The sequence below is a fragment of the Eulemur rufifrons genome, chromosome 16, assembly GCF_041146395.1.
Source record: "Eulemur rufifrons isolate Redbay chromosome 16, OSU_ERuf_1, whole genome shotgun sequence".
Classification (NCBI taxonomy): Eukaryota; Metazoa; Chordata; class Mammalia; order Primates; family Lemuridae; genus Eulemur; species Eulemur rufifrons.
This window is the reverse complement of record NC_090998.1, coordinates 470,999-1,604,141: the sequence shown is the minus strand read 5'-3', so window position 1 is coordinate 1,604,141 and position 1,133,143 is coordinate 470,999. Positions and strand designations below refer to the sequence as shown.

General features: G+C 42.0%; 7 protein-coding genes and 1 pseudogene across 13 annotated transcripts; 4 read left to right on the top strand and 4 right to left on the bottom strand.

Moving 5' to 3' along the window:
- Positions 1-32,129: 32,129 nt before the first annotated feature.
- WNT5B (Wnt family member 5B) lies at positions 32,130-45,552 on the bottom strand. Its single transcript, XM_069490837.1, has 4 exons — positions 45,405-45,552; positions 43,969-44,216; positions 38,197-38,489; positions 32,130-32,588 (listed from the first exon to the last, which is right to left on the bottom strand). Exons 1-4 carry the CDS (start codon positions 45,482-45,484, stop codon positions 32,130-32,132), a joined length of 1,080 nt encoding a protein of 359 aa, XP_069346938.1. The 5' UTR covers positions 45,485-45,552.
- Positions 45,553-74,546: 28,994 nt separating this feature from the next.
- On the top strand, positions 74,547-81,814 carry FBXL14 (F-box and leucine rich repeat protein 14). Of its 2 annotated transcripts, none has more exons than XM_069490120.1 (2): positions 74,547-76,432; positions 81,652-81,814. In XM_069490120.1, the coding sequence occupies exons 1-2, from the start codon at positions 75,281-75,283 to the stop codon at positions 81,661-81,663; spliced, it is 1,164 nt and encodes a 387-aa protein (XP_069346221.1). In that variant the 5' UTR covers positions 74,547-75,280; the 3' UTR covers positions 81,664-81,814. The 2 variants fall into 2 exon arrangements, with proteins under 2 accessions (XP_069346221.1, XP_069346222.1); XM_069490121.1 differs by lacking the exon at positions 81,652-81,814 and having other exon boundaries at positions 75,318-75,370; positions 75,472-76,972.
- Positions 81,815-168,949: 87,135 nt separating this feature from the next.
- ERC1 (ELKS/RAB6-interacting/CAST family member 1) lies at positions 168,950-655,150 on the bottom strand. Of its 3 annotated transcripts, none has more exons than XM_069491669.1 (19): positions 654,978-655,150; positions 619,211-620,034; positions 562,844-563,260; positions 548,119-548,193; positions 542,930-543,085; positions 541,549-541,641; positions 538,103-538,270; positions 511,597-511,764; positions 484,991-485,128; positions 483,622-483,762; positions 482,636-482,776; positions 473,117-473,310; positions 421,634-421,769; positions 401,388-401,519; positions 371,392-371,552; positions 288,494-288,638; positions 261,650-261,748; positions 214,411-214,599; positions 168,950-170,779 (listed from the first exon to the last, which is right to left on the bottom strand). In XM_069491669.1, the coding sequence occupies exons 2-19, from the start codon at positions 619,877-619,879 to the stop codon at positions 170,642-170,644; spliced, it is 3,360 nt and encodes a 1,119-aa protein (XP_069347770.1). In that variant the 5' UTR covers positions 619,880-620,034; positions 654,978-655,150; the 3' UTR covers positions 168,950-170,641. The 3 variants fall into 3 exon arrangements, with proteins under 3 accessions (XP_069347770.1, XP_069347771.1, XP_069347772.1); XM_069491670.1 differs by having other exon boundaries at positions 541,558-541,641; XM_069491671.1 differs by lacking the exon at positions 541,549-541,641.
- On the top strand, positions 448,624-449,218 carry LOC138396888 (cytochrome b5 pseudogene; annotated as a pseudogene).
- A 45,119-nt stretch (positions 655,151-700,269) lies between the features above and the next one.
- On the top strand, positions 700,270-726,589 carry RAD52 (RAD52 homolog, DNA repair protein). 2 transcript variants are annotated; one of them, XM_069489609.1, is made up of 13 exons: positions 700,312-700,380; positions 713,154-713,242; positions 713,664-713,765; positions 715,616-715,717; positions 716,543-716,636; positions 716,813-716,880; positions 718,720-718,838; positions 719,680-719,755; positions 722,070-722,266; positions 722,429-722,574; positions 724,258-724,362; positions 725,033-725,260; positions 725,688-726,589. In XM_069489609.1, the coding sequence occupies exons 3-13, from the start codon at positions 713,682-713,684 to the stop codon at positions 725,747-725,749; spliced, it is 1,281 nt and encodes a 426-aa protein (XP_069345710.1). In that variant the 5' UTR covers positions 700,312-700,380; positions 713,154-713,242; positions 713,664-713,681; the 3' UTR covers positions 725,750-726,589. The 2 variants fall into 2 exon arrangements, with proteins under 2 accessions (XP_069345709.1, XP_069345710.1); XM_069489608.1 differs by lacking the exon at positions 713,154-713,242 and having other exon boundaries at positions 700,270-700,380; positions 724,258-724,341.
- A 758-nt stretch (positions 726,590-727,347) lies between these two features.
- Positions 727,348-886,128, bottom strand: WNK1 (WNK lysine deficient protein kinase 1). 3 transcript variants are annotated; one of them, XM_069491045.1, is made up of 28 exons: positions 885,297-886,128; positions 829,646-829,818; positions 812,220-812,440; positions 809,677-809,834; positions 781,431-781,519; positions 779,382-779,601; positions 777,907-778,240; positions 776,599-776,786; positions 770,587-771,825; positions 768,182-768,265; positions 759,478-759,624; positions 756,315-756,596; positions 755,529-755,626; positions 755,258-755,420; positions 754,563-754,679; positions 754,040-754,213; positions 753,800-753,857; positions 753,540-753,662; positions 751,636-753,044; positions 750,423-750,506; positions 746,808-746,891; positions 745,780-745,840; positions 742,858-742,931; positions 740,791-741,452; positions 739,591-739,793; positions 737,446-737,640; positions 730,776-730,963; positions 727,348-730,304 (listed from the first exon to the last, which is right to left on the bottom strand). In XM_069491045.1, the coding sequence occupies exons 1-28, from the start codon at positions 886,053-886,055 to the stop codon at positions 729,987-729,989; spliced, it is 7,905 nt and encodes a 2,634-aa protein (XP_069347146.1). In that variant the 5' UTR covers positions 886,056-886,128; the 3' UTR covers positions 727,348-729,986. The 3 variants fall into 3 exon arrangements, with proteins under 3 accessions (XP_069347146.1, XP_069347147.1, XP_069347148.1); XM_069491046.1 differs by lacking the exon at positions 770,587-771,825 and adding an exon at positions 757,721-758,179; XM_069491047.1 differs by lacking the exons at positions 756,315-756,596; positions 770,587-771,825.
- Positions 886,129-972,786: 86,658 nt separating this feature from the next.
- On the top strand, positions 972,787-1,041,928 carry NINJ2 (ninjurin 2). Its single transcript, XM_069490959.1, has 4 exons — positions 972,787-972,846; positions 1,040,258-1,040,489; positions 1,040,965-1,041,149; positions 1,041,590-1,041,928. Exons 1-3 carry the CDS (start codon positions 972,814-972,816, stop codon positions 1,041,129-1,041,131), a joined length of 432 nt encoding a protein of 143 aa, XP_069347060.1. The 5' UTR covers positions 972,787-972,813; the 3' UTR covers positions 1,041,132-1,041,149; positions 1,041,590-1,041,928.
- Positions 1,041,929-1,044,275: 2,347 nt separating this feature from the next.
- Positions 1,044,276-1,129,663, bottom strand: B4GALNT3 (beta-1,4-N-acetyl-galactosaminyltransferase 3). Its single transcript, XM_069490831.1, has 20 exons — positions 1,129,495-1,129,663; positions 1,068,734-1,068,837; positions 1,067,716-1,067,793; positions 1,061,847-1,061,942; positions 1,061,292-1,061,382; positions 1,059,144-1,059,244; positions 1,058,536-1,058,603; positions 1,056,562-1,056,640; positions 1,056,375-1,056,441; positions 1,054,490-1,054,633; positions 1,053,595-1,053,704; positions 1,052,617-1,052,717; positions 1,052,318-1,052,379; positions 1,050,870-1,051,665; positions 1,048,990-1,049,309; positions 1,047,614-1,047,767; positions 1,047,281-1,047,353; positions 1,046,758-1,046,911; positions 1,046,076-1,046,202; positions 1,044,276-1,044,384 (listed from the first exon to the last, which is right to left on the bottom strand). The coding sequence occupies exons 1-20, from the start codon at positions 1,129,661-1,129,663 to the stop codon at positions 1,044,276-1,044,278; spliced, it is 3,003 nt and encodes a 1,000-aa protein (XP_069346932.1).
- Positions 1,129,664-1,133,143: the final 3,480 nt, after the last annotated feature.

The window sequence follows — 1,133,143 nt, the reverse complement described above, 5'->3', positions numbered from 1 at the left end:
ATTAAAAAAAAAAAGATTTTTGTCAAAGATTTCAAATCTTTCCTGCATCCCTTTCCGTTAAAGATTCTGCTTTGATAAAACAAAGGGCTTTACTCTAAGAAGCTACCTCTGGAACAGTCCACCGTGTTCTGAAACAGGTGTCAGAGAACCTCATCATTTCCCCAAGGTTTTACACCTTGTTTTCTGTCACCTTGATCCCAATCACAGATCACTACTGCCAATTCCTGATGCTCATATAATGATGAAACAAACCACATCATATCCTCAAAATGCTCACACCTTCTCAGCTAATGAGGATGTTGCCACTGTCCCTGACCTGTGAGGGACACTCCCCTGAGCCCCATGTCCATAAGGCTGACTTCACACTTATCCCTTACCTAAATGTCACCATTAAATGTTCCAAAAGCAGCTTTTTCAGGCCGTCTCCCTGACCGTACTTCAGTTACTAATCTTTATATATTGTCTTCTTTTTAGCTGTCCAAAAACCAGAGGGAATTCTGTAAAATTCTGTATCCTCCAGTGTCAGCTGAAGATCTTAAGGATCACTGTTCTCTCCATTCTTATGGTGTCACATTTCTCCACCAGGACATGGAGTCCTTCATCTTCTGCAGAACCAAAAAAAGATTCCTTTCCACCCCTACTCCCCATGCTCGTCACCAGTGACCCAACAGTGCCCCTTGGCACAGCTAGTCTGATGTAGTCATCTCTGCAATTATCAGATATTGATGAGGAGGACGCATCACTAGGTGAGTAACATTCATCTCCCAGTTGTGGCTTCAGTGACACTACGGTATGTTGCTGACATAATGACACTGTACTTGCTCTCCATTGTGATATGCAAGGCAGTAGCCAATGAGAATTGAATATGTATCTAAAGCTGCAAGCAAATGAAGGTGCAGCTTTCAAATTCTACAGGAAAAAAAAAAACACTCCAGACCCTACTATAAATTTAAACTTGAGTTTGCAACTGGTTTTTGTTGCTTCTCCAATAAAGAAAAATTACCTCATTTATTATTTTTCTAATAAGAATCATGGCTATTTTTAAGAAGAAAAAAGACAAATTATCGTACTAGTGAAAACTAAAATTAGTAGTCTTCCTTCAGAGACCTGTGTCGGTGAGTTAAAAAAAAAATTACAAAGGGAATTTAACAGTCTCATTATTACAAAATACTTAAAACCAGCCTAAACTCTTCTTTTCTCCCTCATTTTCTCCTCTTTTAAAATAGAATCATTAGAACTGAGGGGGAAATCAGGACAATATAGAAGATGGACTATAAAAGAGATAAACCAAAGAAAGGACAAGGAATGTTACGTCAGCCTGTGGTTGTCTCATAAAGTACGTAAAAAAGCCAAATTCAGCCACCTAATTGGGATTTTATGGTGTTAGCTTCTTTGAAAATAGTCTAGTAATCTACATGGCAAAATTAGAGGGAAATACATAAATACCTGTATTCTGTTTTGATTGCAATTAAACAAATCACTGATACCAAATAGCTATATGATATAAAACCACATTAATGTTGGATTTGAAAGTTTACAAGCAGCACAATTTTAAAACTTAAAGAAACATCATGATACACTAATTTCCCATTTATGCCAAGTTGTAGTCATATATAAAACTGAGGATCAAGAGCAGTATAAACATTCTCATAATTACATAAATTACATTAGCAGCTCCTCAAGCACGGGTTAGGTAACATAGCCCCAGGAAATTAGCATAGGGCTGAAAACAACATCGTCACTGGCTGTGCTGCTGACTGACTCACTGTTTTACTATGCCCTATGCATTAGCTCTTGTTAAGCTTTGATACTCTCATCAATAAAATGAAGGCCGGGCGCGGTGGCTCACGCCTGTAATCCTAGCACTCTGGGAGGCCGAGGTGGGCGGATCGTTTGAGCTCAGGAGTTCGAGACCAGCCTGAGCAAGAGTGAGACCACATCTCTACTAAAAATAGAAAGAAATTATATGGACAGCTAAAAATATATATAGAAAAAATTAGCCGGGCATGGTGGTGCATGCCTGTAGTCCCAGCTACTCGGGAGGCTGAGACAGGAGGATCGCTTGAGCTCAGGAGTTTGAGGTTGCTGTGAGCTAGGCTAACGCCACGGCACTCACTCTAGCCTGGGCAACAGAGTGAGACTCTGTCTCAAAATAAAATAAAATAAAATAAAATGAAGATGTCTGTGGATACATGTTTGAAATGGACAGAAAGGTATACCCAACTTTGTGAACGTACTTGCCAGTGGGAAAAGGTAGAGAATAGGTCTGGGAACTAAGGAGATGTCACCTTTATCTGTAATATTTCATTTCTTCTATGTGAAAAAAGATAAAGCAAGTAACATAATGTTTAACATTTATTAATCCTGAGTTCTGTGTACATGAATACGTATTAGAGGCATCTCTGAACTTTTTTTGGTAGTTTATAAAAATCAGTTTTATTGAAGTATACTTTATATACAATAAAATGTGCCCATATTTCAAGTGTACAGTTCAAATGAGTTTTGACAAGTGTATACCCATGGAAGCATCACCTTGATCAAAATATAGAATGTTTCCAACACCTCCAAAAATTCTCCCAGGCCCATTTGGAGTCAGTAGCCCCCTCCCAAGCCTGTTCCAGGCAACCACTGATATTCTTCCTGTCACTATAGATTAGTTTTGCTGCTTCTAGATTTTCAGATCAATGGAATCATGCAGTATGTACTCTTTTGTCTCTGGCTTCTTTCACTCTGCGTAATGTTTTTGGGTTTCATTCATGTTATTGCATATATCAATAGTTTGTTATTTTCTATTGCTAAGTAGTATTCCACCATATGGGTGTTCCACAGTTTGTTTATCCATCCACCCACTGATGAAGTTTGAGTAATTTCTAGTTCTTTGAATAAAGCTTCTGTGACCATTCATGTACAAATCTTTAAGAGGACATGTTTTTATTTTAAGAGAACATGTTTTTATTTCTTTTGGGTAAATAGCTAGAGGTGAAATAGCTGGGTCACATGATAAGCTTATGTTTAACTTTATCAGAAACTGCTAAATTGGGCCAGGCACAGTGACTCGTGTCTGTAATCCCAGCACTTTGGGAGGCTGAGGCAGGAGGATCTCTTGAGGCCAGGAGTTCAAGACCAGCCTGAACAACATAGTGACACCTCCATCTCTACAAAAAAAAAAAAAAAAAAAAATGCAAAAATTAGCTAGGCATGGTGGTGCGTGCCTGTAGTCCCAACTACTCAGGAGGCTCAGGCAGGAGGATTACTGGAGGCCAGGAGTTTGAGGTTGTAGTGAGCTATGATGACAACACTGAACTCTAGCCCAGGCAACAGAATGAGACCCTGTCTCAAAAAAAAAAAAAACAACAAAAAAAAAACTGTTACATTATTTCTCCACTTGGTTGTACCATTTTACACTCTTATCAGCAGTGTACGAGATTTCCAATTGCTCCACATCCTCACCAACACTTGGTATTGTAAGATTTTGAAATTTTGAGATTTTGTATTTTGGCTATTCTAGTGGGTATGTTAGTGTTATTTCATTGTGGTTTTAATTTGCGTTTCCCTGATTACTAATGATGGTGAGACTTTTTCATGTGCTTATTGGCCATTCTTATATTTTCTTTTGTGATGTGTCTGTTGGGTTGTTTTGCTTCTTGTTATTGAATTGTAAGAGCTCTTTACATATCCTTAAATACAAATCTTTTGCCAAAATAAAAAACAAGCAAAAAAATTTTTAAAGAACTCTATGATTATGTAATATTTCAAAGTTATAAAGTGTTGTTTCCATGTAATCTCTCATTTGCTGGGAGAATGGAAATGGAAACACAAAGTTTTCATTATTTTAAAAATACAGAGTAATAAAGATGTGTATTAAAAAGCTACAGATACTGAAAAACAGAAAATAGAGGTGAAAATTAATAAAGAAAAAAGCCATTTCATGAGTAATGCTTAGAAGCACCTGTTAATTAAAAATCTGTCAACTTTTTATTAAGGAAAAACTCAAGACAGCATCTGTTCCACTTAGTGACTGCTTAAGCAATCACCCACACACAGAAAACTGTAACCCAAAAAAGAGCATTTTATTTGTTGTGCTAAAATTTAAAATCTGTAATATAAAGAGATGTATTAACCTTGCAATATCTTGATGATATGTGACTAAACTCAGAACTTAGGACCAGGTTCTTAGTCAGGGTAATTTGATAAGGGTTCTTTCATCAAGTTACATGGGATGAATTCCTGAGCCCTTGGGGTTGCAATTTGGTGAGGTGACAATTTACAGAAATAAGTTCCAAGAACTGGCAGGCGTTTACTGTGAAGGAAACAGAACTGATCTGGGATTGAATTCCAGTGACTGTGACTAAACAGTCACTGATGGTGGGGCTGTGGAATTGAGGCTATTCTCAATAACTTGTTTCTCTGATTTTTTTTTTTTCTTTTCTTGTGGTTTAGATTAGAAGCAAAAGCAAAACTGGATAGGAAAAGGGAGCTCTACCAAAAAGACATAATTCCTAGCAACAACCCCAGACTATCAAAAGTCTTACTCCTTTCTCTAGAACTCTCTGATAATTTCATATGCTTAGTGTGTTATCAGCCAAGTTCAGCCATGCCTAGGGTGTCACTGGGAGGCCAAGACAAGCATAGAATAGAAGAGGAAAAGAGAAGAGAGAGGAAAACAGAAAGAGTGTGAGTGCGAAAAGAAATGCAGATGGTGGTGTGATGTGGGTGCTGTCAGCTGCCACAGGTAGCTATCCAAAACTGACCCAACAAAGGTGATCAGGCAACCCTGAAACTCAATTATCTAGAGAAAACTTTGGTCGTTAAAGGCTAGAAAAAGCTAAAGACCTTTGGAATGACTTCTAATTTAGTCTATTTAACCTACCCCTTTCAGCAGCAGAGGTCAGTGGGTGGAGATGGAGAGAAAGGAAATGTCCCTCAGATGGTCCTGGTGTTTGCAGGACTGGGAGAGATGAGCTTAGGACGGCTAATGAAGGGTGCGCATTTCCCCACTCGTTTATCTCCGGAAGAGCATCAACAATACACGTTCCACGAGGTAAAGGTAAAAAAACAGAGCCATGGCAACGAGTCAGTTCCGTCCGAGGCTAAAAAATAGAATCAGTATATATTTTGGCTAAATCTGAAAAACAAATTGCTTTTGCCGCTGTGATTCAACTCGAATATACTCATCTCAGCAGTCAGACACCCCAGCCTTAGGAGCCTGGCTCCGCGTAAGACAGAACAAGAAGGGAAAGGCTGTGTCAGCTCCACTTGGAGTGATCAGCTGGGTATTCAGTGTTTCATTCACTCTCAAGTGGCTCCAGGAGGATATAAGTCATCATGATTTTCACCATCATTATCATCAATGCTATGCCTATGTAGTATTTATAATACAATGGCTGTTACACAGAGAACATTTACTATGTGCTGAGCATTTCCTGAGTTATTTATATATATTGACTCATGTGATCCTCACTACAACCCCATGACATAATATTACTGTTATCTCCATTTTACAGATGAGGAAACTGAGGCACAGAGGGGTGTTAAGTGACTTGTTTAAGGTTACACAGCTATTAAATAGCAGAGCCAGGCTTCAAACACAGGGAGCGGGACTCTAATGCCCAAGCACTTAATCACTAGTCTATGTAGCAAAAGGCACTATTCTTGGAGCTTAATGAAGCAAGGCAAAGAGTTGTTCCTGACCTTTTCTGGGGTTATAGACTCCTTGGAGCACCTATAACCCTCAGAAGAATGAATATATACACCAAGTATTTACAAATTCACAGAGGACTGTGCCTGCTTATCCAAGACCATATATTTACCATTATGATGTGATTCCTGGTTAAGAATGCCTACTCCAGGCATTAGTTGCTTGAAATTATAAAACAACTATCGCTACCAAAGACAAAAACATTTTAAAAAATTGAATGACCTTATGAAGTGTGGCATTAATGACACTGTAAGGCTTACATAGCACCATGTCATCAAAATCCAAGAACTGGCCTTTTTTTGGTCTGTTTTTTGGAAAAGGGGTCTTGCTCTGTCACCGAGGCTGGAGTGCAAGGCTTACTCACAGGTGCGATCATAGCTCACCACAGCCTCAAACTCTTCATAGGTTCAAGCGATCTTCCCACCTCAGCTCCCTAAGTAGCTGGAACTACAGGCGTGTGACACTGCACCTGGCTAATTTTTAAAATAGTTTCAGAGACAGGGTTTCACTATGTTTCCCATCTGGTCTCAAACTCCTGGCCTTAAGCGATCCTCCTGCCTCAGCCTCCCATATAGTATTTTTAAATAACAAACCTTAAAACTTTTCATCAATTGCCAAATTATTTCAAGATAAAAGAATAAACCATTGTTAACTTCCAGCATTAATGTGATGCCTGGCCCACAATGAGTGCTCAATAACTGTGGATAGAAGGAAGGAAAGGAAAAAAAGGAAGACAAGTGTATCGCAATGCCTGTTAGTGGTGGACTTAATGTGGTTTCAAAACATCATTTACTCCTTTGTATAAATATTAAATAACTCCATCTCTCCACACTCACATCTTGCTCACCCATTCTCAGAGTCAAGTAATTCGAGTTCTTCTTCAGTTAACTTCTTAGCTTCATACTCCTATTGCTTTTCATCCATTCAATCAGCAGTAAATACTAAACGTAGCATCTCTACACAGCTGGTGTTCATTTACATTGAGCTGATTAAGAAAAATGTTATAATACAATCCACAATAATTTGGTAAAGGAAGACTCACACACAGGATATGTATGAAAATACCCTTAGGGCATGCCAGAGTAATGTGAAAACAAATGCAAACCTAGACAGTTTGGGTTCCCACCATACCAATTAGATAGAGAATCCAGTCTGAACAGGTAATTAATTGTCTTGCTAAGAAATTTGGAGATTGAAAGTCCAGAGCAATTATTTTAGAAGATATTGTTAATAGTAGAAGCAAACAAGGAGACCACGTAAAACTCTTCTGGCTGATGCTGAGAACAGTTGTTTATACTCCGTAGAACTACAGACCTATCTGTTTTACTCCACTTTCCCTATTTTAATACTGTTTTTCAAACTGCACTGATGCATGCTTTTTCAACCTGGGTTCAGATGAAAGGAGGGCTCCAGCTGGCTCACCAGGCTAATTAGCAGACATTTTATAAATATCATGTGGCTTCATTAGACAACATCAACAAATCTCTAAGAGTTCGTAATGCTACTCCATTGGGAAGTAACTTAGCTCTAGAGAATGCTGTCATATATGTGTATTGACATCTTTTCTCAGTCCCAATTTGGTTAACAACTACAATTACGCTTTGGTCATTTCAACCAACAGCTCTGAGTGTTTGTCAGACCTTGCCCCTGTTATGTGCCTTTGTACCTTCTTGGACAACGGCAGTAAGTTCCTAATTGGTCTCTCTGCCATCAATCTCACCACCCTCCAGTCCATTCCATATACTGCTGCCAAGGCTTCCAAAATGAGTTAAATTCAAAAATCTTCAAAGGCTCTCAAAGTTCAAATTCCCTTATGCTGAAATCCAAGACCCTCCACAATCTGTCCCTAATTTACTATTCTAGAAATTTACTCACATTACTCCATGTACCGTGTACTATGATCCAATCAAACCAACTATTTACCATTCCCAAAATATGTCCTTCACTTTCTGCCTCTGTCTTTCATTCCTTGGAAATCCTTTGCTTCCCTTGAGCCTGTTAAGAAGTGCTTCCTGACACCACAATTAAAAATGGGCTCTCTTTTTGCAACTTTACCCATACCATTAAATGTTAATTAATAATTTTTATGGTATGTGTGTGTATATATATATTTTTTGAGACCGTTTCACTCTGTTGCCCAGGCTAGAGTGCTGTGGCATCAGCCTAGCTCACAGCAACCTCAAACTCCTGGGCTCAAGTGATCCTCCTGCCTCAGCCTCTTGAGTACCTAGGACTACAGGTGCACACTATCATGCCTGGCTAATTTTTTCTATTTTTAGTAGAGACAGAGTCTCAATTTTGCTCAGACTGGTCTTGAACTCCTGACTTCAAGTGACCTCCCAGAGTGCTAGGATTATAGGTGTGAGCCACTGCACCCAGCCGGTATATATATTTTACCACAATTAAAATTTCTTAATGAAAACACAAAGTTAATTAATAGATTTCAAGTTTGGCAGGTTGGCAGACCGAGTGACCTGAAAATTCTCCAGGTCATCCTGGAGAAAATCCTCTAGGCTATAAACACCTACAACTGCTGAATAATCTCAGTGAGCTTTCTTACAAAGTTGAACACTCAAGGCAGAAATTTAAACCCCATATGCCTAAAACACACACAAAAATATCTTCCAATTCAGGAATCACAAGTGCCAAGCACAATAGACAAAGAGAAATTCACACCTGGACACATCATGGTAAAATTACACAGACAAAAATCTTAAAACTCACCAGAGACAAAAGACAGAAGAACTACAATTAGATTTAATAATAAAGGCCCAAAGGCAATGGAACAATATTTCAACATGTTGAAAGAAAAACATGGTGAATCTAGAATTCTATATTCAGATAAGTTCTCATGCAATAGTACAGGCAAAATAAAGACATTTTTGAAAAACAAAGAACAAGATAGTTTAACATTCAGATCAACTCTGAAAAAATAGCTAAAGTACATACTGTGAAAGAAGGAAAATTAACCCATAAGGAAAGAATAAAATGGTAAGAATGACAATGGTTAAGAATTCTCACCTACTTAGAGTGGGAGTGCAATGTGTATAACCACTTTGTTTTTTTTTTTTTTTTTTTTGAGACAGAGTCTCACTCTGTTGCCCAGGCTAGAGTAAGTGCCGTGGCGTCAGCCTAGCTCACAGCAACCTCAAACTCCTGAGCTCAAGCGATCCTCCTGTCTCAGCCTCCCAAGTAGCTGGGACTACAGGCATGTGCCACTATGCCCGGCTAATTTTTTCTATATATATTTTTAGCTGTCCATATAATTTCTTTCTATTTTTAGTAGAGGTGGGGTCTCGCTCTTGCTCAGGCTGGTCTCGAACTCCTGAGCTCAAACGATCCGCCCACCTCGGCCTCCCAGAGTGCTAGGATTACAGGCGTGAGCCACTGCACCCAGTCTAGAAAATTTAAAAGTAGGTAAATCTAACCAATGTATTGTTTAGGGATATGTACACATTAGGTTATTTAAAAAAAAAACAACAAGGAAATGATGAAGGGTTGATCAGGACGTGGCACATAGGTGGCTTTTGAGGTATGGTAATGTTCCATTTCTTACCTTCAGTACTTTTTATTGCTATTCTCTAAATTGCACATTTTCCCCATTCATTCATTAAATATTAAGAGCCTACTCTAGGTCAGTCCTGTGCTGGTGTTGGAGATACGACGGTGACCAGGATAGACAGTGTGCCAGTCCTCATGGAAGACATTTTGGTGGGAAGTTTGGTGTGAATTAAAAATTCATAAATTCCAACTACATTTTTTGCAGAAATGGAAAAACTGATCCTAAAACTCACATGGAGAAGCAAGGGACCCAGAATAGCCAAAACAATCTTGAAAAAGAGCAAAATTAAGGGCTCACACTTCCCAATTTCAAAACTTACTTCAAAGCTACGGTAATCAAGACAGTGTGGTACTAACATAAAACCAGACATATTTTCAATGGAATAGATTGGAGATTCCAGAAAAAAGCCAATACATCTATGGGCAATTGATTTCTGATATGTGTGCCAAGACCATTCAATGGGGAAAGAATAATTTTTTCAAACAATGGTGCTGGGTCTGGGGGCAGTGGCTCATGCCTATAATCCTAGCCCTGGAAGGCCAAGGCTGGAGGATCACGTGAGGCTAGGAATTTGAGACTCACCTGAGCAAAAGTGAGACTCCATCTCTACAAAAAATATAAAAATTAGCCGGGCATGGTGGCATATGCCTGTAGTTCCAGCTACTCAGGAGGCTGAGGCAGGAGGATCACTTGAGCCCAGGAGTTTGATGTTGCAGTGAGCTATGCTCATGCCATTGCACTTTAGCCCAGGCAACAGAACGAGACCCTGTCTGAAAAAAAAAAAAAAAAGAAAAAAAAAATGGTGCTGGCACAGCAGATATCTGTATCCGTATGTAAATAATGAATTTGGACCCCTACCTCATACCTTATACAAAAGTGAACTCTAAATAGATCAAAGACTTAGATGTCAGAGCTAAAGCTATAAAAATTATTGAAGAAAACATAGATATAAATCCTCATGGTTTCAGAATAGGCAATAATTTCTTAGGTATGATACTAAAACACAAGCAATCAAAGAAAAATAGGTAAATTAGATTTCATCAAAATTAAAGATTTTTGTGTATCAAGAAAGTGAAAAAACAACTTATAAAATGGGAGAAAATATTTGCAAATCATATATTTGATAAAGGTCTTGTATCCAGAATATATAAAGAACTCTTAAAACTCAACAATGGTAAAGATAAATAAAAATTTTAAAGACACTTTAAAAATGAGCAACAGCTAGGCTCTGTGGCTCCCACCTGTAACCCCAGCACTTTGGGAGGCTGAGGTGGGAGGATTACACATGTGTTTTCACATATGATCTATTTTTCATACACATACAAAAGAAAAAAATGAATGACCTCTCCAAAAAAATAAAGAAAGGGGGAAAGAAATGGTGAGCAAAGAAACTGGTAACCCTTTAAATAAATCTAAGCACGCATGCATTGTATAACCACATGTTATGTTGATGATGAATATATAAAGTGGATCTAAAGTATCCCTCAAAATAGCATGTAAGATAGGATGGTGGTGTATAGAAAGGAAGGGCCCTAGGTTCTTGTATCGTTCAGGAGGAGGTGAGATACGCCTGGTAACATGATGGGCTTTTGCACAGTAAATCATAAAACACATACAACAATATTTACAGAACATTCTTTGTAATAGCAAGAGAAATGGAAATAACCTAAAATTGCATCAGTACAGGAATGGATATACAAAGGATGGTATATGTATACATCAGAAGTAGGGAACCTTGTCAGCTTGGAAAGTCTGCGTTAATTTAGCAGTAATCAAATAAGGCCTCATTCAAGAAACTTCAATTAGATATACTTAAAAATGTACATTATTTTGTAAAAATCTAACTACTGTGTACTTAATAATTTCAAACACTGTAAACTATTGTTAATTTTACAGTTAACTAATGGCCGGGCAAGGTGGCTCACTCCTGTAATCCCAGCACTCTGAGAGGCTGAGGCAAGAGGATCACTTGAGTTCAGGAGTTCGAGATCAGCCTGGCCAAGATGGAGACCCCATCTCTACTAAAAATAGAAAAAAATTAGCTGGGTGTGAAGGGGCATGCCTGTAGTCCCAGCTACTCAGGAGGAAATAAAAAAATTAAAAGTAAAGTTAACTAACCTTTTAATGACTTTGTTTTGTCTGCTTTTTGTTGGAAAGCATTTGAATATTTGGTTACAGCTTGGAGGTCAACAGTTTCAGTTGATCCTCTAGATGGGTGTCAGTCATCTGTGACCTTAAGGGCATCCGGATTTGGGTCAGGTAGGAGAATGTAGATTCTCAGCAGTAAGTGGTTGAAAAGCAAGAAAGCATATTTTGGGCATGTTGCCGAAGCCATGGGTGTTCTACTGCATTTTCCCATATTTCAATTGGATCTTTCTTAGCACCACACAGTGACTTTAAAATTTCATCTACTGAGAGCTCAGTCAATTCCATCTGTAATTCTTTAGGTGCCTTGGTGGTATCAACTAGGTGAGGCTGAAATACTAATTTGAGTGTGATGTCATGATTCTCAAAGTCAGTGAACCTTTCATTGTGTTCTCCAATTAATAGGTCTATAACAGCTGTGTATTCTTCGAATGATTCACATATATCATCCTGCTCATAAATGACCTTTGCTAACTGGGGAAATGTTCATCCAAAATTTCCTTTTGAAGAATAAGTGCTTTGAAAAAGGATAGCTTTTTTTTTTTTAAATGCTTGGATTTTTTTTGCCACATATCATATATAGACTTAGTTTTACCTTGCAAAGAAATATTCAAGTTGTTTCAAACTCCTGGGCTCAAACGATCCTCATGCCTCAGCCTCCTGAGTAGCTGGGCTACAGCTCGTGCCACTGTATCCAGCTAATTTTTTCTATTTTTAGTAGAGATGGGGTCTCGCTCTTGCTCAGGCTGGTCTTGAACCCCTGAGCTCCAGTGATCCTCCTGCTTTGGCCTCCCAGAGTGCTGGGATTACAGGCATGAGCCACCATGCCCATCCCAGAAAAGGTTTTTGAATTGGTCAGGACTTACTTGGTTCCTAATAACAGAAACTCAACCTCACGTAACTGGGTGACTTTGACTTCCAATGCATTGAGATCCAGGGATTTAAATGATGTAACCAGAACTCTTTTTCACTTGCCCTCTATGTTATTCAGGTATAATCATGCTGTGTAACAAGTAGCACCAATATCTCAATGCTATGTAACAGGTAACCTCTAAATCTCAATGGCCTCCCACAACAAACATTACCTCATGCTCTCAGGGCCACAAATTGGCTATAATGATGCTAATAAGCTATATCGGCTGGGCTTGGTTGGGCTCAACTGGACTTCAGATGTCAGGTTGGCTATAGATCTGCTCCATGTCTTTATCCTGGTACCAAAGCAGAAGGATGAATAGTTACTTGGGACATGCTCTTTTCATGGCAAGGAGCAGAAGGTCCAAAATGGTTTGTGGAAACTATTAAGGCCTCAGCTTAGAACTGGTACAGTGGTCATTTCCATCTACAGTCTATTAGTCAAAGTGAGTCACATGGCCAAGCCCAAAGTCAGTGAGCAGGGATGCGAATTCCATTTATACGTAAATGTCAGGGAAAGAGCAAAGAGCTGAGAGCCATGATCCAATCCATCACACAGTGTCTGGTCTGAACTTTGCGTGCCTGTGCCTGTTCGTGCTACATGCAGGCTCTTTTGCAAAGGCAGAGGCCTGTTAGTTGTCTCTGCCTTACTTTCTCCAAGCTTGGCAGCTCTAATGGACAGAGACCATCTTTCCAGGTAACTTTAGTTTAAGAAAGAAATAGTTTAAGAAGGACTCTGATGGAGCTGGTGTGGGTCTATCCATATCCCTGAACCAGTCCTCACACTAGGGAGGATAAAGGCCTCTGATCGTCCAGTCCAGGTCACATCTCCACACTTTATCATCTGAGGGCTGGGAAGGAGATGGGGTCAGCCCTGACAGCCTCACTAGGATCACATAAAATTGCCGAGGGGTGCCTGGAGGACGGTGCTGGGCAGACATAGGCACTGCGGGCTCTAATCTTCACAGGAAACCAGAGGCCTGGGCAGGGAAAACATGTCGAAACCCAGGCCATGGAGTCAACAAGGGCGAATGCCAGGCCCTGGGCACCTGAGTCACAGCAGTGGGGCTTAGGCTGACGTTTCTGACGTGTTCTCATGCCTGCTGTGGACCTGGGCAGGCTCGTGGAGTTGTGGAGGGCTGTAAACATCCAGCCTTAGGAGCTAGAAAAAGCCATGGGAGGAGGAATGACGTCTGTTAAGCTGTACTGATACAGGTAAAGTGTTGTTTTTTAAAAAGTGAAAAAGTAAGTATATCTGAATCTCCAATTTCAAGATTCAGTGATTACTGCTAGTTTAGGACCACAGGGGGAAATGAGCACCGCACTTTCCAAGCTCTAATCACACAGTGCGGGGAACGTGGCGACCTATCACCAGGCGTCAGGGTGCAGTGGCCTGTGTAGACTCAGGACTCAGAACACTGTCCCAGGTGTCATCTGGTGACACATCCATGACTTCACATTGAAAAAAATATATAACGTGCTGTAATTGAAGTGAGAAACTTAAACTTGATAGGTAAAGCCATTCCAAATGACATGTAAATACGTAAGGGAGAGAATGCCACCAAAGGGCAGTGTGAATTGTAAGCAATGAAAACCTTCAAACTCTTGGCCCTCAAAACGTGACATGGTATTAGCACTCACCTCTCCAAATTCTTCCAGAAAGAGTGTCAGATTAGAGTATGGAGGAAGCCAAGTGTCACTTCCGGTCTGAGGTTTTAGAGGTACGTACAACTCTAGAATGAGTCTAGAGTGGGTCCTTTTATACCAGAAAAAAACAAGACATGTGTTGAAGGATTCTTTGATCTGTGAAAGGACTATATCCCAGCAACAGTTTGTGATGTTTCTGACAACTTTTTAGTGTTCATTTGTGGGTGATAAAAAAAATATGTAAAAGATTCAAATTGTACCTAATAATTACAATAGTCTCCCCATTCCTTCTCCCTACCAGAGCTCCTGTTTGCCAAATAAGCTACAACTAAAATAAAAGGTCTTTTTAGACAAGGATCATGCCAGATTAGGAATATTCTAGCTAGGCTTCCCCATCATTATGAGGAGTTTCAATGTCCCCTCTGTCTGAGTCTGAAGCCAGTTACATTTCCAGGCCGCTGGGTCCCTGTGCTGATCTCATGGTGCCACACAGGAGGCTCTGGGTCCAGAGGACAATCCTCCGATGGCACAGACCGGAGGGATCCTCTCATTGCTGGAAGCGATACAGGGTGACTTGGCCATGTGACACTTTGGCTCTCATCCAGACCGCTACTTATTTCAAAAACAGCAATAGAATAAAGTGGATTGGTCAGGGCTGGGGCAAGATTGGGGCACTGATACAGAGAGTTACAAAACCAGTACTGAGCGCCAGTAAAGCAACAGTGGTATCTCTTCCAGATACCAGACGTCCTTTGCCCTAGTTCTGTTCAAAGTCCAAAGACCAGAGCTCAATATGTGCTCACTCTCACGTATTATGACCCTATCTTTGGAAAGAAATTCAGTAAGGACACCGGTCCAAAGGTCCAAATGCAGTAAACACCATCTGCCTGAACCCTAGAAAGGGGTAGCTCTGAGTGGAAGCAGTTGGGTGAAGGTTTCCTTTGTGGCTTTTAAGTTGTTGGGGAGTTTTTCATTTATTCTGTTTTGTTCAACATATATTACTTATAAAATGTCATGTCTGCTCAAAGGGGTCTACAGTTTCAGCGATTCTCCTCTCAGGCAGCACAGAAAGCAGAAGTGGATTTACTGGACTTTCCCACTTGGTGGGAAGGAAACGTGAGACTCATGGCCTTCATTGCTTAAGAGTTGTTTGTCATTTTTGGTTTAGTTCCACTGCTGTTATTAGGTTCTTTTGTAATACATATGAGTGTGTCGAGGTTGTCTTTCACATTCTTGGCAGGAAAAAATAAAGGAGAATTTGGTTAAAGATCACGAGGAGATAATATAATAAGATTGGTTCAGCATTGCACCTTTAAATGGCTAGTTAAAGGTTTTAGGCTTGTCACAATTGTCAGTCAACAGGGTGAGTAACTGTTTTTTAATTGTGGTAAAATATATATAACATTAACCATTTTTAAGTGAACAGTTCTGTGACATGACGTGCATTCCCACCATCACCACTATCTTATTTCCCAGCTGCAACTCTGCGCTGGTGGACACTCCCATCCCGCCCCAGCCTGGCCCCTGCGGCCACCAGTCTACTTTCTGTCTCCGAATGATCACCTGAAGTACCTCACAGAGTGGTTGTCCTTTGGGGACTAGCTCGTTTCACTTAGCATAACGCCTCAAAGTTCATCCATGTGGGTTGTTAGTTCTTTATACTTTGTTTTTCATTGTTTAGAATGTTGGGTTTTGTTTTCTTTTTGAGGACTGATGGTCTCAGACCTTGAAGACAGGCCAGCAAACTGAAAGTCCACCTGGCCCAGAGGCTTGCTTCTCCTTCTCATCGGCCTAAAACAGATTTATCTCGGCCATACTGGACACTTCTCAGTGCTTCCTCCTGCCTGTCCGCTGCAGAATTGGTGTGTTCACGGCTGCTCATGGCTGCCAGCCCCGCAGCACCGCTCCTCGGGCGGACCTTGGGGTCTCTCTCTCTCTTATCCCTGACATCCGTCAGGATTTATCCACTGGCCTCAGGCAAAGGCTGCAGCAAGGAAAAGAAGCCCTTTCTTCCCCCTGACCCTCCCCTGGAGGCACAGGAGGCTCTTCAGGAATGTTTTTTGTTTGCTCTTTAAAATTATTATTTTTAAGTAATACATTCGAATGGCTCTATATTAATACAGGTCAACAGAGGAATGAGCAATGAAAACTCCGCCTCCCTCCCCCCACCTCCCTGCTCCCCTTCCCAGCAGTCAACTACTGTCACCTTGACTATCTTTCTAGGGACAGTTTATGCAAAAACACGCACGCAGTGCCTTTTTTTTACACAAAAGATATCACCTTGTACTCATTTGTCTCTATCGTGCTTTTTGGAAAAATACAGAAAAGTAAGAGTGTAATAATAGATGAAGTTGCTACCATCCAGAGTTTATAAGGACATTTAGTCATAGCTTTCTTTCTTTTTTTTTCTTTTTTACATAAAAGCAGTAAAATGTTAGAGATGAAGTTGAAGTGTGGCCAGTCCTGTTTCCTTCCTCCCACCCCCAGAAGAGAGTACTATCATAAATGTGTCATATCCTTTCAGGAATTGTTTATGTTTCACATGCATACATATAGACATCTACAAGCAATGTATAATCTCATTTTGTGTGATTTTTCAATTTACGTAATAATCATGTTCACTATCCCTTTCCCCATTGACAAGCGTTTATTCACACTTTGCTCCCCAAATAATGCTGCAGGAAGTTTCTTGTGGACACATCCTTGTGGGCATGTGTGAGCATATCTGTAGGGTAACTTTGTAGAAGTGGGCTTACTAGATCACAGGATAAATGCATTTTTTATTTTGATAGATTGTTCCCAAGAAGTGGTACCAGTTGTCACTTCTGCTAACAGTGCATGCAGTATTTCTCCACATCTTCTCTCACACAGTAGTTTATGGAAATTTTTAATCTATACTCCTCTAATAGGTGAAAAGGGATACCTCTTATAGCTTGAATTTACATTTATTTTATCATAGATGAGGTCAAGCACCTTTTCATGTGTTTGAAAGTCATGCATATTTCTGACAATTTTTTAAAAGTCCTTTGCCATTTTTCTTTTGGGCTGATGATAGTGTTGACTTTTTTTTTTTTTTTTTTTAGACAGAGTCTCACTCTGTTGCCCAGGCTAGAGTGCCGTGGCGTCAGCCTAGCTCACAGCAACCTCACACTCCTGGGCTTAAGCGATCCTACTGCCTCAGCCTCCCGAGTAGCTGGGACTACAGGCATGCGCCACCATGCCCAGCTAATTTTTTTTCTATATATATTTTTAGTTGTCCAGATAGTTTCTTTCTATTGTTAGTAGAGACGGGGTCTCACTCTTGCTCAGGCTGGTCTCGAACTTTTGATCTTGAGCGATCCTCCCGCCTCGGCCTCCCAGAGTGCTAGGATTACAGGCGTGAGCCACCTCGCCCAGCCTATTATTGACTTTTAAGTGTACTTTGCATGTGAAGAAAATGAACTCTTTCTCATGATATGTGTCGCAAATATTTTCCCAGTTTTTTGCTTATATTTTGATTTGCCTTAGGTTTTTCTGTCACATGGAAATTTTTAATTTTTATGCAGTCAACTTTATCAATATTAATGTTTTTAAGTGGCGATACATTTACTGCTTTCTCTTCCATCATATCTCTCCTACCTTCCCATTTCCCCCAAATATCAAAATTAATCCTATACCATCCTAACTCAAATCATACCTCAGATTCCTGGGTCTCGGGTTAGATCGATAGCTGGAAGCCACTCCAGAGTCAATCCGGGTGAGCGGATGTTCCACGTAACTCCAGAAGCTCCGGGCACCCTTGACTTTGTCCTGCTGTGTATTTATAGGGTATCTTACATCTGCCCCAAGCATGGACACTTTGGGGATTTCTTTCACCCTGGGAAGCCTTCTGGTTCCAAGTGGGTCTCTTAGGCCACGTCTGTCCACTGGCCCTTTGCCCTGGGAGGCAACACAGTGGGGCTGGCGCAATAGAGCTGGGACTGTGGTAACCTACTGCTTCTTTTTCAGTCTCTTCACCTCCTTAAAAAACTCCCTATGAAGCCAGGTTCTCATTGTCAGAGAAGGGAAGGGAGGTACAAGGATGGACTCATGGTGTCAGATTGGACTTGGAGGCTATCAGTGTGAACTCATGGCTTCCAATACATAAAGACACAGAGATAAATACAGACGTAAGTGTGTGTAATATTTTGAATCTGCTTTTTCTGTGTTCTTTAAATGTTTTACATGCACATCCTGTTCATCCTTTTCATTTAGTCATTCTCCCCTAGCTTGTACGGGCAGGGACAGGGTCGGCCACTTCCAGTATTCTCTCCCCATCTCTGCTACCCAAACACAAAGGTCTACACAAAGTGACCAGGTGTGGTGGCTCTGATGCCTGTAATCCCAGCACTTTGGGAGGCAGAGGTGGGAGGATCATCACTTGAGGCCAGGAGTTGGAGACCTGCCTGGGCAACATAGTGAGACCCCATCTCTAAAATTAAAAAAAAAAATGGTCTGCACAAAATACCATGGTTTAGGCAATGTGAATTAAAAATTAAGACGGACAGAAAAAACAAAACGAGACCATTGTTTGTTGTTGAGGACTGTGGAGCACCATCCTTCATTCTGCTTGCCGTCCAGCATCCGCCTCGGCTGTTGGACAGGCTGCACCTTCTCCTGGACCTCAGCCTGGCTGCAGCCTCCCTAGACACAGGTTGGCCACAAGCAACTGATTCCCTTCTCTCCCTCCTTCCCTTTTTCCTTTTCTTCTTCCTCCCCCTTCCCTGCTTCTCTTTCCTTACCTTCTTCCTTCCTACCTTCCCCTTCCCTTTCTCCCTCCCTCCTTCCTTCCACAGATGTGAGCTGCTCTGCTGACACTGTGGGCGCTGCGCCTGGTGCTGGCCCTTCGGTAGTGAGCAGTGGGACCGACACCAGCGCGGCCTCCAGCAAGCACACAACCCAGCAGGCAGAGTACAGCCACTCAGTCACCAAAAAAAGGGATGACTAGCGCCCTCCTTCCGGTGGAGGCCCTCTTGCCAGTTAGCAGTCCCAACTGCCCCTCTTTCAAGCCTCCAGCATCAAGCTGTGCCCTCAAGGAAAACACTGTTCCCTCCACCGGAGGAGAGGCCTGCGCGGTGCTCTGAGTGCCTTGCTCCCGTGTCGCTGAGCGCAGCTGCGTGCTCCCGAGGCCCTCCCGGGCGAGCGCTCTGCAGGTGCGGGGAGCCGCCTGCCCTGGGGGCGCGCGGTTTAGCGCGGGTGTCGGAAGCAAACTGGGCGGAGACACGGAAGGCCGTCCCGTCCAGCCAGCCCCGTGCTCCCGCAGCTCTTCCCGGTCGGTCGCTCAACGACTACCGACTACCAGGCCGTTTTCCTGGACGGGGGTGGCCCTGCTCCGCCTCAGCTCCTGCGAGCACGTGCAGCCCTGTGTATTCAGCAGGCGGAGATGGACGCTCCGGGACCCGACTGCCGACGCCCCTTCCAGGCCGGGGAGGACAGGCACGGGGACGGTGGGCCCGGACGCGACACGGTACGGAAGTGACGGAATGGCGAGCTGCTATGGCGAGCTGCGGCCCGGCGGGGCCTGCTGTGCGCGGCTGGCCCCGGGAAGGCGGATCGCGGCCACCCCGGGCGGAGGACGGCCTTGCTGGACGGGCTGCGTGTGGAGACCCTCAAGGACACACGTGCACCCCAGAGGGTTTTGAACCAAATGACCACACGGTCAGGGAAAATCCAGAATTCCGTAAGGCAAGAAGTAGTGAGGGTATTTTAAGGAAGTAATTGAATGCTCTGTATGATTGTGTTTTCATAGAATCTTCTGGATTCTTTCCCCAGAGCCAGAGTTGGATTTTTCCATTAAGTGAATGAACCTTAAGCTTCAGGCCTCTCCCTTGCCTTTAAGGCCCGGTTCATAATTTTGTATTTGTAATTTTTAAAATTGTCCCCACCCTGATTATATAACCTTTAGGCCCCACAAAAGTTTAACTGGACCCTGCCTAAAACTCTACAAGTTTGAGGGACGAAAGGAGCTCCATGTTTTGATTTCCAAACAATTTCCCTACGCAGGGACAAAGATAAAGTGTTCTAGCTGGGAGCGAATTTCTTTCTTAACATTTTTTGTCCTGGACAATATCTGAGGGTGTGTTACTGTGACCTTAGTTGAGGACAGAGTTACCCAATATCCTTTAGCTCTGGCTAAAGGTTAGGGCCACGTTGGCAGTACGTGTGACAGTCACGTGCACAGGTGTGTTTCTTGGGGCAGGTTTGGACCAGGCAGCTCTGCCTGCTGAGTGTTTCTGGCAAACATTGGGACCCAAGTGTCTAGGCACAGGCCCACTTTGTAGGGGTGAAACCCCACCTTCCTCTCCCTCCTGAGAACTGTGACTGCCCAAACAGAAATCACAGAATGTCCCCAATTGATGAATGGGTATTGTTCTCAGAAAGAGAATTTGTAAGTCAATTGTTTAGAACTGGAAAGCATTTCCTCAGACAAACAGGGGCCTGTGTGATCTTGGTTGTTCAGGACAGCCCGAAAGAACTACTTGTGTCTCTGAAATCAAGAACTGGACAGTGATAACTGAACCCCCACCCTGTGGAGACATGCGGCCCTCGGAAAATGCCTCCCAAGTCCTAACCCGAGATCCTGGGAATCTGCTCGCCTGGACACAGACCCTCTGTGAGTGGGGGGAAGGGCTGTGGCCTGGGGGAGGCCAGTCAGGAGAAACAGCTTGGGGGTGGGGGAGGCCCCGTGGGGGCAGCGTCAATCCTCAGAACCCTCTCAGAATCTGGCCGGTCCACACCTCCAGAGGCGGGGCAGGCCTGCTCCCTCTCCTGCTTTGCCCTTTTGAGGTTTCCTAAGGTCTTTGTTCCAGTGAAACAATGGTAAACAGCCTGGGCGGGGGTGGAATGCTCATTTTCTTTTCTTTTTTTTTTTTTTTTGAGACAGAGTCTCACTCTGTTGCCGCGTGGCGTCAGCCTAGCTCACAGCAACCTCAAACTCCTGGGCTCAAGCGATCCTCCTACCTCAGCCTCCCGAGTAGCTGGGACTACAGGCATGTGCCACCATGCCCGGCTAATTTTTTCTATATAGATTTTTAGTTGTCCATATAATTTCTTTATATTTTTAGTAGAGACGGGGTCTCGCCCTTGCTCAGGCTGGTCTCGAACTCCTGAGCTCAAACGATCCACCCGCCTCAGCCTCCCAGAGTGCTAGGATTACAGGTGTGAGCCACCGCGCCCAACCAGAATGCTCATTTTCAGTTAAGGGCTGTCTCAGGAAAAACCAAGGTGAGCACAGGGAAGCATGCTGGATTTAGTGGGTACACAAAAGACCAGACAAACCCAGATCACCAAGGTGAGCCCCCTGACATTTGTGGGTGGCTTCAATCAACAGAAGACAAGCTCAATGCAGCCACACTGCTACTTCAATTTTTAAAAAGTTAGTATTTTACAAAAGGCCTTCATAGCCATTATTTTATTTGAAGTAAGATAGTATTATCCCTGTTTCACTGCTAAGGAAACTACTTGAGATCACTTACTAGTGGGTCGGGAGGCAGGCCTCTTTGGCCCCAGGTCCTGTGCCCTCGCTGCTGCTGTCCAGAGGCTGCGTCATTCGCTAAGGGAGGCCGGCGCAGAGCCCACAGCCGCAATGAACCTCCAGAGAATACTGTTTTTCCCCCTGGCTCTAGACTCTACAAAATTAGCCTAAAAACACCTAAATATTCTTATTTTCTTAAACTTCTCCAGGGAATGAAATCTGTACTCTCAGTTACCTGCCCTGGTAATACATGGCCACTCTCTCACGAGAAAGCCACACTTTATTTCCACTTTGGGTCTTTTTGTTACCCAAAAAAAGCTTGGCAGAGAAAGTGTTTTTCATTACTTTGTTGGAAAAAAGCAATTTGGGGCTTAGAAAACAAGGAACTAGACTGCGGTTACCCAGTCAGTTCATGACAGTCCATAGCATAATTGAAATAATAACGAATGCGAGAATGGGGTCATCTCCATGTGCCAAGGTGCCTTCTCCTCTCCTGTGGCAGCTGAGCCTCACAACACCCCTCGGGTGGGCAGAGCTCCTGGCCTCAGCACCAGGAGCTGGGGAGAAAACTAAAGCCTAGAAGCTTGGAAGCTTCCTCCAAGGCTCGTGAACAAATCAACAACAGAGCCAGGGCTAGAATTCTGGTCTCCTAACCCTGGGATTAAAAAGCTAAATCTCTGTGCCCATCAAAAAGTCATTTTACAGAAAAATAAAGTTTTTATTTGGGTGAGTTTTCAATTCAGTGCCCAAGCCCGAGTTCCCAAGTTTGGGGCTGCTGAAGGCAGCCCCAAGGGACTTGCGCAAGCAAGAACCTGAAGCCCCAGTTGGCTTCTGCCAGCCAGTCCTGGGGCAGAGCCAGTGGAGTGTGTGCAACTGTGCAGTGGCTGCCTTGTCCCTGCTCTGGCCTGCGTGGGAGCCAGCAACATCCAGAGGCTTCTCTTGAGATACTATCCTTCAGGTCTGTCCAGACCCGTGAGCTGTGTGATCTTGTACGATCTGGTTTATGCTGCTGCCTTTGGTGCATACTGTTTCTGTGCGCACCTCTCCAGAGCTGGAGAAGCCAGGTCAAAGACGCAGGCCAAGCTTAGGGTGTGGGTTTGCCTCACGAGAGATCCCCGCCTTCATCTGATCACATAATGCTGGTCCAGCTGACCACAGTGGAGACTGGAAACAGATCCAGGAAGTTAAGTCCACGTTTTTTATCATGTAGGAGGGTCTGGGGGCAGACTCTGTTGATGCTAGTCCAGGACAGTTTACCATTCCCTCTCCGAGGTCCAATCTTTTATGTTTTAAGAGACAGGGTCTCACTATGTTTGTTGCCCAGGCTGCAGCGCAGTGGCTATTCACAGGCACAGTAATAGCTCACTGCAGCCTCTAACTCCTGGGCTCAAGCGATCTTCCCGCCTCAGCCTCCTGAGTAGCTGGGACTACAGGTATCTGCCACACACCTGGCTCAAGGTCCAGTCTCCAGTGTGCAGACATTTACTCTGATTTCCTTGGAATCCCCGTCCTCAGCCCTCTAACAGCTCGAGGCCCTGGCTGCACTTCCCGGAAACCCAGCTGTCTCTGCAGGAGCCATCTCACTGCATGGAAGGCTTGGTGTAGGCGACTGTAATAACCTACAGCAATTCCCAAACTAGCTGCTGAGCAGAGTCACCCGAGGCATCTTTCTAAAGCACAGATTCCCAGACCCCGCCCCGGCTTCACTCAATCAGATTCTGATTCAAGAGTCTGAATTTTTAAGTCTCCCCAGGTGATTTTAATTCAGCCAGATGGTGGGCAAGCTGTTAGGAGCCAGTGCCTGGGATGCAGGACTGCCCGGCCCACCCGCACTGCCGCAAGGGGAAAGCCACCGCGCTCTCCGTTTGCACACATTAGGGCAGCACTGCAGACTGAGACCCAAAGCAGCCAGCTGTGACCCAAGCTCTGTTCCAAGTCCATTTCAACCTTCCTCTCTCAAAACATATGAACACCGTCCCCTTTTGACCTGGGCTCACTTCTCTCTGGGCGGCTGGGGGATGGGGAAGAAGAAGTCCCAAGAGCTGCTCATTCTACCTCTCTCATCTAAGACCTACACACACACACACACACACACCCCTTGCCCTGAACCCAGCAGCCCCAGGTGAGAGCTGAGTCGGGTGGACAGGAGCTGCTGTCCCCGCCCTCGCACCTGCAGTGGGTATATTGGTACTCAGAGCAAGACTGGGAATCCTGAGGCCTGCCTCCACTTCTTTCCTCTGTCCCAGCAGCGCCTCTCTCAGTGAGTGTCCCTCACTCCAGTGTGACATGCAAGTTCAGTGCTGTGACTGGTGTGACGCACCACCAGGGCATCAGAGTGCCAAGGCCACGCTGAGTTTAGGGATGGGACCTTTGAGAGGCTGAAAATATGGCACTTAATTCGAAAGTGTTTGAGGTTGTCCCTTTTTCTTGTGACAGAAATTTTGTATTTATTTCTGTATTTATTTGTATTTATTTTGTATTTGCAAGTGGAGTCCTGGCTTGGATACAGAGAGGCAGGAATGGTGGGTTGGAAAAGGGAGTTCAGACGCTCAGCTCACAGCCCCTGTTTGCTGATGAGCAAACATGTTCCGAGTTCTTCCGAGCTTTAAAGATCACTTTACTCATTTTCAAAACTTCTGACTCCTCATACCTGGGAAAGGCAGTAGGGACATAGTTGCCCTTTGTGTGGATTCAGAGCAGGTGCGCGACAGGGAATGCCGAGGCCCTCGTGTCAAATGAAGCCCCCACGAGGCGGCTCTGTATTTCCCACTGAATGTGGGTTCCTCTCTAGTTCCACTGTCCGAGGCAGAGAATGCCCGAGCTCAGCATTCCGCCGGTTTTCTCTTTGCTGTAGTATCTACGGCAACATACATGTTTCGCATAATTTTCCTCCATGCCTTGTCTGTTTGCTGTGGGTTTGGGATCCCCAAGTTCCCTCTGCCGTGGGCTCCTATCAAATGACATTGCCCTATGCATTCATCTCATTCAGAATTCCTGGTGGCAAGATGAGCAAGATTATTGTACATACCTTGAGACGTGGAAGGAAATGGGTACCTCTTATTTCAGGAGACTAGATTCTTCACTCAAAATCCACTGAGGACCCAGAAAGAGCTCTGGAGTCAGCATCAATTAATAGCTGTGTGAGGCAAAGGATGTTGCTTAACCTCTCTGAGTCTTAGTTTTCCCACGTGAAACAGCTGGACACTAATACCTACATTGCAGAGGTCCTCAGGGAATTACAGGTAGCATCTGTAAAGCAGCTGGTATACAGCAGGAACTCCATAAATGGTAGCCATGGTTATTACTCACTTCCCTCATGATAACCTTCAAGCATGCAAAGTATTTGGCTGCCCAGAAACGACTTAGGAGCAGGGAGCAACCCTACTCATGGCTAAGCACGTACCTCTTACACAGCCACTTCCCTGGCAGTGTGTCACTGACGTTGTCACTGTCTGGGGGCTCCAGCCAGCAGGACTAGGCATTCCCCTCACGGTCTCCTTCCTGTGTTACCCTCCTCATTCAATCTTATAAAAATAAGTAGAATAACACTGACCTAATTCTTCCCAAGTCTATCCAAATGAAAGATCTAGAACTTAGCTTTGCTGCTGTCCGGGTTCTGTTCTCTGCTATCAATTCACAAGGACCCCACTGCCCAACTTTTGAACCAAGGCTCGAACCGCAGAGCCGTTTGGCCAGAACTGCGAAGACAGTGACACCGTGTGGCCAGATGCAGAAGTGCAGACTGGTCCAGAGTGAGTATTAGGCGGGTGTCAGCTCTGACCTGGGGCCATGTTCTCTGTTAGGTCCATTTTAAAAACTTTTTTTTCCAAGTTAGAAAATAAAATGAGGAAGGAAGGCTGGGTGTGGTGGCTCACACCAGTAATGCTAGCACTCTGGGAGGCTGAGGCAGGAGGATCACTGGAGCCCAGGAGTTGGAGGTTGCTGTGAGCGAGGCTGAAGCCACGGCACTCTAGCCCGGGCAACAGAGCGAGACTCTGTCTCAAAAATAAATAAATAAAATGAGGAAGGAAACACAGCACCGCGCACCTGGGGGTGGTATCATTTCCTGCTTTACAAACGTGTCTTTCCTGTCCACAGCCTGAGGCTCGAGAGCTGTGTGGCTTGTGCCTCAAATCAAGGACAGAAGACTAGCCACGGGGCACAAGTCAGTTTCCAAATGCTTTCTGTGTTGCCTCCAGAACTGCGGAAGGCTTACAGACAAATCTTAGCAATCTTCATCCCTCTCAGGTGTCCCTTTTTGACACACTCAGACCTTGAAGAATAGGAAAAAGTATGAAGGACGCAGTGCACACTGCAGAGTTGTCCTGTCAAAGGGAAAATGGCTTTAAATCATGCACAGGAATGACTGGCCTTCAGATACAGCCCAGCATGAAAAAGTACTGTTTCGGTAGGCTGGAATGACAGCGGGGCACTGTCACTGAATCTAGTTCAGCCCTCTGCTTCTTAGCAACTTTGCTCTCTGAACCCCACCAGGTAGATGAATGGGTGTTTGTCCCACCCTTTAAGTTATAATATTTAGGGAGGAGGAGCCTCCCTCTTCACACTAGTGGGCTCAGGTTTTCACTTATTTCAGGAAAGCCTCAGGACTGGTCCCATAGGTATGCATTCTCACAGATAAAGGACTCCTCAGTAAAGACGTCATGCGAATTTCCAGAGTGAATACTTAGGGGTCTCCATTCACACCAATCAGATTACATGTTCTCCAGATCTAACCATCTGCAGAGAAATTAATGAGAACCTAAGTATCTCCTCCCACCCTCATGAATTCTTATCTCAAACCCCCCTGCTTCGCTGACTTGAACCACTACAAAGTCACGGGATGGTGGAGAGAGCCCTAACCTAGGAACCCTCCCTGGGACTTTGGAACGAGGACCGGGAGAGATTCAGAGTCACTTCCTGCGGCTGGAACTGTAACCTAACTCACTAGCTGTCGGCTGCTGCTTCCCACCATGAGGAGGAGAGGAAGCCGGAGTGGGGCGGAAAGAGGAGACCTCAGAGGAGAGAGGAGGAAGGAGGGAGATCCGGGAGTATCCAGGTCAGCTCCTAGAGACCCTGGAGCCTATGGGATTCCTATGAACCTTTATCATACCCTCTCCTTCAACCGGGCTCAAATTGATTTCTGTTACTTGCATTTTTGAGAGAACAGACTACATGGTGGACTGGGCAGTTAATTTCATTATGCCTCAGTTTCCTCATCTGTTCAACAAGAATTATCATTCATTCATTCACTCAGCAAATATTTACTGAGTGCTTTTTCCATGCTAGGCACTGTTTTAGGGCCTGCGGGACATAGCAGAGAACAAAAGAGATTTTAAAAATTCCTTTATGAAACTTAAGTTCTACTAAAAAGGTCTCTGGAAATTAAGTAAATATCTGAAAGTCATAACTTTCAAATCAAGTACCAACCAAGGAGCTGGCTGAACCAACAGGCAAAGCACAAATCCCGAGTCTTAGAAAATGTACTATAGGCCCAGGGTCACTTGAAACAGTGTATGTTCCTTTTGGCTTTAAAATAAGATTGGCTGAAAAGACTTTCCCCTTTCTTTTTCTTTTTGGAGACAGAGTCTCCCTCTGTCACCTTGGGTAGAGTGCAGTGGCATCAGCCTAGCTCATAGCAGCCTCAAAACTCCTGGGCTCAAGTGATCCTCCTGCCTCAGCCTCCTGAGTAGCTGGGACCACAGGCCTGTGTCACCACAGTCCAGCTAATTTTTTTCTATTTTTAGTAGAGATGAGTCTCCCTCTTGCTCACGCTGGTCTTGAACTCCTGACCTCAAGTGATCTTCCCGCCTCAGCCTCCCAGAGTGCTAGGATTACAGGCGTGAGCCACTGTGGCCAGCCTGCTTCCCCCTTTCTATAGTGTCTTTTCTTTTACATCTTTTCTTGGTGCTACTGCTGATACTTCTGGCGCGCGCGCGCGCGCTCTCTCTCGGTCTCTACTTCGATACTACAGTTTCCCCCTGGCTTGGCTGTGAGCAGCTTTCAGTCTGTTTTCACGTCTCATGGGAAGTGGCAGATAATACACATATGTGACAGATTAAATTTACAGATCATTTTTTAAAATCTCATTTTAACCGTACTCTCTCCCACCCAGTAATTTATCAAAACTACTTAGGAAGCCTAAAGTAAGTGATTCGTTTCTACCGTCTGCTGCTGCCGCCTCCGGTGGAGCTGCCGCTGAGCAGAGCGAGGACCAGGCTGGCCGTGGGAGGGAGGAGGGAGGGACTGGATGGATCTGCGCGGTGAACGCCTGAACTCTGCAACCACCCAGGAAATTAACTGTGCGTGGGGCTCAGCATTGCATGTGACTTCGCGTCCTGTCCTCGATGTTGGGCTGCATCTTCCTACTTTAGGGAAATACGGGCAAAGTACACACACTCCTTATGTAAAACCGGGAATTAAAGCATCCTTTACTTAACTGTTTGAGGATAAACACAATGTGGTATAAGTATAAACTCTTTAGTAATAAAGAACTAACAGCGGTAGAGCAGAGCAATCATGGCTCGTGGCCCTTCTCAGGACCCCAGCGTTCCTTCTAGAGATACGGAGCTTGTCATCACCAGCCAAGCAGAGGACAAGGATTTCCAACAGACAGACGATCCATGCTCTGCAACGTCTGAGCCAGAAGTGTCGCTTTTAATTGTTTACATATTCCACGCTTCCAGCGTCTCTCCACCTCCCCTCAAAATTAATGACAAACATCCAATCCTGTGTGCATGCGTGTGCTTAATTGCACGCACACGAGTACACACACACACACACACACACACACTCTGAGGTTCTCCCCGTGCCCGGTGTCAGTGGCATCTGGCCTCTATCAGAGCCTGTTTTAAGACAGAAGCGCAGTTTTCCCCACTCTCTCAGGGTGGCGTGTCTTTCGTGACGGCTGCTGCGCGGTAAGGCCTCTGTCTCGCAGAGGAAGCTCAGCCACGGGTGTCTTGCAAGCTCCTAAAACTCGGGGCATGACAGAGCTTAGATAGAACACTCAAGATTAAAGACAGGAAGCAGGGCAGAACCAATCTGGGGGTTTTAATAAAAGTAGCAAGTTTTGTTTCTCACCTCAAGAAACTAAATGAGCTCTCCAGGTTAGGACTTGAAGCCCAAGTTCTGGAGACACTTCGTCCAGGATGCCGTTGTGAGTGGGGCCTGCCCTGACCTTAACCTCGCCATGTCTGCCTTCCTACTCGTGTCCCTCCTGTCTTTCAATGGAAGCAGTCAGGCATACCTTTCTCCTAATTTTATCTTGAGGACAAAGTGACGACAGATAGCTAAGCAAATCCTGCCTTTTTTTTTTTTTTTTTTTTTTTTTGAGACAGAGTCTTGCTCTGTTGCCCGGGCTAGAGTGAGTGCCATGGCGTCAGCCTAGCTCACAGCAACCTCAAACTCCTGGGCTCAAGCAATCCTCCTGCCTCAGCCTCCCGAGTAGCTGGGACTACAGGCATGTGCCACCATGCCCGGCTCATTTTTTCTATATATATTTTTAGTTGTCCATATAATTTCTTTCTATTTTTAGTAGAGACGGGGTCTCGCTCTTGCTCAGGCTGGTCTCGAACTCCTGACCTCCAGCGATCCACCCGCCTCGGCCTCCCAGAGTGCTAGGATTACAGGCGTGAGCCACCACGCCCGGCCAAATCCTGCCTTATATTCATGCAGGAGTCGGCTCAGCAGCCCCTGCCAGTACTGGGCAGGGGGAGGTGGGACATCCAGTGCAAGCCAGTTCTGCTCTGTGCCAGAGCGCGCTGACCCTCTCCTCAGCAAGTCTCCCTGGCATGCGAGGACTGCTAGGTCCAGGCTGAGCCAGAGCACCCTTGCCCTCTCCTCAGCAAGTCTCCCTGGCATGCGAGGACTGCTAGGTCCAGGCTGAGCCAGAGCACCCTTGCCCTCTCCTCAGCAAGTCTCCCTGGCATGCGAGGACTGCTAGGTCCAGGCACCACACCCGATGCAATGATCTTTTGGTCAGAGCACAGGGCGATTGTGCTGTTTCAGGTATTAGGGAGCCCTGTCCCAGGCTGCCAAGAGAGAACACTGGGCTGGGAATTAGGACCTGGTTTCCTGTCTCCGTGCGGATCTCGGCTAGCTCTTGATGTCTGTAGTCCAGTGTCATCTTTGGACCACCAGCATAGGATCCCCTTGGGTCCCAGGCTCTGCCCCAGACCAGCTGAATGCAAGGTTCTGGTGTTGGAGACCTGGGACTCTGCATTTTGACAAGCCCACTAAGGTTTGAGATTCACTCAAGATTCACTCCCTTCCTGCTCCAGCATTCTGTGGTTCTGAGCTGAAGCTCATGTTTTCTTCAGGGTCCAGCCGTATTCCTGCAGCATCGATGGTCACTTCACAGACAGCAGCCAATGCGTCAGAGTCACCAAGCATGTGACAATACCTATAACTTCATCCCAACCCATTTTGAAAATCGGTCAGTGGACGCAGCACTCACGCTGGCAGTTGAGCACAGGACCTGCTCCCACGTCAGAGAGAAAACCCTGGTTACTGCGCGCTCGCGCGCGGCGGCAGGGAGGCCTCGCGGCCGCAGGTCACCCGTCCCCGTCCTGAACGTGGGAGTGGCTTTCAGGGATTGTGGACAAGTCACTCTCAACTAATTTCTGGAGGTTTCTAAGGATGGATTCGATATAGCTCTTAAATACTTTGAGCACCTGATACAAAGGAACTCTCCAGACTGCTAGAACAGCAACATCAGGAAGAACAACGTGTCAGCCGGTGTTTCAAATCTCCGCTATTGCGATTGATCTGTGTGACTGCTTCGTTAGGGTTAAATATGGTGCAGATGGTTAAATATGGTGCAGATGGTTAAATGGCAACTATTAATAATGAGCCAAGGACATGGTTTTCATCTTTTGTAGAACAATTAACTTCAATCAGTTTCTGTCATGAAAAGTTACCTTGAAAATGTCAACCAGCGGAGGCTGAGTAACAGTGTGGACTCGTCACTGGTGAAATGACCCTAAGTCTGAGGTTCCCCATTGTTAAGTCAAAAGGTTCTTCTCTAGGTACTGAAGACACAAGTGTAGTATATGTGGCCTTGGCACTTTCAGGCAGAAGCTCTTTTAAACAGTTTTGCAATGCTATTTGATCATTGCAACCCAAGCTAACTCATTAATTCCATTATTTCCACAGAAATAAAGTTTTCTAGAGTAAAACTGAGCCTTTATGTAGTTACCTGCCCCCTGCAGGCTGGTCACTGCGGCGCGGCCTGGCTCTGTGTCTGTGTCCATAACCCTTTCCCCACTTCCTAGGGCTCCTGGACCCCCAAGCTCTGCCTCACTCTCACTCCTGCCCCGGACACTGGAGTCCAAAACCGCAGACGGCAACACAGACGTCTGCAAAGAGCATCCCCATCAGCTGTGCTTCCCCAGGGACCCTGGGAACAAACCAGGGTGAACTTGGTTGGCTGTAAAGTGGGAGAAGGAAAGTGGGGCGGGTAAGTGTGAGGTTTCAACTAAAATCTCTGAATTCTTTTGTTCATTATTAATAGTAATATTAATTTACCATTTACTGTTTAGCTTTGCAGCAGCCCTTGGGGAGAGCACTTACATGCATTACCTTACTTAATTCCCGTAATATCCTCCTGTCCCTCCCTAATCACCACACCAGAGCCCTGAGGAGCCTCGGTTTCCTCACCCTCTTCCACATCGTGTGGCGGGCTTCTAAAGGTCAGGTCAAACATCAGAGGAGGCCCGTGAAAGACAATCGTGTGTCCAAATAACGAAAGGGAGAGAAAGCTCAGTGAAGGGTGTTTAATGTCAGAGAGAAACTAACATCTGGGGCCGAGATGAAGAGAGCGCGACAGGCCTGGCCTGCGACACGTCCTGTGGTCCCGGAAGCCCCCTTGGCGGGGCGGGGGGGGTGACAGCAGCAGCAGCACGAGCGTCCTCTCCCTGTGTGGGAGGGCGACATCCACGCAGCCCGGGCGCACGGGCTCAGTCCGTGTCTTTCCCGACACGGCTGCTCGGACGGCCCCTTGCTCCCCACGCAGGGACTTGCGGCAGGACCTAGTGAGCTGTGGCAGAGGAAGAATTCTTGCTGGAAAGGCAGGCCCAGGAGCCGGGGCTGCAGATCCCTGTGTGCCAGCGGGTCGAGACATGGACCGCTCCTCCCATGGGGGAAGACGCCATCCTCGTGACTGCATTCCGCACGTGAATGCAAGCGCAGGAAAGCACGGGGCTCCTACTGCACCAGTCTATGTTCTGGCCAAGACCCTGGAGACATCAAGGTTGACCCTGAGTTCCTGCCACCTTCCTTCCACAGGGCCTGCTGGCCTAGTGGCTGGGGCCACAGGCAGTCATCCAATCGACAGAGACTCCAGACAAAATCATTTCCTCCAGCCGACCACAGCCTCTCTCCCTGAGGCCACGGTGGACAGACAGTAAATATTTCCAAGTCCCTATGTCCTGAGAGTCCTCACCAGAGGGAGAGAAGCAGCCCTGTCGCCCACCCACTGGGAGTAGGGAAGCAGCAAAGTCCAATCCTCAAAGATCTCCAGCATTTCTTAAATAAGATTTTCCTTTCCATTTTCACCTTTTAATTATTTAGCATCCATCCACTCATTTATACAAATATATAATAGATTTATATAGATTTATATAATATAGACTCTCGTGAGGCAGAGTGCAGGAAGGGCCGGGGGAGCGGCCCCCCGGCTATTTACAGACATACTGGTCGACGACCTCAGTGCACTTTTTGCACTTGACAAAGCAGCACCAGTGGAACTTGCAGTGGCAGCGCTCTACCTGGACGCTCTTGAACTGGTCATAGCCACGGCCGCAGCACATGAGCTCGCAGCCGTCCATGCCCTCTGAAGTCTTGTTGCAGAGCCGGCCCTGGGTGCCCAGGGAGCCCGTGGTCTCGTTGCGCAGACAGTAGTCGGGGCTGGGGTCCACGTAGACCAGGTCCTCCGGCGTGGGCTGGTTGAAGCGGCTGTTGACCAGCTCCAGCTTGCCCCTGCGGGTGATGCGCATGGCGGCCGCGCTGTCGTACTTCTCCTTCAGCTGGTCCCCCACCTTGCGGAACTCGGCCAGCTGGAGCCAGCAGGTCTTGAGGCTGCAGGAGCCTGAGACACCGTGGCATTTGCAGGCTACGTCTGCCATCTTATACACAGCCTGTGGGGGGAGAAAGGAGGGGTAAGAAGGAGGGTCCCTGATGGGAGAGGTCCAGAGGGGGGCCACAGTGCAGAGGGGGCAGAGAGCTTGTCACATGTGTGCACAGATCTCTCCGGGACCCTCAGCTGCTCAGACTGAAAGCAAGTAAAAGGAGCAATGCAGAGAAGAAGGCTGGAGAGGCCAATGTGCACCTTGTTAATCCGCTGTGAAGATGGCATTTGAATCACTTTCGCTTTCTACTTTATTCATTTCATTCCTCAATCTCTGTTGCAATAAATGTGGCATTTTCACAGTTAGAAAAGAAAGATATTTCCATCTTGATCAAAGTTTCAAACAAATAAAAACTAACAAAATGTGTCCAGCTTTTGCATAATATGGAGCACAACTCGGAAAAAAGAATCCAGTTGTATCATAAAGCTATCACAGAAACTGCTGGCATGACCGTGCTTAGCTCACAGCTCTCCCTGGGCCTGTCAAACCCCCTGAGGCTTCGGTCCCTACTGTTCCCAGGCCACACAGTGAGAGGTGAGTGGCCGCATAACGAAGCTTCATCAGCATTTACAGCCCCTCCCCATCGCCCCATCACTGCCTGAGCTCCGCCTCCTGTCAGATCAGCAGAGGCATTAGATTCTCACAGGAGTGAAACCCTACTGTAAACTGCCCATGTGGGGGTCTAGGTTGCGGCTCCTTATGAGAATCCAATGCCTGATGGCCTGAGGTGGGATGCGAGCGCTGGAGAGCAGCTGCAAATGCGGATTATCATTGGCAGAGAAGTTTGACTGCACAATAAATGTAACGCACTTGAATCATCCCGAAACCACCACCCCCTCCCTACACCAGTCCATGGAAAAATTGTCTTCCATGAAATTGGTCCCTGGTGCCAAAAAGGTGGGGGATCTCTGCCCTAAAAATTAAATGGTCTCTTTTCCCATGTTACCATTCACTCACTAACTAGAGTCATCCAGAGCCTCACCATAGCCATCCCATTTGTAAGAAAGACCACTTTCTTTCACCCCAGCGACCCCCACACGCTGCCCTGGGAGAGGCTGGTGTGGAGGAAGAAGGGGAGGCAGGTGCAGTGGAGCAGCAAGGTGGCGGGCCTGCTGCAGGGCGAGTCACCTGGAAACAAGTCTGCCCCAGCAGTTGTAGAACCATGTAGGGTGGATTGGAACTTGAGCTATCCCCAAATCAAAATGGAAAAGCAAGAGTAGACCAGGAGGTGCTCACAGTGAGCCTTTCAGTGACAGTGTACTGCTGCACTGTGGCAAAGAACCCTGGCAGCAGGCCCAGAAGTGCAGATGGCGGGATAAAGATGCAAGCCTGCTGCACAGCATTTTCTTATGCCATGGCTATTGTCACCAACTGAGTCAGGACTCAGTTTTCAAGGGTTTCTCTTAGATTTCTTTTCAAGAGCCCCCAGATTGTGTTTTTATTCAGTCCTGGGCAGAGACCACTGCAGGTGCAAGAAACAGTGTAACCATCATCAGCTCCTATGACTACTGCCAAAATGCTTCCTGAGTTTTTTTTTTCCGGTGTAGAATTATTCCTACTATTTTATAATAGAGAAATTGAAGCTTTAGAGAGGCTCACTAATCTTCAAGGCCACCCATGAGGAAGTCAGAATGACTATCGCTTCTGCACATCTTGGGGCTTAAAAGTAGCTTAGGACAGAGAAGGAAGAAGGCTCCTCCCCAAGGTTAAGGCACCAGCACTTGGCCTGGTTGCTCCAGGCCTGAGGCAGAAAGGAATTGACACCCTATTCCAACGGGCACTTCAAAGACAGGACCTGCAATTACCCTTCGGGCCCAAATCCCCAGGTCTGAGCTGGCCCCACATTCCTCTGGAAATGGTCCTTAGTGTAGAGAGGGAAGCATTAGAACTGTGTACCTTGCTGCTTAGGGATAAGCATCTCCTGGGAGCAAACAGGGAGATTTGGGGAGGCGGAGTCAGAGCAAGACTCCACAGGGCAAAGACAAGAATTTTAGGAAAACAAACAAATCCAAGAGGAGTGTCACTGTGCTCACGGTTGAGACACCCACTCCATCCTTCCTCTACTTCAAAGACATTGTAGAAAGCGTAATATCTCTATTGTTTCATATATTACTACTGATTATATACATAAGCTCCTTTGGTAGGGGAGGGGGAAACCCCAATTTTTGGCCCATCCTGCTAACTCAAAAAGCAATAAAATGCTTTAAAAATTGTTTTAGCTCTACATCTCGCCCCCTGGCAAAGCCCTCTCTTAAGTTCCTCTTCCACTTCTGTCTAATGGTGTGTTGGGCTTGGTGACTGACAGGAATGTCACTGGGATTAGGCACCAGGCTTTTATCTGGAAAATGCTCAAAACTCTTGAGTGACAAAACAATATTAACCCACTGGTTTTGCCATCGGTGTCTAAAATGGAGCTACTAGAGGCTCTTAAAGGCCAAGAGAAACGTCAAGCAAAGTATGCCCAAGACTTACTCTGGGGCCAAGTTGTCAGATCCTGGATCATCTGTTTAAAAAAAAAAAAAAAAAAAATCTAGTGCTTTGAAACACTAGCCCAGGGCACCTTCCAGCCCCGCCGCCAGTCAGTGCTTCCTGAAGAGCTTTTGTGTAGGTGTGACCAGGCAGCGGCCCAGTACCTTTGGCCTCAGATGGTGATTGATGGCCCAGGCCTGTTCCTTGGAGAAGGGATGAAAAATAGAGGGACAGGAATTCCCAACCTGGAGCAGACAGAGGCAAAGGGAGAGAGATAAAGGGCTGCGGGGAAAGAAGAAGCATGGGGTCTGCAGGCGGCGAGGGAAGGTGTGCAGCAGGAACTGGGGGGAGGGGAAGAGGGACCTAGATAAGGCCCAGCACAAACAAACAAACCATCAGGGGCCATAAAGCCAGGAGCCAGCAGGCGGGGTCAAGACTGCCAGGGAAGAGGAAAAGCTAATGTGTCTGCTCCTCTCCCTCCAGGGCGCGAGGCCCCCTTGTCACAGGGAGAGCAGAGCCAGCAAGCACCTCCGTGCATTTGACCTCTGCTGGGAGCAACGTGGGCCTTCTCTCCAGGAAGCAGCAAGGGTTGGCACAAAGAGGTCGAGAGCGCCATCCCTGTCCTCAGGAGCCCACAGCCAACATGGTACAAGCAGGGTAAGAAAGAGCTTGAGAATAGCACCGAATGGTCTAATCAAGTACAGGTGCCAGGTGCGAGAGGCACTACTGGCCATAGGGAATGGGGAAGATTCTAAGGAGTAGGTTTTATTTGAACTAGGATCTTGAAAAATGAATAGAATGTGGGCATTCAAGACATAAAGTGAAGATTTTCACTGATCTCTCTCTGCTCCGCAGGGTTAGACACCCAAAGGTTCAGGCAAATGGACTGCCCAAAGACAGGAAAGCTTGCAAGCCTGGGGCAGCTCCACAGATGCCCCCGGAGACGTCCTCTGAGATGGCTCTGATCTCTCTGCCCTGGTTTATTCCACAGTAACCGCAGATTAGAGCCATGGCCAGAACTCCTAACATCACCCTCTACACACACCCATTTCTGACTGAACAGAACTCGCCCCTGGTGGAGGATGCGTAAGGAAGACACTGGGCAAAGAACCAATTCTAATGTCTCCTTGATGTTCCAGGACTGATGAGACTAAATGCACACGGGTGTGCCATGCTCTATCAGGCCACTATTCCAAGATCCCGATTCCTAAGAAAGACATTTCTTTGATATGTGCTCCTATAAAACATGAGTTCATATTAAAACATTTTGTTTTAAAAAATTTTGATATATAAAAACACCTTTTTAGAAATATGTCCATATCCTGTTACTGAATCACTAGTGAACCAACATTAAACTTTTGAGAAATCGCCATTCTCATTTTTTAATTAGTTCGTCTTTGGCCTCATGAAAGGCCTCACCCAGGGCCAGCTGGCCTGACACTGACCTGAGTGGGGACAACACTCCAAGAAGGAAGTCTGTGTTGTTTCCTGAGAGGTCCTTTGCCAGCAGAAAGTTCCTCCCGCCCCCAGACCTCAGAACTTTCTAAGGGGAAACCTGGGTGCACACCCACACTGCCCTTCCACCCCTGCCGCTGGCTATGCTGAACCGGCAATGGCAGAGCTCCCTGTGGGGCTGGCCCTCCAAGTTCCCTGTGGCCGAGGCAGACCGTAGGAAAGAGGAGGCCACACCTGTGCTCAGAGGGGAGGGGTCTTCACGGAGGAGGTGCAGGCAGAGAAGGCGCACATCCGCAGCATGCCTTCCAGGGAAACCTGACGCCGTTGCCCAGGTGAGCTCTGTGCACACAGTGAACCAGGCTCACCCCAACACCTATATTTTAGTTTCCACTGACATTAGGGCTTAGAAGATGGTCACATCTTACGTGAGATTGGTGAGACTGTTTGCTTGAGGCTTAAAACGATGGTTGTCTTTTCACATTTCCACTCATGTTTGAAAACTCCTAGCCTAGAAATGTGCTTGCCATTAATGCCTGAATGTGTTTTTGGCTGGGTTTCTGGATATGTACGATAGCAGCTCTTAAAAGTCAGTTCTGGTTTCACCTGAGTCTTTAACAAATCATAAACCCTAGGCTGAAACTTCCAATCGTCTTATCTGTTCCAGTTGCAAAGGAGGGGCAGTCATGACAAGAACTCTACTCCACATGTCTGGAATTCTGACCCGAACAATGCATCTAAATCCTATAGGGACAGATGTCCTGTGAAGTAATAAATAAGGTTTAAGAAGTGACAATCAGGCCGGGCGTGGTGGCTCACGCCTGTAATCCTAGCACTCTGGGAGGCCGAGGCGGGTGGATCACTCGAGGTCAGGAGTTCGAGACCAGCCTGGGCAAGAGTGAGACCCCCATCTCTACTAAAAATAGAAAGAAATCATCTGGCCAACTAAAAATATATATAGAAAAACTTAGCCGGGCATGGTGGCGCATGCCTGTAGTCCCAGCTACTCAGGAGGCTGAGGCAGGAGGATCGCTTAAGCCCAGGAGTTTGAGGTTGCTGTGAGCTAGGTTGATGCCACGGCACTCACTCTAGCCCAGGCAACAGAGCAAGATTCTGTCTCAAAAAAAAAAAAAAAAAAAAAGAAGTGACAATCAGTCCTGGCGAGGTAGTTTATGGCCATAATCCTAGCATTCTGGGAAGTTGAGGTGGGAGGATCGCTTGAACTCAGGAGTTCTAGACCAGCCTGAGCAAGAGCAAGACCATCTCTAAAACAGAAAAATTATCCAGGCATGGTGGTGCCCGCCTGTAGTCCCAGCCACTCGAGAGGCTGAGGTGGGAGGATCACTTGAGCCCAGGAGTCAGAGGTTGCTGTGAGCTATGGTGACACCACTGTGACAGAGTGAGATTCTGTCTCAAAAAAAAAAAAAAAAAAAAAAGACAATCACATGTGCCCATTGGGAAATGGGGCATTTTCAAAGGGATTTGTTCAATAACGTAAGCATCTAGGTCAGCAACCGTAGGTAAGAATCTTCAGGGTCCCATGAACTGGCTTTCTTGACCCATTGATCTACAATGTGCAGGGAGGGAGGAAGCAGGGGGAGGGGAGGGGAGGGGAGGGAGGGGGCGGGAGGGGGAGGGGAGGGGGCGGGAGGGGAGCGGAGGGGACGGGAGGGAGGGGGCGGGAGGTCCATCTTACCCTTCGACCGGCCTCGTTGTTCTGCAAGTTCATGAGCACTCTGCCCTGCTCCTCCGATCCCTTGGCAAAGTTCTTCTCCCGCTCCCGGGCATCCACAAACTCCTTAGCAAAGCGGTAGCCGTACTCCACATTGTCCCCACAGCCACCCCACAGCCAGTCCCGGGGCAGGTCCTTGGGCCGCGCGGCGCGGCTGCAGCCGCAGGTGGACAGCTCGCCCTCGCGGCAGGCGCGGCTGATGGCGTTGACCACGCCCGCGGCGCTCACGGCGTAGGTGAAGGCGGTCTCGCGGCTGCCTGCGGAGGACAGCGACAGGTAGCCGGCGACTCCCGCCCGGGCAGCCCCGGCCTCCTCCCCGCCTCCTCCTGGCTGTCCCTGCAGCGCTGCTGTGACACTGCGGGGCCACAGCTCAAGCCTCATTATCAAGGGCTGAAACTCGCCTGGTGCTTCTACCCCGTGGCCCAGCTCTACCCTATGAGACCACACAGAATAAAACGAATCGCTCAGCCGTGGCCTGCACTAATACCCCCTGCAGAGGTCTACACGGCCTGTGGATTCCCAGGAGGGAGACGCCTGGGGGCGGGGAAAGTGGGTATTTAGACACTTACACAACACGTGAGACTGACAGGAGACGCAGGGGACATCATGGGATCAATAGCAGGACTCTGTGTCCTGGCAAAAATTCCTTTTTCACCACCCTATGAGCTACACATTTGTCTTTTTTTGTTGCCGCCATTATCTAACTAGATAGAGCACAGACCAAGAGACGAAAGTCAACTAGGATGACAATGTCCAGAAGAATCCAAACTGTCTCCCTCTCTGTCCTGTAAGAGCCACTCAGTCCCCTAAAGCCAAGAGCACCAGGACCACATCTATGGTACCTGCAACTTCAAACACTCAGCACTGTTCTCCTAGATATCCAGAGCATTTTCCAGTAGAAAATCCCAACTGCGCTCCTCATTATTACTTTAGTGAACCACTTAAAAACCCATATGATGTATGTTCTACTTCAATAAAATGTCTATAAAAAATACACAGATACCAGAGAAATGCAAACCAAAATCACAAGAAAATACCACTTCGCATCTACTAAGATGACTATAATCAAAAAGATAGGTAATAGCCAGGGGCGGTGGCTCACACCTGTAATCCCAGCTACTCAGGAGTCTGAGGAGGGAGGATCGCTTGAGGCCAGGAGTTCAAGACCAGCCCGGCAACATAGTGAGACCCTGTCTCTAAAAAAAATTTTTTTAAATTAGCGAGGCATGGTGGCATGCACCTGAGGTGGGAGGATCTTTAGAGCCCAGGAGTTGGAGGCTGCAGTGAGCTATGATCACGCCACCATGCTCCAGCCTGAGCAACAGAGGGAAACCCTGTCTCAAACAAAACAAAACAAAACACAGTAATAATAAGTTGGTGAAGATATGGAAAAACTGGAACCTTCCTGTACTGTTGGCAGGAACGTTAAACGGTGTAGCTGCTTTGGAAAACAGTCTGGCAATTCTGCAAAAGGTTAAATATAGTTACCACATGACCCAGTAGTCCCACTCCTAAAAATATAGGCACATCTTCTTGTTTTAGTGCACTTCACTTTATTGTGCTTTGCAGATATTGCTTTTTTTTTTTTTTTTTTTTTTTACAAAATGAAGTTTGTGGCAATTCTGTGTGGAGCATGTCTACCGGTGCCATTTTTCCAACAGCATGTGCTCACTTTGTATCTGTGTCAGCATTTTTTAGCAATAAAGTATTTTTAATTAAGGTATGTACATTATTTTTTAGATATAATGCTATGGCACACTTTATGGTATAATGTAAACATAACTTTTCTATGCACTGGGAAGCCAAAAAAATCCACGTGACTAGCTTTGTTGTGAGAGTCACTTTGTTGCTGTGGTCTGGAACCGAACCCACAGTATCTCTGAGACATGCCTGTGTGCCGACAGGAATGAAAACACGTCCACACAAAAAACCCCTCATGAATGCTCACTGCAGCATTATTCGTGATAGCCAAAAAGTGGAAACAACACTACTGTCCATCAATGGATAAATGAGATGTGGTATTAGCCATGCAATGGAATATTATTCAGCCACAAAGGGAATAAAGTACTGACATATGCCACAGTATGGACGAGCCTTTAAATCACTATGCTAAGTAAAAGGAGCCAGTCACCAAGGCCACATATTGTATGATCTCATTTATATGAAATGTCAGTATAGGCAAATACTTAGAGACAGAAAGATTAGCGGTTGCCTAGGGTTGGAGGTTGGGGGATGGAGCGAGACAGCTAATGGGTGTGCCTTTCTCTATGGGGTAATGAGAATGTTCTGGAATTAAATAGTGGTGATGGTTGCACAACCCTGTGAGGATACTAAAAGCCACTGAATTGCACACTTTAAATTGGTGAATTGTATGGTACATGAATTATATATCTCAAAAAAGCTGTTATAAGAAATAATAAATAATATTCATAAGGACTCAGATATGGAGAGAAGAGAGTGGTTCTTGGCAGGAAACAGATTCAATCCTCATCTCAGAGATCAAACCAGGCAGAACCTTCTGCCCCCTCTTTCCTCCTCTCCCGAGTCTCCCCGGTCAGAGGTAGACACCCCACAGGCCTGTCCTGGCCGTGGAGGGGGGAGCAGTCTGCAGTCCACTGTGGGTCTAGAGTGACCTCCCACCTTGCCCCGCCTCTGGATTGTCTAGGCACAGCACAGCGTGATTTGCAACCAGAGCACCCTGGGTGAGTCAGTTTTTCTCAATTAACCAGTGGTCGGCTTCTGGGCAGTTGTGAAACAGGAACAGCCCAAGAAAAACCTGAAAGATGGCAGGAGGTTACACCGGTGATTCAGCCAACAGCACGTGCTTGACATTTGTGTCGGTGCTGAACCACACCAGAGCCAAGGGCAGTGAGGCTGTGACAGCGAGGCTGTGACAGGGCCTGCATGGTAAGATGGCCAAGCGGGCCCTCAGGAAGGAGTGCTGGGCCCCACTGGGAGGAACTCATCTTTCTAAAACGTAGCTTCCACCCTGACGCGGCACCCGGGAAGAAGACGGAGGCTGTGAGGTGGCAGCCCAGAGCCAGGCTGTGTCCCCTGGGAGTATTCCTTTCCCAGCACCCTAGAAAAGCGGCTAGGTTTTTAAGGCAACACATTCCGTCTTTTTCAAATGACTCTAATCACCGGAATGTTCTTTCTTAGACAAGCTGAAGTATGCCTCCCTGTGACTCCCTCCCGCTGCAGCTGCACAGTGATCCCTTTTCCATTCGACAGCTTTTCAGTGTTTGAAAACAACTAAGCAGCCTTTTACATTTTCTCCTTTCCAAGCTACATATGTCTGATTTCTTTCCACCATGCTTTAGCAAACATGCTTTTCAGAGTTGAACCAGCCCTCTCAGAATTGCCTTTTAAAATGATGTACCTGCAGCTAAACATGATACAGCAGATATTGTGTACTCCGGTTTGGGACCCAGATTTGTCCCCAGGTGGATTAGCTGTCTCTTGCAGTCACTCTGCCTGCCTCTTCTGGTCAGGGCTGCATTAGATGCCTAGTGTGGGTAGCTCTGGCTTCACGGGGCAGCGTTTGGACCCTCTAGTGAGCCTGCGAGTGCAGATTACTATTGCTAGAGGTGCCTCAGGCCCCACAATGGGTAAGCAATGCGGAGGCCTATCTGTGTGCGCAACAGTCCAGAGTTGAAACTTAAGCCATCTCAAGGATAAAAGGCTAAGAACAGCCACGGAGCTACTCGGGAGACTTGCATCTTCGCCCTACAAAGAGACAGCAGAATGACATCATGCCCTCTCTGTTCCATAGTAGCCCAACGACCAGGAAGGTGTCTCTCTGCTCCCTAGGTGGAGGCTGGGTGACACACCCTTAGTTCCTCTGAGCTGCTCTGCTGCCCTCTGGCGACAGACTTTGCAGTAGCTTCCAAGAAGAAAGGAAGCTTTGGAAGGCAGACATAAGAGTACCATGGCCGGCAGGGTGGCTCATGCCTGTAGCCCTAGCCCTCTGGGAGGCAGAGGCAGGAGGATCAGGAGTTCAAGATCAGCCTGAGCAAGAGCGAGCGAGCCCCATCTCTGCTAAAAATAGAAACAATTAGCCAGGCACAGTGCAAGCACCTGTAGTCCCAGCTACTAGGGAGGCTGCGGGAGGAGGATCCCTTGAGCCCAGGAACAGCACTCTAGCTGGGGAGACAGAGCAAGACCCTGTCTCAAAAAAAAAAAAAAAAAAAAAAGAAAAGAAAACAAAAGTAAGAGGATTTGCCAGGAGCTACTCAGGGCCCAGAGGGCCAAAGGGAGGACAGATGCCCAGGTAGCATAAGCCCCTCAGGGAAGCTACAAAAAGGACCAGGGAAAATTAGGCAAACAGAAGGGTTCCATTCTGGCCCAGAATGGGCTGCAGAGATATGTGCTCTCTTTGATGGGCCTGCTTTGCCGAGTCATTCCGCTATGCAACTCTGAACCCAGCAGAGTTTCTATTCCTGCCAACCCCTTTCTTTCCTAAAGCCTCATTCACACAAAATGACACATAAAAAGGATCTAGCCAATGTCCGGCATACACTGGGTCCCCCATAAACATTAGCTCCCTTGGAGTGAGGAGAGGGAGCCTCCCTCCACAGCTGGGTCATCCTGGTTTCCTCACCCAGAACACAGGCAGGAAGTGCTGCTGACTGAGACTTTTCTCCAGGAGGAAGGGACAAATACCAATGGATTCGTGAATCAATCCTAGTAAGCCCCCAAGTCCACTGTTTGGGGAAAGGTGCCCCCTAAGGCTGTCACAGGAACACATGAGCATTGCTTCTGTGTACCTTGTGCTGATCCCGAAGGAAGCCACGCACCGTGGTTCAGTGTGCTTCCCCCAGCTCTACCTCTCAATATGGGCAGAGCGTGTAGGGAAAGAGGTCTGGAGGAAGTGGGAGGGGGAGAAAGGCGGAGCCTCAAATCTCCAACTCCCCTACTCCCCTGCCAGGCTAAAGGAATTCTCTGGGAAAACCCCAGCCTCAGGTAACTCCAGAATGTGGCCTTTTCAGGGGAACTGTTCTGGGAGACAGGACCAATAGAGTGTTCTAACACCTTCCTTTTATGGCCCTGGGGATAAGACCCAGTAGAATAGGGCCGGATTTCTCAATTTCTTGCCAGGGAGGGGAGGATTGCATTTCAAAAGGCCCTACAACAATTAGACCTTAGATCACACCTCCATCTAAGCAATAGGGCAGCCAAAGAACCCTGGCCAGCTTGGGAGAGGGGAAGGGACAGGAATCCAGGGGGATGAGCCCTCTCCCTCTCATCTTTGTCTTTGGTCTGACCCCTTCCCCCCCTTCACACACATCCCCTTTCAAATGAAAAAGCCAGGGCTGGGTCTGGTCGGGTTATTGACAGCTATCACCAGTTTGGCCCCTCGTTTCCATCTCTCTTTCAAGGCTCCAAGTAGAAGAGGCAAAAATCCTATAGACATTCAGTACTGCAATTGTTGGTTCCCTACCCCAGGCTCTAAAACAAACAAACCAACCCCAACCAACCAAATGAAAAAACCCGAACAGGAGGTGCTAGTTGCACAGAGAGACACAGGCAGTGGTGGTGGGCTGGTTTCCTAATCCTCTCTAACTCAACTCAGATGTTCTGCCCCCGCCCAGAAAGAGTCACTAACAGCCTGCCCCGGGGTGATTCAAGGGTTCTCCCGGACCCTGCCTCCGAGTGCCTCTCCCCCGTCTTGCACACTGCTGCCAAGCAAGCTGAGCACAGCTCCTTTGCCCAGGCCCCACTGGCCTGGCCTCTTACCTATCTGCATGACTCTGCCAAAGACAGATGTGTTGTCCACCGTGCTGCAGTTCCACCGCCTCTGCCGGAACTGGTACTGGCACTCCTTGATGCCCGTCTTGGCTCCCTCCCCTATGTAGGCCATGTGCTCCTGGTACAGCTGGCACAGCTTTCTCTGGCCAGGGGAGAGCCCAGGAAGCTGACTGCACACAGGCTGGGCACCGATGATAAACATCTCGGGTCTCTGCACCGGGCTCATAGCTAATGACCTAGGACAGCAATGCAGAAAAGGGGAAAGCAGCCGGCGGGTGAGTGCAGGCCTGTGTGCAGCATTACAACATTCAATCGACACATTTACCGAGTGCTGGGCTGGGGACAAGGCCCTGGACTAAGGACTTGGAAAGGAATATTAGTAAAACAGAGTGCCTCCTTCAAAGGACAAACTGAGGGAAACTGAGGCACTACCACAAATGACATGTGAGATGCCAGATACCTAGGGGAGACTGGCGCTTCTGGATCCATGGAGATCCGACAGGGAGCTCTTACAGCTGAGGAGAAGCCTTTATAAGGGGACGGCCAGAATTTGACCCGGTCTTAAGGGTCTTAAGGATGGGCGCAGGCAGAGGAGACAGAGGCAGGGCAGGGGGCAAAGAGAGCCAATGCTCAGCAGGAGAGCACTGCCCTACTCAAGGAGTTGGAGGGATTAGTTTAGTTTAGCCTGAGTACAGGATATGTGCTGGGAAGCAATCAGCCCCTTTAAGTGGAACTTCCCTCAGGCCTTAAAACAGGACCCAGTTTACATACCTCACAATATAGTCTCATGTCTCCACTGCCACGCCTCCCCTCCCCCGCCCTGCATCAGTTTGGGGGTCTCCCTTTTGCTCATCATCTGCCAGTCATATACAGTGTCCAGTCCAATGAGAAGGCTGTGGATTTGCCATCTAAGTAGAAATGTGAGCAGGGCACAGACCATGCAAGATTGGTGGCAATCGCCTGCCATTGCCATTGACTTAACAGTGACAATAGCCTTAAAGACACAAGAAGAAAGCCAGACACGGTCCTGCAAATCCCTCATCCGGTCTTCAGACTTGTAATATAGGAACTCTACTCTCCCTGTGCCTGCCAGCAAAAAACCCCCCAAAATCCAACTACTGGGTATCAATATTCTTGTCGACCCAACAGCAAGAATTCATGGGGATGGAGGAAGGTCCAGGGAAAGGGAATATGGACAGGATCAGAGAAAAAAACAACTGAGCTGATCCTTTATCCTCAGGGAACCCTTACCTCTGGGGGCAGGGGAGGGCATGCTGTCCTAGTTTTAGTTTCCGTGGGATAAAAGAGGTCCTTAGCATTCCTATGGATGAGACATGGTCATGACACATGGTATCCTTTCTCCACAGCTCAACTACCGAAGGGGGCCTTAGGATGTGGAAGCAAGACTTGAGCCCCCCACTCACCACCAGGAGCTGGCGTCTGTCAGAAGCTGAGCCCAGCTGGAGAGCAGAGCGGCCGTGAACAGCAGCAGCAGGCTGGGCATGGTCGGCCTCAGCCCTCCCCAGTGCCCTGGTCCTGGCAGCTTCCAGAATGGGGCTCCCTGGAGAAGACAGAAGGGAAGGGAGGATCAGTGTGGAAATGCAACAGATAAGGGAACTAGGAGAGTGGGCGGGGAGCACAGGAGGGGCTCTGGGGTGGACCTAGAGTCAAGTTCTGCTCCCGGCAAAGAAATTCCGCCTCTTCCCAGCCTCCATCCCCTACTGCTTATCTTCTCACCCTAGGACTTTCATGTCCCCTACCCCAAACTGTGGGAACCCTATGCAGGGCCTAATTACCAGGGAAACAATGAGCTGAGAAACCAGAAAAGAGAAATGAAGGATCATTTCAAGAACAGAGCGTGCTCTGTCGCAGAACACCCAGGGGAATGGGGACCATCCCGTCCACGCCTTCCTTTTCCCTCTCACTCCAGCCCAGTGACTAATTTCGCTGACCATCAGGCTCTCCTTTGTGAAGGTTAAAATAAAATTCGTGATTTAGATTCACCTACACCCAAAGAGAAGGTTTCCCTCTCAACCTGTACCCTTCTCGCCCTAAACAAGTTTTCCAAATCCCAACCCTTTCTTACAGAGCAAGGACTTTTCACTTTCTCAAGGCACCTTCTCTGAGAAGTGTAAAAGCCACACGGCGAACCGCCCACCGCGAAAGCCTTGGTGGCTGAGGTGGTGCCTTCCTGGGTGGCCCTGGAGGCGTAGCGCTGGGGACCCAGCCAACCCCCGCCCTGGCGGCATCTCTTGCATCAAATGTCTGTGCCAGGACACATCTTTCAGAAGCCACCCCCTTCCCTGGTAGCTCCAGAGCCTCCCACACCTTGGCCTTTCTTCACCAACGCCGGTGCCTGTGTCCCCAAAGAACACCTTGCCCTGAGCCCTCCGACACCTACGACATCTACGGGAACTCCACGCTCTGGACCCCAGCGCGGGCCTGGCAAACACGCCCCCTCCGGCTCACCCCCACCTCGTTTCTCCCTTAGCCTCCCTCTGGGGCGCGCCCCACTCGTCCCGCGAGGCCTCCGCCGGGCCCCGCACCTGCAGCGTCGCGCGCCGCCCCGCGCGCCCGCCCCGTCTCACCGCGCCGCTCCCGCGCTTCAAGCTCTCCGGGCTCTCTGGGAGGGGGCGGCAGGGGCTTTGGGTCATCAGCCTAGGAAACGATTTTCCCCGGGGCCACCAAGAGAGGAAGGTGGCCTGAGCAGGATCCAGGAGAGCTGGGACACGGCCTTCCCCCACCCCCTTTTGGTTGTTTCCCTCGAGGTCTCGGCTGGGCTGGGGGCACCAACAGGCAGGTGTGCGGGGCGGCGGGGAGCAGATCAAAGGAGCAACTTGCCCCTTCCCCTTTGTCATGCAGAGCCAGCTCGGAAGCGATCGGCCTCCAGCCTGCCGGCTGACCGCTCCCCACGCGGCTCTCCCTGCGGACCCCTCCTCCGAAGGACGCCCCCGCCCCTCCCCCAGGGAGCCCTCCCCGGCCCTCGGGGCAGGAGGTCTGCGAATGCACCGGCTGGAACCGAGAGAGATGGAGCAGAGATAGGGCTGGCACCAGAAGCTAATGGCTTTATGGAGGGGAGGGGACCAGGTCCTGAGGAGCGAGGACGAGAGAAAAGCTTCAAAGAGTTTCCTTGTCCAAACATCCTCAGCTCCACCTACCAGTCCTTCCCGGCTGAGGACTCGGGGCTGCCCGCGCCCTCCTGCTTCCCCGCCGCCCGCCCTCCCTGCACCTGCCGCCCGCGGCGGGTCCCACCGCCCTGCGCCTGCTCCGCGGCCACAGCCATCCTCTCCCGTTCCCACCGCCAGGCAGCAGAGTTCTTCCTCCCAGCTGACGGCACTTCGTGTCCCCGTGGTCTTCCTCAAGCTGGTGTCGCTCACCTCTGTCCCGGCCTTCCATCAGGCTGCGATGACGTCTCTCTGGCCCTGCAGGGCCGAGGTTCAACCGAGGCCACATTGGGGGCCACTGTTTCTGAGCCAAGGACAAGGGTCAGTGCCTGCTAATGGTCACTGTGGCTTTGACTGCCCCGGTGACAGGCTGACAGGCCAGCGAGGTCCAGGCTTTCCAAGAGCTGCTAATCCCCCCTTCAGTGCCTCATGAACACACATGGCTGCTGTTCCCAGGGCCCTGTGCCTTCCCTCAAACTCTCAGCCCATTAAAAAAACGTATTTTAGAAATTATGAAAAAAAAAAAAAAGTCTCTAGCATGTGTAGTGGCTTCTTTCTCTGCCTTCCAGATGTGTGGTACCCGAAATTGAACCCCTTCCCCCAAATGCACACACCAACCCCCAGGCATGCTGTCTGCCCTGGCAGGCAGGTATGAGCCACCCCTCCAGTGGACCCAGAACTGAAGCCAGGCAGCTGTTTGCCCTCTTGTGTGGGTGTGGGAGGAGAGAGGACCCTTGGACAGGCAAGTGCTGGTGACTGGTTTCATTAGCGTCGGCAAAATGGAAACTTTTTGCCTCAACCTGACTGGGGAGGCAGGAAGCTGTGTGGGGACTGAGGGTTTGGTCTTAATGAGCGAGACACATAGAAAGCCCCGTCTGTGGGTCACTCGTGAGATTTACAGCAGGACTCAACCAGGGGAGGCTCTCTCTTGTGTAGGAAGATTTGGTAAATACCCAAAGGCAGGGAAAGTGAATTCCTTCTGCTGCCTTTGTAATAACTATAGATTTCTCCACAGATCTAAAAATTTTCCTTCCCTAAGAGCCAAGTATCATTTCAAACACACCAAACACTATAAAGTATGTGGGAATGGGGTCTCTGTTCTTTAGTAGTGAATGGGAAGCTGGGGGGAGGGGAAGTTGCAAAATTCTCAATCAGGACCCTTCCAGGCCAGAATGAGCTGGTCAGACATCTGCTCTACTCATTCATTCATTCATTCATTCAATGCATTCGTTAATCAAATATGCATCGGGTGCCTAATATGTGCCAGTTATTGCTCTAAGTGCCAGAGACACAACAGTGAACAAACAAATACATAATGTGTTAGGTCCAGTGAATACTATGAGGGAACATAAAGAGGGGGCAAGAACCCTTGGGGTGAGGGCTTATATGACTCAGGGTCCTTGGGAAGGCCACTCCCTGAACCACCTGCCCACCTTCTCCAAACCTCTGTGCAGAAGGGACGGTGGCAGGAGTGTAACTTTGCTACACATCCAACACCCCTCTGGGCACATCCAGGGTTCCTCACCAAGACTGCACCGCCCCACTTTGTCATGGCAGCCAAATGGGCACATATCTGAAATCAGGAACTCCAGGCTCTCTTCCTTTTTCCAATAGGACTCAGTCACCTATTTTCATTCCCTTCAGGGGCCGTGTCCATCCAGCCCAGAGTTACAAGACCAAGGAGAGCAGCCCAGGCAAGTAGAACTGAGACCTCAGCAACTCTCTCTTCAAAGGGGGCATCTCTGTGCTTTCCACACACACCTCAGAGCAGAAAACCCCACCCCAAGGGACAAGGGGTTGATTTCAAGTCATTAGCCCCTCACAAAACCATCACCGGATGTGTAGTACTGATTTCCCCCAGAGTCTGGGGACTCAAGTATCTCATGCGTTGCACAGGAAATGGTGTCACCTCCAGATAGGTATCCTCCCACCGAGAAACCTATCCAGAAACAACCGAGAGCGTAGATGGGAGCCTCTGCCAGGCTGCCACTGGCTAACCTTCACTTCCAGACTCAGTGAGGAACTAGTGAATGTGTAATTTAAAAATACATTTGCAATTCTGCTAACATTCCTGGCATAACAAGGTAGACAATCTTAGCATTCTTTGGGAAAGGACACTTCCCTTAGTGAACGCCTAGCTGCGTTGCTGCTAAGTGTCTGCCTGTTAGCCGATGGCTCCCATGGTGGAGCGGGAGGGGCAGGTGGGGGAGCAGAGCTTGCTAACTGGAGTCCTGTGCCTTTTCTCCCCTTGGCACCTTTCATTTCCCCCACAGTGGAGAAAGACTCTTTATGGATCTCAAAACACTTGACAAACACCTCCTAAACGTACATGAGGGTCCTTCATTTCCTTCCCTATTTCCACGTAAGTGCTCTCACTCTCTTACACCTGAACACCAGAGCAGTTCTTCCCGGTCTAACCCACAACTGCACATAGCTATGACACCAGTTTTCCTAAAATGCTTATTTTAAATCATAATATTCCCTGTTTGAAAACTTATAGTGGTTCCCAGTTCTAAACTTCCAATTTGGCCTCATTTTACCTCTCATTGTCTTCCTGAATTTCCCAGTATGAGATCTCTTTTTCCAATCTCCTCCTACTCCTTGAACAAATCCCACTTCCCCAACCCAAGATCTCATTCTGATCCTCTTCCCAAGGATGCATTCTCCTCTGCTTTCCAGCTATCCAAATCAGAAACTACTTTCAGGTCCATGCTCAAGATTCACTTCCTCCATAAAACTGTCCTTGATTAACCCAACCCCATGAAAATCCTTCCTTAACCAAAGTTAAGTAACTGGTTCATATAGCAACTGAATGGTTGACACTGGTTTGGAATCCAGATCTTTCCATACTTCCCCAAAACAGATCCCCCCTGTCACTGGACCATAATGTCTTCCCGGCTTTGCTTTTCTTCTTTTCACCATTGCCCTGTTACTAAGGCTGTGAATAGTATGACTGTCAGAGAATAACATCCCGATATACAGGAGGTAGCACAAAAAGCAAGATTTATTTTTTAAAAAAATGCACAGTTACTAGCATAAAACACACACACACACCCCCATACACCCTTGTGGGGGGAAAATAGCCACATTTTTCCCCCAACCAAAATGATACGTGGGTTGAAAATAGACCAGGCTGCTTGGAGCTGTAGGAATTAAAACATAATAGTTTTAAAGAGCTGGTGTTTATGTTTATTTGGGATTGGAAAAGACAAACCAGGTCAAGAACTAAGGGTCTGGGAGGGTGGGCCCTGGAGTAGGGTAGGGAGCCCAGGGGAGACACTGGCAGAGGAGAGGTACAGGGTGGTTATATGAGGAAGTGTAGGTTTGGAAAGTGGAAAGAAGCTTTAGATCAGTCTTAACAGTGAAACTGACCCCGGGGATTATGACCTCAGCAAGAGACGATGCTACTTTGGTAGCACAAAATTCTATTGTTAATACCTTTCCATGAAGACGGCTACCAAGGAGCTCTTTTGAACACTCAGATTTGACCATGTATGTGACTTCTCGGCTTCAAGCCCTTCCAAGGTTCCCTGTCTCCCAAAGGATGAAGTCATAACTCCTCGCCACATTACACGGGGCCTTCTAAAATCTGACCCTGCCAACATTTCCATCCTCTTCTGGTTTTCATGTTGTATCCTAGAACCCCAAACTGCTTATACCTCCTTACCCCAGCCATCCTTCCTGTTCCTCCCCTCGGTGGCTTGCTGACTTCTGGGAATGGTTTCCCTCTCTCTGCGCAGATCAGGCACCTTTATCCCTGAGGTCACACCTTCCAAAGAAGGCCCCCACTGCCGTCATTCTCATTCCTCGCTGCTTGCATGTATTTGTCACAGCATTTAATCTAACATGGGGTGGTCTGACGTGCTAATCTGTTTGTGTTCTCTTTCCTTTCCCTCCTAAACTCTGGCAACCGTTGTGGTCACCATGTCCTCCCCAGTGGTTAGGAAAGTGCACAGGGTAGCTAGTAGGTGTTAGATAAATATTTGTTGACTGAAAGAAAAGTAAAGCCCTCCTTTGGCCCTCAAGGAAACAGGAAGAAGGCCACCAAGGCCAGTCTCTTACAGAGACAAAGAGAGTCCCTTTGGACTCCCTGTGGACCCGGCCCATTCACCAGTGAGAAAGCCGCTCCTACCGGTGTATCCTCTATTCGAGAACCTACTGCTAATTGAGATTTAGGAGATTCCAGAACCCAGCCTTGTCTGTCTCTCTTTGCCTCAAAGGCATGAGTAACATTCAGCTTTTAGGAGTAAAATACCATACTGTTTAATAAAATAATGTGAGAATGTCTAAGATGTTGCTCCTCGAGGCGCTCTGGCCTGGCTCAGGAAAACATGAAACCACTCGCAAAGGCAGTGGTGAAAAGACGAGTCCAGGGGAGCAGTTGTAGTCGGGATGTGGGGTTTGAGGTAGGGCTGTGAAGAATGTGTGGATTTTAAACAGAGGGAAAAAAACAGGAGGAATTTGAAAATGTGGTTTGGTCAAAGACAAAAAATTTCAAGGTGCTTTTGTAAGAGGAGGAGAGAGATTGCAATAAGGGGGGATTTCAACAATTTCCAATATTTTCAGAATCACTCTCGTTCATGAAATTTATGTAATCCCTCCAAAATCTGACATTGAATTCCCATTCATCATGTAATATCAATTACCCAGGAAAACTCCCATGATGATATGCTTCTAGTTTCTGGGGGCAACACTACAGGAATGTGGCCACAGACTTGGGGCACCAGTCATCCTGGGTGCTGCCCTTTTGACCATAAAATGTGGGTGAGTGAATCTTCCTTGACAGCCAAGAAGTACAGAAGTTAAGAGGCTGATTGATTGTGCTCCTTCCTCCCAATCCTGCTAGTCCTCTGTCCTCCAGTTCCCTCCCTGCATCCAGGCCAGAAGTCTTGGTGTCCTTTTCGATCCCTCCCTCTGCTTTGCCCTCTATGTCCAATGAATCGCCAAGGCCTCTTGATTATATTTTTTCACCAAGAGGCCTTGGCAATGTATTATAATGAAATACATCTTTTCATGTATTTTCTCCATAGTTTTGAACTTATTCTCTACTTTCCATTCCTACTGCCCCACTCTCGGCTAGTACGAGAGCCTGCTACCTGACCCCTCTTCCTGCAACAAATTGCAAGTGTCTTACGTCCCGTTCCTGTCTATTGAATGGTTAAATGAATTCCCCCACATCCAGTTCTCTGATTTTCGAGGTAACAGCTAGCTACCAGATTTCTCAAAGTATGGTCCCCTAATAGTATCAGCATCACTTGGAAACTCGTTAGAAATACAAATTCTCAAGTCCCACTGAGACCTACTAAATCTGAGACTCTGTGGGTGGCGGCGAGCAACCTGCTGTAACACGCGCTCCACAGGACTGATGGCCATGAGGACTTGAGAACCCCTGTCATAAAGCTGTCAATGGTCAAACGCAATAAATTAATTCACCAAGTCCTTCAAGTAACACATATGTATTTTAACGGAAAATTTCTACATGCCAATGCCTTTCTTTAGTCACTGGTTCCCTAACTTGGGGGCTAAAGACCTCTGGAGGTCACAGAACTATGCAAATCATGCACTGTTTCTAGAATGAATAAATATGTCCACCCATTTCTACTCTGATGGTCACATGTATGTGGATCCTTGAAATTAATAAAATACCATTTCTTTTAAAGGTGTGACTGTTGATTGTGGTGATGGCTACACAACTCTGTGAATATGCTAAAAACTATTGAATTGTACACTTTCAATGGGTAAACTGTATGATATGTGAATTGTATCTCAAGAAACCTGCTACATCTGTAGAAAGTGTTCCTGATGATGAAGTTATTCCACCCTCCCTAGCGATATCTGTACATCAGGAAATATGTCAAGCACTGTCAACAGCCTCAAACCAGAAACAATGGCAACGTCCATCAACAATAGAATGGAGAGACCAATTAATTGTGATATATTACTACAATGAAAAATTAGGCAGGAAGGAAAATGAACTACAGTTACATGCATCATAAATCTTCCAAACATACTGGTTTTTTTTTGTTTGTTTGTTTGTTTTTTAAGAGACACATCTTGCTCCGTCACCTGGGCTACAGTGCAGTGGCACAATCACGCTGACTGCAACCTGGAACTCACGGGCTCAAGTGATCCTCCTACCTCAGCCACCCACGTAGCTGGGACTACAGGACCTTGACTGGCTAATTTTTTTTGTTTTTTGTAGAGACAGGTCTTCTATGTTGCCCAGGCTCTGAACATATTGCTGAGAAAAAGCAAGTCATAAAAGAGTATATTAACTATGATTCCATTTGTAGCAAAACTATCTTATTTAGGGATCCATACATAGATGGCTAAACCATAAAGAAAAGCAAGGAAATGATTACCACAAACTTCAGGAAGTGGTTTCCCTGAGGGTAAAGGGACGGAATTGTGATGAAGGGGTATAAGGGATTTTCTGGGGTGCCATGTTCCTTTTCTCAACCTGGGTAATGGATAAAGTGGCAGATCATTTTATAACAATTTATTAAGTTGTGCATATACTATGCTCAATGCAATTTTCTGCATTACGTTATATTATACAACATAAAAAGTTTAAAAATGGAAAAAAATCTTATTAATCCCTAATGCCTTGAAGGCCTTTATGTATATATTTTCTCAGTGGAAAGTGGAACTATAGTCTCATGATGGGGAACATGACCATTTTTCTTTTTGGCTTGAAAAAAGGATCCTCATACTCAAAAAGAAACTTCTGCCTTAAACAAGTGTTGGAAAATTTAGGTACAGAGACAGCCAGGTGAAACAACCGTTTGGGGGCAGGTGGGGCTGGTGGGGAGGGGCTTCAGTGCAAACCACGTGGGTATCTCACAGGTAGTGCGGCCTAGGGCTGACCGCAGTGGCAGCGTGCTGCTTTCTCTCTTGCTCACTCCAGGAAATGAGGAGCTGGCAAAAACACCTTCTGTCTCATGTTTTGTTTTTTTTTGGGGGGGGGGTGTCAATTATTACTATTTAGTCCTGTAGCTAGCTATTTCTCTTGCATGGATTTTTCTAGATACCTTTCTTCTTAAAACACATTTTTTTAAAAGTAATAACCAAAGATTAATGCAATAATATACCAAAGACTTTTATCAGAAAATTCCACAACCTCTTAAAAGAATCCCCAGATGCTCATCCTTCTTCTCAGCTCAATTAACGCCGCCTTTCCCTGCCAGCCTTGATTATTTCTCCCAAGGGTCTCTCTTTCTTCCTTCCAAGCTTTGTGCAATGAATGCTCTTAACCCCGAGGCATATTCTTCCTTTGTGTGATCTACTTTTGTGTGTGTGTAATCTACAGTTGGTAGAAATGAAAGTAAAAAATTTAGGGGAGTAGGTATACCAGCTCTGCCATATTACTTTGAAACAGCCCTTTGGGAAGCCACATCTCCCAAACACTCTGTGTCTTTTCTCACTGTTTCTCTAGCTTGCAGAAGAAATGTCTTTGGGGTGGGGAGGGATGGGAAGTGGATAGGAGTGATGAGATTTAAATTCTGGCCCTTAAGAAAAATACCAAATCACCCTTCCCCAGAAATATGTTTGTCATCCTCAATGTTGTACACAATTTGGGAAGCATAGAGCAAAACAGACCCGATCACAGTGCAGGAGGGCAGGGACACAGAAATAGATCCTAAGGCCTCCGCGCTGAAATCCAGGGCTTGATGTTTCAGAGAATAGAGATTCCCAGGTCTCCAGCCCCTGGTGGCTGCAGCGGTGGGAAAGTGGCCTGCGCATGTGCTGTGAGAATGAATTCCACAAAGCCGGCAAAGCAAACGCTGAAGACTCCAGATCCCAGCTGACTCCTCACCTTACGTGGAAAAGCACAAATTTCTCCCCAGGTACCAAGCAAAATCATTGGAAGTCTTATTCTGTGCAGAAGATAAGAAAGAGGAATTCTCCTTCTCCTGAATCCTGATAGGTTAAAATGTTTTTGGTTTTTTTTTTTATGGTACATTACCTGTTTATTAAAGATATTGGGAAAATATATTACAACATGATGAAATACATAAAAAAATTTGTATATATAAAGTATGAGAGTTTATATTTGCCAGTTGTAATTACCTATAGAGGAAAGTTTTGTAATATATAACGTTTTTGAATTACGCCAGCTAATGTTATTGAGAACTATGCCTCAGTTTTTAAACACTCAATTTATTATTTAGGGTGGCACTCTTCAGTAAGTGCACTTGAATTATTTTCATGTCAGTGATTTGTTAAAAAACCTCATTCCTATACATGTTTTTGCACCAAATTTCTACATCTATTAAATGAATGGTTTGAGTAAGATGATCTTTAATATGATCTATGATAATAAAATGTCCTTCAATCCAAGACAAATGTAATTCTTGATTGTGTCTTTTTACTAATTTTCTATTTTCTTTTTCTTTGCCCGAACGCGGAAGTGTATGGGCCACAGGTCAGAGTGGTTTAGGAAGTTGTTTCGAGGAACATGGCAGCCACAGCTGTGGGCTTTGTTTTCAAGGGAGTTGGGGATTGAGGGGAAAGGTGTTTGGAAGCCCTCACCTTGCAAGTAATCCATTTGCACCAGCTCTAGAGTTTGGGGTCTTGTGCTATTTATCTGAGCAATTGCCACCCTCCTCCGCAAATTCCCAAGGTTAGTTGGATAGAACAAATGAAGTAATTAAATGGAGTTCTGGAACCCTAACAGGGCAGGGTGATAACCTCTCCCTGTGCCACGGGCTAATTAGAATAAAAATGTGTCTTGCCCTAACAAGTAGATGTGTTCCTGTTTTTGCAAAATGGAGCATATTTTAAAAAGACCTGGGGGAATCATGCTATTTTTAAAAGCAGGGATCACCAACTAGCAGTCAGCCAAATCTCTGACTGTTTTAAAATTTTTGGAATATGAATGCCTTGGTAGGTGGGGGAAGGGCACACAGGCTCTCAAATTTTCCCAAATCCTCACTGCTCTCTGCGGTTTCTCCTGGCTGATTCACACATTCATTTTGCTCGCCAGTTTCCCAGACTTTCAAGTTTGCCACTCTGTTCCTTCAAGGAACCTCAATATATGTATTATATATTAATATTACTATATCATATGTATTACATACATGATAGTCATTGTACTATATGTATAATCACTTTTCTTTTTGGAGACAGGATCTCACTCTGTCGCCTGGGCTGGAGTGCAGTGGCATCATCATAGCTCACTGCAGCCTCCAACTCCTGTCTCAAAGGATCCTCCTGCCTCAGCCTCCTGAGTAGCAGGCACTACAGTAGCTGGGACTACAGGCATGCGCCACGACTCCCAGCTGATTTTTCTATTTTTTGTAGAGATGAGGGTCTCATCCTTGTTCAGGTTGGTCTCGAACTCCTGGCCTCAAGCGATCCTCCCACCTAGGCCTCCCAAAGTGCTAAAATTATAGACATGAGCCACCGCACCCAGCCTAATCACTCATAACTATTTATAAATCCAGATTTTCACATACGGGGTTTTCTGAAAGTAGTTGCACGGATTATTTTTCCTAAGCAATCCTGTAATTCCATCCCCAGAAACTAAGTTTGGATAAGAAGTTGCTTCTCCTTACTCCAGTCTTCTTGCGCTCTTGAAATTATACTGAAGCTGTCAAACTTCTGCTTCAAAAATTTGCAATTTCTGGCTGGTGGCTCACGCCTATAATCCTAGCACTCTAGGAGGCCGAGGCCGGAGGACTGCTTGAGCTCAGGAGATAGAGACCAGCCTGAGCAAGAAAGAGACCCCATCTCTACTAAAAATAGAGAAATTAGCCGGGCGTGGTGCACACCTGTAGTCCCAGGTATTCGGGAGGCTGAGGCAGGAGGATCAGTTGAGCCCAGGAGTTTGAGGTTGCTGTGAGCTAGGCTGACGCCACTGCACTCTAGCCCTGGGTGGCAGAGCAATAACCTGTCTCGACAAAAAACAAAAAACAAACAAAAATATTAGCAACTTCCATTTGGAAGAATAGGATAGTTATTTTTGTAAGCAAATGAGAGAGAAATATTGCAGAGGAAAGAACTGTGGAAGTAGAGCAGCCCTGGGTCCACAGAGCCGGCAGTAAGGAGCCCACGCCTGCCTTTGCCAGCCAGGCGCACGTGGGGAGCCACGCGGCCAGACGCACTCTGAGGGCACAGTGGGAAAGGGCAGTCTACAGGCTCCTGCTCCTGTCACTCACTGCTCATGCAGAAACCATGCCTGGTTTTTTATTTGGGGGGAAACCAGTGTCTCTAAGGCCCGTGAGTCCTTCTAATGCTGTCCCTAGCTATCGTCCCTGTGTCTCAGACTGATCCTTTGTGCTGTGGAAGGCCTCCTAAATCCCCAGAGGGGAGACGTGCCAAGCAGCTTTCTCAAGAAAACTACAGGCAAAAAGAGTTTAATCCTATTCAGATACAACACCAGTTCCTTCCGCAAGGAGAGGAGAACAGCCAAAGCCAGGCTGGTCACCTCTGCTGGCCTCCCGCTCCAGTGCTAAGCAGCTCGTATTTCCTTTGCCAGAACTAGAGTCACTGCCAGACTGCTCTTCAGACCAGCTCTGTGGGTCTCACAGGCCCTGGGTTTTGGAATCAGATAACTTCTGTGGCTGCACTGGGAAAAAGCACGATCACCAAATTCAGGCCTGGGCAGGTTACAGAGGCTTTTGGTTCACCACTGAGATTCTTTAGTTTCTTTTATGGCTCTGCCAGGCCTCTTTTCACCGGCTCCTAACCCGGTTGCTAAATTGCTCCCTTGGCTGCCTGTTTTCTTGGTAAAGGCTGCAGTGGGGGGGGGGGGGGGGGTCAAGCCTTGTGGTCTATGCTGCCCCAGCAAGAAAATGAAGTAACACAAGGAGAGCCTCTGGGAAGCACCTAGCATTCAGCAGGCCTCAAGAAATACTAACTGTTCATCATTTAACAAACGTTTCTTGCACCACATAGCACTGCATGGGAGATCGCAATAAACTAATGAGATGTGACTTTCCTAGGAACCCACTCTCACTCTGCTGTCCCATATGGTCCTGGTCACACGTGGCTATTGAAATTTCAGATGAATTATTAATAAAGTTAAGTGTCCAGTTCCTCAGTTGCAGAAGCTACATTTCAAGTGCTCGATGTGCACCTGTAGCTGTGACTATCGTTTTGGACAGCACAGATTATAGAACATTTCCATCATCACAGAGAGTTTATGGCCAGTGGTGGTCTAGAATAGAAACCAGGTAAGAAAACAAATCACCACTCATACAAAATTGAAAACTCAATTTGTTAGCTATTGTTTAAATTTGGTGCAGTGTGGGCTATAATAAAGGTACCTGAAAAGTGCCATGGGTCACCAACTCTGTCACTTATGGCTGAGGATCAATACCCTACCTACCAAAGGTGATCTCGACAGCATCTACTTCTCATCTTTCTAGACAAGCACTAGGAAAAGCAGATACTCTGTAACGACGTTGACAGCAATTTCCCATTATTAGAACTAAACAGTTAGTTATTTTATATTTGCTACTTAGAGTAAAGTAACTTTACTTAGAGTAACTTTACTTAGAGTAAAGTTCAGAACTAGTGAAAATGCCAGGAAGTAATTTAAATGGAATTCTTTTTGTGACTCTAATTCAAATCAACAAATATTACTGAGCATCTACTAGGTCTCATTTAAAGATGAGAAACAGGAATTTTTACAGTTGTGTAGTGGTGAGGCAGATGTACAAGATTATAGCATTTAGCAGAGCCATATGTTATAAGGGAGGTACTAACTGCTATCCAAACACCTTAGAAATACTAAGTAATTCTAAAGTGGGGGCTGCTTCATGGGGGTGACAATATCTGAGCTTGTCCCTAAGAGGACAGGTGGAGATGGGAGAATGAGACCCACCAATTGAGCAAAGGCACAGGGGCCTGAAAAATGCAGGACACATTTTGAGAATGACAAGAACACCATACACGTAAGTTTCATGTCCAAAATCCAACCACAGAAAACAGAGGTATTGGGTGGGACAGGGTAGAGAGGAGGGTGGAGGTGGGCAGAGGGGGAGAGGGAGCGGGGGAGAGAGGAGAGAGAGAGAGAGAGAACCAAAATCCAAATCCAAAGACAGACAAAAGTCATGAATGCTTGGTGAAGCGGAACCTTTATATTGGGGCCTCCACGTGGAGGACTCTGAGGCCACACCGCCAAGGAGTTTGGGCTTCGCTCTGGAATCTGCAGGAGCCATTCAAGGCATTAAAACAGGGGAGAGGCATCATCGAACCTGTATTTAGAAACACCGTGGTGGTAGTTTGCGGGCAACAATGACTGATGGAGCGCAGAGAGTGAGAGTCCGGAGGTCGGGGCCCAGCCGCGAGGTCAGGTTCAGCAGACACCCAGAGGGAGCAGCGGGGCCTGAGTGGAAAGGAGGGCAGGTCTCTGCCTTGTTGTCGCGGAGGGAACCAGCCACCAGCACAGGCCCTGAGGGCTCTCGCCTCCGGTCACTGCTGAAATAAAGAGCCCTGACTGTCGTCTCTACCTGCATGTGGCCTTGGGGAGAGCCCAGCGTTCCTGTGCTCATCTCCAAGGCCGCATGGGGTGGCTGGCGCAGGTTTCCTCTCCATGGGACCTGGCCGTCTCGCAAACCCGTGCCAGTGATCAGAGGGAGTCGTCATTCCTAAAGAAACAGACAGCCTGCAGTACATACACCACCTAAGACGAGTCAGCAGAAATGTCTTACTAAAATTAACAAAAAATTACAGTCAACAGTAGAAATTATTAATGCATTCTGTATTCCTAAATATGTACATGTTTTTCCAAGAAGTTACTTCACTCTCATATCATGCCCCCCCACTATGGGCCCTCAAAGCTGTTTGTAGCAGAGGTCACTTGATGGTCACTGAAACTGCACGGGCTTGACTGCAATTCCCAGCATGCACTGCGCCGGGTGTGGCCACTCCGGAGTTGTAGCTGGCCAAGCTGGAAGACGCGCAGCGGGCAGGCCTGGCCCATAAGCCCCCTGAGTGCTCCCCACACTGTGCTCTTTCCTTCTTTCAGCCCGGTGCAGACAGGCATGGGGGCCCTCAGAGCCAGGGCCGAAGAGAGAATCACAAGACACAAGCAGCCCAGGTCCCAAAATGACCACTTGGAGAGCTGTTTTTACTTGGGCTAGAAATAAACTTCTACAACTTTACGGCCAATTTACATTTGGGGTCGGTTTGTTTGTCACAGGAGCAGCATTCCCTTATCTGACACAAGCCCTTAGACACTTACTCCATTTTGTGTCAGGCTTACCTGTATACTTTCTACCCCCTTTTAGGCTGTAAACATTTGTGTTTATTTGTAATTGCTCAAGTGGTTTCTAATTAAGACTATCAAAGGGACTTCAATTGTGCATGGATCACTATCCCCATTGAAAAGATACAGAGGTGTCCAGTAGCGTGTTCCTCTACGGACAGAGAGTGAACGGGGGAACAATTCCTGAATTCCTGTGCTTTGAGGACTAGGACATCTTGTCTGTCCAGAAAGACAGGGAAGCACAATATCCTTGAGGTATTAAAAAAAAAGTTTAATCCTATATGAAGCTATTTACGGAGAGCAAGATCTAAATAAGAGCTCATCAAATTTTACTGATGTGATTCCAGCTCTGCGTAGCAGCTTCATGGCCCTAGACAAGGCGCACACTTCTCTAGGTCCCAGATTTCTCAGTTAGAAATATCGGGGCTGAACCACATAATCCCTGAAGTCTTTTCCAGTCCTAACATCTCTGGCATCTATTGACTGCTCACCCAATCTGCTTAAATTGGATCATTAAGTTTATTGGGCAATTCATTACTCTCTCAAAATAAATTATTTTTAGAATTTCTAACCTTTAATGAAAGTAAATGCTAATAAAACACTAAATTGAGTTTTAGTTTAAAATGACAAAAGCTAATTAAGATGTTTGGACGTTACCATTTTTTAAAAAATCCTTTCTCATGATATGTAAAAAAATGTTACAGAATTTTAAACTGCATTTCTTTGATTACTAGCGAGGGCGTACATTTTTAGATGTTTCTTAGCAATTTAGATTTTCTCTTTCATAAGTTGTTTAGTTTTAGAACCAGAACACCTGCAGTAGGGTAGCGGGAGAAGATCTTATTGCTGCATCTTTCAGCCAGCAGCCAAGTGAAGGGGCTGAAGTGTCTTGCCCGGAACTGTCACCAGCTCACCCTACTTGGAACTGCATGGAGCCTAGCATTGGTTCAGCTCTGCGCCTCCCAGAGTATGCCTGCCTTTCATTATGTGTTAAATTCAATGGAATAAAAGTGGCTGCAAGCATAGCATTGTGGGGTTCCATATTTATTCTCCTTCTGTGACAGCCGCATCCAATTTTCTCAGTTGAGAAGTCAAAGGGGTTACAAATTCCGCCCAGGACCTGGAAATCCAGCTGGGCTGTTTGAGTCTCCTTCTCCTCCTGCATGAATAAAGATTCTACAGAGGGGCCCTAAACAAACAATGCTGCCAGTGATGTGCCAGGCAGATGGGTCCTCAACCTCAACTGGCCAGGGAGACACTGGCTTTGCTTGGCTAACTCTGGTGCAAAAATTTGTTTTTGCTAAAGAAACGCTGTAATTCGATATGTGCTTAAATCACACAGAGAGCGGAAGTGTTGAATCAGAAGGCATTTTTTTGCCCTGCTACTTTTCCAAACCTAACCATGTTCTGTGGCCACAGCACTGTCCTGAAATCACCCTCTGCATTTAGGTGACACGGTGCTTGTGCTGTGACTCAAATGGTGGAAAAAAACCAACTCCCTTCTGCCATCTGGGTTCTATCAGCAAAATAAAACCACTGATGGTTTCAAAAGCATTTAGAAATTTAGTTCTTAAAAAATACATTTTTAAAACTGACAGAGAGAGAAACTCTAATGAGGATCTTCTGCAAAAAATGCCCAGTGGCCAGTGCCCCGGAGTTCAAATCTAGGAAACGTCATAAGGGTATTCCAGCAGATGTCAACTGCCGGATCAGGAATAAGGGAGGAGTGTTCTCCATCTTCTGCAAAAGGGCCTCGTCCTTGTGGATGCTGCTGCCAGGGATGGCTGAATCTGAAGCTCTGATATACCAAAACCTGCAGCACTCCCATGGCTGCTTTGTCTTCCGGCTGCGTAAGGGAAGCCTCATTTCTCCCACTCACATGTAGCACGTTCACTACACCACAGAAAGCCTGTGCAGTGGGCGGCACCCACAGATGAAAGCAAGGACAGGAATGTAAAAATGCGTCCTGATGACCATTTCTAGCTCAAAATGACTGGGCCCCTAGGAAAATTTCAGTGGTAAAATGTGTTCATGTTTGTGGCAAGAGAACCCACACACCCACCACTAAAAGCCAATATCAACAACCAAAAAGTCAATGGAAAACAGCTCGGCATAACATAGCAAGTATATGACCCGATTTGGTTCAGCAGGGACGCATGGGACGGTATGCAGAAAGTGATGCAATTATTGCTTTTCCCAGCATGAAGAAAACATTGTCAAAGATTGAGGCAAAACCAGACATGGCTGTGCGCTCTCCGTGCAGCTCCTACGCAAACCCCGCGTGCTCCCAGGACACAGATGCACCCATCTATACATTCAAAACAACCTCCTTTTCCCTTTTCTTTCCCACACTCACTTCCCATCCCCAAAACATCACCCAGAGAAAAATGATCAGAACTAGAGTCAATATTTACTGAGCGCTGACTGCACACAGGGTACCAGGGTTGAAGGAAGGGCGAGCAGAGGCCCAGGCAAGCGAGGAGTAACAAAGAAAAGAAAGACCAAATCCTGCCCCAGTCCAGCAGCCAGGCCAGAACCGTCCAGAGAAGGAGCTGTAACCACCGTAACCACCGCAAGAGAAGGTCATGGGGTTGAGGGTGGGGCCAAGTCCCCATTCCTGTTAAAGTCTAGGCAGCAGCTGCTGTAGAATCTGTACCTACCCTGTTTGAACAAACAGAATTGAGATAATTTGTATGCATAGAAGTAAACTTTCCTTGACCCATCAAACCCTCCTGACTTAAAAAAACAAAGAAACAAGTAACTTTTTTGTTGAAACAAAACATACATAGAATAAAATGCACAAATCTTCAGTGTGCAGCCTGGTGAGTTTTCACATATGCGGATACCCATAAAACCACCACCCAGACCAAGAACCGCCAACCATGGGGCAAACCACACTGACACGCCTCAGAAGTGCAAGAATAGAATCCAGCTGGATCTCTAATATACTTTTTAAAAGTTGTTTTGTTGTTGTTTTAAATTTTATTCTGATATTTAGAGATAGTTTACTCTTTCCGGCTTGGGGGTGGGAAATCAATTCAAAAAGAACCTAGGAAACATTCTCCTAGCAGGGGCACAGACGGGCATTCAGGATGGAATTTTCTGTGTTTAGGGATCTCTGAGGATCCCTAACATTTAAGAAATGTTTAAGACACCAGGCTTCAGCTTACTGCCGCCACATATTTGCATCCCTAATGTTTAGGAACAGGGTGTGAAGCAGTTTAACTTTTATATGTAATCTGGGTGCTTTCTCTTGCATAACACCACAGACTTCTAATTCCCTCCAACGTTTTTTTTTCTTTTGTGAGACATTTCTTTTCCATGGTAGAAGAGCAATGGTTGACAATGTTATTTTCAGATCTTCAATTCTCCCTTTTCTAGCTTTTTCTTAGAATTGAAATGAACAGGTTAAAAAAGAAAACTTGATTTATTTTAAAGAAAAAACCAGAACAGACAAACAAACAAAACCTTCAGTTTGGAACAGGACCCATGCATTGGAATTAAACAACCAGCTCTCTTCCAGAGCTATGGATAATTTAATGTTAACTGTGTGCTTATGTTGGTCGAGGATTTTTAAAACGCTAAATTTTAAGCTCTTACTATCTTATACTATATAACAATGAAAATATTTGTTAGCACATTAATTGATGTAGTAGTCACAAATTTCCATGAGTCTGTGACACCTTACAGGGTGTTTTTAATAAGTGATATGTTTATAATGAAAATTATGATGGTCAGGATATAAAATGTAGCATAATGAAGAAAATATGTATTAAACTTTATTAGCAGCTGCTGGGCATTTTCTACAGTGAAGCATTACAGACTAAAAATGCTGATGAAATCACAAAGCAAGCTAATTCAATTTTAGTTCTGCCAGCACTGACAATTTCTTAGTTAATACATTATTTTTAAAAGTATGCCACACTTTTAGAAGTTTATAGATATAAAATCAGGAAAATGGAGAACTAGGCTGGAAGAAGATCGCAAAGATTATGTTTGCCGTTTTCCCACAGCACTTTACCAGCCACTATCATGGCTGGGCGACAGGCACGATCACTCTGTTTGAAATGTGCGCCTTCCCTCCCGTATTGCAGTGATATCAGTGAACAACCCTGACCACACAGCTGTCTAAGGGATCACGCTTCTAAGTATTTCTGCTAATGTCTCATTATCATTCCAATTGTGTACGAGTTTACCGAAACATTGAGTCAAAAGGCAACAACAGCAGACGACCCAATCCCAAGTGTGCACCTGAGTGAGGAGATTCAAAGATGCGAGGCAGCTCAGACGAAAGATGCACTCAATCTGACTTGTTCCCATGACGCTGAGAAAGTGACTCCTTGTTCTATGCCTTATTTTCTTCATTTGCAAAACAACCACCACCACCACCACCAAACAGCCGACTTGGTGGCTCACACCAGTAATCCTAGCATTTTGGAGGCAGGAGATTGTTTGAGAACAGAAGTTCAAGACCACCCTGAGCAAAATTGAGATCCCATCTCTACCAAAAATAGAAAAAATTAGCCGGACATTGTGGCATGTGCCTGTAGTCCCAGCTATTTGGGAGGCTGAGGCAGGAGGATCGCTTGAGCCCAAGAGTTTGAGGTTGCTGTGAGCTATGATGACACCACTGCACTCCAGCCTGGGTGACAAATTGAGACTCTGTCTCAAAAACAAACAAACAAAACAAAACAAGGCAAAAAATCTACCCAGCAAAAAATAAGCATCGTCATTAAATGTCTACACAGTACTTTCAGAGCTTTCCAAGGAAGGTGTCATCTAATTATCAGGGGACAACTCCAATTTATGTTCCCTCAACCAGTTAAATTAAGGAATTCTTGATGTTTACAACAATAGCCACTAACTAGCTGAGTAAGTTATTAATACTTGAACTCTTTGGCCTTAAATGGTAAGTTTAAAAATAAAAAGTAAACAACAAACAAAGAATCTCACTGAATTCTAGGTCCGAGGACTGAGACAAGTTGTTTCAACTTTAGAAAAAATGCGGACAGTGTTTCCACGCCGTTTTAATTTCCTGTGCACAAGAGGGTAAGCCAACACTGTTGTCCCTGGTATCTCTGGGAATAACTGCGTTCAGGAAAGCAGCAGCATCACATGATACGAAGACATGATTTTTTATCTCTGAACTGTCTTTTCTGGGGCGCGAACGGTTAACACTGGCAAGGCTGAGGTTTTGTGCTTCTACCCCTTGAGGGTCTGGCTATTTTTTTAAACCTTTAACCCTGTCCTCTTGGCAGAAAAGAGGCCCTGGCTGTGAACTCTGCAACAGGGCCGATCCCCACTCTTCTCAGGGCCTGACGTTATGCAAGAAACGTAAATGCTCTGGGTCATCCAAGTAGAACTTCTAGCAAATCCTGGCATGGCACCAGCACCTTTCCAAAAAGGGAATAACCTTCAAATGCAGTCAGGCCTTAGAAAGCAGGGTCCCGGGCCTGATGTGCAGTTACACACCAGTTCTGAGCAAGATTAATCTTGATCCCCCACTGCCTTTTGAAATATTTATCAAGATATGACAAGCCTAGGAGGATCAGGATAAAAATGACCTTTACTGGCACAGAGAACATAGCCTCAGGCTGTGGAAAAGCAGCAACATCAGCTGTCCACTCCAGGGTGGCCACAGTCTGGAACTGAGTCGGCTCTGGGTATTCTCTCAGCCTGTGCCTACTTTCCTTGGAGAAGAGAATTGAAACTGGTTTAAAATACTGCTTTCCCACTCTCACTCCAGCCCTTAGTACTGACGTTCTACAGAGGGCTCTAGACACAGTAACTATCCCATCCCACAGATAAAAATGGCACTTGATAAAAATTGATATGCACGAGCCTCGCTTGAGACAGTCGTCCTTTCGCTCCCTTGCCCAGAGGTCCTGCCTTTCCTGCTTCCTCCTCCTGCTGCAGTGGACTAATAATTTTCCCTGGCCGTCCTTTTCGCTCTGCTCAGATCCTGCCACACCCGGTTCCTCAGGGCTCCATGCCCAAATCTCCCTCAAGTTCTCTTCACTGACTCATTTGGAGAGAGGTCACCGACACCGAGAGTGGGCTGTGTCACCGATAAAGGGCTAATAGGGAAGTAGCCACTAGAGGGTGACATGATCACACGCAAGCACGTTGCTTTCTGTGCAGGGCCAGAGCCAGCTGTGGGCCTGAAGTGTCAGAGCGGATACGGGCCTGTCTTCCCGCAGCGAGCACGGCACTGCGCACACACAGACCACTCCAGCGAACAAACCGGAGCTTTCCACTGTTTGCGTGAAAGCCACACCTCACCGTGGTCAGGCGCTGCTCACAGTACAGGAGACATCTCGTTCACTCTCAACCATTGCTTTCACGGATCTCTCTTTTCTGTTCCTTTTTTCTCTGAGCCAAAGGTACTTTATTTTTATGAAGGTTGTTCAAATAATATGACAGCGGTACTCATAATAATAATCAGCCATAAATACTATACATTTCCCTGGTGCTTTAAAGATCTCAAAACATATTTGCACATCTTTTTTCCTTTTTTTTTTTTTTTTTTTTTTGAGACAGAGTCTCACTCTGTTGCCCAGGCTAGAGTGAGTGCCGTGGCGTCAGCCTAGCTCACAGCAACCTCAAACTCCTGAGCTCAAGGGATCCTCCTGTCTCAGCCTCCCGAGTAGCTGGGACTACAGGCATGCACCGCCATGCCTGGCTAATTTTTTCTATATATATTTTTAGCTGTCCATATAATTTCTTTCTATTTTTAGTAGAGATGGGGTCTCGCTCTTGCTCAGGCTGGTCTCGAACTCCTGAGCTCAAACAATCCGCCCACCTCGGCCTCCCAGAGTGCTAGGATTACAGGCGTGAGCCACCCCGCCCGGCCTCCTTTTATTTTTAGTTGACACTTGTACATAGTTACAGAGTACAGAGTAATATTTTGATACATGTATACAATGTGCAATGATCAAATCAGGGTAATTAGCATATCCCTCATTTCCTCATTTCGAACATTTATCATTTCTTGGTGTTGGGAACATTCAAAGTCCTCTCTTCTGGCTTTGGAACATATACAATTATTGTTAACTACATTCACCCTACAGTGCTATAGAACCCTAGAAATTGTTCCTCTTATCTAGCAGTAATTTTACATCTGTTACCCAACCTCTTCCTATCCACTCCTCCCCCCTGCCCTTCCCAGCCTCTGATAACCACAATTCTACTCTTTACTCCCATAAGCTCATTCCTTTAGTTCCCACATATGAGTGAGAACATGCAGTATTTATCTTTCTGTGTTGTGAACCCTCTTTATTTGGCATCGTATAGTCACTGCAAGGTGGAATGCTAAACTTCTATTGTTAATGCAGCAAAGCATGGTGGTTTAGGATGTGGGTTCTAGATCCAGACCACAGAGTTCAAATTCCAGTTCTGCTAGTTGTTTGTTCTTGAGCAAGTTACTTCTCTGTTCTGTAGTTTCCTCGTCTGGAAAATGGAGATCATAATGAACCTTTTTCATAGGTTGTAAAGATTAGCTGTTGTGAGAATTAGGGAAGTTCATATATGTAAATACCTTAAAAGAGTGCCTAATACACAACCAACAGCATTGCACTGTACGAGGAGGTGACATGCATTATTTCATTCAACTCTCACAAAACTCCCAAGATATGAAAATCACTAGTCCCATTTTACAGATGAGAAAACTGAGGATCCTAGTGGTTAAATAACTTATCCAAAGTCATAGAGCTAATAAGTGACAGAGTCAAGATTTTAACCCAGAATTCATCTAACTACAAAACCTATGTTCTTTTCACTATACCACTGGGGAAAAATTCAGTCTTTATACTAGAGGAGCTTATGTTCTAAAAGACAAAAGATGAGGGGGGAACCATAGTTCTTTCTTATATTATTTTTATTTTACTAAAATGGGGGAGATCCTTTAAGAAATAGAATTTAACAAAAGTTTTAAAGCAGGAGGAAGAGAGCCGGGCACTAGGGCTGCTCTACCAGGGTCCTCCCCTCTTGTGGTGCCCAGAGCAGCAGCACCAGCCGCGCCTGGGAACCGCTGGGAAAGCAAACTCTTGGGCCTCACCCCAGACATCCTGAATTAAGAGGCCTTCAAGGTTATTCTGATGCCTAGTCAAGTTTGGGAACCACTGCTCTCAGCAAAAGGAAGTGTGAGAGTTGGTAGTGAAACGCAGGTCCAAGGCGACAGGACGGATGCGTGTCTGGACTGTTTCTTTGAGAGTGAACGGACCATGTACTCTCCCTGCCTTACAGAGAAGACGAGGTGCTTATTCTAACTGAAACATTATTCTATTATGCTCTTGCACTTTTGCTGTGTTTCCACTCCTTAAACCTATTTCTTAAAAACAGGAAATAAAGTTTTAAAAAAGTTTAACTGTCAGCAAATGTATATCTGTATAATTTTGAGGCCCATCTGTAAGGGTTTTTCTCCCCTCACATTGCATTTGTTTTTATAAAAAAGGCATTTATTAGGTCCCTACTATGTGCCAGGTTCCACACTAAGCCCTGCCTTTCTCACGGATTTTCTTTCTTAATGAATCTCATAACAGATCTGTGAACAGGACTTACTTTCGTTTTATAGATGAGGAAATTGAAGCTCAAAGAATTTAAGTGACTTTGCCTTAGGTCATGCAACGAACTACAACCAGAAAGCCAAGATTCAAATGCACAACTTCTGACTGCAAAGTGTGAATTTAGCCATGTTCTGCCTGGAGAACAGACGTGTGCTGAGGAGCCCTCCCTGTCCCAGGCACGTAAGGGATAATCACACAGGAAAGCCACAGGCAGAACACCCTGAACCTCTCTTTTTCCATCCTTGCCTGGCTGGAATCACCAAGCTCTACTGTCAGAGAGGGGAGAACTGGGCCAATGAGGACAAGGCTGATTAAAACAAAATTTTTTTTCAAGGTACTCTTGGTTGTATAAACAGTCACAAAGTCCAGACCATGAACTAAAATTTTCTTACTTCAGATACTGAATTCCAATTCCAGGTAAAGGAGTTAAAATCGAGATTTCTTATTCTTAAAAAAAAAAGCTAAGAATTCTTCAAGACAGTTATTCTCAAAAGTAACCTAACTGATGCCTTAATATGGAAGACCCATAGCAAAGCGTGACAGTATCTGGTTGCTATTATAATGTTCTTATCTTTTTCTAAACAAAGAAAAACTTCATCCAGTTCTCTAACAAAATTTCCACTATATGTAATGACCTTCCTCCCATCAACACTTATTCAAATTCTAGGCTTCACTGTGGATCCTCTGAACTAAAAATATTTCATTTCTATCACTTTGTTGGCATTAACAAATACTGTCATTGTCACAGGTATTTTCTAGCTCACCTACTGGATTCCAAGTACTTAAAGGTAAAAACATCATCTTCAACATCTTTGTTTACTACATAGCACAGAGCAATGCGTATAATTCATATTAATATCCCTTAGTGACTGAATAAGTTGAAAACCCTCCTTCCTAGGTGTTTGGTGCCCTGGACATAATTGCATTTACACACATTTTATTTTTCTACAGTTGTCATATCTACCTGCTTTGTAACAAGAACCTAAGGTGTTTGTCAACATTAACGAATAATAGCTGATATTTGAGATTATTTTATTACTGTATTTCTAATCCTTTGGGTGGGTACCTGAAAATGCAAAAACATATATTAGAGCTAACACTCAAAAGGTGCAAATTACAAATGACAACCCCATTTCAGGAGTAGAAAAAGAGAGTGACCATTCGTCTGGGGTGATTGGTAGCATTCCCCTTCACAGTCACAGGTTTTCCAGTTTGGACAATACAGTACGCAGTCACCCTAATGAGAGGGCTCTGGTACCCAGATCTCAAGCTCTTGTTTTTAGGGTGGTGGATAAAGATGACACTAAGGCTGTGTTTACAGGATACAGCAAATTAACAATTTCGGACAGAGTAAACAAATATTTCAGGGTGTTCTTGGCAATCTGTTGATGTGAGAACACTTTTCATCTATTTTTCCCTTTTATTTACACCTTTATTTCGCAATGTTTGTCCTCCTTAAATCTTTTCAAAGTTTTTAAAATTGTGGTAAAATATACAAAACATAAAATTTACCATCTTAATCATTTTAAGTGTACAGTTCAGTAGCGTTAGGTATATTCACATTATTGTGCAACCCATTTCAAGAACTTTTTTATCTTATAAAACTGAAACTCTGTATCCATGAGACAAGAACTCCCCATTCTGCATCATCTCCCCAGCCCCTGGCAATAATCATTTTACTTTCTGTTTCTATAATTTTAACTACACACATAAGTGGAATTTATCTGATATTTGTCCTTCCGTGACTGGCGTATTTCACTTAGCGCAATGTCCCAATGTTCATCCATGTTGTAGCATTATGTTAGAATTCTCTTCCCTTTTAAGACTGAATAATATTCCATTGTATGTCTAGACCACATTTTGTTATCCATTCATCTGTCAATGGACATTTGGGTGGCTTCTGCCTTCTGGCTATTGTGAATAATGCTGCTATCAACATGGATGTACCAATAGCTCCCCAAGACCCTGCCTTCAGTTCTTCTGGATACATACCAAGAAGTGGAATTGCTGACTCATGTGGTAATTCTATTTTTCATTTTTTGAGGAACAAGCCATACTGTTTTCCACAATTTTACATTCTTCCAACAGTGTGTTGGGGTTCTACTTTCTCCACATCCTCACCAATATTTGTTATTTTCTGTTTCATTAATATAACAGTAACGATCCTAAGGCATGTGAGGTGGTATCTTATTTTAGCTTTGATTTGCATTTCCCTAAGGATTAGTGACATTGAGCATCTTTTCATATGCTGCTGTTTGTATATCCTCTTTAGAGATGTCTATTCAAGTCCTTTGCCCATTTTTAAATAAGGTTATTTGGGTTGTTGTTCCTGCTTAAATCTTTTATTTTCAGTCAGTGAATCAAGTCCTCACCCTCTCTAATTTTCAACATTCTCTGGCCAAGCATGCCAACAAGACATTCTCCTGTTCAGAAATGCTTAGGAATAGAGAGAATGTTGCTCTCAAGAAGTCTTGAAGTTGGAAAGGCAGCATTTGATAAACAAACCTCTGATTGCTACTGGTTGCCCAGAACTCTTGGAAAAGTTTTGATATGTAAGAAGTCTTTCATAAAGATTATCGTTGTTGATATTATTAAGCCCATTCATTTCAGTTTAACGTTAATGAAGTGCCTACCACGTAGTGTTGTGCTATGGATATGTTACAGTAAATTTAAAGGAAAATAGACACAAAATATGTTAACTCCTTTGACCCAATTCATAAGCTTGACTCCGAGCCACTCATTTGGATACTTTTTTCTTCCTTTCTTTTTTTTGAATGAGGAGTTAAAAGCTACAGATCTATTCTGATCTTTGCTGCCACGTCTTCCCTCTCTGAATAAGGAAGTATGCAACTTTAAACAAGCCTGATCTTTGGGTTGGGCCTCTCAATTTTCCCGGGCCCTACCCAGGGTAAAAACACACTACATCTGAAAATCTACATTTCTTTAAAATTCTTGGTAAGGTTTTGGAGAGACTCCCTACACAAGGCTATCATTTCTGCATTTATTTTTATTTATTTATTTATTTATTTATTAAATTTCAGAATATTATGGGGGTACAAATGTTTTGGTTACATGGATTGCTTTTGTACTGCTTGAGACAAAGTGATAAGTGTGCCATCACGCAGATAGTGTACACTATACCCACCACAGTTCTTCTTTTAAACAGAAGCTTATAGTTCATTCAGAAAAAAACTACTGGTTGCAATTTGTTGAATCATATACAAAAATATCAACCTGACTGTAAAATATGAACAGCTATCCAAAGGATTTTCTACGTAGGTGTACATTCTTTTCCAGACAGAGTCTCTTGTCCAAATGTACCCTCCATATAGTTTTGTGTCCCACAACCCTTAAGAGGCCACTGCTTGTGAAAATATCTGGAGTCTGCTTTAAGAACAATGTATAATTCCATGGGTTAAGGAGACAGCAGAACTCATTCAAGGCTCATGGTCTCACAGAGTGTTACTACTGTAAAGGTCCCTGAAGATTATCTAGTCAAATCACCCTAGTGTTAGAGGAGGAACTGAGGCTCAGAAAGGAGAGTCATTTCCTCAATGCCATAAAAAGTCACTAGGTGTCCAGAATTCACATAGGGCTCATTAGATGCCGTAGTTCTTTTTCCTCATTAACGTTTATTTTCTGAGATGCTTCTTGATGTTATATTTTCCTAATTATTGAACATGAAAATAATCATATTGCTGAAAATACTTGTAATATATACTTGAATGCCTTAAATAAAAGTCTCTTATTAATACAATTCCAGATTTCAGGAAAAAGTTTTGTTGGAACTAGGACGAGGTGGCCAAGTTCTAGAGAAAGTGCTTCCAGGCACCTCTGAATAACTCTTCAGATTCGAGACCAGTGGGTTTTCTAGAGAAGGAAAACCACTGAGCTCCTTCTTCATCTGGAGTCTGGTCAGGTCTCCTGTCTAAAATTCCCCCCAAAAGTGTGGGGCACTTTGTTTTGTGTTAAGTAGGATTAAGGCACACTGAGGTGCTTTGGATTAAGATCTTGACATCAACACAAACACACCTACATCCATATAACAACAAAAAAGTGACTTTCATGTAAAGGTGAAGGTAAAAGTTTAGGTAGGAGTGTCTGAGAATAATAAAAGCCCAGATAACCCCAGGGGAAGGGTTAAGCCCAGGGACAGCTCAAAATCTTGACACTATTGCCACTGTACATCTGGAATCATCTGGATGACTAACAGTACAGTCTATCATTTCAGGAAGGTTACAAAAATCTGTGGGCCTCACACTATGTGTAATGCAGTGAGGTAACCAACAAGCTTGCAAAACTTTTTGCTTCTGCATTTCCTGATTTAGGAAAGAGAAGCAGTGGGGGTCTAAATGTATATTATGTCTGTTAGGGAATTTGTATGTACTTGGTCTAGGATTGGTTGCTTGCGCAAAAGAGAAGTGGCCAAAACTAACAATCTCATATACTGAATATGGAATCCATTCAAAATCTTGTTCAGGTCCTCAAAGAATCAATGAATCCATTTTCCCTTTCTGATAGATAAATCAGGCTGTCTGGTATCTAGTTGTGTGGACTCATAAATTATTTAAAAATATAGAAGGTCATTTTCTCTGATCCAAAAATTCCTGGTTTAGGGGTAGTTAAAATGAAACTCTGAAATCCTATCATCTTTATGGGCATTTAAGACCCAGGGGCCATATTCTAGAATGGAATATTGTCCTGGTTCCCTAAAACACAGTTTATAAACCAAAAGACATCGACGAGAGCATCTTAAACTAAGTCTAGTAGCCATTCTATTTTATCAAACAGTAAATCTGTATTGGCACAAAAAAATATTAACTATCAGTACAACTGGGCCATACCGTTTTATACGTCTAATAGGCCGGTGAAAAGGAAAAAGATCGTGAAACAAGGCTTAGGAAAGGCTGTTCCCTTCCCAGAGCAAAGCAGGCTGAGGGCACGGGTGGCGCAGCGGAGTGCGTAGTGGAGGAAGTTTTGATGTAGAAAGTACTGAGGGAAACACAGCGGTGTCTGGAAACAATCAGAAGATGCCAGAAGGAAGTAGTAATGGATAATTCTAGAAAATTCTAGAACAAGGACAAGAGCAGGTCAGCGTTAAACTAGAATGAGTACAATTGAGTTTCTCCCCAATCTAAGGCACAAGACTGGAGAGAAAGGAATCGTAGGAAACAGCCCCACTGGGGGGAATTGGGGATGTGGGAACAAGATACGTGTGAAGGGGCATTAGGGACAGTAGAAAAAGGAGAACCGGGTGGTGACTGTTCAGCAGTGCTATTAGGAGGAGGGTCCTGCAAGGATAATGAAGGGAGGAGGGGGTAAAGTACGGGTCGGGAACTGCAGGGGTAAACCGTGGGCAGGGGCTGCGCGGACGTCAGCAGCAGAGAGAAAGGGAAGGCGCAGGGTTGGGGCGTGGCCAGAGAGGGAATGGCTCAATAACGGGCTCCCGGTGAACAGAAGGGTGGGGAAGCGCCTTGCTGACAGCTGTTCTCAGATGGCGCCTACAGGGTTAAAAATCAGGGGCGACGAGACGAGGACGAACTCGGTTTCCAGGGTAACGGCTCCGACAGTTCCGGCAGCGCAGGCTCGTACCATTGCGCGGGCGCGCGCGGGGGAGCGGAGGGAGGAGGGGACGCGCGGAGGCGCAGTCGGGCGGAGGGCCGGCTCGGACGCTACCAACCGCGCGGCCGCCTGCTCGCCCGGGTCTGCGCCGAGCCGCGCTGGGGCCGCGGCGGCCTGGAGCTGGGCCGGCAGCGCCCAACCGCCCGCGCACGGCGGGGGGAAGAACGCGCGCCCGGTGGCCCGGCCTGGCCTCCTGGTCCCCCCGCCCGGGCGGCGGAGTGCGGGCGGCCCGGGGCTGGGAGGTTTGAAAAGCCGGCGAGAGACAAAGGCGGCAGGAAGCCTCCTCGGCGCCCGGAGCCCGTGCGCCCGGCCCCCGGGCCCCTCGCCGGCCCGCCGGCCCGCGGAGCAGCGCGGCAGCGGGAGGCGGCGGCGGCGGGAGGCGGAGGATGCGGCAGGGGGCGTGGGAGCGGCGGCGGCGGAACGGCGCGGCCCGAGCGCGGCGCGGCTAGACCGGGCGGCGGCGGCCGGGCTCGGGAGTGAGGCGGCGGGCGCCTTCCGCGCCCGGGATGTGAGGACCGAGCGGAGCCCGGGGCGGGGGCGGCAGGAAGGAAGGAGGGACGGACGCACCAGGAGGAGGAGCGGCGGCGGCGGCCGGAGCCGGAAGGCGGGGAGGGGCCGTCCGTTGGGCCCGAGGCGGCGGCGGCGGCCGGGGCGGCCCGCTCTCGTCACCTTCCCGGGCAGGAGCGGCCAGGCCCGCGCCTCCGCCCCCAGCGCCGCGGACGGGGAGGAGGAAGATGGAGACCCACATCTCGTGCTTGTTCCCCGAGCTGCTGGCCATGATCTTCGGCTACCTGGACGTGCGGGACAAGGGGCGCGCAGCGCAGGTGTGCACGGCCTGGCGGGATGCCGCCTACCACAAGTCGGTGTGGCGGGGGGTGGAGGCCAAGCTGCACCTGCGCCGGGCCAACCCGTCGCTGTTCCCCAGCCTGCAGGCCCGGGGCATCCGCCGCGTGCAGATCCTGAGCCTCCGCCGTAGCCTCAGCTACGTGATCCAGGGCATGGCCAACATCGAGAGCCTCAACCTGAGCGGCTGCTACAACCTCACCGACAACGGGCTGGGCCATGCGTTCGTGCAGGAGATCGGCTCCCTGCGCGCCCTCAACCTGAGCCTCTGCAAGCAGATCACCGACAGCAGCCTGGGCCGCATAGCCCAGTACCTCAAGGGCCTGGAGGTGCTGGAGCTGGGGGGTTGCAGCAACATCACCAACACTGGCCTCCTGCTCATCGCCTGGGGGCTGCAGCGCCTCAAGAGCCTTAACCTGCGCAGCTGCCGCCACCTCTCGGACGTAGGCATTGGGCACCTGGCGGGCATGACGCGCAGCGCGGCCGAGGGCTGCCTGGGCCTGGAGCAGCTCACGCTGCAGGACTGCCAGAAGCTCACGGATCTTTCTCTAAAGCACATCTCCCGAGGGCTGGCCGGCCTGAGGCTTCTCAACCTCAGCTTCTGCGGGGGCATCTCGGACGCCGGCCTCCTGCACCTGTCGCACATGGGCAGCCTGCGCAGCCTTAACCTGCGCTCCTGTGACAACATCAGTGACACGGGCATCATGCATCTGGCCATGGGCAGCCTGCGCCTCTCGGGGCTGGATGTGTCGTTCTGTGACAAGGTGGGGGACCAGAGTCTGGCTTACATAGCCCAGGGGCTGGACGGCCTCAAGTCCCTCTCCCTCTGTTCCTGCCACATCAGTGATGATGGCATCAACCGCATGGTGCGGCAGATGCACGGGCTGCGCACGCTCAACATTGGGCAGTGTGTGCGCATCACGGACAAGGGCCTGGAGCTGATTGCTGAGCACCTGAGCCAGCTCACAGGCATAGACCTGTACGGCTGCACCCGAATCACCAAGCGCGGCCTGGAGCGCATCACGCAGCTCCCCTGCCTCAAGGTACTCAACCTGGGACTCTGGCAGATGACGGACAGTGAGAAGGTCAGGTGAGGGCGGCAGCACCAGCTCCCCTTGTCCTGCCCTGCGCGCCCTCCTAGCACCACCACCGCCCCCTACACACGCACACTATGCACAGATCATCGCAGTGGATGAGACGGGGCAGTGACAGAAGCCTCAGGCTCATTTTCTCCTCCCCTCTCCGGCGCCCCCCCTGCTCCCAGCCCATTCTCAGTGCATCTGGGGTTCCTCCGCTGGCCCTCCCCTACTCCCCTCTCCTTTCCCTGCTGATGGAGAGCCGGGCTCAGCTCCTTACCCACCCACTCCTCTGCAGGGGATGGAGGGCTGATGCAGCTACTGTATCCCCGCTGCGTTGCTTTTGGAAATGGGGGTGGGGAGTCCTTCCAACCCCTGGGAGTTGAGGAAAATGTCTGCCTTCACTTAAGCTTTCATTTGAATACTGTGATCTGGTTTTTATTTTGAAACGTATAAAAAGCAAACCCAACTACAACGGCCTTTTCACCCTTCTTCCACTTTGTAACTAATCCCAGTCTCTTCTCATCACTTCTCTTTTTACAGTACTCGGCTACTCACGCTCATTTCATTTTTATCTTCTTTCCTTTTTAAAATTTTTTTGAAGAAATTTGAAATCATGGTCCTTTTTTTCTGCTGAATATATTCTATATATTATATATATATAAATTATATATATATATATATGTCTGGCTACCTCGTTTTAGTTTACTTTTTTCTCTGAAGCCCTGGAATTCTACAAGAGAGATATTTTGAGACAAACATTTTTGTGCCTAGACTGGAAAGATTCCCATTGGGTTTGTGTGTCTTTTTTGTTTTGGCTTCCCATCCCCCATGCATCCAGCGTGTCCCATTTCCACATTCTGGCTGTAATTTTCTTTTTCTCCTTGTCCATTGGGATTTGAGGACCCAACAGTGTTTCTAAATCTTGACTTAATTTATAGCACAAATATGTGGGAGAAATGAGAGTTGAACTGTTTTTTGTTTGAGATGCAGATTGTCTTGAAAATGATTATTATATATGCAAATTCTGCCCTACCCTCACCCTCTTACAAGTTTCCCCTCAAAAAGGTCACACGGCGGCTTCCTGTGGGAAGCAGAGGAGCAGAGTTGGCCTGAGAGGCCTGGGGGCTGTGATGTGAAGGGAAAGAGACTGAAACTCATGTCTTATCTGTGTTCTATTAATAAAATGGGAGTTTGTGGGTTTTAAAAAAATTCTGTTTCTAAATGGAGGAATAGATGACTTTCTTTATTTTGGTGGGGGTTGGGACTTGTGGCTTTAAAAAAAATCACTTTTGAGTAGGATGTATATTTTTGTTGGATTTTGTTTGTTTATTTTTTTAGAATCCTCCACAGCAACATGTGAGACCATGGAGTTAAAGAAACCCAGAGACCTTTATCAATTAATTGTACTGTTTGTGAATTTGTATAAATAATAACAAAGATCCTCTTAAAACATTTATATTCTTACAGTAAAAGGTTAAACTGATATTTATATAATAAAAGAGGAAATATGAAGTATGTTTTTGAAAAAAAAAAAAACAAACAAAAAACCTTGTATCTGTGAATTATTTTTAAGGCATTGTGTGCTTGGGTACAAGCCAAAGTAGGATAAAGTAAAAGGAAATAAGGTATACAGTTTGATGCATCCTATGCGGTGTGAGTTAATTAAGCTCATGGTTAAAATTTTACTCTGTATAAGGTTTACTACTGACATCCAAATGTTTTGTTTCTAGAAATATGATTAGACTGGAGATTTATACAATTTTTGGCTTTAAACTGTCAACAACATGGAAAATTTAAAGAAATTGAACAAAATGAAACTTTTTTAAAAACCAGATTTGTAAGTCACAATTTCCCCAGTGGCCAGTTTTTCTCTGGGTGGAAATGAGATCTAGGGGTGATGTTGACAAAGTGGGTCCTGAGATGTGGATGTGGGCAAGAAAGATGGATTTCTTTACCCTTAGAGTGGGTGTGGGGAGGCTGTGAAGGGTGGAGGGGCTAAAGCCATTGTTCAGGAAAGTTAAAAGAGCGCTGGCTGTCCCAGTGTGCCAGCTTGCTCAGTCATGCATACTGAATCTCTCTGTGTGAGCGGGGTCCCAGTGGAAAGGAGGAGGGCAGCTCAACCCCTCTTTTTAACATTCCCCTCCAGGCCTGCCTGTGTGTAAGCACTTTCCTGGGGGAGGAGAGCTTGGCCAGGATTCTTGCACATTTGCATTTTAGCACTCCCAAGGCAGAGGCTGGCCACTCATCCACTCTGTTGAGGGTTTTTAGACTGAATTTGGGGTAGATTAATGAATGCCAACAATTCCAGCAGAGTTCCCTTTAGTAGACAATAACTAAATAATCTGACACCCTGTGGTTGGGCTGTGGAAACCTATGAGTATAAATTATCAAACAGTGGAGTAATTCATATTCCTGGCTTCAGGTCTGTCTGAGTTGTTTCTGAGATTACTTTAAAAAAATTGATCCCAGCTGATAAGAGTAGTATAAAGCTTTCCTGGATCAACCCCTCTTTCCAGGAAGAGGGCTAGAACCCAGGTTTCTCTTGGGGTAAGATTATTTTGTAAAATTTCCAAGCTTTGTGCTTGAGTATATGACAAAAGCAGCATTGTTCCTTTCTGGAGAGCCGTCACAATCGGGTCTAATTGAGCCTGACACTAGATCCATCTTCCCGTTCCTTTCTTGGGGAAGGTGTGGATCTCTTTCTTCCTGCTTAGGTTACAGTGCTTATTGCCTGGAAAAAAAAAATGTGTGAACCCTAGTTAGAAGAAGGGACTTTGAATTAGGGTCAGCTGTCTAATTCAGCATTTGACACACTCATGAAGGTTACACAAGTTTTAGGTTCTTGGTCTGTTTTCTTCCTATAGACTACATGGCTGTTAAGCTTCAATTCATGAAAATTTGAGCACCTTCTAAGTCTTAGGCTCTGCGCTCACATTCTTCATTTTAATACACAAAATAGTCCTACCTCTTATAACCTGGGGCATTTTCTGCTTTCTGTTTTGTCTCATTTTTTACATTCAAGGTTAAATATCAGCTTCACTAAAGGTTGGTAAATTGCTGTTTGAAAGTTAAGATCATGGCCCTAATGTCCTTATCCTAAACAAGGCATGCTTAACATATCTGGAGCTTCTCTAGAAGAGGTGAATAAACCACTTACTATGGTCAGTGAAGGTCAATTGCTAATCCCTCAACCTATCAGGATGGAAAGAAACTATGTGTGCTTTGCATGGTACTTGTAAATTTTAATCCTCAAAGCAATCTGTGGAAATAGTTATCCCTGTTTTCCAGATAAGCCATAATTCCTGCCTTAAGTGACTCAACCAGTCATTGAGGGAGCCAGGGTTCAAACCAGGTCCATTTCTAAAGTCCAGCCTCCCTTCTGCTTGATGAGAAGGTTTGGTTACTGCTACACCTTGGTTTCCAGTAAGCTGCTCCTCAGTGAAGTGAGTGGTAGCTGTTGGATCGGAGTATGAACAGGCTCATGCCATAGGGCATAACTTCAAAGGGAACGAGGGTGGTTCTTGGTATGAAAGGTTGATCCCACTATACCTACAGGAATGGAAGAAATGCTTTTAAAGAATAGACATGGAAAAGAAAATGAGTTGATACACATTTTGTGGGTAGTAACAGAAGTTAAAAGGTATGCCAGGGCAATTTTTAGAATAATTAAAAAATACCTGGTTCAGGTGTTTGCTGAAACTTAACTAAAAAGCAAAATGTAAACTTAATATAAACCGTATCATGTAGAAGTAAAAAACCTCAGTAGAAATTCTTTGCATACTAGTCAAGAAACAGCTCCATATACCTTCTGTTTCTAAGTCTCGTCGGGCATAGCCCTTTAATGTCCGTACTGAAAAGATTACCTACGAATGCAGCTCCCTGAGCGCCACCAGAGGCCTCTAGCTTGCCTAACCTACTGAAGGTAAAAGCCAGCACCAGCACATCCTTAACACACGAACTGCCACGTGAGTTGTACTTAACGCACACTAGTTTTGAGCCCAGGGCCGCCTGAAGCATATGTAGCACGTGTCTCTTCACCTTGGGAACTGCATGAACTATTTTTCAAGTTACATAAAACTCACACACAGAAAACAATAAAAAATAACAGATTTTTCATTAAATTAGAAAGGATCATTTTGTTTTCTAAGTTTTTATTCTATTTTTGTAATAAAACACTGTGGCCCCAAGGAAAAAAATTTTTTTTCTAGTGTGGCAGTCAATGTGTTAAACAGTTAAGAAAACTCTAACTGATCATATTCTTTCATGACTCAAATTAACAACAAAGATCTAAAAAAAGCAAATGTTCCTTTTTCTTTTTAAAGGTAAGACCTTCCTCTTATATAAGGACATACACAAATTGAAGTATGGCCTATCCTCTAAATCCTGGTGCTTTCCCACAGTGGTTACTAGACAGATGCTGGTCTTGGAATAGAAGTGAAACCTTTCACTTTTGACTTAGAAAATTTGAACTCAGGTTTCCCAAGGGGAAAGGGTAGCAGCCCCCAGGGACCACTGTGTTTCCAAAGAATAAGAACCTCTTGATTAAAAGATCAGATTTGTAAAACAAAACCAAGACCTCATGCAGCTTCTGACAACTGTCTCTTCCCAGTCCTCTGAAAGGGAGAGCCTCTGGCCTCTGATCTCTGCTCTGTTCCGCTGTAGAAAGGGGGGGACCACAGTAAGTCATCTAGTGGTCCCTTCTCTCTGTTTTCTTTCTCTTCCCTGCATCAAACATCACCCCTTTTAAAAGTTAATTCTGTTCCTTTAGCAGAGGGCAAGACCTAAATTTTGTGCCATTATGAACCCCTGAGGAGTCAGAAGGGTGAAGCTTTTTGATGAAATAATGTGGATCATGAATAAAAGCACAGGATTAGAAATTAGAAAAACTGCATTCAAGCCTAAGCTTATATTGGGCCACATATTTACCACATTTATGTCAATCTACTTGTTCAAATATTAGGTAGGAAGTTAAACTTTTTAAAAAGTCAATGTTGTAAAACAGATGAGACATTCATATTTAGATCAGTGCCAACTATTAGTTATTTATAACTCATCAAAAGTTAAGCACACAGCTGGAATAAAAGCATAGATTCTTAGCTCTCGGATGGAAACAGGTATTTCTGGACCATTGGTAAATTTAAATATCCACAAATGGTCAGTTTCAGTCTTTTCCTCTTTTCCAGGGATCGCTCTGAGTTTGCCTGGTGGAGTTGCCGTTACCAACCCAGGACACTTGGTACTATGTAAAGCCAAGTCTTCCAGCTGGAGTGAAAGAGAAAGCAGGCTTGAGATCCTAACTGCACAGCAGTGGAGTGGGGTATGTTAACCCCTCGAATAAAAGAAGTGAACTCCTCTGCTTGTTATTTGTTAATCCAGAAAAGTGTACATATTATCTTTAAAAAGAAGACTTAATTTTTTATTATCTCATTACTCTTCTACTTTAATTGTTTAAGGGACAAATGCTACATATCCTTATAAAAAAAACTTACAAGGATACTTGTATTTGTGATAGTGGAAACTAGTGAGTGTCAATTTCAGGAAGACAAGGGGCCTGCAGCAGCAGCAGCAGCAGAGAAGCCCGGTGAGGTGGTGTGAGCAATGTAACTGTGATCTGCCAGGAGAATTCGGTCGTAACAGAGTGTTCAATTTCTCTGTCTCCAAATTTTTGTATTCCCAAACCTAGCATATATGGTGCATCTAATTTTACAAATGGGGAAAGAGGCTTAACAAGGTAAAAGATTTTGCCTGGGTAATATAAGGGGTCAGTCATATTCATTCATATGGCTGCCCCAGACTTTAAGAATTACATCAGAAGGTGATCAACATGCAGGTAGCCTACTGAGACCCTGCAAAGTACCATCCTACCTCTCTCTTTAGAAAGGTGCGACACCAGAGCCCGTTATTTTTGCTGGGAGTGAAAAAAAAGTTGAAAGTTATTACTATTTAATATGTATTACATTATACAAACTTAGATATGTTCTGCAAGCATTATGTATAGGGTTATTCAAGAAGCCAAGAAAACAGTGCAGGTTGGTAAATGGTCTATAAGTTCTTGAAGTGTCAAATCTGTTGCCCTCAGAGGACTTGAGCCAGTGTCCAAAATACTGCTTTATCACAAATAGTAATGTGGAGTACTAATGCTAGAAGTCTATGCTTGTGATAGCCTCAAAGCTAAGAACTTAACACTACAGATATCTGTCAGACAATCCTTTTATAAAGTAGAATAGAGTTGCAGGAACTCTAGCTATTTTCTCTTCATTCAAGGGTAAAAAGGCTTGACTCCACAGATGTTTTAGTTACAAATCCCACTTGTCAAGAAAGAGTAAGAAAGTCTAATTTGTTAATACTGGGCACCCTCTTATGCTCGACTCCTCCGATACGTAATCTACGCTCCAGAAGGGTCAGGCTGCAACACAGCTGCCTGTCAACAGCCACCACCCACATCATGGAGCCAAGATGCTGGAACTGGCTGTGGGAAAGCAGTTCTTTGAAACCAGATTAATTTTTCATAAATACTAATATGGAATTATTCAGTATAGCTTGGAAATCATTGTTTTCTCATCTAAAAAGTATATGAGAAAATATTTACTACAAACGTCCATATTTCTCCTTAGGAAATCTTCACCCCAAACTGGCATCATTTACGCACACATCTGCTTCCATTTTCCAGCCCAAGGCAGGGCTCTTTGAGAAGTGGTCCCTAAGTAGGGAGGAGCCAAAAAAAAATTAGTCCTGATGTTCCTCAGAATCTCTAGAAAAATCACTGAGGTTAAAATTAGCAGATGGTAGGGGAGAAACTTGCAACAGTTAAAGCTCTCAAATAAATGCTTAATGTTCGCAGATGGAAGACAGCCACTTCTACTTCCAATATTTTAAACCTTAACTTCACTGATTGAAAAACCCAGTGCTGTAAACTACCGAAAAAAGAGAGAGAGAGAGAGAGAGATGGCCAATAAGTGTGTCTTAAGCAAACAATTTGAAAATGACAAGGTGGAAGTGACAGTTTCTAGCATTCCTAGTTCATTTCAAATGTGCAAAATTAAGTCAGTCTTTCAGGAATCTGTAAAAACAAGACGGCTAAGTTCTGTGGCCCCCTGAACTTTATCAGGCTCACAGCTGACTGCTGGAGGAAGCAGAGAAGGTCTTCAGGTTTCAAGTATGTAGCAGGGTGGTGTTTCCAGCCCTAGCTGGCGTCTGTGCTCTTGAGACAGATGCCCTGCCATTGTGCTCCGAGTCGGACGGCGACAATCAGAACAGCATGACCCACAGGAAAGCAGCTGGCCTATCTTTTTCCCACAAAGAAGGGTCCGATTTTCAATAATCACAAGAGCAACTGCAGAAATTCACTACAGTAAGTACAACACAGGATTTGGCAGCAAACAGCTTCATCACTGCTTACTTTAGAAATGAAAATGTATGTGAGTGTGTGTGTGTGTGTGTGTGTGTGTGTTAGGAGGTAGAAGTCAAGCACTACACATTATTGAAAGGTAGTGGTGGAAGATTGTTCTTGCCTCCTTCTGGACTATTCCTTGACCTACCCCATTCCCTAAAAAAAAAAAAAAAAAAACAAAACCAAAACCAAAACCTATCCTACCCACTCACACACAATTTACCTTCCCCATTGTGAGCTATGAATCATGTCCAAACCTGTATTAGAAGTAGCTAGGAGTCCAGGCTTGTGTTTTTCTTTACTCTAAGTTTATGAAAATGACTTTAGGATCCAATATAAGGCAGTAAAATAAAGTGTGGTTAATGTAAAACTAAGTATTTGTTCTCTACTGTGGAAGATGGAGAAATTCATTTATCCCCAAAGTCTGCAAGCCCTGTGTTTTGTCAGCAGGTGGCAGCATTGCCCGTGAGTTGGAGGCTATTTCCACGGGGAGCCACAACCTCCTTGGATCTGACAAACCCCTTCCGGTCGCTCCCCCAGCACGGTCCCCCAAAAGGACTTCCTCAGGGTATAAGAGTTGACAAGCGAGGAGTCTCAATTCCCAGGAAGGAGTTAAAATATCGGTGAAGTGACTCCCAGGAGGCAGGCGCGGGGCGCTCTGGAACGAGGCAGCCTGGCAACCTTGAGTTATTCTTACTTTTTTAACAAAACTTCTAATTCTTAAATACGATTTCATACTCACAAATCCTTGTTAGATTGCCATATTTAGGACCGGGAGAACAAATGGGGAAAAATTCAGTCATCCATAGAAATGTCAATTTTAACAGCAAGAGAAAAAGAGCTAGCTTTTTTTTTAATTACAAAAGAAAAATAGAAAGCATATTGTGAGGAAGAATTCTAGAAGTCCTTTGAGGAAAAATAACGATATTTTTTAAATTTTAGGAGCATCTATTTTTATTTTTTTATTATTAAAAGGAGTATCTTTATTGCCCAGATAAAGACATCTTCAGAAAATCTAAAGGAGTCGATGAAACTGAAAACAGTAAGAGCCCTGATGAAAAGGTAGCAGAAATAATAATAATTATTATTTTTTTTTTTTTAAGAGACAGGGTCTCACTCTGTTGCCCAGGCTGCAGTGCAGCGGTGCAATCACAGCTCACCACAGTCTGGAAGTCCTGGGCTCGGGTGATCCTCCTGCCTTGGCCTCCCGAGTAGCTGGGACTGCAGGCTCATACCACCAGGCCTGGCTAGTTTTTTAAAAAATATTTTGTAGAGATGGGGGGCTGTGTTGCCAGGCTAGTCTCGAACTCCTGGCCTCAAGCGATCCTCCCACCTCAGCAGTAGCAGAAATTAAACAATACTGTTGAGCCAACTTGGCCAGTTTCCATTAAATGTCACAGGGATAGGCAGAGGGTAGGAGAGGGCTGGGGGAGGGAGTCTTGCCCTCTTGGCTCTCCATAGTCTGGCCTCAGGGACTCGAAGCGTGAACCCAAAGGGCAGTTGTGGAAACATGGAATAAAAAAGCGGAAGGTGGATATCTCCTGTGGATACTTCTACCAAGCTGTATTAGCCAGATGACCCACAGCTTATAAACTCAGTAATACATACGACATTTTTGGTTAGAGAATGAAAAAAAGGGAAAGTTTCTGAGACTTGGGGCCTAGGCATGAAGCAATTGATTATTCCTGGCACCATCCATGAAAATCTTATAACAGCAGAAACTCCCTGGCAACTTTATGGAAAACATAGCTGAAACATGCCATTGTTAGTGACCACACCAAATGAATGCGGATTCAGGGAAAACAACCCAAATGAAGAATGGAAGTTGTAGAGGAAAGAAAGAGAACATGCTCCACTCCACACAGAGCCGAGGAGCAGAAGACATAGGTCAGGCTGAGGAGCCAGAATGAGAAATGAGGGGAAAGTGCCAACTTCAGTGACCAGCCGTTCCTAAAGGTGGTCCTTGGGGGGATTGGGAGGGTCGCTCTCTGATTTGCAGCTTCCGAGAACAGCTTTCCTGGGCTAGCATGTGTTTTCAAGAAGATGGCCCTCCTTCTGCGGTAGTCTGAATTTGACTTGAGACAAAAAACTCCTGCCAACGTGGCCTCCAGGCTGGTGTGAGGATGGACCTGGGACTGCGGTCTCGGCGGCCACAGCACCACAAGCCTGAAAGTGTCCCACTCGGAGACGTGTTGCCATTACTCTAGTTATCCGCTCAGTCAGGACAAACACTGTTCTATCCATGATCCCATTTTTACCGGGGAAACGAGCTAGAACTTGTATATGGGGAGAAACAGAAAAAACTGTTTGCAGGGCAGGTGACTCTGACTCCTCACACGCAGTCGGCTCTGCTGGCCTCAACATCCCCCTGACACTACTCCGGCCTCCACGCTCTGTTCTGGCGAAGAAGATACAGCTCAGGGCTCCAGCAATCCCAAGAAGATGGAGGTTTCTATTTTAGGTAGCTTTCCCCAAACCCTCACCCTAGAGGGCTCCCACAGCTCAGTTTGCAAACCCACACAGCCTGGATACGTACTTGCAGATGACAGCCATTGCTGCTGCCTTCTTAACCTTCTGTACTCTTAGACGGTAACACCCCCCCCCCAATAAGGGTGTCCATCTGCTATTTAAAGAATCTAACACGGCCACTTCCTAGTTTCTTGAATCCCCATGATGTCTAGGGAAACTGTCAAGAGTTGGCACAGAGTGTTGGGGTGGGGGAATTCCAGGTGACATGGATGGACATAACCAGGATTGGAGCAAGTCCCACACCCACACACCGCCAAGCAGGTATCAAGCGATGCCTTGCAGTCCTCCCTGATTCGGGTTGCCTTCCACTTGGTGCCTCAGAGTGAAGGCCTCCATGTGCCATTTCCAAGCCCGTTAGTTCCCACTCCTATGTTCATTCCTCTTGCTGCATCTGCCAGGAATTGCAGAGAAACTAAGGAACTTGTGTGCAAGAGGCTGCAAACACCTTCCCACCCTTCCACAAGTGCCAAAAACAAGCCCGCTAATGCTAATCTGCCCCCTCACTTGCAGCTCAACAGCTTTTCTCCTTTAAGCCCCTGATAATGGTTTTACTAAAATCCTCTTTTGATGGGAAAAAATCCCAGCTGGACATTTCAGGCCCCGGCACAATATACAAGTCTGCAGGTCCCTTTCCCTACCTCACAAAGGCCTCTAATCAAGTGGAAAATGTGCTGGAGGCCAGAGGTTTGGGTCTGCAATTATTTTTTAAGGGATTACTAGAGAAGAATAGGGGGCAGCAAGGACCGCCCCCCTTTGTTTTCCATTTGGTCCTGCTTTTAGCCATACGTTGTCCAGTTCTCCAAGCACAAGAGCCTCATCTCTCCCTTCCCTGGTAGAAGGATGTCATCTTTGAACACCATTGCTTCAAACAGATTTAGAGAGTTTGGAAGCAATATGCAGGTCCCACTCTGACCTCATTTAAGCCCTTATTCATAAAACCACTATCGAACAGGATCCGGAGTGTGGGGAGAGCACTCATTCATTAACCTCTAACCCCTGGTCTGTATGCATAGGGGAGAGTTCGCACTGTGTCCATACACTGCTAAGATTGGGAGCATTCATTTGGGCTTCCCAGGCTTTGGAGGGCAAGAGGTCATGTTCCCAACCTTGCCAGATACCCTTCTTCTCCGTACATACAGTGACCCTTCTCTTCCAGGCTGCAAAGAGTGAGCAAATATCCCCAACACTCATAATGCTTAATCTCAGGGCAAAACACGGATAAAAATACAAAACATTAACTATTTTTATTAGTGTATTGGAATGTTCATTTAGAAAGGTTTACAGTGGAAGGAAGTTTGTCTTCTCTGTATATTGCAAAGGACCTTCTGTGATGTTGTTTCTGCATGAATGTTCATTAAAGATTAATTGATAGAGATGAACATTTCAGGTTGGCCCTGAGTTCTCATCATTCTGTTTCAGCACAGAGAGACTGCTCATCTTTCTAATCCCAGTTGGTTAGTGATGTATGCAAGTACCCAGTAAAAAGGAAATGATTACAAATTCCTAAACTCATTCTGGAATGATCAAGGATTAGACTGTTCAGCTCTGAAAGTTAAAAGTCAGCATATATTTCAAACTAAATACCAGGCTGAGTAATAATTCTCAAGTTCTTTCTTCAAAGTTCCTAAAATACTTTGGATCAAAAACAAAAAAATCAATAACTACAGATTTTTTTTAAAAAAAACCTCTGGTTTATTTTCATCAGTAAACATGCCTTATAGGTATATTTTGCCTTATTGATTTTTTGGTTCTTCCTCAGAAGAATCCTAAACAATTGAGAAATAGATGGATAAAAGCGCAAATATTATAGTTAATATATTACATTTAATACTTAATGCAAATATCATATTGGTATTTCTTGTTGGCTTTCATACTTCTTTTGGTGGGTGTTACATACAGGAGGAGAGGACCGCATAGTTTCCTAAAGAAAGCAAGTAAGAGTGTACTGTCTAGGGTCCCCTCCCCAGATAATGACAAAGCGCATCTGCTGGTCATCCCCAAAATGCTGGAACAGCTTTCTCCAGGAGTGAATAATTTTAACCCTACTTTAGGTGAAGATGAACTTCTTTAGCGAGGTGGAGTGATATGTTCCTGGGCATCAAGGGAGATAGTGGAATATCTCTGAAGTAAAGCCGAAGGCAGCTGGCTCCTTGAATAAGGAAGATAACCGCACTGCAGGAGGGCTCTGCCGAGCCGCCTCTCCTGGACCTGTTTCCTGAATCCCTGCGCAGAACGCCTGTTCACTTCTTTCCTTTGCATATTATTACCATTATTTTGGCATTCTTCATTATTCTTCAACTTCTCTCTGCGCTTTTAACATACCACGTTGAACAAAATATCAGTTGTTTTTAAAAGTTGCTCTTCCTACCAAAACCAGTTTGGGGAAGAGTAACACACAGTTTGGAAACAATAATTTGACAAAACAGTGGCAAGAATGTATCTTAGATTTTTCAGGGCAGTTGAAAATTGTAGTACTTTGGAACGTAAATATCTTTTAGACTCTCATTAGATCACAAGGGTATCTAAATAATTCAAAAAGCATGATGAACATAATTAGAATTAAGAAGTAAAGAGTATGGGCTTTCAAATTAAAGAAAATTTTGCTCAAGGTCTAAAGAGAGAAGGAAACTCTATCTTGATGTTGAAATGTTATCAGTCCCAAGTTCACTGTGTCAAACTGGCACACCTGAAATAGCCCATGAAGACAGGAAATGTTAGCTCTTCAGATCACACGCGCTGGGGCAAGCTCACGTCTCCACAGGGCTTTCCTGAGCTCCTCTTCTTAGGTCTTCATAGCCAGGGCTTACCTAACTCCTGCTCCAATAGCTTCGGTCTCTGTTGCATTGCCTAATATTTCTAAATGAGCCCTGTGCACTGTTTTTGCACCATTTTTGGACATACTTGTCCTCTGTTTCACCTAACTCTCCTGGCTACCTCTCCATGCCTAACGGCCTGAGGGCAGTGCCTGCAGACCCACTGGTATCTCTGCAGTCCTGACACTCAAGCTCACCCTGCTCTGCCCTCCACATCCATCTCAGGCACTTCCCAACAGCTATGGAACGCTCCAGAATCATCCAAACTCTGCGTTCTATTTCCTCCAGGGTGTGAAGGGCCAGATGAGTGCTAATAATACAGTAATAATAATTACTGTTTTGATTGGCAATGACCATACCACAGTTTTTAAGAATTATTTTTACTAAAATATGCCTGCCTATTTAAGACTGAGTCTTTAAAATACTACATAAATCCTTATTTTAAAAAAATTTTTATTAAAAAATCCTCCAGAATAGGCAAATTGGATGCCAAGGCAAAGATGAGCTCTCCAACCCTTGTCCGCTCCACTGCCCTCCTCTGTGGTAACCAGGTGAGGGCTGCGTCCTTCCCGACCAGCTCCAGCTGTCGGAGCCCCAGCAGCAGGGCAGTGACAGACGCCCAAGTTTGGCTCTAATAGGAGACTTACTCTTGATTCGTATAAGATCTTGAAATTAAGCATTTATCCAAATAGGTTAAGCCCCCGAAGGGTCTATGGTAACCAGGCAACATTAAGAATTTCCCTCCCTGGTCTCCTGCTTAAATTTTCTCTCTGGGAACTGTTAGGAGTTTATCCACACGGTGCTGACAGTCAGAGGCAGGGCCCACAAAGCTTGTGCGGCTCTATCAGTTACACAGCTCCCAATACTTTAAGAGCCCATAAAAATGCTAACAAATATTCCTTCTGACCAACCCATTACGACAGTCTTTCACAATCACAAAACCCTGCTATTTTATTGGGATTAATTACTAATAGTTAAAATGCCAAAGTTTATGAATGACTTTTTAAAAATACAAATTAGTGTGGATTCAAGACCGTCTTTCACTTAGTAAATATTTATTTGGCAGCTACTACAGGCCAAGCCCCACGCCAAGTGCTGGGGAGACAGCGGCGTCTCACGCTCACTGGGATCTGCTTTCCTGAGCGGGAGAGAAAGAAGTGGGGGCTTATACTGGGAACTGCTCCCAACACACAGCCTGACTTACCTGTGCCATAGCCTGCGATCTGGACATGCCCATGAGAGTGTGTCTCGTGTATTTTAAAGGGGAAAAAAAGTTGGGAATTGCTGCTTCACAGAGTTGGGCTTCAGGGTCTCAGGGCAGGAGAGGGCCAGCCAGTGGCAGACCCGAGGTAGATTTATGCACATACAACACTAAATTCCTCCCACCACCCCCAGCAGCAGCTCCAGGAGGGGACAGCCCTCCCCTCAGAATTGGTACCCTCCTGGTCTTTCCCTCACCTCCTTGGGGCTGCCCTTGATGTCAAGTTCAACCTGATTTCACTGGTACGAAAATATTGAGGAGTGAGGGGCTAAATGAGCACGCAGTGACCTACCTTGCCCCCCACCCCTTCACCTGGGTCAGTTTGGCCTGCCCGGGCTTCGCTGGCATAGCACAAGCGAAAAAGTCTCCCAGGGAGGCGAAGCCAAACCAGGTCCTGGATTTAAATGGCTATTTGAATCACTCCCTGCTTCACCTGCAGTAATTTTGTTTTATTAGATAAAGGGTTTGTGAGAAGAAAAGGAAATATTTAAGGTTTCCTCCTGCTGTTCAAGGCTAGTTAAGTGTAAACAGAAAAAACCTGTTGGGCTATGTTGTAGCATTGCGTCTAATTTGTCACGTGCATCTCAGTGTTGACACAAACACACATGCCAGCAGGCTTCACAAGCAAGAGAAGTTCCTCTGAGCTGTTTCCTTAGGACAGGACCTTTCTACTGAAGATCCTGCAAAGGGAGAAAGTTCAGAGTTTGTTCCAAACCTGCACACCACTTTGTAATAATTCCCCAGGATGCAAGCACAGGCCATTGCCTACAGACACTACCACAGAGACAGTAACCGCCCCTCGACTCTTCCTCTAACGTGACACGAGAACCATCACACACACTCCATACACTGTTTTCCTACCGGGAAGCCACCGGTGCCCTGCTACGCTCCCACGACTGTCAGCTACAGACACTGACACACAGCATGGACAGAGGCCAACAGCAACCACTAGCCGCAAGGATCACAGGGTGCCTGGGGCTAGGCAGGGTTGATCTGGATCCCAGAGAGTCCTACACAAGCTTGGACAAGAGCTGTGGAGAGGGAGGAGAGGCCGTGAGCACAGAATTGTCACTGACCAATAAGGAAGAGGATTTTTCCCCAGAGGATCCTGAGCCGCACCGTATTAGTGTTTGTTCGAAGACCAGTTAACCCCAGGGAAGCACGACGACCCATTACTTGTGGCTGTAACAGTCAGGACCAGATACAGACAGACAGACACACAGATGACAGACAGGCATTTTTTTTTGTTCCACTCTTAATCAGCATCTCCTGAGAAGCCGAACTACTTGCATCTCAAAGTGAAATAAAGAAACCCCAGTGAGCAAAGGAGGCTAAGCCTGTGGGGATCTTTATTTTTATTTTAATAGAGGTTTTTTTCTCCCTTGGGGTTTTGCTTATCTGTCCATATATGCCCACAGAAAAATATTATTCTTAGAGTCCAGGGTCTGTTCACATCTGTTTGTACAGACTTTAAAAGGCAAATAAGAGACAAGCAGAGGTACTTTAGAGACTTACTGTTGTACTGAGATGATGTGTTTAGATCTTTCCCATCTACTTCAGGAGCAATTTGTTTATTCATTACTGGCTAAAAAATACCTTTGAAATACACTATTAAGTTCATCAAAGATATAATAATTTTGGGGAAAAAAAAGCTCCTAACTTTTCCAATGAATTCGTACCAAAACCTTCCCAACAGCCACAATAACACATCCCACTGAAACGCTCGCCAGGACACAGGGCTGTGACCAGATTAGGTCTCCAGAGGAAGGCAGGATTCTGCTGACGGCACACTGGCAGGTCCTGTCCCCAAAGCTTTCTGCTCACGTCCCATTGTTCAGGCAGGCACGAGGCAGGGCTGCAAAGCTTCATATGGCTTTTGATCACTGATGCTCTGGGATCTCTGAGGCCTGAATCTCAGCTCCCTGCAAAGCAGGCTCTGCAAACCCCTCTGGCCACCTAGTAGGACATGCTCGGCAGCTCTCAGTTGCCCTCACTGTCCCTGCTTTCCCAGGCGCCTCTGCTGCCACCAGCCCCAGCTTCCCAGCCACGCCACTCTTCCGCCAGGTGTGGTCTTTGCACGACTCATGTGAGAACCCCCTGGGTGCTTGCCAAAAACGCATTTTTCAGGGAGCAGGGTTCACAATCCCTCTACCGCATCACCAGAGATTTCTTCCTAAAGACATAGGGGGATCATGTTGCCATCCTGCTCCAAAGCCTCCACCAGCTTCCTGTTTTATGAAGAACAAAGTCCCAACTCTGTTCTACAGGGGTCCCCAGTTCCCCCACAAGCTGCACCTCCTGCTGTGCTCACCCTCCTAAATCCCAGCCTCTTATTCTGGTCACACACAACCATTTCACTCTTTTGTGCCCTTACGTATGTTGTACGCTGGGGCCTAGAATGTTCTTCCCTCCCTGCTTGACTGGAGAACTCTTCCTCACCCTTTCATTACTCCTTCTTCTATCCTTCTACTCCTTCTTCCACTCCACACGCTAACTGAGGCTCCAGTGCCAGCACTTCTAGCACTGCACGATGACACCTTCTCTGCGTTACTCGCTCTCCCTGGAAGGGTCTACTGGTCATGGGTGGGTGTGGCGTTCAATTGAGAAGTATGAATGCTTCTCACAGGTGCCCAGCCCTGTGCTAGGAGCTGAGGATACAGCAACGAATGGACTTTAGTTCTAGCCTAACAAAGCTTACAGCCTTGTGGGGAAGAGAGGCAATTAGTAAGTAATTTCCATAATGTTTTGATAAGAAAAGTACCTAGTACTATTGGAACCCAAATCAGGAAGCCCTAACCTGGCCTAGAGGGTCAGAAAATGCCTCCCAGACAGTACCAGCGCTTACTTTTGCATGCCTAGCACTGTTGCTTGCACACTGGAAGATTCTGAATCAGTTTTCTAAGGTGAAGTGTCACCCAAATGCTGATGACGCCGACACGTTCAGCCCAGACCTCTGGACTCACAGACCCAACTGTTAGACATCTCTACTCATGCATCAGCATGAGTAGAGATGTCAGCCCAACACAGCCAGAACCAAACATCTTTCCTCCCAAACCTGCTCCACTTGCCCGAATTCACAGGCTCCCTAACGGGCACTGCCTGAGTGATCAAGCCTGGACGTTATGTGTAGCTCTCTCTCTCCCTCAGGAAACCCTGTGCCCACCTGAGCACCACACTGTGTCCATTCTGCTTTCTAGATTCCAAGGGCTTTGTCTCCTCTCCACACCTCCTCATTTCTAATTTTGGCCCAATTTCTAACAGTGATTTCCCTAATGCACAAATCTGATCCCATGACTTCCTCGTTCACAATTCTCCCATGGCTCCTTCTTGTCTATGGGTTCAAATCTAAACTCTGCTGCCTACCGGCCAAGGCCCTGACGGCCCAGCCCTGTCTTCCTCTCTTGGTGGGAGAATTTGCATAAGGAACTTAAGACTTTATAGAAATACTAAGCTTGGGGTGCTGAGGTCTCAGGTGGCTCAAGTATAGGAACTGTCTTATTTTGGTGCCCCTGCACCTAGGAAAGCGCTTGGCAGGTAGAAGATGCTCCATGAACGTCTGAGGAACAAGCAGATGGGAAGACCTGGGGTTGGAACATAGACCGAGGACTTTAGGCTCCACTGATTCTCACCTGAGGAAGACAGACTGAGCTACTAGCAAGGACTTCAGATGGGGCAGGGTCGATCTCACAGTAACGCTCCCGGTGAGAAATATATTAAAAACCCGGCATCTGTTAAAAAGTCACTCTTTGATAACTGCTGTGTCCCTGTCCCATGGTAACCATTTTAAAGTCAAAGAAACAACATATATGATTAGGATATTTCAAGTGCCCTTTTAAAAAGCACTATTTAGGTTTATGCAATTGAAGAGCGGTGTTGCTTATGCTCTGCTGACTAAAAAAGTGTTTCCCAGCTACTGCCATGCAAAAGCACGCTTTTGGAGACATACACAAATATGTCTAAAATCTCGGATATACGCAAGATTCTAAAATAGTGACTGAAGGACTGTCCGGTCGAAAGGTCACAGCGAGGAGTGATTACTAGTGAGGAACAAAGGCCACACGGTGATGGGACTCCTGGCAGCCACCCTGCAGCAGACAGGGGCGGCAGGAGCGGAGTCACGCAGCCACACAGGGCAGTCTGCACTCTGCCCAGCCACAGTCACTCCTCCCGTCACCACCCAAGGAGATGAAGATCAGGAAAGACCGAGGAGAATGACTACCACTTCGTCTCCATGGTCTCATCATCAAAGACTTGCTATTCACCGCATGCTCGGATCACAGCGGGCAAAAGCGACCTGGGCTCCGTTCTGCTTTGCCCACCCGTCCTTAACCTGACTGCCTTCCCTCGCCGCGCTTGTTCCACCTGGAAAACCAGGCAATCACGAGACAGAATATTGCCAGGAAAGACTGCAGGGAATCACGGAGGGTGAAATAAGCTCCTACCTTTCCTCAACTTAGAAAGAAAAATGAAAAAGAGAAGGCAAAACAACCTCTAGTATTTTCCTGGATAGAGCTGGAGCCCATTCTACTAAGTAAAGTATCCCAAGAATGGAAAAACAAGCACCACATGCACTCACCATCAAATTGGTTTCACTGATCATCATCTAAGAGCACATTTAGGAATAACGTTGATCAGGTGTCGGGCAGATGTGGGGGGAGGGGATGGGTGTATATATACAGAATGAGTACGATGTGCACTGTCTGGGGGATGGACACATTTGAAGCTCTAACTCGGGGGGTGGGGGGGTTGGGCAATATATGTAACCTAAACTTTTGTACCCCCACAATATGCTGAAATAATATAAAAAAAAAAAAGAGAAGACAAAACAAAGAGATAGGATGAATTCAGGCTATCTCATTTCTTTCTCTTTCTCAGTCTCCATATACACAAACACACGTGCACAGAAACATAAAAACAAAAACATATAAACATATTGATTATGCATATATTAGCAGGTATAAAGATATGCCATCTTTCCCTTTTTGTTCTGTAAAAACTTTAATGAAAATGTTTTTAATATTATTATGATTATATTATTAAAGATCACTACTCTGGGTTATTCTTGATGTCTCAGGACTATACCTCTCGCTGCCCAGCCAAAGTGACCTCAAAGAAACACAATGTGTATTTGAAGTGGGTTTCTTGTAGACAGTGTGTAGCTGGATCTTGCTTTTTTGATCCACACTGATGATCTCTCTTTCAATTGGTGCATTCAGACCACTGACATTCAAAGCGATTATTGACACAGTTCGATTAATACCCACCATACTTGTTAGCGTTTTCTATGTGCTGCCCTTGTTCTTTGTTCTAATTTTTTGTCTTCTACTCCTTTTCTGCCTTTTTTGTGGTTCTAACGAAGCATTTCATATGTTCCATTTTCTCTCCTTAGCATACGAGTTGTACTATTTTTTTTTTTTAACTCTTTTTAGGGGTTGCCCTAGAGTCTGCAATGTACATGTGCAACGAACCCACAGCTGCTGTCAGATAACACCATGCTGCTGCACAGGTAGTGTGAGTTCCTTGCAACAACAAAGTGACCCTAATCCCTCCCTCCTAGCTCTGTGTCGTTGCCGTTATTCGTTTCACTTTCACAGAAGCACATACACGTAAGCACACATAATTGAATACATCATTGCTATTATTTTGAACAAATTATTTTCTCTGTTAGATCAATTAAGAATAAAAAAAATAAAAGTTTTTATTTTACCTTCACTTATTCCTTCTGTGATGCTCTTTCTTTCTTTATATGTAGGTTGGAGTTTCTGACCTATATAATTTCCCTGCTCTCTGAAGAACTTCTTTTAACATTTCTTGCAAGGCAGGTCTACTGGCAACAAATTCCCTCAATTTTTGTTTGTCTAAAAAAGTCTTTATTTCTCCTTCACTTTTGCAGGATAATTTCACAGGGTACAGAATTCTAAGTTGGCGTTTTTTCTCTCAGTGCTTTAAATATTTCACTCTCTTCTTGCCTGCATGCTTTTTGAGAAGTCAGATATAATTTTTATCTTTGTTTCTCTATAGGTAAGCTGTTCTTTTTACTCTGGCTTCTTTCAGGATTTTTTCTTTATCTTTGATTTTCTGTAGTTTGAAAATGACATGCCTAGGTGTAGTTTTTCTGGCATTTGTCCTGTTCGGCATTCTCTAGGATTCCTGGTTCTGTGGTTTAGTGTCTGATATTAATTTGGAGAAATCTCAGTCATATTGTTTCAAATATTTCTTCTGTTCCTTCTTTTTCTTCTCTTACTGTATTCCCATTACACATATTTTACACCTTTCATAGTTGTCCTTTAGTTCTTGGATGTTCTGTTCTCCCTCCCCACACACACCCCTCCCCAGTTTTTTTTGCTCCTTGCTTTTCAGTTTGGAGGTTTCTATTGAGATGTCCTTAAGCTCAGAGATTCTCTCTTCAGTGTGTCCAGTTTACTAATCCATCAAAGTCCATCAAAGGCATTCTTCATTGCCGTTACAGTGTTTTTATCTCTAGCATTTCATTTTGGCGCTTTCCTAGGATTTCCATCTCTTGGCTTACACTGCCCATCTGTTCTTGCATGCCGTCCACTTTATCCATTAGAGCCCTTGGCGTATCACCGTAGCTGTTTTACATTCTCAGTCTGATAATTCCAACATCCCTGCTCTGTCTAGATCTGGTTCTGGTGCTTGGTCTGTCTCTTCCAACTGTATTATTTGCCTTTTAGTGTTTCTTGTAATTTTTTCTTGAGAGTCAGACATGACTGGGTGAAAGCAACGGCTGTACATAGACCTTTGTATGTGGTGGTGAGGCACTGGGGGACGGGAGGCCGTCTCCACCCCACGATTAGGTCTCGGTGTTTCAGCAGCTGTGAACCTCACAAGTGCTTCCCAGTCCCTGCTCCCATGCACCACTGTGGTGGGGCAGGGTGGCTGCAGTGGGCTAGCAACAGGCACGTCCCTTCCCCCAGGTCAGTGAGGCTCCAATAAAACCCACTGGGCTTCAGCTCTGATTAAATAGTTTCTCCTGAGGGCAGACTTTGCTCAGAACAGAGTGCTCTGACCTATTTCAAAATGGTCCCTTTCCCCTTCCCTTGCAGGAAGCATGAGGGGATTCTTCCCCTGTACCCACGGCGAGAGCTTGGGGCAGCTGCAAAAGGCCAAATGCACAAAAGCTGAGGAAGTGGGGGCACTGACTTGGCTCCCCTGAAGTTTTTAACTGTTGGATCTGTCTGCTGTGAGTCCCCAGCCATGTGTCAAGTACAGTTCAGGTGTCCCTGCCTCGCACTGGTGACAGCAGCAGCTGCTGCTCAGGGTTTCTGCTCCAGGAAGTTGTGATTCTCAGTGGTTTGCCCTGTGACCTCACTTCTCTTACAGATCTAAGAAGAATTGTTGCCTTTTCAGTTTGTTCAACTTTCTATTTGTTGTTAGGATGGGGTTGCAACTTCCAAGCTTCTTACCAGACAGGAAACTGGAAATTCCACACTTTACTTTCATACATACACACACACACACACACACACACACGTATATACATGTATATGGTATGTATATACATGCATACATAAAATGATGATATATATGATGATGGTGACTATTACTGAGAAGGTAAAATATGACCACACAATGATAGCTGGATGCACAAGGATTTCACAACTCCCCAAAGAAAATACATCTGGATGACCTTTCTAGCAATTTCCCCACAAGATACAGGAATGTCTCTATATTTCATTCCCTGTTCCTTCCCTGAAACAATTTCAATCACTTGACAAATCATTATCATTCATTGATAAAATTTACTGAGTGCGCATATGTGAAAGAAATCCACTGCATACTCCAGAGATGCAATTCCCTCCCCAACATGTGCCCACCGCAGTGGAAACGAGGTAGGGTATGGATGTCTTCCCTTTGCACATTCTGTGTGGCTTTGTTGTTGTTCTTGTTCTCTGTCTCTTCCCCCCGGTCCAGAAAAATACTTTCCTGGTTTTATAAACTAAGTTGAATCATTGCACTCCCATGAGTCAGGGAACGCTCCATGAAAGAGCGAAGACACACAGAGGACTGGGGACAGAGGCGGAAGGACGCTAAACAGAAGGAAACTAAGCTGGCTGAGCAGCGGTGGCTGCGCCTCTCTGGGGCGGGAGAAACTCCCAGGGGCGAGTCAGCGTGGACTGGGGGACGGGACGCCCCATGCAGGAGTCGAGGAAGAATCGCCAAGGACACAGAGAGCACACGTCAACAAGAGGTCAAATGGTAACAAGCAGACATTGCCCATCATTACCGTTCTTAGTGCCTCCTCTCTAAATCATCTTGTCAATCTGATGGGATAAAATTCTCTCAGACTCCATTTCATAACCACAGAGACTCACTTCCTTATTTCACAGCTCAGGAAGTCCAGAGAGGGAGATTCTAATTGTCTCTTCCAAAGCTCCCATCAGGTCTGTTTGACTCTAGCTATGACGGTCAAGGTATTGGAGAAGTTTGTCTCTTTAGATTGTTCAGGTAACTGCTGTATACATCCAGGCTAAGAACTCACTGATAAGAACCCTCTCTCTGCTGCCCAAAAGGACCTTGTAGGTTGCACTGTAGCATGGGCTTGCCCACATGCCAAACCTGGCTTACCTGGGCTTTTGGTATGGGAGTCTTCCAAAAGCATGAGGGGACAACCAGTGGTCTGGATGGTTTGATGGGCAGACCTTACATCGAATCACAAAGGTTTAGGGGTAATGATGATCTAGTCCAGTGGTTTTCAACTTTCGTTTTTTTTTTTTTTAAAGAAGTGGAACTCTGTTTTTGAACTAAAATAATATGTTGAAGCTAAAGAAAGAAAAGCATTTATGTAGTTGAAAATTGGAGAGGGATCTCCACTAGCCCCTAAGTAAGAAGTCTCAAAGTTCTGTCTCAAAAACCACTTATCTAGCCCAATCCCTCCGTTTTACAGGTAAACAAACGGGTACACACGGAAGTCAGGTAAATCGCCAGGGTTAGAGAGATACGGACAAACCCGGTTTCCTGATGGTCAATCCTTTGCTCTTTCCACTACAACACCATCTCTGAGACTCTATTCCAAACCCAGGGAACTGCATGTGGCGATATTAAGCCACAAAAGTTACTGACTCAATGCTTTCATTAAAGACTCCTCTATTTCCTGAGAATGAGAGGTTTTTCGTTCTTTGTACCACACTAATTCCAATTGGTAATTTTGAATTCCTCTTGGCAGAAATAATACAGATCAGATTCCATTAAACATATGGCTACAAGGAAAATACATTTTTAAAAAGTTCAAATCAAGCTTATGGTCTACAAACTCTAGTAAGATTTAATCAGCAAAAGTTTTAGTATTACAAAAGAATTTGGATAGTGTTTGGGATTTTACTGTAAACAGTTTTTGCCTATATTGTATATATTGGCCTCATGTTGGTACCTCCAACAATTCATAAAGCAGTTGGCTTCCAAGTCCCTCACCATAACAGTGGTTGCCTATTGTGAAATCCAACACTAGGATACCACTATTTCAGGACCCCTAAGGAGTATACCCCCACATTTCATTTAGTTATGGTCCAGGTGTCTGCTGTGATGTGCAATTTGCTACTCTGGCACAGAGAAGAGAAAAAGAACCTTCAGCACAGCCCAGGCCTGGAGTCCTGCAGCCCCTGAGGCTCCCCACGCTCACCCAGGCCCGGTGTGGCCCTCTGGGAGCCGCCGGCCGTGTCAGGCAGGAGTCGGGTTGTTGACAAGAGCAGAGTCTTTGTTAAAGTAGTTCTATACAAGACCATTTTTAGAAAGAGAAGATAAGTGAGAATTTGTACATATTCGAAAAATTCAGGAGCAGGGCGGATGCAGGATGAGGCCGGGCATCGACCGGGAGGCCGTGAGCACCTCCGCGAGCACCCAAGCAGGGCCCCTGTTACCTGTCCCCACCCAGTGAGACGGGGTTTCCGTCGGGCTGACTGAGGAAGCAACAGCAATGACAAGGAGGCCACAGGGAACAAGGAAACTGTCCACATGGAGCATAAATTCAAGGCCAAGAGCCAAGCAAAACATCAAATTGGAAAGAAAGAAAGAAAGAAACAGAAACATTTCAGATGACGACGCTGAAACTCAGTGTCTGGGATGTGGAGACTCAGGTCTCCCCATCCTGCCTGGCAGTGGAACAGAGCCCAGTCCTGTCTGGAGGCCGGTCCCTGGCATGCAATGCCTCTGGTACAGACGGACCCTCCTGCCACGCTAGTGATCTGGGCAGGGGACGAGGTGTGTGGGGCCAACTCACACCCCCTGCTCGGGCTTCCCAGACATCAGCTCGCATTGCAACCTGGTATTAGAACAGTTCATGCTGGGACACTCTCTGAACTCGGTTTGCCCTAGTCTTGGCGCTTCTGTCCTACAAAGGGAGGGGAATTTTAATAGCATTAAAAAAACAAGGGAAAGAGGATGAAGCACTTGTAAAGCTTTTGATAGAATTGAGTCGTGCACGTAGAAGCATTCGAGTGGTGAGAGTACTGAATGTTCTATAACATACACAATAAAGTTTCAGTACAACAACCTTTTATATTACCTCATGGAGCAGCAAGGCTAAGTTAAGAGTCAAGAACCAAACAGAGACTTCTAAACATCTGGGGCTTTTAAGTCCCTTTCACCATATATTGTTTTGGAGTGACCCGCGGCTTTCTGCGGAGCGCCGAGCCCTGCGCATGTACAGCCTGCAGTGCGGCAGAATCAGCCCTGGGGGTTAAAACTCAAGTTAAACCAATTATTTGCTGTGTGACATTGATCAAGTTGCCTAACCTCCCGTCCTCAGTTTCCTCATCTTTAAAACGGGAATATTAAAACCTACTTCACAGGATTATGGTTGGAATAAATGAAATGAGATGATGTATATAAAGCATCTACTATAGTGCCTGGTACACAGTAGATGCTTCATTCATTTAACCAATATTAACTAAGCACCTTACTATATGCCAGGCACCACGTGAGGTGCTGGGAATAAAAGTTAGCAAAGACAGTTTGGTTCTTGCGCTCTTGGAGCTTGGAGTACGACCACCAGAAGAGTCCCCAGACAGCAGCACTACTGTGAACTGCCTGTCCTGACTGCGGGGCACTGGTGCTACCACGGGGGTTACAAAATAGGCAAGGTACAGACTGTGCCTCAGTTGTTCCAGTCTGATTGAAAAGGTAAGAGGACCACACAATTGGCTGGCTCTGCCACTATGTGACCTGGGGAAAATCATTTAACAATTTAAGACCTCAGTTTCTCCACAAGTAAAATAAGGAGGCTGGACCAGACTAATGGTTCCCAAACTTGGCTGTGTATCAGAATTGCCCGGGGCAGCTCTTAAAAGTGCAGATTCCAGGGACCCACCCCAGAACCTGCTGATCAGAATTTCTGGGCTCAGGGATTTGTAATGATTTTTTAAATGTCCCCATGTGATCAAATGCACATATCTTGGTCTTGGTCCATCTGTAAGACCCCTTTTAACAAAAAAGTTCTGTGATAAATTACTGAACCACAAAGCTGAAGCTGAGAGTGCCACAGAAAAGGCACCAGGAAAGTGTTAGGAGAGTCAGGAAGAGGCGAACGTCGCTGGGGGAAGCGGCAGCACGGAAGGAGAAACTGAGCTGGGCCCTGGAAGAGGGCTGGAATCTGAACTTGGGGACACAGAGAGGAGAGAGCGTGGAGAACTGAAGCCAAACATCTGCCCGGAGGACAGACTGCTTGGACAGGAATGATGAGATACGAGGTTGGCAAGGTAGATGGGGCCACGTCCATTCATTATTTCATACATTCATTCAAACGTGGAATACCTGGAAGTGTCAAGAATGACTAGTCTAAACCCTGAGGATGGAAAGATAAAGGCACAGTCCTGGCTGAGTAGCATGACCTAGTGGGGCAGCAGACACCCCCGCAGCAGGAGGAGCTAACGGCGCTAAAAGAAGGCAGCCCGGATCACTGACTGCCTGGAGAAGACAGACGGCTGAAAGCAGAAAAGAGAATTGGGAGTGACGGGTTGAACTGTGTCTCCCAAAAATGATTTGTTGATGTTCTAACTTCTAATATCTCAGAATGTGACCTAACTTGGAAATACGGTCTTTCCAGAGGTAATCGAGTTAAAATGAGGTCATTGGGTGGGTCCTAATGCAATCTGACTGCTGTCCTTATAAAAAGGGGACATTTGAACACAGAGGACAGACATGCACATGGGGAGACGCCACACGAAGGAGAAGACTGAAGTGATGCATCTACGCCAAGGAACGCCCAGGATCGCCAGCCACAGCCAGGAGCCGCACGGAGCTGACCCCCACAGCCTCAGGAGGAACCAACACTGCCCACACCTTGATCTCAGACTTCCAGCCCCCAGAGCTGTGAGAAAATAAATTTCTGTAGTTTGAAGCCACCCAGTTTGTGGCACTTTGTTACTGCAGCCCTAGAAACCATACGCAAAGCAGATGCAACAGAGAACTGACAGGGACTTCGCACGAGAGGCTGGATGGCTGATTGTCTGAATTACGGGATTATCCAGCTAATTGCCCAGCACACAGGAAGCGTTCAGTGAATACTTGCTGAATAATTAATGGATGCTGGGAGAAGGAGGAGTAAGGATGGATTCTCGGGGAGAATGGTGGATGTGGGAGGAAACTCAGGTCCAGGGCCAGGCACTTCAGTTCTCCAGAAAGACACGCAGCGGCAGCCGGGACGCAGCAGGGAAACTGGGGGGTGACGTCTGGGCCAGAGAGGAAGCTTTGGGAATCGTCCACAGAAAGACAGCAGATTAGGTGCAGTCAAAAGGAAGAAAAATGTGTATGTATAGCAAAAGAAAAGAGAACTAAAGGCAGACTCACTGCAGTTTAGGGTCTCCGAGAAGGACAGAGAAAGAGGAGAGGAAGGAGGCAAGTCCCATGTCACAGAAGACAGGAGAGGAGATTTCAAAGACAGCAGCCAGCAACAAGAGAAATGGAAAAGAGAGACATGCTTACAGTTATTTGCTTTCCATGTAACAATTAGTCCTTTTTTAATTTAAAAAAACCACATAAATCCATGACAAGTCTTGAATGATTTCAAAGAGAACAGCTTTTGAATTTCTTAAAATCAAGAAAAGGTTCTGTGGGAAAAAGTCTTAGCGTCAACCCTGAGTGTTTCAACAGCAACCTTAGCCTGAAGATCTCAAAGACCCTCGGATCAGGCAAGTAATCAAGAATCGGAGATTATGCCCCTAATAACTTAGCTCAGAAAAGTAAAGATGACCGGCTTGGTTTTATCCAGAAAATCAGGGCCAGGTAAAGAGCTGGGCTCTGATTCTTGGACACATATTCACATCAGGACACCAACCATTTATTCATTCACCCAACACATCATTGACCACCTGGCACCAAGCTGGAAGCACAAAAATGAATAAACTCATCATGGAGCTGACAGTCTAATGGGGAAGATAGACACATTATCAAGTAGTTAAAAATATGTTAAAGACTAGAGAGACTTTAAAAAACAATAATATGGAGTTTCCTCAAAAACCAAAAAGTACCCTTCCTCATTTTGTCTGGAAAATAGAACATTGAATCAAGGAAGATTAAGCTCAATCTTCAAGATTTAATGTTGTTTGGCCTTGTTGGGTTTTGGAGCTCCTTGGGGCCCCTTTCCTCTTTCTTATTTCTCCCTATTTGGAATGGGAATAGCTGTCCTGGGCCTGTCCTGCAACTGTGTTCTGGAAGCACAAGACTTGTTTGACTTCACAGGTCACAGCTGGGATTTGCCTCAGGATGAAACACACCTTTGCGTCTCACCCTAATTTAGATGATATTTGGATGCCTTTAAACTTTTGAGTTGGTGCCGGAACGAGTTAAGACTTTTAGGGCTATTGGGCCAGAGTGAATGTATTTTGCATGTAAGAAGGACATGAATTTCAGGGGGCCGGTGGTGAAATGCTAGTCTGAATGTGTGCGTGTGCCCCACAAAATTCATATGTTGGAACTTAACCCCCAAGGTGATAGTATTAAGAGGTGGAGTCTTTGGGGAATTGATTAAGTCCCTCAATAGGATTAGTGTCCTTATAAAAGGAAGTGAGACTGGTGCCCTTATACAAGAGGTTGAAGGGGGTAGTGTACCCCTTTCCCCCCCATCCCTTCTGCTGAGTGAGGATGCAGCAAGAAGGCAGAGAGCAAGGCCTCACCAGATGCTAACCGGCCAGTGCTTAGATCTTGAACTTACCAGCCTCCAGAACTACAAGAAATAAATTTCTGCTGTTTATAAATTTTAAAAAATCCACCTAAAGATAGTATTACCATACAACCCAGCAATCCCACTTCTGGGCATATATCCAACAGAATTGAAATCAGTATGTCAAAGAGATACCTGTACTCCCATGTTCGTTGTAGCTTATTCACAATAACCAAGATATGGAAACAACCTAAGTGTCCATCAATGGATGAATGGGTAAAGAGGATGGAATACTAGTCAGCCTTTAAAAAGAAGGAAATTCTGTCATTTTTGACAACATGAATGAACCTGGAGTGTTCATTTCACTCAGTTATGCTGAGTGAAATATTCTAGGAACAGAGAGATAAGCACTGCATGATATCACTTATATGTGGAATCTAAAAAAGTCAAACTTATAGAAGTAGAGTAGAATGGGAGTTACCAGAGGCTGGGGAATGGAGAGATGCCAATGAAAGGGTACAAAGTTCCAGTTAGACTGGAGGAATAAGTTTCGAGATCTATTGTACAGCATGGTGACCACAGTTAATAATAAGGTATTGCTATGATTGTTAGTATTTGTCAACTACAAATAAAAATTTAAGTTAAAAAATACAAACAATAATGTTCTATCAAGGGATAAATAAAATGTGGTATACACATACAATGGGATATTATTTGGCCTTAAAAAGGAAGGAAATTCTGACACATGCCACAACATGGATGACCCTTAAGGACATCATGCTAAATGAATTAAGCCAGACACAAAAGGACAAATACTGTATGATTCCATTTCTTTTCTTTCGAGGCAGGGTCTCACTCTGTCCCCCAGGCTGTAGTGCAGTGGCGTGATCATAACTCATTGCAACCTCGAACTCCCAGGCTCACACAATCCTCTTGCCTCAGCCTCCCAAATAGCTGAGATTATAGGCATGCATCACCATGCCCAGTTAATTTTTAAAATTTTTTATAGAGAGGCTGGTCTTGAACTCGTGGCCTGGAGTGATCGTCCTGCCTCAGCCCCCCAAAGTGCTGGGATTATAGGCATGAGCCACCACACCTGGCCTATGATTCCATTTCTACGAGGTATTTAGAATAGTCAAATTCGCAGAGACAGAAAGTAAAAGTAGATATTAAGAAGTGGTTGCCAAGGGCTGAGGGTTGGGGTGGGGAAGGAATGGGGAGTTATTGTTTAATGTTAACTAAATAATAGTGTTAATCCTAAACAGAATTTCAGCTGAGGAAGATGGAAAAGTTCTGCAGATAGATGTGGTGATGACTGCACAAAAATGTGAATGTGTCTAATGGCACAGAACTGTACACTTTAAAATGGTTAAAATAGTAAATTTCGTGTTATGTACATTTTACCATAATAAGAAAACAATGTTTATGAACCTATTGGATAATTGAAGGAAGTCTTCTTCTGTGTCTGTATTAGAACATAAAGCTAAATTCTTATGTTACTAGATGCAAAGCAATGTTGAAAGGAATGAGTCCCACATTCTACTGCCCAGCTTGACAGCCAGCAGCACTCCACAGATCAAAAGATACATTGAGTCCTTTTTTGACTGTGACCTTATGTGTAACAGGTTTCTGCCCTGGAACAACAGGGATCCACGAAGCTGACACACTGTTTCAGGGGTGTAGGAATCCCATCATCAGGGAGAAACAGGGACCTTCTCAACTGGCTCCCCCCTCCCACTGCCATGGAAGTGGAACTTCTACCACAGCCCTTCCCAAAAGAGAACAAACTGAGGCTGCAACCAGGGGAACTGTAATCTAATTTAAGTGGCATGTTACCACCACTGGCATTTACTACTAAATATTTGTCTTAATAGCTGGCATTCTAAATTTCCTTTTCATACACAGAAAAGGTATGGAGAAGTGACTGATTGTCAACTAAAAAGTCAATGTCAAATTCAAGTAAAGAGACCAGGTCTAAGCTTGCTATTCCAATGCATACTGCATATTTTAAAGTTTTCGTCACAATTAATTAGTACTTGTATCTTTTAAGGTAACTTTTGGGTTTTACTTTATTACATGTTCATCTGCAGAGATTTTAGAAAATACAAATAAGCATTGAGAAGAAGTAGCACTTAAAACTCTATTACCTACAGAGAATCACTATTAACAGTTTGGCAGAGCATTTTTACCTGAAAAATGTCCTAATGCATTTTTCAAATTTCAATCACTTGCATGAGAATTGACCATTCTCCCTAGGTGACAGATGGCAAAGTGTGATCTAGAAGGGTGGGTGGCTTTCTTTGGCTTCTTGCAGTCAAGGCTACGCAGCCACCACAGCCTCCTTGCCACTCCAGTAACTAGGATGACTGGAGTCGTCGCCTACCACAGCCAGAGGCCCTGGCTAAAAATACAACCTCCTCTGAGATAGTTTCAGTTATTTAAACGTTTGAGAGCCAGCCAGCGCCGGGCCTGGGCACTGTGCAGACATCTGGGTGAGGGACTGGGCAGCTGGAGGCCACCTGGGCAGTCACCCTGCAGCCACGTGGCCCTGCCTCCACCTCCTCGCACGTCTCCCTTCAAAGCCTTCCTCCCACCCCTGCGCCAGATCACTGCTCCTTCGCTCCTCTGCCCTGCCACCCTCCCCTGCTCTGCCCAGGGTGGTGATTCCTCCTGCCGTCTTTGTTCCTGTGTTCCGGCCACCTCCCTATCGTCCGCTCTTCCCACTCCTCCCTGCACCTGGGAGAGTTTTCCCCCTCTTGCTCGTCAGTCTCACGGTTTCCTCTGAGTCCTTCGTCACGTGCCTTCTGTCTCGGACAGGCCTCCGCCTCCCACACCAGTGGCCTTCCCACAGCTTCCCCTGACAGGTCTGCCTCACCACGGAGAGGTCATCCACGTCCCCAGGTCACCCAGACCTGCTCACCGAGCAGTGCTGCAGGCACAGTGATAACTGGAAGGGGGGTCTGGTGAAGGGGACAAACTAAAACCAAATAGAGGAAATGTGTTCGGTTTCATATCAGGATTTTTGTGTGCAAGTGTCTCCAGGAGCTTTGAGACAAAAGTAGCCCTGCCAGGGAGGCATGCGCGGCGTGGAGAGGGGGTTATGGTCATCCAGAGGCGAACACGGTCATCCTCCGGCTCGCACTGCAGACAGCGGGAGGGTGTGTGCAGGGCCTCAAGCGTGGCACTTCGGGCTTCACGCTCGGGGAAGGGGCCGGTGGCTCTGCAAGGCTGTGATGCTAGGTCCATGTTGGAGAAACGTCAGAAATAGAATTGAATCAGGAAGGGCTTGGAACTCCACACTCAGGGGTGGAGAGCCCAGCTTCCTCTTGGGGCCACAGTGTGCTGCTCATTGTTCCCTAGTGAAAGGGGCCCGGGCCAGGTGCTATGGCTCACACCCATAGTCCCAGCTACTCGGGAGGCTGAGGCAGGAGGATCGCTTGAGCCCAGGAGTCTGAGGTTGCTGTGAGCTATGATGACACCATTATACTCTAGCCTGGGAGACAGAGCAAGACCCTGTCTCAAAAAAAAGCGGGGAGGCCTAACCTGGCTATGATGGCACCCAATTGTGTATCTAATTCTTATCTTTCAGTTGGGAAAGTTCAGAACAGTTTTCCCTAGACATCAGCTCCCAGCAGAGCTAAAACCACTGCTAAATGCATTGTCAAAGGTTCATAAACATCACACTGAGTGGCACTGTCACAACAGGTCCTGTTACAGACACAGTACGGTCCGTCTATTAACGATGAACCACCTCAGCGCTGTCAGATTCTCGTGCTTGTGTGGTTCTTCAGTCGTTCGCTCCTCTGCTAACCACGGCAGTGGGTCAGACCAGCGACTTGCTCTGATGAAAGAGGGCTCCACAGTCACACACGTGTAAGGAACACTCCCCTCCTGAGGGATTCACATTGCATATGGACATACTCAGATTCCGTGGCTAAAAGAAGTGTGTTTAATTTGGTTGAACCAGCATTTCTCAAACTTACTTGATCACACAACCCTTTTCTTTCAGCAAACACCTATTAACTTCTAGCGAGGATCACATGTTGGGAAGTGCTGAATTGTCTAGTGGCCTTCCAGCCACAGAAATCCATTGAGGATAAGCCACTAGGCTGGAACCAGAGTAATCACAACACAAGTAGGTTTCAGATGCAGGAACATTTATTCTGAGAAGATAATGGAACTGGAAACGGGGCCTGACTCTACGAAAGGGTTGTGATGATCGTGATGAAGGCTCACACAGAAGGCCCAGAGACCACAGGTGAGGAGACAAATAACAGAACGAGGGAAAAGGAAAAGTCCTGACAGGAAACTAGACTGGCTGAAAGATAGAGCCAGAAAAACTTTGATCAGAAGAAAAATCGGATCTGATAAGTTAGGGAAGTTTGGAAACTCAGACAGCTCCGCAGAGATCCTCGGACACCAGGAAAGGCTGAGAGGGACCGGGAGGCCGCAGGAGAACGGTCTCTGCCTCAAAGCAAAAGAGACGTGTTTTTGCGGGGACCCAGCAACCGCGAAGGAACCCAGGCAGTGTGCTGTGCGCAGGGAATGAGGGTGGCCAACAGGAAAGCCACAGCAACGTCAGGGCTGAGGGAGCGAGGGATCCGGTAGCCGTGGGTGACAGGAAGGAAACAGAAGGGCTCATGAATGCCTCAGACCCACAATCAGCTGGGGGCTGGCCGTCTGCACTCCAGCCCTTAGCGTGAACGGCTGCAGGCCGACCCTCCCCTCCTGCGCCTCTGGGAGCACAAGTCACTCTCCTCTCTCCAGGGTGCCGCCCCCTCCACCCACCTGCAGGTTTTCCTGTGACTCCGCTACCCCTCGAATTACTGCCCAATTTCCATCCTCTGCCAAACTCCTGGAAGAAAGTGCCTTATGTACAACTTCCTGGACAGACCAGCCACCTCCAATTTAACACATCCCAAAACGACTCCACCCACCCTCCTGTCCATCCGGCCCCTAACTCCGTTATTCACATGAGTGCTCCGACCACATCCCCGTCAGCCAGACTTACGGCGGCAGCCAGGCCCCATGCCTCCTTAGGTGACATGTCGGACACATCTCTTACATCTGTGCCACTCTGTCATCTCACCGCATGCCCCTGGCCCCAATTACAGTGGCCTTCTAAGTGCTCTCTAACCCTGGGAGGGCAAATCCTCACACACATCCCCCCTCACCCCCGTACCGTACCCAGAGACCAGTGGAAGATGCCAGCAGTGGCGTGAGAGAGCTCTTTCTCTTGGAACCTGACTCGGACCCAACAATCCTCCCTAACCAAGTATACAGCCCTAGGAAGACACCACCAGTCAACTAAAGTCGATACAATGACACTCACAATACATTTCATCAGTTAAACAACTCTAAAATCTGAATGCAAATTTCAATGCTGTCAGCCAAACAGCAGTTGTGACATAACTGTTATTGTCTCCAAATGGCAGAACTTGATCCTAGTTGCTCATGTTGTTGCCACTTCAGTTGAGTAACCTGCATCATTGTACTATATACGCTGACTTTCACTGCCATGTCTTTAAAAAGACGACACCAAGATCCAGCATTGAAACACAAAGTTTCAAAGGTACACAGAAAGTCATGAAACAGAACAACAGAATATAAATTTCATATTAATGAATCAAATGTTTGTCATCAGAGGAATGACCAAAATTCCATATTTTCTTGCAAAGTAACAATCAAAAGTTTCCCGGAACCTAAGAAAGGATGATAGCCACAGGCAGATGAGGCTGTGTCACCTCTACGAAGATGTGCTTATCACATGCCAAACAACGTACCTGGCGGCAAAAGAGATGGACAAATCCATCTGAACAGATGAAAGAAAATGCAAAGCAAGAGAGGCTGACATGGCTAATTCATATGTTTCAAAGGACTATATATAAATATTATATATATATATATATTTTTTTTTTTTGAGATAGAGTCTCACTCTGTCATCCAGGCTAGAGTGCCATGGTGTCAGCCTAGTTCACAGCAACCTCAAACTCCAGGGCTCAGGTGATCCTCCTGTCTCAGCCTCCCAAGTAGCTGGGACTATAGGTGTGTGCCACCACACCTGGCTAATTTTTCTATTTTTGTAGAGATGGGGTCTCACTCTTGCTCAGGCTGGTCTCGAATTCCTGATGTCAAGCGATCCTCTTGCCTCGGCCTCCCATAGTGCTAGGATTACAGGTGTGAGCCACTGCGCCCGGCCTCAAAGGACTATCTTAAAGGCATTGTTTTATAGGTCATTGGCACTACTTTTCTTTGTGATATAGAAATAAAAGTATAGCATAAAACCAAAGGCATCTTAGAGTCCATGAACTCTTGGTTTGTGTTGCCTTCAGGGTCTCAGTAATTTTCACATGGAGTCCCTGGGCCAAAAGAAATACCTAACAGTTCCATTTATTAAGTAGTTAAGTGCAAACAACCCAATAAGTATTTATGTCCCAGTTACTCAGTAGCCATTTGAAACGATGATACCTATAAATTGAAAGAAGCACAGTCTCATTCCATCCTTAAGTAAGCTCACAATAACCCTTCAAGGTGAATTCTCTTAACCCCCTTTAGAGATGAGGAAGTTGAAGCTCAGAGAATTTCAGCGACTTTCCCAAGGTCTCAGAGCTGATCAACGGTGCTGCCTTGTAATACAGTACTTTGTGTTATTTCTAAATTTCTCCTTAGAACATAAACTCCTTAAAGGCAAGGACTATGCTTATAACAAGTCATGTTATAGAATCTTGCCACAAAATAAAGAGGGAATAAATAGTTCTCGAATTAAATAATCTCTACCAACAGGATCTCTCTTGTTTCAGCATCTTTTGTATTTTTAGCAGCTAACTCTGTACTTGCCACATTGAAGAGGATGAGAAAAAGGTCCCAAAGGAAATGGAATGAAGGAAGAATGGTTGATAGAGGTGGCCAAGTGTCACCTGAGTGTTGACCCCTCCTTGCCAACAGCAAGCACACCCGGGGAAGTCTCAACTGTATAAGCCACTCCTGGGCTGTTCAGCCTCCCCAAACTCCGATCCACAATGCCCAGTGAGCTCTGCAGTGCCAACATGAGCTCCCCTGAAGGACACCAGTCTTCAGCCACCCACGTATGAACACGTCCATTGTCAAACTACACCCGTGTGGCTGCCCAGGGGCTAATCACGTGGATGCTGGAACCAACTGCATCAAAGGGCAAAGGGGGAAGGGCAACAGCGCAGGGCCAATGTCTGATACCGGACGCTCCACGGTGACAGTTCAGGGTCTCTGCGAAGGTGCCTGGTGAACTCACTTTGGTTGGTGGAAACAAAAGCTTCCACCACATAAGCTCGTAACAGCAGGAGCTGACAAGGCAGCGCGTGCCGAGTGGCACCAGCCACGTTTCAGGGAGCCCGATTTCACTTTTGCCGTAACAACCAAACTCGGTAAAAGCCCAGTCTTATATACTTAGCCACGGCCTGGGTGTGAGCCACGTGGCCCAGTTATCTGTCCTAAATAGGGCTTTTATTTCTCCACTGAAGAAAGTGCAGAGTGTGCTGGAGGGAGAGCTGCTCCCCACAGGAATTCGTTTGCTTCACCTCACCTCGGGTACCCTCCTAAATCCTGGACCTGAGGTCAGCGTGTGTGTTTAATATGGGGCGGCTGACAGAAAATGTGTCCCCAGGGAAACGGCCAGGGAGAATCTCCGTGAGGATTCAATGGATCTGTCGTGCTGAAATGCTGACAAGCCCTGCTGTTCTGAGATGACAGCAAGCTACGAACACAGGATTCATGGATCTCCGGAGACCACAGGAACCATCCAGTGGAAGTTGCATGTGAGACGAAAGCTCAGTTCACAGGACTGTAGACAACAATCTGGGGGCCACAGAGTCCACGGGTTTGGAGATCTTGCAAAAGCCCCAAAGCAAGAAGCCCCCTCATCCCTTTTCCCAGGCTCTTGCCGCCCATTCCGATGTTGGCAATCAGGGTGGCGACGTGGAAAAGTAACCCTAACAGCACTGCCGAGGATGCTTCGCACTTGTAGAAAGGAGTGCAGTTTGCAAGGCACCGTGGTATGCGCTGCTTCGTCTGCTCCCTCGGCACCGCCGCGAAACGGCAGGGCACACACGGGCCCCTGAAGACACTGTTGCTCACGAAAGGCAAGTATTAGCCCCAAGTCAGACGGCTCGTTCTCCAATCCAGATCTCCTCAAGTCAGGCCTTGTCTACTTCATCTTTAAGCCAAGCACGTGAAAGCATTCTTGCTATCATACAGACAGGCAAAGGGCGGCATGAAGCCATCGCCTGAGTCGCGCACACACGTGCAAAGCATTACCCTATTAATAATCACCTGCTCTCGGAAAATGATTCCCATAAACTACAGGCTGCCAGTCGGTAGAAAGAATGGCCTGGCAGGGGAGACCTGACTCACCACCAATGACAGACACACCATGGAAACGTGACTCCTAGAAATAGTTTCCACAGTGTGTAACAGGGTAGTAATATTCAAGTAGAAGTTTGCATTATTCCTGATTAGCTCTGATCACTTTAAGAGGTGTCACAAAATACAATTAATTTCAATTCATATTTATTGAAAAGACACACATCATGTAGTATTTTGGGGAAAGGGAGAGAAGAGTTGTCACAACACATAATGATAAATGTTTCCACTCCAAAAAGTTTACTTTTATTTTTGGAGGACTTTCATTATTGTGGAAAGACACCATGGGCTCAAGTGGCTGTGGAAATTGAACATCCCTGAGATCCCTGAGTTCTAACCAGTAGGTGTCAGTGCTCCCAATCAACGGGCCACCTGTCAGGTGGGGCTCTGATGCACAAGTCAGCTGTCCCAAAGGAAAGTCCTTAGGCTTCTGAGCTCCTGAAACCCCAATGATATCTGTTAGTAACGATTTATAGTATTTTTTACTTATTATACAAGAAAATATTAAATACTCCAAATATACGAAGATTTACATTTTCTCAATTTATCATGGCTTGACGAGATTTTCCAAAGACGTCCAGGTTACTTCCTCCATCAATAACAAACGCAGGATGCCTCAGAGATCTCTATTAGCTGCTTAACATCTTTCAAACTTTTATCTTGGAAGAAATAATGTACCCAAAAGTACGTAACCCATAAAACAGGGGAACATATTAAATATTTGCAAATTATACATCTGATAAGCTATAATATACTAAGAACTCTTACAACTCACAAATAAAAAGATAAATAACCTAGTATTTTAAATGGGCAAAGGATCTAAGTAGGCATTTCTCCAAAGAAGATATACAGTGGTCAATAAGTACATGGAAAACATTCAACAGTATTGGCCATTAGGGAAATGCAAATCAAACCATAATGAAATACCATCTCCTGTCTCCTTAGGCTGACATAACAAAATATTTTCTCACAGTACACTAGAGACGACAATCTGAGATTAGGGTGCCAGTATGGTCAGGCCCTGTCCTGGCTTCCAGACAGCCGCCTTCTCAGTGTCTGCTCACATGGCAGACACAGAGTCAGAGAGCAAGTTCTCTAGTTTCTGTTTTTATAAGGACACTAATCTCATCATGAGGACCCCACCCCCATGACTTCATTTTATCCTAATTACCTCTCAAGGGCTCCATCTCTGAATTTTATCACATGGGAGTTAGGGCTTCAACATATGAATTTGGGAGAACACAGTTTGGTCCATAGCAATACCCTTTAGGATGGTTATAATAAAAAAGACAGAGAATAGCAAGTGTTGACAAGGATGTGGAGAAACTGGAACCCTCATACGCTGTTGGTGGGATTGTAAAACAGTATAGCCACTTTGAAAACCAGTCTGCCATTTCCTCAAAAGATTAAATATATAGTTAACATATGACCCAATAATTACATTCCTAGATATCTGCCCACAGGAAATGTAAACATATTCCACATACAAGCTTATACACAAATGTTATAGCAACATTATTCATAATAGCCAAAAAGTGGAAACAGCCCTGATATACATCAACTGATGAAAAAGTAAATAAAGGTGAGATCTCTAGACAATGGATTATTATTCAGTCATAAAAAGAAATAAAGTACTGATACATGCTACAACACAAAGAACCTTGTCAATGTTATGCTAAGTGAAAGAAGCAAGTCATAAAGACCAAATATGAAATGTCCAGAACAGGGAAATCTATAGAGGTAGAAAGTAGATTGCTTATGCCTTGCAGGAGAGCTGAAGAGAAATGGGGTGTAACTGCTCATGGGGATGGAGTTTCTTTCTGAAATGTTGAGGGGATGAAAATATTCTAAAATTGATTATGTTGATGGTTGTACAACTCAGTGAATATACTAAGAAACATCAAATTATACATTTTAAATGGGTGAATTGTATGGTATGTGAATCATATCTCAATAAAACTGTAATACATTGAAAAAATATTTAGCCAATGGAATCCAGCCAAGATGTGCCTTAAGAGTAATGGGCATGCCCTAGAGTAAGACCTCTAGACCCAATCCAATAAAGTCTAAAACCAAGCCCTAGCAACAGCTACAGGAAAAACGGAGCTAGAAGTTGAGTACTGTCAAGTTAAAGTTTGTGCTTTCTGCAGATTCACACTGGCAACTGTCAAACCAAGCCTACGCTGGCATAAAGTGATCAGCCAATAGTTGAACTGTCTGCCAAATCAAGAATCAACACACTTCAGAAAATAATAGCAAAATCCAGAGTTTTTAAAACATATTATTATAATGCCTAATATTCAATCAAAAATCACTAGACCAATAAATAAATGAACAGGAAAATGTTGAGAAAAAGTCAAAAGATACTAAACTTGACATGGCTTAGATGTTGAACTTATCTAACAAAGACTTTAAGACAGCCATTATAACTATATTTAAATAACTAAAGGAAAATATGTTCAAAGAATTTTATAAAAATATAGTCTTTACTGTAGGAACAGATAGGGAATCTCAGCAGAGAAATGGACACTACAAAAAGAACAAAACGAAAATTCAAGAACTAAAAAGTGTAACAACTAAAATGAAAAATTCACTGATAATCTTAAGAGCAAATTGAAGATGGCAGAAGAAAGTGTTTGTGAACACTAAGACACGTCAATAAAAATTACCTAATTTGAAGGACAGAGGGAAAAATGAATTAAAGAAAATTGACCCAAATTTCAGGAACCTGAGTGATAGTATCAATCAGTCTAACATAAGTGTAATTAAAATATCAGAGTAAGAAAATGGGAATCAGGCAGAAAAAAAAATCTGAATAAATAATAGTAAAAAAATTACTAAATTTGATTAAAACCACTAACTTATAGATCACCAAACTTCAAGAAGTATAAACATAAAAAGAACCATGCCTAGGCACATAATAGTCAAACTGCTAAAAATTAAATATGAAATCTTCAAAGTAGCAGTGGGGAGGGAACAATGATTTAAAGGAAGACAGCAACTTCTCATCAAAAAGTACAGCATCCTAGCACTCTGGGAGGCCGAGGCGGGTGGATCGCTCGAGGTCAGGAGTTTGAGACCAGCCTGAGCAAGAGTGAGACCCCGTCTCTACTAAAAATAGAAAGAAATTATATGGACAACTGAAATATATATATATATAAAAAAAAAAAAAATTAGCCGGGCATGGTGGTGCATGCCTGTAGTCCCAGCTACTGGGGAGGCTGAGGCAGGAGGATCGCTTAAGTCCAGGAGTTTGAGGTTGCTGTGAGCTAGGCTGACGCCACGGCACTCACTCTAGCCCGGGCAACAAAGCAAGACTCTGTCTCAAAAAAAAAGAAAAAGAAAAAAAAAAAAAGTACAGCAGAATTCTGAAACAAAACCTTTAAAGTGCTGAAAGGGGCGGGGGGAACCTAATGTTTACATCCAGTAGAAATATCCTTCAAAAACAAGAATGACATAAAAATATTTTCAGATCAATCAAAGCTGAAAGAATTCATTATTAGCAGACCTGCACCACGAGCAACCCTAAAGGTTATCTGCAGGCTGGGAGCGTGGATCTGCAGAAGAGAATACAGAACACCTGAAATGGCAAGTAAGTATGAAAATATAAAAGACTTTTCTTTCTTTTCATAATTTACTTAAAAAACAACTGACTGAGGGAAAAGTAATAACTCTATAAAGTGAGGTTTATAACATAGGACAATATACTAAATGGGGGCAGGTAGATGGAGTGTCACTGCTGTAAGTTTACCATATCTGGGAAGTATGGCCTGTCAAGAGGTACAATGTTGATTCCAAATAAACCCTGGTATGTTAAGAATGCCCTAGAACAACTACCATAAAAAAGGTGGGGGTGGGAGGGTTGGAGGAATGAATGGAAATCAAATAGCAACATGGTAGACTTAAACCAAACCATATCAAAAATTACATTAAACGATCAAGAGTTAACATCACCAGGAATAAGACATATTGACATCATGCACCCCCTGACTGGATGCATTCAGAAGGAGACAACATCGCTTTTGTGTCAGAAATGTACAACCACATTTGATCATGAGAAAACATCAGACGAGCCCAAAGTGAGGGAGGAACATTCTCTTTTGTACTCTTCAAAAATGTCCAGGTAATAAAAGACAAAAGTGACACTAAGGAATTGTCCCACATTAGAGAAGATTAATAAGACATGATCACTAAATTTAATGTGCGATACTAGATTGAATTTGGGGCCAGAGAAAGACATTAAGGGAAAATTGGTGAAGTTGGAAGAAAGTCTGTAAATTAAGCAACAATACTATAACAATGTTAATTTCCTATTTTTGATAATTATACCACGGTTATGTAAAATGTTAACAAAAGAGAAAACTGGCCGGGCGCGGTGGCTCACGCCTGTAATCCTAGCACTCTGGGAGGCCGAGGTGGGCGGATCGTTTGAGCTCAGGAGTTCGAGACCAGCCTGAGCAAGAGCGAGACCCCACCTCTACCAAAAATAGAAAGAAATTATATGGACAGCTAAAAATATATATAGAAAAAAAAAAAATTAGCCGGGCATGGTGGCGCATGCCTGTAGTCCCAGCTACTCGGGAGGCTGAGACAGGAGGATCGCTTGAGCTCAGGAGTTTGAGGTTGCTGTGAGCTAGGCTGACGCCACGGCACTCACTCTAGCCTGGGCAACAGAGTGAGACTCTGTCTCAAAAAAAAAAAAAAAAAAGAGAAAACTAAGTGAAGAGCATACAAGAATTCTCTGCACAATTTTTGTGACATTTCGGCAAGTCTAAAATTATTTCAAAATAACAAGTTAGAAGATGGTATTAAATGTAAATAAACTAAACATCTCAATTTAAAGATGGAGATTATCATATTAACCAAAATCTTGAATAACCCAATGTCCATCAAAAGTAAACAAAGTCATGGCAACACAAAGGAAGGAACTTCTGACCCCTGCAACACCCTGTATAAGTCTCACAGATACTATGCTGAGCAAAAGAAGCCAACCACCAAAAAGCTGAAAGAAGAAAAATAATTCTGGTATAATTATATTTATGTGAAATTCTAGAACAGGCAAAACTAATCTAGAATGACATAAATCAGCTCAGTGGGTGCCTGAGTTAGCAGGGTGGTGGGGTGTGGCTACGGGGACAGGAGACAAGGAGACTTTCTGGGGAAGGGGAACATCTCAACTGGGGTGGTGGTTGCATGCGTGTATATACTTGTTCAGATTTATTGACCTGTATATTTACAATGTGTGAATTTGATTGTATATAAATTATACTTCCATAGAGTGGACAAAAAAGAAAAAGTCAGTAGTATCTCTACCATTCAGCTGTGGCAACGTAGGGTGGGGAGTGGAGAAAGAAATACGGACGGGACAGAGGGCACCAAGCTAAGAACTTCACCCTGTGAGACGTGCCCTAGTGCTCAGTCGTGGACGTAGGTTTACGTCGTCTTCTCAGAAGCCTGTGTTCCATACCAAGCCAGAGCCATCGGGAGGGCGCCAGCTCCCTGCAGCACATTCTTTGAGGGCAGGCTGCCCAGGCTTTCACGTATAAAAATGGGATGCCACTTCAGACTTTTCCTCAGCATGTGGGATGGGTAACAGTACACTTCAAGAATCTCACATGAAAGGAAATATTTTAAAGCTATTTGGTAAGATTTTGACCAGGGTTCTTGATCTGGTTACAGTATAACAAGATGTATGTACTGAAAATGCAGCATTATTGAGGTCAGATTACTGTCGAATTGACATGTTTGTGTAGTTTATTAATGCCATGTTTAAGTAAGAAAATAACATGAACTCGATCCCTTCTTCCCAGACATAACCAAGCTTTTGATTATGTCAGCAGAACGAGTCCCTGGCAGTTGCACAATAGCATTTTTTGTGGTTACTCAGAAGCATAATTAGAGCAAACATCTACTGGGTGCTTTCTATGTGCAAGACCCTGCATTCATTTATAATTTAAGTGCTTTCCATTCATTTCATTTAATCCTCACAACAGACCTTTAAGGATTTTAACAGATAAGGAAACTGAGGTCAAGGAAGTTTGGACAACTCACTCAAGGTCACCTCTGCACGGTAGTCATATTACCAGTGAGTTTTTGGAGCCAGGATTGAACCAGCACCTGTTGTGTTGCAGAGCTTGATTTCTTGTGCACTGTACATAAGATATTAGACTTCCTCTCTCATGATCAATATATCTGTGTTAATGTTAACAGTATTTTACCCGACATATTTTCCAATGGCAAGGCAGTGAAACAGGAAAGTATAAAATGAAAAAAGGAAAAGAAAAAAAAGCTTTCACTCTAGTTATAGGACATAAATTCTTTTTGATCTTTTGGGATATTTCATCTTACCAGACAAGCTTCTATAAAGTTTTCAAAGACTTTCTCCTAGAAATAGATAGATAGTAAGCCAAGTGCCAGGTATACATCACCACTGAGTCACCCAGGGCTGTGTTCTGTCAGTGAATTTAAAGAAATCTCTGGGTTATGTTTCCATTCCGCACATTCTGTAGGTAGGAACATCATCTTACATTGGTTATAACGCACTTGCCTACATAGCATCTCACTTGATCCCAACAATAACTCTGTGAGATAGGAAGGGTGTGGGGGGTTCCATTGTGAAGCCATTTACAAATGAGGAAAGGGAGACCTATAGCAGTTAATGCACTTGCCCAAAATCCCAGTTAACAGAGGGATGGAAATCTCAGACTTCTGACTCCCAGGTGGCCGCAAGGAGGCCAACATCCTCAAGCATCAGGGTCCAGGGTCCGTGGGACATCTGTAGTCTTTGCCTAGAATTTCCTATCTCAATTTTAACTTAGTCAATAGATGTTCAACACAAAGGTGACACTTCAAATATTCTGTTTGGCAAAAAACAGAAGCACATTTCCAAGGGAGCACCAAGGTGCTTGAAGGAACATCAAGGCAGGCACGAGGAAATGACAACAGGTCATCCTAGCAAACAGTGATCAATTACTTCATTTCACCAAATCTAAGATATTACGGATTTGAAAATGCACCATTATTTTGTATCAGTAAGGAAGAAAAGTACTCCCCATCAAACTATCATAGGATATTGATTCTAAGACACATCCAGATCACAGATATGTTTAAAATATGTCTTAGTATTGATGAAATATGGTAATTCAAGACCAGCTTTCTCAAATGGAGGATTATAATCTTTTTAGAAGTCCCTAGCTCATCAATTTTTCAATATGACTGAGTAGCAACAATGCTGAGTGCCGGGATCATCAGAGGGAAGAGAGAGGGACAGAGATGAGGAAGGCATCACTTCTGCCATCCAGTAAACCCGCATCTCAGACTGGGAGGTCCTTCCAGGAAAGTTCCAAGAGCCTGCAGCTTCTGAGCTCTCATCAGCACTTTGGTAAAAGTAGTTGTCATGTGAGTGAATTTTCAGGTCTCCTTTGTCTCCTTAATTATCAAAACAAACCAAATATAAAACATTCAATTCTTCTTGACCAAACTCCGATTAGGTATTTGAGCATCTAAGTGACAATTTCTTGACACTTTCAATTTTTTCCCATTAAGAGTTAAAGAAGGGAGCTAACATTGGTTGAGTACATACTATGTGTCACGCAGTAGTACCCTAATTCACAGAAATCATCACATTTAACTCTCAAAATAACCTTAGGAGTTGGGCATTATTATAATTCCCTGCTTAAAGGATGGGGAAACCAGAGCTCAGAAAACCTAAGTAGCCACAGTGAGGTCAATCAGGCTATGAACGGCCAGCTAGGACTCAGACCCAAGGCCACCTGGCCCTGAAGGCCCTGTGCTTTTCCCTGGAAAGAGGACAGAAAGCATGGACAGCAAAGACTTGCAAAGGCTTGGAAATCACTGCTAGGCTACACTAAAGTCTGGAAGGCTGATACTTTATTAAAATGACACAGTAAATAACAAAGCCCCTTCTGTACAGGATACCTCACTCACGCTGCGGGCTGTGCAGTGATCAGGATGGAAGCAGCACGACTCATCTGGGAGCAGGAGACACGTGCGCGCGTTTCCTCGCCTGCCTGTCTCCCTGCTGGCTGGATGCTAACACCTGGAGCACAAGCACTACGCCTGTGCTCCCTGTCTCCATCTTCAGCGCCCGTCACGGAGCCTGGTGTAGATCAGGTGCATACAGCGTGGGTTCCATCAGCGGCTGTTTCCTGGTGAGACGCCGTGGTCTCTGCAGAGCCAGTCCCCGTGGCTTCTTTGCCTTTCTGGTTCATCAGCTGCATGGTGAACATTACATCTTCACCACTTTTGTTTCCCTAAGGTTGCTTATACATACACGTGCAGAAAACACTGAAAAGGAATGTACCCAAATACTATCAATGAGAACTCAAAATTATCATTTTTCTTCATATTTTCAATGAAAATATGAATGAATCAAAAAAATTCAATGCTTTTCAGTGAACATGTCTTACTTTCATCAGTTGTGACAAACAGAGGTGTCCTCTGGTCACATATTCTCAGTGGCTGCCCCACCTCTGCTCTGGTGAGGGGGTCTGGAGGGGCAGGGAGCAACGGAGCAAAGGAAGGTCGCAGGTGAGACCCCTGCCCTCTATTCATTTAGTTCCTTCAGCAAATGTTTACTCAACACCCACTACGTGTCAAGCTTAGTTCTGTGTGCTCAAGACACGACCATGGGCCGGATGCGGTGGCTCACACCTGTAATTCTAGCACTCTGGGAGGCCGAGGCGGGTGGATTGCTCAAGGTCAGGAGTTCAAGACCAGCCGGAGCAAGAGTGAGACCCTGTCTCTACTAAAAATAGAAAGAAATTATCTGGACAACTAAAAATATATAGAAAAAAAATTAGCCAGGCATGGTGGCGCATGCCTGTAGTCCCAGCTGCTTGGGAGGCTGAGGCAGTAGGATCGCTTGAGCCCAGGAGTTGGAGGTTGCTGTGAGCTAGGCTGACGCCACGGCACTCTAGCCCAGGCAACAGAGTGAGACTCTGTCTCAAAAAAAAAAAAGACACGACATGAATCAAACAGACCGAAAGCCCTGCCCTCATGGTGTTTACATGCTAGCAAGGGGAAGCAGACAAGAGAACCAATATGTGAACTAGAAAGTGTCTCTATGTCCCTCGGTTATAGGTATGACGCAGAGAAACAGAGCAGAGGGGAGGGCTGGGAGGTGGGAAGGGTGCAATTTATACAGGAAAGCCCCGGAAGACCTTGCAGGGGTGACTTCTGAGGAAGATCTGAGGAAGGGGAGGGAGGGAGGCCCCCAGCCCTGGCAGAAGACACAGCAAGGGACAGAGCCTGGGGCAGAAGCATGGCTGGGTTGGGGCTGGGGGCATTCCAGGACAAGCAGGGAGGCCACCATGCTATAGTGACGTGGGTGACAGATGAGATCATAGAGGTAAGCAGGGGCTGGTCACCAGGGATGTGTAAGCCAGTGTAAGATTTTCACTTTTTCCTGCATAAGACACAAGGCCATTGGAGGGTTTGAGGGAAAAAAGTGACATGATCTGACAAGTTTCAACAGGATCGCTGCGCTGACGAAGGCAGAAGACCCGCCAGGAGGCTACGGCCATAGCTGGGGACTTGCTGGCAGACTGAGCTGGGATGAGGGTAGAGAAGGTGAGACGCGGTCAGGAGCTGGGCACATTCTGAAACTGGATTTGGCAACGGTCCCTGATGGCTGGGACGTGGGCAGCGAGAGAAGAGTCAGTAGTGACTCCAGGGTTTATGGCACGAGCAACGAGAAGGGGGAGATGGAGCAGGCTGTGTGCAGGTGGCTTTCAGGGAGAAGGCCAGAGGCTTGGTATCCCAGAGAAGATGCTGCCGAAGCGATTGCGTGTGCCAGTCTGGAACTCAAGGGAGGGGAGCAGACAAGAGATGAAAATGTGAGATGTGTAAGAAGAGTACAGGCGGTATTTACAGCCATCAAAGTGTGCAGTTACACATCACGTGACAACAGGGACGCATTCTGAGAGATGCATCGTTAGGTGATCCCGTCATCATGCAGACACCATCGAGTGCACTCACACACGCCCGGACGGCACAGCCTACCACACCGACGCTCTACGGTATGGCCTGTTGCTCCTGGGCTACACACCCGCACAGCATGCTGCCGCGCTGAATACTCCAGGCCGACGGAACATGGTGGTAAGTACTTGTGTATCCAAACATAGTGAAGGTACAGGAAAAATATGGCATTGTCGCTTAGGACCACTGACATACATGTGGTCTGTCATTGACCGAAACATCTTTATGTGGCACATGACTGTATGTAGAGAAGAGGTACCAGGAGATAAAGACAATAAGGGACCTGCAGCCAGTGAGGGAGGAGGGAAACTAGGAGAGTGAGGTGCCCTGGACGCCAAGTGAAGATCCTGCATCAAAGAGGAGGCAATAATGCAACTGCCCATGGCAACTGAGACCTTTTTCCTATTAGTTCTTTTCAAATTATGTTCAATCAGGCCTTACTGGATACCGGTGCTGGGCAACCTGGGACCAAAGAGACAGGTAGGAGATGGTGCCGACAGTCTGGAATGACTGTTTCATTCAACAACGAGTGCCCGCAATGGGAAGTGTTGTGGGTGGAGCACTCGTGGAACTCCTAATCCAGTGCCTGCACCATTTCTCAATCTGGTCACACACACGAGTAAAATACACTGGACCAGCAAGGGCAGCGGCTGAGGATCCAGCCTGAGCAAGAGGCCAGCTCAGCGCTGCTTCCGGCGGATCTGCGGCCGGGCCTGGCCAGCTTCCCCTGCATTTCTCCTCTGCACTGCATTCCACTCACCGCCTTCGACGTGCCGCATCGCAAGATGGCTCTTAGGCTCAGGGTCTGGGGGAATGAAAGACTGGGAGGTTCTGGAATACTGCACAGTTGCTATTTTTCTGTAGTAGAAATGACCAGAACAAAAGTTCCTGAAGTTCAGGAACCATATCTCATAACCACCTGGGATATGCCTGAATCAATATTTATTACACAAACAATTCAATCCTCAACAGAAATCATTAAGGACGGCACACTTCTTGGGCAAAATGGGCCTATTTCTAGCAAAGAACATGCGATACAATTACAAAGTTCATCGTTCTAAGGTCAGCAATGACAGATATTTCCTGAGCACCTTTTAGGCTCAGACACTGGTCAGACCCTGTCTTAGCTCTAGGGATATACTGGAGAACAAGACAAAGATGGTGTGGGGGGCAGACATTCAACAAGTGTGCTGATAAACAAGACAGCTGCAGATGGCAGTAAGGGCTCAGGGGGGATCAGACTGCCGTAGACAGTGCCTGGGGCCGGTGGCCGCTTGCAGGGCAGGGCCTCTTTGAGAAGCTGAGATCTGAAGGATGCGGAGGGGCCTCCCTAGCACAGAGCAGAGCAGGAGCCATCCAGGCCAAGGGAACGCAGCCTCAAAGGGCCACGCAGTGTTCTCACAACTGCAAGGAGGCCGTGCTTGAAAGAGCGCTGACACGAGATGAGGTTGGCGAGGGAGGCAGGAGGCAGGCTGTGCAGGGCTGGGTGGACCACGGAGTCAGGTCTGGGCTGTTTTAAGTTATTGTGAAAGTAAAGAGGGTATTCTTGGGAAAGTGTAAAAACTCTCTGTTAATATCAGGAATGAGACACAAAATGTGCAGGAAAGAGGACTCTCAGGGTGCAGCTAAATGTGTCATGGCTCAGACCTTGCCATCCCTTAGAGAAGCTGAGGTTAGGTTAGAGCAGGGATGGGGCTGGGTGTCCCTGGGCCCTGACAAGTTAAAGGACCTGACCCAACTCCCTAGATGTGGCGCCCACCTGCACACTGGAAAAGGGGAAGCAAGTGGGTCTGCTCAACAGCCGGAGGCCCCCTGCCTGTTAATGCAAGGGCACGAATGTAGGTCCCTGACGCACCCAGCCTGATGCCCAGGGCTTTGTTGGGCCGACTCAGTGAGTTTAACCAGATGAATTCAAATGCCTCTAAGTGGGAATGCACTTGCAAGGTTGCCACGTGGGGCTCCTCCACTCTCTCTTGTATTTTAAACCCTCTGTCCTCCCTCACTCACTTCCACTACCTGCTCAGCTCTTGGGCACCTGAGCAGGAGGCCCTCAGCCCTCTTCTCTTCATGGGCACACTGCTCTGCCTCCCAGTGCCAGACACACCTGCCCTGAAGCTGATTTTAGATATGACTTCACAGAGGTTACCTTTTTAAGAATAAGAAGATACAATAAGTTAAGATTTTGAGAGTGACACATCTAGGGAATGTGTCAGCATTTGCCTAGTAAAACAATAGCTGCATCTGAGATGGGGTCCGCAGGACACTTCCTTCTCAGCCAGGGACTTGCTCCGTCCTCAACCGTGTAGGACGACATCGGAATCGAACTCTCCTGTCGAGTGTCTCACTTTTCTTCCCTTCATGACAGCCAACACCGAACATCTGTCCTCTCCCCATCAGCCCACCAACCCCTATTCCCATCATGTAATGATCAAAATGACTTCTATGCCTGCCTGTACACGGCCATGTCTGTGAATGTCATTTCCTTTGAGAAGTGGGGACACAAGCCGACAGAAGCAGCAGGTCATGTCCCACACAGCACAGCCGCCAGCTTTCCATGCAGGGCAGGTCCCGGGCAGGGTGCCAAGGAGTTCTACCTGCCCTGCCAGGAGACCCTCACCAGTACTGCCACAACAGCCGACACTTAGAGCCCTGCAAAGTTCCACGCAGGTCTAAGTGCTTAGCATACGCTAATGGTCACCACGACATACCTCACAGCAACCACACGGGAAAGGCATAAAGCTACTGTTTCCAGTTTATAAGGAACGAAACCGAGGCACAGAGTAGTCAGGTGCCTGCCCTGCCTAAGGTTACGCAGCAGGTAAGTGTTGGGACTCATCCCCAGGAGGGCCTGGCCTCTCCTCTCTCGGCTTTCTACTGCCTCTCATCTCAGCGCATCCTCACAGGACAAGTTGGACACGCTTCCCGCACTCACCACCTCCTGCTCCGCAGGGCGATTTTCTAGTTCTAAACTTATATACATACAGCATCTCCTTAAAGGTTTAATTACCTTGATTGCAGGTCTCAAACCTAGACAAGATTTCTATGAAATATTTAGAAATTCGTTATTCAAATTTTCCCAAGAGAAACCTCTCAACAAGTGTGGGTGAAATCCATAATCTTAGAGATGAGTCTGTGACAGGGACTCAGCTGTGCTCCAAGCTCCCAGAGCAGTGAAAGCCTGCTCCTATCACCCGGGTGTATCTGCCAGTAAGAGAAACGGGGTGGAGGTGCCAGCCTCCTGCCCAGGTCCATCCATGGGCTAAGTCCAGGAAAAATTCGAATCCTGGTTCAGACCTGGGAAAGGCCACGAGTGCAGGCATGACACCAGTAACAGCCCCGAAGCTCAGGGCTGCTCTGCGGCTACTTGTCTTAAACCCTGGGCCTTAACTCCCTGGGAGGAGATGGGAGAGCGAGCTAGCAGTCAACAGCGTTAGAAAAGCTGTGTCACTTTACACTTTCCTGTTATCTTTTTCGCTCCCCCAACAGTACTCAGAGCAAATCTAACGACTGAACATTTGCAGATAACTCGAAAGTGACCTTTGGGGTCTAAAAGTTGTCAACCAAGAACTTTTTAATCCACCTCCTTTTCTAACCCCAAGCCCAGCTATCGTTTCACAGGCCTTGGTAAATCCACTTTGTATCCCTGATGAATGAGTCAGACAAGGGCACCCTTCTAGGAGTTAGCATTTCTGGGGCTCAAGGAAGCTGCAGAGGAGAGGGAACTATAAACCCACTTAAGAATGGACGTCAGTGCCTCCCCCCAGGCACTAGGGCACCAGCCCCCAAATCTCCCAAAGCTGGAGACAGAGCCTTGTCATAAGCCCTGGGATGCCAACTAACCGCAGCGGCCCCTGCCAGGCCCAAGCCCAAAGCCAGGAGCACAACCTGAGCCTCCTGCTTGACCACAGACCCTGCCTGCCCACCACGATTTGTGAAACAGCACCTCTGTGAAAGCAGCAGGCCCCAGCCCTCCACTGGGTTGGGGGGGAGGACACCCCCCCTTTGGCCTGCCTCCCCACCCCAGGCCTATCCACAGCAGAGGGATTCCCAGACCTGAAAGAGCTGGAACTGTTCAAAGTGGGACAGATTCTTAGAACTGGAAGGGGCCTCTCAGGCAATCTAAGCCAACTTTATAGAAAAGACAACTGAGACCAGAAAGGAGAAGCTACAACATGCACCCTCCCCAGCAAAACCTCAAGAAAAGACAGTGATGCAAAGAACAGGACACATGGGTGGGTTGGGTTCTTTGGAGGTTTGGGGTACAAAAGGGCTTCTGAGAAAACAGCCCTGTCCCTTTAAGGGCTGCACCTTGGCCAGCCTGGTACTCACAGGGAGGGCAGCCTGAGCCTGGCCGCTGGGCAACGACTGCAGTCAGCACAGCCCCTGAGCACCCTGGGCTTCCTGAAACCTCTGTGCAGGCATCTGGAAGGGTCAGGGGAGAGAGTCTGCCCCCAGTACTCAACCAGACTCCAAATCGCCCCGGAGGAAAGAGTTGAGAAAAAAGCCACATGGGTGGAGAAGCAGTGAGGAGAGACACCAACTTTAGAAAGTCTAGAAGAGGATTCATTCAGTACAAAAAAGACCAGACTGCAACCACAGGGGCGAAGAAGTCAGGAAATGCTGCCGCAGCAGCCAGCCCAGTGGTGAGACCGCGAGCCAGTGGGTCAAACTGGGATGGAGGGGGCGGAGGTTTAAATTTAGCCAGGTAAACAGAGCCGGCCAGGGCAGAGAGGGCTGGGAGGAGCAGCGCGATCACCTGCTCTGCAGAGTGGGGGGGAGGGGGGCATTTCTCCCAAAGAGAAAAGTCCAGCCAGAACTGCACCACACAGCCGGCCCATTTTCAGGGCTCCCCCGACATGCTGCTTGGGGGAGTGCACAGGCTGCACCTTGGAGATGGACAGATGGCCCAGATTAAAAACTAAACTATCAGGCCTTTTCATCTTTACCGCAGTATCTATGCCCAGCCTCTGCTGGATTTTTCTGGACTCCTGGATACGATTTGAAAATGCTCAACGGAAACCAGCCAAAGGTGCCCTAATGTGCTCCCCTACACTCTCAGCACTCGAGGGTTGACATCCATTGCTGTCCTGAGTCTCGAGAGACCCGGTGTAATTACAAACACAACACAACACTCTGAGATCGTGTTCAGGTGAGGGGCTGGAAGAACAGCGGACTCTGAAAACCTGTCTGGAAGGTTAAGGAGATAAATGGCAGGCAGTTTGGAAAGGAGCCAAGGTGAACAAAATCAGGATTGCGGACACAAAAGCTCTTGTGGGCTCACTGGTTTCTATTTCAGAGAAGACAAGGACTATCACTTCATGTAAAATTCTCCCCCCATGCCAGAAATGCCAGGCTGTGACAATCCAGAAACCAGCAGAACTATCCCAGAAGTGGAAATTAGAACGGACCAGCCTGGTCCTCTGCGAAGAAGAGCAAACAAAAAAATCTTTCAGCTGCTACTAGAGTAAGAGGAGAATGAAATATGCAGGTGGAGAACAAGCCCAGATTTTTTCTTTTCACAGCATATGGCTCCCAGCAATTCCGGCAATAACTTAAGCTTTTTGGACAGAAACATTTTTAGATAAGGCTTGTTTTGAGCCAGTAAGAAACCCTTGGAGATATTACAACCACCGAATGAACTAAAGAGGTGACTAGTTTCAGACACCCTGGGCAAAAACATAGACACACATGCTCACTCTTACTCATACTCAAACACGCATGACACCAGAGCCTGGGGAAGCAGGAACTCCACAGAGGGGAGAGGACCAGCAAGCTCCTCCTAGACAGAGCCACAGGGTGTCACAAGCCCTTGGGCTGACTGTCTTTGAGAAAGAAAATGAAGGGGAGCTCTCTCTCCTGGCTACCTTTGGGTATTTACCCACAATATTGCCACTTTAGGTTCCTTTACTTCCTTCACCTCCTGCCTGGTGTCAGCGCCACTTGCACCTGCTAGGAAGGAGCCCTGGCTTTAATTATGCCTCTTTCCTGGACCTGACAGCACCATGAAGACCCCAGCCTCATCACTCCTCTCACAATTGCACAAAAGTGACTTCTTTCAGAGTTGCCTTTCCTCCTGAGGAGACACACCTGTTCCTTCTTGCTATTTATAACCACAAATCTTGTGTGTCAACGAGAGAATAGACACTTTTGAAATGGAAGAAAACCACCACTCAGCCTTCCACCTTTAATAAGTCATTGTGTTTGCTGGGACTTTTGTGTGTGAGCCTAGGCAGGCGTGCAGGTGCAAGCTCTGGGCCTGGCATCCACTCGAGTTATGCCTGAGATGGGGAGTCTTGCCTTGGATAAGAACTGCACATGTGAGCAGACCACAGGAGCAGCTGGGTGCAGGAAACAGTCCTCAGGCCCTGTGAGGGTGAGGGTGTGCCTGCTGCTCCCTGGGCTCTCCGTTGCCTTAAGGGCCAGCCACAGAGGGGGTCACCCTGAGCTTCCACCCATGTGCCTGCATGAGTGCCGGAATTTGGCCAGGGGCATGATCCTGCCCTGCTGACCCAGAGTTTTCTGCTCCCACTCTGATGGCATGGGCACAGATGTCCCATCACAACTCTGGCAAGTAGGCACATTCCCTGGTGACTGGAGCAGTTCAGAGGACTGGTAACCTGATCCTGAGTCCTTAGCCTCCAGGTACCGGGCTGAAACTCTGCCCAGAGTGGTAGCAATTGAAACTGTTGCCAACGTGGCCAGGTGGCAAAAGCAGTGAAGAAGGACCCTGGTAAAGTGGAGAGCAAACTGTCCCCCTCCCCATTCAGCTGAGTGACCAACGCAGGGCTGGAGCCACCTTAATCTTCCTCCCTGTGAAACAGCCCCAATCCTGCCCCAAGCGCAATGAATTGTCTCTTACATCGATTTGCAGGATGCAAATATCCAGAAGTGGCTTGGTAGCCACTAAGCCTCCACGAGAAGATAGGGAAAGAGGTCACCTCCCACTTCTCCCACGGCAGGGACTGGTGAGGCCGAGGAGCAGAGGAACAAGAGAGGAAACACAGAGCTCGCCCACCACGCAGGGCTCTACCTGCCCCGGCGCGGGCAGGAATGCAGGCACCAAACACACACTGCCGGCGGGTTAAAGTAATCCAGATGTAGTCCTCGCCGAGTCTGCCTGCCGCGCGCGGACCTCAAGCCGAGGGTTCCAGCTGGGCCCGCGCAGGCCCGGGAAAGCGAGCGAGGAGCTCGGGGCTCACGCTGCTCGCACAGCCGCGGGCGGTGCCGCCGCCGGGTCCCGTGCCTCCGTCCGGGGAGCAGCGCGCCGGCGCCGCGGGGAGGGCGACCGGCCCGAGCCTACCTGCCCGGCCGGGAGCGCGCCCCCCGCGCCGGGGACCGCGCGCTCGCGGGAGGCGGCAGCGGCGCGGCCGAGCGCCCGGCGTCCCAGCTTTGTTCGCGGCCGGGCCGGGCAGGTCCCTTCTCCCCGGACCCGCCGCGGACCCGCTCCCGGCCGAGCACCGCCCGTCTCCTCGGGGAGACCAGGGCTCGCTCGGGACCCCGGGCGGCGCGGGGCGCTCCGGGCAGTCGGCGGCCGGCAGCGGCGGGGGCGCCTCGGGCGGCGGGGCCGGGGCCGGGGGCGGCGGCGGAGGCCCGCGCAGCCCCTTTCCCACAGCGGCAGCGGGCGCTTACCTGCATGGCCCGCCGCTTGTCAGGCCCGCGGGCTCCGGCGCGGCCCGGCTCTTCCAGCGCCCGGCTGCGCTGGGTCGACCCGGCGCCGCGGCGCGGAGGAGCGGCCCGGGAGGCCCGGGGGGCGGCCGGGGGCCCTGGCCCGCCCGTGGGGCCCGGGGCAGACCCTGCCCGCTCCTCTCAGCGCGCGGGCCGCTCGGGCCGCCGCACCAGACTCCTCATCCGCGGCTGGGGCGCGGGCTGGCGTGCTCCGCTCCGGGGGTCCCGCCGAGTCGTCTGCCGGCCCCCCAGATGCTGGGGCACCCCCGCGGGCCCGCGCAGTCCTGGCCCTCGGAGTCCGCGCTCCCTCCTGCCGCCCGGAGGGCTCTCTGCTCCGCCCGGGGACCCCCGAGCTCGGCCGGCGGGCGAAGTCAGGGTGCGGAGCCCCCGGCGCAACCGGAGGGAGGCCCTGGGGCCGGGCGCCTGGCTCCGGCCGCCGCCGTCGGTCGTCGTTGTGCTGAGCGCTCTTCTCCGGGGCACGAGACCGGAGGAAGTTTCGGCCCCAAGTTGGCTGCGGGCGGGCGGCGGCCGCGGCTCGGATTGAGGGGCCGGCGCTGGGCGAGTGGACCCGGGGGCTCCGCCGCCTCCGCCCCGCCCCCCGCGCCTCCTCCCCGCCCCCGGCAGCCGCTGCCCGGGCTCGCTCCTTCCCACCGGCGGAGCCCGCGGCTCCTCTCCCGAGGGCTCCTCCCAGGCGCTGGGACCGTGACCTCCGCACCTGCCTCCGGCTGCCCGGCCGCCCTCGGCCCCGGGTCTCCCGCGGGGGTGCGGATGGGGAGCCCCCGCCGCCCAGCCCGCTTCCCGGCCCACACGCCCGCGGCCCCCTCCTCCAGAACTCGCCTGGCCTCCGAAAAGACCGGTGAGACCCCAGGGCCGGCAGCCCCCGGGCACCCGGCGATCCGGGCGGGAGCCCACCCAGGGGGCTGCGGAGCTGGCGGCGCTGGGCCTGGGGCAGGGTTACATCGCCCTCTCTCATACCTATGTGGAACACTTCCATGCGTTTCTTCCTCCTTTGAATCCCCCCCCCCCACAAAAAAATGATCTGGGAGCTATTTTTCCACTTTACAAGCCCAGGTCATTCCCTGGTAGTCCTAGGACCTTTTCCTACAGCACCCAGCCCAGACAGATCTCTGGGACTGGGAAGGGTTCACGTGGGAGAGCATTCTCTGAACACTTCTGTCATGGCTTTAGGACTGAATTCTTCTCCTGACCTTTAATGAGGAAACTGAGGCACAGAAAAGCGCAACGACCAGCCAGCCCCTAGTCACTAAAGGAGTTAGTCACCTGAAAAGGTCAGACCGAAGTTTTAAACATTTTATTGAGGTCCCAAGTCCTGTTTCAGGTTACCTCGTATCACACCTGGGTGAGCTGTCCAAGAGGGTGCCCAAAAAGGTGAAGGGAGTTAGCCACGTCCCCCCGGCGGCAGGAGTCACGCTCGAGCTGCTGGACCCTCCTCCAGACCCTAGAAACGGCCAGACCCAGAGCACCGCACGGTCTGAGGCCTGCCTTCCAGCTGCCTTTTCTTTCACATTCTGAAAACCCCACTCTTGTCCCTGAAGGAGTAGGAGGTCACCCTGCTAAAGAAATTGCCTTTGAATGCAGTACAGGGAAGGGGCAAAAACAATAGTAATAATCAAAGGCTTTGCCTTTTCTTAATTAGTAACCAAACAAGGTGACAGCCTCCCCCTTTCAGTGGGGGCAGGGGCAGCAGGGAGGGTCAGGGAATAGGTGGGGCCAGGAACCCACCACATTGGTTAGGCAATAAGGAGCTATTGTCCTCTGGATTTTACAATAAGGAGAGCAAGAGCTGTTTTAGCAAATACCCCACTAATTAGAGGGAAAGGCTTCCTTGGAATTGTGCTGGCTTGGGCCGGAGGTGCACTGTGACTTTTCTCACCTCCGAGTGAATGGGGTTTATGAGACCAGGTCCAGCAACCATAAATGAATGGCCTATAATTGTTGTGGGAGGGGGGATCTGCCTCCAGCGAGGGGGCTAGTTCAAGGCTTTATCTTCGGGGGGCAAGGAGGAGAGCTGGCCTAAAGCAGGCATAAAAGCCTTGAATCCACTTTGTCAAATTACAAATAGGCTCAGTTCCTCTCTTCTGTAGAATAAAGCATCAGTTCTGGGGTCAGAGTCCCTCCATTGTGGGAGGTCAAGGGAAAGCCTTGTTCAGGAGACCCTGATCATTCAGAATGCAACCTGGGAGAATCTGGGGGTTCGCTCCTAAACACGTTTGTTGAGCTCTAAATGCTCAGAGATGACTGACCCCCAGGAAGTTGACAGTCTAAAGAATAGGGTGTGGGGAGGTCAACCTCTAATTTGAAGAGCAACAAGTGGTGACTTTGCTGGGCCTCAAGCTGACAAGCCAGGACAGCAGGTGGCAGATGACAGCAATCTCAGCTGAATGTCCTGCAAGTCCCCTCCTCCCACCATCCCTGTCCAAGATGAGTCAAAACGTGTGGTACAAGGAAGGAAGCTGCAGTGCCCCCAGGAAAGGAGCTTGTGGCTGAGTAGCTGGGAAAACATTTGAATGAGGAGACAGCAGAGACGTGGGCCAGATTCCCAAGGGAAGTGGTGAGCGTCCCGTTGCTTGAGTCACTGAACTGCCAGGGAGCCTACCTCGGGCGCTGGAGGCCAGCACTGATGGGAATGTGGACAGATCTCACCCATGTTTTGTCTGTGACTGCTGGGTGGGGCCTCTTGCCTTCTCTCCTAAGTAAAACATAACCCAGCTTGGCATTTGTGATTTAAAAGAAAAGCAAAGAAGGAAGGAAAGACAAGAAAAGAGAAAGGAAAGGAAGAACAGCTGGCTTTATGGAAATATTTAATGATTCCTTCTCTGTTTATTGGAGACACTGTTCCCCCCTACAGGTCATGCCCTTGAAGGCCACCAGCCACAGCAAGAGGTCCCTTACCAGCCAGAAAGTCTAACAAAAACCCTATTGGAACTAGTCAGAGAGGCGACTTGAGACTCCTCCATTTCCTTAGATGTCAGTGGCTTTCCTGCCAGTGTACATCTAGGGCTGCCCACCGGCCGGCAGGCAATGTCTTCTTAGGTCAGCTGCTCCCTCTCACCATCCCCAGTGCCAGGAGGAAGAGCCTCAGGCAGGGCTGTGGCCCGGCTGCTGCTGTGTGCCCGAGGAAAGCACGCCTGTTGCAGGGCAATCCTCTGCTCCATGCTAGACTGTTTCTCTGCCACCTTTCAAAGGTTTATTTGGGATGCACAGAAAATTCCTTGGAGCAACCAGCCCACTGAGCCTTCAAAGCCCAGAACAAGGCAGAGAGGCAAAGCTAATAAAAAGCTTTTCTCCCAACAGCCATTTGCAGACACTCCTGTTGCCCATGTTATTGTGTTACTCAATCTTCATTTTCTGCTAGTTCTCTGGATACGACATAGAAATCACGGTTTTTCTAAGAAAGAGGGCTTTAAAAAAACAGATAGAATATGACCCAAATATCCAGACACCATCCCTAGATTGCTGCCATGAACTCACAATCGCCAAGACGTCTGGATCAGGGGAACTCTAAAAGCTGAGGGCAGCAGGGCTGATAAGAACAAAACTGCTGTCGTGAGTTCCAATCTAGCTCTGCAGCCTACTTGTGGAGGAAAAGTTCCCACTAAGATGTCAATATCATAAAGGAATTTTTATAAAAGTGGAAGAGGGCTAACCTGTTGACAATTCTTAACACCTGGTATGTGCATAGACCTTACCAGCTTGTACACTGCTTTTCCATTCTTATCTTAGTCAAGGTCCATCACAATGATGACAGTCCTAGTCATCTTGCTTGGAGGGTTCTCTTCTAACCACCTCTCCCCCAAAGAGAGGCCAGTGCTCCCCAGGGAGAAGACCCAAAGTCATTGCTGAGCAGGTGGGCTCCGAGTCAGCCCTCCCAGGTGAAACCCAGACATCACCCGTGTGATCTTGGGCAAGGCACTGATCTCACTAAGCCTCAGTTTTCTCATCTGAAAGACAGTGGTGGTGAGGTCACCTACCTCATGGGAATGTGAGCACTCGATTAGGTAATACAGATAAGGAAACCAAGTGCCATGTCTTATGCACAGTATATACTCAATAAAGATTAATAATTGCATCATTACTATTAAATAGTATGACCTGGTTTTCTGTTAGTAGTGTTTTTTTTGTTTTGTTTTCTTTTTTTTTTTTTTTGAGGTGAAGTCCCACTCTGTCATCCTGGCTAGACACCCTAGCTCACAGCAACCTCAAACTCCTGGGCTCAAGCAATCCTTCTGCCTCAGCCTCCTGAGTAGCTGGGACTACAGGCATGCGCCACCATGCCTGGCTAATTTTTTCTATATATTTTTAGTTGTTCAGCTAATTTCTTTCTATTTTTCAGTAGAGACGGGTCTTGCTGTTGCTCAGGCTGGTCTCGAACTCCTGAGCTCAAACGATCCACCTGCCTCAGCCTCCCAGAGTGCTAAGATTACAGGCGTGAGCCACCATGCCCAGCCTGACCTGATTTTCTCTTTGCTTACTCTAATGTTGTTCTCTGTTCTTGAACTTCTGGATTTAATCCCCATTTTTTTCTCCTAAGAGAAGACAGAGTCTTCAGTTGCTCCGTTAATGAATTACAACTTTACAAATATCTAGAATGAAGCAGTTAAAGATGTCGCTAAAAACTGGCAAAATCCAGAGACCTCAGCTAACTGTGATGGGAAGAGTTTCGTCATCTCATCAGTATCACGTGTCAAGGTCCCATAAAGAGAAAATGGGAAGTACTAATGAACAAGGTCCTATAAATAAACTGCTCAAATGCTCGACCAAAAAATAAGGTGCTCTTTGGAACTGTGATTGACATGAAATATTATTTGCCCTTTTGAGATTCTAACATCCCATGTCCTTCCCTTTTCCCCCTTCTCAACTTTGGCTGAAGTCCTGTAAGGCATTCTGTACTGAGGGACACTGCGGAGGACAGGAGACAGGGTGCTGCCCTCGGGAGCTTTGCTCTCATGGTGGGGCCAGGATACAAACAAATGGAAGCAAGACAGACAAGACGCCCATGTCCCATAGCCCGGGGCCACCAGGTCTACCAGGCGGTGGTCTGGGCTCCCCTCCCCTCTCTTCTTACGGAGTTGGTTTTCCCTGGCAGGTCATTTCCCCTCTCTGGGCCTCAGTGTCCCCACCTGTAAGGGACATCGGTTTGGCTAAAATACCCTCAAGAGTAAACGAATTTATAGTTGAGTTAAGGGAGAAATCAGAAAGATGGAGGTTTGAGTGAGATACAATAAATTTGACTTCGTGCCTGCTTGGTTTTGAGTGCCCGTAGGGGCATTCAAGGGTTCACAGCAAAAGATAGGGAACTGGGAGGGTGAGAGGTCAGGGAGGCTGGAGACACAGTGTCAGGTGAACTGACAAGGGACAGCCAGACAGCTTTAAAGAGATGGCGAAGAAGTTGAAGGAGGGAAAGGAGAGGAGGGACTGGGGGCTGCAGGAAGGGCCCTGGGCTCATGTGATGTGTTTTCCACAACGAGGGTGCAGTGAACAAGCTCAAGGCAAAGAGAAGACAAGGGAAGAGGGGTAGCGGTTCCTGTTGCCAGAAAGGGCGAGGGAGCAAGACGTCCCACAACGCACAGGCAGGAGAGGGAGCATTCCGAGCGTTCCCCTTCTGCCTCGCTGGAGACTGTGAGGAGGACAGAAAAGGCGGATGCCAAGGCAGAGGCAGCGGGGAAGGCAGCGGGGGCTCCGGCAGGAGCACTGGAGTGTCCTCTCAGCTCTTGGTGTGGCCGGCTGCTCCAGGGCAGCTGCAGCGTGGGGGGCGCACCTAGGCCAGGTGACCGGAGGGTGTGTCCAGGTCATTCACTCACAGACAGCTCCCTGCAGGGCTTCCTAGGGCACTGAGGGGTTGAATGCTGGTTTATCAGACTCTCCTGGGAAAAAAATTTTAAAATACAGTTTCCCAGGCTGCACCTCTGGCCCTCCAAATATGTGTGGTTGGAGTCCATAACTATAAGGCCCAACCGGTCATTTCCCCTCGACCCAGTGTGAGACTCAGCTGTGGGATCCCAAAGGCCCAGCTCCAGTGAGCCTCTCGGGAGGGGAGAGAATTGCTGAAATGGGCACATGTAACCTGGGAGGAGCCGGAGCCCCTCCCTCCTCATCCTCGGGCTACACCGCGCTGGAGGAAGAAGGCAGGGCGTAGAGAGAGCCTGACTCCCCCTGGTTCCCAGCAGCCTTTGCCTGGCGGGGACCAGGTGCTGGCACGCTCAGCCTGAACGGACCCTGGGTTCTGGATTCCGCCGTCGTGTCTCACTGAGAGAGACTTTTGCTAAGCGGTACTAACAAGGATGAGAAAGGCAACCCACAGGTAACGCAAAGCTCTCAAGGTAGGTCATGGTTTGTCTCCTGGCCTGCAGTTATCATCAAAGCATTTACAAACTACTGAATTCTGCTCTTCGAGCTGTGATGCTTTGCTAGACAGTTTCCTATTTGAAGCACTTGTTTGGCTTGAGAAAAAATGGTTTTACCACACGAGACGAACAGTAATAAGTGAAAATGTATCATTGCAATGCACGATTGTTTAACCATCGGAGTAAACAGTCACATGTTAAGTTTAAAGCATTCAGCCCGACACCTTCCCTCCTTCTCTGTGATTCTCACCCTGTGCTGCCACACCGTCCGTCAGCCCTGCCTGTCTGCGGGTCTGGATCTTCAGATTCAACCAAGCTCAGGTTGAAAATATGCAAAAAATACATAACAACAACTACTTCTATAGCATTTACATTGTATTCGATATTATAAGTAACCTAGAGAGGATTTAAAGTACACAGGAGGATGTGTGTAGGTTATATGCAAACACTATGCCATTTTATATAAGGGACTTGAGCATCCGTGGATTTTGGTATCTGTGGGAGTCCTGGAACCAACCGCCCATGGATACTGAGGGACAACTACATAAGCATCTGGATCCTAATACGTAGCCAGCTTTAGCATCCTTCATTAATTCTTAAGGTTCTTTAAGTATGTTGATCAATAAAAATGACTCACAGAAAATAGCCATCAGCTACGGTGTTGATTAAACTCTTAACATTTCTCCCTTCCTAGAAGTTCATGAGACTTCATGCATTAGCCATAATAAAGAAGGTGAGATAAACAAAGGTGATTAGCAAAGAGATGAAAATTACAGCCAGCGATTTGCATTCCAGGTTTCAAATATGGGCCTTCAATATCTTTGATTCTTAATGAAGAATGAGCAGGTGAATGTCATCAGTTTTTATAGGCTTAGAAGTGTACTGGAGGTGCTGACTTCCGTGCCCTAAACTGAGTGGATAGGGGGACACAGGCAGAGAACAGGGCAGGAGGCAGCTAGCCTTGGTGGGGAAGCACCGTCTTGTCCCCTCACCGCCCTGCAAAATGCTGAGAGCTCTCTACACCATGCTCCTACTTTCCCTTTAATTTCCTTTTGCCTTTTCTGTAGCCTGGTAACAACACCTGTATTCCCACCTGCCTATTTTATTCTTGGGCTGCTCTTTGTGGTGCAGGAATTTCTGGAAACAGAAAACTACAAGACTGACAGCAAAAGCTACAAGGTGCAGTGGTGGCATTTCTGACACCACAACACCTGAGAGGAGGAGATATTCCAGGGCCCCAGGGCGGGTGGAGAAGCTTCTGGGGAGCCTTCTTGGTAGCTTCAGGTCTCACTGCCCAGCAGCAGCCTGCTTGGAGTCCACTCCCTCCGGTGGATCTGCCGGGGCCCCCCACCAACCCAGCTGTGGCCAGCTGCCAGGGGCTACTTGTCTGCCTTCTTTAGAGTAAATGTCCAGCTGGGTTTGCTCTAAGTTACAGGGACAAGGGTCTCCAGGAGCTGACAGGGAAGGCCCTGCCCCGGCAACCCACAGTCCTCAGGATGTTTCCTCCCTGGGTGGGGTTTAGATTGTGTGTTTTAAAGTTGCCTTCATTGTAATGATGAAAGGATCAGAATAAATCTGGCCACAGTCAGTACTTTAAAACCTTCCTGCTTTGTGCTTAGAGAACCCGCAGCGTGGCCCTGCTTGCTGTGAGGACTGACGACAGTGACCCAGACAGAGAGAGGATGCTCACTTGCTACAAATGCAGAACACATAAATATTTGCTTAGGTACAAGAAATGGCCTGAGTGCCTTTTATGTGGCAGGGAGAGAGGAATGAATCACGCAGGTTGGCAGCTGGAACAAGAAGGGGAGAGGAAGGGAAGTTTCTTCTCTGGGTAGCAGCTGTCTAAGAGCTGCCAGAAATAGGAGCGGGAGGTCCATCGCTGGAGGACTTGAGTCTGGAGTGTCCTGAAGCGGCCCAGGAGAGAGCAGCCGGTGGGCACCGCTGGGAGAACCTGACCCCTGACTGAGAAGAGCTTGGGCTGCTGTCTGCCAGCCAATGCCAAGGGCCACTGGGGCCCGGCTGAGTTTTCACCACTGTTTGAAACAAAGAGTAGAACCTCAGCTCTGCTCCCAGAGGGCCAAGGGTGGAGGGAAGAGAGAACCCTAGTGAGGGAGGGTGTTCCCCAACAGACCCCATCGAGCTGCCACTGGCCTGCAGTCCACCAGGCTCCAGAAGCCGTGCTGCCAAGAAGGTGGCCCAGGGATGGATTGTGCTGGAGAGGGTGTGTCTTCTCCCACACAGGTAACATCACCCCCACTTGCCCCAGCCCCAGCCTAGACTCAGTTTTTACCACAGACCCCATTGCGATTTAATCTTCTTTTTTTTATTTCAGCATATTATGGGGGTACAAATGCTGAGTTACATATATTCCCTTTGCCCTGCCTGAGTCAGAACTTCAAGCGTACCCATCCCCAGACAGTGGGCACCTCACACATAAGGTGTGAATATACCCTCCCCTCCAGCCCCCTCCCACGTGCCCAACACCTAATGAATGTTACTACTGTATGTGCACTTAAGTGTTGATCAGTTAAATACTGATTTGATGGTGAGTACATGTGGTGCTTGTTTTTCCATTCTTGGGATACTTCACTTAGTAGAATGGGCTCCAGCTCTATCCAGGATAATAGAAGAGATGCTAGAGCACCATTGTTTTTTGTGGTTGAGTAGAACTCCATGGTATACATATACCACATTTTATTAATCCACTCATGTATTGATGGGCACTTGGGTTGTTTCCACATCTTTGTGATGGTGAATTGTGCTGCTATAAACATTCTAGTGCAGATGTCTTTTTTATAGAATGTCTTTTTTTCCTTGGGGTAGATGCCCAGTAATGGGATTGCTGGATCAAATGGTAGTTCTACTTGTAGCTCTTTGAGGTATCTCTATATTACTTTCCACAGAGGTTGTACTAGTTTGCAGTCCCACCAGCAGTGTATGAGTGTTCCTATCTCTCCGCATCCATGCCAACATTTTGGGTTTTGGGACTTTTTGATAAAGGCCATTCTCCCTGGAGATAAGTGATATCTCATTGTGGTTTTGATTTGCATTTCCCTGAGGATTAGAGATGCTGAACATTTTTTCATGTTTGTTGGTCATTAGTCTATATTCTTTTGAAAAGTTTCTGTTCATGTCTTTTGCTAACATTTTGATGGGGTTGTTTGATTTTTTCTTGCTAATTGTCCTGAGTTCTATATAGATTCTAGTTATCAGCCCTTTATTGAATGTGTAGCATGCAAATATTTCCTCCCATTCTGTAGGTTGTCTGTTTGCTCTCATGATAGTTTCCATGGCTGTGCAGAAGCCTTTTCATTTGATAGGTCCGATTTATTTATCTTTGTTGTTGCTGTGATTGCCTTTGGAGTCTTCTTCATAAATTTTTTCCCTAGACAAATGTCTCTAAGAGTTTTTCCAACATTTTCTTCTAGAATTCTTAGTTTCATGCCTTAGGTTTAAGTCTGTTATCCACCGTGAGTTGATTTTTGTGAGAAGTGAGAGGTGCGATTCCTGTTTCAGTCTTCTACATGTGGCTATCCAGTTTTCCCAGCACCATTTATTCTTTTCCCCAGCATATGTTTTTCTCTGTTTTGGCAAAGATTGGATGGCTACATGAGGATGGTTTTATATCTGGGTTCTCAGTTCTGTTCCATTGGTCTATGTCTCTGTTCTTGTGCCGGTACCATGCTGTTTTAGTTACGATAGCCTTGTGGTGTAGCTTGAAGTCTGGTAAATTCATGCCTTCCAATTTGTTGTTTTTGCTTAAGATTGCTTTTGCTATATGGGGTCTTCTCTGATTCCATACGAAGCATAGAATTATTTTTTTCTAGATCTATAAAAAATGATGTTGGTATTTTCATAGGGAATGCATTCAATCTGTAGATCACTTTGGGTAGTATGGACATTTTAACAATGTTGATTCTGCTGACCCATGAGCATGGTATGGTTTTCCACCTGTTTACGTCCTCTGCTATTTCCTTCCTCACTGGTTCGTAGTTCTCCCTGTAGAGGTCTTTTACCTCCCTAGTTAAATGTATTCCTAGGTATTTTGTTTTCTTTGTTGCTATTGTTAAGGGTACTGAGTCTTTCATTTGGTTCTCAGTTTGACTGTTGTTGGCATACAGGAATGCTACTGATTTCTGTACATTGATTTTGTAATCTGAGACTTTGCTGAATTTGTTTATCAATTCCAGTAGTCTCATGGCAGAATCTTTGGGGTTTTCTAGATATAAGTTCATATCCTTAGCAAAGAGCAATAGTTTTACCTCTTCTGCCCCCATTTGGATGCCCTTGATTTCCTTCTCTTGTCTGATTCCTCGGGCTAGGACTTCCAGCACTATGTCGAATAGGAGCAGTGATAGAGAGCAAACTTGTCTGGTTCCAGTTCTAAGCGGGAATGCTTTCAGTTTTTACCCCATTAAGTATGATGTTGGCTATGGTTTGTCATATATGGCTTTTATCATTTTTAGGTAAGTCCTGTCCATGCCTATTTTGTTAAGCTTTCTTATGATAAAAGGGTGCTGAATTTTGTTGAATGCTTTTACTACGTCTATTGAGAGGATCATATGGTCTTTGTTTCTGCTTCTATTTATGTGGTAAATCACATTTATAGATTTGCATATGCTGAACATCCCTGCATCTCTGGGATAAAGCCCACTTGGTCATGATGGATTATTTTTTCAATGAGCAACTGAATTTGGTTTGCTAGGATTTTGTTGAGAATTTTTGCATCTATATTCATAAGGGATATTGGTCTGTAGTTTTCTTTTTTGGTGCGTCCTTTCCTGTTTTTGGTATCAGGGTGATGTTGGCGTCATAAAACGTGTTGGGGAGGATTCCTTCCTTCTCGATGTTGTGAAATAATTTCTGCAGGATGGGCACCAGATCTTCTTTGTAAGTCTGGTAAAATTGGGGTGTGAAACCATCTGGTTTGGAACTTTCTTTTTAGGAAGGTTTTTTTTTAATTGCTGCTTCAATTTCAGCACTTGATACCGGTCTGTTGAGAAATTCTATTTCTTCCTGATTGAGCCTAGGGAGGCTGTGTGTCTCTAAGAATTTGTCCTTTTCCTCCACATTTCAAAGTTTATGTGCACAGAGGTTTTTATAGTATTCATAGGTGATATTTTCTATTTCCTTGGTATCATTGGTAATTTCTTCTTTTTCATTCTTGATTGAGCATTTAGAGTCCTTTCTTTTCTGGCTCTCATTAATCTAGCAAGAGGTGTGTCAATTTTGTTTATTTTTTCAAAGAACCAATTTTTTGTTTTATTACTCTTCCATATAGTTTTTTTGTTATCAATTTCATTTAGTTCAGCTCTAATCTTTGTTATTTCCTTTCTTCTGCTGGGTTTGGGGTTGGTTTGCTCATCTCTTTCCAGTTCTTTGAGATGATTTATTAGATTGTTGATTTGTGACCTTTCTGTCTTTTGCCCGTAGGCATTTATGAATGTAAATTTTCCTCTCAGGACTGCTTTAGCTTTGTCCCACAGATTTGGATAACTTGTGTCTCCTTTATCATTTAGTTCAAAGAATCTTTTGATTTCCATCTTAATTTCCTCCTTAACACAATAATCGTTCAGCAGAAGGTTATTTAATTTCTGTGACTTCGTGTAGAAATGAAAGTTTCTGTTGGAATTGATTTCTAATTTTATTCCCCTGTGGTCTGAGAAGATGCATGGTATAATTTCTATTATTTTTTAAAATTTATTGAGACATGCTCTGTGGCCTAGGATATGGTCAATCTTAGAGAATGTCCCATCAGCTGATGAGAAGAACATATATTCAGTGGATTTGGGGTAGAATGTTCTGTAAATGTCAGTCAGGCCCATTTGTTCTAGAGTTCTGTTTAAATACATTGTTTCTTTGCTTATTTTCTGTTTGGAGGATCTGTCCTGGTCTGTCAGAGGGGTGTTGAAGTCCCTGGCTACTGTGGTGTTGCTGTTCATCATTTTGTTTAGATCAAGTAGGATTTGCTTTATGCATCTGGGTGCACCTGAGGAAGGTGCATAAATATTTAGAATTGTTATGTCTTCTTATTGAATTGTACCCTTCACTGTCATATAGTGACCATCTTTGTCTTTCATTACCTTTGTTGATTTGAAGACTAAGTTATTTGAAATCAGAACTGCTCTGCCACCTGTTTTTGGCTTCCGTTTGCATGGAATAGTGTTTTCTATCCCTTCACCTTGAGTCTGAATGCATCCTTGTAGGTTAGATGTGTTTCCTGAAAACAGAAGATGCTTGGATTTTGTATATTTATCCGTTTGGCCAGCCTGTCTCTCTTTAGTGGCCAATTCAAGCCATTCACATTTATTGAAAGAATTGATAAGTGGAGTAGCTTTCTGTTCATCCTGTTGAGTTGAACTTTGTTGCTTTGTTTTCTCTCTTGAGCCATTGTGGCATCTGGCCTTTGGCCTTTAGCTTTTGGGTGATTTTACCCTGGTGAGTGTTTATTCTGCTGATCCGTGTGTAACACTGTTTTAAGTACTTCCTGGAGGCCAAGTCTTGTCTTGGTGAATTCCCTCAGTCTTTGCTTGTCTGAGAAGGCCTTTATTTCTCCTTCATATAAGAAATTTAGTTTTGTAGGGTACAAGAGTCTAGGCTGGGCATTATTCTGTTTGAGAAGAGTGAGAATGGGGCCCCAGTCTCTTCTGGCCTGTAAGGTCTCAGTTGAGAAGTCTGCAGTTAGTCTGATGTGTTTTCCTTTGTACGTTACCTGCTTCTTTCACCTTACAGTGCACAGGAGGGCCTCTTTCATGTTTATTTTGGCCAGTCTGATGATTATGTGTTGCGGTGTCTTCCTGTTTGCAATGGATCTCCCAGGAATCGTTTGATCTTCTAGTACCTGGATATCTAGATTTTTATCAAGGCCACGGAAATTTTCCTCCATTATATCATCCAATAGTTTATCTAACCCTTATGTATTTTCTTCATCACCCTCAGGGATGCCTAAAATTGTCATGTTAGGCTTAGGCCTTTTCACCTAATCTCACATTTCTTGCAGGCTTTGCTCTTTTCTCTTATTTCTCTGCTCTATCTTTGCAAGTGACTTATTTAATTGAAAGGTGTTATCTTCAATCCCTGAGATTCTTTCTTCTGTTTGATCTGCCCTGTTCTTGAGGCTTTCCACTGTGTTTTGTAGTTCCTTGAATAAATTCTTCATTTCCAGAAGTTCTGTTTGATTTTTCTTTAATATTTCAATTTCTTTAGTGAATTTTTCTTCCATGTCCTGGAGTTTTCTTTCTTTCTTTCTTCTTTCTTTCTTTCTTTCTTTCTTTTCTTTTTTCTTTTCTTTTTTTCTTTCTTTCTTTCTTTTTTTTTTTTTTTGTGGTTTCTTTGTGGGTATCCATTTTCTCTTGCATAGCATTGAGTTTTCTTACAATCCATGTTCAAAATTCTTCTTCTGTCATTTTAGTGTTCTGAATTTCATTGATATCCATTGCTAGAGAGCTGGTGTTCCCCTTTGGGGGTGTGCTTTCAGTTTGATCCTGCATACTTTCCGAATTTCAGAGTTCTTTTGTGGATTCCTTCCTATCTGGATCAGCTGTTATTTCTTACCTGTAGATTTCCATTTGAATAATGACACACCCAGTTTAGTCCCTGAGCCAGTAGGTGGTGTTTGTGGGTGTGATTCAAACACACCCTGTATGATGAGTCAGTAAATGCAGTAAAAGGGTGTGCAAATTCACCTCCCTGTCAGTAGATGGTGCTTGCTGGGAGGTGCAAGCTGCAGTGTTGTTTTTGGGTCCTGTAACCAGCTCTCCTTCCTCTGGAGAGGCACTCTAATGCCCCAGGTGGTGGGTCCTGCCCTGGGACTTCAGGTGAGTCTTTATTCTCCTCATAGCACGGGCAGGTGGGGGAGTGGGGCTGGGTCAGGCGGCATTGGGTGAGCCTGCCCTGCTCCACAAATGCTGTTAGCAGGGGTCAAAGGTCTGTTCTTTGCTTCTGGGCAAAGCAGCCAGGGAGGGGCTGAAACGGCCCCACTCAGCCAGAAAGTCTGGGTGTGCGGTGGGGCTGTCTCAGACCTGCAGTCTGGAGCAGGCCTCGCCCCCTTCCACCCTCCCCTATTCCGCAGTTTCTCTCCAGCCTCTGCCTGCAGGTAGGACCTCAAGCCATTGGATCTCCCCGGACTGTGATGGGAGCTGGGAGGTTCCCTGCCCAGGATTGCAGCCTGAGCTGGGAACGTGGCTCTCCAGTGGGAGGAGGGTTGCCCCTCAAACACACTGATCTGCCCCTGAAGGCACACGCACCTCAGTAGACTAGTTCACAAATATCCCTTCTGTGCCCCTGGATAGTGTGATGGAGACCTGAGTGTGTGGGATCTGGCCTGCAGGCCTGTTTCCAGGACCCCGAGATCAATCCCTGACCCTGCCAGGGAGAAGAGTGCTGGTCTCAAATCACCCACAGGGTACCCAAGCTGGATCAATGTCTCTCTGCCTGGAGATTTGCCCCACTGTGCTGGAGTCACTGGGCAAGCAGCACCTGGGAGGGCTGGCAGGTGGAGGGCTCACAGTCCTAGTACCCCTCAATCTGCTGCAGGGCCCCAAAAGGGAAGGTCCCGTTCCCGGCGGATGCCTCTGGGTAGTGGCTAAATTGTCTCTCTTGGCAGCCTTGGGCAGGGGTGGGGGCGTAGGGGAGAGAATGAGGCAGTATGGCGCCTGCGAATGGCTCTGGTCTGCAGTCCGGGAGGTGCCCGAGGGCACTGGGAGCCTTCCTGTCCGCAAGAGGCTCACAGCTCGCTGGTGGCAGCCGTCTCTGGGCTGGTGTCAGCAGGTCTCTCCAGCAGCTCGGAAGCCCACCGGCAGTCTGAGATGCAAGGGCGGGGAAATTTAACAGGCCCTTGTCACTGGTCTCCAAACCTCTCAGAGTTTAGACCCTGCTGATGCCTTTCTCCTTCTGGTTCTGCTCCGCAACCTCTTCCCGTGGAGTCTCCTGTAGTTTCAGGCACCCTTCCTTCTGACCCTTACCCGATCTATGTTGGTCTGCCTGTTTGTTTTTTTCACTTTCATCTACAATCCATCTTTCTTCGTGACTTTTTTTTTTTTTTTTGAGACAGAGTCTTACTCTGTTGCTCTGGCTAGAGTGCCGTGGTGTCATCATAGCTCACAGCAACCTCAAACTCCTGGGCTAGAGCAATCCTCCTGCCTCAGCCTCCCAAGTAGCTGGGACTACAGGCATGTGCCACCATGCCCGGCTAATTTTTTCTCTATATATATTTTTTTAGCTGTCCATATAATTTCTATTTTTAGTAGAGACGGGGGTCTCGCTCTTGCTCAGGCTGGTCTCGAACTCCTGAGCTCAAACAATCCACCCGCCTCGGCTTCCCAGAGTGCTAGGATTACAGGCATGAGCCACCGCTCCCAGCCTTTCTTCGTGACTTTATCTTGGATCTCAGTGGGGTCAGGCTGGCTGGTAGCAGTAAAGGGTATATTCAGCGGCTAAGCCAGGTATAAGCATGGACTCCAGGGCTGCCAGCAGCAGCTCCAGGACAGGGTAAGGGGACAGCCCCAGGACAAGGTGGGGGATGGCCTCAGGAAAAGGTGGGGGATAGCTCCAGGACAGAGTAGGGGAATAGCCCTAGGACAGGGTACTGGGACAGTCCCAGGACAAGGTGGGAGATAGTCCCAGTGCGTCATCCCTTTCTATCAACCTACTCTTCGTCAGAGCTGCTCTATGGACAAGAAGATCCGCTTAAGTTGCTGATGGTTCTGCACCTCCACATTTGACCTCTTCTCTGCTCCAGAGGGCAGCTGAGAGAGACGGGAGAGAGGAAGTGGACTCTCTTTGGTCCTTGTTTCCTGACTTGGACAAGGGGGAGGGGATGTTGGTCTTCTCCAAGGCCAGGCCCTGTTGCCCCCTCTTCCTGGTCTCCACAGCCCAGAACTCCCCACTTTGTGGGTCCCACACGGTGGTTGGGGGAAGGGTCCTGGGGACATGCAGGTCATGGGGGGAACACCTTCTCCAGCGCAATCCAGCTCTAGAACCGCTGTCTTGGTAGTATGGATTCTGGAGTCCAGCTCTCCGGAAGAGCTTTTGGATTAGGATAGTTTCTATGGCTACTAAATGCAGGTATTTTGTCTGCTGCACCTCAATGTTCATTTTTATGCATACTGTGTTGGCAGGTGGTATGAGGAAGTGTGTGGAGGAATAACCACCTCCATCCAGACTGACTTCTGCAGGAGAACTACAACAGCATTGGAATAACAGCAGTAATAATCACCAATTCTAGCTGAGAGCTCACAGTGTACTAAGGAATTTAATCCTGACAACAACACTGCGAGGTTGGCTCTATTATCCCATTTTACACATAAAAAGACTGAGGCTTAGAGAGGCCAAGTTACTCCCACACTCATACAGCCAGCAGGGCCCCAGGGAGTGCTCTACACCCAGCTGGAGAAGAGCCTGTATGGAGAGGAAGTTAGGAGAATCCTTGCTGCTGTTGGGCTAAGTTCCCTGCCCCAAACCACCACGGACTGGGAAGTGGGTCTTCATTCTCACTTTGCAGACTCTACCTTCCTACAATTACTCAGGGATAGGAAACCTACCCTGGCCCTAATAAAATAACAGGAGAGAAAGAGTTGGCTGTAAAACTTGAGAGAAACATACAAGATGAAGTGCTTTTTTTATAATATAATCTGTTGAAATCCACACTGAGGCAGGAAACCAATTTTCCCCAAACTATGAATTGAGGAAAGGGCAGTCATTTGATTTTTACCTCCATTTCTTACCCCTGGGGCCAGAGAGGTGTTGCTTTTAATAAAGCAGTTTCCAGGTGGTGCTTGGAGCTCCAGGGAACAAAAACCCTGAGGCTATAAAGCTGCCAAAGCCACAAGAAATGGCCTCTGAAACTTGGGGTGGGGATAGGGGGGCCTCCTATTTCCTTAATTTTAGTCTTCCTGTTTCCTTTCTCACCTCCACCAAGCTAGAAATCTCAAAGCCAAAACCCCACCCAATCCCAGGGTGGGGAGCGCCCCCTAGTGGCCCTGCTGACCCACTTGTCGATGGTCCCTGGGGTCTTGCAAAAGGGAAAAGGGAGATGTTTGGACAAGTCCAGATGTCTGGCATAAGAGGGAGTGGTCCATTTCTAGGCATACACCCAAAAGAAAAAGGCAGGGACTCAAAGAGATATTTGTATGCCAATGTCCATAGCAGCATTATTCACAAAGGCCAAAAGTGGAAACAACCTAAGTGTCCATCGATGGATGAGTGGATAAACAAAAATGTGGTATAAACATACAATGGAATATTACTCAGTCTTAAAAAAGAATGGAATTCTGCCACAGGCTACAACATGGATGATCCTGAAAGACACTGTGCTAAGAGAAGTAAGTCAGATGCAAAAGGACAAAAACTGTATGATTCTACTTATGTGAGGTACTTAGAGCAGTCAAACTCATAGAGACTGGAAGTAGAATGGTGGTTGCCGGGGGTGGGGGAGATGGGGATGGGGAATTATTGTTTAATAGGTACAGAGTTTCAGTTGGGGATGATTCAGAAGTTCTGGAGGGCCGGGCGTGGTGGCTCATGCCTGTAATCCCAGCACTCTGGGAGGCTGAGGCAGGAGGATCCCTTGAGCTCAGGAGATTGAGACCAGCCTGAGCAAGAGTGAGACCCCCCCCATAAAAAATACAAAAAATTAGCCGGGCGTGGTGACGCATGCCTGTAGTACCAGCTACTCGGGAGGCTGAGGCAGGAGGATCACTTGAGCCTAGGAGTTGGAGGCTGCAGTGAGCTATGATGCCACCATGGCACTCTGGCCTGGGAAACAGAGTAAGACTCTGTCTCAAAAAAAAAAAAAAAAAAAAAGAAAAAGATATGAACCTAAACCTCATATTTAATATTTTTATACAATAATTTAAAAATGAATAAAAGATTTAAATGCAAAATATGAAACTATAAACTTTTAGAAAAAAAAAGAAAAAGTAAAGACAAAAAATCCTGTTAAGAGGATTTTATATCTGACAAAAGTTTATATCAAGAATATATGAAGAACTCTCAAAACTCAACAGTAAAAAAAAAAAATCCCGTTAGAAAATGGGGCAGAAGATATGAAAAGACATTTCGCTGAAAGGAAATGACGGGAAATAGGCCATGAAAACATCCTCATCATTAACCACGGGGAATGGGAATTTAAAACCACAATGAGACACAGCTATTAAAACAGCTAAAATAAAAGCAATGATACCACCAAACACTGGCAAGGATGTGGAGAAACTATATTTCTTGTACATTGCTAGTGGGAATGTAAAATGGTTAAGCCACTCTGGAAAATGGTTTGGCAGTTTCTTCAAAAACTAAACATATACTTACCATATGACCCAGTAATTGCACACCTGGGCATTTGTCCCCAGGAAATGAACACTTTTGCTCACGCAAAAATCTGTACACGGAAGTTTGTAGCAGCTCTGTGTGTAAAGGGCAAAAACCTGAAGGAGCCCAGGTGTCCTTCAGTGGGCGAAGGGTTACACAAACTGTGGCACCTCCATACCACGGAGTACTACTCTGCACAAATAAAGAAATAATTGACACCTGCAGTCTGGATGGGTCTCAAGGGCATCATGCTGAGAAATGCTAATGTCAAGGTCACTGGGTGAAGGGCATAGGAACTTCTCCGTACTATTTTTATAACTTCCTGTGACTCTATAATCATCTCAAACAACAACAAATACTGGGAACAACATCCACGGAAGCACTTCAAGACACAAGGAAGAAAAGGGAAGCAAGCGTTGTAGAGCATCTGCCCCGTGCTGGGACGTGAGCCAGGCACTCCACGTGGGTCGTCTGCCCGGCCGTCCTCGTGGCCCTGTGAGGTGTATGGCACCCACGGCACAGACGGGAGATCAAGGCCTGAAGTGGTAAAATTGTGTTTCGAACCAAGTCTGTCTGATTCTGAAGCCTCTTCTCTTTTGGGGAACTGAAGTGCCTGTGAGATTTTGAGGTTGAGTGCTGGAAGAGGAATAGTCACATCAAAGAAAAGCAAGTTTTGCTTTGTGTGCCATAGTTACCACCGTCTCTGAAGCAAGCCCTGTGTACTCTATTCCAGTCATCATTAACTGAAGGGCTCAGCTCCAGTTTATTCTTTCTGATGTCACCTGCAGAAGCTAATCAGAACAAATCCCTGCCTTCTGACAGCTTATGTCCTTCCTTAAACACCACTTTTGTTATGTCACTCTCTAGCCCATCAATCTAGGTAACCATTGAATGATGGCTAAACTCCTTGGCTTGCTGCGTGGGCACCTGAGGTCCTGAATTGCCTCCTCTAACTGGAACAGTTTATAGCCCCACCCTGGCTTACCCACAGTCTCTAGCTCCCCTGGGTCCCATCACTGTTCCTGGTCTATTTGGATTCTGTCTACCTTTCCAGCCCAGGACATGTTTACCATCTTCACTGTCCATGAAGGTCATGTGTGACAAGCCCACAGCTAGCATTATACTCAGCACTAAAAAGCTGAAGGCTCTTCCTCTAAAATAAAGAACAAGACAGGATGCCCACTCTGTCCACTTCTATTCACCATGGCACTGGAAGTCCTAGCCAGAGCAATTAGGCAAGAAAAAGAAATAAAAGGCCTCCAAGTAGGAAGGGAAGAAGTGAAATTGTCTCTGTTTGCTGATGACATGATATTATAGAAAATGCTAAAGAGTTCACTAAAAAACTGTTAGAAACTAGTAAATTCAGTAAAGTTGCAGGTTACAAAATCAACATACAAAAATCAGTAGCATTTCTATACCCTAAAAATGAACTCTTTGAAAAAGAAATTAAGAAAACAATCTCATTTATAATATATTAATAATAGCATAAAAATACCTAGGAACAAATTTAACTATGGAGGTAAAATATCAGTACACTAAAAACATAAAATATTGATAAAATAATTTGAGGAAGACAGAAAAAAATGAAAAGATATTCCTTGTTCATAGATTGGAAGAATTACTATTGCTAAAATAGTACCATACTCCATCCCACCCAAAGCAGTGTATAGATTCAGTGTAATTGCTATTAAAATTTCAATGTCATTTTTCACAGAAATAGCAAAAACAATCCTAAATTTTGTTTGGAATCATCAAAGATCCTGAAAAGTCAAAGAAACCTTGAGCAAAGAGAGCAAATACTCCCAGATTTCAAAATAAATTATAAAGCCATTATTAATATAATCCAAATAGCATTGTACTGGCACTAAAACAGATACATCAACCAATGCAACATGATAGAAAGGCCAGAAACAAACCCAAGTATTTATGGTCATTAATCTTCAACAAAGGTACCAAGAAGACACAGTAGAGAAAGAACAATTTCCTCAATAAATCATGTTGGGAAAACTGGATATCCACATACAGAAGAATGAAATTGGACTCTTATCTCACCCCCCACACAAAAATCAATGCAAAATGGATAAAAACATAAATGTAAGACCTGAAGCTGTAAAGCTACTAGAAGAAAACATAGGGAAAAAATCCACCACATTGGTCTGGGCAATGATTTCTTGGACAGGACTCCCAAAGCATAGGCAACACAAGGAAAAATAGACAAAAGGGATTACATCAAACTAAAAAGCTTCTGCACAGTGAAGGAAACAATCCACAGAATGAAGAGGCAACCCACAGATTAGGAGAAAGTATTTGCAAATGATACATCTGATGAAGGGCTAACATCCAAAATATATAAGGAACTCAATAGCAAGAAAACAAATAACTTGATTAATAAATAGGCAAATGATCTGAACAGAAATTCCTCAAAAGAAGAGATATGAATGGCCAACAGATATATTTAAAAAAGGCTCAACATCTCTAATCATCAGGGAAATGCAAATTAAAACCATAATGAGACATCACTTTACATCTGTTAGAATGGCTATGATCAAAAAGACAAATAACAAGTGTTGGAAAATGTGGAGAAAAAGGAACCCTTGTACACAGTGGTAATGTAAACTGGTGCAACCATTTTGGAAAATAGTATGGAGGTTCCTCAAAAAAATAAAAATAGAATTACCATATGATCCAGTAATCCCACTTCTGGATATATTTCCAAAGGAATTGAAATTGGTATATCAAAGAGATATCTGTACACTCACATTCATTTCAGTATTATTTACGATAGCCAAGATATGGAAGCAATATAAGTGCCCATCAATGGAGGACTAGATAAAGAAAATGTGGTATATACACAATGGAATACAACACAGCCATTAAAAAGAAGGAAATTCTGCCATTCTCCACAACATGGATGGAACTGGAGGACATTATGCTAAGTGAAATAAGCCAGGCACAGGAAGACAATACTGTGTGATCTCACTTATACGTGAAATCTAAAAAAAGTCTATCTCGTAGAGACAGAGAGTGGAAAGGCGGTTACCAGAGGCTGGCGGGGGAAGGGATGGCGAAAAGGAAGGTGTTGATCAAAGTTTCATTTAGCCTGGAGGAATAGGTTTTAGTGATGTATTGCACTGCATGGTGACCACAGTTAATAATAATGTATTGTATATTTCAAATTGCTAAAAGAATAGATTTTGAGTGTTCTCACCACAAAAGAATAAGTTAGTGAGGTGATGGATATGTTAATTAGACTGATTAAATCTTTCTATAACTTATACATAGATCAAAACATCACTTGGCACCCCATACATGTACACAATTATTATTTGTCAATCTAAAATAAATATTTTTTTTTTTTTTTTAAAAAGAACATAGGTCTCTAGCACACACGGTCGGCACTCAGTACAGGCTTGTTGACTAAGTTTATTGTAACCTTATTACATATGGCCTTTATTGACATTAAATGTATAGTTATAAATTAGTTTTACCTTTCTAACCAGATGGTGAGTTCCTTACCTTACACTGTTTTTTATGTTCTCAAAAGCCCTCGGCCCAGTTTGTTCGCTGAGTTTAAATCTGCCGCCGACGGTGAGGGCTCCTCCTCAGCCTGCAGCCGGCATCGCCCGCCTCGCCCTGGCGGCCGCCCGCGACACCGTCGCCCGCCCGCGCCTCAGACACCGTCACCGCGAGGCGGGGGTGCTGGGGGCTCAGGGTCTCCCGTGTCTTCCTCTTCTGTGGAGGAGAAGTTTGAGTCGCAGAGTCTCTTAGCAATGGCCCCTCCGCCACCTCCCCCCTCGCTATTATTTCCTTTAGCAATTACAGCCTTCCTTGAGGGCTGACTTGGCTCCTTGGGTTTCAAGCCCACATCTGGAGCGAACTCAGACACCGGCGCTCACCGCCCTGGCCGTCGTCTCTGGGGACGGGCAAATTAGGCAGGAGCTCTCGAAAGCGTAACTGGAGAAGAATTAGTCAGTGGCTGGGGCTGTCGCTGTGCGTGGGCCTGACCGCGTGGCCTTCCGTGAGTAACACACGCTGGGCTGAGGCCCGCGGAGACACGCCAGGGGGAGGAAGGCGACTGCTGGGAGAACGAGCCCGTGTCAGAGGCAGCGAGCAGGAGACGCTGCCCCTCCGGTCCGGCCCCACGTTCTCCCAACCAGCGTCCCGGCTCTGGTAACCCCCCAGACGGTCACGCGCTGGGGGATCCGCTCGAGGGGTGACTTTCAGAGGGAAGTCCTGGGTATTTCTGAGGCTTGGAGCTCAGCAGTCAGGCTGGAGTTCTAACATCCTGCCTCACGCCCCAGAAAACACGGTGGGGTCCATGCAAGAGGCTGTTGGGAAGGATTGAGCCAACATCTGTCCGATGCTGGGTTCCCTGTTGGCCCTGCTGTTCTCTGGTCTGGCAGAAGGAGACCCAGGACGGCAACTTTGGACACTGACGTAGCTTTGTAGAGTGAGGGAGGAAGAGAAAGGGAGTGGGCCTAACAAAATGGCCAGACCTCCATCTCTGCTCGCATGGTCTGGTCCGGTCCAGGGTAACCCAGGGGCCGGGTGGATTCCCGGGAATGGAGCTGCCGAGGGTGCAGCGCCCTCCTCTCCACAGCCGTGCAGACACTCTGCTCTCGGTCGCTGCAGCACCATGCCTGGACCCCACGCGGCAGCACGCTGGCGCCAACTGTGCGGAGCAGGCCCGCAAACTCCCGGGAGTCTGCCCGCCCGCAGCATTGCAACAAGAGGAAAATCGTGGCCTCCTCAGGCTTTTCTCTACGCCGGGGGTTGGCAAACCGAACCTCCCAAGCTGAATCCAGCTCAGTGCCTTTTTTTATGGCCTGTAAGCTAAAATGACTTACAGTTTGAAGTGGTTTGAAAAAATTTTTAAAGAATAATATTTCATGACAGGAGGAAGTGACATGCAATTCGAATTTCAGTGCCCAGTTAGTCCTACCGGGACGCACCACTCTTGCGTCCTGCCACGGCAGGGCCAGCGCTGCAGCAGCACGGCTGAGCAGCTGCACCAGACGCCACACGGATCGCAAAGCCTAGAATCAAGACCAGCCACATAATTTGATGTACAACATGAAAATGTGGGGCCCTTTGTTAAAAAAAAAAAGAAAAGTAGTAAGAATTACACGATGGCAGTGGTTGAGCATTAAACCAAGTGTGGGTCCCTAACAGGAGTCCTGTGTGAACACTTTTGAAGCCAGCCCTGACTAAGATATTTACTGCCCAGCTCTTTACACAGAAAGTTTGCCGACCTCTGCTGTGGGTGCTTAAACCCCAACAGACCTTTTCTTTTCTTTTTTACTATTAATGTTAATCTCCAGGAAAAGTTTGGGAGAAATTATTAAAGTGTTTCTGTTGGATACTTTGAAAAAATCTTATTAAATACTAGGACCCAATATGGGTTCACTAAAAATAAATCATTCCAAATTAGACTCATTTTTTTTTTTATGGCAGAATCATCTAGAGGGGCGGGAGGGTGTGCCAAGCTAAGCAGGTGGGTGCCGTGGGTACGTGCACCAGGCCTTTGATTCAGGCAGTCATCCCCACAGTTACACCAAAAATGTCGCGAAAAACGTGACATTTTCTTCATGCATGCAGTTCAGTCTAAAGCTGTAAATATTTTCGAGTTGCTTATTTTCAGTCACCATATAGCTCATTCAAAAGCACTTCATATGCCTTATAGTTGGGCTGAGAGGATATTTTTAAAAGTTATCTGGGCTTTTTCTCAAGCCATTTTCAGAGGCTGTGAACGGAACTGCGCACGCACCAGCATTTCTGTGAGATGCGTTCATTCAGTGGGGCACAGACCGGGGCGGCAGGTGCAGTTCACGGCTCTGAAATGGGGACTGAGCGACTCACCGTCTTTCCCTGAAGACTCGCGTCTGCACTTTGTAGTTGCTGCCATCTCAGAGTCTGGCTGACGTTACGGTTTGGAAGCTGCACACGGCCTTTTGCTGTCTCTCGCGAGATGCCGTCAGCTTATTAAACCAGGTGTGAGGTGCAGCTTCCTTGGGAGGTAGGGATCCATTTCTAGGTGGAGCAGACGGTGTGGACCTTTGCTCAGAGTTATGCTTATTAGGGCGGCAGCAGGATCCAGCCCTGCCTAGGCCTGATGTCCAGCTGACTAGCGCTGGGGTCAGTCCTGGGGAGACTGGTCCTCACTTCCCAGAGCAGGGAGTGCCTCGTCGGGCAAAGGCCAGAGGAGGAACCGGCTTGGGGAGACCGCACTCACGGTGTCGGGTGGCCCAGCTCAGAGGTCTCACGTGCTAACTGGGCCGGGGAGCAGGATCTGGGCTACCACACGTGGCCAGGGGACCTTGAACACGTTGCTTAGTACTTCAAGGCCTCCCTATGTTTCCAGTGAAGAGACCGGACAGGATTATTTCTAAGATCCCTGCCAGCTTTTCTTTTCTCCCCTAGGAATCTATAAGGAAGAATTTTCTAACATAAAAAATTATTCAAAATACATAGGACTGTCTGCCTGGGTGAGATAGAGCGACGTGCGTAGTTGAAGTGGGTTCTGCTGGTCAGAGGGGAGTTTGGATGAGCCCACTGCCCTCTTACGCAGAAAATAGCCTTCCCTTGTTTCTAAGGTAAAGGGAATTCCTCAGGAGGGCTCTGCTCTGAACCAAGCACATTCAATAAAGAGTCAGTTGCTCAAGCTCCTGTGCCCTCCTCCCCACTCAGCAAATGGGAGAAACATTCAGGTTCACTTTTAGAGTAAGGACGAGGGACCCCAAACAGTGGCCAGAAGGCCTGGGATGTGGAAGGAGGGCTGGCTCTGGGTGGCTGGGAAGTGGCCGGTGTGGGCAAGGTGCGGCCTGGGTCTCTTAGCAGACCCCAGCCAGCCAGTGGCTGGGTGCAGGCTGGGCCCAGGCACTAGGCAGGCCCGGGGATGCCGGGCCCGTGGCCAGTCCAGGGCCTTCGATGCCAGGCCAGCAAGTTGGTTTTTAAATTAATTTTATTGATTTTTTATTGTGGTAAAATATACATAACACAATATTTATCATTTTAACCACTCCTAAGTACACAATGCAGTGGCACTAAACACATCTGCAGTGTCGGGTGAGCATTGCCACACCCAGACTTCGTCACCATCCCCAACAGATCCTGCCCATTGAACAACTCACCCTGCCTCCTTCCCCTGCTTTCTGTCTCTAGCTACTTTTAGTATCTTTAATTAATTTTTTATTGTGATAAAATTTATATACCATAAAAGTTTTCACCATTTTTAAGTGTACAGTTTAGTGGCATTAAGTACATTCACATTGTTGTGAACCATCACACCCTCCACCTCCAGACTTTTCCATCTTTCCAAAGCTGAAACTCTGTCCCCATTAAACACCAACTCCCCATCCCTCTGCTCCCAGCCCCTGGCAGCGGGGGCTGTATGAGGTGCCCAGCGCAGGCAGGAAGACTGCTTTCTGCCTCTGCATTGCCTATTCCAGGCCCCCCCCACTAGTGGACTCATGCAATATTCGTCCTTTTGTCTCTGGCCTGTTTCACTCAACAGAGTGTCTTCAAGGCTCATTAATGCTGCAAGATGCGTCAAAATTTCAGTCCTTTTTCATGGACTGAATGATACTCCACCGCATGTATGCACCACACTCTGTTTACCCATTTATCTGCCAGCGCACATGGGGGTTTCTTCTGCCTCCTGGCTTTGTGAACAACGCTAGTATGAACACGGCTGTGCAAAGATCTCTTCTTTCAAGTCCTTTGGGTATGTGCCTAGCAGTGGGATTGCTGGCTCATGTGGTAATTCTATGCTTGATCTTTTTTTTGAGGAACCACCATACCATTTGGGGTGTCCTTTGAAAGAGCCCCACAAGCCAGGTAGAGAAGCCAAGGCAGACTCGGGCAGGCAGGAGAGGAAGAGCTGGGCTGAGGTGGGGTGGGGAGGCCTGCGTTGCAGGCTGCCTGGCCCTGCAGGCTATGCGGCTCCCCGTGAGCGGCACTGGGCTCTGAGTCTCCGTTTCCTTCACATTCATTCATAGACAGCATTTTTATTGAGCACCTAGAATGCTTCAGCCACTCTCCTAAGCACAGGATACACTGAGGATAAAACCATGTGGGCCGTGCTCCCATCCAATTTCTGCACGAAACGTGGTGATGTCCCAGAGCTCGCTCAGCATCTGGCTCGCTGCAAGCACTTAATAAACAGTTCTGTCCTTCCCCTCTAACGTGGTAGCTGGGAGGCATATTGGCTGACCAAGGATACTCTCCGTTCTCATGGAAATAACCTCCTGTAAATAACTCCCTAACTCTCATCTCTAAAACTCAAAGAGGCCACGGTGAAAAGCACAGACAGAAGCAAGGGGTGCTTGCCACGAACCCAAGAGTAGCCGGTGGAGGCAGGGGCGCAGCACGGAAGGGGCGCGACCTCCAGCAAAGCCCGGGTTCCGGGCTTCTCGCCGTCCACACCAGGTGGGGGAGGTGGCTACGTGACGGCTGGACAGCCCAGGTTTGCTTTGGTGACTAAGGTCACCAGGGTCAACAGGGACTGACGCAAACCTGGACACAAACACATATCAGCGGACCTCCAAGGGCCCCTCCACAAAGCTGGTGGGAGACGCAGGGCGCGTAAATAATGGGGTTCGGGTCAGGAAACAACTCCACCAGCCCGGCCCAGCTGCACACAGCTGGGATTTTGTGTCCTGGAGACTCAGGAAAAATTCCTTCTGACCTTGAAACTGGCCCTGGTCAGCACCCAAAGGGGGAGGGCTGTGGCCCGCAGGCCCGCGAGTTCCGCCCCTGCGGTTTCCGGAGCCTGGTCGCTACACATGGAGGAAGAGAAAAAGCATTTTTGTGGTGGGACCTTTTTAAGGAAAGGAAAAAATGGGAGAGAAAGAAAACGAGGGCAGCTGTGGGTAAGGGCCTGACAGGTTTGGGGTTGGGGACACGGCCCCCGGAGCCCGACTGTGACTAGCGGGCAGCGCCAGGCACAGGCGGGGCACAGGGCGTGGAGGAGGTGAGGGCCGCAGCTCGCCGGCAGCGAGGGAGGCAGGCCCAGGCTTTCTGGGTCAGGGACCATCTCTGTGCTTGCTGCTGCCTCAGAAAGGGGCTTATTCTTCTCCTGGCTGTCAAATGCAAGTGCCAGCAGTCACCACAGCCTGTGTGGCCACCTCTTCTCTTTCTTTCGCTTAGGAGGAATTTAAAGAACTCCAGGAGGAAGTACATACATTGAATAGCAGCCCTGGCTTGCAGACCCCGGTGTTCAGTCAGGAGTACGTACTGGCTGTCTCAGGGACACCCAGAAACACACGGATGTGGGAAATGACTCGAGAGGCAGCCGGTGGAGTCTCACAGTGCCCACCCCACGCTCCGTCTTCCACGGTCACAAAGATCCTGGGCAAAGGCACCCGCACTCCCAGGAGATTGTCCTGAGATGTAGGAGAATTTTGTGGCCAGTCCCAAGCTGAGCTGATGGTTTTAACACCTTGCACCAACACTGATACTTCTGTTAAGACAGGAGCGGCCCCAGCCAGCGGCCAGGAAAGGACGAGCGCGGAGCTGTGTCCTCCCTGTGGTCCCTTCTTCCTTGCCACCGTGTTGTCTTCAGGTCCTCATTGGCTCCGTCACTCAGAGGGAGCAGAGATGCCAGCTCTGTGGACAAGGCACTCATGCCAGGAAGCTCACGTCAGAGTGGGGGATGACACACTCACAAGTCCCGTGACACAAGTCGTAAGACCCTTGTGGGGCAGAAATGTCCTCATACATTCCGAGCATCCGGGCCGAGCCGGGAGTCAAGGGAAGTGCCTGAGCTGGGCTGGGCCACTGTGCAGAGATGCCTGGGTCCCGTCCTGCGTCACATACGCCGCTCATGTTGACTCCTGTCCTCATTCTGACCTGCCGGCTGGACTGGGTGCCCCACAGCAGGGATCTCACGTGAGTGATGTTGGGCACAGTCCCCTGCGCTCTGAAGTCTCTGGAGGGTACAGGGCACTGGCCTAGGTGGGGCGACGGGCCTCCCTCCCAGCTGGTCCCCAAAGGGCAGTCAGGGCCGGTCCCAGGTCCCGCTGGAGTCCACTCTCCCCTGCCTTGCTGCGAGTCCTTTAGGCACGAAAGACGCTCCATTTGGTCAGGAAATTGTATGAGGAAAAGCAGAAAACAGAACAGTCTAGAGGCCCTGCCTGGGCTCTGGCGCTGCCCGGCTGCTGGGTGGGTGGCTGCGTGGCCACTTGGCCTGTCCCCTTGGGACGCCTTGGTGTGCGCCCCCCTGCTGTCCTCCTCCTCTCGATTCCTGCTGGGTTAGCTCAGTGTAGCATTACCCCAAAGACTTGTCCAAGTTGGCAAGAGTCACACATTGGGCTGTTTGGCTTTTAATAAAGCTTATGATTTAAATCTTGTGCTTTTAACACCTTCTTTGCAAGCCTCGGAGGGAAACAAGAATGTTGCAGTTGTTTATTCATTTCCTTCATGACATGGAGACCCCACACTTGGCCAGAGCATGTGCGTGTGTGCGTGTGTGTGTGCGTGTGTGTGCTAACGCAGAGTCGGGCTGCATGGCTGCACACACACGTGCACACTCAGAGAGCGGGAATCCTTAGAAAGACTGGCTGCGTTTCAGTCCCTGGCAAGTTTCCAAAGCATCCGATGAGCCCTTCACGGTAAGGATTCTCCTCCAAACAGCGAGATTCTGCATCCGGTCCTGAGTCTGCTCCTCACCACGCTCTGTGCTGCGCTTCTAGAAGTTAGGCAGGAGGCTTACGGGAATTCCTGTGAGCCCCTGGGAGGAAATAAAAGTTCGAAGAGCACCAGAGGACCCACGTGGAGATTTCGGCGCAGGGAGAGCAGAGCAGGCTGTGGTCAGACCCTGCGCAGGGTCCTGGGGGCCAAACCCCAGCTGCAAACCACCCCCCCACTGCTCACTCAGGAGGCCCCGCCAGGCCCCGTCAGGCCCCGCCAGGCCTAATACGGCCGTCTGGAAACCAGGGCTCCGCAGGGGCAGACGGGCTTCCTCGTGACACCAGGTAGCCTTGGCACAGGTTGTTCTGACCTGTTGGGTCCCCGGGGAAGTTCTGGTCATAAAGGACATCCACGCTAATATTTCAGGGACAGACACATCTCTGGTGACAAGGGCCACAGCTGCGCCAGCTGTGGAAAAGAGGATCCTGGAGCATGAGGCCGGCGGGGAAGCCCGCGTGTGCACAAGCCAGTGCCGACCACGCGGGAGCTCCGGCTGTGCACAGTGCCTGGACTGGGCGGGCAGGGGCCACAAAGCACCAACAGACACAGTCCCTGCCCTCAGGGAGCTCATGGTCACAGGGGCCCAGGAGGAGGGAAGAGGTGTGTGTGCAGGGTGGGAGGAAGTGGAGACCAAGGTGCTGCCACACTCTGGAGGTTGAATGGGCACCCTCTGAGCACCTTTTGCAACTTTCAGTCCACGTAGGAGAGGTCAGAAATATTGGAACCAGGATTGTTTGCACGCTGCAGCCTGAACTCCATGATGTGACGTCCTGGCCAAAGAATCCAATGTTGGGCTCCAGTCTCCCTGGGTCTCTTTTGTCACAGTGACTAACAGGCCGGGCAGACAAAGCTCTCATTCAAGAGACCGTCCCTGCAGGAGGATGACGCGGCCCCAGAAGATGAGGCAGGCAGATTGGCATCTTGGCTTCTTTTCCTCCTAAAGCAGAAACAACATGATTGTTGGCACATGGCTCCCCTGGGGGAGGCCACGGCAGCCCACGCCCCGGAGCAGCCTCCCCGGAAGTCCCAGGGGCCTCTGCAGGTGCCCTCGGAGTTCTGTGAGGGCAGGGGGCAGCCTGGCGCAGGGGTAGCTGGAGTGGTCAGTGGCACCCTCACGTCCTGGGGACGCTGCTCATGCCAGACCTGGGTGTTCCCCGTCGTGGTAGTTTTGTATGTGCAGAGGACTTCGGACTGCAGACATGGGCCTTCTGGTCAGAGCAGCATGACCTTCTGTGCAGGGGACAGTCCCATTTTCAAGATTCCGGGCTGCAGGCAAAACAGGATGAGGGTTTCCTCGGGCTGTGGGGGGATTTCACTTTGCCTAGGGCGGATGCTGCCCCGCAGGTGTTTCCAAAGCAAGAGTTGGCTCACCCAAGCTGACTTAACGCACAGACGGCTGCTGGGCACCCACCATGCACTGTTGATGGGATGCTTTCCCGCGCCCCTTACCTGCATCTGTGAAGTGGGCATCAATCCTCCATTTTAAAATGAGAAAACTGGAGGTCCAAGAAGTTGAACAAATTCTCCAAGACCACACACCTAATGAACAGCAAAGTCCAGACAGGAACCCAGGAACCCAGGATTTCTCGCTCTCTTTTTTTTTTTTTTTGAGACAGAGTCTCACTCTGTTGCCCAGGCAAGAGTGCTGTGGCGTCAGCCTAGCTCACAGCAACCTCAAACTCCTGGGCTCCAGCGATCCTCCTGCCTCAGCCTCCCCTCGTTCCTCACCCCCACCCTCCTGTGTGAGGCCAAGGTTCCCACAGTACAGGCCCTGCCTTGCCCTGAAATCGTGAGTTAGTTCTTCGCCAGTTCAGCAGGACCAGCACCTGTTCCCTGCCACCCTCGCAGGCCCCAAGAGGCTGTGCCTGAGTGGGCAGGGAGCCCGTGGAGCTGGTGGCAGCCTCCCTGGGGGCCGCACAGGCCCTCCTGGGCCCAACCCCACAGGACCCAGGGATGACATTTGCCCAAGGAAGGCCGACTGGCTTCTTGTGCTTTCTTTTTCCCTAAAGGGCCAGATGATGGCTCCTAAAAGCCAGACCTCAATACTTAGGATAAAAATGAAAGAAAAACTTCAGGATGGAAAAATGTGGAGCACCTCCAGTTACCCGTTCACCCTGGAACCTGCCCTGCACGCCCAAGGCCACTGCCTCGAGGCCTGGCCCTGGCTGCTGCGGGGAGGGGCGGGAGCACCGGCTCAAGGGAGTCCTGTTTCTGGGCTGTGTTCCCACAGGCCTGCGCTGCGCCCACCACAGCGAGCAACCTGGGGACACGGAGCCGCTGCCTCTGCACACAGCTCCAAGTGCTGGTTAAGACTGCAGATTCCCCCCACAGCCTCACTTCCAGCAACCCCTTAAAGAATAAAATTATCATCATAAAAACTCAAGCCCACGATGAACCAAACAGGCGTGTGAATTCTATCAGACGCCAGAGGTGGTTTTTTGGTGTGGAAATTTTGCGGACATTTGATGGATGTTTTCTTTGCACACATCCAACTCTCCCTCTTCAAAGGAGCGTGGCTCGAGTTCTTCACCCTCACAACAGGGCCGAGGAGAGCAGGAGCTGGAGAGGCTGGGACGGGGGGTGGATAAGGAGCCAGGACAGGACTGAGCGCTAATTCAGGACGGAGGAGGAACGTGAGCATGCGGCAACAGTGGGGAAGGAGAGAGTTTCCCAGCTGGCGCCAGTACAAGGCTGTGGGTGTCCCCAGTCACCCTGCAGCCATCTCTTATTGCAGGGAACAGCTCTTGCCCAGATGCTACAGTAAGGGGATGGTCTCGGGACGGGAGGGCTGGCGTGGCATCACCAAGCCTGCACACTCATTCCTTTCCATCACGGGCCTGCAGGTGAGAACATCCACAGCACTTTATCAGTGGATTTCCGGAAATCAATGGTGCCCAGAGCCTAACAGAGCCCCAAGTCCTGGGGCAACTCATCCGCCCTGATGGTGATGGAGCCAGGCATCCTCTTTCCCTCTGTCCTCCGAACCCCCAGCCACCATGTGCCCTGACACCTGGAAGCCTCCAAAGCGGCAGGGAGTCTGGAGCCAGAGGCAGGTTTGGAGTTGAGGGACCCAGCTCTGAGCCCAGGTCCGTCACTTGCGGGCTGTGCAACTGGACAACTTAATCTCTGATTGGTACTAATAGTTTGTCCATCAGAAAAGCAGTGGTGAGTGACACCTATTGTGCAGAATAATTGAAGATTAAATGATAATCTCTGAAAAGGGTCGCCTGCCTGCCATGCGGGAATGGTCATGCTAACAAATGTCACCTCCTCCTTGCCTGACGGAGGCATCCACCGCACTATCCTCAGGCGCCTCTCTGCCTGCGGCCTGGGGAGCCGCCCTCCGGTGGGCGGTGCTGGTAACTTTCTAAAGTGGACGTGCCCAGCTGTGTGGTCTTTTCCCTTTTTTTTTTATCAGCCCCTGGGGAGGGTTTTCTTGGTCGGTAGCTGGGGAGGGGTTGGGACCACTGGGGCTGTGATGCTGTGTGTCCGGGGCTGGCCCCTTCCCAGGACACCGGGGACCTGTCACCACCTGGGTCCACGCAGCCTCCTCTCACATCCTCCGTCCGCGCTCCCCGCCGCACCGCCACGCGTATCCCACGCACCCCCGCACTTTCCCGCCTCCCTGGTTTTGCTCGTGTTGTCTTTTCTGCCTCCCTTCGCTTTGAACTCCTGTGCTGGCAAAATCCATCTTTCGAGGTCCAGGTTGGAGATCCGTGAGGAGGAGCTCCCCTGCTCCCGCCCCAGTTCACCAGGATCAGTTTCCCCCACCGGCCCGGACACTCCCGAGAAGCGGCGGCAGCAGCCGGTCAAGGAACAGCAGCCTTGGAGAGAGCTGCCTGTGAATTCCAGCCTCACCCCTTCCCCACGTCTGGCCTTGGGAAGGTCGTTTATCCACTCCGCCCTCATCTTTATAATGGGGAAGGCAGCACCTGCCTCCCAGGATGGCCACGAAGGTGGGCGGCAGGAGGCCGAGCCCGTGGCTGCCGTCTGGGCGGAGCCCTCGGTTAGCGCCAACCGCGACCCGGCTGAGCGCAGAGCCGCGCGGGGACTGGGCAGGCGCGGCTGACGGACGTGAATGTCTAACTTTTCCAGGAAAACGTCAAACACACACAAGGAGAACGGCCCCGCGCCCCGCGCCCCGCGCCGCGGCGACCGACTCCTGCCGGCCCGTCTCATTCCGCCCCTCGCCCCGCCACACACACTGGGGTATTTCCACCAAATTGCAGACGCGAAGAAAGCGATTTTACGCTTCTTAAAGGAGCTTTCAAAATGGAAAAATATAACGCTATATTATCTTCGTTATGACCTGTGGCTTGTGGCACGGGGGAAGGCGGCCTCCAGTCACAGAGGGGAAGGCGAGGCAGAGGCTCCGGGTGCGGCCCAGGTTCTCGCCAGGACGCCCAGGAAGCTCGTGGATCCCGAACCCGCCTCCTCTGAACCCCTCCCCACCCCAGGGCCTAACCGGTTCTCAGTCATTTTTGAAGCAGCTTGAGATATTACACCTCAAAAATCAAATAATCGTGGTCTCTTCCCAATTCTGAGAAAAAGCCACGTCAATGGATGGAATTCTCGGTCCAGAGTTCTCGCACATATTTCCTTGCACCCGCGGTCTCTGCGTCCACTTGTCTGCAACTGGGTGCTGCAGACCACGGAGTGAAGAAACAAATGGTAAAAAAAGATGAGTGCACCTCAGCCCTCCGGCCCCGCCCGGCGGAAGTGCCCGGCGGCTGCTCTGGCTGGCGACCCGCCGGGGCGGCACCCGGGCCCGGGCAGAGCCGGAAGAATCCGCGGACTCTCCTGCCCAGTGCCCGGCAGGCGACAGCATGGCCGTGGAGAGGCAGGGAACGCAGGAGGCACGCTTTCTGCTTCCTCCCTGGGATAGACACGGAAATGAAACCAAGCAGAAAAGTAATTCTCATAAAGGAATTCCCGCAAATACTTTCTTACTGCGCATAAGGCCCAAGACCAGCATCCAAGGGGAAATGACCACCATCTGGAAGCGCGGGGTCTCGCCTCCCTTCCCGCTTGGCGCTGCCCCGTCCCGCTGGCTGACACAGCCGCACACCCCGCGACTGCATCAGCACTCACCCCACTCGAGCCCGGTCCCGGTTCCGAACAGAACCCTCCCAGGGTGGGACGTCCTCGACGCCTTCCGCTAAGTTCTGAAGACGACGAGACCGGAAATGGAGAACCTGGCTCCGCCTCGGGGCGTGAAGGAACCGGAAGCTGGGATGGCCGTGAGGGGCAACTGAGGGAGCTGCACCCCAGAGATCCAGGGGGAGGGGAGGAGGCCACGCTCCCGAGACCACCCTCCGGCCCGGGGACCAGACACAGGCCTGGCCAGCTCTCCTTCCATCCCCTGGCCCGGGCGGCCCTGGCTCTCGGTCACCCGCCGCTGGGGTTGACCTCGTGGGGACCACTGGCTGCTCTTGCCTTTCTAGCATTTAAGGACACTCTCGCCTGGATGATCGAGGGTGAGACTCAAAGGACACAGCACATCATTTTTAAATAACTTTATAATTTCCTGATGGATTTAGTTTGTGAATAAAAAAGAAAAAAATGAACAAAGTGTTTACAATAATTATCAAGGCCAAGTTGAATGTAACACAATTGCTTGGTAACGGCATCCTGTCAGTGGCGCGGCTGCAGCAGGGACGCACGCACAGCTGACGGCAGCGGCGCATCCGCGTCAGGAACTCAAGCTACGTGGGGGCAGACCCAGCGCCCTCGCCCCCGCTGAGGCTGGCGCTTCTCTCCCGAAGCCCAGGGGCGAAGCCGCCCGTGCTGCACGTCCGGACGTGCCAGGCAGATCCAGGGCGGGGCCTGCAGTGGGGCGGGCAGACCAGACGGGTGGCGCCCTGGCCAGGCAGAGTTGCACCGCGGACGCGCAGTGCTGGTGTGGCGCAGAAAGGAGGTGGGACTCAGAGGGCTGGCTCTGGCCCAGGGGCAGATTCTCTGGCTTCAGCAGGGTTCGCATCCCTTCCTGACCATGGCATCTCTGGGGCCGAGAGAGCGAGCCCTGGCCTGGGAGATCTGAGGTGTAAAAAGCTCACCGGCAGAGAATCGAGGGCCTGAAGCCAGAAGGAACTAGATGGCAGGACGCGCCGTCCCACCTGGACTGCAGGCTCCAGGCTGGCCCGCGCGTGGCCCATCCTGGACGGGCCACGGGATGATATAGCACCAAGTGGGCAGGAGGGAGGCCCTGCGGCCTGCCAGGTGTGGGCTTTAGGTTCAAGCCCAGGTTACCACAGAGTATTAGGCACACTGAGCCGGGACCGATGTGGGTGAGGGTGGCTCTAGGTTCACAAACCGTGAAACCTCCACCGACAGGTCCTGAGGATGGATAGGAAAATCCTGGCACAGGTGAGAGTCTCTGACCCCCAGATTCGCGTTCCTTTTACTCAGAAGTCGTCTCTCTTCCCAGGCAGTCACCTTCCCAGGCAGTGTGGTCACTGTTTCCACCTCCGCCAGCTTGGGAGGAGGGGGAGGAGCGTGGCTGCCCCATAGCTTGAATTCCTTTGTTAACATGACACTGGTTTGCATTTTTAAAACACAGCTCTTTAACTTTTCAGTTCTACAACTACTTTTTAATATTTTAATAATCTCAATAATGGACACAACATAACTGCCCCAGTTCTCTGAATAACACAGACAATATCGACAAGCAGAGAGACAGAAGAGGAGGTGGGATGGGATGAAAACCCGCTCCCCCAAATCAATCCCTAAACCACTTCTCCCCCCGAGTCAGGAGGAGAAATAACTACGACAGGGTCACAGCACTCGCCAAACACAATGGGAAAAATCAGGAGACACTTGGTTACAGTTTTGACACTAAAAAGTTTGGAAACAGTTTTTGCTTAAAAAGAGCAGGTAAAGACAGCCATTTTGTTCAGAAGGATTTCCACGTCACGTGTTTCTTGCCTATGTATTCCCTTGGTTCACCTGGGGGGCTCCAGGTTCTCTTTGAAGCTTTGAACAGTTCAAGTCCCTTCCTGAGAAGCCCGGGGGTGGGCCCTGCAGGCTCCGCATTCTGTCTCTGCTTGTCCCTCTCCCACAGCTCTGGACTCCTGCAGGTGGACATGAGGTTGGGGGCAGACAGGACAGTCTCTGGTGCTGCTGAGGCTGGGTCCGCTGGCATGCAGGAAATGCCACCGGAGGGCTGACTCTCCGGGAGATGTGGTCCTTGCGTGGCTCTTCCTGCAAATACCCGAGGGTGGCCAGTGGGTGGCCTGTGCTTCAGTAAGGCGGCCCGGCGGGGAGGGAGGGCTCCCAGAGGAGTAGGACTCTAGCGGCAAAGCCAAATGCAGACAGATGGGGTGCTCAGAAAGTTGTATTTTGCGGTAACATATTCTGGTTTCCTTCACAACCCTGACCATTAACAGGGGAGGGACAACCTCAGCAGCTGACGAGGACTTTGTGATGACTTCCCCTTCCTCTTCTCTCACTCTGGGGAGAGGGTGAGCCATGGGCTCCTCATGGAAAGCCAAACAGACTTTAACTGACCAAAAGTGGCACATGGCACTGCCACCATCGACACTGACGGTGGTCTTGGGCCCAGTCTGCTTGACTTGTATTTCTAAAGCCCGAGTGTAAGGAAGAGAGGGAGACTTAGATCTTGATTGTAAGGTGAAAGGACAATGGTTAGAGCTGAGATGAATTTGGAGATTCCCATTCATATTTCTTAATATGTTAAAGCGCGTTTAAAATCTTTTGCACTTCAAAAGGTATCCAAGTCCTTGTAAATTTCAATTCAGATACTTCATCAGGAACTCAATGGGCACCTGGGATAGAGGTATATGAGAGATGAGAAACTTATACTGTACTTCCTCAGTCACGGGCCCCAGGCTGGGTCACACACACTCTTCTTGCCCTGTTTATGATGACCTTGATTTGGGGTGTTTCTTGAGGCGCTAAAGGGCAAGGAGACTTGCCAGTGGAACGGGGGAGTTTGGCGGGGGTTATAGGCACCCAGCAGTGAGTTTTCAAGGCTTCCTACTGTCAGTAGCAGCTAAGTGACCTTGTGAAACCGTGAATACCAGAAGAGGGTCATGGGATGACAAGCCCTAGTGTGATCAGAGTTGTGCTGTATGAATGGTCCAGATTAAATAAGATACTCTGAATGTGAGAAACTGTATTGACTTTGCTCCTGCAACACAAAGGCAGGACATGTTTACCATTAAACTGTAGCCGAATAGTCCCCGAATCATTTCAGATGCCAGATCAGAGCCCAAGAAGGATCAAGGAGCTTCCCTGCTGCTCACAGAGCCCAGAGACGTCTGTCCCAGGAATTTTCCTTCTCAGAAGAACTTGTCACAAAGGGCTTCCATAAGTTTTCTGGAGTGGAGGTAACGGGGAGGGTGAAACGAGAGAAGGAAGGAGGCGCAGTGATGGTCACACGCTGTGTGGGCGAGGGCGCAGGTGCTGTGCCTGAGAACCAGGGCCGGATGCGGGGTGGGGAGACCAGCCTGATGTCATCCCCGCCAGACCAGCAGCAGGACAGCCAGCCCGGGCCGGGCTACTCCTTCAGGCATGGCCCCCCTGCTCTCTGCTCTGCTGAGCCCTGGGAAGCTGTCGTCACACCTCAGTTCTTTATATTACGGTGGGCACAGTGAGATCCTAATACCCAGGCCCGCAGTATTTGGGACTTTCTATCCGATTTATGGGCAGTGCAATAAATACACAGCCTTGAGCTCATTAACCACAAGTGACCACTGCTTACCACTCACCCCTGCCCGCTCCGGCCAGCCTGGCTATGAGGAAGCATCTCAGTGGGAGGTTTATGAGCACAGGCCATCTGGACCTTTGGTAAGGAGCACCCACAGCCGCTCACGGGGGGAGGGGCTGCTTTACAGCAGGGGACAGGGGGCAGGAGAGCTGACCACACAGATTAACGGGACCATCCAGGCCTGGTGGCAGGAAGGCCCTGCACCGATGGCTGTGCTGGGCAGCCTGAAATTCTCTGAGTAACTGGGGAAGGAGAGAGGGGAGACTGCGAGACAGAACATAGAGTCCAGCAACTCCCCTCAGAAGATGTGAGTGTCTGGTGGGCTACTGCTGGCAGAGGTGGTCGAAGGGCTAGATGTGGGTTAGGTGGTCTAGTTCTTGGCACCTGATTATTTGCGATGGCCACTGTCTATGCTTGGGAAGAATGCCCTTCAAAGTGCCAACACCTTCCACTGGATTTGCAACTTTGGGGTCAACATTCTGATTTGAACCGGGCAGCTGCTGAGTCCCCGAGGCACGTGCAGATGGGCAGAGAGTGGCTACCCACAGCCCCTCAGGGTAACAACAGCAAAGAGCAAAAATCCTCAATTGCCAAATGGTACCCTGCAGGCGACGAGGCGACTGGGCCCCTCAACCCTATCAATTCCCTTATCATGAGCGATGAGAAATGCTGACTTATGAAAGACTTTTCTAGAAACGATACCTTCTTTTAAGATGAGGGAGGGGAGTGATGTGCTTTTCACTGCTCTGACTCAACCAGGCACACCTCGTGGAACCCACGGCACCGCTCCCTCACTGAAGAGAGACTTTCAAGAACGGATGCCTAACACGGTGGCTTGTGCACAGTAGGCATTTCACAAATATCCTCTGGATCAAAGAACGGAGAAACGAATGCGTGGGATAAGAAACCTTCACTTGCGCCAGAAGAAGGTTCCAGGCATGCACGAGGCTGGTTCTGAGAGGGCGAGTCAAGAGCAAAGCTGAAAGGGCGCGACATGGATCTTCAACCTCAGCCCCCGCTGGCTGCAGGAGCTCGGGCCTGGGTGCTGGCAGGGCAGGCGGCATCCCGGAGACATTTGGGGGAAACCAGCCTGAACCTGAGGAACCTTCTAGAGGGGCAAAGCTGCAGGCAGGGATGACAGGGCCTCGTGCGTCAAACCTCTCTTCTCTTTCCATTGACATTTTATTTAACAGCTAATTATGGTGAGGTCAAAGGTCTTACACAGAGACTGCGGTCACTGCTCCCACCGTCCTCCTGACAGCTGGCCGAGGGCAGAGTGGAGCCGGGCGGAGGCCCGGACTCGGGGGAGGGGACTGGGGAGGCCTCTGCCCGGCTCCATACAAACGTCACATGTGGGAAGGAAGCAGACAGACGGCGAGAGGAGTTGGTTTCTCTTTGTCCCTGTTCACTCTTTCCCCACTCTCCCTTTTTCTAATACTCTTTCTGAGATTTTTTTTTTTCCCTTTAGGAGAAAGCACCTATTGTGATATTGGAACACTCAGTTCTCCGTCCAGCGTGAGGCATTCTCTCAACCTGCTCAACTCCGAGGAGATTCCAGGCTTTGTTCTCACGACAAAGGACAGGAGGAGAGAGGGCTCTCTGCCCAAACCCCTGTAGGGCAGAGCCACCAGCTTCCGGTCCCCACTGTCAATGACTGGATGGCAGTTCTTCAGAGAGACTCGGCTGTTGACCCACCCTGGACATGTGGAAAATTAGCGTAGAGACCACATCCAAAGCAGAAAGGCGGAGGAAGATGACAGATTAGAAACGGTGCTGGAATCACACTTCCTCAAGTGAGCAATACGGGACGTGGTGCGTAGTGGTTGGTGCCAAGAAGGCTCTGGGTGCCTGTTCCTCGAAGTTCTCCCTTCCTGGCTCCTTGGCTGCCCACCTCGGGCTTCTCCGTGCAGCAGGGTCAGGAGGACTCTTCCAGCGCGTTGACCACCTGCTCCAGGATGTCGGGGCAGTGGTCTGCTATCTGCTGGAGAATGGCGTTGGCAAACTCCTGCAGTTCTGCATTGTCCCGCTCACCTTTTTCGAGCTCATTCTGAAGCTGAAAGGGAAAGGAGAGATGGATTTCAGGTAAAACAAAGCAATTCTATTTGTACTGAGTTAAGAATTATTGTTCATCCGTAAAGAAATGACACAGAGAAGTACTATGTGAAATCTCCTTGCATCAAAATTAACCACAAGAAAAATGTGCAAGTAAGTATCAAATGTTTCTTCATGAAAATGAGGCCCAAAGAAGTTAGTGACTAGTCCAAGGCCCAAAGCCAATCATTTGCAGAGTGGAGACCTCGGCCCCAGCCCCTCACTCTAGTGGAAAGTTCCGTCCGTCGGACGCCAGGCTCACAGGCACGCTGGGAGAGGGCGTGGTGATCTCAGGTAGACTCTGAACCTGCAGAGGGCGCTGGCGCTGGGAACCCACGGTTTAAAGGGCTTCTCCCACGCACCACTTTCATTCAGTACATTAGACTACCCTTATGTTAGGCCTGCTAAGTTAGCTAAAGAGATTACTTTGAGAAACATAAAACAGTCCCTTTTTTAGGAGTAAGTATATTTCTAATTTCACGTTGTTTCTAACACCCTCTTTAACATTCCTTCAGGCATTTTAACCAACATTTATTGAGAGCTACTATGTGTGAGGTGCTGAAAGATGAATGGGTTTGGTCCTTGTCCTGAAGGCGCATTTAGGTTACCTGAGGCAACATATGGAAACAGATTAAAGACACCCAGCATAGCTACGGGGGAGACATAAGAATGACTGTTTCATCCCGGAAGAGTCGGAGAAGTTACTGGAGGTGATCTGGGCCTTGAGAGCTGAACAGGAGTCTGTCTGAGACACACACACAGAACAGGTTTTGAGCAGAAGAGACCAGCGCAGGTGCATGGAGCCGGGACAGGCTTGGCACCGACCTCAGGAAGAGGGGAGTGCTCAGGACAGCTGTAGCAGGGAGGGGACTGGGTGGAGAATGACAAGAAACGGAGTTGAAAAGTCGCAATAGGACCAGACTGTGTATTTAAAGCCTGGGACCTCAGATTTAATCTGGTTCAAAAACCACAACCTAAAATGAAACAACAACAGAAAAGAAAGTCCAGGAGTTTTTAAACAGTACGGTGGCTCAATCACCTTCGCTTTCTTAGAAGATACGGAAAACAGGTTAGACTGTGTGGAACGAAGAACACCTCAAGGGCGGGTACTGTTCCCAGCCCAGGTGGGAGTCAGGGAGGGCTCAGACCAAGGAAGGGCCGAGGGAGGGTGGGGACGACACGTGTCTGAGACTTCTCAAAAGCAAGAGTGACAAGAGGTGGAGTTAAGTGAGGGATAATTTTTGACAATTCTAGCTGGAGAAATTGGACAAACAAGACTGAAAATACAGGAACCAGAGCAGGTTTTAAGGAATAAAGGAGGAAAATTAAAAATTGAGTGCAGTGTATATAGTTAAGAACATAGGCTGTGGAGTTAGGCAGCTTGGGTTTCAATGTCAGCTCTGCCAATTATTAGTTGATGTGACCTTGACCTCCTGGGCCTTGGTTTCCTCATCTGTAAAATGGGGCAATAACAACACTTATAGAGTTGTTTTAGGGATTTAAAGAGATAGTCATATAGAGTACGGTGCCATGCCTGACACATGGAAAAACCTTGATAAATGTTAGATGTTATAATTTTTGTTACTCATGTTACTAAATGGATAAGATCAGCCAGAAAGAGCATATAGATTGAAAAGCAAAGAGAATCAAGTTTTGATTCCACTGCTGTTAGCGTCTAGATGCTCTGAGCCAAGAATCGGCATGGTGTTTCTTCAAATACGTCAAAGAGTTAGAAATAGGCCTAGCAATCTCCCTTCTGCTAAATGTTGACTAAAAGATCAGGACAGTCAAGGGCTAGATTTAGGCCATGCTGAGTCCTGGTGCATCTCAAGGTCTGGCTGTCACGCGAATAAGAATGTCCTCAGTGGGGGAAGCCGGGAGGCCGGGTGCGTTGTAATCTGCTGCACAGAAAACCCCGGATGTTGCTAAGTCAAAAGGCTCCAAACCCTCAAGTCTCTGCAGTGGAACCGCAGTCAACCACGCAAAGACGGAAGGCTGTGGGCTGAGTTGCTTCAACGTCCCATCTCAGTCTTCCCCAGGAATATTCTAGATAACTGGGGTTATACTCTGAGCCAGGTCTCCGCACTTCACTCTCTACAAGTCACATATTATTTCCCACAAAATATTTTTTATTCTCATTTGTCTTCTGTTATATTAAGGAGATAATCATGAGGTTACTAATGGATACACATGTTAGTTTAATAACATTTTGTCAGGATTTGTCCCTGATTTAAAAAGTGCTATAAAAATAATGTAAAAAATTGGAAAAGAAAGAAAAGCACCAAGAAAAAAAAATCGCCTATAATATTGCCATCATCTAGAGTATAAGCACTGCTATATATTTTGTCACATATTCTTTGGGACTTTATTTTAATATATACACATACATTCTAGAAACAAAATGGCCATGATATTATATAGATTATTTGTAAACCGATTTTTTTTTCCACCTAAAAGTCTACTGTAAATACATTTCCAAATCAAATCCCAAAGACTGTTTTAGAATTTGATAATTGATTCCCAAATTTGTAGTGAAGTATAAATATATAAGGAGAGCCAGAAAAATACCTTAAAAGAAGAAGAATCATGTGAGACTTGCTCTACCAGATAGTAAAACATACCCTAAAAGTACACCAATTAGAAGAGGATTGTATTGATAACACTAATCAGTGGGATTTAGAATATCCTCAGGAAGCATTGAACTGTATTAGGTCAACTGGGCCCATCTATGGTTGGATTCCTGCTCATAACATAACATGAACATAATTTTTTTTTTTTTTTTTTGAGACAGAGTCTCACTTTGTTGCCCAGGCTAGAGTGAGTGCCGTGGCGTCAGCTTAGCTCACAGCAACCTCGCAACCTCAGACTCCTGGGCTTAAGCAATCCTACTGCCTCAGCCTCCCGAGTAGCTGGGACTACAGGCATGCGCCACTATGCCCGGCTAATTTTTTCTATATATGTTTTTAGTTGTCCATATAATTTCTTTCTATTTTTAGTAGAGACGGGGTCTCGCTCTTGCTCAGGCTGGTCTCGAACTCCTGACCTTGAGCGATCCACCCGCCTCGGCCTCCCAGAGTGCTAGGATTACAGGCGTGAGCCACCGTGCCCGGCCATGAACATAAATTTTAAACTGGTTAAAGATTTAAATTAAAAAACTATACTTTGAAAGTATTAGAAGTAAGTTTCAGAGCATAGTTTTATAATCTTGGGCTAGGGAACAGGTAAGTGCTTTTTATTTTTGGCAGAGGGAGAGGATAAATGCTTTTAAATTCAGAAGTCATTTAAAAAAAGGCAAATCTACACAGAAATTTAAAACATCTGTGTGGAGACAGTGAACTAGAAATTAAATTAAGGCTGGGCATGGTGGCTCACACTTGTAATCCTAGCACTCTGGGAGGCCAAGGGGGGAGGATCGCTTGAGGTCAGGAGTTTGAGGTTGCTGTGAGCTGTGATGAACACCACTGCACTCTAGTTGGGGCGACAGAGTGAGACAAGGAAGGAAGGAAAGAAAGGAAGAAAGAAAAATTAAATTAAAATACAAGTGATGGCTTGGAAAACAAGAGAAGAACAAAAAGACAAATGACAGACATCAGAATAGTACAAAGTGGTGCTCTGAGCCTAAATACCTAATAGAAAAACAGGCAGAAGACATGAACAAAAAACTCACAGAGGAAATACAAATGGCTAATAAGTACATAAAAGATACTCAACCTCATTAATAATTAAGGAAATACAAATTAAACAAGATAGGTTTATTTTTCCCCCATCGCATTGGCAAAACTTTCAAAGACTGTGGACAACCATTGTTGGTACAGGATTAAGGAAGTGGGTACTCTTCAACAGCACTGGTGGGAATATAGGTTGGTGAACAATTTGGTCTCATCAACCAAATTTAATTGTATATATCCTTTGACGATGTTTACTAAGGCAATTTGTAAGAGCAAAAATTTATTAACGACCTCAGTGTCCAACAAGAGGTCAAGAGAGAGCTATATATTCAGACCTAAAAAGATTTTAAAATACACACACACACACACACACACACATAAGTATGATGTATGGAGGGAGAAACAAAACTATTAAGAGTGGTTAATTTGAGTGGACAGAAGGGGTTTCACTTTTACTCCATATGCTTCCGTACTGTTTGATTTAACACCACAAGCAACATCGGTTTTGCAGTAAAAAATATAAATACAAATATGTAATGCAAATATCCTTCAAAGCTGCGTGCATTTTGAAAGGCATAATTCTGATATTCTAAAACCTTGAGAAGGGCCAAATAGAAGTATATAGAATATCCACTCAATCCTAGCACTCTGGGAGGCCGAGGTGGGTGGATTGCTCAAGGTCAGGAGTTCGAGACCAGCCTGAGCGAGACCCCGTCTCTACTAAAAAAATAGAAAGACATTATATGGACAACTAAAAATCTATATAGAAAAAATTAGCCGGGCATAGTGGCGCATGCCTGTAGTCCCAGCTACTCGGGAGGCTGAGGCAGTAGGATCGCTTAAGCCGAGGAGTCTGAGGTTGCTGTGAGCTAAGCTGACGCCACGGCACTCACTCTAGCCTTGGCAAAAAAGTGAGACGCTGTCTCAACAAAAAAAAAAAAAAAAAAAAAAAAAAAGAATATCCACTCAAAAAGTATTAACTGACTGGCCAGTAAGAAGGAATGCGGCTCCGGTGCATGTACCACACCTAACGTGAAACAAAGACGCCAGTCCCAGAAGACCACATGCCGTGTGGTTCTGTTCTTACGAAATCTCAGACTGGGCAAATGCAGAGTCGGAAAGTAGTTAGCAGCGGGCCGGGGCTGCGTGGGCTGGGGTGACTGGCAGTGACTGCTGATGGGCAGGAGTTTCTTTTGGGGCGATAAAAATGTTGGAAAATTGATCATGGTGATGGCTGCACAACTCTGAGAACACACTGAATCCACTGAATTGTACACGTTAGATGAGTAAATTCTATGGTATGAGAACCACGTCTCTGTACAACTGTAGAAAGATCTGCCGAGCACTCCGTGCGAAACAGCGCGTGAGACGCCCGCACAGAAGGGGACGCAGACGCCGACGCCGTCTGTCTGGGCAGAAAGGAGAGGGACGGGGATTTCTGGGAGAACGTGGCGGCTGACAGCAGAGGACAGGAAAAGGGTCATTTCACACGGAAAAGCAGTAAAAGCTGAGGAACGGGGCGGGAGTGCACTGGCCGTTCACCGCGGCTCAGGAACACGGGAGCCGCCGGATCGGGGCCAGACCGGGCCTGCGAGAGCGACAGGCGGCCGCGCCGGCTTGGGCGCGACCCTCAGGGGACCCCACTGCATTACACCGTCTCAGCCACACCGAGGGCACCGTGCTCCGTTTCAGACACCTCATTACCGGAAAAACGGAGACAAACTGGAGTAAGTTCAAAGGGCAACGGCAGGCATGACCGACGCTGGAAGGATGGTGTTCTGGGGCAGGACCAGGAGCACTGAGCACGTGGACCTGCGCTAAGTACGAGCCGAGGGCCCGGGACGAGGCTGTGCCTGGGAGCGTCAGGCGGCGTAGACCACAGGGGAGAGTGACTCAGCGCCGGCGGAGGACAGAGCGTAGCTGGAAGCCGTGAAGTAAGATTAGGGGGCAGAGGAGGACTAAAAGGCACGCTCTCCCTAGGTCCAGTGGCTGGTTTGTCGGGGAAAAGGTGTCTAAGAATAGAGGGGTCAGAAAATCAAAATGTTTAGAGATCAGCGGGAGCTGCTCTGCATCTGGTAGGTCTCCTGTCCTCCAGGCATGATGCACGCTCGCGTTGTATCTGAAAGCAGCATTAAATGTGGGCAGGGCTGAGCAGGGAGAGATTTCATTGGCACTTGATCCATTATATGCCAAAATTTCTTGAAAAAAAATCTCAAAGATCAACCTCTCGTGTGAAACTGCAATTACTTTTTTTTTTTTTTTTTTGAGACAGAGTCTCACTCTGTTGCCCAGGCTAGAGTGAGTGCCGTGGCGTCAGCCTAGCTCACAGCAACCTCAAACTCCTGAGCTCAAGCGATCCTCCTGTCTCAGCCTCCCGAGTAGCTGGGACTACAGGCATGCACCACCATGCCCGGCTAATTTTTTCTATATATATTTTTAACTGTCCATATAACTTCTTTCTATTTTTAGTAGAGATGGGGTCTCACTCTTGCTCAGGCTGGTCTCGAACTCCTGAGCTCAAATGATCCGCCCACCTCGGCCTCCCAGAGTGCTAGGATTACAAGCGTGAGCCACTGCGCCCGGCCTGCAATTACTTTTAAAACAAGGATTTCTATTTTGCTGACTTTGATTGCAAAGCTCTATTCATTCTGAAGTCAAAAGATTACAAGAATTTGTTGTTAAAACTTTTCGATCACTTAGGGGCAATGTGAAGTGACCAAACTAAACACTTAGACATACGTGTTATACAGCAAGGGTGTGAAAACAGATCTCGAAATGGATTAGTACCTCGTTGTTTTAAAATAAAGTAGTCCCCTCTTATCTGCAGTTTTGCTTTCCATGGTTTCAGTTACCCACAGTCAACCATAGTCCGAAAATGTTAAATAGAAAATTCCAGAAATAAACAATTCATAAATATTAAATTGCATGCCATTCTGAGTATTATTATAATTGTTCTATTTTATTCTTAGTTACTGTTAATTTCTTACCGTGCCCGATTTATAAATTAAACTTTACCATAGGTTATGTATGTATAGGGAAAAACTTAGTATATATGGAGTTCGGTACCAGCTGTGGTTCTGGGCATTCACCCCCACAATAAGGGGGGCTGCTGTGTGTCTTCAGCACATGCAGCACACGTAAGAAAGGAAGTTTTTGTGCAGCTCTGCAATGCTGTGGGTTCTGTGGGTAAGTTGGGAAAGGTGTATTCCAGCTTCTGAAACTCAGCAGATTTCGCTCCAGGTGTTCTTGCTCCCTCCTAGCCCTGCCCAACACCCGCCCCACCCCCCTCACCCCCTCCTTCCTCTCACCTTCTCTTCAGGAAAGGCCCCTTTAGGCTTAAAACCAGAAACGAATTTCCCAAAGAGTATAAACAGGTAATATTTGGGATTTAATGAAAATGCTTATCACATCCTAGTTACAATGAATTAATTCCTTCTCTCTCTCTCTCTTTCCTTTCCTTAAGGCTACAAATCCAAACTTAGTGGATGTAAGATGGAGTAATCCAAGAAGATTTTCCATTTCCTATTCTCCTTTCTAATATTAGCAGGCTAATTCCACCACTGCAAGTACAACAGTGAAAAATACTGTTGCCTTGTTTACTTTGTTAGAAACACCATAATTGTAGGCAGTGTAAAAGTTTACACGATCGCCTCTCTAGATATAAAGATGCAATTTTCTGTGTATGTATTGAAAGCTTTGCATCTAAAGACAAACAACCAAACACCTAAAACACTTCCACAGTAAAACAATTTTCACTAAACTGGGAAACAACTTTGTTCCCATAAATCCTGCCAGCCCTTTCTAGAGCTTAAGCGTGAATCGCACATCTCAGCTCCTAGTTTCCTCCATATAGAAAACATCTATCACAAAACGTTCCTCGAGCCTCTTGTGCACCTCAAGATTTTGTGAAAAGGTCCCTTTCCACCATAGCTTAATGTAACTGAGATACTCTGGAGGAAGGGACTGTTGGCAGGACAAACGTGCAGGCACGTACCCCCAGGAGAGGTAATGTATTACAGTCACATGCTCTGCTAAAGGAAGAGGCACTTGGACACGTGGATCCGGACGGCCACGAGTCTTGCTGCTTCAGACGCCCTGCACGTGGGGTCTGCTGCTCTCGCTGGCAAAGGGCACCGCGTCACAGCGGTTCAGCTCTGTTTAACGTGAGGGCAACCAGGGAGTCTGAGGAAACTCACTGAGGTGACGCCATCCGGGAAACATCCTGTCTCCAAAGGACCCCACGATGCTCCCAGCTCCTTTCTCTCCTCCAGGCTAGCACTGCCCCCTGCCCACACGCTGCAGCCACCTCTCCACGTCCCTGTCCCTTCAGCAAACTCGGTTTCCAACCACTCCGCTCCCCTGGCCTTTCACAAAGGCTTCTGAGGACACTCGAACACTGCCCCTCCTGAAAAGGCTTTTTGAATCTGCATCTCTCTCAAGCTAGTAGCAATTTTTCTCTTCCTTTCACCAAACTTCTCAAAAGAAATAGTCTACATTTGCTACCTATTTCTCGTTTTCCTCCTCAGTACCTAAGAACTTAGTTTTTGCTATCTTACTGAAATCGCTCTCTCAAAAGATCACTAAGGAAAGACCTCTACATTGAAAAGTATAAAATATTAGAGAAATTAATGATAACTTAAATGGCGGGATATAACATGAATCAAGGATCGGAAGACTCAATATTGTAAATGTGTTAATTCTGCCCACGCTAATCTACAGAGTCGATGCAATCCAAAGCCAAGACGTGGCAGCTGTACGTGGAAACTGACAAGCTGACCCCAAAGTGTAAATGGCAATGGAAAGAGCCAAGGGGAGCCAAACTGATCTTGAAGAACGAAGTTATAAGACTGTTGCTATCTGGAAGAAGACTATCACTGTAAAGCGATGGTCATTAACACACATGCTACTGGTATGAGAGCAGACATGCAGACCAATGAACCAGAAAAGGGAATCCAGAAAAAACTACACATGTGGCCGCTTGATTTATGACAAAGAGGGCACAACTGTGCAGCGCGGAAAGGATGGTCTCTCTGATAAATGGTGGGGCCATATGCAAAAAGCGTTGATCTCTACCTCACACCATACACAAAAATGAATTCCTAAGGAATAACAGACAGAAATGTGAATGGTAAAACAAAGTATTTAAAAGGAAACAGACAATCTTTAGGAAATGCAAAGATTTCTTAAACAGAACACAAAAAGTACTAACCACAAGGGGAAAAAATTGATAAATTGGACCTATATTAAAATTAAGGATGTCTTTCTCTTAAAAGATACCATGAAGAGAGTGAAAGGCAGCTCATGGCTGAGAGAAGATACTTGCAATGCATATATCTGATGAAGGACTCATATCCAGAATGTATGAAAAACTCCTATAAATCAGTAACAACCATAAAAATTAACAATAAAAATGGGCAAGAGACTTAAATAGATACTTAAGAAGAGTATGTTGAAATGGCTAACAAACACATAAAAAGGTATACAACCCCATTAGCCATACCCAGCAGAATGGCTAAAATTTAAAAAGACAGACAACACCAAGTGCTGGCAAGGAAGTGGAACCACTTGACCTCTCCTACATTCCTAGTGGGAATATAAATCGGCATAAGCACTTTGGAAAAATATTTAGCAGTATCTGCTGAACTGGAACATATGTATACCCTATGACCGAACTTTTAGGTGTCTGTAAATTCACCAGAAGACACAGACAAGAGTATCTACGGCAGCACTATTTGAACAACCCAAACGTCCATCAGTAACTGAATGATAAACCGTGGCATGTTCATGCAAGGGAATATCACGCAGCATGAAAATGATGAACTATACGCATAACGAAACAGATGCAGTTCATCAACATGATGTGGAGTGACAGGAGCCACACACCAAGGAGCCCATGTGGGATGACTCTGGGTACGTCAAGTCCACAATCAGGCAGAACTAATCAGAGGGGTTTGCAGTCAGGTGACCCTGGAGGATGGGGAGTGACTGGAAGGAGGATGGAAGGAGCTTCTAAGGTGCTGGCGGTGTCCTGCTTCCCCTTCCAGGTATTTGCTAAACGAGTGTGTAAAGATTCACTGAGCTGTAGTTATGATTTGTGTCCTTTTCTGTATGCAGGGTGAATTTTGAAACTTAAAAAAAAAACACCCCAAAACACCAATCCCCCCAATATTACATAACTGCATTATCTAAGGGTCCTTACTTGTGCCTGGCCCTGACAACACCTCCTTCTAAACTCCCTCCCCCTCCTGAGCTACACCACCCACATTCTGTGGGCTCTTCTCCGCCCGTCCCAACACTGCTTCCCTGTGCTGGGGCCACTCCTCCTCCCGCTCACTCCCACACACGCAGGTCTGCGGAGGCTGCCCACTCTTCCTCCTCTCAGATCCTCAGCCTGGGTAACCTTGTCTACCTTTAGCTATAAAGGGAGGTAACAATAATAGCAGCTAACTTATTGGTTAGTTTCTTTCCAATTTATTTCTTTTGAGGTAGATATTTGTTCTTTGAAAAAAAAACTTTATCACAGAAAATCTCAAACATACATCAAAGACAATAGTACAATAACCTTTCCATGCCCATCATCTAAATGGAACCCTTTTGAAGCCAGGTCACACAGTTATTAACTGTAGCTCCCTCTCTCTGCTGAGTTTCAGACTCGCATTTTTCAAGAGCCTGATAAAAATCTCTTTGTGAATGTCTGATTACACATCAAATCGTACTGTTCATACTATGCAATAAACTGTTCTTTCACCTAATAATTACTAGTTGCAATTTTTCATGTGATTAATTATTCTTCTAAAGCAATTTTAATGGGCTGCATTATAATCCATTTTATTTATATATCATTTATTTAATGAATTCCATTAGAAATTTAGTTTGTTTTCAAGTTTTCATTACTGTAAATATTAACATACTGAATATTCTTGTATATAAATTTTTGCATGTCTATGATTGTTTTCTTAAAATTACTAGGCCAAAGGGTATGACATGTGACCAAACCATTCTAGAACAGTTGTACTAATTTTCAGCCTGTAGGCAACACAGAAGGGTGCCTACTTCCCCATTCTCTCAATATACTGAAGACACAAACAAACCAACCTCAACCTTCCAAAAATGACAGCGCTGTTTTCATTTGCAGTTCTTTGTAGTTCTTTTCATTTGTAGTGAAGCCACAAATCAAAGCAAAACATTTAAAAACATATTGATTGGCCACGTCTTCTGTGAATTTCCTATTAATGCTCTTTTCAGATTACGTTTCTTCTGATTTACTTTCTCGTTTCTGATCTCCTGGTCACAACCCTAATACAAGCTATCACATCCTAGCATCTTTTGCTTATTGCAATAGTCTCACACCACTTCAACCTGGTCTGAGAGTGATCTTTCTAAAACATGCTAGGGTGGATTCCCACCTCCTTTTCCGATGTCTTCAGTGATTTCCTACCTACAGAATAGAGTCTGTACTTTTTGACAAGGCAGCCACTGTTCCAATTTCATCTCCTGGCATATACTTGTCATTCCCTGTCTTTGCTTTTCCTTTGATGTGGTTCCCTCAACCCAGAATGTGGGCATACTCACTTCCCACACCTTTCTTCTCCATCTTTCTCATCCTTCACAGCTGATTCAATCGCCCCTTTTTTCTGTGAAGCCACCCCTGGTCAGAGGTGCACATTGCTACAGTATTCATTTTGTCTCCTGTTTTAAGAGTTGGTCATATGTTTAATTCCCCAAATATCCTGCAAACTCGATGAATTCCTTTTTATATACCAATGCCACCTAATAAATGAAATGCACATAGCAGACTTTCTGAAAGTGACTGGTGAGTGAAATAAAGGAAAGATACTCATCTTGGGGGAAAGCCTTGATCACTTTCCAATGAGCTTGTTAAGATCAAATTTGAAGCATCTTTAAATCCAAACAGCCTGAAGATACAGGCCTTGGGTGGACAGCAGGCACGTAAACCACGCCGTGTAGCACCCACTCTGCTTACAGTTTTCAAAAGATGGAATATGGGGCAAGTATAAGATACAAAGGTGGCCTGTGGCAGAAATTTTCTGGCTTTTGTCAGCTGAATGTTACACTGTATGCTGTTCTTAGTAGCCGTTCCAGCCCTCCTTGAACTCAGAGTAGTACTACGATTTCTAGAGGGACTGCAGCCAAGAATCACAAACGCGACAGCAAGTCAACCAGAATGGAAGTGCGCGCAGCAGAGGGAAGGAGACAATGGCGCAGGCTCCGCCACTGCCCCGGGAGAAACAGACCGAGGAGGCGCACAGAGAAAACCGAGGTATTTCAGTGACGAGGCTCCACAACCTCACACCAAATGAAAGCACTGTTATGAAGGGCTGGCTGCAGGGGAAACCACCTGAGCCCGCTTCCTGCTTTGGGTGTTAGGATAACTGTCAGAAAACAGAGCTGATAGCATAAAGAATAAGGAGGCCAGATGTGGTGGCTCATGCCTGTAATCCTAGTACTTTGGGAGCCCAAGGTAGGAAGACTGCTTGAGGCCAGGAGTTTGAGACCACCCTGGGCAATATTGTGAGACCCCGTCTCTACAAAAAATAGAAAAATTAGCTGGGTGTGGTAGCATGTGCCTGTAGTCCCAGCTGCTAGGAGCCTTGAGGCGGAAGGATCACCTGAGAACAGGAGTTGGAGGCTTCAGTGACCTACAATCGTGCAAGTGCACTCCACCCTGGGCAGCAGAGTGAGACCCTGTCGTAACAACAAAAAAGTATAAGGAATTAACTGGGCTGAATGGAAGAATATTGGTACAGCTGAGTAATGGGCTGGCTGATGCAGGCAAATTGCCCCAGAAAATTGACTGCTCAGCACAAGTCATGATTTTAGAATAGGTACCGTATCTCCTTTCCACAGCCAAGTAAAGACAGTAGGGAGAGCGCCGAGAAATCCATGAAATAAGAAATTCTTAAAACAGAGAACCGCTTAGAGCTCTGTAGACTTGGCTAGACTTCAAGGTAAACAACTCTGTATTCACGTCACAAAGGATGGGGTGAAGGAGAAGATGTACTGGTGGGCACACGGGGGATGCTTTCAGCGGAGGTCACTGCACCAATCCCGTTGTGGCTGGCAGTGACTCAGATTAATTCCTCTCTGCACATGGTCTGGTAGTGGGCAGGGAATGATACAGAAATTCCTAGTTTGGTTTAAGCAGACAAGAATCTGGACTTGAGGTTTTAATGGCTAGGTCCCAGGCTACACAGGCCAGGAGGTCTGAGCAGTAAGCTGGCCTGACCATCGGAGCCTTCTGGAGGGGACGGACCAAGCGGAAACGGTGCCCCGTCCTGGCCAGGCCTGGCCTGCGGCCCCTGACCTGAATCAGCAGGCTGCTGGGGAGATATGGAGACATAAAATAACTTCCCAGTTAGGAGTTTCAAACAACTGGAAAAACCAGAAATATATTTTGCCATACTATCTGTTGAACTAAACATAAAGCTTTATCTGGTTAGAGGAATCTGAAAGCATGATGGATATTCTTTGCCCAGGTAGTTCTTTTTCTACAGGCATTTGGTCACTTTTTTACTTTGTGGAATCTCTCTAGGACTCAGCACCAGGACAAGCTAACGTTGCTCTCAAAGGATTTGTCCTATGACTATTTCCCACAGATTAAAACTAACTCCAAAGTCCTCCCTTCCTTGATATTTCAAGTCCGCGCTTGCAGCTTGAATCCTCCAGCCTTCCTTCTGGAGTCCCCGCTGCCCCCGCTGCCATGGGGCAGAGCCTGAAGCAAGCGCCCCCGAGGCCGTTCAGAAAGGCGGCTGCAGCGGCCACGAAGCTGTTGTGGGCCTTCCCCTTCTCCTCCCTCTGCTCTGTGATTAACTCTTTTGCCAGACAACGTCTGAATTTGTTTTTATAGGAAGGAAAGGCTGTTGCTTAGGCCAAAAGTAAGTAAGATGTTACTGCTCTCCCATGACTAACCTTGAACAAAATGGCATCATAAAAACAAGAGTTTAGCTCTGCTGGAGTCTGTACACCCAAAGTCAAAGTTCCGCTGCCAAATGGTATGATGTTCCGCAGGGATCTCCTCGAGACCCACGTGATACTAAGGAACTGCCTCCTTTCCTTCCCTTATGATAGAAGCATCAAAGTAGGAGGAAAGCCAAGCACTTTAAGCCTTGAAGCATGAAAATAATGTCATTACTTCAACATTATCAACAACACTTTATCTCTAACACATAGCAAGTACTCATTAAATATTTATTGAGTGAATATTAGCCACATACCTTAGGGAAGTTAGATTTTTCAATGTTAAATCATCATATATTTTTACCATTAGTTTTCAAAGGTTCAACACAAATCAAGAGCTTCTCTGCTCCCAGCTACGGCACTGAAAACGATGCAGCTGACACTGGTGGTCTCCAGCCCATAAAGAAACAAAACAGTTAAGATTCCTAGTGAATCTGTACAAATACAGAGCTCACCATTTGCTTTTCCACACTGGTTCCCCACCCGGCCCAGGCAACATCCGACAGTGGAATACTGGCCTGCAGGGGCGGGATCCAAAGCAGGCCAATTCCGAAATTCAGACGCACCAGCCTGGAAGGGAGCTACAACAACTACCAGTTCCATTCTCTAACCTTACGAGTAAGACGGCCGAGGCCTAAAGAGGTATGAGTCTGGGTACATCGGTTGGACTGGCAAGACACGTTTGCCTCAGGAAGACCTACTATGTAGCATTCATCAACCAATGGTGAGGACCAAACTCTACTGTCTGCAGATGCACAAACTCTCCACAGAGAAAAGAGGAAGTCTCCCCTTCCTAGAGGAACGTTTTACAAGGAATCTGGTCTTGTTAGCTATCAGACCTCGTAGAGTTGTCATATTACTCATTGTCACTTATCGTTCTTCGGTGGTTACAGTAAGTCGTTATTTCATGAAAGTCAACAACTGAGAGGCAAAGTGCCCAAAACACACGTTGCTGATACCTTACTTCCCAGTGTTCTCCTCACGTACGGCAGGAGCTGGGACCAAGCAGTACAACAGACGAAATGATTCTGTTTTAAACAGTTATCTGGAGATAAACCACCACAAACTTTTGCTTTCTGATGATTCTGTTTTGTATTTGCAGATGTCCCTAACAAACTGATATCTTAATTTCTAACCTGCTTATGTCTAGATGCTTCTAAGATGCTGGCTGTGGTTGGGCGTGGTGGGTCTGTCTGAAAGCATTCTTTCCTAGCTGAGATAACTTGGTTTTTTTCCTATGTGATATTCTGTGCCTGTAACAACTTCCCAGATTATTATCCTCTTTCCTGAAGGGTTATATCTTTTTTTAAAATAATTTTTTTTCTTTTTAATTTTTAGAGATGGGGTCTTGCTATGTTGCCCAGGCTGGCACTCTTGGGCTCAAGTGATCCTCTTGCCTCAGTCTCCCAAGTAGCTAGGACTACAGCCACATGCCACCATGCCCAGCAGGTTCTATTGTGATCTATGCGTCATGCCTTCTCTGGTGGAGTGAGGAAAGGGGGTGGATAGACGAGGAGTGTGACAAGAAAACAGAACACATAAAAATAAAAGTGGGAACAGGGAAGAAAGCCACAAAACTCAATAGGATGTTTATATGGGTTTCACTGGCCACTGTATGCTAAATTTCAAGAGCCAGGAGATGTCCCTGGAACATTACAGGAACTGAGAGTTGGTATCCTATTCCAGGAACAAGCCAGCCACCCCTCAGCTGGAATGCTTAGATAAGGCCAGTCCTGAGGCAAGAGGTCCGTGAGACGGTCTCTAGGAGGCTTCAGAGGTCCAAAGATTGCTGGTGCAGGCTGGAGAAACTGTGGAGTGTTCTAAACAAAGAACCAGATTTCCCTGCTAGACAGAATTTTAATACGGTTGTCTAAGCTGATTTGATAATATCTCACATTATCTTTTGCAAATCTGTTAACTGAAGTGAACAGAGACATTCAAATTAAGAGCTCGTCATCATCAAAAGGGAGAAAACCGTCCCTGCTTGCCAAGGAGACCCCTCGGAACAGCAGCGGGGTCTGGGAACTGCAGACACAGCCAGGTCAGCCGGCCAGCCCGTGTGTTTGGTTTGGCTCTCAGAAATGAAAAGTGTCAAAAGAGAGAGGATGAAAAAAACAAGAAAAAACCCCAAACCCAAACAACTAATAAGAAAGCTAATGCCGCAACTGTCGGGGCGGTAAGAACAAGGCTGTGTCACCGCTGAGGTTTAGGCGCTAAACCAGCGCAAAGCCCGATCCACGTCCAGCCGATGTCTCTGGCGAGGCAGGAAAAGAACAGGGAGTTTCCCAGCCACAGCGGCACGTGCTCAATGTCCCCATGTGCAGCACTGTGCTCTGCTGTGCCCCGCACGGCACCTGATGCTGGGACCGTGTGACGGGGAGGCTGGAGAGGCTCCCACAGAGACCTGTGGGTTTTGCCGGATTTCCTTTTCTAGCACAAACCTGAAACGTGCTCTGGGTGTGTCTCCTGACTCCCTGGTGAGTTGACAAAATGACCCTCTAATGTGATACAAACTTCTAGCCAGTAACTTGGAAGCGCCATGGAAGGGGTTCCACTGCCGCCCAGCGCTCTGGGGTCACGCGGGCCTGAGTGATCCCTGGGTACACGCGGCCAGCGCATGGCATCGGTCAACGACACAGCAAGCTGTGTCCGATTTGGCCGACGGGGAGGACGCGGTGGGATGGGGCGGGGAGTTGCACGTTACTGACTTTGGAATCCTGAAGGGAAGGAAAGTGGGTGATGCGATTTGAGAGCTCTCGGGGAAGAGTGGGGTTGAAAGAACAATGTTCCCGCAGCCTGCTAAAGCTCCGAGAATGCTGCAGCGAGCGTTCGCGTCGGCGAAGGGGGGCGAGATCGGAGACTCCGGGGCGGTTTCCGGCCCAGCCCGGCCCAGCGCGCGCCGCGGGCAGCCTGGCGCTCCTGCACGCGGGGACGCTCCTCCACGCGGGGACGCTCCTGCACGCGGGACGCTCCTCCACGCGGGACGCTCCTGCACGCGGGACGCTCCTCCACGCGGGGACGCTCCTGCACGCGGGATGCTCCTCCACGCGGGGACGCTCCTCCACGCGGGGACGCTCCTCCACGCGGGACGCTCCTCCACGCGGGGACGCTCCTCCACGCGGGGACGCTCCTCCACGCGGGGACGCTCCTGCACGCGGGATGCTCCTGCACGCGGGGACGCTCCTCCACGCGGGGACGCTCCTCCACGCGGGACGCTCCTGCACGCGGGGACGCTCCTCCACGCGGGACGCTCCTGCACGCGGGGACGCTCCTCCACGCGGGACGCCCGGCGCCAGACGGCCGAGCCCTTGGCGGAGAAGCGTCGCCAGGTCTTTCCCGTCTACTTGTCTTGGAAGCAGCCGAGAGGGAGGCGGGCCCGGCGAGAAGGTGACCCGCGCGGGAGAGACGGAGCAGCCACGGGCCGTCGCTGCCCGCGGGCTGGGAGGCCAGTCCCAGCATCAGCAGCCCCGGCTGCTCCTGCGCGTGGCTCTGTCCCCTTGTCCCAAGGCCCACAGGACCGCTGCCCGGGCTGCCCTCGTGTAAGACAGCGAATGCCGCAGCCGTCGGGGCGGCAAGAACAAGGCTGTGTCGCCGCTGAGGTGCAAGTGTGGAACCAGCGCAAAGCGGACGCTGGACACAGAGCCGGGAGCCGCGCGGGAGCTGCGGCCGCAGGAGGTTAAAGAAACTTTGTGACAGATATTCTTAATTAGCTATTATTCACTTTTCCCCCCAGAGGCACCCACCGAACTCGGTCAGCGTGCAATGCCCGGTACAGACGCACGTCTGTCTGCTGGTGTCCGTGATAGAAACGTTCTGCGGGAGAGGCAGGCGACACGGCCAGTGCCCTCGCGGCGCCTGCGGGACAGTCACCATCCGTGAAGGAGGACACGGCTGCTCGGACAGGCCGGCAGGATTCTCCTCCCAGGGTTGCACGTGAAGGAGTGGGCGGAGGTCTGAAATGGAAGGGAATGTCCAGTACTAATTCCACCACTTATAAATATCACCTTGGGTGAAGTCACTTCACCTCTCCGGCTGCAGCTTCCTTACATGTAAAATGAAAAGGGGAGATTAGACGATCTCTAAATTCTTTCCAGATTTAATAATCTAGGACTAAATACAGCTCATCCCCTGGTTTGCCTTGTAAAATAGCAATAGAGCAGCGATGCCCACTGGGAGCCCACGGCTGTTTGTAGTTGGAAGAGCTTTTTGCTGCGATGAAGGCTCCCCTACATGTTCTCCTGTCTCGTCACCTGGTGCCGGAGGAAACTCATTATTTTGTCTTTTCCACGAGTCCCTACCTGCCTGTTAGCTGTATTCTGACATTCATCTGTGGTACACAGACTTGTAGGAGTAAGTATCTACTGACTCAAATTAGGCTAATGCCTTGCAAAAGGTTGATGTGATTTCCCACATACTTTAGACGTGTCAAGTAGCCTGAAGTCAGAGAATCCTAAAAGTGATGATGCTTGGTCACCAGGCCTGAGCCACAGTGAAGAGGTTAATCAGGCTGTTGTGTCCTTTTCCGAACTCTTCTTTCCCAGTCATTGCTCGCGTCATGCCAGGCTCCCTGGGCATGTTAAGGTGACCCCAACAGCATGCTACCCTTCCTAGAAGACCTGCATTTCAAAGGCAGTGCCTTGGAGAGATGCTGAATTCGAAGGGATAAATTGAACCAGTGAAATTTCAGGCATGCAGAGAGGAAAGAAGTCAGGCACGAGTCTTATTGAATATCCCATCACCCTAGTTTTAAGCTATTTTCATATCATGCTTTTCTGTTAAATTGGCAATTAGATGTTAGGGTCTGAAGTTTGGCTTAGGGTTTACATTCAAAAAGAATAAGATTTATTACCACTTATTGCCATTTATTAAATACCACTATTACCTTTAACCAGAACTCCATGAAAATCCCATGAATCACAACCTGATCTTTAGGGCTATTAAGCATCACTGCAATTTACAGCAAGATCTGTTATCTTCAGTATTAAAATTAAAGGCTCCCTTTCATCAAGATAGCATATACTAGGTAGGGGCATTTTCTTTTGTGCCTAGGTGGTCTTTTGTATATATAGAGGCAAACAAAGCAGTAAGACAGCATTTATACAGTGCAGAAGAATACTCCAATCTTATCTCCAGAAAATTCCTGATTTCATTGATTCGCTAAACAAGCAAATGTGCTTCACATTTATGACTTTGTGTCTATTACACAGCTCTTTCAGAACGGTCCAGTTGCTAAGTATTTTCATACAGCATTCTGGAGTGAGTCACCTGCAGGCTCTGCGTCCCCGCAAGGGAGTATTCTGTCATCAGTGGAGGGGACATGGCAGATTCTGTAGGACCCCCACCTTTCTGACAGGCAGGGCCCCAAGGTTTATTTGGAAGGCAATTTCCAGAGTTTGTCTGGAAATCAGTTGTTTGAAATCCTTAACAATTACCTTAGTAGTTATACTGTGAAATAGTCCCCACGAGTCTATTTCACCCATAATGTTTGTTATGGACTGAGCTGTGCCCCCTAAAATTCATAGGTTGAAGCCTTAATCCCCAGAACCTTAGAATGTGACCATATTTGGAGACAAGGTCTTTAAAGAGGTGATTAGTTAAAATGAGGCCTTTAGGGTGGGCACTAAGCCAATACGGCTAGTGTCCTCACAAGAAGAGGAAATTCAGATGCACACAAAGACACCAAGGGCGCACAGGAATGGAGAACAGGCCACGTGAGGACACACAGGGAAGGCCGCGTCTGCAGGCCAGGCAGGGGCTCAGAAGCAGTCCATCCTGCCCACACCCTTCCTCTTGGACTGCTAGCCCCTAGCGCCACCCAGCCTGTGGTATTTTGTCACGGACTCTCTAGCAAACTAATACGATGTTGCTGGTGTACAGCGCCACAGGACCTGCCACCATTTCCTAACAGTTTACATACTGAAAGATGCCTTCTGAGTGTTAACGCCAGACATCTGAATGTGTTCTGGTCTCATCTTCCCTACTTAGCCCTGGTCGGGGGTCAGGGGCAAAAACGCCATTTCGACGGCAGTGGCCCCAGCAGCGGCGCGTTCTCCTAAGGGGCGCAGGAAGCAGCAACTGCTGGAATGTTCCCTACTCAGCTGGGTGGCCTCTTGGGACGACGGAATGCTGTGGGAAGGGAGCGTGCGGCAGTACTGCCCCCAAGCCTCTGGTGGCAGCAGGGCTGAGTTAGGGGCACAGAGGAGTCCCGTGGAGAACGGCAGCACTGTCTGTCTGCGTGTCGCTGGGAACTGTTATATTCCCGGGATTTTACACCTGGGAGTCACGCCCCACTGGGAAAGGGGTGTGGTCCTACACCTGTTTCTTTGTTTAAATTTACATCGGTTTTCTAGAGCATTACTGTGGCACACAGCCACTGTCACCACAGGAGCTTCACGTCCTTCGGGTGCGCTGGAGCAGAAACGGGGCGGAGTGTCCAGCACACACCTTCGTAGGTACCAACTATACAAAATTTATGTTATTTCTACTTGCAGACTGACCCATTAAGACTGGCACCACCAAACCTTTTTGTGAAGAATAATTAAAATGTGTGGAATAACACATTTATTTCAAATGCTGTGACTGGACTGAAAAACAGTCATTTCCGAAGTTTCCAAGTCCCACGGGCTTTCGGGCTGCGGTGCCTGCGCTGGGCACTCCCGCGTCTCTGGCACTCACAGGGTCCCCTTCCCCTCTGCCTGGCTGGGGGTGGGGGGCGTTACCTCTGGAGGATGACACTGGAGATGACAGACCCATGTTTAATGTCCTGGATGGTAGTAATTATCGAGACTCATTAAAATTCCAAGACGGTAAATAATTGCTCCTGTAGGAGCTCCACGGACTCAGGAGGGCTAACTGTCTTCTCCCACGGTAATACTTTAAACACAAAGGGAAAAAAGCAACTAGGGCAGCTAAAAAACATTAAGAGCTCTAAAAATGCAGAGCTTTGTAATGTTTAAAATATTCCATATTCATATTTTAGAACTCTTAAGAGTCCAGTGCAAGGCCAAGCTAATAAAAACTAGAATAAAAAAAGGCTCTTGCATTCTTTGCTGCAAAGCTGAACGCACGTGGGACCTGAATTCACAATAGGTGTTTTTATGTTCAGTTTAGTTTAGACCTGGTGAGTCTGGGGTGAGAACCAGTAATGAGGATCAGGAACTGCCCCAGTCAAGACATGGACGGAAAGGCCTGGTAGACACAGCGAGGAAAACAGGATCTTTTGTATCAGAAAAGTTTTCGTCTGTATAGGTCTCCTAAATATTTTCTCTCTCTCTCTGTCTCCACAAACAAGCACAAAGCTTGCAGTTTTGCTCCTAAGTATCTCCTTGCATGTATACACCAGAACACCAGGAGGCTGTTCTCCCACGGGAGTTGCAAATAATACTTCGTATCTGTGTAATTTCAACTATGTAAAAGAGTTCCTTATCTCCTCTACATGGAAATCTCATTTCATCTTCCTTTTCCGAATGTAGTTGGGGAGGGGGGGATATTTTATCAGAAGTAAGACAGCAGTTTTGGGTCCTAGGGTCCAACTTAGCACCCGGCCAGCCTGACCGTCTCTTGCTGTGGGTCTGCCCAGTGCTTCCCCACGTTCCCCTTCTCCTTTTTTCCCCCCCCTTTAAACAAGGTTTTCTTTGCCAGAGATTTCAACATCCAATTGGCAAGATGCCCTAGTCTTTGCATTAAAAGGTTAATGGCAGCTGTCAGAGGAAGAAGAAAGTGCCAGACTGTGTGAGAGCAGAGAGGAGAGAAAAAGTGAGTCTATTCCACAGCATTTCTTGTAAATTTGTCGACACACACACACACACACACACACACACACGCACCCACCCGTTCTCAAGCCCAGTCCTGATACGGACACACATTCATCTTCACGGCTCTGCAATTCTTTCTGCTGGTTTGCTGGTCTTGCCTCCCACAGCCTCCCACAGCCTCGCACACACTGCCGCTTTTAGTTTTTTGGACAAGAGCTCGGCATCTGAGCTGAGGAAACAAGTTCAAACATCACAAAAAGAAGAAAACCAGATCGGAAACATTCAGGCTGGGAACCAGAACGGTTTGTTGCCCTACAAAGAATCATTCTTTCTTCCTTTCTTCTTTTCTCCCCCTGCCTCCCCTCTGCGCTGCCCCCCAACAGCTCGGATGCCCAGTGCTTGCTGGTGCAGTACAGCAATCTGTGCAGTCGCATTCGAGAGAGAAGAATGAACTGTCACGTCTGTGACGGTGACTGATGCACTCCCTGAGTGAGGGAGGCGACTTCTAGGTTCTGCGCCCGCATGAACACCCCCTAGGCCACCACCTTGAAAAGAGAGGGTGCATGCCAAAGAGCAAGTGGTCAACACTGAGGAAACAAATGGAAAAAGGAATCCAAGGAGAAGACAGGTCTGAGCCAAGCTTTGGAACAATACTTCCTGAAAATTAAAAATGGGACTAAGTGCTGGGAAAGGGACGTGGAATCCAAAGCTCAACGACCCACAGAGTGGGCTGGCTGATACAAGTTCATACCAGTGCGGTCCAGCCCGATGGGAGGCTGGCATTTACGGTGGGAAAAAAAAAAATAATCAGTACTCCAGGGAAAAATTCCATTTTTAGCTTTTTAGCAGAATCTGCCTATTAGTTGAATTGCTCTAAACAGTTTAAAAGAAGATTGGAGGTGGGGTGTGATCTTTTGGATTGTTTTAAATTACACTAACACTGCCATGTAGCAAAATGCACAGATCCTTAAGTGTATAGTTTGATGAATCTTAATAAACATACCTACTTACATGACCATCTCCCCAGTTAAAATATAGACTATTTCCACCAACCCAGAAGGTTTCCTTGAACCCGCTTCCAGTCAGTTCCTATAGCTAATCACTGTTCTAATTTTTACCACCAGAGATTAATTTATCCTGTTCTTGAATGCCATATAAATGAAATCACACATTAATTATGTTTTTTTGTATCTGGCTTCTTTTGCTTAACACAGTGTTTGCTTGTATTAGTAGCTTATTTTTTTTATTCTTGAGTAGTATCCATTATATATTATGTTTTTTAAAAATCTATTCTCCTATTAGTGGACATTCAGGTTATTTCCAGCTTTGGGCTTATATAATACAAATAAAGCTGCTATGAACAATCTTGTACAAGTCTTTTTATACACATGTTTTCAATTCTTCTTGAGTAAATAACTAAGAATGGAATCCTTGGGTATAGGCTGGATATGTATCTAATTTAATAAGAAACTGCCTAGTACTAAATTTTCCAAAATATGATACCATTTTACACTATTGTCAGCAATGTATCAGACTTCCAGTTGCTCCATACCCTCACCAATGTTTGGCATTGTCAGTCTTGTTAATTTTAGCCATTTTAGTGAGATTGCAGCACTGCCTCTTTGTGGCTTGCATGTGCTCACTTTGCATATTTTCTTTTGTAAAGAGTCTATGCAAATCTTCTGTCCAGGCCTCTCCATACAACAAGGGGTCATCTGTGGTGAATGTATCTTGTTCTTGCTTTGTAAACCTATCTTGCCCTTACTCAATAAACCTTGATTTCATGCTTAAAAAAAATATCTTCTGCCCATTTAAAAAATTATGTTGTTTTGTCTTTTGTTATTGATTTTTAAAATATGTTCTTTTTTTTTTTTTTTTTTTTGAGACAGAGTCTCACTCTGTTGCCCGGGCTAGAGTGAGTGCCGTGGCATCTGCCTAGCTCACAGCAACCTCAAACTCCTGGGCTTAAGTGATCCTCCTGTCTCAGCCTCCCGAGTAGCTGGGACTACAGGCATGCGCCACTATGCCCGGCTAATTTTTTCTATATATATTTTTAGCTGTCCATATAATTTCTTTCTATTTTTAGTAGAGATGGGGTCTCGCTCTTGCTCAGGCTGGTCTCGAACTCCTGAGCTCAAACGATCCGCCCACCTCGGCCTCCCAGAGTGCTAGGATTACAGGCGTGAGCCACCGCGCCCGGCCTAAAATATGTTCTTGATACAAGTCCTTTGTTTAACATACATACACACACACACACACACACACACACATATATATATAGTGAATATTTTCTCACAGTGCTTTGATGAATAGAAATTTAAAGTTTGATGACATCTTTCTTTCTTTTTTTTTTTTTTGAGACAGAGGTTACCTGGGTTAGAGTGCAGTGGTGTCTTCATACTTCACAGCAACTTCAAACTCCTGGGCTCAAGTGATCCTCCTGCTTCAGCCTCCTGAGTAGCTGGGACTACAAGCACATGCTACCACACTTGACTAATTTTCCTACTTTTTATAGAGACTGGGTCTTGCTATGTTGCTCAGGCTGGTCTCAACCTCAAGGGATCCTCCCATCTCGGCCTCCCAGAATGTTCGGATTACAGGCATGAGCCACCATGCCCAGCCATTTTGTTCTCTTAAGTTTAGTGTTTTATGCCTACTGAATTGGGATAGTTTTAGCAATATGTGTGCCTATTGGCTAATATCTGGAATCAAAACACATTTCTTTATTAAGGCTTAAAACAAGATTACTCATTGTAATCTTCGGTTACAAAGGCTCAGTTTTAGAATCAAAAGCATTGGCTTTACCTAAAATTCCCGGGTTACTAAGGTTTTAAAAATGAAAGCTATAGAGGGGAGGGGTGGGGAAAAAAAAGAAAATAAAAATGAAAGCTGCACTTTCAAAAATATTCAATCATTCAAAATACAGACCACGTGTTCTGCATTCATATGTAGTCCACGGGACTGATGAGATGATCTATACCAAATGGGCACAATATTGACAAGTATGGTGGGGTCAGGGCACGAAGTGTTTCAGACACACCTCAGTTTTAAAAACCCTCCAGAAGGAAATTCTACAATATTTTTTTGAAATTTGCTCCATGTTTCGTAACTCTAAAGTCAGATAGTTCTTCCCTACATTTAACTGAAATATTTCTTTTTGTAATTTAACATACTCTCTCACCCTACCCTCAGTGGAAACAGAAAAATGGAGGAAAAAGGGTCTCCTCACCATTTAGGTAAAAGCCTTTATCCTATGTAAACTTCCCTTTCTAAATAATTGTTTATTTTTCATTACTCCTATCTCTCCCTTTTTAAGTCTTTTACCTAATTTTTTTTAATGGAGTTTGAGGTAGAATATCACATTCAAATACAGTCCTAAAAGGTTTTGGGGGGACTATTTTACATTTCCTTTACACTGTAATAACAGACAACCAGGGTTGGAAAAATCTGACTCCAATCATCTTGCAGGCGAGGTGTGGTGGCTCACGCTTGTAATCCTAGCACTGTGGCAGGCTGAGGCGGGATTGCTTGAGCTCAGGAGTTTTGAGAACAGCCTGAGCAAGAGTGAGACCCCCATCTCTACAAAAATAGAAAAATTAGCTGGGCATGGTGGTGGCGCCTATGGTCCCAGCTACTCGGGAGGCTGAGGCAGGAGGATCGCTTGAGTCTAGGAGTTTGAGGTTGCTGTGAACTATGATGACACCACTGTACTCTAGCCCTGGGTGACAGAGTGAGACCTTGTCTCAAAAAAAAAAAAAAAAAAAAAAAGGACCTTGTAATCCTGAATCCCCTCTATAACCCAACTGAGTAGCTTGTCCTCCAGTGAAAAAGAACATTTCATATATGGCTGCCCATTCTTTTTGTGGACAGTGCTAGGAAGTTTTTCTTTCTGTTAAACTAAAACTTGCCTTCTTACAACATCTATCCATTGGTCTTGGGGCAACACTGAAGCAGTCTATACACACAAAGGTCATTTCTTCACCTGTAACTGTCCTATTTTTCTGCTGCCTACAGAGACTAGCTTGGGGTCTTCTATTTAGGCTGATACAGTGTTAGTATTCTCCATACTCTTAGGCACCTAGATTTTCTAAAGAGGATGAAAATCTGAACCCCAGTTTACTGACTTAAATTTTTACAAACTTTTGATTTTGGAATAATTTCAAAGATAGAAAAGTTGCAAGAGTTTTACAAAGAACATCGTATACTGGAATGTAAGGAAGTTTTCCAAGAGGGCATGGGGAAAATGTATTGGAGAATTTGAGTATCAAATAATAAGAACAGATTACAACCCACTGAATAAAATAGATATCTATGAGTCTACACTGGCAAAGACTTCACTGGATTCCTTAAATTGCCAACATTTCACTCCATTTGCCTTATCATTCATTCATTTATTCTTTCTCTCTCTCTCTCTCTCTCTCTCTCTCTCGACAGATATACCTATGTGTACAATCTGCCCGTATCTGTATCCATATCTGTGTCTATATCACTCTATACATGTTTCCTAATCATTAAACTCAGGTTATATATTGTTTGGCAGGAACCACCACCTATGTTTTTCTCAGTGCATATTATCAGGAAGCACACAATGTTGGTTTGTCCCATTACTGGTGATGCTAACTTTAATCACTTGGTTTAGATGGTATCTCTCAGGTTTTTCCAATGTAAATTAATTAAAAGTATTTTGGGCTAAATAATTGAAATACATTTTTTTTGTGAGGAGATAGTTTCAGTATATGCAAATATCCTGTTCCTTAACAAACCTTTACCTAGTAGTTTTCATATTCTTTGATGTTACTGGCTCAAATAATTTATTAGTATGATGGGTGCCAAAATAGTGATTCCCTAATTCCACCATTCTATCTACATTTAGCTGGTATTCTACTAAAGGACAGAGTTATTCTTTCTCCCCCATTTATTTGTTTATGCATTCATTTATTTCTTTATACCAGTATAGAATCATAGATTTCTATTTTATTTAATGGGTTATAATCTGTTATCACATTTATTTTGATTCTCAAATTCTCCAAAGTTTTCCACATGACGTTCTGATATATCCCCAATTACTCTTGGGAAACTTCCTCACTTTCTGGTATAAGATGTCCTGGAATCAGCCATTTCTCCCAAAGAGCCCTGGTTCCTTTTGGTGGAAAGGGCACCTAGAAACCAACTTTTGTGGGCTAAGTGAGCTCCCTGTTACTGGGTGTCACTGCTTCTAGGCCTTCTCAGCAGACAAGGTCAGAAAGTGTGTGTGTGTGTGTGTGTGTGTACAGAGAAAGAGATAAACACACACAAAGAAATCTAAATCCATTTGTCTGTTAAAAACTATGAGTTCATATCATACCTCCAACAACAATTCAACACCACAGGGTTTATCTTTACTCTTTCTATATTTGTTACTCTCTTCTATAACGATGAACACATTATCCCTGATATATTATCTCTAATATATTTACTCATCTGCTCAATCTCCCAGTATGTAACCAATTTCCCAACCACGTGGGCCACCTTCCTGGCCCTGGCTTACTATTTCCTGGCTTAGCTGGATCCTCAGTCCTGGCCTGCCAAAAACACTGGTCACGTGGGTTGAATTCTTGGTCCCAGCCTGACAAACACACCAGCTGTGCTGGCAGAATCTCTGGTCCTGCCAGATGCAGAGGCCCCAGCCCTTAGATACCCCCAAGTCTGCAGTCATGCAGTTCCAATCCTTTGCCTCTGTCCTGCAGGTCATTTTGGCTGTATCAGCCGTGTCCTTTCCCCAGCCCCACTCACCATGCCAGCTGATTCCTCAGCCACGACAAAGGGCAAGGGGCAGATTGACTTTAAACTGTATGACTCTGCATTTAAAAGGAGCACTGAATATCTATGTTCTGGTATCTGTCAAAAACTAGATCCTTAAACTTATTGCTGCTTAATAGATTTAAAAAATTGGCTGAAACTACTAATATTTAGAGAGGCTTTCCAAAGATTTGAAAATTTATTTCTTACATTAAATAATATATTAGATATCTGAGTACATGGGCAGTAATATTTAGGGTCTCCTAGAGAATGGCTGTTACTGAAATGAACTCTGGTGTTACAACATTGCTGAGATGTTGCTTATATTTGGTTCTTTATGAGGACCCATGGGCGAGAAATTTCTTTCAGATCTCAGAACTTATGTTTTCGCTAAACTACTGGTTTTGTTTGGTATCTTTTGGGATACTACACCTGCATAACTATAGTCACGTGCCACTTAACAACAGTGATGCATTCTGAGAAATGTGTCGCCAGGCGATTTCATCCTTGTGCGAACATCACGGAGCGGACCTGGACGGTGTGGCCTCCCACGTCCCTAGGCTTAGCGGCGCAGCCTATGGCTCCCGGGCTGCGAACCTGCACAGTGTGCTACTGTGCTGAATACCGGCAACTGCAGCACAATGCTAAGTATTCGTGTATCCCAACATATCTAACCGTAGGAAAGGTACGGTAAACATATAGGATCATAATCTCAGGGGAGCGCCGCTGCACACGAGGTCCGTCCTTACGCGGTGTCATCAAAATTTTCTCTTGACAGTGCCTGAGAGCTCACTCCCGGCTTCACCTTATTTTTTCTGACCCTCATTTTCTCTTCACTTATTAGAGTCACGGGGATGGGAATGCATCAGAAGGCAAGAAATTTCTTCAGCGATTCTGACGGGCTGCCCTCCCCAAGAAGCACTACTCCAGGACTGCTGGCCCCGTCCAGACTTCTGGAAGGTGCAGAACCGGGTTACCTACCTCTCATTCTAACACATGCCCCCTTAACCTTAAAGCTGGACTAATATCATATTGTGAATATAACTTCTAATTTTATAGGGCTTGAAGCAATTTAAAAAATGTGAAGGAGACAAAAAAATTATCCCAAAGAGATAAAATAATGGCTGTTCTTTCATATATACAAGATATTTAGAAACAATATTTTCTTAGCCATAAAGTATCTAAAATTTGACCTGGTACAAGCATACTTAGCTGCTGGAACTTGACAAGATTGCAGCTTGAGGTAAAGTGGCCCTGAATTCATTATCTGAACAATATATATTTGGCAGAGTCTGGAGACAGAAAGCCAAAGACCTAGGAACCAAATGCTTAAGTCTTCAAAAAATACCTGCAGTGCAAAATACTTACAGTGCATACAACCAAGTACACACAGGTAGCCAAGATCACACCCACTGAGTCAGACTGTCTGACTCTGGCCAGCATGTGTAAAATCATAATACATAAAATTTCTTCAAACTAGGACACTTTTACCCAAGATCAATATTATGCCCTAAATTATCTGTTACCACATTCACTTTATAACCACATGAGCCACTGCACTGGTGACAAGCTGAAAAGTTGAAGTTTATTGTTGCAGGGAAATGGTGTTTCACAGCACAGTGGTGTACGAGTGCAACAGCCATAGGAGACTCATAAATGTTTCCTCACCTCGTTGCAAAGCTGAACACAATCCCTTGCGGCCATGAGAAAGATCACACACACGAGTGTGGTCTTTCCACTACCTGCACCTGTAGCTACCTGGCGTTGTCCACCCTGGTGCATCTTTCTGAAACTGAGGAATTGATGTGTAGCATATGTTCAGTACAACCTTTAAAAAATATACACAATGTTTATGTTAAATCTACCGTACCCCTTCCAAACACATCAGGACCCAAATCCTTGGGCTTTATGAAAAAGTCTGACATTTTAAAACTCAAAACTGTTTGCATTTATATTCAAGGGAAAAGCTATTTGTCAAAAAGGTTTTAGTTGAAAATTTTCCACAATGTTCATGGAGTGTCGTAATACTCAATCTAAGAACCACTAATTCCACTCCTTAAGTAGATGTTACTTTTTTGTCAGCTAGTGTCAATGCTGGATTCATGGATACACGAACAAAGTTTCCGACCTAACAGATCTCAGCAGGGCTTGGTGAAGAAATGAAGGCATCTTACATATGAGGAGCAGTTCTCAGTGCAGTGTGGAGAACCTGGCCCTGGAATTTCAATTATGGGCTGTAATTCTGAAAGCTGACAGTGGTCAAAGATGGGAGTGTCCTAAAATAAATGTAATCCACTCCATGAACCCTAATATATATAATCCTCCTTAACTACTTGACCCTCTGAGTTGTTTCCCAGAAATGATGGACTCGAACTCCTGGCCTCAGCCTCCCAAAGTGTCGGGATTACAGGTGTGAGACACCTGGTCTGAAATGATGGATTTTCTACAAGACAAAGGAGAGGCCCTTCCAGATGCCACGATTCACCACCCCCCACAAACTGTCCCCACAGCACACAGCCCCTGGGCGCTGCACCACAACCTGCCCCAAGGCACGTGGCCCCTCCTTTAAAAGCCCATGATCTCCCTTAGTTGAGAGACAGATTTGGGGCAGTTTCTCCTGTTCTCCTGGAAAGATGTCTGTCTGGCAATTCTTGTTGTCTTAATAATTGGATCTTTGTGCCATGAGCAATTGGACCTAGACTGAAACCCCCTTGTGGTTTCGACAACAGAATGATTACAGGGCCTATGTTTAGTAAGTAATAAAGAACAGAAAGACAGCCTAAGTATGATACCATATATTTTGAATTTATATCACACTAAACAATACCGCATATTGTTTATGGAAACATTATGTATGTATTAAAAAGGGAAAAATGTGGATTGCAAAAATGCACACCAATTTTGGACAGTGGTTGCCACTGCAGAGGAAAATAGAAAAATACAATTGAGAAGGGGCACAAAGAAGACTTTAGCTATGCTCAGGGAAAACCGAAGTGTTCTTCCTCCTCTCACAAGTTCAACACAGTACTTCTGACACCAGACCCTCCAGCAGACAACAAGTGGGTATCCTGTAATTTAATTCAATTCTGATACTATCTACTTGGAGACAATGTCAGATCCCATAGGCTAGGGGCTCGATCCACAAGATTTCCTGTCCGCCCCCCCTCAACTTCAGAGGCCAGTCACAAGCTCCAGACTGGACTGTGCTTCTGATGGACTGGCTATAAAGTAAGGTTCCCACACTCCCCTCACGTTAGGTTAGTTTGGTAGAATGGCTTACAGAACTCAGGGAAATACTTTACAGATGTTCACCCATTTATTACCAAGGATATTTTAAAGGATACCAATGAACAGCCAGAAGAGATACACAGGGCAAGGGATGTGGGAAGGGGTGCAGAGTTCCATGCCCTCTCCAAGCATGCCACCCTCCAGGTACTCCCGTGCGTTCAGATAGCTGGAACCCCATCTGGACACTGTCCTTTTGGGTTTTTATGGAGGCTTTGATAAGTGGGCATGCTTGATTGCATCACTGGCCAGGGGTGAGCAACTCAACCCTCAGCCCCCTTCCCCTCCCCAGAGGTTAGGATGTAAGACTGAAGCCTCAACCCTCTAATCACTAGGTTGGTTCCCCTGGCAACCAGCCTCCATCCTGAAGCTATCCAGGAGCCCCCAGCCCCCAGCCCCCAGCCACCTCATTAGCATACAAAAGACACTCTTATCACTCCAGAGATTCCAAGCATTTTAAGGCTCTGTGTAAGGAACCAGGGCTGGAGACCAAATAGATATTTTCAATCTATCACAATATCACACTATATTTAGCATTAAAAAAAAGACCTGAAGCAGATATGACAAAGTAATATTTGTTAATTCTGGGCACAAAGGTAATGTTATATTAATCTCTACATTTTTCTGAATGCTTAAAGTATTTCCTTAAAATTAATTTGATACAACCACACACAAAAGAGAAAAGAGCCTGGGGGCAAAAGTTGGAATTTTAAATATATGTGTGCGTGTGTATACAAAATGGAAAAAATGGCAAGCTTTTCACAGAGGAAACCTTATTCTAGAATCCTCTGCAAATAATTTTTGTGACTCCTAAAAAAAAAAATATATATATATATATATTTAAGACTGCTCTGTTGGATCACAAATGGACATACAAGGACAGCCAGCTTAAAGTTAAGAAAGCCCAGATATGGCTAGATGTAAGGTCAGAATTTTCTATGCTCAAGATTCTAGAACAGGGACAATTTCAACGTTAATGTGGGGCTCATCAGGCTGCTTTTTAGGAAAATATTTACTGAAAATAATGATGGGGATAACAGCAATAAGACCACCATCTATAAGCACTTATAATTCTCACAAGAACATCATTGTCCATTGCAAGGTGAAGGAACAGGTGTAGAGATGCTAAGAAAACTAAAACCAAATAGACAGGAAGGGAAGGGGAACCATGTGAATCCGAGTCTGCCTGACTCTAAAGACTGTGCCAGTAACTGCCGCAGTACCCTGAGACTGCCACCAGCAGCATGTGGCACTAATGTACGTGTATGTCTGCCTGTCCTCCATGTACCCATGTGCCCAACTGTCTAATTCAATTCAATCCAAACGAATACATCATACCCAAAGGAAACTCCAAAGAGTATAAAATTGGGGGGCAGATTTATAAAACTCAAAAATGAAAAGTCACTGCTATGAATAGATTCAAGGCAGAGCCCAGAAAGGAATTCATCACATTCTACCATCCAGCTATCCTATAATTATCATTAAATCACTACAGGAAGTCTGGTAGGTTGAAAAAAAATTAATAGTTCTATAGGTCTAAATAATCTTCTAATTTTTGAAAACGGAACGTTTTACTTGGAGTAAATCAATGCCAGCTCGATTTTATAGCGACAGGAAACAATGCCATCAATCATCATCATTCCTGAATAGCCCATGATGGAATCTGACACAATGGCAGGACTTCATTTCCCAATTGCTTCCCAGGCTCTGCCTTCCATCTATTCGTAGCCGTGATTTTTAATTTTTCAGTCTGTAACTCTGCCCCAAAATTTTATATTCTCATCTCTGGATTTTTTTTTTTTAAAGATAAGATTTATTCATCTTTGCAATTGTAGAGCAGGAAGGAAAACAGGAGTAACTCCATGACAGACTGGACCTCTTAGGAAAGGCCTAAGTTTTGGTTTCCCCAACGCAGGCCCTCCCCCTCCCCGGAATGCCGCTGGTAACAACTGAGGGCCCTGGCTTGGAAACTGGCCAATTAGGAGCCAAAGCCCCGGCTTGGAAACTGGCCAATCAGGAGCCAAAACTATCGGCCACTTTTGAGGGAACAAATGAACTAAAAGGGGGGTGGGGGGGTGTGCCCAATACATGTAACCTATCGATAAGTATAAAAGCTTTGTTTCCACCCCAGGGCAGGGTCCGGGCTCGTGGAGAGACCACTGCGCTGGTCCTCTGAGCCTTGGATCCTAGCCTAGGCTAGAAAATAAACTCCTTTGTCTGTTGCAGCCTTGGTGACTCTGCCTATCTGTTCCTGGGACTGAGGGTAACCGGTTCTTACACAATCTATTTGAAATTTTTATGATGTCATACTATGGGTTGTACAAGTACCAAATGTGCAACTTTCTTAAAAAGAAAAAAGAAAGCTTATGGAATTGCGAAAGCTTAGCTAGCCTGTCCAGAGGACCTGTGACAAAGCCACTCACGACTGCACGTAGGGCCTGGCATTTACCACCACAGAGCGTTTCTCGTGACTATGCAGGTAATGTTACCTCGTTAAGTCTACAGCAGTCCTGAGAGGCAAGTATTCCTGCCCCTATTTTAGTGGTGAAGAAACTGGGGCTCAGAAAGGTTAAGAGCTGCTTTATGTCCCAAGGCTGGAAAGTGACAGAGCCAGACTTGGGACCCAGATCTGACTCCAGTGTCATTATTTTTCCTACTCTGCCACTCTGTGTATATGAGTGTGTTTGTGTGTGTATGTGAGTATATGTGTGTGTGTTAAGATTTGGGGGCCATTCCCTTGAATATATTCCTTGGGTTTTATTTCTACTTGGTCAAAAGAGATTTTCCAAATTGGGTTAGCAGAAGGAACATCTTGTGTCCCTTCTGATTTTCAAGCTCTCATTCTTTAAGGATACAGAAGTTACCTTGTTCTTCCTCTGGCTCTTCAAATAGCCCATATCCCCAACCCAGGTAAGCACAAATTAAAGTTCCAGTTACTTATCAGCACTCAAAAAGCTTAAGAAGGCATATGCAATGAGCTGTTTTCATCATCTCTCATTATATGTATTCTGTACAGAAAGGTACAGTAAAAACATTGGTGCATAAGCTTAACAGACCACAGCTGCCCAAGTAAGCAGCTTGAGGGTCTTGGATAAAGAGCTTTGTGTAAACGTGTAAACTTTGTATAAGCACTGGGAGATACCAGAAGCCTTAAAGTAATACTCTTTGTGCATTTTCTTCTTTTATCTTGCAAACTGACAATGATGCAAGTTTGTAAGGAGTTCCACTTCTGCTTAGCATGCAGAAAACCCTAAGAAAATATTGCTCCCACGTAATAACAAGAAAAGGCTGGACAATCTATAAAATCATAATTTTTTTAAGGCCTATAAAAGTGGAGGTCCCAAGGGAAATAGGTGAACTGAATTCAAGGATGACAAGCCCATCTGAGGACAGACGGGACACATTTCTGGCAGAGCACAGGAGGAAGTGGCAGCCACCAAAATGGGTAGGGAGAAAGCAACTATTAAAACAATTTAAACAAATTCTCAAACTCAGATGCGGAGCCAAAGACACAAGGAGTCCACATCCACTCTCCACTCATCCACTGGCCTCCACTGAGTATTTTGTTGGAAAGATTGGGCCCAGAGCAGGAAATCCAAGAGGCGCTCACTGGCACAGGTGTGTGGGGCCTGCCAACAGGGAGGGTAGAGCAGGAGGACTCGAGAAATCTCCCCGTGCTCTAGGCCTGTGTGAGCACAGGTGGTGATGGCTGCCAGGATGGGACAGGCACACAGGCCCACCTGCACCCTGGACTGTTCTCTGATATGGAGCAAAAACCATGTGCCTCGGAAGGGCAAGAAACCCCTCAGTGCCTGGAGCCTGGCTCTGCTTTGACAGGAAAAGCCGAGTGCTGCTGGGGCGGCGCAGGCAGCCCTCATGGCCCCTGCTCCCAGGAAAAGATTGGCTGCCACCAGAGAAGGAGTAGAAAGTCTACTCTACGGGCTCTTGTACTGACTCTAGGCAAAAGCAAACTGTCACCAGGAAAGAGACAGAAAGTCCACTAGGCCCTGGGATTATGAACTCATTCAAGGTAGAAGCCTGCTGCTACAGGGGAAGGGGCAAGAAATCAGCCTACAGTCCAGACCCTGCCCTGAGGGGTAGGGAGACGCTGCCTGTCACTAGGGGTGGGGCAGGAACACTGAGACAGGGGCTGGCGCAGGAGAATGAAGAAACCACTGCTGTCCCCCCATGCATCTTGCACGAGTAACGAGAGAAGCCTACCGCTCGAAGACAAGCCCTCTGTGGTGCAGCACACAGGGCCTGCTGAAAGCGGAGAGCAAAGCAGGAAACTGAGAAACATCAGCGCTCCAGACCGCATATCCAGACTGCACACGGCAGTGGCAATCCACCACTGGGAAATTTAAAACCTCTGGTGCCCTGAAGGTAATTATAGCAAAAACAAACCCAAACCCAGCTCAATTAGTGACTTAGTCCCTAATGCTAATGGCTTGACATAAGAAGAGGAATGCCTATTTCCAGAAATAAATGCTATTTACTTCAGTTTCTACTATTCTTTTTACTTAGAATATTTGACATTTAATAAAAAATTATGAGACACACAAAAAAGAAAGTGGACTTGAAGATAGATCAATAGGAATTATCTAAAATAATAAAAGGAATCTCCAAACATAATGAGAAAAAAAATGGAAAGCAAAATAAAATAAAACAGAAGATATCTAAGGGATGTAGAATAATAACAAATGACCTAACAAATATTTAATTGTAGTTACAGAACAAGAAGAGATAAAGGGGCAGAAGACATATTTGAAGAGATAATGGCCAAGAATTTTCCAAAATTAATGAAAGACAACAAAACAGATCTATGGGGCTCAGAGAATCCCAAACAGGATAAATATAAAGAAAAACACAATTAGACACATTATCATCAAATGCTTGAAAACCAAAGATAAAGAGAATATCTTCATAGCAGCCAGAGAAAAAAAGAAACACAGCATACCAAAAAAACCCAAAAAATAAACAAAAACAAACAAACAAACAAAAACAAAAACCCCAAACCAAAACTGTATGAATACAGCAGACTTCAAAAGAAACTATGTAAACTAAAAGAAAATGGAACAGCATCCTTAAAGTAAAAAAAAAAATAAAATAAAAAAAATAAAAAAATAAAAAATAAAAATAATAAAAAATAAAAAAAAAAAAAAAGGGAAAAAACCCTTCCTGTCAACCAAGAAATCTATACCCAGAGAAGAACATTTTTCAAAACAAAGATATGTTAGTTTGCTAGGGCTGCCATAACAAAACACCACAGTCAGGCCAGGTGCCCACGCCTGTAATCCTAGCACTTTGGAAGGCAGAGGCAGGAGGATCGCTTGAGGCCAGGAGTTACAGCCTGGGTGATGAAGTAAGATCCTGTCTCTTTAAAAACAAAACAAAACAAAACAAAAAAATAAAAACAAGAACAAAAAAACAAAAAGAAAGCCCATAGTCTGGGTGGCTTAAACAACAGAAATTTATTTTCCCTCAGTTCTGGAAGCTAGAAGTCCAAGATCAAAGTATTACCTTTAACAGGTTTCACTTCTTCCGAGGCCTCTCTCCTTGGCGTACAGATGGCCGCCTTCTTGCTGCCCCTACATGGTATTTGCTCTTTGTGCACACCCTGGGGTATCTCTTACAAGACCACCAGTCACACTGGATTACAGCCCAGCCTAATGGCCTCATTTTAACTTAATTATCTCTTTAAAGGCCTTATCTCCAAATATGGTCACATTCTGAGGTACTGAAGTACACTTAAAAATGGTTAAGAGGCTAAATTTTATTTTATGTATTTTATTTTAACACAATAAAAAAATTGAAAAAAGAAGATAACTGTCTGAAGCAAAAACAGTAACAATATAGTATGGGCTTAATAACATGGAGGAGTAAAATGTATGACCACAATAGCATAAAGTTTGGGGGACAGGAAATAGAAGCACACTATCGAAAGATTCCCATGCTGTACTTGAAGTCGTACACTATTTCTTCTTTAACTATGGTGAGTTAAAGCTGTGCACCACTTATAAACAGGATAGGGGGTTTGAGCTTATAAGCCACTAGTGGAAATAAAATAATAAAAAATAATTAACTCAAAAGAAAGCAAGGAAAGAGGAAAAAAGGGAAAAATAAGAAATGAAACAGAGAATAGAAAGATGATAGATTAAACTCAACTATTAACATATCAATAATTACATCAAATGCAAATATTCTAAACACTTCAATTAGAAGACAATGACTGAATGTATGCTCTCTACAAGAAACCTACTTTAAACATAAAGAAAGATAGCTTACAAGCAAATATAAGGAAAAGGTTTGCCATGCACGTACACTAATCTAAAGATAGCTGGAACACTTACATTAATATCAGACAACGCAGACTTCAGAGCTTTGAATACGGACATTACATAATGATAAGAGTCAGTTCATGAAGAAGACGTAACAATCCTTAACGTGTAAGCACTGGGTAACAGCTTCAAGAGACACAGAGCAAAACTGAGAAAGTAAGGAAAATAAACAAATCCCCAGGTTTAGTTGGTATGGTAGCCAGCCTCTAAGAGGGCAAAGAAAACAAAACAATTCTGGGAAATCTTCAGATGTGAGGTTTTATTTTTAGGCTCCTCTAGGCCAGGCAGTTGCAGATTATGCAGTCAAGACTCAGGGTGAAGTCTGACTGGTTTCTCACATCAGCAGTCAGACTAGCCAAAGCTGTTAAGTGGCGCTGAGGAAACCGTTTTGGGTTGCCAAACAAATAATCAGCTAAGGATATACTAAGCATTTTTCACATGCATTGTACTGTGCTAGACGTTGCAGAAATATAAGACATGCATGGTCCTGGCGGTGAAGCTTACAATCTAGTTGCAGAAATAAGAATCACAAACAAACATGAAATACAAAATAATAAACTATGCAGAACTCATTAGAATTCACTCATTTAAGTTAATGAGCACATACTATGCACCCTGAGGTGGTGCTAATTTTAAGATGAAAATGATATAGTTCCTGCTTTCGACAGGCAGACAGGCCAGAATGGGAAGGCGGGTATGAAATAATTGTTAGAGGTACTACAGAGGCCCCGAGGAGAAAGGAACACAGTCTGCCTGGGGTTTCAGGAAATAATACACAGAAGAAACGATGTCTGCGCTGAGTTTGTAAACAGTCCTATTTTGGTATTCCCCAGGGAGACAAAGTAGGGAGGGCATACCTGGCAGAAGGATGAGAATGAGCAAAAGGACTCATGAAACAGTGCCGCTCTTTTAAAAAACTCTAAGAAGTTTGGTATGCTTCAAGGATAGGTAACAAGTATACATTTAGTAGTTAGGCCACAGGAAAGAAAGCCTTGTATGATATGAAAGGAGTGTAGACTTGACCTTGTCTGCTTGTCCCCCACCCCCACACTCATTCAACAACCACTTACTGAGCAGCTATGAAATCCTAGTCATTGTTCTTGGTACCGAGGATACAGCACTGGAAAAGACAGACAAAGCTCTTATCCTGTCCTCACCGGGGTGGTGCGGGGGGAGAACGGCAGCAGCAAAGCGCACTGCAGATACAGGGGTGATGGGCACAGAGTCAGGAGCACGGGCTCCCCATCACAGAAACAAAACTGTAATAATAAACAGCACACACAAAAGAAACCAATATGCATATTTGGCAGTGACTCCTATCTTTTGTTTCTTGGCCTTCAAAACTCTAGTGGAACCTTGATCACAATGCTTTCACAGGCAAATCAGTTTGTATTGTTAGACAGCCTGCATTATTTTCTTAAATTCTTACTCGGGGTAAGAAGGCAGAAAATTGGCTGGTTTCTCCACAAATCTTTGGTAGCTATGGAGAAGCTTATAGAAGGAGATGTTAGTTGTTGTATTCCTTTACAGATGACCTGAGTCTCCTGTTTCCCAGGGAATACTGCAGAAGATACAGTCTCACACGCCTCAAACAGTAACGTCAGTAACTGAAGCACATTCTCAGTCAAGGGCAAACACGGCAACATTAAGAGGATTCATGCGTGTGAGCAAAATTGTTTTGATGACTGCAGTAACGTGCAATGGTAAGTTTATTAATGAATCTGGTTTCATTCACTGGAAACTTTCTGATAAATTCTTAGTTTGAAATTTTCTATCTCGGTCTCACCCTGAAGATATCTTTTTCCCTTGGAAAGATTGAGTTAAGCCCATCCAGGCATATTTGAAGTACAGGACTGAGTGAAAACACTTTTTCCATTTCAAAGACAAGCCATTTTACAAAGCTATAATTTAACGCCAGTTAAAGTCTGATACATCACTATGTTAGCATTTTAAGCAGCATTGTTTTTCTACAAAATTTTAAACAAAAATCTTTAAAATAAAATAGCCATGTGCTCTGTTTCCAGTTGCATTTTTACTACATGGTTATTAATATCAAAAAGAGCTATGAAGAATTTAATACTGTCCTTTAAATTTTTTTTCTTCTTTCGAGAAAGAAAGTAATTAAAATTCCTATGGCAACCTGCTAAATTTGAGAAGCAGGCCTTACCCTTTTCGCATCAAACAAGAGAGGCATCCTGGATGACTAGTTAGGCTGTTAAACATGTCTATGCATTATCAGGCACCATCCACAATATGGGGAAGTAGGTGCAGCTGTAAGGCTCTCCAGTTTGCATTTCTTTCTCCCTTTTTTACGGAAAAAAATATTTATTTTTTTCTAATTACAAAAGTAATACATACATAATGCAGGAACCTCAGAAAATACAGAAAAGTACAAAGAGAAACTCACAGATAATCCCACCATCCACAGATGACCATTTTATCATTTCACCACTTTGGTATACATGGATCCAACTTCATTTACTGATATAATTTAATATATTTCATATATACACACACAATTTTTTTTTAACAAAAATGATGGTATTCTCTGAACACTGCTATGAAACCTGTTATTTTTCACTTAGCAATAGATCATAAACATTTTTCACTGTCAAGAAATGTGTTTCTACTGCAGCATTATTATTTTTTTTTTTGTGTCTCTGTCTCACTTTGTTGCCCAGGCTAGAGTGAGTGCCGTGGCATCAGCCTAGCTCACAGCAACCTCAAACTCCTGGGCTCAAGCAATCCTTCTGCCTCAGCCTCCCGAGTAGCTGGGACTACAGACATGAGCCACCATGCCTGGCTAATTTTTTCTATATATATTTTTAGTTGGCCAGATAATTTCTTTCTATTTTTTAGTAGAGACGGGGTCTCGCTCTTGCTCAGGCTGGTCTCGAACTCCTGACCTCGAGTGATCCACCCGCCTCGGCCTCCCAGAGTGTTAGGATTGCAGGCGTGAGCCACCGCGCCCGGCGTGCAGCATGATTTTTAATGGCCATGTAGTATTCCATCCACAGACCTGTTCTTTAGTATCTCTGTGAAAGGCTCTGCCTTGAGGAAGGAAGCTTGCTGCACAGAGACACATCCTCACTGGGCCTCCTGGCTGTGCCTAGCTCCAGTGAGCACCAAGTACAAGATACTCAACTCCATATCCTGCATTTTACTTCCTACTAAATCAGAGCATAAGACTCGGGCACTGTTTTTACTAGGATTTAGAATGGCTTTATTGACATAGCCACAAGCTCACTGATTAATTTTCAATTAATAATAAAAATGCCCAGTGGTATTAAAAAAGTTAACAATTACTGACAATCTTCCACTAATGATATGTAGCCAAAATAGCTTGTACTTATTTTCATACATATCTATTACCTAATGCTAGATTAACTGGCACACATCTTAATATCCTCATTATTGGAACTTCTAAGCATCCTCGACAGCACACAAGTGGTAGAAACACCAGCTAAGGAAGTATGAGACCTGGGTTTTAGTCACAGACTTGCTTCTCACTAGGAATGTGATCTCCGACATATTTCCAGGCCTCTATGAGCAACCATTCAAATGGGGGCTAGACTAGACAATTCATAAGGCCCCTTCTGGCTCTAACACACCTCAGTCTAATAAAAATACAACTAGTAGCAGCATCATGAGTGAGCATCACATATTTAACATACACCCCCAACTCAAGACTAAAAAGTGAACTTTAGAACATTCCAGAACACTGAAAGGGTAGCGTCAGTTCTCCTGATTTTCTGTGGGGCCTCAAGAATGTTGTAGAGCCTCACTGATCTTCCACTGTCATCTTCCACACTGTGAAATTTTACAACTTCAGGTTAACAGCCCGGTCTGTAGAAATCGCCCTGACTCCCACTTTCTGCACACACGTGCTCATCCCAAGTGCGTGATGCGTGCCAGAAACAGGGAGGTACAACCCTGGCGATTTCACACTTGTCATCGTCAGTCAGTACAAGAGCACTAAAGGAGGACTCACTTGCGATGAGCAGGCTATTTCATCTGCCTTCGCTTTCCCAGTGCTTCATTACCTGCGCAATGAGAGTACGGGCGGCTCACGCCCCCAGGTGCCCTGCCTGCGAGATGTAATATCCCAGGAATACAAATGCTCCCGGAGTACATGCTGTGCTGTCATATGGTCTTTTCATCATCTGCTGGTTTCATAACTGGAAAGTGAAAATGAAAAGCAATGCAGTTTATTTAAGAAGCTTTATTATAAACTTGCTAATACACGTGTTTCCTCCGAGACTGGATGTTGCAAATCCATTATTTCCACACAGTCGTTCCTCCCCATGACTGGCATCGATCACCCGATCATACGGGATGACATAAGCCTCTTTGCCTCTGGAAGGGCAGAATCGCAGCTGGTGGCCTTTTCTCCGTCTTTGTCCATTTCTTCAGGTTTCTTTAAAACTAACTGGGAGAGCCGATAAACACGCCGCCAATTCCCTTAACACACTAGGGGGCAGCTCACCGTGCCCTTCAGACCTGCTCCTGCTCTGTTTCGCCAGGTATTCCCTTACCTGCCTTGGTCAACTGGCCTTCGCGACACGTTCATCACAACTTCTCTAAGTGTCAATTTTTCCTCTTTTCATTGCCTTTAGCTTGCGGTTCTCCTTCCTCCACTCCACTTCGGAGAGAAATATCTGGGTCTGGAGATTGTAAAGTCACCTCTGCTGGTGCTGGAATGGCTCTTTCTGCACACCGGGGTGCACAGCGAGCTGTCACCAGCAGATTCCTGCTGCAGCGGGGTCTCCCTGGAGGGGCAGCCCAGTGGGCCCCTGCTGCCCTGCTGGCTGGCAGCAGGGTCGGGGACCGCCGGAGCTGACTCGTGTTTTTTTCCCAATGTAGAGATGGCTCGAGTTTCTTGACTTGTGGGTTGTCACTGCCATCACTGACCTCACACCACAGTGGGTTTTATATTCAACCCAATTTTCCTTCACATACTATGAGTAAACAAACAATGTTTAACACATAGGAAGTACTTAGCTGGAACAGTGCATACCTACCAAATCCTGATGCAGAGTTTTAGTAAATTTACAACATCTGTGCATTTCTTTAGTCTTTTGGTTGGTATGCCTATAACCTGTAACAGGGTAAGGGATATCACCCACTTCTATCTGTAAACTAGGAGCAAAAGGAGCTTTGAATTAATATTTTAAGCCCTGCTCTTTTTCTCTTTCTCTTTCTCAGAGTTCATCCAATTTTTCTTTCCTTCACTTTCCGTGTCTGCTTGCTATCCCTATCCTTATCCTGTTCGCTCTTTTTTATTCACAATTTTTGTCTCCAAGCTAGCCTTATCATGTCATTATTGAACTAAAAATCATAACATGTAAAAAAAAAAAAAAGAAATTACTGGATTTTTACAAGCGACAGTAAACAGAAAATGTAACACAGACCCCCTATGCTACATTTGTTTGTGCCCCACCCCAATTCCTAAATTGAAATCCTAACCCCTAACGTGATGGCATGAGGAGGCGGGGCCTCCGGGCGGTGATCAGGCCATGAGATGGGCAGTCTGCAACCTGGAAGGGAGCCCTCACCAGAAACCAACCATGCTGGCACCCTGATTTGGGACTTCCAGTCTCCAGAACTGTGAGAAATAGATGTCTATTTTTTGTAAGCCATGCACTCCATGGTATTTTGTTATAGCAGCCCGAATGGACTGAGACATTGGGTTAAACCTAAACTAATTCATCTAATGGTTTTTTTACTTAAAAACTCAAGGCTATATTGTAACCTACAGTTCCCTAGAAACAACTTAAGACACAACTGAAGACACATGCTATTGACTTGTCAAAAATCCCTATCCTGCCAAGTGCAATGGCTCATGCCTGTAATCCTTGCACTTTGGGAGGCTGAGGTGGGAGAATTGCTTGAGGCCAGGAGTTCAAGACTAGCCTGGGCAACATAGCAACACTTCATCTCTAAAAAAATGAAAAAAGAATTAGCTGGCAAGGTGGCTTGCTACTTGGGAGGCTGAGGAAGGAGGATCGCTTCAGTCTAGGAGTTTGAGGCTGCAGTGAGCTGTGATTGCATCACTGCACTCCAGCCTGGACGACAGAGTGAGACTGTCTCTTAAAAGAAAAATGTCTTATGCAAACCTCCTTAACTCAGACTTTCCTTCAGTGGTCACCACATCTATGTAATAACCTATGGCACGTGAACAGATTATCCTTAACACTCTTCCTTAAAAATCAGCCCTTTCTGATAACTGAGTAAGTCATACTGATGCAAGACTCAAGTGGCACTTTCTTCAAAAGGTAATCCCAAATATCTGCTGAAGACTCTTCATTACCAATAATCTTGAATCTAAGAAAAGAATGGTGGTTACCAATAGCGGGGGTGGGGAAGATGTTGGTCAAAGGGTACAAAGTTTCAGTAAGATCAGGGGAATAAGTTCAAGAAATCTATGTATTATACAAAATGCTGACTATAGATAGTCAATAACAATGTATTTTATTCTTGAAAATTGCAAAGAGAGTAGATTTTGCGTTCTCACCATAAAAAAAATTAGGTAATGCATATGTTAATTAGCTTGATTTTGTCATTCCACAATGTACACGTATTTCAAAACAGTATGTTGTACATGATAAACATATACGTTTTTAAATTTCTCAATTAAAAAAATAAAATAGAAATCAGTACAAAACTCTGGAACCCCCCCACCAGAAAATCTTGGATCCAAATACTGAATCCCCAAGGTAGTTCTCACTGCATTAACCTGAACAGCAGCTGGACTTGAACAGGCTCCTGTCGAAGCCCCAGCGGGAGGCTTACCTGCTCCTGGGTCATCTTCTGCAGCTCGTTCTCCCAAGCTGCCTGGTCATCGTCCAGGTTATAGGAAGCTGGTGGAGTGAGTCCACGAAGGATCAGGGGGTCTCGGTCATGGCAGAGGGCTGTCAGGTGTCCAATATACAACTTTAGTTTGCTTCTATTTTGGTCAAGTTCTAAGAGGGGCTGGATGATCTGAGGTGAAAAAAATAAGGGAAGTCAGGGTCAATCTGAAATGAGAAGTTCAAATATTCCTTATGCCTCCCAAATCAAAGAAAACTGACCAAAGACTAAAGCTCTTCTGATCGTTACTGAAATCTTCAGGATTATACAAAGAAGTGTCTCCACACGCAGGTGCACATTTACACTGTCACACCCAGCCACCATGCTGGCCTAGTGTGGCCACACCGGATGAGAGTTCTGTACGTAGGCAGGGGGTCAAGCACAGGACCACTTGTTTTTACAGAGATGATATTCCTGACGCAGAAAAACTCAAGTTACCTCACAATTTCTGTTTTCACTTATTTACGAATAGGTTAGGAAAAACAGCTAGTGAAAACTGCTCATCTGAAAGCCTGGACCATATATACTTCAAGTGTTCCTCCACCTCTTGGAATGGAAGAAAAATTCTGTCTCTGAAGAAGGTGCATGTTTTTCTTGGCCGAGAGATGCGATGAGAGAACTCATTGCTAAATCTGCCTCATCCTGGCTTAAGCTCCCACTTTCATTTTACAGAGGCCATCCAATATTCTTTTCAAACACTGACTGATAAGTCCTTACATAATACCAACACCGGACTCACAGCCAGGGACTCTCTAAAATTCTTACTTGTAACACTGGTTCTGTGTTTTTCTTAAATAACAGACCTGCTCTAACCTTTTCTTTTCTATTCCCTGTACCCTGGATGAACAACTATTCGTTTGACCGCCCCCCCCACCCCCCACCCCTGCCGCTGGAAGCTCATTAACTGACTGATGACTCCCGTGCCAGGACTTCGTTGGACAGCTCCTGCGACGATACTCTGGCCAGGTGTTTGGTAGTGGGAGCTCAGGAAGAGTCGGGCCAGATCTCCTGTCACAGACCACCGACCCTTAGCGCAGCACCTGCCTGACAGCCCGCAGCTGTGGGAGCCGCAAAGCACTGCCAAACGCTGGCAACTCTCAGCCTGTTCCCAGGGCCCACACAGCGGAGCTCTGTACCTGTCGCATGCCACCAGGCTGGCAATTTTCATCAGCAGAGCACCGCTGACCCAACTAAAGAATAAGGAGCTCAATAATCCTCGAGTCAACAGAAGCAGGGCCTGGTATTACTTGGACAGCAACACTGATTCCTCCTTGGCCCCCTCGGAGGGCTGCTCCAGCTACTTTCCTTTATTTCTCTTTAATAAACAGTTTTTAAAAATGAATAAAGTTTTATGTTTTTTTATTATGAAAACAATATACATTTTACTCTGAAAAATCTGGAAAAAAAAGAACTGTATAAAGAAAACAATAAAATTGCATACACTTGTATAGGTATTCCATCAAGAAGTAATCATTTGCAACATTTTGGTGATTTTCTGCCAAGTCTTTTTATAAACTTACATAAATCAATTTTAACAGTTTCATACCTCACATTTTGTTTCGTACGCTGTTTATCTATTTGACATTAGATTGTGCATACTGTTCAGGACATTATGTATTACTGGAAAATATTTTTTAATTGTTGCATAAAAATATAGCTCATTTCCTTTGTTTCTAATACTATTTCCAGGAAATAATTATAAGAAAGTGAAGAGCCAGGGCTTCGTGGCTAAAACAATCTTTAGCTTACTAAAAATACCAGAGTCCTAAGTTTAAACTACACAGTATACTATGCCACAGAAGCTGCAGCCTGGCTAGACAGACCAGAGAAAGTGAATCAATTTAGAATTATTTTTATTTTTTTAAACACCCAATTCTATAAGGACAAAGGTTAAACACTAAAGTGCTTCGTGGAAGGCTCCTGGGTTCTGCCAGCGATCCCTAATCAGCAGGCTCTGGTCCCAGCTCTGAGCTGGGATTTCCTGCCCCCGACTGGCACATCAACCCCGCCAGACACAGAAGGAAAAGAGTGTTTCAATCAAGCACTGGGGAAGAGTGGGGAAGTTGGATAGTTTTTACAATCAACACCAACCTCTCAAAAAGAATTGTATTTTATTTCTGACCACAAATGCATGCTCACTGTAGAAAGTTCAAAAAGAATTCCCAAGTGTAGTCTCTGAAGGTAATTAACAGGCAATATTACTTCAAATGCATGCACACTTTGAGTGACAATGACGAAACTCTTTAGTCATGGTTCTATCATCACATTCCCCTGACTCCAAGCAATGCATCCCTATTTCATTTCCCATTTTTTAAAGCTTAGGTTTCTCTCTCTTCTTTCACAGATACATTGGTAAAAAAAAAATCCCTTTTTGGATTTTCACTGGGTTTGTGAAATTTATTCCCACTCCGCGTGTGTGTGTGTGTGTGTGTAGCAGTGTCATCACAAAAAAAGCCACATCAGGGCTGCAAGGCTAACAGAGCTGATATCTGAAGTAAATGCCATTTTGCATTGCCAAGTTGGCATAAAAAAGTATGACCACTGAAAAATGGGACGATGAGATAAATGGTCATAATGGAACATTGTTTGGAAGACGCAAAGATGTTTATAGTAGAATGGGATTTAGAAGGATACTAGCTCACTACCATGGCTATGACTGGGGATGCTGACTTTTAAGGTTCTTGTTCTCCATCAAAAATGAATCTCAAACTCATTTAAGTGCATTTCAAACTTAAGTGCTAATTGATTAAATATACAACATGATAGTATTTTTGCACTCTGAAATTTTTCAAAGTCCAACTGAAATCTTATAAAATAATGGCATTTGAAATTTTTTCCAGGATAAAAACTCATTCTACAAAGAAAAGATAAATATTCGAAGTGATAGATATCTCAATTACTTAGATTTGATCATTACACATTGTATAAAGGTATCAAAATATCACAATGTACTCCCAAAATATGTAAACTATGGTATATCAATTAAAAAAACCAAAAACCACCCCTCCAAAAAAATTTTTAAAAACCCCACCTAATTCTATGCAATGACCAGAGTGTCTATCCTTTCTTCTGATCAAAGGAAATGCCTGTTTTTTTTTTTTTAACTATCGAGCTTACTATGTGAAAGTATACAAAATAGCCTAGCTAGCATAGTCCCCAAATCCATCCATTAAAAAATTTCTTTGGCCTCTCTGATCATATGAGCCATGTCAATCATGTGGGAAATGACTTTATCTCTTTCTTCTTCTCCTATCTAATTTGAGCAGGCCACTTAGAAAAGAAAATGGGTTTCCCAGAAGGTAGAAGAACTGCCACAGCCTGATCTCAAGAGGGGTGAGGGACATTTGCCAAGTAGAAAGAGAATGTCTTCTAGGATCTGTAAGTTGTGTCTCTTGTCCACATACGACCTCAGTCCATTGGCAAACAGTCCTACTAAAAATCACCAGAAATGTGGTCAGGCCAAATTGGTTGCATGCAGAGCTATAGTTATGTATCTTTTTTTGCAATGGGAAAAAATAAGTTGAAAAACGAACTTGTCAAGATAACCTTTGTGCATACCAAATCTACCACCCAAATATCAATATTCCCCCAATCCTACATTTAACAAATTGTTAAGGAAAATAATTTAAATTATAAAAAAGGATGAGGAATTTTTGGCTGAAGTACTGAGAGCTTTGTTTCTTCTAAGGATTTATTTATGTATCAGATTCTCCATTAGGGTTCTGAGGCCAGCATTTGACAGCACAGGGTGACAGGGGGCTGGTGGTCTTCTGGAGGTGTAGATTTCAACCTCATTTCCACTTAAGTGAGGTTAGATGACTAACAGCCACTTGGAAGACAGATGAGTTGTTCCTGTATAGTTCAATATAAATAGTAACTGAAGATTCTACAGTATTCCACTTCTGCAATTCATTTATCTATGAGATCTGAACACATTTTCCTAGACCATTTGGCTTCAATATCAGGATGGAATGTGCACAGTGAAGGCCCGCCCAACCAGTTAACAAGAGTGCCTGCTTTTCTCTTTCCACTGTAATGTTTCTGTGCCACATATTTACTCTAAGTATAGATTAGTTCTAGGAACTCAATTCAAGAGGTGTGGTATATTCTTTTCACAAAGACTGGATGATAGGTACTGAATATTATTTGGGACTTGAGGTGTTTGCCTTTAAGGTACTAACATTTTGTTGTTTGGAAGATGCAATTCTTTTTCTTCTTTTTTTTTGAGACAGGGTCTTACTCTGTTGCCCAGACTAGAGTGCAGTGGTGTGATCATATCTCATTGCAGCCTCTAACTCCTGGGCTTAAGTGATCCTCCTGCCTCAGCCTCCCAAGTAGCTGAGACTACAGACGCATGCCACTATTCCTGGTTGTTTTTTAAAAATTTTTGTAGAGATGGGGTCTCACTATGTTGCTTAGGCTGGTCTTGAACTCCTGGCCTCAAGTGATGCTCCCACCTTGGCCTCCCAATATGCTAGGATTACAGGCGTGAGCTACCGCGCCCAGCCAGATGCCATTCTTTAAGGCTAACATTATTCATCACTTACTGTCTTCCCGGCAAACGACTTTTATATTTAACATGATTATTATGTGGCTAACTCACAGCCCTGAAGTGGCTATAGAATATTTTTGTTCTTTTTACCTGCTGAAGTCGTCAGAAGCAGGTTCAACTGTCCATATGTTAACTGCATACATGTTAGTGGTAGTTTTGATCTCCTGTTGGACTACCATTACACTGCTGTCTCTCAATGTAGCGTACATTAAGAAAGCCCAGAATAACTAACTGATTAACTTTCCAGAAACAGGACTGTCTTTGAATGGCATTCCTGTCCAGAGGCCCCAGCAGAGGGCTACACTCTGCAAGTAAAATAAGGAGGCAAGGAAATAAAATCCATTAATATTCTTCAGAGTCTCTTCCCTCAATAACTAAGCTATCTTCTTGGCCAATGATGTACTTCAGGGTCAGGGAGAAGAAGGAGAGGGTGTCAAGCCTCTTCGCAAAGGTGTGGAGCTATGTGTTATGTTCTTACTTAAATGCAGTGAATTTGTGAACAAACAATTAAAAAAATCATAATTCAGTTAACAAGCATTTAGTGAATGTCTTTGTACCATGCCATATCTAGTTTTAGCTAATGGGAATATTAAGAATAAGGCAAAGTCCTACTGTACGTTTAAAAAAAAAATTCACAAAATAGTATAATTAATGCATTGGGTATGTATAAGAATTAAAATGTGTAAATTCATGATTTACCTTTGTTTTAACTTTAATTTTGACATTTACTACAGGGAAACCCTTAAATTGCTAAATAAATCCCTTTGCCTTGATTTGAGGCTTAGGTGACTTAGTCTTTAAATATATAGTTGTGAAATTCAACACTTTTTAAATTCTTTTTTTTAATTTTATTATTTATTTTATTTTTATTTAATTTTTTTATTTTTTTGTTTTTCAGCTCATTATGGGGGTACAAAAGTTCAGGCTATATATATTGCCCATGCCTCCCCATCCCCACGCACTGCCTGGGGAATGGACACACTTTTTAAATTCTTAATGGCCTCTGAGATCCTACCTCTTAAACAATTAGCCTTCCCAGCTGAAGCACAAACAGAAGAATAACGAATGGATTCCCTAAATGTTTTTGGTGTTACGGTCCTTACTCAGCTTCGATTCTAACAAACAAACAAAATATACATTCTAGAATGGCCCTCACTATCCTTTTCCTGCAGGAAATACACTGGACAAAAACATACCGAGCAGGTCTGTACCTAGGATAGCTTATAAGATACACCTATATAATCCCCATCAAAAAACAAACCTTATTGTTAGCACTGGAATCTGGAAAGTTTCAGCAGTTTTATACCAAGTTTGTGCTTACCTGGAGGGTACAGTCACTGAGAAAAAAGTAGTCTGTTATAACACAGCTGCCATTCTTTTAGTTGTTAGTTAAAAAAACTCTAAAATTTTAGGAAAAATTAAAAGACAGGCTTCTTAAAGTTAAAGGCAAGAAACTCCAGAGCTCCAAATCCTAATCTCCACCTCACAACCATTTTTCATGTATATCTATTTGACTCCCTCACACAGATTTTATAGACTGTGACTGTCTTACATTCATCTTCTAAAACAAAAATAAAAAATCATGACAAAACAAGCAAAAACTTCAGAATAATATTATTCACAATATAAATATTTTCTAAGTACTTAGAATATTAGCTGTACACTAAGCAGGTCCCTTTCCTCAGCATCCCTTATAAACGATTACTATTACTACTTGTTTAATTAATAAAGTATTTGGACCAGGGAATCACTTATGCTCAATAACTTTCTCACTCCCCCAATCTATGTAGTGGGTTCAGGAGAGGACTAGTAAATACTCACTTGCTACCAGCAGTTCAGGTCCAGGGACCACTAGGTCACTGAGATGAATAAATGTTTGCCAGGAATCTTACTGCTAACAGAAATCTAGTTCTAGAAGTAAAAACTCTCTCCAAAGACTTCAGATTTAAAAGGGCTTTATGGTTTGTTAAAGTGTAAGTACGCCTATGAAAACTGCAAAAGATGACAGGTTTTGAAATGTGAAGAGACATGAGAATAATTTTTGAAAATAACAAGTAATCATTTCCTCTTAGTTTTATGGCCCAGAAATCTGTTGCCAATTTTTCTTTAATGATGCATTACCCTACTCCAGTGAAGCAAAACAAAACATCTCCTATTTCTTGACTCAGATACAGAGGAAAAACATTCTGTCCTCAAAGCTGTAAGGAGAATCGGGCGCGGTGGCTCACGCCTGTAATCTTAGCACTCTGGGAGGCCGAGGCGGGAGGATCGCTTGAGCTCAGGAGTTCGAGACCAGGCTGAGCAAGAGCGAGACCCCGTCTCTATTAAAAATATAAAAATTAGCTGGGCATCATGGTGCATGCCTGTAGACCCAGCTACTCCGGAGGCTGAGGCAGGAGGATCCCTTGAGCCCAGGACTATGAGGTTGCAGTGAGCTATGATGATGCCACTGCACTCTAGCCCAGGTGACAGAGTGAGACTATGTCCAAAAAAAAAAAAAGCTGTAAAGAGATACAAAACAGGATTTATAATGCTACTCAAATGAAATCTAAGGGATGTGTATAGAGGGCAAAGGGTTAGCGGCTTGTCCCCAGTGAGGGAAGGGAATCTGCTGAGCACATAGATATCTATTTATGTGCTTACAAAGGATGTCAAAGCTGTAGGTATCTCAAGTGCTTGCTTTAATCCTCGGAAACTTGTAACATACATGAATCTAAGGCCATTCACCCACAGGTGGGCTAACATGTATATACAGATGAAAACAGTGCGTACAAATGGGGCATTAGATGAAGAGAATGCTCCTGTGAGGCACAGAAGTTATCACAAGTTACCCATCAAGGGTGCACACAGTCTGCACCCTGAAGGGGTGGTCTAATGAGAGAGAATAAGATAACTAGAAGCAAGAAATCAAGAAAGCCACCCACCCTGCTGTAGTCAGAAACACCAGGAATAGAGATGTGTTCCAAAATTCTTCTTTCTTACTGTTAAGAGCTAATAAAGATGAGAAAACATTTTCAATTTAGTTCTTGGCTTGCAGCTTGCTTCTCCACAATAAATCATTTATTGTGTTTTAGCAAAAAAAGGGAGGAATTAAATATTAGTGCAGATATATATCTATACATATGTATCTTTCTCTCTATACATTATCTGTATCTGAATGACTTCCCTACTGTAAAGTTCCAGAGCTACATATTTATCAATGAGAAATCAGGGGTAAACTCTAGGCATGGGGGAAAAATAAGGCAGAAAAGGGAGAAGAGAGGCCATACTTTTTAAGCAGGCCAAATGAGGACTGATGATGGATTTAAAAGGAAAAACTAGGCAGGCAGTTGGCCACAGGCAAAAAGGGTGACCTTCAACTCTCTGCACACCTGTACACACACGCTGGGACTGAAATCCGTAACTGCCAGTCCATTCTCGACCCTGGAGGCCTGGTGCCTAATGTACCCCTGCGATAACTGTTTGCTGCAGTCAAGCACAACAACACTTCTTGGCATCATAACATGTCTGCTAGACATATGGGTCTGAAAAACAGCAACACGCTTGTTGCCTGCTGGGTAAAACATAATCCTCTTGTCACCACACTCCATTTTCTTCTTTCTCTAACATATCAATTGCATTGGGAGTGGAGTTGCCCCGTGTAAACAAAAGGAACCCCCTGACCTTGACAGTATCTCAATAAACAAGGAATAACTTAACGAAGGAGGTAAATGTAGATTATAAAGAACACATCCACTGGCTCCTTCTCAGTCTATCCAGACTACAGTGCCACAAAGAAGAAAAGAGCCAAGTTCGACTACCCAGGAACTAAGAGATTTGATAGCGCATCTGTACGAGGGCTTCCCAGCAGAGGCTAGCCTCTGGAGGAGACTCTAGTGAGTGGCAGTTATTTCAAGGTCAGGTTAAGGGTGTGTGTGTGTGTGTGTGTGTGTTTGTGCTGGAGTTGGAGGAGCTGGAACAGTAGGCAGAGACAATTTGCCATTAGTCACGCTAGTATTTCAACTCCTGCGTCAAATCAAACACAACAGACTATCCAGGTATCTAGACATCTACTGCCGAATGCTAATGGACAGGCGGTGACACTGAGGGTCTCACTGCATTTGAAGCCTTTGGCAGACACAGCTCCTCATTAAACAGTGCTTAATAAGAACTTGGCCTAAGGGGGTGCAGGTGGGAGGGAAGAAGAGCTGAGCTATGACCTGGAATCCAAGGGAAAACACAGATGCATCCATAGCTGTGTGTAAGTATCAGAAACGGGTATCTTTCCATTTGGAGAAAGACAAGACACATACAGGAATTTGGTCTCTTAATGCTATAGTAAAAAAATAGCCAGGAAACAAACTGTGATTTGGTGTGTAAGGACGCATATGTATATGCTTGTGCTGACAAGAGTGCCCGAGGACGGACACAAGGACAAGATGGGAGGAAAAGAGCTAAGCAAAAGGCCCTCAGCCAATACCTTCAGCTTTAGTGTAGCTTAGTTGTCTCTGAAAATAGGCCACGAGAACTCTGTACAACCAAGGGGATAAGAGAATGTTTCTGAATATGATAAATGAGCACTTCAAGAACTGAAACCAGTACCAGGACAGGAGGCACAAAGGGTGTCTCCCAATTTCTTCCTCTCATATAAACGGAAATAAAGCTAGGTTCTCAGGGAGACAGCAGCTAATTCCCAGAAAGCCAAGCCTATGCCGCACCCCACCCTGGCAGCTTTGCTGTGTTGCCACGTACTGTTATTCTCTTCCTTTCCCTCGGCCTCCTCTCTCTCCTGCCCCACCCACGGGAACAATCTTTATTTCTACTCCACACCCCCCACCCCCAAATCCCATACGGCTGAGCCGCTAAGAGGGATCCTGGCTGCTCCAACAGAGTTGTCCTTCCTGGATTTATGTCTGCTATAGTCAATCAGGAAATCATATTTAAAAGGCAAATTCTTTCTGAAAATTTTATACACCATGAGCAAATCCCACGGATTAACGATTTCCAGACATCACCCCTTTCACCTTGGGAGTAATCCAGGCCTCGGATGGAAAAAAAGATTTGAGAAAAACAAACACGAGCAAGACTGTTTTCTCTACCAATTTCCTTTATCTGAGAATAAAATCTCCCATGTATTCATTGAATTGATAGCTCTCTCTCTTGCGCACGCATGCGCAAAGCATTGAAATTGCTTAGCATAACATAAACTCTGATGGACATCACTGCTTCAACATTACTAGTTACTGACACTTAAACAAAGCTTTATTATTTGAAGATATAAAACTGACTATGACAACAGAGGCTCAGCACAGTAAATACCAGAAATCCTACAAGTGGTGGCTGCTGTTACAGGTTATGCGTGAACAGCCAGGGGAACTGAAGATCGAGTCACCTGGGGCACGACCTGCCTTCCAACCTCCAGTCAGAGCAGACTTTGTGTGCGTACAGCCCCACCTTTGGGAGACAGACCCACGTACCCTGGTCCCCTCTGCTCCAAACACAGGACCGTCAAGTGACGAGTGAGGATTGATTCTGAAGTGCGGTGGCAGAGTGCAGCAGCTCCACTGGAACATGAGACAGACGGGCAGGAAGAGCAAACCCTAGCATTCGACAGAGCTAACAGATGCTCAGAGCAAAACAGCAGAGTGCCAGCAAGTGAAACAATGGGTGCAGGCAGGCCACAGCCTGAGGAATGGGGGTACATCTTGATGGAAGGACGCACACACACGTGCATGTGTGTTTGTGTGTGTGTGTCTGTTTTAGAGACAGGATCTTGCTCTGTTGCCCAGGCTGGAGTGCAGTGGCACGATCACAGCTCACGGCAGCCTTGAACTCCTGGGCTCAAGTGATCCTCCTGCCTCAGCCTCCCGAGTAGCTGGGACTACAGGTGTGTGCCACCATGCCTGGCTGAGATGTTTTTTTATATAATCAAGGTACCTAATATATGATGGGTATTTGGAAAATAGGAAACAGAATGAAATAGTGAAATAAACTTCAACTCCAGAGATCAAAGAAAGAAGAAAAGGGACAAGAGAATGCAGAATACACTTTTTCTTTACTATGTTAATCTGTTCTTGTTATTAGTTGCTTTTCCTTGGTTCTCTTACCAGGGAGTAGCATCTAACAGGAAGAATCACTCTCTCCATGCTTTAAGCAATCTTCCCAAATGTAAGAACCACATAATTTTGAGGGATTCTTCATCCACAGCTGCCTTGTGCACGTCAGCAGCTATGAGATCCTACTGCTAGCAGGAAATAGAAAGCCTTTCTTGGATCATCCACAGGGAGCAAAGCCTCTGCCACCTTGTTCATTCAAGCAATATGAACTCATGCCACTTGGTCTGATATACCTCTGTCATTCCTGGCTAATAAATCATCACACATAATTTCCCAGCTGTAGCATTTCAAAGACGACTGCAGAGCCATTCTAAGGCTGCCTCGTGTGCCTCCGACTACCTCGTGAGTTCGGGGCTGTGCATTCCACATACCTGAAGGTTTCAGCTTCCCCCGGTTTTGTCAACATGCTCTGTCTTAATGATCATATATTTCCGTGCAGGAGAATAAAGCATCAGGTTCATGTGTTACTTAAAACAAGGAAGGCACGGGCACAGGAAATGTGGAGAGGCTAGAGCCAGGCCTCTCTGAACTCGGACTCCTGCATGCGGGCATCTCCTGGAGCAAGTACAACTTGCACCTTCCAGGAAAGCACAGCTGCTTGCCTGGCTGCTTGCCCTTGTCTTCTCTCATGTCAGCTGCTCCCCTCATGAAATCTGCTTTATTAGTTAGCCTGGAATTAAATTAGCTTAGGTGGTCCTCTGTGTCTTATGATCTTAACTAAGAACTGCATCCATTTGAACATTTCCCTGGCAAAAGCTTCTGCGGCTTCTCTCACCGCACAGCACATCTGACGCAGACACAGCGGCCTCCACTCTCCAGTGCCAGTGAAGGCAATGCGGCTGCTGTGGCTGCAGCCAGAAATAGGACCTGTTCAAACACCGCAGCCAGAAGCATGCAGGCCCTTGGCTGGTGACATCATGTTAATCACCGGGTATCTAGTTTCAGAGACTGTGGTGAAAACAGTTGTTATTATTATTTTTTTTAACCCAGAGGCTGCCCTCACCAGAGACAGATTTGTATCACTTATGCTATGTGCTATGGCGTCTTGGCACTGTGTTGACCGCCCTGTGAAGCAGTACAGGACCAGGGCACGCTGGTGCAGGCCGAGAGCATGGGCTCCGGGGACAGACCGCCTGGCTTCACTCCAGGGTCTGCTACATTCCAGCTAGAACACGTTGCTCTGGCAACAGTGTATCTCACGGGGTTGTGATAATCCACGGGCCTGCCACATAGTAAGCTTCTTCAATAATTATTGACTAATAGTATTTCTAAGGATCTGTTTCATCATCTGTAAAATGGGGATGACAATGCCCAACCTTGTGAAGATTTTAGTACATGTAAAATACAAGCTATTATTGATGATTCTACCTGACATTCTGACCCTGATGGCATCTGAATGCCACTATTTGTGCTTGGCCTCACCAAGGACCCTAGACGGATAGGGAAGGTGCAGAAAGTGATGAGCAGCTCAGAGATGACTAGATACGCAACCCAAGACCAGGAGGTGGCCAATCACAATCCACTGACCAAATTCAGCACACCGCCTGCCTTTGTACAGCCCATCATCCAGCGAATGGTTTTTATATGAAAATCAAATTTCACTGCCCACAAATAAAGTTTTGTTAGTTAATAGCCACATTCATTTCTTTACATATTATCTATGGCTGCTTTCACATTATAACAGCAGAGTTGGATAGTTTTGACAGAAAGTGTACAGTTTGCAAAGCATAAAACATTTACTATCTGGACCTTTAAAAAGATTTTGCCAATCCCTGCAATAGCCCAATCCCAGATAATAGGGTAACATTAATATTAAAGAGGAAATTCTTATCAGTTTCTCACAGACTAGTTAAGAAATAAATAATAATTGCTGTTTCTAAAAAAAATCCATCAATAATGAATATTACTGGTATCAACAGTAATATCAACACAAAATAAAACACTGCCTAAATGGAAAATTGAATTTAGTAATAGGCATAAAAGGAAAACCAACAGTTGCAGAAAGTTATAATTAGTAAAATCTGATATGTACAAAAACTCTGACTGATAAATAAAATCACTGTACAATTTAAATATGGAAAAGAACAGATACTAATGAAAATGATTCCATAAAGTAAGAGAATTTAAAACACTGGACATTTTCAATTACACGTACAGAGAATTAATCAAGAAATTAAATTGGATTAACTTAGTTTTAGCATCAGAAAATGCTCAGTGAAAATTCCTTGATGTTGGTATAACCTGCATTAAATATTTGTGAACAGGTTAAACATTTCTATTGAGTCAAACATTCTCAAGGATAGACAAGCTTAAAACACTAACTGAATCAGAACAGCACCTGTACTCACTCGGAGTACGGAGCATAAAAGATGGAAGGAATTTTAGAGGTCACTGAGGTCACACAGGCCCCCTTGCCTAACTTTCTACATGGGAAGTTCAAGACGAAGGAGGCAGCTGCCCTGCAAGGACGGCCGGGGCCGAGGTGCCCAGGTGGCATCCGTGCATCGCCGCTGGAGGCCCTCCCCGCGCTGCCTACACCACGCGCAGGCTGTTATCTCCATAGTTCCTGTGGGCAAGTTCACTTTCTGAACTGTAACTGCGCTTTCAGGTTGTATTCTCTAGTTTCTAAGCCAAGAAAGACGGAAACAATCTGGGACATTTCTTGGAAGAACCAAAGCTTCTTGAGAATGAACGTACTCTCACTTCTCAAACTTCCATCACTGCCCAGGACGGAGCAGGGAGCTCCTCACTGGCCTTCCTGTTCCCGGTGTTTCCTGCCCTCTGTCCATCCTTGACAGGCTGCAATGGCATGCCAAGGTCTTCACGGTCCCCCTGCTGCTGACTGTGCCGCCTCATGGCCTGCCCCTCTTTGACGCCCCCTAGTGATTTAAAAATAAACCCACAAATTCTTTGGCATTTCTCCCTTCAAAAGTGGTGCCTAAACCCCTCTGCACCACTAACTGTGGGATGGTCTTAGTGACTTGCTTCTAAGGAATAGAAGGTGGTAGAAGTGATGGTGTGTAACTTCTGGTTCTAGGTTATAAAAGGCATGGTGGCTTCCTTCTTGCTCTCATCTCTGAGGTCATTCATTTTGGGGGAAGCCAGCCACCCTGTCATAGTGACACTCCCACAGCCCTGTGGAAAGTTCCATACAGCGAGGAACTGAAGGTTCTTGCCAGTAGCCAACAGGAACTGTGGGTGAGCCATCTTGTAACTGGATGCACTGTCTCCAGTCAAGGTTTTGGATAACTGCAGTCCCAAATGACATCTTAACTGCAATCTCATGAGAGACCCCAGGTAAGAACTACCCAGCTAAGCTGCTCCTAATTCTTGACCCATAGGAACAATTGAGATAACAAATATTTATGCTGCCAAGTTCTGGGGATAATTAATATACCCCAAGCACTATCTACAGTGAAGTACTAAGAGTACATTAAATTTGTCATGCTGTTTTTGCTTCTATACCTTTGCAAATGTTATGTCCTTGTCCAAAATTATATCTGCCTGGCAAATGCCTATTACTACCTTAAGAGTCTGCTCAAGTGTCACTGTCTCTGTGAATCCTTGAGTCTCTTGTGGATACCTGGGTTTTCCTATTGCATCTTGTACAATTTTTTTGTTAAAGAAAATCTGTTGTTTAGTATTTGTTTCAAGGTTGAAACATGCAATTTTTTCCCCCATGTACCTAGTGCAGTGTAGACACATGGTAGATGCCTAAAAAATATTTTTGAATTAATCTTATTTCTCATTTCTGTCAGTTTTAAATCAAAATAATAAAAGCTTCAAACCACACTTATGGAATTATCTATGTGAACTGGAGGACCCAGATGTAAATGATAAGGGAGTGTGGAGAATGTGCTTTTCAGTCTGTTAAAACAGGAAGTCAGGGGTAAACATCCTGGTTCAATCCTGGAAGATGGAACAACATGAATACTAATTTTTAAATAGTGACCCACCAACAAATGACTATGTGACCAAATTTTTCATTTGCTATCCAGAATGCCAAAAGCAAAATTTTAATTACTTATTTCATATTCACATGAAAAGGAACCCAGACAGTCTAAGACCTTTCTAGGCTTGCCAAATCTCTCCTCACGTAAAAAGTTGGTGATTCTAGTCCTGAAATTCAGGAAGAAACAGTGTCAGTGGTGACTATCTTTCAAAGAAGAGAAATGGAGTCTTGCTAACAAGTGTTTTGTCTTAAAACCTGAATTTTTACCAAAAAGAACAAGCCATCTGTTTTGAATATTTTGTAGACTAAGCCTCTATTTGTGCTCTGCTTTGATCTCCTAGCACAATAGGAAGCCAGAGACGCAGTCCAGCCACACCTCAATCAAGTGCGCTCACTTAATCTATCCCAGAAATGTCGACTGCCAGATCCAGCCGGAAACCTTAGCTTTGTCCTCCTAGGATCAGGAAGAAGGAAGACACATCAAGGGAGAACAGCTCTTTTGTTTTGGTTGATAATGCAGTTTTGTGTCCAAGAAAATATTCCTCTAACCCAAAACAAACAGTAATCCTAAGACAGAGAGAGTGTATAGAAAATAACAACTGAGTGGGGAGTGGAGGACATGGGCATGAGAGCAGGACTGCAGAACCCTATCCTAACAAGCCTGCTGCTCAGCATTTCAGATAAAAGGGGAGTCAAATCATATCCTCCACAGCATTACTCTGCAAAATAAAAATGTGACATAATAGGCAAGTGTTAGGCCTGTCTCCCAAAACTGGTATTAAAAAGAGGTCCCATCACAGGTTAACTGAGGCAGGTGGGTAATGAACTTAATGATATAATATTATAGAAGGTACGATAGGTATTAACTGGAGCTAAGCTCAGCCTGGGTCACTGATACACATAAATGGTGTCAGATTATAGGAAGACTTGTTAGAGTGAGGGAGAAACCAAGATTAAAAATAGCTTCTACTAATGCATAAAACTATAAATAAAATACATGCAACTTTTCTTTAGAGTAAAAACGCGTCAATTTTTTTTCATTCAATAAATACTGATTGAGCTCTGAGGGTCCCTGCATTTTCAGATGACTATGTGAAAAACAAGTAAGATAGGAAGAATTTTATTTTGCCAAAAGTGAAAGATATTTTGTTGTCCAGGAAGAATGTCTAAATCACAAATAATACCACAAACAGGAGGAAGATAGCTCTTTCTCATTTAGTCAAATGCTCATAATCATTAAAATATGAACCTCAGAGCACATGTTCCTCAAAACACTTTTGTAATTTTCAGTCTAAGAAATAAATCAAGTAAGTCACAGGACAATGTCACCTTAAATCACTCAGCAGAAAACCACAAAAATGCAGGATGTACCTGTGGAACACTATAAATGATGTCTTAAATATACACTGAAAGTTCTCTAACCCAAATTACTTACAATGCACTCATGTGGTCTAAAGAGGTCTCTGCCTCAGTGGCATTCTCACTGTCATCTACTGTGCACACCCTCTGTGCCAGGCAAAGGGCCACGTGCACACACTGAATGCATTCTTACACTGACTCCTCACAAGAACCTTTGGCATAGGGTTTATTATTGCCATTTAACAAATGAGGAACCCGCTGCTTAGAGAAGAGGTTAAGTGATTTGTGGGAAGTTATATAGCTACCACACTGGGTTCAAACTAGACCTAAAGGCAAAGCATAGTCTTTACCACTAAGCTAAAAGGCCATAAAAATAATATAACTGTCCTATAGGGAAAGCAAAAGAAAATACATTTTGTCAGTTTTATTGGTGGGATGTAATACTACATTAAAAAATAGAAACCTACAGGCAGGCGCACTATTGTGCATGTATTGCAATTCTGACACCACCATACGAGAAACACGGCGACACTGGACTGCGCTACGTCTAAGTATTAGCTGAGATTGCAGCGGGTGGTAGCAGCACGGGCGAGTCTTTTTCTAAACTTCTCTTTTCCAAGTTAAGTGGTCAGTGACTGTTAGTGTTGACTACACATCCTTCTCCTCTCCACCTGACTCCCCTATGTGCACGTTCTGATATGCACCTAGGCCTCACACAAGGAAGCCCCCATGCAGTCGTTTCCACAGTCTGTATGGTTTCTGCAGGCAGAGAGGAGACACGGCGAGGCCAACTCCATTGCTGTCTGCTACTGGAATGGAAAATGGGACTGGGTATGCTTCTGTCTTGATGGTCATCCAGTTCTGGAAGGGTGTCTCTGGGACTTAAGAAAAAAAAGAATAGGTGAAAGCAGGTTTGAGATACTTCTAGGTCGGTGGCCAGTTATCAGAGAAATCCTAATTGGGAACAGAATAGGTAAATTTTCCTGGAGTGCCCCTGTGTTGCAGCCTCTGGGGCCTATGTGACCAGTGGGCCACTAGAAGGAGGGAACAGGCACCCATTTTGAAGGAATTCCAAAACTTACAACACTTGTATAGCAGAAAAATGCTTTATAAGAAGAAAGTAGAAGACAGAATCTGGCCCAGTCACAAACCATTTTAAATCATGAAGAGAAAAAGAATGATAATTGAATTTTGAAGTACAAAGGTAGAGAGAACATAGTGAGAAAAATTGGGGCAAGATGTTTTAGACATGATTATAATTAGGAAATAAAAGTATTCCATGTCTATGATAATTGAGAGAGCTTTCAAATCTGAACTAGTATTCATTACTATATCTTATCATAAACTATTTATTGTAGTCTATGAAGTATATAATATAGTTGTAGTCTAAATTTGGCAAAAGCTGTAGCCTAAAGCCAAGATCCTAGAATTCTGCAGGTTATTCGAAAGCATCTGGGTTCTAGTGAACGTCGATGTTTAGGAAGAGCGACTAACCCTAAATACACAGAAATTTATATAAGACAATCCTAAATATGCAGACACCAATGCTGGTGTCTTCCACCAACGTTGGCAAATGACCACACTCTGCTCCCATCAACATTCCTCTGACTTACTTGTAAAGAATGTTCTAAAAACTAAGACTCTCAGTGTTAAACTTCAGATACCATGCAAAAACCATGTAGAAGTGAATGTTGGTTACATGTAGGTTAGCAAATAACATCTTTTATTTGTATAGCAAACTATGGATTTACAAACTATTTTCACATTTGGTGTATCAGTGCCTCAAGACAAGTAGGATAGTTATCATCACACCCATTTTAGAGATAGATTAGCTAAGGTTCCAAGAGGTTAATGAACTACTTAAAGTCTTTGACTTTTATGCAATGCTTTTTTACACTGTTACATTAAATAGGTGTCTACATTTTTCTTGGATAATTCATGTTAAACAGAAAAATAGACATATCTGAACGTTGAGGAATTTCATAGCTCAGTGCATCAGGGCCAGAAAAATGAGAGCTGATTCTAATATTAAGTCTATCAGAAGAAAACCAACTTTGGCAGTTGAAATGTTGTGCTAAAAGTTCTGTCGAAGTCATGTAAACTGATCAACGTGGTCCCACAGTCATTCTGTAAAGCCAAAAACACATGAAGGAGGAACGATATGCATGAGACCTGTGTTCACAGAAGAATGATTATTTCTGTAATCAATTCCTTTTCTGTTCCATCCCTCACTATGAGGTAAGGCAGGATAGGTAGATGACCGGCATGACTTCTTAGCAGAGTCAGAGACTCAGGAATTTGGGCTGGTGAGAACGCTGGTATAGAAAGTTTATTTCTCTGCTCTGTTTATCAAGAGCTTCTATAAGTTTGGGGGCAAAGAGAGGAAAGCAGAAAGTAGAAGAGGATGCCACTGCAGGAAAATATTACTGTCCCCACAGGAAAGGTGGCTACATCGTCATACTAAAAAGTGCTCCCACTCCCAACTATCACACACAATCCAGCACACGTGCCTTACTAAAATTATGCACGTAGTCTACATTCCATGGAGTAGATAATTTTCTTCACACAACAGAAACATACATTTAAAAGGAATTCTAGTCCTGTTCTGGTGTGAGCAGTAGCGTGCTATTGCAAAGCACCCCAGCCCACACCAAAGCCACAGCCCCAACTGAACAGTAAAAGAAAAAAAAAGTCTCAGGTTTTAAACATTTAAAGAACAACTTCTTGAGGTCCAAGTGACTCTGACATGTGCCTGGCTACGAGTTAGTGAGTTACTGTTGACCCGTGGAATATATATTTATTTCTAGCTCTGCTCAAGACACCGATTTCAACAGATGGCTGGGTAAGGAGAATCACAGGGGATTACCTCAGTGTTTACTTTATTTCTCTTTAAAATGCCAGTTTTAGTTTGTTTACTTCTAGAGATAAAGAAATAAGAGAGGAAAATGGGAAGATTATAGGGAGCTTCCTTTAGGCTGCGTGGGTCTCTCCAATTTTTCTGCCTAAGACACCCAGACAGATGGTCTCTGACTGCCGTGAGGGTCTTTATTTAGAATGAGGAGCAACGACTCTTTTGAAACACTGATAAGAATAAACCATTTTGTTTAAACAAATAAAGAAGAACATAACAGAATTATTGTACTTGATGCTCTAAAAGGGTATTGGTATATAGAGAATGAGCTTTGGTTTAAATAAATATCAGGAAAGTAGTAAAAATGTAGCTGAAAGTTGTTAAGGTCATATATTCATGAAGTTGTCCTTCATGATCTACTCCGATTCTTCTATTACCTCTCTAATGAAAACACCTTACCTGGTAGGTGCCATGATTATTTTTTTCTCTCAAGATTTAACCTAATTGCTTCTCAGCCTTTGGCTAAGATTGAGTGAAGATTTAACCTCCAGTGCCAATTCACTCACTCGTTATGTCATTGTAAGGTTCTTCTTCTTTCAATATTAAATATTAGAAGGCTAAGGCCAATCCTCAATTTGGGAGGTAACCAAATTCTTGAAGTAAATACTGTTTTGTTTTATCCATAGTAGCTCAGCCACTCTGAGATTTTGAAAATAAGATCATTAAAAAGGAACACACACACACACACACACACACACACAGGAAATCATATTATCTGGCAATTAATTTGCCACCCAGAAAACACTAAAAGTCAAATACTGAGTTGGGTTTTGGTTTTTTATATAGGAACTCAGAGAACTGGAGCCACCTCAGCCTAATGGCCTCTCAATTAATTTTTTTTTCCCCGAGAGACAGAGTCTCACTCTGTCATCTAGGCTGGAATGCAGTGGCATGATCACAGCTCACTGCAGTCTCCAATTCCTGAGCTGAAGCAATCCTCCTACCTCCGCCTCACGAGTAGTTAGGACTACAGGTATGCACCAACAGACCCAACTAATTTTTCTTATTTGTATAAAGATGGGGGTCTCACTATATTGCCCAGGCAGATCTCAAACTCCTAGCCTCCCAAAGTGCTGGGATTACAGGCATGAGGCACCACGCCAGGCCCTAATTTGTTTTTCTAACACTAGAAATCAATAACAGTAAGATATTTAGGAAAAAATTCAAATTTTGAAACTAAACTAGACATTTTTTGAGCAAACTTTGCCCATTAAGAGGAAAGAATTAATATTTGATGAATAAATGAATGTTCATAGCAGCTGAGCACTCTCATCCCACCATCAAAACATAGGGATTCCAAGAGGATATGAAAAAATGCTCAGTATCACTAATAATCAGGGAAATGCAAATCAAAACCACAATGAGGTATCATCTCATCCCAGTTAGAATGGCTGTTATCAAAAAGACAAAAAATAACAAATGCTGGTGAGGATGCGGAGAAAGGGGAAGTCTTACATACTACTGGGGCTCAGAAAACAATACCCCAAAAGGAAGCCCTCAGAAGCAACCTCAGAAGTAGAAGTTTTCCTCTGACCTTCCCGTCCTCCTGTCTCTCAGTCCCATTCTCTCCCAAAGCTAGGCATAGAAACAAAACCCCTCTTCCCCAAGGCAGGTCAGAGAAACCAGAACCCCTTTTCCCCAAAACCCCAGCCACAAAACCTAAAAATATCACTCTAACTTTCCCTCTGCCTTTCTGTGTAAAAACTGGCCATAAAGAAATTATCTGATCTACTTTGTTTGTAGGTCGTAAGACCCCCATCCCAGAGAGGGTCCTGCCCCACACCCAGAAGGAAGGACGCCTGCTCAGAGAGGGTAAGACGAATCTAGACAGACGGCCTTGCTGGGTTTCCCCATTTAGTCTATTACCATTAGATCATACCCTTTTTGTGCAATCCCATTTCTACATGGCTGTCCATACTCTGTTGACCCTAACTATGAAAATGGACAATTTCCCCTATATCATTGGGTCTTCATCTGAAGGCTCGTATGTACATATGTTAAATAAATTTGCATGTCTTTTCTCCAATTAATCTTCCTGTTGCAGACTGATTTTCCTGCAAACTTTCAGAGGGCAAAGAAGGAGAACTTTCCCCATGGTCCCTACAGTTTGGCATCACAAACAAGATAATTAAAGTCCCACTCTTCCAGAAGCTGCAGTGAAGAGAACCCAGGACTTAATGAACCGGCAGGAGGGTAAGAATTTCTTAGCAGCCAGGTTCCTGGCCTCTGTCTCTGTGCAATCCAGTCGAGCAGGTAGTAGAAACTGTGTTTCCTCTGCAAAATTTTGACTAACGGCAGAAGAGGTTTGTCTGTGACTAGTGTTGGTGTAGCCACTCTGGTGTACTTTCTGGTACTTTGTGGTGTGAATATTCATGTTGTTTATTCCCTTTCCTCCCAGAAATAGTCTTTTCCTTTATCTGTGATGTTCTGTCATAAAGAAGGATACTGGATAAAGTTCCTTCTTATCTTAAATGTTTTCTGTCCTTGGGAGCTTGACTTGTGCCCAAGTGGAAACACTCTCTTGGTCTCCACCATCTGGGGGTCATGATTTTTGTGTCACGTAGATGGCTGGGAACCTGAGACTTTCTGTTCCAAGTGTGTCGAGCTCTCAGGAGAGTTTGCCTGTCTTAGCCTATGTCTGGAGTGTGGAGTGATCTTTGGACTTGCTTCTTCTCTGAAGAGGCTATTATTGCTGAGTTGCTACTGGAATTAGTGCATCATTGGACATTCTAATTGTCAATGGCTAGAAGACGGATCCTTTAAACTCCTAAATATTAAAAAAAAGATTTTAGAGGTTATTCTAAACAATTGCCTTATTTGTATTTACGGGAAGATCAAATTAAGAAAAAGCTTAGTAGTTAGAACAAACCATAAGCTCAGTTTTTGAGTCCACCAGGAGAGAAGATTTTTAGGTGTTGTGCTCGAAGCATCTTCAAATGCACATAGTGGCAATCTGACAGAAAATCTGACCTAAAACAAAGTTAAAATCCTTTGTACAAACTGCTTGCTTTAGATCCCCTGTGAGAATAACAACAAAAGCTACTCCTCCACCTTGTGGTCTAATAGTTAAAATTCTGTGCTTTCATTGCCACAGCCTGGGTTTGATTCCTGGTCAAGGAACCAAACTCTCTTGGTGTGATATTTGTGTGACTTTTGACTTTTTGGGGTATCCATTTGTTATTGATCCTTTTCCCTTCTGTGGTCAGCTTTTCATTTCTTGTTTTCTTCTGTCTGCAGGGGGCACATGATGCTTTTGGGCCTTTGTGTGTAGACTGTTAGAGGAAAAGCTGAGATCTTAGAAAATATGGCCGGACAGAAACGGGGACTGTGCCCCATTTGTGGCTGGTGAAACTTTCCTTTCCTTGAGCTGTCTTTGGGGCGTTCCTGGATCTTGGGAGCACTGCTTTGCACCTCTTCGGAGATGCCTCGTGTGTCCTTGGGCATCCCTGACCATAACCTTGGTTAAGGCTTGACTTTAAAAGGTACCTTTGGTTTAGAACAAAAAAGTTCAAAAGCCAGAAATATCAGCTGTTTGTCCTGTCTAAAATCTGATAATAAGAGATTTAAAAGGATTTTTTTAAAGAGCTCTATGGTTAAAGTCAGCTTAATGAAAAGCTGATATTCAAGCTATATATTAATACCTATATATTGTTTTAAGGCCTTTGTTCTCTACAAGCACTTCTCAGTTGACTAAATTTTCTTAAGCCCCTGCTAACCATATGTGTTCCCTTTGTTTTTCCCTTGACTTCTGTCTGTCCCTCCTTCCTCTTCCCTCCCTCAATGTCACACGCGGGGACCTAAAGGATCCCTTAAGGAAAAGAGAAAGGGCAACACAGAGACTCCTATTTTTGGGAGAAACTTCTATTTTTCCTCATGGAACAAGAGCTGTAAGTGGACGGATTCCTCTCAAGTCTAAAGCTATACTACTCCCTTTTGCATTAAACTCCTCGATCTCTTTGGCTTCCAGATACACATACATGTACATTTGTATGTTATATGTTGTGTCTACATACACATATATGTCTAACATGTTTATATATTGTCTACACATGATAACAAATTAAAGATAAATGAGTATTCTAAATTAAATAACTAGTAAATACTTTTCAACTTGACAAGACTTTAGTAATCTTTGGTAAATAAAGATAGCTTTAAAATTGTTGTCTTCAAATGTCTTCCAATTTTAATTTAGACATTTTTGCCTGGGTCTATTAGACAAGTTTATACTGTCTCTGCTAAATGTTTTAAGGTCATAAAACTATCACTTCTGCGATATGTTTGGTACTTGCTTACTTGTCTGTGCGCTTATGTCTTGATTTGGGCCTTTAGGCCATGGTGAGGCATAGGGATGGCATTGCCCATCCTCCCTGGCCCAGCTGCACCTCATGACCATACTGGGAGAGATTAAGTCCTCCAGATATTGTCCTTTGTCCTGAGCTCTGCATAGACAGATAATTAAAACTGCTTACTTCCTACGTTTTTCACTAAAAATAAGGGTTACTAAGTGTTAACATTATTAATATATGTAATTAAAACTACTAGATAAAAGAGAAACAATTCTCTATACAAAGTGTATAAAAAAGTAGGATGTGTTTTGGTAAAAATGGTTATAAGAAGATATGAAAATGTGGTTTTAGTTAAAGGGAAAATTATTTTGTCTAATTAAAAAAATTTAAAAGCTGTTTAAAATTAAATAAAAATAAAAATAAATGAATATAAAAAGTTGAAAAGGAAAATAGAAGAAATTATAAGAGATTATAAAAATCTTACTTTGTGTGGTCAAAATGAATTGAAATTAAATAGATTTGTTTATAAGGTTTTATCAAAATTAGCTTTAGCATTAATAATACACTAATGCAAAGGTAAAATTTGGTTTTCTCCTTTGAACAAGATTTTCATGTAATATTAATAAGAGATAGTAAAGAAATTTTGTTTACCTTTTGAGTAAACTACAAAAAGAAAGAAAAGGGGGGAGAGAGGGAGGGACAGAGGCAGTTTGCCTCAATGGTGTCATTACTGGGTCTTATGACAGTTTGGGAAATTGAAAAAGAATAAAGGTTTTTGTTTCCTGAAATCTTTGAATTATTATTTTGGCTAAATGAATATTATTTTATAGTGACTTGTGATCCTATTTAATATTTTGCATGTTTTAAACCTTTGATAGCTGACAAACTTTTAAAAATCAAACTTTCAAACTCTAAATTTAGTTTTTTTTGAACTCAAAGTAACTTTCTGGAAATTACGACCCCAAGAAGTCCAAGAGACCTATTAGGTTTATTTGGTATGTTAAAATAATACAGGAACCATTGTCACATAAGAAATGGTATTTAACTTTCTTTGGTTTATATTTGTACAAATATGTTATTAATACGTGTTCCAAAATTGTATGAGATTCCTAAGATTCTGATATGTTACCAGTAATAATGATTATTATGTTAAATTGATATATGCCACAGAAATAACCAAATTTCCTTGTCAACTGTGTCATTAACCATGGCAATTCTAAGACTCACGTCATCCACGGATAATGATTGTTTTATTTTGATTCTTCTCAAGAAGCAGTTTATAGTAAGCCACAGTCCAAAATTTGCTTCTTTAAACAATTCATGAAAAAGACTCTGACGAGTACTCTTGAATACAGGTTTCTAATAATTCTGGAGATCATACCATTGGACTAGGAAAAAGCATTGCTAACGCAGTATCAAGCAGAATGAGAGTTAACTGCATGGGACTGAACTGATAGAGGACTAAAATAATTTTTTTATGACTTTTTGTTTGAAGCATTGCCGATTTGTTTTGTGTTTTATTTTCTAGAGTCAAGAAAAATTTTTTCTTTTGGGCTACTTATAACTTACAATAAGTTGAGTAAAGCATACTTTTGTGAGCAAAATTTGTAACTTTTATCTTTCTCTCTACTTGATTTCTCCAGAATTTGGAAACTATGCATATTCTTAATTTATGGCAATATAGTTATTTGCTTCAGTTTAATAACAATCTGTTTTCTTTTATAACAGGACACAACTGGAGACACTGGTTATTCTACAAAGAGTTTGACTGAAATGGCATATTTTTAGATACGACCAGACTGCTTTGAAGAACTGAGGTTGCCTTTACAGAGCTGATAAAAAGCTTCTTTGGAAAGACTGGCCTGGTACCTTGTCTAGGTAGTTCCTTTACAAGGTTCCCCACCTGTGGTGAGTGAGGAATGTCACTTTCTCACAGGCCCAGGAACCTCACGTTATTTGGGGCCTTGCGGAAAAGAGGAATTTGCTCAGTTCATACAGGCCCTGCAGAGGGTCTGACGACACATTCTTGGCTCGGCTTAGCCGGCTCTGAGAGGCCTTTAAAGTCTGATCTGAGATGGATATAAAAAAAATTTCAGCAAGACCAACTTAAAAAGAGCCCATATGACCAATCATTATTCTTGCTGCACTTCATGCAAATAATCAAGCAAAGTCTAAGACTAAAACATATTTTCCATATAAATTGGTCCTACTATCATTTGTCCTTGGTAAAAATGGGGGACTAAAGACAGAAAAATTATGTTTTAAAAAAACCCTATAGTATATCTGTGATTAGATTCTAGCCTTGCCCATTGTTTTTGAGTTTTTGTTATTTGACTACAACTTGGACTAAATCCTGAATTCTTCCCTGGCTACAAGTTTCCAAACTAATGTTTCCAATTTTTTTTCCACTTTTCTGACTTGAAATCACTCAAATTAAAACTGTTTTTTTCCTTAAGCACTGCAAGCTAAAGCTAGACAACTTAATATAAACTTTAAAAAGATTATTACAGCAACTTAATATATGAACAGCCTTCATGCTTCCTGGTGTGCAGACTACTCGAAACGTCCACTGGAACACCTGGCACAAAAACGTCAAGCCAGAAAGAAATCTGTCAGATTGCCACTATCTGCTCTCACTTCATTTGAAGATGCTTCAAGCACAACACCTAAAAATCTTCTCGCCTGGTGGTCCTCTGGACTCAAAAACCGAGCTTGCGGTTTCTTCTAACTACTAACCTTTGTTTTCCTACTATCTCCGTGGACATGCCTCTTACTAAATCCCCGATTGCTCAAATCATATGGAGGCCTGACTTTGGTGGAAGCCCATCTACAATGCCACTGCCTGAAATAAAACACAACTGTTAACTGTTTAACTAGACTGGCTTATTCTTAGGAAGCAGAGACTGGTTAAATGGCTTATAAGACAATCCACCAACTGAACTTCTGGACCGTAAAACTTCTTGGCAAAGTTTCAGATCAGGGAATGTTTGGGCTCAGAAAACAATACCCCAAAAGGAAGCCCTCAGAAGCAACCTCAGAAGTAGAAGTTTTCCTCTGACCTTCCCGTCCTCCTGTCTCTCAGTCCCATTCTCTCCCAAAGCTAGGCATAGAAACAAAACCCCTCTTCCCCAAGGCAGGTCAGAGAAACCAGAACCCCTTTTCCCCAAAACCCCAGCCACAAAACCTAAAAATATCACTCTAACTTTCCCTCTGCCTTTCTGTGTAAAAACTGGCCATAAAGAAATTATCTGATCTACTTTGTTTGTAGGTCGTAAGACCCCCATCCCAGAGAGGGTCCTGCCCCACACCCAGAAGGAAGGACGCCTGCTCAGAGAGGGTAAGACGAATCTAGACAGACGGCCTTGCTGGGTTTCCCCATTTAGTCTATTACCATTAGATCATACCCTTTTTGTGCAATCCCATTTCTACATGGCTGCCATACTCTGTTGACCCTAACTATGAAAATGGACAATTTCCCCTGTATCTTCATCCTCAAGGCTCCCATGTATGTATGTTGAATCCATTTGCATGCCTTTTCTCCAATTAATTAATCTGCCTTTTGTGAGGTGACTTTTCAGTGAAACTTCAGAAGGCAAAGGAGAACTTTCCCCTTGACCCCTACGGTGGGAATGTAAATTAGTACAGCCACTATGTAAAGCAGTGTGGAGATTTTTCAAAAAACTAAATATAGAACTGTCATGTGATCCAGCAATTCCTCCACAGGGCAGATGTCCAAAGGAAAGGAAATCAGCGTGTTGAAGAGCTGTCTGCGCTCCCATGTCATTGCAGCACTGTTCACAACAGCCGGGCTACGGAATCAGCCTAAGTGCTCCTTAGCAGACGAATGGATAAAGAGACTGTGGTACATATACACAATGCAATACCAGTTAGCAACAAAAATGAAATTCTGTCATTTGCAGCAACATGAATGAGCTTGGAGGACATTATGTTAAGTGACATAAGCCAGACACAGGAAGATAAATACTGCATGCTTCTCACTCATACATGGAAGCTAAAAAATTTGATCTCATAAAAGTAGAGAGTAGAACAGCGGTTACTAGAGGCTGGGAAGGGTAGGGGGAAGAGGAGAAAGTCAGAGGTTAGTTAACAAAAGTACGGCTAGATAGGAGAAATAAGTTCACTACAAGGTGACTATGGTTAACAACAATTTATCATATGTTTTCAAATAGCTAGAAGAGTGGATTTTAAATGTTCCCAACACAAAGAGATGATAAATGTTTGAGGTGATGGATATGTGATGAACATTACACAGTATATACATGTATCAAAATATCACAGTGCACACCATAAATATGTGAAATTATTAGGTGTCAATTAAAAATAATAAAAAGACAAAGATTTTATTTATTTTTATTTTTTTTTTTTTTTGACAGAGTCTCACTTTGTTGCCCAGGCTAGAGTGAGTGCCGTGGCGTCAGCCTAGCTCACAGCAACCTCAAACTCCTGGGCTCAAGTGATCCTCCTGTCTCAGCCTCCCGAGTAGCTGGGACTACAGGCATGCGCCACCATGCCCGGCTAATTTTTTCTCTATATATTTTTAGCTGTCCATATAATTTCTTTCTATTTTTAGTAGAGATGGGGTCTCGCTCTTGCTCAGGCTGGTCTCGAACTCCTGAGCTCAAACGATCCGCCCACTTCGGCCTCCCAGAGAGCTAGGATTACAGGCGTGAGCCACCGCGCCCGGCCAAAAGACAAAGATTTTAATCCAGCAACAAAAAAATGCTCTACAATTAAAAAGTCCCCTCTAAAAACCCCAAAATGCAAACAAACAAAAACACACTGGGCCTGAGGAAAATGAGCCAATAATGCACATCCTTGTACTCTAGGCACCGTCTTCCCACCAACAGGACTTACACCTGTTTTGTAAAGCAGTCCAGATGTGACAGAGAGAACAGCCTGAAAAAGGGTACAGGGTTGTCTCTTTGAACCCCACCACCCCACCCAACTCTTTCTGGGAATTAAGCCTGCATCCCTGCCTGAGGCCGGTAATCGCAGGGCAGGGGCTGTTCTTTGTGCCACGGGAGATGGCTCAGCAGAACTGTCCAGGCCTCCGGGCAGAGGTCACAAGATTGTGTTTCACCAGACGTGCTACGGTTAAACAGCAACAGCCTGAAGCTGAAAACTCCTTTTAAAAGCTCTGTATTTCTCCTTAAAGGGAGGAGAGTGGTACTTTAAGATGAGAGTCTCCTTGTTTGCTGGCAAATTAATAAATTTCTCTTTCCTTCTCCTCAAACCACTTGTCCTCATTCTTCGTTCAGTGGTGGGGACAAGTACTGAACTTTCGGGAACACAGATAACCCTTTCCCTGAGAGTTTTCCTTAAAACTAATCTCAAAAACAAAGCAGAAAAAAAATGTTAAAAGATCTACAGGGTGTGGTGGCACATGCCTGTAGTTCCAGCTACTTGGGAGGCTAAGGCAAAACGATCTCTTAAGCCCAGGAGTTTGAGTCCAGCCTTGGCAACATAGCAGGAACTTGTCTCAAATAAGTAAATAAATAAATAAAAGAGAAAAGATCGCATTGTACTGAAGCCAGAAAATTATTTAAAAGTTAGTCCCTTGTTCATAGTATTTGTCTGGATCCTATTTCTAAAAGGTGGTCCCCAAACTTATATTTCTATTGCAAAGTGTTTTGATTCATTTAGGTTGTGTAAATATATAAGCCTCTGCAACAAGTATAGGCATGTACCTTTTTTTAAAGGAAACCTTGAATGTGAACATATTTAAAAATAATAAATTATACAAATGCTTCTTTTAAAGACTCCTAAGCAGTTCAAATTAAGAAAGCCCAAAAGGCATAAATCCTCTAATATGCTAATAGAGTAACCAGTTAAATAAAGAAATAGCCCAGTTCCCAAGCAGAGAATAATAGGCTAAACAAAAGCCTCAATAGTAATTTTTTTCCATTTTAAAACCTTGGAATATTTACCTAGGATGGAGGAAGGTGCCTCTTTTTCTTCACTAAGAAAAATATTTCAGATAATATTCAGCGTATCTTTGAATACATTTTTTGGTCAGAAAACCTTTACTTTTTTAAATTAAAATAATTTCATATTGTAGTAAAATACACATGACAAAATTTACTGGTTTTTCTTTTTTTTTGAGACAGTCTCATTCTGTTGCCCGGGCTAGAGTGCCGTGGCGTCAGCCTCGCTCACAGCAACCTCAAACTCCTGGGCTCAAGTGATCCTCCTGCCTCAGCCTCCCGGGTAGCTGGGACTACAGGCATGCGCCACCATGTCCGGCTAATTTTTTCTATATATATATTTTTAGCTGTCCATATAAATTCTTTCTATTTTTAGTAGAGACGGGGTCTCGCTCTTGCTCAGGCTGGTCTGGAACTCCTGAGCTCAAACAACCTGCCCGCCTTGGCCTCCCAGAGTGCTAGGATTAAAGGTGTGAGCCACCGCGCCTGGCCCAAAATTTACTGTTTTAACCATTTCTAAGTATACGGTTCAGTAGTGCTAAGTACATTCACACTGTTGTGCAACCGCTCTCCAGAACTTTTTTTCCTCTTGCAAAACTAAAATTCTATATTCTTCAAACAGCAACTCCCCATTTCCTCTACTATTTCTGTTTTTTTTTTTTTTTTACAAGGTTGTATGCCTTTCATGAAATGACTAAAAACAAGGCTTCTATTTTGGTATAAAAAATTAAGGGGAAAAATGAATTTTAATGTAGAAATTTATCTTTTAGTCAACTTTTTTTTCCTTCTCAAGAACAGAATTTGAGACAAGACTTACTAAACAGAATAAAGGACTTCCAAAGACCATGGTATTGGACTCTTCTTATACTGCTTGTTATGGATATTTGAAGCAAGAAAAGTATGTCATATTGTAAACTAAAATAAAATCCCCCCCAACTGTCTAAAAAGACCCCCTCTTGCCAAGGGGATCCCAGAAAAACCTATAAATTGAGTTCCTGGCCTTGAAAGGAAGGGAGGTCAGACAGGCCTCCCTTTTGGAGTTTAGACACAACAATTAACAAGTCTTAATCTTAAAACAGAGATCACAAGACTGATGAAACACACTCTTAGTGACAATAAGATACTAAATTACTAACAAGACTTAAGGACATGTAGAGCAAAGGTTAAATCACCTGCAGGCCATCAATTTGCTTCAGAGATCACTTGAGTAGGTTATTGTAGCTTGTCTCTGATTAACAGGCCTCCTTATTTTAAAACATTCCAAGCCTCTAGACAAGGATTTATATCTTTAACCAGTTACAAATAAAAGAATCTTTGAACCCACCTATAACCTGAAAACCCCCTCCCGCCCTGCTTTGAGATATCCCACTTATCAGGCCAAATCAATGTACACCTTCCATGTATTGACTTACGATTTTACTGCAGTTCCTACCTTCCTAAAATGCTTAGAACCAAACTGTAACCCAACAGCCCCGGGACCACTTGCTCAAGACCTCTTAGGCGTGGTTTCTCAGGCATGGTCACACACACTGGCTCAGAATAAACCTCTTTAAATTATTTTATAGAGTTTGGTTTTTGTTTTTTTGTTTTTGTTTTTCCATTAGAAGTAGCCACATAAAGAAATGTACCCAGGACTTATGATCTTGGAGGAAAAGTGCATCTGTAGTTTACTAACCCTAAAATGCATTATCAGAAAGATTAAGTAAGGTAAACACTTAGGAGAATAGTTACAAATTAGTCCAACATACATACACTGCCACCATAGGGACCCTTTCTATTTAACTAGGTTTTAAGAAGAGTTTCTTACGGATATTCTTCACTATTTTTTAAATTGGATATTCTTACAGGAATATTCTTAGGGGAGAAAAGATTTCTTTTCTCATCAATTGGTAGGTTCATGGCTGAGACCCCTGTAACAAAAGAGATTAACAAGAGAAAAGCATACCAATTAATCTACTGTGTGTTTTATGTGACAAGTGAGCCTTCAGCAATGAAGATCCTCCCAAACAGGGAAATCGGTATATTTTTATGCTATGTTTGAGGAAGAGTGGAGGGTTGTGGAGAAATATGATTTGAGGACAAAAGGGTGTGATCTAATGGTAATAAACTGGGGGGAATTTAGCAAAACCTGTTTGTTTTTCTGTGTTCCTCTGTCTTCAGAGATAAGGACATTCTTTTCCTCCAGATATAAGGTGGCCACTTCTGGAATGATGGTTTTATGATCTATTTTAGAGGAAGGTCAGATAATTCTTTTATGGCCTGCTTCAGAGGAGAAGGGCAAAGGCAGGGTCAGAGAGACCTTCCTGCTCCTGCTGTTTTCTCAAATGCTGAAGTGCCATATTTTGGGGTAGCGTGTCCTGAACCTCATTACTTACTCTCCTCTCTCTTGTTATTAGAATGAGCCTAAGGGCATAATAATCTCTTTTAAAAAACGTTTCTAAAGGCTGGGTGCAGTTGTTCACATCTGTCTGTAATCCTAGCACTTTGGGAGGCTGAGACAGCAGGATTGCTTGAGGCCAGGAGTTCGAGACCAGCCTGGGCAACATAGTGAGACCTCATCTCTACAAAAAATAATAACAAAAAAAAAAATTAGTCAGGTATGGTGGCATGAGCCTATAGTCCCAGCTACTTGAGAGGCTGAGGCAGGAGGATCGCTTGAGCGGGAGTGTGAAGTTGCAGTGAGCTATGATGCTATGATGATGCCACTGCACTCTACCCTGGAGGACAAAGCGAGGCCCTGTCTCTTAAAAAAAATACTTCTAGCTATGTTTCCTTATTGGAGGTGAGTCAAGCTGTGGCTTACTTATACATATCTGGGTTCAAATCTAGCTTCTACTACTACCTACTGACTATATGAATAAGGATAAGTTAGCTAACTTCTCTGTGGTTCAGTTTCCTCCGATGTAAAATAATGAGAACAGTGTGTATCTCCTAGGAGTGTTGCATTGGCTTGAATGACAACATACTTACAGTGTGCATATAGACTTACAACTCAGCGTTTGGCACTTAGTAGGTATTCTTTAAATGGTAACTATTATTACCGATTATTTAGTCTCTATTCCCCAATGTCCTGTCAAAAATAACTCTCTTTCCCAAAATCATTTTTGATTTGACATAAATTCAAGCTGCTTGGGACTAGGGGAAAAAAATGAAGCTGCAACTAAACTACTTATGGGTTATAGTACATGATAATGATAAGAGATGATGGCTTGGAGAGGGGGGGCCCTACGGAGGGGCTTGAATATGGTATGCAGAGTGGGCTGGAGGAAAGCTGGGCCTGGGAACAGCAGAAGGCAGAGTTTTGAGACAGCTAGCAAGGATCTAGGACAAAAGGATTAGGAGTAAAGGGAGTAGAACACTCTAGAAAATCATGAAAAATAGGAATGAAGATTTTACACTTATTTTGGAGGGGGAGGGGGGAGGGAGAAGGAGAAACCTGAAAAGTAGAAAGTGGGTTGTGTGCCTAGGACAAAGAAGAAACTAGTTAAAGACATTTCTGAGCGTAGACAGGAAATGCTATTTAACTGGAGTTCAGGTGGTACAAGGATAGTTTGAATGGAGAGCTGAAGATTAAGGAACTCTTACCTAATCCTCCTGCTGTTTAAAGAGAGCCAAGAGGAAGACAAAGAGAAAGTAAGGGAGGGAGGGAGGGAGAGAGAAAAGGGGGACGGGTACCTGTCAGTATTATAAATGTCGGTCTGTGTCTTCGGGTTAAAGGCATTTAATAGCTAACATTAATTGAGCAACCACGATGTGCAAACGCACCATTCTAAGGGCTTCATATTACCTCATTCAGTCATGGAACAGCCCTATGAGATAGGTATGTTATCATCCTGATTTTACAGATGAAGAAAGGGAAGTACACAGAGGTTTGGAACCTGGTAATGTGGCTCAAAGCCCACATTCTGACTAGGACCCTAAAGCATCAGAACTAGATAAGGGAGCAACCAACTTAGAAGACAGGGATTCATACGACGTCCAAGGGAAGCTGATTATTATTTTAATCCTCTGTAAAGCTCAATATGTAACAGTTCCTGTGGACCTCTGACATTTGTAGTTTGTCTATTTGAATCATGGGTGCCCTACCGTAAAACAGAAGCGTGGGTAGGATATGCCATGGCATAATGAAAGGACAGGCAGCTTTTGCTTCAGTCAGGCTCGTTTCCCTTACTGGAAACCACATTCTCGTTCTTAGGTTGGAACCTCTTTTAAGCTGCTTCCTATCTAAAATACTTTTCTTTTCCTGTTCCACCCACTCAAACTTTACTGGACCTTTAAGACCCACTTCTCCTATGGTTCCTCACTAGATTCTTGGGGAGCTGCATTTATGAAAAGTATCAGTGAAGTCAGAAACCACTTAGGCTCTTTAGTAACGGGCTATCTTGGGTTACCTTCAGAAATTCCTTACCGGTAAAGGCAATTTTGTTATTTCCCCAAATAGGAATACAATTCAATTCAACATGCTTCTACTCCGTGTTTACTGTGCCCAAGGAACTAGACTGAGAAGCGGAAGATTCCTTCTCTTTTCAATATGCTGTAGTGGTAAGAGCATGGTGTCTGGAGACTGTTCTGGGTTTAAATATCTGCCACTCTTTAGCTGCATAATTTTGGAAAATATTTAACTTCTATGAGTTCTGTTTCTTCTTTTAAAAAAGTGGGGAAAACAACATGTTCTTCTTAGGGTGGCTATGAAAATTAAATATGAGATAAGACATATGAAAGTGTCTGGCCCATAGTATGTACTTAATAAATGTTCCTTTTATCCCTCCCATTTCTCTACAGCTAAGATCCTCCTCCCTCTTGAATTCTACTAGCTTTTCCAAGCTTTTCCAGAGAGAAGCCTCTTGCTAAAACCTCTGATCTATTTCTGAAAATACAGGTTCAAATACTTCCTTCTTTTTTATGTCAAAAATCAGTCCCAGTATTGGTCCAAATTGATTTTTGGACCACCTGTTTTCTCCATATTGACAAAATATTCCAATTCATTGCACCATTCAATTCTGCAAGATGATGTAAAGCCTCATTTCTACAGACATATTCTCTAGAGATTTAAGAGAATCTACTTAAATCTACTTAAGTGCTACATCCATTGTAGCACTATTGCAATGAGAATAATTTTAGGGTGTTTAAACTGGTAAGGACATTGACAATTCAAATAAGACAAAAAAAAGAAAAGTCAAAAAAGAAAGGGTCATTTACTTTGAAATACCTGTCTTAAATGCTTAATTACATCATCTCTAATTAAAAAAGAAAAGTCAGGGTAGAGGCAAGATGGTGGACGAGAAAAACCACCAGCCAGAGTGTCTCTGCAAGAAAGATAGATTGTAGATAAAAGTGAAAAAAACAAACAGGCAGACCAACATAGATCGGGTAAGGGTCAGAAGGAAGGGTGCCTGAAACTACAGGAGACTCCACGGGAAGAGGTTGTGGAGCAGAACCAGAAGGAGAAAGGCATCAGCAGGGTCTAAACTCTGAGAGGCGTGGAGACCAGTGACAAGGGCCTGTTAAATTTCCCCGCCCTTGCATCTCAGACTGTCGGTGGGCTCCTGAGCTGCTGGAGAGGCCTGCTGACACCAGCCCAGAGACGGCTGCCACCAGCGAGCTGTGAGCCTCTTGTGGACAGGAAGGCTCCCAGAGCCCTCGGGCACCTCCCGGACTGCAGACCTGAGCCATTGGCAGGCACCATATTGCCTCATTCTCTCCCCCACGTCCCCACGGCTGCCGAGAGAGACAATTTAGCGACCACCCAGAGGCATCTGCGTGGAATGGCACCTTTCCTTTTGGGGCCCTGAGGGGTACTAAGACTCTGAGCTCCCCAACTACTGGCCCTCCCAGGTGCTGCTTGCCTGGGGACTCCAACAGAGCAGGGCAAATCTCCAGGCGGAGAGACATTGATCCAGCTTGGGCACCATGTGAGTGACTTGAGACCAGCACTCTTCTCCCTGGCAGGGTCAGGGATTGATTGCTAGGGCCTGGGGGACAGGCCTGCAGGCCAGATCCCACACACCCAGGTCTCCATCGCACTATCCAGGGGCACAGAAGGGATATTTGTGAACTAGTCTACTGAGGTGCGTGTGCCTTCAGGGGCAGATCAGTGTGTTTGGGGGGCAACCCTTCTCCCACTGGAGAGCCACGTTCCCAGCTCAGGCTGCAATCCTGGGCAGGGAACCTCCCAGCTCCCATCACAGTCTGGGGAGATCCAATGGCTTGAGGTCCTACCTGCAGGCAGAGGCTGGAGAGAAACTGCGGAATAGGGGAGGGTGGAAAGGGGCGAGGCCTGCTCCAGACTGCAGGTCTGAGACAGCCCCACCGCACACCCAGACTTTTTGGCTGAGTGGGGCCGTTTCAGCCCCTCCCTGGCTGCTTTGCCCAGAAGCAAAGAACAGACCTTTGACCCCTGCTAACAGCATTTGTGGAGCAGGGCAGGCTCACCCAATGCCGCCTGACCCAGCCCCACTCCCCCACCTGCCCGTGCTATGAGGAGAATAAAGACTCACCTGAAGTCCCAGGGCAGGACCCACCACCTGGGGCATTAGAGTGCCTCTCCAGAGGAAGGAGAGCTGGTTACAGGACCCAAAAACAACACTGCAGCTTGCACCTCCCAGCAAGCACCATCTACTGACAGGGAGGTGAATTTGCACACTCTTTTACTGCATTTACTGACTCATCATACAGGGTGTGTTTGAATCACACCCACAAACACCACCTACTGGCTCAGGGACTAAACTGGGTGTGTCATTATTCAAATGGAAATCTACAGGTAAGAAATAACAGCTGATCCAGATGGGAAGGAATCCACAAAAGAACTCTGAAATTCGGAAAGTATGAAGGATCAAACTGAAAGCACACCCCCAAAGGGGAACACCAGCTCTCTAGCAATGGATATCAATGAAATTCAGAACACTAAAATGACAGAAGAATTTTGAACATGGATTGTAAGAAAACGCAATGATCTGCAAGAGAAAAATGGATACCCACACACACAAAAAAAAACCTCCAGGACTTGGAAGAAAAATTCACTAAAGAAATTGAAATATTAAAGAAAAATCAAACAGAACTTCTGGGAATGAAGAATTTATTCAAGGAACTATAAAACACAGTGGAAAGCCTCAAGAACAGGGCAGATCAAACAGAAGAAAGAATCTCAGGGATTGAAGATAACACCTTTCAATTAAATAAGTCACTTGCAAAGATAGTGCAGAGAAATAAGAGAAAAGAGCAAAGCCTGCAAGAAATGTGAGATTAGGTGAAGAGGCCTAAGCCTAACATGACAATTAAAGGCATCCCTGAGGGTGATGAAGAAAATACATAAGGGTTAGATAAACTATTGCATGATATAATGGAGGAAGATTTCTGTGGCCTTGCTAAAAATCTAGATATCCAGCGACTAGACGATCAAAGGATTCCTGGGAGATCCATTGCAAACAGGAAGACACCACAACACATAATCATCAGACTGGCCAAAATAAACATGAAAGAGGCCCTCCTGTGCACTGTAAGGTGAAAGAAGCAGGTTACGTACAAAGGAAAACACATCAGACTAACTGCAGACTTCTCAACTGAGACCTTACAGGCCAGAAGAGACTGGGGCCCCATTCTCACTCTTCTCAAACAGAATAATGCCCAGCCTAGACTCTTGTACCCTACAAAACTAAATTTCTTATATGAAGGAGAAATAACGGCCTTCTCAGACAAGCAAGGACTGAGGGAATTCACCAAGACAAGACTTGGCCTCCAGGAAGTACTTAAAACAGTGTTACACACGGATCAGCAGAATAAACACTCACCAGGGTAAAATCATCCAAAAGCTAAAGGCTTTGGATGCCATGCCACAATGGCTCAAGAGAGAAAACAAAGCAACAAAGTTCAACTCAACAGGATGAACAGAAAGCTACCCCACTTATCAATTCTTTCAATAAATGTGAATGGCTTGAATTGCCCACTAAAGAGACACAGGCTGGCCAAACGGATAAATATACAAAATCCAAGCATCTTCTGTTTTCAGGAAACACATCTAACCTACAAGGATGCATTCAGACTCAAGGTGAAGGGATAGAAAACACTATTCCATGCAAACGGAAGCCAAAAACAGGTGGCAGAGCAGTTCTGATTTCAAATAACTTAGTCTTCAAATCAACAAAGGTAATGAAAGACAAAGATGGTCACTATATGACAGTGAAGGGTACAATTCAATAAGAAGACATAACAATTCTAAATATTTATGCACCTTCCTCAGGTGCACCCAGATGCATAAAGCAAATCCTACTTGATCTAAACAAAATGATGAACAGCAACACCACAGTAGCCAGGGACTTCAACACCCCTCTGATAGACCAGGATAGACCCTCCAAAGAGAAAATAAACAAAGAAACAATGTATTTAAACAGAACTCTAGAACAAATGGACCTGACATTTACAGAACATCCTACCCCAAATCCACTGAATATATGTTCTTCTCATCAGCTGATGGGACATTCTCTAAGATTGACCATATCCTAGGCCACAGAGCATGTCTCAATAAATTTTAAAAAATAATAGAAATTATACCATGCATCTTCTCAGACCACAGGGGAATAAAATTAGAAATCAATTCCAACAGAAACTTTCATTTCTACACGAAGTCACGGAAATTAAACAACCTTCTGCTGAACGATTATTGTGTTAAGGAGGAAATTAAGACGGAAATCAAAAGATTCTTTGAACTAAATGATAAAGGAGACACAAGTTATCCAAATCTGTGGGACAAAGCTAAAGCAGTCCTGAGAGGAAAATTTACATTCATAAATGCCTATGGGCAAAAGACAGAAAAGTCACAAATCAACAATCTAATAAATCATCTCAAAGAACTGGAAAGAGATGAGCAAACCAACCCCAAACCCAGCAGAAGAAAGGAAATAACAAAGATCAGAGCTGAACTAAATGAAATTGATAACAAAAAAACTATATGGAAGAGTAATAAAACAAAAAATTGGTTCTTTGAAAAAATAAACAAAATTGACACACCTCTTGCTAGATTAATGAGAGGCAGAAAAGAAAGGACTCTAAATGCTCAATCAGGAATGAAAAAGAAGAAATTACCAATGATACCAAGGAAATAGAAAATATCACCTATGAATACTATAAAAACTTCTGTGCACATAAACTTTGAAATGTGGAGGAAAAGGACAAATTCTTAGAGACACACAGCCTCCCTAGGCTCAATCAGGAAGAAATAGAATTTTTCAACAGACCAGTATCAAGTACTGAAATTGAAGCAGCAAAAAAAAAAAAAAAAAAAAAAAACCTTCCTAAAAAGAAAGTTCCAAACCAGATGGCTTCACACCCCAATTTTACCAGACTTACAAAGAAGATCTGGTGCCCATCCTGCAGAAATTATTTCACAACATCGAGAAGGAAGGAATCCTCCCCAACACATTTTAGGAAGCCAACATCACCCTGATACCAAAAAACAGGAAAGGATGCAACAAAAAAAGAAAACTACAGACCAATATCCCTTATGAATATAGATACAAAAATTCTCAACAAAATCCTAGCAAACCAAATTCAGTTGCTCATTGAAAAAATAATCCATCACGACCAAGTGGGGTTTATCCCAGAGATGCAGGGATGTTCAGCATATGCAAATCTATAAATGTGATTTACCACATAAATAGAAGCAGAAACAAAGACCATATGATCCTCTCAATAGACGTAGTAAAAGCATTCAACAAAATTCAGCACCCTTTTATCATAAGAAAGCTTAACAAAATAGGCATGGACAGGACTTACCTAAAAATGATAAAAGCCATATATGACTAACCATAGCCAACATCATACTTAATGGGGTAAAAACTGAAAGCATTCCCGCTTAGAACTGGAACCAGACAAGTTTGCTCTCTATCACTGCTCCTATTTGACATAGTGCTGGAAGTCCTAGCCCGAGCAATCAGACAAGAGAAGGAAATCAAGGGCATCCAAATGGGGGCAGAAGAGGTCAAACTATCACTCTTTGCTAAGGATATGATCTTATATCTAGAAAACCCCAAAGATTCTGCCACGAGACTACTGGAATTGATAAACAAATTCAGCAAAGTCTCAGATTACAAAATCAATGTACAGAAATCAGTAGCATTCCTGTATGCCAACAACAGTCAAACTGAGAACCAAATCAAAGACCCAATACCCTTAACAATAGCAACAAAGAAAACAAAATACCTAGGAATACATTTAACTAGGGAGGTAAAGGACCTCTACAGGAAGAACTACGAACCAGTGAGGAAGGAAATAGCAGAGGAAGGAAATAGCAGAGGATGTAAACAGGGGAAAACCATACCATGCTCATGGGTCAGCAGAATCAACATTGTTAAAATGTCTATACTACCCAAAGTGATCTACAGATTGAATGCATTCCCTATGAAAATACCAACATCATTTTTTATAGATCTAGAAAAAAATAATTCTATGCTTCGTATGAAATCAGAGAAGACCTCATATAGCAAAAGCAATCTTAAGCAAAAAGAACAAATTGGAAGGCATCAATTTACCAGACTGTAAGCTATACCACAAGGCTATCATAACTAAAACAGCATGGTACTGGCACAAGAACAGAGACATAGACCGATGGAACAGAACTGAGAACCCAGATATAAAACCATCCTCATGTAGCCATCCAATCTCTGCCAAAACAGAGAAAAACATATGCTGGGGAAAAGAATAAATGGTGCTAGGAAAACTGGATAGCCACATGTAGAAGACTGAAACGGGAAGCACACCTCTCACCTCTCACAAAAATCAACTCACGGTGGATAACAGACTTAAACCTAAGGCATGAAACTAAGAATTCTAGAAGAAAATGTTGGAAAAACTCTTAGAGACATTGGCCTAGGGAAAAAATTTATAAAGAAGACTCCGAAGGCAATCACAGCAACAACAAAAATAAATAAATGGGACCTATCAAATGAAAAGGCTTCTGCACAGCCATGGAAACTATCATGAGAGCAAACAGACAACCTACAGAATGAGAGGAAATATTTGCATGGTACACATCCAATAAAGGGCTGATAACTAGAATCTATATAGAATTCAGGACAATTAGCAAGAAAAAAATCAAACAACCCCATCAAAAAGTTAGCAAAGGACATGAACAGAAACTTTTCAAAAGAATATAGACTAATGACCAACAAACATATGAAAAAATGTTCAACATCGCTAATCATCAGGGAAATGCAAATCAAAACCACAATGAAATATCACTTATCTCCAGTGAGAATGGCCTTCATCAAAATGTCCCAAAACAAAAAATGTTGGCATGGATGTGGAGAGATAGGAACACTCATACACTGCTGGTGGGACTGCAAACTAGGACAACCTCTGTGGAAGGTAATATAGAGATACCTCAAAGAGCTACAAGTAGAACTACCATTTGATCCAGCAATCTCATTACTGGGCATCTACCCCAAGGAAAAAAAGACATCTGCACTAGAATGTTTATAGCAGCACAGTTCACCATTGCACAGATGTGGAAACAACCCAAGTGCCCATCAATACATGAGTGGATTAATAAAATGTGGTATATGTATACCATGGAGTTCTACTCAACCACAAAAACCAATGGTGCACTAGCACCTCTTCTATTATCCTGGATAGAGCTGGAGCCCGTTCTACTAAGTGAAGTATCCCAAGAATGGAAAAACAAGCACCACATGTACTCACCATCAAATCAGTATTAACTGATCAACACTTAAGTGCACATACAGTAGTAACATTCATCAGGTGTTGGGCAGGTGGGAGTGGGGAGGAAGGGAGGGTATATTCACACCTCATGTGTGCGGTGCCCACTATGTAGGGGATGGATACGCTTGAAGCTCTGATTTGGGTGGTGCAAAGGGAATATATGTCACCTAAATATTTGTACCCTCGTAACATGCTGGGGGCGGGGGGGGAAGAAAAGTCCTATAACATTCTGGTCCGAATCCTGTTTTGGGATGCTATAGTGCTGATCTAACAGGCATGCAACTCATTTCCAGACTTTAGTCAGTGGAATGTTCTAATACCAAGACCATTTCTAAGCCCCACGGGGTAAGTAATCCTTTACCCGAGGGGAATGGCACCAGTTCCCACAAATTGCTTTCCCAGGATGAAGTCCAGAAAGAACACAGGGCTGCTCTTCTTGATGGCTATGAACCACAGGTTACTAGAAGAAAGGTTTCTAACCAAAGGATGCTCAGTTAGCAAATAGAAAACATTTCCGAATTATACTCTCAACTCCGTTTTACTTATCAGGAAGTTCTAGGAGCTAGACTTTATGACTTCATTATGATTTTCCTTTAAATTTTCAAAGTTTGTCTAAAGTTCTTTTGTTTCTATGTACTTTTCCTATCTCCATTTTCTAAACTTCCATTTCTTGTACTAGAAATGCAGATATTAAAACTAAACAGCCAATTCTATGCTCTTGGTTTCAATGTAAACTTTTTCTTCCCTGGATTTCATGAATGTAGAAGTTAATAAAAATTAAAAAATATAAATATATATTTTTATCAAGGACCTACTATATACCAGGCATTGTTCTAGATGGCAGGAATACAAAAGTAAACATATTAAAGTCCTTGTCCTCATGGGGCCTATATTCTAGTGTAAGGGAAGAGGAAGAAAAAGAAGAAAGAAGAAAAATTAAAGCAAAGGGATAGAGAGTGGCATGCATAAGTTAACAAGGGCAGGCAATCCGTCCTCTGGAGCTCCCTGTTGGTTTGGCTGAGACTTTGTCAGACTTGCATGACTGTCTGAGGTTCTATGAATTAGCAGCAATGCCACTGCTATGGACTGAATGTTTGTGTCCCTCCTCCCCCAGATTCATACGTTAAAACCCCTATTCTCCAGTGGGAGGGTCTTTGGAGATGGGGCCTTTGTGAGGGTTACTAGGTCATGGGAGTGGAGCCCGCATGATGGAATTAGTGCCTTTACAAGAGGAGACATGAGAGAGCTTGCTTCCTCTCTCTGCCATGTGAAGACACAGCGAGAAGACAGCTGCCTGGGCACCAGTAGGAGGGCCCTCACCAAGAACCTGATCATGCTGGCACCCTGATCTCAGACGTTCATCCTCTAGAACTGTGAGAAATACATGCCTATTGTTTAAGGCACCTAGTCTATGGTATTTACTGTATAATGGTAGCCTGAGCTAAGACAGCCATTTAATAAGACTTGATAGCAATGCAATTTAAACATATTATAATATAGAAATTTATTCAAGTGATTTACTGAGTAGTCATAGAACCATTATCAAATCATGCTCAAATTCTATTTAGTTATTGGACTTAAAACATCTAACACAAATGTCTGAAAAGAGCAAAAGGAAATGCGAGAGAGAAAACAGATTCACATTTCCAATGGATTTTCTGCACAGGCAGAGAGGAGAGAGAAGGACGCTGTCATGTTTTCCAAGTGCAGGTAGCCCTTGTTCCAGCCTGTGTGTGTTAGGAGGGCTGCTTGACAGCTAATTTTTTCAAAGAAAATCTCACTAACTAAATGTCTTTTTATAGGGAATTTCTGCAAAAATTCAATTCACCTTGAATTTTATGAAAAGAAAAATTCCTCAAGATGCAGCAGATAGCACTTGGGGTGAAGAGGGAGTTGGCACCATCAATACGTCTTGACTATCTCTTGGCAGCTACGGGTCCCTCTTTCCAGAAGAAATGCCTGGGGAACGTAAGTCACAACTTTCAAATGTTTGTTTGCATCCTTACCTATAAAATGAGGGCACTGGATATGATATTAATTATAGTAGTAACTAACATTTATTGAAAATTTAACTGTTTCCTGGTGATGGATCTAAGTGAAGGATCACAACAGGAAAAACAAAAACTGTAACAGCACGCACAGTATTTGCTGGTGTAAGGAGCTGTTCAAAGCAGTTTACGTAGATTAACTTATTCATCTACCTAACAACCCTAGGAAATAGGCACTATTAGTAAACCTACTTTTACAGATAAAGAAACTGGGGTCCAGAGAGTGTGAGCTACCTTCCCAAGGTCAGAGCGGAGGTGGGGGAGTCTATGTAGTCCGGCTAAAGTGTGTGTGGCTCCCACTCATCTAATCCTCACAACACCTCCATCTTAGAGACGAAGAAATCAGGTACAGAGAGATGACATACCTTGTCCAAAGTCACAGGGTGAGAAGGGCGGCACTAGCATTTGGACAGAGGCATTCTGCTCTAAAGCCGACACTCTCAGCCACGGGTCTGCCACCTCTCCTGGGAAGGCCTGAACCAAGCCCTGTTGGCCGGCACTGCTGAGAGTCTCTCTCCACCCCCATGCTGCCCATGTGTACGAAGGCCCATACTTTGCCAGTCTATACTGGTGTCCTATAATATGTTCAGATGCAAAACATTATGTTCTTAAGTTTGGTAAGGTAAATTATCAATTCCAAAAGCTTGAAATTTTGTTAAGAAGATCTGTTCTCTGTAGAATTAGCAAGGAAACAAGTCAAGGAAACTGGACAATCAGTCAAAATTTCTGCAGTGTTTTAGGGGTCACTCATGCATTTCTTCAGGTAAAATCCTTTATATAATGATGTTTGTAGCACATTTTAGAAAGTTTGAAACACCGTATCATAGGAACTTCAGTTATGTTCCAAAACTCCTGAAGGTGCCACAAAAGAAAATAAAAAAATAACAGAAAAAAAGAAACTTCAGTGTGGCCAGCTAACTGCATCTGTATGGTGTTAAACCGATGGCAGTTAATATTTTAGTGCCATGAGCACAATAGTACAATAATTGGAAAAACCAAAATCAACAGCATTTGAACTCTTGATAGCAGTTATTATGGTAGAAGAGAATAGAAAATGGAGACTTCAGGAATAAGTCTATGGCATGGTTTGTTCATTTTTTAGTTTCCTGGTGAAGTTAACTACAGGCCTGTTTCCCAGAACATTAACATGTTTCTTCAGACTGGCTAGAAAAAGCGTTTGCAACCGAAATACAGCCCTGTTCCTGTATTCGCGGGAGGTGCCCCTGCTGCGGCCAGCCAGGAGGCTCCTATGTTCCGCCAAAGCAGACAAGGCAGAACCAACGGCCGTGTGACCCCCACGTGCCTTCTGGTGACATGTGTCTGCCCTGAGGAGTACAGACAGAATTAGCACACTGATTTTGTCAGCTTTAGCGCTCTCTGACATACAGCATTTCAACCCAAAGGGCTTTCTGGGATGCTGTGCATTTCACTTTCCTTCTCACCCTCAGGATAACGCCGTCTGGAAGGTGTCCACTGTGCAGTACGTATGGCCCCTTTCCATAACTTACCTCTCCATCCTTCCTGGCTGTGCTCGACAGTACGAGGTCTACACATGTCCTCCTCATTTTAAGCAGTTTAACACCAAGACAGAGACATTTCAGGGAGAAGTGACTCCAAAAGAGTGAGATCACCAATAAGCATGGGCGGTGAATCCAAGGAGTGCAAGGCCACCAATATGTGTGAACTTATTAATCATAATTATTGCTTTTTCTAAGAAAGGGATTTCCTTAGTCAAACCTCAAGGGCATCAGATCAAAGAGGCATACTGACATAGCTGGACTATATTTTCCAGCCAATTGGCCTCCAAGGGAGAATCTAGACAGTGTCCTGGCAACTGCTTAACACAGCAACAATCCATGAAAAGAGAAGGAAAAGAATTCTTAGACCGAATTCTGAAAAAAAGTCTTGCTTTACTTCTTTGTTCCTCCCATTTTGGGAGGGACAGTTTGAGAGGACCGTCAAGGCCCTAAGGATGTCCTTGGTACTGACCCTGAGAATTCCGGACATTCTATAGATAGAAATAAAAGGAGGTTTTAGTTCAGAGTGTAAGTTTTTTTTAAAGACCATGTATTCACAGTGAATTATCATAAAAAATAATATCTCAAACCTAGGCAAATGGCAGAGTATTTGATCAATTTTCTACTGCCAGTTTGATGTAAGTCACTATAAGCCTTCCCAGGACACTGTAAAATCACCCTCCATAAGGTAATAAAATCATAACTGAAGAAATTTAGTTATATGCCCTGGAAGTTCTCCCAAAATATATATAAAAAGAAATTATAAGAGTGACTATTAACACACAACAAAAAAGCCACAAAATCCAAATTGCACTAAGCCAGAAGCACAGCAACACACACAGAATCATGTGAAAATGAAAATACAGAAGCACACCAAGGATTTCACAAATTACAGAGAAATGAGATGTGAGAGTGATTGTGTAAAAAGAAAAATGAAAACAAAGACCATGTCTACAGTTAAGGAAAGATGTTTCTCACCGTTCTGAACAAAATGGCTGAACTAAGAGCCTCTGACTGGCTATGCCCATATACCCTCCTCCTCGTCCTAGGGGAGAGAGGTGACAGGGGCCACACCCAGAGCAGCATGGGAACGAAAAAGAGTTGGTTAGTATTTAAAACAGACACATAAGCACGATGTAGTAGAAGAGAATTTCTTGACTCTTTTTATGTTAGTTTCTAATTTTCTAGACTATCAAAATTAGTAATTATAGTTGGTCCTCCATATCCATGGGTTCCACATCCGCGGATTCAAACAACCAAGGATTGAAAATATTTGGGGAAAACAAACAAACAAACAAAAATTACGAAGCATTTATACTGTATTAGGTATCATAAGTAATCTAGAAACGATTTGAGGTATAGCGGATGATGCATGTAGGTTATATGAAAATGCTACACCATCTTATATAACGGACTTGAACATCTTTGGATTTTGGTATCTGCATGGGGCAGAAGTGTCCTAGAACCAGTCCCCCCCAGATACGGAGGAACAACTGTAGTTTGTCATTACACTTCTATTCCTCCTGCCTTTCCAAGATGCCATCACTATCTCAGGGCTGAATCTAGACAAAATTATCAAGTTGGAAGCTTTTATGTTTTACCTTTTTCTCCACCTCTGTTTGCTTCCTCCTACCCAAAGCATCCAATTCCCTCTATCTATTATCAAATCCTATTTCCAGGAATGGATCTAACATGTACCTAATAGACACTGGCATAAGTTTAATTGCAGGTATCAGGAAGCAGGTGGAGAAAGCAAAGTGACTTCTTGGTAGGGAAAGACTGCTGACACCAGGCAGACAACTCTCCCTTTTGCCTACATTGAAGACTGATGCTTTTTTCCCTCTAAAATATAAGGCTTGCCTCAACTGGCTTAGTAAATATCATCATACTAGGACTATACCTCCTGAATCTCAGAAATAATAGCAATCTGAATATCATTGCTGCTTTTATCTGTACTATTTCTGCTACTGCTCCTTAGACAATGCCACAGCTGTTATTTAGTGGAGATGTTTAGTGGGGAAGTTTTCCTTGACTCTTTAGTCATATGGATATAATTATCTATTATTTTTTTCCCTTAGCTATGTATTTTAAGACTGGGTGTGATGGAGATATTGAAATCTGATTTTTGGCAATGGGATATGAGGTAATCTGTTCAACACTCTCCCCATCCATCACTTTCAAGATCTTGGGAGACTTCCCTTCTTCCAAAAAACTAGAATGGAATATGTCTCTTTTGCATTGATGATAAGTTGAAAGCAACACTTTTCCTTGAGAATGACATGCTGGAGGGATCTACAAGAAAAGGGAGTGAAGAAACTCCCTTTAAATCTTCCCTTTTAAGAGGTGATGAGCACAGGTTTAATAATTTGCAATTAAACAGAAGTAACCTCTACACTGAGTTGTGCCTCACTCAGCTGGCAAGAAAGGTTTTTTTTTTTTTTCTTCTAATAAGGTACTATTTCTTTAAAAAAGAAAGGCCACATAGTTACAAATTAGCATGTATCTCTGAGAAGGTTAAATTTTTTTCTCAACCTAATTCAAGGATTCTTTACCATTCTCAAGTATTTCTAGTATTTGCTCTTAAAATATTCAGAATCATCAACTTTCGGTACAGAAACTGAGTCTGTATTGAAAAAAAAAAAAAGGAATGAAGGCGTTTTCAGAAACTGACTTATTAATAGCTATTTTGTGTTCTTCTAACTTATATCCCAGAATTTGCAACATGCATATAAAAAATACATCAAAATATAAGTGCACTTTTTTTTTTTTTTTTTTTTTAAGTAAAACATTTAAGAACAGTCTTACCTGGTCTGGGGAGGGCTTATGATTTGTTTGATTGGAATGGGAAGATTTGAAGTGGTCATCCTCATAGTTGTCAGCCATTAGCTTCATTCGGTTTTGTGTCTAAGAAAAAGTTATTCATAAGGTTAAATTCAGGTAACATTTCCATGACACACTGTAAAGTACTTTAACAATTTCTTAGGAAAGGATAAAACTAATCCTGTCTGCAAAAAAATAAATTAAACAGGATTTCTGAGGATATTGGGAAGAGTTTAAACACTGCTATAGACTGAATTGTGTCCCCTCCAAAATTCATATGTAGAAGCCCTAACCCCCAATGTCATTGTATCTGGAGACAGGGTATTCAGGAGGTAATTAAGATTAAATGAGATTCCAAGGGTGGGACCCTAATCTGGTAGGACTGTGGCTTTGTAAGACAAGGAAGAAAGAGTGAGCTTTACTTCTTTGTCGTATGATAAGCCAGAAAGGCGGCGGCCTCTGCAAGGCAGGCAGAGAGCCCTCAGCAGGAACTGAACTGGCCAGCACCTTGATCTTGGACTTCCCGGCCTCACAGCTCCCAGACTATGAGAAAGGTCAAGCCACCCAGTCTATGGCATTTGGTTATGCCTGTGCCAGCTAAGACAGGCACGTAAACTGATACAGGAATTTTGGGGGGACAGGCAATATGCCACAACCAAGCACTTCATGCTGTGTTTATTTTTATATTTTTAAATAAAGACTGGATTATACTACACATAGGACTCTGTGAGTTTATTTTTTCACTTTATGATACATAAGACCCATCTTCCTATGTTACTATTATACGAGTTTACTGATCCTTTTAAACAACTATTCCATTATTTTGGATGTTATATAACATACAGACAATAAATATTGGAAGAAAAAGTTATCATTATTTGGAAATAGAATGATTATAGATCTAGCAAATTCAAGAGAATCAACTGAAAAAATACAATTTATTACAGAGTTCAGTAAAGTGATTAGACAGAAGCCACAGATATAATATTCAATAGCTTGTCTTTATACTATTAACAAACAATTTAGATTGTGAAAATAAGCAAAAGGTAAGATATACAACTATATGTACTCATAATAATTAAAAAATAAAATAAGAAAAGAAACAAAGTTCTGAAATCCTTGTCCTCAACCCTATGCCAGAAGAGGATTATTGTCCCATTGCCTTTTCTCTATCTTTACCAAAAATGAGCACTGGATTGGTGATTCTGTGTGGTTGGTTAATTTAAGCCCTGAATAAATGAATAATATATTGAACATTTTTTGAGAATTCACTCTGGAGAGTAAGCAATTCAGAAAATTAAGGGTACAGTAGGTATAAAATCAAACAGCAATATATGTTACACTAATAAAATATTAAAATCTGAAGTTTTAAAACATTAAAAATAAACTTGCTCAAATTGTATGATTTTAAAATGTTCACTGTAAATAATCTGAAGAACAAAGTATGAAAAAAAAAAAGAAAAATCATCTGTAATCCCGGTTTTAGTGACAATCACTATTAATATTTAGGCGTATCCATTCAGTCCCCTGCCTGGGAACATAAAAAGTGGCATGCTCTTCTGATTTATTCTATTTCTTCTCTATTTCAGTCACACTGTGGTATTTTAAAAATTACTATATCTTACAGTATATTTTCATATCCATCCAGTAGGACATGCTATCTTTTCTCTCTACCAATTTGTCAAAATTTGATTGGTTATCTTTAGTACATTTTCTTTTCTAGATGAATTAAAAACATGTTGTATAATTCCATAAAAAATTTACAAACGGGAGGCAGAGGTGGGAGGATCGCTTGAGGTCAGGAGTTCAAGACCAGCCTGAGCAAGAGCGAGACCCTGTCTCTAGAAAAAATAAAAAAAAAATAGCTGGGCATGTTGCCGTGCGCCTGTAGTCCCAGCTACTTGGGAGGGAGGCTGAGGCAGGAGGATCCCTTGAACCCAAGGAGTTCAAGGTTGCAGTGAGCTTTGATGACACCACTGCACTCTGGCCCGGGGCGACAGAGCAAGACCGTATGGGGGATGGGGGGAGGAAGAAAAAAAATTTCCAGAGATATGCAATGACGCCTAAAAAGAGCTTTAGAGCCAAATGGCCTGGGCCTGAATTCTGGCCCTGCCTCTAACTTGCTATCTAACTTTGGGCAAGCTACTTAAATGTTCTGAGCCTCAGTTTCCTCACCTTTAAAATGGGAAAAACAACAGTTTCTTCCCCATCAGGCTGCTGTGAGGATTAACCAGGTAACACAAGGAAGGCACTTAGAATAGTGCCCGGCATAGAATCAACATCCAATAAATTTTAGCTTTTTAGCTATCATCATCATCATCACAATGACCTTTTTTATGTCATTTAATAGTATTTTAAAATCTTATTTTTATTTATCTGTTTATTTATTTAGACAGAGTCTTACTCTGTTGCCTGGGCTAGAGTGCTATGGTATCAGCCTAGCTCACAGTAACCTCAAACTCCTGGGCTTAAGTGATGGTCCTACCTCAGCCTCCCGAGTAGCTGGGACTACAGGCATGCACCATCAGGCCCAGCTAGTTTTTTTCTATTTTTAGTTGTCTGGCTAATTTCTTTCTTTTCTTTTCTTTTTTTTTTTTTTTCAGTAGAGACAGGGTCTTGGTCTTGCTCAGGCTGGGCTCGAACTCCTGATCTCAAGCGATCCACCCGCCTCAGCCTCCCAGAGTGCTAGGATTACAGGCGTGCGCCACCGTGCCCAGCCTAAAATCTAATTTGAATTGGCTGCATAGAGCTCAATTGAACAGATACTTATTTACTGAGTCTCGTATTGTTGACCATTTATCTTTTTTATATTTTCACCAATATATGCACGTTTGAGCCAATTCTTCCCTTCAGTGTATAATGATAGCAAAGAAAACACTTATCAATAAATTACGCATGGTTCTAATTTCTCTTTTCTGGGATGAACCCCAGTGACCTTTGCTACATTCTGAGTTTTTTTTTTTTTTCTTTTTTCTACCCTACTCCCCTGTTCTGAGTGTTTATACCCCACCAAAACTCACATGTTGAAACCTAACTCCCAGTGTGGTGGTACTATGAGGTGGGGCCTCTGGTAGACGATTAGGTCACGAGGGGCTCTCAAGAATGGTATTAATATCCTTCTCCAAGAGGCCTGAGGGAGTGTCTGCCCTTCTGCCATGTGAGGACACAACAAGAAGGTGCCACCTATGCTGAGCGCAAGTCCTCCCCAGACACCGAATCTGCTGGGGCCTTGATCTTGGACTTACCAGTTTCCAGAACTGTGAGCAATAAATTTCTATCGTTTATAAATTACCCAGTCTAAGATGTTTTGTTACAGAAGCCCCAACGGACTAAGACAATCTTGAAAATATGTAAGGTAATTTTTCCTATGTCCTGTGGTATCGCATGACAAATAGAAAGGCTTCGGCAATGCAGCTCTCAGGAGAGCAGGAAGCACAGAGGAAGAGACAGAGGCCTATGCAGAAAGTGAGGAAAACGTCTGTATCATGTCATTCACTTGTTTAAGAAAACTTTCCATGGTGACTTTAACAGGAATGTGGGCAAAAGTATACTTGGCTTATTTTCTTAGAACAGAAGACACTTAATTCAAATCTTTAATATCTGATATCTAGTGTAAGTTAAAAACTTAAAAAGAAATCCTAATAAAATACATACAAATCCATTTTCAAGACAGAATATATTTCAAGTACTTCTTAGGAATGAGTGTGTGTGCCTGCTAAAGGAACTGATCACACTGAACAGGTAAGACCAAAGGTTACTTATTGGATCCACGTCAGTGAATGAAAAAATTGTTCTAAGAACTTACTTCTCTATTTCTAAAAGACATGGCGATAATCAAAGTTTGGTGCCTCTGGGTCTAGTATTTGGAAACTTGGTGCGAAGTCTGCTCCCCGCACAGTCATGATGTTGAGCACTAAATGCCTGACAGCTCACAGAGCATGAGATGTTACACAGATCATATAAATGACGCTCTGCTCTTAAGGAGCTCTCATACTATGCTCTTCTCAAGATAAGACCAAAAAGCAAAAGGAGTAAGTCCTTCACATTTTACTGACATGAAAGGTACTTCATATCCAAATGTTTTCCCTCTTGAACCATGCCAGGTGCATGTGCAGATCGCTGAAAGCCCCTGGTCCTGATGACATAAATAATAAGATGACTTGAAGGAAGGAAGGAAAAGAAGGAAAGAGGAAGAAACTTGCTGAAATTAACTTTGTTAGCTATCGATGCATATCTGTGAATTCAAGTATACACACCCTCCTAGAGGAAAGAAAGTTAACTGTTTATTCTGTTAATCTTTTCTTCTAAAATGAAAATGTCCAATGCCCAAATAAGGTGTTACAGAAACTATATTTCATAGAAAAATACTTAAGAAACAGGATAAGTTAGTTATCCAAATCCAGGTATTAAAATAAAAGATCTGAATTCTAATCAAATTTATATTCTCATTATTGATAAAACATCTGACAGTTACAGCTGTAGCGTCTGTTTGCCAGACTGAAAAAGGTAATTAATTCTTTAGTACAGGCATGAAGGGACTCTTACAATGATTTAAAATCACCATTAAAATTACTATACTTGTGGCAAATAGGAATATGACACAAATAGTTTGTGAGTCTTCCTATGAATGAGAAGTGGGTCTTCTAAACTGTTCTACTTTTTTCTTTACCTCGTTGCTTCTCATGAGAGTCACAACTCTGTAATGAAGAGATGCACAGAGGATAGAATTAAGTCAAATAGCTTAAAACATATTTCTGTGCAAAAAATTGTCCACAAATGTTCATAGCAGCATTAGTCATACTAGTGAAAGAAGAGAAACAACCCAAATATCTAACAACTTATGAATGGATAAGTAAAATGTGGCATATCCATAAAATTAAATATTATTCAGCCATAAAAAGGAATAAAGTACTGTTACATGCTACAAATATGGATGAATCTTGAAAACATTATGCTAAGTGAAAGAAGTCATACAAAGGCAACATACTACATGATTTCACTTATCTGAAACCTCCAGAATAGGCAAGTCCACAGAGACAGAAAGGAGCTTAGTGGTTGCCAGGCCTGGGGGAAAGGGACAACAGCTAAATATGAACAATCTGAGCAACAAGATCAATAATGCGTTCAATTTATTAAAACTTAATATACAAAAAGCTATGACACTGAATGATACTAAAGAAAAAGATACTTAAAAAACAGGAGACTGTGGTGATGGTTGTATATCCCTGTAATATACTAAAAAAACATGAGATTGTATACTTTAAATGGGTAAATTGTATGGGATATGAATTATATCTCAATAAAAGTATTTAAAATAAATAACCAAAAAAAAAAAAAAAAAACCCAACGTGCAGTCATGTGAGTAAATAATGTTTGTTTTTGCTCTTAAAAAACAGTAAGAGAAAAGAAAATAATCTGTCATCACTAAAGCTTGCTGGGGAATCAGCAAATTAAATAGACGAATGAAGACAGTGCTCCTGCCGTCCAGAGGGTGCAGCAACAAGGTACCCCCTTGGGAGAGAAAGCAGCCCTCAATAGGAAACCGAATGTGCTGGTCCCTGGAACTTGGACTTGTTGGCCTCGAACTGTGAGAAAATAAACTTCTGTTCTGTATAAATTGCTTAGTCTAAGGTCTTTTGTTATAGCAGCATAAACAGACTAAGACAGTGGGAAACCGCAATCTGGGTGCTGGGTGCTTACTGCTGTTGAGTTATCACGGCTTCTAGGCTGCAGTAAGACATAGGAAATACTTTTTTTTTTTTAAATAGGGGAAAAATTATGAGTTAACAGTAATATTTTAAATTCAGATTTAAGATTACAGATCTTAATCTTGAAGACTAGGTTTTTACTTAACTTCTTTGAGTTTATACTTTTTATCTTTTTACTCTTATGCTGAAAAACCTTGGCTCCTAACAATAACACAATTACTTGTTATTTGTCTTATCTGTCAACACAATGCTTTTAAAATACTAAAACCAATACAATTACTATCAGTATGCCTTCAGGATGAACTTTAAAATTTCTTTGTATTCTTTTCCCTCTAGTTGGACTTTACCTCCCTAGCGATGTACAGAGAAAAATCTGTATTATAAGGTTAGCTGAAATAATTCTTTGCTCTGTGTGATATGTCAACAATTTAACATATGGATTCATTTGTTTCAGTTTGTTTTCAAATTGCAAACATTGCTTTTCCTCCCATTCTGATCTAATTTTATTTTGGATTATGTGATACATTCATTTGATTCTAGAGTCAAAACCACATAACTAGGTACATTCAGAGAAGACTTGCTGCCATCCCTGTCTCCTCTACCTGTTTCCTCCTTCCTTTTATAGGTAAATTTTTTATTTATCCTTCAATTGTTTCTTCTTGCAATTACAGGCAAACACACAATTACGCAGGTTATCCCCTTTTCTTACATAAACAGTGTATTAAATATACTACTCTATGTCTTGCTTTTTAATTTAACAGTATATTCTAGAAATCATGCCTATCCATGGAGAGCTTTCTCACGCCTTTCTACAGCTGCACGGTACTCCACTCTGTTGGATATACTCTAATTGACAACAAATATCCCAGTCTATTGCTATTACAAATATTATAGCAATGAACTATCTTGTATATATGTTATTTTGTATTTTTAAAGATGTATCTTTGGGATGAACTCCTACAAGTGATGCTTCTTGGTCAAAAAGTCAATGCACAGACAAGTAATTTTACTAGATACTGCCAAATTCCCTCTATAGGAGGTTGACATTCTGCATTTCCACCTGTAGAGTACTGGAGTCCCTAGTTGCACCCTTGTCAACTGAGTATGTTATTAAACTCTTGATTTTGGCCAAATAGCATTTAGTTTGCTTTATCTTATTATGAAGGAGGCTAAGCCATCTTTTCACATGTTTAAGGACCATCTACATTTCTTTCCCTGTGATCTTCTCGGGTAGGAACTTCCCACACCAAGTAGTAATATAAATCTGTAATCTAAACCTGAAGAAGGTACAGGCTTCAGAATTTTGGTTTCTTAGAGTGGATTCTGGGTTCCTTCCCAGAGACACAATAGAGAAAAGCTTCTTTCTCATCTCCTAGTGGTAGAAGGTTGACTGAATTAGTCTTGCTTTCTTTCCTCTATATTGCAACCCTCAATTGTCCTATCTTTAGCAAGGTTCAGTCCCAACTGCCCACCCATGTGAGCCTGACACCTCACCTCCTCTCTGGGTGTAGGCAGTAAAAGCCAAGCTCCTGCTCATGCTGGGCCTCACAGCTCCCCAGGGCGGCTGCTGCCTCAGCTCACATAGCTCAGCTCTGTCTTTCAACCCCCTCCAAAGGCTCCCCTTTCTCTCACAAGAGCTCAACCACACATGACAGATTTTGAGAGGTGGTTAAAGCCTACCTAGCATCTTGAGGTTTGGAACAAAAGAGTTTTCAGTGCCAAGTGCAACCTCTCTGGCAGGTTCTAGTAACCTGTTTTACATATCTTTTCTTCCAACAGATTGTGGGTTTAGGAGGGCTGGGACAGAGTCTATTTCACCTTTCTATCAACTCAGTACCTAGTAAGATTGCCAGCACAGATAACATCCTTATTGTTTGTTGAATTCAAGAATCAATTTTCCATGGTTGGTACAAAATGATGATGGGTTCATAGTTCCTATCTTTCCTACCATTAAGGAATATATTTTATTATTTTTCCAGCAATGAGCTTCATGTTTTGAAAGCTTTTTGCATCAAACTTCCTTTATTAAATAATTCACTTTTATATTTATATTAATTAAAAATAGCTATACTATTTTTAGAGAATGTGTTAATCTTAATGGTCAATCCCAATTACCATGTATATTTAGCACTTTCCCATATGCCTTGCAGACTTTAACTTTGAACTCTGGAGGAAAGCAGCCTACATTTACTTTCTTCAAATACTTATTAACAAGAGGATAAAGACATTCAGCATTTTTAAATTGAAAAAAAAATTCACAACAATTTCTATGCCATTCCTAATTTTTGAGAGCTGTCTGTCCTATTTTCTGGCAAGGCTGTGGTCCATAATTGCAGTACACCCCGGTGAAAAAGTCAGAGTCAGATCCACAAAGCCATTCCTAACATTAGGTCATGAACTTAAGATCCAGGACTGAAATATCTCGTAGGCCAACTTGCCTATACTGACTCAATGCAGTATCTGAAATAAGAATGTTCAAAACCAAAGTGTGATTGAAAATATATTGCTGATCACTTCCACACCTTTAAGTAGTACATACTTCCCCATCTCCTTGTAATAAACTTCAAGTAATCCAATTCTACTTTCAATGTCGTAAGTATCATTTCTCCCAGCTGTATCTGTTCTCAAAGGAACCAGAATGTTTAAGGGGAATATTAGCTGGATCCAATGAGACACACCGCTCTATCTAAAGAAAATAAGAAAATGTAGGCAAGTGTTTTCTGTTATTCTAGAAATCAGCAAACAAGGGCCAGAATCTGAGAGCATCTGTAACAGTTTGTGGCTCGGACTCTATGAGTGACTAAGTATACAGGAAAACTTTACAGATACAGAGGTCATGAAAAAAAGAAGTAACACTAAATTTCTTCACATCTAACAGAAAAGACAGACAAATATTTTTGTGATCTTAAATGGTGTTAGATGCAAGTTAAAAAATTATTTTCTCAAGGACAGTGGCACAAACTGCACCCCAACCCAACTATTTAGTATCGCAAAGTAGAAGAGTTTACTATTTGCCCTTCAAATAAAAGTATGACTGTTTGCTTAGTAAACATTCAGAAATTAAATTCTTTAATGCTTTTCATTGAAAAAAAAATTCTCCTCCTTGAGGAAAAGCTAAGCAGGCAGAGGGGTAATCTTCAAGAATTCTAAGCACTTTAACCACACTCCCCCCAAATATACACATGTGCTCTCTATAAAGGAAAAAAAAGCACTTTAGATCATAAGGATAAAAGTTCTTAAAAGTAAAGTTCTGGCCGGGCGCGGTGGCTCACGCCTGTAATCCTAGCGCTCTGGGAGGCGGAGGTGGGCGGATCGTTTGAGCTCAGGAGTTCGAGACCAGCCTGAGCAAGAGCGAGACCCCATCTCTACTAAAAATAGAAAGAAATTATATGGACAGCTAAAAAATATATATAGAAAAAATTAGCCGGGCATGGTGGCGCATGCCTGTAGTCCCAGCTACTCGGGAGGCTGAGGCAGTAGGATCGCTTAAGCCCAGGAGTTTGAGGTTGCTGTGAGCTAGGCTGACGCCACGGCACTCACTCTAGCCTGGGCAACAGAGTGAGACTCTGTCTCAGAAAAAAAAAAAAAAGTAAAGTTCTGAGGGAATTTTACCTTTTCTTTTTATAAAATCATGGTTCATGTGTGGGAAAGAATAGAATAGAAGTGACTAAAAATATAACCTGACTAGAAACTGTACATTCACATGCACATACATTGAAGTAGGTTGAAATAAACCCAGGGGATATGAAAGCATTCAGATTCTTACTGTAAACTATTCAAACTGAAAGCAATTGACAAAAGGCCAAAAGACTCTGCAATACCAGCTTTTCCTCCTGTTCGACAATTCATTATGAAAGGATTTCTCTGCATATACGTGTTTGCACAAACATATATATGTGGTAACTGTTAAAATTTTCACACAATGACCAGTGCATTCTTTTTGTAGAATTGAGCAAAATGGTTTTTAGTCTTTTGTGTAGAAGGAAAAAAAAAAAACCTCTGCCATTTATTAAAATCAGGCCTTTTTAAAAAAAAGCTTAAATTATAGAAAAGTGCCTTAAATGATCTCATCTATTCATGGTTGCTGAAATAATTCCACTCATCATTTGATAAATCCAAGTATTTGAAAAACTTTGATTTCTAGAAATATATATGTGTCAGGTATATAGGTACTTTTGACTTTCCTTCCAGTTTTTGGGTTCAGAAAAAGTCCTTCTTTGTCCTACATATATCTCCTTTCCATTTAAATAAAAGATAATAAATGTTAATTTTATTAATATTAACTCAGTAATTGAGTAAATTTTACTTTTATCAATTTCAAAAATTAAACTAATTTTTAGATTTACTGATTTATTATTCAATATTAACGGACAGTTGTTATTTACTGTATCATCGATTTAAAAAAAATTCTTAATTTATGTCACTGTGGATTACACTGTCCTAGAAATATACAGTACTGGCTAATGATATCAAGAGACAGGTTTATTATTAAACAGGCTGACTTATCTCTGTTGAGATGTTTGTTGTAAGCTAATTACTAATCATAACATACCAATATTTACTGCTATTAGAAGGGAATAATTTACCAAAGAAAACAAAGTTTTAAACCAAATGTCTACTGGTATTTTGAAGTATAATTTACCATCCAAATATATAAAGATCTATTCATGAAATAAATGTGGTGCTTAAAATGGAGAGGTTAACCTACCCAAGAGTTTTTAAAAATTTCTTTAAAGGCACTACGTATTTTTACTAAGAAATTGAATGAAGAAAGGATAGAAAATGTAAGATGCTTTTGAGGAAAACAGACAAAATAACTTTAAATTGATAGGATTTAGACAGGATTCTTTTCTTTAATGAATGTTTCCTGGGCTTACATTTATTTTACCTCTTCAGAGTATTAGTGCAGCATTTATACTTCCCATCACTCTTGTTTCCAGAAACAGAGCTTTATTAATGTATATGCCAAAACAGTAAAATGGCTATGCAGTACATAACATCACAATCACCTGTGATATATTGTGCCATAAATGCTTAAAGCATTTTCAACACATGTAAGATGTGGAAAAAAGGTTTTAAAAGCCCAGAACCTCATAAAAGCTTCTAGCAAATCATATCCAGTAGAGCCAATTCTGAAATCAGTTAATAAATAGGCTGTACAGAGGGCATATACTCATTGAGTTATATTCTATAAGGATGAAAAGAATGGTGCATGTTAATATTTTAACATAATTGTCAGAAAGCAGTAAAAAGTAAATATAACTTGACTATATTCTCTCGGGTAAGCTATTCATTTTCACAGTTTTAACCACCACTTCTGTTCTGATGACTCCAAAATGAACATTTCTAGTTTTCACCTTTATCTGGTGCATCATAATTCTCTAGCAACTGCCTTGACATATCTACCTGGGTATATACCACAGATACCTCAAATTCATCTCTACTAAAAAGGAATATGCTATCTATTCTCTTCCACATATGGTCTTCTTTCTGGATTACTCATTTTAATTAGTGAGACCACTTCCACTTCCTCACTCAAACTAGACATCTGATTCTGGCCAGTGGCCCGTGGGTAGCGTGACCTCAGGGCCCAAGCATGGAAGAAACAGCACTAAACTACCTCTGGCTGATACTTTCTGTGCCAGGTGGCCAACAAGGCCTCGTACAGAAAGAGGTCAACCAGATTTTAAGCTGAGCTGGATCACTGAATTGCTGCGTGGAGGGCAACCGCCTCCTGGGGTCAGCAAGACCCGCGGTGGACGCTGCACAGCGGGGAACGAAGCGTTTGCGGAGTTGAACCGCGAGGGTAGGAGGTGTTCGCTGCTCCGGGATAGCCTGGTGTAGGCTCCCTCGCCCTCTCCACTGCTCTGTGCTCCTGTCCTCGTCACTTCATATTTGGATAACGGGAACGGATTCTTAAACAGTCTCCTTGTTTGTAATCTTAACACCCTCTTTTCAATCCAGGGCCCTCAAACTGTCCTCCATTAACGGCTGAGGGATTTATCTATAAAAGAAAACTCTGAGACATCCGTGAGACTGACAGCCTCTCCGTGGCGCGGCACTGCGCCCAGGATCGCCCAGGATCGCCCAGGATCGCAGCCGGACGGGGCCCATCCCCGCGGGTGCCGGCTCCCCCGAGCGGCGCTCCCGGTCTCCGGCGGTGGCCACGGCCCCGCGCTCCCGGCGCTTCCTGCTTCAGCAGCCCCGGCCACGCCAGTCCCCGGGCCTAAACCGGCTGCTTTGCTACTTTTCCATGAGGCTAACTCTTAGTAGTCTTTTAGTCGTCCCCTTTCTCAGAAAATATTATTTGACCTCTCCTGCCCCCAGGCAGTCTTAAGAACGCCTTCTTTGCATACATCTATCAACAAATGCTAATCATCACACAGAAATAATTCATCCACCTTTCTCCTTCAAATAAAGGGGAAACCTAATACACTCAAGGGCACCAAGTCTGTCACATTCATCTTTGTATTTCTACGTCTAGAAAAATGCTTGGCACAAAATAAAATGTTAGTTAAACTGAATTCCTGCCCCATTCACAGAATAAACCAGAGGCAAAATAAAATTCAGAATATAGGTATTAACAGTAATATGCTTTTTAACCTGTTCTAATTACATATTACGGAACCCTAAATATACAGGAGAGTGAAATGGTTAATGAGAAGGACTGAAGAAGCTGTACCACCTACACCCATATATTAGTTTCCTATAGCTGTCTTCATGAATTATCACAAACTTGGTGGCTTAAACAACAAACACAACATAAATTTCTTATCACAGTTCTGGAGGCCCAAAGTCCAAAAGTGAGGTGTTGGCAAGGCCACCTTCCCCACGGAAACTCTAGGGGAGGAGGCTTCCTGCCTCTTTCTGCTCTGGGGGCTGTGGACACCCCAGCTCATTCCGCACACTCCCCTCTCTGCCTCTGCCTTCTCATCACCTTGCCCCGTCTTCTCCTGTCTCTCATAGAGACTTGTCACTGGGTTTAGGGCCCACCTAGATAATCCAAAAGGATCTCATCTTGAGATCCTTAATTTAACTCTATCTGCAGAGCCCCCTTTCCCAAATAAGGTCATATTCACAGGTTCTAGGGATTTGGAAGTGGACGTATGTTTTCAGGGGCCACCATTCAACCTGCTACAGTCTGCCTTCTAGTCCCCTCAAGTTCCTGTCTGTCCCATACGCAAAATATATTCACTTCATCCCAATATCCCCAAAGTTTTAATCCCTTACAGCATTAACTCTAAGTCCAAAATCTCATCTAAATACCATCAGCTCAAAAGTCCCAAATTTCATCATCTAATTCATCTGAATCAGGTATGAGGGGGAATAGGTACGATCCCCCAGGGCAAAATTCTTCCCCTTCTGTAGATATTGACACTGGAAAACAAGTTATCAGCTTCTAAAATACAATGATGGGACAGGCATATGATACACATTCCCATTCCAAAAGGGAGAACCTGGAAGGAATAAAGGGGCCATTAGTGCCAAACAAGTCTAAAATCCAGCAGAGTAAATTCCACTGGGTGTCAAGGCCTGAGAATGATCCTCTGCGGCTCAAGGCTCTGCCCGCTGCCTGTGGTGGCTCCCCTGGCCTCTGCCTCGGGGCCTCCATGGCTGTTTGCACACAACCTTAAATGTCAAGTCTTCATTTTAAGATAAAACTAACCCGTACTCTTAGAATCCAGGGGAGTAGTTACTCTGGCAGGAATAAACAGGGGTGAAGAGGGAGCAAGAAGCATTGGTGATAATCTGCTTCTTGGATGCGGATGCTGGTGACGAGGTGTGTTCCCTTGCGAATTTCACTGACACATATACTTACGGTATGTATACTTTTCTATGTGTATATTTCGATAAAAAAATTTTTTAAAAGGCTGTATCACAAGAAGCTTTAAGCAATAGAGGAAATGATCTCTGAACAAGGATAGTCATTTCCTCCAATTTTGGCTCCTGTTTTTTTCTTTTCCTATAGTTATAATATTATGGTGATGAAACGGAGGATGTTTACGTTATGGCTGATCTTACCAGTTGACAGAAAAGTGAGAGACCCAGACCTAGTCTCATATTAAAAGATGTGTTAAAAGAAATAGGCATTTCAGTACACAGCCATAAGAACAGCTGTGAGTCCTTTGCTGGTAATTTCATTTGCCATTCAGGATGACAATCCAGGCTTAGGAAATACTGCTTGACCACTGTCTTGATGGCTAAATACAAATAGAGTTCCAGAGGACAATCAGCTAACCTAGAACCAGCCTTAAAAACTGGTTTTATACAGCATCTAGTTCTTCCTGGCTATTGTTTCTAAATAATAAGGTAGATAGGGAGGCAATTGTGAGGAAAACTATTGCAAAAGATATGTTGGATGTAAGAATCTTCCATTTAGCAGAGATTGAAATTAAGAAATGTTGGACTCTATAGACTAGAGACATGATGCAACTGTGTCCTTTCACTGGATTTAGGCCAGTGACTGAGAACCAATGACGGGTTAGCTAGGCTCCTCAGTGTGTTTGACAGCGTGGGTCTTACTAGACAGTTGGTATTGGGCCTGCAATTTGGGCATGCTTGTAAAGTGCACATGTATATTTAAACATAGAACTATCCACTTAATCTCTTGTGTATGTCTGATAAATCAGCTAGTTAAAAGCAAAGTAGGCCCAGAATGTACATGTTCAAAGTTATTTTCAGAGAACCCACAATTCTAGATTTGACCATTAGGCTGTAATTTTATACAAGTCCAAGAAAAATACCATATCCAATTTAGAATGCTCTATTCAGGAACAAGGTTGGCAATATCATAAACTTTATTTTAAGCATTCTCTACCTTGAAAACCAACTACCACGGATACTGTTTTAGTATTAAAGTGCAATGATTTATTGATTTATTTAAATTCTTAACTTTTGAGACACAAGGGGAAAAAATCTTGAGCCTCAAGGCATGACAGATGTTCCTTGACAGTCAGTATCTTCTAGAAACTTTTCAACAGCTTTCCAATCTTTCATTTCAATGAGCTTTTCTTAAGAATGCAAATTAATTGATTCTTTAAAAAAAATGCTGGTAGCCAAAGCTATTTTAATAAATGCTGTACAATATTTTGGGACCAGATTTGTATATATCTGTGTCTATATGTCAGTAATAGTATTTTAGTAACAGAATTATTTCTGATGGTAATTTAGGGTTACTAGCACATGGATTTTCAAACTTAGCTGCTTAAAAATCAGCTCATCATTTTACCCTCTACTCTGACATAGAGCTGTTCATTAATCTAGTCAATAATTTCTAAGATAATTGTTGAAATAAGACATCTTTTGATACAAGATCTGGAAGAGATTTTTACCTGTCAACATTCTAAATTAATTTTAAAAAATTGGGGGCAGTCCTTTATAGCAATGTATATATTTTCACTATATTTAAAATAAGGGTAGATTAAAGTATAATTTACTACAACAGAGTATTATGGGGTCATTATAATATGGCTGAAGGCTACTAAGATCTCTTACCAAAAGCACGTACCATAATGATGGTAGTAGCACAGTTTGGTAGAGTGATTACGAGCGTTAGCTCTGGAGTGGTATGATTTGTTCTGAATCCTAGCTAAGGTCATTTACTAGCTATGTGACTTAGGGCAAATCACTTAATCTCTCTCCCTCAGCATCTCCTCTGTAAAATGAGGATAACTACTTCACAGGGTTGTAGTGAGGATTAAATGAGTTAATTCACATAAAGCACTCAAAACGGGTTGGCTGAACAGAGGTTAAATATTATTATCTTTGAAATGACTAATGGCATGAATGCTGTTTTCAAGAAAGCCATGTGCTAGTACAGACGATTCAATTTGGTGATGTGTAATAAATTACAGCATTTGTAAAGGGCATGTGTTAATAGCTAATATTCTAGTTTATTTAACATCACTCTTGTCCTTGAATGCAGACATCATTTAATTCCAAATTCACTTTAAATAAGTATCTGCATTAGTTCAAAAGAGACTGAAAGAGGCAGTAGGAATCGATTTTGGGAATATATTGGTCTGACTGATTCCCACCAAGAGAAGTTTGTGGGGGAGGGAACTACCCTCAAGGTAATCTTTCCAGTTTTACTCAGGCTTAATGAGATCCTCAGACCAAGGTCAATGGCACAGGAAAGGCAGCTATAAATCATGCACCTGACAGACATAGAAGAAACAGGGATAGGAGGGCACAAGCATGCTGGCAGGAAACCTAGGTTGATTTATTTGCACTGAGACAATTCAAGAGGGAGCAGGAAACGCAGAAGATTCATAAATTAATTCCCTGTGGTATCATAAAAGGCAGCAGTTTGACAATAGGAAGGGAGAGTTAGATTTGACGCTAGAAAGGAAGGAAAGAAAGAGTCTTATCAAGTTGTTGTGAAGAATTTTCCTACATCTGGAACTGATGACAAAAAATGCCACAGATGGATGAAAGCAGACTGGGAGGAAGCCAGATCCCACCCCCGCCCCTCTGGACTTAACTGCAATCAAGCAGAATCCATCAAAATATGATCTATTTCTTCATAGGATTAAAAAAAAAACCCAAGATTTTTTCAACTTCAAAATGTATTACTTTTTAATGAAAGTAGTATTTTCATAAAATAAGCAAATTTCCATAGACAGAGTCAAAGAATCCTTACATATGTTCTTATGCATATGACTGCTTCTTTTTAAACGATTTCTCATGTCAGCCACCAGCAGATGATACAGACACAGGTAAATATGCTGATTCATCAAAATATAGAAAATAAAGAATGTTAGACTTCAAAGTTCGTTTAATCTATCCTTCCAATTGTAGATCAGGAAGATAAAAAGCCCAGAGAGGTAAGTTATGCAATTTGTGGCCTTATTTATATAAAAACAAATAATACTAAATCAGGTTTGTGGCCTGATTTATGTAAAAACAAAAAATAAATTAATTGCCAACACTTAGACATCGAGAGATTTATCTAAAACTCTGAATTCTCTGGGAACAAATGGATGCCTGGATAACACAGGGCCCACATCTTGCGTGGTCAGAAGCTGGAATTAAAAGTGGCTGCCTCTTTAGACAAAGCACGTGGCTCCTAGTTTCTCGCAGTTCTACCTCTCCTGTTGCCTTACACCGCTTCACTCACTTCTTTCACTTTTACCTGCCTGGCCCACATAGCCGTCGGGTTAGGTGCTGTTGGTATCTGGTTAGTACTCGGCAAACTGTAAAGTGCTGTATATTAGTTGATGGTGTTATTACTGCTCAAGATCACACACTTAGTTATCAACAGAGCCGGAGCTCGGGCTCAGGTCTCCTGGCACTCAGCTTAGTGCTATTTCTACCACACCGTGCTGTTTCAAACGCACAAGGAAACAAGACAGCGATAGTTACAGCATGGGAATTCTTACATTTGAAAAAATAACCACGACAATGAGAATAACTTGGCCTAGCATAAAGAATAAATACAATTAATGACTGTAGTACAAGTGAACAGTTTCTCTTTTTCTTTCTCCCTGCTCCCTCCCTTTTCTCCCCTCCTCTCATTTGTTTCAACTTAAGCCCAAGGGAGGATAAATAGGTGAATGAAAAAAGGCATAGAATGGCTTTGCTAAAGATTAGGAGAAATACTGACTTTGTGGCTAGGGAATTCCAAACTACAAAGACCAGTCCTGAAGCACAGATTCAAATGGAGATTAAGGCTGGTCTGAAGGCAGTGAGGTACCTCACTTAGATTGTTCACAGTCAGTTACAGACTGAGCTCCTTGTTCTACTACTTTCCTCCTCCTCACTACTGCACTTGACTAGTTTAAAAAAAAAAAAAAATTGGAGATTAAGCGGAGGGAGAAGGCAATTCCAGAAGTGAGGAGAGTGGATGGAAAAGCTTTGCATCTAATTCCTTTCACATAAACAAGGACGCTGTCAGCAGGAACAATCTAGCTGGTCTTAATGTCTGTAGTGGTTTAGAAGAAGTATATATATTGAACGCTTCATATATAAAAATCTAGAATCGAAAGGATATAGAATAATTTTTAAAAGATTAACATTTTTGTCTGACCAAGTCAATAAGGACCATGGAATCGTTAAATACAGATTGAATTGTAATCTTCTATCAGCTTCTGAATACCACATACTCTGAATCCTGTACATTTTCTTTCCCACAAACAGCTTCTGTAGCACTCCAGATGCTTGCACACTTGCTATTTAATTTTCCCTTTATTCACTAACAACTCAGGAGCTCTCTATAGCTTTACTCCACCATTGCTTTCCAGAATGTAAAATAGTTTTAATAGTATGATGAGTGGGTTTTTCCAGTTGTTTCAGAATTGATGACCAAGGTCCAAAGCTGGTGACAAAAAAGAGCAAAGCAACACACATTATAGAGACAGCTTACTGAGAAGTAGCTGAGCTGGGCACGGTGGCTCATGCCTGTAATCTTAGCACTCTGGGAGGCTGAGGCAGGAGGATCGCTTGCAGTCAGGAGTTTGAGGCCAGCCTGAGCAACACAGTGACCTGTCAACTGCAACCTCAAACTGGGCTGCACTCTAGTCCAGGTTACAGAGCGAGGCCCTATCTCAAAAAAAAAAAAAAGTAGCCAAGCAGCCACCACTGTTACCAGTCCAATGCCTCGGCACATGCCTTTGTGTGTCCATGTAAGACTGATGTGAGGATGGTGCTAAGCCTGGCAGAAAGACCCATCCTAGGAGGAGTATATACTTATTCTTAAGAGGGTCCTGGTTGCCTAAGCTAAGTGAGTGGGGCTGAAAGAGAACCACTCTCAAAGATTGGGTGTGAGTACAAGAAAGGAGATAGGCATCTCATCCCTTTGGAATCTATTTAGGCATCTGACTTGTTGATTTGCCTTGTGCTTATCTTAGAAGGAGGAAAGAACTAGAGACAGATGGCAGATGGACACAGAAGTATTTTAATACCATGGCACCCCACATATTGCCACTATTTGGCATGGCAAGGATGCATGAGTTTCCTGTTGGTCAAGTGATGTCACAGAAAGCAGCCAGGTTTGTATCTTTTGGCTGCTGTTCCACCTCAGGGGCTGGCCAGAGAAGCAGGGTCAGAGGACCCTAAAACCAGAGGAGGAAGAGAGAACAGGAATGACAGAGAATGGCACTTGATCCTTTCCCACTGCAGGCCCCTCAGGTGACCTGAGGAGGGGAAGAGAAGATGAAGCAAGTTCTACTTTGTTGCTCTGACCTGCTTTCTTACACCGCAGGTTAAAATAATCTTTTCTAGGGTTTAATACAAATATGGACTCATATGCTATGGACTTTTCTGTCTCAATTCTTTTGCTCAGTGTGTTTTTGAGATTCATCTGCATTGTTGTGTGTGTTTGTAGTTCATTGCGTGAGCATAGCACAATTTGTTTATTCACTCACTTGTGGGAGCCAGACTCGGGCTGGCCTGCAAAGACCCCTGCGTCCAGCTATTCACACCACTGTGTTGTCCCCTCCCACACTGTACAAGGGTCGGTATGTGTGATCAACAGAATAAGGTAGAAGTGACGGTACGTCACTTCTGAGCACAGGTTGTGAAAGACACTGCAAATTTCACCTTGGCTGCTCTCTTCCTCTCTCTTGGGTCATTTGCTCCGGAGAAAAAGGCAGCTGCCAGGTCCCAGGTAACTCTGTGGAAGAGCCCATATGGTGAAGAGCCAAAAGCCACATGAGTGAGTTTGGAAGTGGATTCTTCAGCCTCAGCCAAGTCTTCAGATGAGTGTAGACCCAGCCAAAAGCCTGACTGCAAACTCATAAGGGACCCTGAGTCAGAACCGCCTGCTACGCTGCTCCCAGATTCTTGACCCTCAGAAACTGTGTGATAATATATAATTATTGCTTTAAGCCACTAAATTTAGGGTAATTTTTAGGGAATACTGGATAACTAATAGATTTTGGTAACTGGGAATGGAGTAGTGCTGGAACAAAAACTTAAAATGTGGGCCTGGCTTTGCAGCTGGGCAGTGGGCAGAGCCGGGAGACCTGGAAAGATTCTGAGGAGAGCGTTAGTGAAAATCTGAAGTCCCCTTAATCAACTGTTAGCTGAAATATGGGCTTTTAAGGAGGCTGCCAATGGATCTCCAACGGAAGCGAGGAACATGTTATCGGGAACCTTGTTAGCAGTGACAGAATGTTAGCAGTGCTGTCACCTGCAGTTAGTGGGCGGGAGAGAAGGGGCCTGAGGCCCACTGAGTGATCTAGCTAAGGGGACTTCCAGCCAAAGTGCCGGAGTGTGGCCTGCTTTATTCCTGCTGCCTAGGGTAAAACGTGAGAGAAAATGTACTAAAGTGGTCCCCGCCAAACCAGCTTAGCTTGGTCCTTTTCTGTGTTTATGGGAATTTACAAACACAGCCTGAATCTAAAACATGAAGTTTTTAAAAACCTTCCTGTGTATAGTACAACAACCATATTGAAAATGAAAAATTAGACAAAATACCACACAATATATTCCCTAAATTCGTCAATACTTGGCCTGAAAATAACCATTCTTTGTGATGTACTTCCCTTTGATAGTGTATTTGTCAAAACCGTGACGAAAGCCCTCAGTGGGAATCACAGGTGCAGAATACACCACTATGCAGTGTGTTTCAGGATGCCATCCGAAGGTCCCGGCGCAACTACACAGCAGTCAACAAGGCACGTTCTGCCCTCGTATGCCTTTACTTTTGGGAGTCTGAAGCTCCTGCCTCCATAGAAAGTAGGGCAGAGAAAAAGCAGGGAGGACTGCTGCAGGAAGCAGCTCAAGAAACTGACGAGATACGTGTCTTTCTCCGGCTCACGATTACCACGCAGAATAACGGCAACTCGAGATTGTACATGATGTGTGTGGCTTTCACGGCTGATTCTCATTATTCTTATTGGCAACAAACTTCCATCAAGGATTTCATTCATAAGGAACAGGCTTTAAATCAGTAAGTAGCCCACAGAAATGTCTGTTTTCTTAGCTAGTTAGAAGAATTTTCCATACAACAATTTCTTCTTCACAGAGGAAGAGAATGATAAATCCAAAACAGTGACTTTCTAGAAACTGGGTTCACACTATTTCAGCTTGTTCAGAAACAACCTGCGTACACTACAGAGAGCCAACAATAAGTTTGACAGTTAGAATCCAATTATTGATTGTGCTCCAACTTGGTGGTCCTAAATGTTGCTCCAATAGGTGGGTCCAGGGCTAAGAATTTAAAAACCAAATTTGAGCTTTCTTTTAAAGAACGTGTCTGACCCCTACTTTTATTCTTTAGAACAATGTTAAGCCAGTTCTTCCCAAAACTTGCTAAATAAGAACAAATCACATTTTTCATATATAAAAGAATAGATTTGTATTCTTTACTCAAAACTTAGAGATAGATAAAGGAAGACAAGTAAAATGATTTGAGCTTGGCTATAGAAAAATATTAAACCTACATTTTCTCTCATAAAAGCTATGATCAAAAAACATGTGCACCAATATGGGAGTTGGAACAAATGACGATATTTTGTTGTCGTCATAACCCTAAGTTCCAAACAAAGAGAATTTACTGAACTTCCAGAAAAGTATTCTTTGTACTATAAATAAGCATCAGAAATTTTTGCCCAAACAATGATTTGGAAAGTTCCAAGTGCCTGGAGTGATTACAATAAAAGTGCCTTTTCAACCGTAACTTTGTAATTAGTGCACCATGCTAGCGTGATAGACAGCAGCCTCCAAAGCTACAAGGAGAAAAAGACAGATGCTATATACGTGTTTATAGGTGAGCCAAGGCCAGCCCTCTGACGTGTGAGAAAAAAGGCCTAAAGTCCAAATAAGGAAGACATTAACCTATACACACTTCTATTATCTAACAACAAAGGAGTAAAAGAACCCAAATAAAGGAATCGAAAGAGCATTATTAGTCCCCATTATAGGACTGACAAATTGTTTCTGGGTGGTGTGTGTAGACAGAGCACTGAAGTGTCGTGACGGCAACCAGCACTCTAACAGGGATGCGGCAGTCTGAAAGCACGTGCGATGTGGGTTTGCAGATGAGTTGACGTGTGCTAGAACATCTGCTAGATTGTGAAAGTGCTCATCCAAAGCATAGGTCGGTTGCCCCAACCTAATCAGCAATTGTCAGAGCACTGAGCTTGACCTGATGAAGCAATGAGTAAGAGTAAGGTATCATACAAGATATCATTGTGTCACGTGCAGCTCCTCCAGAGACTAAAAATTGTCAGCTTAATAATAGGCAACTCTTAAAATATTATTCACTTGATTCAGATGTTTTGTCATATCATACCTATTGAAAATACTTGTGGCGACAGTGAAATACTCCCTTTCCATCAAGAACTTAGCGATTAGAGAAATAAAGTGGTCTTGGGAGGGTCAAACAAGTAAAACAGGCTTGGGATGGTGGCTCACAGCTCACACCTATAATCCCAGCACTTTGGGAGATCAAGGCGGGAGGATTGCTTGAGCCCAAGAGTTTGAGACCAGCCTGTTGAGACTCCATCTCTACAAAAAATTTAAAAATTCACTGAGTGTGGTGGTGCGTGCCCGCAGTGTCAGCTACTCTGGAGGCTGAGACAGGAGAATCACTTGAGCCCAGGAGTTGGAGGCTGCTGTGAGCTATGATCGCTCTACCACACTCTAGCCTGGGCAACACAGTGAGACCTTATATCTCAAAAAACTCCACAAAACCCCAAAACAAGTCAAATACACACAACACAATAGAAATCTAAGCAAACATGGAAATGCTTGGCCGAAGACTGGGATCACCGCCATGGCCAATCGGGGTTATAGGCGTAACCTCAAGGAAGTAGAACCAGGACAACTGGAAAAAGACGGGTGTACAGAAAGGTGACGCTCAGCCTGGAACAGCGACGAAGACCCGGGAGACCAGGGATCAGGCTCTGTCAACCGAGCACGACGCGGACAGGAAGTCTTGGTGTTAGTCTCTGTCCAACTATTAGCTAGATTCCCACGGGACTGACAGCTTCCGCACCACGTGCACCAGGAGATCCTAACTCATCACACAGCTCGCACACATACACTGCTCTTCTCCAGAAGACGTCGGTTCTCTTTGAAGAAACCATCCAATTCATCTTCAAATTTCCCTCATAGGAATAAGACAGAGATAATATTCTTTTTATAGTTGAGGGAAATGAAGCATAAACGTACAGCAATTCTCTAAGTTTTTTCTAAACAACGGGTGTGGACACATTTATGATTCTTCAGGCCCACTTAGACGGCTCACCTATCCTTAATCCATTTATAATTCTTTTAGTGAGCATACTGTAAACCGAAAATTTGTTCAGAAAACATGAAATACAGACAAATTAAAATTAGTTCAGCTTTTAAACAAACAACAACAAAAAGCAAAACAAAAAAGATGGTAAGAGTAAGAAGAGAATAGTTCTAATTCTGGCTCCATGCTCCATCACCTAGTCTTCATGGAAATTTAGCCAAGAATTGTAACCTTTTTGGGCCTTCGGTGCTTCACGATATAACTAAGACAATCCTCTCCGGAGCGTGGGAAGGGCAGGTGTACACGAAGCAACCATGCCCCGCACAATACAGTTAGTTGACAAGTGGTAGCCGTTATTATCATTATGCTATTTTCACGTAATTCTGAAAAGTTACGCTGGCCAGGGATGTAAGGAGCAGACAGGTAACAAGTGGAAAATTACAGAACCAGAAAGCGAGTGAGAGAGAGTGTGTGTCTGGGATTTGTCCCTTTCCTAACATGGAGAACCTCAGGCAGACGGGCATTTAAATTATGTTCCTCAGTAATGAAAATGTAAGATTTAGGAAAGACTTGAAAATTATTTTTAAAATTTTGATATTATAATCATATCATTAAAAAGAACTGGTAGAAGAAAGGAAAGATGAAAAGTACCACTATCTCTTTACCCTAACTGCTCTGAGAAACGTGTCCTTCCTCAGGAGAACACCATGTGCTGCTTGTACAATTCTGAACACTGTAATCAGATGGAGTGTTAAACAGTCATTAGGGATGACCGAGAATGAGACGTGGTCACTGAACGCCCTTCCACCAAGACAACATGGGTCACCAATGGTATAGTCCTCACTGTGGAACAGGGGTCTTTGAAAGGCGATGGAAGTGTGGATTCTAAGCACTGTGGGTTTGCTATTTTATTTAATTTCACACCAACTCTGTGGGGTAGGTAATGCTATCCCAATTTTGTAGATGAGTAACATCAATCTTAGAGAAGTAATTTGTCCAACTGGTAAATGGAGCAGCCAGAGTTACAATCTAGATCTTATTAGCTCTCCACCAGGCTGCTATTAGGAAGAAAAACATTTGTTTTCCATTAAAATAATATTTGACACATAGTAGATGCTCAATGAATCTGAAATGAATGGGCAAATAAATCATGTAATGTTTGGATGATCTGCTAAAGCTGTCAGCACAAAAAGATGGCAAGGCCAGGACTACCTTCTACAGAACGATTCTGCCAAATGTCTAGAACTAGTGTTTTAGGCACTAGACTCTAAGTTTCTTTAGGACAAATACTGTGCCTTCATATCCCTCATGTCTAGAAAATTCTGGAATAAAAGAATACATAGATGATTAATTCTAATATAAAGGATCAGAAGTTATAGTTGTAAATGAGATGATCTAGATTCAAAACACATCAGTTTAAGTTTGTAGCCTTTACTCTTACACTGCTATAGTTGACTTTTAAAAACAGAACAAAAATCCTAGCCTGTCTTGAAAAGTCCAACCTGCCTATGACACATCTGTACAGAGCACACAGGGACAAAGCCAGACTTCACACTAGCGGCAAACCAGTCTGGAGGCTGTAAAATTCTGGAAGTGAAAAGAAGAAATAACACTGAGAGGAAGGCCATCTCGTGACAGCCGCTGCAGCTGAACAGATCGTGTTAATGCTCTCCAGGGTTCTATCCGCGTTTACACTAACTCGCGCGCAGGGGCCTGGCCAGCACAGTGGGGGCTTCTTCATGACTTACGATCTGAACACACGGGTTGGCACCCACCACAGCACATCTGGAGTTTGTTAGACAACCTTTAGTTTGTATTTTTTTCATCAGCCCTGGCCCCTTCCTCTGATGCAGCCTCTCCACGTACTGCTTTGCCATGAGTGAGTCAAGGAGACAAGTTACCCTGGGGGGTTAGTAAATTGGGACCATATTAGACTGTGCCCCCGAATCTGTGCATCCCTCACTGCTTCACGCTTTCTGAAGACAGGAATCCACGTGGATGCCGAGGGCCTACCAGGCAAGCACAGCCCCACCCCCGGGAAAGCCTGGCCCGCGCTGCCTGCTCCCCTGTTAGGAAATGGCCTTTAGATTGAGGCACATTCCAGCAATTCAAGGACTAGAAGCTTTAAATTAAAACAACACTGATGCCATATCCTCTTTCCAAAAGGCCTCTCCCTTGTCCAAAAGTTAGTACACACACTTAGAGGGAATTAAAGAACCAAATGTCTCTGGCAAGGCCCCTTCCTTCTTGCTCACAGCATCCCAGACACATCTTGAGAGGGCAGGAGCGTGAACCTTCACAGGAAAGGGAGACAGGACGAGACTGCAGAAAGGATCCTAAGAATTGTAGTATTTTTCTCTTTACACAGGACACATCACTACAGAATATTCAAAGCATACAGTTAGATACAAAGACACTGAGAATTTTTTAGCTACTCCTTTCTCAGGTTATAAGCTCACAAACTAATTAATCTCCTTAATTTTCACCTAACAAAAACCTATAGTTTTGAGAGCCAGGTAACCAAAAGCCACTGTGAATGAGGTGCAGTATTCTGGTCTGCTAGACATTCTATTCTATTTGGTGTCACAAGGTGAAGGACTGTAAGCTACTCAAAGCAGATACCTATATATTAGACCTATATATTTAGGTATAACTACTTAAGGGAACTGATATTGCTAAATACGTATACTTGCAAGCCAGGGCATGCCTTTCTTCAGTAAGACCCTCCTATTTTACACTATCAGGTTTGATAAGCCAAATTTCAGTTTTCAACTACTGGCAGATGTCTTTAATAATAAGCACATTCTTCCTAATTTATATAACACACATTCAAATATTCGATGATGTTCTCTTTTTGCTAAAAATTATTTTAGGACATTAGAAAAGTTTCTTCTCACTTGTAAGTGAGCAATGGGTTACTTTTAGCCGATTAATGATCTATCCTGTAGAAAAGGAACATCTTCTGGCATTTTCTCAGCAAAATCAGCCACATAAATAAATGGAACATCTATTTCTAAGCAGTTTTAATATTGATCTACAGAGAAAGTATCTAGTGTTTAAATATTGGTTATTGTTAATGTGAACATTAAATATTGTGTCAAAATACTATCAATTGATGACAGATTCCCCTAAAATAGAAAAAAAAATTGCTTCACTTAAAAAGCTCTTTCTCCGTCTCATTGCGAAAGAGCACATCTGGGCAGCCCAAATGCACAGAAAACGTGAAGAGAAGGCAGGGGATGACAATGACAGGAGCAGTCAGGGACAAGCAGGAGCCTCAGACTTAAAAATTCAGCTTTCTCCTTATTTTCAAAAAGGAAATTTTTTTTCCCATTTTTTTATTGTGGTAAAATATTCATAACACATTTTGCCATTTTAATGATTTTAAAGTATTTGATTCCACCTATTAAGCACATTCACACTGCTGTACAACCATCAGAGGGGAAAGTTTGCGCTTGTATTTTCACAGATAAAGGGCCTTATAGGAATACTAAGCATTAAATTGTCTGAGGGTTTAGGTTGGGGGAAAAGATGCAAACTTTTTTCTTATCCAACCATGAATAACTGGAAATCTTCTAATGAAAAGATCCTCAGCACCTGCTGTACTAGGACTCTGACGATTTAAAAAGAAAGCCTTTTTCATTTCAAATGGGCTGATTTCACTAATTTCTACTATCCCTTGTACAAAGTTAAAAACATTTTCATAGAAGACTTGTGACATCTTCTAAAACAGCCCCCTCACCAAGAATACTCTGCATTTCCTAGACAGCCACAGATTTGTGAAGATCGAAGTCTCCAGTCATGGAAATTAGGTACAATTATCAAATGTCTAATATGAAACATGAGACTGTGAAACACAAGCTGGCCAAGACATGTGCAGAGTGGTGTGGAAGCTGGACCCTCCCCTGCGGGACCCTCTCCGGCATTCAACGACACCTGCTGCTTGAGCTGCTGCACCAGACGGTCCTTCTCACGCTTTAGCGCAGCCACTTCTTCTTGGGTCTTTTTCTTAGAGGACGAAAGCTCCAAAAGAGCTATATTGGCATCTTTTTCACTAATGGCAGCCAGAAGAGCTTCTTGCCTGCAAAAGAGAGAAAGTGTCAACAGTTTGATTTATCCCTCTTAACAATTCTTTAAAGTTATTATTATTACTCCCATTTTGTGGGTGATAAGACCAAGGCTTTTAGAAAATTTACAAAGCTTGCCCAAGTTCACACTTGGAGTAAATGGTACAGCCAGGAATCCCATGCAGGTTGTTCTGACTCTGAATGTCTTTATCATGTTGATATATTGCTGTCTTAATAAAGTTCCCCTGTATTATGCTAAGTGAAGTAAGCCAGTCACAGAAGGACAAATACTGCATGATTCCACTTACATGGGACATCTAAAATAGTCAAACGCACAGAAGCAGGGAGTAGAAGGGTGGTTGCCAGGGGCTGGGGGAAGGGCAGATGGGCACAAAGTCTCAATCACACAAGATGAGTTAGTTCCAGAGATCTGCTGTGCAACATTGTCCCTACAGTGAACAACACTGTATTACACTTAAAACTTGGTTAAAGGGGTAGATCTCATGTTAAGTGTTCTTACCACAATCAAATAAAATTTAAAAAATATATTTAACCTTTTAAAAACTATATTAATAACAACTTAGTACTTCATTTTATAGTTTAAAAAAAGAGTTCTTAAACATAGTTGCAGTTAAATTTGAAAAGTAAACAGAGTTAGTGACTTTGTTTTTAGTAAGAATAATCCTGTTACCCATGCACTTCATCCATTTAACTCATTCCTTTGACAAGTATTCTGTAGCTTCTTGGCAAATTGAGGCATTACTAACACGGAAAACATTTCATGTATAGAGTGTATAACAAATTGCAAATTTTAGCAAACTGGATTTGGAAACACAGCCATCCATTCCTGGGGCATTCTGAATATCAATAATTCCTTTTATATCATCAATGCAAATAAGTTTGCAGTTGTGGCTTTACTGGCAATGGTCTGCACACTTTGAAACAATAATTTAAACTTTACAGATTCCTGTGGTTTAGCTAATAACTACTTTATGGTTGATGTCCAGAAGGAAAAGAAGGTGCATTTAGTAGGGAGGTGGACATAAGAAATTTACAAAATAATTAGAATGAAGTTGGAGAACAATTAGTCTCATGGCCCAAAATGCATTCCTCAGTAGCTCATCTTTTATGTAAGAAGACAGATTTGATTTACAGCAACTATATAAATGGCCTGAGCTTTTGACCTGAGGAAATGCTGAATCTGAGAATGCATTGCCCCAGTTTAACCTTGCTTCTGTCTTTTGTAAAGATAATTGAGCTTCAAGGGCAGTCACAGGGAGGAGTTTTGGTGCAGCTACAAACTGGAAGACTATCAGATGAATATTCTGATGGACATTCTTCATTCTGGATAAGTAGGTACACTGGACTCTGAAAAAGTAATACTGACAAACGAGGGGTGTAGATTAGTTTACATCACGGAAATGAAGATTTAACTAGTTTTTGCTGCTGGAAGAAAAGAAGACTCTCACTGACTTCACTATCACTTTCCACTGTCCCCACACTATGAAATTCTAAGAAATGGCAGATGACTTACACCATGAGGCTCCAGTCAACACCAAAGGGACAGTGACAGTCTAAATATATCCACTGACCACTTGAAAAAAATATGTTAAGTGGTCAAACGAGCTTAAAGGTGAAGGAGTTCAAGATGGTCTAACTCTGCAGAGCTTCCAACAGGAAGCCTGCTGTCATCTGTTCCCGTGTGGGAAGCTCGAAGTCTGCCAAAGCTGGAATGAGAAGCGCGCTTTCTCAACGAGGGTGCTGCATTTCTGGGCACCAGCAGTCAGAACCACACAGTTAGCAGCAGGCAAACAGCAGCAGATGAATGAGAGACAAATTATTCTATCTAATTAGATGGAAACATTAGCACCTTTGCTGAATGCAATATAGAAAGGTGATGGGATTTGAGTTCTTTTTTTTTTTTTTAAATAACAAATTTATTTTCTCATGGTTCTAGAGGCTAGAAGTCTAAGATCAAGGTGCTGGCAAGGTTCAATTTCTGGCAAGGTCTCTCCTCCTGGCTTGTAGATGGCCCCTTCTTACTATATACCCTCACATGATCTTTCCCTGTTGCATGCATGTGGAGAGTGGGATTTGAGTTCTATTCTGTGCTTGAGGAAAGCATTATAATATGATATAGTAAAAATTATTCCATAATGTTGAGCCATCTTAACTGTATTCCAAATTCTCTCATAAATGGTACACTTGGCCAGCTAGTGTAGTACAGTTAATGTCTGGGGTAGTATGTCAAATTCCCAAATCGCAACATGATATAACAGGCGACAGTTTAGATTTCAAATTTCAAAATTTTAAAGAATGTAGTATTGGAGTCTGAGCCACTGGAATAATGTCTTTTTAATAAGATATATAATTTGAAGTCTTTCTAAAAATGCAATTCAAATAGAAATTTTATTAGTGCTAGCTAGTATTTACTAAGCAATGATAATATGGTATGAACCGCACAAAATCAAACTTGCTCTCCCATACCCCTGGCTCTCATCCCCTAAAAATTCCCTAACAGATTATCATAGCTTTGTCCTTTCCATCTGAAAAGTATATTCTTGATATTGATTTCTACATGTGTATGTACCTACGAAGGGCAATTCGTAGTCAAGAGAATAAAATGTTTTGATTATATATTATACATGTAATCAAATAAATTCTGAGTAATGTCAACATTTTTTTACAGGTATATGAGCTTTTTGGTTTTCCTTTAATTTTTGGAAAGGGACAGAGATAGTATTGTTCAATTTTGCTAAATTTCAAATGGATGTTAGGGGGAAGAAAAACCTCTTGAAAAAAATTTCGAGGATGGGCAAGAGCATGGAAGCTAGTAAACAGTAACAGCCATAACGTTTTGGGAATAAGAAAAATTGTTGTTCCCCCAATACATCTGATAGGAAAGACCACATAGCATAGTTGAACTCACATAGTTAAGTTTTACATAGTACACTTGAGTTTCTAAACTTAAAATTTTGTTAAAAACACTCTGCTTTTCAGAGGAAGTGGACTTCAGAATGGGGAAAAAAAGCAAATTGCAAAAAGAATCTTATTTTAGTAGCTGCCTACTCAATATAATTGCTTCTTAGCAAAAAAGATATTTTCTATAAAAGTAGTATACATTCATTGGAAAAAAACTGAAAGATCCAGAAAACTATAAAGAAGAAAATAAAAATTACCAGAAATAATTCCTTTTTAATAATTTCTTTTAATCTGAGTCGATGCTTTAAGATCTAGAAGTCACCTCTTCTAATACTGATATGGGTACTTTAAAGAAATGGAACCTTTTAAGGAGATTACTCACTGGCTCTAAGAGCTTTCCTAACTACAGACTATGCACGGCGAGGGAGCCCTGCCAGTGCAGCACACTCTGACTCGGCTTCCCGTGGGCCCCCAGGGAGCCATACAAGCACATAAGATGTGAAAGGTAACATCTGTGTACCACAAGCCCAGAGCAAAATAAGGACTGCAATGCTCTTCCTGTCAAATTACTCTCCTCATTCTATTCGTGTCTTTTCCTCAGTTAAAAAAAAACAAAAACGGAAAATGTGGACACAAAACCTTTCGAAGTGATGAGTGACCCCCATGGTGTGACTAACATGCCTGCTACTAAGCGCAACGAGTAGGTGGCAGCAGAAATCCAACTTTAGGTCGTCACCGTGGTCTATTCACTCTACTCTCCGTGCTTGAACTGCCAAGGCCAGTTGAACCTGCCCTTTGACCTGCAAACTCTAATAGAATCAAGATGTCTCCAAAAGTCCTCTGCTGTGGCATCTGAGCTTCAGGAAGAAGTAAGACCACCCCTGTCCCCTTCCCCCATCTGGGCAAATTTCAGGAACTGGAGGCAAATATCAAAGGCAAATGGAGCTCAAAATTCTTTTGATAATTCCTGAATCCTTGGGAACATACAGCATTAGCCTTCTGTCACCGATAGGTAAGAGATTATAATTGGTGCTGGAATGACGGTGGCTAAAAAGTCTGAGTTAGTCCTGAGTATCTGTGCACCCTTAACAGAAATGCAAGACAGGAAAGGGAGCATGAACGGAGGGATGTTACCAAGGTTTATTATTCCCTCTTCCTCAGAGTTTTTCAAATTGAATGAGTGTATAATCCTGTTCCATAATTCTATAATCCTGAAAACATCATGGAAAATACTGGATGAAAGCGAGAACAAGATTAGTAGCTTTGGACAATTTGCTGTCATAAGCATGCAGGCATAGCTTGATTTACTCCAATTTCAAGAAAAATCTGAAACCTAGATTCTCTTATTGGTAGGTTAAATAAACCTTTGATTCTGCTGCCTTCTTTGTTATACAACCAATTAACTACCCAGAGTGAGTAGTAAACTATCATATCTCATCTACTCTTCTATCACATTTCCTGAAGAAATCGTGATTACTATTTTCTCTAAATTCCCTTGCAGAGGTTTTAGAGTATGGTAGATACTCTACCTCAATTAAGCTCTGTGAAAACCACAGTCCTTGGCTGAGCCTCTGTAGACAAACCTCACTGAAATGTCTGATCTTTCAAACTTTGATCCCTGTACATCTTATTAGGACCTCTCTAGGCTGGCTTTATTTAGGTCCCCAGAAACATCATTAATGTAAAATGTCAAAAGTAAACCAACTTATCCTTCCATCACAACAAATGTCCCTTTCAATGTTCATAGAGTCACCATATTCCTGGGTCCATAGGCTGACAACATTTAAATAATCTGATTTCTTCTTTGCTCCCAATGGCTCATATTCAACTTTTGCTAATTCCTCTTTTCTAGTTTTTAATAAACCTACTATTTTGAATCTGCATGATCACGATCAACATTACGACCATCCTTTTATTGTGGGCCTCCACTATTCTTAAAGCCTCTTCTCCGATTTCCCTGTCATTCTGCACTGTCCTTTTCTACTGAGATCATTCTCATTAGGTCTCTTACCATATCAAATGCTCTGGCCTAATATTCAGAACCATCTATAATTTTTCAACCCATTTTTTCCTCATTGTCTTCCAAGGCCCCTAAGTCATAGATTTTCTACTTGTTTTCACTTAGGTTTATGTTATGCTCTCTACCTGAAATGCCTGTAGCTTTCTCTCCTTCAAAAGTCTGGCTCCTCACCTGAATGCTATTAATAATTTCTCCCTGTTCAACATCTCCTTTCAGCACTTCCACAGTTTGGATTATATTAACAGGCATTTGCTCTGTAAATGTCTTTCAATTCTACATGTGCAGGGTCTGCTTCCTTAACTATAGTATGTTTGTGGTTTATCTCTTTAAAAATTTTTAATGTTTCTAGAAGTTTATGGGTCTTTCAACTTATTAGCTCATTAATTTTTAAAATTTTTATCTTTTAGATTTAAAAATTTTTAACTGTGGTAAAACATACATAAAATTTACCATCTTAACCATTTATAAATAAACAGATCAGCAGTATTAAGTACATTCAGTTTGCTGTACAACCAATCTCCAGAACGCTCTTCATCTTGCAAAACTGAAACTGTACCTATTAAACAATAACTCCCCTTTCTCCCTTCCCCTAGCCCCTGGTATCATCATTTACTTTCTGTCTTTATGAATTTGACTACTCATATAAGTGGAATCATATAGTATTTGTCTTTTTGTGACTAGCTTACTTCACTTAGCATGTCTTCAAGGTTCATCTATGTCGTAGCATGTGTCAGAATTTCCTTTTTCAAGGTTGTATAAATTGCATTGTATGTCTGCACCACATTTTGTTTATTTATCCATCATTGACACCTGAGTTGCCTCTACCTTTTGGTTACTGTGAATATTGCTATCTTTAAATTTTTAAAATATTTTCCTTCTAGAGTCTTTGTTGATGGATCTGAAAACCAGAAGCTTTCAAAAATATCATTAATTTTCTGCATTGCATGTGCCTAGACCGCTTATATCTTTTTGTTTTCTTTTATTTAGGGCTACAGTTACTCTACATATTCTGATATCATTTGCCAGCCAGTCTTCATTGTTTGCCCACAGCCTGTGCTCAGAAATAGCTGAGTACAAACTCCAGGAAGGCAGGATCTTTGTCTGTTCTGTTCAGTAATGTATCCCAAGTGCTAAGAAAAGTTCTCGGCATGGAGTAGACTCTTAACAAATATATCTTGGACCTACAGTTCCTCCAATTCTGACTTCATTTCTGTCTCTGGTGGTGTCTTCCCCGCTGTTGAGTGTTTTCATTTATTTTAAAACTGTGTTTCACTGTATTTTTAAGGCTCCCCCCTCCCCAGTCCAATAGCATGTAAGGCAAGTGAGCAGAGAGTTAGTGTAAGGAATATCAAGTTTTAAAACATGACAGAAACCAAGACTAGAAAGAAACCACTAGCTTTGGCCAACTTACATTTCATTTAATGAAAAAAACAGTTACATTTTGCATTTTTCTCTAACTAGATAATGATTGGAACACTAGGTTCAATTCTATATGCCATAATTTAAGAGACAGTGCAGAGGTAGACGGTATCCAAAGGAAGGTGACAGGGTGGAATTATAAAAGAGCGTGTTAATCCAAAAAGATTTACTAACATAGCCTGAAAATTGCTATCAAAATTTTTAAGGTGGGTTTTGCAAAAATAGAACATTGAATCTGTGTTTCTCTAGAAGGCACAAATGAAACCAAGGGAGGGAGGAAGTCATAAAGACAAAGATTTCAGTTTATAAAACAAACATCTAATGTATTTACGCTTGTTAACAAGCAGAATTGGAAAGCCCAAAAAATTAAGCAGCTTCCCATGACCAAGTGTTTAAAAAGATTATCAGAGATACTGCATAAGTGACTTTGTTTTGAGTGGTAAATCTGTCCTTTCTCCCTCTAAGATTTTAATGTAACTAATGAGGTGAGACAATAAATGATAAGTGCCAATAAATCGTATGCGCAGTAAGTGCTGAAGTAATGCAGACACAGCTATGACAGAGACATCACCTTGGGCTAAGAACACAGGAATTGAGATGGGCCCTATTTTGACAGAGGAATAAGACAGACAGACTGGCAGGTATAAAAGCACCAACCACATGTGAAGACACACGGTAAAACTGGATGACAGGTTTCTACAGGGAAAGGAGACAGCAAAGAGAGAAGCTGAAAAGGTAGCTCCGCATCAGAGTACAGATGGTTTGGAATGGGGGCCCAAGGAATAAACACAGATTGTGAAATCCTTAAGGGATCTAACCAGAATCTGGCAGACAGAGGGTACACACAAATGCTGAATGAGTGATTTGATTTTAAGAATAATATAGAAGCATCTAGAGTTCTATAGTAGTAAAGCAAGGTTTTAGAAATACCAAGTTGAAGGCAAAAAGGAAGACGATTCTGGAAAGGGAAAGGCCAAGATGCTACTGCTAGAGATGTATTATGAGTAAAAACCTTATATTACAAAAATTATTTCTAAAGAATGAAGAATAAAATGCTGCTATCTGACTCTCAGATTCAAGAGTCACAGGTAGGACTCATAAAAACTGCTCTACTCTTTGATGAGTATGCAACACAAAGTAAGTATCATTCATGCTGGAAAGGAACTTTCAAAGGTCACCCAACATAGACTAGGGCATTGTTCCCACAGTGCATGCTGGGGTCCTGCCTCCTACGACCTCCTTGCAGCATTAGTGGCGAGTCCCTGCAGAGCGCAGCTTCTGAATCCTCTCATGGCACTCTGCCTCCTGAAACCAGGGACAGGACCTGATCTATGTTAAGAAATATAATGACAAGAGAATGGGTAGAGAAATTATCACAATATGGACTGATTTTCATTTATCAGAAGTCCTTGAAAAGGATCAGAATTAACATAATAAAGGCCGAAACTTCTGGCAATTACAGCTGAACAAAATTTTATGTGGAAAACTTGTATTTCACTTTTTTCTTCACTTTTTCTGAAAAATGAGTATGTTAACACATGTAGCCCACTGTATATTATGGCAACTTTAGAAAACTTAGTTTTAAAGTGATATTGGTACTTCTCCTGTTATGAATCTTCTACCTGCTTCTCAGACTGGCAAAAACTTGACATTTGTACCTTCATTTGTTAACAACACAAAAGTTTATATCTTCTCCATTTGTTTAAAAAATACATAAATTAATTGTAATCTAATCCACAAAGATAAAAGGCAAATCAATTGTTGTCAGGTGTGCGGGTGGGAAATGGAGAATGACTGGAAAGGGACACAGAGAACCTTCTGGAAATGCACTGTAGCTTGATGATGGTGGTGTAGGTGGCTATGTCTGTCAAAACTCATCACACTATGTGCAGAAAATGTATGCATTGTAAGTATATTATACAGCAATCAAGTTATTTTAGAAATCATAAAAATTTTCTGAATGAGGAAAGTTTTTACACAGCAAAGGTGACGACTTTAAGCACAATTTTTTATTGTTGTAAAATATATATAACATAAAATCTACCATTTTAACCACTTTTAAGTGTATGTGTAGCTCAGAGGCATTGGTACATTCACGCTGCTGTGTGACCGTCACCACCATTCGCCTCAAGAGCTTTCCCTCAAACCGAAACTCTGCCTACGAAACACTCCCTATCCCACCTGCCCGCAGCCCTGGCAGTTCCCCTTCTCCCGTCTCTCTGCATGAACCTGACTGCTCTGGGTGCCGCACATCAGTGGAACCATGCAGTATTTGTCCCTTTGTACCTGGTTTATTGCACTCAGCATGATGTCTTCAAGCACAATGTATCTTTATGCTTCCAAACCTAAGTGACCTTGAAGACACAAATCACCCTATGAGTATTTTTTTCCCTCAAGTCTTCTTTTTAAACTCTTTTCTTTACTATATCCTCCAAAAAAAGAAAATAAATTTCCGAAGGTCTGTGGTTCTTACCTAGCCATCACTGGACTAAGAAGGCAGTGGCGGGAGGAGCGCAGAGCAGACAGACTAAGTAGGTGAGGGCAGGTTTAGGGTAGAAGCAGCAACAGGACTCAGTGAGTGAAGGCAGCTTCTTTGGGGCCCTGTTTTCCTTCCTTATTAAGTATAGTTCAGAAATACAACACAACCGCAGCTTCAGTGCCAGTATACTGGATATAATGCAGAATCTCTCTGAATGGTTTTTTTGGCCACTTAATGTTAAATATCATTCACAGTGATACTGAAAATCTGTTCAAGAAATTGAAGATATTTATAGGAGTTCCAATACATGACTAAAATTTAAGTATACAAAGTGTCCAATCTTCTCTAGGACTGTAGGACGATGACACCTTAAGACGCATTAGCAACAGAATAAAGCGACTGGTAGATAAAAGGTCTAAAACAAAGAAAGAACTTCATGGAAAAACAGAATACCTTTTTAAAAAACAGCATTGGAATCCAGATCCTCTTTCATGAATATTTCAAATAAAATTCAGCTCCCTGGCTCTGAAGAAGGTCCCAGTAAGCTCCGGACAGTCTTTCCACTCTCTCCCCCCATACTCCACAGAGTCAGGTGCCAGTTTCATCTCAAACTATAGATTAGTTGACAATACGTACATACATTTCAAAAACCACATTCTCACCTTTTTAATGAATAATCACAATCTTATAAATGCTGAACAATGTGGCCAAAAGTTCTAGAGTTTTGCTTTCCCAGAGGTACTTTCATGAAAACCAACTTCATGAGAGATTTTCATTCCATATTCATGACCGTGGAATGTGAATTTAAGCGAGGTTTTCAGAGCTAAGTCTTGCTTTGAGTGCTCATGATTAAGAAGGTAACGGCTAACATTTATGCACAGTTTTAGCTTCCCCTAAGAGAAGGTGAGGGTGGTATCCAAAACTCATTTGACTGAATCACAGATTTCTATGAATTGTTTATTAGTTTAATACAAACAGGCAATTTTTTTCCTTCAGGCCAGAGAGTGAAACAACATATCCTCAATTTAAGGAGCCTATCTTTGAGTACCCTCCACTCACCCTCTACACCCACTTTTTAAAGTCTACATTTACCTCCTTAATAAAGCCTTCTCAAGCTACTCTACTTCTGGCATTTCTCACTTGTCTAATCACATATAACTTTACTAACTATGCCATATATTGTTTTGCAAGAGACACTGCTTGCAGATTGAGAAGTTTTTCTTTAACAGAAACTATTCATTTACTAAAATCTTGAGTACTCATCTAGGGTGTAAGTTGCTTGAGTATAGGGACCATGTCTTAACTTCACTGTATCTTCCACATGTAAGTTCTTTACATAGTAGGCACTCAGCAAATTTCAGCCAGTTAACTAAAAACTAATCTATTCCAGAACTAAAAATCCTTCTTGGTCTGTTGTCTCTGAACCAAGGTTTGGAAAGCCCATTTATCTGACCAGAAGAGAAGTGAAACAAGTTAAATGATTAATTGTTAGCATTAACCATTTTACACGCAGCAAAGTAGACGTTCCAATAATCAAATAAAATTTTCTCAATGCTTAAATCATTACTTGATCATAGAAAGCAAATAGCTGTCTGCACTATAAGCTCATCTAGAATCATTGTTATGTTCATTCTTCTTTATGTTGATCTTTTAAAAAGAAACTTTCTTGAGATAGTCCCTATATCAGTTTTTAAGAATCACATAAGAAATATGCCATTCACAAGAATTTATGAAGAAGGCCTCTAAGGCAACCACAGCAACAACAAAAATAAACAAATGGGACCTGATCAAATTAAAAAGCTTCTGCACAGCCAAAGAAACAGTCACGAGAGTAAACAGACAACCTACAGAATGGGAAAAAATTTTTGCATACCACACATCAGATAAAGGACTGATAACAAGAATCTATTTAGAACTCAGGAAAATCAGTAAGAAAAAAATTGAACAACCCTATCAAAAAGTGGGCAAAGGACATGAATAGAAATTTTTCAAAAGAAGATATAAAAATGGCTAACAAACATATGAAAAAGTGTTCAACATCTCTAATCATCAGGGAAATGCAAATCAAAACCACAATGAGATATCACTTAACTCCAGTGAGAATGGCCTTTATCAAAAAGTCCCAAAACTATACATGTTGGCGTGGGTGTGGAGAGACAGGTACACTCCTACACTGCTGGTGGGACTGCAAACTAGTGCAGCCCCTGTGGAAAGCAATGTGGAGATACCTTAAACAGATTCAAGTAGACCTACCATTCGATCCAGCAATCCCATTATTGGGCATCTACCCAGAAGAACAAAAGTCATTCTATAAAAAAGACACCTGCACCCGAATGTTTATAGCAGCACAATTCACAATCGCAAAGATGTGGAAACAGCCCAAATGCCCATCAATTCATGAATGGATTAGCAAAATGTGGTATATGTATACCATGGAATATTACTCAGCTATTAGAAATAATGGCGATATGGCATCTCTTTGGTTCTCCTGGAGAGAGTTGGAACCCATTCTATGAAGTGAAATATCCCAAGAATGGAAAAATAAACACCACATGTACTCACCAGCAAACTGGTTTCCCTGAGTGCACATTTGGGAATAACACCAACCGGGTATCGGACAGAGGTCGGGGCTGGGTGGAAGGGATGGCTGTATACCTACTTGATGAGTGCGATGCGCACTGCCTGGGGAATGGACACGCTTGAAGTTCTGACTGGGGGGGGGGATGGGGGGAGGGGATAGGTGCACACCTACATGATGAGTGCGATGTGCATTGTCTAGGGAATGGACACAATTGAAGCTCAGACTTGGGGGGATGGGGAGGCATGGGCAATATATATAGCCTGCACTTTTGTACCCCCATAATGAGCTGAAAAACAAAAAACAAACAAACAAAAAGAAATATGCCATTCATATTCAACATTGTCTTAACAAACAGAAAAAAATCTTTAAGAAAATGCATACAAAAGGCCAGGTGCAGTGGCTCATCCTAGCACTTTGGGAGGCCATGGTGGGAGGATCACTTGAGGCTGGGAGTTTGAGACCAACCTAAAGCAACATAGCGATGAGACCTTGTCTCTACAAAAAATTAGCTGAGTGTGGTGGTATGTGCCTGTAGTCCCAGCTACTTGGGAGGATGAGGCAGGAGAATTGCTTGAGCCCAGGAGTTTGAGGTTGCTGTGAGAAATGATGATGCCACTGCACTTTAGCCCGGGCAACAGAGTGAGACTTGGAAAAAAAAAAAAAAAAAGCATACAACAGAATGAAAGAACAAGGAAGCAAATGTTTTAGTTACTTCATATATGGTACTATTGTACTATAGCAGTGGACTCTCACAGAGCAACATCAGAAGCTTTAAAAAATTGTACAAGTCACAAAGCCAGCTATTGGGAAAAGTAATTTAATAATTTTGCTAGTTCATTTTTAAGGTATATTTAGTGCTGAGTTGTAGGCCCACAGCATGAACTGCTTTGCAAACTCACTAGCCTATGACCTGACACTTACAAGCCTAGCATCACAAACAAAACAAGATACAAGTTACCAATTACCAGTGTTTGGTGAATGCCTACTACATGCCAGGCCTTGTGCTAAGCACCATGGATACACCAGGACAACTTCACAGAACTTAGTCTATTACAGAAGCTAGACAAAATTATGCCCATAACTAAATAATTTTAAAGATTTTCTCTTTGTTCTTTGATGTTAGACATCACACAACAAACTTTAATAAATTCTTTTTACTTTAACTGACAATATCTGTGCCAAAGCATTAGAGAATTCCTTCTGTATTAAATACAAACAAAATAAACCAACAAAAATTTTAGCCAAAGTCTGGGGCACCCACCTTAAATTTCATATGTAGACAATGTAAAGATTGACTTTATTATTAAGATTACAACAAATGTTGAGGCATTTGCAAAATGCAGTAATCCACACAGGCATAATAAATATGGCATAATCTATATTCCATGATTAAACTTGCTTGTCCCAAAGTAAATGGATTCAATTCTAAGAGGTTCTTTGGGATTACTGAAAGTTTAAACTTACAAATATGCAAAGATCCTTCTTATCCTATATTTCCTTAGAAGTTATTTTAGCAAAAGGTATCCAGTTGTTTCCTGGTATATACCTGGATTTATTCTTCAAATGAAAGATAAATTCTTCAGAGAATTAATTTTGGCAGGTTATAAAAAATTTATTCTAATGACTCTGCTGAATTTCTCTTTAAATCTGGCTTCAAAGTTTATTGCATTATTTATGTATTTGGAATTACGACAAATATCCTTTTTATTAAACTGAATTTTAATTTTGATACCAAGGCTGGTACACAGACAATGATTCAGGGTGATATGTTTTTTGGACCACAGTGAGGTGTAAGTACATATTTATTTTGGGGGGCATTCTGTAAACTGGCTCTGAAAGCAATTCCCGAGAAAGAGATTACGAGTATATTTTAGCAATGCCAGAACCAACAGAGTAAGTGTAAAATCATCTAGGTGACTATTTTGAGACTCTGTTGGATCCTAAATTCTAACAATTTTATTTTTTGATACAAATATTCTTACTACTTCATAGCCAAGCCTCATATTCTTCATGACTAGATTAGGACAACATAATCTCCCGTATATAGAGAGTCCCTTCTGCTGATTATGATATCCAGATTCTTGTTTTTGATATTCTAAGCTTCTTTACTTTTGAATTATATTTCATAAAAGTAGCTTATTGGTCATGTAGTTAGTGTGCCCCCCTGCCCTCCCCTTCCTGCTGGCAGGGCTGCAATGTGTTAGTGAGCCGTCTTGGGTCACGTGGATAACACCCCAGGGATGGCCAAGCAACGGGACAAGATGACTCTGAACCCCCAACAACTTCACAGAGTCACTACACCAGTTTGGATTCTCACGTGAAAGAGACATAAATTTATATATAATTTAGTCCCTGTTATTTCTGTCAAAGCAGCTGAACATATATCCTAATTACTTTTAATGAAGTGTTTTAGATCTGCTAAGCACACATGCTTAGCATGCATATACGAGCCGAAGTCTATAAATAGACAATATAACTGAAATCGAAAAATTAGAAGAGAAATTAAGAGATCAGAATAAGCTCAGCATGCATTCTCAAAAAAAAAAAAAAAGGGAAGATACCATTTGGTATAGCTTATTGATTAGAATAAGAGCCACTAAAATTTATAGGATTTATATTAATTTGTAAAATAATGGCATATGGTGCCTTTCTTTAAAAAAAGTCTATATCTACAGAATTAGTTAACTATCAAATTGTACATAAAATGTACCTATATATTCTCCATGTTAGAAGATTCTAATGATGATGTAACTCTTTTGTGATATACAAATACATAAGAGAACAAGAGTCCCTTCAATATAATATGCAGGGAACCACACTCATGGTGAAACATCATAACAGGAAGGAAAACAACATCAATTCGTTAGAGTCTGCTATGGTTTGAACATCCCCTTGCAAACTCCTGCTTAAATTTAATTGCCATTCTAACAGTATTAAGAGGTGGGACCTTTAAAATGTGATTAGGCCATGAGGGTTCTGCCCTCATGACTGGATTAATGCCATCACTATCATGGGAATGGGTCTGTTCTCAAGGGAGTGGGTTTCTCATAAAAGGGTTGTTTGGTTCCCTTTTGCCTGCCCCCTCCCCCTTTCGCCTGCCCCCTCCCCCTTTTGCCTGCCTTCTCTTTGCCCTCCACCACGGAAAGACACAGCAAGAAGGTCCTTGCCAGATGCCAGCCCCTTGATCTTGGACTTCCTAGCTTCCACAATCATGAGCCAATAAATTTCTGTTCATTATAAATTACCCAGTACGTGATATTCTGTTACAGTAGCACAAAATGCACTAAGATAGTCTTAGACTTTGTTCTCTATGGTCCTAGTTCTAGTGAATTGTCTCTATCTCTGTTGAGTGTAGAAGTGATTCCTGGATTCTACTTAATGTTCACCTATTTCAACAGAACTCATAAAAATTAAGAAAATGTGTTTTATTTGACCTAAAATGATTGACTATTGACACCCTCACTGTTACAGATGTTCACCCCAAAAAGGAGAAAGCCTCTATTGACCCTACTTTTCCCTAAAGCTGCCATGCTTTCTTTTTTCTCCTCTTGGTCAGAATTTTTAGCACTCCAATATTAGTACTACTGACAATTTTGTATCCCTGGTTTCAAGATGGCAGAGCAAAGACCTATCAGCTCTCTTTTCCTCTAGAAAATCACTCCCAAACACCAAGACAACAAAAAACAGAATCAAACTTTATCTTTGTCAATATAAGAAGATTTATGTTATACCAAACTATAACGTATAAAGAGAAAATGGATAACAAAATTCTACATGACTTAGCCCAGGAAAATCAATCCAGAGTGCCTACAGAGGGAAATATGCATGAAAGGAAAGTAGATTTACCCTGTAGAACCCAAGAAGGGCTTGAGAATAATTAGGTCAATAGCTGTGGAAAGTTGTATAGCTTATTTCATGGTATCAGGTTTGCTTTACAATGGTGGTTCTCAAACATGAAAAAATTATTCAAAATGCAAAACTGTACTTCCCTCCTGTCCTACTGAATTTGAATTTCCAAGATGAACATCTATGGTTGAGATCCAATACTTTATAGAAAGACGAACTAATTTAAAAGACTAACAAACAGGAAGCTATTAGGAAGCCCTGATTCCAACCACATCCTTGCAAAGACTAGATTTTCAGCATTTATATTTATTTTTCCTAATTTAGTAAGTATATTAAAAATCTCCATGGCCGGGCGCGGTGGCTCACGCCTGTAATCCTAGCACTCTGGGAGGCCGAGGTGGGCGGATCATTTGAGCTCAGGAGTTCGAGACCAGCCTGAGCAAGAGCGAGACCCCATCTCTACTAAAAATAGAAAGAAATTATATGGACAGCTAAAAATATATATAGAAAAAATTAGCCGGGCATGGTGGTGCATGCCTGTAGTCCCAGCTACTCGGGAGGCTGAGACAGGAGGATCGCTTGAGCTCAGGAGTTTGAGGTTGCTGTGAGCTAGGCTGACGCCACGGCACTCACTCTAGCCTGGGCAACAGAGTGAGACTCTGTCTCAAAAAAAAAAAAAAAAAAAAAAATCTCCTAATTCCACAGTAAAATGATGAAAGTTATTTTCAACTCAAATTTAAATGATATTGCAGGCACTCATAATACTATTATTGGACTTAGAAATATTATGCAGAGATTACTTAAGTGGTTTGGTTCTACATAACAGATTATGTAAAAGAAAGTTTAGGAGGGCATCTTTCTTTTTTTTTTTTTTTTTAAAGAGATGAGGTATGAGGTCTTGCTATGTTGCCCTGGCTGGAGTACAATAGCTATTCACAAGTGTGATCATAGCTCACTGCAGCCTCGAACTCCTGATCTTAAGTGATCCTCCTGCCTCAACCTTCCAAGTAACTAGGACTACAGGCGTGTGCCACGAGAACATCTTACAGCACATTCTTGAGCAAATTTCCCCCTATTTTCCCAGGCGAGGGCTATCACAAGACAGACGAATTTAGGATCTTCTGCTTTTTACATACCTGCCTTTAAAAAGAGCTGGCAAGCCAAGGGAGTTTCTGTTGAAGATTTACTAAAATCCTATCAAAATCTCTAGTGAATTACATTTTAGACCCGCTGGTCTGTGCTGGAGATCTGGGGATGGGGTGGAGGAGGGAAGCTCAGCCTGAGCCTCAGGAGATGAAACTAAGGAGCAGGTTCACAGTAACATCTGGAGATGGTCTGATAAAGAGATTTATACTGGCCAGTTTGTTCATTTTGTCTTAACTATTTTACAATGGTATGTCCTTTCTGCCTCCTGTTTGATAGTGTAAAATGAACAGAAAATTTCAGAATACAATATTCCCACATGAAGATGTAGTCCCTTCAAAATAAGGTACGCCTGCTTTATATGCCCACTTCTGGGCTACACCATTATTCTTGTCCTCTTTCCTTAGCAAGTCTCCATTTCCAAAAGAAAACAAAGTCTTACATTGTTACTCAGAACTCAAACTCAAGAATGCCTCCATTTATTTAGATGTCTGTTTTAAGAATTATTGAATGTTTTCAGCAATTAATCCCTACACTTCGTCACTGTCCCACTGTTTACTCAACCTTTCCCAGTTTCAGATGGATAACATGTCCATACCAGCTGTCCACACTGTGCTACTAAGGGGGCTCACTTGCCTTTCTTTAGCCTGCATTGCATTCCAAGTCTGTTTGCCATGACGTTAGCTAGAAGAATGCCAGCGATGTCACGGCACTCAGTTCTCCACCTCGAGCACAATCAAGAGCCAATTGTGTCTTGACCTCACAAGCAGCCAACAGTACATAGAACATCTAATCTTTAGATTTGTAGTACACTGCCTGAAAAAAAAAGTAGGAACTGCTCCAATGCGTAAATATCCAAGACATTCTCCAAGGTGTATAGGAAAGCTCATGAAAGCTGTGGGGGATATACCTGAATGACTACGGGGGTACTGAGAGAGGACTGAAGGCACTGGGGCTGCTGAGAGCTTGGGAGGTCCCAAAAAACCCTTGCTGGCCAAATGGATGAAAACAAACCCTGTAATTTATTATCTTCCTGTATTAATGACTCAATAATTCCATCATTCACCAGCTATCAATTTGTTGGCAAAAATGGTAAGAACACCTTCTCTCCTACACAGGTTTGGATTGAGACACCTGGTGTGTAAATTCTGTGGGGATGGGCAAGTGACTGTGCTTGCATTAGGTAGATGAGTTGTTGTTATGATCACCGGGATGATCCCACCTTCTTTGCCTCCTCCTATAGGTGCTAGCTGCTTGCCAAAAGCCAGATGTAGTTTAGAAAGATTGCTTACTACATCTATTTGTCCTTTTCATAAATGTAAAGTGCACATGGTTAAAGTAGGCATAAAAAATGGAAAACGCAGAATCTTTTGATAAAACTATTCTTAATTTGAAATTTTTCTGCTTAGCAATGGCATTATTTTTATTAGGGGAAAATATGCTCAAAAACAGTAAAGCAGGGGCCGGGCGCGGTGGCTCACACCTGTAATCCTAGCACTCTGGGAGGCCGAGGCGGGTGGATCGCTCGAGGTCAGGAGTTCGAGACCAGCCTGAGCAAGAGTGAGACCCCGTCTCTACTAAAAATAGAAAGAAATTATATGGACAACTAAAATATATATATACAAAAAAATTAGCCGGGCATGGTGGCGCATGCCTGTAGTCCCAGCTACTCGGGAGGGTGAGGCAGTAGGATCGCTTAAGCCCAGGAGTTTGAGGTTGCTGTGAGCTAGGCTGACGCCACGGCACTCACTCTAGCCCGGGCAACAGAGTGAGACTCTGTCTCAAAAAAAAAAAAAAAAAAACAGTAAAGCAATAAACTTCCCTGCCTACTATGTCATCACATATTTACTTTTCAAAGACACAAAATATTATTATTTTTTATCCTTGAAATAGCCTTTATTAATGAAGGCAATCTCATGTGTCTTTCTACCTTGCCACTTTTTTTTTTTTTTTATTTCAGCTTATTATGGGGGTACAAAAGTTCAGGGTGGGACATGGGCAATATATATAACACAAAATATTATTTTATTTTATTTTATTTATTTTTTTTTTTTGAGACAGAGTCTCACTCTGTTGCCCAGGCTAGAATGAGTGCCGTGGCGTCAGCCTAGCTCACAGCAACCTCAAACTCCTGAGCTCAAGCGATCCTCCTGTCTCAGCCTCCCGAGTAGCTGGGACTACAGGCATGCACCACCATGCCCGGCTAATTTTTTCTATATATATATTTTTAGCTGTCCATATCATTTCTTTCTATTTTTTTTTTAGTAGAGATGGGGTCTCGCTCTTGCTCAGGCTAGTCTCGAACTCCTGAGCTCAAATGATCCGCCCACCTCGGCCTCCCAGAGTGCTAGGATTACAGGCGTGAGCCACCGCGCCCGGCCCAAAATATTATTTTAAAACAAGTTTTAGAAATTCACTATATGTAAACTAGACTTCATTTAAAAAAAATTTTTAAACTGGCTGGACTTGGTAGTTCACACCTGTAATCCCAGCACTCTGGGAGGCTGAGGTGGGAGGATCACTTGAGCTCAGGAGTTCGAGACCAGCCTCAGCAAGAGCAAGATCATGTCTCTACTATAAATAGAAAAGATCAGCCAGGTGTGGTGGCGCACACCTGTAGTCCCAGCTACTCAAGAGGCTGAGGCAGTAGAATCGCTTGAGCCCAGGAGTTGGAGGTTACAGTGAGCTACAATGATGTCACTGCAGTCTACCCAGGGTGACAGAGTGAGACTCTGTCTCAAAAAAGAAAAAAAAAAGTTTTAAACTTTTGCTTATTTTTTAGCCAGGGCAGTAAGATTTAAAAGCAACAGAAATTGATACCTATTCCTGCTTATATTTTGTATATGGCCTCTGGATCTCTTCTTCCTCCTGAGTATTTTATCTCACTGAGAGCACCTCTATTTTATCTCGTAGCCACGTACACATTTTTCCCATTTCTGAGGCTGGCTGATGGCATGGACTTCATCGTGTCCATCTTCAATTCAGCCAATCTTTGACTCAGTCATAGTAGCTCGCTGTTGCCTTCCTCGTAGGGCTAATTCAGTCTTCCGACAGGTCATTCTGCCTGTGACCAGTTAGCTCAGCTGATCGGAGCAAGAGTAATGAAGAGAAGATGCTTCCTCTTGTTACCCCCAGTCTGCTCCACAGCACCGACGTCACCCCTGCACACGCAGCTGTTTTCCAGGTCAGCATTTCTCAAGAGTCACTCCACAGACGTATGGCAAGGGATAGTGACAAATAACCACGAAATCAGGATTTCCATGGTCAAGTACATGTGAGGAGCGCTGGTGCTAACGGTGCTGCTGCGGAACTCAGAAGGGCTTTCTGCGGTGGAGGTTTCACATCTTCGGGCGGAGGCTGTTTCGAAGCGGCAGTCGGCCAGCTGCTTCTCACGGCCAAGTCCGGCCCACGCCTTTTTATGTACAGCCCACGTGTGAAGAATGATTTTTACATTTTTAAATGGTTGAAAAAAAGAAAATATGAATACTTTTCTGAAACAAAATAATATATAATATTTTGTGAAAATTATGTGAAATTCAAATTTCAGTGTCCAAAAATAACATTTTAATGGAACACAAACACGCTGATTTGTTTATATATTTTCTGTGGCTGCTTTGGTGCTACAAGAGATTCGAGTGGTGTGACAGAGACTGAATGGCCCACAAAGCCCGATAAATTTACAATCTGGCTCTTTAGTGAAAAAGTTTGCCAACTCTACTATGACGCATTTTCCTAACCTAATTGGCCACGGACCCCCTACCTCCTCCTTTTTCTGGGTGGAACACCAATTAACACCTTGAGGGGTACTGGTAATCCAAGACACAGTTTGAAAAGTGGCGATTTAAGGGTAAGTCAATGGTTCCTCAAGAGTAGACTGAACTGGGTTAAAATTCACCATGATTAACGTTGCCAGCATGATTACTATAGAGAGCCAGATACTCTACTAGGCACTTTACGTGGATTAAGTAATTTAATCCTCATGACAACCCCACGCATCTGAGGAGATGCGCAGCAGGCAGTTGTGTTGGTGGGCCTGCAGTCAGGGTCTGAGATCAACTAGAAGGTAACCGAAATCACAAGTGCACACGAGACCACCAAGGAAAGAGGAGGGGCATATAGCACTGGTTGAAGAAAAGTCTATAAAGAACTGAGGGACAGGAGTCTTAGAGATAAAAGAAAATAAGGAGAAAGTGGTCTCTTTAGAAGCCAAAGAAAATTTCAAGAAATACGAAGAAATCAAACACTTTAAGGTGTTTACAAACAGGTTAAAACAAAGAATATATAATTTCCATTGGATTTAGCTTTTAGAAAGTTACTAGTTATTTTGGAAAGCAGTTTCAGTGCTGAGCAGAAGCTATACTGAAAAGGGCTGAGGAGTAAGCAGCCATGAAGAAGTGGAAAGAGATCATAAATCAGTCTTTTAAGATCACACAGGACAAAACTAGAATCACAGAATCTTATGATAAAAAGGGATCTTACAGATCTAATCCACTCACGAAAATCACTGCTTAGTTTTGTTCTACTACATTCTTGCCAACGGGCCTTCCAGCTTAAGTGCACACACATTTCCTGAGATGGAGCTCCAGCCGCCCCAAAGCAGCCTGTATGGGCTTTGATAAGCTAGCTCTTAGCAAATCACTTTCTACAATTGATCCTAAAAGCTTTCTCTTTGTTATCTCCTTAGTTCTATCCCTTCAGGCCACATAAAAGAAATTTAATCACTCTTCTAAATGATAATCCTTAAAATATTTGGAAGTGCTCTTCTGTCTCCTTAGTACTAAACAATTATTTGTCAAAAATTTGATCAAGGTGCTGTGGCTTAATTTAGCTCTTCCCTAAGCCTAAGTACACCGAATAAAAGTCTTAAAGAGCCAGGTGTCCTGTATGAACTGGCAATTGATGGGCCAATTTGGTGACGAATTTCAAAGATAGGCAAGTATGCCTAGATATGTTATCTAAAGCAATTGTAAGCTGTATGGTGTGTATAGTCTATTCTTAAAATCTCAGTTAAACAAAGAGTCAATACATGTTGGACCTCCTGCCTTGATTATTTTGGAGAACAAAGCCTTAAAAAATTAGTACAAAGAGTAACAAACAACAAATATGGATCTTTAAAGGCTCTTTCATGATTAGAATGATTTTTTTTTTTTTTTTTTCCTTTGGAGACAGAGCCTTGCTCATTGCCCTGGCTAGAGTGCTGTGGCGTTACTGTAGCTCACTGCAACCTCTGACTCCTGGGCTCCAGCAATCCTCCTGCCTCAGCCTCCCGAGTGGCTGGGACCACAGGTGTGCATCACCATCCCTGGCTAATTTTTTGTATTTTTAGTAGAGACGGGGTCTCGCTCTTGCTCAGGCTGGTCTTGAACTCTTGAGCTCAAGCAGTCCTCCTGCCTCAGCCTCCCACAGTGCTAGGATTACAGGTATGAGCCACCACAGCTGGCCAATTAGACTGATTTTAAGAACTCTTACAGAGATGAAACCATCACATCATCTCAATTAATAAAGTTCATTATTTTTCTTGTCTAAACACATTTCTGGGTAAGAAGACTTGATTGCTTCTCATACCCTAGAATTTTAGCAAAATGAAAACTAACACATCTGATTGAATACACATGCTTAAATCACATTAAGTCTACATTTTACATTTTTATTTTTTTGGAGACAGGGTCTCACTCTGTTGGCCAGGCTGGAGTACAGTGGCATGATCATAGCTCACTGCAGCCTTGAACTCCTGGGCTCAAGTGATACTCACGCCTCAGCCTCCTGAGTAGCTGGGACTGCAGGCATGAGCCACGATGCCTGGCTAAGAGTACATTCCAAAAACAAAAAAGATACTTCAAACTTAAAGTAGTCCAATTCAAGAGTAAATACACATTGTCTTACACGAGAGATAATGAATATATATTTGTATGTACTTTGAAAGAAATAAAAAGAGAAAAAGCAACAGAAAGAATAGATAAAATTAAAATGTGTTACAGTCTCCAAAATCTCCCCCAGACAGTCTCTAGTTAAACATATTGTTTTTATTCCCTCGGTCTCTGCAGTCACTGTGCCCATGTGCAAGTGTGGTGGAGGACACCTGCTTTAAGCGCGGACGGAAGGTATGGGAACAAATTATTCGAGGGTCTACTGACAGATCTCAATTGGATGTTTTCTGAAATAAAAAGATGAATTCTAAGAACATTCTAGCTATAAAAATTTACATTCTACAGAAAAGATACGTATATACAAAATACATAAACTACACATGATGACATTCAAGCCACTTGCAGTTTGGCTCCAACCTAAATTTTCCAGCCTGATGCTCCAGTCATTTAGAAATTTCTCATGTTCTCCAAATATAAGCTGCCTTTTCCTTTCCCAGTACTTTTTAATCCTTTTCACTTAAAATGGGGTGGGTCAGGCCTGAGGCCTTCTAAAGCTTTGGGGAAAACAGAGAGTTTCAGTATGTTGTGTTGGGTCAAGATGGAGGCCTAATGGATCTCTGTGCCCTTCAAAGCAGTATATGCTAATTAGAGATTTACTTATCAACTGTTTAACCATTATTATAAATAATGTAGCATTACTTTATAAATAATATGCATTTAAATATTCAAATATCAAGAGAATGAGAAGATAAGCCACAGAATGGGAGAAAATATTTGCAAAAGATATATTTGATAGAAGACTGTTATACAAATTATACAAAAGATTCTTAAAATTGAACAATAAGAAAATGAACCTGATTAAAAATGGGCCTCACTATATACTGTATTTATCAAAATATCACTATATACCATAAATATGTACAATAGTTATGTCAATTAAAAAATCAAAAATGTTACAAAAAAGAAAAATTTTTTAAAAAGGGCCAAAGATCTTAACAGATACCTTACCAAAGAATGCATACAGATGGCAAATTATATGACATATATGACATCATATGTCACCAGGAAATGCAAATTAAAATAAGATACCACCACACACTGATTAGAATAGCCAAAATCCAGAACACTGACAACACCAAATGATGACAAGAATGTGAATCAATGGGAATGCAAAATGGTACAGCTACTCTGGAAGACAGCTTGGCAGTTTTGTATAAATATACTTTTACCATAAGATCCAGCAATTGTATTCCTTGGTATTTTAACCCAAAGGAGTTGAAAACTTAGGTCCACACAAAAACCTGCACATGATATTTACAGAAGATTTATTCACAATTGCCAAAACTTGGAAGCAAGATGTCCTTTAGTAGGTGAATGGAAAAATAAACTGTAGTACATCTAGACAATAGAATGTTATTCTGTGCAAAAAAGAAATGAGTGATCAAGCTATGAGAAGTCAGAGAAACATTTAAATGCAAATTACTAAGTGAAAAGCCAATCACAAAAGGCCACCTACTGTATGATTCTAACTATGTGACATTCTGGAAAAGGCAAAGCTATGAAGACAGTAAAAATATTAGTGGTTTCCAGGGGTTCTGAGGGTGGAGGAAGGGATGAATCAGCAGAGCACAGATTCTTCAGACAGTGAAACCATTATCTGTGACACTATAATGGTGGATACGCATCTTTACATATTTGTCAGAACCCCTAGACTGTAACCCTAATGTAAACTATAGACTTTGGGTGATTACAACATGTTAACACAGGTTCACTGGTTATTACGAATCTACCACTCTGGTGATAGATGTGGATAGTGGGAGGCTGCATGTGTGTGTGGGGGGGATATATGGGAATTCTCTGTATTTTCTGCTCAATTTTTATGTGAATCTAAAACTGAACTAAAATTAAGTTTATTAATCAAAAAAATTTTTAAATGAAGTAACGTTTAGTTAAGACTATTGAGGGGATGAAAAGATAAGATACAGACTCAGAGAAAATATTTGCAAACCACACATGTGACAAAGGACTAGCATCTAGAATATATAAACAATTCTCAAAACTTAATAGTTAAAAAATTCAATTAGAAAATGAGCAAAAGACATGAAGAGATATTTCACTGAAAAGGAAACACAGATAACAAACAAGCACATGAAAAGATGTCTGACATCATTCCTCATTAGGGAAATGCAAACTAACACCACACCGAGATGTCACTATTAGAATGGCTACAACAAAAATAGTGACACCACCAAATGATGCTGAGGATGCGGAAAAACAGGATCACTCTTACATCGCTGATGGCAGTGTAATATGGCATAGCCACTCTGTAAGAGAGTCTGGCAGTGTCTTAAAAAATTAAACATGCAACTACAATATGATCCAGCAGTTGCACACCTGGGCATTTCTTCCCAAAAAAAAAATGAAAACTTAAGTTCACACAAAGATCTGTACGTAAATGTTTATAGCAGTTTTATATGTAATAGCCAAAAATGGAAAGCGATCCAAACATTCTTCAACAGGTGAATGGTTAAGCTGTGAAACATCTATACCATATAGTATCACTCAACAATAAAAAGGAATGAACTATTGATAGATATAACAACCTGGATGGACCTCTGGAGAATTATGCAGAGTGAAAAAAGCCAGTCCCCAAAGATTCCATTCACATAACATTCTTGAAAGAGGAAAGTGGGTGTGGCTACAAAGGGGGATCTTTGTGGTGACAGAAATGTTCTGTATCTTGACTATATCAATGTCAGTATCCTGGTTGTGATATATATAATTGTGGATTCACATGTAGTTATAAGAAATAATACAAAGAGGTCCCACGTACCCTTTAGCCAGACTCCCTCAATGGTAACACCTTGCAAAACCAAGATGTGACGTTATATATAATACATACCATTACATAATGTATAACACATATATCATATAATATCACATCTTGGTTTTGCAAGATGTTGCCATCAGGGACATGTTGGCTAAAGGGTACATGAGATTTCTCTGTATTACTTCTTACAACTACATGTGTATCTACAATTATCTCAAAATAAAGTTTAATTAAAACATTATTTTATTCAGGTTAAAATGAAATATTAATTTATTATGTTGTCAATTTAGGCTCAAAATTTGACTACCCCATATAAATCCTAAGTGCAATTCTAACAGCATCTCTTTAGTAGTACTGAGGAATCCAACAAAGTTCAAAAAGATGGGTAGAATTCCTATCTTACTGCAGTACTGGCAATTCTAAGCTTAGACACAAAAGATGATGACTAATCATTAGCTTAGCAGTCCAATGTAGTATTTTCCAAAACATAAAAATTGCTAGAAAAATATGGGCAACACTTTATAGAAATAAATTCAAGAGAAAATATTAGTGCAACAGTACCATACTACATTTCAGGGCTATTGTTTAGATTTGTAAGCAGTGAAATCAAAGACCAGATTGACTAAAACATAGCACACACAAAGCCCAAGGATACCACTACGGTTTGGATATGGTTTGTCCACACCAAAACTTGTGTTGAAATTTGATCCCAGTGCGACGGTGCTGAGAGGCGTCTGGTTTGTGGGGGAGTGGATCTCTCAGGAATGGTATTGAGCTCCTACTCTCTGGATTAGTTCTCACGGGAATGGATTAGTTCCTGCAAGAGTGGGTTGTTGTAAAGCCAGGACACCCCTCAGGTTTTCCTCTTCTTTGCAGGTGTTTGCTTCCCCTTTGACCTTCTCTGACACTTTGTGATGCAGCATGAAAGCCCTCACCAGAAGCCAGAGCCATCAGAGCCGGGCCCTTGAACTTCTCAGCCTGCAGCACCTTAAGCTAAAGAAACCTCTTTGCTTTATAAATTACCCAGCCCCAGGTATTCTGGGGCTACACGAAATGGACTAGGACAGATACATTCCAAGAAGGGTGCTGGACTTAACCATCTCTAGAACTGCAAGTCCCTACAGAACAGAAAGAGTTCTCGTGGACATGACACGGGCTGCTGCGGGCTCTGTCCTATCTCACTTTATGGATTTACGGTAGTTTCCAGTTAAAGGCCCATCCCAGAGGCCATGTGTGACTTACATATTTGCCATTCCTACTGTGCTATGGCATAAATAAATCACGGGGCTTGGGTCAGCACAGCCAGCCTGTAAACTGATTCATGGAGCTGAAGTACCATCCCCTAGGACTGTGTACTTTATTACAGTAAACCTCAGAACAAGATACAATTTCCTGACTTAAGAGGCAGCCTTTAAATCAGGACACCTGGACAGCCTTGGAACCACTTAAAAAATACAGTAGGTCTCAACCCACCACCGTTCTCAGTGCTGGCCTGCACTTGGCCCAGGCCTGTTCCTTTTAATACAAAATATGAATTCAAAATGAGTCCTTTCTGCGTGAAGTATGTAGAACTATAGAATAAATTTAATGCATCCCATCCTCTTATCTCCACTGTCCTCTGTTTTTCTCTGACTTTATTTACCTACTCAAGAAAATAATATTCTCCATGTCAAACTTCCCTCTCAGTCCTTTTCTTGTCCTTTGTATCATTAACCAAGAAGAATCCCTTTTGGTGCCAAAATGAGAAAGCAAGGGACTGTCAACCTGGTTTCCCTCTAGGTCACTCGCCAAGGAGCACTAGGTAGAGTGGTCGTGGGGACAAAGTTGCCAGGGCATTCTCTGGGCTTAGGGACTTGCACTGCACTCAGTGCTATTTACGTAGATTGTACATACTTTAAACCAATATTGGCAATAGCACCATACTCTTGTTTAGGAAAACTGGAAATATAATCAGTCGTAAAGGTTATGTGTTTGTTGAATTCCTAAAAGCTTTTTACTTTAAGCTCTAAGCATGATCATTAAGCTACCTTTTATGTTCTCAACTCTTTGAATAAAATGCTTAAAGCAGCTAAAACAAATAAAACCACATTCCTAGGTATCAAAAAGAACTCCTTTTAAGCCAAGATCCCAAAGAGTTTTTAGCTAGACAAAAAGCTATTAATCCTAATCAATCTCACTTTATGGATTTACTGAAGCCTCCACACCAAAGGCCAGTCACATACCAACACTGTTTTATGCTTCTTTTTGTGGAAGCCCTGGAGAAAAAGAAGTGTTGGGACTCTATTATAATAAACCCTGAAACTGACTCCCAGGGTACAACTAAGACCAGTTTACATTTACTCAGTAAAGACCTATTTTGATGCATATGTTTTGGAGACACACAGCCAACAACAGATACAGAAAAAGCCACAGTGTATAACTATGTTCCTTTACAGTAAGAAAATATAACCAGAAAAAATATGGAGTCTAGTTCGCTAGCCTCTTCATCCCTTGCCAAGTCATGGAAATAACGGGGCTGTGTGCATGCACGAGGTGTGGGAAAATCTGAGCACGGCAGTGGGATGTCAAGGTAAATTGTAATAATCGAATCATAGACATTTCAAAGCCCAAAGCTTTCCTGTGAATCATAAAGGAGAGAGGAAAGAAATGAAAGAATTCTCAGCAATTACCAAAAAGCTACATTTTGATGACAATGTAATCTCCTATGTATCTTAAAGGACACAGACAGGTCTTTGTAAGTCCTAGGCAGGAAATCTTGTTGTATTATATTGTGAGACATCATATACATTTTTTACCTTAAGCTTTACTCTTCATCACTGATCATGGAGTCCAATAAGTTTCCTAAAAAGAATTCTGTAACTAAAGCCCTTTAATGAATAAATATTAAAACTTCTGGAAACAGGAGTGGCAGACATGTTCCTTCTTCATGACCTCTGGCTCACTTCTTGTATCTGTATCTTGCTAGACTAGACATCCAAACCAGGAGGCAGCCCTGGCAGATCATTTACATCGGCCACAGAGTTGCACCTCACTAGGAAATGCCACCAATCTTTGTAGCCTGCCAGACAGTGTAAAGAAACACTGCAGATAACACACTGTAAAACAAATCACACTCCAGAGAATCAACTAAGTAGAGAGAAATATGAGAAACCTGTGTTCATTTCTCTAAGTCTTTAATTCTCAACCTCCAAACAAAAAGGATAGTTTATGTGGCTAAAGTGAAAACTGATACCAATCACAAAATTTATATAGTATTTTGTAGAAAATATATCTTAAGAACCATCAAAATAGACATGCTTGAGTTTTATAGAATTTCTCTATATGGAAAGGACTACAACTTGAAAATTGCTAAGAGTAGATTTTAAGTGCTATCACTATGAAAAATAAGTACGTGAGGTAATGCATATACTAATTAGCTTGATTTGACAATTTCACAATGTGTACATTTTCCAAAACATCATGTTGTACACAATACATACAACTTTTGTCAATTAAAAAATACATTTAAAAAAGAAAGAAATTGCTGTACTACATTATTTCAACTTCCCTTTTCAAAGCAGTTAATTTTGATTAGGGTACATTTTAAATTTACTAACAAGTTAAGCACACTTTGAAAAAATAAAAAAAAGTAGCTGGCACTAAAATATGTACTAGTATTTCAATGACACATTTCAAGAAGGTACATTTGAAGATTGCCAACAGTGAGTCTCAACAAAGATAAATAGTTGAGTTTGTCTCAATTCTACTACTCTTTAAACACCTCTCACCTACTCTGGACTACAAAATATCATCATCAAATGATTCCATACCTTCCCCCCAAATCAAACAAAACCAAAACCAAAAAACAAACAAACAAAAACCTCCAACCCATCTATCTCTTAAATGTCACAACACACTCTGCTTACTTCACACTTGAGGTCCGTTCCCCCACCCCGCCTAGGAACCCGGCTGCACATCACTGCCTGAGCTCTGCCTCCCCTCCCACTCTCACCCCCCGCCCCCGCAGAAAAACTGTCTTCCATGAAACTTAGGAACAGGGCTGAGCAGGAGGTGAGCGGCAGGCGAGTGAGTGAAGCTTTATCCATATTTACAGCCGCTCCGCCATGCTCCCAACACCACCTGAGCTACACCGACCCCCTGCCCCACCCCATCCCTGGAAAAATTGTCTTCCATGAAACCAGTCCCTGGTACCAGAAAGGCTGGGGATTGCTGCTTTAGACTATAGTATAATAACTGACTGATAGAGTCTATTTACTCTATTAGGGTCCGTCAGTGGTTCTCCCAGAAATGAAAGTAGTCAGTTTTTTGAGTTGGACCATAGTTGACTAAGTTTTTAAACTAACACATGAAGATTCTTCCTTCATTAAAAACTATGATCCCTTTTAAAGTTTATCAAAACTTTTTTCCCTTCAGTTTTCTCCTTTGTAAAACAGAAGGACCTGTATTAAACAGACTATGAAGATTAATAAATATTTGTAAACAGCCCTGAAGAAATGTAAAGTAATAAAATGTGAAAAAAGGCCGGGCGCGGTGGCTCACGCCTGTAATCCTAGCACTCTGGGAGGCCGAGGTGGGCGGATCATTTGAGCTCAGGAGTTCGAGACCAGCCTGAGCAAGAGCGAGACCCCATCTCTACTAAAAATAGAAAGAAATTATATGGACAGCTAAAAATATATATAGAAAAAATTAGCCGGGCATGGTGGTGCATGCCTGTAGTCCCAGCTACTCGGGAGGCTGAGACAGGAGGATCCCTTGAGCTCAGGAGTTTGAGGTTGCTGTGAGCTAGGCTGATGCCACGGCACTCACTCTAGCCTGGGCAACAGAGTGAGACTCTGTCTCAAAAAAAAAAAAAAAAAAAGTGAAAAAAGAGCAGGTTTTTGTCTATGGAAAACCCTTCGGATATTCTTCCCAGCATTAGTGATTTCAATAGTTCTATCTACTGCTAGAAAGGAAAACAAACTTACCATAGCCAACTTCTCATCCAGGCCGCTCACTGTTATAGGTTTTGCCACCAAGGTAAACTGGCATTACATAAAATTTAAGGCTTTTAGATATATATGTAAAAAGAGAACATAAAAAGTTTTATGTACAACTTGAGCATTGGCTTATTAGAAATGATATTTTTCAAAATTATATGAAGGAAAAGATTAAAATCATTTAAGGCTTAATGACAAAAATATATATTTTTCCTAAATTAGAGTTTTATGTAAAATCAATATTTTCTTTCTAATTCTGTGATCTTTAGACATCATAGAGTAATTGTTCCTCTTAATTTGCATTAAACATTCATTAAATATTAAACAAACAAACCCACTATGAAAATAATCATACAAGTAAAAAAGGAAGATGCAAATTCTTAATTTTGTTTGGCTAAACTGAACTTCTCTGTATTTTCAATAAAGTAGCTATAAGTATTGGACACTACAGATATAAGCTGCAAAGGGTACAATCTTTGCACTCAGGAGTGTGTATTTATAGTCCAGGGCTGGCAAACTACAGCCCATAGGCAATATTCACTCTACTGCCTTTTTGGGATTTTTTTGTGTTGACTTTTTTTTATTTAAAAAAATTATTTATTACATAGTTTAAAATTGTGGTTAAATATACATAACATAAAGGAATCAATAGGTATTAACAATATTACCTTGGAAAAATTATCCATATATTTTGCTTTCTCACTGGGGTTCCTGCCACCACGCTAATTCAGTATATTAAGGCATTTAAGTTTAGCTTTCTAAACTATATTCAGCACTTCACTGAGCGTTACATTTTACAATTATAGGTTAATGACAGTTCCTCCCTCAGCTTCTGTGAAATCACACTTTCTTATCTATTCCCTTTTGTTTGAGCTCCAAACCTACACACAGGCCCTTTGTCTACTGGCCAGTTTCTAAATGCTCCGCATCTTAGTGGAACACATCCACCTAACTTCTCAACACAGTCATCTAACAGTCATCCTTAAATGCTCTACTTCCTACCCCATCTCATGCAATCAATGATCAATAAATTATGTCTTTTCTGTCTCTTAAAAAGTTTCTCAAAAATCTCTTCAACACCTCATTAGCACTGCTTTAGTTCAGGATCTCAGCAATTCTAGATTACTGCAGTGTTTTCCTGACTGTAATCTTCCACTCCATACCTCATTCTCCGCGCTGTCTCCAGAGCCACACATTTAGAATGCAAAGATCTATATCATTTATACACTCAAAACATTTAACTCTCCTATCACTTGTGGATGGGGAAGCCAACTTCCAAGATGACCCCAATGGTCCCCACAGTCTGGTATTTACACTATTTTGTACACCCTTCCTCCATTAATCAGTGTTGTGTGTGTGACAATGGAATACAGCAGAGGTGAGGTATCTCTCTTCCAAGATCAGGTTATTAAGACACCGTGGCTTCTGTCCTAGTGCCCTGGCACTCCTGGATCACATGCTCTGTGCGAAGCCTCACAGAGAGGCTCCTGTACAAGAAAATGGAGCTTCCCACAAACAGCCAGTGAGGAAGTGAGGATGCTTCCGACAGCCATGTGAGTGAGCAACGCTGGACAAGGCTACTAAAGCCACTGTCAGGCTTCAGACTTCTCCAGCGTGAGCTGACATCTTAACAGTAGCCTCATGAGAGGTCCTGGGCCAGAAGCACACAATTACACGGTTTTTGAATTCCTCACCCTCAGAAACTGTCAGATAACATAGGTTATGAAGTTATTATGTATGCAATGTCTGATTTCCTTAAGTACTAAGTTTGACAGTTGATATCTCTGACATTTCACTTTGACACTTCTTGTTTTATTTTTATTGTCAAGGTACATCCTCAGTCTTTCAAACGCACATTTTGGCTTGTGATTGTCTTTCAAATTTTTTTTACCGCAATTTTTGTGAAACCATGGATAAGTCAAAAATTTATGTTATTTTCGGATATGAGTTCCATCGTGGAACCAATGCAGTGCAGACAGCTCGAAATATCAACCAAGTGTTTGGGAAGGATGTGGCTAATGAACGCACAGTATGTCGATGGTTTGAGAAGTTCAGTTCTGGTGATTTTAATCTTGAAAATGAGCCATGTGGGTGACCTGAGATAATCATGAGCTGAAAGCTGTAGTGGAAGCGAGCAGCAAGGTTTGACGTTACTATTGCAGCAATATTGGATCGTTTGAAACAAACTAGCAAAGAAGCTGGATAGATGGGTTCTGCATAAATTAAATGAGCCTCAGAAGAGAAATCATCTGGAAGCTTGACTTTCTTTGCTGTCACAACATAAAGGCAAACCATTTCTACACTGTATTGTTACATGAAAAATGGATTCTTTTTGACAATCTGAAGTGTTCAACACAATGGTTGGATAAAGATGAAGTGCTGAAACACAGTCCAAAACCAAATATTCATTTAAAAAAAGCTAATGGTGTCTGTTTGGTGGTCCAGTGCTGGTATTATCCACTGTAGCTTCATGAAACCTGGTCAATCCATTACAGCAGATGTCTGCTGCAATCAATTGGACAAAATGATGAAGATGCTTATGATTAAGCAGTCGGGATTGGTCAATAGAGACAGGCCACTCCTCTTGCAAGACACCGCTCGACCACATGTCACACAAACAACGCTGCTCAAACTATGGCAGCTGGACTTGAAAACTCTCTGTCATTCACCGTATTCACCAGACCTTGCACCAACTGACTACCACTTCTTCCAGGCTTTGGACCACTTCTCACAAGGAAAAATATTCAATTCCCAACAAGCTGTGGAAAATGCCTTTTGCAATTTCATTGCCACTCGATCTGCAGGCTTCTCCGCTGTTGGCATAAACAAGCTACCGTTAAGATGGCAAAACTGTGTTGATAGCTTAGGCACATACTTTGATTAATTGTACTGCTTCTTGTTTGAGATATAATAAACTACACTTTTGATTTGAAATTGGACATTCTTATTTAATGACCTTAATAATTGTTTTTTTAAGCTACTAAGTTCAGGGTAATTTGTTACATAGCAATAGATAATTAATAATAGGATAAAGGCTAAGTTCCTTAGCAGGGTACATGAGGCCCTTCATAAGCTATGATTATTCCTCTCTAGTCTTAAATTCTGCCATTATCAATTCTAATTTATGCCCCAATATCACTGAATGACTTGTGACTCTCCGTGTCTTATCAACTGCTATTCAGCTTTAAAAATACTTTTCTGGTATTATACCCTCCTAGAAGGTGGCCTTTATGTCTTTTATCATCCATTCCTACCTTATTTAAAGTCTCAAATAATTTGACCGTTGCCAGAATTCTGTGTCGCCTCTACACACAGCACTGGCAGAGGCCGCTGCACATCACAACGCGAGTCCACAGGCGAATAGCACAGTGTGGTCAGACACAGGAGCTTCATGGATTTGCTCCCATGTTTGAACTTCATCATGCTTTAATATATTTGTTTATATGTCCCATCTTAGCACCTAAAATAGGTATTTAGTAAACACTTGTTGAATGAACACACTTGTATTAAATATTCAATATAACCATGTTACACAAACACTTAAAATATACGACTTTAAGAAACAAGAATTGTGCAGAACCAGCAACTATAATTCTCAACTCCTATTTTTAATTATTCCAACTCCAGACACAAACTTTTCTCCCCTAAAAAAGGAATAAGTACATAAATGTAGAGAATGTATACTGGGCAATCCATGACCAAAATAAATTTTATTAAAACAACAAACCTGTGGATTTTATGTCCTGGAATTTAGATTAGTGTTTCTGAACCCTTTTCACATCACAGAACACATAAAAAATGATAATATCTGTATGGCAAATTGAGATAAAAAGATAAGCCTGCTTCTGGCCTACATCTGAAACCTATTTGTGACATAGCAGTAGGCTACAGCATTCTGAGTCACAAATATAGCACAAACTTTTAGACTGCCTTTAAAATTAAACAGGGCAATTTTACCTATTTCAGAATTTCCTCCCCAATATTTAGAAGAAATAAATAAAACAGTGCAAAAGCCTGCAAAATATTCATCTACAGCAACCAAACCAGAAAAAGAACATAATCTCAATTTCAGTTACAGATAATAAAATGAAACAAAAATTTTGGTGAAGAATGGTGAAGCTCTGCAGCCTATTCTAGGCCCAGAAATAATACCATGATCATTAGTGAGATGATGAAATTGTGAGAATTCCCAGTAATACCCCCAAATTTGGAGAAAAACAGACTGAAGGGTGAATTAATGGTTTAAGAAATGAAAGTCAGGAGAAAATACTTCTTTATAGCAACACCAGTACAGGCAAGAAAAATTACCAGAATATGTTGTTTTCTAGCAATCACCAAAGAATTTTGCAAATGATCTGAACCCTACCCACCCTGAGTAGGATGAATACATGACATTTATCAAAATTTCAGAAAAAACAAAAAACAAAAACAAACAAACAAACAAAACCAAAAAAAACCCCAAAACCGAGTCCAGTCTTTCTCACAAAGACTGCGCATGGCCCTAGCTGAGCAATGTCCCTGCTCCCCACGTGCCCAGGCTACAGAAAAGCAGACTGTGGTCAATGCTCAGAGGGGGGACAGGAAGTCCCAGATAAGGCAGGGGTGGGCAGAGGAACATTTAACCATTCTGCATTAGAAGAAGCACACCGGCTTATTCTTCAAGTACAATGGCAAACAAACATGCAAAAACAAAAAATGAAAAGCAGAATTCAGCATCAGTTTTTCCTGAAAAAGTCAGTTAAAAAGAAAATTCAATAAACAAAAAGATAAATCAAAGCAAAAAATCCAGGGACAGAGAAAATGTGGCAAAAGGTGATAAGCACTGAATTTTAAATATAGAACCTAGACTAAATTTGGGAATTATAAAATAAGATGTAAATGTTATAAACCTTAGCAAGCAGAAATAAAGATTATATCTTTAAAAACTGGTGAGGAGGCCGGGCACAGTTGCTCATGCCTGTAATCCCAGCAGTTTGGGAGGCCAAGGCAGGAGGATCGCTTAAGGTCAGGAGTTTGAGAACAGGCTGGGCAATACATCGAGACCCTGTCTCCACAAAAAAAGAAAAAAATTAGCCAGGTATGGTGGTGCATGCCTACTGTCCCAGCTACTTGGGAGGCTGAAGCAGAGGATGGCTTGAGCATAGGAGTTTGAGATTGCAGTGAGCTATGATCATGCCACCGCACTCCAGCCCTGGCAACAGAGTGAGAATCTCTCTTTAAAAAGAAAAACAAACAAAAAACTGGTGAGTAGAAGAGTTAATTTCTTTATCTTTTAGAGCATGGGCTGAATTAATACTGATTAAAATAAAAGATGCTGTTATAGAGCATGACCCCAAGCTCTTAAAATTAATATCTTTTTTAACCTTGGAAGGATGGCTTAGGAATTCCTCTCCTTTACAGTAGAGAAATATTGTACTGAAATTCCCTTTGTTTAATCTGCTAAAGTAAAATTAAATTCAATTTTTATTTTCAAAGGCATGTTGTTATGATTCTGTTAATTTCCCCCCTATTTTTCCTTCTTTATATGTACACAGGAATAGGACAGTAATCCTGCTTACCTACTACAAGTAACGATTTCCCTAGGCAGGAATTTTCCTAGGCTTTTTATTTTATTTTATTTATTTATTTTTGCTTGTTTCTTCTTTCTATCTTTTGCTACTGCTTAAATTTATAAAAGATTAATTAATAAATAAATAAATGAAAACTGACTTGAGGAGCACTGTGAGACAAAAAAAAAAAAGCATGTGCTTTAGACTTCAATATTGCCACTTCCTGTAATAGTTGTGGGACCCTAGACAAGCAGCTTTCTGCACTTCATTGCTCTTATCTATAAAATGGTAATACAAATGTGTAAACTCATCAGAGTCATTACTAAGATTGTGATAGTTTAAAATAATACATCTCTATTTCATATATGAATCTGGCACATGGGAAGAAGCACTTAACAAATGTTAGTTTTCCTAAAGAGCTCAGGTTCTAACAACTGAAAGAGAAAGAAGAAAAATTATACTCTGAGTTTTAGATTTCTCTCCAACTGTAGCTCTTGAGCTTTAGTCAGAAGTCAAATGGATACAAGTTTTAGTTCCCAAGATAAGTGCAGCTAAGGACGGTACTTTATTAAAGCATGACGACCAAAGTGTACTGGTAAGGGGATTCACGGCATAAACTTTCACAGGGTTCCAAAGTCCTTCCTTTCCTCCTCAGAGAGATCAACATCTTCCTGACTCAATGCAAAGAGAATATTATATTCAAATTTTATAAAACCCCCTTTGCCCCCACTGAGATGCTGCCTGACTCTACTGCACAAAGTAAAGGTCATGATTAGCAAAGAAAAATAACCATCAAAGAACTGGATCAGACATCCTCTAAGAATAAATAAATAATGCGTGACCCCCCCCAACAGACTGACCCCCCCCCGCTTCTTTGAGTTCCATAAAAGTATTTAAGCATAATCAGATGCCTTATTTATAAACAAAGATGAAAATGTTTTCATGTACGAAATCCATAATTTAAAAAATAAGCCTCAGAATATACTTTATTTCAGCATATTAGGATGTAATTTAGAAGCATCAAAGGAAAGCCCTGAAGTAACCAGAATTGTATAATGTGTTAATCTTTCCTAATAGTGCAAAGAATGAAATAAAAGCATCTTGAGACTTGGGTGAGAAAGGAGGAGGTAAAGCAAATGCACCACACAGATGTTCAGAAAGGGTAGTTAAGTGAATGAGTGATGACAGCACTGAGCTAATAAAAGCCACAAAACTCCCTAAAAAATAACTCAATATCAATACGAAGATAACTAATCTCTCAAGTTACAAGATAATCTTCTTCAAGGAAGAACAGGCACGTAGTTTTTGTGTTAGATACAGCATTCCTGGTGTAGCTCATAGGAACTTTTAAAATTGAAAGCAGCATGACGACTGAATGGGATGTTTTCACGCCAAAGTAACGAGCAGCAGAGCTCTGAGGCCGGGAAGCATAAAGGATAACACCACAGCAGCTGTAACCTGAATGTTCTGTGAAGTATCTTAGCATCAGTGATACGGGGAAAGGGGAAATACTAGTTGCAACAAATGGCACTCTCTTTTGAGGGATGGAGTCTATAATGGAAAAAAATGGTCACTTGCTTAGGAAGCTTGTTGGCATAGGGCTGACCTCATGGCGCCCGCCCCGGAGACCCCCAGAAGAGCTGTGAAGGCTGCTTTCAGTCCAGGTGCTCTAGCGCCTGTCTGTCAAAACAGGGCTATTTTCTTAACAAACATTTCAAAGCTGCCTCATGCCAGGACTAATTAGTTTAGGGGCTAGAAGGAGTTGTGGGGACAGCATTAGTGACAGGCAAAGAAGACAGATAACACAGCTATTGGTATTTATCTCATTAATGTTCTATGGAGTGTGCTTAATTCATAAATTTCTGCAGCGTTCCTGTCTGCATTCATGCAATAGATTCCTTCCTTCTGCTCTAGTCCCTCCTACTCCAATCTATCCTTAAGAGGGCCAACACTATCTTCCTGCAACATGGATTGGATCGTGTCACTTCCCTGCTCCCTATGCCTATGGAATAAAAATTTAAATTAGTGGCAAGACATGCAAAGCCCTTCTAGCTTTATCCTTCATAATTTTCTTCAAATGGTCTTTGCTCCAGCAGTACCAAATTTCTTATAGCTCCTCAGATACACCTTGATACTTCATACCTCTGTGACTTTTCAGATGCTGTTTTCTCAATTTCTCAATTAAGAACACTTGCAATGCTCTCTTCCCAGGCTTCTCTTCCAAGAGCTCGCTAAGGACTACAAAGGCTGCCTCTCCACAGCCTCTCACCGAAACTGTTCACGCATCCTTCATAGCTATTACCACAGTATATTATGAGTTCTCCACAGCAGACCAGGAAAGGTAAAAACCAGGCCCTTTCATCTATGAATTTGCAAACAGAGCAATGACAGGCACAGATTGCTTACCATTCAGTGAAATATAAGAAGACATTCTTCACCAAGTGATTCAGAACAAAACATTCAACAGAATTTACCTGAAGTGTACCAGGCTGAATTTAAAGCTGCAAACTCCTTGCCTATTAAAAACCATAAATCCTGTCTCATGCCACAACATGGATGAACCTTGAAGACATTACGCTAAGTGAAATAAGTGAGTGACAAAAAGACAAATACTATATGATTCCACTTATATGAGGTATCTACAGTAGTCAAATTCATCTAAACAGAAAGTAGAAGGGTAGTTACCAGGAGCTGGGGGAGGGAGGAAAGAAGAGTTGTTTAAGGTATAGAGGTTCAGTTTTGCAAGATGAAAAGGTTCTGGAGATCTGTTTCACAACAATGAAAACATACAAACCACTACTGAACGTACATTTAAAAATGGTCAGGATGGTATATTTTATGTTTTTTCTAACATAAAAATTTGAATTAAAAAAGATAATTGTAGGCCAGGCATGGTGGCTCACACTTGTAATCCTAGCACTCTGGGAGGCCGTGGCGGGAGGATCGCTCGAGGTCAGGAGTTCAAGACCAGCCTGAGCAAGAGCGAGGCCCTCCCCCCCACCCCCCGTCTCTACTAAAAATAGAAAGAAATGATCTGGACAGCTAAAAATATATACAGAAAAAAATTAGCCGGGCATGGTGGCGCATGCCTGTAGTCCCAGCTACTGGGGAGGCTGAGGCAGAAGGATTGCTTAAGCCCAGGAGTTTGAGGTTACTGTGAGCTAGGCTGACACCATGGCACTCTAGCCTGGGCAACAGAGCGAGACTCTGTCTCAAAAAAAAAAAAAAAAGATAATTGTAAGCTATATATATATATATGCAAATGCTTATGAAAGTCTATCCTAGAGCAATGCCTGACACACAGTGGAAACGTAACAGTTTTAATAAGTGAACATGCTGAATGTCTGAATTTCTCTAATAGGTAATTTGTAATTCTGGGACACATTTTATATCTCAGGGAATTTTCTCCAAATCCTGCCACATATTTCCTACAGTACAGAATGAATGGACATTGAGGGAAAATAGAAATGTTAATATTCTTATGTTTTAAACTGATATATATTTGTCCCTGTGGAAGAATAACAGTTAAGACAGTGGTAGAAAAAAGTGGCAATACACCACTTCAGAGTTGAAATATGGCTCATGCCCGTAATCATAGCACTTTGGGAGGCCGAGGTGCGAGGACTGTTTGAGCCCAGGAGTTCAAGACCAGTGTGAGCAAGAGTGAGATGCTGTCTCTACAAAAAATATAAAAATTAGCAGGGCATGGTGGCACGTGCCTGTAGTCCCAGCTACCTGGGAGGCTGGGGCAGGAGGATCGCTAAAGCCCAGGAGTTGGAGGTTGCAGTGAGCTATGATGATGCCACTGCACTCCAGCATGGGAGACAGAGTGAGATTCTGTTAAAAAAAAAAAAAAAAAAAGTTAAAATAACAAGAACTGGAAAAATATCAGATCTTTAACAAAAGGGGACAGATAATTAATAATACAGTAGTCCCCCCCATCCTTATTCAAGGGTGTTATGTTCCAAAACCCCAGTGGATGCCTGAAACTGTGGATAGTACCAAACCCTATATATACTATGTTTTTTCCTATACATACATACGATGAAGTTTAATTTATAAATTAGGCACAGTAACAGATTAACCACAGTAACTAACGAGACAGAACACTTATAATAGTATATCAGCATCACTGCTCCTGAGCTTTGGGACCATTGTTAAGTAAAATAAGGCTTCCTTAAACACAAACACTGTGATACTGAAACCGAAGATCTGATAACCAACATGGCTACGACGTGACTAGGGCACAGTCAGCGTCTACAGTGTGGATACTCCAGACACAGGGATGATTCACGTCCTGGGTGGGATGAAGCAGGATGGTGCTAGATTTCATCATGATACTCAGAACAGCAGGAATTTAAAAACTTACAAATTGTTTATTTCTGGAATTTTCCATTTAATATTTTCAGGCTGGGGTTGGCTGCAGGTAATGGAAACTGTGAAAAGCTAAACTGTGGATAAGGGGGACCACTGTGTATCATTCACTGGACTATTATAGTAGCATTAAAATAATGATATAGACTGACATTAGCTGATTTAGAAAGATTTTCATATTTATTGCTAAGTAGGAAAAAAAACTTTATATAAATATAAAAATGAAATAAAGTCTGAACAGTCATACACCAAATAAGATAATCAATTAGCTTTAGGTAGGATTACAAGTGATTTTCATTTACTTCTTTAAATACTTATGAAATGTCTGAATTTTTTAAAAAAGTAAGCAGTATTTTTATAACAAGGAAAAAATCAATAAGTCTTTCCATTTTAAAAAATAAATGTCTCTTCCCCAGCCAGAGGAGAACTATAGAAAAGATTAGTGAGATACCAGAAATTGCTTCCTGAGGGCTGAATTTCACTCATGCAAGTGTCCCATTTATCTGCATGGCATTTTGTTTTGTTTTTAAATGAACTTGAATGCCCTTAGACCTCAATAATTTGTATTATCTGCTTGGCCCTTGAATATATCTGTATTTGCTATTACTGGCTTACAAGATTGAAAACTAGACCATGGCAGAATCTGCTCATTTATGTGGACTGAAGAGTGCACTCCTTACATTCAGGAAGCTGCTTAAAAATTGAGAGTTATTTCATAAATTCAAAAGCATCAGCAGTTGGTGAGAGAGGACTGGTTCCAGCACAGCATATTGATAAGCCTGGAAGTCCTTCTGGTTTTAGCCATCCTGGCTATGGGGAACAAATGTGTGAGCATTTGAGTGTAAACTAGGAATCCTGGAACCTAAGTAGGCTCACCACTGTGGCTCACACAGCAACCTGGGCCAGCAAGGACGCATCACCACGGCAGAGCGAAGCATCCGGGGCACTACGCAGGAGCAACTATGTGAGTCAAAACAAACACGCCCTCCCTGATGCCTCCATTTCCTTCACCCCTACATCTGATCCATCAGAACGCCAAAGGCTCAGCCTACCAAGTATATTCTATTAATAGATCTTTAAAAACGTCAATATGCTCATGTCACTACCCTGGTGAAAATTCTCTAACGGCACCCATTATACTTAGAGCAAAATTCATTCTCCTTTAAGTCCTCATGTGACCTGTGGTCTTGCCTGCTTTTTTGGACTCATTTCCTACAAATCCCCTCATTTACTTTTACTCACTGGTCTTGCTTCTGTTTTTCAAACAGGCCAAGCTCAATCCTGCTTCACGCTCTTTCTATTTGTACCATCTTCTGCTTGGAACGCTCTTCCTCCAGATAGTCACGTAGATACCCTTCTCATCGTAGAGGAGGTAACGCTTGAGCAAGATCTAAAACAAGCATTCTTGGACCTCCTTGTCTAGAATTTTTCCCACCACTCCATCAAAATCCCCTAGCACTCACTTTCTATCGCAGAACTCTCATATTTTCTTCATGTCACTTTAATCACTATCTAAAAGCATCCTATTTGTTTATGTATTTTATGTTCATTTCCCTCCACTAAAATGTAAATCCCATAAAGGCAGGAACTTTATATGTCTTTGTCACCATTTATCTCTAAAAATTAGATTACTTTGCAGCATATAAGGGATATTTAAGAAATATTTGCTGAATGAATTAATCAGTTTTCAACAACTGGACCATTTGGCAGCAGTGATCTGAACTTCCCAATTATTCCTTTTGGCTTGGTGCCTAGACGCTCTTCCAGTCCAATGGGAATCCCAATAAAATGATGCTAAAGGAATACAAATTGGAAATATACCCATAACAGTGATGTCAATGGGATGAGGGTCAATAGCAGATGGGAGAATTCAACAAATTTCTAGAAGGAAAAAAATATAAAAATAAGTATGCTGACAGATGAACAGATCAGAGCAAACTGTAATCCAGGACACACGCAGAAGGGGCTAATGCAGAGAAGTGAGATGTTACCCTGGAAAAAACTCCAAAGGGATTCAGGACTCAAAACCAGCATGTGTGGAGGGTAGGAATAAGAAACCAGAAACAAGGGGTTTAACTGAAAGTCTACCTTTTGAATAGCTGTAAGAGTTGCCCCTCCTCACTTCTTCGTCTTCTTATATAGGACAAATAGCTTATTATTTTCCCTGTCCATGACAAGCAAGCAAAGAACAGAGAAACCTGAAGGGATCTTCTATGACATTTTACAAACTACTTGGGGGAGACCTAGAGCTAGAAGGTGAGGATAGTCAAAATGAAGGAAAGAAAATGGCCAAAGAAGGAAAGGAAGGAAGGAAGGAAGGAAGGAAAAAAGAAGTCACAGATAATACCCCCAAATCAAGGAGTCTTCAGATTCAAAGAAATATTTCTGGTCAAGATAGTTTAGTAGATTCATGCTTTGAGGTATAAAATACATAGCAATAACTGATAGAGAGATCTAGAAAGGCACAGCTGTGCTCAATACAACTTAAACTTACGTGTGGACCACACACAACAGAGCCGAAAACCAATACACAGGGCTGAAGCCACGACCCAAGAGAATCTGGATCTAAGAGCAGGCTGGGGGGCTGGGAATATGATTCCTTCTGGATGATGAGGACTAAGTGTACATTATAGAAGATACAGGCTCATTGCTTAAAACCAAAAGCTGTAATTCCATACTCATCTCCTGTTCCAATTGCTAATTATTCTTTAGGATTGGGGAATAGAGAATCAAGAAGACAGCCTCAAGAACAGAAACAGAATCAAGACATCTACTGGCTCTGTGACTGTATCTCTGACAGCCTCACTATCACCCTGGGTCAAGAATCACTACTGTACTGGAAATGTTCATGGTGCCACTATTTGTAAGAGCCCCAAAACAAATAATCCATTTCTCTAGCAACAGTGAATAAATAAATAGGTAACTGCCAGATTAAATACTATATATTCACACAATGTAATACCATATAGAATGAGACTGGAAGAACTATTGGCTACGTGCAATAACATAAATAAAATTCACAATGTAGAGTGAAAGAACATAAACAAAAAAGAGCACTTATTTCATAATTCCATTTATATATAATACAAAAACAAGCAAAATTAAAACATTCGTTCAGAAGTCAGAATAGTAGTTTCAGCCTTTTAATTAAGATCAAATGTAAAGTTTCAAGTGAAGAAATCTCAAAAAGAATAATTCACTCTAGGAAGGGGAACTAGGGGCAGAAAAGGTAGGGGTATTGTTGCTTTTCCTTATAGGTCTTTCTGTACTATTTGATTTTTCACCATTGTCATGCATTATGTTGCTTATATATTTCACAAAAGAAAATAATGTACATATAATAAGAAAATCATATAAAATGTTGCTCCTATAAAAGGTGAAATTGCTATTCCCAGTTACATAACAGACGATATTGGTTCTTAGTCATGAAACAAAGGATACTGCTTAAAACTTCAGGGTGGAATCCACTACTGCTGGCTCTGGGGTTTAAATGTCCCCATCACAGCTTTTATAATTTACTTCCATTGGGAATTGTTAAACTATTCTCCAGAATCTCTTTAAAGGCAAAACCAAGCATACTACAAAACTGAGGTCAAAAGTCCTGGGAGCTTTTAGCTTAAATCATCTTTAACTCCTCCCTTTCCTTCAAATTCCACATATCCCTTTGTCATTAAATCTTCTGTTCATTCTACCTCCTCGGTATTTCTTCATCCTCTACCTCTGACATGACCCTAACTCATTATTTCTTGCCTCAATTACTTTAACATCCACTTTTAAAATATCTTATTCACATTTTCCCCTTCCCCAACTAGGTAAGATCTAAAGAGCAGCATTACATGGCAAAAGGAAGCCAAAGTCATCGATCTGTTCCTTTCCATTTATTGGGATAATTGGGATAATTACTCAATTTATTACAGCCTTCGTTTCCTCACTATAAAACAAGGATAATGAAAGCATCTTTCTCACAGGCTGCTGTGAGGCTGCCATAAATGAACACAATATATACTTGGAAAATGTAAAACAACATAAAAATTTATTATTATTGTTATATTTACTGCATCATTTTGCATTCCAAATAGGATTTCATTTATAGAAGACCATCACTAATATATGTGTGGTTCATTTTGTTCAGGCTATTGTAAAATTATTTTTGATATTAGATGAAGCTATATTGAAAAATTGAGGAAAAAATACAACCTTTTTAAGATTTAAAAAAAACTAAGTTTCAAATAGACATTTATTCATTTGTCAAATAAGCTCTAAGGAGTTACAAGAATGAAAAAGACAAGAACTCTCCCTTCCTCTTTGAGAGCAGAAGCTCTGTCTTATTCCTAGACTGCCAGAAGGCGGAACAGTGCCTAACACTAAAATGGGTGCTCCTGATTCAACAGTTAAAGAAAACAAGTACACAGATAGTTTTAATTCATGGTTAAAAAAAAAAAAAAGAAGAAGTGAAAGAGAGATTCAGACTGTCTTTTGCAAGCTCAGCAAAAAGAATGGCTTCCTGCTGTACCGCCCTTCGTCAGGGAAGCAGCAGCTTCTCAACTGGAGGAGGGAAGTGAAGAGAAGCGGGGAGAGAGGGCGAAGGACTAAGGGGAAGTGGGGAGAAGGGAGAAAGAGAAGGAGGAAGAAGTGATGAAGGACAGTGAAAGGATCAAAGTGAGGAGCTGAGGACTGGGGAATGGTGAACAATGGGGAGGAGGTGCCAGATTAGAAGAATCTCCAACGCCATGCTGAGGAGACTGAAAGGAACAAGTAGCCTTTGGAAAATTCTAAGGGGAAACAGTACAACCATATATGTGTTTTTAAAAGCATTAACCTGGGAGAAGCAGAAGAAAAGAACTGGCAAAGGGCAAAACTAGTTTGAGAGAAATTAATTAAGATGCTGTTATAAAAACAAAAGTGACAAAAATATTACAAAAATTCCTAGGGGACAGAAACAAAATGATGTGGAGAGCTACAGAAGATCTGTTTCAAATGCTGAATCAACAGAATACACGACTGGAAAAATTGAGGGAGGCAAGAGAAAAAAAGTTGGTAGGAACAATCTCATTATTAATAGTTTCTGACTTGAACAACTGAGTGAATGGATTACATTTATTGATATTATAAATACTGAGGAGCATGTTTGTAAAAGAAAATGATGAGCATAATTTTAGATATGTTGAGATTGTGGAACATTCCAGAGTCAGGTATAGAGGCCCAAAGCTTGGAAGAGAGATGTGGGCTGGAGTAAACTCTGCAGGTATGTGTTTATTTGTACTTGGAAATCATCAACACTTATAGACCGTAGTTGATGGCGGTGAATAGATAAAATTACTTGGGGAGAAAATACAGGGGGAGAAAGTACACATGGAGCAGAGAAGAGAAGGGAACTGAAAATGGACTCATGGGGACATTAATCTTAAGGGAGAGAAAAGGAGACTTTAAAGGAATGGCTAATGACACAGAAGGAAAACCAAGATGAGTACTTAAAGGAACCAGAGATCAACTGTCATAGTCAAGCAGTGTGAAGAACTTCCCAGAGTAGAATTTGTTTAGGGGCTGGATATCATTCCATGCTATATAATCACGGGGTAAAAGACTTCTAAATGCTATTCTAAGTAACTCTAAAATACTGGTGTAAGTATATATTTATTCTGCTAAAAGCCAGTTTATAAGAACTTTATTGTTAGAACAGAGAGATATAAAAAATGACTCTTGGTCCACAGATACATATGAAAGTCATTCTTGTTACTTTAATAGAAATGTCTTATATTTTTCTTCTCCAAAGTAACTGGTCCTCAAATCATAAAGATTTTATAAATTTGAATTATTGTAGCAATTAGTAACTTAGGACACAGATTCAGAACAAAAACCAGGCCATTAAGATAGGAGATGAAATAACTTTAAATTGTGTTGATTTTCAGTATTAGATATAAAAACAGTTAAATTAAAAAAAACAACCAGCAATTATGGACTAATGACTATTAATGAGGTAACATGGTAGAACATACACTTATCACCAACTGAAATATTTTAGTTCTAGTAGGATGTAGGTCAACTTATTATACATTATCCACAGACTTTTGACATTATTTAAAAAAAAACATAGTAAGTATTTGTCTAAAATTGAGCCAGGAGTAATGTCATACTCTGTATTTCAGAGAAAGACATGAAAGAGACAAGAAGTTCTGCTTTCTCCTGGCGATCTATGTCCTTTCCAAGAGGGAGAGATAATGGATTTAAAATGGTTGACATTACCCTATAAACTATTCATAAGCAGAGAAACTAAAAAAACACTGTTTTCAACCTAAAACATTTGTCCTTATAAACAGTTCCTATCAAAACTCAAGGGAGACTGGGTGCGGTGGCTCATGCCAGTAACCTGAACACTCTGGGAGGCTGAGGCAGGAGGATGGCCAAGGAACTAGAAGTTACCGTGAGCTGTGATCACACCACTGCACTCCAGCCTGGGCAAGAGAGCGACACCCTGCCTCGAAAACAAAAAACAAAAACAAAACCCCCAAAAACCTCAAGGGAGACTTCCTTTTCTATGTCTAAAACATTACCTTTCAAACACAAAGAATTATGGTATCTAGTCTGTTTCAAGGTCTTTTTGCATGTACTCTTTCTGGCTTTTATAAAAAATGTTTAACAAAGTATAAATTGGAAATGGTACTATCAGGCAGGATCAAAAGTTAGTTTGCTTCCCTTTTCTGACCACAGGTGAACTGCTTTTTGCTTCAAAGGGTGGGCTTTTGTTATGAATGCTTTCAGTATTACAGATTCAGGATTATCCCACTCTGACTAGAAGTTATCACGTGATCGACAATTTAGATGAAACGATGGGATTTAATGCTGTTAATAAGTCAATCTAATTTGAGAGGTCTAAGGACTGTTGGTTAGGCCAGACTCTGACTTACCCCCTTTCAGTTAGTGGGCTTTCAGTGAAATATCTTGATTCCAACCTTGTTCGCTTTGCCAGAGGATGCAAATCAACATAGTGAGCATTTTTCTATCTTACTTTCAGAAAATAAGGATTCACAGATGAACAAGATGTTTTAGAATCATGATTATTAAAGTAGAAGATTGGTAGTTTCATATCACACACAGGTCTCTGAAACCAACAAGGTTTATCTGACTTCAGTAAGAGTCTGTATATTATTAAACCAAAAGCAAATATGAGATTGAAGTGACCATATACAGTGGTAACAAGTAATGACCATATAAAGAAATGAGACACAAATAAAGAAGCAAGCAAAGTTGGACTCCAGTGCAGAGGAATGGATAGACAAATTGGTACATATCTTGTATTAAGAAAGAGATAAAAGATAAGCTACAGTCATGAAAGAAGAAATGCTGATTCAAAACTATAATCCTTAGGTTATTCTTTAATGTCTACACACTTTTGTATATTTAGTTTTTTCTCAAGAAAGAAGAATAAGTGATTGATATCAAAGTTAAAAAATATGTAATATTCTCTTTACTGAACTGTCTCCTCTAATTTCTGTCCTTCCAATACTAAATTTACAGAGCTTTGTGAAACACACCCTCATTTATACGTTTACCAATAAAATCAGTTGTCTTGGCTTCTAAGGATGGTTTTCTTATGGCAGAGAAAATGCTGGTTAAATACAGAACAAGGCCAAACTCAATGGTTACGTGGCAGAATTAGCAACTTTAACCAAACCTCTGGACACAAACTCTCAGCATTGTTCAGCCTCTTATCCAGATAAAAACAGCGCAGTACGGGTTCCTTTCAACTCATCAAGGGAAGCTAAACAAGAAATGTTCTGGCCGTTTGACAACACTCATCAACATGGACTCCCAAAACAGTGGCACGCATTGCTTTTATTCTTAATGCTTTCTTGCTAAAAATGTGGTTTTTCTGCTTTTTCCTTATTAAACATCCTAAACTGCTAGACCACTACTGTAGTTTAAAGACAAAGGGAAACCTCGATGGGAATAATGATAGAATTTTTTAAAATTTCCCAAAGTTCACATTCTGCCTACAATTGAAAAAGGGAAGCTGAAGAGCTTCTTTATGAACACCAAAAGATAAGTCTTTATAAAAGGAACACTGAGCAATAGAGTATCCATTAGAACAATAATATTTACATTTTTTCTACATAAAATTATTTTTAAAGTTTACAGACTTTCAAAACCCACCAATATTCCATATTCAGCACACTTCCAGTGATTAATCCAAAAAATTTTTGTTCATTCACATTAAGATGCTCTCTGTGTGGGCTACAAAATGTCCGTGGATGAGGGGCCACTACCAATGGGCCACGTGAAGTGGGGATGGGTGGACCTGTAAACACTTCCCCACTGAAGGAAAAGAAACTGAGTTTGGAATAACAGGAGACTCACCAACATTGGTAACTAAAAACAAAATTGGAAGAGGTATAGCATTGTTTCCAATTAAGTTTGAGATTGTTAGAAAGCATTCTATAAATCAAACAGTGGTAAATAATTCTGGAATGTTTAATTTGGCATACTATATGTATCAGGTAATTATTTCAATGGAAAGAAAGAAATTTTTTAAAAAAAGGAACTTTATATTCGAGCTCTGCTTCCAATGCTTCCTCTCTGCCTGGATTATCCGGATGACGGGGACTGAGACTTTGACTTGCCGTGTTGAGAGTAATACAACACACATCCTTCTTTGGTATCCATGAATGGTTAGTCACACTTATGACATGTATCCAGGAAAGTCTACCTCTTAACCCCTCCTTGAAACGAACTGTATTAAAAAGCAAAAATCTTGGCAGGCCGGTCCAGAGTAAGGCATGCCTGCTGTCTGGGTTCCTTTCCCACCCAGCTCACAGGGCAGATTTTGAGTTCATTATCACCTCATTAGGACGTCTGTGAGCTGCCCATGATGAGGACTAAGCTGCTCACTAACTCCTGGCCTTTTTGCCTTCTCCAAAGCAAAAAGCAAATCCAGAACAGACGGATACTTTTTAAACCTACTATATTCACTTGCCCATTTTAATGTATCAGACCAATTAACTCAGAAGAGGAAGTGACTGACACTAGATATTCCACTAAAGGAGCACCACTCAGCTACCCTGCTGTCAGGACGACGAGCAGGAAAGTCAAGGTATGTACTGGGGGGAAACACGAGCACTGACCCATCTCTGATGCCCTGCTAATACCTGCGGTTCCATCTGACAGAGGTCCCGAGCCCGCAGGTGCAGGAAGCCGCACAGGGGAAAGCCTGGCAAAGGGGCAGAGCACGCAGCTCTCACCGCAACAAGCAGTTTCATGTTGCACATTTAAAATAAGGACTAGAAAAGACAAAAGAAAGAGCAATCATTCCTTTTAAGCAAAATATTTTCCCAATGCCTTTTCTATTGTGGAATGTGTATTCGGCTTTTGAATTCTTACGGGGTAAAATGTGGTCACAGTCAATTCTCTGCAACGAATTTGCTACACTTTCTATCTACCCACACCCGAGAGAACACTGAGACCATACACATAAAAGAATGTATTCTAGGTATGATTATGATTTCCTCATGCGAACATCACATTTGATTCTCAATATTCACAACACTCACAGAATAATAACCTTCGAGGCCTTTTTCAAATGGGGTAGCAGTAGAAGAATTAGATAGAAAGACCATTTCTTTACTCTGAAATATAATTTCATTATACATACACGATGTGTATAAAAGTGCTTTGAAAAACTGCAATATGTAAATGTAAGGAGTTGTTATTTTCAAAGTTAACTAATATCTTACACGGGCTAACGGGAAAGCTAATATTCCAAACGAAGGCTGAACACATTGCGTGTAATTGTAACATGATACGTTTGGCTGCAAGCTTTCTTTTTTCTATTGCCAGCCTCATAATTCAACTCACCAAGTAGGTGTGTTGACATTACAATTAGAATTATTCGGGTTTTAGACACTGCACACTTATATCTAATATTATTTGTCAAAAGCTGAATATTCACCTCGTTCCCCATAAAATATATACTATATACCAAGTTGGACCCTCTTTATTAAGACACGAGATTACTTTACAAATGTAATTTTTCCTACTGTGGTGATGAAGCAGCTTGGCAACAAGAGGAGAGATGTAATAGAAAGTAGGTTTCTCAATTCCTGGGCCAGAGTTTTCTTTATATCAATCCAATGTTGGGGCATATAAACTTTTATTCATCTTTAACCAACAAGACTAAGGAAAATCAGATGAGGAAAAAGAAGTCAGAGATAATTGAATGAATCCAGCAAAATCAAGGATATTTTGGCTGTTCTAAAAATGGACAAATTAAGATCAGCAAGCTGGAAAACCCACTTAAAAGTGTGAGTCCAAAAAAGATAAGCATGCTCAAAATGGAAAAATGACTATTAGGGCAAATTACAGCAGATTTCATTAAGAATAAAGAGCTCAGAATTGGATTTTTTTTTTTTTTTTTAAAGACAGAGTCTCACTCTGTTGCCCTGGCTACAGTGCAGTGGCATCAGCAACCTCAAACTCCTGATCTCAAGTGATCCTCCAGTCTCCGCTTCCCAGAGTGCTAGTATTACAGGTGTGAGCCATCGCACCTGGCCAGAATTGGAAAATTTTTATCAGTTGAGAAGTAAGTCTAAAAGAAACTGCTAATAATTGTGGAATTATCATTATAGAAGATGTTTATACTGGAACTCAACACCCACCTCTCTGGAATGGGTGTAGTGTAATAAATGCTTAATTCTTAGTAATTTCTATAAGTACTAGACATTATTAAGGCAGAAAAAAGATGAACCAATAGTTTCTGCTCATTTTTTCCTCACTGAAAACTGTACAAATTGTAAGAATATGGATGTTGCTTGGTATAGTAGAAAAGAATCTAGTCATAATCTAAGTCGTGGATCTGGTCCCAGTCCCATCACTAAACTGGCCTTTTGACTGTGCGCAAATTACTGAGACATTCTGAATACTAATTTCCTTAAATGTAAAAACTAAGAGATGACAAGGATGAATGAAAACCACACGCACCAAAAGCCTACCATGTACTATGTAGTCTTAGTTATTTTCACGTTATTAAAAATAATATTCATTTTATGCTTAAACATCCTTATGAATTAGTTATTATGATGCTCATTTGATAAAACATGTTTCAAAAAGATTACTTTTGGAACAGAACAGAAAATCCAGATATAAAACCATCCTCATATAGCCATCTAATCTTTGACAAAGCAGACAAAAACATACTCTGGGGAAAAGAATCCTTATTCAATAAATGGTGCTGGGAAAACTGGATAGCCACACGTAGAAGACTGAAACAGGACCCACACCTTTCACCTCTCACAAAAATCAAATCACGGTGGATAACAGACTTAAACCTTAGTTGTGAAACTATTAGAATTCTAGAAGAAAATGTGGGAAAGACTCTTATAGACATTGGCCTAGGCAAAGAATTTATGAAGAAGACCCCAAAGGCAATCATAGCAACAACAAAAATAAATAAATGGGACCTGATTAAATTAAAAAGCTTCTGCACAGTCAAAGAAACAGTCACGAGAGCAAACAGACAACCTATAGAATGGGAAAAAAATTTTGTATGCTACACATCCGATAAAGGACTGATAACTAGAATCTATTTAGAATTCAGGAAAAATCAGCAAGAAAAAATCAAACAACCCTATCAAAAAGTGGGCAAAGGCCGAGCGCGGTGGCTCACGCCTGTAATCCTAGCACTCTGGGAGGCCAAGGCGGGTGGGTCGTTCAAGCTCAGGAGTTCAAGACCAGCCTGAGCAAGAGCGAGACACCGTCTCTATTAAAAATCGAAAGAAATTATATGGACAACTAAAAATATATATAGAAAAAATTAGCCGGGCATGGTGGCGCATGCCTGTAGTCCCAGCTACTCAGGAGGCTAAGGCAGTAGGATTGCTTGAGCCCAAGAGTTTGAGGTTGCTGTGAGCTAGGCTGATGCCATGGCACTCACTCTAGCCTGGGCAACAGAGAGAGACTCTGTTTCAAAAAAAAAGTGGGCAAAGGACATGAATAGAAATCTTTCAAAAGAGGATAGAGGAATGACCAACAAACATATGAAAAAGTGCTCAACATCTCTAATCATCAGGGAAATGCAAATCAAAACCACAATGACATATCACTTAACTCCAGTGAGAATGGCCTTTATCAAAAAGTCCTAAAACAATAAATGTTGGCGTGGATGCGGAGAGACAGGAACACTCACACACTGCTGGTGGGCCTGCAAACTAGTGCAACCCCTGTGGAAAGCAATGTGGAGAGAGCTTAAACAGATACAAGCAGACCTACCATTCGATCCAGCAATCCCATTATTGGGCATCTACCCAAAAGAACAAAAGACATTCTATAAAAACGACATCTGCACCCGAATGTTTATAGCAGCACAATTCACAATCGCAAAGATGTGGAAACAACCCAAATGCCCATCAATACATGAGTGGATTAGTAAAATGTGGTATATGTATACCATAGAGTATTACTCAGCTATAAGAAATAACGGTGATATAGAATGTCTTATATTCTCCTGGAGGGAGTTGGAATCCATTCTACTAAGTGAAGTATCCCAAGAACGGAAAAATAAGCACCACATGTACTCACCAGCAAATTGGTTTCCCTGATCATCATCTAAGAGCACATTTGGGAATAACATTGATCGGGTGTCAGGCAGATGTGGGGGGGTGGGGAAGGGATGGGTGTATACCTACATAATAAGTGCAATGCGCACTGTCTGGGGAATGGACACGCTTGAAGCTCTGTCTTGGGGGGGGGGTATGGGCAATACACATAACCTAAACTTTTGTACTCCCATAATATGCTGAAAACAAAACAAAACAAATCAAAAAACCTTCAGAAGATTAAAAAAAAGACTAATTTGCCCAAGATCATACCTTTATGTTAGGCAGCTGAAGTAGGCTTTGTGCCCAGCTCTATTTAACTCTGAATTCCATAATTTTAATAAAATGTTAATTGCCTCTCAACAGCCCCCAAAGGTGCCAGTGACCTTAACTCTCTGTGGTGCTGCTGGTGAGAGCCCTGCCGTCCTGGTGCTGCCGGCTTCGCAGGACCCTCTGGCTACTGCACCAGCGCCCTCACCGTGTCTCCCACCCAGTTTCTAGCCTCCCATTTACTTCCCAGATTGCTACTAGGGATACTCCTAAGACATACAAACGTGTTACTTTCACATGCTTGTGTTAGGAATCTACAGATGGAGAAAATGCCCAAGCCTCTGGAAGCACATGTGAATGTCTTCATAGTCTGCTTCCAACTTTCCCTCTTACTGTGTCATGCCAGCCACCAACACCTCCTTGCTACTTCCCAGACACATCTACACCTTTGGGAAGGCTGATGTCTGGCCTAGAACACACTTTTTCATCCATACAGAAAAAAATGTCCTCAGCCTTTAAATGTAGTCTGTTTTTTACCAAGTACTGTAACTTTCTCCACATGGTTACCATGCTGACCAGTGTAGACTGATTTCCTCCTCTTCTCTGTTGGCAAAATCTTAATCTTTAAAAGGCAATTCAATTGTCACCTACTCTGTGACTCTTCCTCTCAAACTCTCACTGAGTGAATTCTTCCTTTGGGCTTCCATTTAGCACCTCATGCATACCTTTATGAGATATTATACTAATTTTTGAGCCTATCTTCTCTACTGTGACCTCTCAGGGTTTTATTTATCTTTGTGTTATTGTCCCTCTCTTGTCACCCATCAGTGTCTAATAAATAAGAGTTATTTAATTTCATTTGTTAAATGAAATCATAAATCTGGAAAGGGTAATGTTCCATCATCAGTGAATACCATTACTTCCCCACTGATACTGTACTGGCTCTATTTCCAGCAAGACATATCAGACTCCAAGAGGTGAAAAATCATCGTGTTTGGGATGTCTGTGTATATGGTGCAAGAGTAAGGGGAGGGAGAGGAGGAGCTAGAAAGATAGGCTAGAGGACCAAACTGTGCAGGGCCTTACAAGGAGTAGAGACTTTATCCTGTAGGAGATGGAGGGTTACTGAAAGAATCTTTAAGTTGAGAAATGACATTGTGATTACTTACTCTGTGAAAAGATGTTTAGCAACAGAAAAAAAAATATGAATTAAAAGGTGAAAATAGTCTGAAGGCAGAGGAATCCGGAGGCAATTTAAACAGCAATGGTGGGAGCCAATGAGGGGCCTGAAGTAAGGTTGTCGGGAGAGAGGAGATGAACTTCAGGGGCAAGGAGGAGTGGGAAGGAGGGGGAATCAAGGTGGTTTTTTGTTTTGTTTTTTTGAGATGGGGGTCTCACTCTATTGCCCAGGCTGGAGTGCAGTGGCACGATCATAGCTCATTGAAACCTCAAACTCCTGGCCTCAAGTGGTCCTCCCATCTTAGCCTCCCAAAGTGCTGGGATTACAGGTGTGAGCCACCATACCCAGCCTCCTCCCCTTTCTATTAGTTTCTAGAGCTATTTTCTGGGAATCTTATGTTTATGATCTTTACAACAATGTATACAGACTCTCTTATTATTTTGGGGGGGGATGGGGGACAGGGTCTCATTCTGTTGCACGGGGTAGGGTGCAATGGTATGATCATAGCTCACTGCAACCTCAAACTCCTGGGCTTGAGCAATCCTCCTGCCCCAGCTTCCTGAGTAGCTGGGTCTACTGAATGTGCCACCCATGCACAGCTAACTTTGAATTTTTGTAGAGATGGGTGGTGGTGGGGGGGTCTCACTATGTTGATCAGGCTCGTCTTGAACTCCTGGCCTCAAGCGATCCTCGTGCCTCAGCCTCCCAAAGTGCTGGAATTACAGGTGTGAGTCACTGTGCCTGGCCAGAATCAAGGTCGTAAAGTTTAGGGAAACGGGTGGAGGTTAGTGCCATCATTTAAGGCAGGAAATGTAGAAGGCAGGATAGTTGCAGAGGTATAAATAACGAGTTAAGCTTTAGCTTAAAATTCCTGTAGTACTCTGATTTGAAAATGCCAAATGGCCATATGAGAACATAAGTCCAGAAAGCTTCCAGATAAAAGGTCTGGAAGTCAAAGATATCTAGTTGGCAGGTGAGGCTGAAAAAGAAAAAAATGAGCATTATTACCTGACATTTATTGTTTTCTATACACTAGGCACTGTTATAAAAGCCTATGTGTGTCAATTCATTACATCTTTACAATATAGAAAGGAGTTTCTATTACCTCCATTTTAACAATAAGAGAATTGACACTAAAAGATTGTAAGCATTATCTTGCCAAACTTTCATGGTTAGAAACTGGCGGATCTGGGATCTGAACCCAGGCAGTCTAGTTTCCGAGCTCCCCCTCTTTAACGTAACCTCTTGGTAATATACCAGAGGAAAGATGGCAGTGACCCTGCACGTGGGAGGCGAGCGAGCTCAGGCTGGAAGGGCACACCAACACTGAGAGAGCAGAAACGGTTCACTTCCACAAACATTCACTGAGCATCTACTATATGACAACCAGTATGTGCTAGGTATTCAGAGATATAAAGATAGAAAAGAAAGACTTCACAGTCAAGCAGGGAAAATAATTAACTAAAATATAACAATGGTTCAGGAAAAGGGGGCCTAATCACAGTTAGGGGCCTAAGTTCTGCTGTTCCCTCACCTGCATCAGCTAGGTATATAAGTATATAATCCTATATGAACATAAGGACATTTATTCAACCTACTACCACAAACTTATAAACAGATGACTACTTCTCAAAGCATTCAAACAGGGAGACTACTTTGATTAGTGGTTCTAAAAGGATTAGCACTGCTGAACGTGGTAAGGACAGAAGTGTTTTTCCAGGAACATGCTATTAACTCAGGAGTTAACTGTCTTTTACGTCACTTTATTAGCACAAAAGAGACATGCTGCACACTGCAAAGCTTGGTACAGTGAATTTAATAAACTTATGGAAGAGAAGTAGGAAATGGTTAAGAAAGCCAAACATTCATTACATTGAACACCCAAGTATTATGAATATTTATAAAGCTTTCTAACACAACTGCATGCTCTCCTAGTATATCACCACGGGTAAGATACTCTATTAGAAGTGTCTACAGAGAACACTCATTGAGAAGAGAACAAGTTTTAGAGGTCTCAAGTTTCTAGGAGTGAAGCCATTTTGACTTTAAATTTCACTCAGAAGTAAAACAGATAATTCAAAACAGAAGCTGCATTTTCTATGCTGAAAACTCAAGGTATAATTGATTAAATACAAACATCATTGACAATCAGGCTCCACAGTGTGTGCACACAACAGGCAGCTGCTACTTTTAGAAGAGATACCTGTGCCACATACGGCAGCTGGGAATATACAGAGAAAGAGATTTAAGCTGGAGAGAACAGGACTCTGAGAAAATAAGAATAAATCTAACTTGATAATACCAGAGGTAAAAGGCAATCAAGCACAGTCGATGCTGCTTATTCACGATGGTTCAGCTATATAAAGGAGCTGTGAACAGTGAATCAGCAAATACTGAACCACTGACCCGAGGGGAAACACAGGATCAGGGTCCTGGAAACCTCTGGCCACAACATTTTTGTCAACCGATCAATGCATAACCTTGTTTTATGTGTACTTCTCTTTAAAGGCATCTTATTATATACATAGTTCATTCATTAACATTGAACTCACAGCCCCACAGCACTGTAACTCATGCCTGAAAGAGGCTTACCTAATGCAACTATTTTCTCTGTAAAGACAAATCACAGCCGTCTTGTACTTAGGAACAGCAGACTGGGGGTCTTGCTAGGTTGCACTTCAGCACTATGCTTGGGGGCCATTTTAAACACAGAAATCACCAACAAAAAGTGCAAAAATGTAAAAAATGTGGTGCTAAACAGACCATAAAAAGGAGACTTGTTTACAGCATAAGAACCGAAACAAGAAGGGAGGGAGAGCATCACCTGGTTTGACTTCAAGTGGAAACATGAACGTTGAGTGACTCAAAACTTTCTGCTGCTCTGCCCATACCTGCAAATTGGGCTGCGTGTTGACTTTGAGGTTACAAACAAACCTGAGCAAGAAGGCGAATTCACAAATACAGAATCCACAGATAATGAGGATTGACTGCACTTGTTTCTAAAATATATTCAATGAAAACAAACTTTAATTTTATTTTCCATCCCATTAATCAATACTGCCTTCTATTAGAGTGACTGACTTCATAGGGGCCACTGTCTCTTTTTGCTTATGTTTTTGTGTCTAGTTTAGAAAGAAGCAATGCAGCTGCATATGAAGAAACTAAATTAAGCCCAGGACAAAATATCTGAGGAATCTACTATGCTTCAATCATGTTATAAATTCTTGAGTAAGACCATGTAAAGGAAATTGTGGATGAGTAAAGTCTGAGTTTATAAACGGATCTGAACAAGAAATTAGAATTCATAAATCTTTATTCCCTCAGGCTGCAGTTTGCATGATAAGGATTGTCCTTTGCCAACTCTAAGATAAGTTTCACTCCTAGTGGATACTTGAGGTAGAAAGCTTTAGAAAGGTAAAGGTCTGATTCCAGTTATCAGTATTCTTCCAGCAACTATAAAAGTTTAATTTTATATGTGAAAACTCTACCACTGATTGCACGTAACCAACTTTGTTTCTAAGTTAGAAATAAACACATGTGCAACGGTCATAGGGATGGGAAAATTTAGTTGAGATATGGAAAAGCTGCTGTTTAACAAGTACCTACTGTTTACTACATTGATACAAGGAGTTCACTTTTCCATTACAAAGGCCTGTGAATGAACGTAACTGAAGTCAGGAGCCTGAGAAACACAGGGCAGGCATTTTAAATTAGTATTCTAAGAATGCAGTGGGTGCTGTCTAGTCTGTGCTGTAACACTAGATAACCTTTCTCCTCTTTCCCTCTCTTCTTTCAAAAACACTTTTATGCCATGTAATGCACTAGAAATCAAAGTTACAAAGACAAAAAGAATATGCCTTCAATAAACTCAGAATATGTTGGAAGATACTGTAAGAGGCAAACAAATATAAGGGGATCTATTTGTAATACTGGAAACAATTCGAATTTCTACTTATGGTTGAATGAATAAATTGTGGTGTAGTCGCAGAATGGAATACTACACAGCAATGAGGACAAATGAACTGTTATTACACATAGGGGTGGCAGAAAGCAGGGGACAGCTCATAAAGAGCTACAGATACTAGACTAAGAAAAATGTGTATTTTGTTTGGTGAGAGATATGAGGGGAAGGGTTGGGGACATTGAAGAATTTTAAATGAAGGATTCAATACATCTGAATTTTATACCAATCTTTCAGGCAGGTAACATGAAGAATGTATTACAATGGGACAAGATGACCAGGCAATCAAGGAAATTCAAGCTAGAATCATCATAAAGGTACGAATTATGGTAGTGACAGCAGGGATAAGAAGAGCACAGCAGAAATCAAGTAGACAGAATCAAAGGACTTGGTGCCACAATGACTGTGAGCAGAGGGAGGAGTCAAAGAGGAGTCACAGAATTATTCTGGAAGGAGTGGGAGGCATTTTCTTCTTCATAATATTTTTTGTAATTTTTTTTTTAAGAGACAGGGTCTCACTCTGTTGCCCCAGGCTGGAGTGCAGTGGTGCGATCACAGCTCACTGCAGCCTCCAACTCTTGTGCTCCCCCTACCCCAGCCTCCCGAGCAGCTGGGACTATAGGCGCACACCACACCCAGATAATTTTTAAAAAATTTTTTTTGTAGAGACAGCGTCAAGCAACACTTTCACCTTGGCCTCCCAAAGCACTGGGATTACAGGTATGAGCCACCACACCCAGCCTATGTTTTTATAATATTAAAAGACTCCTTAAGGGTTAGCTTAGCTTTGCAGCCACAGAAGAAATTCTAAAATAGAAATTATAAAGTTAACCAAAAAAGTATTTTTGAATGTTCTATAAATCGGATAGTTCTTCTATATCATACAGAATAGATATAGGTAGAATGGGATAAAATAGAAACTGCATGCTTTGCTGCACAATTGTGTGCTGCAGCCCACATGCAGAAATTATAATATTTACAGGTAAACCAACTCATATATAGTCTGATCTTACAGGGAAAATACTTGAAAACTACCGAAGAGTGACATCTTTGAAGAGTTACTAAGATTAGAAATGCTGGTGACCAGAATTTGTGATAAACAAAGTAAAGAACATGGTAGTATCCATTAATTCAGTGCTATTCTAACTATATTAAAACAAGTGAAACAATATCAAATAGCTGAATGCTCTGCATGTAGAAAGAAGTATTATTTTTATAAAACATTTTCCAATAATATAGACTATAGGGTGCATATGTACTATTACATGTTTAGATGTTTTACTGAATCTGAATAAAGGCCACTCAAAAATTTACAGGAAAAGTAGATACCATATTAACCTTAGGATAAGTTACAGTGTTTGTATTGTTTCTTTTTCTTTTTCTTTTTTTTTTTTTTTTGGGCATTATGAAACATGAAACATGAAAATGTCAACAAGGAATGTATCTACAATTTAACAGATATTGTGCACTTATGTAAAATAATTAACTTTATAAGATACCATTATACTGGAAGTTCTTTCTTTTCTTTTTTTTTTTTTTTTATTTCATCTTGTTATGGGGGATACAGAATTGCAGGTTACATATGTTGCTCCTGTACTGCCTTTCCCCCCAAGTCAGAGCTCCAGGCGTGTCTGTTCCCCAGGTCGTGCACATTGCACCCATCATGAGGTATATATCCCTCCCTTCCCCACCCCCCCTTCCCGAGTCAGCACCTTCAAGTGTTACCACTCCTCAAACGGTGTGCAATGCACTCATTGTGTAGGCATACCCCCATCCCCTCCCCCACCCCCCACCTCAGTCTGATATCCAATTGGTGTTGTTCCCAGATTTGTATTTAGGTAATGATCAGGGAAACCAATTTTCTGGTGATGTATTGTTTCTGAATATGAATTTTTGTAACATTTCAAAGGATGAATTCTTGTAACATTTCAAAGGAAGATCTACAGAACAATCAGATTAATAATCCATCAAGTCAATTTAATTATGGCACTTAAAATCACCTTAACTCTGTTCTTTTGAACAATAAATATTAAAAAAGGGACTTTTAGAACTACACACTTATTTGCATCAGTAAATAATTTATCTCTTACAAATGCTAACCATCTGAAGTGGCAAAAAGTTATCAGGTGAGAGGAGACCGGATAATCGGAAGCACAGCCAAGCAAACTGATGCCGAGAAAAAAAATAAAAATTAGTATAAACAATGCAAAATTTTAGCAAGCACATAAGCGCAAAAAGAAAGAGAAGAATTGCAGTTAGGATCTCTTCAATTTTTTAGAGTTGATGATTATGCTCAAGGGCAGCTTGGATGTCAATAAAAGACTAGGAATAAACTTTCCACCAGTCTTTTCTAATTTGACATCCTTGCCAAGAAAAGTTTTATGAAGTCTTTGACATTCAAATGATTTATAAGGGAAAACTGAAAGAGTGACCTTGGAAGGAACACCAGATATATATATATATATATATATATATATATATATTTTTTTTTTTTTTTTGAGACAGATTCTCGCTCTGTTGCCCGGGCTAGAGTGCCGTGGTGTCAGCCTAGCTCACAGCAACCTCAAACTCCTGGGCTCAAGCAATCCTCCTGCCTCAGCCTCCTGAGTAGCTGGGACTACTGGCATGCGCCACCATGCCCAGCTAATTTTTTCTATTTTTAGCAGAGATGGGGTCCTGCTCTCGCTCAAGCTAGCCTTGAACTCCTGAGCTCAAGGGATCCTCCTGCCTCAGCCTCACAGAGTGCTAGGATTATAGGCGTGCGCCACCACTCCCGGCCAAATACCAGACATTTTAAAACACTGTGATAATATGTACTTGTTATTTTAAAAAGTTGACGCTGGGCATGGTGGCTCACGCCTGTAATCCTAGCTCGCTGGAGGGCTGAGGCAGAAGGATCGATTGTGGCCAGGAGTTCGAGACCAGCCTGAGCAACATAGTGAAATGCCCATCTCTGTAAGAAATAGAAAAATTAGCCAGGCATGGTGGAAGGCGCCTATAGTCCCAGCTACTCGGGAGGCTGAGGCAGGAGGATTGCTTGAACCCAGGAGTTGGAGGTTGCAGTGAGCTGTGATGACACCACTGCACTCTGGCAGGGGAGACAGAGTAAGACACTGTCCGGGAAAAAAAAAAAGTTGATACTCCTGTACTGTAGAAATGTATTTCTATAGCAATTACCCAGAAGCTATCACTGCCTAAGCTGTACTGGCTTATGAGCAGATCCACTTCTACACACACACACACACACACACACACAATCTTACACACACCTGTGCTACAATGCAAGAGTGTACACACACACCTGATAACATACATGGCTTAAGGATTGCTCATAGCAGTCCCAGCTTCCGAACAAGCGTTTTACTCACTGGAGCACTACGCTATAGAGCTCTGCTCTACACTCATTGTTAGACATATTAGTTTCCCACTAATGCTCATTTTCCCACTGTCTGGTATACAATCATTTTTATGACTTCTTTTAAAGTCACTGTCAAAATCAAGCCAGGGGTAATGGCCTCCTTCCTAACACATGGTTCACTTCTGCCTCCGTATTCACATCTAAAGAGAGAGGAATAGATACCAGACATTCTGTGACTAAATTTTCTCTAAATATAACCTCTTCGCATTTCATATTACAGAAATAACTTTGGCAGAATGAAAGAAATATAAAAGGACTTACTATTTACTACATGCATCGTGTGCTGGCCATTGTGGTACATAATTCCACATGCAACTTCTCATTTAATTCTCACAACTCTACAGACAGGCATTTACTAGTGTAATTTACATATATGTGGAAACTGAGGCTCAGAGTAAATTAAGTGTGTATGTCCTGCTGTAACCTAAATCACAGAGTGGACACTTAAATTTAGTTCCAACTTGAAATCTCATGCTTTTACAACTACATTAAATAAATATTTAACGTATTATATAGGTAATATATTCCCATGAAGAATAAAGAAGTAAAAAAGATACACATACACCCAAAGTGAAGAACGTCGCTCTCACCTTGTCCTTCATTTCCCCCCACGCATCATGATCATAACATATAAGTATGTGTTTGTCTGCTGTCTGCACATGTATATTCTTATTCTTCCCCGTTTAAACAAATGGTAGTGTACTATGCACACTGTTTTCCGTCTTGCTTATTTAAATTTAACATTAGAATTGCAAAAGCATATGCCCTCTGACCCTGCAATTCTACTTCTTGGACTTTATCCTATAGACATGCTTGCATATATATGAAATTACTTTTGTATAAGGTTATGCCTATATTTATAAAAATTTTATATTACTACAAATTTGTTATTCTTTTGTAGCATTATATGTTATAGCAAAGTGTTAGAAGTAACTTAAATGTGTATTAATGGAAGAAAAATTAAATAGAACAGATCTTTATGTTGACATTAAAAAATAAGCACAAATATTCTTCTGTTAAAATATAAATCGCAGAACAATGTATCTAACATTTCATTTATATAAAATCAGAGAAACAAGAAAAACGTAAAATAAAGTTAAATAAGAACCCCCTCACACATAAACACACACAAAAGTATTCTAAATGCTTTCTCATTTCTGCTGTAGCTTTAGCTACTTTGAAAATTAAAACTTATTAAAGGTAAATAAAAAATACAGGATTTAAGTATGCCAAGTACATTTCTCTGATGGCTTAAATTATGAAAACAATTATCAAAATTCTGAGGCCTTTATTTTCTAGTGATGAACTCAACTCATAAATTTGTCTCAGTAACAATACCAAACGTAATATATAAGAACTTAAATGGAAAGACAAAATCTGAAATAATACATCATTACCATGAAATCGTGCTTACAGAAAGACCCATGTGATATTTTTAGTAATGTAAGTTTATGGGACTGAACAGCTATGCCTAGACATTAGCTATTAAGTTACTTGAAAGAAAGGAACATATATCCCACATAGGACCTAATGGTGTTCTGTATACACAGAGGGCTTAGTACATAAACAGTAAAAAACAATGTAAGAAACAGAAATTCTGTAATATAGAAACTTGAAATGAGTCATGTGATGACAGGCAATCACTTGCTTTGAAGCTTTCAAATCAGTTACTAAGTTAGAGATGGGATGAGTGAGAATTTCTAGTATATGAAGCAAAGCAGAATGCTAACAAATAGAGGCAAATACTACCCTTAAAGTACACATTAAAAAACATACATATAACATAAACCATGGGGGATGAATTAAACATCAAAATTGATTCTTGATGTTATAATCTTAGCATAACTGGACAGTATCACTGTCAACTTTTAAAAATAGGCAATAAAACTGACACTGACTCGAGACTAATGGATGCAAAATAAAGTAAATGATCACTTTGGAATATAAAATCACAGAAATAATAAGACAGCTATCATAAAGCAAGCATCAGTAAGTTCAGAAGTCAGGAACACGAAAGAAATATGGAATGAAATTTTTGTTCTTTGCGAACCTCCCCCTGCCCTTGCTGGGGATGACATTTTCCAATGCTCAATTATTCCCACAGAGGAAATGCTTTCCTATAACTACTTCTTCAAAATCACAGAGCTGAGAATTACACAGTAAATTTTTGGCAGTTAACTTGCAAAGACTGTTGCTTGGAGCTACTACACCCAAACACTGAGCTTCTTAGCAAACAGGGCCTGCTGCAGCCCATAAAGTAATCTCTGGGGAGGGCCCCACTGAGAGCCCCACATGTTCTCTAGCTCAGTGCCAACACCCCTTTCAATACTCCAAAGGTTCACTTGCAACTCTGCATAAATTGCTAGTTTCTCTTGGCTCCAGAGACAGCTTCACCTGCAGGGTTTCATTTTTCTGTTTGACACCTTACTGTTATTTTCCTATATACCACAAAAGAGCCCTCTCCAGTGCTTCTCACACAATTACACAATCGCTCTATTGTAACTCAGAAGAGGATTAATGATTGGGTTTTATTTGATTGTAGTTTTGATTAATCCTGACTTTGTTTAATTTGTGACCTTTGCTGGAATCCCAAGGGCTGGGAATTAGAAAATGCACACTATACCACTGTACTCTGAGCAGTCTGCGCTTGCCAATTTATTTCATGCCTCATTAGCCACAAAAGCTATAAAATTTTAGTCCAAAAACAGCTCCACATTTTTTCAGGGTATGGGTACAAAATTTTGTATGAGGTTTTCATTTTGATTTAAATATAATAAGCCCATAATTAAGTCTATCCTGGTTGTGCCCATAGGGTTTTAATTCCAGTTGGCAGGTATCTCAGTAAAATACCAAACCCAGGCAAGTCATATCACAATGCAGCTGCCCTGATTTCCCTGGGTTCAGAATTAGTTTTTGTGAGGGGTAAAAAAAAAAAAAAAAAATCTGAGTTTTAAAAGTCCCCCCAAATTACAATATCCTTTGGTAAATTTTTCTTTGGAATCAAAACCAAATCCATACCAATTCATTTAATTTAGTTTGTGTCAAATCTTAAAGATATCACACCATGGAAAAGGTGCGTTAATTTTTAGTTACCTACTACTTGAGAATTAGGTCTTTACAACATTTATAATTTACAATATATGCATGCTATAAAAAGCTTTATCTTTTAGAGTTCTTGGAATCAACAAATTATTTGCGAGACACTATAGAAGAAGCCCTGTTATGTGACACTCAAGTTTGCTAGCTGATTAATTACAAAGTCCCTTAAAGAATCAAAAATTTATACGTATAAATGTATACCGCTTTGCTGATTTTTTTTAAGTAGGTAAGGTCCAAAGCTCACTGTATGATCCGATAACTTGTGTTCTGCACTGTATCTTTCATATCCTTTCCGGTTCTGGTTTTGTGAAAGTGGGGCCAGCTAGTACTTAAAGATATATATAAGCAATTTCAGTTTAAAACACTTTTAAGATTTAAAAAATTCCCTCAATATTCAATAACTATCTTACTTTTACCTAATTCAACAACAGCATTTTTTAATGACTTACCTGTGTCCTTTTCCCAAGACATTCAGCTTTATTATAGTTTCACAGAAATATTTTTTTCATATGTCATTGGTGTCATATAACAGTAAAAATACATAATTAAAATATCAAGAATAACTGGAATAAACAAGTTTAAAAACAAACATAACTAGCTTTTAGCAATAATACAACTCAACAGGTTATCTAAGCCATGCATGGCATATTGGAGAGTGATGCAAGAGCTGTTCCGGCAAGCTCTGGGCATCAATTGACGTGGTTAACAGAGACAAAAGAAAGTCTCAGTTAATCTGGCAAAAAGGTTATGGGGAGGTTTGTCAAAAAAGCTTCTTATATAGTTAATAGTGGTCAGTGCTCAGTTAGCCCAAATGTTCCCCTAATGATATTTATCATTTCAAAATGTGGTTTCATGCTTCTAGAGAGGATATGATTGTTGTCAGTTTTAAAAAGTGATTAGAGTTGGGACTCATCATTCACCTTACCGTCTTTCTGTAAATTCAGTTACATCATCTGTCTCATCTCTTCTCTCTTCTCCCCCTCATCTTCCCCTCCCCACCATGTACCAAGTCCAAGTCTAGAATGTAAATGAATAGAATATTTTATGGGTAGAACAGCACTAGGAAAGAAATAAGTCCGAGGATAAATTGTGGAAGAAGCCAGCTTCAATGGTTTAAAATATTGCAGAAAACTTCTGAGTATGGCGTTTACTGACTAAAATCCAATGACAAGATAGAAGATAAAAGCAAAAGTCCTCATGGCCCTAGACCATTAGGCAAGCTTCATTTGGAAATACTGTACTGAAGTTTCACTGTAGGTAAAACAGACAAGACCAAAATGGACAGATCAAAGCAAAAATAAAGATATGAAGAAAGAAACTCACAATTTTTACTTTAAAAAGTTACATATTTGTATCTATTTAAAAAATACTGTATTGTATCAAATACAATGTGAAAAAAATATACTAAATGTTCATGGCTTAGATTTTCTTTAAATAAAAAAGGGTTGACAGTAAATTATAAATTTATTTCTTAAAAAGCACCAGGCAATTTAATTATTATAGGAAAGGAAAAAACTGGAGTTTAAAATACCTTATGTCCATTTACCAGGTCAATCATCATGCACTTATCTAAAATTTCAGTAGGAAAAGTTCCTTGAAGTAGGAATGCAGGGTCAAAACTCTGTTCGTATTTAAAGCTTTTGATAAATACACCCAATTGCCCTGGTATTTGTGAATGAGAGTACTTGTTTCCTTATATTCTTACTCGCAGTGGGTATTACATCTCTGCTACTAGTTAGATTTTAGAAAAGTATGTTTTACTTAAATTTAATTTTCTTTTGTCATAGTGAGGCTTAATATTTTCTTATAGTTTTATTGGTTATCTGCATGTACATTTTTATGAATTGCTTATTTATGTTGTTTGCCCACTTTTCTATTAGGGTCAATGTTCTCATTTTATAGATAAAGAAACACAGGGCTAGAGAGGTTAAATAACTTCCTTCTGGCTCTGCAGTGAATGAACATCCTCCTTCATGGAGTTGAAGTTTAGGCATTCTTCTCATCTTTCTAATAGGTTGTGTAGGAAGCACTGCTGAAGGAGAGAGGGAGTGGGGTAGCATGTCAGCAAGGCAGACTCACTAAACCCCCCACCTCACCACCACCACCACAAAAAATGAGGAAGAAAAGATTTTAGGAAGCATATTTTATATTTTTGGAAAGATATTGAAACACTCATGGGAAAAATCAGAATGTTTTTGGTCTTTACCTATACTTTGTTCAATTTTTTATAAAGTTCAACTTACACACGAGAGGTGATTAGCCTCTTTTCAATGGTTAGTGCCTCCAAAGGTCTGATTCTGGTCTTGCAATTCTATATAGGCTGAAGAGTCTAATATGCTAGGCAGTAAGAAGTTATAACATGTTTTCAAACAGGGAAGTTGCAGCAGACACTGCTAGCTGCCTGTTCAATAGACATTCCACCATCCTTTACTATTGGAATCTTGATTTTGCATTGCATAGTCACTGCCCACCTAAAATGTGATTTTCCAGGCTCCCTTGTAGCTGGTGTGTGTGTTGGGGTCGGGGAAATGCTGCACAGTTCTGGCCAATAAGAAGAGTAAATCTAGAGGGTGAGTCTTTGATATGACTACTGTTGTTTTGATAAAAGAGTTAGACTCAGTTGGCACATACATTTCCCCCTTCTCTTTCTTCATAGTCTGAACCTACATGCACAGCCATATTGCAAGTAGGAGGAGGAAAGCCATATACCAAGGACAGTGGAAAAGAAAGAGCCCAGACCCCTTAGGGATCTTGGGGCCATTGTAGCAGCCCCAGATTGCCTAAATCTATGCTTCCTGTTAGGGGAGAAAAATAAACCCTTATTCTATTAATATTTTCTTTGCTGTTATTGCAATAGAAGCATCTTCCGAATTTCATTAAAAACGAGCAAATACTGAGGTAACCTATCAAAAGTTATGATTGAGAAAAATCATTCTAGCATTTATATGTCGACAGCTCAGAGTTGAGAGAAAAGTTAGGAAGACTGGTTGCAGTTATCCAGGGATAACATGACAAGTGTTCAAATAAAAGTGGCTGCAGTAGAAGCAGATAGGGACTTTGAAAGTAAGATGTTTAAAAACAAACAACTTGTGAAAAAATCGACCAACTCATAAATGTGGTGGATAATGAAGCCTAAAAATAAATGTAATTTAATAGACAGAATTATTTTAGAAGTGAGGAAAGAATCAACCTAAGTCAATATATTATTAGAAATATTTATAAATCAAATAACTGCTCTACTTCTCTGAGAAACAAATACATTGTCACCATCAGTGGGTCAGGAGGACATAAGCAAACATAACACCTTCTTGTGCCCCTGGCAACTTTCTCTTTAGCATGCTGGGGTGGGGAACCTGCACCTTGGGGTCTTCTGGATCCTTGAGTGCCGCCTTTTGACTGAATCCAGGACAAATCCTTTTAATAAAGGGATTTGTTCTGTGAAGTTTGGATTTGGTTAGGGGCTACACTTGGGGATCTGGAGGGACACATGTGGCCTTGAGGCCTCAGGTTCCCCACCAAAAGACAAAATGATGTTGTTGGGGGAAAAAGGTGTATAGTTTTCAAGTGAGTACCAAATTGTTAGGCCATTAATATTTAAACTATACAGATCTAAGTACTGTTAAGAACCGTTAGGTATTTATTTTGGCATAAGGGTCATGAAAAATTTACTGACTGTGCTGGAACCAAGAAAGGTTGGGAACCTCTGCCCCACTATAAAGAAATGGACTTTTTCTAGGAAAGTTAGAACATGAAGTCTACCATTTAAGTCTGAAGAAATTTCAAGTACTCTTTCATTTTGTGTATGTGGAAAAACATAAATTGCTTTTGTTTTTTATTAATTTTTTTTTTTTTTTTTTTTTAAGACAGGGACTCATTCTGTCACCCAGGCTGGAGTGTGATGGTGCAACCACAGCTCACTGCTGCCTCAAACTCCTAGTCTCCAGTGAACCTGCTGCCTCAGCCTCCCGAGTAGCTGGGACCACAGGCACGTGCCACCATACCTGGCTACTTGTTTTTTTTTTGTTGTTTTTTTTTTCATTTTTTGTAGAGACAAAAGTCCTTCATCTTTTGTAGAGACAGACAAATCCTCTTGCTTCAGCCCCTAAAGTGCTGGGATTACAGGCATGAGCCACCGCACCTGGCCAAAATTTCCTTATTTTAATATAGTTGAATATAGTTATTTTTTTATTATCTCAGGTCTTTATTTAATGCTAATCAGCTGCAATACTCTGGACTCAAGGGAAATTTGCCTATGGAGTAATTGTTACCATTCATGCAAAAAACTTTAAGAAGAAACAGAACCTCAACTACAAAAATATTACAATTCAGCAGCCACCGACTCTCATCTTACCTCTATCCCTGTCAGAGGCAGCATCCTTAACAGCAATATTGCTATTTTTTAAAATAATGAAATAATGTCTTATATATGCACAATGACCACTGACACAAATGTGACCTTTGGGATTTATCTCCTGATATTTTGAACCATGTTGTCAGTGTTCAGATGGGATTTACAATGAATCAAAGCTACCACTGTTCACACTACATTACCTCTACAATGGAGCGCAATGAGATACCATAATATTTTCATTTGGTACTTTTTATTAGCCTACAGTTCAGTTCAGTTCTAGTCAATGAAACACATAGTACTTTCTAAGTTGAAAGCCTCTATTTATAATATGCTTTAAAAGGCTGAGACGGAGGAGGAATACCACAGAAGACATGGGTCCTCTGACCTAAAAATCAAGTTAAAAATGCTCAATTTTAAATAAGAAATCTTGGGCAGCATAAAGGAATCATCAACTTACCTAACTAGTGACTGGTGACTAACTAAGGGGAGGCTCTGATATTAATTTAAAATAAAAACCAAACACAGCTCTGGAACCTCCTTATGCTTTAAAAGTGAAAACAGAGATATAATTATTAGCAGTATGCCACAGGAATGCAACCAAAGCTAAAGAGTATTAGGAGGGGAAGAAGCAGCTACAGCAAAGGAACTCTTTGAAACTAATGACACACCAGAGTTAACTGTACCAAGAAGTCACTCATTCAAAATTCAATGCACAACTTCTACTCAATCCCAATTACTAAAAAACAACACCTTATCTAACATAATTACAGGGCCTGTGGACCCCTTAAAGTATTCTATACAACACGGCAAAGCAGGGAGCAGAGAATTCAAAAGAAGAAGATACATGCTGACTCAACCCAGGGTCAAACCGCAAAGCACTTATTTTATGCAGCTCTTATCAAACTCAACTGTTCTTTTATTTATTGGTCCAAAATTAAGTGACCTGATTAGTTATCTACAGAAAAATACACAATTGATTTATGTTTCTCTTTGAGACAATCGATCCACAGAACCTGACAACAGCTGAGATTTGCTAAAATAGCTATCTTCTTAGTGATCAAAGAGAGGGGACACTGAGGAGCCCCGGATGTCACAGGTGGTCTCTAGGGCTGCTTTTCCTCTGGAGACCATCGGCACTGCCCAGAATGGTGCTTGCTCACGATGTCCCCCAGGTGAAACCTCCCAACTACAACCACACCAAAATATTTCTATTGTGATATATACATAAAAGTTTATGTATGTTTTACAATTATTTGGGTACTTCCTAACAGAATTAACAATAAAAGGAGTAACTAACATACTCCTAATTCGCAGAGATCCATTGAAACGAGAAAGTTTCTGGTCAAGTCACTTTTTGATTTTCCTCTTTCACATCTACAAATTATTGACAGCTTTATGCCACATTATTTCATCACAATAGAGCTTCATCCCTAGCAAGAAGAGCTGTAGGATCTACTTAATAACAATTTACTCCATCTCCTGGTGTCTTAGAATTGAAGCACTGAGGGGGTTAGCTACATTTAGCCTGCCAATAAAATAAAAATAAAACAAACAAAAAATCAGACCTAGAAGTAAAAAGAAACGTCCTCCGGTACAATTTTACTTGGACAGAAGGAAATATACAAGCATAGTGTGGCTGTCTTAATCACTCCAGGAAATTAGCAGCCGAACAAGGTTTAACCCTCCAGTTTCTACTTCAATATTAGTGGGTTGAGCAATTACCGCATGGAACAAGCCCTTTTAATGCCACCTGGTCTACTTCCCAGCAGTAAGTTCCACTCCCAGGCCTGTCACGGCCCATTTAAATAGTATAGTGCGCTCCCTCTGTAAGCCTGCTCCTAGGGCTCAGAGAGTTAAGATATAATGAGATAGGAAGGTGTTTATCATAAGGCAGGAGGGAACTCTGAGTCAAAACTACAGGAGCTGGATATCATGACAGGCTGGGAACAGAAAGGTTTTTTTTTCTTTAAAGTATACTGGAAAAATAAACAATACCGTAAAATGATACCATAATAAAAGATACCATAAATGATATGTAAAGTCTGGGTACAGGCAAAAGTTTTAAGCAGAAGTAACTCTTACGGAAACTTAGAGAACAAAACAAGATTTCAGAAACAGAGATGAGGAGTGAGAAGTTCATCGTTGCCTTTTGCTGCCTCCTTTCCATGTAAAATTGTAGTTTAAGAAAGTTGTAATTTACCCCATCCCATAAGCAGTGGCAAAAATTTTGCAGCAGAAACTCGTCTAAAAAGCAGCAATTAAAGTCCATGTGATGGATTTTGAAGACCTCAGGAAGGAAAAGTATGTATATAAAAGTAACAGCAGACAAAAATTAAGAGAGGAGAGAAGAAGAAAAAAGACTAACAGACTGAAAATAAATTTAGTTTAAATTGGAATTTATACTTCTGATAAATACTGAACTGACCTAACATAAAAGGACCCTCTCCCCTTGCTCCAAACTCATAAAAACAGTACATAAAAAGAAAATAACAATTAGGTCTCAAGCATTAGCTAAACCAGGAGAAGTGCCAACAATGAAGAAAGAACTCAGAGCACTGACTTTAAGCGGAAAAGGCTTGGGGCAGGCGGGTCGTAGTGGTAAAAAACTAGGTTATAAGCCTTAACAGGTAAAGACTACGGAGGAAATTCCAGGATTCAGGCTCAGGGGGAGATGAAACTAACCTCTCCATATAAAGAAAATTAAAGCAAGCCACAAAGGTTGGCTCCATCTGTAAAAATGAAGACCTTTAGAAAAGCTCTGCCTACCAGCCCTATGAAGCAGTGGAGGGTTACGGCTGGGAAAAGAATCACTCGTGAGAAATCACTGGTCCATGGAGACACACAGAATCCCAAGTACAGAAATTAATATAAAAACTGGTCCAGAAACAGTGAATGTATAGGGTCCCCACAGAGACAAACTCGAAGCTGATCTAAAGAAATAGGACTCCCAAGGAAAGTAGCTCCACAGAAGAAGAGTTCACAATCAGAGATCACTAATCATATGGAAAAACAAATCCACGAAGGAAAGTTAAGAGTTACAACAAACAGGAGATTTCACGTTGTAAAAACTAGAAATAATAGAGCTGTGTGAAAAGGCCTTTAAATAAGTATAAGAGAAGTTCTCCTAACAGAAGGCCAAGTATCAAATTCTCCAGATTAACCAATATCTTTTCTCTCTTCCGATAAATTTGCTGGTGCCCAAAGCATACTGAAAGATCGCAGCTAGGAGGCAACTGAAAAAGACTCCATTGGCTGCTCCACCATCCATACTCCCACTTCCTATCTTTTTCCTTCTAGCTTTTTTTCATGTATACACCTCTCCACAGCGTGATACAAAGATAAAGACTCTATCTTTAGACCTCAGAGGTAGATACTGATTAGTCTAAGTCAAAAAAGGTAATCCCACTTTTCCTTCCCAGTGATGTGGCATGTGACTCAGTCTGGCCAAACCCATGTTGGGTGGAAGCCACTGACGAAGGAAGGTGGAGACAAGCACTCTAGGCAAGATTTTCTTATGCTTGAGAAAGAGACCTAGGAGCACCTGGAAATTATGGCATGACCCCGGTAACAGCCTGAGTATAAAATCAACACAGATTAACGCCAGAACACCTGGTCAGTGGATGATTTAAAAAATATTCACTGTAGTTGTATTCATGCCTTCTGTGCTTTCCTTTCATACATTATGTTTCCTCACCACAAGGCAATAATACTGTGAAATCAACAATGAGTACCTCTCTACTGCCCCCCAGTAGAATGAAATGAAACCACCACATCCCAGATAACACATAAGTTAAAAAGAAAAGCCGAGAAACCAAAACACTTTTATACTACATAAGAAAGAAATATATATATATATATATATATATATATATCTCAAACTTGGACATAGCTAATGTAATTCTTAGAAAAATTTTTTAGCTCTCTATTGTAACTGAAAACATTCAACTCAAGTCACTTGAAAACAAAAGCATGGCAAATGTAAAGAAAATAAGAAAATAATAATAAAACAATCCAAAGGAGTTAAAAATAAATACAAAACAGAGAATCAACAAATTAAAATCTGGCTCCTTAAAAAAATATATAAAGTAGACAAACCTCCAGCAACACTGAACAGGAAAATAAGATAAAAGCCACAAAGTATAGGAATGAAAAAATGGCATAAATATAGTACAGATTTAAAAAAGCACTCACCAATTAGAAATAATAGCATTGGACTGTTATGTTAGTGGGAAATAAAATTCTACTATAATAAGCTACTGAAAATTTGGGATGGGTTTTTTTATAGCAGCTTGTGCTACTCTAACTAATAAAGGTGTAATAGAGTATACAATAGCAAATTTTAAAAAATAGCCTTTTTAAATGCCAGCAACAAAAAATTAGAAAATTTAACAGAAAAAATATCATTCGTAATAGGAGCAAATGAGGTATCCAGGAATAAATCTAACACAGGTATGAAGAACTTTATTGACAAAATGCACAAGACATTAGTGGAAGTCATAAAGGAAAACTTAAGTGAACAGAGAAATAGGTCACATTAATGGATGGAAAAAATGTTATAAAAATAACAAATTTTGCCTGAACTAGTGTATAAAATCAATGCAAATTCCTATCAAAGTCCCAAAAGGATTTCTTTAAAAGAACTAGTCAATGTTCTTATAAAATTTCATATAAAAGAGTAAAGGTTCCAGATGTTTCTGACAAAGAACACTGAGGAGAGATTTGTTCTACTACATACCAGAATTATAAAAAGAACAGTAAATAAAACAGTAATGAACTAGCATAGCAATAAGAAAAAGGTGTATGGAAAACCGTACAGAACCTAGAAACAGACTGAAGTATCTACGGGGCCTTGTTATATTACACAGGTGGTGCTACAACTGGCCTTCCATAGGCAAAAACCAAAATAAAAAGCTCTGCTCATGCCAAACATTGCAGATACATTAAAAACCTACATGTGAAAATAAAACTTCAACGTGTACAGAAACAACTCTAGTAAATGTGTTATCTCCTCCAGGATGTGTTATCGCAAGACGCAGCCCACTTGTACTGGCTGTTCACGTTTCTATTCATCCACGGAACCTTATGCTTTGCTCTATAAGCATTTTTCAGAAAACGTCTGTAAGTCTGTGAGATCCGTGACGGTAGAAAACGTACCATCTCGAGGAGTATTTTGTCCACATTCCCTAGCATAGTTTTGGAGCATGTAGCAAGTCCAAGAAACAAGGCATCAATAGTTTAAAATACTCTAAAAACTAAAATGAAACAAAACAAAACACAGAGCTGAGTGACCAGGGTGTAGTGTTGACTGAAAGGTCTGGGCAGATTCCGTCACAGGCAGTGTCATTTGGTGGGGGCTGTGACAAAAGGGTGGAACTGTAAAAGGCAAAGTTATGAAAAAAGTATTTAAGACAGAACAGTTTTAGCAAAAGCATGAAGGAGGGAAGATATAAGGTAAGTATGAATAGTTAGATGTTTCTGGAGAACAGAGGTAGTAAGTACGCAGGGAGATAAAGCCAGAAATGCAACTGGCAACAGGAACAAAATTATGGAGGGCGGAACGAAACATGAAGCATCTGAGGGTTTCTAAATGTAAGAGTAACATACTTAGATTTATGTTCCTGATGAAAGCAGGAAACATTTCCACTGAGCAACTTGTTAGGGAACAAAACGTTCTGAATACACACCTACGTGTTAGAAAGGTCATCGCCGTCCACATTCCAGTTCACATTCAATTTAGTGATGGGGATTCCACTGCTCTCCCCAGACATGAGAAAAGAGAATAAAAATAATGAGAACAGTAACATAAGACTTTATTATATTTCATGTTATAGGAGAGGAAACCATAGTATGAAATGAATGTATCTAATATCTGCCTTTTACCAAAAGAAAAATAGAGATCTTTGTTCTTTTTTAAAAAAAGTTAATAAATAGTATCCATACACATATCTGAACAATTATATTTTTCTGAGCCAGGCGTGGTGGTTCATGCCTGTTATCCTAGTACTTTGGGAGGCCGACGTGGGAGGATCTGAGGCCAGGAGTTTGAGATCAGCCTGGGCAACATAGTAAGGCCTGGTCTCTACAAAAAACAGAAAAATTAGCCGGGCATGGTGGCGCATGCCTGTAGTCCCAGCTACTCAGGAGGCTGAGGCAGGAGGATCGCTTGAGCCCAGGAGTTTGAGGTTGCTGTGAGAGCTATGATGACTGCACTCTAGCCCAGGCAAAAGAGCGAGACCCTGTCTCAATAAATAAATAAAATATATATATATATATATCTATAATATATACATAAACACTTTTACTGAGAAAAGAGAACTATCCTATTTTTGCTGTTTCCCATTTTTTTTTACAATTTTAACTCCCAACTCCAGGTTTTGACCATTGGATAAAAGCAATTTGGCAATCTTGAGGATTACAAACATTTTATAAATGAGCTAAGAAAACACAAACATAAAGAAAATATAAATAGAAAAGACAGTAAGGCAAAAACAAGAAATAATGAAAGAAAAGGAAGGTATACAATGTAGATATAGCGAAAGACAAAGCAAGACCAAGGGGGCTATAATACCCTGTGGATACTCTGAGCTAGAAAGAGAACACCAAACACGATGCCAGAGCCCCAGACAGGCAGATGCACTCTTGTAGTTACTCTCCAAATGTGCACACAGCCACCTGGGAAACTCAAGCTTAATTTCAAGATCAAGAGTATATGTTATCCTTGCTAACTAGTAATCACCTTAGTCTAAAAAGTAACAGTATGCATAACCAGGACAATGCATGGTCATGAACACACTGAGAAGAAATAACTTCACTCTGCGTTAAAAACTACACCAGTGTCGATGGGGTGTTATGAGAATGTCACCCTGTGAATGAAGAGGAGAAAGAATGAATCCAGCCACAACTGCGCACATGCATGGCAAGGTCAGCCTCTGCTGAAGTGACAGCTTCATCTGCTTCCCCTCTGAGAATGGCTTATGTGTAAAATTGATATGTACATCCCAAATATTTTCCATAGCAACTGTTCCTAGCCAAACAGGCATCTTTTACTTAATTTCCTAGAACCTTAAACCACAGAGAAAAGATGAACTCTGGGTCTAAACAATGTTCAATCTTGAAGATCTAACTTGTAGACAAGACAAACAGTAAAATGGTTTTTTAAAAACAGTTATTTGACTATAGATATATGCTCTTATTAACAGAATACTTACTTTGAGAATAAAATAATTCAATGTAATTCAAAATATTTACTGAGTGCCAATTATGTGTTAGGCATTATACTTGTTTATGGGGATTCAAGATAAGCAACAATTATGAGTATGAAGCATTTGGGGAAAGACAATAAAAGCTTGTAAATAAATGACTATAATACAATGTGTTAAATCCTATAGAAACACAGATAAAATAGAAATTTAACAATCACTATAAAGTCCTACACAAAAAACTTTGCACATAAATACTTTTTGCCTTTATCATTTAATTCTTTTCTTTTGTATTTTTAGAGACAGAGTCTTGCTCTATCACCCTGGGTAGAGTGCCATGGTGTCAGCCTAGCTCACGGCAACCTCAAACTCCTGGGCTCAAGGGATCCTCCTGCCTCAGCCTCCTGAGTAGCTGGGACTACAGGCACACACCACCACGCTTGGCTAATTTTTTCTATTTTTGGTAGAAACAAGATCTCTCTCTTGCTCAGGCTGGTCTCGAACTCCTGAGCTCAAGCAATCCTCCTGCCTCGGCTTCCCAAAGTGCTAGAATTATAGGCGTGAGCCATTGCTTCCAGCCAATTTTCATTTTTTAATGGTATCTTTTGAAGAACAGTTTTAAATTCTGTACAATCTACCAATTTTCTTCTTTTATGTTGGTACTTATTGTATACTAAGAGATTTTTGCATATCCCAAAGTTTCCTGTTATCTTCTAGAAGAATACAGTTTTACCTATTAAGATTAGGTTTGTGATTCATTTTGAATTAATTTTTGTATGTGGTATTAGGTCATTACCTCATTTTTACCCTAAAAACATCTAATTATAAATGCATCATTTGTTGAAAAGACAATTGTTTCTCTTTAAATTACATTGGTGCCTTTTACCATATGTACGTGGGTTTATTACTGTACTCTTCATTCTGTTCCATTATTCTATATATCTACCTTTGCGCCAATACCATTGTGTTTTGACTATTGTAGTTTTATAGCAAGACTTTAAATAATGTAGCATAAGTGATCCAACTCTGTTCTCTTTCAAAATTAGCTTAGCTCTGCTAGATTCATGGTAAAATTTAAAATTAACTTTAGATTCCAATTGTCAGTTCTACAAAAAAGCCCCCTGTGATTTTTGCTGGAACTGTGTTACAAATATAAATCATTTTGGAGAAAACGAGTATCTTAAAGATTGACTGATTCAAATCATTGACTAGATAGATCTCCATTTAGGAGGGTGGTTTTTGTTTGTTTGTTTCTCTTTTTAAGAGATAGGGTCTTGCCATGTTGTCCAGGCTAGAGTGCAGTGGCTATTCAAAGATGCAATCATGGCTCACTACAGCCTCAAACTCCTGGGCTAAAGTGATCCTCCTGCCTCAGCCTCCCTAGCAACTGGGACTACAGGAGTATGCCACCTGTAGTTTATTTAGGTGTTCTTTAGTTTCTCAGTAATGTTTTGTAGTTTTCAGTGTAGAGATCTTACACAAATTTTGTTTATTCTGAAGTAGTTCATGCATTCTGATACTACTGAAAATGATATCTTCTAAAGTTTCGGTCTCTGTTTGTTGCTAGTATATGAAATAGATGGAGGTTTTACATCCAGGCAGACCTCATTTTATTGTGCTTCGCTTTACTGTGCTTCACAGATACTGCACTTTTTACAAATTGAAGGTTGCGGCAACCTTGGGTGAACATGTCTATTGGCATTAATTTTCCAACAGCATGTGCTCAGTTGGTGTCTCTGTGTCACATTGTGGTAATTCTCACAATATTTCAAGCTTTACATCACCACAAATTACACCCGCGTAAGATGGCAAACTTAAGCAGTGAACGTATGTGTTCTGACAACTCTGTCCCTCTCCCTCTCCTCAGGCCTCCCTGAGACATAATAACATTGAAGTTAGGACAATTAATAACCCAATAGAGGCCTCTAAACGTTCAAGTGAAAGGAAGAGTCACACATCTCTTACTTTACATCTAAAGCTAGAAATGATTAAGTTTACTGAGGAAGGCATGTCGAAAGCCAAGATAGGCTGAAAGCTACTAGGTCTCTTGTGTCAAACTGTTAGCCTAGTGGTAAATACAAAGGAAAAGTTCTTGAAGGAAATTAAAAGTACTACTCCAGTGAATGCATGAATGATAAGAAAACAAAACAGCCTTACTGCTGATATGGAGAAAGTTTTAGTGGTCTGGAGAGATCAAACCAGGCATGGGACTTCCTTGAGCCAAAGCCTAATCCAGGGCAAGGCCCTAACTATGTTCAATTCTATGAAGGCTGAAAAAAGGTGAGGAAGCTGCAGAAGAAATGTTGGAAGCTAGAAGAGTTTGGTTCACGAAGTTTAAGGAAAGAAGCCGTCTCCATAACTCAGAAGTGCAAGGTGAAGCAGCAAAGATCCAGAAGATCTAGCTAAGATCCTTGATAAAGGTGGCTACACTAAACAACAGATTTTCAACAGAAACAGCCTTTTATTGGAAGAAGATGCCATGTAGGACTTTCACAGCTAGAGAGAAGTCACTGCCCGGCTTCAGTGATTCACAGGACAGGCTGACTCTCTCGTTAGGGGCCAGTGCAGTTGGTGACTTTATGCTGAAGTGAATGCTCATTTACCATTCTGAAAATCTAAAGGTCCTTAAGAATTATGCTAAATCTACTCTGCTCGTGCTCTGTAAGTGGAGCAGCAAAGCCTAGACGACAGCACATCAGTTTACAGCATGGATTACAGAGTATTTTAAGCCCACTGTGGAGACCTGATTTTCAGGAAAAAAAAGATTCCTTTCAAACTATTACTGCTCGTCGACAATGCACCCGGTCCTACAAGAGCCCCGATGGAGATGTATAAAGAGATGAATGTGGTTTTCATGCCTGCTATAACATTATCCATTCTGCAGCCCATGGATCAAGGAGTCCTTTCAACTCTCAAGTCATATTATTTATGAAATGCATTTTGTAAGGCCATTAATAGCCATAGATGGTGAGTCCTCTGACGGATCTGGGTAAAATAGACCGAAAAACTTCTGGAAAGGATTCACCATTCTAGATGCCATTAAGAATATTCATGATTCATGGGAGGAGGTCAAAATATTAATATCAGCATTAACGGGAGTTTGGAAGAAGTTAACTCCAGCCCTCATGGACGACTCTGAGGGGCTCAAGACTTCAGTGGAGGAAGGAGCCGCAGATGTGGTGGAAACTGCGAGAGAAGTAGAATTAGAAATGGAGCCTGGAGATGTGACTGAACTGCTGCAATCTTAGGATAAAACTTGAATGGATGAGGAGCTGCTGCTTCTGGATGAACGAGGAAAGTGGTTTCTTGAGATAGAATCTACTCCTGGTGAAAATGCTGTGAACACTGTCGAAATGGTAACACGCAAGCTTAGTTGATAAAGCAGCAGCAGGGCTTGAGAGGACCGACTCTGATTCTGAAAGAAGTTTTACTGTGGGTAAAATGCTATCAAATGGCATCGCCTGCTACAGAGAAATCTTTTTTGAAAAGAAGAGTCAATTGATGCAGCAAACTTTGTTATCTTATTTTAAGAAATTGCCACAGCCACCCTAAACTTCAGCAACCATCACCCTGATTAATCAGCAGTGATTAACATTGAGGCAAGATCCTCCACCAGCCAAAAGATTACAATTTGCTGAAGGCACAGGTGATTGTTAGCATGTTTTAGCAATAAAGCATTTTTAAATTAAAGTGTGCACATTGATTTTTAGACACAATGCTGTTGCACTCTTACTAGTATAAACAAACTTTTATATGCACTAGGAAACCCCAAAACTCATGTGACTCACTTTATTGCAATATTCACTTTATTGCAGTGGTCTGGAAACAAACCCTCCGTATCTCCAAGATATTGCCCTACTTAGACAACCATGTTGCCCATGATTGATGATAGTTTTAGTACTTCCTTTTGAATTTTATCCTCCTTCCCTCTTTGCATGATTAAGATCTCCAAGATAATATTGAATAAGAGGAGAAGAAGTGGACATCTTTGTAATCTCAGGGGAAGAGTGTTCAGCTTTCAACGTTAGGCATAGTGTTAGTTGTAAAATTTCCATAGATGCTCTTTATGGAGCTGAAGAAATTTGCCTTCAATTTCTAGTTGGCTAAGAGTTTTTATCGTGAATGGGTGTCGCTTTTTCTGAATGTGATTATGTGATTTTTTTCTTTATTCTGTTAATGTAATGAATTTAATTAACTCATTTTTGAATACTGAACAAGTCTTGAATTCCAGAAATAAGCCCAACTTGGCTTCCCCAACCTTATCTCCATCCTTCCTCCATTTTCTTCATGACTTTGGGACCTGATTTACTTTTTCCCCAACTCTATTTCCCACCATGTTCTGGGAATGGTGCCCAGACCTCTTCAATCTAATGATTTTACTCTCTATCACCAAAGAATCACCTCTATTACTCCACCTCAAAATAGCAAGCTTTGAATTTTGCCTTCACTGACAAAAAAGCCTATCTTATACCTCTTTCACTAACTTGCTCCTAACAAGCATATTTGCAAGCTTTTTTGTCACGGTGATACTCACAACTCTAACCTCTCTCTTCTCCCAGTATATCAACCTATTTGTGCCTTCACTTACTCATTCCTTCCAAGAGCCTAGCGTCTGTAACATTTTTCTAAAAGGTTAGAATCTCTTAACGTTGCACTGTGGTCTAACAACCCACAACTACAGGTGACACCCCAGCATTTGCTTCCTCAACTGTCACGTTGCTGTCACAATATCACAATAATCAAGTCCCATGAAAACTCATGCTAAGGTATCATGGCAAGATCCTCTGCTACTCTATTATTCAGGTATTCAAAATTTTTTGAAGTAGCGGAAGAGATGATGTCAGCTTAAAGTGCTAGTTCAGATGAAAAAATTTGTTTATTTTAGGCCAAAGGAAGACCATGTATTTCTACAGAGAAGGAACTAATAAAAAGTGAGAAGGGATTATGAGAGAGAAAATTACTGACAGAGGAAGACTACAGGAGGGGATCATTGCTTAAAATCTGTGATAGGGGTAAGAAGCCGGCCTTATGAAGGAGAAACTGTCTCCTCTGAGACAAAAGTGAACACAACAAGCATATAGGTAACTGCTGACACAATAAAGGTAACTGAGGACTCTCAGGATAGACTTGGTTTCAGTAAAATAAGAATAGGGCCTTTAGGTAAGGGAAAGGGTTAGGAATGGTCAATGAGAGAATACTATTGAATTTTCAAAAGAGACATACTTGTTCTAAACAGCAGGTCACAGAGAAGAAAAAGAACCATGTATTATGTACTATGCATACATGCTTCACAAAAGATTATAGTCTCAGGAATCCTCAAGATGTGGGACAAACAGGAAAATGATGTACAGCAAAGTTTTGCTAAATATTTTGTAAAACTTGGCTTCCAATGTGGCAAAATGTTAATTGTTGAATCTGGGGGATAGGCACGTGGGAGTTTATTACACTCTTCTCTCTACCTTGTGTACCTTTGGAAATGTTTGGAATAAAAAATGTTTTAAAAAATTGCCTAGTCATCATACGACCTCAGAAGCAACTGTCCTCTTCCCCAGTAAGCTCACCAATTTGTCTGAACTTTCCAGAAGATTTTAGGAATTTCAAAGAGGCAATTAGACACAGATAAATACATTCCAGAGGACTTTAGAATTTACTAAAGAGGAGGCAAAAATAATTCTATTTGACCAGAATTTGTTCCACATTTGACCAAATTTATTCTAGAGAGTGGGAAATACAAATCAGCATTAAAAAAAAAAAAAAAGGACAGGAACAGAAACTTTTCAAAAGAAGATAGACTAATGGCCAACAAACATATGAAAAAATGTTCAACATCTCTAATCATCAGAGAAATGCAAACCAAAACCACAATGAGATATCACTTATCTCCATTGGGAATGGCCTTTATCAAAAAGTCCCGAAACAATAAATGTTGGCATGGATGCGGAGAGATAGGTACACTCGTACACTGCTGGTGGGACTGCAAACTAGTGCAACCCCTGTGGAAAGCAATATGGAGAAATCTCAGAGAGCTACAAGTAGAACTACCATTTGATCCAGCAATCCCATTACTGGGCATCTACCCCAAGGAAAAAAAGACATTCTATAAAAAAGACATCTGTACTAGAATGTTTATAGCAGCACAATTCACAATTGCAAAGCTGTGGAAAGATCCAAGTGACCATCAATACGTGAGTGGATTAATAAAATGTGGTATCTGTATACCACAGAGTTCTACTCAGCCACAAAAAACAAAGGTGATCTAGCACCTCTTGTATTATCCTGGATAGAGCTGGAGCCCATTCTACTAAGTGAAGTATCCCAAGAATGGAAAAACAAGCACCACATGTACTCACCATCAAATCAGTATTAACTGATCAACCCTTAAGTGCACGTACAGTAGCAACACTCATCGGGTGTCAGGTAGGTGGGAGTGGGAGGAGGAGATGGGTATAGACACACCTAATTGGTGCAGTGTGCACCATCTGGGAGATGGACACGCTTGAAGCTCTGACTTGGGTGCGGCAAAGGCCATATACGTAACCTAAACATTTGTACCCCCATAACACGCTGAAATAAAGAAAATTATAAAAAAAAATTAGGCTAAACATGTTAGGGGTAATGAACCGAGCCTTAAGATGAAAGCCATGACGAAAAGTACTTCTACTGAGCATGCGCTTGAGGAATAAGATTACTAACACCTACTTCATCTCCAGAACTTCCTCTAGGTGTTTCCTCCTCTCTGCCCGAAGATTGGTCAAATGCGTTTCCTTTTCTGCCAGAGACTGCTGGGTGGAGGACAACTTTGCTTTCATGGATTCCAGTTCCTGCTTTACCTTCTCCATAGCCATCAGTAATTCCTCCACCTATGATAAATGTGAAAGGACAAAAACAGAACATAGTGGTCAATTATCGTCAGAGGAGCTGGGCAACACACAACTCTTGGATCCACAATATGGAAGATACACAAGAACGCATAAAAAATTTTGTATTCTTTCTGGATCAGACATACATATTAAGAAGATATAGCAGAAAATAATACCCCTACACTGTAATTCTGTTCAGTTTAGGTCAGAAAGAACTTAATTTTCTTTTTGATACATGCAAGGGCACATATAAATCATCAGTTTAAGAAGTCACATGCTGCCATAGACAATTTCTTTTAAGGGAATTTTCTGGAAATTGTTTAGAAATTTCTATGGAAATAATAATATAACACAAGTAAAAATATAAAGAACAAAATCATATATAGAAGAATTTTAGAAAATAAGATATAAACTTGACTAATAACAGATTCAGCATTTACATAGATGAGTAATTTTTACTCATCTAAACTAATTTTCCTGTTTAACTACCTGTAAACAAACAAACAAACAAATAAAAAACTTCCCAAGAGAAGACAGACTACTAAAACACAAGGAAAAGAAACCAAGAGAGCAAAGTATGTACTTTATCAGTCATTTCTGCTTACTCTGGGTGGTTATCAAATCAGGGTTATTTAAATAAACAGGTTCATTTTAATTCAGAAGCAAAATATATGCTGACAAACACATATGCTATTACCAAAAGTAACCTCATTCAGGTAAGCAAACAGCCAGATACAACAGTAATGAGAGTTTATGTCAGGTTGCTGCTTGCCAAGAAATAATCTTGGTGACCATAACTCTTTTCGGAGAGAGAGAGCGGCAGACAGGAGGGGTGGGTAGTAGAGGCACCTGCCATTCAATGACTACTACATTCACCCAATTTGTGTGATGCTAAAACTGAGAGAATTCTGAAGACAAAACTGCAGAATGACAAACCAGAGTTGTTCACAGACCCCTGGATATTAGTGCCTGATATCTAAACAAGGTCTCTATGTCGACTAGGAACAGTTGCTAAACACTGATAGTAAGCAGATGCATTTAGTTTTTTGGCATCTAATTATTTAATCTTTTAGGAAGTGATCAAGGTAATGTCCTCAGCCAATAGCATCTTCACAGTCTCAGTTGCCATGGGAAGATACGGTTATACAGATCTCCTGGGATATGTATTCAGATATCTGCAAGTTTTACATGAACATATATCACTGATTACATTTTATCAGTTTAATTTATGTAAAATCTTACCTAAAATTGGGCACAAATGATACACCAACCTATGTTCTTATGATAACACAAAACCAGTAATGGATAAGCATAGGAACTCTAAAGCATAAAGCACAGGATGTGTCCATCTTTTATGAATTTACTTTAACATCTCAACAAGTCGCCCTCCCATCCTGTCTTTTGACACCCTAGGTAACCAATGGTATCAGTTTCTTACATAACTTAGAGATATTTTACACATGTACAGGTAAACATGTATAAAAAACCTATTCTTCCTTTTTCTACACTATATACTACTGTTATGTATTTAAACTCTTTAATAAACGTTTTATTAAAATATAATGTAAATACAGAAAAATACACAAATAAATGTACAGCTTGAACAATTTTCTCCAAGTGACCACATCTATGTAATCAACACACAGATCAATAAATAACATTACCAACACTCAGAAATTACCCTCATATCTCCTTTCCAGATAAAGAGTAACCAATATTCTGTGTTTTAACACTCTAGGTTAGTTTTGCCTACTTGTTTTAACTTTATACAAATGGAATTATATAGTACATAATTTTACACATTTTTAAATTCAGTGCTGTATCTGTGAGATTCATCTATGTTGTTGGGCATAATCGTAATTCTGTAATTTTCATAACTGTATGAAAATGCCAAAATTTATTTATAGCACTTTTGATAATGACAAGTTTTTAATTTTAATGACATTTAATCAGTTTTTTCTTTTATATTTCTTCTATGTCGACAGCTTTTTGTATGGTGAATAAGATTTTGTCTACCTCAAAGTCACAAAGATACTCTTCTATCCCTTCTCATAAATTCTGTATCATTTCATGTTTAGATCTACAATATATGTGCAACTGATATTTGTATATGTTGTAATGGTCAAAATTCATTTTTTTATCAATAGGAATATCCAATTGATTCAGCACTATAAATAGCAGAAGGACTTCAATAGTCATGGTTAGAAAGAATTTTCCATCTATTTTGCAAAAGATCAGAAATTACTTAAAGACTACTTATAAATTATAGGAAAAAATGATTTAACAATGCTTTACATTGCACATAACCACCTTTAAATTTTATAAATGAAGAATGTGAAATGCATGCAAGAAAAAAGGGACCACCATAGGCATATATTCAGAATCAAGAGCAATGCACACATCTATATACTCACCACCCAGGAGCTCTGTAAGTGCAGTTATCTAACCATATCCCCCTAAATCCCCTATGAAAGGCAATCACCATTCTTAATTTGTGTTACTTATTCCCTTACATTTTTTTAACCTCTAATGCATATATTCCAAAATAAATTACTGTTTGTTTTTATCAGTTCATGAACTTTGTATAAATGGAATCCTCTGACTTTATTTCACCCAACGTTATGCTTTATGATGCATATTTTTTTTTTAAAAAGGCTCGCCATATGTGTATATTCTAGAACCAAGAGCAAAACACACACCTATGTACTTACAACCCAGGAGCTAGCTAGAAGCAATGACAGCTCAGCAGCATTAACTACAATGGCAGCACACAGATTATGGTTTCCCACTAAATTGGATAGGCTCCTTGGAATGATGCCTGATTCTAGATTTGGGGCAATAAATGTACAAGACAAACTTTTTACATCTTTTGCTAGAAAGTAAGAGAAATAATAATCATGGCAAAAGAACACAGAAACTCTCATATTAAAACCAGCTAAAGATATTGGAAGAAAGGAAGAAAAAGAAAGAAAGAACTACAGAGGAATATCCCCTGTGAATACAGATGCAAAAATCCTCAACAAAATACTAGAAAACCAAACCCAGCAACACATAAAAATTGTGATTTGTCCCAGGACAAAAAGGTTGGTTTAACATATAAAAATCAATCAACGTAGTTGCTGTGGTTTGGACATTTGTCTCTTCCAAACCTCATGTTGAAATAAGATCCTCAATGTTGGCGGTAGGGCCTAATGGGAGGTGCTTGGGTCATGGGGGCAGATCTCTCTTGAATAAATTAATGCCCTCCCTTGGGGGTGAGTTTCCATTCTATTAGTTACCTGAGAGGAAAAGCTGTTTGTTAAAAAGAACCTGGCACTCTCCACCCCTGACTCCTCTCTCCCCACATGATCTCTGTACACACCGGCTCTCCTTTACCCTTCTGCCCTGGCAGAAGCAGCCTGAAGCCCTCACCAGACACAGATGCTCAATCTTGAACTTTCCAGCCATCCAGAATCAGGAACCAAATAAATATTTTTTCTTTATAAATTACCCAGCCTCAGGTATTTCTTTATAGCAACACTAATCAGATTAAGATAGTAATACACCATATTACTAGGAAACAGGACAAAAACCATATGATCACCTCAATAGATACAGAAACAGCATTTGACAATTTCTAATACTGCTTTATGATAAAAATACTCAAAAAACTAAAAATAGAACTTCCTCAACTGATAAAGGTCATCTATGAAAAACCTACAGCTAACATTATCCTTAATGATGAAAGACTGAATTGAATGCTTTACCTCTAAGACTAGGACCAAGAACAAGGCCAGAATGTCTGCTGCTCTCATCACTTCTATTTAACACTGTACTGGATGCGATAGCCAGAAAAATGAGGCCACACAAAAAATTAAAAGGTGTCCTCTTTAGACAGGAAGACACAGACTATAGTTGAAGATGGCATGCTTTTGTACAGAGAATAATCCTAAGAAAACCACTAAAAATCAATGACAATAAATGAGTAAATGAAGGTTGCCAGACACAAGATCAATATAGAAAACTCAGCAGTATATCCATACACAGCAATGAAAATGAAATTAAGAAAATAATTCCATTTAAAATAGCATCAAAAATGAAATACCTAGGTATAGATTTAACAAGAAAAATGTAAGACATATATACTGAAAATGATAAAGCATTATTGAAAAAATTAAAGAAAATGTAAACAAATGGAAAGACATCCGTGTTCATGGATTGGAAGATTTAATATTGTTAAGACAGCAGTATTCTCCAAACTGATCTACTGGTTCAACGTGATCCCTATAAAAACCCAGCTGTCTTTTTTGTGTGGACATTGACCAGCTAATCCTCAAATTCATATGGAAATAAAAGGGAGCCAGAATAGCCAAAATCGTCTTGAAAAGGATAAGAAATATTGGAGGACTACTTGTACTTCTCAACTACAAAACTTACTACAAAGTTTCAGGGCTGGCACTGGTTTAACGGGGGACAAACAGATCAATGGAGAACCGACAATCTATAAATACACCCTAATGTTCTGAGTCAAGGGTTTGACAAGGGGACCAAGACAATTCAGTGGGAACAAATGACTCTTGGACGAATGCCCCAGTCCTTCACATTTTTAATTTCTCAATGCCATTAACTGCTTGATGAAACTGGGTCATCGTGCTGTAGAACAGACCACATTCTGAATTCAGCTGACTATTTCTTTATAGTGTCATTTAATCTGTTCCTCTTGTCCTCATGTATCCTGTAAACTGAAAGATCTAAAGGCTTCATTAGATTTGGGTTTGATTTTTTTGTCTTTTAGACAATAATCCTTCATAAGTAAGGCTGTGCAGTTCATATTGTATCACATCAGGAGACACAGAATGGTTATGTGTTTCACTTTTAGCAGTAACACTGATTAGTGGTTCAGATGGCAACGGTCTAATTTCATTATAAATTTCTCAACCTTTTATCAAATTCATTTATCATCCTAATAATCAGTGAGGTTAAACATGCTTTATTTGTTTAGGGAACATGCTTTATTTTCTCCTTCCTTGAAATTCCCAGTCATATCTATGCCCCATACCACAATTCACTGTTTTTCTTATTCTTGTTGATTTAAAGGACTTATAAATACGTTAATGAACATATTTTCTAGATACCAACCTTTTATCAATTACATATGTAGCAAATCTCTTATCCTAGTTTATGGTTTATCCTTTCCTTTCATTATATATCTTTTAATGATCAGAAATATAGCCACGTGCTGCATAACATTTCAGTCAACAATGGACCACATATACAATGGTGTCTGGTAAGACTATAAAGGAGCTGAAAAATTCCTATGGCCAAGTGATGTCGTGGCCATCATGACAGCACAGCACCAGGCATTACTCACATGTCTGTGCTGATGCTGCTGTGAGGAAACCTACTATGTTGCCAGTTGTATAAAAGTACAGCACATATAATTATGTACACTATATAATACTTGATAATGATAATAAACTACTATGTTACTGGTTTATGTATTTTATTGTTATTTTTAGTCTACTCCTTCTATTTATTAAAAAAAAAAGTTAACTGTACAATAGCCTCAGGGGGGCCCTTCAGGAGATATCCAGAAGAAGGCATTGTTATAAGAGACGACAGCTCCGTGTGTGTTCCTGTCCCTGAAGACCTTCCAGTGGGACAAGATGTGGGGGAGGAATATAGTGATATTGATGATTCTGACCCTGTGTAGGCCTAGGCTAATGTGTGTGTGTCTTAGTTTTTATCAAAAAAGTTTAAAAAGTAAAAAAAAAAAAAAAAATCTTATTTTTAAAATATAAAATGTAAAGAAAGAAAATATTTTTGTATAGCAGTACAATGTTTGTGTTTTAAGATAAGTGTTATTACAAAAAAGTCAAAAAGTTAAAAATAAAGTGGTTTATAAAGTTAAAAAGTTATAGCAAGCTAATGTTAATTCATTATTAAAGAAAGAAAAATATTTTTATAAATTTACTATAGCCTGAGTGTCCAGTGTTTATAAAGTCTACAGTACTGCACAGCGATGCCCTAGGCCTTCACACTCACTCACTGCTCACCGCTCACTGACTCACCCACAGCAACTTCCAGTTCCGCAAGCTCCATTCATGGTCAGTGCCCCCTACAACTGTACCATTTTTCATCTTATGCCCCATTTTTGCTCTACCTTTTCTATGTTTAGATATGTTTTGATATACAAATACCATTGTATTACAACTGTCTATAGAACTCAGTACAGTAACATGCTGTAATAAGGTTCACAGCTTAAGAGCAACAGGCTATGGGTATGTAGTAGACTATGCCATTTAGGTTTGTGTAAGTTACACTCTGATATTCATATGGTTACAAAATTACCTAAGAACATATTTCTCACACATAATTAAAGTACCTGTTAAGTGAAGCATGACTGTATCTTATATTACTATAACTGAATTTATCAAGCATTTATCTTAGGATTTGTGGCTTTTACATTCTGGTTAACAAACTTTGCCTTATACCCAAAGTCACGTTTCCTACTTTTATTTTTTATTTTTTTTCTTAATTTTTTAAAAAAATAGAGACGAGGTCTCGCTCTTGCTCAGGCTGGTCTCAAACTCCTGAGCTCAAGCAATCCTCCCGCCTCGGCCTCCCAGAGTGCTAGGATTACAGGCGTGAGCCACCTCGCACGGCCATTTCCTACTTTTATAGTGGCTTCATTGGTAGTTTGAATTGGTGGCCCCAATTATTCATTCGTCTATAGTAACAGTAAGCATCCACACCTTTGCTGTGGCCTCATGGTGGGCAGAGTACCTTGATTTTGGCTAGGCTATATGACTTGCTTTGGGCAATGGGATGTTAGCAGATCTGACACAAGCTGAGGCTTATAATCTATGCGGTTGGGTTGTGACAATCTCTGCCACTGTCAAGAGAACAACATACTAAGTAGCTGCTGTCCCTCAGCTGGGTCCTATAAAGAGCCATGTAGAGCAGAGCCACCATGCTCAGCCCCCCAGTCTATATGAGTGAGACATAAATGCTTGTTATTATATGCATATTAGTCAGGCTTCTCCAGAGAAACAGAACCAATAGGACATGTGTCGAATACAGTATACAGATATAGATATTTGTGTGTGTGTGTGCATAAAGACTTATCATAAAGAATTGGCTCATAACATGGAAGAGGTAGAACTCCAATGTCATTTTCCCCCATCTGAATATTCAATGTCTCAGTACTATTTATTGAAAAATCCCCTTTCCTCACTTTTGATACATATCTTCTAAGCATGGATATCTTTCTGTGTTTTCTACTATGATCCAATACTTGGCCTATTACTGCACCAATACCATATTATCTTAATTACTATAAGTTTGATATCTAATAAAACAAGTCTTGGCCGGGCGCGGTGGCTCACGCCTGTAATCCTAGCACTCTGGGAGGCCGAGGCGGGTGGATCGCTCGAGGTCAGGAGTTCGAGACCAGCCTGAGCAAGAGCGAGACCCCGTCTCTACTAAAAATAGAAAGAAATTATATGGACAACTAAAATATATATATACAAAAAATTAGCCGGGCATGGTGGCGCATGCCTGTAGTCCCAGCTACTCGGGAGGCTGAGGCAGTAGGATAGCTTAAGCCCAAGAGTTTGAGGTTGCTGTGAGCTGGGCTGACGCCACGGCACTCACTCTAGCCCGGGCAACAAAGCGAGACTCTGTCTCAAACAAAAAAAAAAAAAAAAAAAAAAAAACAAGTCTTGTCATCTTGTTCTTTTTCGAGAGCATCTTAGCTATTCCTGAACTTCTGCAAAAAATATTTATTGTTTATCATATGTCAAGTACTGTTCTAGAATAGATAATAAAAGAGATATATATTTAGAATTTTAGTATCTTTCAAAAAGTTTTATAATTTTTCCCATAAAGATCCTGAACATGCTAATGACATTTATTCCTAGGTATTTCATATGTTTCTTAATGTTATAGCAAATAGTATTTTTTTATAAAATGTAATTTTTCTATTCAGTGTAGAGTATAGAAGTGCAATTGATTTTTACATATTGATTCTATAATCTAGCAGTCTTCTTAAATGCTTTTATCTATTGATTTTCAAATTTACTAGTAGACCAAACATATCATATCAGAGTGACAGTTTTCTTTCTTTCCTTCCAATCCTTATATTCATTTCTTTCATTTGCCTTGTTACACCGTCTAGAATGTCTACTACAATGTATTACAGATGTGATGATAGCATGCATTCTATCTTTAAAAGGAATGCTTTATAAGTTTTATCTGTAAGTGAGTAGTATAATTTTTAATAGATATCCTTTATTAAGGAAATTCCCTTCTATTGCTAGGTAGTTAAGAGTTTTTTAAAACTATAAACTAATACATACTTTTTGCATTTCTTGAGATGATCTCATACAACTTCATCATCTTTTATTGTAGTGGATTATAATAATTAGTTTTCTAATGTTAAGTCCCAACCTTGAACTCCTGTAATAAAACTAACTTTTTCATGCATATTTTTCTTTCCTATGTAAAATAATTGCTGTATTAACTTTGTCAAGTTTTGACATGAAATTCTGCTAACCTTATTAAATATGCTGTTGATTGCTCCTTCTTTTTCATTTTTCAGAACTGTTTCTGTAAGATTGAAATTATTTGTTCCTTGTATGTTTGCTAAAAGTCACTAATACAAATCTCTGGGGTAGAAATTTACAGGAAAAATTTTTATTACTGACTCATTTTTTCAGATTTTTCTTTTCATATTAGCTGTCTTTACTAAGTTCCATTTTTCTTGGCATTTGGTCATTTAGTCTAAATTTTCAAAAGTACTGGCAAAGATATCCTTGAATCTTTTTAACACCTGCAGGACTAGTAGTTATGAACCTTTTGTCATTCTAAATATTGTTCATGTGCTGTCTTTCTTTTTCTCTTTTAGTCTTACCAAATCCCAATTTTCTTAATGTTTTCAAAGAACCAATTCTGGGATTTGTGGCTCCTTTTCACAAAAGGAGGAGAGGGATTGGGCTGCCTGGGCTGCCCTGGACCTTTTCTGTTACCCTCCAAGAACACAAAACCCAGCGCACCTCTTCAACAGCTCACCAAGTACCTGTCTTTGAACCCCTGCCTATTCACTCCCTGAGAATTTCTTACTGTTTTGCTGACTTATGAATGCATATTTTATCAATCATCTTCAATTTTTTCTATGGAAGTTATTTTCCCAGCATCCAGTCTGCCGTGTTTAAAGATATGCTTTACCTTTCATTCAAAACTTTTTACTTCCCCCAAAACCCCAATATGATTAAAAATGGGCAAAACATCTGAATAGACATTTCTCAAAAGAAGACATACAAATGGCCAACAGGTACATGAAAAAATGCTCAACATCGCTAATCATCAGAGAAATGCAAATCAAAACCACAATAAGATCTCATCTCACCCCAGTTAAAATGGCTGTTATCAAAAAGACAGAAAATAACAAATGATGGTAAGGAAGCAAAGAAAGGGAGATGCTTGTATACTGTTGCAGGAATGTAAATTAGTACAGTCTGGAGGTTTCTCAAAAAACTAGACATGGAACTACTATATGATACAACAATTTCACCGCTGGGTATACATCCAAAGAAAGGAAATCAGTGTATCAGGAAGATATCTGCACTTTCATGTTTATTGTACCACTATTCCCAATAGCCAAGATATGGAATCAGCCTAAGTGCCCATCAATGGATAAATGGATAAACAAAATCTCGTATATACGTATAATAGAATATTATCCCACCAGAAAAAAGAATGAAATCCTGTCATTTGTAGTAACATGGATGGAACTGAAGGACATTATGCTAAGTCAAAGAAGTCAGGAACAGAAAGACAAACATTGCATGTGCTCACTCATGTGGGAGCTAAAAGAAATTTGATCTCAATAGAGGTAGGAAGTAGACTGATGGTTTCAAGAGGCTGGGAAGGGCAGGGAGGAGGAGAGGGGGAAAAGAGGTTAGTTAATGAGTACAAACATATACTTAGAAGGAACAAGATCTAGTTTTTGATAGCACAGTGGGGCAACTACAGTTATCAAGAATTTACGGTATATTTCAAAGAAGCTAGAAGAGAAGATTTGGAATGTTCCCAACACAAAGAAATGATAAATGCTCGAGGTGATCAAAATCCCAATTAGCCAAATGTGATCATTATACATTGTATACATGTATCAAAATATCACGTGTACACCATAAATTTGTACAACTATTAGGTATCAATAACAAATTTAACTACCTTTTACTTCCAGAATTTTGTGCTAATAAAATATAGTTTTTTAAAGTTTGCCTAATTTTCCCATGCATGTGAGTGCTAGAGCCTTAAGGTGTTTCTGCCTCAGATCACACACATCCAAGTAAGTTTTAAATTATTTTTGTATTCAAGGCAAGAATGGTACCAGAAACCAGGATTTCCAACCAATCATCTCATTCGTTCTCTGGCTCCAAGCAAAGAAAACAGTTTCAAAGTCCAATTGAATTACTTCATTTTCTGTTACTTCTCCACAATCCAAGAGAACACATTCAGCTAGAACCGTATGGATATCTGCTCCATAACACGCCTGCCACACAGCAGTTGTACGACATTGGGTACAGTCATTGAGAAATGAAGGTCATGAAAGCCAAGTAAAAGAAAAGAAGAGATAAATCCCACACTAAACAATCAAGAAATTCTCCACAATTTTAAAATATGCTCCAGGTCACAGAACAATTTCAAAAGCAGTTTTAAGACACAAAAAAATGCCCAGGCCAGAGCTGAGATTCAAATATGTAACTTAACTGCCTCCAGTAACATATTAAGGAGAAAACACAGGGCTTGACAGTGTGCAGTGCCAACAGGACCAGATGGTTTGTTTAAATCACAAGCTAATAAACTTTTGCTCCAGTAAGAAGGGAACAAATCATGACTTTCCCACAGGCCTATTCTACTTAGGAAAGCAAAACAGTGGGGCGCAGCAGAGGCCGGCAAAGCTGCAGCTTCGAGTCGCCCACCTTCTTCTGTTCCACAACTGAGAGCAAAATACTTTTTGTAGTCTCCAAGATACTTACGGAAAATCTTATTATAGCTTCTTGGGAGAGTAAAAGGCATACAAGTCCAAAGAAAGAAAATAATGAGAAGAAAAAGGGAGTGGTACAAAAAGAAGATTATCTAGAAGTTAAGCAGTCATCATGTAAGCCAGATTGTCCCTTGAGAATCCCACTAGATTTCTTAACTTGAACAAAATTCTAGATTAAGTCCTACTCTGTTTTGCAATTATGAAAAAAAAGTTACCAAGCTCTTGGGTTGAGAAGTCTTTTTGAAGTATTAGTGAGAACATACATACATATATACCTACATACATAAATTCTATCAACCTCTCTCAAATCCTTTAGGTCTCTCACAATCACTGCTAATGAGAACTTGAAATACATTTCCTAACAGAGGTTTAGGTTTAACATTTATAATAGAATTTCTTTTTTCTAATACATTCATTTTGCCAATGCATGGTAATTCTTTGATAAGATAAACACCAATAGTACAGTATTTTATGGATATGGAATAGCTATTATTATTGCAATAACAGATTATTTGACTACTTTATTCAGGTGCTTTACATGTATCGTCTCATTAAAACCTCATCATGGTCCTATAAGGTAGGCATTAGGTATTATTATCCTTATTTCTATGGAAGAGGAAACAGTTTAGAGCAGTGGTCCCCAACCATTTTGGCACCAGGGACAGGGGTGAGGCAGATGGTTTCAAGATGATTCAAGTGCATTACATTTATTGTGCAGTCAAACCTCTCTGCTAACGATAATCTGTATTTGCAGCCACTCCCCAGTGCTAGCATCACCACCTCAGCTCCACCTCAGATCATCAGGCATTAGATTCTCATAAGGAGCACCACCTAGATCCCTCGCATGTGCAACTTACAGGAGGGGTCATGCTCCTGTGAGAATCTAATGCCACGGCTGATCTGACAGGAGGCGGAGCCTATGTGGTGATGCGAGCGATGGGGAGCAGCTGTAAATACAGATGAAGCTTCGCTTGTTTACTGCTCACCTCCTGCTGTGCAACCTGGTTCCAAGCAGGCCACGAACCGGTACCCGTCCACGGCCCATGGGTTGGGGACTTCAGTTTTAGAGGGTTTATGCCTTGCCCAAGGCCATACAATCAGAGGAAGAAAAGCTAAGATTTCAACCTAGGCAGTCTGACTCCTTACTAATCACAGTTAATGCTGCTTTGCTACAATGTATCAGTGTTCACCAAAAACATCCTAAAGCAGCTTTCTACAATTGTATCTAATGAGTTACTGTAGGGAGTATTCCCATGCTCTCTCTTGCATCTTTCCATCCTTCCTTTCTCTTCCACTCCTCAAAATACGGAACGTCTACCATATGCTAAGTACTATGTGCTACATGTTGAGGGCATAATGGAAAACAAAACAGACGTGTTTCCCTAGCCCTCTTAAGAATCCACACGGTCTCCCTGCTTAGATATAGTCATTCATTAATAAAATTTACAAAAATATATAATTGTAAATATGTTATGTAAAAAGTACAGGGTACCAGGAGAGTATTTAATGTGAAGACTTAATCTATGTCCTGGGGGGGCCTAGAAAAAATTTCCTCAAGACAGTCAAGGAGCAGCTGGGGAAGAAAAGGGCGTTTCAGCCTAGGGGCCCACGTGTACAGCAGCCCTGAAGTGGGCACACTTACCTACAAAATAAGATCAAAAGATCAAAATATCATAAGCCCTAAGAACAAGAGGACTAAGAGTACAAATGTGGCAGGAGAGGGATGAAAGGGATGAAGAAGGATCTTGTAGGCCATTAAGAAAGTTGGCTTTTATCCCAAAAGTAATAGGAATGTACCAAAAGAGATTTGATTAAACAGAGGAGCAAGAAGATTTAGAATGGTAAAATTAGAATTGCTAACCTAACAGAAAGGGAATCTAAGCAGAATAGAGAGAGAAGCAAAGACAGGGCTGATAGATTAGAATAAAGCAAAAGGAGACACTGGGCTAGAGGTTCAATGATGTGGAAAGATAGTTATAGTGTGAATATTTGAACAAGAAAGCTAAAATGACTGGAGAGGAAGTTGCTTTAATGAGCAAATTTAGAGGCAGACTAGATTACAGCAAGGTCTAGGATGCCTGAGATGGAATGAAGAATGTCTCAGGAAACAAAGGCCATTGGCCAAGAAATTGAGTGGACAAACTAGCAAATAGTCATCCATATAGATACTTCTCACTCATGAAATCAGTGAGATCACAAGTCTTCAGTGAAAAGTTTCAATGCTATAACTCAATGGCATGAGCCTTGAAGAAGCAGGGGTTCTTATAAGAACGTGGGTAACGGTCTGAAGATATAAGGGAAAACACAAAGTATAAGTCCCACATTTAACTCCTAAGGTTAAGAATAAACTCTTTTTCATCACCAGAAAGGGTTGTTGATAGATAAGACTACATTTCAGGCAAAGAAGGTGAAAAGAGGTTCAAGAAAAAGATTAGCAATGTTATGTGCCAGAGCCTGGCACGGAATACATACTCAATAAATACCTGCTGAACGAGTGAATGAATGAAAACAGATGAACTTGTGAATTTTGGTGATTTAGTGGGGAGCAGTGGGAGGAATCAGAGAAGGCAGGGGTTGGGTTAAGGCAAGAAAGTACAGAAAAATACAGGGATGATAGTGCAGTGGGTGTGTATACACGGTTTGGACAATGCCTGATGAAACCCAGGAGGAGAGGCCCAGTGAAATTAGGTCCACTAGTTTCTCTGAAGAGAACGGGCACCGGTCCCAATGGACCATAACTTCAAAATAAATCAGATGCCACTTGAAATTTTTATTTTTTTCCTTTGGTCCCCAATTAAATGCATATGATTTATATAAATGGTGTTGATGACATTTTCTATTCGTTCACTGAAAATAAGAAATTCCAAGTGAATCCTGATATAACCTAATGGTAACAGATATCACTGAATTCAGTATTTTATTAAATTTAGGATTGTCAGACACTACTGCCATCTTTGACTACTGCCTGTATGAAGGACCCAAGTGTAAGCAAGAGTAGCAGATCCAACACTGAAGAATAAACCACATTTCCACAAATTCAACTCTGGGTTTTACCAGATTTCTTGGATTTTTATATATCATTACATTTTTTCCATTAAATCGACACTGCTAAAGGTTTGTGAGAATGAAAACCAACCAGCACATGTTTTTACCAGCTCTCACAATCCGGCTCCCATTCCTCTAGGACACTGGGCAGCGCTGCCTTTTCTGTAAAAGCACACGGGCTGCAAGTGTCCACGCGGGTAAGACCGCAGGGCGGGGAGGTCAGTTCACACCGCCTCGCGTGTTCTTCACTGACAGCTGCTTTGACCTTTCCGGGAATATTATGTGTGGTAACAAATTTTCTGCAATTGAAGATAAATTTAAAACAATAATGGAAACATGTCAGTGTGAAAGAAATGCTTCTTAATTTTCCTCTTCTTTTTAAAAAATCAACTGAAAGGGCTTAGGGAGATAAATTCTATAATAAGCACTCCTCACTCCTAAGTGGAGCTTGAAAAATTAGACCTCGATAAAATGTGAGTGCACATTTTTAAAGCAAATGTCACCATGCTGCTATGACTCTCATCGTCTTATGTCACTGGGGTTGGAAAGAGGCTTTAAGAAGGGCCAATGTTTCATCACTACCAATTCTATTTAGGTGACTTTTTGGCAACATAGTATTAAAACTAAAAAGTAAAAAATCTACATGAATGCACCGAAACAAACCATTTTTTATCATAATGTTATTTGATTATCTCTCATCATTTGCTTATTTCCACAATAAAAAGGTTGTGCCAGAATCAGGTAAAACAAAAAATTAATAATTTCCTGGGTCCACATGAGCTCCATGGCTCTTCTGTACTCCTGGAAGAAAGACAGATAGAAACAGTCTAAACAACAGATCACATTTTCTTCTCCAGCGGCAGTAACAAAGGTGTGACAACCATTATTTTACACTTTCTTCTGCATCTGAGTCTATTTATATTTCGTTAGGGTTTGTGACAAATGAGTAATTCAGGAAAAGAAATACGAATAGAGGTATAAGATAGGACCTTCCCTTGAACTTCGAGCTCTGATAAGTTCTCTTCTGAAAAAAAAAAAAAAAAAATTTTTTTTTATCCCATTTGCTAGGAAGTTAAGACAATGGGATGAAGTAAGTGTTGAATGGCTTTACAAATTGTCTAGGTTTCGGAAAGAAATTTCCTTCTCAGTTAAAGTGATTTGGTCATTTCAAATGCAAAAAATATTAATTGCATTTTATTAAGGAAAACAGCAATCCCCTCACTAGCATAAAGTCGCCAACACAGAACATACAACATTTACGGCGTGAGCCCTTCTTCTAAGATTAAATGAAATAATTTGAGTAAAACAGCTTCATTCCATTTCCTTAAGTTTTCAACAATAAGAATTTATTGGCGTTGTAATATGAAATTTTAATCCTTATTTGAAATAATGAAAAAAATCAAACTACCACCTAGAAATAAACAAAATTGACATTTCATTAATTAGAGACACATTTTGTAGAGAAAATGCATTATTTCAGTGTAACTCTGGACAGTTGTTAGAAACAGAATGTTGGCAAATTAAATAGAAGTTATTTGACCTTATCAAATGTTTACTATTAGCCAAAGGAGAAAAGTACAAGGATGGGATTTAATGTCTGTCAACCCAAGGACGCCAAGAGGGAACCCCCAAAGCACCATGTGAGTGTGTATATGATGCGTGTGTAAATCATTCTGACCATAATAATAAGGCTCACCATTTGGATGCTGCCTTTATAGGCTACTAACACATGTGCAAATACTTATTTCAATGTGAGGCAGTGAGTGGATGCTTGTAGGGGTAATAATTTCTTCCATCTAGATGAGCCAACAGATACTTGGAGAGATTATGGGACTTACCCTCAATCACAGCTAGTAAAGAGAACAAGGAATAGAATCCACATCACTCAACTTCTAATCCAATGTACTTTACACTAACCTTTATTACATCTTTATACATTTATCAAAAAGGGTGGAGATAAGAGGAAGGGACAATTGAATGCCAAAATAGAGTTTGGGACATGCCATACACAAAAACTATCTGTTGAGTAGGATAAATCCCACTGCGCACATTTCTCTAGAAAAAATATCTTTCATTGAAACAACCAGGAAGATGCAGCCAAGGAGAACATAAACTGCACGTTAAAATCAGTGGGAAGCCATCTAGCTCTTACGGCTTCAACTCCAGTCGTTACCTTGGAGGACTGCTTCTATGGTCAATAACTTGGTTTATCAAATTTCTCAGGAGGAGATAACAGAATAAGGGCCAAACAATCTGAGAACTAATTACAAGAAAACTACCATTTGTTATGGATCTGCCACATAGTTTCCAAAAGCGCTTCCTAGTTGCAGCTGTTACCCAGTTTAGGCAGAAGTATAAAAACACGTCTACTTTGAAAGCCATTATCTGCAGACTTTGGGCAATCAGCTCTAGGGTTCATTTTTGGCGTGTGCCAAAGTTTTGTTTCCACTGTTAATCTTTTCGTTTGGTTATAACTTTTGAAAACACAGATGTGGCCCTTTTATTGAATAAAACCCAAGCCTAAATTTAAAGGCATAGATATTTCCTGAACTACAGGACAATATAATCATGCACTTCTTTATCAAAAATTTTTCAAGAGGAAGAAACTATAAGAAAAAGACAAATCCAAATCCATTATTTTAAGAACTACTGTTATGAATCACCCATGTTGCTAGAGATTTTTTTTTTTTGGTCATAGCATGTCATGTGGTTATTTCCTGGGGGCTGTAGTTTTCTGTTTGAGAATTTCTTTGGTAGTTGTCTACTGACCCCATCTGGCAAAATTATAAAGGAACTTATAGTGGCTAAAGCTTCTGCCAATTCATTTTTTTAAAATTCTACATAAAGACAAATTTTAAGAGAAATAAAAAATTAGAAAATCAGGGCAAAAAAATCTCAGGATTCTTAGCTTTATCTTTCTTAGCTTTATCTTACACAAGATAAGAGAGAAAACATGTAATTAGGAAAAGATCACACCAGTGACTTATAAGGATTTCAAATTCCAACTAATCCATACTCCCACTTCACATCACATACAGTATGTCCGTATTTTACTGCCATAGAATTTATAAAGTTTTCTATTTTCTTTTTCAAGTATACTTGACATGATTCCATCAGAGGGATATCTTTTAGGGATATCAGTATTCTAAAAAAAGAATTCATGTTACTGCCCTTTCCCTTGATATTCTCGAAGATGCTTGTTAGTATTTTGATGTTTTATTAAAAAATGAGTTTTTAAACTCTGAGATATTTTTCTGTTGTTTGATATAAAGATGAGGTAATTATTTCAAAATTGTATCCAGCATAACAGGATGAATATGATTTTAAATATAGTGCAGGGTAGTTTCACAAAGTTACTAAAAGTGGAGAAATGCCAGTCTAAACTATGCAAACTTGCTTTGAGATTAAAAATTTGTGTTGTCTGCCATTCTATCAACATTCAGGATCTGGTTCTACTAAAGGGGATAAAAATTAGATGGAGAATAAAAAAAAGGAAAAAGAAGTAACAGAATGAGAAACCAAAATCTCGCATGGTGGTTACCCATGAAAGGAGGAAACGGAGGGAACACATGGGTAGATGCAAGTGATGAGGAATATTCTAGTTCTTAGGTGTAGTCTTATGAGTGTTTACTATATACTATATTATGCTTTATAACTAATATATTAACATAGTTTTATATGTATTAAATGTATAGTTTTATATGTATTAAATGTGTTGTACTTAATACCTGTATTGAATATATTGTTAAAAATAAAAGCAGAGTAGAATGATAACCCCCCCAGAAAAAGGAAGTTTTAAAAATATACTGCGAGTCTTTTTATTTTCCATCTTACTTATTCTCCATTTTTAAAGGTAACTACAATAGTACTGTGGAGTTTCAACTCTCCTTCTGAATGTTCGCTGACATACTGAATTTTTAGACTTGCTCCTATTAGAAACTATCTGGTAATTTCCATTAATAAATGGATTGAAATGCAGAATCATATTGGGTTGCCATTACTGCAGACTACATCATCCCTCTAACTTAAGGCCATTTCATACATCTTTCTAAGATCATACGAAGGAGAAGTCTGAACCCAGAGATTTCTGCTATGGCAGGATACAGCCGTTTAACAACTGCTTTCAACAAGCCAGAGATGGCAGAATTCTCTTTGAAGTGGCAGCCCTGTTGGCCTTTGAAGTCCCTTGTCAATTGCAGAATGGCTCTGGTGGGGTTTGTTTTGTAGCCAGCTGTCACCATGAAGGCAGACATGACGTATTTCCACCAGTCTCACTTCAGGGTCTGTCAAGTGACTGATTTCATAACCAGTCGCCATAACAAAGGAGATTCAAACTCCTTGACAGTAGAGCAAGAGTCTACAATAAAACTTACTAGGTTCCTCTTGACAAAGCTTGATTTAAATACTGAACTCATTACACAATGGCAAAGAGAAAATGATCGTGAACTTAACAGTCACATCTCTTCAGATCTCTGGAACATTAAAAATATACTTTCTGTATGTTTATCAATAATATGTTTCATAATAACATCTTATGTTTTTAAAATAAAATCTCTTTGAACAACATCTACATCTACACATTGACCAAAAATGATGACTTCTCCAGAAACCAGTAAACTGCTTTACAAGCACAGTTTACGTTGCTAACTTAACATTGTGTTTTCTTGTAAGACTGAATGATCCTACGCAGTTCTGAGAAACATGTTTGTATCTGTAATACTTTAGACTGCTCAGCCACCCACCTCAAGCATCTCCACCATTACTGTCGCAGAGAGCAGTTTAAGACTTACAAGTGTAAGTAAAGAAAAGGAATCTACGCTAAGAAACTTCTATAAACTATTAAATGTAGCCCATCATAGCACTATATAAAAGGAGCCAGTCTTAATATTATAAACCTATTTTCAAGGCAGGGAAAGATGAGACAAATCTTGAAAAACCTAATGTCAAATTTACCAATGATGATCAGAAGTATCAGTCCCACTAAAAGGACATAAAGAAGGATCAAAAAGTTTTCAAATTATTTTGAAAATCTAATTTGAAAACTTTTTATCTACTCCGTACAATATTTAATTATTACATGTTTTCATGAACATGGCTGCCTGCTATTTCAGAGTTGAAGACTACCTGCTACATCAGACTTTCAGCTAGAATTTTGCACATTCACTCTCTGAGACATATAAGTCCTCTGTGTTCCCACTGAAGCACAGGTCAGGGGTATTAATGATGTCTAAATTTTATTATTCCATTCTGGCTACAATGCTTTAAAATCAAGCACTAAAAAATTTAAGTTACTTTCAAATAAATAATATCCATTCTAATTCTTTAAATCTACAATTTTGAAATCTTTTGAATTTTTCTGTTCAGATGACAAGGTAATTTAATCAAATCCAGTGGAAAAGCAGTTGCAACAAAGGATAAAAACATTTCGAAATGTTGTTTTAGTAACTACCATAAAAAATTATAAAATTACCATTAAACCCTAAATTGTTCAGTAAAATACAGTGATGCTGCTGTTCTCAGGGGTACAAATATTCAGGAGGTCAGAATAAAATTTCATTCATTCACTCATTAATTCACTCAATAAATATTCATTGGGGGCCACTATGTACCAAGCATAATGGAGGCATCAAGGACACAGCAGCAAACAAGACACGGATCCTGCCCTCGAGGAGCCTTCGTTCTATCAGACTAAATGGAGACAGTCTCCTAGTAGTGACAACACAGGGTTTTATCCCCCTCCAAACCTCACCTTGAAATCTGATGCCCGTTGTTGGAGGTGGGGCCTGGTGGGAGGCATCTGGGTTGTGGGGGCGGGTCCTCGTGAATACATTAAGCCCTCATGGTGGAAGGGAAGTGAGTTTTCACTCTGTTAGTTCCCTTGAGAACTAGTTGTTAAAAAGAGCCTGGTCCCTTCCTCCCACTGCCTTGCTTCCTCTCCCCCCCCAACCCCCCGCGTGGTCTCTGGACAGTAGTGGCTCCCTTTGCCTTCCACCATGAGTGGAAGGAGCCTGAGGCCCTCCCCAGAAGCAGATGCTGGTGCCATGTTTCAAACCTCTCTCTCGCTCTCTTTTTTTTTTTAAATAAATTGCCCAGCCTCAGGTATTACTTTATAGCACCAATAAATGGATTCAGACAACCATCCACTTAGATCCTCATGCTAGAAAGCGTGGGGATCCACTTTGCCGCCTCCCTCTCCCTCACCTTCCACATGCAATTCATCAGCAAATCTTGTTGAATCTACATCCAAAGAGACCTCTACCTCTCCACTGCCATCACCCCATCATGCCCCTGGATTCCCATCTTCCCAACAGGTCCTCAGCCCTTTCTATCCTTGCTCTCCTATTTATTCTTCATATAACTGCCAGAATAATCTTTTAAAAACAGGAAATGGATCTTACCATTCTTTGGCTTAAAATGACTTAGAGGCTAACTAACCATTGTGGTTAAGATAAAACCTGAAATCATTAACATGACCACCTACATAACTTGGTTTCTGTCTACTTCTCCAGTTTCATGCCAAGCCATCTGTTCTTTGACTCATTTATTCACTCACTCACCGACCTGCCCATAAGAAATACTGACTCACTTCCACTTAGCACTCTCCATGAACTGGGGTTTTCTTTTGGTTCCCTCACTACACCAAGCTGTTTGCATTAAGGTCCCCAAGCATTTTGTTTCCACTGAAGTAAATTACTTGCCATTCTCAATCTAATTCCTACTAACTTTTCATGTCTCAACTTAAATATCCATGTCTTAGAGATGCCCTCCCTGGCCATTCACTCTAAATAAGGTCCCCTTGTCATACTCTTTTATAAAATACTATACTTTTATTTATTTGCATGTGTCAAATTTTAAAGTATGTTTATTTATGTGATCACTGGATTTATCTCCCCCAATAACATAAGCTCCATGAAGACAAGGACCATGTTTATCTGGTTCACTAATGTATTCCCAGTTTCTAGCACAAATAAACATTAACTGAATGAATAATGAAATAAATGTAGCCATTAAACCTGTAACAATGCTGGGGTGGCACATTTCTCACTATGGACATCTAATGTCAAAGACCCTAATTTTTGTAACTATTCTCTTTTTTCCTGCACTGATTCTATCACTCCTGTTAGAAATTTAAGTGTTTAGTAGTACATGAATATGGAGTAAAACACACATACACAATTATCATCATCTCTTGAAAGTAAGCTAGCCCTTTACTAACCTAGTCTTTCACCATTATTTCTTAAAGGAAAAATTACTTTTGACAAACCTGTTTTTAGACCACCAATGTTTTTCTAAAAACAAAAATTAAAAAAATGACCACCTATATCAGAAAGGGTTTCTATTTGCATATTCCAGTATTACAACTCTGTTAGGCTCAAGAGGAGAAACTAATTAGTACCTGCCAAGTGTGTGTATGTGTGTGTGTCGGTATCCATCCATCCATCCACCCACCCAACACACTACAGAGCTAAGCTCCAATACGTTAGCCACTGGCCAGATGTGGCCATTTAAATTTATTTAAAATTAAAGTAAAAACTCGGTTTTTAAAGTATTCTAGCCACATTTTAAATGTTCAATAGAAACATGTGCCAGAGGCTACCACTATGGTAGAACAGAGGTAAAACATTTCATTTCCTTTGTCTCAGAAAGTTCTATTCCACAGTGCTGCTATAAAGACTACAGAAGCTTCAGAAACCAATAAGCACTTGTGAAGAAAAATGCATATTTAAAGTATTCACTTTATGTCAAAGGGAAAAAAAATAACTTCTGTTTGGAATTCAAGTCCTTGTAACAGGCAATAGTATTTAGAGACCATATCTGAGCACTAGGAGGGAGCACTGCTATTGAGAGGACCATTGTCTTCTAGGTATTTTCAGTACATGGGAAATGTATGCGTTTCTATCTGTGTGTGTGTTTAAGAGAAAAAAAAGTCATAAATTCAAATAGATATTTCCAATTCCAATTTAAGATCACAAAAATCAAACCCTTAAAAAAATCTTCACGACCTTAAATTTTCTCTATCTTCTTACTTCCAGGAATAAGATCTAAGGACAATGTTCTGAAACCAATATTTTGTTTTAAATAGTGCTAAGAAAGTATTTTTCCCCTCTCTGTCTTCCTTCAGCAAACTATAGAATACATGGCTTAGTAAGCTGGAAAGCATTTGGATTAGATTTCACAGCATATATTTCTAGCCATTTACTAAACTACCCAAGTTATTTTTTATGAGGAAAACCTAAAAGTAAAAAGGGAAATAATGGACAGATTAAGATACTGCATTGACCCAAGAGAGACAGATACCCAGAGACCGAATAATCCAGTGGTAGGAACAACGCCCATGGGATGAACCTATTCGTAGGCTGTATTATTCTCAGTTGATATAAATACTACAAATTCTAGGATATAGGGCTGGGCAGAGGAAGGAGAATTAAAACTTGATATATGAAAATCAGAAATTTTAACAATAAGTATTTCACCACTGGTGCTGACTCAACCAGGTATAGAGTCTATAGACACTACGTTTCTCCTGGGCCTTAGATTGGCTGGTCAGAGCAACCCCTCCCATTGGAACCATGGAGGGCAGTGGCAGTGACAACAGAAGTACCAACACTGGTGAATGTCACTGAGGGCTTACCATGTGCCAGAATAAATGTTTCATGTACACATACATCTCCTCACCGTAATGTGGCAGATACACTTAGCTATTTTCTTACAGGTCAGGATACAGACACAGAAGTAATCTGCCTGAGACTACAATTTATAAGTGGTGGAACCATGATTCCAATCAAGGCTTCTAACTCCAGAGGCACTTGCTCAGTCATTATGGAATACAGCTTCCCTAAGGTTCTGGAATGACCTTTGGAACAGGAGAACCATAGTATAAAAATCTCTGTACCTAACCTAACACTCACTATGTCTAATTTCGGTTTTGTAGAACTAGAGGGATGAGATGAAAAAGCCTGAGGGAAAACTGGTTTGAAGGTAGGAATCAAGAATTCGGATTTGGACAGTTTCTCACAAGATGTCAGTCAAATACTGGAGCAGATTGCTGTCTACTTCATTAGCTTGGATCTCAGAAGAGAAAACTGGGCTAAAAATATCTCACACGCCTGTAGTTCCAGCTACTCAAAGCTGAGGCGGGAGGATCGCTTGAGGCCAGGAGTTCAAGGCTGCAGTGCACGATGATCATGCCTGTGAATGGCCACTGCACTCCAGCCTGGGCAACCAGCTAGACCCATCTCTAAAAAATAAGTAAATAAAAATATAAATCTGATGTGGTAACAATTCTGCTATTACTGATAATGTAACTAACTTTTTTTTTAGCACAATGTCTTGATTCTTATCCTCAAACAAATTTTTCCTTCTTGTGAATACATGCAATTCATCAAATCTTTTTAGCTCTATTTGCAAAAGATGTTTTAAATCTACCCACTTCTCTCCATCTCTGCTGCCACTGTGGAATCTCATCAGCCACTGCCTAAGCTGCCCAGCCTACTGCCTACAGCAGGAGTCTAGCATTTTTGCTTGTTTACCTCCTAAAAGAGTTTACACAACTATGATTTTAATGTACTATACAAACTTTTTTACATCGTAGGTTTATGGAGTTGTAAAGAATGTAATTTCTTGGGTATTAAAATTTGCTTTTTAAAAAAATAAAGTATCACTCTTTTTTAAAAAAGAAAGTATCCAGTGAAATATAGATACCATAGAGACTTGATATCCATCACCTATTTAAAAACTGTAAGGACAACTTGTTCTTTATGTTCTCCTTTTTCTCTTTGATCTTGTGTTTCCATTCCATTCTCTCTACAATTTTATACTAATGTAATTTACTTTAAGTTAGAGTGACTGCCTGGATCCCCTCTCATATTTTTCTCAACAAAAATATGTATATAAATTTAAATTTGATATTTTAAAAATTCCCTATGTTCATAACTCTCAAAAATTCTTGTACTGTGTTACTATTACAATCACTAATATACAATAAATCAAAAACAATATAAATATCATAATTATTAAACACACAAGAAATTTTTATTAAAATGTATCTTATCATTAAACATATTTATCTTAATGGGATTAATGGAACCTTTATGCTTTTATTAGTTTAGATATCCCCTGATTAATATTACTTATTAGAAAGATAAGAGTTTAGCATCATTCTACTGGTAGGTCTCATTTTTATAGGTACCCGCACTAAGAACCTTCTTCATATAAATGACTAGATAGGAATGGAAGGAGTTTTGTTACAGCAGTATAACTCAACTCTTTGCACTCCTTCAGAATTCTATGTCCCAAACCACATAGTGACCTGTCATCAAAAATCATTTCTCATAATCTATCAGCTGGCAACCTGATTAGGTTCTCTTTCAATTCTGTTGAAATCAGAGAATTGGAAACACCCTGACAGACTCATCCATTTTCTGAACACCATACGGTGAACTGTCCCTTTGTCATTGTTCCAGAGTGTCCTCTCCCCAGAGGAAGGGGGACAGTGGAGTCAGGAGAGGGAGCCCGCTGGGAAGCACGGTGCGGGCTGGGAACGGAGAAGCAAGAGGAGACTGCAGGCCCCGGGCGCCTTGGGAGCGGCCACGCCGAGGGAGGAGCGCGTGTGAGGCTGAGCGGCTGGGGGTCTGGGACGCGCCCGCCCTTCCTCCGCGCGGCCTCCCCTCCGCTCGTGCAGCCGGACGACGCGCTAGCTCACGAATGCCGCCTCCCCGAGGGCGCCCGGCCCTCTCACAGCACAGACCTCTTGCCCTGGCTTGCAGGCGGCCCTGCGCGCCTGGCATTGCTCCTCCCGTCAGTCCTTAGAGTCTTCCTCAAACTTTCCGGCTCTTTCCTAGCTTTTTACCATCACGACTGCTGATTCCTCCCTACTTTGGGCAGGACAAACTTCTTCCTGTCCTGCAGGGCTCAGGTTAAATGTTACTTTCTCAGAGGACCTTCTCTATCTAAAATAGTTTCTATCCCTCTCAGCTTCCACCAAACACTGTCTATTGCTGAAAACCTACTCTTTCTCTTTACAGTACTTTGTAGTAAGTTGTAATCAAATGTTACCTGTTAGGTTAGTATCTGTGTCCCCTCCAAACTACCAGGTCTCTTAGGGGGAAAGCCACAGCCACTTTGTTCCTCACTCTGTATTCTCCAGGGCTACCACAGCACCCACCGACTGACAGCAGCGAGCTGCTGCGTGAGTGAACAAGCAAGTGAACTCACAACAAATACCGTTCTGTGCTTAAAACGCTCCAGTAATTCTCTGCTGCCTGCCTTGAATTATAAAAGTTCCTGAACATAACAGAGGACTGAACATGCTTGTGTCAATGACACCTCTCTCTCTCTCTCTCTCTTTCTCTCTCGTCTTTTGCTCTTCCTCACATAGTTCTTGCTATTCATATCTACCCTGAACTGTAGCTACTAATCGCCAATTAGTTGCCTAGATGCTTCTAGATTTTACCTATATTCTTCTCTCTAATGGAATATGTTGAACATCCTTCATTTCTTTGTCTGACTCCTTCTAACACTCAACTCACGCACAGCCACCTTGTCCAGGAAGCCTTCTGTGGACTTCTACAATATGGAGTACACGCTTGCTCCTCCACCTCTGTTCTTACAGCACTCTGTTAAGACTTCTACCATGATACTTATCAAACTAAACCATAATTATAAATTTATTCTTCAGTCTTTCCCAATAAACTATGAGCTTCTTGAAGGCAGAGGCAATATCTATTACCTTTTCATTTTTGTAGCATCTGGAAAAATATATTTAAAAAAAAGTCTGTAGAAGAGGCAGAAGTATCATTTTATTTTCAGAGCATTACTGCCATATAAAAAACAACGAGGGAAATACAACTTATAAGGATTCAGACCAGTAAAGGATTAAGTTTATAAAAGCAAAGACTAAGCTGTACATTCGTGGGATACATGGCAGTGAAAGGCAGTAAGAAGAACTGGGGAGTCCAGTTACGGTTCCGTGGGCGCACATCGCCTTCAGCAGGCTGCCCGCTCGATGCTGCCTCCACAGCGGCAACTGTTCCATCTGAAAATGCACTTGGGGATTATAGCGGTAACTGCTGCATAAATGACTGAGTCGATCTGCAGAACTTAATAAATCTTTAAAAAAAGGATGTAATTCTTAAAAACGCTCTTAACCTATAATTATCTAGCAAACCGTAGATAAAATCTTATCATCTTGAAGGTCAAAAATTTATACTAAACATACAACCCAAATATCAAAATGGCAATTTGAAAAAATGAGTTATCACTATTAAAAAATGGGCTTTTAAAATAAATATAAGAACTCATATGTGCAAATGTTAGTATTTTGAGAGAATATGCCTTTGTCATTGCATAAAATATTAAAAAATATTCTTTAGGAGCATATATAAATCCAACTTAATGAGCCACACAAACAAAAAGTCTTATTACTATATGGGCATTTTTAAAAATCTTTAGTCAGCAGATTGGGTTGCAAATGATTCCTTCTAAAAATAAATAATTTACCTGAAAGAATACCAGTGAAGATATTTAAAACATTCTTTTCAAGTGTTAAAGAGAAAAAGCATTTCAAAAATTTTAAGTTCATAATAGCATGGCTGAACTAAGCACATTGTTCCTTAGCCCCTGGCAATTCTGAGCCTTGTTTAGGAGAACTTGTTTATGCTCATTTTAAGAAAACAGATTTCCACATTCAAGAAAACAAAAAACCTGCCAAAAGTTGAGCAGAGAGAGGTTTCAGAAAAAGAATCCCCCTGTGGAAAGGGACGACACACAAGTGCAGGTGTCCTTGGATTTGCCCTTTTGGGGAGCATTCACTTCCATCTCTCTGTTTGCCAGCACAGGTTAGAGGGCACCCTGCTTCATCAGGTCATTATACAAGGTCTCTCCATTTCTAGTATGGGCTCAATGCAGAACAGCATTATTAGGGATAAATAAAGAAACTGTGACCGGATCCTGTAGGGATATAGGAAAGGCATCAAGGAATGTTTTCCTTTGGGAGTTTTTTCCCAGCTCACACTTCAGAAAGTTCTATGTCCTATTTTAATAAGAACTATGGTTCCCACATAGTTTTTCTTTGCTCTTGGAGGAATCAAGAGATGCAGATATCCTCCCTCTATCAGAGGGAGTCTTTTCTTCTCAGAGACTAAATTTAAGCAAGAAATAGATAACTTTGGGACCTGAGTAAGAAAATAAGAATAATGTCCTTAGACAAAAAAAGCTTCATCCACTTAAGGCATTTGCAAAAGAATACCTGTAGATTACCTCCATGCATACAAATAATACACGTAAGTAAAATTAACAGTGGAGTTAAAAGACAGAAAAAGATAAAAAAAAAAAAAAAAGAATAAAAATGGGGGAGAAGAGGACAGTGGATGAGGATTGTAAGGCTTCAGAAGTATAAAAGCAGTTTCTTCGTACCTTGAACCACTTAAAGCCCAAATGACTGGTCTCATGCAATATTTCACTCAACAGCTTCAGATAGGCAGTAAGTAGCAGAACGGTGGAAAACAAGATAAGCAGGAAAGAGAGAAGGAAAAAAGCATGCAATTAAAAGCAAAATTTATACAGCCACTTTGGAAGACAGTTTGGCAGTTTCTTACAAAGCTAAATATTGTCTTACCATATGATCTTACCATGCGATCCAGCAATCACACTCCTAGGTATTCCCCCAAATGAGCTGAAAATTTATGTCTACTCAAAAACCTGCACATGAATGTTTATGGCAGCTTTATTCATAATTGCCAAAAGTTGGAAGGAACCAAGATGTCTTTCAACAGGTGGAGGAATGAACAAACAGTGGCACATCCAAACAATGGAATATTAATCATAGATAAAGAGAAACGAACTATCAAGCTACAAAAAGACATGAAAGAACTGTAAATGCAAAAGCTAAGTGAAAGACGCCAGTCTGAAAAGGCTACATACTGTATTATTCCAACTATCAGTAAATGAAAAGGCAAAACTATGGACAAAGTAAAAAAAAAAAAATCAGGGTTTGGGGAGGTGGGAGAAGAATCAATACGTAGAGCACCGATTTTACAGGGCAGTGAAACTACTCTGTATGACACTGTAAATGGTGGATGCACGTCATCATACATCTGGCAAAACCCACGGAACGACACATAGCAAAGAATGCACCACAGACTGACTATGCAGCTAGCATCAGTTCATCAATTTTAACAAGTATACCACACAATGCAAGATTTTAGTAACAGGGGACACTGAGGTAGAGAAAGGAGTAAATGGAAACTCCTTGTACCTTCTCAATTTTTCTATAAACTTAAAAACTGCTCTAAAATAGTTTATTAATTATAAACAAATAAAACATATGAAAAAAGTTCATTATATTCAGTTCACAAAATAGCTTAAAAAACATAAAACAGAAGTCTAAATACCATAATGACATGATCTATTATTAATTACCAAAATCTTTGCATGATCTTTGATGTTTAATACTTGTCAATAAATAATTAAGCCAAAGCATTACAGAAAAAAATCTTTATGAGGGGCATTTGAAAAATAAAGGAGAGAATGTAAAAAGGGTGAAATTAAGATAAAAGAAAATCCCTTCCCACCCTGGAACAACGGCTGTTGCCATCCCCTCTCTGAAGCTCTCCACTATGGCAGCTCTATTTGACTGAGCATTAGAAAGATATTCAAAGAGAACATGGACAAGGCATTCATCTAGGAACAAGGTACTAAAAAATGCTCATTCTGTGAAAAGTTCAATTTCCCCTCAGCTTTGCTAAGAAAGGTCTTTCTTTCTATACCTGATATAAAAGAAACCATATTCTTATATTTAACATGGCCATGAAGGGACTCCTTGAGGTACGTACTACAATATGTCTGCCTTGAAAATATACCCTTCTTCTTAACTGTTCAACTACCTTAATGCACAGTAACACAGTGGTCTGACAAAGGGTCCCCAAAAGATTCATGTCATCCTCTCACTGAACTTGTTTTTTTTTTTAACCTGTTTAGCACTTACATTTCTCTCACAAAGAAATGGAAAAGATATAATTACTGAAAAATTAAATGTCATAAACCTCTGTGTGAGGTAGATTCAAAACCATAAATCACATTCTGACAATGGGAACTGAGATTATAGACTTTACTTGTTAAAACTATTTCTTCCATCAAACTTCCCATCTTTAGTTATTCTTCCTAATAAAAAGTCAAAAGCAAGCAGATCTAAAAAGATGTGGAAAATACATAAACAAACATCACAAACAACAACAGCAGAAATCTTCCCAAGTCACCTTGTGGCTGAGACATGCTAATCTGGGACTCAAGTGCCACGATATCTAAGTCCCTCATACTCGCTATTAACCTTAACTTGTCATAACTTTAACTGCTCTTTCAAACAAGGCAGGGTGTAAAATAAACAAACTCTTTGCTATTTGAAATTAACAGCTTTGAGTCAGAAATGTTTGTGTTTTCTCATTCAATTTAAAAGCCAGGGTTGTGCCCAGTCTTGCAGCAAACAGACAAGTTCCATTTCATCTCATCTGATATATTAGCATATACTACATATGTGAAATCAGTCCTAAGTTATTAATGTAAAGGCCTCTGCATTAACATGAGCCAATTCTTATACAACTATATTTCAATTTTTATTTAAGTCTAAATACTTACGCTTGATGTAGTGTTTTTGAAACCCTATGAACATCTATTATTTATAGTTTACCTAAACTATACCAATTGGGTTTTACCTTTTGTTTAACCAGCAGCATTGCTAATAACCGTATAAAGTCTCAGACCTGTTTTTCAGCACTGGTCCTGGCTGATTCCTCTTGTGCTAGCACCATTTCTCGCTCTGCAGTTATCTGTACACTTTCTCTTAGTGCTTCCTCCAGCTCTTCAATCCTGTCATCCTTCTTACGGAGACTGTCCTGGAAAACGATGGAAGACTAGGTGAAGTAGATTAATTAGTTAACCTAAGGAGAGCCTATTTATCAAGAAAGGGCTATTGGCTTATTAAATGTTCTTCACTTCAGAAGCAAATCCCAGCCAAAAAGATATTTTCATAGAGGAAATAATAAAACAAGGGAAGAAGTAAAGGAAGTTGCAGAAGTGTATTATTCAGAGCAAAGTATCAAGTTAGTTAAGCAAGACAAAGATGATGAACTTGCTCTCTGCAACAGAGAGAATAAAACTATGTTAGCATAAGTAGCAAGGGCTTGGTTATTTAAAATCACAAAGCTGTTTTTGAACTACTCTCTAAATGGAGCTTAAAGCTAGCTTTGATGAAGTCTTAAGTAATTAGACTGAATACCAAAATATTCTTTTCCCCTGTAAAGTTAAACCTATATGAAAAAGTAAACAGAATGATCTTTCAGATTATGTTCTTCATATAGATAATTATTGGCAAAATTTTTAAAAAGAAATAAAAAAAGGCAATACTTCCTAACATTTCAAGAACTCGCAGTTTTCTCTCAATCTTATAAGAGAAAACCAAAAGTGACAACTGGATACAAGGAACTGCTCTGGCTAAGAATGGGCAATTTAGTCAGCCAAGCCACTGCCACCAGCCCTGACAGTCTACAGAAATTTAAAACATAACTTTTGGAGAGATGAATATAGATCTATCAGAAAGACAAACAAAATCCTATAGGACTTTAAGTTCATGTAAGATAGGAGGGATCTTGATAAGATAAGAAGGATAAATGAACAAGAATTCAAGTAGGATGGAGAACTGGATTCATCAGGTTGATATAAACACTTTCTCTTTATTTTTATTTATTTTTTTTAAGACTAGTCAAGTGCAGTAGTGAGGAGGGGGGAAAGTAGTAGAACAAGGAGTTCAATCTGTAACTGACTGTGAGATAACTCACTACCTTCGGACCAGCTGAAACACTTTCTCTTTAAATTCTTATAGAACCAAAAGATTACGAAGAAAAGTACTGCCTTTTATTAATATTATAGCAAAAGAACAAGATTTGCTACTCCAACTTTGAGTACTCATATCAGGAAAAGACACGAAGGAATTCTGTCTTTAAGCAATTCTCATTTAATTATACTGAAGTTCACTTTTATAAGTAAAAGTTACAAAAAAGTACTCTTTGGCAACTTTGCCTTCAGAAATTCAGAACTTGAAATCTGTCAAAGATAAGTCAGATTTTTCTCCCCACTTTGGAAGAACAGCATCTTATTATTTAACATTCTTTCTAATAAAAAGTTGACAAATATTTTGTTCTCTCTCATTTTTCTAAATTAAAAAAAATGAGATTTGGGAAAAAGAGTATTCATATTTTGGTGATGTATGTCATGTTCATTTTAAGAAAAAGTTTTCATTCTTCTCAAAGATGTTATAAAATACTGTGATCTATTCCCATTAATAAGGTTCTGTTTTACACAAGGCAGGTTAGCTATACCAAAAAATGCTTTGTCAAAATCTTAACATTTCCCGTTGGCCTGCCAGGAACAGCAGAGCACAGTGAGGGTTTCTAAAATGGAGCCACACAGAGGAGACAAGGACTGGTGCCAGCCAGAGGGAAGGCCAAGATGGTCTCTTCAGAATCAAAGACAATTAAACGTAAGAGAAGGATTATGAGGTAAGGAATGGCTGCGATGATTAGCTCCGTCCTCTCAAATCTTCTAATGAATAAGAATAATTACATGTGTAGTAACATGGGATTATGAAATAAAGATAGTTGTAAGTAGAAATACACACTAATGCTTCTCCTTATTAATTTGTTGTGCAAAACCCAGTCTTATGTTTTTGTCCAGTCTACCCTATCCTGCTCTTAAACTATTTTTTTGGAGGTCTCCTGAGAAGCTTCTGTTATCCTCACCTAAATGGAGGCTGAAACAGTTATTCCAAGTAACTTCCCAGGAATCAACTTCAAGCAAACAGCTTTACTTGTACACCTGCATGGCATAAGAAATAGCTTTGAGGCTATATCAGTAAAAATTTTTAAGAGGGAAGATGATTAATAATTTGTCATAATGCAGAGGATCGGCGTAGGTTTTATAACGGAAGTTTCCTCAAAATCAGTGGTGAAACCAGAGTCTACCAGATGATCTCAGAGTGCAAGGCCATTTATTTAAGAAAAGTCTTCTGGACTTAATGGCAAAGGCTGTTTCAAAATCATTCTCAATAGTAAGGATGAAGAACAAAAGCCAAGTGAAACTACAAATAAAGCAGAGGACTGTTAAATAATATTTATGGGATATTATTAACATAAGTCATGTAACAGCTAAGTATGGAATCATCTGCTCTAAGGAAACTGTATTAAACCAGGGCAGCAGCAAGAGAATGAAGATAGTAAATATCTACCTCACCTTCATTAAGGAAGTCCATAATTACTTAATCTATCTAGTGAGTAAAATCTGGCTTCAGTTTTACTTTTGGAATCATAACAGGTATCTGCTAAGGCAAACCAAGAACGTTTCCTTTGTGTTGAACCACATCTTGAATCTCCTATTTAATTTAATGAAATAATGAGCCAATGCAAGCAATGAACAGAAAACCTTTTAGTCCTACGAATACTGGAGTATCAACCACACTGCTGAGTCTTATTAGTATTTATTAATAATAATATTCTTATTGGTCTTCACTCTTTTAAGAAGACTAAATATTGGCCTAGGCAAAGAATTTATGAAGAAGACCCCAAAAGCAATTACAGCAACAACAAAAATAAATGGGACCTGTTCAAATAAAAAAGCTTCTGTACAGCCAAGGGCACAATCAATAGAACAAATAGACAACCTATAGAATGGGAGAAAATATTCACATGCTACACATCTGATAAAGGGCTGATAACCAGACTCTACAAAATACTCAAATATATCAGCAAGAAAAAAATTAAACAACCCCTGGCCGGGCACGGTGGCTCACACCTGTAATCCTAGCACTCTGGGAGGCCCCAGGCAGGTGGATCGTTTGAGCTCAGGAGTTCAAGACCAGCCTGAGCAAGAGTGAGACCCTCGTCTCTACTTAAAAAAATAGAAAGAAATTATCTCGACAACTAAAAAAAAAATATATATATATAGGAAAAATTAGCCAGGCATGGTGGTGCATGCCTGTAGTCCCAGCTACTCAGGAGGCTGAGGCAGGAGGATCGCTTGAGCCCAGGAGTTTGAGGTCGCTGTGAGGTAGGCTGACACCACAGCACTCTAGCCCAGGCAACAGAATGAGACTCTGTCTCAAAAAAAAAAAATAAATAATAATCAAACAACCCCATTACAGAGTGGGCAAAAGACATGAACAGAAACTTTTCAAATGAAGATAGACTAATGGCCAAAAAACACACGAAAAAATGCTCAACATCTCTAATCATCAGGGAAATGCAAATCAAAACCACAATGAGATGTCACCTAACTCCAGTAAGAATGGCCTTTATCAAAAAGTTCCAAAACAACAGATGCTGGTGTGGATGTGGAGAGAAAGGTACACTTATACACTGTTGGTGGGACTGCAAACTAGTACAACCTCTATGGAAAGTAGTATGGAGGTACCTCAAAGAACTGAAAGTAGACCTACCATTTGATCCAGCAATCCCACTACTAGATATTTACCCAAAGGCAAAAAAGACATTTTACAAAAAAGACACTTGCAGTCAAATGTTTATAGCAGCACAGTTCACAACTGCAAAGATGTGGAAACAACCCCAAGTGCCCACCGATACATGAGTGGATTAATAAAATGTGGTAATGTATACCATAGAGTACTACTCAGCCATAACAAAAAATGGTGATCTAGTATCTTTTGTAACAACCTGGATGGCACTGAAGACTATTCTTCTAAGTGAAGTATTACAAGCATGGGAAAAAAAAAACACCACATGAGCTCAACACTAAGTTGGAACTAATCAATCAAAACTATGTACACATATGGAAGTAAAACTCAACGGAAATAAAGCAGGTGGGAGGGGGGAAGAAGGGATAGGCAAATTCACAACTAATGGGTACAATGCACACCATCTGGGTGAAGGGCACACCTATAACTCTGATTCAAACTGTATCAAAGCAAACTATGTAACCAAAACATGTGTACCCCTATAATATTCTGAAATTAAAAAAAAATCTGCTTCTATCATATCATAGGAAAATATTGCATAACCATATCTCCATGTCAAAAACAATGATTTTAAAAGACTTCTTTAAATTACTGCATTGCAATTCTTTTATATAAATAGAACATGATTAATTTTAAAAGACCTATTGTCAGGTATGTGTAAACTCACTTTTAATAATATATGTGAACAACTTGAAATTAGTACATTCACTACTTTCATGTAATGATAATTTTGAATAAAAGGATATAATTTTCCAAAGAAAAAGAAGATTAAATACATTTTTCTGTACTTAGATTAATTATAACATGGATACTCTTTTTTATAAAAGTTTAGAATACTAGAGAAAATAAAAGATCTTAAAAACTTTTAAAAGGGCCAAAAATGATCACCTACAAAGGATCAAAAAATCAGAACATGTGTCCCCGTAATATGCTGAAATAAAAAATTTTTTTTAAAAAAAGAATCTGTAAAGACAAGACAAATATAATTTATAAAAGATTAAAAAAAAATCAGAAGACATTGGACTTGTTAACACCAACACAGGAACCTAGAAGACAACTAAGTAATGCCTTCAAAACTCCAAGGGAAAAAATGATTTCCAATCTAGAATTCTGTATCCAAATTTCAAATATGAGGGTAGAAAGCAAAGTCTCAAAAAATGTACCTCAATCACAGACTTTCTCAGGAAGCTACTAGGATGTGCTCTATTCAAATTGAAGAGGTAAATCTGGAAAGAGGAAGACATGGAATCCAGAGAAAAAGGGGATCTAGCACAGGTGAGTGGTGAAGAGGCCTCCAAGCTGACAGGGAGCCTATGGAGCAAGTGCAGACTAGAGCAGAGGGAGAAAACTGACGTTTCCAAGAAAAACAGCCAGTGTATGGATTACCTGAGAATAATTGATACGGGATGATATACTTTGCAGTCCTTACAATACTGGGGGGAATTTTATAGTTCTAGCAAGAAATTTGGGAATAAACAGGTGATATATATACAAATAACTAATCAAACAAATATAACATCCAAGACTAGAAAAACTAAAGTACACCAGGAAAAACTAAAATGCAAATCATAACATATTATGTGCTTCAGATACAATAATGTAAACCTTGATATAACTATATTGGAAGGATGGAAAAAGGGAAGTATGTGTGGTGGTCTGTATAAAAATGCTAATTCCTCACCATGCAGAGATAAGGCCCAAATAATAATGGAAGAACGATGTAAGAATGTCATTTGGAAAGGTGAAAATAAACAGGAGAAGAAACAACCAAAAAAGGTAAAAATGGTTGTCTCAGAGAAACAGGGATCAGGTTTAGACAAGAATGAGATAGCTGACTATTATTATAAGCCATTAGTGTTATTTCACTTTATAAATAATAAACATATTATTCTGATAAAAAAATCAAAAGCAAATTGAAAGATGTTAAAAGGATAACATGCACTGCAAATAAATTAAGGATATAAAGAACTTCTGGAAATAGTTACAAGTGTGGTTGTTTACATAATCATACTCTAAATACACAGGTTAACTACTGTGAAAGAGAAAAGTATACTGGACAAATATATTTCCAGACAGTGCTACTGATCAAAAGAAGTTACAGAGGACAAACACACGTGAATTAAAAGTCATTGTGCTCTTACAGCTATTTATTCAAAAGTCCTATGAATTTCTTCATGGTAGTAATTTGCACAAGTGGGTCAAAATTATGGTGAGAAATTCCTTTGAAGTCTTTTAGTAACTGTGGGATGTTCCAAGTAAGAACAATTTTTAAAGGGACACTAATATTGCAATAACTTCTGCTGTTATTCTGAAGATTCTGAAGATATCTAAAACTTTATTATCTTATAGCAGATGTCTAAGACACAGCAGAGAACCAAGAGGTTTCAAAAAGTTTCCCCATCCAATTTTCTGTGGAAATAGCTTCCCTTTTATTTTTACCTACAAAAATAGTATTGAGTAGATTTTTGTGATAGAGTTTGACACAGAATTTCAGTGACCAGCTGCTCATCTACACTATACTTAATGGTGGATGCTGGTTTGAAGGAAAAGAAAAGCTTCTCACTGTTCAATGCCTGAACCTTGAGTAGAAGTGACAGGTATCACCAGCTTCCTCTGGATCCTTGAGTGTGGACTTTTGGCTGAATCCAAATTTTTAACTGCACTGGACAGTACGAGTAGTATATTTAGCTGAAGAAGTTGAGAAGATTTTTCTAAGCCTGCTGCAAATTAAGAATGCATGTAAACAACAGGAATGATTTTCTCAAACTTAAATGTGGTGTGTCCTACCTTAACTTTAATCTCTAGCTACATTTCCTTTATTAAAAAGGATATGTTCTGTGAAGTTTGGATTTGGTTGAGGGGCCATACTTGGGGATCTGGAGGACCACATGTGGCCGTGAGGCCACAGGCCACAGGTTCCCTACCCCTAAGATGTCAGTTGGTAAAGATGTCCTATTGGACTTCAGAAAGTCTGAGATGCAACAGACTCCACGTACTTCTGCTCTGAGGCCCACATTTAAGGAAGTAAGGAAATGTGCTGGAACCCCCAAGAAGCGCTTACTGGTGGCTCAAATAGTGAGAGTGATTACACCAGGTACAGGCTATATGCTTTACATTCTCTACATTTTCTCTTTCAAAAAGTCCACATGATAAACTATAAGGCAGTCAGGCCATTCTGAGTCTGTAATGCTGAAGAAATCTACATATAACCTGATACCCTTAATTCCTTCTGTCCCTAGGATGTTCCTCAGGTTTGAAGGATCTAAAGCATCTGGAAATTAGGAGGTTGACTTATTAGAACTAAACGTAGCTAGAGATTAAAGTTAAGGTAGGACACACCACATTTAAGTTTGAGAAAAATCATTCCTGTTGTTTATATGCATTCTTAATTTGCTGCAGGCTTAGAAAAGTCTTCCCAACTTCTTCAGCTAAATATACTACTCGTACTGTTCAGTGCAGTAGCCACTAGCAAGAAATGTCTATCAAGCACTTAAAATATGATAGTCCAAGTTAAGATTTGCTATAAATACTAAATTTCAAAGACTTAGTATTAAAAAATACTTCCATTACTCACACAGGCCAATCCTGACACAGTGTGGAAGAGGACTATACAAGGGCATGAGTACCAGAAGATAAAGAGGATTTGGAATCATTTTAGAGGATGGTTACCATAGCATATCGTAGCTCCAGTACAACAAAACTGATTATGAATGAAGTCAAAATTTCTTCTAAGAGAAAAATGCCTGTTAGGCTAACAGAACCTTTACTACAAAGACATAGCCTTTAGTATGAGACTATATTCAAATGGAACCTAAACATACCTAAAATATAAAAGGCAGATATTAAGGAGACTACAAAATTGGGATATGGATCAGCATATCACTGGATGTGATATCAGCAATATATGCATTATAGCAGGAATTATTCAGAATAAAATCTGTAACCAGACTAAATTCTAATGAGAGATGTTTCCTTGTGATGACGATAAAAGTAGAGTAACTCAATTTATTAATCATTCAGTACTAAGAATACTCAATGATATGCCAATCATCAAAGTTCAATTGAAAAATATTATTGGGCAAATGTTTAAAGAGATATACAGTGGAGGTTTATTAATAAGTTTAGTCATCACATTGAGTGAGTCCTCATAGTTGATTGTTTTGGGAATCAACCCATTTTTTAAGAAAATGTGAGAATGAAATGCTCAGCGTCTTCAGTGAGTAAACACCCTCTTTAAACTCCTGTTCCCTCATGAACTTTTCTGATAACTGATTCTACTCTGAAAGCAGACAAGAGGAAAAGTAAAAATAAATAAATAAATAAATAAAAATTTTAAAAAGCCAAAACCAGAGTCTAATTCAAAATTACATATTGTGTATTTCAAAATTGCTTTTTAAAAAAAGTAGATTTTAAACGTTCTCACACCACAAGGAAATAATAAGTATGTGAGGTAATGGATATGTTCATTAGCCTGATTTGATCATTCCATAGCCTATATATGCATTGAAACATCAGACTGTACCCCGTAAGTATATATAATTATTTGTCAATTAAAAATATAATAAAAATTTTTAAAAACTACAAACAGAGGACATGTGTGTACTGTTTGCAGTTAATCAGTTTTATAGTATTCACTATTTAGAAAAAAAGTATTTAACTGGCAGCCTTCGGAAACAAGGAGAGAGAGAGAAAGAGAGAGAGAGAGACAGAGAGACAGAGTTTTATTTCATTTAGTGGCCCTAACTTGGATATTTCACTCTGTTTAAACAATTCAAGCAACGCTCAAAATTTAGAAATGTACTATGTGTCCCAGATATCTCACTAAACAGCTATCTAGAGACAGTAAAGGAGGCCGGGCGCGGTGGCTCACGCCTGTAATCCTAGCACTCTGGGAGGCCAAGGCAGATGGATTGTTTGAGCTCAGGAGTTCGAGACCAGCCTGAGCAAGAGTGAGACCCCGTCTCTACTAAAAAATAGAAAGAAATTAGCTGGACAACTAAAAATATATATAGAAAAAATTAGCCAGGCATGGTGGTGCATGCCTGTAGTCTGAGCTATGTGGAAGGCTGAGGCAGGAGGATCGCTTGAGCCCAGGTGTTTGAGGTTGCTGTGAGGTAGGCTGATGCCACAGCACTCTAGCCAGGGCAACAGAGTGAGACTCTGTCTCAAAAAAAAAAAAAAAAAAGAAAGAGAGATAGTAAAGGAACATGCTTTTCCATTTTAAATAGTTCATATTGCCTAAAATGAAAGCAATTATCTTTAGAGTTTTACCTCAACTGCTATTAATCACATTTGGACTCACCAAAACAAACACTGACCATTTTTCCTATGACTGGATTAGGTAACTGAAGCCTACCTCTGCCAACTACACTTACTAGCTGAGGTCGAATGTGAACACTTCACTCACAGGTAAAAGGCAGGAGGTTTATGTGACTGCTTTTGGGAGTCTGGCAGAGGGAGAGGAAGGGGAAAACTACCAAGGAATTCCTCACTCCTTAAATAAGCAGACTCCTGCAGTCAGATGAGACTGGGGCAGAAGCTGGGCCAGCCGCAACTGTAACTTCACTCCGGCAAATCAAGGAGGCTACACCCTTCAGCGACTCCTGTGATACCACCCCCAATACATCCCTCAGACTTTGCTGCTTGATGTCAGCTCTGTCAACATCAAGCCACATATCACTGTAGCTGTAAGACTCTAGCCTCCAATGGCTTTCTTTCAAATTGAACATTCAATATGGAAAGCAAAGACAAAGACAAGGAGAAACAGCAATTGTCATTCCCTTCAAATATCTCCCTTAAAAATTTTTCAAAAGGCTTGATAATATAGTAACATAAAATGAAACTACCTGATAACGATAGATTTTATTAAGCTTTTCCCTTTTCAGCAGCAGGAGGAAGGCCAATTCAGATTTCACGTCAATTATCCAAGGTAACACAGCTGCCCACATTCTCTCCTCCCTTTCCCAGCTCTCACTCTGACATGCTAATGGAGGGCATTTATTTGAGGTAATATTAAGAGCTGCTTCCTTGGGAGTAACCACCACTTACCAGACAGACCGTAACATGCTCTGAAAGATACCAATGCTAACCGCTGTCCACCAGCCCTAACATGAAGAGACAGTGGTTCTTTACTGCCCTCAGCCCCTGCTTACCCTGCCGCTCTCTCCCCATGCCCCAAGCATACGTACACAGGCAGAAGATTTCATCACAATCACTCAACATGTCTGAATTCATTTACCAACTTCTCAGATACTTTGTGGGGGGAAGAAAAAAAAGTGAAGCCAGAAGCCAGATGAAGTCAATTTTTAAGAAAAGAAAGCTAGCCTAACACAGAGACAGAATTTGGTTACACTACGCACCAACTACATTTTATTTTAAGGTAATCCTTTAAATAAAATAAATTTATTAAATACAATAAATTAAATAAAAATATTCACTTTCCTCCTCTCTTAAAAACCCCTCAAATATCTCCCCTCAGAGTAGAGCTCTGATAGAACCTCAATTGTTAAAAACCAAACTCAAAACAAAAGCAGATGTATTTCATTAAAGAAATAGAAAAATGAACATACAAGATGCTGCTTTATATAAATAACTTTTATGGAGCATCTAGTACAAATATCCCATATAGATTGGACAGGTAATCTCATCTTAAAAATTCTGGTAGTTGGGTATGAGAAACTTGGGCAAGGACATGGGCTTTATCTAATCTTAGGACATTACCAAAAAATCCCAAAGATAACCTTTTACTTAAAATAACAAACAACTGATATGGTCCGTAAGAGGTTGACCTTTGCCTTTGAGGTCTTGGAAAATGGACCATATGCATGTCTGCTTCTGTTCCCTTAAAAATAAAAGGAATCTAGCGGTAACACTCAAAGGTGCTGACTCGGGAAGGGGGCGTGGGGAAGGGAGGGATATATACCTCATGATGGGTGCAATGTGCACGACCTGGGGAACAGACACGCCTGGAGCTCTGACTTGGGGGGAAAGGCGGTACAGGCGCAATGTATGTAACCTGCAATTCTGTATCCCCCATAACAAGATGAAATAAAAAATAAATAAATAAATAAATAAAAGGAATCTTATTGGAGACCACCTTCCAAATGCAAACCAAGAAAAGCCCCCCCAGTAACACAAAGGAAACGAGTCAACCATTCATTTCACTCAAGTGAAAACACAGCCATCCACTTATAAGAATTTTAGTACCAAATATAACTTTACTCATCCTTCTATGGAAAGCATTCTTTTAATAAACTCAAAGGATGTGCTAAATGTCCCCACCGAACAGGGCTAAATTTAACTGAAGGGAATGGTCCCGTAGGCTGTAGTCTCATCAGTAAACATTTTCAGTAAGTTTCATTAGTTATCAAATGGAACTGAATTTTGGCCAGAGGGAAGATTTACTATAGAGTCAATTTCAAACACTGTAGAGTTTTTGAAAAGAATTTTAAGGCTTGTTTTGTTTTTTCTCTAAATGGGAAAAAGTGACACAGTTTGAGATGGGAGCTTTAAAACGTTGTATATATAACCAGCAATTTGAGTAGGTGCTTCACCTGCAGGAAAAGAGAATTTTCATGTGTAATTTCAACAGCTATCCATGAGGTTGTAAACACAGATGCCAATTTGTACATACACTTTCCCAGTACAATCCCTTACTCCATTTAATATTGGTTAAGAACACCACAGAAACTCACCTATCACCATTCCATATAGAAAAAGCCCCCTACTTTGCTAAGAAAAAAATTGAATTAAAAAGGATGATATAGGATTAAACATTTAAATAGGTGAAGGAGAAGTTCTGGACAGAGAAAACCAAAATGTATTTTTATTAAAAACCAGAAGAATGTTAATATATTAGACATATCCAGCATGTGACACAACACCACATAGTATTTCTAGAAAGAGTATTTATTTCTAGAAAGATGTCAGACAATCTTAATTTTTTAAAAGGTTTTCTTAAATAATTCTCTCCATGGCCAATCTGAAAATGAAGGATAAGTAGTCTTCACTTCAGAAAAAAAAATTCCCCTATCAAAATGGAAGAAACTTTTTGTGGAGGTAGAGCAAATCAAATCAAATTTCAGATAAAAACACAAATGTTTCACCAACCATGTATCTAAGAAGAGAACATGCTTAAATGCACGCAAAGCTGATTTTCCCCATATCCATTTCTATTGCTTTCACTTTCTTTGAACTTTATTCTTAACATCCACAGGTCTCAGGAGAGCAGATGCACAAGAGCCACAGCTTTCTTTAGGCAGCCCCATCAGTCTCTCTGACAGCACCTCTCTCAGTGTTAATTCAGATACTTATCTTTGTTACAAATAAAAACAAAGCTCCAAAGCATGGCTGATATGAGCCTCCCTTTCAGTCCACTGTACTCTGCATTATTAGAATGTGACTAAAACTTTCTTAAAACTAAAAGCTTTGTCAAAAGATGTACTTGAATGTTACTGCTCAAAGAATAAAAATATATAAGGTCAATGTTCTCAACTAAAGGAAGATGGCATTTCTTCTGTTAAAATATACAAGGCCCTTAAAGGGTAACCTATGGAAATTTAGAAAATATTTATTAGAGTGCTGAACCGAATATCATTCAAGGTTTCAAAACAATTTTATAACTAAATTTTTAGATTTTATTTTTATTTATAACTCAATAATTATAGCTGTAATTATTGAACCTATGTAAAACATTGTTTCAGAAAGGCTAAAAAGAAATTTTAAAAGTAACTCTTCACATACAGCAGATATAAACTAGTTGAAAAGGAAAAAGAAAATTGGTTAAATCATGCAAGGGCAATTATAAAACAATGTGTTGAAAGGTATTAAAAACAATAAAGCATAATTAAACACACAGGGTAAGAAACAACAGATAAGACAATAACATGAACAGTGTAGAGTTCATCAACAAAGCATAATTTTAAGGCAGAAACTTCTTGTGCTAAGAAGGAAATCCACAGGAAAAAAATTCTGCATAAAGAGCACAGATTAGGAAATCAAAAAATTAACACCAACATTATCAGCTAGTCCACAACACAGTAGCCATGCTCATGACCATCTTTTCTAAAGATGAGGTTAAAAACATTTAGAGGGTTTGGTTAATGGGAGACTCCAAATGCCAAGTGCTATGGTCTGAATGTCTGTGTCCTCCCTCCAAATTCGTATGTTGAAATCTAATCTCCAATGTGATAGTATTAGGAGGTGGGACCTTTGGGAGGCCATTAGGTCATGAGAGCACAGCCCTCAAAAAAGGAATTAATGAATGCCCCTATAAAAGAAGCCCCCAAAAGCTACTCTGGTCCCTTCCATCATGTGAGGACACAGCAAGAAGACACCATCCACAAACCAGAAAGTGGGCCCCACAGACACCAAATCTGCTCGTTTCTTGATCATGGACTTCTTAAGCTCCAGAACTGTGAGAAATAAATTTCTGTTTTTTATAAGCTAGCCAGTTTATCGTATTTTGTTAGAGCAGCCCAAAGAAACTAAGACTCCAGGCTAAAGTGCATGTGACTGCAAGTTCTTGACATCTATAGATACAATTAAAATCAATAAACATTTATGGACTACTAACTATATGCAAAGTACCAACACATGGTTCCCAAACTGAAGTGTTAATATATGGGAGAACCAAATAAATATCCAGAAATTTGAAAAACAAAAAAATTCAGGTAAGAATTTTTAAAATAAGAAAGCCCAATTAATTGCTATTCCTCTATTCTCTGAGACACCAAAAATATAGCCAAAGTCATTCAATTACAACTGTGTGACAAATATGGCCACATGTATTATAGTTTTTCAAAGTTAATCATGAAAACTTCATCCATAGTTTTACCCTGAATAAAGAACTGGTGTTCAAGGTGTTTCTAAATCAGAGTTTTTAAACCTCAGCACTATTCACAGTTTAGGCTGAACAAATCATTGCTGTGCTGGCTGTCCTGTACATTATAGGACATTTAGTAGCATCCTTGCCCTCTACCCACTAGATGCCAGTAGCATCTCTCAAGTGGTGATAACTAAAAATATCTCCAGAAATTGCCAAATATCTCTTCAGGCCAAAATAGCCCCTGATTGAAAACTACTGCTTTAAATACAGCAACATGAGACAAATTTATCCCATAATTCTTTCAGGAAAAAAAAAAAAAGTTTTCTCCTAATGAAATGGGTGCCTCCTTCCATAAGATAATTATAGAATCTCTCATGTTTCCCTTGCTATATCACCACAGTAGTCCCCCAGTATCTGCTGGGGACTGGTTCCAGGACCCCCTATGCATTCTAAAATCCAGGGGTGCTCAAGTCCCTTATGTAAAATGGCATAGCATTTGCATATAACCTATGCACATCTTCCCGTATACTTCAAATCATCTCTAGATTACTTATAATACTTAATACAGTGTAAACATTATACAAGTAGCTGTATTGCATTGCTTTCTATTTTTTTTGGTTGTTTTCTTATTTTTTATTGTTTTTTTCCTAAATATTTTCGATCTGCGGTGGGCTGAATCTGAGGAGGCAGAACCGCAGATGCAGAGTGCTGCCTCTACCTGGTACATTACTACTACACAGTCCAACCCTGTTAACATCTGCTGTGATAGATGCTTTTACACATTACATTTCATCAATCCTTACCACCTGCTGAGACAGGAGCTCTGTAAGGAATTTGTCTCAGTTTTCATACAGAGAAATATTACCCTCATTTTACAGGTGAATATACTACAGCATATTTGCTAATTTTTTCATACTTTTTATGGTTTGGAATTTCATTTAATTTTCTCTTCTCTGCGATCTACCAAATATCTGTAGTAATTTGATTGTAATGTGGATATGCGATTTCTTTATAAATATTTTATTCCTGGCAGTCAATTCTTCTTTAATATGATAAATAATAAATGTAGATACGAATAAAAAGAGAAATAAATTTAGTTCCTAACTGGAGATGACTGAATAAACTACAAGTGATAATAATCTTTAAATTACTAGTATAATTCAACAAAGTAAAGAGTCTCAACGCATATTTCAAAAGTTCTTAAAAAAACTGACAAATTTACCTAGGGAAAAAAGTTTTCAGATATCCCTATGGGGTTGAAGATGACCTACTAACTTTGTAAATATATCTCCAAACACTGTGTGCACAGAATTGGATTAAAGCCAAAACAATGAATCTAGAACCTAAAACTAAATGGAAACTTGCATAATATTTAGCATATGATTAGCTAGATAGAAAAAAAAATTTTTTTAAAGAGTATCTATTTACTAAATGCTACTAGGAGAACTGGGTATCAGAGTAAAGAAAAAGCACTTTAAATCTATGTTTCATAAGGTACATCAAAATAAATTCCACGTGGATTAAAGAGATGAACACTTATAAATAAACACGCACACATATCTATGCATAGCTCAAGAACTAAAAGGAAGTAATATATTTAACCCTATTATAAATGGGAGATAAATGAAAAAATAGCCTTGGAAGGACAAGGTAGGCAAATTATAAGTTTTTCTTAAAAAGAAGTTTAAACAACAAAATATAATAAATCAGTTTCAAGATAAAAATGACTTGGAAAAAATATTTGACAAGCATCATTCCTCAACTTAATAGATAACATATCGATTTAAAGTAAGTATCATACCCAGATTAATGATCGGGAGCAAATGTAATTAAAATTTGACACAGAAATTTCAGATAATAAATTGTTATATGGGAAAAAGGTACAATTTCATTAAAAAAAAGAAACATGAAACAAATAAGGATATCATCGTCTGTCTGTAAAATGAGCAAAACATTAAATAGAACCAAGGTAGCTATGGGAAAAACAGAATGCCTACAAACTGCTGAGGGTATTATAAATTAGCTCAACCCTTGTGGATAGAAATTTGGGAAAAGCCACAACACTTCATATACTTTGAGCAAGTTAAGTTTGCTCTGAGAAATGCCTAAAGAAAATCACCCAACGGCGTAAAACTTATCTATACAAATTTGTTCAGTGAAAGTTGAAATTAAAAAAATGTCCAGCAAAAGAGGAATTTGTATAAAGCTACTGAACTTTGGATTCAATTAAAAATAAGTATAAGCATCATTATGAAGACACAATTCATGGAAATGTATAAATGACATAGTATAAGTTTTTAAAAAGCGAGATACATAATAGTGTGTGTATACAAATGAGTAAAATTAGAGTTTAGAAGAAACTTGGAAGGATGTAAGCAAACTTAAATATTATTGACTAATTTTTCTAGTATGTTAATTAAAACTGTAATTTTTTTTTCTTTTTTGCGACAGAGTCTTGCTCTGTTGCCCTGGCTAGAGTGCCGTGGCATCAGCCTAGCTCACAGCAACCTCAAACTCCTGGGCTTAAGCGATCCTACTGCCTCAGCCTCCTGAGTAGCTGGGACTACAAGCATGTGCCACCATGCCCGGCTAATTTTTTCTATATATATTTTTAGTTGTCCAGATAATTTCTTTCTATTTTTAGTAGAGACGGGGTCTCACTCTTGCTCAGGCTGGTCTCGAACTCCTGACCTAGAGCGATCCTCCCGCCTCAGCCTCCCAGAGTGCTAGGATTACAGGCATGAGCCACCACACCTGGCCTAAAACTGTAATTTTAAACAATAAAAACAAATGTATATGACCTGAGTTTAAAAACTGAATAAACCAACTCTCAGAAAAGCAAAAATATGAAATAAAATGTTACTTGGAAAATATAAAAAATATTTTTCAAGGAAAGGAGGGAAACACAAATAAGGAGTGTGGCCAAGAAAACAAGCCAGAGTCAAGGACTCTGTTCCAGGCTGTGTAAATATGTTTCAATAGGCTCGCTTAGAACTGAAAGACACACTAAAGTCCATATAGTAAAGTCAAGTCCTGACTGTCTTAGGACTCATTTCAGAGATATGGAAACAGTTTCAGGAGGTTAAGTGATACCTGTGTTTTTTAGCATTTTATTAGGGAAATTTTCAAACATACACAAAAGTATAGAGAGAATTCTATAATGAACCCCATGTCACCATCATTCAGCTTCAATAATTATCCAAAAAATGGCTAGTGTTTCCCCTACTACCACTGGAATGAAAAAAATAAATAGATAAACCCCAGCGCTAGTGCTGTGGTGTCCTAGGAATCTCCAAATTATTTTCATAGTCTCATCATGAAACTTATGGACTTAAAAAGACTTGATTTGTATTAAGCCACGGTAGTCATTAGTCCTTTTTATGCTCACACAGTCCATCTGAAGCCAATGATAGCCCCTTCATTCTTGTTCCTCTATCCTCCTTAAATGACCCCAATAGTCTTTGAGAGCTTCTTAATTTCTGATATGAAATGATGCTATAGTGCAGTGCTTTTCAAAGTGTGGTCCCTGAACCAGGAATGTCATCAACACTTAGGAACTATTAGAAATGCAAATCCTTGGGGCTTACCCCAAACTTACTGAATCAGAAACTCTAGGGGCAGGGGCAAGCAATCTATTTTTTAAAAAGTCCTCCAGGGGAGTCTAGTACATACTGAAGTTTGAGAATCACTAATCTAGGTTTATTTTGTATACTTCCTTCTCTAATCCTGGAATCAGCCATTTCTTCAAGAAATCCCAAGCTTCTTTTAGTGGTGATCACACAAAGATCACAGTCTCGGTGCCAGGGACACTCACTACCACTAGGTTCTTGTTTGCAATAACGTGATTCAGAAAAATACTTCATTATTAATAACAGAGTAGTCAGTAAAAGAACCGAGATCAGATCCTAAGTGTCCTAATTTGTAGTCCAGTGTTCTTTTCACTATATTTGAATGAATTACATCCATGTGTAACTTGCACATGGCCATTCGCTATCATTTTTTATAATTTTGATATCTACCATTTACTGAGGCACCTTGGAAAAATCAGTTACCTACTCTATATGTAAAATATAAATAAATAATGTCTCTCATCTTATATAAACAGGAAATAAGAGATTACATATGAAAGAACTTTTGGTTTTATTAGAACAACTGACAGAAGATTAGAAGGGTATCTTTTGTTCACAAAGATAGCCTGGTAACAGAAAACATTAAATGGGGCGGATGGGGTGTAGAGAACATAAAAGAAACGGTAAGGGGCCAACATAAACAACAGGCTTGCCGTACCATAAAGTAATTATTTTCTACAATTAAAAAATAATATGATCATTGTTAAAGAAGGGAGGTTAAACTGAAACCCTAGAAACAGTCAAATTATTAACAAATTTCATAAAATATAAAGATGCCACTTCAAACTTCTGGAAGATGAAATAACTGACTATAAACATTCTAGCGAAATTGTTAGCTATAAGGAAGAAATATCATCACCACACAAAATACCCTAAAATAAATTAAAAGGTAAAGGTAAAAAATAAAAGCACAGAACTTAAGAATACTTACGGGTAAATATATACCCTCAAAATGCTAATAAACTAAGCAAAAAATCCATGGGAAGAAGCTAACATGGAAGGGACAGAGATCTCAATTACATTAAGAAACAAATGAAAATTCAAGACCTGAAAAAACACTCAATGTCAATGATCATCAGAGATATATAAATTAAAACAAAAATGAAATATTTTCTACCCTTCAGACTTGCACTTTCTTTAAAAAGGAAGAACAGCATGAAAAAGAGAAAATTGCCAATATTAACTGTTGTTGGCAAGGGTGAGGGAAAATTGGTATGCTGCGTTTTCCAAAAGTTGGTGCATTTGAGGAAATTTATACTTTTTCTATAAGGAGTATAATCAGTAAAAGTTATATAAAAGAGGAATAAAAAAGAAGTAAAAAGCAGAGTCCTCATGTCTTAAATGAATTTTTTGTAAAGCCTAAAAATGGCTTCTAGATAACTCCTCCAAATCTCTCCAGTAAAGACTATAATTATGCAATTGTGGCATACACACTCTATCATATCCAAATAGAAAATGCAACTAGAGAAAAACAATCTGGCAGTGCCTTAGTAGTCTTAACCAGGAGTTTCAGAGGATTTCAGCAAGTTTATGGTATTCTTCTCTAAAATTTAAACCTTAATTCTGAAGCATTATGGTCAAGACAAATAGGGCTGGGTGCAGTGGCTCATGCCTGTAATCCCAGCACTTTGGGAGACCAAGGAGGGAGGATCACTTGAAGCCAGGAGTTCAAGACTAGCCTGAGCAAGAGCAAGGCCCCATCTCTAGAAAAAATAGAAAAATTAGCTGGGTGCAGTGGTGTGCACCTGTAGCCCCACCCAGCTACTTGGGAGGCTGAGGCAGGAGAATCCCTTGAGCCCAGGAGTTTGAGGTTGCAGTGAGCTATGATGCGCCACTGCACTCTAGCCCAGGTGACAGACTGAGACTCTGCCTCAAAAAAAATAAATAAATAAAATAAAAAGAGATAAACAGGACAGGCTACAGATCAAGAAAGTCCCAGTTAAAAGCATGGCTGAGGCCGGGCATGGTGGCTCACGCCTATAATCCTAGCACTCTGGGAGGCCGAGGTGGGTGGATCGTTTGAGCTCAGGAGTTCGAGACCAGCCTGAGCAGGAGCGAGACCCCGTCTCTACTAAAAATAGAAAGAAATTATATGGACAACTAAAAATATATATAGAAAAAAATAGCAGGCATGGTGGCACATGCCTGTAGTCCCAGCTACTAGGGAGGCTGAGGCAGGAGGATCGCTTAAGCCCAGGAGTTTGAGGTTGCTGTGAGCTAGGCTGATGCCACAGCACTCTAGCCTAAGTAACAGAGTGAGATTCTGTCAAAAAAAAAAAAAAAAAAAGCATGGCTGAACCACTTATAAAGCTTAGTAATGCAATGTCTCTGAGATTATTTCCTCATCTGCAAAATGTGTGCCTGCTCCACTGGATTACTGAGAAGGTTAGAAAAAACTGAATGACCAGTGCCTAGATTTAAATACTGGGAAGCTAATTGGCACTTATAATATGGTAGTTGCTGCTACAGTTATTTAGCCTGGTTTAATTACTCTATGAATAATTAGGTTTACACTTCAATTATCACTCCATTGAAGTAAAAAAATATAGTTTATATGTCCTACATGATGATAAAATATTCTCTCTAAATTGAATTTTTAAAAGAGGAAAGGAAGGAAAGATTAAGGAAAGAAAGGTAGAAAGGAAAGAGAAAGAAGAATGGAAAAAAGGAAGAAAGAAACAAATCAAGATTAGCAATGCATTTTAATGAATAGAATTAGCAGTTATAATGACAGCCCTGAAGCTTAATATAACTCACTCATTAAACTGTCGTTGAACTTACCAATTAAGTGTGATCAACTTCAAGTAAAATGAACTTCCTCCTATGCAGAGGTGTCCTCACAAAGCTGTGGAATAAAACTTGCATTTTCTGTTTAAAGCCATTCTTTTATTGCTAACTTGCTCTGAGAGGAAGGCAGCAAGCAGGGTTAGAAAGAGAAAAAAGAGGAGGGTAAAGATGAAGAGAAAAACAACATGCGATTATGCCTCAATCTCTTCACCCGATCCTTTCAGATTCTCCTTGTGTTCTAACCTGTAGTTGCTGGGAGCTGTCATTGAGATTGTCCTCCCTTCGTCGCGCCTCCTCTAGCATCTGTGCACTCTTCTTTTTTTCCACCTGTTCCTTGTGCTTCAGATTTGCTACCTTCTTATTCTGGTCTTTCACTTGCCTAATGACAGGGGGAGAAAAATCAAGTCTTGCATACGTATGCATAGAAAAGAATATGTTTACTTACAGACTTACACCAGTGGCATCAAGGAACAGCTGAAAACCAATAAAGAATTCTTGCTGCAAAATTTTTTCTACAATCCCCAAATCTTTTGTACCAATGGTAGCAAATTGTTTACAAAAATTTCCTGTAAAGAACATGTATTTCAGCATGTAGTTTATAAAGCACAGTGAAATCATAAAACAAAAGAAAGGCATGGGATAATTTTAAATGACAAAAAAAGAAACCAAGTCAGAGATTTAGGTTGGAAAAATAGAAGCAGTCTCCTGAAAACAATGCACTGAAATATTAGGATGGCTATAAGAAAGATTTTGTAGTATCTCTCTAACTTTACCATTTTTAAATATTTCAAACACTCAGAAGGCTATACATTATGTATATGTATGTGAAAATAGTGATATAAAGATGTAGGAACCCAGCTTAAGAAAGAGAACAGTATACCTACTTCTGAAGCTCCCCACGTGCCTCTCCCTATACCATTCCACTGCCTATTAGTCTACCCTCCACTGATAAGAGTAACCTATACCTGAAAATTCGTGTTTAAAACCCCCCAGCTTTTTATTATGGTTTTGCTACATCTACATATAGATCCTTCATTTATAGTCTGCATGTTTTTGAACTTTATAAAGTTTACTAATAAGCTATTTTTCCTTTCAATATATAATATGTTTTGAGACTCAGACTAATCAGAGTGTAATGTAGCTTTTGAACTGCTCCATTTTCACTGCAGTATGAAATGATATATGGTAATATTTTAACTTGGTCTCAAATGGATGGGCAATTGTGTTGTTTCCATTTTTTCCTATTATAAACAATGCTGCTAGGTACCTTCTGTCATACCTATGCAAGAGTTTCTCCAAGGCAGTATAGGCCTATAAACTGAATTGCTAGGCCATATAAAAGGTACACCTTATTTTATTTTCTAAGAAGTTATATTTATATTCTCAAAAGTAGTACATAACAATGCCCATTACACTTCACGACATCTACTAACACTTGGTACTATCTGACTTTCTCAATTTTGCCAATCTGGTAGATATAAAATAGTATCTCATTAAAGTTGTAAGACGCATGTTTCTGACTACTTACACTGAATATCTTTTCATATAGTATTTAGGCATTCCTTTTTCCATTTCCTTGAAACAGCTATTCATGTCTTTGCCCATTTTTAAACTACAGTATCTTTTTCTTATTGACTTAGAGGTATTCTTTATATGTTATAGATAATGATACTTTATTTGCTATATGTTATTTAATATTTTCTTCAAATCTATGAATTCTTTGATTACTTTATGGTATCTTTTCATTTATAGAATTTAAAAATTTAAATTGTTTCAAATTTACCCAATCCTCTCCTTGATGGTGTGCAATTTGGTGATGTTTTTCAACAAAATTTTGTCCATCCCAAGTTCATAAAGATACTCCCCTAAAGTGTTATAACTTTTGTCTTTCACACTGAAATCATTAATCCACCAGAAACTGATGTCGTGTATGATATGAGGTAAAGACATAATTTCATTTTGGGGGGATGGTATGAGATAAGAATAAAATTTCATTGTTTACATGTACTAATAACTAATTGTCCCAGCAATACTTACATGCATTGCCAATTCTGGCACATACAAAGTTACTATATACATGTGTGTCTGTTTTGTGGCTCTCTAGTTTGGTATGTTATGATATTTCAGTGCCAGATCTACACAACTTTAATTACTATACCTTTACAAGAAGCCTCAGCAACTAGTAAGGCAAGCCTCCCTACCTTTATCTTCTTATTCAAAAGAGTCTTGGCTATTCCTGGCCGTTTATGCTTTTTGTACAAATTTCAGAACTAGCCTGTCAAGGTCCACCAAACCAACCAACCAACTACAGCAACAAAAACTACTCAGTAGCCTTTGCTATTCTCACTCAGGTTGCAAGAAATGACACCTTCATGCTCTTGAATCTTTTAATGACTTAACATAGTGTAGATGCTTCTCAACTTACAATGGGGTTACATCCCAATAAATCCATTTATAAGTCGAAAATATTGTAAGTCCAAAATGCATGATCCACTCAACCTGTAAAGTATCAGTTGTCTGCCCTGTGACTGCACGGCTGACTGGGATCTGTGGCTCACTGCTGCTGCCCAGCATCACAACAGAGTATCGTACCACATATCGCTGGCCCAGGAAAAGATCAAAATTCAAAATTTGAAGAACGATTTCCACTGAATGCACATCACGTTCATAACATTGTGAAGTCAAAAAATTGCAAGTGGAACCATCATAAGTAGGGGACTATCTGCATATCTCTCCATTTATTTAGGTCTCCTTAAAAGGCTTCTAAAAAAACATTATACTTTCTTCCATAAAAGAAATTGCATCCATTTTATTCCTATGAACATCGTGGTTTTTTGTCATTTTAAATTTCAAACATAATTTCGTTATACCCCTATACATGGTTCCTTATGCATCTCCAAAAAGGGGCATTTTTCAATAATGTAAATATTAACAAAATTAATAATTCCTTGGTATCATATAATATATACTCCATATTCAAATTTCCCCAGTCATCTCAAAAAGTTATTTTTAAAACTGATTTGTTTGAATCAGAATGAAAAAAAAAACCCGTATTTTGCTTGTTTGTTAGATCCTTCAAGTCTCCATTAAACTAGAGAAAAGTCTCTTATGTGCTTCTCTGTCCCCTTTTTTAATGCCAGTGACTTTTCAAAAGAAACAGTCAGTTGTTCCATAAAATGACTCACATTCTGGATTGTATGTTTGCTGCTTCATGGTGAAATTTAACTTGTTTCTCTATTTCCTGTTTTTTTGTTTGTTTGTTTATTTGTTTTTCTTGGTACTGAATGTTAGCCATAAAGACATGAATACATTCAGTGTCAATGTTTTAGGTAAGTGTTCTATACTTGATACTACCTCACATCTGAAAATATATAATGTCTGGTTTTCCTACCCTTAATAAAGCCAAGATTCATCAGTGACTTAAGGCAGTTACAGGTGATCTCTTCTATGTATGAAGTTTGCCGTTTATCAACATTTCATCTAATGGTTCCATGCAGTAATGAACTTCTGAATAAATTATTTTAGTGTCTTCTTTCAAATTACATTTTCTAATGGCTTTTTGCAGGCATATAAACACGCACATGATTTCTATACATGGGTTTTACATCTGGCAAACTTGGTAAATGCTCCTGCTAATCCTAATTATGTTTCTGTAGATTCTTTTGGGTTTTCCATGTAGATAATTACATAATACACCACCAAAGAAAACCAATAAAACTCCTATAACTGATCCAAAAGAAATAAAGATTTATAAACTGACTGACAAAGAAGTCAAAATAATCATCTTAAAGAAGCTCAATGAGCTTCAGGAGAACATAGACAAGTAAACAAAAATCAGGAAAACAATGCATGAACAAAATGAGTAGTTTAATAAAGAAATGTAAATCATAAGGAAGAACCAAACAGAAATCCTGAAGCTGAAGAATACAGTGAAAGAACTGAAAAATTCAACAGAGAGCTTCAACAGGAAATTCAATCACGCAGAAGAAAAAAATCAGTGAACTAAAAGGCCATTTGAAATAAGCCAGAAGAGAAACAAAAAGAAAAAAGAATAAAAAAGAGAGAAAAAAATCACATGGGATCTCAAATAAGTGAATATGTGCATTATGGGAGTCCCAAAAGAAGAACAGAGAAAGATACAGTCAGAAAGCTTATTTAAATAAATGGTGCCTGAAAATGTCCAAAATTTGAGAGGGATTTGGAAATCTAAAGGTCAAAGGCTCAACTCAACAAAGATTACACTGAAAAACATTATAATCAAATTGTGAAAAGTCAAAAGCAAAGAGAGAAGTTTGAAAGTAGCAAGAGAAAAGCAACTTGTCAAATACAAGGGACCCCCTTCTCATCCTCACCGCATCCCACCATCACCATCACCATCACCAATAAGGCTATCAGCAGATTTCTTAGCAGGAACCTTGCAGATCAGCAGGGAATGGGATGATATATGGAAAGCGCTAAAAGATTAAACAAAACAACAACAACAAAAAAACCTGTCAGCCAAGAATACTATACCTGGCAAAACTGTCTTTCAGAAATGAAGATGAGATAAAGATATTTCCAGACAAACAAAAGCTGAAGGAGTTCAGCACACTAGACCTGCCTTATAAGAAAGGCTAAAGGAAGTTCTTCAAGTTAAAAATAAAGGATACTAAGTATAAACATGAAAGCACATTAAAGTATAAAACTCACTGGTAAAGGTAAATATATAGTCAAATTCAGAATACTGTAACACTGTAATCATGGTAGAAATCACTTTTAACTCTAGTATAAAAGTTAAAAGAAAAAAGTATTAAAATAACTACAGCTACAATAATTTGTTAATGGGTGCACAATATAAAAATATGCAAAGTGTGACATCAATAGCATAAACTGTGAAGCTAAGTGAAACAGAAGTGTAGAGGTTTTGTATCTGATTGAAGTTTAGTTAGTATAACCTTAAAATAGACTGTTATAACTATAACATATTTTATGTAACCTTCATGGTGACCAAAGAAAAGCAGCCTTAGTAATACATAAAAAATAGAAGGGAATCAACATACACTACCACAGAAAACCATCAAATCAGAAAAGAAGATAGAAAGAGAGGAAGAAAAGAAACAAAGGATCTACAAAATAGCAAGAAAACAACAAAATGGCCTTACCTATCAATAATTACTTTAAATGTAAATGGATTAAATTCTCCAATCAAAAGATATAGAGTGGCTAAATGATTTTTTTTTTAAAGATCCAACAATATGTTGCCTACAAGAAACTCACAGTAGCTGTAAGGATACACATAAGCTGAAAGTAAAAACGTAAAAGGATGAAAAAAGATATTCCAGGCAAATTGTAATCAGAAAGGAATAGAAGTGGCCTTACCTATATGAGACACAATAGACTTTAAGTCAAGATCTGTCACAAGAGACAAAAAAGGTTACCATACAAGGATAAATTAGTCAATTCATCAAGAGAATAATAACAACCTTATATGTATAAGGTTAACCTTAAATATATATGCACCTAACATTGGAGCACCTAAATATACAAAGCAAGTACTAATAGAACTGAAGCTCCCAGCAATACAATAGTAATAGAGGACTTCACTAACCCACTTTTAACAATGGACAGATCATCCAAACAAAATATCAATATGGAAATATCAGACATGAATAACACCATAGACCAAATGAACCTAACAGACTATACAGAACATTCCATCAACAGCAGAATACATATCAAATGCACACAGAACATTCTGCAGGAGAGATCATATGTTAGGCTACAAAACAATTCTAAAATCTGAGGAAAGTAAAATCATATCAACAGGAATGAAGGCTTTAGTCACTCTAGTAGGTAAAGGACCAAGAACTGAAGTGCCTGCTGAAGGCAAAGGGAATACAAAATAGGTAATAGAAGACAGTAGTTATCAATACCAACTAAGAGCACATGACCAGTTACAGAAACAAGGACTATAATTGTCATGACTATTTCTACCTTATATTTTTATAAATAAAAGTAAAAAAAAAAATCATGTCAAGTATCTTTTCTGATCAAAATGGTATGAAACTAGAAATCAATAACAGGAAGAAAATTGAAAAATTCACAAATCTATAAACAGGAGGAAAAAATTGAAAAGTTCACAAAATAAACAATAGACTCCCCAAAAAACAATGGGTCAAAGAAGAAATTAAAACAAAAGTCAAATGAAAATGGAAAAACAACAAACCAAAACCTAGAGGATATACTAAAAGCAGTTCTAAGAGGAGAGTTTATGGCAATAAACATCTATACTAAGAAAAAAAAAATCTCAAATAAACAACCTAATTTTACACTCCAAAGAAATAGTACAACGAATGAATTAAGCCCAAAGTTAGCAGAAGGAAGAAATAAAAAACAGAAATAAATGAAATAGAGACTAGAAAGACAACTGAAAAGATCAACAAAACTAAGTTGTTTGTTTCAAAAGATAAACAAACTGACAAACCTTTAATTAGACTAACCAAGAAAAAAAAAATAAAGAGAATTCAAATAAAATCAGAGTTGAAAAGAGACATTACAACTGATACCACAGAAATAGGGACTATTATGAAAAATTATATACCAATAAATGGGATAACTTAGAAAAATGGATAAATTCCTAGAAACATACAACTTACTGAGTCATGAAGAAATAATAAAGAAATAGCAACAGCTGAACAGACCAATAAGAAATAAGGAGGCTGAAGCAGTAATCAGATGGCTTCATGGGTGAATTCTACCAAACATTTAAAGAAGAACTAATACCAATCATTGTCAAACTTCCAAAAAACTAAAGAGGGAACACTTCCAAACTCATTTTAAGAGGCCAGCATTGCTCTCATACTGAAGCAAGATAAGGATACTACAAAAAAAGAAAATTAAGGCCAATATCCTTGATGAAACTAGATGCAAAAATCCTCAACAAAATACTAGGAAACTGAATTCAATAGTATTTAAGAAGGATCATTCAACACGATCAAGTGGAATTTACCCCTGGAATGCAAGGATGCAAATTAATAAATCTGATACCCCACATTAACAGAATGAAAGGATAAAAATTATATGATCATCTGAATAGAGGCAGAAAAAAATTCTGACAAAATTATCCTTTCATGATAAAAATTCTCAATGAATTAGGTATAGAAGAAATGTACCTCAATACAATAAAGGCCACATATGACAAGCCCACAATTGACATCATACCCAATGGTGAAAAGCTAAAAACTCTTCCCCTAAGATTAGTAATAAGTAACAAGACAAGGGTGCCCACTCTTACCACTTCTATTCAACACAATACTGGATGTTGTAGCCAATTAGGCAAAAAAAAAAAAAAAAAAAAAAAAAGATATAAAAGCATACACATCAGAAAGGAAGAGGAAGAAGTTAAACTGTCTCTGTTTATAATGATGACATGTTTATAATGACATGATTTCATATATAAAAAGCCCTAACGACTGCACCAAAAAAACCCTCTTAAAACTAATAAACAAATTCAGTAAAGTTGCTGAACACAAAATCGATAAGCAAAAGTTAGTTATATTTCTATATACTAACAAAGAACTAACCAAAAAGGAAATTTAAACCAAAAAAACTCATTTACAATAGCATGAAAAATAATACTTAGGAATAAATTTGACCAAAGAGGTGAAAGATTTGTACACTGAAAACTCTTAAGACAAAAAAACTGAAAAAGATACAAACAAATGGAAAGATAACCTATGTTCATGGATTGCTACAATTAATACTGTTAAAATATCCATAATAACCAAAGTATTCTATAGATTCAATGCAATCCCTATCAAAATATCAATGGCATTTTTCATAGAAATAGAAAAAATAATCCTAAAGTTCCTATGGAACCATAAAGGACCTGGAATATCCACTCTTATGCAAGAAAAACAAAGGAGGAGGCACGACACTTCGGCATTTCAAACTATATTACAGATCTACAGTAATCAACATATTATGATACTAGCATAAAAACACACACTTACACCAATGAAACAGAATAGAAAGCCCAGAAATAAATCCACACATTTACATCAGTTGATCTTTGACAAAGGTGTCAAGAACACATAATGGGGAAAGGATAATCTCTTCAATAAATGGTGTTAGAGAAACTGGATATCCACGTGCAGAAGAATGAAACTGAACCCTTATTTCACACCATATACAAAAATCAGCACAAAATGGATTTACCTTAAACATAAGACCTGAAAATATAAAACTACTCTTTAATAGAAGAAAACTGGGGGAAAAAGCTTTTTAACACTGGTCTAGATAATGCTTTTTGGATAGGACCCCAAATCCAGTCAAGAGCACAGTCAACAAAAGCAAAAGTAGACAAAGGAGACTGCATCAAACTAAAAAGCTCCTGCACGGAAGAGCAAACACTCGGGCAGGGAGCGGTGGCTCACACCTGTAATCCTAGCACTTAGGAAGCCAAGGCGGGTGGATTGTTTGAGCTCAGGAGTTCGAAACCAGCCTGTGCAGGAGCGAGACCCCGTCTCTACTAAAAAAATAGAAAGAAATTACCTGGACAACTAAAAATATATAGAAAAACTTAGCCGGGCATGGTGGCACATGCCTGTAGTCCCAGCTACTCGGGAGGCTGAGGCAGAAGGATTGTTTAAGCCCAGGAGTTTGAGGTTGCTGTGAGCTAGGCTGACGCCACCGCACTCTTGCCTGGGCGACAGAGAGAGAGACTCTGTCTCAAAAAGAAAGAAAGAAAGAAAGAAAGAAAGAAAGAAAGAAAGAAAGAAAGAAAGAAAGAAAGAAAGAAAGAAAGAAAGAAAAGCAAAGCAAACACTCAGCAGAGAAAGGGAAGAGATAACCTACGGAATGGGAGAAAATATCTGCAAAACATACACCCAATAAGGAGCTAATATCCAAAATATAAAAGGAACTCAACTCAATAGCAAGAAAATAAATAATCTGATTAAAAAATGGGTAAAGAACCTGAACAGACATTTCTTAAAAGAAGACATACAAATGGCCAATACAAAAAAAAAGCTCAGCAGACTAAAGGATACCTTTTTTTTTTCCATGCTTTTTTTTTTTTTTTTTTGAGACAGAGTCTTACTCTGTTGCCCTGAGTAGAGTGTGGTGGCATCAGCCCAGCTCAGAGCAACCTCAAACTCCTGGGCTCAAACAATTCTCCAGATTAAAGGATAACTAAATACGAAAATATGCTCAACATCATGGGGAAATGCAAATCAATCAAAACCACAAGGAGCTATCACTTCACACCTGTTCGAATGGCTATTATCAAAAATGTATTCCATACCTGCAGTTCTCAAAACAAACAAAAAGGTAAGTGTTGGTCAGGATGTGGTAAAAAGAGAATCCTGGTACACAGTGGGTGGGAATGTAAACTGGTATAGCCATTAGGGAAAAGAGAGCATGAAGGTACCTCAGAAAATTAAAAACAGAACTACCATATGACCCAATGATCCCACTTCTGGTATATATCCAAAAGAACTGAAATCAGGATCCCAAAAAGATATCTGTACTCACCTGTTCACTGCAGTATTATTCACTACTGCCAAGGTACGAAAACAACCTAGGTGTCTGTGGGATGAATGGATAAAGGAAATGTACACACATACGTAATAAAATACTTGTCAGCCACAAAACAACAAGGAAGTCCTACCATTTGAGACAACATGGATGAACCTAAAAATGTTGAATTCAGAACTCACAGAGAGGACAAGTTGTCAAGGGCTGGAGGGAGGGGAGCAGGGGAGATGTAAGTCACAGGACACAAACATTCAGTACAAAATTAATAAGTTCTAGGGCTTTAACACACAGCATGGTGACTATAATTAATAATACTGTATTGTATACTTGAAATTTGCTAGGAGAGATTTTAAGTGTTCTAACCATACAGAACAAAATGGTAACTAGGTAAGGTGATGGATGTGTTAAATAGCTTGACTGTGGTAATCCTTCACTATATATGTATTTCAAATCATTGTGCTGTACACTTTAAATATACACCATTTTTATTCATCGATTATATCTCAATAAAGTGAGAAAAATTATTCAAGATGAAATGGTGAATTAATGATACAGATGGTACAACGAAAAATTCTCCAATGGAAATGCACACTAGTAAGCTCTTCAAAAGTCACACTTCAGATCTCCACATTTTGCCATAATTGAATATCTACAGAAGGAGTCAACCACAGACAATAAAACCAGTTACCTTTAGAAGAAATAAAAAGAGAAGTAGTGTTTATATTTGATTCTTCTCATTCCATAATTTTCTGTGCTAATATTTCTCATTTTAATAATCTGACATTAATCATATCAACTAATGGGAAAAAGAGATTGGAGTCTGCTGAAAAGACAAAGAAATGGAGCAAAATTCTGTTTTCATAAATCAAACTGCTCTTTCTCAAAATTAAGTTCCTTATAACATTCATTTATTAGATGCAAAAATTTTGCTCTCTGTTTCAAGGAGGAAAAATAATTTAATGGTGCATAAATTCCTTTCACCTTGCATCTGTGAGTTATTCCAGATGGTGCTGGCAACTCCTAATGCCTGTAGTAGTGGCCTAGTTATTTGGGGCATTTTGACACATGGAGTAAAGAACCTAATTAAAACCACTAGGCTATTTGGTTCTATTGGTTAGAAGACAGATATCATAGGCTAAAACTTTTGATCCAATCAAAGCCAGTGTCATTCCTCAGCATTTTTTATCATAATTATATCTAAGAGTAAGTGATTTTTTTATCCTAACTTTGCCCCCAAACCGTAGAACTAGGTCATGGTGATTTTAGCTATGTTTCAGAAAAAAAGAATTCAAGAAATTCATTGCCCCCATCCCACTTTACCCAGCACCCCCGTTTGTGTTTGTGTGTGTTTAAAAGTTTATTTTGATCTTCAAACAGTAGTCCCCCCTTTATCTATGGGGGATATGTTTCAAGACCCTCAGTGGATGCCTGAAACCAAGGATAGCACCAAATCCTGTATATATTATGTTTTGTCCTATATATATTAATACATACCTATGATAAAGTTTAATTTATAAATTAAGCACAGTAAGAGAACAACTAATAATAAAATAGAACAATTATGACAATAGGCCATCACCACTCCCTTGTGCTGTGGAGCCATTATTAAAGCACTGTGATAACACAACTTCAATCCGATGACCATGACGGCTACTAAGTGACTAATGGTAGCATCTATGGGATATGCTGGACAAAGGGATGATTCATATCCCAGGTAGGATGAAGTGGGAGTGGTGAGATTTCATCATAATACTCAGAATGGCACACAATTTAAAACTTATGACTTGTTTATTTCTGCAATTTTCCATTTAATATTTTTGGGCCATGGTTGACCACAAAAAACTGAACTGTGGATAAGGGTGGACTACTATACTGCACATACAATTTTAATGACTGTCCCCACCAGCTCCAAAAAGACATGATAAAATGCCAAGTAAATATAGAGCATGACCCTAAATATATGTGTACACCCGTATAATAAAGAAAAAATATTAAGAAGGAAAAATTTTGACTATTTTAATTTTTTTCTTTATGGTTTTCTATAGCTTCTAAATTCTCTACAATAGACATAAAATATTTTTAAATTTTCTTTAAAAAGCTATGTTTTTATAAATGAGATATGGTTGCATCTCAAAATAGGGTCTTCACCCGTACCAGACTACCTAGAAAGCAGTGCAGTATGGCACATTAGGGCTTCCCTTATTATTTTTGGTCTTTGATTTTCCTAATCCATTTTCTATTCATATTTTAAATCTCCCTTCTTTACCTTAGTTTTACAGCTATTATTTCTACATTTTTACTCTACATACTAAAGGATAACTAAATATCAACACAAAATGATTTTATCTATGTCAGGCTGCCAAGAAACTTACAGAATAAGAAGATAAAATTGATTCCTCTCCTGTTACTTCTTTCCAGCCCCATCTTCTTGACATGTGCGTGCGTTTGTGTGCGTGTATACACACATGAGCATGAATGCATAGTTCTGAATTCACAAATTAACTAAAATGGATGAAAATACACAACAACTCTGTTGCCTCACTAATATCTTTTTCAATACCATTTTTCTGGGAAGGGATGCAAAAGGGAACCATCTAAATATATGTTTAAGCAAAAGGGAAGGCATTTCTCGAATGCATATTAGAAACAAATAACTCTGAGACATAACAGAATCTGTGAAATGAAGAATTTCCTTCTCTCAAAGCAATATGTAATTTGATTTAAATCTGAATTTACAAGAAAAGCCAAATGTTAGTAAATTCATACCAAAAGGTGCTATTGGAAAGAAAAGGATATAACGGCTTAGTAAAGATTTGTTAAAACTCTGACTGCTGTTTCGTCTGAACTAATTTGAATTAAATGCAAAGTGAACTTACATCTTTTATCATTCTTCAAGCAGGAAGAGTTATTAGAGCAATTCATAAATGAATTAATGCTTTAAAATCAGATTTATGATTTACAAGTTCCCAACTATTATAACCATGAAAAGATGAAGAACAGATTTAACTCTCTCTACTATCACACAGATGTAAGCAGATAAAAGTGTAAGAGGAGAGAAAAACAAAGATGGAAAAGGAAATAGTAGTTGAACCTCTACTGGTCTCTTCCACCAGAAATTTTATAAGATGTGGTCCACCATCTTGCTATTTAGCGTGTGATCCATGAACATACATCATCAGCATCACCTTAGAGCTTGGCAGAAATGCAGAATCTCAGGTTCACTCCAAACCTATTAAATCAGAATCTGAATTCAACAAGATTCCCAGGGGATACGAATGCACAGCTAAAGTTTAGGAAGCACTGGTCTGCATAGGCTCTGCCCCTTATTTTGTTATTACTGCCCTAAGCTTCTGTCTCTTAAAATCCAAACACAAATTTAGGTAAATCTATTAGATCATAACTACTACCAACCCTCCTAACTCCCACACCATTTTAAATGAATATATCTTAATTCAATTCTGTTGATTTGTTCTCCGTATTAGGGTGGTCTATGTACCGTCTTATTATACCTATGAAAATGCTTTTCTAGAGTTTAAGGTCCACATCTATTTTCACGTTTCACAATTCCTAGCGGTTCCTTGTGGTGTAGAGGTAGGTGCTCATTAAACATTTGTAGAACAAATGCATAAAAAGCAAACTAGGCACATCTTCTCTATTGACAAATCCCAAAACAAAAGTCTGAGGGGAAATATAATTTATTTAAAGTTCCAAACAAGGTAAGCACCGAAAATTAAACACCTTCCTTATATCTAGCAAAATTAATTGGGAAAGGAATTATTATTGCTTTATTTCTTCAAAACTTACTCCTATTCTATTAAGAAACTATGAACATTAGTCAGAAACTACACTTCTACTGGATGTTTTGCTTTACGGAAAAGAGAGATACATAAGGCTAATGCAATATGTTACCATATCATAAAAATCTCCCACATGAATTGAAGAAAAACCAGATTGCTTCCACTGTTACGTTAAAAAAATATACTAACAATCAAATTCCACTCAGATATTTGTGCTTTCACTGGAGAACAGAAGCTTAAGCTAGATAAAGGGCTTAAAAATACCCTACAGGTAAAATGACATTGCTAAAGTATTATATATATTATATACAAATATCTACATCATATATAAAATGTTACTTATAGAGAATATATAGTCACGTACCACATACATGGTTCAGTTAACGACGGACCACAAAGATGGAATATAACATTCATATACAAGGTGGCCCCCTAAGATGATAATACCATAATTTCACTGCACCTTTTTTATGTTTACGTATGTTCAGATACATACTTACCATGGTGTTACAGTTGCCTACAGTATTCAGGACTGTAACATGCTGTACAGGTTTGCAGCCTAGGAGCGACAGGCTGTACCAGACAGCGCAGGTGTGTGGCAGGCCACACCGTCTAGGTTTGTGCATGTGCACTCTGCGATGTGCACACCGTGACGAACTCACCTAACAATGCATTTCTCAGAACGTACCCCCACTGTTAAGCGACACATCACTATATATGTCAATACGCTGCGTGTGCATGTACGTGCACACACAGTCTCTCCCCCTCTCATTTTACCTTCCCCAAAATAGCTCTACTGACATTCAGTTAATAAAAAGTTATTATATAAAATTATAAAACTTAATAACATTACCTAAGTACCTAATCTTTGCCTAAAAATAAGAATGTCATATCATACCTGCCCAAAAAGTATCCAAGAAGCTAAAATTATTAATAAATAAGTTTTACTTGTTCTTTCTCTAATTAAGATGCTTTTGATTATTTCAAAGCCATTTTAAATAAGGATTTTATTTTTCTGGAACTGTACCCCAACCATCTGAAGAAAACAAGCCATAATGAAAAGGAAAACATACGGACACCGAATGTAAAATCATTAATAACTTGGGATTTTAGATAAACACTGTTCACTTCTATAAAGACATTTTAAATGACCAATTCAACATTTTTTCAATCTGCAAGGAACCTGCATAATTAGTCTCATCTCACATTTAATCTCATTTATTTCCATGTTTGTTCTCACTGCCACGCTGATCCCTTTGAGGGCAAGGACCTATTTATACCTCTCAGGGATCTCAGCTGAGGCCTGTCTTACAGCAGTCAATGTTTACTGAGATGTTTTGACAGAAGTTCTTTTCTAACGTTAGTTCTCGGAATGACTCTATTACCATTAATTCAATAAATATTAATGAAAGCTTCTAAGGGCCAGGTACTATCTTTGGGAATAGGGCAGTGAAAATAAAAGACAAAAGTCTCACCCCTCACTGAGTTTATTGTCTACTAAAAAGACAGAGAACACAAGTAAAATAAACAGTATGTCAGATGGTGATAAATCCAACAGAAACAAATAAAAGAGGAAAGGAGATAAGGCGTGTAGGAATGGGTGGTAGAATTGGAATTTAAAGAAAGTGCTCAGGAAAGGTCACACTATGAGGGTAACATTTCAGCAAAGAAGTGAAGGAAGTGAGGCAGTAAGCCACGGCCACGCGTGTGTCAAGGAAAGAGCGTCCCACACCGCAGACACAGCAAACGGAAGATCCTGAGGTCAGAGTGGGGCAAGCAGGAGCCAAAATGGCCTGAGCAGGGCCCTGGTGGATGAGGTCAGACAGGTGCCGAGGGCCACATCCTCCAACAAAGGTCAGCAAACTGTTTTTGTAAAGGGCCAGATAGGAAACACGTTACATTTTGTGATCCATATACAATCTGTCTCACAAATTTTTCTCTTTTTTTTCCAACTCTTTAAAAATGCAAAACTCATTCTTAGCTTGCAGGCTTTACAGAAACAGGTCATGGGGGTGGGGTGGGGGTTGTAGTTTGCCAATCCTGTTGAAGAGCTTTGTAGGTCACTGAAAAGTCTTTTGTGTCAGGAAGCAATTTCTTGGTATCATGAAGTACAAAGGAATAGCTTTTAAAAACTAATAAAAATAAGAGTAACCTAATAAACATCCAAGTTTCTCTCAACTGAGAGGCCACACATTTGTCTATGATTTAAAGCCAGGATGTACTCTCAACAGAATTGTCAACTTTTTAAGAAAAGAGATGGTCTTCACTTATCCATTCAGCAAATATTTTCTGATTGCCTACCAAGAGTTCCATACTTCCAAGGAAGAGCACGGGATACAGTGTCCATGCCCTCACTAAACTTATTATCAAAAGGAAGAAGTAAACAACATAAACAAGTATCTCATAGCACAGGGACATGTGCTAGCAAAAAATAAAAACAGGCGATGTCATAGGGACACTGAATGTGACAGAACAGTATATATTTCAGCTACGATGGTCAGAAAAGAGCCAAGTAAAGACCTGGGAGAGAGGTAGGGGGAACCATAAATACAAAGGCTTGGAGGATAGGAAGAGTTTAGTTTCTTTAACAAGAACAAAGCCGATACAGTGGAGCACATGGCAGGGGACACAGTGGTGGAGCCACAGAGGTGGCAGGAGCCTTCTAAGCTCTGGTGAGGAGTCTGGCTTTTCTTCTGAGTGTGAGGGGAGAACATAGCAAGGTGTGAAGCAGGGCGTGAGCACTTCTACTTTACGTTTTCAGAGCTCAGTCCAGCAGCTCTGGAGACGGGACTGGTGGAGGAGCAAGGTGCAGAAGCAAAGACCTCAGTCGGAAAACGACTGCAGTAGTCTGGGCGAGAGCCGTGGGTCAGAGCAGGCCAGAGTGGAATGATGGAAACACAGGTGCAGTTTTGAGGTGTGAAAGGACTTCCTGACAGATTTAATGTGGGGCATGGGAGGAGACAAGAATCAAAGATTACCTGGTGATTTACTGCCTGCTCAGCGAGTGAATGGAGATCTCATTTATTGAGGTGGGGGAAAACCACAGAAGAGGAGGTTCTGAAAAGGGTGGGCAAGATCGAGAGATCTCTTCTGCGTAAAACTAAATCTGATATTTAATTAAAGACCTTGTGTAGGTAATTATTATATTCATCTGGAGTGCCTCACTGTATATATTAATTTGAGAGCTATCAATCTGTCAATGAAACTGAAAGTCATAGGGCTTGAAGACATCTTCTGAGCAGGTATATATAAAAGAGAGAACTGGGCTGAGAACAGAGCCCTTGGGGTCTAGGGGAATGCAGTGGAACCAGAAATGGTAGCAGAAAAGGAAGTGAAGGAGGGGGAAATAAGGAGAACCTAGTGTCAGAGACACCAAAAGAAAATCGCATTTCAAGAAAGGCAGTGCATAGAATGCTGCTGAAAGGTTAAGCAAGATGGGGACAGGGGAGGGATTCCGGGATCAGGCAGTGTGGGTATCACTGATAACCCTGTCAAGGGCAGTTTCGGGGGAATGATAAAAATAGAAACCTGATTAGATGAACTTGAAGAAAGGTAAGGAAATGCAGGTAGCAATTACAGTCAAATTTTTTTAACAGGATCTGTTGAGAAGGAAAAGAGGGAAACGGGGTGGCAACTAGGCGGGGATGTCACACCAAGGGAAGGAGTTTTAAAGATGGAAGGCGGATCCTTTAAGGCATGTCAGTACACTTGTGATAACGAACCAGGAGAGAGCACAACCTTGACAATAAAAGAGAAGGGCAACTGAGGGAGCAGCATCTTGAGGTTGGGGGCCTGGGAGAGGATCAAGAGGGACAGCAATAAGAGAAAAAGTGGCAGAGTCAAATTTAGGAACAATGGCACTTTTGTAAAAGAACAGGCAAAAGACACAGGTACAGATGCAAGCAGGCTGGTAGATTTAATGATGGGAGGACACACGGACAGCATCTGACTATTTTAATTTTCTCAATGTAATATAAAGTCAACGACTGTAAGTGGGGAGGGGAGGGATTTTGCAGATTTGACAAGAGAAGAGTCAGTATGATACGGTCATTTCTGAGAATGAGAAATCAAATTTACTAGTCATTTTTATTAGGATTGCCTAAAGAATTAGGAGTACATTTAGATCTGTGACCATAAACTCAACATATGACAAGTCAGCACAGTTGTGTGATTTTTCTCCCCCAGTAATATGCAGCTGCTCAATGAAGAGGCAATATAGGTAGGTACTTGTTTTATTAGATAAATCAGGACAGAGGTTTTGCAAAGCAAGAATGACAAAAGCAAGTAAGTCCAGATTGTTTAGAAGGCAGTGACTGTCATGCTGGAGCATGAAATTTGAGCCAGATAAGGAAAGAAACGTAAGGACATAAGAGGTTAAAAACAAAAAATTAGCAGGTTGCTGTATAAAAGTGCCAATTAGGTGGAAGAACTGCTGGGGTGGACGTAGAATGAGTGAACTGGGAGGAGAGCAGGTGGTGGCCAGAGCTGCACTGTATTTTTCAGCATCATGAATCCAAGGTGGAGAATTTTGGCAGGTAACAATCTATTCCACTTACTTAAATACACAGGAAAGAAAAGAGCAGGTTTACTCCAGCCAGAACAGCTACACAATCCCCTAAATCAGAGAAATGGCACTGCCTAGGAATGGCAGCAGACCAAAGGAGAAGAAAAGCAGAGAGCCTACTCACATACCACAGTATAATTTGTAGAGCTGTTTTTCTAAAACAGTCATTGTCCATTTCCCAAATTGTGTGACGATAAGGATCTAGCACTGCTGGTATAGTCAAAGTCAATTTATAAAGTCTGAAAAAACAGACCAAGGATATGACACAATGCTATGACTGTATGTGCCAAGAAATCCAAAGATGTGGTAGAGAAACAGAGAAGCCAAGAAACCCCTACCTTAAAGCACTGACTTGGCTTTTTGGACCCATGACAGAATAAATATGTTGTCAACTTTTTCTCCTTTTAAAGAAAAGGGACGTGGGGGGTGGGATGCTGCTCTATGTTCACTTCTGGATTTCTGACTTACTCATAATGGCAGAGGGAACTATCAAGCATTTTTATGGAAGAGAGCATCCATTTATTTTAAGCATTATCTTAATTTCTATCACCGTGTAAAACAGGACATGCAATCTGAGACTTTTGAGTAAAATGTTCATAGTAAGAGAAATAAACATATATAACCTCTTCCTCTGCCTCTATTATTTTCTCCCTTAATTTTATTACTTTTTCTTCTTCTGTTTGTACGCCCCGGGCCTCACAGAATCAACCTGGGACTCAAACCGTCTTGGCAGAAGTCAGACCGAGGGAGCTTGCTGGCCCCATGGCCTGAGAAAAGTAAGGTACTAGAATGAACAGACAATATGGCTTTTTATTTCCTGCTATCTTGTTTCACCTTTCCCACCTGCAAAGTGCTTTGTAGATATCACTCCTGTTACTTTTCCCTTCAAGGCTGTATCAATAATGACAGCTGTGAATGCTCTGGTTTAGTCCCACTGCACAGCAGCGTATGAAAACGCACATGCATTATAGCACGCCATCTGTATTTTTTACCTGGCGATTTCACAAGGCTCAGTGTAAAAATGAATTTAACTTGGACATTTCACTGTAATGTGTATACTGCAGAGTTAATAGCTGGAGGCTAACTGTGGGAATCCAGGCATTAATAAAATCATTAATAAAAGCAGATCCGTTAAGTAGATATGGGTGACAGCTTCTTTTCTGGTACAAATAAATGCTAGTGACCAGAAAACCTTGTAAGTGGCTTTCTTCATAAATGTTGGTTAAAATACAATGCAAGTCATTAAATCAATTAGGCAGAAGACTATTAATCACTAAAGTATCCTATCAAGATGGAAAGGGAGAATAAAGTTATAAGTTTCAGATTTTGTTAATAAAGGATGGGCCTAGAGAAGGCAAGAAGGAAAGGAGGGACCGAAGGAAGAAGGGAGAGACGGAGGCAAAAAATTATAATTTACAAATCTGAAATTTATAGGCAACTTTCATTACAGAAAAAGTTACATTCCACTTTCAAGGGGTCCTTAACCAATAGGGTTCTGATTTTATGTAAAACATGATTTAATTTACAAAAATTCAGTATGCACACAATCAAATTATAAAAGCTCAGTTTACAGTCCCTGTTTTTTGTTTTTGTTGGTGTCACACTGACTACATAATAAAATTCAAATTCCCTTAATTAGCACAAAAGATCCTTAACAACCATCTGTATTTCTACTATTCCCTCATGCAGTGTTTTCTGTTTTTCGTTTTTTGCCTTTTCAGATATCTTAATGTCCTTACTTTTGCCTTTGCCCTGTCTTTACCGAGCATAAGGGCACACACGCACTCAAGATGAAGCTTAAACGGCAGTAGCTTGGCAAAGCTGTCCAGTACTCCCCTGAACAGAATTAACTGTTGCATCCCCATGAGCTGAAGGGTCTGTATCTAGATTATGATACAATATCATATAATTGTCAAGGAAAGTATTTCCTAGATCCCTATTGATAAATGATAATACTTAAAATATGTAAATATTAAATTTAGCATTTATAAATTCAATATACAGAAAACTAAAACACAAAATTCAAAGTACTATTATTAATTTAATGCGTAGTGAAATCAATGCTAACAGTGCACTTCCAGTATTTAGTACTATGGCCCAAGTTCTTATGAATCATAAGATCATCCGCAACTGTCCCAGAAATTTTCTTTGTCGAATTGCTAAAAAAAATTAGTTTGCTTCAACAGAATGAATGACAAAAACCATATGATCATTTCAATAGATGCCAAAAAAGCATTCAAGAAAATTCAACGTCATTTCATGATAAAAACTCGAAACTAGGTATAGAAAAAACATACCTCAACACAGTAAAAGCCATATACAACAAACTCACAGCTAGAATTATACCGAATGGGGAAAAACTGAAAGACTTTCTTCTAAGATATGGAACAAGACAAGGATGCTCACTTTCAACACTTTTATTCTAGTACTAGAATAGTACTAGAAGTCCTAGACAGAGTAATTGGAAAAGAGAAAGAAATAAGGGCATCCAAGTTGCAAAGGAAGAGGTCAAATATTTATAAAAACCTAAAGATTCCACCAAAAAACTATTAGAACTGATAAACAAATTCAGTAAAGTTGAAGGATACAAAAATCGACATACAAAAATCAGTAGCATTTCTATATGCCGACAGCAAACAATCTGAAAAAGAAACCAAGAATGTAATCCCATTTACAATAGCTATAAATAAAATAAAATGTCTAGGAATAAACTTTACCAAAGAAGTGAAAAATCTCTAAAATGAAAACTATAAAACATTGATGAAATAAATTGAACACTGATGAAAACTATAAAACACTGAAAGAATTGAAGAAAGAATTGAAGAAACTGAAGAAAAATGGAAAGATAGTCTATGCTCATGGATTGGAAGAATCAATACTGTTAAAATGTCCATACTACCTAAAGCAATCTACAGATTCAATGCAAACTCTATCAAGATAACCAAACGCATTCTTCATAGAAATAGCAAAATAATTCTGAAATGTATATGGAACCAAAAAAGACTCAGAATAGCCAAAACAATCCTGAGCAAAAGAATAAAGCTGGAGGAATCACATTACCTGACTTCAAATTATACTATAAAGCTACTGTAACCAAAACAGTATGGTACTGGCATATAAAATAGACACACAGACCAATAGAACAAAATAGAGAACCCAGAAATAAATCCATGAATTTATTATAGTCAACTCATTTTCGAAAAAGGTGCCAAGAATATACATTAGGGAATGAACAGTCTTTCAAGAAATGATGCTGGAAAAACTGGATATCCACATGCAGAAAAATGAAACTAGACCCCTATCTGTAACCATATACAAAAATCAAATTAAAATGGATTAAGGACTTAAGTCTAAGACTTGAAATTGAAACTACTAGAAGAAAACGTTGGGAAAACCCTACAGGACACTGGTCTAGGCACAGATTTCTTGAGTTAAGACCTCAAAAGCACAGGCAACTAAAGCAAAAAATAGACACATGGAATCACATCAAGCTAAAAAGCTTCTGCACAGGAAGGGAAACAATCAACAAAGTAAAAAGACAACCCACAGAATGGGAGAAAATATTTGCAAACTATTTAGCTAACAAGGGACTAATAACCAGAATATATTATTTAAGGAGCTCAAACAACTCAACAGGAAAAAATAAATAATCCAATTTCAAAATGGGCAAAGGATGTGAATAGACATTTCTCAAAAGATGACATACAAATGAAAAAAGTGCTCAACATCACTAATCATGAGGGAAGTGCAAATCAAAACCACAATGAAATATCGGTTGGCAGGAATGTAAATTAGTACAGCCACTATGGAAAATGGTATGGAGATTCCTCAAAAAACCAGAAATGGAACTACCATATTATCCAGCAGTTGCACTACTAGGTATATATCCAAAAGAAAGGAAATCAATATTTCTCATGTTTACTATAGCACTATTCACAATAGCCAAGATATGGAATCAACCTAAGTATCCATCCATGGATGAATGGATAAAGACAAAGAGGTATACATACATGATAGAATATTATTCAGCCAGAAAAAAAGAATGAAAAAAAAAATCCTATCATTTGCAACAACATGGATGGAACTAGAGGACATTATGTTAAATGAAATAAGCCAGGCACAGAAAGACAAATATTGCATGTTCTTACTCATTATTTGGAACCTAAAAAAAATTAACTCATAGAGAGTAGAATGATGGTTACCAGTGGCTGAGATGGGGGGATTAAGAAGAAATGACTAATGCATACAAAAATACAGACAGAATGAATAAGATCCAGTATTCGGTAGCACAAGAGGGTGACTATAGTTAACAATAATTTATTGTATATTTTTAAACAACCAGAATAGTGGAATGGGAATGTTCCTAATACAAGGAATTGATAAATGCTTGAGATGATGGATATTCCAATTACACTGATTTGATCATTACACATTGTATGACTGTATCAAAACATCTCATGTACCCCACAGATATGTACCACTATTATGTATCCAAAATGAAAAATTTTAAAAAGTTTGCTTCATACAGTGCATTATAATGTCACTTGCATTTTGCTTGGTATGAAAGCAGCATTATGTATTAGGTCTACCACTCCTCTTTCTTACTGGCCCATGACAATTACAGTAACACTTAAAGACAATGAGATCATAACCATAAATATGGATGAAGCTACATATGGCATTTAGTTTTAAGATATTCATCCAGATGATCCAGAATATGTACATAAAATTTTGTGACTGTCATTGAAATGAAAATACAAAATCAGAAAATTTTCATGGTAAACTTGTAAATCTCAGAATACATCCAAGGTTCCGCAGGGACGTGAGGACCCCTGATAGGAAGACAATGCTAGAGAGGCTTTTTAAAAGCAAAGGTTGTAAGGGTTGGATGGAGAGCTCTGGATTAAATATTGGCTTACTATTCATTAGCTACATGCTCTTTAGCCTCTCTGAGCTTCAGAATTATTTTTTTTTATGTCTATGATATGAGAATAATGTCCATTTCTTATGGAGTTATGAGTAGATTAAAAAATGCATGGAAATGCTTAGTATAAGATGTGACACATTGAAAGAGGTTAGTAACAGATCCTTTCTCTCTTTCCCCCAAACATACACATATATACACATATTTACTTGTTATATTTTAACATACAAATTTAAGTATCTAATTCTCCCATGCATTAAGATCCAAAGAATCATGGAATATGCTGCTTCTGCACTTTTTTTTTTTTTTTTTAAAGACAGAATCTCACTTTGTTGCCTGGGCTAGAGTGCAGTGGCATCATCACAGCTCACTATGAACTCAAACTCCTGGGCTCAAGCAATCATCCCTCTTTCGGCTCCTGAGTACTGGGACCACAGGCATGTGCTACCATAACTGGCTAATTTTTTAATTTTTTGTAGAGATGGGGTCTCACTATATTGCTTAGGCTGGTCTTGAACTCCTGGGCTTAAGCTATCCTCCTGCCCTGGCCTCCCAGAGTGCTGGGATGACAGGAGTAAGCAACCACGCCCAGCCCTTCTTCGCTCTTGCAGTAGCGGGGAAGGATGCTATTGAATGTGTTACATGTTTATATCTAAATCTAGCACTATGTTAAAAATAATGTTATAATAACCCTTATAAGTACTCTTCATATACCTTAGCACCTTAATGTTTATCATACCATATCATCAATTCATGTCATTTATCATCTTGTTCAAAACATTCTTACAGGCTTCATTAACTTCACTTTATAGACAAAAAGACCAAACCTTCAATAAAATTTAGTAATTAGCCCAAAATTACAGTTTTAGACATCACAGAACTGGTACTCAAACCCAGGTCAGTCTGTATCATACTCTTAACCTCTCTACTACAGTAATTATGAGCAAAATCTGTTGACTTGGGAAGATCTTTGACATCAAATATTGAATGAAGATGGTTTACACAGTACCTAAAATAAATTAGAAGGTGGAAACCCATTGCTTTACAGAGTTGTTATCTTACCAGGATTTCATTAACGTGGTTAATTGCATATCTTCCTTCGTTATTAAAAAAAATTTCATCCTTCAGTGTTTTTTTTTTTTTCCTTTCCAAAAGGGCAACACATCCAATGATGTAAGTCTCCTGGCATTCTCATAATTCATTTCATTGTTTTCAACTGAACCCTACTGAAAATGAGCTTCAACTCTAAAGTTAGTAGCACTTCTATGCACTTTGCCTTTTAAAAGCTACCACATTCTCTCCGCTTGAAATGATGAGTATAACAGAATAAGCCCTTAGTTTTCCATAGAATTTATTTCTTCATTTACATTAGATGGTGAATGTGAAAGTGCATCGTAAGCTATTAAATGCTAAATGAATGTAAGACAATTTTTTTTTTTCACTTTATGTGGATAGCCGAAAAAGAAGCCTAAGGTTTTAGGCAGGAGGAGTCAGAAAATAATTTTACAACTAGAAGAAATTACCTCAAAGTCAGAAACTAGACAAAATGCTAGGTTACAGGCAAAGAGGGTAAAGAGGGCTAATCCCACCAACAGGCAGAATCAGGATTATCAACCAACTAGAAAATATGCCTAAGGCACTCCTGGGAGAAAATGGGCTCTGGGATGTAAGAAGATCTACAATTGTTTAAGCTTTGACAGATTGCTAAATTTTTTACATATTCATTATTCATTAAATAGACAAATATTTGGTTAAGCACTACTATTATGTATCAAACACTGGGGATATAATTCCATGAATAAAATAGTTCCTGCTCTCAAGGCATCCTCCCAGGCATCCAAGCAAATACAGGATATAATAAGTACTATAAGAATGGACAGGAAATGGCCCTAACCTAGTCTGGAGGGACTGGGAGTAGAGGGGCAGTAATGATCAGGAAAGGGTTCCTGGAAAAGTGACATCTAAACTCTCCTAAGGGGTAAGTCCAAGTTACAGGCAGGCGATATAGTACTAGGCAGAGAGAACACTATAAACAATGACTTGAAGAAAAGGAGACACTGTCATGTTGGGGAAAACCTCAGTTCAGAATGACTACAATTTAACACTGGAGAAGCACAGGAGAGAAAAAGGAAGCTAAAGGTAAGCAAAACCAAGTAATTATATGCTAAGCAAGAAATCTATAGTTTATCCAAAGTATATAAGATGTGTATCTTACATAGGGAAGTGATATAATCAGATTTCCCAAAATTTGGAAAGCAAAGTGAATCATAATTGGCGCAGGGGTTGGGGGTGGAATAGCTGTTGGATTAATACAGGAACGAATCAATTTATTCCACAGTTGCATCAGTAAACTTACAGTTACTTCCCCAAACCAATTATTCCATCCTTCTAGTTCTCTCGGACAATCATCTACAAAGAACTTTCCTTTTAACATCTCCATTTTAAAAATAACATTTGAAGGGAATCATTTTTCACTACCACTTTCAAAATAGTTAAGTTTAACATGCATAAGCGATTTTTGAATTTGGAAATGCATAATAACTAACACTGAAATTTGCAATAGCTAAACAGCTAGCTACATAATTTTTAAAATGTCTTTTGTAACAGAGGTCAAGTTCCTGAATCCCATGACACTTGTCTTAAATGAAATCTGTTTGCAAAAAGAAATAAACTACTTTAGTGACCTTTGCTATCATACTGAAAAATGTGACAAGCCTGATAAGAGCTGGATAGTTAAAACATTAATAAAAGAATATAACTTTATCAACAAAGGCAATGCGAACAGTAGATAAATACTCTAGCTTAAAAAAAAAAAACTCTTTTTAAAAAAAGATTAATACCAATGTGTATACAAATAAACTAATGCTCTTATAGATATACTAGCTGCCAGTTAAAATCACTGATTTCCTCATCTGTTTTTCCCAATGTACAATCTCAAATTCTGAGACCTCACATCCATTACATAATAATAGAAACTGGAGGCTGGAAGGAAGGTTTCTGTCAACGTATAACCCATACCTGAGCAGCCAACTGAATTGTTCTGAAGTTTGTGACTCTCTCCTCTCCCTTTGCCTCACTCTCAATTTCTTGTCACTTTGTTTCACTGCTCAACATGTTTTCATACATTTAAGTAACAAGGCAACAGGTGCCAACGAAAACAGTGCTTTTGCTCTAACATCCTGAAATTTTAACTTGCCTCTTGTGCCCGTGCCAATAGGAAACCTCAGAGGACCTTTCACAGAGGCAAAGGGTCACCTTGGTATCCTGAAACCAAGGAAAAGTAAAATTTTATAACGAGTTCAAATATGAGGTAGTATAGGAAAATCAACAGGGATATTGTTAAATGTGTGTGAATTCTGAAAAGAAAAAGGAGTAAAATCTATTCCAAAAATGTTACTCCGCTAGCCTTGCAAGTCAAAACATGCTAACAGATCCGCAGCATCAGTATCAACTGGGAGCTCTTAGAAATGCAGAAACTGAGGCCCCAATCAAACCCATCAAATAAGAACTGCACTTCTACAGCCTCCCATTCTCTTTGTATGACATTAAAGTTTGAGAAGCACTGTTCTAAACCATCTTACCAAATAATCACATTACCCAATACATAAAATACAAGTTGTGTTGCAGAGCAAGGCTGAAAATGTTGATAAATAAACAGGACAACACATACAAATGATCCAGTCAGTACTAAAGGAACATCTCATACAACAGGCTATAAATGGTGAAAGACTAGCAATTCTCACCTAAGAATTAGGGCAAAAAGAAAAACATGCTACAAAAAACTTCTCAAACTTTGCTACATGAAACTACAATTTTTTTAAAGTGTATAAATTCCATATATATTGATAATCATATGGAACAATGCATATCAATAGCTCCCTTGAAAATAAACCCATCATGAGACTGCTTTAAAATAGTTTCTAACTGCTGATTACAATATCATGATTTTATTTAGTATTAATCAATTTACCACACAAAATAGTCCCAGTATATAATTATCAAAAGAAGATACAATTAGAACACCAGTTATCAATGGTTGTCAAGTAAGAGGTAAAGCTGCACGTGGTTTCCACTCCAAGACCATACACTCTGCTTCTGTGGATTCTAAACATACCAAATAACATGATTAATCCGATCGTCCACCCCCATACTCCAAGGATCTAAAAAATACATATTTATTAATAAAAAGGTATAGCCTACATATTATGTCTGGGCTTCACAAAGCCATAACAGAACAAGAAATAAAGGAAAATAAAGTATGTAGTAAACTTGAAATCAGAGAAACTGGAATTGTATCCTAGAGTATGCCGCTTAGTAGCTATGACCCCAAGTATATCCTCCAATCTTTCTGAACCCCAATTTTCTGATCTGTGAAATGGGAAAATCATCTATTTCATACAGCTGCAGTGTGATCAAGAATGTGATAGCGAGCTCTCCTGCCCTGCTGTGGCTGTGTGTGCCCGGCTTGGCTCGCTGCATGCCGAGATGGCCGAGCAGTCTGACAAGGAGGTGAAGTATTACACCCTGGAAGGGATTCAGAAGCACAACCACAGCAAAAGCACCCGGCTGATCCTGCACCACAAGGTGTACGATTTGACCAAGTTTTTGGAAGAACATCCTAATGGGGAAGAAGTCTTAAGGAAACAAGCTGGAGGTGACGCTACTGAAAACTTTGAGGATGTCGGGCACTCTACAGATGCTCAGGAATTGTCCAAAACATACATCATCGGGGAGCTTCATCCAGATGACAGCAAAGTTACGCAAGCCTTCGGAAACTCTTATTACTACTGTTGGTTCTAATCCCAGTTGGTGGACCATCTGGGTGATCCCTGCCATCTCAGCACTGGCCGTGGCCCTGATGTATCCCTTGTACATAGCAGAAGACTGAATACCTTCTGAGACGCCAACACAAGGAAGGATTGCTTTGTACAAGAAGAAAAGCCAATGTTAACTACTTCAACTGACAGAAACCTTCACCTGAAAAAATAATTTTAATATGTCTGTTAACCTTTCCTCCTGCATTAGAAACAAAAAGAACTGTCCTATTCTTTCCACTTGAACTTCTCAAGTGTGACTTTTTATTCATCAACTTTATTTTGATGTTTCTTGGCTATGTAATTTACTTATAAGCATGATCTTTGAAAAATATGTCTGGATTCTAAAATAGGAAAAAAAAAAAAAAAAAGGATGTGATAGCATTTTTAACAGCATAAAGCTCCAGTTAGAAATCAGACATGTGTTTCAGTGGTTTTATTGAGATTGGGGGACAGAAACTGGCCTGTCAAATAAAATATATGACACCCAGAAAAATTTATATTTCAGATAAACCCCAAATAATATTTTAGTATAAGTATGTATGTCCCAATATTTACAAGACATATTTGTACTAAAAGATTATCCATTGTTTATCTGAAATTCAAATTAAACTGGGAATCCCTCCTCCCCACCTTTTTTTTTTTTTGCTGAATCTGGCAACTCTACTAGGTGGTCATCTACAAATGCTACCTAGAAAAACAATGTTTATCACTCTCAATGCATAATAGCATGACACTTTTCAGTAGAAGAGTTAGGTATTATAGATCAGCACAAGTCTATGTTCACACATTTTTTTCCCTACCAATGAATCATTCTAAACTAGACATTATTATTTCAGGAGATGTTAGTTAACAGAAGGTATGCTACACTTGCTTGTGTGGGCTATTACAAAAACACTAGGCAACATTATTATTTAAAAGGAAAATAAATAAGAAAACATACCCTTGAACAATAAAGTTGCTTAAGAAAGCCAAAGGAATAAAAAGCGGAAACTAAAAGTGCAAGCAACAACAAACCATTCTCCTAGCTCATTATACTCTTGCCCATAAGTCAAACTCCTCATAAACAGATTTTACAGGCTCAGAAATGCTCTAGGAACTATAAAGTCATGAATATTTTAGCTAAACAATAAGAAAATAACTCAGCCCTTCAAAATACAATTAAACCTTTTTTTGTGAATGACATCTCATGAGGTTTTAGTGACTACTGCCTTTTCTTGGTGAAATCAGTCAGAAATATAAAAAAAGATTTCTAAAATGTACAGAGAAATGACTATTTGACCAAGTTAGATTTTAGAAATCAGCATGGAACTGTTCATCAAATTATATAAAAGAGATGGTAATAACGGAAATGGGGAATGTTTTTGAGCAAGATATATAAAGTTTTTGACTTTTACTACATAACAAGACTCTGGTCTTAATGAAGTTGGTAGGAACTAGCACACAGATTCTAAACATTTGTTTTGAAAGTAAGTATGCAACAGTCACCACTAATTAAAACACAGGTAATAATAATATTCAGCTCAATTTTTTTAGACCTAAGTGTTAAAAGGAGTTAAGAGATGACATTTATAGCCCTCACCTCTGAATATTCATTAGCCAAAGGATGAATTCTGAACCAAATTGCATATTTCATCCATATATGGAATTATTTCTTTGTATTCATTCACTGGTGCTAACGTCATTGATTAGAAATAAAAAGATGCCTGTGCCTGAAGAAAGAAAGTGTGAATCTTCAGTCGCCACCACTCTAAATAAAATCCCTCTGCTCTGTACCCAATGGAAAGTGGGACAAAGGAGGGAAGGGGAGGAGAAGGAAGGAGCAAAGGAACAAAAATAAATCTACCAAAAATGCAAATGCTTAGTGGAGACACTGAAACACAAATGCTAAAGAATTCAGCAACACTATTAACACAAAATAAAATAAGTGCTGAAAAGAAAGGGGGCTGGGGGGTTAAGTATCTTGCCCAAGGTCATATAATGAAGTCACACAATCCTATCTCGAAGCATCAGTAAATTATTCTCTCTTAATGACCTACTCAGTTGGACTTGACAAAACCAATAATTAAAATGGTAAAATGTTTCTATATAGAAAAAAATACTGCACTAAATTCTAATCCGGAATGAAGAGAGGCTTTAAACTTTTACATACTACAGCTAAGATGGTCTTTGCCACTGGAAAAACAAAACCTATTTTATTTTGTATTCCTGTTAAAACAAACTTATTTAGAAATAAGTATAATTTAATGACATTTGCTGTTGGGTAAAAGTTACAGTAAACCAGCTAACAATATTATAATTCACATAACTTATAACAGAGAATGATGTCTACACCAATGGCTTCAAGGACAGATTCTTCTGGAGCTTTTCAGAGTGTTTCATTTAGAGACACTGAGACCAAAACCAGCCATGCAATCAACAAAATATAGGACAAATGATGAAACTTACCACTAAAATATAAGTCAGCTTGAAACTTAAGTTAGAGATGAAAGTTCTCCAAACACAAGCAAAAGACCTAATGATATTTTTCTACTTTAGAAAGCTCAACTGCTTTCGGATTTTGCTATGATTGGAATTACTCAAGTGGTACCCATACTGCTTTACTATAACATATGGAGAAAATGTTCAAAGTAGACAACAGGAAAATCATTTTAAAAATCAGTATTTGTGCTTTCTATTTTTATTGCAAATATTGTAAGATTTCTTCTGTAATTAATGCAGTTTATTCAAAATGGGGGTTCCACAAAAATTTATACAAAACAAAATAAATCTAAGAAGTCCTTGGTGGTAACAAGGCAGAATAGGTGAAAAAAGGAACTTAAAAAAAAACAACAACACTAGAAACACTAAGAGTTGAGAAACATCTAAAAGAAGGAAAGCAAAATACAGTCAAGGATGTAGTAAGAGAGTGAGCAGAAAACACTGTCATATAAACCACAAAAGAAGAGTTCTAGAAGGAAGGGGGACAGTCGATGATATCAAACAGCCCAGAAAGGCCAAGGAGACCCAAGACAAGGTCACTGTATTAGGCAACTACTAAGTACACCACTGAAGAAGAATCCAGATTAGACTGGCTTGGAAATAAATGGGAAGTGTGAAGGTGGAGGCAGCAAGCATCAACAATCCTTTCAAGAACTGTGCAAGTGGAAGAAAAAATGAAAAAAAGTAAAAGGTAAACGTAAGATACTATAGTGGATTGAGACCGAAGAAAAGGCTCCAGGAAGGACTATTTAAATTTTTTTAAGGCAGGGGGAAACCAGTACATGATTTAAGTCTGGAGGAGTCAGTGGAAAGGGAGACAATGGAAATAAGAGAACAGGGAGACAGGTTTTGAGAGCAGGCAAGAGGGGAGGCCTGAAAAGGACAGGAAGACTTAGCCTTGGGAAAGAACTGGGACGCTACTTTCTCTGAAACAAAAGGAAGGTAAAGATGAGTAAAGTTGCAAATGTTGAGACTGTTAACACCTTTCAGGCTCCATTTACTTGGTAAAGTAGGCGAGCTTACTGGCTAAGGGAGAAGGAAGAGGACAGTGTAAACCAGGCTGAAGAACCCTCTTTAGGAATTAGATTAGCATAAGCAGCTCATAAAAGAAGGGTTATTTATTTATTGTTTTTTAATTTAATTATTATTTTATTTATTGTTTGTATTTTTAATATACTTACACCCCAAATTGCTTATTTTTAAATGAGTCAAAGGTAAGGAAACCCTTTCAGAAGTAACATTTAAGTCCTCAACTTAAACACTAAGAAGAAATTCAGGGAGTGGAAATGGGGAAGAGAATCTCTTTCCCACAAAGCCTCAACTTCATCTTTCCACCTATAATACAAATTTTTGTACCCCAAAAGGCAAGCAGAGTCCTAAAATATCATTGCAGATGAAATATGTCTTCTTTTGTCATTTTCTACACATATACAACTTTGCATTGGGAATCTAATTTGCACTTTGTATTAATACTGGTATGAATCAGTAAGAATAGTACAGTGTTTTAAAGAACCCGAAATGGATGAATGACATCATGCTATCATAAAATGTGTCAACAGCACTCCATTAAAAAGGCAAAAGGAATGATCATAATAGCTGCATTTATTGATTGCTTACCCTGTGCCTTACACTATTTCAAGTGCTATTCTGTATTAGCTCTCTCAAACTTCACAACACTTTAGATAATTATCCCAGTTTTACAGATTGGAAAACGATAGATGAGAAATCTAAGAAAATCCAAACAATCTGGGGCTCCACAGCTCGTCCTGTACTTCCTAGGCTAGACTGCGTACAACATAGAGACCCCTGAGGTTAACATGAGCAGACCTGGCTTCAAATCTAAGTGTCATTACTTGGTTGGCTGACCCTGAGGAAATCATGTTTCCTAATCTTAGTACCTCCTCAGAATAATAATCTGCCCTGTGTAAACTATATGCTAGCTGTGATTATCAATGTTTTTATAAACAGCAAATATGTATGATGTCATTAATATTAGAAGATAGCTGTTAGGTAAAACACACATGGTCTTAACAAGCTTCTTTTCTAAACCCTGTCAGAAATCCTAACACTTTAATTTACATTGCTATGGCTCATATGCAAAACAAATAGCTTTAAAAATACAGGTTTCTGATTATTTTGTGCAGCTTCTCCTACTATTTACTAACAATGAAGATGAGCTAGTTACTTAACGGACTCTGAACTTGTGTTTTTCACCTAAAAAATGGAAATAATAAATCCCTCTTCATAGCTGTTGAGGTCAATTAAAATAAAATACGTAAATCTTCTGACAGAGCGAGCGCCTCTGGCACATGTAAACAGTAGCAGTGGTTACTGGTTTTGTTAACACTAGTTCTACCACTCAGTAGAATCACAAAATGAATCCCAAATTTAAAGGGTGTGTGTGTGTAAAGATTTGTCTAGGTGAAATAATTCAAAGGCTCTTATGTAATTCTATAGACTGTGGCATGTTTCCCTTCAGCATTCTTACTGCCCTTTACCCTGCTGAGGAGCCAGAACGTCTCTGATGAAATATTAATTAAATTAAAACAATGTATTTTTCCCCCCTGGTGGCTCTTCTCACCTCCATTTCTCTCTCAGTCAAAACCTGGTCAATCTGGTTCTTGCTCTCTGAGACTCCCACTATCTTTCGAAGCACAAATATCTGAATCAGCTCTTCTGGTAAACCTAATATCCCTGACATTTTTTGCATTCTTAGCTAGATTTCTAGACATCTCTCTCTTGGAACATGTTTTATCATTTCAGTTCCCTATTGGAATCCAAGATAATGTTAGTATACAATGCTCAATTACATTGTCTTTGTTTTAATGCAAGCATACTGACCTTGAGGTGAGACTGAGGGAAACAGCAAATCCAGGAAGAAAATGTGAAAGAGAAAGTTAGAAAGAATTAGTAAGGACAATATTCAGAAATAATATTATTCATGGATACAGACAAAACATGAAGTGCAAGAACAGGGAGGAGGACGGGGTAACACAGATTCTGCACAGGCACTAAAAATTAGTAATTTCAGATTTTCAACTTTCAACAGGTATATTTTCTTATTAGATTACACCATTATACTTTAATGAAAGTTTCCAAAGAAAAAATTTTGTTCAAAATTTACCATTTCCCGGAGCAGAAAAAAAAACCAATTTCTTAAACACCAAGGAAAAGAACAAAAGGTTAGTCACACACACACCCCTTCCGCCCCCTTCTCATTTAAGTAGCTGGAACTGGCATTAAGTGATTTCACACCTTTAGTCAGCTTAGCTTCATATACGCCCACCTTATAAATGACTACTCCTTTATCCACCCTACTCCATTAAGAGGATCCAAATTATCCAGAACCAAAAGCAGAAAAACACTGACCGCTTCAGTTATTCTGCAGAATACAGAATTGTAATATTCTTGTAATAACTTGAAATAACAAATGTTAAAACATAATAATTTTTCTAATCACAATCGATTATTTCTCACTCCAAATCTACCAAAATCCTCAAATGGTGCAATCTAAAAGCAATAATGAACAAGAATACACAGCTCTATAAACATCAATTCATTCCCAATGTCGCCTGGCAATCAGAGAGGTAAGGCAGCCATGCTTAATATTCCTACATAGCATGAAGCCCCTATGGTTCATTATTGCCTTTTATAATAACAGGCAGTTTTCTCTTTTTAAAAATTAGTCAATTTCACCGAAATCAGTATTCGCCTACAAATAGGTAAGACTTCTAATGGCTAATGCTATCTGGACTGTCTTCATGGTCTAACTTTTACTTTAAGAATCTATAACAAAAGATGTACTTCTTGAATGCAGGCACTATTTCAATTTGTATTTTAATGTTTTCTAAACTTAGTGATGTGTTGCAAAAGTCTAATTCAGTACTTAAAGCCAAAGTTTTCAAAAGTCATTGTGAGAATAAAAAAAGGTAAAGCAGGTAAGATTTATTATCTTCATTATATAAGATAAAGAGATTAGGAAACAGAAACAAAATAACGTGCTCACAGCCACACACTGGGTAAGTGGCACATGCAGAATAATAAGGCAGGTCTGCTGACATCTCACCCGGGCACACTTTGTTCTATGACACTTCTTTAGGAATCTATAAAAATCCATGGACCTTTAGCATATATAAAAAAATTTAAAATGTAGACAATGTTCTAAGGCAAAAAAAGGCCAATCTCTAAATGACTGTTCCCCATGATCTTTTTTATTTTTGTTGGTTATGACATAGGAAGTCAGAATAATCTGAAATCAACAATGACATGAACTGAAATCTACAGGCGCAAAGCTTTATATAAGACATGGGTAAATCCATGAAAAAAAAACTGAGCTTATTCCTGCCAACAGAAAGCAACTTTAATTATCTTTTTACTATTTTATTGTTCATGAATCATATATCACTTTAGCATCAAATTATAGCATTTGGGGAACAAACTTAGGAGGAGAAAATCTGCACATGGAATTGTGATTTACACTTTTAAGTAAAACATTAAGGCAGCCACTCAGCACAAACTCTTAAAAAAGCATAGTCACAAATTATGAGGTGCTATGCCACAAGAAAATTTGGAAAGATAGAATTGACTACGTAAAGCTATGTAATTTATTCTCCTTTTAAGTGAAATCAGTGAAATTGACAAAGGAGGAAGAAGAAAGAAACAGGCAGGTTCCCCAGAAAGCAAGCTGAAGCAAGCAGGATCAGATAAAGAACCAGTCAACTTCAGTTGTAATACTTTGGTATCTGTCTTTTCTTTTTTGTCATTTCATTTTTTGTATCAACCAAGCTTCAGGCAATATTGTTCCATTTTTTTAAACACAGACCGTTCTCCCTCAAGCAAGAACACACATTCTATAATTCCTCACAGCCACCAGCAGCCCCAGTCATCTCCCTTCCACTCCAGCCACATGAAGAGTGTATTGCTTGATGCTGTACTTCTTGGACCAAAGATGCAAACCCAGGCATTTACAACTAAGGAACTCCTTCTCTCAGCAACCATTCTCCTCATGAATTATATAGCAGCTTATGTCAAAGCTACATACAGCTTAATTTCTATACGGCAGAGCTTTGAAGACATTAAGCTGAGTATCAATTCAGGATTTCTTTAAGAAAATACAAATGTGAGGACTAAATATCAAGTGGCACAGTGTAACATTTTTAGGTTACACTATGCCATAGGTATCTGAATATGTGATACTAACATAAAAGAAAGCCATTTTCCCAATGAAAAGATTAAAAAAAAAAAAAAACCTTTTTAGGTCAACCTAAATAAACTCAGGATGTAGGTAAAATAGTCAAATGACTATAAATAGTAATAGATTCATTTGGTTACATACACATTTAAAATGGAGCATATGAAAAATAATGCTAAATTAGAGATACTACTTTCTTCTACTACCACACTCAAAACGATTTTATTCATTCTCTTTGAATGCATCCTCAACATCAATTCACCAAGGCTAGATGATGCACCATTACTTTACATATCACTAACAAAGAAAATTATACCATGCCACTACTTGTACGTGTATCCCAATTTCAGAGATGTTATAATGTAAAAATAAAGTTGGAATTGGCATTTCATGTAACGAATAGAGGAAAGAGAAAGTTACCTATACTTTTGTTTAATCTACAGATCTAAATGTAATTCTACTGATTTACACTAAATTGTATAAGAATACTTTATGCATATTTCATGCATGTGAATTTACTTATACTTTTACAGAAAGAAAAGAATGTATAAACATATTATGTACATATATACATGTATAAAATTATGAACATGTAAAAGAAACAAATATAAAAATATTTTCAATATAACTATCAAGTTATAAGAAACTACTGAATCTCCATCTCTTTAATTTCTGAAGGGTCTTCAGAAATAGGTCATGAGAAGATAAGGAGATATGGGATGATTAGATAGTGGAATGAAGAAAGAGCACTATCTTTTTTTTCCACACACACACATACTTATACATATATAGGTCCTTCAATAATGTACAGTTATGTGGGGAGCGGTCTAGGCCTCCTAGTGTACCCGCCCAGGACATGCGTAGTCAGGCCCTCCACCTATCCCTGTGGGACACACCTATCCGGGGCTATAAAAGCAGCTTGCATTTCCTGTTCGAGGTCTCTCGCCATGTAACTGTTGTAGATGCCTCATTAAACTACTGCTGGAAGAACTCCAACTGGTCGTGTCGTACTTGCTGGCAACTGCGGCGCGACAAGTGGTGCCGAAACCCGGGAACTCTCGCACCAGGCGGAGACGACCTCATTAGAGGTGAGTTCAGAACCGCCGTAGTAGAGGTAGAGTTGGACCCCCACCTTTGATCGTGCTTCACTATGGGAAATTCCCCGAGCGCCCAGCTGCTCCGTGCTCTACAGGAGCTTTTGGCTGCACGAGAGTTGAAAATCCCCGAGCGTGTCTTACGGCATTTTATGCAGGAAGTAGATCGTGTGGCACCATGGTTTCTCCACTCGGGCTCTTTCACCGTTCCGAGCTGGGATAAATTAGAGAAGGACCTTCGCTGTGCCCGTGCTACTGGGCCCCTTCGAGAGTGCGTCCTTCCTATTTGGGCATTGGTGCGCACCTGCCTAGAGGACTCTCCTTGTAGTATTCAAGTGCAGCAGGGGCAGCAGGCTCTGAGTGACTATCAAGATAGTATGTCAGAAAGGGATAAGGGTGGTCCGGACCGGCCGGGGCGTTCGAGAACCCGGTCGGAAGAAAAGCGGGGAGCCGCCCGCAAGGGAGGGCGCTCAGGAAGGCGACGGGGACGCCCGTTGCCCGGCCCGTTATCTAGGGAGGACGTGGCTTGTAAAATGGCCGCCCTCCGTCTGTCTTCGTCTTCTTCTTCCTCTTCTTTGTCCCGCTCTTCTTCCTCGTCTCGCGAGAGGGAGGCCGAGCTTTCTCCAGCCGATAAGGCGGACTTGGAGGAGGCGGCGGCGGCGTATGAGGCGGAGCGTTATCGCCCGCCTCCGTATGCCTCCGCCCCTCCCCCACCAGTTGATGGCGGGGGAGGTACATCTTTCATGTCCGACCGGGTTCGGAGAAAAGTCAGCCAGTGCTTTCCTGTATTTGAGGATGCCAACCAACAACGGCACCATGAGCCACTCGACTACAAGCTACTGAAGGACCTGGCCCAGGCAGTGCAGGCTTACGGTTGCAATGCTGCTTATACTAGGGGCCTGTTAGATCGTTTGGCTGCCCATGCTATGACTCCTAGTGATTGGGCCAGCACTGTGCGGGCTTGTTTATCCACCGGGCAGTACTTAGATTGGAAATCCCTTTACCAGGAGGCTTGTGTCAACCAAGCCCGTGTTAATGCTCAACAGGGTCAACCCGCTTGGAACGCTGATATGCTATTGGGTTTGGGTCAGTGGCAGAACAATCAAACCTGTTTCCCCGTACAAGTATATGCTCAGATTAACCAATTGGCCATAAAAGCTTGGCAGCAGCTGCCTAATCGGGGACAGGTTGCAGGTAACTTAACCAAAGTGGTTCAGGGACCTACAGAGCCTTTTTCTGATTTCGTGGCTCGTATGGTGGAATGTGCGGCCCGCATTTTCGGGGATGCTGACACGGCGATGCCCCTGGTAGAACAACTAGTGTTTGAGCAGTGCACTGAAGCCTGCCGCAATGCCATTGTTCCTTGGAAGAACAAGGGCCTTACCACTTGGCTTAAAGCTTGCCGGGAGATCGGGGGCCCACTGACCTCTGCAGGACTGGCAGCCGCTATCGTGGCTGCCCGGGAGAGTGCCAATGTGACCTGCTATAACTGCGGTCAACGAGGGCACATACGGCGACAGTGCCGGGCTTCTTCGCGCCCGCGCCCCCGGCCTTCCCGTGCGGTGCCGGAAATCTGCTCACGCTGTGGCAAGGGGCGTCATTTGGCCTCTGAATGTCGATCCGTCAAGGATCTTCGGGGGCAGCCCCTAGACCCTGCAGGGAGTGCCCCCGCTGGAGGTGCTCGGCCTAAGGTCTTTAATGTGCCAAAAAACGGGAGGGAGGGCCCTCGACCCCAGGGCCCGCAAATGTATGGGGCCTTCCATCAGTCCCCGGCGACGCCAGCGCTGATGCCTCAGCTGCAATCGCCGTCACTAACGCCCCAAGGGAGGTCCGGCGAGCCACTTCGGGTTCCGCAGGATTGGACCTCCGTGCCACCACCCTCACAGTATTGACCCCTGAGATGGGGTGTCAGCCAATTCCTTCGGATTTTAAGGGACCCTTGCCCCCAGACTCTGTGGGTCTAGTGATTGGTCGCTCTTCCTCAACCTTGCGGGGCTTGCTTATCCATCCAGGAGTTATAGATTCTGATTTTACAGGTACAGTACAGATATTGGCGACGGCTCCCAGAGGGGTCGTTTCCATTTGCCCAGGGGATCGGATTGCTCAGTTGCTCTTGCTCCCGAGCCTCCATGCACGATTTCCCGCTGCCCCCCGTACACGGGGGACAGAGGGTTTTGGCAGTTCTGAGGTCAATGCTGCATATCTGTCCCTTCATATGGGTGAGAGACCTATGCTCCCCCTTATAATACAAGGAAAGTCTTTTTCAGGTTTGTTGGACACGGGAGCCGACTCCAGTGTCATGTCATCTAAGTGGTGGCCATCCGCATGGCCCACTGTCCCTTCCACCCAGACACTTCAGGGTCTTGGCTATGCTGCCGCCCCTGATCTAAGTGCTGCTCATCTTCACTGGAAGGACTCTGAAGACAATCAGGGCACATTTTGCCCTTATGTGATGCCTCTCCCTGTTAACCTCTGGGGCAGAGATGTTTTGAGTCAAATGGCCCTTCGTCTCACTAATGAGTATTCGCCACAAAGTCAACATATGATGCGAGAGATGGGCTATGTTCCTGGAAGGGGACTGGGGTCTCGGCTGCAAGGCAGAACCGAACCCGTTGAGCCTCAGCCTCGCCCCCCTCGGCATGGTCTGGGTTTTTCGTAGGGGCCACTGAGGAGCAACCGATACCCATCCCATGGCTTACGGAGAAGCCGGTTTGGGTGCCTCAGTGGCCCCTCTCCACTCCCAAACTCTCCGCTGCACGTGAGCTAGTCGCTGAGCAGCTTCGGTTGGGACACTTGGAACCCTCTCGCTCCCCTTGGAACACTCCTATTTTTGTTATTCAGAAAAAATCAGGCAAATGGCGACTGTTGCACGATCTTCGTGCAGTCAACGAACAAATGCAGATCATGGGTCCGGTGCAGCGTGGTCTCCCTCTTCTCTCCACCTTGCCCCGATTTTGGCATCTCCTTATTGTAGATATTAAGGATTGTTTTTTCTCTATCCCGCTGCACCCCGATGATAGAGAACGTTTCGCCTTCACTGTTCCTTCCCCAAATCATGAAGAGCCTGACTCTCGCTATCACTGGAGAGTCTTACCTCAGGGGATGGCCAACAGCCCAACCATGTGTCAACTGTATGTGGCAGCAGCTGTAGCTCCCGTGCGCCACACCTTTCCTTCGATTAGGATTCTACATTGCATGGATGATCTTCTTCTTTGTCATTCCGACCCTTCATATCTTCATCGTGCTTATGCCACTTTGTGTGCCCATTTCTCTTCCTACGGGCTGCACTTAGCACCCGAAAAGGTTCAGGAAGGTGATATAGGGGAGTTTTTGGGGGCCCATATAGGCCCCTTGTCCATTCGTCCTCAAAAAATTACTATTCGGGTAGATGGTCTTCACACCCTAAATGATTTCCAAAAGTTACTAGGTGACATCAATTGGCTTCGCCCTTATCTTCGCCTGTCCACAGCACAGCTGAGCCCTTTGTTCCGGGTGCTGGAGGGTGATTCAGACATATTGTCCCCTCGCGTTCTGACTCCTGATGCACGACAGGCCCTTCGGCTGGTCGAGGAGGCGATACAGCACGCCCAGTTGGTTCGGATCCAGCCTGATCAGCCTTTTTCTCTTTGCCTTTTGCCCTCTTTGGAGACACCTACTGCAGTTCTTTGGCAGGAGGGCCCTCTGCTCTGGATTCACGCGCATACCTCTCCGCGACGGGCCATTGAGCACTATCCTACCGCGGTTGCTGATCTCGCGTTGTCTGCGCTTAAACTCTCCTTAACTCATTTTGGGGCCCATCCTTCTGTTCTCCATTGCCCCTATACTAGAGCTCAAGTACAGATTCTCTGTGCCTCGGTAGACAGTTGGGCAGTCCTTCGATGCTCTTTTTCTGGTGTTATAGACAATCATTTCCCCAAGCACCCTCTTCTTCAGTTTGCTCTGCGACATCAGATTATCTTCCCCCGTGTCACGTCTTCTGACCCTCTTTCCAATGCTACTACAGTTTATACTGATGGGTCCTCTAATGGTACGGGTAGTTATGTTGTCAATGGCCAGGCCTTCACCACTTCTTTTCCTTACTCTTCCCCTCAGCATGTGGAATGTGCCATCGTTGAGTTGGTCCTCCGTACTTTCCCAGGACCACTCAACATTGTCTCTGATTCTGTCTATGTCGTTCAGGCTGTTCGGTTGTTAGAAGTGTCTCATGCCTTGAACCCACGGAGCACAGTATTCTCTTTATTCTGTGCTGTCCGGTCAGCCATCCACTCGCGCAGTGCGAGGTTCTTTATCACTCATATTCGGGCCCACTCGCTCTTGCCTGGACCTATGGCTGCCGGCAATGCCCTGGCGGATCGGGCCACGAAATTATGTTGGCTTGCTTCTCCTTTGGAAAGTGCCCGCAACTTCCATTCGTTGTACCATGTCCCAGCTTGTACTTTACGCCTTAAATTTGGTCTCCCCCGCGCCTCTGCGCGGGAAGTGGTCCTCCAGTGTGCGGACTGTGCACCTTTCCGCTCACAACCTTCCGTGGGCGTCAACCCGCGGGGCCTTCGGCCTCTCCAGGTGTGGCAGATGGACGTCACTCACATTCCCATGTTTGGTAAGTTGTCTTATGTTCATGTGTCCGTAGACACCTGTTCTGGGGTTATCCACGCCACTCCTTTAGCTGGAGAGCGCGCCTGTCATGTCGTCACGCACTGTCTAGAAGCATGGGCTGCCTGGGGCAAGCCTGAGGTCCTTAAGACTGATAACGGCCCGGCCTATACTTCCCGGGCCTTTCAACAATTTTGCCGCCGTCTCGGCGTTACCCATCGCACTGGCTTGCCCTATAACCCTCAGGCCCAGGGCATTGTAGAACGCGCCCATGGCACAATCAAAGTCTACTTACAAAAACAAAAGGGGGAGGCTGGGGCTTTGGGCGGTGGTAGGTCTCCCAAATCTGCCCTATCTCTTACTCTATATACTTTAAATTTTTTGCTGCTGGATGACCGTGGTCGCTCGGCGGCAGATCGCCATGTGGATCCTGGCCCCCCCCCTTTCCGAGCGGGTGATGTGGAAAGATGTACTTTGTAATCAATGGAAAGGACTGGATCTGATTCTCAGCAGATCCAGGGGAGCTGTTTGTGTTTTTCCACAGGACGCCCCGGACCCTATCTGGGTTCCGACACGCCTCACGCGACGCCTCAGTCATCCTGCTGCTTCCTCGCCGGCTCCTGACGACGATGCTGTTGTGGCGGATTCTGCTTTCCCTGACCATGACCCTCCTCGCCCTGGGAGTGCTGTCCAGGGCGAAACATCGTTGGGCCATCCTGCCTGTATTCCCGAGACCCCTGCCGGTGACCCATGATTCACACATATTCCCTCGACCTTTTACCACCAATGCCTCTTTGGGTCTTCCCTACCTCCCGTGGTCCAATGAGTCTGGGGAGGTTCCGGGCAATGATTCTTACACCCTTGCAGGGTCCCTATGCTTCACTACCCTTATAACGGACGCGGCTGCCAGGGCTGTGTATCACTTCAGTCCCGTATAACAACCTCTCTCGCGCAGCTAATCTATTACAGGGAACTTGGTCCTCCAATTTCTCTAGGCTAGCTGCTCAGCTTCAAGTGGAAATTACCCATATTAATTCTACCCGGTTAGATCCTATGTTCACTGATGGCCTCCTCCCAACCTTTCTATCTCTTCTCCGCAGTGTTCGGGAGTGGGCCGGTCTCGGGTCCCTGGGCCTGCTGGGATGCCTTGGTTTGGGCCTCCTGTTCTGGGGACTCATGCGTGTTCGACGGCAACAACAGAGGGATCGGGCGGTCATGGCTCAAGCCTTTGCTGCCCTTCATGAGGGCTCCCCTCCTGGAGTGTGGATAAGCATGTTACATACGGACGGCAACTACCGCTCTTCCCCTTGACGGCATGGCGTGGCCCTTGCACCCCGAGGGCTTGTCCCCATTGCACCGGGAAGGGCGCGCGACCCCTGTTTTGTGGTCAGCCCTTGCACCTTCATGAGCTCTCGCTCATTGCACTGAAGAGTGGTGACCATACGCCCCTTGGTGAACTGTGACCCTAGATCCGGACTGGGGCTTCCGTTCACCATGAGGCAAAAACAAAAGGGGGAGCTGTGGGGAGCGGTCTAGGCCTCCTAGTGTACCCGCCCAGGACATGCGTAGTCAGGCCCTCCACCTATCCCTGTGGGACACGCTTGTGGGACACACCTATCCGGGGCTATAAAAGCAGCTTGCATTTCCTGTTCGAGGTCTCTCGCCATGTAACTGTTGTAGGTGCCTCATTAAACTACTGCTGGAAGAACTCCAACTGGTCGTGTCGTACTTGCTGGCAACTGCGGCGCGACACAGTTACAGGACAGAATATGACAGATACTATAGGAAAAACACAAATAAAGGAATGAGAGGTTACTACCGAAAAGTCAGGTTTTGTTTTTGTTTTTTTTTTCCCCAAAAAACGTAACATTTAAAGGGTCAGATTCACACAAATAAATGTAAAGAAAATTTTGTTAAAGAGAAAAGAACAACAAAAGGCAGATAAGGAAAAAGCATTGCTCTCCTAATTTTGACTTCTCTTTTGAAAGAAAACTGTTGAGCCTAAGAATACTGAATTATAGAAATGCCCCCTGTATTTCTGGAGACAAGATTTGATTTCAGAAGTCAAATAAGGCTTTGCCTTAAGGAAAAGATAAATGTGTTAGTTCAAGAGCTGCCTCGTCTCAGGAGGGCGTCTTGCTGGTCAGTAGAAGCTGCATCTCAAGGAGACAGCTGTAAACTGGGCCTTTGGTTCTCACCTGTTTTGAAAGACAAGGCAGGCCTCCCTTAGGACCAAAGGTTGCTGGTGCTGCTGACAGGTGGACCCCCGGAGATGAGAGCTAATCAGATAGATATGCTAATGCCCAAGCCAGGCCCAGATGGAACCATGCAGTTCAAGTAATTAACACAAAGCACAGCCCATGTTGACTTCTGGGATCATCTCTGTCTCCAAGAACACAATCACCAGAGCCAAGATGTCTCTGTTTGTTGCTAAAGTAATAGCCTTATCATAAAACTTAGAAGTTTGCCCCAAGACGATTTTATAACCCATTGTTCCCCTAGTTAGAGTTAGTTAAAGAATCTGTAGTAGCCTTTTAGGAGACTTTGACCCTAAAGCAAACTGCCTGTTAGTATGCAAATCCCGTTGCCCTTGGCAACGGGGAGCCTGTATGTACCCTATATAATACCTGTGTGGAGTTTCAGTCGGGGAAATATTTGATGCGGGTAAAATATTTCCATCTGGATACCCTCCTTTATCTATTTTCATAAACTTTTACTTTATAAACTATATCTTTGGCTCTGTGTATTATTATTGCCATTACTTTATATTTTTATTTCTGTTTCCTACTATATTTTTCATCCTTTGCGATGACCCCTGCCTGAGAGACCAGATCGGAGGAAAAAACCTCTTTGCAGGGAGCGTAGCTAACTCCCCGCAGAAAACAGTTAATTCTTCTAAGACCATCAAACCAAAAATTGGAAATACCATTCTATAAACTAGTTAAAGTTTGCCAAAACATTTTAGGAGAAATATGAAAAATAAAAATATATCCATTTTCATTACATAAAATTTTAGGCACTAGCAAAGTCTTTAAAAGAAAACAGGCCAGGTACACTGGCTCATGCCTGTAATCCTAGCACTTTGGGAGGCAGAGGTAGGAGTTCAAAACCAGCCTGAGCAACACAGTGAGACCCTATCCCTACAAAAAATAGAAAAATTAGATCAGTGTGGTGGTGAGCACCTATAGTCCTAGCTACTCGGGAGGCTGAGGCAGGAGGATCACATAAACCCAGGCGTACAAAATTGCAGTGAGTTATGATGACGCCACTGCACTCTAGCCCAGGCAATAGAATGAGACTCTTATTTAAAAAGAAAAAAAGAAAAAGAAAATAAGGAACTCAAAAGGCCATAACCGACCGGGCGCGGTGGCTCACGCCTGTAATCCTAGCTCTCAGGGAGGCCGAGGCGGTCAGATCATTTGAGCTCAGGAGTTCGAGACCAGCCTGAGCAAAAGCGAGACTCCATCTCTACTAAAAACAAATAGAAAGAAATAAGCTGGACAACTAAAAAAAAAAAAAAATATATATATATATATATATACACACACACACACACACACACACATATATATATATATATATATATATATAAAATTAGCCGGGCATGGTGGCGCATGCCTGTCATCCCAGCTACTAGGGAGGCTGAGGCAGTAGGATTGCTTGAGTCCAGGAGTTTGAGATTGCTGTGAGCTAGGCTGACGCCACAACACTCTAGCCCAGGCAACATAGTGAGACTCTGTCTCAAAAAAAAAAAAAAAAAAAAAAAAGAAGGCCATAACCTTAAGGTTATGTTAAGTTGAAGCCACACAACTAACTTCCCTAATTTTGCAAAATGCCACCGAAAAGTTCTCTTTCTCTTACACATACACACATGCAAATAACACTCCCAGATTAAAAATCACTATTTAGCATGATAGGAAATGACGCCATTCTTTGTGTCCAAGCTAAGTTCAGTATGTTGGTCAGTATGTTGATCTTCAGAAGTACGGATATCTCTCACAAAGGTAAAGTTAAAAGTTACTGCTTTAGCAGTTCAGACAGTTAATTCAGGGGCTAACTACCTTGGGTCTAAGTTCTGGGCAAACCGGGAACATCTTTGCTTTAAAAAAATCACCTAAAATAGCCCAAATCTTATGACTAGATCATAACCATTTTTTAAACAAAGCCAGCTGTTTATAAGTCAGAATGTAGTTCCTTTAAAAACATTATAAATACAGGTTAGGTTTTCTTGCTAGTCTACAAAATTCAAGTTTAATTGGGATATAAAAGCCTAGAACTAATAGTTCTAGATGAGGTCTGGAAAAGATGGTTAAAAAGTAGATAAAATTAACACCACAAAGTAGTAAAACAAAGTTTCCTCCATTATAACTACTCAAAGGTTGGTCCAAGAATTTTATATATGTAAGAATGACAAAACTGATCTCCAGTTCTCCTGTCTTCCTCAAAACAGTCACAGCAGTGAAACACCCTGGCTTTCCTTCTCCATTCTGTATCTCTACCTACCCTAGACTTCAAGGACCTGAAATTAGCAGTCTAGAATCCAAAATCACTTCTACCCAAACAATTTCCCATGCTACTATCATTTAATATTGGCTTCAGAAATTAAAAGACCAAAGACTTAAGAGTCCAAAGGTCAACAAGTCCCTTCTCTATGATACTCCTGTATCCTGTGGTGCATGTTAATTGGGATGGCCAGCCCCTGTGGTACGTTAAGTGTTACCTTCCAGGAGAGCTCAGCCAGACCTTATGGAGTTGAAACTTCATCACTGAAATTTCCAGCTATTGGACAAGTTGTGGAACAATGCCAGTGCTAGCATCGTCTATAAAAGAAACAATAGCTGCTGTATTGCTGGAGTCTTAGTCTTCTGGGGCCAGAAGCATCCCTTTAATTGAGTCCAGACTGACAGAAGTACTAAGAGTCACACATGGAAAAACCGGCACCTGGCTGCAAAGCAACCCACACGCCAGTTACAAAGTACCCGTCCTATAAGAGGACATTCCAGCATGTAGGAAAACTTTAGCCTCCGCCAGACCCCCACGTGAACTGCCGCTCAATCATCTAGCTGTCTATATCCTCCCCTTCTAGGAGGTGGGATCATTAATGAAAAATGAATACAGAAGGTTCGTAAGGAGAAACGGAAGAAGAGACAGAATTGTTAGGCACAACTCTGTTACCATCTACTTATAAGATACAGGACGAGTCATTTAACCTCTCTGGGCCTGAGCCTCCTAATGTGTATAACAAAAATCTATAAAAGAACCCTGTCCAAAAATAAACAACAAAAAAAGTATTATGTAAGAAATGGTAGCTAAAATTAACAAATATAACCATTAAACAAATCATATTAAAATTTTTGGATATCTTTCTCAGAAAGACAATTATCTACCTGATTCAAAATATATCACCCTTTAAAGTTGTTGCCTGTTTGGGGGCAGAAATCTGCTCTTTTGCCTATTCCGAAAGATCATTTTCAGAAGCCTCCCTGTGGTCTTTCCCTCAAATCACTCACACATTATATGCTCAATGCATAACTAGTCACTGGAAAAGAGAATGCTATTATCCCGACTGGCTTAAATGAACCAGAATCTTCCGGAGCTGGGGATGTAGGGAATTACACACACTCCGGGTTGTGCTAGAATATAAGGGAAGATGGCCATTTGGCTGGCATAATCTATTCTATTCTGAACTCCAAACAAAAAAGGAAAGCAGAAAACTAAATGCTAAGGCAAAAGGAGGGAGCTAAAGTACGATGTATAAAATTAATTTAAAAAGTGGTTCTCAGATCGGTGGTGCCTGGGGCTAGGGATGGGAAGAGATTCGCTCAGATCGGTGGTGCCTGGGGCTAGGGATGGGAAGAGATTCGCTGCAAAGGAACCAGAGAGATCTTTTGTGGTTAAAGGAAATGATCTATATCTTGATTGTGGTGATGGTTACAAGGGTGTATGCATTTATTAAATCTCAAACAATAAGCTTAAAATGGGTGTATCTTATTTTATGCAAATTATACCTTAATAAAGTTGTTGGGTTTCGGGTGTTTTAAGGGCTTCTGAGGATTCCTTACAGAGAACCTCCTTCCAAGTGTCTACTCAAACATCACTTTATGAGAGGAGTCTTTTCTGACTATCCCATAAATTATCCCTCTGCTAAATTTCAAAATACACCTCAAAATAAACTCTGTATCCATTAAAATCTCAGTTCTTATATTCCCCCAAATCAGGAAATATAGTAAATTCACATTTTCTATTAATTCTTTAGCTTACACAATAATAGACTCATTATTCTTCAGATCATTAACAATTCCTAACTTCGATAAACCAAAGGCAATCCTTGATATCTAACTCATACGAAAATTAGAAGATGATTGCCATTCTCTAAATATAAAAATTTCTGAATAGCATGCTGAATCTAATCAAAATAAATCTCCTATTAGAGTAAAACTGAGGATTTCTGCCGCAAACACTAAACTCTGAATTGATTCCTCATTTTGGTATTAGGAAAAAGGTAATAAAGCAAATAAAAACAAAATGATAAGGCATAATATAATATGCGGCAGAGAGGACAAGGCTCCCAGTGTCGTGCCATAACACGGGTGTTTAGCCAAGAGGGACAGCGTGAGTGAAACAGCAGACAATAAACAATTCTTTCTGGAGTCTGAAAAAATACTATTAGGATTCCATCAGTCTCCAGTATTCTTCTCTTTAAATATTTTAAACATTATGCCAAAGAAAAGCCTAATCATTATTAATCTAAACAGAAACTCTAATATGCTCATGTTAGGAGAGAGATTCTCAATTACCTTCAGGGCTCCTGAGGCTTATATCTACTTATATAAAGACATTTCCAGTCTGGTTTGCTTGTTTGTCTTATCTAGACTCTCCAGAACCGCCAGATGACGCCTTTCTTGAAGTATTAACTTGGCTAGGTATTCAGTCAAACTCTAAACTTGATATTGCTGTGAAGGTATTTTGCTGATACAATTAAAGCCTCTACTCAGTCTGAGTAAAGGAGTTTACCCCAGATAATCGGAGTGGGCATAACTGAATCTTTTGGAAGTTCTTTAAAAAGGGCTAAGAAAGGAAATTCTGCCCGTGGCTCACAGCTTTGGCTGGTGACCGAAGCAGTTCCCCTCTGCTCATGACCCTTCCTGACAGCCTGCCACGGGGATCTCAGCCTGCCCAGCCGGCCCCACAGTCACGCGAGACATTCCTTGTAAAAAGTCTCTTAATGTATATACATACATTTCTCTCTGCGGGTGTATAATATATCCCCTTCTAGTTCTGCTTCTCTCACTGAATTCTAACTGACATACACCACAGTATGGAATATGAATTTAGAAGTAGCAGCTCTTAGATTTAGTTGGGAAAACATTTTATATTTGCAGATGTATAGGTTGGCTTACCTAATCCTCCTTTTAAAATTGCCGTAGGTTAAGAGAGTAGTGTAACACTAAATCATCTTTTGACAGGAACTACTATTTTCTGTAAGAGCCAACATGGGAAGGGACTATTTGTTTATTTCTCTAGACCACAAAGAATAGGTCTGGGAACCCTTCATGTTACAACCTAAACCTTTCAATATCGAAGATCCTTGCATAAGAAGTACTATGAAACGCAAAGAATACTATGCATTTTCTTGAGTTCAATTAGTTTAACCATCTGCTTTTATTTTTTCACTTAGGAGGTTACTGAACACCCGTAAGAACTGAATTCTACATGCTGAATTACAGTTTGGCGCTACAGTTACATCAGTTAAGGGGCTGCTTAAAGGGCATTTCCGCATAAGAACCAGCACATAAAAGACGGACTAAAGCAAAGACTAAAACAATGACAACTAGCAATATCAGAACTTCACCAGAGTGAACACAGACTGATTTTATCCAAAAGCCTATACCCAAGAGGTACAGCTCCACTTGACATATAACTGGCTGTTCTTTAATTCTGATCAAGCAAAATTTCCAGCAAGCCCCAGCAGCGGCAGAACAGCAACAGCAATTCACTCCAGCACAAGACTGTAGCCTTACATAACACTCACTTTCCCAGGAAGTCCCAAACAAACCCCCCTGACGGTACAGGGACAGAAACCTGGCATGGAGGGTGCAATTTGTGAGAGACTGGCTTTCTGAGAAACAGCATGGCCAAGGGGCACAGGGAATACACATGTATAAACACACAGACACCAAAGATGCCAGTGGAACAGGACCATGATAAGACAAAAAGCAAGGTGACAAAACTCAAATGATAAATTACACAGAGACAGACACCCACACATAGGAAATAGGGGAATGGCAACAGAAGAAGCAAATGGTTAGTAAGAAACACAGCAGTCACATGCATGCAAATCAGTACTAAATCTGGGGGGGGGGGGAAGGTATAATATAACCCCTACGATCTTTGACATAGAATATACTGATTATCTCCTAGAATAAGCAGAGATCAGTTTATAAAAATGCCTTTCAAGAGCATAAGTAAAACTAAATCTATCTTAGTTTCTAAGTAAGCCATAATACTAAAGATAGCCACTTCTGCTTAAGACACTGGGTCAATATAGGACAAAAAAATAAATTACACTAGAATAGGAAACATAGCCTTGGCGGAACAGAAAGAAAACAGTTGGAATTTAAAAACCCCATGCTTTTAGCCTCGGCTCAGCCACTGTGTAACTTTAAGAATAACTCCTCCGGCTCTTGGTTTCCTCTCCAATAAAATGCCATGGTCAATCTCTTTCACAAATTCTATGATGCTGCCATTTATTCAGTATCTTAAACTATGTTGCTGAGTAACAAATTACAAAGCTGGTAGCAAAAACTGAGTTAGGAAAGCTGTTTCTTTAATTTCGGTAGCCAAGAAACTGTGTCAAATCCTAAAACAAAATTATACCCTGCAGGACCAGAGGACAGAACCCATAGTGCTTTCTCCAGCTTGTAAGAGTTACATTCTGTGGAAAGAGTAGATCATTTACAACTCTTTGTCAAAACGTGAAAAATACAGTGGTTAATAAAAGCTGCTATGTGGTGCACTTTGGATATCAAATATAGTCTTTGTCCTATTTCTTACTCCCCTTCAGTTCACATCCATTTCCCAAAATCAGTATGGGAGCCAAAAATAAATCAAAAACATTTTTCAAGCAAGCTGCCTGGAATAGCAAGCAATAATTTCAAATGCAGATTTCTAATACAAGAAATCAAACCATAGGCTGCTGTCTGTGCTGCCTTTGGCAGGGAGGCGGGTAGTCGCTGGCCAGCTAATAAAGACTAAATTAAAAGAAAAAGAAAAGAAATCAAACCATAAACTGAACTTTCTCAAGGAATTTCTTTTCTGAAATATACTTAGTGGGAAGTCATTAATCAAAAGTATTGTATTTTAACATCTATGCGGTATTGCTGCTGATTTCAGCTGCTGGTTTCAGGCCCATACAAAAGCAAAGAGAGGTGCGCGTATTCGTGTATGGAAGGGGTGCATATGTGTGCGTGTGCGTGTGTGTGTGTGTGTGTGTGTGTGTGTGTTGAAGGGAAGTGTGTGGTGTAAAGAAAAAGACATACAAAAACACACATAAGCTAATCTTGAGGCCTGGTAATTTTTAAATTCTCATTTAAAGAATTATATTCATTTGTCTTGTCCAGAATTAAAGAAACTAAATAGAGTTAATATCAAAACAAGAGGAAACAAGTGAGCAGGTAATGAGCCCATGTTATTTACACTTTCAGTATAGCAAAAGAAAACTGTGAGGGAGGGACTTTGTTGTTTTGGTTTCTTGAAAATTAAAATTCTATCGGTATAGAATAGGAGAAAATAATGACTTCAGAGGAAAATATCAAGTCTACCAATAACCCAAAAAATGTAACTTAGTAAACAATTTACAGAAGTAATCTAATTCTCAGCCTTTAAGAGCATGAAAATAAATTATTCCTAAGGATCAGTCCCAAAGGGGCCACATGGATTAGTGACTTCATGGTGTCACTGTCAGTCTTTCTGGCTGTTCAGAAGAATATGGGTAATTAATGAAGTTCTACTGGAAGAGCTGTTTCTATACACTTGTGAATTTATGTTAAATATATGGTATAAAAGATGAGGTCAAGAAACATATGCTTGATGTTTAGTATAAAATATTCTAATGAGAAAAAAAGACCCCCAAAATTCTAAGAGTTGTCTGGTTGGATCTGCTAAAACACAGCATATTTTGAAGAATTCAAAGTCAGAGCTCCATAAAAATCACATTCAAGTCTCCTAAATTATTCTCAATGTCCCTCCTTCTTCTGATTTTGATCTATGCACTGATGTAATAGCTTGCTTTTCAACGATATAAACTGTGAAAAGTCTAAAAATTCATAACCCAAAGGAGCATCAGCTCAAGAAAAAAGGTCTAAACCAATGATAAAAGACTAACTCCTTACACTTGAGGATCATTTCCTCATTGTTAGAGAAAAAATAATAAAAAGCAAATATCTATTTGTAGTCTCTTGATTAGCTAGTAAAAAACTTCAATTTCTTAATGAATACTTCCTTTTTTGCCAATCAATGATGTTGAAGTCCATAGCTTCCCAATTTATTCCCATTCCATGTTGCCTTTTATTAATAGATACTGCAACAAAGAATTTACACTGACTTAGAACAAAAAGTAGATGATAATAAAGAAATATCAAGCACTCGGGAACCTAAATCCAGAGGCAGCTATATTGAAAAAGTATACCCCCCCAAAGTACACAGTTTAACTTTTTTAACCTTGCGAGTCCCATTCAGCTTTCCTCTCCTTACCTTTCCAACTCAGCTATCTTCTTGTCTTTGTCATTCTTCTCATTTTCCACCTCCTTCAAGATTTCCAAGAGGCGGTCAACTTCTGCCTGGGCCTTGCCAGATTCGTCTTTGTAGCTGGCAATCTCTCTCTCCAATTGCTGTATTCGGTCACTCATTTCTGGACTGGCTCTGGCTTCCAATGTTGCCTCATGTGCCTACAAAGAAAAATGTGCCAATTCCATCAGATATACATAGAGCAGCAATGGACAAACCACGTCCCAAAGAACCATTTATATTCCAATTTAAATAGAGTATTATCAAATATCTAACAGCCAGTCTTCAATTTATAAAGTTTTATCTGCTTAAGTACTACATAAACAAAAGATTAGTACTAAATGGAGAATTATATTAGAGTCCAAATGGATTTGTTTATTTAAACCAAAATATCTCTAGATATTTATCATTAGGCAAAAAAACATTGCTTCTCTGCCTTTTGGCTAAGATCAAGAGTATGACAAAAACCATTATAACTCAAGAGATGCTCCAGAGTTTAGTGAGACATACTAACAAGCCACTGGACTGCCACTGATCTCTCCAAGATAACATCAAAGGCACCTCCCGGGACTCACTGCTGATCTGCCACAGCCAGCACGAGTGCTGAGACCCAGTTGCCACTAGACCCCGACTTCCATTTCCGTCTCCTGTACTGCTGCTTTATCAAACGTGTGACGCTTGTGTCCCTGAGTATCTAGAGTCCCACAGACACTGCAATGGGATGCCATACACTAGCTTAAGAAAATGGCTACCACCACTTATAAGGTAATATGAGACAGACAAATGAAGTCAGAAATCAGGAACCACACTTAGAACTGAGAAAAGAATTTTTTTATTCAGGATCTTGTTATAAAAGTGAACTAATATCAGTGCATTTTGGAATACAAAGCAATTTCTTTCAATAATTAAAAACCAATTTTCAAGTCCTTCATTTTCCTCCTGAATCTCTAAAGCCATTCATATATAATGTATTTAATGAGAAGGCAAAGGCCAAGATGTTTTTTCTCATTCAACAGATAAGAGAAAATATTTAGTCCCTCAAAATGGTTTGAAAAAATATTAAAGGGGCAACATATATTCTCAGGAAACATTAACACTTTGGAAAGCTCTGAAGCAAAGTACCTCAAGTAAATGGGAAATGCTTATGTAAACTGAGCTAAAGGCTTTGTGAAAGTGACAGCTATATAAAAGTCCTTTACCAAGTTCATTTGTGCTGAAATTTTCACATGTGGTGAAAATTATTTTATCTGTCTTAACTACTGGCTTCCCCAACCTTTAACTTTGACATACTTGTGAAGTGTATTTTCAGAAACAAAAACTATACAAGTTTGGAAGGTAAAAAGAGATCACTGTTCTTCATTAAGTGTTGTCCAATGTCTAAAATCAGTTGTTTCACATTGTTTTGTCACTTTCTGACTTACTAAGGGTAGGAAGGAAATTCCTGTAGCAGTTAATTCTTCAAAGGCAGGAAAACAGGATACTTTTTTTCTTTTTTTAGAGACAGGGTCTCACTCTGACACCCAGGCTGGAACCCAGTGGTATGATCACAGCTCACTGCAGCCTTGAACTCCTGGGCTCAAGTAATCTTCCTGCCAGAGTGTCCCAAATACCTGGGGCTACAGGCACATGCCACTGTACCCAGCTATAAATGCTTTTAAAATAACATATGTCTAACAGGGAGAGAGGAAAGAGGAGAGTATGAGAAGTATCAAGATCAGGAGATACTTTATAGAAAGCTGACCACACTTACACACAAAGAGGGAGGAAAACAGCAGAGAAGAAGAGACTGAAGGTGCAATCAAAAGCAGGAGTAACTGAGAAACTTCCCAGTATCCACAAAGAAAGGAGGTGATGAAATAGGCAACAGGAGCGGACTTGGATTGGGCACACAAAAGATGACTGTGTAAACAAACTTGAAGGCCAGCGGATATTCAATGTTCTTGAGATAACTCTGATTTCTAATAATTTATTATAAATATATTACTTATAATGCCATAAATACAACTACTGCATATTAGTGTTCTGGGTCTCACACATGCTGGTGAGTCCTTACTTTGAGGTCTCAGCTCTTCATGACTCTGACTGAGATTAGTTTTCTTTGACTTGAGCTTCCCTCACACCCTGTGATTGGCTATAATTACCTGCTTGAGCCTTTATGTTCCCGAACAAACACTATAAATTCTATGAGGCCAAGGGACAGGTCTGTCTTGTCCACCACTATATCCTCAGTGCCCAGCACGGTAGCTGACATAAAGTAGAAACTCAATTATTTGTTGAAAAATGAATAGGCACAAAGCAGAGGGCTAGTTTCTGTTTGATTTTAAATAGCCCATAGGCTATAGTAGGAAAAGAAGAATGATTGGGAAGAAGAGAAAATAATCAGTAATTAAATATAAGCCCAAGGTTAAATGCAGCCCACAGGATGATCAAGAATACTGAATGATGCAGGTGCAGTGGTTCAGACCTGTAATCATAGCACTTTGGGAGGCTAAGGTGGGAGCATTGCTTGAGGCCATGAGTTCAAGATCAGTAAGACATAGTGAGACCTTGTCTCTACAAAAAAATAGAAAAATTAGTTGGACATGGTGGCATGCACCTGTAGTCCCAGCTACTCAGAAGGCTGAGGCAGGGGGATTGCTTGAGTCCAGGAGTTTGAGGTTGCAGTGAGCTATGATCACACCACTGCAACCCAGCCTGGGTGACAGAGTAAGACCCTGTCTCTTAAAAAAAAAAGTAAATAAATAAAATAACAATCTTTTAAGATAAGATAAATCAAGTCAGGAGGAAAAAAAAAAAAATCAAAGATATCATGCGTCTTCCCTTACTAAATATAACAAATTCTGTATCAGAGTAGTTTAAATCTAAACTCTTGCTAAGTTAATTTGGGATTTAAAATGAAATGCTAAGAATATTAAACCACTTTAAAGACCTTTGCAACTTCATAAAAACTAATATAAACTCTAAAAGAAAAGTTATTTTTCAAATCAGTGTTATAACCATTTCTTTAAAATAGATTTCTAAGTTGTGGAATATCACATGTAATTCAAGATGTAAACATGTCTTGTGTCCATAGAATTACCTGTCATAGTATCAGTATGACAGATATTTTCAGCATTAAGGTGTTAATTTCATAGCTTCATTTTCCTCTCCCCTTTTCTACTCCTTAAATTCTAATTGTCCATCAACCTGTATTTTAAAAATGTAGATATTTTATACACTTTGCTTTTAGAATATAAGGAGGTCAAGACCATTCACAAGAAAAAGCTACAAACCTTAGTGAAATAACAAAATTTGTATAAAATGTCACCTTTGGCCAAGAAAACTTGACTTAACAATGAACAACCTCCTTAAAATGCTCTAGTCAAAGGTTAAGCTCTCCATCCTCAGGCACTGTTCTACTAGAAATGGCCTACCTTTTACATTATTAAAATCTCAGGGTGCATACACTGGAGGCAAAGATTCTGTTTTCTGCATTTTATACATGTCACACTAAAACATGTATGATTATAGAATGATGCACATAACCATATCCTTGTAGAAACCAACATTTTCACAGTATAATCTATTTAATGAGAAGGTAAAGGCCTTATTCAATAAACAACAAAATATATTTGGTCCCTTAAAATGGTTTGAACAAAATATTAAAGGGGGAGTCAGGTGTGGTGGCTCATGCCTACAACCCTAGAACTTGGGGAAGCCGAGGCAGGAGGATCACTTGAAGCCAGGAATTTGGGAAGAGCCTGAAAAAACATAGTGAGACTCCCATCTCCACAAATAATATAAAAATTAGCCAGGTGTGGTGGCATGCACTGTAGTCCCAGCTACTTGGGAGGCTGAGGCAGGAGGATCGCTTGAGCCCAGGAGTTTGAGGTTGCTGTGAGCTAGGCTGACTCCACAGCACTCTAGCCCGGGCAACAGAGCAAGACTCTGTCTCCAAAAAAAAAGTCACAACATGGGCCGGGCGCGGTGGCTGACACCTGTAATCCTAGCACTCTGGGAGGCCGAGGCGGGTGGATCATTTGAGCTCAAAAGCAGAGACCAGCCTGAGCAAGAGCAAGACACTGTCTCTACTAAAAATAGAAAGAAATTAGCGAGACAACTAAAAATATATATAGAAAAAATTAGCCGGGCATGGTGGCGCATGCCTATAATTCTAGAATTCTGGGAGGCAGAGGCAGGAGGATCACTTGAAGTCAGGAGTTCAAGAACAGCCTGAGCAAAAGTGAGACCCCGTCTTTACTAAAAAAATAGAAAGAAATTATATGGACAGCTAAAAACATATAGAGAAAAATTGGCCAGGTATGGTGGCATGCACTGTAGTCCCAGCTACTTGGGAGGCTGAGGCAGGAGGATCGCTCGAGCCCAGGAGTCTGAGGTTGCTGTGAGCTAGGCTGACGCCATGGCACTCTAGCCTGGGCAACAGAGTGAGACTCTGTCTCAAAAAAAGAAAAAGAAAAAGAAAAAGAAAAAGTCACAACATGGTAGAAACAAAGGGAAAGAGCAGCAACCCTGAATGAATTAACCCACTAAGAACAACACAAAGCAAAAACAATAGAAATTGCAAACCTCTCCCAAAGTTTGGGGGAGAATTTTGTCATACAAAAACCTTTCTACTTTGCATTCACCCCAATATACATCAGAAAGGAATCACCTAAAAATGAAAATCTGGAGGTCCTATTTGAGGAAGGGAGACATGAGAAGGTTAAGTGTTTCACTCTTCCACAGGGTAGTGAAAAGTCATTCATGCAAAATACGGAAAAAACTATTAGCCAGGACTTTGGAGCAACACCATGTCAGGCCAGTCAGGGGCGTGGGGGAGTGGCTCAACACTATTTCAGGATGCCAAAGGGAAGTGAGAAGGGGAAGGGAGAAAGCAAGAAAAGTAGATGAAACAGTTTAAGAGTAGGATAAGCAAGAAAAAGAAAAGTTAACAATTTAAAGATATGGTTTAAAAAAAGCTTCAATTAAAACAATCAGAATCTAGAAATAAATATTTTATTTCAAACAAAAAATTTAGCATTTAAAATAATTCTAATAACTCAGAAGTTGAGTTTCAACCCTATCATTAATAATTCTGAGGTTATCTTATGCTGAAGACATAGAATACCAAAATTCAGTATAGAATATAAATTCTTAAGTTATAAATAGATCAAAAATGACATCAATTATCATCACCTCAAGACCAGTCATTTCCCACTCTAAACAAAACAGAGAAGAAATTTACTTTGAAAATTTGAATGATAAGCACAGCCTTTTGAATAAATATAAATTAGAACACTAATAATACACCCGTCATGGTGTTCAGCGTTAGGTTTGCTCAGGGTAGAAACCTGGAAAGTATGTACAGGATGGAAGGTGGTTAATGGAAAACTTAGACAGCGATCATAAGGCCTGAGAAACATCAGCCGCAGGAGTCAGGAAAGTCCAGAGGTTGTAACTCTAACTCTGACCACAGACAGTTGCGTTGACACAGGGGTCCCAGAAACCGGTTGCTTGAAAAGAATTTATTACAGCGGCTGTTCTGGCCCAGTTGCTTATTGCCCCTGGAAAACCCCTCTGTAAAACCCAAGGCTCTCGCCTTCCTCGGGGTGGATGCTCTTTTTGGCCTCCACGCATTTGCACCCAGATGCTCAAATAAATAGCATTTTGCTACACCTGAGGCTTCGTGTGTCTCCCTCTTGGCTCCAGACCTAACATTCAGGAAGAAGAAAATATGCCAAATAGTACTTCATGTAAATCTACAAATAAGGTATAAAGCACTAAAAGACTGCTAATACAAAAGGTGAAGATAATAAAATTCTGGGCATAATAAGTTGCTAAGAAGAATTAAAAAGTAAATTAGCACAGCACAGTGGCTCACACCAGTAATCCCAGCACTTTGGGAGGCCAAGGTGGGAGGATCACTTGAGGTCATGAGTTTGAGACCAGCCTGCACACCATAGCAAGACCTAAAATTCCCTAGAATGACATAGAATCTGAAATAGCATATTTAACAATTGTTCTGAGTCTCACATTTTATTATCTTTTATATCAATCTTAAATTAGAAAACATGCTCTCATGTATTCTAAGAAAGACCTTTTACAAAGCAAAGTTTTTTCCTTCTTTCTCTCAACAGAGGCAATTTCCAATAAAATTCCACTATAAATACTAAGAGTTTAGAAACACTTTTATAACATGGTAAAATATTCAAGTTCATTTGACCTATAGCCAAACTGAGAAAGCTGTACAAGACAGGTGTATTGTTAATTCATAGACCTCTAATGATCCATTCTCAAATTCCTAGGGTTAGCTTCATTTCATAAATATTTATGTGTTAATTAAGAAAACTAAATCTGATTCTTAAATAAAAACCATTCTATTTTATTATTACTTTGGATTTTATTCCAAATGGCAAAATTCATGTAAATACCTTCCTAAAATAACAATGAGTAGGTACGACTCATTCAGCTCTAACACGCAGAGATTAGAAGTCATCACTCCTTTCCTTACAATAAGAAAAAGCTAAACAAACTGAAAAACAAGTGTGGGGGAAAAAAGATAATAAATTCCTGTGAATATCACAGCCAGGGATATGGGCTTGTAAAAGACTGAGACAATCATAAGATTATAGAACTCTCACCCTCCCCTCCACGTTACCACCACACCAAAAGGCTCCAGCATAGTAACAGTGGATTACAGCTGAAAGAGATGCAAGACAGACTCTCTGTGAAGAGGGAAGCCCACAGTCAAAAGGAGAGACAAGGACACCAGAAGAATGTGAAGTCTCTGGCACCTACGGCAAACAATAAATACCACCCAACTTCTAGCCAGGTTACCAAAACAAACAAACAAAAAACTTACAATATAGTCCTATTTATCTCAGTTCCTATTCTCTGATATATCATGTTCAGCTTTCAACAAAAAATTACAAGGCATGCTAAGAAGCAAGAAAAAAATATAGTGTGAAGAGATGGAGCAAGTCTTAGAATGAGACTCATACTTGCCATAGATGTTGGAACTATTAGCCTGGGAATTTAAAATAACTGTGATTAATATGTTAAGGGCTCTAACGTAAAAAGTATACAGTATCCAAGAATAGTGGGGTAATGAGAGCAGAGAGCAGGAATCTCTAATAAAGAATCAAAAGGAAATGCTATAAATCAAAAACACATAAAAAAATAAAGAATGCATTTGATGAGCCCATCAGTAGATTGGACATGGGTAAAGAATTAGTGAGCTTGAACACAGGTCAATAGAAAATTATCAAACTGAAATGCAAAGGAAAAAAAGAAAGAAAAACACACACAGAACATTCAAGAACTGTGGGGTAATTTCAAAAGATGCAACATACACAACTGGGATACCAGAAGGAAAAGAGAGGAGCAGAAGAAATATTTCACATCATAATGGCTGAGAATTTTCCAAAATTGATGGCGTACATCGTACCAGGAAGCACAGAACATCAAGCAGGATAAATAGCAAAAAAATCTGCACTTAGGCACATCATATTCAAACTGCAGAAAGACAAAGACAAAGAGAAAAGCTTGAAAGAAGTCAGAGGAAAAAGACATCTTACCTATAGAGGAACAATGTTAAGAATTACAGAGATTTCTCATCAGAAACCACATAAGCAAAAAGAGAATAGAGTGAAATATTACAGTGTTGGGGGTCAGTGACATCACCCAGAATTCTAGATCCAGTGTAATTATCCTTCAATAGTAAAGGAGAAATAAAGACTTCTCCAGACAAACAAAAACTGAGTAATTCACTGCCAGGAGACCTATCCAGCAAAAAATGTTAGAAGTTTTTCAAGGAGAAGGGAAATGATACAGGTTAGAAACTCAGATAGATATATATAAAGATAGGAAGAAAATTGGACGAGGAATAAATGAAGCTAAGAGTGCATCTTTCATTTTTCTTAGTCTTAAATAATCTAAAAGATAACCATTCAAGTAACAGTAGTAACACTGTATTGGGCAATAATAGCATTTGGGTAAATGAAATGAATGATAACAATGTCATAAGGGAAGAAAAGAAGGAATTGGGAATACTCTGTTGGTACCTGGACTCGATGTGAAGTGGGATGGTGTTATTTGAAGCAGGACTTAGATTAGCTAAAATGTATGTTGCAAACCCTAGGACAACCACTTAAAAAAATTTTAATAAGTACAATTGATATGCTAAAACAGGAGAGAAAATGGAATCAAACTAAATGCTCAATTAAAACCAGAGAAGGCAGAAAAAGAGGGATAAAAACAAAGAACAAATGCAACAAAGAGAAAACTATGACAACCTCCTTCTTGGAGTAGGGCACCGTGGAAGCAGTATAATAGGAAAATACCAGTAACGAATTAAAATGAAAAGGAGCAACTGTCCAGAATGAAACATAGGAAAATATGAAAGGAAAAACAGCCATGGGTAGAAAAAAGGTACTAAATCAAAGGAGAAGAAAGCTGCCTACCTCCTCTCCCCAAAGAGAACTTTTTCTCACAACTCTATATATAAAGCCTAAAATATTCCAGATCACATAAATGACCAACTACAGAAGCATCAAGATAGATCCAAACTAAAAAGAAAATGTGAGATTGTCATAAATGGGAGTTTAGAATGTTAAGGACTAACATTGCTCTTGATCAGTACCGCTCGGTTTTGTAACTATAAACACATATAACTTCATGTTTAATATTTAGGTGTTAAATGAAAAATCACCTCCACCCTTTGAATGAGAAACAAAAGCCAACTATCAAATCTGAATTGGTTAGAACTGGAAACCTTCATCTCAAAAAAAAAAGTACTTTCCTATTTATTCAAAAGTAACTTTAAGATACTAGATTTTTTCCTTTCCTTAGCTTCAAAATATGATTTAAATTTTGGCATTTCCTAAATAAAGGTATCATGTTAAATACACCCAACATATGGAAAGAGAACAAAACTGGAAGTTTCAAGATAGGCTATACCCGTCTGTATTCATTAGTAATCATACAACCCGGATCCAGTTAATGGAACTCAAAAGTTGCAGTTCCAATTCTCACAGCATTGATAGCTCAGAGGTAATAAATATGAAAGCACTCAGGAAACTAGAAACTGCTATGTAAATATTACAGAGGTATAAATCAAAGAAACAGACCGCAAATACCTGCACTATGTCCTAATATTCACCAATGCAGGTGACTAGCACTGTTACGTTATCTCTTTCTAGGAAGTCTGATAATGGAAGAAAAACATCAGGTAATTGAGATTTTTACACTGTGGTCTCATATCTCACCACAGGGAGTTGCATATTTTAATCTTCCTCTAAACCGCCACTTTTCTACAAGTTTAGGGATTCTCGTGAATAAAATAAAGTAGGGTGAAAAAGCATAGAGAATTAATCGAGTATTATACATGGTATTTGAACTTTGGGGGATTATGATTCCACAGTAAGTTATTCCCTATAAACGCCCTAGAGTTAGCTACTATGTTCTTATTGAAAGCAAAGCAAGAATATGTGAAAATTTTTCTTTAACCTTTTTCAACTGTGATTCCATTTTCAGACACTCTTCCTTCTTCTGCTCCAAAGCAATCTCTAGTGTCTTAAGCCGTGAGTCCTTTTTCAGTCCTGAGGAAGCCAGGGAAGAAGCATGCTCTTTCAGGTCCAAGAGTGAAGCCTAAAAGAAGCAACATGCACCTAGAATAAGCACGAACTATCAACAAAATGGAGCTTTACATTTTTTAATTGATTATCATGGTGGCTTGCAATTTCTTTCCATTACCTAATACTGACATATTTCCATTTCGATAGTATTCATGAAATATAACACAATATTAGTTCCTAACTAAATAGGATGGATTCCCAAGAAATACCAACTAAACCGAGATTTAAAGAATGCTATCAAAACATACTCATTCGCACAAAATAAATGAAAGTAGATTAAGCTCTGTGACTATAAGTAGTCAACCTTAATAGCTACATTAACTTAAATATAAAACATTTTTCCCTTTTAGAAGAGAAATTCTATTAGGAACTTAAATGCCCATAAAAATTCCTGCAGATAATAGAAATCCAGAGAAAGACCCTGAAGCTCACGCTTTATCATCTGACCACAGGGCATTAGGCATTTTTGCTGTTTAGGTCCCATTAACAGGACTCTCCAAAAGCAAGATTAAAGTATATTAAAAGTCACCTAATTTAATAGCCATTATGTACTTCAATTGTTGTTATAAATAAATTTACCTCCTTTTGCATACTCCTTTTGGCTATCACTTTTCTGACCTTTAACATAGTATTTATTCAAATGTAACTAGGCTTCTAAGGACATGAATGACTTAATCTACTATGTCTCTGCAAAGCTTTCTGAAATATTCCTTAAGGTATTTACAAAAATCCTGCTATAAGAATATTTAGAAAATCTTCCAGCAAATGCTTTTTTACATGTGTTATGTAAATACCAACAACATGTACACACAATACAATAATTAAGCAAACAAAATAATTCCACTTTGGCAATATAACCTCTTTCTCTGAGAGGTCGCCTTGTAACAGGCTGACTTTTTCTTTCAAGTCTTTAAGATCTTTTTTGTAGTTATCAATTTCCTCTTGCTTCTCTCGCTCATCTCTGTCCCGCTGCTCCTTTAAGCGTTCAATTGTCCGCTCCTGAAAAGAGAGCACATCGACACATGAGGAAATTCCTTTTCATACTTACATCATATGATTGTAATTCTGCTTTCAGCTGATAAAATCTCATACTTCTATCCTCTGTTCAAAAGACAATGATAAGTTTTTAAAGAATTCATCCTTCCTACCCATCTTGCTGTAACAAGGACCTGGCTTTGTTCTTTTGAACCCCAAGGGTTCTTTTGCTGTAATCTCAACTAGTATTAGATACTGCCAAAATATTCTTTTAGAATATTCCCATTTATTCAATTCCTAAGTAACTAAAAACTTACATAAGTTAATAACTTAACTTTAAAAACTTAAATAACAAATATTTCTTCTTTCTATATAATTTACATGTTGCTTATAAGGCAATGCAAACAGCTCACAATTCATATACCAACAAAAGAGACGGAGGAGATTTGGGTAACACCTAAAGGAGGGTAAAGAAAAGAGAACACTAAAACTGCTTTCTGTCAACAGATACTCAAAAAGTTTGAAAACTGAGGCAAGTTAAGTATTACATATTTCTGGTACTATTTCTAAATACATTCTGGGATCAAGCCTTGATCCTGACAGGCAGCCTGAAACATTCTGTGGCTAAGAGACTTACAGAACAGTGACCCTACCCCTTTTTTAAAAATCCAATTAAAATGTCCCAAGGAGATTCCCTAAAGCTCCTTTGAAGACAGTAACACTCATCAGGGGTTGGGCCACTTCTTTAGTCAACCGCTCCTCAAAAACTAAGTTTGATCATAAAGGTAAAATGAAGCATCAAGGCCAAGACTAGAAAATTAGAAAGCACATTATATGGATAACTAAAATGCATGAGTGTATCAGGTACCAAGGCAGGACAGTAGAGGAAAACATTATGTATTGCTTCCTGATGGCCATGCCTGGTATTCCCACATCCCCAAATTCTAGCTGACCATATAAATAAAAAGGAATTTTCTTTTTCTTCAGATGATAGTAAATGTGGAACATATGGCTAATTCTTTAGGAAATTCAGCCACTGCCCTGTGGCGTGAAATCCATCTTGCCTAGCAGCAAATGCTTAAATTGGCAACAACCAAATGGATTTTCTTTCTCCTTTACACTATATGTGAGCAACAGCACAGAAGGGCTCTTTTCCCTTCTGCCCACGGATTTCTTCTGCACTCTACACCCAGCTTCAGAGTAATAAGAAAGCAGAAGAATGTGCCTGTGCAGAATCTGGCCCGTCACTCACTTTCTCTGCGAGGGCCTCCTCCAGAGTCGTCAAGGCAGTGTCAGTGTTGGTGGTGTCGGCCTGTAAGGATTTGACTCGTTCTTTCAAGCTGCTCATCTGCTTTTCCTTATCTCTAAGTTGTTCCTGAAGATTTTCAATCTAAGTGTGCAAAAACATTGAAGAAAGAAAAAGACATGAAGAAAATTACAATAAGCAAAATTAAAAATCATTTTAAGTTGGAAACAGATAGGTCATGGTTGTCTATATGTTTTGTAGAAATAATTTAATCCTAAGAGTTTCAGGATTACATGCAAAACCTTAAACCCAGAATTTACAGCCAGAACAGAGAAAAGGCACACACGGGTACGGAAACACATATACACAAATCTCTAACACAATAAGGAAAGTATTAATAGCTAGGAGAAAAGACCCAATACCAAGAAGGCAGTGGAGAGCGGGATTTGGAACGGAAAGCCACGAGAAGTAGGCTTCCTTCCTAAATGCCACTGCAAATGCCAAGGGGATTCCTTTATGAAGAATCGATGGAGGACAAGGGATAGCGCGATTAGACAGTGAGAAAGACAATCAGCTGTCTAAAGAAAAAAACCTGTTCTTAAATGCTAGTGTTAAGTTAGATTTTTATATCATCTTTTATTTAACAGCAAACATTTTCAATGAAATTTCTTATTGTACCCATTCCTTCATACACACTTACATGCAGTCATTTACTCAAAAAAATTTGCTCAGTTTTGTAGTATGTGCCAGGCATTAGTGATACAAAGAAAAATGAATAGGCCCATTTTTATTATATTATGAGATAGTAAGAGACAACCCATTACGTAGCTGAAGCCAAGCTGCAGGTGGGCTTCTGTGCCATCCTAAGCAGCACAGACTTTATTCTAGAAAGACGGAAACCATCAGAGATTTATAAGCACAGAAATGGTCTAGCCAGTTCTGTATTTTACATATATAATTCTAATGGCTATAAAACAGAAGTTTAAGGGGACTTGCATACAGACATGGAAAATAATTAGGAGGCTGTATCAGTTCATGTAAGAGATTATGGGGACTAAACAAAGAGGCTAGGCTCAGTGGCTCATGCCTATAATCCTAGCACTCTGGGAGGCTGAGGCGGAAAGATCGCTTGAGGTCAGGAGTTCAAGACCAGCCTCAGCAAGAGTGAGACCTCCATTCTCTACTAAGAAAAGAAGGGAAGGGAAGGGAAGGGAAGGGAAGGGAAGGGAAGGGAAGGGAAGGGAAGGGAAGGGAAGGGAAGGGAAGGGAAGGAAAGAAAGAAATTATCCAGACAAGTAAAAAGAGAAAAAATTCGCTGGGCATTGTGGCACACACCTGTAGTCCTAGCTACTCGGGAGGCTAAAGCAGGAGGATCACTTGAGCCCAGGAGTTTGAGGTTGCTGTGAGCTAGGCTGATGCCTGGTATTCTTAATAAGCTAAAGGAAAATTATGAAAAAGCCAACTATTCCAGAATTCACAAAGTTCATTCCTTTACTATATATAATCCATATTTGAGTTCAAGTTCCTGCTATTATTACGCACTTTCCCAGGTGTCCAGGATACAGAGTAATCAAAACAGACCAAAATCCCTGCCTTCACAGAGCTTATATTCTAGTATGGCAGACAAAGAAAGGAAGGAAGGAACAAACAAACAAGTGAGTGAATGAATACAGTACGCAAGACAGTGATAAATTCTATGGAGAAAAACGAAACAGGAGGATGTAATCATAGTCTCTTCTTGAAGTACCTGGTTTATTTTACATGGCTTTCAAAATGCAACATAAATGTTATCTCTTTTGTGAAGACTTTCTTGTTCTTTCCCTCATGAGCGTAATGTGATCATTGTACTCCATCAATACATATACATGTATATATTATTAATATATACAAGTATACACACCTCCACTCTTCCATCTAGCTAAACATGTATCACACTTACCTCCACTCTTTCATCCGGTAATACATTATAGCACTAATCTCCAACCATATGTAATTATTTGTTCTATATATGTCTCTACAGTAGACAGGGATTCTGCCCCTCCACCCAGGTTTGTACCTTCATATCTGGCACATACCAGGTCTTAAGTAAAGATTAATCAATGAATGAATAAAATAAAACTTTGAACTTTATTATAAACTGTATTTAGGCATACACATAAACTCCTGCTAAGAAGGGAAGTACAAAAGAAGCCTGGATCCAATCTCCAGGTAGTTTCTTACATTAACAAGTTTAGTACAAACTTTTTAAGGGCTCCCTTCATTTTATAGGGAAAGGGAAAAAAAGTCCCCTTCTGGGTCAATAAAAGAACTCCACAGGCACAACAAACAAGCTGAGCAAAGAGAGTTGGTAAATTTAGAATAGGGTACCAAGAATATGCTATGGCTTGAATTTTCATTCTTTTTTTTTTCTCACCACTGATAAAGAGTAAATGAATTTTCATTCTTTAACAAAGAAATAATCGTACAGGTAAACCACTAAAATGTCTGAAATGGGCTCCAGTCACTTCAGTGTGACTAAGAGTCCAAAGCCTATTGGGAAAGAAGAGTTCACCACACATAAAAAGCATTAGTCTTCCTGTGATTTAATCAGACACTACTATTGAAATCTCGTATACATTGACATTTAGGTATACTCACAACCTCTGAAGAGAATTTTGCCACTGAAAAATCTAGTACTCGATATGCAGGCAGACCTCGTTTTATTGCACTTTTCTTTATTGTACTTCACAGATACTGTTTTTTACAAACTGAAGGTTTGCGGCAACCCTGTGTCTAGCAAGTCTATCGGTGTCACTTTTCCAACAGCATGTGCTCACTTGGTGTCTCTGTCACATTTTAGTAATTCTTGAAGTATTTCTGTTATTATTATATCTGTCATGGTGATCTGTGATCAGTTATTTTTGATGTTACTGTTGTAACTGATTGGGGGCACCATGAACCTCACCCATATGAGACAGTGAACTTAATCAATACATGTTGTGAGTATTCCGACTGCTCCACTGACCACGCTTTTCCCCTTTTCTCTCCCCCTGCTAGGGCTTCCCTATTCCCTGAGACACAAGAATATTGAAATTAGACCAATAAATAGCCCTACAATGGCCTCTAAATATCCAAATGAATGGAAGAGTCATACATCTCTCATTTTAAATCAAAAGCTAAACATGATTAAGTTTAATGAGAAAGGCAAGTCAAAAGCCTCTTGCACCAAACAGTAAGCCAAGTGGTGATGCAAAGAAAAAATTCTTGAAGGAAATTAGAAGTCCTTCTCCAGTGAACACTCAAATACCAAGAAAGGGAAACAGCCATATTATTCATATGGATAAAGTAAGAGTAGTCCGGAGAGAAGATCAAACCAGCCACAACAAGCTAGAGCAAGGCCCTAATTCTCTTCAGTTCTCTTAGGTCATTAAATATGAAAGGACTGATTTTGAATCAAATTATATCTCAAACAAGAAACAACACAATTAAAAAAAGTATGCACCTAAACTATCAACACAGTTTTGCCATCTTAATGGTAGCTTGTTTACGCCAGCAGTGAAGAAGCTTGGAGAGTGAGTGGCGATGAAATCTTGAAAGGCGTTTTCCACAGCTTGTTAAAGAACTGAATATTTTTCCTTGCAAGAAGAAGTGGTCCAAAGCCTGGAAGAAGTGGTAGTCAGTTGGTGCAAGGGCTGGTGAATACAGTGGAAGTCAGAGAGTTTGCAAGGCCAGCGGCCATAGTTTGAGCAGTGTTGTTTGTGCAACATGTGGTTGAATGTTATTTTGCAAGAGGATTGGCCTGTCTCTAGTAACCAATCTGGGCTGCTTAATCGCAAGCATCCTCATCATTTCATCCAACTGGCTGCAGTGGACATCCGCTGTAATCGACTGACCAGTTTTCAGGAAGCTGTAGTGGATAATACCAGTGCTGGACCATCAAACAGATATCATCACCTTTTCTTGATGAATATTCAGTTTTAGACTGTGTTTTGGCACTTCATCTTTATCCTACCATTGTGCTGAATGCTTGTGATCATCAAAAAGAATCCATTTTTCATCACGCATAATAATGTAGTGCAGAAATGGTTCGCTTTATGTCCTGACAGCAAAGAAAGGCAAGCTTTGAGAGGATTTCTCTGCGGACGCTCATTTAATTCATGCAGAACACCCATCTATCCAGCTTCTTTACCTTGCCAGTGTGCTTCAAATGGTACAATATTGTTTGAATGGTAACATCAAGCCTTGCTGCTAATTCACATGTAGGTTGAGATGATTTGCTTCTACTGCAGCTTTTAGCGCATCATTATCCACCTTGGTCTCAGGTCATCCACGTGGCTCATTTTCAAGATTAAAATCACCAGAACAGAACTTCTCAAACCATCGATGTACTACTGTGCATTCATTAGCCACATCCTTTCCAAACACTTTGATGATATTTTGAGCTGTCTGTGCTGCATTGGTTCCACAATGGAACTCACATTCGAAAATAACATGAATTTTTTTACTTATCCATGGTTTTACAAAAATTGCTTTAAAACAAAATTTGAAAGCTAAACACAAGCCAAACTGTGCATCTGAAAGACTGAGTATGTACCCTCACAATAATAAAACAAGAAGTGTCAAAGTGAAATGTCAGAGATAACAAGTGTCAAAATTAGTACTTAAGGAAATCAGACATTCATACTTAATAACCTAATACAAAGGTTGAGACAGGTGAAGAAGCTGCAGAAGAAAAGTTGGAAGCCAGCAGAGGTTGGTCCATAAGGTTTAAGGAAAGAAGCCGTCTCCATAACAAAAGTGCAAAGAGAAGCAGCAAGCGCTGATGGAGAAGCTGCAGCAAGTTCATCCAGAAGATCTAGCTAAGATCATTGATGAAGGTGACGACATTGAACAATAGATTTTCACCGTAAACGAAACAGTCTTCTATTGGGAAAAGATACCATGTAGGACTTTCGTAGCTAGAGAGAAGTCACTGCCTGGCTTGAATGCTTCAACCTCTTATTAGGCATTAATGCAGCTGGTGACTTTAAGGTGAAGTCAAGGTCCATTTGCCATTCTGAAACTCCTAGGACCCTTAAAAATGATACTAAATCTATTCTGCCTGTGCTCTGTAAAAAGAACAAAGCCTGGAAGACAGCACATCTGTTTACAGCATGGTTTATTGAATCTTTTAAGCCCACTGTGGAGACCTACTCCTCAGAAAATAAAATTTCTTTCAAAAGTACTGCTCATTGACAATGTACCTGGTCATTCAAGAACCCTGATGAAAAGTAAACTGAAAACCTTCTGGAAAGGATTCACCATTCTAGATGCCATTAAGAACATTCATGATCCATGGGAGGAGGTCAAAATATCAACATTAACTGGAACCAGGAAGAAGTTGATTTCAACCCTCATGGATGACTTTGAGGCATTCAAGACTTCAGTAGAGGAAGGAACTGCACATATGGTGGAAACTGCAAGAGAACTAGAATTAGAAATGGAGCCTAAAGATGGGACTGAACTGCTGCAATCTCATGATAAAACTATATGGACGAGGAGCTGATTTTTATGGATGAGCAAAGAAAGTGGTTCCCTGAGATAGGTTCTACTGCTGGTGAAGATGCTGCGAATACTGTTGAAATAACAACAAAGGATTTAGAATATCACATGAACTTATTCGATAAAGCAGTGCCAGGGGTTGAGAGGACTGATTCCAATTTCAAAAGAAGTTCTACTGTGGGTAAAATGCTGTGTAACAGCATCACATGCTACAGAGAAATCTTTCATGAAAGGATGAGTCAATCAAAGTGGCAGACTTCACTGACTTATTTTAAGAAACTGCCACAGCCACTCCAACTTTTAGCAACCACCAATCTGATCACAGTCAGCAGCCATCAACATCAAGGCAAAAAGATCATCAGCAAAAACATTATGACTCACTGAAGGCTCAGAAGATCATTAGCATATTTTAGCAGTACAGTATTTTAAAATTAAGGTATGTACATTTTTTAGACAATGCTATGTACACTTAATAGATGACAGTATGATATGTAAACATAACTTTTATATGCACTGGGAAACTAAAACATTTGTATGATTCACTTTATTGTGATATTTACTTTATTGCAGTGGTCTATAACTGAATCTGCAGTATATATACAGAACACAATGCCCTGCGGTTTACATGTTTAACCAGCTGTGCACGTCATTCCAGTGCACCTGTTACTAAGGTTACAGACCTTATACAAGAAAACATATGGTCATGCTGCTGATTAGATCTTCTTGTCAAAAAACGGCAGTACAAAAACCATTATTTAAAATGAAATTTCAAGTCGGGTGCAGTGGCTCACACCTGCAATCCCAGAACTTTCAGAGGCCAAGGCAGGAGGACTGCTTGAACCCAGGAGTTTGAGACCAGCCTGGGCAATAGCAAGACCCTGTCTCTATAAAAAAAAATTTAAAAATTAGCTGGGCATGGTGGTGCACACCTGTAGCCTCAGCTACTTTGGAGGCTGAGGCAGGAGGATCACGTGAGCCCAGGAGTTGGAGGCTGCAGTGAGCTATGATGATACCACTGCACTCCAGCCTGGGCAACAGAGCAAGACTCTGTCTCCGCACCGCCCCCCCCCGCCCCCCGCCCGTCCCACAAAAAAAAGCATAATGGAATAAATAATACCCTTCTTTCTCTTCCATCATCCTCATCTAGGAAGAAATTAAAGAATTAAAATGTTAACAGTTGTACTTCTATAATCTATATGTAGTTAAACTATTAAAGGAATCCATTATTCTTTGTTGGTAAAAACTTCTGCCAACAGTTTAGCAGAAGCTGCTAAACAAGGTAAAAACCCCATAAGCAAGTTCTGCCTAAGCTATTTTCTTTTTCAATTACCCAGGTGTCTAGACAGACTGACTGCTGAGTTGGAGGGGAGAAAAAGGATGACTATTTTAAGACTCCTATATACTTCTAAAGAGGAAAAACAAACATTCCATAGTGAAAGGATCTCACAAAACACAAAAAGAACAGTGGACACTAAGATTGCCTCCTTTGGGCAAGTTGCTGTCAGTGAGGAACACCTGAAATAGACACAGATACGTGCAAACCAGCTGTGTAAGCACTGAACCAACCCAAAAAATGCTATGTGTGTGGGGTGGGGGGTGTGAGATGGGATGTGTGTCTACAAAAGTAGTTCTCTTTTCATTTAACCAGCATCATGACAGGTAACAATCGAGCCCCAGTGAAGGCACATTTTGGTTGTCATTCAAAATTGTGCTTTTTTGATCAAGAACCTCTCTCTAGATTTATATGTGTCATTAACCAGCTGGTATATGAATATTACCACATTATTCTTGTAATTTTTCTCTTTTTCACTACCTAATGTTGAACTTATAAAAACTGTTTACCCTGATAGTCCCATATCATATTATTTCAGTATTTACTATGATATTTCCATAAAATATGTGGCAGAGATCCTATTCTATACTAAGTTCAATTATCCACAGGATCTGAAGTATCTGATTTACAAAAAGCTTTGAATATAAGAACCAAGAGAAAAACTCAATCTATTATGCACATACTTGAATATAAAGATAAAAATGACTGTTTAGAATTGTGGTTAGTGGAAAAATACTCCTTTAAATATGCTTAGAATTAAAAAAAAAAAACCCTCCATTGTGTAGAAGCAGAAACCACAGACTTACTAAAATAATATTAATAACAACAACAATAATGGTGGTGGTAGTGATGACAACAGCAGCTAGGACTTAAAAACAGCACATTATGTACGTGCCAGACATACACATGTGCTGTTTATACTTAAATATATTTAAAGCATCACTACAAGACAATGAGACAACAGGCAATCTAGCTCCAGAATCCCACTCTTAATCACTATGCTATAAATAATACATTCTGTGGTGGAAAAAAAGAAAAAATAATCACGAAAAGCATCTAAATGATTCCTTATTACTATAGTGTTTGTTAATATAGTATATTATTACTATGATCGTGTATTAAAAAATGTATTCCCTACTGAAGCTACGAGTGAAGGATTCCCCCAAAGAATGAGGTACCAAATCACTACAAATGCACAAGTACCTCTTTCATGGGAAGAACATGTATATCTAGCCACAATATACTAAAGCTGGTGGGCAGAGCCAAAGTTACTTGATACGAGATTTCAGGGCATGACATTATTAGAATCTAGTTTATTTACAGACATGTGAACAAAGGAGCACTTGACAATGAAATACCTAAAGTTTTTCTTTTCTTACTTATTTTAATATTAAAAATTAATAAAATGATTGTTGCAGAAAATCATTTATTTTATAATCCCATGGGCTTTTTTCTACATTATATATACTCTCTCTGATATGGAAAGAAATCATTAAGTATCTATTAGCATGTATTCAATTTCTGTATGAGTAAAATTTTGTAGAGATCAAAGGAAATGGTGTTTATTCTATATATCTGTGTCCTCAGTGATAAATAGGAAAGGGAGGTGATATCAATAAGGTTTATACATACAGTTTATTATCATAGAGAAGATCTAACAGTGGTGAATTCAAGAAAAATATTTTTAAATTAACTATGTGGAGAAAGAAGACACAAGGAATAACATGACTTCTCTCATCATGGTATAGTTCTGTTTAATAGGTTGGAATGAAAAACGAAATAAAATAGTTACTATACCACATAGAGGCTTTCTTTTCTTCATACAATTTTTCGTTCACAAAGAGAGAGAAAAACTGATGAAACCAAAAGAATTCTAATGCAGAATGTAATGCTACATAGTGAATTCATCAAATCTGCACACCAATTCCACATTGGCACAGATTTATTGACATCTTTTGTTTTGGTTTTTATCAGCATTGCCCAGTTGTCAGGAGCTATCGTGTTTCAATGTGGGTGATTTATTTCTAGTCAAGTGGAACTGATTATTCTGCCTTTGAGGCCCTAATCACGGAGTTTAGGTAGAAGAGACTTCCTCTAGGAAACAATTCTAAGGACAAGAAACCTCAAAACACTTCTTGCAATCACCTGGCTCACGTTAAACATCATTTAAAGGAAAGGAACTTTTTTGATGATGCCTCTACAGTTGTTCTATGTAGCCAGTTATTCAGAAGGCTTTGACCTTTACCTTCCTGGTTAACAATACCTTTCAGTATCAGTGGTAGAAATACAGTCTGGATGAACTGGTCCATAATCACCTGACAAAGAGGGCTACTGTAATTATACAGTAATTAATAATGAATTTTCTCTTTTTAGAGTCTAAGTCCCCTGATTTCTAGTCAGCTGTTTGTCTACCATCCCACACTCTGACAAAATGTACTATTAATAATAAGGCATAACTATAATCTATCAAAAAAAGGTTTTTCCCAGACTATTTATACTGGTGTCTAAATTTTGCTTAACCAATCATGTGTTTCCATGATTAGAAGACATAACTGTAACAAAATCATGAGAAACTCTAAGCAATGTTTTAAACTCAATTTGAGTTTTTAAAAGCCTCTGTACCAGTATTCTCAATTACTGTTTACGGTCCTTAATAATCACAGCAAAGATTTTGGTCAGCAACTAATTATTTCTTTGGTTGGGTTTTCCTCTCAATTGTGCTGTTCTCTCATAGTATAGGTTATGGAGTAGATTACTTTAATAAATGAATAGTAGCTATGTGATACTGAGTAATTTGCTTAATGTTTCTAATCACTTTAACTGCAAAACAAGAGAAAAGGCCACTAGTATCTCTTTCAATTCTAACTATAACTATATTCTTATGATGGAGAGGATGAGAACATTTAAAAAGTAATAAACTACAGGCTGGGCGTGGTGGCTCACACCTGTACTCCTAGCACTTTGGGAGGCCAAGGCTCAAGGATTGCTTGAGGCCAAGAGTTCAAGACCAGCCCGAGCAAGAGTGATACCCCATCTCTACAAAAAGATAGAAAAAAATAGCTGGGTATGGTGGCACAAGCCTGTACTCTCAGCTTCTTGGGGGACTGAAGCAGGAGAATTGCTTGAGCCCAGGAGTTGGAGGTTGCAGTGAGCCATGATCTAGCCCAGGCGACAGAGCAAGACCCTGTCTCAGACAAAACAAAAAACAAAAAACAAAAAAAGTAATGAACTTCATCAGAATACTACTATATTTTATCTTAAAAACTATTCAAAGTTAGTTGCACAAGAAGTATAGGTATTGCCCTTAGGAAAATATACTCAGAATCTATCTATGACTCCAGGCAGATTTTAATAATTACTGAGAGGGATGTAAGTTCCTTAACATACTTTCTCATGGTACCAATAATGGAACTAAGGGCTTGTAGTACTAAAACAACTGGATAAAATGACCGCAAAAACTGGTGAGACCAAGATATGCCTGGTAGACAATTCTAGAAATAGCTCAAATCCTTCTTTTTATGTCTGGTAGGCATATATAAAAAATGGAGACCTTCTTGTGCTAAAATTGCTCAAAAGACAAAGAGGACACACAAATCCACAATGGCAATCCGCCTGAGGCAGCAGCAATGGTGAAACTGCACTCAGGACCTGAATTCACATCATCTCTGTGAATGGCATCCCTTGAAGGTGCACAATTACAATGGCTACCTAGATGGAACAGGCTCAGATCTAACAGTGCACAACATTGTCAGAGATGAGAGAACCCAGTATGGTTTAAAACACTAAAGCACACTTAATTTAATTAGATTTAATTGGGCTTAATTTCAAAAAGTATTCACTGTATTACTTGTAACAATAACAAAGTTTGGAAAACTTAAACATAACAATAGGAGGCTGGCTAAATTAAATGTGGTCTCTCCATTGGGTAGAAGGAATATCATACAACCATTGCAACTCGTATTCTTGAGGATTAAGAACGTGGAAACCTATTTATTATACACTATTACATTAAAAACAAAGGTCATCAAAGAGTGCATACAATATTATCCCAATCTGAAGGAAAAGTTTATTTGTACATAGATTCTTCCTCTTTACAGCTTTTCCATACTTTACAAATATTTACAATGGACATCTACAAAAATTTTAATGATAATGACAAAAGCAAACGTTTTCTGAATGCTATCCATGGAATCTTGGGAAAGAAAGATTTTCTTATCATATGTACTTATCAACATGGAAAATCTCTAGGGGTTTCCGTGGGGCATGTAAGCAATTCTTCAATTAACATGAACCTTCCATAGGTTCGTACTGTGTGACCAAACAAATCAAGCTTTCAAGGTGTTGGGGAGTTTTCTGCAATACCGAAGAAAGACTAGGAAACAGAAATGAATTCAAGTTCATCTCACTAAATTTTTATTTCATCCAGGTCTACTTTTATGGTTGAAAGATGCTAACTTGGCTGGGCGCAGTGGCTCACGCCTGTAATCACAGCTCTCTGGGAAGCTGAGGTCAGGAGTTCAAAACTAGCCTGAGCAAAAGCGAGACACCATCTCTACTAAAAATAGAAAAAAAATTAGCTGGGCGTGGTGGCTGGCGCACACCTGCAGTCCCAGTTACTTGGGAGGCTGAGGCAGGAAAATAACTTGAGCCCAGGAATTTGAGGTTGCCGTGAGCTAGGCTGACTCCATGGCACTGTAGCCTGGACAACAGAGCAAGACTCTGTCTCACAAAGAAAGGAAAGAAGGAGGAAAGGGAAAGGGAAGGGAAAGGAGAAGGGGAAGGGGAAGCAGAAGAGGAGGGAAAGGGGGAAAGGAAGGGGAAGGGGAAGGGAAGAGAGCAGGGGAAGGGGAAGCAGAAATGGAAAGGAAGGGAAAAGGAAGGGGAGGGGAAGGGGAAGGAAGGGGGGAAACGAAGGGGAAGGGAAAGGGGGAAATGGAAAAGGAAAAGGAAAAGGAAAGGAAGATGCTAACTTAGGTACTAATATTTTATCCTAGATTCTACCCAAGGCTGACTTTCCCAGCAAGCAGATTCTGAGACAGATATTACTGTGCAGCAAGTTTATTAGAGGGTGCTCCTGGGATCAACATCAGTAGAAAGGAAGAAAAGAAATCAGGATTGTGCAGAGGGAGAATTCAGCTGCCATGAAGTCCCAAAGGATTCAGACAACCCCATGAGGACCTCTGAAGCTGTTGTTCCAAGTGGAGGTAAGGGGTTTAGCCCTTGTATCTCATAAGGATCAGTCATCACTGAATGTCCACGGGAATGGGCATGCCCTCGGGCAAGGTGGCTCTTCAGCCAAGATAATCTCCACAGGGACTGACAACTGAGGGCTTTCTGTCAGTAGCACTGGAAGAAAAGTACTCTAGCACCTGGACAAAAAGGCCATCAACCTTCATGAGGGATCTGGGTCAGTAGTCACAGCACCTATCATACCCAACAGCTATACTCTTTCTGGTTAAATCATAGTTAACATGCAACTGTAGTTGCTCTCAATTTCTGTTGTATTTGAACCATATACATATTTTATAGTTTTATAAAATCTAGAGACCCTTGTATCCCAACCTGATTGTTCCATAAGTGGTGGGTGTTTTTAATCAGAAGTTCATGGATGAACTTTAAAGTGTATATGACATCCCAATTCACATAAGTGAGCTATGTGCACTTTTACATGGAGAAAGCCCAGCTTCCAACAGATTATCAAAAGGGTAAGAGAAGTTCAAAATCACTGACCAGTGGCCATCTTTTCAAGTATCCAGAATGTTTCCAATGGCCAGCCAATTCCCTTAAAGTTGCTTGCTTAGCTGCTTTATAAAAACAGCAAATTTGCTGTATATACAAGCAGAGTTTGGCCCAGGTGGGACACAGAGAGAACACGTCCAAATGTCAGTTCCTTACCTATATACAATGAATGTAAGAAGCTCAAAAATCTTATAGAATTTAGTAAATTTTCCTCTGTAAAAATGGGTGATTTTTCTAATTTGAAAAACTCTTCTTGGAAAAGAATGCTTGGAGGAAAAAGTGAGGACGTCTGGCAGTTATAGGAAGATAAAACAGATAAAGAGAACAAAATACACGTCTGATGTTTCAAGCTACTTTCTGGCTAAGATATACACACTGGTGTGGCAGAAGGAAGGAAGAACACAAAAAGTTGCTTCATCAGAATTTGATTTAATAACTTCTTGAGGTGGTTAATTACTTCAACTTCTCAACTAGAGTCGACAGGTACCTGGGCATCTATTCAAACAGCCATTCCCACAGATAAGAATCCAATGCAAGATAATTCATGTCAAGTTATAAGCAGTTTTTAAGCAGAAGAAAATATTGACTATGCTTCAAAACTTTGATCAAGCACTTTTTTCCAAATCCTTTGTTCCTTTCTAGATACTTATCTATGTTTTTATTAATATTACTCTGACAAGCTCCTGCTACAGGGTCTCCTGAGAGCTAACTAAGAACCACCTTTGTCACAAGAGGAATCTGACCCTTTCATATTGACTTGTTTTTTTGTTGTTGTTGCTTTTTTTTTTTTTTGAGACAGAGTCTCACTCTGTTGCCCAGACTAGAGTGCCGTGGTGTCAGCCTAGCTCACAGCAACCTCAAACTCGTGGGCTCAATCAATCCTCTTGCCTCAGCCTCCCGAGTAGCTGGGACTACAGGCATGTGCCACCATGCCCAGCTAATTTTTTTTTTCTATATATATTTTTTTAGTTGTCCAGATAATTTCTTTCTATTTTTTAGTAGAGACAGGGTCTCGCTCTTGCTCAGGCTGGTCTCGAATTCTGACCTTGAGCGATCCTCCCACCTCAGCCTCCCAGAGTGTTAGGATTACAGGCGTGAGCCACCTCGCCCAGCCCATATTGACTTGTTAATTACCATTTTTCAAGTTTAAAATGTGAACTCAGTCAAAACATAGGTCAGGGCACTCTGAACTAGAACCTGCAAGACTCTGATAGTATTAATATAGCATACTATCAATAGATAGAAAAAGGAGGACACAGATATGTATAAATCCTCAAATTACTCACTAAGTTACTTAAAAGTCCAAAGAAATTGTGTTTTGATAATGGTCAAAATTATTTCCATGTAGTAAAAAGTATTACAACATAAGCCTTTGAACAGTTCTCATTTATATTTACACCTTAGCACTTGAAAATTAAGCATTGATCCAAAGGCTATATTCTCTCAGGTCTATTCCTATTGCCTCCACAATGTTGGTAGAACAATTTTCTACATTCCCGAGCTGAAAAACACACATATTTTTAAAAACACACATACCTTTATCCCAGGAATGCAAGGTTACTTTCAATACACAAAAGTCAATCAATATAATGCACCACATTAACAGAAAAAAGGATAAAAACCACATGCTCATCTCAAAAGATAGAGAAAAAGCATTTTATACAATCCAACATCCTTTTATGATACAAACACTCAACAAATTGGAAATAGAAGGAAACAACTCCCTTGACAAAGGGCATCTATGAAAAACCTCCAGTTAACATCATACTTAATAGCAAAGACTAAAAGCCTTCCCTCTAAGAAACAGACAAGGATATCTGCTCTCACCACTTCTATTCATCATTGTACTAGAGGTTCTAACCAGGGCAATTAGGAAAGAAAAAGAAATAAGAGATAGCTATATAAGAAAAGGAATAAATATAACCATCTCTATTTGCAGGAGGCATAATCTTATATATATATATATATATATATATGGAAAATAATAAAGAATCCACTAAAACACTATTAGAACTAATAAACAAGTTCAGCAAAGTTGTAGAACACAACATCAATACACAAGAATCAGCTGTATATCTGTACACAAACAATGAATAATCTGAAAATGAAACAATTCCATTAGCATTAAAAAGAACAAAATACTTAGCAATAAATTTTGCCAAAGAAGTGCAAGACCTACAAACTTAAAACTACAAAATATCAATGAAATGAATTAAAGACGACCTACATAAATTGAAACACATCCCACCTTCATCAATTGGAAGACTTGATATGTTAAGATGGAAATAGTCCCCAAAATGATGTACAGATTCAAATCAAAATTCCAACTGCCTGTTTTACAAACATGGAAATGGTGATCACAAAATTAATACAGAATTACGAAGGACCCCAAAAAGCCAAAACAATCTTGAAAACAAACAGAAGTAAAGGATATATAGCTCCCAAGATCAAAATTCACTACAAAAGCTATAGTAATCAAGACACTGTGGTATGGCATTTGGATAGACATAGATTAATGGAATAGAATTAAGAGTCCAATGTGGGCTGGGCGCAGTGGCTCATGCCTATAATCCTAGCACTCTGGGAGGCCAAGGCGGGTGGATTGTTTGAACTCAGGAGTTCGAGACCAGCCTGAGCATGAGCGAGATCCCGTCTCTACTAAAAAAATAGAAAGAAATTAGCTGGACAACTAAAAATATATAGAAAAAAATTAGCCAGGCATGGTGGCGCATGCCTGTAGTCCCAGCTACTCGGGAGGCTGAGGCAGGAGGATCACTTGAGCCCAGGAGTTTGAGGTTGCTGTGAGCTAGGCTGACGCCACGGCACTCACTCTAGCCCAGGCAACAGAGTGAGACTCTATCTCAAAAAAAAAAACAAAACACTGAGTAGTTCTCACTCTGCATAATTCCAAAAAAAAAAAAAAAAACACCACTGAGTAAAACATGGAAACAAGAAAAAAATCCTCTTCCCTTCTGCCCAATAAGGCTGCAATATCATAAGATTACAGAAAAGGGAATAAGAACTTTATTACCATATCACACAAAAAAATCTCACCTCTTTATTTTTAATCACTTATCCAAAATTTTCTTTCAACAATAGATATTTTCCAAAAATGGTCACAACGATCTCCCATTTCACACATTCTTCTGCAGTATGACTTTCCTCTCTCCCACGAAGAGGTGGAGTCCATTCGTGACCTCTTCCCCCAAATCATGGCAGGTCCTGTGACTACCATTACCAACAGAACACAGCAGAAGTGACCCTCTGCTACTTCCAAGCCACTTGTAAGACCCTTAACTGGCCAAGCAGCTTCTGCTTCTAACATCTATGACTCTGAAAGCCAGCTTCCACATTAGAAGTGTGCCTATTCTCCCCATGCTGTGAGGAGCCCAGGGCATTCGCTGAAGCTGGGGCAAAGGACACTACATAGACAGAGGCCAACAAACACCAAGGTAGAATAGCTGCAAGTGAATAAGCCATCTTGGTAGCAGATCATCCAATCTCAGGCATCTCCAGGTAACATCATGCAAATTAGGAACAAACTACTAAAGTCAGACCTTCCTGGATTCCTGACTCAAAAGAGAGCAAAATAAAATGGTTGTTTATGCCACTAAGTTTTAGGAATAGTTATTATGCAGCAACAGAGTTTGATCTACTTATCATAAAACAATGCTATTTTTATTGCTGTTTTAATCACTTATATCTGAAGCTTACTGTTTCTAGATTACTAGAATGCAGGGACAAGGGGTGTTTTGTTTTATTTTTCTATTTTTGGAGATGAGTGTACTGGAAGTACAAAGGATGGTGCTAAGAAACATAATTAAAAGATTTACAATAAGGTAAAATAATATCCTCCCTTTTTTAGGGAATAATTCTTCAATCGTTATAAAGTGTCATTTATATAAGATCAGCATATTTAAAACTAGTAACCCAATGACATATTGGAAGTTAAGTCAGACTTTGCAAGTTAAACTTTTTACCTCCTTAAGGTTCACTTTTTTGAAAAGGGAGGGGGCGTTGTAAGAAGCAAAGTAAATTCACATTCTCCTTGGCTACCAGTGAAAAGATCATCATCAATCAGCCTTCACTTACTATGCATTTTTTAGTAAAATGGTATTGCAAGAATTTGACTATACATATTCTTCATCCTCAAAAATTTTTAAAGTGAGTTCTATTAAACAATTATAAGTATTAATGAAAGAGACAGAAAAAATTCTAACAGCTAAGTAAACTATGTTTCAGACTAAAAATTCAAGTAGGGCCTGACATGGTGTTCTTTTAACTTAGCTTGGTCTATAGCTGGGTTAAGACTTAAAAATAACAACATTTAGAAAATATAGGAATTAACTCTTTACTAAAAATAAAATGGCACAATTTTAAAAATAAGATATTTTCTCAGAATATATTAGTAAATATTGTCTTCAAGGAAAAAAAGCCTATTCTTTCCATTTTATGATATGGAAAAAAAGCAAAGTAACTAGCAACTAACCGCCTTACCCAAGACTCCACAGGAAACAAAGAGAATATACAAAGAACCTATTCTTTCTGACTTCCTACCAGAAACAAAATAACAGAGGAGACTTAACAAACCAACCTAGGATAAAATACCCTTTCTAATTCTACATATCAATCAGCTTTCTGCTACTGTTAAATCTAAAACTCTAAACCTCAAAACCCAGGAAACTGGAGATGCAAAGCACAGTGAAATAAACAGAAGTTACAGAAGCATGGAAGGGGATGTTGATAGCATCTGTGTAAGCAAATTAAACTCCAAGCTACATTATCATTTATAATCAATCAAGCAAGAAGTTGTACAATTTTAACACAGATTTTGAATGCAGCTCAGATTCAAATGCCCAATTACATTTTCCAGGTCAGTGATTTATTATAAAGGTAAGAAATTTACTGTGACACAAAACTACTTTAAACCATAGGGGAGAACTCTGGGAAGGAGGATCCCAGTACTAATCCCATTGTACAGCACTTGGCCATCTGCTATTGTCTCATTTCATTCTCTGGGCACTGGGTTACCCCAGTGTACACAAATACATACACTACCTAGGAAGTTAGAAGGCTATCAGTGGGCAGTGGTGGCCCAGATGGAGCCAAAGACACTCCAGAGTATGTGACTCACAACCCAGCCAATACCATAGCTGCCACTGTGCTCAGAAAAAAAATAATTTTAAAAAAGCATATCTAGATGAATGCCAGAGTAACATATTGCTTCTCAGTATTCTTCCCTAAATAATAGATAAATATTACTTAAATATATAAGTATTTATGAAAGAAATAATTAGCAAATGCAGATACCAAAGAACAAGGAAAGGATGAAAACAGTTACTGTATCTTTCTTTCTTAAGGACTAAGCATCTGAATCAAGAAGCAAAATAGATCTGAGCAAGAGCAAGACCCCCATCTCTGCCAAAAATAGAAACCCATAGCAGGGCACGGTGGTGTGCGCCTGTAGTGCCAGTTACTCAGAAGGCTGAGGTAGGAGGATTGCTTGAGCCCAGGGGTTTGAGGTTGCTGTACACTATGATGACACCTCTGCACTCTACCCAGGGTGACAAAGCAAGACCCTGTCTCCAAAAAACAAAAAGCAGCAGCAGCAGCAAAGTAGGTTAACTGTTGTACAGAATTAAGGCATCTCTCCAGGAATATCTACCCTGAAAATATTCAGGGAGAGAGGAAAGAAAATTGTATTTGCTTCTTAAATAAACTAGGACAATAAAGATGACTATATTCACTGAAATCTTTCTCAATACATAAGAATTGGGTAAAACCTTCCCAGAGATCAGGTAATTTCAGAGTTCCTCGTAAGAAAGACAAGGCATTCTCAGGCAGAGTTCTACTAGCAATTTTTAAGAGTGTACATTACAAGATGATTGAAAAACAGAAGTGAAATTCCAGGGCAAGACACACTGGAAAAGAACATGCTCCTCATTTTTATTCACACTGCTCTTGGCTTAGATGCCTCCTTCCCCATCTGCCTAGCAAATTTTAATTCATCGTTTGAGACTCAGCTTCTAAGACTTCCTTAGACTCCTTTCACACAAGGCCAAATCTAAAACTCCTTCCTTTTCCCCACTGTACACCACAGATACCATAGTTTCTTTAACCTCCACAATTCTGGGACTCTTGAAAGCAGAAACCATAACCATTTGTCTTTGCACTTAGCAAAGTGCCCAACATATAGTGGAAGGTACTATGCTGAATAAAGACAATTTAGAAAGACTGGGGAGACTGGGAAACCCACAAGAACATAATTTTGACTATGCAACTATAAAGGAACTTAGTTGGGGGGAAAAAAGGAGAAAAAGCAAAGGCTATTCCAGTGCATACAAACATATACATTGCTTAGAAAGCTAGAAAAATATGTGTGGGTGGTGGTCCTGAAAAAGCCAAAAATAGTTGAGCATGTCGCATAGATCAATATCCAGGCATCATTATTAGAAGGAACTTTACAAGGTGATCTTAGATTTTTAAGACAGACTTATAAGGGTTTTATTGAGGAACACAGATGAAAGACAGATAGAAACATGGATTTATAAAAATGTTAGACCTGCAAACAAAGTGAGTTTATAAAAAAAAATTCTATGGACAACAAAAAAAGCTTTTAGAATTGTTTTAATAAATATATCAACTCAACCATCTTTCTTACAATTAGATCCAAAATTCAAACTGGAAAAGTAAAATATGGAAGAAAAATGAGTTTAGACACATAACAGCCATCAGAAAAAATAACCAGGGCAAATAACAACGAGAGGAATAAAAATATTTTCACCTATGAAAATAAGATTTGGGGGCTGCCAAATAGTAAGCTCCAAATACCTAAAAAGCTATTATGCAGAAGAAAGATTAGACTCCTTCAATACGGCTCCAAAATAATCTCAATCAGCAGACTCTAAGGAGTCAGATTCTGGTTTATGAAAAGAGGATCAAAACTGTCCGAAACTGATATGGGAGACGGGGAGAAAATCAATTCATTCAGCATAATTGGACATATTTGACCATTAGCTGAGTCAATCTAGTTGCCAAAAACTTTATTTTAAAAAATTAAGGAAATGGATGACCGGTCTTTATAAAATGAGATTACATCTGTACTAGTAGGCATTGTTTCAAAATGTACAAATGAAGTTCTTGGGAAAGGTGGCTCTACTTTTAGGATTATACTTTAGAAAAATTATTTTTCAATGAACATAGACAGATATGTAGAGTTTTTTCTAACCATTTTTATTATGAATATCCAAACAAAAGGAAAAATATAAAACATATAATAAATACCCATGTACCAACCACACAAATTTAACAAAAGTTAAATCTGCCTTAATTTTTAAGTACATTATGTAATATTTGATCCACACATACTAAAATCTGTACGTTATAACAATTAAATATGCAATTCTATGACCCAGCTTAAGAATGAGAACATTACCTAAACTGCTTAAGATACTTGTATATACCTCCTTACCCCATCTTTCTGCCTTCCCTACCTCCAGAGGAAATAACTTTCCTGAATTCTTATCCTATTTCCTTGTCTTAAAAAAGAAATGTTCCATTTTATAAATTTAACACAATTTACTTATCCATTCTTCCATCAGTGAACATTTGCACAGTGTTTCCACAGTTTGGGGGGGTTTTGTTTGCTTGTTTGTTTTGTTTTTTAATACAAACAAGGTTACTATGAGCTACACATCTCCTAAAGTTTTTCTAATACATACATCTATCTATCTATACATATCTCTGTGCATAGATCTGTCTCTACATTTCTCTATGTCGGAGTGAAAATGATACATCAGAGGGTATACTTTAAGAAGATAAGTGCTTTCCAAAGAGTTGTACCAATGTGAATACAAAGAGCACTGTGTTAGAAATTCACTTGCCATATTGACTAGCACTTGGTATTGTCAGACTTTTAAATTTTTGTCAATATAGTATAATATAGTAGTAAAATGATATCTTAATATGGCTTTATTTTACATTCCCCTGGTCACAGTGAGGATAAACATAGTGGGCAAAGTTTACAATACATAAATTTCTCATATTTATTTGCCATGTGTATTTCCTCTTATTTTATGTGTTTTATGAAAACATACATATGTTGTATTAAGTATGAAAATATGCATCCTGACTTAAGGCAGGATATGCATAAACACCAAAATCAAGTATTTCTCTCCGAAATAGAACAGAAGGGAATACTATCAAGGAAAGATATGTAAGGAACTTCAACTATATTTGAAATTTATACTTAAGTTGAGTAATTACACTTATTATGTTACTCTATGCTTTTTTTTAATCTGAGATAATTAACTCTTCAAATATAAAAAGATAATACAAACACATGGTCAACAAACAAAGACTTGGGAAATATAGTACCCATGACCCTTCTTAAAAAACTATTCCAAGAAATTTTTGGACAACCAAAAATTAAATAAAAGTTTAAACCTTGGGAATAGTTAAGCTGTGATTCTAAAGGACTAGTGATGAGCATTAAGTCCCCTGAAATGCAGAAATAAAGGCTAAGTAATATGAATCATAATTACAGAAAAGAATCTTTTTCCCCTTTAAAAACCAACACAATGTAAAACCAAAAAGGACTATAGATTCAACAAAGCTTACCAACAAAAGTCAAGAAGGGGAAGGGGCAACATAAATGAACTATTTTTTTATAGAAAGTAGTCAGTAAGTGTGGCTTCATTTTTAAATTTGTTAAATCAAGACAAAAAAATTAAATATACTGTTTAAAGTAACAGAGAGATAATCACAGGAGAACTAGGTATAAATTACGAACTTTCCCACTCCATGTAAGTATCATAACCAAGGTTACTAATGACCTTTACTTTATTAAATCTGATGATCAATTCTCATTTTACTTAACTCAACAATATTTGACAAAGCTGATTTATTCCCTCTTCTTTGAAACACTTTCTTCACTTGACTTCTGAAATATCACACCCTATCAAAATAGTAACAAAATTATTTTTTGGAAGAGGGGAATTTGACAATATGATACTAAAGTTCACTTGAAAATATAAACAAGTGGACAGTAAGAAATTCTTCCAAAAAGAAAATTATTAGAACAGAAAATCCTACTAATTATTAAGTATAGTAATAATAATTGAAACAGTTTGGTACTGACAAAGAAATATAGGCAGATAAATGGAATAGAATCTAGAAACAGGTCCAAGTTTATATGATAATTCATTTGTGGCATTTCAAGTCAGAAGAGAAAGATAAATTATTTATTAAATATTACAGCTTAATCATTATAGCAATATGCAAATTTATAAACCAATTTTTAGGTGTAAAGAAAAAAGAAACTTTAAAAGTACCAGAAGAAAGCAAGTGTTAATTATTTAATCACCTTGGCATGTACAAGGACTTTCTAAGCATGACCTAAAATTGACAAGATATCAAGAAAAGGACTATTAAATGTGGCACCTAAACCCCAAAACAAATACCATAAATGAAGTAAAAAAATGACAAATAAGAAAATATATTTATAAATCATGAGAGGAAAGAGACCAATTTATCTAATAGAGAAAGAATTCCTATAAATACACACACACAAAAACACTTAATAGAAAAAAAAATGTGGAAATGAAATGAATATGTAGCTCCCAAAACAAAAACCTATGAAAAGTTTATTTAAACTCAACTTTAAATAAAAACTAAGCAAGAAAATGAGTATTTTACCCTTATGAACATAGATGTAAAAATCCTCAACAAAATACTAGCAAACTGAATTCAACAACACATCAAAAGGATAATTCACTCAGGGACACAAGGATGGTTTAACATATGCAAATCAGTAAACATAATTCACCACATAAACAGAAGCAAAAACAAAGACCACATGATCATCTCAATAGATGCAGAAAAAGCATTCGATAAAATCCAGCATCCTTTCTTGATAAAAACCATCAACAAACTAGGCATAGAAGGAACGTATGTCATAATTATTAATACAAAAGCCATACATGACAAACCCACAGCCAACATCACAGTTGAATGGGGAAAAGTTGAAGGCATCCCCTTAAGAACAGAAGGAGACAAGGGTGCCCACCGCCAGCACTTCTATTCAACACAGCTCTGGAAGTCCAAGCCAGAGCAATCAGGCAAGAGAAAGAGACAGAGAGTATCCAAATCAGGAAAGAGGAGGTAAAACTATCCCTGTTCACTGACAATATGATCCTGTATCTAGAAAACCCTGAAGACTCCACCACAAGACTACCAGAACTGATGAATATATTCAGCAAAGTCTCAGGTTACAAAATCAATGTACACAAATCAGTAGTCAACATGCTATTATGCCTAGTAAGAAGTAAATACATGAGAAAAAGGAGAAATAGGAGAAAAAGACAGAATAGTCAAGTGTATCAGAAATTAAAAAATGGTTTGGAATTATGAAGTCTATTATTTATATGTCATCATATTAAAAAAATCACACACATACACACACAAAAATCAACCCACTTTCATGGCTGCCAAAAAGATATGTGTGATAAAATTTAACATCCATAACAGTATCCATCTTTGATTAAAACTCATTTTATTGGCCGGGCACAGTGGCTCATGCCTGTAATCCTAGCACTCTGGGAGGCTGAGGCAGGTGGATCGTTTGAGCTCAGGAGTTCGAGACCAGCCTGAGCAAGAGTGAGACTTCGTCTCTACTAAAAATAGAAAAAAATTATATGGACCACTAAAAATGTACATAGAAAAAATTAGCCGGGCATGGTGGCACATGCCTGTAGTCCCAGCTACTCAGGAGGCTGAAGCAGGGAGATTGTCTGAGTCCAGGAGTTTGAGGTTGCTGCGAGTGAGGCTGATGCCACGGCACTCTAGCCCAGGCAACAGAGTGAGACTCTGTCTCAAAAAAAAAAAAAAAAAAAAACATTTTATTTAGATGGATACTTTCTTAACGTATCTATCAGTTCTAACCCAAAAGCAAGCATCACACTTTAGTGGGAGAAAACTGAAAGCATTCTCCTTCAGATCAGGTATAAGACAAAGATGTCTATTATCACCAATATTATTTAGTATGGTTTCAGATGCACTGGTAGAAAAGAGAAAAAAATGACGTACATACATTAAAATTGAAGACTTTAAAATAATTATTGCTTGAAAATATCACTGCATATTTATTTGGAAAAGCCAACGAAATCAACTAAAAAATCAACCCAAACATTAAGAGAATTCAGTATGGTGACTAAACACAAAACTAATATACAGAAATCAAAGGTTTTCATATACATAAAAAACAAGCAGTCAGAAGATAAAATAAAAAAATATAACACTGTTTATAACAGAAAACCTAGGAATAAACTTAATAAATGTACAATATCTGTATGAAGAAAATATTAAAACACTTCAGAGGAGCACAAAACTTGAATTCACAGACACCCATGCCACATTTTTGTCGATGCTCCCTGAATTAATAAGTTCTACTAATTTTATGCAATTCCAATAAAAAATACAACAGAAAGAATTAAGGGCAGAGGATGACAAAAGCTGATTATAAATTTCAAATGGAAAAACAGGCAAGAAAAAATAGCTAGAACATTCTGAAAAAGAAAAGTACCGTGTAAAGAATTAGCTATTAACATATATCACAAAAACACAAAAATTAAAATAGTGGAACCTGAATACAAAGACAGATCAATAGATGAGAAGAGACATTCTAAAAGACAACTTTTGAAGCATGTCACAAAATCCAGTAGCCTTAAAACATTCACTTTATAAATATAAAAAAAGGTCTGGTTACCAGACACAGACCACACACACAAAGATATAGAGTGAAGGGCCAAACAGGGCTGGGCATGGTGGCACGTGCCTGTAGTCCCAGCTACTCTAGAGGCAAAGGCAGGAGGATCCCTTGAGCCCAGGAATTTGAGGCCAGCCAGAGCAACATAGCAAGACCCCCCACCTACCCCCAATAAAAAGCCAAACAGGAAAAAATATTTGGAACTCACGTCAGACTAAAAGAGTTCATTTTTCAATTGGGAGAGAACCACAAATCAATTTTTTTAAAAGGAAAGAACTCAAAATAAAAATGGGTAAAGCATATGAACAGATAACTTACAGAAAAGAAAACACAAAAGACTTTAAACATATAAGAATATGCTCAGCTTTACTTATAAAAGAACAGCAACTACACTGACAGATTGTTTTCTCACCTATCAGACTGGCAAAAAGTCAGAAAGTTTATTATCAAATACACTCATAGACAAGTACGTGGGAGGAATATAGCACTTTCATCCACTGATAGTGGAAACAAAAGTTGGTACAACCTTTCTAAGGCTACTTGGCTACCCAAATTATAAATGCATATCCTTTCACCCAGAAATTCTACTTCAAGGAAATTATCCTAGAAATACACTTACATATGTATAAACTAAATATGTACAACATTTTTACTACAGCATTATTTTATGTAAAACTAGAAATTTTGAGCAAACTAAATGTCCATCATTAGAGACTTTGCTAAATAAATTATTATCCATCTATACAATGCCATTAGTAATAACAATGTGTAAGCCCTTGAAAATAGTTCCAAAATATATTAGCTCAAGGAAAAAAAGTAGTAAAGAATGCTAAGATTTGTATTGAAACACATGCACACACACACATTTTTGCTTGTATATGTATTATGCATGTGTCTGGAAGAATACAAGAAAAGAGGAAAACATAAAAAAGAGAATACGTATTTGCTTGAATATATTATACGTAGACTATTTCTGGAAGAATATATAAGAAACAGGCAAGCAGAAGTGAGCAGTAGGGAGAAGAGTGAGGACATACATACTTTTAAAAATTTAAAATACCCACCAACAAGATACAGGCAACCAACTTTTAGAGTGATGAAATTTTTATGATTACTTACTGAAAGCAAATAAAAGCCAAACTAATATAAACTACAAATATAGGACATGATACTCTGTATATAAAAGTAATAATAAAAACCTGCTAAATTTGAAGTATAACAGAAATTTTTTATTTGTTTTTATTTCAGCCTATTACGGGGGTACAAATGTTTAGGTTACATATATTGCCTTTACCCCACCTGAGTCAGAGTTTCAAGCGTGTCCATCCCCCAGATGGTGCGCACCACATCCATTAGGTGTGTCTATACCCATCGCCTCCTCCCTCTCCCACCTGCCCAACACCCGATGAATGTTATTACTATATGTGCACTTAAGAGTTGATCGGTTAAAACCATTTTCATGGCGAGTACATACGGTGCTTGTTTTTCCATTCTTGTGATACTTCACTTAGTAGAATGGGCTCCAGCTCTATCCAGGATAATATAAGAGGTGCTAGATCACCATTGTTTTTTGTGGCTAAGTAGAACTCTATGACAGAGATTTTTATTCCTTGGCTATTATTAGCCAAGGAATGGGACAATGCCAATTATTTCTACCCTATTATTTCAAAAGAGATGAACAATAAATACAGCATCTCTTATAACTGTTATATCAAGGGCATTCCTTACTTTCACTAAAAAAAGGGGGCGCAATTATCAGTACTTTTTTTACTTATTCCAGAGTTAGCCTCTTTCCAATGTTTAAGGTAAAAGAGAAAAATAAATTTTCCTTTCCTTGACATATGTACATTATATGTTCATTATAGTAGCATATTTTTCAATTCAAAATTATCACTTTATTTATCACATAAATGGAACTGCACCATACCAAGTCCTCGTAGTATACTCATTCATTACAATTCCAATAAAAGACAGCAGGTACAAAAGAATACCAGTTCCAACACATTGGCAATTTACAAGGCACTTTTCAGAGACAGCATGAAAAAGCACTACTGAAAGATACTAACAGTGTTTACTCAAATTTTAAAAACTAAATATGCAGAACAGTTTTAACAATCTACCTACTGCAACAATAACTAATTGCAAAAATACAAACTGAGGAATGAGAAACTTTGACGGCATGTGGGCATAGCTTACTGGTAGGAATGAGGACATATGTGAGAAGAGACCTCAGAACTCAGAACACCTGCACCTTACCTTCTTCTGAAGAACATTAACCTTCCGCTCCTTCACATCCAGCATGTCCTTGAGGTCATGTATCTCTCCCGCTTGTGTCCCCTTCTCCTCAGCCATATCCTGAATTTGTTTTGTCTTTTTATTCAGCATGGTTTCCTTCTCTTCCAAACGCAATCGGAGAGCATCCACCTAAGAACATAAGATTTTAAAAGTGATTAATTACGTTCCTTACAAATAGGTGTGTATTGAAGAGGTTATAAAGAGTTTTGTTATTTCTATTAAAGTAGTATAATCTACAACTATTTTTCTCAAAATGTATGTGCATCAGGATCACTGGGAGGGTTAAAGGAGATTGCCAGGCCCCATCACCAGTTTCTGATTCAGCAGGGTTGGGGAATCAAAATTAGTATTTCTAACAAGTTCTCAAATGAAGTTACATTGCTTTAGAAAATCTAAAATTAAGAGGGCGAAAAAACAAAACCAAAAGCATCACCAAGCACAACATAACATTTGTTGTATCAGATAATACAAGCTAGCCATAGGCTATGACGCTCTTAAGACAAACAACCCATAATGTACTTAGATATTCATACAAGGCAAAAGCAAAGGTCTTCTGTTAGCCACCAAGACTAACTAGCTAAAGTCTGGTATCCAATTACTTTTATCCCTGAAGTTTAGCAGCTTTTGTTAGATATAACTTAAAAAAAAAAAAAAAAGGCAAGAAATTTAAGGATATTTATTTTAAAATCCATTCACCATAAATTTCATTAAGCTCTTGGCACCCCACAGATATTCACGCAACATTTTTTGGTTTTTTTGCTTTTCTACCAAGACTAATAATTCATCAAATAATTAAACATATAATTATATAATAGCAAAACAGGAAGGTAGATTTCTTTCACCTAAGACAGAGGTGAACAAGAATATGATATAAGTCATATTTGCAAGCCACATACGGAACTTTTAATTACCACATTAAAAAGTAAAAAAGAAACAGGTAAAGTTAATTTAAATAAAATTTTTTAAAACAATAGAGATGGGAGTCTCACACTGTCACCCAAGCTAGAGTACAGTGGTGAAATCACAGCTCAATGCAACCTCGAACTCCAGGGCTCAAGCAATCCTCCTGCCTCAACCTCCCAAGTAGCAAGGACTACAGGTGTACACCACCATCCCTGGCTATTTTTTCTTATTTTTTATAAAGATGGGGGTCTCACTATGTTGCCCAGGCTAGTCTCGAACTCCTGGCTTCAAGCAATCCTTCCACCTTGACTTCCCAATGTGCTGGAATTATAGGTGTAAGCCACAGCACCCAGCCTTAAATAACATTTTAATCTAATGTATCTGCAATATTGTCATTTCAAGCATATAATACATATGAAAAATATTAATGAGCTATTTTACATTCATTTTTTCATACTAAGTCTTCAAAGTCCAATGTATATTTCACACCTCAATTTGGGCTAGCCACATTTCAAGTGCTTAATAGTCACATATGACTGGTGGCTACCACACTGGACAGTGTAAATCTAAGAAATAAACTATGTTTTTCTATAAAACATCTCTCATCTTTAACTTATCCTATATTATTTTTCCTATATGACTGTGGATTAACCCACACAGAAAAAAAAAGATAATATGAGTAATGTTTCATATTTAGAGTACATCAAAGCCCTCAGGAAGATCTAATACAGGTTGAGCATCCCAAATCCAAAAATCTGAAATCCAAAACGATCCAAAATCCAAAACTATTTGAACATTGATAAGATGCTCAAATGAAATGCTTATTGGAACATTCTGGATTTTTGGATTAGAGATGCTCAACCAGTAAGTATAAGTATAATGCAAATATTCCAAAATCCGAAAAAATCTGAAATCTAAAACATTTCTGGTCCCAAGCATTTTAGGTAAGGAATACTCAATCTGTATTGTAACCTAATTTAGATACAAGGTATCTGAGAATCAACACTGTGTGAATAGTGTACTTACTGCTCAGTAATTGTTATGGAAAATTTCTTAGGAGACTAGTTTATTTGAGATTCCTATAGTTGTCATTAAGTACTTACAAATTATGTTGGAGTATGCTAGAAAGGAAGAACATGTATTAATATTAATAGATAAACCATATTTCATTGTGCTACACTCCATTTCTACCAACCAGTTCCATGTCACTGGTCTCACCAAGTCAGAAACTGGGGAAGCAATCTTTTTAGGTCCCATTTATAATTCTTTACCACAAGTTCTACCGTGACCACTCAATAAACACCTTCATCTCTAATTTACCTCTATTCTACTTGAAAAAAGGATATATCGTTAACTTTTATTATAGTCTGGAAAGATCCAACTAAGAACTTTCAAACTCTGAAAATCTTTTTTCTGAATCACAAACACTATTTATTCTTTTCTTTCCCCTATACCTACTAAATCTATTCTTTGTCCATAGCTCAACCTCTATCCCCCTATCTTTTTCACCATTCACCTCTGTTCTGGTTTCATTTGTTTTTTCCCCCAGCCTAAGTAATCATTTCAACACATCATCTCATTTTATTAACCATATCTACTTTACTTTACTTCTTCTGTATTAAAGTTTCCTTCATTCTACCCCCAGACTTCCGAATCTATGTGAGGATACATACATTCTGTGTGAGGATACATACGTACATTTATCTGTGATAAAGTTTAATTTATAAATTAGGCACAATAAGAGGTTAGCCACAACAATTAATAATAAAATAGAATTATAACAATATGCCAGTATCACTACTCTTGTGCTTTGGGGACATTATTAAGCAGAATAAGGGTTACTGGAGCACAAGCACTACAATACCAAGACAGCTGTTCTGATGGCTACTAAGCAACTAATGGGGCAGGTAGCATATACAGCATGGATACACTGGACAAAGGGAGGATTCACGTCCTAGTTGGGATGAAGAGGAACGGTGTGAGATTTCACACTACGCAGAACAGTGCACAATTTAAAACTTATGAATTATTTATTTCTAGAATTTTCCATTTAATATTTTTGGACCACAATAGATTGCAGGTAACAAGAAACTGCAGAAAGTGAAACCACAGATAAAGGAGGACTATTGTATGCAACACATTAAAAAATCCTCACGGTTTTAGCCTCAGGTGTCATATTTTCTTCGCTTGCATTCTCCCTACGGAAAATTTCACACTCTCCCATGGCTATGTGGGAAACTGGGACTTAGAGAAGGTGGCAGACCCAAGACTTCACAGCTACAAATAAGTGATAGAGCAGGGATTTAAGATTAACTGCTCTGTCTCCAGATCCTACACTCTTACTAATTCTGTGATACACCCCTCCTCCCAGATTCCACAGCACAGAATTCAGGGCCCTCCGGGATCTGATGGTCCCAATCTACCACCACTGCCTGATCTTTGCCATACACCTCCCCCCCCACTTCCAGAGGCTCCCTATTCTAGCACCACAGCCATTCTCGGAAAAATACCATGCTTTCTGTCTTCCTTATCATTGTTCACATATTGTCCTATACTTATAATATCCTTAACCACTACCATTTAAAAAAAAATTCTGCCTACTGAACACATCTCTCAAGGGCCTCTTCCTATGCTACCATTTTAATAAATATTTCCAAATCCTCAACAGACAACTATTAAATACAATCTCCCTGCTCTGTTCCCATAGTACTTTATTATAGAACTTATCATTTCTTTCCAATCCTATATCTCTATTATCATATAGAACTCACCCTATTTCTGTACTTCTTAAGGAAAGAACCATATTTTGCTGACATTTTTATACTAAGTAATCCCATCTCACTTAAAACACATAACACTGCAAGTAGCTAACATTATCCATATTTTAAAGATAATAAAACTGGGACTTAGAGGAGTTAATTTATACCATATTACAGAACTAGCAAGTAAAAGAACTGAAATGCTAAAACTAGATATGACTCAAAAGATTACAATCTTTCATCATATACCAAAGGATACCAGCATAAAAGGAACAGAGGTGATACAGAGGATGGGATAGCTCTCCGCTGACCAACACATCAAAGGAGTCAGGAAAGGTGTCTAAAAGAAATAATGTCTGAATTGGGTTCTGAATGATGACGAGGACATCACTAGATATAAAAGGGACAGCAGAGAGAAAAGCACAGATGTTCTAGGGAGAGGAAATGGAATATTTAAAAATATAGAAACATGAAAGAACACGACACGCTTGTAAATTCAGTTAGTATTGCTTAGCATAAAGTAAAAGAAGAAAGGCAAGAGATGGCCTGAAAAGATAGTAGATCATAAAGACCTTGACTGCCAAAATAAAGTGCTTGAATTTTATCCTGCTTACAAATGGAAGTCACCAAAGACTTCTAAGCAGGGGACAGTCACGGTCACATTTGTACTCCACAAAGATTATACTGGGTTGGTCATCGGAGATGCAAAGATAACGAAGACACTCCCTGTCTTCTGTGGAAGTTACAATCTGATAGAGAAGATAGATGCATACATAAATCACATAAATACATTAATATTACAGGAACTGCTGCACTGCAATAGAGGTACAGGGTTTAAGTACAGAAAAGAAGCATTAACTTAACTCAGCTGCTGGTCTGCAACGGATGCTGGAGAAGCCTGGACAAAGTAGGGCAACATGAGCAGATGGTGGGTGGCTGGTGAGAAAGATAATGGGAGAACTCTTTGAGCAGAGATATCACAAATAACAAAGTCTAGAAAGGGGGTTCACTTCGCAGACAGCTACGAGCAGAGAAGTGCTAGAGCACAGAATGAGTGGTGCAGTGTGTGCAGTGCAGCTGAAGACAGGGTGCCAGTCACGGGAAGCCATTAGCGTCTTATTGGCCGGGTATAAGGGACAAAAGAGAGAAAGCGTCAACAATGGCTTCCCAGGTTTCTCATGAAGACGACCGGATGGGTTTTAGCTTTTGATAGAGAATAAGAACCTTTTTTTTTGGTGTGTGACTTCTGACATGAAATGTATCTTAAAAGCCTTCCTGATGATACCTAAAATAACTGATAATGACCTGAAAAATACCTGATAATGACCAGAAAACGGGCCAGAAATCCTGAAAAATCCAACTGTTTTAGTTTCTTAGGCCTGCCATAACAAAGTACCACAAACCAGGTAGCTTAAAACAACGGAAGTGTTTTTTCCTCACAATTCTGGAGGTTAGAAGTCTGAAAGCAAGGTGTCGGCAGGGCCGTGCTCCCTCTGAGGGCTCTGAGGAAGAATCCTTCCTTGCCTCTTCCTGGGCTTGGAAGAAGCCTCAGGAGACAGAAAACAAGATCTCAGGGCAACACAAAGTGAGGTGGAAATAGAAAAATTCCAAGTCCACTATGGGCAACTGTTCTACATTTGGAGGAGTCTCAGGCATCTGAATGTTCTAAATGTTCCCTTACAGCACCCATTCTCAAAGTTTTTGGTCTCAAGACTCCTCAGCACTCTTAAAAATTACTGAAGACTCCAAATTATTGAGCTTTTGTTTACATTAAGTTATATCTACCAGTATTTACCATACTCAAAATTAAACAGTTTTAAATATTTATTTAAAATTATAAGTCCAGTATGTTAATTAAAATAACATATTTCTATGAAAAAAACCTATATTCCCTTCTCCCAAAATAGTAAGAAGAATATTTAAATTTTTGTAAACCTCTTAAATACTTGGCCTACAAGGGAGGGAGTGTGTGGGTTAACCAGAGACTAAATGCAGTTTTGGTACCATCTAGCAGAGCTTAAAAGAGAGACCCAAAAGAATAAAACTGCTTCCAAGTAATTTATACACATTACAAAACAAAGTTAAATAATATTTACAGGAATACAAAAATGCCCAGCATCCAACAAGGTAAAATTTACAGTGCCTGGTTTCTAATCCAAACTTACTAGACATGCAAAGAAGCAGGAAAATATAACCCATAACAAGGAAAAAAATCATTCACTGAAAACTGAAACCAAAAATAACACAAGTGACAGTATTATCTCACTTACATGTAGAATCTAAAAAAGTTGAACTCACAGAAACAGAGAGTAGAATGGGGGTTACCAGGGGCTGGGTATGTGGACAGGGAGAGGAATGAGATGTCAGTCAAAAGGTCTAAACATTCACTTATAAGATAAATAAGTTTTGGGGATCTAATGGGGACTATAATTAAGAATGCTACATTATATACGTGAAGTTTGCTAAGAGAGCAGATTGGAAATGTTCTCACAAAAAAGGTAACTATGTGAGGTGATAGACGTGTTAACTATCTTGATTGTAGTAATCATTTCACTGTATATACACATATATATGCACACATAGATCAAAGTACCATGTGTGACTTTAAAATACAAATTTTTTTTGCCAATTATACCTCAATAAAGCTAGAGGAAATGAAGAAGCTTGAGTAAGGACTGAACATACAAAGCTTAAAAATATTTAAAAGACCTAAATTGAATTACAAAATGAAAACCACACGTCTGAGTTAAAAAATACACTGGATGAGATTAACAACAGATAAGACGTTCTAGTAGAAATCTTAGTGAACTTGAAAACACAGCAATGGAAACTATCCACAATTAAACGCAAAGAGAAAAAGAACAAAACAGGCTAACCCTACAAAATAGCAAGACATTATAAAACTATTAAAAAATAAGAGAACAGTATTGGTATAGTAATAAACCAATAGATCACTGCAGCAGAGCCCAGAAACTAACCCACACCTATAGGAAAATTTGAAACCCTAACATATTCAGTAACACTTATTTTCTAATATGCCATATATGTTAATGAAAAGCCATAGATGGGTGGAAAATATTTACAAATCATGTATTTGATAAAGGACTTGTATCTGTAATAGATAAAGAACTTTCAAAATTCATTTTTTTAAATGGACAAAAGATATAAACAGGCATTTCACTATAGAAGAAACAGAGATGGCAAGTGAGCACATGAAAAGAGAACATGAAATAACAAACTACACATTAAAATGGCTAAAATTTAAAAGATTGACCATAGCAACTATCAACATATGTGGAAAATCAAACTTTCAAACGCTGGCAGTAAGGATGCAAAATAGAACAATCACTTTGAAATACAGTTTAGCAGTTCCTTAAAAATTAAACACAAACACACCTACTATATGATCCAAGCATTTCACGACTAGAGAGTGGAGAAAAGCATATATACATACAAAGATTTATACGCAATGTTCACCGCAGCTTCATTTCTAGTAGTCAAAAATTGGGAACAACCCAAATGTCCATCAATAGGTGAATGCTTAAACAAACTGTTATATGTTCATAAAATGGAATACAATTTAGCAATAAAAAGAAATGACCTATTGATGCACATTATAACATGGATAAATCTCCAAATGAAGTACTGATACATGCTACAACATGGATTACTCATAAAATAATAATCATGCTGAGTGAAAGAAGCTAAATGAAAGAGTATATTCCACATGATTTCATACACGTAAAATTCTGGAAAATGCAAGTTAATTACAGTAATTGAAAGCAGATTAGTGGTTGCCTGGGAATGAGGGGGAAATGGGAAGTAAGTCGAGAACATTAGGGTGGGACAATAGGAAAGCATTACAAAAAAGTACAACAAAACTTTTGAGAGTAATGGAAAAATGTTCATTATCTTGACTGTGCTGCTGATTTCACAAGTGTTTATGTCAAAATTTACCAAATTGTACATTTTAAATACATAAGTTTATAAAGCTTTTTTTTAAAAAAAGCAAAATTAGAAAACATGGTATTGGTGTAGGAATAAACCAACACTTTTGTAACAAAAATGGGAGCCCACCAAGAGACCCACACATACAGGTACTGCTAACTGTTTGAATGTGTCCCCTTCAAAATTCAGGTGCTGCCAGGTATGACGGTACTAAGAGGCAGGGGCTTTAGAGGTGATTAAGCCATGAGGGCTCCTCCCTCAGAATGGGATTAAGGCCCTTATAAAAGAGGCTTCATCCAGCGTTCGATATTTGGTTTGCGTCCCTTTCCGCCTTCCGCCTTCCGCCTTCCTCTGTGTGAGGACACAGTGCCCACCCCCCCCCCCAAAGGATGCAGCACCGAGACACCATCTTGGAAAGAGAGCAGCTCTCACCAGACACCTGAACAGCACCTTGATCCTGGACTTTCCGGACCCCAGAACAGTGAGAAAATAAATTTCTGCTCTTTATAAATTACCCAGACTATGGTATTTTGTTATAGCAGCACACATAGATTAAGACATGTATCAATCAATAAATATATAAAACAGAGGTGACATTGTAATTAGTGAGAAAAGAAGAAAATATTCAATAAATCATTTTCAGACAACTAGTTACTCATATTGGGGAAGGGGAGAAGATCTCTAACTCATAGTATACACAAAAATGAATTCTGGGTGAATTAAAGATTTATATAGGACAAGCAAATCTTTAAAACTTTTAGAAGGAAATATAGAAAAATAGTTTAAGGCATTGAGGCATGAAAGGATTTTTTTAAAGATACACAAAGGATATAGCATAAAGGAAAAATACTGGTAAACCCAACTATGTTAAAATTTAAAACTTTTGTACATCATGATGTCATTTGAAAGTGTTTTATTATCTTATCTATATTCTTATATGCCTAAAATATTTCTTATTAAGAATAAGCTGGGCATAGTGGCATGAGCTTGTAGTCTCAGCTACTTGCGAAGCTGCGGCAGGAGGATTACGTGAGCTCACGAGTTTGAAGCTACAGTGATCACATCTGTGATCACATCTGTGAATAGCCACCGTACTCTAGCCTGGGCAACACAACGAGACCCCTGTCTCAAAAAAAAAGGAAAAGAAAAAGGAAGAATTCTACTAAGGTAAATAGAGGCATACTTCTATTTTCTTTAAAAATATGAATATTTTGTAAATTGGCCAAAATTAAATGACTCATTACTGAACTTGCATTTTCAAAATTTATGATCATTTACAACCACTCCAAAAAAATTAAATACTGAAGTATAAATCTAACAAAACATGTACAGGATCTGTATGCTGAAAATTACAAAATGATAGTGAAAGAAATCAAATAAGATCTAAACGAGTACTTTCCTTGAATTATACATGAAATGTAAACTAAGAGTTAATATGTGTCAAGATGATCAGCCTACTCAATATTTTCTTCAGGGACAAGGAAAAACAAAAGCTTCTTTAGCCATGATCTAAAAATATGTTTTACTGACAAACAGCAAAACTACAATAAGTCAAGCCTTGTGAGTCTAAGAGATGCTACAATAAAATTTTCCAGTTTGGGCGCCCGGATCCAGCACTGAAGACCTGAGGGCAAGCATTAAAATCCAACGCAAAACAAAGATGAATTACATGATCACCACTGAGTTCTCTAATGGTACATTCTAAGGTACAAGACAGCAAAAGTCTTTAAGTTTCCCTTTGTCTTTCCTATTAAAAATCAGATCTTACAGTATAATGCTTAGGGGAAAAAAAATAAAGAAAAAAATCAGAAACACTCTACGACGCAAAGAAAAAAGGTCAAAATATAAAATATCAGAACAGAAGGAATATTGATTCAGTCGAGAAGGAAGGACTGCCACCACAGAGCAAAGACCTTTGTGGAGTATGACATTCAACAACCAGATGCTCAAGATGCCAAAAGAACCCACTGACCCTGTCCATGTGGCATTCAGGCACAGCTCGAGCCAGCCTGTGTCGCTACTAATCCTATCTGACAGTATCAAATTTGGTTCTTATTAGCAGAGTCCATTGGAGGGCATCAGCCACAGTGAGCAAAGAGGGTGCTTATTGAATCTGTTGACCCTTCTGCACAGTTAAGGAGGCCAAAGCCTTAGAAAAGTAAACATGTCAGAAATTTTAAAAATAAGTAAATCAAATACTCAGTCATTTGTACCTCATTTCTACAGTCTAGTCTGTTCTATATATAATATGAATATTCCTCTTCTAGTATGTCTAACCAATAACCACAAGCAGAAAACAAAGCAACTCATCTAAAAAATATGTCCTAAATACACTATTAAATTCTTACCATAGAGGCAAAAAGCCCCAACATTTAACCCTGTAGAGAAATCTGAATTGCCTAATTTGCTTGTCTCCCAGTCCTCGTAAGCATTAATTTCAGAGAAACACAGGCTTTCCATCTGCAGGTCAGGGATCACAATACAACGGGAAAACAACCCTCATCACTCCTAAATGTTTCTCATTCTGATGGTTCAATATCTCATGGGACCCCCACGTTGCTGCTCCTTTACCAAGGGTACCTGGATGCCCCGGCTGTACTTTTACATTAGATCTGTGACTCAGTGAAGCCACCTGGAAATGTGCCAGTGCTGACCGGTCATAAATACCTGCAAGCCATTTGGAGAGAATGTCAAGTATGAGACCCACAGGAATGGGTGACTGAAAAGGGTGAAGAATAAGAACCCTTGTTATAACCATACAACCTTTGGTGTAAGTGTGGCTAATATAGGCTTTGATACCAAAAATATTTCATTTTCTAAATGTTAGGCACAGAAATTGCCCAAGTCCATAGCCCTAATGATTAAATGACCTTTTCTTTACTAAGTATTCAATTCAAATCACCTGTGTACACTTTTCCAGTATGCTTTTTTGCGCAATGCAGAATTTAAATATGGAGATTCAAGATAAAAACCACCACGAAAACCACTTTGCTACTACTAGATTAATTGTTCTGAATTCTAAACTGATCTTTTGGTTTGGATTGAACTAAATTTGTAGTATAATTTTGCGTGAGGTCCATATTTTTCAAACCACAAAAAACATATTTAGGAAAACCCTTCAAAGACTAGCAGGACACACAGTCATCACCCTAACACCACTCCTGGCAGGAGGAATAAGACCTTGTTTATTCACATCAACTGAGTTGGAGGAACAGCATTCACCTAGCTTGCCAAGCATCAAGGTCTGTGGCAAACAGTTTATGCCAACTTCAATAAAAACAGAAGCATTTTCCCTACAAGTTTTTCTCTACCCATGGAACTGAACAAAAAAATGGATACCCTGCTGTTTTGTTTGGCCTCTTAATTTTATTAAAAAACTATTAATTATCTTAACTTTCCTCTGTTTTACATCAGTAAATAGATTTATCTAAATGTACATTAGTAGGTGACAATAAATTGCATGCGAAAAAATGGCTTGTTTCCTATCATTTTTCCCTCGGCTTTGCCAACATGACATTCTCCCTTTCTAATTCTGACCACACGTGTTCAGTTCTCTCCACTCCTTGTCATTTCCCCTCTTCCCACCTCACTATATATAACTTCCTCTGGAGACAACAATCTAATCCCTTTATTCCTACCCCAACTAGTTCTAAAAATCTCATATTCTAACAATATTTTTCATTTAAACCACATCTTCCATTGACTAGTATAAAATGAGATTTCTTTTTTTTTTAAAGGACTTTTTCTTTTAAAGGACCTTTAATGATCACCTAATGTGGTCAACGTATGTATGTTAAATCTAGGACCCAGGTGTGGTAGCTCACGCCTGTAATCCCAGAACTCTGGAAGGCCAAGGCAGGAGGATTGCTTGAGGCCAGGAGTTTGAGACCAGCCTGGGCAACATAGCGAGACCTTGTCTCTACAAAAAATTTAAAAAATTAGCCAGGCATGGTGGCACACACCTGTAGTCCCAGTTACTTGGGACTCAGAGGCTGAGGCAAGAGAATTGCTTGAGCCTAGGAGTTTGAGGTTACGGTGAGCTACATTCATGCCACAGCATTTGGGCCTAGGCAGTGGAGCAAGACCCTTTCTCTTTAAAAAAACAAACAAAAAAAAAAACATATATATGCTAAATCTGACTGATGTTTTCTGCATTTTTCTGTAGTATTTCATAATTTTTTTTAAAGTTAAATGATCTAATTTAAACTCCTAATCTTAAAGCTGAGAAAAATCAAGGCACAAACTAATTAAGTGACCTGGACAAGATCACTAAACATAATTTCCTCTTGCCACATTTCCCATTGCTCCCATCTAGAAGGGAGGCTGAGCGATGGGCACCAGGCCAGGGACTGCCTGCATACAGACTATACACAAGTAAACCTTTAAAAAGGCTATTTGAACAAACTGCAAGGAGCTCTGTCGGAGGCCTCCTACCTGACAAAAGATGAAGCGCTGACAGGAACATCAAAATAGCGGGCGTAGAGACAAGCCACTCCATAGTACCTGTATTTTGTTTACCAAAAAGGAAAGGAGTGGGAGAGGAGGGAATAAGTTTTGCAAATTTACAATCTAAAAAATTAATGTTGAAATCCTCTCCACTCACTTTCCCTTGAAAATTAACAGCAAAGCAGACACAGTAATGGCTACACAAAGTATACTGCAGCAAGTGACATTCAGCTATGTAGCTCCAATAGAAATGTTCCTACTCTTGGTTTCTGCAAACCTGATAAAGTAAGGCAGTTAGCCAACCTACCATGACCCCGCTAAGCAAACACGTATGTAATACTTCTTCATTCTGGTGTCAGAACTAAGATCAACTACGTCTTACAGCTCTACATGAAAACTCTTAGCATCACAGAAAGGGAGAATTCCAGCACTGAAAGACCCTTAACAGTCACCCAGTTCAGTCTCTCATCCAAAGCTTGGATCTCCTTATGCAATATGCCTTTTACACCGACATCTCTAGCATGTGAATACCCCAGTAATAACCAGGAACGCAATTCCTCTCCAGAGGCTGTCTACACTCTGCTTTTGATAGGTATAGTAAAAAGGTATCTCTTACCCTGAAGTTGAAAAATAAATAAATTAAAATGTTTTTCTCTGGTTTTATACAATCAGCCCAGTTCTACCCTTAGGCCACACTCTCTTTTACATTAACAGCCATTCAAATAACATGCAGGCTATCATGTTATGCCAAGAGCATTTCTTTTCCAAGCTACCCTTCAGCTGTTCCTTAATAGGCTGTGGTTTCAGACTCTGCACTTAAACATGCTTAAACATGTGGTCTGATCACCTCCTTCTTATTCTAGACATTTCTAAAATAACCTAAGATTGCATAAGGTTTATGGGGCAGTCGGGGGGAGGTAATTCGTTGGGAGCCACTCTATAGACATTGAGAGGTTACTTAAGCAGACTGTTTTGCTTTTTGGGGTGCTTATGTGGGGATAGGTAAGTGGGTGTGTTTGCAAGGGAAGAATGACTAATAAATATTTTTACATTCATCCTGTTAAATTTTATCCTGCTGGATTTAGCCCATTGCTCTACTCTCTAAAGCTATCTTGGAATGCTGAAATTCTTATTCATGGACATTATCCACCCATGCACATATTTTTTTTCCCATCCAGTTCATTAATGAAGGAAGAGTCAAGTTTAGAGAGGTACAGAATTCTACCAAAAATTTACATGTAGTTTAACATATATCTTTAAATACCACCTTTAGGGAAAAGTCATGTTACAGTCATGAAGACACCTAACTATAATTTTTTTTTTTTTTTTTTTTTTTTTGAGACAGAGTCTCACACTGTTGCCCGGGCTAGAGTGAGTGCCGTGGCGTCAGCCTAGCTCACAGCAACCTCAAACTCCTGGGCTTAAGCGATCCTATTGCCTCAGCCTCCCGAGTAGCTGGGACGACAGGCATGTGCCACTATGCCCGGTTAATTTTTTGTATATATATATTTTAGTTGTCCATATAATTTCTTTCTATTTTTAGTAGAGACGGGGTCTCACTCTTGCTCAGGCTGGTCTCGAACTCCTGACCTCGGGCGATCCACCCGCCTCGGCCTCCCAGAGTGCTAGGATTACAGGCGTGAGCCACCGCGCCCGGCCCTAACTATAATCTTATCCAGCTTACATTCCTCCACTTTAATTACATTGTTTTCAGAGTGCCTTATGTAAGTATAGATCCACTATATCTCCCATATATTGCTGATCTTCCAGTCTAGAAATGCTACCAAAAAAGAATATAAAATTAGTCTGAGATGACCCAGTTTTAATGTTGGCTCTTAGTAATCACTGCCTCTACTTCAAAGTCCTCACAAAACTTTGCTCCAATATTCCAGTCTAAAATTGCGCGTAGGAAAAAGATTAGGTTGTACACAAATATGACAATCCTCTTTCTTCCCTGTTTGAAGAGCAAAATAACATTTTGCTCAGAAAGCCAATCTCAGAAACCTCACTTATTTTTACGACTTCTTAGTAATGATCAACAGCAGATCAGTAATTTCATTTGTACCTGGAATTTAAAATGTCTTAGCCAAAAGACAATTTATAGCACTTCTCAAACTGTGGAACCTGCTAAAATGCAGACTCTGATTCAGTAGGCCTGAAGTGGGCTCAAGATTCTTTGTTTCTAAAAAGCTCTTAGGTGAGTCAACAATGATGGTCTTTGGACCACACTTTGAGTAGCAAGGTTATAGATCTCTTTATGTTTTCTTATGATTTTCCTTTTCACACGCCTTGGGCTTTATTTTCATTTTGCCACTGTTGCCACTGTTGAAATATATAATCCACCCTTTTCAGTCCTAAGACCTTCTTCACAGGAAGACAGAAACAATCTAAATGCAGAATTTCATATTCTCTATCATCTACCAACATTATATCAACAAGCAGAAGCAACAGGTAAGCTCTTCTTTTTATGATCTTTCTCTGAAATTCTTCATCTTTATTGAGTAAAACTCGATTGATTTGGAATTTTGGCTTTAATGACACTATTACCGTAAGGTCTGTGCCAAACTCTCATATTGATATTTGATTATTTTTTCCTATTTGTTGCATTAATGTCTTTTCATCTATTATTCCTAGTTCTATTACTCCTATCTCACTCCTTCCTTCTGGATATAATTTCCTTTTTTCTAATGTACATCTTTTAGCAGTTCTTTCCATAGAGAGTCATGGGTAGTAAGTTTGTGTTAGTCTGAAAAAATTGTCTTTATTCTAACTTTCACTGAAGAATGGTGATAGTTTAGCTGGGTACAGAATTCTGAGTTGTCCAGGGTTTTCACTAAACTTTGAAGATTTTATTCTACCATATTCTAATTACTGTTGCTGATATTGAAAAGACTGATGTTGGCCTAATTGTTAATCCTTTGTAGGTGGTCTACCTTTTCTCTCTGGCAGCTTTTAAGATCAGTTTATCTATGGTTTCATTATGATGTATGTAAATGTGTGTATTTTTCTGCTCAAGAATAATTTGCTCCTGAATTGAAGGATCCATTCCTATCATCAAATCAGAAAAAAATCTCAGCAATTATCTTTTAAAATTGCCCCCCATTATCTCAATCCTCTCCTTCTGAAACTCTCATAGATAGAAATTAGACTCTGTTTCCATAGCATTCTTTTTAATAATTTCTACCTTTTTATCTTTCCCATAGCCTTGTCGGTAATATCTCATCAGATCTATGTTCCAATTCACTAATTGTCCCTGCAGCTCTCTCCTAATCTGCAGTTAAATTAATATACCGAATTTTTCATTTTTAGTGACTATATACGTCATGTCTAAAATCCTACTTTGGTCTTTTAAAAACTGTGTGGTATTATTTATAGCATCTTGCTTTTTGTCCATGTTTTAAATCCCTCTTTTATGTATTTAATAGTTAATATTTACTAAATGTTACTATACAGATACATTAACTCATTTAATTCTTACAGTACTCTATGAAGTAATGCCAATATTTTTGAGGCACAAAAATTATACACTTACATAGCACTAAGTGGCAATGCCAAGATTCAAAGACACTATACTAAACCGCTAGTGCTACCTTTGCTACACTGCATCATCGGCTTTTATCATCAGTATTCCTGAAACAAGGTCCCACCAAATTTCATCTGATCATCGATTCTGGAGAGTGCTTGCTTACCAGTTCATCCTTTATATTAATTATTTAGTTTACAGTCTCATTCTATTATCCAGTGTTCTTAAGAGACTCTGATCACTCTATTTGCTCTTACTCCTGATACTGGCTCACAGCAGATTATAATCCACAAGCAATTAAGTAATCTGGATTTATGAATTCATTATAAGCAGGGTTTATTATCTGTGGGAATCTGTGCGTACTAGGTTGAAAGTATGGCCCTTGAGAGCAGTTACGTCTATTTGAACTCAAATCTGCATTTGGAGAGACCCTGCATGAGGAGAGACCTTTTTCCCCACAGGTCAAAGGCCAGGTGAACAAGTCAGTCTCTCATACTGTCAATACTAGTAGGAGGAATTTTTTCTAGTCCAGCCTTTCTTAGGAAAGTCCTGGATTTATGCCAGGGTCTCGGCTTTCACATGTCACCATTAAAATCTAAGCTTCTTGATTACCAAAACTAACACTCCCTCAGAACATCCCCAGTGTAGGGTCCTTGTTAACAGGTACTCATTCTTGGAAGGGAGGAGAAAAAACATACGCTATGTCAGATAAGCCAAATCAACTCTGAGAATCAGTGTGATAACAGATATTATAGCCAGCTTACCCTCACAGTAACTATAATTACTACTTCTAAACTTTTATCACTATGGAGAAAGAAATAAATTTCTCTTATTCTTCAATTCACTTAAAACTATCATTGATACATATAAAGTTCTACTCTTATTTTATTACTTTTCCACTTATGTCCAATACCCATACTCCCTTTAATATGCAGCTATTCTAATGTATTTAATGTTATTGCATATGCATGCATCCTAGAAATACAGAGGGTGATTTTTATATTCATATATGTTTTTCATTTATATTAATGCTATACACCTCATCCTGTTCTTTACTTTTAAAAAATATCTATCCATGATCCAATCCAATGTATACATACTTCTATTATCACTACCTTTGACTTTTTCATAGTACTCCATGGTACACAGCCAGTATGTTTTATTTATGTAACCCTCTAGTAATAAACACTTAGGCTGCTTTCAATTCCCTGCTCCCACAAACAATACTGCAGTACAGCAGTCCCCAACCCCCGGGCCACAGACTGGTACCAGTCCAGGGCATGTTAGGAGACAGGCCGCACAGCAGAAGGTGAGCAGCAAGCAAGCAAAGCTTCATCAGTATTTACAGCCGCTCCCCATTGCTCACATCACTGCATAAGCTCTGCCTGTCAGATCAGTGGCAGCATTAGATTCTCAAAGGATGGCAAACCCTACTGTAAACTGCACATGTGAGGAACCTAAGTTGCGCGCTCCTTATAAAAATCTAATGCCTGATGGTCTGAGGTGGAGCTGAGGCAGTGATGCTAGTGCTGGGGAGTGGCTGCAAATACAGATTATCATTAGCAGAGAGGTTTGACTGCACAATAAATGTAATGCACTTGAATCATCATAAAACCATCCCCCAAGCCCCTGGTCCACGGAAAAATTGTTTTCCATGAAACTGGTCCCTGGTGCCAAAAAGCTTGGGGACCATTGCTGTAGTGAACATCCTCATACATGTTCTCTTGTGGATGACCAGGAAAGTTTCCCTGGGAAATATATCAAGAAGTGGGATTACTGGGACCAATTATGCCATCTGTGTTCCTGTTTGCCCAAATCCTCATAAGCACTGAATGTTATCTCATTTTCTAATTTTTACCAATTTGATGAATGAAATATGATATTTTATTGTCTTCAAAATTTGCATTTCTCTGTTTACCAGTGAGATTGAGGATACTATGGTATATGTGTTTACCACTCATGTTTCCTTGTCTGTTAATTACCTATTCAAATCCTTCCCTCCCCCTCCCTAAAGTCTCTATCTTTTTCTTATTCATTTGCAAGCATCTCTTTTTTTAATTCTGTATCTTAATCTTTGTTATTTGGGAAGGCTCTGAAAAAATCTTTTCCCCATCAGTCACCTATTTGTTAACTTTGTCAGTGGTGTTCTTTCTTGAACAGAAATGCTTAAATTGACAGAGTCGTTTAAGATATCCTACCCAACATATTCCTACCCAACATTTTCAATGATAAGCTTTATAGTTTCTCTTTTACATTAAGGTCTTTAATCGATGTAGAGCTCATTGTTTTATCTGGCATGTAGGATGTGGCCAACTTTATTCTCTGTATAATGTTAGTTTTCTAATACTTGCTTGATTTGCACTAATTTATGACACTCCCTACATATAAATGTCTCTTGATTTCACACTCACTGTTCTTCTCATTGGTCTATCTGCTCCTTCCGATGCTAATACGGCTCTGTTCTAAGGTGCATTGCTTTGGCTTTATTTGGTTTGTCTTATGGCCCTGTAGCATATTTTCAAATCTAATAAGGTGAGGTCTCCCATCTTTTCTTCCCTTTTTCTTCACTTTAATGTTAGAATGGCTTATTCATCCATATAATTTTTTAAAAATTTTTAACTGTCATAAAATATACATAACAATATTTGCCGTCCTAATGATTTTTAAGTATATAGTTCAGTAGTGTTGAGTACATTCACACTGATGTACAACCAATCTCCAAAACTCTTTTCATCTTGCAAAATTAAAACTCTATGCCCATTAAACTGTAACTCCCCATCCCTGCCTTTCCAGCCAACGGCAACCACGTTTCAATTATACTTTCTGTCTCTATGAATTTGACTGCTCGAGGTATGATTAAGTAGAACCACACAGTTTTTGTCTTTTGGTAACTTATCCTTAGAAATTTTAAAATAGAATGAATTCAGGAAAAAAAAAACAAAAAAACAAAACACCACTGCTTGGTATTTTAATGGGAATTGCAAAAAACATTATACATTACCTTAGGTACAACTAATGTCCCTGCAGTATTAAATTATACCATCTATTGGTATGGGTATCATTCAATGTATTTGTTTTTCCTCATATTCTTTTATAGGGTCTTGGGCTTTTTTGCTTTTTCTACATTTTGAAACTTGAATATAAAAATGATCACCTATTTTTAAATGTTTGATAGCACTCTCTTGGAAAGCTATCTGGGTATTAGGATTTGGGAGGGAGACAGGATTGAGGTTGATTACCATTTTAATTTCTGTGACTGTTGCTCACGTTTTCTATTGCCTCTTGAACCTACTTTGTCATTTTATTAACATGTTTCTTCAAGAAATTTATCTCTTCTAGCTTTTCAAGCTTATTAGAATATAAATTTATAATTACATTATTTTTAAGTTCTGTGGTTTAAAAGTAACTAGTACTTTTCCTTTATCATTCTGTAAGAGATGTACCTATCTTATTAATGTTTTTCAAATAACTACCTCTTCATATTATTTTATATTCTACTTTATTGATTTCTGACCTTGTATTTATTATTCTCTTATTATTTGGGGATTTAATTTTGTTGCTTTTTTCCCAGTTTCTGACTTGAAAGCTTAGCTTATTTGCTTTTCTTGACTGTGTTTGTTTTATTGTAGTTGTTGTTTCTGAGACAGGATCTCACTCTGACACCCAGACTGGAGTGCAGTGGTACAATCACAGCTTACTGCAACCTCGAAATCTCATGCTCAAGCAGTCCTCCTGGCTCAGCCTCCTGAGCAGATAGGACTACGGCCGCATGCCACCGTGTCTGGCTTTTTTTTTTTTTTTTAAGAGAAGGGGTATTGCTGTGTTGCCCCAGCTGATCTCAAACTCCTGGCCTCAAGCAATCCTCCTGCCTCAGCCTCCCAAAGTTCTGGGATTACAGGTGTGAGCTACCACACCTGGGTTTCTTTTTGTTGTCTGATAAATGTTAAAAACGAGACGCTTCCCTCTAAATACTGCCTTAGTTACACCCAACAGATTTTTATTTTCTGTTCCATAGATTTTGATATATAGTGCTTTCACTATCAACACTTCTAAAATTTTTACACTTCTCCTTTAACCCACATTTCAGATTCTAGACTTTGGTTTTGTGTTGCAATTCTTTATTCCTGATTTCCAATTTTGCTGCATTAGGAGTCAGGGAAAGACTATATGTGACTTTGATTCTTGGAAATTTTGAAGTTTCCTTTGTGATCTAGTATATGGTTGGTTTTTATGACGTTCAATAGGTTCTTGAAAATATTGCTTTTTGTCTATTTGTTACTGCAAGATTCTATTAATATACACACACCTAGTATTTTGAGCTTATTAATGTTACTGAAATTTTCTACTGTTGCTTCCGTTTGTCTGTTTGATCAAATTCTGAGAAAAGCATGTTCAAATGACCAACTGAAATTGTTGAAATTATCTATTTCTCCCCATTGCTGCTTTGTATGTTTAAATTCAATGTTGTTAGATGCATAAATGGTCACAATCATATTTTCTTGATCTATTTTTTATTTTTTATCAGTATATCATATTGCTGTGTGTCTTATAACTTCTTTGACTTAAAAGATAATTTAATTAACAGTAAAATAAATCAGGTGGGGGGACATATTTTCCTGATATAACTTTTAAATTTTTTCTATCTTTGCACTCTTAACTTTGCTGTTTATTTTTGCCTTATGTCTATATTTCTTTTTTTCTTTTTTGAGACAGAGTCTCGCTTTGTTGCCCTGGCTAGAGTGAGTGCCGTGGCGTCAGCCTAGCTCACAGCAACCTCAAACTCCTGGGCTTAAGCGATCCTACCGCCTCAGCCTCCCGAGTAGCTGGGACTACAGGCATGTGCCACCATGCCCGGCTAATTTTTTCCTATATATATTTTAGTTGGCCAGATAATTTCTTTCTATTTTTTTAGTAGAGACGGGGTCTCACTCTTGCTCAGGCTGGTCTCGAACTCCTGACCTGGAGCGATCTACTGGCCTCGGCCTCCCAGAGTGCTAGGAATACAGGCGTGAGCCACCGCGCCCGGCCTATATTTCTTTATCTTATTTTTTAGCCCAATTGAGATTTGTATTTTAATACAAGTTTAACTCATTTGTACTGCCTTCCCTGTTATTCGTACTTCTCTTAGCCACCATTTTTCATGATGTCTGCATACCATCATGTCTCCCCACACCCCAATTCTTTTCTGCTCTCCACTGGATAAACTGAGTTTTATTCTGATGATTTGAAACATATACATTCCATTCTGATTCTCCTGGTGTATTAAGACCCATACTTACATTCATATTTTCCTGTCAATTTCTTAGGCTTAATATTATCTACTTCTCCCACAAACAAGATATTATCCCATCACCACTGTGAGCAGTGCCAACTCTCCATCTGGAATGGGGTGGTAGGAAGCAAGCCTCCCAGATCAGGAAGGCTCTGGTGTAATAATCTGTACCTCTGCTCTGACAAAGCTCTTTTTCGAAACCCACACTCTGCCTCAGGTATGGGATGCTAAGAAAGGAAGGAGCACCCAAAAGCTGGCCGGTCCACCTTCACCAGCAGGTTTCAGTATCACATCATCGTTACCCTGCAGCACCTGCCCCCGGCCCCGACCCCATAATTCCTACTGTACTGTGTACTGCTCACAGCATCCTGACAGAGCAATGATCTGCCTAGAACAGTGAGAAAGAAAAACATTCACCGAAAAAGATTCCAAACCCTATCTCTGCTAGTGGTACCCAGTCCTCTTTTATTCCGAGCAGCTATTTACAGAGATATAGATATAGATCAGCAGCAGCCTTTGTTTTATTCACCACTGTGTCCCCAGTGCTTAGAAGAGTTCTCAGCAGGTATCCACAAATAACTGTTGAATGAATGAAGAGAGCAATCGATAAATCTTTGTCTTCTTTCTTATTCTCGTGTCATGAAAGATGCCTATCTCTTTCTGAAGCTATATAATTCTTTCATCCTAAATTCTTTTCTCATCTCTACTACCATGAATTGTTTCCTCTTCTCCCCATGTTTCTTTGTGGCTAGTCCCCAACCTATCAATCAAGCTAGAGTCATGGTCTCTATGGCAAATCATAATTAGCAGAGTCAGAAAAGATGAAATCTAATTCCAAAAGTGACACCAAAGTAGTTATGTAGGCCCTCAGCATGTCACTTACCCTCTCTGCAGAGAGAGGATTTGTAGCATTATGATTAAGAACGTAAGTTTTGGAGTTTTAACTGATCAATTTCTGAATCCCAGGTAGTAAGGCAATAAGTCATGTAAACCTCAATCTCTCTGAACTTCAGCATGCCCATATGTAAAATGTTACAACAATTCTTATTTCCTAGAAAGTTACTGTAAAGATGAACTGAGAATATGGATGAAAGTACACACATCCTGCACCGTACACTGAAAGTACTCAATGTTAGATATTATCATACACATTTTTTAAATTATGGAAAGTCTAGGTGATCTCCAAAAATGCCCTCTTAGTTCTAAGAATGTTTTACTAACTCTGTGTATGCTGAGGAAGTCAGAACTCTACCCCAAAGAGGCCCCATACTGGGGCACTGTGGGGACTGCCAGCAGACGGTGCACGTCAGGAGCATCCTACAGCAGTGCCCCGCAGCCAGCTAGGGCAGCTCTCTACACCGTGCTGGATGCTGGTCCCCTCTGACAAAACAACCACTTCCTCTTACTGCTATAAGATATGGATGACACTGCTCACCTTTATAAACAATTCTAAAACACAATTTTCAGCAGAAGTAAGAAAAAAAAAAAGTACTACTTTGAGGCACTAAGGTCTACATTAATTTAGTTTATTAATAAAATCAGCTCTACTCTGTACACTGAGAACTCATCCAGAAAATAAATTCAATGGGAGGTCCCTGGTATGGCATCAAGACTCAAGAATAAGAAAGGAGACATCAAATAGAAAAGTTCCTGACACTACTTAACTGGTATCAACAGTTCCAGGGTTACTAGTGAGAACAGCCCCAAAGTAGTATGCTAAAAAGCACTTCCTAACATTCTCAATGCAAAAGACAACAATACTCATGCTGCCTAACCTACACCACTACTATGCAGAGCAAATAAAACAATAAAGATCAAATCAAATCAAAGTGCTACAAACTATAAGGTGTTTCAAAAATTTTTTAACCCACTGAGTTTATTCAGCTGAAAACTACATAACTAAACACCTATTATAGCCTATAAGATCCTTAGGAAGTTGGTATTATTAATATCATTATCCTCGTTGTATAGATGAGGAAATGGAGGCCTAAGACAAGAAAAGTAACTCCTCTAAGGTCACACGAGTAAACACAAAGGGTTGGTTTTCAAGCCTACATCTCCCTCCAAGGCCCATACCTGTAACCACTGTGCTACTACATCCAGACAACCTCTGTGAGGCTCAGCATATTAAAAGAGATGTCCATGTGACAGGAACAATTCCACGTACATTGTATACTGCACAACACCAGAGGGCCGCATTCCATGTACCCCAAACAGGAAAAACATCAGGTCCTTTCCCACATGACTCTTTTCCTTAAAGAATTTAAAATTTTTTTTAAATTCCATGATCCATGTTCTTTTTCACATATACTTAACTTAGTGATTTGAGTGTTAGATTGAAGTCTAGGATAGCTGCAAAGAACTCAATGAAGAGCAAATTATGGAAATACAGAGAGCTGGTACAAACTGCCCTTCGTTGAGCTCTAACACGGGAAAGTCACTTTGGAAAAAGTAACCCTTGTCAAGTGTCACCAGAGTAATTTTTTTAAAAAGTAAATGCTGGCCGGGCGCGGTGGCTCACGCCTGTAATCCTAGCACTCTGGGAGGCCGAGGCGGGTGGATTGCTCAAGGTCAGGAGTTCGAGACCAGCCTGAGCGAGACCCCGTCTCTACTAAAAATGGAAAGACATTATATGGACAACTAAAAATCTATATAGAAAAAATTAGCCGGGCATAGTGGCGCATGCCTGTAGTCCCAGCTACTCGGGAGGCTGAGGCAGTAGGATCACTTAAGCCGAGGAGTCTGAGGTTGCTGTGAGCTAAGCTGACGCCACGGCACTCACTCTAGCCTGGGCAACAAAGTGAGACTCTGTCTCAACAAAAAAAAAAAAAAAAAAGTAAATGCTAATAAATAGGCATATTACATTCTTAAAATCATCCCAAATTCAAAAGGAAGTTAACTTTCATACACCTTTTAGGATGGATGGTTATATTTGAGTGGTTATTTGAAAAACATACAGGAGTAATCACTGAGACTCAGCTACTCCCACAATGGCTAAAAACAAATATAAAAACCATTCAAGAATGACAACAAATACAGTCTTTATTCTCTGTGGTACAAGAAACCAATCGCGGCCGGGCGCGGTGGCTCACGCCGGTAATCCTAGCACTCTGGGAGGCCGAGGCGGGTGGATCGCTCGAGGTCAGGAGTTCGAGACCAGCCTGAGCAAGAGTGAGACCCTGTCTCTACTAAAAATAGAAAGAAATTATATGGACAACTAAAATATATATATACAAAAAATTAGCTGGGCATGGTGGTGCATGCCTGTAGACCCAGCTACTCGGGAGGCTGAGGCAGTAGGATCGCTTGAGCCCAGGAGTCTGAGGTTGCTGTGAGCTAGGCTGACGCCACGGCACTCACTCTAGCCCGGGCAACAGAGTGAGACTCTGTCTCAAAAAAAAAAAAAAAAAAAAAGAAACCAATCGCAAGCCCATCTGTGTGAGACCTAGCTAGTAAGAACATTATTTGAGAGGGGTACAAAGAGAAGGATGGATTGCCAAGGGGGAAAAGTCATTTATTAAACTGTGACAAGCTTTAATATGTTTGCATTACCATTGACCAACTGCTTAGTTCTCTGGTGTGCACACCTGCCACCTCCATCCAAAGCTGTTACAGCAGCTGACCTGGTTTAGGGCCCACCTCTAACACACCAGCACCCTCTTCTGACCCTTCTGCAGTACTGCATGCACTCAAGTTACTGAAGTGAAAAACGCTTATTATTAATAACTTTGCAGGTAACATTTTCCTGATAATTTTATATTTGTAATTCCCTGAATAAACTTAAATTAAGCTTAATAAAAATAGGAAAGAGCAGATCTTCTAAATGAAACTTATGCCAATGAAAGAAAACGAAGTATGTTCTCTTAATATCTTAAAGATTTATATACATTAGCTGATTTTATTACAAGAATTATAATAATGAAGACAATGACTAATGTAAAAAAAACCTTACTATGTGCCAGGCACTAGGCATGAATAAACTAGTTTAATTTTAACAACACAAACTTATGAGTCAAACACTAGTATTCTCTTCATCTCACAGACGTGACAAGTGAGGCATAATGAAGTTACACATGTGCCCTGAGTCACGCACCTGGCAATTAATGGTGAAGCTGATGTCCGAACACAGTAAACATGCCTCTACCGCCAGAGCCTGAACCACTACTGCATCTCGTGAGTTTAGACCCAAAAAGTCTTTGTGAGGTGGAATGGGGCCAATATCATGATAAAATGAAACATAATTAAAATACAAAAACTGTAAGTTATAAGAAAAATGACAAATACGTCATTTGAAGCTCTCATTTTCAACAAAGCCCCAAAATTGTGCAGATAAAAATAATACATGAAACAGTTTTGGTCCTTTCCCCATTCCTCCTCACTTGAAGATTCTGGTCTTCTAGGAATACGATGTTTTTATTCTTTTTTTTTTTTCTCTTCATTCCTTTCTTCCATAAAATTATGCTTTTATCTACTATCTGGTTCTTTAAAAGAAAAAAGAACTAATCTACATCATATGCATTATTTTTCTTCTGTAAACCAGAACTACTTACCCATTCCTACCTAAATTACCTATTTCACTAACATCTTTAAAAAATGTTTATATTAAGACAGCAAATCGGCCGGGCGCGGTGGCTCACGCCTGTAATCCTAGCACTCTGGGAGGCCGAGGCGGGTGGATTGCTCAAGGTCAGGAGTTCGAGACCAGCCTGAGCGAGACCCCGTCTCTACTAAAAATAGAAAGACATTATATGGACAACTAAAAAAATCTATATAGAAAAAAAATTAGCCGGGCATGGTGGCGCATGCCTGTAGTCCCAGCTACTCGGGAGGCTGAGGCAGTAGGATCACTTAAGCCGAGGAGTCTGAGGTTGCTGTGAGCTAAGCTGACGCCACGGCACTCACTCTAGCCTGGGCAACAAAGTGAGACTCTGTCTCAACAAAAAAAAAAAAAAAAAAAAAAGACAGCAAATCCAAATAGTATCATCAATTCCTTCTCTTTCATCATTGAAAATAAGATGGATAAGAAACTATCAGTGATTATTTAGTGTATTCCTACTTGAAGTCACAGCCACAGACAGGATAACCTTCTAAGATTTCTAAAAATACTAATTTTGTTTTCAAGTAGGATATGAACACATTGTCTAATGACCTGTGGTTCAAAATGAGATCTAGTTATAGATTCCAAAAGTTTGCATAAGTTAATAATATCAAAAAATTAAGAATATTTAAATGTAATCCAAATACAGAATAACCAAGCTCATTGTCATTCATGACCAGAAAATTTATCATGGGTGAGAATTAAAGCTTCTAAATCAATGATTTCTTTTTTACAATTATCCTTTCATTTTAAATAATGTTAGCTTAGAGTACACTTTGAAGCACAGACTTGGTGAGAGTTTAAAATATTAAAAACATACATAAACTATACCGGTTTTAATTTGTGAGACCTAAGAACAATTGAAACAAGATGCTTATATTTTAGTACAAATAACTGATCACATTGCTAAAGAATTAATCACAACATTATTCATATTTCCCAACTCTAAACCTAACAAAAACAGCACAGGAAAAGGTGCCAAGGAATCAGCTCCCCACCAAACCCAGAATTCTTTTTACCTCGGTCTGTAGGATGGCAGCCCTCTGTTCCTTAGCAGTCAAGGACTCCTTCAGCACTTCGATGTGCTGCTTACTGTCTGAGAACTGGTTTGTGAGTGTTTCTAGCTTTGTCTGCAGGGCTAGCAGTTCTGTGTCTTTCCTGGACAGCTCCTGTTTCACCTGGCCAATCTAGAAAAGAAAGTAAAACACTGTTAAAAAAAAAAAAAAAAAAATGAAACAACCACCTTTGATGTGGATCTCTGATAGATCTGAGTCATAAGATATGAAACTAAATGCAGCATTCATTGTGTGATAGGGCATACTCATCTTTTCACATTGTCCAATCTTTGATACCACCCCCCACCCCCCACCCTCCACAAAACTAAGCTTAATCAACAAATAGTTTTCATTTATTGTGTCTTCTAAATATTCTCTGAAACCCTTTAGAAGGGGAATGGAGGGGAAGGAGATTCCAATTCAATTAGATGACCATGAGATAGCAGTAAGCAACTGAGCACCACTATGCTGATAAAACAGCTTTCATTCTTTTAAGTCAAACCTCTTCAGAACATGAATGGAATGCAGGATTAATGTAGATATAGCACAGAAGGAGAAAAAGAAACCTCCTAGTACTATTTAAAGTAAATTGAAAAGCTGCTGCCATTGTGTTTATTTTTTCATTAAGTTGTATTTTTCATTCTCAAAGAAAAGTCTGCATAAAATCCTTAAAAAGCTTTTAGTGCTTTTGAAAACTCCTGTAATTTTGATACGTGTACTAACTTAAAAAAAAGATTCTACCCTCAAAGTTCTATCTCCTACAACATTCATACCAACTAAATGGATAAAAGTATGTGACCTAAAGACAGAGTGCATAAAACTTCATTCTGTAAGAATCTACATGTATAATTTCAAATTCATTATTCTGAAAGGGTAATCTATAAATCAAATGGGTGCCATTCATCCTCCCAAAATTTCTCTCTTAACACAGAAACTCTTCTTTCAAACATCTCCTTTACATTCCTACTGTTTCTAATAATTTTAAAAATAGTCTTTTATTCTAAATGTAAGCCAAAGAAACAGAAATCAGATCTGCTTTTACATTATGTCTACCACCTAGCAAGAAACTAAAAAATAGATTAAGTATAAATTTGACAAGAAGTCAGCAATTTCAGTAACACTGATGAAACAAAGAATGCTTTTTTAGTGTTTAAAAACTAAATGTATGTGAAGTATTTTAATTATAATAATCTTAGATATAAGGGATAGAGCTTTGGGAACAATTTCCCATGAAGAAATAAATTTTACTTTAATTAAAATTAGATTTTTAAGGAGCACCAAAAATAAATTTCCAATTTAGTCTTCTGTTTCAACAAAAAGATAAGCATTTGTCTCATATGCATGAAATCTCTTATTCACAGATATAGTTATTCATTCATTCAACAAATATTTCTGTATGTTTATTGTATGTAAAGTACTTTGAGGATACTAGGAACATCAGGGGAAAATAATTTTAAGTGGCAGCTATTTTCATCCTGTGAAACAGCCATGTGCCCAGGAGAGCCCACATATTGTAATGTCTTTCCCGATATCCCTTTACCAATAAAACATGCACATCAGTATTACTCTATCCCTAACACACAGACTGGACTAAAAACACATCTGCTGTATGAATGAATGTACAGGAAAAATGTTCAAAGTGTTGCCACTTTCTCTGCTAAAGAAATATGGCTTAATGATTATTCAAACTTCCAGCTACCTCCAATCATATAATCAAAAATAAATATATCTGTTTCCTCAACATCTACATCATTAAATAAGCTTCAAATAATGTTATATTGACCTTAAAGACCGAGAAAGCGAAGAAAATATTTTAAATGTGAAGCAGAATTTAGAAGCATAAATTTTCCTTAAAGACTGAGAAGCGGAGAAAACATTAGAAATGGGAAGCAGCTTCGGAGCCACAATGTGGCAGTCAATCGCATATTACGCTGAGCTAGCTGTGTGTCTCTGAGCAATCACTTTACCTCTCTAAACCTTGGTTTCGAGATCCGTAATATGGAGCAATTATACCAATGGGGGATTCAAAAAATAAAATATGAAACGTGCTTAGCCTGTTGTCTAACACAACACAGAAATGAATAATGGTAGCTACAAAAAAAAGGAAGTTGTAGATCAACTTCTCTAGACAATACATGGTTCACACAAACCAAATAAGACCCTTTTCACCAAAATATTTCACTTTTTTTCTATACTATAAAGTGGACCATAAATTGAAAACGTACCAAATTAGCATAAGTTTGGTTTTTTTTTTTTAATACTGCATTCCAGTCTTAGCCCACAATTATTTTGAGAAGCAGTTTTTCCTGACACTTTGACTCTCACTAGCTGTGTTTTCCTGGGTACCATTCTGTTACCTCAGTTTCCTTACCTGTAGTTTGGGGGTTAATAATATACCTAACTCAGCAGGTTATAAAATGCTAATAGTAAGTATACAAGTGTTAGCTATTTTATTATTACAGTAGTTCCTCGGTATCCTGTGGGATTGGCTCCAGGACCCCCCTTGGATACCAAAATTCATGGATGCTCAAGTCCCCAATATAAAATGGTGTAGTAATTGCATATAACCTATTCACATCATCCCATACACTTTAAATCATCTCTAGACTACTTATAATACCTAATACAATGCAAGTACTATGTAAACAGTTATTACACTGTATTGTTTAAGGAATAATGACAATGGGGAAAAAAGTCTGTACATGTTCAGTACAGACACAACCATACTTTTTTTTTTTGCCCCTTCAAATAAAAAACATTTGGTTGAATCTATGGATGTGCAACCTACAGATATGGAAGGCTAACTATATTTATTATCTTATTATTATATTTCAAAATGGAATTTTAAGTTCATCACAAGATTTAGATACTTGAAATAAGTCTCTTACTATTTTTAATCTACTAGGTAACTCTAAATACTTTCTATACATCTGTCCTAAAGAAAGTAACATTTGTGGGAAAATCACCCACTGGGGGACTTAATGTCTATATAAGAAGGTAAAGCACTTTACTCAAAAACTTCAAATTCAAATAAACTGTAGGCAATGGGGCTAGAACATCTGCATATTTCTGTACCTAAGAAGAAAAAAAAGACCACCATTCACATAAATCAACAATCTAACAATAAGGGGTTGGAAAAAAACAAGCTTTGAAATACCATCCATAGAGTGACAAAAGGAACAATAAAGAACCAGGCATAGGGCTTCTAGAACACGTGAAGGCTCACTGCACACAAAGTGACATATGGGTCAAACTGGTGAACAGGAGTCGGTTAAACAGCAGAGCAGGCTGGTTAGTGCTAGTAATGGGCAGAGCTGCCAACCATAGAGAATGAAAGTGTAAGCCACCCAGAAGCCAGAGCTGGCAGGGTCCCACTGTGGGATCACTGCACACAAAGAGGTAAATCTTACGGCAAAGACCTCGGCCTGCAGACCAGCCGCTCTCTTTTTCAGCTCCTCCCCTTGAGCCTCTTTCGAACTTAGTTCCTCCTTCAGTTGCTCTACCTGTCACGACATTGTTATTCTTTTTCACTTAAATGTCAACTTTGGTCTTCTTATTATCTGCTTTTGAGCCAGAGCGGTAACTGGAAATAACAATAACTTATGTAACACAATCAAATCTGTTCCCCTAATGCCGTCTTCAAAGAGCCATAAATGATCATTCTTTTTTCCCAAAAAAAAAAAAGAGCCAGAGATGGTTTCTATATTTTCACAGTGTTTTTTATAAAATAGACTGGAATGTGCTAATCAACAAATGAGAAGCATAAACATAGATTTTATGTTGCCATATATTTTGTTCTCAAATTAGGATGAAAAATCCAAACTATAGAAAGTTGGATATGTGAATCTTTAACTTCCAAAATTAACAGGAAATTAGTAGAAATCATTGATAACAGATTCCTAACGTAGTAGAGGAATATTCTATGGACTTATATGCCAGGTCTGGGTACCACAGCAAGAAGGCAGACACTGGAGAGGGAGTTCAGATTCTTACTATCAGGAATGTTTCAGTTTTCAGTTCTAAGAAACTGGAGAATATGATTGAGAAATAATGGGAGAAATACTTATTTTCTGGCTAAAATTTTATAATTACAATCACGATTTTTAACTAAACTACAACAAAACTGATAACTGTAATAAACTAAATCCTCCAATTTGCCTTTATAGAATCAAACTAAATGACTCTGGATCCAAGGGAAGAACGTGTGCCTGACTCTGCACACACAAACTGCTGGGTCTCGGTGGTGTCTCACCGCGTACGTGCCTGAAGGGCACATGGGCAGCAGTAAGCCTGGGAGCACACGGACCGTCCCCAGGGGATAACGCAAAGGGCTTTCCTTCATGGAACTGTATCTGAAGGGGAAACATGATTTTATACAGCCCATTTTGGAAAATGGGGGGGTGGGCTGGATTTAGCCTCCTAGAAAACCCTAGGACTTTTAAAATCCTTATCAGAGGTAAAGAACCTGATGTCTCATATAGTGAGAGAAACTCATCTGGTTATAATTCTATTAAATGACCTCAGAAGTAGAGAGATATGAAAAGCTAAACTGTGACAATATATATGTAGCTTCATGCAGGCAATTCTCCTTCAGTAAAAATTTATAACAACTATCTGATGTCAGTAATTCTGACTAATTTTGGGAATGTTCCATTTGAAAGAACTGGAAGTATTCTTCCCTGAAGTCTGACAAAACAGTGTAAGTAGATCTTTATTATCACTAAGGATGTAAAAAGTATGCATCACTTTTTTCACACCCCTTTTAAGAATTAAAGAACCGCACACCATTACCTTATTTTTCATAAATTTAGAATGGCTCCGATACACCTCCATTTGCTTCATTTCTTCCTCCCGTTCTTCAGTACTCAATGCCCCATTTGATTTTAGCATCTGAATTTCCTCTTCCAGGTCTCGGAGCCCACGCTCCATAGAGGAAATTTTTGAATCCTGAGGACAATGGAAGATTTAGTGATAAAGTAGTCACAAAAACCCAGAGAAGCAAAATAACTTAATCTTTAAAGGTATTAAATTTAACAAAGATAAACAAATGTACAGAAAAATTGCTGCCTTGCTTCTAAAACACGTTTTACAGCCATGTGGGTGGGAGGAGGACTCATACCTACTATTTGCTTTTCCCTCTCCCTCTGCCTCCAGTTATGCATCTTTCAATTAAAGCTGAAATAATTAACTAAAGAAGTAGAAGTAATGGAAAACCGATTGTAGTTTTCTTTGCACCAGAAACTACAAATTTCTAGTGAAAAAGGCTTTTCTAGTTCTAATATTTTATCATATTACTTGGTAACCCCTGAAGGGTGTATTTCTGCCCCCAAAGAGGGGGAAAGAGTAAGAGGGTTTCAAATATTTGTACTATAATGTGCACAGCTATATTTACAATAAAAATTATATAATATCCCATTGCATAAAAACAAAGAAATGAATAATTATATTAATAGTTACTTTTTATCATATTAGAAATCTTATTCTCCATACTTCTCCATGCATTTAAAATAATTCATAATAATTTTTTTCAAATCACTGTTCTTGTAAATCATTATTACCACAAATACCATCTTCTAGTAGAACATTCTTCCATATTCAATTTCTTGATTTTGTTTGTCACAGTATCTAGTGTATCCCCAGACTGTTTTAGATGTCATCAATTATTCCTATGTGGAATGAATAGTTTTATATAACTGCAGTTGCATATGTTTATTCACCTAAGAAATAGAGACCTTAAAGAGCATAAATTCAATATGGCTTTATTTTACTTGGAGTTTTAGAGAAACCATTCCTTTGGGAAGCAATGTTGACAGTGACTTCCCTCAAGGATTTCTTGATTGACTTTCCTTGCTATCATAATTCCTAGAGCATGAAGATGAAAGAATTTAAGGATTCATCATGAGAAAACTTCACCCAGCCATTTTCAGGACCATTTTCAGGGGAGGGGAGAGGGAAGGGGTGTACTCCTCTGTCTTGCTCATCACGTTATCTAAAAATATCACAACAAAAATTTCCTTTTACAAACCTATTCAAATTAAACTTATATTTTGTTCAAAATCAAATATATCGAAATAATACCACCAGAGACATTCTAAAACTTAATCAGGATTTTGATTTACTCATTTAAAATTAGTATGCCTCATGCCATCTACTGACCCATAAAGAGTACTACTTCTGGCCGGGCGCGGTGGCTCACGCCTGTAATCCTAGCACTCTGGGAGGCCGAGGCAGGTGGATTGCTTGAGGTCAGGAGTTCGAGACCAGCCTGAGCAAGAGCGAGACCCCGTCTCTACTAAAAATAGAAAGAAATTATATGGCCAACTAAAAATCTATATACAAAAAATTAGCTGGGCATGGTGACGCATGCCTGTAGTCCCAGCTACTCGGGAGGCTGAGGCAGTAGGATTGCTTAAGCCCAGAAGTCTGAGGTTGCTGTCAGCTAAGCTGACACCATGGCACTCACTCTAGCCCAGGCAACAGAGCGAGACTCTGTCTCAAAAAAAAAAAAAAAGAAAGAAAAGAGTACTACTTCAATTGCACTACCTGAAAATCTTAAAATATTGCTATAAATTTATCTGGAAATATCCCTTAAAAATGACTAAAATACCAAGCATATGCACGTGACTAACCTGCATGTGGGAGAACACAAAATACAGGTTTTCCTCTGGTATCAGCCTAGGTGGTAATGAACGGGACCAGCTGAATGAAGCAGGGGCTTCCCGCAAGGCAATATAGCCCTCAGTTACGAACACTAGCTCTGCACGTCACGTGGCAGCCTCTACCTATACAGAGCCTCTATAAACCCTCCTCGAGGGCCTTGCCAAAAAATATTATCCATCTTCTCCCCGCCCTCAACACAGATAAAGGCAGCACTTGACTAATCAGCACCCTCGCTACCAAATCATGCACCATAAAAGCTTCTCCCCAAAAAGGGATCATGACTGAAGCTCTGAAAACCAGGATGCAGGCTCTGACTGCCCAGAAAAAGAACCTACCAAGCTACTCTCTGAAATCAGACCAGAAAAATGAATGCTTCATACTCTCAACTAATTCTAGCATCAACCCAACTGGCACCAAAGGGCTGAGTTTAAGAACAGTCGTTCCAACCAGGTCTCTCACTCCTAGAATGTGTAGTAACGAAATAAACAAATTCCTTTTCACCTTACTACTGTGTACTTCTCCAGCCCTAGCTCTCCCATCATTGATCAACCAATCCTACTGGGCTTACTGAAATTCTCTGCTCCCTGTTAAATCCCCCAAATCCTCAACCTTTTTTCAAAGATTGTCTGCTGCCCGGAGTAAACCCAGCTTTTCAATACGTGAATTCTCCCCAGTGAAGGCCAGTAATCCCCCAGCACCACAAAGAAGCAGGGAAAGGGGAGGAGTTCTCCTGGTTCCTCAATGCTGCGCCCTTTATGGAAAGCCCACACTCCCTTACACTCCACTCCACCCTCCTCACAACTGCCATCTAGGGACTTCTCAATCACTCCTGCCAACTTTTTTAAGTCTTTGGCACCTGGCTCACTATTGCCAGTCTTGCCATCATACTAGGATTTCAATGTCAGAATTCCTTGATGTCCTTAATTCCAGCGACCTCATCCTCCAGTCCTTTTCAGTTATCCTGTTTACAGGACTGTACTATGGATCCCATCACTACTCAGGAATCTCTTCCAGGCCTGTAACACCCTCACTCTGATTATCGCCTGTTCTTCAACCTCACTTCCTTGACATTTACATTTTCTCCCAACCTGTCAGTCCATCTGAATTTTCTTTCTTCCATACCCAGGCACATTGCAATACTGAATGTCCAAACTACTCTGCCATCACCCTCAATTCATTTGCATCCCAATCATTCTGTTCTATCTACCCAGCAAAATGCTAGTCCTACAGCAGTACAGTCATTCTTCCCTGCTCCTCAACTGCTAAAGGAAAAACAAAAATAAGCAGAGAAAGAGGAGAAGAAAGAGGGAAAGAGTGGCAGAGAGGGAAAGGATGGAGGAGGGGAAGATGGTAGGAGAAAGGACAAGGAGGAGGAAGAGGAGAGAGAAAAGAAAACTGTATAACCATGAAGATTACGAGGCTCTTTCATTGTCTGCCAATCATCCTCTTTTCCCATTTCCCCAAAGACTATTCTTAATCTTCACATGTCTCTCAAGCTCATGCTACATTCTCAGCACCTCAGCTATTTCAGTTGTGTCTTCAGCATAACATCCACCTGAGTCTACTGGGCCACCAGAATCTCTTGTTTCTTTGCAGAAAAGCTTAAGGTTAACATCACTTAAAATAGATCCACTGCCAATTAATGGTATTACACTGCCCCATTCTGTTAAAAACTGAATGCAGAAATAATTTTGTGAACATGGGTACATCATTCATGTTTTATTCTTCGGTATCAACAGGGATCAGGAAATAACATATACAAATAAACTTGTGGTGATTGTGAATAAAGTAAAACTATGCAATTAAACCATTTTAAAGGCCCTTTCCAAGATTATAGTCACGATTACTAATTAACCACAAAGAACCGAGAATCCACTAATTTGTAATTTATATATCCCCAAGGATAAAGATGTATACAATATAAACAAAGCTTTAAGAGGAAACCATCCAAATTAAGAGAACAGTTTTCATAACTATTTGAGAAGCACCTATTTATATTATTTATATATCAATAACTAAATATTCTTGTCATATCAACAAATATTAAATGAAAGCCCACAATGCAAAACACAGTGCCAAGCTTTTTAGGGATATGTAGAAGTTGTGGGGGACCCTATTTATAAGAGCTTTTATAAGAAAGAAAATGTTAATAAAAATAATAATAATAGCAACAGCTAATATGGATTCAATGTTTACTATGCACCAGGCCCTGTTCAAAGTGTTTTACATGTTTTAAGTAATTTAAACTTCAAAACAACCCACTGGGTGGGTATTATTATCACCATTTATCAATAAAGAAATTGAGGCATAAGGCGGTTAGGTAACTTGCTCAATGACACGCAAAAGTGAAGCCAGATTTTGAAACCAGGGAGTTTAACTTAGAAAACAAGCTCTTTAATCACCATATTGCACATCATAAAGATTCCTAACTATTCATTAACTTAACACAGAGGATTTCATGGAACCCTGGGGGTTCCCTAGACCCTTTCACAAAGTCTGCATGGTCAAAATTATTTTCATAATAACACCAGGATATCATTTGACTTTTCTACTGTGTCAACAGTTGCACTAAAAGCAAGGGTGGGCAAAACTGCCAATACCTTAACACAAACCAAGGCAATGGCAAAGAACTATACTAGCAGTCATACTCTTCAGTGTCAGCCCTTAGAGTGAAGAAAATGAAAAATAAATATTTAATAAGAAAAGTCTTTTTAAAAGACTGCTTCACTTAAGAATTCCTTGAGGAAGCAGTAAAAAGTTACTACTTTTAATAAATCTCAACCCTCAAGTACACATCTTTTTAATATTTTGTGTGACGAAATGGGAAGGAAGTAGGCACGAAGCACATCTGCTGCATAGTGAAGTATGACAGTTGTCCCTGGGAACAGCATTTGCATGTTGCTTTGGGTTGCAAGCTGAATCTGGTACTTTTTCATGGAACACTATTTTTACTTGGGAGAATAACTGACAAACTATGGTTACTCAGATTTGGTATTTGGCAGACATTTATTTTCTTAAAAATGAAGGAAGTGAGCATGTTACTTTAAGAGAGTAAAGGGGTCCTGAGATTAAGAAGTTTGAGAACAGCCGATTTAAAGAAATTCTGGACAACCCTTTTTGGTCCAATCTGAATTATGGTCATTAAAAGGAAATTAAACTGAAATTATTTTAAGGTGTCATTTTCATTAAGTCTTACTCTTACTCTCAGTCTCCAGAGTGAAATATTATTACATACCATTTTCTAAAACTCGCACATGAAAGTGTTTAATCACTTAAAAGTGTAAAGTGATTCATAAGATTCTTTATAGATTCTCACTTACCTTCATCTCAATAACAGTTTGCAGAGCTTTTGTTTTGGCAGAATCAGGGGCATTCTCAAATCTCCGATGCATTTCCTGTAGAAAAAAAGCAGAAAGAGAGTAAGTGCCCTCCTCACCCTCATTTTTTTAAAAGGGGAGGGGAGGGGGAGTAGTCATATGCAAAAGGTAATTACTCCATGTGCTTGTAGGAGGGTCCCTGCCTCTGAACACCTACTTATTTAAAATTAGTCACACAGATGCCAGCTACTACAACAGTTGAAACTACAGCACATCCCCTGGTTGGTGTGTCAATCTTCCACATGACTCCAAGACATAATCAAAACTCCAAGTGGTCTAAAAAGGGGATCAGAAATGCTTCCTTTTTAAAAGGAGAAATAAAAGCCATCACAATCAGTCTGCACTGCACAAAGCTATTGAAAACATGTGTACTGACAACATCCTTTCCACAGCATTCACCCCCATAGGAACAACCAACCACCTGGTTACCTAGGATAAAAATCTCTCTCCAGTGGAGCCACAGGTAGAAAAAGATGAGACTGTTGAACAAGTTTTCTAAGTACTTTAGGTTTAGACAATGTCAGAAAAACAGAGCTCTTTTTTTTTTAAACCCAAAATCTAGTGAGTTCAGGATAGGAAAGGAAGGAGGAGATGTTATCCTGAAGTTACCATACCACCTCAAGCAATGCTTTTGTTTTGTTTTGTTTTTTTCCAGAATATTTCAGAGGTACACACATTTTTGGTTACATAATTTGCTTTTGTACAGTTTGAGTCAAAGTTGTAAGTGTGCCCTTCACCCAGATAGTGTGCATTGTGCCTGTTAAGTGTGAATTTACCCATCCCCACCTCCCTCCCCCACCTACTTGATTTCCATTGGGTTTTACTTCCATATATGCACATAAGTGTTGATCGATTAGTTCAAGCAATGTTCTTATGTCTCTGAGTAAATCAGTCAGCACTTCTGAAGTGCCCTGGGGACAGGTTCTAGTGACCCAAGGGAATGCAAAGATAAATACTTTCCATCTGAACAATGCTTTAGCATAATAAAAGGAATATATAACACAATACTTTAGTTATACTATTCCTTTCACCTAATTTATTTGTTCTTGTCTGACCAGGAAGCATGGTTTGAGAGAAATAGAATATATAACTACAAACTTAATGAGTTGTCTTTTCTTAAAAGAGCAGTCCTAATGAACTGACAGAGTTCAAAATTACACACAGTGAACAATTAAAACACCAGTAATTTCAGAACACCCACACTCCCTATCTGGCTGACAATACCACAGCACAAACCATTAATACACACTCCTCTTTCTGCTACCTCTCTCCCTACCGCCAGCCTTAACTATCCAACTAGGTATCCCACTTAAATGTCCAACAAACACTACAAACTCTACATGGGCATGAAAAGGCCGCTCCCAAAGATCAGAGCAGTCATATACCCCATCAGAGGGGACCAGAGCCTACCACAGGGACAACTGATTACCTCGATAACCAGCTCTGCCACGCAAACTACAATCAACAACAGAGTGTAACCCCACAGCTAAACATATTGCCTTCCATCTGAAGCTATTAGGGAGCAGTGGATTCACAACCACAAGTACAATCCACCAGCTTGGCGCTTAAACTGGGGGACCAAACTCACTAGTCTCCACAGGCAAAAGGCAAAGACATCAGGTCAACTTGCTAAAACACCCCTAAGGCAATACAGGACCAGCGCTCCTCTCCCCAGCACTGTCAAGGAACGAGCCTTGGGGACTTGGAGATAGGGCCATAAACCAGGCCTAGCACTGCCAGTTCTCCACCAAGAAGCCGGATGAGAAACAATCAGTGAAAGAATTGAGGAAACATGAAGAATCAGAGTGAAAAGTCACCCCCAAAAGAAATCATTAGCTCCTCAGCAACGGATACCAACTTAAACGAAATGGTTAAAATGACAGAGGAATAATTGTGAATATGGATTGCAAGAAAGCTCAATGGTATTGAAGAGAAAATAGAAACCCAATAGAAGCCACAAGAACAATACAGGAAATTAATGAAAAATTCTCTAAAGAAATTGAAGTATTACAAAAGAACCAGACAGAAACACTGGAAACGAAAGAGGCATTCAAGGAACTTGAATACACAGTGGAAAGCCTTAAGAATAGGCTGGATCACCTAAGGAAAGAATCTCAGAGCTTGAAGATAACACCTATGTGCTAAACAAATCAGATGAAGAGAAAGAACGCAGAAGCAAGAGACATGAACAAAACATACAAGAAATGTGAGATTATGTAAAGAGACCAAACATAAGAATTATAGACATCCCTGAGAGCAAAGAAGAAAATACACAAGGGCTGGAAAATCTATTTCTTAGAATGGAGGAAAACTTACCTGGCCTAGCCAGAAATCTAGATATCCAGGTACAAGGAGCACACAGAACTCCTGTGAGACTGAATGTGAAAAGGCAATCACCACATCACATAGTTATTAGGCTGGCCAAAGTAAACACGAAAGAGGCAATCCTTCAAGCAGTAATGCGAAAACAGCAGTTAACTTACAAAGGAAAACCTATCAGACTAACTGCAATTTTCTCAACTGAAACCTTATAAGCCAGAAGGAACTGAGGACCCACCCTCAGTCTTCTAAAACAGAATCATGGCCAACCTAGAATTCTTTATCCTACAAAAACTAAGCTTCTTATATCAGGGAGAAATAAAGACTTTCCTAGACAAGCAATCACTGATGGAATTTGCAAAGACCAGACCTAGCCTGCAGGAAGTACTCAGACCTGCATTATACACTGAACAGCACAAGAGACACTCACCAGTGCAAAATCACCTGAAGTTAAAGTACAGAACACTGATTCCACAATGGCTCAAGAGGTAAAACAAAACAATAAGAATCTATCCAACAGTATAAAAAGAAATCTACCCCAAATATCAATTCTCTCAATAAATTTGAACGGCCTGAATTGTCTACTGAAGAGACATGGGCTGCCTGAGTGGATTAAAAAACCACAAGCCAAGTATCTGCCGTCTCCAGGATATGCATCTTACCCATAAGGACACATTCAAACTCAAGGTGAAGGGATAGAAAACAAATTTCCAGTCAAATGGAAACAAAAAGCAAGCTAGGGTAGCCATTCTTATATCAGGTAACATAAACTTTAAAGAAACAAAAGTAAAGAAAGACAAAGATGGTCACTACATAGTGGTGGAGGGAAAAATCCAACAAGACTTAACAATTCTAAATATTTATGCACCTAACACAGATACATAAAGCAAACCCTGACCAATCTAAATAACATGATAAAGAGTAATGCCATAGTAGCTGAGGATATCCACACTCCATTGAAAGAGCTATACAAATCCTCTAAGCAGAAAATAAGCAAAGAAACAATGGACTTAAACAGATCTCTAGAACAAATGGGTCTAAGAGACATCTACAGAACATTCCACCCAAACAACACTGAATATACATACATTCTTCTCATCAGCTCATGGAACCTTCTCTAAAATTGACCACATCCTAGGCCACAAAACAGATCTCAACAAATTTTAAAAAATAGAAATTATACCATGCATCTTCTCAGACCACAGTGGAATAAAATTAGACATCAATTCCAACAGAAACACTCACCTCTTCATAAAGTCATGGAAATTAAACAATCTACTCCTGAATGACTGTTGGGTCAAGGAGGAGATCCAGATGGAAATCAAAAGATTCTTTGAACTAAATGATAACAGGGACACAAGTTATCAAAATCTGTGGGATACAGCAAAAGCATTTCTGAGAGGAAAACTAATAGCATTAAATGCTCACATCCAAAAGACAGAAAGATCACAAATCAACAAACTAATGAACCATCTCAAGGAACTGGAGAAGGAAGAGTAAACCAATCCTAAACCCAGCAGAAGAAATAACTAAGATCAGAGCAGAACTAAATGAAATTGAGAATAAAAGAACTATACAGAAGATTAATAAAACAAAAAGTTGGTTCTTTCAAAAGACAAATAGAATTGACAGCCTTCTTGCTAGACTGACAAGAAGTAGAAAGGAAAGGACTCCAATAAGCCCAATTAGAAATGGAAAAGGAGAGGTCACAACAGACATCATGGAAATACAAAACATCATCTTTGAATACTAGAAAAATCTCTATGCCCCAAAACTTCAAAACTGGAGGAAATGGAGAAATTCTTAGAAACACACAGCCTCCCTATGCTCAATCAGGAAGAAACAGAATTCCTGAATAGACCAATATAAATCACAGAAATTGAAGCAGCAATAAAAAATCTTCCAATAAAAAACAGTCCCAGACCAGACGGGTTCACATCTGAATTTTACCAAACCTACAAACAAGAACTGATACCTATACTACAGAAATCATTCCACAACATTGAGAAGAATGGAATCCTCCCCAACTCATTCTACGAAGCCAATATCACCTTGATACCAAAGCCAGGAAAAGAATACAACAAAAAAAGAAAACTACAGACCAATATCCCTCATGAATACAGATGCAAGAATTCTCAAGAAAATCTTAGCAAACCAAATTCAACAGCACATCAAAAAAATAAATCATCACAACCAAGTGGACTTTATCCCAGAGATGCAAGGATGATTCAACATATGCAAATCTATAAATGTAATACAGCATATAAGTAAAAGCAAGAACAAAGACCATATGAACCTATCAATAGATGCAGAAAAAGCATGTGACAAAATGCAGCACACTTTTATGATAAAAAAAACTCTTAATAAAATAGGCATAGATGGGTCACACCTCAAAATTATTAAAGCCATATACGATAAACCCACAGCCAACATCATACTGAACAGGGGAAAATTGAAAGCATTCCTGCTTAGAAATGGAACCAGACGAGGTTGCCCACTATCTCCATTTCTATTCAACATAGTGCTGGAAGTCCTTGCCAGAGCAATCAAACAAGAATGGGGAATCAAGGGTGTCCAAATGGGGGCAGAAGTCAAACTCTCACTCTTTGCTGATGATATGATATTATATCTAGAAAGCCCCAAGGATTCAACCAAGAGACTCCTGGAATTGATAAATGAATTCAGTAAAGTCTCAGGATACAAAATCAACACATGCAAATCAGTGCTTTCATACATACCAGTAATAGTCAACCTAAAAATCAAATCAAAGACACAATACCTTTCACAATAGCATTATTAGCTAAATATTAGGAATATATTTAGCTAAGCAGATGAGAGACCTATATAGGGAGAACTACAAAACACTGAGAAAAGAAGTTGTAAAGGATGTAAACAAATGGAAAACCCTACCATGGACTGGCAGAATCAATATTGTTAAAATGTCCATACTACCTAAAGTGATCTACAGAATCAATGCAATCCCTATCAAAATACCATCATCATTTTTCACAGATCTAGGAAAAAAAAAATAAGTCTATGCTTCATATGGAACCAGAAAAGACCTTATATAGCCACAGCAATCTTAAGCAAAAAGAACAAATTGGGAAGCATCAGTCTACCAGACTTCAAGCAATACTATAAGACTATAGTAACCAAAACAGCGTGGTGCTGGCACAAGAACAGAGACTTCAGAACAGGACTGAGAACCCAGATATAAAACCATCCCCATAGTGTCATCTAATTTGGACAAAGCAGACAAAAATACACACTAGGGAAAAGAATCCCTATTCAATAAATGGTGCTGGGAAAATTGGATAGCCACATGCAGAAGATTGAAACTGGATCCGCACCTCTTACCTCTCACAAAAATCAACTCACGATGGATACAGATTTCGTGACTTCACATCCTAAGGTGTGAAACCTTAGGAATTCTAGAAGAAAATGTTGGGAAAACTCTTATACACATCAGCCTAGGCAACGAATTTATGAGGAAGACCCCCAAAAGCAATCACAACAAAAATAAACAAATGGGACCTGATCAAACTAAAAAGCTTCTGCACAGCCAAAGAAATTATCATTAGAGTGAACAGACAATCTACAGAATGGGAGAAAATATTTGCATGCTACACATCTGATAAAAGGCTGATAACAAGAATCTGCACTGAACTTAAGAAAATTAACAACAAAAATCAAACAACCCCATTAAAAAGTGGGCAACGGACATGAACAGAAACTTTTCAAAAGAAGACAGAATAATGGCCAGCAACACATTAAAATGTGTTCAACATCTCTAATCATCAGGGAAATGCAAATCAAAACCACAATGAGATACCACTTAACTCCTTTATCAGAAAGTCCAAAAACAACAAATGCTGGCAAGCATGTGGAAAGATAGGAACACTCTTACACTTCTGGTGGGACTGAAAATTAGTACAACCCCTGTGGAGAGTAATCTGAAGATACCCCAAAGAGCTAGAAATAGAACTGCCATTTGATCCAGCAATCCCACTACTAGGCATCTACACAGAGGAAAAAAGGCATTCTATAATAAAGACATCTGCACTCAAATGTTTATGGCAGCACAATTAATAATTGCAAAGATGTGGAAACAACCCAAGTGTCCGTCAATATATGAGTAGATTAATAAAATGTGATATATGTATACCACAGAATACTACTCAACCATAAAAAACAATGGTGAACTAGCACCTCTTATATTATCCTGAGTATTATCCTAGAGCACATTCTTTAAAGTGAAGTATCACAAGAATGGAAAAATAAGCACCACATGTACTCGCTATCAAATTGGTACTAACTGATCAACACTTAGGTGCTCACACGAAGGATGCCAGGTAGGTGGGAAGGGGGTAGGGGGGATGGCAAACTCATAACTAATGGGTACAGAGCAAACTGTCTGGGGGATGGGCACGCTTACAGCTCTGGCTTGGGTGATGCAAAGGCAATATATGTAACCAAAATGTTGTACCCTCATAATATCCTGAAATTTAAAAAAAGAAAATTAATTAATTAATTTAAAAAAAAAAGACTCTACAGGTCAGATAATGAGCTACTAGGAAAGAACAACTATCAGAGGGCTATGAGCTAAGCAACTACCTGAACTCTCATGGGGCTGGGAAAAATTCAAGTTCCAAACAGCCAAAATGGAGACAACAGCAGAGGCATTTAGCGGAGACACCAGAAAAGCCAACCCTTAGGAGTAGAGCCAATTTAGCCCTAGAGGGAGGGCAATTCTAAACCAGCCCTAACAGAGTTTAAAAGGTAGTTTTGAAAGGATCAAGTTAATCCACAAGTAAATTAACTCTTGCAAGATAAAACAACACTTCACTAAGGAAGATACCAAAATCCAGACACTCAATAACCTCGTATCCATCATGTCCATCATACAGTAACAAATTACCATACAAAGCAGGAAAATATGACCTATAACCCAGAGACAAGTTGAACTGAAATAAAAACAGAAATTACAAAGATGATGGAATTATCATTCCAGCTAATAAACTAAGAAATGGTTGAATTGCAAGAGGAAAAAAGGAAAAATTAATGGGAAATCTATAATTAAGAGATTTAAAGCATATTTTTAAAAAATAGACAAAACAAAGCCACAATATTTAGGGCTGATGCTTAGAAATGATATTAATATATAATATAATAAACATTATATATCCCCAATATAATACTGGAGATATAGATATGATACATACAACAAAAAGCAAAAGCATGACTACCATAAAAGCCAGGATAGTGGTTACTTTTAGAGGGAAGGGAGACAGTTCTGACTGGGATCCTACACCTGGAGGATTTCTGGGTGGCTGTTAGAGTTCTACATCTAGACCTGGGTGGCAGTTACAAGAGTGCTTACTTTGTAATTTACTAGACTACACATCTGTTTTGCACTATTTCTACATCTGTTCTATACTATATCAAAAAAAGTTTGTAAAATCTCTTAAATTCATTTTTTTTTCTTCCATCTCAATACCTAAGACATTAGTTTAGGCCATAACAATCTCTCACCTGCATTAAAACAACAAACTCATCAGCCTCCTCTCAGCACACAGTTTGCCCACATTGAATCTATTCTCCATGCTGTAAACAAGGTGCTCAATTGGGTACACAGGAGATATTTAATGATATTTGTTCAGTAAGTGAGTATAGAACTTTAAAATGTATAAATAAAAATAAAATGAAGCCTACTAATTATAAACAATCTTTATTAATAAAACTCTTATAACTGATATTTTACAAAATTTCTTATTTGGTATTTCGATATCTACTTGAAAATGTTAACACTGCGTATTTTTAAAATACCTTACAATTCAGATTTTCAACTAATTTTATCTGATTTCTCCTTTTCCTCATTATCTAATTCCAAATGGATAATTTCCAAATGCTTTACTTTAAGGTGAAACTATAATAATTTCACTTTTAAACTCTAGCAAGCATACAAGCAAAATATAAAGAAAACAGAAATCCATTTGAATAAGAACTCCTTCTCTGGATACAATAAAGAACTAAGATGTGTTTTAAACCACTCATGGACAGAAAGCTTTCCTATTAAGATATTTTAAAACCCATCACTCATAACAAATTTCCACCCAAAAGTCTGCACATTAAAGTTCATTATGAACACATCTTGCAGTCAGTGAGCTGATAAACTCCCTTTCCCACTGCATACATCAAGCCTCTGACTCATGCATCGTTAATAAAGAGAGGAAACTCTGGAAATAGAAATGAATGTACTATTCAAACAAGTATAAGAATAGGCTATTTGCTCACTTTATTTCGTTGCTTTTGACCTGAAAAAAATTTATTCGAAAAAAATTAAAGTAGAGGAAGAATTATCTGGATTTTGTGATACTGTCAACTGGCAGACAGTTAGGAAATGTGTTCATTTTCTCTCACTCATTTACTAAAGAATAGTATCTAATCTAGAGTTAGAAAACAAACAAGTTAGCAATAAAATTTCATGATTCTCCTTTTCTTTGGCTGTTTCGTTTTAAAAGTCAGTCAACTGGGCAGGGCACGGTGGCTCATGCCTGTAATCCTAGCACTCTGGGAGACCAAGGAAGGCGGATTGTTTGAGCTCAGGAGTTTGAGACCAGCCTGAGCAAGAGCAAGACCCCGTCTCTACTAAAAATAGAAATAAATTATATGGACAGCTAAAAATATATATAGAAAAATTAGCCGGGCACAGTGGCACATGCCTGTAGTCCCAGCTATTTGGGAGGCTGCGGCAGAAGGATTGCTTGAGCCCAGGAGTTTGAGGTTGCTGTGAACTAGGCTGACACCACAGCACTCTAGCCCAGGCAACAGAGTGAGACTCTGTCTCAAAAAAAAAAAGAAAGAAAAGAAAAGAAAAAGTAAGTAAACTCAGCCAGGCACGGTGGCTCACACCTGTAATCCTAGCACTCTGGGAGGCCGAGGCGGGTGGACTGTTTGAGTTCAGGAGTTCGAGACCAGCTTGAGCAAGAGCGAGACCCCCGTCTCTACTAAAAATAGAAAGAAATTATATAGACAACTAAAAATATATATACAGAAAAAATTAGCCAGGCATGGTGGCGCATGCCTGTAGTCCCAGCTACTCGGGAGGCTGGGACAGGAGGAGGATCGCTTGAGCCCAGGAGTTTGAGGTTGCTCTGAGCTAGGCTGATGCCACAGCACTCTAGCCCGGGCAACAGAGCAAGACTCTGTCGTCTCTAAATGTAAGTCAACTTTTACTTACAAACCTAAGAAAAAGGAGCATTTGTGACTAAAAAGTCTGAATGTTTGAAATTTCTTCCCTCCCTCCAAGTTTCAGATTGTAGCCTTTAGTGTCCTTGGTTCAAGGGTAAAAGCTCCAAATTGTTCGTAAAGTCTCTCACAGATTCAATCTTCCACACAAGTTCTGGGTTTACTGTACTCGCAACATAGAGGAGACAGAATTAAGGAAGGGGAGGGCAAGTGAAAAGAACCCTCACTCCTTTTTCAGTCTATTCACCAGTGGCCTGCAGCATTGCACTTTAACCCTTACCATCTCTGGTACTGGTATGCTGAGAAAAAGTTATCCTGTCAAAATGGAAATGAGGGACAAATGACACAACAAAAAGGGGGGAGGAATAACCTAAATAAATAAGGTATGAGTTAAAACAGCAACTCAAAGTACTTTAAAAAATTTTTTCTAAATAAGCTATGACACTAGCCTCATTTTCCAAAAATCACTACAAAAGATCAAACTGAGAACCTCTTTAATTCCTCCTATTGTCTATTTTTTTCTCTATGTATCTGTTTCTTTTTTCCTCAATCTTCCCTGCTTATACTTTTCATCTGCCAACAACACTGATAGGCATTCATCAGATGTGCTAGTCAGATACAGAATTCCTAGCCTAGAACCTAGTCAAATATTAGCACTTTTAACCTCAAACATTTATGCAAACCCTAACATGATTAACAGTTATACTAAAAGGGTTTGTTGACATGACAAAAAACTGTCAGACTGCAATAATGTTTTAAAACAAAGTTATATTTTATTCATCACAAGAGCATCTACCTACATTTAAAAAAATAGGAGCATACATTGAAATATATTATTTAGTTGGCCAATAGACAATACTTGGTATGTACATGCATTAAGATACCAAAATTCCATGGCCAACTTAGGTATTCTCTGTCAAGAAACTGAGAACCAAAGTTTGGGCATGAAATTTTCATGTGTTAATATAACAGGATCACCTGTATGTAAAGTTGGTTGAAACTCCATATGCCCAAGCCCCAAGTACAAACCAAGTCTGGCCTGTAATTCAGCACTTGTCCAATAGATGTCCTCACTCTTCTATCAATCAAAGGAAAGGGACTACAGCAAAACACAAAACCTAACACACAACAATGCAATTTCAATACAAACAAAAAATAACAATGCTTAATAGAAATTTTACTTTTTCCTCTGTCTTTTTTTAGGGGCAATTATTTACCTGTTATCTACAGAATCATGTTCATATATAATATAAAAAACTAATCATAAATGTCACTGGATACAAATGCTATTTTAATGTTACCCTATTTCAACAAATCTAAGATGCCATTGTAAGACACATCACCGTTCGATGTGCTGGAAAGAAATGATGGGAAATGCCTCCAAATAAATCATAACACAAAGGTTTATCATTTAAAATTGTATTTAATAGTGATTGCAAGAGTTCTTTTTACTTATTAAAACAGTTTAATCACATTAATCATTTATCATTATAAACTGTTTTCACAACTTTCTCCATACCCACTAACTTCATTTTAATGCTGATTCACAGAATATTTCGGACGACATATCAAACAACAATTAAAGTTAACATGAGAAATACTAACAATGCTCATACCTCAACTGAAGTGCTGACAAAATGAATGGCCTTGATTGTATTTGTGAATACACAAGCAAACAAATAGATCAGGGCTGCTGCTTTGCTGACAGATTGTAAAATGGCATCAAGTATAAGACTTCATTCAATTTCACGTTGTTAAAGTGGAGAAAATTGTGAGTCTCAGAATTAATGAAATACCGATTTTTAAAAAGATGGACAAAAATCCAACAAATAATAAAATCTATGGATATCCAAGTATTGCCAATCCAAAATTCTTTTTGCCTTCCTTGATACACTAGTAATATTATGTACACCTCCAGCAGTTATTTCAAGTCACCCTTCACCTAACCTAGATTAGCAGTTAAATTCCTTACTAGATTCCCTTATTCACTCTTGTCTCTCTGCCATTTATTGTCAACACAATCAGAGTAAATTTTAAAAGCTAAATCAGATCGAGTCACCCCCTTGATTAAACAGCGGAATGGTTTTCTCTAGCACTTTGAATAAAATTGTTGGAAGGCAGGTACTTTGTCTCCTAGGGAACATGGATTTTGTTTTATTCATTGCTATATCCTTAGGGCTTTGCACATGGTTGGTGTCCAATAAACAGCTGATGAGTAGAATGAGTGACTCTTACTCTGGCTACCTCTCCAACTTCTCATCTCATAAAGTCTTCCCTTTACACCGTAGGCCTTGCCTTCTAGCCTCCTTCCTGTTCCCTCAAATCTCCTTCCTATCAGGCCTTTGGAACTGTCCTTCATGAAATGACTTCACCCAAATGCTCAGCAAGGCTGGCTGCTTCTCTTTTTTCACATCTCCATTACAGGAGCCTCCTCAAAGACACTTAACTAGTTTATAAAAATTGCCTTTCCCAACATAATTAACACTCCACTCAATTCATTTATTTCATCTCATAATTATAAGTTTACCATCTCCCACTAGATTTTTAAGTTCTAGGAGGACACAGACCACATGCTCTGATATGAAAATGAATACCCAGTGCCTATCCCAGCATCAAATACATATTAAAGGCTCAATAAAAATAATTGTTGAATACGTGAGAAACAAAAGGCTGTACCAAGTGCCTCTAGCATCTTACTGCTTTAGAAACAATCTTTATTAGCCTAGACACATATGTTACAAAACTTTACCTCAAATTATCATTTTAATTTTTTTACTTATATTTCTAACATATGAGGGCCAAGGAAGGACTAGATTTCTTCCTACATTATGTGCAAATATGTGAGACTTGATATTTGTAGAGCTTCTTCTTATTTGAAAATCAGTTTTACATTCACGGATTTTTCCCATTACTTTTCCAAATTCACCATATTTCTGATTGCTCACTGCCAGAATTAACACTGTGCCTTTCTGCAAGTCTTTCTTTTCTTTTTTTTTTTTTTTTTTTAATTTAAAAAATTAGACTTTAACGTGGGGCGCCCCACAGGCGCCCGGGGGTTCCCGCCCCCGTGGCACGGAGCGCCGGCGCGGCAACGGCCCGACGATGGCCGGGGTCAAGCCCCCTTTTCCACGAAGGCCGCCGACGACCGGCTGCACGCCCGCATGCGCACACGGCACCCCCGGCCTGGGCCGGAGTCCGGGTGACGTGGGAGGAGGAGGGGGGTAGGAGGAGTGCAAGTCTTAGTTATTCAGTATTTATTAACTGCAAAACTTAATAAAGAATTGGCATAGATTGAAATATCCGGAACAACAGAAGCAGCACAAGTTCTGACAGAGAAAGATAGTTAAGATAAATTATTAAGTAAGGCATAGCTGCTCTAACACAATAGCCACTAACTACATGTATATACTTTAATTTAATTTAATTTTAAATTAGTTATATTTAAAGAAATTTAAAAACCAGGCCAGGCCCAGTGGCTCACGCCTGTAATCCTAGCACTCTGGGAGGCCGAGCCAGGAGGATCGCTCGAGGTCAGGAGTTCGAGACCAGCCTGAGCAAGAGCGAGACCCCGTCTCCACTAAAAAATAGAAAGAAATTAGCTGGACAGCTAAAAATATATAGAAAAAAAAAATTAACTGGGCATGGTGGCGCATGCCTGTAGTCCCAGCTACTCGGGAGGCTGAGGCAGGAGGATCGCTAGAGCCCAGGAGTTTGAGGTTGCTGCGAGCTAGGCTGATGCCACAGCACTCTAGCCTGGGTGACAGAGCTGGACTCTGCCTCAAAAAAAAAAAAAAAAAAATCAGTTCCTAGTCACCATAAACACATTTCAACTGCTCAGCAGCCACATGTGGCTAGTGGTTATTATATTTGACAGAGCAGATACAGAACATTTCCAACATCACAGAAAGTTATATTGAACATGGTGATGTATAGTATTCTACCTTTGTTGAAAAAGAAACAGAAATAATGAAAAAAATGTATAAATGATAAAAATGACTAGAAGCATATATATGACAAAAGTTAACAATTATCACTAGGTAATAATATCTTAGGTTTTAAGTTTTTGCTAATCTATTTCTAATTTTTCTAATCAAGTACAATGGATTTCTTGTGAAATAAAATCATGTTTTTAAAAAACAATGACATTCTCCTTCAAAAACAAAAATGTCCTCACTGTAAATAAAGATTTCAGATTTTTTACAAAAGGAGAAATTATGGAACAAACTACAAATTTAAAAGTATTTTTTAAAATTACTATTTCGCTGCTTTGGGACTATGCCAGTTTTTTAACCTCCTTCCTCACATTTCATCTAAAAAGGAATTATTCAGACTCTTAATACAGTTTGGGGATTTTTTTCCCCTATCCAAATGTAAAGATTAAGTCTGGCCATAAATAGAAAAGCTATTACAGCTGTTAATTTTTTTAATTCAATGTAAGATGAATTCTTCCTTTATGCCTTCTTTAAATGAAGCATTACCTAGCAAAGTAAAACATCATCAGTATTTACCGAGGTCAGCTAAAGCTTAAATTTCCTCTCTAAAAAATAAATAACAGTATGTCTCTATATCAATCTTCTAGCTATGCCTCCATGGCAGCAAATGATTTTTATCCCATATCTTTTATAGCAAGGCAACAGTTTCCATGGAAACCACAGGGCAAACATCCATCACTGCTGCCAAGGACTTTATAAGCACACATAAACTGAGATAACCACTTACTTTCTCTTATTAATATTTTAAAATTGAACAATAGGTAGCTACTCAGATTCTGGTTTTGTTGTGTTATCTCTATGAACAAATCTAAAGATGAGTAAGAAACCAAAAAAATTCTGTTCCCCTCTAGCAACAAATGAGCCTCTGGAAATCAGGGGGTGGGGGAAGAAAAGACCCAGAAAGTTATCAAGCCAGTATACATACCAGCAGATGAAGTCAACCCATATAAGAGAGCAAATCACAACAGAAATCAGTGACACACTTACATACAAAACACAATTTCCTTCCACTAGCCCAGCAGAGCACACAAATTTATCTAGGCCACCATGCTGATTAATAAAGAAAAAGAAGACGATAAATGGTAACAACTAAAAAAGTGGTCACTCACCTCCCTCAACATATTGTTCTCTTTTTCCTTCTGCTCCAAAAGGCTTTCTAGGTGGTGGACGTGCATCTCTGCCTCTGCCAGCCGTCTTGTTCTCTCATGGTCTTCCTCAGTAGCCTTAGCAGAAAGTCCTTTGCTCTGCAACATCTCCAGAAGCTTCTTGATGGATTCATCCCTAGCATTTAAGGTCTGCTTCTGAGTCTCAATACGCAGCTCCATTTCCTCCAGGGTCTTTCGAAGAAGGAACAGCTCTTTGGCCTGCCGCTCATGCTCAGCATGTAACCTCTGAAAGTTCTCCTCCGTCAGCTCTGCCACACAAGGTTCGCCAGGCCTACTGCTACTGTCTTGCTGAAACAGCTGATTCAGGTCCCTCTGGATCCGCAATTCATCCTGAAGAGCCTGGATCGTCATCTGCATGTGCTAGAACCAAGACAAAAAAGAAAACCCCAAATCAGCTTTCCTCCTCAAGTAGCAAAAACAGAGCAGATTGTGGTGAGTCAAAAATAGCTACACGGCCTCTCAGAAATCTGCATCCAGCAAATTAGGATTCACCTTGTTCTATTTCACAGTTTCCTAAAAAATGATTTAGATGCAACCTGCAAGATGTCAGTAATTTAACAAGAAGCATGAAAAAAGTATGGCAGCTCCTCACTTTGCATAAGACATGATAAAATAAAGACATTGGTCCAAACTAATAGAAGGCATTACATAGGAACTAAAGTTGAAGGAGGGAGGAAACGAGAAATCTATAGGGGAAATAAATATGAACACATTCATTCAAAAAATCTCACCAAAAAATACAAAGGATATCAAAACACAAAATGACTTTTAAATATTATAAACATTAAATAATAAATACTAACATTTAATGAGTGGTTTATATATACCAAATTGTGCCAAGCACTTCTTATATGTTAATTCAGTTCATCTTCATTATGACACATGTACTATTTATTTTATTGTGATAAAAACACTTACCATGAGATCTACCCTCCTAACAAATTTTAAGTATATATTATTGTTGACTATAGGCATAATGTTGTACAGCAGATCTCTAGACCTTATTCATCTTGCTTAACTGAAAATTTATGTCCATAAATTAGTAACTCTCCATTCCTTTCCCTCCCCGCAGCCCCTGGCAACCACCATTACACTCTGTGATTCTGTGAATTTGACTATTTTAGATACCCAACCCATGTACTATTATTTCAATTGTATTGATGAGGGCACCAGGCTTAGAGAGGTTTAAGTAACTTGTCCAAGATTACACAGAAAGGGATAGAGCTGGCACTCAAACCAAAGCAATCCTTGCATCCCACTAAAGTCAGTCAGTACTACCCAAAGATAACAATATAACAAAGTTTTTTAAAAACTGACATTATGTGAGCTTTTCATAGAGGAAGATAACTATATGGGTGAGTAATTAAATGAAGATGCTAGTGTAGATCAACAACTAAATGGTTTGAGAGGGTATATCTTTAGCTTATATCCGAAGGTATATGAACCTTTAATCTGAATGGATAAGTAAATTCCAGCATATTATACAATGAATTCCAACAGGCTGTTACACTAAGAATCTTATTTTTAGGAATTAAGAAACAACAAGAAAAGATCATTCCTTGTGTTCGAGGCTTGGCAGTGTGCCAGGGAGGGAAGAACACTAAACCATGATGAGAAGACATGAGTCTTAGTTCCAGCTCTTACATTGACTAGCTATGAAATTTGGACACATCACCATCTTTCTGGGTTTCAGAGTTCTCACATTTTAAATGAGGGTATAAATACCTGTATTATCCATTCAGAAAATAATTTTTTTTTAAATGCTTACCAATGATTTTTGGCCTTAAAAAGGAAAGAAATTCTGACACATGCTACAACAGGATGAACCTTAAGGATATAGTACTAAGGGAAATAAGCCAATCACAAAAAGACAAATACCATATGATTCTACTTATATGAAGTTATCTAGAGTAGTCAAATTTATAAAGACAGAAAGTAGAACCATGTTTGCCCGGGACTAGGAGGAGGAGAGAATGAGGAGTTACTGTCTAATGCGTATAGAGTTTCAATTTTGTGAGATGAAGGGTTTTAGAGACAGATAGTAGTGATGATTTCACAACATGAATGTACCTAATGCCACTAAACTGTACACTCGAAAATGATTCTGATGGTAAATTTTACATTGTATGTATTTTTTTTTCTCTGAAACAGCTTTTTATTAAACAGCAAAGCAGAACTGCAACATAGTTTAAATGTATGTAAATTAGGTCACAAAAGGGATGCAAAATGTTTGCAGTGTGACTATTGTATATTCATACAGCTAAAGTCATTCATCAACTCTTACACCAATATATAAGATTATTCTATGATTAAAAGTAGCCCGAGTCTAATAACCATAAGCTATATTGGTGGATCTCTTTTCCTATTATAACATTTTAGCATTACTTCTGATAATGATTCCCTTACCAAATGGAATCTACAAACTAAACTTTAAAAAATTGTTACAGGATGACTATTTTAACACAATAAAAAAATTCGGTGGAGGCCTGACACAGTGACTCATGTCTGTAATCCCAAAACTTTGGGAGGCCAAGGTGGGAGGATCACTTGAGCCCAGGAGTTCAAGACCAGCCTGGGCAACACAGTAGGACCCCAGCTCTTCAAAAAATTTAAAAATTAGCCGGGCATGGTGGTGCATGCCTGTAGTCCCAGCTACTTGGGAGGCTGAGGTAGGAGGATCACTTGAGCCAAGGAATTTGAGGCTGCAATGATCGTGCCACTGCACTCCAGTCTGGGCAACAGAGTGAGACCCTGTGTTAAAAATAAATAGATAAATAACCCTTTATAAGAAAGAAAAAAAGAATTTAAAAAACCAAAAAATAAATAAAAAATAAATAAATAAATTGGGTGGAGGGAAGATATATGCCATAGAATTTCACTTATGGATATTAAATAATTTATTTGTAACTACTGATAAATATTAGATTGGCTCTCATTTTCTGTTAGTATAAGAGGCACTTTCATATATATATCTATAAACATGAATCCAAATTTTTCTTGGGAATAAATGCTCAAAGATGGAATTGATGGACCATAAAGTATACACAGTTACAATTTTGATACAGATTACATATGTATGGTCTCACATACACTATAACCTACATGACTAAATCTAGTATGGCAATTACTGTTCAGTGAAGAAATAAAATGCACCTACCAATGCATTTATATCTTCAGCTCTGCTCACACCAACTTTACTATGGTATAGAACTAAAGCAATGCTCTGACTGGGAGCCTAGAAATCTACACAGCAATTTTCTCCATTGAAATATATATCAATATTCCCTCTTTAAACTACAACAAGGCAGGCTTTACTTTATAAAAATTCCTGCCAATTCCCTTAGAAGAAGAAAAAAAAGCAGGCCACAAGCCAGGCTACTCTTTCTCTAGCATATTCACATAGAAGATAAAATAAGCACATGCACACATCTCACAGACATTTATAATGATCAACCAGAAACAGGCACGTTGGGTTTAACAGAAAGATCTCAGTTGTAAGATATTACTGGAATTTCTATTTGGGAATTCTGCTGCTGACACTCTGCAAAATGATCTCGCACTCCAAATTTTATTAGCAACACCCACTAGGTCTGCTTTTCATTCGAACACTCAGCTTGATCAGGAAAGGCCGAAAAAGTAGTTGCTTAAAATGTACTCTAAGGGTTGTGCTATTATTATACCAAGCTATATCTCAATGAAATGGGAGGAAACTGTGAACAATAGTAATAAAAATTCATAAATATCTGACAGGGACTATGACTTTTACTAGAAAAATAATACATCTGAAAAAACAACAAAAGATCACAACAACGCTTCATACTTTTTAGATAAATACCAGAAGCTCTTCTGAGGCAGAACTTCCAACAAATAAACTATCATTAGTTTCTTGGAACAAGAGAACACTTTGATCCAGTTTATCCTGATTCCTAAAATAACAGAACTATGTAGCCTACAGATATTTTTAGTTAGAGAAAAAGAGAATTACAGACACATGCAAATGGTCACCATTACAAACAATGTTATCACAGAGAAATCAAGGCACCATTTATCAAGATGACCAAAGTCAGAGAAAATACCAGTTGATAACCCTATTATAAATGTTAAATTAAGAACAATTTTTTTCTGAAATATGTAAATATATAAATTAAACTTTATTAATGCAAGATGCAAAAGAGTTTAAAATAATTCTTACTTAAGTCACCAAGCCAAGCTTTCATCTTCCTTGGGCTATTTGATATTCTCATCTGTGCTGCTCAGCACTGTATGCATACCCATAGAATAACAATTACCAGACTGATCTGCAATTTATTTCTTTGTATTTGTCTTCAATAAATTTTCTAGGCCTTAGGAGTGCCATCTTTTTACCCTAAACACAGCACAGTACTTGGCATAAATGCTCAATAAATTTCTGATGAAAAATTGACAAAAACAAATTTGAGAAATTAATTTGAAAGTAAATGGCTACTGTATAGCAGATGCAATTCAAATATCTAGAAAGTTATATCTCTTTCTTAATAATACCAGTGAATTACTCTTATTCTGTAAAAATTAGTTTTACACCAACCAATATAAATAATTCTATCTTAAATCCAAACTGGCCAAAATATGAAACACAATCCTAATAAAAATGCTAATTATATACTCTAGGTTTATTCAGCGTTTGACCTGAAGGAAAAAGAAGCATTTTCAGATAAATAACAGTCAATAAGAATCTTTCATTGTTTTAGTACTATACAAAGTACACAAAAAGTACAGGACAGAGTTCTTGTCCAAAAATAAAGGTCATAGGTTGGTAAAACACAACAGTTATACACACACAGTCACCAGCACTATACCCTATTGCAAATTTTCAATTAACAATATTCAAGAAAGAGAAAGGGGACACATATGAAGCATTTATTTTACATGCAATATATTCAAATGAGTTTAGAACCTATAAGATCACTATGAATGGACTCATAAATCTTTACGATATCTCTATGAAAAGAAAGTATTCTAATTTCTTTCATTTTAGAAGAGGAAACTAAGTAACTACTTTAATGAGTCTGAACCTCAGAAAGTGAGACAGAGGAAGAGCTTCTAAGGTAATTCATTGCTCCTGGTCATTAGCCCAGTGTTCTTTCAGTTGATGACAGGCATTTATTTTCTGTACAGCAGAGCACACTGCAAGCTCTCAAATATTAAACCAAAACAAAGTTCTCAGAATGATCTAAATGCCAGCAAGAGACACACTAAAATGAAGAAAAAACCATACCAGAACTCAAATGACTGGATTAAACTGTTTAGCATTCTTACCCTTTGCTTTGAGCTTACTGAGGAAAGTTATTCTCCTATAGAAAAGATGTCAGAGTCAAGAAAATGAAGCAATCATACTAGAATTCTAACAACTACTCTCTGCAACTGAGTCAAGGAAAAATAAGAGCATCTATGTTCATGCTCTCAGAACCCTGAACATAAATCTATTGTAAGTGGCAAGATAACCCTGGGGAACATCCAAATTTGGACACTAGGTTCATATCAGCAATAGACATAATCCTTCCCTATGCTAGCACATCCCAGAAAGCTAAAAAATAAATGAAAATAAATGGGGAAGTCCTAATGTCATAAATACATTTTATGTACCATCAATGTACCATGTAACAATGTTTCAGCCAACAGACCACATATAAAATGGTGGTCCCATAAGATTATAATGAAGCTAAAAAATTCTTATCACCTAGTGACATCATAGCTGTGGTGACATCATAGCTATGGTAACATCATAGCACAACACATTCCTCACATGTTTGTGGTGATGCCTGTGCAAACAAACCTACTGTGCTGCCAGTCATATAAAAGTACAGCATATACAATTATGTACAGTACATAATAATTAATAATGATAAATGGTCATGTTATTGGTTTATGTATTTATCATACTTTTTACTGGGGTTTTTTTTTTAATTATTTTTTTGAGACAGGGTCTCACTCTGTCACCCAAGCGAGTATGCAGTGGCATGATCATAGGTCACTGAAGCCTTGAATTCCTGGGCTCAAGTGATTGTCCTGCCTCAGCCTCTCGGGCAGCTAGGACTACAAGCATGTGCCACCACACCCAACTAAATTTTTTTATTTTTTTGTAGAAATGGGGTCTCGCTATGTTTGCCTAGGCTGTTCTCAAACTCTTGGCCTCAAGCAATCCTCTCACCGTGGTCTCCCTAAATGCCAGGATTATAGGCGTGAGCCACTGCACCCAGCCTATTGTTATTTTAAAGTGTATGACTTCTGCTTATTTAAAAAAAAAAGTTAACTGTAAAACTCCTCAGGCAGGTCCTTCAGGAGGTATTCCAGAAGGAGGCATTGTTATGATAGGAGATGACAGTTCCATGTGTGTTATTGCCCCTGAAGACTTTCCAGGCGGACAAGATGAGACGGAAGACTGATATTGATGATTCTGACCCTGGATAGGGCTAGGCTAATGTGTGTTTGTGTCTTAGTTTTTTAACAGAAAAGCTTAAAAAGTAAAAAATAAAGTAAAAATATGAATTAGAAAAAAATTCATAACTGTACTGATAAGTACTTTCAGATGCAGGATGCTATATGTGTATCATTCTCTTCATACCTCCACTCTATAATGATATAAAGAAAATGTTTTTGTACAGCTATACAATGTGTTTGTGTTCTAAGCTAAATATTATTCTCACGAGTCAAAAAGTTTTAAAAAAACGTTTATAAAACAAAAAAGTTACAGTAAGCTAAGGTCAATTTATTAATGAATAAAGAAAAATTTTTGTAAGTTTAGTGTAGCCTAAATGTACAGTGTTTATAAAGTCTACAGTAGCGTACAGGAACATCCCAGGCCTTCACAATTGCTCACTGACTCACCCAGAACAACTTCCGGTTCTGCAGGCTCCCTATACAGGTGTACCATTTTTTATCTTTTACATCTTTTGTGTTTTTACTGTACTTTTCTATGTCTAGATATGTTCTGATACACAAATATTTACCACTGTGTTACAACTGCCTACAATGTCCAGAGCAGTAACATACTGTACAGGTATGCAGCCTAGAAGCAACAGGCTCTACCACAGAGCCTGGGCGTGTAGCAGGTTGTACCATCTAGGTTTGTGTAAACATATTCTATGACATTCACACAACGACAGAATCACCCAACGGCACATTTCTCAGAACATACCCGCGTTGTTAAGTGAGGCACGACTGTACTATGGCCTCCTCCAGATAATCAACAACTCAAGTAACAACAAACTGCTTGTAGTATAAGTTCTGGAAACCCCAAATAGCTTTCAGTTACCCAAAGTCCCGTGCTATTAATATTTATTATACACCCCCTAACCTTTATTTATACAGTTGTCCCTGCCCTTTCCCCTCTTTACTCCTACCTCTCCTTTCATTCTTAGTTCAGGCATCATCTCCTTTAAAAGCCTGCTCTGACTTCCCAAGCTGACTGAGGTCAGTCTCCTCTATTTCCCATAAATGTTCTCAACATAACTCTACTGTCGCGCTTGTATCACTTATTTTCACCTGTTTAGCTTTCCCAAACTATGAGCCTTAATTCCTACTCATCTTTGTATTCCCACCAAGCACCATACCTGGTACACACATGGCCCTCAAAAAGAAACAAAAAAGTATGCTAAATCAATTTTAACCTATTTTACCTTGCTACCTTCCTATTACTTCCCAACTATACTGGTAAGTATTTGCAGATGTACGATGTTATAAGGAGTAAAATTTTCTTCACAATTCCAATGCGTCTACCTACATGCTTTATTGTGTTGCCTGCCCTTTACCCGCTGTCAGCAAGGCTTTAAGTTGGTTTGAGTTGGTTTCCAGGAATTTTATTACATTGAGCTCATTCATTCGTAGTTCACCCATCCTGAGAATATCTCTTTTCCTATTCATGAGTGAGAGAGAAGGAAGAGAATGGAGCTGCAACAAACCACAGGAAGCATCACACAGCTGTAGTGACCACGTAGACGCTGTCTTCCAAACGAAGTGGTAAGACTGAATTCTCTAGGGTATCTTTCAAAGAAGTTGGTTTCATTTAACCATCATATAGTCCTGTTAGTATAGGGATAAATGAGAAAGAAAGGCAGAAATAGGAAGAAATTGATGGAGGAAGGAAAGTACAGAAACAAGAAAAGATAATATTACCAAACACAAATCACAATAGTAAAAATACCATACTAAGCAATGTCAGGATTCAAGAGATTCATTCCATTAAAAATAACATCAAAATTACTTTTTAAAAAATCTAAAAAGTGAACTTGACCAGCAGAAGGACCCTGTAACAACCAGTTCTTTAGTAATTAGCTTGAGAACGCTTGGCAGTAACAAGCAATGGCAGAACCTACAAGGGACTCCAAAGACACTATTCATTCCAGCAACATTTTATTGCTTCACTCTCTACAACCTAAAAGTTTCAAGCAGCTGCAACAGAGGTAGATGAGATGCACAACATTTCCAAATGTGGTCACTGAAAAATAATAGTATATGAATCAACAAGAAAGGATAAAGAAAGAAGAGGTAGGTGGTAAGAATCAGCTATGAAAGCGTTAACGGCTAATCTTGGCAGTGCTGTAACTGGGAATGGATTCTGCTGAATGAACATGCAGGGGAGGGAGAAGCTTGGCTCTCTGAGAGGAGGCCCTGCTGACATTCCGCTGCAGCACACATTGTAAAGCCGACAGGGGCCGATGTCTATGTGCAGCAGGGCTGTATCAACACTGAACTCACATGTTTTCAAAGCTTATCAGAAGCTATGGAATTTTTCTTCTTTTGTTCCTCCAGAGAAAAGGAAGAGGTGAGGAAGAGTGATATTGAGGAAAGGTACAAAGAGACCATGGACCTCACGGTCTTATAGAAAAGAACTCATGCACATGCTATTATTTAAGGTGCTTTCACATAAACTATCACAAAAAAAAAAATTTTTAAGTAAGATGAAGCCAAATAAAATTATTTATATAAATAATTTTCTCTGGGAAAGAATCTATTATAGCCTAAAGGATATACAGAGAACACCAATAAAGCAAAATAAGCTGACCAAAATTATTTACAATTTTTTTTCAAGAGTTAACATTTTTAGCAACGTGCTCTCCTATGAAAATCAAATGTAGCTATTAAGCAAATCAGAATGAATGTGACTACACTAGGTAACTGACAAAGTGCAACAGGTCATCCACTACAGAAGATTAACTGATTCCAGATCAGCACAACATATTTCACAAGTGTGTTTTTCAGTGTATTGCACTGCATGAATCTCTATGACATTAGTAAAATATATGCAGCCTAATAAGCACACAAAATAAAATTCCAGCTAGTTCTTCTAATGTTGTAAGTCTAGTGTGAATAATAGGAGGTTTATCAGTATGCATGAAAAGTTTTACAAAATTTTTCCAAAGTACACTTTCATTAAAAGTACTGTATACGGCCAGGCACGGTGGCTCACTCCTGTAATCCCAGCCACTCAGGAGGCTGAGGCTGAAGGATGGCCTGAACCAGGGAGTTTGAGGTTGTAGTGAGCTGTGATCATGGCTCTGCACTCCAGCCTGGGCAACAGAGCAAGACCCTATCTCTTTATTTAAAAAAAAAAAAAAAAAAAGGTGTTTTTTTATAAATATAAACCAATAAAACAACCTCATTGAACAACCACAGAGATGGCATCCATGTGCCCTACTCCTCAGGAAGTTATCCTACTCCAACCAAAGTTCTCTACTTTTAAACTGAATTTCTCACTGTTAAAAACCATGCTTAACAGAGCAGATCCAGCTGATAACACTACTGAACTCACAGTACTTTCTACTACTCCAACCATTCACTGTCAAACCTATCTTTAAGTGCTTTCTTATCCTATTTTACCTTGTTACCTCCCTGTTAGTAATAAAGATATTTTCAGATGTAGGATGTTATAGGAGTAATATTCTCTTCACACCTCCACAGCATCTACCTACATCCTTTAATATGTTGCCTGTCCTTTATCTTGCATCAACAAGGCTTTAGGTTGGTTAGGTCTCCCCCACTGAATTGGTTTCCAGGAATTTTATTACACTGAACTCATTCATCCATAGTTCTCTTACTTCATAAGAAACTACATGCATTTGCATGTCTGGACAAAAAGTTAAAGGTACAACTTCTGTATAAAACCGATAGATACATATGATGATGAAACCCAAGATGCTGCCGTCATTTAAACCAAGGTCTACTCAACTATAATCAAATCATGCCTCCTGGTATAGATGACTAATGATGAGCTACCTTAAGAAAATCACTTGGTCTCCCAGGACTGGCTGTTTATCTATAAAAAGAAGAGGCTAGATCCAGTGTTCGTCAAACTATGCTCAGAACTTAGTAGATATCCACCAACCTCCACCCTTTGCTCCAAGCAGAGCAGAGCCCCTTTTATTGGTTTTATAGATTTCACTCAAACTAGTGATTCTCAACCCTAGTTACATTATTAGAATAATCTGGAAACGTGAGACATTCCAAAACGCAGACACCATTCGCCAGAGACTCTAATTTCATTGGTCTTGGGTTGACTTAGTAAAGGATTTGATTTTTATTTAAAACAAAGAGTTCATATTTTAAAACTCAGAAAAACACTAGACTGGAATTCTTAATGCTGCTCTAATGTTCTATGAATCCGTAACCACCTTAGCCTAGATTCTAAAACAGGTCCAAATTCTCAAAACCAAAAAGGTCTAAAAGCTTCAAGTTTTTTGTAAACATTAGAAAACTCATTGGAAAACCTAAACTCACTAGAAAAACAAGAGACTATTTTTAGTTATTATTAATCCTAGTGAGAATATTTATATATATCATTGCAGAAAACATACAAAAGAGAACAAACCATAGGATTCCATTTATTACATAAAGTTCAAAATAATGCAAACTTTATGGTGTTAAATATCAGGATGGTGGTAGAGGTAGTGACTAGAAGAGATGACAATGTCACAATGGAGTGCTTTTGGGATCTGGCAATAAGATATTTTTTGATCTGGGTGTTAAATACCACAGTACATTCACTTTGTGAAAATTCATCACATTATATGCAGGCATACCTCACAGATACTGTCGGATCAGTTCCAGACCACTGCAGTAAAGTGAATATTGAAATAGAGCAAGTCACATGAATTTTTTGGTTTCCCAGTACATATAAAAGTTGTTTACACTATACTGTGGTCTATGAAGTATACAATAGCAACATGTCTTAAAAAACATTGTACATATCTTCATTGTTAAATACTTTATTGCTAGGCCGGGCGTGGTGGCTCACGCCTGTAATCCTAGCACTCTGGGAGGCCGAGGTGGGCGGATCATTTGAGCTCAGGAGTTCAAGACCAGCCTGAGCAAGAGCGAGACCCCATCTCTACTAAAAATAGAAAGAAATTATATGGACAGCTAAATATATATATAGAAAAAATTAGCCGGGCATGGTGGTGCATGCCTGTAGTCCCAGCTACTCGGGAGGCTGAGACAGGAGGATCCCTTGAGCTCAGGAGTTTGAGGTTGCTGTGAGCTAGGCTGACGCCACGGCACTCACTCTAGCCTGGGTAACAGAGTGAGACTCTGTCTCAAAAAAAAAAAAAAAAAGATAATACTTTATTGCTAAAAAATGCTACCAATCATCTCAGCCTTCAGTAAGTCTTAATCTTTTTGCTGGTGGAGGGTTTTGCCTCAATGTTGATGACTGCTCACTTGTGAGGACAGTGGTTGTTGAAGGCTGGGGTGGCTGTCACAATTTTTTAAAAACAACACAACAATAAAGTTTGCCACATTGATCGGCTCTTCTTTTCATGAAAGATTTCTCTGTAGCATGCCATGCTGGTTGACAGCATTTTACCCAGAGTAAAACTTCTTTCAAAATTGGAGTCAGAGTCAGGCACAATGGTACACACCTGCAGTCCCAGCTACTTGGGAGGCTGAAGTGGGAGGATCACCTGAGGACAGGAGTTCAAGGCAATATATCACACCTGTGAACCACTGCATTCCAGCATAAGCAACATATGTCTCATATGTCTCCCCGTGTCTCATTTAAAAAAAAAAAGGACCAATCTTCTCAAACCTGCTACTGCTTTATCAATTAAGTTTATGTAATATTCTAAACTCATGGTTGTCATTTCAACAATGTTCACAGCATCTCCACCAGGAGTAGATTCCATATCAAGAAACCACTTTCTTTGCTCTTCCACAAAAAGCAACTTGTCATCGTTCAAGTTTTACACGGAGATTTCAGCAATTCAGTCACTCTTCAGGCTCCACTTCTAATTCTAGTTCTCTTGATATTTACATCACATCTGCAGTTCCTTCCTCCACTGAAGTCTTGAACCCATCAAAGTCACCCATGGGGGTTGGAATCAACTTCTTCCAAACGTCTGTTAATGTTGATACTTTGACCTCCTCCCATGAATCATGAATGTTCTTAATGGCATCTAGAATGGAGAATCCTTTCCAGGATCCTTTGCCCAGATCCATCAGAGAAATCACCATCTATGGTATCTATAGCCTTACAAAATGTCTTTCTTTTCTTTTCTTTTCCTTCCTTCCTTCCTTTCCTTCTCTTCCTTCCCTCCTTTCCTTCTTTTCTTCCTTATTTCTTTATTTTAGAGACGAGGTCTCATTCTGTCACCAGGCTGGAGTGCAGTGGCATGATCACAGTTCCCTGTAGCCTTGAACTCCTCCTGGCCTCAAGTGATCCTCCCACTCTGGCCTCTCAAAGTGCTGGGATTACAGGCATGAGCCACCACACCCCACCACAAAATGTATTTCTTAAATAATAAGACCTGAAGGTTGAAATGACTCCTTGAACCATGAGTTGCAGAAGGGATGCTGTGTTAGCAGGCATGAAAACAACATTCATCTCCTTATACATCTCCATTAGAGCTCTTCGGCGACCAAATGCATTGTCAATGAGCAATAATATTTTGAAAAGAATCTTTTGATTCTGAGCAGCAGGTCTCCATGGTAGGCTTAAAGGATTCAGTAAACCATATTGTAAACAGATGTTCTGACATCTAGGCCTTGTTGTGTCATTTATAGAGCACAAGTAAATTTAGCACAATCCTTAAGGGCCTTATAATTTGGGGAATAGTATATGAGCACTGACTTCACTTAAAATCACCAGCTGCATTAGCCCCTAATAAGAGTCAGCCTATCCTTTGGAGCCAGGCACTGACTTCTCTCCAGCCACATGAGTCCTAGATGGTGTCTTTTCCCAATAGCATTCCAATAGAATTTCATATACATTGAAAATCTGTTTAGTATAATCACCTTCATCAATTATCGTCTGGATAACTTGCTGAAATTTCTGTATCAGCAATTGCTGCTTCACCTTGCATTTTTAAATTATAGAGATGGCTTCTTTCCTTAAACCTCATGAACCAACCTCTGCTAGTTTTCAGCTTTTCTTCTGCAACTTCCTCACCTCTCCCAGCCTTTATAGAACTGAAGTTAGAGCCTTGCTCTGGATTAGACTTTGGCTCAAGGGAATGTTGTAGCTGGTTTGATCCTCTGTCCAGACCACTAAACTTTCTCCGTATCAGCAACAAGGTTATTTCACTTCCGTATCATTCATGTGTTCACTGGAGTAGTACTTTTAATTTCCTTTGAGAACTTTTCCTTTGCATTCACAACTTGGCTAACTAGCGCACAGGAGGCCTAGCTTTTGACCTACCTCAGCTTTCAACATGCCCTCCTCACTAAGCCTAATCATGTCTAGCTTTTGATTTAAATTGAAGGCTGGAAGCAGTGGCTCATGTCTGTAATCCCACAACTTTGGGAGGCCGAAGCAGGAGGATTGCTTGAGGCCAGGAGTTCAAGACTAGACCGAGCAATATAGCGAGACTCCGTCTCTATAAAAAAAAACTTAAAAATTAGCCAGGAGTGGTGGTGAGGCCCTGTAGTCCCAACTACTCCAGAGGCTGAGTGGGGAGGATCACTTGAGTCCAGGAGTTTGAGGTTGTAGTGAGCTGTGATTATGCCACTGTACTCTAGCCCAGGCAACAGAGTGAGACCTTTTCTCAATCAATCAATCAAGTGATTTAAACTGAGAGATGTAGGACTCTTCCTTTCACTTGAACACTTACAGGCTATTGTAGGGTTATTCATTGGCCTACGTTCAATATTGTTATGTCTGAGGAAACAGAGAAGCCCAAGGGGAGAGAGAGACGTGCGGGAACGGCTGGCCAGTGGAGGAGTCAGAATATACACATTTATAGATTAAGTTCACCATCCCACATGGGAGTAGTTCATGACTTCCCAAAACAATTATCATAATAACATGAAAGATCACTGATAGGCCACCACAGTTGCTCACGCCTACACTGCCAGCACTTTGGGAGGCCAAGGCAGGAGGATAGCTTGAGGCCAGGAGTTCAAGACCAGCCTGGACAACATAATGAGCCAGAACTGGTAGCATGCGCATATAGTCCTAGCTCCTTTGGAGGCTGAGGTGGAAGGATAACTTGAGCCCAGAATTTCAAGGTTACAGTGAGGTATGATCCTATCACTGCACCCCAGCCTGGATGATGGTGCTGCCTGCCTCCAGAAAACAAAACAAAACAAAAAATCAGTGATCACAGATCACTATAACAGATAAAATAATGGAAAAGTCTGAAATATTGAGAGAATTACCAAAATGGGACACACAGGCACAAGCTGAGCACATGCTGTTGGAAAACTGGTGCTGACAGACTTGCTTGATGCAAGGTTGCCACAAAACTTCGATTTGTTAAAACACAATAAAGCTAAGTACAATAAAACAAGGTAGCCCTGTACATTTAAGATATGTGTGCTTTTGATATTTGTTATGCTATATTTCAAGATAAATTTACTTTAAAAATTATGGCCAGGCACAGTGGCTCACACCTATAATCCCAGCACTTTGGGAGGCCAAGGTGCAAGGATCACTTGAGGCAAGGATGTTCAAGACCAGCCTGGGCAACATAGCAAAACCTTGTCTATATCCAAAAAAAAAAAAATTGTATGATAGCACATTTGTAAAAATAAATTACTTCTTTGATTTGAAATTCGGCTTGACTGTTATTGGCATATATGAATGCCTCTGATTTGCGTGTATTTTTGTATCTTGAGACTTTACTGAATTCATTTATCAATTCTAGGAGTCTCTTGGTTGAGTCTTTGGGGTTTTCTAGATATAATATCATATCATCAGCAAAGAGCAAGAGTTTGATCTCATCTGGCCCCATCTGGATACCCTTAATATCCCTCTATCTTGTCTAATTGCTCTAGCATGGACTTCCAACACTATGTTGAATAGAAGGGGAGATAGTGGGCAACCTTGTCTGGTTCCGGCTCTAAGTGGGAATGGTTTCAATTTTTCCCCATTCAATATGATGTTGGCCATGGGTTTGTCAAAAATGGATTTGATGATTTTAAGGTATGACCTGTCTATGCCTATTTTGTTAAGAGTTTTTATCATAAATCTGTGGTAGACTTTGTCAAATGCTTTTTCTGCATCTATTGATAGAATCATATGATCTTTGTTCTTGCTTTTATTTATGAGGTGAATTGCATTAATAGATTTGCATATGTTGAACCAGCCTTGCATCCCTGGAATAAAGCACACCTGGTTATGGTGAATTATTTTTTTTCATGTGCTGCTTAATTCGATTTGCTAAAATGTTGCTGAGGATTTTTGCATCTATATTCATAAGGGATATTGGTCTGTAGTTTTCTTTTTTTGTTGTGTCCTTTCCTGGCTTTGGTATCAAGATGATACTGGCTTTGTAGAATGAGTTGGGAAGGATACCATCTTTCTCAATGTTGTGGAATAATTTCTGTAGTATAGGTATGAGTTCTTCTTTGTATGTTTGGTAAAACTCTGAATGTAGCCATCTGGTCCGGGACTTTTTCATTTTGGGAGGTTTTTAATTGCTGCTCCAATTTCTGAGCTTGAGATTGGTCTATTCAGAAATCCTGTAACCTCCTGGTTGAACTTAGGGAGGTTGTATGTTTCCAGGAATTTGTCCATTTCCTCCTCATTATGTAGTTTTTGGGCATATAGGTTTTTATAGTAATCAAAAATAATGTTTTATATTTCTGTGGTATCTGTTGTGACCTCTCCTTTTTCATTTCTAATTGAGTTTATTAAAGTCCTTTCCCCTTGAATTCTTGTCAATCTGGCAAAAGGGCTGTCAATTTTCTTTATCTTTTTGAAAAACCAGCTTTTGGTTTTATTGCTCTTCCGTATAATTCTCTTGTTCTCAATTTCATTTAGTTCTGCTTTGATCTTAGTAATTTTTTTCTTCTACTAGGTATCGAATTGGTTTGCTCTTCCTTTTCCAATTCCTTGAGACTGGTTGTTAGATTGTCGATTTTTGAGCTTTCTGTTTTTTGGATATGAGCATTTATTGCTATTAGTTTTCCTCTCAGGTATGCTTTTGCTGCATCCCACAGGTTTTGATAACTTGTGTCTCCATTATCATTTAGTTCGAAGAAACTCTTGATTTCCTTCTCTATTTCCTCTTTGACTCAAAAGTTATTCAACAATAGATTGTTTAATTTCCATGACTTTGTGATCAAAAACATAATACCTTTTACAATAGCCTCAAAGAAAATTAAATATCTAGGAATATATTTAATGAAAGATGTGAGAGACATATACAGGGAGAACTACAAAACACTAAGAAAAGAAATTATAGAAGATGTAAACAGATGGAAAAATCTACCTTGCTCATGGATTGGTAGAATCAATATCGTTAAAATGTCCATACTACCTAAAGTGATCTACAGAATTAATGCAATCCTTATCAAAGTACCATCTAGATTCTTTACAGATCTAGAAAAAATAATTCTATGCTTGGTATGGAACCAGAGAAGACCTCGTATGGCCAAAGCAATCTTAAGTAAAATGAACAAACTAGGAAGTATCAGTCTACCAGACTTCAAGCTGTTCTACAAGGCTATAGTAACTAAAACAGCATGGTACTGGCACAAGAATAGAGACATAGACCTTTGGAACAGGACTGAGAATCCAGAGATGAAACCATCCGCATATGGTTATCTAATCTTTGACAAAGCAGACAAAAATATATACTGGGGAAAAGAATCTCTTTTCAATAAATGGTGCTGGGAAAACTGTATAGCTACATGCAGAAGATTAAAACTGGATCCCCACCTCTCATCCCTCACAAAAATCAATTCAAAATGGATAACAGACTTAAACCTCAGGCATGAAACCTTAAGAATTCTAGAAGATGTTGGGAAGACCCTTTCAGACATCAGCCTAGGCAAAGAATTTTTGAAGAAGACCCCCAAAGCAATTACAGCAGCAACAAAAATAAATAAATGGGATTTGATCACATTAAAAAGCTTTTGCACAGCCAAGGAAACTATCATTAGAGCGAATAGACAGCCTACAGAATGGGAGAAAATATTTGCTCTCTACACATCCGATAAAGGGCTGATAACAAGAATCTATAGAGAACTTAAAAAAATCAACAAGAAAAAAATCAAACAATCCCATCAATCAATGGGCAAAGGAAATGAACAGAAACTTTTCAAAAGAATACAGAATAATGGCCAGCAAACATATACAAAAATGCTCAACATCTCTAATCATTAGAGAAATGCAAATCAAAACCACAACGAGATATCACCTAACCCCAGTAAGACTGGCCTCTATCAAAAAATCCCAAAACGACAAATGCTGGTGAGGATGTGGAGAGACGGGAACACTCTGACACTGCTGGTGGGACTGCAAATTGGTGTAACCTCTGTGGAAAAGAATCTGGAGATACCTTAAAGAGCTAAAAATAGAAATACCGTTCGATCTAGCAACAGCTAAAAGACCAAAAGACATTCTATGATAAAGACATCTGCACTCAAATATTTGTTTATGGTAGCACAATTCACTATTGCAAGGATGTGGAAACAACCCAAGTGCCCATCAATTCATGAGTGGATTACTAAAATTTGGTATATGTATATAATGGAATATTACTCAATTATAAGAAATGACAGTGATCTAGCACCTCTTATGTTTTCCTAGATTGAGCTTGAGCCCATTATCCGCAGTGAGGTATCAGAAGATCGGAGGAATGGCCTCCATAGCTACTCACCATCAAATTGGTACTAACTGATCAACACTATAGTGCTCACATGGCAGTGATATTCTCCAAGGATTAGGGGGTTTGGGGGGGTAAACTCACAACTAATGGTTACAGACACGGTGAGCATTGTAGAGGGGAAGGGCATGCCTCTAAACCTCACTTGGGTGAAGCAAAGATATAAAAGGTAACCAGAAGATATTTGCACTTCAATGTTTATTGAAGCATTATTCACAATGGCTAAAATGTGGAATCAGCTTAAGTGTTCATCAAGGGACAAATGGAAAAAAAAGATGTGGTGTAGGTACACAATGGAATATTATTTAGCCACGAAAAAGAAGGAAATTTTGTCAGTTGCAAAAACATGGATGGATCTGGAGGACATTATTTTAAGTGAAATAAACCAGGCACAGAAAGACAAATATTGCATTTTCACACTCATAGATGGGACCTAAAAAAAAATTGATCTCAAGGAGGTAGTGATTAGAATGGTGGCTACTAGAGATTGGTAAGGGTTGTGGGAAGGGGCAATGAAGAGGTGTTGGTGAAGGAGTAATTCTGTTAAATAGAAGGAAAAAGTTCTAGTGTTCAATAATGTAATAGGGCAACTACAGTTAACAATAATTTATATTTCAGAATAGCTAGAAGTTTTCAAATGTTCTCAACATAAAGCAATGATAAATGTTTCAGGTAAATCATGTCCCAATTACCCTGATTTGATCATTATATGTTATAAGCATGTACCAAAATATAACATGTACTCCATGAATATGGACAATTATTATGTATCAATAAAAATTTTTTAAAAAGACAAAAATAAATGAATAAATTACTCCTTTCTCTTCTCTATTTTTTTCTGTAACCTCGATCTATCCCTATGTATCTCTGACTCTAGCTATGTCCATCCTCATCTACTTTTCTCTACCACCTCTTTCTAATAGGTACACATATTAAATAGATTAAAAAAAAGGTCTGAATGATACATGCCAAAATGTTATAGCAATTATCCATAGTTAATGAGAAACTAGGTGCTTTTTATCTTATTCTTTGTACTTTTCTGTGATGTTTGAATTTTCATAATGAGCATACCACTAGTTTCATAAGAAAGAATAAAGCAAATCAACTTTTAAAACTGTTTTAAGAAATACTATCACTAATTTATGGCAATTAATTTGAAAACTTAAACACATGAATAAATTCCTAGAAAAATCTAATTTACCAAAAGTAACTAAAGAAAACACAGCAAATATACACTTCCTGAAAATTGAATTAGAAGTTAAAGTCCTTCCAAGTAGAGAACACCAGGACCAGGCAACTTTTCTAGCAAGTGCTACCACACATTCAAGCAATATGTAATTCCAAATTAATATAAACACTTCAAGTGCATAGGAGGGAACATCCCCACCAGATTTTATGAGGCAACGTTAACTCTGATACCAAAACAGAAAGGTAAAGTAGGAGAGAACCAGGTACATACCAATGTCACTCATGAACATATGCAAATGAGGAACAAAATACTAACAAAATCCAGCAATGGTTTAAAAAAATGCATCCTGACATTAGACTTCTTCCTAAGGTACAAAGCTTACTTTATTATGTTTGCAAAATTAAAAGAGGAAAACTATATGGCTATCTCAACACAGGAAAATGGAGGAAAAAATTCAACACTCATTTATGATTTAAAATTAAAAAACTCTCCAAATAGGACTATAAGGGAAGTTCACTAACCTAATAAAGAATATATCCCAAGAACCTGCATTAGTGTTGAAATATCAGAAGAATATCTTTTATAACCAGGTACAAGCCAAGGGTATCTGTTACCACCATTAAGCTGAACATTTTCCTACAGGTACTAATCAGTGTAGTATGACAAGAAAAGAAATAAAAGGTATAAGAATTAGAAAGGAAGAAATACACAACCATTATACAGAGATAATAGGATAAAAACTCAGTTAAAATTATGGACAAAATACCCATATCATTAAGAATTCAGAAAGACTAGTGAATATAAGATCAACAGGTAAAATTCAACTGCATTTCTCTACACAGGAACAAATCCTTTAAAAGTATAATTCAAAAGAGAGAGAAAGAGAACCTTGATAAGAACAGAAATGACCTGGGAATAAAAACAATTAACAAAAAAGTCAAAGGTTGAATAGAGAAAATTATAAAGTTTTCTTAAAAAAATTATGCACATAATATAAACATAAATATTTGTATATAACCTCTTAATATTTTCCATGGCAACCATCAAATAAGATGTGTCTAAGACTCTTTAGCACATATTTTTGTAAAACATGAAGATAAAAACATAAATAAAAGAGCTCTTCAAAAAAATTAATGAAGGCTGGGTGCAGTGGCTCACATCTGTAATCCTAGCCCTCTGGGAGGCCAAGGCAGAAGGATCACTTGAGCTCAGGAGTTTGAGACCAGCCTGAGCAAGAGCAAGACCCCGTATCTACTGAAAAATAGAAAAAATAGCCGGGTGTGGTGGGTGCATCCAAGATCCATCTACTCAGCAGCCTGAGGCAGGAGGATCACTTGAGCCCAGGAATTTGAGGTTGCAGTGAGCTATGATGACACCACTGCACTCTTGCCCAGGCAACAGAGCAACACTCTGTCTAAAAAAAAAAAAAGTTTTCTTAATTAATGAAGAAAATTTTTGAAAAATTAATGAAGAAACAGAAGCAAATCAATTTAGATAGTAAATGGTACAAAATATTGCTTCATGTTTTACCAGTATTGTTGAGTATAGATAAAAATACCATATGAAATCTTCATGAAGTATTTAAAATAAAAATTAATTTGCTTTCCTGACTCTGCCAATTCTATCACATAAACCCCAATAAATTTTTAAATAGACATTAACTTCTGCATCCATATTGCAGAGATTTTATTTACCACATTATATTTGCAGTTTGAATGTTTGGGTCTATGATCACAAAACCTTTCATCATCACTTCAGCTAATTGCATACTTTTAAGGAAAAGATATTTTGATAGATATATTAGAAAGCACTGATGATAAAATTTTAAATTTACAAATTAGACTTCATCAAAATTTTAAATTTTTGCTTATCAAAAGATACCGTTATATCACATGGAAAAAGAGATGGGAAAAAATTGGAAAAAAAAACAAAAAAGAAAAGATAGAGACCACTATAAAAACAAACTGGTAAGCCATATACTGGAAGAAATAATTGTCAAGGAACTTGTATCCAGAATATATAAACTACTTCTATAATACAGCTCAATAATAAAAACAAATAACCCTGCATTCTTAAGGTAAAAGAGAAGGTTTAAAAGCAGAAGCTTGGGGTTAACTCATTCAAACATACAATGAAGTAAGGAAATTACCATCAACAATTTGCTCCTTGTTTGCTTCAGATGGATCTCTCTCTCCCTGTCTCTCACTATTGCTTATTTAAAATTCACATAAATGGTGTCATTTGCACAAGGTTATCTTTGTAGCTTACTTTTGTTACTCAACATAATGAGATTATCCACATTGATACATGTAGCTCTATTTCATTCATTTCAGGAACCATATAATACAGGTTCACAATTCTTTAACCAAAAATCTAAAATCCAAAAAGCTCTAAAAATTTTTTCATAACTTCTTTAATTGAAAACTTAACTAACCAACTGCTATGAAGCTATTTACCATCTATTTATCCCATTTAATATGAATATTCATAAGTTTTGCAACAAAAAAATTAATGTTTGATTACTAGTTATTGCCCAGATCCCAATGGGAGTGTTACACAATAAGCAGCATATACACTGGATTACCTTTCAAAGTCTGAAAAATTCTAAATTTCAAAATACATCTGCCCTAAGTATTTTGGAGGATAGGACTGTGTACTTGTGTTCCAGTATATGAATATATCTCAATTCATCCATTCACCTACTGAGGAGTAGTTAGACATTTTTCCACTTATTCACTATATCTAGCTACCTCCTTGAGCACATGCGTAAACGTTTCTCTCAAGAAGAAATGAAACTGCTAGTACCAGAATGTGTCTTCAACTTTAACCATCATTTAAACTTGCTTTTTAAAATTTGAAATACAACTAGGTACATAATATGAATAATAAAAAGGATTAGATATCCAGACTGGAACTTTTATTTTCTAAAGAACCATTAATCACATAGCACTAACTTTTAGTACAAATGGATCAAGTTACTACTTCATTAAAAAAAAAAAAAAAGCCAAATGATCATACATTCAATCCCATCAATAAAGAATAATGGCAGGCCGGGCACAGTGGCTCACTCATATAATCCTAGCACTCTGGGAGGCAGAGGCCGGAGGATAGCTTGAGCTCACGAGTTCGAGACAAGCCTGAGCAACAACAGCAAGACCCTGTCTCTACTAAAAAAAAAAAAAAATAGAAAAAATTAGCTGGGCAACTAAAAATAGAAAAAATTAGCTGGGCATGGTGGTACGCACCTATAGTCCCAGCTACTTGGGAGGCTGAGACAGGAGGATCACTTGAGCCCATGAGTTTGAGGTTGCTGTGAGCGAGGCTGACACCACGGCACTCTAGCCCGGGCAACAGAGTGAGACGCTATCTCAAAAAATTTTTTTAAAAATTTTTAAAAAAAGGAATGGCAAAGTATTTTCAAAGAAAGCTGTGAATTATGCAGCTGCTTTAGCAGAGACCTAGCTTCATTTTGAGGTGTGAGAAATATTTAAAAGAAAAAAATTCTACTCATAGAATTTTGAATCTACTTTTCAATATAAGACTTTATGTTTCAAGGGGGGGTGGGGGGAAGGGACATATACCTACCTGATGGGTGCAATGCGCACTACCTGAGGAACGGACACGCCTGGAGCTCTGACTTGGGGGGAAAGGCGGTACATGGGCAACGTATGTAACCTGCAATTCTGTAACCCCCATAACAATAAGATGAAATAAAAAAAAAAAAAAGACTTTATGTTTCTCCATTTACTTTTTATTTTTTTAATTTTTTAGACACAGGGTCTCATTTTGTCATTCAGGCTGGAGTGCAGTGGTACAAACACAACTCACTGCAGGCTTGAACTTCTGGGCTCAAGAAATCTTCCTACCTAAACTGAGTAGCTGGGATTAAAGGCACAAGCCACCAGTCCCTGCTAATTTTTACTTACTTGTAATTACTTAATTACAACAATGGTTACGAATCAATTAGTTCTATTTTATCCACTGAAAAATGGAACTATTCTTCCAAAAGCAGAAGGAAAATTTAGAAGCCATGGACAAAAAATATGGCCCATATCATCTATAAATGTTTAAAATACACATACATATACACATCCACATGCATAATGGAAGTGTGTGATATTTGACAGCACGGAAAACTGAAAGTAACCCATTATTACTACAAGTTTTGTTCAACAAATAAATGTCCTTATCAACATGGCAGTTCTTTATTTGCCAGCATTGTACAAGCAAACCACTCAACCTTTCAGAAGGCATTTCCTTTTGACACCAAATCTTCCAAATCCAAGTCTCCTCTTCCTCATTCTTAGCTGAGCTGTTAAAATGAACACAACTACTGATCCACCATCAGCTCTTATTTAATTGCTCAAAACCTCCTTCATACAACTCTTGGGATTCACGACAACACACAACTGTTGGGATTCTTATGAATCTCAAGAGCCATTCAAAAGGATGCAATTTAAAACCATATAAGGAAAATACAAAACCCTCATTATTTATAGTGGTGAGTTAAAAAAAAAAAAAAAAAAAAAGGTACCGGCCAGGCATGGTAGCTCATGTCTATAATCCTAGCAGTCTGGGAGCCCAAGGCAGGAGATTTGGTTGAGGTCAGGAGTTCGAGACCAGCCTCAGCAAGAGCGAGACCCTGTCTCTACTAAAAATAGGAAAAAATTAGCCAGGCAACTAAAAATAAAAAAAATTAGCCAGGCGTGGTGGCACAGTCCTATAGTCCCAGCTACTTGGGAGGTTGAGGTAGAGGATTACTTGAGCCCAGGAGTTTGAGTTTGAGGTTGCTATGAGCTAGGCTGATGCCACAGCACTCTAGCCCAGACAACAGAGCAAGACTCTGTCTCAAAAAAAAGAAAGGAAAAGAAAGGTACAATTAAAGCCTTTTAAAAATATAATGTGTCTTATTTTTTGCTGATTGCTCTGCCATGGAAAATTCTTATTACTAACAAATGCTAGCACTTAAGAGAAGTTACTTATTACTACTTAAGAGTGTAAATTCCAAAGTTGTAGTTTAAAAGGATTGTATAAAGTATACATTTGATTATGTCCTAAAAGGAAAAGATGGCCAGTGTCTGAAACACAAAATGTGCAAGGCTTCGTAAAACCTTTGTCCCACTTTAAGAAGAACTACTAGGGCATCTGTGCCGTACAACTGCAAGATGAGCGTCCCTGAGAATTTTCAGCTACACTAGAGGTTCTACTACTGGTCATCAGACTAAATTTAAGACTATCTGGGATAAGTATCACAAAGAAGACCAGACACAGTGATGACAAGAAAAGTAATTAACTATAAACAAAGAATCAATAGCATAAAAAAGAATATTAAAAGAAAGCCTTTGGAAGTATTAACTTCAAAGAGAAAAAACTGATTTTTTATTTTTGATGCTCTGTATACTGACTGCTTTCCTTCACACAGGCATATGAAAAAGAAAACTACAAGTAATTCAACCATATTAACCAACTTAACTTTATTCTTCATGAAAAAGAAAAGTCCTATGTGATTTTAATGCAACTTAACTATTTCCTTCATTGTTTACACAGTTGCAATTTTAAGCAAACAAAAAAGCACTGATTATGAGGCTATGGTGGTTCAATAGCAGTGAGGACACTGACCATAGTACAATTAACCCTTTATCCTCAGAGACTAAATAAGATAAGAAATATCATTAAACACCAAACTGCAGGTGGAATAGCAATTCACCTTAAATATTTGAGTAAATAAATTTATTTGAGTTAGGCACAAAGCCAGCAGTTACAATGAAACATGTAGGAGGGAGAAAAGTCTGAAAAGAAGACAAGTTAATGATATGCTCTGGATTGAGTTAAAAAAAAACCTAGAACAGTATCCCCTTTCCTCACTCAAGCAATTTTAAATACTCAAGTTCTTTCATTATAGCTGCCCTGTTAGAAAAAAGGAAAAAGCATATAGATAGACATATTTGTAAGGTGACTTGTGCACTCAGAGGAAAATACTCTAATAATCTCAGCTTTATGATATTTAAAACTCATTGTGATAGCAATTTTAAACTCGGAAATTTTGGTAAGTATTTAAAAACTTTTACTGGTCAGGCACAGTGGCTCACATCTGTAATCCTAGCACTCTGGGAGGTCAAGGCGGGAGGACTGCTTGAGCCCAGGAGTTCCAGACCAGCTTGGACAACAAAGCGAGAACATGTCTATATAAAATTTTTTTAAAAATTAGCCAGGCGTGGTGGTGCGCACCTATAGTCCTAGCTTCTCAGGAGGCTGAGGCAGGAGGATTGCTTGAGCTCACGAGGCTACAGTGAGCTATGATCATGCCACTACATTCCAGCCTGGGCGAAGAATGAGACCCTCTTTAAAAAAAAAAAAAAAATTTGTGGTGTAAGATTCAAACACACTGAAGAGAGGGCAACAGTGATGAAAGACTGTCACAGACAGGCAGATTGATATATGTGAAATCTGCCTACTTTGAAAATCCATTCCTCACCTAGTATCATAAGATTCTAATCAAGCCAGGCGTGGTGTAATCCTAGCATTCTGGGAGGCAGAGGATAGCTTGAGCTCAGGAGTTTGAGACCCCATCTCTACTAAAAAAACAGAAAGAAATTAGCTGGACAACTAAAAATATATCGGAAAAATTAGCCGGGCATGGTGGCAAGTTCCTGTAGTCCCAGCTACTCTGGAGGCTGAGGCAGGAGGATCGCTTGAGCCCAAGAGTTTGAGGTTGCTGTGAACTAGGCTGACGCCACAGCACTCTAGCCCGGGCAACAGAGCAAGACTCTGTCTCAAAAAAAAAGATTCTAATAAAGTTTATAGTTCACATAAGTATAAAACTTAGGCAGCAAATAACCTAAAATCAATATATAAAAGCATGATTAGGCAGTATAAATGTAATCTCTAGACTCAAGAGAAACTTTCATTTAAGCACAACATGCGCAGCTTACAGACACAATAAAAAGAAATCGTAAAATAATCTTATACTTTAACAAATAAAGCACCAGTGAGTTTATGCCTACCATTCAGGAACTCTGATGTCAGTGTTTGACATTTGGAGCAAGACTATAATAGGATCTTTGAAATCAAAATGTCAAACTAACACAACCAGCTATGGCAATTACTCTAAAAAACAGTGGCTAAAATGAAATACAATGACAGTATAATAGCAAACTCCAAAAGACATGCATACAGTCTGTTTTGATCTAAAATGTGTTTTTATAATAAGAATTAGCTCATACATGATCATGGTAAATAGAGGACTATCATTATTATCAAAGCTATGTTGGCTTATACGCAATTTTTCCCAGGCAAAGGAACTACAAAAAGCAATAGTAAAATTATAGCCCTCAGTAGGAAAGGAAAATGCCCTCAGCTTGGCTGCTGCATAAACAGGAATCCTTTCAGCTCTATTTTAAGAAAATTAAAAATGAGCACCTACATCCAGGGCTCACTTCCTGCAGGGACACACCCCTGAGCACTCATGGTTCTCTGTTCAAGTCAGGCAGCTCTTCCCCTGAACTCAGAGATGCGCTTCCATCGGCATTGTCTCAGCACTGCAAGCAAGCATTTCCATGAGCTTTCAATTTAAGCTGGAGCAGCCTCCTGACACAATGACCTGCCATCCTAGGGCTATCCAAGTAATCTCCTGATGTACCATTTATTATTTCTGTTACTATTCTGATTACAAAGTTACATAAATTTACAGTAGTCTTCCCCAAACCCTAACTCTCAAATAGTGAGATTTTATAGAACCTTACAGTCTTCATGGGATAGCAGAAACATCTGCATTTTACACTAGCAATTTTTCAAACTGACTTGTAACAAAATGAGTTGTAAAATCAAATTAGTGGTTGAATGCCAACTTTTTTTCAGTGAAGAGAATATCTCCGATAGAGAGAGCAAGTGTTATATCATGAAGCTTAACGTTTTGATTAAGTTTCATGACAATCAAAATATCGCATATTGCTAAATGGCTTTAAAAGAAATACTAACGTTAACTACTAAATGCTATTACAAGTTTTCATCAAAATGACCCCAGTTTTTAAATTCAAAGTGCTACTGAAGGAGGTTTTATTCATATCATGTTCTCATGGACCAGTCATGCTTAAAACACCAATATCTGACAAACCCAAAAAGAGTATTTTTAACCAGGATTTAGAACTAAACCAGAAAAAAAGGGGGAGTGGGGAAGGGATAGAATGCCAAAAAGGAAATTCCTTTCCAAGTAAAACAAAATATGGATTTACTAATTCTTTTAAACAAGTCTCCTATTTAAATTATTTCATACAACACAGATATTTTTGCTAGATTTTAGTGTAATTTTCATAGTTTCTTTTAAATTAAGAATATCAAACTTCAGTACATGGTTGCAAACATACAGAACTTTTCTATGCCAAAAAAGATCTTTTCAACTACAAAACTGAAAACTGGAAGATAAAATATAGAATCCAAAAAGTATAAGTTCATAATCAGATTCTTCTAGTCAGTAATTTTCAAAATATCAAATTCATACAGCAAATCTAAATTTACGACTTATTAAACAGTATGCTCTAAACATTACCAGAGCAAGGTAGGTAACCAAGAGTGCCCCCTACTGTACAGTTCCTGATTAAATTTCAAGAGGTTCTTCTAGATAAACTATTATATAACAGATTTAAAGTGGTTTAAAGCCAATTATTTTAAACTATGAATATAGTTCTTAGTTTTTGTTCTTCCTATACCTCTTTAGCAATGATGAGATTAAGAATTCCACAGTAGACCGGGCTCGGTGGCTCATGCCTGTAATTCTAGCACTCTGGGAGGCCGAGGCAGGAGGATTGCTTGAGGTCAGAAGTTCGAGACCAGCCTAAGCAAAAGTGAGACCCCATCTCTACTAAAAATAGAAATAAATTAGCTGGACAACTAAAAATATATCAGAAAAATTAGCCGGGCATGGTGGCGCATGCCTGTAGGCCCAGCTACTCGGGAGGCTGAGGCAGGAGGATCGCTTGAGCCCAGGAGTTTGAGGTTGCTGTGAGCTAGGCTGACGCCACGGCACTCTAGCTCAGCAACAGAGCAAGACTCTGCCTCCAAAAAAAAAAAAAATGAATTCCACAGTAAATATTCAACAAAGAGCAGTTATAAAGTTATAATCACAGTGAGCATTTATTTTTATAAATGGTTATTCATAAAACTTTTAAAAAATTCGAGGTGTAATGCACATAAAACTAATCATTTTAAAGTGAAGAATTCAGTGGCATTTAGTACACTCACAATGTTGTGCAATGACCACCACTATCCAGTTCCAAAATATTTCCATCACTTCAAAGTAAAACTCCTCTCACCCACTAACCAGTTTCTCCCCCTTGCCACTACCCCCACCCCAGCCCTGGCAATCACCAATTGGCATTCTATACCTGTAGATTTATCTACCATAGATATTATATATAAATGAAATCATACAATATGTGACCTTTTGTATTTGGCTTCTATCAGTCACCATAAAGTTTTGGAGGTACATCCACATTGCATCATGTATCAGAACTTCATCCCTTTTCGTGGCTGAATAACATTCCATCGTATGGCCAAAGCAGCCTACCCAATCGACACTATAGATAGACTTAAAGGAAAGCTATGAAAGCTATTCTATAAAATTAGAAGTGACTGTTACACTAGATGCCCAGATGTAAACATGGGGACATGAGAAACATGAAAAACGAAACATGACATCTCCAAAGAAACACAATAATTCTCCAAGTAGCAGATCCCAAAGAAAACGAAATCTCTGAAATGCCTAAAAAGGAATTCAACATAATGATCTTAAGGAAACTCAGCAAAATACAAAGGAACACAGACAGACAATACAAAGAAATCAGGAAAACAAATGATCTGAATAAGAAATTCAACAAAGAGATAGCATAAAAAAAAAACCAAAGAGAAACTATGGAACTGAAGAATTCAAAAAATTAAATAAAAATACAATCTAAAGCTTCAACAACATACTATATCAAGCAGAAAAATTTCTAAACTTGAAGATAAGTCTTTTGAAATAACCCAGTCAGATAAAAAAAAAGTATTTAAAAAAAATGAAGAAAGTCTACATGACATATGTGACACCATTAAGCAAACAAATACATTTGGGGAATTTCAAAAGAAAAGATGGGAAAAGGCATAAACAACCTATTTGATGAAATAATAGCTGAAAATTTCCCACATCTTGGGAGAGACACAGGCATCCAGACACAGGAAACCAAAGATCCCCAAATATATTCAACCCAAAAAAGATCCTCTCCAAGGCACATTATAGTCAAACTCTCAAAAGTCACAGGTAAGGCCATGGGAGATGGCTCATGCCTGTAATCCCAGCACTTTGGGAGGCCACGGCAGAAGGATCATTTGAAGGCAGGAGTTCAAAACCAGCCTGGGCAACATAATAAGACCCTATCCCTTTAATTAATATATATATATATATATATATAGTTAGCTGGGTGTGGTCCCAGCTAGCCAGGAGGCTGAGGTAGGAGGATTCTATGAGCCCAGGAGTTTGAGGTTGCCATGAGCTGTGATCATGCCACTACACTCAAGTATGGGAGACAGAGCAAAGACCCTGTCTCTAAAAACAAAAAAGTTAAAAATCAAAGATAAAGAGAGTATTCTAAAACAGCAAGAGAATACTCAGGAAGCTGAAGTGGGATCACTTGAGGCCAGGAGTTCAAGGCTGTAGTGTGCCTGTGAACAGCCACTACACACTAGCCAGGCAACATAGCGAGAAGAATTTCTTTTTTTTTTAAAAAAAAAAAAAAAAGGACAAGAGAAAAGCATCAAGTCTCATATAATGGAATCCCATCAGACTGATGGCAGATTTCTCAGCAGAAACCTTACAGGCCAGGAAAGAATGAAATGATATATTCAAAGTGCTAAAAGGAAAAAAACAAAACAAAACAAAATCTGTCAGCCAAGAATACTATAGCCAGCAAAGCTATCCTTCAGAAATGAGTGGGGGAGGGGAGGGGCAAAAACCTACCTAACGGATACAATGAACATCATTATGGTGATGGGCACACTAACAACTTTGACTCAAGCATTATAAAAGCTATCCATGTAACAAAAACATTTGTACTCCCTTAATATTTTGAAACAAAATAATAATAGCAATCCTACCACCAAGGATAACAGCTTTTTAAAAAGTTAAATCTATTTCTTTTCTTTTCTCTATACATATGCATTCATACTTTTAGACAGTTCAATAAAATATAAACACTGTTTAAAAAAGAAAGAAAGAAAGAAAGAGAGAGAGAGAGAGAGAGAGGCCGGGCGCAGTGGCTCACGCCTGTAATCCTAGCACTCTGGGAGGCCGAGGTGGGCGGATCACTGGAGCTCAGGAGTTCGAGACCAGCCTGAGCAAGAGTGAGACCCCCGTCTCTACTAAAAAATAGAAAGAAATTATCTGGCCAACTAAAAATATATATAGAAAAAAAAAATTAGCCAGGCATGGTGGCGCATGCCTGTAGTCCCAGCTACTCGGGAGGCTGAGGCAGCAGGATTGCTTAAGCCCAGGAGTTTGAGGTTGCTGTGAGCTAGGCTGACGCCACGGCACTCACTCTAGCCCGGGCAACAGAGCGAGACTCTGTCTCAAAAAAAAAAAGAAAGAAAGAAAGAAAGAAAGGAAGGAAAGAAGGAAGGAGAAATAAAGTCTGTCCCAGATAAGCAAAAACAGAAAATCATCATCACTGGACCAGCCGTACAAGAAATGCTTCAGAGAGTCCTACATTGGGAGGGGGAAGGATAATGTCTACCATCATGAAAACATATGAAACTATAAAAATAACTGGCAAAGCAGACGCACAAGTGAGAAAGAGAAAAGAGTCAATGTTATCACTACAGAATATCACCAAATGGCAAAGATAAACAATGAGAGGAAGAAAGGAACAAGAGATATACAAAACAATCAGAAAACAATTAACAAAATGACAGGAGTAAATCCTCATCTATCAATAATAATCTTGAATGTAAATGGTTTAAATTCTCCAATTAAAAGATATAGACTGACTAAATGGATTTTTAAAAAACCAAGACCCAACTATATACTGCCTACAGAAACTCTTCACCTGTAAACACACACATAGAAAGTGAAGGAATGGGGAAAAGGTATTATATGCATATAGAAACCAAAAGCGTATAGGAGTATCAGAAAAAATAGGCTTTAAGTCAAAAAAAAAAAGAGACATAAAACGTCATTATATAATGATAAAGGGATCAATTTAGCAAGAGAAATTAACAACTGTAAATATATATGTGCTCAACACCAGAGCACCCAGATATATAAAGCAAATATTACAAGAGAGCTAAAGAGAGAGACAGACCCTACTACAATAACAGCTGGAGACTTCCACACCTTACTTTCAGTACTCAGCAGATCATCCAGACAGAAAATCAGCAAAGAAATATCGGACTTAAACAGCACTATAGACCAAAGAGATCTAACAGAACATTTCATCGAACAGCTGCCGAATACACATTCTTCTCATCAGCACATGGAACATTCTGCAGGACAGACGATATGTTGACATTACATGATCTGTGAGGGATACTGTGAAGGAGGAGGAAAGAAATTTAAACATGACAGTCTTTAAGACTTTTTCCCTCTGTACTTCTCACCATGTTTCCTAAATTGTGAACAGCTTAAAAATAAAAATCACACCTTCTCTGTAGCTCATTCAGTATCAAATATTTAATAAATTCCAGATTTTGTCATGTGATTCCTATAAATATTCACACTAAATCTGATTCTTCTTTTTTTGTTTTACTTTATTATACTAGAAATGTATATTCATTATGGAGGAAAGGGAATTATAGATAAAGAAAAAGAAAAAATAATAATTCTACGCATCAGAGGAAAATCACTAAAAACTATTTGGTGGGTATCCTTCAAAACATTTTTTTCTATGCTGATAGTCACCTTTAAAAAAAAAAAGACGATTATAAAAATAAAAGTAATAACTAACATCTAATTAGTGCTTACCACATGCCAGTCTCAATTCTAAATGCCCTATGCATTTTAACTCATTTAATTCTCTCGTCTCTCCCATTATGTACCATTAGTATCTTTATTTTACAAAAAAGGAAACAGAGAAGAAAAGTAACCTGTCTGTCCTAGCTCACTTAGATAATAAGTGATAATAAGTGGCAGAACCACCCAGCAGTCTGACTCCACAGCTTGTGCTTTTAACACAATGCTATAATGACTTGATAATGCTTCCAAAACTTGATCATTGTATATATACCACACATATTTTCCCTAAAATATTATGAGCATCTTCCTATTTTAAGAACTTTTTAAAATGATGAAATTGTGAGAAATCCATTGCATATTTTAAGATATACTAATTTTATAAATCTATATATAAAATACCAGCTTCTAGGAAATTCTTACATTAAATATCTCACTTACATGAACAAGCTGTACCTCAGTGAGGAAACAGCTTACTCTTAAGAATAATTCAATTCTGGAAGCTAGTCTGGGCCAAAATACTCTAGGATTCTGCCCTCCAAAAATTCATATTTATGAAACCACACAATATATAAATTCTATGTTAACATGATTTTTAAACTCCTCAAATTCATGGCTCTCTCTTTCTCTCCTGCTCCCTTTTTAAAAAATCTCCCAAAGCACCAAGCATACTACTGGGCATTCACAATAGGAACTCAATAAATGTCTACTGATAGACTGATTAGACAATGCCATGCTGAAGTAGAGAAAATGCAGAAACAAAGGTCATCCTGTGAGAGTGAATGCATCCAGACTGCCCTTCTCTCACTGGGAAACCACAGAGACACTCACCAAGCGTGCCACCCAAGACAATGCACAGGGATATGCCATGAGAAAAACAGCCAGCACTGCCACCCATTTTGCCAAAATGCTGAACTTTGACTATACTGTAGAAGGTCAGTTAAACATACCTACTGGCCAAACCAGGCAAGCTATAAAGTAAATTTTTTAAAAAGCCAATAATCTTATCGAAACACAAATGATAAGTAAAAACAAAGATTCTAAAGGGCTTGCAATAAGCACTTCCTAACCAACTGCAATTGCTCTGTGATAGTCATCATACTACATGATGTGACCAGGCCCTGGGAAAGCATTTGGACTTAAGAGCAGCCCTCGGCCGGGCGCGGTGGCTCACGCCTGTAATCCTAGCACTCTGGGAGGCCGAGGTGGGCGGATCGTTTGAGCTCAGGAGTTCGAGACCAGCCTGAGCAAGAGCGAGACCCCATCTCTACTAAAAATAGAAAGAAATTATATGGACAGCTAAAAATCTATATAGAAAAAATTAGCCGGGCATAGTGGTGCATGCCTGTAGTCCCAGCTACTTGGGAGGCTGAGGCAGGAGGATCGCTTGAGCCCAGGAGTTTGAGGTTGCTGTGAGCTAGGCTGACGCCACGGCACTCACTCTAGCCTGGGCAACAGAGTGAGACTCTGTCTCAAAAAAAAAAAAAAAGAGCAGCCCTCTACAAAGAAGGAAGTCAGTTACAGATTGGTCTTTACTCTAAATGTTTGGCAAATCCTCATGAATTGAAAATTGTGACAGTTCAAACTTTGAATAAATGATTTTTATAGCATATAACATTCAAAATAATTTTCTTTGTGAATTTTTGAATTCTTATCCATAAATATAGGGAATCCAGTTGTAAAAAGAATTACAACTTATGTTTCTTTCAGAATCTGGGAGACCAGGACAATAAAGATAACAAGAAGTGTGCTTTGACACTCTGGTCCTAATTACTGCAAACACTTGAAAGATAAACAGATACTACCCAAAAAGTCAAAGCTAGATAAAGATCACACTCTCGTCTGTAAGACAAAACAGGTGGTTTCCAGAGAAAAGAGATTAAATTCCCAGACTATATAAAAACAAGCAAATATATCAGTAATTTGCAAAAGACTGTCTTCTACTACTTGCATATATTATATGAGCTGTAAAGACAAGCTGGCCTCACTGTTAAAGGAAAAATGGAAAGGATTATTTTCCTAAGGTCTAGTTAATGAATGGAGATAGAGAGTTCTAGCAAGACGGAAGAAACAATCCAAGAAGGAAAGCAAATAGGAAGACTCTGGAAAAACAAAGCATTATAGAAACTAGTGTGTCAAGAGGATAATTACATGTGATATGAAAAATGAATAGACAGGAGAGAGGAAAAAAGAAGGACAATTTGAAGCTATACAAGGATTTTTTTTAATTTTTCAACACAAATTTCATGGTAGCATGATACTGACTTTTTCACTTCATTATACAAGATTTTCATCAGACAATAAGCCTATACTTTCCAAAGTCATGTAGAAATTCTCACTTCAAAGAATGGTGAGGAAAATTTATAGAAGCTAACAAGTTCAGGGAATCCTGATATTAGCTCCAGGATGAAAAGATAATAAAGGTGATAAATAGTGCTCTCCGGAAGACTATAAAAAAGCATTATTAACTATCTGACATAACTAACTTGGCTAGCATGATCTCTTTCTGAAGGAAGCATCATTTAAAGCGTGACAAAAAACAAGGCAAGACTAATCAAAACTACCTTAACTTTTCCAAACTCAAGCTAACGACACTGAATATGAATTCACCATTTGTTGAATGAATAATACCCATTAATACTTTTTTTTCCCTCTTGACCCATATGTTGGTGTAGAATGTCAGTTATATTTAAGGGAAACAAGTTGTTTTAGAATTAAACAAGTGTTTTAGAACTGAAAACAATGTTTTCACAACAGCATTCAATTTTTTATACCACTATACATAGCAGTTTACACCCCCCCACACGTTATAGATGCATGAATAAATTCAGCCTATCAAATTAATCCTGTTAACTGTTCAAATAGAGGCACACGATAAAAGGATTATATCTGACAGTTTCATTTTCAAATATATGTACTTTTTAATGTTTTTCTCAAATTGAGCATATAATCTAGCTTAATTTTTTTCTTTCCTTATTTCCCTTTATTACTTAAAAGACTAATCAAGCAAGTTAACGGAGCACAATTCCCTCATCAATATTACAGTGATTTAAAATAAAGAGCACTGATCTCAAGCCCAGAAAAGTTGCCATATTTTTCATTCCTTATACTCAAAAGTATGAAATATTATCACCAAAAAGGGTGTATTTATTCATAATTAATACTTATCCACACGATTAATATTTGCTAATCCCAGGTGATGGATACATAGGTTTGTGTTTGTTTTATTATTTTTTAAAGTTTTCTGGATATATATAAAACATATATTTAGAAAATAAATCTAAGTCAAATGTTCTAAGTTTCCAGCTTGGTTGATTAGATTAGATTAGTTTCTTCAAGTGCGATTCTCTGACAAGCAGAATAAGCATCACCTGGGAAATTGTTAGAAATACAAAATCTTGGCCGCAGTGGCTCACACCTACAATCCCAACACTTTGGAAGGCTGAAGTGGGAGGGCTGCTTGAGGCCATGAGTTTGAGGTTGCAACTATGATACTGCCACTGTACTCAAGCCTGGGTGACAGAGCAAGACCCTGTTTCTATAAAAATAAATTAATTAAGACTCCGTTTTTTTAAAGTGAGTCTGTAAGGGAAAATGCATTTGTGTAGGTGATAGGTTTCTTAGGCCAAACTAAGAAGATTGCCCCAGTGGTTTTTCCAGCCCTGCCCCTCGGCTAGCCAGCCTTCCAGGGAGGCATGAGTCAGCATATTTATGGAACCAAGGTGTTATCTCCTATGTGAACCCATGTGATCAAGCTTCCCCACGGCATGTTGCCACTACTGTTCAGAGCCATAGATAAGCACCCGCCATGTTCTCAGCCACGCTTTTCGCCACCACTGTGTCCCCCCTCAACCCTGCCAATAAAGAGCATGTCTCACCTGCCCACTGTTGCTTGCCTTTTCTTCCAATTTCTGAAAACCGCACGGGAGTATGCATTAGCCACAGCTCCCTCCTCAGAGTCAACTTAAAAATTATTAAATAAGTAATAGTACAAGGACAGAGGAAACATTTAAAAGATAGTAAGCAAACAAAAAATGTTTCGTTAACCTTGACAAATACAGATTCTTTTGGGCCCTGCCCCAGCAGTCCTAAACCAGAAACTTTTAGAGTGGGGTCCAGAAATTTTAATTTTTAACAAGTACTCCCAGTTAAGTCTTATATACTAAAGCTCAAGAAATGCCGTAATGAAGAATTTGAGCCTTTTGCCACTAAGCAAAGAACAAGTTTGGGTGTAAAAGCGAACTTTCTCTTTCCATGCAGTCTGCTACCACCACTTCCTGGTCTCAAAGAAAGATAAGTGTAAGGCTGGTGGTGGGCACCCCTCCCCTCCCTAATGGAAAAAGAAGAAGCCCACGATCTGCCAAGGACAATGCCTGCAGGGCCCAGCTGAGTTAAAGGACAACCACACCTGGATGGTTACCCTGATAGGAGTCTCGGTTCCTGGAGTCCACACATACCACCGGCCCCTCCTATTTCTCAATACCGGCCCTAAAAGTGCAAGGGACAATTCCTTGCTCTCCCCACCATAAATCTTCCTGTCAAAGAAACCCCTACCCGCAGCCCTAAAAACATATATAAACCCACTCAGACTTCTGGGCGATGCGACTTCTCGGGTCTCTCTCTCTCTCTCTCTCCCCTCCAGGACCCGAAAATCTTGCCCGGGTCCCTCTCTTGGGACTCGTTACCCTCACCCAGGAGCGCCCCAATAAAGCTTCGTTGCTTACCCCTTTCAACTCTGCTTGTCTTTCTTTCTCTGGCGCAGGCCTATCCAAAAACCTTACAATAAGCGCCAGCTACACCTCCTGGTTGGGGAAGAAGTACAGTTTCTGCTTCAAGACTTGAGCCCAACCTGACTTTCCATTCCATCCTTTTATTGCAAGTTTTAAAAGCCAAGGCTCATTCTAATTTTGCTCTTTTCTTTTCACCCCTCTCATTCTCCTTAACAACACCCCCTTTACCGTGGGTATCCCCACCCCAATAAGGCAACCTCTTGTCCCACACTCATCTGTCTTTCTAGCTACCCTTGGAAGCTACTTCTCTTAAAATGTCACAAAACATTTGCATAATCTAGTCACTCCAAGTTACATTTGTGCTCTCAAATTCCCATGATAAATATCCTCTATCTAATCAAATTGCAAATTGTTCATGTATTATGGCATGGTTATGAACCACCTCACTAGACTGAGGATGGCAAAATGATTTTAGTTCACGCAACAACTCTTATCCATTAGTGTTATCGTAGCTATTAATACATTAGAATCACCTGAAGCTTTTTTAACATTCCCCACATGGAGGCCACACCCAGACACAACTAAATCGGATTATCTGGGGGGGTAGGAGATGAGACTCAGGCATCAGTTTTTTAAAAAACTTTCTCAGTGATACCAACATGCAGCCAAGGTTAAGAACCACTGATCTAAGTTCAGGCAGGGATACTGCCAAAACAGATTTAGAGACTGCCGGCCGTGGGTGAGCAACATTTTTGCCATTCCTGCACTATATTCCGTCAGCTAAATAACAGGACACTCTGACTGAACAGTGATTTCTAAAGACAGAAATTCCAAATTCCAGTATCAATAAGGGTAATATGAAGTATTTATTTACATTTATCTTAATTAAGGTATTTCTTGAAAAAACACATGAAAAAATATTAAGAATATTTGTTTACTCTAACCTGGCCAGTTGTTTTTTAAAACCAAACACCATACCTCCAAATATGCACAATAATTTTACAAAATTAAACTGGCTCAGATATAGACTTACAATTTTCTTCAAGGCCTAAGATGGTGTCATTTATATCCATCAATGGGCAGAGGAGATCCTGAGCAGGAAAGGAAAAACGGATAAATACTACTGCCTATATGGACTGCACATTCGAATGTAAGCCTGAAGTCTAATACCACGCCTCACAAACAAATTTCAACTGTTTCTAGAGTCTCTGTGATACAAAATCCCTTTCATAATTGTATTCATTATACTCAGGGCAATTAGATCTACTTATTCAATATCTTACACAGCCTGCAATCTGACATACTATAAATCTTTGAGTATGTGAAATTCAGACCTAAAAACCTATTTTGTAATAAATATGCCACCAACAATTATTTACAATACAACATCAAGTGAAAAACATATTCTAAAAAAGTAATAAAATTCAGCTTTACTCTTGGGGTGACAGAGAAATAACATTTAATTTTAGGAAGCTACAATTTTTCTAATAAATGAACACTTGGCACAAAGAGTCACAGTTGTATCCACTTCCTGCCATAAATGCCAGCAGCAAGTACATCCAATTTCAAGTTCCTCTGAAGCCAATGAGTGGGCAGAACACAACCAGAGCCAAAATGGGGAACACATGGTATTCATTCTTTGAAAAAAATCAGCAGTGGATTACAACCAGGAGGGGAAGCCATCTGTCACAAGAAAAAAAGGTGGCAGTAGCTGTCAAGGACTGTAACATGCCACCTCAACCTGGACAGAGTCAAGTTTTAGATTTTAATTCCAGCTAACTCTTGTAATGAGCAACAGTTTTCAAAATTATGAGTGTCCAAAATTGCACTTGTACCCCATGAATATATAAAAATAAAAATAAAGGGGAAAAAATTAGTGTCAAATTAAGAATGGAATGGGTAAGAGGAAGAAAAACCACCAACACTGAAAATTCTACCAACACCATAACCCTAATTCACTATTTGGAAGTGAAAGCAGCAAATAGAAACCACACAAATGCAACAAATCAGAAACAAGTCAACATTTTGAGAAATTGAATTCCCTCTAGTATGGAAAGCACTGGCAGTTTTTATCTGCATGATATTTCTAGCCTATGAACATTCGTACAAAATTTCAAAATGAACAAAAGAAGGCAACTTCCCAAATATGAGTTAAAAGTGAGCCACAAGTCAAAAATCAACCTTTACCACCATCTCAATCCCCCCTACCCTCCACCCACCCTAACTCACCCTCCAACCCTCTGGGATTTCACCTTTAATAAGGCAAAAATCACTGGGCAATTAAATAGATTTGAAAAAAAGAATCTTACTGAACTGTCATTCCTATCTTCTCTATGGTCTTTAACCCATTAAAACCAGTATCACATATATGTAGCAGGTTTCTAACTTTCAGAGGAGCACAAAACTAACTAAACATTAGTTACTGTCATTTTTAAATCTCAAAATCCCATGACATTTAATTCAGAAAAAATGTAGCCACTAGACTTCTATTTATTTAAATCAGCATTTTATACTCATATTACAATGCAGGAAAGCTGTTTGTAAACACATTATTTGTGCAAACAGAACTTATTAAATAAACTAATTCTAGTTTATTTGCTTATTTGTCAATATTCTTTCATTCAACCAGTTTTTGAAACCTTACCTCTTCCCCTCAAAGCCGCCTTCTCTAAAAAAAAAAATAGTGATTCCTCTTAAATACCCAACTACTGGTAACTGAATTCTTCTTTCAGACTTTGGCATACAAAGCCATACCTATTCTACCAAAAAAGAAAAAAAGACTAGTTGTTTACATATTTTTAAATTAAAATATTTCTGTATGTACATTAAATGTCAATAAATATTTTTAAATTAAATCAATGACGTGGGAGGTATGCCTTATGCTCCTTAAGAATAACAAAATAAATATTTAATTATGATAATGGTGAAGAACAGGACAAAGGCCTCCACCAAGTTAATAATGTAATTTATTATTCTAATTATATCAAATATAAAGTCAATAGTTGAGAAGTGACAGATTTCTCAAAATAAACCTGTGGATAAGTAGGACATCAATAAGTAGGACATATCAATTAACAAACCTCTGGGAAAAATCCACTGGGTCAAATAAAAATAAACTATTAATAAATGTCCATACATCATGAAGTAATTAATGAATTCTTCATTCTTCATTCAACTCCTCAATGATAACATTTTAGGCAACTACAGAATTAGCTAATTTCCTCTATTCCTAAAACAAGGTAAATATGAAGAATGTGTTCAGCTCCTAAAATCTCTGTATTTCCTTTTTCTGCTGGCCAAGTGCAGCTGGAAAGAGCTCAGACCGTGGAGGTACACTATCTGACTGGAGGCCTGCCTCTGCCACTTGACAGCTGTGTGACCTTGGCAAATTACTCTCTAAGCCTCAGTTTCCCCTTCAATAAAATAAGATTAACAGTATCTACCTCATAAAATTGTTATAATGATTAATAACGTAGGTGGAGCACATAAAACAGGGCCTGTTTCTTAGTAAACACTACACAAGTGTTAGTTATTACCACTTTATTCTGTTGTTTAAACCAAATACCACATATTAAATACTGTATTTCAGGTTTAGCAGGTCATGAACTCTATCATAACTACTAAACCATACCACTGTGCTGTGAAAGCAGCCATAGACAACACATAAATAAGCATGGCTGTGGTACAATAAAACTTTACTTATGTACACTGAATTTGGAATTTCATATAATTTTCACATCTCACAAAATATTACTTTTTAGGCCGGGCGCGGTGGCTCACGCCTGTAATCCTAGCACTCTGGGAGGCCGAGGTGGGCGGATCGTTTGAGCTCAGGAGTTCGAGACCAGCCTGAGCAAGAGCGAGACCCCATCTCTACTAAAAAAAATAGAAAGAAATTATATGGACAGCTAAAAAAATATATATAGAAAAAAAAATTAGCCGGGCATGGTGGTGCATGCCTGTAGTCCCAGCTACTCGGGAGGCTGAGGCAGGAGGATTGCTTGAGCCCAGGAGTTTGAGGTTGCTGTGAGCTAGGCTGACGCCACGGCACTCACTCTAGCCAGGGCAACAGAGTGAGACTCTGTCTCAAAAAAAAAAAAAAAAAAAATATTACTTTTTAAAGAAAACACTCAAAATGTAACAACCATTCTTAGCTTGTGGGATGTACTAATCCTTTGGGAAGGATTTGTCCCACAGGCTATAATATAATGACCCTATCGTACGTAAACCAACACTCTCAAAGCCAATCATAAGCAAGTTTCCATCAATTCTTAATAAAACTGTCGCTATAAAGTTAGAAGCTATATTCTTGGAAAGAACTGTCCTTTATTAAGAAATTATGCAATTCTAATTCTTTTGCTGCTACAATATGGCTTTCCACTTATAAAATAACAGTAATAGTATGTGGTCATTTATCTTTTTTAAAACTGTTTTTGACAATCCCATGCCAGTCTCCTCACTTCCTTTTTTTTTTTTTTTTTTTTAATTTCACCAGTGTGTGAAATACAAGTCTGGGAATCATTAATCTAACCCTTCATGCTTAATCAAAACAAGAAAAGTAGCCTGGGCAACATAGCAAGACCTTGTCTCTACAAAAGAATAAAAAACAATTAGCCAGTCATGGTGACCTGAGCCTGTAGTTCTGGCTACTTGGGAGGCTGAGGCAGGAGGACCACTAGAGCCCAGGAGTTCAAGGTTGCAGTAAGCTGTGATCACATCACTGCACTCCAGCCTGGGTGACAGAGAAAGACTCTGTCTCCAAAAAAAAAAAAAAAAAAAGGTACATATGTGTGTCATTTACAACTGCCGATATAGACTGATTATTTAATCTAATCAAATTACACTTTTACCATCGTCTCAATTGGTCACCTATTATCTCTCTTCTTTGCCCTTTCTCTTAATGTTAACTCCTTCTCAGAACCCTGTGGATCCTATGATATTCCTATTCATGTGTTTCCTCCTCCAATGAAAACATAGAGGAATTTTAACGCAGTTAATGCATTTGCTAAGTGACTGAATAAACATTAATTTTTCAATAAATATTTGAAACAAGTATCTACATTTCACTCAGTTGTCCTTACTCAAAAACTCCACAATGACATTTTAGTTGGCTTTGCAACCAAACAGACCAATATCTGCCACTTGCTAGATATGAGACCTGAACAAGTTCAAGTTCTTGTCTTAATTTTCAGTTTCCTCACCTATAAATGAGGACAGTATCACTTACCTACAGGACTGTTATGAGGACTAGAAGCAACACATATGAAAGCATCTAGGGTGCTATCTGTAAATACTCTGTAATAATTATTACTAACATCTATATCAATAATAGTTATTCTAGATATATTAGCATCTATAACTATAATAGTATTAGCACCTTCACTAGTTCTCTATAATTGGTATTCAAGGATGTATTTGACAATGGTGTTACTGCAAGACATCATTTTCACTGACAAAACTATTACAGTATTTTTAAAAGGATACAACAGCAGATGTTATAAAATCCTAAGGGAACCTCAGATGTAATACTACATTTTTAATGTCACTGGAGTAAATAATAGCAATAATGTGAGCAAAGTACACACCTTTTAGTGACATATATTTATTATGTACAATTTCAGCTGTATTTTAAAAGCACAGTACAGAAATTAAAAGTTTAAAATAAGCAAAGTAAGTAAATATAAGCATTCAATGTTACCCATTCACAAGAAATCTCCACTGCCCTGTGAAGGCTAAGTCTTCTTCATCCAAAAGCACATAGTTAAAATTTATTTCCAGAGAGTTTTGGAACCAACTAGCCAGCCAGAATCCCCTTACCACAGAAAGAAAATAGAGGAGTAAAAAAATTATTTCCAGTAATACTATATTCCTTTTAGGAAAGTACTCTATAATTCATGGATGAGTCACTGTGGAAATAAAAATGTTAAATAATGAATATGACTGTAACTGAAAATCCTGAGAGCTAATTACCCTACTCCAAGTCCCTGGTAACTCTTTCAGGAATATTAAGGCTGCACTGGTAGTGATTATTATTCACTGTGACCTACTTTTTAAAAAGTTTTATAGGTCCGATGCTACTGTTTGCCTTCTGGTAGCAAATCATAAGGTACATTTTATACTTCAAAAAATGTTATAAAATGTATTTGTGTTTATGAAATATTTGACTAATAACTAACATTTATTGTACTGCACACCTATTATGTCAGGTAGTCTTGCTCATAATTTTATACATATTATCTCCTTTAATCTCATTTAAACGTTGCAGCAATAAAAGCATTATTATCTCGATTTGACAACGGATGGAACTAACATGAAGACTTTTTGCTCTTCATACATAAGCACTAATTTTATGCTACCTATCTTGAAAAGAATGTTAACAGTAATGTATTTCTCATTTTCAGAAGCACCTAGGCTTGGATATATGAATCAATCTTCAATTTGGGCATTATAATCAATGTGAACAAGTTCTTAGAGAATTCCACTAGGATAATGGACAAAAACAAAGTCAGGTCATTTTGAAAGTAAGAAAGAATCTCTAGAGACCATCTCGTCCAACTCTCTGGGTTTTACAGATGAGGAAACTGAGGTCCAAAAATTTATTAAACACTGTGCCATGGCTACACACCTGGCAGAGCCAGAATCAAAACCAGAATGCAGGTCTCCTGATTTACAATTCAGTGTTGTAGCCACTACACCAGAGATTCTCAAGCTTATCAGACATAACACCCTCACCTCCTCCCCGCTGTTTTTTAACAAATATTTTATAAGCGTGCCCTTTACTATCCTGAAATGCATAGATAATAAACCCACTCTCACATGTAATTTAAAAAAACTACTACGAAGGAAAAATGAAAGGAAAGAATTTTATAACATAATAATACGTATGTTAATATGCAAATGCTAGGGCACAGCTACACCAAAAGGTATATGCACTGGCAAACAGAGGGGAAACAGGTGGTTGCACTGGCAACAATGCAATGCTGCTATTGAAATGACTTTCCAAAATGATAAAAAACTCTAGGTAAAATTCCAAATGAAACAAAGTACAATCTTCTATCAACTTACATGTCAGTCAAAACATGCTAATATGCACATCTATGTAGTTTGGACCTAGGCTCAGATGACTATAAACAGATTTTTCACATCTACAAATTTCTAGCAAAACATTTGAAAATCATATGGAACGAAGGAGAACTTTTCAATGTACAGACCTATCCTAAGCAGTGCAGAAGATACAGTAACTCTAAGCCCTCTCCACCTTAAATCCCAGACACACCTTCTGCCCCCAATTATTCTAGTAGCCAATGTTCCCATAACTTTCCAACCATTGAGACCCAATACACCACCCTTGAAAACAATTATCATCAGACATACCAAGAAAATTTCAAAAATTTATCTCCTATCATGTGAGTACATTATTTTTCACCTGCTCCATCTCTTAAAAATACTCTGTACCACAGTTAACATGTTTTCATAGAAATAAGAAAATACACCCCCATAAAATTGGAGGACTGGAAAGACTGGAAACACTCATTAAAGTATGCTTCTCGGCCGGGCGTGGTGGCTTACACCTGTAATCCTAGCACTCTGGGAGGCCGAGGCAGGAGGATCACTCGAAGTCAGGAGTTCGAGACCAGCCTGAGCAAGAGCGAGACCTCATCTTTACTAAAAAAAAAAAATAGAAAGAAATTAGCTGGACAACTAAAAATATATAGAAAAAAATTAGCCAGGCATGGTGGCTCATGTCTGTAGTCCCAGCTACTCGGGATGCTGAGGCAGAAGGATTGCTTGAGCCCAGGAGTTTGAGGTTGCTGTGAGCTAGGCTAACGTCATGGCACTCTAGCCCAGGCAGCAGAGCAAGAGAGCTTTCTGTCTCAAAAAAAAAAAAAAAAAAAAAAAGGTATGCTTCTCTCCTAAGAATTTGGACACCTATGCCCATGAAAAAGAGCCATGTGGCAAGAATAAATTACTAACTTATTCAGATTATCAAATCTAGGAAAGATAATCAAAAGCAAGAATATCTTGTGACTATATTCTCCGAATTTCTCAACAGATTTTAAATCCTACCCAGTTGTTTTCACTTAGGTCCCAAAAGAGTTTCTTTGAAATAAAGTGAATGCTGTATACAGTTTATAATGTTAATACAATGCAATTGTGTAAAGAAAAAAAACTTTAAAAATTGTGCTTAAACAAGTATTTAATACCTAATCATGGCAGTTTTGCTTTTGTTTTAATACCATTATCTCAAACCAACAACAGGAACGATAATGGTACACTAAGAAAAAATAAAATATAAATATCTATCCAAAACTCTTTACCTCGAACAGGTAAAGTATAATATCCTATTACTTATATTTTTTGATGATGAAAGTGTAAATTACAGAAACATATCTCTTCCTAGATTTCACAGAACATAAAAGAAAAACTCAATATAAACGATGAAGAAACAACCTGAAAAACTATTTTCTTCAGTTATGCTTTTAAGAGAGTACGGAAGGCGAGATGTAGTGGCTCACACCTGTAATCCCAGCACTCTGGGAGGCCAACGCAGGAGGATCGCTTGAGCCCAGGAGTTCAAGGATACAGTGAGCTATGATTGTGCCACTGCACTCTAGCCCGGGCAACAGAGCAAGACTCTGTCTCAAAAAAAAAAAAAAGAAAGAAAGAAAAGAAAATCTTACAGCACTAAGGAAAAGTTAGACCTTAATTTGTCCAAATTCCCTGCTTCAGGGCAAAAATATATTGTGTAACAAAATGATGATAACCTTGCATCATATCCTATGCTAGGAGTATCAGAAAATAAAAATATGTAACATATTTCTTTTTTGCCATGCAGAGAAGGCTTAAAATCAAAATGAAACATACAACAGTGTTAAGTAGACACTGCAAATTTAGCAGAAGGCAGCACATAATCATGGGCTCAATGCTCAAAAATAGACCCTTTTAAGCTCAAAGAGATGGGGAAAGAAGATATTGCATTCCTCAAGAACAAACTGGGTAATAAAAAGTAACAAAGTTTTCTATAAGAGTGGCTTAATATGCACTGCCTGCCAATATTCAGAGTCTTTAAAACTGAGCTCTCTCACTTTCAGAATTTTACAATGCTTTCTAATAGTGAAGCAATAGTAATAGATTCCCCTTGTCAAGAAATTCTTGAAGATTCTCCCTCTTCTTTTTCAAGGCAAAAAAATATAATGCTCAAGTACTGCTCACAAGATTGATTGTTTGATTATTTATCTATCTACTTATTTATTTTAGAGACAAGGTCTCACTCTGTTACCCAGGCTAAAGTGCAATGGCGCAATCACTGCTCATTGCAGCCTCCAACTTCCAGACTCAAGCAATCCTCCTGCCTCAGCCTCCTGAGCAACTAGGATTACAGGCGTGTGCCACAACTCTCAATTAATTTTCTTATATTTTCATAGAGACAGAGTCTCACTATGTTGGCCAGCTGGTCTCAAACTGCTGGCCTCAAGTAATCCTCCCACTTCGGCCTCTCAAAGTGCTGGGACTACAGGCATGAGCCACTCTGCCTGGCCCTAATTTTTAAAATATGCAATGATTTTTGAAGAATTCAGGTACTCCTTCATTTAGGGCTATGGATATGGTTGTACTAAATGGATCCCAGAGAGTGGGAGAACAAAATTAAGTTTGGACACAATTACAACCAAAAATTGATCAATATATCCTGATCCTTTTTTAATTCCTTCACAATAAAAACTGGGTAATTGATAAGACAAAGAGAAATCCTTACCACAAAACCTCAATAAACAGAGTACTGGTCAGCCAACTCCAAGGCACTCCTTAACATGGCCCACCCAAGGAATCTAAGAGTGGAGAAATACACGCTATCAACAACAATAAACGTTTGCCATTACTCACTATTACTCACAGTATTTTCCCATTACTCACTATTACTAAGGAAATAGTTTAATTTCCTAAACCAGGAGAAGCAGCAAGATCCTTGTTGATGTCACGGATCATAATATTTTATTACAACGCTGAACAGATGAGAGAAGAGAGACTTTAGCTAAAGAGTGACCTAGTCAAGACCCTAACGGCAGCCTCTTACTGGAGTCAGAAGACCCCTGTAAGGCTCTTAGAAATGTAGACCGCTTTCCTTAAAAAAAAACTGCAAAACTATTTTTCATTTAAAATGTTATTTATGTTAACGTTTAATGGATTTGTTATTTTTAAATGTGTAAATATTTTTAAATTTCTACTTTAGTATCTAATACGACAAATATTGATAGATATAGCCTATATAAATAAAAGCTGCTTGAGCTCCTTAATAATTTTTACAAATATACAGGGGTCCTAAGGCCAAAAAGATGGAGAACAGCTGCTACAGTGGATTATTCAAGTACCTGAAGTCCATCCAAGATCAGAGCAGTTACCCCACGACGACTTCAAAGCCAAACAGCATATCACATACTCTGAAAGTCCAAAAGCCACCAGCCACTGTTAAGGAATGGTGTAGTGTGCACATCAAGGCTCAACTATTTCTCACCTTCTCAGCCTACAGGGTCTCTACTTATGAAATTAAATTGGACAGGTGTCATTTCAATCTGGTGTTCTCCACAAATTGTCGAAATGTAACAGAACTTGCCATGGGCATATTGGGTAGGAAAGACTGGCAGAACAAAGAGAAAGGAGAGGGTTTCAATAAGCACCATTGCAAATAATAGGGAAAAACAAAAGGAATACATCTATGTTAGAAAAATAAAAGGAATAGAGCTATGTTAAAGACTAACTTTCCAACTCCAGAAAGAAAACAAATGTTTTTAGAGATGCATATGGCAGCACAAAAACAGATCATAAAAGCATTTCTAGTCTTATCCATATGGGAAAAACAGAACATTTTCAAGACAAAATTAATCATTTCCTCACTGAAAGCACATTTTCTTCAATATTTCTCTCTTTCACAAATTCACTCGTAATTCATCATGCAAAGCTGTATGATCTCCAATGAACTTATTGTTAGCCAAAGCAAAGCAAAGGACTCTATTAGCAGAAGTTTGTTCATCACAAAAACATAAACCATTATTACCTTTTTTAATGAATAGTGACTTTCAGGAATTGAGTGAATCACTCAAGTTATCTGCCTTCAAAGAAAAATACCACAACAAAAATAGAAGACTAAAACACAAATACAGCTGGGTGAGAAAATTCATATAAAACATGTACCATCTAATGGCTCCTCCCCTCCTCTTTATTCCCTACTCCCACAAGCACAGACATGGAGCTTGTCATACTGAAATTAACTAGAAAAGTAAATTCCCCAACATTAAAAAGTACACATATAACATCCTTGTGCATGTACCTAGGGTCACAGTCATTAGTCTCTCATTTCCAAATGCTTATGAAAAACTTCTATTCAAATTATTAAAACCGGCTAGGCACAGTGGCTCATGCCTATAAGCCCGGCACTTTGGCCATCGTTGCTGCCTCTGGCAAATCTTGGCCAAAAAGGGGGAAATGTAAATTAAAATAACGTCTTAAGCCCCCCTTCCCACTGCAAGGACCCCCTTCTTGGTCAAGGGGACCCCAGAAAAACTGTAAAACTGAGTTCCTGGCCATGGCAAGAGGATCTCTTGAGGCCAGGAATTCGGGATCAGCCTGAGCAACATAGTAAGACCCAATCTCTACAACAAATGAAAAATAAAAAATTAGCCAGGTGTGATGGCGCACACCTGTAGTCCCAGCTACTCTGGAGGCTAAGACAGGAGGACCATTTGAGCCCAGGAGTTCAAGGCTGCAGTAAGCTATGATCACTCCACTGCACTCCAGCCTGGGCAACAGAGAGAGACCTGTCTCTAAATACATAAATGCATAAATAAATAAAACCAAATTTGCCATTTCTTACTTTAAATCTAGTTCCACTTTCTAATCCCTCTCCATTGTTAATAAATGGCAAAGATATTTCCCCAATCTCAATACCATGGTTCACTATAGTCTTCCCTCTTGCCATCATAGCCTATATCCACATATTTGAGTGTCTCACATACGTGTACTTTCCTCTCCATTCCCATCACCCAAGTTAATACAGGCCTTCTACAACAAATTCATTTGCTTTCCCTGTCTTCCTTCAATCCACTCTGCTGATAGCAATAAAAGCTGCTCCTAAACAGCATTTTTATGTCATTTATTCCCTTGTTCAAAATTCCCTAGGGCAACTTACTGTTACTTTCTTCAAATTCTTCTTCAAATAAGTCAGGTTAAGAAAGAGAAAACTGTACACTTTAAAGGGTAAGTTCAATTATATCTCACTACAGCTGTCATGACAGAAGGAAAGGAGGCAGGAAGAAAGGAAAGAGGGGACAAAAGGGGATGGGAGGATAGGGGCAAACTCCCTAAATGGTTCTCCACAAAGTACCACTTTATTCCATACCACTTCAGGCATTCTGAAGGTTAAATGACTTAGAGCACCCACAAAGCTGTCAGAAAGTAATCTGACCTCCAAGTGACCAATTTTGGTGAGAGTGACATTACTTTGTGAAACTGACCCTTCCATCAAATGGATATAACTTTTTTAGAAAACACATTCCTCCATGGAGCCAAAATCTAAAACTAAAATCTAATATTTGTACTCATTTTTCCAGTGTTGGCTCTCCAAAAACAATACCAAGAAAGGAAAAAGGAAAAACCTCTTTCCCCATGGCTGTCCATCAAATACAGAGTATAACTAAAATGTCACAAGTCTTTTCTTCTTTCGTTCCTTCAACCACTTCCCATAAAGCATGGTTTCTAGACACTCCCACACTCTTCTGGGCACACAGAGCACCCATAACAGATGTCAAGTTCCAGTGGGGTAGTATGATTTTAAAAAGTAAAGTAGAACTATGATCTCCCTTGATCAAGATTAATTAACTAAAAACTAAATTCATTTTCTGGTTTCCTTTGCACAGGAGAATAAAAAGTAGGTCTCCCGAATCATATTTAAGCTACTATCTGCAAATTTACTGTAAATTAGCAAATCCCTAAAAACAATTCTATTTCATTCAGATGAAATTACATATTGCATGGTGAAATCCAAGAAGAGAGGGAAAAAATAGAGAGAGAGAAACTGCAATTCTTTGGCACATTCTGTCCTTATTTCTTCACAAATAAGCCCTGTCAGATATTTGTGCAATCTTTTTTATTAGTCATTACATTATTTTTCATAATACTCTACTGCCTTCCAGGTAAGCAAACTTACCAACTCTAAAAGAAGAAAATTTCCCATACCCATTTATGTACCTTCATACATGACCAAGATCTTGATGGATGGGTAGTTTAAATTTCTATAAGGCACATATGCACAAATTTTGCTTCTCAAAATGATTGCTAACTCCCCAAAAGGAACATTACCTATTTTACATTTGATTTCATTTCATTTTCTCAGGGCACTCTGACACATTCCACTTCTGAAACAAGAAAGATTACATCTATCTGGCAAATAGAATACCAATTTATCCCCATTACTCTCAATAATCATTCATAATTCATCTCTATATTAAAACATAATTGTCAAAAAGAAAATTTAAACAAATAGTCAAAAAAATAGATCCCAAATTTTAAGATCAGATATTAAATAGCAGTGAAACAATTAGCAACCTCATGAAAAAGCTTATTTAAATGCAAATAATAATGGCTTTACCATGCTGCAAATCAAGATACAACTTAAAAGTATATAAATGTTAATAGTCAACAGTCTCCAAATAATAAGAACAAAACAAAGGTTTTGTCATCATGGGATGACAAAACAAAAGTTTGCACAGGGTGAAGCTTATCTTTTGCATTTCTAAACCTGAAATTCTCTTGATCCCTAAACAAATAAAATGAGAATCATAAAAATCATAATCCAAAAAGAAAAAAACCACACAAGGCAAAAAACATTAAAGACACTTGCCACCCTGGAATATTAAACACAATATACTCTGATCACATAAAATTTCAATGAAAGTACTTTAAAATAATTACTTTTAAAATAAGCTTCCAATTAAATTCAACACATAGAATTACAAGGCATGATCAAGAAAGACATATGACAATATCTGGTTAGAAGCTGGTTAGAATAAAATAAAAAATATAAATCACCCAAAGTCTTATTAGCTCTCCAATTCCATCATGCTTACAGCTGGATTTTTATTCTTCATCAAAGAATATACAATAAAAGCCTTCCTTATTGCCAAACTCAAAAAAGAAAATGAAAAAGTCTTCTCTGTTAAATTACATATTATTCTACCTCTCCAATCACCAATACTTGAAAGCTCAATAACAAAAAAGTGTGAGACATAAAAACAGCTGGGTATTTATTTTAGAAATAATCTCCTAAAAGGACTCTGTAATAATGAAACATACACATCAAGCAATTCTAAGCAAATGTGCTTTTACATTTGATAGAATTCTAGACCAAGATCTCTATGGTCCAATCAGATCAAATATTTAGAATGGACCTAAATCCCCAGCCTCAAACTGAAATGGGGAAATTGTTTAATTACTGTAAATCCTATTAAACCAATCTTCTTTATAAAGTGGAAGATGTCTGACCTCTGAGGGCTACAGAGAGTATAATGAATGCAGAGTTTAATTAGGCGCCACTACTGACTGACTATAATCTATTCATTAGCATTCTCAGTCTCTGTATCTCATTGCAGTGTTTCACTTACTTTAAAATTGCACCCTTCGTTTTTTGGACCAAAGTTATGCAATTTTAGGATTGTGTAGTAATTATAGTGGGTGTAGGAAGAATATATTCCTGCCAGCATTGGTGTTTAATTAGGGCAAGGGGCGGAATCTAGATAAGGCAATGCTCACCCTTCTTCAGCACATATGGTTTTTTTGGCATGAAAATCCTGTGGGCTGTTTTCACTTGCACTGAACTGAAATACCCACTATTGTCTTTTCAGAAGATTCAAATATTTTGCCATTGAATGTAGCCTGATAATTAGAAAGGATATTGCATTGGGTTTTTATCCCCCACACAGCTTCTAAAGTATAGGCATAAACAATTGCCTCAATCATTTCAAAATAAACAAGTACACCAATAACTTTTAGTCTCATTAAAATGAACATTTCCAAGTCATTTGATAATAAAAGCCATCTTAGTGATGGGCATATTTTCAGCATCATCAGCAAGGTATATTGTGGCTAGTTAATTCAGTGATAAATCCAGAAACCTCAAATCCACTTTAAGTCTTATATATAATTTTACATATTACATATACACACATGCACACGCGTGCGCGCGCGTACACACACACACACACACACACACACACATATAGTCAATCTATTCTTGAAAGGTAGGGCCCTTAAAGGGAAGTGTTTATTCATGGGCAATTTTTCTATAATATTTCTTATAAGAAGAAGTTATGTCTCAGCCACTTTTCAGTTAAATCAAAGTAAATTGTGATTTTTATTAATAATACATTTAGATAATATTCAAATATGATGCACTATGATGTTTGTCTAAATAAATATAAGTAAGCTCATGTTTGGGCACTGATATGCCACCAGTACATTCTCTCTATCTCTAAATGTACCAATCTCATTTTTACCAAAAAAAAAGGAAACAATACTCGCCCTCCCCTAGGAATATGCAGTTTCTAAGACCTAGGCTACATTGATACTTTATCACGAGACTGAAGAAAGCAAACTTGTTTTTCCTCCCACAATTCAACAACAAACTATAAAAACTGAAAATATACTATTATTTTACATTTAGGAATGATGTATTTTTGGTGATGTTCTACACTCCCAAAAACTTAAATTTCAACTGAAGAAGTATTTACCTGTTCTGCTATCGTATCATTTGAACATTTATCTTGTGCATCAATAATCCATAAGCTGAGAAGACATCAAAATCACCTGGGAGGCCGGGCGCGGTGGCTCACGCCTGTAATCCTAGCACTCTGGGAGGCCGAGGTGGGCGGATCGTTTGAGCTCAGGAGTTCGAGACCAGCCTGAGCAAGAGCGAGACCCCATCTCTACTAAAAATAGAAAGAAATTATATGGACAGCTAAAATATATAGAAAAAATTAGCCGGGCATGGTGGCGCATGCCTGTAGTCCCAGCTACTCGGGAGGCTGAGGCAGGAGGATTGCTTAAGCCCAGGAGTTTGAGGTTGCTGTGAGCTAGGCTGATGCCACGGCACTCACTCTAGCCAGGGCAACAGAGCGAGACTCTGTCTCAAAAAAAAAAAAAAAAAAAAAATCACCTGGGGGTGATTTAACTGAACATGTCTAAGATTTTATTTATTTTTTTTTTTCAGCAGATTGGAAGGAGAGAACATGTCTAAGACTTTAAACATCCTTCTTCCCATATACACCCCATCACTGAGGGCCCCTGTCACAGTGAATGATCATTATGAATAGAAGTGTCACGTCCCTAAGCTGTAACATGGCAGAAAAAAAGACGAGAAACGCTGAGCAAACCGTCCCTTGTTTCCTTTCTCTTCTACTATAAAAGTGCCACTACAGAACTGTCACAAAGTCTCTACGGCAGGTTGACAACAGACAAGTTTAAGAATTAGATGTAGCAATTCTAAAGATCCCAAGAATGGTTTGTCATCAGAACACTAGAGAAGCTTGCTCAAAATATAAGTTCCTGGACCCCAACTCCAGAGATTTTTACTTAGTTGGTATGAAGCCCTAGGAATCTATGTTTTAAACAATTATACCTGTTGATATTGATGTATCTGAGCCAGCATTTAGGAAGGAACCCTGGTCTTAGTTTTAGGATCCATCACTGGGGTCTATTTTAGTTCTTTTCTTTCTTTACAGATTTTTAAATTTTAAAGTCTTAATGACTCAAACTCAAAGAACTTCCTAAGGCATATTTTTTTAAAGGACATTTTCTCTTCTTTAGAAACATTGGGTCTCTAAGAGAGTTAGAGATTTAAGTATATTAAAACATTCAAACCCTGAGTAGTGATAAATGAATGACTGGTTAAAAGTATTAATAAAAACAAAGTAGTTTGAGGTTACAATGTACCTGAGAAAAATATAATTATAATTTCTAACTGTTTTGAAATCTCTGATTCAAATGAATGCAACATTTAATTTTAAATTGGCATTGCATTACCAAGTAAATTGGAAGATTTAACTCTGATATTAGTTAACTAGTATAGACACAACAGAATAGTATGTAGGCATTAAAAATAATGATTTAGCTATGTAAGGCTTAAATACACAGTAGAAATGTTGGCTTAAAAAAGGTCACGGCATAACACCTATAATATTTCATCCAGGTAAAATTTGTTATTTGTATATGCACAGAGATACTTCATTAAGGCAAAACATCAAATATTAACAGTGGAATGGCGAAGTTATCAGTAGATGGGAGGATCTGGGGTAAATTTTGCTTTTCTAACTATGTTTTTCAGTATTATATTTATGATCAGAAAAAATAAGCTATATATATTGCTGAAAAAGTAGTTGTGAAATGCAATGTAACTAAGCGATCTTTGAGTAGCCAAAACAGTAGATCTGAATACCTGAACTGAGTATTAGTAATTGTACGGTACGACAATCAACAGTAATCTTGGATTTATAGTCGTGTTTTGGTTAGTGACAGAGATATGCTCTGAGAAATGTGTCCTTAGGCAATTTCATCATTGTGGCAACATCATAGTGCTTACACAAACTTAGATGGTGTCTGCACACCCTAGGCTATATGGTATGGCCTATTGCTCCTAGGCTACAAAGCTGTCAGCATGTTATTGTACAAAATACTATAGGCAACTGTAACACAATGGTAAATATTTGTGTATCTAAACATATAAAAGGAAAAGGTACAGTGAAAATACAGTATTATAATCTTATGGTTATGGGACCCTGTCATTGACTGAAATGTCATTGTGTGGCACGTGACTGTACTTCATCAGAGACATAGATCATTTTTAATTCCCTTCTTTACTTCTTAGCATAATTCAAGAACACTGCCTAAGTTTAGATAAGTTTATAACTTTCTTTATAATTCTTATTAACCTAACCCAAAAAGAAAGTATAATACTAGCAACAAGGTGGCTACTTTAAAATTCTCCTTTATGAGTATAAGAGAGCTTTTATATGCAGACAAATAACTCCAGATCTCAAGTTTAAGAAAAGTTCTAAAAATCTTTTAAACAAAAACTGTGTATAAGATTTTTAACTGCTAGGTCAGGCACAGTGGCTCTCACCTATAATCCCAGTACTCTGGGAGGCGGAGGCAAGAGGATCACTTGAAGTCAGGAGTTTGAGACCAGCCTGAGCAATACAGAGCGACCTCATCTCTACAAAAAATAGAAACATTAGCCAGGCATGATGGTGCACACCTGTGGTCCCAGCTACTCGGGAGGCTGAGGCAAGAGGATTTCCTGAACCCAGGTATTTGAGGTTGCAGTGAGGCATGATGATGCCACTGCACTCTAGCCCAGGCGACAGAGCAGGACTCTGACTCAAACAACAGCAACAACAAAAAAAAAAAATAGATTTTAATTGCTGCAGCCTTAATATGATTTGTTCACATTTTTGGAGTCATAAGCTGTGTCACTGTGACATGGCTATCACCAGACATCAGCTGTAACCTGGGAAAGTGCAGAAGAATAGTAAACGAATGTTTCATGTAGTTAATAAGATAGCACTTGGCTCTTAAACAGCAAAGCCTGTAATTATTATGCCTAATCTCATTTATTTTCCACAAGCAACCAATCACACCAAGTTGCCTTTCCTCTACCTTAAATTTCAAGAATTACAGAACAACCAAAAAAGCTACATAAGCATCCTGAAGTTAAATTTGCATGAATGTCAACAAAAAGAGCAGTTACTCATTGTATTAATAAATACATACAGTATTTATTAATACATAATATTAATAAATATTTACATCAACAAAAGTCAAAGTAATATCTGTTCTGTGTTGACAACACTGATTTACCTTGTGATAGCTGGGGGTTTTTTTAAGATTGACTTTTTTGATGTTAGTATAACAAATCTTAATGGTATACCTTACACTTAAGTTACATAGTTTAAATAATTTTGGTAATGGATGTTAAGAGTATGTGGCAAAATAATATTCTCACAGGAGAATTGAAAAGAAGATAATACATGCTGTAAGAAAACACAGGAAAATAAAGAGAACCCAGGGAAATGAAACAAGCAAGAAAGGGGAGCAAGCAGACATAACAACTAGAAAAAAATAGGGTACAGGACCCCTGAAAAAGGCTGAGAAATGGAGGACAGAAAATATTAAAATAAATAGGAAAAAGGAAGATAAACGAAGAAGGGAAAAATCGAAGGGGGAAAAAAAAGAATGGCTCATTTCATTTATGTCATGAATTCGGCCAATAAAGGTAAACACACATATAAAACTAACCTGGTTTTCCTCCTGCACAACTCTATACTGTTCCTTCCAAATGGTGATTTTGGAAGCTTCATCCTTCCTCAAGGCTCGTTCTTTCTTCAGCTCTGGGCTCCAGAAGGTCTTGATGCTATTCATTGAAGAACTCAGTTTGCTCTCCTTTACTTCCACATCCTTCCGCAGGAGATCATTCTCCCTTAAGACTTCCTTCAGCTGTGTTTGCAGATCCATGATTGTGTTATCTCTTGCCTGACGAAGTGAGTGAGGTACAGTGGATGCCATACTCACGGGAGGGAGGTGATGCTCTCCAAATGCTATGGTGTCACTAGCAACCCCACTGCTAGCTATATTGGGGCTACTGCCCATAGCAGTCATCCTAACACCATAAGGCAGACGTCCCCCAGAACGGCCAAGCGTCATGGTGCTTTTAGGTGTTTCTGAACCCACATTTTCATGGTCACTTAGGTACATAGGGCCAGATGTGGCATAGGCAGCATTTAGGGATTGTATATTCTCCATTGAAAGGGTTTTCCCACTGCCACCTCCAGCACTGCTTCCAGAACTCCCTCCTGTACTATTGGTTCGACGATGACCCAAGCGAGGGGAACGTGGAAGCCTAGGTGAACGCCCAGGGCTCTGGTTGCTTGGTTCCACCTTCCCAACAGAGCGAGCACTTCCATACATGGTTGCAAGGTGAACTTAGGTACCAAAAAAGATGTAAAGCAGAAAACAAAAGATGGAACTTTGGGAGGTTTCTCTATGGCTATAAGTCAGCTTCAGGTCAATCAGAAATAACAGGTCGCTGCTGTGCAATCTTGAAGAAATATCTTACACCATATCTGTAATGAAAAGACCACACGTTAAATCCTCTAGTAATAAATATTTTCCTTCTCAGAAACTTTCCATTATCTCTCACTTGAGGAATACTTGCCCCTTCTATCATCTATTTACTCATTCATTCAAAATGTGACTACAGCATAATGTATTTCACAGTAAACACCATTTTAAAGATATTTTACATAACTCAAAACTGAATGCTGAAAATATACCATGAACTGGAAAAGAAAGAAAAAAGAAGTATAAAGACTAACAAGGAAGAGATAAAACTCAATGTTTGAATAATGTGATTTTCTAACTGAAAACCCAAGATATTCAACTGACAAGTTATTAGAACTAATAATAGAACTAACAAATTGGTCAGACATAAGACCAATATATAAATATCAATACTTTCATGTGCTGTACATTGGTAATAACAATTAGAAACTGCAGTTTTTAATTTTAAAAACATTAAATCCCATTCGCCATGAAAAACAAAACCATTGAAGCACTTTGATACAAATCTAACAAAAAAGTGCAAGCATTTTTAGAAAAAAACTGTAAAACTTTACTGAAAGGCATGAAAGAATGCCTGAACAAAAGAAAAGTTATCCATGCTCATGGATGAGAAGACACTTTAAAAAGTGTCAGTTCTTCCCCAACTACTTAGCACAATCCCAGTGAAAATCTCTACAGGATTTTTCGCATAACTCAACAAGCTGACTCTAAAATTCAAATGGAAGAGGAAAGGTGTAAGAATAACCAACAATTTCAATAGATGAACAAAGAAGGAAAACATCCCCAAATTGCAAGATAAATTACAGATCCATAATCCCCTATTTGTACTGCAAAAATCCACAAAGCTCTGAAAATAAGTTTTTTCTTTTTAATTCATTTAGCAGCAAAACCTGACCTGATCTGATATGAAGTTACTTATTGTTTATATGTATCCCAATTACTGTGACTATTCACATATTTCATCAAGAAAATAATGTGTGTGATTACAGGATACTGCATAATGCCCACTGGGTATTACTGGAAAAACCTCTGGACAACAAAGCCACATCTGACCCATAAAGAACTGAGGGCTTATAAAGCTATGATAATTAAAACTGTATAGTACTAGTCCAAGAATAGAGTCTAAATTATATATGGGAATTTAATATATGCTAAAAGTAACATTTCAAAACAGTGAGAAAATGACAAACTACTCGATAAATGGGGGTTTGAATAACTGGTGTTCTTAGAAAAAATAAATTGTACCCCTACTTCACACTGATATAAATTCCATGTACATTAAAGATATTAATTTTTAAATTGTTAAAAGTATTAGAAGAAAATTTAGAACACTCTTGTGAACATGAGTTAGGGTAAGTCTTCTTAAATAAGAAACAGGCCAGGCGCGGTGGCTCACACCTGTAATCCTAGCACTCTGGTTGGACAAGGCGGGAGGATCGCTCAAGGTCAGGAGTTCGAGACCAGCGTGAGCAAGAGCGAGACCCGTCTCTACTAAAAATTGAAAGAAATTAGCCGGCCGGGGTGGCTCACGCGTGTAATCCTAGCACTCTGGGAGGACGAGGCGGGTGGATAGCTCGAGGTCAGGAGTTCGAGACTAGCCTGAGCAAGAGTGAGACCCCGTCTCTACTAAAAATAGAAAGAAATTATATGGACAACTAAAAATATATACAGAAAAAATTAGCCAGGCATGGTGGCACATGCCTGTAGTCCCAGCTACTCGGGAGGCTGAGGCAGGAGGATCGCTTAAGCCCAGGAGTTTGAGGTTGCTGTGAGCTAGGCTGACGCCACGGCACTCTAGCCAGGGCAACAGAGTGAGACTCTGTCTCAAAAAATAGTAAGAAAAAAAATAATAAGAATTCCTACATGGAGGCCGGGCGCGGTGGCTCACGCCTGTAATCCTAGCACTCTGGGAGGCCGAGGCGGGTGGATAGCTCGAGGTCAGGAGTTCGAGACTAGCCTGAGCAAGAGTGAGACCCCGTCTCTACTAAAAATAGAAAGAAATTATATGGACAACTAAAATATATATATATACAAAAAATTAGCCGGGCATGGTGGCGCATGCCTGTAGTCCCAGCTACTCGGGAGGCTGAGGCAGTAGGATCGCTTAAGTCCAGGAGTTTGAGGTTGCTGTGAGCTAGACTGACACCACGGCACTCACTCTAGCCCAGGCAACAAAGTGAGACTCTGTCTCAAAAAAAAAAAAAAGAATTCCTACATGGGAAATGCCAAATTTGAAACAGCAATGGTTAGAGGGAAGGAAACTTGTGTTGTAAGAGGAGATCAGGGGAAAAATGTTTGTGGAGGCTTCAGCTTCACTTAAAAAGCTTTATACTCAAACTACCATAAAGCTTGAATTTTTTAAAAAAGAAAACATATTCACACTCTACAAGTATAATTAAAACAAATTTTAAAAACACAAGCAGTCGGTCCCTCAGTACCCACAGAAGACTGGTTCCAGGACCCCTATGGATACCAAAATCCTTCAATGCTCAAGCCCTTATAGAAAATGGCATGGTATTTACATGTAACCTACATACATCCTTCAGTATACTTCAAATCATCTCTAGATTACGTCTACCACCAAATACAATGTAAATGCTATATGAATAGTTGTTATACTGTTATACTTGTTTTTTAGTTTCTATTATTTTTTGTTGTATGGCTATTTTTTATTGGTTTTTTCCCTTGAATATTCTCAATCCACAGTTGGTTGGATCTGCGGATACAGAACCCACAGATTTGGAGGGCTGACTGTACTATGCCTATCTACTTTTCACGCTTCTCTCAAACATAAATCAATATAGGTCTAAACTAGATCTCTGTGACTTCCTGACATTCTTTCAAAGAATTGGCTCAGGTCAAGTAACAATAGGCTTCAACATATTAAATAATATTTTCCCAAAATCCTGTTACATAGAATTGATTCTTGTGTTTCTTCATTGAAAATGGTATCCAGTGGCCGGGCGCGGTGGCTCACGCCTGTAATCCTAGCACTCTGGGAGGCCGAGGCGGGTGGATCGCTCGAGGTCAGGAGTTCGAGACCAGCCTGAGCAAGAGTGAGACCCCGTCTCTACTAAAAATAGAAAGAAATTATATGGACAACTAAAATATATATATACAAAAAATTAGCCGGGCATGGTGGTGCATGCCTGTAGTCCCAGCTACTCGGGAGGCTGAGGCAGGAGGATCGCTTAAGCCCAGGAGTTTGAGGTTGCTGTGAGCTAGGCTGACGCCACGGCACTCACTCTAGCCTGGGCACCAGAGTGAGACTCTGTCTCAAAAAAAAAAATAAAAAAAAGAAAATGGTATCCAAGTAAATCACATGGTCAAAAATAAGATTTTAAAGATACTATATATTCTGGTCAAATGCAAACAATTTAAAAATCCTCAAAAATGTGAACACAGACAGTCTCTTCTCTACATTAGTGAGCCCGTAAAGACAGCCCTAGCTAACCACAACCAGGACAGGAAATACACAGAACCTAAACATTTAAGGAAAGACTCCAATTCTCCCTCCATCTCAGAAATAGAAATGGTACACGAAGCTCAGAAATTACAATATTTTGCTAGCAATGTTAGGACATTTCTTTCCAAGATTAACCTAGTTCATGAAGGAAAAATTCCTTTTCATGATTAATCTAGATTGTAAGGTAGGTGACAAGTGGTAATCTACAAATTACTATTTAAGATGAATTCTATTTCAAGATCAAAAAAGGATGCAAAGTGTTTTTGTTTTTTAAGTAATCTGAATATTGCTTAAAATAAGTGATTCATTCATTATCTGGAATTCTTTGAATGATAACAAAAGCTAACATTTAGTGAGTGTGTATTTACCATATGCCAGGCATTACAGTATAAGTTTTATAAGATTTAACATTCACTTATAGTTTAATATTTCATGTTAATAAGCAGCACAGTGACTGTCATCATTATCTCCATTTTACAGATGAAGAAAGTTGAAGCTTATAAGGGTTGAGGGACTTATCTAAGTGATAGGGTCAAGATTTGAATAAAAGCAGCCTAATTCCAGATCCTGGAGGCTCTTCATTAACATGCTTCGCCACCATCATCTGCCAATGTTAACGCCTCCAATGTCCATAAGATATTAAAGGTTTTCACAATTTTCAGGCAGTGTGTCCTAGCACTCTACTGCTACTAATCTAGCATTCTAAACTTTAGGTTACATCTTGGGTTTTCCTGGGTGTAAAACTTAAATAATCACATTTATCTTTCTATTAAGTAGGAGAAAGCCTTTTATAAAAGATGGTAAGCAAAAGAACAAAATAAATAAAACAACAAAATAAGAAGTAATAATTCAGAAATTCAGAGTCTCAGGAATCATGCCATCAGAACTTTAACCTACCACTTCAAAAGAAAAAATTCCCAACTGTGCTTTTCTGCAGAACTCTATTTTCACGTAGTGAAGCAAGTAAATCACACTGAATAGGCTAAGACCCAATAAGAAGAATTCACATCAAGTTTTCACCATCAGAAGGTACACTGTCAAGTCACTTTCAAATCCAAAACAGCATTTGCAACTGGAGACTTTTGTTTTTTTCAAAGCCATACTCACTTACATGACAAGGAAAGGAATTCACTAGCTCTGTCTAAAGCCCTCATGCTAGCTTTTTATTCTTATGAGTTTCAGGGAAGATAGTGTTTTAAATTTCTTTTTAAAAATATGGTAGCCACAGAAAAATAAGTCTTGTACTTTTAAACTATGTGACAAAAAGAATTTTTGACCAAAAAAAAGTCATACTCCATTTATATAAAATTCCAAAACTAAGGTATTATGACAGACAGCAAATAAGTATGTGCCTAGGGACATGGTGAAGGGAGGCATGGACCATAAAGAGGCAAGTGGAAGGCCAGGCACGGTGGCTCACGCCTGTAATCCTAGCACTCTGGGAGGCCGAGGTGGGTGGATCACTCGAGGTCAGGAGTTCGAGACCAGCCTGAGCAAGAGCGAGACCCGTCTCTACTAAAAATAGAAAGAAATTAACTGGACAACTAAAATATATATATAGAAAAAATTAGCCAGGCGTGGTGGTGCATGCCTGTAGTCCCAGCTACTCGGGAGGCTGAGGCAGGAGGATTGCTTGAGCCCAGGAGTTTGAGGTTGCTGTGAGCAAGGCTGACACCACAGCACTCTAGCTGGGCAACAGAGCAAGATTCTGTCTCAAAAAAAAAAGAGGCAAGTGGAAACTTTTGGGGATGATGAAAATGTTCTTTATCTTGTTTGGGGTAATGTTTTCACCAGTACATACATATATCAGAACTTATCAAACTATATACTTTATAGTACAATTTGCTGCATAAATTATACCATAAAAGTTTTTTGTTTTGTTTTGGTTTTAGGGGTTTCTTGGTTTGTTTTTTTCAAAATCAAAAATAGTGTTATTAATTCTGGTGTCTCTGAAGCACAAAAAGAAAAAAAAGTGACCAAAAAGACCATCCTTTCCACACTTCAGGCTGCAGCTCCAGGCCCAAGGGGCCAACCCTACAGACCCCAGGGCTAAGCTGGTCCAGCCCATGGTTCAGGGGTAAGGGCCCAGCTGGGAGGCTGACTGCCTCAGTTTGGGGAGCCCAAGCCCTGCACTAGGAGTACTATAAAAGTTTGATAAAATAATTTCACAGATTCCAAACTCCCTTGCCCTTGATTAATCCAAAAGAAACACCTTTACTGATTATATTCCTGGAATCCTGATTGCTGCTGCAGAAAACCACACAGTTGTTCAGTTTGATTTCCGACCTCCGCTGAGCCCATGATGTTCCCCGCCAGAGTCCTACAAGTCCTTTAGTTAGCTTCCTATTCAATATTTGTTATGGTAGTTATTTCAAACCTTTGCCTTCTGCCTGGCACTTCCAGCTAACAACTTCATGCTACGTCTGAAATGTGTCCCTCTCCAAAATGCATAAGGTGAAGTCCTAACCCCCATACCTCAGAGTGTGACTGTTTGTAGACAAGAACTTTAAAGAGGTAATTAAGGTTAAAGGAGGTCACTGAGGTGAGCCCTAATCCAATATGATTGGTGTCCTTATAAAAAGACATTAGGACACAGGCAAGCACAGAGGAAAGACGATGTTAAGACACCAGAAGAAGATGGCCATCTACAAGCCACAGAGGCCTCCCGAAGAAACCAACAAGCAGGCACCTTGGTCTCAGAAGTCTAGCTTCCAGAATGATGAGAAAATAAATTGTTGCTTAAGCCACCCAGTCTGTGATGCTTTCTTATCACAGCCCTACCAATCTAACATACCTTACCTCCTGTATCACAGAGAAACAAATCAAATAGGAACTACCGCAATTCTCTCACCACACTTTCATTTACATCAACACCCCCCTTGTTTTCCTCCACCCTGATGCAGTGAGCTAAAGCTAATCCTTCCATGAGTACTTTACTTCCCATTCCCTCTGGCTTCCCTCCAAAAAACCTTATTTAATGATCACCTTTCCTCCCTAATGCCTTTGTAACTTCTGTCTATAAATGCAGTCTTCCATCTTAAGCACTCCCGATTTCTTGACACTCTCCTCTCTTGGCTTCTTTATGTCAGACCCTCCTCTCTCCTGGTCCTCTGCCTTCTTTGGTCATTCCTCCCTGAAATGTTTCTGATCTCCAGAGTTGTATCTTTATTCCTGTATTATTCTCACACTACAATATCATCCTTGGGAAATCATTTCTCCCAGCCCCCACCAACTGAAAATCTAATCTGTACAATAAAGACTTCAGATTTACATCTCCAGCACTAATCTTCTCTTTGACAATCAGAAGCAAATATCCCACTATCTGGACATCTTCACTTGTATTTTTCACACACACCTCAAACTCGTCATGCCCCCAAACTGAATTCCACATCTGTCTCCCTACTCCACAGCTAAATCTGCTCCTGCATCAGAAAAAAAGATCATGGTGGGTGGACAACTTCTATTCAAATGAATGACTCCAGTTGCTCAAATCAGAAGCCTGAGAGTCCTTCCTAAATCTCCTGCACATCCTATATATCATCAAAGAGTACAATTCCTATCCTTTGACTTCCAGATATTTCTTAAATTGATCCTCTTCCTCCACTCTCACAATTATTACCTTGGTTTATGCCATCATCCCCTACCTGAATTATAACAACTGTCTAACCTGACTCCTTGATCAGTGTTTTCCAAACTTAAGGTTATGACCCAATTATAGGTTGCAAAATCAGTTTGGTGGATTGCAACCAAGCTTGTTTTTTTTTTTTGTTTTGTTTTGGTTTTTTTTTTTTTTTTGGTTTTAATAAAATAAGTGAGAATAGAGCAGAGCATAGAATATATAGCTTATTTTCAAAGTGCATCACACTAAAAGTAAGCATTCTCAACAACTGTGAAGAAAGGTCTGGGATTTTATTCAACCCTACTTACAAGTTAAAATATTAGCCTATGATTGTTTCACAGATACTAACAGAACACCTGCATCTCCTGGGTCAGACACAGAGAACTTTAGTACTCACACTCATGAGTATGAGTGTGTTTGCATTGACACCCTGTTACCAAGTCCCACAAGGTGACATGAAGGGTCTCAAATGGATGCTACACATGCAGTGGGTTTGCATCACAGCTGAGGAACACTGAGCTTAGGGAATCCACCACTTTCATAGTAAGTAAAAGTAAGCTTGCTCTTTGTCCCAATGAGAGACATTACCTCCTCGATCAAGGCAGCTCACTGCAAACACAGTCCTGAAAAATGGGCAGGGCTGAGAGCAGTTAAGGCCTTGTATTCTTGGCATACACAGCAGGAAACAAGAGATTCATGGAAGACTTACTCTCCTGATAATTATTTGTGGTAGTTTTAAATTATTTCCATGAATTCTTTGATACTCCTTACTGCAAGAAGGGGAGCAAAATTCCTCTCTCCTTCAGTGTGGACTGGACTTAGTGACTTGCTTCCACTGATATATTACTTTCATGACTAAGTCATAAAAGACATGGGGCTTCTGTCTTGATCATTTTCACAGATCACTTGCTCTAGGGGGAGCTAGCTGCAATGTTGTGAGAATATTTAAACTACCCTACGGAGAGTCACATTGCCAGGAGCTGAGGTCTCCTGCCAATAGCATGTTCGAGAGAGCTTGGAAGGAGATCTCCAACCCCACTCAAGCCTTGAGATGCCTGTAGACTCTGCTGACACCTTGACTGCAACTTCATGTGATAGATACCCTGAGCCAGAACCACCCAGCTGCATTCTTCATAAAATCTGAGATGTTTGTTTTTTCAATCCAGTAAGTTTTGAAGTAATTTGTTATGATACAAGCAATAACTAATACAACACTGTTTCCCAAACTTTTGCTTCAGGTATGCATACGCATGCACATGTACATACTGGAACACAATTTAAAATGGGCTTTTTTGTAGGTTCTAAACAATTCTCAATACCATTGCCAGAATGATCTTCTAATATGACGATTCTTCAAATGGGTTAGGGACCCTCAGGGGAGTCCAAGACCCTCTCAGGAATTCCATGAGGGCAAAACTATTTTTTCTAATAGTATAAAGTCATTGGCCCTTTTCACTGCCATTCTCTCACAAGTGTATAGTAGTGTCTTCCAGAGGCTACATGACATGTGATATTATCCCACTGATAGCTAATGGAATGTGTGCTTGTGTACTCTGATGTTTTAAAAATCTCTCAGATTTCTAATATGGTAAAAAGTGATAGATATATCCTACATAAACAAAAGCTATCTGGGGTCCTCATTAATTTTTAGGAGTGTAAAGGGGGACAGGCACAGGCTCTTGTCTGTAATCCTAGCAATTTGGGAGGCCAAGGTAGGAGGATCGCTTGAGGCCAGGATTTCAGGACCAGCCTGGGCAACATAGCGAGACCCCACGTCTACCAAAAAATTTTAAAAATAGCCAGGTGTGGTGGCACATGCCTGTAGTCCTAGCTACTCCGGAGGCTGAGCCAGGTGGATCACTTGAGCCCAGGATTTCAAAGTTACAGTGAGCTGTGATCACACCACTGCACTCCAGCCTGGGCAACAGGACAAGGACATGAACAGAAACTTTTCAACAGAAGACAGAATAATGGCCAGCAAACATATTAAAAAATGCTCAACATTTCTAATCATTACGGAAATGCAAATCAAAACCACAGTGAGATATCACCTAACCACAGTGAGATATCACCTAACCCCAGTGAGATTGGCCTTTATCAAAAAATTCCAGAGCAACAAATGCTGGCGAGGATGTGGAGAGATAGGAATACTCTTATTGCTGGTGGGACTGCAAATTAGTGCAAACTCTGCAGAAAAGAACTGGAGATACCTCAAAGAGCTAAAAATAGAAATACCATTTGATCCAGCAATAGCACTATTAGGCATCTACCCAAAGAAACAAAAGTCATTCTATAATAAGAACATCTGCACTCGAATGTTTATGGCAACACAATTCACTACTGCAAGGATGTGGAAACAACCCAAGTGCCCATCAATCCATGAGTGGATTAATAAAACATGGTATATGTGTACAATGGAATACTACTCAATTATAAAAAACGATAGTGATCTAGCACCTCTTATATTTTCCTGGATAGAGCATGAGCCCATCCTTCGAAGTGAGGTATCACAAAAATGGAAGAATAGGCACCACATGTACTCGCCATCAAACTGGCACTGACTGATGAACACTAAGGTGCTCACACGGTAGTAATATTCTTTGGGGGTTGGGGGGTTGGGGTGGGTAAACTCACAATTAATGGACGCAGTGATCATTGTAGGGGGGAAAGGGCACACCTCAAATCATGGTTTGGGTGTGGCAAAGTCATAACATGTAACCCTGTTTGTACCCCCATGATATCCTGAAATTTAAAAAAAAGTGGTAAAGGGATGCTGAAACAAAAATAAGAACCATTGCTCTAAAACTTAAATATGGCATAATCACACACACCTACATACTTCCTTTGACAGCTTCTCAAAATAAAGATCTAAATTCCTTGGTAGTATATGTAAAATTTTTCATATTTGGGCCCCTGCCTATCTCTCTAAAGTCACTTCTTTTTTTTTTTTTTTTTTTTTGTTGAGACAGAGTCTCACTTTGTTGCCCAGGCTAGAGTGAGTGCCGTGGCGTCAGCTTAGCTCACAGCAACCTCAAACTCCTGGGCTTAAGCGATCCTACTGCCTCAGCCTCCCGAGTAGCTGGGACTACAGGCATGCGCCACTATGCCCGGCTAATTTTTTCTATATAGATTTTTAGGTGTCCATATAATGTCTTTCTATTTTTAGTAGAGACGGGGTCTCGCTCAGGCTGGTCTCGAACTCCTGACCTTGAGCAATCCACCCGCCTCGGCCTCCCAGAGTGCTAGGATTACAGGCGTGAGCCACCGCGCCCGGCCTAAAGTCACTTCTTAAGCACTCTTCTTCTCCATGTGACAACCATGATCAGGTACATGCAATTTCCTGAAATACCACATTTTCTCTTGTTTCCATGACCTTTCTCTTCCCCGTCAACCTACTAGCTACTGCTCAGTCTTCCAAACTAAATTTAACAGTCACAATCCTCCACAAACCCACAAACCCCTCAGTCTAACTTTAAGGTAACCAAGGGCTTTTAAAATAACATACTTAACTGTGTTTTAGTTAATCACTTCCTTAAAGGCAAAGGAAAGTCTTATCTCCATCTGCAAAACCTAACTCAGTGTCTAATACAAATCAAGCAGGCAACAAATATTTTCTGAAGACACAATTAACCTAAATCCAAGTGAAATTCCTTAGATAGCTCTTATATATTTAAAAAGTGGTAGTAGCTTGAAATTAGTTTATGGAACTTTCAACTAAATATGATATAAAACAAATGTAATGAAATCCTTTTTAACATTTTCCTCCTGTTGAGAAACTTTTTTCTATGTCTAAATTGTATCCAAATGCCATAAATTGACAACCTCTCTACATGTCCTGCTATTTATTTTTGTCCTCTATCCCCTGAAAATAATGAACTTACTGAACGGGCAAGATTTCAATTTTTTAAAAACAAACTGTTCTTCCTGCATGAATAAAAATAGGAAATTCTGTAGCTAAATCTTAATTCCAAGAAGATGGCATAAGCTCAACAATAACAGACTAATGCCTCTCATCTTCTAAGAAAAAAAAAATTAAAAGCTCACACACAGAACATATGCAGAAAATATCATGCCTGTGGGTAACACTCAGCTCTCAGTACTAGAAAATCTCTACTAACTTATCTGTCAAAGTAATACCATAGCCAGAGACCTACAAGTACTTAAGGTGAGTTTTTATACCCTACATTTTGAGTTTTAAAAAAATACTAGAACAGCATTTATTTTATTTTTATTTTTATTTTCGAGACAGAGTCTCACTCTGTTGCCCAGGCTAGAGTGCTGTGGTGTCAGCCTCGCTCACAGCAACTTCAAACTCCTAGGCTCAAGTGATCCTCCTGTCTCAGCCTCCCGGGTAGATGGGACTACAGGCATGCGCCACCATGCCCTACTTATTTTTTCTATATATATTTTTAGTTGTCCATATAATTTCTTTCTAATTTTTTAGTAGAGACGGGGTCTCACTCTTGCTCAGGCTAATCTCGAACTCCTGAGCTCAAACAATCCACCCACCTCGGCCTCCCAGAGTGCTAGGATTACAGGCGTGAGCCACTGCGCCCGTCCTTAGAACAGCATTTAAATCTCTGCAAGCCTGCCAGGATTTATGTTTAGAGAAGTTTCCTAAACTCTAACAAGAGCATTACCAGAAATCTGGTTTATCTTAAATTAGGTGTTTGTTAACAACATAGTTTCACCATCAATTCACTATTATTCACACCACAAACCTTGTTAGCGAGGTCATGAAAAATACAAATACGCAAAAATTCCAAAATCATTTTTCCCTACAAGAAAGACACTGATCTCAATAATTATATGCGTACTGAGAGAGAAAACGCCCCCAGGCTGGTCCTACCCCATAGACACCCATATACACCCACTCAGAATCTTGGAATATACTCAGAGGTCTAAAAATAAAAATGCTTCTACTCACGATAATTGTATGTTAGTTTTTAATTCTCACTCTTCCCACAAATAGCTACAAGCATAACACGCAATTGCAGACAGTAGTCTCTCACTCTTTCCTCATAGATTAGAAGCTTAATAATAGCTTTCTACAACCTGAGTCTCCAAAGGAGCACCAAATATTCCTAAGACAAACAAAAGCAGAAAATCCTTTAATAGAAATATAGTAACCTATTTCAAATTAATTATAACTGATAGGCTGACATAGATGTGTTCTGAGATATTTATAAGATGAACCAGAAAATATAATACACCACCCATTAGCTATTTAAAGCATTATAGGTGAAATTCTGACTTAAATTTCAAAATTACTAGTCCAACCTGCTGTAATGGGTTATGCTCATCAGTAATTAACATTTATTATCAGAAAATGAGTTGAATATTTTAAACACTGTATTTCAACATTTTTAAAGATTCTGTTCATTTTCTCCAAGGGTTACACATATTACTAAGGGCAAGAAATATGCTGCTATCTTAAGCTCTGTGTAAAGATTAGCAATAGACCAAAATTTTAAAATCCCATTGAAGTACAACTTGGCACAATCTATTAAAATTAAAAATGTGCCACACTGTTTGAGCTGGAAGTTTCACTTTTTAAAAATTCTCTGTAAGATGTATTTTCACAGGTTCAGGGATATATGTACAAGGATGTTCATTATTATATTGTTTGTAATAGCAGGACGAGAACTTAAATTTCTAACAACAAGGGTTGGTTAAATAATGTTTATCTCCAAACCATAAAATACAATGCTGCTATTAAAAAAATTAAGTAAATATCTATATCTGACATGCAAAGACATCTGATACATTGTGAAGCGAAAAAGAAAGCAAGTTACACAAGAAGGCACGTAATACCAATCTCATTTGTATACAAAAAGATACACATGTGTATGTCTGTACATACACAGGAATGATTTGGATGGTAGCAAGCTATTTCTGAAAGGCCAGTTAGAGTTACTTCTTCCCCTGCTATATATTTTTCTTGGGTTTTTTTTTTGTTTGTTTCTTTTCATTTTCTTCTAATAGTGAGCATATATTACCTTTACACTTAAAAAACAACTCTCACTATAAAGTAAGGGTTTGTTTTTTTTTTTTTTTGAGACAGAGTCTCACTCTGTTGCCCAGACTAGAGTGAGTGCCGTGGCGTCAGCCTAGCTCACAGCAACCTCAAACTCCTGAGCTCAAGCGATCCTCCTGTCTCAGCCTCCCGGGTAGCTGGGACTACAGGCATGCACCACCATGCCCGGCTGATTTTTTCTATATATATTTTTAGCTGTCCATATAATTTCTTTCTATTTTTAGTAGAGGTGGGGTCTCGCTCTTGCTCAGGCTGGTCTCGAACTCCTGAGCTCAAACGATCCGCCCACCTCGGCCTCCCAGAGTGCTAGGATTACAGGCGTGAGCCACCGCGCCCGGCCGAGTAAGGGTTTAAAGATCTCCACAACCATTCAACACTAACTTACACAGTAATTAATGGACTAGGCACAAATGCTGATTGCTAGTATCTCTGTGAGTAGTAAGAGTTTACAAAAAAAATTCTACAAGTTACAGGCGGCACAGATGTCTCCGCTTCCACCCTCTGCATGTAACTGAAATGTATTAAGTTTATCAACACCATGCATCTGGTTGTATGACCTTCATCTGATTTTCTAAAACTGACTAGAGACCAAAACCTACAGTACAGAGTGGCTGCAGCAGCCCTGTTTCAGAGCCCACCTAAAAGAGCACCTCTGCTAGGAGCAGCAATGCCACCTACCATCAACTGTAAAGGAGCAATGTTAACACTTGTCACAGTTATTGTTTCACCCTTTTTTATGGAAGGGTAACTCAGCTATATTCAAGTTAATTATAGTTTTTAATAATCCTTATCAATCAGTTAATCAAGTTAATTGTAAGTTCTGTCAAAGTTCTCACCATGACAAATACCTTGTCAAGTAGATACTTAGAAGTAAACACAAGGTTGTTGTCTACTTGTATCGGCAATCTGTGCCATTTACTTCTAGGCTGTGTATCCTTCCCCAGGGACTCCAGTTCTTACTGATGTCCTGATTTCTCAAATATTAAATTGTTCGGACTTACGTTATCTTGCATTTTATACCACATCTCATACTACATTATGATCATATCAACACAAAGTTCAACAAATTCTACCAGAGCGATTAAGCTGAACATAATAAAGAGATGTACTTGTTCACAACCCCTTATCTACAGATCCAAATTCCAAAAATCTCTGAAAATTCAAAAATTCTTTTAACTAATATGGTGGCAAAACCAGACCTGAACTGATGCAGAAATATCATGTGTTTGATAAAGGAATTAGGGATCATCTCACAAAACTTGCTTGAAAAGTTAGGTAATATATAGTATATGTATCATATCACCTTTTTAAAATCTGAAAAATTCTGAATTCTGACTCAAAAGATCTTGGATACAGACCTTTATTATTGGTTAAGATCGAATATCCATGTCATTGTCGGTAAATAAAGACATATTCAGGGAGAGCTACACAAGGAGTTTTAACATTATAATATTTTACTTCTTAAGCCAAGTGGTAGGTACACAGATATTAATTATATAATTCTCTATAACTATTTATATGTCTAAACATTTCATAATTTTAAAAAGGTTTAAGTGAAAAATTGTAGGTACTGGTAAGTACTTGTTTACTTCCCTAAAATAACAGAAGTATTTGGGAAGTAGCAACTTTGAAAATGGTTACATTATAGGTCTTAAAAAAAAGTATCTTTTGATCCAGTAATTCTATGAACAGGAAAAACCAATCTACTCAAATGATCCAGAATGCAGAGAAAAGTTTATGAATTAAGATATACAATTAAGACATACCAACTTGCGTATTCATTTAGTATTAAGCATTCATCTCATTGAGAAATATTTAAGTGTAATCTTTATGACTTAACATGCAGCTTACAAAAAACATTTACAAGCAAGGTCTGTCGTGAAAAAATGTTTATAACACAGTAATGAAAAAGGATATACATTTTAACATATAGTATACTCTCGATTTTGCAAATATACATATAAGCACAACAAAAAGAATGAGAAGAAATCTGTTTACTTTCTTCTTAATAATTGTCAAAATTTTCCAAGTGAGTATACACTGCTTTTTTAAAAAAGTAAAATGTTAAGAATATTTAAAACAGAAACAAAAGGAAAAAGCCACTGTGATTCCAAGGTGAGCATTTGTTCCTTTTGTAACTGGTCTCAAAATTATTCCCAACATAGCACTTCCAGCTGCCGCCACCAAATGTAGTTGGCATATAGTATCAAACTTATCTGTCAGCCCTAAAGGCATCATAAAAAATGTTCACTATTTCCAATAATACAGATGCAAAATGTCTAATGTTATTTCAGACCTGAGTGGTTATACTGGAAATACTGCAAAGCCGGCTGAGTAATTTCCTAGCACACAATATGTATACAAAGCACGAGGTAAGCATTATAAATATGTTTGTCTTCTGCAAGACACTGGTGGAATGGCACATTGACAGTAACAATGGCCAAGATGGAACTTGAGGAAAAGACCTAGGAAAAAAGATCTGCAGAGCCATTAAAAATCCTAATTCCTTTCTCTTTGACCTGGAGGAGTCCATTTTCCTCCTCTCTGTTAACATGCTTCTCTGAATAAACTCTACCAAGGCATTTTTTAAAAATCCTAGTTCTCTACATGTATTCACACAAATGTAGAATTATACTCAAATTCTGCAGAGTTAGCCCAGAGTACTATGAAATCATAAATTTAAGAGTATCCAAAGAGACTGAAGCAGAATTCAGTGGTTCCTGAATTAACTAAGAAAAGGAATTATACCATCATGTTTCAAAGTCTCCAGAAATAAAAGAGATTTTCCATTACAAAGTTTACTTAAGTGAAACTTACAATAGAAATATCATGTTACATTGCACATTAAAAAAAAAAGGCTTTTACATCATCATAAGGCATTTAACATAGTATCTCATTCAAAATGAGCACTCAACAGTACTAACAATATGTCCTCTATTTTGACTGGGTGCAGTGGCTCACACCTGTAATCCTAGCACTTTGGGAGGTTGAGGCAAGAGGATCACTTGAGCTCACGATTTTGAGACCAGCCTGAGCAAGAGTGAGACCCCATCTCTACTAAAAACAGAAAAATTAGCCAGGTGTGGTGATACATGCCTATAGTCCAGCTACTTAGGAGGCTGAGACAGGAGGATCACTTGAGCCCAGGAGTTTGAGGTTGCATTGAGCTGTGTTGACACCACTGCACTCTAGGCCTGGGTGACAGAGCGAGACTGTCTCAAAAAAAAAAAAAAAAAAAGTCCTCTATTTTAAGATAATACTTTTTCATATTTTAAAGTTTCTGAATTGGGATTCAGCTTACAATTAACATGTATAATTAAAGTAGGTTTCTTTTTTTCCTAAAAAGAATGAATTATTAAATGACGGTATACCTCACAAAAAAGAAATGGCAACTTAAAAGCGAAGAAACATGGCATTATATGCAGTACATATTTGTGAAAATACTTCATCTAACCCTTTTGGCAAACCTTTCAAGTAGAAAGATTTTATTATTCCATTTATAGATAAGGAGACTAAGGGTTAGAAAGGCCCAGTAAGTTGCCCAGGATCACACATCTGACACCAAGGTCAGACTCTTCACCACTACAACATACTGCATATTCATCTACAATTTCACTCTCACCAAGATGTATTTATAGACCTTTCTTTAAATGGGGCACAGAGATGTTAAAATAAAATCGGTTCATCCAAAATCAGAAATGTTTTTTTAATCTCCATGTTCCTCACAGTTCTTCCAATCTGGCTGTCTGTTTCTCTACCTCTTTCCTGAGCTCCAGACCTGAATTTCCAACTATGCAGCAAATACACTTAGTTATTCCAGAGCTGCACTGTCCAATGTGGTAACCACTAGCCATACTTAGCTGCTGAACACTTGAAATGTGGCTATTGAACTGAGGAACTGAATTCTTAATTTTATTTAATTGTAATATAAGTTAAATATAAAAACTGATACTTAGTAGTGTACGGTGACTCATGCCTGTAATCCCAGCAGTCTGGAAGGCTGAGGCATGAGGCAGATCACTTGACGCCCAGGATCACTTGAGGTCCAGGAGTTCAAAACCAGCCCTGGGCAGCCCCATATAGTAAGACCCCATATCTAAAAAAAAATTTTAAATAGCCTGACATGGTGGTGTGCACCTGTAATCCCATCTACCCAGGAGGCTGAGGCAGGAGGATCGCTTGAGCCCAGGAGTTCAAGGCTGCAGTGAGCTGTGATTACACCACTGCACTCCAGCCTGGGTAAGAGACCCTGTCTCATAAAACAAACAAAAAACTGATACTCAGTTCAGTTTCTAAGAAAGTTTAAAGCATGTTTGGAACAACTCAGGTGTGAGAATCTATTTTTTCAACTATAAATTTAATCTGATTTACAGATCTAAATATCAACAAAATATTTCTGATAAAAACTTAACATATGAATTGATATGCTGTAAAAGTATACAATTGATTTCAAAGATCTAGTGTTAAAAAATAACATAAATAGATCACTAATAATTTTTAAAATGTAATGCCTGAATATGCTAAAAACCATACTTGGGATACATTGTGTAAATAACACAGATTATATAATTGTAAAATCTGTTTCTTTTATTCTTTTTACTCTTTAATGTAGCTACTAAAAATTTTTAAATTACATATGTGGCTCATGTTATATTTCTAATGGAAGGCTCCTGCTGCCCCACACAGTGACTGGCCTCAGCATCCCTCTCGCTCAGCATTCTCCTGGAACCCTCTCTGATTACGGAAATGTCCTGTATCTGATGATGCAGTCATAGTGGTTGTTGGCAATGGTAGTGATGGTGTCTAGCAGAATCTCTAGCAATATCCCACAACAGGATCTTGTGGAGCCAAAGTTCTTAGGAGACTAGAGAATACCATCTGTTACTCTTGATTTTCCTCTGGAGAAAAAGAAGGTAGAATCCAAAAGCTGGAGACAAGTGCTGTCCAGCAGAACTTTCTGTGACAACAGAAATGTTCTATATCTCCACTGTCCAATATAGAAGCCACTAGTCCCATCTTGCTGCTAAGCACATATAGCCAGATATTCTTCTCTGCTTGAATCTCTGTAGATACGCTCAAATTTATGATTTCATAGTACTCTGGGCTAAATGTTAAATGTACACAATTTAAGAGTCTTTAGTTCTATACCTGTGTGGCTAGTGTAACTGAAGAACTGAATTTTAAATCTTATTTCATTTAAACTAGTTTAAACTTAGATTTAAATACTCATATGTGACTAGTGGCTACTATACTGGACAGGACTCTTCCTGGCCTAGGTGCTCCACAAGAAAGTTTGGAGTCACCTTAGTCTCCTCCCTCCCCATCAACTGTCCTTTCCCCACAGAAGTATACGTATACACACACACACAGAGAGAGACAATAAATTATCCAGTCCTGTGTTCTTTAAAGCTTTCAACTCTGTACGCTCCTCTATCCCCACTGTCACTACTTCAGTTTTTCAGCTGTAATGGGTTGGCCTCCTCACATACCTTCCTCCTATCCACTCTTCATAAAATGCAATATAAACTTGTTATTTCCTTTAATGAAGAGTCTCCAAAGTCTTGCCACTGCCCCCAAGTAAAAAGTCAGATGCCAACAGGGTGTACAAAGCCGTTCATGATCGAAACCAAATCTCCAGCCTCATCTTTCACCACTTCCTTCCACCTTCCAGTTCTAGCCTATATCACCAACACTTATCAGAAGCTATTGTAATTGCATGTTTACTTGTCTCCCTCCCCAGGCCCCAGGATCCTGAGGGTAGAGACTGAGGGTCGCAGCTACTCCAAGGGCAAGGCAGGAGGATCACTTAAGCCCAGAAGCCTGAGGCTGCAGTGAGCTATGACCATGCCAGTGCACTCCAGCCTGAGTGACAGACGGATACTCTATTTCTAAAAAATAAATAAAATATACATGTATATACTTGCTATATAAAAATATAACAGCATTATATTTATACTTTACCTGCATTTGTGAGTTTAAACAATTTATTCCCATTTTCAATAACTTATTTTTAATAATCACCAGGAAACCAGATAAACACTGCTGTTCTATCAAAATTAAGAATTATCAGTCCCTAAGCATAAGAATAAACAATCAAATTATTTCAGAATGGATTTAGAAATTTGGCAATACTATAAAATTGGCTACCAGCTAACGAGTAGAAAAATCACATGAAATAGCCAATAATTCTATCTACCTTCAGTAACTGTTTCTACTTAATAACTTTCTATTTAAATGCAGGAAAGAGGCCGGGCGCGGTGGCTCACGCCTGTAATCCTAGCACTCTGGGAGGCCGAGGCGGGTGGATTGCTCAAGGTCAGGAGTTCGAGACCAGCCTGAGCGAGACCCCGTCTCTACTAAAAATAGAAAGACATTATATGGACACCTAAAAATCTATATAGAAAAAATTAGCCGGGCATAGTGGCGCATGCCTGTAGTCCCAGCTACTCGGGAGGCTGAGGCAGTAGGATCGCTTAAGCCCAGGAATTTGAGGTTGCTGTGAGCTAAGCTGACGCCATGGCACTCACTCTAGCCTGGGCAACAAAGTGAGACTCTGTCTCAACAAAAAAATAAATAAATAAATAAAAATAAAAATAAATGCAGGAAAGAATAACATCAAGCAAAGGTTCAGCCTAAATTTAATATAAAAATTTATAAAAGGAATGAAAAATAATCTGATATATACAAAAATTACCTGTCATTAATGAAAGTAAATATTGCCATGAACCTAGAAAAGTTACCTATGGCATCTGAAGGGATGTACTCAAAAGATGTAAAACATAACTTATTTCAGAAGAAACCCTAGGAATCTCTTAGATCTTCAATAATTTCTCACTGATTAATCAGAAGTTCCATATAGTCCAGGCATGGTGGCTCATACCTGTAATCCTAGCACTTTGGGAGGCGGAGGCGGAAGGATCGCTTGAGGTTAGGAGTTCAAGACCAGCCTGAGCAAGACTGAGCGACTGTCTTTAAAAAAAATAGAAAAATTAGCTGGATGTGGTCACGTACACCTGTAGTCCCAGCTACTCAGGAGGCTGAGGCAGGAGGATCGTTTTGAACCCAGGAGTTTGAGGTTGCAATGAGCTGTGATGATGTCACTGCTCTCTCTAGCCTGGGCAACAGAATAAGACTGTGTCTCAAAAAAAAAAAAAAAAAAAAAAAACAGTAGTTCAAAAAAGTCTTTCTTCCTTGAAAAGTTCAGCAACCATGAATTCTATATGTACAAAGAGAAAAAAATTACATATTAATAATAAAGATGTGTTTGAGCCTAGTTACAATGATTTAAAATTCACAGTCCAAAACTGCAATTACTTTTGGACCAACCTAATATATTTAAAACAGAAACAGGCAGACGGTTAGAGAGAAAAAAGTCATCATCAATAATTTTTTTAAGGGAAAAAAACATAAAGAAATTTGTTAGTCAGTAGAAATGAATTTTAAAATCCATGTAATTAGCCACAGTAAACAGGTTAAAAGGAAAAAAAGTATTTGATCTCAATAGATATAAAAAAAAGATTTTAACATTAATTAGTGATTAAAATCTTAACAAATTAAGAACAGAAGGAAAACTTTCTTAATCTAATAAAGGATATGTGCAAAAGCAACTATAACAAGTATCTGTAGGGAAATGGTTCTGTCATGGTGCTCTGGCGACCTGCAGCTTTTCTGAGTCTTGGCAGAAAGCCTGTGATCTTCCCAGAACAGGAGATGACTGGAGGACTCTAAGGAGCCACAACCAGGACATCCCTTCCCACTTCCCTCTCTCCCTGGGAAGCTGTCATCACACAGTTTCTCATCGCCTCCTGGGTTCTTATGAGACATGGAACTTTCAGCCCTGCCCATCTCAGAACAGAGCTGTAGAATATAAAACCACTTAGCAGCAATCTAGAGTAGGCTTCTTGTTAATAGACTACCCCACAGCTCACAGTAAGCACCAGCCCCTTTTATTTCAGTGCTATCCTTTTTGGTATGTGGGACAAAGATCACAGGGAGCTGGCACCTTTGGCTTATTCTTCTTTCCACTGACTATACAAGTGATAAACTGCCTGAGTCTAAAGGAGCTCACTGCATCGTTACCAGTCAAATCAGTGAGGCCGAGGCTGAGGCCTTGGCCTTGCCCTTGCCTTGCACATGTGTATGTGTTAACAGTGAAAAATTGAATGATTTCCCTTTGAGATGGGAAAAGACAATGACATCTCCTATCTCTATTCAACCACATACCAGAAATTCTACCCAGTGAAGTAAGGAAAGACAAAGGAGGAAGAATCACAAAGAAAACATCAAACAGTAATTGTTCACAAATGACATAGTTTTACAAGTTGGAAATCTAAGAGAATCTACATGTAAAATTATAAGATTTTTACAAAATTTAGCAAATAAAGAGACAATACTCAAAATTCAATTTTATTTCCATATACCAACAACAAATAGAAAATAAAATTTATTTTAGAATTCCATTTACAATACCATTAGATACTTAGGACTATATCTAACAGAAGGTGTGTAAGAATACTGCCCAGAAAACTATAAAACTTTACCGAGAAATGTGAAAAGCAGCATAAATAAATGGACATAACATATTCAATGATTCAAAGACTCCATATTATAAGTTATTCTATCTAAGTTAATCTACAAATCCAATTAAATTTCAATCAGGATCTCAACATATTTCTTTTTAATTTGACAAGCTGATTCTAAAATTTATACAAAAATACAACAGGCCAAGAATAGCCAAAACTTTGGGTTTTTTTAAGTCATAACTTACATACCATACAAGTCACCCATTTTAAGTGTACAGTTTGATGAGTTTTAGTAAATTTATACAGTTGTGCAACCATCACCACAATCGAAGTTTAGAAAACTTCAATCACCTCAAAGTTTCTTATGCATGTTTTTAGTTAATCCTCACTTCCACTCCTATCCCCAGCCCCAGCAACCACTGATCTGCCTTTTCTAGAAATTGCACATAAATAAAATTATAAAGTGGTAGTGTTTTCATTTAGCATAATGTTTTTGAGGTTCACTTACATTGTTAAATTTATCAGTAGTTTATTCCTTTTTATTGCTGAGTATTTCCTATAATGGATTTTATCAAGTCACCAGATGATGGACATTTGTATTGCTTCTAGTTTTGCTATTATGAATAATGCTGCTATGAACATCTGCCTACAAGTCTTTGTGTGGACATATGTTTTCATTTCTCCTGGATAGATACCTAAGAGTTGCATGGCTCAGGACATATAGTAAATATATGTTTAACTTAATAAACTATCAAACTATTTTCCAAAATGGCTGTAACATTTAACATTCCCACGAGCATGTACAAGAACTCCAGTTTCTCCACATCCTCACCAACACTTAGTATTTCAATCTTTTGATTTTAGCCATTCTAGTGGGTACATAGTGGTATCTCATTGTAGTATCTCATATCTAATGACTAAGGATGGTGGGCATCTTTTTCAAGTGCTTATTACCATCCATTTATCTTTGTTGGTTAAGAGTCTATTCAGGCCGGGCGCGGTGGCTCACACCTGTAATCCTAGCACTCTGGGAGGCCGAGGCGGGTGGATCGCTCAAGGTCAGGAGTTCGAGACCAGCCTGAGCAAGAGCGAGACCCTGTCTCTACTAAAAATAGAAAGAAATTATATGGACAACTAAAAATATATATATAGAAAAATTAGCCGGGCATAGTGGCACATGCCTGTAGTCCCAGCTACTCGGGAGGCTGAGGCAGGAGGATCGCTTGAGCCCAGGAGTTTGAGGTTGCTGTGAGCTAGGCTGACGCCACGGCACTCACTCTAGCCTGGGCAACAAAATGAGACTCTGTCTCAAAAAAAAAAAAAAGAGTCTATTCAAATCTTTTGCCCATTTTTTCTTTGGGTTGTTTATTATTCAGTTTTAAGAAATCTTTATACATTCTGGACACAAATCCTTTACAGATACATGAATTGCAAATATTTTCTCCCATTCTAGAACCTGTCTTTTTTATTTTCTTAATGATATCTTTTGAAGAGCAAAAGCTTTTAATTTTGATAAAGGCCAAATTGTCTTTTCTTTTTTGAGTCATACTTTTTGTGTCATATCATCATACCTAAGAAATCATTTCCATGGCCGGGCGCGGTGGCTCACGCCTGTAATCCTAGTACTCTGGGAGGCCGAGGCGGGTGGATCGCTCGAGGTCAGGAGTTCGAGATCAGCCTGAGCAAGAGTGAGACCCCGTCTCTACTAAAAATAGAAAGAAATTATATGGACAACTAAAATATATATATACAAAAAATTAGCCGGGCATGGTGGCGCATGCCTGTAGTCCCAGCTACTCGGGAGGCTGAGGCAGTAGGATCGCTTAAGCCCAGGAGTTTGAGGTTGCTGTGAGCTAGACTGACGCCACGGCACTCACTCTAGCCCGGGCAACAGAGTGAGACTCTGTCTCAAAAAAAAAAAAAAAAAAAAAAGAAATCATTTCCTAACTGCAGAACTCAAAGATTTTCTCCTGTACACTAATGTTTCAGGTTCATTTTTGTGGCATATGGATATCCAATTGCTGTACTACTTTTGTTGAAAAGATTATCCTTTCCTTCATCGAATTACAGTCATGGTGTCACGTAACGATGATTCAGTCAACAAGGGACCACATATACAATGGTGATCTCATAAGATTACAATGGAGCTGAAAATTTCCCATCACCTAGTGACATCATAGTGTCACACATTATTCACATGTCTGTGGTGATGCTGATGTAAACAAACCTACTCTGCTGCCAGTCATATAAAAGCATAACACATTCAATTACATATAGTACATAATACTTGATAATGATAAATAACTGGTTACTGGTTGATGTATTTATCATACTAAACTTTTATATTATTTTAGAGTGTACTTCTACTTACTAAAAAAAGTTAAGTGTAAAACAGCCTCAGGCAGGTCCTTCAGGAGGTATTCCAGAAGGCACTGCTAACACAGGAGATGACGGCTCCATGTGTGTTCCTGCCCCTGAAGACCTTCCCGTGGCACAAGATGTGGAGGTGGAAGACAGTGACGCTGATGAGCCTGACCCTGCAGAGGCCTAGGCAACTGTTTGTGTTTATGTCTTTTTAACAAAAAAGTTAACAAAGTAAAAGAAAAAAACTTAAAAGTAGAAAAAAAGTTTATAGAATTAAAGAAAAAAATTTTGAACAGCTGTACGTGTTTGTTTTTTAAGCTAAGTGTTATATTACAAAAGTATAAAAAATTAAAATATACTTATAAACTTTATCAATTTAGTGTAGCCTAAGTTCACAGTGTTTGTAAAGTCTACAACAGTGTACAGTAATGTCCTAGGCCTTCACATTCACTCATCACTCACTCACCGAACTTACCCATAGCAACTTCCAATCCTGCAAGCTCCACTCATGGTAAGTGCCCCACAGAGACGTACCATTTTTCATCTTTTATACTCTATTTTTACTGTATCTTTTCTATGTTTGGTTATGTTTACATACAACACTTGCCACTGCATTACAACTATCTACAGTATTCAGTACAGTAACATGCTGTACAGGTTTATAGCCTTGGAGCTATAGGCTATCCCATACAGGTGTGTCCTAGACTATACCATCTAGGTTTGAGTAAGTACACTCTATGACAGTCACACAGTAACAAAATTGCCTTTCTCAGAATGTATCTCCATCATCAAGCAACTCATGACTGTACCTTCGCACCTTTGTTGAAAATCAATTACTCATAAATGTGTGGGTTTATTTCTTGATCTTTAATCTGTTCCTCTGATCTGTGTATTTATCCCTATACCAATTCCACCCTGTCTTGAGTACTGACCATGGCAGTCATTCACAGACATTGAATGTCAAGAAAATATTCTTGAAAAACAAGGTGGGAGTGCTTAGTCTACAGGTATTAAAGCTGTCTATAAAGCTACAGTAACTAAGACAGTGTGACACTAGACCAAGATAGAGAAACCAATGGAACAAAATAGAGAACCTTAATGTATTACAAAGCAGTGGAAAAAGGAAGGACTTGTCAATAAATGGTACTAAGAAAATCAGTAAATCATCTGGGGAAAAAATGAACCTAAACTTCTGCCACATGGTAAACACAAAAAATCAATTATGGGCAGATCACAGAAAGGCATAGCAATGACTCTTTTAGAAAATAAAAAGAGAGAGTAAGTTCATGACCTTAGGGTAGAGAAAAATTTCCTAAGCCAGACATAAAAAGCACTAACTGTAAAAGTAAATATTAATTGGACTACACAAAAAAATTAACTTCTGCTCTTCAAAAGATATTCAGACGTCTTAAACAGCAAGCCACAGAGTAGGGCAGAAATACTTACAACACCAAAGAAGTGCTCATATCCAAGATACACAAGGAAGTCTTATAAATTAACCAGAAAAAGAAAAACAATCAAACAGAAAATTTAGCAAGACATTTGAACAAGCATTTCAGAAAAGAGGTTTTCCCAATAACCAAGAGACATAAAGGTATTCAACCTCATTAGTATTGTACATGAGCTGCCGAAGTGAGCATACAATCTCATTAGTAATCAGTGAGATGCAAACTAAAACCACAAGATATCACCATAAATCCACTACAATGACTAAAATTAATAACAGTGACAATACCAAGTGTTAGCAAGAATATGGAACAAAAGGAACTCTCAAACAGTGCTTTGGGGAATGTAACTTTGTACAACCAGAGGAACACTGTTTGGCAATTATCTACTAAAATTGCATATGTGCATATCCTATGCCCCAGGACTTTCATTCCTGGCTATATACACATCAGAAATATATACACATATGCACCAAAAGACCTGTACAAGAATGGTCATAGCAGCATAATTCCTAACAGCCCAAAGTCAGAAACAACCTAAATGTCCATCAATAATATAATAAATTGTGGTGTATTTATACAATGGAATCCTATTCAGCAATAAAAATGAACAAACTATAGCCACACATAACAAATCTAAATCTCAAAAGAAGTCAAGGCCAGGCACAGTGGCTCACACCTGTAATCCTAGCACTCTGGGAGGCCAAGGCAGGAGGATCGCTTGAGGTCAGGAGTTCGAGACCAGCCTGAGCAAGAGCAAGACCCTGTCTCTACTAAAAATTAGAAAGAAATTATCTGGACAGCTAAAAATATATATAGAAAAAAAAATTAGCCAGGCATGGTGGCACATGCCTATAGTCCCAGCTACTCAGAAGGATGAGGCAGTAGTATTGCTTGAGCCCAGGAGTCTGAAGTTGCTGTGAACTAGGCTGATGCCGCAGCACTCTAGCCCGGGCAACAGAGTGAGACTCTGTCTCAAAAAAAAAAAAAAAAAAAAGAAGAAGAAGTCAAATGTGAATGCATACAACACAATTCTGTGTAAATAGGTAAACCTAAACCAAAACTATAAAGGTCTACATAAAGAAAAGCAAGAAGGCGATTCCTCTACAAGCTTGGACGGTGAACACCTTTATGGGGGAAGGAGTAAGCTGTGATTGGGAAAGGACTAGGAAAGCTCATGGAATGCCACAACGGCCTAGTGCCAGACCTGATGGTTAGGCAAGAGCTTGATTCAAAAGTTTTAAGCTATACATTTTTTATATGCTTTTACATGTATATGTTGCATTCAAGAAGGGCTTCAAGACGGAATTCCTTCAATAGATAAGTTATATTCCTATAATAAAATTATGTTTAAGGCCTGAACTTTATTTTTTTTTAAAGACAGGGTCTTACTGTCTCCCAGGCTGGAGTTCAGTGGCCCAATCATAGCTCACAGCAACCTCAAAAGCCTGGGCTCAAGCGATCCTCTTTGCCTCAGCCTTCCAAGTAGCCAGGACTACAAGTGCACACCATCAGGCCCAGTTAATTTTTTAATTTTTTGTAGAGACAGGGTCTCACGATGTTGCGCAGGCCGGTCTCAAACTCCTGGCCTCAAGAGATCCTCCCACCTTGCTCAGCCTCCGAAAGCATTGGGATTACAGGTATAAACCAGCCACCACGCTCAGCCAACGTCTGAACTTTTATTTCTTGAAAAGTTTACAGTTTCAGAGATGTTTAACTTAAGTTCAGAAAAAAATTTTCCCCCACTGGTTATCTTATTTCCATACAAAGGGATTTCAAACAAAAAAGAATGGCAATAAAATAAGGAAAAAATGAAAACAACATATATAGAGGAGTTGTCAGATGAAAATTATTATTTATTCATCACATAACACATCATAATAAAGAAAGTTAAAAGGAATACAAGGGTTTAGATTCATTCTTTGGTGACAACTAAAAATGACAGTTCAAGAGTTGCTACCTGAGGCACAGCCCGAATTCCGTGTCTCCTAATCAAAAATCTTCAATAGCTATGAACACAGTATCTCAAGATCGGAAGGAACCTTAAAAATCAACTAGCAAACGCTCATTCAATGCTTGGAACCCAGCAGAGAATTCACTACCTCATAAAAACATTCACACCCTCGGTGAACAGCAATGACTTTTACAAAATCAATAGGGAACAGTATAGTTGAAGGTGGAGGAGAAGGAGAAATCAAGAACACCATATGTATGTCTGGTTTGAGCAACTGGTGCTGTCGTCATTTAATGAATTAAGAAACACCAGAGGGCCTGTAATCCTAGCTCTCTGGGAGGCCAAGGAAGGAGGATCGCTTGAGGTCAGGAGTTCGAGACCAGCCTGAGCAAGAGCAAGACCCCATCTCCACTAAAAATAGAAAAATTAGCTGGGTGTGGTGGCATGTGTCTATAGTCCCAGCTCCTGAGGAGGCTGAGGCAGGAGGATCGCTTGAACCTAAGAGTTAGGAGTTTCAGTGAGCTTGTCTCAAAAAAACAAAAAAGAAAGAAAGAAAGAAACATCAGAAGAAGAGCAGGAATTACACATTCAGTTTTGGACGTACTGAGTTTAAGGCGCATCCAAAAGGCAATAATGAGTAGCAAATTAGATATACTCATCCTTAGACTCAGGAGAGAGGTATAAGATGAAGACAAAAAAGTGAAGGAAAAATGAAACAGGAGGTGACGAGACGGCCCAGAGAAATTCAAATGTTTAATAAATGACTAATGAAAGATTCAAACGGTGACTCAGAAAAAGAGCCCAGAGAACCAGCAAGAAAAACAGGAGAGTGCTCTGAAGACCCCAAGAGAAGAGAGAGCTTTCAAAGGAGCGAGAAATCGACTGTGTCAAATGCCGCTGCGGTAAGCAGTCCTGAAAATGGCTCTGAACGATCTCTGCCTCCTGCTAGTATTCATGCCATTGTGAAATCCCACCTTGATTGTGCTGGACCTAGTGGCTGGCTTCTCATGAACAGAATACAGCAAAAGTGACAGCACATCACTTCCAAGATAAGGTTACGAGAACACTCTGGCTAATACCTCCCCCCTTTTGCCCCACAGAGCTCTCGATATAAGAAAAGCAAGATGCCACATTCTAAGTAATCCTATACAGAGACCCAAATGGCAAGAGACTGATTTCTCCAGCAAACGGCCAACACGGACCTGAGGCCTGCCAATGGGTGAATGAGCTTGGAAGCAGAGCCTCCCCGAGTAGAGCTCTGAGATGACTGCAGAATCCGAGACACCAACTACACCCAGATTCTGGACACATAAAAACTGTGAAACATACATGTTTACTGTTTTAGGTAAGTTGGGGGTGATTTGTTACATAGAAATAGATAGCTAGCACAACTGCTAAGAGGTTAAATAAGAGGAGCATAGAAAAATAATCTTTAGCAATTTTCATATTTTCATTGGCTATTTCCAATTTCAGTGAAAGGGTGGAGGCAGAAACAAGACAGAAATAGGTAGAGACGAAAGTTACAGATGAAGAAATGGAGATGTATAGCAAATGCATACATTTGGCTATAAAGCGGAGAACAACTTACAGCAATAAAGTATGAAGGTGGGTGGGTTTCTTGTTAAAGAAATTTTTTTAAGTTTAAATGATAAGACGCCTACAGAGTAGAAAAGTACACTCTTATGGAACTTCATTCTACTATCAAGAAACTCCTCTAAAAATCCTCAACTTCCTTGGGTAATGTTCTCACTAACTCTCTGCCTTAACTGAAAACTGGCTTTCCAATCAGGACACCTCTTCTCACGTAGTCCTTTCAAGTGGAAGCTATTCAGTAATCTTACACTCCACACCCAATACTGGGAAATGAGGCTGGTACCCTCCTTTCTCCCAATGTCACTTTCAAACCATCCCTGAACCTCTGTGTACAAGCCTTACTGAAATTCTCATGTTATTCAGCAGCACAGTCTCCTACCTCTCCCCCTTTGCCATCAGCTCATGACCACCTGGACATCCCCTACCCTCAGTGAGAACATGCTGGCAACTAGTTTATAGCTGCCACTATCTTCTCTGCCACCACCCCTGCTACCATCCCCGGTCACTTCAATAAACACATGGGTGTGTCGTCTAATGCCAGTTCCCCACACTCATCATCCCTACTTAACTGTGCTAGCTCGGGTTCATTCATTCATCAGGTATTTAGTAAGTACCTACCATATGACAGCCCCTGTCCTCATGAAATATAGGACACATTTTTTTTCATATTTTCCACAAAGATCGCATGAAAAGATCTAAGTGAAGTCTAGATACATTATAACTACTGCACTTCCTTTATTTCTCAGTCAAGTAACCATACCAATTCTAGGAAACTAACATTACTGTCTGATGTGACTCAGTGAATCCACGCTGAATCCTAGCGATCACTATTTGCCTTGACTAGGCTTCTAGAACTATGTGTTAAATAATGTATTCTAAAATACTGGCAGAGTTCAATATCAGAGTGGAAGATAAATTATTTCTTATATTTATGCAATTTTAGAATAGCTAAACGCCATATTATCACACAGAATTTCACTGGTTTAAAAAAAAAACCAAACTGGAAACAGTGATTGCCTTCAGAAAGCACTAGATGGGACAGGAGAGACTGGCTTTTCCCTGTATACGTTCTTATACCTTCCGATTTGGTACATGTATTACTTATTTTTTTAAATATAAGGGTAATAAGATTAACAAAAACAATAAAAAAGTCATATACCTCTCCTTAGCACAAGTACACACTCCTACACTGCCTCTTTTGTTCCAAAAAGAATGAATTTTATATATTTTTATATATATACATATAGGGGGTCTCGCTATGTTGCCCAAGCTGCAGTGTAATGGCCATTCACAGGTGTGATCATAGCGTACTACAGCCTCAAACTTCTGAGCTCAAGCAATCCTCCCACCTCAGTCTCCTGAGTAGCTGAGACTATAGGTGCACACCACCGTGCCTAACTGAAATATTCTTTAAAAATTAATTCAGGGAAGTAAAAAAATTGAAAGATTCTTACATTTGCCTCATCTTTCTCATATAAAAGGTATTTAGACATTTCTGTTATTAGACATTATAATCAAGCAAAATTCTCTATTACTCAACCCTCTGACACATCTTTAAACAATGACACAGTTGATCATTCTCTCCTTGAAAACTTCCTCTCCTTCACTTCTAGTACACCACAATGCCCTGGTTTTCCTCCTAACACAACGAGCTCTTATCAATCTCCTTTGCTGGGATCCTCTTCATTTTCCACAGTGTATCTAGAAGACACATTCCACGAAGGTGGAGATTTTGTTACCTTTGTTGACTGCTGTATCCCCAAAACAAACAACTCTTAGATGAATAAATGAATAAATCGGTGTCCCAAGGCTCAGATGTTTGGAGCTCTTCTCTACCTAAATTCACTTCCCTGATGATGTCGCTCATCTCATAATTTTAAATATCACCTATAAGCTCAAAATAACCAAATTTCTCACTCTTCCTAGACATTTCCCCTGAACAACTGGTTTCTCCCCAAATGTGCCCTACCAACCGACCGTCTCCATTTCAGTCATCGGCAACTTCATTCTTCTAGTTGCTCAGGCCAAAAACCTTATAACCTTATGCTTCTGTTTTGCGCACATTCCACATCAAGTCACCAGCAAACACAGGTCTACCCTCAGAATACATCCAAAATCCAATCACTTCTCACCATTTCATCCTCCTATCACCTTGGTCAGAGCTACTCTCACCCAGAAGAGCTCAGCACAACCTCCTGACTAGTGTCCTTGCTTCTATCTTACATCCTTGCTCAAAGTCCTCACAAAGTAGCCAGAGCGATTCATTTAAAACCTAAGTCAGATTACATCATTCCTCTACTAAAAACTCCACAGTGGCTCCCCTAGTAAAACTTGGAGGCCTTACAATGGTTTATAAGCTCCTGTACCCCCAACCCCCACATTCCCTCTCCTCCTTTGCTTTCTCTTATCAATGTCCAATATATTGTGAAATTTATTCATTTATTTATTTTATCAGTTGTCTCATCAACTAGGATAAAAGCTGCATGAGCCACAGGTTTTTGTCTGCTTTCTTCACTGCTATAATGCCAGCATCTAGAATACTTGGTTTATGATAGCGGGCACGGTGGCTCATGCCTGTAATCCCAGTACTTTGGGAGGTTGACGCAGGAGAATCACTTAAATCCAGGAGTTTGAGACTAGCCTGGGCAACATAGCAAGACATGGTCTCTACCAAAAACAAATAAAATGAAAAAAAATAGAATATTTTATACATAATATGTGCTCAATATATACTTATTAAGTAAATGTATGAATGGTGTTCACAGTAAAACTTCAATAGATGTTAGTAAACCAGCTAATTATGTGCCAGAATCATTCTAAATACATGAATTAACTCATTTAACCATTCTAAGGGATTAGGTACTACTGTTATTATTCCCAGTTTGCAGATGAAGAAATTAAGGCATAGGTTAAGGTTGAGAAATTAAGGGTAAGCAGTTTGCCTTAGTCATACAACGGCAAAGCCAAGATTGGAACTCAGGCACTCTGACCCCAAAGCCTACACTCTTAGGACACTGAAAGACCTGAAGAGACAGAGAATTAAATTATATTCCACATAACCTGTATGTTAAGTTTATTTTATTACATTATATGTCTCTGAAAATTGATTACATACTGCTTATTACTTGATTAACCAAAATACTTCATTCCCTGATCTTTCTCCATCCATGTTTCTTTTTTTTTTTTCTTTGAGACAGAGTCTCACTCTGTTGCCCGGGCTAGAGTGCAATGGCGTCAGCCTAGCTCACAGCAACCTCAAATTCCTGGGCTCAAGCGATCCTCCTGCCTCAGCCTCCCGAGTCACTGGGACTACAGGCATGCGCCACCATGCCCGGCTAATTTTTTCTATGTATTTTTACTTGTCCAGCTAATTTCTTTCTTTTTTTTTTTTTTAGTAGAGACGGGGTCTCGCTCTTGCTCAGACTGGTCTCGAACTCCTGAGCTCAAATGATCTGCCCGCCTCAGTCTCCCAAAGTTTCCAGTATTAACATTGAGTCTTTAGACCAGTATACTTATTTACGACTTTAGTAATGAAAAAAAAAGAACACCTACGTAGACTCAACAAGCATATCAGAAGTAATAACTAACAAGCAATATTTCTTGAAAAATAAAATGTAGGGATTTTTTTCAGGCACAAGAAATTCTAGGCCGGGCGCGGTGGCTCACGCCTGTAATCCTAGCACTCTGGGAGGCCGAGGCGGGTGGATCGCTCAAGGTCAGGAGTTCGAGACCAGCCTGAGCAAGAGTGAGACCCCCGTCTCTACTAAAAATAGAAAGAAATTATCTGGCCAACTAAAATATATATAGAAAAAATTAGCCGGGCATGGTGGCGCATGCCTGTAGTCCCAGCTACTCGGGAGGCTGAGGCACTAGGATCGCTTAAGTCCAGGAGTTTGAGGTTGCTGTGAGCTAGGCTGACGCCACGGCACTCACTCTAGCCCAGGCAACAAAGCGAGACTCTGTCTCAAAAAAAAAAAAAAAAAGAAATTCTAAACACAAATAGCTTACTTCTACCTTAGACTTCCCCCAAATTATACGATTTCATTCCTACAAGGAGAAGAATCACATCTCACTGTCAGCCATGCAAATGTCATTTTAGGAGTACATACACAAAAAGTTTCACCCAGTATCTTAGTTCACATTGTCCCAATTAATTAAATCAAAGTATAATTTAAAAGCCAAAACTAGGTATGTGTCAATTTTAAGTTTTCCTTCTAATCAATCCAAAATCAAAAATTTTATTGTACCAACCTTTAATTCAATCTGAATACAGTTAACTATTTTACTTATAATTATAAATTGGACCACACAGTTTCTCACTTAATAGCTATTATATCTTCTGTTTCCTGTTTACAAGTAGAAGTATTTGCTAGACGATAATCTGCTCATTAAGTAGGCATGTAAAAAAAAGGCAATGATCTGCAACTTCTGAAACTCACATGTGTATATTTGTCGTTTGGTTACACGGAAGCACTTCTCTGGCTATTTTCCCAAATAAACTGGTAAGCCTTGGTATAGTCACTGCTTAAATTCCACTTCATGGCGGTTTGTCTTCCCCCATAAATTGAGAATCATGCCTACTTCCACTCATTACATAATACATGTCCATCACAGGACTTGTTTTCTGAACAAGAAATAGCTTAAACGACATTGATAGGTAAAGTCAGTGAATACTGTAATCTAATAGGGAGCAGGAATCTAGAAAAGAAGATTCTGATTTACTGTGCTAAGTTGTGAAACAGTGATGTGAAGAACACTGAACACACAGTTCACTCTTAGTAAAATTTCCCTACAAGTGAGACAAGTGCTCCCAAAATGTTTTAAAAGCACTTGACTCCAAAAACAATTCTCAGAAGTTGAGGGGCCTACCTAAAAATAAAAAATAAATTCCATTTCATTTTTAAAACACATAATAAAGACTGCAATAAATACATCTGCAATTAAGAAAAATAATCTCCAATAATTCAGTGTTGAACACAAAATGTCAAGGTCTACTGAATAAGGAGCCGCAAAAGACAGGTGTGCTTTAAAACATTTAAGCACTTTTCATATAATTAGCTCCAACATAACTGTTCAAATTGTTCATCCACTCAAAGCAGTCAACCACAACCACCTGCAACTATTACTTAGAAATGCGTCTTCCAAAGGAACCACCTGAGTCTCAGGCCTTCTCTCAAGGGGCAGGATAAAGCCTGTAAAAAAGGTGGCATAAGAGATCTTTTAAGCACAGGAAAAAAACTGGAGGACACCACCTTTATGGAGCAATGTAACGTGACCGATACCCTAATGGTTGCTGCCAGAATGAAGTTCTCTCTAAACCCAAGATTTCCCTCTTCTTGGGTGTAAAACTTCAGATCCATCCACGCTCACTATTTACCTGAGCTAAAGCAAAGGGATTCTCTTCCCTCTCAGATCCGCCACCCACCCCGCTGAGAAGAAAAAGAAAAAGAATCAAAACCCTAATGTAGAAATGTGAGATCTAGTGCTATAGGTTCTCCAACTGCCTCAAAGGCAACATCTACAGCTCATCTTCCTTTCGAAATACAACCCTTCATCTTCTATCTCACCATTTCACCAAAAAAGAAAAAAGAAAAAAAAAGAATCTTCAACATTTTGCATCACTCACCTAAATCCACAGAGCCGCCCCAACCGCACCCCAACCTCGTGGCTCCCCAGTTTTTTCGTCTTCCCACTACCTCGCCCCAACATCACGCCTCCTAAACCTCCCACCTTCCGTTCTCCGAGTGCCCAGAGCCCCTATCTCCCACCTCCCACCTCCAGCCCGGGTCCCCGACATCTAACGCGGCAGCTCCCGCCCAATCCCAGAGCTCAGCCGGGTGGAGACCGCGGGTGGGCTGGGGGGGGGGGTAGGGTGGGGTCCGCCCCTCCCCGTACTTCCCCACCCCAGGTCGGGCGAGGAGGGGGAGGGGGTCCCGAAGCCTCACCTACAGCTCCGCCCCTCCCCGGGGGCGTTCTGCCCTGCCCAGCCAGGGCCGTGAGCTAGAAGCCGGGCAAGAGGCGAAAGCCCCAGCGCCAGCGACAGGCGGGTAGCTCCAAGTCCCGCCCGACCTCCGCGCTGCCGCCGCCGCGGCCGTCGCACCTTCCTCAGACCTGCCGCTGTCGCCCCCGCCGCTGCTACCACTGCCGCCGCCGCCACAGCCACGGCCCGGCCCGGGCGCCCGCGACGTCACCGCGCCCCGCCCCCTGCGCGAGACACCTAGCCCCGCCCCTCCCGCCGCCTCGCTGTCCCTCGCCCTCCTGGGGGCGCGGCCGCGAAGCCCGCCCGGCGCTCGCGGGCTGGCGGCCGGAAAGCGGGGGCGACTCGGCGCCGCGACGGCAGGTCGGCGCCAAGAAGAGCCACGGGCGCGGAGCATACCCACGTACCCACACACACCCACGACCCTGCGGCCTCGCGGGGGAGAGCCGCGGCCGGCTGTGCGAGAGGCGGTAGGTGCGAGCGAGGGGAGGCGGTGTTTGTCTCCTCCTGCTTGCCGTAGGAAGTGGGCCGCTGGAAGCCGAGTGGAGTCGTGTCTTTCCCAAACCGTAGAGTCGCCCCACCCCCTCCTCGCGGGCCCATTACCCGGCCCGGACGGCCACAGCCGTGGGGAGCAGCTCTGGGCTTCTGCCTGCACTCCTGGCCGCACTGGGCACCCTTGGTCCAAGGGGGCTGGATTTCCCCCGTGCCCCGTTAGCTTTTGCGGAATGCGGCCGCGAAAGGTGGTAATGTGATCTGAGGTACTGGGGATGTCCGCGCGGGCATCCCGGAGACCCACGACAGTGCACGTCGTTTTCCTGTGGTGATTTTGCCAAGAGAGGAGAGCGTGGCGGAAATTAATGTCCCCGGTCCGTCCCTGCGCTGTGCCAAATGCTGTGCGACGGTGGCTGTTTTATTTAGCCCTCACGACAGCTAGGAGAGGCTTTTCCAAAGTAGTGCCAGATTTCAGGCAACCCAGTCTTCCTGCACTGAATCACAGCCGGTTTTCTTGCACAGAGGGTAACTACAGCCATTAATTTAAGGACGTAGATATGCTATCTCTAAACCAAGAAAATAACAACGGTGTGAATCATATTTATTCCCAGCCTTCCAGTGGTTATTAAAATAATTTAAAATGTCTTTGAGAGGAGTGAAGAGTCATCATTTTACCTCCGATCACTGTGATTAACCAGTTTATACTCCCTCGTAATACCCAGGAACATTTTCCCTCCCCTCCTCAGTAGATGCATCCATTACTCACCAACTTCTGTTTCATCCTGCCCAGGCCCTCTGCTTGTCCCCTCCCAGGATCGCCATACGCTCGGATTGTCCCCGTTCCTGGGCCTGCTGCACAGTCTCCCCTTCAGTACTTCCAACATACGACCGCTGACTGTTAGACGGTGTGCTGCCAGACAAGCATTACAAAATATTTCATTTCTTGAACATCGGCTATTTAACCCAGAAAAAGCCATCCTGTCACTATTTTTCAAGACCTTTCTCATCTGACTCCTGACCTGATAACTCCCCAGGAATGCGGTAAGGTAAAAGAAACATAAACTGGGAGTCAGTATATCTTTCTATTCTCCATTCTGCCACTATCTACTTGTGTAACCTCAGGCAAATCACTTTACTTCTGGGTCCTGCATAACTGTAAAATGGATTTGAACTAGGTGTCTGAGATCCATCACATCCCTAAAATATGTGGATCTGGAGAGTTAAGAGGCTAAGCACTAAATTATATACAGGAATATTGTGGTGACACAGATTCAGATTTTTATTTATTTATTTTTTTTTTTTGCCACTGCACTGGTTGTTTTTTCTTGTTTCCTACCCTGCCCCAGATATCTTTTTTCAAACCTACATTTAGGATTTTTTACCAAAGCTGGTTGAGTACGTGCATTTATTGCCTAGTCTTCCTGAGACCTCATAAGATGATGATTAAGGAATAAAAATCATTTTTTTAAAACCCTATACGACATAGAAAATGAGAAACGGACAATTGGAAGACAAATTTTTTTTAATTTGACATGCACCAAAGTAAGTGTGGTCTGACCAAACCAAATGGAGGAAACCGTAATGTAGAATGGGTGCAGAGGATGCTGCAGAAAGGAAGAGGGCCTGTCTACCCAGAAGTGCTTTAGAGAGACTAAGGTTTGGAGACACACACAAGACTGAGGGCAAGAGTGAGAAGCAGGGCTGAAAATGGGGAGACTAAATAAAGATCTGTATATGAAGTGAAACAGCAGAATCCTCTCTGTATCTCAGATACAATAACTAGGCATTTATCTCAGGCTAAAAATCAAGTGTTCTGATAATCTCTGGGGAGAATTTGGGCAGCTGTTATGAGTGTTGAATGCCTAAGAATAAAGCATTCTTTATGCTAGCACAATAGCTCGTTTCCTACCCACTCACAAAGTAAAGTTGAGCAAGTTGGCAAGACCCTCCTGCTGGGTTTGGATATGGTTGGTTTGTCCCCACCCAATCTCATGTGGAAATTTGAGCACCAGTAGTAGAAAGGTGTTGGGAGGTGGGGACTGGTGGGAGGTGTTTAGGGCATGGGGGAGGATCATGAATTCCTCTGTGCTGTTGTTACAGTAGTAAGTGAATTTGTGCTCTCACAAGACTGGATTGGTTCTCAGGGGAATAGATTAGTTCCCTCAAGAGTGGTTTGTTACAAAGCCAGGATGCCCCTTGGGTTTAGTGTCTCTTCACATGTGCATGCCTCCCCTTGACCTTCACCATGGTTTGGGGCAGCACAAAGTACCTCACCAGCAGCTGAGCAGATGCTGATGCTATGTTTCTTGTACAGCCTGCTGGACCATGAGCCCTTTTCTTTATAAATTACCCAGCATCAGGTATTCCTTTCTAGCTACATGAAATGGACCGCGATACCTCCCAAGTTCATAAGACTCCTCATCAGCATTCCAACTGCCTCATCTTCAATATGAACAGACAACTAAGGATTATTAGATATTTAAGGGAAGTCTCTGACATAAAGGAAAAGATAACCAGAAAATGTGACCATAAAGGAAACGGACACTTCAGAGAACTTAGAAAACCAAAAAAACCCTATTTATTAATAGTATACTAACATACTCAGATGAAGTAATAATCCAAAATTTAAAAGTAGGTGTTGAGGTAGGCACAGTGTCACGCACCTGTAGTCCCAGCGACTCAGAAGGCTGAGGCGGGAGGATCGCTTGAGCCTAGGAGTTCTGGGCTGTAGTGCCCTATGCTGATCGGGTGTCCGCACTAAATTTGTTATCAATATAGTGACCTTCCTAGAGTGGGGGACCACCAGGTTTCCCAAAGAGGGGTGAACCAGCCCAGATCAGAAACACAGGAGGTTAAAACTCCCATGCTGATCAGTAGTGGGACCACACCTGTGAATAGCCACTGTACTTCAGCCTGGGCAATATAGCAAGACTCTGTCTCTTAAATAAATTAATTCTTTAAAGTAGGTCTTGAAATTAAAAATAAGAAATTGTCAAAATTATAAATTCAGTTGAAGTGTTGAAAGATAAAGTCAACAAACTTTTAAAGAAAATAGAAGAAATATACCAAGAGATAGAAATTATGAGACAAAATATGAGAAAGAATCCAACCATACTAACATTGCACAAGAATGAGAAAATGAAGTAAATGAAGGACAGAAAATTACCCCAAAAATAATATAAGAAAATTTTCCAGAGCTGAAAGCATCCACTAGTAGAGAACAAAAACAAAGAAAAAAAATTCAACCTTGTGAAATATTAGAACTCTAAGGATAAAGAGAAGATTCTAAATTTCCAAAGAGAAAAAAAAAAGTGGCCCTTAAAAGAACAAGAATCAAACTGGCATTAGAATTCTTACTGAGGCCAGAAGTGGTGGCTCACGTCTGTAAGCCTAGCACTTTGGGAGGCTGAGGGGAAAGGATCAGTTGAGGACAGGAGTTCAAAACTGGCCTGGGCAGCGTAGAGAGACCTTGTCTCTACAAAAAATTTAAAAAAAAGAAAAATAAAATTCTTACCAGAAACACTAGATATGTGAAGAAAACAGATGAAAGCCTGCAAATTTATGAGGGAAAATATTTTGAATTTCAAGTTATAAAAAAAAATTTTTCATGAAAAGCTCCATTCCTAGCTGAGTTATTAAGTTAAAAAGCAGAATGAAAACACTTTCAAATATGTAGGGACTTACGAAGGTAACCTCCAACATACCCTTTTTTTAAAGAGCTACTTAAAGATATGCTCAAGCAAAATGAGGGAGAAAACAGGGTATCTGACTACATCATGTCCAATAATCAGTAGATCCAATTCAGGAGACAGTCAAGGGAAGTCCCAAGAGCTACGCTACACTGGAATGGAAAGATAGGAGTTCTGGGAGATAAATCTCCTGGAAAAGAGAGAATTCAAAGGGGATAATTAATTACTACACTAGAAAGCTTAGGAAATGCTGCTTTAGAGGGTTTCAACTTTTAGACCCAACTTGTTAATAAACTATAATCTTGATATAGTTAAAACAGTTTGTAAATTATACTAATGATGACAGTATAATGATAAAGGTACAGTTGACAGTTTAGGATATGGAAGATAAAGAAGAAAGAAAAGGGGCCAGGCGCGGTGGCTCACGCCTGTAATCCTAGCACTCTGGGAGGCCGAGGCGGGAGGATCGCTCAAGGTCAGGAGTTCGAGACCAGCCTGAGCAAGAGCAAGAACCCATCTCTACTAAAAATAGAAAGAAATTATATGGACACTAAAAATATATATAGAAAAAATTAGCCGGGCATGGTGGTGCATGCCTGTAGTCCCAACTACTCAGGAGGCTGAGACAGGAGGATCCCTTGAGCTCAGGAGTTTGAGGTTGCTGTGAGCTAGGCTGACGCCATGGCACTCACTCTAGCCTGGGCAACAAAGTGAGACTCTGTCTCAAAAAAAAAAAAAAAGAAAGAAAGAAAAGGTAAAGGTAAAAGCATTCAAGCGATTATGTGTATAGTTGATGGAAACAGAAATGGTTGTTAAAATATACTGCTAGAAATTGGAAATGTGACAAGTAGAGGAGCAAGGAATTATACAGGCTGTACTGAGAGGACCAGAGGACACAAGATACAGGGTTTATCGTTAAGCTAAATCATAATCTAAGTAGCTCATCAAGAAATAGGAACAAAAGACTTAATATTGTTAAGATGGCAATACTCACCAATTAGTTTTACAGATTCAGTAGCAACAACTAGCAAAATTACAAGCACCTTTTTAAAATTTTTTGCAGAAATTGACAAGTTGATCCTAAAATTCATATGAAAATGCAGAAGATCCAAAATAGCCAAAACAATCTTGAAAAAGAGCAAACTTGGAACATTCATACCATCCCTATTTCAAAACAGAATACAAAACTATGGTAATCGAGATAGTGGGGTTCTACAATAAGAAGAGACATACAGATTGGTGGAATAGAACTGAGAGTTCAGAAATAAACCCATACATTTATTGGCAATTGATTTTCTTTTTTTTTTTTTTTTTTTTTGAGACAGAGTCTCACTCTGTTGCCCAGGCTAGAGTGAGTGCCGTGGCGTCAGCCTAGCTCACAGCAACCTCAAACTCCTGGGCTCAAGTGATCCTCCTGTCTCAGCCTCCCGAGTAGCTGGGACTACAGGCATGCGCCACCATGCCCGGCTAACTTTTTCTATATATATTTTTAGCTGTCCATATAATTTCTTTCTATTTTTAGTAGAGATGGGGTCTCGCTCTTGCTCAGGCTGGTCTCGAACTCCTGAGCTCAAACGATCCGCCCACCTCGGCCTCCCAGAGTGCTAGGATTACAGGCGTGAGCCACCGCGCCCGGCCGGCAATTGATTTTCAACAAGGATACCAAGCTAATTCAATGAAGAAAACAATTGTCTTTTCAACAAGTGGTGCTTGAACAATTGTATATCCACATGCAAAAGAATAAAGTTGGACCTCTACCTCACATATATAAAAATTAGTTCAAAATGAATCAAAGACCTAAATGTAAAGCTAAAGCTAAAATACTTAAAATACTCATAGAAGAACACATAGGTGTAAATATTCATGACCTCAGGTTAGGCAATAGTTTCTTAGCTATGAAACCAAAAGCATAAGTAAAAGAAACAAATTAATTGGACTTCATCATAATTTGATTTTTTAAATTTTTTTTTATTATTCTGCCTTAAAAAGGAAGGAACTTCTGTCATGCTACAGCATGGATGAACCTTGAAGACATTATGCCAAGTAAAATAAGCCAGTCACAAAAGGATAGATATCATATGATTACATTTATATCAGGTACCTAGAGTAGTCAGATTCATAGAGACAGAAAATTTAATGGCAGTTGGCAGGGGCTTGAGTGAGTGGGGAAGAGGAAGTTAGTGTTTAATGGGCATGGAGTTTCAGTTTGCAAAGAAGAAAAATTTCTGAAGATGATAGTAGCGATGGTTACAAATCATTGTGAATGTATTTAATGCCACAGAACTGTACACTTAAAAATGGTTAAAATGGTAATTGGTTTTTGTTTTGTTTTTTTGTTTTTTGTTTTTTGAGACAGAGTCTCACTCTGTTGCCCAGGCTAGAGTGCCGTGGCATCAGCCTAGCTCACAGCAACCTCAAACTCCTGGGCTCAAGCAATCCTTCTGCCTCAGCCTACCAAATAGCTGGGACTACAGGCATGCGCCACCATGCCCGGCTAATTTTTCTATATATATTTTTAGTTGTCCAGCTAATTTCTTTCTAATTTTTAGTAGAGATGGGGTCTCGTTCTTGCTCAGGCTGGTCTCGAACTCCTGACCTTGAGCGATCCTCCCGCCTCGGCCTCCCAGAGTGCTAGGATTACAGGCGTGAGCCACCGCGCCCGGCCCGATATTTTCAAATAAACAAAAGCACAAGGCTTATTAGCAGTTAATATTCATTAAAGGAAATCTAATTGTCTAAATGTTACTTCAGAAGAAGAAAAATGATGCTAGAAAAATAAGAAAAATAACACTGAAAGACAAGAAAATGGTGATCAAAGAAATTAGTGAACATGCAGGTAAATCTAAATATACATTGTTTCTACCTTCCCAAAATTGATTCAAGAAGTAGTAGTAAACCTGAATGTTTCTATCACAAAGAAATTTAATTTATAGTAAAAGATCTTCCTTTAAAAAAAAACCGAGGGTCTAGATGGTTTTATAGATTAGTTCTACAAAATATTCAAGGAACAACTCATTTTAAACTTATTCCAACTCTTCTGGAGAATTCTTAAAAAGAGAGAATGAGAAAGAGAGAATGTTCCCACTCCAGCTCATTCAGTGAAGTTATAAAACACTGATACCAGACAAGGACAGCATAAACACATTAAATTGTAGAGCAGTCGGGTGTGGTAGCTCCTGCCTGTAATCCCAGCACTTTGGCAGGAGGATCACTTGAGGCCAGGAGTTCAAGACCAGCCTGGGCAATAGCAAGACTGTCTCTACAAAAAATTTAAAAATTACAGTAGCATGGCAAAATAAAAATAAGTAAATAAAAATAAGCCAGGCAAGGTGGCATACACCTGTAGTCCCAGCTACTCGGGAGGCTTTGGTAGGAAGATTGCTTGAGCCCAGGAATTTGAGGTTGCAATACCACTGCACTCTACCCTGAGTGACAAAGCGAGAACTTGTCTCAAAAAACATTTTTTTTTTAAACTGTAGAGCAATTACGAAAGGAACAAAAATGTAAAGTTAGTAGCAAACCCAGTATTATAGTGTATTTAAAAGATAGAATATTATAACCAAGTTGGGTTTACCCAGGTGTACAAATGTGATTTAATATTAGGAAACCAATCAATGTAATTCACCACATTAACATATTAAAAAATCCAATCATATCAATAGATGCAGCAAAAATATTTGATAAAATTTAATGTTCATTTATGATGAAAACACTTAGCAAAAAAATTATAGAGAACTTCTTTAATCTGAAAAAAAGCTACTTACAAAATGCCTATAGCAAACACTATTCTTTTTTTTTTTTGCAAACACTATTCTTAACAGAAAAACTTTAAAAGCATTTTTTTTTAAATCAGGAATAAGATAAAGCCACTATTTTCTTTTCCATCCAACTTTCTATCATTGTCATAACTAGCATACTAACAGGAAAAGAAATTTATAAGGATCACAAAATAAGAAACTGCTATGGCCGGGCGCGGTGGCTCACGCCTGAAATCCTAGCACTCTGGGAGGCCGAGGTGGGCGGATCGTTTGAGCTCAGGAGTTCGAGACCAGCCTGAGCAAGAGCGAGACCCCATCTCTACTAAAAATAGAAAGAAATTATATAGACAGCTAAAAATATATATAGAAAAAATTAGCCGGGCATGGTGGTGCATGCCTGTAGTCCCAGCTACTCGGGAGGCTGAGACAGGAGGATTGCTTGAGCCCAGGAGTTTGAGGTTGCTGTGAGCTAGGCTGACGCCACGGCACTCACTCTAGCCTGGGCAACAGAGTGAGACTCTGTCTCAAAAAAAAAAAAAAAGAAACTGCTATTATTCGCAAATGATATGATCCTCACTTTTCAGGTTTTTTCTACTGACTAAACATTAGATTTAATAAAGAATTTAGTAAAGTATCTAGATACAAGATAAACATACAAGAATCAAGCATAGGCACATCCTGGTTAGAAAATGTAATTCAAAAAAAGATACACAGAGGCCGGGCGCGGTGGCTCACACCTGTAATCCTAGCACTCTGGGAGGCCGAGGCGGGTGGATCGCTCAAGGTCAGGAGTTCGAGACCAGCCTGAGCAAGAGTGAGACCCCGTCTCTACTAAAAATAGAAAGAAATTATCTGGACAACTAAAATATATATAGAAAAAATTAGCCGGGTATGGTAGCGCATGCCTGTAGTCCCAGCTACTCGGGAGGCTGAGGCAGAAGGATTGCTTGAGCCCAGGAGTTTGAGGTTGCTGTGAGCTAGGCTGACACCACGGCACTCACTCTAGCCAGGGCAACAAAGCAACACTCTGTCTCAAAAAAAAAAAAAAAAAAGATACACAGAGAAAAAGATATATAAATGACCCATAAAAAGCTAGGCAAGGTGGCACGCACCTGTAGTCTCTGCTACTAGGGAGGCTGAGGCTGAAGGATCACTTGAGCCCAGGAGTTTGAGGTCTGGCTAAGCAACATAGTGAGACCCTGCCTCAAAAAAGCTTTTTTAGATGACCCATAAACATATGACAAGATGCTCAACATAACATGCTAAATGAAATGCAAATTGAAAGTACACTGAAATATCATCTCTCAATACCAGACTGGGAAAAATTCTAAAGTTTGAGAAGACATTGTTGAGGCGACAGTGAAGACACAGGCACTCTCACACGTTGCTGGTGAGAACAGCGCAACTCCTCTGAAGAGTTACTAGCATACTGAATAATAGTGAAATGCAGTTGTAAAAAAGGAGGACAATCTCTAGAAACAGATACAGAGTGATTTATAGGGTATATTGTTATGTACAAAAAAGTATTTACTATGCTACTTTAGTGTAAAAAAAAAAAAGGAAATATTTGCTTATGTTTCCAAAAAAGAAACATAGGAAGGATAAACTGTGTGCTAATTACTGGTTGCTCTATTTTCCCTCTAGTTCTGTCTACTGGAAAGGTCTAGAAGCAAAGAAATTGCAGTAGCAATGAGCACATCTATCATGTACATCTTGGTTTCTAAACACTATTCCCCTCTAAAACAAACAAACAGGAAAAAAACAGAGCTCCTTGAAGAAATAACTAATGACAGACTCCAGGTCTGGGGGAGATAATATGTAATCTGCAGGGTGATGTTTGAGATTATATGAATGAACTAAATAAAAAAACTTCAAAAGGAAAAAAATACGTTTATAGTAGAGAAATCTGGCAAATGCCATCTAACCAGGTGATTAAATTTAACATCACCATTCATGGAACAAACTGACATTATACACTTTCACATGAGATGTAATGGGAGGTACATAACATTACCCATTTAGAATTCTTTTTTCTTTTCTCTTTTATTTTTTACACTGTGGGTGGAGAACCATTTAGAATTCTTGACCAAAAAATTATTTTATCTGAATCTGATCATGACAAAACAATCAGTCAAAGCCATTGTCAAGAACTATGAAGGACCTCTCACAAAAATCAAATCACAGTGGATAACAGACTTAAACCTTAGGCGTGAAACGATTAGAATTCTAGATGAAAATGTAGGAAAGACTCTTACAGACATTGGCCTAGGCAAAGAACTTATGAAGAAGACCCCCAAGGCAATCACAGCAACAACAAAAATAAATGAATGGGACATGATTAAATTAAAAAGCTTCTGCACAGCCAAAGAAACAGTCACGAGAATAAACAGACCACCTACAGAATGGGAAAAAATTTTTGCATACTACACATCACATAAAGGACTGATAACAAGAATCTACTTAGAACTCAGGAAAATCAGCAAGAAAAAATTAAACAACCCTATCAAAAAGTGGGCAAATGACATGAATAGAAATTTCTGAAAAGAAGATATAAGAATAGCTAACAAACATATGAAAAAATGCTCAACATCCCTAATCATCAAGGAAATGCAAATCAAAAACAATGAGATATCACTTAACCCCAGTGAGAATGGCCTTTATCAAAAAATCCTAAAACAGCACATGTTGGCGTGGATGTGGAGAGACAGGAACACTCATACACTGCTGGTGGGACTGCAAACTAGTGCAACCCCTGTGGAAAGCATTATGGAGGTTATCTTAAACAGATTCAAGTAGACCCGCCATTTGATCCAGCAATCCCATTATTGGGCATATACCCAAAGGAAAAAAGGTCATTCTATAACAAAGACACATATACTCGAATGTTTATAGCAGCACAATTCACAATAGCAAAGATGTGGAAACAACCCAAATGCCCATCAATACATGATTGGATTAGTAAGCTGTGGTATATGTATACCATAGAATATTACTCAGCTATAAGAAATAATGAAGATACGACATCTCTATGGTTCTCCTGGAGAGAGTTGGAACCCATTATATTAAGTGAAGTATCCCAAGAATGGAAAAACAAGCATCACATGTAGTCACCAGAAAATTGGTTTTCCTGATCATCACCTAAATACACATCTGGGAACGATACCAATCGGATATCAGACTGAGGTGGGGGGAGGGGATGGGTGTATGCCTACATAATGAGTGCATTGCGCACCGTTTGGGGAATGGTCACGCTGGAAGGTGCTGACTCGGGAAGGGGGGGTGGGGAGGGGAGGGATATATACCTACATGATGGGTGCAACGCACACTGTCTGGGGAACAGACACACCTGGAGCTTTGACTTGGGGGGACAAGCGGTACATGGGCAACGTATGTAACCTGAAATTCTGTATCCCCCATAATAATAAGATGAAATAAAAAAAAAATAATAATAAAAAACTATGAAGGGTCCAAGATTTTACCAAGCTTGCAAGGTAACAGATTAGCCTACAGCAGTTTTGTGGATGCTGGCGGAAGATACAAGAATCCTGGATTAGAAACAAAGTACAGTTTATCTCTTACAGCAATAGCAGTAGTCAAAGTACCATCATTTTCTTATGCCAATTTCCCAAGCCCAGTTCCACAGGGTGATACAATGAGAACCAGGTGATGCCTATACATGCCTTCGTTGTTATAGGAGAGAATCCCAAACTTAGGGAGTCTTTCTTCTATAACAGGCTGCAAACAAACCTGCCTGACTCTTGCCTTACAGAGAGACATTGCTTTTGTTATACTGAATAATAAACCTGTCTTCAAGAGAGACATTATCTCCAGCTTCCAAGGCTGTTCACTATCCAAATATCTTTGAAAAGATGGTCCAGAACAAAAGAACAGTTAGTGCCTCTGCTCACAAGGGCATGAAGAAACATGAGACCTTGGATAACACTCTCTCAGCACTCAGTTTGTGGTACAAGTGGGATATTCTAGAAGACAACTGGCCTGAAATCATTAAAAATATCAATGTCAATATCACTGTCATAAAAGTTGTCAGTGTCCTCAAGTGCAGGGACACAGACCAGTGGAACACAACAGAAAATCCAAATATAGAACCATCCTCATATAGTCACCTAATTTTTAACAAAGCGGGAAAGAATATACTCTGGGGACAAGAATCCCTATTCAATAAATGGTGCTGGGAGAATTGGTTAGCCACTTGTAGAAGACTGAAACAGGACCCACAGCTTTCACCTCTCACAAAAATCAAATCACGGTGGATAACAGACTTAAACCTTAGGCGTGATACAATCAGAATTCTAGAAGAAAATGTAGGAAAGACTCTTACACACATTGGCCTAGGCAAAGAATTTATGAAGAAGACCCCCAAGGCAATCACAGCAGCAACAAAAATAAATGAATGGGACATGATTAAATTAAAAAGCTTCTGCACAGCCAAAGAAACAGTCCAGAGAATAAACAGACCACCTACAGAATGGGAAAAAATTTTTGCATACTACACATCAGATAAAGGACTGATAACAAGAATCTATTTAGAACTCAGGAAAATCAGCAAGAAAAAATCAAGCAACCCTATCAAAAAGTGGGCAAATGACATGAATAGAAACTTCTCGAAAGAAGATATAAGAATGGCTAACAAACATATGAAAAAATGCTCAGCATCCCTAATCATCAGAGAAATGCAAATCAAAACCACAATGAGATACCACTTAACTCCAATGAGAATGGCCTTTATCAAAAAAACCCAAAACAACACATGTTGGCGTGGGTGTGGAGAGACAGGAACATTCATACACTGCTGGTGGGACTGCAAACTAGTACAACCCTTGTGGAAAGCATTATGGAGGTATCTTAAACAGATTCAAGTAGACCTGCCATTTGACCCAGCAATCCCATTACTGGGCATATACCCAAAGGAAAAAAGGTCATTCTTTAACAAAGACACATGTACCCGAATGTTTATAGCAGCACAATTCACAATCGCAAAGATGTGGAAACAACCCAAATGCCCATCAATACATGATTGGATTAGTAAGCTGTGGTATATGTATACCATGGAATATTACTCAGCTATAAGGAATGATGAAGATACGACATCTCTATGGTTCTCCTGGAGAGAGTTGGAACCCATTATATTAAGTGAAGTATCCCAAGAATGGAAAAACAAGCATCACATGTACTCACCAGAAAATTGGTTTCCCTGATCATCACCTAAATACAAATCTGGGAACGACACCAATTGGATATCAGACTGAGGTGGGGGGTGGGGGAGGGGATGGGGGTATGCCTACACAATGAGTGCATTGCGCACCGTTTGGGGAGTGGTAACACTTGAAGGTGCTGACTCGGGAAGGGAGGGATAAAAAAAATAAAAAAAATAAAAAAAAAGTTGTCAGTGTCCTGCCCATATTCACTCAACTTTATCACTTCAATGTTCCACTCACAGGTTTTACATTTCTTTGGCTGATGTCCGTGGCAGATTTTGCATTTCTTTGCCCAAGGGCTGTTTTCCTAAATCCATGCCTAATGCAGAGAATTGACACCCCAGGAGCAGCCCTCAACCAGTGACTGTTGCAAGTTACTGTGTAAATAGTCCAGCTTCCTCACCCTCTGAGTAGGATAACTCTGAAATACGTAGTTTACACTAATTCCCTGAGTTCCCCAACAGTATAGTGTTCAGTGGTAACCGGCTTGATGACACACCCTTTATTGTCCGCTTTCTGTCCCCGTCTTGCTTCCACTACTCTACTAGCGTTTCCTTCACATGGGGTGCAATGGGAAGTACATAGCATCACCCCCCTCAGCTACTTGTACATCACCCAAATAAGCTACTTGTACTTGAATCCTTGTCTCAGAGTCGGCTTCTGGAAGAACCCCAAATAAGATGATCTCCAAGTAGAAATGTCAGACACACAATTAAATACGAGTCTGGAATTCAGAGGAGAGGTTCATGCAATTTGTGAGTCATCAGCAAAAAGATGGTATTTGTTCTGGTCATTTACTGCAGCAAGACAGATTACCCTAAACTTTGGTAGCTGAAAGCAAGTATTTTATTGTAGCTTACAATTTTGTGGATTGCAAATTTGAGTCTATCTCATCTGGGCAATTCTTCTGTTCCACATGGCGTCACCTGAGGTCACTCCATGGTATTCAGCCACCAGATGAGCTCATCTGGAATATCCAAAGTGTCTTCACTCTAATATCTGGCACCTTGGCAGGGATGGCTGGAAAGCTGGGCTTGTCTGGAACCATTGACCACAATGCCTACTTGTGGCTTCTTGTAGCATGGCTTCTTAAGTGGATGCTTAGGGCTTCCAGAAAGAATCCCAAGAGATGGGAATTGGAAACTGCTAGTTTCTTAAAACCCAGAAACTGGTAATTTCATCTCTGCAATTGGTCAAAGTAGTCACAGAGCCTGCCCAGCAGGAACACAAACCCCCGCTTCTCAATGGAAAGCATGTCAGAGAGTGTGAAGCTGTCTTGAATCCATCACAGCATGCAAAGCTGTGAGCCAGGACAAAGACACCAAAGGTATAAATGTGGATAAAAAAGCCCAAGCACTGAAACTTCCAATGTCTAGAAACCAGTGAGATAAAGGAAAACTGGCAACAGAGACTAAGGACTACATCATATGCTGCTGAGAAGCCAATAAACTGAGAACTGAGAATGACATAGAAATTAGTGACATAGACATTAGGGACCTAGACGAGAACAGTTTGTTAGACTGGCTGAGTTGAAAGTTTGATTGTTTCAAGAGAGAATGGGATGGATGAAACATAGGTTGTGAATGCTAACAATTATTTAGAGAATTTCTGCTATAAATTGGAGCAGGAGAGTGTACCAGGAGGTGATGGGGAAATGAGGTCAACATCATGTTCCCAAGTACCTTTCTCCTGTGCTCAAATTCCATCTGACATCATCCACTTCTGGTTACTTCTGGTTTGGGACTTGTAGGTGAAGGAATAGCTTTGGATCCTCCTTTATTACCTAGTTTATTTGCATAATAGGATAATAACTAAACTCAACATATATGTGTGTATATATGTTCAGTTTCAGCAAGGGATGTGTCTGGCTTCAGGCACAGGACCATTTGTAGCCACCTCCACCCAAATGCCCACTCCCAACTGCCTTTCTAAATCAATCTTTCACAGTCCTAATTTCTTACTGTTCTTTCCAGTTGTCACTTTAACCAAAGAGCTAATTGTCTTTGTCAACCACCATTCCTAACAGGCTAAATTTTCAAACTGAAAGAACCTTAGGAAGTCTTTTGACAGAAAGAAATGTTCCCTCATTTTTGGTTATAAATATATTGTTTTTTAATTTTGAACTATGGATAACTTCTTGACTGCCTGAGATTGTGCTAAATAAAAAGCCAGTAACTGCTCTAATCAGCAAAATGGGATAATAAAACAACCCTGAAAGGAATGTGAGTATGGAAACAAAGACTAAATTACAATCATATCACTGGAAGTGGAGGTGGGATACGTGACGAAGACTTTTCTCAGTTCACACTGATGTGAAGTTTAAGTCAATAGAATGGAAGCAAGAGTTCTTGAATTAAGTCATTACCAATATATATAGATACGGTGCCTAGTAAACCTCTTTACATAGTTTCTTCATTTTACTCTTTCCAGATTTTGTACTTCACACTTAATATTGTACTCACATACTAAAATTCTTGTAATGAGAACAACTATGGACAAAAGTAATAAATTATAGATATATATATTTAACAGAAATACAATTTTTAATATTTTATATAACATATAACATATATAATACAATTAGTACAAATCCATCATATTCTCATCTAAACAAAGTTATTGACTATGGTACTTTTGGTATGAATAAATTCTCATTGTGAGAATGTTAAATAATTATTTTGTTGGTGTTCCTGGGATCCAGATGTATATACAGTCATCCCTCCACATCCATGGGGAGGTTGCTTCCAGGATCCCCCTCCAATACCAAAATCTGAGATGTAGTACCTGATATAAAAAGGCATAGTATTTGTATATAACCTACATATGTCCTCTGGTATACTTTAAATCATCTCTAGATTACTTATAATATCTAAGTCAATGTAAATGCTATGTAAATAGTTGTTATACTGTATTGTTTAGGGAATAATAACAAGGGAAAAAGTCTGTACATACTGAGCACAGAAAAACCATCCATTTTTTGACCCCTGGTTGGTTGACTCCATGGATGCAGAACCCAGGGATATGAATGGCCGACTGTGCGTGTGTGTGTGTGTGTGCGCGCGTGTATAACATGCTTTCTATAACACTCACTAATTCTTCCTTGATTCGACAGATATTTATTAAATTTCTACTCTGTATCGAGTATAGTTCATGATACTGGGGATACAGTGGACAGGCTCCCTGTCCTTACTGAGCTTACATTCCTATAGGGAAGGCAGGTGCAGGCCTTCCCAGGTCTCTCCTGAGCATGCCACAGCCCTGTACTCTGCTTTCTAGAGTCTCAGAATGTGTTGGAGCTTTTCAAACCTCCTAGGGACAAATTATTCTCTAGCTTTTCCTTTTGAGCTTTAGGTTAACCTTTTGTTTGCTCTAATATTATCTACTACTCAGGCAGGAATGAAGTTAAACGACTGCCTCTAAATATTTTCAATAAATGCCCCTGGGGAAAAGGTTTTTTAACCTTGGATAATATCCTAGCTGGGTCACGTCAAGACAGCCTTGCAAGTGGAGTCTTCCAGGGCAACACCAGACAGATCAAATAATGACAGTTCTATCAGAATGAAGCTCTGAAGGAGCTCTAACCTAGTTCTGCCCTGACTAGTGGTTGCCAGGCTCCTGGGTTTTACCAGGATTGTGAACTGTTGGTTTTTAAAGCTAAGAGGGAGCCTGAGAGAAGGGGACGGGAATAGGGTATGTTAAAACATCATAAAGCTCTTGATCTCATTGAGATTCAGTCATTTTTCTTGAATAAATGCTTCCTAGATTGCCACAATCCTTTACTTAATTCCCAGAGTTCTGATAAAGTCAATTCTGACAATTCTTGCCAGTTTTTAGTTGCTTTCATGGAGGAAGAACTTGTGGGAGTGTCTTACTCCACCATTCACTGGCATCGCTCATAAGGACGAATCTTACAAACTTAATGTCATATAAAAAAGAAGAAAAGGCACAAAATAATACACAGAACATGAATATAAATAGGTAAAACCAAACTACATGTGCAGGGATGCCCACATAGGTGGCAAAACACAGAAGGACATGATTACCTTAGGATCCAGCTGCCACACCACAAGCGGGAAGTGGACGCTGGGCTTCTGGGCACCAGTCAAGTTCCACTTCTTGACCTACGTGATGGTTACATGGCCAGTAATTTCACAACTGTTTGTTAAATTGTACATATATGTTTTGTGCACAGTTTGTATTATATTTTACAATATAAATGTTTTGAAATAGATATTTTATTTATAATTTGCACCAAGCAGAAGGTAAACACATCTCACCCACACAGAATTCAGTTGCATGCCATCATACTTAATTACAGCACAGAGAAAAATAAGGAAATAGAGCCAAAATAGATGCCACAATGTCATGCATTCAAAGGAGAGCCTCTCGGCCCTATTTAAAGGCTACTTATTAATGTCTAACAAACTTGTTCATCTGTTTCCTCACTATGCAGTAAGCTCCTCGATTTTACGTAAGCTCCTAGGACACATCCTTGTCTGTCTTGCTTACAACAGCATCTCTAGCACTTAGCAGATAGTACTCTATAATCATTAAACAAATAATGAACGGCAGCAAATGAATAAAAGGAAGAAGGTGATGTGAGCAAGTGCACTGATAGCAAGTCAGGAATGACAAAAAACAAAAAAAAAAAGCTAACAGAAGGCAAAAAATCTCCCATAAGAATTGGATGGGATGGGGTTGGATGCATGTAACAGAAAACTCCAAAATAACAATGGCTTACACAGATTAATTACTTTTTCTCTCACACTGAAAGAAGAATGGAGGTAGGCAGTGCAGAGGTAGTGGGGCAGCTTTTTGTGTCATCAGAAGCTCAGGCTTCCATCATCCATCAATTCATGGTTTCCAGTCTCGAGGTCACCGCAGGGTCCAGGATGGCCCTCGTCCTCCTAGCATCATATCCAGGAATAAGGGAGTAGAAGAAAAGAAGAGTACACCCCTCCATATTAAGGCAATTTCCAGAAGCTGCATACAACACCTCCATTTCCATCTTATTGGCCAGAACTTGTAACCTGTTCAAATCTAGATATAAAGAAAGTAGGGAAATACAGTCTCTTATATGGGTGGATAAAACTTGTGATTCTGTTCATGGGGGAGGAGGACAGAATAGATTTGGTAGGCAATAGCAGTCTCTGGCACAGGGAGAACTTAATCAGGAAGCACACAGACTAACCTGTGTACATCAGGAAGTCTTGAGTACTGCATAACCAAACTGCATAACAATAACAAGCAGATCCTGAGACATCAAGAAAATGTTAAATTGTGTGTACCAATCTTCTGTCAAGAAAGAATAGAGGCCGGGCGCGGTGGCTCACGCCTGTAATCCTAGCACTCTGGGAGGCCGAGGTGGGCGGATCGTTTGAGCTCAGGAGTTCAAGACCAGCCTGAGCAAGAGCGAGACCCCATCTCTACTAAAAATAGAAAGAAATTATATAGACAGCTAAAAATATATATAGAAAAAACTAGCCGGGCATGGTGGCACATGCCTATAGTCCCAGCTACTCGGAAGGCTGAGACAGGAGGATCCCTTGAGCTCAGGAGTTTGAGGTTGCTGTGAGCTAGGCTGACGCCACGGCACTCACTCTAGCCTGGGCAACAGAGTGAGACTCTGTCTCAAAAAAAAAAAAAAGAAAGAAAGAATAGATATGTATAACACATTTTCTGAAGATGTCAAACCAAAATATTGAATATTAAAATTTGGTAATTAGGTCTCATGTAGCTAAGATTTTGCTATAATGTACTAATCTCTTTAAAGGAGATTGATCTCCAATTTTCCTTCTGAATTTGCTCAAATTCAAATTTTCAAAGCAGCCATTTATTCCTTTCAGGAATCATTCATAAGAAAAAATGGGAAAATCTGCTTTTGCCCCTACAAAGTCAACTTAACACAACAATGGCAATGTGAAAATTAATTTAATAAATGCAATGAGTAAATTTAATTTAACAACTTTTCTTAGACTGATTGGGATATTTCTCTCAACTGGTAATAATTTCATTTTGTAGAATAGACAGTATATTCATGTGCTTATTAATGAAAAAAATCCTTTGGCTATATAAACAGTAAATGCAAACATTGTTTCAGGAGCCCAGGCATAGAAAATCAAGTGACTTGGATTGCACTAACATATAGATAGATAGATTGATTCATTTAACTAAGTTGCTTTAATTCTAATAGATATTGGAATTTTATATATCATATATATTAATAGCTATATGATACATAGCAGATAAGTAGGTAATCTTAATCAAGGTCACTGACCTTGATTTGAATGACTTACACAACAGTAAAAGGTAACATTTATGATTGAAACAAAAATCACCTTGGAAATTTTATAAAGAAAATCCTCACTTCTCTTTTCCTCCCAGTCCATATCCAATTCATGAGCAATTCTTTGGGATATACCTTCAAAAGTTATCCAGAATGCAACCACTTCTCCCCAGCTGTCCCATTTCTAGCCCAAGTCACTATCGTCTCTCATCCAGATTATTGCAATAGGCTTCTAACTAGTCTTTTTTGTTTCATATCTTTGGCCCCTAGCAAGCCAGCAAGATCCTCCTAAGACTTACGTAGGTAAATTGTCACTGTTCTGCTCAAAACCTTTCAGTGGCTTTGCTTCCCCCTCAGAGTGAAGCGGAAAAGTCCCACCCATAGCCTGCCAAGCTTGGTCTGCAGCCCATCCGAGCCTTCCTGACCTCACCTGCACCTGACTCAAACCACTTTCCAGAAGTGCTTTTTGCTGCCCCTCTGCCTGGAACGCTCTTCCTCCACTTCACAGGGCCCTTCTCGCTCATCTCATTGAGTTCTTCACAATGTCACCTGATCAGAGAGGCTGTCTCTAACTCACCACTCCATCTGAAATAGTACCACTTCCCTCATCACTCTCTGGTTCTGCTGCATTTTTCTTCAAAGTATTTATTTACTTTTACCAGCCATACTCTATATTTATTTGTTTACTTGTTTATCGTGTCTCTGCCTCCTAGAATACAAGCTCCAGGGCTGCCTGGAGTTTGCTTTGTCTCAGTACCCAGATCAGTGCCTTCCACATAGGACTAGATTAATAAATATTTATTTAGTGAAAGATGAATAAATGAATGAATGAGAAATATTAACACTGTTTACTCTTGCTATGGGAACCCTTAAGCACCTACACATTTCACATGGAAGTATAAGAAAATTTTAACTAAAGAAATGAAAATTTTCTTTAAAAAATTTGCTCTTCAGGCTGGGCGTGGTGGCTCACGCCTGTAGTCCCAGCTACTCAGGAGGCTGAGGCAGGAGGATTGCTTGAGTCCAGGAGTTTGAGGTTGCTGTGAGCGAGGCTGACGCCACGGCACTCACTCTAGCCTGGGCAACAGAGTGAGACTGTGTCTCAAAAAAAAAAAATTTTGCTCTTCTACTTTTGTTCCAGTCCTTTAATCTAGTAAGAATAAGGCATACAAACATGCTCAAATATCTGTCTTTAAAAATGTCTTCCTTGACCCCAGATTTCCCTCCAACCACCACCTAATTAATTCCCTTATCACTTTCATGACACTTCTTGAAAGTGTGGCTTAGAGGGGCCATCTCTACTTCCTCACTGCCCATCTCTCAGTTCTACTCTGCTCTTATCAGAGTTATCAAGATAAACTTGTTTCCTTACTGGTGGTCACTTCTTCATCCTTATATTACCCTACCCCTTGTCAATGTCCTACACAGTTAACCATTTGGTCCTACTTGAAGCATTTTCTTCTCTTTGCGTCTGGAATAAAATAGTGTGTTAGTTTGCTAGGGCTGCCATAACAAAATGCTACAGACTGGGTAGCTTAAAAGACAGAAATTTGTGTTCTAGAAGCTAGAAGTCCAAGATCAAGGTGTTGGCAGGTTTGGTTTCTCCTGAGGTCTCTGTCCTTGGCGTGCAGACAGCTACCTTCTCACTGTGTCCTCACAGGGCCTCTCCGCTGGCACGTGCCCGGCATCTCTTCCTGTTCTTACAAGGACAGGACACCAGTCAGATTGGCTTAGGGCCCACACTAACAACCTCGTTTTTAACTTAATCGCCACTTTAAAGGTTCTACCTCCAAATACAGTTATATTCTGAGTTACTGGGGATTAGGGATTCAGCATGTGAATTTGGAAGGGACACAATTCAGCCCCGTAATTAATAACTTCTTTACTTCATCGGCCATTCTTTTTCAATTTCCTTTGTTTATTCTTTCTCTCTGTTGCACCTTTACATGTTAGAGTGCTCAGCACTCAGTCTTGGGGTTCTTTCTCTTTATCTACTTTATTCATACTCTTCCCAGCTACTCCCATGGCTTCAAATATTATCCATGTGCCAGTGACTCCTACATGTGTATTTCCAGCTCTGCTCTCTGCCCTGACTCCCGATTCCCATACTAAATTGACATTTCCATCTGGATGTCTAACAGGTGACATATTAACATCTGCAAAACAACTCTTCATCTCCTCCAAACCTGCTTCCACCTCTGTCATTTCAGTAAATAGCACAAACATCTACTCAGCAGACTGAAGCCCAACTCAATGTAAAGGGTACAATGAAACAGCCTTAACCAATCAGCCACCAACCAACCTCTAACTAGAAGACTTTGTGTCAAGAAACTTCCAACTCACCTCTCACTAGGGACTTTACAATTTAACCAATCAGATATTTTCTTTGTCTTGCTTCCAAGAACACCTTTAAAAAGTTTTCCTCTGGAACCCACCCTAGTGTAGCACTGAACTGCTTGCAATGATGATGCCTGATTCATTAATTGCTGTTAGCTGAAATAAACTTCAAAATGTTAATTCTGTGCTTAACTTTATTTCTTAACACCGGCCAGATTGCTCTTTCTCCAAACTTAGCCATGGTTGGCTTTTTCTTGTCAGTCAGGTGTTGACATACAGTCATCATCAAACATAACCCTCATTTAATGTCATCATAACATGTGACCTGATATTTCATTATCATTCTTTACCCACTAGAAGTAAGTTCCATGACGGTATAGACTTTATGTGCTTTGTTCACACTGTATTCTTAGCGCTTAGAGCAATGCTAACTCGTGATAGGGGCTAACAAATATGTGTTAAAGGAATAAAATTATATATTTAAATACAATAAGGTGCCATAGTAGAGTGAAGAGGCACTGAAGTCAGACTTGGGTTAGCGCTCTTAACTCTGAGACGCCCTCACTTGCCCGTTGCTTCACCTCTGAAATACGCTCTTTGCCGTGAGAGAGGGGACATGCCTGGTTTCCAGAGCAGTTTCGAGAATTAAATGAGATCATGCATATTGAGCACTTAACACACTATTGTGTAAACTCTTGGTTGCTGTTAGCATTATTTTCATTTTTTCAGAATTCCCCTGAGAAAGTATCGCGTCCGCACACCTACACGCGTCTTCCCGGGGCGGGCAGCACGGCGGCCGCCACCCAACCGACCAGCGCCGGAAACAGAGCGAGAACGCTGTTCCCTGGGGGTGGGGAAGTCAAGAAACACAATGTCATGACTGGATTTGGCAGCCGGCCAGGTTACTAAGGCGGCCTCAGTGCTGCCTGAGGAAAACGCCCGACCTCCCGAGGCGGACGCCACCCTGTGGCTGAGCGCCCTGCGCCTCGCGCCAAGCGGCCTGGGCATCTCCACCTCGGCTCTGCACCGCCCGGGCCCTTCCGACTGCGCCTGCGTCAGACGCGAGGCCATCACAGGCTTGCCAACCGCCTCATGTCCCGGCCCAAGCCGTTAGAATTCCGTGGCCGATAGTATTTTCCAGAAATGGCTGTAACAGCAGCTCCCATTCCACATTTCTTCTTACACTGCGACTGTGACACTCCTCCATGGAGAGGGGGGGCTGTTTTCCTGTAAGTCCTAAAAGGCCAGACAGCTTTCTGCCATTCTCCTGGAATGCTCCCTCTTGGAGCCCTGTCACCGCCCGTGGGAAATCGCGAGCAGTCTGCGGGGGGCCCACGGGAGAGGAACTAGGACCCCAGCCCTGACCCCACTGAGCTTGCCAGCCACGGGGGGAGCCACCCTGAAACGCAGACCAGGGGCGTCCCCCACCCAAGCCACCAGCTCAGCCTCGCGCAGGGTTGAGGCTGCCTTGCTGAGAACTGCCCAAAAATGAGACTCATGAGCAAAATGAATGTTTCTTTCCCCAAATACTCTTTATAACAAGGGAGAAAATGTATATGCATAAAGCCCATTATTGCTAATGTCTAGACCAAAATGGTAATTCTTAATAAGTGAAAATTTTATTTCCTTCTTCAGATTTGTTTGTTTGTTTGTTTTTTGGTTTTCAGACAGGGTTTCACTCTGTCACCCAGGCTGGAGTGCAATAACATCATCACAGCTCACTGCAGCCTCAAACTCCTGGGCTCCAGCGATCCTCCTGCCTCAGCCTCCCAAGCAGCTGGGACTACAGGCATGGCCACCACACCCAGATTTTTTGTTTTAATTTTTTGTTGAAATGGGGTCTCATTATTGCCCAACCTAGATGCTTTTAATTCTTCTATTTTAAGCAATGTCATCTGCTCCTTAACCTTAAAAAAAATTTTTTTTTTTTTAACTGAGATCTGCCAAAGCAAGAGGATTGCTTGAGGTCGGGAGTTTGAGACCAGCCTGAGCAAGAGCAAGACCCCATCTCTACAAAAAATGGAAAAATTAGGCCGGGCATGGTGGCTCACGCCTGTAATCCCAGCACTCTGGGAGGCCGAGGCAGGCAGATCGCTGGAGCTCAGGAGTTCGAGACCAGCCTGAGCAAGAGCGAGACCCCGTCTCTACTAAAAAATAGGAAGAAATTATCTGGCCAACTAAAAATATATATAGAAAAAATTAGCCGGGCATGGTGGCACATGCTTGTAGTCCCAGCTACTCGGGAGGCTGAGGCAGTAGGATCGCTTAAGCCCAGGAGTTTGAGGTTGCTGTGAGCTAGGCTGATGCCACGGCACTCTAGCCCGGGCAACAGAGCGAGACTCTGTCTCAAAAAAAAAAAAAAATAGAAAAATTAGCCAGACGTGGTGGCGCACGGCTGTAGTCCCAGCTACACGAGAGGCTGAGGCAGGAGGATTACTTGAGCCTGGAGTTTGAAGCTTCAGTGAGCCATGATTGCGCCACTGAACTCTAGCCCAGGCAATAGAGTGAGACCCTGTCAAGAAAGAAAGAAAGAGAGAGAGAAAGAAAGGAGGAAGGAAGGAAGGAACACTGATTAGCCCCTAAAAAAGAGTATGTTGCTGTCTCAAATCATTAGGGTTCTGTGAGCAAAGATGAAGGGTTGGGGGTAACAGCCATTGAGTAAACAATCACAGCATCTTCTACAAATACCTTTTCAGAGAGTTAGCACACGCTGGTCCAGCCAAATTGGATTATACCCTGAAAATACGTCTAATTTCTTGCCCTTGCATGTTTACTTATGCTTTTTTCATCTATTTAGAAGTCAAGACAGACGTAATTTTGTATGTTTATAGATCTTACCCATACTTCAGCCTGTTGAAAATGTCATTTCTGTCATGAAGATTTGTCTGGTTCCCCCAGTAGGGTGTAATTGTTCCCACCTCTAAATCTTCAAGCATTTTTAACTTGAAATTCTAATTATTGAATATATTTATCTTATCACTCCTATAATAAATATTGTTTTGTTTGCCTAGGACATGGTAAGGCGTCATGCTAATCAGGCCATAACAATGGGCATACAACCCAAGCCAGTCAGTCAGAGTCTTTCTCTATAATTTTTCAAATCAGATCAAGGAAGAAAAATCCCCTCCCTTACTGATCACCAAATTAAGAAGTTGCAAACTTGGAATGCTTTAGTCACATCCCTCATGGATCCCTAAGCAATGCCACATTTCAAGGGAAATTCTAAATTAAAGACCTAAACAAGAAAGATTATTTTATCAAGCTTTAATTTAGAATTTTAATAGAAAATATAAGGCATTTTTGTGACCTACAGCCTGGGAGAGATTTTTAAATACTTTTTTTTTTTTTTTTTTTTTTTTGAGACAGAGTCTCACTCTGTTGCCCAGGCTAGAGTGCCAGGGCGTTAGCCTAGCTCACAGCAACCTCAACCTCCTGGGCTCAAGCAATCCTCCTGCCTCAGCCTCCCAAGTAGCTGGGACTACAGACACGTGCTACCATGCCCGGCTAATTTTTTCTACATATTTTTAGTTGTCCAGATAATTTCTTTCAATTTTTTTCGTAAAGACGGGGTCTTACTCTTGCTCAGGCTGGTCTCAAACTCCTGAGCTCAAACGATCCGACCGCCTCGGCCTCCCAGAGTGTTAGGGTTATAGGCATGAGCCACCACGCACGGCCTAAATACAATTTTAAAAGCACAAACCAATAAGGAAAAATATATATGAATGTTATTATTAATATATAAAATGTAACAATATCTGCTTAAGAACTGACACTGCAGACTGTAAGGTTTTTTTGGATGGTCGGCGCCAGAGAAAGAAAGACAGCAGAGTTGAAAGGGTTAAGTAACGAGGCTTTATTGCAGTGCTCCTGGGTGAGGGTAACGGGTCCCAAGAGAGGGGCCCAGGTGAGGTTCTCAGGTCCCGGGAGAGAGGGAGAGACCCGGGAAGTCACATGGCCCAGAAGTTTTGTGTGGGCTTATATAAATTTTAGAGATGGGGGATGGGGGTTTCTGTGGCGGGAAGATTTCGGCACCAAAAGTGAGGAATTTCTTTGTTGCAGTTTTAGGGCGGGTATTGAGAAATAGGAGGGGCTGGTGGTATGTGTGGAGTCCAGGAACCGAGACCCTTATCAGGGTAACCATCCAAGTGTGGCTATTCTTTAACTTAGCTGGGCCTTGCAGGCATTGTTCTCGGCAGGTTTCGTGGGCCTCTTCTTTTTCCATTAGAGAGGGAGGGGGTGCCCGCCACCAGCCTTACACAGACAAAGTTAATAGGCAGCTAACAAAATAAGAGAAGATATTTGCAAAGTCAAAATCTGACAAGAGGCTGGGTGCAGTGGCTCACGCCAGTAATCCTAGCTGAGGCCGAGGCTAGAGAATCACTTGAGCTTGGGAGTTTGAGACTAGCCTGTGCAAGAGCGAGACCCTGTCTCTTCTAAAAATAGAAAAATTTTCCGGGTGTGGTGGTGCGTTCTTCTAGTCCCAGCTACTCCAGAGGCTCAGGCAGGAGGATCATGGAGCCAGGAGTTGGAAGCTGCAGTGAGCTATGATGATGCCACCGCACGCTACCCCGGGCAACACAGTGAGACTCTGTTTCCAGAAACAAAACAAAATAAACAAACAAAAAACCCAGAATGAGATATCATAGTCAATAATATAACATTTAATTGAATAACTTGAAAATACATGTACCTCAAAAATTATATATTAAACTTTGTAGGATTTAGCTAAAACAGTTCTTAGAAGGAAATGTATAGCTTTAAATGTTTACTTAAAAGAAGAAAGATTTAAAATTGAAGGACTTGCTTCTACCAGATGCTAAACCTAACGTAAGCAGAAGAAATAAAATAATAAAGATACAGTTGAAATTAATTAAATAAAAAAAGGAAAGACAATTGCAGTAATTAATAAAACCATGAGTTGTTTTCTTTTTTGTTTGTTTGCTTTAGAGACAGAATCTGGTACTGTTGCCCAGGCTGGAGTACCGTGGCCCAATCACAGCTCACTTCAGCCTCAAACTCCTGGGCTGGGCTCAAGTGATCCAAGTAGCTGGGACTACAGGGGTGCACATCCATGCCTAGCTATTAATAATTTTTTTTTTTTTTTTTTTTTGAGACAGAGTCTCGCTCTGTTGCCCAGGCTAGAGTGAGTGCCGTGGCGTCAGCCTAGCTCACAGCAACCTCAAACTCCTGGGCTTAAGCAATCCTGCTGCCTCAGCCTCCCGAGTAGCTGGGACTACAGGCATGCGCCACCATGCCTGGCTAATTTTTTCTATATATATTTTTAGTTGGCCATATAATTTCTTTCTATTTTTTAGTAGAGACGGGGTCTCACTCTTGCTCAGGCTGGTCTCGAACTCCTGAGCTCCAGTGATCCGCCCGCCTCGGCCTCCCAGAGTGCTAGGATTACAGGCGTGAGCCACCGCGCCCGGCCAATAATTTTTTTTTTTTACTTTTTCTAGAGACAAGGGCTCACTATGTTGCCTAGGTTGGTCTCGAACTCCTGGCCTCCAGCAGGCCTCATGCTCCCACCTCGGCCTCCAAAAGCGTTGGGATTACAGGTGTGAGCCACTGTGCCTAGCCTGGACTCGCCATTTTAACATGTGGCTTTCATCTTCATGCTTTTTGCCCTGATCACAATATGGCTGCTCCACTTCCAGCCTCACTTTCCAGACAGTAAAAAGACAAAGAACATGCTAACCGAGCCTGACAATTTTAAGAAGCTTTTGTAGAAAACCCACCAAGCATTACCCCTAAATCTCAGTGACCAAAACAGGGTCACATGAACACCCCTGCCAGGGATGACAATACGGTATTTTCATCCAAGTGTATTACCATTCTGAACAAAGTGAGGACTCTTGGTAAGAGGGAAGACCAGAACTGATTTTGGGTTAGGCATCTAAAGTGCCTGCTAAAATTACTTAGGAAGTCTATGTAGGAATTTTCTCTTTTTTTCCCCCCTTTTAACCACAGGTATATTAGGTCATTAAATATGAAATGCTTGATTTCTAATCAAAAGTGTAGTTTTTTATATCTCAAACAAGAAGCAGTACAATTATGTATGTGCCTAAACTATCAACACAGTTTTGCTATCTATCACCCCAAAATTTACCCATGCTGTTTGCAGACATCCCTCCCAAAAGTTCCCTTAACACCCTGTAGATGGAAAAATCCAAACCCTGGAATATTTGAAAGAGGTTTATTCTGAGCCAAATTTGAGGACCATGGCCCGGAGCCACTCCCAAGAAGATTTGAGCAAGTGGACTCACTGTAGCTGGGTTACAGTTTGGTTTTATACATTTCAGAGAGACAGGAGTTACAGGTAAAGTCATAAATCAATACGTGGGAGGCAGAGATTGGTTTGGCCCAAAAAGATGGGCCATCTTGAAAGGGGGTTCTTACAGGTTATAGGTGAGTTTAAAGATGCTTTGGCTGACAATTGGCTGAGAGAGTTAGGCTTTATCTCAAAGACCAGAAAGGAAATGCTTAATTTAAGATAAAGGTGTGAGCACTCTGGGAGGTCCAGACAAGAGAATCTTTCAAGTTAAGATAAGGATCTGCTGGGGTGCTTGAGTTAAGATGGGGGGCTTTCTACCTTTCAGGTGATGCTATGCCGGAATCAGGCTGGGAAGTAAACCACACAGTATTTGGTTAACAAAACCTGCCCGGTGGGATTTTACCATTTGTGAGTGTGACTCATCTGGCCCCCTTAGGACGGAATTTTGAGCAAAAGAAAAGATCAGAGTTCAGTCCTCAACTTCCTCCACCCCTTGGCCCCTGATAAGTACTGACCTGCTTTTATCTTCACTATAGTTTTACTCTCTCTAGAATTTCATATAAATGGAATCATATAGTCTTTTGTGCCTGGCTCCCTTCACTTACCATAATGTTTTTTAAATACAATCATGTTGTTGCATGTATTAGTAGTTTATTCCTGCATATTGTTATTATATGGAAAACTGGTATTCCATATACCATTGTATTCCATTGTATGGATGTACCACAATTTTTTTTAGCCATTTGCCAGTTGACTTTCTTTTGAGACAGAGTCTTGCTCTGTCACCCAGGCTAGAGTGCCGTGGCATCATCATAGCTCACAGCAACCTCAAACTCCTGGGCTCAAGCATCCTCCTGCCTCTCAGCTTCCCGAGTAGCTGGGACTACAGGTGTGTGCCAGCACGCCCTGCTAATTTTTCTATTTGTTGTAGAGATGGGGTCTGGCTCCTGCTCAGACTGGTTTGGAACTCCTGACCTCAAGCAATTCTCCTGCCTTGGCCTCCCTGAGTGCTAGGGTTACAGGTGTGAGCCACCACCCCTGGCCTCACCAGTTTACTTTTTTTTTTTTTTTGAGACAGAGTCTCATTCTGTTGCCCGGGCCAGAGTGCTGTGGCGTCAGCCTAGCTCACAGCAACCTCTAACTCCTGGGCTCAAGCGATCCTCCTGCCTCAGCCTTCCGAGTAGCTGGGACCACAGGCATGCACCACCATGCCCGGCTAATTTTTTCTATGTATTTTTAGTTGTCCAGATAATTTCTTTCTATTTTTTAGTAGAGATGGGGGGGTCTCGCTCTCGCTCAGGCTGGTCTCGAACTCCTGGCTCAAACAATCCACCCGCCTCGGCCTCCCAAAGTGCTAGGATTACAGGCGTGAGCCACCACACCTGGCCTACCAGTTTACTTTTATAAATACAATTGCCATGAACATTTCAGAAGTCTTCATGTAGACTTGTTTTTTACCTATCTTGGATAAGTACCTAGGAATAGAATGGCTATGTTACAGAGTAACTCTATAAGAAACTGTTAAACTATTTTTCCAGAGTAGCTGTACGATTACACATTCCTACCAACAAGGCATGAAAGTTACTCTTGTTCCACATACTTGTAAACACTCGGTATTATCAGCCTTTTAAAGTTTAGCCATTCTGGTAGGTGTGTAGTTGGTTGCCTCATATTGTGATTTTAATTTGTTTTTCCCTAATGATTAATGATGGTGCCCATCCTTTCATGCGCTTACTTGCTTATATATTCTGTGGTGAAACATATGTTAAATTATTTGTCCTTTTTTTTTTTAGAGATGGAGTCTTGCAATATTGCCCAGGCTTGACTTCACGAACTCCTGGGCTCAAGCGATCCTCCTGCCTCAGCCTCCCAAGTGGCTGGGACATGCCACTGCACCCAGCTCTATTTCTCCATTAAAAAAAAATCAGATTGTCTTCTATTATTGAGTTTTGAGAGTTCTTTATGTATTCTAGATACATATATCTGCTTTGTAAATACATTCTCCCACAGTGTGGTTTGCCTTTTACTTTTTAAGAATGTCTTTTGGCAGATCTTGTAGTTCACACCTGTAGTCCCAGCTACTCAGGGGGCTGAGGCAGGAGGATCACGTGAGCCCAGGAGTTTGAGGCTGCAGTGAGCTATAACGGTGCCACTGCACTCCAGCCTGGGTGACAGAGTGAAATCTTGTTAAAAAAAAAAAAAAAAAGAAGTCTTTTGAAGAGTAATCATTTGTAATTTTAAATCCAACTTACCAATTTTTTTCTTTTATGGTTTGTGCTTTTTATGTCTGTTTTAAAAATCTTTGGCCAACTCAGTGTCACAAAGATCCTCCTATGTTTTCTTGAGGAACTCTTACAGTGTTCTCTCTTACATTTGGGTCTATGTTCCCTTTCAAGTTAGTTTTTGTATTAATATATAGTGTGAGGTAAATGCCAACTTTTTTTTACATATGGATATTCAATTGTTATAGCATCATTTATTGAGTAGGTTATCATTTCTATTAGATTGCCTTGGCATTATTGTTTTTTTTAAAAAAAAAAAAGACCAAATATATGACAGTGTGTGTCTAGACTTTCTATTCTGCTCTGTTGATCTATATGTCTATGTTTACACTGATACCACACTGTCTTGATTACTGTAGCTTTGCAGTGAATCCTGAAATGGTTAGCTTAAGTTTCCAACTTTGTTCTTTTTCAAATTGTTTCGACTAAGCTAAGTTCTTTGAATTTCCACATACATTTTATGATAAGCTTGTCAATTTCTACAGAAAATCTTCCTGGAACTTCTCTTTGGATTATGTTGAATCTATAAATCAATTTCAGGGATAATTGACATTTTAACGATACTGAGTCTTCTGGTCCCTTAACGTGGGGTATCTCTCCATTATTTAAGTCTTAATTTCCTTCAGCAATATTTGCAGTTTATGTCCTAGCTACTCAGGAGGCTGAGGCAGGAGGATCATTTGAGCCCAGGAGTTTAAGACCACCTGAACAACATAGTGAGAACCTGTCTCTGATAAATAAATAAATATATACATACATACTTTTAAAAATTTGCAGTTTGTTAAATTTATCTCTAGGTATTTCATATTTTTTGATGCTATTGTAAATGGTGTTTTTTTAATTTTAGCTAACAATTGTTACTAGTATGCACATGTATAATTTATTTTTGTCCGCTGAACTTATTAAACTTAATAGCTTTTTTGTAGTTTTCTTAAGATTTTATGCATAGACAGTTATGTCACCTGTAGGTAAAGACTGTTTCATGTCTTCTTTTTCAATCAGTATGCCTTTTTGTCTCTTTGTTTTTGTCCTTGTTGCACTGGCTAGGATCTCCATTAGATTGTTAAATAGATGTGATGAGAACAGGCAGCCTTAAATTTTTCCCAATCTTAGAGGGAAAACATTCAGTCTTTTACCATTAAACATAGAAAAAGTAGCTATAGCTTTTTGCGTTTTTAATAGATGTGCTTTATCAGGTTGAGGACATTCCCTTGTATTCCTACTTTGCTGAGAGTTTTAATGAATTGGTGTCGAATTTTGTCAAATGGTTTTTCTGCAGATATTGTTATGATTTTTCTTTTTTGATCCATTAATATGGTGAATTACACTGACTGACTTTCCAATGCTAAATCTATCTTGTAATGTTAAATTACTTGGTCATGATTGATTTTATATTACTAGATTTGATTTGATAATATTTGTTAGGGACTTCTGCATATATATTCATGAGAGATATTGGTCTGTAGCTTTCTTGAATTTGTCTGGTCTTGGTAACAGGTTAAATTTTGCTTCATAAAATTGGCTAGAAAGTATTCTCTCCTCTTTGATTTTCTGAAAAGGCTTATATAGAATTGAAATTATTTTATTATTAAATGTTTTGTAGCATTTAACAATGAAGTCATCACCTAAAATTTTCTTTGTGGGAAGGTTTTTCACTACAAATTCAACTTCTTTTAGAGACATGGGACTATATATTCTTGAATGAGCTTTGGTAGGTTTATCTTACAAGGAATTTTTTCATTTTATCTAAGTTGTTGAATTTATTGGCATAAAGTTGTTCATAATAATCTCTAATCATCCTGTTATCTCTATGGGATCTGTAGTGATAGCTCCTTCAATTTCTTTTTTTTAATTAACAAATAATAATTCCATATAATTTTTTTCTGAGACACAATATTACTCTGTCACCTAGGCTAGAGTGCAGCTTATTTTTAGCCCAGATAATTTTTCTATTTTTGGTAGAGACAGGGTCTCACTCTTGCTCAGGCTGCTCTTGAACTCCTAACCTCAAGCAATCTGCCCACCTCAGCTTCCCAGAGTGCTAGGATTACAGTCATGAGCCACCATGCCTGGCTGTTATTTTGATATAGGTATACAATGTGGGAGGATTAAGTCAAGCTAATTAACGCGTCCATCACCTCACTCACTTATCATTTTTTGAGGTGAGAGATTTGGAATTTACTCTCTTAGCAATTTTGAAATATACAATACATTATTATTAACTATAGTCACCATGCTGTGCAAAAATCTCAAAAACTTATTCCTCTTCTCCCTTCTCCCATCCTCACCCCTACCCCCTCTATCTGCAGCCTCTGATAACCATCATTCTATTCTCTACTTCTATGAGTTTGGCTTTTTTAGTTTCCACCTATCAGTGAGATCATGCAGTATTTGATTCTCTGTGTCTGGCATATTTCACTTAGCATAATGTCCTCCAGGTTCTTTTTTTTTTGAGACAGAGTTTCCCTCTGTCACCTGGGCTAGAGTGCCATGGCGTCGGCCTGGCTCACAGCAACCCCAAACTCCTGGGCTCAAGCGATTCTCCTGCCTCAGCCTCCTGAGTAGCTGGGATTACAGGCACACACCAGCACACCCAGCTAATTTTTCTGTTTGTAGTAAAGACAGGGTCTCACTCTTGCTCAGGCTGGTCTCAAGCTCCTGAGGGTCTCAAACTCCTGAGGGTCTCAAACTCCTGAGCTCAAGTGATCCTCCGAACTAGGCCTCCCACAGTGCTAGGATTACAGGCGTGAGCCATCACACCTAGCCTCTCCAGGTTCATTTGTATTGTTGCAAATGATAAAAATTCCTTTTTTCTTAAGGTTGAATAGTATTCCAATTGTGTACATTTACCACATTTTTTAAATCCATTCCTCCACTGATGGACACTTAAGTGGATTCCATATCTTGGCTATTGTGAATAATGCACAATGAACACAAGAATGCAGATATCTCTTTGACATACTGTATTGATTTCAATTCCTTTGGCTATATACCAAAAGTGGTATAGTTGGATCATATGGTAGTTCTATTTTTATTTTTTTGAGAAACCTCCATACTGTTTTCTATGATGGCTGTACTAATTTACATTTTCACCAATAGTGTACAATTGTTCCGTTTTTTCCTGCATCCTCACCAACACTTGTTATCTTTGGTTTTTTTGTTTATAGCCATGCTAACAGATGTGAAATGATATTTCATTGTGGTTTTAATTTGCATTTCCCAAATGATTGGCTATGTTTAGCATTTTTTATGGACCTGTTGGCTATTTGTATGTCTGCTTTTTGAGAAATGTCTGTTCAGGTCCTTTGCCCATTTTTTAATTGTGTTATTCATTTTCTTGCTCTGAGTTGTTTGAGTTCCTGATATATTTTGGATATTAACTCCTTATCAGATGTCTGGTTTGCAAATATTTTCTCTCACTCTGTAAATTGTTCCCTTTGCTGTATCCTTTCATTTCTGATTTTGGTAATGTGTGTCTTCTCTTTTTTTTTCTCTAGTCTGCCTAGAGGTTTTTAAATTTTATTGATCTTTTCAAAGAACAGGCTCATGGCCCACCTGTAGTTCACTGGCTTAGTGCTGAGCACCATGCTAGGAATTCACAGTCGTAAGGATACAAACAAGTAAACAGATCGATTACAATACTGTGAAAGTCTTACATAGATAAGAATTTGTCAACAAGAAAGAATGAAATGATACCAAGCAAAGAGCGTAGGTTCTTCTAGAAGATTTCTTTCAGAACTTAAACATGGGCCGGGCGCGGTGGCTCACGCCTGTAATCCTAGCACTCTGGGAGGCCGAGGCGGGTGGATCACTCAAGGTCAGGTGTTCGAGACCAGCCTGAGCAAGAGTGAGACCCCGTCTCTACTAAAAATAGAAAGAAATTATATGGACAACTAAAATATATATATATATACAAAAAATTAGCTGGGCATGGTGGCACATGCCTGTAGTCCCAGCTACTCGGGAGGCTGAGGCACTAGGATTGCTTAAGTTCAGGAGTTTGAGGTTGCTGTGAGCTAGGCTGACGCCACGGCACTCACTCTAGCCTGGGCAACAAAGCGAGACTCTGTCTCAAAAAAAAAAAAAAAAAAAAAAGAACTTAAACATGGTGCCTAAGTTTTCTTTCTGCCACTGATGTGCAAATCTTTTCTCTGCTTCCTTTTGCTGACTAAAGAACAACTGCCTACAATCGAATCCTGATTTTACTTGGCATCAAAGGGAATTGATATTTCATGGACAATTAAAATCCACAGATAACTTCCCAGACCACACTGAATGCAATAATGTCAACCTAATATTTTACCAGAACTGCTAGAGTAAACTGGGTTGTAGTTTTTTGCCCAGTTGCTGGTAGAGGTGTTAAGGAATTGTGAAATGGCCAAATGTACAAAGAAAAAGGGAAGCAGCCTGGATAATCCAACACTACATATGTATCAGTGCCAGAATAAATAAATAAGGAACACTTAATAGATTAGCACAACTATAGGTTCACCCATAAGAAAGTGCTGATATTTGACCATTTTGACCTGTAAAAAATGCCACTTCTTATGGTTCAAATTAATATGTCAGGCAAAGAGGAAACACATCAGAAAGAGAGATGAAAAAGGATGAGTAGATCAAATCTGCAGAAATCCTGCACTCCACCTTATAGGGTTCATTTATTCAATAATACTGTGTGCCAACCTACCGTAGTCACTCAGTCAGCTTATGGCATCAAAGAAGACATATCAAGGTTCAGCTATGGAATGAGAGAGGGACATGAAGCATGAGCCCTCCCACCCAGGGCTTTTCTGAATTGCTTTCCTTAAATCATGAAATCTGAGTGTTGGAAAGGGTCTTGGAGGCCATTTAGCCTCAGGCAGTGAATATAAAACAAGAGACAAATGTTCAGGATATAGGTTTCTATAATAAATGAAGCAATAAAATTACCATTGATCACTGACCCTCCTAATGCAATGAAACTAAGGGACAAACCTTCTCTCAAAGGAGAAATAACCAAGTTAATGGACACAAAACTAGACTTATTATCTGTAGAAGCTACACAAATGCAGTAAAAGCAATTATTTTACATTTGTTAGAGCCCTAGAGCCTATAAAGCTATTTTCAGTAATAATAATTACATTTTACATTTGTAGGGAAACTTACAGTTTACAAAGTTCTTTCACTCACAAGACTTTATTTGATCTTCCAATAAAATTCTGTGAAGTAGGTAAGACAGAAGTTATCTTCACCTAAAGAGCATTTGAGGCCAGGCACGGTGGCTCACGCCTGTAATCCTAACACTTGAGAGGCCAAGATGGGCGGATCGTTTGAGCTCAGGAGTTCGAGACCAGCCTGAGCAAGAGCAAGATCCCGTCTCTACTAAAAAAATAGAAAGAAATTAGTTGGACAACTAAAAATATATAGAAAAAAATTAGCCAGGCATGGTGGCGCATGCCTGTATTCCCAGCTACTTGGGAGGCTGAGGCGGTAAGATCGCTTAAGCCCAGGCGTTTGAGGTTTCTGTGAGCTAGGCTGACGCCATGGCACTCACTCTAGCCCAGGCAACAAAGCGAGGCTCTGTCTCAGAAAAAAAAAAAAAAGAAAAGTTGCAATAGTACAAAGAATTCCCATATACCCTACACTCAGTTCCTCCAACTGTTAACATTTTGCTACATTTGCTTTTTCTCATTGAAATGTCTTTTTCTGAACTGTTTGAAAATTGCAGCCCTTTTCCCCTAAATTTGCTAATGTGTATTTTCTAATAACAAGTATATTCTTTTACATAACCACCATATAATTTTCAAAATCAGAAAATTAACATTGGTATAATACCATTAGCTGATTTACATACATTATTCAAATTTTGATAATTGTTCCAGTACTATCCCTTACACAAAAAGAAAATTCCAAAACCAGATTGCATTCAGTTGTCATGTCTCTTTAGTCTTCAATCTGGAACAATTCCTCAGGTTTTACTTCTTTTTCATGATGCTAGCATTTTTGATGAGTACAAGCCAATTATTTTGGAAAATGTCCTTCATTGCAAGTTTTTCTGATGTTTTATTTTCATCACCTTAAATGAGGAAAATAAGAGTTTAAAAAGGGGGCAATCAATGGCAAAGCTAAGCAAATTTAGGTCTTTTGACTTCAATATAACTGACCTATACATCCATAATAATAACTTAATTCACTTATGTGTGTGTAACTTACTTTTGCATGTATTGTAATCTCTATCAACACAGATGTTCAAACATGGGCTGGTTGATGGTTTACCAGGTAAATGTAAACTTTGAATTGGGAGTGGGAAGTGGTTTTCAGATTGTTCTGCAGAGATATCTCAAGGCTAAGAGAGTATGGCCATCGGTTCCCACAACAATTTCAGTGAGGACAAAACAACTGTGTTTTCTCTGCAGGAATACATCTACAATTTCATTAAAAAAAAAAAAGGATTCTGCTTCTAAGAGTTTGAAAAACTTTAGATGAGATGATCTTTAAGCTCACTTCAAGCAGTGCTGAGTGGAAGACCAGAGAAACGAAGCAGAGGTAGAGATTTCTACATTGCTAAGCAGGAGAAAGAAAAAGAACCAAATGACTAAAGTTATTCCAGAAAAAGCAATTCTAAAAAATTGAATAAACTGCAGAATAACATTCCTGGGAATTATTAGGTATAATATCTATTATTCTACAGCCTGATATTAGTCCGCACATCTAGATATCAAATTCCAGTTTGCCTGCAGTTTCCTCCGTGAAGTCTTCCTGCTGCCTCCTTATAGGTAACATCTTCATTCATCTAAATTTGATTATCTGGACTTCTCATCATTTACTACATTTAGATGGTGTTTTAGTTATCTCTGATATATATAACTGATTTCTCTACCATATCGTAAGTTCTTTAAAGTATGTCCTGTGTTTCATTCTTTGTATTTCCTATAGTTCCCCACACAGTGTTTTGCACATAGTAAATGCTCAATAAATACTTCTTGAATGAATGAAATCCAGCTAGTCCCCACATTATTTGGGAAAATAAAACCAAAACACTGTCATATGAAAGAAGCATTCAACTTGCTCTGTGTGGTCCCAAAGGACAAAGAAGTGCAAAATTTTGATACATTTTCTTCCAATTAGAGTTGTCCAAAAACAGATTTGCTGAATTGTAAAGTGGGATTTTCTGTGTTGGGAGATTTCTACCAGAGGAAATGATTACTGAAGATGCATAGATTATTATCATGTTCAGCTCTGGAAGTCTCTTAGTGTCAAAAGCACTGACTCTGAAGTCAAACCACCTGAGTTCAATGTCTGGATAAGCCAATAGCTGTGTGGGTTTTGGCAAACCACTAAATCTCTCACTACTGCAATTTCCATACTGAAAAATGGGGATGATTGCTTTAATTCTTTTTTTTCTTTTTTTGAGACAGAGTCTCGCTCTGTTGCTCCAGCTAGAGTGCCATGGTGTCAGCCTAGCTTACAGCAACCTCAAACTCCTGGGCTCAAGCGATCCTGCTGCCTCAGCCTCCCAGATAGCTGGGACTACAGGTGTGCGCCAACATGCCCAGCTAAATTTTTCTATATATTTTTAGTTGTTTGGCTAATTTCTTTCTATTTTTAGTAGAGATGGGGTCTCACTCTTGCTCAGGCTGGTCTTGAACTCCTGACCTCGAGTGATCCTCCTGCCTCGGCCTCCCAGAGTGCTAAGATTATAGGCGTGAGCCACCGCACCTGGCTGAGCTTTAATTCTCATATACAATAATTTTAACACTTTGACATTTCTGAAATTGGAATGCTTCTTACAATTACTGTCAGCCAGGTGGCAGTTGTGACATGATTGTTAGTTCATAATGTTCATACTTGAAGTGAGTTCTGTGCTGATTAAAATGTCTTTCAATGGCAAGGTGCACTGGCTCATGCCTGTAATCCTAGCACTCTGGGAGGCTGAGGCAGGAGGATTGCTTGAGGTCAGGAGTTTGAGACCAGCCTGAGCAAGAGCGAGACCCCATCTCTACTAAAAATAGAAGAAAAAACAATTATCCAGTCAACTAAAAATAGAAACAAAAAATTAGCCGGGCATGGTGGCGCATGCCTGTAGTCCCAGCTACTCAGGAGGCTGAGGCAGGAGGATCACTTGAGCTCAGGATTTTGAGGTTGCTGTGAGCCAGGCTGGTGCCACAGCACTCTAGCCCGGGCAACAGAGTGAGACTCTGTCTCAAAAAAAAGCAAAATGGCAAGGGGACTATTCTAGATTAAAGGAAAGTAGGCAGGGTGTGGTGGCTCACGCCTAGCACTCTGGGAGGCCAGGGCAGGAGGACTGCTTCAGCTCAGAAGTTGGAGATCAGCCTGAGCAAGAATGAGACCCAGTTTCTACAAAAAACAAAAAATTACCCAGGCTTGTTGGTGTGGGCCTGTAGTCCCAGCTACTCGGGAGGCTGAGGCAGGAGGATCGCTTGAGCCCAGGAGTTTGAGGTTGCTGTGAGCTAGGGTGACTCCACGGCACTCATTCTAGCCCAGGCAACAAAGCGAGACTCTGTCTCAAAAATAAAATAATAATAAAAAAAAAAAAAATAAAAATAAATAAATAAAATGTCTTTCAGAAGATTATAGTGTAAGTCGGCATTGAAACTCAAAGCGTTTGTGTATCGAGAAAGACATGGAAACAGTAGTGGAGTGTAAATTTCAGATTAGTGAACAAATATTTATTGGTGATTGGAAACTTTTTTCCCCTTTCTTGATGGTAAATAAAATAATGGTAAGTCTTAAAATTAAGAACATCTTGTAGTCAATGAATATGACATCTCATCGGTTACCTCAGAAGGTTACTGTAAAGATTATAAGGATAAAATGAATTCATATACGTAAACTGTGTAGAACAGAGCCTGGGGCAAAGTTAGCACCATGCAAGTACTATTGTTATAAATTAAATTTTTATAAAATGAATCACCATTAATTTCAGCAGTTGTACCCTCTGAGCTTCTAATAGGGTATCATAGCAGTAAGGTTATGGGGACTGCAAAGGACAACCAGGGGTTTCTCCAAGGTGAAAATACGGCCTTGGAAATTAAGACTTGATGTCATTAAAGTAGAGGAAGCCCTATGAGAACACAGTAAGGTCTTTGCAGAATCAGACTCTGAACTCTTCTCAATGAAGCAGAACGTAAATGAAAATATTCTGGAAATAGAGACATCAGAGTCTGGTGGCAGCACTGAACTTACCTCTCTTACTCTCAACAGTTTCTGTTCTGCTGTCACTGCCTGGCAGGAGTTCTACCATTGTGAAGACAAATCACTTGGAAAAGACTCACTTCATTCTAAACATTGGCTCAAACTATTCCAAAAAATTGAAGAAGAGGGAGTACTTCCAAACTCATTCTAGAAGGCCAGCATTATCCTGATACCAAAACCAGACAAGGATACAGCACAAAAAGAAACTACAGGCCAATATCTCTGATGAACATAGATGCAAAAATCCTCAAAAAAATATTATAGCAAACTGAATTCCACAACACATTATAAAGATCATTCACCATGATCAAGGAGAATTTATCCCAGGCATGAAAGGATGGTTCAATGTATATAAATCAATAAACATGGCAGTGACATTTTTGAAGAATGCTATGTTCCTCACCCCTGCCCCTAACATATATATTTTTTCCCTTTATTTGAATATTCTTCATTTATATTTGTCTGGTGTTTCCTTGTGATTAGATTGAGGTTATGCATTCTCTGCTGGAATCCCACATAGTTGATATTGTACCCTCAAGGTACCACATCTGGAGGTAAACAATGTCTACTGTTGGTTTCTTTCCTCCTTCCCTTCCTTCCTTCTTTTCTTTCTTCGAGACAGGGTCTGGGTCCATTCCCCAGGTTAGAGTGCAGTGGGGTCATCATAGCTCACTGCGACCTCAAACTCCTGGGCTCAGGGGATCCTCCTGCCTCAGCCTCCTGAGTAACTGGGACTACAGGCATGTGCCACCATGTCCAGCTAATTATTCTATTTTTCGTAGAGATGGTGTCTCACTCTGTTGCTCAGGCTGGTCTTGAACACCTGGCCTCAAGCAATCCTCCTGCTTCAGCCTCCCAAAGTGGTAGGATTACAGGCATCAGACACTGCACCTGGCCAATAGTGTTAATTTTGATCATCTAGTCAAGGTTTGCCCAATTCTTCGACTGTGTAATTATTGTTTTCTCCCCTTTGCAACTTCTAAGTCCATGGGGAGACACTTTAGAATCATGCAAATATTCTGCTTCTCATCAAAAATTTTTCTTAGATTTAGCATCCATGGTAATGTTTGCTTCATTCAATCTTTACCATGATGGTTGCCAAATGACACTTTCTGGAGTCTAGCATTTCCTTGTCATTTGCCAGTTGGCCCCGTCATTCTACTGTAACAAGAGATCTCCCTTCTCCATTTATTTATCTATTTTTTCTTGGGAAGGGCTCTTTAATTCTTCAATACAATTTCTCCACATATCCAAAAAGTCAGATAATCTATTAGCACCACTTAATCTCCCCTTGTAGACACTCCATCTGGAGCTCTTCATCCTCCTCACCACTCTGAACTGATGATCCTCTGTCCTGCTGCATAGCTGCCTTCCTGAGATTTTCGCTTTTTATCATCTCCTGAATTTTATTCACCATTCTTCTGCATTGGGTCCTGTTTCCTGAATCCTGTGCCTTCCTCTTTCTGAGTTTCCTTTTACATTTTGATGGAGACATTCTTCTGTAACTTTCTGAGAATGGGTGGGCAACAAGTTAATTTTTTTTTTTTTTTTAGAATATGTATGTCCAAAAAAATCTTTACTTTTTCTCTCATTTTATTAATAGTTTGGATATCGAATTCTAGACTGAAGTTTTTTCCCCTTAGAGAGCATTGATTTAATGTGTTTTAGCTTCTGTTGCTGCACCGGGGACATCCAATGGCATTCCAATTCCTGATGCTTTTATGTGTCCTGATTCTTTGTATGTAAAAAGAATGTAAGGATACTTTTTTGGTTTTCATTCTGGATATTTTCATTTAATGTATTTTGTCTGCTCTTATGATCTACAATTTCTTGGTGTAGCTACTTTGCAATTTATCATACTGAGGGTGTGTGTGTGTGTGTGTGTGTGTGTGTCTGTGAGTAAAGAAAAAGAAAAAAAAGAACCAGTTTATCATAGTGAGCCCTGGGTGGGAACTTTCTTTCTTTCTTTTTTTATTTATTTATTTTTTATTATTTTTTATTTATTTATTTATTTATTTTGAGACAGAGTCTCACTCTGTTGCCCAGGCTAGAGTGAGTGCCGTGGCATCAGCCTAGCTCACAGCAACCTCAAACTCCTGAGCTCAAGGGATCCTCCTGTCTCAGCCTCCCGAGTAGCTGGGACTACAGGCACGCATCACCATGCCCGGCTAATTTTTTCTCTATATATTTTTAGCTGTCCATATAATTTCTTTCTATTTTTAGTAGAGATGGGGTCTCACTCTTGCTCAGGCTGGTCTCGAACTCCTGAGCTCAAACGATCTGCCCACCTTGGCCTCCCAGAGTGCTAGGATTACAGGCGTGAGCCACCGCGCCCGGCCGGGAACTTTCATTATGAAGATTCACATCTTTCAGTTCTGAAAATTTGTTTTGGTGTTTTCTCTTTGTTAATTTCTTCCTGGTGTTTTCCTTTTTTTAATTAATTTAATTTTAACTGACACATAATAATTGCACATATTTATGAGGTACATAGTGATTTGTCTATACACATAATGTATAGTGACCAAATCAGAGGAATTAGCATAGCCATCATCTCAAACATTTATCATTTCTTTGTGTTGGGAAGATTCAATATACTCCTTTTAGCTATCTGAAATTATCTATTATTGTTAACTATAATCATCCCACAGTGCTGTGGAATACTAGAACTTATTCCTCCTATCTAGCTGTAATTTTGTATCCTTTAACAAATTTCTCCCTATTCTTCCCTTTCCCCTACCCCTCCCAGCCACTAGTGTCCTTTGTGCTACCTTTTACTTCTATGAGATCAACTTTTTTGGGCTTCTACATATGAATAAAAATACACAGTGTTTAACTTTCTGTCTCACTTATTTTGCTTAACATTATATGCTCCAGTTCCAGTTCCATCCATGTTGCCATGAATGACAGGATTTCATTCTTTTTTATGGCTGAATAGTATTCAATTGTGTATATATACCACATTTTCTTCATTCATCTGTCGTAGTATACCTAGATTGATTTTATATCTTGGCGATTGTGAATAGTGCTAAAATAAACATGGGAGAATTAATGTCTGTTCGATATAGTAGTTTCTTTTCCTGTGGGTAAATGCCCAGTAGAGGGCTTGTTGGATCATATGGTATGGTGGTTCTGTTTGCAGTCTTTTTTGAGGCACCTCCATACTATTCTCCATAGTGGCAGTACTAGTTTAAATTCCCATTTCCTGGTGTTTGCTTATTCTCTCTTTCTGGAATACCTGTTTGTCAGATGTTGGGCTTCCTTGATTGATGTTTTAATTTTTCTTATTGAGTTGTTTGAACTTTTTCATATATGCACTCTTTTATCATGTATGATAATGATATTTATCTTTTTGTTTACTTTTACAGTTTTGGGATTTTTTTTACTTACAAAAGTTTAAAAAGTTTTATGTAGGTAGTTCACTTATCTTTTACTTTATAACTTATTTCTCAACGTTTGTACTTAGAAGGTCATTTTCCATTCTGAGATGGAATATTCATCTCTATATTTTTTACTTTGTTTTATGTGTATCAGTGTATGTTTAACATTTCACCTTTGAATTTTACTGTAACTTATTTTGGTGTATATTTTAATAAGGAATCTTTTCCCCAAAATAATTAGTTGTCCCGGTCACCCTTTTTTTTTTTTGAGACAGAGTCTCGCTTCGTTGCCCGGGCTAGAGTGCCGTGGCGTCAGCCTAGCTCACAGCAACCTCAACCTCCTGGGCTTAAGCAATCCTCCTGCCTTAGCCTCCCGAATAGCTGGGACAACAGGCATGCGCCACCATGCCCGGCTAATTTTTTCTATATATATTTTAGTTGGCCAGATAATTTCTTTCTATTTTTAGTAGAGACAGGGTCTCGCTCTTGCTCAGGCTGGTCTCGAACTCCTGACCTGGAGCGATCCACCTGCCTCGGCCTCCCAGAGTGCTAGGATTACAGGCGTGAGCCACCGCGCCCGGCCCTGGCACCCTTTTAAAAATAAACATTCCTTTCCTGGTTGATTTGAAATATCACCTCTACCAAATAATATGTTTATTTATACACTGGGTCTAATTGGAGAACTTTTACTCAGGTTTCCATGGTGTTACTGGAAGGAGTGAGTCGTCATACAGGAAATGAGGGGCCCTGGAGTCATTTACTGTCTAGATAATGAACCCCTCTGGTTAAAAGGGGCTTATTGAAACAAACAATTTGAAAACATAAAAGAATGATTTTGTTGGTGTTCTTAGTATTTAATTTGGAGTTGTGATAATTTAAACTTTTAAATCCATTTTTATTTCAGCATATTATGGGGGTACAAATGTTTAGGTTACATATACTGCCGTTGGCCCCCCCCACAGTCAGAGCTTCAAGCGTGTCCATCGCCTAGACTGTGAGCATCGCACTCATTATGTATGTATATACCCATCTCCTCCTCCCCCTCCCATCTGCTCGACACCCTATGAATGTCATTTGTATATGTGTACTTAGGTGTTGATCAGTGAAACCAATTTGATGGTGAGTACATGTGGTGCTTATTTTTCCATTCTTGGAATACTTCACTTAGTAGAATGGGTTCCAGCTCTATCCAGAAAAATACAAGAGGTGTATCACCATTGTTTCTTATAGCTGGATAGTACTCCATGGTATACATATACCACATTTTATTAATCCACTCATGTATTGATGGGCACTTCGGTTGTTCCCACATCTTTGCAATTGTGAATTATGCTGCTATAAACATTCAAGTGCAGATGTCTTTTTTATAGAATGTCTTTTGTTCTTTTGGGTAGATGCCCAATAATGGGATTGCTGGATCAAATGGTAGTTCTACTTGTAGCTCTTTAAGGTATTTCCATATTACTTTCCACTGAGGTTGTGCTAGTTTGCAGTCCCACCAGCAGTGTATGAGTGTTCCTGTCTCTCCTCCGCATCCATGCCAATATTTATTATTGTTTTGGGACTTTTTGATAAAGGCCATTCTCACTGGAGATAAGTGATATGTCATTGCGGTTTTGATTTGCATTTCCCTGATGTTAAATCCATTTTTTGAGCATTGCTAATAGAATGTGTAATTGCCACCCCATCCAAGGGACAGTTAGTTCCACGAGACATTCTAAAGCCCTGCCCGCCCCCAAGTCGCCATTTACTCATTTCCCTCCGGTCCTCGCTAAGGTAAGACGCCAACAGGTGATGAGTGGATGTGTGAGAGGAAGGGGGCTTTCTGAATATGTGTCCACACTGCCTCAGTGCAATCCGTGAAGGGCTCTCCTAACCGTTTTACTGAGACTTAAAAGCACTATCCCCCTCTCCCCGCACCATCCCAAGGGTTCATGGATGGCTATTGGGTGGATCCTGCCCGGTGTCGTAACTGGACACTGGGCATGCGTGGGATGGCGCGAGAGCACCGGGCCCCAGAGGCCTTAGTTGAAGCCGTCGCCCAGAGAGCCAGCCAGGCCCGCCAGTGGGCAGAGAAGTTCCGGGCGGCCACAAACCGACACGCAGCCGTAGCGAAGTTGGACGCAGAAGGGGCGTAAGGAACGGGCAGAGAGAGCGGCTCAGAACTTGGAAGGGGCGGAGAGAGCGGCTCAGAACTTGGAAGTCCGCTTGGCACGTCCAGCTTGCTTTACGGCTTCCGATTGACTGCTTTGCGGCTCTTCTCCCCTTTGGACTTGATTTACGGCTCCACCCCCTGTCCTCCCCAACACCTTCAAGTTTCCCCTGTGGGTTAGGACCTTCTTCCCAGGGCCCCTTGCGCTTCCTTCCCAGTCTCCTCTGCGCGGTCTCTAGCTAAGCTTCCTTGCACTTGTTCAAAGCTCAGACCGAGCTCGCTCCCTGCGTGCACCGCGCGCTGCCCGAGGCGCGTAAGTGGGCAGGGAGGACGGGTCCCTGTTGGGGTGGTTCCGGCCGGGGGTTATGGAGCGCGGGACCGCTCAGATTTGGATCGAGTACCTGGGGTGGCGGCTGAGTTTTTCCTGCAGATCTCGGCGTGGAGGTGTTGAGCCCGGAGGCCCGTGTAGCGCGGGGTTCGGGAGCAGGGCTTCCGAGAGTTTGGTTGGGAGGGATGCGCTACCGTAGTGAGCAGCGCGCACGGAGCGCGCGCGCCCGGCCCTCGGGGCGCGGCCCTGCGCGGCGCCGAACGCTGGCCGCGCTGCTCGTTGGCAGCAGTGAAAGCCTGAAGCTGCTGTCAGTGGCTCAGTGGGTTGGAAGGAGTGGGTGTGGTTGGGAAGGAATGATAAATTTAAACGGAATTTAACGGCCAGTTTAGCCAGGCATTTAGCTTTTCTAGACCTTTTTTTTAAAAGTTGGGATATAATACATAATTAAATTCACTCTCTTAAAGTGTATAACTAGTGGTTTTAAATGTATTCATGAGGTTGCGCAACCACCACCATTAGCTAATTACAGGACATTTTCATCAATATTTCGTCACCCTCAAACCCTGAAACCCATTAGCAGACACCCGTTATTTCCACCTACTGCCAGCACCACTAGTCTACTTTTTGTCTGAGATTTCCCGTTCTCGGTACTGTATTTCATATAAGTAGAGTCATACCATGTCTGTCCTTCTGTGTCTGGCTTATTTCACTTAATGTAATGTTTTCAAGGTACGTCCATCCATGTTGTAGCATGTAACAAAACTTCATTTTTTTAAATGACTGAATTGTATGATTATACCACATTTTATTTCTCCATTAGTTGATGGATATTGATGGCTTTCTAGACCTTTTGAGGTCTATTCCTCCACAGAACTCGCAATATGAGGCACAAACATTTGAAAACCAAGTTCTCGGAAACCAGCATTTGACTCAGGGATTAGCTCAGGTATTTCAGTGGCCTCAGGTCTGGTATCTTTTAGGGGAGTATGTCTTTTTTAAAATCTTTTATTCTCAGTTCAGCACCTATCAAACCATTAATTGTAGTGGTAACAACCAGAGAAATGTTTGTGTGCAGGTCTCAGGGAGGCAGAAACTATGAGATAACTGCTGTTGTGTAATGTATGCCAAGACCTGTTATAATAAAAACTGAGTGTAGTTGGGGATGAGTGTATGAAAAATGTAATTTACCTAACTTTTAGAGAGATTTTTCCCTAAAAAACAAAAAAACTACAATGGGTCCTCATTATTCATGGATTCTGTACTTGCAAATTTGCCTACTTGCTGAAATTTATTTGTAACCCCCAAATCCTGGCTCCTTGAGCTTCCCAAGCATGAGTTCCCAGCTGACCATGCTCTGCCACCTGGTCTCAGCTCTCAAACTGTTCATAAGCCTCCTTTTGGCTGTTTTTCATATTTTTGCGCTCTTTATTAGTGATTTTGGTGTTTAAAATGGCCTCCAAGCATAGTGCTGAAGTGCTCTGTAGCATTCCTAAGTGTGAGAAGGCAGTGATGTGCCTCACAAAGATAAGCTGCTTTTAGATAAGCTTTGTTCAGGCGAGCTGTCAGCTGTGACTTAAGTGTTAATGAGTCAACAATATATATTAAGTAAGATATCTTTAAACAGAGCACACATAAAACAGGTTAGGTATTGACCTGTTGTACAGCCCTGTATTTCCCCTAGGAGCAGTGGTTCAGTACGTGCTAATTCAGTGTTCATCATGGTGACTTTACAGAACATGACTACCATTAATAATGAGAATTGACTGTATAACCGATTTTCAAGGGCAGAAAAGCTAGTGTGGATATTTTTCAATCTCTGCAGCTTTTAACATTTTTTTCACTGAAGGCATTCATTTTTAGTATTGTATTGGCATTTCTGAAGTAGAGAGAAGCTATTAATAAAATAAGGCTAAAATTCACTTCATGCTATGTGCTGGGTGGGGACTATATTAAGTGTTGGGAATTCAGTGATTAGTGTATGGCCTCTCTGTTCTCAAATGGCTGAGTGTGGCAGTGCAGCTGAGGAGTGATCATAGTGTGATGCATGCTTTGAAGTACGTCTAAAATGTTATGGGAGCATAGGGTTAATTCTGTTTAGAATGTGGTGAGATGCATAAGGTTTCAAAGAGGAAATGACAGTTTGAGATTTCTTTCTTTTAGCTTAAAAATATTTTTTTTCCTACTCTGTTGCTAAATTTTTTTTAAAGTATCACAAACATTACAGCAATATGTACAGAAATGGAAATAAAAGAAACTTGCTGTTTAATCCTGCTCATCCAGCTGTTCTTGATCTTCACAATCAGAATATTGTCCATCACTGGGTCTTGTCAAATCTGCCACCTGTAATACACATCCAGACTCCATTCTTTCTCTACATTTCCATTGTCTTACTTAAGCATTTATCATTTCCCATCTGGACTGTTGTAATGTAGACTCCTAAATGATCGCTTCCTCAGTTATTCAGTGTCAACAAAGCGCTTTCTGAGGCAGAAATATAATCTTATTCTCAGCTTAAAATTTTACAATACTTTCTCATAGCTTACAAAATAAAGTTTCAAGCTTTTTAGGGTGGCTCACAAAAACCTTCATGATCATGCCCTGTTCTGTCTTTAATAAAGATGAGAAAAGAGGATCAGGCGTGGTGCCTCATGCCTGTAATCCCAGCACTTAAAGGCCAAATGTGGGAGGATCGCTTGAGGTCAGAAGTTTGAGACTAGCCTGAGCAATGTAGAGTGATCCCATCTCTTAAAAAAAAAAAAAAAAAATTGGGTGTGGTGGCACATACCCTGTAGTCCCAGCTACTTGGGAGGCTGAGGTAGGAGAATCCACTTGAGCCCAGGAGTATCACGCCACTGCACTCCATTCCAGCCTGGGTGACACAGTAAGTCACTATCTCTTTTAAAAAAAGATGAGAAAAGGTAATATAAAAAAGGAAAATTTACCTTATTTAACAGGCCTTATTTCCTCTGATGCCTTTCTTCCTCCCTCCACGTATAATTAGAAATGGTTTTAGGTGATAAGGAAATGGAGGAAAATAAAAGCATCTTCACCAGTCTTGTTTACCTTGTTAATGTCTCAGATTCATCTATTTGTTGCTCACAGCCACTGTCCTAGTCCAGGTTCTTTCCCTCCTACCCCCTACAAGTCTTTTTTGGTCGTGTTTTTATTTCTCCTGGGAAAATGCCTATCAGAAGAATTCTGGGTTCATATGACAGATGTATGTTTATTTTCTAAAGAAATCACACTTATTTCCCAAAATTAGAAAACTATAAAGCTTCTAGAGGAAAATATAGAAAAAAATACCTTTATGACCTGGAGGTACACAAAGGTTTCTTGAACAGAATTCAGAAAACAATAACCACACACACACAAAAGGATAAATTTGATTACATCAAAATTTTAAACTTCTTATCATAGACAACTCTAAGAAAATGAAGAGACAGGCACAGACACCTATCTGATGAAGGACCAATATTGGAGATTTATAAAGAACCAGTAAGGTTCAAGGCCTGGGATTCATCCTCTGCTGCTCCACCTTCTGGGCCTGTGGCTCAATCTTTGGAGTCCTTCCTTCTTCATGAAGGGTAGCATGTGTTAGCAGCTAAGTGGTTTTATCAGCCTGTTTCCTGCCAGCAGTGTATGAGAGTTCCAGTTGCCTTGCCAACTCTTGGTGTTGTCAGTCTTTTTATTTTTAGTCATTCTGGAGGTATACAGTGATATGTCATTATGGTTTTAATTTAGCCTCTGATTGCTAATGATGTTGAGCACTTTTTCCTGTACTTACTGGCATATCTTCCTTTGTGAAGTGCCTCCTCAAATCTTTTGTCCACTTTAAATTGGACAATTTATGTTTCTTATTGAATTGTAGTTCTTTCTATATCCTGGATATCAGTCCTTTGTGGTTGCCTATTCATTTTCTTAAAGTTGTTTGATGAATAGACAATTTTGATGTAGTCAATTTATCGTATTTTTCTTTTATAGTGATTGCTTTCTGACTTGTAAGAAATCTTGGCCACCTCTGAGTTATGTAGATAATCTTTTATATTTTCTTCTAAAAGTTTTATAGTTTTATGTTTAGGCCTATGATCTAGCTCTAGTTTTTGTGAATGATGTGAGGTATAACTCAATATTAAATCTTTTTTTCCATATAGATATCCAGTTGTTCCAGCATCATTTGTTGAAAATGCCATTGTATTGCATTTTTGCAATTAAGATGACTGTGTAAAATGGTAATTAATTTCTGGGCTCTCTTTTCTGTCCCATTGATCAATCCCTACATCAGTACCACATTATTTTAATTCCCGTGGTTTTATGGTAAGTCCTGAAGTCATGTAGTCCCCCAATCTTGTTGTTTTCCAAGATTGATTTGGATATTCTAGATCCTCTGTATTTCCATATAAATATTAGAATCATCTTACCAGTTTCTCCAGAAAAGTCTGGTGGGATTATGATTGGGATTGCATTGAAGCTATACATCAATTTGGAAAGAAATGATAACAGTATTGTACCTTCAAATATGTGAACATGGCATATCTCCCTTTTTATTTAGGTCTTCTTTTCTTTTTGTTTGGTTTTATCGTTTTCAGTGCGGAACTCTTATACGTCTTTTGTTAAATTTATTCCTAGGTATGCTTTTTACCCTTATTATAAATGGAGCCATCATTTGTGTCATTCATTACTCTATATATAATGTGTCATTTTTCTCTAGCTGCTTTCAGAATTTTTCTCCTTATCTTTGGTTTTCAGCAGTTTGCCTCTGGTATGTCTAGGTGTAATTATCTTTTTATTTATCCAGCTTGAGGTTTGTGGAACTTCTTAAATCTGTAAATTTATCTCAGCCAATTTGGGAAATTTAGAGCCATTATTTTTAAAAATATTCTGTGTTAGGCCAGGCACAGTGGCTCACACCTGTAATCCTAGCACTCTGGGAGGCTGAGGCGAGAGGATCACTCGAGGCCAGGTGTTTGAGACCAGCCTGAGTAAGAGCAAGACCCCGTCTCTACTAAAAATAGAAAAATTAGCTGGGCATGGTGGCGCATGCCTGTAGTCCTAGCTACTTAGGAGATTGAGCCAGGAGGATCACTTGAGCCCAGGAGTTTGAGGTTGCTGTGAGCTGTGATGATGCCACTGCACTCTAGCCCCTGCAACAGAGTGAGACCCTGTCTCAAAAAAAAAAAAAAAAAAAAAAAATTCTGTCCCATTTTCTTTCACCTCTTCTTCTGGGACTTCAATAACATGTATGTTAGGCATTTTGAAATTATCCCACAGGGTTCCGAGCCTCTTTCATTATTTTCAATCTTTTTATCTCTAATTGTGCATTTTGTGAACAGGATTGTCAGTTTTGTCATGCAGGAACCTAAATTGCCTCCTCTTTTGCCCTTCACAGCACAGTTTTTGGAGGGTACCTTTCTGTTCCTTTTTGTTCTCTTCTCCCCAGAAACTTTCCAAGACCGCCTCATCAAGCTCTGCATGTGCTTAAATGTACCCCTGTCCCTGAACTGTCAGAGCTTTGTCAGGGTTTTCATATTTAGTGTGTGGTTTCTTTTTCAGGGAGTGACTTAGTTCCGTCTGAGTCTCTTCATCCTCTTCTTTCTTCTCTGCGTTTCCCTTCCCACCTGGATCCCATCTCGCTCTCTTTAAAGAGTTGGGAGGAGAGTTTGAGAAATATCTCCACCAGAAATTGATGTTTGTTTTTGTGCTTACAGGTAATTTGAAGCTTGTAGTATTTTTAGTCTTCTAATTATTCCATGTTGAAGACATGGAATATTTGTGGTTTTCTTTGTTCCTCTTTTTGGTTTGTATAGTTTTCAGAAGATGTGTCAGGACGTTTGAATTTATGTAGCTGCCAAAACCTTGGCTATCTAGGAAGTCTTTCCTAACATTTTATTTTGAAAGATTTGAAGCCTTTAGAAAAATTGTACCATGAATGCCTGCATATTCTTTTCCTAGATTCATGTTTGTTACTTTTGTCTTATCTGTTTCTCTTCTTCTCTTTATGCACACGTGTGCACACACACTCTCTTGGTTAGTTGAATGGGGAGTTACCTGCAGAAAACATGGTACTTCCCTCCAGTACTTCGTCGTAGATCTAGTATTGAGGCCATTCTCATAACCGTGGTACAATTACCGCACTCAGTAAGTTCAACAATGATACAATACTCTCGTCTCATATCCAGTCCTTCATCAGATTTCTCTCATATCTTAATGATGTCCTTTCTAGCAGCAGTCCCCAACCTTTTTGGCAGCAGGGACTGGTTTCATGGAAGACAATTTTTCCACGGTTGGGGGTGGGCGGGGCTCAGGCTGTGGTGCAGGGCCGGGCCACGGCTAGGTGGATTGGGGACCGCAGCTTGATAGCTTTTTTCCCCCTGATCTGAAATTTCATCAGGGACCACACAGTGTATTTAGTTGTCATATCTCTTTAGTCTCCTTTAGTATAGAAGAATTCACAAGCCCTTCTGTTTATTTTTTGAGATGGTGACATTTTTGAAGAGTCCAGGCCAGTTGCCTTGCAGATTTGAACTTGTTTATTTACTCAGGATTAGATTGGTGGGAATACGCCCTGAGTGATGCTGTGACCGTCTCAGAGCATCATCCATCGGGAAGCACATGATGTGGCTATCATTGGTGACATTAAGTTCGATTACTTGATTAAGGTGGTATCTGCCAGATTTCTCCATTGTAAAAGTATCTTTTGCCCCTCACCCCTTTTACTCCCAAGTGCAAGTAGTTTATTTGGAGATGACCCCAGGACAACTGGTAGAGGAGAGGGAAAGCGAGACGGGAAAGGACAGGCAGTCAACAAAGTGGGACTTATCCAGCCAGTTACCATGGTTAGGCAGCCAAACCTAATTCCCCGGGGGAACTTTGGAGCCAGGGTGGAGCTCATGGCTTGGTGATACCCCAAAGAAAGGGTAAGAAATCTGGAGTGTTTAAATGTCAGCTCCTGTCAGTCACTCTGTGAAGGCTGCTCCCAGGGGACATTAGTTCTCTGGCACTTCCGGCTTGCCATGAACAGGTGCAAAATAGGCTCTGAATAGCAAAGAAGGCTCTCAGGGAGAGAGATCAGATGCTGGCACTTGGAAGTCAGGCCAGGGTGCACTATTGTAGTGACAGCTGATGGGGTAACTGGCAGGGCAGCTGTAGTGTCTGCTGTACCTGGTACCCCAGAACCTAGAGCTTGAGGCAAAATCTTATGTGCTATTATTTTTTCAGGAAGTGCAATTTCACAAGCAGAGGTGAGGGAATGGGAGTGAGGGGAGAAGGAAGGTTAAGTCTTAAGGTTAAGAAGGAAGTTCAAGGATGAACTTCCAAGTTGGCCCCCCCTTGGTATAAGTACAGTTGGTTGCTCGATCTCCTAAAGCTGTCTCCTGGGAGGATGTGTGAAGTGCTGCATTCCAGGACAGCCCGTCCAAGGGAAGGAAGGAGCAGGACTCACCCCTCAGCTTCTGCATCTCCTTGGAAAAAGGTTTGCCTCACGGTTCATTAACTCCTCCAAGCTTCTAGGTTGCGAGTGTGTGGGCATCAGGTGGATCGCACCTCAGAGGCAAGAGGCAAGCCCCAGGAGGGAGGTAGAGGCAGACAGTGTGAGCAGGAAGCGAGGGCGGTGCAGTTGGTGAGAACCAGGTACTTGTCAGCCCAGTGACACCTGGGGTGGAAAAGTGGCCAAGGGCCTCAGGGACAGGCGAAGCCAAGAAGATATGAGGTGCTGCGTAAGATGTACCTGTAGCATTTGGATTCCACCTTTGTTTAGCAAATATGCACATACATGCACACATATAAAGCACACATATACAAACACAATCACATATATAAAAGGACAACAGCTGCATCTTGGTGGTGGAACCCAGCTGATTTTACATCCTCCCATACTCTCTGATACGTGTTTAAAGCTTTCTACAATAAAGATATTTTCATTTTATAATGGGAAAATAGTTGTGGACAGGTTAAGAAAGGCAGAACAATATGTATCTTTTTTAAAGTAGAAGAGCAAAAAAAACAGAAAAAGCAAGGCTGGGCGCGGTGGCTCACGCCTGTAATCCTAGCACTCTGGGAGGCCAAGGTGGGAGGATCACTTGAGGTCAGGAGTTCGAGACCAGCCTGAGCAAGAGCGAGGCTCTCTACTAAAAAATAGAAAGAAATTATCGGGACAACTAAAAATTGCAGGGAGTTAGCTACGCTCCCCACAAAGAGGTTTTTTTCTTCTGATCAGGTCTCTCAGGTAGGGGTCATTGCAAAGGATGAAAAAATAGTAGGAAACAAATAAAAATAAAATAATGATAATAATACACAGAGCCAAAGATATAGTTTATAAAGTAAAGGTTTATGAAAATAGATATAAGGAGGGTATCCAGATGGATATATTTCTTCCCGCATAAAATATATCAAAGACTGAAACTCCACACAGGTATTTTATAGGGTAGATACAGGCTCCCGTTGCCAAGGGCAATGGGATTTACATACTAACAGGCAGTTTGCTTTAGGGTCAAAGTCGTCTGAAAGGCTACTACAGATCCTTTAACTAACTCTAACTAGGGGAACAATGAGTTATAAAATCTTCTTAGGGCAAACTTCTAAGTTTTATGATAAGACTATTACTTTAGCAAAAAACAGAGACATCTTGGCTCTGGTGATTGTGTTCTTGGAGACAGAGATGATCTCAGAAGTCAACATGAGCTGTGCTTTGTGTTAATTACTTTAACCGCATGGTTCCATCTGGGCCCGGCTTGGGCATTAGCATATCTATCTGATCAGCTCTCATCTCCAGGGGTCTTTGCCTGTCAGCTCGGCAACCTTTTGGTTCTAGAAGAGGCCTGCCTTGTCTTTCAAAACAGGTGAGAACCATAGGCCCAGTTTACAGCTGTCTCTTTGAAGTGCAGCTATTACTGACCAACAAGACACCCTCCTGAGATGAGGCAGCTTTTGAACTAACACATTTATTTTTTCTTTAAGGCAAAGCCTTATTTGACTTCTGAAATTAAATCTTGTCTCCAGAAATACAGGGGGCATTTCTATAACTCAGTATTCTTAGGCTCAACAAAAAATATATAGAAAAAATTAGCCAGGCATGGTGGCGCATGCCTATAGTCCCAGCTACTCGGGAGACTGAGGCAGGAGGATCGCTTGAGCCCAGGAGTTTGAGATTGCTGTGAGCTAGGCTGATGCCACGGCACTCTAGCCCTGAGCAACAGAGCGAGACTCTGTCTCAAAAAAAAAGAAAAAAAAAAAGAAAAAGCAGAAAAAAAAAAAAGATTTCGTGTTTACCTTATGGGCAGAGACAAGATTGTCCTTTTCTTCAATGAATGTTAGATCTTTTAAAATATTGTTTAGAAAGGCAGAACAGGTTGCTTTTTAAATGAGAGGTGTAACTCTTGCCTTGTAATAAAATTAGTTTCTAGGCCGGGCGCGGTGGCTCAACGCCTGTAATCCTAGCACTCTGGGAGGCCGAGGTGGGCGGATCGTTTGAGCTCAGGAGTTCGAGACCAGCCTGAGCAAGAGCGAGACCCCATCTCTACTAAAAATAGAAAGAAATTATATGGACAGCTAAAAATATATATAGAAAAAATTAGCCGGGCATGGTGGGGCATGCCTGTAGTCCCAGCTACTCAGGAGGCTGAGACAGGAGGATCGCTTGAGCCCAGGAGTTTGAGGCTGCTGTGAGCTAGGCTGACGCCACGGCACTCACTCTAGCCTGGGCAACAGAGTGAGACTCTGTCTCAAAAAAAAAAAAAAAATTAGTTTCTAAAGATTTTAAAAGCATACTTTGTATGTCGTACATTTCATATTTCCTTCCTTCATTCATTCATTCATTCAATTAGTCCACAGCTGTTACTCGCCAAACACTTGCTGACCCTTCTAAGAGCCAGGGGCTGTGCTAGTCACCGGTGATGCCAAGAAGAACAGAAAGAATCTCCCACCTTCCTGGGGCTCATGTTGGAGTGGGGGACATGTATCGTGGCAGTGTTCACCAAATATTCAAACACTTTGTTGTGTTTTCCAGTGCCCTTTCTGATTAAGTTGGAGCTATGTACATAACAAGTTCTCTTCAGTGTACGATGACCAGAAGTGGTATGTGTCACTTCCAAGTTAAGGCAGCTGTGAACTGGTGGGACTCTTCCAATTCTACCCCTGCAGCAATGACCTTGGAGGCCACATGTGCTACGTGACACAGCTACAAGGTCGACCTGGCCACCAGCCCACATCAGACCTTGCATGAATGAGATACAAACTTTTATCATGCCAAGCTGTCCTCCTTCCTTGTTTTTTCTTGTGATAAAATATACATAACATAAAACTTAACCATTTTAACCATTTTTAAGTGTACCATTCAGTGGCATTAAGTACATTCACAAAGTATGCCCTGTTGTTTTTAACAAATAACCCGACTGGTGCTCATTTGAGATTTTGTGCATATCCTGTTCCCCAACAACCTTTTAGTACCCATTGATGATTTTTGCTGGAAGCTGTCAGTATCATGTCATTTTATTATAACAAACTTAAGAAGATCCCTTTTGCAGATGAAGAAGCTGGGGCACAGACAGGTTAAGAAATTGCTCAATCTAAGTAACTTAGCTGGTGGAGTTGGATGTTGGACCACATCTGACTAGAGTTTGCAGTGTGCTTTATGGTAGGGGCTGGCACACGATGGCCTGTGGGCCTAACCTGCCACCTGTTTTGTAAATAAAGCTTGACTGGGACACAACCACTGTTCACTTAGGCATTGTCTGTGGCTGCGTACACGCTAAAATGCCAGAGTTGAGTAGTTGCAACAGAAACCTTATAGCCCCCAAACCAAAATATTTACTGTGTCACCCTTGACAGAAAGTTTGCTGACCTCTGCTTCATAGAATACATATTTAACTTTTAATTCTTATTTTTATTAAAATAATACATGCAAATATCTGAACAATAAAATACTGTGATACTAGAAGTTTTATTTTGAAAAAGCAGAGATCCCTGCTGCACTCACTGTTCCCCCGACAGCCGCGCACCACAGAGACAGGCGCACTTCGTTCTGATTGCCCTTCCTGGCGCTTCCCTTTACGTTCTGACTACTATCTTTATTTCACTAATTCGTTGATTTAACAATTTTAGACACTGATTCACCTAGTTTAGGCCACTATGCTTTTTAGTACTAGATTATAAATTAATTTAACATTCTTGGCTGAACTGTAATGTTTTACGATCATTTAAATGATTTTCTGCATTTTCATCATAATCTATGTGAGAAAATTAACACGACATAAGCAATAACTAACGTTTAGGTAATACTTAGTGTGTGCCAGGGACTATTCTAATGCTCTTTCAGAAAGTATCACATTTCATCTTTACAGCAGCCCTAGGAAGTGCAGGCACTACTGTCACCTCCGTTTTCTAGATGCAGAAATGTCATTTAGAGAAATTATGTGAACTCCCCTTGGTGAAGTGTCTAGTGGGTGACAGAGCTGGAATTCGACATCTAGAACTTGACGTTACATTACCCAGTAGGATCCTTGGTGGGATATGTTCCAAGACCCTCAGTGGATGCCTCACCCTATGTACACTATGTTTTCCATCTAGTAACTGAGAGGGCTACTAAGTAACTAATGGGCAGTGTCATCTACGGCCTGGAGACGCTGGACAAAGGGGTGCGTGTCCCAGGCATGGTACGAGATTTCATCATGCTACCCAGAATGGCACACAATTTAAAACTCAATGAATTGTTTATTTCTGGAATTTTCCATTTAAGATTTTCAGACCATGGTTGCCTGGGGGTAACTGAAGCTGTGGAAAGCGAGGAAATGAAACCGGGGATCGGGGGGACTCCTGCGATGCCGTGGGGGTGCCGTACCACTTGACGGTCACGAATTTGTACTTCTGTTAGCAAATAATCCCAAGATTTATAACGGGTAAATTTGCCGAGGCACAGCGTTGAGGCTGTTCGATTACAGGTGTAGGGTATTCGGGCAGTGGGCAGGCGTTTGCGGATGACTTTCTGAGGGTGATTATGTTTTCTAACGGGTTACGAGCTTGCGTGGTCTCAGTCCGACGCAGTGGCTCCCAGCCCCCGCGGCTTCCGAAAGCACAGGCCACGGGCCGCCCCAGGGGGTCTGCTCGGGGTCAAGGCTGGGGCTGCTGGCTCGGGAGCCAGACTGGTTTGGTGCGTCACCTGTCCTTCCCGAATGTTCGGGCTCTGCCCGTCCCTGTCAGTCTTCTCCCTCCGCTGGTGTGTTAGTGCCTCCAGAGCAGCTCAGCTGTTGGGGTTTCTGTTTCTTTTTTGCCCCCAGAGTGAGCAGGGCCATGTTGTCTGTGTAGCAGGCGGTAACAAGTTGGGTTTTTTAAGCTTTAAAACAGACTCACTTGATTTTTCTTTTCCCCCCCTCAGCTCTACTGAGGTATGATCGTCAAATAAAAATTGTATATATTTAAGGTGTGCAATGTGATGATTTGATATACATATATGTTGTGAAATGAGGTATGATCGACAAATAAAAATTATATATATTTAAGGTGTACAATGTGATGATTTGATATACATATACGTTGTGAAATGATGACCACAATCAGGCTAATTAATGTACCCATCACCTCACACAATTACCTTTTAACTAGTACAGGTTGAGTGGCCTTTATCTGAAATGCTTGGGACTAGAAGTATTTTGGACTTCAGATTTTTTCAGATTTTGGAATGTTTGCACATATATAATGAGATATCTTGGAGATGAGACCTCAATCTAAACACGAAACTCATTTATGTTCCACACGCACCTTACACACAGAGCCTGAGGTCATTTCACTTTCCCCCGGGAGGCTGCACAGACTCTGGTGTGCGTCTGCGTTTTCACCGCTGCCCGCCACACGCGATCAGGTACGGAATCTTCCACCTGTGGCATCATGCCGGTGCTCAAAACATTTCCGATTCTGGAGCATTTTGGACTTTGGATTTTTGGATTGTTTGCTTTCCCATAAAGAGCATTTTTGTAATCTTGATTTTTCAATTATGACCGTAATATATTCTTATTGTAAAAATCACCTTTAGTAGCACCACCACGACAGCAAAAATGTTAACAGAAAGGTAGAAGCAAACCCTCAAGCGTTTTCGGCAGCCTGGTAGGCCACGGCTGGCCACTGGGGAACGTGTGCTTGATTGGAGCAGTGTTTAGAATTACATGAATTAAGTAACTCACAGGATATTACATAAAGGTGCTTTATCTGGTTTTTTAGTGGAGGCTTTTGTCTTTTACCTTTAGCATTCTTTCAGATCTTTTTTTAACCTTGTATTTGTACAGAAGTCAAGCAGAATCGACATGTCTGGGGCTGAGGAAGCGAGCTTCCCAGGCTGCGACCGCCATCCTTCTGTCCGCGGCAATCCTGTGTTATGCTTTGGACAGGTAACGTGTGGTTCCTTCATGGGAGAGGACGAAGTTAGGTGCGAAAAGTTACGACAGGATAAGCTGTAGAGCATCATCATGTATGTGTAAGCTATTTGTCATTAATTGGTTTTTCCTTAGATGCATTATTTTGGTGGTCTTTGGTGAACTCTGACAGCATTTTAGAACTTTAGCATCAAAAGACTGATAGTACTGGGGATTACATTTGGATTTAAATTTATTTTTTGGATAGATAGCATAGTCATATGCTATTGAATTCAAAATGAGGGAAAGACTGTGTGTGACAAGTCTCCCTGTCCTCCTTGAGTGCCTGTGTCCATGCCGGCCAGGCCTCTTTCCTGGGGGATCCCAAGTTACCAGAGTCCTTTTTTGTTGAGACAGTCCGTGTGTAGAAAAGGTTTTCTTGCTCTATCTTTGTCTTTACCAGAGATTTGTTTGTGAGTATTCACCTCACTTAAATGGGGCAAGGGGAAAAAACCAAAGTCAGCAAGTAGTATTATAGTTATATATATGTGGGATGGGGAATTATTGAATTGGAAAAGAAGGTATAAAACTTTGGAGAGGACAAGTGGAATCAAGACTTCCTATCCTGTTTTCTCTTTCTTTCTTTCTTTATTTTTTGTAGAGACAGGGTCTCGCTCTGTCGCCCAGGCTGGGGTGCAGTGTCATCATCGTGGTTCACTGCAGCCTGGAACTCTGGGGTCAGGCGATCCTCCTGCCTCAGCCAGGACTACAGGTGTGTGCCACCATGCCTGGCTAAGTTTTAAAATTTTTTTATAGAGAAGGGATCTCACTATGTTACCCAGGCTTATCTCAAACTACTGGCTTCAAGTGATCACCCCTCATAAGCCTCCCAAAATGCTGGGATTATAGGCGTGAGTCACAACGTCTGACCTGGCTTGAGAAAATTATAAAATTTTATAAGTATGTAGTAATAGCTAAGGCAGTGGCCCTCAAAATGTGGCTCTGACACCCCTGGAGAATCATAAGACCCTTCAGCATCCGTGAGGTCAAAGTTCTTTTCTTTTCTTTTTCTTTTTTTGGAGACAGTCTCGCTCTGTTGCCCTGGCTAGAGTGCCGTGGCGTCAGCCTAGCTCACAGCAACCTCAAACTCCTGGGCTTAAGCAATCCTCCTGCCTCAGCCTCCCGAGTAGCTGGGACTACAGGCACGTGCCACCATGCCCAGCTAATTTTTTCTATATATTTGTAGTTTTCCCGATAATTTCTTTCTATTTTTTAGTAGAGACGGGGTCTTGCTCTTGCGACCTTGCTCAGGCTGGTCTCGAACTCCTGACCTCGAGGGATCCACCTGCCTCGGCCTCCCAGAGTGCTAGGATTACAGGCGTGAGCCACCGCGCCCGGCCCAAAGTTATTCTGATAACAGTGCTAAGATACTGTTTGCCTTTTTCACCTCAACCTCTCACGTGTGAATGGTAGAGTTTCCCAGACACTGCACAATGTGATGATAACATCACTCTGATGCCTAATGCGATGTGTGTCTTAAAGGTTTCTCAGTTTTAATTTCTAATATGATGGATATAACCAAGATAAACAAAAGCTCTTGGGGGTCCTCAGTATGAGTGTAAAGGGCCGGGCATGGTGGCACGTGCCTGTAGTCCCAGCACTCTGGGAGGCTGAGGCAGGAGGATTGCTTGAGCCCAGGAGTTTGAGGTTGCTGTGAGCTAGGATGATGCCACAGCACTCTAGTCTGGTGACAGAGGGAGACTCTGTCTCAAAAAAAAAAAAAAAAAAAAAAGAGCATAAAAGGGTCCTGAGACCAAAAAGCTGGAGACTCGATGATGTGAGGTGTGATGGAAACGTCCATCTGATTTTCCCTTTCCGGGCCGCAGTGCCAGTACACGGCGGAGGAGTACCAGGCCATTCAGAGTGCGCTGAGGCGGAGGCTGGGCCCGGAGTACATCAGTAGCCGCGTGGCTGGAGGAGGCCAGAAGGTAGGAGGGTCCCGCGCCTGGAGAGCTGTGTCCGTGTGTAGCAGACTGCGCAGGTGACCTCGCCAACTGTCGTCCCTCTCTGGGTCTCACGGGTGCGGGAGGCTCTTGCTCACTGGAAGTGGAGGTCTCCTACTGCCCCTGGGTGGGGATGGGTCCGGCCTTCATTCTCATCTGAAGGGGCCCAAGCGTCATCTTGAGAGTTGGATAACTGCCATCTTAGGATTTTTGTACCATTTAAAAAAATGTCCCTTTTGCCATTTGCTTCTTTTTATTTTTGAATTAAATAATTTTTAAAAATTTATAATTAATACATAATAATTGTGCATCATTTGCTTATAATTTTAACTTCTGTGCATGTTTTTGGTCTTCCATAAAATATGTCAACCTTGAGATTTATACTTTTTTGGCATCTGTGAGTTTTGGAAACTGTTAGATGAGTGGTTCTTTCCCCTCTGAGTCTAGTTCCTCCCCCTGGACAGACCATTAGTTCGTTTGTTCTCACTGGCTCCTTCTAGAACTGCGGCCCCCAACACCCGCTCCACGGCCTGTCGGGGACTGGGCCACAGAGCTCTGCGAACCCACCTGCCACCCACCCCTGTCCGTGGAAAAATCATCTTCCATGAAACTGGTCCCTGGTGCCAAAGAGGTTGGGGACCGCTGCTCTAGAAGATCTTTGAAATAAATTCATTGAGAATTCCCCTGGAAGGTTTAAGGGCAGTTTTGCCAAACAAGCAGATAAGGAATAAATTAAGCAAATTTTGACTCACATTTAAGTATGACAAGGAATTTTAACATAGCTTTTTCTTTAAAAACAATTTTTTCTAGGTGTGTTACATTGAGGGTCACAGGGTAATTAGTCTGGCCAACGAGATGTTTGGTTACAATGGCTGGGCACACTCGGTCACACAGCAGAACGTGGGTGAGTCTGCTTCCTGGCAGTGCCACCGCTCTGTCCCCCTCCTTTGGCATCGTCTGACTGGTGGCGACAGTGCTTGGTGGCGAGGGCGTGAGGTTGGCGTGTTTGGTTGGCAGCCGGAGGGACGTGGGTGAGGCCACAGTCGCACCCTCGTCAGCTGGTCTCTTTCCCTCGCCCAGATTTCGTCGACCTCAACAACGGCAGGTTCTACGTGGGAGTGTGCGCGTTCGTGCGGGTGCAGCTGAAGGTGAGGGCGCGGCCAGGTGCGGGGGCGGCTGTGGGTGCGGGTGCGGCCAAGGGTGCGGGCGCGGCAAGGTGCGGGCGCGGCTGTGGGTGCGGGTGCGGCCAAGGGTGCGGGCGCGGCAAGGTGCGGACGCGGCAAGGTGCGGGTGCGGGCGCGGCAAGGTGCGGGCGCGGGCGCGGCAAGGTGCGGGTGCGGGTGCGGGCGCGGCAAGGTGCGGGTGCGGGTGCGGGCGCGGCAAGGTGCGGGTGCGGGTGCGGGCGCGGCAAGGTGCGGGTGCGGCCGAGGGTGCGAGGGTGCGAGGGTGCGGGCTCGGGCGGGCGCGCCAGGAGCGGTGGCGGTGGCGGAGCAGCCGGGGAGTCTCTGGCCCGCGCCCCCCGTGCTCCTTAGGACGGTGGCGTCCACGCAGGTTTGCTCGTGTGTCCCCTAAAAGAATTCTGAAAAACTGTCTTGAACATTTTTAAGTTGGCACTTTAAAAAGTTTTCACCATATATAAAATTGTTTGCAAAAGGTATATTTTTGACATATTGTAAAATTTGACATTTTAAAATACAGTAAGTCCTCACTTAATGTAGTTGATAGGTTTTTGGAAACTACGACGTTAGGCAAAACATAGCAGGTCCTCAATGTCATTTGTTATAAGGTTGATTAAAAGCAATTGATTTTGTTATACATCATTTCACTTAAAGTCAGTTTCCAAGAACCTGTGGAAAATGTTGAGGACCACTGTAAATCTGTTACATCTTTTTTAAATGTGCCAGTGAAATCCAAATACTATAGGGATTAAATACTGTCATTTATTTGAAAAAATATATGAGCAAGCTATTCTTTAATCATCAGAAATTTTACATTTTTCCTTCTTTATCTGAACTTATATATATCTATTCTATTTCCCTACTGGTTTTTATCCTAATATATATTTATGATTGAAGGTTTCATCAATAACCTTATTATGCTTTTCTCCCTGTGTGTGTGCATATGTGTGTATAAAAATACATTTTTTGGTAAATTTTCAGTGACCTTAATGCTCTAAATATTAAAAGATTTCTTCTGGATTGAGTTATTATCATAGTTATTAACATACAATTGATCGGACAATTGTGTTTATGTTGAAGAGAACACAAATATGTCAAAATTTTGATGCTTAGAAAGAAAAATTAAAATTTTATGGAAAATGCATATCTTAATGAGATGGATGGTGTTATTTTTTCTTTTTAGTTAGTTTATATACACATAACTGAATATTACTTATTTCTTGAATGAACATTCAGCATTAATTCTATTCTTGACTTGTGATTTTTGTAAATAGTACGGAAAAACCCTGTACACATTGGTAAGTAGCTGAGAATGGAAAGCATTTTGTTACAGTGTCACTCATTTCTTTGAGAGCTGAGTTATTTTTTAGAAATCACAGCGTGCTTTTATTTGATTCTCTGTCAGCTGACGATTTCGTCAGGTCCACCTCAGCTGAGAGAGGGATACCGCCTGACTTACGAAAGGACTTGCTACCCGGCCACTGTTAGATACAGTATTTCAAATGATCCCTTTGCCTGGTACCCCAGAGGTTTTCATACCTTTGGGGGATGCACCTTAGTGAGATCGGGGGGCTTAGAGACAGGCCTTGCATGTGAAAGCGGGGTGGGAAGGGACGACGGTCTTGACACCTGGACCACAGGCACATGTGTAGGCAGGTTGGCTCTGGGAAGTCATCCTGGAAATTGATGCTGTCACAGCTCTCTCTGCCTCCGGGTGACAGATGCCCGGTTTGAACACTACTGCTTGAGAGAAAGGGGACAAGCCTGCAGCTTTTCATGTTCGAGTTTGAACTCCTTTTCTGCCCCCAGGATGGTTCATATCATGAAGACGTGGGTTATGGCGTCAGTGAGGGCCTCAAGTCCAAGGCCCTGTCTTTGGAGAAGGCGAGGAAGGAGGCGGTGACGGACGGGCTGAAGCGAGCCCTCAGGTGAGCACGGGGGGCTGGAGTCTCACCTGCTTCGTTTTAGCTCTTGTTTCAGAGCAGTTCTGTGTTTTGTGGTTTTTTTTAAAGTTAATATATTCACATGGGTCAAAAGTCTAAATAACATGGAAAGATAAATCTCACTCCTACCATGTCTTATCTACCCTGTTTTCCTACTTTGTTCTGTATTTTTTAGAGTTTATGCTTAGGTCTTCCCGTTTTGGGAGTCCGTGGTAGAATTCAGGGCTCGCCCCCGCTCGGCGGTGGCCAGGGGCCTTTCCAGGGGTGCGTGGGGAGCGTCCTCACTCACCGCGCTCCTGAGCAGTCTCCGTGCAGACGGGACAGAGTTAACGGAGTTACATGGTTACACTGATGTCTTTGAGAACCAAGGTGAAATAAATTACCAGAAAAATACCTGAGTGCATTAAAACTTGGCATTGCCGTATTCTGGAGCTCCACAGATCCCAAGTGAAGAACTCTAGTCATGGAGGGCTGTGCCCTTTTGTGTAGCCCGCTCTTATTTGGAAATTGGAGCAGTTCTTGGAAAAATAAATCTCTGCTCTGGAAGTTTTGTGCTCCACATCAGGAGGTAGCTAATGGGTTTTGCAAATGGTTCCTTAGTTTTTTCATACTCGTCTCCCCTTGAGGGCAGGGATTTGCATTTGCTATTCTCAGAACCTGGAAGGAACCTGGCCAGCGCTCAGTAGACGTTGATGGAATGCACACTAGGGTCCATTTCCCCTGCCACACTGAGAAGCAACTTGTACTAACATCGGAACTCTGATCTCTGGGATTCCCGTGCAACAATTCTCAACCCTGTCCCACTTTTTTCCCCTCCTACCCTCAGGAGTTTTGGGAATGCACTTGGCAATTGTATCCTGGACAAAGACTACCTGAGGTCACTGAATAAGCTTCCACGCCAGGTATGTATCGAGGGCGGAGTGGGCTGGATTGCAGGGAAGACAACACAGCAGATTCTCTTGTGTCGGGGGAGTGTTTGGAGGATGGAGGGAGACGTGAGGACTCAGCTATTTGGAGGGTCTGGAATGTTTATTTCAGATTTTGAATGTTAGAGCTAGCAGGAACTGATCATTTTATGGATGAAGAGATCGAGTCCTGGAGAATTTGTGCCATTTGTCTGCTATATAGCCAGCTGTGGCTGGGAGTGGCCTGTGACACCTCAGAACGTGCACACAGCCCTCCACAGCACTGCTGTCATTTCTTTTCCTTAGCTCTAGTGTCCTAAAGGTTTAGATGTCCATCATTTCTGTCAATACCTATCACGTGATCTGAGCATTTGCCTTTGGAGAATGGGGTCTGTGGTCAAGCGCCCCTGGGGTCATACTTGACTGGCGGTGGGTCAGCTTCCGGGGTGTCCTCCTGCCTGGTAGAGAGTGTCTGCCTTCCCTGTGGCGCCCTCTGAAGTCCCTGCGGTGGCGCCACCCAGGGCAGAATTCCCATCCTGTACCCAAGAGATTCTTTTTCTTGTGGAGCCACTAATAGAGGTGTGTGTCTGGCATTTGTCAAAACTCTTCTCTTTAAAAAAATTTTTTTCTTAGTCTGCAGTTTTCTTCTTTTATTGTGAAAAACACATGAAATTTACCATCTTAACTATCTTTAGTGTACAGTTGAGTAGTATTAAGGTATTCACATTGTTGTCCAGAACCTTTTCATCTTGCAGAACTGAGACTCTGCCCGTAAGACAAGGACTCTCCTCTCCCTCTCTCCATCCACCCTGGCAACCACCATCCTACTTTCTGTTTCTATGAATTTGACTACTCTGGGTACCTCCGATAAGTGAATCATATAGTTTTTGTCTTTTTGTGACTGGCTTATTTCACCTAGCATTAATGCCTTCAGGATTCACCCATGTGGTAATGTGTGTCAGAATTCCTTCCTTTTTAAGGCTGAATAATAGTCCCTGCATGTACATATCACATTTTGTTTATCCCATCTATTGCTGGACATTTGCCTTATTTCTTCCTCTTGGCTTATGTAAATAATGCTGCCGTGAACATGGGTGTATAACTATATCTTGGAGACGCTGCTTTCAATTTTTTGGAATTGAATCCTAGAAGTGGGATTGCCTGGATCATATGGTAGTTCTATTTTTAATTTTTTTTTTTTGAGACAGAGTCTTGCTTTGTTGCCTATTAGATATTTTGTTGCTGAGTTGTAGTGCTTCTTCAAATATTCTAGATATTAACCCCTGATCAGATGTATGATTTATATAGATTTTCTCCCATTCCATAGGTTGCCTCTTAAGTTTTTAAGTTTGCTGCAGTCCCATTTGTCTATCTTTACTGTTGTTGCCTGTGCTTTTGGTGTCATACCCAAAAAAAATCAGTGCCGAATCTAACGTCAGGAAATGTTTCTTCTGTGATGTCGTCTGTGGAACTAAGATAATTTTATTTCTTTCTGTCTAGTTTGAACACATTTTGTTTCTTTCTTTTGCCTAATTGCTCTGGCTAGGAATTCCAATAGTATGTTGAATAGAAACGGTGAGAGTGGGTGTCTTTGCCTTGTGTCTGATCTTAGGGGAAAAGCTTTCCGTCTTTCACCTTTGAGTGTATTGGCTGTGGCCTTTTCACATATGGCCTGTATTATGTTGATGTGGTTTCCTCCTGGTCCTAGTTTGTTGAGTGTTTTTGTCACGAAAGAGTGTTGAATCTTGTCAAATGCTTTTTCTGCATCAGTTGAGAAGTGCATGCAGTTTTTGTCCTTCATTCTGTTAATGTGCTGTATTATATTGATTTTCGTATATTGAACTATCCTTGTATTCTAGGAATAAATCTCATTTGGCCATGTTGTATAATCCTTTTAACGTGCTGTTGAATTTGGTTTACTAATATTTTGTTGGGGATTTTAAAATCAGTATTCGACTTGAGTCTTTGTTCTTTTTTTCTTAATCTAGTTAAGGGTTTGTTAATTTTGATTTTTTTCAAAAAAACAACTATTTTGATTTTTTTCTTCTATTCTTTTTGTATTCTCTATTTCATTTATCTCTGCTCTAATCTTTTTTTTATTTACTTCCTTCTGCTAGCTTTGGGTTTAGTTTGTTCCTTGAGGTACAAAGTCAAGTAGCTGATTTCAGATCTTCCTTTTTTTTTAGTTTTTTAATTTATGTGTTTAACTTCCTTCTTAGGGATGCTTTCACTGCATCCCAGAAGTTTTTGTATGTTGAATTTTAGTTTTCATTTATCTCCAGGTATTTTATCCTCTTTCTTTCCTTATTAGTTGCCTCTGGAAGTGGATTTAACTAAAGCAAAGAGACAAGATTTTGAACCTTCTGTGGAACAGGCAAGATATAACAGCTGCCGACCAAATATGGCGCTGGGACACCCAAAACCACAGGAAGTGACCTCCCCTTGCAGACCTCGCCACCCAGATGATGCCCACATTGTGATACAGGAGGAAAAGGACTGTGGCCCCCGGTATGGGGTCTAAGTTCCCTTCCTTTCCTCTTCTGCTTCTCCATGCGGTTTAGTTTGCCTTCATTTCTACCTTCAGAGCCAGAAAGCTGGTTTTTGTGCTCCCTGAGGAACCATAGCTGTTACTCAGGAACTCTCTCCCATCTTGTTGCTGTTCTGATGCAGACACCTGACCTCGGCCACTGTGGAGAATGATGCCACTTACCGGCGGAAGCTCCGGCAAAAGCAGATGCAGCAACAGTTCCGGGAGCAAATGGAGAGACAGCAGCAAGTTGAACTATCTCCCCCATCAGTTGAAAAGAAGAATGAGGGTGTGTGGGAAGATGGCAGGAGAGGCCCTAGGAAGTGTATCTGAAAGAGGAAGTCTAGTGGACAGGATAACCCGATTCTCTGCCAGTGACCCTGTGGCCAGCTCCAAACCAGACTTCACCAGGACTTCTCTCAAGCTACACATGGGAGAAATGAGTCGAGGAAATTAAGGATGGTGAAATCTGGGTTGGGCGTGGTGGCTCACACCTATAATCCCAGCACTCTGGGAGGCTGAGGCAGGATTGCTTGAGGCCAGGAGTTTGAGACTAGCCTGGGCAATATAATGAGACCCGTCTTTATTAAAAAAAAAAAAAAAAGCCAGGCGTGATGGTGTGCACCTGTAGTTCCAGCTACTCAAGAGGCTGAGGTGGGAGGATCACTTGAGCCCAAGAGTTCAAGGGTACAGCAAGCTATGGTGATGCCAGTGCACTACAGTCTGGGCAACCTCATCTCGAAAAAATCTTAAAAAAAGATAGTGAAATCTGCCATGCACTTTCCCATTTCTAAAGACTTTTTTTTTTTTTTTTTTTAGGGAAGTAAATGGGCCTTGACATAATCTTCTGGAATTAGAAATTTCAGGGTAAAAAGGTTTTTTTTGCTTCAGATACTTTGTCCATCTTTGCATTAGAAAGCCTTTTGTTTCTGTCATGTCTTTGAATAGAAGAAAAAAATGGGTTTGAAGATAATGGGAGCTTTTGGTAGATTATTTATTTGATGACTTTAGTTTATTGCAGAGTCCAGAAGCTCCCAGGGTGGAGTGTGGAGTAGGTTGTCCTCTAGGACTTTCCCTACTTCTTACCAGACAACCAGAGCCATTGTTCTTTTAATCTACTTTACATATTGGATTTCTGCTTAAGATTTTGCTTGAGCAAGGCTTATGACTTTAAAAAGCCAGCCAGCCACTGGAGTACATGGCTTCTAATAACCCCTCTACTTTTGCTGTTAAAGGAGAAATAAACTTTTGTTTTTCCCATTTTAGTGAGAAGGAATAGTTACTTTAAACAACATAGAGGGAGTCTCTCTGAACCTATTCTGGTTTGGGGACTGTCTGATTCATGCATCATCCTTTGCCCAATTAAACTCTGTTAAATTAAAAAAAAAATCCACAAAAACAAAACCACAGGTAGATCTGTAGGTAGGACTGGGACTCGGTAATCTTGAGTTCCTTGACAGTCTGAACCGACATAGCCCCAGGCAGCTTTGCACTTCTTAGACTGCTCCCTCTAACAAGAGGGGGATAGACTTAATCTCTTAAATTCCATTTAGTTATGTGATTTCTTCTTCTTCTTTTTTTTAGACAGTCTCGCTCTGTTGCTGGGGGCTAGAGTGCCGTGGAGTCAGCCTAGCTCACAGCAACCTCAAACTCCTGGGCTCAAGCGATCCTCCTGCCTCAGCCTCCCGAGTAGCTGGGACTATAGGCATGCGCCACCATGCCCGGCTAACTGTTTTTCTATATATATTTTTAGTTGGCCAGCTAATTTCTTTCTATATATATATATATATATATATATTTTTTTTTTTAGTAGAGACGGGGTCTCGCTCTTGCTCAGGTTGGTCTCAAACTCCTGACCTCGAGCGATCCTCCCGCCCTGGCCTCCCAGAGTGCTAGGATTACAGATGTGAGCCACCGCGCTTGGCCTAGTTATGTGATTTCTGACTTGTCCTTTCTCCTGTGTAAACCGTAGCTGCCCTTCCGGCCCCTCCTTTGACGCACAGCACTGCCGTACCTGCTGTCTCAGAACCAGTCACTGAGAAAGACTGCCTTGCAGGTGTGACTCAAGAATTAATTAGTAAATACCCATGAAATGCTTATACCCTACTGTGCTTTATGCTTTTAGTAGTCACAGAATGCATTTTAAGTATCGTTAGGGGGCCACGTGTGGTGGCTCACGCCTATAATCCTAGCACTCTGGGAGGCCAAGGTGGGTGGATCATTTGAGCTCAGGAGCTTGAGACCAACCTGAGCAAGAGCAAGACCCCGTCTCTACTAAAAATAGAAAGAAATTAGCCAAACAACTAAAAATAGAAAAAATTAGCCGGGCATGGTGGCACATGCCTGTAGTCCCAGCTACTCGGGAGGCTGAGGCAGGAGGATCGCTTGAGCCCAGGAGTTTGAGGTTGCTGTGAGCGAGGCTGACGCCACGGCACTCTAGCCCGGGCAACAGAGCGAGACTGTCTCCAAAAAAAAAAAAAACCAAAAAACAAACAAACAAAAAAAAGGCAAGGTGTTAGGAATCCTCGTTTTTATTGGCAAGGGGTTCTGACTGATAGCGAGTACCCGGCCTTGCTTTTGTACTAATCAAAGGGAAGCTTCAGTGCTCTTTCAGGGCAGAGGAGAGAGAGTCCAAAAACTATCATAGGCACTCAAGACATGGGATTTCTTCTGGCCAGTGTTTCCAGGGCTTTCTTTGAGAATCCTTCATTATTTGCTGATGCTACACTTTTCTGTGATCTCTGTAGAGAATCTTGAAGATAATCTTGAAATGTGGGATCTGACTCCAGATGGATTGGACAGTGCTATTGAGCCCTTGTTTGGACCAGAACCACCCCAGACATCTGAGACACTAGCACTGAACCACCAGACGGTGACCTGGAACAGGACCCCACACAACCTTTGCCACCAGAAACCACAAGCAAAATCTGGACCCTGGCAACCCCAAACTTATAGCACTAACCAGCATGTAACAGGTAGGACGAGAGAAGTGTTCAGGAACAAAAGTTAACTCTGTGAATTTTAAAGGAAGGATGACATTTAAGTTGGATAGAATCATTCCAAGGGAATAAGCAGTGTAAGTAAGTAGAAGATAACTGATTTAAGAGCCAGAGTGTTTCCTGCGGGCTCCTGCTTTCAGGTGCAGCCTTTGACAGTAGCGGGAAGCTTAAGGATGAGTACACTGAGCTTTTCCTACTAAAGGTGGGGGTGGGTCCTTCATGAGTATGATGCCATTTGGTGTAGGCTTAGCGGAGGGCTCTGCTTTCCTCCTAACAGTAATTTTCATTCATGGGCTCTTAGTCTAATTAGGATCATTAATACAATCCGGAAATTATTAACTGTCAGTTTATTCCTTATTTTAAAATCATGGCAGTTACTTTTAAGCCATTTTTTCGTCCACAGGTAACTGGGAATCTCTTAAGAAGAGCCAGGACATGAAGAAAAGGAAACTGGATCCATCTTAACTGAGGCTCAGCCTACATCATCGGACTCTTGTCACAAAGGGACTTTGGAAAACTACTTTTTGGTCATGATATTGGTCATCATTCCTGGGGAATGAACTTAATTTCTGAGGATTTACTTTGCTTCATTCTGAACCTTATCAGAGGATTTGACCATGAGTCTACTGTAGCTAGAGCTGAGCACCTTCAAGAAGCTTGTCACACACTGCAGGGGGAGGTGCTAGACAGATGAAATACCTTTTCTTGGGCTCTTGTGGGTTTCCACGATTTATTTCTAAGCCATTATGTTAATAAAGATAGACATTTTGGGAATCACCACTGGCTGCCTGCCATCAAGCAAGAGAGGCTAGACTTGATACTAAGCACGAGCTTTAACAATTGCCTACATTAAATTGTATTGAGTAATGTTTTCTTTCCTTTCAGGTCTCCATGCTTTTAATGTGGTTCACATAATAAGTACTGTACATCATGACAGAACAAGACTGCAGTAGTGCTTTTTACTACTTGGACCCATTGAGGCTCCAGTCTTCATCTAATATTTAATATAATCTCTAATTCATGGGTTTATGACATCATAATCCTCCTAAGCAAGGACATAATGATCTAAGACCAAGGAAAAGGCATTTTGAGAAAGTAAATCCTCTACTTTTTAACAAAATGGAAATTATTGTACAGGCCGAGTATCCCTTATCTGAAATGCATGAGACCAGAGGTGTTTTGGATTTTGGAATATTTGCCTATATATAATGAGATTATCTGGGGGATGGGACCCAAGACTAAATATGAAATTCATTTATGTTTCTATATATCTTATACATATAGTGTGAAGGTGATTTTATACAATAATTTAAATAATTTTGTGCACAAAACAAAGTTTGTGTATAAGATATATTGCAGCTGGGGCTGGGTTTTTACCCTTGGGGCTGAATAAACTGTTCTGTGTGCCTACCTTGTCTACAACCTGTCACATGGGGTAAGGGGTGGAACCTCCCACTTTTGGCACCAAGTGGTACTCAAAAAGTTTTGGATTTGGAGTATTTGGATTTTTGGATTAGGGATGCTCAAAAACTGTAGCTGCTTTTATTTCCCCATTTCAGATGTGAGATGTAATCCACCTTAACAGAAACTGGTTTTTCGCAGTGTTTAGATGTTTCAGAATTCTTTCCCCCAAATAATGAGTTTGCCATCTTTTTTAGGTGCATTTTGGGCTGTGTGGTGCCCAATCTTGAAGCAGTAACTTCTTATTTTTGGATCACAGACCCATTTGTGGGAAGCTGTGACTGAGCTAAGGAACTCTTAAAGCAGCAGTTGACCATTTCTATTCCTTCGGAAGATGAAGAGTAGCAGCTTACCCTGACTTCCCTATCTTCTAAAGGCTTTCACTTTACCCACTGTTGCAGGGATTTGGTCCTATCTTCGGCTTTGGACTTTGATATCCTTACCATTTTCCTCAGGAAAAAACATCACCTTTGTATGCAGCATAATCTTAGTTCAGGGCAATACTGTTGCTAAAAAAAAACAACTCCTGGGAATTAGGGATCCAGTTTTAAATTGTACATAACTCAAAACAATGCCAATGAGAATGTGAAAAGGGAATTTGCTGGAAATGAAACCTCACAGCTCAACAAAAGCAAGTTTGGTTTATTTGAATGGTTTCATTAAATAAGTCTACAAAGGTAACAAACTGAAGCACAGGCGCAATCTTACAAGAAGCGCAACACCCAGAGTTAGTGCAAAATGTACAATTAATGGCTGCTGAGAAACCCCCAAAGTTTGAATTCAGTTTATTTGTTTTTTAAACAGTGTACATTGTTAAATAATGTAAGGAAAACATTTATAATTCAGAAAGATTTTTTTTTAATGTGGAAAAAGATACTCAGTGTACTATTAACACAAAAATAATTTAAACAGTTCAGTAGCACTAGGTTCATTCCTCTAGGCTTCAGTTCTTTCATCCACAGGAGGGGAAAAAAATCAACAGTAAATAAAACCAGTTCTTAGTTTTTGTGTATGAGTGAAAAGATCTCAAAATTATTAAACCAAAATAACAAAACAATAATGTGCTGCATTTGGCTCCCTCATTTCTCTGGGATAAAGTTCTGTTCCATTTGTCTTAGGTGGTCCCTTCTCATTTACTCGGAACTCTCTCTGTGCTGTCCTTACTCGTACCCGCTCCCCAAGAACTACAGGCAGAGAGTAAGTGGACAGTTTTAAGGCAGGGCTTGAAACTGCTGGCCTTTTCAACTCTACCTTCCTAAAACCCTCAGCTCTCATTTGCGTCTCTGGGGCCGAGGCCACACAGGAAAGAAAACAGGCCTATGAGGAACGAATAGGACTCGGCTCTTCTTCCTACGGTTTGATTCCTGGGATGTGCCAATGGGGGTGGGGGCGGTGAAAGGCTGGGAATATGCCAGTTTCCCAACTGAGAGTCAAGAGAAGCAGCACCCCCAAATTAAGAGTCCCAGCTTCTGTATCCGTCTTCAGAGATAATAGAGTTCCCAAACATAGCCAATTAGTATTTCTGGAAAGCTCTGAAAACAGTAGAACTGCTCGTTACAATTAGGCATAGCACTAAATAATACTGGTTGGTTGCAGTTATTATTTAAAGGAAATATTTATATGAAAATAGAATATTAGTCATAATTTTAGAAATAAAGGTGGCACACTAGAGTATAATCCTGCAACCATTTGGACATCATAGAGGAAATGGGTAGGAATAAGCATTCTTTTTGACAATGCTTATTCAGATGTAGAAAGATTCATTTTCCACAAAATAGAGTACCCCAGGCTGAGAAATGCATGGGACATGTGCAAGAGGAAAGCAATCCAAACAGTTCTTAGAGCAACTTTCTTTATCTGTGGCTTTTCACTATCACGTTTTCCAACGTAAAAACTAGCCGCCAACCCCTTTCTCTTTATGTTTAATTTCTTCTAGATCTTGTCTGTCAGGCCTAGCTCAGATAAGTAAGGTCTATGACAGTCACTGGCTGGCCGTCAAGTATCTTCTAAACAAGTCTGTTCCCCCATTCTGTAGTCTTTCTTTTTCTTTCACTGAGCACACACCACTCTCAATCTTTTAAATTGCCCAATTTTGTTCTAATGCCCCTCCCTCAACTATTCCTGAAACAGAACCTTCTGCTTTCATCCACTGATGCCAACTTAACTTCTCACCTGACTCATCTTACACCTGCTCTAGACAAAATTGTTGAATGACGTAAAAAAAATACTCTTTGAACTTCCCTTTGGCATATCCACTGCTAGGGCCCCCTGGACCCACAATCTCCTTCCACATGCCCTTTGCTGACCTGGGGTCTGAGAAGCTGATGCTAATGGCGAAGCAGTAGGAGTCCAAGGCACTAAAATGTCCAGCAAGCAACACTGGGAGAACAGAAGTATTCAAGTACAGTAATTTGTACAATTTTACATTCACATTTATTTATCTAATACAATGGAAATACAAAGGAAAAAAGTTAAAGTGTCTCAATAAGTAAAGGACAGAGCTAGCTTTTTTTGGAACTTTTTAAACGTTTCATATTTTACCTTTAAAACTACTGTTGTCCAACAACATTTATATAATATCACAGTGTTTCCACATCAAAACTGATGGCAAAGTTACATGTCCGCAGGGAACTTAATTTTTTTTCCCTAATTGCTAATGCTGCAGTCAAAGCTGCTAATATCTTTTGCTTAAAGCACTAATGACCTATCATAAGGTTACACCCCCAGTCCCCTGGTATTTTCCACTGGGTTCTAAAAAGCAAAGAAAAACTAACAAAAAGAAGGGGGGAGAAGAGGGATAGGAGCAAGATAGGAGATAGCCCAATAGCTTTTGTGTGTGTGTGTCTTCTGGTTTGGACTGCTGAGGGAGAGCAGGGATTTGGAGCGTGTACCAAAATTAGGAGTTCCACCCACTTGAAAATACAGATGGGGTTTGATTTTACATTGAGCTCTCTAGTAGTTTCCTCACGAACAAGATTCCCTTTCCTCGCCCAAGCCCTCACTGTTGGGTATGGAAGAACAGGAAAGCATGGTCTGAAGCTGCCCCACTCCAATAAAGGGAGGGGGAGGGAGACTCTCCATTCTGTGGGCTCAAAGCGGTATTAGAACATTCCCTTCTGGCAAGAAATAACCAGTTAAATGCAGCACTAGTAGTTAGTAAGAGGCTACTTTCCCACCCCCTCCCCCCATCAGCATTCCATCTCTGCCCCCAGATCTACTCAGTTAACGGCTTTAGGTCTGACTAAGTGGTCCGCAGGTTGGAACCTGGGGGATTGCTGATGGATTTCTGCAAATTGCTGATGTTGAAATTCTGCAAGGAGGCAGTTCCCACAGGTTGGAACTGGCCAAGCGGCTGTGGTGCTGGGCCGCCCGTCCCACTCCACTGAGCGCCAAATGGGGCAGCTGGAAAACCGTACTGCTGTGGGGGGCACAGAGACTTGGTGAAGTGACCTAGAGAGGTAGCTGATGCTGCAGAGATGGGGGCAGAGCCACCCAGGTTTGAGGTCATGGAGATGCACAGCTGCCCAGGTGCAGAGAACTTCCTTGCCATTCCAGGGCCCTGGAAACAAAACCACCACATGTAAAGTCTGGTGTGGGTTTAACACCCGTGGCTATAAAATGGGCAGGCAGCACTAAAACACATCTATTTTGTAGGGTATGGTAAAATGAAACAAAGCCTTCCTTAGTATTTATTGGCTCTTTATATTTACCAAGTAAGAGTGAAAATAATTCTGATTAGAAGAGAGGGGTGTCGTGTGTATGTGCGTGTCTGCACATGTAGTTCAGGATGTTGAAGGAAAAGGGAAGAAACAACTGAGCCGACCCATAAGAGGCCAGCAATTCAGGGAAGGAAGAATAAAAGGGTACCCGGGTGATTTTTGCCTTGTTTTTCTAAAGAGTATTAAAATTCATGAGCTACTAAAGAATGTCATGGCACAAAATGTTAAGTAGCCCAGGTAGTTTATATCACCTTGGATTTAGCTGTGATGCTCGGACAGATTAGGTCTAATGGCAAAAAGAGAAGACTCACCTCATAATTCATATGTCCTTTGCTTCCTCTCCTGCCTGAAAGATTCATGGCATCTCGGGCCCAATTGTCTACCAGTTTGTGCAGGTCATCTGTGAATGTGCCCTTCCTGCTCGATGTCATGGCAGGAGGCTGAGCCTGGGCAGCTTGGCTGTTCACTGTCCCCCCGACAGTGTTTGTGCTGCTGGTCCCTAGAGTTATAAAAAGGAAAAGAATATAAGCATTAAAAGGAGCCTGGGTTATAATTTCAGAAAGAGGGAAAACTTCAGAGGATAATGAATGGCAAACCACAGAACGGGGAGAGGATGAACTGGGAAGCCATGCAAGAAAGGAAGATTTTCTAAGGTTTTATTTAGCCATTTGTTTTGGTATAAAAGGGTAATGAAAATAGTTTCTCTTCAGTAGCTGCAGATAAGGCTGAAAAATTCAGGATGATGATAGGTGCAAAGGGCAGGAACCTCTTTCGGCCCCTTCACAAGGCATCTCAGAGTACTGGAACTGCCTGCCGGTACTCTATTCCCAGCATCGTACTGATGAGGGAGATGTGAAATGGTCAGCAAGGCTAGTTGATCTGGAATTTGGCAGAATGCGGGGCCAAAAGAAGAGGATTTCTTGTGCATTTGGCTGGGTTAAAGCAGGAATAGGAATGCGAAGATAGGTGCTTGGCCAAGGAGAAGATGGGGTTCCCAAACCATGTGGACACTGCCACATTCTTTAAAATAGAAAGAGGCAATAAATAGCATGCTCTGTTCAAAAAACTTTTTCACCTGGACCCATAAACATGAATTTGCAAACATAAACCTGGTTAAGAGTTAAGCCTTCAACCTTTCCCAATTTCCAATGAGTTAAAGACCACGATTACTCACGAGGAAAGGACGGCATGGTGTGCCTGAATCTTTCAACTCCAGGAAGACATGGTTTTCCTGAAGATGACCTCAGTTTCAATTGGTTCAAGGATTCTCACCCCTTCTCCCCACTCTTCCCAGAACACCATGTAGAAGCAACAGGAAAATGCAGCTGAAGCAGGGTGCAAAGGGAAGGAGGAAGCTTTGAGGCTGTGATGAAGGAATGCTACTGCTATGGTTTGATGAGAAAAGAAGGAGTCTGTGTCCTGCCTGATTTCGGTTCTGCTGGAGGGCACACTGAAGATTATTCGAAGAGGCACGTGTTAGGGAAGAGGGAAAGAAGAGTCATGGTCTTGATTTTTTTTTCTCTCACCCCCCACTTTCTTATCAGATCTCACATTTGCTACAGAATAAATAAAAACTACTGAAGTTAAGTTGTGAGCCACTAGGCCTTAAGGTACCCGAGTAATGCTGGGGGCTAAATAAGTGCATGCGTTTTCCTGCTTTCAAGGTCAAAGCAGCACCAGAGCACAGCAGCACGCCTAATGCAACCCTGCCATTTAAAAGCCCATTATTAACCGTTGCTGGTCTCAAGTCCAGTTTATATCCTACCACCCAGGGAATGGCACACACAAGCACGTCTGTGCTGGACTAACAGCTAACTCTGAGGTGAAGTGCAGAGGAAGGAAGGTCACATGCTTCTTACCACCATGGCAAGATATGGAACTAAGGCAGTGTGAACGTCAGCTCACTTCCTGGTGCCCGCCGGAGCCACGAGGGGACTGCTATGGCACATACAGTGCAAAGGGAAGACTGACTCCCCCTACAGTACAGGAACCCAAGTGGGAAGGATTAAAGCACAGGAAACAGCCTTCTGCACACAGCAAACGTGAGACGGAGGTGAAGTGGGAAGCACAGGCAATGAGGATGGGCAGTCATGACAGTGACTAAAATCGGGAAAGCAAGCATTTCACATGCACGAAGACTGTCACCCTGTGTGATTACTGCTCAGTGAGCGTGATGTGAGAGATAATCCAAACAAAAGCCGGGAATAATCCCGGGGGAGCAGGGCTGTCAGAAGCTAAACATAAGGCGCTCAGGAGAGGTGGGCACTGCTCGTTCACAAGAGCTCATGCTGGGAGTCATGCCTCTCCAGTGTGGTGTCAGTCACCCTTGGGACTGTGAGGCCCCTTTAGAACCAAATTTCATCTTTCATTGTAGCCTGTATCACCTAATACTGGGCTCCGAAAGTGGGGTTTATCCCAAGAGGAAGGAGTTAACCATACAGGTAAACCTTCTTATTCTGGCTTCGGTGAACAGGCTTCCCGTTAAAGGAAACAAACGCATCGCTTTCTGACTAGAAAGTAACTCCTGGGCAAAGCAGACTTGACCATAAAAGCTATTATAGTAGACAGGACTTCCAGAGAACGTGCTAGTCAGCCTCCAAACCTCTAAACCTTAGTTCCTCTGAAAAGCTCTGAAAAGTAGTTTACTTACTCCCAGAAACTCTTATTTTGATTTTCTCCTGTCACAGTAATACATTTCCCCTACCCTCACGCTGTCAGATCCTAGTAACAATAATCTATCATGACGCACAACACACTGCTCAGTAGCTGAGTATGGAGTTTTCCTGTTGACCCTCTCTAGACCCTTGTAGGGAGCCTGCCGGGTTGCTGAGTTATCTGTACTCTAATGAGAAGCCATCAGTCTAAGAAGCCAAACTCTACGAAGTAGTATTTCTCTCCTCACCAATCTAGCAGACATCTCCCACTACATGGACTTTCACACGCTTTCATCCTGCTGAGTGTCCAGTGGGGTTTAACAGTGCCTGCCACTTATCTGCTGGCCAAAGGGCCCTCTTGCCCACGGGAGCTAGGTGTCTCTGACCCCTCTGTACACTATACACATCCATGGGCACCACCGACCCATGACCGTCACAGAGCTAGGCTCACACGGGGGTCATCACTGATAGCACTGACTGGGAGGTGATTTCTCACTCTGGAAGAATAGCTAGTAGTTAGCAATTAAGCATGTTAAAAAACATATTGGAAAAGAGTGCAGAGACAGACGGAAGTTAGGAATCAGGGAGCTGTGAGGCTTCAGAGTTCAAAGAACGTATAGGTAACAGGTGTTGCAATCAAGGACCAAAAGTAACAGAAAGAAAAGATAATTACTACAGAGCTGGTTGCAAGGACAGACTTTTTTCACCATCTTCCCTGAAGCACAAAGAAAGAAGCCATGTGTTAAAGATAAAGAAACATCAGTGTAAAACATTTAGAATCTTAAACAGCACACAAAGGCCCAGCAAGAGAAAGCAGGAGGGGAGACAGATGGGTAGTCCTTGCCATAGATGTAGTTTTGTCTTTTTTTCCCCTCCTCTACTCTGAAGGAACATAGACATAATTCCATGGGATGCATCTAACTGGCTGTTAGCCTGACACGATTATCTGATGGGTTGTGTTACCTGGCTAATGTTGAGTTTCCACACCCAATCTTTGTATCTAAGAGTAATGCCCTGCATTATGGCTCTGGAATGGGAGAGGAATGTCAATCTCTTAGGTCTCACTGCTTGAATTTCAAATACCCAAGCAGTGTTTCCACTGACCCTGTCCCACTTCCTGTTTCTCCAGCTGGGTTGTTAAAAAGCACTTAATTAAATGCATTAGCAATCTTACCACAGTATGCTGATAGATGGACATTACCACTGTTACAGTTTTAAATTTCTTTAAATTGGTTATTACAGTTCCATATCCTAGACATATACACCAACCCCTTCCCTTCCAGAAAAAGCTTTAAAAGTATGTGGAAAACAAGCAACCTCTGAACATAAATAGAGCAGTAAGCCAAGCCGTGCTTCCAAACCATTATCTACTTTGAGAGCATAGAATAATATATCCCAAACTAGTAAGATCCCCACCCTTTTAAAGTACTTGTTTTCTTTGCATATTTCTTCATAATCTTTTATTTTCTATTTTTTGTGGATATAGGGTCTTGCTATGTTGCCCAGGCTGGTCTCAAACTCCTGGCCTCAAGCAATCCTCCTGCCTTGGCCTCCCAAATTGCTGGGATTGCATGAGCCACTGTAGGTTGCCTGCATATTTCTTTAAGTCTGCCTCTTGGGATGTGTTCACCAGGCTTACATGATATACCCTGATGTGCCTTCAACAGATGTAGGGCCTTTCGTTTTAGACCCAAAGGGAAGTGATAAGATTTAATATTTCTAACGATTTTCATTTGAACAACAGGGGAAATACCACCTACCTTTAAGTGTGGGATAAGAATTTACAGAATTAATTAAAACGGTACTTGTCACATTATACTTCACAAAACGAAGCCTTGGTTCTCTTTCTTCCCTCTCAGACATTTCAGGATGTATATCATAGGCCTGATAGCTCACATTCTACTCCAAAACCCTTGCCTCCTACTGTTATTGTACTTTCCATTTTCCTAGCTGGACATGCAAATTAAATGTTTATTTACGTGTCAAGTGGTAGGCATAGTCCGGGTTAGTCTAACCAGAAAAATTATTGATCTGGGTGTTCAAATGTAACACATGCTTTGAAAACTACCAAATTGGGTAATGCCTTCTACCCCTTTCTTTGTTAAATAGCCCTGGACTACTGATTGTGAGGAAAGGCAGTAAGAGACTGCCTCAAGTACAGCCAATCCATACTAGTTCAGGTAAAGAAAACAGCGGTGTTGGAAGGGTTATAAATGTGTGAGTAAGGGAAATGGAAGTTAATGGGTTGTACTTCCCTTTAAATCTAGTCACTGCAGAGAACAAAGGGAAGTGTAAATCCTTTCCACCATGAAGAGGCCCAAAGACCACTGGACCATACTCAGAAACAGTGATGGCCTTAGCACATGCATTTAAAAAGCACTTCAATAACCACATCAGAAGTTTGAGGCCTTAATAGAGAAGATCTTTCACCAAATTCTAAAAAGGTTTTTCTACTTGAACTATGTTTCTGTTTGTTTGTTTTTTAAACTATTATTTCAATAAACATTTATTGACTACCTACTTATGTGCCAGGGAGGGACTGGCTAACCCGAGGCAAACCATGCGTGCTTCCCAAATGCTACTTGTTTCTTTGTAACTGGTCTTACTTGACTTGTACAACAATCCTAGCACACAGGCCACGTCTTCATTTCACATGTGGGGAAGAAGGGTGACTTGCTACTGTGCCTTGTTTTTAAGCAGAAAACTGAGAAACCCCAGCAATTATGTCAAAAAGACAATTTTCACTTGTAGGTGCTGGGCTCTGGTCTTTAAGAGAATAAATGCTTTATCAGAATAACCACTTTTTAAACTACTGATTTTACGGGGTTCGAGGGCAGTGGTGATCTAATGAAGAGATTCTAGCATCTTTTCAACTGGTAGATGCTTAGGCTTAATTGAGGGGGAAAAAAAAGATTTCAACCTACTCTGAAAAAGAATGAAAAAAATAGGGTATAACTTTTACCTGCTGCCAAGATCTAAGTACATCAGTGGTCAAGATGCATTCTGTCACTTCTAGTGGCAGGGCAGTGAGACGAATATGACCATAGAGTGTAGTCTTCATTATTCTAAATGACCCAGCAGTCTATAGCCTTGATATCCTCTGTCACAGCTTTATGAAGAAGCAATTCTACCAGAAAGTTATAGTGAAGTTTGTAGAAGCCTATTATTATTTCTAAATCTTTTATGATAATTGATCTGCAGACCCAAACTTCTGAGGGTAATAGTAATTCAGCCAAGCCACTGAGTAGATGATATATAGAAAGAGACAAATGAAAATGGACTGTGTGAAACATCAGATCCAAGCAGCAGAAAAACAAGGACGAGGAAGGAGTAAAGGTGTTACACACAAAGAGCCAAGCAGGGCGTACTCAGAAATCGGGTCCTCCTGCCACCAGGTTTGAATGTCACCTGTTCAGATGCACAGTTAAACTTCGCACAGCCTGTGAGAGGGGAAAAACAAGGAAGAACAGAGAGAGGAGAAGAGACAGAACACAGCTACAAGATGTTAGAAACTTGAGGCTGGAGTGATGAAATGTACTAAGACGGTACACAAAAGAACAAGCTTCTGGAGGAAAGTCACATATGTAAGACTGGAAATATTAGGTCTCAATTCTTTTCATGCAAAATACTGATGCTTTTCTCAGTTGGAATAATGCTAGCTAGTTTGTGCTTCCTACCAACCAAGTACATTCATCTTGTGAAGAGACAATCTAATCTCTCATTTCTGTGAAACTGGCAAAGGCACTTAAGCTACTTACCTATACTTTTTTCATTCTCTTCCACCCAGACACCCAATTCCTTTTAATTCTTGTTCTAATGTTACTAGAAGCTCTTTCCTTTGCAGAAATGTTTTCATCAATTATTAATAAACACAACTGTATTTGGAAAGTAGATAACTGTAGGGCTATTCATCTTGGTATGCCACTCCCATACTTAGAAGTTACAAAATTCTACACTAAGAAAATGCATTAGCTTTCAGAAACTGCTAAAACTCCCTAGAATTTCATTCAGGAAATAGCCTAGTATTAAAACACAAGCTCCAAATCCCAAATGAGTTATTCATATAGGTTGCAGATGTAACTTTTCACTGTAATCCCGTGAAAAAAAGCTATTTCATCTGATGGGAGCAATGAGCCCACCAATTCTAATCATTACTCAACTTCCCTTTTCAGCCCAAAGATTAAGTGTACAACACATAGGCTGTGTTCTAGTCAGCTGGTCTTTCATCCCACCTTAATAATAGGTTATTCATCAGGCTTTTGTCTCAGGAATGGCAATATCTCCACATTCATGTTTTTGGAAGATGATGGTTGCTTTGATTTCTTACCTTGACCTGGAGCAGAAAGGCTTGGTACTGAAATGGCACCATCACTGGTGAAGGCTGAATAGAGGTTGTCACTGGAGGGAGATGGCTTAAGGGGCTGTAACAGCTGATTCTGCCCAGACTCTGGGATGTTGCCAGGAGGTTGGAGGGTCTGCTGGGGGTGCAAGACTGAAGCTGCACTCTGACCAGACAGGTTACCTGCCAAAAGATAAAGTGGCATGAGGAAACACATCCAGCTTTCCCAATGCACTCAGCAGGCACTGTTCTTATTCCTTCAATGTGTCCCACTGAGTGATTAACGACGGGCAAAAGCTATACATTGATGAAAGATCAAAGTCCTCACTAACAAAAAGGGAAACGAGGAATGACACTAAGAATCAACAGGCAATAGGGCTATATGAATTATCCCAGAAGCTTTTTAGCTTTAGAAACCTAGACGGTCCACAGGCCTGAGTAAAGCAAGAAGACTAGAATATGCATTGGATATAAGGATTCCATTTGGCAATTCCACAATGGCTTTTTTTTATCCTACTAGAAAAGATATTGAATCATAATATAAATGGGTGTATTAGGCAGTCTCTGCTTAGACTTTCTTGTAAATATGCATCAGATCAGATACAAAAGAGATGTCAAAATATGTGATTACAGAGTAATGAACGTTTAAAATTATTCTTGGTAGGTGGCTTTCTTGGTAGGTGACAATCACTAGGTCAACTGTCCTAAAATTGATTAACTTCTCTGTTCCCTAGTTACTATTTATAGTTAAATAGAAGTCCACTCAAAAAAGTATGTCAAAATTGGGGTCAGGCCGGGCACGGTGGCTCACACCTATAATCCCAGCACTCTGGTAGGCTGAGGCAGGTGGATCGTTTGAGCTCAGGAATTTGAGATCAGCCTAGGCCGGGCGCGGTGGCTCACGCCTGTAATCCTAGCACTCTGGGAGGCCGAGGCGGGTGGATCGCTTAAGGTCAGGAGTTTGAGACCAGCCTGAGTAAGAGCGAGACCCCGTCTCTACTAAAAATAGGAAGAAATTATCTGGTTAAAAATAATAATAAAAAAAAAAAAAAAAAAAGAAATATAAAAGAAAAAAAAAAAAAAAGAGACCAGCCTGAGCAAGAACAAGACCCTGTCTCTACTAAAAATAGAAAGAAATTAGCCAAACTAAAAAATAGAAAAAATTAGCTGGGCATGGTGGTGCGTCCCTGTAGTCCCAGCTACCCGGGAGGCTGAGGCGGTAGGATCGCTTGAGCCCAGGAGTTTGAGGTTGCTGTGAGCGAGGCTGACACCACGGCACTGTAGCCCAAGCAACAGAGCGAGACTCTGTCTCAAAAAAACAAAATTGAGGTCAGAATCTGACTGAGATCAGATCAGAGATCAGCTGAACTCTCTTACAATCACATCTCTAATTGACTGGTTTCATGAATTGGTTTATGTGCTAGAGAAAAGATTTGAGCATCTATGAAAGCTTTCATACAATGGGGCTGCTAAGAAGTTTGCAACTGCTTTCTAACATACTTTAGCCCTCTTTTGCTTTTGAACTAATTATCTGTTCACACTACCATAATTTCACTGAACGATAAAAGCTCTTTATCTTCTATTTAAATAGACAACTATATATAGTTCCTTACAAGAGATTATGACTTAACTATTTCTTTGATTATAATCACTAGAAAGTTCTTTATCCCAATACAGATAAATGAAATAAAAACACTAAATAGGAAGTTACCACTTAGACACACTCAAGTATCTGTATGACATTTACATTCATCTCAGTTGCAATTATGACGAACTCATTCATTAAAACAGAGAAAAATGCATTTTCCTCCAATTGCTCTAGAGTTTGGTTAAATGCTATGAGTTAATGGGAAAAGCTAAATGTTTATCCTTAAGAACAACTATAAATGAAGATTACCAGTAGATAGCAATATTGATTACAATGGAATAAACCACTGTACTCATCCAGTTTACTTCCATAGACTCAAAAAGAGGCACGATAAATATGGGGAGAGGGGAAGTCAAGGAAGCAAGGACATTAGGAAAACCTTTGAAATTTACCAAAAATAACAAATGTTTAATAGGTTATATATGTAGTTGGAGACAGAAACAAAAGATGGGACAGCCATGGCTGACCCGGCCTAGGGCTTTTACCTGAAAGCTGGGGGCTTTTATTCCCCAAGGAACTGCTGCGACTAGATTTGCTGCCTTTGCTTTTCGTGGGTCGCCTTCTTCTCCCTGAAAGGGGAGCAGCCGGGGGAATAATGACAGCAGGGGGCACCTTGCCCAGTTTGGTATATAAAGATTCAATTTCATGCTTCTGGCGACTCTGCAGGTCCTGAATCTCTTTAAGATGTCTATGAAAGATAAATCAAACAAATATAACCCTCTTTATTCAAGCAAGAATTAACAGCATAGTCTTAAACCTGTATTCAAGTACTTACTAGTTACTAATGAACCTTTTCCCCAGATGTACTACACCACGAGACTCTGGCTTGTCAGCTCACCTTGCTGGCCTCCATTACCCAAGCTATACCCCAGAAAGCTCCTAGCCAATAACAAATGACTGATAATGTGTTAGGGGAAAAAGAATTCCTGACTTTTGAGGCCATGTGCAGGACAATTGAATTTGCTACTCTGATCCAATCTGCCAAATATAATTAACAAAACTTGACAACATAATCATACATCCTAGTGCCATTACTGGATTCATTTGGTAGGCTAATAAATAGCCAAGAATGGTTAATGGTGATAAAACGTGCTATTAGCAAAATAATATTGTATCAGGAATACAAAGGTGCCGGAGAAGTTCTTTCTTTTTTTTGAGACAGAGTCTCACTCTGTTGTCCAGGCTAGAGTGCCGTGGCATCAGCCTAGCTCACAGCAACCTCAAACTCCTAGGCTTAATCAATCCTTCTGCCTCAGCCTCCCAAGTAGCTGAGATTATAGGCATGTGCCACCATGCCCAAGTAATTTTTTTTCCTTTTTGTATTTTCAGCTGTCCAGATAATTTCTTTCTATTTTTTAGTAGAGATGGGGTCTCGCTCTTGCTCAGGCTGGTCTCGAACTCCTGACCTTGAGTGATCCTCCCGCCTCAGCCTCCCAGAGTGCTAGGATTACAGGCGTGAGCCACCAAGCCCGGCCTGCAGAAGTTCTTTAACTAGAAATGCTACAGGTCCTTCTGAGTGTAAGAGAAACTAATAAACTACAGTCAGGGAACTTTAGCTTTTGCATATCTCCTTCTCTTTAAAAGAAAAGGCATATTGTAGTGAAAAGAATATTAATCCTGGCACTAAGATCTAGGTCTTAAAACATTATCTGCCATTATTCTTTCACAGAAGAAAATATACTTACTTTTCTCGTAGTCTTCGCAGCTCCAACTTTAAGTCTTCATCTTCAATGTCTGACTCGTTGTCACTACTCATGTAAGAGGAGTTGAATGAATTACTAAGGCTTTGACTTAGATTCTGGATAGGAAGGCTCTTTGAGCACAGCTGATGCGGGGAGTGTGGACTACCTGAACCATCATCCACATCCCTGCTTAGAAAGGCAGCCTCCAGGTCAGAAGACGGCCCATTTAGATGCGAAGGCTCTGACAGTTCAGGCTTTTCTTTCTTTGGTATCACAGCAGGAAGAACAGCTTGCTCCAAATCCATGTAAGGAGGAGATGTCACTGGTTCCTCTTTCTTTTCCTCAGCAACCTTGTCCTCAGTTCTCGATACAGAGAAACGACCCACTTTGTTTGCTGTGGTTGTCACCTGAAAACGCCCAACCTTGGTAGGCTGCCCAGTTTCTGACTTTGCCTCTGCGGCTGCAGTTTTAGGGGCACTATCTGGCACATGTGAAGAGATACCATGAGCGGTTACCCCATTAGGCTCTGGCTTCACCACGGTACTCTCTGGACTACTACTAGATAGCACCGAGGACTCTGAAGTGCTGGATTCAAAATGAACAGATTTTGCATCTTCTGGCTTATTTTTACCCTCTTTCTGGGCATCATCCATTGCAACTGAAACCTGACAGAAAAAGAGAACAGAATGAGATTAAAAACTGAACTTCTGGGCCAGGTGTGGTTACTCACGCCTATAAAATCCCAGCACTTTGGGAAGCCAAGGCAGGAGGATTGCTTTAAGCCCAGGAGTTTAAGGTTGCAGTGAGCTACGATCATGCCACTGCATTCCAGTCTGGGTGAGAGAGTGAGACCTGTTTGTAAAAATAAAACAAAACCAAACAAATAACACCACTACCAAACTGAAGTTCTCAATATTCACTATCATGGACCATTAAAAAAAAAAAAGGAATCACTGTATTTCCCAGTCAATGAGCAGTCCATCTTTGTGAAAATAAACTGAATACCATCATAGAGAACATATCTGTACTGAGATCCAGAATGCGTGGCTGGCTAAACTTACTAAGTAAATGACTTAATTCCACATCTCGTGTCATAAACAGGATTCAGATTCATGTGTTAGTCAAAATATAAATAACCAGAGGTCATAGAATCTTGAAGGTTGCTTTGTGAATGAGAAAAAGTATATAAGTTAAATCCAGTAACTGTTAAATGCCAGCTAAGCCTGAAGAATCAACATAACTAACAGGTAATTAAAAGGAGGATCCTGATCCTTGTCCTGGTTTGTCCATGTATTACCAATCCAAACTCTGCCCAACTACAAACTCTGAGAAGCTCAGTTTTACAAATGAGAAAAACATCATCTACTATCCCCAACTCCAAGGACCATCAAGAGAATAATCTGAAAGTAGCTGTGAAAGCAGCAAAAAGAAGGAAAAAAAAAAAAAAAAAGGATTTGCAAAGCCTACTTCACACAATGTATTAAGAGCCAGAAAATGCTCACGTTGGACCAGCTGGGTAAATAAAGTGATGAAGTGTCACTTGATGCTGACTCAGTATTTAAACTTATGGAATGAATCCTATGTAAATTATCCTAATCATAGAAAATGTTTTTATACACAAAGATGTTTACTGTTACTTTACTTATTATGTTGGAATAATTAGAAATGACCTAAATGACCGACAATAGCAGAATGTTTAGGTAAACTAATGGATGGGAAAAAAAGCTACAAAATATTCAGAGCAAGAGAAACACTGGTCAATTTTAGATACACACTTGTGCAGAGAACAAGGAGTGGAAGGAAATACACCCAAAACAGTTATATTGGGAGGTGGGTGGGTAGATAGCATAACTATCTGTTTCTCCACTGTTCTGAGTATTCTATATTTTAAAATTATATATTACTTTTATTAGGGAAAAAATGATAAAAGAACCATAAAGTACTATGTAAAAGAAGTATTAATGTATCACTGGCTTGGCAGTTATGTCCCAAATAGGTAGGTAATAATGTTATTATATACACAACTCCACCAAAAGAGGGAATCAAGGCAAAGTAAAGTGATTATCTTACCTGAAATCGCCCCATCTTAAAAACACCAGCTCCTGAAGTAGTTGCTAGGACAGGACCTTCTGTGCCTTGAGAAACTGAAATACATGGGGAATGGAAACAAAAACATCTCTTTTAGTTAGCTTCTTTTCCTTTTGGCCAGAAATACAGCAACATGAAACTATATATGAGGAAAGCTGTTAGAGGCAAAAAAAAAAAACTTCCCTATCTCCTTTATCTCCTAGGCTTTATTCAACAAGGGGAAATAGTTATTTTTTTTTATTTTTATTTTTTTGAGACAGAGTCTCGCTCTGTTGCCCGGGCTAGAGTGCCACGGCATTAGCCTAGCTCACAGCAACCTCAAACCCCTGGGCTCAAGCAATCCCTCTGCTTCAGCCTCCTGAGTAGCTGGGACTACAGGCATGCGCCACCATGCCTGGCTAAGTTTTTCTATATATTTTTAGCTGTCCAGATCATTTCTTTCTATTTTTAGTAGAGACAGGGTCTCGCTCTTGCTCAGACTGGTCTCGAACTCCTGACCTCAAGCAATCTTTCCACCTCGGCCTCCCAGAGTGCTAGGATTACAGGCGTGAGCCACTGCGCCCAGCAGGGAAATAGTTATTGTTTGCTCTACTACCAGATACTTTCACTAGGAAAGACACTACTGTTCGTTAAAAATTGTCAAGGTCTCAAAATTTATCATTAACCCTCTATCTTTCCTTGTACACACACATACAGATGATACAGCATTGTTCAAAGGGATAAAAGTTAAGTATAAGCAAACCAGCTTCACACTTTAACTATGATATTAAGAAATACTATAAAAAGGGTTAATAGGCATTAAGAACTCAGTTACTCTTCACCTCAAAGATATGAGTAAGTAAAGGGAAGGATGAGATTTTACCCAGTATATTAAAGATTCATTTTTAAATGAAAACCAGGTAATTTTACCTTCTCAACGTACCACTTAGGCAAATCCTCTAACAGTATAGTACAGTTCTCAGAATCATTGGTAAGTAGTTTTGAGCAACTAGTTTAAAGCCACCTAGGTCCTCCTCCTCCTCAGGGACAACTGAGTTTCTTTCCAGAGATATGGTAATAGGCATATATTCTCTTTATTTTATACAGCTAGAAGAACATTGACTGATTTAGATGTTTTCACTAATAACATTATCTTAGAGACCATGCCATAGCCCAAGGCCTCATTCTTTTTAATGGCTACATAATGTTGTACTGTTTGCATGTGCCATATGTGTATCTTTCAATGTACCAGATTTTAATCAAGCTTCTACTGATGGACATTTAAATTATTCAGAATTTCTTGCTATTTAAAAACTGTTCAAATAAATATTCTCTTATAGATAGATCTATGGAAAAAAGACCTAAGAATTGGAAGTGCTGAATCATTTCTACTTAAAACTTTAACAGACATTAATAAATTGATACCTGCAGAGGCTGTACCAAGTCACTGGTGGCTATTAAACCACTAATTTACCAATGAGAGGTGAGAAATGCTATCACCTGTAGTTTTACTTTACATTTCTGTTATAATTAGTGAAGTTAAGTACTTTTATGTTGAAGTTTCTTTTTCTGTATCTTTTGATTATCGTTTGGTCCACGTTGAATAACATAAAGGAACTCTTTATATTAGGCAAAACCAGTCCTATTGTAGATAGGAATACACATATACCTCTCCCCCCAAATATATATATTTTCCCCAGTTTTTCATTTATCTTTGCACTCAATGGCACTTTTGTGAACTTTGTTCCGTGCAGAAAATTTTACATCTACTACTGCTTGCTCTGGGTTGGATATTAAACTTAATAACACCTTTCCCTGTATCAGGAAAGAGCAAACTATGATCTGTGGACCAAATTCAGCCTACTGCTTATTTTCGTAAATAAATTTCACTGGAACACAGCCAAACTCATTCATGTATGTATTGTTCATTTCAGGCTTTTGGGCTATAACAGGAGAGTTGAGTAAGTTGCAACAGAGACTGTATGGCCCGCAAAGCCTGCAATTTTTACTCTCTGGCCTTTTATGGAAAACAAATTGTTAACCCTGCTCTGAACAGTTGGAAAAAAAATCCCTTTTATGTTTTCTTACAGTACTATTTTATGATATAGTTTTTCATCTTTGATCTATTTGGAATTTAGTTAGGTCTAGTCTAGGAATCCACCTTTGCTTTTTGTCAGATGGCTATCCAGTTGTTCCAAACCATTTTTTGAAATATCTCATCTTTTTCTCATAGATTTGAATAGCCACCTTTTTAATATTCTACATTCTTTTTTTATTGGTAGTGAACTTTTAATTTATTTACTTATTCATTTTCATTGGATATGTTTAGGGTGATAACATGGTATCCTGAAAATTTACATTCCCCTTTAATTCGTCCATTTCTGGACTTTCTAGTCTGTTCCACTGATTTGCAAGTGACTTCTTTAAAAACAAGAGAGCCAATTCAGAATGTAATTGCTTTGAAAATAAAAATAATGTTTACTGATTTTAATTGAAATCTTGTATTTATATTTCCATACAAATGTATGTCCAGGATATAGAAGCTTATATCTATCCCTACATTATCCAGGGTCACAAAAGCCAAAAGATTATCAGTAAATTAACTTATAAATAGAGTATGCTTGAATTTCTTAATCTCTCATAGCAAGACCCAGCTAATGACAAAGGGTCTGATGCTAAGAATCTATCATTACCCACTGTATAACTCCTCCAATAACAATACAATAGATTAATTAAATTTGCTAACATTTCATACTTCAGATGTTACTATCAATGCACCTTAGTCATGAAATACACAAAAATGTTCCTTATAATAGTTTCACATAGACTGATGCTCTCAAGAATGTGTCTTTCAAAACAGTAAACCTCTATAATCAATTATAGGTAGGATTAGAATTAGTAATATAAAAGAAGGATGCTTCTCACCATCCTTCTGAGGCTGTGCTCCTGCTTCTGTAACTGCTGTTGGAGCCACCATGGACACAGGCTGCAAAACACATACACATAAATACCACAAAATCTTTAGCTGCAGTCATGCTTAAACTTTTGCCTTGCTGCCTTTCCTCTGTTCTTTGTAAAAGGGCAGAAAGATAGTATATGTGAAGAAACTTATGTCTGAGGGATTTTGTTTTGTTTTCTTTTTTCTTCTTTTTTTTTTTTTTTTTTTTTTTTTTTTTTGTTGAGACAGAGTCTCACTTTGTTGCCCAGGCTAGAGTGAGTGCCGTGGCGTCAGCTTAGCTCACAGCAACCTCAAACTCCTGGGCTCAAGCGATCCTAGTGCCTCAGCCTCCCGAGTAGCTGGGACTACAGGCATGCGCCACTATGCCCGGCTAATTTTTTCTATATAGATTTTTTTAGGTGTCCATATAATGTCTTTCTATTTTTAGTAGAGACGGGGTCTCGCTCAGGCTGGTCTCGAACTCCTGACCTTGAGCAATCCACCCGCCTTGGCCTCCCAGAGTGCTAGGATTACAGGCGTGAGCCACCGCGCCCGGCCTCTTTTTTCTTCTTATACCCTAAAAATAAATCTGATGTAAAGAAAGGCATCCTTTGCAAGAAGTAAGAGTACTACCCCTCGACTGCTTTCTTAATTTTCTTCATAGGATACTTAAGAGTATAACTGGGATATTTATAGAAATGTAGTTTTAAGTAAAACATCATTGCCTCATAAAGTTTAGCCTCCTCCAAAGCATAAACACAAAACCCATAGAATTGAGCTGCAATATAATCTAATTAGATGTTAGGACTAGAAAAGTGTTTTTCAAATCAAATCTTTCCCACTACTGGGTCAGTGCTAATCTTTCATTAATCTGTCTCGTTTCTGTTGGCTAGAACAAGCAGGGACTCTGAATACGTGTTAAAGGTATTAAAAACGGTTTAAGTTACAGTTTGTGTTCAAGGAATATAACACATTAAGGTTAGGAGGGGATTTAATCAAGATTTTCAAAACTTACACCAACTGTGGATGTCACTGTAACAGTCTCTGGACTAAGTGTTCTTCTCAATTGAGCATCAAGATCTTCTAGAGGTTGCTGGGACTGAACAAAAACAAACACAGTATAAAGATAGTTCATTGGCAATTTCAGAGCCACTGTATATAGGCAATTCATACAGGACATACTGTTTTATGCTTTAGATTGGCAAAATATAACATCTGTCTTTATATATATATTATTATAAAACTCACTATGCTAGAATTTAGTAAATTGCTTTAAGGATTTTATCAGTTTCTCAAAATTGTATGTCAGTCTCTCAAGCCTTGGAGTAATTCATGTTTTTGCTATTTCAAAGTCTTTTTTTTTTTTTTTTTTACCTTTTGTGTTCAATGTTACTCAGAGAGATAAAAAAAAAGCTGTTTATTTTTTTCTCTCTTTAAGACAGGGTCTTACTCTGTTGTTTGGACTACAGTGCAGCTGTGTCATCACAGGTCACTGCAACCTCCAACACCTGGATTCAAGTGATCCTCATGCCTTAGTTTCCCGAGTAGCTGGGACTACAGGTGTGTGCCACCAAATCTGGGTAATTTTTAAATTTTTTGTAGAAACAAGGTCTTGCCATGTTGCACATGCTAGAATCAAACTCCTGGGCTCAAGCAATCCTCCCACCTTGGCCTTCTAAAGTGCTGGGATTACAGGCATGAGCCACTGTACCTGGCCTGTCCTCTTTAAAAATGTATCTCTGAAAAACGTATAAAGATCTATTGGGGCTGGGCACGGTGGCTCATGCCTGTAATCCTAGCACTCTGGGAGGCCGAGGCGGGTGGATCACTCGAGGCCAGGATTTCGAGACCAGCCTGAGCAAGAGCGAGACCCCGTCTCTACTAAACATAGAAAGAAATTATCTGGCCAACTAAAATTATACATAGAAAAAATTAGCCGGGCATGGTAGCACATGCCTGTAGTCCCAGCTACTCAAGAGGCTGAGGCAGTAGTATCGCTTAAGCTCAGGAGTTTGAAGTTGCTGTGAGCTAGGCTGATGCCACGGCACTCTAGCCCGGACAACAGAGTGAAACTCTGTCTCAAAAAAAAAAAAAAAAAAAAAAAAAGGCCGGGCGCGGTGGCTCACGCCTGTAATCCCAGCACTCTGGGAGGCCGAGGTGGGCGGATCGTTTGAGCTCAGGAGTTCGAGACCAGCCTGAGCAAGAGCGAGACCCCATCTCTACTAAAAATAGAAAGAAATTATATGGACAGCTAAAAATATATATAGAAAAAATTAGCCGGGCATGGTGGTGCATGCCTGTAGTCCCAGCTACTCGGGAGGCTGAGACAGGAGGATCGCTTGAGCTCAGGAGTTTGAGGTTGCTGTGAGCTAGGCTGACGCCACGGCACTCACTCTAGCCTGGGCAACAGAGTGAGACTCTGTCTCAAAAAAAAAAAAAAAAAAAAAAAAAAAAAAAGGATCTATTGGAAGAGTAACTGTATCCAATATTCCCTATTTTATTTTCTTCCAGACAGGGTCTTGTTCTGTCACCTGGGGCTGGAATGCAGTGGTGTCATCATAGTTCACTGCAACCTCGGACTCCTACGCTCAAGTGATTCTCCTGCCTCAGCCTCCCAAGAAGCTGGGACTACAGTTGCATGCCACCACACCTGGCTAATTTTTCTATTTTTTTGTAGAGATGGGGGTCTCATTCTTGCTCGAGATAGTCTTGAACTCCTGGCCTCAAGTGATCCTCCTGCCTTGGCCTCCCAAAGTACTGGATGACAGGCATGGGCCATCACGCCTGGTTTTCTTTCTCAGCTGTATGTACCTTTTTTCTGTCTCTATGAATAAAAGATGGCATTAATACATTCACTATCAGGGGATAATATTCTCTTCTTCAGGTTTTACAATACTTCTACCCTATAGAAGGCAGCCAAGGAGGTTAGGGCATTCCAGTCTGTTAATCAGGCCTCACTGCCATCCAGTCCAAGGCTATAGCTTCTGCCCTTGCCACAGTCTAATCCTGTATGTACCTGTCTTGGTTTCCACCAACCTACTCTTTTTTTTTTTTTTTGGAGACGAGTCTTGCTCTGTTGCCTGGGCTAGAGTGCCGTGGTGTCAACCTCGCTCACAGCAACCTCAAACTCCCAGGCTTAAGCAATCCTTCTGCCTCAGCCTCCCGAGTAGCTAGGACTACAGGCATGTGCCACCATGCCTGGCTAATTTTTTCTATATATTTTTAGTTGTCCAAATAATTTCTTTCTATTTTTTAGTAGAGACAGGGTCTCGCTCTTGTTCAGGCTGGTCTCGAACTCCTGACCTCAAGCGATCCTCCCGCCTCGGCCTCTCAGAGTGCTAGGATTACAGGCGTGAGTCACTGCGCCCGGCCCCAACCTACTCTTAAGGGCCTTTACTTGTGCCTCTCCCTCTATATTCGGGCACTATCCAGTTACTCTTACCCGCTCCTGAGTCTCAAGTGCTATTTCTTACCATATTTTAAACTCCCTTACTTATCTGAAGACATGTGTTTAATGAGAAAACAGTTTTAAAACTAAACTCTCAATTTATAGACTTTCACCACGCACTTTTATCAAAATTTGGTGGCTGACAGAGTAGGTTCTCTGTTGGAGTTATTACTTTATTGTGGTTAAGTTCCTTAAATAATGTTTTACTGTATTGGGATAAAAGAACTAGGTTAAATTCAGATTAGGCTTTTCAAGTAAGCAATGTACCATGTTTTTCTTATATATGACTCCAAAATAAATTTCTAATTTAGTTTCAAAATTTACTAGCTTGCCCTATGTCAGAAGCTTTTTCATGATCATGATGGATTTATAGTGAGTACTTTCCTTAAGGAAATTCAACTAAATGTGTTGGTGGTGGGGTAGGATGGGAAAGGGTAATAATAATTTTAATATTATAGGTAATTCTGACTGCCATTGCATTCAGTGAGCAGAACTGTGTATGAGTTGGTAATCTCAAGTTCAAGTTGCTGGTCTCAGTTCCTCTGTGATTAATCTTACAATGTTAACATCTTGCTGAGCTGGATCATTTTTATATTAAAAGATAAAGTACATATTTTTCATTAAACATTACCCTTATATCTACCTATATGTAAGCTAATTATTTCATTAGGTGGTCAATGAAAGAAATGATAAACACTTAAGAAAAAAATAGCTGCACTAGACTCATGGAAAAAAGTTTTTTAGTTATCAATGTGCTTCTCTCTTCTAAGCAACTTTCAAAGTTAGTTTTGATTATATATAACTTTTTTACTTCCATAATGGCTTAGAACTTAATCTCACATTTAAGATGCAATTTCACTATTCTAAAAAGTGTGAATGATAAAAGATGTCATCATACGGAGCTGGCAAAATGTCAACTTTGGTATTTCCTTTATAAGAATATGAGAAATATTAATATCAAATGTTTTCTAAATGACCTAAAGCAACATTACAAACAAAACAACTGTGAAGCTTTTTACTTTAAGTAGGGCCTATTTCATTAGCTACAGTGTTTTCAAAGAAAGGTGTTACTAGGTCAAAGCCAAATAGGAGCCGAAGCCAAGATCATGCAATGGAGACTTGAAACAAGATTTGTGAAAGAAAGTAGGAACACAGAAAGAAATCTGCCAAGTCTTGGGGCACCTGAGTTAATGAAGGTCCTGGAAAAGGTGGCAGCTGCTCACTGGATAAAGTACCTGGTGGAAGTTCAGTACCCACAGGCAACACCTACAGACAATGAAGGGAAATTCAAGTTCATGAGGCACTGTTAGTAAAGACTGCATACTAAAGAACAAATCAACTAATCTGAATGTACAAACATAAGAATAAAATGTATCTAGTTAAGCTTATTGCCTAAGTTACACTCTGCATCTGTCTTAAAGAACGTGAAAACCAATGATATTATACGGGTTACTGTGACATACTCATAAAATGAACAACAAAATATAGTAAAGGGTTGTTCCCCAGGGAAAATACAGAGAACACACACATGCACATTAGAGGCACAGTCCAGCTAATCTTGAGCTGCTTATTTGGTATAGTATTATCAAGCTTTTGCTAAGAAAAATAAGATTTTTCTGAGAAAACAGTAGCTGTTTAGGAGTAACCAAGGGGCAGGCCTGATAACAAAAGGCATCAGAAATCTAATATCAAGCAATTTCTATTTTTTCTGAGAGATTTTGTATTATTACTCTACTGTAAAAAGAATCTCACATCAAAGGCAATGCGGAAAAATGGCTGAAGCATACAATACAGTAGACATAATACAGCTTTGTTATTTGGAGATTAGAGAGGTTGAAGATGGCAGAATGAGAGGAAATCCACCACAGCACAATTAGAAAATACAATCTAGTTATTTTGGTCCTAGGAGTAGATTATTTCTTCCTCCTCTGTATCAATTTCATCACTAATGTCCAATTTTTTATAAACCCCAAATTGTACATCTGTGGAATCTACAATAAAGCAAGAGATTTGCTTTACTCTCATTGAAACAAAGATTGTGAACAGCTACTAGTACATATATTTTGCTGACAGATGCATGTAGTTCCCTTTTGTGATACAGATTTCTTCAGTTTGTACCAATTCAGAATAAATGCCTGTATTTTACCTGATAATTATACATTTTTAGGAAATGGTGCAGTATAATTAACCTGCAAGTCCCATCACATTAAAAAAAAAAAAAAAAGCTTCTGTTCAATATACATATCCCAAAATTGCCATCAATTTGTTTAATAAATACTATAAGCCAGGTACCTTTATAACTATGTTTCTAATTTATAAGAGTTGAAAAATGTACTTATTAGGGAGAAAAAAGAGTGATCATATTTATCTAATTATTTTATAACAAGAATCTTACCGGAGCCTTAACTAAAGGAGGCTTTGAGGGAGCCGTTCCAGGTTTTACTCCTGATGTAGTGGTGGCTGGGGTAGACACTTGCCCAGGTGAGACCACTGGTATACCTGACAAAGCAACTGTTCCTAATGGCAAGTTCGTTGGTGGTAAGCAAATACTAGTGGTGGAAGTCGTGAGTTTGCTTGGTGCAACAGCAGTGGTTGGGATGCCTGGTGTGACAGTGGTCTCTACGACTAATGATGTCTCCAGTGAGACAGAGGCATGCTGAGCTCCAGATGAGCTGTGTTCACTAAAGAGAGACCGCAGCTTTTCTTCCAGAGTCTTTATGTCATCAATTCCAGGAGCTTTTGGTTGTGTATCAGCATCTATCTCAGGACAGTGAGTATGGGGCTGGTTGGGAAGCAAAGCTGGTTGAGGCTGACTATGAATTAGTGTCTGCTGTACAGCAGGCACGCTGGCAACAGGTTGGACCAAGGGTGGGATACTAGGTACTTGGGGTAATAAAGGTGTAAGTCCTGCTGCTTGGGGAAGAACAGGAGTAGAAGCTACAGCTGATGGGAAGACCAAAGGATGCATCCCACCAGGCTGAGAAATAGAACTAGATACTCCTGTTCCTTGGGAGGAACAGGAAGATGGTGCAGAGAGGGACAAAGCCAATCCAGTTGTACTGCTATGAGATGCCTTATCTAGTGAGTGTGCACTAACCACCACTGTTTCAGCTAGAGTAGGAGCAGAGGTGCTGCTGCTAAGCTGAAGGGATGGCTGTGAAGCTGTACTAGGGAATGAAGTCGTGGTAGAAACTGATGTCAATGTGGCTACCATAGTAGTACTGCCAGCTGCCTGCTGAGATAGTACAGCTGGAGACTTATCATAGGGGGCAGCAGCACTGCCCACTGCAGAGGCTGAAGTTGTTGAAACTATTACAGAAGGAAAAGTGCCTGTATTAGAAATAATGCTCCCAGATATAGGGACTTGAACTGACTGGGATGTTGTAGTTACTGAGACAACTGCAGGTATTGTGATACTTGAAACTACAGTGGAAAGTGCTGGTGATTCAGATACTGGTGGTACAGGGAGACCTGTGCTGGTAGCAACTCCAGCAATCCCTTTCTCAGTGGGCACTGTAATCTCAGACTCAGTCACCGATGTGGAAATGTCATTTACAGGGCTACCTGTCGTAGGGACTGATACTGAAGATGAGGCTGCTGCTATAGTTGGGACACCAGCAGTGCTACTTAAGAAAGGAGGTACTACTGGAAATGTTGGTCCTGTATGACTAAAATTTGGAGGTGCTGTATTGGGTCCTTCTGTCATCTGGGCATGTCTAAGTTCAGAAAAGGCCTGTTGTAGACTAAGGGATGAAGCAGAGTGAGACAAGTTCATTCCAGGGCCCTGAGATGTAGAGGCAGCAACTGCAAAGGATAAAAATATAAGAATCAGCCCATTTTAAAAGAGTGGATTCAAAAGACTGTCCTAACAACCTGTTTGTGGATTACAACAATGCCAAGTACCACTAAAGTTTACAATCTATCCCAAGGAAATGATAGGCTCTAGGGTTTAAAACAGTAAACTAAAACAGTAGTTTGATCAAATTAAGTCAGCCTGTATGAATATCTATTTCTGAAATCAAACAAAAACCCTCCAAAACATGGCGTACCCTTAAAGCATATACAACAGTAGTAAATGCAGAAATAGACATATACTATAATATTATCTATTACATAGGTTCCACTGAGTACGGCTGTCCCTGCCAGCTTTTTCCTTGATCCTCTCTATTCATCATTATTCAGTTTTTCATTCTTTTTTATTATCTGTGTTATCATGAAATACTGTTTGATGATCAAGCTTTCAACATAGTAGAGATGCTGTAGGATTTACATAAGAATGTGGTACAATCAATTCTTTACCTGTATCTGATATTTCACTGGTGAAAAGTTTTGATTCTCGTAATCGACTTTCTGGCACAGGACTTACTATAAACCGTCTTCCAGCAGAATGAACAACTTGAGTTAAAGAACTGGTAGGAATGCCTAGTCAAAAGGAAACAACCCACTTAACTGCATAATTATTATTTATATTGTTACCAACAAAAGCTTCAGGAGTTCATTATTGGCACATACAACTTAAGTCAAAGGTAAAAACAAAGAAGGAAAGGAAAGAAATTCACCTATTTGCTGTGGCATGGAAGATGCAGGAATTGGTTGTTTGAACTCTCCTTCCAATTTCTACAATAAACAAAAGTGATAATTCATTCTCAAATGCAATCACAGTGATCAGGAAAAGCAAATCACCACATGTGAAAAGAACATAAATGTTTGTTCTCAGTCATAGGTGTAATGTGATATCATAGCAAACTTAGCATTATGGAAATATTTTAATAAAATAAATATGGGAATGGTGGACCTACTTGAGAACCCGAAAAGCCATAGTCATCCTTTCCCTGTAGACTCTCCAATCCCTGGTCACCCTCTGGTTCTACATTGACATCCTCACTGAGCATTTCATCAGCTTTTTCAATAATTTCCCGCACTTGATCCACAAATGACTCTCTCTCTATTGCTAGAATAAAGTCATTGTTCACCTGTAAAACAAATGTGACGTCAGTCTGATTAGTGTGACATTTTTCAAGTTGTTAGTCATTCAACTATCACTTTCATGATTTCTGCACTATCTGCATACTGCCTGTATTATTATTTAGTTGGTTTTCAAATTAACTCTTCCCTTTTTAAGAACTTCAGTGCCAACTTAGACATACCCTAGACAAAAACATCTCTAAATCACAGGTTGGGTGTGCTAGTTATAGTCACAATGAAATAAATGCATAACTGTCAAAATAAACATAGATTACAAAATATTGCATATTTGCGTAGGGCAATGGATATTAAGATCAAGTACTATGGAAAAATTGGGAACTCTAAATGCAGACATACCATAATTGTTGCTATCTCCTCAGGGTTGTCACCATCTAGGTCAAATTTGAATGTTACCATTTTCCGATTATGAGTCTCTAACTGACATTCTACTACTCGGTCTCCTTTATTTGAAACCTAAAAAGAAAAAAGAAAAGTTACTTCATCTCAGATCATATTCAGCTTTATTACCGAATTTGAAACAGACATGTAGATTGCCACTCGAATTTAAGTCTGAGGAAGCATAGTGTTTATTATTGTTCCTTGGAGCTCTAGTACTTTGTCTCTTAAACTAGTAACAAAATCTTTGAGAAAATATCAGTCTTTGAGCTACTTACTAAAACTCTCCATTCTTCTTCTAATAAGTAAACAGTGCCTTGCCATAGAGATATGGAATTTAAGAATAAACATCATTTGGGTAATTAGAAGATCCTAAATGTTCACCAGTTCACCTGAGCCTTCAGAATTATTTAAATAACTAACTGCTGGCTCTACTGTAGCTTTATGAGCTATATTTTCTTTTTGTTTCTATCTGAAAAATGTGATATTCAATTCAAAGGGATTGTGAGAATGAAATGAGAAGAGTACTATATAAATTATGTATTGCACAAAGATAAGGTTATCCTTGTTTTATGAAGAGAGTGGTTTGGATTCGATAACCTCTAAAATACCAAATTCCTTTAACAACATGGAGCCCACAAATTAGCAACACTTACATTCAAAATTCTTAATTTTGGGCGTGAAGTCTTTTCATGTCGAGAACGACTTCTTACAGATTTTCGATAATGACGTTTTGTAGTTCTTCCTTCATGCCTTCCACTGGAAGATGGAACATTCTCATTGCCATCACTCATACCTGAAGCAACATCTGAATGTGCACTTTGGGGAAAAAAAATTTAGTTTACAATATGAGATTTAAAGGTCTGATATCTTGAAGTTTCATACTATCCTACCTATCAGTCAAGGAAGAATTTTCATTTTACATACCTGTCTATAGAGGAAACCAAAGTGGTAGGCTGGGTGGGTTGTGGCTGTGCTACTGGAATTGGCTCAGGAGAAGCAACCTGAGAGACGCGCTGAGTACTCTGCGGATGGAAAGGGTTGTTCAAATCTTGGCAATAACATTTTATTTATCATTCACCATCTCTAATACGCTACTTTTCGCCCCCCTTATCCCTCCCCTAAGCCCTACAAGCACTATATTTACTAGTAGTTCAGCATCTAGAGACAGTGGTCTTAAAATTCCAAAGAAAATTTCTAAAGCTAGTCTCTGGTATAGACTGCATGGTGTGAAGTCAGCCAACATGTCTGCTAAGGCAGTGTGAAACTACAATTTGCCATACAGCCAGCATTTTACCAGAAGTGTGCAACAGGGCAGGCAGAGCAAAGTGCAAAGATGAATTAAGATCTTTCTCCTAGCAGGGCAAAAATGATTGCTGCGAGCACAGCAGGATAAGATACTCCTCTTATTGCCAATGGCAAGGTTTGTGAAAGGACAAGAATAATGGCTAAAGTACTAGCTAGAGAAGTGAAGTGCTAATAGGGTTAACCTTCTCCAAGGCACACTCACTTCCCAACAGAACAGCCAGTGGCAACAAGGCCCCCACATTGGCATTTCATTCTGCTGTAAAAAGAAGTCATTCAGAAGTCAGTTTGACATAGTCTCCAAATGAGCTCTAAACCAGGGGAGCCTATGTTTCTTCTTTGTCATTTCTATCCCATTATATCTATATGTATATGTTTTATATATAAACATGCAGTAATTCCATTTACCTCCAGAACTGCTTGCTGGGAGGATGTAGTGGGGGCTTGTTGTGCTAAACTCACTGCTGGTTGGGACACTTGAACCTGTCCTCCTATACCACCCACAGGAACCAAAAGATTTGATTCCACATAAGGCTGCACCACTGCAGGAAAGTAAGCAGGTGCAGCCAACGCTTCTGTCGGCATGGGAGGGGACAGAACTGTAGAATGGATGCAAACAGAAGCCACGCTGGAAGAGGGAGCAATATTTGAGTCTCCTGGGTATTGTGGTGGCAGTCGAGGTGGGAAGCCCTGTGACAGAAATGAGGAAGGTGAGTTAGTGCAGGTTGGGTCATCAAATTAGCAACATAGCAAGACACACAAAACAAAACAAAAAAAACCCCCACAAAAAAACAAACAAAAAAAGCACACAGCAAAGAAGAATAGTAGCCAATCTCTTTCTAATAATCTAAAGGACATTTAAAGACCATTCTTGAATTTTGAAATGAAATAGTAGACTAGTTCCAATTTAGGAACTAGTCCTGTCCCAATTTAGGGGACAGGACTCTGCAATCATACTTTAGATTGTTGGTTTTTCTCCTCCTGGAGATTGTTTAAATAGGAGGAAAAGACTTAATTCCTTTCTAGCTAATCTTAAATGGAAGAATACAAAAACTTTCATGTATCAGTTATTACAGTCATATCATGGAATGCTAATCTCCTAAATCTAAACCCCGAAGCTTTTTGATTCTGTCTTGGCTATTCTATTTATTCTACCTGTACATTAAAAAAAAAAAAAAAAAAAAGGTAGCTTAAGCTGGGCACAGTGGCTCATGCCTATTCTAGCACTTTGGGAGGCCAAGGCTGGAGGACAGCTTGAAGCCAGAAATTCAAGACCAGCCTGGCAATAATGAGACCCCATCTCTACCCAGATAAATAAATAAATAAATAAATCTTTAGCTGGGTATGGTGGCTTGCACCTGCAGTCCCAGCTACTTGGGAAGCTGAGGCAGGAGGATTGCTTGAGCCCAAGAGTTGGAGGCTACAGTATGCTATGATGATGCCAATGTACTCAAGCCTGAATGACAGGCAAACCCTGTCTCAAACAAAACAAAACAAAACAAAAACAAAACAAAACCCAACATAGCATAATGTACTCTATTAACCACATCTTGGATTCGATCAGTTTACACTGAATATTGAGAAGTGATTTTTTCTTGAAAGAGGTGTGCTGAGAAAACTGGATAAGGAATGTCATCAGACATCATCATCCTATCCTTTTCCACAAATTTACTATTTTAACTTGTCTAGTTGAGATCAGCAACTTTTGTTATTGCTAGTTATTCTGATACTCAGCTATTAGATTGTCAAGTTCCTGATGGTCTACTAGAATCAAACCCTCTGGTGCCCTCCTTTTTTGCTAGCTAACACAATACCTGGTATAGAACATCTCCAGAGGGAAGTGGAACCTCAACAGCTTGTCCAAGGTTAGCTGGTATTCCCATGGACTGAACTGCTGGTTGTAGAAGCTGTGGGTGAACCTGACTTGGCATCTGAGTCCCAGGCTGCAGAAGGGTTGGAAGCTGACTAGGAAGCACAGTTGATCCCCCTGGGATCGCAGCTGCTGTAGCAGATGAAGCCAAGGTGAGCAGAGGCTGATTAACGCCAGCTGCCATTGTGATGGGAATGGATGAGAAACCTGTCTGAGCTGTAGACACATGAGGAGCTGATATGGGAATTTGAGAGACAGGGTACTGAGGGAGTAGAGAAGTAGGGAGTGGCTGTCCCACTGGGAGAAAATGAGCACCAGAGTGGACTGGAACAACTGAGGGCTGTGTCGCAACTGGGATCTGAGGTTCGCCTTGGATAGGTGGCACTGGCTGGGAAACTGGAAGCTGGGAAGGTAAAGAAAAACAAAACAGACAGGCTTTAAAAAAAAAAAGCAAGACTGCCAAAAGCAAGATTTACGTATTAGCTGAAAAGAAGGGGGTGGGGGAAAACCCCAACAAAACCCTGCATACATTAGTGTAAGTTAATATGCCACATAAAAATATGAAAAGGGTAGCAGCAGATAAAGAGGCTAAATAGATTGCTACTGTTCCAAACCTTCTGCTGTAGAAAACTTTGCTAATTCTTCAGCATTTAGCAATAAATCCTTCCGTAGGCTAGGTTTTTTTTTTTTTTTAAAACAATTTTATTGGGATATATTTCATGTACCAAAATGCTGTGACTAAATTTGTGACTGCTATTACAGTAGTTACTGAAATTCAAAGTAATTCCTTCCTAGTGGAATTAGATTTCATATCACTTTTACAGTTAAGTCTAACACAGCTCTATATAAAAGTAGGTATAATTAATATATTTCCCTGATTCTAAGATGCAAGCACCCCTATTCTCCACTATCTGATCATTTTAACATTTGAGAAACTGAGATCTTACAATTGATGATGTGTCAGTACTTAGCGCTACATAAATTAATGGTGCATTTTACAGTTGATAGCACCTCTGATGTGATGAAATATTACAGTATCACAAATATTACAGCACCTCTGATGTGATGAAATATTACAGTATCACAAATATTACAGCAATATTGTACAAACACATGCACAACAATGCCCAAAGATAAAGCTGAAGAAAGGTCATTCAGAAGAGCAGACTTTCCACAGGTATGCCTCTACTGTACTACTTCTTTTTTGTTGTTGTTTATTTGTGAACCTGTATCTAGAGACAGGGTACTTTTCACGTGATTAGAAGGAGGACTACTTAAAAAAGAAACCACCATTACATATAAGGTGTTTTCATGATTTACTGTCAACAGGTAATGAGGAAGGAAATAGTGCACAAATCTACATGAAAATAAAGCATAGTTGCAAACCCAGAATATCAGATATGGCCAACACAATTCTAAAGAATGTCATAGGTTCAGTTACCAAAGCACCTTTTTATTTAACCCATTAATTGTAGTATTTGTCAAATCTATTTTAGACTAATACTAAAAGTGAAATATTTCTGGGTTGTCATTGCTGTCAGTAATGTATCCATTTACACTGAACAATACATATGGGCAAACAGAGTGGTTTTCACTGCATTTTTGCAGTAAAAAGCAACCAACTTCAACTACTGAAGACAAGGTAGAAGACAAGAAACACAGAGATCCCTGTTAGCATCCTTTCAGATATTAAGAGTTTACCTGTTTGCCAGCTGAAACTTGAGGCAAGACCTGTGGAGCTTGAGGCTGACTCACTGGCTGTGCAGTAGTGGCCTCACTGGGGGTTGATGTCTGTGGAAGTGAATACTGTACTGTCTGTTGAGGAGGGGCTGTCTGCGGTATTCCTTGCTAAGAATAAAATATAATAATCCAGCTTTATTTCAAATCATTCATAGCATGTTTCTAAGGAAGTATGTTTACTTAGAGCCTTTAGTGTCTGTAAATGATGCTTTTAGTAATAAAGACATGCACAAACTCAAATTCATCAATTCCCCTCACACATATCTGTTTTTCCTCTGATGTTCTTTACTTGTGATGACACCAACAACAATTAACCAATGTTTCAAAACTGAGTCACCACTGGTTCTTAATCTAACAACTTCCTTACTCCAAACCCAAGGTGAGGTCCTTACAAAGTCAGTAGATAAAAATCCAGATAGTTCATTACCTCTCACCCCCCTTTCCCTACTTCTTGGCACCAGATCTCACTTTGGTGCCTATTAAAAGAGAAGACAAATCTGGTCTCTTCCTTTTATCTCTTTCCCTTACCCTAATTTATCAACTGTATAATTAATGTGCTTGAAGAACAGCTCTAATCATAGCTACAAAATATTGAGAAAAGCATTGGATTTGGAATCAGGAGGTAGTTTCAAATTTTAGCTTTACCATTTATTAGCTGTAATATCTCTGATTGATCATTTTATTACAAAAAGGAAGTTTCCCCCTTTTGAAAACAAGGACACTGTCTTTTGACTCAAAGTGGGACAAAGCATAGCACATAATTATATCCAAATACTAAATTTTGTAATAAGTCAAGCAAACAAAACATGAGTGTCACCCCTAAATTAATGTCCCCTTCTGCTCAACAAAATCTGAACTTTATAGCTAACTTTCAAAACTTTCTAATACCTGTAACTAATTTAAATTTTTTTGCTACAAAAACACCTGTTTGTAATAAAAATTTTAACCAATATATAAGATTACAAATTTAAATGAGAATATTCCTTATCAATCCTATTCTCCAGAGGCAACCACTATTAGTGGTTTGGTGTATCACCTTCATGGACTTTTTCTATGTATAAGTGGCCGTTTACATACAGGTATATTTTCCCTTTTTTGCCCATCCTATAAATAGTGTTCTACAGCATGCAATTTTCATTTCATCTATCAGTGGAATCAATCTCCTAATAACAAACATTTTGGTTGTTTACTTTGCTATTTAGTATAATGTTGTAACCAATATCTTCTTACATATGTTCTGGTATAGCCACACAACTAATTGGTTACCGCTAGTATAAAGATAAGCTATTTTACTGGTATATCTATTATATACCCGGCCACCTTAATGAACATCTTAGATTTTGTTAGGTGATAATCTGCAAATAATATTTTTGCTCTTCTTATATTTATTTCTTACTTCTTTCTTAATGTACTCATATTTTAACTTTAAAAAAAGTAGGAATGAATGGCTATTGAATTACATAAAATTTATTTTCAGCAACTAAGATATATCACATGTAGACAACTAGAAGACAACTATGAATGTAAGAAAATTTCTTCATTTTCCCACTGAGAAAGAGGAAATAAAAAAAAAACAGAGAACATTTTCACCAAGTTGAATATATTTTAATATTTAAACTTTAAGAAATGTGAATGAAGTATCCACAGTTACCTAACTTGTTAAACACCTAAATAAGATTGCATATTACATAAATAAATCCAGAAATATTGCTCCTTGCCCCCAAACTCTTCACGTGTTAGACAACGTCTTTAATTTCACTGTAGCTATATTGTAAATGCTCTTGCAGGTTTCTGGCATAACATAACACTTTCCCTCTAAGTTGTGTCTTGAGGTAAAAATTACAATGACAAACACTTGTTTGAATACTACTAGGATAGTTGGGTTTTTTTTGCATTTGTCTTACAGGTTTACATTCACGTAACCTTTGTATTAACTTCTTAAAGTGATCTTTAAACAAATTGTGTACAATGACATACAGTACTTGAAATAGTAAAGTCATATTCCCAAGTGTAAGGACCAAATCTATGCTTAACTTCTTGGCTTTAAAAAAAAAAAAAAAAAATCCTGTCAGATTTCCACCACACTATTTAAGGTCCTTGAGGGCACATTTGTTCTCACTTGTCATATCTGATTAACATTTTGTTGGTTTTTCAAAATAAAAGACAATGAGAGCCCTGTATTATGAGAGTATGTTAAAGCTGCAGTCCCCAACCCCTGGGCCTCAGCCCACTACCGTTCCATAGCCTGTTAGGAAACGGGCCACGCAGCACCACCTGGGCTCTGCCCCTGACTCCCACCCCTCCATCGTGGAAAAATTGTCTTCCAGGAAATCGGTCCCTGGTGCCCAACAAGGTTGGGGACTGCTGTTAAAGGTTTGAATACATAGTGATTCTTCTCTTTTCTAAAGGATAAATTTGAGGAAAAATCTCCACTTTAGTGTTGGGCATATGGTAATCATATGCCCCCTGTCCCCACCTCAGCCTCATTAATTTGGAACCATGCTGACATCAAAAGTTAGACTCTATTGACTATTTCCTGAAGTTATGCCCTCACATATTTATGTTCTAGCTGAACTGAACTAAAGTTATCTTTGTTTTTATCTCATATTTTTCTACCTTTGTGCCTTCTGCCTTGCTCACAGAACCCTTTTTTCCTCCTTTTGGCCTGAAATATTCTTGAGATAGCCTCACTCTGTTGCCCGGGCTAGAGTGCTGTGGCGTCAGCCTACGTCACAGCAACCTCGAACTCCTGGGCTCAAGCAATCCTCCTCCTGCCTCAGCCTCCTGAGTAGCTGGGACTACAGGCATGTGCCACCATGCCCGGCTAATTTTTTCTATGTATATTTTTAGCTATTCAGCTGATTTCTTTCTATTTTTTAAGTAGAGACAGGGTCTCACTCTTGCTCAGGCTGGTCTCAAACTCCTGAGCTCAAAGAATCCCCCCGCCTTGGCCTCCCAGAGTGCTAAAATATTCTTTATTTCTATATCTGAGTCTAACTTATAATCAGAATCCAGTTAAAGTGCCATCTCTTTCATAGTATTCCTGATATCCCTCTTTCTGCTTGGGAGAGATGTTCATTTCTCTCTCTCTCTCTCTTTTTTTTTTTTTTGAGTCAATTGGGTAGTAGGTAAATGGTGAGCTGTGGAGTCACCATATTTGGATTTAAATTCTATTCCTACCTCTTGTAAGCTGTAAGTTTCAGTAAATTACTCAGCTTCTCCACGTCTCAGCTTTCCCATTAGTAAAACAGAAATAATGCTAGCTCCTATACTTAAAAGAGGTCTTATAAGGATTAAATGGAAACATAAAGTGCTTTGCACATTATACATAATGTTAGCTATTACCCTTATTTGTTCTGTAGGAATTTATAAGTGTTTACTATTTTATTTAAATTCCTTAATGTAGTCATATCTTGACCATTTTGGTATACCTTCAATATCTGAACTCAATTAGGGAAAAAAAACTGAGCAGTTTTATGGATATATTCCCTCACTTTTTGTTTAAGATAACTGAGAGGCACCTATGCCAGTTGTACCTTAGAGCATTTAGGGAAAAGTGGCAGCTCTGGGTATACCAAAAGTACATGGTGATCTACTGTGCACAACTTCACTGACTAATGATCAGCCAAGCAGGGAAGGTTTATCATAACAGTCTGGTATCATGCTTTGCCTAAACATGCCTCATGAAATCAGTTCAAATAGCCTTTACTGACTGTGTAGTATGTGGTGGACATGGGTGCTTGATAAAAAATGTTCATGAGGCTCAACTGAACAGAAAACTAAGAATACAGTCTGTACCTCAAGACTCTATAGGTACTTTTACGGAAGAAATTATTAAGTTAGTAGGGTAGTTCACAACTTTATAGCCACAAAGTTTTCCTGTAGGAGAAATTATTTTTGGTACCCCATTAAAATACACCAGATTACGGCCGGGCGCGGTGGCTCACGCCTGTAATCCTAGCACTCTGGGAGGCCGAGGTGGGCGGATCGTTTGAGCTCAGGAGTTCGAGACCAGCCTGAGCAAGAGCGAGACCCCATCTCTACTAAAAATAGAAAGAAATTATATGGACAGCTAAAAAAAAAAAAAAAAATATATATATATATATATATATATAGAAAAAATTAGCCGGGCATGGTGGTGCATGCCTGTAGTCCCAGCTACTCGGGAGGCTGAGACAGGAGGATCGCTTGAGCTCAGGAGTTTGAGGTTGCTGTGAGCTAGGCTGACGCCACGGCACTCACTCTAGCCTGGGCAACAGAGTGAGACTCTGTCTCAAAAAAAAATAAAAAAATAAAAAAATAAAAAAATAAAAAATACACCAGATTACAATAAACAACTCTTGATAAAAACATGAAAAAAGCAATCTCTCATTTACTATGTTCCAGAATCCCATAAATAAAGTAAATTTCAGCTAAAGTACATTTCCTTTTTTTTTTTTTTAAATTTCAGAATATTATGAGGGCACAAAGGCTTTGGTCACATAAACTGCCTTTGTACTGCCCAACTCAAAGCTACAAGCCTGCCCATCCCCCAGACAGTGCACGTCACACCCATTAGGTGTGAATTTACCCATCCCCTCTGCCCCTATCCCACCTGCCCAATCTCCAGTGAATATTACTTCCATATATGCACTTAAGTGTTGATCAACTAGTGTGAATTTACCCATCCCCTCCGCCCCTATCCCAGCTGCTCAATCCCCAGTGAATATTACTTCCATATATGCACTTAAGTGCTGTTCAATTAGTACCAATTTAATGGTGAGTACATGTGGTGTTTGTTTTTCCATTCTTGTGATACTTCACTTAGAAGAATGGGCTCCAGCTCCATCCCCAATAATATAAGAAAAGGTGTTAGTTTGCCACTGTTTTTTATGGCTGAGCAGTACTCCATGGTATATATATACCACACTTTATTAATCCACTCATGGATTGATGGGCAATTGGGTTGTTTCCACATCTTTGCAATTGTGAATTGTGTTGCCATAAACATTCGAGTGCAGATGTCTTTTTTATAGAATGCCTTTTTTTCCTTTGGGTAAATCCCCAGTAGTGGGATTGCTGGATCTATAGTACATTTCTTTCCTCACTGTAAAATAAAACTAGAAATATGGTTCCCTAAGGTGGGTTTGGGACCTGACTGTGTGTAAGAAAAAAAATCATGTATAATAACTGACTCTATCCATATAGCACAGAAAGTTTCAAACCCTTCTTTCTTTTTAATGTGGAATTTCAATAACTAAAACAAACAAATGTAGCTTCTGGGGTACCTTTGCAGAATCGTAAGTCCCTGTAGAACTTTATTCTGGGAATCTTGAATTCTGGTTATGTAGCTCCCTTATTGTCCAGGTGACCTTGGAAAAGTTAAATATTCTAGACTGCATACACTTCTTACATAAATTGAGGATTCAGTTTTATGATTCTACTCAACATCTGCTATAAAAATGTAAAATGAAAACACTGAAACAGAAATTAATTTCTGTTTGTGCTGTAGATGGACTATTTAACTATACTTTTTCCCAGAAGAGTTAACTAATTCTTTTAATCTGACATTTATGGTACTGCTCTCCTGAATCCTCATATACTACTGAACTCAATGGCTCATTTCACTACTTCTTCATTTGGTGGTAAGTGTACATACATATGTCCAATTATAAGATACCTAACAAATTCCTTTGGAAAAGGAAAAACAGAGCACACACCTAAATTTGCTCCATTTATTGTTGTTAGTCTATGTCCAAAGATAAGCAAATTACAGGACTGGTGATAACTAGAATCTATTTAGAACTCAGGAAAATCAGCAAGAAAAAAATCAAACAACCCTATCAAAAAGTGGGCAAAGGACATGAACAGAAATTTTGAAAAGAAATTTTTCAAAAGAAGACAGAATAGGCCGGGCGCGGTGGCTCACGCCTGTAATCCTAGCACTCTGGGAGGCCGAGGTGGGCGGATCGTTTGAGCTCAGGAGTTCGAGACCAGCCTGAGCAAGAGCGAGACCCCATCTCTACTAAAAATAGAAAGAAATTATATGGACAGCTAAAATATATATATATATAGAAAAAATTAGCCGGGGCATGGTGGTGCATGCCTGTAGTCCCAGCTACTCGGGAGGCTGAGACAGGAGGATCGCTTGAGCCCAGGAGTTTGAGGTTGCTGTGAGCTAGGCTGACGCCACGGCACTCACTCTAGCCTGGGCAACAGAGTGAGACTCTGTCTCCAAAAAAAAAAAAAAAAGAAAAGTAAAAGAAGACAGAATAAATGGCCAACAAACATGAAAAAATGCTCAACATCTCTAATCATCAGGGAAATGCAAATCGAAACTACAATGAGTTATCACTTATCTCCGGTGAGAATGGCCTTTATCAAAAAGTCCCAAAACAATAAATGTTGGCATGGATGTGGAGAGATAGAAACACTCATATACTGCTGGTGGGACTGCAAACTAGTGCAACCTCTGTGGAAAGCATAATGGAGATACCTTAAACAGATACAAGGAGACCTACCATTTGATCCAGCAATCCCATTACTGGGCATCTACTCAAAAGAACAAAAGACATTCCATAAAAAAGACATCTGCACTCGAATGTTTATAGCAGTACAATTCACAATTGCAAAGATGTGGAAACAACCCAAGTGCCCATCAATACATGAGTGGATTAATAAAATGTGGTATATGTATACCATGGAGCACTACTCAGCTATAAGAAATAATGGTGATATAGCACCTCTTTTATTTTCCTGGATAGAGCTGGAAACCATTCTACTAAGTGAAGTATCCCAAGAATGGAAAAATAAGCACCACATGTACTCACCATCAAATTGGTTTCACTGATCATCACCTAAGAGCACATTTAGGAATAACATCAATCGGGTGTCGGGCAGATGTGTGGGGGGGATGGGTATATACATACATAATGAGTGCGAAGCGCACCGTCTTAGGGGATGGACACGCTTGAAGCTCTGATGAGGGCAGGGCAAGAGCAATATATGTAACCTAAACTTTTATACCCTCAAAATATGCTAAAAAAAAAAAAAAATAGACTGGTACCCATAACAGGACTTCTGTCTTCAATTTTATGTGACCTGTAATTTGTATTCTAATTAGGAACTGTTAATAGAATAAAATACAATTTGTTAAGGTTGGCAAAAATGTGACTACCTGAATTTAACCATAATTATACATAAATCCAAACATTTGTTTGGAAGAAAGGGCAGGAGCAAGACAATGTATATAACAATTTCCAGCCCTTAAGTTCTACATAATGGAAATGTTGATCACCGTGTGAATGTACACATAACTGAACTAATCAATTCTGTCTGTACAAAATGCTTTAAAGTGATTTTTATCTTGTATGAGGAACTTCTCATCTTAAACTACGATCAAATGACTACATGACCACATGCAGGACTAGAAGACGGCCATCTGTAATTAAGAATTAAAAGCTTTGTTTCAGAATCAATACAAACAGAAGCCAATTTATAATTTGGTGGTTGAAAAATATACCTGAGGAACTATCAATGAAATAGTTCATTAGGAAGTTTGTATTACACATACACTGACTATAAATTTTACTTAGAATAGCTAACAAATATTCAATTATGCCAAAAAAGCATTATTCCCATGCAAATAATTACTATAAACTAATACCAGCAATTGTAGAATTACCAGTTTCATTGTTGAATACATTGGAATTGAACTAGCGTCTTAAGTTCCTTGAACCTTCTGGAACAAACTTCTCAAATCAGAAGTTAATAAAATTTGTAAAATATGTCGCTGAAGGAATCCTCATTTTCAGGGGGTTCCTGTATATACATGTTAAATAAATCTGATAGCTTTTCTTTTATTAAAAAAGAGTCCCTGAGGCTGGGCGCAGTAGCTTATGCCTGTAATCCTAGCACTTTGGGAGGCTGAGGTGGGAGGACTGCTTTGAGCTCAGGAGATTGAGCTCAGGAGTTCCAGATCAGCCTGAGCAAAAGCGAGATCCCGTCTCTACAAAAAATACAAAAAATTAGTCAAGTGTGGTCATGTGTGTCTGTAGTCCCAGCTACTTGGGAGGCTGAGGGAGAAAGATTGTTTGAGCCCTGGAGTTTGAGGTTGCAGTGAGCTATGATGACACCACTGCCTCTAACCTGGGTGACGAGAGCAAGATTCTGTCTCAAAAAAAGTTGCTGAAATTGTTGTGCTTAGGCTTTCATTCAATGCCTATTAGCATAAAATCTGATACCCTACCCCACAGATTAGAATTTAAAAAGACTACAGGATTATTATAGACAAGCACAATGAAGGTAAAGACAAAATGCTCGTATGTGGACAAATCATAAACAAGTGGGAACAAATTGATATTCTTTGTACTGTTAAATTATGTGTAAAATCATGTGTTTAAGAAAGTAGGTAGATTATAACATATCATTAACAATGATTCTTTTAAATTTTAATGTCTATTAAATTGTTCAAAAATACATTAAACAAAAAATTTTCTAAATTTCTAAACTGTGTGCCCATGCAGTATAAGATCTTCTAAAATGTTACTGAACACAAGAAATGTTATGCTTTTTAATTTTCCTATAAAAAACCCAGCAAGCCATTTATATCAGGAATCTAATTCACAAAAGATGTACAACAGTGTTTTGGCTATTGCTAAACAATGTAGCAACATATTGCTCTCACCTGTTGAGGATGCTGTATGGATTGTGAAGATGAAACCCCTGTTAAGCTACTTGAGGATGGCTGACCCTGGCTCGGCCCCTGTGCCTGAAGGAAAGAAGTGAGCACAACAAATTAGAGAAGGCCTAAAATAAGTGTATAGAGGTCAGGCTTTTGCAATAAATATTTAAGCTTCTGAGGGTTTGCTTGATCAAAATGAAACATTAGCTTGATTATATACCGGATATGCCTCTGGGGCATCTTCTGTAAGAAAAATTTATAGCAGGATCCTATCACAGAACATCTTCTGATCCCATCCCATGTAAAAACCCTTGATAGTTAAAATCTAACCTACCATTGCTGCTCAGGCTATAATTTTAGCTGGCTAGAACAGTCAGATTCATAATAAATTGTTATTGGAAATATAATAATCAGGAAAAAAGTGGTAAGACCATCAATGTGAAAATTTTATTTGAACAATTAAAGAAAAAAGATATTTGATAATGCAAATTTGGCTATTTTTGCTACTTTTTATAATGCCAGGGTTTATAAAAATTATAAAAAATCTGTTATCATCAACTGCTACGTACCTAGAGCAATGCCAGTCATCCAAGGGCAATTTTGCCAGCCCCAGGGGGCATTTGGCAATACGTAGAGACATTTCTGGTTGTCACAACTCAGGGAGATGGCTGCTACTAGCATCTAGGAGGTATAGACCAAGGATGTTGCTAACTATTCTACAATGCACAGAACAGCTCTCAACAACAACAAAGAATTATCCAACACCAAATGTCAATAGTGTTGAGTTTGAGAAACCCTGACTAGCGTGTTCCAGTTATCAAGAAGTCTAAATGAAAATAAATGAGAAAGTGAGAAATACATTCAGGACTATATGTAGGTTAAGGAAATGAAAAGGCTACCACCTTTGTAGTTCCATTTCAGTTTAGAAGGGGTTCATTGAAGCTTGCGGGGATATATCACATTCCACTGCAGCTCAACCACTGTAAGTATTCATTCCCTCTGCAGCATGTCTGTAAATTAACTACCTAGTATTTGAAATCTTACTTTGGAAAGTTTAAAAAAGAATGGCTGGTAATATATTATTTATTTATGGTAGGGGCTACAACTTGAATATTGATGTGCGTACACTACATGCCCACGAAGTGTCTTTTCAAGTTTCTTGATCTTTTTGCTTCTTCATACTACTTTAAATAACTGATACTTTATGTACATTTCAGGGTTATTCCCCTGATGGGGGAAGTACATAGGAAGAAAGCAGAAAGAAGAACACATAGTAAGTTATAAAAGAGTGGAATATTTAGAACATCCAACTGAGGCCCTGAATATATAATTGCATAGTCTCTTATATAGATTTTATAAGATGTATGCATTTGATAAAATGTATTAAAAGATTATATGAAATAGTCAACAATGACCCTACTTTTTGAATTCTATTATATACATTACTTTATTTGCATGAGGGTGGGTGTATGTGTTCATACACAAAAATAACTAAATTTAAATTTGTTGTGGAAAAAAACAAGGCCTGAGATGTCTAATGTCCCTTAGCTTGCAATATATATTATAAATTCCTAAAAAACTAAGCCTACCACCCACTGTTAATTGCTAAAAATTAGAATTAGTCCTTAATTTTATTAACGTTTTATTTGCAAATATAATACATATAATTTTGACTTGTTTGATTCATGCCACTTAAAGGCAAATTCCTAAGATGTTTCCTTTTTGTCTTTTTAGACCTTTCCACGTTAATAAAAATTCTGTGAATTCTTAATACTACTCCAAAAAAGTATTTTCTATTTTCCATTCCTTTCATTTTATGGAAAAAAAAAAGTTATCCCTTACACATTTTTTTAAACTTGCTTAAAGGCAGAAAGTAATACTTGACTTTAGTATTCCTAAATACTCAATGCTGAGTCAACCTTACATTACAGACATTCACATTTTCAGCACTGGTTGAAAATATTATAATATACATAGGGATAGAAGTCATTTTAAAAAATTTCTGTTTTTTGGTACAGACGAGGTCTCGCTGTGTAGCCCAGGCTGGTCTTGAACTCCTGGCCTCAAGCGATCCTCCCGCCTCAGCCTCCCAAAGTGCTGGGATTACAGGTGTGAGCCACCACACCCGGCCAGAAGTCACTGGTTTTGATGAGTGACTAATATTCTAGATTTTGTGTTCTCTTTTCCAAGGGTTTACACATAGAATAGGTAAAATCAGGTAGAACTTCTCATGTTTTGTTTTTAAATACAAGTAGTTTATAATTCCCCCAAAGATGGGGAAATTGTACTGATAAGATTAAACAATATTCCTCATAAATCCATGATTCAGAGAAATGAGGGAGAGAAAATTTAAATGTAACAGTTCATAGAAGGGTAGTTTAAAAGAATTGTTGAAGTTTTCCTATAACCTGTGGTTGGAGTGCAGATCCTCCTGAAGAAAATGAGGCAGTTAAGACCTGCTGAGATGTGGTTCCTTGGGGAAAACAGAAGAAAAGTGGGGATTCTTGTAACACTGTCTGAGGCAGACGGATAAAGGGTAATGAGACGTCAGAGCCAAGAGATGCAGCTGCTCCCCCTGTAGGGGGAGGTGACTGAAAATCACTGGGGTCTGAAGAAGTGATTTGTGAGGAATCACTGGAATATTCTGGGCTTCCTATTGGCCAGTTCTGTCCGAAAGGCTCTACCACAGAAACGGTCAATTCTGGGGCATGGTAATTATGCTGTTCTTCAGTCACAGGCTGCAGGTGGCCATGTAATCCAACTGTTTGAGGCGGCGGTTCTTCCAGATTCAAGTCCACTGCAACCTGTCGATTTCGGTAAGCACGTTGAGGTAAAATTCCACCTCCTTCTCCTGAAGAGGAGCTTGGTGTGTGAACATGAAATTCAAATACAGAACTGCTTCTGCTCTCATTGCTATGAGTTAACACAGCGGGTGCAGAATGAGGAACAAAGACAGGGTGAAATTTCAAACGTGCAGCATCTATACTGATAGGTGCAGAAATACTAGAGAGGGGAGATCCTGGACTCAATCCAGGATCTAATCTTAAATTCTGAATGTGTCCTACCAGAAAAGCCTGTCCAGATGGCAATTCAAAGACAGAACTTGAGGCAGGGCCTCCTTGTACTGGCTTCTGTTCAGGTATCTGTTTCATAGGACTTGACGGTACTTGTGAGTTGTATGAAATGCCCTCATACTGGTCTGCCACTTGGGCCTGGTAATGTACCCCAGCTAGATACACTGCTTCCTGAGGAATAAAATAGTGAGCTTCTTCTGGAAGTATTAGTCCAGGTCTACAGTCACTGTAAACTTGAGTTGTTTCAAACATAGGATGGACCTGAATCTCACATGGCTCTGTAGTTACTCTACTGGCTGTAGTACCCAACATAACTACAGCCTCTGGTGTCCAGTTTGTTGGGCTGCCACCAGGTGGAAGAAGATTTTGGCCAACAGTCCTCAGCAGGGGTTGGAAGTGGTGAGTTTGGGCTTCCAGGAAGGAGGTGCTCTTACGCCGCTGGGAAATGGCTACTTTCGGTGGACAGGTGGGAGGTGGTGAAAAAGAAACTGGACGTTCATGAATAGTTGGGAAAAATATCTGTGATTCTGGGTATGTTGGCGTCCCCCCAAACGGATGCGCCATGGACTGAGGCTGTATTAACATGAATAAGACAAGTAATTCATACATTCATATGTGAAATTACATCAGACATGCACAACTGGGTAGCTTTGTGTAACTCTATGAAATGGTTACACCAAATTTATAATCTATAAAGAAATAATGCTTTTGGAAATTATGTGCATAGTAAAAATCCATTAAATACATCCAGGGCCAATAAAAACAACCTGTGGGACTCTTTGCATTGGATAAGAGCTGCTTTCCCACAACATTCCTCTCTCAAAGGAAATGGAAGAATTAAACTTTCTCAGTGATTATTTTGTTTTTACCCATAATTAATATGTTCACTTTTAAGAAGTAATGTAAATTACATCAATGGAAAAAGAATTAAAGGAAGAGTAAAAGAAGGCAATAAAAAGCCCAACTATTTCTATAATGTAAGTATGTTTTAATTTAAGCTATTGTACTAAACCTTTCTATATTCTATATTCTTATTATCCTGTGCTGTGTTAGAGACTCCAGTGTTATTTTCTTATCAAATAATAGGATGCCTTCTGACTAGAAATTAGAAGAGTTTTTTTGTGGACAGTAAAAGGCATACAACTTGACTAGTGACAGTAATGTCTTTCCCCTGTTTATCTCAAACTAGATGCAATTAATAGTTTTACTATGTGAAACATGTTACAGATGACAAATCACCAAATGTCCACTTTTCTGATTCTAGATAAGTGTTGAATAACCATGAATTCTCTGATCCTGATATCTGGTGTTCAAACCAGGTGAAAGGGACAACAGAAATGATAGCCAACTTGATTTAACAGCATTTTTTGCTAACAAAAGCAGTTCTAGTTTTAAGACTCTAAATTTAGAAACCTAGCTTGCCAAATGCAAACAATACACAATATAATACTTCACTATCATGTACTTCCTTTTAAAAGAGATCAGCTTCATTCTTTCAATAAGGATGACCCCTATCAAGTTAGCAATGTGGCTCACCTCTTCATAGTAACTAAAAGAGGATTTCTATTTTGAATCAGAATGCTCACTTTACTGTTGTTTACTAATGGTGTGTCCCAAAGCCATAAAACACTGCACAGTTAATCATTCTCCTAAGTAAAAATCTGAAAATTCTGGGTTTACTAGTTCAGAAACTTAACTATATTTTGTTTAACTGGAAAAGCAGCAGCAAGGTCCCACAGTGCTTGAAACAATTTTAAAACACAGATCTTTTATGGACATTAGTGGAGCCAAACAAAGTCATACATACTATGTATGCATCTAAAGCATTCATTAGAGCCAAGGCTCCACCCTATTCAACCTAAAAAAAACATACTTCCATGAGGGAACATTAACTAGCCTTGTGGTATGCTGACACACCACTCCACACAAATGATTGAATTAAAACCAACTGTTACTACTCCTCGATTGTTCTTTGCTGACTATGGTAAGAAATGGGCTCATTCAGCTTCATTTAGTGTCCCCTTAGAATAAAGTGGGGAAAAAACATTATTTGGGTAATGTTTGATAAAAATTTGCTTTTTTTTCTTCTTCTTTTTTAACAGGAGTATGAGACAGAAAAATTTGCTTTTAGTTAGGGCAACAATGAGATTAAAATTAAATACACATTTTTAAAGTAGGATATGAAAATGCAAGGATTTTATGTCAGTGGGGGATAGGAAGATATAATAAAAGCTAAATTTTATTGGGCACATGATATGTGCCAAGGACATCATAAGCATTCTCTCTCATTACTTATTTCCTTGCTTTTTATTCCCCTTTAAAGCCTTATTACAAAGTTTCCTGTTGGAATAAAGGTATCCTAAAAGCAAGTTCAGTCCTGTTCTTTATTCAATTTTTATTAAAATTCTTTATGCCTGGATGTATTCATTGGTAAAAATTTTTCATTTGTCAGAAAGTTTATAGTTACATACAGTACTGACAAAGAGGGAAGGCAGGCTGGAGCGTCGGTGCTTGCGTTGAGAGGCAGAGTGCATAGGCAGGACACTCTCCAATGCTTTAGAAAGCTTTTCGGCAAAACTTTCCTCAGGGGCAGTCCGAAAGAGGGAAGGAGAAAGAGGTGCATACAGCACTGGTGGTGGGGTGGAAGGAGCACTGGGTGAGATGCGGGACAGAGAGGGAACGGCAGAAAGATGGGGAACACAAACCAACATGCTACGGCCACGATGAGGCTAAACAAAAAACAAACACACACATGAAAAACATAGTACTTTGAAAACAAAACAACCAAATGTACAGTGATAACAGGGCACAGTTGTATAAAGAAATGTTCCATTCTCCCCCAATTCCACAGTTAATTTTTTTATTAAGGAGAGATATAACTCCCCAAAGGACACCCGGCAGATCAAAACTACCCTCTTTATTTTGTTGGTCAAGTGCAGGTTTTTTATAATAATAATCAATTATCATCCTAAATATTCAGAAATAACGCCAACTGTTATGAGTGTATGTGTAAGAATGACAAACTGACTGAAGGGAGCAGACAGGGAAAACAATGAATATTGCCTTGTAGTTTTGGAAAACATAAAGATTAAACAAGAATGAATTCTATTAGTTTAAAGCACATTATAAGATGTAGAAGATTTTACTATTGAATTATTTTGCAGGAGCTCTGGAAACCTCAGAAAATGATTCTCATTTCTATTTTAGAAGGCATCAGACTAAAGAAGTTGTTGGCTCATAGTATTTTATTTCTTATACTTGCTGATCTTCATTTACAGAGATAAAAAGTCATTATTTACTAGGAAAAAGTTTAACTTTCTAGAAGAAATTCACAACTGAATATAGGAAACATTTTGTCCTTATAGAGTCAATGGAAAAATATCTTCAGTTTGATTCTCTAAAGAGTAACTTCAAAAATTTTTCAGACATATCAGAGATTCTACTTAGGTTTACAAAGTTTGAAGAACCTTAACAGAAAGAGTTTAACACCGCTAATAAAGCAGTATGTCTAAAACTGTAAGGTTGTCTGGACCAAGTTTATTCTTATTTAGATATTGTGAACTATGTAACTAATTACATTTTATTTTCCAAAACTGGCTGCCTAGAATGCTTTGAGCCAAATGTGTGGCCTACCAAGTAGCAAGTATATAGGTATCATCACATAGTTATTTAGTTTCATCCCTCATTCCATTTTTCTCCAGCCTTGTTTTTCTTTTATTCTAATTTTTAAAATTTCACTTATAATTTGTATATTATTATAAGCCACGGTAAGTTCTGGAATGAAACAGGAACAGAATTATAAAATTTTTAAAAATCCTCAATATTTAATAATTTTTCAGACCTCCATAGAATATTGTCATTAAAAGGCAAGAAATAGTCTGCTTTTAGTACATCAGTAAATAGCTGTATTAATGGCTCAAATATTTAATATTTTCATAATAATCATTCCATTTCCTTTTCTAAAACAGATACCCAACATTCATAACCCTGGAATGAATGATACCAAGAAACTAAAAATAGTTTTTAAAAAATCTAGTTATGACAATCAAGGAAAAAATCAATTAAAATAAAGGTAGCAACTTATAAGAAATGCTAATAAGTAATATTTGTCAGAAGATAGAATTATATCTTCTATGCTGTCCTTATAAAGTTCTTCTACCCTAATTATTTTAACGGTTAGAAAGTAGATGGTTACAAATGAGTACATTAGAAGTTTTTCTTGTGTTACTGTGGACATTCATCTTGAGACCTAGCCCAAGCAAGACTTATCAAGGGGTTCTGGAACAAATGAACATCTTTTATTCCAAGCTGTAGGATAAAGGATCAGAGCAAGCAGAAGCATTTTCTAAATAGGGAAAGATTTTCACCAAATGAAGAGCAAGAATTCCACAAAGTTCAGACTACAAGCTTTCTGAGAAGGAGGGGAAAATCTGTCTGCTTAAGATCTCACTAAATATAAGTGCTACACAGTGAACAGTTACTCTCTAATTCCTTTCTAAGGCAGATGATGTATTTTATTTTCCTATCAAAACTTCAAAGAGCCAACAAAAGAAATTGGGGTATTATGTGATGATCTACTTTAACATTCTCTATATAAGAAGAGTGGCTCATGTAAAACATTGAATAATGCAATGACGTGTGTGTGTGTGTGTGTGTGTGTGTGTGTACATATACACGTGAATAAAATATTTCAGGAAAAAAATCTCCATAAGTTGATTCTGAAAATAAATCAGTAATAAAACAGATACCAAATAAAGGGAAAAAGCAAATGAACATATACTGGGGAAGGAACTTGTGTCCAACGCAGACTTTAAAGGCAGAAACACATACAGCAACTGATGATTAAACACAAGCGCTAAATTAAACAGTCATACAAATAAAGGATTCCTTCGCTCTAGAGTACTCACATGCAGCATTCTATAATGGTTTGAAGGTCTTACCTGTGTTTTATACAATAACAAATCTTACAGAAAATACTTAGTAATTATTTTAATAATTAAGCTTTTGAAGAACTCTCCTTGCCCCACCCCCAAATTATTTGTATGTCCAGTTTATGCTGATTTCAATAGCTTCAACTCTTAAGTGCTAAAGAGAGCATTACCTTTAGTCAAATACAGGCTAGTCTAAATCTTGTATATAGTTGCTTCATGTAGGCAGTTAATTCTCACACATTAATGTGTATACCCTACTCTGCCTGAACTACTCCAATTATATTCTATAATAAACCTATTTCCTTTAGAAATATACCATTTATATTTTCTACTTGGATAGTAGAAAGAATCTGAATTTAGCAGGTTATCTTTTGGCTCTCATTATAGCATTACATTCTCTTACACATTTACTTACCACACTCGAGGATGGATATACCCCATGGGGCTGAGATTGTGCTTGAACAATAGAAGCTGTATGCCCTGGGATTGTGCCAGTAGAATGTGCCTGCTCATGTTGGGAACCATATGAAACTGTCTGTTGGCTGCTCACTCGAGATTCTGTGAAGACAGAAGATCCCTGACCACTGTCAACCGTCCCATCAGCTGAAGGAGAAATTAATCACAAAACAAACAAACAAACAAAAAAAAAACAGAAAAGACAAATCACAAAAAGGAAGTTCACATTTTCCCATCACATTTTAGGCTCATCACATTGGGGTAACTTAGCTATTTCTTTGCACAGACCTGAACTAAATAAAAAATGAACTGTAGTCACATTAAGTAGATTTCTGTATTTAAATGAGAAATCCATATGGAAAAAAGTTTTAATATCTTTTCAAAAATTCTCTATCACAGAATCTTATCACCTAAAGAGTAATGGAAATAAAATGGAATATTGTTAAGTAAGCCTTAAGCACAGCTTTCAAAGTCTTTTTTTTTTGAGACAGGGTCTCACTCTATTGCCCAGGCTAGAGTGCCATGGCGTCAGCCCAGCTCACAGCAACCTCAAACTCCTGGGCTCAAGCAATCCTCCTGCCTCAGCCACCCGAGTAGCTAGGACTACAGGCATGTGCCACCATGCCCAGCTAATTTTTTCTGTATATATTTTTAGTTGTCCATATAATTTCTTTCTATTTTTAGTAGAGACGGGGTCTCGCTCTTGCGCAGGCTGGTCTTGAACTCCTGAGCTCAAATGATCCACCTGCCTCGGCCTCCCAGAGTGCTAGGATTACAGGCGTGAGCCACTGCGCCCTGCCTCAAAGTCTTAACTATGGAGATAAGGGGGTTCTCATATTAAGCATATAATAGAATCAATAACTAGTGTTCTCATTAGTTTTTGGTCTGTACACTATTCGACTTTGCTGAAAGAGCTCGACCAGATTAATGGGTTCGATTTTAAGTAGCTAACTTGTTCATTTTTCATTATAATTCTATTTTAAGGAACTGTGCAAAGTAGAAACCTATAAATTAGAACTTCCAAGATGTTGGAGTCAACCTATAAAATTATTTTATATTCTAATCACATTTCCTCACTGCCCCACTGTTCTGTGCTATTACTCTTGAACATAGGATTAAAGAGAAGCTAGATGACAACCATTTCAAGTTTTTCATTATACATTTGATTCATAATTCAAAATCAAAAGGCCAGTGCAAAATGATAAACAAGATAAGAAGTCAATTAGGAGCATCATTAGCATATTTTTCCACCTCCCCAAATACTTACATAACACAGACAGAGTAGGTTGCGGGTACTGCAATTGTTGATGCTGATCTGCCTCAGGTTCTTCAGGTTCTACTTGTGTAGAAACTGAAGCTGAAGTGGTGGAAGCAGCAGGTACACCGGTACCAGCAGAAGGGAGCTGCCTGACTCCTATCTGGGATGCACTGGATTGTTGTTCTACCTGCTGTTTGAGATTGCTCTCTTCCTGCTTTCTTTTTTCTTGTTCCTCTCGTACCAACTGCCGCTGCTCTCGTTTCCTCTTAATTAATGATACTCTGTCTTTGATAGCTTTAGCCATGGTCTTGTGATCACCTTCACAGACATACCCAGACTCTACCTACAGGATAAAAGGGTATATTAGGAAGCTATAGTATATTGAAAGAAAACAACCCCAAAATACAAAAAGGCAATGTAAAAAAGCAGAGAAGAGGAGGAAGAAAGAACTATCTCAGGACTGGTTTTAACCAAACTGTAAACTTACTGGTCTGCATTATGCATTTTCTCACCATCTTTTAGAAACTGGGAGGGTGGGTATACCGTTATTCCTTACAACAAACACAACAGTGGAGCACCTAAAACCACAGTTCCTAAACCAAGTAAGGTATTCTATTCTATTCTGTTCTATTCACTCTATTTCCCTCTCACACGCAACCACCATCATTGACTTGTGCTGCTTTTACTTCCTTTCACTAGGCAAAGGTTAAACAACTTCCCCCACCCCATAAAAAAAAAAACCAAAACCAAATCCCTGAAACAATATAAAAAATTAAATTAAAAATAAGTTAATTCTTTCATGCCTGACTTCTTCTCAGAAGCAACTACTACTTTTGAATGGTTCTTAGAAATCCTGGTAGAGACATTCTGTGAACATCTCTGCATAATAATTAGCTATTTTAGGCACTGTGGCAAGTCTAAAATTGGTGAAGGGTTTCCTTTTGGAAAAGTGATCTTTCAGACATACAATAATGATACATCAAAGCCTACCTACTAATAACTGATCTTGAAAAATCTCTTCGAAGTAAAAATAATTTATGATCCTAAGTCTATTTATAGGGTTTAACCAGATAACTAATCAAAGGCTAATAAATCACTATTTAGAAGCTTAAGTTGTCAAACTACCTGAAGAAGCTTATACAAATTGGGAGTCCTTACAGACCTTCAAAATGACTTCAGAATGTAGTCTAGTTCTACCTATCCTCATCCATCCATTCCTATATCTATGTATCTTTTCTCAAATAAAAATAACTTTAAAAATGACTACAAAATCCAACGCCCATTATAAAAACAACATAAAAAAGTACAAAGAAAGGAGTTAAACAAAAATCACAGGAAAATCCTACTATTCAAAGGGTAGCTGGGGCCAACACAATTCTATGCCAATGGAATATGCCACACATACCACTTCATATTTTTGCTCAATAGTATTAACGAATATAAATCTACATAAATTTTAAAATGGCTGATTAGTGTCAATTTACCATTTCTTGAGCAACATCTTCTGGGACATCTCTCTCCAAGTCAAAGGAAAACTCAATGGCTTCATTGTCTTTGTATTTTCCCTTTAATTTCTTAATATCTTCAATACGTAGCCATAATTTAATGGCTATCTTTTCTCCATCATCTTCTTCTGCTAATTCTACCCGTACCCCTGTTTCCTCCTGGAAGAAGGCATGGTTCAAAAGGTCTTTGATGGAATATCTTCCAAAGAGAAGGAAAAGAAAAGGAACAAAATTAACACACTATTAGTTTGAAAAGATAATTTTCAGATGTGGTTGATTATTGTTATTCCTAAGAAGAAAAAATAAATGTGAAAAGAAAAACAAGGGAAAGTTTCTAACTCATTTTTTCATTTTTCATTTTTTATTATTATTATTTTAGACCCTGTTTTTTTTTAAAGAAACAGGGTCTCACTCTTGCTCAGGCTGGTCTTAAACTCCTGAGCTCAAGCAATCCACCCACCTCAGCCTCCCAGGGTGCTAGGATTACAGGCGTGAGCCACTGCGGCTGGCCTCTACCTCATTATTACTCCATTTAAGTGGTAATTACAGAGTTTTACTCCGTGTTATAGAACATAACAATCTCAGTTATGAATAAGAGCTGATAGTAATAATTTTTAAATTCAATGATTTAATCTTGTTGACAAATAGTGTACTAGTATGCATAGAACATCAAAGCTTCAAATTACCATGAAATCATTCACATAGAATTTTATAAGTAACAAAAATATCCTCAGATATAAGATCTTGTCTGATCCTTGACCAACATTGAATGAGATACCATTTCCTGATTATTAGGAAATGGAGGCTCAGAGAGGTTGAGAATCTTGCTAATAGTTAAAAGTTGTAAATGGTGGAATCAAAACTGGAAGATGTATCTTCTGATTTCTAGTTAGGTGCCTTCTACCATAGCAACCTTTATTTATCCCCAATAAATTCTCTCAGTTCCTTGTTCAACAATTTGTGTACTAGGCAAGCAGAAGGCTGACTGCAAAACAATCTTTTGTAGATAAAATGGTTTCAAAATACCAGTAATCTAGTAAATTGTTCCATCCAGAAAAGAAACAGTGTAATGTGTTCTAAGACTCAAAACAAATGTTCCTTTGTTTATCGGGGAAAAAAGTTCTTAAAAGAGATTAAGAACTCAGTGTATATAAAAACAGAAACTCAAGCTAAACTTCTACTAAAAAGCCTTAAAGACCATGATGTTAAGCTCTTCCAAATAACAAAGCCACGAAAAGAATGAGATTGGAGAAGTAGAGATATGGAATTCTTTAATTTGGTTGATATACCTGATTGCTCTCATCTTCAGGCTGTAGATTATGCTCAATTTACAATTTATATTTGTACCAGCTGGTCTTTTTCTTTTTTTTGGAGGGTATGGTGGGCGGGGGGGCACTAAAGTTAGATTATTTTTCAAAAACAGACACTGGACCCTTGCCATGCCTAAAGGGTGATGAATCAGTTATACGGCAGATCAGATACTTGCCACTCCTGAGCAAAGTCCTCTGTTAGTACAAATGACTCAGCTAAATCTCCTCCTAAGCCTTAGGTGAAGTCTTCTCTCTTTACTCAAAGGAATTTTGATGTTTTGCTCTTCCTGAATTCTGGCATAATGACAGCAAATCAAGACCTGCACAGTTCATTTTCAAAAGCAAAGATTTTATTTCACCTTTTAGAATTCAATGGGTAAAGGACTGAGGAACAGATTTGCTGTGCTAGAGACCAAACTCTTTTGAGTTTTATAAATCATGCTGATGTAAGTAGTTCTCATGGAATGTGGTAGCTATCCTTTATGGTGGTTCTGGTTCACTTAAAACTCTATAAAACCCCATTTTTATAGTATTCTAGTATATCTGATCTGAATAACCTCAATGGACAGAACCTTGCTGTTAAAAATGTTACATGGCAGAAACAGAGAAGAAATTAACCATAAGTATTAAATATACCTTAGATTGAGTGTTGTACTCAGAGCACATTATGCTGTAGATTTTTGTTCAAGCATCATAAGGGTCAAAAGAGGCAACTTACCTTTCATCCTTGTTTTGCCGTATGCATCCTTCAATAATTTCCTTCACTTCAGGAATTGCTACTTTGTCAAAACTCGCTGGCTTCACCCCCTGAAAACCATAAAAAAACCAGAAACACATTAATGAAAGCAGGGCCATTGAACTTTGTTTTTTAAATTTCCAATTAAGGTCCTTATAGGTTGCCTTCTTACTATCCTGGCTTTTTTTTTTTTTTTTTATTTGCCTGCAGGAGCTGATCCATGCAGGATCAGAGTTGGAAAGTGGCAATGTAACTCCTCTTGAGGAAAAAAGGAACAATTTGACAGTGTAGTCACTTACTTCCATATGTGGCAATGGAAAAATTTAGGCTGGTGTTAATATTTTCTGTTCTGTTTCAGTAAAGGAAGTTATTGGCTAAAAATAAGGCCAAATGTTCTAATTGCTTTAGAAGATCTTTTGTTCAACCTTGTTCCCTAACATATTAATCAGTACAGTATTTCACTATTTTGAATATTGAACCTATGTGTGGGCATGAATTCACATGCTTAGTTTGGCAGGCATTACATTATCATAGTACTCTTTAACAAACTCAACTAGTACAGAAAGAGTTGAGGATTTGTATTATTTTGGCAGGATAACTAATAGGCAAATTGTTTGCACAAATTAAACATAAAATGAAAAGCAATATATCAGACCAAAATGAAAGACAAGCTTTGTAAATTAATTTTGGAAGAAAACTCATTACCACGAATATTATATGTAATACTGTATAGCAGCACCACAGTGATAGTTTTGAAGCTTCATAAAGTATAAATTCTTTAAAAATAAAATTTCCAGGAATGTGTAGAAAATACACACAAAATATAAGAACGAAAAACACCGTTATCTATTCCCACCCCATCTAAGTGGCCACATGGGTTAAGAGTTGAAGTAGCTACACTGAGATGTCACCCAAGTGGCACTATAAGTCTGTGAACAGATAAAACAAAGGGAGTGAGGAGAAGCAAATGTTCAGAAAAAAAATTACTGAATATATATAAATGATAATCATCCTTAGTCTCAGTGACAGATATAGTAAAACAAAATTAGTAATAATCTACTAACAACAGAGATGCATGTAATCTCTCACAGATCTAAATGAAATACATCAAATGATTAGCTCTGAAGTCTTTAAATACCATAGTTTTATTCAAAGTTGGATAATTCTCATCAATTATTTGCTGTATTATTCCAAAGTCCTGATTTGGGGAATTCTACCCCTAGGGCTAACTTCAGAGCCAAAAAAACTGTGTAGCAGGGCTGAATCTAAAGTTAAACCAATATATTTAAAAGATTTCTGGGAAGACTACAAAGATCACTATTTGTATTTTTCTCTATCTTATTTTTCCAAATCCAACTAAGTTTTTCCCTTTTGTTCGTGTCTTCACATAGTTCTAATGAAAACAAGAAAATAACGCTGCTGAAGCAAAACACTGCTTTAATTGAGCAAGCTGGCATTTCAAACAGACTTCAAAGAAATAAGAACTGCTTTAAGAAAAAAATGAATGCTATATACTAAAAGTTCCATGGTAGTACAAAGTACAGTTGGCCCTCTGCATCCATGGGTTCCATACCCATGAATTCAACCAACGGTAGATCAAAAATATTCGGGAAAAAACTGCAACTGCACAGAACATGGACAGATTACTATTATTATCCCTTAAACAATACAGTATAATGACTATTTATACAGCATTTATATGCCTTTACACTGCATTAGGTATTATAAGTAATCTTGAGATAATTTAAAATATACAGGGGATGTCCATAGCTTAATATGCAGATACCATGGGTCATTTTATATCAGGGACTTGAGAGCACCCTTGCATTTTGGTATCTATGGGAGGTCAAGGTCCTGGAACCAATCCCACCCAGATGCTGAGGGACAACTGTATTGTGTTTTATATTTGGTTTTAGTTTTCTACAATAAACATGTAAAATTACATAAACTTTAAAAATGTGATTTATAAAAATAATGGAACAATCTCAAATGGAGTATATTAAGTTTGTATAATATTCACTACTAACAAAAAAATTATCTGAATGACTGCTCTTTGGTAGAATTGGGCACTCATACATAGTTGGCCTTTGCATGTAAAGCCAGTTATGAATGTTACAGAAAAGTAGCTAAAGAGAATATAGAATTTTTGATGAGGAAAAATGTTCCTTCTTTCATAACCACATACATTTCAGAAGAGTGTATTTGGACTACTGGCAGTTAAACTCCTACATATTAAGATAATAAAACAAACATAATCCTATCCATGCAAACATATATGCATTCATGACTTTACAAATAGGAATTCCTATTTATATATAGAAATGATAGTTGAACAAAATAGACATGATACAGCAAAATCAGTAACTGTGCACAGTATAATAACCTCAAGGTTATACTGCTTTTCTCAACCTATAGCCATGATTTAAGTATAGAAAATTCCATACCAATGCTATACAACATATTCAGATACCACTGCTGCCTTAAAAAATGTATTATAGGTGCCAAGGTAGCCAGTAAAACTGAGATACACCTTACCAGTCCAGCCGCTGGTATTAAAAGATTAAGACTGCTTACTGCTACTCACTTAGATACTGAAAAATGGAACAAGGAATTTCAACAGCAACCATCAGGAAGCCAGGATTATCAAAAATACCTAGCAGAGGAATTCTGAATCATTTAAGAAGAATATATAGGTATTGTATATTAAAGATGATCAAGTGAAAGTTGTGTGGAATGAGTATGAAACCTCAGACCCTAAAGTAACCCACAAAAAAGAAGGCTGCTTAAAATAAACAATTAGATATTCTGATATACTCATACTGATCATACTCTAGGTTTCTTGTTCTTAAAGACATGAGAACTCAATGTATTTTTTTTAAAAAGTTGGTCTAGATTATTCTAAAACATAAATTTAAGCACTGGACAGAACAAAGTAATGACAAAACGTTTTTATGATGAAAGACTTCATCTTATTTTCTTTTAGTTCATATATTTCAACAAACATGGTCAACTTAAAGCCCAACAATCCTCCAAATATCACCCACTTTCCTTATTCCCTGATTTAGCCCCACTGAGTCCTATTCTAAACAGTAAAAGCAAAGTATTGCTCACCTATTCTAAACGAGGTTCAAAACCACAAACATAAAAAAGTACTAAGGTAGATAAATTGGGCTAATATCTTAAACAGAACAAAACCAAAGTTTGTTAAGGACACTTAATCCTTTTATTCTACTCCTCCAGAGCCAGCAATTCACTGGCTCTACAAATATTCTTCCCTTATTTTTCTAATTTACAGAAGTTCTTTTCAGACAGTAATATCATATTAAGTTTTCTGACATGGGATAGTAGTTTATTTCTCTTCATTAAACGTAAGTACTTCTTGAGTATCTAGTGTACATCCATTACAAGAAACAAAGCCTGTTTCTGCATAATATTAAGTGGGGTAAAAAAAATAACAATTGTGACTCTACAAAGGCAAATCAAGAGTTTGATATAAGATAAATATTTATCAAGTATGTTGTTTTATTTGAATAAAATAATAAAAACATATACACACATTTTATAGACTCACTTTTACTTTGAATTCTATATGCTATGTTTTCTAACTAGAAAAATAAAAGTGAGTCATAATACAGTAGTCTGATTCAACCTTCCAGATCTTAAAAATTGTCAGCACTTGCTTTTTAAAAGCTTAAGTTTCAAAGGTGTTAGCGTAACATTCAACTATCTCTTCATAAAGATAAAATTTTTTCTAGTCATTTGGAATTAAGAAAAGCCTATCTCTTCCTCACACAGAAGATGGCACAAATTAATTCAATTACAGAACTTTAAATATTTTTAAAAGCATTCTGCAGTTAACAATTTCAATACTTTAACTGAAACTTTCTACAAATATCACCAAAAAGGCTACAATAAACCCTTTATATATATTGGAAATTCTTACCCACCTCATTTACACAATCCTTTTGAGGGCAACAGCAACAATGAGAATTTATGATGACAAATACCGAACAAAAATCTTTCTTTGAAAAATCCATGAGAAAAGGCAAAATAGACTTGTTTTCATTAGAGGAGAATGAGAGGAAAATGAATATGATGTAAATTAGTAGAGTAAATTTAGCCCACAGCATAAGGAAGGCAGACATCAAAGTCAGACAGAAGCACTATTTCTTGTTTAATACTAGCCATGCTTCCCCAACTCTCAGACATAAATTTGCTCTGCTCAGCCAACAATCTATTTATTCTAGATTGGCTTTTCAGACAAAACTACATGCTGAACAGCAGGGAAACTATTCAGTTACTGTTCCTTCTGCTTCTCTGTCAACAGTAATAGATCCCTGAACAAGCAAGATGAAGTTTTTACTTGCTCAATGCTCCACCTACCATGGAGCACAGGTTCTGCCTCCTTGACCTATCAAAGCCTATCTTGGAGGCTTACCTGTATGTATACTAGAAATCCATTTATCAAAACACTCCCTTCCCTCTAACCATGTTGAAACTGAGCTTTAAAATAAAAAGAGGCTGAATTAAATGAACAAAGGGTTAACTCAGAATATATAGCCAAAAGAACACTGGACAAGGAATCACAACAGTGGGGCTGGGTTCTCGGCTGAACCTAACATATACTAAGTTGGTGTGACCTGGACCATATCCCTTAAACTTACTGGAAAAGTGGGGATAATAGCTCCTCTGTTTATCCAATTTAAAAAGTGGTGATGTTAAGGTAAACTGCCTTATCACTTTGTCATAGTATATTAAAAAAAAGTAGTGTTCAGAAGTGGTTAAGAATTTTTACTTCTTCCTCTCCTTTATATTAAAAGCCTCAATATGTATAAGGACATTGATTTTCCCAAATAAAAACTACTTTGATTTTTAGTGATTCAGGAAAGATTTTTCTTTATGGCATTAATAAAGATGGTAGAAAAAGCATTGCTCATTGCATTGTTATAATGGGTAACAGATTAAAGTCCTATCCCTTGTAATTTTGTAAGCTTTGATCTGAATTAATTAAGACAGTGTATGCTACAGCTTCAAGTACAAACAGTAAGATAAGCTAAGGGCTTGCAAGCTATTTGGTACGAATACTTCTCTAGAGGTTAGAAATGCTACTAATTCTAACAGGCTATCTTAAAGTCAACTGCCACTGATCTCCAGCTCCACAAAATTCATTACTACTAAGTTAAGTAGTCTAGGATGTCAGGTACTGTCCAGAAACACAACGTGTACTGCAAAAATGCAGCATTACCTTGAATTTAAGTGTACGAGCAAGCCTACTTAGGACTATGCTTAACTAAATCAAAGACCTAGAAAACAGGTGCCTTGCTCCCTGCTTCATAAAGTCCATCAGATATAAATATGTGGGTAGGTTTTAAACCCTACTGGGCAACAAATAAACAAAACCAAAGTGATGCATTTTTGGGGGGACAAAAGTGTAGTATAGGCACAAATAGCTAAATTCTATAAAAAGCAACCTTTTCTATAAATCAAGGGTTTTCAATATATACAATGAAAATACCATTCACATATAGATAACAGCTGACATGTCTAAACTAATTCCTCTTTCTCTCAAAGTCAGTGCCTTTCTCTGGATTTCCCCATTTCTTTCAATGGTATGACCATTATTTTCATGATTCATAATAGAAATCTTGGTCATTTTTGGATGCTTCTTCTCCCACAATATTTAATTACTATTATAATATTATCCTGTATGAGCTCATGAAACACAGATTAATGTTAAAAAGAAAAAACCAAACAGCTAGTAAACGTTTCTGTTACTAGTATTCTTTTTTTTTTAGACAGAGTCTTACTCTGTTGCCCAGGCTAGAGTGCCATGGCATCAGCCTAGCTCAAAGCAACCTCAAACTCCTGGATTCAAGCAATCCTTCTGCCTCAGCCTCCCGAGTAGCTGGCACTCCAGGCACATGCCACCATGCCCAGCTAATTTTTTCTATTTTTAGATGTTTGGCTAATTTCTTTCTATTTTTAGTAGAGACGGGGTCTCGCTCTTGCTCAGGCTGGTCTCGAACTCCTGAGCTCAAGCAATCCTCCCGCCTCAGCCTCCGAGAGTGCTAGGATTACAGGAATGAGCCACCACGCCCAGCCTGTTACTAGCACTCTTATTGCTCCTATAACACCCAAAGATCTCTGCCAAGGCAAAATGCAATTTTTAGTGACTTCTTCATTATCTCTCAAAATAGTTTTTTTTTTTTTTGCATTACAATTGTGACCACCAAAGTCCTGACTACTAACACCTCATATCTCTTTAGCTTAGACCAATTTAAGATGAGTCTCATTGTTTCCATCCTCTCCATCTCCATTTTGTATTTTATTGTGGCCAGCTTAACTATCTGACTCCATTTAACCATCTGATACTTAAACATTTCCACTTTTCTGACATCATATAACTCACAAAGATTAAAATGCTCAAAAACAGTTAATAGTTCTCCACATCTATAAGACGATAACCATAGGATCACAGATCTAGGAAAAAACCTAAGTAAGAGTCCCTCCTTGTCCAAATGAGACAAATGTGCCCCAGAAAGATAAATGCTATGTCTAAGTTAGAATTAATACATTGATTCAACAGGTGACAATGGAGTGTCTAGTCTAATAGGTGTTAGGCATCTACTAGATACATTGCATTACATTCAGCACCTAGCATAAGATAAATATAACCTATATTCCATTGGGTAAGGGCCTCGTCAATGGTAAAGCAAAAACTACAATCCAGATTTTCCAGTGTCTACTTCAATATCATTTCTAATTTATGTCACTGTGCTTTAATTTCTTTAATGTGCTGTGTAAATCCCTCACAATCTAACTTCTACCTACATCTCTACCCTATTGTCCTAAAATAAGTCCAGTCAAACTAGTTACTTGTTCACTGAACACTTAATGAACACTTCTACCAGTAGGAATACTCTCTCTATTCTCCTTTTTTAGTCAAGCGAGTGCTATGCTTCTTTCAAGATACATCTCAAATCATGTATAGTCCATTATGAGAAAGCAGCAATTACAAAGTACCCACATGAATCTGTTGCATTTAGCATGTAAGGTATTTACAAGATACCAGAAAACTCAGTACTGTTAAAAATGTATGTAATATGGAAACCATCTCTCTATATCCTATCAGTTTTTATTCTGTTGTGAACTCTTGTGAATTATAGCCTACTATTCAGGGTAGGTAAGTAAAATCAGCTTTTCTGAAGAATTCTGAAATAAGGATTTTACAATTATTCTTTAGCACCAAAACTGGGAATGCTATCACCTTTAATCAAATCACAATAGAGTAATGGAATGCCTCTGAAAATCATGTAAAATGTTCCCAAGATACAGTATATAATATGCGAAGTTTTCTTTTATATTTATAATCCAAATTTACTGGATGTATAGGAACAAAATTTATTAAGGGACCGCTTCACCTAATTTCAGTGGATATTCTTTGGGATAGCAAGAAAAAAAAAAAAAAACAAAAACAAAAACAAAAAAACTAGCTGTTAAAGGAATAAATAAAAAGTTTTCCTCAACTTTTCGATGCCTATTTAATCAGGAATCAGTCTCTTTTGTTTCTGTAAAAAAAAGTAAGGTGAATTGCAATGTGTTATATAAAAACTAAAAGGAATTTTACCTTCACAGCTTTAATTCTGTTTTTCCCAGACAGAATGTTCAAACCTTGCAATGCAAAAGCTAATGGAATCAGTGGTAAAGTCAAATTACACAAACAAAGTAATTAAAAATCCCCATTATTTTTAACTTGGTTGTTAGGAGGCTGGATTCAGCCAGATTCTTACTGGTATGAACCATTAGTTCACAGGAATTTCAACATACCTTATGATCCCACTGGAAAACAAGCCTCTTCAAACTCCCTACCAAATCGAACTAGCTCCATCAAGGGAAATTAGCTTACCTCATGATTCCCCAAGGTTCATTACTCTCTGAATACATGAAAGCTTATGTACTGCTCCAACCTCAAATGCACTAACCTTCATATAAAAAGTTGATGTTATTGCTTGCTGTAGTTTTTATTCTTTTAACAGCAGACAAAAATTGTGCTAAGTGTATTACTACTATTATTTGGATCTTATTACCAGTGGCATAGATTTTCAAGATAATTGGGTCAAAATCACAAGTATAGCATGCAACTAAGAAGTTTCTCTCTCTTAAACAAGGATCATGAAGTTTATATAGGGCTCACAAGTGTAATGCCAGCCTTTAACATATGCTACCCATAGCCCATAAACTTTTTACCCTCAGATTTCTTCCTTGGGGGTTAGAAAAAAGGTTTAAAAAAAAAAAAAGGTAAAGGAAAAAAACGTTATTAAGGTTTATATCAATGTCATATTAAGAAATCCTTGATTTCTTACTATTATTTCTCCTGCATATCCTTAAGCAAAATGCATAACCTCAGCCTATCTCTTACCTATGAAATGAAGATACTACCTTCTTACCATGATACAAAAGATTAAAATAAGATATTATATATAAAGCACTCTGCAAGGTGATTGACAAGATTACAAATATATGTGAGCTCATTCTCCCATTTAAAGCTTGACTCCACGTGAAGTTCATTAAACATTTAAATTAATACAATTTGCTGATTGTCACTGGTAAAAATAATAGAACAAGAGACATTTCACTACTAAACATGTCATAATGATGTTAATTTTAATAATGGAAATACCTAACAAGTACTGATTGATGACTACATGACAGGCACTTTGTCTTTCTCATTTAATCCTCACAAATACTTTAAGCTCAGCGAAGTTGAATAACCTGCTCAAAGTCTCACAGCTAGAAAACACATTGCTGGGATTTGAATTCAAGTGGATCCAATTTCAAAGCCTATCTCCTCCATAGGCAACACAAAATTTTGTTTCACTCCCTGCAGCTCATTTCACAAATACTGGCTGAGCACCTATAACTTGCCAGTCCTTCAGCACTCAGCAAAGAACAAAAAATAACAACCCCCAACCCACAGAATTTGTATTCTGATGGGGCATTAGATAATAATATGTAGTTTGTGATAAGGTGACAGAAGTATGTGCACACTTAAAAACACTGTTTTAGATACAGTGCGCAGGAAAGGCCTCTCTGAGCCAAAACACGTAAAGCAGAGACCTAAAATGAACATACAGAACAATGGCATACAAGAATTTATCGTCAGTGCACTATAGAATACAACTGTTCAACTATAGTCTGTATTTACTGTCTTCACACTGGCACTTACACAGGTGAAAATGCTCTAAGCTCACAGACTGACAATGCACTACACATTTATGGATTCAGTATATCATTTTGATATGAGCAAAGGATCTGGGATTAGAACTCTATTATTTTCTGGATGGTAATCCTGTGCTAGCCATCCTGGGTTTCAGACTATTTGTTTATAAAGTGTAGATAACAGTATTTATACTTTCCCTAAGGCTGTTGGAAGAATTAAACTACACAATACATGGAGAGTGTTTTATGCAATATCTGACACACAGTATGTATATTTATTCGTATTTATGTTGCTATCATCCACTATTTGCATGACAGTGTACCACTGCAGGGTCAAATATGTGGTAGTGAATTGATCCGCAGAGGAAAAAAAAAACCAACTTGAGAGGCTCAGTTCTAGTGGGGTAAAATAGTTAATATCAATATACTAATTATTAAAATAGAGGTAGAATATGATGGAAATATTGAAGAGGGAGTGATAATGGCATGACTTTCTCCCATGAATCCTAGGGATATTTCTGGTGAAGAATGCCAGGACTGAGGTTATTGGTTCATTCCTTCATAAAGATTTTCTTTTGAGCATCCCTGAGGACTTTATCAGTAAGCCAACAAAGTCCTCAGCTTATACACACTTTGTCAGGGATATTGAGAATCTCACGTAGATTAAAACTCCCTACTTCATTATGTCTACAGTATTCCTTTGGTTTAATGTAATTACTACTGCAATATGCCTAACTTCCCTACTAGCTATGAAAGCTTTAGGAGAGTACTGAAGTTTATATCTGGTTCACTGCTATATCCTTAACCTGACGCACAGAGCAGTTTAGTAGTAGCTGTTAAATAAGAAAATAATTGTTAAAACAAAAGAAACTGAGAACTAGGGCTTGTGGTTCAAGTGCCTAGCATTCTCTGATCTTCAGACCTAAAAAGATAATCCTCGGCTGTTAAATAGACATTTCTTTGTATCCTTTTTCTAAGTTAGTGCCAAACCTATAGAAGGTCCTTTGTGTGTGGGGGTCAAGGGTGGTGGTCTACTGGTTACTAATAGCCAGCATATACATGGTAGACCTGGGATGAAAACGAGAAATCTAGAGAGGCTGGGATATGTGTGTGGGTGTGTGTTTGTATTAAGGAGCCCTAGGATCTCTTCCAGTGGATAACCAAGCATGCTTTCTTAATAAACATGCAACCGTTAAGCAGACTGACATTAATATATTTTAAAAAATTAGTTAAATTTATATCCAAAGTACACTTAAGAGAAAGTATAATACATCAAGACTTATTTCAACAAAGTCATCATTACTGCTTATATAATTATATAAGTCATTGTATTGTCTAGGCACTTATTGAAAACCCCCACATTTATCTCAGCACCCAAAACATGAGAAAACCTTTACGAAAATAACAAAGAAGACAGCCCTTTTTATTCTTTACTAGAAACCAAAGATGGGAATGGAAGTTGGTAAAATCAAGATAGTATTTCATAGACAAGCTGTACAGTAAATGATGGTACAGAATAAAAGACTATAGAGCATGCAGAACTCAATTTTCATAGCTTAGGGGAAAAATAAAGCACAAGTCAATGCTACCTACAGTAGCCATAGATACTAAGGATTCTAACACAGTTCCAATTGACATTCTCTTTAAGCTTTTTATTCTATCTTTCCTACAGGTTGACTTACTATTTTGCTTTTTTAAAAAGCAATAAGCAAAAAGGCAGAAAAAAAGGGCAATTATACATAAATGCTATTATAATACATTTTTAAGTCAATTTGCTAATTTATAATGCCAGTTAAAAGGTCCCTTGGCTGAATAATAATTTATTCAATAACATTTTGGTATTACATTATATAGCCTACTTTTTATATAATTAACCAAAAATAAGGTACACAGAACTGGAAAGGACCTTATAGAATCACTGACCTAGCTCATACTTCTCAAACTTTAATGTACATATAAATCACTCTTGGACTCTGTAAAATGCAGATTGTGACTTAATCACTGGCCTGGGATGGGGTCAAATTTTACATTAAATAAAAGTGCTCTAAGATTCTCATTCTGCTGCTCTGGGGACTGTACTTTACATAAAAGACCTAAAATGATGGTTTTCAAAAGTGTGATATGGAAACCCTTGAGGGTCCTCAAGATCCTTTCTAGTGGCCTGCAAGCTACTTTCTTTTGTACTACCTATTTGTATAAGGCCAGATTTTCTTCATATACTTCAATCCAAACAGCACATTATAAGACTATCTCCAGAAGCAGATATAAGAATCTGGCTATTTAGATATTAAAGAAATTGGTGAAAATGCAAAAATGCTGTTCTTCTCAATAAATTTTTGAAATTAGTTTTGGAAAATATTTTTTTCATAAAAATGTTATTGATGTCAACATATATTTGGCTTATGTTATTTTTCAATCAATAAACATTTTAAAATTCTAATATGGTAAGCAGATATAACAGAAGTAAAAAAAAAAGTTCTTTGGGGTCCTCAATAATTTTTAAGAGTCTGAAAGATTCATGATATCAAAGAATTTGAGAGCTACTAAGCTAAATCACTCAAGTCTGTTGATCTTCTGTATAGTTCTTTTGTTCTCAATTTCATTTAGTTCTGCTCTGACCTTAGTTATTTCCTTTCTTCTGCTAGGTTTGGATTTGATTTGCTCTTCCTTTTCCAATTCCTTGAGACTGCTTATTAGATTGTTGATTTTTGAGCTGTCTGTTTTTCAGATGTGAGCATTTAATGCTATTAGTTTCCCTCTCAGGAATGCTTTTGCTGTATCCCACAGATTTTTGATAACTTGTGTCCCTGGTACCATTTAGTTCGAAGAATCTTTTGATTTCTCTCTGTATTTCCTCCTTGACCCAATAGTCATTCAACAACAGATTGTTTAATTTCCATGACTTTGTGAAGTGGTTGAGTATTTCTGTTGGAATTGAACTCTAATTTTATACCGCTATGATCTGAGAAGATACATGGTATAATTTCTATTTTTTTAAATTTGTTGAGGTCTGATTTGTGGCCTAGTATGTGATCAATTTTGGAAAAAGTTCCATGAGCTGATGAGAAGAGGTCTGTCAGACCCTTTTGTTCTAGAACTCTGTTTAAGTCCATTATTTCTTTGCTTATTTTCTGTTTGGAAGATTTGTCCAGTTCATTCAGTGGGGTGAAGTCCCTGGCTACTATGGCGTTGTTGTTTATCATGCTATTAGATCAGACAGGGTTTGCTTTTATGTATCTGGGTGCTCCTGGGTTGGGAGCATAAATATTAAGAATTATAAATTCTTGTTGGATCTTCCCTTTCACCATTATATAGTGGCCGTCTTTGTGGTTTCTTACTTTTGCCATTTTAAAGCTTATCTTATCTGAAATAAGTATAGCTACCCCTGCTTTCTTTTGACTTTCGTTTGCCTGGAGGATTGCTTTCCATCCCTTGACCTTGAGCATGAAAGCATCTTTGTGGGTTAGATGCGTTTCCTGTAGACAGCAGATACTAGGCTTATGGATTTTTATCCACCCTTCCAGTCTATGTCTCTTCAGATGACAACTTAAGCCATTCACATTTATTGAGAGGATTGATATTTGAGGTAGATTTCTGTTCACGTTGTCAGGTGAATTCTTATTTTGTTTTACTCCTTGAGCCTTTGTGGAGTCCAGTTTCTAGACGTTAACTCTTGAGTGACTCTACTTTAGAGAATGTCTAATGCATTGTTCAGTGTGTAATGCAGGTCTGAGTACTTCCTGTAGGGCTGGTCTGGTCTGTTCTTTGCAAATTCCATCAGTGATTGTTTGTCTGGGAAGGTCTTTATTTCTCCCTCATACGTGAAGCTTAATTTTGCCAGGTAGAGAATTCTAGGTTGGCCATTATTCTGTTTTAGAAGATTAAGAATAGGCACCCAATCCCTTCTGGCTTGTAAAGTTTCAGTTGAAAAGTCTGCAGTTAGTCTGATAGGTTTTCCTTTGTAGGTTATCTGCTGTTTTTGCCTTGCTGCTGAAAGGATTGCTTCTTTCATGTTTACTTTGGTTAGCCTAATAATTACGTGGTGTGGTGATTGCCTTTTCACGTTGAGTCTCCCAGGAGTTCTGTGTGCTTCTTGTATCTGGCTATCTAGACTTCTGGCCAGGCCAGGCATATTTTCTCTCAGTATTCCATGAAATAAGTTTCTCAGCCCTTGTGTAATTTCTTCTTCTCTCTCTCTGGGATGCCAATGATTCTTATATTTGGCTTCTTTACATAATCCCACATTTCTTGTATGTTTTGGTCTTGTCTCTTATTTCTGTGTTCTTTTTCTTCATCCGATTTGTTTAGCATATAGGCATTATCTCCAAGCTCTGAGATTCTTTCCTCTGCATGATTCATTTTCTCGAGGCTTTCCACTGTGTTTTGAAGTTCCTTGAAAGCCTCCTTCATTTCCAAGATTTCTGTTTGGTTTTTCCATAGTATTTCAATTTCTTTACAGAATTTTTCATTCATTTCCTGTATTGTTCAAGTCTGACAGCTGTCTTGATCCCTTCTCAAAAAATCTCAGTAGACAAAATCTCAAACATTTATCAATAGGCCTTTGCAATGTTTTATAATCTTACCAAATTATGTTCAATTATAATTTTTATTTCTCCTTATTTCATTTCCTCAAGGGCACAAAAACAATTTGCTGGGCCAAGTGCAGTTGCTCACACCTGTAATTCTAGTACTTTGGGAGGCTAAGGCAGGAGGATGACTTGAACTCAATAGTTCAAGACTAGCCTGAGGAGGAGAAAGACCTTGTCACTACCAAAAAGAGAAAAAAAAAAGCTGGGCACAGTGGTGTGTGCCTGTAGTCCCAGCTACTCAGGAGGCTGAGGCAGGAGGATCACTTGAGCCCAGGAGTTCGAGGTTGCTGTGAGATATGATGATGCCACTGCACACTACCCAGGGCGACAAAGCAAGACTCTGTCCCCATCGCCACCCCCCCCAAAAGAACCCCCCAAAACGAAAAACAATTGCTGAGCATCTCTCTTCCAATAATGCATATAAACCCCTTGCCTCAAGAAATTAAAGGAATAGTTTGAAAAATTAAGAATGATGCATCTTGACAAAAACGGACTCATGACGTTAGAACAACAGTCTTGAAATATTTGAGGAACTATCAAGTGAAATTATGATTTGGTTTGCCCTATGAAATCTCAGAAAACAAAGGACAAAGTGAGAGTAATTACAGGGTAAAAAATACGGGAAATATTTCAACAAAATAAAACATAGACATAGCCCCATAATGGAAAAGAGTTATTTAAACTATTTATCCAGAAATTACAACTATGAGATTTAAGAAATCTATATAACAGCATGTGAATAAATGACTTCTTCAAACGCCTTTCTAGTCCTGGAATGACTTTTTCTACTTTTTAAAGTTCTTGTTTTCTGTTTATTTGTACCAGTTTCTCCTTTGCTATATAATGTATTGCTTTTATATGTACATTAGTTTCCACTTGCCATTATTCAAATTCTTTTTAGTACAGTAATTTTGTTAGTATTTTGAAGGTCACCTTAAATTTCATTTCTCTTTCACAGAGTAAATACAACTCTCCTAAATTTACATAGTGTCTAACTTTGACAATATTTGAGATTCCTCTAATTGAATCATTTATTCTTTAAATTATTATTATTATTATTTTTGAGACAGAATCTTGCTCTATCGCCTGGGCTAGAGTGCTATGGCATCAGCATAGCTCACAACAACCTCAAACTCCTGGGCTCAAGTGATCCTCCTGCCTCAGACTCCCCAGTAGCTGGGACTACAGGCATACACCACCACACCAGCTAATTTTTTCTATTTTTAGTTGTCCAGCTTATTTCTTTCTCTTTTTAGTAGAGACGGCTCTCTCTCTTGCTGAGGCTGGTCTTGAATTCCTGACCTCAAGTGATCCTCCTGCCTCAGCCTCCCAGAGTGCTACGATTACTGGCTTGAGCCACCACTCCCAGCCTCTTCAAAGTATTGAGTGCCTACAGTGTGCCATATGCTGCACTATGAACAAAGTATAAACAAAGATTTAATAAGCTCTGGGACAATACCTTTTAAGACACTATGTATTTCTTCCTTCATGTTTACTAAGGTCTGAATGTTTGTGTCCCCCTAAAATTATTATGTTGAAACCTAAAGTCCTATGAGATGGTATTAAGAGGTGGAGTTTTGGATAGGCGATTAGGCCAGGAGGTCATTACTGCCATAGGGAGCTTGTTGAACTCTTCTGCTATTTTTGTTATAGTAGCCCAAATGAACAGACATTGTTCCCAATATCTCTCCGGATTAAGCGGTAGCTATAGATTCAAACAGTTTAACAATGAGAAAAGGAGGAAGCAACTACAGAACTAAAGGGAAATAAACCTGTTGAATACAACAAAATGTGGCATATCCATACAATGGAATATTATTCAATCATAAGAATGAAGTACTGATACATGCTAAAACATGGATGAACCTTGAAAACATTACACTAAGTGAAGGAAGCCAGACACAAAAGGCCACATATTGTATAATTCTGTTTATGTGAAATACTCAGAATAGGCAAACCAAATCCATGGAGACAGAAAGTAGATTAGTGGTTGCCAGAGACTGGGTTGGAGGGGGAGATGGGGAATGACTGCTAATGGGTATGGAGTTTCCTTTTTGGGATGACGGAAAAGTTCTGGAATTCATGGTGATAGTTGCATACAAATGTGAATATACTAAAAACCAGTGAACTGTATACTTTAAAATGGTTAATTTTATAACATATGAATTTTATCTCAATTTAATTAAAAAAACTACTGACCAACTGAAAACAGGTTAAAAAAACAGTTAACACTTTGAATATGAAAAAATATGGAAATAGTGCTACTATTCTGTCTAGGTTCTAGGAAACTTAATACCAAAGACTTCTTTCATTAAAGAAGGGGATCTGGGTTTACATTTGAAAACAGACATTATAGATCTCTTAACAGAGAACAGACGATCTACAAATTTTCAAAGCTAGTAATTTAAGTAGCTACTTCAGCTCAGGAGTTCAAGACCAGCCTGAGCAAGAGCAGGACCCCATTTCTACTAAAAGGAGAAAGAAATTAGCCAAACAACTAAAAAATAGGAAAAATTAGCTGAGCATGGTGGAGCATGTCTGTAGTCCCAGCTACCCAGGAGGCTGAGGCAGGAGGATCGCTTAAGCCCAGGAGTTTGAGGTTGCTGTGGAGCTAGGCTGACGCCACGGCACTCTAGCCCAGGCAAAAGACTGAGACTCTGTGTCCCAAAAAAAAAAAAAAGTCTGATAGCAAATATTTTAGGCCTTGTGGATCATAGTTTGTTGCAATTACTCACTTCTGCCATTTACAGTGTGAAAACAGCCATAAATAATATGAAAACAAATGAGTGTGGTTGTGTGCCAATAAAATTTTATTTATGGACACCAAAATTTGAATTTCATAAAATTTTCATGTCATAAAATATTCTCCTCCATTTTTTCCCCCAAACATTTAAAAACATAAAAGCCATTCTTACATCACGGGCTATACAAAAATGGGCACCCGGCTGTATTTGCTATAGTTTGCCACTCTGTTTAGAGTGTGACAAAACAAAGAAAGGTTAATAGTTGGCAACTTAGTAAATAAAATACACAAACCATTCTGTATGTAAATTGTAAATTTTATAGTCCTCAAATATAAAGTTGTGTATTTAACCTCATAATCAGGTTTGAGTTCTGTCTGATCTTACCAAATATATGCATTTTCAATAGACATTTTTCATAAATCTTAAGTGGAAAAAAAAACAGCTTAACTCAATTCTAATTCATAGAGAAAATAAAACTCTCTAATCCATTCACTTTGGCCTTCTTTCTACAACTCCTCAGACCATCAGTTATTCCCCCAGTTTGGTTTTACTGCCTTTTAACTGGATTTGCAGCTTTTAGACTTTCCTTATCAATCCATTCTCCACTCTACAGTCACAATAATCTTTCTAAAGTTTAAGTCTGTAACTGCTGACATACATGACCATCTACTCACTTTGAAAGTGCTGCAATGTTTCCCACAGGGCTCTAGTATTAAGTCTAAGTTTTCCTTTCCTCCCTTGTCCCTTGGCTCTTCCTTTTCCTACTTTCAAACTCAGCAGACATACAAACTTATAGATTTCCCATACAACACTGACTCCTTCCCTACTTCTTTTTTTTTTTTGAGACAGAGTCTCACTTTGTTGCCCAGGCTAGAGTGAGTGCCATGGCGTCAGCCTAGCTCACAGCAACCTCAAACTCCTGGGCTCATGCGATCCTCCTGCCTCAGCCTCCCGAGTAGCTGGGACTACAGGCATGTGCCACTATGCCCGGCTAATTTTTCTATATATATATTTTTAGTTGTCCATATAATTTTTTTTCTATTTTTAGTAGAGACGGGGTCTCGCTCTTGCTCAGGCTGGTCTCGAACTCCTGACCTTGAGCGATCCACCCGCCTCGGCCTCCCAGAGTGCTAAGATTACAGGCGTGAGCCACCGCGCCCGGCCCCTTCCCTACTTCTTTAACACTATTTTCCTGACCTAACCTATCAAAACTTGATCAGTCTCCATTCCTATGTGCTTCTGTTAGGTACCTATCCCTAGAATAACTGTTTTTATACTGTATGGTAATTGTCTGCTTTGTCTGTTGCTCTTCCCCTAGTAAGCTCTTTAGTGACAGTGTTTAACTTAACAATGATATTTAGGCCGGGTGCAGTGGCCCACACCTGTAATCCTAGCACTCTGGGAGGCCGAGGCGGGTGGATAGCTTGAGGTCAGGAGTTCGGGACCAGCCTGAGCAAGAGCGAGACCCCATCTCTACTAAAAATAGAAAGAAATTATATGGAAAACTAAAAATATATATAGAAAAAAATTAGCCGGGCATGGTGGCGCATGCCTGTAGTCCCAGCTACTCGGGAGGCTGAGGCAGTAGGATCGCTTAAGCCCAGGAGTTTGAGGTTGCTGTGAGCTAGGCTGACGCCACGGCACTCACTCTAGCCAGGGCAACAAAGCGACACTCTGTCTCAAAAAAAAAAAAAAAAAAAAAAACCCAATGATATTTAATACCAAGGATCTAGAAAAAAAGTCTGGAACAAGGAAGAGACTTGAGTATTTTTTTTGATGAGCCAATAAATTGTTACAGGGTTGAATTATGTCCCCCCAAAAGATATGTTGTGATTCTAACCCATAGTACCTTACACTGTGTGACCTTATTTGGAAACAGAATCACTGTAGAAGTAATTAGATAAAATAATGGCATGCAGAGTAGGGTGGGCCCTTAATCCAATGACTGGTGTTCCTATAAGAATAGAAGACAACACAGACACATGAGGGGAAAAGTCCATGTGATGACAGAGACAGAGATTGGACTGCTGCAGCTGCAAGGCAAGGATGACTGGCAAACCACCAGAAGCTAGGAAGAAGAAAGGAAGGATTCTCCCCTACACGTTTTGGAGGGAACATGACCTTGCTGAAACCTTGATTTTGGACTTCTGGCCTCCAGAACCATAAGATAATAAATTTGTTATTTTAAGCCACCCAATTTGTGGCACTTCATGGTACTAGCCCTAGGAAACAAATACAATAGCTATACATACTGGGTGAAGCAATTTAAATTCTAAGAGTATATATTTTCCTGTGTCCCTCCACACCCCCCACTCCCAACCCTTCCCTGAAAGTTAGGTAAAAAAAAATCAACCAATGTGTATGAAATTGGTAAGGTAAGCTTGGTGTATCGCAACATGTGATAAAGGATTAAATTCACATATTTGGTCTCAAATAAGGATTTGTACAAGCTCCATTAAAGACAATTGGATGGTTCAGACTTTTTCAATTCAATGTTTTAATTCTGAACCATTCGGTCATTTCTAGCAAAATCAGAATAGCTATTAAAAGGAAATAAAATCCCAACCAACTAATGAAAAAAGGTAAATCACTCTAGCAAAAGTAATTACACAAAAGTAATTTACTTATGAAATTTTATCTATTATTCCTATAATTAATTTCTAAAAACAAGAAACCTTTTATTGGTTATTTTACTGAATCAGGTGAGAACTGTGTATTCATTTTCTCTCGAATACATCATTTAATTACAATGGGAGTAGAATCTGATGGTTTCTTTCTTCTCATTAGAAAATTCTTCCAGAAGCCAGCCTCTTCACAGTCTCAGTTTTATTTCTTCAACGTTATCCCCAAACCTCTGCTGACGAAGCTAAGAGTCAGCCATTTTTCTCAATTATCTTCTCATCAGACCTTGCCAAACCTTATTTTTTTAAGATTTCAAAATTCAGTAAGAATCACATATAGAGTACTTAAAACTCTCAACAAGCTAAGAACAGAAGGGATTTTCCTCAACATGATAAAAGTCATCTATAAAACATCCCCCAAAGACTGGATGCCTTCCCCTTGAGATCAAGAACAAGATAAAGATTTCTACTTTCACCATGTCTATTTAACATTGTACTGGAAATTCTAGCCAGGACAATAAGGTGGGGGGGAAAAAAAAAAAAAGTAAAAGGCATCCAGATTGGAAATCGGGAAAAAAACTAACTCTACTGACAGATGATATCTTATATATAGAAAAGAGTCCTAAAGAATCGACTACCAAACTATTAGAATAAGTTAGCTCAGCAAGGTTGTAGAATTCAAGATGAGTACACAAAAATCAATATTAGGTCATTAAATTAATTGACTTGATTACAATTAACCAAAGTATGCACCTAAACTATTGACACAGTTTTGCCTTCTTAATGGTAGCTTTTTTATGTCAGCAGCAAAGAAGCCTAGAGAGCAAGTGGTGAGGAAATCAAGAAAGGCTGTTTTCCATAGGTTATTGAGAATTGAATATTTTTCCTTGTAAGAAGTGGCTCAAAGGCTGGAAGAAGTGGTAGTCAGCTGATGCAAGGACTGGTGAATATAGTGGATTGCAGAGTGTTTGCAAGTCCAGCCCCTGTAGTTTGAGCAGCAGTGTTTGTGCAACATGTGGTCGAGCACTGTCTTGCAAGAGGATTGGCCCGTCTCTACCGACCAATCTCAGCTGCTTAATCACAAGCATCCTCATCATTTTGTCCAACTGGATGCAGTAGACATCTGTTGTAATCGACTGACCAGGTTTCATGAAGCTGTAGTGGATAATACCAGTGCTGGGCCACCAAACAGACACCATTAGCTTTTTTTGATGAATATTCGGTTTTGGACTGTGTTTCAGCACTTCATCTTTATCCAACCATTGTGCCGAATACTTGCAATTGTCAGGAAGAATCCACTTTTCATCACATGTAACAATGTGGTGTAGAAATGGTTTGTCTTTATGTTGTGAGAGCAAAGAAAGGCAAGCTTGGAGACGATTTCTCTTCTGATGCTTATTTAATTCACTTGGAACCTATTTATCCAGCTTCTTTACCTTGCCAATTTGTTTCAAATGGTTCAATACTGTTGGAATAGTAACAAACCTTGCTGCTAATTCACGCATAGGTTGACATGGATTTGCTTCCACTATAGCTTTCAGGTCATCACTATCCACCTTGGTCTCAGGTCACCCACATGGCTCATTTTCAAGACTAAATCAATGGAATGGAACTTCTCAAACCATGGAAATACTGTGCATTCATTAGCCACACTCTTCCCAAACACTTCGCTGATATTTTGCTGTCTGTGCTGCACTGGTTCCACGACGGAATTCATATTTGAAAATAACACAAATTTTTTACTTATCTATGGTTTCACAAAAAAATTGACCTAAAGAAAATTTGAAAGATAATCACAAACCAAAACGTGCATTTGAAAGACTGAGGATGCACCTTCACAATAAAAATAAAACAAGAAGTGTCAAAGTGAAATGCCAGAGATATCAACTGTCAAACTTAGTATTTATGGAAATCACACATTTCATACTTAACAACTTAATATTTTTTTAATGATCAATCCAAAACTGAAATTAAGAAAACAATTCCATTTACAATACACACAAAAAAATACATTACTTAGAAATAAATTTAACAAAAGAAGTACAAAAATTTACACTTTCAAAACTAAAACATGATTCAAATAAATTAAAAATTTTGTGGCCAGGAGTGGTGGCTCACACCTGTAATCCCAGCACCTTGGGAGGCAAAGGTGAGAGGATCACTTGAGGCCCAGAGTTCAAGACCAGCCTGGACAACAAAATCAGACCCTATCTTTACAAAAAATAAGAAAAATTAGCCAGACATGATGGCGTGTGTCTACAGTCCCAAGCTACTTGGGAGGCTGAGGTAAGAGGTTTGAGGGCAGCCGGGGTAACACAGTGAGACTTCCACCACTATTTTCTTAATTAAAAAATTAAAAATTAGCCGGGTGTGGTGGCATGTACCTGTAGTCCCAGCTAACTGGGAGGCTGAGGTGGGAGGATTTCTTGAACCCAAGAGCTCGAGGCTGCAAAGAGCTATGAGTATGCCACTGACATTCAGCCTGGGCAACAGAGCCACAACAAAAACAAAAATGAAAACAAGAGGGGAGGGGAGGGGAGGGAGGGGAAGGAAAGGGAAGGGAAGGGAAGGAAAAGGGAGAAGAGGGGAGGGGAGGGGAGGGGAGGGGAGGGGGGAGGGGAGGGGAGGGGGGAGGGGAGGGGGGAGGGGAGGGGAGGGGAGGGGAGGGAAAGGGAGAAGAGGGGAGGGGGAAGGGAAGGGAGAGGGGAGGGGAGGGGAGAAAACAAGAAAATCTGGAGAGATTAGAACTCTCTCACACTGATGGTGGGAATGTAAAATGGTGCAGGCACTTGGAATACAGGGTGGCAGTTCCTCAAATGGTTAAACAGAGAGTTAGCATATAAACTCAGCAATTCTACTCCCAGGTATACATCTGAAAGAAGTGAAAACAAAAACCTGTACCTGAGTATTTATTGCAGCTCTAATCGCAACAGCCAAAAGGTAGAAACAGTCCAAATGTCCACCAACAGATAAATGGCTAAACAAATTGTGGTGTGTACAAACAATGGAATATTACTACTCTGCCTTAAAAGGAATGAAGCACAAATACTGGCTACAACCTGGATGAATCTTGAAAATAATATACTATAGTCATAAAAGGCCATATATTATATGATTCCACTTATATGAGATGTCCAGCATAGGGAAGTCTATAGAGATAGAAACAGATTAATAGTTGCTTAGGGCTGGGGGGAATGTAGGTATAGAGGAGCGATTGTTAATGGGTACAGGATTTCTTTCTCAGGTAGAAAAAAATTATTTTAAAGTTGACTGTGGTGGTGGTTGTATATAACTGTGAAGATACTAAAACCACTGAATTATACACTTTAAATGGGTGAATTATATGGTATATAAAATATCTCAATAGAACTGTTAAAGAAGCTCTAAATATATACTTTTAATATGCACATACAGTAAAAAAGAAAATTATTCCTAATCAATACTCTGATCTGGCACATTATGCCATACAGAGAATCAATCAATCAAATCCCTAAACGTCCTTGGATATTTAATAAAAGCAATAAATACAAAATATTAGATTAACAAACTTATAAAACAAAACTTACTACAGACTTTAAGGACAAGTGAAAGCCTATTAGTTGATTACGTAATCAGATTCATAAGTTTCAATATCAAGATAGTCATCTGTATATATGTCATGTATTTATTTACTATTTTACTGAAAAGCTGTGAGAGTTAAAAAAAAAAAAAAAAAAAAGTAAATTCTTCAAATATATCCCAATAACAGATTTTGGAATTTATGTTCAAACAATGTATTTGGGCCTCATTAAATTTAATAAAGCTAGTTATTGATATTATCCTCCCAATCTTGTGGCAGAAACCCTTAAGTCAAACCATTCTGAAACATCAGGAATCTACTAAGATAGAAGACATTTCAGAGATCACCTAGATAAATACATCATATAGCATGTCGATCTCTAAATCTACTTTGATCCATAGCAACTTCTGTTAATTTTTCCTAACTTTTGAATCTATTAGCTTGTATTTCCTCCCTTATTACTTAGTTACTCATTTTAATTTAAAAAATCAGATTGCATTGGGATCTAGTCATACATTTCAGGCAAAAAGAATGAATGAGGCCGGATGTGGTGGCTCACGCCTGTAATCCTAGCACTCTGGGAGGCCGAGGCGGGTGGATAGCTTGAGGTCAGGAGTTCGAGACCAGCCTGAGCAAGAGCGAGACCCCGTCTCTACTAAAAGTAGAAAGAAATTATCTGGCCAACTAAAAAAAATACACATAAAAAAAATTAGCCGGGCGTGGTGGCACATGCCTGTAGTCCCAGCTACTCGGGAGGCTGAGGCAGGAGGATCGCTTAAGCCCAGGAGTTTGAGGTTGCTGTGAGCTAGGCTGACGCCACGGCACTCTAGCCCAGGCAACAGAGCAAGACTGTGTCTCAAAAAAAAAAAAAGGGAATGATTGAATTCACTGCGCCATAGCAATAAACCCAGTTCAGTTTCTACTTTTACCTCCCATCTATTCTAGACATGAACCTTGTTATCATTCTTACAGAGTTAGCAACTTTTCTCAAACAAGTGAATGTAAGTTCCATGTGAGGCACAACATTAGCCTTGGTATGTCCTCAGTATATAGTATAGTGCTTGGTCACAGTTTATAATTAGTAAATATTCATGGAAAAATAGATGAAACTTGTCAAGTGGAAAGGACACTAAATAAAATTAATATACTCGATTCTTCAAATACTGGTACACAGAATATGGAATATAGACAATTGAGAACTAATAAAGCAATCTAAGCTATTATAGTTTGTCACAAGAAATAAAGTCAGACAAAAATGTGCTCTTTTCTACTTACAGACACATAGACTCAAGCACAGACAATGGATGTACTGTTTACATAAAGTGTTTATCAATGCTAAAAAGAAATTCTGGAGGCTTGGTGCTACGTTACAATTAGTATTATTTTCTAATCAGTTCAAAATTCCATAGATGTTACTTCAAGCCTTTATCACCCTTAAAGGCCACCTTTCATTCTACACCCTTGAGAAGATGACTTAACTCATATTTCACAGAAAATAATCAGGGTCTACTACCAGCACCAGTTCCAGGCATTGTGCCAAACAATCTGTAAGGGGTAAGGGTATCTCTTTTACATAAACAAAGCACAGAGAAATTAAGTGACTTGCTCAAGATGATATAACAATAAGCAGAGCAGGGATGTGAACCCAAGACTTTGCCTCCAAAACCCATCGTAATAATCTCCCTCTGTGGTCCCTAACCCAAGTCTATGGCCTGTTATGAACCAGGCTGTGCATCACCACCTGAGCTCCGCCTTCCCCCATCCCACTTCTCCACCCCACTACACTGCCATCCCACAAAAAATTGTCTTCCATGAAACTTAGGAACTGGGTCGCACAGTAGGAAGTGAGCTGCCCCTGGTACGAAAAAGGTCAGGGACTACTGCTTACCTCATCTCAGGAAAAAGCCTTCCCTATTAAGGCTTACCATTCATTATACCATACTCGTGATTCCACTGAATTCTGGATACTACTCTATCCATTATCCACCTGCCCACCGCCCACCTTCCCCTATCCCTGTAATTTCAACCTAACTCTCTTCCTCTTACTCTTTCCAAAAGCCTATAAACAAAAAAATTCCCTTTAACCTTTAAAAGAAAACAATATAATAGCAGCAAAAAACCTAATCAGGAGTCACAAGTTCCCCTCTTAATCACTGACTTCTAAATCTTTGCCCTGTAATGAGAGACAGGATTTGGAGTGATTGATTTGTCCCTCCGTTCCAAACACAAGACAACAGATTCACCTTCTTCAATTGTACTATGGTGTTTGGCACTTCAGCATTCATGTACATCTTATTCTCACTTTTTAGAATAGGCTCACACTCTTATTGCCCCTTCTTCCTTTTTGACAGTTCATACTTTTTGTGAAACCTTCTCTAATCCACAGTAGAGTTAACTATTGTTCCTCCACTGTTCCTAGTGCTTGTCTTCATTAAAATACTCACCATATTATAATTACAATTGTTTGCTTACACATTTATCTTCTATATCAGAGCTAGTTTTCTAAAGATAGGGAATATATGTTATTCACCTTTACCTAGTGTAAAGCTCTGGGCATAGTACATAGCAGGGATTTAGAAAATATCACATTTATTAGCATTGAGACATTTTTTATTTGGAAAAGTAACACAGATAAGGGTGAAGTTATCCAGAAACACTACAGAGATAAGATTAATATATTTTAAAGAAGTAAAGAATTTAAAGCAATAAGAATAAAAAGCAGGCCGGGCGCGGTGGCTCACGCCTGTAATCCTAGCACTCTGGGAGGCCGAGGCGGGTGGATCGCTCAAGGTCAGGAGTTCGAGACCAGCCTGAGCAAGAGTGAGACCCCGTCTCTACTAAAAATAGAAAGAAATTATATGGACAACTAAAATATATATATACAAAAAAATTAGCCGGGCATGGTGGCGCATGCCTGTAGTCCCAGCTACTCGGGAGGCTGAGGCAGTAGGATCGCTTAAGCCCAGGAGATTGAGGTTGCTGTGAGCTGGACTGACGCCACGGCACTCACTCTAGCCCGGGCAACAGAGTGAGACTCTGTCTCAAAAAAAAAAAAAAAAAAAAAGAATAAAAAGCAAGTGCTTTCTAAATTAATTCAAATTATGATCTTATAGAGAGGGTATAGTATACAGCATGTACAAATGTGTAGGAATAAAAGAAAGAATAAAGTGTTTGGGTGAAGAAAAACAACTGCAAAATATAATAAAATATTAAGAATTTGTACTTGCTTTGATATTAGCAAACTAGTATCACATAAGCTCCTTATACCAGGAAGAGATAGCAAGAAATTTCAACCAGTTTCAGTGAAATGAAAAAACAAATTCATAATGTAAACTACTATAGAATAATGATTAGGGTACTTATTAGAATTATTGGAGACATAAGAAACTACATTTCTCCTGCTCTCATTCAGCCCAAATTGAGAACCAGTGCTTCATGGATTAGAATCCTATAATGTATTAGAAACTGGGGTGAGATGGGATGGGTAGGTATCAAAAAAAGGTTGATAAATATAACAGTAAGGCCTCAGGACAGAGGCTTGTGGAGACATACACCCAGTAATAATAAGAGATAAAATACCAACCAATTACAAAGCCAGGAGTAACTTGAGAGTAATGCTGCCTTTTATGTGAACATAGTTATTATTTTTATTGGGTATGATGATCCTACAGGTTCTTACCATTCATGTTGAATTAAATAAATTAACTGTCCAAAGTAGTTCTATGCTCGTCACACAACAGAATCACATACAAATATATAAAAAAGACATTAAAGGAATACTCATAGTAATTATAATCAATGATTATAATTAATCCTTGACTACAAAGATTTCTTCCAAGCCTCTGTGAAGATGTAAAACTAATTCGGTCTACTTGAAGCAAAATGTTTCCTATCGGTGTTTATTTCCATTCCGATCAGCTATCAAAATCTAAGTAAGCAATTTATAATAAAATCTTCTATTAATATTATGTCAAAATTCAATAAATATTACATGACTAAAAATGGGAATAACAAGGTACTCTGTGCCTCTTGGTATAATATAGTATAAAAAGCACCACATATTTAGTGTCCTTGTAAAAAAAAAAAAAAAAAGTTTAGCCTAAATTTTATTCAGTCTTTTGAATACTGGTCCTCAAACTTTTGTCTCAGGACCCCTTTATACTTTTACAATTGTTGGGAACCTCAGATAGATTTTGTTTGAGTGTGTTATAACTATTGATATTTAGCATGTTAGAAGTCAAAAATGAGAAAGTTTAGAAGTATTTAATTCATTAAAAATTATAATAAATCCATTATGTTAATGATATACATATATAACATTTTAAGCAAATTCAATATTATCCAAAACAAGAAAAACTCAGTGAAGAGACTAGTATGATTTTACATTTAATAGAAGATGAATGGATTTTTATGTCTGCTTCTGCATTCACTTTGCTGCAACATGCAGTTCATACATCACATAGCCTCTGGAAAACTACATTACATACTCTTAGGTGAATGTGAGTAAAAAAGACAAAATTATTTTTACATTGTTGACATACCCCAACTTACTTTAAGGTAAACTTCCCTTTACAAAACTATGGAAGAATAACAAATTAAATGACACTACAAGGAGGCAAACAGGTAAAGAATGTGGAACATTCCTCAAAATAATTAATGTAATTTCTTCAATAAATCTATGGCATGCAGAAAAAGAGTAGAAGCAACAGTTCTAGATTAAGAGAGCCAACAAGAAAATATCTTCTGTGGACCTTGATGGGATCTACTTTGAACACTGTCAATGAACATCTTTGAAACAAGGAGGAAGATCTGAGTAGGTACAGGGTATTAGATGATCCAGAAATTACTATTAATTTCATCAGGTATAATATGGTTAAATAAGATCTATGAAGTATATAGTGGTAAAATGAAATAATGAATCATGACAACTAGCTTTCAGGTTTCAATTGGAAAGCTGCCGACAATATCTCTGTTAGTAGACATGAACTACCATGGGTAATTTAAACTATAGTAAGATAGTAATTTATGCCTTAAATATTATGGGTACTCATATACATGATTTAATAAATTAATAAATCAACACAAGCCATTCAGAGAAAACTCTGAATAATTTAATTTGACAAAGCATCTAGAGTTAAAAGAATTACTTTTAACTCGGAAACTAAGCTAATGTGGTGGGCAAGAATGAGAGCTTAAATGAATTAATGGGGGGTTGAAAAGTAGGTGATGAGAGTATGTTTTTAAACATAATGTATCTCATAATAAAGATGTAAATGAACACAAAGAGGGTCTGAGATAAACAGTGGTTCTTTGATCTTGATCTCGCCTCTTATTATTGAGCAATAGCACTGCAGATACCTCAAACCTCTTCCACCCCAATACTTCACTCAGCATGCTTTCTACTCTTATTCCCTTTTGCATGGTTTCATGTTATCCAGCTTGAGATTGGTTGTTAGATGTGACCCAAGCTCACCAACCAGTTCGGGGAAGACTTACACTGGTTACTCGACGGTAGATCTGCGCAGCATTTTGGCACTCCGAGTATGGATATTCAGATGTAGCCATCTCAAGCATGCACATCCCAAAAGCATAAACGTCAACAGATTCATCATATTTCTCCTCATACATCTCAGGGGCCATGAACTCTGGGGTACCTTAAATTGAAAGAATGATTCAGACTCAATGTGAGCGGAAGCTGTAGACGTTACTCACCAGAGCAAGAAGCAGAGGGGTTGACCTGTGAGAGAGAAGAAATTGGAATGGGAAGGCGGGGAGAGAAAAGAAAGGGGGGGGGGGGGGCGGCGGAAAAAGGAAGGAAATCTTCTTTCTCAGTCTGCTCCATCAAATATTTATAGAAGATCTTCCACTGCAAGGCCTTCATAAGACACTGGAATAGGGTCAAATGTCTATTTATTTACTGTTTAATCTGAATTCCTATTATATAGCATGTCAAAATAGAGGCTTGGCTAAGAGAGAAATGTAACTAGAAAAGGTAAGAGACTAGCAAGGAACAGACATAATGACAGCTACATGTAAGATAAGATGATCGATCTAAAAAGATCAAAATATTAATACTTGTCTGCCCCCTACTGTATGGTAGCTTTAAGGTTAACACTTACAGTTAGTCTCTTGCCATTAACACTCCATCCAATTAGTTTCACTTTCTAAGGAGGCCTTGCAGTCAAAAACCTGATAGCAAGTTTTTTTAAAATAATAAAATATAATTGTCTACAAAGGCCACTCACCAAAGCCCTTTTCTTCACATACTTACCATCCCACTTGCAGTTATACAAATAACCCCACTGCAGATATAAGAAATAAAGTGAGGGAAAAACCTCAGGCAAAAACCAAATACATACACACACCAAAATAGAATTCAAAGACGGTTTTATGAGCACAGATCCCACAAGATTAGGTTTTCCAACACTTCCAAAAAATTAGATCTGTATTAACGCAAATTATAGGGCATGTCCAAGAACAGGCTTATATTGTACACTATCAGTTAATAAACAAACAAACAAAGAATAAAAACTCTCTTGAGCAGAGACTTTAAGATGCCAAAGACAAAGAAATGTTTCCTGTGAGGAAGGTAAAAAAGAAATTCAGTTTTAAATAATTCTTTTCCCACTCTTCTTGTTAATGTATTATATGAAAATATAAAACAGCATTCCAAATCCTAGTACATAATATTCGACAGAGAATACTGTACAATGATGTATAAATAACTGGTATTCTATGCTTTTCCTATTAATACTTAAGAGTCTAATCCACGTAAAAATTAATGAGTTTCTTTTGTTGTTGTCACCTTTTGGGGAGAGTGGAGTAGAATGGTTGTGAAGATTAAGTTTTTAAATTGTGATACCCTCTGCAGAGAATGAAAGTTTATTAAAATAGGCATTAAATTATTTTTCCAGCTGCAACTATGTATAGTTAAAAATCTGAAAGGGACAGCCTTGTCCTTTCAATCAGTGATTCTCAACAGGGTACAATTTTGTCCTCCAGGGGACATATATAATAATGTCTGGAGGTATTTTTGGTTTTAACAACTAGGGGCAAGTAGACAGATGGTGCATTACTGGCATCTAGTGGGTAGAGACTAGAGGTCCTGTTAAAGAATCTTACAATGCAACAAAGACTTGTCCAGCCTAAAATCTAAGTGGTACTAAGGTTGAGAAACCCTGTTCTAGATAGTTCACAACTTCTGAAGAGTGGGAATAAGTTGATAAAACCAATTTCTAAAAATGAACTGTCATATTTATTTTCACATTTTAAAATAAAGTTTTAACAGGCAAGTAAATATATAATATTTCTCTCTCTCTCTCTCCCTCTCTCTCTCAATGAACATTTTATTTTAGAGACTAGGTCTTGCTCTATGGCCTAGGCTGGATGCAGTAGCGTTGACCATAGCTCACAGCAACCTCAAACTCCTGGGCTCAAGCAATCCTCTTGTCTCAGCCTTCTGTGTCGCTAGGACTATAAGCATGCACCACCATACCCAGCTAATTTTTTCTATTTTGTGTAGAGATGGGATCTTGCTATATTGCCCAGACTGGTCTTGAACTCCTGGGCTCAAGTGATCCTCCTGCCTCAGTCTCCCAAAGTTCAGGGATTAGAGACGTGAGTCACCATACCGGGCCTCAATGAACATTTTAGAAACTAAACTACATATAAATTCTATTTCTTTATGAAGTGACATGCTGTATCTATTATATAAGTAGTATATAATATATATAAATAGTACATGATAATAAATAGTATCAACAGTATGACTCGGTAATACTGTTATACATGGGGTTTTGGCAACAAAGATCACCTTATTTCTCAATGTAATTTTGTAAAACACCAATAGTCTTTAAGATGATTCTAGAAGAATAAATATAGAGAACTCTACATCTCATAAGTAAAACTGATCACCACTTAGGTTTAAGCTAGGAATTTTTAAAAGTTTATTTCACTTACTAAAAGCTCTGAAAGGGCCAGGTTTCTAAATAAAAGGAATGCCAGAAGGCCAAGTATTCTAAGGTACATTTGAAACATACCTATCACGCTCTTGGCAAAAGAAGCCCGCTTCAGGGTTGCCAGACCAAGATCTCCAATCTTGACTGAGCCTGTAGGGCCAGTGATAAAGATGTTGTCACATTTAAGATCCCGGTGAATAATAGGTGGAGTTCGAGTATGAAGAAATTGAAGTCCCTTAAGGATCTGACGGCACCAGCTTCTGAGAACTTTGATCTTCATTACTTTAAACCTTTTCAGGTACCTGGAAAAGGCAAGGTACACCAAACAAGTTATCAATGATATGAGTTTGTTGCTTTGAAGAATTCCATTAAATTCTAACATACCCAAGATAGGAATATCAAATTTAGAATATTAAGATTCAGTAACTTTAAAGGTTAGTGACACTTTTTAGTAAGGTTAAAAGAGCTAGGATAGTTTAAAATGAAAACTCTATTACAGGACACAGAAAAGTCCTCCAAATACTTTTTCATCTAAACAATTACAGTATTAGGTAACTAGTTTTTTTCTTAAGGGAATGGGATACCAGTTGGCAGTATCAGCATTAGCAGTACCTAAATATTTCAGAGCCAAAAATATTTAATTTGTGGCCAGTAAGAGAATTCTGACAACAAGGCACAAAAATGAATTCCTTAAAATGTGTTCACTGTTAACATGATTATGAAGCAGAGTTCTGTTTCTGGTAAATGGGTAAGTAGCTCTTATCAGATACAGATGTATTTACAAACTCAGTCAACATACAAAACTATCTGAAGGCTCTCGAGAGCAGTCAAGATCAGTCATAAATTGGATGGGATGAGGGGAAAGCACTGCTTGAGCTTCCTTCTTTCTATACCTTTTCACCTAAGAGAAGGGTCTGCTAACCCCAGACGGAAATGAGCTCAGAGTCTGTGATGACCACAGCATCCAAAACAGTGCTGTCCAACAGAACTTTCTACAATGATGGTATGTCCACTAAAGTAACCACTAGCCAAATGTGACCACGTATATATAAACGTAGATTAATGAAAATAAAAAGAATTTCCTTTTTTCAGTTGCCCTAGCCACATTTCAAGTGCTCAACAGCCATATGTGTATGTGGCAAATGACTGTGGATTTGGACAGTGCACATTATAGAACATTTCGGTTCTATTGAACAGTGGAGATCGAGAACAGAAAGCGGAAATCTCAGAAAGGAAGCACAGAAGGAGAGCCTTAACTTCTGCATATTTACTCTGACCAAATCTCTAGATGACCTCTGAAGTAGGTATTATGTGGAACAGATCCCAATAGCTCAACTAATGCTAAATGAACTGACCGGAGATTTCTGATGGTACTCACTGCAGGGAAGATATATTTTGGGATTGAGTTGCAACATACATGTTACCTGGAAATGTTCAGGAAAAAAAGGAAAAGCACTAAAAAATTTTAACTATAAAACATTACATTCTTCTCTTAGTCTCTTTAAAATACATATGACTAGTTTAAAGGGAGCTCTATAACACTGTGATATATATGATTCACTTACTTACATATTCTATCACACAGTTAGTATGTTTTTCAACTCCTGAATTTGTTTGGTTCCTTTTTTGTAACTTCTTTTTATTGATATTTTCTATTTGTGAAGCTTTACTTTCCTTTACTCTAACATTTGCCCACCATTGTTCTCAGCATTTAGTCTTCCAATTTTGTGAAACAGATATTTACTTTCATTTAACTATGAGTTGCTATGATTTTTTATGTAACTGTATCATATATGAAAATTATACCATAAAGAACAAGTGTTAGAGGGGATAAACAAAACTATTTGTGCAAGGGTCTTATATTTTACATGAAATTGCATAGTATTAATCCTGTATCTTACGTGAAATTGTACAGTATTAATCCTAAATAAATTGTGCAAAGTTAAGGATACAAGCACAATCTTTAGAGCAAGAACTTAAAAAAAATGCCAGCTGGGCATGGGGAGTATGTGCCTGTAGTCCCAGCTACTTAGGAGGCAGAGGTGGGAGGATCATTTGAGTCCAGATGTTTAAATCTAGCTGGGGCAACATAATGAGACCCCGTAAGTTGATTGAACACCTTGAGAAAGAAATATGACAACCAGGTACCATCGGTGCAGAACAGGCCATAAAAAAAGCTCTCTCTAATATAGCAAGCATCTTATTGTAGTCCTTCATTATGACTGATCCTTGTGCAATCACACTGAAAAAGCCTAGTAGTTGAAAAGCCCCACCCTCATAACCAGAGCTCCTAATCAGCTTCTCAGTATTGAAATTTACTTATAAACTGGCAATCAACTCATGGTTAAATGGGAGTAATTATAGTACCTATTTTACAAAACTGGAAGACTAAATGCTGAGAACAATGGCTACCAAATATTAGAGTACAGAGGACATTCAATTCAAATACAGAATTATCAATAAGGAGGTATAAGTTATTAAAAGGAACCAACAGAAATTCAGGAGCTGAGAACACAATAACTAAAGCCTCTAGGGGGTTTCAACAGCATATTTGAGCACAAAGAAGAAAAAAGGCAGAAAACTTGATGAAAGATCAACTGAAATTATTCAGCCTGAGGAGAAACAAAAAAGAATGAAGAAAAATATAACAGAGCTAAAGAGACCTGTGGGACAGCATCAAGATTACCAATACAATGTATAATGGGAGTCCCAGAAGAAGAGTTTAAGAGCAGAAAGGATATTTGAAAAAGTAATGATCACAACTTTTCCAAATTTGATAAAAGACATGAATCTATACATCCAAAAAGCTCACCAAACTCCAAAAAGGACAAACGCAAATAGATCTACAATGAGACATATTATATTCAAACTGTTGAAAGACAAAGACAAAGAGAGAATCTTGGAAGTAGCAAGAAAAAACTCATCATAACAAAGGGATCAGTAAGATTATGAGCCAATTTCTCAGCAAAAACCATGAAGGGGCTAGAAAGCAGTGGGATGACATATTTAAAGTGCTGAAAGAAAAACAAACAAACAACCCTCCCCCCCAAACTGCCAACTAAGAATACGACATCCAACAAAATTATACTGCAGAAATGAAGGAGAATTAAGACATTCCCAGATAAACAAAAGCTGGGGGAGTTTGTTAGTAGTACACCTGCGCTACAAGAAATGCTAAAGAGAGTCCTTAGACTGAAACGAAAGGACACTAGATAGTAACCTGAACCCAAAAGAATAAATAAAATCTCTGGCAAAGGTCACAACATAGTTAAATATTCAAACCAATATTAATGTATTTTTGGGTTTAAAACTCCTTTTATTTCCTACATGATTTAAAAGACAAATGCATAAAACAATAGTTATAAATCTATATTAATGGGAACACAATGTATGAAGACAAAATATGAGACAACCAAAACATAAAATGGGAAGAGGGTGAAGGTGTTCAGGAGCAGAGATTTTATATGCTATTAAAGATAGTTTGGTATCAATTGAGACTAGATTGTTAGAAATTTATGATGTTAATTGTGATCCTCAAGGTAATCACTGAGAAAATATCTAAAAAATATATACAAAAAAAGGAAATGAAAAGGGAATCAATTGGTACAAAGATCAATTAAATATAAAAAAGCAGTAATGGAGGAGATAAGAAACAAAGGTACAAAACATACAGAACACAAATAGGAAAATGGCAGAAGTCATTCATTATCATTAATTACTTTAAATGTGAATAGATTAAACTGTCAAGACAGAGATAGGCAGAATGGATTAAAAAAACAGTAGAACAACTATGATGTCTACAAGAGACTCATTTTAGATCCAAAGACATAAATAGTTTGAAAATGATGAAAGGATGAAAAAGATATTCCATGCAAATAGTAACCAAAGGAGGGTGAGGTGGCTGAACTAATACCAGAAAATAGACTAAATAAAAAATTGACCCAAGAGATAAAGAAGAGCATCATATAGATAAAAGAGCCAATCCACCAAAAAAATTTAACAATTATAAACATACTCACATCAAACAATAGAGACCCCAGACACATAAAACAAACACTGAAGAGAGGAATTAGTTCTACAGTAATAGTTGGAGACTTCAATACCTCACTTTCACTAATGGATAGAACATCTAGAAAGATCAGTAAGGAAACAGGGGACTTGAACAACACTATAAACCACCTCAAGGTATCAGACATTTGAGCACAAAGAAGAAAAAGGCAGAAAACTTGCCTAGAATACACCACCCAAGACAGCTGCATATACATTCTTCTAAGGACACATGGAACACTCCTTCGAGAAATCTCTCAACAAAGAAAAGTCTAGGACCAGATGGCTTCACTGGTGAGTTCTGCCAAACATTTAAAGAAAAATTAACACAAATACTTCTCAAACTCTTCCAAAACTACAAGAGGAAAAAACATTTCCCAAATCATTCTAAGAGACCAGTATCGCCTTGATACTAAAGATACCACAAGAAAACTACAGACCAGTATCCCTTATAAAGGATGCAAAAATCTTCAAACAAAATATTAGCAACTGAACCCAACTGCATAGTAAAAGGAGTACACACCATGACCAAATGGGATTTATTCATGAAATGAAAGGGTGTTTAAACATAAGAAAATCAATCTGCATAACACAATACAGGGAGGAAATAATTATTTCACGTAATACATAAAAGCATTTAACAAAATACTCTTTCATAATAAAAATACTCACCAGACTAGGAATAGAACTTCCTCAACATGATAAAGATCATTTATGAAAAACCTACAGCTAACATCATACTCAATGGTCAAAGATCACTGGTTTCCCCTTAGGATCAGAAATAAGATAAGGATAACCACTGCTATTAAACACTGTACTGGAAGTTCTAGCCAAAACAATTAGACTAGAAAAAGAAGTAAAGTTATTCAAATTGAAAGGCCGAAGTACAACTATCTCTATTTGCAGATGACATGATGCTATATATTAAAACACCAAAGAGAACACACACACGCACACACGCTAATAAAATAATCGAACAGTTACAAAAGTACAAGATTAACATGCAAAAATCAGTTGTATTTATATAAACCAGCAATTAACAACCTGAAAAGGAAATTAAGAAAACAATTCCATCTGCTATAGCACCCAAAAGAATAAAGTATATAGGAGTAAATTTAACAAGGATGTAAAAGACTTGCACACTAAAAGATACAAAACACTGCCAAAAGAAATTAAAGAAGACATAAATGGAAAGATACACTCTGTTCATGAATTTGAAGACTTAATAATATATAGATATGTATACCAAGGAAATAGAATTTTGAGTCCAGAAATAAACCGTCTACCTGTGGTTAAATGATTTTTGACAAGGTTGCCAAGGGAGAATAGTCTCTTTAACAAATAATGTTGGAACAACTGGACATCAGCATGCAAAAGAATGAAATCAGACTCTACTTCACAGCATATATAAAAGTTAACCAAAAAATGCAACGACAACCAAAATAGAAGAGTTAAACCAATAAAGCTCTTATAAGAAAACTTACAAGTAAATCTGCACGACCTTGGTTTTAGCAATGGAGTCTTAGATATGACGGCAAAAGCATGAGCAAAAGACAAAACAGACAATTTGGATTTTATCAAAATTAAAAGCTTGGCAAAGGTTGAGCATCCCAAATCTGAGATTTGATATGATTCAAAATCTCAAACATTTTGAGTTCTGACCTGACATTCAAAGAAAATGCTCATTTGAATATTTTGGATTTTCAGATTTAGGATGCTCAATTGGTGAGCAAAGTGCAAATATTCCAAAATCCAAAAATATTTGTCCAAAACATTTCTGGTCCCAAGCATTTCGGAGAATACAGGTTCAAAACTCAACCTGTATATCACAGAATATTATCAAGGACATGAAAAGACAACCTATAGGAGAAAATATTGGCAAATCATTTATCTGATACAGGCCTAGTTTCCAGAATATATAAAGAACTCTTATAAATCAACAACAAAAAGATAAACAATCCAACTTAAAAACAGGCAAGGGACTTAATGCTCAACATCATTAATCATTAGATTAATGCAATTCAAATCATAATGAGACATCATGTCATGTCCAGTAGCATGGCTATTAAAAATACAGCTTTGGGGTTCCTCAGAAAGTTAAACATAAGTCAATGTGTATACCATATGACTCAGCAATTCCACGCCTATGTATATAGCCAAAAGAAAACCAGGGGCTCAAAAAAATACCTGTGCACAAATATTCATAGCAACACTATTTACAATAGCCAAAGGTAGAAACAGCAGAAATGTTTACCAATGTATGAACAGATAAACAAACTGTGGTATTTCCATGTGTTAGGTAGGTATAAGGAGGAGGGGGAACAGATGCTTTGTCTAGGGGGTTTCCATTGAGAAACAGATGGCACTAGGAGATGCTTTGTCTACAATAGGAGGAACAAACTGACCAGAGGGAGCTTCTAAGAAAGAACAGATGACACGTCAAGGGGGCTTCCATGGACTGAACAGATACTTATCTACAACAGGGGCTCTCCAAGGCTGACCAACCAGAAAGAGGTAGAAAGGCCACAAAGTGGAGATATGACCAAGGGCACAAAAGAGGGTCTTTGGAGCATGCACACAAGCAAGGTGACAATATCTTCAAGTGACCTACCCTCATTAACATAGTAAAAATCACACCCACTTGAGCCATGACAGTTTACAAATACTATGGCAATCCCTGGAAAGTGCCATACAAGGATAGAAAAGGGAAGGATTTGCCATTCTGGGAATTCTCCACCTTTTTCCAAGAAAAATCATGAATATTCTGCCCCCCACTTAGCATAGAATTTGGGAATCAGCATAAAGGGGAGAAATCTTGTTAAATTCATGGTCTCCTCCACTTCCAGGGGTAGACCCATTCCTTCTTCAGAATATTCTATGCTTTAATAAACTTTGGCACTTTGCTTGCTTGGATCTGCTTGGTCTGCTCATTTGCTCCAGTACCAATAGCCATTCTTCGGTACTGGGAACCAAGAACCAGGGAACACGACCTAACATTTGGTCCCCACACCGGACACATGCAATAGAATATTATTTAGTCATAAAAGGGAATGAAGTACATTCAGATAAATGCTACAACATGATGATCCTCAAAAACATAATTTATGCTAAGTGAAAGATGCCAAACACAAGGGTCACATCATATAATTCATGACTCCATTTATATGAAATGTCCTGATTAGATAAATCTATAGAGACACTAAACAATTGGTGGTTCCAGGGGCTGGGGGTAGGAGGAAATGGAGAGTTGTTCCATGGCTATAGACTTTTAGTTTTATGAGATGAAAGAGTTTTGGATATTGCACAGAAATGCATATGTATTAATACTACTGAACTGGATGCTTAAAATGGTAAAGATGGGCCAGGTATGGTGGCTCATGCCTGTAATCCTAGCACTCTGGGAGGCCGCAGTGGGAGGACTGCTTGAGGCCAGGAGTTTGAGACCAGCCTGAGCAAGACCAAGATCCCGTCTCTACAAAAAAACAGAAAAATTAGCTGGGCGTGGTGGTGCATGCCTGTAGTCCTAGCTACTCAGGAGATTGAGGCAGAAGGATCACTTGAACCCAGACGTTTGAGGTTGCAGTGAACTATCATGATGCCACTGCACTCTAGCCATGGTGACAGAGTGAGACCCTGTCTCAAAAAAAAAAAAAAAAAGTTTAAGATGGTAAACTTTGTTGTATATTTTTTACCATAATAAAAAATCCCACCCACAACTACTAGCAGTCAGCTAGTCCAACCCCTTGTTTTTCAGATGGGGAACCGAGGCCCAGGGAAGGTTAGCAACTTGTCCATAATTGGTCAGAGGCAGAGGTGGGAGTAGAAGTCACAGCTCCAAGTCTAGCACAATTTTTTATTACATTCTTCTATTGCCATAGACTCTGAGGCTCAGAAACTAAAACAGATAATGATGGGAAAAGAGAACTTTAAATGTAAAAAGAAAAATGCCTAAGAATTTAGATGATGTGCAATTAAGGACTAACTACACTGGATAGGCTGGATGAAAATGTTTAGGAACTTGATAGATGTCGTGCTTACACAACATTGTGAATGTATGAAATGCCACTGAATTGTACACTTTAGAATGGTTAATTTCATATGTGAATTTTGTCTCAATTTAAAAACTAAGTATAAATTTATTTCCATTTCCTGACTCCAATTTTTTAACCCACACATTCCTATCTTATTTTTCAGGTATGGGTGCTATATTTGTTTCAATATAAATATTTATGTATGTGGAACAAAGGTAGAAACTCAAAAGCTCCAAAAAGCATATATTTTAGCACTAATTCCCATTCTGTCCCAATTTGCCTCTCCTAATGCTGTCAGTGGTCCCTGTTATTCTCTGTTCTTCCAGTTATAAAAGCAAAATCTGTATACATGTATCTTGCTTAGGAATCCGTATACATCCTCAATACCAGCCATCACTTTTTAAAAATTTTTTTTATTTTTAATTATTATGGGAACATAATAGTTGTATATATTTAGAGTATGTGATACTTTGATACAGGCTTACAAAATGTATTGATCAAATCACAGTTATGGGGGTATCCATCACCTCAAGCATTTATCATTTCTTTGTGTTAGGAAAATTCCAATTCCACTCTTTTTTAGTTAAAGTACTGTAAATTTTTGTTGACTATGGTCACTTTGTTGTGCTATCAAATATTGGTCCTTCTATCTAACTATATTTTTATACCCATTAATCATACCTGCTTTGTCACTCCTTCCCCACTATCCTTCCCAGACTCTGGTAACCATCATTCTACTCTCTGTCTCCATGAGATCAACTATTTTAATGTTTAGCACCCACATATGAGTCAGAATATCCAAGATTTGTCTTTCTGTGCTTGGCTATTGGCTATTTCATTTAATATTAATAAAATGCTCTCCAGTTCCATCCATGTTGTTGCAAATTACAGGATTTCATTCTGTTTTATGGCTGATTATTTTTCCATTGTGTACATGTATCACATTTTTTTTTTATCCATTCATCCATCGATGGACACTTAGGTTCACTCCAAATATTAGCTATTGTGAAAAGGGCTGTAAACCTAGCAGTGGGACTGCCGGGTCATATGGTAGTTCTCTTTTTTTTAGTTTTCTAAGGAACCTTCATCCTGTCTCCATAGTGGTTGCACTAATTCACATTTCCACCAAGAGTATATGAAGGTTCTCCTTTCCCTACATCTTCACCAGCATTCATTATTGCCTGTCTTTTGATAAAAGTCATTTTAACTAGGGTGAGATGGTACCTCACTGTAGTTTTGATTTGCATTTCTCTGATGACTAACGATGTTTGGCATTTTTTTCATAAACATGTTGGCCATTTGTGTGTCTTCTTTTTAGAAGATTCAGATCTTTTGCCCATTTTTAAATCTGATTATTTGATTTTTTCCTATTGAGTTGTTTGAGCTTCCAATATTTTAATTATTAATCCCCTGTCAGATGGGCAGTGTGCAAATATTTTCTCCCATTCTGTGAGCAGTCTCTTCACTTTGTTGACTGTTTCCTTTGCTGTGCAGCTTTTTAGCTTGATGTGATCCCATTTATCTAATTCTGCGATGGTTACCTGTGCTTTGGGAGTATTAATAAAGAAATCATTGCCAGATGAATGTCCTGGAGTGTTTCCCAAATGTTTTCTTTCAACAGTTTCAGGTCTTAGATTTAAGTCTTTAATCCATTTTGGTTTGATTTTTGTGTATGATGAGCAGTAAGAGTCTAGTTTCATTCTTCTACATATGGATATCCAGTTTCCCCAGCACTATTACTGAAGAGACTGTCCTTTCCCCAATGTATGTTCTTGGCACTTTTGTTGAAGATAAATTCAACATAGATGTGTGCCTTTATTTCTGGGTGCTCTATTCTGTTCCACTGGTCTTTGTCTCTGTTTTTATACCAGTTATCATGCTGTTTTGGTTCTTATAGTTCTGTAGTATAATTTGAAGTCAGATGTTTTGACTCCTCCAGTTTTGTTCTCTTTGCTCATGACGGCGTTGGCTATTCTGGGTCTTTTGTGGTTCTGTATAAATTTCAGGATTATTTGTTTCTATTTCCGTGAAGAATGTCGTTGGTATTTTGATGGGGACTGCACTGAATCTATAGATTGCTGTGGGTAGTATGGACATTTTAGCAATATTGATTCTTCCAATTCATGAGCATGGAGTATCTTTCCATTTTTTTGGTGTCCTCCTCAATTTCTTTCACCAATATTTTATAGTTCTCATTGTAGAGATCTTTCACTTCTTTGGTTAAGTTTATTCCTGGGTATTTTATTTGTAGCTATTATAAATGGGATTACTTTCTTGGTTTCCTTTTCAGATTGTTTGCTAGTGGCATATAGAAATGCTACTGATTTTTGTATCCTGCAATTTTACTGAATTTGCTTATTAGTTCTAATCGTTTGTTTTTGTGGAGTCTTTAGGGTTCTCCAGATTGTATTGTTTGCAAACAAGCATAATTTGACTTCTTCCTTTACAATTTGGATGTCCTTTATTTCTTTCTCTTACCTGATTGCTCTAGCTAGAACGTCTAGTACTACGTTGAATAACAGTGATGAAAGTGGGCATCCTTGTCTTGTTCCAAACCATAGAGAGAAGGCTTTCAGTGTTTCCCCATTTAGTATGATACCAGCCTGTGGGCCTGTCATATATGGCTTTTACTGTGCTGTGGTATGTTTTTTCTACTCGTTTGAGAGGGTTTTTTTTTTTTTTTTATCATGAAGGGATATTGAATTTTAGCAAATGCTTTTTCAGCATCAATTGAAACGATCATGTGGTTTTTGTTTTGGTTGGTATGCACATTGAACCATCCTTGCATCCCTGGGATGAACCCACCTGATCATGCATAATCTTTTTTTTTTTTTTTTTTTGAGACAGAGTCTTACTCTGTTGCCCGGGCTAGAGTGCCATGGCGTCTAGCTCACAGCAACCTCAAACTCCTGGGCTCAAGCAATCCTCCTGCCTCAGCCTCCTGAGTAGCTGGGACTACAGGCATGCACCACCATGCCTGGCTAATTTTTTTCTGTATATATTTTTAGTTGTCCATATAATTTCTTTCTATTTTTAGTAGAGATGGGGTCTCCCTCTTGCTCAGGCTGGTCTCGAACTCCTGAGCTCAAACGATCCACCCACCTCGGCCTTCCAGAGTGCTAGGATTACAGGCGTGAGCCACTGCGCCCGGCCAGATCATGAATAATCTTTTTGATGTGTTGTTAAATTTGGTTTGCTAGTATTTTGTTGAGGATTTTTGTGTCTGTGTTCAGAAATATTGGCCTATAGTTTTCTTTTTTTGTTGTGTCTTTGCCTGGTTTGGTATCAGGGTGACATAGACCTTGTAGAATGAGTTTGGGAGTATTCCCTCCTCCTCCATTTTCTGGAATAGTTTAAGTAGCATTGGTATTAGTTCTTCCTTGAATGTTTGGTACTATTGAGCATTGAAGCCATCAGTTCCTGGGCTTTTCTCTAATGGGAGACTTTTTACTACTGCTTCTATCTCGTTACTTCTATTGGTTTATTCAGGTTTTGAATTTCTTCCTGGTTCAATCTTGGAAAGGCTGTATGTGTCTAGGAATTTATCCATCTCTTTTAGGTTTTCCAATTTATTGGCACATAGTTGGAGCACATAGTCCCTAATGATCCTTTGAATTTCTACAGTATCTGTTGTACTAATGTCTCCTATATCACCTCAGATGTTACTTATTTGGGTCTGTTCTTAGTCTGGCTAAAGGTTTGTAAATTTTATCTTTTCAAAAAACCAACTTTTCATTTCATTGATATTTTATAAATTTTTGTTTCTTTCAATTTCATTTTATTTTTGCTCTGATCTTCTATTATTTCTTGCCTTCTATTAATTTTGGGTTTGGTTTGCTCTAGCTTTTCTCATTCTTTATGACGCATCATTACATAGTTTATTTGAAGCCTTTCACTTTTTTGATATAGGCACTTACCACTATAAACTTTGCCCTTAGTACTGTTTTTGTTGTATCCCAAAGGTCTTGGTATGTTTTCTTTTCACTTTCATCTATTTTAAGAAATTTTTAAATTTGCTTCTTAATCTCTTCACTGACTCACTGCTCATTCAATAGGAGCATATTGTTTAATTTCCATGTGTTTGTATAGTTTCCAGTATTCCCCTTGTTATTGATTTCTAGTTTTATTCCATTGTGGTCAGAGAAAATACTTGATATGATTTCAGTTATTTTTTTGTTTGTTTGTTTGTTTTTTGCCTTGTTTTGTGACCTAATATATGGTCTATCCTTGAGAATGATCCATGAGCAAAGGAGAAGAACATGTATTCTGCAGCTGTTGGAATAAATGTTCTGTAAATATCTATTAGGTCCACTTGGTCTGTAGTGCAGATTAAGTCCAATGTTGATTTTCTGTCTCAATTATGTGTCCAATGCTTCAAGTGGGGTGTTTAGGTCTCCAACTATTATTTTATTGGGTTCTATGTCTCTTTTTAGCATTGATAATACTTCCTTTCTGTATCTGGGTGCTCAAGTGTTGGGAGCATATATATTTAGAGAATATCATATTCTCTTGCTGAATTGACCCCTTTGTCATTATATAATGTATCTTGTCTCTTTTTATAGTATTTGTCTTGAAATTTTTTTACCTGATAGCAATATAGCTACTCCTGCTCTTTTTGGTTTCTGTTTCTATGAAGTGTCTGTTTCCATCCTTTTAAGTCTGTGTGTGTCTTTATAGGTGATGCAGGTTTCTGGTAAACAACATATAGTTGGATGTTATTTATTGTATCCATTCAGCCACTCTACGTCTTTTGATTGGAGCATTTAGTCCACTTACATTCAATGTTATTACTGATAGGTAAGAACTTACTACTGCCATGTTGTTATTTTATTTCTGGTTGGTTTTGGTCCTCCCTTCCTTCCTGTCTTCTGTTGTGTAAACGTGATTTTCTCTGGCAGTGTATTTTAATTTCTTGTTTTTCGTTTTTCTGTGCATGTTGTAGGTTTTTTGATTTGAAATTACTATAAGACTTGCAAAAAAAAAAATTATAACCAAATATTTTAAACAGCTGACAACTTAATTCTGCTTACAACAAACAATCAAGCAAACAAAGAACAATCTAAAAGAAACTCTACACTTTAACTCCATCTTCCCCTCCCTGCTTTTTGACCTTTTTTTTTTTTTTGGTTTCCATTTATATCTTTTTATACTATCTATCTCTTAAAAAGTTGTTATTTTTGATAGGATATTAAGGTCTATCAAGGAACATTCTCTGTTATTTCTTTGAATAAACTTTCTACCCTACTCTATCTTTACCTCCTCTTTAAGGCCAATAACTCTTAGATTTGCCCTTTTGAGGCTATTTTCTAGATCTTTCAGACATACTTCATTCTTTTTTGTTCATTTTTCTTTTCTCATTTCTGTGTATTTTCAAATACTATCTTCAAGCTCACTAATTCTTCTTAATCAATTCTGCTGCTGAAAGACCCTGATGCATTTTTCAGTTTGTCAATTAGCTCCAGAATTTCTTCTTGATTTTTATTATCTTAAACTCTTTGTTAAATGTCTCTGATAGGATTCTGAACTCCTTCTCAGTGTTGTCTTGAAGCTCACTGAGCTTCTTCAGAACAGCTATTTTGAATTCTTTGTCTGAAAGGTCACATATCTCCATCACTCCATGATTGGTCACTGGTACCTTGTTTAGTTTGTTGAGTGAGGTCATGTTTTCCTGGATGTTCTTGATGCTTGTGGATGTTCATTGATGTCTGGGCACTGAAGAGTTAATTATTTATTCTAATCTTCATAGTCTAGACTTGTTTGAATCCGTCCTTCTTCAGTAGGCTTTCTAGGTATTCAAAGGGAATTGAGTGTTATAACCTAAGTCTTTGGTCACTACAGTCGTATCAACATTGGATGTGCCCCAAGCCTAGTAGCACAGTGACTTTTGCAGAGTCCTGGTGGTACTGTCTTGATGGACTTGGGTAAGATACAGAAGAATTCCCTGGATTACCAGACAAAGTCTCTCATTCTCTTATCTCACTCTCCATGCTGGTCTACTGGAGTTGGGGGAGGAGTGCCATGGGTACTCCCTTATGGCCACCACAGCTAGGACTAAGCCAGGTTACACCTGAAGCCAGCTCAGTCTCACCCAAAGCCCATGGTGACTGCCCTCTGGCTACCTCAGATATTTATTCAAAGCTCCAGGGCTGTTTAGTCAGCATGTGGTGAATCTCGCCAAGGCTGGGTCCTTCCTTTCAGGGAAGCAGGTTCCCTTCTGGCCCAGGGTGGGCCTAGCAATGCTGTCCAGAAACTAAGGCCTGAAATCAAGGGCTTCAGGCATCTGCTTGGTACTTTGTTGTGGCTGAGCTACTACCCAAGTTGCAAGACAGAGTCCTTTGTACTCTTCTTTCCCCAAGCAGAGGACGACTCACCTCAAGCTGCACTGCCTGGAGTTGGAGGAGGAGTGACAAACGCACTCAGCCACAACCACTGGTATCTCACTGGGTCACGTGCACCCCACATCCACTGGCTCTAAGCCAGCACAGCTGCAGGACTTGCCCAAGGACTGCAGTCTTTGTGGCTTGATTGCCTTATGAATTTATTTCGGGCCCCAGGCCACTTTCTTTAGCTGGTGGTGGCGCTAGCTGGAACTTGGGTTTCTATCACTGGGGCGGAGAATTCCACTCTTGTCCAGCTGATCTAAATGCTCCCTCTGTGGGTGCTAGCGGAATTCTGCCCTGTATAGTGTTCCTTTGTGACAGCGCAGCCCTGAATTCCAATACAAAGTCCCACAATCACTTCACTCTCCCTTCCCCCAGGCAGACAGATTCTTTCTCCACCCAGCCTGCACAGGCACAGCACTTCAGTGGGGGTAGGGGGTGGCATAGGCAATGCAAGACAATCTTTCCTGCCCTCTTCAGTGCCTCTCTCACTGATAAAATGTTAAAACCAGGTACTGTGATCATTGTTCTGAAGGCGCTTTCTGGTGTGGACAGTTGTTGAATTTGGTGTTCATGGGGAAGAATGTTCACTGGAGGGTTTTATTCAGCCATCTTGCTCCACCCACTTCCTGATTCATATTAAATGCTGTTTTTCCTCATTCTATTCTTTCCTTTTAGATAATTAAATTTAATTAGGTCTTCTCACTCCTTATTTTATCCTCTTTTAATATTTTCTGTCTTTTTCTGCTTTCTGTTATTTTCTGATTTCTTCATATTTATTCTTGTCAATTCAATTTAGTCTGCTGTTTAAGCACTGAAGTTTTCATTTTAATGATTTGTTCTTATTTCCAGAAGTTCTTCAGATCCTTTTCTTTTTCTTTTTTGAGACAGAGTCTCACTCTGTTGCCCAGGCTAGAGTGCCGTGGCGTCAGCCTAGCTCACAGCAACTTCAAACTCCTGGGCTCAAGCAATCCTACTGCCTCAGCCCCCCGAGTAGCTGGGACTACAGGCATGTGCCACCATGCCCGGCTAATTTTTCTATATATATTTTCAGCTGTCCATATAATTTCTTTCTATTTTTAGTAGAGACAAGGTCTCGCTCTTGCTCAGGCTGGTCTCAACTCCTGAGCTCAAACAATCCACCCACCTCAGCCTCCCAGAGTGCTAGGATTACAGGCGTGAGCCACTGCGCCCGGCCTCAGATCCTTTTCAATTATGCCTGTCCTTTCTTTGATGATGCCCTATTCCTTCATTACAGCTTTTACTTCTCCTTCTTTTCTCTTTATATATACAGTTTATATATACTTACATATATCTTTACTGACATCTTTGTATAAAATTATTTTGTAATCACTCTCAGGCTTGTCCATAGTATCATTAATTGCTGCAATGCTATTTTCTGATTGTGTTTGTTCACCTTTACCGGTGTGGTTTGTGACTTGTGAGGTCATCTTCTTTGGAAACTGTTTTGCCCCTGGATACTGTGACTCAACGAACTATGAAAATGTCCCTGGGAGTTTTCTTTCAGTTATGGATCAATTATGATGTGGACCCCTTGGCTTGGAATTCCTGCACCAAGCAGGCAGTATAAATTCATATTATAAAGCCAGCTACACATGAGATGGAAGAATACAGAATAAACATGAACACTCTTTGGAGAGGCAAAGAGATGGGAATTTCTATTTTTCATAGGGACTTACTTCCCTTTTATCTACAGTCTTGTGCAGAGGTGCAAAATTCCTTGTAGCTTTCACCGGCTGGCACACCAGGTTCTCCCTTTTCAGGGATAATTCAGTGTTTTGATACAGGCTAAGTTGCAGCTCCCATTTCTACCTAGTTCTAAGGCCTTTTGTCCTTCCATGGACATTAAAACTCTAGTATCCACTCCTTAAGCCTTATATCCGATGTGAAATCCTGATAGACTGCCAAGGCATACATGTCTCTTTTAGCTTTGAGTTACCTCTTCTTTGCTTACTAACTAGAGGTTACCCTTTCTTTCTTTGAAGCTTGGATATATACTGAAAACCTTTTATTATGGTCCACATTTTAATCTGTTGGTGGGGAATGGTCATTCCACGGGGGCTTGGCCTACTATGTTACCCAAACATATATGAATAACAAGAAGCCTGGATGACTAGGAATAGGGTGTTGCCATAAACAGAGTTGGAGAAACTGGGATTTGTGGGAGTGAAATTATCTGTTGACATTTCAATAGGCTAATTTTAAGCATTTAAGAGTACATGCAAGTGACTATATCCAGGAGCTACAAGAATAAGTTTCAAAGATCTAAGAGAAATCAGCTCAGTAGTATTAATTTTAAAAAGTAATAAAGAATAAATATATAACACAGTGACAATTTTTAAAAATCTAATTCCTCCACAATTAAAAAATGTATAACACGTAATTAACAACAGGTTCCTCTCTGCAGACAAATAGATATTCTAAGAGATCTGGGATTCCAAAGGCATACTCCCAACACTTATCTAAAGCTCTTTATAATAGGTAACAGGGGATTTGTGTTTTTAGCTGTTTGTTTGAAAGTGATGATAGGTCTAGCTCTTTTGGGATCAATTTTAGATGTTTTAAGAAATAAAAGCACGTGAATTTTTTAGTGATAATTGTCATACTGCAATGTTATCTGATATAAAAGTTGCATAGATATAGCAAAAAATAATACAAGTGATAAAATAAATGGGTAACGTTTCTCAATAAACTTTAATCTCATTTTAACCACTAGAGGGCTACCTTGACGTTTGATTTCTGATCCATCAGCCACTCAATTTTAAAGCAACTATCAGTGTGACTTAAAATAACCAAATATTCTGCAATAACTTCTCATTTCAGTACTTACTAATAAATAATTATCAAATCACTTTACACAGCAGAGGACTCTGTGGGCAAGGAAATATGCTAATGAGAGTTGGAAGAATTGTTCCATCCTTACTAGGCTGGGCAACAGAACTGGTAGGCCTGAAATTACAAAAATCAAATTCTCTCATACTAAGATTCTCAAAATCTTAGTCAGATTTTGTAATATTGATGGACTTACGTTTTAAGTGTTCCAGAGGTCATAAGTTCAGTCACCAAAACAATGCATTTCTTTCCTTTTACTGTGGATTCCCAGGAATCATAGAATCGAACGATATTGGGATGCTGAAGACCCTTTAACATTTCAGCTTCTTCTTTAAATCTTTGTCTCTCAGACTTTGTTAACTTTCGATCCTGAAATCAAAAACCAAAACAGAATGTGATTTAAAACAATAAAACACCAAGTCATGCAGTTAAACCTAGATGATAAACATGTGCTAAAACATAATCAAAGGGGTTAAAATAAAAGATTACCACTAAAGTTACTAGTGACAGTTTGTCAGCCTATCTTAATTAAGAATGAGAACAGGGTAAAACATGTTTAAGAAAATTTTGAATTATAAAGTCATGCTTGGGATTATTTTAGTATCTTTATTGTTAATGTGTACCTCAGATATAGTCTCATTTTGTAAGAGACTTGCCACTTCCAAAATAAATAATTAATTGCTAGAGATGCAATTTAACGTCATGGAATAAACATGGATTTTGGAGGCAGAAAGATTAGAATATAAATTCCAGTTTGCATTCTATCTTTGCATTGATTAAAATTTCCTTTATGAATATATTACCATCACTTCACAGGATTGTTGTGAGAATTAAGTAATCTAATAGGTATCCTTTAATCACATGTTTAAAATGCCGGGCACTTCATAGGTTAATTTACTTCTTGGGGGCAGCACTCAATCTGTTATTCTGCCCTCCACAATGTCCCACATATACAAACCCTGAATTGTTATGCCAATTACAACTGAAACTATGTTATATTAATATTCTGTCCAAGCATGTAAAACCCATTTTCCAGGCATACAATAAGTAATATATCTATCACACTGTTAACTAATTAAACATTACAGATATAATTTAAACCCCTCTGTGTTGCCTTCCTCCTTATCCTTGAATCAAAACCACCAACCCTGAATTTGGACCCATCATTCCCATATGAGCCTTTATTCTTTGTATGAAATGTTAAAATTTCATAAAATGATGTTAAAGAGTATTCTTTAGAAGCTTGCTTTTTAAACTAAACCTTGTTTGAGATCACTCAAGATAGTATACAAAGAGGCAGTAAGATATCTTACATATAATAAAATATCCACTGCATTATTGTAACCTGGCTTCACTTGTTTTCACTGCTATGTGGTTTTCCACTGTTTGAATATATCATAATATATGTAATCTATTACTGAGGAATCTTTAGGCTGTTTTCCATTTTTTTGCCACTACAATACTACAATAGTATTGTGATGTTAATCTCCTTGGGCATATGTGTAAGATTGTCTATAAGACATTGGTTCTCAGCTTGAGGTCCTTAAACTCCTTTAACGCAGGTTTATGAACTTGTGTGAAAACAAATCTTCATTTTTCATTAACTTCAAATTGAAATTTAACATTCCCTTCAATTATGACTATAGACATCTAATGGCATTCAGCAGTATCTGTGACTTTTATTTTTTGTATCACATAACAAGTGGTTGCAATACCTCAGAATATCATTTATACTAATCATTTCTTTGAAACTATGGTAGCTATTAAACCTTCCACTAGATCTTATTAGTTAGTATACAGGAGTAATGCATGCTGCATCACAAATTTTAAAGTTTTTTGTAACTATTTCAATATAATTAGTTTTCATTATAATTCTGTGTATTTTTGCCATGGTCTGAATGTTTGAGTCCTCTGCCTCCAAATTTACATTGAAATCCTAATCCCCAAAATGATGGTATTAGGAGGTGGGGTCTTTGGGGAAGTGATTAGGGGCATGAAGACAGCAGTCTTCGTGTATGAGATTAGACTACAAGAGACCCAAGGGAGTTTGTCTGCCAACCCCCTACAGATGCAGATAAAGCTAGAGGGTGTCATCTATGACTCAGAGTGCAAGCCCTCACTAGACACTGCATCTGTTGGTGCCTTGAACTTAGACTTCCCAGCCTCCAGAACTGTGAGAAATAAATTTCTGTTGTTTATAAACTACTTGGCTGATGGTATTTTGTTACAGTAGTCCAAACAGATTAAGACACCCTCCTACTAACATTGTATGAAACTTACCATTGCTCCACATGCTCAGCAGCACTTGGCAGTATCACAGATTAACTTTTTTTGCCAATTTCATGGCCATAAAATCATATCCTGATGCTTAATTTACTGTTTTAGAGTCAATAGTAAGTTTCGGAAACCTTTTCTTTTCTATTTTCTTTGCAGACTACTTGAAACTCCCCCTCTGTGAGCTGCCCAATCATTTCTTTCTTTAACTGATTTGTAGGTGTTCATCATTTATTCTGGATACTAAACCTTAATTGGTTTTCTGAGTTACAGGTATCTTTTCTCAATTTGTGATTTGTATTTTTGCCTTACTTATGATGTCTTTTCATTTACAGATTTATTTCACTATAGTTCAATCTATCTTTTATGCTATGGTAGGTGGGTTTTATGTCTTCAGTAATCCTTCTGAACACAGAGGCCATAATTTTTCTTTCTTCTTTTCCTTTTTAAAATATAAATTTGTTCTGTTTGCCACATTTGGGTAATTTATTTGGTGAAGAATTTACTTGGTTAAGTAAGAGAGGGGATTGGCTGCTACGTTTTTTTTCTGTATCATCAACCGATATTCCCAATACTGTATCATGAACAATCTATCCTTTCCTCACCTCCGTCGTATATCAATTTTCCATACAAGTGTAATAGTATTTCTGGATTCTACGTTCTATTCAAATGGTCTGTCTATTCCTGCTATTCCTGCATTAACACCACACTTTCTTCATTACTATAGCTTTAAAATAATTCACCCCTGGTGGAACAACTTCCTGCAACATCCTTTCCAACTTAATCTTTGAAATCACCTTGGCTATGTTTTTTTCCAATGAGAAGAGTTTATTTTTGTAATGAAGAAATTACAGCATAAAACAATTAACACTGTCGGAATATTATCAAGGGTTTTAATTAATGGCATATTACTTGAAACAGTACTGAGACAGTACATTCTGTTCTCTAACCACCTTTTTCCCCTCCACAGCTATAATAATTTTAAACAACTTTACTGAGTTATAATTTGCATAACATAAAAATCACTATTCCAATCACCCCTCCCATTTTATGCTTTCTTTCCTCTAATATTTTAGTAGTTTCATCGTACTACTCTTTAGGTAGTAACTTTGATGATTATTAAATAGTATATGCTTGCTTGCACAGTCATATGTCACCTGATGACAGGGATACATTCTGAAAACTGCATTCTTACACCATTTTGTCACTGTCTGCACATCACTGAGTGTACTTACAACATTGTTTCTAAGTTACAATCTTAGCATGTTACTACACTGAATAATGTAAAGAAACAGTAACACAATGGTAATTATTTGTGTATCTAAACATATCTAAACATAGAAAAGGTACAGTAAAAATATGGTATTACAATCTTATGGGATCACTGTCACACATGTGGTCCAGCTTTGAACAAAATATGGGGGCACATAACTGTATCTTTTTGTTCACCATTCCATTTTGCTCCTTACTCCCCTCTCTGGATTTAACTTTCATCTTTTTTGAAATATATTTTTCAAAAGTCTACCACTGAACTTCCATTTTATTGGTAGAATCCTAGGTTTTCTGAAATGTTTATTTCATCCTAGCTCTTGAATGATAGTTTAGATGGATGTAGAATTCTAGGCTGGTTTGTTTTTCTTTCAGCACTGTCAAGATATTATTGTTTCATGCTGTTCTGGCTTCTATTGTAGCTGTCAGTGTAAATGCCCTCCCTCTGTAGGCTATGTGCTTTCTCTCTGGTTGATCTGAAGACTCCTTGTTTCTATTGTGCTCTGGAACTTCACTACTGTGCATTTAGTTTTATTTTTTACACACAATGGAACTAATTGTTCTTTTTAGCCATAAGCTTCAAGTATTCATCCTCAAATCAGGAAAATTCTCAACTGTTGTCTCTCTGAATACTGCTGCCTCCCATCTTCCACTTTTTTATTTTTTTTAAGGTTTTAAAATTTCTTTTCCATTTCTTTCTCTTTGCTACCTCCTGGGGAATGTTCTCAGATTTACCTTCTTGTTCACTAATTCTCTATGCAGTTACTATATCTAACCTGCTTATTGCCCCTTCTTCTTCGTATTATTATTATTACTTGAACTTTAAGGTTTAAAGGAGGCAAAGGACATGTGGCAAGGTCTCAGCTCCTGCTCCAGATAAGGGCGAGATGAACACAATCCACACACTTCCAACTGACTACACAAGTCTAGGGGACTGGGGTACAGGTGACAGGGGGCATATAGTAATATTTGGACATCCATTAAAAGAAAAAAAAAAATACAGGGTCAAGCAGTCAGTCTCAGTCCATCAACAAAAGTACCCAATGAGGAGTTTGATAAAGGGAACTTAACTAACCACTCCTGTCCTTATTCTCCCTACTAGCATCAAAAACTAAGCGGGGGGGGGGGGGGGGGGGGGCACCCACATACTAAAGGCTTCAGTGGGGGAAGAATGCTTCAGCCATGTCACCAGGCCCAAAGCCTGGGGGACGGATTTGTCCCTCCCCATTCAGCAGTAACCCTACACTTGAGATTCTGCATGATAATCAACAGCTCAATTTGCAATAATCCCCTCCAACATCCACCCAATTCCAGGTTCATGAACAAACAAGTTTTCCCAGCATCCTCCTTGTAATTGCCTCCCTCTTAGGGTCTTGCTCCATCTCAAAATTATCACTGCAAGATAGGCCTCTCCCAAAGTACAGCAAATGCCCCCTTTCACTCCACTTTATCATTTTTATTCTAACCCCTCAACCAGAGGCTGCATCCTCTGCCCACAAAGTCCCATACCCTGTCCGCTCAGACTCAGATTTATGGTATCAGACCTACTTCATCCTGGATTATCCTCCTAAAATGTGCCTTTCCCAGAGAATAGACAGCCAAAGGACAAGTCAAAGTACCTGGGGCCAAATGACGGAGGAAGGTAACACTTCTCATTTAGTTTTTTTCATTTCCTGAAGTTCTATTTGGGTCTTTATCAAAATCAGCACCTCTCCCCCTCAGCATCTTAGTGGTTTTGTTCTTTTAGTTTTCAGTCCTTTTACTTTTTTTCACCTTTTTTTAGTCTTTTTCCAATTTGTCCATATTACGGTCAGAATATTTTTAACACCTATGTAAACAATTCTAAAATATGCCTATTTAATTAATTCTTAGAAATACCACCTTCCACATTTTTAACATCTTTGAAATCATAGTGTGCCATACAAATGGAGTCTTAGTGTTATAATTCTGTTTAAAAAAATCTCTCAATAACTTTCTATAGCCTTTAAGATAAAGCTGAAAATCATTGTACCCTATGAGGTCCCACATCATGTGGTCCTTGTCCCAACTCTTTGCGCCTAATTTCTTGCTTTACTAATCTTTTCCATTCTCAAACATGTCAAACTCCTTCTTACCTCAGGTTCCTCATACATGCTATTCCCTCTAAGAATGCCTTTCTATAAACCTTTTCTGCTCAGCCATCCTTCAAAGATCAAGTCATTTCTACAGGGAAATCGTGACTGCCTCTCATTCTAGATTAAATCATCCCCCCCAGCTCATTTATTTATGTTTTTATGAACTATTCACATGGCTCTTTCATAGCACTTAATTATATTGAGTCTTATGCCCCATAAAATAAGACTTCAGAGGCTTTATTTTGTGACAAAAAGGCAGTGACAAAATGCCTTTTCAGTGTTCTAGCTTTAGTACCTGATATTCTAGCATAGTGACTTGTTCAATAGTATTGGTTGGTGGGGGGCGCAGTGTCTCATGCCTATAATCCTAGCACTCTAGAAGGCTGAGGCAGGATTGCTTGAGCTCAGGAGTTCAAAACCAGCCTGAGCAAGAGTGAAATGCCGTCTCTATTAAAAATAAAAAAATTACCTGGGAGTCATGGCGTGTGCCTGTAGTCCCAGTTACTCAGGAGGCTGAGGCAGGAAGATCCCTTGAGCCCAGGAATTTGAGGTTGCAGTGAGCTACAGTGATGCCACTGCACTCTACCTAGGGTGACAGAGTGAGACTCTGTCTCAAAAAACAAAAGGAAATGGAAACCCCTTCTTCCCTCCCTCCTTCAAAAAAAAAAAAACAAAAAAAAAAAAACAAAAAAACAGACATTGGCTAAATGAATCCATGTATGTGACTCCCCCTGCCAGCCTCCCACAAAAAAGTGTGTGCATGTGTATATATACCCTTCATAAGCAGCTAACATTTCCCCAGAGATAAAAGGAATTCCTGAGACTTAAAAGACAGGGAGAAATGGAATTGGGCCTGAGTCTCAGTTAAGTCTAACACAACCTAAACAGAATGACCAATTTGCAAAAGGCATTAGAGATTACTATTTTGATTTTTAAAAAATAATTTGTAAAAGCTTTTTGTAAAAAACAAAACAAAACAAAACAAAACCACAAAGCTGCCAACTACTTATTTATAGCAAAGTACAGATAAAGAAGAAAAAAACAGGGGGAATTCTTTCTCCTTCAAAATCTACAACTAATTTTCCTTGAAATAATACACTGAATGGCAATATAAAAATTCCATGGGAATATTAAGATTACATTATCTTTAATTTTGCCTGGAAGTCATTTACACTGTGAATAGAGGCTATTTTTACAAATCTACTGTAGATTTACTGTTTCTGAAAATTATTTAAGGGATCTGAGAAGTTTGTTTAAATGTTTAAAATTAGAAATGTAGTTTCATGAGAATAGATTATCATCAACTAAATGGAAATAAACCAAACATAGTTTGGGGCTTCTTTCAATAATTTGTGGAACTGTTCCATCTATAGCTGACTCTTCTATTTTTTTATCTACAAGAATTTCATAAAAATATCTCAGAGAAGTACATTATTTTAGCACTCAAGACTACAATAACAGTAAAGCAGATGAAAACATTAGCACACAAACCAAAAGGATCAGCTGGGGTTTTTAAAATAATATTTGCCAAGTGAGTGCTGTTTACTAGTGAGCTGCTTTACTTCATTTATTTCACAGAAAAATCCAGTGAGATACTAAGTAATGTTAACTTATTTTACAGATGAACAGCCCAAGAAAATTTAGTATCTCCCTCAAATTCACAAGAAAAGCAGAATCAAGAATTAAATGACTTGGTTTAAACCTCATGTTCCATCACTGCATACTACCCAAACATATACTAAAAATTTTGTAATGGTTCTGAAATAGTTTTCTTCTTGGAAGATCCATGTTGATATTTGTTATTAAGTAAGGATTACTGAAAAGGACTAGGTACTTTACTAAATTATAGCTGAAGGTAAAATAAAAGGAACCATATATTATTTAAATATTACCAACTGTCAATCAAATTATCATGAAGACAATGATAAAAATTTAAAATACAGCATCAAAATTAGCAATAAAGCATCAAATGAGATTTAGAATAGATTAGACACTGTTGCTTTTTAGAACCTTCTCTCCAGCATTATCAATGCTGGATATTCCTGGGGCCTTGACATACTAATTCAATTGCAGCATTTATTACCTTTAGTATAAGCTAGAGCTGATAGAGCTAACCCACTCTATTCATTTCATTCATTTCTTTCCACCTACATTAAGTTGTTTTGAAAGGCTAAATGAACAAAACCAAGGATCAGTATCACATGACCTCCCATACCATGCAGTTTAAGACTGCAGGGGGGTGTGGCCAGGCAACAACTAAAATAACTGTTCATCTCAGTACCATCCAAATAACAGTAGTCAGCAGATTATTTGCTCATGTAATTTCTTCTTAAGTGAGGAACACAATGCTAATGTGTTTGGTATAATGGCCTTATAACAATTTGTATATCTTCAGTCACTTGCTTTTAACAATATATTAATACTTCATTTTAAATATTCTCTGATGGACATCTTCTCTTTAACCTCATACTTCAATATTTTCTAAATTAGCAATCCTATCCCCTCCTATTGCTTATTTTTTTTCTACAGGGAATCCCAAAAGTTGCCATACATAAGGAAAATGGGAAATTGTAGCTAAATGTACATTTACAAAATATTCATTACAAAATTTTTTCTTTGTATGGAAACTTTTGGGACACCCTGTATTGCTTATTTTATTTGCCCAGAAGCAAATCTCCCAAACCAATTATGTGACTAAAGCAGTAAGATTGGTTTTCATTAAACTTGAAATTTTTACTTTGTAAGCTAACAACTGTACCCCCAAAGAGCTAGTCCTCAAGTCTTATTAACATTTAAAATTCTGTAAAATTTTGTTTTTAGCAATATTTAAGATTTTACTGCTAAATTAAGAATACTTATCAAAATATGGGTGGAGAAAAGTGTTTGGAATTCTTGATTAAAATATTTTAGGTCAATATTGGAGTACTCCCTCCTTATCACTGTCTGCACCACAGTGACTTAGCAAAGACCGTGGCATCCAATTCATCCTTCAACATGATATTAATTGTTGGATGTTAGGATATAGAAATAAAAACTTTTCTTCAGGAGGAGAGTACAGCAGTTTGAAACATTGCTTTTCTAATGCAGCATGGGGTTGACTTACCATTTACAGAAAAAAAATTTTTTTAAAAATTATCTTGTATGTTAAAAGAAATAAATCACATAAATAATTATCTAAGTCTGGTGCCTCTCTCACACAGGCGTACATGGTATAATAGCAATTCAAAGAGGACAGATGTATTAACTATAGGTAACTTATTCTTCTTGAAAACTTCAAAATAATTATAGACTGAAGGCTTAGGCATGGTTGGGAAAATAACTACTAGAAGCAAAATAATGATTCTCATGCAAAACCTCTTAACTGTTAAAAACAACAAAGACTAATATGAAAAAAAAAGACTAATATAATATGGCTTGGAAGGTGTTTTGAAACACAATATGAAAATTATACCTACATTTTATATGGCCAAATCTACAGATTAAACTCCTACTGCAGATTTCTTTATGACCTTCCAATCTGATACTCTTAGAGATGAAACCAGGTCTATCCCATAGAGAAGAGAGTCTACATTAGCTGAATTTTCCTCAATAGGTGAAAAGATATGACAATTATTGGGGGAGGGGGGTTAAATACAGCATCGTGTCCCTTGCTTCTCCATGGAGTCTTCTAAGAATTATTTTGAAGTAGTACTAGTTTCAGAAAGGAAAAAAAAGGGTTCTCAAAAGAATAGTAAATAGAGTCTGGTTGTACCTGGTTGTTATATCTAACTCCTCCTTTAATCCCTTTTTTCCCAGTATGGCTCACCTTTATTTGCATTTCATTTTTTACAAGTTTCTGCTTCAAAGAAGCAAGAAGAAAAATCTAAGAGTTGGGAGAGCTTTCTCAAACCAGATGTGTACTAAATTTATAGGTTCTATTCATTAAGCACCCTCCACTTAATCCCCAAATCCAGGCCAGATATGTAAAATTTGGGGCCCTAAGAGACTGTCTTCATCCCTCTCTTTTGGGCAGGGGGGGACACACAGAAATAATCCACACAGAATTCCGAAATATATAGAATCTGGCATACATAGGAAGCTTTAGGTTAATGCTAAAAATGTAGCAAATACTTATAATAGCCGAACCACAAAAAGAAAGTAAACACATTTAGTTCTACTAGAACTATCTTCAATAAATGACTTAAAAAATCTATTGCATAACAAAATGCAGAACAATACCCAGCCATTCACATAAATTTGAAGTTTTTTACTGAAATAGAGTAAATAAATTTGAATGTGAAGGCAGCTAACTGACAGGGCTAAACTTCAACTGTAGAGTAGGGTCTTATACTAGAACTTCCTAAAAAAAAGGAAGAAGGCTGAAAAGGGGACAACAAGGGAAGATGAATGTGGATGGGGATTTAAGATGGAAAAATTTTCTTTAAGAGGCCGAGGCGGGAGGATGGCTTGAGGTCAGGAGTTCAAGACCAGCCTGAGCAAGAGGGAGACTCCATCTCTACTAAAAATAGAAAAGGTTAGTCGGGCAACTAAAAATAGAAACAAAAAATAAGCCAGGTGAGGTGGTGCATGCCACAGGTCCCAGCTCCTCTGGAGGCTGAGGCAGGAGGATTGCTTGAGCCCAGGAGTTTGAGGTTGCTGTGAGCTAGACTGATGCCACAGTACTCTAGCCCAGGCAACAGAGCGAGACTCTGTCTAAAAAAATAATTTTTTCTTTTTAAAAAAAAGATGGAAAAATTTTGCTCACTATAGGAAGGAAATTTGACACTTCAGAGACAAATGTTGCTCCACAACACATGGGAAAAAAGTTCCCAATGTTTCCTGAACAGGATTGTCAAAATGGAGACCAACAAAACAGAACTGAAAAACTCAAATGGAGTTATTAGCACTGAAACATAGTGGACTATCTATCCTGTAAGAATTTGCCACCACAGAAAAGCAAATGTGGTGGTACACATCACAAAGACAACAAGCATCTCTAAGAATTTACTGAGCCCGATATCCAAAACTTGTTTCATTTTGTTTAGTAAAGAAATCAAGGTATTCACTGAAGAGGGAAGACTCTTCCCCCTCAAAAGAGGGAAGACTTTAAGTATAACACCCATTCATATTAACTTTAAATACTTGCGCATTACCTTTTTTCCTAGGATCCTCTCCTTATTAGCTCAATCTTTCTTTCCCTCTTTCCCACACTTACATGGAAAATAAGGAATAAATATTTCAAATGTGTAAAGAGATCCAGCCTAGAAGCCCTGGAAACGGTAAGACTTGAAGACAAAAAGCCCAATTTCCACAACAAATGCAAACTGCCTTAACAGAGTTTTATATTGAGGATTAACACTTGATATCACCATGCCTGGCAAGGTCTGACATTAGTTTTACTAATTCTGGAATTCAAACTAACATTTCCAAAATTTCTACTGGACATTTTATGACCAAACACTCAATGTATCTCCAACCCTATTAAGTTTCTTCCACTAATCAGCTTATTCACTTCAATTTCCCTATTTCTCTCTGCCATTATTCCCTGTATCTCATTGCCAATGTTGTAAACTGGTAACAGTCACAACTACCTCACATCAAAATAATTATTCTCTGATGACTCTCTTCACACTTCAACGTATTATTTAGATGCAGATATTCCCAAGACACCAAGCCCCTGCTCAAAAATAGTGAATGCAGAATTAACCAATTTTGTTTAAGGGTAATAACCTTTGCGGGCATTTGTTAAACAAGGATTCTAGGACATTACCCCAGCCCCAGCCAATCAATCTTCAGGGGAGGGGTTTCTTACAACCAGCAAAAGTTAGGAAAATACATTATCACTTCAAATCCAAATTCCAAAGCCACTAGGATCCACCTTCTTACTCAACACTTTCCAAAACAGGCTGGGCATGGTGGCTCATGCTTGTAATCCTAGCACTTTGGTAGTCCAAAGTAGGAGGATCGCTTGAAGAAGCCTGAAGTTCGAGACCAGCCTGGGCAACACAGCAAGACCTCATCTCTACAAAAAATTTAAAAATTAGCTGGGCGTGGTAGTGCACATCTGTAGTCCCAGCTACTCAGGAGGCTAAGGCAGGAGGATCCCCTGCCTTAGGAGTTTGGGGTTGCAGTAAGCTATGATGATGCTACTGCACTCTAGCCTGCGCTAAGCAAAGCAAGACTCTGTCTTAAAAACAAAACAAAAAACAACAAAACAAACTTTCCAGGACAACCCACCACAGACAGAGACTCACATGCCATGCTCATTTCTTCTTTTGCACTCCTATTTCTAAACTAATTGCCATGAGTCTTAGTTTCCTTGCCTGTAAAATGGAAACACCATGTTTTTTTAATAGCTAAGAATTATTCTGAGGATTCGACATATTGCATATAAGTATGCTTGAAAACTGTGAAAATAATTACACAGAATAACAACATTATTTTTATGGTAGCTACATAGTAATTTCTCTCCCATACATATTCCTAAATATACTTTTGTACTTGGTCATTTTTACACTGCAGTAAAACATACTGTTGAAGAAGTAAATCATCAAGAGAGGTTAGCATTTTCTTAATTTGGGACCACAGGTATTATCAGCAGTGGCTAAAAGAATTTTGGGTTCTAACTTAGACTATTAAAAATTAATATATGCATATTCTGGTTCATCTAGTTGACTGTAAGATTTTACTAGGCATTTGCTTTTTGAATTACATTAGCAATCAAATGCTAACCTATGTGGAAATTTATAAATTCAATGTATTAATGTTTTGTTGTGGTTTTTTTTTTTTTTGTTTTTTTTTTTTGAGACAGAGTCTCGCTCTGTTGCCTGGGCTAGAGTGCCGTGGCATCAAGCTCACAGCAACCTCAAACTCCTGGGCTCAAGCAATCCTTCTGCCTCAGCCTCCCGAGCAGTTGGGACTACAGGCATGTGCCACCATGCCCGGCTAATTTTTCTATATATATTTTTAGCTGTCCATATAATTTCTTTCTATTTTTAGTAGAGACAGGGTCTCACTCTTGCTCAGGCTGCATATTAATGTGAATAAATTAATTTTGGCTGTAGGTAGACTGGCCTGTCCTAATGTCAGCAAATTTCCCTAGTCAACTATTTACTCTGAATTCCTTCCAGTTTCAAGATAAAATTTCTACAGTTATTAATCTGTAATGAAATTAGATATTCTTATAAGATTGTTATTTATAAAGGAAGGCTATCACAATTTTCTTTAGACTGTCAAAAACATTGATTTTAGGTTTTGAAATTTGTTTTGATTATATAGCTATGTAAGATCCATAAAGCACAAGAGGTATATATTTTGCTTTCTATTTACATGTGTAATATTTGAATAATTTAAGTCACATTAAGGAACCATCTTTTCTCCTTTAAAACAATGCCTAGCATCAGATACCACTTCACACCAACTGGAATGGCTGTTATGCTCCCCCCATCCAAAAAAAGAGAGTAAGACAGTGTTGGCAAAGATGTAGACAAACTGGAATCCATGTGCATTTCTAGGATTTTAAAATGGTACAGCAAATGTGGAAAAGAGTGTGATGGTTCACCCAAAAGTTAAATATAGAATTACCATATGGGCTGGGCATAGTAGCTCATGCCTGTAATTCTAGCATTTTGGGAGGCCAAGGCAGGAGGACTGCTTGAGGCCAGGACACCAGCGTCTCTACAAAATACAGAAAAATTAGCCAGGCATGGTGGCCGGCGCATTGGTAGTCCCAGCTGTTCTGGAGGCTGAGGTGGGAGGATAGTTTGAGCCCAGGAGTTCAAGGTTGCAGTGAGCTATGATGACATCACTGCACTCTAACCCCAGTAAGAGAAAGATTGTCTCAAAAAAAATAAATAAATAAATTACCATTTGATCCAACAATTTTACTTCTAAATGCACACTCAGAAGAACTAAAAGCAAGGACTCAAACAGATACTTGTATACCTATGTTCACAGCAGCATTATTCACAACAGCCTAACGAAAGAAATGACCCATGTCCATCAACAGTTGAATAGAAAACAAATTATATACATACAATGGAATACTATTTTATCTTAAAAGGAATGAAATTTTGACATATGCTACAACTTACATAAACCTTGAGTATATTATGCTAAGTTAAATAAGCCAGACATAAAGCGATAAATATTGTATGATTCTACTTATATGAGAATAGGCAATTTCATAAAGACAGAAAATAGAAAAGAGGTTACTAGGGGGGTAGGGGAAGGGGATGATGGGGAGTTAGCATTTAATGAGTAGAGAGTTTCGTTTCGGGATGATGAAAGGGTTCTGGATATGGATGGCAGTACTTATGCAATACTGTGAATGTGCTTAATGCCAATGAATTGTACACTTAAAAATGGTTAAAATGGTAACTTTATGTTACATATATTTTACCACCCATAAAGTTCTACTACTTATACTAGTTAAGTACTTGATGTACATGAGAAAAACAATGGCTATTGGTCACCTTATATCAACACCCTAAATAAAAATTTCACATTTTCTTATTTGCTAAGCAAGTACATAACTCTGCCTCAATACTACCTCTTGATAAATATAAGCAGACACTAGAGTCATCTGCATTAATATTACTATTACAACTTAATCCAACTGTCATTTCACCCAATGGATTTGCTTTACTATACCTCTTTAAAAATCATTGTTAGATAACCAGTGAGAATTACATATTTTTAAAATTTACATAAACTTTTTCAAACACACAGAAATGTAAAATATATAAATACCTATGTATGTACCCCCTATATTTGTCACTTCTTAATGTTTTGCCATATTTGCTTTGGATTATTTTCTATAAATAGTAAGATCACCACCATTCCTCTCTCCCCCTCCCCAGAACTAGCCACTGTCTGGAATATGGCATTTATCGTGCTATTTTATATTTTATGTTAATAGTTTTACAACATATGTACTTGTTCATGAATGACATACTATACTCTTGTTTATTTTGATTTTTATAAAAATGCTATCTTTATACTTACCTTTCTAAATCTAGTTTTTTGCTTATGATCTTTTAAAATGAACCAATTTCCTAGCCCAACAGAGAAGACTATCCTCAGAGTATGACTAAATAAAACACATTTCTTTGTCAAATCAAGGGTATTAGCTGTGAATTTTCAGAGTAATCATTATTTTTCTAACTATAGTTTGCAGTACATAAAACTAACCTTTGAATTAGTGTACTTTTAAGAGCTGCTTATCAATCCAGGGATAAAAGAATGCACACATCTTCTTTTGGCTAAATCTTATTCATCATGTTCAAAATATGGATACTATGGAGAAAGGCTCTTATTTATTGAACACATCCATCTAATCTTACAAAACTAGTTCTGACTGTATTTATTTGTGGCCTCAGGCTAGCTGTTAAGTACGACAAAAAGAAAATCAATTACAGCTTCAAAAGTATCTTGTTTACTGCCTATCTTGACACTATAGTTCCAGTTTTTCATAAAATCCTACTATTTTCTTTTAGAAACAATTGTAATTCCACTGTCTTAACCTTTAAACTCTGTCAGTTCCAATCCCCTACATCTCCAAACTTATATTCAAAGAAGAAAGTGAAAATTAAGTAAAATGCTTTTTTTTTTAATTGCCTTCTTTTACTTCTATAGGGAAAAAAGACTAAAACAAAACCAGAGATTTGTTTAGCATCAGGGCTTCAGCAACAAGCCAAAGTCATTTCCATATTGGTCATAATGGAATTCTATATTGAACAAGGATAGGTCTTCTAAACTTAAATGTTTTTGACCCCATTGTCTGCCACAAGTAGAAGTCAAATTCTCATGTTTGCAACTGTAATATGCATAAATAGCAGTATTTTTGCCAATTTCTACAAGCTTTTATTTAGTAGAAATTTTTCTCAAACTTCCATCATTTGCCTATTATTTTCACAATTTTTTACCAAAACTAATAACCAGCTATAATGTTTACTTGATATTTTTATTTACAACACATCATTGTACTTACTACCTATTGTAGCATATTCTTGAATTAGTACTGCTTGCTGTTGGTTACCAAAAGAAATTTACGAGTATTAAAATATTCTTTTACATACTACCTAAAAATATCTTATATCTCTTGAAGTTTATGTACCGTATTTTGGATAACAATGCCCAAGTACATCACGTGTAAATTGTCAGTTCCCATTTCCTCAGCCCTTTCCCCCATAACTTCAATTACTGATATATGTAGAAAATCGGGAAGGGGAAGTTGATGGCTGCTCAGTTTTCTGGTTAGCATGGACTCCAGGTCTGACTTTCAAATAAACAATGGGGATAGACAAGGATTTTTCCTGCTGGTGCTCTCCATTTCAAAAAGTAAAGTCAATATATTCTACAAACTAAAATCTACACAGTGTTTCTTATCTGATTCTATCTGCCTCATTGTTAGTATCAGTTACTCCCAGTTTTTCCCCTGTGTTTGTCAAATTTCATTTGTACTAATGTTGGGAGCCTTCATTCATTCCTGATTTCATGATTTTAGTGAGAAAAATAAGAAAAGCTACATTTGGAATTGCTAGTGGGACACCATCTTGAATGAAACACATGTGTATACCTCCACTCCCCTCAATTTTCAACTCTGCTAAGCAAACAACCAAAGAGCTACAGAAGTGACACCAAGGAACAACCTAGTCCCTCCATATTGAAAACTGATTCAACATCACTAACATCATTCAAGAAGTTTGCAGGGGCTTCCAATTCACAATGGCAGTATAAACATCTTATTTTACTACTACCTAATTTCCATCCAGACCTGATTATCATGATAACTCGAGGAAGTTACAGAAATAAACAAATAAATACTAAATGAAAAATAATAAAAGAGGATGGGAGAAGAGCCATCGGCGACAAAAATGGTGAAATTCTGGCCCAAGAAATAATAGCCTAAAATATAGTTGGAGGACATCTAAGAAGGGAGCTGATACTTTCCTCAAAAACACTGAGGCCCAGTAAATCAGAAATAAGACATGAAATTAAAGAAAAGAAGAATCTCTATCAACTTGGATTCTGAAAACTTAACCAGCTTCAATATTTGGTATAGAAACACATTCCCCTTGTATTAGAGGCCATTTTCAACAGAGCTAAGAGATACTATTTGGCAACATTTTCCTAGAACAGGCACATTTGGTATCATTTAATTCTTAAATTTTCTAGCATTATCCTTTGCCAAACTGCTCAAAAGGAGCTTCTTTATCTCTTAATAAATTTACTTTTATTAAAAAAAAAAAGAAGAAGAGTCTATAGAACAGACTAATCAATGCCCTTTCCCTTCCTTGCACACAGCAAAATGCTCAGCCACAAGTTTACCCTTGGGTAGAAGGAGAAATTATGGTTCTACTCTAAAGATACCAAAACAACTACTCGGGCAATTATAGCAGAAGTTAGCATCCCAGAACAAAACCTCTCACCATTTTATTATTTTGGGGCTTCCCTGACCTGAAAATGAAGTCTGACCATTAGTAAGATCATCCATATTCTGAGTTCACAGTAAGCCTCCTTCTTAAATATTAGCAGTCAATCAGAGATTATCACTCTTGAGAAACCTGCAAGGATAAAACACTCATTCCACAAAAAAAGAAGTGGGGAAGGGGAGATACCACCGAGAAACAAAAAATTCAGGAAATAGAATACAGTTTTTAAAATGGTAAATTTTATGTTATATTTTTTACCACAATAAAATATAATTATGGTTCAGAAGAAAGATGACAATACTCATCAAAACTCATATGGATAGATTCAATGCAATTGTGACCACCACACACTCCCTTCCCCAAATAAGCCTATTTTGACTAGCTGATCCAGAAGTCAAAAACAATCTTGAAATAGAAGAACAAGGTTGGAGAACTCACACCTCATGATCCCAAAACTTACTACACAAAGTACTACTACAAAACAGTGTAGTACTGGCATAAGAAGAGACCTTTAGATGAACAGGAAGGAACGGAGAGCCCAGAAATAAGTTCTAACATTTACGATAAATTACTTTTCAACAAGGGCGCCAAGACAATTCAAAAGGAGAAAAAAATAGCCTTTAAAACAAATGGTGCTGGGACAACTGAGTATCTACTTATAAAAGAACGAAATTGGACCTTTTGCTCATACCACATAGAACTATAAACAAAAAGGATTAGCGACCTAAGTATAAGAGCTAAAACTATGAAACACTTAGAAAACACAGGAGTAAATCTTTGGGACCTTGGGTTAGGCATGGTTTCATACATGTGAAACCAAAAGCACAAGTAACGAAAGAAAAAATCAATTTGACTCCATCAAAATTAAAAACTTGGCCTGGCATGGTGGCTCACACTTGAGGCTAGGAGTTCGAGACCAGCTTGGGCAACATAGGGAGGGCCTGTCTCTACAAAATATTAAAAAATTAGCCAGATGTGGTGGGGCACGCCTGTTGTCCCAGCTGTTGGGGAGGCTAAGCTGGGAGGATCGCTCAAGCTCCGAAGTTCTAGGTTACACTGAGCTATGATCCTGCCACTGCACTCCAGCCTGGACAATGACAAAGCAAAACCCCATCTCTACAAAAAATAATAAAATAAAATAAAATCTTGTGTGTTTAAAGTTAAAACTTGAGTGTTTCAAGAAAGTGAAAAGACAACCAGAAGAACTGGAGAAAATGTTTGCAAACCATACCTCTAATGGACTTCTATCCAGTTTATACAGAGAATTCCTACAACTCTACAACAAAAAGACAAATAATTTAAAAATGGGCAAAGGATCTGAATAGATATACAAATGACCATAACACGATGCTCAACATCATTAAACACTAGAGAAATGCAAATCAAAACCACAGTAAGATACCATTTTACACCCATTTGATGGCTAAAATAAAAAATAGAGAAAAACAAGTGTTGATGTGGATGTGGAGAAATTGGAATCTTCTATCATTGCTTATAGCAATGTAAAATGGTGCAGCCACCTTGAAAAACAGGTTGGCGGTTCCTTCAAAGGTTCAATAGAGTTCATATGACCCAGCAATTCCACTCTGCAATATCTGCCCAAGAGAAATGAAAGTATATATTAATACCAAGACTTGTAAATGAATGTTCATAGAAGTATTATTCATAATAAACAAAAAGTGGAAACAACACAAATGTCAACCAACTGATGGATAAACACAATGTGGTATATCCATACAATGAAATATTACTCAAACATAAAAAAGAATGATGTTCTGAGCCACACTACAACATGGGTGAACTCGGAAACCAGTGAAAGAAGCCAGTTACAAAAGGCCATATAGTAATATTATATTATTCCATTTATATAAAATGTCCAGAATAGACAAATCTAGACACAGAAATTCGGTTAGTGGTTATCCACAGCTGGAGGGGTTGAGGGGAAACAGGGTTATGGGGGGCATAGGTGATGAAAATCTTCTAAAGTTACTGTGATGGTTGCACAATTCTGAATATATTTTTAAAACCACTGAATTGTACCCTTTAAACAGGTAAATTGTATAGTATGTTGAATTGTCTCAATAAAGCTGTTTACAAAAAATATAAATGGCAAAGTAACAATAAAATAATACAAACCATCATACAGATTTAAGACCTGCTATATTTAGTCAAACCTACAGTCCTTCCAATCCAGTGTACTATCAGAGCCAGACAAGAACATAAATATAGTGAGAAGAAATGGTCCTTTTTTTTTTTGGAGACAGGTCTTGCTCTGTCACCCTGGCTAGACTGCAGTGGTGTGATAGTTCACTGCAACCTCAAACTCCTGGGCTCAAGTGATCCTCCTGCCTCAGGCTCCCAAGTAGCTGGGACTACAGGTACGCACCACCACGCCCAGCTAATTTTCTGTTTTTTGTAGAGACAGGGTCTCTCTCTTGCTCAAGCTGATCTTGAACTTCTGACTTCAAGCAATCCTCCTGCCTTAGCCTCCCAGAGTGCTAGGATTACAGGTGTGAGCAACCACACCCAGCCAGTCAAATTCTTTTAGAAAGGATTGGCGATATACTACTATCATCCAATATAAATCTCGATTACTTCAATCTTTAAAAAAAAGTGTTAACAAAATTATTTCTAATGGTCACCACCCATTGAATAAAGAAATGCTACCCTTACTTTCAACTTAAATTTACTACTTAGCTTTTGTAGGTGGTCTCCCTGTTTTAATATACTACAATTAGGAAGACCAACATGTTTCCTCCTTTATAATTTTATAGACTTTTCAGGTCATCCAACTCTGGTAACTCTGCTTTATAAAGTTCTTCCATAAATGGCTAAAATTTTGGCATCTCAATGATTCTACAAACCACAGAGGTCTGACTCATTCTTTATAAAAAGTCCTTTAATTATTTGGTAATGGTCAGTATTGCTAGGCCCTAAAACGAGTTTGTTTTCTAGATTTAGAGGGTTGGCTAACTGTGCTCCATTGCTACAAGTTTATTTCTAAGGTACAAGAGGATGATACAGGAGTACCATTAGCTTGTTTATTAATAATAGTTTACCAAGCTAAGGAGTTCACACATAGTCTCATTTAATCCGTGTAATAACCTTAAAAGACAGATGCTGTCACTATCCTTATTTTACAAATGAAGAAAACAGAGGCTTAATGGTATCTGAATCTAAATTGTGTCTCCTGTCTTCAGTGTTCTCTGGAGCTGATGATAACTCTAAGAGTTAAAGGGAAAAAACTGAGTTGTAGAATAATGTTTACATATTTTTAAAAATGGAATCACGTATTTGTGTAAATGCATGAAGAACTGGCAACACATACAAATATATGGTTGCTGCTGGGCAAAGAAGTAAAAGCAGTAGTGCAGGAGCAAGAAGAACTTTCAGATTCTGGAGTAAATATTTATATATGGCGTTAATCTTAAACAATGTAAATGTATTCCTCTATGTTTTTTTTTCTTACAAGAGTAACAATAGCACAAAAACGGAAATGTTTATTAATCAGAACTAATATGGCTAATTTCTTCTTCCAGAAAACTTTTCCTTGACTCAAGCTCTCTCACTTTTGGGGTGCTGGGGTATAGAGGAGCAGCAGTGTTTAGGTATAACCAAGATAATCAAGAAAGTTGCTATACTTAGGTCTAAGTGGAGACGAAAGGCAGTCTGACTGACAGTTTGGTGTACTGGGAAATTCATTCCTCTGGGCACTCTGGCTATAAGTCCTGAGTAGAATGAAACTGCTATTCCCAATTGGAACCTGGAGGTGGAAGTAGGGGTGTTATCAAGTGTTTTAAACCTGGACAAACTAATAAATGACTCGTATCACTACATGTATAAAAATAAAAAGGCTAAAAAACCAGCAAGCATCTTCTGCCAATTTAAGATTAGAAATGAAGAGAAAATTATCAAAAAAGGACATATCAATCATATTAATAGTTAATGTTATATATTTTAGGTACAATGTCTTGTGCTGAGTAAGCTCTAAACACAGATAATTCTTTTTTTGAAGAGATAAGGTTGTCCAAGCTGGAGCACAGTGGCATGATCATAAGCTTAGTGCAGTCTAAACCTCCCCCTGGGCTCAAGCAATCCTCTGGCCTGGCCTTAGTCTTCCCAGTAGCTGGGACTTCAGGTGTACGTAAGCCACAATGTCCAACAACACAATTTTATCTACTCTCTTCAATATCTTTCACAAAGTAAATCATCAATAAATATCTGATGAATTAAAATGGCTTTCCATCTTAGGATGGCAGGTTAGATATGAAATGTCATCTTTCTTGAAAAGAGAAGTTTTCTCAAACAAAGAACCTCTTAGGTCAAATATTAGCTTAAACCAAGAAGAGAATATTATAGAAAAGCACAGATCTATGTTTTACATAAATTAAAAACCACGTTGTACAAAATTTTTTCACATAAGTGTATAAAGAAGCATTATTTATAAGAGCATTCTGTTATCACTGAAATTTTGGGCATACACATGGAAACTTCCAGGTGGGCCGTAACTTACTATTCGTGTAGTAATTATCTTTTTCTCTTAGTTACAAGACTTTTATTATATATTCACAATTTTAAAAACATACATAGAATAAAATTGTTACTGACATTTTTAGATTTTCATTCTAAGTATGTTACTTAATTATTATAATACTGTGGTACTGTGTCATCCAAAATATTTACAACAACCTACCAATTCTAAAACAAAAAGTTTTGTGTGCCCTTTCAAAAAAAATCAGGCTGTCTTGGGATTTAAAATATCTGGAATCTAAAATCTAAACATAGCATGTTTCCCTTACTTTTTTCACTATTATAAGCTGCAATTCATTTCCCTAGGAGAACTGGCTAAACCTAGCTCTCTGCTTGCCAAATGATCTCAAGCAAATCATTTCATCTTTTTGGACTTCTACATATTCATCTTGAAAATGAAGAGGATGAGATCAGGCAGAAAGAACCAGGAGATGTACTTAAGTTCCATTTCCAAAGAAGAGAAAGGAAGAAAGGGAAAGAGGGCAGGAAAAAAGAAAGGCAAGAGAGAAAGAATAAACATTAAACAAAATAAAATTTAGGTTATAAAATCATATCGCTTATACTTTAAAAAAAGTTAACACTATGGTGGGGCATGGCGGCTCATGGCTATAATCCTAGCACTCTGGGAGGCTGAGGTGGGAGGATCACTTGAGGTCAGGAGTTTGAGACCAGCCTGAGCAAGAGCAAGACCCTCTCTTTTAAAAAAAATAGAAAAATTAGCCGGGCATGGTGGTGGGCACCTATAATCCCAGCTACTTGGGAGGCTGAAGGCAAGAGGATAGCTAGAGCCCAGGAGCTTGAGGTTGCAGTGAGCTCTGATGTCCCCACTGTACTCTAGTGGGGTCAACAGACCAAGACCCTGTCTCTTTAAAAAAAAAAAAAAAAAGTAAGTGTCCGTGTGTGTGTGTGATTTTTAACAGCAAGGAATTCTTTTATTCTTTAATGTTACCTACCTATACACAGTATACTATTATGCTTCTCATTAAAGAACTAGAATGGAAAGTCATTGGAGTTTTGTGCTTGAGACTAGCTTTTAATCAGACACATGATTCTTTATCAAAAATCAGCATCCTTGTTTGGTGCCATCAACAAAAAACTACCTTCTTCCAAAATTGCAGGCAACCTAAGAATCTTACCTCTCCACCTTCCAATCTATTTCTGTTCTAATTTCCCTATCCTTTCCTTTACTCCTGATGTCACAAACATATAATGTAAATTCAGTATGTTCTTTCATTATTATGCCTTAATTGAAGAAAGCATGTGGTGTCAGTGGTCTTCATATGAGATTCAACTAATATTTTCCCACAAAAAGTATTATATTAGCTTAGCTCACAGCAACCTCAAACTCCTGGGCTCAATCGATCCACCCACCTCGGCCTCCCAGAGTGCTAGGATTACAGGCATGAGCCACCACACCCAGCAGGAACAATCATTTTAATACTGACATAATATGCCTTTTTCACTTAGAAGTTAACAAGCAACTTACAAACTTTTAGAATATAATCCATTCGTGCATAAATTGATCTCAGCAAGGTATAAGTTACATATTACTAAAAATCTTGACAATGTTTAATTTCCACATAGTATTATAAACAGTAACTTTTTTTTAATATCAAGGGGCTGATAGGAAGGACAATCTATCATGAAACAATACACCCACCTATGATGGTTAGTTTTGTGTCAATATTGCTGTAGTATTCAGTCACTCTAATAATATAAAACACTAATCTAGGTGTCGTAGTAAAGACATCTTTGTAGACGTAGTTAATATCTACAATGTAATCAGGGTCTTATCCAATCAGTTAAAAAGCAGTAACAGCAAAACTGAAGTTTTCTGAGGAATTCTACCTCAAGACTGCAGCAGCATCACCTACTGCCCCAGAGTTTCCAACCTGATGGCCAGCTCTATGGGCTTCAGACTTGCCAGCTCCAACAACCAAATAAGCTAATTCCTTGAAATGAAATATCTATCTAAAGTATGTATAAAATCTCCTAATGGTTTTGTTTCCCTGGAGAAACCTGACTGATACCATTTCTCACATTAAAATTATACACATATACACATGTAATTAAAGCATCCAGATACCCAGGACAACACCCAAGTTTTTAACTTTTGGTTGAACCTGCCATAAAGGTACGGGTGGAGATAGAACAACAAGTGGGAATACAGAGGTCAAAATAAAAGAAATATAAGTAGAGAACTCAGCTGAGCAGAAGACAGACTGAATCTTTACAATACAACAGCCTACATACATTACAATGTACGAATAATGAAAACAGACTTGCAAAAGAATAAAGATGTTTTTTAAACATATTGAAAGCTATTATAATATGGGTTAAGAACCAGGCAAGCAAACACTGGAACCCACAAGAACTATGCTAATAATATAGTTTTAAGATTTTATTCATAACTGACACCTAATAATAATAGCTAACATTTATTGAATTCTAGACCTTGTTCTAGTGCTTTACATATATTAACACATTTAAACCCAACAACACCTCTGTGCAGTAAGTCCATTCTTATCTTCTCTTTAAGGATGGAGAAATGGAGGCACAAGAGGATCACAATCAAAAGGCAGCCAAGTGGCAAACCATGGTGCAAACCCAAGCTGCCTTGCTCTGGGCTCGCTCTTTGTCATTACCACCTAAGAAAGTAGAGGAATGATGTTATTTTTTAAAAGTAGCAATCTAGTACTAAACTGTTAGGTTTCAACACAAATTTTAGAGTAGTAACTTAAATAATGAAAATTACATAATATCCAGACTATTAGGTAAAAAATGCAAAGAAAATAAATCTATCTAGGCTGGGCGCGGTGGCTCACGCCTGTAATCCTAGCACTCTGGGAGGCCGAGGCAGGTGGATTGCTTGGAGCTTAGGAGTTCGAGACCAACCTGAGCTGGTCTCTACTAAAAATAGAAAAAAATGAGCCGGGCAACTAAAAATAGAAACAAAAAAATTAGCCAGGCGTGATGGCTCGCGCCTGTAAGTCCCAGCTACTCAGGAGGCTGAGGCAGGAGGATGGCTTGAGCCTAGAAATTTGAGGATGCTATGAGCTATGACTAGGCTGACGCCACAGCCCTCTAGCCTGGGCGACAGAATGAGACTCTGTCTCAAAAAAAAAAAAAAAAAAAAGGAAAATAAGTCCACCTAAAGAAAGGAAAGGCAGAGAAATAAAACACATAGAAGGCAGGAAAACCAACTCCAAACATACCAATTATCCCTATAACTGTGAATAGGTTAAAGTTCTCTATTAAAAGAAACCTCTAGAACAGGCTTTTTTTAAAAGTCTAGCTTAGCATTACTTATAAGAAACACATAAAATTAAAATGAAATAAAAGATACAGGAACAAATAAATGAGATAAATGCTAACAAAAGAATGAGAATATAATTATAAAAAGGGATATTTGTTAAGCAAAGAAAATGATCTAAGACAATGTATATTTTATATTGATAAAAGGTACAATTATTCAAGTACATAACATTCATGGATTTAACCTAGTCTAAATATGAAACAATAAATATATATGTAACACAAAAACTATTAGAAATATAAAGAGAAATTAACAAATCCAATTATTTCCCAGAGCTGACACATTTCTCAAATATCAGCTAGTCGGCCGGGCGCGGTGGCTCACGCCTGTAATCCTAGCACTCTGGGAGGCCGAGGCGGGTGGATTGCTCAAGGTCAGGAGTTCGAGACCAGCCTGAGCGAGACCCCGTCTCTACTAAAAATAGAAAGACATTATATGGACACCTAAAAATCTATATAGAAAAAATTAGCCGGGCATAGTGGCGCATGCCTGTAGTCCCAGCTACTCGGGAGGCTGAGGCAGTAGGATCGCTTGAGCCCAGGAGTTTGAGGTTGCTGTGAGCTAAGCTGACGCCACGGCACTCACTCTAGCCTGGGCAACAAAGTGAGACTCTGTCTCAACAAAAAAAAAAAAAAAAAAAAAAAAAAAAAAAATATCAGCTAGTCAAGTAGTCTTAAGGCAACTATGAGATTTAAGTAATAAAAGCAACAAATATAGAATATTTTCCCCTAAAAAATAGAGCACATTTTTTCAAATGACCACAGAACTTTAATTTTTAGGGCCGGGCACAGTGGCTCACACCTGTAACTCTAGCACTTCGGGAGGCCGAGGCGAGAGGATCACTGGAGGTTAGGAGTTCAAAACCAGCCTGAGTAAGAGCAAGACCCCATCTCTACTAAAAACAGAAAAATTAGACAGGTGCTGCGCGCCTGTAGTCCCAGTTATGTGGGAGGCTGAGGCAAGAGGATCACTTGGGCCTGGGAGTTACTGCACTATAGCCTGGGTGACACAGTGAGACTCTGCCTCAAAAAACAAAAACAAAAAGAACTTTTTAAAACACCCATATATTAGATTATAAATAAAGTTTTTATAAAATCCCTAAAGTAGAAATCACAGAAACTATAAGCTATACTTTGGCCACAGACAATAAAACCAGGGACCTGGCTAGCCTAAATGAAAAGATCTAAAGATTTAAACAGCCTAGATCATAGTGAAGCACACCATCAACAAACCCCAACCACTGTACTTTCTGTCAGTTTTTCAATGCCCAACTCAACGAAAAGCAGACAACCAAGGCTCATGAGATTATGTGAAGAAAGCATTTAAAATTAAAGAGTAACTAAAATCAATAACGAACAAGAAAGTAACTTGGAAAAAGCGGAAGCTTTGAAACAAATCGAAAACTTCAAGGAAAAAAAAAAACCTCTAAATAGAGACAATCTTATATACAATGAAACAAGAGGCAATTTAAAAACAAAAAGATCTCTTGGAAGTTAAAAATGATGATGGCAAAAATAAAACTTAACAGCATGGTCACACCAAGATTTTCCATGAGGAAATCTCACAGAAACCAAAAGATAAAAACATAAAGGGAATAAAGCTAAGGAAATTAGATCACTGGTCTAGGAGAACCAACATACATGTAACAGGAGTTCCAGAAGGGACAACAGAAAAATATAGAGGGCAAGAAATAAATAAGTAGAAGGAAAATTCTCAAAATTAATGGCCAGTTTCCAGACACAAAAAGCTACAATGGAAAAAGCAGACCCACACCAAGGCACATCCCTGAAATTTCAAAACAATGACAAACAAGAGAAACCTAAACACTTCCAGAGGGAAAAAGTAAGTTACAAGGGATAGAGAATTCTGCTAGCATCAGACTATAACAGTAATACTGGAAGCTGTAAGAAAATAAAGCAAATGCCTTTAAAATTCTTCAGTAAATCATTTCCAATCTAGAATTTGGTATCTACACTACCAATTAAAGAGAAAAAGGAAAGAAAGAGGAAGCATATTTTCAGATATATAAAGCCTCAAAAATATATTTATGTTCCAAATGTCCTTTTCAAAAAAGCTACAAAGGTATACTTTTACAAATGAGGGAGGAGATCAAGAACGAGAAAGAAATGGGATTCTGGAAACAGGGTCCAACATCAGCTACAGATAAGAGGAATCCCCAAAATAAGAGCAAAGGAAGATCTCCAGCCTGAGCATCCAGAAAGCACCCAGAAAGCAACCAGTATAAGCTGGAAGTCTCTAAGAGAGGGATCTCCAAAATGGAAGACTATCTGAAAGTTTTAATGTAGTGACAGGAGATTTATACAACTGGGGCAAGAGTTCAGGAGAATAGTAATAAGTACCTTATCTTGATTGTGGTGATGGTCTTATAGATGTACCTATATGCCAAAACTTATTAAACTGTACACTTTAAATATGTGCAGTTTATTGTGTGTCAACTATACTTCAACAAAGCTATTTTTAAAAATAAAAACGAGAAATATCACAATAAAAATATTCATATTAAATGCTAAATTATACATTATAAAACAAGATGCTCACAATCACATGAAGGCAAAAACAAAAAACCAAATCCACAAGAAAAACTGAGGCACAGATAATATACCAGATGAAAATTCACTAAAACGTTGCCAGTATTTTTGTTGGATAGTGAAAAACAGGTAGTTTTTCCATGTCTGGATCTTCCAAACTGTGTATAATGAACAAGTATTAATACTCTCATAATGTAAACCTTTATATGAGTACATTTTCTGCAACTTGAAACCAAGGAAAAGAACTCAGCAAATCAGACTGCATCTATGCCTGGAACTACAGTCTCACTACTGATGACTTTTATTATCAACTTCTTGAGAAAAATAGGAAAAGGTTGCTCAGGAACAGTTTAACAAAAGGTACTTAGCATTCACAAGTAAAAAAATTGAGAACCTCAGAGTTTAGTTGTCCAGTAATAGTAGCCATTTGCCAAATATGGTTATTGAGTACTTCTCTAATATGTTGCCAGTATGAAGTGAGATATGTATATGGACTTGAAGATTTAATAGAAAAATATAATTTTTATATTGATTATATGTTGAAATGATATTTAGACATACTGGGTTATAGAAAATATATTATTCAATTAATTTCACCTTTTTAAAAAAATGTGGCTACTAGAAAATTTAAACCACATATGTGGTACACACTGCTTTTCTATTGGACAATGTTGAATTAGGACTTTTTATTTTTATCTATTTAACCTATCTGAGATAGATACACTTAAGATGAAGTCTCTCACTACAATTTTATTTCCATTACTTTTTCCTTGGATTTCAATTAGATTTCTAAATTGTAATTAATTTTATAGACTTAGGAACCCTGAGAGTAATATACTTAATGATATTCACCTAAACCTTCTAAGATTGGATCCTTGATTTTAGAAACATTATTTTATCATATAGTTCTCTTGGTTTTCTCATGTATAAAATAGGGATGACAATATACTGTGTGCAGGGTTACTGAGAGAACTAAATGAGATGATGTACTACAGAACAACTATGCGTCACTGTTAACAGACTTGGTAGACTAAATAGCTATGTAAAACTATTTCTACAGTATTTTCTCTCAAAATTCAAGATTCACATTTAAGCCTCAATAAAATGACACTTAGGTCATAAACTTTCAGGCTCATTTTAGACCAAAAATCTCAGAAGTTAATTTCCAAAGTCAGTCTATGACAATGACTTAAAATTATATAAAACTTCACGCTGTATTGTGTACCAAATTTTTTGTCATTTCTTTGTTATTTAAAATAAGCCAGTTAAGTACACAAAATTATCATTTTCAGATGAAGAAAATGGCTCAGAAGTTCAGTGAATGGCATATCCAGGTTTGCACAAACATTAAGTAGTATCACCAGAAAAATTTATTTTAATCCTTAGATTAAAAGACTAAGCCACAAGTCCCATAAGAGCTCAAACACTGGGAAGGAGGAATAAAGAAATCTGACAGAACTCAAAATTGGGAATTTTAAGTTCTCAAAAAAGAAAAAGTTATCTTGATGGTTAGAACAAAAAAGCAAAAAGCCCATTTATTTAAAAGAACAGCATATTTATACTTAAAATTAAATTTGTACTCTCCACGAAATACCTTTCAAAAATTCAAATTCAAAAAGGTCAAAATTTTTAGGGCCACTGGTTTGTTATACTGAATGTCAGTATTGTGCCTATTAATAGGAGACTAAATGAAAAGCAAAAACAAAACGGATTATTTAATTATCTACATTGAAGAGCAGCAACTGTAGAATTTTAAATGCACCTAACTTCAGCTACTATGCAAAATCATAATCATTTGCTCCTTTCTGAGGACAAACACTGTGTTCAGAGTTGGTGTTATGATTAACAAACAACAGCAGAAGCTAAAATTCAAATAGCTACTATATTTTCATTTTGTGGCAAATACGTATCAACAGCTTATTGTTTGACTTAATTAGTTAAGTAATTAAAAGGATCTAGCTTCAATTTTAATGAAATGTTTTTTAAAGAGTGGGCCGTAAACAGGTTTTTTTTAAAAAAATGAAATAGAATAGAAAATATATCCTGTCAATAGGAACAAGTATTTTGTGAAACTTATCTTTTTATGTATATATATACTGGATCACAATGTAAAATTTTTTTTTGTTTTTGTTTTTTTTTTTTTTGGGAAAAAAAAATTTTTTCTCATTCTGTCGCCCAGGCTAAAGTACCATGGCAGTCATCATAGCTCACTGCAGCCTCAAACTCCTGGACTTAAAGCCATCCTCCTGCCTGAGCCTCCAGAGTTGCTGGGACTATAGGCATGCACCACCACACCCAGCTAATTTTTCTACTTTTTTTTTTTCTTTGGTGGAGACGGGTCTGGCTCTTTCTCAGGCTGGTCTCAAACTCCTGGCCTCAAGCAATCCTCCCACCTCAGCCTCCCAAAGTGCTAGGATTACAGGCATGAGCCACAGCGCATGGCCTCTTTTGTTTAAATAAGCATTTTACATTCTTAAAAAACGTATTCTTAGAAAAAAAGGTTTGAAACCCACTGCAAAGTAGTCTATCCCAAACTACTATACACAGTAATTGGGGGAGGAGGAATTTGCAGGAATCAGAGTAAATCAAAGTAAAAATCTTCCTTTTTGATTGTGAGAGGAAAAGAAGCATATATTTAAGGCATGGGCCTAAAGTTGACGGTATCTTCCAACTCTATCCACTCACCTTACTAAGATGGACAACGGATTTACCTAAGGTCATTCTTCTAAGTTTGCATTAGAACCAAGTCTCCCATTCTATTTCTCTTTGCTTTGTATTAGGCTGCAGAAAGACACTTTAGCATGAGTACTCATTCTGAAGTTCCTATTCTGGTTTCTAATAACCAGAAGAAATAACACATGCAACTATTTCCTCAAGTACTATTCTACTAGATTAATGACCATGCCAGCTCTCCCATTAAAAGCTTTTTCTAGCTAGTTACTTGGTACTTAGCTTTTTATAGCACTTTTCTTTCCCCATTATGCTCAGTAGTGCATGTAACACACTACATTTAGGAATGCAACACACTTCCTTTGGGAATGCATAGCTGTGGTCATAATATAAATGAAATTTTCCTAAACTTCTATATTCTGTCCAAATTTAGAAGGAAAGTACCATAAAATCTAATTAAATCAAACCATACTTTTATAGTCTGTGCACCTCACTAGTAAAACATCATAAATATTTTAACAGGTGTCAGTCAAAACAGTAAAATGTGAAATATGTCCAAAATACTCCATTCTCATTTTCTGATAGATAAATAGAACTAAATCAGTAAGAAAAGAAACATGTAAGGACTGAAGTGAAACTGAATTAGACAAACATGACCTCTCTACAAAAGTCTAAAAAGATGGAACATTATCAACAGGGCAGATTATCACAGCTTCGTACTATAAGCAGATCTATTTCTATACCCTCTTTCCTAATATTCATAATAAATTCACAATGTTACTTGCAAACAACTCCAAAAAGGCATCTCGAATTACTTCTATAAAAGAATATTAACTGTTCTTCTCTTAATTCTGTTAATAATTATCAACAAAATTACAAATTTAAAAAAAACTGCTAAACATTGCGCATAGCAGAGATACTGAGCCTTATTATGACTACTCAAACCAGTGAAATGCATATATTAAATAAATTTCAAACAAATGCAGGCAAGAGAAAACGGAAGCCACCTCAGGTACAGTGTCCATGTTCAAAGACAAAATGTCTTATTAGTTAATTCTTTATCTTTCAAACCTGCATCATAGTGGTAGGGACATAAAAAGACCCACTATTTTATTTCCACAGTTACATGGTTGTGTGTGAATTTTTGTTTAGAAGATTAAGGGAAAGGGAATTTATAAAGAGTATGGGAGGTTTTTTAAATTATATTCATAGCAACACAACCTAAATTACTTTCCCAACAGAGAATTCTAAATCTGAAAGCAAATACCACTCATATGTCAAATGAAAGAGCTTCCAAAAGTTTACTTAACTCATTTTTCTACAATACAATGAAAATGAGTACATTATTCAACTCTCTGGAGGGAAGAGTAGACCACATGATTTAGGAGAAACACATCAGTGGCAATTATAACAGAAGAGAATGTTGTCCCACTGATCTTAGAAACCCAGACTTCATCCATTTTCCATTTAAGTGTAGAAAAAGTCCTGCAAATTTCTCATTTCCCAAAAATATTTTCCATTATTGTTTGCTCCTCCCATGTTTATTTCTCCCTTTATTACAAGATTCCCAGGTATATATTTTGAATTTCCTGGTAATACTCCACCCTGTGTTGTAGTTCATCATATCAGGGATAAGTCATACCTGTGTTGCTATACTATTACCAGTATTACTAAGAAGAATTGAAAATTTTTGTTCTAGAATTTACAAAAATATACCTAGTGGGTTTTTTTAATCTTTCATGTTTCCATACCTTCCATAAGGTATGGAATGTACATGACCTGTCCATATTATATCTTAATAAATCATAATCATTCATAATCTCAATTTCTACAAGTCACTTTTTTAAAGACTTTATTCTATACAAATTTCGAGATTTTAAAATGCTTTTTAAAACTCAAATATCAAATCATAATCACAGATACGAAAATTCTAAATATTCAATACTATAAGACAGTAGTCCACCAGGCGAGGTGGTTCACGCCTGTAATCCTAGCACTCTGAGAGGCCGAGGCCAGAGGATTGCTTGAGATCAGGAGTTCAAGACCAGCCTGAGCAAGAGCAAGACCCCCATCTCTACTAAAAATAGAAAAAATTAGCCCGGTACAGTGGCGTGCACTGATAGCCCCAGCTACTAGAGAGGCTAAGGCAGGAGGATTGCTTGAGCCCAGGAGTTTAAGGTTGCCGTGAGCTAGGCTGATGCCACAGCACTCACTCTAGCCCGGGCAACAGAGCGTGAGACTCTGTCTCAAAAAAAAAAAAAAAAACGAATAAACAGGGGAAAAAAAAAAAAATACAGAGTAGCCCTCCTCTGGTTTCCCATGAGTCAAGTAAACAGTATAAGCAAAATATAATCCTAATTATAAACAAAGATGTAAAATTGCTCAAGTTGATAGATAACTCCTCTTCCATAAAATTATCATTTAAATCATTAAGTAAATAGGAATCAGCTACTTATATTAATAGATTAGATAGCTAGGGTACTAAATAAAAAGTGAAGCTTCAAGTCCTTTTAAAGCAATTAACAAGGTAGCCCCTGCCAAAGTTTTGGATAACATTTTAAAGTCATATTTACCTGTGGCCACAATTCAAAAGCAGATGGCACTTGAGGCTTAAGTTTAATAGTGCAAATCTGCCACAGGATACAAACAGATGACAAATACTGTAAAGTGTTGGAAGTCGAACATTCTAAAGTTTCCTGAGGCTATGGCAAATTGTTTTTTAAAGTAGCTACTACGTGGTATTAACATTTGTTTCATTAAGCAACTACAGGGAACTTTAATAGATACTAAATATTTACCACCTGTCATTTCATAAAAATTTCATGTCTGTGATTGATTTGATATTTGAGTTTCAAAAAGCATTTTAAAATCTTGAAATTTGTATAGAATAGAGTCTTATTTCAAAAGTGACTTGTAGAACTTGGAAGGAAACACCCATTGTGCTAACACTCATCTTGCATCTTGTTCATAACATCCTAATACTTAAGAAATTACACAGCTGAGTACTAGGTTCCATGGTAAACCATATCTAGCTCTATCTCAAAATTGTAGCAGACTATGTTTGGTCCAAAGTAACATAAGCACCTAACTCTTGACAAAATCTTATCTTTCATGCAAAAACAAATCTAATTCTTTTTTTTTTTTTTTTTTGTTGAGACAGAGTCTCACTTTGTTGCCCAGGCTAGAGTGAGTGCCGTGGCGTCAGCTTAGCTCACAGCAACCTCAAACTCCTGGGCTCAAGCGATCCTACTGCCTCAGCCTCCCGAGTAGCTGGGACTACAGGCATGCGCCACTATGCCCGGCTAATTTTTTCTATATAGATTTTTAGGTGTCCATATAATGTCTTTCTATTTTTAGTAGAGACGGGGTCTCGCTCAGGCTGGTCTCGAACTCCTGACCTTGAGCAATCCACCCGCCTCGGCCTCCCAGAGTGCTAGGATTACAGGCGTGAGCCACCGCGCCCGGCCAACAAATCTAATTCTTTAGCTATTTAAAAACCCCAAATGAAAACCACAGATGCTAATTTTATCCAATGAGAACAGTAACCAAAAGGTAAGGCTGTATACCATGTGATGAGTTTAACATATGCACATAATTCTATAGTAATAATAAAGGGACCAAGGAGGTCATTGGGTCCAGTCTTTTACCTTCAGCGCTTCCAAAAGAGTACCTACTCTGTGTGACTAGGTCTTTGTAAACATTCTAGTCAACTATTATGACTCAAACACAGCATTATGGTTAATTCTTGATAGTTCAGATTTTTACTTATAAATCATTTTCTTTTACTGACCCTCAGAAGTCCTTGAAAACCCTTACTATGCAATTCCTCTCCCAAAGCACCAGCCCACTTATAAATGCCATACAAAGTAAGAACACATTGAAACCTAATTTTATCCTCACATACTTAAGATGTAACATCAAACACTGAAAACTGAAAAATTATCAATTTGTTCTTTGGGTTACAAACAGACGACTTGAGCTATTAGTTTTAATGTACACTACAAGATGAAGTTTGAAGAGAAGCATGTTCTGCTTTTAAAACAAGAATTAGGCCGGGCGTGGTGGCTCACGCCTGTAATCCTAGCACTCTGGGAGGCCGAGGTGGGCGGATCGTTTGAGCTCAGGAGTTCGAGACCAGCCTGAGCAAGAGCGAGACCCCATCTCTACTACAAATAGAAAGAATTTATATGGACAGCTAAAAATATATAGAAAAAATTAGCCAGGCATGGTGGCACATGCCTGTAGTCCCAGCTACTCGGGAGGCTGAGACAGGAGGATTGCTTGAGCCCAGGAGTTTGAGGTTGCTGTGAGCTAGGCTGACGCCACGGCACTCACTCTAGCCTGGGCAACAGAGTGAGACTCTGTCTCAAAAAAAAAAAAAAAAAAAAAACACAAAACAAGAATTAAAAAAAAGAAACAAGAATGATCCAGACTCAACTCCTCCGTGTACCATTTGCTTGATGTGATCTTGGCAAATTACTTTAATTCAGTCTCTTCACCAGCAAAATGGGATTGATCTCTTATGTGGCACAAAAATTAAATGAGAATATATGTAAAACATAGTGTCTGGTCCATGAATAGTTATCAAATCCACACCCTTCTCTATTTCAATACAAGTCCTTTAATCTCTCTCTCTCTCTCTCACATACACACACACACACTTCAAACTTTTGATCAAACTTCATATTAGACTATAGAAGGAATTCCCATTGAAAACAAAACACCTCATCACGAGACAGAAATTTAAAAATAACTTAAGAACTATTCTGTTACAAGAAACTGTATTACTTGATATGCCATTTACCTCATATATTAAGTAATGCCTTAATTTACTTTCTAAACACAATTAAAGAACATAGACATGAGGGAATAATCATTAATGCAACTGCAAAATCAAAATCTTAAACATTGATAAGAAGCTAGTATGAGCATTTTAAAAAATCTAGTTTTGTGTATACTAAGTTAAAATTTGGATTTTAATACTATAACATAAAGATATCCACAAAGACAAATCAATTTTAAATATGAATATCAGGAAGATAAGAAATTAGAAATTCACCTATCAACTTTAGAGAGAAGATTCAGTATACTTAAAAGTAATGAAAATAACAATTAAGATGACTAATCCACTTGATGGCATAAAGAGCGCTGTACTACTGACATTAAATTCCTAACACTGAAAAATATTTGTAGAAAATATAAAAGGATTATTAATTTTGATATAAGGAAATTTATGAAAACTGACCAGGGAAAAGGACCTGAAAGTAGGCAAATATAAAACAAGAAACAAGAGGAAATACAATTAGTTATCAAGCATATGAAGTAAAGTTCTGAAGAAATAAACTATAAAGCAATGAGAAATATTTAGAGGCCAGGCGAGGTGGTTCACGCCTGTAATCCTAGCACTCTGGGAGACCGAGGCAGGAGGATCGCTTGAGGTCAGGAGTTCGAGACCAGCCTGAGCAAGACCAAGACCCCGTCTCTACTAAAAATAGAAAAAATTAGGTGGGCATGGCACGCCTGCAGTCCCAGCTACTCAGGAGGCTGAGGCAAGAGGATGGCTTGAGCCCAGGAGTTTGAGGTTGCCATGAGATGGGCTGATGTCACGGCACTCTAGCCCAGGCCACGGAGCAAAAAAGAAAAAGAAATATTTAATATAATAGCATTGATAAATGAGCAGTGAAATAAGAACTCTCACTTGGGTCACTGAAAATACACATAAATATACCTCTTTTGGAAAATAATTGGACGATCCAGAGAAAGTGTTTAAATGTTCATGCCTTTAGAACAAGTAATTTCATTTCTGAAATTTAATCTTAAGAAAGTAGTTCTAAACAGGTGAGGTACTGATTTATTTGTTCACAAGGCAATAGGTAAATTCCCTTCTCCTATTCCAAGCCCTAGCCTGGAGGTCTTTTGTTACTTTATAACCCGCAATTAGAAGACTATCCTCTCAGGGGCTTCTCTTAGAGACCTCCCAGGGCCAAAGAAAGGAGTTCCACCTGACTATACCAGAGAGGGAGGGGATGGAAACAATGAAGGCAGTTCAAGAGGTGGAAGCTGAGGAAAGGAGGAGATTAGAGGATTCAACCAGACCAAGATCAATACCACCATCCTCCTCTTTAGGAGCGCTAGGGAGAGGGGAGGATAATGGAGAGACAATAATGGCAGTAACTTTGCTTTGGAAAAATTCTGCAAAAGATCCAATTACTCAAGATTCTCTGTAACATGGCCTTCAAAAAACCTGCCAGACTTACATAAATGGGCACGTCAATGACAAGCAGTGTAGGTGGAAGACTAGAAAGCCCTATCCTGATAAAATTCTGGAATGTATGAAACTCTGCAAGATTGGGGATAGGGGGAGTTGTGGAGTAGAATAAGGACCAACTAAACTGGGTGCAGACACAACACAGATTAAATTTGATTTCAGTAAAACAGGAATATGATATGTCATGGGTACAGCCTGTGGAGTTAAGACTCATAATAGAAAAAAATGACAATTATCTAATATCAAGGAGGAAATGAGGTAAATTATGGTATATCCACATAAGGAACTATCATGCAGCTGTTAAAAATATTTATACTCAAAACATGATGTAGGCTGATTTTATATGTGTGTGTGTGCATACACTAATGTTTATGTTACAATGAATTATAAAATTACATACATACACACACACACACACACACACACACAGATCTATGATCCTAGCAGAACATAAATTCCATGAGGGCAGAGATTTTTCTCTATTTGCCACCTAAGACAACACCAGGAATGTAGGTATGCAAAAAACATTTGTCAAGTATAAAATCCATCATGAGGGGGAGGGAGAGACAGTCATCCAAAATGATACATGAACATTGCCTTTTAGTGACCAAACTTTAGTGGGGTTATTTTGGTCTTCATTTTTCCATTTTCTAAGATATCTCTGAGAATATATTACTTCTATAATGGAAAAAACTGATTAGGAAGCAGTTCCCTTTAAACGCCTTAAGAATTTGCTACATTTTCAAAACATCTTTGGTATGCTCTACAGTTGACTTTACCAAAAGTACAAATAAAGGAAGCAGAGTTAGGTTGTCTTGAGTGGGTAGGAAGTAGAAAAAGCACACTAAGGCTTTTTCCTCTGTAGCTTAGTAAGTATACAAAAAATAAACTTCCTCAAAGAACTTTCAATGTACTGTTATTAACACCCCTAACACCTGGCTTTTACAAACCTCTGAACCACACAGTAACAATGTTCTAAAACCAAACTACTGATGTAAAGTACTCTGATAATGCCCCAAATCATATAAGAAGCAGTGGTGAACTGTCTTGCAAATCTCTGGACAAAGGCTGCAGGTAGGGTAAAAAAAATTTTAGCTTTGCCATATATCAGCCATAACTTTCAAACTTCTGTTCAGAATGATCAAAAGCATCAATAGTCAATTTCCTAGATTTAGTTCTAACTAAATGTTTCTATTTGTTCTAATTAACATTCTAATTAATTTTCTCTTACTGAGAATAAAAAAAAGTACACACTTAGGTAGGAATTCAAGTGCGGTACAGTCCAACCTCAAGATCATTTCACAACTGCATGTGCAGTACTACAAAGTATTAAAAACAATTCCGATAACATGTACAAACAGTTTTTATCAAAAATTATAAATTCTTAAATAGACTAAAATTCCTGATTTTTAACAAGGGAAATGGTCTTTTTATGAGGTAAATACAGCAAATTATGCCTCCATACAGCATCACAACTATGTACACACACCCCAACATTATGATTACCGTGTACAAATATTTTGTTGTTTTTCAATCTAAAAATCTCAAATTTTTAAATAGGAAAATGCTCTCAATATGTGGTAAAACAGGAAAACTGTACCACCATACAGTATGATTACAACCATAAAAACAAAAATCAAACACACAAACTAGAATGTTATAAATGGTAATAATGCTCATCACTGAATGAAGGGATGGACTGTAGGTGATTTTTATTTCCTTCTCCCCCCATCCAATAGCCTATTTTTTATATTGAGAATATATTCTACAAATTTTAAAAAATCTTTTGTGTGTGTAATTTAAGGATGGTTACAAAAACTAAGGTGGATGCACTAGAATGTTTATAGCAGCACAATTCACAATTGCAAAGATGTGCAAATAACCTAAGTGCCCATCAATACGAGTGGATTAATAAAATGTGTATACCATGGAATTCTACTCAGCCACAAAAAACAATGGAGATACAGCACCTCTTATATTATCCTGGATAGAGCAGGAGCCCATTCTACTAAGTGAAGTAAAATAAGAATGGAAAAACAAGCACCATATGTACTCACCATCAAATTGGTTTTAACTGATCAACACTTAAGTGGCACATACAGTAGTAACATTCATCAGGTGTTGGGCAGATGGTGGGGGAGGAGAGGATGGGAATATACACACATAATGAGTGCGATGCACAACATCTGGGGGATGGACATGCTTGAAGCTCTGACTCGGGTGGGGCAAAGGCAATATACATAACCTAAACATACCCCCATAATATGCCAAGATTAAAAAATATATGTAAAAAGAAATGTTAAAGAAAAAAAAACTAAAGTGGAAATAAATGAGGTTTATAACTCAGATATTTTAGTCACACAATCAAATTAGCGTGTAGCTATAAACAATGGCTATCGATGACCCTTATACAAAAGGAAAAGTATGCTTTTGGAGTCATTAAATTACCATTAAGAGTTTAGGCCGGGCGCAGTGGCTCACGCCTGTAATCCTAGCACTCTGGGAGGCCGAGGCGGGTGGATTGTTTGAGCTCAGGAGTTCGAGACCAGCCTGAGCAAGAGCGAGACCCCCATCTCTACTAAAAATAGAAAAGAAATTATATGGACAGCTAAAAATATATATAGAAAAATTAGCCGGGCACGGTGGCACATGCCTGTAGTCCCAGCTACTTGGGAGGCTGAGGCAGGAGGATTGCTTTAGCCCAGGAGTTTGAGGTTGCTGTGAGCTGAGCTGACGCCACGGCACTCTAACCTGGGTGACAGAGTGAGATTGTCTCAAAAAAAAAAAAAAAAAGAGTTTAAAAGCACTGTCTTGGCATCTCAAATATATTACAACTGTATTAGAATAAAGCAGTTTATATTCTCACTAATATCTTTTCACCCTTATTTACTGTAGTGGCACAACTAGTAAAAGAATTTAACTATTTTGGAAAAACTCAATGAAAATAAGTAGTTTTTCTTTCATAAGCAAGAGACACCAAAAACAAATTTAACCTATTTCTCTGTATCATTAAGACATGAATAGCGGCACTAAATTAGTTAACAAATTTAAGGATCCACAATGGCTAGAAATTACTAAAGAATGTAAAGCAGCAAGTTTATGCACACTCAATATAGACCCAAACATACACTAGCAGTTCATCTGAAATAAACCAAAGTATTTACCAATATTTCAAGATATTTACAGTAAACACTGATTTCAAATATTCTCTTGGCAACAACTAAGGTACTCAAAGATCAAGACCATAAAAAGTATCATGTCTGAAACAGACATGCTGGTAAATAACAGAAGATAAAATTTTTAAGGACAGGGATTCCAATTTTCAAAATAATCATGTATTAAAAGCACCACAAACAAAAGCAGCAAGACTTTAAAACCCCAAAATTCTGTGCTCAGCGACAGCAAAAGTATGGTTTGTAAAGGATGCTAATGAAAGAAACCACAAAAAGGAAGGTGCTTAACATATTTTTTAAAAGGAAGTAGTAAACTTGCTGCAGCATAACCTTTAACATTTTATTTTAATAGAATAGTCTAAGTCAGCAACAGTCAACAGAAATATGTGAGCTAAATGTATTTTAAATTTTCTAGTAACCACATTAAAAATACATCTAAACATTATCATTTCTTTTTTTGTACTAAATTTTCAAAATCCAGTGTGTATTTTACATACAGCACATATCAATTTGGATGTTAATTTTTCATCAGAAATACTCGATCTCTTGGCTGGGCGTGGTGGCTCACGCCTGTAATTCTAGCACTCTGGGAGGCTGAGGCAGGAGGATCGCTTGAGGTCAGGAGCTTGAGACCATCCTGAGCAAGAGCGGAGACCCTGTCTCTACTAAAAATAGAAAGAAATTAGCTGGACAACTAAAATAAATAAATATATATATATATAAAAATAAATTAGCTGGCCATGGTCACATATGCCTGTAGTACCAGCTACTCAGGAGGCTGAGGCAGATGGATCGCTCGAGCCCAGGAATTTGAGGTTGCTGTGAGCTAGGCTGACGCCATGGCACTCTAGCCTGGGCAACAGAGTGAGACTCCTCAAAAAAAAAAAAAAAAAAAAACAGACAGACAGACAGACTATCTCTATTTAAATTCCACTTGGCTATGTGATAAAATAAATTCACATAGCCAAGTTGTTCAGGGCATACTTAAAAGTTTTCAAAAAACTAAATCAGGTGTCATTTTAAAATTTTAATTAATTAAAATTAAATAATATTTAAAATTCAGTTCCTTAGTCAGCTTTAGCCACATTTCAAGTGGTCAATAACCATGTGGCTAGTGGCTACTATAAGGAATAGCACAGGTCTAAGTGCTACACACTATAAACTGACAAACTAATCAAAGACAATTCTTAGAACAGTTTGGTGTTCAAACAGAATAGAAGTTTCTGCTAAAGCTGTTAGTCAGTGTAAACGTGGTATAATTTATACAATGGGGAAAATAGATAAAAACTCAGAAAACAAACACTGAATTTGATACTTAGATTCACAGCATTTGTCTGTATTTATAACGGAATAATTTCGGATGTGGGTAAGGAAAATACCCTCCTACATTATTGCATTCTTTGCCCACAACTATAATGTAAGAAATTGAGGGCGGTTTATATCACTTATTTTCCTCCAAGGCTAAAAAGATGCATCATATCCTCAGATGCAGCAATAGAGAGAATGTATAAGCACAAAGAGTAAATTAGTTTTTAAAAAGTACTACTGCTGTAAAGGAAAATATTGGAGAAAGAAGGTATGACCTTCCCTGTTGCAGTAGGGACCTGCATGAGGAGAGTATCTGAGGGGACATTAAGCTAGGAGTTAAGAGATTGGCTATATACATACAGGAGAATTATGCAAATTAGTACACATATTTAGAATGATAGGAACCAGGTTTCTTACCCTTGCAGAAAGATATAAATATACAAAAAGGGAAAGCTAGAATGAGTTCTACATTGAATTAGAATTGGAGGTAACAATATGAACTCATGGCTTTCGATATATATAGACAGATATAGATGTATACAAACACAAATGCATACTTATAAATATTTTCTAATTGCTATGGTCTGTATGTTTCCCCCAAAATTCATGTGTCAGAAACTTAATCCCCAATGTAATAGTGTTGAGAGGTGGGGCTCTGTCCTCATGAATGGATTAATGCCACTATAACAAAGGCTTGCAGAAGTAGGTTCACTCTTTGCCATGTGAAGAGGCACCAAGAAAGCCCTCATCAGATGTTGCTGGCACCTTGGTCTAGGACCCAGTCTCTAGAATTGTATGGAAATAAATTTCTGTTCTTGCAACAGAAATGGACTAAGACACTAATTCTTCACTGAAAAGCCTGAGAACAGCCCAACTAGCTATGAGCACACCTGGCACCACATCTTGTTTTCTGAATAGCATTCTACACTAAAAAGAACCAGGGCTCTAGAAGTGGCTGGTGCATGACTACGGTGGGGAAATAATAAAACGAACCTAGAATATCTTGTGCAGAAAGTGAGGATGTCATCAAAAAAATGAGAGGGACATGTTAATAACAAGGACACAGAAGGCAGCTTCTAGCCAAATCTGGGACAACTGTTATGTTTGAAAGTATTTCACTGTAAAGAGTTTTCTAAAAAGTATTACTATATCTATCATATGAAGATATAAGGGGGAAAAATTACATTGTGTAACATTTAGCTAAGTACTGGTTGTTGAAGAGGTTAATTTTACTCATGAAGAGGGTAAGACTGACAGATGTTTAAAACATTGAAAAAATGAGGTATTCACACCAAGTACATACTTGATAAAGATTTGTGAAAGCCTATAATGGCAATAGTTAGGGGTAGTATGGCAGTTTCACTTCTGCCCTTACAAGAGGGATAGAAAATGGCCGAGATTGTCATCATAGAAATCAAACTATTCTTTAGCCATAGGATGCTCACACCAGCAAAATATCACTATGCTCCCCAACTTATGTCCAAGAAAAAAATCTGGAGACATAGAGAAACTGGTACAATGCAACACAGTCTGTCCACCAAAAGTAAAATGTAAACTAGTACCTCTGTAGTAGGGTGCCTGGTTAGGCAGAACAAGTATTTAAGTTGAAAGTCTACCATTTAAAAATCACTGGTGGTTTTTTTTTTTTTTTTGGTCTGGGTATAAAACAGCAATGCACCTAGGAGCCATCTTCTTTGTTCTGTAAAGAACCACTTGAGTGGCCCTTCTGAATTATGTAATTGAAGCAAATAAATTCTGGAAAAAGGATGTAACAGGCTCTATTTTTTGACTTGATAAAAGCTGTCCCTACCAATAATATTAAACAGTACTAAGAGAAGGTATGTAGAAGTATGCATAAAAGGCCAAAAATCTTCTGGTAAGCCACTGAGACTCCAAGGCCTTCCACTTTAAGTTTAATGTCATTAGAAATCCTCTGATAGACCTTAAACAGCTCTGAATGAGGTCCACTAAGAGAAAAGTTTCCCATATCCTGAACATACACAGTAAGCAAACTCACCTTGAAAGAACAGAATTCAAGTCTAAACCAAGATTTGGCAATTAAAGGAGGAGAGGTGATTTTGCCTGTGTAGTTGAAGCTGAAAACTCCTATCAACCCAGCTACTCTACCACAACAGTAATATTCTGAGAAATCTGCCATATTTTGAGGTGAGGTCTGATGTGCCCAAGTGTGGATTATCCCCAGTGTAAGAGGGTATGGGACTGTCTGACCTCAATGAACCATTTTAGTCTAAAGAACATCCAGGAATCCATGTCTATGCGATGATACATTCACTTGTCTGTGCTGGTTGGGCATACAAGCAAATAATAGCAACTGATACCAAATTGGTGAAGGATCATGCAGGTCATACCTACGTGATCTCTAAAACTGAAATCCCAAATCCCAGAAATGCGTATAAAACTAGTGATAAACATGCATTACCTTTAAGAGAGTACAGGGGCGAGGAACCTGCAGCCTCAAGGCCATATGTGGCCCTCCAGATCCCCAAGTGCAGCCCCTCGATATAATCCAAACTTCACAGAACAAATCCCTTTATTAAAGGGATTTATTCTGTAAAATTTGGATTCAGTCAGAAAGCCACATGTGGCCCCAAAGCCGCAGGTTCCCCACCCCAACCAGATGCTGGCCATCGACAAATAATTAAGAGTAGCCACCTCTATGAGCTTTAATATACTTTCATTTATATCAAATGCTCTAAGCCAAAAAGAACGGCACCAACAAAATAGGTCCCCAAAATCTCAGAATACCATATTAACACCTTACTTATTCAGATATCAGTTACTAGAAATACAACCAAAAGCCAGAAAGTAAGACCTGAGCAGCACAAATACAACACCCTAAAGTTAATGAATTTTACTCATACTTATTCCTCTTTAAATCATTAAAACCAATTCTAACAAAATTGGCAATTTAGTCGTCCAGTGCAGGCAAAATCAGAAGCAACTGTTAATAAGGAGGCTGATGCAGATGAGCCAACAGCAGCAAGCAGTGACGACTGACATACCAGAAGGTTGGGGGTGGGGGAAGTTGGGACATTTTTTTCAAAAACTTAGTATAGGAGTATAAAGGCAAGATGCCCATTACTCAAGCAGCCCTTAGGTGTATTATTATCTAACTGGTGATTTTCATTCTCTGAAAAGATTTAAATTGTCTATTTAAAGGAGCAAGAAAATGATACTTTAATAAGAGTTTTACAAGACTGTTAATACAAAGTCTTGCTACTTTGAAAACAGAACTTCAGTTATATGGAAATCTTACTAGGGGTGGGGAACATCTTATTCCCACAATACTGAATAAACTAAGAATTCCAAAGGATTTCAAAACACACTTACATAATTTAAATGAGTTTTCTATTTGGAACTCACACAAACAAGAGAGCCAAATCCTGAATAACACATGTAATATGTCACAGTGTACAGTGAAGAGGAAAAAAAAAGAAGTAACGATAAAAAATTAAGGGAAAAGAGTCAATTCACATAATACCTGCATCACAAACTAAGCTAAAAAACCATAACTTCAGGCCGGGCGCGGTGGCTCACGCCTGTAATCCTAGCTCTCTGGGAGGCCGAGGTGGGCGGATCCTTTGAGCTCAGGAGTTCGAGACCAGCCTGAGCAAGAGCGAGACCCCACCTCTAAAAATAGAAAGAAATTATATGGACAGCTAAAAATATATACAGAAAAATTTAGCCGGGCATGGTGGTGCATGCCTGTAGTCCCAGCTACTCGGGAGGCTGAGACAGGAGGATCGCTTGAGCCCAGGAGTTTGAGGTTGCTGTGAGCTAGGCTGACGCCACGGCACTCACTCTAGCCTGGGCAACAGAGTGAGACTCTGTCTCAAAAAAAAAAAAAAAAAAAAAAAACAAACACCATAACTTCAGTCTCCAAAGTAGATAAAACCAAGTCACAAGAAAATGAGCAATCTTTATACACAAAAGTCATCTAGATATCATTAGCAAAAATTCTAACACTGTAGCTACTCAATTTGTTTCTATTAGATGGAAATCACATCACATATCAACTGCTAGAAATAATATTCTCTCTCTTTAAATACTTAAGTCTAAACAGAAGTAAAATTCTTTGCGATAACTAATATAAATAGCATCTTAAAAACTCTGAACACACTGAGAAGTTAATAAAACAAAGCTGCCTTCCTCCTCCTTACAGAATCTGCTAATACATATATATATGAACACTGCCTAAAAGGCCATTTACATGGGGATTTGTTTTGTGAAAAATTATAAGAGGTATAAGATACTCAATGATAAATTATAATTGTTAAATGGAGCAAAAGGAGTTAGAATTCCACTAGAACTCAAACTCTTTTCCTCCTGGTTTAACTAGATAGAGATTACTCTATAGTGGAAAGAACAAGGACTCAGATATGCCATGTGATCTTAAACAAGTCATTAAGCCTGCATTAATTTCTTGAAATACAAAATTTTTAACAATCTGTCTCATATTATTAGAATTACAAACAATATGAGCATTGTGCCTGTCACAGAAAAGGCGCCCTTATTAGGTAGATAACTGTTAATAATTATTATCTTTCCAGATTAATTACCAAAGAATTTGAAAACACTCAATAGTCATTTTGCAGAGAGATGCTCCACTTACAAAGTATATATCACCATATGCAAATATAGCATGAATGCCAGAGATCACAGGAGAGAAACAAACCGTTTTTAACACATTAACTGAGGCCAGGTGCGGTGGCTCACGCCTGTAATCCTAGCACTCTGGGAGGCCGAGGCGGGAGAATCATTTGAGCTCAGGAGTTTGAGACCAGCCTGAGCAAGACAGAGACCCCATCTCTACTAAAAATAGAAAGAAATTAGCAAGGCAACTAAAAATAGAAAAAATCAGCCGGACACGGTGGTGCGTGCCTGTAATCCCAGCTACTCGGGAGGCTGAGGCAGGAGGATTGCTGAAACCCAGGAGTTTGAGGTTGCTGTGAGCTAGGCTGATGCCACGGCACTCTAGCCCGGGCAACAGAGTGAGACTCTGGCCCCCCCAAAAAAAACAAAAAAAAAAACAAAAAAAACAAAAAACAAAAAACCAAACACATTAACTACCATGTGAGTTGTGTTCAATATATTTAACTCACACTAGTTTTGAGCCCAGGGATTTGTGAAGCATATGTAATTCAGATGTCTCTGCAGCTTGGGAGTCACAAGAACTACTTTTCAAGTTGCACATAACTCACGCACAGAAAATAAAATTAACAAATTTTTCATTAAATTAGAAAAGATCATTTTGTTTTCAATCTATTTTTGTAATAAAACACCATGGCCCCAAGGAAAAATTTTTTTTCAAGTGTTGCAGTCAATATATTAAGAATCAGCACATTACTGCAAGTGAGGATTCTGAAACCTAGTAGGTAAATGAAATAAAGTATGAAAACTTATTTGGATTGAATTTAACTGCCCACAAGGAAAAACCAAAGCTAAAACAGTAATTGGCTTAGAACAGACTCATGATAGATACTAAAGTAGAGAGATCAGACAAAATGTTATAGTTCAATGCTTCAACTTTTATAAAGATTTTTCCTGGCTCATCTAACCATCTCACCCTGGATCACACCTTCTACTCACCCAGTCTTTCTTGATCCTATTCATTAAAACTTAGCAAAAGAAATGGCCTACACCTATTATCTCTACTTCCTGACCTTCCTCAGTCACTGTAAATTTTCCACTCTTCTGAAATTGTAAGAGCACCAAATACCTGTAGTAAATAAGACATAATGTAAATTGATTATTCTGCACGTATATATGTGTTGGTGATAACATCTTTTGTATATCTTTTCCTAAAAAAGAATGACTATTGTTGAGGATACATTTTAAAAATGTATAACTGAAGTTATAAAAACATCACTTTACACTTTAGAAGGGTAAACTTCACAGTATGTAACTTATATCTCAATAAAGTTATTTTAAAAAAAAAAGCACAACTCAAGCCAAGATCTAGATACAGCACATTCCAATAGAACCTTCTGCAGTGATGAAAATGTTCTATATCTGTGCTAAACAATACTGTGGCCACATGTGGCTATTGAGTATTTGAAATGTGGCCAGTGCAACTGAGGAAACGAATTATTTTATTTCATTTTAATTCATTTAAATGTAAATACCCACATGAGGCTGGTAGATACTGTATTAAATAGTAAACAGTGCAAAAATCTAGGGCATTACCAGTGACTTACATATACTTAAGTGCTTCTGCCTTATTCAACCCCCAATCTCCTTAGGCAATCTTGAATTTCATTGTTAATGACTTCTCAATAGCCAAATGCAATAAACAATTTCAGCAGCCTAAATAATCTCTACACATCTTTGCTACTTCTTAAATCCATTCTCCACAATTACTATTATGCCAATCTGCTATATTATTTTCTTGAAATTTTAATCCCTTGGTACTACCACTCTCCTAGTTTTCTATTTAGTCTAATCCCTGGGCTCTTTTTCCTCTGCCCACCCATTAACTATTCCTACTTTGCCCTACGACTATTATTCTCCTCTCTAGCTCTCTCTAATTTATCTGTGTCTTTACATCCTCTCCCTAGATGACCTCATTTACTTCTATTATTTCAGCCATGACTAATATAGACATTTGGGAATCATCACCTTTGATCTCTACCCCAGACCTATTCTTTGAGCTTCAGTAATATATCTAACTGCCTACTGAACTTCTTCCTGGAGGTTTCACACGTATCTCAAACTCAACATGTCAAATTGAAATCTCTGTACCTCTTCCCAACCTGAAAAAAACCCTCTATTCTTTCTTATTCTCTCCCTCAGTTGACAGCACCAGTATCCCCCATCCTCTTATCCACGCTTCATTTTTTTCTACAAACACTAAACCTGCATATTTTATCTCCTAAATATTTAAATATTCTATTCCCTATTACCTCCCTAGTTCAGGCCCTAAAAATCTCATACTCATACCCAAACTACAGTAGTCCCCACATATCTATGGTTTCACTTTCCACAATCTGAAAATAGTAAATGGAAAATTCCAGAAATAAATAATTCATAAGTTTTAAATTGTGTGCCTTTCTGAATATCATGATGAAACCTCAAGTGGGACATGAATCATCCCTTTGTCCTTTGTATTCATGCTGTATACACTACTCATCCATCCCACCCACTAGTCAATAGTTGACTGGGTTGTCAGATCAAAAAAACATAGTATATACAGGGTTCAGTACTACTGTTTTTTCAGGTATCCAAGGGTGGTCTTGGAAACCTCATAGAAAACAGAAAAGATAAAAAGATGAAAAAGCAGGAGGAAAAAGATAACCATCATTAACCCCTGAGGATAATGAACAACTACGGTAATCTGCATACTACTTCCCTCGGACTCCTTAAATCCATTCTCCACAATTACTACTATGCAAATCTAACCAATTAACCTCTCTGCTTAAAACTCCGTAGTTAGTCACCACTGCCTATACATAAGTACGGTCACCCTCCCTACCCATGGGTTCTGCATCTGTGGATTCAACCAACCACAACACTGGGAGGAAAAACAATAAAAAAATAATAATACAACAATCAAGAATACAAATTTTAAAAAATACGGTATAACAACTATTTACATAGCATTTTACATTGTATCAAGGTATTATAAGTAATCTAGAGATGATTTAAAATATACAGGAGGCTATACAGTAGGTTACGGAAATACTATAAGGGACTTAAACATTCATGGATTTTGGTATCCTGGGGGGTGGGAGAGGTGTCTTGGAGCCAATGCCCTCTGGATATTTAGGGATGATATATCGGGGGAGGGGTGTGGAGAGTCCCAAGAACACTGTAATATGATAATGATGTCTAGGAAGGAACTCTCCAGCATGTTAAAGAGATAATCTGTTGCATTTCCCAATTTACCTTAAATCCACAATGATTTATCAGTCCAAGTAAAGAGTATCTATATAGATCCACACACAGATGAATACATAAAGTTATTTGGCTCAAAACTATTAGCCATGAAAAGAATCTTGTTGTCCCAAGCAATCTGTTAATCTTTATTTACAGGGAATGTGCACATCAATAATGATTTGATTCACTAATTAGTTTTATCTCCCATTGTTTGGTTTATACATTAGTCTGTGTTTGATTAACAGTAAGACTATCTACCATGCACATGATCATCTGTCTCTGAGAAGCTGAACCTTGGCTGCTCAAAAGATGTCACAGAAATAACATTAATAGTATGGTTTTCTTAACTAACCTGAGTATGATAGTTATAACAAGCAGCTTTCCAACCACTCTTTCTTAATTTATTATTAAACTGTTAAATTTCTTAAGAATACTTAAATTCCTGGGAAAACTAACAGCCTATATGAAGACTCTTCTAAAACTCATTAAGCACATTCATTTAGCATAGCACATTTAATATGGCAATTTTGCAAGGTTAAGATTCAAGTAACAACATTAAAGAGTAAATTCTTTATGAAAGCCCATGTGAAAAAAAAATCTAGAGTAAGATAAATTACGGTGGACAAATTACATGACTAATTAAGTCAACCACAAAACCAAGGAGATTTCCGACATTTTTCCTGTCATGTAAAAAGTATCAATAACCAATCTTTTTTAAACCACATAGGGCCGGGCACAGTGGCTAATGCCTGTAATCCCAACACTTTGGGAGGCCAAGGCAGGAGGATCACTTGAGGCCAGGAGTTCAAAACCAGCCTAGGCAACATAGCAGGAGTCCATCTCTACAATTTTTTTTTTTTTTAAAGAGCCTAGTGTGGTGGCACGTGCCTGTAGTCCCAGCTACTTGAGAGGGTGAGGCAGGAGAATCGCTTGAGCCCAGGAATTCACGACTGTAGTGAGCTATGATCATGCCACTGCACTCCAGCCTGGATGACAGAGCAAGTTACTATCTCAAAAAAACAAAGACAAAAAACACATACAAAATTAAGTCTGCCACCTGTCAAAGGCATAATCCTCTTCCAAATAAAAACATTCTTAAGAGCTTCTGACAATTTCTCCTCAGACTAAAACTCTTCTAAGCTGACAAAAGAAAACTCCTAAAAATCCAACTTTAAGAAATTTAAATATTCAATTTGTAACAAGTGACAATGTATGGCCTTGAAAATAAATATTTAAAGTAGCTGTTGTTATATTTTGTGTAACACTTTACATTTTTCAAAGTACCTTGACAGGGTATTTCAGTTGATCCTCAACAACCCTAAATTAGTAGACATGTTGCTAACAAATCAGCATTACAGATTAAGTTCCCTACTCAAAGTCAAAGAATTGGGTAACTTAGAACTCAATGTTCTGCCTTGGTGCTTTTTCATTAGATGGTATTCTGTTACACCACAGTGAACTTTCCAAAGACTAGTGGATTACACAAAGTATACAAATAATTTCAATTTAATATGATAAATACCATAAGAATCACCTATAAGATCCACAAGGAAAATTACTTTCCAGGTACATGCAAAGGAGATGAGACAAAGATCTTAACAGATTCTGGAAATAAGCAGTTAACAAAGGCTGACATTTGGGAAAGGTCATGAAATTAGAATGTTAGGCAGTGGCCAGGTAAAGCTAAGGAACTTGAAAGCACCAACGACATGTTCAACTCCTGTGTTCCTTCTCTAAAAATAATAGCAACAGTAAGAATTTTGCTACATGATTTTTCAAACATAAATATAAACAAATCATGAGCTTGGTGTAGTGGCACACCCTTGTAGTCCCAGCTACTGGAGGAGGCTGATGCAGGAGGATCACCTGAACCCAGGAGTTTAAGACTAACCTGGGCAACATAGTGACATCCCGTCTCTAAATACATACACACATATCATACACACATACACAAATCAAACAAAATCTTGAGTCCCCCAAAAGGACAACTTAAAAAAAAGATGCTGCATCATCATTAACATTTATGTGCCAGACCCTGTCCTACATTTTTTACATATGTTAATTTATTTAATCATCACAACTCTATAAAGTAGGCACTCCTTTACACCCATTTTATAGATAGGAAATTGTAGCACAGCCCAAGATGACACAATCCAGTAGCTGAGCCTTGATTTGAAACCAGGCAATCTAGTGCTTAACTATTATGTCACACTGCACGAAAGTGGCCTCTTCAAACCTAAATTGAGGTCATGCTAAGTCTCACTTATTCATGCAGACCAGATTCATCTATGTTAAACAAAAAAAACCTCAAATAAAATGGAAGTTACTAAAAATGTATCAACATAATTTAAAGAACTGGTATAGCAAAGACTTACTAGTTATAATTACGAATTATTTCATGGTATACTAACATTTTCAGAAATGATAATTTAAGTAAACCTACTCTTGCTGCTTTTATAGCTTTATGTAAGAAACGTTAAAGCTACCAGAAAACCCAAATAACAGGTTTAGCATGATACTCTGAAATGAGAAGCCAGTTTTAGTTGAGTGTTTCCAATAGAGATTAACTAAGATGTATTTCAAAATGACCAGGATGGATCTTGCACTAAAATTTGAATGTCAAGAAATGAACTGTCAGCCAGGCGCAGTGGCTCACACTTGCAGTCCTGGCACTTAGAGAGGTCAGGGCAGGACGACTGTTTGAGCCCAGGAGTTGAAGACCAGCCTGAGCAACATAGTGAGACCCGATCTGTACAAAAAAAAAAAAAAAAAAGCCAGGTGTGCTGGCACAGGCCTGTAGTCCCAGCTATAGTGGAGGCTAAGGAAGGACTGCTTGAACCCAGGCATTGGAGGCTGCAGTGAGCTATGATGACACCATTGTACCCTTAGCCCAGTCAACAGAGTGGGATCCTGCCTTAAACTAAAAAAAAATACCCCTTTTTCCAAGTTTTTAGACTATGGGTCAGAAAAAAGGTAAATAAGAGAAAATGAAAACATTTAAGGCCCCAAGACTAAGTAAGAAGTAACTATATCACTTTAAAAAAACAAAAAACCTAAATGTAATTCTCTATTCCTTTACCACAAAGTTAATTCCTACAGCAAAAAACTACATATATTTTGAATTAAATCTTACCTAACCAAAAATCATCCTGTCTCTAATTCTAGCCTGGTAAAAGGGGACAAAGGATTATTTCAAACAAGTCACCAAGCATTCTTTAATTTGCAAGCAGCTACCCTTACCTAAAGGCAAAGATGTGGTCTGAACTTTGCACATACCCCCAATCAATGACTTTGAGGATTAAAAAAACAAAAAAACTCCAGACTATCCCCCGAAATTTAGAGTTCCCAGGACTGAAAGTTACTGCAGATTTTCATCCTAAAAAATAAGGAATATGGCACAAAGTTAAAAGAGGGGAAAAAACTATCAATATTCAAATGGGAAGATTCAGTTCAATCAGTTATTTGAAGAACTATATCAAAGAAATAAGCTATAATGGTTTTTTAATCACAGAACCACATTTCTGCAGCACTGCTAAACTTTTCACAAAAAGCGTAATTCCTGAGACACAAGTCTTAACTTACTAAAAGCCAAAGCAAAGTAAGCACTAAGTATATTAGAGCTTAAAAAAAAAATTATGATTTGACCTCCCCTTTCAGGTAGATCTGAAATCAACCTCATCAATACATATCAGGTGAACTTTTGCAAGGCAATTTGGGGGAAAAGCACTTAAATCTGTGTACTATTTTTTTTAAAGCACTCTTGATTTTATCTCTTGGTTAAAAAATAAATAAATAAATAATTTAAAAAAATAAAGCAAATTATGCTATCTTTCTTAAAAAACAAGGTCCCTTAGAAAAGCAATGTAAACTCTGCAGGCAGAGCCCAGCAGTAACATTTTCTGACCAAGGCAACTAGGTATTAAAATTAAGGCACACCATTTGACTAATAAAGTTAGGTAAAGAAATCTGCATCTGGCTGGGCCTGTAATCCTAGCACTCTGGGAGGCTGAGGCGGGCAGATTGTTTGAGCTCAGGAGTTCCAGATCAGCCTGAGAAACAGCGAGACCCCGTTTCTACTAAAAATAGAAAGAAATTATATAGACAGCTAAAAACATATAGAGAAAAATTAGCCAGGCATGGTGGCACATCCCTGTAGTCCCAGCTACTCAGGAGGCTGAGGCAAGAGGATTGCTTGAGCCCAGGAGTTTGAGGTTGCTGTGAGCGAGGCTGACACCATGGCACTCTAGCCTAGGTAACAGAGTGAGACTCTGTCTCAAAAAAAAAAAAAAAAAAAAGAAATCTGCATCTTACTCAAAACATCTCAATTATTACTTAAGATCTTGTGGTATTAAAGTATTAGCTAGGTATTATTTCCTAAGAATTAATGCTTGTTTTACTAGATAGCTATGTGTACTGTGAGTCTAAAGATAAGCTTGATAAAAAGTAGTTTGATTTGTATACCATATTCACCCATTCCCCAAAGCCTATTTATATCTCCATTTGAAGCGATAAAATCACAGCCTAAAATTTGCCATGGTTAATAGGACTGGATTTCTCCAGAAATCTGACAACCACTTCCACACTAAAACAGTATTGCTTCATTTGAAATTATTAATTAGCCCTCTACTAAATGCTTTAACATCTCCCAAATTATTAGATCCTAACCAGTTTAATTTTTATTCTTCACCAACCTAAGAAAGTTATTCACCTGCTCTATGATTTCAGTTTCCTTATTTTTAACAAATAAGCAGGTAGGCAGTATAATAATGTAAGATTTCTTTCAGTTTTAATACAATGAAGACTTTTAACAACTGAACACAATATTTCTCCTGTCTTGCTACAGAAAAATATGTATACCAGAAGTATACATTTAGTGAAAAAGCTTTTCCTTCTTCCCAATGCTTTGGAAATCCCTTGGCCTGTCCTTTAATTTGGATACAAAGACAAAAATTAAAACAATGACCTACTGAATACTTTATTAGGCAAGTACTGCAAGTGTCCTGGTCTAAAGAACAAAGACTGCCCAACTGCTGCTATAAAGGATCCTCGGGCCAGGACAATCATTTTTAAAACCAAAATAAAAAATTGTAGAGGCATGTGCAAATGACATGGAAGTTTCTAAACCAGGCTACCACTCAATGAGCTAGGATCCACTTGGTTCTGCAGCCAAATAGTAAACTGTCCTTACAATAATATGCGATATAAGATTTTCCTTAGTTTGGTCATGCCCATGCCTAGATAGAAAAGTAAAAATCCAAAAAGTCATGAGTTCTAAGAAAAACTGGGAAGCATAGACAAAGTTCTCACTGTGACATTAGATAAATTGAGTTTTTCACACTATGTAATAATCAGAAAATTCCCGGTGATAAACGAAAACCATACACATTACATTCTGATGTATTAAAAGTGAAATAATTAAAGCTAACAAAATTAATCTATTAAGTGCTCAACACTTAATTGGGTCCAGTCTTAAGAAAGTTAAGATAACTTGTTAAGAAAAAAATTGTTAAAAAGAATCTATTCAAATAACTACACCAGAAGAATAAAATTCCAGGATCAACAGCAACAGGCATTAGTAATATAAGAAAGAAATAGATGCCTGCCTGGTAAATCTTTTGCCTGTAAACCAAAAGGAATCAGACCTAAGTTTTTGAGTATGATTGTCCAACAGGAATAAAGTTACAGTACAGGTTGACAAGTTTCCTTTAAAAAAAAAAAAAAGGGTCTGCTACCTTTCCAACTCTATTATAAAATTAATTAATTAACAGTTTTAATTTCCCACTGCCTTAGAAGTTCCACATTATTAATGGTAAAACTTAAGAAATCATTATGTTTCTAAAGAAATTGTCAGTTTTTAAGTTTACTTCCACGTGCTGTGTTAATTTCCATTCACATTTGATCTGGGCTAGGTCATTTGGAAGCTGACATTCAAAGGGTTAAGTTAACACATATTAGTTCATAGATAAAATAAGTTCCAAGATCATTCAGTTACTTTCACATCCTATTTCAGCTTGGTCCATGTTCTTGGAAAGAAGAGTATTGGTGGCGTTTTTCATGTATGTATAACCTAGCTGACTATTTTTCCTTCAGTGTAACTCTGCTTCTACCAATTCACCTATGCCTGGTGAGGGCAACATTCAAGCAAGCTGCTACAGCAGGTCAAGCAACAAGTAGCCCAAACTCAGCTACTTAAACCTAGAATACTGGTCAACCAGAATGACACACCATTATTTACATCATGAAAGGTTATAAAAGGAAGCATTGTGACTCCCTTGGACTCTAGGGAAAACTTAGCTTTAAAAAATGTTTTATAACAGGATTAAAACAATAATGGTAACATTACAACTATCAAAGCGCTTATACAATTTTGCATGTGTTCCTGTGCTATTCACTGTATCGTGAATGGGCTGAAGACATTGTTTAATAAACAACGTCAAAGCACTGCTGACACTATAAACCATATAAGCATCATCAAGCGGAATAATACCAAACATTTACTTGTACCTTACTAGTGGCTAGGCATTTAACCAAAAGGGGCAGAGAAGAAAGTCTTCTTTATAATTCTTTTATACCAAATGCCTGTGCGACCATCAAGTAAGATATATATCCAAAGGAACAAGGTCGTTCTTATTTAAAAAGAACAGCCTGATCTCAAGGATATAAACACTCTTCCACACACAGGGGCAGTTTCTCACTGCAGAGCCTCTGATGAGACTGAAATGCACAGATCAAGAAGCCATGTACTTTCCTAACTCAAAAACTTCCCCACTAATTCTAAGTTTCCTGCCAGACACTAATGCAGAGACAATTCATTTGTACTGAGATGACCTTCACCACCCCCTGCCTAGTCGCAAATCCCTTCGGCTACCAATAATTCTCATGCTATCCCAACACCTAGGACATGCTCCACATTCTCCTAATTTCAATCTCTTTTCAAAAGTTGGCCTCCCCCTCTACTCAGTGTCAAACAGAGAATGACATGTAAAGGGTGAACTCGATAAACTGGCTCAACCGAACGAAATCTGGGATGCAAACGACTGTAAAATAAAGTAGGTGGGGTTTTTACCTGCAGTTCACACCAGGCGACCTCCACAGTGGTTTCGGTGTCCAGACCTTTGTAGACAGTCTTAAAGGAGCCTCTGCCGATTTCAATGTCAAACTTGAGAAAGCGGCCATCGTTGGACATTCCCACGGCCTTGGTCTCCAGCTCTTCGATGTCATCCTGTTGCTGACTCCGTTCCTCCTGTGGCTCCTTCGCGCTGCCGCCGCCGCTGCCACTTCTGGCCGGCGGCGGCTCCTCTTTGCTCCCCGCTAAGCTGGGCTGGGAAACTGGGCGGTCTTTGCCGGTACTGCTGGGGGCAGTCGAGGCAGCAGGGCCCGCTACGGCTTGGTCCCCAGGAGCAGCAGCGGCTGGAGGCTGCTGGGTCACCTGGGAAGCGGCGGTGGCGGTCAAGGTCTCCTCCCGCTGGGGCTCTGGTGGAGCACTCTGCGGAACAACCGCGGGAACGCTGGGCTGGGGGAGAGAGAAAGGGAGGCCCGGCAGCTCCAACGCAGTGGCATTGGAGTCGCAGATGACGCTCCGGCGGAAGAAGCGGTGTTCAGTGGTGGTAGTGGTCGCGGCCGCCCCACGACTGTCCTTGTCCATAGTGTGGCGGCGGCGCCGGTACTCTTCGGTCCTGCCAGCGCCAGCGTCGCTCGCCGCGACCCCCAGTTTCTCCCCCACCGAGGAATCGGAGCTGGAGCCATTCTTGGGGGCGGGCGCCGGCGGCGAGAGGAACAGGGAACTGGGAGTGCTACTCTGCTTCTCTGCGGCGCCGCCAGACATGGTTGGTCCGCCGGAGTGAGGCGAGCGGGCTCGGATTTGTGAATGAAACGAGGGTGAAGGTCCGCAGGGCACAGCTCCCACGGCGGGTTCCGGCCGAGCGGGGCGACGCCTCGCTCAGCACTGACGAGCCGCCCCGCAGGAGAGGCGGGACACGGGGCCCAGTTGCGGCGGCTGCTGGCACCGAGGCTGCTGCGGCTCACGAGGCAGGCTCGTCGGCGGGCGATCCAGGAGCAGAGCCACGGGGGTTAGCGCCGCACGGTCCGCATCCATCCTGCGGCGAGCGGCGGCCGGGCAGGCGGTGGCAGCAGAGGCGCCGCAGTCATGAGGGGCAGGGCCGGGCGCAGAGTCGAAGCGGATGCGGCGGATGCGGAGACAGATCAGCTCGCACCGCCGCCGCTCGCCGCGCTGGGCGGGCTAGGCCCAGAGGGCGGCGGCGCCGCGAGGAAGCGACGAGCGCCGACGCCAGGCGGTGGCAGCCCCGGGGCAGAGGAGTGGGAGGGGCCGGGCAGGCGAGAGAGGGCCACGGCCGGGGGCTCCCGGTCTCTCAGGCGCTCGCCTCCTCCCACACGCGCCCCCAAAGAGGGGACCAGTCTCACAGGGCGCCCATTGCCCAGACGGGAAGGGCCGAAGCCGCGAAGCCTCGGTGCCTGAGGAGCGGGCCCCCCCTTCCCCAAGGCCTCCCCGCCCGCCCCGGGCCTGGCAAAGCCCCGTCTCCTCCCGGGCCGGTGCCGGGGGCTGAGGGAGGAACGGTGGGGAGGGGAGGGCCGCTCACCGCGGGGCCCGAGCTCCGCTGCTTCTCTGAGGCGAGAGTAGAGGAGACCGAGAGGACTGGGTGGAGGGGGATAGGGAGACAAAAGAGCAGTCACCCCCACCAGGCACCTTCTGTCACCGAAGAAGGGGGTACGGCGTAACCGAGAGAAAAGAGCCGCGTCTGCCCGGGAAACTCTCCACGCTAAATGGCGCCGGGAGTCTGAAGCCTCCACACAGCCCGCTTGGACCCCGCCCCCTGCCGCCCGGGGCAGCCCCACCCCCACCTAGCTCCGGGGCTCACGCGCAAGGCGTGCCGGTACCGAGACCCCCTGGGACTTGTAGTTCACGGATTGGAGGAACGAAAGGGACCGAGGAGGAAGGAGCCTACGACTTCCATGATGCCCTGCGGTTGTCTTAGCCTGCTACCTCATGGGAGTTGTAGTTTTTTTTTTGAAATCGCCCCTTTGGAAAGGAGGATGGGAGCGTCATCGTGGGTCGCTCAACCCCATCCATAAGTCAGCTCTGGCTAGGAAAATCATTATTTAGGGCTTAATTGTGGAAGAAGGAAAGGAAGGAATAAAAAAAAGAAGAGAGAGGGAGAACGAGGGAAAGACTCCCGTCATGCTCTGCTGGGGCGAGAGCTCTCTGCTTGCCATGCGATGAGAGTGATCTGTTGTTCGTTAATGGAGAGCCGCAGTCGCGCTGAGTGCCTGCGCGGGTGGCGGCGGACGGGAAGGCCAAGCCCGTAACCAGGGCCTGAGCTGAGGAGTGGGGGAGGAGGGTTTAAGAAACTTTGTGAAGACTGTGCATGAGATTAATGTTGGTTAAATGGATTGGGGAAGGAGACAGGGAGAATTATCCTCCATCCTCCTCCCCTCCATAACAATTAAGGCCACATGCGCAGCTCCAGCCGCGGCCCCAGGACAGATACACTGGTTCACAAAGACCCTGGAGTGAACTCTATCTTTGCTTTGCGAGGAAAAGAACGAACGGGGGAGGGGAAAGATATGGTCTACATATCTGTGAGTCTTTCGCTACAAACTTGAGGGCTGAGTTGACTTCTGCCTTGGCAGCTGCGTGAAACACTTTCCGTCTTTCTTTTGCTTAGTTGCTTAGGGAAACAACGTCCTTTCTCCGGAGCTGCATGCATGTACACGTATTTTATATCTGTGCTCTGGACTCGGGAAATCTGGCTCCACGCCGTTCATGGTAATGGAATGCCTTTCTTGAAAGCATCCTCGTGCGCCTTGGACCCCTCTGCTCTCGCAGCCGCTCCAGACTGCGCAGGTGGCTAGCACCAGGGGGCCCAGGCAGAGCAGGAAGCCGTACTGCGGGCTGGACGGCTGTTAAAAGTCAGCCCAGCCGGTTAAGAGCTGGAAGCGCTGAAACGTGCGCAACCGCACCGGAGCGTCGACGCGCGGCGGCCTCTCGCCAGCGCCCGCTGCAGAGCGAGCTCCAAGCGAACATCCTCGCTAAGAGCGAGGCTGCTGCTTAGAACTTGCTCAATTTTTGCTTTACTAGCAAAAATAGTCTGCTTTTAAACATAAGGCAACTAGTTATAAATGGTTAAAAGGAGATCAGTAAGCCACAATGTTCACTTTAGGTCCATAAAAAATTTCTGTGTGAGTGGTTATTAAAGAATTTTATTATTACCTATTCCTGTTTACTGAGCCCTGAAACTTTGGCCACACTGCATTGGACACAAGTACCTTGACAATCACCATGCCCTATCAACATGTCTTTTCAACCAGCAGCAACTACATTCATTGTAAATAATTTAATTGACTGTCGTCTCAAAACCACACTTGCCCATGAGAGCTTTTCCTAATTGTGTAAGGTTAGCTTTACTATGAAAACAGATACCATTTTGAGTATAACCATATTGTGTATAAAGTTAGATGTAAAGGTTTCGTTTAAGTGTGAATATTTTACTACAAATCTTGCTCAGTTCTCTTTTCAATGCTTACCCACCTCCAACATGATATTTTCTGGTACTTGCTGCTGTAATCCCTGTTAGTACTTTTCCTTTCTCTGTCATTTCCAGTATCAAGTAAACAATCAACCCTTCCATAATCCATATAAAATATCCAGTTACTCTAAGTAGAGGTAGCAGAAAGAACTCAGGATGAAATGAATGCACTAAACTCAGATCTTTGACATCCATAAGAAGAATACAAGTTCTTTATTTTCTCTAGTTCTTGTTCATTTTCGAATGTTGATTCATGTTTCTTTCTATTTCCCATCCATTCACATTTTATGTTTCTGTGGTCTGCCATTGGTAACTGGCTAGCTATGAAAGTCAGAGACAGCTTTGATTTAGAAAGCGGCTGAAATATCCTAGACGTACATAATTTAATTTATTTTCAATGTGGCATAATTCATTCCCTTTAAGGACAGGGGAAAAACTATCATCTTGAGAGCATTTCTCTTTTTTTGTCTCCTTTTCCTCATTTCCCACGCTCCTTTGTCTTGCCTATGGATAATTTTTATTTTACCTGCCTTCCATCTGGAAATAGAAGTGAGAATCAGGCAGGTAAATAATGAAGAACAGACTTTTTTAAGCTTTTTTTTTATTATTATAAATGAAATAAAGAGGGATGGGATTTGCCCTGTATGAAAGCATATTATAAAACCATAAAGTTAAATTTGTATGTTATTGAGATAAGCACAGACAATGGAACAGAAGAGATAATACAGAAATAATCTCATTTTTGTATGTGAGGAAGACAGCATTTCAAGTCAGTGGGGCAAGATAACAGACAGTGTTTGGACAATTAATTATTCATTTGAAAAACAAATTAGGTCAGTGTCTATCTCACTTCATTCACAAAATCAATTTCCACATGGATTAAAGAACTAAACTTTTTTGAAGAGCTCAAAGGATTTTTTTAAATATAGGAGAATATGCGATAGGAAAGGGCTTCAAAGAACAACCCAAGAACTACAAAGAAAAATATTCAACAATATCATAATTGATAATCTAATCAATAAAACACAAGTGACAGGCTGCCAGAAAAAGTTTGAAACCTGTATGACAAAAAAACTAATTTCCAAAATATATTTTTAAGAAACTAAGAAATCACTTAAGAAAAAGACAAACCACTGTAGAGAAAAAGGAGGATATGAAAAAACAATTCATAAAGGAGGAAGTGCAAATGACAAAGATAAGCATGAAAAAAGTGCTGAAACTCAGTAACTAGGGAAGTGCAGATTAAAATAAGGTAATAATTTTCCCTCATAAAATTGGCAAAATTTTTAAGGACTTATAATATTAAGTGTTAGCAGGGATGTGGGGCAACTTGTCCTGTTAATGACAGCATAAATTAGTAGAACCTTTTGTAGGGCAATTTGTTAGCAATTATTAAAATATACAATGTGCATAGCCTTTTTTCTCTCTTTTTGGTACCTACCTTAGAGAAATACTCACACATGTTTAGTAAGAATATTCACTATGACTTTGTAACAAAAAATTCAAACAATCTGCATGTCCATCAATAAGAAAATATGTTAAATACACTGTGGTATTAATATATCCAACTTTGGGAATACCATGCAACAATAGAAAAAGAGGTAAATATATATGTGGTGCTATGAATGTTAAAGAGAAAAACTCAAGTTTCAGGATAATATGCACTAGATCATATCTTGTATTTTTAAAAAAAACCCACTATGTTTCTATGTGTATGTAAATGCACAGGGAAAAAGTCTAGGCAGTACAGACCAAAATGAAAGGTGGGGGTTACTTCTGGGGAATAGTCATATCTGTATTGTGTGAATTTCTTAATACATTCTCACTTATTGCAGACAATTTGAACACTACAGAATAAAATATGAAAGAATGTGAAAATTATCAGCAAACCTGCCAGCAAGAGATATCAGCCTTTAATATTTAGGTGTATTTCTTTCCAGGCAGATAAAAATGTCATTAATTATATTGTAAGCATTTCCAATGTCCTTTTTTTTTATTTTTATTTTTTTGAGACACAGTCTCACTCTGTCACCTGGGCTAGAGTGCCGTGGCGTCAGCCTAGCTCACAGCAACCTCAAACTCCTGGGCTCAAGTAATCCTCCTGCCCCAGCCTCCCGAGTAGCTGGGACTACAAGTGCCACTTGCCCTACTACCAATGTCTTTAACTCTTTGGAAACATAACTTTTAATAGCTGCATAGTATTTTATCACATGACAAGTGTAAGGTTATTACATCATTTAGAAAAACATCGGGGAAAATATTTTAAGATGAGGATCCCAGCGAGCGCAGTGGCTGAGGCCTGTTCCCAGCAGTTTGGAAGGCCAAAAGTGGAAGGATACTTTGAGCCCAGGAATTCAAGACCAGCCTGGGAAACAAAGCAAAGACTCCTATCTCTATAAAAAAGAAAAAGAAAAAGAAAAAGAAAAGCCTATAATCCCAGCTACTCAGGAGGCTGAGGCAGAAGGATGGCTTGAGCCCAGGAGTTTGAGGTTGCTGTGAGCTATGTTCGCACTACTATGTTCCAGCCCGGGCCACAAAGCAAGACCTTGTATCTAAAAATTAATTAATTAATTTAATTAAAATAAAAATGGGGATCAGTAGCATGTCTCAGGCTTTAAGGTACCCTCACAGGAAGAGATTTATCAGAATCACCTAGGCAGATTTTACAAAATACACCTGTTGGAATGTTTCACCACTACCCCCACCCAATCTAGGCGTATTTTTGGTGAGAGAATTCATTGCAAGCAGACCTGCATTACAAGAAATGGGTTTTTTAACAAAAAGGAAAATATTAGTATATTAGTAGATGGATTAGTAAATTAGGGTTTAAACAAGGAATGAAAATACCAGAAAAAAATGTATATGTTGGGAAATATGAAAGGCAGTTTTTAGTCACGTTAAAAGGTAAACGACAGTTTCAAGAACCTAATAACAATGTATGATATGGATATGCATATATAGTGTATGTGGAAGTAAATACATATTAGTTATAGGACCAGGGATAGGAGAGGGGAATGGAAGAATACTGTTATAAGGGTCTTACGCTGTATATGAAATGGCATAACATTATTTGAAGTTAAACTGTAAGAAGCTAAAGATGCATATTGTAAACACTGAAGCAATTACTAAAATTATCAACTAAAGAGGTACAGTTAACAAGCCAATAGTACATATAAAATTGAATCAAAAAATAATTCAAAAGAAGGCAGAAAAAGAAGCAAAAGTGAACAAATGAAACAACAGAAAACAAAGACCAACAGGAGGATTTCAGTTCAACCTTACTGATGATTACATTAAAAGTAAATGGTTTAAACTCTTCATGCTGCCTTTAAAAAAAAAAATCTTTTGCATCCCAGGCAAAGCCATAGAAAAAATAAAAATAAAAAAAATCTTAAATATTAAACCATAGGTTAAAAGTCAAAGGATGAAAAAATATATACCATGAAAACACCAATCAAAAGAAAATAAGAGTGGCTATATTAATGCAAAATAAGGACAATTAACAGGAAAACAGAGGGATAATTCATAAAGATATAGGGGGTCAATTCCTCAAGAAGACATTTCAATCCTAAATAAGAGTTAAAACTATAACACTTCTAGAAGAAAACATAGGAGAAAATCTTTGTGACCCTGGATTAAGCGAAGAATTTTTAGGACCCCAAAAGCACAAACCATAAAATAAAAAAAAATATTAAACTGAACTTCATCAAAATTAAAAATGTTTTCTCTTTAAAAGACAATTTTACAAAAATGAAAGGGCCACAGACTGGGAGTAAATATATCGCAAAACAAATATCTGAAAAATTATCTGTAAACAGAATATATAGAGACCTCTTAAAATTCAAAATTAAGATAACAGTACAATAAAAAAGTGTGCAATATGGGCATAGAGAGATGTAAAGGTCATTGGAAATCAAGAAATGGGGAGGAGGAGGGAAGGGGGGAAAACCTATCAGGTACAATGAACACCATTCAGATGATAGGTACACTGATAGCCCTGACTTAAGCATTGTAAAAGCTATCCACGTAACAAAAACATTTGTACCCCTTTAATATTTTGAAATTTAAAAAAAAAACATGCAAAAGATTTGAACAGGTACTTCACCAAACAAGATAAATGAATGGCAAATAAGCACATGAAAAGACATACAACATCATTAGTCATTAAGCAAGTGAAAATTAAAACGACTGTGAAATATCACCACATACCCACTAGAATGACTAAAATTAAAAAGACAGAGAATACCAAGTGTTGGCAAGGATGCAGAGAAACTCATTCTCTCATACATTGCTGGTGGGAGTACAGTGGTTCAGCAGTTTGGAAATTGAACATACACTTACCATACGATCCAGCAATTCCACTGCTAGATATTTACCCAAGAGAAATAGAAACGTATGTCTGCAACAAAAACTTGTATGGAAAATTTCATAACTATTTTATTCATGATAGCCAAAAAAACCTAGAAACAAATCAAATATCTATCAATTAGTGAATGGGTAAGTAAATTGTGATATTACCATATGATGGACTGCTTACTCAGCAATAAAAAGAAGCAAACTGATATGTATAACATGGGTAAATCTCAAAAGCATTATGCTAAGTGAAAGAAGCCAAATACAGAAGACTACAAGACCACCAATTTCACTTACATGTCAACCTCGAAAACACAAAACTAGGGTGACAGAAAGATCAGTCCTAGGATCAGAGAGGAGGGAACTGACGGCCACAGAGCATGAAAGAACTTTTTGAGTGATGAAAATGTTTTCTGTCTTGATTTTAGCGGTGGTTACAGATCGAATTCACTCAAAACTCATTAAGTGGGGGAATTACATCTTAAGTGGGCAATTTTTTATTGTATATAAGTTATTCTTCAGTAAAACAGATTTTTAAAATAGCACCTAGTTCTGCCAAAATTATGGAAACATGCTCTACAAAGAGCATTCCTATTCTGCTTACCACTACTTGTCTCAATCCCCAAGAGATATAAAACATAATACCTGAAAAGTCTACATAAACTTTAAGAGTCAAAATGAAAAAGTGAAATTATTAGCTCAGTTTGATAACCCCCTGAGTAGTGGTCATTTTCATCCATTTGAATGGTTTGGAGGGGTAGGGATAACTATGAAGACAAACACTGAAAAGAATTACGAACATAACCAATGCTCACCTTCTAAGCACCTTCTTACCAATAAATGGAAAGATGAGCTTTCCAACACCTTACGATCTCTCTTAAGAGTTTGCTTACAGGCCGGGCGCGGTGGCTCACGCCTGTAATCCTAGCACTCTGGGAGGCCGAGGTGGGCGGATCGTTTGAGCTCAGGAGTTCGAGACCAGCCTGAGCAAGAGCGAGACCCCATCTCTACTAAAAATAGAAAGAAATTATATGGACAGCTAAAAATACATATAGAAAAAATTAGCCGGGCATGGTGGCACATGCCTGTAGTCCCAGCTACTCGGGAGGCTGAGACAGGAGGATCGCTCGAGCTCAGGAGTTTGAGGTTGCTGTGAGCTAGGCTGATGCCACGGCACTCACTCTAGCCTGGGCAACAGAGTGAGACTCTGTCTCAAAAAAAAAAAAAAAAAAAAAAAAAGAGTTTGCTTACATTATTTGGTCATTTATGATCAAGGTAAATTCTATATGATACTTATAGATCATAAGGTAAATTCTACAGATACTTATAGTTCATAGTTTAATATTTAGTGATAATTTTCTGAATCTTAAGATGATTTTACTGAACATATTTTACTTAACATACACAGGTTCGCTCTGTAACTAGAAAGAGTACTTAGCAAATTCAGTAACAGTAATAACATTATCATTTTCCAAATGTCTGCATGTGTTTGGACCAATTGAATATATGGTAAATTTACTCTCTTAGAATGACTGAGAGTCAGGAAAAGAGCTCCAAGTTCTATAGTGGGTAATACTCCTCAGATTGATAGAAGTAAACAATCCTTTAAGGCCACAATAATAGTACTTAAATAGTACTCTCATATTCTCCAACTTTATCACATAAAATTATACAAGGAAACAATAGAGGAAGAAGATGAAGAAAACAGAACCTGGGCCACTGAGGCCAGTAGTGGGTGAGACCTTGGCAAGTTGGCCTTCACAGAGCTGGACCCTTAGTTGAATTGAATTAATAATAAGTTGGTATTCTATTTTCAGAGTGATAAGTTACCTCAAATTACTCCCTTTGGAATTCACTTCCTGTGAAGTTTCTTTATACTTTCCCTAAGAAAATCCTAAAATAATTATTTCTTTCCCCCTTCCCTGTTTGCCCTCCTTTACCCTTCCTAAGATACGTCTAAATTTCTTTTATGTGTGTATCTAGATTAGGTTCCCATTAATCTAGAGAGCAGTGTGTTGAATTTCACATTTCGTATGCTCTGCAATTTTAACTCTTCAATAAGGGTATTAAGCATTGCTAACAGTCATGATGACAATGGGGCCAGGTTATGGATATGTGTGTGGTGCAGGAAACTGTCATAGATGGGAATGTTGGGGGGGACGGTCCCTGAAGAAAGACAAGATTACGTTGCTCATAGCTCAGCACATGTTGGGAACAGCTTCTCAAATTAGACCCTATCAACTGCCAGGCTGACTTCAGCTGTCTATCTGTGCATCTCTACAGCTTTTATCAAGGAGCTTTGACAGAGGTATTATGTCAGAATAGGATTGGGGAATTTTATCACTTGTCTCTGCCTGTAACAAGCCAAGACAGGTTGAAGTGTGGGATTAGCTACCAAAAAGAATCAGGATACAAGTGCTAGGCCTTGATTAGAAAAATAAAGTCTGTCAGACTGTCTTTGCTCACAGGCAGTCATTAGAAAGAGGCCCAAAGGACGGAACTCTGGCCCAAGGAGAAATGTAAAGCCCCTGGAAAGACTTAGCCCTTATCTTATTGCCACATCAATTCCGATTCAATTTTTTTAAATGGAAAAAAAAATGTCTTACCTCCTGAGACACCTCTGATACACAGCTATCACCTAAGCACAGATAACATTCCAAAACAGATTTACTAAGATGTTTTGAAGTGTACAGATCCTCTTGAGAAGCCTCTTGTGGTCATCAAGTGACAGGCATGAAGCACAATGTAACGGCTTGTTGAAAAACTCACCAGCTGACCAGGAGGATCACCGCGGACGTCCCCCACATTTCCGCTGTTGGGTGTGACCTGCTGAGACTAAGGTCCACGACTGTAGGAAATTGCGTCCTCTGCGGTATCTCTGAGAAGGCCTTGGACACAGTAGGCCTTTGACTTACATTAAATTTGACTTTGTGTATTCAGGTCCACCCTCACACACTTTTATACACACACACACACACACACACACACACCAAAATTAGATTTTTAATAAATTCTGTTCATCATAAAAGACATGCTTTTAAAAATTACATTCTCTCTTCAAAGGCCAGAAAATCATGTTATTTCACTTTTTATTGATTGTATTCTTTTAAAAAGTAACTTTCATTGTTTTCTCATTCTAGCAGTAATACATGTTCTTTTTAGAAAATTTAGAAAATAAAGATAAGCCAAAAAAAAGTAAAAGCCACTCATAATTCTACCACAGAGAGCCTCATTAACATTGGATATACTTCCTCCCGACAGTTTTTCTATGCTTTTATGTGTGGGTATATGTTTCTTCTTTTCTTTTTTTACTGTACATTGTCCTTTACCATTTTTTAGCAAATATGATATTTTCATATCACTAAGTTCTTGTTTATACTATTTTAAATGACAGGATAATCTCCCATCATATGGCTGCACCAAACTTATTTAAACACTTTCCCACTTTGGGACTCTTAAGTTGTTGCTAATATTTCACTATTATAATTATGATACATTTGGAAGCTCTGTCTTCAGCCCCAGGTCTGTAAGTGGAAGTTACGTGCAGTGTAGAATAGAGATAGGGGAGAAATGGGAACTGACTCCAACAGGCCTCCTTCCCCTGGCCTCAGGTCCAGCACAGCACTGCGAGAAAGTGTTCCATTATTGCTGTTTCAATACTAAACATAGGATACAGAGCTTCACGCTCCTTACCTCTCCCTCCCAGTCTGACTAACCCAGTCATCCAATCTCCCTCAGTGCAATCTTACATTCATTTCTCTTAAAAATTAGTTTCTCTCTTCATTCTACTATTGATGACAACTAGCTTTATAAAAAGACCATTTCAAAGCGTATGCAATCTGATGATCTTGTTACATTCTGAATACGTGTAGAACATACATAATCGGACTGGGTACAAGCACTACAGCATTGTCTTGAGGGGCGGGGAGAAGACCGAGATGAACTTCCTAAGGAGGCTGTCTCTTGGGACGGGCTTTGTGCGACACATTTGTGCTCCCACCATCAGGGCTCTGTAACTAGCCCGGTTAGAAAGCGTCCAGCAAGGAGGAGAGGTGACCTGCCAGTCTGTGTTGTTTTTGGTCACATTACGGCCCTCGAAGTAATATGTTCTTTCCATGACCACTGAGAATAACAAGAGTTGACAATGGGGAAAAGGTGGGGAAGGAAACGAGTAGGAAATTATGACAAATGGATATGAGAGCCAAGCTCCATTTTAAAGGTCAACAGATCGATTTAGATACTGCGCTACCTTGTTAGCTTCTAACATACTATAAGCTTTTAGCATTTATATAATATTAACTGGGATTTTAAAAGGCCCTTCCAGTTTTTATATTTTTTTCAGGTAAAAATAAAAGCACTAGGACAGTCCATGTGTCAGATAAAGTCTGACCTGCCTGGTCCTGACAAGAGTCCACGTCACAGTTATTATAAAATCCCTCATTAACAGTAGTCTCTGAGTTTACAGCTGGCAAATTATGTGACTCTTAATTTAAATAAGGCTGGCAATCCAAATCCCCACATTAAATTTAGGATTAGTTTTCTAGCTGGGCTTACATGTCTGTGTTTTTAAAAGGTAATGCAGTGGCTCACTCATGTTGGTTATTTTACTTTTAGTTTTAATTGTTTTCTTTTCTTTTCTTACCTCCTTTTCTTGAGAAAAAATTTTCATGCATATTTTTAATTTTTATATATATATTTATTTATTTTAGACACACAGTCTTGCTCTGTCACCAAGGCTAGGGTGCAGTAGCACGATCACAGCTCACTGCAGCCTCAAACTCCTGGGCTCAAGTGACCCTCCTGCCTCAGCCTCCCGAGTAGCTGGGATTACAGAAGTATACCACCATGCCCGGCTAATTTTTCCTTATTTTAGCTTTAATTCTTAAAGAATGTTTATTGATATTTAATGGCTTATTGTTCAGTAGAGATAAATTCTAATAGCACCTTGTGTTTTCCTAGGGTCTTTCTCCCTAGTGCAAAGCTCTCGCTCTAGTAGCACATTCATTCTCATTCCCCACGGTCCCTCTGAGGAAGGGAGGAGACTGGACTCAAACAGATGGGGGAACAGAGACACAGAAAAGGGAAGAGTTTGGCCCTAGAGTCACCTCGCCAGGGACTAAACTTAATTAGTAAGTTCTCCTATGTCCAAATATAACCTCCGTCTAGACCCAAGGCAATGGATCTTAGTGAATCTTAGGATATTTTTTCCCTCATATTTACTGGTTAGAAAGAAACTTGCCTATCTTAAAACATACATTGCTGGGTAAATAGCAAGTACTAAGGGTGTTCTGTTCACTCTCTTTGACTGGTATAGAGTGTGAAACCAGTCACTCTATGTAGACACCCTGACGGAGGAAACTAAATTTGCAGATGATTATCAAAGGTTCAGTGCTCCTCACACTGAATCTGAGATGTTTACAACATAAGGCTGTACATACACATGAATTCTCTACACAGACCATGTGGGTTCAAACCCTGGCTCTGTCACTTAATAGCTATTTAACTCACCCAAGCTCTGTGACCTCCCTCAGCCTTTTCTCTAATCTAGAAAATGGGCATAATGATAGGACCCACCTCATCAGGTTGTTAGGTTAAATGAGTAAGTGGATATAAATCATTTAGGGTAGTCCTTCACTATTAGTAAGTACTATGTAAGTATTAGTTATTATAAATATATTATTTGTACAAATCTTAAGAGCACAACTGTTGCATAAAACAATAAATACGTATCAATCCTAAAACTAACTCCTTGTAGTAACCATCATTTCCTCTCCTGATAAGACTACTAACCTGCTGAATCAAGGAAATGATAGAAGACATAGTGTCCTCTTATTTTTATCAAGGCTCATTACAAAGTCTGCTAGAACATTATTGTGGTCAAGAGGGAGAAACGTGAGCTGGAAGATATCAAAAGCATATAGCTGTTGGATCGGAGGACGGTCCTCAGGCACATGCCACACAACTTTATCCTTGGTCTGTGCTATTCGACATTTTAATCCACAACTTCCATAAACACTAAGAGACGCACCAACTAAATTTTCAGATGACATAGGCTCAGAAGCATTATGGATTAATACCATGAGCATCAAACCAAGGTTTTGCAAGAACTCAACAGACTTGAACAATGAGCTAAAATGAACAAAATAAAATTTTAGAGAGATAAATGTAAAAGTTCTAAACTTACATTTTAATAATCACCTGCACTCATAAGCTTTGGAGATATATTAACAAGACAGAAAAAGAAAGAAAGAAAAAGTCCATCATTTGTCAAACTAACAAGCTAAATAATCAAATGCATAAACCTGGCATAAAAGAAATCTTAGACTTTATCAAATATTAAATTAAGGAAGGTAATAGACCCAATATACTCCATCAATATCATTTAATACTCTATCAATACTGTTCAGGTCTAACTCCCCCAACAACCTAAGCAAATGAAGAATTTTGTATCTGTGTTCTTTCAGGGGAAGGGTGCACAGTTTGCACTGGACTCCCAAAGGTATGTTTGACCCCTGCTCCACCAAAAAAAAAAAAAAGCTTAAGAATAATTAATCTAGGCCGGGCGTGGTGGCTCACGCCTGTAATCCCAGCACTCTGGGAGGCCGAGGTGGGCGGATCGTTTGAGCTTAGGAGTTCGAGACCAGCCTGAGCAAGAGTGAGACCCCATCTCTACTAAAAATAGAAAGAAATTATATGGACAGCTAAAATATATATATAGAAAAAATTAGCCGGGCATGGTGGTGCATGCCTGTAGTCCCAGCTACTCGGGAGGCTGAGACAGGAGGATCGCTTGAGCCCAGGAGTTTGAGGTTGCTGTGAGCTAGGCTACGCCATGGCACTCACTCTAGCCTGGGCAACAGAGTGAGACTCTGTCTCAAAAAAAAAAAAGAATAATTAATCTATAGTATGATGTTCAGTTCTAACCACTATTTTTAAAGATGAAATTGACAAAATAAGTGCCAACTATTGGGATTCAGGACGGTAAAAGGCTTGGAAATCATGTCCTGTGAAGAAACCTGGGAAACACTGCATGGATAAGAGAATTTGTGTTGGAGACATTAAAACATTCTTCTGAAGGACTTGCGTGTGTAAAATGGATTAGATTTATTCTGTGTGGTTCCAAAGGACAGAAGGGTGGAAGTTACAAGGAGACGGATTTTAGTTTTAATATAGGCAAGAATTTGTTACTGATTAAAGCTGCTCTAAATTGGGATCAACTGTTCCATGAGCCAGTGGACTCCTTGTGGCAGGAAATGTTCAAGCAGAAGCTGATGGCTGCTCACCCGTCAGTCACGTCAGGGCAATTTCCACACGGACGGTGGGTTGGAATGAATGACCGCTGAGGACACTTTCAACTCTAAGAGTCTGTCATTTCCTGGTCCTTGTCACCGTTAGGCAGATTCCTTAGCACTCCTCCCTACCAGCCCCAAATAAGGAAAAACTTGGGATAAAAGAAATCTTAGACTTTATCAAATGTTTTTAATCTACCTTGCAGTTTTTATGGCTACATTTAATGGAGCATATCAAATGGTACATTCCTAGAGAATAAAATGACTTAAATAGAATCATAAAATAGGGTCTTAGAACAAGCTTGAAGAGCCTTTAGAGATAATTTAGTCCTATTCCAGATCCCACCCCCCTTTTTAAAAATAGACAAGGAAATTGTGGCCTAAAGAAAAAAAATTATTTGTCCAAGATCCTGAAGTTCTTCTACTAGCTAGGCTTGTTAAAACTATAATATTACTTTTTTTTTTTTTTTTGAGACAGAGTCTCACTTTGTTGCCCAGGCTAGAGTGAGTGCCGTGGCGTCAGCCTAGCTCACAGCAACCTCAAACTCCTGGGCTCAAGCGATCCTCCTGCCTCAGCCTCCCCAGTAGCTGGGACTACAGGCATGCGCCACTATGCCCGGCTAATTTTTCTATATATATATTTTTAGTTGTCCATATAATTTTTTTCTATTTTTAGTAGAGACGGGGGTCTCGCTCTTGCTCAGGCTGGTCTCGAACTCCTGACCTCGAGCGATCCACCCGCCTCGGCCTCCCAGAGTGCTAGGATTACAGGCGTGAGCCACCGCGCCCGGCCAATATTACATTTTAAACTGTCAAATGTGTGTTGAGTGAAAAAGAATCCCTAATACCCAGTAGGGAATGGATTCTCTGGGTGACAAGGATTTGCTACAAGATCACAGAGTTTTGTGTTAGCCCCTTTTCATTACTCAGGTTCAAGTTAATTGTGTGTGGATTACTCAGACCTTTCTCCTCTCCCCTCAGCCTGCCTGTCTCTTAAGCCTAAGGCTATTTGTATTTGATATTTGGATAAAGGGAGATAAAGAAGATTAAGGAAAAAATTGGGGGAGAGGGATACTGGGATAAAAATTATTGGCTTTTTCCATATTATCCCTTCTCCTATCATTAATTAATCCACATCAAAATGTCACATATTTATTGAGAGCTTACTATGTGCAAAGCATTGTGATCATCCAAATAGCCATTAAAGGGATTATATTAATAAAAACTATGCTATGCCTCTACCAAATTTGCATTAAGCTTAATATACCCTTGAAGAAGGTTAATGTTATGGTCAAAATATATTTTTTCTTTGTTACTGCCACCATGAAATGGAAACAAACTTGTAGCTGGGCTCAGGTGTCTGTACATCACATTCAGAGGACAAAACCACCTCTGGTCATTCTAAATACTCAGTGGGTGATTGAGAGATTAGTAAATTTCAAAACTGTGTGTAAAATATTGGTGAACAACAAGGATGACGTTGGCTAAATGCTAAATTTTAAAAAATAAATGAAATGCAAATCTGCATAATGTCATACTTAATGGTAAGAGACCAGATGCTTTCCCCTAAGACCTGGAACAAGGGGAAAATGTCTACTTTCACCAATTCTAGTCAATATTGTACTGGAGGTTCAAGCCAGGACAATGAAATAGAAAGGTGTGAAAAAGAAGAAGTAAAGCTATCATTACTTGAAGATGGCATGATGTTGTATATAGAAAATTCTAAGAAATCCACTAAAAACTGTTCAAACTAATATTGAGCTCAGCAATTTTATAGGATACAAGATCAATATACAAAAATCAATTGTATTTCTATACAATAGCAATGAACAAACCAATAATGAAATTCAGAAAACAATTCCAGGCTAGGCACGGTGGCTCACGCCTGTAATCCTAGCACTCTGGGAGGCCGAGGCAGGTGCATCGTTTGAGCTCAGGAGTTCAAGACCAGCCTGAGCAAGAGCCAGACCCCATCTCTACTAAAAATAGAAATTATATGGACAGCTAAAACACATATATAGAAAAAATTAGCCAGGCATGGTGGCGCATGCCTGTAGTCCCAGCTACTTGGGAGGCTGAGGCAGGAGGATCACTTGAGCCCAGGAGTTTGAGGTTGCTGTGAGCTAAGCTTACACCACGGCACTCTGGGCCTGGGCAACAGAGTGAAACTCTGTCTCAAAAAAAAAAAAAGAAAGAAAGAAAACAGTTCCAAAGCCAGGTGTGGTGGCTTATGCTGGGAATCCTAACACTTTGGGAGGCCAAGGCAAGAGGATCACTTGAGCCCATGAATTTGAAGTTACAGTGAGCTATGATTGTACCACTGCACTCCAGCCTGGGCAGCAGAGTGAGATTCTGTCTCTAAAAAAAAAAAAGAAGAAGAAGAAGAAAAAGAAAACAATTCCATTACAATAGCATCAAAAAGCATAAAATGTTTAGGAATAAGTTTAACAAAAGAAATATGAAACTTACACTTTAAAAGTTGCAAAACATGAAAAGAAATTAAAGAAGACCGAAATAAATAGAAAGATATCCCATGTTCATTGATTAGAATATTTAATCTTGTTAAGATAGCAATATTTCCAAATTATACTACAGGTTCACTGTGATCCCAATTAAAATCCCAGCTGATTGCAAAATTGACAAGCTGATATTAAAATTTGTGAGAAATTTCAAGGGAATCACCAACACAATCTTGAAAAAGAAGAACAAAGTTAAAGTACTCAAACTCCCTGATTTCAAAACTACAAACCTATAGTAATCAAGACAGTGTGGTATTGGCATAGGCTAAACATAGAGATCAATGGAATAAATAGAGAGTTCAAAAATAATTCCTCACATTTGCGATCAGTTAATTTTCAACAAGGGTAACAAGACCATTCAATGGGAGAAAGAATAGTCTTTCAACAAATGGTGCTGGGATAAGTATTAAATAGCCACAGGCAAAAGAATGAAACTAAACCCCTACCTCACACCATAAACAAAAATTAACTCAAAATGAATCATAGACCTAAATTTAAGATCTAAAACTATAAAACACTTAGAAGAAAAATGTAGGAGTAAATCTTTGTAACTTTTAGTTAGTTAGGCAATTTTTTTTTTAGATATGACACCAAAAATAAAAGCTACAACAAAAAATAGATACATGGTACTTCAACAAAATTAAAAAACTTTTGTGCTTTAAAGCAGCAGTCCCCAACCTTTTTGGCACCAGGGACAAGTTTCTTGGAAGACAATTTTTCTACAGACCAGGTGAGAGGGGATGGTTTTGGGATGATTCAAATGCATTACATGTATTGTGCAGTCAAACCTCTGTGCTAATGATAATCTGTATTTGCAGCCGCTCCCCAGCACTAGCATCACCGCCTCAGCTCCATCTCAGACCATCAGGCATTAGGTTCTCATAAGGAGCGCGCAACCTAGATCCCTCACATGTGAGTTTACAGTAGGGTTCACGCTCCTGTGAGAATCTAATACAGCAGCTGATCTGACAGGCTGCAGAGCTTATGCAGTGACACAAATGATGGGGAGCGGCTGTAAATACAGGTGCAGCTTCGCTTGTCCCACTGCTCACTTCCTGCTGTGCGGCCTAGTTCCTAATAGGCCACAGACTGGTACCGGTCTGCAGCCCAGGGGTTGGGGACTGCAGCTTTAAAGGACACTATCGGAAAAGTGTAAAGAAAACCCACTGAATGGGAGAAAATATTTGCAAATTATACATCTGAAAAGGAACTTATATCTAGAATATGTAAAGAACTGTTACTACTCAACAATAAAAAAAAAAGACAAATACTTCAATTTTAAAATAGGCTAAGGGCCGGGCGCAGTGGCTCACGCCTGTAATCCTAGCACTCTGGGAGGCCGAGGTGGGCGGATCGTTTGAGCTCAGGAGTTCGAGACCAGCCTGAGCAAGAGCGAGACCCCATCTCTACTAAAAAAATAGAAAGAAATTATATGGACAGCTAAAAATATATATAGAAAAAAAATTAGCCGGGCATGGTGGTGCATGCCTGTAGTCCCAGCTACTCGGGAGGCTGAGACAGGAGGATCGCTTGAGCTCAGGAGTTTGAGGTTGCTGTGAGCTAGGCTAACGCCATGGCACTCACTCTAGCCTGGGCAACAGAGTGAGACTCTGTCTCAAAAAAAAAAAATAAATAAAAATAAAATAAAATAAAATAGGCTAAGGATTTGAATAGACATTTCTAAAAAAAAAAAAGACATATAAATGTCCAATTAGCACATAAAAAGGTGCTAATGGACAAATGGAAATCACAACCACAATGAGGTATCATTCACATCCGCTAATGGCTATAATCAAAGAGAAGGATCATAACAAGTATTGATGACGATGTGGAGAAATTGGAACCCTCATTCACTATTAGTGGGAATGTAAAGTGATATACAATCCACTGATTTGGAAAACAGCCTGGCACTTCCTCAAAAGTTTCAACACAATGTTACCATGCAATTTCAACAATTCTAGCTGAATTCAGCAATTCTACTCCAAGATATATACCCAAGGGAAATAAAAACATATATACACACAAAAACTTGTACATGAATGTTTATAGCAGTATAATTCATAATGGCCAAAAAGTAGAAGCAACTCAAATGTCCATCAACTAATGAATGGATAAATAAAATGTGGTATATCCATACAATTCAACATTATTCAGGCATAAAAAAGAATGAATGAAGTACTGGGATGGGTGTGGTGGCTCATACCTATAATGCCAGTACTTTGGGAGGCTGAGGTGGGAGGATCACTTGAGGCCAGGAGTTCAAGACCAGCCTGGGCAACATAGCGAGATCCTGACTCTACAGAAAATAGAAAAATTAGCCAGGCGTGGTGGCACACAACTATAGTCCCAGCTACTGAGGAGGCTGAGGCAGGAGAATTGCTTGAGTCCAGGAGTTCGAGGCTACAATGATCTATGATCACTACACTCTAGCCCAGGCAACAGAGTGAGGCCCTGTCTCAAAAAAAAAAAAAAAAAAAAGTTTATCTGATTGTTAAAATAAAAAGAAAAGAAAGAAAAAAAAAGAATGAAGTACTGATATATGGTAAAACATGGATAAACTTTGAAAACATTATGGATAATTGGTCATTAATTCTACCTAATATAGTTGTTATCGCAGACATTTTTAGTTTTCATTTCTAAAAGTTAAATTTGGGTCTTTTTTATATCTTCCCTGTCTCTACTTAACAAATTTAGTCTTTCTTCTAGCTTTCTGAATATATAGAGTTATAGTAACTCTCTTAATGTTCTTGCCTGCTAATTCTAATATCTGTATCAGTTCCAGGGCAGTTTGGTTGATTAATTACATTCCTCATTAGGGATCATATTTTCCTGCTTCTTTGAATGCTCAGTAATTTTTTATTTAATGCCATTCATTGTAAATTTACCTTGTTAGGGGTTGGATATTTTTGTAGTCTCATAAATATTCTTAAGTTTGTTCTGGGACACAGTTATTGGAAAACAGTTTGATCTTTTAAGGTCTTGCTTTTAAGATTTGTTAAGCAGGACCAGAGCAGTATTTAGTCTAGGGCCAATTCTGGCCCACAACGGAGATCCTTCTGAGTATTTTACCTGATGTCCTGTGAATGATAAGATTTCTACTCTGCCGTGTTTTGCACTACTTCTAGCCCCATGGAAGTTCTAGGTGCTGTTCCCACAATACATGCAGGTGGTTCTGTGCCGAGCCTGGAACAGAGTCCTTAAACTCATGTGCTGTTGAGTACTCTGCTGAATACTCCAGGGGCCCCTCTGAGGATCTCTAGATTTGTTGTTGTTGTTGTTGTTGTTGTTAGTCATTTCTCTCTGTCTCTGAGCAGCTCTCTCCTATCTGGTATTCTGCCCTGCAAACTCAAGCTGTCTCGGTCTCCCTGGACTCTCAGCTCCATCTCGTCACCTCAGGGAATCTGCTAGGCTCTACCTAGGTTTCACCTTTCTGTGCCACCACCTGGAACTCTCTCAAGGCAGTAAGCTGGGCAATCGTAGGGCTTACCTCATTTGTTTTCCATCTCTCAGGAATCATTGTTCTTCGTGGCCTGATGTCCATTATGTTGAAAACAGTTACTTCAAAAAATATATTTGTCCAGGTTTTTAGTTGTTTCAGGTGGGAGGATAAATTTGCTCACTGTTATTCCATCTTGGCCAGAAGTAGAAGTCCCAGAAGTCCACGCTCATGCCATGTTTAGAAAAAAAGGTAGAATTAACTGGTTCACATCATCTACCCATAGAAGGGAATATAGTACACCGGCTTTAGGGTTACCTGGATCTATCAATTCAAATCGTGCTTTCTCTTTCTTTCTCCCTCTATCCCTCCATCTCATCTCTGCTTCTATATGTTGGCCACATTCTAGTGGAGGACATGGCCACTGTCAGCTCCAGAGTCCCACCTTTACAGCCAGAATGCCAAGGCCAAAGAGAGAACTCTTTTTCCACCACTGACCTAGATAACTCTGTGGAAGGAGTGGTCTGATGCGAATGCATCCCACGTCCTCGTTTTGTACCAACCGTTAAAGTCAGGAGGGTATATCACAATGATCGACCCAACAGACAAACAAAAAAGACATATCATCACACTGCCACTGTACACATGGGTTTGGGCATTTGTAAGTACTTTCTTGGAATAACCACCTAGAAATGAAATTGCCGTCAGAGGTATTAGACAAAGTTTTTTTCCATGTTGTGCACTTGCCCACCAAAATATTCATGCCACTTTACCCTCTCATCAACAGTGTGTAATGTAGTCCGGGCGTGGTGGCTCATGCCTGTGATTCTAGCACTCTGGGAGGCCGAGGCAGGAGAATTGCTTGAGCTCAGGAGTTCGAGACCAGCCTGAGCAAGAGCGAGACCCCATCTCTACTAAAAATAGAAAGAAATTATCTGGACAACTAAAAAGATATATATATAAAATTAGCCGGGCATCATGGTGCATGCCTGTAGTCTCAGCTACTCGGGAGGCTGAGGCAGGAGGATTGCTTAAGCCCAGAAGTTTGAGATTGCTGTGAGGTAGGCTGACGCCACGGCACTCCAGTTAGGGTGACAGAGCGGGACTTTGCCTTAAAAAAAAAAAAACTGTGTAATGTGGCACATTTCCCCTCACTATTACCAACATTGAGTATTATTGTTTTTCATTATTGCCAAGCTGACAGGTGAAAATGCTATTTCACTGTTATTTTAATTTGCAGTTCTTTGATTAGTCCTGAAGTCAAACATTCTTTCATAGAAATGTATTCACACAGGGGCTATTTACTGAGTGCCAACTATGTCACATATGTAGCAAGATTTTCAAATTTAAGTAATCTACCCTTATTTTGCTTTTTATAACTTTTTTTTTAGAGATGGGGTCTTGCTATATTGCCCAGGCTGGACTCAAATTCTTGGCCTACTTTTTATGACTCTTTGATGTACAACTTTTTAATATCTGTGCCAAGTCTATCAATCATTTCCTTTATGATTTCTGCCTTTGATGTTGATAAAGACTTAAAACATTTTTAGCTGGTCACATTTGGCCTATGAGCCAGGTTCTCTTAAAGGTTCACCAAATCATATCTAAAAATCAGCTTTTGGTACATATCTCTTCTAGATCTTAATCTACTCCTGCTTCTTATAAGACACCCAGGGCTGTAGGCAGCAATTCAAAACATGGTTTCTCCCAAAAGGCTAATTAAGAGAGGCAGTACTTCTGCTGTGTTTACCAAGTTCATCAGTGACTCAGGTTGTAAGCAGATATTCTAGCTGATGATGCTCTCTGATTATTAATTTAAGAAAATCTATGAAGAATGATACTAATAAGCCAAATAACACACTCATTTTTCATTTAGATCCTTTTAAAATTCCATTTGCTTTGGTCTGATAGCTAAGCTATTTCTTGGTAGTCCCAGAAGGCAAGCAGAACAACCGTCTCCACGAACGCAGATGCGCAAGAGCGCCTTCTCTCACAGCGACTCACTTATCCGGAACAAAGGTGCCTTCTACCTTTCCATTAACTACTCTGCACACTCAGTGAGAGTAACAGACTGCAATAGGAAGACTCTGGCATCTTGGCTATGTCAGAAGGGGCCTTCTAGGGTTTCCTGGCAGTTTCCCAGCCCCAAATATAGTTTTTTTTATAACCTGTAAAACACAGAAAACTATCCTTCTATCTTTTGCCTGGCAAAAGTGGTGGCCAGAGGAAATGTCTTTTAGCCGTGCTGTTTAAGATGGTAACTGTCAGTCACATGTGGCCATGGAACACTTGAAATGCAACTAGTAAAACTGAGGGGCTAAATTTTAAATTTTTAATTAAATTTTAATTAATTTAAATTTAGGTGGACGCCCTTTTCGGCCTCCACCCATCTGCACCCAGATGCTCAAAATAAACAGCATTTTCCTACAAAAAATAAATAAAAATAAAAAAATAAACAATGAAAGAAATTTAGACAGTTGTGTAGGGTTACCAGATTCAACAAATCAAGTACAGGAGGCCCAGTTAATTATCAATTTTAAGTAAGCAATATGTAATTCTGTAGTTTAAGTGTACTCCAAACATTGCCTGGAACACACTTATACTACAAAGTTATTCTTTTTTAAATCCGAAATTCAAATTTAACTGAGCATCCCATATTTTATCTGTCAACCTTATCCATGTGGCTCGGGGCTACCATGCCAGACGAGGCAGGTATGGTCCGTCCTGTTTTTTGCAAAGTTCTTCAAAGTCATGCACAGACGCCTACAGAATCTAAATCAAGGAGGAAAAAATGATTATGATCATATTTTGACAAGAAATAGTCACCTGAATTCTGAAAGAAGTCCGTCAGATGCCACAGCCAGCAGCACGAAGCCAGTGAAATTCAATTCGACAATCGTGTATGGGGCGCTTTCCGTGTGCAGAGCGAATGCCCGCCGTGTGCGCCAGCGTGGCCACGTGGCCGCTGGACTGGCTGCCGCCTGTGCTGTGCTAGCCTCAACCACTTTGAATATCATCTCTCACCACGAGGGAAATCAGGACGGGTAAGTCTGGAGATCCTCCTCCCCAGAAATCGCCAACCTGGTAGAGAAGTCAGACACCAGCTTTAAAAACAAAGAAACAGGCCGGGCGCGGTGGCTCAGGCCTGTAATCCTAGCACTCTGGGAGGCCGAGGCGGGTGGATCACTCAAGGTCAGCAGTTCGAGACCAGCCTGAGCAAGAGTGAGACCCTGTCTCTACTCAAAATAGAAAGAAATTATCTGGACAGCTAAAATATATGTAGAAAAAATTAGCCGGGCATGGTGGCACATGCCTGTAGTCCCAGCTACTTGGGAGGCTGAGGTGGTAGGATTGCTTAAGCCCGGGAGTTTTGAGGTTGCTGTGAGCTAGGATGATGCCATGGCACTCTAGCCCGGGCAACAAAGCGAGACTCTGTCTCAAAAACAAAAACAAAAAAAACCAAAGAAACAAAATTAAAAGTTTTTAAATATAAGACAGATCCTAAGTGATCTATAACAGGAAAAATGCTATGCGAATACAAGGGCTCAGCCACAGGGGGAACAGCTGGGTGGGTGTTGTTTGCTTGGGATTTTTCGTTTGCCAATGTCTAATAAACTCTTATCTTCTCACCTTTCTTCCAAGGGCTTGACAAACTTTACAGATAAGACTTTTAGACCCCTGTAGGATTAAATCAAGCTGGGCATATTTGTGCTTATATACCACGAGAAAAATCTCCCTGCTCTCTGCAAAGAGAGCCAGTGGATCCCTCAGTGAGGATCCCCAGCCCACAGTGCGATTCAACTGGAAAAGACATTTACCGAGTGCCTGCTCTGTGCACTCTCTGCGATTCCACGCTCCTGGGTTAAGTTTCCAGGGGCAGCAGTTCGTTTATTCTACTTCCCTAATGTCTGCAGTCAAGAAATGCAGCCAGGCACAGTGGCTTGCGCCCGTAATCCTAGCTACCCAGGAGGCTGAGGTGGACGGATCCCTTGAACTCAGGAGTTTGAGGCTGCAGTGAGCTATAATTGCACTACTGCCCTCCAGTCTTGGAGACAGAGCAAGATCCGATCTCTAAGTACAAGTGCACAGATTTCTCCGTCAACAACAGACAGCTGGACCGTGCCCATCTCTGGTGCAGACAGTTGCCAATTACAATATGTCCCTTTCCCCTTCTTTTGCCAAATCTGTGCTTTTAGATAAGGTTCTCTCACTCCCCCCCGCCACTAACCCCCCACCTCCTGGAATCGATTAACCAAAATTTCTCCTAGGTTTTGAACTTTATGTATGCCTCACTGTGGCACAGCAGGTACAGCGGATTCTCTGATTCTTGAAGCTGCAGTGCTAGCTGTTGGTTCCCCTTAGCTGAATCCCTCTCCTGGAAGGGCCCTCAGCAAGGGAACTGCCTTATACAGGTCACACCCCTTCCCTGGGGTCCAGCCAGCAACAGATGACTGGTCAGTAAGGGACACAAAGGCCCCGTGAGCTCAGCTGAGGCCTCCATTGCAACGGCCTCATTGCAGTTCAACGTCTCCCTTCGCCCAGTGCGGCTGCCCTCGCTCCCAGTGCTGTTACTCTGTACTCCCCCCGAAAACAAACCGCCCACCAGCCGCATACGGACATCTCTGTCTAGAGTCTGTTTCTGGGGAGACTTAGCCAAGATATACGTTGTTAAAGTATCTTTTAAGTAACTTTCCAGATTCTTAGGACGAACTTATAGCTTTGTCAAGATTGGCTTTTTCTACTGCTTGGGAAAAACAAGGCCTGAGCTGCCTTTTTCTGGATAGATGTGCAATCTTCACAGAGCCAGGAGACTGAGCAGTTTCTGGAATGAGAGAGGAATTTTTCAGGGTTGGTTACATTAAGTGGGATGACCAGACTGGCAGGTGCCTACAATTGATCTCCCTATTCCTCAGTGAAATGCAGCGACTCAGTGAGATCTACAGATCTTCCAATCCCTTAAGTGAATCCACTTCTGGCCAAAAAATCGTAACTCATCACAGTGAGCAAATCCCAAGAACCAATTTCACCTTCTGCTACGAATAACTACTTTCTCCTTCTCCCATTAGGCCTATCGCTGATCCCTGACTAACTTTTCCTGCAAGACTAAAAGCTTCTCTTTGGAATCTTGGGAGGGGACCTTGACACCTCTGATTCACAATCACTGAACCCTGTGGAATCTGACTAACATCGCCCGTGTTGCCAGCTGTCACCCATCCATTTCCTCTTGGCATTTTGCCTTCTCTCAGCCTAGCTGCAGAGTGGGATGAGGGTGCAGGGAGGGCAGTGCTAATATGCGTGGCGTGCCTTCCAGGTACCAAGCCCTGTCCTGGGTGCTTCACATGCTCTCATTAAATCTCACAGTAACCCTACAAGGTAGATACATCTGCCCTCTCCGCCAACACACACAACACCATGGTTCAACAGATTACAAATTTAGTTCTTTGAGATGCATAGCCTCTCCTCCTTAGCAAGTTATCAGACTCAGCTTGGTCTGCATGGGATTCTGAAGCACTGTCTTAGGTTAGTCTAATGTTACTAATGTTAGTCTTGGTAGAACTTGGTTTGATAGTGGTCTGGATGCTCAAAGGTCTGACCCAGACTTTATTCCTAGATCCTTTAGTCTTAGCTAATGGTGTGGGTCAGAAGAGGTATCTGGGATGGACTATGAACAGCTGCCCAACTTTCTTGTATTAGCTGAGTAATGAATTCATTCCACAGGGATCCACTGCACCTTTGCTACCTGCAGTGTGCAGAAAGCATTATCAAGGGATGCTATGGACCAGGAGCTAATAGCATAGACTCGAAAGTCAGGTTACATGAGTTTGAATCCAGGCTCCATTCCTTAGTATTCTGTGACTTTATACTAGATATTAATCTTTTTGGTCTTCAGGTTTCTCACTTGTAAAATGGAGGTAAAAACACCTACTTCATCAGAAGTAGTTGAGAGATTTAAACAGGATTGTCCCTGTAAAGGGCTTGGGGCCGGGCACGGTGGCTCACGCCTGTAATCCTAGCACTCTGGGAGGCCGAGGTGGGCGGATCGTTTGAGCTCAGGAGTTCGAGACCAGCCTGAGCAAGAGCGAGACCCCATCTCTACTAAAAATAGAAAGAAATTATATGGACAGCTAAAAATATATATAGAAAAAATTAGCCGGGCATGGTGGTGCATGCCTGTAGTCCCAGCTACTTGGGAGGCTGAGACAGGAGGATCGCTTGAGCTCAGGAGTTTGAGGTTGCTGTGAGCTAGGCTGACGCCACGGCACTCACTCTAGCCTGGGCAACAGAGTGAGACTCTGTCTCAAAAAAAAAAAAAAAAAAAAAAAAAAAAGGGCTTGGCACACAAGGAACTGCACGATCCATGGTGACTGCTACCTTATGATAGGACAAAGTACCAGAAGAATGGATCTGGGTCCCAGGAAACACACATTCCATGAGGGGAGATAAGATGTGTGCATAAATAACTATAATACAAATTTGGAAGGTGATGGATGATATGGAGATAAAAATAGCATGTAATAAAATTTAGAGGAAGAAAAGATTACTTCTAGGTAAGGAAATCAGAGGAGGCTTCTTCTATAACATTCAAGCCAATAGGTGATGTTCACACTACTCAGTATTAAACCTGTGAGTGGTAACCCTATTGTAAACCAGGAAACACTAACTGAAGTTTAAAATGATGCCAAATAGCAGACCCCTGGTGCAGAGTCCTGGATACCCAGTTTTCTCAGCACCATTATTGAAGAGACTGTCCTTTCTCCATTGTATCTTCTTAGCAGTTTTGTCAAAGATAAGTTCACTATAGAGGTATAGATTTATTTCTGGGTTCTTTCGTCTATTCCATTGGTCTATGTGTCTGTTTTTATGCCAGTACCAAGCTGTTTTGCTTACTACAGCTCTGTAGTATAATTTGAAGTCAGGTAATGTGATCCCTCTAGTTTTGTTCTTTTTGCTCAGGATGGCTTTGGCTATTCTGGGTCTTTTGTGGTTCCATATAAATTTCAGAATGTCATTGGTATCTTGATGGCGATTGCATTGAATCTGTAGACTGCTTTGGGTAGTATGGACATTTTAGCAATATTGATCCTTCCAATCCATGAGCATGGAATATCTTTCCTCTTTTTTGTGTCCTCTTCAACCTCCTTCATCAATGTTTTATAGTTTTCATCATAGAGATCTTTCACTTCTTTGGTTGAGTTTATTCCTAGGTATTTTATTTTATTTGTAGCTGTTGTAAATGGGATTACTTTCTTGTTTTCTTTTTTAGATTCTTTACTGTGGGCACATAGAAATGCTACTGATTTTTGTATGTTGATTTTGTATCCTGCAACTTTACTGAATTTGTTTATCAGTACTAATCATTTTTTTTTTTTTGTGGAGTCTTAAGTTCTGGTGCAGAGTCCTGGAATGCCGCACTGAGTCTGGTGCCCCTTGGGCATGATGCTGGGCTCTGAGATCAGTGCAGGGCAGAGCCTGCCCAGCCCGTAGGCATGCCTTCCCGTCAGTGCCACAGTCATCCTCACCCAGGCAAGACTTCTGCCTGATGACCTTAGTCAGGACTAGCTCTGGAGAAGGCTCCAAATCAATGGCTGCCAGCAAGGGTTGATTAAGTGCCTACCATGATCCTTAAACTGTAGGTATGGGAAAGGATACCACAAAAAGAAAAAAAAAGTGACCCCCTTTTGGGTCCCTCTCTCAGAAATTTTCTACAGTCTAGTTACGAAGATAATATTAACATACTAAATGATTTTTATAGCATTTATTATTCTTTTTCCTATTCATAAAAGCAATATAAGTTTACTGTAGATAATTTAGAAAATACAGAAAAATGCATAGAATAAAAACAAAATTATCCCAAATACCACCACTCAAGATTAATCTCTGTCCCCCAGACTGGCATATCACTCCTATCCTCACCTCACAATTACTCATCGGAGGAGATTCTTGTACAAGTGGATCATACATTTTCCTGTTTCCTCTTTTCCTCCTGGATATGTCTGCCTGGGAGTGTGATTTGGCTTGCAGTACAGAGACAGGACTTATTTCCCAGCTATTTCGGGTTCTCAGTGTGGCCATCCATCAGTGGACAGCGCTGTCTCGGCTCCTGTTTCTGTGCAGGTAGGCTCTGGGCCTAGTGTTACCATATAAGGTGAGGAGAAAAGGAAGTGACTGACACAGCTCTGTGCAAAAAAATTAAAGCGCTATTCCCATTTGGGCAGGGAAGGTGTCATTAAATATTATGTTGCATATGGGGAAATGTTTTTCCTCCATAATGTAGTTCCAGACTGTACTGTATGCGAGAGTGTGAGAGTTAATATTAATTGGGCATGCCTGTGTGTGTGAGAGAGAGAGAAAGCTTCCGGATGACTAAGAAGAAACCCTCATTCTGCATCTTTTGAAGACAATGAGATCTTAAAAAGGACTGATAGCGGGTTTGGACTGATCTGCTGAGGGGGAGGCCCCTGTGGGGTTAGTCTAGACCAGGATCCTACACCAGGGGCCCCACACAATGTTGGCTTGTGCAGTGTTGAAAATTTAAATTAGTTTTCAACATGAAACCATCAGGAGATATCATGTAAAATTTGGAATTCCAGCTTCTATTGAAAGGAAGAAGGGGGATAGAGAGAATATGAATCTGGCAATCCTGGACTTTTTTTTTTTTTTTTAAGGAAATTAGCTCTTTGGGTGTCATCATTTTTTACCAAATTATTATTTGCCTTTTGAATTTGGGAAGGGGCTTTTTATTGTTGTTACAGTTTATTTGTTTTTATTTTTATGCAAAAATTTTCGGTTTTTACGTAGAATTTATCATCTTTTCTTTTATGGCTTCTGAATTCTGTGTCTTGCTTAGATATAGTTTAGTCACCATATCATTCTGCTAGGGCTTCTGCACAAAGTATCGCAGAATGAGTGGCTGACACAGCAGAGATTTATTTCCTCATAGTCTGGAGATTAGAAATCCAAGATCAAGGTGTCGGCAGGGTTGGTTCTTCTGACACCTCTGTCTGTGATTTGTAGATGGCTGCCTTCTCCCTGTGTCTTCACAGGGCCTTGACTCCCTGTCTGTGTTCTAATCTCTCCTTATAAGGACACCAGTCTCATACTGGATTAGGACCCACCAAGATGAACTCATTTTAACTTAATTGCCTCTTTAAAGACCCTATGTCCAAACACAGTCACATTCTGAGGAACTGGAGGTTAGAACTTCAACAAATGAATTTTGGAGGAACACAATTCGGTTGATAACATCACCCAAGATTATTTTTAAAAATTCTCCCACGTTTTCTTTCAGTACTTTTGTGGTTTTATTTTTAAAATTTAAAATATGTGATTCATCTGGAATTTGTTTTGGTATAAGAAATGAGATAGGAATTCAATTTCATTTTTTCTAGATAGTAAGCTAAATGTTGCAACCCTATTTATTAATAATCTTTCCCCCCAAATCTTGAAATTCTACTTTGTCCCATGCTCAATTTCTGTGTACATTTGGATCTATTTCTATATACTATTTTATACCACTAATCTGTCTATTCTTGTGCCACTACCAAACTTTTAATTATGATACTTTTATAATTTAATCTTCTAGGGCAAATTTTCCCCTGTTATATTTCCTTTTCAAAATTTTCATCGCTATTTTCGTACATTTACTTTAGCATTACCTTGTCCATTTCCGAAAAAATTCTGATAGCACTTTTATTATGATAGGGTTAAAGATATAGATGAATTTGGAGAGACTTTACATGTTTATATTATTGGACAACTTAGCATTGTATACCCTTTTGTATTGCTGGAATTTTTAACCATGTGCATGTATTATTTTTTATGACCAGGAATAATTTATTTTCATTCTAAAAAAATTCCAAAGAAAAGAATACAGTGGAGGTAAACAATGATTAGCAGAGATAAATTTATCTGAAGGAGTCATTTTGGAGCTCCTTAAATTCTAAACCCACAATTATAACTCCTCCTCTGTTTATGGCTAAGTCTTGCTTTCTCACGGTGAGAACAAAATAGATTCAGCAACACATTCTGACGCAGTCTGCATGTTACACTAACGAGAAATGTCAGTTCTGCCCTGTGCTCCGGCTCGTTTCTGCCCATTCAAGGGACACACTCTTCTCTCAAAGGTTGTCTGGACTGAGAGGCAGACTGACCATCCCCAGCCAAGGCCGTCATTGGCTAAACTGAAAAGGGTCAGGTTTCTATTGACAAAGGAACTGCTTCAGGTCCTGCTTGGTGTCACCATCATCCAGCTGCACTTCCCGAGAGCTCCACCACCTTGCCTGCTCTCCCGCAGCGCTGCCAGCCTGGGGAGAGGGCGCCAGGCGGGCCACGCAGGCACCTCCAGCGGCCTTCGTGTCTTCAGTGCCGCCAGCAAGGGCACTGGGAGCCAGTTCTAATGTTGCTTCTTGGTTCTCAAGTTAAGTAAGGTCCTGCTATTTCTCCTGTTTTCCTTCTTTTTTTTTTTTTTTTTTTTTTTTTTTTGAGACAGAGTCTCACTCTGTTGCCCAGGCTAGAGTGAGTGCCGTGGCGTCAGCCTAGCTCACAGCAACCTCAAACTCCTGAGCTCAAGCGATCCTCCTGCCTCAGCCTCCCGAGTAGCTGGGACTACAGGCATGCACCACCATGCCCGGCTAATTTTTTCTATATATATTTTTAGCTGTCCGTATAATTTCTTTCTGTATTTAGTAGAGATGGGGTCTCGCTCTTGCTCAGGCTGGTCTCGAACTCCTGAACTCAAACGATCCGCCCACCTCGGCCTCCCAGAGTGCTAGGATTACAGGCGTGAGCCACCGCGCCCGGCCCTGTTTTCCTTCTGGTCCCCATTTTCTTGCATTCGCTCATTCGTTTGTGCATCTGCTCTTCCACAGTGAGAAGACGTGAGTCAGACCAGGTCACTCTGCACCCACCTCACTTGAGTAAAAACCAGAGTCCCTACCGCAGCCTACTGTGGTCTGTCCCCGTGTCCTCATCCCCGGCTTTTCTCCCTGTCGTCCTCTGCTCCAGCCACACTGGCCTCCTGCCGCTCCCCCAGGACCTGGAAGGCTCTCAGCTCAGACGGCCACATGCTCGTGCTGCAGACGTCCCGCCTGGCGGGCAGGAAGGCAGTGTACACAGAGAAGAGCGAGGGCCCCAGGACCGAGCCCGTGTGATGTAGCTAATTCGTGTCTCATACTATTGGTGTTTGGTGGAAGACAAGGGACCTCCAAAAGAGAGCAAAAGGAACACTCAGAGACCTAAGAGGACAATGAGGAGGTTGTGGTGTCACTGGTGTCACTGAAACTGAGAGAGAGGAGCTTGAAGAAAGAGAGTTCCCAGCTGTGACAAGCGCTGCTGAGAGGTCCAACAGCGCAGATGAGCACAGACCCACCGGCCAAGGAAGGAGCAGGCCAGGTTGTGGATAAACACGACAAAAGCCATTTTTCAGCGGAGGTGTGGGACAGAAAGCAAGGTGGTAGCAGGAGGAAGGGTGAATGGAAGGGAAAAATAGTGTGCGGGGACTGAACTCTTCCAAGAAGGCTGGCTCTGAGGACAGCAGAGATGAGGAAGGTGCCCGGAGAGAGACAAGGTGTCAGAGAGGACAGAGCAGGGGGATGGTGACAGACACAGGCAAGGGAAGGGATGACCAAATGAGCGGAGTCCTGGAGACAATGAGAGGAGAGGGGCAGGGACACAGGTGCAGGAAGATGACGGTTTATTGTGAAGCTAATGAAGCCGAAGCCCCGCCTCCTCACTCACACTGCCCCTTTCAACACCTAATTTTTACTTGTAATTTTATATTCTTTTTTGTAAAGAGAGCCCCCAAATTATACGGCTTTCAGGCACCCACAAAATGTGGTTCTGCCCCTGCGTGGAGGGACTGACTTTTGATAGGAAGAGAGACACCCCAGTGTTTCTCAAACTTGAGAGATGATAGCAAAGTAAAACAACCAGAAAGTTTCACAGATACAAAAATGCATCGGAGGAACCACAGGCGTTGTTGTACCCCGGTGTGAAGACCACGGATCTGCTTGAGACATTCACAGACCCGACTGGGAACCAGGAGATCTGAGGTCTGTGCCTGGCTTTACCTGTAACCACGTAAAGGTCTGGCTTCATGGGCAAGTGATCTGTACTGTACCACAGGGTCCCGTGCTTGGTTTAATGCTCTGCTATCACCACCTTGGAATTCCTCATAATTTGTGAACAAGGGGTCCCACATTTTCATTTTGTGCCGGGCCCTGCACATTCGGTAACTGGTCCTGGTGTCGTGTTATGATGTTGTAGCCATTTATTATGGGTCATATTTTTGCCTCTATTTCCTCATCTGCAAGTAACCACAATACATCTCACCTCCCAGGTGGGTGGCGTGACAAGGACTGCAAAGCTGTGAGCTCCTCCAGTGAGGTGATCATTTCCAGCAGGTGAGCTCTCACACGAGGTGCATACCCCTGCTTCTCATGCCTGGGCTTCTCGCAGCTGCTGCTGAGAATTTCCTCTATTAATTCACACTGACATGCTCTTTTTCTTCCTTTTCACACCCAACAAGCTTTTCCACATAGGACCTAAATCCGTCAATCACATCGTACTCTTTCCCAAGCTGTCTGCTTGCTTGGGCTTGAAGCTATCAGTGATCCCCCTAGGCAGAAGGTACCGCTGACACAAGTCCAAGACACGACTGTGCAAAGCAAGTGCTTTGGGTCCCCTTCTGTTTACGAGGGTGCCCAAGACCATAGTTGAGCAGAGTTAGTAAGAAAAGGGAAAAAGAGAGACAGGTTTGCCTCCAGTGTTTGCAGGGCCCAAGGCACGACATATAGAGGAGGAAACAAACTGTAGACCTCATATTTAAAATTCCTAAATTAAGCTAACAAATTGTTAAAGTCTTACATCTTTCGGGCGGGCGCGGTGGCTCACGCCTATAATCCTTGCACTCTGGGAGGCTGAGGCGGGCGGATCGCTTGAGCTCAGGAGTTTGTGACCAGTTTGAGCAAGAGTGAGACCTCGTCTCTACTAAAAATAGAAAGAAATTAGCCAAACAACTAAAAATAGAAAAAATTAGCCCGGGCATGGTGGCACGTGCCTATAGTCCCAGCTACTCGGGAGGCTGAGGTAGAAGGATTGCTTGAACCCAAGAGTTGGAGGTTGCTGTGAGCTAGGCTGATGCCACGGCACTCTAGCCTGGGGAACAGAGTGAGACTCTGTCAAAAAAAAAAAAAAAATCTGACATTGTTCTACGGGCAAATACGTTTTCATAATGTTGGCCAGGTTTAAATTTAGAACTTGGGGGCTCCTTAGAGTTCTTGCTGGAACATGATGGTGTGAGGTCCTCTCCATTGCTCTTCACTAACTCAGAAAGTTTTAGGGGTGACAGAAGTAGCTGCAGCGGGACAGAAGGCAGAGGGGATAAAGAAAGTCTAAATCTCACTCCGGAGCTGAGCTGAGCTTGTGAAGGCGCCCAGTTTTTTTTATCACCGTAGAGATTCATTTCTTAGCGTTGGAAAAGACCAAGTGTTATGTTACTACTATGAGCCCAGAAGGAATGCTGGGGTCAGCTGAAGAAAGAGCTCGGGTTGTGTGCTCCGGACCACGCCCTGCACACCACTGGGCTCAGCCTCACCTGCCACTCGAGTCCTGTGCCAGGAATGGCTGCGCAGCAGCACCAGGCCTCTCTCAGGACAAAAAGGCAGGTCCAAAAGCAAAGGTGCAGTGATTACTGTCTAATCACTCTACGGGTGATATCAGCCTGTACTGCCTGTAAGGACAGACAGGATTCCATGTTTGCTGTCTGGACATGAGGTGCGTGTCGGTGAGCCCAGACTTCCCACGGACCCTGCCCCGATGGACGACTCCGAGGGTATCTCCAGACTTTCCACCCTAATAAGAATCAGCTTCAGCCTGACATTACGCTACCACTGTCACCAGCAGGCTGGTAAGTAGAACTTAGTCAACTCCTGATATATTCATGTTTATTTTTGATATATTTATATGGAAGAGATAATGAGAGATGGGGGAGCTGCCACGGGACTTCTTACTGCCAAGTGGAAAGAACCTTTCCGAGAATGAGGCCAGAAGGCAGCAGAGCCAGGGGACGCAGGCAGGCTGCGAGGCGCAGCACAGCTGATGAGAGGCGCCAGTCCTGCGCAGCTCAGGGACTCTGACACTTACAGCCAACACACTCCTCCCCAGCTTTTTCTTTTCTTTTTTCTTTTTCTTGGCTGGAGTTAGTTTAAGTTGATATTCTGGCACTTGAAACTGAAAGAGTCCTGATTAACTTCTGGAGTAAGCTCTATAAGCAAGAACGGAGGATTGGACAGAACAGGCAGGGACTCCCAAATCACTACGTCTGTGAAGATGGTCTAAGTTGGATATATCACTTTGAATAAGAACTGACTCTTCTTCTTACCTGGGAATCTGTGTAAGCACTCGACCAGAAGGATTGGGTAAGCCATTCTTCCTAATCCCACTGTCCCTTGTGCCACTGGCCACCACCCACCGTCACCTACTCTGTCCTTTCCCCACGATGTACGCACACCAACGGTTGCCTGACTTTCTCCAGTGTGTTAAGTAAGGAGAGCAAAGAAAACTATAGCTAAAGCTATATGTCCATCAACCAGCTGACAGTAAGACTGTTTTTTGTTACTCCCAAGATAAAGGACATACTGTCTTGATTACATGTTTACACATAAATACTCACTGAGTTCCTACAAGGTGTAAGGCATTAAAGTAGATACTGCAGTAGATGCAAAAAAGTAGAAAACTATTTCTTCCTTCAAGGAGTTTATGAAGTTAATTAGGAGGTAAAACCTAAATAGTGTATATAGAAAGTTATATATGAGCTCTCTGGAAAATACTTTTGCAGTTTGGCAGTTCCTTGAAAAGTAATATAGAGTAACTATTAGATCCAGCAATTCCATTCCTAGGTATTTACTTAAGAGTAATGGAAACGCAAGTTCACACGAAAACTTGTATGTTCACAGGAGTGCTATTCACAGCAGCCACAGGGGGGAAAAAACCCAAAGGGGTTGTATCCAACCAAGGAATAGATAAACAATATGTGGTATATCCATACAACAGAATATTATTCATAAAGATATTATTCATTCTAAGGAATGAAGTACTGTGGTATAATAAGAAATAATTCCAGGCCGGGCACAGTGGCTCACGCCTGTAATCCTAGCACTCTGGGAGGCTGAGGTGGGCGGATCATTTGAGCTCAGGAGTTCTGAGACCAGCCTGAGCAAGAGTGAGACCCTGTCTCTACTAAAAATAGAAAGAAATTATATGGACAGCTAAAAATATATATAGAAAAAATTAGCCAGGCATGGTGGTGCATGCCTGTAGTCCCAGCTACTCGGGAGGCTGAGACAGAAGGATCACTTGAGCTCAGGAGTTTGAGGTTGCTGTGAGCTAGGCTGATGCTACGGCACTCACTCTAGCCTGGGCAACAGAATAAGACTCTGTCTCAAAAAGAAAAAGAAAAGTAAAGAAATAATTCCATAGCATATTAATAGTAGGGTAGTTAACAATAACTTATTGTATATTTCAAAATAGCTAGATTTGTAATGTTCTCAATACAAAGAAAAGATAAATGTTTGAGGCGACAGACATCCCAATTACTCTGATTTGATCATTACACATTGTATACAGGTATCAAAATATCACATGTACTCCAAAACATGTATAACTAATATATATCCCCAAAGCAAGAAAAAGATGGGAGAAATAAAAATTTCCATTGAAAGAAAGAAAGAAATTAATCCTTGGTCTTTGTCCCTGGCTCCTGGGACAGAGCTCTCCTAAAACCTTTGGAATTTATTAAGTGACAGGGGTGACAGGAGTGTCTCTTGTTGTTCATAATGAGCTCTTTCAGCCACACCTGAGTTTGTAATTATGAGGTGACTCTTGCGGGGTGGAGGGACATTGATAGCTTCAGAATGGGAACTGGTCACCAAGCCCTGATTACAGGGCTGGCACTTTCAGCCCCACCTCCAGGGAGGGGAAGAGGGCTGGACATTGAGTTCAGTCCCCAATGGCCGATGATGTAATCAACCATGCCTGTATAATGAAACCTCCATAACCGACCCCCCAACAGCAGAGTTCAGAGAGCTTCCGGGTCGGTGAGCACATTAAAGTGCTGGGAGGGCGGCGCCGTGGAGAGGGCGTGGAAGCTCCGCCCGTGCCGCCCCTCCATGCCTTGCCCTGTGCGTCTCTTCCCCCGAGCTGTATCCGTTATAGTAAACTGGTAATGGTAAGTAAAGTGCTTTCCTGAGTTCTGTGAATCATCCCAGTGGATTATTGAACCTGAGGGCGGTGTCATAGGAGCCCCTGTATTTGTGGTTGGTGGGGCAGAAACGTGGGTAGCTGGGGCGTGCCATTTGCAGCCGGCATCTGAGTGGGGCAGTCTTGTGGGACTGAGCCTTGGCCCTGTGGGGTCCAGTGCTAACTCCAGGAGTTAGTGTCACAATTGAATTGAACTAGAAGACCCCCAGCTGGTGTCAAAGAATTGGTGTCAGGAGGAAAGAACCTCCAAAGTGTGGATGCATGCTACACCACGGATGAGCCCTGAAGGCAGTATGCTGAGGGCAAGAATTCAGATACAAAAGGCACATATGATATGATTTCATTAACACTAAATGTCCAGAGGAGGCCAACTTATAGAGACAGGAAGTAAATTAGTGGCTGCCAGGGACCGAAGGGGTGGTATGGGGAGTGACTGCTAATGAATATGGCTTTCTGTTTGGGGTGATAAAAAGGTTCAGGAATTAGATAGTGGTGGTGATTGCACAACTTTGCGCATATACTAAACACCACTGAATTGGACACTTTAAAAATAAATACGTTTTCAAAAAAAGGCAAAGGGGAGGAGAAGTTATCACGCAGCTCTCCACATGGAGTGACGACAGGAGGAGAAATTATGGCTTTCAGTCAACTGACAGTGGCTTCCAACAGCTGATCTCATGAGCGGGGCTATTTCAGGCTGCTGCCTTTGCTTAGCCCAACACAGAAATCATGTATTTATATCTTAATCACAGCTAAATCCTTGCTGACTCTCAGCAGTTTCTTTTCTCTTAGTCTTACAAAACTGGTTGCCGAAATCATTTGTTATTTGAGACTTCACACTATATATACAGGAGATGTCAAAAGACTAAATTTACTCTTTTAGCCTGTATTCTTCCTGGAAAGCAAGAGCTGAGCCCAGTGTTTGAGTAAAGGTATTGGGGTGGGGAGCGGGGAGTAACCCCACAGGGGGTGTGAGATAGGAAAGGAGGAAAAACCGACACAAACGTATATTCTCAAATTGGTCGCTGTGGGAAACTGGCAACCTGTCCCTTTGGGACCTTCTGAGAAGCCACTTAGAGTGGCCTCAGAATTATTCATTTGAGGTAAGGGAGGACTGGTTCCTGTCCCCACTGGTCAAGGTTTGCCCCATGGAGCATTGACTCCCCCGCGCTGCTAGGATGTGTCTGCATGAGTGAGGAGTGGGTTTTGCGGGTGCTCCCCCACCTCTTCAGTCTTCAAGTTCTGGGGCAGAACTCAAGAAGGATGCCCATTCTGGTTCAAGCAGCAGAGAAGGAAGGAAGGAAAGAAAAAGAAAGAAAGGAAGGAAGGAAGGAAAAAGAAAACAAAGAAAGAAAAGAATTATGTTCCAAAAAGTTAGTTGCCTCAGCAGTGGCTGCAGTAAAAAGTGGGATAATTAATAATGTTAAAAATATTATAAACAATGAATGCTAAGAGATGAATGAAAGAAGGGAACCGCTCTAGGCTGAGGAAGTAGGACATTGTGAATGCAGTATTAACCTAGCTGCATACAATAGTTACCTAGTTTCATTACCATATTTACTTAAATATATGTTACTTGTGTATTGCTTACAATTTAAGTAATTCCTGCTTTTCTTACCATAGCAGGGAGATGAAAAACATGTAAACATGAAAGAAAATAATGCTGGAGAAGGACATTCCTTTCAACAAATGGCACCAGGGAATGCCCACATGCAAAAGGATAAAGCCGAACCCGGACCTTACACCAATTACAAAAATTAGCTCAAAATGGCTCAAAGACCTAAAACTATAAAACTCTTAAAAAAAAAATAGGGAAACATCTTCATGACATTGGATTTGGCAATGATTCCTTGCATATGACAGCAAACCACAGGCAACAAAAGAAAAAATAAATTGGACATCATCAAAATTAAAAACTTTTGTGCATCAAAGAATACTATCAAGAGAGTGAAAAGGCAACCCATAGAATGGGAGAAAATATTTGCAAATTGTATATCTGGGAAATCAATATCCAGAATATATAAAGAACTCCTACAACTTAACAGCAAAACAACAACAACAACAAAAAACCAGATTCAAAAGTGGGCAAGGGACTTGAATAGATATTCCTTCATGAAATGTCTATTCAGCCAGGCACAGTGGTGCATACCTATAGTCCCAGCTACTCGGAGGCTGAGGCTGGAAGATCCTTCAGACCAGGAGTTCAAATCTAGCCTGGGTAACATAGTGAGGAAAGAAAAAAGGAAAGAAAAGAGGAAGGAAAGAAAGGGAAGAAAGGAAGAAAGAAAGAAGAAAGAAAAAAATATTTATTCATAAAAAAGATATGCAGATGGCCAATCACTAGTCATTAGGGAAGTGCAAATTAAAACCACAATGAGATACCACTTTATACACATTAGGATCTATTTTATCAAAAACCCCCCAAATAACAAATATTGGTAAAAATGTAAAGAAACTGGAACCCTTGTTCATTGCTGGCAAGAATGTTAAATGGTGCAGCTCCTATGGAAACCAGTTTGGCAGTTCCTCAAAAGTTAAACATAAAATTATCATTTGATCCAGCAATTTCACTCCTAGGTATATACCTCAAAGAGTTGGAAGCAGGGAATCAGACAGACACCTACACACCAGTGTTCATAGCAGCATGACAGTCACAATAGCCAAAGACTGAAAACAACCCAAGTGCCCATCAACAGAGGAATGGATAAACAAAACATGGTTTACCTATCCAATGGCATCTTATTCGCCTTAAAAAGGAATGAAGTTCTGATACATGCTATTGTCTAGATGAACCTTGAAAACGCTATATTAAATGAAACAAGCCAGATGTAAAAGGACAAATATTGTATGATTCTACTTATTTGAGGTGGAATAGGCAAATTCACAGAGACAGAAAGGACATTAGAGGTTATCAGAGGCTGGGGTGTTACTGCCTAATGGTACAGAGTTTCTATTTGCGGTTACCATAAAGTTTTGGAAATGGATAGTGGTGATGGTTGCACAACATTGTGAATATATTTAATGCCACTGAACTACACACTTAAAAAGGGAGAGAGGGCGGGAGGAAGGGAGGAAGAAAGAAAGAAAGAAGGAAGACAAGAAAGGAAGGGAAGGAAGGGAGGGAGGAAGGGAGGGAGGGAGGGAGGGAGGGAGGAAGACAATACTGAAAATACTTCCAAGGAGCCCCTTCAGCAACATCCAGGGCAACCTGTACCATCTTAAATCTATAAGGCGAATTCTAAGGGCCTCTGGAAAAGGAGGTGAATTTATGAGCCAGACAGGTAGTTCTCACCTGTGCATCCAAGGGCATCTACGTGACAGCGCCTGGTAGTGACATGCCACTGCTTTGAGAAAAGTAGTTTCATGTTAGCAGGTGGTTGGGGTCACTCTGAAACCAAACCCTACAAGGGGAGCTTCCTCCTGACCCGCTCGCTTGGCTCCTCGTCACCGTCACCGTTACCAGTGGAGCCCAAGGCCAGATCACCGCCCGGCACCCCAGGGCGCAGAGACTCTGATCCACTACCACAGCGTCTCTGCAGGCTGCGCAGACGACGCTGCCGTTGTTCCTGCTGTGTCATCTCTGCTTTCACAACTTCAGGCTCCAGCCCTTCAGGGCACTTTTCTCTAGAGTTGCTGAATGGGGCTTCGAGAATTGTTTTTCTGGTTCTTCCTGTTAGCACTTGTTATTGTAGGTGCCCTCGCAACTCACAACAGATGGTTTTCTCTTCCAGTTTCCTTTGGCTGTGGCCTACAATCAGCTGCAGCTAGTTTGCGGCACTCTGCGCCTCGCCACGTCTTCCTCATTCTTCCTCTTCAGGTTACCTTTGCAGGACACAAGACACGCCTGTCCCTACAGCCACCACCCAGCTGTGCTTGTGGCTTGTGGTGGGCACTCCTGCACTCGGCCCACTGTTTCCCCTGAGAACTTCCTGCTTGTTCTTTTCCATGGTTCTTCAAGGCTTTGTCCTTCTCTGGTCGCATACTTTGCGGGAAGGTTACCTCTCTCCTTCTGAGGCTTGCGCTGGGGAGGATCTCAGATCTGTTACCATTTTCAAAGAACTATATACACCGGAACAAATCTGAGAAAGGTTCTTGTAAATGCTCCCTTGCCAAAAATTTAATTTTGACATCTTTCCACTTCAAAATTGTGGTTAAAAAAAACACATAATATAAAATTTATCATCTTAACCATTTTTAGTTCAGTAGTTTTAATTATCTTTACACTGTTGTGCAACCCGCTTTTCATCTGTAAAACGGAAACCCTCTGCCCATTAAACAGCAACTCCCCATTTCCCCCTCCCCCAGCCCCCGGCAACCACCATTCTACTTTCTATCTCTATGAATTTGACCACTCTAAGTACCTCATGTAAGTGGAATCATACAGTGTTTGTCTTTTTGTGATTGGCTTATTTTGCTTAGTATGATGTCCTCAAGTTTCACCAAGTTGAGGCATGTGTCAGAATTTCCTTATCTTTTAAGGCTGAATAACGGTCCATTGTGTATGTACAGACCACACTGTGCTCACCCATTCGTCCGTCAGTGGACACTTGTGTTGCTTCCACCTTTTGGCTATTGTGAATAACGCTGCTACGAGCACAAGTGTGCAAATGTCTGTCTGAGACCCTGCCTTCAGTAATTCTATTTTTAATTTTTTAAGGAGCTGCTATACTGTTACATAAAGGTTTTAGAGAAAAATAAAATCACCCAGAAGTGATCAATGGAAGAAATGAAATTAAAGCGATGCAAAATGATAAATCTGGCATCTTTAAAATTTATTGTGGACCAGCCTGACCAAGAGCAAGACCCCGTCTCTACTAAAAATAGAAAGAAATTATACGGACAGCTAAAAATATATACAGAAAAAGTTAGCCAGGCATGGTGGTGCACGCCTGTAGTCCCAGCTACTCGGGAGGCTGAGGCAGGAGGATCGCTTGAGCCCAGGAGTTTGAGGTTGCTGTGAGTTAGGCTGACGCCACGGCACTGTAGCCTGGGCAACAGAGCGAGACTGTTGCAAAAAAAAAAAAAAAAAAATTATTGTGAATATTTTCCTTGTTTTTGGCTTGTCCATACACCTGTCTTTCATTTCATGTTAGAGTGAGGACTGTACTCTTCAAGCCCCCTAGGCCAGATACTGTAGTATCTGAAGTTGGGTTCTCCAAGAGACAGGCTAGGGAGTGCCCCTGGGACCAGGAGGTTGCATATAGAATGTTTGTCAGGGAGTGCCCCTGGGACCGGCACAGGGAGAAAGGGGGAAGGAGCAGGATTGGGTACCAGAAGCTGAGCCTCAGTGCAGGCTTGCAGCCTCATCCAACCCCACGGGGACCTCTGGAACTAACAGGGCTCAAGTTATTCCATGTTTGGCTAAAACAGCAGAGTCTTTATATCTCCTGCCTTTATCGGTTGTTGGACATGGGCTGCCTTGGGAAGGACAGGACCTCGGGCTGGGTGCTGTCTGCAGCTGAGACGATCCCTGAAGCATGCAGCTACCAGCCAGGTCCCAGCAGCTGGGGCCACAGGTCTTCCTTGAAGAGAGGCCTGGGTCGGGTTTCACCGTGTCCTCCACAGCAGTTTGGTGAAAGCCCACTAAGGGAAGCTTCAGAAGCACAGCGGGTCAGGGTGGTGGGCACAGGGAGAAGGTGGCAGGGCCATGGTGAGGTGGGTCATCCACGGTGGGTGAGACGCCTGGGTGTGTGGTTAAGAGTACGGCTTTAACGCAGACTGCTGGATTTGAACCTCAGTTCTGCTACTTCCCAGCTGTGTGAGCTTCCCTGTGCCTCGGTTTCCTCCTGCACACAGAGGTCATGCTAGAGTCTGCTCACAGGAGTGCCGCGAAAAGCACAGAGAAAATAAAAATGACTGGGGGGAAAAGTGTCCAGTGAGCATTAAAATCAAAGGGCAATCAAGGAAACAATTTGAGAACAGGGCTGGGGAGCTGGTTCTCTGAATATTCTGAGTACTCAAGGGATCTTACTTGCAGCAAAATTGCTTTGCCTTCCAACCCCCTCTTGCTCTTTCCTGCCACTCCACTGCATTTCGCCTCCCCCTACTCACTTCTCAGGCCCCGGCCCCTGCTGACCAGTTGCTGGGATCCGTCCCTGCAGCACGTTCCAGATGCCAATATCATGCGCTCTATTAATAGAACACGAGTGTTGCCACGAAGCAGGGCTGGCGGAAGAAGAGACGAGACAATCGATACACCAGAGCTGTGCACAGTACGTCCTTCCCCAAGCGGGGGCTGGAGGCACACAGCACGTGCTGCTGGAGAAAGCTGCGGAGTCTAGACCCGCACACAGCGTGTTGGGAATATAGGCCGTCCTGTGCCCTCTCGCATGGTGCCATGCAGTGTCCCAGAGGAAGGGAACTAACTGGCAGGAGGGCAGTAGAACTGTCACAGCACACAGAATCAGTCCTGGGTCCGCAAAAGACTGAAGACTGTGGCAATGTATATGAAAATCGTTTCCAGGATAGAACATAAAAACAAAGAAAAACGAGAGTATCTCCATATACTTAAGTGACAATAACTTTTAGTTGTTCTGACCAAATGAGAGTCCTGCCACTATCCCATCCATGTGAGCTGGACCTCTCCTCCCGACACGTCAGTCCTCCCATGCTGAGGACTGGAGGATTCCGTGGACCTTACCCACCCACACCTGTGAGGATGGAGTTCTCCTGGTTCAGTAGGCGTGGCCTGAGCTCTGGGCCATTTATTTGCATCGTTAGTGTGTGTGGTTCTGCGTTGATTGGATGCTAGACTCCTCCCCTGGCTTCCCCACAACTGCACATCTTTGGAAAGTGGCTATGCTTCTGAGAAAACCGGGAACCAAAGGAGGGGAGCAGGAACTGATCCACAAGCTCCAAGCCCCATCTTTAGCTGCTATGCCAACAATGGAAGCATTATTCCCGTCCCTGCCTTAGCCGGAGCCATTGTTCTCTGGTTACAGCCGGAGTGAGGTAAACAGCAGCTGCAGCCCTGCCCTTCCCCGCCCAGGCCGGGGCTCGGAATGTGAGAAGCCGGGTGCTACCGGCACAGACGTTCTGACAGTTCTCCAAGGACAGAGTTGATGAAGATGGGGACACGAAATTCACTTTGTAAAACAAAATATCTGCAAGGATAGTAGGACAAGGCTGAGATGTTGCAACAACTATTATCACTAATAATTTCCTGCATTCTGGCATATGAAATAACTAGAGAAACAACATGGTTTTGCATATAGGTTACACACATGCATTTGTAGTTGCTAAGTCTTTGAGTTAGTTTTAAGTTTTTTGTCCTTTTTTTTTTCTTGTCTTGATTTTTGCAGTTCTTTCCTGCACGTTAACCCCTGCAATTCCCTGCAATACACAGTTGACTCTCACTTTCCACAGTAGTTACGTCCCGCAAGATCCCTGCGAACGCGGATATATCGCTCCCAGGGGCAGCGCAGTGTTGAGTTCCTGCGGGCCTCTGGTCGTGGCTTGTCAAACAATCAATCACATGTGTGTTTCTGTTTAAAGATATTTATTATGCATTGTTGATTCACTAATATTAAATCTATGGCCAACAGCACTATAACTCACACGAAGTGAATGGAGCGCATTTAACACACGGATTTTCTCTGTCAGGCACACCAGACAGCGCTGCAGCACGAGGCTGGGGGCCCTTTCAAACAGCAAGGCCGCCAACACAACGCACACAAATATGAAAAACCTCCATACTGCAAAGAGAAAGGACACTGACTTACCGTGTGAGTGCTGAAGCAAGAAGGCAGAGCCTGGCTCTGTTTGCCCGTAGCTGGGAATGGCATCACCATGTTTTGGCTCAAAATTTTCACTTCCTTGTTCATGTCCTGAATGACTGAGAAAACACTTCGAGGACTGATTTTGGGGTTACAGATACATTTTAGAGAGTAGACAAATTTGCAAAAACAAATTTGCATTATTCCTTTTCCAGGAATAATGAGGATCGATTGTAACTATACACGTTCAAGAATTTTAATTATGGGTGAAATCTTGCAGTGGAACCAGAAATCCAAAAAACATGGTTCTATCAGCTCTCAGAACATGGAGAAGTCTATTCTTTTTTTTTTTTTTTTTCCTCCTGGACAATGGGATGCGACAGGAGAATTCTCTACTAGGGGCACTTTTGGATGTGTTAACCTTCACATACAAAAGTGACACTGCCATGTTCCCTAACTCCACTGCCATTAGGACATGTGCTGGTGCTTTTCTGTTTGTGCAGATGGATTAACTCTTAGCTGGCTGCTGTCAGGGTATGGCTCTGGGTGGGCTGACTGCATCAGCACCAACTTATTAGAAATGAACATTCTCTGGTTCCCCTCCAGGCCTAGCAAATCAGAGACTGTGAGGGTGGGCTCCATACACCTGTGTTTAAAAAGCCCTCTAGGAGATTCTGCTGTGTGCTCAAGTTTGAGGACACCAGTCTAATCCTTCCAACTCTCTGGTCCCTCTTGTGACTGATGGCCTGTAGGAGGCCTGACTTACTGTCCTTTGGTGGATAGAAAGAGCCAGAGCTTGACAGAAGAACACCACTGCTGCCTTCTACAGTGGGAAGCCCTGAACTTGCTTAATTAGTCTCACCCTCCAATTTCCTCATCTGTAAAAATGTGGAGATTAAAGGAAATCGTGGATGAGAAAGTGCCTAGTGCACAAAAAGCCCTCAGTAAATGTTAGCATTCTTTATTTCCCTCCCTTTCATTATTCATTCCTCAATAAGACATAAAGGGTGCAGGAAAAAAAATCCTAGAGGGACAGTTTTCTTTCCGAAGAATAGAGCTTGGGTTTTATCTCCGAGGAAACATTATTAGCATTTACCGTTTTCATCATTCCCTCCTGCTCCCCCCACTCCGTGCAAGGGTGCAAGGAAAGCTGGTGCTCTGGTCTCGGCATGGCTATGTGGGAAAAACAAAAGTCCTTCAAAAAGGAAGAATGTGTAAAGATCTATTAGAAGATTAACTGTATCCAATGTTCCCTATTTTCTTTCTTTCTTTCTATTTTTATTTTATTTTATTTATTTATTTTTTTTTGGAGAGAGGTGTATAACAGGAAGGAGAGCAGGAGTGACTCCATGACAGGCTGAACCTCCCGGAATAGGCCTAAGTTTCGGTTTCCCCACGCGGATCCTCCCCTTCCCTGAAATACCGCTGATAACTAAAAGGTCCCAGGACTTGGAACCAACCAATCAGAAGCCAACACGGCCTTGGAGCCAACCAATAAGGAGCCAACACGATCAGCCACTTTTAAAGGAGCAAATGAACTAAGGGAGGGAGGGGGATGGTGTGCCCAGTGCATGTAACCTACTAAAAAGTACAAAAGCTTAGTTTTTACCCTAGGGCAGGGTCCTGGTTCGTGGAGAGGCCACTGCGTTGGCACTCTGGGACTTGGACCCTAGCTCGAGCTAGCCAATAAACTCCTTTGCCTTTTGCAGCCTCGGTGACTCTGCCTCTCTGTTCCTGGGGCCGAGGGAACCGGATCTAACAGAGGGTCTCGCTCTGTCTCCCAGGCTGGAGTGCAGAGGCGTGATCACAGCTCACTGCAGCCTGGAGCTCCTGGGCTCCAGCATCCTCCTGCCTTGGCCTCCCAAGTAACCGAGACTACAGGCGTTCACTGTTGCTTGTTGCACAAAGATCCACTTTGGCAATCCAGACAACGAGGATTGCCAAGGAAGAAAAGAATTTTTAATACAACAGACGTCTTGTCAGGAGAAGCTGCCTGAAATCCATGTCAGCTAAAGGAGATCAGGAGCTTTTAAAGGAGGGGCTCCGTGCCTTGGGGCAGGTCATGGTGTAGCTCCCAAGGGACTCCGTGCCTTGGGGCAGGTCATGGTGTAGCTCCCAAGGGACTCTGTGCCTTGGGGCAGATAATAGGGGATAAAGAATCTTGTCAGGATGGCTGCCCAGGGACCTTCAGAATCTCAGCTCCTTTGTCTTGCAGGAAATCCATGGTTTCTGGGAAACAATTCAAAAGGTGAAGTTAGTTAGCTAAGGGAGAGGATTTATAGGGGTCATTGAAATTTGTTCAATGTGGGGCTGGTTACACTGTCTATGTGCCTGGCTAATTTTTTAAAAATTTTTTATGGAGATTGGGTCTCACTATGTTGCCCAAGCTGGTTTCAAACTCCTGGCCTGAAGCAACTCTCCTGCCTTGGCCTCCCAGAGTGCTGGGATTACAAACAAGAGCACCCAGCCTCCTTCACTTTAACATACAATTAAAAAGCAAGTCCTCTGAACTCATTACATTCTATTTTCATTCTACCTTCTGCTTCCACATGGCAACTACTGCACTTCCTTTAGCCTAAGGAGCAAAGAATGCCTTTCAGTTGGCCTGCTAGGAGCTGAAAGACTGTATTTGAAAAATGGGAGCGTAAAAATTACTATCAGCCAGGCACGGTGGCTCACACCTATAATCCTAGCACTCTGGGAGGCCGAGGCAGGAGGATCACTTGAGGTCAGGAGTTCGAGACCAGCCTCAGCAAGAGTGAGACCCCATCTCTATTAAAAATAGAAAGAAATTAGCAAGGCAACTAAAAATAGAAAAAATCAGCCAGGCATGGTGGCTCGTGCCTGTAGTCCCAGCTACTCGGGAGGCTGAAGCAGGAGGATCGCTTGAGCCCAGGACTTTGAGGTTGCTGTGAGCTAGGCTGATGCCATGGCACTCTAGACCAGGCAACAGAGTGAGATTCTGTCTCAAAAAAAAAAGAAAAAAGAAAAGGACTGCTACCAACCACCTCTTCCAACTCTGTGTAGCTGAAGGAGAATTCAGGTCTTAACTTGCCAGCCCTTTATCCTAAGCCATGCAGCTACTAAAATCAAAACAAAGGCCAGGGAGTTGTGTTCAGAGGTGGTAGTTCTTCATATAGGAAGGACCTTTTCTTTGAAATTGCCTGTTTGGGTTCCTCTGTAGGTTTGTAGTTCATCTTCTCTGGCTGCTGCAGTAACACTGTCTTCCTGTATTTCAGCTCTGCTGGAGTCTTCTTGTAGACCTGCGTAGCCAACGTGTCAAATTGTTCTAATCTCAACTCCTTTCGCCTGGGCACTAGCTATGCCCAATAGGTTAACTGACATTTACAAAGAGGAAGAGAAAGTTGCGATTTTGGAATTTTAATGGTAAAAACCAATTGCGCTGTTCTAAACCAGGGAAAGTCCTTAACACAGGTTTCAAGATACCTCACCGACTCTCCCCAGCCTTCCACTCCCTCCAACCCACCCTAACTTTTTTAAACTTCAGTTTAGACTCTGCTTCAGCGAGGCAAACCTGATTGCCATTCTCTTTCCTGTGCAATTTCCTTCTCTAGAAGTAGAGCTGTAGGGAGCTGAGACCCAGAAAAGAGAAACAGTTTACCCAGGTCACACTTTGGTCCAGGTCTCTTTCTCCAGCGTCTCACTTCTATTCCTACTGAGAAAAGAAAAATAGCTCGGAGCAGTCTGAGCTAAGTGAGGAATGCAAAACTTATCTGGCCCAGAGACCCCAGAGTTTGGGACTTCAGCGACCCCTTCCCCAGCGCCCACCCTCACCCTGCATGCCCTCTCATCCTGCACCCCTGCGGGGGTTGGGGTGCGATTGTTTAAAGTTCTTTCTTTACTTCTGGGCAGTCCTTCCCACCCCCACACCAGCTGCCTCACCCATTATCTTCATGTTCCTGCAATTGGTGACACAAAGGACAATACAGCCAATCACCAGCTTAGGTTATTTTAATGTAAATTCTTGGTAAATAACTTAGGAACTGCTGCTTCTCTTCCTTTAAAAACCCACTGTAACTGCTGCTAATCTGAGCTTGTATTCTGGGTAGCTTGAATCTAAGCGCCTGGGTCACAGTCCTCTAACTTGCCCCAAATAAACTCTCCACTGATACTAATTTTGCCTCCGTTTTTTCCTTTAGGTTGACATACTCCCAAGCCATTATCTTAGGCCCACCCTTCTACCCCGAACCTTGCCTTTCGCTTCCCATGAAAGCCCGTCCTCAAACCTTCTTGAAGATTTGTCTCTTCTGAGAAGCCAGACCGTGCTGACCCCCCTCGGGCTCCAGTCGCCCCATTTATTCCAAGATTCCCTTTACCTTCCAGGCACAGAGTTAGATTGTGGGAGCATAGAAATTTCTGTCCTAGAAGATCTAGATTTTAATAGATAAGGGCCCCAAAACTAGCTAAGGGTTTAGTCTGAGATCAGGAAGCTAGTTAAGGGACAAAGCCAAGTCTAGAACCCAAGTTCTAACCCAAGTCTTTCCATTCTTAGCTCAAGATTGTTTTTACTACATGGAAATATCCATTATTTGTGCTTTTCTCTATCCATATTCTTATTTTTTTTCTTTCTTTCTTGAGGGGGAGGGGACAGAGTCTCACTCTGTCACCCCAGGTAGATAGAGTGCAGTGGTGTCACTGTAGCTAACAGCAACCTCAAACTCCTGGGCTAAAGTGATCCTTGTGCCTTAGCCTCCTGAGCAGCTGGGACTACAGGCATGCGCTACTACACCTGGCTAATTTTTCTATTTGTGTAGAAACAGGGGCTTACTCTTGCTCAGGCTGGTCTCAAACTCCTGAGCTCAAGAGATCCTCCTGCCTCGGCCTCCCAGAGTGCTAGAGTTACAGGCACGAGCCACCATATATTCTTACATTTTTTCCTGAGTCCCATCCCTCTAATGTATTTTATTGCTATTACCGTCTTCATCATAATCAACATCATCCCTTCAGCTGTTCCCCAGAGCACCCCACGCAGTGCCAGTGGGTACTCTATAACCATTGCTGATTACCCCAAATGATTACATTGTTATCACTCTTTGAGTGTCCATCATCTCTAAGCCTCTAGGAGACCAGAGTTGGTACAATGAAAGAAACAATGTTACTGATACAGGAAATCCAATACTTTACCTGAAATGTCAAATATCAAAATATGACCTGCTGAACAGAAAGAGCAGGACAGCTGGGAACCACAGCGACCACGATATCAGGGAAATTCACACAACTCTTGCCTGCTAGAATTCATAGGAACCACCGAGTGAAGATGCTGGATTTCAGGAAGACCCATTAATTGCTTATACTGTGACCTACCCTGGCTACGTTGCACTGTGCAACAATGAAGTCCTGACTCTAGCTGGGCCAATCTGACTCTCTTACGGCAATTTAGAACTGAGGCCCAGACATGCGTGTACTTGCCTTGCAGGGGCTAGAACTGTGAAGTGATTAGCGCTAGGGCCCAGATGGTCATGCCTGATGAAGCTGAGAAAGAGAGAATGAAGTAGAACCTTAGAGACACAGAGATGACAGACCCAGACAGCTGTCTTGGAGCCTGACTCCCACTCCGGGCTGCAGCTCTGCGGTCTATACAACAACCAGTAAATCACCAAAACCCTTCTTTTCCCTTTTCCCCTTTACTTGAACCAGCCGAATGGGTTTCTTTTGCAACCAGGTCTTGACTAAGACCCTCCCCCATCTCACAGAGCTGAAAGATAAACCAGGCAAGGAAGGCAGTGGAAGGTCACGGAGAGGGTTGCCAAGGATTTAAAGGCAGCCTTATTTCCTTCTCTGTGGGAGATGGCGTTTGTCTGTGACTGTCTGTGAATCAGACCTCACAATCATAGTTATTTCTCTCTGTACCACCCCCGCCCCCTCACCCTCATAAACACAGCAACTGGTTACCAACTTCAGCCTTTGCTGAATTTCATTTCCTTTCTTGCACTTCCTTCTGAAGAACCCAGAGGAGACTCATTTGGTTGGGGACAGAAACAAGCTGCAAAGCCTTGTTACAGTGAATCTAACTGGCCTTTGGCTTTTTGCCTTCACTCTTCACTCTGTCTGCTGGGAGGTAGAAGGATGTATTGCAGCAATCCCCCAACTTCAGTCCCCAGCGCACCACCTACAGGACTTTTCTTTCTTTCTTTTTTTTTTTGGAGACAGAGTCTCACTGTGTTGCCCAGGCTAGAGTGCCGTGATGTCAGCCTAGCTCACAGCAACCTCCAACTCCTGGGCTCAAGCGATCCTCCTGCCTCAGCCTCCCAAGTAGCTGGGACTACAGGCATGCGCCACCATGCCTGGCTGATTTTTTCTGTATATATTTTTAGTGGTCCGGCTAATTTGTTTCTATTTTTTTAGTAGAGACAGGGTCTCGCTCTTGCTCAGGCTAGTCTGGAACTCCTGAGCTCAAACAATCCTCCCGCCTCGGCCTCCCAGAGAGCTAGGATTACAGGTATGAGCCACCACGCCCGGCCCCTACAGGACTTTTGATATTTCCACATACCAATTGCACTATTATTTTCTTAAGCAGAAGTTTTTTCTTTTTGCTTATTCTCACCTATGATATTCATAAATGAAACCATGGGTTTGTGATGCATGTTATATTTTTCTAAGATGTATTAAAATGCAAAGCTATTAAGATAAAAACATATTTTTACCACCTAAGAGCATCTCATGTGTACCACCTTAGGAAACAGTGTACTGTGGGCTTTGGAGTCAGACAGTTCTGGTTCAGGTCTTAACTCTGCCTCTTAATCCCTGTATGTCCTCGGACGAGCCATTTACTCTCTCTAAACTCCAATTTTGTCATAGTAAGTATGTCTTCCTTAGGATTTTGGTGAGGGCTAGATGGGATAGATTTAAACCCAGTATGTCTCAACTGCTTAGCACATACTTTATATATGGTGGCTACTCAGCAGATGTTCACTCTCCTTGTGGTTCCTGTACCCTCTACTCTTCACTTCGTTTATTCCTCTCGTTTCCGTTCTTCCTTCCTCAGTCTGTGGAAGGCACCGGCAGGAAATGGGTTTGCTTGCGGAAGTGTATGGAATTGATACCAATCTCTTTGGGGAGCAGGGTAGAAAGCTAGTGTGCCGCATCTGCTCGGCCCATGCTTGCAGCACCTGATGATGTGACTTATACCCACCATGCTTATGTGGCAGACAGAATGACATTGTTTCTACAGGACCTGGTTTCCAAGGTGTTCACAGCCCTCGTGGACATTATCTAACTCATCTCCATGAAGCCTGGACAAGTGTCATCGTCCTCATTTTTAGGTGGGGGAATCAAGACCCTAACAGAGGCCTGCCCTGGTGACCCTGCAGCGCTGTGGCACAACCACACGTGAGCGTCCATGGCCGGGACGCACAGGCCACGGTGCTGCCTGGGCAGTGCGCCCCGTGTTGACGTGGAAGGTGTCAGCAGAAGTGAGCAAAAAAGAGTTCCGTGTGCAAATAAATTCGTACACTCCGGATTAAATAAAGTTAAAACAAGTTTCATTTCTGTAGGACTTCTCAATCTTTCATAACAAAATATGCGTTATGATTCTCCAGCAGAAACAGCTTACACCATTTCCCAAATCTGACCACTAAGCATACCTATTTAGGAACTCTGAAGACAGTTTTCCCCAGAGCACTAGTTCGGGAAACAGGGCTTTAGTTGATCATATTAGCATGAATGGTGCTCTTCTAATTCCTTTCTCTTATAAAGCAAGCTGCTCTTGGAATTCTAAAAACAAAACCCATGTCTGAAATAATTCTCCCGTATCACCCTAGGCCCGCCCTGGAGACTAAGATTTCATTCCTGTCTGAGTTGCTGCTGGTGCCTGGGGAACTGATTTCCTCCACATGCTTGCTAATGTGTAATATTTCAACTCTTTATTTGGTTAAATTCTTGTTTTAATTTGTAATTTTTCTTTTTTTTAATTTTGAGAACATAATACAAGAAAATAATAATTTATAATTTTAAAAAATAAAGTATTGATAGAAAGTTAGAGTTAGAAGAAATGTCATATTATACAGAAAGGAAGCCAAATCCTGCATAGGTCAGGTCACATAGACGACAATAGCACACCCAGAAACAGAACTGAAGCGTCCTGTCTCTCGGCACAGGCTGTTTTTCAGTACTGACATGATTTCTTTGCTTTAATCAGGTGAACTCTGAATTATCTTGACTCTGTGTTTCTCATTTAGATGTTTAATATAAAACACTGTGTGGGAAGGAAAGGAAGTCATGGAAGCATCTGCTTTAGAAATATGAAGTAGACCCAAAAATACATATCCATAAAGAGAACACCTTCATTATACCAATGCGGGCGATCAGGAGCCAGCTTACAGGCTCAGCTTGGCTACAGCAGGTTTTTGCTTAGCACAGTGGCCACGTTTAGGATTGATGAGCCGGTCTGTCCTGCAGATGAGGTCCCCTTTCCCTTGCCACAGGATAAACGAAGCACAGCCAATGGGGAGAATCTGAAAAGGAGGTGGTGTGATGGAGGGTTCACGCCTTTGCACTTTTGTTTTCTGAGGTGTGAGATAGCTTAAAACTTAAGGAGTGCATATCGTAAAGTTAGTGTCAGAATTGTTTAAAGTAAGAGGAAACAAGCCAGGAAGGCTGCCATATAGACTGAGTATATATTTGTCACTGAGTTTCCTGGCAACCATAACAAAAAGGGAAATAAGTTATAAAGAAAGGTGGATGCCTACCGGTTACCTATAATTAAAAAAGATTTTCCCAGAACTAAATTCTTTAAAAACATTTTTTTTTCCTCACATAGGACCTTATTTTGGGGGCTATTGTGCAATATAATGGACAGTGTCCTGGACAATAGCTTTACAAAAATGCAGAAAATATTCACAGGACTGTTCCCTGTAGCAAGGCTGGATTAGCATTAATAGCACTATAGCACTTTAATGAAGATCCAGATACTTAGTATTTCCAGGCCTTAGTTTCCTTTTCTGTAAAATGAAAGAATTGCCCTTTAGATCAAGGAGGTAGGAAAGCCCATCAAATTCACCTGGGGAGTTTTTCCCAAACACACATGCCTTCTACATTGTCCCTACACCCTGCATATCAAATGTCTATTGTGAAAAATCACTCCAGAAGACTTTTCTTTAATTTTCAAAAGAAAACCCCAAATAATGAGGGTGGTATAACACTCATGCACTCTCCATTCAAAATGAACGACTGTTAACACTTAGTTATATGTTCGCTAGACCTTAAAAATAAAAAGAAGGAATAAAACATTACAAATAACGTTGAAGTCCCTGTGCAGATTAGGACCAGGCTGTCCTGTAGTAACAAACACACAGCCCCATGATTTTAGCAGCTTAAGGCAACAAAGGCTCTTTCTCCATCACGCCTCATGTTCACTGTGGGTCATTTGGGAACTCCCTTGACATTGTCCTCACTCCAGGACCCAGCTGATGATGTGGACTGAAACACTGAAATCTGAAACACTAATAATCACTACAGCAAAAGGAAAAAGAACACAGTAAATTGTGTATTTGGTTCTTAAATCTTCTCCCTGGAAGTAGCATTTCTATTCGCATTGTTTTGGCCACAGTAAGTCACATGGTCATGCCTAACTTCAAAGAATGTGAGGAAGTACAGCGCTACCACGTGCATGTGCCTGGGAGGAAAGCCAGACCCAGAGACTGTCCCAGCCCCACAGTCCCAGGACTGTCTCCCTCCCCGCTCAGAGGCAGCGCTATCATAAATAGGATGCATATCTAGGCCCCTTTTTTTTTTATTTTTCCTACAAATACACTACTGATTATATATATAGTATTAATTTGTATATTTTATAAAATATTTGTTAATGAATATTAACAATTTTATAATTATATATAATTTCCTACAATGTTTCATCAACATTTTATTTTCAGAATTGATCTATGTAGAATCATATAGGTTAGGTTCATTTATTTAAACTCCTACATAGAATTCCACACTGTAAATACACTGTGAGGCCAACGTGGTGGCTCATGCCTGTAATCCCAGTATTTTGGGAGGCTGAGGCAGGAGGATCACTTGAGCCCAGGAGTTGGAGGCTGCAGTGAGCTATGGTCATGCTACAGCACTACAACCTGGGTGACAGAATGAGACCCTGTCTCAAACGTAAATAAATAAATAAATAATATATTGTGATTTATTTTTCCCTTTCTCCTACAAACGACAAACTGCATCCAATTTTTTATTATTACTAGTAGTGTGGTATTGTAAATACATTTGGGAGATCCCCTGACAACCTTTCTCAATTGGTTTCCACAAGACGAACCCTAATGACATAGTGCAGCCTCTACATAATAAATTAACTTCTCTCCTATGCATATAGAATGATACTAGTTTATATACTATCCTTGGGAGAGTTGAGAAAACAGTCATTCAAATAATTTTCTGTCTTCTATGGTTCAGAAGAATCTCTGTTATCTCCGTCAAGAAAGGCTGCTTTCAGTATGACTTAAAAGTGGATTGCAAGGTCTTATACTGAGAACATTTTCAACTTTTCTAGACATTGTTTCCTTCACCTTGTACATTAAAAAAAAAAAAGAAAGAAAAGAAAAGAAAAAAGAGAAAAAATAGACATTGTCAAATTGTTCTGCAAAATGGACCTAGTAATTTACACTTCTGCCAGATGTCCATGAGAGTTTTTATTTTCCTACATTGTAACCAACACTTGCTGTTGTCAGGCATTTCACTTTTGGCTGGTCCCACAGGTGTGAAATAATATTTCATTGTTGTTTTAAGTTGCAAGTCCTGCTAATGAGCGGACCATTTTTTCATATTTGGCCATGGAGGTTTTTTCCTGTGGATTATCTATTTAAACTCTTTGCCTATTTCTCTGCCGGATTGTTTATGTTTTTTCCTATTGATTTATAGTTGCTCTTTATACTTTTGAAAATTTTTAATTTTTTTTCTTTATAACTTTTGAATCTAATGCTTTGTCTGTTACATATGGGCATCTCTAGGTGATGCTGCTATACCTTCCACCTATACATCATCCACTGAAGTCACTTCTATGTTTTAATATTTTATGAATCTATGTCATGACTTTGCACAAATGTGCATCCAAACTCAAGAAATTTTAAACCAAGGTACAAAGAGTTTTACTAATATATAGATGCATTTTATATATTCCTTGTATCCTAAGTAATCCCTTCCATGAACAGAGTACATATTCTGAACTTGCCTAAATGGCAAGGAACCTTTGAATGGCCAGATTCAGGCAAGGTTTTGTTCGGTTAAGCACTGTTACCGTTGTCCAAAGACCAGCCAGTCCAAATGCCCTCCTCATAGAGGCCTTCTTTGACCCGTGGGCAAGAGAACTGTTCAAAATAAGCTGACCTTTAAATGAGACTGAATTTGTGGTCACTCAAACAGACCCTAACCCTAAGCAGTCAGTGGTGCCCTGTGCTTACGAATTGGCAGTAGTGTCTTAAAAAGGGACCAATAGCTTAAAAGACATTCTCAGTGCAAAAATAGTGTGGTAATTATAGAAGTGGAGAGTCAATTTTTACTTAAAACGTCACCACTATTAAAATAGACTAAGTGCAAGGGTGTTGGGATCATGAAGTTATTTATGGTATTTTCTCATTTCTCTATTCTCCAAATATTCTGTAATAGACTTAAACTGTATTAATAATTCAAAAATCCTAATGAGAACCCAAACCAAACCGTAACCCATTGTGATTAGGAGGATTCTCATTTTCTCAAGTAGGTGTTCGCCTCACATTGGGGGCAGAAATCAAAGGCAGAGAAGGCAGAGAAGGCAGAGAAGAATAAGTGTCTTTCCCACGTGCAGGCTTCCGAAAGTGAAGTTGAAAGTGCGAGAGAAGTGCAGGCTTGCCTGGGCCGGGCGGAAGTGACGAACGCTGGGACTGAGACTGCAGAGGAGGAGCAAGTGCGGGGAAGCAAGGCCGCGAGGCACGGAGGAAGGCTGCCAGGTGTGCTGTGCAGGCTCAGCCTGAGCCTGGGCCCTGCTGCCCACGAGGGCTGCCCACGGCCCGTCTGCTCTGTGCAATGAAGGTGGCGCCCGGGCTGCCCTGAGACCCAGGCGCAATGCAGCACATGAAAGCGTTTTAAACAGGAGGTTCTGTCCTCAGGGTCGTTATTCTTAATGAGCGAAGGCACCAGAGAACAGCTAAGAAAGAGCAGAGAGAGAGAAGGAGAAAGCTCCAGGCCAGAGCAGCCTGGGGAGAGCGAGCCCGGAGAACAGGGCCAGCCAGGGCCACCCTGCACAGGGCCCAGTCGTCTCTTCCTCACTCATTGAGAGTGACCCGGGGTTAAGTTCACGGCAGGCTCCTCAGGAGACAGGGATTTGGGAGAGACACTTGGTACACACATCGTCTATTTCTAGAGTCTAATCATGTCATTTCTTATTAATCTCTTTGCACAGCACTGGGCTAAGAGCACTTGCCAGCAGCGCTCGGTGCAGTGGCTTGTGCTACAGTCCAAGCTACTTTCCAGGCTGAGGCGGGGGCATCCCTTGAGGTCTGGAGTTCACGACTAGCCTGGGCAACGTAGTGAGACCCCGTCTCTGGAAAAAATAAAAAAGAACTTGCCCGTAAAGGGCATCTAGAAAGATGCATTTTCTAGATCCACCTCAGCCTCCCAAAGTGCCGACATCACAGGCAGGAGCCACCAGGCCCAGCAGAAAGATACATTTTGATAGGCAGAAACTTAATAGCAAATGAAGAGGGAGTTTTCTTTCCTCCTCTCATCTTCTGTGTCCTGAGGCTTGTGTCCCTAACTCAGCTGCTTAAGCTTCCCAAGACTCGGCTGGCTTCAGGGACAAAGCACCCACCCGAATGTTCTCTCCCTCTCACATCCCTGAGGCTGCGGGTTGCGCTTTGTGGTTTTTCTTTCCCCCAAAAGGTAGCTGCACACTGCCTTCCTTTTAACCACAGTTCCCCAGAAAATAAGAACTGTGACGCATGAGAGGACGTGTGTATAGTGACAGGCCTTCCTCCTCTTCCGCCCCAGTTCCTGAGCCCACAACCCCCAGGACCATAAACACGCTGCAGTTTTCACTGAGGAAAAGCCCACCGAGAAAATCTACTTGGCAGTAGCCTCCGTTTGGCTCTTGGCTTAGAAACACCAGCTTTGAGAAAGGCCGAGCTGGCAGGTCCTGTCCTCATTCCATTGTGGAAGCAGCTCGTGTGGGCTCTACTTTACACTTGCAGCTGCTGACACTTACAGAGATTGAGAGAATTTCCCCAAGTCTGGGGTGGTATATAGCAAGGTTGTCAGTATTAGCTTCAGAACTGGCTCTTTTTTACACATAGCTCTGTGATTGTCAGGGGAGGGGTGTGTGCACACCCCCATGGGGTATTTGAGCATCTGTGTGTGTGTGTGTGTGTGTGTAAGTGTGTAATAAGGAGAGTGGAAATTATATTCAATATAATAGTACTACTTATGCCTGGAGAAAGAACCCATTGCTTTCATTTTACAGTGAAAGCTTTACTTTTGTAAAAAACAAAATTTGGCAAAAGTCTCCTTGGCTATTGGGGATATGCAAAGACATTCTCTTTAACGTGAAGCCTGTTCAGAGCGTGAGTGAGATGTTTACGTTCTATCCATCAGGTGGGGATTTGGGCTAAACGTGCCAGCTCCGCCTCTGCCCAGTCTGCACTGGCCACGTGCTTGTGCTGTAGCTCGTCGATGCTTTGTATTTAATCTTGCAATGCAGTTATTCTCAGTGCTTTGTCCTCTGTGACTTCACTCTTCCTAACAAACAGCCGCTATTTTTCTCCTATGTTTAATGACATAGGAAGAAAAGACATGGTATACAATGGAAAAGAATGCAATATAAGATTTTATATATAGTATATCTCAATTTTATTTTAAAAATGTCACTAATTTATAAAAGTTAGCATGACAGGGAATGCACTGCAGTGACAAGAGCATGGACGGGCCGTCAGAAAGAGTGTGACTATTGTCTCTGCTGCTTACAAGCTATGTGAACTCAGGCAAGATACTTAAACTCCCTGAACCTGTTTTTTTATCTGCGAAAATGGAGGGGGTGGGGGAAGAAGTACATTTATTTGAGGCAAGCTGAATTAAATTAGAACTCATTAAATTAAATACTTGACACACAGCAAGCACTCCATAGATGATCTTATTCTTTTGAGCAGGGAACACAAACAGCCAGCTTCATGGGCACGTGACCGCGCGGTCACACAGGGCTCCGCATGGGCTTAATGCTCTGCTGCTGCTTCCTGAAATTCTCAATAACTTTTTCATTTTACACTGGCCCCTGCGAACTATGCACACATGGGCGTGTGTGCACATACAGCTCACACATAGAGGGAAAAGATTAAAAAGCAATAAACCAAAATGTAAACAGTGTTTATCCCTGGGTGGTTTTAAGGGGTACTTGTATTTTCTCCCTTATTCTTCTGTATACTTTATATTTTCTGTAATAATCACATATTACACTTCTAATCAGGAAAAAAGTCAACACATGCATGTTCTTTCACAAAATTGTTCTCCCTGTTTTGCAGATGAGAGAAACCAAGGTAACAGATGGAAAATGACTCACCTAAGATCACACGGCAATCGATGTCACATTATGACAATGCTCAGAAAATTGCACTTCCATTTCTGCACCCACTCTCTTGGGTCTGAGTTACCCACAGGTTTTCTAACAAGAATCTTTTAGGGCATCTGGCTTGGCTTGGGGACCTCGTACTCCACTCTGCAGAAGGGGCCCCTCAGAAGCTCGGGGTCACTTGCCCTGTGCTCATCTGCAGGGCTTTCTGCGATGGGAGTTGCAGAAGTAGAAGCCACGAACCCCGTTCTCAAAGGGTTCAGAGACACGCTCTTACAGCCATATATGATATAGTGATGTCAGTTCTGTTGTGCAAACTCGAAATGTGAGAACAGTGGGAAGAGGAACTGTGGGAAGAGGAGCAACTAAGAAATTCTTTCCCCAGGGGTGTTCACAAATTAAAAATGCTGGAAGCTTCACTCCTTTTAATTTCCCCCCATCTACCACCGCCCCCCCCCCACCGCCGTGAAGTTCTCCAGAGGTAAACAGTGTGAAGAGAAGGGAATAGAAATTTGCATGTTCCATAGTTCACAGCACTGAAAGTCTTCGCTGACAAACCCCACCAAAGGGTGTCTTTATTTCACCTCCACAGTAGCTGAAGCAGCAGCTCGCCCCCACACTTTGATTTTTCCTTTCCGCACTTTCTAGTCCCCTTCTGTCTCTTGGCCAGTGGTGCAGACTGAAAGTCCTGTCCTGGGCCCCCCCACCTTTTTTTTTTTTTTGAGACAGAGTCTCACTCTGTTGCCCAGGCTAGAGTGAGTGCCGTGGCGTCAGCCTAGCTCACAGCAACCTCAGACTCCTGGGCTCAAGCGATCCTCCTGTCTCAGCCTCCCGAGTAGCTGGGACTACAGGCATGCACCACCATGCCCGGCTAAGTTTTTCTATATATATTTTTAGTTGTCCATATAATTTCTTTCTATTTTTAGTAGAGATGGGGTCTCGCTCTTGCTCAGGCTGGTCTCGAACTCTTGAGCTCAAACGATCCGCCCACCTCGGCCTGCCAGAGTGCTAGGATTACAGGCCCCCTTTGAGGGTGCTGTGGACCTCACAGCCCTTATCCCCACTTTCCTGCCCTCTCCTCCGCAGAGCAGCACAGCGAGTCTTCCTCGACTGGTGTCTCTAAGGAAACTCGAGTGCTCAGGTGCAGACCAGGTGTTCTGGGCTGAGCCAAAGGAGAACAGGGGAGGGCTCAGGAGCGTCAGGCAGCCGGGCGCGGACTGGTGACACTCACATGAATGTTAATATTTGCTCCGTGAGTGGGTTCTTCTTACTCTGTGCCAGGCAGGTCGTTTGCTTTCCACGCACAATCTGATTTAATTTAATCCTCCCAATGATCTTTATAAATTAGGTAGTATAACCCCCATTTTTTCAGGGGGAAAGGAAGCAAAGTGACTTGCTCAAACAGGCAGATAGTGGAACCCACAGAATGTATGACACCACAGCGAACCCGAAGGGAAACTGCGGACTGTGGGTGGCACAATGTGTCAGTGCAGGTTCATCAAGTCCAACGAACGTCCCAAGCAGGGAAGCTGCGTGTGGGGGGCAGGGTACATGAGAGCACTATGTACTTTCTGCTCAATTTTGCTGAGAACCTAAAACTGCTGTAAAAAAATAAAGGCTATTAAAACACACACATAGCTAGGAAATAGCAGGACTAGGAGTCCAAACTAGGTCTCTCTTCTCCAGTGACAGGAAGTTATTGCTATCAACAACTGGTTAAGGCCCACTACACAGGTAGCAATAATGACGGGGGTGTGTGTTTGCACGTACGCTCTGGGGGTTAGGGGTGCGTGTGGAGTAGTAGCATGTGGACAAAAAAGAAAGAATTGGAAGAAAGAAGTCTTGAATTGAGTCCTGACTTCATCACCAGCTGTGTGAGCTTGGACGGGACACTCTCGTTTTAGTTTCCTCGTCTGTAAATTGTGACAGGGTCATTGTGAGGGTCAAATGAAACCAAATATGAACAAAGCGCTCTGACACTGCAAGCAACGACCCCAGATCGGTTGTCACGCATGCGCACTCGTGCTCGCACACACCCATGTGATCAGAGGGTCCCACCTTTGCCATTAAGCTGCGTCTGAAGGATAAAGTGACTGGGCTGGTAGCTCCGTCTGGGTTTTTTTTTTTTTTTTTTTTGAGTCTCTAAACTCTGGTTTGCAGCTTCTAGAACTCCACTCCCGCATCCCGCCCACGCCCCAGTCTGAAAGACGCCCGTGTTTTTCTCTCCGTCCTTATCTCTCAGACACACTCCCCAGGGCCACCTTTGGCCTGCATCCTCGCCATACCTGACCCGAGTCCCCTGTGCTCTTTGGGAAACGATGCAATAGTGACACCACCCTCCTCTGCCTGAGCAACACTTTCTTTTCTCATTAAAAAAAAAGTTTTAATTATGAAAATTTTCAAACATACAGTAAAGCAGAAAGAATACTATAATGAACCCTCATTACCCAAAACCCATTTTTAACAATTGTCAACCCATGAACAATCTAGTTTCTTCTGCATTCCCACTCACCACCGGCCACTGGGTTGTTTTGAAGCAAATCCTAGACACTCCCCAACTGTCTGATCCGTGGTTTCTTTACTCAATTGGTTTGTTTGCAACAGGATCTGAGCGAGATCTGTACACTGTGTTTGGTTGATACGTCTCTAAAGTCTTAATCTTCGCTTCTTTCTCCTTTTCTTCTTCCCCCTAACTTATTTGTTGAAGAAACCAGGTCAGGTTGTTTGCACTGTAGAATTGCCCAGATTTTAATCCATACATGAGTGTCTTCAATATGTTCCTGTCTTCTCTGTTTCCTGTGAACTGGAAATTAGATCTAGAACATACTCAGGCTCGATGTTTTTGGCAAGAATGCTTCATAGGTGGGGTGTCTGAGGAACACTTTCTCAGTGAAGAAGGCCCGCGGGCCAGCAGCCCATCTGCTGCTGGGAGAAGGGGCCAGAACTTTGTGCTTTTTGAACCTTCCTTTTCCTATTCTTTGTTTTTTTGATATGTCACTTCAAGACTAGAAAAACTCCACACCATTTTGTGTGACTGGCGATCGCTCAGCCCTCACACAGCCACAGACCCTTAGAGGCTTATCAGCCGGGCCACCTGTCGAGTCCCGGTGGCTCCCAAGGGGTGCGTGAAGAGAGACCTGAGGAAACGGAGGTGGGCTGGCAGGGCAAGGATGGTGGGACCCTAGGGTTCCAGCAGCTTCACTTTAACCTGCTCTATGTTAAACGTCCATATGAGATTACATTTAAGAAAAGGGTTTCCCAGCCTTAAAAAGTTCACAAACCACTGACCTCTCACTAAGAAGAGATCGCTATCATTCTCCCTTAAGCCACCATAAGAGGGCCAGGTGACTTTTAACTTCATCACGGAGGGACAGGGGAGAAGTGCTCCGTATTAGCACAAGGGAGGCTCTGTCATTAATCATTTGTTGAACAGTGAGTCACAGTTAAAATCCCCCTACTCTGTATGCGAAAGAACAAAGGGGAATTTTACTTACCACAACTGAGAGCATCCCCAGGCCTCAGGGGGCATTCCCACGAGAGCTCTGTGCCCTGAGTTCCTATTTGTGTCAAATCAGGCTTTTGCCTGACGAATATCTATCAAGATGTGAGCAGCCAGGATAAATGTTTTTTGTTTTTTTTTTAAATCAGATTTTTTTTTGAAACAGAGTTTCACTCTGTCACCCTGGGCTAGAGTGCAGTGGTGTCATTGTGGCTCACGGCAACCTCAAACTCCTGGGCCAAAGTGATCCTCCTGCCTCAGCCTCCCAAGTAGCTGGGACTACAGGCATGCGCCACAATTCCCAGCTAAGGTATTTATTTTTAGTAGAGACGGGGGTCTCACTCTTGCTCAGGCTGGTCTTGGACTCCTGACCTTGAGCAATCCTCCCGCCTCAGCCTCCCACAGTGCTAGGATTACAGGCTGTGAGCCACCGCACCTCGCCTGCAATGGTAAAATTTGAAATGTCGAATTTTAGTCTTTAGCTCCATTGGCCACTGTGGTAGCTACTAGCTATTGAAATGTAACTATTTAAAAGTGAATTTAAGGGCTGGGCGCGGTGGCTCACGCCTGTAATCCTAGCACTCTGGGAGGCCGAGGTGGGTGGATCGCTCAAGGTCAGGACTTCAAGACCAGCCTGAGCAAGAGCGAGACCCTGTCTCTACTAAAAAAAAAAAAAAAAAAATAGAAAGAAATTATCTGGCCAACTAAAAATATATATAGAAAAAATTAGCCGGGCATGGTGGCATATGCCTGTAGTCCCAGCTACTCGGGAGGCTGAGGCAGTAGGATCACTTAAGCCCAGGAGTTTGAGGTTGCTGTGAGCTAAGCTGACGCCACGGCACTCACTCTAGCCTGGGCAACAGAGTGAGACTCTGTCTCAAAAAAAATAAATAAATAAAATAAAAGTGAATTTATTAAAATTAAGTAAAATTTAAAATTCAAATTCTCAGCCATATCACATTTCATGTGCTCAATGCCTATATGTGGCTAATGGCTACTATGCTGGATAGTGAAGGTGGAAATGTCCTCTAACACTGCCATCATTGTAGAAAGTTCTGTTGGATAGTGCTAGAGTTACCCAATCTAATTCTTAATCATCCATTTTGCCAAGCTGGGTCTCTCGTCAATCCCTGCACCACTAGCTCCCTCCACAGCCCCCCAGAAAGTGCCCCTTTGCGGTCCACCCTGGCCCTAGGACTCCCAGAGCAGTGAGTCAGTGGTCAGCGAGCACAAGAGAGTCTGTGAGCATGCTGCGCAGTTTGCTTTCATTCTCACTCTGTGTCTGATTTGATGTGGGTCTGCCCTGCCTCGTCTCCGTTAGCACAGGGAATAGGTAGGGGTCATTTCCCCCCCAAATTTTCTAAGTAAAAAATATTCCATTAGGGAAGGTTTTATTGGTAAAATTAAATTAATTAATTAATTCTTGCTCTATTTCTTTTTTAAAATTTTTTATTTTTAATTATTATAGGCACATAATAGTTATATATTTATAGAGTACATGTGATGTTTTGATACAGGCATACAATGTGAATTAATCACTCAGGGCAATTGGGGTATCCATCATCTCAGACATTTAGCATTTCTCTATGTTAGGAACATTCCAATTCCACTCTTTTAGTTATTTTAAAGTATACCCTAACTTATTGTTATAGTCACTTTGTTGTGCTGTCAAATATTGTTCATTCTATCTGACTATCTAACTATACTCTTGCACCCATTAACCATCTCTGCTTTATCCCCCTCCCCACTCTCCTCCCCAGCCTCTGGCAACCATCATTCTACTCCATGAGATCAATTGTTTTTAATATTTAGCTCCCACACATGAGTGAGAACATGTGGGATTTGTCTTTCTGTGTTTCACTTAACAATGTTCTCCAGTTCCATCTGTGTTATTTCTTTTTTTTTTTTTTTTTGAGACAGAGTCTCGCTTTGTTGCCTGGGCTAGAGTGCAGTTGCATTAGCCTAGCTCATGGCACCCTCAAACTCCTGGAATCAAGCAATCCTCCTGCCTCAGCCTCCTAAGTAGCTGGGGACTACAGACTAGTGCCACTATGCCTGGCTAATTTTTTTTTTAATTTTTAGTAGAGACAGGATTTTGCTCTTGCTCAGGTTGGTCCCCCACTCCTGACCTCAAGTGATCCTCCCGCCTCTGCCTCCCAGAGTGCTAGGATTACAGGCATGAGCCACCATGCCTGGCCATCCATGTTGTTTCAAATGGCAGGATTTCACTCTTTTTAATGGCTATATAATAATCCATTGTGTATATGTACCACAATTTCTTTATCCATTCATCCATTAGGACACTTAGGTTGATTCCAGCTCTTGGCTATTGTGAATAGTGCTGCAATAAACATGGAGGTGCAGATATCTTTTTGATATACTGAATTCCCTTCTTTTGTATATATATATATACCTAGCAGTGGGATTGCTGGGCCATAGGGTAGTTCTATTTTTAGATTTTTGAGGAACCTCCACACTGTTCTCCATGGTGCTTACACTAATTTGCATTCCCACCAACAGTGCAAGAGGGTTCCCCTTTCTCTACATTCCTGCCAGCATTCGTTATTGCCTGTCTTTTTGATAAAAGCCATTTTAACTGCAATGAGATTATATCTTATTGTAGTTTTGATTTGCATGTCCCTAATGACTCATGATGGTGAACATTTTTTCATATACCTGTTGGCCATTTATATATTTTCTTTTGAGAACTGTCTATTGAGATCCTTTGCCCGTTTTTTAATAGGATTATTTGTCTGTTTGCTTGACTGGTACTATCTTTTCTTTCTTGCTTCTTCAACATCTCATCCTGTGGGTTGTCACCTCAGAGTAACCTTTTTTTTTTCCCCTCAAAATTTTTACACGGGTACAAATTCGGGTTATATCTATTGCATTTGCACTGCCCGAGTCAGAGCTATCAGCGTGCCCTCCAGAATTCTAGGAACAGACCTGGCACCTGCAGACTCTTGAGAGGAAGGCCATGCCTGCCATAGTCAGGGAGGAAGTTGCTTCACTCCTAGCAGAGATGGTGGCTTGTTTCCCAGGGCAGGGCCAGCTTACCTCAAGGAGCAGTGAAAAGTGTCATTTATTTTAGGCCCTGCTGGGTACCCAGTAGAAAGAAGCCTCACAGGAAAGGGTAAAGTTGGCCTAAGGCATTAATAAATCATTAGGTTTCTTCTGGAAAACAAAACAAAAAAAAAGGATTATTTGATTTTTTTGCTATTGAGTTGTTGGAGTTCCTTATATATTCTAGTTATTAATCCCTCATCAGATGGGTAGTGTGCAAATATTTTCTTCCCTTTCGTGGGTTGTCTCTTCACTTTGTTGATTATTTCCTTTGCTAGGCAGAAGCTTTTTAGCTTGATGTGATCCCATTTGTCCAATTTTGCTTTGGTTGCCTGCGCTTTGGAGGTATTACTCAAGAAGTCCTGGCGCAGACCAATGTCCTGAAGTGTTTCCTCAATGTTTTCTTTCAACAGTTTCATCATGTCAGCTCTTATATTTAAGTCTTTAATTTATTTTGACTTCATTTTTATATGTGGTGAGAGATAAGGATCTAGTTTCATTCTTCTGCATATGGATATCCAGTTTTCCCAGCACCATTTATTGAAGTCTGTCCTTTCCCCACTGTATGTTCTTGGCAACTTTGACAAAGATAATTTCCCTACAGATGTGTAGATTTATCTCTGGGTTCTCAATTCTGTTCCATTGGTCTATGTGTCTGCTTTTATGCCAGTACCAAGCTGTTTTGGTTACTACAGCTCTGTAGCATAATTTTAAGTTAGGTAATGTGATTCCTCCAGTTTTGTTCTTTTTGCTCAGGATGGTTTTGGCTATTCTGGGTCTTTTATGGTTCCATGTAAATTTCAGGATTACTTTTTCTATTTCTGTGAAGAATGTCATTGGCATTTTGATGGGAATTGCCTTGCATCTGTAGATTGCTATGGGCAGTATGGACATTTTAATGATATTGATTCTTCCAAGGCCAGGTGCAGTGGCTCACGCTTGTAATCCTAATACTCTGGGAGGCCAAGGCAGGAGGATCGCTTGAGGTAAGGAATTCAAGACCAGCCTGAGCAAGAGTGAGATCCCATCTCTACTAAAGATATTTTAAAAAATTAGCCAGGTGTGGTGGCATGTGCTGATAGTCCCAGCTACTGGGGAGGCTGAGGCAGGAGTACTGCTTGAGCCCAGGAGTTTGAGGTTGCTGTGAGCTAGGCTGATGACATGGACTCTAGCCTGGGCAACAGAGCAAGACTTTGTCAAAAAAAAAAAAAAGAAAGAAAGAAAGAAAGAAAGAAAGAAAGAGAGAGAGAGAAAAAGAAAAAGAAAACCAATATTGATTCTTCCAATCCATGAGCATGGAATATCTTTCCACTTTTTCATCAATGTTTTATAGTTTTCATTATAGAGATCTTTCACTTCTTTGATTAAGTTTATTCATGGGTATTTTATCTTATTTGTAGCTATTATAAATGGGATTACTTTCTTGGTTTCTTTTTCAGATTGATTACTGTTGGCATATAGAAATGCTACTGATTTTTGTATGTTGATTTTGTATTCTGCTTCTTGCTCCATTTCAATTAAAAAAAAAATCTCCAAATTTCTAGCCCTTAACTTTTACACACTAAAATTCAGACCTGCATCTGAGTTACACAGGAAGTATTTAAAATAAACACACATTAGACACAGAGTTTAAGAGCTAGAAGGATCTTTGGAATCAACTCTTTCGACAGCTTCACTTTTCACAAAGGAGAATATATGACCCAGAGAAGTTAAGTGACTTGCCTAAGTACACACAGTGACTTAGCACACAGAGAGCGGCCCAGGCCACCTACCTTTCACAGTAGGTTTTTCCCACTATTCAAAATTAAGGTATCTTCATATTGCTGGCTTCTTCAGTACCCTACAACCCTTAGCTGCTACAGAGCACGATCCCTAGGGTCTCACTGTAGGCCCCCCTTTCCATGAAACTAGTCTTGGACTAGTCTGAGTCACTGAGTGTTTAGTTGTCCACAAGTTCAAGTGTATTTTAAAATATACTTCCCAAGAGACATTTTCCCTAAAAATGTCCCTGGGCTTTACACCCAAAAATCACCCTAGCAGTAAAGAGAAATAGAAACCATTCCCACCAAGATTGAATAACCTGCATGAGGGTGCAGTTGCAGTACCACAGCCAAATGTCAGAAGCACTTTGGGCCGGCGGGGCGCGGTGGCTCGCACCTGTACTCCTAGGATTCTGGGAGGCCGAGGCAGGAGGATCGCTTGAGCTCAGGAGTTCGAGACCAACCTGAGCAAGACCAAGACCCTGTCTCTACTAAAAAATAGAAAAATTAGTTGGACGCCTTGGTGTGCACCTGTAGTCCCAGCTACTTGGGAGGCTGGACCCTAGAAGTTTGAGGTTCCAGTGAGCTATGATGATGCCACTGCACTCTAGCCGGGGTGACAGAGTGAGACTCAGTCTCAAAAAAAAAGAAGAAAAAAAAAAAAAAGCAGCACTCACTCTTCGTTGTGGCTTCTCTTGCCATGTATGTGCCTCATGCCTCACCGGGCATGCATTTGGTGCCTTTGTATTCTGGTAGTGTTTAACACAATATCCATGCAGTAGGGGCTCAACAGTTATCTCTCAAGTGGAAATTAGACTTGACTCTTTCTGCTTAAATTCTGTAACAGGGTCAGCAGACTACAACCTGTGGGGCCAAATCTGGTCTGTTGTTTTTATAAATAAAGTTTTATTGGAACGCTGCCACACTCATTCATTTACACGTTGTTTATAGCTGCTGTCAGGCTATGATAGCAGAATTGAGTAATTGTGACAGAAACCATGTGATCCACAAAAGCTAAAAAATATTTACTTTCTGGCCCCTTACAGAAAAAATTTGTTGACCCCTGGGCCAGAGTCACAGTGTTACATGGTAGACAAACTATTTTCCAAACGCTTCATTCTGTTAACTTGAAAATGATGCTTATGAGATGGGGAGAGGTCCAAATCCAGACAGATCTTGCCAAACCAAAGCCATTATTATAACCAATTACAGCTGTTTCTTCTAAAACTTACGTGATTATTTTTTTTCACAGTATTTGTTAATGGTTTATTTACCAAGAGAAACTATTACTCAGCCCACATGTTCATAGCTCAGGAACACAGGTTGTGAGAAACTTCTATGTAATTCTTTTACGTTCCAAAATCAGTTTGCACTCTGAAAGATGCCAGCCTTCCTCATCTCCTCAAAATCCTTCATAGAATCATAATTTCTGTAGAAATCTGCATATGCCTTCTTTCTTGGTTCAGCCACAGCAAACTTATACAAAGCTGCCGCCCCCAGAGATACAATGAATGCTCTGACAATATGAAAGCGCAGACGCTTGGCCAGGAGGCCCCGCATCTGAGGTCTCGCCAAAGCGCTGGAAGCCATGGTAGTTACTGTCCTTGATGGGTCTGCCGACCCCAGCACGTCCTTCCTCCTCACCTGATTATTCATAGGAAGTTTTTTGAAATATATTCAGGTGCTTTTCTCTTTTCCAGTTTCCCTCCATTCAGCCAGACACATCCATATTATCTAAAGAATAATCAGGATTTTCACAACAGGAAGGCAAAGAGAAAGAAATAGTTAATATTTTGCTTCTCATGTCCAAAATAAGGTTTTCCAGCAAGACAATATTTTTGATAGCCAGGTTTTATTGATAAAGAGGATTTTCTAAATTATTCTTCCTTTGAATTATTACTATAGAATTCCACATAGGATGCACCCCATCCAAACAGGAATAAAAAAAGAAGACAAACTCTACCTTTCTTTTTTTTAATTTTTATTTTTTACTTTTTTCTTCTTTAAAAACTTATTTTATAGCAAAATGCGGTTTATTTTGAGCATCTGGGTGCAGATGGGTGGAGGCCAAAAAAGGCATCCACCAAAGCCCACCTTTTCTGATCCTAGAATACGGTTATTGGAAGAAGCAAAGCAGGGGAAGAGGAAGCAGATAGTTAGACCTGTGGCTCAATCTTTCCTCTCTGAGCCAAAATCACAGAGAAGAATGTAGACTCTGAATCCAGATGGCCTGGGTTCAAATCTCGATTCAACCTTGGGTAACTGCTTCACCTCTCTGTGCTTTGTTTCCTCACCTGTAAAACAGTAGTAGTAATATTCCCTACTTCCAAGATTGCTATGAAAACTAAATAAGGTGTGTGTTAAAGTGCTTAGAATACAGCTTTTCACATAGTAGTATGATAGTGTGTGATGTGGGTGATGGATGCATTACTGGTAGGTTTTGAAGGGCTGCTGAGCAGAGAGTGGGTTCTGTGTCTCACTCGCGTTTGGGAGCCTGGAAGGAGAGCCCCTCAGAGGCTTCCTGCACCAACCTGGAGCCGCCACATCAAAGCAAACTCTTTGCCAGAAGCTGAGCCTGCCTTTCTCCCGTTCTTCCTCAGCAGCCCTTGGTTCCCAAGGGGCGTGGGGCACTGACCGAGCATCTGGTGGGAGGATTCCAGAGGGGATTGTCTCACGGCGGGGGACCACTGAGCTGTGCCACTGGGATAGGAGCACAGGATGGTCCACATCACCCTGAGAGTCAAGGCAGGGCAGTGAACAAGGGAAACCCCTGGGTCCTCAAAAGCAGAAAGAGAATGGGCCATGAGTGATTGTGGCCACAGACATCAGCCACGAAGGCCAGCAGGAGGCCCAGGAGCAGGACCAGCTCTCCTTAGCAGTCAGCAGCTCAGGGGGAGCCCCGCCTGCCCAGCAGCTCCCTAGCAGAAACTAGCAGAGACAGAGAGGCCACAGGACAGATGCAAAACCATCACCCTCCACCCTTCTCCCATGCACGTAGATGTTGTCTTCAGGGGAGGGGGCGGAAATCCAAAAGACTGAGTATTCCGGCTAATCTGGACTGTTTACCATCTAAATTCTTGGGTCCAACTATGCCTATTGTGTCAGACTAAAATATAATCCTCATCGCTTCTCGGCCTTTTGGCTAAGATACAAAGACATTTCACAGAAATGAAGATAATTGCCTTTGGGGTTTGGTTTTGTTTTGTTTTGTTGCACATGTGACTGTGGTGGGAGTAAATTTGTGACTCTGGCTCTCTTCCTGCCGCCCCCACCTCTTTAAACTCTGAACGGGATACTCCCCGTGAACACCGCCCCCACCCCACAGACACAGCTTGTGTCTAAAACCAGCCTCAGGGACAAGCCAGAAGCGTTTTAGGCTCTAAGGTAAACAGGAGGAAAAAAAACTTTCCAAAAAAAGAAAGCTTTACTTTTAAAATAGGGAAAATGCAACTACTTGCAGAAACAAGATTCAAAGGTGCAACTTTTCCCTGCTCGCTCTCCCACTGGCCAGTCAAGGGAGAAGCTGAGGCTACCCAACAATGTGTCAATAAAAACTTACTCTCCACTCACCTTGTAGAATAAGGCTTATGCTGTGGAGACTATTAGGTAAACTACACACTTTTTTTTTTTTTTTTTTTTTTTTTAACTTTTAGGGATAGAAGGAGCAAAGCAAAGACCAGAATTCTCACAGCCTTGGTCTTGAGACTGCAGGAGGCCACGCCACCCTTGGTGAATGGGGACCCCCTTGAGCAGTGAAGTCAGGCAGCGTCCTTGGCTGTTTTCAGTTTCCTTGATAAATATGCAGGGCCCTTTGCCAGTAGCAAAGCCACAGCTCAAAGCAGGCAGGGTGACCTCAGATGGCTCTGCTGGAACTGGAGGGGCACTGAAGCCCCTAGTGAAAATGATGCTGTCCTGACCAGCTCAAAAGGCCACCTACCGTTGCCACATGCCACCCCTGGAGAGCACACGCACCACACTTGCACGTGTGTGCGCCGCCCCCGGGCTGAGGCCGAGACGGGCATCCCACACCAGACGGATGAATGGCAGGTCTGTCCTGCCAGCTGCGGGTTCTCTCCCACCCAAGGAAAGCAGCGAGACTCAGACAGCGGAGCCTGGAGGAGCCCACGCACTCTGTCCCCGGCCCCACTGCGTGTGAAGGGACTTGAGGGCAGCAACATGGACTCAGAAGGAGAAATCGCCGACCTGCAGGTAAGTGCTCTGTGGGAGAGAGCGGAGGGGAAATTGGGAGCAGGGGCGACACTGGAAAAACCAGAACTGATGTTTCAGTCACTCGATGCTCTCCCCCCCTTCTCCACACGCTCCCGGGTTTGTCCCCGTGTCCTCCTTTCTCTCCGTGTCGCTGTCTGGCTCTTTGCTTGTTTCGTGCTGCGTGAGAAGCACATTGTTTAAATCCCTCGTGTCCTCTGCTTCCTCTTGTCAGTCAGAGAGCTAATTAGATCCGTGTTACCAGAAAGTGACTTCCCATTCTGCGCCGTGCTTTCCCCCAGAGCCCGGGACAGGAGAGGCTCACCTGGGGCTGCCGGGCCGTCCTCGGAGACAGGAAAGGCTGTGAGTCTGGAGGCTAGCAAGGGAGGCAGCAGGCCAACTTTGCGTTTCACACGTTGGAAAAAAACTAGAGCCAATCTTTGGTTATCTTCACAGAGCTCTCCTGTGTAGGACAGAAAGTGTATTATTCAGCCAGTGTGAGGAAAGGAAGCCAGTGTCATCTACCAGAACGAGGCAGAGACGCATGTCCCTGCCTCCCTGGAACCAGCCTGGAAGGCATCAAGGCTCCAGTGCGCCAGCACGGTGGAAGGGAAGGGGGTGGCCTGGCGGAGGGTCTCGGGTGGCTGGGTCTGGGCGCCCAGACTCCCCGGCAACGAGCAGAGCAGAATCCGCCCTTCTGCGGCCACCGCAGAGGCTGAAACCGACAACTTTGCATATAATTGAAGTGTGGAAAAGGACCTCTGAGATCGAGAAGTTTTGAGCCCTGAATCTGGTCTTCAACAAAACCTTAAGGGGAAACCCAGTATATACTTCAGACTGAAGAAGAGGCCGAGCGCAGTGGCTCATACCTATAATCCCAGCACTTTGGGAGGCCGAGGCAGGAAGATCACTTAAGGCCAAGAGTTCAAAACCAGCCTAGATCTGCACAGGAGCACAGCAGGGTAAACAAACAAACAAAAAACCAAAAAACCCAGCCTAGGCAACATAGCAGGCACTTATCACTAAAAAAAAAAAAAAGCTTCTTTTGTTGAACCGGTGTGCGTGTGTGCGCGCTGGGTAGGGTGGCACAAGCCTGGCAGAGCCTCTGCCCTGGGCCCCTCCACCCCGACACACCACCAGGGAACTTGTAGCATTACTTGGGGTACTGTGTCAAAACCATTGTCCTATACCACCGCAGCCAGCCTGATTGGCAGCCAGCCCCAAACATGGTCCCATCGCAAGGCTTGCAGGTCCCTCTGTCTGGAATAATCTTTCCCTGGCTTATGCCTTGGCTGGCTCCTTCTAGTACATTCATGTCTCAGCTCAAATGTTACTGCCCCAGGGAGACCTTCCCTGACCAACCTCTGTGTAGGAACCCCCTCCCCAATTTGTCTTTATCGTTTGTTTCATTTCTTCATAGCACTGCTCACCATGTGGCGTTACACCGCTTATTTACTTATTACTTACTGCCTGTCACTCTCACTAGGGTGTGAAATCCCTCCCGACTGCCTCTGTTTTATTCCCTGCAGCCCTAGTGTGCTGAACAATGCTTAGTACACAGTAAGCACTTGGGAAATATTTGCTCAACAAATGAGTTAAGGAAACCATGAGTTAGAGGGGATCGGTAACAGGCATAAGGTGAAGGTCACTCAACCAGTCCACAGAGGCAGGACTCCAGTCCACGTCTTCTGGCCCTGGAGTGTGTTTCCTTTTGACTTCACCTAGTTCTTGTGCCATTAGATCCTTAGCGGCTAAGGAAACAGTATCGTTCATTTTCCGTCTCAGAGAATGAGTTTCTTATGTGTTGATGGGTCACAGCTGAGTTACAGGCAAAGGACTCTGCATTTGAGCAAAAGGTTCCGAAGGAAAGAGGTAGGTGGGAGGAAGGAGATGGGAGTTCCTGGCCAGGTTTGATAAATGTTCCTCTCTCTAGCAGGTAACTAAAGTGTTAGCATACCTTTCTCTTCTTTTGTGTCACTCTCTCTCTCCTAATATACAGCTTCATGCTAGTAACTTGTTCACACTTTCCTTTGGCCAGAAGATCATCCATTACTTTCTACAACTTCCTGTCCAGCTGTCTAGATTAAATTAGGTCTTGAATCCTCTTTAGAAACTGAGTAACTGTGGTTAAAGACAGGTGGAAGTGTCTGTCCCCTACAGGCAGGATTTTATTCTCTCTCCAGAGGAAAGACATATATAAAGGCTCTAGAATATTACACACTGAATAAATATTAGTTTTCCTCCATTTTTCTTTGATGGTTTCCGAGGGATGGTAAACATATGTTGACTCTAGCTGCACCATTTCATCCATCCATTCAACTAACACTTACTGGTCAATGACTATGTATTTCACCCCAGGATTGCTACGGGTATAATTTTGCTCTGTTTTGTAGCCAAAGACTAATTCTTAAAGATATGTATTATTCATCCAGGAAAGACAGGTAGAAAGTATGTGGACAATTTACTGTTTTTTATCCTGTTGTTAGAAAATTAGAAAAACATCTTAAAGCCCAAGTCCAAATAATAATGGCACGATATTGAAAAGGGGGCAACTTCCTTTAACACATATAAATATTGCTCTCCCCTTCATAACACGATCTTGGAGACTTCATTTATGTGAGCATGTAGATTAATTCCTAGGAATCACTACCCCATCACCAAAATAAAACAGACTGAAGAAAGTACAAATATATTTTGAGCTTCAACACAGTACTAAGCACTGAATAAAACATGGTCCCTGACCTTAGAAAGCATATAATTAGGTGGAAGAAATATAAACAATTAACTATTAATATAATTAAAAAAAAAACTAGTTAAAATAGTGTTTCCCCCAAAACGTAGTACAATTATCACCAGTGGGCAGTAAGGATACTACCAATGGCTGACAATGTTTTATTGTAATGGTTATCTTTATAGTCTTAATGCATATTAGGAAAAGCATAACTAATCTATCAAACCTGTGATTTCAAAATTGGTATCGCTTAGGATGAGGCTAAAGTGAGTGGCACAATATGTTTGGACAGCTTTATGCAGTGCTTGTGCACGCCGTGGGCACGCCGTGGGCACGCCCTGCACGTTTCCGTGGCTGTGTCTGTCTTGTCTGTTCAGAGAGTGGCTGCTTTGCGTGCTGTGGTTCACGGCTCACGGGGCTGAGCCTGCTGCTCCCCTGCGGTATTGACATCCTCAGTGTGGCACAACTGAAGTTAGGGAAACTCCAGTCTAAAAAACATTACTTTAAGCCTCTGTAATCAATGTTGCAGATGTGTCCCCAGGGCAAAAGTCAGTAGTGGCACAGCTGGGCATAAAGAGGGGAGCACAGTGCTCAGGGCAGGCAGCCTCCGCCACTGAATGCCTGGAACTGCTCCTCTCCTACAGGCTGAGACCGCGGCCTCCAGGCTTCTGCCCTCCCCACCTTTGGTGGAAGCCTTCTAAGGATGTCAGCCTGCTCATCTCCCAGGCTCTAGGCTTGACTAGTTTTCCATCTTTCCTGACACCCAGAGTCTGCATGTAGGAAGGGTTGAGAAAAATCCCTTTCTTCTCCTTCAAACTAGTGTTGCAATCTTACCTCCAAGTGGGGAATTCAAGCTACCAGCCTGGGTCTTTCTCAAAATGGAGCTCCTCTTCTGTTTGCAGATTCCCTCAAAGAGATTCAGCCTTTAACTTCCTTTTTTCCACCTGTGCTGGATGCTGAGCGAGATGTGAAGATGGTCTCCTAAAAGGGGAACTAAGTCTTGTCCATACTGAACGCAAATGCGGTGTAGATCAAGTTAAGTACAGCAAGATTCAGATACAATGAGATGGGAGTTGAAGAAAAATTACTTATGAATAGAGGAAGGGCTATAGATATAATATTCTGGGAGTATTTTTTGTTTTTAAAGACTACACACACACACACACACACACACACACACACACACATTAGAGCAGGTTTAGGTTCATTGCAAAATTGAGAAGAAAGTGCAGAGAAACTCCCATATACCCTCTCCCCCTACACATGCCTAGACTCCTCCATTATCAACTTCCCCGACAAGAATGGTACAATTTTTACAACTGATGAACCTACAGTGACACATCATTATCACCAGAAGTCTATGGTTTCCAGTAGGATTCACTCTTGGTGCTGTACATTCTATGGATTTGGACAAATGCACAATGACATGTTTCCACCATTATAGTACAGTGTCATACAGAACAGTTTCACTGCCCTACAAGCCCTCTGTGCTCTCCCTATTTATCCCTCCTCCCTCTTTTGATCCCTGGCAACCACTGATCTTTTCACTGTGTCCCTAGTTTTGCCTTTCCCAGAATGTCATATAGGTGGAATCATACAGTGTGTAGCCTTGTCAGATTGGCTTCTTTCACTTAGTCACGTGCATTTAAGGTCCCTCCGTCTCTTTTCATGGTTTGATAGCACGTTTCTTTTTAGCACTGAATAATATTCCATTGTCTGGATGGACCACAGTTTATTTATCCATTGACCCACTGAAGGACATCTTGGTTGCTTTCAAATTTTGGCCCTATGTATAGAGCTGCTATAAACATTTGTGTGCAGGTTTTTGTGCAGACATAAATTTTCAGTTCATTTGGGAAGATACCAAGGACTGCAACTGCTGGGCTATTCGGATGATCTTTCCCTTCTGCTGTGAGTCTCGACAGACTGTGGCTTTCAAGGGATTGGCCCATTTCATCTAGGTTATCCAATTTGGGGGTATAGATGTTCACAATATTCCTTTATTATCCTTTTAATGTCTGTGGAATCTATAGTGGCATTTCCTCTCTCACTTCTGACATTAGTAATTTGTGCTCTCTCTTTTTCTTATTTAGCCTGAGTAGAGGCTTATTGATTTTACTGATCTTTTCAAATAAACAGTTTTTGGTTCTGTTGATTTTTAAATTGATTTCTTGCTTTCAATTTCATTGATTTCTGCTCCAATTTTTTATTATTTCTTTTCTTCTGCTTACTTTGGATTTTAGCTACTCTTCTTTTTCTACTGTCCTAAGTTGAAAATTTAGATTATTGACTTCATATTTTTCTTTTTTCTGGTGTATTCATCCAATGATAAGCACTGCTTTTGCTGCATTCCACAATATTGATAAATTGTGTTTTGATTTTCATTTGGTTCAAAATATTTTTAAATTTCTCTTAAGATTTCTTCTTTGACTCACATGTTTTGTTTTTGTTATTGTTTTTTTGTTTTTTGAGATAGAGTCTCCCTCTGTCGCCCTGGGTAGAGTGCAGTGGCATCATCATAGCTCACTGCAACCTATAAATCCTGGGCTCAAGTGATCCTCCTGCTAATTTTTTCTATTTTCGGTAGAGACGGAGTCTCACTCTTGCTCAGGATGGTCTTGAATGCCTGACCTCAAGCAATCCTCCTACCTTGGCCTGCCAGAGTGCTGGGATTACAGGCGTGAACCACCTTGCCCGGCCCCACATGTTGTTTAGAAGTATGTTGTTTTCTGACTTTAGTTTAGAACTGTTAAAAAAGAAAAAAAAGTGCATTTTTTAATCTCCACATATTTGAGAATTTTCCAGTAATTGATTTCTGTTATTGACTTGTTGTTTGATTGATTTCTAGTTTAATTCCTTTTTGGGCTATGAACAGACATTGTATGATTTCTAGTCTTCTAAATTTGTTAAAAGTATGTTTTATGGCCCAGAATATAGGCTATCTTGGTGAATGTTACATGTGAGCTTGAAAAGAATGTATATTCTGCTGTTGTTTTACGAAATCATCTACAGGTGTCAATTACATCCAGTTGATTGATGGTTTCCTTGAGTTCACCTATGTCTTGACTGATTTTTCTGCCTGTTGAATATGTCCATTTCTGAAAAAGGGGTGTTGAAGTCTTCAAGTCTAACAGTGGATTCATCTATTTCTCCTTGAAGTTCTATCAGGTCTTGTCTCACATAGTTTGAAGCTCTGTTGGTAGGTGCATACATGTTAAGGATCATTATGTCTTCTTTTTCTTTTTCCTTTTTCTTTTCTCTTTTTTTTTTTTTTTTTTTTTTTTGAGACAGCGTCTCACTCTGTCGCCCCAGTTAGAGTGCAGTGGCATCATCATAGCTCACTGCAGCCTCACACTCCTGGGCTCAACTGATCCTCCTGCCTCAGCCTCATGAGTAGCTGGGACTACAGGCATGCACCACCATGCCCAGCTAATTTTTTCTATTTTTAGTTGTTTGGCTAATTTCTTTCTCTTTTTAGTAGAGACAGGGTCTCACTCTTGCTCAGGCTGGTTTCGAACTCCGGACCTCAAGCGATCCTCCCACCTCAGCCTCCCAGAGTGCTAGGATTACAGGTGTGAGCCACCGCGCCCGGTCCCTTCAGGTATTTCTATTACACACCTAATATAGTTGTCCCACAGTTCTTGAATATTCCGTCTATTTTTCTCAGTCTTTGTTCTCTGCATTTCAGTTTGGGAGATTTCTATTGATCTATGCTCAAGCTCAGAGGTTCTTTCCTCAGCAATGTCCAGTCTACTAAGAAGCCCATGAAAGGCATTCTTCATTTCTGCCGCAGCGTTTTGATTCTACCATTCTTTTTGGTTCTTTCTTAGTACTTCCATCTGTCCACTTACCCCGCGCATATGTTTGGCATGCTGCCCGCTGTATTCCCCAGCGCCCCGAGCCGAGCGTGTGCATCACAGCGGCTTTACATTCTCAGTCGGGTAAGTCCCGCAGCCCCGCCACATCTGGTTCTGACACTTGATGCTCCATCCCTCTTCCAATTGTGCTTCTGCCTTTCAGCACGCCTTGTGATTGTTTTCTGATAGCTGGACGTGATGTACCAGGCAAAAGGAACTGCTGTAAATAGGCCTTTCGCGTGTGGTGGTGAGCTGTCGGGGAGGGGACGCAGTCTATAGACCTTTGATTGGGTCTCAGTCTGGTAGAGAGCCTGGGCCTCTGCATTCCACTTTCCAAGTGCATCTCCGGGCCCCATTTGAGGTGGGTCAGAATGGCTACAGGGGGCTGAAGTTGGGTATTTTCCTTCCCCCAGGTCAGTTAAACTCTGATAAAACCCCAACAGGTTAGGCTCCGCTTAAATAGTTTCCCCTGAGGTCAGACCTTATTAAGAACAGAGTGGCTAGGCCAGGCATGGTGACTCACACCTATAATCCTAGCACTCTGGGAGGCTGAGGCGGGAGGATCACTTGAGACCAGGAGTTCAAGACCAGCCTGAGCAAGAGTGAGACCCCATTTCTTCAAGAAATAGAAAAATTAACTGGGTGTGGTGGCACATACCTGTAGTCCCAGCTACTGGGGGGCGCTGAGGCAGGAGGATCCCTTGAGCCCAGGAGTTTGAGGTTGCCGTGAGCTATGATGACACCACTGCACTCTAGCTGGGGTGACAGAGTGAGACTCTGTCAAAAAAAAAAAGGAAAAAGAAGAAGAGAGTGCTCTGGCCTGATTCAAAATGGTTCCTCCTCCCCCCCCCCCCCCCCCCCCACCACGCATGGGGAGCTTTTCTCCATTATTTACTGTGAGCACCCGGTGGAGCTCCTAGAGGTAAGACTCACAAAGGCATTTCCCCCGTGCCCACTCCAGGACTGGGTCCCCCAGAGTTCTTAACCCTTGGACTTGTCCACCCTGAGCCTCCAGCAATTCATCAGTTACGGTTCAAGTTTCTTACCTGTCCCCGTTTCCTGTGGAGAACTGCATTTGTGAGTCTGCTCCAGTGAGCCAGGACTCCCTGTCCCCACCTGCCTCTTCAGTCCTGGGGACAGCGGCTTGTCCTGTGTTCTCGCTTCTCCTCGGGGTCCAAGAAGAGCTGTGGATTTTTCAGTTTCTTCAGATTTTTACTTGTTAGGGTAGAGTGGCTACTTCCAATCTCCCGACATACAGAAGCAGAAACCAGAAGTCTCCCCCGGAAGTATTTTCAAGTGGAAGTTCCAGAAAACAATTTGTTAGTACGTATCAAGAGATTTAAAAAGACCCAATAATCCCACTTATAGAGTCAATCCAAGAAAATAACAGAGATGTGCTCAGATATGTAAGGATGTTCATCAAAATATTATTTATAACAAGAGTGTCCAATAATGAATGGATGGTTAAAAAAAGTTTGATGCATCTATAAATGGATATCATGGAATAATGTCTTTTTATATTTTGGAAAGATATTTAAAGGAATATCAAAGTGCTAATCACATAAGACAAAAAGTAGGATACAGAAGTGTATAAACATTTCATTTCAGTTTCCTTTAAAAATCATATAGAATTAATATATGTAGGAAAACTATTAGCAGAAAATACACCAAAATGTTAATACTAGTTATTTCTGGGTTATGGGTTTATAAATGACTTGTTTTCTTCTTTTACTTTTCATTTTTTATTTCCTTTGCACATTTTCTACCAACCCATATATTATATTTAGAATAGAAAAAATCCTGTAGTTTAAAAAAGAAAATTAGAGAAGCAGGTGTGCCTATATGCAAATGAGTAGATTTCTGAATATGGGCCATAGCATATATTCCGTCTCTGATTGCCATAGAAAATAAACAGTTTATACACTAATCTTGTATGTAAGTAAGCATCTCCTTTTAAGTGACTGTTTCACTTTTGAAAAGTTTTACATAGTGCAACTCTTATTTTTAATATCTGAATACACTCCCAGGACAGACTTTAGAAGTGAGACATCCAGGGGAAAACCTGCAGATCACTGAGTTTCTCCATGGCCCTGACAGAGGAACAGCATCAAACATGGTCTGGAGAGGGCGAGGTGGTTGCCTCCCTGATTTTAGTTAGATCTTATACCTGACAACTTCAGTAACATGTCCTACTACCACCTCAAGAAAAAGATAAAAATCACTTGCATTAGGTTGATTGATCAATCAATAGAAGGATTTGGGATGACTTCTTGGAACAGATAGTCATTGAATGAGCTTCAAAGGCTGAACAGGACTTTGACTAGTGCGAGGGTATTCTAGTGGCAAGAGCAGTGTGAACAAAGGCTGGAGGCAGGAAAACATACGGCATATCTGGGGAAGGATGAGTAGTCCAGTCTGTCTAGACTATAAGATAAATGGAGGAGAAACAGTGGGAAATACTATTGTAAAGGTAGGTTGGAACTAGGTGCTGATGGGCCGTGAAGGCCAAGTTTGGCCTGCTACACTAAGAGCCCCTGCAGGTCCTGGGTAGAAGTCCAACTCTGAGATGGGGTGGTTGAATGGGGGTGGGGGGGCAGCCAAATTTTTTGTTCCTTGCCCATTCCTTTCCAGGACATCCCCCCGAGAGCCCAGTGCCTCTACAGGGAAAGAGCATCGACCACCAGAGTCGTTGGTCAGGCATCTCTAGGGAACTGGTCTAGTGGAGCAAAGCTCATGTTTTGTAGAGGAGAAAACTGAGGTTCAGAGATGTGTGATGTTTAACTGGGCCTTAGAATCCTCACATATGACCTGCCCAAAGTTGGCCATGGCATTGGGCAGAGTATCTGATGAACCGCAGACAAACTACTCAATAAATAATGTATTTGTTCACTAATTTATATATCCAATTTGCCATGCACAGTGGAAAGGCCTTTCAAATATCTGATGCAATCTAATCCTCTAACTGCCCAGTGGTCTTTACAGCACCTTTAATGGATGCGGAACTGAAGCTCAGAGTCCAAGATCACCGAGCATGAGAGTGGCAGGGCTAGGGCTCAAACCTAGATTTTCTCTTTGCTATACTCTAACTCAGTGGTTTTCAAATGTGGTCCCTGGAGAAGCAGCATTCCATCACTTGGGAGCTTGCTGGAAATGCAAATCCTCAGTTTCCACTCCAGATCTACCAAATCAGAAAGCCCTGGGGATGAGGCCCAGCAATCTGCATGTTGACAAGCCACCGTGTGCATACACGGCTGTCTGGTGTATGGAAGAAATGGAGGCTTCGGGATCGGCCCCTTCTCCAGGTAGTCCTATACCACTTGCAATAGGCCTGAGGTAGGGCGGCCGCCCAGGGACAGGCAGAGATGTTGGCAAACCATGGGGCCCAGGTTGCAGCAGACGACAGGGAGGAGGAGCTGCCAGTCACTTTCTGCAAGGACAAAGGATCTAAGCCTCACAAGTCCAGACTCCTTGTTTCCATGCGGGCCCCACCACACTGTCACTGCTCCTGCTCCCATGTCACATTCCTGTGGGGATTGACACTCACTTTCATGAGAGGTGGTTTGGGATCACTCCAACCTGGAAAAGAGGTGTGTTTGAAAGGCCTGCCCCACTAGGGGGATGAGCACAATGAAGGGCACAGGTGAAGACAGATGCCTGTCTCCTGTCATCCAGCCCGCCCCTCGCAGGAGAAAGGAGAGCTACTGAAGGCAAGAGTGGGGCGAGAGGGGGCTCTCCCACAGGGCACGTGGGCACAGACACCCAGGTAGAGGAAAAAGAGCAGAGGGGCCTAGTATCCCTGAACAGTCTGCCAGGGCCTTGGGGACAGGGGTAGAGAGGGCAAGGAACGGTGCAGAAGCCAAGTGGGCACCCCAAAGTAGGGCCGTCACCTCCAAACCTCTACAAAAGAGCTGCCGGTGTCCTGAAACAGTGAGCCTCTGAGCTAGTTCGCCGGGCTCCATGCCAGGAGAATGGAAAACCCCTCGGCCTCTCCAAAGGTGAACTCCCTGTTTCCACAACCCCCATCCAGGGAAGCAGGTTTGTTTGCCCCAAGGTTCAAGGGGTCAGGCTTTGGTCTTTTTGTTTTTGTGTGCTTGCTTTGTGCCCTGGGCACAACTGCCTGCCCAGATACATACTTTCAGTCCTAATCTGAACACAGCCTCACTCACACAGCCAGGACCTTTCCCCTTCAGCTGCAGTTTCCTAGAAATGTGACCGCCCAGTGTCATGATTCAGACAGCTCAGTCCCAGGGGATGGTGGGGCAGGGTGGGGCCGGCAGTGCTGGATCTCTACTGCCGCACCCTGCCTCCGTCCCTGTCTCTGTCTCTCTCCGGTTTTCACAGTGATCTGTGTAACTTAATGCTCATCCACACCCCTTGTTGTGTCTTTTCTTCAAGAGGGTTGGGATGGGGGACAGCGACGTGTCCTGGTTGCCACAACAGCCCCTCTGTAGGTGGGATCCCGGGCTGCTCCAGGCACCCACAGCCAGTGCCTCCCCGCCCCACAGGCCTCCAAGCCGCAGGACTGTGCCTTCCGGCCCTCGAGGAACAGTCAACAGGGTGGAAACTCCTGTCAAAGCTGAGATTTCTCTTTACCATATAGGAGAAAAACCCACCCTGGGGTTTATGGGGTAGCCTGACGAGGGGCAGGCTGGGACAGAGGGGAGCACGGGTAGACAAGCTCTCTGCTCAGTACCCTTTCCACCGGCGTCTCCAAGCCCCAAGAGTTTTGCCTGTGCTGTCTCCAAAATGCTAGTCATGGTAATGGTGGCCGGCAGGGGCTGTCTCTGTGAGGTTGGGAGACAGAGACTGAGCAAAGAGAGAAACCCTGTTATTTTGTTTTCCAGTCTCCATGTGACCTGCAGTATTTTTCCTCCTCCCAGAAGACGTCAGCTTCCTCCTCCACCATCCTGATGTGACCTACTTATCTGCTCCCTTTAAAGGGAGGCACCCTGGAAGGCATCCCAGTCTAGGGCAGCTCTGTCTGAGTCTCAAAGAGACAAACTCTTTGACAAGGGAAACCCGGAAGCTGTAAAACTGGGGGGCAAGGGAGTAGCGAGGGTGGGAAAGGTTGGGGAAGAAGGGAAATGGCGGCCTGGTGTGCCGTGGACCCTCGTGGCTGACTCGGGCCATGACAAAGGGGAATAGGTGCCGCTCGCTCTTGCACTGTTGGGGAGAGAGCGAAAGCAAAGCACTTTCTGCCCCCAGCTCGCTGAACTGTTATCTAATCTCTGAGCCCTTTTCCTTATCTGCACAATGGGGATGATACTTTTAACCTCAGAAGATTGATGAAAAGACTAAATTATTCACCCTACCCTCTCTTCCCTCCTAGAGAAAATTCAACTAGGTCTCTAAACAATGGCACATACTTGACAATAGCTACCATTTATTTATAAGTACCTACTCTGTGGGAGGCCCTGTATATATAGTTTATCTCACTTAATTCTCTTATTTTGTTTTGTGTAGAGACAGGGTCTCACTCTGTTGCCCAGGCTGGAGTGCAGTGGCATCATCATAGCTCACCGCAGCCTCAAACTCCTGGGCTCCAGAGATCCTCCTGCCTCAGCCTTCCAAGTAGCTGGGACTACAGGCATGCACCACCACGCCCGGCTAATTTTTTAAAATATTTTTGTAGAGATGGAATCTCGCTATATTGCTCAGACTGGTCTTGAACTCCTGGCCTCAAGCGATCCTCTAACCTCAGTCTCCCAAAGTGCTGAAATTACAGGCATGAGCCACTTCACCCGGCCTACCTCACTTCATTCCGTGAGGACTATATCATGCCCATGTTTACCAATAAGGAATCCACGGCTCAGAGAAGTTTGACCACTTTTGCTAAGTCACAAGCTTGCAGGCAGCAGAGTGGAGGTTTGCTCTCAGGTCTGCCCGGCTCAAGGCACGTGCTCCTAAATATCTCCCCTCGACCGACTGTCACATCACTGGCCTTCATGAGAAAGGATTTGGCAAAACCCTTGTCCCCAGATCTTAAGTAAATTTAGAATGCTGAGTCAGATTGGGGCCAGAGGGATCAAAGAATAATTGGGTTATATAATGCTATCATTTTATGCTAATCTTGGCACTGAGGAGAGATTGTCTCACAGTCTGGAAGACGGTAGCTGCCTATCTGGTCTCTAGCCACTGGGCCAGTCTGGCCTCCCTCCAATCTATTCTCCTCACTGTAGCCACAGAGAACATTTTCCCGCTTCTATCAGCGGTTCCCAGGGGCCCTCAGGACTACATGCAAACCCAATGCGGCCAGGGCTTGGCCTCTCCTTAGTAGGCTCTGGCCTTGAGACCCTATCCCATTTTTTATCAAATGTATTAAAATATACCTGTATCACTCACTAAATGTGAATCTTTTCATGTAAAAATTTTGAAGTGAGTTTTAATGATTTCACTTTTGGAATTATTAATTTAAATGTTCAGTTTTCCCGTGTAGGTGCCAATACATTTTTTTTTTAGGTCTTCAATACTAGAGACCTTTGGAAAACTCACAGCCCCAAGTACTGTACACATACTACCTAGCAGGTGAAACAGCTCTGTGTGGGGCTCCTGTCCACTCCCCGGCATGCCAGGCTTTTTGTAGATACTGTAGTCTGCCCAGAACTTTGTTTCTCCAACTGTTCACTGCCCACAGTATTCTCTCTTCCTCCATTGCCCCTAGTCTGTTTATTTTGATGTGTAAGTTCACATATGCTTAACCTCTTAGTTTCCTCAACTGTAAAATGGGAATAGCAGTGGTACTTACTTAATACAGCTGTTAAGAGGATAAAATGAGTTAACACACCAAAGCCTTGCTACACAAAGTATGATCCATGAATTAGCACCTGGAAGCTTGTTGGAAATGAATCTCAGGCCCCACCCGGACGTCCTGAATCAGAACCTGCATTTGAACAAGATCTCTGGGCTGCTCGGATGCATGTCTGAGGAACCCTGCACTCACACACCTACAACAGTAAATGGTAGCCATTAAACATGACTATTGTCATGATTATTAAAGGTCAGGTTTTTACAGTTGTTCCTAGTTTCCCTTACTGCCTTACTTTAACTTGCAACTCTAGCTCAGAGGTTTTTCAAATGGTGTTCCTGGGGAACACTGGCACCTTGGCAGCTGGGCCATGGCTAAATATTGAGGTGACAATCAAGACATGGTTCTTGCCCTCAGGTAGCTTCCCCATCTGCAGAGGGAGACAGATAAGGAAATAAGCAATTGCAAGGGGTGGTGTGATAAGGACTATCAAAAAAGGAAGTAGGGGTGCTATAGGAAGCTTGTGGGGTCTAGGAAAGTGTTATCTAAGAGCTGAAAGATGAGTTGGTAACTCAAGATTGGCCCCCCCCAAAGTGACAAAATAGTCTCTATTTAAACAGTGGACTGATTGATCCCTCCATGTGGGAAGGGAGAGGGTTCCAGAAGAGATGTGCGGGGAGGAGGGTGACCCCTTTTGGCTGAGGGCAAAGAGTAGCTGTGGAAAGGGGTGGTTCAAACTACTGTCGCCAACGGAGGGCTTTTTGTGCAGAGAAGAAATATCCAAAGACCACCCACCTCCCCACCCGCTCTCTCGGAAGGCCTTTCACTTTGCTCTAAGCAAACAAGGGTGCCCATGGGGACTGAGTCTGGGCACCGCTTGGTGTGCTGGTATGAAGCCCCATCAATGAGAGAAAGTCTGGCCTTGGCTTCATTGCAAACAGCCTCGCAGGAGCTGCGCAGTTCTGGAGCTCCCGGAGCCTGGGTTTCCTCGTTTTCAGGCCTAGAGTGACAGCCCTGCAGCTGCGGTCCCCAACTCCGGGGCGGTACCGGTCCGTGGCCTGTTGGGAACCGGCGCATCGCGGCCTGGGCTCCGCCACTCCCACCCTCACCCCGTCCGTGGGAAAGTGTCTTCCACACAAGGGTCCCTGGCGCCAGAAAGGCTGGGCCGCCGCCCCCCAGGGCTCCAGGGAAGATTCAGAGTCTCTCTTCGGCAAGTTCCCGCTCTCCCCCGCCCCGCCCGCGAGCTGCGCGGGCGCTGAAGCCCGGCCCGCGCCGAAACTGCGCATGTTTGCCCGGGGGGAGGGGGCGGCACGCCCGCCGGCCGCGCACGCGCAGGGGCCCGCGAGGGCGCAGGGGGGCCGCGCAGACCGGCCAGCCCGGCCCGCGGGGGCGCTCGCCCGCTCCTGCCGCAGACGTCCCAGCAGCGCCCCGCCCGGGAGCCAGTCGGGGCCATTTCGGTTCCGTTTTTCTCAGAAGAGTCCTCGGCTTCCGGCAGACTTTCCCCCAGGCTTCCCTTGGTTATTAATAGTGGCGGTGCCCCTTGCCGGGCACTGTGTGTGAAAAGTAGGCGTCTTACATGGCGTTCTTTCCGGAGGTGGCGTTAACCCTTATTTACAGACGAGAAAACCTCACCCAGGCGGGTCCCTTGCTGCGGGTCAGCCGGCCCGCCAAGACCGGTGCTGCTCGGCCTGGCTGACCCTCACGGCCACTGTCCCCCCCCGCAGATGTCTTCTGGGTCAGGCTAGGAACTGACCTGGCCCCAGGGCAGTATTAGCAAAGAATGCCTGTGCAGCGAGGGTCCGACCGAGCCAGCGGGCCGGAGTTCTTTCCTGAGGGTCCGGAGAAGCGCACTTCTCCTCCCGCTTTCACCTGTCTAGACACTCCCCGTTGGAACCCACCTGCGGTCGGTGTAGACAGCGGCCCGCAGAATCAGGGAGGCCAGGCGGGAAGGGAGGCCGCAGGAGCAGCCCGGCAGCCACTCTCCAGCTCAGAGTGCCCAAGATGGACAGCAGCCCCCATCCTACCCTTCCTGTCCCCACAGAATAGAAGCACCCTATGTCCCCAGAACAGCCCCTGCCAGTGAAGAAGGTAGGTCTGCTTGAGAAGGTATGGGCGGTGTTTTTTATTTATTTTCGTTTATGTATTTATTTTTTGATACAGAGTCTTGCTCTGTTGCCCGGGCTAGAGTGCCGTGGCGTCAGCCTAGCTCACAGCAACCTCAAACTCCTGGGCTCAAGCGATCCTCCTGCCTCAGCCTCCCGAGTAGCTGGGACTGCAGGCGCTCACGACCACGCCCCGCTAACTCTTCTATTTCTAGTAGAGACGGGCTGGTCTTGAACTCCTGAGCTCAAGTGATCCTCCCGCCTCGGCCTCCCAGAGTGCTAGGATTACAGGTAGGCAGTGGTTTTGAAGGCCAGAGAGCATTATACTCAGGGAAGGCAGGAGTTTTGTTTCGATGAGACTTCAGTAGGGCAGTGGCTGGTTTTTATTATTTGGAAATAGTACAAGCAAATTGTCAAACAGTTTCACCTCATAAACATGGTTACATAAGTAAGAGAATAGCCTGGAAAAAAAATTGGGAATGATTGTATGTGAAAAAGAAAAAAGAGAGAAAACCTTGAAAACGACCTGGAGGGGACCCACACCTTCAGATCTCTGGACCCCGGTATGCAAATGATTTATAAAGATCACTTCTAACCGTGTCCCCACCTGCAGCCCTCCATTCTTCTGGTACTGAAGTTGGGAGCAGTCTGTGGCGTTGGAGCCACTGCGGGTGGTGTGGGGTGGGGGTATGATTGTCCCTTTACATCTGAGGAAACACAATACAAGCAGGACAATTAAAAACAAAAAAGGACTGTTAAAAGGAGAGGAGAAAAAGAAGTCAGCAGGCACATGGGATGAATTAATGACGGTAGTTGAGCCTGAAGGCCATGGAGTCATTGAAGGAGGGTCTGGTAGCCCACCATGCTATTGCTCCAGGGTGAAATTTAGGAAGAACTAACTTGAACTTTTTTCAGGCCACAAGCCCTGAGACCTACCTTTTTTTTAAAGCTTCAGTTTTCATATTTGTAAAACAAGGACTTTAGATATGATGGTCCTGAAGCTGCCCCAAGTTTGGAAACTCCTGATTCTGCAATACCCAGATATTTTCATTAAGCACAAATGCTCAACTCCTCCATCTCAATAAAGCGTTAGTCATGGGACTGACTGCTCAGCTTTCCTGCTTTATGAGGTCATCACTGCCAGTCCTAAGTGCATTTGGCTGCCAGGGAGCAAACATTCCATGAACCGCAGATACACATCGCGGCAACAATAGGTCCAGCAGATCTGAGGGCTGCTGATTTAATCTGGAACAGCACTAAGCACGGTGTTACCCCCAATACACTATTCGGGGACCTGGGCCTGGACAGAGCCTCCTAATTTGCTTTCGGGTAGCATCAGTCTTAATGCCAGAGGGCTTTGAGGAGTCAAGAATCAGAGTCCTAGAAACCTTATGCTTTTCCTCAAAGAGTTACCAGGTCCAGCCTCCCCATCTTCAATCAGCAGGCTCCTTGCACCTGGGCCACTGGCATCCTTGGGTGTTAAGCTGAGGTTCTATGAGTATGATCTAGGGTTGGCTGAAACCTGTCCTCAAGAGGCACTTGCTGGGGAGATCTATGTATATCACTTGATTAAATACAGTCACAGCAAATGGTCATGTTCTCTCAGTGACAGTCCATGCAGTTTCCAGAAGGCATCAGTAGCCCCTTAGAGGTACCTCAAACCTTCAAATCTGCAGATGGAGCCATAGGTTAAGGTGGGGATGGGGATACTTTTTCCTTTTCCATTAATTCCCACACAGTGTCCCGAGTGCTATCGTTGAGGCATACACAAAATGTACAAACAAAGAAATACATCTTTGGCATAGAGGCTAAGGACACAGGCTCTGGAGCTACACTGCTTGGGTTCAAAACCTGGGTCTGCCACTTACGTGCTGTGCTGTCTGACCTACGACAAATTACTTAACCTCTCTGTACCTCAGTTTCTTATGAGACTGTTGTGGGAGTTAAATGAGTTAATTCATGTAAAGCCCCAAGAGCAATGCCTGCCATATGTAAGTACTGTGTAAGTGTGACTATTACTGTGGCAAGTCCTACATCAACTGACTTACACATATAATATTGTTTACGTAACATTAACTACAACTGCTCTTGAAGGGGAAATTACAGGAAATTGCTGAGTTCTGCTACTCTAAATTGTAACAAATGTCTGTGACTAGGGTTATGTAGGAGGAAGGAAATAGATTCATAGACTATGCCTTTGTTCCTTCTACTAGTGACTTCTGCATAAGGGGTTTCATAGCGTGCCTGGTTGCTTTTATTTTCTTGACACAATAATATGAATGGAAATCTCTCCATGTCAGAATATGTAGATCCACCTTATTATTTTTAACGGCTGCAGAATGTTACAATCTATGGCTATGCACTGGGTCGTTTAGATATTCCCACTTACTGTGTACCTGGTGCCTACTGTGGACCGGGTGAGGGAGGGAACACGAGCGGTGCAGCGTCACAAAGGAAGTTTGTAATTTTGGGGGAGAGTTCAAGACTTACATGAAATAATCAGAGACCAATTTAAGAAGCTGCACAAAAATATTAAATTGAATTTAAAACTGAGTGTCAATGCTAGTATAATACCCAGTGGTTGGTAAAAAGTTCCAATTTAATAGGAAATGGCAACACATGGGCATGTATCTGCTATTGGAGCTGAGGGCCTGCCTCCTGGAGCCCTGGCTCCAGTAGAGAGGAATTGACCCTCTAGTTCTTCCAGCCTCCTTAAAAAATTGCTCAAGACAAGGAGGACAAGTCCACACTCCCTTAACAAGCTGCAACACAGCAGCACACGGGTGTCTCAGCTGGAGGCGGGATGCTTCCGGCCTAGGAGCCCTCCTGCAACTTTCCCAGTGTGCCGCAGCGCCTTCCTCCTAAGGCAGTGCGGGGTTCTCGCTCCCACCTCCTGAGAGAGGCTGGTGGTGGTCTCCTTAAATCACAAATGGTGCCAGTCCTTTAAGGCACAATGACTGTTCAAGGAGGCTGAATGAGACCTCCCTTTATTTATTTATTTATTTTTGTGAGGTCCTTAATCCTTTGGCCCTGATTCCTTGGGAAGAACTCACAGGGTTGTGAGAGCAGTTGCCCCATACGGCCAAGTTGGGGACATTCTGTACTTGGGTATTCATAAGCTTTCGCCAAGGCTGTATTTCTCTTACCCCACCCCGAACACTAAGCACTACCTAAGCCAGTAGCACCTGGTTGCCAGAGAATTAGGCTGTGTCAAAGCCCACACCTGACATTCCTTCTGCACGGCCCTGCCCAACAGCAGCATTTTAATACCTTAGTTGGGGTAAACCTTTTAACCCCAACCTTGTCCACTTACAGTTCCATGCCTGTGTTTCTCTCCCTACTGATGAGATAGTTATAATCAATGAATAGGAAAATATTTTCTAGGCAGCTACTATGTACTTAGCTCTGCACAAAGCATGGGGTTTGGGAAAAGGGTTATGAGAAAAGTGAGACACAGCCCTGCCCTTGGCAGGGTGAGGAGTCATGGGGAACAGATAGAGCATCTGTTCTCACCCCCCACACCACCCCGAATGGTCCATATCAGCCCCTTCTGGCACCCCTGGAGAGTAAGTTCAATGAAATAAAATGACCCAGTGTGGCAAATGGATCAATATTTTGCCTACAGATTCACGGAAAGTCAGTGTTTCACTGGTCATTAGGGAACCAAACTGACTAACCCATTTCATCCTCTTTTTATTTTCCCGGACAGAAAAGTGGAAAGACTAGTACTGTGGATACCATAAGCGCTTCACCTCCATTCATCAGTTTTGCCATATTTACTTTATTTCTTTTAGAGATACATATTTTTTTTTCCATTTGAAAGTTGCAGCCATCATCTCTAAAATCTTCAGGAAGTATCTCCTAAAAAGGGTGTTCTCCTACACGTCCCCAGGATCTGTCCCTACCACTTGGACAGCATTTGACATGGATGTGGTTCATCTTCCCTTTCCCAATTGTCCACACAGCCATACCCGTTACAGCTTTTTTCTTTTTTTAATTAAAATATAATCAAGAATTAGTCATGTATTTGCTTGTCCTGTCTCGTAAGTCACCTTTAATCTGTAACAGCACCCTGGTCGCCTTTTTTGTCCTTTTGTCATCTTGATATTTTTGAAGGGTGTAGGTCAATCATTCTGGAGAAGGACCCACAATTTTGGATTTGTCTGATTTTGTCCTCATGACTGGATTCAGGTTCTGTTCTTTTTTTTTCTTTATTATTGTGGTAAAATATAGTAACGTGAAAATTACCATTTTAACCAATTTTAAGTGTGTGAATCAGTGGCATCAAGTACATTAACAATGTTGGGCAACCATCAGCAATGTCTACATCCGGAACTTTTTTATCATCCCACACATTGTTAATGTATCCGTTAGACAGTAACTTCCTGTGCCCCTCTTCCCAGCCCCCATAACCTCTATTCTACTTTCTGTCTCTGTGAATTTGCCTGTTCTAGGTACCTTATGTAAGTAGAATCATACAATATTTGTCCTTTTGTGTCTGGTTTATTCACTTGGCATGATGTTTTCAAGGTTCATCCATGTTGTAGCATGTATTGGAATTTCATTTCTTTCTAAGGCTGAATAATACTCCATTGGATGTACACACCGCAGTTCGTTTATCCACTCATGTGTCATTGGGTACTTGGGTTGTTTCTACCTTGTGGCTATCGTGACTAATGCTGCTGTAAACATTGGTATGTAGGTATCTGTTTGAATTCTTCTGGGCATACCCCTAAGGGTGAAATTGCTGAATCATATGATAATTCTATATATAATTTTTCAATAAATGAGGAACTGCCAAACTGTTTTCCACAATGGCTACATCATTTACATTCCCACCAGCAAGGCAGGAGGATTCCAATTTCTCCACATCCTTGCCAAATCTTGTTTTTTTCTTTTTCTTTTTTATAATAATCATTCTAATGGGTGAGAAGTGGTATCTCATTGTGGGTTTGATTTGCATTTCCTAATGACTAATAATGTTGAGCATTTTTTCAGGTGCTTAGGCCATTTGTGTATCTTCTTTGGAGAAATGCCTACTCAAGTCCTTTGCCCATTTTTGTAATAAATTGGGTGGTTTGGGGGGGATGTTGTTAAGTTGTAGGAGTTCTTTTTATATTCTGGATATTAATCCCTTAACAGATATATGATTTGCAAATATTTTCTCCTATTCTGTGGATTGTCTCTTCGCTCTCTTGATGGCCCCAGGGGAGGCTGGTGTCCTTTGATGCACAAAAGTTTTTAATTTTGATGAAGTCCAATTTATCTGTTTTTTCTTTTGTTGCCTGTGCTTTTGGTGTCATATACAAGAAATCATTGCTTAATCCAATGTCATGAAAACTTTTCCCTATATTTTCTAAGTGTTTTATAGTTTTAGCTCTTAAATTTAGGTCTTTGATCCATTTTGAGTTAATTTTTGCGTATGGCATAAGGTAAGGGTCCAATTACATTCTTTTGTATGTGGGAATATCCAGTTTTTCCAGCACCATTTATTGAAAAAAATCGTCTTTTTGGCATTTAATGATCTTGGCACCCTTGCTGAAAACCAATTTACCGTATACTTGAGGGTTTATTTCTGGGCTTTCTGTTCTATTTCACTGGTCTTTATGTCTGCTCTATTCCATTTTAGGAATTATATATTTTTTTCCAACATCTTTTTCATAGTCGTACCCATTGCCTCAAAGAGAAGGAGAATAAGAAGGAAAAGTCTTAAACGCAAAGCATTTTATGTTATAGTGCCCTGAATTTGAATGCTAGGAAGAGTGCAACATTCTGGTAGTGCCCAATTTTCAGATAGGCATTTAAGATGCCAGGGTTGGGCAAGCATTTTATTCTATTTTGGACTCACCCCCTTACTATCTCAGGCACAGCTATTCTCTACAGTTTCTCCCTGTGCTACTAAACTTAGAGGACCCACGTCAGGATTGGAAGGAGGTTGATTTTGTGTGTTGTGTTTGGCCTTTAACTTGTAGACGAAGAAGAACTGCAACTAACCAACAGTTATTTATCAAACACAATTTATGTGAGGCACTGTCAAGTATCGTTCATGGTGGCTCATAGAACAGTCTAGTCAGGGAGGCACATATATCAAGAAGTGACTTGATAATTACTTGGAGATGGAGAGATGAAAATTGAAATAGTTGGCAAAACTCCAAAGGTGGGGTTTTTGGGGACTGTTAAATAAGAAGAATACATTCAGATGCTGGCGTGAAGGCGAAGAAAACTGGGACTGAACAGGCGGGAGTGAGCGCGCGCCCTGGGCCAGCGGGAGGGACAGCACTGGTGGATGGGGGCTGGGGCTAAATTGTGGAGCATTTCTTTTAACCAGGCAAAGGAATATGTCCTTGATGTAGTAGACAGTAGTAAACCCTTAAAAGTTATTAAATGATATGATTAATTCTCTTTAATGGTGGAGTGGGGCACAGTTTCAGGTGGGTTGCTCCAGGAGGGGATGCAGGATGGATCAGAGGACAGGAACCGACTCATTTCTCACAGAGCCTCCCTGGAAAGGAGAGTAGATCTTTGTTCCAAGCCCAATGCCAGACTGAGGTGTATTTCACAACCTTTCTGACTGAAATCTACTCACAGAAAACGCACTGGATCTAAGATCCCATGAGATCTTGCCCAAGTTCAACCCGGCCCACTAACCTTTTGTGCTAATGGCATGAAATCTCTACGCTGGGTTCTGGTTTGGTTTGGCACTCTCCCCAGCTTGCCTCACTGTGGGGCCGTGTTTCCAAAGCTTCCCAGCTCTAGACAGGACTAAAATCTCAGTTTTCTCCTTTTTACAAAAGGTCAAGTTTTCAAAGCTACTAATGGATCAATTGGAGTTTGTCTCTGTTGATGAAGGTGCGCGAAAACTGGGGGACACTGCAGTTGACCTTTAGAGCCTTCCTCCCACTTCCCCCGCCCTCATCTCCATGCCCCGGGAGCCAAGCCTCATCAAGACCTAGTGCTTTCTCTCCATTTAGCACTTTCCCACAACAACTGAAAATTACCTGTGACTCACACAAGCTGGTTCAAGCTGCTCCGGCCCAGACAGGAATGTTGAGCTTTGCCAGTTGACATTTGGGGGTCACAGGAAAGAGAGGGCAAGCAGAAAGTGTCCTAGGGCTAGAGTCAGGAGAGGTGACAGACACCCATGGACATTCCAGAGTGCAGGGCTGGAGGACGTGTGCGGCGCCATCAGGCAGATGTCCCTGGTGAGGGCTGGCTGCACTGTCACCCTCCCTTTCCTGCCCAAACACTCCTGATATTGGAATTTCATCAAATGGCTACTGTGTTTGGTTTTCAACAGGACAAACAAAGAAAAGAGATTTGTTTTCTTGTCCGCTTTTGCTGAATGGAATCTCTGATTCTACTTACCACTCATGCCTCAGACACCATGGGCTGGTTAGGTTTAAACCTTGAGCACACACGACTCCCATCATTACTGAATCCTTTTCCCTATTCTGAGCCTCAGTTCAAACTTCATCCTCTTCTGTCCCCTGACGTCCCTTCAATCTGTGATTGATTCTGCAGCCAACTCCCTGCTAATCGTCTACTCACAGATTGCTATTTCAGCTGAACTTCCCTGAAACTTGAATATCCTTAGCAAGTATGTTGGGCTTCCTCACAATCTGGTTATCTTCTCAACTACATGCCTTTCTGGAATAATTTTGAAGTGGTAAAAAAAATCTCTAATTTTCTTTTTTTTTTTTTAATCTCTAATTTTCAAGGGCTCGCAGTAAGTCCGGCCCCCTATGGAGCAGGGCAGAAATCTGGAGTGCTACCCTGTTGGTTCCTAATTCCAGCCCTCCAGGAGTTTCACATAAAGTTTCCTGGAAACCTTTGTGCTGTGTTCTAGTTTTGGTTTCATCTTCTTCTTTCTCCCCTGACTGAAAATGGGGTGAGGAGCAAGAAAGGGGACTGTGGATCCGAGTGATTAAAACAGCACACACACAGGATGGTCTTTGCGTTTCCCATTTTTGATCCTGGATCAGGAGGTGGAGGCGACGCAGGTAAGTTCACAGAGGCCCACGCGTGTCCGGAACATTCCCCGAGGGTCATTAGAGACGGCCCAGCAGAGGTGTGGGCGACGGACTTCCGTTTTGGTTTTCTTTCAGAATTTTTGTCGGGAGAGGATCCTGTTCTGTTACGCACACACCCGTGGCTGTCTCCAAATTGCTGGGTTGAGCACAGCCCTCCGGAGCCACGGCCGGGGCGGGGCTGCTGCCACCCCCCCCCCCTCCCCCCCGCAAGCCTGTCTGCTGTTCAGCTGCCACGGCTTCCCCCGGCCAGTCCCTCCACAGCGAAGGCATCTTAAGTGTTTTCACATGTGCCCTGATCCTTCCACCTGTTTAAGAAGCACCTCCTCCCGCGGGCACGGAGCTGGCCCCTTTCTCGTCCGGAACACCTAGGGCTGTGCAAGGGCCTGGGGGGACAGGCGAGGCTGAGCTGGGGCCCCGCAGGAGGGAGACTGTCCCGCCTGGCCCAGGAGGAATGGCAGGGGACGGCAGGGGCCCGGCTCCTTGGGAGTCTGCGTTTTGCAGGCTGTTCAGAAGCAGCTTTCCTGCTTGCGGAGAGCACGGCCCACTCTGGCTATAAGTATGGCTGAAGAGTCACTTTCTTTCACACTCCATTCTCACGTGTTTACCGCTTTCTTTAAAAAGGGGGGAAAAAAAAAGGTGCCTGAAAGCAGGAAGTCTGGTGCATTCTCAGTCTCCTGGGGAAGGAGCCTGGCAGCGGGTTGGTAAAATTCCACCCTGCCACCTCCGTGTTACCTGAGGACAGGAACTGAGGTGGGGCTTTAGGGACCTCAGGGACGGAGATACTGATTGTCATCACCTGGTCTGTGTGGAGAGACCTGGAAGACAGGACCGCGGGGCTGTGTCCCGCCCCCCTCCACCAGCCCTGTGCGCCCCCCGTCCCAGTCGTGGAGCACAGGGGCCAGCGCAGCCACCGGCCCAGCTCCGCCTCCCAGGTTGCTTGGCGCAGGACTGGCTTTCTGCTGGTGTGAGCTTGGGCGAGTTCCGCAACCTTTAGGCCTCAGTTTTCTCATGTAAAATGGGAATAATGACAGTACCGACCTCATAGAATTGTTGTGAAGATTAACTAAGTTAATGCGTGAAAAGTGTGTAGAATGGGGACTGGCACATGTTATATGAGCATGACTGTGATTATGATTTCTGCTTTCCCTGTCTGTAAGGCAAGGAAATGCTACTGTCACGTTGGTCATTCTGCACCAGAGACGGGAAGGGTGTCCACTGTGAGTGCTGCTGTGAGGAGACGCAGGAAAGGAAAGGTCTGGCCTGCCCTCTGGGAGGGGAAGAGAGACCCCCCGCAGAGATTCTCAGTGTACAAAAGGGGAATCTGTACACCGTCTTCCCTCATGGAGAGGTGTCATGGCACAGAGGCCTGTCAGAGCCTCAGGGACACGTGGCCATGTGGCCACCTCTCCACCCAGAGCAGTGTCTCCTGTCCACCTGGGGATGGAGTTGAGCTGTGGAGGGACGAGGACTCTGACACACTCGGCCTTGATCTTTGGCCTCCAGCTCCCTGGCTCAGCAGCAACTGGCTCCCTGGGGCCAGTCTTCCCCCAACCCCCACCCTCTTGTCTGGCACAGGGTGTGACAGAGGAGCTGGGGGCACAGGCAGGACTGGGCCCTGCTGCTTGCCGTTTTGTCAGGGGTCTCTTGAGCAGCTGATGGGCTCCTGTCCTTGGGCCCAGAGTCTGTCCCAGGGCATCTGGCCCCACCCATGACCCGTCTTCCTGGCCCACACTCAGAGCCCAGGCTCTGGGCACACGGGTGCCATCCTTAGTGTGTTTGTGTGTGTGTGTGTGTGGTGTGTGTGCGTGCTGTGGCCATGCCCCCCAAATCTGCCCCTGCCTCTCTTGAACCCCCAACCTAGTCCAGGCTTTTATAGTCAGAATCCTCCTTGCTTTGCTTTGTCTATCCCAGTCCTACCCAAATCTGTCCAGCTCTACCTCAATCCCGCCTCCTCTATGAAGCCTTCCCTGACTGCTCAGCTCACACCAGTCTCACTGTCCTAAGTTTCCTAGTTATCTGTTCCATTAATTTAGAAATTAGGAATTACTTAATTATAGTCTGAAATAATATTTCAGTGCCTGTTTGTTTGCAAGGCACTGGGGGTGGGTGTTGGGGAAATCTATAAAAGGACAGGATCTTCTTCTATCAAAAAGCTTAAAATCTAAAGAGATGCAAAAAATTCTAAAGGGATGACCTGGAAAATTCCCTATTGCCATATGTTGCTTTTCAGGTTGGATGTTATTAACTCACTAATGATAAATAGTTAACAGTTATTGGGCACTTGCTATGGGCCAGTACTATATTGAGCATTTTACACAAATGATTTTATTCAACCCTCCATGGCACCGCATGTGGTAACTGCTATTATCATTCCTCCTCCAGAGGTAAGGGCGCTAGGGGCAGGGAGGTTAACTGCCCCGTGTCGGCCAGGGAGAAAGCCAGTGTTCCACCCAGGCACCGTGACTCCGCTGCCATTCTTCTGCCTACGGTGCCATATTTCTCCTGCTTCACCTTTTATGTCCGACTGGAGTGAAGCTCTTGGAAGGTGCACACATTGTCCCATCCCTCCTGGAGGCCCTGCAGTACTTGGCGCCTCCGTTGCCTGTGTGGGAGGCCCTGGGGTAGGAGGTACTCGATATTCAGGGATGTCTGGCCTCGCAGGCTCTGCAGCAGAGAGAAGGCGTTGTCCAAGATTTCTTAGTTGTGGGCAGTAGAAGTGGGGAAAGAGACCGGCAGCCCAGGGCCCAAATGGTGCCCTGCACTAGCTCCTAGCTCATACTGCCTCCTTGCTAACCCAGCTCTTTCTCTAGGCCTAGGCCAAGGTCACCACAAAAGCAGCCAGCTAGACTTTAGGAAGGCTTTGCACAAATACCTCTTCACATGGTGGGCATGGGCCTGTTAGAAACAGGCCCAGAGTCTAGGGACTTCAGATAAATGCTTCCCAGGATGACTGAGTCCAAAACACTGCCTGGACCTGGGACTTGACGTCCTCTCTTGAGGACAGACTCATCCCGTCCCTCAGTACTTTCTTTCCTTCATATCTGCCAAATTAGAGTGACTGTACTTCTGAGAACAGGCAGCACTTCAAGCAAGAAAATATCAGTCCTGATTCACAGGGACATATTCTCCTAAATTTAATGAAAATCTTACAGCCTAATCACCCATCTATCTTGTTATCTATTTTTTTCATATTCATTGCTTGCCTGCTGGGTACAAGAAACTGAAGCTTCCTGCCCTCCAGCAGTTTATAGTCTAATAAAGGTGATTCTAGTTCTATACACACACACATCTACAACATGAGTCATAGGATAATGGCTATCATAGAAACTGTTTATTAATTGCTTACCTGTTGCCTTGTGTGCTAATGAGCTTTTTTTTTTTTTTTTTTTTTTTGAGACAGAGTCTCACTCTGTTGCCTGGGCTAGAGTGCTGTGGCATCAGCCTAGCTCACAGCAACTTCAAACTCCTGGGCTCAAGCAATCCTCCTGCCCCAGCCTCCTGAGTAGCTGGGACTATAGGCATGCGCCACCATGCCCGGCTAATTTTTTCTATATATTTTTAGTTGTCCAGATAATTTCTTTCTATTTTTTAGTAGAGATGGGGTCGCGCTCTTGCTCAGGCTGGTCTCGAACTCCTGACCTCAAGTGATCCTCCCGCCTTGGCCTCCCAGAGTGCTAGGATTACAGGCATGAGCCACTGCCCCCGGCCTCTAATGAGTGTTTTAATAGGCTCTGTCTCATTCAATCTTTATAAAAAATCTGAATATAACTATCCCATTGTAGCAGAGCTATATTTCAAGACGAGCTTTGTTTGACCTCAAAGTCTGCTCCTAACAACTATACTGTCCTGTTCCCAGTGAGAGGTCCAGTGAGGACCTTTGAGAAGAGAGGTCAAGGTCACTCTTGGTTTAGTTGACCAGAAGTAGCTTGCTGGAAAAGGCCCCTGTAATAATTCCCTCCTCTAATTTCCTGTTCCCCCTGCTACCATCTGATCCTTTTTTTTTTTTTTTTTAATTTTTCTCCAATTTAGCACCCACAGAACTACCAAGTTAATCTTTCTAAGATACAGCTGTGGTCATATCATGAACTCCTTTGCTCAAAAACCTTCAGTGATTCCCCTAAAAATCCCAAACTAATCTTAAACCTGACAATCAAGGTCTTCCAGGGGCCAACCCCACCTTGGCCTTCCCACCTCTGTCTCTCTACTGCCCTTGCCTACGTTCCTGCCAAATACGGTTAATGTTTGCTATCCTGCACACAGGTCTACCCTGCTGCCCCCGAGGCCCTGTGCGCGCTGTTCCTTCTGGCTGGAATGCTTTCTCCTCGTTTGTGCCTCCGATTCGCACCCATCCTTCAGTGCCAGCTTAAATGTCACTTGCTATATGACAGACAGTGACTAAGCTAGGACAAGTATATAGACATACTTTTTTTTTTATCATATATTGTGGTTTACTTACATGTCTTATTTCCTCTACTTGAAAGTGCATTCAAATCTCATTCATTCATATATTTTCCCATATCCTGGTATCCTAGTACATCTTTGCATTTCTCCATATTCTGGTATCCTAACCCCATTAGCGTGCCGTAAATATTTATTGGATAAATTAATTTTTAAAATCAAAGAATAAAATACGTAAGCAGAGGGATTCGAATGTGCAGGGCCCTTCCTGGCCAATCTTCCTTTGAAGTGCTCAGACCTTTACACAACATGTAAAAGTATCTGGACAACCACAGGTTTAGCATCGTAGATAGACCTGAACCCGGCAGGGTAAGATTATCGAGAACAATGAGTCATTTACATAGTACACTGCAGAGAAGGATGGGACACAGAGTTCAGGGTGGGGGTAGAGGAAAGGCTGTAATAGCAACGGATTTCATTCTTTGAAACGTTGCCCAACATCCTGGTATTTGGGGAATTTAGCTCCCTTGCCTGGTGCAAACTGTGGCGCCCCAGACAAGCCTCGAAGCCTGACAGTCGCTGGGGACCCTGCCGGCCCTCCAGGCCAGTCGCCCTCTCACTCATCCCGGGGCACGTGCTGCACGAGAACTAAGTCCAAGGGCAGATGCTCTTGGGCCAATTGAACGTGGGCTCAAGTTAGCAAATAAACACTGGGCTTTCAGAGTCAGAGTCTGGACAAGAAGAGTGAAGTGGGTGGAGGGGGAGAAACTGTCCCTGATTTGGCTGGTGCATTCAGAGACACACAGCACTGACAGGCTGAGCCGGCTGCGTCAGCAGGTGGGTGAGCAAAGGTGTCTTCACGCAGGGTTGGAGGTGAAAGGCCAGCTGCAGCAGGGCGGGAGCCGGGGACCCTTCCTGGAGATCGGAGCAGCTTTCCACTTCCCGTCTGCAGACCCACACAGCTCCCGGGACAAACTCTTACAAAACGGCACCGTCGGGAGGGATTCCAGACTCCCAGATGGACTCTGGTCCTGAGCCCTTGGTTCTGTTTGTCTTATGCCAGCTACCCAGAGAACTGACCTCGAGGTGACGTCTGCCTTTGCGACGCTGCTCCTAAGAGAGGCAGCCTTTCGCTGGTCCAGTCTTCCACGATCTAAGACACCCACAATAGCAGTTTGGGAAATGGGACACTCAGAAGGTCCATCACAAGCCCCGTGGGGCTTAGAGCTTAGGTCTATGGGAAACTAAGAGGAGGTAAACTTACACTTATTGGAAGCAACCCACACAAGATTAGGATTTCCTAACCCAGGGTCCACAAAGCCCCAGGGAGGTCCATGTGAATTCAGGGGGGAATGAACCTGCTGAAACCGTGTGGGAAACCATCCGTGTGTGCGTGTGTGTGTGGCTGCATTTGGGGTGGGCGTGGGAGTCCGTAACCTTTATCAGATTCTGGAAAGGTCTGTGACCTCCTGAAAAGTTAAAACAGAACACATTTTTCTAGAGGACGGAGGTGGGAACTGGGTGTCAGGGGAGTTTGGAGGACATTCCAACTCCTCCCACTTCCCATGTGCTGCAGACATGTGTACAGTGGGAAACAATGACAAATACAGGGAAGTGACGGGCTGCTTTTTTAAAAAGACCGTTAAACTGATGGAATTCTGAGGATTTACCAGATTTTCCTACTCAGGCTGTCTTCGTCTCTCTAAGTAACACCGCCCTTCCTCACCTGTCCCTCCTCCTTCCGTTCCGTCCCACTGCCACCGGGGAACCTACTCTAGCGGCTGCTACTTGCTCAGGAAGGCTGGCAGGAGGAGGGAGCGCTTGTGTGTGCGGCTGGGATCACAGCCATCTCAGGGAAGGGTGAGCGTGTCCTTCCTCGGATCTCGTGGGAGCCAAACTTTTCAAGCCTGAGTACCTCTTTAAAACCACTGTGGGATTTTTCTAAGTAATTGTACTTTTAGTATCTATAAATGAGAAACTATATGCTGATAAAAAAGCTACAGTGCATTCCATAATACTAACATGGATCTTGCAGTCTTGGCAGCACCCGGGTGTCTGCCGCACGGCGTGGGGGCCACGAGAAGGTGCACGGTCTGCCTGGGCCGCAGCCGGGCTTGCTGGGCGCTGGACGCAGGGACCCACCCTGCAGCCAGGGGCTCCTCCCTTCCCGCACAGCGAGCGTCACTGGTCTGGTTTAAGCTCTGCATTTTGTAGATGAGGAACTGGTCTAGATAAATACAGCTCCAGAGCCCGCCTCTCAAGGGTGCCCCGGGCCCTCTGCAGGGCGCCCATGCCACTGGCGGGCACATGTCCAACTAGTCCTCCACACCGGAGGTGTCCAAAGGGCACCGAGGCAAGGAAAGACTCCTAGGGCTTGACTTATCTGGGGAACAATCGGACAACATGCTGGGACGCAAAGCCGCCACGGGCTGAGGGCGCCAAGTGGGGGTTAAGCCCTACCTTGTTTAGCCCTTACTGTAGCCCTGTGAGTTAAGGATTTCGTTATCTGCACTCTACAGATGAGGCAGCTGAAGCTTAGCGAGGTTAATGACAGTGTGACACAGTCACTGAAGGCTTCAGAGACAGGATTCAAAGGCAAGTAGAAACTGGGCCTTGTGGTGGCAGCCGCTGTGTGATACTTCATGCGAGGCCGACTGGGCTCCGGATTTCGGGGCTTCTCCAGGAGGAAGTTACTTTGCTACCCCTTTACCCAAGGACTCGTTCTTACTGGTGTGTGTGAGCCCCTCTCTGCCAGGGACTGTCTGCAGCACAGAGCACCTTTGCCACATCTCCCAGGGCCCAGGAGGACGCCTCAGGCAATACCCACGCCTTGGAGGATTCCAGCTCACGGCCTGTGCACAAAGAGGCCGAAGGGGTGCGTTCCCGTGCTCACTCCCACCTCTGCTCAGGCTGTTCTCCGTCCTAAAATGCTCCTCTCCGGCGCGCCCACCAGCTGAGGAGCACAGGCCTAGATAAAGATTTCCGGACTCCACAAAGCCCTTCGGAACTAGGCGCGTGCACGCTGATTTGTCTCACTCCTGCCAAAGCATTTTCCCTTTGGCCATTAACATAGCTTCTGCCTTTTCTCTTTCTTGGAGGCTCCTTGAAAGCAGGGGCCGAGGCTGAAACACGTCCGGTATCCCCTACCCCAGGTGGCCATCTTGGGCTGGACACCCCAATCCAATGGTCCTGACGACGAATTTCCTACCCCCCGCCCCGACCATTCATTCTGGCCACTGCTCCTCTCAAAAGAAATCTTTGGCCCCCAACTCCCTACCTGATTCTCCGTGAGGCTCATGACCTTTAAAAGTGCTGGGATTTGCTTCTGCCGCCCTGCCAGCAGAAGCAGCCCGGCCTTTCTGAGAATCCTTTCCTGTGGGGCCCCATGGGGCTCTGCACGGGCGATCGGCGACCTGTTTCTGTGCCCGAGCGGGGCTCTCAGAGAGCTCTGAGATGACCTTCGACAGTTGAGGCTTTGGCAGCTCAGCCCTTTAAAGCCACCCAAGTCCAGTCAGCGGGCTCAAGGCAAGGGACAGAGGAGGGTGTCTGCGGGGCTCTTTCCCACTCTTGTCACTTTCTCAAGGGCTCCTGTTGACGAGATGTGTTTGCCTTTTGGGACCCTGGGAAGCCGGGAGCCTCCTTTTCTCTGCACACGGAGACAGGACATCTGGAGTAAGAGGCGGTTCAGCTCCTGCTCCAACACTGCAGTGTCCCGGGACCCCAGAGCTTTGCCACGTGACTGAGCAGCCCCTCAGGCTACGATGCGTCCGCTGAGCTTCACCGAGGGGGTCAGCCCAGATTGCTGACTGCAGCCTGCTGAGAATCTTGAGGAAGCTATGCACCTCTCTGAACCTCAGTTTCTTCCTCTGTAAAATGGAAGGGTCGGGCACAATTGACCACTAAATCTCTTCCTGCTCTAACATTCCACAGCCCTAAAACCCCTGTGGGCTTCCAAAACAGCACACTGCCTTCTCAAAATACCCCCATACCCGTACCTCGCTACCAACTTCCCACAGGACAGGGTCTCGCTCTGTTGCCCAGGCTGGAGTGCAGTAACCCAATCACAGCTCACCGCAGCCTTGAACTCCTGGACTCAAACGGTCCTCCTGCCTTAGCCTCCCCAGTAGCAGGGACTACAGGCATGGACCACCACACCTGGCTAATTTTTAAAAATCTTTTTGTAGAAATGAGATCTTCCTATGTTGTCCAGGCTGGTCTCGAGCTCCTGGATTCAAGCAATCCTCCCACTCCAGCCTCCCAAAGTGTTGGGATTATAAGCATGAGCCACCACGCCCAGCCTCACAAGACTTTTTAACTACACACTGCAGTCAGGACCCAGCCTTGGCATTGTCCACCCAGGAGTTCCTGCAGGTTCAGCTAGTCCTATTGCCAGACAGCGTTGCTGCCTCCAGCACCCTAGAAAGCTGCAGAAGGCGGCAGTGGGGCCTTTCATGCAGTTTGGTATTAAATCAATTTATCAGATCCCCGGCTCCACCCCCCCCCCCGCCCTCCCGAGTCACCCCCCCCCACCTTTGGAAAATGCTTTAGCCCTTTCAGACTACCAGAGCACTGTTATTCACTGAATAATGTTAAGAACAATAATAATATCTCAACATTTTGCCTGTCCTTTATAGCTTATGAAATGATTTCACATCTATTGTCTCATTTTAAACTCCTCATGACAACCCTGTATTGTTTCTATTTTACAGACCAGATAAACTGAATGACTTGCCTAGGTTACCCAGCCAGCACTATCAAGCTGAGAGCAATTGCACTATGTTCTAGGTAGACACCATAGGCACCTGGAAGCCAGGAGCAAATGCATATCTTTTAAGGAGGCTCACCTTGCTGTGAGAAGACTCACTGTGAGCATCTGAAGGAACGATCTCTGTAATGTATAAATTATATGTAAATATTATGCACACTTGGCTCTGGAGTTTTTGAACTAAGAACCTGGGAGTATTTTGCAAGCGAGGCTGCAGCACCCATTCTATTCCCTCCCACGAGCAAGAGCCAGAGAGAGCAGAGGAGAGTGCGAGGGAAGAGGACACTGGGCCATTCCAACCTGCTTGGTTCTTTCTTCTGATACGGAGAAAGCGGGAGTGGGGAGGGAGGTGGGCTCTTTGGCCAGTGACGGCCTTGAAGAAGAGGAACGTGCTCTCTGTGCCTGGCACCCCTGCCTCCCTCTTCTCAGGGAAGATAAGGGAGCCCTCCCGGGAACTGGGACTAAGTCTCCTTCCTGAAGCCCGGCCTCCCAGCGGGAGTGGCAGGTTGCAAGTACATGGAGGGCTGGGAGGGGCTCGTCTCTCTGCATTTCCCCTGCTAGAAAGTGGCAGCCTGTGAGTCTTCACTCTAGAAAGGACAGTACTTTGAAAATGGCAGCCAAGGTAAACCATGTATCACCCTAAACTGACGGGAGGCCAACAGAGTGACCCTTAAGAAGGTGAGGGAGGCTCTGCATACCCACGGCATGGTCCTGTCTGGAAGGGTCAGTCGGGGGAACTCCGGGCCCCTCTTCTGTGACTTTGTCCCCAGACCCAGTCAGAAAGTGCAGCTGCCCTGAGGCAGGAAAGGCACTGGACGGGCCTGGAGAGCTATTGGCTTTGGCTTCCCAAGGAAGACCTGGATCGAGGGTCCAGAGTGGGCAACGTTTCTCAGAAAATAGAACCACGCTGCTCACGCTTACCAAACGCCAGGCACTCAAAACAAATTGTCACACTTCATCTTCACAGTTCCATGAGACAGGAACTATTCTGAACTTCATTTTACAGGAGGCTCCAGGCCAAGGTCACACAGCAGGTGGTAGGTCTGGGAGGGTGACCCAGAGCCTCACGTCTGACCAGTGACATCACGGCCGCCACACGGAGCCGGGTGTGGGCGGGGCAATGCCCAGAGGAAGAGGAACCGGAGGGTCTGGGCCAGGACCAGGCTGTGGGTGAGCAAGTGACTTCAGATTGACTCGAGCAGGACAAGCCTGTGCCTAGGAGGCAGGGCCCCGACCTCGCTGCCCAGCGATAGTTGCTCAACCTCTGTGGCTAAACAGAGAGGGCCGGGGTGAGGAAATCAGAACATCCTGGAGTGAGCGCAGAGAACAGAAAACACGCTGACAGCCAGGGGGCCGGGCCGGGACCTCGAGGCTGAGTGAGCCTCCACTGCGGTCACCACCATGGGAGCTCAGGGACCCGTGACAGCAGGCCCAGGGCCAGGCTGGGCCTTTCATCCCCGGAGCTTGAGAGCTTCAGACATCCCCTAATCACAAGCCCAGCACAGAGGGGAGGCAGACCGCTGTGCTGAGACACTGCTCATGGCCGGCGAGGGGACAGGGCCGGAGGCAGGAGTGCTGGGCGTGGAGATGGGGAAGCAGGGTGAGCAACAGGGTTTCTCAGCGTGGGGCCAGGGCCGTACCTGGCAGGGGAGAAGCCTGGGAAGCCCTCGGGATAACTGCTCCGACTGTGGCGGCCCCTCCCCCAGTGTCTTTCTTCCGGTGTCCTCTTAGCTCGCACCAGGCTTCACTACGGCAAACTCGCGTGGGTCAGGGATGCAGGACAAGAACGGGGATGACCACACTCTTTTAATGAAAGGGAGGCAATTTTAGCTTTGCCAGTGCTGAGGCACCCAGGTGAGCACCCAGGGACTTTAACCCTTCATTGGTTTAACTAGGAATTCTTGTCTCCAGAATTAGGTCATGTGAGAGGCTACTGTACGGAAGAGTGTTCCATTCTGGACACATCTTAAAGATGCGGAAAGGAGAGCACTTACCCGGTTTCCTTACCGCACTCAGAAGTCTTGCTGCTAGTTTATGAGTTGGTAGCCAGCCCATTTCATAGTCAAGAGGTCCCTGTTCTTGCTGTCTTGGTCTCTTTCCTATTTGGAAAGAGGTGAGGGAGAGTTTCCTGGTGATGTTGTGCAACCTGTGACGCTGTCTCTGTCATTGTCCCTGGGACCAGGGCCATCACATTTTTCACCGTCACGAAGAGCACCCACACGGATGACCGTCTGGCATTCCATCCTTGAACTTGTCACACCGCCACCTCCCAAGGATCATTGTGTCCTCCCAGCCCAAGCCTCTGGACCTATACACACTCCCACTCTCTCACGCAGCCCCGAACACTCAGCAGAATGCAAGAAATCACGAGGTGTGGCCCACAGGGGGTTAGGACTCTACAGTACATGGCCCGATGCAGCGAATGCCAGTGCTCGAGGCCTCTCCTTCCTTCTTCGCTCCCCCAGCCTCTGCTCCTGCAGAAGTCCAGGTCTTCTCCTAGAGTTTTCCTGACTGTAGGACTCGGTCTCAAAATCTAGTCCAGGCAAACATTTGGAACGGCAGCACACTCCCAGTTTCTCACAGGCAGAAATTTCCTTGCCCAGGCCTGTCCTTCTTGAGAACTTCCTCTACCCCAACAAATGCTCATCAGCTTTTTCTGACCAGTTTACCTCTGGCCCATTAAAAGTACTCCCTTCTGTAGCCCTTCCCCGAGATAAATCCCTGACCAGTGCCAGTCTGTGGCCTGTTACTAACCAGGTTGCACGGCAGGAGGTGAGCAGTGGGTGAGCAAGCGAAGCTTCATCTGTATTTACAGCCGCTCCCCATCGCTGGCGTCACCGCCTGGGCTCCGCCTCCCGTCAGATCAGCAGCAGCATTAGAGTCTCACAGGAGCGCGACCCCTACTGTAAACTGCGCATGCGAGGGATCTAGGTTGTGCCCCTTATGAGAATCTGATGCCTGATGGTCTGAGGTGGAGCTCAGGCAGGGATGCTAATGCTGGGCAGTGGCTGCAAATACAGATTATCATTGGCAGAGAGGTTTGACTGCACAGAGACCATGATAAATCAATTGCTTGTGGACTCATATCAAAGCCCTATCAGTGAGTGGCAGGTGACAATGTAATAATAATAGAAATAACGTGCACAATAAATGTAATTCACTTGAATCATCCCGAAACCGTCGACCCCACACCTAGTCTGTGGAAAAATTGTCTTCCATGAAACCAGTCCCTGGTGCCAAAAAGGTTGGGGACCACTGCTGTAACGTACATCCTGGCTCTCGGGGAGTCTTCCTCACTTCTCCTTTCAGCGCTTTCCTCCCGGGCATGCTTCCTACATCAACGCCACCTCTCCGCCAATCACAGGGTCTTCCCTTCCCTCAGACCACCCTGAAATGGGAGTGTGAAGTCATGGGAAGCACATCTCCTGTGCACGGGGGACGGGGACATGCAGCCCACGGTGACAATTCACGCGTAGCCCCCTGCAATGCCCCAAAGGGACCGGCTGTAGGAGCAGCATGAACCTAATGCTTTGGGAGAACTGAGAAAGAAGCCTGAATTTAGCCCCTGGGGCCAGAGGAAGGCTTCCCAAGGGCTCTGACAGTTGTGCTGGGCTTTGAAGGGTAAATAGGATTTCTCAAGTAGAGAAAGGAATGGGAAGCAGGTATGGCCTTTGCAAGGGCTCAGTCCGTCCTTTTAAAAAATCATGCTCCTTTTGATAAACACAAAGTGTTCCCATTTAGCACCCTGACCTCTGAGACTCGGATATGCCTTCCTAATGAGGCCTGCATCTCTCCTTTGAGAATCACTCACTTATCGGAAGTGAGAGAGAACTATAGATTATTATTTCTATAATCCACAATGAAATCAGAGAGGGTCCCCCCGCTACCGCACGCACACACCTTTACACATTCACACAAACCACTCATCCGAGTCTTCAGAGGGACCATGGCAGTGCCGAGACTCCCGGCGTCCCTGCATAGCCTGCAGGGGTGGCATCCGGGACATGGGCTTGTGTGCTACAAGAAGAGATCAAGACCTCAAGTCTGCATCTGTTTAGCCTGGGACCACAGCCCCCTCAAGCCAGGCAGCTTCCTTGTCTTCCCATGACAACTGTTTGTTTTTCATAGAGCGCTGACAATGCATGCCACCAGGCGTGTGAAGACACGGTCCGCCCTTAGGCCTCTGGGAACCTGAGCTAGACAGACACTTAGCTCTGGGTGCAAACACAGCTCAAAAACCAGGCAAGCTGCGCCCTGGGGTGTCAGGCCTTTGTTCCCTTCTCTGAGAAAAAAGTGAGCTAACCAGATGTCTTCTCCTGACAAGGTAGCACTTGGGAGGAGGAACCAAGATGCCTTTGTGGAGGGTAAGAGGGAGGCAGGGGTCACGGTAAGGCACAAGCTCCAAAGACAGTCTAACAATGAAAGAGGGCAAGGGGGGGGAGGGGAGAGGAGGCACCGAGGCAGGACCGTGAGGGAAGAGTGCCATCTGCTGACCCTCCCTGGGCGCCCCAGGTAACCCCTCCCCTGCTTGTCCCCAGCCTCAGGGCCCAGCACTGGGGAAGCCACATCAAGCCTGCTGAGCAGGTGCCACTGAGCAGGCAGGAAATACAGGCAGAAGCGATGGGCGAGGACGGACCTGCTGTAGGAGGCAGCGTGGTGTCAGGTGGGCGACACCGGCTCTCCAGCCAGACCAGCGGGTCCTTCCCTGGTCCCATCCCTGCCGGCTGTGTGTCTTGGGCAAGCTGCTTAGCCTTTCTCAACCCCACTCTGCTCTCCTGGAAAGTGGGTTCTGGTGGGGTTTATCTGAAATAGCAGCTGGAAAGTGCCAGCACAGTGCCTGGCACATGGCAGAGGTACAGTCGTTACTCGTTCCAGAGAGGAAAAGTCAATTATTCTGTAAAACGCGCAGTGAGAGCCGGGCATGGTGGCGCACGCCTGTAAGTCCCAGCTACTCGGGAGGCTGAGGCAGGAGGATGGCTTGAGCCCAGGAGTTGGAGGCTGCAGTGAGCTGTGATTATGCTGCTGCACGCCAGCCTGGGTGACAGAGTGAGACCCGGTCTCTAAAATAATAATAATACACAGTAAAATTTAGAATTGGAGCAAAAGATCTAGAAAAAGGAAAAACGGATAAGTTTGCATTTTTCCTCAGAGGCACAGATATGCTAGATTTGACACAGCTGTCATAGGGAGTTTGCTGTTCCTGGTGTGTCAGAGCACCCCGGAACCAGGCCAGCTACGGACGGCAGGGGAGGAAGAGTGCGTTCTGCCACGGAGCTGCATGGCTTTGGGCACTAAACCTCTCTGGTCACCCTTGATTCTGATTCCAGCAGGCCTGCACCCCCTGGAAAGCCCATGGACTAATCTACTCACCAGTCAGGCAATTTAGTCTATCAATCTGGCTGGTTCACTTCAGATCCTCCTATCATTGCCCTGGTGGCAACAATTGGTGTGCCACGGGTATGCTGCAGAGACATAGGTCACCTGGCTTGCGAGGACACACAGATCTTTACAAGAATCAGAAGAGAGTTGGCCGGGCGCGGTGGCTCATCCCTGTAGCCCTAGCACTCTGGGAGGCCGAGGCAGGAGGATCACTGGAGCTCAGGAGTTCGAGACCAGCCTGAGCAAGAGTGAGACCTCGTCTCTATTTTAAAAAATAATTAAAAAAAAAAAAAAAAGAATCAGAAGAGACTTAGGTACTTTGGGTTATAGGTAACAGAAATGAACCTAAAGCATCTAAGGCCGAAAGGGAGTTTATTATAAGGCGTCAGGGTCTCCCCCAAGAGCCACAGGGCAGGGAGCTCGGAGGGCCGCACAAGGGCCAGGAGCAGAGCCTGAGAAGCCCGTGCCAACCAGGCAGCTGCTCTCCCTCCGCCTCTCTGGGGCTGCCGGGCCTCTCGCTTTTGCCTCTCCCTGTGTCTGGGTGCGTGTGTCAGTGAAGCGGGACAGCAGCAGCGGGCCTCCTTTCCAAGTTGGTGAGAGGGAGAATCGGAGCACCCCGCTTTGGACGGGACTCCACCCCCGGGTCTACCAGCCACACAGCCAGACGAGCCAGGCACCCACGGACCAAACACAGTGTCACCGGGCTGCCTCCCAGGGCAGTGTAGTTGGGGGTGTCTCAGAGAAGGGGAGGCTGCCCCGACGCCCCCAAGTTTGTGCTAGGATACAGGTCTGACTGCTGTAGCAGGTAATAGCGGCCTAGACAAGACGGAAGTTGCCTTCTGTCCTGGGCGCTGCAGTCTGGTGCCGACTGCGCAAGGACAGGACGGTGGCGTGTTGGGGCCCGCTCCTTCCAGCTTGCCGCTCTGCTCCTAGGGCACTTGCCTTCTGCACGCGGCTGGAGATGGCTCACCACAGTGGCCGTGTTCCGGCCAGGGAGAGAAGGAAGGAGAAGACAGAGAAGGCGTGTGCCTTCGTTTTAGGGGCACAATTGTTCTAAGTTCTCATTAGCCAGACCTTGGTCACATGGCCTCACCGCAATAGAGATTTGGAAATGTTGCCGTTAGCTAGGGGGTCATGAGTCCAGTCAAAAACTGTACTAGCCTGCAAGAACATCAAACAAATACCGGGGACGACCGCCTGCAATGAGTCCTTGGTTTCTGCAGTCACAGAAGTTTTTGCCTCTTCTGCCGTAGCCTTGGGCGCGGGTTACTGCCAAGGAAGAGACGTGAGAGGTGCAGGGGAGGCCCCGCAGGAGCGCTTCCGGAGGCGTAAGACCAAATGATTTCTGAAATCCTTTTGCACCCCACTTCAAGAAAGGCCAGGGGATCACATTGCCTCTTCCTCTATTCTAACTTAGGGTACAGAAAAGGAAGTTCTTGGGCCAGATAGCAGAAGTGAATTTGATAACACAGGGTTCTTTAAAGAATAGTCTTCCAGGGTTGTGGTTCTCCTTGTCAGAGCCCAGTTCTGCTAAACAAGGGGGAGTTGAAGTCATTTCCTTTGGACTCTAGACCCACATATCATGTGGCTGCCTAGCAACACCATCCTGCTGTGCCGCACCGGCAGAGCCGCGTTGAGCACCCGCTGTGGGCAGGGCACCGGGGCTGGCCGCCCTGGGGGGCCCACGGAGGTGGGAGGTACGTCCACAGTGAGCTGTGCTCACTGACCCTTCCCCTCAGGCCCAGGCTGACCTCATCTTTAGCCGAGGCGTCCTGCTCACCAGTAGTTGGTGGGGCAAGAGGCCTCAGTTCCGAGGCAGCGAAGGGGGTGGCGAGTCAGCACGCATCTGCGAAGGGCCTTTGCCCACAGCACCTTCACTGCCCCAGCGCTGGGCTTTGGGCTTCCAGAGCGGCTGATTTCCATCACTCAGCAGCACCGATGGCTTGTCTTTGGGGTGCCCAGCGCGGGGTGTGTGTGTGTGTGTGTGTGTGTGTGCTGGCCAGGATGGGGGCGGCAGAAGAGTGGTACAAAATAACTGTGGGAAGTTGGGGACCCAAAGTAGACTTCGTAGCTTTTAGTCACAGTGATGTCAAGATGAGGTAGGACACTTGGGAGCCGGAAGAGTCTGGGCTAGGGGTCAATTTAGGGTCACACTCTAGCGACAACCAAACTGTGTGAGCTTCCATGTTCAAACATCATTTCCCCCATTTGTAAAAACAGGGGGATGATAACGCCTTGCTCAGCTCACAGGGGTGACAAAAAGGAGAAGAGACTTGGACTTGAGCCTCGCAAAGCACAGGTCTGCCTTTCACCGTCTCTGTGGCCCCTCGGCGCCTGCCGTCGCACCTGTGCACGCAGTAACTCCTCAGTGAGCGTGCCCTAGATTTCACTTTAAAAAGCCTGAGATCACCTGTTGTACTGTACACATAAGGAAACAAGGACACAGAGACCCAGTGAGGGACAGCGACTTGCCTAAGGTCACATGGCTGCCTGGAAGATTAAACATGTGCCTGCATTCCATCAGCATTAATGTCCTTCCTTTCCAGGTGGCAGTGCCAGAAGTGGAATCCAGATCATTCACCTCTGATACCTGTTTTTGCACCTCTCCGTGTCGCCTTGGAGTTGTTTAGCTAAAGCCAGAGAGCTTGTTAAGGTGGAAATGGGATTAGTTAGCAGCAGAGCTGTTGCTGACACCCTGCCCACCAAGCGGGACCTGGGCCATTGTTTAAGTACAACAGTTGGCCCGGCATAGTGGCTCACGCCTGTAATCCCAGCACTTTGGGAGGCCGAGGCAGGAGGATCGCTTGAGGGCAGGAGTTTGAGACCAGCCTGGGAAACATAGCAAGACCCTTTCTCTACAAAACATTAACAATTAGCCGGCTATGGTGGCGTGTGCCTGCACGTGGGAGGAGCCCCAGTGTTGGAGGCTGCAGTGAGCTATGATGACACTACTGCACTCTAGCCTGGGCAACGGAATGAGACCCTGTCTCAGATAAATGAATGAGTGCACAACAGTTACAGAGTAGGAGCTCTGGAGCCAGACTACTGCGTTTGAATCCCAGTTCTCCCTCATTTAATCTCTCTATGACTCATCTTTCTCTTCTGTAAAATGGGGACTGAAATTGTACTAAACCTCAGGAAGTTGTTGTGAGAATTAAATGAGTTAAAATAGTACTTAGAAAAGTGCCCGGCAGGTAGTAAGCATGCCATCGAGTGTTTGCTGCTACGTGAGGGTAACGCTTGGCTTTTACTGCCGTGGTGGCTACAGAGTTGGCAGCCACGGTCGGCCTGCCCAGGGGCAGCCGTTTGATGATGGCAGAGTTTGTTATTACTGAATAGGGTAAGATTCCTCTGGGTTTTCTAAAGGACTGGGGACTCCAGCGTGTCTTGGAGGGCTGGTTTGCTCGTCTCTTTGATCGGGACTCTTAAGGACTGAGTACATCCTCCACCCACGGCACACTGAGGACCGAGATGGGACGTCAGCTTTCTGCAAGCACATTTCCCTGTTCCTTTGAAACCCCAGCTTCCGCGCACATGTGCTCACATTGGAAAGCCAACGGAAGCCCCAGCGCAGGGGAGGTGGCTGACTGCCACAGGCTGAATGCCACAGGTGGCTGAAGGCCACAGGACCGGAGCCAGGAAAACTACGTGAGAGGCAGCCTCACTCCCGCCAAGGGTGAGGATGTGATTTCCTATCTCCACCCCCGCGGCGCCCCCCAGCCTCCCTCGCTCCCTCTCCCCTTCCACCCCCAGTCCTGTCCGCGCCAGTTTCTGCCTGAAAAAGCAATTAGGAGCTGCCCACAGAGGATATTTCCTCCTGACCTACTTCCTGAGAGAGCACTTGCTCTGCTGAGAAAGGTGACATTAGCTCAGCATTCCCACAGCCAGGTGTCATCCCAACCTGAGTGTCTGTCACTCACGCCCAGCCAACTGCCACACCTGAGAGGGGTTTTTCTCAGTGGCCTCCTATATAGACACCTGGGACTTACTTGACAGGTTCTTCTAGTGGGGCTGAACCTGTTTCCTGGTATAAATGTGCTTTCTGCCTTTTCCATTGTGTGCTTGTTCCTGTGACTTGATGTGGGGACACCATTTGCCATGGTCCCAGAACTCTTCCTGAGACTGTAATTCCAAAGTATTTCTAGTCCAACCATAATCATCATTGTTGTCATTGTCACCATATCATCGCCCCTCGCCAGGTATTCTACGTTGTCCCTAATGTGCCCAGTACCCTACCTTGCCGGGTGGATATATGAGGCCAGTGCTTTTTAGACATTAATGCACATATCAGTCACCTCGGAATCCTGCTAGAATGCAGATTCTGGGGAAGCAGGGCTGGGGAGGCCTGCGACTCCGCATTGTAACTAGGTGATATTTAGGCCGCTGGTTCTAATTCCTTGAGTAGCAGAGATATGAGGAGGAATCTTTTGGTTGCAAATGACTGAAATCCACTGCGAACTAGTTAAGCAGAAGAGGAATTTATTACAAGGATATCAGGTGTCTCCCAAAACCAAAGCACAGGGTTGCAGCTGGAGTGGGGGCAGGGATCCGGCGCCTGGGGGGTCCTCTCCGGCCCTCAGCTCTGCGTTCTCTGCGAACGGGATTCAATGGGTCTGCTCCTTCCCTCTCTCTTTGCCTCTTTCTGCCTTTCCCCTCTGTTCTTAGCGCCCAAGCAACTCTACCCACAGTCCTGTGGGGTCCACGTCTTTTCCTGCCTTGGTTTTGGCGGTGCGCGTACTCCCTGAGAAGGCGAACAAAGAGGTACAATTTTGTGTCCTAGCGTCACTGAAAACGTCTGTCCACCGGCTGACGGTGTGGGTGGGTGCTGCGTTCTAGCTGCCAGCGGGGCTGTTGTGATACCTGATGCCAGTGCAGCTCCCGATCCTTTGTACCCCACGGCTGACAGTTTCCAGATTCTTCTCTCTGCAAGTTCACAGTGATGTGCCTTGGGGTGAGTTGCTCCTCACTGGTTATACTTGGTGAATCCTTTTGACATAAAAACTTACGTCCCCTGCTCTAGAAAAAGGAAGATTCTGAATTATGTATTTAATTTTTTCTTCCTTTCTCTTGTCTTTGTCCAATCCATCTTGTACTCCTGCTGTTAGAATATTAGATCTCCTGACCCAATCCTTTAATTTTCTAATCTTTTATATCTAATTTTTTATCTCTTTGATTTACTTTCTGTGAGATTTTATAAACTTCTTTCTCTAACTTTTCAAGTGGAATTTTTAATCTTTATATATTTTACTTCATATTTTTAATTTCCAACAGTTAGTTCTCTCTTTTTTGTTCTCTGAATATTCTTTTTTTAAAATGAGCTACTGTTCTTATTTCATTGATGTGCCAGCTTCTTTTCTCTCCAGGGATATTCTTCTTCTCCTCGTTTGAATTTTCCTTCTGCTCCCTACCCTCTCTCTCCTCTCTTCTTCCCATATTTCGGCCTCTGTCTTCTACGTATATTAAAGAGTGAGGTGTTAAAAGGCTTCCTGGAAGGGGAACTGAGTCATGAAGAGCACAGGTGGGCCTCTTCCTTGTACCTTTCCAATCTTTTGAGTTCTGAACCATATTAATACAAACCTTATTCAAAACACAAACCAACCAACCCGTTTCCAAGCTTATGCTAAGCGTCCTGTGTGTGGGCGGGGCTTGTCTGTTGGGGACCCTCACTGTGGAGATGTAGAAGGGTGGGGCGTCAGCTGTTTCGCTGAGGGGACTCCAGATGTCAGTGTTTAAACATCTCGTCTCTGGGCCACTGTAGTCTTTTCTGATGGGAATCTTCTAGATTCCTGTCTGGGGCTCGGTGTTGAGGTAGCATAAGCCCAGCTACCATTCGTGGGGATGAGGGTGGGAGGAGCAGGCTGGGTACCCCCGTGTCCCGAGTGAGGGGTTCAGCCAGCTGCCCCACCTGTCCCTGCCCCACGTGGCCGAGCCTTCTGAGCAGCACTTCTCAGACTGTCCGAGGGGAAGGACTGGTTCTCCTGTCTCCAGTCTGTCAGGGACCCACTGTGCGTGGCTAGTCCACGTGGCACGCCGCCTGTGACTCACCTGGGAGTTGAGACGTCCAAACTGGCCTGTGTCCTGTCCGGCAAGAAGAACCCACTGATGGCACTTGCGGGGCCAGACTCCTGTAGAAATTCCAATCACGTGTTCTTACCTCCTGCACTTACCTGGCTGGGGCCAGTAACCCAGTTCATGGGCCACACTGCCAGGTCACCACTCTAGGAAACGACAGACCTCTCTCTGGTCTCTTGCCTAGTGGACGAGCTGTCGCAGGCCTTGAAGGGTGGTGAAGGGACCTGGAGGGGAGGCTTGGGCTGCTCTGCACGGGGACTTTCGGCCCATCCTCCACCTCAGCTCTGTGCCTTGCTCCTACTTTCCTTGGCAGCCTGTGTCCACACCCAGCGCCTTCCGGAGTTGCCCGCGTCCTGCTGGTTCCTTTCTGCGGGCGTCGGGCTGCGACTTCCAGTGCTCAGCCAAGCCATTTACGCCTTCTTCTTCTACTTTTCCTTTCCCAATCTCTCTGTCCTTGCAATTTATACTTTTCAAAATCCCTTTACTGTTCTTAAGGTGATGATACTCCCCAGTCTGATCTACAGATTTGATGCAATCTGTATCAAAATCCCAGCTGGCTTTTTTAAAGGGTTGGTCCTAAAATTTGTACAGAATTTCAAGGGACCCAGAATAGCCAAAGTGATCTTGAAAAAGAAGGTTGGAGGACTCACATGTCCCAGTCGCAAAACTTACTGCAAAGTTACAGTGATCAAGACAGTGCGATACTGGCATAAGGACAGACATATAGATCAATGGAATAGAACTGAGTCTAGAAATAAACCCTCATATTTATTATAAACTGATCTTTGACAAGGGTGCCAAGATAATTCAGTGGGGGAAAGAATAGTCTTTTCAACAAGCTAGAACAACTGGATATCCACAGGTCAAAGAATGAAGTTGAACTCCTACCTCATAAAAATTAACTCAAATTAACATACACAAAAATTGACTCAAAATGGATCATAGACCTAAATGTAAAAGCTAAAATTAAAAACATCTTAGAAAAAATATGAGTAAATCTTTATGAGGCAAAGCCTTCTTAGACATGACACCAAAAGTATAAGTAACAAAAATAAATAAATCAGGCTTCATGAATGTTAAAAAATTTTGTGTTTCAAATGCCACCATCAAGAAAGTGAAGAAAGAACCCACACAATGGTAGAAAATATTTATAAATCATATGTCTGACAAGGGACTTGTATCCAGAATATATAAAGCCCTTTTACAACTCTATAATAAAAAGATAAATAACTCAATTTTAAAATGGCCAAAGGAGCTAAATGGACATTTTTCCAAGTAATATACCAATGGCCAATAAGCACATGAAAAGATGTTCAGCATCATTAGCCTACAGGGAAATACATATCCAAAACCACAATGAGATACTACGTCACACTCATTAGGAAGCTGTTGTAAAAAAACAGAACTACATAATAACAAGTGTTGGTAAGGAAGTGGAAAAATTGGAACCTCATATATTACTGGTTGAAATGTAAAATGGTGCAGCCACTTTGGAAAACAGTCTGGCAGTTCCTTGAAAAGTTAAACGTAGAGCTACTGTCTGCCCCTGCAGCCCCACTCCTGAATGTGCACCTTCAACGGCGAATGAATGTTCATAGCAGCATTATTCGTAACGGTAAAACAGTGGAAACAAGCCCAATTTTCATCGACTAAAGAATGTACAAACAAGCCGGGCCTGGTGGCTCACGCCTATAATCCTAACACTCTGGGAGGCCGAGGCGGGTGGATTGCTTGAGGTCAGGAGCTTGAGACCAGCCTGAGCAAGAGTGAGACCCCGTCTCTACTAAAAATAGAAAGAAATGATTTGGACAACTAAAAATATATAGAAAAAATCAGCCGGGCATGGTGGCACATGCCTGTAGTCCCAGCTACTCGGGAGGCTGAGGCAGGAGGATTGCTTGAGCCCAGGAGCATGAGGCTCCTGTGAGCTAGGCTGACGCCACAGCACTCTGGCCAGGGCAAAAGAGCGAGACTCTGTCTCCAAAAAAAAAAAAAAAAAAAAAAAAGAATGTACAAACAAAATGTGCTATATACATTCAATGGAATATTTATTCAATGATAAAAAGAAATGAAGTACTGATACATGCTACAACATGAATGAACTTTGAAAACATTATGCTAAATGAAAGTCACAAAGGACCACATGTTGTATGATCCCCATGGAGATGAACTGTCCAGAATAGGGACATCCATATAGACAGGAAATAGATTAGTGGTTGCCTAGCACAGGGCTGGGGTAGGGAAGTGATGGGTAGCAGGTTTCTTTTGGAGGTGGTGAAAATGGTCTAAAATTGACCGTGGTGAGGATCGTACAACTCTGTGAATATACTGAAAGCCACTGAACTGCACACTTTAGACAAGCGACTTGCATGGTGTGTGAATTGCGTCTCACTGAAGCTGTTCTACTGGGTTTCTGGAGTCAATCCACCATGCCTGCCTGCGGCGTCCAGTGCGTCCCTGTCGAATGTGCAAGCCTCCAGCATGTCTTCTTTTTTTTTTTTTTTTTTTGAGACAGAGTCTCGCTCTGTTGCCCAGGCTAGAGTGAGTGCCATGGCATCAGCCTCGCTCACAGCAACCTCAAACTCCTGGGCTCAAGCGATCCTCCTGTCTCAGCCTCCCGAGTACCTGGGATTACAGGCATGTGCCACCATGCCCAGCTAATTTTTTCTATATATTTTTAGTTGTCCAGCTAATTTCTTTCTATTTTTAGTAGAGACGGGGTCTCGCTCTTGCTCAGGCTGGTCTCGAACTCCTGGGCTCAAACAATCCGCCCGCCTCGGCCTCCCAGAGTGCTAGAATCACAGGCATGAGCCACCGCGCCCGGCCCCGGCATGTCTTAAGCGCAGTGCTCCTCAGTCATCACCACAGCGGGACATTGTGTCTGAAGTGACACATCTATTCTTACTTGAACGGGTGTTTATTTAAGGGATGGCTACTGGCTTTGTTAGGGGATGTCAGTACCTTCAAATGGTGCTTATCTAGCCAGACAGATAAATAAGCTGGGTCTGACTTTACTCTCTTATTCTCATAGAAATGATTTATTTAATTTTCAAAAGTCGATTTTTAAAAAGATATCCTTTCATGAATAGTACATAACACAAAAAGCACCGACACACTTGCAAGCCCGGGAATGCGTTCCAAATGAGGACGCAGACCCAGTCCATTAATTTAGTCAACAAATACCTGTCGGGCATTCGCGACGTGCCGGCCGCTCTGCCAGCCTCTGCGAAGACAGTGGCGAGCAGAGGGCGGCCAGGAGAGCGCTGAAGAATAAGCCATTCCGTCAGCGCGGACATGTCTTTCAAAGGACAGAGATCTATCAGAGCAACGGGGCTGTTTTAACTATTGAGAGGTTCAGAGAAATTTCCACATATCTTTTTTTCACCCTGTGAGAACTCAAGACTGATTTTACTTATTTATTTTAGAGACAGGGTCTTGCTCTGTCTCCCAGGCTGGAGTGCAGTGGCAGTACTTATCATAGCTCACTGCTGCCTCGAACTCCTGAGCTCAGACGATCCTCCTGCCTCAGCCTCCCGAGTAGCTGGGACTGCAGGCTCATGCCATCATGCTGGGCTAATTCTTTAAATTTTTTGTGGAGATGGGGTCTTGCTGTGTTGCCCAGGCTGGTCTCAAACTCCTGGCCTCAAGCAATCCTCCCACCTCAGCTTCCCAAAGTGTTGGGATTACAGGCGTGAGCCACTGTGACTGGGCCTCAAGATCGATTATTTTTTAAATTACATAAATATTAGAACAAATGAAAAAGGGAAAAGAAAATTAACAGTAGTTTTTCCACCTGCCATGCCCGATTTCAGACCATTTCTCCACTCCACCCATGTTTTTTAAAGCCTCTAGTTCCCCTTCCCTCATGACCCTGACCACCTTTGTCCCTCACAGCCTGATGCTGCATGTCTCTCAGGAGGGCCCAGCTCAGACGACCTCCCAAGACTCCCTCTGAGAAACCCAGACCTGAGGCGTGGAAGCTGGGTGGTAGCCAAGACCCCCCAGTGGCTCAGGAGTTTGGAGGGAGGAGAGGAGTGAGCGTGAATCTCTGTGCCAGTTTGCTTCTGGGCACATTCCCCAAGACTCAGAAACCAGGCAGGGAGAGCTGAACACTGGGCGCTGCCAGCTGGCCAGGAGGTGGCTGGTGCCTGAGCTGTGCCAACCTGGGTGCTGGAGGCGTCCTGAGTGTGCGGCTGCTCCTGTGCCGGCGGTGGGCGATGCCAACACTGATGCCAGCACATCAGTGGGGACATCTCGGGGAGGAATGTGAGCCCCCCTTGGGCGTGCTGGGGTGCAGGTCTGACCCAGCCGAGGGAGAGAAACCCCAGTAGGGGCGTGGGAGGCCTCCACATCTCCAGTCCATGGGGGCACTGAGTGGTCCTATGCCCCCAGCTCTTCTGAGGCAAGTCAGGGTTCAAATCCCGACGAAGCCAAGACCATGCTGTGGGATCCTGAAAGTCCCTTAGCCTCTCTTTTACTCATCCGGACATAGGGACGCTGTGGGAGCCAAAGAGCATGCTGGGAAGTCCGCACGGCCTCTGGGGCTCTTGCTTCCTCTTTCCTTGGGCTGTCATCCCTCCCAGACTTCTAGGATTTAGTGTGGAATATTTTTAAAATCTTAATTATTTTACTTATTTATTTTACTCAATTACATGTATTACTACAAATTAATACATGTAATAGAATCTTTGAAAATTTTAGAAAAACAACACAAAATCAAAATAATCTATAATCTCAGAAATAACCACAGTTAACATTTTCATGTTTCTTCTCAATCTTTTTTTCTGTGTACATAGTATCATAAAGCACACATATTTGATGTCCTACTTTGTATTCTAATAAAATTACCTGAACATTACCCATGTCATCATAAATCTTATATAATATCATTTAAAGTAACTAGACAACATCCCATAGTATGATTATACCATGATTTATTTAACCAGTCCCCTATGGTTAGTTCTGCTCAGTTTTCACTGTTATAAAAGTATGGAATGAAATTCTTACAGCTAAATCTTCACACATATTTCTGATTATTTTCCTAAGACAAATTTCTAAAATGGAACTACTGTTTCAAATGGTAAGCATATTTTTAAGTCTTTTGCTCTCCACTGACAAATTATCTGGGGATGGGAGAGTACTTTTAATTTTTTAATTATAATTTTATTTTTGGAGACAGAATCCCACTCTGTCACCCAGGCTGGAGTGCAGTGGCATCATCATATCTCACCGCAACCTCAAACTCCTGGGCTCAAGGGATCTTCCTGTCTCAGCCTCCCAAGTAGCTCGGACTATAAGTATGTGCCACCACACCTGGCTAGTTTTTAAATTTTTTTGTAGAGACAGGGTCCCACTATGTTGCCCAGGCTGGTCCTGAACTTCTGGCCTCAAGCAATTCTCTCACCTGGGCCTCCTAAACTGCTGGGATTACAGGTGTGAGCTACTGTGTCCAGTGGGAAGTACTTTTTAAATTTGTGTTTTATCTATTTATTTCAATATTTCTCTCTTTTTCTGCTCATAAAGGTATGTGGTCTTGTCAAAAAAAAATTCAAACATCATAGAAATATGTATTAAAAAGGGTTTAAAATCTCCCTTAATTCTATCACCGAGAGAGAACTGTGATTAGCAGTTTGGTGTCCGTTAGGAGTACCTCGATGACTCTAGTGAGAGACTCAGCTGCGATGGCCGGTCTGTTTCAGACGTCTCCCTCCTCTTTGCCTCTCTGCCCGGCGCCCAGGCTGACTCACACCTGCGGCACAGCCCAGGCTGCTGACTCGGGCCAGCTCGGGCAGCGCCTCCTGCCCTCCCACATCCGCCGCCAGCTCCCTCCCCGGCAGAGGCACAGCAGGAAGGGCTGGGAGAAGAATGGAGCTGTGGACACGGCTACCTGCTCACCTAGCTTCTGGCATGTACCCCTCGATGCCCAGGGGAAGTGAGTGAAAACACCTGAGATGTAGCCGAGTACAGAAACATGCTAGGGCAGACTAGAAACAGGTCATTGCCAATGCACTATCTGCACATGTCCACACGCACACGCAACTCCAGCCGTGGGCTCACACGTGTGCCGGTGGCTCTTCCTCTCCCCAGCCACTAACAAGCTCATTTCTTTACTGGAAACTCTTCTGCAGATGTTATGAAATGTGTTTTTATATGAGAGACGAACCAATCTCTGCAGGGGACCTTCCATCTACACAACGGAGCCCAGAGTTACAAAGGAAACCCGTCCTGGTGGACGGAAGGGTCCTTTAGACCAGCAGCGTTCTGCGTTGTTCTGGAGCCTCCAGCAAGGCGGGGCCTTTGGGCCTCTGCCTTTAACAGTCCAGCGTCCCCCAGACTAACAGCACCCCCGCCCACCACACCTCCAATCCCGAGTTAGCTCTACTTTCAGAAACAGGGGCTCCTGCAGCACTTCTTAACGTTAATTGTTGGCGGTAACTCCGACTAATAAATCCTCCTCTTCTTCAACTTCTAAGATTTCATCTCCATGAAATCTTCGTGGCCAGTGGCAAGAGAAGTAGGAATTTCACTTGGCCCTACTTTTCTCAAGGTACAATTTCTTTGAGACTTCTTCGGTTCATCATGTATTAATACATGTAATATCTCTTTGGCTTTGTGTAGTATAAATCATATACGCTGCCTTTATTCTCTGATTTGCCTGGCCTATTTTCACTTGCCTGTTCCTTGTAACTTTGAAGTCTGTGGGTGTCAGAGAGTGTTCCGCATCGCCACATTCTCAGTACAACCCTTCATGTCCTGGGTGCACATGGTGGAAACTCCAAAAGCCCATCTGTAAGGAAACACATGATAACAACAGCAATGCGAGGGTGTGTGGAGAGCCGAGGGTGTGCCGGCACAGTGGGAGCACTGTGCATGCATTATCTCATTGGGTCCTCACGGCAGGCCTGCCAGGAAGGCACCATTACTATTTCCATGCCACCTGTGAGGAAACGGAGGCACAGTAAGGCTAACTGGCTGGGCATGGTGGCGCTCACCTATAGTCCCAGCTACGCAGGAGGCTGAGCCAGGAGGATCCCTTGAGCCCAGGGGTTTGAGGCCTCAGTGAGCTATGGTGACCCCACTGCACTCTACCTGGGCGACAGAGCAACACTCTGTCTCTTGAAAAAAAAAATTAATGAATTGAGTACAAAATGTAAAAATACCCTTGAAATACGTAGACAAGCACAGAGAAAAAGCCCCAACCTCTTAAAAGGTCACTGCCCACAGCAATCACCCAGTGTGGATTTGTGATTGAGGCCTTCCTTTCCTCTTAACTGTCGGCCTGTCTCACACAGCACACACCACGCACACATACAGTAGACCCATGTGGAATTATACAAATAAACTTACACACACAAAAAAAGGTTAACTGACTTGCCCAAAGTCACACAGATTGTGGAAGCAGACATCACCCATCTGCCCATAACCTACAACCGCTAACATTTTAGTGTTTAATCTTCCATTTTTTTCTGGTGTATATAAAGGCATTTTGTTTTATTTGAGAAAACTGGGACCATAAGTATAATCAGTAGGTGTTAAGTATGTTGCTTTGTTCAGTATATGAATTTGTAATATTTATGGCATGCTTTTAATTTTAAGAAGTTTTTCATGTAGTGTTGAGCCCAAGAAATATTGATTTATAGAAATGCCCCCTATATTTTTGGAGACAGGAATGATTTCAGGAGTCTTGCAAGGCTTTGCCCTAAAGGAAAATGTAAACGTGTTGGTTTGCATATCAAAAGCTGCCTCGCCTCAGGAGGGCATATCAGGGGTCAGTAGCAGCTGCTTTCCAAGGCAATGCTGTGGTCCAAACCTGTGGCTCTCACCTGCTTTGAACAACAAACCAGGTCTTGCATGGAGCCACGGGATGGGGAGCTGATCAACAAAGACAGGCCCCGGGAGATGAGAGCTGATCAAATAGATATGCTGCTGCCCAAGCCGGGCCCAGACAGAACCATGTGGTTAAAGTAAATAGCATAAGGGACAGCTCATGCTTGACTTCTGAAATCTCTGTTCTAATACACGGTAACCAGAGCCACGATGTCTCTGTTTTTGCTAAAGTAATAGCCTTATCATAAAACTTAGAAGTTTGCCCTAAGATTTTATAAACCATTGTTCACCTAGATAGAGTTAGTTAAAGGATCTGTAGTAGCCTTTTAGAAGACTTTGACCCTACACCAAACTACCTATTATTATGTAAATCCTGTTAGCCCTGGCAACCGAAACCTTGTACATTATAAATATCTGTGTAAAACTTCAGTCTTGGTTGCATGTCCGGCGGGAGGGCATGTGACCATCCGGGCACCCTCCTTTACCTATTTTCATAAATCTTTACTTTATAAACTATATTTTTGCCTCTATGTATTATTTTCATTTCTGTTTCCTACTATTTTTCCCTCCTTTGCAACAACCCCTGTCTGAGGGACCCAAACTTTTGCTGGGAGCATAGCTAACTCTGTGCAATGTAGCAGAAGTTTAACATGTCTATTAATTTTTTCCATTGTGAATTCTACCACTTTTTTATATTTGAAAAATTCTTTCCCATTACAGAGTCACTATCTTGTCTTCTGCTTTTATTCTTTCTTTTTTAAAAAACTCTTTTGTTTATTTGTTTGTTTTTCTTTTAATGGAATCCTTTTTGCAACCTTATTTTTTAAGAACAGTTTTAGGTTCACAGAAAAATTGGGAGGAAGGTACAGAGATTCCCCTTATGCCCCTTGCCCCACACATGCACAGCTTCCTCCATTATCAACATCCCTCGGCAGAGCAGGACATTTGTAATAATTGATGAGCCCACATTGATACCTCATTATCATGCAAAGTCCTCAGTTCATATTGGTGTTCACTCCTGCTATTGTACATTGTACAATTTTAGACAGATGCATAATGACATGCTTCCCCCATCATAATATCATACAGAGTATTTTTGTTTCGGTTGCTTCCAAGTTTTGGCAATCATATATAAAGCTTCTATAAACATCCATGTGCAGGTTTTTGTGTAGACATAAGTTTTCAGTTCATTGTGGAAAATACCAACGAGCATGATGCTGGACCATATGGTAAGAGTATGTTTAGTTTTATAAGAAACTACCAAGCTGTCTTCCAAAGTAGCCGCACCATTTTGCATTTCTACCAGCAATGAATGGGAGTTCCTGTTGCTCAACACCCTTGCCAGCATTTGATGCTGTCAGTGTTCTGGATTTGGGCCATTCTAAGCAAACTGTTATTTCAATTTGCATTTTACTGATGACATATCATGTGGAGCATCTTGTCATATAGTTATTTGTTGCCTGTATATCTTCTTTGGTGAGGTGTCTGTGAAGGTTTTTGGCCCATTTTTAAAATCACGTTGTTTTCTGATTGTTGAATTTCAAGAATTACTTGCATATTTTGGATAAATGTCCTTTATCAGAAGTTTTCTGTTGTTGTTGTTTTGAGACAGAGTCTTGCTCTGTCACCCAGGGTAGACTGCACTGGCGTCATGATAGCTCACAGCAACCTCAAACTCCTGGGCTCCAGCAATCTTCTTGCCTCAGCCTCCTAAGTAGCTGGGACTATAGGTGCATGCCACCAAGCCGGGTCTCGCTCTTGCTCAGGCTAGTCTTGAACTCCTGAGGTCAAGCATCCTCCTGCCTTGGCCTTCCAGAGTGCTGGGATCACAGGCATGAACCACCACGCCTGGCCTAATTTTGTGTTTTACATGTAGGTCTATGACCCATTTTGAATTTATTTTTGTGAAAGGTGTAAGGCTTGGTCTAGTTTTTTTTTGTTTTGCATGTGGATGCCCAGTTGTTTCAGCACAATTTGTTGAAAAGACTGTCTTTGCTACATTGTATTGTCTTTGCTCCTTTGTCAAAGATCAGTTGGCTTTATTTATGTAGGTCTATTCCTAGACACTCTATTCTGTTCCATTGATCTCTTGTCCTTTCTTTTGCCAATATCACACTGGATATTACCATAGCTTCATATTTAATATTAAGTAAGTCTCAAAATCAGGTAGTGTCAGTCCTCCAACTTTGTTCTTTAATACTGAGTTGGCTGTTCTGTCTTTTGCCTTTCCATATAAACTTTAGAATCAGTTTGTTGATATCCACAAAATAACTTGTTGAAGTTCTGACAATATTGAGTTTTCCTATTCATGAACATAGAATAGCTCTCCATTTATTTATTTGTCTATTTTTTTGAGACAGAGTCTCACTCTGTTGCCCAGGCTAGAGTGCTGTGGTGTCTCTCCATTTATTTTTCTCTTTGATTTCTTTCAACAGTTTTGCAGTTTTCTTCATATAAATCTTATACATATTTTGTTATATTTATACTTAAGTAGTTCATTTTTATTGGTACATAATATTTGTACGTATTTATGGGGTACATGAATATTTCAAGTTTTTGAATGTTAATATAAGTGGTATTGTGTTTTTAATTTCAGATTCCACTTGTTCATTGATGACATATAGGAAAATGGTTGACTTCTGTATATTAATCTTATATCCTGCAACCTTGCTATAATTGCTTATTAGTTCTAGGAGGTGTTTTGTTTTGTTGTCAATTATTTCAGATTTTGTACATAGACAATTATGACATCTGTGAACAAAGACAGTTTTGTTCCTTCTTCCCAACCTGTATACCTTTTTATTTTCTTGTCTTATTGCATTAGCTAGGACTTTCAGTACAATGTTGAAGAGGAGCGGTGAGAGGGGACATCTTGCCTTGTTCCTAGTCTTAGTGGGGACATCTTGCCTTGTTCTTGGTCTTAGTGGGAAAGCTTCTAGTTTCTTACCGTTAATAATGATGTTATACTTTCCAAACCACCTTTATGAAAAATTTAAAAAAAATTTTTTTTAAAGTTAGCTGTAGGTTTTTTGTAGATATTTTTTATCAAGTTAAGGAAGTCTCCCTCTATTTTTTCTTTTGTACCTTTAATGATTTAAATTATTTGAAATTTATTTGGTGAATAATTTATCCCCTTCCCTGATAAGTTTGTAGTGCTTCTTTAACACTCATTAGGTTCTTATTTAAATTAAGATCTGCTTCAGAGTTGACTGATCTGCTTATTTAATTGACATTACTATATTGTAGGGCAATTGTTCCCTTCTAATTTTTTTCTAAGAGTTCCTAGTAATTGTGCCATAATTTTTACCAAATGAACAATAGAATTATTATATTAAGTCAGTATTGCAATAAGCCTAATAAATTTGAGAATAGTTCCTACATTTAAGATATTCAGATTTCTAATTTTTCCATTTAAAAAAATCTCCTCTCTCCTACTATATTTATAACATCTTTGTCAACTCTCCTTTTGTCTATTTATATTTTCTTTTTTTTTCTTTTATTTTTATTTTTATTTTATCTTATTGTTATGGGGGATACAGAATTGCAGGTTACATACGTTGCCCATGTACTGCCTTTCCCCCCAAGTCAGAGCTCCAGGCGTGTCTGTTCCCCAGACAGTGCGTGTTGCACCCATCATGTAGGTATATATCCCTCCCTTCCCCACCCCCCCTTCCCGAGTCAGCACCTTCAAGTGTTACCACTCCCCAAACGGTGCGCAATGCACTCATTGTGTTGTCTATTTATATTTTCTTTGTTTTTTTTTTCTTGATTACATTTATAGAGAAAGGGTTCATTTTACTTTTCTTTCAAAAAAATCCATTTCAGAATCTTATTTACTAAATCTACTGATACTCTTGTAACTAACAAATTTCAGTAATCATCTTAATTTTGCTCTGTTTTCCTTAGCTGTGTTTTATCATTCTTTTCATAACTTTTCTGAGATGAATTTCAGCTCATTTATTTTCATATATTTTTTATAATAACACCATTTACTGCTGACAACAGTTTTTTTTTTTCTTTTTTGAGACAGAGTCTCACTCTGTTGCCCAGGCTAGAGTGAGTGCCGTGGCGTCAGCCTAGCTCACAGCAACCTCAAACTCCTGAGCTCAAGCGATCCTCCTGTCTCAGCCTCCCGAGTAGCTGGGACTACAGGCATGCACCACCATGCCCGGCTAATTTTTTCTATATATATTTTTAGCTGTCCATATAATTTCTTTCTATTTTTAGTAGAGACGGGGTCTCACTCTTGCTCAGGCTGGTCTCGAACTCCTGAGCTCAAACGATCCGCCCACCTCGGCCTCCCAGAGTGCTAGGATTACAGGCGTGAGCCACCACACCCGGCCTGACAACAGTTTTGATGACATTCCACAGTATGTTCTGATTCTCATAATTAACTAAAGAATCTGTAATTGATTTTCAAAAAACAGATTTGGGGGATATGATTTACATACCGTCAAGTTCACTTGTTTAAAGTATATGATTCAATGGCTTTTACTATATTTAGAGAGTTGTGTAATCATCACAATAATCTAATTTTAGAACATTTTTCTTACCCCAAAAGAAATGCTGTCCTCATTAGCACTCACTATTTCCCCCACTCCCACCCCTGACAACTATGAATCTACTTTCTATCTTTATGAATTTGCCTATTTGGGACATTTCATGTAATTAGAATCATACAATATGTGGTCTTTTGTGTCTGGCTGCTTTCACTTAGTATAGTGTTTTCAAGGTTTGTTAGGTTATAACATATAACATGATGAACCATGAAGGAATGGAGTACTGAGTTTCAGTTTGTTTATTTTTGTTATTTTTCCTAATGACAGCATTTAGCCCTGAACACAGCTTTAACTACATTTCACAGTATGTTCTGATTCTCATAATTAACTAAAAAAATCTGTAATTACTCCAGATACTCCATTCCTTTATGCGACCAAATAACTTGCCATTTTATGGCTCTACTACATTGTATTTATGTGTTCCCTGGCTGAGGGCTATCTGGCCGTTTCTCTTGTGGCTGTTACGAACATAAGGCTGCTACGAACGTTCATGTACAAGTCTTTCGCATGGAAATGTATTTCATTTCTCTTGGGTAGAAATCCAGGAATGGAATTCCTGGGTCATATGGTGTGACTCTGTGTTTGACCTTCTGAGGAACAGCCGAACTGTTTTCCAAAGTGGCTGCACCATTTACATTCGCACCAGCAATGAGAATCCCAGTTGCTCTGCATCCTTCCTGACAGTTGGTGTTGCCATCAGTTTTATCATAACCTTTCTAACGAGTGTGAAGTGGGAGCTCACTGTGGCTTTGGTTTGTGAAACCAGTGATGACTAATGACACTGAACATCTTTTCCCGTGCTTATTGCCTGTGTACATAGCTTCTTTAGAAAATGGCCATTTTAAAATTGGGTTATTTTTCTTCTTATTTATTGATTTGTAAGAGTTCATTACATATTCTGGATGCAAGCCCTTTATCAGAGATATGATTTGCAAATATTTTCTTTCATTCTGTGTTTTTTACTTTCTTGATAGTATCATTTTAAAACACAAATGTGTTTAATTTTTATGAAGTCCAATTTATCTATTTTTTCTTTTATCACTTACATTTTTGGTGTTGTATCTAAAAAAAATTACCTAATCCAAGATCACAAAGATTTACTCCTATATTTTCTTCTAGGTATTACATAGTTTTATTCCTTCACTTAGGTCTATGATCCATTTTGAGCTAATTTTTGTGTATGATGTGAGGCCAGAGTCCAACTTCACCATTTTACACATAAATATCCAGCTGTCCCTGCATCATTTGTTGGAAAGATTATTCTCGGCCAGGCGCGGTGGCTCACGCCTGTAATCCTAGCACTCTGGGAGGCCGAGGTGGGCGGATCGTTTGAGCTCAGGAGTTCGAGACCAGCCTGAGCAAGAGTGAGACCCCGTCTCTACTAAAAATAGAAAGAAATTATATGGACAACTAAAAATATATATAGAAAAAATTAGCCGGGCATGGTGGCACATGTCTTTAGTCCCAGCCACTCGGGAGGCTGAGGCAGTAGGATCGCTTGAGCCCAGGAGTTTGAGGTTGCTGTGAGCTAGGCTGATGCCACGGCACTCACTCTAGCCCGGGCAACAGAGTGAGACTCTGTCTCAAAAAAAAAAAAAAAAAAAAAAAAAAAAAGATTATTCTTTCTCCATTGTATTGTCTTGGCACCCTTGGTGAGAATTAATTGATTATTTCTGGAGTGTCAATTCTTTTCCATTGAACAATATGTCTACCCTTATGCTAATACCATAATGTCTTGATTATTGCGTAACTGAATTTTTAATTCATTGTTTGAAATACTATAGGTGTATTAAAAGTGTATTTTTTTGAGTCTTGGGAGATGTGAAATTAAAAAATACAAAATTTTTAAAAGTATATTTTTAAACTTTCAAGATTTTAACAACTTCAGTTTCATATCTATTTTTTTTTTTTTTTTTTTTTTGTTGAGACAGAGTCTCACTTTGTTGCCCAGGCTAGAGTGAGTGCCGTGGCGTCAGCTTAGCTCACAGCAACCTCAGACTCCTCGGCTTAAGCGATCCTACTGCCTCAGCCTCCCCAGTAGCTGGGACTACAGGCATGCGCCGCTATGCCCGGCTAATTTTTTCTATATATATTTTTAGTTGTCCATATAATGTCTTTCTATTTTTAGTAGAGACGGGGTCTCGCTCAGGCTGGTCTCGAACTCCGGACCTTGAGCGATCCACCCGCCTCGGCCTCCCAGAGTGCTAGGATTACAGGCGTGAGCCACCGCGCCCGGCCTCATATCTATTTTTATTGCATGTAGTCACATAAGCTTTAATTTGTAGTTTTATTGTACTGTGGTTAAAAAAAGAATGAATTTTAAGGTACAGAATCCAATACATACTGATTTAGGCTTGTTATTATTTGGAACCGCACTGTCCAGGACAGTAACCGCTAGCCACGTGTAACTACTCAAGAACTTGAAATGTGGCTAGTGTGACTGAGGAACCAAATTTCAAACTTTTAGTTAGCACTTTTCTTTGCTCTCTAAAAAATCCCTTGGGCTCATTTGCAAGCAATCTCTGTTCCCATTCCCACCCTTGGCAACAACTAATCCTTCTGTGTCGATAGATTTTCCTATTCTGAACATTTTCTTAAAATGGAATCATAGAATTTATAGTCTTTTGTAGCTTCTTTCACTTAACGTAGTGTCTTTGGGGTTCATCCATATTGTAGCATGTATCAGCGTGTCATTCCTCTTCATAGCCGAATAGTGTTTCGTTGTATGAATATATCACATTTCACTTGTCCATTCACCAGTTGATGGGCATTTGGGTTGTTTCAATTTAATTTAATTTAATTTTTTTTACCACAATTGCGCTACTGGGAATAATTTTATTTAATTTTAATTAATTCACATTTATATGCTGATGCAGGTAAAATATTTTTCCTTTAAGTAAAATTTTATTGCATTGGTAGGACTACCTTTCTCTTTATTTATTTATTTATTTTTTTTTTTTTGAGACAGAGTCTCACTGTGTTGCCCAGGCTAGAGTGAGTGCCGTGGCGTCAGCCTAGCTCACAGCAACCTCAAACTCCTGAGCTCAAGGGATCCTTCTGCCTCAGCCTCCCAAGTAGCTGGGACTACAGGCATGCGCCACCATGCCTGGCTAATTTTTTCTATATATATATTTTAGCTGTCCATATAATTTCTTTCTATTTTTAGTAGAGATGGGGTCTCGCTCTTGCTCAGGCTGGTCTCGAACTCCTGAGCTCAAACGATCCTCCCGCCTTGGCCTCCCAGAGTGCTAGGATTACAGGCGTGAACCACCGCGCCCGGCCTACCTTTCTCTTTAATCCCTGAAAATTTAGCATATGAATTGAGATGTGCTGTGAGTATAAAATACACAGGAAATTCTAAAGAATTTAAATTATTAATAGACTTAAACAAAGCAGAAGATTGAAAAGATGAATACAGACCAGAAACTATCGAGTAAACTTGAAAGATTAACAAAATAACAAAATTAGAACTTCTAGAAATGATTTTTAAAAAGCATTAAAAACTCAACACCTATTTCAAATAGTAGATTAAACGAAGCAGAAGAGAAAAGTAGAGAAATGGTAGATAGCACAGAGGAGAACCATTGAGAATGCAGCGCAGAAAGACAGCACATTGGGAAATATGGAAAAGGTGAAAAGACACGGAGAATGAGATGGTGCAACCGACGTCTACTCAGAGCTGCAGACGACAACAGAGAGTGGTGGAGAAGCAGTGTTTGGAAAGTCAATATTGAGAATTTTCAGAACTGATGAAAAATGTCAATCTTCAAATCCAGAAGCCCAACACATCCCAAGCAGGACTAAAGGAGAAAAAAGAGGAAGAGAAGGAAGAGAAGGGGGAATAAATCTATACCTAGACACCCTGTGGCAAAGCTGAGAACATCAAAGACAAAAAGATTTTAAAAGCAGCCAGAGGAAAAAAGACTGACTTCTCAAGAGCGAGTTTAGTAAGCCAGTGACAATAGAGTAATGTTTTCATTATGATGACAGAAATATTTGTAACTTAGAATCATATATTCAATGTAACTATCTTTAAGAGGCGTTCAAAATAAAGACATTCAGACAATCAAAAACTGAGAGACAACCAGATACTATGGGCCTCCCGGTGATCACCACCTACGAAATATTCTTCCCGAAAAATTAAACCTGAATCTGAATCCACTTCTAGTTCTAACTACCAGTTCACAGGAAATCCAGGGGACAGAGAAATAATGAACAAAATCTAGACTGTGTATATTAATTATCTATTGCAGTATAACAAGGGGTCGTGGCTTGAAGCAACAGTAAACATTGTTATCGTCATAGTTTCTGTGGGTTAGAAGTTCTAGAGTGCATTAGCTGTGCTATTATGCCTTGAAGGCGCCCAGAAGACTGTACTCAGGATGTCAGCCAGGTCTGCATCGTCTAAAGGCTAGACTGGAGCTGGAAGATCCACTTTCGGGATGGCTCATTCACATGGCTAACCAGCTAATGGTCCTTGTTCACGCCTTAGTTCTTCCCGTGTGGACCTTTTCACAGGCTACTTCAGTGTACTCATGACATGGTGGCTGACTTCTTCCAGAGCAGTCATTCAAAAGAGAGCAAGGCCAGCTAGTGGTGTGCGCCTGTAGTCCCAGCTACTCAGGAGGCTGAGGCAAGAGGCTCACTCAAGCCCAGGAGCTGGAGGCCAGCCTGGGCAACACGGCAAGACCCTATTTCTAAAAAAAAAAAAAAAAAAAAAACAAAACCAACCATGATGTCTTTTATGACCTAGCCTTGGAAATCACACATGGCCATTTCTACAATATTCTAGTGGCCACTCAGGTCAACCTTATTCTGCGTGGGAGGGGACAGCACAGCAAGCGAATATCAGGAGGCCAGGACCCTGGGAGCCACTTGGAGGCTGACTGCCACACTATGAGTGACTCCACAGGACAAACGACTTGGTTTGTTCAACAAATAAATTGCAAGGAAAGAATAAAAGAAGGGGGAAGAACCTAGTAGATTAAGTAAATTGAGACATGTCAATAATTGCAATGTGGACAAATGGAGAAGTCTGAACACTGACTAGATGCTTGATGACATTAAGCAACACTGTGAACACCTTTAGGTGCGGTAATAGTATTGGATAATGTTTTTTTAAAAGGTCAGTGCTCCCTCCCCTTTGAGTGTGGGCTGGCCTTGGTGACTTGCTTACAAAGAATAGAGTATGGAAAGGGGGGAGAAGTCACTTTACGGCGGAGAAGCTTGGCAAACACTACCTCGGCCGGGCGATCAAGGGCGACATCCTCAGTGAGGCTCATGTCAGCAGCGGGAATCCCCTGACGTGAAGTGACGGGAAGGGCACCGCGGCTGCCTGGTCTTCCGCCCCGAGCCCACAGCAACCAGCCAGTCGAATCCTGAGAAAAACATCAGACAAGCCCACACTGAGGAACATTCTAGGAAATACTGTACCCGTACTCTCCAACATTTTTGAGGTCATGAGAGACAAAGACTAAAACACTGTAACAGACCAGACAAGACTAAGGAGACGTGACAACGAAACATAATGTGCCTGGATTCTGGAATGGGAAAAAGGACACTAGCAAAAAATCTAGCAAAATTCAAATAAAGCCTGGAGTTTAGTTTAGTTAATAGTTTTTTTAAAAAGTATGTCAACAAAATTGATTATTTAGAGCTTAAAAAGCAAGGCCCAAATCATAGGGACCCTACCAAGTACTGCCTCCCTGTGTGTCTGAGCCCGAGGCCCGAGTCACCCCACTTCTCCACGATCCGTGTCTAGTATCTTTCTCTTTCTGTTCAACGCCCTTTTGTTGGCCATTCAGAAGACTGTGTCATGACGGTCATGCTGAATGCCTCCCTCCGGCAGTGACGGTGACCCCCTGTGTCCTCTAACAGGCACCACGCCATTTCACATATAGATCTCCTTTTGTCATCACAGCAACCCAGGGAGGTAAAAACTACACTATCATTTGTTCCCACTTTGCACTTGAGGAAACTAAGGCTCAGACAACTTATGCACCTGTCCAAGGTCACTTAGCTAGCAAGTAGTAAAGCCAAATTTGACCCCATTCTGACTTCAAAGTCCACATGTTTCAACCCTAATGCAAAGTTTACCAGGAACGCAAATGGGACATGTATTTGGCTACAACCTGGTGACCGGGTCTCTGGGCCCTTGGGTTTGAGGGAGGAGTGGTCCGGGAGCGCCAGGGCATGACCTGCTGAAACGTGGGAGCTCTCTTTGCTCTAAAGTGACCAGGGAGCTGCCGGGGCCAGTCCCCTCCTTCTGAGGGCTTTCCTGTTCAAACGAGGCCCAGACCCTGACAAATCCCTCAGAAGAAACACCCTTGGCCCTTGGAGGCAGCTCCCACAAAGCCTGGCAGCACCCCAGCCCAGCTGCGTGGGAAGATAAGACGTGCCCAAGGGACCTGGGGAAAGCAGCCAGCCTGGTGACACAGCACGGCTCCCTTCGTCAAGTCTGTCTGCAGCAGACACTGTCCCTCCCCGGACTCAGGGCTCAGCCAGAAGGCCTCTGGTTTCCAGACCAGCTCTAGGAACTCCGATAGCCCTGCCTTTCCAGAGCCTTCTGCAATCAGAGTTGCCCCCAACCCCCCGACCAAGGTGGCAGACAAGTCATCATTTGGTCCTGGGTCTCAGCAGTGATGACTGCGAGACAGAAAGGACCTTGTGTCAGGACAGTTGGCAGCCCCAGGTTGTTGACGTGTGAGCAACTGGGCATATGATCAGGACGGGGCTATTTTTGCCCCAGCAGAGCTGTCAGCAAGCGGGAGGTGGGGGAGATGCTGCAGCGAGTTCTAAACTCCAGGCACAGCGCTGCTGGAACCCTTGTAAGGGCTGGGCCCCCACACCTGTCGGACCAAAACTGCTCTCCTGGTTGGTTTACAAAAACCATGCGAAGGCCAGGAGCCCTAACGATCCTGAATCTAGAGACCAGCCAGAGCGCCCAGGGACCTTCACGCATTGTGAAGAGGCATCCCTCAGGGGCACCTTCCTTGCTCCCCATCTCCCTGTCGTCTTGCTGGTACCCGGTGTGGTCCTGGGTTATGCTCAGAAGGACAACTGGCCCTGACAGCCTTGCACGTGCTCTGGGCTGGGCTGGGTAGACTGTCACGATGCACAGCAGGCACCTGTGCCCACGCAGATCACCAAAGGCGCCCTTGCTTTACCCAAGAGCCGAGTTCCTGGAAAGCTGGTCATCGTTCTAATCCTGGGGCTGCAGCGCTGGGGGCAGGATTCCAGACTGTGCACGCACAGGGCTTGCCACGCAGTCAGGGCCGCCGGGTGTCGTCCGCTGCCCGCCCTCCCCCACACCGGCAGCACCCAGTCCTGCCTGTTCGGCGTCCTGCACGTCTCTGGGGCGGCCCCTCCGTGCCCACAGCCCTGCGGCTCCCCGCGTGTCCCGCTCCGTGTGGCCTCCGGCGAGCTCCTGCTGCCGCGCTGCCGTGGGAAGGTCCTTCCCGCTCCTGCGGCCCTCAGGGTACAGTCTGGCACTTCGGACCCTCCCCGGCCCCCGCAGCACCTTCCACACCCGACGCTCCTCGGGCACTCGCCATCTGTCCCCACTGGAGACGCTCCTGCAGGGCAGGAGCCTTCGCGCCCGCAGGGAGCCGCAGGGCCCAGCACTCAGGACGCATGCGCACCACCGCTTGTAGCGGACCGAATCAACACGGAAGGGTGGGTTTTACTCTTCATTTGTTTATCATATAATTAATTTTAGTTGTATCATATTTTTCTCTAACTATAAAAGTATGATGTGTTAGTTGTCAAAAATACATAACTTAGAAAGGGAGGTCTGTAGTGTGATATAAATTCCCCCATAGTTGCCTTTAGAATAGATATTCTAAATATATTAATTTGTTTCGTTTTTACCAATATAGGCTCTTATCACATTCTTTTTTTTTTCTTTTTTTTTTTTTTTGAGACAGTCTCACTCTGTTGCCCAGGCTAGAGTGAGTGCCGTGGCGTCAGCCTAGCTCACAGCAACCTCAAACTCCTGAGCTCAAGCGATCCTCCCATCTCAGCCTCCCAAGTAGCTGGGACTACAGGCATGCACCACCATGCCCGGCTAATTTTTTCTATATATATTTTTAGCTGTCCATATAATTTCTTTCTATTTTTAGTAGAGATGGGGTCTCGCTCTTGCTCAGGCTGGTCTCGAACTCCTGAGCTCAAACGATCCGCCCACCTCGGCCTCCCAGAGTGCTAGGATTACAGGCGTGAGCCACCGCGCCCGGCCTCTTATCACATTCTTAATGACTTTTCCCCTACTAAATACATTTTAGATATCTTCCCATATCTATGCATAAGGATGTACCCTGTCCTTTTTTAAGACATATGTAGTATTTCATTGTGTGTGTGGAGCCCAATTTATTTGGCCAACACACCACTGATTACAATTTGGGTCATTTCCAATTTTTTGCCTTCCCAGCAATGAGCAGTGAATATTTTGTATTTTTGCACTTTGGGGAGCATTTCCTATGGGAGAAATTCCTAGAAGTGGGCTTATTAGGTAAATGGATAAGGTCTTGCTCTGTCACCCAGGCTGGAGTGCAGTGGCACCATCATAGCTCACTGCAGCCTCTAACTCCTGGGTCGGATGATCCTCCTATCTCAGCCTCCCGAGTTGCTGGGACTACAGGCACACAGCACCACACTCGGCTAATTTTTAAAAAATGTTTGTAAAGACAAGATCTAACTATGTTGGCCAAGCTAGTCTTGAACTCCTGGCCTTGAGCAATCCTCCTGCCTCAGCCTCCCAGAGTGCTGGGATTACAGATATGAGCCACCATGCCTGGCTAGAATATTTTAAATTTTAATAGATAATTGCCAAATTGTCCTCAAAAGAAAATTGTAGCGATTTTGGTCCATTGGTCGTCATTTCCATTCCTACCAAGTATGTGAAAGTGCTTGTTTAGCCACATCTTCACCAACACTGAGTGGGTCTCTTAAATCCTTGCCAGTGTAGCAGGATATACACGTGTGAATACACGTGTGATGCTTCCCCAGGGGCTTGTTTTTTCATATTCCCCTTTTCTACTGGGCACACTTTTAAGTCCTCTCCACATAACCGGGAAATCAGTCCTTTGTCCTGTTCCTGCCATATTTCTCACGTTCGTCTTTTTCACCACCGACACCGTCTGCGGCAGCCTAGGCACCGGCTCGAGTGCAGCTGAAGGCAGGCTGCCGGGTAGCCCGGCTTGCTCACTAGCTCGCCAGCTGAATGGCCACAGCTAGTCTCTCCACCTCACGGTCCCTAGCTACGAGGTGAGGAACAAGAAACAGCACTTGTCTCAGGGGATTGTTATGAGAAGGAAGTGAGTTAACACACATACGGCTTCAGCATAGCGTGTGGCGTGAAATGAGCACCGTAGGGCATATGCGATTATCATTGTTGGTATGTTGCATTCCAATAGTTTTAATTTTTATGCAGTCCAACTTATAGATCCTTTATGGCTTCTGGATTTTGTGTCGTGCTTATAGAGGTTTTCCTCATTCCCACGTTAGCAAAATACTCACAAAGGGTGCGCCGGTTTAAGGGAGGCTCTGGGGAATCCATTTGCAATGTGGCTCCTCCTCCCTTCCCCTCCTTCCCATCTTATGAATTAATTCAGCTTTCCACATACTCGGATGTTTTTTCAAGGAGAGGCCTACCTATGTCCACATCAGGTGCAAGGACTGGCAAGGCTGCCTGGGTGGCATGCTGGTCTGGGGACTGCAGTGGCTGTAGTTTCATGTCTGAAGAGTGGGCCTGGGAAGGTCATCCCTTCAGAGACTAAGCAACTACTGCGTGTCAGTGAGTGCCAGCCCCATGCCAAGGTTCCTGCCCTGAAGGAGTTTGTAGGGTGCCAAGAGAACAGACTAGTCACCAGATGGAGGGTGGCATCCATGGCCCCATGGTGGAAATAGCATTCACAATGGAAGGAGGGGCTCACTGGGTGGATGGCAGGGAGGGGCCCGGAGGGCATTCCAACCCGTGGGGACAGGATGTTCAACTAGGACTCTACAAGTGCGCCTTACACGCCGCCACGGGCCAGATCCCTCGCCCACCTGCCTGGAGAGGCGCAGCACCGGGCGGCGGTGAGACAGGGAGCGGTCAGAGGCCAGATCACCGAGCATCGGACCCAGACTGGGAAAACATCCCAGTTCTGGATTAACTATTCAGATAGCCTCGAGAAAGTTCTCATCCTTAAAGTGCGGCCTCAGCTTCGTCAGGCAGCCGCGCCAGTTCTGAGACGGCGCATGTGCGAACAGTCTGTGCCGTGCAAGGAACATCTGACACCCTTGGAGCACTTTCTGCTGCTAATTGAACAGGAATTATTTCTGCCTAGGGGGCTTCACTGTGGGCTCAGCACATCTGTATTCCCCGAGGAGCGGGAGCCCGCTTGCTGCAGGGAGCAGCTTCGCCCTGGATGCAGACCTCCGCGTTTGCCGCCCAGTGCTGGCTCTGGACTCCGGACGGTCCCTAGTCCCTGCGTTGCCCCGGATCAGGACTCCACTCTGATCCCACGGAACCCATCAGAGGCACTCCACAGGAAGGGCTGAGCCTCTTCCTCTGACGGCGGTTTGTAGCAGGATGAGAAACTGCCCCCAGACACCTCTCTTTCCCTTTGGCTTTGTTTGTCCCAGACAGTGGTATGGGTGTCTCTTATCCAAGCAGTTCTACCATCTGCGCACAGCTAAAGGCTTGCAGCTGGGGCAGGTGAGCATCTTTCATCCAAACTGCAACTCCTCTACACACCACTAGAGCCCCATGCATGGCGTCCTCCAGTGGGCAGCAGTGGTTCTGGAGGTGAAGATCGCTGCAGAGACAGCCCCACACCTTGGTCCCTACGGTCCAGTCATAGGGCACAGAAAGGCCCCTGGCTGTGAGGGAAGGGGCCCTCGAACGAGTTATGGACCCTTGTGTTCTGGGTTCAGCACTGCCTAGTTGTGTGATCTTGGACAGGTCCGTTACCCCCACTGGTTCTCAGTCTCCCCATTTGTAAAACGAGAAGGTTTGACACAGGGCTGAAAGGACGCCTTGCTGGCAGATGACAGTGCCTGCAGTTTGAAGCTGAACGCCTTGAAGTGAGCCGGCACTTCCCAGGGAGAAGCAACGCTCACCGCTTCTACCGCGGACAGTGTCGGAGTCGTGTTCCCTGCTGCTGCCCGATCCCAGCTCTTGAGAGAAGAGGTAAAAGCCTCCGGCCTTGTTGACACCGTTATCTGAGAGAGGCAGAACCCTGCACCGGCCACCCAAGGGAGGAGTTAAGTACCGAACCAGAGGTGGCTAGGTGATGTTGCTTTCTGGAGGCCAACCTTGACCCAGGACTCAAACAGTGAAGCCGTCATGGGCGGCCCAGGGCCTGCAGTCCTCCTGGCAATGAGAAATCTCTAATCCTCCTCTCTGCTCTTCCGAGCAGGCTGGGCTGGCTTCACAGGGCCCGCCCAGCACCGAGAAGGGCCCTGAACTCAGTCTAACATTCTGCTGTTGCCATCCTAAAGTGCTTAATTAATTTGAACAAGGGACTCCATATGTTCGTTTTGTACTAGCCCCTGTAGATTTGGGGGGTCATGTTCATAACCATTTGGAAACGTTTTACCGGCATGTTTACCGGTTTCCCCCATTAAGGTATTGGTTCCCAAGGCAAGGATTCTGTAATCATCAGAGGAAGAACACCCTGAAGCCTCCTTCTTGTCCTTCAAGACCCAGCTGAGATGGCAGTGAGACCACAGAGTCTCCTCTGAGCTCCCGAGATGGAGGCGCTCCTGCTTCCAGCCCTGTTGCTCTCTCTCACCTGGCACCGTTTCCTGTGATTAATCACAAACGCCCCATCTGAATGATTCATCTCTGTGCCATGCCCTCTGCACTCTGACTTGCCCAAAGTAGACAGATGCGCAATAAATATTTGTTGATTGGCTGGAAAGCAAACAGAGCTATCTTCTCTGAACAGAGTACAGGGCCCTGCACACAGTAGGCGCTCAGTCAATGCTGCTGATTCGTCCCCAGAGCAGGCCAGGGTGTGATATGATCGAGTGGCTGTGCCCTTGCTCTGTCAAGGCTTCACGCCGCCCACCATTGCTTCCCCTGTCTGGGGAGGGCGGAACTGGCGCTGGAGTCCAGGGTGTGCTGTGCAGTTACAGGGTTCCTGGTGTGGGGTCGGAAGGAAACCACTCTCCGCCCATTCCTGTGGTTCCAGAATGCTCGTGGGGAAAATCATAGTAAGAACACTTTACACTTGCAAAGAACTTCACAGTTTGCAGGTCACTTTGATAAATATTCTCAAATGGTCCTGTGAGTCAAGACAAAGACTTAAATACCAATTATGACTATATGGGCTGGGCGACATGGCTTATGCCTGTAATCCCAGAGCTTTGGGGGGCCGAGGTGGAAGGATCACTTGAGGCCAGGATTTTGAGGCCAGCCTAGGCAATATCAAGGCACCGTCTCTACAAAAAATTTAAAAATTAGCCGGGCGTGATGGTGCACACCTGTAGTCCCAGCTACTCGGGAGGCTGAGGCAGGAGGCTTGCTTGAAGCCAGAAGTTTGAGGCTGCAGTGAGCTGTGAGGACACCACTGTACTCTAGCCCGGGTAACAAGCAAGACCCTACCTCAAAAAAAGAAAACCAAAAAAACTAATTATATGGTGGTTAAGTAACTTTTTTTCATTGCTTATGTAAAGTAAAAAAAATTTTCATCAAGGAAAAATTAAAACAACAGAAAAAGCAAAAAAGAAAAGAATACTTCATTTCTTGTTGCTTAGAGATGACGCTGTTAATATTTTAGCTCATATCCTGTCAGATTTATCTATGCATAAAAATATATACCTTTGTGCTCGCTTAGGCAGCACATGTACCAAGTATATATCTTTAAAAATAGGACAATACCATCTCTGTTTTATGATCCTACCACCCCCGTTTTTAAGTCGCTAACAGTGGTCCCAGCCATGCAGCTAGCAGGGGGTGGTGCCAGGTCCTACTCCACGCCTGCGTGTCTCATCCCCAAACCAGGCTCACACTCCTGCCACGGCTGTGGAAATGGAGTCCCAGCGAAAAAGAAGGGTTTGCTTGGATTGGGCTTCAGGGTGAAGACCCCCAAACTGTCCTGGTAACCACAGCTCAGCATGGGTGAGGCTGGGCTGGGCCGGGCCTGGCTGCTCGGGAGTCCCCACCCCTGCAGAACTGGACTTTGCCTGGCAGTAAACAGTCGCAGGGATGATGGGTCAGCTGTTAGGCAGGAGGCCCCGAGGCAGCGGGTGCCAGGTGGCAGGATCGGGGAATAAGGGACTGACCCCAGAGAGCAACTGGATATATGTTTGGTGGCCTTGGAGGGCTCATGCTTGTTTGTATTTTTAGAAAGAGGGTGAGAATGCAGCAGTGACAACTGCCTCGTTGCCCTGAGGCATTGCCTGGGCTGTCGAAAGTGTCCTTCCAGCCAGGATCCAGGCCAGCCGCTAAGGCAGGACTGGCATGCATGCCTGCATCATTCATTCATTCATTCATTCCTGCGCATTGGCCAGACGCTGTATTGGGCACTAGAGGAAGGACTGGCCCACGGCTCTGGCCCCAGGATGGCTGCAAGAGAAGAGCAGCTAAAGAGCCACCGGCAGAGTAACTCAGGAGTCTGGGCGCTGGCCTCAGACAGAGCTGGGTTCCAACCTTGACCCTCACCTCCTAACTCTGCAACCCTGGGCAAGTTACCTAATCTCTGTGAGCCTATGTTTGCCCTCACTGGGCTTCCGTGAGAAGTCACGAAACAACGTGTAGGAAACACCTGGAAGAGTGCCTGAAATGTGGTAAGGGCTGGGTAAACGCAGGGATTAAAAGAGAGGCAGCCGGGGGCAGTGGCTCACGCCTGTAATCCTAGCACTCTGGGAGGCCGAGGCAGGTGGATCGTTTGAGCTCAGGAGTTCGAGACCAGCCTGAGCAAGAGCGAGACCCCGTCTCTACTAAAAAAATAGAAAGAAATTAGCTGGACAACTAAAAATATACAGAAAAAATCAGCCGGGCATGGTGGCGCGTGCCTGTAGTCCCAGCTACTCAGGAGGGTGAGGCAGGAGGATTGCTTGAGCCCAGGAGTTGGAGGTTGCTGTGAGCTAGGCTGATACCATGGCACTCTAGCCTGGGCAACAGAGCAAGACTCTGTCTCAAAAAAAAAAAAAAAAAAAAAAGAGAGGCGGTAGATTTGGGAGGATGCTGGAGCCAGGCCTCCACAGTGAATCTAGTTCTGAGAACGCCTTGGGGTCTGGCTCTGATGTGGCTCAGGATTTACGCAGACATTTTGCTGAGGGTTTTGCTGAGTTGGGCAGTGGCTAGTCCCTTTTTCATTTGTACAGAGGAGGCCAGATACTAGTTTCTCACCAAGAGACGAAGAAGGGGAGGGGAGGAGGGGAGGGATACCCTCGTTTACCCTTGAGCAAGCTGAGAAGCCATGAAGTTGCATGACTTTCCAGAGGTCCCCGAGGGAGGAGATGGCAAGTGGGCCCAAAGGGGCCCGACTCCGGGCACTTGCCAGCCACCCACTTGTTCATTCAGCCTTCGTTTCCGCAGACCTGGCCCGCTGCATCAGAGCTGCTGCTCAGGGTGCAGAGGTTGGGGCTCGGAGACCGTGTTTTTGCACCTCACGGCCACATGCGTATCTCGAGGAAGGAAAGGGGAGCCACTGTGTGTGGACCCAGGCGGGACCTGCCAGGGCCGGAGGGGGGAGGCAGGCATCCTGGGGCTGCAGCTGGTGGGGGCAGCTGACTCAGGGCTGGCCAAGCAATCGGGAGGGACCCTTTGAGGGCTGTTTCCACCCTGGCTTTGATCCCTGGGACTCAGTGCTCCAGGGGCTTCTCTTTCTTGGTCTCATCTGTCCCTGGAGCTGCAGCTGGGCTTCTTCCAGTGAAAGGAACAGCATCTCGGCCTTGGCCAGGACGCAGTGTTCTGCTGACCACAGGGACCGTAGACACACACATGCGCACACACACACACACACACACACACGTGCGCACACGTATGCTGAAGGTGCTGGGGAGTCAGGAATGCAGGTGTCCGTGAAAGACACTCACTGGCATTCCAGAGGGCTTGTAAGAGTTTCATGGAGCTCAGCTTGCCATGGCCCTGCCTTGTAAGCCCCTTCTGAATGAGTGACAAATGCATCATTCGTTCACTCCTTCATTCATTCAGCATGGCAGGCTAAGTGCTAGGCTGTGGGACAGAGCCATAGACAAGACAAAGCCCTTTCTTCCCATGAAGCTTATCCACTCGGGTGGGATCGCAAAAGGCTTTTTATCTCCTGGCTTCCCCCTTCATACCCTTTATTCTCTGCTAAGCCTTTCCGTTTCGGGGGATTAGGAGAACAGGGCTGTAGGGAGGGCAGGGATCTTTGTTGCATCCTAGATGCCCAGCGCACGAGAGGAGCTGGAAACATTTTGTTGAACTGCACTCAGCAGGAATCTTGGCAGGCTCTGTGCAGGGCTGGGTGGGGCGGGATCAGCACCTTCCCTTTTTCCCATCTCATTGTGAGACATGATCTACCCCGTGAGGTCTTCTCTCCTGGATTGTAGCCAGAGACTACAGCTCAACTCTTATTCTTCTTATTCTAATTGCCTGAAATGCCAAGCAAGGATTTCTTGCCTTTTGGAAACATATAATCTAATGGGGACATTCAAAACTCGTATACACCATCATGTGGAATGTTGGTATTTTGCTTTATGATGAGTTGTTCTGAAAGTCCTTTTTACTTACCTGAGTTTAGGTTTCCTACAGGGATTTAGGTTCTGCCACAAAATCTAAGGTTCAACAAAAATTAAGAGAGGCTCCGTAGTGTTTCTGAGGGGAGACAGGAAAGGGATCTAGGAATGACAGTATCAGCCCTCCGTAAACAGGCCCCTGAGGAGCAGACAGGGGCGCCGGAGCCCAGGGCTGCTGGTGTGAAAGATGGATCTGGTTTATTCCCTATTCCCTGGAACAATCTAGATACGTGACCTGTAAGTACTTTAGCCTCCTCCCCACCTGTTGGGGGTTACACAGCCTGTGCTTCCAGGGCTGTTACGGTGTAGCGGTTACGGATTCAGGCTCCAGAGCCCGTCTGGGTTCAAATCCCAGCTCTAGTACTTAAAACCTGGGTGATCACGGGCAAAATTACTGAATTGTTCTGAGCCTTGATTTTTCTCATCTGTAAAATAAGTGTTGTTAAGAGAATTCAATGACAAAATCAACATGACAGTGTCTAGCACAGAGCTAGAAGAAGGTACGCATAGACAACTACTGCAGTTAGGCAGCATGGGATAGACCGTTGTCCTCAAACTTGATCTTTATCGGAATTGCCTGAATGGCTTGTTAAAACATAGATTTGCTGGGCTCTGCCCCCAGTTCCTGATCCAGTAGGTCTGGAGCAGAACCTGAGAATTTGCATTTCGAGTAAGGTCTCAGGTGCTGCTGCTGCAGCTTCAAGGACCACATTTTGAGAATCACTGGCTTAGGATTTTGACACGGGGGCCATCCCTTAGTATCTGGTGACTTTGGGTGCATTAAGCTTCAATTTCTTCACTCGTAAAATAGGACTACAGATGCTTCCCGACTTACGATGGGGCTACATCCCAATAAGCCCATCATAAGTTGAAAATATCATCATAAGTCAAAAATGCGTTTACTACACCTACCCTAATGAACATCAGAGCTTAGCCTCGCCTACCCTCAACATGCTCAGACACTTACATTAGCTGACAGCTGGGCAAAGCCTGTTTTTTAATAAACTGCTGACTATCTCATATAATTTATTGAATACTGTAACTTAAAGTGAAAAAGAGAATGGTTGGATGGGCACGGAAATACAGTTTCTAGCCACGTGTGGTGCTTGCAATAGTGTGAAAGTCAAGGACCATCTGTACTAATGCCCATGTCGTGGAGTTGTGCCTGGCACAGAGCATTATCATTATTTGATTATGATTGTTTAAATTTTAGCACATTTTGTTGGCACTGGAAGGATAAGTAGAATCACAGTCAGCAGAGGTGAGCTGGGAGGGCCTGGGGATGCGTCCGACAGCCCCAAAGTGGGGCTAGAGCAAGTGCCAGATGGGCCCGGGACCCCAGAGCTGGGCGCCGGTTCAGAACGTGCTCGTTAGAGTGGATGTTGAGAAAACGCGAGTCAACGCCTCGGAAATTTCTGTGTGCTGACTCCATGATTAACTTCGGACCTCCCTGCGACAGCGATCTTTCCTGAAAGCCACTGACAAAGTGACCTCTTGCAGGGGAGGTAGAACCCGCTCCCCGAGAAAGGGCAGCACGCCCCAGGCGGCTGCCCTTGCTGCTTCCGCGCCGCTCCCGCGCCTTCCCGCGCCCGGCCCCGCGCCCGGCCCCGCGCCCGGCCCCGCGCACGCCCCGCCGCCGCGCTCGCCCCGCGCCCGGCCCCGCGCACGCCCCGCGCCCGGCCCCGCGCACGCCCCGCCGCCGCGCTCCGCGGGCCCGCGCTGGGTCCCGGCCGGCCGCCCTCCGCCTGGCGCCCCTGGTGGACGGCGGAGGCCCTGCAGGGCTCCCGGGGCCACCCGTGTCCTCCGCCCCAGCTGTGGGGCAGACTGAGTCCCAAGCCCAGGGCAGGGGCTGGAGCCTTTCAGCGAGACTGCGCCCAGGGCTCAGAGGCGATTTCTTGGCCAGTTGGGTATTATTACTGAAACAGCACGCAAAAGTCACCCCACCCCGAAGTGGATTAGAGACTGTTGGTTTTTAAGGGGGAGATTACTGCCCTTGGCACGGGGACAGCTGCAGTCAGAGGGCCTGCACGCGGCCTGCCCCAGACAGGAGGCCGCAGGGGTCTGGGCTTCTGCAAGTTTTGGCCTGAAGACCAGTGTCAACTTCCAGCCTAGTCATTCATTCCCTGAAGCTCCTTGCAGGACTGCCACCACCCAAAGGCTGCAGGGGCGGGATCCAGGGAAGGAAGGGCTCTTCCTGGGCAGGAGGGTTTGTTTTAAAGGCAAAGATTCATTGCCAAAACACCACTCTCCCCACCCAGAAGCCTGTGCCTAAAACCCCACCTTGAAAGATTCTTTTTTTGCCTTTAAAAACAAACAAACAAACAACTCATTGGAATAACTCTTTCAAATAAAAAATGTAATGCTATCATTCTTCATTGTGCACCTAAGGTGGGCAAGGTGCTGAGCTGGGCAACATGGGGACCCGGGGACATGGAAGATGGAGTCCATGCGCTAAAGCAGGCAGTAGAAGGAGCCATCTAGGAGGTCTGGACAGCGCTCAAGGCCAGCACAGGCGAGGCAGCAGGCAGCCTTCTTTCAAACAGGGCCTGGGTGGGGTGCACTTGGGGACAGGGTCCAGAGAGAGGGGAGGCTTCCCTCCGGAGAGCACAGGGAAGAAAGAAAGGCCTTTAGTCCTGGAGCAGAACAAGCAGGCTGCGAAAGCTGGGGTGTGTTCAGAGAGCAGGGAGTAGCCAGGCACAGGCAGCGCCTTAACAAGCGTCAGCTCTCTGTCCCCTCCCGGCGGTGGGAGGAGGAGCTGTATCTCCACCAGGTTAGAGAGGTGGGTGGGGGCCACATGGGAGACCCAGAGACCCACTGTAGGCTGGCTTGTGTGTGCATCTCCCTCCCTGAGCGTCTGGTGCAGCTTGAAGGTGAGTGCTGGGAGCAAGGACAGAGGTGCGACCCTGGGAGTTGCTAGGAAGATAAACGGTGCCCGAAGTCGGGGCTGGGACAGGCCCTGAGTCAGAACACATTATCTGAAATGCCTCTGGGCACACAGGTGGGCATATGATCCTGACGGGAGACATTTCCCTCTCGCCTCGTATCTGTTTTATACTTTACAGCTTTCAGAGCACACTCACCCACATTACCTTATTGATCTTTCTAACAGCGCTTTGTGCTAAACAGAGATATTATTCCTGCTTCACAGAAGGAAAAGCTAAGGTCTGGGTGAGATGAAGTTATCAATTCAGCTTTATTTTAACCACTGGCCTTTTGGGGGTCTGTCTCAGTCCATTCTGTGTTGCTGTAACAGAAGACCTGAGACTGGGTGATCTATGAACAACAGAAGTTGATTTGGCGCATAGTTCTGGAGGCTGTGAAGCCCAAGAACATGGCACTGGCATCTGGCGAGCACCTTTGTGCCGCGTCATCCCATGGTGGAGGATGGAGGGCGAGCGAGCACGCACAGACGACAGAGGGGAAGGGGCTGGACCCGTCCTTTTTATCAGGGACCCACTCCCTCAGTAACGAACCCACCGCCATGATGATGGCATTAACCCATCGAGGAGGGCAGAGCCCTCACGACCTCATCACGGCTTGAGGCGCCCGCCTCCCAGCACTGTTGCAGGGGTTGCACTTCCAACCCATTAACTTTAGAGGACACATTCACACCATAGCAGGGTGCACATTTGTTTTTGTTTGGAATTTATTTTTTTAAGATAGTTCAAACATTCATATGGTTCAAAACCAAAAGGTACAGTTAAAAGTCCCTACTAACCTATTCTCCCAGCCACCTTGGTCCCCTCTTAGCAGTTTGCAAAGCCTTTGTCTCTGGGCCCAGTCCCCCTTCTGCCACAGCAGGGCAGGCTCGGAGACAGCCCCGCTGCACTCAGGAAGGCCTTGGGCGAGTTCCACTGAGGCAGGGTTGTACCTCCTCTTAGCAAGTGCGTGTCTGTCCCTCTATGGGACTATTTAATTGTCTTCTTAGTCTTGGGCCACACATGTTTATCTTTAGATCCTAAACTCCTTGGAGTAGGGAGTATGTCTTCAACTTCTGGTGGCGGGTGGTAGAGCAGGGGTTAAAATTACAGGCTCTGGCACACAGCGTTGGGGTAAAAACTGTGCTTTGTGGTCTTGGGCAAGTTCCTTAGGCTCGCTGAGCCTCCACTTTCTCAAGTATGGTAACGATGCCCTCGGCTGCTTCACAGGGCTGCTGGGAGGGTGAGATAAGATGACTTGTGTCCTGTGCTTAAGGATGTGTCAGGCACACGGCATGTGCTCTGGAAGTAGGACCTGCCATCGTTTCAGTGTTCTGAGAGCCTACTACACGTGCTCACAGTAGGACAGACCCAGGCGCCCTTCCCAACTGAATTCTGACAAAAGATTAGGGACCTTAGACACCTAATTAAAAGCTGATTGGCATAATAGGTCACCCAGATCCATTCATTTGAACAAATCATTCTTCCTGGGCTGGGATCTGCCCTTTCCCACTGTGGGAAATCAGCTTGCCAAAAGCCTGTCCCCCCACCCTCTCCCTTCCAGGTGGCTTCCCTGGGTCGTCAGTCATTTTGGGACCAACTGAAGGGCCACAGGCCACTGTTCCTCTGAGCCTCTTTTGTTTGCAGCCCTGAGTTTGAGCTGGTACCCAGGAAGACTGCCATATGGCTTTTCTCAGGGCTGACAGGAATGACTCACTGCAGGGTCACCAATGCCCTGGAGCGGCCTGGGGCAGAGTGACTCACTGGCTCTGTCCCTGGGCCTGGCCCCACAGCTGCCAACCTCTGCCTCTCCCAGGGACCGTCCTCAGCCTCTGAGGCTCTCCACTCAGAGGGGAGGGCTTCCCCGTTCCTAGATCACTCTGTGCTGGGAAGGGCCCAAGACACTGTTTGTTCCCACTCCCTCAATCGCACAGATAAGAAAAGGAGCCCAGGGAAGGGCACTGTCTAGCTTGTGGCACAGCCAGAACTTGACCCTGGGTGCCCCCCCCCCCTTCCCCACGGCACGCACCGCCCGCCGCAGGCTCCAGGTCCAGTTACTAACCCAACCTCCGTGACCCTCTGGGAGAACACCCCTGCAATCTTGCTTCCAAGAAAGGGCAGAATAATCTGTTGGAGCTCGTGGTCCCCACTGACCATAATGTCAATAAACAATGAAAAAAGGTGTTTGCTTTTCTGTTAGAGGAGGCATTCCTTTCCTACCCAACTTATGTTTTATAAAGAAACAAAAATACAGTCCAACAAAAATTAAGGGATAAATAATTGTCTGGCAGAACAATGGAGCAGTCCTTGACTTCAAGGGATGGAACATACGTACACCAGCCTTGGGAGCTGGGACTGGCAAGAGGCCTGGGGACAGGGAAGTCTGAGCTGGAAGCAGAGGGGCAGGCCTGGGACTGGGGCAAACTGGGAAAGGATGCAATGGGTCTATGATGTCCCCACGCTCTTGCATCACCCTCCATCGCCAAGCCCATGCCCCCTGCTGCCCGGAGCCACCCAGGGTGTTCCAGAACAAATTCTGGACCCACACCCACCTCCCCGAACCCCCCTGCAGCTTCATAGCACCCAAATTCTCATCTGTCCGGGTGTGGTTGGTTGGCAGGGCTTTTCCGGGCTGCCTTTCCTGAGGGTGTGCGCGCTCTGAACAGGGCTCTGGGAGCCCAAGGAGGTGTCTCAGGGTCCGTCTCCTGCTGTCCTTGGGTGAGAGTGGAGGAGCAAGTGGGGTGGGGTAGAATGAGCCCTCAGACTAGGGTCATTGGGCCCCGATCTCAGACTGGGGGGGCAATGGGAACAGTTTGGAGTTCTGTCCTTCCGTCTACAGAGGAACAAAGTGTCATAGTCTCTCCATAGCCACCGCTCCTCCGGAGCTTTATAGATTGGAACTGAGCGCCAGAGTGCCGAGCGCAGGGCCCGAGCTGGGCCCGGAGCCCAGAGGAGCGCCAGGAAAGGGCCCGGGAGCGAGCGGGCACAGCCGGCTGCGGCTGGGGAGGGCCCGGGGCTGGGCAGGCGGAGGGCGGCGAGGGAGAGTGCTTGGTGACACGCGAGTGACTCACGGGGTGGCTCTGCTCCCGTCCAGCCCACGGCCGGGCCGTTGTTCCCGACCTTCCTGGGTCGGGCCTTAAAGGGCCAGCTCCTCCGAGGCTGCAGGCGCGGCCACACTGCGACGTCATCCTGGCCCCTGGGGAGCTGCTCCCAGTCTATGGGCGTGGCAGAAAAGGGTGGCATCCTGCAGGGTTTGGGGGCCTACCTAATCCAGCCCTCAAACCATAAGGGAGAGCGCTCAGGTCATTTCGCTCATCCCTCTGCCTCTGAGCAGGGCTGCCCTGGCTGGCCCAGAGGATTCAGGAAACCCTTCCTCCGCTTTCACAGCCGCTACCGGAGGGAGCCCCTCGCACGCCCCCCGCACCACCCCCGGCCGCGGGCTGGGCCGAGCCGCGGCGTCCCTCTGTTGTCCCCTCGCCACGCTTGACACCCGTGTTCGGTGGTCTGGCTCGGCCTGTGCAGGCTCGCGAAGCGGGCTCCCGTCCCGAGCCCCGCGGGTCTCACGCTAGCCCCGGCCCGTGCGTGGGCTCCGGGAAGAAGCCACCCGCAGCCTCGGAGCCCGGAGCCCGGGAGAAGCCTCCAGCCGGCCGCCGCTTGGGCGCGCGCCACCGTGCGGACGCCCTGGGGAAGGCGCCCGCGGGCCCCGCCGCGCAGACCCCAAGGAGCACCCCCGGCTGAAGGCGGTCCGCGCACGTCCAGGTGAAGGCAGGCCCTGCGTCCGACAGGCAAGGACGAGGCCTGCGGATCCCATAGCCTCTGAAACTGACCCTTCGCCCCACCGAACAGAGCCACCCGCTCTGTTAAAACCTACAGAAACGCTTTCCCTAGAGGACTGGGAAGGTCTCTGCGTTCTCCCAGTACCATACTCACCCCTTCCGTCCACACCTACCCCACCCCCACGATTAGGTTAATGCTCAAAACACACCGCTAGTGGTTTGAGTTTAAGGTTTTGTTCACTATTAATATGCAAATTTCCAGAGAAGGAGTCTCCTTGGAAGCTGGAGCTGTTTATCCGACATTGAGCTGAGAGCTGGGTCTGGAAGGAGGAGACTGTGCAAAGATTGTAGCTACTGGACAGGCTAGAGGATGGGGTGGGGACAGGAGGAGTGGGCACAGCCTAAGGAATGCTCCCAGTGACCTAGCACAAATCGTCACCAAATGGACTAGGACCACAGGTTATAGCCGTCCTGTGGTGTTGGCCCTGGGAGCCCTGGCCCTAACGTACCTGGACAGCGGGACCCAGACAAGCCAGCCTTGCTTCGACCACATCTCCAAAGGCTCTGAACGCCGTGTGTGGTCTGGCAAGTCTGCACAGGTCCTCAGCCAGACTCCTGCCCCGACTCCTCCAGCCTCACAGGCCACCCCAGCACAGGCTGAACCCCAGTCCTGGGAGATGAGCATGAAGGCACACAGGGAGAGACGGAGCATTCCGTGCCTTTGATGCCTGCAGACCAGTTTCCTTCTTCTCTAGGCTCCGGGCCCCAGTGTGATTTTGGTGGCTGTGAAAAATAACTTGTGGCCGGGGCCTAACTCGAGTGGCCAGCAGCCCAAGGGGTCAGTGTTCCCCAGGGACCTGCGGGAGGGGTAGTGACTGTGCCTTATTCAGCCTTGGGGCCTGGCACTGTCTGGTGTGCGTACCCGATCTGTGTGGCACGACTGGCACCCTCTGATCTCCATTCTCACCTCCCAGGGGCAAGTGTACAAACTGCTCCGCTGGCCAAAGTGCACACCCCTTAATTGCCCTCTGTGAGTCCCAGCCTGCTGAACCTGCACACACACGGAATTTGGATCATGGGCAGCCCAGGCACAGGGAAATGCCCTGTGTGGAAAGCTGATAGCCTGGAGGAAAGTGTGCCTTGGAGTGAAAGAGCCACTTCTTTGTGCTTGGAGCCTGCAGTGATGGTCCACAGAGACGCAGGGGCCCAAGGGACACACACTACTGGAGCTGGTTCTGTCTTTCAGGGTCTGCGCTCTTTGGTAGCACGCAAGACCCCGCGCCTGCCTGCCTGTAGATGCACGTGTGTATCCTCCTGGCCAAGGGAGCAAGGGGCCAGGAGTGTGGAATGCAGGTGACAGGAGGAGGGTGGAGACTTTGGGCTGAGTGAGCTTTGAAGGCAAATGTTAGAGAAGGCCTGGGGGACAAAGGCCAGTTCTGCTGGCCTAGGTGAGGTTTGGTCCAGTCTGCAGCAGGCTTGTGAGTTAGATTTGGGGTCTCCAAATAAGCGTGCTCAAAACCATTTTTTTGGGATATAAGAAAATTATAATAAACCTCTGTTTATATTCATGTTTAGGTAATTCTTTCAAATATTTTTACTTTTGATGTTTTATAATATATATATATTAGTGCAACAAAATATGTATATAAGTTATAATGGAAGAATGTACATATATTAGGGATGCGTGGTCAAAAACATTTTTTATTGTTTTTATTTTATTTTTTTGTTTGAGACAGACTCTCACTCTGTCACCCCTGGTAGAGTGCAGTGGCATCATCATAACTCACTGCAACCTCACACTCTTGGGCTCAAGCAATCGTCCTGCCTCAGCCTCCCGAGTAGCTGGGACTCCAGGTGTGCTCCATCATGCCCAGCTAATTTTTCTATTTTTAGTAGAGACGGGGTCTCGATCTTGCTCAGGCTGGTCTCAAATTCCTGACCTTAATTCCTTTTTTTTGAGACAGAGTCTTGCTTTGTTGCCCGGGCTAGAGTGAGTGTCATGGCATCAGCCTAGCTCACAGCAACCTCAAACTCCTGGGCTCAAGCGATCCTCCTGCCTCAGCCTCCCGGGTAGCTGGGACTACAGGCATGCGCCACCATGCCCGGCTAATTTTTTTTTTTCTATATATATATTAGTTGGCCAGATAATTTCTTTCTATTTTTTTAGTATAGACGGGGTCTCGCTCTTGCTCAGGCTGGTCTCGAACTCCTGACTTTGAGTGATCCACCCGCCTTGACCTCCCAGAGTGCTAGGATTACAGGCGTGAGCCACCGTGCCTGGCCAACTCCTGACCTTAAGTGATCCTCCTGCCTCAGCCTCTCAGAGTGCTAGGATTACAGATGTGAACCACCACACTCGGCCCAAAACAGTTTTTAATATTGGGATTACATTATCAAGACAGTTTGGAAACCACTGCTTTTCAGGACATATTAAGGGCACTTGGACTCTACAGGTTCTGATAAGATGGGCTTCTCTCCCCTCTCAACAGGCCTCTGTACCTGTACAGAGAAGTACAGTGACTTGCTGTGCTCACATTAGTACAAGGAACATTTCAGACCTGCCCCATCCATCCACCCACTGACACATCCATCCACCCATCCACCTGCCTATCCATCCATCCATCCATCCACCTGTCCATCCACCCATCCACCTGCCTATCCATCCATCCACCCATCCACCCATTCACCTGCTTATCCATCCATGCATACATCCATCCATCTGTCCATCCACCTATCCACCCACATATCCATCCATCCATCCACCCATCCACTTGCTTATCCATTCATCCATCCATCCACCCATCTACCCGCCTATCCATCCATCCACCACCCATCCACCCATCCACCTGCTTATCCATCCATTCATCCATCCATCCATCCACCCATCCATCCATCCACCCACCCATCCATCCATCCATCCATCCACCCACTGACCCATCCACCCAGCCACCAATCTATCCGTCTGTCTCCTGACATCTGTCCTGTTGTGCAGATCTGCTGGGTCAGCTTCCCCACCTCCAGTAGGTAGCATCTTTCAGAGTCCTCCCTTCCTTTCCTTTCTCACCACCACTCCACTTCAGTTCCCTGTCACCCTAACCCTAAATCAAGACCATAACTTTTAAGTGAGTCTCCCTGCTTCTGGTGCCTCCTGGCCCAGACGATTGCAAGCACCGCTGCGAAATTCACCTCCCAAGTGCTCTTGAGTGACAGCAGATTGCCTGAAGCACCCAGTTTGAATTTCTTGGCCCAACCCAGAGGCCTATACCATATGCCCTGTATTGCCATTCCATCTTTTGGAGTTAGTGGCTTCTCGAGAATAAGAGATTTATTTTATACCCCCAAATCAAATGTAAATTATGCTTCAATAAATCCTAGCCAAAAAATAAGTAAAACAATTAAATTGAGAGTGTTTAACTAGTATGCATCACTGTGTGTATACACGCATGCACATGTGCATACCTAGATACGCGTATCCTGACAGCCCGTGTCTGGCGGCGCATGTACCTGAGCAGGGCTGTGCACTCTGCCTCGGACTGCGTTGCTCCAAAAGAAGAGGTGTCTTTTGCTACTTCGCCCAAGCCCCAAACCTCCTTCTATTGTCTTCTTGGGTGCTTTCCTCTCAGAGGAAAAGAAAGCCCATAGCCACGGCCTGTCCCAGGTAAAACGGTGACTAAAATGAGAACCTCCCCCCGTTCCTCAGTGGGATGTGCGAAGGTGTGAGCGAGGGGCCCTCCGTGAAACATCAGTCACAGCACACATCGCTTCGGAGCTCCAAGGTCCTTCCTGCTTTTCTAGTCCGGCCCTTTACTTTTTCAGGCCATGCAATGAGAAGGGCGTCATTTGTCCTTAGCTTCCCAGCTGGTTTGGGAAGAGTGTTAAAACCTCTCTCCTCTTTTCCCGTCTCTCAACTGCTTCCCTTCCAGAGCCTCCCAGGTCAGCCTGTGCTCTCTCCCATCCAGCCCGGGAACGCCAGCCCCAGGGGGAACCAGCCCATCAACCTGAACCATTACGCCACCAAGAAGAGTGTGGCTGAGAGCATGCTGGACGTGGCTCTCTTCATGTCCAATGCCATGCGGCTGAAGGTGGTGCTGGAGCAGGGGCCGTCCTCTCACTACTACGCCACCCTCGTCACCCTCATCAGCATCTCTCTGCTCCTGCAGGTGGTCATCGGCGTCCTCCTGGTGGTCATCGGTGAGGAGCCCGGCCCAGAGACAGGCTTTAGGCCCCGGCAAAGCCCCGAGTGCCTCCCTATGTCGCCGCATCTGCACGGGCTGTGCGCTGACGCCGTTAGCCCTCCGCACCCACAAAGACAGCGAGGGCAGACACCCGGTCCTGTCTTCCTGAGCCCACAGCCCCGCTGAATGACTGTCCCCACTAACTCGTGGCAGAGTCCCTTACGGCCTTTCTGGGAAGCACTCATCTCCACTCTCCTTAGACCCAGTCCGAGCGCCCCAGTCCCCACTGGACGAAGCACCCTGTGGGTGCCCCACGCACAGGCGAGCGGGGGCAGAGGCATTTCAGCCCAGTGACGACCCCCTCCCTTGACAGCTGCTGCGTGGGTCTCTGAAGGGCCAGACTCTCTGCAAACTCTGGCAGGTGTCATGAGGGGAGCCCCAGGCCGTGGCCCCCACCCTGACCCTCTCCTCCCACGCCCCCTTCCTCACAGCGCGGGTGAACCTGAATGAGGTAGAAAAACAGTGGCGACTAAACCAGCTCAACAATGCTGCCACCACCTTGGTCTTCCTCACGGTGGTCATCAACATTTTCATTACGGCCTTCGGGGCACATAAGTCAGCGTTCCTGGCTGTCAGGGCCTCGAGGAATCTACTTTGAAACCAGTCTGGGACCCAGGTGAGGAGGGAAGTGGGAGGCCCCTGAGGGTTTGGGGTAGGAGACAGGTCCCTTGAAGGCCTATGGCGCCACCAAGGACGGGGTCTTAGAGCTTGCCCTGGAAATGGCGCTCTGCTTCGGTTCTTAGGCTGATTCCACAGCCTGGGATGGGCTGGGACGCCATGTGGTTAGTGGTGGCTCTGCCCCTGGCGATGGGGACGATGGAGGTGTGGGACGTCTCCTTGGCACTGTCTAGCAGTCCTTGCTATTCAGATCACGGTCCAGCAGCATCTACAGAACGACCTGGGCGCCTGCAAGATGCGGAATCCGGCTCCACTCCAGACCTGCTGAGCCGGCACGGGCATTTCCCTAAGACGCAGGAGCATCGTGTGCACGCTGCAGCCTGGGCAGCCCTGGTGTGGCCTGCCCTCCTCACGGCCTCTTCTCTGCCTCCCCTACAGGTGCTGGGTCTGGAACTGCTTCTGCCACCTTCCTCCCTGATCTGCCAGGCTCGTGGGCACTTCCCACAGCCCGAGAGCTCCTCAGAGGGCAACGTAGATGTCCCTGCTCCCGACCCACAGCCCCTGAATTGAGATGTGATTTTGTTACTGCTCTAGGTGAATTCCATCTTGGCCCACAGTCCTGAGCTCAGACTCAGCTATCACTGACCTCTCCTCCCTGATACCATCTCCTGAACCCAAGACGTGTCTGCCCAAGGCCAAGCCTGCCCTGCTTAGGGACTCTGGTTCTGACTCCACCCACTCCTTCCCTCTGCTCCCGGCCTGTTTTCCCTGCCTATATAATCGGCTGACTTCTGTCTATAAAGGTTTCTGCACATCCACTCTGAGTCAATCTTTTTGTCTTCAGTGCCAAAGGCTCAAACATCCAAGCTGGTCCCCGGATGCCCTTCCCACCTGTGTCCTGGAGAGGGCGGCAAGGAGCAAACCCCAGGCCTGGAGGGTGAGGTGGCTTTTAAATCACTCCCTCTCCTGTGGGTTCTGCTGAGTCAACTCCCTGGGCTGCAGGGGCCTCGGGCTCATTAGCACCTGCTCCCCTCATTGTAGATGAGTCAGCTCTGGGTGGACGTGTACACGCGCAACCAGCCCAACCCTCTCCCACCATGAATGGGCAACAGGAAAACGCAGGAACCTTTTTTTTTTCCTAAGAAGATGCTATATTTAACCCCCCCCACCACATCACACTCCCTCCCCGGGCCCAAAGCATTTCCCTGCAGAGTAGGGGCCGCGTCAGGCCCTTCCCCTTAAGGCAGATGGTGTAGAGGTAACAAAACATCAAACACAAGGCACTGACCAGGGACAGAGGGGGTGCTGGGCAGGGTGGGAAGGCCAGGCAGGCTCCTAGTCGTCAGAAGTGAAGCAGGAAGGCTGCACAGGCGGTCTCAGCCCTCCATGGCCCCAGCAAGAAGCCTGGCAGCCCGGCTAGCCAACTGCAGCCCCAGCTGGCTCCCCACGGCCCTTGCCAGGGGGCAGGAGGCCTGAGGGGGGGGACCAGAAAAAGCTATAGCCAGGAGCAGATATGGCGTTCATGAGCCATGACCTATTAATTGCAAAGTCTTCGTCCTTCCTGATTCTGTAGAGGGAGACGGATTCTCCCGGATCCCCAGAAGGTTCTCCATGGGCTCCATCCTCTCGTCTGCCAAGCTTATGCTCTTGGTGAGCGCAGAGCCCACCGGGTAGACCCTGTGGCTCCAAATGCTGGGATTCGGACTGTCGCAGTCTGGAGTGTGGGCTCAGCTGACTGGTCCCCTGGTCCCCGGCACAACTTCCACGAGCCCTTCCCCATAGCAGGAGCCCTGTGTCACCCCCCGAACAGAATCTGGATGTTCAATGTCCAAGACCCAGCCGTCCAATGCACCACTGGTGAATTCACAGCAGCAGCCGAGGCAGCAGCAGCAGTAGAAAAATCCCCAGCCGTTAAAGCACCGGGGGATCGTTAGTGCAAGAGAAGTAGGTGACCATCAGGTGACAGGAAGGGTGGCTGGAGGCTAAGAAGGCCAAGGGCTGTTTTCCCTGAAAGTGTTTCGCCTTTCAGTGCCTCCTGCCCCTGCTCCCTCCCACCTGTGGATGCCATCCCAGGGTGATGTCCTCACCTCCCCAAACTGCTCCCCGGCCACCTTCCTCCCCTGCCCCGGCCCCCAGTCCAGGGTTCACGGACACCCTCCTCCTCTTGCGCTCCAGGCAGGGTGCCCAGGGCTCTCCTCGCACAGGGGTGAGTCTGCAGGGGAGCTGGACTGGGGGGACACACGTCTTCCACCTCACTTTCCACCCCTCTCTGCTCGGCCCCTGCCCTGCTACTCGGCTGAGGGAAGCTGACACGTGCGTCCCGTCCTCTGTCCTCTCTCCCCTCCTTTCCGTCCTCTCCAGAGCCCCGCCCCACGGGCGAGCTGGGCGGAAAAGGGCACGGCCTCCGTGCCCAACGCGGGGAATGGCGAGCCCAAGCCCCGCCAGCTCCCCGTCTCCCGACCTTCCTCTCGCACCAGGGACACGTGCCAGTCCTGCCTCTGGGCTGAAGTGAGCACTGTCTTCGGGGGGAGGTTAATGCCCTAGTCGGTGGCCAGCTGTTGGGTGGCTACCAGGAGAGATGCGCATGTCTGTGGAAGGCACGAGCCTGCTCCACGTGGCGCCAGCCCTCAGGGGGACGTGGCCCACGGGATGCACCTCTGCACAGGAGGGGGTCCGAGGTCTGCCAGTGGAGACAGTTCCTCAGAGCACAACTTCACCCCTCTCGCAGCTGATGCTGCGTCTGCACAGCAGTTTTCGTTTTCAGTTAAAAAAAAAATAACCCCTCCCAATAAAATATGTCTGACAGAAGAGTGTCCGGTTCACGACCAGCACTCCTTGTGAGCCGGGGGACGCTGGCACGCAGCCTCGTGGCACTGCTGGAGCAGGCCTCTCCTCGGGGGCTGCTCCCGTGTCGGCTGAGCCAGCGGCCCCTCCTGCCTTCTCCCCCAAGGCCCTCCCTTCCAGAGGCCCAGGAGGGGACAGGAGCCCGCCCAGGGGACGGGGTGTTGGCCCTGAGGCCCCATGGGGCCCGGCCATCGCCCTGCTCCCCTCCCTCCCCAGCAGCAAGCAGGGCCACTGCGCACCAGGGGGCAGGAGGTGGGCGGTCCACGGGCCACCCTAGGGGTTACAGCGTCTTCATTTGGCGGCGGTTCCACATGCCTCGCTTGGAATGGAAGTGATGGAAGAAATTCCTGAGGGAGAGACGTTCCACTTCCAGGCCTGCTTGGAGGATCCTGCAGGAGCGGGGAATGGGCCGTGAGCAGGCCCAGGCCCGACCGCACCCCCAGCAGACCGCCTCCCTCCTGCGCCCTCGCCACCAACGGGCGGGGCAGCGGGGTGTGCGTCCGGGCCCATGGCCAGGCCGGTCACCCCTTCCTTCCTGCCTGCTGTCTCCGGGAGGAGGACGGCAGTTACACACACGCGTGTCTATGTGTATAAAATCAGAGGATTGTGGACGACACACAATCGTGTGTACTAGCAGAGCACATACATTGCGCACACACGAGGCGTGTGAAGACTAGGCTGACAGATGCCAAGCGCCCAGCACAGCTGCAGGCACACAGTGCGTGCCCAGTCCCTGGCGCTCAGCACACCGGGGCCGTCACTGTCCCCAGGGAGGCAGAGGGCCGCCGCAGACACGCCCCAGGCCTCGAGGAGGCAGGAGGGTCAGGGGCTTGCTGGAGACCGTGCCGAGGGCAAAGCCCAGCACCAAGACCACGGGGCCTGCTGGACCGGGCGTCCCAGATCATGGCTCCGTCCCCTCCGGGAGCCCCACCTTGCCCGGTGAGACCGAAGTCCCTGTGCAGGTCCCCTCACTCCCCCTTCCCCTTAAGTCCTCTTAGTCTTGTCCTCTTCCTTTTCCTTCTTCCCTCAAAGGGGAAAAACATGCACAGACCTAGTTTTTAAGCCTCCGACACTTTAGTGAGTGAGATTTGGGGCAAGTTACTAACTTCTCTTCAAGACTCAATTTTCTCATCTGGACAATGGAGATAACTAGACCTGCCTTGCTGAGGTTTGGGGAGGAATTAACAAGGTCACATTTGTGAGTCACCTACCTGCCAGACACCCAGAGCACCTACCCTGGCCTCAGGACTTCTCATCAAGGCCCCTCCCCCAGCACCCTTCCCCCCTCCCTGAACACTGTTCCAGCAATTTCACCCTTTCTTGCCCCCCTGCCGCCTTTGCTCCCTCCCCCGAAGCTCAAACCTCAAGGTCTCACCCTCTTCCCTTCCTCTTGCCGGGGCGGCACACTTCGTGACAGAGGCCTCCAGACACGGCCTCCACTCCCTCCCCAGCCCCGCACCCCCACTCCCCGCCCTGTGCCCTGTGTCACTGCTCACACGCCCTCCCTCACCACCTGCTGAGCCCACAGCTCCTCCCCTGAGGCGTGCAGACCACCGCCCACTTCCCTCCTCCCCAAGCCTCCCTGTCGCCTGGCTTCGGGGACCCACACCTCCTGGATGTCCTGCTGCCCTTTAATGGTCCACACTGTCTTTTGCTGGCCCCAGCGTTTTTCCTGACCCTCTGCCTGTGTCTCCACTGTGCACGCCCACAGTGTCCTGCTTTAGGCAGCTGTTCGGGGGCAGCTGTCAGCCGCCAGGGAGAACGCGCTCAGCTTCTACGGCGCCTTGCCTGGTGCTGAGAACATTATCCTTCACAGATGCACAGCGCAGCGATTTTTGCTTTTCCTCTGATGGTTTACCAAGGACGCGAGCCCGGTGACACAGACGGAGGGAATATCATCCCCTCTAACAGACAGAGAAACTGAGTCTCTCGGGGTAGGCAATTGGAGAGCTTCCCACCCCTGTGTCGGGAATCTGCAGCCAAGGAGCACAGCCAGGCGGCTCCAGCCCTGGTCCCTCCCCGGGGCACCTGGGGGAGGAATTCCAGCAGGTGTCCCTGGTGCCCTCCTCATCCCAGTCACCTGTCCAGCAGCTCCCAGTCTTCCCCGCCCCAGCGGTCTCGGAACTCCTTGGTGTTCATGCCCCCGATCTTGTCCAGGTCTGACTTGTAGATGCCGAGCAGCCCAAACCCATTCACCTCCCAGTAGCCTGCAGACAGACGAGAGGCTCCAGGGAGACGAGCCAGTGGCCGGGGGAGGAACGAAGATGGCTGCTGGGCCGGGGTCCCAGAGCCTCTTCTGAAAGCCGGGGCCGGGGGTGACGGAGGCTGAAAGCTGTCTTAGCTGTCAAGTCTCTCGCCTGTTTCAGGGGCAGTCCCCTAGCTAAGGCTCAGGGTTCAGCAAAGGCAGCAGTCATGCCAGGTGGTGGCCACGGGCTGACGACAGCCCCACAAACAGGATCCGACAACAGCAGCCCTGAAGGCACAGCTGAGCGTCAGTTTACCCGTCCTATCTCTCCACCTTCCCCTCCTCTCTGGGGCACGGCAGCTGGCACGCAGGAAAGGCTCCGGGGGCGTCTGACGGAGGGATGAAGGGAAGCTGGGGCAGGAAAGTTTGCTGCTGCGCCTGCTGCGGGGGCCGCCGGCACAGCCCCCGGGGCCCTCTCTGGTCAACCGCCCAGGGGAGCAGAGGCCACAGGAAAGGGGGGAGACGCTGACACAAATAGACATGGCTGTTTCCAGCTCTGGTCTGGGGCAGGGCTCACCCTCAGGCCACTGGGGGGTGGCCCCACAATGCAGCCGCATCACCATGGGGGCGAAGGCCATTTTGCCCTCCACACAGTGCTTCCGGATGGCGTCAACGACTCCCGCTGGGAAGTGGATGTGGAGGTCGCAGAGAAAGATGATGCTGTGCGGGTCCTGCGGACAGACGTGGGCAGAGTCAGCAGCTCCTGTCCACCAGGGCCAGGCGGCCAGGAGAACCGCCAGGGCCTTCCCTGTTGGAACGACTCTCGCCCTCCCACGGAACTAACCCCGGTGCTGATTATCAGGGCAGTTTACACCAGCAGAGAGTGGATTCTGACCGCCCCCCCTTCACGGGCTCCAAGGACTCTGAAAATTGGTCAAATGCTCCACTGCCATCTGCAGCCCAGAAGAGGACGCTCTGTGTCCTCACCTCCCCTTCCCCACTTCCTCCCTGAGGGGCTGACCACCTTACAGATCCCAAAGGTCTTTCCACCTCTTAACCAGTCTTGAATCCCACCTCCCCAGCCCCTGCCGGGCCCTTACCTTCACCAGCTCTATGCCAGCCTGAAGTCCAGCCGAGCGTTCAAAGTTTCCGTTTAGCTTCGTGTACTGGTAGCTGCAGGAAGGGAGAGGGGCCGGCATTAGGACGTGGCTGTGGCCGTCCCCCGCGGGGAGTTGCCCCTGCAGCCAGGCATGGAATAGAGGTGACATGTGCTCCTGGGATGGCATTATGGGCAAGGGGTTCTCTAGAAAATTCTGGAGACTGGGAATCAGGACAGCTGGGCAGCACTTCTGGCTCTACCTTGGACCCCAGAGTCCTAGGACTTCAGGGAGGAGAAGCAGCCCACGCCACACCCTAGCCGGGGTCCTCCTCACCTCCGCAGCCTGGACCTCTTCAGCGCCGTCTCCACATCCATGTCCTCACTGCTGTAGTCAATGACAACGATGTTGAAGTGCGGGTCGCCGGTGACCTGGAACAGGTTTTCCATGTCTCTGATGAGCTGCTGCACCCAGCGTGCCTGGTTCTTCACTACCCCAGTGGCCCGGCAGGGAGAGAGAGACAGAGGTAAGGCAAAGATGGGCATCTCCACTCCCAGTTCCAACACGAGTCGGGAGTTCCCACTGGGCCTCCACTTGGGGGATAAAGAAACTATAGGAAACTGTCTGCAACTCAGCACTGAGACACAAAGGTGGGGGCGGGGCGGGGGGCTCATCAGTAAACGGGGCCTCTGCATCCCACTCCCCGTGTGCCCTCCCGGGCAGAGTGCCATGAGAAGGCCTTGGGCTGGGGCTCAGTAACCTTGCCATTATCTAATAATCAAACCTTGCTGTCTGTCCATCTTACCATCATCCTTCATTTCCTGCCCTGCCCTTGTTATATACCTGCCTGTTGTGTGTTCCCTTCTCATTATAAAAACCAGCCCATCACTCTATTAAGTGCCCTCCCTGTCTTATTTTCCCAGACCAATTGTAACCCCTAGTACAACAACCTCAGCTGAGATCACATCCCTGAAACCTAGTGTGGAAGAAAGAGCACTGGCCTATCAGTCAGTATCTATTATTAGTGCCAACATTTACTAGCCACATAACCTTAAACTAGCTACTTTTCTTTTGTGAGTGTCAGTTTCCTCAACCGTAAAGTGGTCTTTCTCAGAAGTTCTTTTTGTTTTTTTGGGACAGAGTCTTGCTCTGTTGCCTGGGCTAGAGTGCCGTGGCATCAGCCTAGCTCACAGCAACCTCAAACTCCTGGGCTCAAGCGATCCTCCTGCCCCAGCCTCCTGAGTAGCTGGGACTACAGGTGCGTACGTACCATGATGCTCAGCTAATTTTTCTATTTTTAGTAGAGATGGGGTCTCGTTCTTGCTCAGGCTGGTCTCGAACTCCTGAGCTCAAACGATCCTCCCGCCTCGGCCTCCCAGAGTGCTGGGATTGCAAGTGTGAACCACTGCACCCGGCCTCTCAGAAGTTCTTGTGAGATCTGGCCAGGTGCAATGGCTCACGCCTGTAATCCTAGCACTCTGGGAGGCTGAGGTGGGAGGATGGCCCGAGGTCAGGAGTTTGAGGTTGCTGTGAGCTAGGCTGATGCCATGGCACTCTAGCCTGGGCTACAGAGTAAGACTCTGTCTCAAAAAATATATAAATAAATAAGTTCTTGTGAGGTCAAATCAGTGGGAACAGACCTGGGTGCTCATGATGATTATTACTGGGATCCCTACCCTATTGACAATGCCCAGGCACGGCTTGAGGCTTACCAGGCACAATGAAGTGTACCACGGCTCGGTGATTCCACGAGAAACCCTGGGGCCAGCACAGCTTGGGCTCTGAGGTCTGGACATTCAGGACACGTCTCCGACGGTTGTGTGGGCCCCAGACCAGGCCTTGCAGGTTCCGGGCCTCAGCCTCCTCCCTGCCAGCTGGATTGATGCCCTGCCAGTCTCGTGTGGACACATACTCAGAGAGCCGTACCAGGCGCTGGCCTTGTTCTAGCAGTTCAAGCTCCAAGAGGTAGCGACCCCCACGTAGCTGGTCCTGACGCTTCTCCACATTCACAATGCGCTGTAGTTGGTACCTCCTGTAGCAAAAAAGGGTGGGCTGTTGAGTAATTCCTTCCCACGCTGTGAGGGTGCTATGGTGTGGTAGAAGCCTGCAAGGTCAGGTTTCAGGAGACCCTGGTTTTTGTCCTAGCTTTGCCACTGGCGAACTGCAGGGTCTCAGGCAAGATGAACAACCTCTCTAGAGTTCACTGCCTCCATCTTTAAAGATGAACCTATTGAGTTGTGATAACTTCTAAGCTCTTTTCAGCTCTAAGATTCTAAGTACATAAGATCAATAAGAGGGGTCACAATGAAGAGGTTCCTTGAGAAATTGACCCTTATTAATAAAAAGTGCTCTGTTCAAATCAATAGTCCATAAGGAATGAGTTATTATTAATAGATAAATGTTGATTGGTTGGCTCAAGATTAGTAGTTACTAGAGAAAATCAGAACTACCATATGATACCATTTCACATTCATTAGGATAGCTATTTAAAACAAAACAAAACATAATACAAAATAACAAGTGTTGATAAGGATGTAAAGAAACCAGAACTCTCATACACTGCTGATGGGAATGTAAAATGATGCAGCTGATTTGCAAACATACCAGAAGTTCCTCAAAATATTAAATATAGAGTTTCCATGTGATCCAGCAATTCTACTCTGGGTATATATCCAAGAAAATTGAAACTATAACATATCCACACAAAAACTAGTACATGAATGTTCATTGCAGCATTGTATTTGTGATAGCCAAAAAGTAGAAATAACCCAAATGTCCATCAAATGAGGAATGGATACACAAAATATGGTATATCCATATTATATGATATTATTCAGCAACACAAAAGAATGAAGTACTTGACACATTCTACAACATGGATGAATCTTGAAAACATTTTGCTAAGTGAAAGAAAGACCACATATTATATAACTCTATTTCCATGAAATGTCCAGAATAGGCAAGGCTACAGAGATAGAAAGTAAAGTAGTGCTTGCCAAGGACTGGAAGAAGGGAAAAATGGGAAGTAACCACTAACAGGTATAGAGTTTCTTTGAAAGGTGATGAAAATGTTCTCGAATTAGACAGTGGTGATGGTTGCACAACATTGTGAATATACTTTTAAAACCACTTAAATGTGTACTCTAAAATGGTGAATTTAATGGTATATTAATTTTATCTCAAAAAAATGTTGATTAGTTAAATGATTGAAACAACAAAGAACTCTAGTCATGCCTCACTCCCTAGCCCTCCAGCCCACATGTGGAGTCTTAATTTGTGTTTTTGAGTCCCTGTTTTGCCTATTTGTCCCTTTATTAGGTCCTTCCCTGAGCGAGGGGGCCAGATCTACCAAGCCCTCCCAGTTCTCAATATATGTCCTGGGCCAGAACCTGCCTAATAGTGGGACAAAGATCTGGCCGGTCCAAATCCTCCCCAGGGGCAGGGCCGCAGGCACGGTCCAAGGAGCCTGCTCTGGGGAGTAATTCCAGCTGTTCCTGCAGCGAACCAGCTCCCAGCCCCCGGGGCCCTGCCCTCCAGGCCAGCTGGCCGCCATGTGCCCCAGGCCCTGGCCCCAGGGAGCCCTTTACCTTACCCCCGGCTCCTCTGGTTGAGCTTCCTCAAGAAGACCCTTGCGACCTCAAGGGCCTCCTGCTCCGGGAGCTGCAGGTTGCCGGACGTGTTACAGTTCAGGTCGATCCAGTCAGTTCTCAGGGCTTGGAAGTCGAGACTCCGGGCGCTGAAGGTCTGGTCCCAGTTTACCACCGGGTCAAACACAGGTACGTACTCGAACACCTCACTCATATCCTCTTCTTCTTCCTCCTCTTCCCCCTCTTCCTCTCCCTCCTCTTGTCCTTCCTGGCCTGCAGCTGCCACCACTTCCTCCTCCCCCTGCCACCCCTTCCCGGGGGCCTGAGGCTCCATCCTGTCACCCCTTCTCTGCTCCGCAATGTACGACTCCACTTGGTTCAGCCACTGCGACTGCTCGAGGGTCTCCTCGTGGCCATCGCTGGCGGGCCTGGGCCTCTTCATGTGAGGCGGGTTCCCTGCCGGGCGCCTAGGAGGCCACTTGTCAGAATGAGGTGAATCTTGGCTGGGCTCAGGGCTGGCTTTCCTCTTCCTCTCCTCCAGACGCTGGACTGGGACATCGCTGGTCCCCACGGGGGCGAGAGCCGTGGAGTTCCGCTTGGAAAAGGGCGCCGGCAGGCCCCCCGGGGGCTGAGCCAGCAGTTTCCGCAGGCTGCGGAGGTGGTAGTCAGTGACGTCCTGCCCGGGGGGAGAGGTGGGCGTTTGTTTTCCCTCCAGCACCCCGGCATTCTGGTCGTCAGAGGCGGGGGTCTCCTCTGCCACTTCTCCATACTGGGAGTCTTCTAGAAGGCCCTCCTCAAAACCTGTTAATAACAATTCCTCATGTCAGGAGTTTTCAACCTTTTCCCAACAAGACATACAAGGCAGCTGATGACCATCTGTGTGACGCACCCAGGGCGAGCTGGGACCAAATGCAGGCTCTGCCCCTCGCTGTGTGGCCTTGGGCAAGGCACCCGATCGCACCTAACCCCAGGTCTTCATCTGCATAAAGGGAGGAATAACCCGCCTCCCACGCGGCTGTTGTGAAGACCGAGTGATATAAAGCACACAAAGTGCCCGGCAGGTGCCCAGCACCTGTAGGGACCCAGCAAATGGCCCCAGCTACGCCTTAATCCCTCGAGAAGAAAGGCCCCAGGGAGACAGTGCTTCTCCACAGCACGGCCCCAGCGCGTGCAGGGCCAGCGACCCCGGCGGGCCGGTAATCTCCTCCCGCATTCCCACGCCCTCCGGCTGGCCCCAGCACACTGATAAAAATGGTGTCATTTTCTACACGTACCTTGACACGGAAGCGGTAGGAGAACTGCTCTCACTTGGGTGTCGGGTACTGCCTATCCTTGGATATGGGGGAGGGGCCACGTGACCTGGATTTCAAGCTCCTCAGGGGCAGGGCTGGTATACCTGCGTGCGTGTGTGTTGCCCTCCTCTGACCCAAAAGCCTCAGCTGTCACTCTGTACCTGGCTGCTCAGGCCCCTGCTGCTCAGGCTGGTCAATCTTGATGTACTCCCGGAAGCTGAACCTGCAGGGGGAAGGCAGGTGTGGGCTATGCAGGCTCAGCCCTGGCTCTGCCCGGCACGAGTCTGAAGTTTGGCCCCAGGCTGGAGCGGGCCGGAGGCGGGTGAGCCTGAGTGTCTGCCAGCCCGTGAAGTGCCCAGGAAGAGCAAAGCCTCCTTGGGCTGGGAGGGCGCTCGTGGCCACGCCAGTGCAGGCAGCTCTCCTGCAAGGCCACCACCTTGGCCCACTCGGTGCCACTCACCTGTCCTGGTAGTAGGCATTTTCCTGGTAGAAGCATTTATTGTGGGTCTCCATGTGGCTCAGGCGGGTATAGTCATTGGGGTAGACAAAGGACAGGTGAATCTGGAAGCAGAGAAAGCAGCAGCGGGAGTGAGAGGGTGGGACCCTCAGAGGAAACAAGTCAGCCGGGTTTAAGCCTGCCCCTGGCTGGGATCATACAGGGCTCCCAGTGACCTGCCCTCGCAGGGCAGAGCAGCTGCGGTGGGCGCCGAATGGGGCATTTGGCTCGAGACCGGCACTGCATTCCACTGGCTACGCCTGTGGGCTCTCTGACCAAACCCAACCCGAGTCAAGCCCCCTGGTCCACACAACTTCCTCTCCTGTCCTCGCTCCCAGCCCTCAGTTGTAGCCACGGCCACGCCCTGCTCCCTCTGCCACCTGCTCCTCCTGCAACCTCTGAACCTTCACCTGCCACCTCCCACAGCCCTGGGACAAGCCCCTCTTATTTACCTCACTGTGTCCCTTGCCCCCCTTAAACACGGCTCGAGGTCGCCACCACCAAAGAGCTTCTCAAGTGTACCCACCCACTCTCCGCCTGGCCGAGACTCCTGCCCTCTCCCCCTGCCTCCAGCTCTCGGAATCGTCTCTAGCTGTGGGTACGCAGCACGGCGCTCGCTCGCCTCGCCGGTGTCCACGTGGGCTCTAGGCTCCCTACGACTAACGTCCCCTCCACAGTTCATTTTTCCCCAGTGCCGTCTGAGGTCATCACTGGGGCAGAGCTGGCCTGTGTGCGCGTGGGGGGCGACCTAAGGCACCCCGTGTGCTGTCCGTCAGAGCGGTCCCTCTGGGAATGCAGGTTCTCCCAGCCCAGGGCCCTGAGAGGCCGTCCCATCTGCTGAGGAGGTGGGGTGGGCGAGAGGGGGGTCAGCCCCGTCACCTCCCAGCCTAGTCTAGGCGCAGCCCCACGCCAGGTCCCGCCCCGCCCAGGCCCGAGACTTACAAACCGGAGTCCCTGGTAGCGCTGCAGAGGGAGCCCCTCCACCAGGTAGCTGGGTTTGTAGGGACAGTCAGGCAGGACGTGGCGGAGACGAGACTTGGGGATCAGAGGCACTGAGGACGGCAAGGAAAGAGGAATGGGGGCAGTGCGGAAACCAGGCTGAAGTCCCTTGCCCTGAGGAGGCACTAGTGGCAGCTGTGGCCAGAGTCGATGTCCATTGGCTGAGGCTGCCAAACAGGCTGTCCCCACTCTTCTGTCGCAGGGCCATCTAAGGAGCACCCTGGTGGCAGAGGGCTCAGGACATAGTCCCTGCCACAAGGCACAGTTATGACGGTGGAGTCACTGCACTGGGGTAGCCTCAGCGAGGTCTAGAAACTCCGGAAGCCACAAAGGCTCCACCGTGAGCTGCGCCCGTAACTGGGTCCCCCCACGGCCTGGACGTCCCCGTCGCAGCCAGTTGCCATTTCTGGGGGGCAAGGCAGGAGGGGGAGCTTTATCATCTTTTAAAATGTAAACACTCCTCAGCAGAACAACACATTGAGACTTAGTGTGTCAACATATTTCTCTCACTGGATGACAAGAGCTGGAATGCAGTGAGAGACTATGACATGTGTGACTGCAGAGGGACACACGGGGGACTTCGGGGTTCTGCTGCTGTTTCTTGTCCTGGGCGGTGGTTACACAAATGTTCGCTCTGAAATGATTTGTAGAATTGTAAAATTGTACACCAACACTTTTACACTCTTCTGTATGCATATTCTATTTTACAAGGAACATAAAGGACCCTGTGGCTTTTTGGATACTGAGATAGAATCGACACCTGAGTCTTCCTCCCCAGCACGACAGGCCTGGCCCTGCCCTGCCCCCAGACTGAGGCCAGTGCGGGCCAAGGCCTTACCTCGGTAGAGGGTGTCCCGCGGGTCTGGCCGAAGCATGTCGGCGGGTGGCTGCCCGTCCCTGGCGGGAGACTCCGAGGAGCCCACGTGGCTGGCCGCCGTCTGGGGGATGTGGCCCACCTCGTCCATCCTTAGGCCGGTCTCATCTAGGCCCGGAGGACAGAAGCAGCTGTGCGTCCTGGAGCCGCCCAGCCCTCGTCTTTGAGGGCCGGGGAAGAGACGCAGACGGCTCGTGTCCCAGTGGGCACAGCGCAGGACGTGTGTGGCCCCTCTCGCTGCCGGCCTGCGCCCACTGTGCCGTCACCTACCTGTCCCCATCCGGCCCCCCGCCGGCCCATGGCTGCCCACATCATGATTTTGTGTGAACTGAAAAAGATACCTCTTCCTCAAAATGTCTTAATGCTATCTGATAGAAATTTGTCATTACGTTTAATTTATTGAACAAACAGTAATAAGCCGGGCGCTACAGCTCTTACAAATATTAACTCATTTAATCCCCCAAACCACCGCATGGCTTATGTACTGTATCACTCCTATTGTACAGATGAGGAGCGCTGCACAGAGGACCCACGTCTTTGCCCAGAGCACGCCACGGGCACAGCAAAGCCGCGTTTGAACCCGGGTGCGTCCAGGCAGCGTCCGCCTGAACCAGCGTCCAGGCAGCGCCGCCTCCCAAGTGAGCCATCAGCAGTGACTGCGGGAGCGGGCGCCCCAGCGCGGCCCCTGCTACCTTCCTCTCGTCTGCTCGCACCTGCTTCCCCCTCTTCCAGCCAGGCCGCCGTGGGGTGGGATGCTCGCCTTCGTGCTCCTCAGCCCCCGGCAGAGTTCTTCCTTCTTTTGGCTTTTGTCAGAGATGGGGGGGGTGTGTCTCACTCTGTCACCCAGGCTCCAACTCCTGGGCTCAAGTGATCCTCCTGCCTTGGCCTCCCGAGTACCCTCCTGTGCAGCTGGGACTACGGGCCCACCACCCTGCTCAGCTAATTTTTAAAATTTTTTTGTAGAGATGGGGTCTTGCTATGTTGCCCAGGCTAGTCTCAAACTCCTGGGCTCAAGCGATCCTCCTGCCCCAGCCTCCCACAGTGCTGGGACTACAGGCCTGAGCCACTGCACCCAGCCTCCAGTTTACTCATTTCTCACCTGAACTTTGCTATCGGCCCCTTTCCTGGTCATGCTCAACCTAAGGATTCCAACTCCCCTTCTCCCGCCGCATCAGGCTGGCGCTCACCACCTGCACCTTCTGCCCTGACCTGCGGGCTCAGCTGTAGTCACCCGCAACTCCCTCTCCCAACCTTGCGCTCCACACTGCCACCCCGGCCTCCCAACACACACTCTCCCCGCCCCTCCAGCCCTCCCCTCCCCCCCAACCCGTCCAGCCAGCGGACAGGACAGCGTGTGTTCAGTGGGTCTCGCGATAGGAGCCTCGCTGAGGAAGTGACAGGCAACGGAAGTGCAGCAGTTAGAGTGCATTTAGTAAAAGCATCTCCTCTCCCCGGGCCATGGCTTTGTAAAAACCTCATCTGTAAATGGGGGACTGGACTTGGGACTCACACAGATTTTTAATCTGCAGTGAGCCTCATGGTCTCTGATCCTCTTGAAACTGTATCCAAAATGTTGTGTGTGGGTGGACAAGGGAACTTTTCTGAGGCAAGGGGTGAGAGAACTTCTAGCAGGTTCTGAAAGGGGTCACTGAGCCTGGAGAGTTTAGGGCCTGACCCCAAGGTCCCAGTAAGTCCTGCTCCTTGTTCTGGACGCCCTCACGCCCAGGTCCCCAGCACCTTGCGCTTTAGCCTTCACCCTCCCACCTCGCCCTTGACCACCGCCCCAGGTGGGCTGGGCCGCCCGTGCCGGCCTGGCCTCCCCTCCAGGAGAGCGGCAGAGCCTACTCACTGGTGAAGAGGGACAGTGAGGAGGAGTCAATGATGCTGAACTTGGCTCCAGGGTCACTCCGTCGCCACTAGAAGAGGAGAGGGTGGATGTGGAAGGTCGGAGGCAGCTGGGTTTTGAACAGGGTGCAGGGAACAAGGGAGGGGAGTGCTGGGGCCCGAGCCGGGGGCGGGGACAGTAGCACACTCACCGCGACCTCCACGTGGTCCGTGCCCTCCGCGTCCTGCTTGTGCAGCACCTCAAAGTAGTACCTGCGGGAGGCTGACAGGCTGGCAGGGGAGAGGACGGGGGAGTAAGGGCTGTCTCCTCAGGTCCTGGGGCCAGCCCTCTGCCCCCTTTCTCCTCTCCCACCGCCAGAACCTCCCTCCTCCCTGTCGCCTTGCTCTGAGAATCCCTGGAGGTAACCGCCCAGTTAGAGCCCCTGCTCTACCTCTTACCAACCGTGGCCTTGGTTTTCCCTTCTGTCAGATGAGCGTAACCGAAGCCCTTACTTCACAGGACAATGGGAAGAACCCAAGGACAGAACAGCAATGGCCCTGCTAGAGCAGCTACTGTCTGCCAGGCACTAACTCAGTAAATCCTCCTGTACGGGGAACACTGAGGCACAGAAGTCTCGGGCAAAAAGTGGTGGGGCTGGGACGGGGACCCAGGCAGTCTTGCCTCAGAGTCCACGCCGCCGGCCGCTGCGCTGAGCTACCTACCACATGCTCACCACGGCGCTGGCCCCCCGCCAGCACTCTGCAAGAAAGATGTTCTTCTTTTTAAAAAATTTTGGCCAGGCGCGGTGGCTCACGCCTGTAATCCTAGCACTCTGGGAGGCCGAGGCGGGTGGATTGCTCGAGGTCAGGAGTTCGAGACCAGCCTGAGCAAGAGTGAGACCCCGTCTCTACTAAAAATACAAAGAAATTATATGGACAACTAAAAACATATATATGGAAAAAATTAGCTGGGCATGGTGGCACGTGCCTGTAGTCCCAGCTACTCAGGAGGCTGAGGCAGAAGGATCGCTTGAGCCCAGGAGTTTGAGGTTGCTGTGAGCGAGGCTGACGCCACGGCACTCACTCTAGCCCGGGCAACAAAGCGAGACTGTCTCAAAAAAAAAAAAAAAAAAAAATTTTTTTTGTTACCATTTCTTTAACCTTTTATTGATACATAGTATTTGTATATATTTATGGGGTACATGTGATATTTTGTTACTTCTTTTTTTTTTTTTTTAGAGATGGGGTCTCACTCTGCCACCCAGGCTGGAGTGCAGTGGTGCAATCACAGCTCGCTGCAGCCTTGAACTCCTGGGCTCAAGCGATACTCCTGCCCCAGCCCACTGGGACTGCAGGTGTGCACCACCACGCCCAGCTAATTTTTAAATTGTTTGTAGAGATGGGGGTCTCCATATGTTGCCCAGGCTGGTCTCGAACTCCTGGCCTCAAACAATCTTCCTGCCTCCTAGAGTGCTAGGATTACAGGGGAAGCCACTGCTGTGCCCAGCCCACTTCCAGCTGTTTTGAAGTACACAATACGCTGTTAATGGCAGTCACCCTACTCCGCTATGGAGCATTAGAACTTCTTCTTTCCATCTAACAATACGTTTGTACCCAACTAAGCCACCTCGCTTCCTCCCCCGCCCCACACACCTCCACAGACCCTTCCCGGCTTCTGGTGTCACCGACAGGGAGCCGGTGCAGTGCCTGCCTGTGCGCGTGGCCACCAGGTGGCGCTCGGGGCTGGGGCTAAGGTCCCTTCTCCAGCGCGTTCCGGCGATTCCAGCCACTCCAGACTGGAAAGGCCTCCCTGTCCCCCAGCCTCCCAAGGGGTCCCTACAAGGTCATTTACAGCCTGGGAGCTCCCGGCAGCCCGGGCAGAGCAGCTGGTGGCCAGCCTGTCACAGGTGTGGAGAAGATGGAAAGGACAAGGAGCGGGAGAAAGGAGACCTGTTTTCCAACCCTGAGTGTCACACAGCTGTGTGACTTCAGTAAGTCACACTCTCTGGGCCTGTGTCCCCATCTGAGAAATGAGGAAGGTCGGTCGGATGGTTTCTCAGCCAGGGACCCTGCTGTCCAGTACGCGTGGCTGCCCAGGCACGCCGAGCCTCCGGGCTCGGAAGGTGGGTGCAGAGCCCCCTCGCCACCGGCCGCAGCCCCCGCTCTGCCCTGACCCTCTCTCTCACCTCACCGGCCTGGAAATCTGACTCCGAAATTTGCCAAACTCTCCAGGGGCCGTCCACTCCTTTCCAGTCTAGAGTGTGGGCAGGGAGAAGAGCAGAGAAGGAAGGAGGACAAGGGAAAATGGGAGGAGGGACGGCAGGTGGAGAGTGGGGAGGCAAGAATGAGAAGAGCAGAGAAGTGCGTGGGAAGGAGGGTGGAAGAGAGGAGGAGGAGCGTGAGAGCAGCAGGAGAGAAAACAACAGAGTTAGGGAGTGGCTGGCTGACCCCTGCAGAGCCACCCAACCTCCTAGCGGGCCTGAGCCACCACGAAGACCCCCAGCACCCTGCTGCGGACGGCAGGACACAGAAGATGCCATGGCTGGGTCCCCGCCCAGAGATGACTCTCTGGCATTGGTTCTTGGCCTCAGACTCTGACTCCCTACGCCTCAGTCATCCCCTGAAGCACGGGGTAGGGGTGGGGGAGGATGCTTTGTTGTCACGCCTGGAGAGTGCCTTCCCTGGGTGTTACACCAGAGACGCTGACAGTAAGGAGTGTCCTGATGGACTTGGGGGTCTCCTGGTGGCCAGGCTCCCGGAAGGGAGGGGAGTGCTCCGGCTGAGCTGCCCCTACCTTGCCCACGCTGGCCAGCAGCTGGAGGCCGGAGACCTGGTCGTCGGGGCTCAGCCAGAATTCAGCGTTGTCGTCCGCAGCGATGGCAAACTGGATTGTCCCTGCAGGGGCAGAGTTCCCAGGTGAGAGCTCACACTGGATTGTCCCTGCAGGGGCAGAGTTCCCAGGGGAGAGCTCGCACTGGATCGTGCCTGCAGGGGCAGAGTTCCCAGGGGAGAGCTCTCACTGGATCTTCCCTGCAGGGGGCAGAGTTCCCAGGTGAGAGCTCACACTGGATTGTCCCTGCAGGGGCAGAGTTCCCAGGTGAGAGCTCGCACTGGATCGTGCCTGCAGGGGCAGAGTTCCCAGGGGAGAGCTCACACTGGATCTTCCCTGCAGGGGGCAGAGTTCCCAGGTGAGAGTTTGCACTGGATCGTCTCTGCAGGGGCAGAGTTCCCAGGTGAGAGCTCACACTGGATTGTCCCTGCAGGGGCAGAGTTCCCAGGGGAGAGCTCGCACTGGATCGTGCCTGCAGGGGCAGAGTTCCCAGGGGAGAGCTCACACTGGATCTTCCCTGCAGGGGGCAGAGTTCCCAGGTGAGAGTTTGCACTGGATCGTCTCTGCAGGGGCAGAGTTTCCAGGTGAGAGCTCGCACTGGATCGTGCCTGCAGGGGGCAGAGTTCCCAGGTGAGAGCTCTCACTGGATCGTGCCTGCAGGGGGCAGAGTTCCCAGGTGAGAGCTCTCACTGGATCGTGCCTGCAGGGGGCAGAGTTCCCAGGTGAGAGCTCGCACTGGATCGTGCCTGCAGGGGGCAGAGTTCCCAGGTGAGAGCTCGCACTGGATCGTGCCTGCAGGGGCAGAGTTCCCAGGGGAGAGCTCACACTGGATCGTGCCTGCAGGGGGCAGAGTTCCCAGGTGAGAGCTCGCACTGGATCGTGCCTGCAGGGGCAGAGTTCCCAGGGGAGAGCTCTCACTGGATCGTGCCTGCAGGGGGCAGAGTTCCCAGGTGAGAGCTCTCACTGGATCGTGCCTGCAGGGGGCAGAGTTCCCAGGTGAGAGCTCGCACTGGATCGTGCCTGCAGGGGGCAGAGTTCCCAGGTGAGAGCTCGCACTGGATCGTGCCTGCAGGGGGCAGAGTTCCCAGGTGAGAGCTCACACTGGATTGTGCCTGCAGGGGCAGAGTTCCCAGGGGAGAGCTCACACTGGATTGTCCCTGCAGGGGGCAGAGTTCCCAGGTGAGAGCTTACACTGGATCATCTCTGCAGGGGCAGAGTTCCCAGGTGAGAGCTCTCACTGGATCGTGCCTGCAGGGGCAGAGTTCCCAGGGGAGAGCTCGCACTGGATTGTCCCTGCAGGGGCAGAGTTCCCAGGGGAGAGCTCGCACTGGATCGTGCCTGCAGGGGGCAGAGTTCCCAGGTGAGAGCTCTCACTGGATCGTGCCTGCAGGGGGCAGAGTTCCCAGGTGAGAGCTCGCACTGGATCGTGCCTGCAGGGGGCAGAGTTCCCAGGTGAGAGCTCTCACTGGATCGTGCCTGCAGGGGGCAGAGTTCCCAGGGGAGAGCTCACACTGGATCGTGCCTGCAGGGGCAGAGTTCCCAGGTGAGAGCTCTCACTGGATCGTGCCTGCAGGGGGCAGAGTTCCCAGGTGAGAGCTCGCACTGGATCGTGCCTGCAGGGGGCAGAGTTCCCAGGTGAGAGCTCGCACTGGATCGTGCCTGCAGGGGGCAGAGTTCCCAGGGGAGAGCTCGCACTGGATTGTCCCTGCAGGGGGCAGAGTTCCCAGGTGAGAGCTCGCACTGGATTGTCCTGCAGGGGGCAGAGTTCACAGGTGAGAGCTCACAGGGCATCGGCATGGAGGGTGGAAGCCCCTGGTCATGGCCTGGTGCTGTGGCCGCCCGCTCTGCAAAGTGGGGGTCTCTGCCTCCGGGAGGCAGCGTGAGGATGGAGATGCACACGGAGATGAGCCAGTCCCAGACGGCAAGTCAGGGGGCAGAGCAGCAGCCTGGGGAAACCGATGAGAGGGCACCAGGACTCGGCTTCTCCCTCCTTGAGGGGAGAACTAACAGGGTCCAGTGCAGGCTCATCCCTCAGCTAAGGGCTCATGCTCTCTGGGTCCCCTGCAGAACTGTGGGGCAGGAAGAAGGATAGGGCTTTGGGGCTGGCCTCACCATCGGTGAAAGGGTGCAGGTAACCAAAGATGCGCAGGCCATAGTTGGTCCATTTGGGGGACACGGCCAGCTTCCTCAGGGTAGTGCGGACCTATGCCAAGAAAAGGGAAGGAAACTGTTCCCCAGAAGATGGAAGAGGAAATTGGTCCACTCAGGACTGATGGGAAAACCAGGAGGAGACAGAGACAGGAGAGACCAGGGATGTGGCTTGGAGAGTACAGGTTCAATTTCAGTTCCCACTTGCCTCTTTGTCCTGGTGACCTTGCACAGTGCACGACCAGCACAACTGTACATGGTGGCCCTGGATAAACTATTAATATATTGTGTACCATGATGATGAGAGCCTAGAACTGAAATGATGCAGAGGATGAAACTGAAAGAATCCCTGGGAAGGGAACAAGGGAGGTTTGGGCAGAGGAAAACATCACAGGGGATAAAAGAAACAATATGAACCAGAAAAGAAGTAAGGGAAGATGAGGAAGACAGAAGGCAAGGGGAGAGGAGCGAGGGATGTAGGGCAGAGGAAGGCGGGCGCGGCGGGCCGCAGGCACTCACGTGGGGGTACAGTGGGAAGTGCAGGTTCCTCCTGAGCTGCTGGATGGAGCTGCCACACCAGTCTTCAAACACGTGCAGGTTGGCCCGGCCCCGGAACTGTGCGGGCAGAGCAGCTCGGTGAGTGTGGGCTCCCCACACTGCCCTGCGGCTTCTCAGCTCGGGCGGGCAGGGAGAGGGCACAGTGCTCCCCTCGCGGTGCAGGGCACGCTCGGTGCTTCCCGGAACCAGCACTGGTGCTCACCCCTGTGGCCGGGGTGCTCCGCCCATGCAGGAAGGGGCTGGTTTGCATTCCCCAGGCAGGGGGGTAATGGCAAGAATGGCCGGATGACAGGGAACTGGGAAGAGACTGACTGCCTGCTGCCCCCCTAGTAAGAGGAAAGGCCACGGCTGTCGCCTGGAGTCTTACCCACCCCGGGGGTCCAGCTTCTGGCTCCCCTGTGGGGAGCAGCTGGGAAATGCCTGGGAGGTGCCTGGGCCCCCACGCGGCCTCCTGCAGCTCTCAGAGCCTCACTCTGGCCTCTGCTGGGAGCGCGGGGAGCAGCGGGAGGTACGGGGCGGGGATGCGCCCTCTTCCTCAGGACCGCACGGGGCTGCGCAAGGCCCCTTCCCAAGTCAGGGCCAGGCATGAGCCTGTACGCTGCGTGGGCGGGAGCGCTGAACGTTTGAGGACAAGGGCGGACAGGGGAAGGGACACGGATTTCAGCCTGCCCCCCCCCACACCCCCAGGCTCACTCTCCAGGCTGTGGGAGGAGAAGCCCTGCCTGCCCTTCCCCCGCAGCCCATCAGACAACGTCTGAGCTGCCCTCAGGACAGCTGGGCAGAGGTGGACGCCCAGACTGGACGTCCGGGTGGAAGACAGTGGCACAAGGCCTTCTGCAAGAGATCTGCAGAGAGCGGTGCCAAGTCCTCGACAGGAACGCCAAAACTGGCAGGGTGGGCACAGCCGCGGGGAAGCACTGCCCCACAGCTGGACCCAGCAAAGACCGGGCCTGTCACTCCCTGCCCTTCAGCAATGGGCCCCTCCTGGGGACACTGGCCCGGGCAATGTGAGGACTGTGGGGCCTTGGGAAGCAGCCCCCACTCCTAGGGCCGGGTGGGTGGTAGGTTAAGGCTTCAAGGAAGGGAATGATGGGGACATTGTGCTACTTCTGGGGAGATCCCTCAAGTCCAGTTCACAAGACCCAGCTGTCTCCTCTCTGCCGTGTCTGGGAGGCTCCGGGCAGTGCGCTCAGACCCGCACACGGAGGGCGGCCCCCAGAGAAGTCTGCTGCCCTCAGCCCAGAGGCCACAGGGGTTTGGGCAGCGGAAGGAGGGACGGGGGCGGAGGCGCTGTGCTGCCCACCCCCCAGGGCCTCTCCAGCCTCAGCAACGGCAGCCTGCGATGTTGGGGGGCCCTGGCGGGTGCAGGAAGAGGACTCTGCACCTCCTCCGGGGTCTAGGCCCTTCCCCAGCATTAGGCCGGCGCACCGTGCCTCCCCACCCTCACGCTGTAGGTGCCAGCGGGCACCCTCTTGCTCCCCAGGGAGGCCCACCAGGATTTGTGTCCCTCCAAGTTTTGGAGACTTTGTATCTGGCAGGGATGTGGGACCCCGGTACATCGGCACTGCCCTCTGCCCACTCCCTCCATTGTCCAGCAGGGACAAAGGCCCAGGGAGGGCCACTGGTCACTCCCAGCACCAGAGTACATCTATGGCTGGTGACGGTTTTGAAACCTGCAGTTAGAAACAGTGGAGAAATTATCTATTGGAACCCTCTCATTTCAGAGGTGAGGTTATTAAGGCTCAGAGAGGTAAACTACTCCCCAAGGACACACAGCAGTTAACCTGCGGCAGTGGGGAGGGCGTGTGTGAATACGGATCAGGAGGGTGAGGCCAGTCTGGTGGTCCTCACGCAGGAACATCCTCCGTCCCCCACCCCCACGCCCAGCCTCTCGGCCTCCCAGCTGCACCAGCCTCTCCCCCCGGGGCCCCACAGCCTCCAGAACTGCTGCAGTCACCCTGATGCCCAAAACCGGAGAGCCTTCAGAACACAGCATCACCGTGGCACAAAGAGACTTTTAAGACTTTTGAGACTGGCCCGCCCCCCGCCCCGTTGCACACCCACCTGTACTCCACCCGCGCCAAACTCCCTGGCTTGGCCAAACACGCCAGCCCTTCCACTGCCCCGTGCGCTTGCAAATGCTATTTCCTGGCTGGAAGGCCTTCTCGTTTCTTCCCCACGTGCCAAACCGCTGCTCGAGGATCCTTCAAGACTCTTCTCCAATATTTCTCACTGAGGCCTCCCCGCATCCTGCGCACCGTGCAGTCATCCGAACGGACAAACGCTTGGGGAAGCGGAGCCCAGAACAGCACGTTCCTTCCTTTATTCTAGGAGCACCGGGTGTGTGCTCTGCACGCCTCGCAGACGAAAGAAATGTGGGCTTCAAAGGAGACGGACGTGCAAACAAATGGTGCCACCGCGCCAGGGGCTGTGGCCGAGGGGTGAGGCAGAGGCGGGGGAGGTCAGAAGCCCCCGGGACGTGAGCACTCACGAGCCCAGCACGCCCGGCTGGCGGCTGCCTTTTAGCTTCTGGGGCAGTGAGGCCACACCCCGGAGGAGAAGGCTGACAGGTCCCCGGTTCCCCACACCGGTCCTGTCTGGAGCTTCGAGGTGCTCAGTCTCCTCTGGCTTCCCTGGCACACCTGTCCCTCGAGTGGCTTCCCTGGCACACCTGTCCCTCGAGTGGCTTCCCTGGCACACCTGTCCCTTGAGGGAGCTCCTCCACAGAGCCAAGGGGCTCCCGGAGCTGGAGATAAGGGGTAGCCCCGACGCTGGGGGAGGGCCCAGAGGTCCACGTGGCGCCATCACTCCCACTCAGATAGACGGGCTGTGAAGGAGCGGAGGTGCCGCAGGCATCTCACCAAAGCCACCGAGGTGGACAGACTGGAGGACAGACTACGAGGGTGGTGATTAGGGCTCTGCAAACAGTTAAGCCGGAAACAGACAAAAACTTGAACACAGATGTTCATAGCAGCGTTACTCAAGATGGCCCAAACGTAGAAGCAACACAAATGCCACCCGCAGAGGAATGGACACGCGAGATGCGGTAAGTCCATGCAATGGCACGTCACGCAGCACGGCAAGGAACAAAGCACTGTCACGCTACAACACGATGAACCCTGGGAACGTGACGCCGAGTCAGAGAAGCCAGACACAGAGGAGCACTGTATGAAACGTCCGGAACAGGCAAATCTCCAGGGCCGGCAGGGGGGTGACTGTCTGCCGGGGCCTGGGGGAGCGGGAAGAGGGCAGCGAGCGGAGCTGGCCGGGGAGTGCCGGGTGTCTTTTTTAGGACATGAAAATGTTCTGAACTTGATTGTAATGGAGGCACAATTCTGTGACTACTACTAAAAGCAATGGAAGTGTGCACTTTAAATGGCTGAATTATATGCTATGTGAGTTACAGCTCAATAAAACTGTTCAATGACAATTGGAGCCTGAGAAGAGGCGTTTGTGTCGCAGCCCTGTCCACAAGGGAGACACTGCGCAGCAAAGCCTGCACGAAGCACCCACCGAAACCGTGTCTGATCTGACTTTGGAATCACCAGATTCTTTCTTGTAACCACCTGGGGTTTTGGGGGAGTGGCCTGGTTAGCAGACATCGCGCTTTGGTAAAGGAGCGGTATACTGAACAATAAATGAAAAGACTGGACTGGGGTTTGTCTGTTAGTGTCACGACGTGGGTTGACAGTCACTCCACGCAGCCCAGCCCCCAGCCGTCCAGCCGGCCAGTCTGTCTCTGACACACCAAGCAGAACGTCTAAGGCTGCTGTGCTGCTGAGAGTGACTCCTGGCGTCAGAGCCCCTGGGCGACAGTGCAGGAGGAGACCTCGATCTTTCTGCCTGTCCTCGCTCCCCCAGAGCAGGGAGCACGGCTCGACCTGGCGGCCCTGGCAGGTCGGCGGTGAACGGCCCTACTGTTCCGCTGGGAGCTTCCTGCTGACCGCGCACCCCAAAAGGCAGGGCTGCCAGGAGGTGGCACAGGAGGCCCCGTGGCTGTCCCCGACCCGCCCAGGGCCTGCCTGCGTCTCCTTGTTGGGAAAATAACACAACTGGATCGGTGATCCCCTGAGGACGGTAATGAGGATTTTGCAAGCTAATTTTAATATTAAAACCATGAAATCAATGAAAATCAGTCATTTACCACCAAAAGACCATACATGCTTACTAAAATAAAATGTTTCTTTAAAAAGTTAATCCTATTTTAATCGCTATTTACTGCCTGGTCCCTGTTTTTGTTTCATTGCATATTTATACATATATCCTTGATTGGCAAAAAAGTGGGGAAATTGATTATTAATAAATGTAGAATGTAATATAGTTATAATCTTTCAAAGTAATTGGTTGTTTTGTTTTGTTTTGAGACAGAGTCTCACTCTGTGGCCCAGGCTAGAGTGCAGTGGTGTCACCATAGCTCACTGCAGCCTCAGATTCCTGGGCTCAAGTGATCCTCCTGCCTCAGCCTTCCGAGTAGCTGGGACTGCAGGTGGGCACCACCATGCCTGGATAATTTTTCTATTTTTAGTAAAGACGGGGTCTCACTTTTGCTCAGGCTGGTCTCAAACTCCTGAGCTCAAGCGATCCTCCTGCCTTGTAAAATAATTGGTTTATTAAGGAAAAGGATCCAAGCTATCCTTAAAGGAGAGAAAGCTGGATCACCAGATCTTTAAGGCAACTTCTTTTCAAAATACCATCTCCAGGTAGGGCAGGCTTAAATACCCGATGACGTCACCCAGAGCAGGTGTGCCAGTGTTGTAATCTACCCTCTCTCAAGGCTGTAAAAAGCGGCAGTTTCACGGTACAGATAACCTAACGACGCATTCAGTATGACACTGCCTGCCTCACCCCTGCCCCGGAGCGCCGGGTGGACCGGAGATGAAGCCAGCAGGCTGCAGAGCCCCGTCTGTGCAGGTGTGGGTGAAGACGGTGGGCCGGCCTACTCTACCCAGCCGAGGAAAGCAAGCTGTGTCCACGGGTCTAAAAGATACTAAAACATTCTGGGTTCTAAACAAGTTGTAAAATACCAAACCCAAATTTAAAAATTTCATCCCCAAAGCACGATGGTACTCTGAAATCCTGGCACAAGCACCTCCCTAAGGTAATCTTGTGCATGTTAATTAACTTCCCTGAGCCTCAGTTTCTTCACCAGAAGAACCTGTCAAAACCTGTATAAAGAAAAGGTATCATGATGGTTCTGACAACTTTTATGCACGTGTTTAACTGCCTCCTATAAAAATTTTCTAAAGCAGTTTCCTAACGCATGTTTCTTAGAACACTAGTTTCACAGAATATTAATTGGTGTTTCACAGAAAAAAGCAATTCAGGAGGCAAATAAGTTTGAGACATGCTGAGCTAAATCCAGTTAGAGTGCTGTGGAACTTCTCAGAACCTTTCATATGCTAACGTGCATTTCTGAGCAGGGGATGTAGCAAATAGTTTTAAAACGTATTTAAAAATGCACCCCTCCCTCCCGGAGTGTCTCATGCGGCGTAGTGGTCCGAGAAAGATGGTTTAGGAAACTGCCTTCCAGCTGGGGACTGGCACACCGAGGAAGTCACGTAACTTTCCTGAGCCTTGTTTTTCTCACCTGGGAAATGAGGATAATGATACTGTCTCACAGGGTCCTAATACGCAAAGCCCAGCACACAGCAGGCCTTCAGCAAATGTTAGTGCGCCTTCTCTAAAGGAAGAAAACCAAACGAGCCTGGGAGTAATTTTTACCCGAGTGTAAAAATTTCAATAGTAACAACTAGAAGAAAATTTCTGGAATTATCTATAAAAATTATTTTTTCAACCTTCTCAAAGAACAGGGACAGTAAGCGTCCCTTACCTCCGAGAGCCAGGGCACAGGCTTGTTCCACTTCAAGTAGCTGCTGTTACTGCTTCCACCTTGGCCGACTGCTCGGTCCTAGAGGGAGAACGAAGAATCAACTTGGGAACGTTAGGATGAGAAACGGGGGCGGGACAGGACTCAGGGCCCCTTGTAAGGTCCCCTGGGGAGGCAGAGTCTCCCAGGAAGCTCATCCGCCTGAGGGGCACTGCCCTGCACCTCCACGGGACACCCCTCAGGGTGCGACACCCCTCGGGGCTGCTCGCACGGCTCACCAGGTGGACGCCAGAGGTGCTTTCGCTTTCCTGAATTTCCTCCGTCTTCCCCATAAGGGGAATAAAAAAAGGTTTTTTTTCCGAATCAGATCAAGGCCTCTTGAAGGCAGGGCCCTTGACTCCCTCTTCCTCCACACGTCCCAAGGCTCTGCCCAGATTTGTCCCTTGTTCCAGCATATGGGAGTCCCTCAGGGACACCCCAGCCAGGTCCACAGGTTCTGTTTGGGTCTGGTCTGGCTTCATGTCTGTTCTAGGGGATTCATGTCTGCTCTAGGCTCAACCCTGGGGCTCCAGAATGAATTAGTCCCCAATGTCCCTAATTTGCCTCCCTGGGACCATTGGCTCGAGAAACACCTCAGGGAAATGCTCCTTTACAAATCGATACCCCCAGCTGCCCGCAGGGAGGGTGTCTGTCCACCTGATCATCTCTGACTCCCAGCAGGAGCACCTGGTATTGCCACCAAAGTGCAGCCCAGCCTTGCACCAGCGCGAGGCAGGTCATGCCTGGCGCTACCAGACGTGGGCACCTTAGACTGGGTGACAAAGCAGAAACAGGAAAGTCAGGCCCATCTCTGCTCGCTCAGCTGGGAGGTCCCAGACGCCAGGCTAGGACTCCAGGGGTGGCGTCTCTGCACGCCCCCCCCAGGCGAGTGGCGCTTTCCCGTAATGAAGGCCATGGGGCAGGGCAAGTGGGGCCCACGTTGACACAGCAGCAGGGAAAATGGGCTGGCCCGGTCACATACCTCAAGGCTCAGCCTCTGGGGATGGTAGAACTGGAGGTTTGGATCCACAGCTGGAATATTCCTGCTGGCCAGAGCCTGGGCCAGCTCTCTCCAGCTGCCGTACCCTGCGGGAGGGGAGGAAGAAAAGAGCGAGGTATGACTTGGCGACCTCGCACGAGTGCAAGGCCAGGGAGGAAAAACAGAGTGTCGTCTTCCCTTCTGCTCCACAGCCCCTTCCTACAGCTGGGGCTGTGTGCTGGGGGAAGACATGACAAACTCGGCCATGGTCAGAGAGGGCAGAGGGGGGACAAGGTGACACCCGCGAGCAGTTGCTGCTTCCACAGGCCAGAGGGGCAGCCAGGCCGGGTGAGACGGCCCCTGTGCTCCCACTGCCGGCCCACCGGTGCCCTCTGGGGGCCCAGTCCCCCAGAGCCGCGGTGAGGAACGGCCATGACAGGCAGAGCACTGGCCCTCCCGGCTCGGTCCCGTCTTCTGCACCCAGGGGACAGCGGGAAGGGTGGGCCGGGGACTTGGTGCTTGTTGGACGCATTTAAGGACTGCGGGAGAGGCAGGATTGACTAGCTGCTCCTGGACCGGTCTGGAGGCTGTGCTGGCCGCCGACACCGGCACCCTGGAGGCTCTGGAACCGTCTGGCTTACGCACTTCTGGAAAGGCAAACAGCCAAACCACGGCGAGAGGGAGGGGGGCACAGGAGAGCGTGGGGCGCGCGTGCGCTGACGGTGGGGGCGGGGAGCACGGGGCGCCGGTGGTCAGAGCTCCCTGCCTGGAAGGAGGCTGCCCGGGCTGCCTGCTCGGCTTGGGTAGGTGGAATCAAACACCGTTGGCCCTAAACCGGAATCACAGACTGTCAAGAAGCTTTCAAAATCACCTAGTCCTCATTTCAGATGAGAAAAAGGGACCCAGATGAGAAAAAGGGACCCGGGCTGGTCAAATGAGAAGCAGCTCACTGAGAAGCATCGAGAGGCTGAGAGGAGAACCACGTTTCTGTGATTTCCACGGGGTTACTGCTTTCTCTCCAGCAGTTCTCTCCAAGATGCCTCAGGGCACCCTGGCGGCCCGTGCAAAAGGAGTCAGAGTGACGCTCTCCAGCCACTGGGAGCCAACAGTTGGCAGCAGGCATTAGTGGCACAGAAACTCCTATGTGAGCACCAGCACAGACACGTACGGCCAACCAGACACCGGAGACAGAGCACAGCCCGCAAATCTGGGCCCCACAGAATGTTTATGTCACAGGCTCTGGGAGGGGTGGGGACGGGGCCGCACACTGGGGTGCAGGGGTGGGGTGGGGGTGCTTTTCTCTCCTGGCCCTTTAGCGTGTACCACGCATCTCACAGGCACGATGTCCCCAAGCCGCCGCGGGGTCTTGCCTGATCATCCCACTTTACAGATGGGGAAAGCAGCTCAGAGCTAAACGTCGCAGAGCTGGGTGTCTGGGGCCAGGATGAGAACAGAGGGCCTCTCCGTCCCACGAGGCAGCGTTTGCCTACTCCGGGGCAGAGAACAGCTGAAGAACTGCGCCCAGGGCTTTCTGCACAGCCATGAAACCCCACTCCTGCTACGGGAATGGGACGTCCACAGGCTTCTCCCTCTGCTGTCAAGGTCCCTGCTGTTTCCAGGAACAGGTCGGGCGAGTTCAGTGCCCTCCGGAGTGTTCCGGGGAAGCAGGATGCTGGAGCCAGGGAGGTGAGGTGAAAATATGGGGAATGAGGGAGCAAGAGGAAAATGCTCTCAGCCGGCACACTCCACTTCAGGACGAGCTTGGGGAAGAGCCGCTTGTTCATCTGCTCATCCCAACGCAAACCCGTGATCTAAAGACAGAACCCATCCCCTCCCAGCCCCAGGGGGCTGCTGGCTGGCGGCTGGGGGCTCTGGTGCCCGGCAACCAGTGGGTCATTCTGTGAGGGGGATGGGGCGGACAGGCCCTGCCTGGCTCTGGGTCACGTCAGACCTTGCTCTTATGACTGAAACCCACTTACTTTTAAAGAAACGCTGTCTATCTGCCTATCAACGCGAGTCTCAAACGAACATTCTCAGAGACTGGGTTTCAGCTCCAGCCAAACTCTTTGACTGCGGGAAGTCACACCAAAGCAGTGACGACTTACCCAACAATGAACTGTCCTTGTGGGCCTTCTGCTCCCTTTGGCCTGGCACCTGCTGAAAAGGGACAAAGACTCCCGCCTTGACCAAATTAGACAGGCTCCTCTGAGCCCTCTTTTCCATGAGGCCTCGCCCCCAGGCCCTGCCCGGCTCAGGCTTCAGCAAGAATCCTGCTAAGTGAGTTCAGAGAATCCCCTACCCCTGACGCCTCATCAGGCGCCTGCCTCCCACCCTCGCTGCCAGCGAGACACCGTTAGGCTGGCCAAGCAAGAGCCCCCATCTGGATGTCTTGTCTTGGTGACTTTCCATCCACTGACCCCTCACTCTGCTGTGGCCCCAAATCTCCAGTTGTCTTGGCTGTATTCAGAATCGAGCTCAGGCCTACCCCGGTCTCTTGCCCCTAGGGCAGTACTGCTGAACCAACTGTCCTCACCACCTGTGACAGAGTGACATTCTGTTCTCTCTAACGGAAGGTAGAGGTGGCTCTATCAGTGACCAAGGACAATTCACTGAGGGGCAGGGGGTGAGGGGGAGGAGAGTTGGTGAAGTTAAATCAGGCAGGCCCTGCCGGGCCGCAGGTGGGTCTGGGTGGCTCTGAGGTGCCAGACATGCGGGATTGTCACCATCCCAGCCTCCAGCCGTTTACAGAGTGGGCAAGTCCCTCCGCAGACCTCCCAGCACGGTGGACAGACAAGCCAGGCTGCGGGTCAGACAGATCTAACCGCACACGCACCACTCACAGGCTGGGGCTGCTTGAGCAGGTAATTCAACCTCTTTGGTCTCAGTTTCTTCGTCCAGGTGGTGGGGCTAGAGGGCCTGGCCCACAGGACTGCTGTGAGGATTGGCCTAGCGTGGTGTCTGACACGCCGCGTGCTCAAATAAGCATTCCTTCTGCCCAAAAATGTCTGAGCTTGGGGCTTTGGATTTGGGAGTCAGAAGATGTGAGTTCCAATCCCTTTTGAAGTAGCCAGCAGCTCTCTGACTCTCCTCTGCTGACTGAGCAAAGCGAGCGGCGCGTGGAGCAGCAGTGGCTCAGGGGCACGACAACAGGCAGCGCCGCCTCTCTGTTTCGAGGGCTCTGTGGCCCCGTAAGTAGCCACCGCGTGCATCTTCCACGCCAGGCCCTGTGCTGGGCCTCCGGACACTCCCCCTTCCCGTCTCGGCCTCTGCACGAAGCCTGCCAGGGGGGCCCGGGCATTGCTCAGCCCTCCTGGGGGGACTTGGAGCTAAGAACGCGCCGGTTTCACTATTGACATCTGTCACTCGCCCTCTGCTCCTGGCCAGACCTCTCCTCCCAGAGCGCCAGCTGCCAGAGTCTGTCTCTCCTGCCACCGGTGTCACACTTGTGCCAGGAGACAGACACCCGATCTCAGGTGGCAGAGAAAGCAGCGCCGCAGGCCTCGTCTTCTGCCCTCACGGCGCTGGGCTATCAGATTCACGCTGGCCGGGGCTTGGCCGCTTCCCTCCCTGTGCAGGGCAGACTCTGCAAAGGCCTGAAGACCATCGTTTCGGCTCACGGGTGAAAACACGGCGTACACACATACATATGGGATACACATACATCCCTCTGTGAGTTTTTTCAAAGACTTGCACATACGTTATTTCATTGCCTCCCCTCACTTCCCTGTTAGGTGTTGTCATCTCCATTTTAGAGATGAAGACACAGAAAGGTAAAGTCATCAGCCCAAGGACACACAGCGAATAAGATAATCCATGCAAAGGATTTAGGGCCTGGAACATAATAAGCACTTAATACACTGCGGCTTATTATTTTTATTGTTAGTCACGATGCTGCAGATCTAGAGCTTGCGTTTATTTCTCCTGGTCCTTGGTCTGAACCGTACCAAAGAGAAAGGAAGTCCCTTGCTGCTCAGGCTGGGGGTGGTGTTGCAGATTCTGGAGTGGAACTGCAGGCTGGGCCTCCTAACCCCACTCCCGGGGGCTGAAACACTTCCAAGCACTTTCAGCTTACCAGGCAGAAAGTTCAGACTAAATTCGCACATAGGTATAAAGCCCTAAAGCCTGTTAAAAAAGACCCACAACACGCTAGAGCCACGCCCTCTATGGGAAAACCTCCCCAAACCAGCCTAACACGTAAGCATGTACTCAAAGCTCTACCCACGTTCAACAGGGCACTTTGCAAGGCACATGGTCAGATGCATTGCTTTTGCTCCTAAGCAACTGTAATACGGCAATACTAACAGCAGCTAACCTTTACTGAGCACTTACTGTATGTAAGGCAGCATGCTAAGAGTTTCATTTCACTGTGGAAAAGGCTGGTGATACAAGCGTGCACACACATCACTCCGTGGTGAGCAGAGACGGAGCCCACTATGTGGCCCCAGAATCTCTTCAAATCCTTTGCTGGTCTACACTGGGAGTAATACCATCAGCCCCAAATGAGTTAGGCTCACCTCACCTCACACTCCCGCATCTTATTTCTTGCTCCTGTGGACATGGACTGCCCACTACAGACGCACTTGGGTGTAGGCAGCCCAACCCAGCAGGTGATCACGTCCACCCAGAAGTGAAGGGGGTGAACAACGGAGCAAAAGGGTTGCCTCCCCACCCCCAGCTTCCTCCAAGAGCAGGGAGCCTGGGACCAATTCAGGAGTGCCAGCAGGGGGCTGGAGCTGAGGGCGAGGCCTGAAAGAGAAGCCCCACAGTGGAGTGGGGGTGGGGTGACATCCCAGGCAGAGGTGTCCCCAGCCTCGGGGGCAGGGCTCCACTAGGAAGGGTCCTAGGAAGGTGAGGGGCACAGTTGAGGGCTGGCCCCTCGCGCTTACAGGGTGAACGGAGATGGTTTGCTGAGAAGCCCCAGGGTCTGCACAAAGAACTGCTCACCAGAGACTAAAACTGGCATGAGAAAAGGTGATGAAATCCAGGAGCTGAATAGAGTCAGAGCCCTTGTCTCACGAGAGGATAGGAGGTTGTCTAGGAAACGAATGAGAGGCCATAACATCCACGGCAGGATCCATAAGCGCCGGGAGCCAGCGTTGAGTCCTGGGACGAAAAAGCAGGCACCGTGGCCCTGTCCTTGGAGAGCACTGAAGGGCTAGTCGCGCGCCCTCAGCAGGACAAGGCTGCCATGGCTAGAAGCCAGAAACCTGAAGCGGCACAGTCAGGGATGAAACCAGGGACATGTCACCAGGGAGGGCGTCTCTCAGGCACACCCTAAGCTCCAGTGGCAGAGACAGGATGTGTGGCTGAAGCTTTCTAGTGCATGATGCCCCACGGAGCTTGATGCAATAAAAGTTATTATTAATGTCACTATATAATAAGTTAGCATTTATGTGTAAGGCATATACACACACATATGTCTACTTATATATATGCCCATTATATTTATATTAAAAGAAACAAAGATTATTTTGTTTAATATAATAAACCAGCCAGGCCTGGTGGCATGAGCCTGTGGTCCCAGCCCCTGGGGAGGCCAAGGCAGGAGGACTGCCTGAGCCCAGGAGCTGGAGGCTGCAGGGAGCTGTGACTATGCCTGTGAACAGGCACCGCACACCAGCCTAGACGGTGTAGACAGACCTTGTCTCTAAAGAGAATTTAAAAATTAAAAATTAATACATTAAACCTATAGACAAACATAGCTTAGAGATTAAAATTCTTGCCAAAATTCACAAAGGCAGTAAAGTGACCAAGCTAGTACTTGAACCCAGGACAAAAGCCTGTGTACTTAATCCCATTACTCTACACTGCATGTGCCTCTGCCATCGCCACCACGCTCACCTGGTGGCAGGCGCCCACTGAGTCACCAGCCCACCCTGCTCTCCCATCCCCGCGCCCCCCCACCCCGAGCACCCACCCGCACCGCACACCCACCCACACCCCAGACCATCTCCTCACTCTCTTAATTTGCCCACTAGCATCTCTCCATAAAAGCCAAAGAAATGCACGGGGGAGGGTGGAGACCCAAGTATATTGTCCCACGGTCCCAAAGAGCTGGAGAGCTGGACGGGAGAGCACCTGAGCGTGGGCCTCCTGCCCTCTGCCTAGTTTCTGAACTCTTCCTTCTCCCCCAGCCGCGTGTCTGTGTGCAGGGCTCGTCCAGGCTCATGGACGGCTGCTCAGCTCCCTTCCCCTCTCCCTGTCGCTGGAAGCACAGCAGCGAGAGGTGGGACCCCAAGGCCTCCCTGGCTCCTCCCTGAGGGGCAGACAGACGGCCCTGATGACCCCCCGGCGCCCCAGCCTGCTGCCGCCGGGAGGCAGGCCCAGGGACCTGAATCGCCTGCGGCCACCCGTTCCTGCCCAGCTGGCAGCTGAGCTGCTGTGATGTCGTTCGTGGCCGGGGCAGGCTGAGGCTCGCCAGCTAGAGACGCGGGGCTGGGCTGCACCTACTGCCCCGTGGGGCACCGCCCGGGGGGCCCAGGGGAGGGCAGCCGAGCCCACGCCAGGGTGCCTGAGTGTTTCAGCCCTGCTGTCAGTGACTCCTGCTCACCCCAACATCCCTGCTTGGCCCCAACATCCAGATAAAAGTGTAAAACAAGGAGGCAGATGAGGAGAGGAGACAGAGAGCAAAGGCCGTTCCCGTCTTGCTCCTGCTGCCCTGGGAACGTGAGGTCTGTCCATACACAGCCCAGCTCAGAAAGTTTCCATTCCCCAAGCCATGCATTTGATCAAGAGGCCCCAGAAGGTTTCCCCAGACTACAGGTCACCTCCAGGATGTCATCATTACCATTATCATTATCAAAAAATAAAACAAAGAGCCCACAACATTTCAGTGCCCATTTACAAGTCAGTGCCGTGATAACTGCAGTCAGAAACACAGTCCTGTGCAAGGAGAGCTGGGAATGCAGACCCTCGGGAGATGGGATGGTTTCGGGAGAGTCCAGAGGTGAGCAGGGTCCAGGACTTCTAAGACGGCCCCGGGCCCACTGAAGAGGTGCTCTAAGCTGGTGGACCTGGACAAGGACCACTTGGGTGTTTTCAGGATCCCTCAGATCAGGACTGATTTCCTGAACGCACTAGGTCTGTTCCTATTTTCTTTCTGGACTGGAACAAGACCAGCTTCTGCACGTGGAAGGAAGATGTAGGACAATCCTTTACCTTCCACAGTCCTAGTGGTGGTCAGAGGTAACAACCAACAGGCTGGGGAGGAATGAGTAAACCAATCAATGAACTCACCAAACACCAGGCATTTACTGAGCACCTTTTGTATACTGTAGTACTTAGTACTCTGCTAACTGCCGATAGGTACAGCCTGCGACACGCAGCTCCACCCATTCTAGGCGGTGAGGGTGGGTGTCCATGGCAAACGCAAGGACCACGTGTCTGCGGACCTCGGTGTGTGCAGCGGCACTCGTGCTGGCGCCCACGTGCAGGGCGCACGCGCACGGGCTCTGCTGTGCAAACAAGCAGGTGCGCACCAGACACCCGGGCTACCGGGACGCCAACGGTGTGACGCTGCTTAAGGATTTTCCATTTTCCAGACCTCCAAGAACCTCAGGCAAAATGTTCTGCAAGCATTTTCTGGGGTTAGGGAACTGGTCCTTCAGTGTCCTGAAGAATTCAGGAGAAGCAACACAGATACAGGAAAACCCCGATTCCGGAAGATGGCAATGGAGTAGTTTCAGCAAAAACATCACCGGAAGTCGCCTCAAGGTCTGACATTGCCCCGGGAGCCTGCAGGGTTGGAGCCACAGTGGGCCACAGCCTGTTAGGTAGTCAACAGCCTGCGCTCGGTCCCCCGTCTCTTTTCGGGTGGAAGGAGGGAGGAGGAGCTCTGTTCCCTGGCGGGGCAGGGGTGACCCCACCCTGACTTGCGGAGGAGGTGGCTCCGCAGTTGGGAGGCCTGCGGAACAGAAGGCATTAGAGAAAGAAGAGCAGGAACCAGAATGAAAAAATGGGAGGTCAGGAAAAGAGTGGGAGGGAGAAGAGCAGAGTGGGAAGGCGGCTTTGAAAAGGAGAACAACATCGCCTCCCAGCTAAGGACAGGAGGGGAGAAGTGAGAAATGGTTGATAATAACTATGTTAACCATGAAGAGCTAGACTTGGTGATGACTGCAGTGAGATGCCAAAAGGAACCCGGAGGGAAACATCGCTCTTTACAAAGCCCTCCTCCATACATTGCCTGCTTGACCCACTAACAGGTCAATGCCCCGTGCATTTAAAAGAGGATAACCAATAGCTAACAAATGTGCATTTGCCCAGGCCAGTGTAAGCGCTTGACTTACATTGTCTCATTTCATCTTCATAACAAGCCTTTAGGTAGGTATTAATATTATTCCCATTTTACAGATGAGAAAACTGAAGCCCTGAATGGTAAGGAGGTTACATATCTACCAAAGACCTCAGAACCTCTAGAAAATAAAGCTAAGATTTAACTCCTGCTGTTTTCTTTTTTATCTCTTAACAAGTATCTTATACAGTGCCTTTTGTTTGTTGAATGAAAAATGAAAAAGCAAAGAAATCTAGGGGAAGCAGGGAGAGGCAGGGTCCCTGAGGCCTAGAAAGTTTTCTAGGGCCACACAGGGCCTGGGCTTGGGACCAGCAGCCAGGAACCACAGCCTGCCAGCCCTCTTCGCGGATGTCTCCTTTGGGAACAACACGCTCTTTCAAGCTGTTGAGCTCCTCTTTTCTGCACCACACTTGAAAACAAATAAGGTGCATTATCTGATCTGGACAGCTGCCGGCTGCTAGGTCTGCAGGGTCTGATGACGGTGGCTTGCCGAAGCCACGCTGAGGTTGTTGTGACCTGCTCTGGGGAAGGCAAGGCGATGGCTGGGGCAGGGAAGGCATGACAGTGACTGCTCTCCCAGAGAGGAACGCGGGGATCTGCTCTGCCCCTCCCCACAGAACCACCACCCCACAATCAATCACCGCATGTTTTTGCATCAGAGCCCTTTCATAGTCTCAGGCTGCTTTTCATCCCGATGCCATGAGTCATTTCCATTTGCTGATGGGGCACAGGGGCCTGCAGATAAGGCGACTGCCCTGCGATGTCAAAGGGAGCGGTGAGGCCCAGGCTGAGGCCCAGGCTGGAGCCGAGGCCTTTGATTCCTGGCCCCGGCTCGGTGCCCCACAGCACAGCGCTCGGCCGCGCGGTTGCAGCCGACTGAGCCACAGGCAGAGTGTTCCGGAGACCTGACTGAGCCGAGTCGAGGGAGGGACTGAAAATTAGCACCATGTGGGCAGAAACGAAGTCTTGTTGAAGTCTTGTTCGTTACTATATTCCCACCCTATAAATGAGTTGAAATTAGCAGTTTCAACACATCCGAGCTTCAGAGAGGGGTTAAATTTCTTGGGCCTGATTTTATAGTCCCACCGTATACATCAGTTACTTGACGTACGGGGACTGAAAGAACTGATGGAAGAATGACAAGGAGGGTTTAGCGGAGGCCTGGCGCGTTTATCACCGTGGAACTGATCAGGCATCTGCTGCCCAGTTCTGGGCGAGGCACCGAATGAACGGCCGAGACTGGCCCTGACATTCCGAGAGTCAACGACCAGCTGAAGGCTGTCCCAGCACCTGTGGACACTCACTACCGCACAGATGTCACAGTCACAACCCAAAGGTGCCTCTACACGAGTGCTTTCTTTAGGGCCCTCTTTCTCTCTCTTTTTTAAATTTAATTTTTAGATCGCACGTTCTCTCTCTCTGTCTCTCTGTGTGTGATAAAATATACATAATCATTTTACCTTTTTTTTTTTTTTTTTGAGACAGGATTTCACTCTATTGCCCAGGCTAAAGTGCAGTGGCATGATCACACCTCACTGCAGTCTCAAACTTCTGGGCTCAAGTGATCCTCCTGCCTCAGCCTCCTAAGTAGCTGGGACTACAGATGCACACCTCGCTGATTTTTTTTTGTAGAGACGGGGTCTTGCTATGTTGGCCAGGCTGGTCCCCAACTCCTGGCTTCAAGCAATCCTCCCTCCTTGGCCTCCCAAAGTGCTGGGATTCCAGGCATGAGCTACCATGCCTGGCCTTGTCAGAGCCTTTGAAAGTGATAAACTTCCTCAATTCATTTTAACCTTGGTTTAAAAAAAAAAAAAGAAAATTTAAGAATTGTTGCCATCTACGGGAGCTTAGAAATCACTACTGCAAGCCCCAATATCCTATCTACTAGAAAACTGAAGGCTTGAAGACTGGGGTCGCAACACAAGCTAGATGGAGAACCAGAACTAGAAACAGGTCTCCGCCTTCTGGCCCAGGAGTCTCCGTCCGGACCACACAGCCAGTCTGCCAGCGTGGCGCTGCGAGCCCGAGGACGACGTGCCGCAGTGTCAGCAGCAGCGATGAAGCATTTGCAGTTTGGAATCCGAAAACTGCACACAGCCCTCGCTGTGGAAACAGTCCAGCGTAAAGAGGCATCCTGGAGAAAAGTTCCTCTAAGAATTTGAGAGCCTACTAGTTTGGGTCCAGCCCAGTTCTAACTCTAGAATCTTTATCACGTAAAGGAGGCTTTGGAGCTCTTCAGAAGCACAGGCTGCGTCACACTCACCTTTGACCCTTCCCCTCCAGCCTCAGCCTTAAACCTTTTCCTTTGCATTCACAGCTTGGCTAACTTTGGTGCAAGAGGCCCAGCTTTCAGCTTATCTCAGCTTTCAATATGCCCTCCTCACTCAGCTTAATCATTTCTAGCCTTTGATTTAAAGTGAGAGACATGGCCTGGGTGTGATGGCTGACACCTGTAATCCCAGCAATTTGTAAGGCCAAGGCGGGAGGATCGTTTGAGGCCAGGAGTTTGAAACCAGCCTGGGCAACATAGCAAGACCCCATCTCTAAAATAATAACAACAACAAAAAGGTTTGAAACATTGTGTGAATTACCAAGACGTGACATGGAGACACGAAGTGAACACACGCTATTGGGAAATGGCGCTGATGGACGTGCTCAACACAGGATGGCCACAAACCCTCAATGGGGGAAAAATGCAGTATCTGCAAGTGTAATGAAACAAGGTATGCCTGCACTGCTCTGCCCAGCTGATTAACCAAGCGAGGAATTGTTTTTATATTCCATGTGGTCAAAGCACCAGCTCTATGTCCACAGGGCAAAGTGTAATAATAGAAAAGTGAGGCTCTTACTAAGTCAACTGGTTATTTGATGTGTTAATGACCATATTTTCTGAACTCAAAAAAAAAAAACATCAGGGTAAGTGGTCTGACCATGGCAAGACAATCTCTGAAATGGTTAATCTTTCCTGGAAACCCAGGCCACACCCTCACATTGTTTGACAGGAAATTATCAGTTTCAAAGATCTCTATTGTTCTTAGCCTCATAAATTTGCTGGTCAAACGGGGAGGCAGGACTATCTAAACAACTATATCTACCCCATTTACAGCTGGGTCAACAGGAATGTTGGTTCAAGACGCATAAATAGCTCAAGAGGATAAATGTTCATCCCAAGACCCTCCATCTCACGTCCTCACTCTATCTCTATCTCACTGCCCCTGCCCTCGCCCACCCCTGATTTCTTCCACCACTCCTTTCCCGAGCCAGCCGCCAATCCAGTCTCACTGAATGCTGGGAGGGAAGTGACAGCTGGCCCAAACCAGACACAAAAGCTAGGACATAGAGCCAATGCTGGCCCAAATATAGTTTGAAATTCCCCCACATAGAGGACATAAAGAGGGAAGCCGAGAATATGAAAGTGGCTAACTGGAAAATCAGAGAATGCTTTTACTGTCAACGCCCCCAGGTGACTACGAGCTCCGTGCAGTGCGGGCCCGGCTCTCTCCCGTTTGCTCGTGAGACTGGGCTGAGAAGCAGCAGCCACTCAACCCGAATCTGTGTGCCTGATTTGGCTTCAAGAACCTCAGTTCTTAAGAACTCAAAAGAACCAAAGAAGAAATCAAGGATATCTAAGAAGAGGAACTGATAAAAACTGCTTGGGCATTGGGTAGACAACTTGGATCCTCACCAAAAAAGGAGGAGAAAGTAAGAGAGTGCTTGGGAGAAGCAGCCAGTGCTACGAGAAAGCTCCAAGACGAAAAGCAAGAGGGAGACTTATTACCACTGATCTGTGCAACTCTCATTTTACCTGCATGACGCTTAAACGCTTTCTGGAGCTTTCTCCCAGTTGGGGTATTCGTGAAAACAAATGAGGCTCAGAGAACTTGGATTTTTTTTGGGGGGGGGGGCTTCTTGAACATAAACTTTTTATTTTTTCAATCCAAGGTCATGGTCTAGGATTGAGCATAAACTTTGATATTTAATGACCCGTGATAGCTGTCAGTATCCTAGTAATACATAAAACCCTTGGGAAGCTATTAACTGTTTAGCCTTCCCAGGTCTTAGGGGAATATGTTTTCCATCTTTCAAAGAGCCTGTTGTAGGCAATTTGTAGAGTTAGATGCAAATACTCCCTTGAGTCGGGCCGACGCGCTGAGCTAGGTTTCCCCAGAGCTCACCACTGTACATAAACAGATACAGGCTTCTCACAAAGACTGCACAGTCTGATATTTATTTTGAATTGGTTTCTTGGACAGTTTCTTAGAGTTCCAATGGCTGCATGAAATGGCTCATAGTGAGAACGAAGCTTAACAAAAGAGATCTTAAAGAGGAAACCACAGTCCACAAGCTGGATTTACTGAGCATCTAGTATGTATACAGTTGGCCCTCCATATCCATGGGCTCCACATCTGTGGATTCAACCAACCACTGATTGAAGGGAGAAAAAATACCAAATAACAATACAACAAATAAAAAATAACACAAATAAAACCTATACACCAGATTACTATTTACCTAGCATTCATATTATATTATCACGAGTCACGTAGGGCTGACTGCAGCGGTGCAGGAGGACGTACGTGTGCAGGTCACGTGTGCAGGTCACGCGCACAGACTGCTCCATTTCACACAGGGCACCCGAGCATTCACGGATGTTTTCATCTGTGCGTAAGGTGGGGGGGTCCCAAACCTAATTCCCTTTTGATACCAGGGACTACTGTACGATTATACGTACAGCTGCTTTGCCTGGCTCTGGGTGGATGACCAAGTATGGTCTTAAGAGCCAGTTTCAGAGACAGAAAGATCTGGAATTGAATCCCTGCCCTGCCACTTTCCAGCTGTGTGACCTCTGGCAAGTTCCTTAATGTCTCAAAGCCTCAGTTGTTTCTTCTCCCCATCCCCCATCGTTCAGTTGGAAAGATGAATTAAGTACATGAATGAACTAAACTAACATTTGTTCAATGCAGACAGGCAACAGGCAGCTCCTTTAGTATGTGTGATTGTTCGCTCTTTTCCAGGCATTTTACATTCATTAATTTCCAATGCACAACAGCCCTGTCAGGTACTATTCTCCCTATTCTCCTGATGGTAAAACTGAGGTTTAAAGAGTTTACATGATTTGCTCCAGATCTGGTAGGTGGCTGAACCGGGATTCAAACTTGTTCCGTTTGGTTTTAAAGTCCACAGTCTTCCCGCGCTGCCCAGGGAGTCCTCACCGCAACCCTGCGGAGCCGGCACTGCGGCGAGGCTGCGGTGCGCAGACTGGCCGAGCATGGAGGCCGGGCCCGGCCAGAAGGCACAGCCGGCAGCTGCCGTCACTGCCAGGTGCTCACGCCCAGGGCCGCCTCCCTCCTGCGCCTTCCCGTGATAACAGGACAAGGTGCACAACTGGTGGCTAAGTCGCGGCTCCGGGAATTCGGAGCGGAGGACCCTGGCGGTCGGTCAGGGCCGCCAGCACAGCGAAGCAGGCCTTGCACAGGCGTTCTCGGCAGCTAGAGCTGCTGGGCCTGGGGACAGAAGTGAATCACTGCTCCAGGAGACCTAGATTTTACAAGGCAACCACTAAGTCCCACCCAGTCACCCGTCTTGGGTCCCAGGAGCTTTTTTCCTAAAATAAAAGTCACATGTGAATACTACCCTCCCCTAAGTCACAGAGTACAGCGGCGTGTCAAGCAGAAATCACACCCCCCTGGAACCCCCCCCCCCACCTTCCCTCTCTCGGGCCACTCCTCAGTCCTCATGCTAAATGCTCCTCATTTTCCTACCTTTACTTACCCTGGGGCTCAGTCCCTGGACTGCTCTCTTTCCTGGCTACGCCCCGCGGCCCTGCTGGTCTCAACTGGGCCTTCTGAAACTGCCGATGCCGACGCCTTCCCCAGGCTCGGCCCGGGCGGCCCCTGAACGCCCCACTGTGCTTCTACGTTACTTTATCTTTGCCCCACTTGGGCACCAGGGGCATCTCAAACTTAACCAAGCTCTTATCTGAGACCGAACTCGTCATTCTTCCTCCCAAACCTGCCTCTCTCCATCCTGTGAACGGCAACTCCAGCCTTCCAACCCCCAGGTCAGAAATCTCCCAGCCACTCGCTTCCTCTGCCCATATCCAATCCCTCAGCAAGTCCCAGCAGCGAAGCCTGCAAAACCTACCCCAAATCTGACTCCTCCCTCCCCCACCTCCACCACCCCGGCCCTAGACACCGCCTGGCACTGCCCGACACACCGACTGTCTGCTTCCACCCTGGCACCCCGCGGTCTAGCCCCAGAGGGACCCCACTGAAATGCAGGGCAGCCCCGTCAACCCCCTGCTCAGACCCTCCAATGCCTTAAACTCACTCGGAATACCAATCAAAGTCCTCCTGATGGCCCATGGGTAAGATGTGCCGGGGACAGACCCAAGTGACACTGGTTGTCCTGGCAGAGCTATTAATAGCACCCACTTTCATTCTCAAAAGTATTTCAATTTAGACAATAAATTATATGGCCACTCAACTAATGAGGCCCTACAGATGGAATCCTACCTGTCCTCTGATCTCATCTCCTACCCCCGTATCACCACGCCACTCCAGCTACACTGACCCCCTGCTATTCTTCCAATATGCCAGGCATGCTGGACCTCAGGGCCTTTGCACACCCCTCCGTGGAACATATTCCTCGAGAGAGTTGCCTGGCTCACTTGCTCTCCTTACTCAGGTCTCTGCTCAAATATCAAATACCAGAGGCCTTTCCAGATCATCTCATCTAGAACAGCACTCTAGCCCCAGCCCACCGCTTTCCACAGCACCTGCTATCACTTGACACATCATGGGTGCGTGTGTGTAAAATCTACCTTCTCCCCACACATGTACATTGAATGTATGTTCCATGAAAGCAGAATTTTGTCTACTTTTTAAATTATACCTAGCACATAGTAGGCACCTGTTCAATAAATGATGACACTGTTAATAGTATCCACCTAGTTTCACATAGTGGTTACGGGGAAGAACGCTCGAGTTAGATGCTACGGTATCCAGCTTAATCTCTAAGCCTTGGTTTTCTTCTCTGTAAACTAGTGACAGCAGTAGTGTTTACCTTAGGGAATTATGATGATGATCAAATGAGATAGTGCATAGAGCAAGTGCTCAAAAAATACTGGAGAAGACAAAAATAGTAAGAGTTAATACATTCAGCATTTCCAGTATGCGAGGCAGTATCCTAAACATTTTACAAATATGCTCTCATTTAATTTTCATAAAAACCCTCTGAGTTAAGTACTATCATTATCTCCATTTTATATACGAGGAAACCGAACTGCAGAGAGGTTAAGTAACTTGCCCAAAGCTACACAGCTGGTAAGCTGTGGAGTCAGGAATTGAACCCAGGGCTTTGGTTCCAGAGTGTGTGTTCTTATGCACTATTCTACTTCAACTCCAAACTCTCCCTACACACAGACCCTTTTGTTTCCTAAAAGCTCCTAGCATTTACCACACCAGTGAACAACAGATATAAAATTTTTTAAAGTATCTCCTCTCCTTCTATCCCTCCCCATAACTAATATTAACAGTTAAGCAATGTTCCATACTTTCCTCCTTGCTCCTATACTAACGGAATTTATCAGTCTTTTATTTAAAAAAAATAGGTTCATATTACATATATATTACTCTAGTACTTGTTTTTCTCACATCATAGACATTTCTCCAAGTCAAAAGATATAACAATTCATTTTTTAAAAATAGCTGCAATAATATTTCATGGTATGGCTACAGCACAATTCAGCAAACTATTTCCCAATTGATGGACATTCAATTGTTTCCGAACAGTGCTCTAAAAACATGTATAGCTGTTATGATTTCTATAGATCAAGTTCCAAAGTGAGATTGATTGCTAGGTCAAAGGCTATATTTTTTAAATTTTAGTATATATTATTTTCCAAAAAGGTTTGTAAACAATTCACATTGGCATTGACATTGTTTAAAGGTGTCTGTTTCCAGGCAACGTCATCAGTACCACCCATTAATCTTGAAAATGTTTGCCAATCTGATGGGAATATACATTTTAAAAATATATACGGGCTTGTACTATACACGTTATCCTGCAACTTGCTTTTTTCCCCTCAACAATAACACCATGAACGTCCTTTCAACAGTTTTAAAATTTTGCTGTTTGTGTCCCACAATTCACCCCTGTGACCCGGTGCAGGTTTCTTTCCCACCTGGGATAGGTAGGTGACCTATCACTGACATGAGGGTGACAATGTTGACCTACCTAAATTGGCAGGAGAAGAAGAAATTATTTTTACAAGTACAGAACCATTTCACACCCACTAGGATAGCTGTCATCACAAAAGCACACAAGAGTAAGTGTTGGCAAGGCTGTGGAGAAACTGGGACCCTCATACACTGCTCTTGGGAACATCAAGTAGAGGAGGCAACTTGGAAAAATTTGGCAGTTCTTCAAAAGTTAAACATAGAGTTACCATATGAGCTAGATGTTCCATTCCTAGGTTTACACCTAAGAGAAATGAAAACATCCTGGGAGCATCATTCCTAATAGCCAAGAAGTGGAAACAACCCAAATGTCCATCAGTGATGAATGGATGAGCAAAACATGGTATCTCCATACAATGGAGTATCACTCAGCAATTAAAACATTAAGTACTGGCACATGCTACAACATGGATGAATCTTAAAAACATGACACTGTAAAAGTCAGACACAAAAGGCTCCATGTTGTATGATTCATTTACATGCGATGCTCACGCAGACAAATCCGCAGACGCGGAGAGGAGGCCCATGGATGCCAGGGCTGCAGGAGTGAGCATGGCAGTGACCGCCAGTGGGTACGGGGTTTCTTTTGGGGATGATGAAAATGTTCTGGAATTAGATATTGGCGATGGCTGCACAATACAATACACTAAATATACTAAAAGCAGTGAATTGAATACTTTCATGAAGGAATAATTCTTCTTTTAAGATGGGCACTGAGAACCTTCAGCTCAGCCACCTGTGGCCTGTGCTTCTCTTTCCGTCTCGGCATCTGGGTGTCTCTGTTCTCCCTCCTTCCCGAAGCCTCTCCACCCCGTTTAATCATCACCATCCCTAGAGAGCTGGCTCTGCGGCTTGTGAGAGCTCCACCCTCCCTCTCCTACCCACCCCTCCACTTTGTACCCAGATCGTTTACTTATTAAACCAATTAGATTAAATGACTCACATTGCACCCTTGGGCTCACACAAGAGCCTGACTGGCACTTGAAGGGCCTGTTTCTCCCTCAGCCCAGCCCAACTCTCCCCGCCAGCCCCCCCTCCCCCCGCTGCCCCCCCCAGAGTGTCGGGTCACAGCAGGAGGAAACCTGAGCCGGGGAGTAGCTGGCCCTACCCACGGTGCCTTCTCACCGCAAGGCAGACCAAGCCGCCCCTCAAGGGTCGACACAATGGCCTTCTTATTTCCATGGCTCCCACAGCCAGCCAGCAGCCGGCTCAGCTTCTGGGCAAATGAGTGTAGAGTTGCCAGTTCTTCAAAGGCTTATCCTGTGCAAAATTATCTGCAGCCCTCTCACCTGCCCTTTGTGGCCCCACGTTGGCCCCACACGGCGGTACCCCCGTTTCTCTGGGTGCCCGTCCCTGCGACGCCCGCTTTGAGCCGGCTGCCCTGCAGATGACACGCGGCTAACTACCTTAGGCAGCCCGGGCCCGTCACTCATCTCGCCTGGAAAATAAAGGGCAGCGTCTAAATTACTTCTCCAGGCTCTAAGACCCATGGATTTTCATTTCAATAAACATGGACAGAAGTCACTAGGCCCCTGGAAGGGAGCAAAGGTACATGAATGAGGGCCGGGGAAGACAGTGCGACGCAGCCAGGCATGAAGCAGCAGTGAGTGATGTCCTGGTCCCACCCCCAGCACACTTCTCCGCCCAGTCGCCCAGGGCACTGGGCAGGAACACACATGAAGGATGGCAGGTCTCCTCTAGGCCACACGCGGAACCACCCAGCTCTGCTCTGGGCACCTCCGTCCAAACAGCCCTCTGCAGACAGCCCCGACAGCCTGGGATCCCGGAGGGAGGCGTGATCTGAGTCAGATCCTGTCCTGGATGGAACCACATCCTCCTGCCAGCCCCCACCCGGGTATTTCCGCCTTTGTATATTTATAAACGACTCTCTTAAAATAGGTCCCAGCAAATAGGAGCAGAGGCCTGATTTAGGTCAATGAAACCTGCATTGGGGCGAGTAAAGACTCCCTGAGAGCAAAGTTGCTATTTTTTCTCCTACTCCATATCCGGTTTTCAGTATCATTTAAATCCCCCGGGGAAGCTTCCCCCTTCTCCTCATTCACAGTTGCTTCCAAGTTTCTCCTGTCCTCTCCACGCGGACCAGTTTCCTAAAACACAGTGGCCCGGGCTGCCTTCCAGTGCTCACTGACTACTAAGCAATTGCATTTTGCAAAGCGCTTCTCAGCTGCCTGCCCTTCTGCTCAAGGAGCCCACCCAGCCCCACCTAAATAGGGTCTGAGTTCTAGAAGGGAGAGAGGCAAAGGCGCAGCTGAAGGTCAGGAGGTGCAGGTGTTGGCTGCCCCATTAACTTCAGGACAAGCGTCATCTTTAAAATGCTGGAAGACAGGCAGGGATAGGTACAGCAGTGTCACTGGAGTCCATCTCAGACACCTGCTGGGACCTGGCAGAGCTTCTGCGGGTGAGAAAAACCAGCTGAGTGTGTCCCCTCCTTTTAGTGGGGCGCCACCCTAGCAAGGCTCTTGGAGCCTGGCACCTCCGCCCAGGCCTGGGTCACACTCTGCCCTGCCAACCTCACAAGGCTGCGTGGAAGGAAAGGAGCTAAGAAATGGTTTCTTCCATTTTGCAGCATGGGAAGTCTGGGGCGGGCTCTCTGCAATGACACAAAGAGGGTCGTCCGGTTCTCCCTTACTTTGGCCTGTCTGAGTCCCAAGCCTGAGAGTGTTGGTCCTAAAAGCAGCACATTAGACTCTCTAGTGGGGGAAGAACGGCCCTGGAGCTCTGCCGTAGTGGCCTGTGGAAGTCAGGACAGAGGGACGAGGGCGGGGCTGAAGTGGCGGACGTGGGGCTTGGGACGGTGGTAAGTGTTCAGCGGGGAGGCTCACGGCAGGTCAGAGCCTGTGCCCAATTCCGAGGGACATTTGCAGAGAACCAAACCTGAGGCGAAATTTAAGCATAAAAAAGTTGTTTCAAAATATGTACTAGCCCTTCTGAGGTGACAGAGAAAATGTGAAGGATCTGGAAGCTTCCTCTTCATTGACTAATATGAGCTGGATGCCCCCAGGTACGGGCCTGGGCCGCAGGGCCAGAAGAAGCAGTGAGACAGACATTCCCCCTGCGGCGGTGGGGGCTTGGCCCAGTCACTTTTCAGATAGCTTCCAGTGACAACGCATGGTCACCAGAGAAGACCGGCTCTCCAGACAGGCGGCCAGCACGCCGCTGCTAGAAATACCAGGGAATGTTCCCGCTGCCCAAGTAGCTGGCCCTGCTGTTGGGTGGGTCACAGCGCCACCGAGTTCTTCAGCGGGGCCTCCAACGAGCCCAGGGCTTTTATGGGAAAGTGCTTCCCCCACAGAGGTAGGCTGTCACACAGAGCCACACGCGTGTGATGTGCGGGCCGTGGGCGAGGGGTGGCAGCAATAGTGGCTCCACAGACCACTGGGATCCTCTTCTCCGAGCTGTCAGTTCTTTTGCAACAGTGTCAAAATCCCAAGGCACCAGGCACTGTTTGTCCGACTCACTAGACAGCGCCTGGGCCCAGCGACACTCCAGACAGGGGCTCTCTGCCCAGCGCAGGGCCCGGGCCTTCCAGCGAAGCCCGTGGCGGCACACCAGCCCTGAAAGGTGTTCAAAACACACAGTAATGTGGAGAAAAGTCGTCATGTATATTACAAAAGTGAAGCCACCAAAGAAATCTTTAAAGCTGTCACAGCCAAGAGGAACCAAAGGAGGCATGTGACTAAATGTAATGTGGTGACATGGATGAGATCTTGGGACAGACAAACGGTCTCTAAAAGGAAATCAGAAAAAAGTATGAACTTTCTTTAATAATAACGTACCGCATCGGTTCATTAATGGTGACAAGTGTACCACGCTAACGTCCGGTGCCAATGACAGAGGAAACTGGGTATGAGGTAAATAGGAACGCTTTGTAGTATCTCTGCAATCTTTGTAAAGGTACAATTCTTCTCAAATAAAAAGTTTATTTTAAAATGCTCTTACTAGCTGGGCACGGTGGTGTGGGCCTGGAGTCCCCGCCGCTCCAGAGGCCGAGGTGGGTTCACACCTCTGAACTCCGGCCTGGGTGACAGAGCAAGACCTGTCTCTAAAGAAAAATAAAATTTTTAAAAATAAAATGCTCTTATGTCTATTAAACATGGGGACTTACATATATGTGTGTGTGTGTACATATACAGGCATAGAAAACACTTGCTTGGAAGGCATACTAAACTTTATATGGTGGTTACCTCTAAGAAGATACTTTTTTACATCATGTTTTTGAATTAAGAAAAAAAATGTTTTTAAGTAGAAGAAAAGAGATGGGAAAGGAAACCTAGGAGAATCAGAATTGGAAAATTCTGCCACATTTCACTGTTTCATGATTGAAAGGGCACTGGGCCAGGAACCACGAGACCAGGATGTGGTCCTTGTTCTCCCACTCGGCTCTGTGATCCTGGTGACCTCCCTGCCTCTTTATTTTCTTATCTGTAAGATGATATTTAGGGACCACTGCAAACGTTACCTTCTATGATTTGTTAATAAACACACGAATGAAAACTTCAAGTTATTAGCAGATCCATCATGAGTTCTTTAAATAATAAAGCACCCCCTAGTGTATTTAAAATATTTCAACCCCTAAAAAAAAAGTCTAAACTGCACAGATTAATTCAGGGACCTATCTATAGGTATACTGTACCTGTGCCATTTTAGAGGCTAAAAGAAATGAGAGACAAATTGGGTCAGTCTGATTTATGAGAAGAGTACTGGCATGACTGCTTAACTGGCTCAAATCTATGCAAATGAAAGAAGACAAAAAAGATGGATGGAGTTGCAATGGCATCTCTCCCACTCGTCCCTGATCTAGCTCTTCATGGGCGAGGGTGGAAAATCCTTGGCGGGCTCCACAGAGCTTTGTTTCCAGCTCCCCCCCCCAACTCCCATCCTGCCCAGAGGCAGGACAATTTGAGAGGCAGACCCATTCAGACCCCTATCTCTCTGCAGATAGCAATCCTGGGCTGGGTAATGTGAAACAAGGGTCTTCAGGGCGCTCTCCCCGCGACAGTGGAGTGCGGTGGGGAGACAACATCTCACCCCGTGGAACACTCTGGCAGTGGGAAAGCGTGAGAAAGGCCGCAATTGCACAAGCCAAACTCAAGGATGGGGGCAAATTTCTCCCCCAGGCAAATCTCAGCAAGAGCCAATTCTTTATTTGGGATTTCTCCAAGCATCTCTCCAATCCAAGCGCTGGCGCGGGCGGCCAAGCAGACATGCCTGCCCTTCCCGCTGGGCTCTCGGCAGGACGCGGTGGAGGGTGCAGTGGGAATGAACGGAGGAAAGGGGGCTGTTGTAAGACCCACTGATGCCGCTGTCTGGGTGAGGTCAGCCTGGTGGCCACCCGTCCCTCTGCTCTAGGAAGACAGTCAAGCTCCAAGTTGTCTCAAAGCAGACCTACCAATAACTCACTAACTCATTCATTACACAGTGAAGAATATCTGCTAAGCCTCTGGTCCCCAAACCCTACTGTACATGGCGCATACAAGGATCTCGGCTGCGCACTGTTTATGAGAGTCTAATGCCTGATGGTCTGAGCTGGAGCTGAGGTGGTGATGCTAGCGCTGGGGAGCAGCTGCAAATACAGATTATCATTAGCAGAGAGGTTTATATAATTATTTCATTATATAGTGCAATGTAATAATAGAAATAAATTGTACAATAAACGTATGTGCTTGAATCATCCCAAAACTGTCTCCCCCACCCTGGTCCGTGGAAAAACTGTCTTCCATGAAACTGGTCCCTGGTGCCAGAAAGGCTGGAGACTCTGTGGTGAATTCTTTATAAGGTCGCATATGCATCTTGTGCACGAGAGGTTTTTTTTGGGCAAAGGTGCTGGCATTGAGGGCAGAAGGGTTAGGAGAGAATTTGACAACATGGTAACTATACTTAATAACAACGTGGTGTTCTTGAGAAATGCAAAGAGGGTGGATGTTTAGTGCTCTCACCACAAAAATGATAACTATGTGAGGTAATGCATATGTTAATTAGCTAGATTTAGTCATTCCAAATGTACATATACTTCAAAACATCTTCTTGTACACGGTAGATACGTACAATTTATCTGTCATTAAAAAAAAGAAATATGAGCTCAGGAGTTCGAGACCAGCCTGAGCAAGAGCGAGACCCCGTCTCTACTAAAAATAGAAAGAAATTGTATGGACAGCTAAAAATATATATAGAAAAAAATTAGCCGGGCATGGTGGCACATGCCTGTAGTCCCAGCTACTCGGGAGGCTGAGGCAGGAGGATCGCTGGAGCCCAGGAGTTTGAGGTTGCTGTGAGCAAGGCTGACGCCACGGCACTCTAGCCTGGGCAACAGAGCGAGACTCTGTCCCCCCCTCCCAAAAAAAAAAAAAAGAAATAGAAGACTTGGCTCCCTAACTTCAAGGAGTTTATCCTCGAATTTGAGAACGAATACGAAGGGAGAGTTCAGTCTTGGCGTCGGCACTAACAGAGGTGAGCTAAGGCCGCACAGACGAGTCGGCGGCAGTGCACGGGGACAGCAGCGCGGTCGGAATGAGGTGCCCACCCGCAAGGCTGCTGGAAGCAGCAGGTTTCCCCGGGGGCCAGTGGGCGCCCCAGGGACGTGCTGGCCCGGCAGCTGCGGCAGATGGAACTGTGGGTCTGGAAGTGAGACCCAGATCTGCCCCCGGCTCTGCCGCTCGGCCGCGCTGCACCTGCGGTGAGTGGTGAGCCACGTTCTGTTTCAGCGTCTCGTCACAGAAGCACAACCTGTCGTGCCCTGTCCAGGATGCTACGGAAACCAACGGGCTAAAACGGCTGGTCCGATGGCAGTGGGTCATCAGAACTCATTAACGTCAGCGTCACTAAGTTGGTACACAGCCCCCACTGCGAAATTTGACTGGTTTTAAAAAATAAATAAATATATACATACATAGGATAAAACAAAACAATACACATTTTTATATACAATTTGTGCTTTGAGGTTCATGGGGGGGAAAGTACTAAGGTCACTTCAAACCAGTTCTGCTTGTTAGTTTCCAATATGAATTTAAAAGATTTCAGAAAGGCACCCAACCTAACAGGGGTCTTTGTTATGCAGTCTGCGCTTCCTTCCAGCCTGTGCAAATGTCAGCACGTAGAGTCATTCTGTCAACGACTCACTCACTGCTTGGCACACGGAGTGGAAGGACCAGCTGGGCAGGACACCAATTCTGCCCCGTCTCAGCTTCCCCGATTCTGACAGGCATCACTCCCAGTGTGAGGCTCCCAGACCCCTCCTGTCCTTTCCCACTGCCCATGTCTCTAACTGTAACTGGACAACCCTTCAATGGCCTCCTGCTCCCCATAACATCCGAAATCACTGCCAGGGGCTCCCAATAGCCCTAACCCTAACCCTCCCAACAGCCCTAACCCAAACCCTCCCAACAGCCCTAACCCTAACCCTAACCCTAACCCTCCCAACAGCCCTAACCCTAACCCAAACCCTCCCAACAGCCCTAACCCTAACTCTCCCATCAGCCCTAACCCTAACCCTAACCCTCCCAACAGCCCTAACCCTAACCCTAACCCTCCCAACAGCCCTAACCCTAACTCTCCCATCAGCCCTAACCCTAACCCTCCCAACAGCCCTAACCCTAACCCTAACCCTCCCAACAGCCCTAACCCTAACCTCCCATCAGCCCTAACCCTAACCCTCCCATCAGCCCTAACCCTAACTCTCCCAACAGCTGGCGGGGTGCACAGACACCAGAGCCCACAACCGCGGGAACAGTCCTCTCTGGAAATTCTCTTCCATCTGCACTCCCGGTTTTCCCAGCTCCTTTCTTTCTCCAACTCATCTCTTCTCTAATTGCCTTCTTCCACCTTTCTTTCCGTCCTTTTATTGACACTTTCTTCCCTAAATTTCTATTTGCTCCATCCTTTATAAAATCAAGACTTCTAGTCTACGAGGTGGGAAGATCCATCTATAAGGGGTGGCAGTGGCACAGATGACTGTCCCCCTAACGTCTTGTGAAGAGGCCCAGGGGAGGGAGGGAAGGAGGCATGGGAACTGTCCTCACACCTGTCCCTCTTAGTGGGCAGTGGTGACGATGTTTTATCTTATCTTTAATCTTACTGCACTTTTTCCTCTATAACCAACTCTGTGCCTGGGGGTAGGGGGAGGGAGGCATTAAAATCTCATTGTGTAAGGACTGCCTGCTCAGCCTGGGGCTACATGCCCCTTCATAATACAAGGCAGTCTGTCACCTTGGCCAAACATCCTGGGGTACCAAGAAACAGGCCACATTTAGTGATCCTTGATTAGTGGCCCAATGAGAGGCTGGCAGAAGGTCCAGGCAAAGTGCCAGAGAAAGGGCACGACTCAGTGGACGGGCTTCGGAGCCACACAGACGCGTGTCTGCCTCTCGGCTTTGCCACTGACGCGCAGCACACCTGGGCCAGACGCTACTCTCGCTGACTTTCGGTTTTCTCAGCTGAAACCTGGGCTGCCGAGACACGGCAGAGTGACCCTCAAAGACAACTTCAAGTGGAACTGCTGAGCCAGACATGTTTTTCAAATCAAGGACCACAGCCCATCTGTGATCCATGAAATCAATTTAGTGGGTCAAAACCAGTGTCTTTAAAAAAAGAAAGAAAAATATCAGAGTCATCCCACATAGCTGGGGTAAGTATTGTTTTGCTAAGCTCCTGTTCCATTTATATCTATAATGTGTGTGCGTGTTTGTGCCACGTTCGTACTGGCAATGTAAAGTGTTTTGTTTTGCTTTTTATGGGTCGTGGAAAAAAATTTGAGTCTCTGACATGGGAGGATCCGCTGAGATCTGGGGAGGAGGTCGCAGGTGACGCCACGTCTCCCACGAGGACTGTCCTGTCTGAGCCCATTCCTGTCTTCACAGGTTCCCCCCAAGCTCCCTTCCTGTGTCTTCCTCCTCCTCCCCGCCCCGAACGCTGGGCCTCCGGCTCCGTCTCTGTGCTGCGGCCCCCCTGAGCAGGGCCTGGCGTCACCCCCCCCCGCCCCCGCAAACCATGAGCTCCCTGCGGGCAGGCTGGCGACTCCCCCTCGTCCTCTCGCAGAGGCTCCTGCACAGCGGGCGCGTCGGCAGCAGCCACAGGCGTGGAGAGAGGGGCAGCTGAGGTCCCTTCACAGCCCGATGCACTGGCTCCGCGGGGCTCACTCCACACTGGGCGCTGTGTGGTGCCATTGCCGACATGGTATTGCCGACAGAAGAACCCCGCAGGGTGGCACGGAGGTCAGGAACTAGTACCTCAATTTTAAGGGTGAAGAAACTGAGACTCCTTTAGAGAGAGGTTGATTCTCCTAAGGTCACCCAACAAGCAAGCCGCAGAGCGGGGGTCTGAACGCTGGTCCAGTTTTCTCATTAACTCCCTCCCTCACTCACCCCTTCACTCGTTGTCTTTCAACAGACACTTGCTGAACGCCGACCACGTGTCATGCACTGTGGCCAACAGTGAAGACACGCGAGACAAACAGTCCTCGACCTCAAATGAGAGGTAACAGACGCTTAAACGAGTGAATTTGGTCGATGCTTAGAGAAGGGGCCGGAGCGAGGCGGCTGGACTGGAGACTCACTTCATGACGGTATGGGCAGGTGAGAGGACTAGGGGTTTTTATAATTTACTTAAATTTAAGTCTATAGTGTTGGATTTTCTTTTCTTCTTTTTAGACAATAAACATATATTACTTTTATACCTTTTTTTTTCAACAGAGGTGGCGTCTCGCTGTGTTGCCCAGGCCTCAAGCGATCCTCAGGCCTCAGCCTCCCAAGTGGTGGCATTACAGGTGGGATTACAGGAAGCCACCACGCCCACTTCACACTTTTAAACAGAAGGCAACAGGTGGTCAACAGTGTCAAACACTGCAGAGGTGAGTGGGCTGAGAGATCAGTGATCGGGGAGCTGAGGTCCACCCAGGCTCACAGACCCTAAATAACCTGCCTTGGGAATGGAGGTTGCCTGGGCGGCCAACAGGAAGGAAGGGAAGAGCAGGATTTGAGTGCCAGGTGAGCAGGTGCGGGAGGAAGAGCAGAAGATGACTTTGGCATCCTTCATCTGCCAAGCAACAGGTTCCCTAAAGACGCTAATTCACTGCCCCACACAGCGGGGAGGAGTCGGCAGTGAGCCCGAGGTTCAGTTTACAGGTCGGAAATCTGAGACACAGACAGGAACAACGCTTTGTGCTAGAGCCCATGGAGGATTTGACAACTGATCACACAGAAGTCACAGCTCCCAGGAAGCGCTGCGCTGTGAGGCGGGAGGCGGCAGCGGGAGCGAGGGAGAGGGTGTGTGAGCGGCAGTCGCGGCCGGGTGGTGCAGGAGGCCGACCTGAGTGAGGACAGTCGGGACCGTGAGGTGGTCACTCCGTGGGTGGTGGACGGGCGTGTGGTGAGAAGGCAGGTACGCGCGGCTGGGGACGTGGGCCAGGGAGGCCCTGTGTCGTGTGAGTCACTGCGCACACGCCCGCAGCCCAGCACCTCCCCAGGCCGCCTACCTGGCTGCTCTGCTGGGTCACCGCGTCCAGTCCGGCTTGGGAAAGGTGCTCCTGGACGTCACCTCTCTCAAATAATGGCAAGGATCGCCACCTCCGCACATCTGTGCTGCGCACACTGCTCACCTCTTCTCTGCCTTCCACATTTTACCTCCTCTTGCTTCACGTCTTTCTTGGCCTCTCCCTTTCTCAGTCGTTCTCTATCGCCCCCTCTCCCTCCCCTCCTTGTTCTCCTTTCTTTTTCTAACCCCTCGGCACTGTCTCTTAACATCTGTCTTTCAGCCCTGTACCCCCACCCCATGTTCCACGTCCTTGCCGCGTGGAACCAACGCAAGCTGGGAGCAGGCCCCCGAGGCTGTGCTCTGATGTGTCCCTCCAAGGGAGGCCCCAGAGCGCAGCTGCCGGAAGAGGCGCTGAGCAGCGACAGCTGCTGCATGTCCCCGCGCCCGACAGAGCGCAGGACACAGGAAACCCTGTCAACAGGTGGCCCACACAAGGCCGGCCAACTGGGTCCACGCCCCGGGGGGATGTGATGGAGAAAATACTCATCAACAAGCCAATCTGCCCGGGGGGGGTCTCCCCCTCCCGGGAAGGACACCCAGCCCTCACCCTGTGCACTGCTTTATCCCGAAGTCCCGAAGACGCTCAGGCCTGCTCTCCCCTGTCCTTCGCTCTCGGCCTTCGGGGAGGCCTGGCACCCACCTAGGGGATGGGGCGAGGCCTGGGACAGAGGCAGAAACCAAGGTGGGGGCCCACCCCAGCCGGCCCGGGAGCACTCACCGGTTCCCGCTGGGCCCCCGCCAGTCCTATGGACTGAGCACCTGCGTGGAGCCCCCAGCTCTGTGTGAAGGGGCAGAGGCAGGAGATGGCACTGACTGTCTCTGACCTCGACGAGGGAACAGGGTGGTCCCCAGACTGGCTGTTAATCAGGATCACAGAAGGGCACCTGGTAACAGTAACGATTCCTGGACCCACCTAATTGCCGAATTAGAATTTCTAACTCTAATTCTAACCCTAAATATAGAGGGATCCATAAGCAATGACCTCCCTCGGTGATTCATTAGCAGCCAACTGGGAACAGCCCGCTTTGGGGACTCAGGGGTCACGGCACTGTGCAATCAATCCACGGCCCCTGGTTCTCTGACCCAAGCCTCTGTATAGAGACAAGCAAGAAAGGATGCTGCTTCCACGCGTACAGTGTGGAGAATAGCACTAGTAGCCTTATCTCAGTCACTTTTCACAGCAGCCCTGCACAGAGTGGCAGCAGTAGCATGCCCACTTCACAGGTCAGGACGCAAGGCTGAGACCGGGCGATTGGTCAAGGAACACGCGGCCAAGTACGAATGGAGCCAGGATGCAAACTCAGGCTTCCCCAGCGGTGAGCGAAGACACTCACCCGGCATCGCAACACTGCCCACTGCGCACGGGCGCCATGGGTGGCCAGGCCCTGCCCCTCTGCTTGCTGGACTGCGTGAAGGCCTGGAGGGCACAGGGTTGGGGCACCCAGGGGATTCAGGCAGGAGATATTTACCTCCCAATCCAGAAATGTTTGAGCATCTCAGCACCCGTGGAAGGACCGGATCGGTGTGGACAAGGTGACTGTCCACACTCCAGAGCCCGTGTTCCTTCCAGCACACCGTTCTCTCTGCCCCGCTCAGGCACCCCGGCTCCCACCGTCTGCCGCGGGAGTGTTGTTACAAGCAGAACTCGATTCGCTGGGAAAGCCATGGCAGGAACCAAGCCCCCCCCCCGACACAAGTCAAGTCGCCATAGTCTTAGCCTGGCTTCCTCCCATGGGCCCCACTTAAACCGGCCCTCAGAGCCTGTATCCAGCTTGACAAGTGAAGGACAACATTTTAAAGAGTTGCTTCTCCTAAAACCGTGTGCATACGCTAGAGATCAAAGTTAGGAGTTGCAAAGTCCTTATAGCTCCCATTGCTTTCGATAAATTTGAGCCGACATTTAAAACTTGGGAAATTTCACCTAAAACTCCCAGTTCTAGTTTCTCTTGAAAAGTAAGCCAAACTGGCAAAACAAAGCCTATAACCAAATGGAAACAGGGGCTGGAGCCAAGCAGAGGCCACTCTTTTATCCATTCATTTAACAGATTTTTTTTTTTTTAAATATCTACCACGGGCCAGTGCTGTTCTAGACATTGAAAACATGGGCTCTCCCAGCTTTCCACTGTCCTCATAACACACACAAAGTGTGCGTGTGCACTTACACGTGACCTGTTTCATTTACTGAACTCGCCCGCACGGATCTTATGTTTTTGACCCCCTTGAACTAAATATGCAGAGGTCAGAGTGGCCACAGCCAGGCAGGCAACTTGCACGATTCCCGCCCTCAGCAGCTCAAACTCCTGGAGGGAGAGCATGGCGCCCTGAAAGCCCCTCCACCCCTAGGAAAGTCCTGTCCTCTACACTGTGAGGGTCCCTGGGGTCGGCTCCAGAATATCCTCACCCGATTTTGTGTCTTCTCTCTACACCAAAGCTCACTGTCCCCCCCTAGATTCACCAACTTGCCACTTATCATTGGATTTCCCAATTCTGCCGTCTGGGGGACCCCACTGAGATTCTTTTCAGGGCAGGGCACTAAGCCTCCGCTGTCCAGCATGCTAGGAGGAGCCCATTTAAAGACAGACTTGGGAACATCCAAGAAGACAAAGTTATAAATGCTGCCTTATCAATATAAACTCTTCAGCTTAGGTCTTCTGGATCTTCTACTAGCTGGCTTAGCCCCAGCTTGTCTCTCCAATCTAGAACCTTTTTCCTTCTGCGAGGGCCATCCCGGCACACCTGCCTCTCCCTCCTGCCCCAAGCCGCTTATCTCACACACGCAGGGACCCTTGCCTCCTGTAGCTGATCGAAAACCAACATGGGTATGGACAACACACAAGGAATATATCAAAAACAAAACAAAACCAGGAAGTCAACTTTAAATGGGGCCACAGATGTAGTTATTTAAATTTGCCATGGGTCAGAGAGCATCATTCGAGTGCACGGTAGAGGGCATTGGTTTGCAGTGCCCAAAGCCAGCATAGCGTGGCCTCAGAGTGACCTGTAGCCTGGGTGACAAGTGGACTTGGGTGGACATGGTGGTGAGGCAGTCGGAGAAGGACAGATCTCATTCCAAACCGCATCCCAGCAGAAGGGAGGGCCAGCAAGAGGTTGGCTTTGTGACACCCAGGCCAAAGTGGCATCAGACGGGAAGAGAGAAAAACAATCGCTTCAGGGGCAACCGCAGGGCGCCGCCAAGGCATGACAAGCCCAGGCGACAGTGCAGAGAACGGGCAGGGGACAGGGCAGGGGTGGGGGCGGGGAGCAGAGGCAGCACGGGCAGGTCTGTTTGCTGTGTAGCCACCGCATGGGAGGCCTGGGGTGGGCGTGGTGGTGGAGGGAAGGGACTAAGAACCCCAGCATATGAGCTACCCAGGGGGACTTACGGACCACGGTGACTGGAAACAGGCTGGGAAGCGCTTAGGTTAAGGAATCAAAGCACTTCAGAGGGCGGCTGTGCTGCTGCACAGGGGAGCAGCGGGCGATGGGGCAGGCCTGGCCAGGAGCGGCCCAGGGAGAGGCAGGGCTCGGGAACGCGGTGCTGAGCGGGTGCTGAGCAGAACGACAAGCGCCCACCCCCTGACTCGGGGCTGCAGTGCGCTGCAAGAGCGAGGGGGGCTCAAGCACGACAGAGGAAAAGCCGCCCCCTGGCTCGGTGCACCGCAAGAACGGGAGGGGGTGGCTCGCAGCACCCAGCATGCCACCCTAGGGATACACCCAAAAGAAAGGGAAACAGGCACTCAAACAAATATTTGTGCACCAATGTTCAGAGCAGCATCACTCACAATTGCCAAAGGTGGAAGCAACCCGATGTCCAGCGACAGGTGAGTGAACAAATATGTGGTACGTCCATACAATGGAGTATCGTTCGGCCTTCGAAACAGATGACGTCCTAACATGCTACAACATGGATGAATTCTGAAAACAGGCTACGCAAAAAAAGCCAGACACAAGACTAGGAAAACCCACAGCGACAGAAAACAGACTAGAGGTTGTCGGGGTGGGGCAAAGGGGACAGGGAGTGACTGCGCAGTGGGCAGTCTGTTCCGGAGTGACGAACACGTTCTGGAACTGGAGGTGACGGTCGCCACACAGTGAATGGACTGAATGGCGCTGCACTGTGCACTTTAAGAGGTTAATGTTACGCGAATTTCAGCTCAATTTTTAAAAAGGGTGAATGAAGACAGTGAGGAAATCTGGGCACAGGGCTGTGGGATACAGAAGAGACAAGAACTACAGATGGGCAGGGGACTGGTTACCACTACTTGTCCTCTAATTTCATGGCGCTCAGGGTTTTTTCTGCCATGACCCTGGACAGATGACAGGGCATGACACATCTATGGGCATACTTAGGGTTCTTTTCTTTTTTGTTTTCTCTTTTTGAGACAGAGTCTCGCTCTATCACCCAGGCTAGAGTGCAGTGGCATCATCATACCTCACTGCAACTTCATATGCCTGGGCTCGAGCGATCCTCCTGCCTCAGCCTCCTAAGTAGCTGGGACTACAGGTGCACGCTACCATGCCCAGTTAATTTTTCTATTTTTAGTAGAGACAGGGGTCTCACCCTTGTTTGGGCTGGTCCCGAACTCCTGGCCCCAAACAATCTTCCCACCTTGGCCTCCCAAAATGCTAGGATTACAGGTGTGAGCCACTGTGCATGGCCCATAGTTAGGGTTCTTTACAACTCTTAAGGAGCCAACAAATTCCAATATTTTATCTACCTATATATTGGAATATAAGATGGAAGGACATGAACACGTACAGACATACATCTATAACCTCAAAATATATACTATCAATAAAGTACAATAAATGTATACTTTTAAAATGTAATGCATTCATGAACAATGGTATTCTTGTAATTCTTAGTAACCAAGCAGTTGCCACACTGCTCACGTGTACCGCAACACAGCGGAGCTGCAGATCGACCCCTGCTCTGTTATTTCATGGCAGCACTTTTCTAAGTAAAGATAAGAAAGCCACCCCGGGGCAAGACTTAACCCGGAACTGCTCCAGCACAGTCAGGGCTACCACTAGCCCATCCTGTGCCTCTGTGGCCTTCCTCCAGGCGTGCAGCTTGGCAAGTGGAGCTCATGCTGGATTTTGGTGCCTACTTTCCCTAGAGGGGAGCATCTTTGCAGTGAACAACCTGCACAGCTGTACACAACAGCCCTGAGCACAGGCCTGGAAATACAGTGGTTACTCCCAAGTGCTAAAAATAGGAAGCAAGCTTAGAAGTAATCATACCTATTGCATGCTTGACGTCTAGATGACATTTTAATTTCTTATTTCAGCTGGTATACTTGTGGAAGAGTACATTGATCAGCTGAATTAGGGTTTACAAAGAAAGTCAGGGGAAAGAGAAGGTCCCAAGAATTCAGGAGGAAATGAGGAACCTCAAAGAGGGCAACCGAGTCAGGCACGGTGGCTCAGCCTGTAATCCCAGCGACACGGGAGGATCAATATTGTGTTTTGCAGAAGTTTTTTATTTTAAGGAAGTCACCTTAGCAGCTGTTTCTTTCATGGATCCTGACTTTAGGGTTGTATCTAAAGTCATTGACTACCCAAGATTATCCAGGTTTTCTCTATGTTATTTTCTAGGAGTTTTATAATTTTGAATTTTACAGATAGGTCTATGATCCATTTGAGTTGATTTTTGTGAAGGATGTAAGACTATGGCTAGACTCATTTCTTCTGCATGTGGATGGCCATTTGTTTCAGCACCGTTTGTTGACAAGACCGTCTTTACCACACTGCATTGTCTTTGCTCCTTTGTCAAAGATCAGTTGACTATATTTATGTGGGTCTATTTCTGGCCTCTCCATTTTTATTCCTTGATCTGTTTGTCTATTCTTTTGCCAATATCACACTTTCTTGATTACTTTGCTTTATACAAAGTCTTGAAGTCAGATAGTGTAGGTCCTCTCACTTTGTTCTTTTCCTTCAATACTGACTTGGCTATTCTGGTCTTTTCCCTCTCCATATAAACTGTAGAATCAGTTTGTCGATATTCACAAAATAACCTGCTGGCATTCTGACTGAGATTGCACTGAATCTGTATCAAGTTGGGAAGAACTGACATCTTGACAATATTGAGTCTTCCTATCCATGAACATGGAATATCTCTCCATGTTCTTTCATGGATTTAGTTATTTGATTTCTTTCATCAAGGTTTTATAGTTTTCCTCATCACATAGATTTTGTACATATTTTGTTAGATTGATACCTAAATATTCCATTTTTCAGAGCTGCTAATGTAAATGGCAGTGTGTTTTTAATTTCAAATTCCACTTGTTCATTGCTGGTATATAGTAAAGCAGTTGACTTCTGTATCCTGCAACCTTGCTATACTCACGTATTTGTTCTAGTTTTCTTGTCAGTTCTTTCAGATTTTCTATATAGATTATCGTGTCATCTGTGAACAGTTTTATTTCTTCTTTCCCAACCTGGAGACATTTTACTTCCTTTTCTTGTCTTATTGCATTAGCTAGGACTTCCAGTACAATGTTGAAAAGGAATGATCAGTCGGGGCTTCCTGGCCTTCTTCCTGATCTTAGTGGGAAAGCTTCAAGTTTGTCACTATTAGGTATGGTGTTACCTATAGCATTTTGTAGATATTCTTTATCAAGTTGAGTAAGTTCCTCTCTATGCCTAGTTAACTGAGAATTTTTATCGTGAATAGGTGCTGAATTTTGTCAAATGCTTTTTCTACATCTATTGATAAGATCATGTAACTTTTCTTTAGCCTGTAAATGTGATGGATTACATTAATTGATTTTCAAATGTTGAACTAGCCTTGTATACCTGGAAAAATGGACATAATGTATAATTTTCTTTTACACATTGTTGGACTCAATTTGCTAATATTTTGTTGAGGATTTTTGCATCTGTGTTCATGAGAGATATTGGTCTGTAGTTTTCTTTTCTTGCAATGTCTTTGTTTCGTTTGGTATTAAGGTAATGCTGACCTCAGAATGAGTTAGGAAGTATTCCCTCTACTTTTACCCTCTGGAAGAAACTGTAGAGAATTGGTGTAATTTCTTCCTTAAATGTATGATCGAATTCATTTGTGAACCCATCTGGGCCTTGTGCTCTCTATTTTGAAAGGCTATTAATTATTGATTTAATAGATATAAGACTTCAGATTGTCTATCTCTTCTTGTGTGAGTTTTGGCAGATTGTGTCAAAGAATTGTTCTATTTCATCTAGGTTATCACATTTTGGGGTATAGAGTTATTCATAATATTCCCTTATTATCCTTTTAATGTCCATGAAATCTGTAGTATCTCCTCTTTTACTTGAGATATCAGTGTTTTCTTTTTTCTTTTTTTTTTTTTAGTTAGCATGGCTTAGAGGCTTACCAATTTTATTAATCTTTCCAGCTTTTGATTTTGTTGATTTTCTGCATTAACTTTCTGTTTTTAATTTCATTGATTTGTTCTAATTTTCATTATTTCTTTTCTTCTGCTCTTGAAATTTAATTTGCTAATCTTTTTCTACTTTCCTAAGGAGGAAGCTTAGGTTACTAATGTTAGAGCTTTCTTCTTTTCTAATATGTGCATTCAGTGCTATAAATTTCCCTCTAAGCACTGCTATCATTGTATCCTATATATTTTGATAGTTACATTTTCATTTAGTTCAAAATGTTTACTTTCTCTTGAGATTTCTTTTTTGCCCCATGTGTTATTTGAAAATGTGTTGTTTAATTTCCTCTTATTTGAAAACTTTCTAGTTATCTTTCTGCTACTGATTTCTAGTTTAATTCCACTGTGGTCTGAGAGCAGACATTGTATGATTGTATTCTTTTAAATTTGTTAAGGTGTATTATGGCCCAGAATGTGGTCTATCCTGGGGAATGTTCCATGTGAGCTTGAGAAGAATGTGTACTCTGCTGTAGCTGAAGTCGTCTGTAGATGTCAATTATATCCATCCGATGGTGCTGTTGAGTTCAATTATGTCTTTACTAATTTTCTACCCACTAGAAATGTCCATTTCTGAAAAAGGGGTGTTTAAGTCTTAAACTCTAACGGTGGATCCATCTATTTATTTCTCCTTGCAGTTCTATCAGGTTTGGCCTCACAGTTTGACTCTCCATTGATTGGTGCAAACATGTTAAGGATTGTTATATCTTCTTGGAGATATGACCCCTTTACACTACGTGATGCCCTAATTTATCCCTGATAACTTTTCTTGCCTTGTAGTCTGGTCTATTTCAAATTAATATAGCTACTTCTGCTTTCTTTTTATTAGTGTCAGCATGGTATATTTTTCTCCATCCCTTTACATTTAATCTATATGTGTCTTTATATTTAAATTGGATTTCTTGCACACAATATATAGTTGGGTTTTGGTTTTGGACCTACTCTGACAATCTGTCTTTTAATTGGTTTATTTAGAATATTTACATCTAAAGTGATTAGTTGGATTAATATCTACCATATCTGTTACTGTTTTCCATGCGTTTGTCATTGTTCTTTGTTCCTATTTTTGTCTTTCACTCTTTTTCTGCCTTTTGTGGTTTTAACTGAGAATTTTAATGATTCCATACTCTCTCCTTCGTTAGTATATCAGGTTTACTTTTTTTACTTTTAGCAGCACTCTAGAGTTTGCAATATACATTTACAACTAATCCACTTCCACTTTCAAACAACAGTATATACCATTCCACAAGTACCTTTCAATATTCCCAATCCCTCCCTCCCATTCCCTGCATCATTGCTGTCATTCATTTCACTTATACACAAGCACTAAGCAAACATAATTGAATACACTGTTATTTTTATTTTATTTTTTAGAGACAGGGTCTCACTCTGTCACCCAGGCTGGAGTGCAGTGGCATCATCATAACTCACTGCAACCTCAAACTCCTGGGCTCAAGCAATCCTCCTAACTCAGCCGCCGACAGTGCTGGGATTACAGGCGTGAGCCACCACGCCTGGCCTATTATTATTTTGAACTGTTTTTTCTTAGATCAATTAAGAAGAAGAAAAATAAAAGTTTTTATTTCACCGTCATTTATTCATTCTCCAATGCTCTTCGTTTCTTTATGCAAATCCAAGTTTCTGACCTAACACTTTCCTTCTCTCTAAAGAACTAGTTTTAACATTTCTTTTTTTTTTTTTTTTTTCCGAGACAGAGTCTCACTCTGTTGCCCAGGCTAGAGTGAGTGCCGTGGCGTCAGCCTAGCTCACAGCAACCTCAAACTCCTGGGCTCAAGCAATCCTCCTGCCTCAGCCTCCCGAGTAGCTGGGACTACAGGCATGCGCCACCATGCCCGGCTAATTTTTTCTATATATATATTTAGCTGTCTACATAATTTCTTTCTATTTTTAGTAGAGATGGGGTCTCGCTCTTGCTCAGGCTGGTCTCGAACTCCTGAGCTCAAACGATCCGCCCACCTCGGCCTCCCAGAGTGCTAGGATTACAGGCGTGAGCCACCGCGCCCGGCCTAGTTTTAACATTTCTTGCAAAGTGGGTCTACTGGCAACAAATTCTCTCAATTTTTTTCTCTCCACGGTTTAAATATTTCACTCCACTCTCTTCTTGCTTGCATGGTTTCCAAGTTTCTGAGAAGTGGAATGTAATTCTTCTTTTTTATTTTTTATGAAGACAGGGTCTTGCTCTGTTGCCCAGGCTGGAGTGCAGTGGTGCAATCATAGCTCACTGTAGCACCAAACTCCTGAGCTCAAGGGATCCTCTCACCTTAGCCTCCTGAGTAGCTAGGACTACAGGCATGCAGCACCAGGCCCAGCTACTTTTTAATTTTTTTGTAGACATAGGGTCTGGCTATGTTGCTCAGGCTCGTCTGGAATTCCTAGCTTCAAGCAATCCTCTCTCCTCCCAAAGTGCTGGAATTTCAGGCATGTTCTGCTGTATGTAATTCTTACCTTTGCTCTACAGGTAAGGTGCTTTTTTTCCCCCCTCTGGCTTCTTTCAAAATTTTTCTTTATCTCTGATTTTCTTTAGTTTGAATATGAAATGCCTAGGTGGTGTTTTGGGTTTTGCGTTATTTTCTTTTTGGTATTTGTCCTGCTTGATGTTTTCTGAGCTTCCTGGATCTATGGCTTATTGTTTGACATTAATTTGGGGAAAATTCTCTATCATATTATTTCAAATATTGCTTCTGTTCCTTTCTCTCTTTCTTTTCCTTCTAGTATTCCATTATGCATATTTATACCTTTTGTACTTGTCCCAAGGTTCTTGGATATTTGTACTGCTTTTTTAGTCTTTTTTCTCTTTGCTTTTCAGTTTTGAAAGTTTCTATTGTCATATCCTCAAGCTCAGAGATTCTCTCCTTAGCTATGTCCCATCCACTAGAGTCCATCAAAGATATTTTTCATTTCTGTTACAGGTTTTTTGATCTCCAGTGTTTCTTTCTGATTCTTTCTTAGAATTCCCATCTCTCTGCTTACATTATCTGTTCTTGCATATTGTCTAGTTTTTCCATTAAAACGCTTTCCTGGCCTGATAATTCTAACATCTCTTTCATATCTGACTCTGGTTCTGATATTTGTTTGGTTTTTTCAAACTGTGTTTTTTCCCTTTTAATATGCCTTGTGATTTTTTTGTTGAAAGGTAGACATGATGTACTGGGTAAAAGGAATTGTGAAGTAGGTCTTCAGTGATGTAAATGCATCCTATATCCTACGGTTAGATCCCAGTCTTTTAGGGAGCCTCTGTCTCCTGCCTGTGAACGCTACCAGATTCCTCAGTACTCCCCACTTTAGGTGGGCCAGGATGACTTGAGGGGGCTGGGATTGGGTACCTCCCTTCCCTCAGGCAGGTCAGGCCAGCAGGTTAGGCTCTTGTACAATCGTTTCTTCTGAGGGCAGGCCTTGCTAAGGACAGAACGCTCTGGTGTGCTTCCCGATGCTTCTTTTTCCCCTTCCCCTGCTGGAGGCACAAGGGGATTTTTCTCTGATATTTACCGTGAGGACCTGGCGGAGCTCCCAATGGTAAACCTCACAAAAGTGGGGGCGGGGGGAGCAATGACTGGCTCCCCCTGGAGAGTCTAACCCTGAGACTTGTCCACACTGAGCCTCCAGCAATCTGTCAGTTACAGTTTAGGTTTTCCTATCCAGACACTGGTTTCTGCAGAGGTTTCTGCTGGTGGATTTCTGCTTAGGCAAGTTGTGATTCTCTATCTGCCTGTCTGTCTCTCCAGCTTGGGGGACAATTTTCCCCGGGACCTCCCTTCTCTGAGGGATCCAAGAAGAGTTGCTGGTTTCCCAGTTTGTTTGCCTTTTCACTTGTTGTTAAGACAGAGTGACAGAGCTTCTCAACTCTTTGCATGCCAAACCAGAAGTTGACTTGTTTGTTTTAAAATCAACTTTTTTTTTTTTTTTTGCAACAGGGTCTCACTCTGTTGCCCAGGCTGGAGTGCAGTGGCATCATCACAGCTCACTGCAGCCTTGAACTCCTGGGCTCAAGTGATTCCCCCACCTCAGCCTCCCAAACTGTGGGGATTACAGGCGTAAGCCATTGAGCCTAGCCTTAAAATCAACTTTTTAAACTATAATTTATGGGCTGGGTGTGGTGGCTCACGCCTGTAATCCTAGCACTCTCGGAAGCCAAGGCGAGAGGATCACTTCAGCTCAGGAGTTCAAGACCAGCCTCAGCACAAGCAAGACCCTGTCTCTACTAAAAATAGAAAGAAATTAGCTGGATAACTAAAAATAGAAAAAATTGCCCAGGCGTGGTGGTGCACGCCTGTAGTCCCAGCTACTCGGGAGGCTGAGGCAGGAGGATCACTTGAGCCCAGGAGTCTGAGGTTGCTGTGAGCTAGGCTGATGCCACGGCACTCTAGCCCAGGCAAGACAGCGAGACTCTGTCTCAAAACAAAAAAGTATAATTTATGTACCCACTTCACATGAACAGTTCTGTGAGTGCTGATAAATGCATATGCTTATATTGTCTCAGTTACTGTTTAAACTTCCTGGGTGATCCTGTTTGCAGCCGGGGTTGAGAACCGCGAACGGCCGTTCCATCTTTCTTAGCTGCCAGCTGAGGCCTGGGCCCTACCAGTTCTGAGGTCATTCACTTATTTCTGGGTCTTGGTTTCTCCGACCTCCTGTTCCTAGTGGAACATCCACAACCACCACACCACAGGGCTCCCAGTTTGCCATGGAACCAGGCTCTAAGCGAAGACAGTCAGCGCACGGGTGGTTCATCTACCGTTCGCACATCCGTCGAGCTGGTACCGTTTCCCACAGCTGGTTTCTCCCCGCTTCTCCAGCTCTTGCTGCCCTGGGCTGGAGCACACCCCTCCTCCCAGGGCCCGCCCTCGCTGGGGAACACGGCAGCCTCCCCTCACACCTCCTTCCCTGCTCCCTGTCTCCATCCTCCCTCATCTCCATCTACGTCCCCCTCCTCCTGTATGCCAGACTTCACTTCTTGTGAGGGGTGTGGGTGCCGGGGAGAACACGTCAAGGGGTGCACTGTTTGAGGTGTGCCTCTCGCCTGTGCAAGACCACCACAGCCCCTGGCGTGCCGCCAGAAGAGGGCTCACACTTTGTCTCTCCTGCACCCATGAACACCTCATGATTACATGCTTCTTGGCTGGACCGGAGCTCACAGAACATGCACCGTGGGAAAGGTCCGGGGCACTACTGGGGGCAATTTCGCATCCTCCAACCCTGAACAGTTTTTTCCTTTTCCCTCTTTCCTTTCTACCTCACTGTCTCCTTTGTTCTCTGTTCCTTTTCCCATTTCCTCACTTCCCTGGACTAATCCCCACACCAGCTGGGGCCCAAGGGGCATTTTGGTCATTGCTGAGACCTCCTTGTGCCTCTTTATTCCTTGCTCGTGGTGTCTGGAGAGAATGCACACCTGGTTCTCCACCGTGGCTCCCTGCCGGAATCACCTGGAAGCCGACGCTGAGCTCCCCCACCTCTCAAAGCTAATTGATCAACTTGAGGTGAGGTCTTGGCATGAACAGTCCTTAAAGCTGGAGTCCTTAAAGCTCCTCAGGTATTCAAATGTGCAGCCAGGCTGAAAACCACTGGGAAATAACAAGGATTTCAAAACCTCGGCCTTCTCAGCTGAGGGTGGTGGCCCCAGCGACAGCCCTGGAACCTGGATGCACTAGGGGTGGGGAAGGACAGGCGCTTCATATCGCCAACATCTCAGCCCCAGAGTGACCGTCCCGGACAGGCCAAAGCCAGCATCCTGGGGATGGCAGGGAGGAAGGAGATTTGTTACTAGCAGATGCTAAGAGCAGGGGGGCAGAGTGTCTGGTGAAATAGGGACCACGTGCTCCTGATGAGGCTGAAGGACAATGAGAAGAGTCAGACGGGAAAAGCGGCTGGTACAGGACCAGTTCTCGGTCAGTGGCGGCCTTTATGCAGATACGGTGCTTGTCTATTCAGAATATTTGCACAGAAGAGAAAGCAAGTAAAATTAGCTCCATTTTATAGATTGGGAAACAGAAGTTTAGAGAGATGAAGTTACTTTCATGCCTCTCCACCCCCCACCCCAGCCCCACAGGCCAGCTCATCATGCAAGGCAACTCACCCTCCACCATGGTTGTTTTTTTTTTTTTTTTTGAGATGGAGTCTCGCTCTGTCACCTGGGCTAGAGTGCCGTGGTGTCAGGCTAGCTCACAGCAACCTCAAACTCCTGGGCTCAAGCGATCCTCCCACCTCAGCCTCCTGAGGAGCTGGGACTGCAGGCGCACACCACCACGCCCGGCTAATTTTTTCTATTTTTAGTAGAGACGGGGGGTTCTCACTCTTGCTCAGGCTGGTCTCAAACTCCTGGGCTCAAGCGATCTCCCACCTCTGCCCCCCAGAGTGCTAGGATCACAGGCGTGAGCCACCGCGCCCGGCCCCACCCTCCACTGTGGCAGTGCAATGGCTGAGACGTGAGCACCCAAGTCTGACTGTAAAGATGACTCACCAAGAAACCTCAAGCGAAAAGTAACCTCTCCGAACTTCAGCTTTCTCACCTGTAAAATGGAAACTGTAGTGTTTTCCTTGTGAGGATCGAGTGAGATCACGTGTGTCAGGCACACACAGCCGGGCTGCTGTCACTGCAGCTCTGCCCAGCCCTCAGCACCCTGCCGTGCAATAACCGAGCAGCGTGTCTTCCTCCTCCTCGTCGAACCCCACAGGCCGCTTTCCCTGGTTTGTACACTCAGTATACATCTAAAGGAACACACAGGAGGGTTTAAAGAACGACACCCGTGTCCACTTGAGAGCTCGGCACCGTCAAGTCTCACGAAGCCCTGTGTGCCTCTCTGCAGTCACAGCCTCATCTTTCTCCCCAGAAATAACCACCTTCCTGAACTTGGTTTCCTTGGTTTTCTTTGCACCAAATATAGAGAAATCCCAGCAACTACTTTTCAATACTGACCTTTGTAGGAACTCAGTAAACACGGGATAAGTGAAGGAATGGCTGTCCTAACAGAACTAGAACCAAAACGGGGATTTTGACTTCTTAGCTTTTTGACCTTGAGCAGGACTCTTTGGGCCTCAGTTTCCTCATCTGTAGAAGAGAGCACAGATTCGATGCTCTGTGGGTTCTTTTCCAGCACAGCCTTCGATCAACCTAGATGTTTTCTGGGTCTGGGACTGGGCCTTCATCAGACTGCAGCAGCTGCTGAAGATGACTTCAGGGCCACCCAGCTGGTCTGCCACGGCCCACTGGGGGCTTCAGATGGGTAACAGACGTAGCAAAGCGGCGACCCTCGAGCCCCTGGGGCGGCAGAACGGAATGCAGGCTGCATCCAGCCACAAATACCCTTTTACCCCCGTGTGATACAAATACTGTCTTTCCCTGTCATTTTCTCTGTGTATCACCAGGAAAGAGCTTGAGAAGCACTAAATTAGATATTTGCTGGGTGTGGAGTGGGAAGTCCAGAGCAGGGTGGAGATGTTCTCTTCTCCCTGGTGCCCACTGGCCACCACAAGGGGTACCACATCAGTAGCTCTGGCCACAAAGCCACCTGGAGAGAGGAGATGGAAGACAGAATCATCGCAATGCAAGGAGGAAGGAAGCCTTGGAGAAAGGAGGCTTCGAGGCCCCACCCTCTGTGCAGCTGAGGCAGAGGCAGGAACGTGCCCCCCACGGTGGCCCTGCAGGGCCGGGTCCAGGGCTCCCTGCACGGAGACTGAGAGCTCCCCACAGCCCTCCCAGCCCAGCCGCAGCTGCTGGCAGGGAGCCTCGGGTCTAAAATTAGCCTCCAGCTCTCCCCCCAGGCAGCCCCACCGCTCACGCTGGCAGACGGGGCCCTGCGGTGAGGTAATGACTGGGGCCTGTCTGCCCTGCCTGGGGACAGCCGGGCAGGAGAAGGCAGCGCTGGGCAGAGTCCCGCTTGTGCGCCGGGCGCTGCGGCACCCGGGAGAAGCCAGCGCGCCTGGGTGTGCCCCGCCTCTCCCCCACGTCCGATCCCAGGTGGTGCGCCCTGTCCTGTCCTAGCTCGAGGCACACCACGGGGGGAACATGGACTTTTACTGAGGGCTTAAGATGTGCCAGGTTTTCAGCTGGCCACAACCTCGTGAGGCCGGGCCACGGAACGCAGGGCGTGCACAGCAGATGAGTGGCCAGTCAGGAGCCCTGTGAAAGAACCCGGGAAGGACCAACCCGGGAAGGACCACCCCGTCTTCAGGAGGGGAGGTCTGCGGCCCGCAGGGTCGTGACTCACCGGCTCCTGCCTCTCCTTCCCTCGGCCTCTGACGGTCTGCTCGGGAGGCTGTGGCAGGAGCTGCCAAAACAAGCGGCCAATTCCACGGCCAGTCCTTGGGCAGAAGTCCTGCCAGCCCGGCCGGCACACAGCCGTGTTTGTGTGGCGGCCGCCCCGCCGGCGGGAGGGGCGGGGGAGCTGGGCTGGGCTGGGCTGGCCGGTCTGGCTCCACGTGCAGATGAGGAGGCTGAGAAGGGTGACCGCGGTCACCAGAGTCGGGCAAGCGTCCAAGTCACCGGGCCTCTCCAGCCAGAGGCTCCCCAGAGACGGGCTCTCTCTGGGCCGTCAGCCGCAGCGCCAACTCCAGCCGCCCGACGGCCCTCACCTGTGGGCCTGCCCTTTCACTCCCAGGTGAGCGGGAGAGAGAGTGTGGGAAGGGGCCGGGGGACAGCCCTGTCTCAGGGAGAGGAGCGGGGCCGGCCCGTTCCCAGTCCTGCTCGCATGAGGGCAGGTGGCACAGCTAACTCAGGCGCAGGCTGCTTCTCCAGGGCTCATTTCACCCTGATCTTTCTCTAGCCACTTCTAGCTCAGGAGTCTCAGTGCTGAGGCAAATACCATTTTCTTTGGGAACAATGTCAGAGCCGGAGGGGACCTCGAGAACCACACAGTCAGGCCCTGCATTTACAGCTCAGAGAGCTGAGCCCAGAGGGCAGAACTGACGGGCTGGAAGTCCCAGGGCCAGTCCAGGTCAGAACCGAGACTGGAGCCTGCAGCCCCTGACTCACAGCCCAGGGTTCTTACCCTAACCATGCGCTTCAAAAAGACTTATGCTTTTTTTTTCTTACCAGTCAGTTCTAAATATGAGTCCCCACCCTGGTTGCGGCTCATAACAAACTCTGGGATCCACTGCACTTACATGTGGTAAAAACTTGGTGACTGCAGACGAGTCACCCACCACTAGGGGCTCAGTTTGAACGTGATGGGTGACCCCATGTTCTCCTCCAGCCCAGGTACTCTGGGATTCTGTAACGTGGCTTCCACCCACCTCCTCCTGCCATGGCAGATCTCAACTGATCACACAAGTCACCAGTGACTCTCCCAGCTCCTTGGCCAAATACGCTGGCTGCTTCTCAGTCTTATCCTCTGGACTTCCCATCCGTACCTGCCAGGGTTGTTCCCCTTCCCCCTATCAAGACCCCTTAGAAGTAGATCCCCTCCCCTCCCCTCCCCTTCCCTTCCAACTGTTCATTTTGTCTCCCTGCTGAGCTAGTCGTAGGCAGCGGAGGTCCCTCCCCCGCCCCTGGGTGGATCCTCTTTTACCACTGATGACCAACCAGATTCAAAGTCCCGCTGCCCTACCCAGCTTGGCAGTGCAAGGAACATCAGATTACTGGTTTATGGCAGGGCTCTGGGCAGGATGGGACAGTGACACCATCAAAGCCACAGCCATGAAACAAAATACCCTAGGCAAGAGCTAAGTAACTCCAGAGAGTCCAGAATATACCCTGTGGCCTGCTGAGCTTCTAAGCCACCCTATACCCCTTGCCACTGCTAAGAATCAGACCACTTCTGTAAGCAACACGCTGGGCAGACTGCATAGGCTTGTCCAGGCCAGCTCCCTCTTGCCTAGTTTCTCCTCTGCATGAAGGAGGCTGTACCTCTGCCTTCCCAGTGAACTCTGGGAGTCACCAGGCTAGATGGGTGTCATTTCCCACCCCATTACGAGCTGCAAGTCCTCAAGCTGTGGCAGATGAGACCTTCCCAGACGGGTGGGAAAGGACCAAACTTCCTTCAGGAAGAAGGGAGGCAGCAACCTCCGACCCCGAGTGTGACTGCGGCTCTGCTCTCCCAGGAGGAGGTTCTGTGGGAAACAAGGTATTACTGCTCCCCCTCAGCTTGCACGCCTCCCCTCACAGGACTGGTTCATGAAAGTCCTGCCAGCTGGAGAAAGTGTTCACGACCCTGGAACTTTCCAAACCTTCTTAGAGATGTAAAGAATCAAAGTCGGGCATGGTGGCTCACGCCTGTAATCCTAGCACTCCGGGAGGCCGAGGTGGGTGGATTGTTTGAGCTCAGGAGTTCGAGACCAGCCCGAGCAAGAGCAAGACCCTGTCTCTACTAAAAACAGAAAAATTAGCTGGGCGTGGTGGCGCGTGCCTGTAGTCCCAGCTACTCGGGAGGCTGAGGCAGGAAGATCGCTTGAGCCCAGGAGTTTGAGGCTGCTGTGAGCTTGGCTAATGCTACGGCACTCTAGCCGGGCACAGAGCAAGACTCTGTCTCAAAAAAAAAAAAAGAGAGAGATGTAAAGAATCAGAAAATAAAGAAAAAGTTGATAGGAGAAACAACTTCAGTGGGCTTTTTCTTCTACCACTTAGGTCTTCCACTTTCCAAATATACCAAGTGTAATCATTTTGAGCAAACCAAGTCATGTACAATATGTTTATCTTGCTAAACTAACCAAAACAATTACTTTAGATTTGTAAAGGGTGCTAAAAATATTTCATAATTGTTTCCCTAAAAATATCACAATATATTTCCATTTCCCAGAAACTGAACCTCCTTATTCTTTTTCGTATTAACAAGTACCTTGGGCAGTTTATGCTCACTTCTTTTTCCCAAAGTGGTATATATCAACTTCCAGCATAATAGCTCTTACTTCAATAAATGTTTCCCCATAACAGACACGTGGCATGTCCTAAGTAGCATAATTAAAGCTTCACTATTGTAGAATGTTCCTTATACAAATATTTTTCCAATTTTCATGCATCAGAGCAAAGCTGAATTCTTATTCAACATGCTAAATCAAGTTTGAGTATTATTTTTTTACTTTTCTCTGTAATCTTCCAAACATGTTCTGAACCAACTTGTTGCTACCTCTCTGCAATTTTCCTTTGATTTTTGGCCCATTACATCTCTTACCCCCACATAGAATTGCTAGCGATGAACTAACTTCCATTTGCTAACTAGGACTAGAATTATGAAAATAGCAGCCCTCGTCAACTTGCATCTTTCTACACAGAGGAAAGAATAAAGGAAAGAGAGCAATGTTTTAAACACGTTGTGCATCTTCCTACCAAGGGTCCATGACTCATCTGTTCTAGATTCTTCTGATTTAAAATCAACTCATCTATTCACTATTTCCCATCCGTCCTCAACTCAGGGAGGTGAAATAGGAAATCATGACTCCATTTGCCCCCACCCCCTTTTTTTTTTTTAGAAGCTCTACACCAGAATGGGCTCTGTTCTCAGGATGGAACATGGAACAAAGGGGCCTACCGGATGAGAAATTCCAAGTCTTGGCCCGCCCCGTGCAATGTGAGAATTCAACATTAACAAGAATTTCTTTGCAGGTTACTCCCAACCACCAATGTCAATGGGAAAACTTCAGAAAATCCACAGATGACCCCAACAGCAGCTAAGGTGGGAACATGATCCACCCCCAACTAAGTGGCAGTAACTTCAGCTAGTTCACTGGTAAGAAAAATAGATAAATAGACCTGAAATTGGGTTCTATGCATACATACTATACTTTCGGATTGCCTGGACAGGCAGGAAAAAGAGGGGTTTCCCTGACCTCATGAAACTCAGATGTTGAAAGGAAGCATTCTCAGCAAACACGAAGGGACTGAGCAAAGCAGAGGGTGAGTGGCCTGGACTGGCGTGACACCAGTCTTAGCGCCAGGAGTCCAGAGCCCAGCACTGCTATCTGGGCAGGTTGATTAAAGCTTTCTAGGCCTTAAATTCTTCTTTGGTAAAATCAGGAGGTTGAGCAAAAAGATTACATTTTAAGGGGCAACTCAAATCAATTTGGAGTGACTGCCTGGCGAGCTGTGTTGAGAGGTCCTGAGACTGCCCCTGGCTCGGCGGAAGGAATTTCATGTTCTAAGGCCCAGATGACTGCCCTGGGCCTAGAACAAGAAATGCATCCGAGGTATTATTCATTTCAGAATGAAAAATCTCTGAGATCCATTTCTATCCTGAGACTTTTTACGATGTGTGAGAGACAGCACTCTAAAAACAATCAAGACAGGGATGGGGGCTTTGAAAGCTGATTAAATGATAATAAACAATGTTTAAACAGTATGTACCAGGAACTGTTCTAGGCACTTTGTATGTATCATTTCACTTAATTGTCACAACAAAAACCCAATGAGGCAGGAACTATTAACACTGCCATTTCACAGACAAGGAACGGGGCACAGTGAGGCTCAGTACATAGTTCCCTGAGGCACAGCCTACTACACCCTGGAGCTGGGAGTCAAACTTGGGTGGTCTGACTTCAGAGGCTGCTCTTGACCATGAGGAATGCAGGAAAGGAGGGGTAAAGACCCCAGCAGACGGCCTGGAGGGCACAAGACCGAGCCCAGAAGTCAAGGCAGCAAGGACGGCGATGTCTGCACAGAGGGGACATGGCCGACTCACGTCCCGCCAGCGAAGCCCCCTGCCCCGTCTGGACACTTGGGAACTGTGTCTGGCCTCTCTGACAACCCAGTCGGAATACACACGACCAGCCCAGATGAACTAGAAAGAAAAGAAGGTATCTACTCAACTGCTAAGTTTCAGGCAACTTAAGTGCAACAAAAGTTCCAAAAAGGCCGAGATCAGTGGGTTCTGAAATTGTTGAGAAAGGCTTCAGGGCAGAGCTTGCCTGAGGCTGTGTGACAGCAGGAGCAAAGGCCAAGAGGCCACACCCGAGAGCCCAAGAGAAGACCAACCCCAGGGGAGGAGACCCCACCTCTGGCTCTCCCAGGACAAGATGTGACAGTGAAGCTACTGCTCTCCGGATGGCTGCTTCCAGATGGATGGTTTATACACTCTCTGCCTCTCCCAGCAGCCAGGCTGCTTCCTGGCTCTCTTTCTCCCACCTAAGATCTGTCCCCTGCAACTAGAATAAAGAGATTTAATTGGGAGAATGTTCCCAAGTCATCAAACTGAGAACTTACCACGCACGTCCCAGGCATTGTTCTCAACTAGGGGTCCGTGGATATGGGTCAGGGGTCTGGGTACCCCGCCGAAATCGTATGCAAGTTGCAAGGGAGGCAGACAAACTTCTGGGGAGGGGTCCCCCACTTCTTCATCAGATTCTTACAGGTGTATGCGATCCACAAAAGGTCAAAAATCTCTGCACTAGGGAGACAAGGCGGGTAAAATGCCCAGGCCCAGCACTCCAGAAATTCACAATCTCATGGTGGGGGACAAACACAGACACAAACAACTGATGCAAGGCAGACTTTGATAAGCGCATCAATGGAGGTACAAAAAAAATGCTGTGAGGAGAGTGGGTGGCCGTTAGTTCCAGTGGGCTCTCGACAGGACAGCCCTGTCCCCGTGCCGGGTCTGGGGTCCAGGTTTGTCCTGAGTAAAACGCAGCCAGTCTCAGCTTCTCCCCAGGCCCAGACTGAGTCTTTGGCCAGCACCTCTTTCTCAAGCGCTGCCCGTAGAAAGCTCCAAGTCTGAGGCCTCCTCTATTCCTGACAGGGAGGTGACGGGGGACATTGTTTTCAGGACAACTGGAGGGTGAGGAAGGAGATGCTTATCCTGAAAACCAGCAATGATCCAAGTATGTTTTCTCCTTTTCTACCCAGCTCCCACTCTCGGAATTCCTGAGGTCTTTGTCTCGCTGACACTCACTGCTGTTCAGCCATGTCCTCTACCCCTAAGGGATCAATTTTGGGAAGGTCACTCCTCAGAGCCCCCCCGCCCCCCTCAATCTTTTCCCTCCCGTCCCATCAGTCCCTTTGTGCCAGTACCATGTTTCTTTTTCTTCCCAGATCACATCACCATCTGAAATTCCCACCTGTTTGTGATTATCACCTGCCTCTTCCTCACCAGAAACGGGGGCTCCACAACAGAGACTCACACCTTCTTGCTCGCTGCTGTGCCCCTAGCACCCAGAACACTGCCTGGCGTACGTATAACATGCTCAGTCCATATCTGCGGAGGGAGTGAGTGTCGGTCTCCCGTCCTTTTGATGACTTCTCCAGAACCAGCATGGTGTCCAAGCCCCAGCGAGGAAAGTGCAAGGGCAGATGAAGGCACTTTCTCCTCATGGGCACATTTTTGAGCCGCTGGGCGGGGGGGCAGCCCTTGTTGAAATGATGACGCAGAGTGTAGCCAGAGAACCAGAACTTTGGTATTCTATCGCCTTCTACATCAACTCTACCGCCCGACTTTATCACTTCCTGGCTTGGCATGTCTCAGCTTTCGTCTGTCATCCCTTCCAGCTGGGTCACTGCAGTGACCATCTGAGTGGCCTCTCTGTGTCCCAGCCACCCTGCCAACTTCCAACATCTTAATCCACCCCCAGTCACAGTTCCTGGGACCAAGAAGGGATTATAAAGTACAAACCAGTGGATGAAAAGAAGAAAGCACTGCCTTTGTTATATCAAACTCCTGCTTAAAAAAAATTATGCTGGCCGGGTGTGGTGGCTCATGCCTGTAATCCTGGCACTTTGGGAGGCCAAGGCAGGAGGATCACTTAAGGCCAGGAGTTTGAGACCAGCCTGAGGAAGAGCAAGACCCCGTCTCTACAAAACAAATAAATAAATAAACAGAAATTAGCCAGGCATGGTGGCACATGCCTGTAGTCCCAGCTACTCCGGAGGCTGAGGCAGGAGGATCGCTTGAGCCCAGAAGTTTGAGGCTGCTGTGAGCCATGATGACACCACTGCACTGTAGCCCGGGTTACAGAGCGAGACTCTGTCTTAAGGAGAAAAAAGAAAGTTATGTTGCTCCCCACCAAGTCCAAACGCAGCAGAGACTACGCAACTGGCTTGCCACCACCTTTTCAGTCTCATCTTCATACCACGTGAGCCTGTGCACTGAGGAATGTGTCTTCCCTAAACTTTTACTTAGTTTATGCTGTATTCCTCAAATGGAAATATTTACCTTTGCTTAGATACACACTCCCCAGTGATCACAGCCTGTTGGAGCTGGAGGAAGACTTAGAAATTCAAGCCAAAGGACTTCCTTTTGGAAAATACCCACAACAAAATACTAAAAAATGCTGAATGAAAAATGACAAACTTCTTCTTATTTACACAATTAAGTACTCCATAAAGTAAGGGAAATCTCCAGGGGCCAAAAATGAAGATGTGAAAATCAGAGCAGCAAGCAGATGCTAACACACTGGCAACCCCTTGGTTTGGGATAATTTTAGATAAAATACATTTGTCTTAAATTATTTACTGATCCTTTTTGGGGGGCCCTTCCTTTGCTCTCCCTCTGCTGCGACAGTGGGTCCGGCCGTTGGCTGTGGCATCTTGCTCTGTAAACCCGTATCTTGCTCTTGCCCTACAATCCTACCTTTCTCTCCTCAATAAACCTCATTTTCGTGCTTGCCTTACTTTGGTATGTCTGGGCATTCTTTGGCCATGAGGGTGTCAGGAACCATTTTCACACGGAAATCTGACAAAACCAAACCTGGAGACACCTTGATCTTGAACTTCTAGCTCTTAAAACTGTGAGAAAGTAAATTTCTGGTAAGCCCCTCAAAAAAAATAAAAATAAAAATAAATTATTTATTTATTTATTTATTTTAGAGACAGGGTCTCCCTCTACCACCCAGACTGGAGTGCAGTCGCTTGATCATAGCTCACGGCAGCCTTCAACTCCTTGGCTCAAGCGATCCTCCTGCCTCAGCCTCCTGAGTAGCTGGGACTGCAGGTGCCACCACACCCACTAATTCTATGTTTTTGTTGTTGAGAAATGGTTTCAAGCTCCTGGCCTCAAGCAATCCTCCCACCTCAGCCTCCCCAAGTGATGGGATTACAGGCATAAGCCACCTTGCCTGATCTGTTTTAAATTATTAAAAAACAAAGCTGGGTGCAGTAGCACACACCTGTAGTCCCAGACAGAGGGAGGTTGAGGCAGGAGGATTGCTTGAGCCAAGGAGTTCAAGACCAGCCTGGGCAACATAGAAACACCCTGTCTCTTAAAAAGAAGAAAACTATTAAACAGAAGAATATAGTATTTCTTAGGGGACCCAACAAATCTGAAATGGAATCAGATAAACATAGGTATGAAAAATACAGTCACTAGAATGAAACAGTGGGGTAGAAATCTCTCATTTCTCTCCCCGTGTTGTGCCTATGCGATTTTCCCTCCCTTCTGCCCCTAGCGGCCATCCCCCAGGGTGTGCTCCCGGACGCCCATCTGCCTTTTCCCGGGGCCTCTGCTCACTGGAATGAGGAGAGAAGAGAACCAAGGACTGACAGTGTGTGTTGCACTCTGTCCCGGTCTGCGAGGAAACCCTCCCCACCCTCGCTCCTCTGCCAAGCTCTGAGGTGGCGGTGAGCAGTCAGGGGACAGCTGGCCAGTGGGGAAGCACACGAGCACACGCATCTGTTTGAACCCGGGCTGGCAGGCAGGGTGGAAACGAGTGGATCAGAGGCTTTGTAAGAAGATCCCAGCAGGGAGGACTTCAGTCTTGAGGCAACTGCTTGTATGGCGACCATGTTGTCAAAGATGCCCTACGAGGCCCAAGTGCTCAGGGCCCTGGGAGGGCTGCCACCTCTTGGTTCAAGCAACTGAGTCTTGAAGGACCAGTGCCAGATGATCACAGACTGACTGTCCCCTTGGCCCCTCAGCGACGTGGGAAAGTTCCAAACCTACCCCTGCAAGAGGCATCCCATTCCAAAGATTATGAAACTGAAGCTCTTGAAAGAACAGAACCCACAGGCCAGTTCAGAAGCTGGGATTTAAACTGAGAGAACTGCGCAGTGCTTTGCCTTCCAGTCCCAGCGGTCCCCAGCGTGTGCTCAGGGGCAGGCAACAGAGTGACAGGATACAGTTTCCCAACTGCTGTGCTTCTGTGCCCTGACACAGCCCCAGACATCTCTCATTCTCAGCAAAATCCTTGACTCCCACCGTACGCCACATCCCCAGTGCAAATCTTTGCAAGGTTTCGGCATGGAAACAGGTGAGGCTGCACATCATGGAGGAAGAAAGAATGACTGAACAATGTGTATCTGGTGGCAGGCGCTGGACACGGATGGCCTCGTGACTGCCCCGGGACTAGACACAGCTGTATCGTGGGCTGAGAGGTTAGGGCAGCAGGCAACAGGGCCAGCTGAGGAATGTATCCACTCACCCCTGCCTGCCCGGCCATTCGCCAATTCCTACCGGCCTGTAAACTCGGAGAGGGGTGAGATAGGATCCAACATTCACTGAGCTGCTAATATGTGCTAGGCTTCTATGACACTGGGTAGGCCAGGCACAGTGGCTCACACCTGGAATCCTAGCACTCTGCTAGGCCAAGGCGGGACAATCACTTGAGGTCTGGATTCGAGACAGCCTGAGCAAGAGTGAGACCCCATCTCTACCAAAAGGAAAAAATTAGCCGGGTGTTGCGGCGCGAGCCTGTAGTCCCAGCTACTCGGGAGGCTGAGGCAGGAGGATCGTTTGAGCCCAGGAGTTTGAGGTTGCTGTGAGCGAGGCTGACACCAGGGCACTCTAGCCAAGTTGACAGAGTGAGACTGTCTCCAAAAAAATCAAATTGAGCATCTAATATGTGCTAGGCTCACTAAATTTTATTTAGTTATAAGAAAAGCTCTACAGAGAAAGCATTATAATCTCATTACCCAGATAATCACGGCAGGCTTAGAAAGGAATAAGTACCCCATATGAAGTCCCACGGCTGGTGAGTAATAGAGCTTGAATTTGAACCCTGACCTTTCTTCAACTTCCACAATTTCTTCCAGGAACCATCAACACTTTCCATTCCACTCAGTCCCACACAAAAAAGTAAATACTCCATGAACATTTTTCTTTAGGTTTAAAATGAATCACTTCTACAGCCATTCAAGATTTACAAAATAAATTTAAAAATTGAAAAAATATACAACATTCAATTTCCTGAGCATTTGTATGCAAAATCCTTGGTCAGCCTATAACATCCTTTCTCTACTTCCACCCCCACCTCTCTTTCTTCTCCTCCCATCCTTGGGCCGTATTCCTGGATCCTGATGCCACAAAGCACAGTTTTACCCGTAAGGAATGGAACACAAGCATAGCCCTGCCAGGCTCCACAAGAACACGGTTTCAAAGAAGAAATGGGCAGAAGAGGCATATACAGTTTCTTCCCTGGGGAGGTTTTCACAGCTGTTTATTAACAGCTAATGTTTGTGATTTCATGGATCCAAAAGCCAAGGGCTGGGGAGTGGCTGCAGACCTTCACATTCATGGTCTACCTATTGGCCCTAGCCCTAGGCAGACCTCAGGCCTTAGCATCTGTCCATGAATTCCAAGCTTTTAGTAATCTTCTGGTAAGAAAGAGGTGAGAATTTATTTCTGAAGGCGATTCAATTTTTTTTTTTTTTTTTAAAGATAGGGTGGCTCTGTAGCCCAGACTGGAGGGCAGTGTCACCATCGTGGCTCACTGCAGCCTTGAACTCCTGGGCTCAAGTGATCCTCCTGCCTCAGCCTCTGGAGTCGCTGGGATTACAAGCAGGAGCCACTGTGCCCAGCCTGATTCAACTTTTCAATATCTTTTAAATAAACTAAATTATTTTTTAAAAGGTCAGGAAAATAAACTTTCAGCTTTTTTGGTTTTAAAACCTAGAATTTTTGTTTAAGGTATTCCAGAATCCAGCATCTAGTTATCACTGCTTATTATACTTTATTTTTTCTTTTCAACAATCTCTAAGTCAGAGTATTGGCATTATAGGTAACTGTTAATTTCTTCTTCATACTTTTTGTATACCATAGCACTTTTAGTGATTTCTTTTATGCTTTGATTTGGTCCAGGAAAAATTAAAGAGGCTGATAAGGACCATAAATATAAGATGACATAAACTGGAAGTAGCTATGGGGGGGAAAACGAAACATAAAGGTGCAGGCACAAAATTGATACAATAATACAGATCATAAAATTCTTTATACTTTTCTCCAGGTGAAGAATAAATTGAATTCTATAACTTTCTACTAACTGGCACAAAGGGTTATACAATTGACATGACCAATAAAAATTAAAACAAACTGCTTAAGAGAAGTACAGCTATTTCCATGATTAAGACCAGAAAAACACTTTTGGAGGGTTTTCATACACAAGATCAGCAACAGCTCTAAATTCCATCCTTGCGGCTGCTCTAATGGAGAAATTTGTAGGGCTCCACCTTATAGCATTTAGGCCCATGGTCTTCCTTGGCCTTAAGTTACGTTATCAGCTGTGCCGGGGAGCCTAAAGCACAAAAAAGTAATTTCACAGGGGTTAATGTGGTCGAGATACACAGCTGTTGTCTAATATAATGAACATGCATTAATTTTATGATCATAAAGAATATTATTTTATAAATAAATCATATACTGGGCTGGTTACGGTGGCTCACACCTGTAATCCTAGCACTCTGGGAGGCTGAGGCAGGAGGATCGCTTGAGCTCAGGAGTTCGAGACCAGCCTGAGCAAGAGCGAGACCCCATCTCTACTAAAAATAGAAAAATTAGCCGGGTGAAGTGGCGCATGCCTGTAGTCCCATACTTAGGAGGCTGAGGCAGGAGGATCACTTGAGTCCAGGAGTTTGAGGTTGCTGTGAGCTAGACTGATGCCATGGCATTCTGGCCCAGGCAACAGATCGAGGCTCTGTCTCAAAATATAAATAAATTAAATTAAATTAAAAAAATAATAATTCATATACTGTATGATTCAATTTATATAATGTATAAAATACACTAATCTATGCTGATGGTAGTGACTGAAAGAGAACCCAGAGGGGCTTCTGGGGTGCTGGTAATGTTGTTTCTTTACCGTGGCGCTGCTCCTAACACAGGTACACTCAGCTCGTGAAAACTGTTCATCAAGCTATGCACTTATATGTGCAAAAGTTTGAAAAAACAGGGCACACAAGGACAATATGCATGCTTATTTTCTAAAAAAGCTGGTCAGTATTGACTTTTGTTCTCAATAAAAAACATACTTAGCATAAAAAATAAATTACATACTAAAATATCACAAGAATAAAAAGAATATTCATTTTGCTTATCTAATGGATACTTGTAACATTATAAGCAGCATTTGTTAGAACCTAACGGTCCACCTGTCATGCTTTGCTCAGAATACATAACAGACCCAGCCCGATGCCCTCTGTACACACTCTCTGGACTCCTCTCACCTCTTCCAGGAGTGCCTTTCACACTGGCCAACATACAAAGTATTAATTATGTGGATCACAAGGTCAAAGGAGGATTGGCTGTAGGCTCAAAATGTATGGTTGGCCTGGTTCAGAACCAATAATCTTTAGCTATAAGGAAAAGTGCTTGTGGAAAATGGTGGCTTTTGAGACGATGGAACTCTGCAGCGGAGAACTAGACCGTGAGCCGCCGACTCCAAGAACAGCCCTAGGCCCCCTTCCAAAGCAAACTCTGCTATGGCAGCTTCTCCACTCCATAAAGCTCGGCACTAGAGGGCAAGACCAGGCTCCGTGGCCTGGAAAATTACTGCAGCCTACCCACCAGCCTCTCCTGAAACCAGCACAGAAGTGGTTGCTTCAGAAAACCTTGTGCGGCAAAGCAGACGTCACCATGCACGGTGTCTGAGCTCCCAGGACAGGCAGTAGCAGGCAGCCCGAGCGCGCGGCGCAGGGGAACGGGGCCTCCACACAGACTGAGGCCCCGGGTGCCCGGCGGGACACAGATGGGAGACGTGGTGCTGAGATTCTGCCGGCCACGTCAGAACAGGGGCGGAAGAGACCAGGGAAAGGAGAGACCCCCAAACACGGGTTAAGCTCTCCTGCTGTCAAACACTGTGTTTCTGGTACAGGCAGGGTTAGGCCAAAAGAAAGCACATTTATAATAAAAAAGCACGGATGGCTTAATTCTTATCTTTTGCAATTTGTATTCAAAGGCTGTTGTTGTATGTATGTATTATGGTACCAGGACCGAGAATTCCTGGTTCTATTCTTGGATCAGACACCGACAAACAGAGCATCTGCCAGTGGAAAGGATCAGGTGCTGGAAATTCAGAGCTGACCATTCATAACCAGAAAGTACTTATTTAGTGCTTAGCATGTGCCCAGAATTCAGTACTGGTTTCAAGACACACACAGCACATGGCCAGGCATGGTGGCGCATGCCTGTAGTCCCAGCTACTCCGGAGGCTGAGACAGGAGGATCGCTTGAGCCCAGGAGTTTGAGGTTGCTGTGAGCTAGGCTGACGCCACGGCACTCACGCTAGCCCGGGCAACAAAGCGAGACTCTGTCTCAAAAAAAAAAAAAAAAAAAAAAAGACACACATAGCAGCCAGGTGACCAGAACGTCAGTGGAAAGAGAGGTAAGTAGGAGAGGTAGGTAGGAGAGGTAGGTAGGAACAGGAGCCAGAGGCTCCACCAGAAAGAGCGAGCCCAGCCGGGGTGGCACGAGACCAGGTCCCTGTCCACAGGAGCACACAAAGCAGCTGCGCCCGCCTCTGCTCCGAGTTTCACCTCTATGCCACCCCACCCCTCCTCTGCCCACACATCCGTCTCCTGCTTCTCCCTCTCTCCCTGCCTGCGTGTCGGATTACTGCTCTGCCCTGCGCTATCCGTATCCTTTCCGAGTCACACAGCTGTGGTGGCCCCAGGAGCAATGTGCCTGCCTGACATCTGTGGGTGCGGCTCCCTCAGCCCACTCACATCGGCCAGGAACCACCAAGGGCCAACCAAAGGCATGCGGTGCAGACACATGTGAGGCGGCGAAAGCCGATGACTCCGAGCTTCAGAACACGCTGGCGTCCAGCAGGTAAACCTGGCACTTAATCAGGGACATGCCACACCCTGCCTCAGGAGATCTAAAAAGAAGCCACCGCCCACTATCCTTCTGTCCTGGCTTTGCACCCAAATGTCATCTCTTGGCTCGGGCACCACTCTGCTCCCAGCAGTAGGTCAATTATGGAGCAAAGAACCTAGAAACCATTTTAGTCCAGACCTCTGCCTTCAGGCAAAACCTTCGCTAATCCAATCTCAACAAATGGGTATAACTTATTAAAACCTTCCAGAATGGAGAATCTTTAACTTCCAATAATAGTTTGTTACCAGGGCTGCTGTCCAGCCAGCACATACCAGTACAGCTGTACCAGTTATTAAAATGTCAAAATCCTTATGTATGTGTTGGTAACGGTGACTGCCCCAGGCTCTCTGAGTGCCCCCACTCCTACCCTGACCCTCCCCAGGACAGCTTTATGACCCAGAACCTAAAGGGTTAATGTTGGGCCAGCAAGGGACCTTCAGGACCCTGTTCCAGAACCACCATTCCATACCAAAAGTACTGTTAGATAGCTTGACTGTTACCCTTTCCTGTCCCATTCTGCAAGGCTACCCGAGTCCAAAACTTTCAACTGCTGTCTGCTATGTACTGAATAAGTGCCACTTTCTAAGGTTGCTAATTCAAAGCCTTCATAATGTAGCACCATCCCGTATTCTCCTATTCACCCTCTGCTTCACCAAACCCAGCTGCTCAATATTCCCAAACACTAACTTTCCCCTGACTCTTAGTCTTTGCTGACACTGCTCCTCCTGTCTGCAATAACCTCCTTCTGCATCCATTAAAATCTTACCAACTCCCTCAAAATCTCCTGACTGAAATGTCACTACTTCTATGAAATACTGGTTGAAAGAGCTGTGCCCCATTTCCAGAAGTGTCACAGTAACGCCCAGGTTCTACATTTGTAAAACTAAATGACTGCTTAATTATTATTTTTATTTATTTATTTTTTTAGAGATGGGGTCTCACTATGTTGTCCAGGCTTGAGTGCAGTGGCTACTCACAGATGTGATCATAGTGCACTGCAGCCTTGAACTCCTGGGTTCAAGGGATTCTCCTGCCTCAGCCTCCCAAGTAGCTGGGATTGTAGTGTATGCCACTGTACCTGGCTTGTAATTATTTTTATATAGGCACCTTAGCTCTCCCCCTTGACAGAAAGTAGTGGAGGGCAGCAACCATACCCGGATCATCATGTGTAAATGACGCAGCACAACACCTTGCTCCAGGTATGCGCTAAGTCAATATCTGCGTGAATGAGTGAGTGAACAGCCCTGATTCTTTTGTCCAGGAGTCCCAGCTTCTATTTGCTAATGATTTTGGTTGTGTTTCTCTGAAGCTACTCCAGTTGTGGCTGTATCTCTTTCTACACAAGGAGCCCAAACTGCACATCACCCGTATCTTAAACTACTGGGCTATTTCATGAAGATGAAGTAGTATGCTCCCCTGTCATGACTTTGCTGCCCTGGAGTTTGTCACTGCCATCTCTCCACAGTCTTCTTCCAGCACCAAATCAACGTACCAGTCACACAGGGACAGGCAAACGAAACGTTCTTGGTAACGGGGCTGGCCTTACAGATGGCAGGGAGCGGGTGGGTGGTGGAGCGAGCTGGCAGCCATTGCTAGAGGGGAGGCAGCGCCAAGTCAGGGCGCTGGCTGCTGTGGTCAAGGCCCGGTGCGGTCCTGGGTGGGGCGGTTTTACTACCCTGGTTGCTGCAGGTGGCGGGGGGTGAGGGAGGGACTGCCAGCAACCCCTTCCCACTGCTCCTGTCCCGATGCCTCCTCCCCCACTCTCCCGCCAGAGCTGGGAGTGAGACTCACAAGCTGTCTGGGCTTAACAACAAAAAAGGATGGGAGACAAGGAGCCACAAACCACAGCCCCTGTCTCAATCTCATTCCATAAGGAAATCACGAAAGGAGTGGAAGAGAGACAGCCCGGTGTGAAAAGCTGCCATGCAGAACAGATGGATTTCGGGGTTCTAAGAGGAAGAGAAGAAGAAACAAGGGACGTGTCAGTGCCCAGGCTCAGCCTCTTGTTAAAAATCACGGGCAGGGAAACAGAAAGCCAATTCTGGAACAGGAAGCTGGGAAGCTTTTTCTGGAGAAGAGTTGATTTGGAAAAGGAAACAAAGAACAAGGAAACCAAGTCAGAGAGTTAAGATTCCTCTGGGAGGAGAACCCAACAGACCCAAGAACCGATGGTTCAGAATGAGAGAGCCAACAGGGGACAGGGGTCTCGAGCCAGAGTGTGCACTATTATCGTGGCAAACTCAGTTGTTGAGGAGAAAACACACTGGACGTTAAAGACAAGTGGGGAGGAGAAAGGGCGGTTGCCAATTTCAGGGTCACAAAGCAACTGCTTTCTTCTCTGCTTTTAGTTTGGCTACCACATTAACGAAGTGATGGGCACGTTCGGAAACGGGGTCCCAAGGGGGAGAGGGAGAACCCTCCCAGGCCTCCTGCCTGCACATACTCCAAATGAGCTCGTGAGCTGGAACTGTCCGAGTGGCCACGGTGTGGAAGGCAAGATTCACTCTGTCTTTCAGAAGCAAGAGCCAGGCCCAGGGCAGGGAAGACCCAGCCATGGGAAGGCGGACTTTGGTCATGCCCGCAGAGCTGTGCAACTGAGGCTTCGCCCTCCTCACCTTGCTGAGACCTTAGGCCCTGGAAATGCTCAAGTGCAAGAGATCATTCAATCTTAGCATCCAGCCTGAAAGGGGCCTTGGAGATCACGTAAACCACATTCCTCATTTTGCCTGAGAAGCTGTCATTTCTCCCTTGGTTACCCAGCTAGTGGCAGAGCCAGTCTCCCAACTCACAGCCAGAATTATTTCCACGGCCACGGAGAGAGGTTAGGTCATAAATATACATGTCTAACCTGAACCAGCTTGGTGGCTGTCCCCAGCAATTTGCTCTCTCTGGCCGGGGGAGGAGGCAGAGCACCACACCCAGCTCTGGAAAAGGAGCTGACACCAGCACAGGTCCCCGGTCTTCTCATCAGCAAGTCCATCAGCCACTCCGTTCCCCCACAAAAACACTCCAAGTTTCCGAAAGGTGATGATGTACTAGAACTCTGACCCTCTGGCCTCTCAGGCTTGGGTTGGGCACCAGGTAGTAATGGGAATTTCTCCTTTTCCTGGCTATTACATTGACCTTTTACAGTCCTTGACACTGGCCAGGCACCGCGGCTCACGCCTGCTCTGGGAGGCCAAGACAGGGGATTGCCTGAGCTCAGGAGTTCAAGGTCAGCCTAAGCAAGAGTGAGACCTGTTTTTACTAAAAACAGAAAAATGAGCCCATGTGGTGGCGCATGCCTGTAGTGCCAGCTACTCGGGAGGCTGAGGTAGGAGATGGCTTTAGCCCAGGAGTTTGAGGTTGCTGTGAACTATGATGATGCCACTGCACTCTACCCCCGGCAACAGAGGGATACTCTGTCGCAAAAATAAAAATAAAAAATAAAAAGGAAATTGAACCCCCTTCTCTCTGCCCCCTCTTAAAAAAATACAGTCCCTGACACTGTCACTGTCGGAGTTTTTCTTTGTTAGGCCCAACAACAACACGTTGAAAATTACCTGGTATAACCATGCCTATTGATTTAAAAGGCAAAAACAGACCATTCCCTCCCATCCTCCTAGGAGGAAACTGAGGCACAGAAATAGTAAGTGGCTTTGGCTAAGTTAAAAACAGAAGTAGCAATCTACCCACTGCCCAGTCACTGTGTTGTCCGCGGCCTCGTTGGTCTGGGGAGTACAGTAGATTCCGCTTCGGAAAATGAGCAGAAAGGGTGCCCAGGACCAGGGCAGGGGACTGCGCGGCGAGGAGGTGGGAGACTCGCAGGAAGAGGCCAGGGCTGGGAGCACAGTGGCGGGCGGGAAGAGGGGACCTCCGACGTATTGTTAAAAAAAAAAAAAAAGTAGCCCCAGAAGACGCAGCAGGGGAGGAAACGGAGTGAGCCAAAGAGAAGGCGGTGGGCAAAGTTTGGGCCGCGCCGAGCGGAGCGCGCCGCTTCGGAGACCGCGAGGGCATCCCAGGCTCGAACCCCGGCCCGCGCGTGGATCCCGCGCGGCCCTTCCCGGCAGCCGCCAGCCCGGAGCGGCTGGAGGGGCGTCCAGGCTTCCGCGGCGCGGCGCGGGGCGGGGGGCCCGGAGGTTGCCCGGCCGCACTCGGCCCGGCGGCAGGCCCCGCAGCTCCCCCACCCGCCCGCTCCCCGAGGGGCGCGGCGCCGGGCACCTGGACAGGAAAGCGAGTTGGAACCGGCTCTGAGGATGGGACGGGAGGCGGGTCCCCCCCCAGCGCGGGAGCCACCGCGGCCGCCCCCTCCCCCTCCCCCCGCGCTACTTACTGCGGTTCAGGGGGTTCCCGCCGCCCTGGGCCGACGCCACCAGTTCCAGATACAGAGTCCAGAGCCCCACGGACACCAGGGCGAGCGCCAGCAGCAGCCGGAAGCGCCTCCGCAGCAGCTTGGCCGGGCGCAGGAGCAGCAGGGGCCGCGCGGCCCGGGGGCTCCCCATGGCGCGGCGCCCAGGCCGCCGCCAGCGCGGCTGCTGCCCACCCGGCGCCCGCCCCGCGGCCGGGCCCAGCGCCCCGGGCGCCCCGAGCCCCAGCCCGCGTCTCAGCGCCGCGCCGAGGCCGTCTCCGCCGGCCGCTCTCCGGCGGGGCGCGGGCTCATGCTCCGTGCGCCAGGTCCCTGGAGCCGAGCGGCGCCTCGCAGGTCCGTCCGGGAGCGGCGCCCGCTCCTCCGGCCCGAACGGCCTCCGCGCGGTCTCCTCTCCGCGCCTCCGTCGCAGGCGCGCTGCCTCCCGCCCTCCGCGCCCCTCGCCGGCCCGTACGCGCTGCCCGGGAGGCGGCTTCCCTAGGTGCCCGCCGCCCCCGGCTCCGGCTCCCGGCCCGGCCTGGGCGCCACCTCCCGCCCCACCTGTCCCGCCCTCGCCGGCCCCGCCCCGGCGCAGGTGGACCCCGCCCCCGCGCCGCCCAGGGCAGGGAGGGGCCCGCGGGCCGCGCCGGGGCGGGGGGAGACGGGGCCTCGCAGACTGGCCGTGGGTGGGGCGAGGAGGGGGCGGCTCACGGTCCGGACTCCGTGCGGCCGAGGGAAACCGAGTCACCGCCTTGGCACGTGATGCGTTGCCCCCGAGCAGAAGCGAGGCAGAGGCTGGTTCGTGTTTGGGTGACGCCCACGGCTTTAGCTTCAGAGCCTTTCGCCGCCCGCGACGACGACCCTGCTCCCGACTGGGGGACACGGGAGTGCGCGTGGCTTCAGCTGGGAGGCGCTGGACACTCAGCTCAGCCGTGGGTCCGTCTTCGGGTGAGATTTGAAGACCTTCCTTCCCAGCCTCAACCCCACCTGAGAGAGGCACTGGGGAACCCCCCAGCCCCCAGGGGGAACCCCAACAGGTAGTTTCTCCCAGACTGGGCTACAGTAGCTGTTTGGAGAGTAGATGTTAGAGGGTTCCGAGGAAAAATTAAAAACCAAAAAGAAAGAAACTCACTCTCCCAGTTGAAAAGATCACCAAGATATTCTGTGTTCCAGCCCCCTGCCTCCAGGCAGTCAAGCATTACCATCTGATTTAAATGAGATAATTAAGGTCTGGAGGGGCAGAGTGAACTGCCCAAGGTCATTCAGCGGGAAAGAGTGGAATTTTCTTTTCCATTCTCCTGGGAGAAAAGGCAGGAGACTATGGAAAAAGTAGAGGGCCACAAGGGTTCCTGGACACTTTTAAATCAAATGAATATCGTGCAAATACTGTCCTGAGGCAGAGGCTATCACAGAATTAAGAGCTTTGTTTCCCTTCTCTCTGCTACCACCTCAGTTGGATGTTCCACATCCAATAGTCTCTCCTGGACTATTGGAACTTTTCCTATTTAGCGGCTGTAACCCCAAGCTCCCCGTCCTAACCCAGCCATCCTCCCCACTACCACCAGCTGGTCGTCATAAAATTCTTATTCATCCATACACCTACTCAAAAATATTTAATGGCTTCCCAGTGCTTACTGATTAAAATGCAAACTATAAATCCAAATTCAAGGCCTTCCAAAACATTTTTCAACTTTATGTGACAATATGAAACCTGCTCTAGCTAAACTGTGTTTATTCACTGCCCTCCCACACATTTTTCTTTTCTAGTTGGTCAAGTTTGACCCTTTCTCCAAGGTCCATTTCAGAGTCTAGAAAGCTTTCTTGGAGCAGCCCAGTCCTGAGCAACCTCTTCCTCCTGGAGCTTTATTGAATTTGCCATCTGTCTCACCATCTGATGTGTTGAGATTGATTTTGATTGTGCGTCTTGTTTCCCCAACTTTACCGTAAGGCTCGGAAATGGGTGCTGCGTTTCCGGCGTGTGACACAGCGTTCTGTGTAGCACTCAGCAGTGTGAGGACGAGGGTAGCACTTTGAGCCGAACGTCTCCCAGAACTTTCACTGTAGTTCTTTAGCACCAGGTGAATCTGAAGGACGATTCTCTAACAGTAGCCCCTGGGAAATGTCTCTGTGGAGTTCCAAAGCCACAGATCCACGCATTTCTCATGTTCTTTCTTCTCAAAAGTCCGAGGCAGGAGCGGCTGGCATGTGCAGCCTTGGCCGGGTCCAGTGGGAAGTGACCAGGGCTCCTGTGAATGGGGTCTCTCACTCATTGGTGACAACCTTACTGGACGTTAGGCTGAGTCACTTTCAGCACTTTGTCATGGAAACAGGTGGCAGCCCCACAACAATTCTCTCCTCAAGACTGAGAGAAGCCAGGCATGGTGGCGTGTGCTTGTAGTCCCAGCTACTTAGGAGACTGAGGTGGGAGGATCGCTTGAGCCAGGTGTTCAAGACCAACCGGGGCAAAATAGTGAGACCACCTCTTTAAAGATAAAGAAGAAGAAGAAGAAGGGAAGGGTGTCCATGACCTGTAGGTATGAGAACAGAACCGCTGCACCCAGAGCAGTTCTTTTTCTAGTCTATAGGGATGTCAGAATATAGCAAGTAACTCCTGTGACCCCTGTGCTACCCCTCCCATTGCTAAAACCTGATATCTACATCATAAAGTAGCACTTTTGAGCTAACAGAGCATTTTTACATCTGTATTACATGTGTCTTACTTCTCACAACCACATGGGAACAGCAGGGGAGGTCATCCCCTCTACTGACAAACTTTGCAAGCCTCAGTTTCTTCAAGGTGACCTGCACCAAGCTCATATGGCCAGTAAGTGATTAGATCAGAACCAGGACCCGATCTTTAACCTGCTGGTCCTCTTTGCATTGTACCCAGAGACCTCATCCTCCTCCCACCTGACCTTCCATATCTATATGTGTACCTGTATCCTCTATGTACCGGTGTGTGTGTGTGTGTGTGTGTGTGCGCGTGTATCTACACACATAGTACATGCACATACACCTCCTCCCTCTCCCTCTTCTTTTACTAAGGAGCTTCTCTGCTATTCAAGTGCATTTCATGGAGATATCTTGGTAGTAGAAATTCTGATGGTAAATCAATGAAGATCTTGGTCGGAGGCATGGCGTGGACTGCGTTCCTTTACTTTGAGACAATTCCTAAGAGAGAAAAGAGCAGTGCTGAAGCTGCCCGTAAGACACGCTCCCCAAGTCCCGTGGTCATCTTGGCAGGCATTGATTTGTTTTATCTTTTTTCAACTCACACAAATCATTTATACTGGAAGCAATTGGTTTCACTGATTCCATTTTACCGATAAGGAAATGGGATCAGAGATGTTAAATAACTTTGTCAGGTTCATGTAGGTGACCTGCATCTTAGATGGGACTCAAATTCAGGTTTCTATGTCAGATCCAGCGCCCCCTGTTTTCCCCTTTGCACATTTTGCTCCCCTGGAAATTCCCGTGCAGAAATATGTTTATCCTGGAAGCTCTGAGTTCCCTTTCAGCACATCCGTAACTCACTCAGCCACATGATAATTCGCATCTTCCCGTCCCACCCTGGTCAAGGCTGTCTGCTCTGCTCTTCACTAAAGAGATCTTTCTTCTAGCCCTCCTTCCAGGAGTC

Excerpts from the sequence above, each read along its gene's own strand:
- FBXL14 (XM_069490120.1), top strand. The coding sequence starts at position 75,281 with ATGGAGACCCACATCTCGTGCTTGTTCCCCGAGCTGCTGGCCATGATC.
- WNK1 (XM_069491045.1), bottom strand. The coding sequence starts at position 886,055 with ATGTCTGGCGGCGCCGCAGAGAAGCAGAGTAGCACTCCCAGTTCCCTG. Across the intron at positions 779,602-781,430 it reads CGGCAAAACAAGGATGAAAG|ATATTCCATCAAAGACCTTT; the intron begins GTAAGTTGCCTC and ends TCTCTTTGGAAG. Across the intron at positions 755,421-755,528 it reads TTGGTTTCCTCTATAGACAG|TGCACATTCAGATGTTGCTT; the intron begins GTATGTAAAATG and ends TTTTCCCCAAAG.
- B4GALNT3 (XM_069490831.1), bottom strand. The coding sequence starts at position 1,129,663 with ATGGGGAGCCCCCGGGCCGCGCGGCCCCTGCTGCTCCTGCGCCCGGCC. Across the intron at positions 1,068,838-1,129,494 it reads CGGGAACCCCCTGAACCGCA|GGTACGGCAGCTGGAGAGAG; the intron begins GTAAGTAGCGCG and ends CCCCTCCCGCAG. Across the intron at positions 1,047,354-1,047,613 it reads AAGAGGTCCAGGCTGCGGAG|CTACCAGTACACGAAGCTAA; the intron begins GTGAGGAGGACC and ends CCCTTCCTGCAG.
- ERC1 (XM_069491669.1), bottom strand. The coding sequence starts at position 619,879 with ATGTATGGAAGTGCTCGCTCTGTTGGGAAGGTGGAACCAAGCAACCAG. Across the intron at positions 548,194-562,843 it reads AGAACAATATGTTGAGGGAG|GAAATGCATCGGAGATTTGA; the intron begins GTGAGTGACCAC and ends TTTTTTCTACAG. Across the intron at positions 485,129-511,596 it reads TTAATGTTCTTCAGAAGAAG|ATTGAAAATCTTCAGGAACA; the intron begins GTAAGGTGCAGG and ends TTGCACACTTAG.
- RAD52 (XM_069489609.1), top strand. The coding sequence starts at position 713,682 with ATGTCTGGGGCTGAGGAAGCGAGCTTCCCAGGCTGCGACCGCCATCCT. Across the intron at positions 713,766-715,615 it reads CTGTGTTATGCTTTGGACAG|TGCCAGTACACGGCGGAGGA; the intron begins GTAACGTGTGGT and ends TCCGGGCCGCAG. Across the intron at positions 725,261-725,687 it reads CACTAACCAGCATGTAACAG|GTAACTGGGAATCTCTTAAG; the intron begins GTAGGACGAGAG and ends TTTCGTCCACAG.
- NINJ2 (XM_069490959.1), top strand. The coding sequence starts at position 972,814 with ATGTCCCCAGAACAGCCCCTGCCAGTGAAGAAG. Across the intron at positions 972,847-1,040,257 it reads AGCCCCTGCCAGTGAAGAAG|CCCGGGAACGCCAGCCCCAG; the intron begins GTAGGTCTGCTT and ends TCTCCCATCCAG. Across the intron at positions 1,040,490-1,040,964 it reads CGTCCTCCTGGTGGTCATCG|CGCGGGTGAACCTGAATGAG; the intron begins GTGAGGAGCCCG and ends CCTTCCTCACAG.
- WNT5B (XM_069490837.1), bottom strand. The coding sequence starts at position 45,484 with ATGCCCAGCCTGCTGCTGCTGTTCACGGCCGCTCTGCTCTCCAGCTGG. Across the intron at positions 44,217-45,404 it reads ACAGACGCCAGCTCCTGGTG|GTCATTAGCTATGAGCCCGG; the intron begins GTGAGTGGGGGG and ends TTGCTGTCCTAG. Across the intron at positions 38,490-43,968 it reads TGGCAGAGTCATGCAGATAG|GCAGCCGCGAGACCGCCTTC; the intron begins GTAAGAGGCCAG and ends TGTCCTCCGCAG.